The following is a 1,033,278-nucleotide window of genomic DNA, read 5'->3' on the forward strand; positions in this document are numbered from 1 at the left end:
CGTAAAACAGATCGCTAGTCAGATTAGACGCATCTTCCCGATAATCGTAACTGTCATGATATCCTTGCCTCTACTAAAGGAATTCAACTTTTCCTAACGTTAGTTAAGGAACGGTCGAAGGTTCGAAGGTCTAACTTTTAACATTTTTTCGTCAGTCAGAAGTGCCATAAATCAGTTTCATTATGCCACTTTAAATCAACCAAGAGGATGAGTTTGAACCTTTGAAAATCTTAAAAGTTTTTAAATTAATTCTTAAAGAATGATTCCTTGGATTGGAAATGCAATAACTGAAACTTCAGTCTGAAACAGGAAAATGAAACTTGGTGACTCCATCTGTTTTCATTCAATTTCACTATCCAAAAACTGTAATCATTTACCAGAAAAACTTTTATTTCAAAATATTTTCAATCGGCTTTGCCTTCCAAATGCTATTCATATATGGATAACAAAGTCAAAAATCATTGCAATAGTTTTATCGTAACAAAATTATCTCAATTTTGATTACCTCTCAACTCGATAATTATCAATTTTTTGTTTATTCAATTCTTTTCAATGAGAAGTGAAAGAGTTGATGTTTGGTTTGGAGTTAAAATTATCAAAGCTAAATGATAAAATTATATTTTATACGAAATCTCTAGCTTTTATCAATTTATTCTATTCATTTTGGGATGAAAAAAGCCTTTCTTCAAGGAAATGTAAACTTTCATTCAAGCTGAATCTCTTTATTTTAAGGTCATAAAATTAATGATAAAAATAATTTCGAAAGATTTATTCAGATTCTTAGAAATGAATTTTCAGGTGGAAATTTATAAATTTACATAATCTTGTAATTAGTATAAACAAAGCCTCAATTAAATAATGAATTTCTTGTCGCTGATCGAGTGTTAAAATGAAGAAAAGCCGATCGAGATACAAAATTTAAGATTGGCGCTAAGAATCTGATTTTTGTCATTCGGAATATTAAAGCTGTTTTAGAGTCGATAGATGGCGACTTTTAAAAAGAGTGTGAAGCAGGCGCAAAGGCTATTTTTTCCTGTTTTTATCCACCATTTTGTTCTGAGTTGTATGAAACAGTTGTATTCGTTAAAGCAATGCAACAATAAAATTGTGTTTTGTATTGTACAAATGGTCTACAATATGTACAATGCAACTGTTTCATAAGTTAGTAAATAAATAAATATTTATAAATTGAATTTATAAATTAGTTTCATGTTAACATGTCAAACGACAGATTTGTTCTCCAAGTTTATGTTGGAGCTTTTAGCCGTTTATATGAGGCCTTGTCCATTGAAGCAAGTAAACAGACAACAACAGAGGAGATAATTGAATGTATAGCCGAAAAATTGAGTCTCCGAGATGCCAATAGTTACGAGCTTGCAGAAGTGATACTTGGCCATGAGGGCGAAGATTGTAAAGAACGACGGATAGGTCCTAGTGAATGTCCTGTTGCCCTTCAACTATTGTGGCCTCTTAATCCTAAGTGTAACAACAACCAAGGTATACCCAAAGATGGTAAAAATAAGGATATTTTTTCTGGTTTCATTGGACCTGAGTATAGATTCTGCTTACGACGTAAAATTATGCAACAATGTATGAACTGGTCTTTCTCATGGACCGATAGTAATGATTCTCAACTTTTGAAAGATTATTTCCTTCGATTCCTGTATCAACCAAGAGACAGAGAGTACCCAGATTTGTGCCAACTACCCGATTTAACAGAGCAAACTTTATTGGAAAATCTTAAGGTCAGAAATTTTACATTCTTATAATGGCACATTATATTATGAACATTGTTCTTATTGTGACTTTTTTACTCATTTTTCAATACAGGCAAGATTTGAGAAAGGCCATATTTATACCTATGTTGGGTCCATTTTGATTGCCGTCAACCCTTTTAAATTTTATCCTATTTATAACCCTAAATATGTTCAACTTTATCAAAATCGCCGTCTTGGTGATTTACCACCACACATATTTGCCATTGCGGATGCTGCCTATCAGGTATGGTATGGTTTTTAGATAGCGGATCTTTTGATGTTTATGATGATGGGAGACTTATACGAAGGCCCTTATAGTCTCGTTGCTATCCTCTTTTACCATCATCATTACATCAAGATAACTCCCTTATTTTTGTCTATAAAATCATTTATCTTAACCTATTGGATTGAATATGTCAATTAATCAACAAAATGTTTATTCCTTTTTCTTTTTCCTCTCCTTTCTTCCCATCTCTTCCTTTATTAGGCTATGCTTCGCAAAAGATGTAACCAATGTATTGTGATATCTGGTGAAAGTGGCTCTGGTAAGACAGAAAGCACCAATCTTCTTCTTCACCATTTAACTGCTCTTAGTCAAAAAGGCAGTCATGGAAGCGGTGTGGAACAAACCATTCTTGGAGCTGGGCCTGTCTTAGAAGCCTTTGGTAATGCCAAGACAAAACATAATAATAATTCAAGTCGATTCGGTAAATTTATTCAAGTTAATTACAAAGAAAATGGAATGGTACATGGTGCCGTGGTTCAAAAATATCTATTGGAAAAGTCAAGGATAGTTTCTCAAGCCAAAAATGAGAGAAATTATCATGTATTCTATTATTTGTTGGCCGGCGCTGATCAAGCTGATAAAGAAGTTCTACATTTAACTAAAGCATCTGATTATTTTTACTTAAATCAAAGTAAATGTTATACATTAGAAGGGGTCGATGAAGCTTACGAATTCAGTCGGCTTAAACAGTCCCTTGAAATGGTTGGATTTTCACGGGAAAAACAGCGTCGATTGTATGCTGTTCTTTCAGCAGTACTTCATCTAGGAAATGTTGAATTTACTAAAAAGTCAACTTACCACAGTGATGAAACTGTGATGGTGCAAAACGTTCAAGCAGTGTCCATCATTTCAAAATTATTAATGGTCAAAGAGGAAACATTGTTAAGTGCCCTAACCTGCAAAAAAACAAAAGCAGCCAAAGGTGAAACAATAATTATCAATTATAAAATGGCTGATGCAGTGGCTACTCGAGATGCCATGGCAAAGTGTTTGTATGGTGCTCTTTTTGATTGGATTGTTATGCAAGTTAATCAAGCTTTGTTAACCAAAAAAGAACCTCGTGATCATCGTGGTAACTATATTGGTGTTTTGGATATATTTGGTTTTGAAGATTTTGGTGATCAAAATTATTTTGAACAGTTTTGTATTAATTTTGCCAATGAACATCTTCATCATTATTTTAATCAGCATGTGTTTAAATATGAACAAGAGGAATACAGGCGAGAAGGAATCAATTGGAAGAGTATTGATTTTCATGATAATGTTGGTTGCCTTAATCTTATTGAGGGCCGTCCACAAGGTTTACTGTGTTTATTAGATGACCAATGTAACTTTCCAGGAGCTAGCAACTCAACGGTTTTACAAAAGTTTGTGAACCATCATCAAAATAATCCTTTATTTGAAGTGCCTCCTTGTCGTCAGAGCGCTTTTGTGATCAAACATTATGCGGGAAAAGTGAAATACCAAATTAAGGATTTCCGTGAAAAAAATATGGACCTAATGAGACCAGATATTGTTTGTTTATTGAAAAGTAGTAGTTCTGCTTTTGTCCGTGAACTAGTTGGATCAAATCCTCTTGCCATCTTCCGTTGGCAGATATTAAAGGCCTTCTTCAAATCTTACTTTGTATTCACCAAACTGAGAGAGCAATCCAAGCAAAGAAGAGGTAATCATCGAAAAAAACATCATTTGTTTAATTGTTACTTTTTTTCTACCAACTCAAACAATCAGCTACCATACAATCCTCACATCAATTACCTTTTCTATCTTACATACTTCTCCTGCTCTCGCATTCATCTTACCCTGACCCTTCTTTTTCTCTTTCTTTTTCTCTCTCTCTTCTTTCATCATAATCTTCAACTTGTTCTTTTTTAACCTGCTTCATCATACTCTCACTCCCATCTTGAACTCATACTTTCCTTTCATCATTATACGTTTCACCGAATTTTCTTTCATTTCTCATTATTGTTAAACCTATTTTTCTCCCTATCACCATTATTTAACTCAACTTCAGACTGATACTTCTAATATACACATTGTCAGAATCAGATAAAAACAACTTACACACTTTGTCAGACAAACAAACCATCATCAAATTTTTACTATCGCTCTCAGAATCCGTATTATAACACCAAACTTCCATATCGCATTAAACAATAAGCTTCTCACCTTCCTTTTACTCAATTTCTCATGATAGTCGATTTTTCTTTTTCAAACGGTATTTATTTCCTTAACTAAACTCTCTTTTTCCAATTTTCTCTCTCTTTCTCCTTCTCCATCTTTTAGCCATGAATGGTGCCGGATCGATGAACACAACCTCATCAAAATCCAAAACCTGTAAAATAGGTGCCTTTGAGATGAAGCAAAGGTAAAAAAATCAACATATAAGGAAAAAACTTATAATCTAAAATTTATACTCACATTTATACTTACTCATGTCTCTCTGTTTATGGTGATATGTAAAATTAGTAGAAAGAGATGATGAAGAAGAGCAAAAATCCTGTATCCTTAGTTGAAGACAGGAAGACAAGATGAGAGAGACAGGAAAAGAGGAAGATCTGGACTGCTTTTTTCTCCTTCAGTAAAACAAGTCTTTCTCTATTCCATATCTCATCTTAAAGACATGGATTGGGTTTCTTATTGGAATCCCTTTTTGTTTCTTCATCTCTCTCTCACCATTTCACACACAACCCATATTCATCATATTTGTTTTTGATCAGCATCATCCTCCTACTTTTCCTCTTTCTCATCTCTTTATTCAGTCTCTTGATTTTCATCTTTAATTTCTTGTTTTCGTCTTCTGTGAAAAATATGCTCTTTTTGCTTGACGATGGTCATCATCGTTGCCATTGTTTTTGTCTTTGCTTTTAATCTGCTCATCATTATCATTCTAGTTGATGAATTGCTTTGATAATGACAGTTATGTCATTATCGCTGATGTTTACAATTCAGAGTTGGTTGAAAAAATTGACTTGTTTTTTTGCCTTGAAAAAAACTACTTAAAATGAGTCAACCAAATGTGAACCAGAAAAACATTTTCATATCAACATTTATCTTCAGCTTTATAATTTTCACAATATGTGAAGATGAACCAACATTTATTTTAAAAGATTGATAGTTTTATTTATTTTATCCAATTGATCATAACTTTATTTTCAATATAATGATCCTAAAATTCAAGATGAAAACCAATTAACTCGGTATCTTCATCATTTTTAATGTTATTCAGCTACTTACCATCTAAATCACACAGCTAATCATATTTTTTGATTCTTGTTTTTGTTGACTCCATGTTTGTTGTAATCCATGGTTACTCATGATATCATCCTAAATTTTAATGATAACACTCTCACATTTCACTTCCAGTTTTAGCCTATTCTATGTTTTCCTCTTTCTCACTCTTTTCCTTTCTCAACTCTTCATCTTAAAATATCCTGGAAACCGTTCTTTAATCAAATATTATCATTCAACTTGACGAAGCGTAATATTAAATCTTCCCATCTTCTTTCTCTTCCTTCTCCCCTGATATTCAATATACCTTTCTCTTACCCATATCTTACTGATTATTTTGATTATTTCTCAAAATTTCTCATTTTGATTTCTTAAAAGTTTAAGGCTTAGTTTCCCATCTAGAGTCAAGTTAACCCAAGATCGCAATAGATTGAAATGAGAAATTTGATTTCCTTTAAGGCCAATTGTTGATCGGATTTTTGTTAATTCACTGATCGACAAAAATTAATGATCAACAAATCGTTAGGTGAACATAATGTTCAATGGATTCAATCCAATGCGTTGACACAAACCAGTTTGAATAATTTTCATCATTTTAGTCAACTACTATTTTTATTGATACATTTACCTTCATAGATAACCTCAATGTTTTAAACTTTACATTTGACTTGTAATAATAGTGGTAATAATAATGATGATAATAACACCAAGAGACGATCAGTTGTATTTTAATTCAAATTATATTTTGATTGTCTCTTGATAGTTACTGAGAAAAAACTAGAAGTAATTCATAATACTTAAAAATAATGACTTTCTAACTCATAACGATCAACTTCAATCAATAATTCAAATTGCACAGACACTTGCACTATAAAAAAAAGTTTAACGATAGTTATTAGTTGATGTAATAATAATGATAAAAATAGTAATGACAAGCAAACAAGTTGCTGTTGAAATGAAATGTTTTTTATTTTGTTTTCTCAGTTGAAACAAGGTAACTTTTTTATGTGTATTAAATGATGACAATTATGTTTCTCTCATTGATGGAATTGAATTGAATTGCAATATTATCGTCATCCTGTTCAACTGACTCCTGCTCTTGGAATCATAACAACAACGATGTTATCCTTTTATCCTCTTCCTTCTAGAGATAACCATCTTTCAATTCATTTATCTCATCACCATTATCATCATTATCATTAGTAACATCATAGTACCTTTTCCCTGTTATCTCATCCTATTTTGGTTTCTTCTGTTTTTTCACTCTACCACCCAATCCATCAGTATCATCATCATTATTATAATTATTTTTAGGACCAGTTTCATCTTTTCACAAGCATTATCATGTAATTTTTGTATCGATCACAATCAAACTATCACAAACTGAACATTAATGTTCAAAGTTGGCATCAAGAAAAAAAATGAAATGAAATGAAAATAGCGTGAGATTTTTGCAAACACATGTTTGCACGCTTACTCTCCCGTTAACCTTTCATCTGATTCATCAACACACAATGGCCAATATTTACTTACATTATCAGCAAATATTGTCCATCTAACTGGCTATTTAACGTCTGCAACCTTTTATATCAACATGGTCAATTTTTCTCACCTAGAAGTTCAAACAAATGAATTTCCTTTCAAGAAATGAAGATTTCTTTGTCTTTTTCAATTTAATTTTTCAATCTGTTGACGACATTTGAAACTGTTATAACAAAAAATTAGCCCAACGATTCGCCATCAAAATTGATGTCTATCCTCCGTCCCCTTAAATTAGCTCTGAAATGCCAGTTTTATCATTGATTCGTGTTTCAACTTCCTTCAACAATAACATCACAAAAAACTCAACACATCTTAACCTTCATCCTGACAAGGCATCAAAAAAACAGTTTAAAGTGCATTGTTTATTTTTCAATCCATCTTGATCTTGAGCTAATTGATTTGTTACTCTCAAGCTATCTATTAATTTAATTAGTATTGTACTTTTAATTTGTTGTTTGTTTACCCTTACAATGCTATTTAAACAATTAATTTTTCAATATCAGAAAATTTCATCCAGAAAAGTTTAAAAATCAATTCTAACAAAATTATTGAATATCTTGCCAGTTACGTTTATTGAATTATTGACAGACCATTTTATTCAACAATTGTTTAAACAGTAATTTCACCTGAACTTCAAATTTAATTTGATTTTTTATGTTTCTTTCAATTAATTTCTACTTTAGCTTGACAAAAATCAAAAGTTAATTGAATACTGTAAACAGGAACATTGTCATTAAGGAAGGACAATAATCAGTAAATTTTGACTTACCTTTTGTTCACAAATAATACATCAATTGCTTAATAGTTTCCTTAATTTTTACATCATTATCAAACCCTCCCAACTCACCTTCACCATCATTCACAAATCATCCTCCTTTTTGCTCCCAAACAATTGCAGCGTGAAACAAATTTATTATTTAACAATGACAGTTAGACAATTTTATTATTTACTCATAGCATTTCATTAATTGACTTTTCACATCCTGTCAGCATCCTTACCTTCATCCAAATATCCTCATCAGTTTTAAATTAACGCTCAAACTATCTCTTGAAGTGCAAATGTAATCGCCATTTGCCAATTTCAATAACACAATGTTTTAGTGTCAAAGCTTGTCAATCAATTGAATTTTTTTACCTTTCGAACCTCGTCCGTGTTCAGTCTGAACATTAATCTTGTTGCATAAAGATCACAAATTATTCTGTGTTCATTATCATTCAACATCATGCAAGAGTGTTAACAAGATGAACCAACAAAACTTTAATGATATTGAGAATGAACAAGGTTTATATTTTTTTCATATATTATCTTGTAAATGAAACTTTACGCTGTTCATTATTTACAGATATTAGAAGTTCAGCTTTTTCTTGTATCTTAAGCCAACTTATTGCTCTCATGTTTCTCTCCTAATGACATTTATTGATGATGATTAAAAATTTAAACTTTTATCCGGATTACAGGAAAGCCTAAACCCCTTAGTGCATGTGGGCCAAATATTGAAACGATGATGTAAAATAATAAGATGATGAAAAAAAAAGGAAAACAAAATCTATGTTTATATTGACTTTGTTAAGTATACTTACTAATGGCTTATTTAATGGAATCCATGTTAACTTTTCTCACGATTTTGTCTCAATATTTGAAAAACTCGCCAGTTTCATTATCTTCTTTTATTCACGCAAAATGTTTCATTAACGTTTTTGGGTTTGAATTTTCTTTCATTACAAATTAATCCATTTTGATAGATTTTTTCCTCAATCCGTATTTAGTTTACATTCATGCCATAAGTTGACCCTTCGACTAACATTTCATTCTAATCATAGGTCAGCTCACGGCAAACTTTATCATTTACTTTCACTTACCCTTTTAATCGGTAAATATTAGCTTATGTATATTTACCAAAACTTGATTAATGTTCATTTCACTTTGCTTAGTTTTCATTTATTTTGACTAATGTTCAACACACTTTGCAATGGTGAACTTATTCTGTCCTCTACAAACCCCTTTGTGTCCATAGCAATGGATAAAATAACGGAAACAATTTCACGTTTATTCTCATTTCAACCATGACAACTAAGCATAGTTTTGTGTAACTCTTTGCTATTCATGAAAATACTGAAAACCAACGAAATAACTTTTACTGCTATTTTAGTTGAATGTTTCATTCAATGTCTCATAAATCAACAGTTGGACAAGTTTGCAACCACTAAATATAACTTGGTTGAAATGGACAGAAACCTCTGTGGTTTGTGGTGTTTGAGCTGAAAGGTCATCCGTAAAGAGTAAATGAGACAGATTGATATCAAGTTGCTTAAATAAGCTTTCAAAGTTAGCATTGGTTTTGCATTTTGCAAATAATCAGTTTGGACGAGCTCATAGGGAGAAAAAAGTTGTCGTTAGCTTTTCTCACGACCTTTCATTGAGCAGAAAAATGAGATGTTGAGAAGAAGAAGACAGAGAGGAAGAAAGAGAGGAAGAAAGAGAGGAAGAAAGAGAGGAAGATAGATGAAGATGAACCCAAATCATGTCAGAAGTGTCTAAAATGTTAACTTTTTTGTCACTTCTAATCAAACCTTTTTTGTTGGTCGTTAAACAGCACTCGCATCTTAAATTATTCAAATTAGCTTGAAACCACAATAATTACTTTTTGCTGTTTCCAATATAACTTTGTTTTCCCTTCCAGTGATCTTAACCCTCTCCTTGTTCTTAACTACAATGAACATGATGCAAAGTAAAAATTTGCATTATTATTGATATTATACACTCTTTCACGTAATTTCATCATTGACAAAGCAATGTCTTCTCATGAATATTAACTAATTTTGTCTTCTCCGATTGGTTTGTTGCTTTTTACAATTTAAACCAGATTTAAGCATCAATTGTACACTTGAATTAAACGTTTGCGTTTTGTTTTTGCAAAATTTTACAAGATTGGTAGTTACAATTAATGGATGACTTAAATTGCAATTGAATTTAATAAACGAGTTAATTGTACGACCGTATGATGATAACTTATATGTTTTAAAAATAATCAAGATGGTGATTAACATGATGATAGTGTGACTTAATTTGATAATGATAATTTAAAATATGTACTGCAAACTATTTAGGTAAAAGTATAATGTTGATCATGTTAATCATGAGGGTTAACTTTCTATATTTATCAATTCAATATCCATATTAGCATAAACTGTGAATTTAATTAATATTTGTTTGTAAAGATAATACAGATTTACAGTTTAACAATTGAAAAAAAATAATCAGTTGATTGTTGTAAACATTTGTGATCAACTGATTCTCGATATTTTATTTGCTTAACATTCCTTTAACGTCACTTTTTTCAACCCTTTTCAAGCTTCATCATCATTATCATCATAATCATCATCATTGACTTTAAATGTGTAGGTCAAATGATGCTCGTGATTTAAGTAATGGATAAACATACCTTTTACCGGTTACCTTGACCGTCACATTATTTAAATGCTCATCTTTTTTCAACTAATAGTTAGTTAATCACTGTTTCGGAACGACAGTTGATTCTAATTAATTACAATTAGGCTTAACTTTGCATTTTTCTTTCATTTTTCTTAATTTTCTCCTCATTTTGTGAATATTTTCATTGCTCAATTATACTTAATCATTCATTAATTATTGAATTATAAATTAGATTAACTTTTAACATACTTTTGCTAAATCTTTTTCATCAGTTTACCTTTATGTTATTGAAATTAAATAGATTCGTGTTTATCCAATAATCACACAATTCAGTTGATGAAATGAACGTTGTATTAAATTGATAACCTTATTGATTATCATTATTTACAAAATTGCCATTTTAATTGTAAATATTGAGGATGAAATTATTAATTTTACGTTGATTTGATATTTTTGAAAATGCCTCCAATAATTCAAATCATTTTGAGTGAAAGCCACAAAAAAGGGTTTCTTACCTGAATCCTTGTTTTAGTTGAACCTTAATTTGCATCATTGTGTCTGATTTAATAAATTGTTGTTTTGGTTAAAAGTAATTGATTGAGTGGAAAATTGCCTCTTTTTGCTGTTGCTTGACATTTTATTAGCTGTATTGTTTATTTGTAATTCAATCTTATTCATTGACACTCTCACACTGTGTTTTTAAACTATTACAATCAACACCAACAAAAGACATTTTTTTTCTTTCTCTTCCATTTGACATGTAAATGGTTTCGCCTGAAATGAGATGAAAACTGTTTTTCACCTTAAATGCTGAACACTGCAAAAAGATGACGAAGAAAAGTAAAGAAGAAAAAAAAGGTTTGAAGCAAATAAATAACTTGAAGTGATGATGTTACATGTTGGGATAAACAAGTGCTTATTTTTTGCTGGTTACATTGTTTTCAAAATTTTGGCAATTGCAGTTGATAATGGCCGGTTCATGATGACATTAGGTTACTTTTATAAAGCAAAAAACTGACAATAGTTTGAATCTGTCATGAGATTACTTTTTTCACCAACATCACCAACATGATCACCACCAGAATCATAATCATCCTACAGTCAACTTATCATCTTTTTGTCCTTTTTTCTCACTGGCTTATTGCCATTGCATTACATGCTTTTTTGTTGTTATATTTTTCATCTTTCAATCATTCACCGTTTTACTCTACTTTTTAGATTAATTGAGTGGGTATCCTTTTCATCCTTTTCACTCATTCAGGAACATTTCTTCTTCATTCCTGACAACATTCAGATTCTTTCATTTCACCTTTTTGTTCATCTTCACTATTATCTCAATCATTATAATTTACTTATTGGTTTACTTATTTTTACGTTAATTGTATGATTGAGTTAATTTTTTGACTGCACAAAAGTCAAACTGATTACTAACGGCTGACAAAAATTGCCTTTTTGTCCCTTTTATCCTAATCATGTATTTATCTTATTCACAGTCGAAAGAGTTTTTCATTTATCAACATTTCGAGTCATTTCATTATTGGTTCCATCTAGGATCAGCCTTTATTTGCATCATTTTTTACCTTCTTTTACCTCGTTTGTTGCTTTGTTTTTTCAATCGTTTTTACCGTTTGATTGTTTTTAACTGTTGTGTGTGCATCTGAACGGCTGTCTTAGCACATAGCGTCATTGCAATTGCGTGCTAAGAGCTGAAACACGCGTCATGAAGCAAAAAACTCACCTCATTAGTTGCTGTTTATATTTGCTTGCTGCTCAAAAAGTTGAAGCAACTATTGGATTCTGTATAATACTTTCAATATTTTTGGTTAAAAAGTCAAAGGAAAAAGCAATTGACTGTTACTTTTTTGTTTCATCAAAAAGCCACAATTTCAGCTATAATCAGACCTACTTTAAGTTTGCATGTTTAATCATGATTCAGTTTCAAGGTTGAAACTATTTTTTACTAATTGTTGATTTGATGATGAAACTTAAAGTTTAATTTTGGCTTGGATTTTGATTGATTTTCTTATATCCTTATCCTTAATCTCATGGTTATTTTTATTCTTGAGCTCAGACCAAAATTATTTCAATTTGATCTTCAATATACAAAATTTAGATTATTTTTGATTTTCTTTCAATCCTAAAATGATTTTTTAATTCAACTCAAATCTCGGATTTTTCATTGAAAATTGATTTCCTTTAAAACGTATCTTTTGCTTATAAATATATTTTATCAATCAGATTTGGTAAAATAACGTTTTTTTCATCTTCATTGTGTTTGTTTGATTTGTTCATAATTTTATTGTATCAAAAATCTTGAAATTTTAGTTCAGCTGTAAAAAGCTTGTTCACACCCATTTGTATTCAATGTAACATGATTACTACCATTGACCAAGTACAATCAACGTGAACAATCAACATCAACATGTTGCTATTAAAAAAGTTATATAATATAAATTGGGTAAGCCAATGTCAAGAATCATCCGAGCGATGAGAATGATGAAAAGATGAATGAGTAATGATGAAGATGAGAGAGTCTGGGAGAAAGTGGTAATACTAGTTGAAGTTCAATTGTTTGTCTGATAAAAGGAAAAAAATTCTGACCTTGCAACTGAATCTATTGATAACTTAAACTGTAATCAGACTCCAATTATTTAATTCACTTGTTTACTCACCATCAACAACTTTTAAAACGACCTTTCTTCCTAAATGATCAACACAGTTCTCATGTTGGATGGTCATTGAAATATTAAATAAAGTGAATCCTAGTAAAACTGGTGACTTTATTTTTCGAAAACATTTTTCTGAATTTCTCCTTCCTTTATGGTTTCTTGTTCATGCTTATGATTCATCACTGAATCTCTGAGATTCCATGATTTCCTCTTCCATTGTACCAGGTATTGTCAATTGGCCTTGTTTGAAACTGCAAGTCGATATGAAACAATACTAGAAACAAAGTTTTGCTTATTTATGTGTTCTGTTTTCATGATATTTTTAAGAAATATATTTTCAATAGAAACCTCAAGACGGTTAACAATGTTATTGTTTATCTTTAGGAACAAGATTCAGCTGCATGATAAAGCTGGAATATCAAATTTGATTGATTGAGAAGGTCACATTAATATCACCTTGACATGAATGAATAAACTGAAAGTGAATTAAAATTAAAACTGCATCACTTGATTGTTATTATTATTCTCCTTGTCACATCAACTGTTTTCATCTAACCTACGTTGATTTACTTTGCTTTTATGGGATTGTGTCCAAAGTAAATAGCAAAATTCTTTACCCTTTTCTTCAAACAAAATTCAACAACCGAAATGTTTTATCATGTAAATTGCTCTGTTTTATACCATTTATAGCTTGATCACTTGAACAGTTAACACTGTTGACACATTAACCTTACAATGAATACTATTTTGGTACACTTGATTCTCACCATCTCTGTCTAATTGTTGAAAATTTGTTAGTCACAGTCACTAGATTATAACTTTGTTGATGAACACTTGCATGGTTAAATTAATTCTTCATCATGACATTTGGAAAACTTGATATTCTCATGATTTAATCTGATAACGTCTAAAATTTTACATTTCCCTTTGCAACATCAATGCGACTCTTCGCATTGTTGTACACTTTTCAATCGCACTTTCTGACATTTATTCATTCACTTTGTTATTTTGTTACCTTTGCTTTTATTGCTTTCTCATCTACTGTATCAAGCAGCAAAAATAACCTTAGCTCAACTATACGTAAGAAGCAAAATGTATTATTTATGCAATCTTAATTGCATCTATTATATATTCATGTTCATTGTTTGAATTGTACTTTTTTGCAATATCACCACCGTTGTTGGTCATATTAGCTGATTTATTCATTAATTTGAAAATGTTTTGTCGTTTCATTTCAACTGATACCTTTTTTCAACTGTTTGTGTTGACTTTGTCGAGTTGAATACGATTTTGAATGCACTCTTTCGATCTAAATACCAATCGTGGAACATTGCTTTATATATTGCAGCTACTGTTTGTATTTATTTAAATTCAACCTTTTATCATTATTTGATTGTTAATTTGATCTGTCAACTGCTTTTGATTTAATTCACTAACAGTTACTATTACAATCCTTTCCATCTACCTTTCCTTGTACTTAACTCCAATCATTGCTACGATCTATTATCAATTTTCAAATTAATTGAATGCAAAACTTTTCAAATGACAAAGTTTATCATAAGACGCATTTTCAGTCCAGGTTATTGATACTTGAATGGACTAAAAATTTGGTCTTTCATCAAACGTAGTATCAAACATTTCTTTTCCGGGTCTTTCTAGACTTAATTTGCTTTTTTCTGTTCTCTCTCATCATTTTTTATTCGATGACTAGACCTGTTTAAACTCTCTTGAAACAATCATCATTATCATCATTCAATCTCAACCAGCATGATAAATTCATTTTTGAATAGGATCTTCCTGTTACTCTTGTCACTGTTATTGTTTGCCGTGAAAGTGTTCATAACTGGTTGTTTTGGTCAAGCATAGCTTAAAGTTTGAAGAAAGGTGAAAAAAGACAAAGAAATCGATTCTCCGTCAAATTAGAAGTTTCTTTCAGAAAAAAAACTCTTTTTTTGGAAACAAATAAAACTGTTTAAGCTCGAGAATTGGCTGTAACTCTCATAAAAGTACCTATTGAGCTCAGGTAATTCAACCTTGATGAAATGTTTCATCTTTTCAATCATAAATAAATCAAGGTTACTTTAGGTGAAATACCTTTTTTCACTCACTTTTGTTATGTTTAGTCACAATGTTTAAGCTTTCAATACTTATCCTAATCAAATGACCCAACTTCAATTCATTCACTGGTAATTTGTTCATCTTGTTTTCAAATGAAGTGTCGATTTTTTCATCAATTTCATCTCCTATTTTCAGCTAATTGTTTGTTTTGCCAAATACTTTCATTGGTGGTGAAATTTGTTCATTTTTTCTCAATCATTTTCCGTTGATTTATAATTTAGAGGGAATTTACTGAATCAATGAAAAACAGGAAATTTGATCCGGTTTGAGTATTCCTGACTTTTCAATTACTTGTAATCAAATTAACTCTTTCATCAATCACATGCACTCATTTGATTTACTGTATTTTAATCCCTAACTATTACAGTTGTCCTTTTAATCAACATTAAATGGGTATTTCTCTGTTTCTATGCTCAACTCAGGTTTTAAGAATCTCGTTTCTTCATTGCTCATTTACATTGTTGACAGTTTCATTATCTTTGCTGTTCTTATACTTATCATCCTTTTTTACCGTTAATTTCATTATTCTCATTTCAGGCTATTCCAACTGATTCATCTACCGTAAACTTTGATGAAGAATGATCTTTTATTTGTAGATCAGTATTTGTTTGATTGTGATTTTGATCTACCGTTTGACTTGCTTCTACTCCATCTGACCTTAATTTATTGCTAGCATGTCAATTGACCTGTCAACTTGGCACTCCTTCAGCTATTAGCTATTAATACTTTCTAACTCTTCATCTTCTGTTCAAAGTCATCTGCCTTCCCCTCGATTACTTATTTATCACCTTAAATCTGCACTTACAGCTGATTTTAAGCCTTTTTTGGCTTCTCGTGTCCAACAATTCAACCAGAAATCAATCCAAGTTATTATTTGATTTAAATAGTCAATGCTCTCAGTTTCACACCAATTCAACCATTAGTCTTTGCAAGTTAAACCATTGAAGCATGGGCTGTCAACCTGAATTTCCTCTTAGATTTTCATTCACATGAATTATATGAGAATTAATAACTATGTTAATCCATGTTTTTGCATGGTGATTAAAAGAAGTCAATTTTGATCTGATGTAGGCCTCAATATGGTTCAAGTCTTTGATCAAACGAATTGATGATTTCTACAAAGTTTTCCGAGTCTAATTCAATATCTAATGATTTCGATTTATTGATGACCCATTTTGTTTCTCTAATTAAAGAATTGTTTCTCTCGCTCTAACGCTTTCATCACCTTTTAATTACAACTCAGTATCTCAAGTTTTTCACATCATGGCATTTACACTTCAAACAACGGCTATATTTTGTTTCCTCAACTTGTTTTTTCTTAAAATTTTAAAAAAAAGAGTCCAAATATATGGAGACCAATGAGTTACAGTATAAATGTGATTTTTATTGAAGAAACTATTTTGTCAAATTATATTAATCTCTATTATAATTGAATTACAGGAAGAACAAATTCATCAAACCCAATAGCTTTAGGAGCACTGGTAGTGGTATTGAGAAAAGTATCAAAAGCTTACAAACGTTGAAATTAATAGTTGGTAAAACAAATTATCTACCTCCATTGGGACGAACAGGTCGTAAACAAACACCCACTGTGACTGCACAATTTCAGCAATCGTTGAATCAATTGATGGAAACATTGAACCAAGCTAATCCTTTTTTTGTACGATGTATCAAATCAAATGCGGATAAAATACCCTATCATTTTGATGATATGCTGGTTTTGGTACAATTACGTTACACTGGGATGCTGGAGACGGTCACAATCCGTCAATCAGGATATTCTGTTCGTTTAAGTTTCGATGAATTCATCCAACATTATCGTATTTTATTGCCTAAAGGTCTATTAAGCTCACAAGCTGATGTACGACATTTTCTCGAACGAATGAATCTCAACCGTGATAATTATCAAATAGGAAAGACTAAAATTTTTATGCGAGAAAGTGAAAAATTGGCTTTAGATGATATGCTTCATCAAGAAATATTAAGACGCATTATTACCTTACAACGCTGGGTTCGAACCTGGATAACAAGAAAACGTTTCCAACAAATGAGACAAGCTGTTGTTGTATTACAAACTCACATAAGACGTTGGTTAGCTCAGCAAAGGTTGAATCAACTTAAATGGATTGCTCATCTAGAATACCTTGCTGCTACTATCATTCAACGGAATTGGCGATGTTATTATGCACGTCAATGTTTTTTAAGACTTCGACGAGCAACAGTTATGTTCCAAAGTTATGCTCGAGGCTTTATTGTCCGTAGGAAATTTAATCAAGACTATTTGGACCAAAAATCAAAGAACCATCATCAAGTGATGTCCAGTTTATATGGATCAGGACAAGACAGTCATTCATCACATTCTGATGAAGCATTTCTCTCAAAAGGTTCAAGTCAAGAGGAACTTGAAGCTGATCGAACCTTATCCAACGTTCAACATCCCCATCGACATGCAGTTAAAAGTGTTGCTCGAAAGCAACATTCAAAAGATTCTGAAGACAGTTCAGGTGTCCATGAAGATTCTGAGCCGGAAAGTTTTCATGTCCATGAAAACAACTATCTGACCTCACAAACAAGCGATGAACCTCCTCCACCTCTTCCTCCTAGAAGACAACCTCCACCACCGTTAATTATTCCAGCGTCTACAGAGCGAAATTCTTACTCTGAAAGACCGCATCATTTCTCATGTTATTCAAACACTCCAACATCAAATCAACCTTCTTCACTTCCACCAGCACCAACTTCAATGAATTCACTTTCACACACTTCACCTCTTCTCTCTGGTTCATCACCTCAATCTCTTCAACCGATATCATCATCTTCATCACAACAGCCTCTTAAATCATTGCAACCACATCAAATACCCTTACCAACCGATAAATACAGTTTACCCTCACCCACAGAAGATGATGATAAACCTCGCCTTGACAGACGACGAACACGACCTTTCCGTAAAGTTTCATTGAAGAGATCAAAATCAAATAAAGGTCCTGTCAGTTCAGTTTTCTCAGAAAGTCTTGGAGGCCATGAAAAAGTTGCCAAATCACCTTCCGAGGCAGATATAGTAATTGTCAAAAAACCTATTAAAGAAATGGTCTCAGAACCGTGTATTCCTTCATCACCTTCCAAAATTAATCCACCGGACTCATTTTTATCCTCTGAAGGTGGCCGTGATCAAAAGGGAGCATTCCAAAAGGCAAAGAAACACATTCGAACCTTTATCACTGGAAGTAGCAGTAATAAAACAGAGAAGAAATCTAAAGCTGAAGGTGAAAATCATCAATGGGAGACTGAAAATCATTCAATTTATTCAACAGAAGAGAGCCATAATAATCAAACCATTTCTAGTCAATCTAAATCCAAGAAGTCAAAACCTTCGCCACTTTATTCATCTCTGTTGCCAACCAATAACTCGTCTTCAACCACGACACCATCGCCGACAAGCAATACACCGACCCCAAACACAACAAGTACTACACCATCGGGTGAACCCTTATCACATTATAACTCACTCACTCGACATAGCCTGAAAAGTGTCATCTCTTTTCAAAAAAGTGATATTTGTGCTCTCTGTGAACAAGTTATGTATCAAAATTCATCAACCCTGGTTAATAGTGGTTTCCGTTGTGCTGAATGCTCTCTTCTTTTTCACACAACTTGCCTTTCAAATGCCAATTCAGTACCTTGCATTGACAAAAGCAAATTAGCACTCTTTTCTTCTTCCAAAATGAACTCTCCTCACAATCCTTCGCGTCCACCACGAAACAAAACACGAGGGAAAAGCTCTAAAAACTATTCGAGTGGAGGAAACAATTTATCATCTAAACATGATACAATGGTTTCAACTGGTTCATCACTTAGTGGAAGTAGCCAAGCAAATGGAAGCTCAAATTCATCATCATCCTGGAATGTTACTCGGACTACTGAATTCATTGATCCAAAAGACATTCTCATTACTGATGTTACTGAACTTCACTATATGGAAATATTCATCAATAACAAAATCATGGCAATGGAAGAGTCAAAGAAAAGTCATGCTAAGGAATCAATGGTCGATGTTGTATTTAAGATTGCTCTTAAAGAGTTTAAATCTAACCTGTTATCAACTTATTCAGTAGCGGTCGCTCAAGATGGCCAACTTCACATTGCCTATAAAAATTTGATTGATCATTTTGGCCAAGTAATTATGAATGTTTGCCAAAAGGAGAATACATGGAAATCGTTTCCAGTCATAATGGGTGTTAACGCATTCAGAGGGTTTCTCGACGAATTTCGTAACCTTGGCTCTAAAGTACCACCCGAAGATACCAAGGCTAAATCAAAGAGACGTAAAAGAGGTGGAGGAACTAGTGGTAACAATTCAAGTGGTAGTGGTAAAAAGAAGGAATCTCGTGAAGAGTTTATACTCAAATGTGATCACAAATTTACTTCAATGATGGCAAATATACCCACCGTTTGTGAAGTATGTTCAACCCTGATGTGGTTGACGGAAAAAATTTGGGTCTGTCAGGGATGTAAATTTACATGTCACAAAAAGTGTACCTCTAAGGTTACCGTTTCATGTAGAGATAAAACTCTTTTGCAACAAGGTAAAAAGCTATTTGGTGCTCCGTTGGAAAGATTGGTATCGGATGAGATTAAAATGCCGACCGTTTTAGAGAATCTAATTACTGCCATTGAATTGCGAGGTCTTTACACCGAAGGAATTTACCGTAAATCGGGAACAACTTCTAAAATAAACGAGCTTAAGGCTAAATTAGAGGATAACATTGAAACCGTTGACCTAGATTCATATTCTGTCCATGTGTTGACGGCTGTACTGAAATCATTTTTCAGAGAAATGCCTAACCCTTTAATGACCTACCAATTGTATGATGATTTTCTTTGGACAACGGCCATTTCTGATCCGTCTGAACGAGTTCAAGCAATCTATTCTCATATAGCCAAGCTACCTCGTGCCAATTATGATGTACTTGAAAGGTTAATCTTTCATTTAGCCCGAGTGGCTCAACAAGAAGCTGCTAATCGTATGAATGCAAACAGTTTGGCAATTGTTTTTGCTCCCTGTATTTTAAGAACTGATAAATTAATGCAAATGCAGGATAAACTTAGTGACATTAGTAAACAAACAAAGTAAGTTTGCGTTGTATTCATCGTTTTATAATTTTTATTTAATCATTTTATTTATCTCTTTTTCTCAGATGCATTGAAACAATAATTAACGATCGATTAAAACAAGTTAAGGATACATTGGCAGATATTGAGATGTTGGATAGTGTTTATCACACAACATCTTCAAGACTAAGCTCTCTCAAAATGTCAAAGGTATTTTAATTTCAAAATATTGTTATTGGAATTTTTTTCTAAAATATTCTTTTTATCTTCATATTACAGTCTCAACCAATTCGTGATAATGCTGGTCAAACTAGTCGAAACTCTCAGCAAGACGAAGAAGAGGTTTTAACTCAACAAATCGATATTCTGCGTCATGAAAAGTATGTCTTTACAATCAATCCTTTTATCAACGAATCAATCTAATTCATATTTTCCAATTATTTTTGCAGAGCTCATCTGACTAACATTTTGCCCACATTTAATCTGGTATCCGCCGGATCTGATGATGACTTACTTAGCACAGGAACGGAACTTGAAAGTTCTTTAGGAACAAGTTTGGATGAAGTTAGTCTTTACTCAAACACTAAAATACCCGTCAGTGTAAGAAATACAAATCTTGATTTTCCATGTAAGTATTTCCAAATTGAATCAATTTTGTTACTCATGAATTATTCATTAATATCAAATTTTCCTCTCTACTTGCAGCACTCCCTTCCCAACCACTCAACCTTAATCATTTGACAAAAAGTCGTGTTTCTCAGGTTCCACTTAATAGACGATTACCATCTAGATTTTCAAAGCCTGTTCGTGGAGGGCCTTCACCTAGAATTGGTCGATCACCAGTTCGACGGAGAAAGGATCAAGTTAAAGACTCTCAGCGTGAAGGGATGAGAGTTTATCGTAACGATGATAACTCTGTTCGAGTTTAAAATGCTTTTTACTCTACACTTTCTAAAACTCGCCCTTGTTGATCTACTAGCGCTTCTATCCTAAAAGTCCAACTCAATCTGTTGTCAACTCATAATCTAGGAATCTACATATTAATTAAGAAAGCATCTCCTCCATATTTTCTTATAAGCAAACTAAACAAAATCACCTAATTCCTTCCATAGAAAAACCATCCATCCATCGAAATTAAAGCCTCTTATATCCTTGTTGCTCTATTTAACTATTAATTACCCAAACACAATCAGACAAACAAATGAAACAACCGTTGTAATTTTATTCTCCTAACTCATTTGATCATCGCTCATTCACTTCTGATTGAAATCGGACGGAAAACAGGACCAAATTATCATTTCGGGAACAACTTTAAAGCATTTTTTCATCCACATAAACTTTCATTTCACAATTGTTCACCAGTAAATTTTAATTGTTTCATCTTTTCTCAAACTTCTGACTTTTCTATCTTTATTTTCTATTTGCTATTAAAATTAAATGCAATAAATTAAACTCTTATTTTAATTTAATTATTGGTATCAAACCTCTTCATATTCATCTCTTTATTTCACATCAGCTTTACTCGGGATCAGAGCAGTTTAATTTATTCGGAGCAAGGCGGCTTTTAAGACACCGCCGTTATTACAAATGAAACTTATAAAGTAGAGATTGATTTAAAGGGAGGAAAAATTAAAATAATCAAAGATAAAAATAGTTAATTTTGCAATTTTAGGAGATATTTTGTTCAGATGCTGAAATTGAGCATTATTTAGTGTCGCCATCTAATGAATTTTTATTGATTGGAGCAGAAATGACATTAAGAGAAATAACTGTAATTGTTTCTCTGATTGTCAATTATTTTTTCATAAGTTCTGTGAATCGGTTAAATGGTGACTCTGAAAAAGTGATTACCTAAACTGGATGCTGGAATGTAACTCCATTTGTTTAATTCATCAACATTGAAAGGCCCGCGAAACATTACCTTATTGCTCACTCTTATCAATTCTACAAAATTGTTTACAATCCTGTTATTGCTTCAGCTAATGTTGACAATCAAATCTGATCAGCATTGGGCTTACCAGTGTCCATTTGAATTCAATTGATTATTGATCTATTTATTAACTTAACCTTTTACTATAAATATCTTTTCCTCCCTATGAACAGCTAAACTCTAACAACAGAAACATAAAACATAAACTACGTTATACCAATATGTGTTTTATCCTGAGTGAATCAACAATTGCTATTTAATCACCGTGAAATAAATTCCTTTTGATATCATCTTACAGATAAAACAAATTGTGTCGATTAACAGATATAATTAATGTAAAAAATCCTAACAGCTCAAAGCTATGTGCAACCAATATATTTGATATTCTGATTTGGTTTATTATCTTTCATCAAACTGACGTGCAATCAATTGCATATTATTTGCTTGGACGTTTAATTTGTTTGACAATCTAGATACGTTACCAAGCAAACGTTATTACACCAAGGAGTTATTTTGTGGCGTTTGATAAACCTTGAAATCCAAAGCCTACTCACATTATAATGTCAACATTGACTCACTAACCTACAAAAACAATGCTAAACTTCACCAGGATGGAAAAGAACTCATTCTTTAATTTCTATTGATTACGTGAATATATTTTGTTACCAATTTTTAAATTATATTTAGTTATACATTTAAATTCGTCAAAGAGTTATTATAAATTAGATTCATGTTTCATCGCCAAGAAATCATTGAAAAGATCTCACTCTACTCTACTCGAACTCATACTTGGACCAACATTTCAATATTGAGTAAATTGTAATTTTATTCAACTTCTCTTTTAATATTTTTTTGTAATTTAGTATTCGTTCAAAAAACCGAGGTAAGTTCAAATTTTCATCAATAATCCATGAGAACTTTGTCATGCTGGAGGAAATCTATGAGGCTATGTTGTACCTGATAGTCTCATGTTATCTAAGATATTGTCTTGCTTCTGAATGTTTCAGGTTTCTCTTTTCTGTAAGACGTGAACCATTCTTTAAGATGAGCTCTGATAGCCAATTACCCACACAAACTGAACAAATTGTTAATAAATTTGTAAATGATGGATCTTTTTTGGAGATATTTAAACAAATGCAAAATAAGCAGCAATGCAAAGTACAGTCAACATATAATCAATGTTTTAATCAACCAGAATCTACATCAACAAAATCACCTGAAACTACAACTGGCCTTAAAGAGGAAAGCAAACCTTTACAGTTGTCCAAAGATACCAGTGAAGCTTCAAGTGATGCACCTAAAGTTAACTCTGTCAAAGTAATCTCTAACAAGATAATTCTGGTAAACAATTATTTTTCTTTAACCTGAATCAAGATCAACATTGGCTTCAATTTACAAAATTAATATCCACAAATTAGTCCGGGACTCGAATTTCTTGTTATCAAAACCATTTATCACAATATTGAAATATTTTCTTTAGGGTAAACGCCGCAACCAAAAACTGAAGGTTGGCATAATCAAGCGCAATCGGAAAGAGTCAGAAACTGAGTCCGAGGATGGTTTGGATGCTTGGACTAAATACATGAGAGAAGTGAGACAATACAAGGAAAAGTATGGTGACGATTCCGACAAGAAGCGACCATTAGTCAAATGATTTGGAACAAGTAATTTTAAACATTTCAATGGATTATTACAATATAATGACAATTTTTCATCCATTGACTTTAGTTAATCAAACTCAATGTACATATAGTTTGCCGCAATCATGATTCTATGCACATTTCAAAGGAATAATACAATTCAACATTATTTCCACGACTTGTAAAAGAGCAATCGTATGGTATTGTTCAATCGACAATCAATATATCATAACAGCCAACTTATTCGAGCTTGTAAATTGGGTCACAGATGAATAACCGAAATCACAAAAATTATTGAGACGAGTAAAAATGAAACTCTGTGATTAATTCAATATCCCACATAGATATAACTTTTTTTAATCCTCTCCTTTCAAGTAAATAATTACTATTAAATTATACAACCAAAGACACCTTGTCTTGATTTATTCCCATATTGAAGATCAATCGGAGTTGCAAAATTGCAGTAACTAATCATGAAATAGCTATTTATTTCAGTAATTACAATTGAAAGGCAAGAAAATCGATGTTAATAAACATAAAGATCAATAAAGGAAAGAACCTTTTCATTAAATCGATTAAATTTTAGCAATCAATGGATTCTTATATGAAAATAAAGGCTTTTCAATGTTTAGGTCGATAGTAATTTATAAATACAATGTTTTTTGAGAATCGTTTCATGAGAATTGGTTAATCACCCTTTTAAACGCAATCATTTTTGACTAACTTAAACTCAACAATCAGTAGACTTGACGACAGAAATATTTCTAATAATAACTGAGTAACTCACAGGATTAGAAGGCTTAAAATACATTAACAGGATCATGTTGGTAAAAAGTGCAGATGCAAAGGATTAACTCAAATCTTTTAAATCTTGTTTATTTTTCAGGCCCTTAACTCAGTCCATCAGGTTAAGAAGTTGCACTTGTTGCTGACAATTTGCCATGTAGCATGGAGGAAAAAACGGTTGTAATACGATAGAAGTGGGTTTGGTTCCGTTGAATTTGAATCTTTCAAGTTACTGTACTGACCACGCTCTTGTAAAGCTTTAAGGTTCTCGATTGGTTAAAAGTTCGTGACTATGTAAATGAGTAGCAGCTAGAACTAAACTTGAGTTTTCAAATCTGGTCAGTTTCATTCTTCCAAATACTCACTCACATTGTCAGTTTCTCGACTTTTTTTTAGCATTTTGATTTCGAATGAAATAAAACATGAAATTCTTATTCACTTTTAGTTCCTTTCTTTTATTCACTTTGATTATTGCTAATCAATTTGATGAATCAACATCTCGTTATTGTCATCCAGCTAAATGTCCACCATCAACATGCTTCTGTCCAACAACAGAGTCTGTTTTACCTTCGCTTGGCCAAGTGCCTCAATTTGTTATGTTAACTTTTGATGATGGTGTTAATGGTATCAACTATGAAACATATCGATCAGTATTTAATCGTAGACATCAAGACACTGGTTGTCCAGTTCAATCCACTTATTTCGTCACCCATGAATACACAGATTACCATCTTGTTCATAACTTGTGGAGACGCGGTAATGAGATAGCAGTCCATTCAATAACGTAAGTTTCACTCATTTTCATGCAAACAATAAAATCTTATTTATTTGTCTTTTTCAATGTAATCTCAACAATTTACCAGCCATAATCGGGATCTAAAATCATGGCTCACCGCACCAGTTTCTCTCTGGCGAGCAGAAATGGGTGGCATGAAGAAATTGATTTCTTATTTTGCTGATATTCCAGAATCTGAGATCAAAGGAATCAGAGTTCCATTTTTACAGTCTGCTGGTGATCACACATGGCAGGTTTGTTTTTTGTTAATTGCGTATCACTAGTCCAAACTAATAACTTATTTGATTTCTTGAACAGGCAATGACTGAAGATGGTTTCCTTTATGATTCCTCGGTTCCTGTCCGTAACTTTGTCAATCCTCCATTGTACCCTTACACACTGGACATGGGTCTTGTTGATGATTGTCAAATTGAACCTTGTCCAAATGGTCGCTATCCCGGTCTTTGGGAAGTACCAATGGTTAATTGGAAAATGTATGACATTAACTTGGATGAAGACGGTAAGTTTCAGATCACCTAAGCTAAATGTTTCTTATTACTGCAATTATTATCAATTGAATATTCAATATAATTGTTAACTAAAATTTAATTTAATGATAGGTAAACCATTGGAAGTGATCTGCGCTATGGTTGATGCTTGTGTTCCTAATCCTAACACTACTGAATGGGCATATCGATATTTAATGGATAACTTTATGCGCCATTATCGAAGCAATAGAGCTCCTTTACCAGTTTTCATGCATGAATTCTGGCTTCTCAATCCTCACCGAAAAGAAGCATATTTCCGTTTCATCGATACTCTTCTTAAAATGCCCGATGTTTACTTTACTACCATTAGCGAGGTATTAGATTATCTCAGGAATCCCGTTTCTAATGATGAGTATAAGAGACGAATCAATGAAACATGCATTAGAGAACCAAGATACACGAGTTGTGGTGAAAAGTATGGTTCAATAAACTGTGAATATAATGGATTACCAATGTTCAAAGGTTGGCCACGATATATGAGAGTTTGTGGTCATGATTGTCCACCAAACTATCCTTGGCTCAACAATCCTTTAGGTAATTGAGTAGTTCCATTGTAAACAGAGCATTAAAACTTTTAAGAATCCAAATAAAATGAAGATTACATGATTTTCCTGTACTTTTCAAAACTTAAATTTTTTATAATTGCAATTCAAATTGAATTGAAAATTTTTGCCAATTTTTAGACCAGAAATATAACAACTGCCAAAATAGACATTAAATTTGTATTCTGGATTATCATTATTCATTAAAGACTGAAAATTTGCAAAGAACCATATTTGCGTTTGACCTTCCAAATTTAAGTTACAATCACAAGATTCCTATTGACTAGTTCATATCTCTTGTTCACATAATGAAATGCAATTGAAAAGAGTTTTTTTGCAAAGTGTTTTTGTTTAAATAATGACATACTTTTCAATAGATACTACTTGCATAATAACAATTAATTAAGAGCATTTTTCTGACCAGTTAAGAGGATTGTTTACTCAATCCAAAATGGTAAAGTCCAAAGGTTGATATTGGATAATAATGTGTTGATTGTGGCGAAGGTACATCCGCTAGGTCCATCAATCTAAATAAAACTAGCTCCAGGAGCATAATAAATAAATCAAGACATACCTTTGGACCTAAGAGACCTAACTAGATTGTTTTTTGCTATTTCTTGGCCATCGAATCATAGAGTTTATCTAGAGACGATTCTAAAGCTTTGTTGGTCAATAATGTATATTATGACCGAATTAGAAATAGAAATGACACAACAAGATCTAGATATCGAGCACATGTCTTGTAATACCTGCAAATCAATTTCATCTTTTGGTAATAATTGGGAAATTACGACTTTCTAAACTATAAACTGTTAAACAATACTGCATATTCATCTATTTTAATAGATAATGCGACTAATGCAAACCTGGTGAACAACGCAAGGTGCAATTGCTCAACTGTATATTTTTTAAAATCTACTTTTTCTAAAACAACTGGATAAGTTGCTGAAATCTTTCATTCGTGTAATCGTTCATCAAGTTAATGAAAAGTATTGTAGTAAAAATCAATTCAAACATGAGATATATGATTAGTCTTAGTTCATGGATGAAATTTGTTGAAATAAGGAGTAATAAATAGTATTTTGTTTAAAAATGTAATGTATTTACACTGGATGAACAGCAATTTACATTCAGAAATGATATCTAAATTTTACAAAATGGCACATGTCCGAGAAAAAATTCGATGAGAAATAATTTGTCACAAAATAGAAAAAGTTGATCACTTGTGGTCAATATATTGCGAAGATGAATTGCTGGAGAGACGATTTGATGGATAAACAAGAGATTGCAGGATTACGCTTCATGAAAAGATCACAATTTGATGAAAAAATGGAGATTAACTTTTTTCCATCGGATGTCCATAGCCTTGAGGTGGGAAACTCGTATGTCTCCAGATGATATAAGCAACAGCAATTAAAATGAGAACGATTCCGACGAAGATGAATGCAATTAAAATAGAATTGCCGACAACAATTGTCTTTGTCACTTGTGATTTGAATTTGTTTGCTGAGAATTCATCAACTGTTGCTGACTGAAATATATAAAAATCGTAATTAGTAAATTAGTTTGAAAGTTGAATTTACATTAGTTAATGTAAATGCACGATATACTAACCTCTTGGAGCCATAAAACTGGTAAAACAACCTCTTTGACATTCCTCAAGAGCCTATGACAAATAAATAAAAACATTATTAACATGCAAACAACAAGTGAATCAAAATAAAATCTTACCCGATTCCAGTATGAGGTCGAATTACTACATTAATCTGTAAACGTTGAGTCGCATCAAAGACAAGACCTGTATTCTGTGTATAGTTAAACAGTGAATGAGAAAAAAATAAAAAAATATTAGAAATGAAACAGACACGATTAATAAAAAAATGTTAAAGAATCTCTCTGTTTGATTTAGTTTGACTAGTTATCACAGTTAAGTGGTTGATACTCAAAAATATTTGTTTATCTTCCAAAAGTTCATCTTTAAAGACCGTAGTCCATTAACGGGAGTGTATTTTCCGACTTTGAATTATCTTGATATCAAACAGATTGTTTTTATCAAAATAATTACTAAGCATATGAATATGATTTAGATAAGCTGTCCTTATTACTTTCACTACAAACAAGATGATTCAAATATTTTAAAGGAAATAAGAGTTAAGACTGCATACCGGTTCTATGTTGAGATAAGTTTCATGTTTCTTTTTATCAGGATTGAGTCCTTTTACACCATTGAGCAATCTTTTATCGCCGTTATAAAAATGAGGAGAAGACAGAACAATTGGAGCTCCTTTTTTGCATGGAGAGGCATCCATTATACCATCATATCCACAAAGAGGTTCGTTCTTGTCCAAACAAAAACACCCATTTTCCGGGTTGCGATCAGGTGAAAGGAATAACCGTTTGGGTAGAATGAATTTTAATGTGTTGATTCCCCTGATTTCCGTGTCTTTCTCGTACTCAATATAAATTGATCTGTGAGTTATAAAAGGAAGAAATAGTGACAACTTGTAACATCAAATAGTTTAAGTCTCAGGCTTGATTATGGATATTATACTGACCGGCAGAGTTCACTTGAGAAAATATAAAGTACATCTGTTCTCTTCACTCCAGGATTAAACTGTGAGCCATCAGTACCATTGATATCATTGCAGAAAGAGTTAGGTTCCCAAAAATTAACTTTGCTGTAAGTGCAGATGAAAAAAATGGAATATTGTGAGAACTTGAGTTAAGAACAAAAATTAAGTCAATGTCAATTGCCAACCTTTTATCACTCCACTTTTCTATCTTTGTGAAACGATTGATATCCAATAAACCATTGTGTACAGTATATTCACCATCATGTGTTCCATTTTTCTATGAAATAAAAATAACAATTGAAAAAATGATTAAATGGCAAATAACAATTGAATCAAGAGTGTCACGATAGATTAAGCATCTAGATGAGAAGTGAAGACATGCACTTCTGAAAAGATACTAGGAACTTAAAAATTGAAATCATGGAATAGATAATTCATTTATATGAATCTATTGCATCTACCAATAATTTCAATTATAAAACAAAAAGTTTCAATACTCACATTCAGGAAAAACCCAAAAGTATCTTGCAGCTGGATTGAAACTCCAAAAGTTTTCAATTGCTGAATAAGTTGATGAACGAAAGAGATCTGATATCCATCAAAGAGTATCTCTCTAACTTTTTTCTTAATGAAAAGCTGTTGATTGCTAATAACCATAAGATTGTCTAGAATAGGCATTATCAATTGTTTTATCGTGGCTGTTGTTTTTTTCTTGGCAATCAACGTGGATAAAACCTGGAAATAAAATGAAAAGTCAGTGTAAGTAGCGAGATCATAGTCAATAATCAATTCATCGAGTAAAAGCTCCAAGTCAACTTACAATTGCTGGTACATTAGGAATACTATACTCATCATCCAATGATCCAATAGATTTGTTTCGATTAAAAATATACGTTTTGAATTGATTGTAGGAAATTGAACCAGATTCCTCATCTGAACCAGTTACAATTTTATGGCGCGATTCGTCGAAAACATAAGGTCCCCGTTCGACAACAATTGGTTGCGCTGAACCTGAGGCCACTTCTGTAGGATTTGTGACCTCAAAAATTGTAAAACTCATAGTGATGGGAACCTTAACCTTCAACCATCTATCCATTGATTCGGATCCATGAACCAAAGGAACTTTCTAAATGGGGATTCAGCGGCGACAGTCAAAGATGAGTGACCAGAAATCAAGCAATAAAGTAAAGTAAACAAAAAACAAAACAAAAATTTAGTAAAAGCAGTCAGGGCAAAAGGAAGAGAAAAAAGCTAACAAAAAAAAGAAATAGCAATTGGGAAGAAAGCAAATAGTATTGGGCAAAGGGAAAAAGGAAAACATGTTGAGGTGAAAGGTGAATATTTGAAACTGGTTGTATTTAATCAACACTTACCTCTTTGATTTTCTTGGAAATTATATCTGGAAAGTATAAAAGAGCGATGGTAGAAAGAATCGCTAAAATGAAGCCGATGAAACCAGCAAATGCGAGACATGGTTTTTTAAAGGCCATGGTTAACTAGAGGTTCAAGTGTTGAAGGTAAACAAAGAAAATAAGAACAAAGAGCGAATTTTCACTCTTAAAAACTTGATGAGCAAATGGTTAAAAGTTGATAAAATACTGAAGTTGATGAGTGACACAAATGGTTGAATCTTGGTTAACGGTAAAGATGTCTTCCTAAATAATAAAGACACAAAAAAGAGAAAATTCAAATTTAGCTTAACATGCTAACCGGACGGAGGGAATGCGTTCCTACTAGAAAAGATGAAAAATAAAGTTTGAGAGGCACAGAGGCGAGAGGGAGAGAGAAAAGAGAGAGAGAGAGTGAGAAAAAAAGATGAAAGATTTGGAAGATAAGAGGGAAGAAGAGATTGAGAAGAGAAAAGAGCATTAGTGTGTGAACAAGTGAGAAGAAGAATCAGTTGAAAGACGAAAAATTTACCCGCGTTAAAAACAAAAAAAAAGGTGAAGACCTAAAAAGGCAGACCCAAAAGGGAACAATAATTCACAAGGTTGGACTGGTTAGTCAGAGAAGGGAAAGCTTAAAGGCTTAATCCATGGGTTTTAAAAGGATGAGAGTTGAACTGTGATGATAAGTAAAATGTTATCTTAAGCAATCAACATAGCAAAATGAGTGATCAATGTGATTGCTGGTTTATTGTTGATGTTAACATGATGACAACAAGACATGTTATGATGATGGTTGTTTAGACGATGATTCAAACTAAATATAAAACATTTCAACTTCAACGATTAAACCAATCACAATTAAGACTTTGATTTTTTAAAAATTAAGATCTGTTTGCTTGATTGAAAGTTGATGTTGGTACCCAACAAGTCAATATGAAAAGGAAACACTTTTTTTTTCTCTGCCTTTGAGGCTTATCATTCAATTTGCTGGTTATAATTTGCTTAAGGCTATTAAACTATGATTTTATAGTTAGCAGAGAACGATGACGATGATGAGAAGATGATAATGATAATGATGATGACGATTAAGAGTGGGTTAAACGTATATAAGGTTGAAATGATTATAAATGTGAAGATGATCCAGTTTTGATTAAAATAACAAGAAACTGAATTTTACTTTTAATATTTAATACTATTGATTACGGGCGTTTATTTTTCCTGCTTATTGGTCATCTTTTTTGTTCATATCAACGTCATCATGATCACCATAACAAACAACATGAATTTAATTTGATTTTAATAACTATTTCAATTTACATGTTCGGTACTTTTTGGGTTGTGAACCCAAATTTTTAGCCTCTACTTAAAGGTCCGATTAAAATCTCGTGTTAATCTGTATTATTGGGTTTAATAGCTTTTGATTGCTTCTTCTCTAGGTTAACATTGTGATCATCAATTAATAAGTAACTACTTTTGATTAACTTATCTTTCATCATCAGAAGTAGGAAACAGGTTTGATTGATACCAATGAATAGGACAAAATAAGTTGTGTGTGTGTTGATCATTGTAACTGTTACAATGGCAAAACCATCAACAGTAGTAATACAAGGATAATGATCATCAAGTCAATGATAATAGTTGATAATGAAGGTTCTAATTAATCATAATTGGTGTTAAACAAAATACAAATCAACAATGATTGTCATAATGGTTGACATTTTGGATGAAACAATTGAAAAAAAAACAAATTTCCAAGTCAACAGAACACACAAAAACAGTTGAAATACAGATTGAAACCAAGAGCTATTTTTGATTGAAGCCATTCAATGAAACATTTAAAATTACAATTATCATTAAGGTTATCAATTGGTAAATCAGATTTCAAAAATTTACAAGGAAATTGAACAATTTAAAGATTGTAAACTAATATGAAAAGGCATCGAGTAATGGAAAGGCAACAATCTAAATCCATTCAGAAAGCATCCAATTGCAAGTGTAAATTGCAACTTACCAAATCAATCGAAGAGTAGTTGAATTTATTCCGTTGATTATCCAATAATCAGTCTAATTGTAAATCCAATTGTTGTCTAAATAAACTGATTCCATAGTAAAAATCACAAACAATTAGTTAATGTTGGAAGCCACTCAGAGAGTAAATTAAACTTGTAAATAATGAAAGATGATTGAGATGTTGCTTGTTCTGGTTAAGTTGGTTTAGATAATGATTTAGGTGATGAGTGTTGAGGACGATGAGACTGGTGCTGAAGGAAATAAATAAATTGTAAAAGAAGGCAAATGCCGAGTGAAAGGACAAGATGAAAATGAGTGTTTCAATGTTGAAGATGCAATGAAAGTGAGTGAGCTGAAATTACATTAAAAGATGGTGTTCGTGTTCATCTTCACAGGTATCCTTAAATGTGTATTCAAGATGATAACCTTGATTTACTTGGTTAATGTGAGCCGCTCCTTGATCAACTTGATCAAGGGAAGCTATTACAATGTTTAACTTTCATTTATAAAAGATATATATAAATATGGTTACAATCAATTTCCTTTGATTCAATTGTAACTTATTACCAAGCACAGTCAACAATCAAAATCATATTACATTAAGGCTTAAAACTAAACTAAAAAAAGGTTGAAAGTCAATGGAAATAAGAAACTGGCTTTTTATTTCTGGTATTGCTGGTAACCAGAAAAATCTGGGAACACACAAGAGATATTTATTTTTTTAGGAAAATTTCATCTAAACAAGAATTTTTATTGTTCATTGAAACATAAATTAGTGACTCAGTCAATGATTGTTTCATATTTCAACGATTAAAATCAATGTATTCAGTGATTTGTAAATGTTCATCTTCCTTGTGTTGCTTGTTGGCTTTTAAAGGTTGCTTCAAATGTAGACGAATGGTCGGATAATTTTCAGACAACCACTATTATGGTTTAATGCTGTTGTTGGCAATGATTTACAAATATAAAGTGATCTACATCATCAATACAGGTTATCTCATCTTTATTTCAAGTTTTCATGGTTTACAAATTACATGGTTTCAAGTACAATGTATACACACACACACAAGACATGGAACCAGAAAGTGAAAGTTAAAAGAGATTCAAGTTTGAATGAAAAGGCTAACAAAAACTTGATTTTTATCATAATTATTATCATGATGATGATGAAGGCTGAAACTAGACTAGCCTTTGAAAATCCAGCTTTGGGTTAGGTTAGGTGAACATACACTGAATTCATTATAAAGAATTGTTGTTGAGATCATTTCAAGCCATTGGAGTTTATTTACCTTAATTGTGATCTGTACAACAATTTTCATTTTAAAAGGTGATCAACAAGGTTTGATTAACAATCCAACCTCTCAACCTCTTAACCATTAAATTTATCCTTATTACCATAATTCACTTGGATAAATTGATAGTTACAATGAGAATCAACTTTACAATTTCAATGCTGATGCCCTCAACTTACCCTGGTAACCAAATTAGCGTCCAACATGGCTTTGATCAAGCATATTACTGACAACCTTTACACTCGTTAGTTTGATTGTTTTGAAAAGAAACAAAAAAATGTAAAACCATTTCTAATGATTAACAATGATCTGAATCAATTTCATGTAATGTTGATTGCTAAATGAAGTCCAGAAATGATGGTTCTTGAGACAGCGATCCTCGTTATTTACCAATTACAATATGATTGAGTCCAACCTTTCGACTAAAGTTTAACAATCCGTTTGAAACAGTTGAGTTATGAGTTGTTGGCTTGGTTGAAACAGAAAGGAAAAAAATTCCATTGGAAATTAAATGTTGATTAAAATTACTATTTTGATTGAAAACCTTTCAAACTGATCAATGATCGGTTTAATTTAAGCCTGAATTGGAATCTCATTCTGAATAATAGTTGAGTTTAACCGGGCTAGACTTTTGTTCACCCGTGTTTACTTGAATCCAATAAACAGATCACTTCTTTGAAACAAAAATTTTGCTTTATTAGTTTATACAAATGATATTATCCAATATTTTACTCTCTTTTACCTTCCTTTTTATTTCAAATCCTTTTCAAACAAATATTGTACTTTACTGAAGTAAACAACAACAAATGATGCCTTTTGATGTGTATGAATTTTACCTTAACTATTATTAATATTACGTGATGAATTTTAATTTTGTGAATCTATTTTCATATCTTGGATTTATTTTTTGCTGTTTCCATTTAATAACATGGATGTAACTTTTATGCCTGATCAGGATGATAATTGTTGTGTTCAGTGAGCAGCAAAACAATGAAGGTCAAGCTTGAAAGAAATGCCTTTAAATTGTTGTGTAAATCAATTGACCGAATCACACTAATCAACTAAAATAATGAAATGTTGGCGTAACCACGAATGTAATTTCATTATTTCATCTATTCAACCGCTATTATTACAGTGAAGACAATGTTTATCATAAGATAGTTTTTTAAGCTGACACTTTTTCCTTGTTTACTTTCTGGTTATTTCTGTCATCTCATCAATTGAAACATTCAACTGCTAATCAAATGAATCATTCTAATAGTATTGTCGATTTACTGCTAGAAAATATATAAATATGTTCCGTGTATGAGTTTGGTCTTTTGCACCAAGGGGCATTCAGGGTGTGATAATGTCACGGTGCTTTTATAATAGTAATCCAGCGGTCAATACGTTATGGCTTTTGATCTGTTAAAGTTCATTTCAACTATTACTACTATTGATAATAGAGAAAATTTCGAATTAAGCATAAAAGATCAAGAGAAAATTCTTGTTGAATGTATATAATCGTGCAATTTACATGAGTAAGCGCATTTTGGAGCACTAGTCAACTCACGGGTACAATAAAAAAATTACGATTTCATCTCATTTTAGCAGTTAAATTTACATCAGAATATATTAGTTGCAATCGCCATGCATTTTAATTTTATTGCCTTCACTATGGTGAAAATTGTATACTGTCTTAAAATCTGAAAATGAACGCATATTTCGCTAATAAATAGCAATAGTTAGCAATAGTTTCACATCACTTCGTTTTGTAAACACTGTTATAACTACTATGAAATCACCGAAATGTTGATTTGAGGAAAAATTTTTTTGAATTAGAATGGAGTTACAATAAATATTATTCAATGTTGAACAATAGTTGGGTTAGTGAAAGTAGTGAAACTCATCACACGACAGTAACGCTTGATTAAATTCTGTAATTAAATTAAACACAACGAACTATTTTGATGATTTTTATTTGATTTCGCTCATTAGCACTTGAATTCCTAAATAACTTACAATAAAACATTGCCGTATTAATGCTAAACTAAATACGTATTTGAAATAAAAAATAAAGCAGACTTGCAGCGAGAGCAATATGGTGGATCCATCTAGTGATAACTTTCGTTGATGTATACATGAATAAGTGAATCCAAACATAATTGATTCAGCATTCAACTCTTAAATTTTGTCTATTAATGCGAGATCCGATTGTTCATATTCCCACTAGAAACCATTCTCATTCAGATAGATTCTGCACCGAAGTAATTTTAGGGACATCTAATTATTAAAATAAAATTCGAAGAAAATCAATAGAAATAAGCAAATAGCAATTTTAGCAACAAGAATTTTCAATAATTAGAAATATTTAATACCTAATTTGAACAAAGATTGTATTGCTAACGAAATCTTTTTTTCTTTATTATTTTCATTGTTTTAATTCTAATATTTATTAAAGCTGCTAATCGAAAATGATCAACTATCATTTAGTGATAGTAAGCCTACAATCACGGTCTTACAGTCTGAATACTATAAACGAAAATTAAAATAAGAAATTCTAACAAAAATGATTGAATGCAAACAATAATTACAAATTAAATAAATAGCTAGTTTAATTCGACATCGTAAAAGGCAAAAAAAGAGCTAGAAAAAAATAGAGAAATATATTTAAATGATTGTTCTATTATTTAGCATTCGATTTTCGATTTATTTTTCTAGTGATAATGTCCTTTTCTTTCCACTTGGTACAACTCTTATTTGCGAGTCCGGATTTTAGCTATTTATTTAACAATTTTTTTTGTACGCAGCAAACAAATCTTTTCTAATCTAGTGATTGATGCCTTTCAATTCTTCTTGTGATCGAATCGATGAATGCTTTGCAATTATGATCCATAACAAAAAACTACGAGCTTTGGTATTATTTTGGTTAAACAAAGTCCTCTTTACTTTTGGATCTATTTTGAATACTAAAATTAAGAAAAAAAATATAAAAGTTATAGATAAATTATAAACGTATAATGAAATTTATATAGATAGATTGGTTTAGGAAAATTATAAAAAATCTCAGACCAGTTTATAATTAATTTATATCAAATTTTTATTGTAAAAAACGGACGAATTGTTTTTATTAAAACGATTCTTATTATAAATGTTATTACTCATTGTTCAGCTTTGACGTTAACTATCACTTCTATTAAAATTCTGTTAAATAACATGTAACAACTAATATAATAAATATGGGAAAAGGAATAAAATATAGAAAAATAAAATTACAAAAAAATGTATCGCTTTTTCATAATAGTAAGAAATAAACTAGCAAACTTGAGATATTGGGACCTACAAAATTTATTTGAGATTACGAACCTTTTCAAATTTGAAACGATAAATTAAACGTTGGCATAAACGTGCCCTATTTTCTATTCTAAGATTTAAGATTTAGTACTTCATTTACTGAGATCTGACATATTATAAAATCCCTTTTTAATATATTTAAGATAAGTTTGGAGTAAATAAACTTCTTTTATAGTTTTCTTTCATACATTTCTCGCTCTATGTCGCAAAAATTTTACCTTTATTTTACTTTTCGCAGAATTAACAAAGAAAGCTTAAAATAAAATAAAAACGATTGAGCTAAACTTAGAAAATATATATCAAATGTGTTATTTTACAGTTGACTGTTACTTTACTGTAAAATACTTAAGAAATTCTGTATTTTGAAAACAAAAATGGCAATAATTCTGTAATTGGTTTTAATAATATCTGCAAGATTTTCTAATAATGCAGAAATAATTGTTCTGATAATTGAGCAACCAGATTGTTTAATCAGATTTTGCATTTTCAAGTTTTGAATTTAAAAAAGATGACAGTAAAATGAAAGCAACTTATGACGCATAATAGCTTCAAGCAATCATCTAATAAATATTATGATCAATTAACAATATTGAATATTGAAGTTTGATAAAATAACTCTAATTACATCCAGTTGCCTACTGTTTCTAATTATACGAAATGTCAAAATCTCGTTAATATTGAAAAAGCTTACGAACCGAAAATTGTCTATATTTGGTTATCAAAATGAGTAATAAATTAAGCTACCAAGTTCCCGAATGAATGTAAATAAGTAAAAATTTCAAATTCAAGTTTCTTGAAAATTTTGAAGCTTGTTTTGCAAAACCTTGAACATTTTCACGATGTTAAGAAATACGCGAGATATTTGATAAACCAAAAAACTCCGAAATCAAATGATTAAAATCCAATTGCAAACAGTAATTTTTTCAAATATCATCTCAAAACAAAAATTTAACGTTTTAAATCATCTAAATTGATAGTATAAGCATGTTTTTATAATAAATCCATCGAAAATTTTGACTTTTCCGAAGATGGTTTCACTTATTTGAAATGTTTGTTGAGACATATTTGTAGAGATGTATTCGAGAACAGTGTTGCTTAAAATGATAGTAAATAGCGTTAAAAAAGCTCTAAACACAAACATTGATCAATTAATTGAAGCAAAACACAATCATAAATAATAAAATTCTAACATTTTTTATAAAGGAAAGAGTTATTGCAACATAGCACAAGACCAAGTTTCAATATATGTAATTTTTTAGAATATAATATAATAGGTCGTATAGAATGGATGTTTCCAGGATAAGTTGATCCGACTTTCCACAAATGTTATACCAATTAGGAGTTTACATAATGATATATGGTAATAGAAATAAATAAATCATTTAGAAATAACGAAATGGTTTGCTTGATATTCGCTATTCGTATAATATCATCGCCTCCAAACTGAGATGTCAGTTATCACGGGAGAAACCGGATTCTTGAGAGTTCGGCCAAGTCGAAAATCATACACCTTACGACAGAAAAAAACTCGATCAGGAAAAACTTTTCTCATCGGAATTCTGCCTCGTCTTTTATAATCTTTTCCGGTGGGTACAACAGTTTCCGTCAATGAATGAGAAAGATTCTCCGATTCCATCTTCTGTATCTTCCGAAAGCGACAGTATTCATTAAATGTTAAAACATAACATTTATCATCAATACAAGCAACACTATTGACGTCTTGATGTTTGGATGCAAATATTTCATCCAGTTGATCATGAGGCTTTCGTCCAGGTTCAGTGTGTTCAGGTCTATAATACCAAAGTAGACTCATCATCATTTCACCTGAAATAGTTTAAAAAATAAAAAGTGTTAAAAGTATAAAATATATTATTAACAAAAAATAACAATGAGTTTGATTACTAACCAGTTTCAGGTGCTTCCCAAAGAGCACAGATTTTCGCAACAAAATGTAAATCAGTTTTTCGAGGACCACCTCGAAGTAAAACACTGTCGCGGACTTTAATTACATCGCCTTGGATATGGCAAATAGCAGGATAACAGTCTCTTAACTTGGGAGGCTCATCAGGCTAAAAAGAGTGAAGAAAAGGATTAGTGAATTGGTTAACTAAAAAGTAAACTATAAATTAGGTTAAATTTACCTTAATGAATACAGGTTTCTTGGAAGGATTGCCTCTCCATGACCAACCATGGAATAGCTTCTTTTTTCCTGCTTTACGAGCGAGTCCTACTTCAATAGAGGAAACTATAGTAGTGGTTGGACTTTCATTCACTGAATTACTATCAATCAAACTCTTATTTGATTTAGTTGGACGTTTTTTGGTGGAGTTTAACTGGCCATTGGCATGGCTATTAGAAGCCGATCTGTCACTACTGGTCACAATCTGGTCTGGTGAAGTAGAACTGGAGCTTGTTCCTGTTGTTGATTTCAATAATGTAGGTTCATTAAAATTTGAAGGAGAAGTAGATGTTGCAGTTGATTTCGTGAGTGGTGTAGTAGTTGAAATGGTTCCTGAAGATTTAGATGAAGGAGGTGATGGTTTAGCCTGCGGATATCTAACTCTACTTGATTGGGATTTATGTTTGTTGAACACAGAAGCATTATTAATTTCTGTTTGTTTTCGATGTAGTTTCCTAGTCATGTTTGTTGTTGACGAGTCAGAGTAAGATGAATTGACAGAAGCATCTTTTAACGAGTTATTCTGATGTGATGATGTAACAAGTCTCTGCTTATTTGATCCATTCAAATTTTCTGCATTGGTATTGTTAGCAGTGTGCGTGAAAGCAGAAGTGTTGCTAACGCTATTAACACTGGGATGATTATTCGTGGAACTGGTTACATTAACAGGAGTAATGATGATATTGGATTGACTAGTTGATGATACAGATGATTGCTGATGACATGATCGTTTAGACTCAGGGTTAGTATTAGTAGAGCATTGGACGCTTTTACTAAAACGGTTTGTACTCGATGTTAACAAAGGACTTATTTTTGCAACATTTGATTGGTGATTAACATTTGGTGACTCATAAGATGGCGACCGAGTGTGATTATTGTTTGAAGTTGATGGTAAACCAACTTGTGTCGATATTGCATTGCTGTTAAAGGAAGCCATTTCTTTGACCAAATTTGATGGTGAAGCAGATGATAGAGTGGTCAGATTATCCACTGAAACTGGTGTTGCTATAGCGACAGGGGCAGGTCCAGGAACAGGGGATATTCCTTGAGGTAGTTCGGGGTTAATAATTGAGTTAGCTGCTGATGAAGATGATGATGCTAGAGTTTGAAACATACTGGGTGTAAGATGACCAGGCAAGATTGAAGTCGAACCGAGGAAAGCGATTGAAGGTCCACCTGTGGATCCATTGGATGATGAAAATGATGATGTTGATGGTACTGAAATCGGTTGAATTGAAGACAGGTTTCTTTGATTGGATTGAACAGCCTGAGTAGTCGCCATTGAATCTCGACCCATGAACGAGGCTGGATTGTTAACAGCAATATTCACCGAAAGATGTTGAGAATCGTGGTGTGGTGATTGGTGGATAGTGATCTGATCGTTTGTAGAGGATAAATTGTGATACATATTATTGGCCCGTAGAGAACAAGAAATATCATTATTCGGATATTGGAGGATGTAATAGCTGGGCTGTTCGTATGAGATAGCCTTAGATGAGAAGGAATTAGTCTCAAACCGACTGGTCCCGGGAACTGATTGCTGAGATTGTGGTGGTAGCTGCTGCGGTTGCGACGATGGTTGGTGTGGGGAAGTAAGAGGAGAGTTTGACATTGGTGATAAAGGATTATGGGAAGACATTGATGGTAGAGGAGGGTGCTGAGGTTTCTGCATTGAAGACTGGAGTGGATGAGGTGGTGGTGGATTAGGGAAAGTGTGAGAGGGGTGGGAATGAGGAGTAGACGTGTACTGTTGAGGATGTTGAGGTTGTTGCGTATAACTTGATCTCTTCTGGTAATAGACGAAAAAGTAAAGACAATCGGAAAAAGAGAGTGGGACGAAAATGACAGAGAGTGATGAACACAGAGAAGTGTTAGTTAAACCTTAGTTTTGCATGTTAATAAGAGGAAACAAATAATGACCAACACAAACGTGAACCGGAAGCTATCGCTCGGGTCAATATATTAAAAAAAGAGTAGCGCTTAATTTGATTAGCTTAAGACCTGGTTTGTGAGTATGCAATAATCATAAATGGCTAAATTGATATGCAGAAATTTCTGAAACATTTCTTAAAAGTTTTCAAGCTAACGAACTAGTAATCTTTAAATTGTCAAATACAAAAACGAACTGAATAAATATTATCTAATAATACATATAATATATACAAAATTAACTTAATAACAAAGTGCATTTTCCATTGCATAAAATCACAAAAAAGGTCTGCCAAAATCAAAAAATGGTCGCGTGTTCAAGCGAAGCGGAATGGGACACACAACTGCAGCACTTACAATTGGATTGAATTCCCTGTAAGTCTGGTCGGAATGGTGAGCCATTTGAGAAGCATGATAAGGAACAGGCTTGTGCAAAGAATAAGCCCGAATATATGGATCATGGATTGGTTGGATAATCGGACCGCTATGTTGGTAGAAACCTGAAAGAAGGAAAAATAAACAGTTAGAGTTGATAATTCAAATTGAGCCGATTTTGAAAATAAAATGTTACTGTATCATTCTAATAAAAAATATAATATAAGGCATTTTATAAGCTTATTAGGCATGATTATTTTACGTTATTATCATCTTTAATCATGATGATTCATAATCTCTGGTTTTGCATGTGAAAAGGATCAGATATGAAATTTGCTTTCTCTTGTGATTCATTAATAAAGAAATATGAATCTAAAGAATTATATCTAAATTAATGTGTGAAAGGGAGTAATTAATTTGCTATTGAACTAAAAACCCTGATAAATGCAATTAGATTATAAAAGTTTATGAGAGAAAATGACTTCCTTAAGATTTTCCATCAATCTTTAAATACACAGTTTAACTTTCTCACCCCATTTCTCAAGTTCATCAAAAAATACTCATTTCTTTTTAAACAACAATCAACTATTATTTCAAGATAAATTCAAAATCCCATCCAACAGTATAGCAAAATAAAAATTTGAATATTTTTTTCTGTCTTTATAAAATATCTTGTTTACTATGAAGCAATCAGATATTGAATTTCGATGGATAAATTCAAAAAAATCTGTAACTTTCTGCTCACTCAATTAATTAAATGGTTCAGATTTTATCAATACTAAACTTTCACAATTTTCATAATCTTTTTAAATAATCAGGATTGGAATGCTGCAATTTTGTTCACTATAAAATTGATTCAGACCATGATCATTATGATTGAATCAGCTAAAGTCTGACCAAAAACTGTAAAGATACATTTGTTAAAATTTTTCTGATTCCTTACCATATGATTCAGTTGGGTAGTTGATGGAAGCCGCATGGTTAGAATGATTAGGCACTGAAAAGGCACTCGCATAATGTGATGGATATTGTGGCCCAATATTGAGAACTGGTATCGGATTAATCTGATTAATGGAGCTATTTGACGATGTTAAGGCTCTGTAAGGCTGATTACAAGCTACATGGACAATTGAGGGTTGATTAGGATAGCTGAAACAAGCAGCAGCGGCAGCAGCAGCGGCTGCGGCTGCAGCATTATGATTAAGACCTTGATTTGTTGCGGTTAGAAGAGGATTGTTCTGTAAAATATTGGCACCATTGGCAAGGTGTAAATCACCAACTGTTGGACCATTTGAAGATGGATACAAAGGTAGGCAAGGGACAGTATGAACAGCATTGGATGATGTAATAAAGTTAGCTGATGGATTAGGAGAAGGATGAAATGATGATGTTTCCATTTGCACACGATAACTTTGGCTTGACGCTTTTGTTTGGTGATGAATATGATATTTTTGAACGATAGCATCTTCATTGAGAATTGTCTCAATTTGATGAGCCGTTTTCTCCCGTTCATTTGATAAATCGGTCGCTTCACTTGTGTTTATCTGAACTTTCGTTACTTGATATTCTGTAGTTCGTCTCAATCCAGTCGTTGCTTCTCTAGTTGTTGTAGTACTTTGTATCGATCGACGACATTTCTTGACACTTTTAGCAGTTACCTCTCCCAGACCTGATTTAATGAATTTACGACCATTTTCAATTGCAGTCTGTTTCAACTCTTTGCCCACCATATTATATTCCCTTTCCATCATTTCAATAGCTAATAATCTTTCACGAATTTTACCACTGGATCGTCGAACTTTCTTGACTAATTCTATGGTCTGAGCTGATTCAACCACAACCTGATCGGCTGTACAAGAATGAATTGCATTACCACCATTTTGTGGTACTTGCAATCGCGATTTACGACTTGAACTGATCTTTGTTTCGTGAATCTCTACAGTTGATCCGGTTGATCTAGTGGACTCAATTGACCGACTTCTTTTGAAAACTTTTCTTTCTGAAAGTGCAGAGGCTGCCAACATTGCGGATGCATTGAGACTGGCCATACGTTTACATGATCTCGTGTCAATAAATTCAATATCTTCATCGACCAATTTTCGCTTTCTTCTGACAGCGACTTGTTTATTCTTTGAATCATGAAGCACTAAGTCTTTTACTTTGGATGCTGGTTCTTTCTTTGTCGTCTTTTTTGCAGCATTTACTTTCTTGACATTTTTCTTTTTAGAATCACTTTTCTTTTTCTTGTCGTCTTTTGAAATTTGTGATTTTTTCGCGTTTTTAGCTGGTGTCATTTTGCTGTAGCTTTTAGCTACTTTGACAGTCGGTGTAGGTGATGGTGGTGGAGTCGGTGAAACAACAGAATTTGAAGATACTATTGGCATATCACGCTCTGATTCAAATAATAAATGAACTTTACATATTGCATTCAAACTGGCCATTCGTTGACCTCGTCGTCTGATTTGATTGCAACTTTCATCGTCAGTTTCTTTTGTATTTGTAGGCTCTTTCTTGATACGAGCATTGCACTTTACCTTTTTGACCTTTCTTTGATCAATTTTCTTGTTAGATTGCTTTGGTGTGATTAATGAAGCTTTCTTAGCAGAATTAGGTTTCTTTTTGTTGATTCTTTTTCCTTTAGGTTTCTTTGTTGCGTTTCTATTTGGTTTAGATGGGGATTCATTTTTGGAGGACGAAGAAATATTTGTAGATTTAATAGATTGTATAGATGTGGTGGTATTACAAGATGAATTCTTAGCACTAGTTTTACACCGATTTATATTAGAGGACTTTTTTGAATTTTGACTAGTATTTGGCTTTATTGGAGAAAGAGGTGTGATTTGATTTACGGCGGGCTGAGTTTCTGGTGAAGATAGTAGAGAGATATTTTCGGATGATAAGCGAGATGAACCATTTACAATAGTTTTACCCGAATCGCCATGAGGTTTTGTTTGACTTGCAGAGTTTGTAGAGATCCCATGACTTTCATTTGTCAACATAGGTGAGGAATTTGATATAGTGGCTGCTCGTGTAACTGAGTGTGATGATGAAGATGAAGATAGTCTACCACGATTTTTTCTGGAAGAAGGCAAAACAGATGTGGACATAGCTTTGTTTCGATGATCACAACTGGATTTAGAATTGGATGAGTTCATCTTCGACGTAGCAGAAAAGGAGAATGATGATGATTTAGGTGATTGGGCAACTGAATTATCCAAAAAGAAACTGGAATTTGGAACATTGGTAGATATAATGGTCCGAGACCTTAAGCTTTTTTCACTGATGTAATTTTTATCTTGCTTATGTTGTTCACGATAATCATCACTGTAATTAGGAGTAACACCAGATTCTTGTTTCACTTTAGGGCCAAGGTCTTTCAACGGTTTATTTGTTGTTGATATCTGGTTAATTAAAATATCTTTGCTTTTGCTTTTACCAATCTTGTTGGCAGTTTTACTAATCCCGTTGAATGATGAACTAGTATTACTTCTATTACCGGCCAATGACCTCATTCTACTATTACTATTGATAAGAGTGATGTTTAAGCCACTAACGTCAGATTCATTGATAGCAGAGTTAATGCTGGTAAAAGAACTGGTGTTGGTTTTGTGAAGGCTGTTGATATAACCTGTCTCAGGTGACTCCTTTTTTCTCAATCGCTTATTAGTCTTGGTATCTAGACGAGAACCGTTTTTGTTACGTCGCTCTAACTCTCCAACATTGTTCCTCCCTGAACCATTCTTCCGCATCATCATTGGGTAAACTCTTTACTCTCTGTTTTCTTGTTTTCCCTCCTAAATTTGAGTGGAACGGTAATAGAATGTGATAGATTTATAACTGGATTGCTATATATTGGAATTTATTTCACTATTAACTATAGTAGTTATCCTTTGCATACTAATTTCACATGCAACTTCGTAGATACATATAGCACGGTTGATAAAAATTGAGTATTACTAACGGTAAGTGATACACTACGATGAACAAAATTAGTCAAGTTCCTTTTTCCAATACACAGGTTAACGATGTGTCACAATAGTTGTATTAAAAAGCAATAGGAGTTATTGTGATAAAAGTGATCGATGCTGGATAATTAGTATCACCAGTTAAGAGATAAGTATTTGTCGATGATATTGGAATTGATAGATGACGATTGAAGGTAGAAAATATTGCTAAATATATACATACAGGTTTGTTGTTACACTGTTATTGATGATGCTCAAGATGGTAGTATAGTGAATTTAGATTTTCAATTTTTATTTACCTGTTTACCGAGATCATATCGAGTATCAACCATGATGATGGATAGAAGCAAAAATGGAGTTTTCAGGAAAATATATGTATATACACGGTATATAAACAAAGATTGAGGATTGAGATCCGAATGTTGTTTAATCAAATTCTGATGATTAGATGAAAGCTGTTGAAAAATTTGAACAACTTACTCATAACAAATAAAAAATCTTGGTCAGTTAGCTTGATATCTTTGAATGCTGTTCAATACTCAATATTATTTGTAGGCAGAAATTCCTAATTCTATACTCTTTTACTCAAAATGGAGGATTGATGAAAGAGAGACAGGAGGAAGTTTACGATAGCGCATGCACCATGAGCCATTCAAGCTCAAGCCTTGATTTGGATGAGTGATTTGATGGTCACCCCTGCTTTACTGTACTAAGCTTGGCCAGCTGAAGTTTAAAGGTTTAGCAAAATCAAGAGTCTTACGGTTAGAGTCAAATCTATGGCATATTTTAGGCATTTAACCACCAGGAAGCTACAGAAAACATTCTGAACACAACAACATGGAAGTTATATGAATAACGGATTTTCAATTCCAAAGATTTATTTAATACATTTTATCCCTGTGCCCTTTCGCCCTCTATGCGTTAGTTGAAGACGCTAAAGTAGCGACAAAAAGTCTAATGTGATGCTTTAAATTCGCACAAGCCGTTTCTAAGCAATAAATACCGTATAAGGTATTACGTGGAGTTTTAATATGGATACGTGTTTAATTTATGATCCATTACCGGATCATGACAGATTGCGTTCTTTGAATGGAACAAGTAATTAGCTTATCATTGATGGATTTGACTTACAATTGTTAAATCAATTGTTCATAATGAACTTGTTATTTAATTATTTAAGGGAATGATATGTAGTGATATTTATAATTTGTATGATAGAAAAGATGTGAAATGCGGAAAGAAAACGACAGAGATGAGCCTCGATTCAAGAAACATTAAATTCACTGTGGATGCTAGATTTTGTTGTGAATCGTTAATCTGTGATTAGATTCACTCGCATCTTACGTATCTTGACTCGCAAAGTGTTGACTGAAAAAAATGCACAGTCGAAAGGGTTTGAAGAATCCGCATCAAGATTTGAATAATAGGCTTGGGCGATGTAAGTGAGGCTTTTCTAGCAATACAAATGTATAATAAATGGCGTTTATATCAGAATACAACTCTATTTAAGTTTTAAAACTCGATCCACCGTTACGATTACGGGCGTTGTGCTTTAGCGCTTTAATCTCTTCATTCATGAAAGTAGAGACTTGAATGTTACCCTAACTCTTAAGTTCCTAATGCAATGGTCTGAGATTGAAGAAGTTTTACGAACATTTGGAGGCGGCGCAGGTTAATCGAGTCTCTAAAGAGTTCTAGTTGATGGCAATCTCAGAGTAATGACTACCTGGATAAGATTTAGACTTCAAGGCTCAAAGATGGACAAGATCATGTTTTATGAGACACCAAGCATTAAAATAAGCCATTAGCCATTAAATAATCAGATTAACTTGAAAAGCGTTTTAATTCATTGACGTTTTCGGATATTTTTTGTCTTTTTCGTGACATTAAACTGAAAAATATGTTTAAATATCTTCAATTAGGATATTGTATCACTTCAATTTTATTATAATTATGGTAGATGATGCACATGAAGCATTAATTAGCTCCTCATTTTAGTCAGTTTGTTTCATTAATATGCTAAAACATTTTCTTTATCAAATTCTCACCTTTAAAATCAGATGTTTATTGTTTGTAAATGATTTAAGCTAATATGCCAATTTAATTCCTAATGGCAAAGCACAATAATCAGCTGAAATTATTAACATAAAAAATCCTATTATTAATACAATTTTGCAAGCAATAAAAACCTTAAATATTCAAAGATACTTAAGCATAAATAAAGAATTGATAATTACTCAAATAGCTGTGTCTGACTTCGGCGCTGAAATTTCGAAGTTGATTGGAGTCAAATTTGTTCGAAAAGATTGTAAAAGAAAAACGAAATCGAAACGTTGAATATATGCACAGATTACATTAAATTCAAAAACAATGAAAATCCCATTTCTTAAACTATTTAAAAAATCAAACAGATGATTTAATACTGTAAACTGTTCAATAAATTAATCTTATATTTGGTTTGTTCATTTGCTGAGGATTATTAAATAAATAAATCAATTAATAAAATGATTATTCAAATTAACAGTTTTATTATTCAATTTTTTCAATAAAATGTTTTTATAAAACCTAGTTAAATGTGGCGCTCTGTGAAAATGTGTTGATATTGTTTCGTCATTCTTCTATTTCTGTGGTGATAGATTAATAAATGATTAAACATAGTGGATTAGCTACCCATGAGATTATCAAATAATAGTTGTCATTTTTATTTTTCAGTCTTACATGAGACACAGTTTACTCAACAAGTTGCCAATATTTACCACTGTTTTCACTCATTTAACATGTAGAACACTCTCTATTTTCAGTGTTGCTTCTCCAAGCTGTTTTAATAAAAATCCTTTCACTTCTGTGTCCAATTGCCCGATTGACGTTCGGTGCAATCGTATAAATCGAGCATATTTTTCTAGTATGCCACCCGTCGAAACGTCTGGCTCTGATATTTCATCTCAAATTGATGAACTGATAAAAAAACAAAAGGCTCTCATCTTCTCCAAATCATGGTGTCCATTTTGTAAGAAGGTAAGTTTACAATGGCTTTTTGATTTTCTTTGCTTACTCAATGATTTTCATGAATCTTCTTCTTATCAGGCGAAAAATTTTTTCGATTCTATCAACGTTCCCTGGTTTGCCATCGAATTGGATGAAAGAGAAGATGGACCTCTGTGGCAGGAAACTCTTCTCACGAAGACAGGGAAGAAAACTGTTCCTCAAATTTTTGTTGATGAACAATTTATTGGTGGATGTGATGATCTTCTCAAAGCTGGCTCTGATGGTAAATTGAGCTTGATTCTCTCACCGAAAGTGCATGACTATGATCTTGTTGTTATTGGTGGAGGATCTGGAGGATTAGCTTGTGTTAAGGTTGGTTGCTTTGTTTCCTTTGTAATTCTCAGATTTCTCTGAGTTACATTTACTGCTTATTAAGTGCATGTACTTGCTAGTGCTAAAGTTTCAAAAATCTATTAATTACACTCTATTTTTATTACTCCCATATAATAATAATTTGTGATGTAACCTTTTATGCCATATTGTGATAAAAATGGAAGGTTATGAAGCTTTCGTTTCACTTTTAACTTAATCACCACAATTATGAATGATTAGTAGATTTAAAATTTACTCTTATTGCCTCTTGTAGGAAGCTGGCCGTTTGGGCAGGAAAGTAGCCTTGATCAATTATGTTTCTCCATCGCCTCGTGGATCACGTTGGGGCTTAGGTGGAACCTGTGTTAATGTCGGTTGTATTCCAAAAAAACTTTTTCATACTGCAGCACTCGTTGGTCAATCAATTAGAGATTCAAGTTCATTTGGCTGGATGACAAATGATAATGATACATTGGACATCCAGAAAAGTATATGACCTGTAAATTTATTTAATATTTCATTGGAACTCATCAGAATAATCTCTTAACTTGTAGATGTTCATATGGACTGGAAAAAACTCGTCAAGAATGTCCAAACGCATATAAAGAGTTTGAATTTTGGTTACAAAGTGTCTCTGCGAAAGAAAAATGTCGAACATATAAACGCAATTGGTACTCTTGAAGATGCACATACAATTAAGGTAAGTTCATTTGCTATTTGTTTCAAATATCAAATTAATTTTTACTTTTAATTTTTTTAGCTATCTTATGATAATCAAGAAGTTAAATATATAACAGCAGACTCAATCTTAATCGCTGTTGGTACTCGGCCAAATTATCCAAATATCCCTGGTGCAATGGAATACGGGATAACTAGTGACGATTTATTCAGTATGCCTTATCCGCCTGGTAAAACTTTGGTTGTTGGAGCCTCTTATGTTGCTTTAGAATGCGCGTCATTTCTTCAGGCTTTTGGTTTCGATACAACTGTTATGGTTCGATCCATATTACTCAGAGGATTTGATCAAGAATGTGCGAATCGAGTAGGAGAAATTATGGAGCATGAAGGAATTAAATTTATCCGAGACTGTGTGCCAGAATCAATTGAACAAATAACTCCAGGCGAACCTGGTCTTTTAAGAGTCAGAGCAAAACTCACCAATGGTGAATCTATTGTAGATGAATTTAACACCGTTGTCTTTGCTATTGGTCGATCAACTCGATTTGATGGATTTGGAATCGATAAACTTGGAATTCAATGTACCAAAAGTGGCAAAATTTTGATAAAAAATGAACAAACAAATATTCCTAATATCTTCGCCGTTGGTGATTGTACTGATATTAAGTTTGAATTGGCTCCTCTCGCCATCGAAGCTGGGTTCCTATTAGCTCGGCGTCTTTATGCTTGTACAAATGTTCAAACAGATTACGACAATATACCTACTACAGTATTTACCTCAGTGGAATATAGCTCTGCTGGTCTTACTGAAGAAGAGGCAGTTGAAAAGTATGGCCAAAAAGATATTGAAATTTTCGTTCAAAACTTTACTCCACTTGAATGGACTTTGCCTCATCGTCCTGAAAATAAATGTTATGCCAAGTTAATTTGTGCTGTCAAAGAAAATGTAAGTTGATTTTTATATATCTAAACATTTTAACGTAAGTTCTGATTTATTTCTTTTATTCTTAAAATTGTAGATGCGAGTATTAGGAATCCATTATGTTGGCCCTAATGCTGGTGAAGTTATGCAAATGGCTGCGCTATGTTTGAAGAAAAGCTGCAATAAAGATGAATTCGATGCTTTAATCGGTATTCATCCAACTTGCGCTGAGGTAAATCTCATTTCAGCATTAGACTTCTATTCATCTGATTAACACAAACTAATTGATTTCTATTTTTTATTTCAGATTTTCACTACTTTAGCGGTCACAAAGCGAAGTGGAGTCTCAGCTGATGCTCAAGGTTGCTGAGGTTAAATTTCCTCTCCTTCATACATCTTTGGATAATCAAGCGTATTTTATCATGATATGATATGATCAATCATTTCTCAATTATCCAAAGATTAGGAGAGGAACTCTCATCAACTCTTTTTTGTTTCAATTCGATTTACCGTTAATTCGGTTCTTTATGATGACTGGTGTGTAAAGCCTCTATGGAAGCGCACTAGTTTGATGCTCGATTTGGAATAAAATTTTTTGTAGTTAGCCAATCCCTTAATAAATTAAAGCATGATCTAATTGTACTATTGATATAGTTCTATTGATATTTTTTAGTACAGCCGTAGCGCAATTTAAATGAAAACGACCCTTTTCACTTTTTTCATTTCGCAATTTTTGTCTTTACCTCAGTTCTTGACTTCTTTTAATAACATTTTCAAAGAAATGCCAACGTAACACAAAAACTTTCTCCATCGAATTTTGTACAGAACGTTTTTGTCGTTTTTAACATTCACTAACAGGAAAATAGATTCCAGAAATATATAGATCATAGGAACAACATCAATTTCCAGTCGAAGGCGGCATACACGCCTGGAAAGCCTCAATAAAAGTCTCGGATTAAGCACGAGTTTCGCGTTAATAAAATTTGATGTGAGCTTAGCGCTCGTCTAATTTTCTAGAAACAAAAAGTATCCCCAGTTCTGGCCTGAACCTTTGCACTCTCTTTTACAACTGTCAATCTCTAACCATTGAGCTAGAAGTTTAAATTAAAAAATAATGGCTAACTTTATGGAATCAATCGTCCAAGTAGTTGATAAATAAAATATTTTCGTTAAACGCAAAAAAAACGCATGTCTCTGGCGTTTCAAAACATACCTCAATGAGCATGAAACGCAATTCATTGTAGCAATTTTTATTCGACTGGGTTAGGACATCAACTTAGCGTTTTGTTCAGGTTATTCTTGTGCATAAATCAAAATATGAAATCGTTATAGCAAGTTTTATAAATTAATTTCGGCCAGTTTATTGTGGCGCCATTTTATTCAATTTGTACATAAAGAAAAGTCAAAAAAGGTTTCATCTCAATATGGTGAATGAAAATGGGGAAAGAGAGGGCGAAATCAGAACAGTTAAAGTAACTTAAAGCTTGAAAAAAGTTTTCCACCACAAAGAAATAAAGAAAGAGTTTACATGGATTAACATGTCTTATTATAAGTGAAATAGATAGATTTTTTTGTCATATGTAAGGTACACGCAAATATAATGAAAAAGTAAATAGAAAATGAGGTGAACATTTGCGAGGATCGTAGTTTCTACTCTTCTTATTCTGGGTACAAGATTTTGTTTGCAAAACATCCAGTTTGATCAAATGTGTCGATAAATTAAATAAATTCAATTTAAATTAAATAGGTTTGCCAAAAAAAGTCAATGTCGATATATTAAATGGCTTAATTTGCAGAAAATTACGAAAAGAGATTGGTTTCTCCATTGGTCATTAAATTGCTAAATAATGCCATCATCAAACATTTATCGGATGCTGTTGTAGAAAATTACTGACGAGTTGCCACAACTCTTTTTTGCAGTTCTTGGACCTTCGAATTGTTGCAATTACATCGCTAAATTGATTGGGGCCGGCTGCAGTCAAGTAAAAAGCTTGACGAGCTTGACGAATAAGTATAAGGAATTCCTCCGATTCTGATTCACTCTTGAAGCCTGGGCTATGAAGCTTTGCGTAGATCCCTTGAGCAAACCTATTGAAAAATTAAGATAAAAGTTGTAAGATTAAAACTTTCCCAATAGATAATTTAAATAACCAATAACTCACATTTGTTGGCATTTTTGAATTAAGGGCACACAAATCGGTGAACGGTATGCATTCATGTGATTTGTAGATGATTGCGATAAATAATTCGCCAGATCTTGAACGATATCAAGCAAAACAAAAGGGCTTGTTATGCTGTTAGCCGTACAGAAACAAAAGTCTTGGAAATACGATGTACCTAATAAAATAAAGAATTTAAAACAAATATTAGTTTTGTAACAATTTAAAAATGATAAAAATGATAAAATTTTAAAAAATTAACCAAAAATACCTAATTTTTTAACTACTTCTAAAAGCCATTTAACATCGTCCTCATAAGATGGATTGCGAGCATATCTCGTCGTCGGTCTTTCATCGTGATTCTTACGACCCAAAGCTTCCATGGCAAGAATGGCAACTCTGTATGCAGATAGTAAATAAACTAGCTGTTTCTGAGTAAGTTGTTGATGTGGTTGTAATTGAGGTTGATGAGCCAAGCTGATAACTTGTTGTTGTGACATAAAGTGACCTGCATGCTGAGTGCCATAAGGAAATACAACATTTCCACTGCCATTGCCACCGTTAACTGGGATCATTGGTACTCTTTGTGAAACTTGAGGAATAATCATGTTGGACAAAATATGTGGTTGACCTGTGATTGAACTGAGTAAAGTATGAGGCAGGGCATTCTGAAAGTGAGGTAAACTGTTAGCCGCAGCAGATACTGTATTAGATGGATTAGCGGTTGAATGTGCTGGAGTAAAATATCCAGCTGGAGGATATTGATGATGGTAATTAGAGTTTGAGCCTGGAGTTGGTTGAAGAAATGCGGGATGGAAAGGCATAGGAGCTGGACCAGGTGTAAATGCAGCGGGAAAGAATCCGTACGAGTATGGTGAAGTTGTTGCTAAAGTGTATGGTGGTGGAGGACACTGAATTGGTTGAATAACTTGAAGAGAGCCTTGAGGTAAAGATACCATTGGTCCATTAGAAACATTACTGGATCGCATGTTTAAAATATTATCAATATTATTATTACCAGCAAGCCCATGGGGATTGTTGTTATTATTGTTTGGATTACTATTATTGACGCTGATATTGTTAACCAAAGAGCAGTTGAAATTTCGATCTTGTTGATTGTTAATATGAGAGACATTATCATTGAAAGCCGAGTGATGGTGATGCAGAGGGTTGGGGGAATTTGAACTAGGTACCTGGAATTCTCCAACACTGGCTTGTACATATGGAGGTCGATTACGATGATCTCTATTTGAACGACCTTCATTATTCTCTCCAGAACAAGCTTCAAAGAGCTCATACCATTTACGTGCAACATGAAATAGAACCTCAGGGCAGACTCCACCTCCTTTAGCTGCTACTTCTACCGCTAAACACGCTTCTTGAAGCATTGCATCACTAGATTCTTTACATTGTAAGATCGCCCGATGAATTTCAGATGGATTGAGAGCTTGGGCATGAGGAAGACAGGAAAGAGCCAGTTTAGAGGCAGCTTTTTTGGTTACAGGATCATTACAGCCGGATGCACGATCAGCCAGAGTTGCTGCTTCTGCAGGGGTAAGATGTCCTTCCCAGGTATCGATCAAAAAGTTTATTGCTTGAGCACCAATCTCTACAGCTTGATTAGTAATCCAAGAAACATGATGACAATAGGTTCGAGACAACCAATTTGGTGCAACAGCATTATGTAACCCTAAAGAGTAAAGAGCAATCTTCAGGGCACACATATGCAGATTACGATGAGGTGTTTGATGATTTTGGTTGACAGTTTGTTGTGAGAATAAAACAGCAGAATTACTACTTCCACCTGCCTTTTCCAAAATGGTTTTAGCCAGTTCATGCATAAAGTACGATGATGCTTCACTAGGTTGATTAGGTATTGTTGGATACATTCGTCTTCCCTTGAAACGAGAGTGTTTTGATGGTTGACCAGAAGTTCCAATTGTGGATACTGGTGGACAGTTGAGCATGTTAGATGATGGTGATGAGGGATTTGAAGAGAGAGAAGGTCCAGCAGATTGATTATCAACATGACTTGAAGCTGGATTCATAGAAGCAGGATTAAAGTTATTGTTGTTGTTGTTGTTGCTATTACTGTTGCTAGTATGATGCATTAATAATCGAGCTGCAGAATTGATCTTGCTGTTTTCAGCGATTGAGCAAGAGTTCATTCGATTAGTAAGGGTAACTCGCGATGAGTTCTGCATATCACGGTTAGGTGTGGCGGATGACGAGGCTGAATTAATTTTAGTTTTCAATGCTTTATCGCCCGATGAACTGGACGCGAAAGAATCACTACTTTCTCCGCTACTGCCACTGTCACTACCTGACCGAACCCAAAGAGATCGGCGAACAACAGTAGGTGAATTATCACTTGATGTTGTTTCTGGCGCTGAACTGTCGATACTGGCCATACCAATAGAGTGTTTCTTGTTGGATTTTAAATTAATACATCGGAAACGAGCTTCCCATGCTTTGTAACTTTCATCCCAACTTGGACTAGTGGCACCTTCACTTCTTTCTCCATCACTATTACGATGATCTGATGGAACACTTTTAACTGAAGCTTCATTAGAGGACTTCCCAGAACTAGAAGCTGTTGCTCCAGCAACTGCTCCGATTTTGTCATTTGCATCAGATGTTTTGCTGGCTTGAGAGTTGGATTCCTCTTGACTGATGTCGGCTTGAGCAGCATCAGTTGCAACTTCAGTACTTAATTTATTATTAAAATCTCGAGTTTCTGAATCGAGCGATCCTGAGGTAGATGTTGCGACGATTGGATTTCCTGCATTATTATTATTACTAATATTATTACCTTTATTATTTACAGATGGGTCAGCAGGCGGATTTTTGTACAGCTGATGTACTTCTTGATCAAGCACTTTATCCATAATTTTATTCAGTTTGTCAATATCATCTCGATAGTGAACAAGTAGTTCTACAATAAAATCTCCTCTCTGTTTACGAGTACCTTCGCACAGCAAAGGATGTTCTGCTTCTGAAACATTAGCCTTCATACCAAGAGCTGCAATTGAAGCCTCTAAACCAAGTATCTCGTCAGTTGGTTTCCATTCGCATAGAATGACACAGGGTTGAGGTGCAGGTGAACTGAATGAATCATGAGACCAAGGGGAGGCACTATAAACCAGAGCATCGAAGATGTAGTTCGTCAAAGCAATAGGAAGAGCTGCATCACCACGGGCCCGGTAATTTCCTTGACTCAGAATCTGCGCTTTTGATCGGAGAATATTCAATTCAGGTTCCTTGAGGGGTATTTTTTTAAGTAAATTTACTAGTTCTTGTTCTTGGTGAAATAGTTTAACTTCGAGGGCTTTGGTCGAAGCTGGTGGACGAGCAAGCTCTAAACCAGAGACACCAATTTTGAATGCTAAATGATGATAGTTTTCATTTTCTGATAATACCTGACAAAGAAAAGCAGCCTTTGTCATTGTAGCAGAAGCTAGTAAACTTATCTGGTGACATGCCGGACTGAACCGACGTGATTTCTTGTTACGAGAAGGAGGATTAGGTAAATCTATTAATAAATTAGGTGGATTTGTTAACATTTCTTCAGCTAATTGGACAGCAAGATGACAAGCTTCTTTAGTGAAACCATGAGCGTGTAATGCTTCAGTCCGAGCTAATAAAATTTCTAGGGGATCAGTCATAGCTTTTATCGTTACTCTAATTTGTTCCTCTCCCAAGGATATAGTAGTTGCTGACACAGCAACAGGTTTATGGGTAGAGGGACGTTGAGAATCTGTCTCTGAATTTTTACAATTTGATGCAGAAGTTGATGAATTATTTACTGATGCTGACTCTGAAATAGATGTTGATAAAGATGAAGATGGATTTCCATTAGATGACAACTCAGGTCGATGATTTCGATTACTCAAATCTTGATCTGTACTTTTTACATTAAGAGATTCTTCTTTTTTGTGTTCTGGATTATGACAAAGTTTAGGTTTCGAAAGATTTTCTTCTTCACTTATCAGTTCTCTCCACTTGTGTATGTGTGGACATGGACAAAACCATGATCGAGCTGGGTCGTCAGAGTGTGTAACACCAGGAATAGGATAATCATCCCAGTCTAGCAAACACGCTTCCATGGCTGGTTTAAAACCTGAAAAATTTTCGAAATCCGATTTCTTATGGAAATTGTTATTTCCGTTATTACTTGTATTAGAAAGTCTAGTTTTCCATATTTTTTCTAAAGTTGCGATATGCCAATCGGTAAGTTGTTTGATCAAATTATCCCTATCACTAGGAGATAAGCCTGGATTCAAACAAGCTAATCTCCAGAGAGAAACTATCTCATCACAAATGCTTGTGCAAGCATGCTGAGATGCATGAGTATTACTTTGAATATTATTTCGGTTATTATGACCAGAGTGTCCTGAATTAAGTGAAATTTTGGTTTGGAACCACCAAGCGATTATTTGAGCACAAGCAAGAACTTCTTCAGTTAAGATCTTAAGAAGCGGAACAGCATTACGGTCCCCTCGCATGAAAAGTTCAAAAACGATACCCAAAAGATTCCACATTCCTTCAGGTTCACGGGCACGCAGAGGTCTAAGCCAGCTAGCCCACTCAACGGCCACAGAAGGTAAACTTAGTTGAAGATAGTTAGGATCACTATAAACAATTGGCATGGGAACACATAGTTTTACCAAAATTTTACGAATATTCTCATGAAGCTGAGATTCATCAAGCCACCAACTAGTTTGGTCATTAATTGAAGCTCCAGCAGTTGGATCAGGAGCTCCGCTAAATTTATTAATGTCAGTGAGCTTCTTTGATAATAGATCATCAAGTAGCCTTTGAGCAGTTGGTAAGATCTGTTGTGGTAGTTCACTAATTAAATATTGGGCAAACTTCTGTAGCTGTTCTCTACCGAGTCGAGAGAGTGATTCTGAAACTGGAGCACGAAGACGAACTTGATTAGGTTGATGAATACGAAACAAGCAAACGGCGACAATGTGTGAGCACCAGGATGCTGAGCTACTACATGTGCAATTACAAGTAGTCACTCTTCGTCGATCAAATGTTATTGCAACGTTGTAAGATCCTTTGTGTGGAGTGGGCAATTGGCCTTGAACAACAGTGGCGCTTAAATGAAATCCTATTTGAAGAAGTTCCTTGATACATCCTTGTTTTACTAAGCTTTCTCCTTTGATAAATTCAGAATCACTACTGTTTGCAAGACATGAATAGAGGCGAATATCCTCTTCACTTTCTGGGAAACTCCAGAAAGCGATTCTGAGTTGAAGTTCGGGTGGTATAGGAGGCTGGAAAAGTTCCACAATCTCGAAGGGAATATGGCAAGCAACCTCTTTTGCAGCAATTTCAACTAAAGATAAGACAGATTGGTCACCTTTTCCACGACATGATTTCACATTTGTAGGGGGCCAGATTGGAATGATAACTTTCTTCCAGCCTCTCCAATGGTTTGTCGATGCCGGATCATGGTCACTGGCAGAGCAAATGGATTCATCTTCGAATCTTTCAGAGTCTTCGAAGGAGTCATCTTCGTCCAGCATATCAAGCCTTCAGTGATAGTCGGAGATGATATGAGACTGTGAAATAGACAAAAAAATAAACAAAGGTTAGTTACGCTTCCACAGATTTCTAACCAGTGATGGTGGCTTCCGAGTTTTAATGGATTGTAAATTTATGATTAATTTTCGAGATATTTTGATTTATACTTACAAATTTTATTGTCACAGATAATGTCAAAGGTTGCTTTGATAGAGAATAGTGTTCTTTTCTCGTGATTCACCAGACTGACTGTCCATTTCGAGGATAAACCATTTTGAAGAATTGTAAAGGAAAAAAAACAATAATAGAAAGAAGAATGAGATTTGAGTTAGAGGAGAGAAATTTAAACGAAAAAATGCGAGATCAAAATTTAGATGAACCAAGAATCACAGTTTAGAAAAATTAAAGTCAGAACCAATTTAAAAATAGAATTGAATAGACTTTAAAAAATAATTCAGGCTGTCAGCAAAGCTAAGAGTAATTGAGTGTTGGTTATCCAGACAATGGAGGATGAGAAAGAGGAAACTTTCTGGCTCGTTTGAGAGGGAAATTCAAAAAGAAAGTAAGGAAAGTAAATAAGATGTAAATTGATAATTTTTCTAATACATTTAGTTTTTATCTAAAGGGAGTTAAGATTTATTTCTGACAAAATTATCTGAAGGTGCTCATGAAAATCCTGATAACATTGCGGAAAAGATGAATCGGTCACTGTATTACTTGTGTATTTTGATTAACCTTTACTTTTGTGATTTATCTTTACCTACAAATAAATGGTCAGAAATAAACCTTAACGCACTTTAACAATACAGAATAATTTAAACTAAAACCATAAAAATACGTATATCTATATATTTAATCAGATCATATAGTCAGATAAAAAAGTTGATCATGTGTTAACAATCTTTTAATCTATATTAATTATAATTTATAACGAAAACAAATATTGCTTGCATCAAAACAAACTATAATAATTTACTAATTTCAGATTAAACATTGATTACCAATGACCGAAAGAAGATTCAAAGAAATATCTCATTAAAGCACGCTAATTAACAATTAATTTGACAAAACTCTGTTTTTAGAGTTTGTTTCGTACTAATTACTTCCATTACCAACAAATGAATCATTAACTTAGCATTTAAATAAAAGCAATCGAGACTATAATCAAATTTGAAAATTTGAGACCATTTATCTAGCAATTTAAGGAAATTTGGAATAGATTTTTCGGTTTGATGAATTTTGATCGTTTTTCCGGGTTGAATTGAATAGAAGAACGATTCAATTTCGATATCATCGGATTGAACATCGTAAGGTTAATGCAACTTGAATGAAAGGAAAAGGTCGAAAAATCTAAACTGTTTGAATAAAGATTGGATGCTTTGGTTGATTCTGAAAAAAATTCCGAGTATTGGCCTGGCACCAAGTTTGATGTTTCCTCTTATTGTTATTTCGAAATGTGTCCAAGATCGCTGATGTGTCAAAATACCATTAATCGTGTAATTGTTAAGCAAATTAAGTGTATATTGTTTTTGTTGTCGTTGTTAATTCAATCAATATGAAGAAGACAAGGAAGAGTTAGTTTCAGTTGGATGGTGTTTTACATCCAAAATAGGAGGCGGCGAGTAATTTTTGTTATAAAAAAGTACCAACATGAAGATGAACACAAGAGACGGACAAAAAATGTTGACGATGTCTATTGTAAGAAAGAGTTGATTTCAAAGCTTAACCAAAGTGATCATCAGCATTTTCAGTCAGACCAACATAAACTGGCGATTGAGCAAGTTGAGAAAAGTCTGGTAACTTTCCGGTCAACATGAAATGTTTAATCAAATTGTTTGTCATCATGTCCAATTCAATTACATGGTTTGGATTGATAATGTTTTTCTTTAATCCTGTAAACTCTGTGATAAGTCAAAAGATTTTACGTTCACCATCTAAACTTTTTTCCCCTCACAGTAATGATATTTTAATAGCAACACGAAATCCTCAGTGTGATGATTCCAACCATCAAACGAAGATACTAATTTTACCAGTTTTTGTGCCCCATTCAAGAAAAGAACCAGAAGTGGAGGTAATGTCCATGGATCAGTATTCACCTTATTCGTACAAATCCAAGAAAATGAAGAAGAATCAATGGAAAGACAATTCAAACGCTGAAAAGGATAATAGTTTAACATTGGCCAAGCTATTGGAAAACCCAAAAGCAAATTACATTATTGGAAATGATTTTGATCTCAACCAAGCTGTTATGGCTGGTAAAATTGAAAATATGGATCCTAATACAGCAGGTTTAGGTATGATGGCAGGAACCAACGACGAATCCAATGTTGAGGGAAAAGTTCCGTTGTTAACAGAATTGATTGTGAAAAGTGTCTTAGCTAATCAAAAGACTTTTGATTGGGATTATGTTGCTTCAAACAATTCACCACAACATTCCAGTCCAGACAAGGAGCAACCCCGCAGTAGTGACAGTACCAAAAGCAATGGTTAACACTGAATCATTTTATCGTTAAAATTGAATATTGTCAAGTTTCTTTTTCATATCGTTTTTCCATTTTAGCATTTTTGAGAAACATTTATCTTTTATAGAGCTTATTGGAAAAATTTATCCAAATGTAAATAAAAATTCTAACCTATTTCTTTTGAATTTTTTGACAATCTTTGATTCCAAACTAATACAAGACGCTAAAATAATAACATTCAAATTAAGGTTGAATTTTCAAGTGATAGTACAGAGAAAAATTCAAAGAAATTTGGAAAGCTTAATTTCTAGTTCCCTTCAACTGAAATGCTTTCAATTTTTATCAATAAAATTGACTGTTAGCATATAAAAATACACATAAAGTGTTATAAAAACACAATTATTGGATTTGAAGTTTGAATAGGAAACTTCAGGCTAGAGAATCAGGCAGAAATGGTTGACATTTTAAATTTTGATTGATTTATGAAAACATACATTCTTTAAACTTGCTTATGTTTAAAGGCCCAGAGCCTTTTAAACAAGTATTTTTGACAATCTTTTCAAGACTAACATTGAGAATTCAGAGGTAGCAATTAATTTGCAAAAAAACTTAAATATCAACAATATTTAAGAATAGTGGAAGAACTAAAATAATGTCATAATACATAAGAAAGTATTGGTTTCTGATATTAGAGTTTATGCAATAAAGATTTGGGTAGTAAATTATATCGGATATTAATTAACAGATTTGCTAATATATTGTTAGTTATGATATTAAAGATGCTAAGAAAAGTAAATTTATATTTTTAAATCATATTTACCTGTTTACCGAGATCATATCGAGAGTGGACCATAATGATGAATATTAAGAAAAGATGAAGAGTTTATAGTAAAATGTATAAACACAGTATATAAACAATAATTGATAAGTGAGATCAGAATGAAAAGTAATCAATTTTGATGATTAGTTGATGGTTATTGAAAAAATTGAACATCATATTGATAATAAATACAAAATGTTGGTTAGTTAAGTTGATATATATTATATTAGATGAATGTTTTTCAAAATTGATAACAAAATTTAATTCAAGATGGAGGACAGATCTATTTCGGCTTAAAAGGTAAGTTAAGCTAAAAAGCAAGCTGAATACAGCTGAGTGGCTCAAAGCCCACCCTCAAGTGCTTTAAATTGCTTGGTTAGCTCAATCATTTATTGCATAAAAATTTTGTAATATGAAATCATTTCAATAATTGAACAAATTTTTCTTGGTTTACTTTAAGAGCAGCAAAATAATCGGAATGAGTATTCCCATTGCTTCGATAATGCTATTGAATATAATTCTTCCCTGTTTGCATGTTAACCCTCTTGAAATGGTTCCAATGTCAGCCGAGGCTGTTCATCATCCTTACCACCCAAAAAGATTAAAAAATTTCTTGTTTCAATGCCATCTTCTCTAAGTAGGTCCAAACGGCAACCTATGGATGACCAGAGTTCAGGCAAATATTCTTAGTCAATCGAGCCCAGTCCGCGGCATGTCTCCAAACCATTGTTGGCTATTAGAATGATAGAATAATGTACATAATAGAAGTCAGTAAGACGAATCCGTAACCCCGCAATAAAGGTCGACTCTGAAAGTTGAGCTGATCGGGCTGAGGCCAGAAGAAACGCCAAACATCGATTCTCTTTTATAGCGTTTTGACAATATTTTGTCATGTGTTTATTATACTTGTACATTTTGGGAAAAAGTTTACGCGCAATTTGTCACACCGTCAACTAACTTTACTTTTGCAATGCAAAGAACCAAAACAAGTCCATTTGAAAATAGAACATTAAATTTTTGAAAAACTAGCAATAGTTTCGCCTAAATCAGCCCTTTCAGCCAAAATTATGAATAAGTATACAAATAGGAATGACATGGAAACTAGTATTATGAAAAGGACATCTAAAGGAAAACCTGGAATGAAACAGAAATAATTGATACTTGTTGATACACAATTATATTTAATGTTTATTAATATCTAAATGTATAAAACAAAAGAACTGTATACATGTAAAGCACGATTAATCATCCTGAAATGCCTTTTAAGGGCGGACAGATAAACCGGTCAGTCATTTCGTTTGGTTTATGCAAGCAGTCGCCTTTTGCTGCGGACAATTAAGATATGAAGAGCAGATACATTTGAATGTACTGTAAGAATGGAGAATCGATTGCATATGGAACGCAATTAAATACAAAGTTGTACTAATTAAGGTAGACCATCCACTCAATTTAGATTGTTTTTCATGCTGCGCTTACAAAGCTTTTAATAATGAGTTCATATGGATTGGTGTTTGCCCATGAGAGTGACAAGAAAAGTCAAGAGGTAGCTTCTGGTTACAAGGTCCATACAGTCAGATGTACAATCAAAGTTGACGCTTCAGCAAGAGTAAGACGTCATCCTCAGTTAGTGGTTGAAACCTCAACATTTGAACCTGGATTGGTGATGAAAAATGTTGGAATTAATCTCGAGGTAAGCATTCAGGAGCAACAGCGTGATTAAGTCTTGAAGAGTATGGCGGTATCTCCAAGATACATTTTTAAGGGCTGCGAATGTGTGAAGATGATGAGAACCGAATAATTATATTCTCGGAAGTTATTCGCATTGAAAAATTCGCAGGAAAATTAATCAGCGTTAGAATAGTACTGCTTAATATTGCGATAGTGAAATGGTAAATTAACAATTTTTAGCCACTTTTCATTAATTGAGCAATCGTTTATTCAATCAGCAATTTATGCATATCTTGATCAGTTGTTTCCACTTTTTATCTGCCGACGAACTTATGGTAATCAGCTGATTTTATTTACTTTCATTATGCATACCAATTTAACCCAAAGAGGTCATTCAACAACAGTAATCAAATGCAAATCATCATACTGTGATCAAGTGATCAAGTCAGAGGATTGTGCAAAGAGTAATATAACAAGAGACTTCACGTAATGATAATTTTGTAAGTTTGAGATTAAACTTAAAAGTTGACTCTCAGGCGGCGCTAATCAAAAAATTGATTAAATCATTGGCCACATTGATTGTGTTTTTGCTTTGAGCAACAATTTTTAGCACATTTTCTGGTTAAATTGTCCATTTTTTAATTAAACGCCACCTGAGAGTGAACATTTCAATTAAATCTCAACCATAAATTTTTCCTATTTCGTGGTCTCTCTTGCTATATTACTCTTTGGGATTGTGTCACTTAGTGATGCATAAGAGTGAATATTAGTCAGATTGTTTAAAATCCAAGCTATGCGAAAACATATTTACAGCCGTTTCAAAAATTGTAAATACAATGTCTGGAAGAGTTACGGTATGAACAAATCAACAGATGATGATATTTTTCAAACAAAAATCCAATTTCGACAAATGGACCTTATTGCAAAGAAATACTGTAAACAATGATAAATAATAATACATAGTCATGTGGGTTTAATGCAAAAAAATTGACATAGAGAGGGAAAAGGTCAGAAAATATCAAGGATTTCCTTTGAGATGTCTCAATTCAAAATCCTAAATCGATCGAAATTATTTATCGCAGTTGTATCTTCTTTGCGCTAATATTGTTGAGTTGTGCGTATTATTATCACAATCTTTGATTTGATCATACAGTAATACACCTCCATTGGTTGGAAAGAACAATAAATAATGTAGAGGAAATAATTTTTTTGTATTTTATAGCATGAAGATCAACTTTGTCATAATTTGAAAAACCAACTGCTCTGGGTTCGACTTTAAAGGTGAATAGATTAAGAATAAATTATTTTTGGAGAATTTGTACCACAAAATATTATTATCATCTTTCATCGGGACCACGAAGATAAGGTTGTTGGAAGTTAGGCATGTGCTGATGCTGAGCGGAATTCATCATTTGATAAAATGGACTTTCTGGGTTTGCTGCTCCATTTGCTATATTAGATGCTGGACTATTGCGAGGACTTTTGTTGTTGTCATATAACGGAGACGGATTGGCTCCTGAATTGCTTGAAGGAAAACTTAAAGGCGAACTGGAAACAGAATTTGCAGATTCGTTCTGGGAAATGGCTGAACTATGAGTGGAAAGGCCACCTAATGAGCCGAGAGATCCATTGAGAGGAAGAGATAATCGTGAGTTAACAGCAATTAGATGATCTCTACGAGAAATAAGTTGGCGAACTCTCTCTTCTAGTCTTTCATTTTCAGTCCTTAACTGATGTAAGCAAGATAAAAGAGAGGCAACGTCAAAATGCTGCGTCTGTTCCATAACCATCTGGGCACCAGCAATCCATTGGCGTTCCAATAGTTGTTCAAGTGATTGTGGACCGTTTTCCATAGGTCTAAAATAATTTTCAAACAAATAAGCAAATAAGTACAAGAAACACAAACAAAAATTGCTTGATGAAAAGGTGGTTGTGGAAAGATACGTTTTTTTTTGTGAATAGGCACGAATCAACAATAGGGTAAACTGAAAGATGAAAGATCCAAAAAATGAAAAATAACAAATATTCTTACTCTTTAAGCATAGTGGTTGGTTTGGGTCTGTTTGGTGGAGCTGGTAGAGCGAAGTCTTTTAAAGCACTGGTATGAGGAGATCGTACTAGAGATGTGTTTTGAGATGTTTGATCGTTTGGTGATGAGGATGCAATGAGTTTAGTTGAAGTTTCTTCAGTAGTTAGAGTCACTTTGGTTGTAGGTGGAGTTTCTGTCGGTGTTTTGACTTTCGGAGCAGTCGCTGGCTTCTCAGTCAAAATACGGTCTCTAAATTCATAGAGTAAAAAAGTAGTTTAAAAAATCATGGTCATGAAAGTAAAGCGTTTTACTTTTGAATTGATCACTTTTAACAACTGAAAAAGTGTTTATCTTCGTCCAGATTTAAGCCTCTTCAAATTCAAGTTTTTTAATCCATTGGTTTTCAAAACAAAAAACTTGTTTCACTATTGAAAAAGTTCATAGGCTCAGTTCATTAAGATACCTGATGGGCATTTTATGTCTGAACCTTTGTTTTGAGTCAAACTGTCACAAGCATTGTTTTAGAGACAGACTTTTTCAATAGTAAAACAAAATTTTTGTTTTGAAAAGCAATGGATAAAAAAGCTTGAATTTGGAGAAGTTTAAATCTAGACGAAGACTTTTTCATTCTTTAAAAGTGATCAATTCAAAAGTATTAATAAAAGGCTGAATTATGAATTAGATGTATGCTAACAAGTTATTATCAGATGTTGCGTAGCGAGAATCTGCACACGGTTCAGTTTCAGTATTATTTTCCTTGAGAATATCTTCTTTCTTGGACTTTTTGGCGCTTCTGGATTCTTTTTGAGCTGCTTTAGAAGTTTTAATGGGTCTAAAAAAGAAAATAAAAAACATGATTATAAATTATTCTAAAAATTAAAATTTACCGCAGTAAAGTTTCATTGATTAAATTAATAATTGGCATAATGATCAATCTGACTAACTTTTGATTTAAATTAGGTTTAGGTTTCTTCTCTGTACTTGCTGAATTTTTCATTTTTCTGGCTGTTGGTAGGCTGGCTGTAGGTTTATTTTCATCTTCCTCGGCCTCCGTCGATGAATCGTCTTCAATTTCACGTTTCGGTTTCTCCTTTTTGTCACTTGAAGAGGTTGATGAATCTTTGGCGGTAAGACTTCCATACATTGCTGTGAAACTGGGAGTCGGGTTGGGTGAAGGACTTTGAGAAGGAAGACGATCAAGAGAAGATTCACGATTGTTGACCGATGCAGGTGAACTTGGATGAATGGGGGAGCTAGAAGCTGATGATATCACAAATTTCTTTTTCTTTCGTTCATTTTTGGGTTTACTTTCCGATCCATGTTCCACACTTGGACGAGACCCTGGAAAATGAGGACCAACAGCATTATCATTTAATCCAAGACATTCGCGCCTCATTTTTTGATTGTCAGGATTAATGGTAAAAGAAGATTTACCTAAACTATTGGAGGATCCAGGATTATTGCTAGGTATATTGCTAACTATTGTAGAACCGGTACACGCAGAGGTAGATAAGGTTGCATTATGAGTTTTTGCTACTTTCTTTTTAGGTGGTTTGGATATTTCGAGTGGCAAACTCGGTTTATTAATCGAAGATAACCCCGAAGGACCTTGAGTCTTCTTATCAGGACTAGATTCTGGAGTGGAATCCGCTACTGGAATCGGTTTAAATGCGGGAATGGGTTTGATATTTGAACCATCCTTTTTCTGTAAGATAAATAAATAAAATTAACAAGCTAGGAAACAAACAAGTGTCAAACTTGAGCAGTTGAAGATGGAAATACTAATATCAGTACATACCAATTTATGATAATGGTGAGTACAGTATCCACAGTATTTTACATTATCGTTAAAATTTCCAGCCTCTTCACATAATAGACCAGCAGCTTGAGCACTGTATTTCATTGAAAAAGAAAAGGATTGACAGTTTTCTATTCAATAAGAAACAAATGAAAAAAACTGACCATGTCACATGAAAATGATGTTTACATCCAGGTTTATTGCACTGCATACATGCTCCCACTGAAGCTTTGCTTTCCTTGCCTTGCTCCTCACAAATGTAACATGTCTTATGGAACCTATCCGGAGGCACTAAGGCCAGAATTATTGGTTCCATAGTAGTAACATTTCCGAATCTGACTTCTGGTATATAAAGTGAGCACACAACATGAGCCCAGCCACCATTATCAGTCCTTTTCAGTGCCCCATCTTTAGAAGGGCAAAGTTCACATCTCTTTAGTGAGAAGATTGGTATAAAAGAAATAGAATATATAGTATGAATAATGTGAACAAACGATAATAAAATATCAAGAAATCTTAAAAACAATTGATTTTCTTAAGAGGACCACAGTTACGTACCACTCTAGCTTGTCTTTCTTGACTTTCACATTTACGGCAAAACCAGGGACCAGTAGGAACCTGAACAATGCCATAACAAGCTTGGTGAACAGCAACACTACACTGATTGCCATCACAATATACTAAGGGATTCTCAGTCCATCCTCGTTCATCACTACAAACACAGCATCCACCCACCATCTCCTTCATGGTTTGATAAGGTTTATAATCGCCAAAAAGATGGACTCACAAATTGAGTGGCTGCAGAGTCAACTTAGCTCGATGGCTGAAAATGTAGGGTTTAAATATAACGGCCAACAATTAAAGATAGTTTTTGATAGATATAAATAATAGGAATAATTGAAATACAGAATACGCTCTCACAACAAGAGCTGACACTCATTGAACAATAATTGAACAATTCCAATGTTTTTTTAATACGGAGCCATCTATCGGTTGTCTCAAGTCTAAATCTGTAACTCAAAATCTACTGTTGTAACTGTCAACTTGCAACTGTTATTTTGTTTCGGTATGGATATTGAGATTGGTTTATGAGTTGATTTAAAACTTTCTGAAAATCGCAATTAACACGGTATATATTAAAATATAATTCCACTGATATGTAATGCTCATTGTCCATCACAACACAGATGCATAAAAAAGGTTTGGGTTTTAGCTTAAAATTTCGGGTAATTGATAACACCAGTTCAGAATTGATGATGTTAGGATCGATGCAATGATTATAATGAGGATAGAGGCAGAAAGTATTGCCAAGTATTTAAATAAAAGCAATTGTCACACTATTTATAATGTTAAGATGAATAGCATTGTAATCCGAATCTTTAACTTGATTACCTATTCCCGATAAATTTCGAGGATGGCATAAATAGAAGAGAAAATGAAGTTTTTAAGAAAATATAAATGTAAACAAATAGCAAGAGATACCAAAAAAATCAGATATTGATGATCATGATGTTGAAATCTCGGGAAACAAGATCATGATCAAAAGGTTGACTACAGCTTGGTTCCTATGAATACTGTCAAAAAACTCCAGAATTTAAAGATAATGATGTTAAAGATGCCTGATTACAATTTAAATCAGCTGAATTACTATCAGAATCAATTGGTTAATGAAAATAACTATTTTTGCTCATGGGTTTTGATACAATCAATTCAATTCTAAATGATGAGATGCTATTTTCACTGATATTTAGTGGATAATCACCAAAGAGAAGGCAATGGATTCTTGCTAGATACAAATAAATTATATTTGAAAAAACGACAATGCCGCCACTCAACCTTTAAGGCTCAATTCCTAGGAGCAACTGAATGTAATTAACTTAAATTTACGAAAAATTATTGCTCTTACTACGATAAAAGTAATTCAGTTTGAAAATTGGAATAATCCTCATTAGTGTAATTTCATTTGATCAAAATGAACTTAAAGATTTCCAGAACGTAGTGCAATTATAAATAACCATTTTCTCTCATTCAAAGCCATTGTCTTCTTTTATTGGAGGTAATCAAATTAACATGATGTATGAAAAACGTATTCTGAAGAGTTGAAGTATTATTCAATATTTGCCTCTTTTTAAAAACTGGTTTGGTTAAAATGGATTGAGCTTACAATTGTTGCCCGTGGTGAATGGTTTTGTATTAAAATCATAAGTATTTGAAACAATATATTCAAGACCAACATTGAGACTTTAATCCTAAGGTAACAATTAACATTATCAACAATACTTAAGAATAGTGGAAGCGATTGAATTCAAATAATGTCATAATACATAAGAAAGTATTGGTTTCTGATATTGGAATCAATGCAACAAAGGTTTGGGTAGTAATATCGGATATTAATTAACAGATTTGCTAATATATTGTTATTGATGATATTAAAGATGATTAAAAGTAAAATATTTTTGATTTATATTTACCTGTTTACCGAGATCATATCGAGAGTCGACCATAATGATGAATATTAAGAAAAGATGAAGAGTTTATAGTAAAATGTATAATAACAGTATATAATAACAATAATTGATAAGTGAGATCAGAATGAAAAGTAATCAATTTTGATGATTAGTTGATGGTTATTGAAAAAATTGAACATCATATTGATAATAAATACAAAATGTTGGTTAGTTAAGTTGATATATATTATATTAAATGAATGTTTTTCAAAATTGATAACAAAATTTAATTCAAGATGGAGGACAGATCTATTTCGGCTTAAAAGGTAAGTTAAGCTAAAAAGCAAGCTGAATACAGCTGAAATACTCAGCTGCTCTTGAGTTCAAAGACCGCCCTCAAGTCCCTCGCCCTCTTTAAATCTCTTGGTATGCTTCATTATATTTGTGTAAGTATTTGAAATCCGAAACTGATCTTTTTTCATCGCTTTGTTTCCACTTAAAACCAGTAGATATAGATGAATTTTTCACTTTTCCCCTCGACTCTTAATAATCGAAATTTTCTACTGACCATATTCGAAAAGTGTTCGACAATTTGAATGATTCGGTGAATAGTATGAAAAAGTCGGCACTTGAAGGGCAGCAAATCCAAGGGAACTTACACAGTTTAGCAATTACTTTGGATCAAAGTCTGAACCTGTCACAAAGTTCGCTATCACACTCGAAAAGATTCGAAATTTATCAAAATTTAATTTTTAAGATACTGCTTTCTGGATCAACTCATCCAAACTGTGAATGATAGTTCTAATTACTGAAAATAATAACTGTTTAAATTGTAGTAAGAAACATAAAACTTTTATTAGTTCATGTTCAGATGATACACACATGTTTTTATTGATATTGATTTGAATAGATTCGACATTTGACTAGTTGTTTCCCCTTTTAATGTTGAGTAGCAATCATTGTATTCATATAATAAATAGATTTCGTTAAAGATTATACAATTAAACCATAAAATTTAAGATAAAATATTAGCTACATTAGCAAAAATTGATTAGCGTTCAGATTCTATTTCCCGATAATTGTGCTCACGAACGTACTTTCCTTTCTAGAAAATTTGATTACTTTCTATGGGGATTTTGAGTGCATTTTTAATTTTTGAAACAGAATCATATACTTTTTATTGTACAATATACGTTAACAATATGAAATTTCAATAAAAATCTTTTGCAACATGAAATCGAAAAAATTGAAGGAAAAATGAAGTAAATTGCTCTGAATAAAATATTATTTAAAAAGGTGGAAAGGAATGAATCCAAGTTTTATCTTCAAGTAAAGAATCTTGGTGACTATTACAATTTAGAAAAATACAATCAATGGGAATTCAAAGAATTATCATTGATCGAAAAATGACTTGATTAGCTTTGGCTTGACTTTTGCTGGAAGTAGGACTCGAGTTTTTTATGCTTAATGATGAAGTTTAACAGGAAAAAATAGCATGAAATATTCTTTGTTCGTTACAAAATAGTTTTGGTAATTTCCTAAAACCATTAGCAAAGTATATCTATTATGCAGCATCTAAATTGGTATCTATTATGAATAAACTTTCGTCTACTATGCTTTCGTTGTGATCGTTGATGAGGTGTCAGTGATTATATTGAATTCATTCAGTGAAAAATTTGTCCAATGACTGGAAATAAAAAAATAAATTAGACAATGGTACATGAACATAGTCATTACACTTGGACTGAACCAGTTCCATAACAATGACAATGATTTCCAATGAGCAAGAAATGTTACTTTCTAAAGTTTATCCTATCAGCACCGAGATGTTAAAAATAACATTTCTTGCTGATTGAAAATTATTGTCACAATTAGAAACTGGTTCAGTCCAAGTGGAATGATTGTATAGATTAGTTTCTTTCTCAATTAAATTGTTTACTAACTTTTGCCACGCTTAAACCGGTCAGTGCTTGAATTGTTGGCGGGATTTCACTGGCTAATTGTGAAATCGAACTAGTTATTCCATTATTTCCACCTAATAAAATTATTTGTTCAGTTTTGGCTAAAGGAGCAGCAACTTCGGCAGCAAACTGTAATCATCACCAATAAAAGAATCATTAGAATCGTTAAAATACATTTTCAATTGGTTGTGATCATTACCTTAGGAAGAGCTTCGAGAGTAAGCGAAAGGATAGCTGCTTCGCTATACTCTTTGTAAGCAGCCGCTTTCATCCTCATCCTTTCAGCTTCTGCTTTTCCGATAGCTTCGATGGCTGATGCTTCGGCCGATCCAATAAGCTTTGTTTTCGCAGCTTCCCCTCTAGCAGCCTCCAATGTTTCTGTTTTGTATGCTATAATAAGAAAATAGAAGAAGTTCAATCATCAGCGAATTGTATTGAGTTGTTCTTGAGGTTATAAAAATTTTAAAGAGAAGCAAATCGAAGAGTTTAAACGACTGTTGAGATGTGAAACATGAAATTAACTACGCTGTGACGATTGAATTGTTACAGATGCAGATAAAGATTCAGGATCTTCATGAATTTCAGCAAATTTGTGTAATGATTTAATGTTAAAAATTCACAGCTAAAGTCGGATCAAATTGTTGTTTAAGTTGATTTAGGTTTCAACACAAAAAGTGACAATTGTCTACAACTCATTCAATGCAGCTATAAAATTTAATATATTGTAATCAATTCAAGTCAATATTTCAATTAATTTCAGATATTTGCGATTGAAGCTACTATCTAAGCAGGTAAACAAGGTAAAAAGTAAATGCTAAAGTATCTCAAAAATATTGGCGGTTGATCATTATCCAAGCAGAGACAAAACAGGAAGAGTAACGTTAACCCAAATTAAACAAAAGATAAAAAATGATCTTTTCAGTTATCATCATTAATTCTGTAGAAAACAGAAAGCATAAATCAAATACATGTAAATAAAAGAAGGATCGAGCAAATTCACATGAAACACAGAGTTATGGGAAGCAGTTTAAATTCTGATTCCACAGATCTAATTAAATAGATTAGAAAATCGATAACTGAGTAATAAATCTTCAATCTAAATCAACATAAACATGCTTAGCAAAACACAAGCTTGTCAAACATTTTTTGTATATAATGAAGAGCGATTATGTGAAAACAGTGAAAATATGTAAATTGATACTAATTCAATAAAGATACTTACCAGATGCGAGAGTTTCTAGTTTAAATGCTTCAGCGTCCGAAGGTAATCTGATAGTCGATTGAAGTTCTTTTTCTTTTCTAATGACTTCTTTTTCTTCAATAGAAATCTGTTTTCGCTTTTCGGTGACACTTATTTCCATCTCTTCTTTTTTAATAAGCTGTTGCATTTTGGCCGCTTGTAGTTCATATGCTAGTTGAGCTTCAGCTTTTTTGGTGTTGACTTCTTGGTCAAATTGAGCTTTCTGTATTTGGTAAATTCGACTACAATCCTCAACTTTAGTATCGGCTCCATACTTTACATCAAGGGCAGCTTTTTTATATTCAGCTTCTCTGATTCCGGCATCTCTTTCAGCTTGAGCAACACCTATGCTAGCATCCCTTTTGACTGCAGCTATTCTAGCTTTACCCAGAGAAGCTAAATAATCAACTTCATCGAAAACATCTTTGATTGTGAAGCTGAGAACTTCAATTCCCATACGACCAACATCGGGTGTAGCAACTTCTCGTACTAAAGATGCGAATTGATCCCTATCCCGGTAAACTTCTTCAACGGTTAGAGTTCCTGTTAAAAAAAGAGATAGAACATTTAAATTGAAACAGTTCGACTAAAGCAAAGTTATTCCAACATCTATCAGGTTAATTAAGTAAATAATTTACCTAATATAGCTCTCAAGTGCCCTTCTAAAGTCTGGAGTATAACTGATTTTATGTGATTGACATCTTTTCCAAGAAATTGTTCTGCTGCTATGGTAAGGAACTCTCCTTCTGTCATTACTTTACATTGAGCAACACCAGTAACAGTTAACGGCACTCCTTGAGAGGTTTCAACATTTTCACATTTTGGAGTTAATGTCATAACTTCCAAAGATAATCTGTTGAAAAAGCAAATGAATTATCAGAAAATAGAATAAACAATCATGAACTAAAATACACACACCTTTGAACGTCAGTAAGCAGGCACCAAGACCAGGCCCAACCACCGACAACCATAGTTTTTTTAGCTGATCCGAAGCAGCCACCTTTGTAAATTGTAAGTCAGCATAAGATTGATAAAAGGGAAAATCAGTAATGAATAAAAATAACAAAAATATTACATTACCTGAAACAACAAGAGCCTCATTTGGACCAACTGTGTTAATGTTTCCCATTTTAATGAAAACTATTATCTTAAAGCTTGATCAAACATATTTAGTCACAAAACTTATGAATAATAAAAAGTCTGGTGAAGAAAAAACGGGATTTGCTGAGTTAAACTGATCTCCTTTACAAATTGACTATCGTTAAAAAATGCTGTTCAAATAAAATTAAAAAAAACACAGTTGACGAAAAATAAAGTTGATTAGTAACTAGTTTATGAAAACATTTCAAATAAACCAGAGCAAATATGAAAATAATCCAACGATAGTTCTCGTCATCTAACGGGATAAATTTGAACTAATACAAAATTCATCTAGTTCATGAAAATATCCTCGTATTACTTAATATTAATGAAATCAATTGAATCGCTGTTACATATTTATTAAGTGATCAGGAACTGATCCTTGATATTCACTCAGTTCTAGCGGCTGAGACTTGATGCGCAGCAATAACAATAAAATATTTTATGCATTTTTAAGATCTGGACCTTTTAATTTTTATTTGACCAATATTTTGACAAGCTTTGAGCATAGATCAGAAATGACCATTTGTGTCTGCTTTTAATGATAGAGTTAAGTGGAATTAAGGATTTTAAAAATAAATGTGAACATTATTTTTGAAGAAATCACAACATACGAGATTTTATTTTATTAAACGTCAAAAGGGAAGAGCCCAGCTAGAAATGAAAGGTTGTGAATTAAAAAAGAGAGGAATAATACAGAAATTTATGAAATTACATCAAGATGAGAAAAAATGAGATCAAAAGAGGTATGAGTGGCCATTATAAAGGTGGACAGTCATTGAAAAGTGTATCAAGCGTAGGGATCAGGAGTTGTATGTAAGCTCACGATTAATATGACCAAGAGTTTATGGCAATTCAAACTGCTATATTTATAATATAATTAGTTGATATACATTTAGACTCAACTCTTTTCTGGCATTTAAGTTTATCAGATTGATTATGGTATTAATTTACAATATGATTTGATAAATCAAAAGAATTTTGCTCATCAGATATCAGAAATTAATATGACTAGAAAGCCAGAATTAAGAAGATGATAAGCATGAAAAATTGGAATCAAAGGATAATCATTTAAAATGAAACAAATCATTCCCTATCCTTGTAATTGTATATGCAAAAGCATAGAAAAGGTGAAAAAAAGTGATGAGTTGAGATGACGAAGAAAGAGATTGTGAAAATAATTTTCATCACAAGCTTTTAAAACAAATCAGCAATGATGATGATGAGATGGTGAGGTGAAAAAAGAAAAGGTCCCATTGGTTTGATGTGAAAATAAATAACAAAAATAATAAAAATGATAATGGAAGAAAATTATCAAAAATGAAATTAAAAATGATTTGGCTTGATCACTTCCAATCGGGTTAACAAATGTAGTTTGATGAATGATGTTTGGTGTTGGGGATGATAGAAAAGAAACAAATTTAAATCCATAATCTGAGGGATAAATGCAGGTCACTTGAAATTTCAAGTAAAAAGAAAGTTGTCAGTTAAGCTTGCCAAATGATGACAAACTAGTCAAAGCTGATGACATTAAGTTAATGTTGTTTCTGTGTTATACACATAATTACAATTTGCCTTTTTGATCCATCTAAGGAAAGTACTGTGACCATTTAAATTTCCATCCTATAATCAATGGAATGATAAAGGTTTGATGATTTGATACACGTAGAAAATTATATAGCCGTGGTGAGTTCTCTACAAGAATACATAAACTTTTAACGAGTTTTGTTACGTTGCATAGTCAAAAGTGCTTATGTATTCCAAGGCAGCACGATAACAAAATTGATACTGATCTTCGGTTTGCACCATTCCGGGTCTTTGAGTTCGGAGAGTTCGCACTGTTTGGAACAAATCAATCACTCCTTCATTTTGTATTCTATCTAATACAATACTTAAACTGACAAATACACCCGTTCTGCCAACACCAGCACTAAAAATCAGAAAGAAAATACGATTTATAATTAAATAAATTGAGAAATGAGACAATTGTTAATTTTAAATTATAAAATACATTACCTGCAATGCACTGTAATTGGTCCTTCTTGACCAAACTGCTCTTTAGTTTTATGCACTTGAGTTATAAAATCAATAAAACCTTCACCAGATTTAGGAACACCTTGTTCAGGCCATTCAACGAAGTGGAATTGGCGTATAGTTCGTGACTGACCATCCTACAATAGATAAATAAATGATAAAATTGATAAATTAATGAAAATTAAATACATTTTGACATTTACATGCAACAAAAAAAACTTACTCTAGCATCAGTAACTTTAAATTCACGAAGTATATATTGAGGCATATTATACTCGGTGATAGGATCGACTACAAAGTAAAGATATCTTTGTGAGCGCTCAGAAGGCCAATAATGATGACACTTATCTCTGCCCATTTCTTTTACTTTTGTGAGCATAACAATTATATTGGAATTGTGTTCCCACAACATTCGCCAGAAATCTTCAGCTGTCTCAGGGATGGGGCCTTGAGTAGCAATATAAGCTGACCTGTAACGGTAGCCATCTATAAAACTTGCATTTATATAATCCGAGCCTTCGACTGCTCTTAAAGGTTGAAGAAATACTCTATTGTTTTCATAAGGTAAAATATTCATTAAGCGGTTTTTAAATTTGTTGCAAGGCAGATTTGCACTGGTAAATTTGCTCGCAGGAGTTTTCATTGAAGCAATCTTTTTGAACTCCAATTCCATACCAGTAATAGTATCACCAGGTACAACCTGTAACAACATTTGCACATGGTTGTAAAGGTTTCGAATGGAAACTTCAGTATTACCAGCAATAACAGCTTCTAAGACTGCATCATTGATGAAAATGTACTGATCTTCCGTTTGAACCATATAGTTTCGTTGAGCACGTAAAACTGTTACATGACCATAAATGTCAACAGTATTTTCATACCTAAGACGTTCCAACATTGAATCAATTACAATGAAACATCCACTTCTACCAACTCCGGCACTACAATGAACAATCATTGGACCAGCATCGGGTGGGTTTAATATTTTGATTCGTCTCAAGAACATCAAGAAGGGTGTTGGATGATCAGGAACACCATGGTCAGGCCAAGCAGTAAACTGAAATTGTTTAACCTCACGAGACTCCATGTATCCATAACGTTGTAGAGTAAAAGTTCTTATACAATAATATGCTAACTCTTCCACATTTGTCAGTGTCACTTGCATTACGCCGTAATTTTCCGTGCCTCTGTTAGGCCAATATTGATCACATTTTACTCGTGTGCGTTCTTCTAGTTTAGTCATCATTACAACTGCATAACTCCTCTGTTCCCAAACCATACGCCAAAAGTCTCCAATGGTATCAGGTAAAGGTCCTTGAGTAGCTATGTAAGCATTTTGCTTGCGATATCCATCACAATAATTTGCATTGATATAGTCTGATCCAGGAATACCATCAAGAGTCTGGAGAACAACTCGACTATGGTCATATGCGATGACATTTGCATAACGATTTTTTGGTTTATTGATTTCCATGTTCGAGTTTTCCCAAGTAAATTGTTGCCCTGGCTCAATCGATTCGTATTCTTGAGAAAACAATAAATTTTCATCAGCTTTAAGCCGTTCTATGTGATTTGCAAGTTCTGTAACAGGAATAGGAGGATGGTTAATCATTCCTGCTGTTTGATAAGTGATTCGACGCATTTCAACAGGATCAGAGGGATGAGAGATGATATCACGAGGATCGGCAGTGTTCATTAAAAGTTTTAAAGTGGTATCCACATTAGAGGCTTTGAGCAGTTGACGTCGTCTAATGTAAAATAAATGAAATTAAGTTAGTAATTTATAATGTACAATAAAAAGGAAAATATTGAAAAAGATTAATATCTTACCTATTGATATAAACCAAGACAACAACTATAATTATTACAATCAATGTTATCATGACAATGGCAACGATGCCAAGTAGTCTAGAGCCATCCATGGTTGGTGAAATTTGCGAGATATTAGGTCCGGCATTCAATATCTTTGAAGGTGGTTTGTAAGTTGAATCGGGTGGGACATTAGGATTCAATGCTAAGGAGAACGGGCTGCTAGTGAATAGATTCTGAATGATAAAAGATAATTGAAAGCGAAAAGAAAAAAATTTCATTAAGTCAAAGCAACAAAAGTTTAATGAACTGTCTTTAATGGAACCAAATTGTAAATATTTTACTTAATAGTTTCTTATATAAAATTGATTGTAATAAACGATTTATAATCATCTAATGTAAATTATTGATTGAGTAAATATGCAGAGGTTGTGAATTTTATTTTCAAGGGTCTATGGAGCATGCAATAGCTTGAAAGAGCCTCAATTTGGTTGATGTTAATTGAGTCATGAAATTTAGTAAATAAGTTAAGGGTTCAACAATAAATCATTTGTCCATAGCTGAATAATCTCAAAGATTTAGTAACAATCAAAAACTTACAGAGAAAACAAAGTATTAATAGGTTTATAGAATGAAAGTTAGAATGAATTAGTTACAGTAATTGACTAAAGCTAAAATAAACAAAGTAAAATGGGGAAAAATATTGCAATATCATTTTTTAAACATATGGATTTACTTGGTGAAAATGCATCATCAGCTTAACTGAAAATCCCGAAAATCAGATAATCATTAAGATGATTTGGCTATGTTTAGAAAAGGCTATTTTCAATAATTTTGTTGTATATATTGGAATCAGCTTTCCTCTGTTCAAAATCATCCACAGCAACATCTTGAATTACTTGACATGTAATGAACATTAATCTATCTGAGAATAATAATGATAAAGAATCTGAGTACAATAGAAATACCTTTATTAAACAATGGAAGTCTATGTTAATAAAATGTGAACGACTAAAGGAAATTAAAATCCTGTGTTTCAGCATTTCCTCCAGCCCTGAAAAAATCATCAACTTCTCCGGTTGTAATTTTCCAGTCGTCTGATAGATCTTCTTAACTATCTGACTACGATCCGGAGTTCAATGATTCAATAGTTTACGATTCTCGAAAAAAATTATTAGACAAAGAATGTGTTGAATAATTTTTTGACTGGTCAAGCTGATTTAATAATAAGATTTTCATTATGAGTTTATGTTGGGAATTTTATAAAAGCAAATAAAGAGGGTTATTGTTAAATGAATAATAATCATTATCAAGTTGTATTCATTGTTAATGAGGCTTCGAGTCATTCTGCTTTTAATGCTATAAAAAAGTTACTTGTTGGATTTTATTGCATTTACATGTAAAATGAAAATATAAAAAAAGTGACTGAGTTAGAGCTGAATAATCTGGACTTATGCTCTTCCATGATTTAGAATCATATTAAAAAATAGAAGAAAAAATCATGAACCACAAAATTCCTAGCAATTTCTGTCTTAATTCTCTTTATCGAACACTGAACAAATAAAACATTTCAAGGATTCTTTCATTCACATGATGAAATATTAAACTATAAAGCCTAGAAAGCAAAGCAAAGTAAATTCTATTTCAAGATAAGAATAGAGTGTTCAGAATGGAAGGCAGTTATCATTAGTCAAGTACAAGAGAAGTATGGAAATTCATTATTCACATTCCAATAAGAGTAAAAGACTCGAGAAGACACACAGCTTTAAGGAGTGAAAGAGGTATTATGTATTGATTCAGTAAATCTGTTATCTCTGGGTTATGCATTATGCATTAATAATGAATCAATCACTCAAGTAAAAAAAATAATATTACACTATACATATATTCATTAACATTACTTATAAACAAATTCCCTGGTTTTAGCTTTTTTTAAAAGTCAAATATCGCAAGATGAATTAAAATGAGATAAATAAATCATTCCAAGTAGTGTTCCAAAGATAGTTCAACTGATTTCAAATGATTAAACTTACCTTATGAGGTGCATCAACAATAGCTCGGACAAATATTTTATAATAAACATTTGGTTTGAGTTTACGGTTACGGAATCCATTGTATTTTTTACCATCACCAAGTGGAAATTGACTTGGCACTGAACGTCTAGGAAATTTAGCCGCAATATAGGGACCCAATTTTTCCATTGGGGTTTCTGTTAACTCCTCGATAGTGTATAAATCTGTTTCTTTGGTGGCAAATTGAGATGGAACAACAACCAGATAATAATGACTAATTGGGCCATACTCTTCAGATGCTTGAGGCAATATGACATTTATCTCTCCATTTTTGACAGAAAGGAAATCTGGTTTTACCATAGGCTTTGGAGCAGCCATAGCTGTGGTCACAGTTTTACGAGCTGGAGGTCGGTATGTCTTGTCAGCAGGCAATGCAGTTACATTAACTTGATAACTGGTGAAAGGCATTAAATTGTCAATAGTGATCTGTGTTGTGCTAGCATTGACCTCAATTTTTGAAGGAGGAATTGGCAGAGTTTTGAGCATACTAAGGCTATCATAAAATTCTTTGTGAGCTTCATAAGTTATCAGGTATCCAATAGGATTTAATTTTGTAGGTTGTCTCCATGATAGACTCATGGTGTGAGTTGTGACAGTGTAAGCGCGAAGGCTGAGTGGGACATCAAACGGTGTGGTTCGAACAGTAATTAACTCTGAAAGACGACCCAAACCTTGATTAGTATAAGCTGCAACCCGAATAGCATACATAGTACTAGGCTTGAGTCCAGTCAATTCAACAGACCAAGTTAAAACAACTGTCTTGTTGAGCCAAGAATCAAGATCTTCAACTGCATTTGTTTGTGCGTAAAGAACAGTGTAACCTAAAATATCAGCAAAGAAAGGCATCTGGTCCCACCAAACTTCAACGGACTTCTCGGTAGTTGCCATTGCTTGTACATTTGTTGGTGCAGGTGGTACATCAGCAGGAGTTTGGATTTGAATTCGATTACTCCACGGCCCAGGTCCCTTGGATGTAAAGGCTCGAATTTTACAAGTATATTCAGCATTTTCAGTTAAAGAGCTGAAAACGATGCGAGTATCGTTAGTGAAACGCTCTTCAACTGCAGTGTCAACAGGTTTCTGAAAATGTATCCCATAATTGGTGATCCTTCCATTTCTATACTCAGGTAAGGGCGGGTCCCAAGTTATTACAACAGTTGTTGGTGTTTGTAATCGGTAAGTAATATTTTGAGGTGGAGCTCCAGGAGGACCTTCGGGGGTTTCAATGTAAGCCACAGCTTCTTGGCCCCAACCCATGCTACTTTTACCCGCTAAACGAAAAACATATTTGACACCTCGATCCAAATCTTTTATAATTTTACTCTGCTCTTGGGGATTAATTTCCAGCTCTTCCAGATTAGTGTCAGTAGCTCGACCATATTTGAGTCGATAACCTAACAAAGCACCATAGGTATGCTTAGGCCGAGTCCATTGAACTTCAATAGTCATTTGAGGTTCATCACTCATTAGTCTAATTAAAATATCTGGTTTAGTTGGAACACCTCCCAATGTGCGAACCTTAAATGATTTACTGCGGGTTCCATCACCTTTACGAGTTATTGCTGCAACCTGAATATTGTACAATGTATCAGGTTGCAAAGATGTCACATTAAACTCTTTTGCGTTAGGGTCAAGCACATCAAATTTAATTGGATCGTTCAAAAATTCCTCTCGATTTCCTGAACTCATTTCATGAACATAAATTTGATATCCACGTCTGACACCATGCTGATCAATATTGGACGGTGGATTCCATTCCACACGGATCGATGTACTGTTGATTGGAACAGCTTTGACATCTCTTGGTTCTCCTGGAACTATATTTGCACAAGAACACAATACAAAAAAGAAAATTTTGATTTTAAAATACATGTTGAGTGGAACTGAAAAAAAGAAAATAAATCGTCAAGGTATCACATCACTTTTCAATTTTCGTGAGTGCTTGCTGAAAATAATTAAATTATTATATATCTTAACATTTATGATGTGTAGAATATTTTATTACTTAATGGTCATTGAGAAGATTAAGTGACAAGAATCAGGTGTTATGCTGTTAGCTAAATAATGATTATAAGAAAAACGTTAGCCTTGACAATTTACTTTCTTAAATAAGTTGTATAAATGTTGTCTTTAGTATATGTGGACCATAGACGGGTAATTTAGACAATGGACAAAGATGTTGTTAGTTTGAAGATTATATTGATTAGTGGAACAGAAAATATTTTTACAGCGTGAGCATAAAAAATACGTTAATGTGCATAAAAGTAAATAAACAAGCAGAGACAAGGACAGGGGAAAACAAAAAATGTGTTAAATTGATTAAGGAATAAGTTTGGAGGATAGCAAATAAAGAAAGTGAGGTTAATCAGGGAAAATTCAGAATTGATTTGGCATCTTGACATTTATGAAGAAAATGATTTGATACAATCTATCAATTAATCTGTAGCTGATGCGATTTTACGGTTAATTTTACTGTAAGAGCAAAAGAAAGTTATTAATTCATTGATTCTGAGTGGTTATCTCATTTTTTTTACTGTTCAGGTTGATTAAGCACGATTATCGATAGTTGATTGATAGATCATAAACCATAAAGGTTATGTAAGTTAGCAAGCTATCTGGTCACTGACGGAACCGATTCTTAAAATTTTTAAGTTCAAATTGTCCGACTAAATGATAAGAATAAGAAAAATATACGGTATGTAGAATTTCTCATGAAAACAAATGCGAAGATCACCATATCGCTGATCAAATTGGTTTTGTTAATCGGTTAGTTTGAAGAGATTAAGAAGAGAGAAGAAGTTAGTCAGAGTGTAAACAAGAGACAATGAGATGAGACAAAAGACAAAAGATGTTAACCAGATGGGGACGCTTCAAAACGTCTTGAACAGAAGGGTGACTGAAATAGTATTAAAGTTAGTTTTTCTCGTTTCTCGATTATAGTTTTGGTTATTTAATGTATTGAACAATTTGTTCTGTCAACATACCAGTCTCTTCTGATGTGGTAGGCCTAGAAGCAGCCTCTTCACCAATAGGAGTGCTTGCTAAAACCTTACTTGAATTTGATGTCCACTCTAGATTGGATGAAACATTAGAAACCTTACCAAATATTTCCGTTTTAACAGCTATTGGTGGGGTTGCTGCTCCTTCGCCAATATTTGATTTAGCCGCAATCCATATGTAGTAAAGAGTATCAGGATATAAGTTTTCGATGATATAAGTATCCGTTGGTGCTATAAATTGTTTTCCTTGGTTATTTTCAAAGGTATCATTCCAATACAATTCATAACCAATTATGTTTTCACCAGCATTAGGTGGCATCTTCCATGTTAGTTTGATAGAGTGGGGACCCTGAGCAACAGCTTGTAAACCTAAAGGCTGATTTGGGACACCTTGTTTTGTTTTCACTTGCACTGGTGGTGAAAGCGGACCTTCACCGCGAGATTGAATTATTGCAGAGACACGAATGGTATAAATAGTTTCACGTTGAAGTTCACTAATTGTTATCAATTGACTATCATCGACATCAAGATAGTCCCAAAATGATATTGGTTGGGACGGATTTGAAGTATAATAAACACGGTATCCTGATATCTGGCCTAAAGGTTGTTCCGGTCTCTCCCAATCAACCACTACTGTGGTATAACTTAATGCTCGTGCTTGCACATCCCGAGGTGGGGTACCAGATTGTGCTACTAAAAAATAATAAAGTGAAAAAGTCAGTAAAATATTGGGAATAAAGAGTATAATCAAGCAATACAAGCACTGCAGTATGTGTGCTTTGAAGAGAATAAACAAAGCATTTTTCAGAGCAACTGAATAGCCAACTCACCTTCATTGTTAATGTTTAAACCTAAACTAGGATTTAAGCTTAAGTAATAAACCAAGATAAGCAGTCGAAGCATAATTAACTCAGAAAAATTGATATGATATTTATGATTACATGGAACTAATTTATTATTAAAAATATCACAACTGTATTAAAATTACTGACCAAAAGAAAATTCTGCTTCTGCGACTCCTCCCTACCATCTTACGGCTATCTCGACAAAATCAGAGCCATCTAGCATGCAAGAAAACTAACTTGCTTGTAATGAATCTTTCTAAGCATTCGATGTGTATCGAAGGGAATGTGATAATTATGCCTCGAGAATCTCGAGTCGAGATTGTAATATTACCCTGCCTAGGTCTTCCTTTACTGACAAACTGTCAGACTGTCCACTCTCGAGCTGAGCATGGCTCAAATGCTGAAAACTGAACAATTCAAATAAATTAACATCTGATCTAGTATTTTATCTTTGCGAGAACTGATCACTCACACCAGGAATTATTCAATTATTTCAGTTGGTTAATAACCCGAGCCATATCAACACTATCAATCATTCATCGATTTAATAGGTAAACTGATATTTCTAATTATTGCTGTTAATTTATAATTAGAGTCGAAATCTAAGGAACTGAATTCAAAGACAATTTCTTATGATAGAAAACCAATTCAAGTTCAAGCTTAAAAATTAAATTAGCAGGGCAAAAATCGAAACAACCTAATAATGCTTTATTAATTATTATAATCAACTGAAATCAAGATTAACAATCGAGTATTCGAACTTTGCTCAACAAAGTTTGTTGATTATTGAATATTTAAACCTTATACTCGATCAGCAATTCAAGCTTTTGAAGATGATTAGCCCTCATTAGTTTTGATTCCTTGAATTTCAACAATCATATAATTTCACCCATTTAACAAGTTATTTGCAAAATGATTATAATCACAAACTGTTGCACAAAACAATGGAGAAAACCAGTTTACCAAATCTTTGTTCGAGTTTTTAAATTGAAATTTCTTCAAATCAGAAAGCTAATTGAATTATTTTACAACATTAGACTGAATATTTTGATTGAGATGTTGATTGTTGAAAATTTAATTCGAATCTCTAGAATATCAAGAATTAGATTGGTTATATTTCTCAGCGCTAGATGGGGCAATATGCCGACTGTTTGGGCTGGATTGGGGGAAATATTTCATTTTGCCAGGTCGCCATTCCGGCTGATTAATTGATCGTGTATTATGTTTTTGTTTTATTAATTACTGATAAATGGTTACAATTTTATTTATGGGAAATCATCATTATATTGAATGGTGATCAGAATGTTATTAAGGGTAAGTGTACTAGTTTCTGTCTTTGCATTATCTTTTATAATTCCACCTCATGTTTCTTAGAGTCTTATGTTTATGTTTTTTCAAAATTTTGACAAACGTTTCAGGTGAGAAATATTGTTAAAAGTTAATCCGTTGTGATCTTGACAAGCGATAAATGATGGTTAAGAAATGGGGAACAGTTGGCTTGTGTTCCATTGGAAACTTGATCAACTCCGCAGATCGGATTATCATGCCTATTGCCATAATTCAGATGACTGATCAATACAAATGGAGCCTTTATTGGCAAGGTTGGATTCTTAGTTCATTTGCATTTGGTTACATAACTAGTCAGGTATGCTCATATTTACATCAAAAAAGCCCTATCACTTTCATATTTCTTCAAGATTTGAATCATTCAAGAACTAAAATTCTATCTTTTGCCTCTAGTTAATTGGTGCCCGAGCAGCTACCCGATATGGAAGTAAAAAAGTTTTAGCTTGGGCTGTCTGTCTTTGGTCAATTTCCACACTCTTAACACCACTAGTTACGCCACATTTGTACCTTTTAATTACCTGTAGAATACTTTTGGGACTTGGGGAAGGATTAGGTTAGTAATTACTTTATTTGAGAAATACATTCCTTCAATCATACCAACCAAACAATTTCATATATTTTATGTATTGCTCACATTTATAAGATTCTAATTCAATTCTAATTCAATTCAGGACTCCCAACAATATTTACAATTTTTGCTCAAACTGTGCCGGTACACGAGCGATCTACAGCTTTTGGTTACCTTATTGGAGCAGGTCATGTTGGCCAAACATTAGCTGCTCTTTTATGTCCTCATCTAAATTGGGAACTTTCTTTTTATCTATTTGGAAGTCTTGGCATCGTTTGGTTGTTTGTTTGGATGGTTGTATATAAAGAAGAAAAGTTGAGTCAAGAAGATGAATTACCTTTAGTTTATTCAAAGACGGGAGCCAAACAAGTTCATTGGGTTCGTTTTCTTTGCCATTGGTCTCTATGGGCTATTTATATAGCCCATTTTGCAATGAACTGGTCCAATTACATTATAATGCAATGGTTACCTACATATCTTTCACGATATCTCGGTGCTAATAAAGAATCAGTCAGTCTAACAGCTGTACCATATATAGTTAATTCCTTGTTTGGAGTTGGTAAGTGTCAACTCGTTTCATATCATATGAAAGAAACTAATTTTTGATTTCCTCTTTTCACTTTCTTTACAGTTTCAGGTCATCTAGCTGATTGGTTAATCGCGAGAAATTGGTCTATACTTTCTGTTAGACGAATTATGACCTTTGTTGGTCTTTTTGGGCCAGGAATTTTCTTAATATGTTTTTGTACAGTTAATAGTTTATTATACGCCGTGATATTTGTATCCATATCAATGGGTCTATGTGCCTGTAATTCTGCAGGTCATCTCTCTAACCATACTGAAGTTGCTCCAAATCATGCAGGATTAACATTTGCAATCTCAAACACGTTAGCCACGATTCCAGGTATCCTGTGTGGACCTTTAACAGCTGAACTCGTTGTACAATCTCATGGTCGTTGGTTCCCAGTTTTTATTCTTGCTGCTGCCATTAATTTTGTAGGTGGAATCATCTATGTGAGTCAAAGTACAGCGAATCCACTCTACCAGTGAATAGTGATAAAGAGAACCAAATTACGATTGGAAAAAAGCATCCAATAAGAGTTATAATTTTGAGAAAAAACGAGTCTCAACTGGCACGGAAATTCACAAGAATTAATAGCATTCTTTTGCTATTTTATCGAGTTCAAACACTCTGAATAGTAAATATGACTTGAAACTCGAGTTATCATCTAATTTATGTAGAACAAAAAATTAATTTTATTCTCATTTTTACTCATCTGCCCACCAAATATAAATTTTCAGTCTCCATTTCATTAAATACAAAATAAGGAGGAAAACCTAAAATGAAACTTCAAAAAAGCAATTTTGCCTATTGACTATTTTGGAACTCATCTACCGTCTTTACCCAAAGAGTTTAAAAGATATTTAATAAATATAAAAATCCTATTTTTGCTAAATCTAAGACGAAAATATCTATAGTCTGTCAAATATTAATTATTTTATTATAAAATTTTATACCATTTACTAAATAGGTTATTTGAATGACATTTTTTGAGATCTTTAAGATACTAATATGAAACTAGGCAAGATAATAATTGATCATTTTTATTTTCAAGAGTCTAAAATGATTAAATGGGAACTATTCTTAAGAAGAAGACAATTATAAAACAATTAAAATGAAAATTGTTGGTAGAATAGGTTTATTATTTGTTATTTTACACATGGTATTGACACAAAAAAAAAGTTTTATAGACAGAAAAGTCAGACTAGTTTCGTGTTTTTAAATTGTTATCAAATAAAATTTGCAAAAGAGATTCGAAAAAATCGAGACAATGAGGAAAATCTCATCATTATCTTGACCCTAGAAGGGAAGTAATGAGCGAGGTAAGATTGGTCGGAAATCACCAGAATTTTTGAATACTAAAGATGATGATCGATGAGATGATATTTATCAAATTGCTATCAGTGATCTCTCCTGGTCTTTTATCAATGTTACCTTGCCTCGATGATTTATGACCCAAGCTTCAGGGAATCATAATACAGTAAGAGTCATGAAGGTTATGAAGACAATGTTTATCAAAATCCTGAATAAGTGATTCAACAAAGATTTAAGTGAAACATTGATTAATTATTTACTTTACAATCATGATTAATATCTCCGCATTTAAATGTAAAGCTTTATTTGATGGACACTTTGAAAAATAGAATAATTTTTAACGAATTCTTTTCGTTAACAATAAAAATAATCGTCAATAAACAGGATTAGCTTGATTAAATAGAATAGTTAATTTGTAAGGAAATTTAAATTTGAATAGAGTCGCTATTTGTTTTTTATCATAAAACACATTTGTCACAATAAAATTAGAAATTTGATTCCAGATTTCATTGAAGTATACACTGTTTTTGCAGGTTTTTTCAAATATTTCAGTTGAGAGTTATTCAGTTGATTTTTAAAGTCAATTTTACAATTTATTTGCGGGAATAAACTTAATCATTAAGAAATGTAATTTTAGATTGATGATTGGAGATGATTCTCTTAAAAGACAAAAAGATTTTTCCTTTGCTGTAAATTCTGATGAGAAGTGAAATCATCAAATGTGTAACTTGGTTTTCTGATGTTTTCTTGCTCATTTCCAGGTACATATTCAGGGGTATAGATGCAAACGGTATAAACACCACCAGCAGGTCCACGATCACGAGCTTGGCCGCATCCATATTGCTGTGTTGTTTTGGAAACAATCCGTACAAAATCAAGATTATCCTTTGTTACAATTGGATCATCATAATTGTATTTCTTCTCTTCAGCTCGATACCAAGACTCCATTACATCTGATGGGGTTACTCGCTCCTCAGGATCGGCGTGGTAATGATAATTTTGGCCAAAGTGGACATCATTTTCATCTTGATGAATTGGTGGATTACCTTCATACCAGCCATAAACTACAGCAGTTTGTCTCGCAAGATTCACAAGCTACAATTAAATAAAGAGAAGGTCAATTAATATGGAAAAAGGTTTCATGATAAGCAAAAAATGCGTCTCTTACCGTAACATTAATGGACAGTTCGGGTGATCCATGTCGCATCCTTACAAAATGATGAAGTTCATCAAAATCTTCGATTAAATCCCATCCTTGGTACTCTTCAATGGTATGTACGCGTCCAGTTAATTTACCATCACCTTTAACCAAAGGAATTGAAATAATTTTGGCTTCAGTTAAAAACAAACTGGATAAAGATAAAACAATTGTTATTACAATATAATTCATTGTGATCTAGTTTTGGGTTGCTTGTTATTTAGACATCAAAGTAATCTTGTTCACTTATTTATATCAATTTTTGTATTTCAGAAAAGGTTGAATCAAATGTTTTACTAGGTATTAATGACTTTTTAGTCCCACAAGTGTGAGACAAAATGATAAAAATGATTATCATAACATTTGGCTGTGCCCATCTGATATTGAACAATGAATAAATCTCGAATGCATGATAATTACTGAAATTTGATCTCTTTATCCTTCTTGAAGAAAAGCTGTTCCTCAATCATTTGTAAATCAAATGGCGAAAAGGCATTGATGGCGTTGAGTATTAATGACTCAAATGCTTCAATTCAAGTTCAATTAAGCAATTAAATGCTTTTTCTCAGCACATTTATCACAATGAGATTTATTTTGACTGATTCATAAATTAAATGATAATTTTATTGGTGCCTGCATGTGAAAATTTATCAATCTAAACCTTTGGAATGGATACAAATACATCAAAACATCATTTGACCCTAATTGATTACATTTAATTGTTGTTTTAATAATTTTTATAAACTGATCAGAATAATCTTGCCTAGAATTAAGATGATCTCAATTTCATGTATTGCTGCAGCGGATATTTATTTTGATAATAAATAACGAATAAACAGATGATAGATGCCGAAGCCTAAAAATCTGGTTTTTTTAAAATTCTTAATTAATGATAATAATTTTAATTTTGGCGATTAAAATGATTCTAGATGAGTCAATTGTACTTAATTTAAAGAAACTACCAATGCGGCTACATTATGTAATAAGTAATTGGTCCCTAGGATACCAATTTATTTTTTCTCCATTCACTCATCTTTGCCTTTTCATTGTGTATTAGGTACTTCCACCTCATTTAATTTAACCAAAATGTTAAATAAATATTTTAGGTTAATTTTCTCAATTTTCCTCTTAATCACAGTGCGTTCTAGCCTGTGTGATGAAAATACCGATTCTAGTGAGACAGACAGTGTCGACAGTCCATCATTACCACCATTACCATCGCCATCCTCGAGTGAAGAAGAGCTGATTGATTATCAAACTCCTGATATACCCTTGGATAATGTCTACCTTTATGAGCCTTTTGATGATAAAGATAGTTTTCACAAAAATTGGGTCACCTCAAAGGCTACAAAGTCAGATTCCGAGGATGGTAAATACGACGGAGAATGGGAAATTGTGCCCACAGTCGAAAGAATACCAGGTAAAATTGCGATTTTCTAGTGTCTGATGCTTTAGGAAAGGCCTTTTTTTTCTAAAATACTATTTCGATATATACGGTTTGAATCAATTTAATCCATTTTCCTTTATGCGTCTATGCAATTGTTTTAAATTATACCTCCTGTCATGCTGTTTCTCTCTTACAATGCTTTATGGAAAATTTAAATTTCTTGTGTTCTCTATAGCTTTCTACACTCTTATTGCAACGTGTATTAAGTTGATTCGACCGTAACCAATGTCGTGTAGATTCTTTTCTTTCAAGTATCCTAACTTCACGTACTGCTGTGTTTGTTTATTACTCTTCTGATCTGATGAATTCTAATCAGATTGTCTGTTCTAGAATCGATGGGTATTTCTTGATCCTACCCATTGATAGCTTATAATAATTGTAAGGTTTTAAACTGCCAAGGCAAATTTTTTAACTCGAGCATAAATTATTGGATAATTTATTTGTTATTGCTGATTTATTGAGGAAACTTCATTAACGATTATTTTATTTGAATAATCATCATTTAATTGGATTGCTTGTTTAGCTTTCTGCTGACGATTTTCTTGATAACATTTTCTTTTCCTATTAGCTAATTCAAATTCTTTTCTCGATCTGTTCACTTGTAAATTTACTTTATTGTATTATCGTATCCCAACCTTTCAGTAAAAAAATTGGAACGTGTCTTATGATACAATGTTCCTTTAGTTAGATTTGAAGATATCCAAATATATAAATATACTTTCATGCTAGTATTGCTCTAAGTGCAATACTCGTGCGTCATGAAACTAAGAATGGCACAAAATTGGCATGTTTCAAGAAATGTGGGAGAATGAAAAGAAAACTTTGATATCATGTGATTAACCATTTCGAACTTGAAATAACTGTATAATTGTAGTTTGTAACTGATTCATCTTTTTCATATCCATTTCGCAGGTGATCTCGGACTTATGATGAATAGTCGCGCACGACATCATGCAATAGGAGCTAAATTCACAAAACCATTTGATTTCAAAGGAGGTAATTTGGTGGTCCAATATGATGTACAATTCAGAAATGGACAAGAATGCGGTGGAGCTTATCTCAAACTTTTACAAGCCCCTAGTGGAGATCTGAGTAAAATTCATGATAAGACTCCTTATTCTATTATGTTTGGTCCTGATAAATGTGGAAATGAACATAAACTTCATTTTATTTTCAACCACCGAAACAAGAAAAATAATTCTCTTCGTGAGATCCATTGGAAAAAAGCTTCAACTGTTACTGGTCTTAATGAAGCTATCACTGATAACAAATGGCATCTTTTCAGACTTGTAGTTCGACCAGACAATAGCTATGAAATTTCTGTCGATAAAAAAATTGTAGGAAAAGGTAGTCTTCTAGAAGATTTCAATCCACCAGTTAATCCACCTAAAGAAATTGATGATCCAGATGATACAAAACCAGAGGACTGGGATGAAAGAGAAAAAATTCCGGATCCTGATGCCAAAAAACCAGATGATTGGGATGAAAATGAACCTAGAAAAATCGTAGATTCAAATGCGCAAAAGCCATCAGATTGGCTTGAAGATGAACCAGAAATGATACCAGATCCTGAAGCCAAAAAACCCGAAGATTGGTCTGAAGGTAATTTTCTTAATAAGCTCAACTCTACTAGAGTTGATTCAACTTTACTTCACTAATCTTGACTCGACAATAACTTTGCTTTAAACAAACATAATATTTTTAAATTGAAAAGTTTATGCACTTTATTAATTTTTATTTTTTCATATATTCTTTTATTTAGAAATGGATGGAGAATGGGAACCTCCTTTAATTAATAATCCAAAATGTGGATCTGTATCCGGTTGTGGACCATGGAAAGCTCCCCTAATTGATAATCCAAAATACAAAGGAAAATGGAAGCCACCTCTTATCTCTAATCCAAACTATCAAGGCAAATGGGCTCCTCGAAAGATTCCTAACCCAGATTATTTTGAAGATCTTAATCCTTATAAAATGATTCCTTTTGATGGTGTTGCCTTTGAACTATGGACCATCTCTGATGGCATAGCCTTTGACAATATTTTGATCACCAGTGATATCGACCTTGCCAACAATGTGGCTGACCATACGTATCAACTCAAGAAAGATATCAACGACGAAAAGACTGACAATTGGTTCCAAAGTTTTATCCGTTCTACAAATAAGAAACCCTGGCTTTGGGCCGTTTACATTCTTTCCCTTTTAGTGCCTATTTTCATGCTTATGCGTGTTTTAAGTCCTAAAAAGAAAGATTCAGAAGGAAAGAAAAAAAGTTCAGAAAATGAACAAAAATTTGATGCTAGTGGGGATGATATAAGTAATGTAGCTGGTCCATCAACTTCATCAAGTAATCGAGCTTCACCGCCAACAACTAGAGGAGCATCATCTTCATCACCAAGTTCAGCTCAAGAACAAGAATTTAAAGAAGAAATGGAAGTTTCAACGGAAGAAGAAGAAGTAGAAGAAGACGATGACGAAGAAGGCGAAGAAGGCGAAAGAGAAGAGATTATCATTGGTCAAGATAATGAGGAAGAAAATGATGATGAAGAAGAAGAGGAAGAAGAACCTGAGATAGAGGAGAAAGAAGTAGAAGAAAAGGGCAAAGCCAGATTAAGACGAGCACGTAGAGAATAGTCATCTTTTTTGATCATTTTCTTTATGAAGATCAATTATCACTTTAGTATCTAGTTTATGCAAAAAAAACAAAATTTTGATAAACCAAACAATGTAACTTTACTTTACCTTTCTCTCATTTTTGAAAATTTTACCATGCTTCCCTATCTCGTCTAAAATAATCTTTTCCTTTACTCTTTTCTCAACTCCCAATTCATCATCCTTGAATAATATTCTAAATTCCGTTTTTTTTCAAAAAATCATATTGAAAAAGACATTTAATTATTTCGTGGATTATTTTAACTACTACACACCGGGTGAAGGCAGGGAAATATCAGCTGAATCACAACCAGAACTGCGAAAGCAGAAGAAATATAAATACTGTCAGATGGACTGAACAAATTAAACAAGTCATCTAAATTTTCTTTTCATGATCGTTTATGGTTTTCTATTGTACAAGGCTTTTGCATTACATCCACCAAATTTAGGAATGGGGTCTTTACGATTGTGAGCAAACTAGGTCGAAATTTTGTACACAAGAAATAACCAATCAAGGTCGACAATTTTTGTCAATATGAAGCTGTCCGCTGTGACTGATAATTTGTAAGAGGAGTACTGAGATAGTTGACAATCGGAGATTTTAAAACACTGTCCAAAGAGATAAGACACTTTGAATACGTTATGAACAGTAATCGACGAACAAAACGAAAATAATCCAGTGCAGACGGAAAAATCCGGTGAATCCACTGCAGAGAAGAAAAGATAGGAATTTCAATAAAGGCCACTCATTGATCTCTTTTAATCTCATTGACATCTTTGGTGTTGTTTCTTGACATCATTTTACTTTTTGTTGTTGATACCAAATGTCAAATCATTTTGACGGTCAAAATCTTTCGGTAACAGCAAGATTTCCAGTGAAGGGCAACTTTATAAATTTGGGCTCAATTCCATTTAAAGACGTATTTTTTATCAGTGACTTATTTTTTCATTTACCTCAAAGATCAGATTTTATTCCAGATTAATCGGTAAATTTGTTGAACCAAGTCTTTCAGTGACAAGTAGACTGAATGCATGTTGATGATTGCATCGTGACGCTTAAACCAAAAAAATAGACACCGTCTTAAATAATGGTTGAGAATTGGTGTTTTAACCATGACGAGGAAGTAAAGATTCTAATGATTCACACATTAAATGTGATCTTGGAATTTTACACTAGGAGTTTTTTTATTTAAGATGATGTGAAAATTCTGTAAAAAATAAAAGTTACAGATTGATTATATTTAAAAAGTTTGATATGAATTTTCACAGTGAGATGAGATCTATTTACCTGTCATTCATTCAAAGATGAAAATAAGCATTTACAATTATAGTAAGATTTATCAATAATATTTCATACAAAGGCCTGAGCATTCTTCTGTTGATATGGAAATTACTTGAGCTATGACCAGTTGCATAGCACAATCCTGAAACGAAAAAAAGATTGATCGTTAAACAAATTGATTGATAGGAAAAATATAATAGATTGAAATTTGACATACCTTTATTATACAATTCAAAATGAATAGATTCGCTATGATCCCTAGAAACACTTCCATAATTACTTCTTGGATATTCATAAATATTATTACTATAAGAATTTAATTGCTGTAATTTTCTATTGGGACGACAGTTAGTATTACTAATAGTCGCCTTAATCCTATCATTAGATTCGATTTCTTTGTAGCTTAAACAAAATTGCAAGTAATCTTCATCCGGTGAATAGATTAACAAGAAATTAGTTCCATTTTCGTGCCAAAGACCACTACATTGGAAATCTGAGAGAAATATAAAAAGATTATCATTTAAACATTATTTATATTGAAAATTTGTCTTGAAATGCCAGAGATGATTAAAGTTCAACTTACACTTAAAAGTAGGCTCATTTGACCCACAGGATAATTCAAAACGCAGCTGTTCGGAAGAAAGACATTGCGAGGCAAAAACTGTTCGTTCTGAACAGAGAGTTAACAATGGATATCCAGACGGCGATCTTAAAGATACTTCATTATTCTGTACATTAATATTGTAGATTCCTTCGAAAGGACATGGTATGGAGAAATCTGTTCCCATTGTTTTCATTACTGTATAAAATAAAATAAATGCAAATAAAATTAATATCAAAACAAAATCAAATAAAATAGTTTCATTACTTACCAGTTAACGTGATGTAATCGCTTGGATTTTGCTTGTTCAAATTTAGACAAGCATCTCCTAAAGATTTTACCATATCTCCTTGCATTATTTCAATTATATTATCAGTCCTTCTGACTATCTTCATACAGACATAACCGATATCGCTGTTTAAAAGAGAAAATTTTAAAAGCAGATTAATTATAAAAGCCATTCTCAATTTAGAAAATTTTATCACTTTAGGTTTAATTACCATTTAGTTGTGGAATAGACCACGAAGGCATCCGAAGTGGGATCATGTTGAGTACAATTAACAAATCTGAGCAACGTTCCATTTTTATGATACACATTAAAAGAGTTTTCATGTCCAAAATCATAAACATGTAATCCATCAAGAGTTTGCCAATATTGACCTTTAACTGTTAAGTCAGGAAAAGAGCATTTACTTTCCAATCTTTCGGTCGGAGTTAGTTCCATAGTAGCTGGTCCTTCTAAAGCTTGCTCCAAACCCTCGCAAGATGCATCGGCTGATTGAGCTAAATGATATGTACCACCAGATCCTTGTTCAAACAGGAAACAATGAAAACGATCATCCTCATCCTTAGCTAAAGGATGAAGAAATTTACCAACAAGAAATTTAAAAGATCCTCCTTTCCATGTAGCGTAACACTCAAGAGTAACAACTAGAAAGAAAAAGAAGATAAATTGAAAATCACGAACGATTTTAGCATGAAGTATCAGAACCAACCTTTACTCTCAGATCCTTCAATGTCTGCACACGCCTGAAAGCGAAACAAAAGACGATTCTCATCGGTACATGAGTCAATCGTTGACGGGGGATCTTTACATTCACCACGTCCACGGTTGTATGTGAATTTAAAGTAGCCACTGAATGGACACGGCACTGGAGGAGTATCAACTAAACGAAAAGGATAGAAAATCAAATTAGTCAGTAGAAATCAAAAATGGCTTGTCTTTGTTGTACGACATTTAACATCGTGAGTAATTCATAAATGCAGCCTATTTCTCTTAATTAATTACTTATAATTAATTGTTACTTACGTCTGAATAATGAGAAGAGTGGTGCATCTCCATTAATTTCCTCACAGAGATCGCTTAAACGACGAGGTACAGGCGCACAATAAGCTTAAAAGAAAAAAAACTGTCAGTAACAAGTATCGATTCAATAGCTATGAAAGCTAATATCCATGTACAGACAATAAAATTACATATTAAAGAACATTTAATTATATACTCACTTTCTTTGTACTGCAAAACATTGACGTGTTTTTCATATATTGCCATACACCGGGCACAATTTTCAGCACTAATATAGAGGGATAGAAAGAGAAAGAAAAAATGATGAAAAATGCCTGCGGGATTTTTGTTTTGATTGGATGCCAGCCTCTTTTTGGTCAAATTTTTATCTTCGACGATTACATGATTTACAGGTAATATTTTACAGAGGATGCATCATTGTGCAAGATATGTAATTAACTTAGCGAGTCATTATTAACAAAAAGTTAATGATTATGAAGCTATTGTTAATTATTGTTTCATATTGTTTTTGATTGAGCAGCAATGATGCTGGGAAAGCATAATTGAAGCAGAAAAAATTTCAACTAAAATTGTCATTAGGTAATTTTGAAGCAATAAATGGATAAATAGGATACAAACTTACCTATTATATACAAGAAACTTGTATTTATCATTACTTGTACAGTTTCCTTTGTCAGAAATACTGTTCCTGGATATTCGAATTTTATCATGGATACCTTTCTGAAACCAACTACCAGACCAATGTTCAGGGAACTGGCAAGCTTTCGTAGATGCAAACATGAACAGTAAATATGGCTGAGACCATACTATAAGAGCAAGAAGATAACTGCAGCGGTAAAGGATGGAGCCAACAATATCCATGTGCATCTAATCAGTTGTCGGTGATGATAATATGTGTAACATTAAAAAAATTTCAATAAAAGCTTGATATATTGGGAAGATCCAAACGACTAGCCAGTTAATACCGATAATGGACAGAGTGAAGATAAAGTGAGAGTAGACAGGAATAAGATAGCAATTATAGACTTTTGTTTTGTTTAAAAAGTCCACCACACAGGCTTGGGTTGAGAATTTAATTCCAAAGATTACTGGAAACCTTTAACTGTTGAATTAAATTGAATTGAACACATTCCATTGGGGTTGACAATAGCTACATTGGATGAGAAATGGTAAAAATTAGTAAGGATTCAAAAATCAATTGAAGGATAACACGAGTTAATATTTTTTAGTCGTAACTCAGAAATAAAATTACCTTGAGTTTTGATGAATCCAATTTGATTGAATAATATTTGTGATTTAAATTGAAACGTTTTGATAATAAATTAATATTTACTTATGCAAAACTAGCCAGAAAATTCACATGTGATAACAGTTGAGAGAGCTTTCATAGATAGCCACTTTTATATTGTGAGTCACAGCCAAAATCAAGTGTCGATTCTTTTTAACAATATTGATTGACAGTTGACTGGACTATTAATTTTTCTTGGTTAATTATTTGATGTAATATCACCGGTTAATTTGTTGATAAAGTTGACGATAGAGAGAAATGTTAATATTTCAATAGACGGAAAGGATTTAAAAGTATGCATATAAGCTTTCTATCACACTGTTGTTGAAGATGGTTTATATTGAGAGTTGTGTTGAAAAGTCCAATTTACATGATCGTTTATTTACCAAAACCAATTGACAGTTAGAAAATTATAAAACACAAGTAAAAAAGTGAAGGTAGAAAATATTAACAGATTACAGATTTTTTGTCACACTGTTGATGATGATATTAAAGATGGTATGTTGGGCTTTCCAATTCATAGTTACCTGGTTGTCTTTTGATCATTCTCATGATCTACCATTGTGAAAAAGGAAAAGTTTCAAGAGATAAAATAAATATAATTATAGACTATGAGGTGAGATCAGAATGTAGATAACTCTAGTATCGATGATTAGATGATGGAGATAAAAGATTGAACAACATTATGTTTAATAAATCAAAAAAAAAGGTTTGGATCTTGGTCAACTGATGTCTAGAGCTCTGTATACACAGAACAACAAAATGGAGGATAAACAAGGGAGATAGTGAGAAGGGAGGAAGATAAAAAAGAGGGGAAAAGAAGACTTGTTTTTTAGGTAAAGAGAAAGAGAGAGATGAAACTAAACGAGGGAAGAGCTGAACAAGCAGGCGAAATTCAAAGAAGGGACTGAAGAAGGGCATTTTTATCAAACTTAATCATTTAATCAATCAATTAAATGTAAAATTGGACGCAAAATAATCATTTAATTTCATCTGTCTTTCATGTTATTGCAAGACTGAGAATACCGGAATACGGAAAATACACAATAAAAGAGCAAATCTAAACAGATATTGAACTCGAGTGAAAACGGCATAATCTGTTCGATACATAATGATAAGCAGGAATTTTGAACATAACTTTATGTAACAATTGAAAGTAACCTGCGACAATGTCTGAGTCCAATAAACATTGTTGCGATTCATAGGTGTGGTGGAGATTGACCAGGATATGTTTTTACGGTTTCTTTTCAGGGATTTAATCAGACAAAAAATATCATAACTAATTTTTTCGTAATTTGATCAAGTTTTGGAAGCACTATTTAACAAACAATCTTAAGTGTTGACAAAAATCCAAACTAGAATTATTGTATTGACCTTTAAATAAGCTAAAATCAAAAGTTGCTACATTTCTGTAAACGTTGCGAAGCCAATTTACCAGGAATACCAGATTCTGGTAAAAAATCCAATATCAATACGATAGTTGATGGAAACAAAGACAAACTCATTCATTAACAATGTAAGTCTGATGCAGTTCCGTATTAAAATGCGTTATTAGCTGAAATCCACCTGCATGAATCAAGACGATTACAGGTTGAAGCTTTTAGGAATAATATTTGTATTCAGTAAATGAAAATTATGTTCGGAAACGAGCAACATTTATCAAATGGATGACAGTCATTAAAATCAGGTAAATCGATTGCAATGGATAATTACTAGAAAATTTAGTTGTTTATTATCTTGTTTTCATTTGCAGTTATAACAATTAAGGAAATTTTTTTGTCAAACAACAGTTGATGAGAGTTAAACTCGTAATTTATAGCTTAATAGCTTGACTATTAACAGGAATGAAGGAAATTTAAAATTCCATAATCATCTAAATTCATTTAAGTTATACATTTTTTAAATTAGATCGGCTAATTAATCAATCAAGCTCATTATATCATATTTGTTATGAGAGCAAGTTTGAAAAGAGCGGTGAACAAAATGCAAGAATCAGACAAGAAGCAAACTTCAGAGTCATCTACTGTTTACTTCGTAAAAGAAGGTTCGAACATTTCTGATTGAACGTATTTGAACATTCAAATTGGTTTATTTGGTGTTGTTAGCTTGAAACTGTTAAACCAAGTGTTTCGGTTATTAGTATTGTGTAACAAACAATCATTTTAGTTAATGATTTAATTCATTAATATGCATCTTTACCTGAATGCTGTTCCATGGGAAAAGTATCGACTCAACAAATTATCCTTTTAAGGTAAGCTTCATTGACCAATTTATATGTTTTTGCCTTTCATGAATCAACGTTTCTTTACACTTTTAAAAATGAAAAAAGCTCTTGTTTGAATCCGTTTTGATAATAAATTTATAAATCGATAACTTCTTTGATCTTGTTATTCAGAAATTTCATTTGCATTATTCGAATCGATATTTTTCAAATCAATAGATTTCAATCCTTTCCTGGTGAAATTTTCGCCTCAGATATGACAAGAGATAATCAAATACAATTGTAATGGTTGGGTCAAGTAATGGTTAGATTCACGCATTGAGGTAACAGATTAAGGGTTGAAGATTGAATGATTGAAAGTAACTCCATGCAAAATTTGTTTACACTTAACCAAAAAAGTCAAATAAAGATCGAAAACAGTTGATGTTAAAAGTGAAGCTAAAATGGCTTTTGTTTACAAAAATTGATTTGTTTTTCTTGGAAAAATTCCAGTTCTTCAAAATCAAAACTCCATTTATCCCTTTGATAGTTTCCTTAATAATAAAATAATCACAGTTGGTGTAATAAAATCTTGAATCACAGATACCTATTCATGGCGTAAAAGAGATCAACCAATCAATAAAATCCAAGACCAAACCAATCCTTGTTTCCAATGAAGTGTTGGTCAATTGTGAGCATTTGGTTTTGAATTATTAGCTATTGATAACAGACTAGGAATATCAAACTGTCTCGATAGTTATTCTACTGGATGGCCGAACATGACCAAAGCACTTAAAACCGCAGGATTGAAAAAAGAAAAAGTTGAAGCCTCATAAACAATGCATAACATACAACTTGATAATGAATATTATTGTTGACTTAAGAAAAAGATGAAATCAACATTTAAAAATTAACGATTAAAAAGTGTGAGAAAATTTGACGCTTCTGTTGAAAGCAAGCTCAATATTGATTGAAATGATTGAAACATTAGACTCAATGTAATTTAATAATTGTTGGTGAAAACTTACTTCAGTGTCAGCCCACTTCACTGATCCTTTGTATTTGTTTACAATTGATTTGAGATGGTTTGTTGCTCTGTCCTTTTCCCGATTTAAAGCCAACAATGTCTTGGCAATCATAATTTGATTTTTTGAATAAAATCCTGGTTCAATTTTTTCTGCTCTTTCAAACAACTCAAGGGCTAACTCGTAACTTGCCTCTAGTAAGGAACCGAGAATTACATAATTTAATAGTTAATTAATAGTTAAACGAGTAGATGAAAGCTTACAACGAAGTTGTGACCAGTTTGTTCGTTTGTAGTCTTTTTAGCAACAAACCAACGAAGGTATAACTTTTGCTTCATGAAAATTACGACAATGAAAGTGTTCATTTTTTCACAATGTTTGAGATTGTATTGAGATCAAATCTAGAGATCCACCTATCAATTCGGATTGAGAGCGTCCAAAATTAAAACGAATTGAATGAGATGAAATTTACTCGGAAACTGACGAATTTACTTGCAATACTTATCTTTTAATTGTTCCAGTGATTCGAAAGATGAACAATTTTGAAGCTGTCCATTTTGATTGAGCCCAAAAATCAATACTGTTTTGCTACTTATAAAATACTCGGACAAAAGGATAAAGTCGTAAACAATGGCTACCAAAGCAGCTACCTGTAATTATAATCTTTCAAATCAACATTTTCTTACTTTATTAAGATTTCAATGATTAATCAATGCTTATGCTTTCTGTGAACAGTTACTGCCAAAATCAAGAATCTCCAGGAATCTTGTAATCGAATTATTAACGGAGCCTTTCCGCAACCTTCTGCTACTGATATAACCTCTACTCTCAAATTTTTCTCACAAATCCTTCTCAGGTAATTTCCATTGTCCATTACATCTTATTAATTTACTCTGAAAGATTTGTCAAATTAAACTTATATCTTACATTTATACCGTTAATTAGTGTACTCAAAGATGCACCAAGTATGCCTATTGACGTGATATGCTCACCTGAAAAAGACCACAGTCGAACTACAATGTTTCCAAGTTTAGATTACAGAAGCCTTTACGCAACTTTGATCCAGCTTTTGGAGCTTCTTCCTCACCTTCAGTCAGGGATTCAAAGTAAGTTCAATGAATGTTAATTCATTCAATGATTTTAATTGATTTTCCTTCACTTTACCAGCGGTTGGCCAAACGTTATTACACACTTTAAGCTGTTTGGTTCCCTTTTTGGAGCACGAATATATGGATACGTTGCCTTACATAGTAGCCTCTTCGATGGCTATTTTACCCAGTGCCCTTCATAAAGATTTACTAGATATGTTATGCTACAATCTTCTGCCTTTCACTATAAGTAAGAAATTGAAACTTTCATTGAATCCTTATTTCTGATCATTTGACTTGCTTTATTACAGTGAATCGAGATGGATTTGATAATCAGAACTTTACCAATCTTTCAGTCTCGGCTATCATGATGAATGTCTTTTTCTACACTGATTCACCATCTTTTTACACTCAGTTGATTGAAACCCTAATGAAATTAAAGAAAGATGTAGTCAAAGATTTATTCTGTGTAATTGCCCATGGAACTGTGAAAGCTCGTTGTCCCGCAGTCGAATTACTCTTCCAATATTGGCCAGAATTGAATCCATCACCACTGGATCGTAAAGTTCTTTCAGAGAAACATGTAATCTGGTCTCCCTTATCATGTCAGCATGAAAATTGTGCATCTAGTCTATCCAATGAGGCAGTTAAAATGTGCATTGACCATACAATAGCCATAGGATCAGGAGATCGAGCACCTCCAATGTTGATTTGCATCGAATGTGCAGATCAAATATACAAAGGTCGCTCACGGTCGACTCTAGTTGACATCTTGCTTCCCATGGAGGAAATATCGTACACTTGTGTCAACAAAGCCTGTAAATCCTCCATAGCTCAAAAAATTGCAGTTGCAACTTGTTTTTCACCCGAATGTGTTAACTATAATTGTAATAAACCTGTTCGCTACTGTTCTCTCTGTGATTCATCCAAACATTCATCTCCAGAATCAAGTGATCATGTTGTCCATCGAACAATTCCCTCTCCATGGAAAATGGACTCGGAAACTCAAAGTTATTTTATCGAAGCCATTGTCAATCTTTTACGTGAAGCTCAACCAGTAACCGAGAAACTAGGAAAGGAAACAAGCACAACCATCCAGTCTGGCAATAAAGTATCGACTGGAGGTGGAGGTGGGTTAGGTTTGGGTAGCAATCTTGGTGGAATCCCTACTGAAGAATCCAATGGTAACATGGCGTTAGAAGAGCGACAATTGCTGAGTCGTTATGGTGTTTGGTTAATCACTAGTCTTTGTATGCCAATTGAAGATACTCCTGATGATGTTTTGGGTCGACTGTTGAGCATTTTATTTCAATGGTTTCATTATACTGCTTGTCTTCCTGATGATCAGGCGGGCTCAGCACTGGAACGGTTGAAAGGTGAATGTATCCATGGATGGCTGATGAAAGTTGTTAAAACTCATTTCCATGTATTTTCTAACTGTTTACTTCCCCATCCTGCTGATTATGCCAAAGTTGGTGGCCATTGGGATTGTTGGCCTTCCCAAACCAATCAAATAAAGGAAGGTTTCAAGAGACTTTTGTGTTTAGTACCTTATGATGTTATTACACCCGAAATTTGGAGTTATATTATGCCTTATTGGATGGAATGTTTTCGCCATGAAGTGCCCGATGATGAGCTTGCTGAGTTGAAAATATTGTTAAGTAAAGTTTTAGACCCTGATCTTAGTCCGCTGGGTCTTAGTCCAAACCAAATGTACCAATTCATTAGTGTCAAATTTAATAACACTGTTGCTCAGGTCCAAGAGCAAGCTCTTTATTGGATTCAGGTAAATTTGCTTAATTAACTCTGAATTTGACACTAGAAAAAGTATCTAAAATTTTAATCATTTAATGGTTTTATTTTCCAGAAACTGACCATGTTGGAAGTTCCAGTTCCACTGAAATTACTTCTCTCAATGTTTGATTCAGGAGTCAAGTCTTTATCTAATCCTGATCGAGCCAAAGTGCCTTTCTCATCCATTTACAAAGTCTCAACTCATCCAATGCCAAATCCAAGTGAACGATTGAAAGATACTCGACTAGGAGTGAGTGGTCAACAACCAGGTTCTGCTCAAACACCTACCAGTACTGCTCCGGATGAATCTGGTGAATCGAGTGAATTACATCCCGTAAACGATGATAAACTTAATTTAACGTGTTTTATTTTAATGTTGGATATTCTTATCAAGCAAATGGAGCTTCAAGATACACCTTCACATAAAGGTCTTGAGAATCGCGATGCTGAACCAGTTTTAATATTGCTGTTGGATATTTTATTGGCTCCTTGGCCAGGAGTTCATAGTTGTGACCAGGAAGATGATTATCGTCACACAACTGATAAAGAAGACGCACAATCAGTTCAATGCGAATACTGTGAAATGATTGCAATCTGGTATCAACTCGGGTTACTTTTAATGGAATACTTTTGTCCCGTTATGGAGGCAACAATGATTGACATACCTTTCGAACCTACTAGACCAGTTGAAATTTTAACCGAAACTAAAACTGATGCAAAGGAAAACGAATCAAATTTGATTAACTCAGACTTGAAAACAACATCAACCGAAGCCCCATTAGCACCATCTAAGACAGCAACTATCGAAGTATTTTCAGACTCTAGTGGCCAAAAATTACAAGAGATTGAATCTGGATCGGTTATAACCTCAAGAGTTATACCAACTGCAACCGGTGATGACTCCAGCTTCATATCAGGCCAGTATCAAATGACTTCTGCAAATGTAATGAACGAAACGAACACATCTGAACCAGAAAAATCAACAATAATTGATCAACGCAGTGGAGGCTGTTTTTGGTTTACAACTCAAGGAAAATTCAAGTTTAAACTGGAAGAACTGCCGATCCAATTGCGACTCCTTCATATATTACTCAACAAGTTGTCCACATCATCTGATGCCGATGTTTTATATCACATTATTTACATTCTTAAATTAATGGCTTTACATTCGGAAATACTCAACAAGGCAGCCAAAAATCACAGAGGATTCCTCATTTGGTGTCAAGAAAATCTTCTTATTCCAAATCTTTGGTCTCTTCTCCAAGCAGAGTTCAGTCAAATTTCCCAACTATCAGTCCCTTTATTGCTCCACTGTATAACCTTGCCTGCTGGTCGAGATACATTTTTAAGATTAGTCGAAGAAGATTTTCACGACAGAGATTGGCGAAAGCGTTTCACTGCTGTTGAACGAGTAACAACGATTGCTCATTTTCTTGAAAGCTCACTAGTCAAAAATTCACCGGCTTTACAGGCTTCCCTGACCAATGCAATTTGTTATCTTGTCCATTGTTTGGATGATATTGAATCGACCGTTGCTCAACGAGCTCTTCTCAATTTAGAGTCAATCAAGACGACTTCGCTTAAGCTTCTTGTTTGGTGTCTTGAAGCTCAATTTGATTTGGTTCTAATAGATCGTCCCATCATCCTTCAGACAATCTTCCAACTGTACAACCATCTTTCAGATCGACGTTTTCTTACCTGGGATTTTTTTCTAAATCGATTTGATACTCTTTTCTTGGAGGCACAAGTAAACCTCGAACGACTCGGTGAAATAAGTTATACTCGAGATTTGAAAAACACCAATGTTAACTCGGAAATGTACCAGAAGAAGTTGACTCGAGCTCATGAAGCTCTATCTCAAACTCATCTTGCTCGTTCTCTTTCAATTTCTTTCGGCAATAAACTTGGCAATCCTAAACGTACTACACCAATTGTCGATTTTTTGGCCAAACAGGTTGATAAAAATGTTCCTCGACAACCTGCAGCACCAGCTATTCGTAGAAAATCTTCAAGGTTCACTGGAAACTCTGCTATTCCCGATAAATTTCGCCATCTTCCCAACAATTTTTTCACCGATAACCAGTTGAAGGAAATAGCTCAAGAAGAGAATCATATTATGCATGTTGTTCATAAAATTGTTGAACTCGAAGAGCAAGATAGAGATACCATGCACTCGCTGATATTTCTTTTGATGCAATTTCTTTCTCGTCCTGACCATTCGCATCCTCAAGAGGAAAAAACGATGGCTCGTAATCAACAGATCGTTCTTCGTCATTTAAATATCCTCCTTGGCTTTTCACCCAGTGAGAAACAGTTTCTGGTTACTGCAGCAAATTTGCGAACCTTTCCCGTGTTCAATGCTGTTATTGCTTCCATGCCAAAAGTGTTAGATTTTAATTTTAAAATGGGAAATATGCTTTTAAGTACTTTTCTGCCGCTGCTTATTTTTTGTCCTTCTTCTCAAAAATACGTTGCTGATTTAATGGTTAAACCGGCATACTCGTTATGGCTACTTCAACCTCATGTTCGACAATCTTGGCTAATGTCAGTTTTAATCGTTCTTTACAAGGTATGAATATTCATCAATTTCAATTAGACTTATTGAGTTTACTCATTTTTCATGTCGTTTATCTTTACAGTATACTTATAATACATTGCCAGTTTCAAAGCATATTCAGGCACTGATAAATATTGTTATGAACACACTTGAAGCTCAGTTTCATCGATGTCGTACTAACAGAGATCATTTCAGTCCCGTTCCATCTCGATCAAGAGGTAAGTTTGATTTGTCGAGACATCGGAATAATTGTTTAAAGTTGTTTTATCATTAATTTTTGTATATTTGTTTTATTAAGATATGAGTGCTACTTCAATGGAGATGGAAGACCAAGTAGAACCAGAAATGGAACCACTTTTTCGATCCGAAGAGAGTACAGTTCCTATCTTCACTACAGGATCGAGTGAAGAGTCCATTGAAGGAGATGGAGAGGGAGAACCAGAACTTGAAGTTATACTTGAAAGTCCTAAATCGGAAGAATTCGACGATTCTGAAGCTGCAAGTTTATCTGCAGATGGGACTCTCGAGAATAGTAAAGGGATTGAAAATAATTCATTCACAGTTGTTCAGAAAGACGATTCTATAGCTATTTCGATTGTACCTAAAGATGATGATCAGCTTAACGAAGTGTCAACGAATCTACCAGATCTTGTTAATCCTTCAGATAATGCTGTTAACGAATCAGAAAAACAACAAACTCATGAAACAGAGATGGTTGTCTTGCCTGTTGAAAAGCAAGAAATGGAGGACGAAGACAGTGTCTCTACAAATCAATCCAGATCCCGACCTCTTTCACCCAAGACTGATAAACTGAGCAGAGGTTACTCAGCTGAAGGGTCTAGTAGACTGAAGCGAACTGACTCAACTTATGATAGTGAGACCAGTGAATCGAAAGAGCTTGAAATCACAATTGACGCAGATCCTCGTCATCCATTTTCAATTACAGAGAAGGTTACGAGTGAAGAAAAGCGTCGAACTAAGCAGGGTATCGGTAAAATTTTAAAAACTTTTACTGAAGAATCTAAGCCGTCCGATCAAGCTCAAGCAAATTCAGAACAAAAAGCCAATAAAAAATCCCCCGAAGCATGGAAACTGTTGGATGAACCTCCCGGAGCCCCAATACTTCCCTTGAAGCCAGCTCCAGAGCGTTTATTACCAATTGGACCGACTGTACGTTTGCCAAAGAAGCCGGGATCACCATTTTTTAACCAATCCAATCAATCTTCCTTCTCTTATGCACCTTCGCAATTCGCTCATTCACATCAGCTTCCGCAATCTGTTCAACCATCTCAATCCAGTTTAACAGCTCAAAGTTCACTCTCTCATGTCTCAGCCTCATCGACGAAATATAATCAAATGTCTGAACTGCCTCAACTACCAATACCTCCAACTGAACGGCTACTTCCAATCGGTCCAAATCCTCCCTTTAAAAGTCCACATTCTGGTGGAAGACGATTCTTTTCTCCTCCAAGATCTACTCAACTTGAAGAGAAACCAATTAGTAATCAATCAAACATTGTACCAGTTACTGAACCCAAATCAATAGATGTAGTTACGATATCAGATTCAAGTCAGAAACATTTACGGGAATCTTCACCTTCTCCTTCACACACTAAAACAGTTAAGGTCGACAGCCTTCCAGAAACAAATCGCGATTCAAATATGGAATCAGATGAAAAGTCAACAAATGTGCGAAAAGCCAGTTCTAAATTAGCCAAAGATTTATCCATTGAAATCAACGACGAACCATCAGCTGTAAAAATACCTCGGGAAACTGAAAATAGTGAGACCAAAGGTACTAAAATTGATTCATCAAATAAGCCACGTCGAAGCTTATCAACTTCAGAAAAGCCTAAATCTTTGCCAATTGAGTCAAGTAACGAAAATAAAACGACAGAAATAAATGTTAATGGGAAAAGTGAAAAGTTTGTGAGAGCACCTCATATCCAATCAATAGCGAAAAGCTCACTCGATCAAAGTATTTCTATCGACATCCCTGAAAATGATTTCATTGATAATAAGAATATTTCAATGCCATTACCTGGAGATCAACAAGACAATACTACCACAAGTATATCGACTGTAACAATGACGAGTCCTACGGCCACAATTACTACCGTCACCTCTGCCCCAACTACAACAGTTACGACCACTGCTTCTGCTGGTGAAGAACAGAAAACACCTCGGCCTTTATTCAAACCTAAGCGTAAACGTCGACCTACTGGTGGACAGAATGAGACACGAACAGCAGATCTGAGGAGCAATGTTCCGATCGGAGTGGCGGCAGGAGTCCAGAGACGAGCTCGTAAAATTGATGTTTCATCTAATAGTAATACTGGGCTACCATCTAAGAGATCAAGTACATCTCAATCATCTTTAGCCATACCTGAAGACACGGTCAATGAAAGGTGTTCCTCTTGTGGCGCAGTGTTGGAAGAGTTTTCTGAAGATGAAATTGGAATGTGTATCGTCATCTTGGGCAGCTATATTCATCGTGAACCTGCTATGTCTGCACCATTACTTCCTGAAATGCTTAAATTGATATCAAAATTTGCTCTTCATGTACCTTATCCTTGGCAACATGAAAGGTAAGACTTAAATCGTGCTATCGAGTTTTCCGTTATTGACATTACTTTTAATGTTTTTTATTATATTTTCAGTCAAAATGTTCATTTACCTGGATGTGCTCGAACAATCGCTCAACAATTTTTCAGATGTACCCTCCAACAATTAGCTTCCAATGGCATTTTCCAACAAATATTCAACTCACATTTTCCCGGTAAACATTTTCTTTTTATTGAAAGTCAATCAGTTAAATAGTGTATTAGTTAAAGTACTTAATTATGCATCTGGTTTAACACATTTTTCTTGTAACTTTTTCAATTTTATGACATTTAGATTCAGAGTTTTTTAAGGCTATGGCAACATCGCTTACTGATTTTATGGATACAAATCAGATCACACCTTTGACTAAACTCTTAGAGGTAAAGTTTAATTGAATAGTTTCACAGTTGAAACAAATTGTTAATCAATTGATCTCATATTGATTTGCTAATCTCGTCTATTTACAGGGATTCAATGAAAAGAAATCCCTTCCAGCCAAAACACAGTTATTTCATGTTTTATCAAATGCTGCTCATTACATGGAATGTGTTCCTCTGGAAATGGTTTCTCAACAAGCTTGGAACACCTTTTTACCGATTTTCGATACTTTCCTTCGTAAAATGGAGTCAATTTTCCCGTCAGTTGCTGGTGAAGTTTGTGACTTGACTCCAGTCATTAGGATGATGCTAATAACTTTAAAACTTCCCGTATTGAATAATCATCGATCCATCTTAGAACCTTATTCCAAGTTTGTCAGTCAAGCTATCCAACGAAGTCCTTTAAGTTATCAACAGCTTCTAGAGTTATGTCATTATTCAGGTCGTATTTTCTCAAAAGATAGAGATCGTTATTTTATCACTCGTACAATAGTCAGTGAATTGATCAGCGCAATTCGCTTCAAAACATTTGTTCCAGATGAAAATTTAATGATGTTAGTTCAATTCGTTCTTCAAGATCTAGATGGAACTTTAGTTTATTCAGTAGTCACCGAACATCTCAAACCAAATTCTGACCCTTCTATTGAACAACACAATACCAATGCTTGTGAATTCATAAAACCATACGTTAATGACATCTCTGAATTCATAACTGATGTCCACACTCTCAGTCGAGTCAAGGTAATTGAAACATTCATTTAATATTGAAAACCATATTCAATCTTCAATCACTTATCGCTTCTTTTTCAGAGTACATTTCTTGGAACTTGTATCCATCTGAATGAAGAGACAATCGGAGGTCATTTAAAAGCTGGCTTATCTCAAATATTAGCCCTTGAGATCACTAAAAGTAATGGTCGAGATCATCGCGCTGTAACACGTTATTTACCTTGGTTATACAGTTTACCTTCTGTCCAACAAGGGTAACTTTATTTTAACCCAAAGACTATTATATTCAATAATATCTAATCATTGTTCTCTCAATGTTTTAGACCCAAAGAATTCCTCGATTGTGTCGCTCATATTCGAATATTATCTTGGATTTTGCTTGGATCATTACAGCATTCAGCTTTAATGCAACATCATCCCAGTTACAGTTTATCTCAACCCATTCCTTTAGAAGCTAATGGTCACATTGCTGAGCATATCCAGGTTATTCTAGCTGGCTTTGCTGAACAGTCCAAAGCTTCTGTAATTCACATGTCCAGTTTATTTCATGCCTTCATTTTATGCCAATTATGGACCATGTACTGTGAAAATATATCTGCACAAAATCCTCCCGGTAGTGAACAATACCAACAATGTACACTTACATTATCCGATTTTTGGGCAAAAATAACTCCAGGAATTTTACAATTAGTTTGCCATTCAAAAGTGGTAAGTTTAACTGAATGTAAATTATTTCATCAGGCCAGATCACTATATGTTGCCAAATGTAAATCATGCACAAAGTTAACTAACCAAACTATTGATTTCAAGCACGCACCAAATCTATGTGTTTTCATGTTTTTAATCGCTCCATTCGACTTTGAAAAGAACTCAATTTTTCATGTAAATTCATTGATATTTGTAAATTGTTAATGCTTTATCTCTTGCTTCTGCTCTTCTCCTTTCACTCGTACCCAATGCTTAATCGTTATATGTTACTCAAAGGATGAACCACCTCAGGTACATTAACAATCCCTATTTGTGTCAATCACTTCACACTGGAAACCATTCTTTCATGATATTTTCATTCTATTTCCATCATACTTTTATCAACTTTTTATTAATACTTGAATGATCTTTTGTTTTCTCGACAGTTGGCTGAAATGGTATCTTTACATTTCCTCAGCTTGATCGAAGCTCTCATGGAGTGTAATTCAAATATACTTGCTAGAGTAAGTTTAATGTCGATTAATGTTCTGCCTATTTTTCATTCTAATTTTTATCTCTTAATTCAGTTGCTTCCAATGTGGGTTCCTGTTTTTAGAAGCTACGAAGGTCAACTCTCTGGACATTTAAAAGTTCGTCTTCAAACTTGTATCAATTGGCAGCCACCACCACAAATGAGACAAGACTCTGTAACCAATAAATCATATCCAAGTCCGATGCTTCGTTGGTTACAAAAGTTGCAATTTAAAATGGGACAAATTGAAAATCAATCATCAACAGCAATCCAATTTTATTGCATGTAAAATTGACTCTGAAATGAATTATTCCTTCTAGTCAATAAAACGATCCAAACAACGCACAATGTAAATGAATGAACAGTGATCTTTTAGATATTAAACAACACACAGTTGTACATGTAACATTTAACTTAAATTGTATAACTTTCGATGAGATTGCAAGAGCAATTAAAACAGTAAATAAAGCTGACTTCATTTTCAACTATTGATTTGAAATATTATATTTTAAAGATTTAAATGTGATTTTAAAACTTCTGTTTCAAACCAAATTGTTTCATTTATTAATTACTTCACTACTTTCATTCAGATTTCAAGCAGATTTTTAATCGTCATTTCAGTTGTTTATCAAAGTGAAAGTAAATATTAAATTATTGATCGCTGGTAATGATCGAAATGTATCTTTTGTTTATAACTTCATTTTTACTCAGCCGAATAAACGTCAACTTTTATGGTGTAATATGAAAGCGGAAATCTTAATGAATGTTTTGTCTTTCGAAACTCTGTAACAGAAAAGGTCTCGAAGTTAATATTCTGATCACGCCATTAGGATAGAACAGCTCATAGATTTTTTCAATGATGTAATACAGTATAATTTTACACAATAATTTTATAATCTCATGTTCATAATGGCGAAAAGTAATTTAACTGTTGGTGCGTTTTCGGTAAGTTTTTAAATTCGTCTGTGAATTCTGTGCTTGACGGATATTCTTATATTGTAGGTGTTTGGGCAAGGATTTATTGAAGAGGATGGCCAGACTGTTCCTGAATTGAAGTCACTTAAACGACTTGCAGCATTTGTGACTGATTATGGTCCATTTAAGTACGCTATTTATCACTTAAACCATCCAAGTCAAGTTAATTGCCTTTTAGTCTTAAATTACATTTACCAGAATCTGGTCAACTAGGTGTGCTCACAGAAACTGGTTATCATGATGGAGTTTTGGGTTTGATGCAAGAAGGGGTAAGTTTAGTATAATTTATATCTTTCTGGTATACTCTTGTCATTGTTAAGTTGATAGTAAGGTATGAATGGTAAAGAATGGAAATGAAAACCTTAAACTTAGCACCATTTTTAAAAGATTACGAATCAAAACTATCCTAAAAATTATATTAAATTGAAGCCCAAAACATTTCGGTTAAAATTGGTGACAACAAGTCTAATTTAGTGACAATATGGCTAGACTGTGAGTCGACATTAAAATTCAAAGATTTCAATGTATTTTCATTCTTTACCAGTCATACCTTATATGTTATGTAACCTAATTAAGTTTTGAAAAACATTTTCGTTGATAGAAAGTGGAATTATGTTTCTTACCAATGACACTGGACACTCAGAAAGCACCAGGTCAATTTACATCCGCTATGTCAGAAGAAAGTTATTACATCCATTCGCTACGAGTTTTGGGTGGTGGTAATACATCAGCTTTAACCAATAGTTTTGTGTCAGTCAACACAATCCCCATACTATTAGCTATTTTCATAGTTCTGCTGTTGGAATTGGTTGTTATCAAGCACTTAAACATTGAATCCATTGTCAATGCTATCTATCAATCCTTTGGTACTTCATTTTATCAGAATTTATCTCGACATTCAGGGTGGCTCTGTCTGATTCTAATGATTATCCTAATGTTTCCTGTTTACATTTTCAATGCTTCATTCAACACTCAAACTATTGTCGGTAATAATGACGTTAAAGTTGAAACATTGCGAGATGTCATCACTTATGACAAGATTCCTTTCTTTTACGAGGGTATTTCTATGTACGATTGGTTCAAAGCGAAAGTGACTAAGGACTATGGTGATATTTACGAGCGTTCAAAATCCAAAGGATATGATGAACCATACAAACTTGGACCTATTCCTGTTTTCAGACCTGCAGAAAAAATGGTAACTTTCATCTCTACTCTTGGTGTTAAGGTAGCTCCTCTAGGCGTTTCTGGAATACTTGAGCCTAATCATGTTCAATATATTTCAGAAAGACCCTTTCACAGGTCTGTACAAGCTTTACTGCTGGGTTTTAAAATTCCCGAGGCAACAAAGAAAAGGATTAACATACTGTAAGCATACAATTTCATTTAATATTAGAATCGCATGACAATTTCATAATGTAATCGTCAAAAGCTAACTCATTGTTTTATTTGCTTCAGAACTCAAAGGGTAGCACAAGCCGGAATCTCCGAAAAGGTAGAAGCTGATATCTACGTTAAATTTATCTTAGGCTTTTATCCAGCAAGTTTATTCGACTTTTACAAGTTGCAAATTTCACGAAATTCACTGGAAGTTAACTGGAAATCTCTAAATTACAATACATTTTGTGAGATATTTTATGGATACATTTTACTGTTAGTCTTGGTAACAATTGTTCAGTTTATTGAGCTACTAAGTGTACTGTTGTCAAAGCGTCAAAAAATAAAAAATAAACCTAATGCTTAAACCTAATCAATGTATACAATGTCAACAAGCAGACAATTAAACACAGTCTTATTTTCATTCAATCTTTTTATTCAATTTTCAATTCATTTTGATTGTTGGTTGAGCGATTCTAAATTGTCGTATAGTTGTATCAAATTAGCTTAATATTATGTGTATTATTAATAGATACATAAAATGCACATTAGTTATAAGCGTGGATAAACGCTCGCTCAGACTAAGCTACCCATATTAATATAATGAACACACTTGAAGCTCAGTTTCATCGATGTCGTACTAACAGAGATGTCAGTCCTGTTCCATCTCGATCAAGAGGTAAGTTCGTCGAGACATTGGAATAATTGTTTAAAGTTGTTTTATCATTAATTTTTGTGCATTTGTTTTATTAAGATATGAGTGCTACTTCAATGGAGATGGAAGACCAAGTAGACTAAATTACTCTTATAAATCTATTAGCTTTTATCCTGCAAGTTTATTCGACTTTCACAAATCTAAAATCTCATGAAACTCACTCGAAGTTAACTGGAAATCTCTGAATTACAATACATTTTGTGAAATATTTTATGGATACAATTTACTGTTAGTCTTGGTATTAATTGTTCAATTTATTGAGCTACTACGGTATGGAGCAAAAAAACTGTCTCTTCTGCCACAAATCATGTTAAGAATTGGATGCTCTTTCAAGTATCTTAATTTAATTTTTAGTTCTTGATCATGGATCATTAAGGAGTATGTAACAGAGATTTTGGATGGTAAATTAAGCATATTAATTTAGATATTAAACAGAAAAATGGCTAATTTTAATAAAAATTGTGCAAAAAGATTGAGTGTTTCATTTGTGTAAAACAAATATAACTAATAATATTGAAAAATGTGCCAGATTGACGGATGTTAGTCCAAGAACTGTAATTCGAGTGAAAAAAGGTTAATGAATGGTCAATCAATGGATAGAGTCAAAGGGCCAGGACGTAATACTAAATTAGATGCTACCGCCAGGCAACGCCTTGGTCGACTTGCTCAACATAACCCAGTTTTATCGAACCAAATTATCATTCCATAAAAATTGGCACATCTAATGGATCGAATGCATTTTTCATGCATCTATCCTGCAGTTCTCTTGCTTTTGCTTTATTGTTCTTAAAACTTTTTCACTGGAAACAAGAAAAGTCTAATTATTCACAAGTGCTACTAATTCATCATCAAGGATCGTCCGTTTATTTCTAGAAAAGAATGGAAAAGTAACTGCAGCTACTGTATTTTCGTATGAAAATCATATAGAGTTTTAATGATAAATCAGTTTTTGTCCTTAATTTCTATTCATATCTCAACTGCATGCTAGTTTCAATTGATTATAATTAAATGTAAAAAACATTATAAAGACATTTTTTGATATTTCGCATATTTGATGGACTCTTCTGAATAAATAAGTATACAAATTTGGCAAGAATCAGTTCAAACAGCTCTATTTTAAATTGTATCGAGATTTAAACGTGATGTTAAAACTTCTGTTACAAACTAAATTGTTACATTTATTAATTCCTTTTTGACTTTTAGTCATAAAAAGTAGATTTTTAATTGCCTTGTTTACCAATGTGAAAGTAAATAGTAAATTATTGATCCTTTGTAATTAAGCGATTGAAATGTATCTTTTCATTAAAACTTCATTTAACTCAGCAAAATAAAAGTGAACATACATGGTGCAAATGAAGGCGGGAATCTTGCTCTATGTTATTCATTTCGAGACTCTGAATAAAAAGTTCTGGAAGTTAATATTCTGTGGGATTACGCCATTAGGATAGGGTTATATTTTCAAAAATACAAAATAATTTTACTTGATAATATCATCGCAACATTCATAATGAAGAAAAGCAATTTAACTGTTGGTGCGTTTTCGGTGAGTTTTCAAATCGATCTGTAAGTTTCGTGCTTGACAGATATTTTTATATTGCAGGTTCCTTTTGCTGATGGATTTGTTGAAGAAGATGGCGAAATTGTCCCTAAATTGAATTTAGATAGAATAGGATAGAATTAATTTTTCAATGATACTGTATAGTTTTACTGAATAATGTTCAAAATGGAGAAAAGAAATTTAACTGTTGGTGCTTTTTCGGTGAGAATTGAAATTCATCTGTAAATACTGTGCTTAACATATATTTTTATATTGTAGATACCGTTAGCTCAAGTATTTGTCGAAGAAGATGGCGAAATTATTCCTGAATTGAAGTCGCTCAAACGACTTGCAGCAATCATAACTGATTATGGCCCATTTAAGTATGATATTTTGACTTTGAACAATCAAATCAAATCACATTAATCGTCCTTTAGTTTGAAATTTCATTTACCAGAAACTGGTCAATTAGGTATTGTTACAGAGACTGGTTATCATGATGGAGTTTTGGGTTTGATGCAAGATGGAGTAAGTTTATTCAATATTTTTGTTAAATATAATTTAATCTCTTTGAATAACTGTTGTCATTGTCAGATACTTTGAAAATTTATGAACGAAAACCTTTTATTTTGCACTTAACATCGATAAATTAAATATTAGCGTTTTGAAAATCTATTTGCCGATAGAAAGCGGAATTGTGTTTCTTACCATTGGCAATGGATACTCAGAAAGTGCCAGGTCAATTTACACCCATTATATCAGAAGAAAGCTATTACATCAGTTCGATACGGAATTTGGATGATGGTACTTCAGCTGTTGTTTCTAGTTTAGCGTCAGTCAACACAATTCCCATACTATTAGCTATTTTAATAGTCCTGATATTGGAATTGGTTGTAATCAAACACTTCAACATTGAATCCATTATCAATGCTATCTATCAATCCTTTGGTACTTCATTTTATCAGAATTTATCTCGACATTCAGCATGGTTTTGCCTCATTCTAATGATTATCCTGATGTTTCCTGTTTACATTTTCAATGCTTCATTCAACACTCAAACTATTGTCGGAAATAATGACGTTAAAGTGGATACATTGCGGGATGTCATTGCTTATGGAAAAATACCGTTCTTTATAGAGGGCATTTCTATGTACGATTGGTTCAAGGCTAAAGTCAATAAAGAATACGCTGCCATTTACGAACGTGCAAAATCTAATGGATTAGATAAACCATACGAACTTGGACCTATTCCTATTTTCAGACCTGCAGACAGAATGGTACTTTTCGTCTCTACTTTAGGTGTAAAGATAGCCCCATTAGTTGCTCCTGAAATACTTGGGCCTAACCAGGTTCAGTATTTTTCAGAAAGACCTTTTCACAGGTCTGTACAAGCTTTACTGTTGGGCTTCAAAACTCCTAAATCAATAAAGAGAAGGGTTAACATTATGTAAGTACATATTCATTTTTATAATTGCATTTGCTTTAATAAGTAGCTAATTTATTGTTTTATTTGCTTCAGAACTCAACGGGTCGCTCAGGCCGGCCTCGCCACAAAATTAGAAGCAGATATCTACATCGAATCTATACTTAGCTTTCATCCAGCAAGTTTATTCGACTTTCACAAATCGGAAATTCCACGAAATTCACTCGAAGTTAACTGGAAAGCTCTAAATTTCAATACATTTTGTGAGATATTTTATGGATACATTGCATTGTTAGTCTTGGTATTAATTGTTCAAATTATTGAACTTGTAAGTGTCTTGTTGTATAAGCGTCAAAGGATAATAAATGCAAACTGAAGTGCTTGAAAGCTGAAAATCTAAACATTCCATTTCGATGATTTGGTTGAGCGTTTTACAAATTCTCGTTTAGTTGTTCTGTATCATTATCAATGGAAAACCAATACATGAAAATTATATATTTCTGTGAATTTTATAACTAAATGAACTTACTTGCAATCGCATATCAAATTAATATAATAGTATGCTTGATAATTACATGTTTCATACTCAAAATTCGCATTCTTCATACTTAATGGGTAAACACTCGAGATCAGAGATCACTTAGTACCGTTTCATCTCGATCAAGAAGTAAGCAGAGGTTACTCAGCTGAAGGGTCTAGCAGACTGAAGCGAACTGACTCAACTTATAATAGTGAGACTAGCATCGAATAGTATAAAAAAATTGGGTAGTTAATCATTCGAGTTTCTTAGATCTTCGCAACCACTTGATTTTAATTGATGCTGCATATTTGTGTAACTATCTAAAAAATGACCCCTCGATGAGATCTGCTTGAAACGATAAATACAATTAGAGTTGGCATTACTTTTAGCTTCTCGCTACTTTCAGTCATGCCAGATTTTTAACCGTCATTTTCGTATCAAAGTAAAAGTGTATACCAAATTATTGATCGTTGGTAATTATATCATTGAAATGTATCTTTTGTTTATAACTTCATTTTACTCAGCAGAATAAACGTCAACTTAGTATTAAGAAAAAGGGTAAAAAATGAAAGCGGAAATCTTAATGAATGTTTTGTCTTTCGAAACTCTGTAACAGAAAAGGTCTCGAAGTTAATATTCTGATCACGCCATTAGGATAGTACAGCTTATAGATTTTTTCAATGATGTAATTCAGTATCATTTTACACAATAATATCATCATGTCATGTTCATAATGGCGAAAAGCAATTTAACTGTTGGTGCGTTTTCGGTAAGTTTTTAAATTCGTCTGTGAATCCTGTGCTTGACAGATATTCTTATATTGTAGGTGTTTGGTCAAGGATTTATTGAAGTGGATGGCCAGACTGTTCCTGAATTGAAGTCACTTAAGCGACTTGCAGCAATTATGGCTGATTATGGACCTTTTAAGTATGATACTTTACCTTAAACAAGCCAAGCCAATCTAAGATATCTAATTGCTTTTTAGTTTGAAATTTCATTTACCAGAATCTGGTCAATTAGGTGTGCTTACAGAGACTGGTTATCGTGATGGTGTCTTGGGTTTGATGCAAGAAGGGGTAAGTTTAGTATAATTTATATCTTTCTAGTATACTCTTGTCGTTGTTAAGTTGATATGTTATAAAACCTTTTGATGGCATCAAACAAAGTGAAATAAACTATTTACGTTTTGGAAAATGTTTTTGTTGATAGAAAGTGGAATTATGTATACTTCCAATGGCTCTGGACACTCAGAAAGTACCAGGTCAATTTACACCCGTTATATCAGAAGAAAGCTATTACATTCATTCAATACGCACTTTGGGTGGTGGTACTGCAGCTTTCATTGATAGTTTTATTTCAGTCAACACGATTCCAATACTATTAGCTATTTTAATAGTTTTCCTATTGGAATTAGCTGTCGTCAAATGCTTCAACATTGAATCGATTTTCAATGCTATCTATCAATCCTTTGGTACTTCATTTTATCAGAATTTATCTCGACATTCAACATGGTTCTGTCTCATTCTTATGATTATCCTAATGTTTCCCGTTTACATTTTCAATGCTTCATTCAGCACTCAAACTATTGTCGGTAATAATGAAGTTAAAATTGAAACATTACGAGATGTCATCACTTATGACAAGACACCGTTCTATTTCGAGGGTATATCTATGTACGATTGGTTCAAGGCTAAAGTCACTAAGGATTATGGTGATATTTACGAACGTTCAAAATCCAAGGGATTTGAAAAACCTTACCCACTTGGACTTTTTCGTAAGTTCAGACCTGCAGACAGAATGGTCACTTTCGTCTCTGCACTAGGCATAAAGATAGCTCCTCTAGGTGCTGCTGTAGTACATGAGCCTAACCAGTATCAGCATATCTCAGAGCGACCCTTTCACAGATCTGTACAAGCTCTGCTGTTGAGTTTTGAAACTCCTGAGTCAACAAAGAAAAGGGTTCACTTTATGTAAGCATATAATTTCGTTTAATAGCACGACAATGTCAAATTATTATCTTCGGAAGCTAACTAATAAATGTTTTATTTCCTTCAGAACTCAAAGGATAGCTCAAGCCGGAATCTCCGAAAAATTAGAATCTGATGTCTACGTTGAATTTATCTTAAGGTTTTATCCAGCAAGTTTATTCGACTTTTACAAGTTTCAAATTCCACGAAATTCACTGGAAGTTAACTGGAAATCGCTAAATTACAATACATTTTGTGAGATATTTTATGGTTACATTGCATTGTTAGTCTTGGTATTAATTGTTCAACTCATTGAGCTACTAAGTGTCCTGCTATTCAAGCGTCAAAGGATAAGAAATGAAACTGAAGAGCTTGGAAGCTATAAACCTAATTGTTAAACTTGTTCAGCTACTAGGTGTCTTGTATACGCGTTAAAGGATGAAAAATAGAAACTGAAGTGCACAAACCTAATCAATGTATACAATGTCAACCTAACAAGCAGACAATTAAAACACAATCTTATTCAATCTTTTTTATTCAATCTTCAATTCATTTTGGCTGTGGTTGAGTGATTTGAAACTTTCGTATAGTTTTGCAGTATAATTTTTTATAAAAACCTAAATACAATCTCAAATTAGCTTGTTCCTACAGTTTGTACAGTTCCTATCTTCACTACAGAATCGAGTGAAGAGTCCATTGAAGGAGATAGCGAGGGAGAACCAGAACTTGAAGTTATACTTGAAAGTCCTAAATCGGAAGAATACGATGGTTCTGAGGCTGCAAGTTTATCTGCTGATTTGATTCTCGAGAATAGTAAAGGGAATGAAAATAATTCATTCACAGTTGTTCAGAAAGATGATATAGCTATTTCGATTGTACCTAAAGATGATGATCAGCTTAACGAAGTGTCAACGAATCTACCAGATCTTGTTAATCCTTCAGATAATGCTGTTAACGAATCAGAACAACAAAAAACACAGTAAGTGTTGAAAAGTAAGAAATGACAGCAGACTGAAGCGAACTGACTCAACTTATGATAATGAGACTAGTGAATCGAATAGCATAACAAAATAAAATAGTTAATCATTTAAGTTTCTTAGATCTTCGCAACCACTTGATTTTAATTGATGCTGCATATTTGTATAACTATTATATGGACGGTTAAAACAATGACAGTTCGATGGGATCTGATTTAACCAATGCATTCAACTAAAGTTGGCATTTATTTTAATGTGTTCATTATATTTTCATTCGAAATGTTCATTTACCTGGATGTGCTCGAACAATCGCTCAACAATTTTTCGGATGTACCCTCCAACAATTAGCTTCCAATGGCATTTTCCAAAAAATATTTAACTCACATTTTTTTGGTAAATATTTTCTTTTCATTGCGAACGATTCGTTAAATAGTCCAAGAGCTTAATTATTCACCTGGTTTTAACACTTTTTCACAATGATCAACTTGTTTGTTTTTTTACACTTAGATTCAGAGTTTTTAAGGCTAAGGCAACATCGCTTACTGATTTTGATATTGTATCCATCTGAATGAATAGACATGAATGTAACATCATCCCAGTTACAGTTTATCTCAACCCATTCCTTTAGAGGCTAATGGTCACATTGCTGAGCATATCCAGGTTATTCTAGCTGGCTTTGTTGAACAGTCCAAAGCCTCTGTAATTCACATGTCCAGTTTATTTCATGCGTTCATTTTATGCCAATTATGAGGGTTCCTGTTTTTAGAAGCTACGAAGGTCAACTCTCTGGACATTTAAAAGTTCGTCTTCAAACTTGTATCAATTGGCAGCCATCACTGCAAATGAGACAAGACTCTGTAACCAATAAATCATATCCAAGTCCGATGCTTCGTTGGTTATAAAAGTTGCAATTTAAAACTTGTGTTACAAACCAGTTTGTTTCATTTATTAATTACTTCACTACTTTCATTCAGATTTCAAGCAGATTTTTAATCGTCATTTCAGTTGTTCATCAAAGTGAAAGTAAATATTAAATTATTGATCGCTGGTAATGATCGAAATGTATCTTTTGTTTATAACTTCATTTTACTCAGCAGAATAAACGTCAACTTATATGGTGTAATATGAAAGCGGAAATCTTAATGAATGTTGATTGTGAATGTGATTTCTGTGTATGACGGATATTTTATATTATAGGTGTTTGGTCAGGGATATATTGAAGAGGATGGCCAGACTGTTCCTGAATTGAAGTCACTTAAACGACTTGCAGCAATCATGACTGATTATGGCCCTTTTAAGTACGGTTTTTATAATATCACTTAAACAATCCAAGTAAAATTAATGAGTGATATTTTTACTTTGAATAATCAAATCAAATTAATTGCCTTTTAGTCTGAAATTACATTTACCAGAATCTGGTCAACTAGGTGTGCTTACAGAGACTGGTTATCACGATGGTGTCTTGGGTTTGATGCAAGAAGGGGTAAGTTTAGTATAATTTATATCTTTCTAGTATACTCTTGTTGTTGTTAAGTTGATAGTATATGTTATCAAACCTTTTGATAGGCATTAAACATCGAAAAATAAACTATTTACGTTTTGAAAAATGTTTTTGTTGATAGAAAGTGGAATTGTGCATACTTCCAATGGCTCTGGACACTCAGAAAGTACCAGGTCAATTTACACCCGTTATATCAGAAGAAAGCTATTACATTCATTCAATACGCGTTTTGGGTGGTGGTAATACATCAGCTTTAACCAATAGTTTTGTGTCAGTCAACACGATTCCCATACTATTAGCTATTTTAATAGTTTTACTATTGGAATTAGCTGTCGTCAAACGCTTCAACATTGAATCCATTATTAATGCTATCTATCAATCCTTTGGTACTTCATTTTATCAGAATTTATCTCGACATTCAACATGGTTCTGTCTCATTCTCATGATTATTCTAATGTTTCCTGTTTACATTTTCAATGCTTCATTCAACACTCAAACTATTGTCGGTAATAATGACGTTAAAATTGAAACATTGCGAGATGTCATCAATTATGACAAGACACCGTTCTTTTACGAGGGTATTTCTATGTACGACTGGTTCAAAGCTAAAGTCAGTAAGGATTATGGTGATATTTACGAACTTTCAAAATCCAAGGGATTTGAAAAACCATACCCACTTGGACTTTTTCGTAAGTTCACACCTGCAGACAATGGTCACTTTCTTCTCCACTCTAGGTGTAAAGATAGGGGCTTCTCTAGGGGCTTCTGTAATACATGAGCCAAATCAGGTTCAGTATAATTCAGAAAGACCCTTTCACAGGTCTTTACAAGCTTTACTGTTGGGTTTTACCACTCCTGAGTCAACAAAGAAAAGGATTAACATTATGTAAGCATACAATTTCATTTAGTAGCACGACAATGTCAAAATGTAATCTCCAAAAGTTAACTCATTGTTTTATTTGCTTCAGAACTCAACGTTTAGCTCAATCCGGAATCTCCGAAAAATTAGAAGCTGATGTCTACATTGAATTTATATTAAGCTTTTATCCTGCAAGTTTATTCGACTTTCACAAAGCGGAAATTCCACAAAAATCAATCGAAGTTAACTGGAAAGCTCTAAACTTCAATACATTTTGTGAGATATTTTATGGATACATTTTACTGTTAGTCTTGGTATTAATTGTTCAGTTTATTGAGCTACTAAGTGTACCGTTATCCAAGCGTCAAAGGATAAGAAATGCAAACTGTAAACCTAATCGATGTATACAATGTCAACCTTATCATTAAAAGCAGTCTTTCAATCTTCCCATTCAAATCGGTGAGAGATTTGCAAACTCTCGTGTAGTTGTTCGCCATGATTTTCAATAAAAAATCAATATCTGGAAATTATAAATTTCTATGAATTTCACAACTGTAGATTTAGTAATTGCATCTTAAATCATGCATCATGCTTGATATTGTAGTTTAATAGTACTCTTACTAATAATAGATCATCCGTACTTAAAATTTGCACTGCTCATATAAAAGGGTAAACGCTCGCTCGCACCAATTACCTCGGAATTATCAGCTGTAAAAATAATGCCCCAGTTACGACCACTGCTTCTGCTGGCAAAGAACAGAAAACACCTCGACCTTTATTCAAACCTAAGCGTACACGTCGTAAAGAATTGATTTTAATTGAATGTAAAAAACATTATGAAGATATTTTTTGATATTTTGCATATTTGCTGGACTCTTGTGAATAAATAAGTATAAAATTCAGAATTAGTTTAAACAGCTTGATTTTAAATTGTATCAAAATTTAGACGTGATGTTCAAACTTTTGTTATAAACTAAATTGTTACATTCATTAATTTCTTCTTCACTTTTAGTCATGGAAAGTCAAAGTGAAAGTAAAGGGTGTTAAGTTTAATTTTGCTCAGTTATCTTACCTTGATAATGGAGATGGCAAAGATAAAGATGAAAAGAATGTATAAAGAGACAAGATGATGAACTTTTCTGAAAGACCAGTGGATGAACAATATCTTTTCATCTTTATCTTTGCCATCTCCATTATCAAGGTAAGATAACTGAGCAAAATTAAACTTAACACCCTTTAAATAGTAAACTAGATTTACTGCAAACAGTGTAGTCTGAGCTTTTGATATGCAATTTCAAATACTTTTAATTTGATGTGTTGATGTTATCGAAAGAAGTTCTTATTTAAAAAGAGTGCAGGCAAAAAGTCGAGCATTCGAGTTAAGTTTGAGTCTTGGTAGGTTTGTAGAAGAATAAAAATTTAGTACATTAGAGTTTTAAATAAATTCTCCGATTGATAGAATCGAGGCCAAAGTTGAAACTTCGATCGCCTTTGTTAAATTATGGAAGTAGAATTACTCAAAATAAGTGTATTATTTTCTGGTTTACAATCAAAGGTTACACCATTTACTTTTACATTACTTTTATAATTGAACAAAGGCGATCGAAGTTTCAACTTTGACCTCGATTTTCTCAAAAACTGTGGATCAGAGAGACTTTTAAATCGCACAAATGAACTCAGGTTTTATGTCCCTACAAACTAACAGAGTCTAAACTTGAAAAAATTAATTTTTAACCGTTTTTACCCATTTGTGTCAATTTGTGCATAAAGTGACAATTGTTTTGGCACCCTCTATTGATAGAAAATATCCCCGAATTTTGGGACTGGGCCAATCTTCACCAAAAACTATACAGTAAATTTTGATCACAATAGCAAGATATTCTGAAGATTGCATCAAAATCGTAATTTTTATTTTTGAGTTATCGTTGAACAAAAAACGCGAATTCACCTTATATGTCTTCGCTTCGCTCAGACAATTATTGATCATTGGTAATTAAATGATTGAAATTTTTCTTTTGTTTATAACTTCATTTCAACTCAACAGAATAAACGTCAACATGCATGGTGACAAATGAAAGCGGAAATCTTAATGAATGTTTTGTCTTTCGAAACTCTGTAGAAACAGGATTCTAGACATTAATATTCTGTACACGCCATTAGGATAGAATTAATTTTTCAATGATATTGTATAGTTTTACTGAATAATGTTCAAAATGGAGAAAAGAAATTTAACTGTTGGTGCTTTTTCGGTGAGAATTGAAATTAATCTGTGAATCCTGTGCTTAACATACATTTTTATATTGTAGGTTCCTTATGCTGATGGCTTTGTTGAAGAGGATGGCGAAATCGTTCCTAAATTGAAGTCGCTTAAACGACTTGCAGCAATAATAACTGATTATGGTCCTTTTAAGTATGTTATTTTTACCTTAAATAATCTAAGCTGATCTTATTGGTTTTTAGTTTGAAATTTCATTTACCAGAAACTGGTCAATTAGGTATTGTTACAGAGACTGGTTATCATGATGGTGTTTTGGGTTTGATGCAAGAAGAGGTAAGTTTAGTCAATATTAGAATTGGATATCTACTTGGATAACTCTTAGCATTATCAAATAAGTTGACATTATATGTTATTAAACAATTAAATATTAATATTTACGTTTTGAATCTTTTTGAATGATAGAAAGTGGAAATGTGTTTCTTACCATTGGCACTGGACACTGTAAAAGCGCCCGGTGGATTCACACCCGTTATATCAGAAGAAAGCTATTACATAAGTTCAATTCGCAATTTGAATGATGGTACTTCAGCTGTTGTTTCTAGTTTAGCGTCAGTCAACACGATTCCCATAATATTAGCTATTTTAATCGTTTTGCTATTGGAATTGGTTGTTACTAAGCACTTCAACATTGAATCCATTGTCAATGTCATCTATCAATCCTTTGGTACTTCATTTTATCAGAATTTATCTCGACATTCAGCATGGTTTTGCCTCATTCTAATGATTATCCTAATGTTTCCTGTTTACATTTTCGATGCTTCATTCAGCACTCAAACTATTGTCGGGACTAATGACGTTAAAATTGATACATTGAGAGATGTCATCACCTATGGAAAGATTTCATTCTTTATAGAAGGTATTTCTATGTACGATTGGTTCAAAGCTAAAGTGACTAAGGACTATGGTGATATTTACGAGCGTTCAAAATCCAATGGATTAGATAAACCATTCGAACTTGGACCTGTTCCTATTTTCAGACCCGCAGACAGAATGGTTCTTCCCGTCTCTACTTTAGGTGTAAAGATAGCCCCATTAGTTGCTCCTGAAATACTTGGGCCTAGTCAGGTTCATTATTTTTCAGAAAGGCCCTTTCACAAGTCTGTACAAGCTTTACTGTTGAGCTTCAAAACTCCTAAATCAATAAAGAGAAGGGTTAACATTATGTAAGTACATTTTCATTTTTAATAATTGCATTTTCATTTAATGCGGACCATGACAATGTCGAAATATAATTTTCAAAAGCTAATCAATTCTTCTATTTGCTTCAGAACTCAAAGGGTCGCTCAGGCCGGACTCGCCACAAAAATAGAAGCAGATATCTACATCGAATCTATACTTAGCTTTCATCCAGCAAGCTTATTTGACTTTTACAAATCGGAAATTCCACGAAACTCACTCGAAGTAAACTGGAAATCTCTAAATTTCAATGCATTTTGTGAGATATTTTATGGATACATTTCATTGTTAGTCTTGGTATTAATTGTTCAAATTATTGAGCTAATAAGTGTCTTGCTATTCAAGCGTCAAAGGATAAGAAATACAAACTTAATTGTTTGAAAGCTGTAAACCAATGCAATTATTGTATAAACAACCTTACAATCCAAACAATTATTAGTAAAAATAATAATATTAATAATAATTATAATATTAATAAAATATTATTAATAAAACAAAGTGCTATTTTCATCAATCATCTGTTTACTGCAAACCAAAAAATTAGGAACAAAACTATCAAAATCAAACAATGTTAATACAATACGATAAATATTATTATATTAGTAATAAAATCGAACTGAATTCTCATTAGCTATTCGAGGGCCGTCTGTTTATACAACTCTCAAAATTTTAACTAATAAATAAGGTATGACTGGTAAAACATGGAAATAAATAAATTTAGTTTAGGGTTGATTTGGGCGCATCAGTCCTTTTCCAGACTTTTATTTTTTTAATAATTCGTGTCAATAGATGAGGGAAATGTCGAATTTTGAGGTCAGTTCTCTTGTGAACCATTCTAACCTTCAGCAATTTTTTGAAACGGGCAAATTCGCGCGGCGTCATTTTGGTCGGTTTCTTTATTCCCAAATTTTCTATTAATTCAATAGACTGCACCTAATTTGATTTAATAAGCCTTCAGTTGCTTACTGCGTTCATACAAACTTATTATATTTTGGGATTAAGGTATGACTGGTAAAGTTTGACAGTAAAGCGTACATGATTTGGGTGTTCGAATTTTTTTCCAGGCCTTAATACCAGATTTTTTTAATTATTTCTGTCAATAGGCCAAGGAAATGTCGAATTTTGCTGTCAGCGACCGCCAATTATCGTTGATAGCCGTTTAGTCCTTCTTTTAGTCGTTAAAACGCTCAAAACTCTGTTGCGTCATCTACGTCGGTTCACGGCCACATTTATTGAAGTTATTACAGTTTTTTGATTTCCGACCCTCACACCAACCCTGTAGACTGACTTCGAGTTGGTATCACTATGCTGCGATTGCTCTAATCATTCGTATAAACTTTACCCTGGGCGGTCGCTGACAAAAAAAATATTAATTTAGGACTATCACTATCACTAAGACCCATACTGGACAAATAGAGAGTTAAAACTAATTAAAACGCATATCAAATGAAAGCCAAGAAAATTTCCGTTAAATTAAGTCTGATTTTGTGCAAATCTGTCGAGACGTTGAGCCGCCATGAAAGATTGTAAAAATTACTGTCAAACTTTACCAGTCATACCTTATCACTAGCAAAATTAACTATGAGATTTTAACTAAATGCAACCAGCTTTCAATTGCATATCAAATTTGCTTAATAATTATATCTTTCGTATTTTGATACTCAAAATTCACACTCTTCATTCTTAAAGGGTAAACGCTCGAGATCAGAGATCATTTAGTCCCGTTCCATTTCGATCAAGAGGTAAGCTGACATTGGAATGATTGTTTAAAGTTGTTTTATCATTAATTTTTGTACATTTGTTTTATTAAGATATGAGTGCCACTTCCATGGAGATGGAAGACCAAGTAGAACCAGAAATGGAACCACTTTTTCGATCCGAAGAGAGTACAGTTCCTATATTCACTTCAGGATCGAGTGAAGAGTCCATTGAAGGAGATGGAGAGGGAGAACCAGAACTTGAAGTTATACTCTTTTTTTGGAGGCACAAGTAAACCTCGAACGACTCGGTGAAATAAGTTATACTCGAGATTTGAAAAACACCAATTTTAACTCGGAAATGTACCAGAAGAAGTTGACTCGAGCTCATGAAGCTCTATCTCAAACTCATCTTGCTCGTTCCCTTCCCATTCCAAACTTGGCAACTCTAAACGTAATCCACAGACTGTCGATTTTTTGGCCAAACAGGTTGATAAAAAAGTTTGCTGAAGAGTCAACGACTCTACCAGATCTTGACTTAGCAGTTAATCCTTCAGATAATATTGTTAACGATTCAGAACAACAACAAACTCATTAACATGGTAGTTTGGTGGTAATGGTATGGTTGTATGTTTGTTGTATTGCCTGTTGGAAAGCAAGAAATGGAGGACGAAGACAGTGTTCCTACAAACCAATCCAGATCACGACCTCTTTCACCCAAGACTGATAAACTAAGTAGAGGTTACTCAGCTGAAGGGTCTAGCAGACTGAAGCGAACTGACTCAACTTATGATAGTGAGACTAGTGAATCGAAAGAGCTTGAAATCACAATTGACGCAGATCCTCGTCATCCATTTTCAATTACAGAGAAGGTTACGAGTGAAGAAAAGCGTCGAACTAAGCAGGGTATCGGTAAAATTTTAAAAACTTTTACCGAAGAATCTAAACCGTCCGATCAAGCTCAAGCAAATTCAGAGCAAAAAGCCAATAAAAAATCCCCCGAAGCATGGAAACTGTTGGATGAACCTCCCGGAGTCCCAATACTTCCCTTGAAACCAGCTACAGAGCGTTTATTACCAATAGGACCGACTGTGCGTTTACCAAAGAAGCCGGGATCACCATTTTTTAACCAATCCAATCAATCTTCCTTCTCTTATGCACCTTCGCAATTCGCTCATTCACATCAGCTTCCACAATCTGTTCAACCATCTCATTCTTTTTTACCAGCTCAAAGTTCATCACTTTCACATGTCTCAAAATCTTCGACGAAATTTAATCAAAACGAATGGATTCTAACAATGAATGCAAAAGACATTTTCTTGATATTTTTGCATATTCGATAGACTGGTCTGAATCAATAAGAATTGGAAATTCAGTTTGAATTAGTCTAAATTGTAAGAAGGTTTAAACGTGATAAACTAAATTGTTTTAATTATCTATTTCGTCTCTACTTTCAGTCATGGAAAGCAGATTTTGTTTGTACTGTTTATTAAAGTGAAAGTAAATATTAAATTATTGATCGTTGGTAATTAAATGATTGAAATGTTTCTTTTGTTTATAACTGCATTTCAACTAAACAGACTAAACGTCAACCTATGTGGTGAAAAATGAAAGCGGAAATCTTAATGAATGTTTTGTCTTTCGAAACTCTGTAGAAACAGGATTCTAGACATTAATATTCTGTACACGCCATTAGGATAGAATTAATTTTTCAATGATACTGTATAGTTTTACTGAATAATGTTCAAAATGGAGAAAAGAAATTTAACTGTTGGTGCTTTTTCGGTGAGAATTGAAATTAATCTGTGATCCTGTGCTTAACATATATTTTTATATTGTAGATATCGTTAGCTGAAGTATTTGTCGAAGAAGATGGCGAAATTATTCCTGAATTGAAGTCGCTCAAACGACTTGCAGCAACTATAACCATAACTAATTATGGCCCATTTAAGTATGATATTTTTACTTTGAACAATCAAATCACATTAATTGTTCTTTAGTTTAAAATTTCTTTTACCAGAATCTGGTCAATTAGGTGTTGTTACAGAGTCTGGCTATCATGATGGTGTCTTGGGTATGATGCAAGAAGGGGTAAGTTTATTCAAATATTTCATCAATTATTATTAGTTATAATTTATATCTGCATGGATAACACTAGTCATTGTCAAATACTTTAAGCCTTTTAATGAACCTTAAAAATTTAATTTTAAATATTTAGTAATACGTTTTGTCTAACTAAATCTTCTGGATATAGAAAGTGGAATTGTGTTTCTTACCATTGACACTGGACACTGTAAAAGTACCAGGTCAATTTACACCCGTTATATCAGAAGAAAGCTATTATATCAGTTCAATACGTAAGGTGGGTGGAGGTGCTTCAGCTGTTGTTTCTAGTTTAGCGTCAGTCAACACAATTCCCATACTATTAGCTATTTTAATAGTTTTTCTATTGGAATTGACTGTTATCAAACGCTTCAACATTGCATCCATTACCAATGCTATCTATCAATCCTTTGGTACTTCATTTTATCAGAATTTATCTCGACATTCAACTTGGTTCTGTCTCGTTCTAATGATTATCATAATGTTTCCTGTTTACATTTTCGATGCTTCATTCAACACTCAAACTATTGTCGGGACGAATGATGTTAAAGTTGAAACATTACGAGATGTCATCACCTATGACAAGATTCCGTTTTTTGTAGAGGGCATTTCCATGTACGATTGGTTCAAAGCGAAAGTAACTAAGGACTATGGTGATATTTACGAACGTTCGAAATCCAATGGATTAGATAAACCATATGAACTTGGACCTATTCCTGTTTTCAGACCTGTAGATAGAATGGTTACTTTCCTCTCTAGTCTAGGTGTGAAGATAGCACGTCTAGGTGCTGATGAAATATTACATGAACCTAACCAGGTTCATTACTTTTCAGAGCGACCCTTTCATAGGTCTGTACAAGCTTTGCTCTTGAGCTTTGAAACTCCCGAGTTGATAAAGAAAAGGATTCATCTTATGTAAGTAAAACTTAATTTTTGTAGACACACAATTTCGTTAGCAATGTAAAAATGATATTTCCAAAAGCTAATCCATTTTTTATTTGCTTCAGAACTCAAAGGGTCGCTCAGGCCGGACTCGCCACAAAAATAGAAGCAGATATCTACATCGAATCTATACTTAGCTTTCATCCAGCAAGTTTATTTGACTTTCACAAATCGGAAATTCCACGAAACTCACTCGAAGTAAACTGGAAATCTCTAAATTACAATGCATTTTGTGAGTTATTTTATGGATACATTTCATTGTTAGTCTTGGTATTAATTGTTCAAATTATTGAGCTAATAAGTGTCCTGCTATTCAAGCGTCAAAGCATACATAATACAACCTAAATTGTTCTGAAGCTGTAAACCTAATCAAGTGCTACTAATTCATCATCCAGGAATTTCCAGTTTATTTCTGGAAAAGAATGAAAACAAATCCCAGCAAATGTATTATATTTTCGTATGAAAATCATAAAATGTTTTAATGATTAGTTTAGATTGAATTGATTTTAATTTAATGTAAAAAAAACATTATGCAGAACATCTTTATTATTATTATTTTATTATTATTCGCCTTGGATATTCTCGCAGTTTTTTTTGATATTTTGCATATTTGCTGGACTCTTGGGAATAAATAAGTATAAAATTCAGAATTAGTTTGAACAGCTTTATTTCAAATTGTATCAAAATTTAAACGTGATGTTCACACTTTTGTTATAAACTAAATTGTTACATTCATTAACTTCTTCTTCACTTTTAGGCATGAAAAGTAGATTTTTAATTGTTCTGTTATCAAAGTGAAAGTAAATAGTAAATTATTGATCCTTGGCAATTAAATGATTGAACGTTTCTTTTGTTTATAACTTCATTTCAACTCAACAGAATAAACGTCAACATGCATGGTGACAAATGAAAGCGGAAATCTTAATGCATGTTATTTTTTCGAGACTCTGGAGAAAAAAGTTCTAGAAGTTAATATTCTGTGGGATCGAACCATTAGGATAGGGTTATATTTTCAATGATATAATTTTACTAAATAAGTAAGTTTCAAAAAGTTTGCAACCCAACGGTTTTTTAGTCATCCTCTAGAGGATCTCCTCTTAGACTAGACACTTTTGCACCATTTTGGCTGTTATAAAAGACTTCAACAAATCGAGTTCAGTTAAAACTAAATAAAAGTTAAAACTTGGATCGCTTTTTGTACAAAAATGGACTTAACTTGTATAACTTTCGATGAGATTGCAAGAGTAATTTAAACAGTAAATAAAGCTGACTGCATTTTCAACTATTGATTTGAAATACTCTTGTTAACGGGAAATCAAATCAACATTCAAATGTTAATTCGCATACTACTTTAAATTGAACATCGTGGGAATTTTTTCATGAAACTCATTTCTCTGGTGTAACTTCTGACGGCCAACCAGAAAATGTACTTATTTTGAGAAATAAAATTTTCTGTCCAAACTAAAACAAATAAGTTCGATTTTAAGTAAACCGATTGATTTCTGTGACTTTATTAGCTAGAGAACTAAAACTTATTATTATTCAATAAAAAGTGTTGGTAGATCTAATGGATCGAATGTATTTTTCAATATACTTAATAAAGTACCAACAGTTCTCTTGATTTTGGCCATTGGCCTTAGAACTTTGAGCCTCAGTATCTCGAAAATGATAGCACCCACAATCATCTTGTTTTTACATAAAAAAATTGTTATAAAGGTTTAAGTGTCAGGTTAAAGCTTCTAATATGAACTAAATTGTTTCATCTATTAATTTCTCTCTACTTTCAGTCATGACTCATGAGAAGCAGATTTTTAATCGTTATTTCAGTTGTTTATCAAAGTGAAAGTAAATATTAAATTATTGATCGTTGGTAATTACATGATTGAAATGTATCTTTTGTTTTTAACTTCATTTTTACTCAGCATAATAAACGTCAACCTAGTAGTAAGAAAAAGGGTAAAAAATGAAAGCGGAAATCTTAATGAATGTTATGTCTTTCAAAACTCTGTAACAGAAAAGGTCTCGAAGTTGATATTCTGATCACGCCATTAGGATAGTACAGCTTATAGATTTTTTCAATTCAGTATCATTTTACGTAATAATTTCATCATGTCATGTTCATGAGGGCGAAGTGCAATTTAACTATCGGTGCTTTTTCGGTGAGTTTAGAAATCGATCTGTGAGTTCTGTGCTTGACGGATACTTTTATATTGTAGATCTTTGGGCAAGGATTTGTTGAAGAGGATGGCCAGACTGTTCCTGAATTGAAGTCGCTTAAACGACTTGCAGCAATCATAACTGATTATGGACCTTTTAAGTATGATATTTCACCTTAAACAATCCAAGTCAAATTAATTGACTTTTAGTTTAAAACTTCATTTACCAGAATCTGGTCAATTAGGTGTGTCAACAGAGACTGGTTATCGTAATGGTGTTTTGGATTTGATACAAGAAGGGGTAAGTTTATTATAATTTATATATTTCTGGTATACTCTTGTCGTTGTTAAGTTGATAGTATATGCTATCAAATCTTTTAATAGGCATAACTATTTACGTTTTGAAAAATGTTTTCGTTGATAGAAAGTGGAATTATGTTTCTTACCCATCGCACTCGGACACTCGGAAAGTACCAGGTCAATTTACATCCGTTATCTCAGATGAAAGCTATTACATACATTCAATACACAATTTGGGTGGTGGTACTTCATTAATAGTTTTGCGTCAGTCAACACAATTCCCATATTGATTGCTATTTTCATAGTTTTAATACTGAAATTGGTTGTTATCAAACGCTTCAGCATTGAATCGCTTGTTAATGCTATCCTTTGGTACTTCATTTTACCAGAATTTATCTCCACATTCAACTTGGTTCTGTCTCATTCTAATGATTATCCTAATGTTTCCAATTTTCATTTTCAATGCTTCATTAAGCACTCAAACTATTTTCGGTAATAATGACGTTAAGTTGAAACATTGCGAGATGCCAAGATACCGTTCTTTATAGAAGGTATTTCTATGTACTATTGGTTCAAGGCTAAAGTCACTAAGGATTATGCTGATATTTACGAGCGTTCAAAACGGATTTGATAAACCATACGAACTTGGTCCTGTTTTCAGACCTGCAGACAGAATGGTAACTCTCATCTCTACTCTAGGTGCTGATGAAATATTACATGAACCTAACCAGGTTCATTACTTTTCAGAGCGACCTTTCACAGGTCTGTAAAAGCTTGTCTGTTGAGTTTTAAAACTCCTGAGTCAAAAAAGAGAAGGATTTATCTTTTGTAAGCATACAATTTCGCTTAATAGCATGACAATGTCAAAATGTTGTCTCGGAAGCTAACTTATTGTTTTTCTTGCTACAGAACTCAACGGTTAGCTCAAGCCAAAATCTCGGAAAAGGTAGAAGCTGATATCTACGTTGAATTTATCTTAAGCTTTTATCCAGCAAGTTTATTCGACTTTTACAATTTGCAAATTTCACGAAATTCACTGGAAGTTAACTGGAAATCTCTAAATTACAATACATTTTGTGAAATATTTTATGGATACATTTCATTGTTAGTCTTGATATTGATTGTTCAACTTGTCGAGATACTATCTTGTATGCTCAGTTTCTAACGATGCGGTACCAACAGAGATCGTTTTAGTCCTGTCTCAGTTTGATCAAGAGGTTGAACGTCAAGTACCAGAACTTGAAGTTATACTTGAAAGTCCTAAATCAGAAGAATACGATGATTTTGAAGCTGCAAGTTTATCTGCAGATGTGATTCTCGAGAATGGTAAAGGGATTGAAAATAATTCATTGAAAGTCGTTCAGAAAGAGGATTCAATAGCTTTTTCGAGGACAAGGTATTTGCGCTTTTGATATTTTATCAGTAAATTCTGTGCACAGAAAATGTCTCATGAAAATTTGTTTTTTAGATCATTTTGTTAATTTACTTTCGTATTGAACTCTTAAATAATAATGGTGATAAATCAATTTTTAAACCATAATTTCTATCACAACTGCATATTAGATCGAATTGAATTGAATGCAAAGGACATTTTTTGATATTTCGCATATTCGATGGACTAGTCTGAATCAATAAGAATTGGAAATTCAGTTTGAAGTAGTCTGAATTGTAAGAAGATTTAAATGAAAATTTAGATCTACTTTCAGCCATGAAAAGCAGATTTCGATTGTGTTGTTTATTAAAGTGAAAGTGAATATTAAATTATTGATCTTTGGCAATTAAATTATTAAAATGTATCTTTTAATTAAAACTTCAATTAATCCAGGGTGGAACATGGAGACGGAAATCTGGTTGTATGTTATTTTTTCGAGACTCTTTAAAAGAAAGATTCTAGAAATAAAATTCTGTACACGCCATCAGGATAGGGTTATTTTTTCAATGATACTGTATATTACTGAATTAATAATTTTACTGAATGAAGTTCAAAATGGAGAAAAGAAATTTAACTGTTGGTGCTTTTTCGGTGAGAATTGAAATTCATCTGTGAACCCTGTGCTTAACATATATTTTTATATTGCAGATACCGTTAGCTCAAGTATTTGTCGAAGAAGATGGCGAAATTATTCCTGAATTGAAGTCGCTCAAACGACTTGCAGCAATCATAACTGATTATGGTGGATTTAAGTATGATATTTTTACTTTGAACAATCAAATCACATTAATTGTTCTTTAGTTTGAAATTTCATTTACCAGAATCTGGTCAATTAGGTGTTGTTACAGAGACTGGTTATCATGATGGTGTTTTGGGTTTGATGCAAGAAGGGGTAAGTTTATTCAAATATTTCATCAATTATTACTAGTTATAATTTATATCTGCATGGATAACACTAGTCATTGTCAAATACGTTAAACCTTTTAATGAACCTTAAAAATTTAATTTTAAATATTTATTAATATGTTTTGTCTAACTGCATCTTCTGGCGATAGAAAGCGGAGTTGTGTTTCATACCATTGGCACTTGACACTGTAAAAGTACCAGGTCAATTCACACCCGTTATATCAGAAGAAAGCTATTACATCAGTTCAATACGTAATATGGGTGGCGGTACTTCAGCTTTCATTGATAGTTTTATTTCAGTAAACACGATTCCCATACTATTAGCTATTTTAATAGTTCTGCTATTGGAATTGGCTGTTATCAAACACTTCAACATTGAATCGATTGTCAAAGCTATCTATCAATCCTTTGGTACTTCATTTTATCAGAAGTTATCTCGACATTCAACATGGTTTTGCCTCATTCTTATGATTATCATAATGTTTCCTGTTTACATTTTCAATGCTTCATTCAACACTCAAACTATTGTCGGAACTAATGACGTTAAAATTGATACATTGAGAGATGTCATTACATATAACAAGATACCGTTCTTTTTCGAGGGTATTTCTATGTTCGACTTGTTCAAAGCTAAAGTAACTAAGGATTATGGTGATATTTACGAACAATCAAAATCCAAAGGATATGATAAACCATACAAACTTGGACTTATTCCTGTTTTCAGACCTGCAGACAGAATGGTAACTTTCATCTCTACTCTAGGTGTGAAGATGGCTCGTCTAGGTTCGGATGAAATACATGAGCCTAACCAGGTCCATCACTTTTCAGAGCGACCCTTTCACAGGTCTGTACAAGCTTTGCTCTTGAGCTTTGAAACTCCCGAGTCAATAAAGAGAAGGATTCATCTTATGTAAGTAAAAATTATTGAGGGCATACAATGGCTTGTCATGCAATGTCAAATGATACTTTCAAAAGCTAACTCATTGCCTTATTTGCTTCAGATGTCAAAGATTAGCTCAAGCCACAATCGCCAAGAAAATAGAAGCTGATGTCTACATTGAATCTATTCTAAGCTTTTATCCTGCAAGTTTATTCGACTTTCACAAAGCGGAAATTCCACAAAATTCAATCGAAGTTAACTGGAAATCTTTAAACTACAATACATTTTGTGAAATATTTTATGGATACATTTTATTGTTAGTGTTGGTATTAATATTACAACTTATTGAGCTCCTAAATGTCCTGCTATTCAAGCGTTAAGTTCATTGTAAATGAAAACTGAATTGCTCGAACGCTGTAAACCTAATCAATGTATTAATCAACCAAATAATTAAAACACAGTCTTATTGTCTCTCAACTGTTATAAGCCTTTGAACCTTCCATAATAATTGGTTTAAAGTTAGCGCCTCCAGGAACCGGGTTCCTGTCTTTTCCTTTTCCTCACTGTTTTCCCCTCTTCTCTCGCTTACCCTTCCACCTCTGTGATTTCTATTTGTATAAAAGGAAACTCTTTCCTTGTTCAATTTAACTTTAAGTTCACCTTTAATTGTGATAATCTTGTCAAAGTAAAATCTAATTTTGTTACTTAATTTGTGTCATCTAATTAATTGTTAGTCGTGTTAGACCAACCAGTGGTATTTTAGAACGATTAGTTAGGGTGATCACAACATATGGTGGAGATCCTCGTCGGTTTTCTGTTTCCTCTCGTTTTGTTCTTTTTGTCCCTGTTTTTCCTGTGCATCCTTATTTCCTATTTCCTTGATTTTTGGTTGGGGGGATTATGGCTCTCCCTGCATCTTCCGCTTCGACTGAACCTGGTTCAGGTACGACTGTAGTCTTTAATGAAAAAGACATTCCTCATTCATCGAAAGATTTCATCAAGACATTGAACGCTAATTTGGCTACCCTAAACGCTAGCATCAGAGCTAATGCCAACAAGATGGAATCTGTTATTCAAACAGTGAATAGAAACTCTGAGGAGCTGATTCGATTACGAACCGAGTTCGGAGAACAAGGTCAGAAAATAACTGACATGGACAATGTTATTTCAACTCTTACCAATCAGATTGGTCAAACAAATGGAACCATGAATGATGGCTTTCAAGAGACATTGACTAATACGACAAGGACAACACAGTCAGGGGTTAATAATCCAAATAGAACTATTAATCCCTTTAGTTTGATTAACTCCTACAGTGAGGAGAGTCCCCGCACTGAGGTTCGCCCATTAATTAAGCCGGTGAAACTACCTATCTTTGAAGGTGATCACTCAAAGGCAGCAACCTGGTTGCGTTCATACGAGCAAGCTGCAGCATTGAATTATTGGACGGACGCGGAACTAATTAGAGGAGTTGGATCGTGCTTACAAGGTGAAGCAAATACGTGGTTTTGGTATATTTACGGACCTAAGGTGGAAAATACTGAACAGACGTGGAACACTTTCAAACAACTATTCTCTGAGACTTATCTAGAAGATGAAGATAAGTTTGTTCTATATGAAAGTCTTGTCTCCCGTATCCAGAAACCCGATGAAGGGATAGGCACTTATTTCCACAATAAATTAGCGCTTTGTATGGAATACAATCGTAAAATGCCTGAAAAAGAGACTGTTAGTTTCATTCTCAGAGGTTTAAATCCTAGCATCAGACCTACAATAGCCTCTTTGCTTGATCAAAAGGGTTATACACTGGTAAACTTGGAAAAATTGATCAGAATCAATGATCATTACATACCAGTACAACCTAAAACGAAAGAAAAGAAATCAGAAAAGGTTCTTCCTTCGCCTCCTCGGCCAAGTTATAACACAAGGAATTCGGAAGTTCGTAATGAGTCCAGACCAGACAGACCAAGACGAACATTCACATTGACATGTTATAATTGTCTCGAAACTGGCCACTCAGTGAGAAGATGTAGGAAACCCATCAATATCGAGAAAATAAAAGAAAATCAAGCAAGGCTACAGAAACAGAACAAGGAAACGTCTGTTGAAGCTTCTACTGTTGAAGTACCTGGTACTGAAAATGAAACTCCAAGTTCGGTTCAACTCGAAGAGTTGGAAGAAGACGGTAGAGATTGGCGATTCTTTACTGGAGAGATCAACCTGGTTGATATTAATGCTAATTCAATTGCCATTAACCCTGTTAATGTTCATGCTTTTATTGGTGAGGTGACATTACCCTCATTGATTGTACGAGTTAATGAAGTCTCTTGTAGAGCTTTAGTGGATACTGGCGCTCGTTCGTCGTTGATAAAGGAAGAGTTCAGGAGTAAAATCGGAGTTGACATTAAACCTTGGCCTTATGGTGCTTTACGGATGGCCAATCAGACTCTTGAACAACCTTTGGGATATTGTGAGACCTCTATTCGTGTTAATCGCCTCCTCATACCTACCCGATTTATCGTTATGCGTCGGTTAGGGTATGATTTGCTGTTAGGCTCGGACTTTTGTAGTCGACACAATGTCCGGATCGATTACGATAAGAAAAGCGTAATCTTATTGAAGCCTCACCCTGATGTGACTCGAACTTCACCTCAGGAGAGGACCATGTTTTTACTTGACCAAGAGCACCCGGAAGTTAATGTAGTAGATTTATCTGCTTTTGAGGATATTTTTGCTCAGGATGAGAATGACGTTGGTTGCATCCCGGATGCCTATCATTATATTGACACTGGTAACCATCCACCTATCCAGCAGAAATATTATCAAATTTCAAGTATTGAACGAGAAGTTATTGGGAGACTTGTTGATGATATGTTGACAGCTAAGATTATTATTCCTAGCACAAGCCCGTGGGCAAGTCCGATCGTCCTGGTGAAGAAGAAAGGTGGCAAAACCAGGTTTTGCATCGATTACAGAAAATTGAATGCTATCACTTTACCTGATCCATTTCCTATTCCTCGTGTTGAGGACGCCCTTGATATGTTGGAAGGTTGTAAGGTCTTTTCGACATTAGACATAGCAGCTATGTATTGGCATATCAAAATGAATCCTGCAGATCAGCCGAAAACAGCGTTTATTGTACCACAAGGCTTATTCGAATGTAAAGTTATGCCCTTCGGTTTGAAAGGAGCCCCAGCAACTGCCTGCCGTACTATGAGTCGTGTTCTTGCAGGACTCAATTATATCAATTGCTTCATTTACTTTGATGATATCCTGGTTTTTGGGAAAGATCAGGATCAACACGATGTCAATTTAATCGCTGTCTTAACCAGGTTAAGAGAATGGAACGTTAAATTACGAAAAGAGAAATGTTCTTTTAATTGTGCAAGTATCGACTATCTGGGATACCATATTGATGAAAATGGTATTTCCCCTAGCTCTGCCAATATTGAGACTGTCAAAAATTTTCCTTATCCCAAGGACTGTAAGGATGTACGTCGCTTTCTTGGGTTGTGCTCTTATTTTAGACGATTCATACCTAAATTCAGTGAGATTGCTCACCCCCTGTCTATAATGTTGAAAAAGAATTCGGAATTCTGTTGGAGCTCAAAGGAGGAAACTACATTTAATCATCTGAAAACTGTAATCACTCGAAAACCAGTTTTAGCATGTTTTAACACTCAGGGTACTATTGAATTACATACAGACGCTTGTAATTATGGTATCGGAGCTGTGCTTTATCAGGAGCAAATAACTGAGAACCGGGTTCTCAAGCCTGTGTGTTTTGTATCAAGGACCTTAAACCCTGCTGAGGTCAATTATGGTGTGACCGAGAAGGAGTGCTTGGCCATTGTATGGGCTACGCAAAGATTACGAACTTATTTGTATGGACGCCAATTTGTAATCGTTACCGATCACTGTGGCTTGTGTTGGCTGAATGTATCCAAGGTTATAAACCAACGCCTGACGAGATGGGCTTTGAAATTACAAGAATTTTATTTCCTGGTTAAATATAAATCGGGACGCTTGCATGGCGACGCTGATTGTGTATCAAGATACCCTCTGCCAAATCGGAGTGAAGAACTAGATGACTCTCATATCTTTCCAGGGAAGGGAGTTGACGAACAGTTGGTTGTGATGAATGTGGAATATGGTTTCGACTTTAAACAAGCCCAGCAAAATGACTCGTTCTGTCAACGAATCTCTGAACTGCTGAACTGTCAAACCTTGTCAAAGAGGTCAATGAGACGATTACTCAAGAGGTTCTCCTTCCAGGAAGGAATATTGGTTTTCCGAAGAGGGGATCGCATAGTTCCTGTACTACCCAAGGCACTGAAACTGAATCTGATTCAGAGTGCTCATGCAGAAGGCCATTTGGGTATTAACAAATGCCTTGAGAAAATAAAGTTACGCGTTTACTGGCCTAAGATGTCCCAGGATGTTAAGGAATTCGTTCGTGCATGTAAAGATTGTCAATTGAGGAAATCCTACCCGACTACAACACAAGGATTGATGATTCCAATAAGAAATCCTGACAAAGTCTTCCAGGATTTAAGTTTAGACCTCACTGAAATGCCGATAAGTGTGAATGAATTTCGGTATGTGGTATGTATAAATGATCGATTAACAAAATACGCAGTGGCTGCACCTATCAAAACCGCTGAAAGTGAAGAGGTTATAAATGCCCTTTATAACCATTGGATTATGCGTTTTGGAGTTCCCGTTTCTTTACTCACTGACCGTGGAACTAATCTATTAAGTGAAACGTTTCAAGATTTTCTGAAAATCTATGGGATCAAACACCGATTGACTACAAGTTATCATCCTCAATCGGATGGTCAGACTGAGCGCTTCAATGCTTATTTGGGCACCACTCTCTGTATATATGCCAAAGATAACCCAAAAGAATGGGATAAATATTTGGATGAAGTTATCTTTGCTTATAACATTACCCCTCATCTGAGCACAAAGTATTCGCCCTTCTTCCTAGCTCATGGTATCGAAGCCAGATTACCTTGGGAAAGTAAATTAAACATCCAACCCGGTTGGCTTGATGTTTCCACTCGCGAAGAAGCTTTGGATAAAGCAAGAGAAATTGCTAAATTAAACATTCAGAATCAACAACGAAGGTCTAAAGAATACTATGATCGAAGTCATAAAGACATTTCCTTTCAGAAAGGTGATTTTGTGCTCATCAAGCAACCTTTATTGGTAAAAGGGAAAAACAAAAAGTTTGTTAATCGTTTCAAAGGCCCATATAAGATAATGCGAAAACTTAATTCAGTCAACTATGAAGTGATCAATACGAAAGGACCCATAAAAATAGATGTTGTCCATGTCAATCGAATGCGACCTTATCATGACAATAAGGTTCACGACAACAATGGAACAGAGGAACTAGAAATGGATGAAATACTTGATTTCTAATTTAATTTAATTTAATTTAATTTTTGGATTCATCGAAGACAATCGATTAATCGGTTATGGTTGGCGCCTTTGGTCACCACATTTGTTCTCTTCTCCATTTCCTTTCCTTTTGCCTATGGGTTAACACCTTTTACCCTTTTCTTTTAATTTTTTTTTTGGGTTTTTCTTTTATCCATTTGGGGTTACTCATTTTTTTATTTGTTTATTGTTTCTGTAAATTTGTGAAGTACTTTGGGTACAATTGTGATATCCGTTGAATCAGATTCAACTCTTTTTCTTTCTTCTTTGATGTAATTCATCTTAATCTCAACATGGCTCGTTATGCGATTCCTGGAATCGATGATGACATTGAGATCATCTTTGAGGGTGATCCTGTGGATAATCATCCTGACCCTTTTGCCATTCCTTTACGGATTAATGCCGCTGAATTAAATAATTGGCCACCACCTAATCAACAACCCGATGTTCCTTGGATTGGTGGGGAATTAAATGATATTTATGAGATAGATGAAACGCAATTTGTTGATCCTGAAGCTTGGAAGGATTACCGTTGTACCATTTGTTTGGGTTTTGCTAAGGACCCACAGATTCATTCCACTAGTCCACCTCCTGGTTGTGGAATTGTTTGGTGCCGTTCATGTTTAGCTGAAAGTATTCGGAGGAGCAGGGATATCAGTTGCCCTGTTCACTGTAAAGGTAATGAGTTATTGAGAAGATCCGTTGGTGATTTGCCTCTTGTGGGTCTGAAGAATTCGGTGGCCAGAAATGCTTTGGAACTTTATTGTAAATATAAGGATCAAGGGTGTATGGAGATAATCAGAATCTCTAATTATAAGGACCATGTTGACGCCTGTGACTTCAATCCGGATTGGTGTCGGATTTGTAGGTGCTTAAAGACATCAGACAATCACGATTGTGTTGCTTATGTTAATAGGTTGCGAACTGAATTAACTGATAATGAGCTTGTCCAAGAGCAACAGAGGACCGAACTGAATAATCAGTTAAGAGAAGCCAAAGCTCGGATAGTTGAATTGGAACAAGTAATTATGAATGCGAGAGATAATGTTGTTCCACAACAAGCACCCAATCAAGAGTTAGAAGAAACTCTTCGGACTTTACGTGAAGAGAACCAGGTTCTCAGAAGGAGATTAAACCGACAAATTGAAGGTTACATGACCAATCAACGATGTCACCTACGCTATTATGACAGATGTCCTCCGATTAATGTGAGATATGGAAACCGAACGATGACCGTTAATGACCTGTCAGTGGACACTCCTGCTTCTGTTTTACGAAATCGAATTATTAATGAATTTGGAGAAGATATTGGGGCTATAATTAGATGTGATTACACTGTGTTGGATCCTCAGCGACGCCTTCGACAGCATCAAATTGGACATTCACCATCATGGTGGATTGTGCTTCCTACTGAGGTTCGAGTACGAAATGGACAGACTCTACGGATAAACCTCCAAGGATATGGACCAGTAGTTTGACCTAAGAATGGGGGATTGTTATAAGCCTTTGAACCTTCCATAATAATTGGTTTAAAGTTAGCGCCTCCAGGAACCGGGTTCCTGTCTTTTCCTTTTCCTCACTGTTTTCCCCTCTTCTCTCGCTTACCCTTCCACCTCTGTGATTTCTATTTGTATAAAAGGAAACTCTTTCCTTGTTCAATTTAACTTTAAGTTCACCTTTAATTGTGATAATCTTGTCAAAGTAAAATCTAATTTTGTTACTTAATTTGTGTCATCTAATTAATTGTTAGTCGTGTTAGACCAACCAGTGGTATTTTAGAACGATTAGTTAGGGTGATCACAACACAACTATCTGGTTACTGCTAACCCAGAAATGATAATGATATTATTATTTTAATATTAATAATCTGTGTCTAAAAATTATTGAAAAACTCGATAAAAGCAATTTATTAATATTTATCGAACTAATGAAGATCAAGAGCCAAATTCGGTACAGACGGATAGCTAAGTTAATAAAATAGAACTGAATTCGACTTTGCTGAACGATTGTCATCTTGTTTATTTGGCCATACTTAATGGATAAACATTGCTTAGACTGCTTTGGCTCTCGGTTGACCAATAAAGATCAATGAATGTAAAATAACTTATCGGATGATTCGTTACAAATGAAGCTATCTAAATTAATGTAATTCAGACTCAGATGACTCAGAGATTCAGAAAACAGACGTAAATTTTCAATAGATGCGAGACTCATTCTCAGGTGTTGTTGCAACTGTTTTGCATAAAATGAGATAGTATTTTACGTCAAGCAAACTGAACTAAAGCGAGTTCGAAATTTCAACTTTGCACTCGATTTTCTCGAAAACTTCTGACCATAAAAATATTTTGATTTCACGAATGGACTCAGTTTTAATACCTCTAGAAACTCAGCTCTAGCAAGTCAGCTCTTATACCAGAGCACCTTAATATCTGTAATAAATTGATAATAAATTGTATGAAGATTCAAAACGTGATGTTAAAACTTTTGTTATAAACTAAATTGTTACATTTCTCTTCGACTTTCAGTCAATAAAAGTAGATTTTTAATCGTCATTTGGGTTGTTTATCAAAGTGAAAGTAAATAATAAATTATTGATCCTTGGTAATTAAATGATTGAAATGTATCTTTTCATTGAAACTTCATTCCAACTCAGCAAAATAAACATCAACATACAGGGTGATAAATGGAGGCTGAGAATTTCAAATATTGTGCTTTTTTCGAGACTCTGTAGAAAAAGTTTTTAAAGTTAAGATTCTTTAAGATCACGCCATTAAGATATAAACAGATATAAACATTTTTGGGCGAGACTACTATGACATAATTTACTTGAGTGTCATTCATTATGGTGAAAAACAATTTAACTGTTGGTGCCTTTTCGGTGAGTTTGCAAATCGATCTGTGAATTCTGTGCTTGACGGATATTTTTATATTGTAGGTTCCTTTTGCTGAAGGATTTGTCGAAGAAGATGGAGAGATTGTTCCTAAATTGAAGTCACTTAAACGACTTGCAGCAATCATGGCAGATTATGGCCCATTTAAGTATGATCAATCATGAGCATTTTCACTAATCAATCCCAATCAAATTAATTGCCTTTTAGTTTGAAATTTCATTTACCAGAATCTGGTCAATTAGGTGTGCTTACAGAGACTGGTTATCATGATGGAGTTTTGGGTTTGATGCAACACGGGGTGAGTTTTTCAAGTATTTTATCAATTCTTATTAGTTATGATTTATATCTTCATGGTTAACACTTGTGATTGTCAAATGTGTAAACAAACATAATTTAAATACAATCTAAAAGTAAAAATATTAGCGTTTTGCAAAATCTTTTTGACAACAGAAAGTTGAATTATGTTTCTTACCAATGGCACTGGACACTCAGAAAGTACCAGGGCAATTTACACCCGTTATATCAGATGAAAGCTATTACATCAGTTCGATACGTAATATGGGTGGAGGTACTGCAGCTTTCATTGATAGTTTTATTTCAGTCAACACAATTCCCATACTATTAGCTATTTTAATAGTTCTGCTATTGGAATTAGCTGTCATCAAACGCTTCAACATTGAATCGATTGTAAATGCTATCTATCAATCATTTGGTACTTCATTTTATCAGAACTTATCTCGACATTCATTCTGTCTCATTCTAATGATTATCTTAATGTTTCCTGTTTTCATTTTCAATGCTTCATTCAACACTCAAACTATTGTCGGGACGAATGACGTTAAAATTGACACATTGAGAGATGTCATTACTTATAACAAGATACCATTCTTTTTCGAGGGCATGTCTATGTTCGACTTGTTCAAAGCAAAAGTAAATAAAGATTATGCTGATATTTATGAGCGTTCAAAATCAAAGGGATTTGATAAACCGCACCAACTTGGGCCAATTCCTGTTTACAGACCTGCTGACAGAATGCTCACCTTCGTCTCTACTCTAGGTATAAAGCTGGCTCCTCTGGGAGCGTCCGAAGTACTTGAGGCCAACCAGGCTCATTATTTTTCAGAAAGGCCCTTTCACAGGTCTGTACAAGCTTTGCTGTTGGGCTTCAAAACTCCTAAATCAATAAAGAGAAGAATTCATTTTATGTAAGCATAAAATTGTATTTTCATGAATATTTGTTAACTTGATAGCTTTATAATGTCAAAATGTAATCTTCAAAATTTGTTTTATTTGCTTCAGAACGCAAAGGATAGCTCAAGCTGGAATCGCTAAAAAAGTAGAAGCTGATGTCTACGTTGAATTTATATTGAGCGTTTATCCAGCAAGCTTATTCGACATTCACAAATCGGAAATTCCACGAAATTCACTCGAAGTTAACTGGAAAGCTCTAAATTACAGTACATTTTGTGAGATATTTTATGGATACATTGCATTGTTAGTCTTGGTATTGATTGTTCAACTTGTTGAGATACTAATTGTCCTGCTATATAAGCGTCAAAGGATAAGAAATGCAAACTGAAGTGCTTTGAAGCTATAAACCCAACCAATGTCTTAACCAACCTAACAAACAGACAATTAAAAGTTAATTCATTAAATCGTCTGTTTTCTGAAATACAAACACTGTTAATATAATAACATGAATGTAAACCTCTTATTTGAACTTATTAAAGTTGCTTTAGCCACTGTGCTCTCAAATTGTGCCTCACTTTAGATCGTGTTCGTACAATATTAATGAATGTTTTACATAAATATACCATTTACATGTAAGGTTGTGGACTAACTATTCAAATTGCGACAGTTAGACTTGACTTACAGAAGTCAATCGACCGTTGCAAAAATGATAAAACCTGCAACTAAACTCAACTAAGGTCCATTGTGAGACTCAGGTCAACTTGAAAGTTAATAACATCTAGTCCATCAAAAAGACAATTAATTTAAAGTAAACAATTTTAATGAAGTCTGTATCAAAAGGTCTTTCATCAGATAGGGCTTTCAGGTAATTAACTTGAAAGACTATTCAAATTGAAATACTGAATATTTGCCTTTATATTCATTTTATTATTTATTTTGCAGATGTCATCTTTTAACTATTAAGAAATATTTAAATACTCCTTTTACTGTAAATTACATGGGAATTGATATTTTCCGTGAATATTATTCTATTACTTTCAATGTATTCCAACAATTTCTCGCCTTATACTGTCGTCTGAACACAAAACTATTTGATTAAAGTTAATTTTCTGAATGATCTATTTGATAATAAACTTTTTGAAACAGACTTTATATTAATTTCATATTAACTGTATTTTGATGGACTTAATGTTGCAAATAGATAAATGGATTCTTATTTATCTAGTAGGTTCATTATTAAAGACATTAATATTCAAGCCTTTCAAAATTGAAATGGTTTGGACATTTCAATATATTAGTTTTAATCACGATGAACCATTCACTGAATCAATTTACATACAAAATAAAGCAGCTTTTCGGAGGAAATGCAATTCCCTATTTTGTTGCTTGCAGAAGATATTTCGTGAAAATTCATTAATAGTTGGTCGTTCAAGAATCTGGATAAACATTGCATTCTCACAACTTATGTGTAGCTCATAGTAAAGACCAATACAGAACTATTCACAGGAAAGCATTTTTAGCGATTATCGGAATTCAAAAGCTAAAAACTTGCTAACTATTTAAAATTACCTTGCGACTGATTCGATCTGCTATTTCAAGTTCAATTAGGTTTTATTATCAATCAATCTGCTGCTAATACGAAATTATGATAAATTGAATAACCAATAATGGATTTACATTTTGTATCTTCATCTTAATATAAAATTAACTTAAATCATGTATCATATGATTCGTTGTAAATGAAGTTATCTGAATTGATGCAATATCGAAATATTACTACAAAATTGTAATAAACATGCGGACTAAACTTTTCAATGTAAAGTGTTTGTTGATATTGATATGTTTGTCTGATGTAAACGTATGAAGTTTGTAAACGAATGTTTTGTGTAAAAAAAGTTATTTATTAAGCAAATTTAACATTTGATTGTCTAAACGTGGATACATTAATTAATTAAAATAAGTGTGAACTAGGCCTTGAAGTACTGGAAGAAATGGAAGCGATGAATTTATCAGTTGGTGTCTTTACAGTGAGTAAAAGCTGATATGAAACTAATAAAGATTCGTCAAATGAAACAACTCAACGGATTATTTTTGCTTTAGATACCGTTATCCGATGGGTTTATCGAAAAAGATGGTCAAATTGTTCCTGGACTTAAGGCTCTTAAAGACTTTGCATCCTTAATGACCGAATATGGCCATTGCAAGTAAAATTTCAGTCAAGTGTAACAAGTTAACCTATTTTAACCTTTTTTTAGTTTGAAATTTCATTTACCAGAATCTGGTCAAATAGGTGTTCTCACAGAGACTGGTTATCATGATGGTGTCTTGGGTTTGATGCAAGAAGGGGTAAGTTTATTCAAATATTTTATCAATTATTATTAGTTATGATTTATACTTTTATGGCTAACTCCTGTCATCATTGTCAAATGAGTTGACAATACACCAGTTTTACATTTAAGTTTTACAAAACCCTTTTGACAACAGAAAGTAGAATTGGGTTTCTTACCATTGGCACTGGACACTCAAAAACCACCCGGTCGATTTACACCCGTTATATCAGAAGAAAGCTATTACATCAGTTCAATTCGCAATTTGGGTGATGGTACTTCAGCTGTTGTTCCTAGTTTAGTGTCAGTCAACACAATTCCCATACTATTGGCTATTTTTATAGTTTTAATTTTGAAATTGGTGGTTATTAAACGCTTCAACATTGAATCCGTTGTCAAAGCTATCTATCAATCCTTTGGTACTTCATTTTATAAGAATCTATCTCGTAAATCAACATGGTTCTGTCTGATTTTAATGGTTATCCTAATGTTTCCTGTTTTCATTTTCAATGCTTCATTCAACACTCAAACTATTGTCGGAAATGCTGATGTTAAAATTGATACATTGAGAGATATCGTTTATTACGGCAAATCACCGATATTCATTGAAGGAATGTCAATGTACGACTTGTTCAAAGCCAAAGTGACCAGAGATTATGGCGATGTTTACGAAAAGGCTAAAGCTAAAGGTTTTGGTGTACCCTTTCAGTTAGGGCCCATACCTGGTGTGGAATCAATAAAGGATTCAGTTGCTGTTTTAATTTCTAGTAAAGCCAAAAGGCTTGCTCCAGTTGTTGGAGCATCAGCTGGGTATGTTGATCCTAACCAGGAGATGTACTTCTCAGAAAGAGATTTTCACAGGTCACTACAGGCCATACTTATGAGCAATAAATTAGCTTCCGGTTCATTCGAGCCTAAAATCAAGAAATTGTGAGTAATTTATATTTATCATTGATATATAATTTGAATCTTTTGGTCTTCAATTTTGATCATGCAGCATATTAAATGTCTTTGAAAGTGGAATTGGCGGAAGAATGGAAAATAAAATTTATATCGATTTCATACTGAGCGCTAACGTATTCCCAGTGTCCAAATTTGACTTATTCAAAAGTGAATTGTCTACAAAATCAACTGATCTCAATTGGAAATCATTAAATTGGAATGGATTCTATCAATTATTTTACTTTTATATTGCTTCTCTGATTATCGTGATAGCTATTCAATTCGGTGAAATAATTATCTTCAAATTAATGAGTGTATTAAAAAACCCATAATTTAACACTCATACCAATCAACTCAATGTATTCCTGTTCACATTTTTTCTGTGTTAGTATTAGGATACTCAAATGCAAATTAAACGTTTTATTAATTACTTTGAATGAACTTCCATTTTGAAACGCACACAATAATTTAAGTAATTGCTAAATCAAATAGCTTTATTTAAGGTATTTTTTATGATGAATCTTACATCAGCTCAAAGATCGGATTAGAATCTTAAGCAAGGTTGATTTGGATTTAAAAAACAGCGATGAACAGTTCAATGAGTTAAACATAGTAATTTCAACACGTAAACTAATAGATTAATCATTAGAGTTTGACGTAAGCTATTTATAAATTCCCAGAAATCGAATGTTAATCATGACAAAATGATCAGAAATATTATACGAGTTTTATATGGGTTTAAACTTGAATATAATTATGTTCAATCTAATTGGGAAAATCCATGATATTGTTGATGTGTCCACCAATGAGCGAAATAATTTTGGCGATGATTTCTTGAAAATAACCAATCTATCACCATCCTTACGAAATAACATTGATTGATGAATTGGTTGTAACCACAAAATAAGAATAATATTGCTTTAAATTGAGACCTTGGTAAAGTCAAAACCACTATGGTTAAGGGCCAAGTAAATAAACAATCAAAAACTTGAACATTCAGGGAATCCCCTGCAGCTAAGAAAAACTCGTAAAAAGATAGAAGGAGAATCAATTTGTTCATTAAATTTCAAACCAGCATCAGTCTTTGTATACTGGATAGTTAACATTGTAGTTTCAACATGATTAATTATTGTTTGATAGTCCTTTTGTTTACTGTGATAACTGCTGGTCAAGTCATTTTCCCTGATGGAAGTAGAGGATTACCAGGTGAAGATACACTAGTCCAAAGGCGACCTCCTCCTTCGACCCGGCGACCTGCAATACCACAAGAGCCATCATTGCCTCGACCATTATCTTCGTGTCCAGTCAATTTTCGATGTTCACCTTTGATTCAATGTCAGACAATAGATTTACTAAACTCAGATCCAACAGAATGTAATCTTGAGACGAACAAACAATTGACGGGAATTTGTTGTCCAAAGGAAATCAATTTAATCGATAATACAACTCGTAAGTAGATGACAATCTATCTTTACAATTTTAACACAGTCTGAGTTGATTCGAATTGATTTTATAGTTCCAATCACTGCACAATTTGAGATTGCTGGACGACGATTTGAAACTGGATTTAGATTACCAAAATTTCCTTCAACTACAATTGAAAATGCGGCTTCTAATGGACTTGACTGGATGCGTAAAATTCAATTGATTGAGAAAGAGCTGTTAAAGAAAAATTTGATTATTAAACGCGGTTCATCTGCGTCTTTTCATCAGGAGCTATTGGGTCACTCTGATGAAGCTCTTCAGCTTTCTCGTAATGGTGAACTCATTAACAGAGTCGGCATTGAATTGGCTAAAGGGTAAATTGCAAGCAAAAATATAAATATAAGTCGAATAAAATCAAAAATTGTTTTCTATCAATAAATAGATTGCGGCTAAAAGGGACTGAACAAATATTAGCTCTAAGGTCAATATCGTTGTTGAATAGTCCAATTAGAGACCGTTGTCCACCTGAAAGACCTTGTCCATCTACAAAATATCGACAGCCTGATGGTTCATGCAACAACTTGAATAGACCGACTCTGGGTAAGGCCTTGAGTCCTTTTGGACGTTTACTTCCTCCAGATTACGCTGATTCAATAGATGCTCCAAGAGCAAGTGAAAATGGCGCACCTTTACCTTCAGCTCGTGTACTTAGTTTATCACTATTACCTCCATCGTCTCAGTCAAGTTCTCGTTACAGTTTAATGTTGATGGTTTTTGGTCAGTTCATAGACCACGATTTAACTTTAACGGTAACAACCCGATTAACCAGATCATCAGGAATCCAATGTTGTCCTTCGCAAGCTGAAATTGATCCATCACTTCTTCACCCAGCTTGTATTTCAGTCATACTACCTCCAGATGATCCATTTTATTCACAGTTTAGGACTAATTGTATGGCTGTTGTTCGATCTGCCGCAGCTCCAAGACCCGGTTGTCAATCTGGTCCAAGAGAACAGTTGAATCAACTATCTTCTTTTATCGATGGTGGTATGATTTATGGTAACTCTGAGGATGAAGAAAGGGCCCTTCGATCAGGTATATCTGGTTTCTTGGTAACAAGTTCAACGCCTGTTGGTTCCTTATTACCTCGTGATGTTAATGCATCTTGTCAATCAGTGCGAAGATCAGCATCCTGCTTCAGAGGAGGAGATGGCAGATTGAATGAACATCCGCAATTAACAGTTCTTCATACAATATGGCTTCGTCAACATAATCTCATTGCCTCTGAATTACATCAATTAAATCCAGGCTGGTCAGATGAAATAATATTCCAAGAAGCTAAAAGAATCGTTGTTGCCCAATTGCAGCACATAATTTATTCGGAATTTCTTCCTGTTATTTTAGGTGAGATTGATTCACTGATTAACTTATACTGAAATTGTGATAATTTTTAGAAATTGATCTAATTTTTCACAAAATATTGAATAAAAAATTGTTTTTGTTTAAAATTAATTTTAACAGGTGCAAAGGTTATGAAAGCCTTTGATCTTAATCCACGGATCAAAGGCTCCACTCGATATGATCCGAGTACGGATCCATCTATTGTTTCTGGTTTTGCTACAGCTGCTTATCGTCTCCATACTTTGGTTCCTGGATTGTTTGAATTAAGGAATGACAATAATCAAGTTGTTGATCGTCAGCGATTATCTAACCTATTTTTCAATCCAGAAATTCTATATGACGCTCAGGGGATATCTCTTATGGTCAATGGATTGACTGGACAACCTTCTGGAAGATCAGATGATCTTTTCACTCCTGAATTGACCAATAATTTATTTAAAACTCGATCATCTCCATTTGGAATGGATTTAATTTCAATCAATATCCAGCGTGGTCGAGATCATGGAATACCCGACTATAATCGATGGAGGGAAGCTTGTGGACTTCGAAGAGCCTCTAACTTCAGACAATTAGCTGATACGATACCTCCCGAGTTGATTGAACAATTAGCTTCACTTTATCAATCCGTTGATGATATTGATTTGTTTGTTGCTGGTAATCTGGAAATTAAATTACCAGGAGCAGCTGTTGGCCCTGTATTTGCTTGTATAATAGCAGAACAATTTCGCCGATTGAAAGAGGGTGATAGATTCTGGTATGAACACGGCCAGTTAGAGTCTTCATTTAGTAAAAGTAAGTTTTCGGATGAATATTTTTTACTGCAATTTCACTGTTTATCAAATTTGATTACAATTGAGTCAATATTTTTCATTACAGATCAATTGATGCAGATACGTAAAACCACATTGGCTCGTATTTTGTGTGATAATGGCGATATATCAAAAGTCCAACCTTTAACTATGCTACTTCCTTCTCGATGGTAAGCCATTTTCATTGTTTAATGAATTAAACCAATTTAACATGATAAACCTCTTTAATCCAACAGGAATCCTAAAATTGACTGCAGAGATCCTACTCTAGGTAGATTGGATTTAACGCCTTGGATAAACGAACCTGTTTGGTCTAATCGATAAAGCTAATTTATTACAGTCAAAGAGGTAACAGCAATTTACCAATTTGCTCTTGATTATACATTCTAGTGTTTCTAATTTAAACATCTTTTGAGCGAATTGTATTGAACAAAAGAAAACTGGATTTTATCAATTCATTTCAATATCCAGACATTGTTTAATGGATATTCACAAAAACTTATTAACGGATCTTTTTAATTATGGTCTGTAAGTATTTTTATAGTTGAACCATTAAAATATTATTGAGTTCACAATCCTTTTTAAATACATAATGGTTGTTATAATGAAATTAACACTTTATTGTTATTGAAATAAGATGAGATAAACTTTTGAAATCAGCTGCCAACCTGAACTGTATTTAGATTTTCACATCACTGAAGAAAGGATTTATTCATTACAGACTAACTCCTTCAATTGTTGAAAATGTACAATAAAGATTGTTTCAAATTGATAGCCCTTTCCTGAGAACGCCACAATTCATCATAACTTGAGACATATAGAGGACGAGTTTTGGCCATTATTCAAGAATGGGCAACACTGTGTTTGGTAACGCTAAAAGTGGTGGAAGCTATATATTTAAAATATTGATATTATTTTCGCATATTCAACTTGACTTCTATCATTCCCAATTCTCAATCAACTACCATCAACATTAATCAATCAACGAAATGTCGTAATTCGCGAGAGATACAAGAGTCAATCTTTTCATTTCAAAAGTCTTACTCAGCTTACTAAGCTCATACTCAATTTAATGATGAAGATAATCTGATTAGATCAATTACAACTGGATTTGTTGAGACTATTCCAGGGCAGTGTAAGATAAATTAGTTTAGGTTGAATCAGATTCGATTGAACTGTCGTAGACTAAGTCAAGTGTTATCACTAATACGTTTATTTGAGTTAAAGACTGTAGTAAAAATCTGGAAAAAAGTAAGCTGGTGGACTTTCGGCTCTTGCCTGTTGAACAAGGTTCTAAAGGTTTAAATGATACAATGAATTTGCGTTATCAGCAAGGCAAGGCAAGGCAAAATCGATTAAAAATTGGGTGGATCGTTGTGGATCGTCCTTTAAATGTTATTTGCATCGTTAATTATCTGGTAAGATTAGCTTCAATATTTGAATAACATTTTACTGTCATTTCACAAAATTGTGTGATTTCTAATCGATTGAACCTTGCCTTAGTTAACAGCTCAGGTAGGTTTAAACGTCGAGACAAGTTTCTCGTAGCTGTTGCCATCTGTCGGTAAAAATAATTGCATTTTCAGTTGTCAACAGTTATCACAAGCTGTTTCTGTTATTGTTTAGTTCTGTATTCCTTTTTACCTTGGTTTCTAACCAGAATTTTCATCATTGAGATGAGTTATCAAATTGTGTATTTTAATACAAAATTAAAACTCAGACTTTCCAATCAGATTAATAAACAATCTGAATCAGAAATCTGAGACCTTTTAAATGTTTTTAGTGAAAATTAAATGCTTTTTTGCTGTGATTTTTCGTTAATCAAAGATTATTGTTCCTTATAAATTGAACCAACAAAACGAGATTGTCTCGCTGAGTGTCTAAATTTTTATGCTACCTTGTTAACAACTTGAAGTTAATTTGTTTACTTTTGACTTGGTGCTTATCGATCAGCATTTACAAGAAAAACTTGTTCTGCTTTCAGCTGATTGTTTCTTCATCTCTCTCTCTCCATTCCAATTCTCCATTGATTGTTATCATTCTTTTCTACTGTTTTTTTCCTTGTTTCAATAATCATATATTTTCTGATCAAGTTAACTCAACTCAATTTCCATCTCATGTGACACGTTAATATTACATTTCAACTCATTGTTTTGCCAATATTCTTAAGTGTACAATGAGTAAAATAATCTACAATCGTGCCTGTCGTTCGTTTCTTGCTAACTATCTCAAACAGTCCAGAAATCAAGTTCACAGCCGACTTTTTGGATGTTCAAGTAAATCTATGTTTGAGCGTGTCCAAAGCTCGCATAGCTCAAAAGTTATTCCTTCGTTGTTAGCTTTCACTTTGGCTTACGCCTACTCTGAGCCTAAAGATGAAGAGAGACAACTTCTGGAGCAAGCTGATAAACTGTTTGATTCAAATAAATTAGAGGAAATGATCTCCCTATTAAAATCTTTAAAATGCTGGGAAGAAAATAATGAGGTTCTTTGGAGGATTGCTCGTTGTAACTATCACCAACTCAAATACCGAACTGATAAAGGTTCTCAAGAGTACATGAGTATATTAGAGGACTCTTTTTCGCTGGTTGAAAAATCTTTGAAGATTAACGATAAATGTGGATCAGCTTACAAGGTGAATAAATTCAATTTTTCATCATTTTTCAGTCATTTTCATCATTTTCAAAAAACTTTTTGTTTATTAGTGGGCTGCCATTATTTTAGATGAATATTCAACGGCACAAGGAACTAAAGCTCGTATAGCTAATCTGCTGCGAATCAAAGAATTCATGGAAAAAGCCATTGAATTTTCACCTCACGACCCGACTGCTTACTATCTTCTTGGAGAATGGCATTATGGCTGCTCATCTGTTACTTGGGTCGAGAGGAATCTTGCTAGTTAGTTATATTTTTCATCTGCTCCTTTAACTACGTCTTGATGTTTTTAATTTAACTGATGCCATTTTTTATCCAGATTTATTTTTCGGTTCATTACCAGAGGCAAGTTACGAGTTAGCCCTTGAGTTGTTTGAAAGAGCTGAAAAAATTGAATCAGGATTTTATTCAAAAAATCAAATTATGATTGCCAAGACATTGTTGGCTTTAAACCGGGAAAAGGACAGAGCAACAAACCATCTCAAATCAATTGTAAACAAATACAAAGGATCAGTGAAGTGGGCTGACACTGAAGTAAGTTTTCACCAACAATTATTAAATTACATTGAGTCTAATGTTTCAATCATTTCAATCAATCTTAAGCTTGCTTCCAACAGAATCGTCATTTTTTCACTTTTTCATTTTTAAATTTTGATTTCATCTTTTTCTTAGGCCTACAAGGAAGCAACTCAACTACTTAACAAAATGGGTGAAAAAGTTCCTGACTAACTACCGTTAATTTAGCTCGTCAAGATTTTCCAGACAACTGAGGAACTTTTTTCGTCATCATTTTAGGTATTTTATTTTTTAAGAGTTTCTCAAAACGAAAAGGCAACTTTACTAATCTGGACCGACTGGTCAACCACAATTGCGGTCCAAGCCTTGATGCCTCGACGCCTCTCTATTTAAATTGTATTACGAGCTTTTATTTCCCATTATAACTCTATTCTGTTGATCAGTAAGACAAGTGAATCAGTTGTTAAACTAGCGGAATAGTGGACTTGGAATCAATGTCAATTGGATCGACCCAATTCAAAAGGACTCTCCACCAATGATGTTACACCTAACTTTTAATTTTTAAAAAATTGTCAATTTTTTGTTGTTCAAATGAAAAGTCCAGATTGTCAACAATTATTATCTCACAGGTTTGAGAGCAACAGATGTACCCTTAATTTTTATTGTCCCAGACAAATAATCAAGTAAACTTTCATATTGATTATTGCTTGTTTCAAATAAAAATTTGTCTCCCAATACATTTCGATGTCCCAAGTGAATTAAATAAATAAAACCGCACATGAAACACATGTTTATTAAAATGTCCCGAGATGTGAAGGGACCAACCAAGCGATACATTTAAAGAGTCGACACATTGTGATTTTCATTTTTTTGAGCTTAACATTGATACAAGAAGAAAGAAGCTTCAAGATAATGATTAAACCCAGATATATTGAGCCCAGATTTACTTATTACTAATTAGCAAAGGGTTTAAGATATGGATGGAACTGATAGACTTGATGTTGACTTATTTGTCAACTTTAAGATGAACCCAGATAAAGTATCAACTCTGATGATAACATTCCCTAATCATTGCTATAATAGGAGATATTAATATAAAAGAGGATGAGAGGGATGATGGGGAAGATGAGAGAGTAAGCGGTTAAAAGTCTCTCTATCTCTCTCCTTCTCCCTCTCAAGTTTGATTTTCCTTTTCGACTGTTTTCCATCGTGGGAAAGCTTTCAGTGCCACTCAATAAACAGAATGTTCCTCTTTCTTCTCTTTCCTTTATTGAGAGATTCTCTTTCTTTTCTCTCTTTCTTCAAACAAGTTTCTAATGTAACATTTGGTCGTATGGTGGCTCCTCTTTGAGTTGAAACAGCAGTTGTTACTTGGACGGCCATTCTGTTTAGTCTTTATGCAACAAAACTTTAACGGCTTTTCCATCTCTTTGTGGCCATGTTTTTTAAAAAACGTCTAACAGTATTCATTTCTTTGTAATTATGTCATCGATTATATCCTTTAGTTTTAATTAATTTTTCATCAACAACTTTACTTTGATTGTAGTTTGTCAACTTTTAATTATCAATTTATGAGTGGTTTGACCACTCGCCTTAAATAATTTATATTTCAGTGATTCTACTTTTATAATCTGTTCTTGATTTTTGGCTGCAATAATGTATCATTCAAGTCACTCGACATTTCATCATTTCTCCATTTCATTATCGACTCTACTTTTTTGTGGTTTCTTTTTACCAACTTTGGTATTTTCACGACAATGTCCGAGAGGATTTAAAGGAAATCACTGTGAAATTAATATTGATGATTGTGAAGGTAATTTATGTCAAAATGGAGCTACATGTATCGATGGTATTGCCAGTTATACTTGCCAATGTACACCTCAATTTTCTGGAAAATTTTGCTCAAAAGACGTTGATGAATGTTCATTAAGATCATCTCAATGTAAAAATGGAGCTACTTGCGTTAACACACCTGGATCTTATGCTTGTATTTGTGTCAATGGTTGGACCGGTCCTGATTGTTCAATAAATATTGATGATTGTATTGGAAATCCATGTCAAAATGGTGGTATTTGTGAAGATCGAGTTGGTACATTTCATTGTAACTGTCCGCCCGATAAAACTGGATTATTTTGCCAATATGATGATGCTTGTGCTAATAATCCATGTCATTCTGGAGCTATTTGTGATACATCCCCAATCGATGGAACTTATGTTTGCTCTTGTCCACCTGGATTTAAAGGAACTGATTGTACGGTAGATATTAATGAATGTGAAGAATCTGGAAGTCCTTGTGAACATGGTGGAGTTTGTGTTAATACTCCAGGATCTTTTAAATGTGATTGTGCTGTTGGTTTTACGGGAGCTCGATGTGAAACAAATATCAATGAATGTGATTCTTCACCATGTCAAAATGATGGAACTTGTCTTGATATGAGAGGTGGTTATAGATGTATTTGTATGCAAGGATTTACTGGAGAACAATGTGAAATTGATATTGATGAATGTTCTGATAATCCCTGTTTAAATGGAGGAATGTGTTCAGATTTAATTAATGCATTCAGATGTCTGTGTCCAGTTGGATTCTCTGGATCTAGATGTGAACTTAATGATAATGAATGTTTCTCGGATCCATGTTTAAATGGTGGTTCATGTATTGATGATGTTGCTGGATTTACTTGTCGATGTGCACCCGGATATACTGGCAGAACTTGTGACATTGATATCGATGATTGTGCATCATCGCCTTGTCATCATGGTAAATGTGTTGACCACATAAATGGATTCTCATGTTCATGTGATCCAGGATATCAAGGTAAATATACAAATATTTAATGAAAAAATAATCATTTAAAGATATTGGATTATAAAGAAAAAGAAGAAGAAAAAGAAATTCTATCTTTCAATTTAAACTTTACTATGCCAATTATTAATTTCTTGATTACTATGAGCATGTTTAGATTGTCTACCAAGTTTTCCTTTGTTAGTCAATTAATGAATAGATAATGATAGATCTTAATGATAACATCATTATATTTGATTGATAAATTTATGCCTTTTATTTAATTAAGCTAATCTTATGATTTTAATGAATTTTTTCTTAGGTAAACTTTGCCAGAATCAAATAAATGAATGTTTATCAACTCCATGTCTTTATGGTGGAACTTGTCGTGATCTTGTTGATGGTTTTTCATGTGAATGTCCCAAAGGAACGAGTGGAACTTTATGTGAGATAAATACTGACGAATGTTGGTCTAAACCTTGTCGTAATGGAGCAACTTGTCATGATAAAATATCTGGATTCGTAAGTGTTATAAACTCTTTTAAACTCATTTGATATGATGTGGAAAAAGTTTAGAGAAACTTTTCAACTTTTATACTTTTTATTCAATATAACGTAATGTAATAAAAACTTATATTTTTTGTATTTTCAGACTTGTGAATGTCCTCCAGGTTTCTCTGGTCAAACTTGTGAAATTGATATTGATGAGTGTGCATCTAATCCATGTGCTAATGGTGGAACTTGTCATGATTTAGAAAATTCATTTAGATGTTCATGTCCTCGTGGTTATTTCGGTCCAAGATGTCTTAATGATTATAATGAATGTGAATCTAATCCTTGTTATAATGGTGGTACTTGTGCTACAGGACCTAAACCAGGTTCATTTATTTGCCATTGTCCACCTGGATTCACTGGAATTAGATGTCAATCTGATATAAATGAATGTATATCAGCACCTTGTCAGCATGGTGGAAAGTGTAATAACCTTGTGTCTCATTACACTTGTACTTGTGCACCCGGATACACTGGAGTTAATTGTGAAACTAATATCAACGAATGTTTGATGTCAAATAATTTTGGTGGACCTTTGTGTTTAAATGGTGGAACATGTCATGATTTAGTGAATAATTTTACATGTTCATGTCCAATTCCATTCACTGGACGACGTTGTGAAACTGAAATAAACCCTTGTGTTGGAAACAAATGTCAAAATGGAGCAACTTGTACTATTTTGACAAATTTCCGTGATTATCAATGTACTTGTCCAAGTGGATTTACTGGACATTTTTGTGAAATTGATATTGATGAATGTTCAAATGGACGGGTTAATCCATGTAAAAATGGCGGTAAGTGTATTAATACACATGGAAGTTATGAATGTGAAAGTCGACCATCAACATCATCACCTAAAAACGATGATAATGATGATGATAAAGACAAAGGTTTTGATTTTAAAGATGATGAAATTGAATGTTCTAGACATTCATGTCATCCCCAATGTCCAAATAAAGAGGAATGTTTCCTTGGAAATGGTAATCCATGGTCAAAATGTCATCGACCATCGTACTGTTGGTCAAGATTCTCCAATGGAAAATGCGATGAAGAATGTAATAATCGTAATTGTTTATATGATGGTAAAGACTGTTCATCAACATCAACATCAAGTGACGGTTCTAAAGGCTCAAGACAATCAAGTTTACCTGCTTTCTTCCCCACTGCAAGTGACTCTGGTAGTAAAAAGTTTAATCCTAATAATCCCACTAAATTAAAATGCGATGAAAGAAATGATTATTATTGTCTTGAAAACTATGGTAATGGTAATTGTGATAAAGGATGTGATTCAAGTGAATGTGGATGGGATGGTCTAGATTGTTATAATGGACACAGAATCCTTGGACGTGGTGAATTATTCATAACTGTTGATTTACCTTATAATGATTTGATGGATGATAACGTTAAATTATCTAAATTTTTACGAGATTTATCTCGAATTTCTGGTTCAATTCTTCGTATTAAAAGAAATGAATTTGGAGAGAAAGAGATTCATCCAATTATGACAAACAGTGGTACATATTGGTCAAATTTATCATTAATTATTGACAATAGTAAATGTTATCCTGATTGTTATGAAGATGCTTCATCATTAGCAAACTTTTTTGCTGCTTTGGAGAGTCGTAAAGTTGATATGGGTGAACAAGGAATGGTCTCTGCATTGTCCATTAAGAAAGTACAATCAACAATTGATCCTGCTGATTTGTTACCCATTGGTAATTCAACAAGTGGACAACCCACATTTTGGGGTGTTTTTGTTGGATGCATGGTAATCACTTGTGTTGCTGCAGCTTTATTAATACATGTTGCTGTTAGAACAAAGAATAAAGTTTCCGCAATTACTTGGTTCCCTGACGGGTTTGCAACAATTGTCAATAACAATAATAACGATAATTCTGGTTACCAACGTTCAGTACCAACTTGTGCTGCTGCATCTGGAAATTTTGATAGATCTTCAAAAAATGGACGAAATAATTCACGTTTTAATAATCAAACAAATTCACTTTCTCGAGGTGGAAGACGACACAATAATCAAGATAATATTTATGGTCATCATTATGATCATCGTAGTCATATGCATCTTAATGGATTAGATGGTCATTTATATTATGATAATAAAGAAGGAAGATTAACTAATAATAGCGCTAAAAATAGTGTTGCATCAATGGAAACAAAAACTGAGACGATCTATGAAGAACCAATTGATCCTCGTTCTTGGTCACAAATTCAACATCATTATGAAACATATACTGGAGATACACAATTAATACCTCAACCACCTCCAACAATTAAAACTGAAATGATAACATTTAACAATGAAGAACCAATGACACCACCAATGATGAATTCAGAGTCTGGTGATTGTTTAATGAAAAGTGAAGATATTGTTGGACCTGATGGATTAACACCTTTAATGATATTTTCAGCTTTTGGTGATTCAGTTCCCTATTGTGAGACAATCATTGATTCTGATGTGGGTATAAATGGCCAATCACAGCAAAACAATCACATTGATAGTTTTGATAAATTAATGTCAAATCAAGCAAATATTGATGCAACTGGTGAAAAAACTGGTGAAACATGTCTTCATTTAGCAGCTCGTTTTGCTCGTGCTGATGCTGCTAAAAGACTGTTAGCCAGTGGTGCTAATTGTAATGCTAGAGATTCAACTGGACGAACACCTTTACATTCAGCTATTGCTGCTGATGCAAGAGGTGTATTTGAATTATTGTTGAGACACAGAGCAACTGATTTGAATGCTCAAACAAATGATGGCACAACACCATTAATCAGTGCAACTCGATTAGCTTTGAATGGTATGGTAAATGATTTAATTCAAGCTGAAGCTGATGTTAATGCATCTGATAAGAAGGGAAGAACGGCTCTTCATTGGTCTGCATCAACTAACAATGATGAAGTTGTAAGAATGTTACTTCGGAATAATGCTAATCGTGATGCTCAAGACAATGAGGAATGTACACCATTATTTTTAGCAGCTCGAGAAGGAGCTTATCAAGCTGTAAAAGTTTTATTGGAACATTCAGCTAATAAAGAAATAACTGATCATATGGATAGATATCCTCATGATATTGCTGCTGAAAAGTGTCATCATGACATTGTTGAACTTCTTAATACATTTAAATCTGATCCAAATAATCAGTCACAAAGCCAAGGGCAAGGACAACCTCAGACTCAAACTCAATCTCAATCACAAGTTCAAACACAAGCTCAGACAAAGACACAAATAAACAAGACATCGTCACAATCCCAGCCAGCCCAATCTCAAACCCAAACTCAATCATCAACAACAACACAAATTTTAACACCTCAAAAAATAAGTCAAAATACTGGCTCATCAACATTACAAAGACAATCACATTCTAGTGCTAAGACAGGTAGTGGACTTAAAAGATCAAATACTAATCCTAATCTGGGTAATGGTACTTTAAAAGCAAGCCGAGCCAGAAAGTCAGCTAAAACTTCAGCTTCACCTTATAATTCAAATCAACAACTAAAAGTAAAATCAGTTAATGTACAACAACAAAATGAATCTACAAAAGTTATTACTTCAGGTCAAAAAGGATCTCAGAATAATAACTCAACTTTACAAGCACAGATTCAACAACAAAATCATCAACAACAACAGCATCAGCAACAGCAAATACAACAACAGCAACATCAGAATTCAACAAATGTACAAAATCAACAGGTTAATGATAGTCAAGTTGTTCAAGAAACAAAGCAAATAATAAATCAACAACAACAGCCACAACCACAACCACAACAGCAACAACAATTTCAACAACAACAAGGAGATCAGCATCTTTTACAAACACTAGATCAACAACAATTATTACAAGTATCTCAAATAAAAAACAATCAACATCATATTCAACAACCGCCAACGTTACCACAAAGAAACAATTTAAATGTAAATAATTCACAGCATCAAATACAATTAACAACATCTCATATCACTAGTCAACCAACAATACAACAGCAACAACAACAACAACAAGTTAATCATTATGACTATTTGACTTTAACATCACCACAACACATAATGCCATTATCCCCACCTCATAGTTATTCAACAAATCCATCTCCACATTTACTTTCACCACAAACACCATCAATGTTATCGCCACCAATTCATCAAACACCAAAATCACCATCTACAACACAAATAACTCAACTTATTCAACAACAACATCAACATCATCAGAATCAGAATCAATCTAATTCTCATATGTTAAAACAACAACAGCAACAGCAACCAATTTATGCTGTACCTGCATCCAATAATGTGGTACGTTATACAATCTTGTGAATACTTTCATCATCTTCAATTATTTCAATCAAACATTTTCTCAGTATTTCTCAGAGTTTATTATTAAATTGTTAATATAATTTTTAAACTTTCACTAGAACATATTGACTTAGTTATATTGATAGCTATTATTATATTATGTGACTGTGATCAAGGCCAAAATGAAATCCACTTTCTTTGACTTCGCCATTTTTTCAAACAAAATATTCTTATACTTTTTAACTTGTCCTCTTTTCTTCCTTTCTTTTCTTTCTTCCTCTTTCTTCCTCTTCTCTTACTCTATGTATTCAATCTTTTCTCGCTTATCGTCCTCTCTTCTTTCATCATCAAATTATAACTTGCTGGCCCTTCAACTCACTTTAAATCTCACTTACTCTCTCTCCCTCTCATTACGTTTCTCTAACGAAGAGCATATGGCAATGGTAAACCCACCGATTGAACCTAACTTTTTTTTCTTCTTCTTCTTCTCTGGTCTCTCCCCTTCTCTCTCTTTTTCTCTTTCTCTTTGTTCCCCTATTTTCACTTTGGCCTTCGGTCGGTTGTTGGGTCTACTTTATCTTTCTCTACTCTCCTCGCGATCAAGTTACAGTTGTTTGTCTCTTTATCACAAAGTAAGAAAGCTGGAAGAGAAGGCAATAAGAAAGTAACTTCAGGTTTTGACCTGACTTAAGTCTGGACAAACGTCTTCAGATGTAAGAAGAAGGAGAAAAAGAAGAAATGAGAAGAGGGAAAGATAACAAAGAAAGGGAAGGACGCGGGTAAAGTAATCATCATAAATACAGAGAGAATCGTTGCCTAGAGGTTAATGTTATTGAAAATGTAAATGCGAATGAAAAGGTTGTTGGAATTTCGACCTTTTTTTCTTTGGTTACAAAAAAATACATTTTACAGAGACACATAAGAGCCAGACAATGTTCGTAAAAATGAAATCAAATAGAATCAGAAAAAGGGTCAACAAAATGAACAAAAGATTTTCGTTTTGATTGAAGTCTCGTTCAAAATCCTTTTCAAAATATTATTCACTCGTTTTGAGTTGATTTCTATTATTAATATATCTGTCTGATAGGCGTTTATTTATGTCTATAGTTGAGTATTTTAAGAAAGTTAATTATTGATTAATTGTCTAGATTTTTATTTCCAATTAACATTGAAAACTTAAAATTATTAAGAAACAGGATGAAAAAAATAAGATATAAGACTAGACTATTCAGGCGAGGCTTAAATGATATTTAATGATCAATGCTATTCCAACGCCATTTACAATGAGTATTCAATTACATAACAATCAATTAATGATCAGATTTATTAAGAAGATATGAAGAAAGAAAGATAAGAAAAGAAAAGAAAAGAAAAAAGAATTGAAATATGAAGAGAATAAGAAGAAAAGAGAAGAAGAAAAGACAATAATAAACAGTGAGAACGACATGAGTGTCTCATAGATATAAGACTATTTTAACAAACCTTATTTAACTTACGAAGACACAACTAAAAAAATGAGATAAATTTTAAGCGTTAAGCGTGGGAGAGAATTAAATTTGAAATGAAAGAGAAAAAGAAACATGTAAAATGAAGATAAAGATGAAGATGAAGATGAGCTTGAGAAAAAAAGGTCACCAGAAAAAAGTCATCAGGCTAATGCTAAGCTAATAACTGAGTTACTATTTTTTACTGACGATTATTTAACATTGAATATTTAAAATTTTCTCAGAACATGAAGTTAAGAAGAAGAGGATGACGGCGATGGCGATGATTTAGATGATGATAGAGTAATGCTTTCGTTATTTCCTGTGAGCTTCAGTTATCCGGTTCAAAAGAAATTCACTGAGAAAATTGATCTGAAATAATCTTCCTCAAGATGGATTAAAAAGATATCAAATAATCTAAACTAATCTAAATTTTATTTTATTTTATTTTTATTTCTCTTTATAGCAAAACATGTATTCAAATAATTCAATGTCTTATTACATGACTCCAAGTCCAGACTCACCTGAAACATGGTCAACACAAGCATCATCACCTCAAGGAATAAGTGATTGGCATGAAACATCTATTTACACAACTTTACCAGCATCAAATGTTAATAATGTTAACCAACATCAACATACATTTCAATATATTCAACAACAACAGCAACATCATAACCATCAACAACAACAACAGCAACAGCAACAACAACATCAATTGGTTCTGACGACAGTAAATGACCAAGTAATGACAACTATTAATCCAATAAACACAACAACAATAACATCCGTTAATCAGGATCCATCCGTCAACCAAACTGCTGCTGTTTTCATTTAATTTAACCTTTTGTATATTTATTAAAAACTCTGTAAATGTAAACAAAATTAGCTCATCAAATCTGTATATATAAGCTGATTATATCTGTAAATTTCAAGATCCTTCGTGATCTTTTGTATGTAAGAAAAATTTCATCTCGAATGTTTTCCCATTTCATAAATTTTGAGGCAAATAAAATGCTTATATTTATAATGAATTTACCTGAAGACATTTTGATTCCATTGAAAAGCTCATTCTTTAAGCTAAAACTTACATAAATTTTTCCTTTCAATTGAAATCGTATTTGTAAAGATATAAAATGGCCAGTTTATTTTTAAGAAGCAACAATAAATTCCAACAAATATAACCTCTCAATGAATAACAATAACCTTAAATGTAAAGGTTGAAAAAATAAAGTGGACAACAAAAGGTAAGCCAAAGGTAAAATGATGAAAGGTGAAGGCAGTAAGAAGGAATGACCGTTGAAAATAAATAACACACATGAAAAGGTAAAAGAGTAAAGGTGGTTCAAGTAAATAACTTGTAAATGTAAAATAGTTGAGGTCAATAGAACCAATAAAAGGTTAAATTTTGGGGTTTACACAGCATTTCAATTGACCTTACCAATGATTATTAAACAACCCAAAGCCAATCCAACAAAACATTAAGAAGGCCAAAAACCTTTCATCTTAACTCAAAACCAACATCAAGACTGCCCATGAATCAGACCAACCATTGATATTTATTTGTTTTTCATGAACAGTAACAATTAACAATTAAAAAAAGCTGTTGCCTGTGAAGATAAATCATCTTGAAGAGTTATGAATTTGCATCAATCCTGAATAATGGCAACAAGGAAACAATAAATGGATTTTGGAAAAATATGGAAACTTTCATTTTTCAATCAACTAATTGTTTCATTGATCACTCGGTAAATCCGTTTGCTAATTAAGGTAATACAAGTAGTTATGATGATAATGTTGATTCTGTGATTTCATTGTCTCTCAACATTTCCTTTCCTATGGGAAAAATACAAATTACAACAACAGGATACAATCTGTATAATCATTAGTCTCGCTTTTACGAGTTTAGCTCTCATGGTGATGATGATGATTATTATGAGGCTGGGATGAAGTTGGATCAAGTTGGATGACGGAAAGTTAATAGCGATTATTGTATTCAATGCTTCAGGGTTGATGACAAAGTTTAATCTTGATTATAAGCCTTCAAACGGTCAACTTTTTTCAGCCTTAAAGATTGGATATTAAAAAGTTAAATTGTTTATCAAATTGTTTCGATAAAATTAATTTCCAGTTTTCCTCTTTTTCTTTTGCGCTTTCATCACTATTTATCTTATTAGGTTGAGTAAGGTAAAACAATTTTCATGTTAACATTGGTTCTCATGCTGCTTGACCATGAGAAGTTAAATATTAACTCAAGAGTTTCAAGATTTAGATGATTAAGATTGAGATATTGCAGTCTAAATCAACAGTTTGCTTTCATTGAATTATTTTAATCAATCAAACTGTTTCAACTTGCATTCAGTTGATAACTTTAAAGCCATTGTCAAGTGATTCTCAAGTGGGAATGACAATCAATTTAAAATTAACGTTTCTCGCCAATCTATTCAAGTATATTGACTTTCATTGTTACGCATGAATTTGGTTAATTTTTGCCATTTTTGTGGTAAAATTATGGACTCAATTTTATATGCAAATTAAAGCAAATATTTTGTGTCTCTGTTGACTGTTGGCTATCAATTTAAAGATGCAAATCAGGCGTAAATCATTTGGTAGCTTCCGTTGATTAACCATGGATCAACCCTGAATTATGATCAATTTAGTTGATTAGATTGTTAGTTGATTAGGATGCAAGAATGTTGTTACCTCTTAGACTCTGACTTTTACCTGCTGTTGACAAGCTGAAGGTAAAAGTCAGCCAAAGAAGGTTAGAGAAAGTAATAAAGGTGAGTTCGCGTTTTAGTGTTCACTTTCTCACTGATACAGACTTTGGTCAGGTCACAGGTCACTTGTTATCATTGAAGTAAACAATTCCCAGAGTAAAAGTTAAATTACTTTCTCAATAATAATGTTTACTTTTTGCTAGCGTTACAATGAAAAAATCTGTTTCTATCTGTTTCGCCTAATCAACTGTTCATCTTTAATTTTAGCTGTTAAATATTATTATATAAATACATTTTCCATTCAGCCCATTACCAGGTCACTTACAAGGCTACTTTCTGGATCCTTTAATACTCATTAATTACTATGTTATTATCATTAGTACACTTCAACTTAATTAGATTTGTTTAGTTGCTTCAGTTTTCAGTTAATCTAATGGAGTCAGACTTTTGCTTCATTTGAACCAGTTCCAAGCCTTGGTCAATCAATTTAAGGTTTGGGTGAAACACACACCTTAAGGCTTCACCCGGTTAAAGTCCCGAAATCGGAACACTTCGCTTTCAAAATTAAATTGTTCATCAATATTCGGAAATTCAATATTAATGAAAAACTTGACTTGTATTAAAGATTTAAAATGCAACTTCAATTCACAAATCAACTAGTGAAGGATTCAACCGATAAAGGATTGAAATGAATCGATGATTACTCAGTCAATTGAACTCAGTGAATAAATAGAAAATTCTTGATAATTAGAGAAGAAAATCAAGGATTTTTTTGCCTAAAAGAGGAACTTCATTATTTATTCAATGCGTTAATCTGGTATTAGTAGAAATGCAATTTCCTGATATAACAAGAAGTCATTTCTAGTTGAAAACATCCTTTTCAGAATCCAATTGAAATTAAGAGACTGAAAGCAACTATTCCTTATGATTCATTTCAGACAATAGAAACTCATTGTTCGACTATTTTATTAATAATAACATAATTTTGTACTTCTATCGCTATTGAGAATGCTGTTGATTAATATTTCAATAAAAAATGTTTCCTTTTGGATGCTTTTGGACTTGAATAAATTCTGGAAATGTACGTTTAGTCAAAGCTTGGAAAGTGAAAGTCTGCAATTTGCTAAATTGTTTTTTGAGTAAAAGATTTTTTCTGTTAATTTGTTCCTAAATGCTCTTCGAGATTAAATGTAACTAAATCTTGATGAATGATGAAGAAAAATTTGTTAAGTAAAGCTTTTTAGCTAAATTTTGCAGCTCAAATGGTCATTCATAAAGAATAAACATTTAAAGTTTTAAAATAAGTAGTAAATTGTTACGGATTAACTTATTAACTCTTCTTCATCTTCTTCTTATTTATTGGATTATCGAATCAACTCCAATTTTACAAAATAAATTACCACAATCGCCTAACCACAATAATTCCAGTTCACAATTCTAGTCGTTCTGAATTGGGTAAGGAATCAATTTTTCGGAATAAAAATTTATGCTCATTCCCTTTATCTCTTAGAAACCCTTTAACTATCTTTGTTATTTAAATACAAGTTTACCCTAGAATGCAATTCTTGATTTTAACCAATATATTTCTGTGAATCATGTAGCCTAAGAAATCATGGCGATTGATACTATATTTTTAGACTATGAATTACTAATTTATCCACTAATCTAATTATACGAGCAGACAATTGTTACATAATCTTATCATTTATTTGTTATCGAAATGATAACTCGGTTCAATTGTACTGCGTTCTGTCAGGTTTTCAAGTGATATTGGAATCTTGTGAGATGAATAGTTGAGTAAAGACATAATGTCATGCGTAAGATGTTGACGTTTTTCCCTCACATGAGCTAAATGTTTTTCACTGTTTCCAATGTAAATATGTTTTTAGTTAATTTTTTTTATGGATTAGTGACTCTATTCGTGGTCAATTTTGTCGTCAAGTTTGTGCAAAGAGTCCGTGCCTTGCCTCCTGGACCATGGGGACTACCCTGGGTTGGTTACTTACCCTTCATTAGACAAGATGCTTACAATCAAATGACCGAGTTGTCTGCAAAGTATGGACCAGTTTTCAGTTTCAAGTGTGGTCAGTTTGATGTTGTTGTTATTAACCAATGGAAGTTCATTAAAGAAGCTTTGGCTAATGAACACTTGCTTGGTCGACCTAAAGAGACTACTATACCGGGTGTCATTGAACATGCCTCATTAATCGAAATGTCCGGTGAATCTTGGAAGCAACAGAGACGAGTAGCTTTAACTGTACTTCGAGATGTTGGCTTAGGAAAGAGTGAAATGGAAGATTCAATTAGAGACCAAATTAAATCATTTACTGAAGTAATTAAATCTTCTGAAGGCAAACCAATAACGGTAGCTGATAAACTATTCTTGAGTGTATCAAACAATATATCAAAGCTCGTGTTTGGACAAACGAGCGCTTATGACGATCCTGCTTCACTGCTTATGGCGAAGATGATGCCGGAAGCGGGTAAAATGAAATTTTTTAATGTGCAACAATTTATGCCGATCATCGCAAATTTAGTAATCAAATTAAACCTTTTTAATATGACAGAAATTATTTCTCATATCAGAAAATTCGAATCTCATATTCTTGACGAGGTTAATATACACAAAACAAAAAATACTGATGATAATTCAATAAAAGATTACATCGATGGATTCCTCCATGAAATATCCAAAAGACAAAACGAAAAGGATTCAACATTCCATGTAAATACTTTACAACGAAATGCAGCTTTGTTTTACTTCGCTGGATCGGACACAATAACAACTACACTTCAATGGATGATGTTTTATCTAGTCAAGTATCCTGAATACCAGAATAAGATACGAGAAGAAATCAAACAGACAATTGGATTAAATAGACAACCAGAAAATGTAGATCGAAAACAAATGCCTTTTACAATGGCCTTTATTTACGAAACCTTGCGACACTCTTCATTAGTTCCACTAAATATATTAAGAAGAGCAACTGAAGACACCAAAGTTGGAGACTTTTCGATACCTAAAGACAGTCTTGTTACATTCAACTTTTGGTCAGTTCATCGCGATCCAAATTTATGGGATAATCCTGAGTTATTCAAACCTGAAAGGTTCCTCAATGAAGATAAATCTAAAGCCATCAAACCACCTTATTTGATTCCATTCAGTGGCGGAAGAAGAGTTTGTCCTGGAGAGAGTTTTGCTTATCTTCAGTTGTTCTTGTATCTTGTGTCATTTTTACAACAGTTTGAGATCTCAGCTGAACCAGGGAAAGATATTCACTTAGAAAGTGTACAAAATTTCGTTACAAGAAAGAAAGAGCTACCCAACTTGATATTCAAGAGTGTTGATTAAATGTTTGTCGCAATTGATCATTGATGAAATGACTTCAGAAATGGCTCTCAACATAATACACTACCATGACTGGAGTTTGGATCATTGAAATTATGCATTAAAGGTTCCCTAAGAAATGATGGGAATGAATTCAAATACAAAAATATAATAATTGTTTTTAACAAGGATATAAAAAATAAAGTTATTGCTCTTTTTTGATTAATACCAAAAGTAGATTTAATATCGTGAATTAAATATGCTCAATAAAGCCATTCGTTTAATAATATTGTTTAAAAGTCAGGTATTCAATCATATTACAGTCCATAATAAAATCTAATGATTAGTGAAAGAATGATGATTGTAGGTGGTGCCATTCTCGAAATATTGAGGCTAAAAGTTTTTAGGCCGAGGGCCAAGAGAACTGTCGATCAATAGAAAAAAGTGTTCGATCAACCAACCAATGTTCATCAAACATTTTTATCGACGAAAAATGAGTTTCAGATCTCTAGCCTTTACGGTCACAGAAGGCGCCTGGTTTAACTGGCAATCGAAGTCATCTTTTGTACAGAAAAACAAAAATTGCATTTCACTTATTTTCTGATTGACCATCAATATTTACAAAAAAATGACTTTGATAAAAAAATCTGACCACAGAGCTGTACAAAAGGCAATTGAAGTTTCAACTTTGAACTCGATTTTCTCGAAAACTGTCGATCAGAGAAATTTTTTAATAGCACTAATGGGTCCAGTTTTATGCCCCTACAAACCCTCCCTACTCTCAACTCGAAAGGCAGTTTTTCGCACATTTTTTTACTCCGTTCAAAAAAAGTAACATTTCGTTTGAATTGGATGTTTAATGAATATTGAAATTAATATTCATCGGTTAAGCAATTTTTCGGCAAAATTTATGTTCATTCTCTTTATTTCTTAGGAGCCCTTTGAGTATCTTTATTATTTCAATAAAAGTTTACCCTTGAATTCAATTCTTGATTTTATCTAATTGTCGACTTGAAGTATATTTCTGTGAATCATGTAGCCTAAGAAATCATAGCGATCGATATTTTTAGACTATAACTACTAATCTGTCCCATAATCTAATTATACGAGCAATCAATTACATAACAGTTGAAGATAAACGAGTTTTGGAATAAAATGTTTCAGAACTTTTGGAAATCCTATCAAGATCCGGTTCAATAATCATTGACTGAGTATAATTTTATTATTTATTTGTTATCGAAATGATAACTCGGTTTAATTGTACTGAGTTCTGTCATGTTTTTCAAGTGTTGTTGTAATCTCGTGAGATAAATAATTGCGTAAAGACATAATATCATGCGAATGATATCGATGCATTCTTCGAAAAAATATAAAAACTTCATTGCAGATGCGTTTGTTTCTCACACGAGCTAAAATTTTTTTCACTGTTTCTAACGTAAATATGTTTTTAGTCAACTTTTTTTATGGATTAGTGACTCTATTCGTGGTCAATTATGTTATCAAATTTGTGCAAAGAATCCGAAAACTGCCTCCTGGACCATGGGGACTACTGATTGTTGGCTACTTACCTTTCCTTAGACAAAATTCTTACGATCAGATGACCGAGTTGGCGGCAAAATATGGACCAGTTTTCAGTTTCAAGTGTGGTCAGTTTGATGTCGTTGTCATCAATCAATGGAAGTTTATTAAAGAAGCTTTGGCGAATGAACACTTACTTGGTCGACCCAAAGGGTCTGCCATACCTGGTGTCATTGAACATGCCTCATTAATTGAAATGTCTGGTCCACGTTGGAAGGAACAGAGACGAGTTGCTTTAACCACACTTCGAGATGTTGGTTTAGGAAAGAGTGAAATGGAAGATTCGATTAGAGACGAAATCAAATCATTTACTGAAGTAATCAAATCTTTTAAAGGCAAACCAATATCAGTATCGGATAAACTATCCTTGAGTGTATCAAACAATATATCAAAGTTAGTATTTGGACACACATACGCTTATGACGATCCTCTTTCACTGACTATGGCAAAGATACTCGCCCAATCGAACGCGATGAGTTTTTTCAACGTTGTACAATTTATGCCAATCATCGCAAGATTAATAATCAAATTAAACCTTTTTAATATGGGTGAAACTTCTTCTCTTCTCAAAAAATTTGAATCTCATGTTATTGATGAGGTTGATGAACACCGAAAAAAAGATATTGATGATAATGTAATAAAAGATTACATTGATGGATTCCTCCATGAAATGTCCAAAAGAAAAGATGAAAAGGATTCAACTTTCAATTTAGATACTTTACAACGAAATGCATCTTTATTCTATGGTGCTGGATCTGACACGATAGCAAGTACATTCAAATGGATGATGTTGTATCTGGTTAAATATCCTGAATACCAGAATAAGATAAGAGATGAAATTAAACAGACAATTGGATTAAATAGACAACCAGAAAATGTAGATCGAAAACAAATGCCTTTCACAATGGCCTTTATTCACGAATCTTTGCGACACTCTTCATTAGTTCCACTTAATATATTCAGAAGAGCAACTGAAGATACCAAAGTTGGAGACTATTCAATACCTAAAGACTGTCTTGTCGTATTTAACTTTTGGGCAGTTCATCGCGATCCAAATTTATGGGATAATCCTGAGCAATTCAAACCTGAACGGTTCCTCAATGAAGATAAATCTAAAGCCATTAAACCACCATATTTGGTTGCATTCAGTAGCGGAAAAAGAGTTTGTCCTGGAGAAAGTTTTGCTTATCTTCAGTTATTCTTGTATCTTGTGTCATTTTTACAACAGTTTGAGATCTCAGCTGAACCAGGGAAAGATATTTCATTAGAAAAATTACAAACATTCGTAGTAAGAAAGAAAGAGCCACCTAACTTGATATTCAAAAGTGTTGATTAAGCTTCAAGTCGTTACTTTCAAAGTTGATACTGAATAGAATTAGTTGCATAAAATTAAAATTAAAGTACCAAGTCGATCATTGATTGTATGACTTCAAAAATGGTTGAAATGACACAATTTAAGGTTCCCTAAGAAATGATGGGAATGAATTTAAATGTAAAATTATGATTTTTAACAAGGATATTAAAAAGAATGTCATAAAATAAAAGATTGCTCTTTTTGATTAATTTGATACCAAAAGTAGATTTAATATCGTGAATTAAATATGTTTACTAAGGTCGAGCGCGATGCTCTTGAGAAAAGTATTGTATTGCTTAAAAGTCCAAATCTCGCAATCTTGACATTCATTTTTGATCATCTAATTGAATCATAAAATAAACATAACTACGGCCCAATATCATTTAAAACATCGGTATTATTAATAAATTGAATGCAGTAAGATGGGATTTCGTTATAAATGAAAATATTTTATTCGAACTCAAGCGAATTAAAGTCGATATATGTTGATAAATCACAAATTTTCTGATCAGGAGATCATAAGATATGTACAGATATAATCAGCTTGTATATACAGATTTGATGAGCTAATTTTGTTTACATTTACAGAAATTTTTATAAATATACAAAAAGTTAAATTAAATGAAAACAGCAGCAGTTTGGTTGACGGACGGATCAGGATTAACGGATGTTATTGTTGTTGTGTTTATTGGATTAATTGTTGTCATTACTTGGTCATTTACTGTCGTCAAAACCAATTGATGTTGTTGCTGCTGCTGTTGGTGTTGCTGTTGATGGTTATGATGTTGCTGTTGTTGTTGAATATATTGAAATGTATGTTGATGTTGGTTAACATTATTAACATTTGATGCTGGTAAAGTTGTGTAAATAGATGTTTCATGCCAATCACTTATTCCTTGAGGTGATGATGCTTGTGTTGACCATGTTTCAGGTGAGTCTGGACTTGGTGTCATGTAATAAGACATTGAATTATTTGAATACATGTTTTGCTATAAAGAGAAATAAAAATAAAATGAAATTTAGATTAGCTTAGATTATTTGATATCTTTTTAATCCATCTTGAGTAAGATTATTTCAGATCAATTTTCTCAGTGAATTTCTTTTGAACCGGATAACTGAAACTCACAGGAAATAAAGAAAGCATTACTCTATCATCATCTAAATTATCGCCGTCATCTTCATCATCCTCTTCTTCTTAACTTCATGTTCTGAGAAAATTTTAAATATTCAATGTTAAATAATCGTCAGTAAAAAAATAGTAGCTTAGTTATTAGCTTAGCATTAGCCTGATGACTTTTTTCTGGTGGCCTTTTTTTCTCAAGCTCATCTTCATCTTCATCTTCATCTTTATCTTCATTTAACATGTTTCTTTTTCTCTTTCATTTCAAATTTAATTCTCTCCCACGCTTAACGCTTAAAATTTATCTCATTTTTTTAGTTGTGTCTTCGTAAGTTAAATAAGGTTTGTTTAAAATAGTCTTATATCTATGAGACACTCATGTCGTTCTCACTCTTTATTATTGTCTTTTCTTCATCTTTCTTCTTCTCTTTTCTTCTTATTCTCTTCATATTTCAATTCATTTTTTCTTTCCTTTCCTTTTCTTCTTTCTTCATATCTTCTTAATAAATCTGATCATTAATTGATTGTTATGTAATTGAATACTCATTGTAAAATGGCGTTGGAATAGCATTGATCATTATATACCATTTAAGCCTCATCTTGACTAGTCTAGTCTTATATCTTTTCATTATTTTCATCCTGTTTCTTAATAATTTTAAGTTTTCAATGTTAATTGGAAATAAAAATCTAGACAATTAATCAATAATTAACTTTCTTAAAATACTCAACTATAGACATAAATAAACGCCTATCAGACAGATATATTAATAATAGAAATCAACTCAAAACGAGTGAATAATATTTTGAAAAGGATTTTGAACGAGACTTCAATCAAATGAAAATCTTTTGTTCATTTTGTTGACCCTTTTTCTGATCCTATTTGATTTCATTTTTACGAACATTGTCTGGCTCTTATGTGTCTCTGTAAAATGTATTTTTTTTGTAACCAAAGAAAAAAAGGTCGAAATTCCAACAACCTTTTCATTCGCATTTACATTTTCAATAACATTAACCTCTAGGCAACGATTCTCTCTGTATTTATGATGATTACTTTACCCGCGTCCTTCCCTTTCTTTGTTATTTTTCCCTCTTCTCATTTCTTCTTCTTCTCCTTCTTCTTACATCTGAAGACGTTTGTCCAGACTTAAGTCAGGTCAAAACCTGAAGTTACTTTCTTATTGCCTTCTCTTCCAGCTTTCTTACTTTGTGATAAAGAGACAAACAACTGTAACTTGATCGCGAGGAGAGTAGAGAAAGATAAAGTAGACCCAACAACCGACCGAAGGCCAAAGTGAAAATAGGGGGACAAAGAGAAAGAGAAAAAGAAAGAGAAGGGGAGAGACCAGAGAAGAAGAAGAAGAAAAAGTTAGGTTCAATCGGTGGGTTTACCATTGCCATATGCTCTTCGTTAGAGAAACGTAATGAGAGGGAGAGAGAGTAAGTGAGATTTAAAGTGAGTTGAAGGGCCAGCAAGTTATAATTTGATGATGAAAGAAGAGAGGACGATAAGCGAGAAAAGATTGAATACATAGAGTAAGAGAAGAGGAAGAAAGAGGAAGAAAGAAAAGAAAGGAAGAAAAGAGGACAAGTTAAAAAGTATAAGAATATTTTGTTTGAAAAAATGGCGAAGTCAAAGAAAGTGGATTTCATTTTGGCCTTGATCACAGTCACATAATATAATAATAGCTATCAATATAACTAAGTCAATATGTTCTAGTGAAAGTTTAAAATTATATTAACAATTTAATAAAAACTCTGAAATACTGAGAAAATGTTTGATTGAAATAATTCAAGATGACGAAAGTATTCACAAGATTGTATAACGTACCACATTATTTGATGCAGGTACAGCATAAATTGGTTGTTGTTGCTGTTGTTGTTTCAACATATGAGAATTAGATTGATTCTGATGATGTTGGTGTTGATGTTGAATAAGTTGAGTTATTTGTGTTGTTGATGGTGATTTTGGTGTTTGATGAATTGGTGGCGATAACATTGATGGTGTTTGTGGTGAAAGTAAATGTGGAGATGGATTTGTTGAATAACTATGAGGTGGGGATAATGGCATTATGTGTTGTGGTGATGTTAAAGTCAAATAGTCATAATGATTAACTTGTTGTTGTTGTTGTTGCTGTTGTATTGTTGGTTGACTAGTGATATGAGATGTTGTTAATTGTATTTGATGCTGTGAATTATTTACATTTAAATTGTTTCTTTGTGGTAACGTTGGCGGTTGTTGAATATGATGTTGATTGTTTTTTATTTGAGATACTTGTAATAATTGTTGTTGATCTAGTGTTTGTAAAAGATGCTGATCTCCTTGTTGTTGTTGAAATTGTTGTTGCTGTTGTGGTTGTGGTTGTGGCTGTTGTTGTTGATTTATTATTTGCTTTGTTTCTTGAACAACTTGACTATCATTAACCTGTTGATTTTGTACATTTGTTGAATTCTGATGTTGCTGTTGTTGGATTTGCTGTTGCTGATGCTGTTGTTGTTGATGATTTTGTTGTTGAATCTGTGCTTGTAAAGTTGAGTTATTATTCTGAGATCCTTTTTGACCTGAAGTAATAACTTTTGTAGATTCATTTTGTTGTTGTACATTAACTGATTTTACTTTTAGTTGTTGATTTGAATTATAAGGTGAAGCTGAAGTTTTAGCTGACTTTCTGGCTCGGCTTGCTTTTAAAGTACCATTACCCAGATTAGGATTAGTATTTGATCTTTTAAGTCCACTACCTGTCTTAGCACTAGAATGTGATTGTCTTTGTAATGTTGATGAGCCAGTATTTTGACTTATTTTTTGAGGTGTTAAGATTTGTGTTGTTGTTGATGATTGAGTTTGAGTTTGAGATTGGGCTGGCTGGGATTGTGACGTTGTCTTGTTTATTTGTGTCTTTGTCTGAGCTTGTGTTTGAACTTGTGATTGAGATTGAGTTTGAGTCTGAGATTGTCCTTGGCTCTGTGACTGATTATTTGGATCAGATTTAAATGTATTAAGAAGTTCAACAATATCATGATGACATTTTTCAGCGGCAATATCATGAGGATATCTGTCCATATGATCAGTTATTTCTTTATTGGCTGAATGTTCCAATAAAACTTTTACAGCTTGATAAGCTCCTTCTCGAGCAGCTAAAAATAATGGTGTACATTCCTCATTGTCTTGAGCATCACGATTAGCATTATTCCGAAGTAACATTCTTACAACTTCATCATTGTTAGTTGATGCAGACCAATGAAGAGCCGTTCTTCCCTTCTTATCAGATGCATTAACATCAGCTTCAGCTTGAATTAAATCATTTACCATACCATTCAAAGCTAATCGAGTTGCACTGATTAATGGTGTTGTCCCATCATTTGTCTGAGCATTTAAATCAGTTGCTCTGTGTCTCAACAATAATTCAAATACACCTCTTGCATCAGCAGCAATAGCTGAATGTAAAGGTGTTCGTCCAGTTGAATCTCTAGCATTACAATTAGCACCACTGGCTAATAGTCTTTTAGCAGCATCAGCACGAGCAAAACGAGCTGCTAAATGAAGACATGTTTCACCAGTTTTTTCACCAGTTGCATCAATATTTGCTTGATTTGACATTAATTTATCGAAACTATCAATGTGATTGTTTTGTTGCGATTGACCAGAATCAGAATCAATAATTGTCTCACAATAGGGAACTGAATCACCAAAAGCTGAAAATATCATCAAAGGTGTTAATCCATCAGGTCCAACAATATCTTCACTTTTCATTAAACAATCACCAGATTCTGAATTCATCATTGGTGGTGTCATTGGTTCTTCATTATTAAATGTTATCATTTCAGTTTTAATTGTTGGAGGTGGTTGAGGTATTAATTGTGTATCTCCAGTATAAGTTTCATAATGATGTTGAATTTGGGACAAAAATCGAGGGTCAATTGGTTCTTCATAAATTGTCTCAGTTTTTGTTTCCATCGATGCAACACTATTTTTAGCGCTATTATTGGTTAATCTTCCTTCTTTATTATCATAATATAAATGACCATCTAACCCATTAAGATGCATATGGCTACGATGATCATAATGATGATGACCATAAATATTATCTTGATTATTGTGTCGTCTCCCACCTCGAGAAAGTGAATTTGTTTGATTATTAAAACGTGAATTATTTCTTCCATTTTTTGAAGATCTATCAAAATTTCCAGATGCAGCAGCACAAGTTGGTACTGAACGTTGGTAACCAGAATTATCGTTGTTATTGTTATTGACAATTGTTGCAAACCCGTCAGGGAACCAAGTAATTGTTCCAGAAACTTTATTCTTTGTTCTAACAGCAACATGTATTAATAATGCTGCAGCAACACAAGTGATTACCATGCATCCAACAAAAACACCCCAAAATGTGGGTTGTTCACTTGTTGAATTACCAATGGGTAACAAATCAGCAGGATCAATTGTTGATTGTACTTTCTTAATGGACAATGCAGAGACCATTCCTTGTTCACCCATATCAACTTTACGACTCTCCAAAGCAGCAAAAAAGTTTGCTAATGATGAAGCATCTTCATAACAATCAGGATAACATTTACTATTGTCAATAATTAAAGATAAATTGGACCAATATGTACCACTGTTTGTCATAATTGGATGAATCTCTTTCTCTCCAAATTCATTTCTTTTAATACGAAGAATTGAACCAGAAATTCGAGATAAATCTCGTAAAAATTTAGATAATTTAACGTTATCATCCATCAAATCATTATAAGGTAAATCAACAGTTATGAATAATTCACCACGTCCAAGGATTCTGTGTCCATTATAACAATCTAGACCATCCCATCCACATTCACTTGAATCACATCCTTTATCACAATTACCATTACCATAGTTTTCAAGACAATAATAATCATTTCTTTCATCGCATTTTAATTTAGTGGGATTATTAGGATTAAACTTTTTACTACCAGAGTCACTTGCAGTGGGGAAGAAAGCAGGTAAACTTGATTGTCTTGAGCCTTTAGAACCGTCACTTGATGTTGATGTTGATGAACAGTCTTTACCATCATATAAACAATTACGATTATTACATTCTTCATCACATTTTCCATTAGAGAATCTTGACCAACAGTATGATGGTCGATGACATTTTGACCATGGATTACCATTTCCAAGGAAACATTCCTCTTTATTTGGACATTGGGGATGACATGAATGTCTTGAACATTCAATTTCATCATCTTTGAAATCAAAACCTTTGTCTTTATCATCATCATTATCATCGTTTTTAGGTGATGATGTTGATGGTCGACTTTCACATTCATAACTTCCATGTGTATTAATACACTTACCGCCATTTTTACATGGATTAACCCGTCCATTTGAACATTCATCAATATCAATTTCACAAAAATGTCCAGTAAATCCACTTGGACAAGTACATTGATAATCACGGAAATTTGTCAAAATAGTACAAGTTGCTCCATTTTGACATTTGTTTCCAACACAAGGGTTTATTTCAGTTTCACAACGTCGTCCAGTGAATGGAATTGGACATGAACATGTAAAATTATTCACTAAATCATGACATGTTCCACCATTTAAACACAAAGGTCCACCAAAATTATTTGACATCAAACATTCGTTGATATTAGTTTCACAATTAACTCCAGTGTATCCGGGTGCACAAGTACAAGTGTAATGAGATACAAGGTTATTACACTTTCCACCATGCTGACAGGGTGCTGATATACATTCATTTATATCAGATTGACATCTAATTCCAGTGAATCCAGGTGGACAATGACAAATAAATGAACCTGGTTTAGGTCCTGTAGCACAAGTACCACCATTATAACAAGGATTAGATTCACATTCATTGTAATCATTAAGACATCTTGGACCGAAATAACCACGAGGACATGAACATCTAAATGAATTTTCTAAATCATGACAAGTTCCACCATTAGCACATGGATTAGATGCACACTCATCAATATCAATTTCACAAGTTTGACCAGAGAAACCTGGAGGACATTCACAAGTCTAAAAATACAAAAAATATAAGTTTTTATTACATTACGTTATATTGAATAAAAATATAAAAGTTGAAAAGTTTCTCTAAACTTTTTCCACATCATATCATCATATCAAATGAGTTTAAAAGAGTTTATAACACTTACGAATCCAGATATTTTATCATGACAAGTTGCTCCATTACGACAAGGTTTAGACCAACATTCGTCAGTATTTATCTCACATAAAGTTCCACTCGTTCCTTTGGGACATTCACACGAAAAACCATCAACAAGATCACGACAAGTTCCACCATAAAGACATGGAGTTGATAAACATTCATTTATTTGATTCTGGCAAAGTTTACCTAGAACACAATTCATTAAAATCATAAGATTAGCTTAATTAAATAAAAGCCATGAATTTATCAATCAAATATAATGATGTTATCGTAAGATCTATCATTATCTATTCATTAATTGGCTAACAAAGGATAAGTTGGTAGACAATCTAAACATGCTCATAGTAATCAAGAAATTAATAATTGGCATAGTAAAGTTTAAATTGAAAGATAGAATTTCTTTTGCTTTTTCTTCATAATCCAATATCTTGAAATGATTATTTTTTCATCAAATATTTGTATATTTACCTTGATATCCTGGATCACATGAACATGAAAATCCATTTATGTGGTCAACACATTTACCATGATGACAAGGCGATGATGCACAATCATCGATATCAATGTCACAAGTTCTGCCAGTATATCCGGGTGCACATCGACAAGTAAATCCAGCAACATCATCAATACATGAACCACCATTTAAACATGGATCCGAGAAACATTCATTATCATTAAGTTCACATCTAGATCCAGAGAATCCAACTGGACACAGACATCTGAATGCATTAATTAAATCTGAACACATTCCTCCATTTAAACAGGGATTATCAGAACATTCATCAATATCAATTTCACATTGTTCTCCAGTAAATCCTTGCATACAAATACATCTATAACCACCTCTCATATCAAGACAAGTTCCATCATTTTGACAGGGTGAAGAATCACATTCATTGATGTTTGTTTCACATCGAGCTCCCGTGAAACCAACAGCACAATCACATTTAAAAGATCCTGGAGTATTAACACAAACTCCACCATGTTCACAAGGACTTCCAGATTCTTCACATTCATTAATATCTACCGTACAATCAGTTCCTTTAAATCCAGGTGGACAAGAGCAAACATAAGTTCCATCGATTGGTGATGTATCACAAATAGCTCCAGAATGACATGGATTATTAGCACAAGCATCATCATATTGGCAAAATAATCCAGTTTTATCTGGTGGACAATTACAATGAAATGTACCAACTCGATCTTCACAAATACCACCATTTTGACATGGATTTCCAATACAATCATCAATATTTATTGAACAATCAGGACCGGTCCAACCATTGACACAAATACAAGCATAAGATCCAGGTGTGTTCACGCAAGTAGCTCCATTTTTACATTGAGATGATCTTAATGAACATTCATCAACGTCTTTTGAGCAAAATTTTCCAGAAAATTGAGGTGTACATTGGCAAGTATAACTGGCGATACCATCGATACATGTAGCTCCATTTTGACATAAATTACCTTCACAATCATCAATATTAATTTCACAGTGATTTCCTTTAAATCCTCTTGGACATTGTCGTGAAAATACCAAAGTTGGTAAAAATAAACCACAAAAAAGTAGAGTGGATAATGAAATGGAGAAATGATGAAACGTCGAGTGACTTGAATGATACATTATTGCAGCCAAAAATGAAGAATAGATTATAAAAGTAGAATCACTGAAATATAAATTATTTAAGGCGAGTGGTCAAACCACTCATAAATTGATAATTAAAAGTTGACAAACTACAGTCAAATTAAAGTTGTTGATAAAAAAATTAATTAAAACTAAATTATAATTGATGACATAATTATTAAATTAATACAAAGAAATGAATACTGTTAGACGTTTTTTAAAAAACATGGCCACAAAGAGATGGAGAAGCCAAAGCAAAAAAACGTTAAGATCGGAGCGACGGTTGAAAAACGACTGCCTTCTGTTACTGCAAAGGTCCCTTCCCCCAACGAGAAAAGCCACCAAGCGAGCAAATGTTGAATTAGAAACTTGTTTGAAAAAAAGCAGCTAAAAGCAGAGCGTGAGAAACTTTTCTCAACAAAGTTTACCTCTTACACTGCTTCCTCCTATCATAACTTAACTCATAAAATGAGTAATGCCAATAATTGACTCAATTTTTCAATAGCCCTTAATAAGGAGGGACTTTGATTTGTTAAGAAATCAATTTCATTTAATTGCAGTCAAATTTCGCTTGTCTTACATTCATTTTAACATTTCCCTTTATAAGTCAATATGGATACCTATTGGTTGAACTTTGGAAAGGTCGATATCAATATTAAAACTCGTCCCGTCAAAAGGCTATTCATTGTGTTTGCTGCTGAGTAAACAATACCTGATCAATCACCGAATTGATTCAACTTGCCATGTTTTCAAAGGAAATACTTTTTTTTCTTGCTTCTTCAAATAAATACTTTACCCAATCAAAAAATTACTTTTGATGGCTTTCGGTTACTTTACAGTTTTTAAATGCTCTATCAAAGAGCGACAGCTTTAGTTATGCTCTTCGTGCTTTATGCCAATGTAGTAACGCCATCCATAAAGCATTTCTAGTACTAAATTACATTGGAATTGAATTTCGTTGAACATCATGTATAAAACTTAACTCGATTCCATTGGAAACTAAAAATTGTTATTTAAAAATAATCAATTTTACTGATAAATTATTTTTAAAAAATGTAAACAATTGAGACAGAAAAACGGGAAAATTATTTATATTCGTTAGGAAATGAGCCAATAGATGGCGACATCAAAACTAAAGTCGACTTCGGTCTTCGATTGCGTTTTGTACAATTGTGGTTGGATGTTTTTGGTCAAACCATTTTAGGCGGAGAATCTGCTTTCTTATGTTACAAAGTGTTATAGTTTCTGAACAAGTTTCCCTGGTGTTAGATGATGAAGTAAACATTATTCTCACAAAAATTATGAAAGGTTTTTCATTTACAGTCATCATTGAGAAACTGCTTTGTATAAGGATAATGAATTAAATCTTGTGTGATCAGGTCTAATCAACAGAATTATCAAGAATCCTCTAGAAGAAGAACAGGGACTAAATGGTTCAAGCAAAATAGCCCGAGTCGAGCTATTTCTTTCTCTTCAACAAAAATAAATATAAAAGTTGGAAAATCTTATGAAAAAGTTGATTGAAAATGTGGTGAACTATTTTGTTGTGAACTATTCAAAAAATTATGATGTTTGGGTGATACGAGGGATGTGGTGGAATCGAGTGATGGACAATGCGGCAAAAAGATTGAAAAAGTGGTGGATATAAGCCGATCCCATATTACCTCTTTCAATTCAAATTAGCAAATTTTCTTGAAGCTTTCAGTGTTCGATTGCATCCTCTATTACTGTGGACAAAAAATTCTCGAACAGGGAAGAATGGACGCCCTTCAATGATGAATACCTTTTTGACCCTTCGGTTTTGACCCTTTGAAATTCATACTGAACCAACTCAAAAAAATTATAAAATGAACTCACAATGACAATTAGCTAAAAGATTGAATGGGCTAACTCGCAATCATTCAACCACATTTAAAAACGAATGAATTTATCACTTTATGGTTTATTTGCGGTCTATCTTTTCTTGAACCTTCGAATGGACAAGGGTAAACGAGAACCTCCAGTTTACTTTGCTTTACGTATACTAACACATCCATCTCACAATATTTCTGTCGTAGTAAGCTGTTAAAGATTAACCAATAGCGATCCACTAAAGTTAAAACTTTTTTATCTTAAAGTTTTGCCAATTCAAGTTTATAAAAAATCGAACTGTAAAAAAGGGCCAGACTTAAGTTAATTTTTAGGTGTCACCATCTCGAGCATATTGTAGAGATAAGAAAAAAGCAATGCAAAGAAAGCTGAACAAAATGAAGTTCGATCTCATTGGTACTTTCATTCACGACTGTGAAAAAAATCTTCGGGCTTGCCATCCAGTCCTGACCACTAGTATAGCTGAAACCCATTATTTTACCGACCTATCATTGAAAAATTTGAAGCTGTTTTCATTCCTAGATTGTTAGCTGATAATATTCAAAGTTGATAACGAATGAAATAATTCGAACCAAAAGGTGTAAACATCTTGCAATTTACGCTTAAAACAGACTTGATATTTATTAATAAATATTTGAATGGATGAAAAATGTTGATTATGAAATTATGACTAACAATGAAACGGAATAATAATGATGAGATTAGCAAATAATTGATTGTAATTGAAAATAATACAAAAAGGCAAGTAAAAGGCATCAAAATGGGAAGACAATGTGATTTTGGGTGAAAATGAATCAAAATAGATTGCCATCAATATTAATATCGACAGATTATTATCGTTATTATTATAATTATCATTAGATGAATAAAAATGTTTAAATTGACGCAAAAATATGAAGCAAAATATTCAAACGGAAGTTAATAATAAAGGAGAGAAAAAAGGCCAATCAATAAGGTCAGTTATTGAATGTCCATTTCATGATGTTGACCGTTTATACAGTTGCCTTGTTATTTAAATAATGGGTCCAACAAAGATGATGATCAATAACTGAAGTCTTGTTACATTGTTATTGTCATAATCATTTTTACCTTTGTAAATGTTTGAGCAAATCAAAATGTCAACTTTTACTGTTTGCTAATCAATCACAATCTTAAATTATCACTTCAAACAATTAGCAAATTGTACGGAGAGAAGCGAAGAAGAATACAAAAAAAAATCTTTCCATTCTTTTCCTACTAACCTTAATTCAGTTTATGAATAAATTGAGTTATAATCAAGAGACATCAAATCATTTTGACATTAATATTAATAATTGACTGCAACTACAATTTAAGGGTAAAAATTGATTCTGATTTATCGGTAAAAGCTTGAAATTCAATGTTCAACTTTTTCTGGTTTTTTTACATTGGAAGATAATTTTACAGATTTTGGGTTTCTTTTCAAATCATTGTTTTACTATTTTCTAATTATAATTGTTAGAATTTTGATTTGACTTGAAAAGGCAATGATTTGTCAGTTGAATGGCCATTACTGGACAACCAAATGACCAGTCAATCTGTTAAACAAACCGTAATGTAATACAATGTTTGAAAAGGTAAGTTAAGCTTGACATTGTCAATGGTTTAACTTGTTTAAGCTTTTAAAAAGGTTGAAAAGGTTGAACAAAATGAACATTTTCATCATGATAAAGTATCCTTTTGAATATCAATAATTGATAACAATAATCAATAACAAAAAAATGATAATAATTTCATCTTTTGTCCAATCTATTTCTCATTCATATTGATTACAATTACTGAACATTGATACTTTTGTGTCAACTGTAAAGTTATAAAAGGTTGAATCCTGTTCAACATCATAATAATACTTCATTTCAATCAGGATCGTCTCCATTTTTATCATCATCTTAAAGTTGATCTTTTTATTAACATTAATAACAATGTCTAATACCTTGGGAACCTTTCAATTTGGGAACAAAGAAATTGAAAAACGGTGAAATTAAGGTTAATATTGTTAAATCGTCTCTTGATTGTCACAAGCTTTCCTTTTCCCTATTAAATTAAATCAATCAGCTAATCCTTTCCATAATTTACTCATTGTTTTGTTGTAATCCAATCTTTTGGAAAGCAAAGCAAAGGAGCAAAAAATATTGCCATTTTTGATTGCCAATGTAACTAATATTGGAGACTTGAATACACAAAAAAGCAGAGCAACCAAATAATGTATTTAAACCTAATCCAAATTATCATCATTCAATCTATTTAACTTCACTAATCAACTGGATATAATGTCAATGGTAACAATACAATTAACATTACGGACAACATTTTGTCTCAACATCTTTCAATAGCCAAAACTAAAGCTCAGACAACTCAATAACAATCATTACAACAATCTCAATATTTTGACAATTTTCATTGACTTTCAATTTGGTCAGATTTACATTAAAAATAAGATTATTAGAAGCTAAATTAATGAAATTAACGATAAAAATGACCGTAAATAAGTAAGAAATGATTTAAGATTGATGATCGCTTCTTTTTGCTATGAAATGTGTATTGTTGTTGTGATTTACTCTCTATATTTAGTGTCATTACATTTGGCCTGAAATGTTTATCGTAAATAATAATATCATAATATTTATATGAATAAACATTAACATGATCCTAATACCCTTAAGGTTAATATAATATTGCATATCCATTTATGTATTTATTTTGTCTTCATTGTATTCAATCATTCATTCATTCAGCTTCTCTTTTTTTTTGATTCTCTCAGTTTTTTCACTTCAATGAGTTTCCAATTTCAAAATGGCTCAGTGTTATTATATATAATAATAATATCAATAGTTGAGCTTATCAATTGTAAGATATTTTTGCTTTACAATATAAAATAATCAGAAAGATTATTAACCGGAAAACATTGACATCGCATTTCACATTTCACTATTACAATTGCATCTTTTTTTTCAAACCATTTTGGGATTACAATTAAACATTTTCATCGGGTTACCGGTTCATTTACAAATGTTATACAACTCATGGTTTGCAAACTAGACTTGATTCGGGTAAAGATGAAAATTTTATATTGTACTTGATTTGGTTAGTTATTTTTCTCGGTGTTACTTGAAAACACTTTAAAATTGATTTACCTTAAAGGTTTTGTTAAACATTTGAAATGTGTAAAGTCAAGTGGTAATCAATCAACACTAACTATAACAATCAAGTTAATGTGTTTGTTAAATTCAGGGTTAAAATGGTGTCCATTGTTAGGTTGTGAAAAGATGTATTAAAAAAGGTTTTAACAATTGTCCAGTTTTTAAGCTTAGAATGGATCTAAATTTTTGGTTTTCATCTTATATTAAAATGACTTTAATCAGAATGATTTTTTCCAGCAATCAGACCAACTTTTATTAAGTCATCTACTTGAATCACAATTTATGGAGTCCCTTGATGATGATGATAATTGAAAAGGGTCCAAAATCTGAAACAACAATGAGAAAGCCATTAGTAAAGTTGAAGCAAGAAATGATTGTAATTTGATCAAGAAGGCTTATTGTCACATCAACAGATTGTTATTAACTGTATTTACGTTTAAATCATACCCAATTAGAGGTTAAATCACTTGAAATTAGCCTAAGATTGATAATATTTAGCCAGCAATCATTCATATCGCCCAGTTTCTCACTCTTTTCCTCTTCCTCATCTATTCATAACAATCATTTATTTTCCATAACATAATGATGTTAAACAGATGTAAAGAAATCAATAAAATTTTCATTGCCATTCAATAAATTATCAACATTATAAATTTTACACAACCTATGATTAAAGGGAAGAAAAAGGTTTGCCCGGTAAAAATCGTTTACCAACCTCTGACCCTTTCAACCTTTTCAATCTATTCAATAATAAATGTATATTGTGTTAACATGTAATTTTCACCAGATAAGGTTTTTATTTTCAAACAAGTTGCAATCAAATTGGCCTTCTATTCAGTTGTCGATCAATTCAGTTTTATGACAATTGATTAGGAGGATAGATGATGATGATGACGACGATGGTGATGTTGTTTATGATGATTATTAACTGATCATCACCAACATCACTTGTTGATGTGACAATTTGCTCAACATGCAGTCCATATACAGACACAGCCAACACTCACATAGTTAAGTAATGGTTGTCACCAGCCTTAAAAAAAAGAGAATGAAAAGGAAGGTGAAGAAGAAAAGTGATTATACTTTTTTTTATATTGAAAAATCTATTTATACTTATGATGATAAAGATGATGTCGATAATGATGATGAACCACCCTCTTTCATCTTCTTCTTCTTCCTTTTCATTCATCTCTTTGTACATTTATTTGCTTAAGGCTATTTGAAGGGTGAAAACCATAACCTTACTTTACTTTTTCTTATTGTTATCAACAATCAGTTAAATTGTTTTGGGACCTTTTTGCTTGCTTGCTTGCTTGCTCGCTTGTTGTTGTCTGCTTCTTAACATTACTTAAAGACATCAACGTCTTCCTTTACGCTTTTATGGACTTCAATCAATGATGAGAGAACTTCTTTTCATCTCCTAAATCGTCTTCATATTGAACTTAACTCCTAGTTGTCTTCATCGCCAAATCTTGAGATATGTTTCACCAGGAACCACTTTAATAACCCTTGATATATGTCATCTTTCGCCTTTTGTTTTTTTTTGTCATCAGGGCAACAATTTACGTTGTCATTTTGTCCTTTGATCACTAATACTTTCCATGTTGATAATTTAATCCGTTTGATTCACTTGCAGTCAACCATTTTACGCAATCTGGTCCATCAATTGTGTTTTTGAGCGTCTTGATGAACCCGTAGACATATATCATAAAAACACCAACTTTAACCAGAACAAAACTCCTAAAATTGTATAAAAATAAAAAAATAAGGAGTTAGAAAATTTGTTAAACAGTAAATAAATTTAATTCAATCAACTAGAATAAAATTAAAACCAATAAACAATAAACTTACAACAATGAACCATGCTTTTGACTTCAAGAGAGTCTTCCCTCCTTTATTGCCAAGCAGTGAGATTAGCTTGCCATGTTATTTTAACATAAAATTAGTGATAATAGCACTTGAATTAACAATTAAAATATATTTCATGTAATTGATATAAAAAGACCTAAAATTAAAACAAGTTATCAATGGTAAATTAACTTTAATTTCATTGCAAACTGATGAAAGCTTTAAAATATCTCAAGGAACATGACAAATTCAAAATTTGAATAGATCTCTTCCAACCAAGAATAGTAATCATAATTTAAATCATCTCTTTCAAATGATTTCAATAAGGAAAACAAAGAATAAAATTACATATTAATATTAAGTGTATTGGATTAGAGTTGACAAGAGCAAAAGTCCGTTATTAGACTCTTTTGATATGTTTATTAACCCAAGTCCGTCCTCCATTTAGGTTAAAGGTTATCTCATTGGCTCCTAAATTTTAACCAGCCTATAAGTTCGTGTGGCCTTTTAGACCTCAAAAAAGGACGAGATTCACAATTTTTATCACACAGACTGTAGTTTGCCTTTGAATCCAAACCATTATGTAAATCAGGAGTAAGTACATCCAAGACCGATTTAGATTTGTAGCTTGTCAGTGTGAAGTCAATGAATTATGAGAAGTGAATGGACTGATAATTGTCAAATTATGAACAAAACTGGTTCAAAGTCATTTTTTGTGGATTCCTTGTTGAATTTATCAGGCTCAACTAAAAGTGCCTATTACTGTAAAATAGGAACACCATCAACACCGACACCAACAGTAACACCAGTAAAAACAATATCAACTGAAACTGGAAAGGTTCCAGAGAAGACAATTTGTTCATCTCTTTCATCGTCATCTTCATCTTCATCGTCTTCCACCTCATCTACAGATGACTCCAAAGGATCAACAAGATTACGAACTGCCTTTACATCAACCCAAATTGTCCATCTTGAACGTGAATTCACTCGGAGTATGTATTTATCCCGATTACGGCGAATTGAGATTGCCCATTATTTAGGTTTAAGTGAAAAACAAGTGAAAATTTGGTTCCAAAATCGTCGAGTTAAACACAAGAAGGAATCTAAATTTACTCCGAATGAAATTTATTCAAGCCATTACATTCCATTTCAGCACAATTCATCAACAGTTAATCCAACATCAACTAACCAAATCAATGACAATGTAAACATGAGAAAATTAAAGGTTAAATTGGCCGCCATTTCATCCTCACCATCTTCACCACTTGAAGCGTCAGTGTCACCACCAACAAGTACAATTATAACGGATCAAATGGAGACTCATGTTGAAACATTAATTAATCCGGAATTTAATGATTCTTCAATGAATGTTACATCAAATCAATTGATATCATCATCGTCTTGTGGCTGTGGTTGCCACAAATTATCATCTTGCCATAAATCTAGCACCAACAATGATACAACCAACCATGTTCAACTTACCAACTAGCTTGTCTCAACAACCATCTAATCATAGTTATAAGTTATTTTACCTTTTTTAATTTTCTAATTTTCTACTCAATTTTTAAATATATTTCATTCAATTAACCCTTCTTAACCTTGTGCTTAACTGATTGTATTATATTTGATTTATTATATATAAATATATTTTCTGTATACATGAACATTTATGATTTTGGTAACAAAAAGAATGATATAAAATAAAAACAATATCTCAACTCAACTTTACTAGACTCTATGGATGCTTGTGACTTTTGTTGATTTTAAGAAAGGTAATTGACATTTGTTTGAATTAAATTATTCACAATTTCACACTTCACAATACAAACAAACAAACAAACAAAATATGAACGCAAATGAAAACATAAATAGATAATGATAATAAAATATGATTGATGAGGCTATATTATGTTATGTTATTTGCTTCAACAATAACCAACGCAGACACAAAAAGCTGAGCCAAACTGAAAGACTTGGACGTATATTTATATCAATAAAGTTGATTGTTGACAAACAATTGACACTTTTACGGACAATTGGTCACCTTTTATTTATTATTATAATTGTTAATAACCAATGATATAAAAAACAGTCGATGAAGTAGGAATAAGAGAGCAAAAAATGAATCTATTTTCTTGAACCCAAAGATTGGGTTACAAGAACCGAGGTGATGAACAGCTTTTAAAGCGTATCGATAGATCAATTATTTTCACTTAAATAATCAATCTGAATCAACTAATTGAGTATCTAGAGAAGCATAAAGATTTTCAATCAACAATTGTGGTTATGATTTATGGTTATAATGATCATAAAACCATGAAAATATTATGTAAACCATTAGCAAAATGGAAGAGCAAAAGACTAAAAAATGGTGAACCAAAATTTGACAAATTTTCTGGTTAACCATTTTCCGATGGAGCCAACAATCAAAATGAACAATTCCAATGAAAAGCCACTAATCAAGATCTCTAATCAAGTTGATTGAGTTAACCGTCCTTGACACTTTCCCAAATGAACCTTTAATCCAACAAACCAACATCCAGTTAAGCTAATCCGATTGACTTTTTTGTCAACTTTGCTATTGATTTAACTTCTTTATATTCAACTCAATAATTGTCCGTGAATAATAGTTAATCACTGATATGATTATTAAAGTGGAAAAGGGTTGATCTGGTAAAAAGGTTCCTTCATTTGAACGGGTTGAAGGCAGCATTGCTCAAAGTTTACATTGGGTTAGGAATAATGATATTTTTTAATGTCAATGGCTTCAACCCTTAATCATAACCATAATAATGGTTCTAGCTTTTTTTACTGGACAAACCCTTTCAAATCTTAATAAATTTTGTCTTTAATTTCATTTCCTCTCATCTTAACCATGGATTAGGATGGAAATGATTGTTTCATTGTGATTATCATCTTGAGTGGATTTGATTTATCGTTAACCAACAACCGTTTTTTGCACTCTCTTTGTATTCATATATTTATGTGTATATCTGGTTACTGTTTGTTTCCCATTATTTTGACACTTTTCATCAACTTTCAATGTCAACTGATTTTATTATGCTAACAGATTAAATGGCTTGGAATAATGATTATTATATATTTGATCAACAATTAAATTCAATCTCTTAACCCGTTAACTTATACTTTCTCAAGGATCAACTCTTTTCCATTGTAAATTGTATTTCATATGAAAACAGTTAACCATTGAAATGGCAAGTCTCACTGAATATTATGTTTAATATATCATTTAAATTGCCCCACTCAAATCATTGAAATCAAAGGTGTTTACATCTTCATTTACATTTTAATTTCAATTCAGTTTCCAGCCATTAGATGAGATTAAAACTTTAATTTTGTTTATTCATTTTGATTAGATTCTCGGAAATATTAAGTCAAATATTTTTTAACCTCACTTCACTTGAATTCACCTTTAATTCACTGTAATTTTCAATTTATATTGCATCGTTTTTAATTCATGTAATAACATCGAGAAGTAATTATCTCATAACTTCGCGATTCCTGGTTCAACTGATTGTAATCTAATCTAAATTTGTTAAATCATTAAATCAATGTTCTGTCTTCACTTTTCATTGCTTGCAATAGCTATTGTTATTTCATTTTCATTTTCATTTCACTGCCTTTACCATTGTCTATCCAGGTTACTGTACACAGATGATTTACTCGTGCAAATTAACTCTGAAAACTCTGAAATTAATAATCATTTAAATCAAGTTATTTTTAATCATCTTACATAATTGTATTCCAATGATTCATTGATTTCCATGTTAACAATTAAAAGATTAGCTTTGACGACATTAAATGTTAGATAATAGATAGAAATCAAATTGTGTAAGATGAATAAGATTGATCAATTGATTAGTTGGCTACTTTACAAGTGATTACACTAGTAGCTATTAAGTAGCTATTAATATCAATTAATTAAAAATAATTTTTTCGTTTCAAATGTTGAAAGATTTGATAAAAATGGGTTTTAGGTTCAACATTTTAGGTTTTTTTGGGTTTTATTAAATGTTTGTTATTGTTTGATTTGGATTATTCCAAGGCCTCATTGTTTGCTTACGATCACTGTGATTAACTTATAATTTCGTATCAATAAATGAGGATAAATTAAGTTGGTTATGGATTTGATTTTGGTACTTTTTGAGATGATTTTGGTTATTATCTTGGTTATTGTCTTGGTTATTTTGGGTTCATTCAAGGTTTAAAGTTATCAATTTGACACAATTTAAGGTTATTATCATTATTGCCAGTTTATCACTTTATTACATTTAGCCATTCTCATTGTAAATCTTAGTCTGATCTTTATCAAAGCCTTGTGTTGAGGTAAAAGTTCAATTAAAGTACACAATTTAGTAACTTGATATTTATTGTGACAATTAAAATTGACAATGGAAATTTAGATAACAAATGGTTGACCAGCTTTGAATTTGAGTTTAAATCATTGAAATATTCAAATTTGACGGTTTGGTTATGTTGTCCGCAGTGGAAACTATTTTGGGTGTTTATGATTACATTGAAAACATTAAATTTTTCATCTTTTATTATAATTTTCAATTTCTATTTTAAGCACATTTTAATCTGATTCAATAATCAACATGATTGTACAATCAGAGTGGCGAGACAATGTGAATGAATGAGTTGGTAGCATCTTCAATATTGCTTTGAAATGAGCAAGCTTGATGATTAAGTAAAGTCCTTTACTCTTTAACGTCGTTATTTCCTATCAGGCTGAGCTGTTAACAATTGATGTAACAATTTACATGTAATTATCATTTCATTACGCTTTCATTGTTGAACAGGTTGAAAGTGTTTTCAGTGATATTGCGTTATCACTGGTGAAATATAACTTGGACCCATGAACATTCAAAACTGGCCAATACTCGGACGTCAAACTATCATCTGTCTTTCAATTGATTGCCATCGATAAACACCAAAAAACATTAAATTGCTGAACAGCATTGGCTTTTAAATTCTTTGTTATTTTGAGTTTTATAATTCTCACAGATGTCATTGACCATTCCTTTGTTGCTCAAGATTGACCATCACATAGCTTAATATTGCGCTCGTTTGTATCTCTGGTTCAACATTTGATATGGATTAGATTTTAGCATAATTTTGATCCATTTTTTTTTGGGTATTTTAAGATTTGATTCAGAATTTTATAAATTTTTTGGTTTTCCCAAAATTTTAAATTTTAATTGTTCCAAGTGAATGAAGTTGTGAATGAGTTGATTCAATTAACAAGTATCATTTGGTTAAACTGAGTGAGTTGAGTCAGCTTCAACTGTAGATTGCACATTGCTTGAGTTATATGAAATTATCAGCAACTTGTTGTAGTTGCAATCACAATTGCCTTCCTCCTCGAAATAACAACTAACTTGAATGCGGTTTATTTGATTTGCTTCCAATAGCAATGTAGACACAACCTGATGATCAATGAATTAACTTTTGCGCCATCAAAACCAAATCAACTAATCAGCTCAAGTCCATCCTTTTTTTATCAACTACAAACTAATTAACAACCAACTTATAAACACAAGTTTTCTGTATAAAAGTTACATTTGTATTTTAAAAGTTGTTACAAATCAGATTAACTTGCTGTTCATCTGTTGCATGTGCTTTTCCTAAACTCGATTGTTGAGGTTGTCCGATCGACTAATTATCATCTAATATTGTCTCGAGTTAATTTCAACTTGTCACATAGTTTCGAGTTCATTTGATTTGTTTCCATTGTTGTTTCCTGTTCTAATTGTTATTTCATTTTCTTTCAACAAACGCTATTGAATGGATAAAGCCAGTAGTAGCAGATCGTCTGGATCAGGTTATGGCGACAGTGATACAAGTTGGTTGAATAGTCAACTGTCCAGTCTTAATGGTACCCCACAAGATGAGAGATTCACATACGTATGGAAAAGCTTGACATCTTCAGGTGACAACCAAAAAGGATCCTCATCGACATCATCATCTTCCTCTTGTTTTGGTAGATCTTGATTTGCTTTTGTTTGTTGACATGTTTTTTTCGCATTTACCTGGTTCATTATTTATGAGATTCAAACTTGTGAAATCCAAATGGAGAGGAAACGATGACGCAGGGATGGATCCATGATGGGTTCATGTTGAAACAAAACAACAGTCAACTTGTCCATGGTTAATCATTCTGTCCCTATTGGTCTCATTACCTTTTCTGGATCTTTTACTTGTTCTTTGGTTTTAAAAGGGTTCACTGTTTAACCAAATGTTGCTTCCCTTTCGGCATCGGGTTCCACTTAATTGGTTATTCGTAATTTGTATTGTTGCTTTGTTATCAGCTAAATTGGTAGCTTCATCTAGCCAGTGCTTCAACCTCATTGAGGGATCAGGAATATTTTGTGATTTGTTCAGTCATTGATTAAAAATTGATGAGAAATAGTGTGTCAATTTCACTAAAAATCACTATCAATAAAATTTCACTTTTTGCAGCATAATCTAACACTCAATCAATGATCTCAGCTAACTCATTCCAGGGTTTGATCAGGATTTCACATGGTAACTTTTTTGTTTATTGATGGATAATTTTCTCTGAAATAAATTTTCATATTTGTGTCTCCAAGTTCAAGACAGTTCGAGATGAGATGATCCACGCCATTATCAAAATATATCGGGTGAAGAGAGTCAGTTCGGAAGCTGAACATTTAAACTGGTTACTAATTATGAATCATAAATAATTACTTATCTTCGAGACTTTAGAAATCCCCAGAATTGTGAGATTAATTTTCCATGGTCTCCAGCAATCATTATTAAAATGAATTGTTACAATTTCCTCAGATTAGATAGTTTAAACTTGAGTCACGATAAAATTAACAAGGTTCACAGGGTATCAAAAACACTGATTTTAAGTCTTTAGCTTTAAGGATTCGCATTTTCCTTAAAGCTAATTGTCACATAAACAAAGCCTATTCTCACTGTAAGATATGTGAAAATAGCATATTTTGTTCATTAAACGGTTAACCTGCCATGAAACATGCTTGGTTTGTAATTAATCTTTTCATTTGATTCGTGTTTCTCTCTATATTCACATTATGGTCCTTTATTGAATTAATCACTCATCCAAGATATGGTATCCTCTTCACCATTTCTGTGTTGTTATCTTTGAATAATGTCCAAAGGAATGGAACTGCAGCCTTTGGAGAATCGCGCTTTATCTTGCAAATTACCATTCATTTTGGGTTAGTAAATAAATATTGAGAAGTAATGGAAACGATACTGCTAATTATGTGCTTCGAAAGCCATTATTGTTCGGAAAATACTTGGATTAAGGATAAATCATTTCTGTATTGGACTCTGTGTTGACTTCACTTGCATTTCATAAATTCATAAGGCGACTGTTGACAAGGATATGGATCAGAAAGGGAAATAAAACACTGGTGAACACTTGTGATGATTTAATAATATTTTGAAACAACAACTTGAGAACTTAATTAAAACTTAAGAATACGATCTCAGGGGGTTACAATACATTTCATTTTTACATTTACGTATTTATCAACATCTCATTAATAGGTATTCTTAGAAATATCAATAGAAAATTCTTGAAGAATCATTCCTGGAAAGTTATCTTATTTCTGATATCATTTTCATTATCTTTTAAGAAATTTCTTACGAATTAAATTAGTCAATTAGGCTTTGAGCTTTGAAAATGCAAGAATTAATAAATGAATGTTTCGCTCTTTCTGTTCAATGAGTTTTCCTAATTGATTTGGTATCTTTATTCACAAATTACACTCACAATATCGGTTTTCCCGAGCTTATAATGGTCCTTGGTCCTTTTGGTATTCTGCGAACTGGAAAATACGTTTCCCAAGGTTCAATTACAATCTCGACAAACCTTTTGCCTCAAATTTAAATAAAATTTCAAGTCTCTTGTCCAATATTTTTGGATAAGTAATCTCATCGCTTCATCATAACGGACCATCCAAGCTAGCAAAAAAAATCATAATTATGAATTAGGACACATTATCACTCTAATTAACACTCTGATTGCTTTGTAAATTGAAATTCAATTTCACTGACTAAGACTATGACTGATGCATAATTTTGTTTAAAACAGCTTTTAACAAAAAAATTGAGTTCTGATCTACTCTTGATTAACTTATTGATCAACAGTATTCACAGAGACTTATATAGCTTATTAATGCTAAATTGCAGATTGAAAAGGATTGTCTTTTTGTTGGTAGTTACTTATTGTTGGGCTGATTGTTGACTTTTTATCGAAAATTATTTAAAGCAATAAAGTTCACCTAATCATAATTGCTACCAATTCAATAGTTTCAAAATTATTTCATAAAGATTTTCACATTGATTTTTATACATTTTGTTAACAGATGGCGCTCACAAATTTTAATTTAGCCTATTTTTTGTTTAACAGCATCTGTTTTCCTCAATGATCCACTCGAAATAAGGCAATTTTTATCTGTTGGGAAAAACATTTTAGTGATTTCTTCGTTGTATCATGATGGTGAGTTTTAATTTATTTTATCATTTTATTCAAATATTCTAAATTTTCATTCCTTCTCCGTTTTTGTTTCCAGGATAATTGGCGTAGAGAAGCTAGGTTCACCAATAGGCGAAGCAATTATCCGAAGACCATTGAAAATAGAAAATCATCGGTGAGTAGTTGTGATGAATCTACTTTGATTGCCTTTTCTTTACTGATTTGTGTTTAAATTTGATTTTTTATTCTCCAATTAATATCTGTATCAATGATTTTTTTTCCATATAATAGTATGAACACACTAATAATGATAATAGGTCTCCGTCCAAAAAAGAAGTCGGTCCCAGATATGGTGTTAAGCAGCTACCAAAAAGGTAAGATTTCATTTTTCTATATGCCTTTATCGTTTCAATCAATAATTTACATTTTTTTTCTCGTTTACAGAAAGTACCGGTATAAATATCAACGAAACAACAAAGATGATTCTCAAGATGATAATGAGAGTTGGTTCAAAATTGTGGTATGTGTTTATCACGTGTACTTAACTACCTATTGAAATCAATGTAGTTATATTCACTAATTTTTCTTCGCTTTTACTCTTCCTTTTCATAACCAGATACCTAGGGGTGCCAAATGTCCTAAAGAACATTTAATGACTTCTCTTCAACAGAATATGAGTCTACCTCTTATGGCACTAAATGTATGTATTACTCATTCAAGCTTAACTTTGATCTACCTTCGTGTACACATGAGTTTGTCTTTCTCATTGATTTTAATTCATTCTCTCTTTTTTTCTTTATTCAGTTCCACGCTGAAAGTAACACTGTTGTTTTCTTTGTGCAAGGTGGTGATCAAATGCAAGCGATTCGTGCTTGTAGTAGACGCATATATGACAACAACGGCTACGCATTAACTATAAATGTTCAACCAAGTCAAATTCCTGTTCCACCAATAAATAAAATGGTCGAAGATAAAATATCTGATGCCTTAAAAGGTCGATACAATTATTCTCTGCGATCATTGTATTTGAACTCATTTTCACAAGAGCCTAGCTTGCTGGAAGCAAATCTTTACATTCCTCTCAGCCGCCCGTCCGTGTTTAATTTGGTTGTGGAAAAGATAAGAAAAGAATATTCGGAAATTGTTGGTTTAAGTGTTGCTGATAACAAATTGACCTCTCTTCAACCATTATCTCATCTTCAATCAATTTGTAAAAACTTGAAAGCTCTAGACATCTCCAAAAATAAGGTAATTTTTTTTGTCCTACTCTAATTATTATAAGCTAATCTCATATCTAAAATATCTTTCTTGCAGATAAGATCCATATCAGAATTGGACAATATTAAAGGTTTAGATTTAATTGAAATCGCTATCGAAGGAAACCCGTTTGCTAATGCTGCTGCATTTTCAGAATCGGAGAAAAGTGCATTAGTCAGGTTTGTAGAAAACGTTTTTTTGTCCATAATTTAAATTCAAATTCAATTTCAAGCAAGAGTTTTACATTTGCATTATATGAATGGGTAATGAACGTGTGAGAGAGAAAATTTGCTTGACACAGCTTTACCGTTTGCTGGCTACTGAAGGTCTGATTGGCCGTTCTACTTTGACCCAAAAAAAGGCTATATGAACTTTTGAGTTCTTGCCTAACGATGAAGGGGCTTAAAAAGAAATATCGTTTAAAATAGATAAGGACTTGTTAAGTCCGATTCGGGAATGGAGATGAGGAAAGAGTGAATGCCCCGGTCAGCTTCTGAAGAACCAATGACCAATATTGAAAAATACACTTTTCCTCGATGTGATCTCCTTCCCATTGATTACTAAATTAGGGTCTCTTCTCAAAATCACCAGCAAGGTGATAAGTATTTGTCAAGCTTGTAAGAAAGGAAATGGGTTATATTTTGCAAGTCTAATTTTCTCTTAGCATAAAAGCTGGAATTTAAACCAGTGACGTGCTCTAGAGACTAATTCTGACAATTTGTATTTTCTCTCATTGCTTTCAATTTCGGCCTCAACCTAATTTCTGGACCCATTTTTGGAGCAACTTAACCAAGATATACTTTCTTTCGTCTTTATTAAATTTTCAGTTCTTTACGAACTCGTTTCCCGAAACTCGCTAAATTGGTAAGTTACTTGACAACTTTCGTCACCTTTCGTAACTTTCATATTATTAACCTTAAATTCTTCCTATTCATTACAGGATGGAACTGACTTACCACCAGCAATTGGCTTTGATGTTGGTGACTCTGATGACATACCACCTTCTTACGTAAGTTTGATTTGAAGTTTTTCTGTTAGTTTTCGGCTCACAATTTATGTCTTCTTTCTGTATATTAATCTTTTTTTACTAATTTTTTTGTCAACTTCCAGGGTCATCACATACCCAATGAGATCAAGAATTTTGTCGCTGAATTCTTAGATCAATATTTCAAAATTTACGACTCAGATGACCGTAGACCTATGCTCGCTGCTTATCATGACCAGGCTGTCTTTTCTTATAGCATAGGGCGAACTGATAATAAGTAAGTTCACATATTCTTTGATTATTTTTTTGTTGCAGCCAAAATGTAAAACTAACCTCCAATTTTCTTTTCTACATTAGAATTAACACATTTACCCAATCAATGATTGCTGGAAGTCGTAACTTGCTCAGAATTCGAGAAGAAGGTGAAGCCAAAACTGAGCTACTCCATGTTGGTGGCTCTGCAATTGTTGAAGCACTTATGTCGATGCCAAGGACAAAGCATGCCCCCTCATTAATGAAAATTGACGTACCATTTTATTTCCAACAAAATTTCTTCGTTGTGGTCGTGAATGGAGTTTTCAAGGAATTCACTAAGAAACAAGTACACACGAGAGCCTTCGGCAGGACATTTATTATTGTCCCTCAAGGCCAAGGCTTTGTTATAATAAATGACATTTTGGTCATAACCAACGCGACCGTGGAACAGGTCCAAAAATTCAGTCGCTCTCTAGAAAATGATTCAATTATAACTTGCATCAAAGAGGATAGATTTGGTGCTGATTGTTTGGAAAGTCTTAATCTTGGACTTGATCAAGGATTTAATTTAAACCAACAAATTCAACCTCAGATGGCACAAATGCAACCCCAACCAGTTCAAACTCAGCCTATTTTATTGGACCAAGCTGCTAAAGACTCTATGGTACAACAATTTTGTTCATTGACAAATATGAATCTACAATTTTCAACTCAATGTCTAGAAGAGAATGCATATGATTTACAAAAATCATTCGAAGTATTCGAGCAGTTAAATAAGCAAGGAGCTATACCAGCTGCAGCTTTTGTTCAATGAAAATTCTGATTATATTTCGGATTCACATCATCTTTAATCCTCCATCCACTATTGTCTCCTTACCTATCAACTTTTGTTCGCTTTATTTCTATTTTCCGGTCTCCCCTTAATCTAAAGCTTGATATTTGTGTAAATAGTTAATGACAAACTTTTCAATTTTTTCGAAATCTTAACTGTAAATCAACTTAAAAATCAGACATGTGATGCTTGTCATCATCAGGAATGTCGTCAAATATTAAATAAAAAGTCAAAAAATATAAATATTGTGATTATTTTCTAAAAATAATTTTGTCTGTTTCTAATGATGGGTAGATATTATTCAGACTTATATTCAAGTTATAAACTGTGCTTTTGATAAATAAAACAAATGCTAGGTATTCGCAGTGTTCAAAAATGATTATTCACATTTTATTACAATTATTTGTCCATTACAGAATATGGGTTGGTGGGTGGATGAACCTTGTTTGACCAAGTCTCGTTTTCTTTGACTTTTTCATGTTCTGAATGGATTTAATGAAGTCCTCTTTGTAGATGGCCAATGGAAAATTTTTTATTCCAATGATACAGACTCAATCAAAAAACATATAAATTGCTTGCAAATGGATCTTCTTGTGTCTATGAGAAGATTGAGTTTGATCCAGATTTCATCACCAAAGTATTTTGCAGTTCTTTGATTTTGATAATCGAATTAATTAATTTAAGGTTACAGAAATGGGTATAATCATGCATGTATACAAGTTAATTTATTATTAATTAAACAAAAAGTCAAAAAATATAAACATAAATATTGTAATTATTTCTAAAGATAATTTTGTCTGTTTCTAATGATGGGTAGATATAATTCAGACTTACAATATACAACTTATTAACAAAACTGGAATTGACTATAAGTTAAACGATATCTGTTTACACAATTATAGTCAATCCAGTCTTTCATATGTGGTGGAGTTATACATTTTATAAATTAAATAGCAATTCATTGAGTAATTATAAATTGGAACTTTTGGTCATTTTATGATGAATGGTTAAGTTATAAACTGTGCTTTTGACGAATAAAACAAATGCTAGGTATTCGCAGTGTTCAAAAATGATTGTTCACATTTTATCACAATTATTTGTCCATTACTGAATATGGGCTGGTGGGTGGATGAACTTCAAAGTATTTTGCAGTCCTTTGATTTTGAGCATCGAATCAATTAATGTCTGGTTACAGAAATGGGTATAATCATGCCTGTATACAAGTTAATTTATTGCTTTTCAGTGTCAATCGGGACCAAAGGTTTTACAATTTCTTCTTTGTATACTTCAACTATCGCCTCTAAAACAAAGCGAAATTGATTCGAAGTTTGAATAAGCATAGCTCTTTGATCTCTCATGGCCTTTAAAATTTCCAGAGGATAAATTGGTTGATTAGCTTCTATAAAGCACATTGCTGTTTCCATTAAAATGAGTACTCCAGTTCGACCAATACCAGCACTGCAATGGACTATAATAGGATCAGTGAAAGAAGATCTATGTTTTCTAACTTGACCAATAAGATTTAGAAATTCAGTGGCATCATCAGGTACACCATGGTCAGGCCACGCAAGATACTGAAAATGCACTACATCCCTTACTTCAGATGTTTCTAGATTGGTTATTTTTAAATGCCTTTCAACCATAGATGAATTTCCACTTTCGTATGAACTAAAAATTTTCAAATGATCTCCATACTTTTCCGATTCTTCCACATTAGGCCAGTACTTATGACATTTAGATCTACCCCGTTCAATTAAAGGTGTAACCATTACAATTAGACTACAACCTTGTTCCCAAACCATTTGCCAAAATTCCTCACAAGTACTTGAAAGTGGACCTTGAGTAGCAATATATTTATTGACTATACCAGATCCTGGTATTTCCATATTGACAAAACTAGCATTCACATAATCCCCGGAGATGCAGTTTTTCAATACAACCCGAGTTGAATCATAAGGTGATATATCTCTGTAGCGATTTTTGCAAAGATTGTCAGGTAAACGGGCAATGGTCATTCCCTCTCCTGGCTTTTTACGATAGAGTTGCTCAAATTGAAATATGATGGCTCCAGATTCTAGGCCTTCTCTAAGTAACATAATGGATTCTAAAAGTCGATCACACTTTGTTCTTGATCTGGATGCAGGTGAAGCATCAACGGGAATGTATTGAAACGGTGGCTCCTCGTCATCTTGTCCATCCTCATTTGTAATATCTCTTGAAAAGACAAGTGGTCGTATGGTTAAAATCAATTCACCATCAGTGTCCTTAGTTGATCGGATCAATTTGATAACCTGGTTATGGGTAAGACCCTCAACGTCTTTACCATTGACTGACATAACCTGGTCTCCTTCATTCAATTTGGGTATAGTTGAGTCCGCAGGAGTATTTGGAGCAACACGGGACACTAATACTGGCAGATTTTGATCCGCACCTCCCTTAACATTGAAGCCAAACCTTCCTTGTTCATCAGGTTTCATGCGAATAGTTATGAGAGCAGGTTGTCCCTGAGTAGGAGATTCATCGGTATACAAGCTTAGACGGAGATTTTTGATGTTTCCTTTGCCGGTTGAGGATGTTGGTGATGTTGCCGGTTGAGGTGAAGATAATACGGGAGATGAAGATGATTCAGGTGGTGTTGGTGAAGGTGCATCGGTTTGTCGTTCTAATGAGGGTTCTTTACTAAAACTGATGGGACCGTTACTGTCAATAAATGGTAAATTGCGAAAAGAGAGCGGCGATGGACGGTAATTAGATGGACTTCCATCTGATGTAGCACTTTCCCGGATCCTTGTATCGTCAGTGAAAGTTTGTCGAGACAGGTTCTTTTGACTATTGGAGCGATTTGAATCAATTGTTTTACCAATGTTTCCGTCAACACCATCAACTGTTATCCTTTGTTGTTGATGATGGGTAACAAAGGCAGTGGTTTCTGATGAGAAACATGGCAATGATTTAGTGTTGGGTGAAACTGAGCCACATCTAAGTGATCCAGAGCCCACTGTAGGAACAGAACCATGACCTGAGACAGGTGATGTTGATGAGGCACCTCCAATGCCATTGACTAATTTATTTGAAGGCCAGAGTGAGTTACGCCGAGGTGATGAACTTGATGAAACATTTGAATTTGAGATCACTGTGTTTCTACCAGATGGACACAAGGTAGGAACAGTTTGTCTAGCATAACGACGACTTGCTGTCCGTTGGAACGTTTTTTCCGGGCGAACTCGTTTTTTGCCCTCTTCTAAAGTTTGATACTCTGTTTTACCACTATAACGAAATTTAGAGCCTAATTGAAAGAAAAAAAAGAACCTTTTAGTTTGAGGCTTTGGGCTTTGAAGCCTAAAAAAGGTATGATGTTCAACGCAACTTTTCCATAAAGTTTTACAGCATCGATAATTGTTTAAGTCAAAGCCGATCATATTATCAAATTTTTCAAGCCCTTCTCGTCGCAATTGTATGAAAAAACGTTTTCGTTTGAATGAGATCTTGATTATTTTGGCCCAACAAAAAGTATTCATTTTAATACAATTCTGGAAAACAACTATGCCAGACGAGGTGACACCTAATTGAATATCAGATCCATTTTGGTCCTTAGCCCAATGAAGTTCGATACCATACATATCTAATTTTTTGGCATGATCAAGGAAATTGTATTCAGCATCAGCAGGAGTTTGGCCTTTATGGAGCTGATGAATCTCACTAATTTTCTTTTCAATTTCTGGAGTTTGATTTGGAAGTAATCGAAGCTCTGATAAATAACCTGGTTTGTGTTCATCAGGGTTGAAATCACCGAGTTCAGATTGAGCACTGTAGCTAGCTAAAAGGACTGCTGAAGCGGGCGGGACCACAAATTTACCATCGAGTATATCTCTCCGTAATTGAAGGAAAAAATGGTATCTAGTATATTCTTCTTGAAGTTTACTCGGATCCGATGCGTAAAATTTTACACGAAAATACAAAGTATGCAAAGAGTTTCCTATTAATTGTTTTTTAAGACATTTGTTTGCATCAAGCCATTTCATTTGTTCAGAATTAAATGATGTCTTAGAAGAATGAGTCGATATTGGCGTTGAGGGACTATTGATACTCAAAGTTGAATTTTGAGAGAGAGAAAGATGTCCATTAACAGAAAACGAAGTATTTAAACCAGCAGATCGGTGATAAGAGTCGACATATTGGAGACCAAAATAATCTTTTTCGATGAGCTCCAAATGTTCAAAAACTAAATCCAAGAGAGCTTGTCCTTTGCTATTTTCATCTAATGTAAACACATGATGCACATCATCAAGAAAGATTACTTTGCATCTTGTTGTTTTAATTGACTTAATTGATGGCGAGGTAGCATTTGAGTTATTGCTTTGTTGTCTTTCACGAATTTGAATCAACTCGTTTTCTCTAACATTATAGGTACCACTCGATCCTCTGAAGCCACTGACAAATGTACGCTTGGACATTTCTCCGTACTTGTCAAGATTGACATGAAATGGCATGTTTAGTCCATATCACAAATAACTTATATATAAACAAATCAGCATCATTGAAAAAACGGTAAACACAATAAACAGTCGATGAAAAAACAGCCAAGAGCAAGAGCACTAGGAGTGGAGCCATAAAACAAATGATTTTTTCACAATTTTACACAAGCAGAAGAGATCGATTAATCGAGGTTTGATATCGATTTAACTTGTTTCCAGAGATATTTGGGAAACATAAATTGTGTTTACAATCATTTTTATAGATTACTAAATATTTGCAAATTGTCTTTCTATCGTTTAAATTTGTTTTTCTCTATTAGTTATTTCGCTATCTGTTGCATCTAACCCTTTTCGCCCAGAGTGACAAAAAGAGTCATAAAGTTTATCAACCATCATTACTTTTCCAGCTAAAGTCTTTACCTTCCATTCTTACATTTGATATTCCTTCAAGTGTTTCTGTTAGACATTTACAATAATTTGATAAAATTGTCATCATGTCGATTGCAACCTTGAACAATGATTCTGAGCTCAATAAATATCTAGAAAAATCAAAGTAAGTCTATCTTTATTTTAATTTGTTAAAATTCATTTTCAATCTAATTTAATACCAATTTTTTACTCTGAAGAGAAAATGTTTTGATCATTCACTTTACTGCATCATTCGGTGAACAACGGAGCTCCCAGATAAATGATGTCCTCGACGAAGTTTTAAACAATAAGTCAGCATTTGGACCTGTCGAAGCTTTACTAGTAAGTCAAACGACTTCAAAATTGATAAAAAATTAAGATTATTGATAACAAATTTCTGCTCTTTGTTTGCAGGTTGATGTTGAGAAGTGTAAAGAAGTTAGTATTAAATATAATGTTACTTCGGTTCCAACATGTATTATTGTAGCCAAAGAAAAAGAGTACGAACGCATTGAAGGTATAAATATTGCACTCTTAACTAGAAAGATTAAAGAAGCCGTCTTCAAAAATTTCCCTGTCAACGCGCCTGCTTTACCTGGTGCTGAATTAGAAAAAGAAGGAAGTCTTGAAGATAAATTAAATAAGTTAATAGGTAAAGCTCCTGTAATGGTATTTATGAAGGGTAATCGAGATGGTCCGAGATGCAAATTCAGTCGAGAACTCGTAAGCATATTTGAAGAGATGAAAGTTGAATACGAAACCTTCGATATCCTCGAAGATGAAGAAGTCAGACAAGGACTTAAAGCTTATAAAAATTGGCCCACATATCCTCAGGTTTACGTGAACTCCAATCTCATTGGCGGTATCGATATTATTAAGGTAAACAGTTTTACAATAGTTACAAGGATATTGAGTTGATTCATATTCTTATAATTAATATAAATATGAATGAAGTTTTAGCTTACCTTTTATCTTGTTTATTTTGCAGGAACTCAAAGAGATCGGAGAATTGAAGTCCACACTCGGAGTTGAATAGAATCAAGTAGATTAAAGGCTAATGGGCTTAGTGGCTGATCTTTAAAGACAGGATCATCTCTGATTTAAATTTTACACTAGCTGATTATTTTTCTTTTCAATACTTCGTATCAATAAATATTGAAATTAATTGATTGCATAAATTTTTCTATTCAAATTAACTTTTATTATCGGATTCGTTCTGACAGGTGACAATTCATTAAGTAAATGGATGTACATTGATTTTTCAATTTAGGATGAATATTTTTAATTAAAATTTGAGGCTCCTCGTTATTGTTGTCACCATCCACTGTCCAAAAAAGCAGGAAAAATTAATCAGCTTACTTTGCGGGAAAGTTTGTTAAATCAAAATTTCACTGGATTAGAGCAATTTGCTCTAATCCAGCGACAAAAATAGCAGCAAGATTGATTAATTCAACCCATTTTATATTTTTTGGTGATTTTTTTCAATATTTCCATTGCATTCTCAACCATTACGTTTCGTATTGTAAATATGTTCGAGATTGAATAACTCGTAGAGTTATCGTTATGCAAATGTAGTTATAAAATATAAAAAAAACATTTCATATTAGATCAAAATTATATACAATGTCGATACATCTGATAAATTTAATTTTACAAAGCTCTCTGTCGTTATTAGATCTCTTAATGTATGATTCAAAAGCAACTTGTTTTTTCAATGTTTTGTCTTTTGTTGTTTTGACTCCAAACCTGATTTTACCGTAGATGAAAATTGACTGATCCAATGAGAGGGTGGTTTGGGTAGACTTGATGGCGATGGCGGATCCGTAAATTTCGGACCAGCGTAATACTTATGTTTAATGGATATTGAAGCAAACACTTAAGCACAGATTAATAAACAAAACCAAAGAGCAAACCAGGGAAATTACGCAGAACACACAAAGAGGGAGAGAAAAGGGGAAAAGAAGAAAAAAGAGAAACAATGAAATTGAATGAAGGATAGAGAACGTGAAATGTTTTTTAAATTGAATAGCTTTTTTGGTAATTATTGGAGAGATGTGGGAGATTAAGGTAAGATGGAATAGGTAAATAAAAAACAGATTAAATACATGACATAATCAATGATAAAAAGAATAGAATAAAGGAAGGAAAGGTTTATCAACTTACTTTCTATTGTGTTTTGACTTAACAATTATACATATGTTATGATGAAATTAATGATGAATGAAGATGATAATGAGAGACTTAAGAATTAAAATAGTTTAAAATGAGCTTTGTATCGTTTTCACCAGCATAATGACAATAAATAACTATGAGTTAATCAGAACGGTCAATCTCAGGCTCAAATCAACAAACCTTGGTAACCAATCAAATAAAAGACAAAACAGGCTATGAAAAGCGCGTTGTTCAAATATAATCTTCCAATGGATTACAAGCAAAGAAGCTTTCATCTAAGGTTAACATCCGAACAAGTTAATTCATAAAGATAAAGTGATTAGCTTTTAAGTTCTTCAACTAATTAAGATAATGAAAATAATCGTAAGCTAAATAATTAGTAAAAGATAACTTGTCAATTAGAAGCTAAACGATTTTTCAATAAACAAATCTTTTTAAGCTTAGAATATCTTTTTGTTAGGTAAATTCATCTAACGATCAATATTTTTCAACATCATTTTAATAGCCAAAGTGGATTTACATAAACTGATGTAATGAAAAACATCAAAATATCATTAACAAGTATCAATTGTGATATTTGGTGAATCAATTAGATTTTGTATCCATGGAAATGAAAATTATATTTCTTATATTTTCAATAGTCGTTCTAATATTTTATCCTACTTGATTAAAAATTTAAAAAAATATTCAAGTTAAAATGAATACCGTCGAATTGGAAAATGTAGAGACAAATTATAAACCTTTTAAATTGCTGTGGTCATTTCTTTATTCAACTTTAATACCTTTTTGCATCTCCACTCTTATAATCAACTTGACCATTACCTTTGTTTATATCGTTATTCATAGGAATAGTGATTTGATCGCAATCCTTTCAACTGAAAACTGGGCTACAACATGTTTCTATGCATGGAAATCAGTTCGCTGGAATCAATGGCAGTATCCTTGTTGGGCGTTTTGCCTTCTTATTTGGTCAGTTGCTTCATTGACCTTGCTTCCTAGTCAGCACATTGCTGGACCTTATGCCATCTCTGGTTATCAGCCTCATTACAAATTAAATGGAGTCAAATTTTACATTCTTTCAATGGCTTATTGGGTACCGATTATACTCTATTTTCCCATGTCTAATGTTTACCTGTCACTAGTGACCATCACTGGTTATTCAACATTAGGTTCATTGATTGTTTCGATAATATTGTTACTTAAGGGTTACTTTCGTCCATCGCCAGGAGTATTTGGATCTTCTAATAATGTTTTGGTTGATTTTCTACACGGCATCGAACTCTATCCACGATTAGGTTTCAACAACACAGTAGATGTTAAAATAATCTTCATTAGCCGCTTTGGTTTTTTTCTTTGGCAACTGATTCTTTTGATAGTAGGTAAAGCTAGTTATGAATTTTACTTGACCAGTTATCAGAGTGGTCAAGTTAATTGCTCCCTTTGGGTAGTAATTGCTCTTCAAACGATTTACATAGCCAAACATTATATTTGGGAGAAGCATTTCATCGAAACAGTTGATATCGCACAAAACAAGTTTGGCTTCATTCAATGTTACAAAGCAATGGTCTGGATTCCAATTGTTAGTTCACTCGGCGCAATCTATCTGGTTAAACATGGGCCTACAATGAAAAATTTCGGTTTCAACCACGCCTGTGTTATTCTTGTTTCAGGTATTATAAGCATTTGTCTATTATGTTTAGCTGATTTGCAGAAAACAGTTGTTCGATCAACAAATGGAACGTCAAATCTCAAGTTAACTGGTTCGATCAAAGTTCTCCAAGTAAAGTATCTAGATGAAGATTTACAGCCTCAAGAAACAGTCTTGCTAATTTCTGGTTTATGGTCATTTGTTCGTCATCCTAATTATACATTTGAATTGACAACCGCACTCCTGTGGTCAATTCCAGCGTGCACTGTGAATCCCATTTCCTATTTTTATCCTAGTCTTTTGTTTATTTATTTGGTTCATCGGATGAATTGGATTCATGATAAATGTACCTTCAAGTATGGTAAGCAATGGGAAGAGTACTGTCGATTAGTGCCATATCGACTTATCCCTTATTTCTATTGATTTTCGTTAACCAAAGCCAGATTTCAGGTAATAATTTGTAGAGATAACTCAAATTGTAGCTTTTCTTCTCGTAGCGCTTAGAAGCTTTAAAGATTCAATTTTGCACAGTCCAAATGGATTTACGTATCTGGAAGCGTTGGATGTAAATAAAAATGTATTACTTAATTAAATGTGATCATAACGTCTGATTAAAAATTGTGACTTATTCATAACCCGTGTAACAGCAATATATTACAATATAATACAATAAATATCTCAATTTTATTGCTAAATCTAGTATTCAAAATCATTTTCAGCCGGGAGACTTTAGCGACAAAATGACATCTGCTGTTTAATGAAACATGAGTCTCATAACTTGTTAGTCACAAGGTTGACAATAAAAAAACGGTTATCTATACCAGATCTTTGAATGTAACCTCATTACTAATCATTGGCTTATTCAAATTATTTAAAAGGTGTGGTATCTCACAAGTCGATTGTCTAAAGTCAAATTTTTCACCATAAATTAACTTATTTTAAAAAATAAGAGCAAAAAATGTCTTAAGGAATTTAAACTTACTTCAAGTGTTTAGCAGAACCATACTTTAGTTTGATGACCTGCAAATACCGATGGAACCATTCACTTTTTTAAACAGTTGCATACGAACACTGAAAATCGAAAAATGTAGTTACAGTAATTAAAAGGGTTTTTACTGTAGATTTCATTTCACTATTTAAAGTTAATAATGCTACATATTCAGAAAGTTTCAACGTTTTTTACATTTTTAAAAAGTTACGTAAAAAAGTCTGTCTATTGCAAATGCAGACAGAGAAGAATAGAAAGAAGAATAGAAACAGAAAGACAAACTGTTTCTTTATCTTTGCTAACAGATTTCGCGGGCTATCTATCATATCGATATCAGTTTAATTATCTATTATCACTCTCTATTTTCTGGCTTCTCTTTTCTCACACTTGCAACAAACATTTACTCAACTGCTGTTAAACTGGACGGATTTATTTATTGGTTTTTTTGAACTATTGCTAAAACAAAATCTAACTGGGCATTGTATTTCATTTTCAATTGGATTAATACTGATTTGATCTGACAATTCTGTAAGTAAATTTTATTTTTTCTTAATTATGTTGATACCAGATTTCTGGTTTTTTTGTTTTAACCAATTAGCAGTTAGAAACTTAAAACTTTGCTCGTTTTAACATATTATCGTTATCCTTTATCTTAAACGCTTGTTTTTTTGTATGAGTTAATGATTTTCTGCAATCGTTAAATAATATGAGATGATTAATTGTTTTAGTTGTTAAGATGGGGAATTTAGTTTCAAATATCTCTTGGTTGATGAATCCAAAGGAAGAAAAGTATCTCGTTTCAAGTTGTATTGATTATACTCATAGAGATGTGCCTGTTTTAATAACTGACTCTAACATTGAATTGCCTTTATCTGTTGTAAATAGTGAACCTTTGGAAAATTTTAAAACTGGTGAAAATGATTCTGTGATTAAACCCTTGAATGACCAACCAGCTGAAACAACTATAGCGATAATGCCTAAAATCAGAGCAAGACCTAAACCCAAACCTAGAAGTGTCCTGATGAAAGAACGGGCGCTGATGCTTTCAGATGATTCCCTGAGTCAAAGTACTTTTCATAAAGTCACCGGGACCATTAAACCTTTACCTAATCGTTCTTCATTCTTAGCAATTTTGGATTCTTCTAGTGACGAGGATACAGATTATGAACCTGATGAAAATGAAGCTCAAAATGCTGAAGAAGCTAGAATTGAAGAAACTAAAAAAATCAATCCTAATCCAAGCGAGGTGTCGGTTCCACGAACGCTAAAGCTGGACAAAAATGGTCAACCAATTTACGAAAAATGTCAATGTTATTGGCACCGACACAGGAATGTTTTTATCGACTAGATAACCAGAAAATTGAATCACATCTATTTTACTCCGCTGGTTCAACCTTACATTGAATATTTTACACCATTTAGATATGTGTTTAAAACACTTTTCTTCCGAAACACCATCTTTTTAAACATCTGGACATCCATTATTCATAAGGAATTCAATGCGACGAACTCGAACTATTCAAGCTGAACTTTAAGTGTTGTGTGACTTACCTGATTTTATGGATATTTATTTCTCTTCATTTTATCAAGTTATTTTATAATTGCAAACTCTACTCACCCTGTCTCATTTGAGAGAAGTAGATGAATGTTTCTAAAATTGTTTTACAAATTAAATAACTGTATTGACTATTTATCACACTTATAAATTCAGAACTAAATTACTAAGTTTTGAATCTTCGAATCCATCAATTGAGAGCCTCATTTTAAATGTAATAGGTTTTAAGTTTTAGTGCCTTTCATCAAATGTATAAAATCGAGTGAAAAAATTCATAATCAATAAAGACATTACAATTTATGTAATCATTCCCTTTGTTATTTACTCTATTTATTTTTCGGTTTAAGAAACATCGTACGCTTAGTACGTACAGACAGCCTAACTCAAAGTGTCCTTTAGGTGTTTCAGGTTCAAATAATAGATCCAGTTGAAAGATTTTCATCAAAACTAGAATTTTATCAGCATTTAATATAATTTCCAAAGATTTTAATGTCTATTCTGGACAGACCAACATCTTTTCCCTTTTAATTATCCTATTCCTAATATTTTACAAAGCAACCAACCAAGCAAGATTTTTTTGTTGACTTCAATCAAACTCTAAAAAAGTTAGTTTTCAAACATTTTGTTCGTCGATTGCTTAGCATAACAATCTTCTCATTTCATAGAATCTATTGACTTACTAATTGAAGCTCTTATCACTATTATGATTAAAAATGTACAATAAAGGAATTTTTTTATATCGAGACTGTTTGTAAACAAAAACTTGAATGGATCACAAATAAATTCAACTCAAACTCTATGCCAACAGGAATATTTAAAGCATAAATTATATTTTCTGAGTATTGTATTCTCAAATTAATCAAACATTGTTTTTTTGGAGAACAGCTGATAAAGCAAAAAATACACACTCAAGTTGACCAAATCAATTCAAAAGATTATTCTGGACAATGTTTAAATCAATGATAAAACTTGTTGATACAAGATTTCATGTGAAATCAATGGTTGAGCCTTTCACGTGAATAAAATCTTTAGCTGTTCAACTTGTTTTGTAGTTTGTTTATTGATACATCTTTTGAGCTGATTAAATCACACTGATCTTATACAATTGAAATACAATTATGATTAAATCCGATGTTGAGAAGTCACTGTTAAAAAGTCTGAAATCTCTAGCTTATCCATGAATTCCACCGAATCCTCCAAGATGTCCTCCGAGGTGTCCGCCAATGTGTTGTTTTATCATTTGATGCTTAAAAAACAATGGGTCATGAATTACAGGCTGATAGCTTTTGAAAATGCTAAAGAATGATACAAAGATAAAATATTTACAGTTTTTAACTTATAGATTGAAAGCTTAAATAAATTATCGAAGTGCAATATCAGCTATCGATAAACAGTTCTAATTCAATAGCAGAACAAATAATCCTTTAGATAGATTAATAGTACTCACGGAATTGGTAAGGGTATTGGGAATGGCAATGGAAGCATAAATTTTTTATTCTTGGCAACAATAAACATAGCTGCACCGATTTTCTTGGCAAGTTCAATTTTCCTTCTGCGTCCTCCTTTGACTCTTGATACACAAATGATTGATATGATTGTTAGCATTAATAAAGCTGTAAAAATCAATGAAAACGGTCTCTTCATGATGAAAAAAGATAATTTAACACAAAATCAGAGGAATTGGTTCACTTTGGTTCACAAAAATGTAGAAAATGTTACTTTTTTGAGTTCTCTTTGGCTTATTAGTCGATTTTGAGTCTCCAAATGAGTTAAAAATCCTGGAATCAACTAAATGATGAAATTGACCACTGAAACTGAAACTGAAACGAAAATGAAAATGGAAATGAAAATAAGAGTGAAAAAGAAAATATTATGCCTAAATTGTCATGTATAAAAAATATGTTGAGCCTCAAGTTTCTTCTCATCGAGATGCAACGATTCACCCAACTGTAATAATATTTTGGTTCCCTTTATGCTAATTAACGCAATTGTCCCTTACTTTGAGCCACCAAACTAACCTGATAACTGTTAATCATCATTGTTACAGATTGTTGATCATGTCCAGCAGGAAGTATTTAACTCGATTCACTCTCCAAGTCGATTGGCAGACTAATAGGAAATCGTATGATGAATCTGTTTAAAATATTTCATACTATTAGTTATAAAACATCTAATAGTTATGAACAAATAGATACAGAGAGTAAATGATAAACGCAAATTTATTAATGATAAAAATAAATGTAAATCATTTTATTTGCACAATTGGAATGCTGTTATTGTTTAACTTTTGTTAATTTTTTTGGGAATTACGGTATTCAATTTAATTATAACACTGTTAAATCAGAACATATCAATGATTCTTTTATCAATTTTTTAATTAACGATAAGACAGATTTGTGTCAAGAGTGGTTTTATTAAGGCTTATTTTATCTTAATTACTTTGAAGTCATATTTTTTCATTAATTTAACTCTATCGCTGTTTAACATAATTCAACTCAAAACATCATCAAGACCAATTTTACGGTAAACAGTTCAGAGCTAGCGAGGCGCAAAAAAACATTCATATAAATTCAGTAATAGTTTTTAAATGGTAATTATTTTTGGTCACGTCTTTCGATTCCTCAATGATCGCCTTAAGGGAGTATCAACGACCGCAACACGAGGAACTGAGAAACTTGGCATTTCATCGTCAGCTTCGGATTGTTCCTCTTCAGATTTAACTTTTACCCTTTTGGCCTTACTTCTTGTTAATCGCATTGGTGTACTGAGTTCCATGGTTTTGCTAGATTTATCCGATTTTGTCTCTTTAAGATCAACATCCATAGCTTCTGATGCTGGTTTCTCAGTTTCTTTTGGTTCAATGTTATTTTGATTACTCAAGATATCACTTCGGCTCTCAACAATATCACTTCGACGCTTTTTTGTATCCTTTTGTTGGCTTTTAGGAGGAGTTTGATTTTCTTGGCAATCATTTCGGTCCATTTTGATATCATTTTGACTTTGATCAATATCACTCTGAATCTTTTTCATATCATTTTGCTGATTTACAGCAGGACTTTTTTCGACAGCAATTTTTTGTTTTTTAACAGGACTTATTTCGCTATCATCTTGTTGAGTTTTACCAGGACTTTTTTCGCTGCCATTCTTTTGCTTTTTACCAGGACTTTTCACGCTATCGTTTTGTTGATTTAAAGCAGGACTTTTTGTGCTATCAATTTTTTGTTTTGCATCAGGAGTTTTTTCACTGGCATTTTGTTGATTTTTACCAGGACTTTTTGTGGTATCATTTTGTTGATTTATAGCAGGACTTTTAGCACTATTATTTTTTTGCTTTTTACTAGGAGTTTGAGTTTCTTCACTATCACTTTGGCTCTTTTCGACATCATTTACATTCTCATCGATATCAGTTTTGCTTATTTTTGAGTCATTTTGTTGACTTTCAGTAGCACTTCGATTTTCTTCGACATCATTTACATTCTCATCAATGGTATTTTGATTATTTTCTTTATCCTTTTGCTCTTCTTCTTTGATACACTTAACAATTTCGGTATCATTTTGTTTCGTTTCGGTTTCACTGTGATTTTCTACGATATTACATTGACCATTTGCAACATCATCTTCATCATCTTCTACTTCACTTTGATTTTCTTCATCATCACTTTGATTCATTTCATCATCACTTTTATCCATTGAAGGCAAAATTCTATTTCGCGCCAATTTACCAGCTTTTGTTAAATTTCCTCTAATACTTTTGTTCATGGATCCAATTTTTTCAACCTCTTCAGGCGTTAACTGTTTAAAATAAAAAATAAAAATTAGAAATATTCTTTGGTTGAATAGAAAAGTTCTTACATTTAAAGGAGTTATTTTACTGAGAACATATAACAGAATAAGATATTCATTTGTTAATAGATTCTTTTTGGCATTAACTGCACTCATCAGCCCAGTGGCAGATTCTTTTCTGATTGTGGCCAATAAGCTTTTACTTTTAGCATCTTGAATGATATCGTTTTTGAAGCATTTTAGATATGCACTGAGCAGAGAAAGTCCCCCAACTTTTTTGAATGGCCTTAGATTGCCGAAAACATGCGTACACATAGTTTCCATCAATTTAGAATTATGGACCTATAGTTTATAATTAAGAGTAATAATGTATCATTAATATATTTGATTAGAAATTAGTAACACAAAAGTCTTACTTGCTGATTTTGAAAAGTTATCAAGAAGAACTCCTTGGAGACACAACTGTTTGCTTTTACGAAAAAATCAGCCAATAGTTTCGTAAGATTGTCGAATCCACAGTCAATATCTTTTTCAATAAGTTTGCCAATAGACATCTAAAACGAAAAAAATCATCAATATTCGAATTCGTTTTAAAATAAAACGCTTAAATACTTACTGTCCAAACATAAATTCTTGCAGCACATTTTTGAACAGTGAGGATATCTATTTTAGAAGCCAAGTCGACAGCTTTTTTCAATATGCTTTCTAGAATTTTAGAGTCAATTATTTGTTGAGATTTTAATTTTTTTACGACTGGTAATTGCGTCAAAATTTTTGCAACTTTATTCCGTAACTCTAAATCCTTTGGTCCGTTATAAAGCTTAATAGCATCGATGAGAACAGGAACGAGATGAAGAATGATTTCGTAAGACACGTCTTTGGATTTAAAAATAATTTCAACAAGCTCCAAACACCTAGAACAAAATAGATAGTTTAGTCGCCGAAGATTTTGATAAAATAAATATTATGAAATGAAAACAAACCTTGCTCGTAGTGTTTTTAGTGTTGCTTGAATATTTTTATCTTTAGAATATTTACTTCGGAATGCTTCAGCTAGTGCTTCATCTAATTGAAACATTTCTTCATCGTCAACTGTGGCACCAAATTCCTGTAAATATCAAGAAATTATAAGCATAAAATTTCATTCAAGAGTTGAACAGTAAACTTACATCACCGATTTCTGCTGCAGGTCCAAGGGCTAATGTAACTTTTGCTCTGAATTCGTCATCTACATCATCTGGTTCTTCATCGTCCATATCCTCTTCTTCATCTCCATCAGAATCCGATGTTCCACCGGGTTTTTCGATATTTTCCTCTTCTTCGCCACCTTCACCAACTTCATCATCATCATCTTCGAGCTTATCAGCAAGTAAAGCTATTTTCAATTGTTCAACCCCTTCGAGAGTTATATTGGAAACAATCAATCGAAAAACACGAATCATTATCGAGGATAAGAAAACTGATTGCGATGGAAATTGGGAAATCATCATGTCAAGTAAAACATCGGGCCATTCTGGTTCACCCTCTTCGGTATTTTCTCCTAATGACCGTTTGTAACACTCAATCAGCTCCTGTGATGAAATAAAAATATAAGTTGATATATTTTATAATTGCATTACATTGGCATGAGACTAAAATTTGAACCATTACATACCTCAAAGTCGCTGTTTAATGCATTTAAATCTGCTTTGTCTTGAAAAGAGCTGATAGCGATTCCATAAAGTAAAGGCTTGAAGATAGAAAGTTGTTTGCTGTATTTTTCCTCATTTTTATCGGCTAAGAACTGTTTTTTCATCTTTTTGACTTTTTTCCATAGCGATAAACTCTGTTCAAAGTTAGATAAAAAGTCAATGAATACATAACGCGTAATAAAAACAATAAAAAGTATCTAAAGACAATAAATGAATTAAAAACAAACCTTTTCATCCTTTAAAGGTACTTCTGCCTTTTGTAATCGAAGTACATATAGACCAATACTTTCTAATATTTCAAGTTTACTAGTACAAGTTGAACTGATAATTTTGAAGAATAATATTCTGATTTTATCAATGAGACCTTCTGTAGCAGGAGTGCAAAGTTTCTGTAAAGAAATAAGACAATCGTTATAAAAATAATTCTTGGATTTAACAAAATTTAAACTTACCAATGAATTAACATGCGAAACGTCAAAATAACCATGCGCCAAGAAAAATTTTAATACATTCAATTTTATTTCAGTGGATTCACTTAAATGGGAAGATTTCAGCAAATCCCGAAGCTTCAATAGAAGATAGTATGTTAGTGAATAGAACTAATTCAAGTTTTCATAGTAAATACTTACTTGCCCAACGTATAAAGTTCTCATTCGATCCCTAGCGGACAGAGCCTTATAATCCTTGATTTTTTCGATAGTGCGAGATACCAAGACTTCCACAGCTTCAGATTTAGTCTACAAAAATAAAAAAATCATATAATATAAACTATATACCAAATTAAAACAAATTATTAACTACTAACCTTAACGTAAAGCTGATTTACAGTGTTTGAATGCGTAATATCATCAAAGTTCACAGTTCCTGGACTATAAAGAATAATAAATGGTTGAAATACGAAATGAAATGGCTAGCTGCACAAAACTTACGATTCTGTCAACAGTGTGATGATACTTTCTTGGAGTGAAGCACTGTAGTCGTCATATTTTTCAACGAGCTCTTTGCTCTGGAAAATACAAAACAAAAAAGGTTAATTGAATCGAAATATATAAAAAAAACACAATAGACTTACGAGACTAATAGCGACATCATGAAGACGATTACTGCGATTAGAGAGACACTGCATCCATAAGTCCATCATTTGTTTAGAAAATATTAATTTCGCCTGAGGTGAGAAATGGGAACAATAATCAATATGGTTTTCTACAAATTACAAAAAAATAATACTAACATTGGACTCATTTAGATGAGGTAGAATGGAGGTTAAGAGAGAGAAACCCAAGCGGTGATATGCACCATTATTCGAATGATCGAGACCAAATAAGGTATCTAAATAGAGATGAATAAAATGGGGTTAACAAATTTCTAGAAGATCAATAGATTTTAGATTTACCATTGAAGACAGGTCCCCAAAAAGCCTCCAATTTGTCATTTTCATTTAGATACAGAAAAAGTTCTAAACATGCAGGGTGCACTAAAGGTAAATGAACGGCAGTCGCCTAGAAGAGAAGATAATAATACATTGATTATTAAAATGTTCAAACATTAATGATGGAAATGACTTCTCTTACCTTAACATAGTCAATCAAATTATCAGGAGAGTCCAAGTCAACAGTAGGTATACGGTCAAGAACCAGAGAAAGCTCCTGAATACATAAACAATGACAAATTTAAAGATGAATAAATAAGAAACATACTCTTGAATGGACCCTTGAATAAACTTTCGAATAATTACCGGATGTTTATTAATCAATAAGATGAGATATAAATGGAAAGGATGCGTATCTCCTCCTTCGTTGAATTTCAGCGATGAGTTTAGTATTTTACCAAAACTATCAGGCTCAAATTGGCTATCAAATAGCTTTGCAAAGATGTTACAAATGGCAACGTTACACTTAGGTTTTTTGACTCCTAATTGAACCATAAATCGAACTAATTGCTCCAATGTTTTCTTCTCAGAGATATCCAAACGATTGGATTGTACGATAGCAGTAAAAATCAACGTCCAGCCTGTGACGCCTTCTAAACTAAGATCATTCACATCTCCAAGGATCCGTTTGGCAATCTCAAATAGTTTAATAATTTGAAAATCAGGAAATGAAAAAAGTATTTCAGTAAGAAGAATAGTTGAGCCAATTTTTGATGCATCTTTAGTTGATTTAGTCCCTTTGATCAGACGCTCGACAACATAATTGAAATCATGACTATCGCAATTCTTCTAAAGAAAATGAGAAAAAAGATAACAGATTAAAATAACACGACGATTAAAGACAGATAATAAAATGAAAATAAAACGACAGAATATTAGAAAGATAAAGAGAAAACTATAATTGAGATATTTTACTTACCTTGTCTTTAGAAATTATTTTAAGTATTTTGTTAGCTGAACTCAAACGGAGTTTAGCATCATTGCAATGAAGTTTAGGAAATAGGTCCAGAATCTCCTGGTTGACTTGATAGTTCGGACGATTAATTTGATGATCACTCATGATTAACACAAAAATAAGAGATTAATAGTTACGACGAACACAAATGTTTACAATTCAAATTAACGTGGTTTAACATGTGCAACTTTCGGTTACCAATCTCATTCACCCATTGGTTCGTTTGCAAGTCACATGGTATCGATAACATCGATATTTATCGATATCAAGCACACCAACAAAAATCGATTCTCCCATATTTGAAGCAGAAAATGTTTATGCTTGAAAGAAAGAGAAAAAGTAAGTAAAGAAAGTATTTTACTTGAGAGCCATCTGCTGGTTCAAGTACCCGTTTATTATATTTTCGGTTTATTTCTTTCTTTACTTGACTGATATTTCACGTTTTAGCCACATGCTTTAAATTTGAAAAGTTTGAATCATTTATCATTTACGATTGTTCTATACATTGCCGAATAAATATTGATTTAAAGATTGTTTTAGTAAATTCACCGATTAATTATGGTAAGTATTTATTCATTTTAAAATTCCGACAAACGATTGTTTGTATTAATGATATTAAATCTCTATTTGTCTCAATTTTTTTTTCAACAGACTTCCGAAGGAATAAATCCCAAAGCATATCCATTAGCTGATGACCAATTGACTGCTAAAATTTTGAAGCTAATTCAACAAGCTGCAAATTATAAACAAATTAAGAAAGGAGCTAATGAGGCTACCAAAACATTAGCAAGAAATTTGGCCCAATTGATAGTTATGGCCGCTGATGCTGAACCATTGGAAATTTTATTACACTTGCCTCTTCTGTGTGAAGATAAAAATGTTCCTTATGTTTTTGTCAAATCTAAACATGGTAAGATATTTCATTGTTTTTTGCTCTCTTAAATGTGTAAATATTTTTCAACTTTTTCCATTTTTTAATATAATATATTTCATTTATTTGCAGCTCTTGGTCGTGCTTGTGGAGTATCAAGATCAGTTATTGCATGTTCGATTATTGCCAATGAAGGAAGCCAATTGACACCTCAAATCACATCTCTACAGAGTGAAATTGAAAAGCTCCTTATTTAATTAATTTTTGAAATTTTTTGCTCTATTTTCCATATAAAGTTATTTAATTGGAAACAATGTTTCAATGTTATTCTTTACAAAGACTGGACGCGATCGAGTGTGGATAAGCAGTGGATAGTATAAAAGTTGAATGCAGGCTAGAAAAAAATGACAATATATCTGAAGCATTTAAAGTTTGAAGGTTTTTGTTCAAAATTTTGCTCTTTTTCCATGTCAAAAGACTTGCGATGAAGTTTAGGAAATAGGTCCAGAATCTCCTGGTTGACTTGATAGTTCGGACGATTAATTTGATGATCACCCATGATTAACACAAAAATAAGAGATTAATAGTTACGACGAACACAAATGTTTACAAATCAAATTAACGTTCACAACCAATGTGATGAATCTTTTACGAAAACGATCTTTGACAACTCGATGGCACAGAAAATAAATTGAAAGAATGATACAGATGATCAAAAAAAAGTTTGAACAAATACAAATCAGCGTCAAATAAGTACCAGTGAAGCTTCAATAATCTTCGTTCGAGGTTTCTCGATGCAAAAGGATGGCGTCGTAACTTCAGTGAACAAGCAACCGGAATTTTGAATGAATATTTCTATTCACTTTTTTATTCAGAATAGTAGGCAAATGACAAACATTAACCAAATGATTAATAAATTCCCGTGAGATATGAAACCGTGGTTACAGCCATCTTTACTGTTGCATGTACAGATTTCACGCAGGACATTGTATGAATCTGGAATGGGTGTGTCGGAAAGGACATGAAAACGATTAGGAACATATTAAGCTTCAGTATTTGATACAAAGTTTTGCCAATGAACTGACAAATCAATGAGAACAATGTAATTTTTTAATCAAATTAACTCTCTCCGCTTTAATCTTACCTGTTTGGTAGTTACAAACATGTTCGTTACCAGTTCCTTCTCCTGGTTCACCAAAATAAGCACAAGATCGAGTTACTCTCCATTCGTTGTCGACCTTCTGTCTAATCTTTCGACACATTGTTGCTTTAACTCCAATCAAACTGGCTACAAATAAATCATAAATAAATTTTGTCGAAATCATTTCCAATAAGATTGAAAGATATGACCAAAATATCACATAGGAATACTTACGAGTTGACGGTTTATGAGGGTCATTATTGCAATCACTTAGTGGTATTGATTCGTTAATGAATGGGTCATTACATTTAGGATCCGTTCTACTATTACAAAGCCAACACTTGATAGCAGCTCCTGGATGTAAATATAAATTAATTTACGAGAATGGAAGGAAAATAAGAGTTCTAAAAGTTGCAACCAGAAAATATTGATAGCAGATTGACCAGTAAACTTACCTGAATGAAAAAGTGTCATAAAGCTAACTAGAATCATCAGAACTGATGCGTTATTCATTTTAAAATTTCTATAATTGATCAGCCAATCTCACTTCAAGTTATAAAAAAATTAAAAATAGATCAAAATTTCATATCATAAAACAAAGTTTATGATAAATTATTGTTTTCATTTGGTGAAAGTATTGGTGTCTTGGTTACTGGTAACCGGTTTATAGTTAGAGGGGAAGGAAAGTTCAGATGTTAGAAAATTTTTGGTCAAAATTAAGTCTAATTCGATATATTTCAGATAATTTATGATGGATTGAAATAGATTTATAATCTTTTCCAGTAAATTTTGAAATTTAGTTGGATAGTTTCGAACAATCAAGTTTTTTAATTAGAATTAAAACTTGAATAAATTTACACTAATCAGAAGCAAAGCACAATTTCAACTGATAAATATACTATTTAATCTTCATCATCATCATCTGGAAGATCATCCAATAAATCGGGCATTGGTAAACCAGCTTCTCTACGAGCAGCATATTCAGCTGGTGATCGACCTCTAGGCCATCCAAAAAGCGGTTCAATACCATCACCCCATGGGAACTTCTTTCTAATCACTCCCAAGTACTCGTAACGAGGTGGCAATACAGGTTCTTCATTAATTTCGATTTGCATCTCATAATATGAATGAATTCGAGCCCAGATAATTATAGGAATAACTAAATAAAATGTTGTAAATTCAAGTATGCTCTCAGTTGAAAAGGGTCCAGAAACACCACCAACCTCACCAGCAGCTGAATGAGCCCATCTCCTATTGACCGAAGCAAATGCAGCTCTGGTTAACGATTTAGCAGACCCTTGCTGGCGAGCAATCAAAGGTAAAGCTTTCCTTAGTGCACCAAACATCCTGATAAACAAGCCTAATAATTGCAAGGACCAAAAAAAACAAACAAGAGTCAGTTATAGTAACAATACAGACAAGATTAGAGTTCAATCAAGCCAGTACCATAATGAACTGGCTAAATCCTTGAAGCTCTAAGAAATGGTTAGCATTGTGATAGATAATAATTTAGACTTACCTTAATTAAGGCCAAAATAATTAATTAATTAGGAACAAACAGAAATAAAACAAAAATTGTAAGATGACAAAATTTGTCCTTTAGGTTTAGCTCAGTACAGCCATCTATGAAACAAATGATTAGGTAAAGAAGGTGACCTTCCCTCAATGATGACTCATCGAGAGAAACGTCATGATGACGTAATTAGTGGAAGCTTGAGTATGTTGTGAAAGTGATTTTGTTGAAGAGCTGAACACAAGTTGAACCATAAGGGGAAAGAACAATTAGTAAATAAGTTGAGACATTAAACAAAACGGTGTAAACATTGTTCTTGTTTTGTTTCTGTTCGTCTATTAATTTATTAGTTTAATTTATCAAAAAGTGTCTTTAATAAAATAATTCTCATCACCTAAATCTAATTGTTCTAACTTTTCTTCCTCTTGTACTTTGATAATCTTTACTATTAAAGTCTTTCCCTATTCTCAACATTTTTGCTCTCGCTATTTTTTCTTTATCATCATCTTTTGCTTTCCTCTTTTTTTACTCTCTGTTTCCCAGTAAAACGGTTTAACATGCCCAATAATAATGTTGAATTATTATTACAGTGATTTACTTGTATTTAAAATTTTCATCGACAGTGTAAATAAGTCTATACCATCTTTAATCAACAACAATATCAACTACAATCATCGCCATTTGATGGTTAAACCAGTGCAATCATCAATGTGTTGGATCAGATCTCTTTTATTTCATCGTTGATAACTGTTTTTCCCCTCTCTTTTGCTCTCTCACCTCTTTTCCTACGGTGAAATTCATCAAGACACTGTTATTAATTGAATAGTAACATTAATTGTTGGAGCAAACACACGCATATATACACACACATACATAAAGAAAGGAAGGAAGGAAAATTATTATCATAGTACTTATACTATTAATACTATTGCTATTATTGATACATTATTGCCATTATTCAATTAACCATATTAATTTATTATTATCATGTTATTACTACGTCTACCAGTTGATTTTCAAGTCAAGCCTAACTAACCACCAACAGCAGTGCAATCAACGTTGAACCTGATATTTTACGCAAGCCAATTTGGAGACACACTAACCAATACTAAACAAGGCAACAGAGAATCAAAAACCAAAGCCATTAGCATAAACCGGAAATATACTTGAAATATTTTAAGTTGAATAATCGCCGGGTCTTCGAGTGCAATTGAATCAACTCTTTTTTCTCTCTGTTTTTGCTCTTCTCCCTCCCTCTATCTCTATTTCTCTCTAAACACTCGTTTACTCATCTATTCACTCATCCTTGATTCTATCAACTTCTCTCTATCTCTCTCTCTCTCTCTATTTCAAACTTGTTTTTCTTCACGTTTGATGAATAAGTTGATTTTGATTAACGATAATCCAAAGTGACAACTATTGATCTCACCTAACGGTCTTGGCAAACAGCGGTATAAATTTTGAATAATCATCCCAGAGCTATCAATTCACAATCTTCTAATCAATTTTTACTAAATCTTCTCAAGTGAACAAAGAATTCTATTATGGCGAAGGAATGAAAATTTCGCCAGTTCAGACTTTTACAGAGTTTTTTCATGTCTGGTAACACAATTCTAGTCAACTTAGTGGTCGCCGTTTTCCGCTACTCGCCATAATCACAAACACATCATTAACTTTACCCACTAAATCTCAATTTTTATCAATAACCATCATAATCATCCAGCCACAAATTCATTTTGTCGTCTTATCCTTTGATTTGTCAATCCTCTTTCCCTTTACTGATGTGATCATTCGACCAAAATCAAAAAAAGCAAAGTTAATTATATAATACTATCATAAGTATTATAAAACAACGATCATAACCAATCATTACTAATACCAACGAGTGACCCTATCAACCACACTCATCTTCAAATTGTCTTCTGTATCTTCTCTCTTTCAACTCCAATTTTCGTACTTACTTTAATTAATACCAAATGGATGTACCAGAAGTCACCAAGCAAGCAACATGCAATTTAAACTTAGTCGATATTGACACACTGGCCTCATATATTAAAAATGGTCGGCAAAATATATTAATCTTGGATATGAGATCTTTTCTTGAATATAACACAAGCCATATCTCAACTTCATCTCAAGTCACCTCATCAAAGCTTGTTTTAAGACGTTTACAACAAGGAAAGGTTAGTAGCTTAATCAATAATTTATTAGTGTCCATAAAGTTTTAATTTCTATATAAATTGTCTTCATATATTTCTGATTAACTTTCTAATTTTCTTTCTTTCTTTTCCCACTTAGTTAACTGCTAATGAAATGATCACTAATGTCGTTGGCTGTGAGCCTGATCCAAATGTGGAAATTATCCTTTATGATCATGATTCAAAAAATTTCACTTCAATACCCGAGGATTGTTTTCTTGCTGTTTTCATATCAAAATTGGTATCAACTTTCAAAAATGTTAGCTTACTGATTGGAGGATTTATCAACTTTCAGTCAAAATATCCAGATCTCTGTGAAGCCAAAAAATATTTAACATCATTATCACAACCTTGTCTTCCAACAATCAATCCAGGACCTACAAAAATTTTACCTTTCCTTTACTTAGGCTCTCAACATGATGCTTACAACAAAGAGCTTTTAAAGGTACTAATTATCAAATGCTGCCAATGAATAGCTTTCTTATGTAATTCCTAAAAGTTATTTCTAATTAAGTTCATATAAATTGCCAAAATATTTCATTTTAATGAATGATTTATCTTTTGGTATTTATAGATGAACATTTCAGGCTATTGTTAGTGTATGAATGATTCTTGAATACTCTCTATTAGATTGACATTGTATTTCAACACAATTGCTGATAGCTTGAATTATAAATTGTCCTGTTAAGTGTATCTTTTTCTTCAACGTTCAACGTTAATTTTTCAAGCCATAAGAAGTTAAATCTTGGATAACATAATCTTTTCATTCAGCTCTAAGAGATGAACATGTTCAAGTCAAGTAGGAAAAGTGTGGATAATGTCAATTTTTATCTTACAATCTGATTTTTCTTTCCAGAATTACTACAACATATTGATTTAACCCGAAACGAAGATTGAATTCTCCCTAAAATGAAATGGACTCTTTTATTTTAACCTTTGGCTCTTAAAATAATCAATTGGTTTCATTGTATTTTTGGATAACATATTTTTCTGAACAAGCTTTTGTATTTCATCAAATTACTACCTGATTTGGATATGTGTTGCTATCTTACCATCGATTATGAAGTCACAGATTGAGATTCAGCCTCTGGTTATTGAACGAAGTCCAATAAGAATTTTTCACAGAAAAACAAACTCCAATGAAAATAATGGCTTGTTTCAGTTTACATGAATTCAGACCTTGGCTATAAAGCCTTTTCATTTTAGATGATTTCTTTAATTTATGAAAAACAAAGAACTCCAGGAGTTTCAATCATCAATTTGGGCTAAATCAATATGGGATTATCGTAATTCGCTGTTTTCCTGATGACAATTAATTCTCACTTTCCAACAGAAAAAACTTATAGAGTAAAAACCTTAAAAATCAATATTTGTTCAAACTTTGACTGAGAAGAAATTTTAAGCTAGTTATTTCTTTAAATAATTTTTTCCTCAATTTAAAATTCTCTAAATTGGTTCATGAAATTATCTTTACCAAATATTAATCCAGCTTCTTTCCTTTTCTCAATACAGACTCATAATATCACGTACGAGCTAAATGTTAGCATTACTTGTCCAAAGCCTGACTTTGTTCAAGAATCTCATTTCATGCGGATACCTGTTAACGATAATTACAGTGAAAAATTGCTTCCTTATTTTCCGATGGCATTTAATTTTCTTGGTAAGTTAATTTTAATTTACATTTTCGGAAACTTTGCTTTTCATTGGGAGCAAAACATCCGTTGAGTTGATATTCAAATAAAATTTATGTTTCATTCATGATGTTTTTCTCAGAGAACTCAAACCTTGGGTATTCTTTTTAATTTAAATTTAATTGTTTAGTTCTCGATACATGCCTGCTAAAAATAAACAGCTAAATATAATCTTGTTGAATTCAAATCCGACGTTGTTCATGAGCTCATCATTAAAAATCGTGCAAATGAAAACCTTCGAAACTTTCAGCCAAAAATCATGAGATACCGTTAATTTCATTGTAAGTTTTCAACTAATAATTGAAATACTTTCGACTACAACTAAATCCTAAACCGAAATATTACAGAGTCAATATCAAACAAGTTGAGACTTTAACTGAACAGATTTCAAGAAAATCAAATTATTACTAATTATGAATAATATCAAATGAATTTTATTAAATTTCTGGACAAGTATCTCATGAAGAGCTTAAAAATGTGCTGAATCAACATGACTTTAATGTCCATTTCGTGTCTAGTTGAATAATAAGTAACAAAGCCTTTAATTATCAATAAGCAAATAGGTTTAGTATTTATTTACTACTTATCAATATTTATCAGTTTATACACCTTTTTCTGACTCTTATTATATTGTTTGATTCAATTTTATTATTTTTGAGTTTCAGTTGTTCTGCAGCTGAGTAATCATGTTGTTTCGCTGTTGATTCAATTGAATAATTGTACCTTATATTTTATTATTTTGTTTACATTTCCTCTCGTTTAACAGTAAATCGCATTATTTTTTATTTGATTTGCCTCTTTCACCCAAAATTAACCTTAACCTAATCAAACTTATTAGATTTTGTTAAGCTACTATATTGAGTTATTTAATGTATCACGTTGATTAAAATTTTACCAAAGGTACCAAAGTTGTTCATCATTCAGAATTTCATTCAAAATTTTGAAGCTCTTCAGTTCTAGCTCAACTATTAGTAATGAATTTATGCAATGTTTTTGTAATCAAAAATAGCTATTTAATTAGTAATTTATTAGTAACTGTAAACATAGTCTAATGATATTTCAGTTTGTGATATAATTTTAAGTATTTTTAAAGTTTCATGAGTTTCAATTGAATGATGAAACAGGATGCACATTTTAAGTTGGTTAACAGTTAAAATTACAAATCTTGTATTGAAAGTATTTTTACCTGTAATGTAGTCATCAATCATTTTCACCTTGTGGGAGCTTAAGGATAAACTGCTAATTATTATTTCACCATTATCTATAAATATATTTTCGATTACTAATTATTGATTTTCATGACTAATTAACTATACATTAATAGTTAATGTTGTACCTTTCAATTTGCATTGACTAATCTATGGTCAGTCTTGTAAGAACCGTTTGATTGTCAAGGCTAACATAAGAAACTAATTAAAATAGCCAAGAAATTGCCTCGATTAATACTAAGAGTATAAAGTTTCCCTCAATGGTCATTGTTAACTTATCGAGCCATTCATCATATTGAATATTTGTTTGATTATTGATTCACAAATTGACTTGAGACAAAATAGTAATTTACATAGAAAATTGTTTCAGAATCATGTCAATACTCATTGCAAACAGTTAACCCCAATATATTGCATGCTGTTATTAAAACAAATATTATGTATACAGTATTGTTATTATTCAAATACAGTATTATATGTAGTATTGACTTGAAAGTGAATTATTATGATTATAAGGTTTTTGTCCTTCGTTTTTCATTAATTTGATGAAAATTATCACTTTAATTATCATGAACCAATATGAAATTCTTGAGGCAAGAATTGTTTTTGATGTTTTTTCATTGAACAGCCTTTAACACTTTTTCAATTTCTTGACAAGCTATTAGTATTGTTATATACATTTTACTGACTAATTTTGATATTTTCCGATTTTTCATGAATATCCAATGGTGAGGATTATCAAATATTCAATATACTAGATTCTCGCCATGTCACTCTATATCCTTATTCACCTATTCAATTGATCATTTCTTGGTTGGTAACTGGAAGGTTTACTCATACCTCTATTTGTTCATTCCTTCACCTTATTACTTTTATTCATTCCCTTCCCTTCACTCCTCAACCTCACTTTATTTGATCTTGAAACACCATTTACATGAGGTATATCCATAGCTATATGAGCTAAACTCAGAAGCATAACTTTGTTTTCCCAAATAATTTGGGTGAGCAATCGATGAAATGAGTTAAGCAAAACCATCATTTACTAATGGAGAGTGAGTAATGTTGAGTTGGCGAGGAAAAATATTTATATATAATGTATAATACATTTGGTGTCATGAATAGCTTTTTTGAGGATAAAACCAGGATAACTTTTTTTTCCTTCTGAGCTTTCAAGTCACTCTTTTCATCTCTTTATGTCTTCTAAATGATGACGAAGAAGATGGCGAAGGGAGGAAAGATAAACAGAAACTGATGGGGAAAATAAGATGATGAACAAGTGAGAAGACTAATACAAGTATAAAATGTCTTCACCGAAAAGGAAATTGAATATTATTAATTATATTCCTTATCAACACTTCTCACTATAGTCTTGATTTTCATGCCTTGAAAGCTTCCACAGTCTGAAACCAAATCAATTAACCATCGATCATTGATTTAAATTTTGTGAACTATTTCAACTCCTTTCTTACCTCATAAGGTCTTCAATTCATTTTTGCATTATTTAATAATCTTTTGTTATTCTTGGTCATTGATTTTTACCTGAATTTTGTGGATTACGTGTCCTGCATTGTTGTTTATTTACAGGGTGTAACTATGAACATGTAATGGTTGAAATCTATGAATAGATTTATTGATTAGTGTTCCATTTATTAATTGATTGGTAAATTTCGCGATTTACAAAACTGTTGCATTCAAGGGTAAAACAGGCGTATAAACAATCGATTTTCCGATTCCATTATGTAATAAAATTATAATTCAATCAACTGAACAATAAGATTTAATTGAATTAGGAATGCTAATTTGATACAATTGTAAATTTTTCCCATGAAACAAAGAAATCACTAAAATTGATTAATTTTTAAATTCATTTTCTAATTTTTGTTTTTCAGAAAAAGTTCGTGAATCAAGTGGTTGTGCGTTAGTTCACTGTTTGGCCGGTATCTCTCGATCAGCTACGATAGCTATTGCTTATGTCATGCAGCACTCAAAAATGTCTTATGAAGATGCTTACAGGTATGTTTTTACATTTTTTTCAGGTTGAAAATTGATTGCCAATTGTATTAATCTTTTGTTATTTTTACTTTCAGATATGTCAAGTCTAAAAGACCAACTATATCACCAAATTTTAATTTTCTTGGACAATTGGTTGAATTTGAGAAGCAATTAAGGCGAGACCGTCTATTGGATCCAGTCTCGTCTGATCCTCCGTTTCTCTCGATTCCACCATCTAAACAAGCTTTAAGTTCATCTAAAAGATTATGCTCTTTCTTACCTTTACCATCATTTTCAACAACACCAGGCGATAGATCATCATTTTCATTATCATGTATACCTAACCTAACCTCACCCACTCTACCATCACCATCAACACCTAACCCATCAACAGCCACTGCAACCAAATGAACATATCATTTTTGTCAATATCCAGCCAATGGTTATTCAATTTTTCTTGTTCTTCTCCTCTGTCTGTTTCATTTTTTTTCACCCTTCTTATGCCCTCTCAAAGTGATTTAAAAAAAGTAGACATAGTTAATTTCATCCACTAATTGTTTGAGAAACTGGCTTCCAACGTTTCTTGCGTTCATCCTTATGATTTAAACTAGTCAAATCTTTTAAAAGGTGACAATTTCAATGAGTGTATATCGGAAAGAATAAAGAAAAGCTGATTCAAAAAATATGCGTCATTTGCTGATTTTCAATAAAATTTTTTAAAAAAAAATCATCTTTCAGTTTTTATCTTTATAAATTTCAAAAGGATGAAGACCAAAAGAATAGGGAAAACTGCCTAGCGAGGAATATTTTTGTTATGAACATATCAGATGCAAAATTTTATTAATTATCTTCATTTTATTACATTCTATCTTGATTGGAATTTTGTACAAAGCAAATGGCCGGAAATTTATAATTGATCGTTTTGATCCAAGACTTGATTCCATTGCTGGCCATTCCTAGCTCACTCCTGACGATTCAACATGAACCGATGTTGGATGAGTGCAAGTTTCACAGAATCGCATTATAGCCATCATTTGGCTTAACATTGAAACACCAAACCACATTCCTAGTACGCTACCAACAAATATGATAAACTCGAGCCAGTTTTGAGCTGGAAGGGAAATGTAAATTAAATCTGGAGTAACTGGCTCTAAAGTAATAAAACAGAATCCATATTTCTGTTCTTCTATAGTCTTTTCAATTTCGAGACTATAATCAATTGATTGGCATTCATTGAAATTCATTTTAAACGCACATTCACTGTGTAATTTTTTTGTTAGATCGGATAAGACTAAAGAGAAGCCAATTTGTTCTGAATAGCGACCAAAAGGAACAGCGATGTTTCGAAACAATTTATGTGAATATTGAAGTGTTTTATTGTTGACACATTCCTCCAGAGCTGCTTTTTTATTGAAATCACGGCAATTGGTCTCAAATGGAGGACCCAACATTCGGGTTATTTTTCGTTTAAATGAGATTCTAAGAATGTTAAATTTATCGGAAGAGAGATTGATCAACCTGAATTCATTCATATTACCAATTATCTGACTGTTAACAGGACTCAGTCTTAAAGCAAAAGAGCCAAGTCCATCAATTGTCAAACCCATCATTAGAAAAGGGAAATCCTCAACCAACAGGTTTTTAGTATCAATGAAGATCGGGTTAGAGCCATTGAGGCAAGAAATACGAACAAATATATTCTGAAAATTGAAATAGCGTTTAAATGAACAGTTTTTTTCGATCAGATTGGGATCGAATTGTGATTGTATGTTGAGAAACGTGAAATATTTGGTTGGATCACGAGTAAACCTTTCAATATCGCCAGTTTTTAAATGATTTACCAGCTTTTGAGTCATAATTCTTGGAGATTTTAAGGCTTGTGCACATCTCGATTGCTGGTCTCCCCCTTTGTTGTCTTTAAATTCTTGGCACACATTAGATAATACATTTGGTGAATGCAATTCCAAAGCAGTTAAATTAATTAGTGTTGCTATTGGAAAGGCAAAGTCGATTGCTGGCATTTCAATCTTTTTAGGTGAATCGAAAGTTACTTCGCTCCTCACTCTGAACTCAAGAAAATTACTGGTTACCTTATACAATTGAAATAGACAACCAAAAAGACACAAAATTCTGATCATTGATACAATAATAGACTTATAGACCATTCTGGCAGATTTTGTGTTTATTTGAACGCAATAAAAATATTCAATTCCATGATTTATGTTACTTTTAAATAGAAACAACAAATTTGATAGTTTTTTGCTCACCAAAACACTGATCATGAATTGTTAGATTAACTGAATCATCATTATTCAAAAGACTTGAAGGAACGAGTTTAGACGAAACATTAAAACCGAATGCAAATTTAACAATTAAGGTTAACCATCTGTCATTTATTTCTTTATCCAGAATAATCATCAATGGTTACGTCTTATAACTGGAAAAATTTATTACTCAGACATTTCTTAAATATAATATTGAGATAAATAAATTGATTTGGAGTTGACAATTATTTTGAAAAGACCTTTAGTCTATTCATTACAACAATTGCATGCAAATCAACTGGGAAATCGCTGACAAATTTGATAGACTGACAAAAGGCGAATAAAATAATACAGAAATTGATGAAAAAGAAGGACAATCAATCTTTTAATCGAAATTTGAACCAATTCAGAACTTATAACAATGAAATTATTATGCATCTAAAATTTATATTGTTCAATCTTCAGTAAATGCAAACACCAAACCAAATAGTACTGAAAAGATGCATCGACACGATTTTATCAAAAGCTGTCATCATATTGTTTCAATTACATGAGAAAACTTCATTTTTATGTCTCTAGGACTCATCAAGGCTCAACTCATAACTCGATAATTAAAGTTGAGTCTGTTATTAACACAAGCATTTCGAGATTCAATTTCAGCGCTTAACTATCTTGAAAAACTTTCATTTTGCTACATAGATGACGCTGCTATGAAAACTTAAGTTACTTAGCAAATCGACCAGCACATGGTTTGAAAACTTGTATTTTGTTTTTCGTTGATTGTGTTTCTTCATTATTTAAATCGTTTTTGATTGATTATTCCATATTTATCATTAATCATGGTGAGTAATTTTCTCAATTCTTTGAATAATATCCCTGATGTAGATTCATTTAAATTCATGCGTCTCAATTTTTTTCTCAACAGACTTCCGAAGGAATAAATCCCAAAGCATATCCATTAGCTGATGACCAATTGACTGCTAAAATTTTGAAGCTAATTCAACAAGCTGCAAATTATAAACAAATTAAGAAAGGAGCTAATGAGGCTACCAAAACATTAGCAAGAAATTTGGCCCAATTGATAGTTATGGCCGCTGATGCTGAACCATTGGAAATTTTATTACACTTGCCTCTTCTATGTGAAGATAAAAATGTTCCTTATGTTTTTGTCAAATCTAAACATGGTAAGATATTTCATTGTTTTTTGCTCTCTTAAATGTTTAAATATTTTTTCAACCTTTTCCATTTTTTAATATAATATATTTCATTTATTTTCAGCTCTTGGTCGTGCTTGTGGAGTATCAAGATCAGTTATTGCATGTTCGATTATTGCCAATGAAGGAAGCCAATTGACACCTCAAATCACATCTCTACAGAGTGAAATTGAAAAACTCCTTATTTAATTAATTTTTGAAATTTTTTGTTCTATTTTCCATATAAAATTAATGAATTGGAAACTATCATAATAGTTCAACTATTTTCAATATTATGTCTAAATTTATTCTCAATGTTTTGTTGCTAAAGACGACGCGATCGAGTGTGGATAGTATAAAAATTAAATCAGATTATAATAATTTTGGTACAGGCAGGAAAATAAGCTGTTGAATCATACTCGAAAAAAGTGATAAAATATAGCTAAATCTTCATTTAAAATTTCACTCTATTTCATAGGCTAGCAATGAATTCACAACCCATGTGATTAATCTGTTACGAGAACGATCTCTGACAATCCGATACCAGAAAATAATTGAAAGAATGATACAGATGACCCAAAAAAGTTGAATCAAATACAATCCAGCGTCAAATAAGTACCAGTGAAGCTTTAATAATCTTCGTTAGAGGTTTCTCGATGCAAAAAACTTAACTTCGCCGTAACTTCAATGAACAAGCAACCGGAATTTTGAATGAATATTTCTATTCACCTTTTTATTCAGAATAATTGGCAAATGGCAAACATTAACCAAATGATTGATAAATTCCCGTGAGATATAAAACCGTAATTACAGCCATCTTTACTGTTGCATGTACAGGTTTCACGCAGGACATTGTATGAATCTGGAATGGGTGTGTCGGAGGACATAAAAACGATTGAGAAAATACTAAACCTCGACGCTTGATACAAAGTTTGCCAATAAACTGACAAATCAATGAGTTTTCAAACTCCATTCGTTTTCGTGTTGACGGTTCGTGAGGGTCATTACTCCAATCACTCAGTGTTATTGGTTCGATCATTGCCAATGTAAGAAGACAATTGACACCAAAAATAATATCTTTACAGGGTGAAATTGAAAAGCTCCGCATCTGAAAAGCTTATGTGATCTTCAATGAATGTTTTGCTATTTTGAATTTGCACAACCAATTTCTTTTGATTGCGAAGTATGTCAATTGTATCGATTGATAATAAATATCAATACTGAACGATCCATTCCTCAGTTGTCCAATAAATGTTTCCTTTAGTTAAATAATTATATTGAAGATAAACTCTCATGTGAACGATTGTAATATTTTGTTTCCATAAGTTGACCTTGACCTTGTTAAAGTAAAACGTTCTTTTGTCTGTTCCTTTCTTTACACAATGAACAGACTCATCTGGAACCAGAATGAAAAAAAAGGTGTGAGATGATGATCTGGGCTAGGCTTTGAGTTGTTATTTTGGGTCGATATTGCTAAAAATAAATTCATCAACATCAATATAAACAGTTATACAAGAAAAATCCTTGGATTGCTTTTACCATGTTAATTCAAGAACTAATGTATTTGGAATAATCTGACCATTTTGTTCTTTACTTTGTTTCAATCTGTGAATCTCATTTTCATGACATTCCCTGTTTCCTATTCCTTTACTTAACTCTGTTTATTAAATGTACCATAAAAGATGCAATAATCTGTAATGTCAAAAAATGTAACATTTTACAAGAAGCTTTAGTTTAATCTGAAAATGTTTTCAGTTTTTGCTTTTCTTTAAGTGATCTTTTTTGTTTCCTTTTTACTTTCAATGTTTTCTGGTTTCACCAAATTAACAATGTAAAAACAAGTTAAGAACCAGATAACCAGAAATTTACCAATTTAAAGGGTTGCCTATCTTTTTCATGTTTGCTCATCTTTTCAATTTGATTTACATAACTAGCTGCTCATCATCACTATGAAACTCTTCATTCATTTGCAAGATTAAACATTTAGAGGAGTAACTCCTCTTGAATCATTAGATGAAAGTCTGCATCTCACGGTGAGAAGAGATGAACACAGGGGAAATGAATGGTAAACTTTAGATTAATAAGGAGAACAGAGTGAAACTGATGAGGAAAAATGTTTGGGAAAAAATGGAGGAGAGACAAAGACAGTGATGGAGAGAACTGGTTATCAGAAAGATTCTTGAAAGATTCAATGGATGTAAACGGTTTCTCATGAAGAAGGAGAAGTGAACGAGAAAATGTTTCCTTGGATTGCCTTTTAGAAAGAGGGAAAGAAAGGATAAATAGAGTGAGGAAAATGATGATGAAAAGAACGGTAAAAAGATGAAGATTGCAAGAAAAATATAAACCGAATTATCTGATTCAGTCGGTTCAAACGCACGCGTCGACGTAAAGTCAAGGCCTGAGTTGCTTATGAACCCTTCAGTTGCCATACAAAGCTTGATCAGTGTTAGATACAATGTGGTGACAATCAAATGCAAAAATAACCAAAAATAAACAATTTACAAACGATGAACTCTCACGAGAAAAGAGATGTTAAGGAAACGAACATTAAGAATAAGTTTGAACAGGGAAAATGTGATGATAATGAAGATGATGACAATAAAAAAGATGATGATTATTATTGGAATGGGAAGGGATGGAAATGATAGACAGAGTGTGCCTTAAGGATGATATAAGGTAGACAGTTGAACTTTAAAGGCCTTTCATTGACATCACCCAACAACTGGGTACAAATGCATAGTACGACTGAGCAGCTGAGTTATTGTACCCAAAACCATGAACAGCTTGACAGTTGAGTGAAATTCACTCAGTTCTGACATTTGAAATGAAGAATAAAAATAATTATATTTCAAAGAGATTACACGGAATAGAAACAAGAATTCATCTTGAAAAATTATGCTAAACTCGGTAGTTCTTTCGATTGTTTCTTTCATTTCAATTTCCATTTTTCCATGTCATCCTCTTCAAACAGCTTAAGATTAACTGAAGCCAAGGCAACTATTCTGAATTCAATCATCCTTATCTCTTGAAGAGGCTAAAGGTTCAATATGAGTCCATATGAATGGACAATTACAATGGAGAGAAATCGTATAACATTAATGAATGTTATCAATGTTAATAATTTTATAAAACAGACAAATTCTCATATTATCAGATTGTACTCATTGATTTTATTCAAAAAATGTATTAACTTTATTCTGGTGTATTTATTGTTCTGACAATGCAAAGCATCTGGAGGCAGTCAATGCAGTAGCATGTTTTAATTTAAACACAAAGCAATCAAACAGTTGATGTAAGGACACTTAAATATGGTTAAATCACAAATTAAGAGAAAGAAGATTAACCCAATTAAAATAACTTTAATCAGAGCAGAATCCCGAAAGATGGGATGATCATGATCGATCAAGTTTTTGAATGATCAAAGGTGCAAAAAGATGCATCAAAGGCTAAGAAGCATGTTTTAACCGGAATTTTAAAACTTTATGTTGAAATTTATCCATTTAGGAATTGAATTATTTGTTGATGGAAAATCGATCGATCAAGACAAATCTTTGATCGATTGAAATAAATCGATCAAAATTCCAATGATCGTCCAACTCTGCACGAAAGAGTCGCTCTTTGTCTGCTTTTTGGGTTTTGTAATGAATCTAAATCTTGGTTACCTTTGAGTCGGTCACAACCCAAGTGAGAGAAAGACTTTTCATTCTCTTTCTTCTTTCTCTCTTTCTTTTCAGGCTTCATGGTGTCCATCTCACCCATTACTATCCTGAACTCTTTGAAATTTCTCCGGTTTGATGATTAAGCTTAACTCAAGTTTTATTGACCTATGCCATATGCTTTGATTAATTGAGACAAATGATCGACCCATAAAGAAGGTTTTATTTGATGAAACATTTCGGTGTTTGATTTGGATGACATCCAATTAGTTTAGTTGTAAATGAAATGGGCCTTATGAGTGCGAGATGCTATCGTGCTATCACTATCCATGATGGATGAAGGAGATGGCGATTTTAGTGGTCGAATCAATCCACCAAGCGGTATAAATTTTTACACCGTGCATTACAATATTTATCAAGCAATCCCTTAAATGAGCCGGTCACTATCAACACTTTGTTGCTAGACTTCAATTGTTGTCTAGCAGCAACATCAGAACAAATCAGAATAAGCCAACTCTTTGTCGTGTAGTGGTTAACATATCATGGATTTCTTGTCATCTCTTATGAACATGTACTTGTTGAAAAGAGGATCTCCTCGAACAGTTATAATCTGTCTTCAGAATCATAAAAATTTTCAAAATTTCAATGAAATTCACGATAAGGCGACTACTGTACTTTGCACTAGAGTTTTGCTCTTTATTTTTATACACTTTTCCAGGTTGTCTCAGCAACCACGGGTCGTATCAAAAAACCGATCTTGTTCATTTTTTCTTATTCATGATCAACATGATGAGATTAATCATAAATGATTTGTTCTTAGAAAAAAATTCTTAAGGTCATTTCGCGAAAACGGCCTCGAATATGAAAAATGGTTAGCAACATCTTATTTTCATGTCATCTAACATTCAAAAAATTAGTTTGAAAAAATCAATTTCTCAGGCGAATTCCGTCAGCCACTTTTTCATTCAACATTTTGCTGAATTAATTTTTGAACTTTAATTGTATTTGAAATTAGATCTGAATAGTACCAAAACTTTTCTGGTTACCTAATATGACAGAAAAGAGGAAATATTTTAAAAAAGGAGTTCGAGGGGGTTCCTCCTAGTCCATGGACCAGATTGGCAACTTAAATGAACAGAATTAAAAATTTAAAATTGCCTTGAAGATGATGTGCACCTAAATAGCGGTGTATTCAAATGTCATTTTCATTGTAATGATGCTTCGTCAAGCTTTGTATGGCTACCGAGGGGTGGACTTTGAGTCACTCAGCCTTTCAGTTACTTGCAGGTTCTTTTGGGTAAGCGCATACGCACTGATCAGTCTCTGGAACACAGTTAACAACTGAAAAGCATCGCGAACCTTTTTACACAGTAAAACCTTCTTCTTCTCCTTTTCAGTTTGTTATTATCTAATTGTTTTCAATTATAATCAACAATCATGGGTAGCGATAAGGTAAGTGCTTAACTGTTTGACCTTTCTAATTTAACAATTAACAGCTTGGTTCAGTCAGGACTTGCAAAATTGCCTTTCAATCCTTATTGTTAATGCAAAAAAGAAACTGTAACTCGTATTTGCAACAATCAATTCACTCGACCTTTATATCTCCTTGCCTCTTTCTTTCTACTCTTTCTTTTTCAAATTTTTCCTTTCCCATTTTATTCTTTCTTGTTTGCCCTTTTTCACCAATTTTGTACCTTCTGTATTTTTCACCGTTTCTTGTCTCATCGACAAGTTGCCAATTTGCCTTAAGAACCCTGATTATTTAATTGTCTTCCATATGAATGTGACAAGCTTTTTCTTCTTCTACCCTGAATCTTGGGTGTGAAGTTCTTGCCTCCTTACAGATTACTTTCCTGTCGAGGTTGCATTATGTCTTATCAGCAGTAACATCTTTTACGCTTATTTCATTCCTTTCAGTTCTTATTTTTATTCTCAACTTATTCCATTTCTTTCAGTTGATTAACTTTGTAGATTGATTGATTTAAGGCAATATTACAATTTTTGCATTTTTTCCAATTCTTCTCATTGCTCCAAAAGCTAACATATTGAACCAAATTTGTCGCTTTTAATGCATAATTTTGGCTATTGATTAATTTTTGTGTTCTCTTAATTTTGATTTATTTCATGTACAGAAAGATGCAAAAACGAAACGAAAAGAGAGGAAAAAGGAATTGGATGACCTCAAACAAGAGGTGGCCATGGTAAGTCCATTTAAAGCTTACATATTGCATGTTTATTGTCCATTTCCGAAGCTTCCAGTCATTTAACTCATTTTCTGGATCTTTTTTTGATAATTGCTGTATTTGATTTATTGTAATTATTTGGGTGCCTCTGGATTACTTTTCAATCACATTGACATTGGGTGTATTCACCGGTTAACCATTCACCTTGGTTACTTTCTTCTTCTCTCTCTTTTTTTGTTTGACTTCATTTTTTATTCTATGGTTTTTTTCTGGTATCCATGAGTTTTGATGCATAATTTTTTTTCTATCTCCCACAATTCATTCAACTCAATCTTTTCGGATGATCGCGTTTTAGGATGAGCACAAAATACCTTTGGAGGAATTATATTCTCGGTTAAAGACTAATAGTGAAACCGGATTAACTCTTGCTCAGGCAAAAACAGTTTTAGCACGTGATGGACCCAATGCCCTAACTCCTCCACCTACTACACCTGAATGGGTTAAGTTCTGCAAACAACTATTCGGTGGCTTCGCTCTATTACTTTGGATCGGTGCCATCTTATGTTTTTTGGCTTACTCAATTCAAGCTACTAGCTTTGAAGATCCATCTCCTGATAATGTAAGTACTTTTTTATATTGAATTTGTACATTTCAACTCATTTAACCATGCGATTTCGGAATGATTTATTAATTTTGTACCTTGACTTTTTTCCAGCTTTATCTTGGTGTTGTATTAGCTGTTGTCGTCATTGTGACTGGATGTTTCTCATATTACCAAGAAGCCAAAAGTTCTGCTATTATGGAATCTTTCAAATCTATGGTTCCTCAATATGCTACCGTTATTCGTGAAGGAAAGAAAAACACTATCCCTGCCGAAGAGGTTGTTGCTGGTGACCTGGTTGAGGTTAAAGGTGGTGATCGAGTTCCAGCAGACATGAGAGTTATCAAATCTCATGGCTGTAAGGTCGATAATTCATCACTAACTGGAGAATCAGAACCTCAGACTCGAAGCCCAGAATTAACTAATGAAAATCCTTTAGAAACTCGTAATATCGCCTTTTTCTCAACAAATTGTGTGGAAGGAACTGCTCAGGGTATCGTAGTTAACACTGGTGATCGAACAGTAATGGGTCGTATTGCTAACTTAGCTTCTGGTTTGGAGATGGGACAAACTCCTATTGCCAAGGAAATTGAACATTTCATTCACATTATTACTGGTGTTGCCGTTTTCCTTGGAGTTTCTTTCTTCGTTATCGCTTTATTGCTAGATTATAATTGGCTTGATGCTGTCATTTTCTTAATTGGTATTATTGTAGCAAATGTGCCAGAAGGTTTGTTGGCTACTGTAACAGTATGTTTGACACTCACTGCCAAACGTATGGCTTCCAAGAACTGTTTAGTCAAAAATCTTGAAGCCGTGGAAACTTTAGGTTCAACTTCAACAATTTGCTCTGACAAAACTGGTACACTCACCCAAAATCGTATGACTGTTGCTCACATGTGGTTTGATAACCATATCATAGAGGCCGATACAACAGAAGATCAATCAGGTATGTCAGATCTTAACCTTTTAATAATTGACTCTTAATTATAACATTATAATTTTTACTCAGGTGTCCAATACGACAAGAGCTCAGTAGGATGGAAGGCATTGGCTAGAGTATGTATGTTGTGCAGTCGAGCCGAGTTCAAACCAAATCAAGAGAATGCTCCAATCCTCAAAAGGTAAATTATTGAAATTGAATAGTTAAATACTTTCAAAACATGCTAATTTATATTGTTTGTTTAAACAGGGATACTACTGGTGACGCTTCAGAATCTGCCATTCTTAAATGTATGGAGCTTGCTCACGGAAATGTTGCTGGTTACCGACAAAAGAATCCTAAAATTTGTGAAATTCCATTCAATTCCACCAACAAATACCATGTTACCATTCATGAAACTGATGATCCAAATGATCCTAGTTACTTACTGCTTATGAAGGGAGCTCCAGAACGTATTCTTGATCGCTGTTCATCAATTTTCATTAATGGACAAGATCGACCCTTGGATGAAGAAATGAAAGAAGCTTTCAACTGTGCTTACCTTGAATTAGGTGGTTTAGGTGAACGTGTAATTGGTTTTTGTGATCTCAAATTACCTGCCGATAAATATCCTCCTGGTTATCCATTTGATGCTGATGAAGGTAACTTTCCTCTTGATGGACTTCGCTTCTTAGGCCTTGTTTCTATGATTGATCCTCCTCGTGCTGCTGTACCCGATGCTGTAGCAAAATGCAGATCAGCTGGTATCAAAGTCATCATGGTAACAGGTGATCATCCTATTACTGCTAAAGCTATTGCCAAGGCTGTTGGTATTATCTCAGAAGGTAATGAAACAGTTGAAGATATTGCTCAACGTCTGAATATTCCTGTTGAAGAGGTTAATCCAAGAGATGCTAAGGCTGCTGTTATTCATGGAGGTGAACTCAGAGATATGGAGGTTGATGTATTGGATGATATCTTGAAATACCACACAGAAATAGTATTTGCTCGAACCTCTCCACAACAGAAGCTGATTATTGTTGAAGGATGTCAACGTCAAGGTGCTATTGTGGCTGTAACCGGTGACGGAGTCAATGATTCTCCTGCACTTAAAAAAGCAGATATCGGAGTTGCAATGGGAATTGCTGGATCAGATGTATCCAAGCAAGCTGCTGACATGATACTGTTGGATGATAATTTTGCATCCATCGTAACTGGAGTTGAAGAAGGAAGATTGATTTTCGATAATTTGAAAAAATCCATTGCTTACACTCTAACTAGTAACATACCTGAAATTTCACCTTTCCTGTTCTTTATCATTTTCAATGTTCCCTTACCACTTGGCACTGTCACCATCCTTTGTATTGATCTTGGTACTGATATGGTTCCTGCCATTTCACTAGCTTATGAGCAAGCTGAAAGTGATATCATGAAACGTCAACCACGAAATCCCAAAAAAGATAAATTGGTGAACGAGCGTTTAATTTCAATGGCCTATGGTCAAATTGGTTTTATCCAAGCTGCTGCCGGTTTCTTTACTTATTTTGTTATTATGGCAGAAAATGGTTTTCTTCCATCTTTCCTTTTTGGCCTTCGAAATGATTGGGATTCAAAGGCAATTAATGATCTACAAGATTCTTACGGACAAGAATGGGTAATGTTGACATTTGAACAATCTTGATTCACATTTAATTTCTAAAAATTGTAATCTAACTCATTTTTTTGTTCATTCATCCAGACTTATAAAAATCGTAAAGTATTAGAGTTTACTTGCCATACTGCATTTTTCATTGCCATTGTCATTGTCCAATGGGCTGATCTCATCGTATGTAAAACCAGAAGAAACTCATTGGTCCATCAAGGAATGAAGTAAGTTCATTTCATTTTTATTTTTTTCTTACAAATTCTCATCATTTCTCTTCTACTTCGTCTATTTAGGAATCACGCACTTAACTTTGGATTGCTTTTCGAAACTCTCTTGGCTGCTTTCCTTTCTTACACTCCTGGAATGTCGGTTGTACTTAAATTGTATCCAATTAAGTAAGTTAATTTGTCATTTTACTTGAAACAATTCATCTAATAATTGATTTCCATCTCTTTTTTTAAAGGCTATCATGGTGGTTCCCAGCAATGCCATTTTCATTACTAATCTTCATTTATGATGAAGCTCGTCGTTTTATCATTAGACGCAATCCAGGCGGTTGGGTTGAAATAGAGACTTATTACTAAAAAAATGAATGCTGCTAGGAGTTTCTAAATATCCATCAAAGCTCTTTTCTCAACTCTTCCTCTTTCTAGCCTCATGACATCTTTCACCTTCAAAATCACGCTTTTCACTCCCACTTTTACAAATCAAACCAAAGCCTGATTACCTTCTCATCTAATTCTCATGTTTCTTTCAATTTTAAGTTACTTAATTTGACTCGTCTTTTCATCAAAATAAGAAATTAGTTTAAAAGTATAAATATTTAAATATAATTAATCGATCTATCGATTGATTAATTTTTAACTATGATACAGATTGATAATCTGTTTTAATTAAGCAAAGATGAAAGAGATTGTTAAGAAAGCAAAAACAACAGAAAGCCACCAAAGATTTCTTCAAATTTTATTTATTTATTTATTTATTTTGTCTATTTTTAGTTCAAATTCAAATCATTTTGTTCCATTGTTTTTATTATTGTTTTTATTAATGTTACATTATATTATATCATATTGTTTCTTTTTCCTGTTTTTACCATTACCATAATCAACCGACTCTTAATCAACGAATCCTCATAACCAAAAAATTCCTAGTTTACTCATCTCTGTGCCGTGCATAATCAATCTCTTTGATCCAACTTTTAATTTCGTATCTGATTAAATTAACTTTTGGTGCAAGCCTAAAGCTTTATGATCAAGTCACTAAAAACATTGAAACGTAAATACAGCATTTCAATAAATTTCGTATAGATCTTAGTAAACCATGTCTAAAATATTCTTTATCTCGTCTTTTACAGATTTATTAAAGGATCAATGAAACCAACATTCCATCACCAAAGCTCACACATTCAGGAACCAGAGTAAAAGGATAAATCAAAGATGGTACGAGATTAAAGGAAAAAATGGAGTGATGCAAAGCAAATTAATTAGGTTAAACTAGAATGGATTAAATGATGAAAATGCTGAGCACAATGTAACAAGTCTTCAAGCTTCATTCTCAATCATCCAGTGGAAACAAAAGAGTCAATCAAATGCAACCATTAACATCACACTAATCATGGCAAATAATCAAGGCAAAGCAACATTCTCATTCATTTTTAATCGTAATTCCTTAACCCATTCCTGCTCTTTTCAATTTCACTTCTAAAAAAAGATTTAAGTAAAAAAAATCTGACAAAAAAACTAGGATTTATAAATTTTTGTCCGCTCATAGCTGATTTAGAGAAGAAACAAACAATTTCATTAATAAAAAAGAAGGAAATACAACAAACGATTCAATCGATTCAGTTTTACACCAGAAAACAGTGAAACATTGACCAAACATCATTAATTTAAAGCTTGAATAAACCAGAAAAGCAGCTAAACCAACCTTGACCCAATGAACAATTCTCAATGCGATTCCTTTGGATTGAACCGCCAGTTAAACAAGGAAAGCTTGATCATTAAACTGTTTGATTAAACCAGGATTAGCCGATTGAAAGTGACAAAATTAAAGTTGAACCCTTCAACCAAACAATTGACAAAAGCAGACATGAAATATTGTTTAATACACGCAACACAATCAATATATTCACGAGACTCACGATAAAAGAGGAAAACAAATTAAGTTGATTTTGTTCATTTTTCGTTAGCTTAAAATCAGTTAATTTCTTTTCTCACTGTTAATTGTTTGTAGCATTGTGTCAATTAGTGGAAAAATGGAAAGATTAATAGTAATAGTTTGTCTATGGAGTTACCTACTTTGACTATATTATCATCATTTATCCAACAATGATCATCATACAACTTATTATTATGTCCAATTTTATTTCAACTAAAAACCAAGACAAATTGCTCACCAATTATTAAATTGTTCACAGACTTAGTTATTTAAACTTGGATGTAAAACCTGTTCAAGACCTGCGGAATTAATACTTAAACAAAGATAGACTTTTGGTGCACATTGACTCAACTGAGCAACAATCTTGATACTTCATTTTCATCATTCAGGATTCACAATTTAATCATCCTTTTTAATACCATTAACAAATTAAAACGACAAAACAAAATCAATTCATTGAATTACTCTGAAACCAACACACACACTCAATGAGTCCAAAATCATCAGCTTGAAAATAAGGAAATCAAAACTTGACCAGAAAATCTGATTGTTGTCAAACCTTTTCTCCTCTTACAATTATAATGTTTTCAACTAATTGTCAAGATTAACACACAACAAGAAAACAAAAGGTTAATTGTTGAGTTTTAATTCCTAATCTGTGATTTCAATGATTAAAAACAGCATTTCAATTTCCAAAAGATTCAGTTATTGATTTTGTCTCTTTGTTTTTTGTATACCAATCAAAAAACTCATCCAACTCTTCCTTTAACCCAATTTTAACCATCCATTTGTAGATTAATATTTTCTGCTTTTAATTGCTTTAATATATGTAATAATTAATTTTTCAATTGCTTCATTTTGTTGGTGTAAATTAAAACAATGTTTAATCAATGACGATGATAATGATGATGATGATGATGGTAATACATTAAGCATTAAAAGGGCAAATCAAACAGCTACAGTTTTGATCAATAAAATTAATTTAAAATAATCTAATTTCTTTAAATTACTCTTCATAATTACTAGTGTTAACATAACATTTACTGATAAACAATACACGCAAGATTCAGTTCACCATTACCCTGCTGATCATTTTACTAATCATCCATAAAATCATGAATCCATCGATACAACAAACTCTGGGACTTATGATTCAAATATTTCATCAAAACGAAGGAATGACTTTTGCTGGTAAAATTAGATGAAACGCAATCAAATTTTCAAATTGTCTGGTTATACACTTTATTATACCCACAAACAATCTCATGAAATTGCTTAGTTATGATTATTATGCAAATAAAAATGATAAAGAGTTGTTCGGTAAAACTTGAACTTCCATTAAAAACAAGTAAACACGAATAAATATCATACATAATATCATACATACGCAAATAATCGTAATTATATCTAAAAATTATCGATCATCCACAATATACAAACAAAAAAACCCAAAAAAAGAATAACTTTAGCAGAAATATCATCAGATAATACAATTATTAGGTTATTATTGTATAATACGATGTACATTGCTTTTGTATTTACCAGTTGCACCAGAAAAAGCGAGTTACATTTTGACTTTGAGTTACAAGCCTTGACTTTCGTCTGTTTGCCATTTGTTATGCTAAGGCCTAACCAGATTGAAACAGTAAAAATGGTTTTCAACATATTTAATCAGTTAATATCACCCTTAATAAATCATCTTAAAAATGTATTCACTCATTTAATATCCAACAATTTAAATGATCAATCTATAATCAAGACAATGTTAAAATGTGAAAAAAGTGCTCTAAAATTTGTTGGTACAATAAACGGTTACTCAACTGGTTCACCGCCACAAAAACAGCTGTTAAAGCATAAACTCCTCAAAGGTTTAGTGTTAATTGTTTTAATTCGTGCAACTTTTCTTGTTCTGATTCCATCAACTCCTGATTGTGAACTATGCAATACAATTAGTTTATTTCTTGGTGACAATACAAGTTGCTTCCCAAAACGCAATTTACTAGCCATTATGCTCTTACTAGCCGTCATTTGTTTATCCATGATGTTCACCGATTGCCACCGTCCCTTTGAAAAATCAACTGTTTCATTTTTCCATATTTTTACCATTATTATGTCCACTTCATCAATCTCAAATCACTTGCTGGACATTAATTTACATTCTAGTCAATTTCAATTACGCCTGTTATTGAAATCAATGGCTTTATTTCAAACTACTTGCTACATGTTATCTTCTGGTTATGTTATCTTCTTCTTCAACGGTTCATTCAAATGTTTGCCTGGTCAATATTTGTCTTTACAAACATTTTGTCAGATATTTTGGGTAGTTATGAACTCTATAGCCACAACTACTTCGATATTCAGTTCAATTTGGTTTTATTTTCACGCTTTGATCTATTTTTTGTACATTTTGTTGCGCCTCAAAGAGTTGATTCTCATTGAAGAGCCAACCCAAACAAACATAGCTTCAAGCAGAGTCTATCGTATCAACTGGATTGCTAAATGTAATGCTATTTTTAACAACATTGAATCTGGTAATCGGGAAATAAGATCGATGGCTTTGACAACCTTTTCCTCTTTGGCATTATTTATTAATTTTACTTTATTTGTTTGTTTCATTGTTGGAGTTGATGATCCAATGGTCAGATGGCCAATTCTTATACCAGTTACTCTATCATTAATCGGAATCATCATCTTTGTTCGCATACTTGTTGTCGATGCCAATAACAAAGTTAGTCTTTTCCCTATCTATGCCATTTCACTTCAACCAACGATAAAATCATTGTTTACCACTTTTCTTACAGATCGATAGACTAACGTTAATAATATATCGATTGGCACGTAATTCAACTAAACTGACTGTAAAGATAAAGGTAACTAGTGATCTTGTAAAATTGTAATCAGAGTATTAATTTTGAATTCAAGTCTCTAACAACAATAGATCGTTTAACAACCAAACCCATTGGGTTTTACATTGGTGAAACATTTAGAATTGAATCTTTGGTTCTTTTGAAGGTGAGTTGACTACTTGAAGATATTTAATCATCTAACTTTTGCAATATCATTTTCATTTCAGATTATTTTTGAAAACATTACAATTTTTCTGCTTCTCATCGATGCATTCAAGAAACAGACATGATGATCCCAAGAATCAAAAGAATTGACTTTGTCCAAATTTCATAGTCGATGCCAACACTCAGCCTGATAGACTTGAAATTCCTGGAAATATATAAATCCTGATAAATTAGCTGACCAGTCAGTCTCATGTAACAATTGAACAACAATGGTTACATTTGAACTTGTATTTGGCTTCATTTGATTCAATCTTACTGAAGCCTCTTCTTTCCTGCTCAACCCTTTCAATGCACTCTTTGTATCAAAAGTTTTTACTCTGGTACGCTGTATCCTGGGAGTTATCATGTAAAAAATGAAGGAAAGAAGATGATAAAAGCGAAGGAGAAGAAAAGGAAGATAGAATTGGAAAGGATGGAAACTGTCACATTCATTTGATTAAAGTTGACTCAATAGCTTGATTGAAGTTGAATGAAGCAAAACATGCTCATAAGGGAAACAAACAAAGTGTTATGTTGATGGGTTTGCTTTAATAAAATTCAATAGAAGACAAGATAAAATAAAAGGAAAATGAAGTTGATAATATGTACGAGATGTAGATGAAAAGTAGATGCTGAAATTGTAAAATAAATAGTCAAACTCTTTTTTCGGTGATAAATTAACTGAGACAATTTAACATTATATCCAACGGGAGTCAATACTATTCAAGTCAAGATTTGTGATGAGATGATAAAAACAAAAAAGCAAAGGACAAATGAAAGGCAGCAAAAGCATAACAATAAACTCTTCAAGACTTGAACATGTTTTAAGTAACTGACAATTGAATGATGCTGATCATCATTTTTAATCACCATCTTACAGCTTGAAATATTTACACTCTGAACCATTTTGATTACCAATAAACAGCCTTTAATGCTTGACATTTGGATGACATTTGAATTCACATTTAAATGTCTTTCTGTTATCAATTAAAGTAACATTGAGTAAAAATTAAGGTTCCGAATGAAAAATGTATCTCAGTTGCAGCTTTGTATTGAGAGCACTTTATATAATGAGTCTAGATTTGATCAGTTTGTTTAATGTAAATCATTATCACCTTTTTTCAAGTGAAATTAAGATAACTATCAATTTACGATCATCTATTATGTTTTCATCATTATTAATATTTATCATGATTCTGAGCAAATGAGTTTTTCTCCTTCTTCTTCTTCTTCTTTTAAGGACAATTCCCTGTCTACCAAAGGATTCATCATATGTAACCTAAGATTGATGATTGAAAGGTTTCTCTACTTCCTTCAACTCCATTCAAGTTGAAAATCATTTCTTATTTCCACTGATCAACCTGAGTACACACTTTCAATGATTAAATTAGATGAGGATGAAAATTAAATTTGATTATGAGGACAAAAAAATAAACTTTGAGATTCAGTTACACTTTTAAGGAAAACAAAAACAAAATCAAGTTAATACACATTAGTGGTTTGTTCAGACTTTTAGATCAAGTCAAAGTGTTGTGAAGGATACTGATGATGTTCTCGATGATTAAAGATTCATCATGATGATGGTGATGACGGTGTTGATGAAGATAAGAAGTACATTAGTAAAAAAAGGTTGAAAAAGGATTGAAAAAATTAGATTCACTAAAAATCAATCTATAAAATGGTAAAATCATTGGTGTTTATAGCAAACACCTTGAGCTGCAAATTGTAAAGCGTTGAAGAATGGTTGAGTTTACCATGAAACAAATATCTTTTTCCAGTGCTCTTTAATACGTTTTATTTTCCACCACAATTTGTATTAAATGATAAATTATGATGGACCAAGAAACAACACAACTGGACAGTTTAACATCAAATTATGCCAAATAAAAAAGGTCCACCAGAAGACAAAAGCATAAAACCAAATAGCTTTTTTTTGTAAGGTTAAAGAAATGTTTCCATCTTTATATCTTTATGGATTAACCTTACAAGGAGTAAATATGGAAGACTGGAATGAAGATGGAAAAAAAAGATATAAGAAATGATAAAAATCTTGATCTTCTTTCACTTGGAAATATAACTTACACTTTTTATGTGCAAATCAATAGTTATCAGTAAAAGATAAAGGCCCAAACAGAAAGGTGAAAAGCTATCCAATGAGTTATCAAGTAATTCCTATGATGACAGGGAATTCAGCATTTAGCTTTTTTAGGTGGATATAAATTTTGATTAACTCCAATCAAAGCGGCAAAGAAGATAATGATGATGGTGAGCTAGGAAAAAGAAGATGGAAAAAATCTTTAGTTTCAAATCTTTTCTTACATGAGAATCGTTTTTGTTATACTTACAGTTATTACATAGTTTACACACTTGATTTACAAATGTATTTTTGTCAGTTGAATATAAAGTTGATAATTTACTTGACACAGTCAAAATAACAATACAAACATAATAAACAAAAACACATTTTCTTAAAATTTTTAACCTGTAACACTGTGCATTGAATACTGATGAAACCAGAATTTGCAAAGGTGGGTTAACACCGGACTTTTTACCATGATAGATACATAATTAAATGATCATCAACTGATATCACTATTGGTTAACTATTAGTAAGTAATTAAGGTTAATGTTGTCTTCATTTAAAAGCTATTATAACAATTAAAAGCATTTTACATTCAATTATCACAGTTTGGTAAAAATGGCGTAATAACCTCTTTGATCACATGTTATAATCGATTATCGATTAATTGCTTTTAACTTTTTGTCGACTTTTGTTTTTGTAATATTTAACATTTATTTTAATTCATGGTAATTGTATTAATCAAATTAACCAACTTAATTAAGTAATAAGTTACCTTGTTAAGCTCCGTAAGGAATTTAACAAATTGATTAAACATATGATGAAGAAGAAGAAAAAAACAGTTAACTCTTCTTACACAACTTTAATTAATCATTAACTTCATCTGTCTAATCATCTATCTGATTTGATAATAACAATTTACAGCCATCAATTCATTTTTTATTGATTTGTGAAGCAGAAGTGTCTAACCAAGCCTGAGACAATTAATTAAGTGTAAGCCGTTTAACCACAAAAATTAATGGAGTGGCTATAATAGTCATTGCGCTTTACATGTTAACTCAATGGACATTGAAGTTGAACAGACACACAAATAGTTGACTGGAAGCAATAAAAAGCCGCATATCAGAATGAAATAATCAAATAATCATCAGGTTAGCTAACTGGTTTAATTAGCATATATGATAAATTGTTGTTGGTTTTATAAATAATAGAGTTTAAAAATACAATACTTTGATTTTTAGGCATAAAAAGATGAACAACCGTACAGATTGATTTATATTTATTGTTACTTAAAGCTTAATAAAAATGGTGATATAAATAGGGATTGGTATACAGATCCTAAATCATTATTTGAATACAATAACAATATGAATAAATAAATGAAAAAAAGCTAACAAAAACGGTATTTAAGGTCATTCCTTACACCTCTAGGGAACAAGGGAAGGCATTTCATGTTTTCTGATTCATCACATTGACTTACCATTCTGATGATGAAAATGGTGGTGAAGTTGATGCCTAGACGACGATAATAATAAAAGTTGATGATTAAAATAGGAAATGTTAAACAAGGTTAATTTACATTGTAAATATGGATAGCAACACGTGCGAACAAAACCCAACGCCAAACCGTTTGTTAACAAGTTGTATGTTTAATAACCTTAAGGTTTATTGTAATATGGTTTCTCCCATTGATTAAATTCAACCATTGATGATGACTTAATTGTAACAACGATATAAAATACAATAAAAAAATACAATAATTAAAGAGTGAAATAAATGATTGATTAACCAACAACAACACAATGAGAAAAGGTTGTTGCTTAAGAAAAGCAAAATGGCAGCTCGAAAAAAATGCTCATTTTTTTACCGCTCAATTTAAAAATGTTGAAAAGGTTGCAAAATATTGAAATTTTTACTGAATTAACCCATAAATTATATTAATTTTGTATCAAAATGAATATTTTTGTTCCATGTTGTTGTTTCTCAAATTTAAAACAGTTTCTTAATTTGATATCATCATTTAGACATCAGATTGTACTTACAATTTTAATGTAATTTAATGTTTTCCTTACCTTTGGCAAAAGGTAGCTGAATGGTGGTGGAAGGGCAAAGCTACTGATGATTTTGATGATGCTGATGAAGATGGTGATGATGAACATGATAATGTATGAGAGTACCTCAAAAGCCACCCACAAAAAGGTGTAAACCTTGCCTTTATTGGTTACAAAACAGATTCAAGACACTCAATGATTGGTTGAAGTTGAACATTGAAAGTAATGGTTTCCACCCAAAGAGGGATGAAGAGAGAAAGGTTTTCTCATCTTGCTCATCTGAACATCATCTTTTACCTTTCTTTTTCCTCTTTCTTTATCCAGTTTATCTGTAAAGATGAAAAGAAACTTTTCTTACCTTGTTAAGCCTGACCAAACAAAGCAAGACTAAGTAAGTCAACTTCACAGTTTACATGTGAACCTGTAATATCATTATCATTAATATCATCATCATTATAATGATCATCTCAATGAATTGTATTCCAATGATGATAACACTGATGACGATAATGATGAGGCTAAATAATGAGAAGATGATAATGATGATGATAAAAGATGATGAAAGTTTGAAGACTCACACAAATTGACAGTAAAGGAAAAAAACGAAAACACAAAAAATTCCACTTGAAAAAATCTCATCTTTTTTTCATTCCTCTTCAATCTGTTTCAGTTTCAACATTCAACTTGTTCAATCTCAACCTCCAAATCTAATTGAATCTCAACTCTAATCAATTTGACCGATGATTATGAGTTAATCAAGTAATAAGTGAGAATAAACAAAATGTCGGAATTAATTAACCATTTTTACTGTGTAATCATCCCATTGTTTACATGTGTTTTTACCTGTTAATGTTTTTGGTTAAACCAGTTGAAAATGGGAAACCTTGAAAATGTTGACTATTTAATAGTCATTAAGTGAATAACAATTTACTGGAATCAAGTCTCAATTAAACGGTAATAATGTTCTCGATAGATAATTGGTCAACTAATGGACCATTAACCAACCATTTGAACCAGTTAAATAGTGAATCAAATGTTATTGATAATCCAGTTTGTAAAGTTAGTTACTCGCCACCACTAGCAACCAACTCGCCGATCAACCAAGGACGTCTTCATCCCCACCATCATCCACACCATCATCCTCATCATCTTCACTCCAATCCATTTCAACATCATCATCATCTTGCCCCTCACCATTCACCTGGTTCACCACCAAACCATCTTAACCATCATCATCCTCATCTGACCCACCATCAACACCATCTTCACCATCTATCAACCTCATCCAATGGAACCGTTTCAAATTCAAATTCAGTGAGCTCAGTGAACAGTAATAATAATAATAATAATACAAATAGTAATAACACCAATCCCAATAATACAACTTCTAGTAATAGTAACAATACCAATACAGATTCAACCAGCAGTAACAATAGTAATAACACTTCCAACAATGGTAACAATTTGACATCCAATTCATCTTCAGGATCAACTAATAGTGTTACAACCAATGGATCAAACAATCAGGGTAATTCAACATCAACTAATAGTGATTGTAAACCGTCAAAACAAAAGCGACATCGAACCCGTTTCACTCCAGCTCAGTTACAAGAATTGGAACGATCCTTTTCAAAGACTCATTATCCAGATATTTTCATGAGAGAAGAGCTTGCCATGAGAATTGGACTAACAGAATCAAGAGTTCAGGTAAATTAACTGATAATGAAAGTAAAAATATCAACACAATTTACATATAAAAATGATTACAATTTTATCCTGAAAAATTGAGGTTAAGATTTGGCTTCTTTAAATATAATGTTTACCTCGAATAGTCTCGGTGTTTAAATTGATTTGTTTCAGTATTTAACCGATTTACATAATTTTTAGACTCACATTTGATGCGATGTTTGCTGTGATTTAACAATCAATGATAATTATGATTAAAAAACTAATGGTAAAGTGTAATAATGATGTTGATGGGAAAGAGTAACACTATTTATGGATCATTATTAAGCCCATCAGTTTGCAGTTATTGTTAAACATTGAAGCTTATTTGTTGCCATTAATTTCGAGGTTGACATTATTGTTCACTTTTCCCATTGGCATCCACAGGGATTTACAGAATGAAAGTGAGAGGATGAGCAAGAAGCTTCCCAATCATCCTGATCATCATCCTCCTCTTATAATATTTATATACATTAAAAGAAAGTGAGAATATGAATTCTGAGTAGTTTTGGTGTTTCTATGAAAAAGCCAAAATAAATAGCCAAAATGATAAAGATAAGAATCATCAGTATAGATGATAATATTGATGCTGATGATGCTGTTGTTGATAATGATGATGATGATGATATAAAAATGATGTTGAGGAGATGAAAAAAAATACCTTCGACCTGTTTTTTCAAGCCATTTCATCTTCTTCTTCCTCATCTCCTTTTCATCCTTTGGGAGAAACCATTCCATAAATAATGTTGACTAACACATTGACTCTTCATTTTGTTGACTCTTTATCATCACTGATGATAATCATTAAAATGGTAATGATAGTGATCAGAAACATTTATCAATTGTAACAATTATACGAGCACAATCATGATTTTCAAGATTTTCAACATTGAAAGATCAAATGAAATGTTCAAGTTTGTTTCAATTGTCACCTTTTAATCAACCTCGGTGAATCAATGTTGTCTTTGACATTCATTATGCATTTATAAATTGAAAGGCAAGGGTAATGAAAAGATGATAAGGCAAAAATAAAATAGGTAAAGATGTTAAGCTGAAAATAATGTTTATATTGATATTCATGTTACTTTTTAATGGGACAGGAAAACCACATTAATATGAAATGTACATTCCTTGTCCATCTCCCTAAGGTAGCTTTTTTCCTCCTCATCCTTATTCATCTCTATATCATCTTCACCCAAATCATCTTTTACTTTTCCTTATTTCAACTTAATGTACAAACCTTGCAATGTCAATGGCAAAATGTAAACTTAAAAAAGCAGTTCAATGATATTTTTATCTTCATTTAAACTGTAAACTGGTCATCCATTATTATTTGCTGGCCAGCTTTGTTTACCTCTTTATTGTTAACAATTGACCTTTCACTGATTCCTATCATATTAGTTTCATCTTACAATATAAATCATAAATAAGGTTAAATTTTATTTACATTTAACTTGGAAGCAAAGCTGAATATTGAGATTTTGATATGATTTGGTTTTAACCTGAATTTTATTTTGATATTATAATTGTTTCTTTTGTTATTGAAGCTGTCGATTGATTGTAAATCTGTAAATCAGTAAATTCTGGTAGCATTCTGTAGTCTACCTGATGTATTGTAATAATGATAATGATAGTAATGAAGAAAGATTATATTGACAGATTTGATTTGACAATGTAAACATTGGTTAAATCAATTCAGGATGGCAATGATGATGATCCACTTCCTCGTCTCATGGTGACCCTAATTTACTTTAATATCCGGTCACATATAAAATGATCAATTATTCATCTTGGCCATCGTTACATTTCCTATTTCACTCTTTGTTTGAATAGACAATAAAAAAAGGATAACCATTAAAATCAATTGGTTATTTGTTTTTGTTCATTTCATATTATCCATATACACACGTCGCATAAAGATACAGTATATCAAGATGAAACAGTAGAGGAGGAAAAATTATTATTATTATTAGCTTTCAAATCTGTGAATCTTTTAAGAGCATTTTCAAGTTAAACAAAAATCAAGTCAAACCCCATGATATTTAACATGAAAAATACAGCTTCTTCAGGGAATTGGTAAGATTATCAATATTTAATCATGGCTGGATGAACACAGTAAACTCCTTTTTGCAGTTACCTTATTTAAAAATATACAAAGAACAACATTTCCAATGAATCTCAGTTATCTCAGAGAACTCAGCTTTCCTTCTTGATTGAGCACAATTTATAAGTCAACTTTAAACCTATTTGAATGAATAAAATCAAAAAGTTGTGATAAACAATTAAAAATTAATAAAACCAAAAGTCAAAAATGAGTTGAAAGCAAATCTATTTAACGGTAAAAATATTGATAAATAGCTAAAAATGCTATTTACACTTATTTTTCTTCAAAGGCTTATTTTAACCGCTCAGCTGCTATCTTATTGTAAATTGTGTTGGTATAGTTTTAATTATTATTGTTAACTAATTTTATTTTTTCTTCTTTCAACAGGTTTGGTTTCAAAATCGACGAGCGAAATTTAAAAAGCGTAAAAAGTCGGGAACTTTTCTTCGTAATCCTTCAGGTACTCTTCTTCCGTCTCATCCTTTGCCAACCTTTGGGACCGTCAACAGTGGGAAATATAATTCACCCACTGATGGACTTTGTTCATTTTCAACTGGACCTGATCCAAGATGGACAATGACTACAGGTATTACATCTCAATGCCTCTACCCCAAACTATTCATTTAAATCTCCATTGATTACCATAACCATAAATGCGTATAACATCGTCTTCTTCTGACCAAACCATGAGATCAGCCGATAAAGCAGATATAGCCGTTGTTGGCATTATATAATCCACAACCAAAGTGACACAATTTATAAAATACACATGCATTTATTTTATAAATTATTGAGCTAATGATAAACCTGATTGGCACCATTAACCATATCATAATCATTATAACATCATTTAACGAGAACAATGATAATGAAATGAGTTACCAACTGAATGACTAAAACCAAAGCCACAAAGTAAAAGACCTACATTCTCGTTGTATGTTTCAATGCTTAAAAAGGCCCAAGATCATTATAAATTTAAACCTTAAAGTTTAACATTTAATCGAACATTGTTTCACTTCCGATTAATTTTGCATATACGTTTAAATGTATATGTAACAAAGTTAGATAGGAAACGGAAACATGATTGAAGGGAGAGACCGAAAGTAAAAGGTAAAATGGGTTTTTATAAATAATCATCAAAATGTGAAATATTAAGTTAGCATATAGCATAAAGTCACGCCAATAGCCATAAGATATACAAAATAATGATGATGCATATTGGCCATTTTTATAATGGACAATTGATCTTCACATCTTTCTTTTTTTCCCCTTCTCTTTTCAACCTTGTCAACAAGAAGCAAAAAAGATCCCCAAAAATAATGATTAAATAATAGTGAACATGATCATGAAGATCATCATTTTGATGTTTTACTTTTTTCTCTTCTCTCTGTATATTATTTCAGGTCCTACTTTACCTTTAAGTCACTCTCTCTCCCTTCAATCAGGATTAACTGGAAGTTTAACTGGCCACCATGGAACCGGAATGGGTGGACTTAATCACAATGCATCCGGCCTGGGTTCATCACCATGTTATCAACCATATAATAGTCATTTAAACAATCCATCAGGAAATGGAGTTTCTTCCCTGACTCCACTATCAACGACGTCAACCTCATCCTCCTCACCGGCCTCAGCAACAACAGGAGCGACCATGTTAACTCTTAACCATCTTCATTCCCATGTTCATCAACCACCACCACCGCATCCCTCCTCATCGTCAGGTTCATCATCTTCCCCTTCCCATCTCAGTCTCCAGCAACAACAACAACAGCAATCCGGGCCTTTATCGACTCTCTCCATGTTAGTCTCTTCCAGTCCACCCACACCAACAACCCTTAACCAACCACCACCACCGGGCACACCAACATCCTCCGACTCTGGATCTCCTTCATCTTCCTCTCTTGGATCAACCTTAAACATAACCTCTGAAACCTCAGTACTAAATCCAAGCCATGGCGATTCACCTGATATCTGGAGAGGAACAAGTATAGCATCTTTGAGGCGTAAAGCTCTTGAACATACTGTATCAATGTCTGTCTATGGAAGATAAATATCTTTTTTTCCATCATCAGACATCTTTCATTCTTAATCGTTTCTCCATCATTATCACCATCATCTTCATCTTCATCTTCACTTTCACCAGCCACATCATTACCAAAATAAAAATCAAAGGTATTAACTAATAACCCAAGTTTCTAGTTTCTTTACACTCAACAGCCCAACAACAATCAGATCTTTTGCTTAATATACAAAATCGCGTTAACTAATACACCTAATGTATTAACTAATGTAGTTTTAACACCTTTTAATGGACTACTCATAAAAGACAGTTAGCAATAACAAAACCTGTAAATTGAGCCCCATGAAAATGTAAATTATTTCATCCAAAAAACTGCAATCATTGTCATCCTAAAAAAGTCAACTAAAAGATCAATTGTTGGTCATTTTAACCATTGATTTTCATTGCAACGCCAAACAGAGTAGCAAAAAAAAGCTGAAACTGATATCGAAGCTGATGGTGATGATAAATAATAAAAAAAAGTAGGATAAACACATTTTCACCAATAAACGATATTTTGTTTACATCTTTTCATTCAAGTTTATATCATCAGTTTTGTTTATCCTTCCCATGTCACCTATTTACCTCCTCCTCCTCCTCCCTCTCACCACTGGACTAACATCTTACCTTCATTTTTTGTACAACTTCATCCTTCTCATCACCATCACCAACATGATGATCATTTACAAAAGTGCAAAAAACAAGAGCAAGAATCGATCCTATATGAGTTGAGATAATATTTGAAAAGAAGAAGAAGATGAGGAAAGAAGAGGAAGAAGGAAAACCTTTTTAACTATCATCTTTTATCTTCCGACCAACCCACTTACAATCTTAAGCAAAAATATAGTTTAGTCAAAAAAACACTTTATTTCTTATTTCATTTCTGTCACTTTGAATCTCTCTGCGCACTTTGAATTATCATCATCAGAATCATCAGCATCTCCACCATATTGATCATTTCAGTGTTACTCTGAAACAAAAATGTCTTCTGAGAATATGGATTTGTTCAAGTGCATGAAGAGAATGAAGATGGTGAAGAGTTGGATGATAAACCTGAAGGTAAGAAGGGTAGACAATGCCGAATGAACATTGTACTTGTGATAGACATGTTTAGTTTCCAGGGTGATTCAGTAAATAATAATGCCATTAATCAGTGAATGAGTAAATGATGAGTTGAAAAACGAGTCATTTCCTTTGAAATTAAATTCAGTCAAATTTTAGTGAATATTTTGTATTGCTTAGGATCAGTGTCTGCTTCAAGTTATTTTACCTCAACTTTTGCAACATTGTTTATTGATTTTTTTTCATTTTTTCATTTACTCAGATTTTCCCTTTTGTTCAATATTTATATAATTGTTAAATCATGGATTGATTCCGATTCCATGGAGATTAACATTTTCATACTTTTGTTAGCCATTGAACTTGATCAACTGGTTTCAATGAATTGTTACTTTATGTAATGTTTAGTTGATGTTTCAGTAAATGAAATTGGCCAAAATATTGGCGTTTATGTCATCTGAACAGCTAAAGTGATCTGTCAGAGATGATGAAGTTGCCAGAGTAAAACTCAGAAAACTGTTAATAAAAATGGACTTTACTGTGTAACAAGAAGTAAGTTAATCCTGAACAACAAAAACTTGGATCATCAAGGTTTGTATTATGCAAAGTACCTGCCAACATGATGATAAGGAAGAGAAGTGAAAAAAGGAAAGAAGAAGAAGAAGATTGAAAGAAATGAAGAAACTCACTTGAATCTTTTCATTGCAATATTAGGTGATGTTGATGAAAATAGCAATCAGTGGGAAGCAAGATTAATCAGATGGAGCAAGATGAAGATGAAAAGATTGATATGTATAATATAGGAAGACTCTATAAACAATTTGAGAGACTGAAAAGAGCAAGACTAAGATGATGATCATGGTGATGATGAGAAAGAAGAAGAAAAAGTTGAAAAGGGAAAAAATTAACTCAGAAAATGTATCAACAAGCGTAAACTAAAGGATGAGGAAAACATGTAAAATGTGAATAAATAATTCATTATTATTAATATTAAATAACTATCTGTATCATGAGCAAGTTAAGGTTTCAATGGTGAAAAATTATGTCTCTTATGATCAACAGAATCAAATAAATATCAAAATTTAAGAAAATTGAGATTCTTTAAAGTCAATCATTTCACTCCCAGTCAACTCCAAAAGCACAAACAAACTCATTATGACTGACTGAGAAGACCAGAAATTTCGGTGAAATTTTCATTCAAAGGTAAATTTGAAGATTATTTATCAATTTGGAAAGATGAAAATATATTTCAACTGCAATCAAATGAATATTAAGATTATTGTTGCGGGAATGAACCAGAATCAATTGAAACATTTAAGATGAAATTAAAGAAAATGTTTCTTTGGCATTTTGCGTTTTGAGATGAAATCGGATTGAGTTCGATGTTGAACTTTTCACCGATCGCATGCTCTGTATAGAGTCAATTTGAGTTCGTCAAACGAAAAGGTAAGTTGGTAAAGAAGATGAAGATGAAAATGAAGAAGATAGAGAAAGAGGAAACCCGTGACAAGATTTACTTTCTTTTTTTAGTTAAACTTTCCTTTTGACTGTTAATAAAACTAACAGCAGGCTATTTTATTTATACATTTATATGGAGACTCTTATTTTTTTTGTTTTCACTCCCAGTCATTCCCCAGTTTCATGCATAACCTTACAGTATCCAGGTTACAAGTAACATCTTATCAATTTTATTTGCTCAACTTTCCCTTTGTTAAAAGGCTTTTCGCAGCTTCAAGTTAGCTTCATTTTGTGTGTTCACTTTTTTTTCATTATCAACATCATACCATGATGCTTCACCATCCACCATCATCTTCATCATCTTCATCATCCTTTTCAATCTTACAATGGATGAATCCAGAGGAATCCCTTTTACTCTCTGCTTTTATTAAAAATATCACACTTTTCCTTGCCAGTTACAAGTTAATCAAATTGCTGTTTCCCTGCGTTTATTATTATTGCACGCGCCTTAATTCACTATTCATTGACAATTTAATCTTGTATGTTAAACCATTTGTTTAACCATCATTTCAAAATTTCATTATCAATCTCTTTATTCAACATTCATATCATTCCCATTGAATAACATTTACTTTCCCATTTAACCCAACATTTAACCTTTTCAATTCAATTGTTTCAATTGATTTAAAGCTTTCAACAATTAATTGGTTTAATGTTTCAAGATTTTTTACTTTGAAAATAAGTGGGATTAAACTCAATTGCGCTTTAATTAATACTCTTAATCAATTGAAACAATCAAGATTAACTGTTGATCAAGTAAAATGTTTAAATATTAAGATTGGGTAAATTTTTTGGGTAAAACGTTTAGAGTTTATTGTTGAAGCCAATTGATTTCAATTATGGTTTAAGGTTAATTACTATTTTCCTGGTTCCTTTACAATCAATGGTTAACTCTTTGTATTTAAAGGTGAAATATTTATTCCAATGAAAAGCCCAAGGAAGCTTTTGCTATTATCGTCAATTATATTCATTATCATGATAATTGAATTGAATGTTGAAAGGTTTCAATAAATATCAAAACCTTAATTAAATAAGAGATGAAACCTAATCTAATCCTTTACCTTAACCGTTTTCATTGAGATGCTTTTTATTATCAATTTCAATATTATCATTGGATTATTATTAGGTTGGATTGAAATATGAATGATATTTTTATATTTTTTACAAAAAAATGAACAAAATTGATGAAATTGAATGAGAAATGAAAAAAATGTTTCATTTTGTTGGCATTTTTTTGCTTTTTGTTCAAATTGTTGACCAAATGAAAGTTGCACTCATTAGACGGTTAAATTAGATTTAATATTTTTCAATGAACAGTGACAATCATTTTTATATTGAATCAAATTGAATGTTATTTAATAATGTTATAAATGAATTGAACAAGATTAACTTGTATAGAAGGTTACCTGGATTTCAATCTTTCAATTCATCATCATTTTCATCTCTATCTGAATCATCATGATGAAGATCAATTTGCAGTTTACTTTGAGTCTCATGAGATGAGATTGGATTTCATTTTACTTTTCACATTCCTAAATGGACTTAAACTTGATATCTTCACAGATTCAGACTTAAATGAAAAGATTACACTTGGAAGATTAAGATGACCATGATGATGATGATAATGGTGGTGATCATCATCATGATTAGGGTTGAATAAGCAAAGAGACAATTTATAATGGTCTCATTGGGATTTTCATTGTGCATTAAGTCACTGATTTTGTTTTGTAGCTGAATTTGTGGTTGAGATCAAGAAAGGCTTTTAAATTGATTTATGGTCTGGATTAATAATGTTCAAATCAATCAATTCAATTGTAAATAATATTGAGATCTCTGTTAATTATTATTGAACAAAAAAGCTTCCCTCTATTACCTGCATCAAGATACTTGAGTCTGTCTAAATCACTCCTGAGTTGAGACAATTTACCAATTTCAGATCCAATTTTTGTTCATTTATAAGACATTAGTTTTATCATTAATTCAGTCAGATTTTAATTTTCAATGCTGAAATGAAAGAAAAATGTTCGGTGATTCTTGTTTTTTGTTATTTGATGCTGAAGCGCATTAGTTTGACATCAACTTTTGCATTGAGTTTTGATGATCAAAAACGTCTCAACTCGGAATTTGATCAATTTTCTCTATTAATAAAACTGACAGCTGCTGAGGAAACCTCAAAAACTGGAAAATGTCTTCGTTACTCTGCTTGGAATGAACTTGTCTCATAACGCATTCAATAGAGTACAATAATCGTAAGATGTTAATGAAAAAGTTTCAGCTATTCATAAGGTATGGTAAGTGGAAATGAACAGTAATCAAATTTTTGGCGAACCTAATACACTAGATGATTGAAATTTTCAAATTTGATGGTTAACACAAAATGTCGCTAACTCTAGCTAGATTCAATTCTGGTAGATCAGCTTTTGATTTAACATTTCCAATTAAATGATGGAATAACTTTGTAAATGTTCTAAGCTTGTTTCATGAGATATTTTTTGTTTTTGAGAAGCCAACCATCCACGAAAATTCAGGATTGGACCAAAAAACCTCAATCGGCCTTAATTGGGTACAATTTGATGGATTCACTTCCTTTCCAATATAAAAAATTGCACCGGCTTCTAGCGTACCCAGCGTTTCCTGTGTGTAATGATAACTGGCTATTCAGGACAGAACAGTATTTCAACATTTTTATTATCTTAATTTCTTGATGGAATTAGATTTCATCTAAACGTTCATTCACATCAACAATCATTCACATAAAATTCTGAATTTAAGGCACTAAAAATGAGGCTTGCAATACCTTTTGAACCAATAGCAATCCAATCATGATTTGTTGATGAAGACTTCGAACATCTTCGAAATCTGACATCAGGCACATTTTCAATAATTTTTTAAGCAAAATGATGGGCGCTATATAAATTGTAACTTCCAGGTCGAAATAGCTTTCGTCGCTCATAAAGGTATCTTCATCTTGGACAAATTTCCTCAACCTTTAAAGTCTCGTTCTCTAACATTGAGCTTGATCCACTTTTTATTGTCGATACTTTTGTGTCATTGCTCAGCTTTTAGTTGACAGACTGACCTAAGTTGGAAGTCTATGGAAGTTTCGCTGATACGCAATTGACATATATTAAATTCGTCATAAATACTCCATGGGGCAAAAAAAATTTTCGTTCATAGTTGCCTAGAATGTCAACCTAGCGAAAGACCATAGTATTAATAGTTAAGAGACCAGGAAACACAAAACTTTTAAGTTCCAACTGCGTCATAAACTATTCATCTGCAACATTGAGATCATTAGAAATGCAATCATCATGAGAGAGCGCTTCATTTTTGGTTAGATGAAACTTAAGAGAGAAGAGAAGAAATTATTTATTAAAATAATTCAAATTTGTTAAATTATTGAATAAGACAATATAAATTTTCTGCATTAGTGTTCCCTAAACTGACAGTAAAGGAAACAATTGAAATTTCAATCTGATATTCATGGTCAAAATTAGTATTTTGATGAATTTTGGTACAGAAAAATCAAAGCCCAGGCGATTTGACAGATCCTCTTCTATTTGCCAGTAAATATTGTGATCTAAACTAATTATACCAAACTTAATCATCTAACAACTTGCAAGTTGCGATTTAAACAAAAATATCAATACAGTGAGGCACCAGATAATGACAATCATTTTGTCAATGGTCCCAAATAAAGAAACAGTGAATCAAAGGCAGTTATCATTAATTAACAATTTATTACTTCAGATTATTTTGTAATTATGACTAAAAAACTCAAGCATTTATTTAAAATGACATTTAACCTGAATTTGATGGTTGAATACCAGATATTTTCAATCGGGTAAGCTGACTGCATTACCAGTAGATGGCGTTGATATTTTATTTTTCATGATTCTTAAGTCTTTAACTTACTACAGCCATCTGTTGGACTATTAGAGACATTAGGTGCTTTATTTAATGAACGTCGTACTATGATGAGAATAAATTTAACTGTATTATGTTTCAGAGCTCTGTATCATGTTTGAACTGACTGGACTGCAGTCACTAGAAGATGTAAACCAAACGACACTTGCTTTACATCATTTTTAGTCTCATTTATATGACATTAGGAAATGGAGGTTGATTGGGTGTTGTTTAAATAATTACCAACTGTCACAATCTAACATTTAACACTGGAGAGGAAGAGAGACTAAGATTGATTAAAATTAATGAGAGTTAAGGTCTGTAAAAGCCCAAACGTTTCACTGGAAAGCAATAGCATAAGTTACTTTAAAACTGTAAAGGCCAAATATAATTAACCTTTAGACTTAACCAGAGATGAATTTCCTTGCAGAGATTACTTTCTCCTTACAAACCAATCAATTGATCATATTATTTTAACAGCCATTGAGCTGTAATTATTTTTTACACTAGGTATCAAATAATTCTTGTTTTCATATTAGTCTTTAGGGCGTATCTATTGAACACAATCAAGGGATCAAGCAATGAACTAATCAACAAGTAGACATGTTAAAAATCTCGTATAAAAAGGTTTGTGATAAGCTAAACATCACAGTTCAATCGTAGTCGTTCGCATGATTACTATTTTAATCAGTGTCTGCCCATTGTTACTGAAAATAAAGTAATATCCAAGATTGTGTTCAAAAATGCATCTCTGTTGAGCATTTGTTTCAATCATTCATCAAGGATAATCACTTTCATCGACAATTAACCATTAAGTATCATTACAACGCTAGACTATTTTGATTTAACCAGTTAGTGGTGATGACTAATAATTTAATTAGCTTTCATAATCACAGTCTATCTACCATCGGATATCTTGAAATTGTTGCCTTGTTTAAGTGTTTCTGCCTATTCTGTTGCTGAATCAATTACTCTTTTGTCACAATTAAGTTATACCGTTAAAGATTTTGAAGGAAAGAATGGGACTATTGACTTTGATTATAATCAAATTAAGTCAGTCTTCCCTCTTTCCTTAAAAAATCATAACTTTTTGTACACCAACTTAATTGTTAACATCGCTATTATTATTTTTGTCGAACAAGTGACCTGGTTTTGTTGTGCCCGATGCTTCATGTAGATCTTTATATCTGGAATTGTCTTGATTTGACGATGCAAACTCAGATAATGGTAATAAATACAAACATTTTTATCCAATTTTTTCAACCTTAAATCCTAAGGTGGAGCGAGCCTTTTGCCTTTTGGTCAACGTTGCGTGTAACTCTTTTTTTGCTGGATAAACCGAGCCAACCAAGTGATTCCAAGTATCAAGTAAGGCCTTTCTTTATTTGTCCCCTCATTTTGCCTTTAAAATTTTTGATTGTTGGTGATTTAACCAGTTTAACACTATAAGAGAAAGGTATGTAAAGGGTCAGTAAAGACATTATTTAACATTTATACTCTATTAAGAAAGCAATCTCCCGTTGAGTACGAAAATATAAAATATATCATGTAATGAGTATTGAGTAATTGCAAAATTTTGACAAAATGAAACCAAATTTTAGCTCCAATTGTTTAATTTGCCTTTTCACTGAAAAGTGAGCATAAAGAGTCATCAAGACTTCCTCGACACTTCACAATTTACCTGCGTTCAGTTTAGTAACATTTTAAGTTATTATTTTTTTGGATATATCATCAATAATGTATTTCGGATGCTTGTGTTTATTGCTAACCATGGTAATGCAAGGTTAGTTTTCATTAGTTGGGCCAATTGTGGGCAATCGAAATAATTTATAGTTTTTAGAAGGTTTAATGTTTTTTTACATTTCAACAGGAACAAGTCGATCCATCAACAACCAATTGACAACATTTCAGCCAATCAAAGGTAAGTTTTCCATTTTAAAATCTTACTGATGTCGGAAAACGTTTAATGACATGAATGTCGACTGTTAATTTATTTGTATTGAAGAAAAAGAATGAGATTATCAGCATAATCAGATTTTTTCATAGTTGATAAACGTTAAATGACTCTGATTTATTTCAGACCAAATGAGTGCTTAGTTAAAAATATGACTAATGGAAAATTGAGCTTCAATTGCCATTGAATTGATTGAACTGCTAATTGATTGGTTAACGAAAAAATGTAAAAATAATTTAATATAACTATTTTGGGTTAAGATTCAAATTTACAGTTGAAAAATCTTACGTTTAACAATCACTTTTGTACTTTTTTCAGACATTTCTTTGAGACGGACGACAGAGACTCCGATTTACAACCAAATTCCTTCACCATTGCTGATATCAGATATGGAAACATCATAAACATAAGACTCTAGGTGATTTGGTATAACATTTTTCCATTACTGAGAAAACGCCTTTAGGTTGGTTGAACCGTCGAAGGGCTTCTCGTATATCACATGGCGTTATACTGTTGCTTGTAGCAAAAGATTCGGTTGTATCCTTTAAAAGATAAAGCCAAGATTAGTCAATAAAATGAGAAAGTAAATAATAATATGGAATACGCTGACAACTCACAATTTTTATACGCTTAGCCGATTGTCCAGAGATATCGTCATCGTTTTCACCAGCGTCCTTTGGTTGTCCTGTAGCGTTTTTTTGACTGAATGAAGGCACAGTGAACATTGGATAATCCGGGTTTCTCATTTTGGATGATATCAAACCAGAAACTGGATCATTATCTTGAATCTGGCGGTCTTGTTTAACTAGTAATGCGATATCTACAATCTAAAAGTTATGATCATTAAATTATATTTTCAAATGAATTATTATTGTGATTTCATTTCGTGAATAAGTTGTTGGTCAACTAAAAGAAAAGTTTAAAAAATAATTACCTCAGCAACAGTTTCGTAAGCTAAATATTGGAAAATCTCCCATGCATAAGCATTTAGTTTCAAATCTTGAGAATCATTTTTCAATAGCCATTCTTTGAATCGTTTAGGCTTTTCTTTATTGGCAAAATTTGCTTGTCTAGCTTCACTGTATCTTAAGTATTGAGCTTTGGTCATATTAAACGTCATTCGATCCATTCTCTGAAAATATTAGAAATAATTTTTCAGAGACCGTATCTTTAAACTAAAAGGCAGGTGAAATATAGAATTACAAATAATTACCAGATTTCGTTGGTGTCTTATCTCATCGAAAAAGTCTTCATTGAATGCACTTAATAGTTCTCCTGTTTGATCAATCGAGGAAATAAAATCGTAACAAAGTTTGATTCGTTTTGATTGAGGTTGGTTGGATGGTTGATACTTGGACTCCAATTGCGGTAAATCCGACGACTGGATATCATCTGGATTATCATCTTGATTGTATTTTGAAGTTTTTCCTTTTAAATCTTTAATAGATAAATAACGCAGCAGCCTTGCCAATTTAACTTTGTCCTTACGCATTAAAAATAAAACTTCTTCCAATCCAACGATCTTGGAACCCCTAATATTAGCAATGTTATTAACTTCATAGAGCTAAAAAATCAGAGTATAGAGAGCGAATTTTAGAGATAAAGATGAACTCTTGAATTGGATCAAAGTTAATCAAATGATTATAAAATTAGTACAATACCAATTGTGACATTTGTTGATGAACAACCTCCTCAATTAGATATGCAGATTCAGCCATTGGTCTTGAAGAATCACCAAATCCATGCCTTCAACATGAAAAAAACAAAATAGACAGTTAAAGTGGAAATTAAGTCAAAATGGCGAAATTAAAATTTTGGCGGTTGACTGAACCAGATTACTTACATGATGTTTTGAATCTCTGTGGTATACCAACGTGTAATCGATAATTTGGTTGTTGAAGACATGGTTTGAAAGATATGTTGAGTATAACTTTTAACTTGAAAAATTATCACAATGTATAATGACTAATTAAACAATAAATATGCAACAATTTAAATAAAACATCTGTTAGCTTTATTATCATATTGCAAGTTTGGCTAAAAGCCAATGGCCCATTGGAAATGGCATTACAGTAAAAGGGCTCGTATAATAATTGAAAACTGCAGAGATACTGTAAGCTTGTCCTTTCACTGTTGTGTTTTATTTGAATTTTATTTCATTTGGATTTCAGCAAATCGATTATAAATTTACGATTGAAATGATTATCCTACTGTACTACTCTGTTGATTGATAGATTTAATTGTGTATTCGATTAGTTGTAAACTGGTTAGTTTAATTTTTTCATTGAAAACTAACAGCAACTGGAATAACACATGTATTCTTATTTTTGTTTTTTCCTTTTTCAACAGGAAAATGTCCAATAGAAATAGAAGCTCTCGGTCTAATAGATGGGAAGAAATAACCCACCAGGAACAATTGATATTGGCTAAGAAACGGGAAATTGAGGAACGACTTAAATCATCTGGAGATGTGTCTATGAAAAACGAGCAGAATATTTTAAAAAATGATTCAACTTCACCATCATTTCTATTGACACAAACAACCTCGCCTGATAAATTTTCATCACCAACTATATCATCCATTTCGACATCAATCTCAAAAACATCTACATCTTCGCCCAACACTGCTTCCGAAACGACCAATTCAGATTCCCAAGAAAACCAATTCGTAAATAGATTTCAAAATGATGGAAGCTTTCTTGAGATGTTTAAAAAATTGCAACAGCAAAAGTCAGAGTCATCTTTTAGGTAAGCCATTAAAATTAACTCTCTATTATAATTCCCTATTTATAATGTTTATCTATTTCTTTTTCAGTGAATCTTCTACTGAAAAAACGGAGGAGACGAATTCTGACATTCAACCAAAATTGGAGGATATTGATGAAAGAGTTAAATTCCCTAAGCAGGATTGCGATTTACTCTTGGATCAACAAACGAAAGGTATTGATGCAACTTTGACCTTGGATGTTTTATGTGCAGTAAAATCAAATCGTGTGAAAGTACATTAACGAGCTTAGGAAATTTTCCCACAATATTAAATTTGCTTTGTTTTGATAGAGAGTGATTTCTGTGAGTAAGAGAGTTTGTTGCATCAATTAAGTGTTGATTGAAATCACCCTTTGTATCCCTCTCAATCTTCCTCCCAACTCTTTATGTTTCCTTTTTACTTATGGGTATTCCGTTCAAGTCTCTCCATCAGGAGATGATGAGATAAGAATGGCGATTGAGAAGAGTGCTATCTATGTTGCTATGAATGGTTCAGATGCGGAAGCCAAGTTAAAAAATGATTGCATCAATGACTCAGACTACAGGTTTGTCTAAAAAATAAAACCCAAACAAATATTATTGTACTAATATGAAAAAAACTAAGATGGTTATACCAGGAAGATAATGTGAACCACCAATATTACAAAAGACGAGTTGAAGAACTGAAGGAAGCTAAAACAAGAGCAGCTGATTTCGAATCGTCCACACCACCTGCATCATCATCGTCATGGTCTACTGTTCCTGAACATTTTCCTGCTTTACAAGACCACGACGATCGAAATCCATTGGATGGAAAAGGCAAAAAAAAGAAAGAAAGTCGCTGGTCTGAACCATCATCATCTACACCAGTCTCTAATCAAACAGATGAGTATGAGGAAGAAAGCGAATCAAGTTCATCGGTTCCTTTACCTCAAGATCCTGAATTGGTCAAATATGCTATTCAAGTTTATGGAAGGTGTGACTTGACATCCGATCAATGGAAACAATTAGAAGATCAACGCAAAATGAAAGTTTTGGTTCAAATGATTCAGAAAAAGAGACGAAAGAGGGAAAGGCTGGAAAGAAGTGGAAAAAATGTATACGAATATGATTCAGATGAAGAAGTTGATGGTGGAACATGGGAGCACAGGAAAAGAATGAAAGAGATGGAGAAAACTGCTGAATGGGCTGCTAAATTGACAGAGATGAATAAGGGTAAACATCATCTTGGTGATTTCCTGCCTCCTGATCAGTTGGAAAGATTCATGAAAAAATGGGACGCGATAAAAGATGGTTCAACATCACTTCTCTTCGATGAAGATTATAGAGATTTCAAATTACAATCAGAAAATCAAGGTTACAAAATGCTGGCAAAACTTGGATGGTCTGAGGGTCAAGGACTAGGTGTTGATAATCAAGGAACGACCAAGCCAGTCGATGTGTAAGTATCTTAAAAATTTCCTTGTGCTCTTGCATTCTGTTCAACCCTTTTCAATCAATTCACTTACATATAATAGATTAAGTATATTCCAATATCTTATCCCATTTGGTAGTTTGACCGACTTGAGTAAATCAAATTTTCAGATGAAAGAATAAGCAAAATTGATTGAAAAAATGCAAGAGAGATAGAAATCGACGAATCACCTATTTTATTATTTATCCTTTTCTCATTTTTGCTAATGTTCTTTGGCTCTCCAGAGATCCTAATATTGGGGAACGAGCTGGTCTTGGTCAGGAACGTCCAGACGAGTTGAAACCACAGGACGATGAATATGAAGCTTACAGAAAACGAATGATGTTAGCTTACAGATTTAGACCGAATCCATTGGTGAGTTTATCCATTAGCCAATCGTATTTGTAGTACTTATTATTTTTTATTTTTCGTTCTAGAACAATCCGAGAAGGCCTTACTATTAATCAAGACAACAGAAAACACTCGATTTTCCATTGCAAACCGCTATGCGCGTATTTCAGTCTTTACTTAACTCTTTAGTAAAAATATCTAACAAGTTGTAAGTTACTCTTCTGTGCTATATTGATTATTTTGGTTTCAAACTAACGCGATCTGACTCACTCAAATTACAAACATAAACTGAAATTATCCCATTAATTGAAGAATCTTCGACCATTTTCTTTTGTTTCAAACAAAAAATGTAATTATAGTCAAAACCTAGAATATGAAAACTTCATACGGACATTTGGTTGATAAAATATTTTTTAGTCCGATCAAAACTTGTTGACCTTTGACAATTTTGCAGGAATTCATTTAATAAACAATTTTTCATTGTAACATCTTGATTGTAGCTGTATTGTCATTTTTATTTGTCTATTTTGACTCAAACGTAGATTACCCTAAATGATACTCAAAACACAGTCAATCACAGCAACACAGAAAAATCATTTCAAAGCTTCACCAATAGTTATATTTTCAAACGCCAGATGAGTGCATGAGTGTAACTCAACTTGAGTGACTCAGTATATCTGAAAGAATTTGTTCTTTGTATCGAGTATTTTCAATTCTATGAATCACAGTCTGTGATAAAGTGAAGGAAAACAATTGAAATGTTCAATAATTAATCCATTCAAGTGTAAACATGAAACACTCATTCAAAGCCAATTCAAATTTAATTTGTCAAATTTTTGTCACAATAGTTTCTAAGCAAGCTGCCTCTAAAGTGCCAAAACCCCCAATGTTACCCAAATCAATATAAATTTTTTCATGTAACCCAAAGGTAAGCTTCACTCACTCAATATTCAGTAGAGGATAAGAAAGCCTTTGAACTCAGAAAACGCAATAACAGAAAACAAAACAAGCCAAAAAATAAAATTATAAAAATCTCCCAAAGAATGTATAAAACACCACAATTCAAATAAATTTATACTTTATACTTGCTTAATCTGAGAATTTCTGAAAATTTAAATTCTCTGAAACAGATGGAAGTCATAGATAACATTGAACTTATCAAAAATTTCCCTGAAAATCTACACAAATGCTTGCTTAAAAACAATACAAAGCTACTTTAACATCTCAATTAAAGCTAAATGCAAAATGAAACGCAGTTGACATTTTACCAAAAGACATCATCAGAAAAATAAGGTAAAACAACAACCTATTTAACTTAATTTAATTGAATTCCCAGGAAGTGAAACCAAATTTCATACCGGCCGCAATTTAAAAAAGGAAACAAATAGAATGAATAAAGATATTTGATTGAAGAGTGAAAAAAAGAACCTTAAACCAAACCTAACAAAATTACCAACTAATATAAAATATAAAATACCATGAACCTAAAAATTTGTTCAATTTCGGCTAATCGTTAGCAAATCAAAATAGGCAGACACTCAATAGATTGGAGCTTTTCAAAGTTCAAAGCAACTGCATTCAAATGAAAAGCTTTGTAAAAATGGAATGTGATATTAACATGGAAAATATAATGAAATAAAAGAAGAAAATCTTGAATTATTTTAAATCCCTCACAAGATGCTAAAATTTGTCAAAAACCCAGCAACCAATTCAATGACAATCATTTATACAAAAAATATTTTTTTACAATGATAAGAATTGGGTGACTGTAGAAACTACGGAAAATCATTGTCGATTAATTGTCGTTCAATTTTTAGCCTTGCAAAAGTTTTTTGCATCAATTGTAATTTAATGCTGTTACTGAACAATCTTCATCAAAATCTACCTAATTTCCAGTGCAACTCTTATATCATATAAATCTAATTTCTAATTCATCAAAAATTAGATTCACAATTGATTTGAAAGACTACACTCGAGTCGAGTGTATTTATTTTGATTTGCTATTTGAATGGAGTGTTTTCCATTCCGGTATCCTCAATCCTCTAATAAGATGAAAGATAAATAAAACTCCAAGTTGATAAAATTGTCATGCTGACGAACATTTCTCAATCCATTCATCATTCAATAATAGATTGAAATCTAGAAATCAATTTATGGGGTTGATAGTCTTGACTGGTCTCAAATTGCTTACGACATGGACATTTCTTGAAGGTCTAGCCATATCTTATCTGTGACGGTTATCTTCAAGTATTGGTCTCTCCACTAGCATGGTAAAGTGAATGTTGAACGTTACTAAGAAATAGAAATGACGCAAAAATTAGATTTTCCGATTGATTATTGTCCAATAAGTTAAGGTAAAGCCTTTGGGTTGGTATCCAAAACACTGGAGTTTGAGCAATGAATGGCGAACAGATAAACTGAAGGGAGTAAAAGATGAAGACCATGATGATCATGCTGATGATAGTGATGATGAAGAAGCAAAGGGTGACACACAGTAAGTGAGTAAAGAAGAGAAAGTTGGAGTTGAATGCAACAAATTATTTCTACTAAACAGTAAAAGTTGGGTTTACGTTGATATCACATGTTTTCAGTCTCGTATTATTTATCGAGATAACGCCATCTTCAGGCCTATTTTTCATCTCCTTTTCTACCTCAACTCCCACTCTTTCTACCCCTTTCTATCTCTTTCTGCTCTCTTTTTGTGTTGTTTAGTCTAACAAAAATATTGTTAATTTATATCTATTCTTATTACCATTTATTGATCAATGATTATCATCACTCAGTTTGATTCAACTGTGAGTTGTTATAACAAGACCAACGGTTAATCACAACACATTAACAACTGGTTTGCGACTTGTTTTTGTCAACCATTAAACAGCATCTACACCAACAATTGAGGCTATTTTTTGTACAGTTTTTACACCTAAATCGTTTAAACAGTTTCATTTATTTTCTGTTTCAACTGCAACATGATTATTACAATCAATCTAATATATATTGTTCAACCAAATATGCAGACTTAAATGGCTTCAAATTATCAATTGTTAATAATCATTAATCAAATATTACCTTCATCAACATTACCGTTACTATTATCATCATCACCATTGTGAACCACAATAACAATAACTACCAGTTGAACCGAGCCAAAATAACCTATTCATATTTTAACTCCTTTAATTAACTTATTATTTTAATATCATCTGTTCATTATAAACCCATTGTTCCTGTATATTCAGTGTTTATGTTGTTAATCAAATTATCAATATTTTACTTGTGTTAACAATCAAATCATCAATTTTCAAATCCACTTTTCAATCCAATACATCAACTGTGAACAGCAATAGTGTCCATCAAAAAACAAAACAACTTGTAATCAATGGGCAAGAAGAATAGCAAATTAAGTAATGATGCTGTTTACAAGCTTACCAAAGAAACTTATTGTGAGTATTAACAATTTAATCACCATGATAATAACATATTAATAACTGAATTATTATTTTCATTACTAAACCAGAAAACGTGCTTCTATTGTTGACTCTTTTTGTGTGCTTATCCCCTTTATCCTTGTATGTTGTTGGATTGAAAAAATGTCTATTAGAAGCATCTTCTGGTTATTGATAATAATAATGAAGCAAATTATTGAACAATAATCAATAAATAATGCAAGAAATTAAAAGTATTGAAGTTAAATGTTATCAACGTGACTTCTATGTAAACCAACAATTTGTCAAGTAATAACTAATTACAATTAAATGTCATTACTCAATTTAGTCGACAAAATTTTTGGGTTTCTTCCTATTGTTACCTGAAAATTTAACCTAGGCTTGAGTAAAACTCTTGAAAGTTATGACAATATAATATCAAATTTCATCTAAACTCATTCACTTTGAAAGGATAAACTTTCATAGACAGGATTGTAATCACTTGTCATTTTATTGTTTATTGTGATTGTTGATCAAAAAATATCCAGGAGTGATTAATTGACACTGAATTTAGAAACAGTTAAACATGATAAGTCATGATTAAACACGATCAAACATGGTTAACCAGAAATCAATGCTTCAATAGACTAGTTCAATGTAATTTGACTGAAGTGTTACAATTTACAATTTAAATGTTCGCATACAAATTGGTTAACATCTCATTAGCAATCAAATTTCAATTTAAATCATTCGCAATTCAATGGAGATTCAACATTCGCTATCGAAACAGTTAAGATTTTGATTGACTTTGAATAACTGTTATTAATAAAATGATATAAAAGGATGATTTAAACATTAATGTTTCCAGTTAAATATATTGTTAAACTCATATGGCTTTACCATGTTACTGGTTAATTCAGCTGAGTGATGAATGATGTTGATAACGATGTAGAGGATGAAACAACATGTTGATTGTAACAGTAAATTGTTGTAAAAATGATCAAAGCAACTATCGATCGTTAGTAAACAATTAATGTTATTACATGAACCTTCCTTTATTTTGTTTCAACAAAACTGAAAGGGTTAGTGATGAGGATATTTGTGAAGCACGCAAAGCTAAATTTATGGCCAAATTTAGTGAACAAATCAATGAATTGTTCATCTTTTAATCAAATTTCCACTTTAAAGGATCTTCCAAAGCAATAGATTTCCTTAAATCAATTTCATCCCAATGACCATCATGATCACAATCAATTCATCTAAACAGTTAACTGTATGATAATGATTACCTCTTCATTATACCAACACATTTACATTTGATTTGCTTTTCCATTTTATAACCTTTAATAGTAAACTCAATTGTTGATATAATAGTGAACAATCAAATAAGTAAAAACTGATCAACTCCTTTAATCATAAACCATTTCAATCAAACAAATGCAAATACAAAGAGAAACCAAGAAAACCAGAGAAAAGATGTAAACATTGATTTAACTTTCAATTACAATCATTGGCAACAATAAACACTCCTTAGCCTTCTTACAACCCTTTTCATTGAATAATTTATTCTGGCCATTGATGAATAAATATGCAAACTAATGTTCACCAGCTTAAACAAAAGCATTACCATAATGTTAATTGTGTAAATTATTCAAATTAATAAGCTTTTCAATTTTTTCCTCCAAAATAATGATCGATTTATAAGCAAAATGGTTTTCAATGTTGTCTGATGTTTTATTGGGTTAAACATTATTTTATTGTAAATCACCTTTTACCTTTAATCATTTGTTAGCATTGAATTAGCCGAAAGCAATTTCATGGTTAATATACAATTTACTTTGATTAACCCGAATCAGTGAAACTATGAAATGAACCCAAAAACGCATCATAAAGCTCAATGATTCTTATTTTATCTCTTTTTTTTCTTGCTTCTCATCCTCATCATTGTTTCCATCATGATCATGATCATTTCCATGTTAACTGAATCAGTCACGGATAAGGAAATAAGAGAATGGTAAGTTTATTTATATCTCATCTCACTTTTCCTCCCATTTGATCCTTTAATTGTTTCTGCCAGTTCAGGTGATGATAGCAATTATGATTACAATCATCTTCTTCATTATCATCATCTTTATTGTTCCATCTTCATCCCTGATCCCTCTTGTCTCATCATCTTACATGAGCATCCTTAACCATTCACTCATCTTCAAGAAATGTGTCAAAAATAATAACAACAATTTACTCAAAGTCACCTTTTTTCCTAGTTAATTAATGGACTTTTTGCTAGACATTAATCAAATTGATAATGGCAATGAGAGTCAAAATGAAATCCTTTAACCACACACAAAACACAATATTGATTGCAATTGATATCAACTCCACAGATTCAATGATCAAAGAGACAAATCAGTTTAACCAAACCTCAGATGAAAAGATGCATTTTGCTTTCAAGAGTAAACATTATTTTTTACTTCAACAACAGCAACCACTGAATGTACAAATAAAGTTGACAAGTTGGGTGATTTTTGGTGGTAAAATGGTTTCAAAAAAAGGCATAAAAGACACAAACACAGAAAAAAGTGTCAAAAAACAATGAAATGTGTCATATTAAGGTGAACATGATAATAATGGTAAAGGTAGCTCGGAGTGAAAGGGAGTGAAAAACTGGATTTATAAAGGTGATTTATAACCATTCAGGGAGTTGAGGTCACCAGAAGACAGATAACGACGAGTTGACGAGTGAAGCCAAAATTTGTGGCCACAATCCATTGATACTGATTATGTTTCTGTGTGTTTCCATACTTTTCATGTTCAATGTAAAATCAAAATTTGACCAAATCACAACTGTAGCAATCTTTGACTTTGGTTAGCCTTTAAATTGATGATTATTATTCAATTATTGTTGTTGTTTTTTGTGTTCCCTTGACCATAAGCTAAACCAAAGGTTAACAGGTTACCAGATATGATGAAAGGATTGATTGATAATGATAATAATAGGTGCAAAAGTATATATAAAACATGTTGATAAATGGTTTTGAAAATGCATTTCAATACAAAATCCATCTGCCTGTCACCTTAGACTAAAATATATATATCGATTACTGAAAAAGATAACCTTTTTTTTACTATTTTTCAGCTTTCTTTACCTGTCTTTGTCTGTTCCTATTTTTACCTTTTTACCTCTCATCATTCACAGTCTTGTTTTTGTCAAGCTAAAGGTTCCCTTTTTAATGTCAGTGAAAATGCACAATTATCATTTTCACCTGATTTATCATGCTAATATTACTCTGAGTTGGTGCTAATGATGTTGCTATAAAGGTAAACAAATAAAGCAATAAGCCACAAAAGGCACTTTAAAATTAACCAATTTTCACCTTCAACATTTTAACCAAAAAAAAGGTCAAAACCAGAAATGAAAATATTTTGCCATTCAATGTGAAATATTAATGATCAACTTTCAACATTTTGACTAGTTAAGTGAATTTGGTTGAAAACTTGAATCAGGTGAAATCAATGAACCATTAATACAGGTTACCTGCTGACCTGGGAATGATGATAATGAAGATGGTGATGAATATGAAAAGATAATAATACGCATGAGTTGCCATTGCTACTTGAGTTGCTTTTTACCTGCAACATTTCCTTCAGTTCATTATTTTTTTTACCTTTTTTTGTCTGTTTATTCATTTTTACTTATTCTCATAAAATGCCTGATATCGCCATCATTTACATCATCTTCACCATCTTCATCTTAATTTTTTTGCTTCCCTTGAAAAGGTTTAGCTTTTATTTTCTTTACAAATCAAAGGGTAAACAGAATGAATCAGACAGTTTCAAGGTTCAACTGGGAGTGAGAGGTTCATATTTATATCCATAAATGTGTATATTTATATTTCTCATTTTTTGGGGTTCCAAAGAAAAGCTGAGCTACAATTGAAGATGGAGATGAAAAAGTGATGCTAAATTGCATCTTAATGCATATAAAATAACCTCAAGGTATTTTCATTTCTCACCTTTGATAATACCTTTCAACATAATCCACTTTTTCCAACATTTGCATTGAACAAAAATTGATATTTTCAAAGCATTTCTTTCACTTATTGACATTCAATCGATACTAACATTTTATTCAATGTGCATTTCAATGAGAATCAGCTTTTTCAATATTTCCAGACTTGTTGAGTTGCCTCAAAATTTGCCAATTATTAAATTCTTGATGTATTGTTGAGCACATTTGATCATCCTTTTGTGACTATCAGATGAAACTTCATAATTCAATAGCTGATAATTGCATGTTCAGGTGTATTAACATTATTTACTTTTCATTAATCAATACTATTGTTAATTGTTTTCTGGTCAATCAATTATTTCACACATTACACTATCATTTACAAAGCTGCTTTCATTAAATGATTAGCTGATTGTCAAAGAAATGCAATAATTAAAAGTAATGAAAGGCTGATGAAATAATGCAAAATGGTTATAATAGAGTTATTAAATTGCGTGTCTTTAATTATTTAAAAGTGTTGTTTTGTTGACGCTTTTCAATCGTAACTATGAGGATCAACTAATCATCATCACTTTACATGAAAGTACATGATGAACCCTTTTCTTTGTTAATTGTTTTCACTTTAATGATAAAAAACAATAATAATTGTCTCAACCATTTTCATGCTTTCCAACTTCACCTAAAAACCTTCTTTTACCAGACATTTGATAATTTAATTATTGAACTCTAGACTATTATCATCATCATAATGAGCGTAAAAATACAACTTTTTTGGCCCTTTTTCGAGTACAAAGTCGATACTAAACCTAATCTCATACTCAACACTTTAGGTTTAAAACAAGTAATGCCTTTCAATAGGATTTTTTCTGGTAAATAAATAAACTTTAAGCTCAATTGGAAACTGCAATTCAACAGGAAAATATGCTTTTGATAAGTTGAACACTCATCACAACTTTCCCTATCAATCCTGGTAAAAGCCAGTTTTAGGTGTGAAGCGTTTTCATTTCAATTTGCTAAATATGCTTCAACTTTCAAATTTCAATTGAGACTTAAACCCAATCTTTACCAGAAAAATTGAATTGAAAAAAAACTCACTTCAACCCTCAGGATTAAAATAACTGTTGAAATGGTTTTTCATTTGTAAAAGTGGTCAACAGAAAAGACTAAAAGTTAAATTAATATTTATCATTGTGATATTATTCAATTGTTTCAAGCCTCAGGGTTCGCCTCTGTTTTCATTGGCAACATTTATTTACTTTACCTTCAATCGGCTATTTACCTTCATTATAATGATGCCAGTTGATGGGAATTAATTTTAATTAAGAGATGAAAATGTTGATTAAAACCTTTAAAAGGTGGCAATTATTAAATATTAAAAATATTGAAGGAAAATATTGTTGAGTGAAAAGCAATTTTTTGTATTGAAATACACTTGAAGGGAATGAAGGGAAAATAATGAGAAACGAATCTCAATTAATTTACTTTTTCTCATCTTCATTCATCATCTTCCCTGTCTTCCTCCTTTTTAACCTCTTTAAATGCAAACACCACTGAACTTTACTAAATCATTTTCATGGTAAAATAAACTTAATCTTGTTTCCTTTTCTTGTTATTTTCCTTGTTATTTTGTTTTGTTTTTCAAGACTTTCATTTCGCTTCAATTTCATGATATATTTTCATTCTGAATCAATCTTCCTCCATCAAGTGATACTTCCTGATCTGTTAAACTAACATTATCATCATCATCATCATGATAATACTCATAATCTTGAAAAAAGAAACGGAAACTCAACGTCTTGACAATTCTTAACAAGTTGAACGATTGCAAACACGAAAATGCAAAAACACAGAAAACGAACAAAATATTTTTAAATTGCAATTTGATTCACTTTTTTTCATTACAATTTATAGTTTTATGAGTTTTCACTCAACATCTGTCAGTTCACCCAATCGATCATGTATCTATCCTGAGTTTAAATATGTTTTGATAGCTTTTCAGTGTTAACCTGACTTCAAATGTGACATTTAAATTTGATTTTCAATTGTTCGCAATGTTCACTCCATCCAGATTATTATTAACATGATAATGTTGAACCAGCTCATTGTAAACATTGAAGTTCACTCACATGAATAATTATTATCTTTTATGTTATTATCAGGCTAAAATGAAACATCTTCAACTTACCAACATGAAGATGAGTACCTTTTCATCTTCCTCTTCATCATCGCATTATTGTTACATCTTTTCATTCATTTTTGCCTGCATTCCCTGAAAAAGGGAAACTTTCATACTTTTCCTTCAGTCAATTCCGTCCTTTTTTGCCTCATTCAACCAGATTTTTTTTCCTTTCATCATTTCATTTCACCTAAAGAAACCTGAAAAACTCAAGAATCAATTCAATTGAGTTACAGGGTATAAACTAATCAATCAATATTCAATCATTTTCAGTAAACTCGACTTGTCCGGAAAATGTCTCATAATTTTCAATAATCACTTGAATCTCAATCTTATGCTTTAACACAAGTTTATTAGCTTAGCATTAACCATTATTGTCAGCATTAACCAGGATTAACATTTAAACCCAAATCCTTCCTTAATATCCATTATGTAAGCTAATCTGATATTGTTTCATAATTCTTATAATTATTCACAGTCGATCTTAAATTTTTTACTTAAAACTCGAGTTCCAATCAAACTTATAAAAGCAACTTGGAATGAAATTACATCTTTTCATATCTTACTGTTCAGATTTAAATACTCAGAGACAGAATTATTTGCACTTCATTTGATTTGCATGATAAAATGATTTCTCGATTGAAGCAAAATCCCATTAATATCAAATAAGATGAGAGTTACTCAATGAGATCAATAAACAAATATTTTGTTGTAAAAATTTCAAAATATCATCAATTAGATATTCAATTACATTTATTATTTTACATTAAAAACATTCATATTCAAATGTTATTCCAGTTGATCAAACTTGGACTAAATCTGAAACTCCTTTTAATGAACTTAGTCTTCAAAATTTCAATTTTGATTTCGTCAGAACTACAATTTCTGTAATTGATTTGAATATTTTATAAGCTTCAATGTTCATTTTGCATGAACAGTTTTATATTGATAAATTAGGCAATTTGAAATGATAGATTTGATGAAAGGTTAACAGATTTATTTTCATTTGACAAAAAATCGACAGAATGAACTGATAAATTATTCAATTTGCTCTCGACTTTGACCAATAATTTAAGAGCATTTTAAGTGTCTTTGAACGATTCTTACTGTCCATAAATAGAAAGTTTAAATCTAATAATTCCAATGGAAAGAATCGACAGATTATTGAATAAGCATGGAAATATGATCGATCAAAGGAATTTTAAAGGATGTTCCAACGATTCTGGTCAACTTTTTGTGTTGATCTGATCAACCATGAATCTGTTTTTCAATGCAAAGTTCAAATGCTAACAATCATTTGTAATGGTTGATTAAACTTGAAAATAAAGCAATCAAAATCATTCAAAAACACCTGAAAATTTCAATTTGATAATCAATTTCCTGAATTGGAACGAGCAAATAAACAATGATTAGTATTATTAATGTATTTAACTTAATCAGATTGGCAATTGTGATGAGAAAATTGTGAATATAAAATTAACTTTTGCCATTTCAATTTGAAATGTTCAATTGACATTTTTTGTCATTGCTTGATATTTCAATTTTTGTTTTTACATTTTGTTGTTTCTTTCAATTTCAATCTCAATCTTATTCATGGAAATGTATTTTGACTTCTTCTGAATCTTCCCCTGAACAATTGTTTTCTCATTTGGCATTACCTTGCCAAGAATGACAATCAATAATGTTTCTCAACTTGAAACTGAATTCATCTTCAACTGAATAAACATTTAATTTGCACAAATTTAATATCTCAATGGATCAAATGAAATGAAACGTCAATCCAATTTTATGCAATTAACAAACTATTCTCACCTGAAATCAATTACATCTGATGATCATAATGTTGGTTCACCTTCAAGCTATCAGTTTAATTGTAAATAAAGTTATTGATTGTTAGGCTGTAATGATCACTGAGCCTTGTGTGTTGGTTTCATTTTAATTAGTTTCAACTATTCTCGGTTCTGGATGCAAAGATAATTTCATCCAGACTCAATTTATGGACATAAAAGTATAATAAAATGGTGAATAAAAACTGTTTTCATTTGTGTTCAACTTTTCACAGCAATTAGTTAAACTAATCACGTTCAAATGGCCACGTAATTAAACTTTGATTGCACGATTGAATCGCCTATTCATTTAGTTTATTAAGCTAATTAGACATTCTCAACTCATTATAACAATCATCATCACCGTCATTATAATCATCATAAACAGTATAATCATGGAGTTATTACATTCTCAAGGTTTAATGTTAAATTCAAAATTGTTATTCTTCAATTAAATTAATCACTGATTCAACTCAATGTTTCAAACTGGATTAACTTTGTAAATCAAATTTGGATAATTTTATTTTGAAAAAAATCCTTTTTTCCTTTTTTCTTGTCCAATCATTTTCATTTCAATGAGTTTAATAATCATTTTCGAACGGTCAGTTGAACAAAAATGGACTCAATTTTACCTCGAAATTGAATTTCAAATTTCAATTGATTCAAATGTCAGTAAATGGTTAAACATTAGTAACCAACGATTAAAAGTAAATCTCGTTTCCATTATTTGATTTATGAAGAGCAATTATTGTTAATTCAAGTCAAACCATTTAATAAGAAACATCAAGTTGATCATCATTCTTTATCTTCATAATAATAATTCTGATTCCTGTCCATCTTTCAACTAATCTGATCATTGAATCGATAAATGTGAACAATCATAAGATGATAATAATAATGATGATATTATCAAAATGAAGTTACTCCTTTATAAGCTAATAATATAGCAAACTATTTTTAATCCAATCAAGTTGATAACTTGAATGATTGTGACAATTTAAACTCTAATCAGTTTATTTGAAACTCTTTCAGGTACAAAGGATTCAGAAAGGATTGTCCAAATGGCCATTTAACTGAACAGGTAAACGATTAATCATTTTCAATAATAATTACAGATAAATATTGTATAACCAAAGGTTAACCAAAAGGTTATTTTAAAGTAAGGATTGGGAGTTGCTTGGAGTGAAAATTGTCTCAATATCATTGGAACGTTTCTTTTCCTATTCAGCACTCGAACACTTTTTTTCATTTTTTACCTTCTTCTCTCCTCTTGATTACCATCATGATAACCATCATGGTAAACATAAACATCATCTTAGTTAGATGATGATAAAGTTATAATTTGCCAACTAAATGAAAGCCTTCCTGTTGACATGAATGTTAACTTATTCATATGTTAAAAGGTAGTCTTGCTTATCATGTTGTTGTTGCTGTTGAAGTTTACATGTAAAGATGTTTTATTAGATTCACAGGGAAGCAAAAAAAAGTTGTTTCAATGTTGCATGTTGACATACACATAATGTTGAGAGTATCATGTAAAATATCATCTCCACCCGAAGTGATCATTTATTTATACACTCTTGCCATCATCTTACACCAATTTATCTGTCTCTTTCTGACAGCCTTTTCTTTCCCTTGCTTCATGGAAACCCGATTCTGAGTATCTTAACCATTTTTGACATCTACTTATCATCATGAAAACAGTAACCATGAACAATGATAATCTCAGTAAATTGAAACACTTTCCATCCTTCTTTGGTCAAAGATTAAGTGTTTTCCAATGGTAACTCAACCTTTTACCGAATTGACCATCAATTTTAAATGTCATCAAGTTTATCCAACATTTTCATTATAATCTTGATTCATTTGATAAGATTGTTGCATGTGTTCACTTAGTTACTTGTTAATGTGCTCATAACTCAGCCAGTGTTTACAGAGATGCAGATTAATTCATGAATCATGCTAAAATCATTTTCACTAATCACACTTAATTTTGGGCACAAAATTTTAAATCTACACAGTTAATGCAACTTTCAACCTTTACATTATATTTAGCATCAGGCAATTAGTTGAACTTTTTCTCTCTTCAATTTAGATATTCCATCATCTCCAGTTATCCTATTTAATCTGGTTATACAATTTTAACTATTTAAATTTCGGATTAAGTTGCCAACCAAAGTTAATTTCATGTTTTCTTTGTCCATCTTTTTTATTGCCATTATGAAGGGATTTTTTCGTATTTACAAACAATTCTTTCCTCATGGAGATCCATCGAGATTTGCATCACTCGTTTTCAGGGTTTTTGATGAGAACAAGGTAAGTTTATCAATTTTCATTTATGCATTAAATCGAGTGTTGGATGAATAGCAATGAAAAGAAGGTGGAATTGTAATAAAAAATCAAAGTAATCAATTAATCGTCAATGGAAGTGCATAAAAACACATTAACTAAATAAATTAATTTCGATATTTTTTAATTGCTGATCAACAACAATTTTTAGTTCATAGACTTTTTTTATCACACATTCATTATAAATGAACAATTGACCCCGACTCTACTTTAGACCTAAATCAGCGTCATTATTATGATTGTTACTTCAAAAAATACAACCAGTTTACAGGTCAATTAAATTGAAATCCATCAGGGAATGAGTATCAACAAAGGCAGTTTCATCAGGTCCATTAGTGAATAAGTTGATTCAGTTCAAGTTGAAAGGTAAAAAGATGACAAGTCTATCTTCCCTCATGATTATAACAAGTCATCAGCAGACATTCACCACCTTTAACATCGACTTCATCTCCAGCTTTCATAATAATTCATAATATTCACTGAATTTTCTCGTAAAACACAATGTTGAAGAAGATTTTGTTTCCTGATTATCCATTTTCGTTAACTCTTGTTTTTTTCACGTTTCCTTTTTTTGTCATTATGAACACCAATTCCCAGGATGGATCAATTGAATTTGAAGAGTTTATCAAAGCACTTTCTGTGACATCTCGTGGTAATCTTGAAGAGAAACTAGTCTGTAAGTAATTATATTAACAATAATTATCATAAGGGAAAATAAAACAAAAGATACTTACAAAGCAAAAAAACATGATAAAAAACCAGTAACCACCGCCATTGAATAGACATTATGGTAACTATGGAAATAACGGTTATGTAAGGGAAGGAGGGAAAAGCAAAAAATGAAATGAAATTCAAGTATATTTTAATTATTAACTCACTTTTTTACCTTAATTTTACAGGGGCTTTTAAACTGTATGATGTTGATAATGATGGTTTTATTACTCGAGAGGAAATGTATAATATAGTTGATGCCATTTATGCCATGCTTGGGAATAAGCTAAAGGATAAGCTGGAAACAGACGAGGAGACAGAAGGTGAAGAAGGTGAAGAAGGTGAAGACGGAGGAGAAGGAGGGAAAGCAAAAGAAGCAAAAGAAGCAAAAGAGGGAAAAGAAAAGAAAGAGAAAGAGAAGAAAGAGAAGAAAGAGAAGAAGGAAAAGAAAGAAGGAAAAGAAGGAGTAAAAGGGGTAGAAGGAGCAGAAGGGGCAGAAGAACCAGAAGAGCCAGAAGAACCAGAAGAAACTCCAAAGGAAAGAGTTGACCGTATATTTGAACAACTAGATAAGGTGAGTTAATTTGTCCTTTAATTATTAATACTTGTGTTAACAGTTGGTTAAGTTGTTAATTCACCAGCCATCACCAATTGTCATTTTCACATCAATTTTTAAAAAAAAGCCAAACCAAAACCATTCTGTACAGGACAAGTAAATGATATGCCATGTTGATCCATGTTTAAGCTACCATTTATAGACAGCATTGAATTACAGTAGTCTGATGATGGCTTGTGTTGATATTATCATCCACATTGAACTGATAATGGTTCAATTGTTTTTGTATAATGATTCAAAGCTAAACATGTCAATAAGGCTAATTTGTCCGATAGGTTTCACTTTTATTTGAACTCAAAATGACTTTTCCTACTAATGATATTAACAGTAAATGTGTACAAATGTTTTGTAAATCACTGTAAAGGTAAACAAGACAGAAATTCAGCAAATTGAAAGCATTCTTGAACAATATTTACTTTTTTATTCAAGTAAAAAATATTAATACAATTGTAATATTTGAAGGTAAAGGTAAACAAAATGATATAACATAAAACTATCTCTATTGATTGGAAGGAGACAAAATGTTGAACCATTTTTTGTTTCTTAACCAAATCTATTGCAAGTTTACATTTTCAATTTCAATTTTGATGATAAAAGAGATTAAATTTCTCAAGATTTTCAATCAATTTTCAAACATTGCCATCAAGTAATTTGTAATCCATTATTTCAATTATCCATCTTGATTCCAACCATTAATCATTCCTCAATCAATCCATATTCAATCCTTATCTTGAGCCTATTAAGTTAACCTTTTCAATGGTCAAAAGCATGAGCTTTCAATGAGAAACGGTTTAAGATTGTTAACATTTCATGAGCATTGAAAATTTTATCCAAACAATGGTTGAAAGTTTCTATGGAAACCTGGAAATGAAATGAAAAAAAATGAAAAGAATGGAAAAATCAACAAGAAAAAATGGCTTAACCAAGGTTTTCTGGTTCTTTTCTGGTTCTTTTTGGTTCCTATTATTGAAACTCATCAGCTTGCCTTACTAGCCAAGAATGAAGTCAATAATAATTTTACATATTATCCTTAATATAAGATGTTGTTTGAAGGTAAACCTTTTCAATTGTGAATGTTAAGGTTATTTTGTTATTTAGCTTTAAATTGAAATCCCTTTACATTATTAACTTTGATTTGGCAATTTTTTATCCTCTTAAATACCTTCATCCTTGAAACATCATCCATCTTGAAACTGATCATCTTATCATTGATCATATCAGATAAATATCATCAACAATAATCTATTTATCCGAAAGACTGCTTTGCATGCCTAACAAAAGCCTAACAATTCAAGTTGAGTTATAATTGTTGTCCATTTCAAATGTTAAATGTTTATTACCAAATCAAATTATATCATCAACCCTTATGATTAATGCTGTTGGATTGATGATGTTGGTTACATCAGCTAAATTGTCTGAACCTCGTTATACAGTTATCCAAGACTTGAAACTCCTATCTCGAGGTAACCATGTTCATCTAATTACATGATAGTTATTTTAATATTTGTTAGGATTGAATAAACTCTAGTCGTCAAAATCATCATAAATCACAAGTTCAATTTATATCCCAAAATGTAAATCAAACCCAACAATCGATATTTCATGGGACACTTCAAATCAATCTGTATTTACATATTGAACTGACAATTTAAGAAAACAATTGAGAATCAAATATTAGCTTTTGTCACATTTGACGCTATTTAATTTTTCCCAAACAATTGAAATGAAACAAGTTGGATTCAGTTAAACTCAGACATTTGGGATAGAATTGCCTTTCAAATGTTCAATCTTTAAATATCTTTTTCAACCCATTCTGTCAATCTAATTTCAGTTTATCTGTATTGTTCAAGCACAAGATATAACCATTTCAAATACTACCTTTACTTCATCTCCTAATACAGGGGAAAAGGTTGAAATAAAATGAAAAATAATAACAAAATAACACCAAAAGCCAACAAGAAAATACTTTGACATAGACTCAAGAGTAGATGAAATTGCAATGAAGCAAACCATTTTATAACCATTCCCATGTTACTTATAACGTTTACCTTCATTAAACCGTGTACCAGAATGTGTCACGTGAATGATCAAGAAGATGCTCATGATGCTGATGATACTGGGAAGATAAAGTCCAAAGGATAAAAGGTGAAGAGAGAGCAGGAAAAACAGTTTGGAATAGGAAAGTTATCAAGAAAAAAGTATGAGCAAGTAAAATCAATTACCTAGAAAAAAAAGACTTTTACTGTTGCAAACCTTTCTCTTTCATCTTTAACTACTTTCTCATCTTCATCTTCATCATCACTTTCATCATGTTGCTCTTCTTTTCATCGTTATCTTATTAGTTGAACATTTTTGTATACTTTCATCTGTTCAAGTGAACCAGTAACTTGTAATGAGCAATTTGCGTTGAAAAACATGAAAACAAAAACAAACCCATTACTTGTTATGATATTTATATTATTGTTACCAATATTTGTTGAAAACTTTTGTAATGATTAGTAAATTTGTTAAAATACAATTTAATGATGATCATGAAGCTGATGGCAATGATAGTCATAAAAGGATAATTGTTGTTCAGTTCACTTGAACACTTTCAAAGAAACATTGAGACTTGAGTTTTGTTTTTGTTTTCCTCTTGTTTATATGAATGATCATTAATAACTGACATACAAAACTTACTTTTAATCAACTAATTGTAGGACTCAAAATAATTATAAACACATCAACTTGTATATTTGTGTAGTTATTATTATGATTTATTAATGTGTGTTCAGTACATTATAAATCTGTTAATGTATTAATATAAACAATAATAAAAGGCAAAAAACAAGATTTTATGTGTTGTACAGTTGTTCAATGGTTAAATATAGTTGATGATCATCATGATGATACAGTAAATAATGAATACAATAATAAAATGATAGAGTTGATCGTACTTAAGAGGATTCAACTTGAAATATTATCCATTGGGTGAAAAATATTAAACAACTTTTCTTTTCCAACTTCAGGTTTGCCAGAAAAAAAGTAGAATATTATTTTTCCTTCTAATTCCAGGTAAATTTTTAACTATTTCATCTGATGTAATAAAAAATCCAAGATGAACAGGGAATCAACAAAAAATACTAGCTTTTAGATGATTTCAGTTGAATCTTGCAAGTTGAAAGTTCAAGAGATAACATTCAGATAAACTGAAGCTATTTTAAAATGCAAACCATTTCCATTTCATTAGATAATCTTATTTAGTACAATTTCAACTAACGTTTCTAAAAGGGTTTCCATGAAGTTTCAACTGAATTTCATGTCTTACAGTAAAACTTGAAGACTTTACTATTCATAACTTGAGTACAAAACAATTGACATTTTTGCTAAAAGTTATTAAAATTATAAACTTTTAAAAGCTTCAAAATGAACTTCAACTTTGATCAGAAACAAGAAACTCGAAGCTGAACGACTTCGAAAGCGCTTTAAAAGGTTTAGTTTAAGCACATAATAAATGCTTAAATAATAACGAAGCAAACTGTTTAATCAATATACAAGTTTCATCAGCTTATGAAATGAAATCATGAATTAACTCTGATGTCTTTGTGCAATTAGTTTTTAATCCGATTGAAGTTTCAGGTAAAAGTGTTGAAGAAAAATGAACTTTCAAGAGATTCTCCAGATTCTGCAAAACAAGAGGAAATAACCAAATAAGGTGTAAAATGATTAATAATAAACGAAACGATTGAACCAATTTACATTTCGAGTGTTTTGTTAACGAAATCTGGACAAATTCAAAAGTGCTTTTGTTATTGTGATCAAGTTAATCATGACTTTTATGATTTATTAGGGAAACTTTGATTTTCAAACCTTCGCTTGATTGCTGTTGCATTATTTATAGTTGAATAGCAATAAATAATTGAAGATACATAAATGGATGCAATTTGCAGTTGTTTTTGTGGTTAATATTATTCACACAATCATGATAATTGATTGATGTTAATAATGTCATTGGGAGTTGTTTATGAGTTTTGGTTTGGCAAATTTTGTATTTATAACAAAGTTATTTATATAAATTGATAAAATTTTGTTTCTTCATTTGGTTCAACTTTGAAAATATTGAAATTATCAATCAGTTGAAACAATTAATATTTTCATTGTTAATTGTTGATTGAAGGGAATCATTTTTCTTTTCAACCTGATAGTGTCAAAACTGATTGTAATTAATCTATTATTACATTGTTAATCTGTCAATCATTCATTTTGTTCATACAAATATCACATTTTTCACTGACTTTTTGCAGAAACTTGCATTTCATTGAACAAATTTGCCTTTTAAATTGTTCATTTAGTATCTGGTTTTGCCATTAAAAATATTTCCAACTCCATTAAGTATCAATAAATGTCATTCAATCAACAAACTAATACATCATAAATGAGAGTTAACTTTCAGTTATTAACTTTTTCATTGTCTTTTCAGTTTTAAACTTTTCTGAAGCTCCTCTGATTTAATCAAACACTCAGCATGATTAAATATTGCATTTTTCAACAAGAGAACCTGAATAAAGTGAATAAAAGATGTAAAAATGAGACTCAAAAATGACAATAGAAAGCTTAACTTCTATCATTATTAATCACATTTAGTCACATTAATGTTGAAGTTGCTATTTTTGTAACCAGAATTTCAATGTTTCCATCACTTTTTTTCATCACTTCAACAGTGAAGATGAATGGCAACGAACTAGGAAAAGATGTTAAAATAAAGGTTGATAGAAACGAGTGAAGAGTCGCCTTATCAATGTTATCAGCATCAAGTATTCATTCTGGTAATGAGTTGTTTCACTTGAAACAGACAAGAATCAGGTTGTCTTGAAAATCATCGTCATCATGGTGATAAAAACAAAAACAAATCGATTGAATGACAAAATATTGACATTTTCCTGTAAAAAATAAAACATTAGCAATTGTAATCTTTTTTCAAACAATTAGTCCGTCCATTTTAATCTGTGATATACATTCATATCATCTTGAGTTCATCTGTTATCAAATTCATGGAAATCTCAATGTAACAGAATCACGGAGTGAATGGGAATTTACTGTAAAGTAATGTTTTAAATTAACACCTTACTTTAATACAAGAAAATACTGATAGTAATATCGCTATTAAAATTGATCACGAAGATGTTGATATTAATAGTGTCGTAAATTGCATTGATGTTGATAATAGTTCATTTCCTCTGAATTGGTCTTGAACTTATTGCAACAGCTTGGAATGGTAAAGCGATTCAACATCATTAATAGTTGAGGTTGACCCAAACTCGTCCAATAGCGTGATAACAAAGTTATTTTCATTCTAATTTTTTTCCATCGCATTAGCTTTTTTCATGAAAAGTTCATCTATTTTTTCTCAACTCTGGCCATTGTTAAGAAAATGATAAAGATGGTGATGATTAGTTCATTGAAACCATTTAACTAAAGTAATTGCAGGAAACGGAAAACCAAATTCCATTTCCTAGTTTCTTGAGAAACAGAAACATTTTAATGACAATTTTTAATGTATATTTCATTTTTTCATTATTTTCAACTCTATCATTATATTTCTTGTCTTGTTTTAATGCTTTTCTTTCTTTCTTTCTTCTCATTCTGTAACTTCACCAGAACCATGACAACAAGCTCACCTTGGAGGAATTTAAGGAAGGATCCAAACAAGATCCTAAAATTGTTCAAGCTCTTTCCCTGTATGCACCTTGAGAAGCAATCCAAACTTAAGCCAAAAGACTTGACATATTCAAAGGGAAGCAACCGAAGGAAGGAGATGAAAAATGAAAAATGGTGATAATGATGACTCTGGTGATGATAATGATGATTATGGTGATGACTTTATTATGATAATATCATGAAGGATTAGGATAAAACTAAATACCAACATGATAGACGATGGAGTGAAAAAAATGTGTAATATGGAGACAAAAAATGTACTTTTACTTTTGTACCAGTCATAAAATGGAGGGAAACTGTTATACTGTTTGGGGATTTTAATATATTAGCAATGAAAACAAGATAATCCATGTTTACCCAGTCAATAAAAGGATAATTTGGATTAAATTGAAAAGCTGTTGATCAAAATTAATACTCTGTCTCTACTGACCAATTCAAATGATCACCATTAACCATCAAGATCATCATCATTGTCATCGTTGATATCGTTATTATTTTTGCTGTTTTGTTGGTTATTATAATATTAATTTTAAACATTGTTATCGTTTCTCAAATCACACCTGAAACATTATACACAATATTGGAACACGTTGAGATTTACACTGATTACATAAATTATTACAATTATGTGTATATGAATAAAAATTACATATAAAAAACAGACACCAAATTCACCTGAAACCAAAGACAAAAATCAAATTAATTAGCACATTTACATTGAAATACCAATGGCTACATAATTGTTGCTCCAAATGCATAATCATTTTTGGGATAAAATGAATGGGACCAAGAAATGTTTGCCTTCAGTTATGATCAAAGTTAACAAGCAAAAGATTACATTACAAGGTAATAAATATGTAAACTGAGAAGCATTATTTCAACATGATTTTTGTCCAAAATCACATATTCATGTATTATTTAAATATATATCTTTGATAAAAGTTAAATTACATATTAGATTGAGATAAATTACAATGGAAAATGTTGATTGTGTTGACAATCGGCCAGCAAAAATTGAATGTACATTATATTCAGTTCACGCTTTTACTGGTTAACTGGTTGGACTATGTCAAGTGAAATGGCAACATGATTAACAAAGTAATTTATTATTATGTTTACAATGAAGGATAACAATATCACAATTTGTATTTGAAAATAAGTAACTCTTTGTTTAGCTTCTTCATGTTGATTTTTTACCTTTCATGGTCCCAAATGAATTTGATTGACAAACAATCAATCAATAGAGGTTACCAGTTTTAACTTTTTTTTACTCTGAGTTGGTTGTCAAATGTTTGTTATTCAGAATATATTATCTTATTGGATCCAATTTAGGACATTTATTCAACATTTATTATTCAGCTTCAATTGTCAATTACCTCTGTTTGCTTTATGCTGGATGTCCGTTGGTGGACATTTAGATCAACCTTGGATAATGACCAAAAGAATGATAGTTTGTGAGGACAAAATGCTTCTAGAAATACATTTGAATTAAATATAAATGAAGTTGTTTTTTATTTAAAATTAAAATTTGATAGAAACAAAAAAGGGTACAAATAAAGATGGTAAATAATTTAAACAGAAAGTATAGAGAAAAAATTCTCAATGGACAGTAAATATCACAGACATTGATAAATGATCTTTCTACATATAATTGATACTAATAAATGGGATAAAATAAATTTAACCAAATGGACGTTTGTCTCCATTTATACTTTGATAAAAACACGCTGGTCATTGTCGTCCATATATTGACCGTAAAGCGGATTACTGAAGCCTCTTCCTGTAGTAGAAGTGCTTTTCTCACTGGGCAACATGGCTTCACAAGCTTCGCTTTCCATTGCCACATCTTTATAATCAGATTTTAGATTACTATTAAAAGCAGGATTCTTGAAGCTTACAGCAACCTTTTTATCACCACTGAAACGTTTAAGGATGGAAGATGATCGAAGAGGCCTAAAATAGGAAGAAAGAAACTTGAGTCTTTGCGATCTGAAAAGGAAATAAGAAAATTATCGATTAATAAGGAAGAGAGAAGGCAGACAAAATTAAAACTTTACCTTTCTGTTCTGTAAATAATGATAACAAGAAACAGAACAATAACCAAAATAATGAGTATTATGATCCAGTTGTGTGATGAAGGTGGCAAGCTAATATCTGAGGCTCGAGTTTCACAGGTGCGTCCGAAAAAATCGGGTGGACATTCACATTCCCAGTCAACAATGTGAATCGGAATGCAAGTTGCACCATTTAAACAAGGGTTTGAGTCACAGGCTTTATTGAACGCAGAAATTTGTGGTTGTGACCGTTCAATTTGACATGTTTGGTTATCTTTGCTGAGTTTAAAATGAGGTGGGCAAATGCAGGTATAATTTTTAACACTCAAAACACAGATATGAGAGCAATTTGCATTTTCACATGGATTTGGTTCTGAAAATAAATTGGTAAAATGAAAATTATTGATCTTTCTATTATTGATTAAAATGAAAAAAATGTTTAATAAGCTTACCTGGTTGTTGAAGAACTTCGTGAAAGATTTTCATTGCATGAGCTTTAATGTTTCCTCGGTGAACAATAACACGAGCTTTGCCTGTAAATTTATTGCACTTCATTAAATTATCAGCTCCAGTGTTTGCCCAGTAAATGTAATCCTCGAAAACACCAATTGATAAAGGTTTAAGTAAACTATAATCTAGTAGTCGGTGTATATTTTTGCCCTTAAAATTAGCACTGTACAGTTCCTCTTGTTTAGTGTCAACCCAATAAATCATTTTCATTACTGGATCAACTGTTAGTCCGCTTGGACTGTTTAAATTGAAGGCAATGATTTTGGTTCGTTTACGGCCATCCATTTCACATCTTTCAATTCTTCCGTCTGTGGTTGAATGAGAGGCACTCCACGAAGACCAAAACATAACACGGTTTTGAGGAGAAACCACAAAACTGTCAATTTTACTCAACTCTGTTGAGATCACTAGTCCACACTGCTTACTGTTGACATTACAAACAGATATTTTTGAATCTGATTCAACAAAGTAAAAATTTTGACCAATATAATCCCATGAAAGATGACTTGGTCTTTCCAAATTGGAAATTATTTCAAAATCTGCTTGTCCACCTGCATAGTGAATACCATTGATAGTTCCTGCTTCTCCGTCGATCCAGTAAACGGTCCTATTTAAATAGTCGTAATCCATGCCTTTCATTGTTAATGGACGTATTCGTACAATTGAGTGCTCAGTTTGAGTATGAAGACTGATTGATTTAATTGCATTTGGAAGCATGTAAAGTAAGGATGCTTCCGTACCATTAGCTTTACATTTATGGCCTTCAGAGACTGGATAATAGCCTTCAGCACAAGTACATTTAGCGCCACCAGGATAGTTTTCACAAAATTGTGAACAAAAACCAACTTGAGCACATTCATCCAGATCAAGGCATGTTTTACCATCAGTATCCAAATAGAAACCAGGTGGACAGTCACATTTACCTCCGGATGGTGAAGGGTGACAAATATGGGAACAGTTACCGTTACTGTAATGACAAGCTACATTACAAAGGCCACCTTCGTCTGATTGGTCAAGACAATGAGGTATTTGGTCACAAACTTGACTGTAATCAATACAATCACCTGATTTACAAGGGAAACTTCCATCTCTGCATGGCTTGCCAGTTGTTGTCTCGGGATTTGGTGCTGTACATTGAGGGCTTGTTTCATCCCACCAATCTCCACAATCATTGGCATTGTCACACAACCATTTACGAGGAATGCAGCTAACTGAAACATTAGGTGATCCACAACGAACTTGATCAGGTGGACAATCAACTCGCTCTGGACAATTTTCTTCGTCTTCTTGGTTAATACAATCATTATAACCATCACATTTTTCATTTGGATAAATACAATGGCCGTCAGAACAGCCATACAAATCAGGAGGGCAAGTTACCGAACTATAGATACAATCTGAATGCTCATCTGAATGGTCACCACAATCAAATAGTCGGTCACATTCCATTTTAGCATCCACACAAGTTCCTGAATTACATTTGAATTGACCGGCTCCACACTGTACTTTGGGACAGTCAACCTCATCACCACCATCTGAGCAATCTGTTTCACCATCACATCGCCAATTGATTGGAATACATTTTGCATCAGAACATTGGAAATTGGAAGAAGCACAAACCTTCGATGAACAATTTTTTTCATCACTTCCATCAGAGCAATCGTTTAAATCATCACAAACCCATTTTTTCTCGATACATTTTCCTTCTGGACAATGGAATGCATTTTCGTCACATCTATCTAAAGTACAATTAACTTCATCTGAATGATCTTTACAGTCACCAACACCATCGCAATGCCATGCTCTTGGAATACAGTGACCTTCCATGCAACGGAAATCTGCATCAGGACAAGCAGGTCCACAACCTATCTCGTCAGTTCCATCTTGACAATCAATTCTATGATCACATCGAAGTTCAGGAATCAGACAGGTTCGATCATTGTCACAAGAAAACAATGAAGGAGCACAATGTCTTTCCAATTCACAAGTATAACCATCAATTAATTTGTGTTTAGGTGGACATAAACATTTTACTTTGCCTTCGACGGAAACGCAGATGTGACTACATCCTCCATTATCACGTAAACATTGGCTAACCAGCTTTTCATCTTTTGCGTATAAAATATATTTAGTTATTGGCGAATTGTCCGGCACTCGTAAGTCTATACGACTTGCCTCTCTTACGGTACTTCCTATTTTAGTTAACCACATAGAGCCTGATTGCATGGTAGTCCAATAGAGAGTGTCATTATGTACAATAATTGACATTACTTGACCACTTTTGGATAAAACAGTAGAACGACTTGACTCATCTCCGTGGATATCAATCTTTTCAACAACCCCGTGTAAGGCATCAGACCAGTAAAGACGCTTACGACGTTTACATAAAAATATCGAGGTTGGCAAAGATCCAACCAGAGACAAAAATTTAACTGGTCTGGAACCATCGAGTCCTGTTTCAATTATATGAGGATCTGAGCCAAGATTGGCAATGTAAATTTTATTTGACTCTTGGTAAAGAGCCATATCAGTTGGTCTTTCAAGGTTAGAGAGTAGAGTTGTTCGTGAATGACCATTTGAATTACCAATTTCGAGAAGTCCATTGTTTGGATCCAACCAATATAAATTGTTAGTAAAACTATCATAAGTTAGACCATGAATAGTTTGATTGCTGAGGACAAAAACTTTCTTGACAAATTTGTCAAAATGAGGTTCTGTTAAATTAACTGCTACAATTTCACTACTTCCATAATGAAATACAAAGATAGTTGATGAACTCCAATCAAATGTAATACAACCAAGCATAGCATCAGAAGACCAAACAGGAATTAATACATTACGACCAACTGATTCAAAGTAAACACGACTAATTAGATTGTCTGCAGAAACCAAAATAAAAGGATCTTTGGATTTGGGTATACAATCATGGCCATTTATGTCTAATTCAAGGTGACCTGGACACACACAAGCATATTCCGTACCCTTTAAAGTACAAATGTGGCTACAAGGGTTATCCCAACATGGGTTATCTCTTTTAGGAGATAGAACTGGATGGAATAGACGGAAAGCAGAGATTTTTTGTGATGATAAAAGACGAGTTCGATTGGTAGCAGCTATCTTGTTAATAAAATCAATCGTTCGACCACGATTAGATGTGAAGTATACTTGGTCTTCAAATATTCCTAATCTTTCGGGACCCAAGTTATGTGCATGGTAAAGTGAGACACGTTTGGAAGTTTGAAAGTCCCAATATTCAATTCGGTTAACCTTGAAATCTGCCCAGTAAAGTCGATCTTGTACTCTATCAATAGTAAGACCAGTGGCATGAATTGTATCATTTTTTATCAACATTTCAACTGAAGATCCATCCATAAAAGCTTGATAAATATTTGCTTCCCGTCCCCAATCAGACCAAAACATGAGACCTTTCTCATGATAAAGAACAATTGATAATATTTTTTCAATTCCATTTCGAATCAAAACTGCACATGGATTTCCTTGTTTCTGACAAACAATTATCTGCTTTAATCCATTATCAGCAATGTAAATATTATTTGCCACAGAATCAACGGCAACATCTAAAGGAGCTTTCAAACCATCCATAACAATATCACGCTCATCTCCATTAAAAGCTACCGATTTAGCATGAACATGGCCAGCTCCATCACAAATTTCAACAAAATAGACACTTCGCTCAGAACTGTCCATATCAATTCCTTTAACAGTACAGTTACCATATTCTGGTGATTTACCAATCTCAAAATAACGGCGACTTGTAAGATAATAACCACGTATCTGGCTTGATTCGGCAAACACAATTAAAGCTTCGTGATTTTCAGCGACACATGTTCCCTTTTCAGCTAAACGATAACCTTCTCTACAATGGCAAACATAACTACCCGGACGATTGACGCATGTATGGGAACAAGGAGGTTGAGGTAAAGCACATTCATCAATATCTTCACATTTTTTATCACCAAAAGCCAATTTATATCCAGGTTGACAAAGGCATCTTGGTCCAGTAGGTGTTTGCTGGCAATCATGTTTACACCCAAATGTTTCACATTCAGGAGCAGCACAACGAGGCGATTCATCATCACCGTAAGGACAATCGGTATTATTATCACAGAGAGCTTTTACATCAATACATTTCGCTGAGGCGTGACATTGATAGTGATTGGCAAATTCATGGCATGGTTTATAACCAGTTTCATTACAACCAATTTCATCAGAACCGTCAATACAATCCTTTTTACCATCACAGTGTTGTAATTTAGAGGGCAAACAGTAACCCTCAGTACAACGGAAAGAGTCAATACACACATCGACAGCACAACCAACCTCGTCATCGTGTAAAGGACAATCAAAGATTTGATCACATGTTTGGTCCGTACAGTAAGTTGAGTTGACACAATAATGTAGAGAACCACAATCAGGCAAATTAAAACGTTTTGGAGAAGATTCTGGGCAATTAATCAACAGTTCATCTTCACCTTCTTCACAGTCAGGTCGACCATCACATAGATAGGAAAGGGAAACGCATCTACCATCGCGACAAGCAAAATAGAGAGATGCATCGCAGTTGTAAATAGACGAACCATTCAATGGTAAATTCAATGATTTTAGCACAGAATCGTGGTGGGCAGAGGTTTCTCCAGAAACAAATCCAGGACGAATGTTTGACTCATAAGATGAAGGTAAAGTTGCATAATTAGAGTTGGGTTTTGTGGTAGACTTGGGAGACTTTGGATTAAAAGTTACAATGCGAGTGGAATTTGAAGCTGAAATAGACCCATCAGCATCTAAATGGGTCCAACTAATCAAGAAAATGATTAGTGATGCCCACATCACAGGTCCCAAGTTGACGAGACAACAAAAATGAAAAATGGGAAAAGTTGATGATATGAAAAGGTTAAACTAAGTTATGATGACAAAAGTAACTAAACATCATTTCTTATATAACAAATGTCTTATCAAGGTGGAAAGGTTGCATTATTAAGCTTTTACAAGTTTAACAAAAAACTGTTGAGGGAAAAGATGTTTTACTCTCCCCATAAACCTTTGTGTCATTGGAGCTGACTAAGTGATTATTGCAAGGTGACCTCATCATTAGAGGAAAGGGTCAAATGAGCGAAATCATCCAATAATCCATTGAAAAATAACCGAAAGACGGACTTGTCATTAATGGACATTTCACATGATTATTACACATAAAATATGGGCAAAAATTTCAACACAAACCGAGAAATCTCTTTTTTCTCAAGAATATGTTTAACTAAAACAATGGCGTTTCTATGAACTCATACATTAGGTTAAACTCATTACTACTAAATTTGGAGGAAACGCCATTTCCTCTTAATTTACTGTTTATTATTATTGATAATGTTTAGCCATACTATTTCAGCCTAATTTCAAGATTAAGATTGAGGGGCAAAAATTCCTGTGTTCAGTTAATTCTGTAAATTTGATCTTCAGTAAATAGAAAATTCCTAAATCTGGTTAATAATTTTGTAAAATTAAGTTAAACCTAAAATTACCATGCAAATGGTCATCACTAAAAAACTAATTTCATAGATTCAAAAATGAAACAATATTTTGTTTTCGCGTATTTTAAGAGACTTTTGAGAACCATGAAATTCAAAATTAATGGCGATCGCGTTTGTGCGTTATCATTTATCAAACATTAAGCAATTTATGATTTTCAATTGCTTAATTTTAAAAAACATTCAATTAAACACAACCAATAAGTAATATAAGTAAATATAATACAATCAATATTTCGTCTGATTTATCATAAAGTGTTTTTTGGTGCGTTATTTAAATTTTGTCTTGTATTCATTTTGACTGTTTTCAACCTCTTGAACAATGTTATGCTTTTTGGGCTTCCTCATTATTACATTGAAGCCCTGAGTTTAAAATAATTAAAATAATAAAATAATTAATAAAAAAATGTAAAATCGAACAAGAGAAATGAAATAATTTGTTGCAAATTTAGACAAAGGTTTTTTGATTTTTGAATTTTAGATTATAAATAAGTAAATTTTGGTCCTTTTAGTTGGGCTGTTTTGCTGACGATAATAAGGCCATTGTAACCATGACCGAAGATTTATAGTGATGATCAGGTTTATTATTACCAATTCCACTTTCGTAAAGTCTTCTCCATGTTACTTCATCTAAATCTTGTCGACACTGAGATACATTCCGGTATTTGGTACAGGCATAGTTAATAGCTTGAGTTGTCTGTAAATTGTAAAATATGGAAGGACATTAGCAAATAATTGACAGTAAGATAGTATTAAAACATGAAAATATATTCAAAATGATTGCTGAGGTCTCGAATTCAAAGATAAGAAATTGATTACCGTTGAATGGACCATTTTGTTAAGATAATCCATAGTCTCTTCAGCTGGTGCACATATTTTTGCTGTCTTTTGCTTAAGACAGTCCTGTGTTTGAGCATAAGCACAGCAACCAGCGATAATTTGATCTTCTGATCTAACATTATCCATAATCCATTCCAGCTGAATCACATAATTGTCTTTACATTGATGAATTGACTCCATATTTTCAGCTGATGCATTTCGAAGACAAGCAATATGGTTCAAAAATGCTGAAAAATAAATGAAAGGTATAAAATTATAATGATATCTTAATTAGCATAGAGTTGAAATTTACCTTCTCGCCCCGAAGTTGAGCACCGTTGTTTCAGATCACGTTTAACATCATACAAGAATGACACAAACAAACTTTTGGAAACAGTTTTCATGCAATTCCTGACATAATGCCTCAAACAGGAATAATTATCATACATTGTCCTGTGAGAAAAGAAGACACAAATCAATTAAAATCCATGCTAAACCTCTTGATTAGGTTGATAAAATAATAATGATATACATTTACTCTTACCTGCAGTGTACTTCCATTTGTGAATCATTTCCAGGAATGAGAAAATCTCGATCACCAATAAAGGCCAATTTAAGACCACAACGATCTGATTCTTCAGCAATAGCGTCACAATCAACCAAATCAGTTGTTTTAACTATCCAAAACTGAGCTGCTATGGGACACAAAAGAAACCAAAATATCCAATGGAAACACAATCAGAAAAATAACAATTTATCGATGGAAATGAATGATGAAACTCAAAATATTGACTTACCAATTAACATTAAAATGTAAAAACAATATGAAATAACAAGACTCATCTTAAACATGGAGACAGCAACTGCAATGACCAGGATGAGTAAATATAGATAACAAAAAAATTGCAAACAACTTTGAACAAATGAGTAAGCTGTGACTTTTTTTCAATCCTTTTGTCTAATGGATCTCTGATTCACTGTTAATCGTCTGACTTTCTATCGACTTGTGACTGTCTGTTGAGAATCAGCTAAACCCAATGATGCAAATCATTATCAATATAACTCAACAATTAAGAGATCCTCCTTGATTTAACCACGCAAACTGCAAATTAAAAACATCTTTTGTTTCTTATTCTTTCTCTATCTCTCCAAAAGCCATTTACAATACGATCGTTCTGATCTTGATTCATATTATTAAATTTATATTTGGTGAAAGTAGTCGAAAAAATTCAACCTTCAATGAAAAGCCAAGTTTAATCAAATGAAACAGACGTACACTTTACTAGCTAGATTCAAGAAAAAATTATCAAAATAATGAACAATTGTTCACTTTAAATCCTGTCTTTCCAGATAAATCATTAGCATTACTAGTTAGAAGCAATTAAGTTAGCAATTTACTTGGTTACTGAAGACTAGACACAACATTGTTACACTAGACTACTTTGCAATATTTCTGGTACAAAATTACAATGTAACATTTTAATCAATTGATTAACCAGAACCTAGCGTGATTAACAAACGATTAAAATCATCTTCAAATTTATATTTCTGTTTGTATTGGCTATTAAGAACAATTAATTTGCAAAATACTGAACTAGAATTTCATTTCGTATCATAAATTTGTATAATAAGGTCAATCAATAAATGATAATTCAAGGTAAATTGATTGTAAGAGATCAAGGATTATTTCAGAACTTTCTTTACCCATTTAACATTCAACTCATTGTTTAAAAAATTTAATTGTTGAAAATAACTGCGTAATGAATAACAATTAACAATATTACTACGCACAACAATAAAAATTGATTTGCTGAATTGTAAATGTCGATTTTTAGGGAGAGATTGTCTCAAAGCCTGGATTTGGTCGTATTTTAGTCAGAATTCAATATTTAAACATATTAATAATTTCGTTTAATAATTGCAATTTCATTAAGTAGATTTAATGATATTAATAGAATGATTATAATTTCAAAATTCTATTAAATTTCTCGGAATTGGGTAAATTCCGGTGAAGCTTAGATTTTTACAATTATGGGCGAGGATAATTTGGATTTAACAGTTGATGATGACAACCCAATTATAATTTGAAAAAATCAACTTGAGATTCAGCAACTAATAAAATTAACATGAAATACTTACAAATTAACAAAATTAATCATTAACTTTCAAAATACAGTGACCTACTAGGTAATGAGACTATCAGATAAATTAGACTAGATTTTGAAGCAATCCCACAAAATTTGGTAAAATTTTTGGTTTAGTTTCTACAATAGTGAATTTTTAATTGATCATCGAGAAAAAGTAAAGAATGATTAATTAAATAATTTCACTGACTTGGTCAACAAGTGCTGATTCAAGTTCGATTGAAATAATTGAAGGAGTACTTATCATTGTAAGGGAAGTGAAAATAGCTATATCAAGAAAGTCTCCTTACCTAGTAGATTACTGAATAATACATTTTAGCAATTTCATAGGCCGAGAAAAAGGGTAAGGAGGAAAGGTCAGAGGGGAAATAAAGGAAACGTAATGTTAAAAACAAGAATCAATTTCTTCTTGATATCTGAGAGATAAATAATCAGCAGCATCCGCAAACTGGTGAAGTATTGTATGGAGTGCTTGTAAATGGTGCCGGAATGCTTGGGCTATGTGAAGAGTTGCATCATCTAATTCTTTATCCTTGATAAAGGAATCTGCTTCACTATCAGTTTCGAGATCAGATGAAGATGCTGTAGAACCTAATGATCCAAGGGATTCATCAGCTGAAGGCTGACGACTATGTCTACCAGTAACTCTGCCGGGACCTCCTCCACCTCCGGTTAATACAATTGCTCCTAATGAAGCGGTCAATCGATTGCTACCAACTGTACAACAAGATTTGTCACGTCCAGTAGTACAACATCCATCTCCAGTAACATGTCCAAATGATGAGATGCTCGATGGACCCCAAAGTAATTCCTCCTTAACATCATTCAACATAATATAAAAACTATACATATCGGCATTTGCTAAACACGGTGGTATAGAACCAGAACAACTGCTAATTCTTTTACCAACGATATCCATGTCTCTTAACTTCGAAGGCACTAGAACCGTTGAATTCATGTTATTAACTGATTTGACAAATCTATCCATTGAATAATAATTATTTATCTATTACTATAACTTAATCAAATATCATCATTGATAAAAATGATAAACTGCAGATTCAATACCATTAAAGAGATTTGCTATCTAAAGTAAGGACATCTAGGAACCATTTCAAGTATTTTTAAAGCTCTCTTCCCCGGTACTCAAGAACCGGTAAAAATGAAAATGCAAGGATTTTTAAAAATTAATTGATAATTTTTGATTTCTCAATCTTTCAAAATTAAAACAAATGATAATTGACAAAAATATTTACACCCACAATTACGCGGTGTAATTACCTTTGATATATCCTAATCTGAGTTCTTAAAGTTCAATACATTTCGTCAACAAATAGAAATGATTGAAAATATTTTAAAAAACTGGCAAATACATTTAAAGTTCATTTAGTGAATCTTTAATTGCACAATGTGGTGTAATTAAGATGAATGCTGATTCTCGATAAGGAAAAAGATATCAAAATTAGCCTATCAAAAGGAAGATAATTTAGATTGATTCAGATAAAGCATGAAAGTTTGAAATCCTTTATTTGTCAAGACGTATTTGATCAAAATTACGTTTTCCAATTAATTTAGATGAATGAATTTATGTAATTAGCGTAAAGCTGTTGAACAAAATTACAAAATTTGTGGTTAATTAAAATTTAAAATAAGCCTAGAAGTGATGAAAGTAAATAATCTATCTTTTCCTTCTCAACTGACCTTGCGTTGATCAGGCTTCATCAAGTTTCTATTGCTCATCATTTTACTTTTATTTGTCTCTCTCTTTGATCATTTGATAACAATTTAAATGATCATCTATTATCTATAATTATTTTATTATTGTGTTCACGAAAATTAAGAATTGATTACATTGTAAAATATCTTGATTTAACAGCGTTTCGTTTGAAAAACACCAGTCAACAATCTGTGAAACAGTGATTGTGTTTTTAGATAAAGCTATTTTTTCACCATGGGACAGGATTACATGGATGTAGTTGATGGTAATTGTAGTTTAGATGATGTGGCTTCAGATGATTTACCGAACGCTTTAATTGTCACAAGTCTGGACATCAGTATATTTAATTCAACCGAAGACAAGGTAATTATTGACCGTCTGTAATTACTAAATTAAATTTCTATTTGTATCTATTGTTGTTAATCTTTGAGTTTTGTGTTGAGTTTATAACATTATCTCAACAGATGATGAGAAATGCTTGCACACAATTGCGATTTGTTTTTTCATTTTTCTTTTCTTTTCTTCTCTTTCAAGGAACAATTTGAAGCTATATTCAAGGAAATAGATGATTCAGTAACATTTCAATACTTCAAAAGCTTTAAACGAGCCAGAGTAAATTTTTCAAGTCCATTAACAGCTGCTAAAGCAAGGATCGAGTGTCATCAACGAAAATTTGGTAACTCTGTGATCAACTGTTACTTCGCTCAAATAATTGAGGTAGGCTGTTAAATTGAATCTCACTGGGAAAATTTGTAAAAAACAAATATTTATATTCAAACCTACTCTTTATTTTCAATTTACCTGTGATATTTTGACATTTAAGTTCATTGCCAAAAACCAAAAAAAAAATCTCACTCCATTTCTAGATTTTCTATTTAAATCATAAAAATTGTTTACATACACATTCTAACCCTTTTTCATCTTTTTTAGACAAGTGAAAACACATCGAGTTACAATCGTCTACAACCTCCAGCACCAAGTCGTCAATTCTTAATATCTCCACCTGCATCGCCTCCAGTTGGCTGGGAACCTCGAGAAGAAGCGGAACCACTCATCAATTACGATTTAATAACCGCAATAACTAATTTAACACCTGGAGAGATACATGAGATTCACCCACCCAGTAGAGAGTTACCCTCTATTGTGGTCCATGTTTGTGCAGATACAGATGAGGGTAACTTGTCAAATGAAGGCTCACCAGGAAAACCAAGAATGAGAATCCAACAAACTCGACGGCCACCGGCTAGATCATCATCTGAAGGATCTGAAGATTCATGTGACTCCTTGTCATTGACCCAGTGATCTTGGCTAACTTTGTCTCAAAAGAAGAAACCAATTTAAATGTGAAAGGGTATCATTTGGTAATGTTTGGAATTGAGAAGACTCTTGATGTTTTGAAAGTTTCCTCTTTGTGATTCCATTGACATTTACACTCACAAAAAATATCCACATGATAACGACCATTCAATGTAAACCACAATTTATCGTGATTAGTACGTATTATACATATAAATCTTCGTAAATAGTCGTTATTAACGATAGAGAATGGACATTCTGTCTTCACCTTTCTCTGTATAAAACTCGTTTCCCGATTTTTGTTTAATTTTATTGCATCTATCGTTGTCCTGTTCATTCTATTAGAATTTCTAAACATGTGCTTTTCTAGCAAGCTTGCTGAATTCCATTCTGAAAAGTCAAAGTCAAATGAAAACCTTTGTGAACTTGTCGCAAAAATACAATGTCCTAATAGAAATAGACCAAACAAATCTAATACAGAGCTCACTTCTTGTATCCATTTTCAGCTATTATACCCAGCTTTAATAAATGGTAATACCTCTCTGATAGTACTTAAGTAAAACCATAAAGATGTTATCAAACACTTTTTATTGTAAATTTGAAGATATAAACGTCGTTATGAATTAATTTGTTATTGTAAGACTAATTGTCAATCACTGTGTACTTGTTTAATTTGAATCTGCAATATTAAATTATAGATGAAAAATTTTTATGATTTAACGTAATTTACTCATAAAAAATATCAATTAATCCACATAATCGTCATGATCATCTTTGTAATCAGCAATCTTTTCTTGAAATTTGTCAGTCCAGGTAATGAAATCTTCCTGGTTTCTATTTACCAAAAGTGCTGGATCTTTTACAACATTGGGTCCGACTCTAACATGTCCATGCTTAACATATTTGACTGTAAAGAAAATTGGAATAAATATTTAAATTGGCAGTTTAAAGACAAAACTAAACTCATTGGTCTAGGATTGAGAAAGTAACATACCTGCAACAGAAAGAGGAGCACTAAACATTCCACTTTGAATCATTAAAACAGGAAGTCTTCGGCGACAAAATGACTTGGCGGTAATCAGCGAACATTTTTTAAGCCTTTTTGTTTGGATAATTCCACAAGTGTAAAGTCTATCAGTTAATTCAGCTGAACACTGGATTCTAAACTGGTCATTAGGCAATGCAGATATTTTTTCAACCAGCTTCCTAATTTGTTGGGCTAATTTGTTATACCTATTAAAGAAGAAAGAATAGTTAATAAACGATAAATTAGCTGGTGAAATAACTAGTAAAATAAATAGAGCAAAATAATTGAATCAACTTACTTTGTATACTCATCTCTAGTAATGTGATATTTTCTCATTACAGAAATTTCCTTTATATTGGTTCCTTCCCAGTTGATAAAATCAACCTTTTTGAGTAGTTTACGTTCATGATACTTCAACTTACGTACCATTTTAGAAATGAATCAAATAATATTAGCTGATTAACAATTACAGGGAACTTTAACATGCAGACATTTTCAAAATGAGCTACACATGTTACTTGTTTTCCTTCATTTTCTCGTAAAACATAAACAGCTTATTTTTGGGCGCCCAATTTGAAAATGTTCAAATTATTGCTTAAATTATTGTTAATTTTTGTTTTTATAATTTATCCTTTATAATTTTTCCAATATCACAAATTTTAATTTCACTGATAATTTTTGGAATATTCAAGGCATCAGTGTAAAAATTCCGTGCAATTTAAACGCTCTAACCCTGAAATACTTGATACATCAGCAGCTACGAAGCCATTAGCTCTGAGCGAGGCTTTTTGCTTGCAACACAATTCAATAAAATTGAATGGCTTGGCTTTATGTAAAGCTTAATTTAATAATTGCTAGTTGTTTAAATTATAATCATATTAATTCTTAGTGCTGGAATGAATGAAAAAGGGAAAACTAGAACTTTATGAAGTCAAAGAGAGACAGAGAATCTCTTTCTGAATCTCTATGGAACCAAAAGTCTGCTTGGATCTGAGCATCTTCCAAGTTTGAGCTGAATAACGGATCGATAAACCATAAACCGATGAAATTTGTATTCTTTCTCTTTCTCTTTTCTACATTCAGTCATCTTTAATCATGCCTTTCTTTCTCTGTCTTACTCTTTCATGATTTTAGCTGATTTTTACCAATCACTCAGCGATTCAACTCAAAACCTGTGAACCATCTTACTTGGACATTGTATACAAACACTGTCATTGCTTTTACCAAGAGTCAAAAACCGTTTCCTTTTTATTTGTTTTATTTCAAATTATTTTCGTGTTTAAAGGATAATTCAAACAGTGAATCAACCATGTTAGGATTAAAAAGTGACATTTTTACATTTTAATTGGTGACCAATCAATACAAAATTGAAGTCAGCTTCGTTTAAGAGCTCAATTCACTCTTATAGTTTCTCTCTTTTGGTTTCGTGGTTAAAAATATTTCTTCTCATTTGGCTTTCAACATTGGCTTCCATTGCAGTGTTTTGCTTGCTTTGTCTGTGGTATGCTCATCCTAAAGTAAATTTTTCGATAAAAATGGTGTACAAAATTGCATTTTTATCTGATTAGTTGATTAATTAACCTAGTGATCTCGCTATTATATTTAATGTATCTACCTTCATCGATTTTTCAACCTATTTGTTTGCCTATTGATGGCCCTAAAGATGCTGACAACAAGTGATGAACCAGCATCTAAAGGTTTATTATACCTCGAGAATTGTTTCTTGCCATCAATTGTAACTAACAACTATCAGGAGACTGGTGGTCATCGAAATAGCCTACCAATGAACCAAGAAACATGGATTGTTACAATTTCAAACAATTTTTATAAAGCCAATTAACTCAATCAACTCTCCTGTTATACACCAATATTTTACATTGTTTATTTATTTACATTTATTTACTAACATTGTTTTGTTTTTGATGAATTGGTTTTAGGGAAAACAAAGAAACCAATCATTCAAAAAAGGAGACAACCCAATAAAGTGAAAGTTACCTGAAAATGTATATCAATAGGATTGGACAGGCCATTCAAAAGATTCAATTACCTATCCGTTTCATCCTGTTGATGAGACATTGTCTCAGTAACTAGCCTGCTGTATTTTATTGTTGACATTTTAACCAATTTCATCTTGTTGATTCCACAACCAAAGAATTTCAATTGTGACCCATTCACTATACAGATTGCATCTTTATTACCAACCTAATAAGGATATTGAGTTGGCCGAATCGCATAATATGACACCGTTAATATTGATGTCTAGTCTATGGTGATTTCAACTGACCAGAGAATTAGAGACAAAAAATGAATACATCTTTTGATTGGAGTAGGGAATAGGATTAAGGTTTAACCAGAAAAAAGCAATCAAGCAATCATTTACTGTGGCAACTCAAGGAAAGCAATCAACACAAAAGCTCACCAAAAAGGAAACAAGTATCATCCATATCACCCTTAAACAATTGAATTGTATCTACGTTAATACATCATTAGGTTAAAAACAATCTACTTTTTAATAAAATCAAATATGGCTCATCATTACCATAGGAGACAGATGAGACAAATAGCCGAGGCTCAAGCTAAAGCCGGAGAATCAGGATCATCCAGTGGTGCAACTGCTGGTGCAAGTGCCGAGGAACAACCAACCCATCCTAATATAAACGATGTTGTTCGCATCGAGGACTGGAATCCAAATCAAATTGTCTATAGAAAGGTATTAATGAATATTAGATTTCATTCCGAGCTATCAAGTTGCCAGTTATTAAAGTCAATTTTACAAATAACCTCATCAAGCTACAATAGATTGACTTAAACCACTTGTGTTAAACATGATATAGATACACAATTAGGAATCAATCAGTGGACCACTTGTCCAATGGATAATTTTATTATATTATTTTCCTTTGGAAATAAGTTTCAATCCCAAAACTGACGAGCAAACTCCAAGTTATTATCTAGACGGCAGAAAAAATTGAATGGTTTATATAAAATGAAACCATAATTACCCAGTTGTTTATAATTACTATTATGTAAACATCATGTTTAACTATTGTATAATTGATCAAGTTTATTACTAGCAATCTGATTAAGTGGAGAATTACAATCTACATGTTAACCAGTAGGTTAGCATGTAGATTGTTGGAGCTGAAATAATTTACATTTCGTATTATTTTCACCTTTGTTCAAATATTATTGCAGACTTTAGATTCTGGCTTGAAACAATTCCCAGTTATTTAGACAATTAACTAATTTAATTTTATGCTCAATTTTCAGATGGAAACTGTGATCGAGAAAATGCAAGATGAACAATTTGGAGTTCCCGTTAAAACCGTTAAAAGCTTCATCTCCAAAATCCCAAGCGTTTTTACTGGTGAGTGAAAATCATGTATTATGATGATTAATTTGGCTGTTTATTTTGCCTGTAAGTTCTTGATTGATGATACATTCAAATGTAGGAGATCTTTTCAGAGCAGATTGTTTCTTTACTCCACATGATATAAGATTTTCAAGTGAACACAAATAACAACACCAAACAACCTAAATTGTCTAATAGCGTTAATTAATTATTAGTACACTTTTATAGATTACCAATGATTTATTAATCCAGATTAAGCTTATCAGTCTTTATAAACACACAGGAAAGGCTTAATCTCAACCATCCAACTATAGTTTGATTTCAATGAATCATTGAATAATTCATCGCTCATTCCTCATCAGCTTACTCTTCACCATCTTACCCATATTGATATTAATTTGAGCAATGTTTCAATTCAACAATTTAGACACACAAATTTTTTAATGACAATCCGTTTCAATATTATTTTGACACAAAAATCAGTTTTTCAATTGTATTTCAAAAAACATTGAGTTGAAATATTTCATCCGTTTGCATTGAAAAATGAAATCATTTCAATCGGAAGCTCAATTGTAATGAAGCAAAATAATTACAAGAGATATAATGTTAATACAAATTAGAGTCAATTATTTTTCTAATTCCTTGCCATTTTTGTGTGTTCAATAGGAAATATCATTATTAAAATAGGAACCAAATAATACTCTCACGAGACTATCGTACAACATCATTATCCTGATCATTGTTGTTATCCTTTATTATTTTAAGTGTGGTTCCTTGTTGTTAAGGCTAAATTATTGTCGTCTATAACAAGACAAATAACATCAGCTGATGTTAACCTTTACCCTCGATCTACTTATAAACTAGGTCAATAGTCTTATTGTAGGTTTTATTTTGATATTACATGCAATATTTATGAACAGGCAAAGAAGGGTAAACTGTATTTTAATAATATCGATTTTTCGTTACTCTCATAATGTTTGATAATATTTTAAACTTGAAATATTGACCAAGAATATTGAAAGACCAACAAAATCAGCAATTCAGTTTACTAGGAATAATGAATGATAAAAAATTGAGTCACTTGTTCAAGTTTCTCAAGACTGGCTGGTCTTTAAGGTTGATTATTGTGATGATTATGATGTTGATGATAATGAAGATGAAAAAAGATGACGAGTAAAATAATGAGAAAAAATGTTGCAAAGGTCAGAAAGAATCAATATTTGTAAATCAAAAGGATGTCTTAGGTCAGAGAGAATGATGAAAACAAGAAGTAGAGATGAAGAGAGATGAAAAGAGATGGAAAGATGATGAGGATGAAAGAATGTATATGATGAAGAAGATGAAAAGGGAATGAATTTTGTCTACTCGACTGTTTCTATTTTATCGATCCAAAGAGTCAATGAGAAAAAAACGAAGCAGGAAAAAAAGGTTCATTTTCTAACTTCTTCTGTCTTTGGATGAACAATGACAATCCAGAATGATAAATTAGGTATGAATATGCTTTTCACCAGCAATTACGTCTCTTTCCGATTTAACTACAGATTCATTGAACCCTTTAATTGTTTAAATTAATCTCGCCCCAATTGCTGAACACACAATACAAGGTAAAATCTGTAAAAATATTCAACAACCATTTGATTTACAAATGATTCACTTGCATAAGTGTCTATGAATTATCACAGACCTTCAATCAATCAAAATAATCCATTCCAGTGTTAATCAGTAGTCGTCAAGATTTTGCTTTTTTAATACAACATTTACATTCAACATTTTTGATTCAAATATTATATTACAATGTGTTTTATTATCCGATAAGCTTAAGCTACTTTAACCTTTATGCAGTTCATTGGCAACCATTTTTTCATCTCATGAAAACATCTTTTACATTGAAAACTGTAAATCCTGCTAAAAAATGCTCCATTACAAGGGAATCAATCTTGAAAATATCAGAATTTTTCCAATCATGAAGAGTATTTTCAATGTTCATCCTCCAAATATTAATAATAATAAACCAAATATTAAGCTAATGTAAAAATTATTTCATGTAATTTTTGCCTTCTTATTAATAGATGATTTTTTCAATTTTTGACGATCAGTTAATCATTTCTTTATGTTTGTATTGTGAGGATTCCGAGACCAAGAATTGAAATAATGAGAAATAATTATGAGAATCTAACTCTATGCTTCTATCAATGTTAGTAATGTTTGTAAACCTCCAGAGCTAATTGTTTAACACTAATTACTCCAGTATTCACCATTACTGTCATCATGAGATTGTTGATTTTCGGCTAATCAGGCCAGTTCGATTCATCTAATCTGGAAAAAAAGTCAAGTAACAGTTTGATTTTTATCATCCATTCAACTAAACGTTACTCTAGATCAATTGAACCCCATTGATTGTATCTATCAATTACATTTTACTTCACATGAAATTCATTTGATTTTAATAAATTAATGAGAGTTGTTACAAATTGCTCTCCTTTCGCACTGATTGCAATCAATTTTTGTTAATAAATGTTTCTCATCTAATCCCATTAAGTTGATTCCTACAGGTAAAGCCATCAAGTATGAATACTGATAAAATGTAAAAAGGATCAATGTATGAAAAGAAACAAAACAAAAATTATTTGACAATGATAAATGAAGTTGATAGGCTGAGTCAATATTTACCTTAATCATGTCTCTTCATGTTGATCCTTGAATATATACAAGAGAAGAAAAAAAAATCAATGACTTGAAATATTAATAGAAACAGGCAAAAATATGTAAATATAATGAACAATTTGATATCAATTACAATTCATTTGCATTGGCGTCTTTTCATTCACTTTTGTCAAATTGCTCCTCAAGTTAAATTACCATTTTCAATAATTAATGAACCATTTCTAAATTGGTATCTTCACAAGTGTTGATCATGAATAATCTTGAGATATAAATTTCAAAATGACAGTGAAATTGATTCCATAAATACACGATTACATGAAATACAAACAAATAGCCAACTTGAATATCAACATTGCACCAGAATATCAATTTTCAAAGAAAGTAAATCATGAATTAATTTGTTATTTTGTTTCATTACAGGTAGTGATTTGGTAACTTGGATGATGAAAAATTTAGATGTTGATGATCAAGTGGAATGCTTACATTTGGCCAATTTAATGGCTGCTCATGGTTATTTATTTCCTATTGATGATCATGTTTTAACTGTGAAAAATGATTCAACCTATTATCGCTTTCAAACACCATATTTTTGGCCTTCCAATTGTTGGGAGCCTGAAAATACCGATTACGCTGTTTACCTGTGTAAACGAACCATGCAGAACAAGACTCGCCTTGAATTGGCCGATTATGAAGCTGAAAATCTTGCCCGATTACAGAAGATGTTTTCACGAAAATGGGAATTCATATTCATGCAAGCCGAGGCTCAAGCAAAGTAAACCATTTTTAACCCAATAAAAAGGATCCAACCATTTATTAGACTGACAATGAAAGATATATTATAAAATTAAAAGGCCAAAATCAGTCATCGCCATTAGCTTCATCTATATTGTCATTTACAAAATCATTTTTCTTCTCACAACATCATTATTATCACATCATATTGTGCATAATATTCAATCATTTACAGAATAGACAAACATTTTCGTCTCTCATCCCACAAAGGAATTCATGTTTCTATAAATCTATCCTCAAATCTTATTGTGTTATTATGTTAATATTAGTAGTGATCAAGTTCACAATTGAATTATTGAAGACATGTACCATGAAATAATGTCAGATTTGAAAAATGTATTTTCTCTGGTCTCTTTCATTGGGAAATTTCCCTTAATTTTCAATTTAATATTTCTTTATAGCTTAGTCCAGTTCCAATTTGACAAATTTCCTTATATCTTTCATTGTCATTTTTTCCTTCGAAACTGATCTGCAATGAAATTTAACCAAACAATCGAGTTAACCACAATTTATTTTCTTATCCACAGAGTTGACAAAAAGCGTGATAAACTAGAGAGGAAAGTATTGGATTCCCAAGAAAGAGCGTTTTGGGATGTTCATAGGCCAGTGGTGAGTTAATTGTTTGGTTAATCAGGTTGATCCTGATAATTTTGTAATTTTCTTTTTACCCTGTCTTAACCATGTTAGCCTGGATGTGTAAATACAACTGAAATTGACATTAAAAAAGCTTGTCGCATGAATAAACCTGTAAAAAGTATAAAAGTAAGTAAATGATCATTTCATTATTTTCCAAGTAAATTATCTTCTTTCTACTCAATTTCACTTTAATTAATCTCATTTTCTTATTCTCTTTACAGCACGTGACTTCATCATCTGGTGGTCGATTAAGTCCAGTTAGTGAAAGTGCTAAATTGGAGTTACAGAGGAAAGAAGTTGATTATCTTCGAATACGTTTAGAGCATCGAATTGGTGGAGTTAAATTGAGTAAAGTTGCTGAAACTTATTGCACTTATTTTGATCAATGGGCTGAATATGATCCATTTATAACTCCTCCTGAACCATCAAATCCATGGATTAGTGATTCAAGTGACTTCTGGGAACTGGAACGTCAAACGTAAGCAGATAAATCGATCAAATAACGTCTCCATTGTATGAAAAGTGTATTTTTAGCAGGATAACTTGTTTTACTTGGCAGACCTTTGTTTGATTTTACCTTTTCATTTTATCATTGGCAATGTTTCCCAAATCATCAGGTTGATACATCCAAATGAAACCTTGAGATAAACAGCTTCAGGCAACATGAACATTATTAATATCAGTTGGATTGATTACACAGATCTTACTTAATATCAATTGTATTTCTCAAGTTTACCCATTTACCTGGTTTCCTATTTAAAATCTTTGCCGTCGCAATCAGCAAAGACGATAAATCAATTATAAATAGATTTACTCTGATGAAATATCAATTTGATAATAAAAAATTAGTTCATTGGATAACATTAGATGAGTAAAAGATGTTAAAATCAAAGAGTTAAGAGATTCTTTACTCTTTGGGTAAAAATGTAAAAATCATTTGCTTTAAAGCAAACAGTTGATGTTGAGTTAACATTGAAAATTTACAATTTAAATTTACTGTTTGAAACATTAATTTAAAAATTTTCAAATGTAAACATAATTAACATAATCATATTCCTAATATTCAAGTAGTCATTTGATTTTAATTTGTTTACCACTTTACCAAATTAACCCAGGTTGAGACACTATTAGTGAGTTTACTTAGCTTGGAAAATATTGAAAATTGTAAATTAAATCAAAAACAGGACATTGATTGTTGATTACCGTTAGTGCAGTTACACTCTTTTCATGCAAAAAATAATCCAAGGTTGATTGATGTCAGTGATTCTGTGTATTTTTAAGTTTATTTGATTGAAAAATTTTCTTTATTCATTACAGGAAAGACGTTCCATGTCGCCGAGTCCGTCGCTGGGCTTTCTCGTTGAAGGAGTTGTTAAGGGATCCAGCTGGACGTGAACAGTTCATGAAATTTTTGGAGAAAGAGTTTTCAGCCGAGAATTTAAAGTAAGCCATGTTTTAATTGTCAGTCAATCATTATCAAAGTAAACCAAGCTGAAGGAATCAGACAAAACCCAAGAAACTGAAGAGATCAAGATATATTTCCATGAAGTGCCTCACAAAATCAATGAAACCATCTTAAGTGGTTAAAAATGTTATATTTATATGAATATATTTTCCCCGGAATATCTCTTTATGTCTAGATTTTCAATAAACTGAGCTTAATCGTTTCAAGTGATAAAAACGGAATCAGATTAGTAATCAGTAAAACCTGGTTAAATTATCTTTAGACTATTATTGTTCATATCAACTGGTTAACTGTAAAGGCATCTGGGGGTCTTTTGAGCATTTAATTCTTATAATTATTGTAATTTATTATTACTATTATCATGTAGTATTATTGAGATTGAATGGTGAAATGAATAGGAAGCTCTTCTCAGAATTGTATGCCAATTGATAAAGAAACCTTTAATAATGATCAGTTTCACGTGTAAATTGTATGGATTCAATTTAATATAAATATGTATTGATTGATTGATTGAAGACTCTTAAAGGTAAATAGCTAAATAAAGAAATAATTGTCTCATTCATAACAAAATTGAGACAATTTATCTAGACTCGTTTCAATTACTTCATCTTGATCCATTGTTTGTTTTGTCTGTTCACATGAAGTTTCAAATATATCATGAACGCCAATTTATTCTGATATGATTGACTAGCAAATTGTTATTGTCAATTGTCATAAACATTAACTAAAACAATCTCAAATATGTTAACAATTATGAAGGGTTAAGATTAACATTTTAAAAATTATCATTAATCAGCTTGATCATTAATTATTGTCTTTTCCCTCATTAGATTCTGGGATGCTGTACAAGAATTAAAATGTGTTCACTCAAAAGATGTTGCAGCCAAAGTTCAAGACATCTGGAATGAATATCTTGGCACTGGTGAGATATTGTTATTGTTGTTGATTCTGTTTGGATAAATACTAATTTGTTTAATTATCTTACAGAGGCTAACTGTCCAATCAATATTGATTCCAAATCATACGAAACAAGCAAGAAAAATATGGAAAATAAACCCAAAAGTCGCTATATTTTTGATGAAGCTGCTGGCCATGTTTACCTTTTAATGAAAAACGATAGTTATCCAAGATATCTGCGATCTGAAATGTACAAAGAATACCTTAGTGGGACAAAGAAAAAGGTAACACTAACTAGACGAAGTAGAAAGAGTTAATCATTAATCAATTTATTTTTAAACATAAACTTAAATTAGAAACAAATTCAATGGCAATTGATCTGAAAAACAAAAATTTACTGATAATGAGAAATAGTCAAATCTAATGCAAAAACTAAACTAAAACACTAATTCTTAGCTGATAATCATAACAATAATATTAACACTTAATAGTAATTAACTAAATAATCTAAATATATTTAACTACAATTAACTAATTTTAATGATAAAGTCTAGTCTAACAGCTAATTCCAGTCAAAAGGTCTAATGCTTTTATCCATTGAGTTGGTAAAGTAAAACTTAAAAACGTTTTTCTTATTTTTCTCAATCAAACGGTAAAATTTAATTCTGATGATTTTAATCATGATTTCATATTTAGTATTTATTTTCTTTCTTTTCTTTTCTCTTTCTCTCTATTTCTTTCTTTTTATCTTTCTTTTGCTTTTTTTCTGTTCATATCCAATTCTTATATTTCAATTCGTCTTTTAATTTGTAATTAACCTGATTGCTAATCATGTAACTGCTTGATTGCTTGTTGTCTTTTCTGTAACTTTTCTCATATTTAGACTTCTGTGAAAGGAATTCGTGGTGTAATAGCGTTCGGAGCCAAAAAAGTCGGAGATCAGATCGCTTTAACCGCTGCCAATACCACAACCTCCCTAAACTAAGTCAACACTCCTCATTTCCTAACCATCAACAATTGAAGCCTTCCAGAACAATTAACATGTTAAAAGACGAGAAAATCAGAGAAAGCAAAATCAAGTGTCTTTCTGTTTAAACAGATAACATAATTTTGATGATGATTCATTCATCTTTTTCATCTTCCCTGCTAATCTCCCAAACCTAGCCAAATCAGCCGTTTAAGATTCACATGAAAGCAAAAAGCGCAGAGAAAGCAAATACTCAAATGTTATTTCTTTCTCTCTTTCCATCTCCAGCCTGAACATTTCATACTGAACCTCATCTTATTTTAAAACCATTAGGAATGAATAGCATCATTTCATTATTCATAATCTTGTTTCCTTGGAAAAAATGACGATTACAGAAGAAAATATGAAATGAAAGTCAGACTCAACTGAACACCAGAAAATGATTCATCAAAACGCTCTCCATGTTATCTGTTAACCGCTTTTTGCTCTCTCCGAACTTGTACCCGAACTTGAACCCAACACCTCCCGCTTATAAAAAACGCTATTACATGTTGAGGGAAAAATGCTTTGCTCAAAAAGGTTCGATTACTTGGCTTACCTTTTATTCCTCCAACCAACTCCAAAAATCCTCACAAAAACACTGACACTGAACACTAAACACACTCAACCCAAACACAACCCAAAAAACCCAAAAACACTATCCATCATCCAAACCCAATTTTGCTAACCCTAAAATTTGCTATTTGTATGTGCGTATGCTTAGTTTCAATGTAAATATGCCTTGGCTTTGTTAATCTTTTCCTTTCCTTCTCATTTTTCATTTCCTTTTTTTTACTTTTGGATTGAATGTTTAAACCAATAGTTGAAACTGACCCTAAAGCTGACCATCATCACTGTGGTCATTAAGATCTAGAGATACAATTAGCTTTTTCTGGCCATCTTTTAATCTCCTGCTGTGAAAGGTTTACACAAATAAACACATAAACCTTTCATATTTACTTTCGTTTGCAGTTGAATGTTGAAAATGTTTACAACTGTACAACAATCATCATTTATTATCACGATGATTAAGGCTGAGTTATTTCAAGATTCACTACAAATTAAATTTTCACTCTTCCATGTTTCACTTGGTTTAAACCAATTCAATCCTTTGATTAATTTTTCCTCTTGAGTTGTTTCTCCTTCATTTATCTGCTTTCAACCCTTTGGGCAACTTACCATTTTTCAACTTTTAATTCAACAAATGAAATGCTCTTTTTTTACTTCTCACTTTTCATCTAATTGTTCAATCATTACCGTTGATAGTAAATCCACTGTTTTACATTAATATCTTATTTTAACTCGTTTCTAACATTTAGATTAATGTATTTAAATATATCTTTTCAATCAGTTTGAAAGGCAAAAAGTTCATACCAAAATTGGCCCAAATTCAATATGAATTGTCATCAGAGGACAAATTGGATTGAATTTGCCTTTTCAAATGATTGATTAGTTATTATCAATAGTTTTGCACTTTCTAATTTCATTTTTGATAAACTGATTCAATTTTCCTTCGCACATTAATCACACTTTAGATCACTTTTCACACTCACAATCACAAACGATTCACACACAATTTGAAAAGCCGTTTTAATTCGATCAGATACAACTTTTCAATAAATTTCCAGGTTAATCATTACATAATAAACTTTAATCAAGCAATTAAATAAGCATTTGATTAAATACACAGAAAGGAAAAGATTTACCTGATCAAGGCTTACTTTGTGCACATACACATACACAATCACATCTCACACTCACATCTTACATTAATTACACTAATACCTGTTTCCATGTTAATTACTGTTTATTAATTGTTATCTCATTTCTCTGTTTCTTCATCATTACAGCACAGTAACCGTTTCATTCCCAAACTACCAAGTTTCAATGTTTAAAATCATCCAAAACCAAACAAATATGGACTGTGATCACAGCTGACCCTTTCAGTTACAACAAAAGTCAAAACCAGACCAATTTAACCAGAGATTTGGACAAAGCTGACATTTCAAGAATCAAAATATCATCGTAAGACTAAAAACCATTTTGAAGAGAAGCGCCGAATAGAGCAGCTCAATTGTTGCGATACAATTATCTTGATTGTCCATTAATCTGCCCAGTAAATATCATTATCAATCATCAGATGAAAAATGCTACAAATTTTAGAGCCATACTTTCAACTGATTAATGAGAAGCCCAATAATAATACCAAAGCCAATAATAATTGAATAATAATTCCAATAACGAGAAGCAAGTGTGCAATTAACTAATAACACCTCAACGTTCATTGACTGTCCTCATCCTCACCAATATCATCAGCAGAAGCTGTAGTAAGACTTATTTTGCCAATCAAAGACTCAACACGATTAAACCTCAACCAAAAACTGTTATTGACTAATTGTGGACCACTGGTTAATGATCTTTTTTGCTTCATTCAAATAGTCACCTCCATCATCCTCATCATCATCCGTGTTATCCTCACTATCTATATCATTTCCTCATTTTCCTCTTCTCGTCATCTCTATTTTATCCAACAACACTCATCTTCATCTTAAGTTCATCTTCATCATGGTATTTCTTCGTCTCCTCCTGTTTGTAAAATGTAAACTCATGCCAATTTCAACCTTTTTCATCTCCCAAATCATCCTGATGTAATTGTATTATAATCAGACTCATTGACCTTAAGATTTCATCAAATAGTTGACTACATTTTCATGATGACAGTAAAAAGTAAATGAGTCACAAATATATATTTAACGGAAAAGATCTAATTGAATGGATAACAATGAAACGACTCAAAACTGAACCCAAAAACTGAAAATAACTCAAAATAACCAGATTGAAGTTTAGGTTAAAACAAAAAACAACATAAATGTGAGACTCAATTGTTGAAAAGCCAAACGTCTCAAAATAGTCGATCTCTAATAATAATAAAAGTAATTTTAATTTTGTTTTCCAAATAACAATCAATTTGTTTCAATTATTATGGGAAATATATCATTTCTGGATCACAACATTTACCATCGATTTACAAAATCACTTGAAACTGAATCAAAAGGATAGGAAAATATTAAGATGACTTTTCTTCACTCTTTTTTCATATATCACAAGATATCTCAATTTACCTTCAATTTATGCAATTGACAGTTGTTAGCATAATTCCCCAGTTTATCATGAAAATAATTGAAAAACTCAATTTGCTGAAAGGCTGCCATTTGCTTTTCAATTGCAAAAATACTTTAAACCATTAACAAGGCTTATTGATTGTTAACTAATCAATTATCGTTGTTATCCAACTACAATTATCAAGTGTTTAAATCATAATCTGATCAGTTGAAATCAATCAAGAATTAAATGGACGAATAAGCCTTTTCCGTTTTGGCATCGCTTCAAGGTGTAATTACTATTTTGGGATAATCTACTTTTTTGGTCACTTTTCATTTTTTTGCAGTTGCTTTGAACAACAGATTAAGGACAATTAAAGATTAATCAGTTTACAGAATTAGAAAAATGAACTGATTAAAAGTAAATCTCATTTGTTTCTCAGCTTTTACGTGTTTGCTTTAAATAGGAAAAGAGTTGATTAAATGGTTTCCATTGATATTTATCTTTAAACTCTTTCATTTACCTCTCGATTCTTGTTGATTGAATTAATTTTTTTCTGGTTAATCTTAACCATCGTCTTCATCTAAGCCAATTAATCAGTAAATCTCTTGTAATATCATCTCTTTACAAGCCATTGATCCTTGATCTTGAGGCTTCATTTTGCCTCTGTAATAATCATTTACAAATATTTTTGTTGATATATTATATTATACATCGAATTGCTTGATTTGATTACTTTATTTATCTCGATTAATATTAATCTTTAACTCAATCAACTCTGATTTATAATTATAAACCCAGCATTCTTGTCCTTGACTTGATCTTTTCAAGGCAAAGTAAAGTCATTGCCATTCAATCAAATAGTTATCCTAATATTTACCACAATATTTCAACCTTTTTTCCCCGATTTATCCACTTTTAACCTTTCAATTGTAACTATTGATGTAATTAACTCAATGATTGAACATCGATTCAAGCCTTAAGAGTGATTCAGTTAATTATCTTCTTTCAATTTTATTTGATTTCAACTGAAATTTTATTATGTCACTGGTTAGAAAGTTCATTAATCTATTGATTGCTCATCTAAACACTTAACAATCCAATCGGATTTACTTGTGTTTCAATTCAATTTACATGCACACCAAGTTTATCAACTGTGAACTTGAGAGTGTTAAATGTTGATTCCTTTCATCACAATGACCTTATAAACTTGACTCTTATTCGTGATTAGATCCAAATATCATCAGATTATTAGACTTTGTATTTAATCTTGATTAACGCGATTAAATTATGATACAATTTCAATCAAATATGTAAAATAATGAAAATATTGATTTTGAAAAAACCTCTCGCTTAAAGTTTACATTACTGTTAGCGGTAAACCAGAAAACCATGACAACCAATTTTCAAACGGTCAAATTGAATCAATTTTTTTGATTTTTTGATTCAATCATTTTTTATTTTGATTTTTAATTCTATCGCTTTGTTTATTTAAATCAATTTCATTCGTTAATTTATCTTGTGTCACTTTCAAAGAGTAATGTAGAAGAGACTGCGATAGATGAACATAAACGACTATTTAATATGTATAACAATAGGTGGCGCAAAAGAAAGAGTCTCTTTCTTTTCTCTTTCTTTTTAATTATTGAAAAATTGTATTTTAAACAATTAATATTGTACTTTCCAAAAAGAAAGAGAAAAGAAAGAGACTCTTTCTTTTGCGCCACCTATTGTTATACATATTAAATAGTCGTTTATGTTCATCTATCGCTCTCTCTTCCTCCTTACTCTTTGGTCACTTTACATGATCATCAGTCGTAGGACTGGTTTTTCAACCGGTTTACTGGTTTGCGCTCAACTCAACATTGTACTTCTGTAACCAAAGAAAACATGGAGAAGAAACTTGGTTGATTGGATTGCTTGTGTTTAAAAATCTTCATTTCCTAATTAAATTCAGCTGAATTTATTTGCTTTCATAAGATCACCATTTAATCCTTTTTTAGCACAAACATTAGTTGTCCATCTTTGATAATCTTGCTGACTATCTCTCAGTTCATCGTGTTACAGAGAAAGCTTTACTTTTTCCTTCAAGATTACTTTCAATTTTAAATTGAAAACAAAATTATATATGACATCTTCATGGCATCTTCACCATCAACTTTATCATCGTTCCAATCACCAACATGATCATTAACCTGTTATTGGCAATATTTCGTAAGAATCTTCTACCTGATATAATCATGACAATTTCTTGAGTCCTAAGATTTTGATAAAAAGGGGAAATCTTTTGGATTGGAACACCTGACTTTTAGATTGAAACACCTAAGAGTTGCCGTTGATAATTAAGCTAATTCAATTATTAATTAGATTTATTTCTGGCATATTGAAGGAGAAGACAATATTTTGAAATGACACTTGATTATTAACTCTAAGAACTACAATGAAACCTTCTATTAAGAAGGTTATTCCAAGTTGTTTACAATTCATATTTATTGCTTTCCATAGATTGGCGAATAGAGATATCGATGCTAACGATGGAATTGTGTATAATTATCAGACTCAGTGAAATCATTCTAATCAAGGCTGTTCACTCAAATCCAAGGATCTTCCGAGTTGTATTTATTTTGTATACTCATTCACGTTCCGTGGTCATGTTTACATCAAGGTGATACATTCCGTCGACCCATCTAACACAGTTCAATAAATAACTGATGTATCAAGGAAAGGAAAAGCATGACAATATTCATCTTCTTCCTTGTGTATTTTTTGCGATAGACCGATGGTTGAATGGAGTGCAAGACTGTTGACGATAACAATTTACATTAAACAAGCAATCAAAACACTTTTACTGAATTGAAACAGGCAACCTCCTAATGTTTTACCAGATGGATTAAACGTTTTGAGGAAATCAAGATTACATTTGATTACACCACAAAAATTGTTAATAATCATGAATGATGAATGATTAGCACAATAAACCTAGACAAAAGTGAATTGAGAAAGTAAATGCAAAAGTAGAGTCAAACAGCATTCACTTCAGGCACTGATTAATTGACAGCAAATGGACGGGAGATAAACGGATAACTGACGTTGATTAATGAATAATCAAGCAAATTTAACAGTCCAATGATCAGAACATTTCAAATTATTGATTGATTGGTCGTTAAATAAAAGTAATGGCCGAACAGCATCGTCTAAAGTGCGACTAAAATGGCGAGATGAAGAGACAAGATTAACCAAAATGATTGGACAATCCGATTATTTGATCAGATTTTTCTTTATTTTTCTCTCTTAAATCTAACCTTATAGCAGTCGAAATTAAATTAAATGGTTTACTTGGACGGTTAATGTTAATGGTGAAGTCAAAGTAGAGTGATAACTTGTTTCAGGTCATTTGTTATTTACTTTTGGGATCACAACCAAGAAACAGCATAAAACAAGATGGTAACTTGCAAAATGATTCGGAGGCCACTTTTTAATATGAGCTGATGTTAGGCTAGATGATGATGACCCATGGTTTTGTTTGGGTTAACTTTAAAAAAGTATGGCCTTAAGGTTTAAAGGCTTTCGGTTGGTGCAACCTTTCTGACCAGAAAATACATTTACAGTTGAAAAAAATAATGCATTATGATAAGACCTAAAAACTGTAGACGTTTATCCTTGGACAGATTTAAAACCGACTCGACCACATACTGTATACCCAAACCCGTCCTTTTGGGTTCAAACATGGATCAACAAAGTCATCTTGTTATCTTCCTTCTCATCTAACGTCTTCGTCTTCTTGGACTCTACTTGCTTTCAGATTGTCTTTTGGCTTACAATCATACAAAATCCTTGCTTTTGTAAATTTACATCATCGCGTAAATCATCTTATACCTTAACAACCTTTACTGTATTTACATCTCATGTGATTATTTCAATTCATTTTTTTCTTCATCTTCTTTTTTTCCTGTTTCATTTCTTACAAATTACTGCCATCGACCTGAGTAATTAACAAGTCAATAAACTATTCAGTTGATGGTAATTTCAAGCTGATAATTGTTTTTGGGTGAGAAGTAAAAATGAAAGATAAAAAAGCATCATTTTGAATTGACATCATTTTGTCTTTTTTATATCCATTCATTTGTACACATCAATTTTTACAAGTTTACTGTTGATGGTAATAATTACTTGATTGTAAGATTTTTATTGCTAAAGTAAAGTCAACAATTTAGCGTCTTAATATGAAGTGAACAGAAAGTTACGAAATGTAATTTGTTTGATTTAAGCTTGTAGTTGATTAAACTTTGAATCTTGTGGTGTTTAAAAAGTGCATATCAACCATGTTAACAAGTGAAAACAATCACAATAAATAGTCAATGCTATTACACGTGATTGGAATTGTACGAACACACAATCAACAATTACAATTGACTTAGTCACTAATCACTTGTGGCTTGAAAGATTTATCAATTGACCATTTTTAAACAAATCAACAAACCATGGAGTTAAGTGAATCTAAAAATCTGGTTAACGATGGGTTAGCTTGAAAAATTGGAGTCAATCTGGTGCAAGTCTACTTCAATTGGATAGTCAACCAATTTTCTGGTTTTCTCGAAGAGCTTCATTTTTGATTAAGGTACATGTTTAATCGCAAAAAGGTAATTGAAAGTTGATCAAGAAATGTTGTGAATGAATCTTGTAATCCAATTATGTTGAATTTAATCTTAACAACAAAAATTGAGCGCTTTTTGTTTTACGTTGAAGAGTTGAGCGCTTTAAGTGTGTTTAAGTCTCATTGGGAAATATTTAATCGCAATCTTTGATACCAGCTTTTTTTTAACAACAATCAATATAATCTTCTTAATTTTTGTGCTAGTTGTCAGAACGCATAAAACTCCGCCTGATCAGATAAAGCGATTACTAAATCCCTCCTTTCATTTCTGTGTCTATTTAGCTTCTTCTTCTCTTTCTTCGTGCCACATTATTCTTTCTTCCTTATCTTCTCTCTTCCTTCTTGCTCTTCTTCAACTTCTAGCAACTTCAATTTCAATTTTAGTTTATCGCCAACACTCGTTCATCTTGTGTATATTTTTGTATTTACTTATTTTTCACCAAACTCACTGACTTTACACACAAATATATTCATCTTTTATATATTATTTTAACTTTGACAAAATACTGTTGCCTTTGTGTTTGCTAATGAAACTGGATAACCAACGAATCTACCAAATTATCATCATCATGGACCCATTTTGATCTCGAAACACGACTTTTACCACCAAACATTTATCTTCTTCTCTCGACTGTTAAACCATACTGGACTGGTTAAAGTAATACTATGAATCCTTCACAAAGATCTTTACAATCAACTGAATCATCTACATCATTGGTATCACTATCACCTTCACTTAGTTCGTCTTCACCTTCCATTTCATCGGGACAATCTTTATACTTGGACTCAATGGATTCCGATTGTGCTAAAAGTGAAATCTCATCACCTTCATCTCCACCGAGTTCTGATGACAACTTTGATTATCCACCAATTGATTTCTCAGTGTTGGAACAAAAATTGGCTGCCTTGGGGTTGAGTCGATACACTGTATATCCTTCCGCTTTGAAAGGTCGACGAAGTTTAAATAGTCAGTCAAGTTATTACTCTTCTGAGGAAGATGATGATGAGGTGTTTATGGTTATCACGAGAAATGGTAAAAAGCAATATCGACGTCCACCAATGCTCAGAAGTAAATCCCTGAAAACCGAATTAACGCCACCAGAGACACCAAAGAAAAAGATGGTTCGCTTTGCCGACGCTTTAGGCCTTAAATTTGAAAATATCCATTGGATAAGCCAAGATGAATTACCAATTATTCCAAAATCTGCATATCAACATCTTAAATTATCAGAAGCCGAACAAAAAGTTTACATCTCGGTGACAATATAAATCACTATTTTCTGTCAAAATCAAAATCTGGAGAGAACAGATCTTCTCAATTGTAATTAATTTTCCCCTTGTATCCATAGAAATCACAATTTATAAGTTTACATGAATAAACTTTTTTTTTACAAACAAAACAAAAATGTGTCAAACCTTTGTATAGAGATCAAAAGCCTCGTATTAACAACAAGACTTGAGGGAACTTGTCTTTGCGGATAAAAGACATACATAATTGTACCAATTGACAAAGTATCTAATCATATTTAAATTAGACTTTAGCTTGAAGAATAATACTCTCAACATTGATTAACAAACTCAAGTGAGCCCGCCAGTATCAATATTCACACCAATATCATGCAGCTTAATTAGCTGACAATAAATCCAAGTGTTGAATAATAAAGCCGGTTGACGTATTGGGTTTACATAACAAAGTCAAAAGGATAACACGTAATTTTAGATTAGATAAAGAAAGGCATGAAAATGAAATAAATTTAGATTAATTACTTGAAATTGGCGAATAAAAATTTACATTTATCAATAAATAATCACAAATCAGAGGTAATCAACGGTAAACAATGAGTAAATAAAGATTTGTTGACTGTGATTTAAATTGTAAAAAAATTTCAAAACCTATTCTAGTTAACAGTAGATGGAGTTAGTTCTCCAAAACTCCTCCAATAAGCAGTCTCAGCCTCATTCCGTTCATATTTTATTTCTAATTACAATTAATTAATTCAAGTTAAATTAATTTAATTAATCCCATCCACCGATTAAAGGACCATCAAGGTAAGCCTTTATCTGACCCATAGGTCAATTATGTAATTACTTGTAAGGTTAAATTGTAAGAAACATTTCTTCTTGGTGCTTGTCAAGGGATAGCTTTGTCAAGGGATGGGTGAAGAAAGAGAGAAAGAAGGATAGAAAGAGAGAAGACGCTTTGTTTCCTGTGAGTTTCTCACACATACACACAGTCTCTCTCTCTCTCTTTCTCTCTTTTGAATTAACTCTAATCAATTGTGTTATTTTATTATTTAATTCTATAATTTATTTGTATATTATTATTATTGTTATTTTAATTTTTCACGTCAACCTGTCTCTTCATATTCACTGTTTATTTATTCAATAATTGTAATTTTTGCCATCTTTCTTTCCTTCGCCTATAGGTATCTAATATACTATATATAAATAAATTTATTTAGGGTGAGAGCGGAGAGGAATTATCCTACAAAACACAGTTTCGGCCTCAATGTGTTGTGGTCAGCATGTCCACAGTGTCGGGGCTTGCTTCAAAGGAGGACAAAGACAAAGGGTCGAAACAAAAGTACAGTTCATTGAATATCAATAATCTCTACAAAGGCAAAAGTCTTGAAAGTCCTAAGACAGCAGGTAAGTAAAAGGCATTTTGTCTTTACATTTTCCTATTTAATTTAAATTTATATTCAACTACGTTTGATCAGTTATGCCAATCTCTTTTTGGTATTCTAGTTTTTTATCTTGAGCCTCCCTGATTTAAGTTCAAAGGATTTTTTATATTGATGTTTCTTTTTTCTCATTTTTTTCTCTCGTCATAGTTATTCCCAAACATGGACTTCAGACATTGGGTAAAGTGGGCGCTATTCGCCGTATTCCCCCACCAACAAATTTGCCTAGTTTGAAAAGTGAAAACGCCGGAAATAATCCTAACGTAAACATAGTTCCAAGCGGAGGTCAAGGATGGGTCAAAGACAAAACACAAGAGGAATCTACAACTTCTACACAGCAGGTGACTCCGGATTCCTTGAATTCCTCAATAACTGGTCAACCAGTAGACTCTTGCAGTCAATTTCATGGAGACAAGAATGGTTCAGCGGTTGTGGCAGCAGCCATAAGGTCACAAGAGCAGCAGCAGCAGGCGCTTATGTATGGTAAGTTGAATACGTTAAGATCATAATTTACCTGCTTTGTGATATTATTTGAACTTTTTTACTAATTTTTCGTTATTTTTAAGGCTCAAATGCAATTGCTTTAAAGGAAAAAGGAAACGATTCCTTCAACCCGACTTCTGCTGCGTCAGTGAAGAGCAGCAACGCAAATTCTCGAAGTTGGAGTACTATCACATCACAAGACGAAAGTGGTCAATCAAAGAGCTTTCTGGCTCATGGTTCTCCTTATTTTCCCCAAGAGTTTCCAGAACTGGATGGTGGAGACTCAGGAAAAGAAGGAGATCAAAAACCAAACATCGACTACTCTTATGGCCCAGGGCCAAGTTTAAGACCTCAGACAGAGGGAAGCTGGAGTCGGGGAACCGGCTCAACAATCAAACCATCAGTGTCTACCGCTTCATCCTCTTCATCCACACAAGGAGGAAGTGGAGGAATAAATGTAGGTGTGGGTGTAACTGGTCAAGGGTTACTTCCAGGAATAACTGGACCAGTGCCCCAAACTCATCAACCACATATGTTAGGAACGGCAAGTGTAAAGACTACCGCAAACCCACTAGTGAACAATGGCAACGTCGTAAACGGACAATCTGTGTGTATTGATAGTCCTCAAATTATTGATCTTCATTTACAGACTGTTGTCAATAGCTCTACTCCACTGCAAAATTTTCATATGTTTGGACCTTCTGTTGGAAATATACCAGGTAAGTTATTCTGAAATTTGGCTTTTTTAGGACAAAAGACTGTGCATTCTATATAATTGTGATTTCATCTTTAAAAAGCCTCCTACAAAATTTTGTATAAATTGGGTGACACCTTGTTTTTGTATTAATTTTTCTTGTTTGTAACTTCGGATTTTCAATCAATTTTGCTAAATAGGTGCTCCGAATCTTCAACAATTCAGATCAATGGTTCCTTCTTATGTAAGTTATGCTTAAATATATATTTTATGCTCTTTTTGTACCTTTCGTCTTTGTTTTTCAATTATATTCATCCAAAAATTTTTCACGCATCTATTATTTATCAGTTATACGGTCGGATGCCTGGTAGCAACTTTCATGGAATTGTACCGCCTACTCACCTCGCAACGGGATATCCTTTAGGACCTGTTCAGTCTAACTTTCCACGAGCACCTTATCCAGATCCCAATAGGTAATATCATCATGTAGCTTAAAAGAAATATCACAATACTAATCTTAACAATTAATTCTTTCAGAGCTCGAATTCCTCCATCTCATAAAGCTCATCATCAAAAATCTCAGTCAGAAGACACTGAGTCTTCGTTTACCGAAAGAAAAGGAATTGCTCCAGCAATTTTAACGGATAAAGATTTGAAGGGATTTGATGAAATACTGGACAGTGAAGGTATTGACGATTGGGTTGCTCCACCCAATGACATTGACTATAATGCTAAATTGGTGTTTAGCGATGATGAAGATAGTACACCTAGTCATCAAAATAAGGCACCAGTAGCTACCAAAGGTAATTCTCACTCTAATGATGCTGTCAGCAAATCTAATGAGCTCGATAAGCATCCGAAAGAGGTGAGAGATGATATCGGCAATGACAACAGGGAAAAAGATAGAGAGCGTGAAAAGGTAAGACTAGTTTTTTTCAAACCAAAATATTGTCTTCATTAATCATTGATTTGGTCATTTATTTTTGCATTTCAGAATGATATTCCCAAATACAGGCCACCTATGGCTAAAGCCTCTAATCAATGGCCGTCAAACACTTATTCTTCAGTTCAAGAACCAGGAAAATCAGTCAGTGATGTTCAATCTAGTGGAAGTTCTAGTTTGAACAATTATGCTCCTGTCAAAAGTAAAAATGATTTTCCTGATGACGATGAAATGTGGAAACAGCGTAGTCGACAGCATTCAGATGAAATGATTGCTGCTGTTGAACGGGCTAGAAAGCGTAGAGAGGAAGAAGAAAAAAAGTTTGAAGCAAGTCGACTTGCTGCATTAGAAAAAGCTAAGAAACTTGAAGAAAAGACGCGTCTTGAGAGACAAAAATCCGAGTCCAGGGAGGGATCTTTATCAATCGAAGACAAAGAAAATCGAGAAAAAGAACCTCGTCCACGGGAATCTCGGGATGATAGATCCACCCATTCAAGTGAAAGTCATGAAGACAAAGCTACTCGTGATGTTCAGCGCTCTAATCAAAGAAATTTTTCAGCGACAAATTTACCTTACGGAACCAAAGCATTCACTAAAGAGGTTCCTCCAAGATTCCAGAAACAAGTAAGTCTCTCGTTTTGTTGAATATTTTTATTTTTATTAATACCTCTTTTTATTTTTAGGCTGAGCTTCAAAGACAATTGCGACAACAACTTCAGCATTTACAACATAATCAACATCAACATAAACAACAGCAGTCAGAACCTCTTACTCCGACTCAGACACAACCCCAAATGAAACAATCTCAACCACAGCAGCAACAGCAACAACAGCAACAACAGCAGCAGCAGCAGCAGCAGCAGCAACAACAACAACAACACCAGCAGCAGCAGCAACAGCAACACCACCACCAACAGCAGCAGCAGCAACAACACCAGCAGCAGCAGCAACAGCAGCAACAACAACAACAGCGACAACAGCAGCAGCAACAACAGCATCAGTCGCAGTCACAGTCGCCACAGCTAACACAACAACAACAACAGCCTCAGTTACCAACTCAGGTTCAGACTCAATCTCAACCACAGTCACAGTCACAGCCACAACAACAACAACAACCTCTGCACCAACAACAGCAGCAAACTCAACCTCCAACACAATTACCGACTCAGGCTCAGACTCAAGTTCAGGCTCAAGTTCAGGGACAGGCTCAGACTCAAGCACAGGCCCAGGTACAGGCTCAGGCCCAGGTACAGGCTCAGGCTCAGGCCCAGGCTCAAGCTCAGGCTCAAGCTCAGGCCCAGGCTCAGGCTCAAGCTCAGGCCCAAGCTCAGGCCCAAGCTCAGGCTCAGGCTCAAGCCCAGGCTCAGGCCCAAGCTCAGGCTCAAGCTCAGGCTCAGGCTCAGGCGCAAGCTCAAGCTCAGGCTAAGGCTAAGGCTCAGGCCCAAGCTCAGGCTCAGCCTCAACAACAACCTCGATCGCAAGCTTTGCAGCAGCAGCATCAGCAGCAGCATCAGCATCAGCAGCAGCATCAACATCAGCAGCAACATCAGCATCAGCATCAGCATCAGCATCAACAACAACCGCTGCAACAACAACAACAGCCACCTCTCTCTCTACCACAACAATCCCAGGTCCCGGTAGTTTCACAGCCTCAGCAATTACAACAACTTTTACAACATCATCAACAGAAACAATCGATTGCTAATGTTGCCCAGCAGTTACCAATAACTCAACATCATCAAATTCAGCAAACGCAGCATCAACAACACCAGCTTCCGATTCATCACCAAATCCAGCATACTCACCAGCAACCCCAACATCTTCCTTTACACCATCAGTATCAGCAACAATTACACCAATTTCAGTATCAACAAAGCTTCCAACATCAATTTTCTGCTGCTTTATCTCAACCAGCTATAGGAGCTGGTTTTATACCATTGGATAAAAATGCTCTTAGTGAAGAGTTATTTGAATGGAAAAGGGACCTAAAAGATAATAAATGGGGGTTTGAAATTTGGGGTAGCAACAGTAGTAGTCTCAATGAACGTCCCTTGAACTATGATCAGGTGAATCATGTCAATGATCCCATCAAAGAGAAAACTAGTCATCTCTCGCCAGATGACAAGTCTGATAACCATAGTGATCAACTGAAGCATAGTAAAAATGAAGAAACTGGAAACAAGTCATCTACAAGAAATCATCCTCTTCCTAGTGAACGGAACAATGAGGTTAGAGAGAGAAGACGCAGGGAAAGTGATAAAATAGTTAGGAAGCCTACAAGTTCAAGAAGTAGTGTCAGATCTAACCAAGTTAAAGAAAAAAGTAGTCATGATAGAGAAAACCGAGAAGAGCGCTCTGAATTTTCTAGGCGAGGTGGAACTAGTGGAAGTAGTGGAGGAGTTCCGTTCAGAGGTGGTCGCAGGGAATACCGTAGTACAAGACTACCTTCCGGAGAAAAACCTACACATTATAACAATGATGATAAATATTCTAAAAATATTTCATCAAACTCTAGGAAAATTACTCGAACATCACATAAGCGATCTTCGATTTCAGAAACTTATGAAAAGGATGAAAGAAAACGAAAAAATCAAATTAAATCTGATAATTTAGACAAAAACCATCCTGACGAAGGAGAATCTGCTAAAAACTCTTCAAGAAATAAAAATTCTTCGAAGGGTAAAAGTTCTTCAAAAAGTGAAATCCCAAATCGCCATGATAATAAAAGCAGTGATAACAATAATCACGACCATCCAATTAAAAACCAAACAACCTTTACTCGAACCGTGGTTGTCGCTAATGAAACAGTAAATCATGATGTATCCAATTCTGCAAGCTCTCATAAAGAAGGAAACAAAACAAACCACTCTGTAAGCAGCTTCGATAAAGCAGCCTCAGGAATCTCGCCCAACTTAGCTTCTGAAAATCAAGCAGATAAATCAGTTTCTAGCAATCAAGGTCGAGAAGAGGGTAAAAAGATTCGTAATACCGCTCCACCTTTCCGTAACAATCCAAAAGGTGATGTAACTCGTTCAAGGAATTATCCATCAAATTATGGTCCGCCTCCTTCTAAAGCTGCCTTTGAAACAGTTAGCAAAGGCCCTTCTTCAACTTCACAAATCTTTGATCCTCCAAATGGAAAACAATTCAAAAAGATTAATTAATTATTTGTAACACCTTAAGAACCAATAAAAAGCAATATGTTACTCTTTGAGTTTCAAAGTGTTTCAAATGCTTTTACTTGTCCAACTGTATCTTTTTAATAAATATGGGTGAAGTGAACAATCTTAGAAGCTTTTGAATATACTTTGATAATTATTATTTAATATTGTTATTTTAACAAATTCCTTAAACCTGCAATCAGCAAACGAAGCATTCCTGTAAATCACCATGCAGTTTTCAACCCTTTAAGATGAAACCATTTCCTTTAGAAATCCTTTATTAGTGCGATCTTTGTTTGCTTAACCTTCTCTTTTCATTAACCTTTTCTCATTCTCTTAATTTTCCATGTGGTTAACATTTATTATTTGATCGGTTCAGTCTTATTAAACACTGGCTTCTAATTTACTTCGAGCTAAACAAAATTTTTACTCAACAGATTCTAAAGAGTCTTAATTTGTTGATCAGTGATAATCAGTTTTATCGTTGGTATCGATATTACTGGATAAAAAAGATCTGTTACAAGAACTTCGAAATTGATTTTGAAAGCAATTTTTATGCTTTGTTCAAATGGTTGAATCTTAATTGCTGTCAATCAGTATTTATTTGACAAAAATTAGATTTACAAGGGAAGTGACCTTGCTTGTACGATCATTTTCGATTTTTTTCGACTTTATTTTGTAGAGGACAAAAAATAATTAGACACGTATTTTTGCTTTTTTTACGCCGGTGCGCGGTTTTTGATATTTAGGTACTTTTAATTGAAAATAGTAATGAATTGCAGTCACTGAGAAGCAAGTAAAACAATGAAAAACAGAAAAATGAAAAATCTTAATAAAAATTGTGAAACACTTTTCAGTGACTCCAATAGATTTCAATGCAATATCCTCACTTAAAAGTACCTAAATATCAAAAACCGCGCACCGGCGTAAAAAAAGCAAAAATACGTGTTTAATTATTTTTTGTCCTCTACAAAATAAAGTCGAAAAAAATCGAAAATGATCGTACAAGCAAGGTCACTTCCCTTGTTAGAGTAAAAAGACTATTTATACTAATTTCGCTCGAAGTTTAGGACTTACAACTTGTTAGTGTAAATAAGCTATTTTAAGGTACTCTCATTATCTGGTAACTCTACTTCATTCAGCAGAGTTACTAATATCTAACCTATCGTATTGTATGTTTGCTCCTTACTAAAATTGCTTCTATTGCTTGTGTAGCTGTTTTGACACAAAACATTGTAATTTCCAATGTATAATACTAAATAAGACTTTCTTTTTTTTATGTTCCTTAATTAATTGTTCGTGTAATTATCAAGATGGATAGTATATCATCTGCTGTATCTAATAGTATTAATCATTCACTAGGATCTGAAACTACTAATTTAAAACATTTGGACAACTCATTTCAGAATAACTCAGGCCATGGAATATTGGCTTACACTCCGATTTTCCTACAAACGGGTACAGCTCAAACTATTGCTGGATTCTTTGTTTGGTTAGCTCTCATCATCTCTTGTCATCAGGTAAATTATCAAATCATTTTTTCTTGGTAATAGAAAAGTTCAAGAGTTAAGCCTCAGTCACATCATTTACTGAGTTTATACTCTTGTCCTCTCTATATTGGACACTTCCTGACTGGTTAATCAGTACTATATATAACCGCTTTGCTCAATTTCAAAGCTTTTGACAGTGTTAAAATAATGTATCTTTAATTCATTAGCTTTAATGAGAAGCCATTCATTTCATTTAAATGTTTATTTTCAAGCTAGGCTATGGCTATATCCAATTTTGGAGTCACTCACCTTGTATAATACGTTTAACCATATTGAATGTATTTTAGCATTACTAATATACTCTTCATCCGTTTTATTAATCTTATATTGGTCTCATTTGTTGCATTAAATCAATATATAAATTTCATTGTAATACAATTATCAGATCAGTTGCAAAATTTGTTGTTGACCTCGTTGTAATGAAAGAGTTGAAATGTATGATGGTGAAATCAGTTCATTGTTGACTTATTTCCATGTTATTATATATTCCACTACTAATAATTTTTTTTCTCTCATTTATAGATTTATCAACATCTTCGAATATACACTATGCCATCAGAACAGAGATACATCGTCCGAATCTTATTTATTGTACCTATTTATGGTTTTGATTGTTGGTTAAGTTTACTTTTCTTTAAAGACAATTACTATGTCTACTTCGATTCAGTCCGTGATTGGTATGAAGGTGAGTACCAACGATGACTAATCACTGTTTATTCCTATCAAAAAATATAAGATGACACATTCGAATATAGCTCACTGAATTAATCCTCCCCGAAATGGGCGGCATTTGGAATTCACGCAAATTCATTATGATTTAATAGCTTATCAATCAGATTCAATTTCTGGTATGAAATATCAATCAGAATTCTCTGAAATTGATTGTGAATTAGCTCCTCGGGGAGTAATGCAAATAAGCTATTTCAACAGTGTCTCATTATCTTGAAGTCTTCCTTACTTTGATTTACAACTTATGTATTAAATATGAAACTAATTTAACGAATCTTTGTTCTAATTTTTGCTAATCCAATTATCTTTTTTATTCCTCTCTCCTTTTCAATATTTATAGCTTTTGTAATTTATAATTTCTTGGCTCTTTGTTATGAATATCTTGGTGGCGAATGTAATATTATGTCAGAGATTAGAGGCCAGCCAATTAAATCGACTTGGTGGTACGGTACTTGTTGCTTAGCTGGAAAGACTTATACAATTGGATTTCTCAGGTTTTGTAAACAAGCAACCCTTCAATTTTGCGCCATCAAACCAATCATGTCGGTCGTAACACTGATACTTCAAGCATTTGGGAAATATCGTGATGGTGATTGGAGCGCAGACAGTGGCTATCTTTATGTCACTCTCATCTATAATTTCAGCGTCTCCTTAGCACTTTATGGACTAATATTGTTTTACCAAGCTACCAAAGATCTTCTCTCTCCATATGATCCAATCTGGAAGTTTTTCACCGTTAAATCTGTTATTTTTCTCTCGTTCTGGCAAGGTTGGTTTACAAGTGAAATTTCATCTTAAAAATCGCTATTTCTCATAGTCGTGTTTCACAGAGTCAACATATTTTGTTCATAGAAGTTACAAGCTGATACTCCATTATATTCATGCAAAAGCTTAATGAAAGAACCATTTCCAGGATATTTACTTCTTTTATTGCCTTATAAATACTTCCCAATAATGAAATCATTTTTTCAAACATGGTTATGAGAAATAAGTTATAAATTTGAGTTCGAAATCATTTTATTGAAATAATTGTACATTTATTCCATAGAAAGAGCCTTAAAATGCATTTAGACATCTAGGACTATTAGTATTTCCAAAAAGACTCTATTTAAATAGATAATAGTAAACGTTATTAAACTGCCTTTAACCCTTTTTGCTGTCTTTTGACAATCTCTTTTGAATGCAATTATTGACTTTTACCTTCTTTTCACTTTTTTCATCTAGGAGTTATTCTGGCTGTCCTCGAAAAAGCTAATCTATTACCTGAGTTCTATGCTAGCGGAGCTAAAGCTAGCACTGGTACAGTTTCAGCTGGTTATCAAAATTTCTTGATATGCGTTGAGATGTTATTTGCATCGTTGGCCTTGCGTTACGCTTTCCCATACCAGGTAATATTTTTTGCATACTTGTATTATTGTCATGAGTTTAAAGTTTCTTAACCGGTTTTAACACAAGTTCATCATAGATGCTACTATCAAAATACACATTTTTTTGGTGAAAATTATTTAATGATATTTATGATCAAGAAAAGTTTCACACATACGTCGACACACTCCTTGCTTTTTTTGCCTTTTTTGCTTGTAACTGAGTAACAACTTTCGTTTAACTGTAAATGGTATCAATCTTGTTCACTTTTAATCCTACGGTATTATTCACTATTTATATTGGATTTTTATCTCCTTTTTATATTGTTAGTCGATCAGTCTACAGGTTTTTCATTTGCTTAATTGCTTCTGCACTGTTCTTTTGCTTCTTTTAATCAACTCGAGATTAGTTTGATTAAAGATCAAGGTAATAAACCTTTCTTGGCAATTTCTTTATCAAGTCATTAGAATAGTTATAGATATTGCGTTTCTTATGAAAATTTAAATTCAGCAGTTATTATCAAACTACAAACAACGTATTTTTGATTCTGGACAAATATTTATGTTGTTGCTAGTCATCTATCAATTCTTCCTGTTTTCAGTCATTCCATTGCTAACACTTTGTTCCTCATTTAACAACCCTAATCGTTTATTACAAATGAAAATGTAAATTATCTTGTTTACTTCATTATTTATGATTTAATTTTATGTGACTGGATGCTGAATTGTAGGTATAGCCGTAAAAGTATTTTGACATCCATGCTTTATGTGTATAAAATTATCTATGGAGCTGATTTTGATTCTTTCCATCTTACCTTTGATAACTTTGATTTTAAATTTTACAATTCCTTCCAGTTTTCATTTATTCAATGAACTCTCAATAAACCATGAAATATCTTTTCAAATAGAAGGTAGATGCTCGGTTAATTTAAAGTCTACTTGTCTTGTCAAATGATGAAGCTCATGGCGAATTAAATTTTCAAACAAAAAAGGATGAAAAAAGATAGAATAGTGAAAACTGAGGAACCATATTGATGTAATTTTTAACAATGGAAAGAGTTGACTGGAAAATTCGGTTAAGAAGTTTGTTTTTTTCTCCTCAAATTTCATCTTATCTTTAATGCTTCAATTGTTTCTCATTGATTGAGTATATATCAAAAGTCTTTAATTGTCTAATAAACAGTTGCCTTACCTTGTATCTCACTTTACTCAATACTCTTTCTCACATTTATCTCCTTTTTTCCCCTCGCCCACAGATTTACGGTGATGGTTGCTCTTCAGATGGCAACGTACGATCTGTTACCATGCAGAGCATATCAAGCAGCTTAAAAGAAACAATGAATCCTAAGGACATAATGAACGATGCCATTCACAACTTTCACCCCCAATATCAGCAATATACTCAATATCATTCACCAACACCAACTAAAGCAGCTGAAGGAAGCAGCAAAGTATCTGGTATTGGAGGGTCGACCAGTGGAGTCAGTAAAGCAGCTAATGGAGCCCATGATTCTCATCATCACCAGCAAAATTTTGATCATTCAGGAGGAATCGTTAATCTCGGTGTTTCGATTGAATCAGAAAGTTCAATAATAGCTCCAGGATCAACACCAGTCGCAGCTTCATCTTCAACAGCAGCTAATTTAGGGACATCATCATCGGCAGCCAGTAAAAAGTCCTCCCCGCCCTCTCGACCACTTCAAACAATCAGTCAAAATTACTCAGAAAAAACTACTTTGCTTAACTCGGATGACGAGTTTCAATGAATAGTTTATTCCTCTGCTTTAATTGAAAATCAATGCAGTTGGGACTAATTTTGAGCTACAGTGTGATGTTTTGTTGACCTGAAAACGAAAGTTTTGTCAAATTTGTAAAAAGATTGAAACGTAAAGATTTATCAGATGGAGATTAAAGAGGGGTAAATGTGGAAGGAGAGGGATTCAAGGAAGAAATTTATCCGGCTACTCCTTTTAGCCAAACAATGTAAAAAGAACAAGATTAATGATGAATCGAAAGGAATGTTGAATCAACTGTGTTTACTTCAAATCTAAACTTCATTCATACTCTCTTTCTCTCTTTCTCTCTTCATCTTCTAATTCTGTGAAACAAGTGATAAACCATTATTATCTTTGTCAAATCCGTTGAAGTGAAAACTTGACGCAAAAAAAGCAAAATTGCTCTACCTTTTCGATTAACTTTCCCTGATTATGTCAACTTAAATTTCCACTTTCTACTTCATCAACATCATTCTACTTTTTCATTTTAATTTCAAAGTTCTTGTTATCTTTCTATGTGCACTAAAGATTGAAACTCAATTATGAAATAAATTAGTTGATTGTGAACATTATCATTAACTTGAAATGTTAAGAAATAAATCTTATTAACACATGAAACATTGTACATATTATCATTTAGAGTGAAAAATGGTTCCAGAATCAAGTCAAATACATTATTTTGAAATCCGTAAATTCAAAATATGGAAACTGTACTGTTGAGGGAATTGATATGGACAGTTCCGAACGAAGTGTCTATTTAGTTGAAATTTATGATAGATGTTTAGCATTGATTTCGATTGTCTAGATAAAACTGACGAGACATGTTGTGGACCCACTTGTCCTGAAGCAGATTCCCGTTATATGGCATTATGATGGTCTTGGTAAAGATCATTTTAAATCAATGGCCTGTACCTTCAATTGATATGATGTGATACATTTCATTATGCTCAAAGGAAAATGGTTCATTAACTTGTCCACCTGATTTACATAGTTGTTCTGATAGTCATTGTATCAATATTTACCCGAATCTGATGGTTACAATGATTGGATTTAGGCTCTTTTAATCTTTAAAGACATAAAAGCTGAGTCTATTGGTGCTATTTAATAATTCATCCGATAGACAGTTTTCGATAAAATCGAGTCTTTTGGAACTTCGATCGCCTTTTATGCAATTATGGAAGCAGATTTTTTCATGAAACTAATTTCACTGATTTTACTTTTGATCTCGATTTCTCTACTGTTCTCTTGATTTTGGCCTTAAAATTTTGAGATTCAATAATTCGAGAATGACATCGTTTACAATAATCATTCTTGCATCTAACATTAGAGTTCATTGTGGGTTATAATATTAAATGACTGAATACTGAATAAAATCTGAGCTGATTCATTTTATAATGAAGACCTAATGAAGACAGGATTAATGAATACAGACTGAAAATTCTAGATGGACATAAAATACGAAACTAATCATGAAGGATTACAGAAACGTATGGAAATATAAAATAACTTTAGGGTAAATTATTTAAAGATTAATTATGTAAATATTGTCCCAATACTTTGTAACAAAAATGTCTAAACATGGGTTAACAGATTATCAGCCGATTATTCATTATCAATAATTGAAGAATATAATTTTTTAATAGAAATATTTTATTGAAAAATTAACTTTGTCACAAATACACTGGAGCTGACTCGAATGCAGGCATTGCTTAATTGTTGACTATTATAGTTTAATAGATTTTCACTTTTAAATAGTAAAAAGTTAATATCAATTAAAATCACAAATTTTCATACAATTTATCGAAGAGTTGAAACTCATTTTACAAATAAACTAAACTTTTTCTCAAAACTGATGATCAGACACCTTTCACTTTATGCACCCACTGTCAAAAATCAATCCAAGTTTCAATTTGAGCGTGATTTTACAAAAACTATCGATCATGAATCTTTCAATTTGTCCAATAAATCCCTTTGAATGTCCAAACTAATGGTTTGAACCGATTTCTGTATTAAACCTTTCAATAGATTTCTATTCATTTTAAAAGCCAATTTGTTATTATTTTGTCTTTTTGCTCATTTGCTTATGCTGTTTTGTCCCATTACCCACAAATAAACTGGGGTTGACTCGAATGCAAGCTTTGCTTGATTGTTGACTATTATATTATAATTAATAGACTTTCACTTTTAAATAGTAAAATCGTAACTTCGCAAAATTTTAAATTCACGATTACATCTTGTGCTTTGATTGCTTACGAAATAATTATCGGAGCGTAGTGAAACGAAGTGAAGATTTTAACTCAGATATGCCTTTTTCAAAATCCACTTTTTGTTTTACTGTTACCAAGATAACTCACGAACGGAACTTCACTTAGACTTGATATTTGCATCTAAGACAGAAAATATTGCGACGGTGAAACGATCAACTTTTCAAGGTCATCGGAGGTCATTTTTCGGGATTTTGACCTTTGGCCTTTAGAGGTCATTTGAAAGTCGTTTGAAATTTTTCGAGGTATTTTGATGACGCGCATGAAGATTCATCATTATATCACTAATGGGGATTGAAATTTGGTCCAAAAAAGGGGCAAAAAGTCTGAAACTCATGCAAAAGCAATTTTTTGTAACTATGATATCTCCTAAACAAATGACGCCTCGAACTTGATATTTGCAACGTGCATGATTAAGAACATGTTGCAGAACTGAAAATTAAATAACGATCATCATTTTTGGGGGATTTTGATGTTTGATCTTTAGAGATCATTTGAAGCGTTACTTTTGAATAACCCAATAAACATTCTAAACAATTTTGAATAAGTTATGCTGCCTGAACGGCTGAATAAGTATGTCTCCATCGTCTAATTGAACACTGCTTAAGACCTAGAAAGTATGTTGCCAACTTCAATGTAACTCCATGCTTCGCATATAGGCGTAAGCGATAGATATGTAAGGAAACTTGTCGAGCAGGAAAAGGTTAAAGGAAAAATTACGAGTTCTCTTTCTATTCACTGTCTTCTTCTCTGTGTAACAATGGGTATCAAAAAGATGGCTACTCGATATTTTAGGCTCTAGAAAGAAGAGCACGAAAAGAATAGTGTAGGGCAATCGAACGGCATCGTTCAATGATTAAAGCTAGAAAATTCTTTGGTCTCTTAGACTGTTAATTAAATGTAGTTTCAAGTTAACTTTGGTGCCTATCAATTGTATTGATCGCATTGCCCCCACTCATCAAAACGGCAGTCATTTTTTCGAATTCACACAATAGACAGGGACAGCATTCTCATTGTAACCCTTAAAATACCTCGTATGTCAATCTTCATGACTAAAATTAAATCTATTCATTGACCAAAACTAAGTATATCAACCTGACACCCGTAAAATCCGCTCTTTATCAGAACAGTATGCTTAAACTAATTACGCAGGATTAGCAAATTTTAAAGCTTGCATGAGGTTTTACTGGTTTTGGAGTTTTACAGGTTATTTTGTAATTTCATATCTCTTCGGTCAATTCGTTACTAACGCTCCGATTTTGGCGAGCGATCGTCTGACCTAGTTTAAAGATTACAAATGTAGGTATTTTAATAGATATTTATTAATAGTTAGTCATTCAATTTTACTGAATAGCTTACAAGTTAGCTTACTTATTGTTAGATCATATAGACATACGAATATATTGGAATGCTAATTTAGAGCGAATAATTGCCAATTAGATTTCAGTCTCATATTCATTTTGGTTTTCATCTTTGTTAATCTTATTCTTGGTGTCAGTGGTCGCAGGTTTTTCGGCTATGGCAGTTAAAAATTGGTAATCTACGTTGATCTTTGGCAAAGTATTCTGATGTGCAATGAAACACCTATTCATGTGTTCAAAATAGTCGTTCAGAAATTGCGAGTGTAAATCTTTCGGAACATGAGCCAGAAAGTGGCACAAAGATACTAATTCACCTGCAATGGAAATAAATACAAATTAATAATCCAAACATTGTTGCTAAATCAAAGCATATGCATTTCAACGTGAGCCATATTGATTCACATTGATTTTTGTTGAATTTGAATTTGCACTTTTCAACCGCTAATTGCTTACCTTTGAATCCTTCAATATCTTCATAAGTGAAAGTCGAATCATGTATTGCCACTTCAATAGGCTTCAAATTTGCAGTTTCACACAATTTAATCCAGTGATCAATTCGTTCTTTTGCAGGAGGAATCTCATAAACAGGGAACGGAGCCGATGATTTCCTACGAATTGCTGAAGATTTAGACTTGGGCTTAGCCAAATCAAGCAAATGTTGGGAATCAGCTAATTGAGAGGTTGAGGTTCGCCGAGTAAGCTCAGATTCAATAGACTTATCTGACTGAGAGTTTGTCCCATATTTGGGTTTCTCATTATGCTTAGGAACCTCAAGCTTTCGAAACAATTCATACCAAGGTTCTTGATATGTTATCTGTTCTTGAAGGGGCAAAATGGAGCTCCAAGAAAACATTAATAAATAACATTTTCCTCCTTTAAAACAAATACAGCAACAATACGAATGGATTTTTGAATAATGTTGGAAATATGAAAATATGTTTCTGATTTGAAATTACTTTACCTGGCTTCAGCATTTTATTGATGTTTTCCATGGCTTTGGCAGTATTCGTAACCCAATGCAGGCAAAAAGTAGATGTAACTACGTCAACCGATTCCGCTTCTATGTCCAAGTTTACTGACAGTTCTTCCCACTCGGCACAAATGTTTCCACAATTGAAGTTGAGGTTGGAGGTTGAATAATTTTCACGAGCAAATTCAATCATCTTTTCACTGCAATCGAAACCAATGATTTGTGAATCGGGAAAACTGGAGTAAATCATTTGCGTTATATTTCCAGTCCCACATCCAATGTCCACAATTACCTTCGGAGAACTTTAGAAACAATTAACAAACAAAATTAAAGAAAATAGCTAATCACAATTAAAGTTCACTTACACATTTTGAAAATCTTTTTCCAGTCTCTTCAAGAGACATTCAGAATCTTTCTTCTGTAACCCATTGGATTTATCATAAAGCGGTAAGAGTAAGGTTTTACGGACTAAGGAGGGACAACATGGGACATTTAAATTGAGATCCAATCAGGTTAATCTTTTAAAATTAAATCTAAGGTTAATCTTAGGTATAATCATGATTGAACTAATTGTTAATTACTAATATTACAGCAAATCCATGAATACTGAAAGAGGAGATGAGAAAATTCTGGTTAATCATTAATTTCAGATGAAAAACATTCATTATTAATTTCACCATTGGTTAGCGAAAGTGTGTGATTTTTAAGTCCCGCCTTAGTCCGTAAAACCTTACTCTTACCCATAAAGCTGTGGATCGTTATTCATCTCTGAACTAAGATTCTTGTTTGCTGCTTCATTTCACCTTAAATATCTCACATTTCAAACTGATTTACATAACTTTTTTCCTCATAACTGTTTATCTATCAATTTAACCAGTCTAAATGTGAAAAATCATTTCTATTCTGAGACCAAATCTTCCAAAACCATAAAAAACCAGAGATTTCACCTGAAATAGATTTGAATAAAGACAGAATCTTTGGAAAATAAATTGTTTCCCTTTTGCTAATGACAATTTTTCTGGAGGAAAACACAACACCGTTATAACGTCTACCAAGATCAAGTCTTTTTATGTTCAGTTAATTAGCTATTGTAATAATTTTCATCTACAACACTTTACCTTAACCTTATGGAAATTTAAAAAAGGTTAATCAACCTTTAGCCAGATTGAATGGTAAAAAAGAGTTAAAAACAAAATCAAAATATAAGCAGCTCTTAACCTCAAAAATTATATTCATTATCTTCTGACGGTTAATGTTAATTGCTGTCCTGATTGGATTTTTAATATATTCCTGTTAATCTATGAGTTCATCATTAACTTGACCATAACCAATGGATAGAGCTTATCCATCAAATGGTGAACACCAGAAACCAGATTTTTTTCTGGTTAGATCAGGCAAACATACGAGCAAAGCTTTCAGGAATGAGAAAGAAATGAAGAGATCCGTATTAGCACTCGATTAATCGACAGATGAACCCAAATGAACTTTAATCGAATTTATTTTCCAGTTCAATCTTTTTTGTGGCTAAATTTTAAAGTAATTGTAATTAAATCTTGTTGAAAGTCAATGTTGAATAAAAAAAATACATCGTAATCCATGACTGGTCTCAAGTTTTTCAAGTTTCAGCAATACGAATTTGTTAATGGACAATCAGTTGAATGAGAGAAACCTAATTCAGTTTGATAATTGTAAATGGATTTGTTTATTTTTTTCTTGGAATTATGAGAAAGATGAGAAAAGAAAGAATTTATTCTTTTCTTCTCACTAACATAGTCAAAAAAGGTTTGATCGCCCCAAATAGTCAAATAAGTGCAACGATGATGTAGTCTTGCCTTAATGACTTTCTTTCGCTTTATCATCAAACCTTAAAAATGAAAACAAAGTAATGAAAGAGTGAAAAAAGTAACAAAATTTCATCTTATTTCAGTATTTTAAGAAAAAAAGAAAGAAAAAGAATTTGTTTTGAGATTTTTTTTTCACTTAATTGTAACAGACTCTAATAAAATTTTGGGGTTGATTTTGTGTGTATTTATGTATGTGTATGGGTATGAGAAAGAAATGAAGAGATCCGTATTTTGTATTATTATTATATACCAAATTTGACAATTATTGAGGCAAGATAATAATAATATAAATAATTGTTTCTGAGCTTCCATCATGATGACTTTATCTTGTTGATTGCTTTTGTTTGTCTTGTAAAAACCATTTGGATAACCCTTTTCATTTCAACTGTAATTCTGACCAATTCCTCTCGATAATTCGTCCAAATGTTTGATTTTGCAATCAATTATTTTTATATCCTTCGTTTTCTTGGTTATGATGATGACCATGGTCATTGATAAGGTTAACTCCAAGGTGAAAAATTGGTTAGAAAATGGTTTCTAAATCTAATGATAAACATTTGACAGTAATTTAGAGAGAAAGAAAAAAGAGAGAAAAATAGGAACAAAACAAAACAGAAACAAAAACAGAATAAACATGAACGGGTTTAGGTTCAAATTTTAAATGAATGATAGTATTGTTGAGTATATCTTGATGCATAAAATGAGTAAATTTCTATGTCTCGTCCATTGCAAATGATAACTTTTCACTGGCCGATGTTACAATCTTTGACTTTAGTTGTTGACTTGATTTGGCTTGTATTTTTTGAAAGCTCCATAAATTCATATTGTCATGCCATTGCATATTTACCACGATTTTGGAGTAGAGAATAATTTGTGTGTTTTTATAATTTTATAGTTTCAGAGTTGTTGAATATCGAAACACTATTTTATCTTGAGATTGACAAAAAGAGATAGTAAGAGAGAAAATTAGAGAGATAAATAGAGAGAGAGATAGAGAGATAAACAAAAGCAAAAACAGGATGTAAGCAAAAGTGAAGGGGAAAGTATGATTGAGAGTCAAAGTGCATTAACACAAGGGAAGGCGAAATAGAGGAAAAGAAAGAATGAAAGTATAGGGGAAAAGGTGGAAATAGTCGAAAACAGTTTAGCTGCTTGACATCTCAGTTATGAATTCAGAATCATCCATTGATTATAATTAGTTAAAATTATTGTTTAGTATCCTTCGGTAAACCGTTTTGCTTTCAGTTGATCTTTCTTTTTTAGTTGAATTTATCACTCTTTGGTTGGTAAGTCAAAATTTTTCTCCAAATAAGTCAACAGCAAAATTTTCCTTTGTAAACATTTTTTTTCATACATTGCAGCACCTTATTAAGCTTTTATTTTCCGTTTGAGTGATGTTAACTCGATCAGCAGCCTCCAAGCTTCCTCTTCCCGCGGTTCTCTTTATTAGAATTGCCTCTGCTAGTTCCATGAACGCTTGGTTGATATTCAAATTTGATTTAGCACTAGTTTCAAGAAATCGAATTCCATGTTCCCTGGCTACAGCCTCGGCCTTTTCTCGAGGAATAATTCTTTTATCTTCCATGTCACATTTATTGCCGAGTATCATCTTTTCAACATCCTCATTTGCATGTTCATCTATAGTTCTTAACCATTTTGCTACACTGTCAAAGCTTTTAAGGTTAGTTATATCGTAAACTAGCATAATTCCACTGGCTCCTCGATAATAAGAGGTTGTAATCGTGTGAAATCTTTCTTGTCCAGCAGTGTCCCATATCTGAAGCTTGATACGTTTTCCTCTTAACTCTATAGTCTTAATTTTGAAATCTATACCTGTGAGAGAAAAGAGAGGAGGCAAAAGATAAAGAGAGAAAATGAAGCAAAATGAAACAAAAGGTATAAGGGGAAGGATAGGATTAAGAAAGATGGTTATGCATGTCAAACTTACCAATAGTAGAAATGAAGGTTGAGTTGAAAGCATCATCACTGAATCTAAAAAGTATGCACGTTTTACCTACACCAGAATCACCGATTAAAAGTAATTTGAAAAGATAATCATAATTTTGACGAGCCATGAAACTCGACTATTGGATATTTAACTGTTTGTTGAGAAATAATTCCAACCGGTTGCTGAACAGAACAAATCAAAAACATTAAATTTAATGATAGCCACAGTGTAAACATGAAACCAGTTTTTACATTTGCTCCCCTTCCGGAGAATGGTAGCATATAAGGCGCCACCGTTCGAATTCAACTTATGGCAGACGAGTTTTTGGCATTACATTTTCAAAGTTAACAAGGATTTTTGATTACAATTTGAATTTTCATTATTATGAGGAGGAGAGGTGAGGGTGGAGGTAGTTGGGTAAACGGAGATGAAAACATGGATATGAATTGAGTTTCGGTAAAAATGAGTCGCTGAAAAGTAAGAAGCTTTAATTTTCTCCCAGAATCAAGTCAAATACATTATTTTGAAATCCGTAGGGGAAATGATATGGACAGTTCCGAGTGAAATGTCTATTTAGTTGAAATTTATGATAGATGTTTAGCATTGGTGTGGAACTGACGAGACATGTTGTGGACCCGCTTGACCTGAAGCAGATTTCCGTTGCATGGAAGGTTTCTGTATTACACGAAGACGAAAAAACTGTCCGCAACCTTGACATCGCTAACTAATGAATATATCAAAGCCAAAATGCACTAAGTCTTTTGGCATTTGCTCTCAGCCTTCATCTAAAATTTAATAAACTTTGATTTGATAACATTGAAAAATTATCCCAATTTGCCTCTAGTGTCGTATTTCTGATCGTCTCTTAATATTTTGCTTAGTCTCTTATTTGAAACTTGACGAAGGTCTTGCTCTAAATTGTGCAAGTCACGAAAGATAGAAATCACTACAAAAATAATTGTAGGTTAGCTATGTGACCATTTCGAATACTATCAAACTATCGAGAATTATTGACGACTCCTCAAGACTGATTGATTCATCGATTGAACCTTATCAAGTGAAAAGTTCTATGCATTTTATTAACTTGACCTTTAACAGCTAAGAAATGATATTATAAATGCCGTGCGATGTAACGTTAAAAAACATTGAATTTTTTCGATTGTTTAAAAATCATTCATTAACAATGTGGTGTTCTGAGATGAGCGTTGTAAAAAAGATGATTTCAATGTGGTTCTAGTTGATTGAGCCAAAATGAATGAAATATGCATAGATTTTGAATATTAACATGATTTATAGATGAGAATGTCATTTTGCTTGCATCACAAATAAATTGATAATGGGAATTGGAAATTTTTGCGTTTACGCGAATTTCATGGATTTGAGCATTTAGAACCTCCAGGTTCACTTCTTTTTACGATCATTACTACACTTCGAACAGTACCATTTTCCTTTTGGTTTCGTTGTTAAGCCAACACATGCAAAATGGAACCACTCGATCGGACAGTCTGGATTATCACAGCCAATCATTTCTCCAAAAGATACTTGATGACATATACAGTAAGTAGGTTCATTTGGATCAACAGGCATATCTAGAACATCAGCACTACCGGTAATGGTCGCTAAGATAGAAGTTTCTGAGCCAGGAATAGCAGCTAGGGCAATAGATGGGTCTGTGCCTACTCTTTGTTTTTTGTGACCTTTATCAGTTCCATAAACGTTTTTCCTCCGAACCGAACTTGCTTTACCTTTTCCTTTAGTCCCTTTTCCTCGGCCACGTTTTCTACCCTCTTTTGGAGTTGTAGATTGGAATAAAATTTTTTCTTTCAATTCATCTTCTAGTTTGGTTAGTTCTGAATCAAGTCTTCTGATGTATTTATCGATCATCTCATAGGTTTGTGCGGAGAGTTGGATTTTGTCATCACTTAAAGAGGTTGCTTTTGCAAATTTATTCCGTATGTCAGAGAATTTGTCACACTTTTCGTCTTCATCCAATTCATTAGCTTTGTCCACGTAATTTTCAGAAATTATTCTGATGGCATTGATGAGGTCTGAATAAAGAACAAGAAAATAGTTGTTTGAAACTAGTTGTTAAATTTTGATATTAAATTCACCAAATTTTTACCTTGAGCTCTCATGTCCAAATCTCTCATCAGAGTAAAGTTCCTTTGTAAGTCTGCCGGTAAAGTATCCAGACCTAAAATTGTATTGAGAGGTGAAGCGAGTCATGGCAAAATAAGATAATAAATGAAAATAGAATGAGTTCATGATGAATTGATCGATGTAAATTCAAAACAATTAAAGAGAGTCAAGGAGAAAAAATAGATTGTTCTCAAGAATTGGGGGGAAGTTGGTATTTTGTTTATAGTTTCATTCATAAACATTGTCTTATCTCTAATCATAGATTGATCAAGCGCACTTAAAATACAACTTACTTTCAAGAAAACTCTCCAAATGAGGATTGGTCATGATTTCAGGTTTTAATCAATTAATTAATTATGGTGTTTCGCCGATGATACAAAGAATTTGCCAACAGATTGTACAAAATAGCAGACTCAGGAGAGGAAAGGTTAAGGGAGAAGAGTATAAAATGAGTTGTTTTTGTTGTTGCTGCTGCTGTTGTTTTGGAAAAGGCTCTTTGTTCAATTATCTGATGGGCAGTGTGGAATCAAATATTGAGTAATGATACGAGGATTACAATTTAAACTACTATTAGCATTTTAAAGGTTTGACTGGAGGAGGTCGGACCACAAAATAAATGGAACTGAAGCAAACCAGGGAGAACAGATGAATAACACTTTTCTCTCAAACCTGCGGACAGACTCACATTTCTTTCTTCTTTTTCTTTTTTGGGCCTTTTCTTCGTCTTATTATGTTTTGAAAGAGAAAGGCCAGTAACCAAGAGTATACTCTTTGAAAAGCACGAATGACATAAAGAATTGTAAATGCTCAAGTTCATGATTAAAAGAACAGGATTAATGAATGAAGGTTGAAAATTCTAGATGGACATAAAATACGAAACTAATCATAGGGGATTACAGAAACGTATGGAAATATAAAATAACTTTAGGGTAAATTATTTAAAGATTAATTATGTAAATATTGTAGCAATACTTTGCAAAAAAAATGTCTAAACATGGGTAAACAGATTATCAGCAGATTGTTCATCATCAATAATTGAAGAATAAAATTTTGTAATAGAAATATTTTATTGAAAAATTAACTTTGTCACAAATACACTGGGGCTGACTCGAATGCAGACATTGCTTAATAGTTGACTATTATAATAGATTTTCACTTTTAAATAGCTTTGAAACAGCGCAAAATTTTCAATTCACGATTACATCTTGTGCTTTGATTGTTCAATCCCTCATAATATTATCAATTTTATCGGTGGTTCAAATTAAATAAAATTGACTACATTGCCGAGAAAATTACTGAACAATTTCAAGGAGGAGTAGACAGAGGTAGAGAAGAGATCATCATTATTGATCAGAAATTATTAACATCATCTGCTTTCCGGCCAATGTCGTTTATATTCCTCGTGCTCAGCTAAGTCTTCAAGAACCTCTTTTCTGTGTAATAAAAGAATAATTAAAGCCAATAAAACACATATTGATATTAATGTGATTAAAGTCGAAATGACTATGTCACTTGGTGTAATAAATAATTTAGTTCGCCATATTCGTGGATCACTAGGCGGATAAGGTATAACAACAACCTGAGCATCAGGGACAATTTGAGACCAAGAGCTGACTCTTATCACATTGTCTGTAGCTGATGGTATAGAAGCTGTTAAATTATCAACGAAATTGGGTAATTGGCCAAGACCAAAAATAGAATAGGGCATTTGAAGACTAAAATCCGATGACTGAGATAATTGACCAGCGAATCCAATTCTTCGATTGCCTGCAGTATCAATCAGTTGATAGCTAATAGAGGGACCAGGTTGGTTAGTTCCATATGGAATGACAGATGATGGTGCTGATCCATCCAACGTTTTTTCAATACTTGGACAGTCTCCATAACAAAGTCCACTGGTTACCAGAACTTTAAGGAAACATGCATCATACATTTGATCATTGAGAACGGCTGAGATCATGTAATTAGGTTTCCCAGAAACACGAGAATTGACTAATACGTCAGCTTTTCCATCTTCGCTAATATCTGCAAAAGATGCTAATACAGGTGAATTAGTTTGACTCAAACCAGCATCAATGAACCAACGAGGTACAAAAGATCGGCCTAAAATATTTGTCTCATTTTTTATATTCTGTAAGATGATGACTTTAACTAAATTTGAATCTTTAGATTTCATTAGACCAAGTAAATCAGGATATCCATCACCATCAACATCAGCTTGTCGAAGTTTCAATGGAAAAACAAACTGGTCTGAGCTATCTTGGATTACCGCAAACTGCAATGATCCGGACGTTCCGGCTACATCAGAGAAATGATCATTGAGAACAGACCATTGATTTTTAGAGCCATCCAATACTAAAAGAGCAGATGAAGATGAACAACTTGAATCTCCACAGACTGGCAATATGTGATCAACAATTCCATCAGCATTCATGTCGGCATAAGTTGACATACCAATGAGTTTGTATTTAGGAAATGGGATTTCTTTGATTTTCTTGAAACCAGCAGTAGAACGAGACCAATACTCCATAGCTTTATCACTTTCAATAATCAAGTCACTCCTATAGTCACCATCAAAATCAATAAAACTATTACTATTAGGTGAACGTATTATTCCATCATTATCAGCAATGCTTAAATTGACACGAGTAGCATTAGACTCCTTAATTGAAGTGTAAATGTATCTTTGACCATCGACATCACGAGCAAGCAAATCAATTATCATATCTCCATTATAATCTAAAGCTAATGGCTGATGAGTCACTTTGGCGAAAAATAAGCCTTCTGAAAGGTAATGACAATTTAAATGAGTTCTATTACCAGGTATGAGGAATAATTTGAACTGAACATTATTAGTGGAATGATCAGCGTCCTTGGTTATCACAATAATATCCATAAAAGCTTTTCCCAGAAAGTCACCGGGAATAAGGCCAACAATGGGTTCTTTTTTGCTGGTGTAACATTCTAAAGCGGGATCGACGACGAAATCAGGTTTTTCTGTGGCTTTGAGCACTTGAAATGAGCTACGACTAGGGTTGATAACAAAAAAGTCCGTTAATTTGTCTGAATCGAAGTCTCCTAAAGCAGTGACCAAACCATTAGCTTGGATTGAGATCAATTTGCAGTTCACATTTATACTATTGATAGATAAAAGTACATTAAAACAAAAGAAGATAACAATTCCATCTTCAATGATTTTGATACCCATTTCTTCAGAAAACAATTAAACTCAAAAATTAAAAAACATAATTACAATATAAACATAAACCATCTGTTACCATTTAATAAACATTGATTTAACAGACAGAAACAATGACATATCTGGTAGCATTAGTCTTATCGTTTTTTAACAAACGAATGTTTACTTCTTCTGCACAAAAAGGGTAAGATTCATAACCTAAAAGTATCGATACTCAAGTGAAAATTACTCGATACAAGAGCATACCCGAATAGTTACACTCGGTTATATTATTAGAAAAGATCGACAACTTGTAAATTACAAGACTCTCAAGGAGCTTGACAATTAGTCTAAATTGTTTAACAAAATTTTTCCTTGTTCTCTGATTGTGCCATGATGAAAAGACTGATTTCTATAAAAATGTATAAGACATGTATGTTAAATACGACATGTTATGTTAAATTGCATGTTTGTGTTAATTCTCGATGAGATTATTTTAATGTTTTCTTACATTACATAACTCAGTGCTTGATAACCGCTAGTTATTGCGACTGATATTTTTGGTTATTAGCACTAGTTATTTGAATGGGTTTGTTAACAAACCCATAGAGAGTTAAATGAAATAATTGAATTCAATTTTTGGTTAAATCTCACAAATCTTATCAATGAAGAAGAGATAAAATTTTTTAGCCATAAATTGACCAATTGTGTCTTCAGCTTTTACTTTCATTATGTAAGCTTTTTAAATAACTCTTGCTCGGTGATATGATAGTGAATACACTCGGGCTTCGCCCTCGTGCATATAACCATCATATCACCTCACAATCGTTGTTTAAATATACATAAAAAATCTTTAGTAATAAAATCTCATTTTACTAATCTTGTTGTTAAATTTTAAGCTTTAAATCTTTCCATGCCTAATCTAAATTTAACTCAACAATTCAACACCGCAATATTTGAACCAACGAAAAATATTGAATTGCAACAATTTGTACAGTCACCTACCAAAAAGTGCACCTACCAGAAACTGCACATAATTTTTTCAATGGCCCCTAACAAGGAGGAGTTTTATCTACTTTTGAATTTCGTCGAATTTTGATTCGATTTCTTTAATTATCAATAGGCTTAATTAAATTTTCTTTCGTGAAATATCAATCTAAAAACTCTCAAAATCAGTTTAAAGCAACATTTTTGTGTAAATTTGTTCTATTAAGGGAGATTGAAAATTATGAATTATGCTGCTCGACGAATAGTGTAAATAAGCTATTTCCAGCTTGGTGCAGTTTCTGGTAGGTGACTGTATTAGCTGAGAGGTTGATGATCACAATGACTTTCAAAAATACCATAATCTACCTGAAAATCAATGTATGTTGATGATTAAATTGAATTGTATTTATTTTCATGTTAGCCTCACACGCTTCTTGTTTCAGAACATAAATAGCTCAATCTTCTGAATGGTGAAAATTTCATATCATCAATCAATCAACACTCATATCATCGATCTAGAACATCGAAAACATGAAAATTTTCTCAATGGAAAAATGTGCTTACAAACGGTTGCTTCCAACAATAACTTGAATTACAATTTGCTTCATCATAACGGTTTAACTGTTTGGGTAAACAACATTTTTAATGATTTACCAGAAACATTAATCAAATTACCGGTTAAAAGCATTTGATTATTATATTTTTACATGATCTTATCGTATTGAATTTAATCTAGCTTCTAGAGCTTTTGTAAATAAATTAAAATCGGAAAACGATCTAATGGTGTTGTACATTTATATTGTTTCAATGTTTCTTGAATTTTCACTATAATGTTAAAAGTGTTTGATAATTTACTACTGATTGTAAACATTTATCGGTCTACTTTGCCTCGATAATCGTGATTAATCAAGAGTACTTGGGAAATTATTATGAACATTGGACTTTAACTTGAGTGAAAAGCAATCTTTGTGTATCAATTGATTTTAATTTTTAATATTTACTTTTAATGTAAACTATAATAATGGAAGATGACAATAATTTGAACATGTTTCGTATTTTCTCCATATTAAATGCATTGAAAATGTTGCTGGAGTAAAATCTTTGTTGATCAATTTGATTATTTCCATTCTTTTTATGGATTGAGCTTGGTAGGTTGCTTTTAACCAAAAAATTATGAGAATTGATTATTGCTAAGTTGATTAGAAGTTGGTTTGTCCAGTGAGGTAATATGATAAAAGGATAAAAGGTGGTCATTAAAATAAATGCATCTTTCACTTTATCGCTGGTCGATTTTAAATAAAACTAGAATCTAGGAAACAGAAAAAAACATAATTTAACTACCATGATATAAGGAAATTTTTCTCTATTATAATATGTGATATAAGCTTTTGTTGAAATCGATGTAAATCAAATGAAAACAACAAGAAGCGAAGTTGTACCGATTTGTGATCACAAACAAGATTTTGTTAAATAAAAAGGAACTATGAGTGAAACGAAATAACTAAAACAGTAATTACAATGATTAATATCACAACCTAGGTAAGGCTACCTTATTATTTTAGTAGACTAAAGTCATTAATGGGTAATGAGAAGAAAAAATAAGATGAAAAAATGACGAGAAGTTGGGAGAAATCAGGATTTTGAATGCACCCGGCAAGAGTTGAATTCAAAAATTATGTCATTGCGAGTTCAGGAATCACTAAGGTAGTAATGGGTCAGGAAAAGGGACAAAGGATAGTGGATTGGTGTATAATTTTGAAGTTTTTAAGTAAATTGAAGGGCAATGAGGAGGTAGGATTAATATTGTGAAATTAACTAAACAAAGACGAATTAGATTGGAAAAATAGATTAGGTAAGATACTAGATTTGTATAATCAACCAAGTATAGTCCATAAATCGTGAAGAGACTTTGCTTGATCAATTTTTCAGTCTTTCATTCCATTTCTTTCAGTCAAATGGCATCTTTGGAATGAGCTAGTTAATCCTTCGTTGATTGAGCATGCAGTTTAGCTTTAAATTTCAGGTAATCAAGTCTCTAGGGTAGAGAAAGAGACTGATCAACATGTTCAATGGCAAAATATCAAAATCCATAACCAAATTGGTGCTAACGATAAATTTGATTGAAAAAAGTAAATAAATAGGTGAGTTTGGCCGATCGAAAAGATAGTTTTCAATCCACTTTTTGGTTCGTCATTGCATCTTATAAATCTTCTCCACAAAATCCTGGTAAGTGTTGCTATAGTTGGTTACAATTTACTGCTTTCTTAGTGTTAACTTATGCATCTTTGGCGAGTTGTCGTTTTAAAATATTTGATTCACAACCGAGATGCTTCTGTATTACACTTTATCCTGCTAAAAACTGGTCACTTTATAATTGACTTTCAGATCCTATTTACTACTCCGTATCATGTAGATCGGGTCAAATTCTGGTATAACCTCTGACCCCAGAAGGTTTCGAGATCAAAAGGCTCAAATTCTGAAAAAGAGAGAAAGGATAATTAGATGATATAAAATTTCAATATTGGTGAATTTTATCAACTTACTTGGTACAGAGGCACTTCTGTTTTTGTAATAAGAAACTTTTGGTGTTGATTGGTTTTGATTTGGAGAAACGGGTCCATTATTAGTTACCGCTTCATTATCACTTTTACTACAAACTTCAAAATCTTTCATCACAAAAAGCCAACCTGAAAATAATTATTGAGCAATAAGACATGTTTCAATGCAAAAATGAGGTAAAATGATAAGATATAACGTCAGAGAATGATAACTAATCAGCCGCCAATCAGTTGAAAATTGAAGTCTGGTAAGGCATGCTTTTATCACCCTATGACATTGGATTGAAGGATTTCCTTACTTTCATGGACATATTTAATCATCTCTTGATGCTGTGGAGTAATCTCTTGGACATCTTTATGAACTAATACTTTTTTGGTTCTATTGTGAAAAATTGGCTTTGCTGAGCTGCCATGAAGAAAAAAGAAAGAGGAAAGAAAAATATTATCTGATATGCTACAAGATAGTTGATTGAAATATATGACTTGATGTTGGTAAAAGTGGACAGTGACTGAAGGTGATGGATTAAATCAAAGTATACTGACCTTATCTCGTTAACTGGTAGATGATCAGAATCACGTTTATTCTTAGATACCTTTTGATTACCAAATGATTCATATTTTTGTGAGATGCCTGAGAGTAGAAAGAAAATGAAATTATTTGTATAATGGAGCAACAAGGACTAAGGTGACCCTTCAACAGTAAATGGATTAACACACACATGTGACACGAATAATTAACGCGAATCGGCATAAAACAGTTTGTAGAAGAGACGTGACATTGTAAAGGTGGAAAAATAATGTTAATGAAAATCAACAACTTACCTCGTCGTGTTTTTGCTAATATCTCTTTTGTATTACCTTTGGGTAAAGCATACATCGCTCGTAACAGAGATACTCTCAATTACCTATGTAATCCAACCTAGGGGTACAGAATAGTCAATCACAAGGAAAAAATGAACCAAGAAAAACAAAAATTAATGGAATTATCGTATTTCGATTGAATGGGTCGAAATCAAGACTCTAGAAATGTCTAAATATACAGTCACAGGCAGTGGATAAAATACAGAGAGACAGAGTGAAAGCAATTGAACGAGGAAAGAGAGACACAGTAAGCATAGATATTAATACACACATGCAATGAGAATTGAGCTGATGAACAGTTAAATAACAAGTTGAGGAAGCAGTATTGATCATCTGTTAAGATAAGTTAATTACGATACAAAGTGCAGATGAACTTACCTTTCGTTATTAAGATGCAGTTAAAAAATGTTCCTTGGACCCAGCGTGTTCTGTGGAGAGTTAAAGAGAGCACAAGAGAAGCAGAGGGAGATTTGAATAAGTCGAGGGATACTTATGACATAGGTTTTTACATAACCTTAATATTCAGCTTTTTCTTATCTTTTCATGATTATTTTCAGATAATCAATTTAAGATTTCTTCAATTAGGTGATATAAAAATTGAAGTACTATTTGTGCTAAGACAATAAAATCATTTTATAATGAATAGTGAATTATAGTGAATAAATAAGAAACATAAGTTAATGACATAACAACAAACAAGAAGCTACAAACACATTTGCTATAAATGTTTTCGTTTGAGAATTGACTTTTATCTGACCTATTATTACTGACCTGACTTAATTGGACCACAAATGGACTATTTTACAATTATAAATGAATACAAAATTTAAATCAGAATTGTTAATAATGGGCTTTCAGATAGTTAATGGCGAATCCAGAAATGATCTCTCGTTTCATAATCAAATTCAATCAAACAATTATCAATTTATTTTCAAAGGTTATGCTTAAAATGAAAACAACATTTCCAAGCGAAAATTACACAAAAATTTTGAATTAAATTGCAAAAAGGGAATCGGAAGAAGCTCTTAAAAATGGAATCAAATATTTTGAGTTCAATACAAGCGATTAATACAAATGTACACTTTACAAAAGCACCATTTGTCAATGAAATGATCAATTTGAATTTTGATAAAATCGAGTGAAAAGATATTTTTGGATAATTTTTTAGCTTTTCATTTTGAATAAAACACTTGTGCGTATTGATGTTAGGCACTTTGCCATGAAAACAAAAGTTAAATGCATAAAAAATCATTTCAACCTCATGAGTGCTGAAAAGTACTTTTGAGTAATAACATTGAAAATCAGAGTACAATTCACAGAAAATCATTATAAGGAAATAAATTAATTTTTGAATATTTTAAATTCAATGAATATTGTTATCTATTTCTGCCTAATGATTAAAATTTAATTTTGCAAAAATTATAATGAGTAGTTTACTTGAATCTAATCAAAACAAAGCAGCAAAAATCATTTGAAAATTCTTACACTTGAATGTGAATTGAAAATAAAACAATAAAAAAGGTTATTAGAATGCAAAATCGTCATCATCCTCATCATAATCATCAGTAATCGTTGCTGCACTAGCCACTGGATTGGGTGATTGAATATCATTGGAGGAATCCGTTTCATCATATTTAATTGCCTCCGGTGGTACTTTAAATGAAACTCGACGATTGTTTGGTTTACTTTCTGCCTTCAACAATTTATCAGCTAATTCAATTGAACGATAATCAGAGGAACCAGTTGAGTGATAATGAGCAATTAGCAAACATTTAAGGAGTATTTTTTCATCAACTGAGTCCAACAAAGCTGAGTGTTTCGATCGTATAACTGCTCCAATGGCTGAAAATATGAATGAACAAAAATATCAATTAATTGTCTTGTTATATTCAAAATAAATATTAAAAATAATAAGAATCGTAATGAAACAAAATAGATATTGTACCTTGAAAATGAGATAATATATCTTTTGTAGAAGGCTTCAAATCTCGTATCGGCACCACCAATTTGCGCTTTTTTTGAGAATCAGCTTCAATGTATCGACAAATTACGGAATAATAAGGCTTGTCAGAAGTCGATAAACTAGTAACATGATACATATTTAATTTTGAACCTCAAAGTTATTCCAATAAGATTTCCCACAATTGACTGAAAATATTAATGAAAATAAAAACAAATACGTAACCAAAGTAACCATGACCATATTTACCATATTTGTTTGTCAGATAGTAAAATTTTAGGTGACAATGGTGCGTAATTAACCACAATCATAGACTAATCAGAATTAAAGTTGAGTGATTGAACTTGAGAAAGTAGTTCCTAATGAATTTTCAGCTTTTATTTAAAATTAAAAGTAGCAAAGCGAAAAATCTAATCGACTATCCTTTTATTCAAGAGATGAGAGATCAGAAGCGAAATATTGAAATGAAAAATTCATTGGATTTTTCATGGAATTGTTTTTTTAAATAATTAATATCATTGAATTTTTAAGATAGGCATGTATTTAATATTAATACTTTGGGATTATCGTCAATTTTAATGGAAGATAATTTATACAGTTTCAAAGAGAAGTTTGATGGTAGGATTTCATCCATTTGTAACAACATTTTTTCATCAAAATTTACAATTTAAATTGAATTAAGTATTACCGTGTTTCCGCACAAAGAAGGCCAGAGCTTATTAATGAAAACTTCACTTATTCCCCCTTTTTACTCTATTTGAATAAGCCCAGTTTTTTTTTTCAATAGAGTTATAGCATTGCGGCTAATTAATGAGAAAATCCAAGGGCTAATTAGTGAGAATTTTGATGAATAAGCTCTGGCCTTCTTTGTGCGGAAACACGGTAGTTTTTGGTCTAATGCTCCTTTTCACTTTCAATTTTGTCGAGAAGTGATTTGAACTGTTCTCTCTCTACTCTGTTCCGACCTTTTAAAATCTTTTTTTGTTCCTCTTTATTGATATTGTCTAGTAGTCGATTAATTTTGCCTAACCCTACTATTTCATTTCCGTCACGTAAGAGCAATGATTGGCCTTCAGATAAAACACAGGAGCGAGATAATTTTACTTGCGACAGATCACTTTGACCAGATGTAATGTAATCTTTTCCAGGCGATAGAATGATTTGTCCGACGACGTCTCCAGTTTCAAAATGAAAATTTAACATATTGGTGGTAACAAACTTTCCACGAAGAGCATCTGAACGATGAGATGAGTTGAAGAATTGCCAGAGAACTTCAAGATTATTACTCTGGCTGAATTCACCCGATGGACACACAGCCATACCTAATGAAATAGATAACATAATTTTATAATTATAATCAATCAACATTATAATTTCATCAAACTATTATAAATCAAGACTTACCTCTAGTAATGTCATCTCTTTTTACTCCCTGCAGTACTATTTCAACAGAATCACCTTCAATAGTTTCATCTAACACTTTATTGAAGCACTCGATGTAATTAATTTTTGTCCTAATGTGACGATCAAATCCAAGACAGTCGATGATTTGACCTTTTGTTAATTTTCCATGTTTAACAGTTCCTGTTACTCCAGTCCCACGACCAGGTGGACTGTAAATTTTATCAATGTAAAGCAAACCTGAACAATCTAGATTACGGTCAGGACTAGGAAGAGTGTCTAAAATTGTAATAAGTTTTTCTATTGATTCAAGTTCATCTGTATCCTCTTTGAGTGCCTTAACCGCCGATCCATGGATAAAATGGATCGCATCACCATCTAATCCTTCTTCAACTAACATTTCTCGAGTTGCAAGTTCACATAATTCAACATTTTCTATGTCACCTTCACCAAACTCATTGATGAAACCAACAAAATGTTCAACACCATGATGACGAGCAATAGCTAAATGTTTACGAGTTTGTTCTGATGGACCTTCTTGGCAGCTGACAACGATGATAGCTACGTCAGATCCACAAGCTCCAAATATTGTATTTTTAATAAGGTCTTTTGCTCCAGGTAAATCAGTTAGAACATAGTGTTTAGATGCACTTGTAAATTCAATTTTACATGGAACTATCGATTGACCTGAAAGGATAAAATTAAAATTAAAAATTTACAATATGAAACAATTGTCTTTCGAGAATTGATTAACGCAAATGAGCTACAAGACAAAGATGACTAAATAGAATAACTTGTATATCAAACCTCTAGCTTTCTCATCTGGTGATTTATCGATTTGGTCGATCGGCTTATAAACTGAACGCTTCAATTTCGATTGCACTAAAGTTATTGCTGAAGATAAAGTTGTCTTTCCATGTCCAGTATGACCCAAACAGCAAACATTAACATGAGTTTTATCTCGAATAAAACTGGATTTGCTACGAGGATCCGTTGATGCCAGTCGTCTTCCTAAATATTTGATAACAGTTAATAATTGATCAGAACGAGATATTAAAAATCTCATGTTTCATAAAATTCATATATTTATTATGTAAAATAGTAGAAACACAGCTTTTGATAAACAACTTTCAAAAACAAAATAAAATGTGTTTGCGTTTGATTCCATAGAAACAATGATGCAGTTTTTTCACGCCATCTATCAATAAACTTTTACTTTTTTTATTCAAAGTTGAATTAAAAGTGAATAAACTTCTTTTGATCAAATTCGCGAAGCCTACGAATTTCAGGCTTAAATTTTCTAAATTAAAATGAGACTAGGTCAGATAGTCCATCAATAAATGAGTATTTGCAAGCTTCTTAATCGATTAGAGATCAGTTATTAAACTGTTTTGAACCATTTTGCGAAAAGTAAGGGTAAACGAAAATCCGTCATCTCAATTTTTTATCTTCAAAGTCTCAGCCAGTTGAGTCAATCCTCGAACTGATGAAGATAACCGAATCTAATTAGCTAAATTAGGTCTGGACTTAATTGGATTATTTCATGCTAATTTAAGATAGATTAAATCAGATTTGATTCAACTACCATAGATCATGTCAGCTCTTTCACTCAGCTAGCTGAGACTTTGAAGATGAAAAAGTGAGCTGACGATTGATTTACAAAGTCTAGATGTTTTGGATAACTCATAGACTTTCACCTGAAAATCTTCTTGAGCTCCATGAATCTTTTCTTAACAGAATGATTACTAGAGATGGATAATGCATGAGCGTTTAATGATCGAGAAATTGTTCCTTTAACAGTTGCAAGATGAACGTATGGCATGGCACATGGTACGTAATGGCATATGATCAAAGAATCGATCAATTTGTTTGAAACTTTCAAGTTGAAAGTAATTTAAAATAGTTACATAAAATTAGTCATAATCTCACCCACTAGATGGTAGTAAAGCAGAAATTACTCATCTTTATTAATCTTATCAAAGTGTTTGATAAAAATGACAATTTCTAGTGAATTGAGAAATGTTTAAGTTAATTTGAACGTGAAAACTTTTACCATTTTTTGCATACTTTGCAACGGTTTATGATTTAATCTTAATTGAAACGTATTAAATAACCTTTCAATAATCAATGTGAAAGACTGTTTTTATTCAACCTCATAATAACCAAGTGAAATAAAAGCTGAATGAGCAGGATTTCACATTGGGACGTTAGCTGCCAAAGAGTCACTTTATCAAACGAATCAACTCATAAATCAGAAAGAATTAACGAGTAAAACATGAATCAATAAATAAAAATTCTATTGGCGACTTTAGCGTTCCATTTTGCTACAAAAGGCCATCAAAATGCTCCATAATTCCTGGATCAAGTTCAATGATGGGAAAAATTGACTGAAATCAAGCATCTGAGCACCTAGTAACCATTGATAATTGAGTGTTTATACCAATGTTTATAATTCCTGAAGGTCGGTGATGAGTTGGTTAACATTACCCAGAAATCAATGGTTTACTTTGAATAATCTTAAAATGTTAAAATAGATGTAATCAGATAGCTTTTTCACATGGAAACAAGTAATTATCAGAATTAATAAAATAACTAATTGGATCGCAAATCAGAGTACAGTAGTTTATTAAACGCAAAATTTGACCTTATCCTTAGCGCTCATCTTTAAGGCGTTTTTTTCTGGTTAGACTAACTTGTAAGATGATTGCACTTGCTACTTGCAAATGTATTTTAAAAATAAAAACCAGAAACAGAGACCAAGAGTTAAGGTCAAATTTGACCCGGAATCAGATAACATTTGCCTATTTTGACTATAACTTTTGCTTATAACAAGTTGATTTAGCTCACAATGGCTTTAAACCAAAGTATTTTGCAAGTAAACAAAATCTTTGGTTGGTCCGTTTTGTGTGTGACGGTCATTTATCTATGTGTCCATTATTCAAGCTGAGAAGCTTTACAGACCTTTGAACAAAATGACATTCCTCTTGTAGTAACAAAGTTAGTCTTTGCCTTTTCCTTTTCATAAGTTGAAAAAAGTAAAATCAGTAAACAAAATCTCGACACAACGATATAACGCTATGAAAAGAAAGAGACAAAGAAAGAGAAGAGCAAGGAAGATAAAGAAGGAAAGATGAAAAATGAAGACACAGATGATGAAAGAGAGGAAGAGCCAGTGTTTTGAAATGCGAAGCTTTTCAAGTCTGTTTTTCATCTTCACATCGCTCATTGGTTTCTCCTCCTTCTTTCCCTTTCCTTTAGCCTTTTTCTGGATGATGAGGATGAGAGTGATGAGGATGAAGATGAAAATAAAGTTTACTCTCGAAATATCTTTGTAATTACTATTTTGTGCCTTTAACTTAAAATACTGTCAGTTGTAACGAGATGTTTAAAGCTCGTAAGACTTTTTTTTGTACAAAAAAAGTCTGACACTTTTTTAGTATTTTATATTCAATATTTTTGTTTAGTATATTTAATTGTATTAGTGGCAATAATCAGTAGCTGATTGTGTCCATACATTGACTATGGATATAATTAAAATGGGTTCGTGTCAATGGATATTTGGCTGTTTAGTGTTGATTTGCGCTTTCATCCAATTGACTGACCAAGAGGTGCTCAACCCACCTTACTTCAACATTGCTGAGGGACGCAAGATCCAAGCAACTGAAACTTGTGGTGAAAAAGTGGGCAAAGAGTTTTATTGTAAAATTATTGGCTCCATGTGGACAGAAAATGTTGACTTCAATCAAGATCGACTTGTACTTCAGGGTCAAGCTTGTGATTATTGTGATCCAAATGATCCAAAGAAATCTCATCCAGCTGAATATGCAATTGACGGTTCACCTAAATGGTGGCAATCACCTCCATTATCAAGAGGGCCTGATGCAAGTCGAGTTAATTTAACAATTGATTTAGGACAAGTAAGTAACCCTTTCGATTGTCTCCATGAAATACCAGCAGGAGTTACCATGTTGAATGAACTGAGATGAAAGATGAAAAATGTAATGAAGACAACAAAAGTTAGTGTTTTAAAACTTTTCAACAAAATCGTTGATTGGTCATTTGCATGTTTGATTTTCATCAATTGTAAATGAACTTTGGTCTGTATCCAAAAGCAAGTGCAAAAGTACAGTTCTTTGTCTTCATTTATGTTTTCTTCAGAGTTTATGTTTTCTCCTCTGTTGTGCTTTCCCATCTACAGAAAGTCTTGAAAATTAAATATTTAAACAGTCATTTTATGAGGAAAGCTGAGTGAAGTTAAATTTAACTTTTAAAACATCTCGACTCGTTAATAAGATGAGTTTAGGTTAGGCTGCAATTGCAGATAAAACCAGCGGAAATGGATGTTACGAGTGTTTTTGGGCTTATTGCCAAGTTCATCTTAACTATGCGGTTATAGTTAACAAATTAAGATAAGAAACTGTCTAGGAAAATGTTGAAATGCCTTTCAGACCTTCTTATTCAGTTAAAGAACCGAACTCTTTTGATAATTTCAACACATTTTAGCTAATTTTAGCATCATTTTCAACCAATCACATAGTCGTAATTGAAGTCTAGTAATCGATTAATTTTGCCCAACGTTAATATTTCATTGTCATCACGTAATGAGCAATGATAGGCCTTCAGATAAAACAAAGAAGCGAGATAATTTTACTTGCGACAGATCATTTTGACCATTTACATTTAACATTTCTCGAGTTGCAAGTTGACATAACTCAACATTTTCCATGTCACCTTCACCAAATTCATTGATGATTCATGATGACGAGCAATAGCTAAATGTTTATGAATGTTTGTGAATGTTTATAAAAAGAAACAATTGTCTTTCGAGAATCGATTAACACGAATGAGCTACAAGTCAAAATCTGTCAATCTTATGGTTAATGAAAGCATCTAAAGACAAAGATTATCAAATAGAATAGCTTATCTATGAAACCTCTAGCTTTCTCATCTGGTGATTTATCGATTTGGTCGATCGGCTTATTAACCGAACGATTGAATTTCGATTTCGCCTTTCTAACTGTGCTCATAGTTATGTGCTCACTGTTTGGGTTGACTGGGATGATTACACTTGTTACTTCAAAATGTATTTTCAAAACAAGAACCAGAAACAGAGACCGAGAGCAGAGGTCAAATTTTGACCTGTAATCAGATAACATCTGCAAAGTTGACTCACAATTTTTTGCTCTAAACGAAAGGATTTTGCTAGTAAACAAAATCTTTGTTTGGTTTATTTTTGTGTATGACGGTCAAACTTTATGTGTCCATTATTCAAGCTTAAAAGACTTTAAACCTTCACAAAAAATGACAAAGAAAGAGAAGAGCAAGGAAGATAAAGAAGACGAGATGAAAAATGCAATGAAGACAACAAAAGTTAGTGTTTTGAAACCCGAAAATTTCAACAAAATCTTTGGTCATTCGCATGTTGATTCAATCGATCAGTTTAAATTTTCATCAATTGCAAATGAACCTTGGTCTGTATCCAAAAGCAAGTGCAAAAGTACCATTCATGTAATTTCCGTTTTCTCCTCTCCTGTGCTTTCCCATCGCTACAAAAGGTCTTGATAATTAACTAAACAGTCATTTTACGAGGAAAGCTGAGTGAAGTTAAATTTAAACTTTTAAAGCATCTCGACTCGTTAATAAGATGAGTTTAAGTTAGGCTGCAATTGCAGATAAAACCAGCGGAAATGGATGTTACGAGTTGTTTCTGGGCTAATTGCCAAGTTCATCTTAACTATACAATTTTAGCAAGTTGAGCTAAGAAACTGGCTTAGAAAATATTCAAATACTTTATCTTTGTCAGTTACAGAACCCAAACTCTTTGGATAATTGCAACAATTCAAAGATATATTAGAGACAGACTGACAAAAAGATGAAATGAGATGAAATGTCTATGGATCAGATTAATTTATTGAGATAATTTTAGCTACATTTTTTACCAATTACATATTCTTCCTTGAACTTTTCATTTACATCTCATTGAAGTAACAAAGTTGGGTCTTGTTGCTTTGAATCAATCATTAAATCTATAAAAGGGTTACAAAGTATTTCAAAATAATTAACTGGTTAAACAGTTTCCCAGTCTGTTCTCACTCATCTTGAGCTTAAATGGTTACACTTTGCATTCGTCTTTGGTAACTCCTTATACTGGTATAGATCTCATGAATGTCTGCAGATTTCATAGCAAACTTCATTCTGTATGTTTATCATAATTACAGGAATTCCATGTAGCATATGTTTATATTACAATGGCAAACTCGCCTAGACCAGGCGTCTGGGTTCTTGAAAGATCAACTGATAAAGGATCAACGTTTAAACCTTGGATGTATTTTGCTGATTCACGAGAAGAATGTATTAAACAGTTTGGCGAAGAAAGTGTCCAACCATTGGTTAGAGATGATCAAGTAATTTGTGAGACAAAATATTCAAAACTAATTCCACTGGAAAATGGTGAGGTAAGTTGTGTTCAGTCAACACTGTAAAAGTTATTCATTGAGATTAGACTGAAATCATAAGTGTCATTTAATGAACTTGACATCCATTTAAAGTATAAGAGATGCACAGATTGATGAGAAATTCAGAAATATTGAAATCCAAAATGTGGATTAAAACAGTTAAACTATCCTTAGTTACAATTAAGGATAAGCAGTTAGGTTTAAACAAATGGATTTATGAATTTAAAATGCTCTCTATTGGTTGATCTAATATAAATGAATGGCTGCATCTTTTATTGCCCGTTGTATCATTACAATTGTGACTTTGTCATCTTAGATGGTTATATCGCTATTAACTAATCGACCAAACGGAGACAATTTTACCAGTTCAGAAGTTCTTCAGGAATTCACCAAAGCAACTAATGTTCGACTTCGATTTATTAGACCACAAACAACGTTTGGACATTTATGGAATGTTGATCAAACCGTAACTCGTCGTGTAAGTACTCACTTGATATTGTCCATTGAGCTTCACCATCAACATTCAACTAACCAATCTTTTATCGGGATCAGTATTTTTACAGTATTCGGGAAATTAACCTCGGAGGTCGATGTGTATGTAATGGTCATGCCGAGACTTGTGATGTTATAAATCAAACTCAACCAGATAAATTATATTGTGCCTGTCAACACAATACTGCTGGAGCTCAGTGTGAAAGATGTAAACCGCCGTATGTTCAGAAACGCTGGAGACCTGCAACTTCTAGCAATCCATTTGAGTGTGAAGAATGTAATTGTAATAATCATTCGAAACAATGTGAATTTGATTTTGATGTTGAAAGAAACAAGGAGTCTATGGATATTCATGGTAAATATGAAGGTGGAGGTCGCTGTATTGCATGTGATCACAATACTATGGGAGTCAATTGCCATGAATGTAAATTTGGTTACTATCGACCCGAAGGCCGAGCTCTTAATGCAACAAATGTTTGCGTTAAATGCAGTTGCTCCAAGACCAGTCAAACTGGTGGGTGTAATGTAGGTACAGGAATTTGTCAATGCAGAGACAACTTTACCAATGCACCAGCATGCGACAGATGTGCCTATGGTTATTACAATGAACCTGATTGTCCTCGGTGTCCTTGTTATCGTAATGGTACATTGGGTGACATTTGTGATCCAGAAAATGGTCAATGTGTATGCAAAGACCCTTATTCTGGTTCTGATTGTTCATCTTGTGCTGCTGCTTATTGGGGATTCCCTGAATGTCAACGATGCAACTGTGATCAATCTGGTTCCGTTTCTCCAAACTGTAATTCAACCGATGGCCAATGTACTTGTCTGAAACAATTTTCTGGTCGTCAATGTAACTCTTGTTCAATTGGGTTCTTCGGTTATCCCGATTGTCAGGCTTGTAATTGTAATCCATTGGGAACCACTGAAGACATTTGTGATCAAAGTAACGGTGTGTGTAAATGTCGACCCGGTTTTGGTGGGGAAAGGTGTGATGAATGTGAACCAGGCTTTTTTGGTTTCCCTGATTGTAAACCTTGTGCTTGTGATTCAATTGGATCGCTCAATCAAACTTGCAACAAGGATGGTAAATGTTTATGTGCCTCTCATTACGGTGGATCAAAATGTAACCAGTGTAGTCCTGGTTTCTTTGATTTCCCCAAATGCGAACCTTGTGGATGTGATCCTGCCGGTTCGTATGGTACCACCTGTCAAAATGGCATTTGTCAGTGTCGGGAAAACTTTGAAGGAATCAAATGTAACAAGTGTAAGAAAAATTATTACAATTATCCAACCTGTGAAAGCTGTAGCTGTAACCCAGCCGGAGTTGCTCCCAATTTTCCTGGTTGCTCTGAAATAATGTCTGGTAAATTATGCGAATGTAAAGAGCGAGTAACTGGCCGTTATTGTGATACTTGCGCCCCTCACTATAAAAATTTACGAGCTTCCAATCCGGCCGGTTGTGAGCCTTGTCGATGTAACCGAGCTGGTTCAATCAATGGTTTGGATTATTGTGACGGTGAATCTGGTCAATGTGTTTGTAAAGAATCAGTTTCTGGGTTAGCTTGTGATCGGTGTTCTTATGGTTCTTATGCTCTATCAGTCGGTAACTACCTCGGCTGTGTTCCTTGTGATTGTGATGTTGGTGGTTCATGGCGTGGCGTTTGTGACCAAAGAACTGGTTCATGTCAATGTAAATTCAGAATTGAGGGTCGTCGATGTGATCGCCCACAAAAAGCTCATTACTTTTACACAACTTATCAATATCTTTATGAACTAGAGGATGGTCGAGGTGAATATCATAATGTACGTTATGATTACAATGAAACCATTTTCCCTGGATTCTCATGGAAAGGTTATGTCAACTTCCCGGACCTTCAAAAGAAGGTTATAATTGACTTTGTCATTATTCGATCATCATTTTACCGAGTCATATTCAACTACCACAACCCAGGAACAGAACCGATTGTTGGAAATTTAACTCTATCTAATGAAAATGAACCTCCTCAACACATAAAGTTAGTCTTTCCACCGACAACCAAACCTAAAAGATATTTGGTTCCGATGGACAAAGCTTCTCCTCTCTACCTTTTTGCTGCCCAACGACCATGGAAAGCAATTTTAACTGGTGAGGAACCACTTTTAGTCGATTACATTGTTTTCCTACCTCAAGCTTATTTTGAAGCGACCATTCTTCGAGAAAATGTCACAGCAGCTTGCACCATTTCCACTGCCAATTATCAACTTTGTAGACATTATGGATACACCAAGTTCCCCGCAACGGCAGTCACTTATCCAAAAGATGCCACTTACAACAACTTGCTTCAAGACACAAAAGACTCATTTTTAATCGATGCCACTCTATTATCTGACCAGGATCGGGAACACATTTTTGACTTGGAAATTGAAAAGTCACAAAAATATGTTCTCATTTTGAATTATGTTTACCGAGTAACTAATCCACCACCAAAGGGACAAGTGGCTAAATTGACGGTTGAGGTCAACACTCTTAATGGAACGGTAAATATTCCCTTCCAAGTACCGATGTGTCAATATACCTTTTCCTGTCGACACATCGTTTTGAATGAAAAAGCAGCTCCTGTTGAATTTCATCTTGAATCTGGATCACCTTCAGTCAGTGTTAAACTAAACAATGAAATTGGTGAAGCTACTTTTGGTATTTTAGGTTTAGTATTTTTACCTAAAAATGATTGGCACATTGACCATGTTAAACCATCATTGATATGTGTGATGCGCAATTTGACCTGTTTGGATATGTCATTTGATGCAAATACCGATGCAACTAAAATCCCATTCGGACTTCAAGGGAAAGTTGTTCCTGCTTCAAATGGAAGTCCCGAAACTCAAGATCGAAATGTTGATTTGGTTGGAACTGCACCAAGAACACAAAATTATCAACTAATTGTTCACTATTATCAACCCGATCATCCATCATTCGATATCGAGTTGACTTTCCAAAGAACACCAACTTCCCCATCAGAACAAGCAACACTTAGCATTGCTCATTGTCCAAGTAAAAGTGGATGTAGATCCATTGTCAAGTTTAAGAAGCCACTTGGAGTGTTAGAGGAAGGCAAAGAGTTTACTCTAATTTTGATTCCACCCAAAGATCGAGGTGTTACCCTCGACTATTTACTTCTCACTGCTGAAAAGTCATTTTCATCAAATCAACTTGATCTTCCAGTTGTTGATAGATCAACCGAATTCCTTCGCAACTGTGTTCAAGATGCTTTTTACATTGACGATTCTTCTACCGAATTTTGTAAACAAGCTCTATTCACGTTGACCACTGGACACAACAACGGTGGTGCCTTTTGTGGTTGTAATATAACAGGATCGAAAGGGTACACATGTAATCCTCTTGGAGGTCAATGTGACTGTAAACCCAATGTAATTGGAAGGGAATGTAAAGCTTGTCGATCCGAATACTTTGGTTTCCCTGATTGTAAGCCATGTAATTGTAAAGCCAAAAATGCTGCTTATTGTGAACCAGTTACTGGTGAATGTGTTTGCCCAAAGAACGTTGTCGGAGACAATTGTGATCGATGTGCTCCATTAACCTTTGGCTATGATTCCAGAATGGGTTGCGAAGAGTGCAATTGCCATTCAATTGGAGTTAAAGACGGTAATCTTCAGTGTGACTTGCAAACTGGTATTTGTGATTGTAAGGAAAAGTACGATGGTCGAGCTTGTGATCTTTGTAAACCGGGTTACTTTGATTTCCCTACTTGTCGTGTTTGTGCTTGTCATGCTGAAGGAACAACATCCGATATTTGTGACCGTAAATCAGGAACTTGTTATTGTAAGGAAAACACTCTCCGTCCAAATTGTGATGTTTGTAGGAGAGGAACTTATAACCTGGAAAAAAATAACCCACAAGGTTGTACCAAATGTTTCTGTTTCGGAACTACCGAAAACTGTCGAAGCTCTGAGATGAGGATTGCTCCAGTCAAAGTAGACAACTATTCAAATTGGACTGCTGTTGGAATATCATTTAGTGAATCTGGAATGCGTTTCAGTTCCATTGACACTGAATCAAGCTCAACTGAAGCAGAATTCAAAATGAAACCAGTCGCTTTTACCCGTGGAGATCAGAGCGATGTTCAACCAAGTTCTGACGCTAGAAGTAACATTTACTTTAAATTGCCAAAAGAATTCCTCGGAAATCGAATAACTTCATACGGCGGTTTCATTCAATATGTGGTAAATGAACTGCCTTCAGGGTCCTCTTCAGTCGATACTCCAATAACACCCGATATTATTTTAACTGGACGCAATGATTCCATTTCACTGACTCGTGATGAACAACCTGAATCTGCTGGTAACTCGCAAAAGATTGAGATCGAACTTTTAGAGACCAAATTTGTCCATCTGCTTGATTCGACGCCAGTTAGTCGAGCACAGTTCATGACTCTACTTGTTGATTTACAGTCTGTTTACATTCGAGCTTCTTATTTCTCTCCAGTCGAGTTTGTTTCAATCACCAATTTCACCTTTGATTCAGTTTCTAATGAAGCAAGTCCTGATGCACCATTAGCTCTTCGTGTTGAACAGTGCATTTGTCCACCAAATTATCGAGGAAGCTCATGTGAGGAGTGTGCTAGTGGTTATTATCGAGTTCCAACTGGACCATATCTTGGTTCATGTATTCCTTGCGAATGTAATGGCCATTCAAATGAATGTGACCCATTGACAGGAAAATGTTTCAATTGTCAACATGAAACAACCGGTGATCACTGTGAGTTGTGTAAATCAGGTTATTACGGAAATGCAACAATTGGAAAGCCCGACGATTGTTTAATGTGTCCTTGTCCATTACCAAACAATTTCGCTGATTCCTGTGAAATCCGAACCAATGCTCGACTTCAAGCAGAATGGAATTGTAACTGTAAACCTGGTTATAGTGGGCAATTATGTGAGTTCTGTGCGGCTGGTCACTTTGGTTATCCAATGCTTGCTGGCAACTACTGTCAACCATGCAACTGTAATGGTAACACCGATCCAACAGATCCTGGTTCATGTGACTTGTATTCAGGCGAATGTACCAAATGTCTCAACTATACTGCCGGTAAATCTTGTGAGTATTGTGCTGATGGCTATTATGGAGATGCTATTGAACTTAAAGATTGCCGACCTTGCGAGTGTGACGAAACTGGTACAGCAGTTTGTGATAGATATTCTGGAAAATGTGAATGCCATCCTAATGTTGTTGGTAAGTTCATTGATTTATGCAAATCGAATATAAAGTCCTAAACATTTACTAGGTTGACCGTGTTTATTTGCCAATTTTAAATTAAACTTTATTTTTCTTATTCCATTGTTCGCGATCCTAGGCTTAACCTGAATTGATAAATCTTGAAATTAATGCTAATCATTAGATTTTACTGTGGGCTATAAAATATTTTTGTCATAGTCTTATGTTGTAGACTATGACAAAAATAGTCTACTTTATGGACATTTACAATACAATATCAATCAGTTTGTTACTGAAAAGACACATTAAACACAATTGTAACATTTGTTATAAACAAATTGCAACAAATGGCCAGAATCGGGTAAAAATCGTTTTCTACGAAATTATTACTCTTTGAGTTTGTTGGGCTATGAAAGTTGTGTCCATTAGTGCAGTTTGAAAGTTTCTCTGATCAATAGTTATCGAGGAAATCGAGGTCAAAGTTTAAACTTCGATCGCCTTTTGTACAATTGTGGAAGAAGATTTTTGCGTGAAACTAATTTTGCGGATGTAAATTTTGAGGGTCAATCAGAAAATGAACTTATTTAGAGAAATAAAATTTTCTGTTTTTGTAAAACAGATCAAGTTCGATTTTTAGTTAAACCGACTTTTTTCTGTGACCATAAAAGTTAGAAATCTGAAACTTATAAATCGTCCATAAAAATTGTGGGTTCACATTAAGGATCGAATTATTTTTTCAAGTTATCAATAGTTCTTCTGATTTTGGCCATTGTTACTCTAAACTTTGAGCCTCGATATTTCGACAATGGTAGCACCTAAAGTCACCATTCTTTGGTTAAAGTTTAGATTTTGTTATGGCTATGATATATTGAAATACATAATCATCCAAGGTTCTGTGCAAAAAAAGTTATAACATTTCATTACTTATTTTGCCAGATTTTATACTTGATATATAAAGTTAAATGATTGCTCAACACACAAATCTTTTTGTTAGGAAAGTTTCATTATTGACTGAATAAGCTCAGATTTTCTCATGTATTCAGTCATATTTTATTATGGCCCATAACAAAATCTAATGTTTGGTCGAAGAATGGTGATTGTATGTGATATCGTTCTCGAAATATCGAGGCTCAAAGTTTTTAGGTAAATCTCTAAAATTAAGAGAAATTTCGATAAATTGAAAAAAGTATTTGGTCATTGATGTTTACCATCAATATTTACACAAGCACAATAAGTTTCAGATCTCTAACTTTTAACATCAAAGAAAAAAGTCGTTACAACTAAAAATCGAACTTGATCTATTTTACAAAAATAGAAAATGTTATCTCTCAAAATAAGATCATTTAATCGTTAGACATTAAAAGATACATTAGCAGAATCAGTTTCATACAAAAATCTGCTTCCATAGCAGAGGGAAAGGTGATCGAAGTTTCAACTTTGACCTCGATTTTCGAGAAAACTGTACATCGGATGAATCATTTAATAGTACCAATGGACTCAGTTTTTATTTCCCTACTAAACCACTGTAAGTCTCAGTTCTTAATAAAAATTTTCGAGCCTTTGGCATCATCTTTTGCATTTCATTTGCAAGCTTAACCAGAAAAGTGGTTTATCTATACAATATATAAAGTCAAACTATGAAATTTTTGCGGGAAGATTGTGTCCAAACTAAACGGGTTCTAAAGAAAATTTTCACATAGGATGAAAGCCATGATTGAACTACAATCGCAAAAAATAGTTCGAACTTTATCGGAATTCAGGTTACTGAGAAATTAGCGTTCAAACAGGGTAGGGGAAAAAATGCAGAATCCGTATCTTTTACTATTGACTTTGGGGGAAAAACTTTTGGTTTTTCAGGTTGATGGTTTATTGTTGGATTAGAAGGATAAGTAAGACTGTCTTTCGAGTAAAGAGTTAAGTGAAAAATATAGTACCCTAACTGTACAGAAAGATTTCATTCTGTTCAGCTGTATAACCAGATTTATTTTAGTTTTTAGTTTTTCTCATTGACGATGGTTTTTCATCAAGAATTTGAGTCTTTAGATATGGATTGAATTTATTGTATTTCAGTGAAAAAATTACGATCAGTCATGATCGGGGGTTCCACTTGTTTATTTAAATATGAGTTAAGATGCGTTTGTTTTGTTGAATAAGTTGTTTTTCGATCATTTACAACCCAGAAATCACGTCCCACATGCAAAAATGGAAAGTTATTAAATTGATTTGAATTGCTAATTAGTAAAGAATTGGCTGGCAAAAGAAAAGTGATCCTAAGTGATGCCATTGTCGAAACATTTAGGCTCAAAGTTTTAAGACCAATGGTCAAAATCGTGAGAACTGTTGTAAGATTTATAATGAAAAAATATCGATTGATTAGTCTCAATTTGGCAAAATAAACGTGTCCAACCTGGTCAAAACTAACATAATCAGATAATAACTTAATTACAATATTAATTTTTAGGTGATTCTTGTGACGAATGCAAGCCGAACCATTATGGATTCAACACTGGTAAGGGTTGTACTCTCTGTAATTGTTCAATTGCCTCTAAAGGTGAGGATTGTGATTTGGACTCTGGAAACTGTCGATGTCAACCTGGAGTTACTGGACGAACTTGCGATGTTTGTGAAGTCGGTTACTGGAAATATAGCAAATCAGGTTGTGAATCTTGCGGTTGTGTTGAAAAATATTCAAGAGGAGTTGTTTGTAACCAACAAACTGGAAAATGCGAATGTTTACCCGGAGTTGTTGGTGAAAAGTGTGACAAATGTCCCTGGCGTTGGGTATTTGTCGATCGTGAAGGTTGCCTCGAGTGTGGTGAATGTCAACACGCTCTTCTTAACGACACCGATGCATTGGAAAATGACATTATGCCAATCGTCAATGAATTTAGCAACTCTTCATCCGGTATTCACGCAAAGAAAGCGTTCCTCACTTTGAATAACACAGTCACTGAATTTAACAAACAGTTGGCACAAATTATCGAAGGATCTAAAACAATTGACCTGACTCCTCTTGAAACCGAAATGACTAAAATAACAAACGCATCCGACAATTTACCAGCATGGCAAGATCGTCTTTCTCGTCTAGCTGCTGGAGTTGTCATCAAAGTGGATGAAACCAAAGAAAATGCAACACTGATTCGACGCCTAATCAAAAAGGTCAAGTCAGATGTTCAGCTATTGTTTGAACAATTGGATAACGTCGACTATAAATATAACACTCAAGCTGATGAAGAAAGCATTAAGTTTATGATAACTAAAGCAGAAGAAAACAAAAACGCAGTCGAAAGGTTTGGTGCCTTTACAAATGCTCTGAAAACAGTTGCTAATGAAACAGAGTCAACAATGGTTGTTTTGGACAGAGTTGAAGATTACATTGCTCCTTATGTTAATGAAAAGGCCACTTTGAATGAATCTGAATCACGATTGGATCAACTTGAAACCATTTTAACTGATGCTAATGAAAAGATAGTTTCTGCAATGACTATTGCTTTGGATGTACAACGAGGGTTGAATCGAAGTCGGGAAGCTGTTAAAGAAGCTATTGTTCCTCGAAGTAGCTCATTGAAAAATCTAGACTCGGCAATATCTGCAAACTTGAAAGAAGCCAAAACTAGAATTGATTCATCTGAACCCATCATGAAAGAAGCTTCTGGTTCCTTTGATTCTTTAGTAGAAATTTCTAATCGTATTAATGAGAAAAAAGATTCTCTTGAAAAGCTCAACCCTGAAGATGTTCAAGAAACAGAACTACTTGAGATAGTGAAGAAAGCAGGTCAACATGCATCCAGTTTGAATCGTACTGCCACCGATCTTGATTTCATTTTCATGGAAGCCATTAGACAAGGTGATCTCAACCGAACAATGAGAGCTGCTACTGCTTATGAAGTTATTGAAAACTCGATTGAATCTGCCGAGAAATCAATGAACAATGTTATTAGTCGCACGGCTGAGAAACCATGGGAAGGAATACGAGATAAAATATCTGCAACTCGATCAGCCAGTACTGGAAATCGAACCGAAGCAAGTGCTCTCAGAGCTAATATTTTAAATAACGGAGCAACCAGATTGAGCCAATTCAATGAGACTATCCGTTCGAGAGGTATTGAGAGCGGATCACAAGGTGAACAATTGAAGAAAATTGATGAAGATTTAGCGTCAATTGAGATCTCAACTACACCCGATTCGAGTCGCGAAGTGATGGAAATTGCTGAAGCAAGTATCTTTCAGGCAAACAAGGTTTCCGAACGAGTTGATAAACTGATTGATGAAATAAATTCCTTGTCAAATGCAACTAAACAATTAACAGAAGCTGAGAGGAAAGCTTTCATTGATATCCATGAAAGTACATCAATGACTTCATTGTACGGAGAAAGAGGGATTGGACAAAAGATTCGTGATGCAATGGAAAGAGTTACTAAAATGGTTAATTCACTTAATTCATCAAAAAATGAATTAAAGAAATTGAAAGATTCGGTGGTTAAAGCTCGAGACATGGCAAATCGAATTGATGTAGCAATGAGATTGGGAATTGGATCATTTGGTGAATTAAGAAAGCCTGAAAATTTAGATTCTTCAGGAAGTTACAACAAATTATCGCTCAACTTTGCCTCCATTTATCCTGATGGACTCCTTGCTTTTGTTGGTAATGCTAGACGAACTGACAGTCGCCAAGCTCGTCAAACAACTCAAATTCGTGAGACTACAGATGATTACATGGCTCTTATGCTCAGTGATGGAAAGGTTAGAGTTGTTTTAGATTTGGGAAGTGGACCGCAATCCTTAGAAACTGAGGCCAAAGTAAACGATGGACATTGGGTTAACTTGATTGTTGAAAGAATCGGGAAAACATTGAAGATTACCGTAAACAAGGACGAAAAAGAGATTGTCACTCATGGTCACATTGACGGCTTCTCTTCAGTACTTGATTTGAACAATGAACGATCAAGAATATTTATTGGTTTGATTCCAAATAATTATGTTGTTCCCGATACAATTAAAGTAAACGGTTTCAATGGTTCCCTGGCTTATATTACCTTAGGTGATATGCCATTAGGTTTGCTTAACTTCCAAAGGGCATACTTCATCAGCGGTGATTCCTTACCCAATCAACCCCAAGTGAAAGGCGTCCATTTCAATGGCAGAGGATGGGCTTCAACCCAAATCGAAACTGAAAAGTTGTCGCAAATCACCAACATTGTTTTGACGATTAAAACTTATGCTCGCTCTGGTTTAATAATGTTACTTTCTGGACAAAGTGATTACCTCGCTATCCAACTAGATGATGGTAAACCCAAAGCTATTATTGATTTGGGAAGTGGTTATGTGTCCATCACGCACACTGATAAAGTTAATGACGGCTTGGAACATACAATTTCCTTTTCTCGTAAATTCAAAGATATAACTTTGGGTGTTTCTGGTGGAGAGATTATGTCTGCCGAAACGAGCGGTTCACAGGCAACCTTTGAGCTTGACCCAACTCTTTATATTGGTGGACATCCTGATAAACATAACCTTCCTGAAGTCACTGATATTCCGTATGAAGGTTGCTTCAATGAGCTTTCTATTGAAGCCAAGTTGATTGAGCTTGGTAACTCTACCATGATGCCGGGAGTAACGGTTGGCTGTCTTGATTCAGGTGTTAGAGAAGCTGTCTTTGAACCAAACTCACCGGGTTACATCGCAATGCCATTGAGCATTGAAATTGTTGAAAGTGTTCAAATATCTTTCAAATTCAGGACCAATGTTTCAAATGGTTTACTATTCTTTGCTGCCAATCCTGACAAACCAGAAGATTCATTCCTTGCCATCTACATTTCTGATGGCACCCTGGCATTAACAGCTCATCCAGGTCGAACAATCAAATCATCAGGACTTCGTTATGATGACAATGAATGGCATTATGTAATGGCAACAAAGAATGCTTATCAACTTCGAATGGACATTGATGATAGAACTGAAATTAACTTTGATCTAATTGAACCCGTTAACTTGAATATACCATCAGGAACTTTCTATCTTGGTGGAGCGCCAGAAAACTTTATCTCGACTCTTACGTCCAATGGAATTGCTGATAAATTTATTGGCTGCTTGGGCGATGCTGTTGTTCATGATAAATTCCAAGATCTCAGGAAAGCATCCAAAGTAACAGGAGCCACTTTAGTTACATGTAAAGTGATAAGTGACGGTAAACCACGAGAAATAGTTATGCCGGTCGTCACTGATGCACCAACCACAACAACTGCACTAACACCCATAACTCCTGAAACACCTTCAGTCTGTGCTTTACCTTTTAAGAGCATCGACACATCCATGACTGTAGCTTCAGATGGCCGTCGCTTTGGTACTTCATATTACTCTAGAGTTGAACTCAAAATTGGCTCTGATATAATTGGTTCTTTCGTCACTGAATCAACTGTAACCCTTGAGTTCCGATCAACTCCAGCCCTCAGTTTCAACTCTGCCGAACCACTGAGTGGAATTTTATTCTTCCTCGCTGATGCTCAATATGTCGATCTATTTGTACTCTACATGAAACAAGGTAAACTTCACTTTGCCTGGAATGCTGGAAGTGGCTTGGCAACTATACGAGGTGGTGCTCTTGACTGGAACATGGATGATGGTAAATGGCATAAAGTTACTTTTGGTGTTAAAATGAAACAAGGTAAATTGGCCCACGAAAACGGCCAGTTTGTCACTGGCACTTCACCTGGAAGCTCACAAAACCTAAACATAATCTCTCCAGCTTACATTGGTGGCTTGCCTCCAAATGCTGCCGATCGAATCCGAGTTTTACTACAAAATGTAACCAGTTCCTTCCCTGGTTGCATCCGCAATGTTGTCATTGGTAAAACCAAATTCAACTTGGAAGACAGTGAAGCTTCAAATGGCCACAAATTCATCAACACCCCGACTTGCTCAGACAAACTTGAAAGAGGAACCTTTTTCACTGGTCAAAATAGTTATCTTTCTTGTTATGATAGATTCAAGGTTGGAAGCAATGTTGTCATAAGTTTCATGGTAAAACCAAGGAATGTTAGCTCACTTCTCTTAGCTTCATTCGGCCAGCCCGATGAAAAGAACCGCATAACTGATTATCTAATTGCTAAACTAGTCGATGGAGTAATTATAGTAACTGTTGATAATGGTGAAGGGGCTAAAGACTCTGAGATTAAAATGCGAGGCGATTACGCGTCCATCTGTAATGGCGATTGGCATACAATTAAAATTACTAAACTACAAAATGCTCATTTCGTTACCGTCGATGATGAAAGTAATGTTGCTGTTTTTACTCCGGGTGGTGTTAATGTAGCCGATACTTTGACTCCACTCTACTTGGGTGATGTTCCAGACAATTACCGACGTATCTTCCCTGACCTGCCGCCACCTTATATTGGATGTATCAAGGATATTGAAATTTCAAGACCGATGAGCCAAGCAAATAGTCTTCGGACTGATACTTTTGTAGATTGTGAAAACTCAGGAGCTACGGTGGAACTTTGTCCGACAATTTAATCACCTTAATTTTCTAATTAAACACAATTTTCATAAATCCATTGTAAATTTAAATCCATAAATAACTTCACCTTTGCATTTGCAGTAAACTACTTAATCTGTTTTAAACTCAATACCAATGTGCACTTTTGTTGAGTTGACAATTGCCGACCAAGGATAAAAGAGTCATTTTTATGCTAAGTTTGCTTCTGTTAATCAACTTGATCAATTGAAACTTTTTAATCAACATTCTAAACCAAAAGAATTGAATTTAAAACAAAAGGTTGACAAATGTATTGAGTATTTTACTGTATAAATTGTAATTCTAGAAAACTTTTATTGTTATTATATATTGCCAACATAATTAATGCATCTGCGCTTCCAAAATGAATTCATTTTAAACTCATAATCAGTCTTGAATAAAATTTAAAATTGAGATTTGAAAGCTTTGGTAAACATCCAATTTCGTTCATTTGCACTTCATTTTGGTTGTTAGCAAAATTAACACAAATGGAGCAAAAATGGGTAAAAATTTATTTCTTTGAGATTTAGACTGTTAAAGTCATGAATATGAGTCCATTTGTGTGATTTGAAGATTTCTGCTGGTTAACAGTTTTTGCGAAAATTGAGTTCGAAGTTTAAACTTTAAAAGCTTTTTGTAGGATTATGGAAAGAGGACTTTTTTATGAAACTCATTTGCCTGATGTATCTTTTGATGTCAACCAAGAAATATATTTATTTTGAGAAATAAAAGTTTTCTTTTTTCTGTAAAACAGATTAGTTCGATTTTAAGTTAAACCGACCGCATTCTGTGACCATAAGAGTTTGAGAGCTGAAACTTTGCATTTGTCGTTGAAATTTGTTGGTACACATCATGGATTAAATACCTTTTTCAATCTTTCATCAGTTCTCTCGATTTTGGCCATTGATCTTAAAACTTTGAGCCTAAATATATCGAGAGTGGCATCACTTACGATCACTTTTCTTTTACCAAGCTAATTACTTACTTATTAGTAATTCAAATCAATTTAATAACTTTCCATTTTTGCATTCGGGTCGTGATTTTTGGGTTGTAAATGATCGAGAAACAACTTATTCAACAAAACAAACTCATCTTAACTCATATTTTAATAAATAAACCACTTTTCTGGTTAAGCTTGCAAATGAAACGCAAAAGTTACTGCCAAAGGCTCGAAAATTTTGATTAAGAACTGAGACTCATATTGGGTTTATAAGCAATAAAAACTGAATCCATTGTTGCTATTAAATAATTCATCCGATGGACAGTTTTCTAGAAAATCGAGGTCAAACTTGAAACTTCGATCGCCTTTTCTTCAGCTATGGAAGCAGATTTTTGTATGAAACTTATTTTAATAATGTATCTTTTGATGTCTAACCATAAAATGATCTTATTCAGAGAAATAACATTTTCTGGTTTTGTAAAACAGATCGAGTTCGATTTTTAGTTAAAACGACTTTTTTCTGTGACCATAAATTTTAGACATCTGAAACTTGTTATGCGTGTACAATTATGGTTGGTGAACACCATTGACCGAATACATCTTTCAATTTATCGAAAGTTCTCTTAATTTTTGCCATTGAACTAAAAACTTTGAACCTCGATATTTCGAGAATGGCATTCCCTACAATAGTCATTTCTTGACCAAACATTAGATTTTGTTATGAACTATAACAGCATATGACTTGATACCAAATTAAATCTGAGCTAATTTATCTGAGAAGCAATATCATTCTAACGCATACGATTTGTGTTTGGTACCCATTCAACTTTATAAATCAAGTTTCAAATCTTACAACATAAGAAATACAATGCTTAAACTTCTTTCTTGTAGGATGTTGAATGATTTGATATTTCGATGATTACAGTCCATAACAAAATCTAACGGTTGGTCAAGGAATGACGATTGTAGATGATGCCATTCTCGAAATATCGAGGCTCGAAGTTTTTAGTTCAATGTCAAAAATTAAGATAACTTTCCATAAATTGAAAGATGTATCTGATCATTGGAGTTCACCAACAATATTTACATACGCATAATAAGTTTCAGATGTCTAAATTTTACGATCACAGAAAAAAGTCGGTTTAACTAGAAATCGAATTTGATCTTTTTTACTAAAACAGAAAATGTTATTTCTCTAAATAAGATCATTTTCTGGTTGATCACCAAAAAATAAACCAACGAAATAAGTTTCATGCAAAAATCTTCTTCGATAATTGTACAAAAGGTCATAAAAGTTTCAACTTTGACTTCGATTTTCTAGAAAACAATCAATCGGAGGAATTAGCTAATAGTACTAATGGACTCAGTTTTTATGTCCTTGCAAACCCACCGAGTTTAGATTCTTTACTCAAATGTTCGCATCTTTTGCAGTACTTTTTGAATATTATTTGCAATTGCAACCAGAAAAGTGGTTGATTTACCAAGATATGGGTTAAGATGAGTTTATGTTGTTGAATAAGTTGTTGCTCGATCATTTACAATCCAAAAATCATGACCTGAATACGCTAATGAAGAGTTATTAAACTGAATTTTATTATTGATAAGCACAATGATCAAATTGGTGCAAGAAGATGACTGTAGGTTCTACTATTCTCGAAATATCGAGGCTCGAAGTTTCAATGCTAATGGCCAAAATCAAGAGAACTGTTATTAAATTGATAAAAGTATTTGATGCATGATGTTAAACAACAATTTTTAGGGTCAAATAATATGTTTCAGCTCTCTAATTGTTAGGGTCATAGAATGACGTCGGTTTAACTGAAAATCAAACTAGTTCATTTTACAGAATCACAAAATTTTATTTCATGGTATAAAGTACATTTTCAGGTTGACCCTCAAAATTTACATCATCAAAATGAGTTTCATGAAAAAATCTATATCCCTAATTGTACAAAAGGCTATCGAAGTTTAAACTTTGAACTCGATTTCCTCGAAAACTATTGATCAGAGAAACTTTTAAATCGCCCAAATGGACACAGCTTTTATGTCCCTACAAACCCAAAGCGTAATAATTTGAAAGAAATCAATTTTTACCCGTTTCTTACCATTTGTGTCAATTTGTTCATAACAAATGTTACAATTGTGTTTATTGTGTCTTTTCAGTAACAAACTGATTGATATTATATTGTAAATGTTAATAAATTAGACTATTATTGTCATAGTCATATTATGTTATAGCCCATAGTAGCATCTAATGATTAGCCAAGGAATGATCAATGTAGGTCTACCATTCTCGAAATATCTAGGCTCAAAGTTAATGGTCTAAATCAAGAGAACTATTGATTGATCGAAAAAAGTGTCTGACTCTTAACTCTAAAGTCAAAGTGTTAATACTTTTCCACGGTCCTTTCAGAAGTTTCGTGTGAACAGAGATTCAGAATGGGTTGACAAGATAACTTCCTTTTGCTTTTTTTCCTTCTCTCGTAATTTCAAAGAAATTAATTTTCACCCGTTTCCGTCAATTTGTGCTTAAGTGTATTGTTTTTTCAGTAACAACCCTTCATTTTTAGTTGAACACTTTACTTGCACACTATCTACTTATGCATTCAGGTCTGGTTGGAATCAGTCAGATCAATTTTTCATATATTTCATTTATAACAAGCAGATGCTACATTGTTTCCTGCGTTTTGGTCATGCTATTATAACTTCTGATCTGTTTGGTTTGTCTATCTATCAATTTAGATTCTCAATAACTAGAGGACAATACTCGAAAGTTTAAAATGTGTAATAAGAATACGATCTTTAATATGTACGCGAAAGAGAAGCAAAATCCCTTATCATATTTTCATTAGTAAAATATCGCAACATTATTTGGTTTTAAAGTCATAAATTGTTTAGTAAAGTTTATTTCAATTTTAAAGTAAAATGCAAGGAAACACAGAGATTCATTTTTTTAATTGATTTCATTTATTTAAAGGCTAATGGCTGTTTCCGATGCTAATTTTTTGGGGATCTGTCAAATTGACAAAGTTTGACTATAAGCCTTGCTTTTCGAGGCTCTTCAATCAGTGTTGTTAAAATCGATTAAGTACAAGAAAAATGATAATCAAAAACGAAGCCTTCCAACGTCCATTTTTGTTTTCACCTTTCTTTAATGGCTAGAGTTATAATAGGCGCTAAGAAATGTTTGAGTCTCTTCTGTCTTCTGGTAAAAATGGATTGAGAAGATTGAACGTCTCTTATGATTGAGAAGACTCTGATTCACTGATGATTGTAGATTCATTATCACAAATTGGTGATTGATTGACATTTTCAATGTTATCCAGGGGCTTATCACTGATTTCTGTTGATTCAATTTTTTCCGAGCGTTTCTTGTTCTCTGATTTCTCCGTGGATTGAAATTTTGCAAGGCGTTCTGATAATTGATTCCGCTCTGCCTGCAAAGCTCTGCACAAGTTTTCCAGCTTTTGTATCTTTTGATTCGAGGTTTTACGCTAATTAAAAAGACGAGAATAAATTGAAATAACATTAGACTATGAATTTAAATTGAATAAAAAAATATTTTACCGCTTCATTTGCTATTGCCAATGCTTTGTCAGATTCTTCACATTTCTTTTTCCATCGTATTGTTTCTCTCTCTAAGTCTTTGATTTGTTTGGACATTTTTTCCATGTCTTTTTTGAATCCATTGAACATTTCATTACTTTTTGCTAATATTGCTTGAAATTCATCATATTTTGAGATATAAAGAGAGAGTTGAGCCTTGAGATGATTTTCATTGGTCACTGATTCGCTGTGTTTTTTATGCAGATCGGAAACCATATTCAAAATTTGCTGTTTCTCTTCAATAAATTTCTCTCTCTCATGATCAGATGTTAAATTGGCTTCAGCTAATTTAGTCTTGGTCAATTGAATTTCTAAATCCTTTGAAGCTAAAATTTTTTCGATCTCTTTCTCCCATTTATCATAATGTTCCAAATAGATCCGTAACTTTTTCTCGTATTGCATATTTTCTTCTCTCAATGTATTATTTCGCTGGTGACTTTCTTGAACAAGAATCATTATTTCACTTAAAGTTGCTTGAAACTTGGCAGCCATGGTACGATGTTTATCCTCATCTTCTTTAACTCGCAGTAAACTCTCTTCTTTTATTGCCTTGTTATGCTTTTGCAGTTCTCGACATAAACTTTCAAGTCTGCTTTTGGCCAAAATCAAGCGATTATTCTCTGATTGAAGTTGTTCCTTCTCTTTATTCAGTCTAGCACAGGTTTTCACATGTTGTTTCATACCTGAAAATAAAAAATAAACTGTCAAAAGATAGCTCATTAATAGTAAAAATATTGTTTACCCTTATCTAGAACTCGATTCTCTTGTATCAGATCGATGTACATTTTACAGAGCAGCTTGAGTTGGTTCTGTTCGCTATTTTCACCGTTGAGATTTTTCAAAATATGGTCGATAGTGCTCTTCTCTCTGTGGGCAGACTTCTTATTTAAGGTAGTTTTAGGCTTCCTTTCAGGTGACAGGCTTTCTGAATCTAGAACCAAAAGAAAGGGGAGAAAAATCAAATCACACATGAGTTAGCTTTCGAAAGAATATATTTGCCGAGATTTTGAAATTACCTTTAGTTTCTTTATTCGTTGGGTTATCAGCAGTAACATTATTTTTATCAAGTTCTGGTTTTGACTCAGGTTGAATAGGACCGATCTTAGGCTCGGGTTCACTTTTAGCAGTCTTTTTATTGGATTCTTTTTTACTCTTTGATGTTTTCTTATCAGACAGTTGGGACTGAGGCATCACTTGAGTTAATGGCTGTGGTTGATTCTGTGTTTGTTGATTCTGAGGTTGAGAATCATTCTTTGGGCATACTGGTGGCGATTGCCGAAGAGATGTTTTGGTTTGGTCATCACTATTTTGCCCAGCAACCTGATCAGTACCAGTTGCAGCAGCTTGACTAGTTGATCCATTGGTAGCGTTGTGTCCATCCTTAATGATTCCGGACGATTTTAGCGTAGCCTCTAACATGTCAATTTTTTCTTTAAGCTCTTCATCTATTGGCCTATTCACACCATCAACAGATTTAGCATTTACACTCTTAGAATCCAGGAAATGGTTTATTGAATTCTTTAACTCATGAGCTGCTTTTTTGTATTGTCCGAGGGTCTCATTGAGAGACTTGTCATCAAGGAAATTTTTCTTACATTCATCCTCCAATTTAGAAAGAATCTATATAAAAAAGGAAAAAGATAGATTAATATAATTTAGATACCAAAAAAAGTAAAAGAAGATATGATGGCAAGTCAAGTCCTAAAATAAAAGCACTGATGCTATAATATTGTCTAGTCCCAAAAAATAATAAAGATGGCTATAATCTTAAAATTAAAGTGAAGTCAGTTAATATCATCATTGAGGATACAATTAATGAGCCATTAATCACAAGTCAATGGCTAACTAATAGCATGCAAACATGTAACAAAAGTAAAGCAACATTTACTCACCAATTTTTGTGCTTCCAAGTCTGAATGCAAATCTGAAGGCTTTTTAACAGCAGAATTAACCTGTCCTTCTTCCATGATAAGTAAATAATTGGTGAATTTAAATAATTAGGCAATAATCATGTAGTTAGTAAATTATTATATAATTATATAATTATAATCAAACTGTAAATACAACGTTAAAAATGAATGGATGACAATAACAAATACAATCCATGTGTTTTGTATGTAACATGTACGGTTTCTAAAATGCAGAGGGAGAAAGAGAGAAAAGTAGAAAGAGGAAAATGCAGAAAGAAAGCAGAGGAAGAAGAGAACGGATTTTGAATGGATGAAGACGAAGGAAAAAAAGAAAAGGAAGATTAAATTGAAAGTTATTACTTGTGTTAAAACTAAAAAAAGCACATAAAGAAGGTTACTCCAAGAATAGATCAAGAGTAGAGTAAAACACAAATGTAAAAGCTAATCTTGCTTACACAATTTTCACTCTCTAGCCATTTAACATACACGTTCATAATACAATATTTCAGATTTCAGATTTCTCGATTTTATTGCTCTGAGAAAGGTTTAAATAATGTTCTCTCTCCATGTAGTGCTAATAGGCTCGTGATTTGCCTGAAATATTGATAGTGATGTTTGATGAAGAATCTGAAACGGTAGAGTGTCAATCAATGGTAATCAGTGGCTAATCATTAACTAATGAGAAATCGAGACGGAAAGTACAAAGCTAAGTTAATGAGAGCGAAAACGCATGAAGTAAATTGCGAATGCACTCGAATGAGTGAACTCGGTCGATGGTATCATTTATATTTACTAACAGATTGTTACCGTTTTAACGACAAAAGATTGTAAAATTAGCGCTTTTCAATTTATTTATTGATTTTTGTATTTTGTCCAGTATCACGAGTTAAAAAAGTTATTTCAGACTTGATTTTACTTCAGAAATTTTTGAGTAAATTGTATTCAAATTTAGTTCCTGTTCAAGGGAAACACCGAGCTCAACTGTTTGAGTCACGACCATAAAAGTGGCTTATACAAAATAAAGCACTTTCAAAATTTGCAAAAATGACTGAAAAATTTTGATAGAATTTTTGATTAAGTGAAAAACTTTCATAACCTGCAAAAAAAGACTAGATTTTAAATACAATTATTAATAAGCAATAATATTTAGTTAATAACAACAGAGGTACCAGCAATTGCGATTCTCTCGAAATAAAACAAAAGGATATTATTTTACGAGCAAATGTTTTTTAATCAGTCAAAGTAATTGCAATTTACAGAAATCTAAATTATTTTGTTCAAGATATTCTTATTCTTCAAGAACAGATTCAGTAAGTATTGGAAATTGAGTTTCTAATTTTTTTAATGTTATGTTAAAAAACGCCGAGGAACGATGACGATGACTGTAAGAACGTTAATTATAAAGGTATACATTTGATGAATTATAGAAATATGAATCCTAACTTGGGATCAATCAGAATGTATTGTTATGGGTAAGAATGTCTTCTATTCTAATCAGATTTTGTTCTGTCCTTTAAACGATGGTTCTATTTCATTTGGTCATTAGTCGCGGGAACGATACATCTTAAAGGTAACAGATCGGTTGGAGAAATTTGAGCTTTATTGTTCAATGTCATTTCTATCGAAGATATAAAAGTTTTGAACACTTAATGGAAGCAAATTCTCAATAAGCCTTAGATAAAATTTTTGAAATCGACATTTGAAATTTTTGCTAAAAACTATTGCTTTGCATAATAATATTTTTGACAATTTGCTATTTAAATAATACATTTAAAATGTGGATAAAAAATAAATAATATATTTATATATGAATTATTTTTAAGATGAAATCACAGTTTTGCTATCCTTCGATTCCCCGTTGATAGAAAAATACAATTTTCTAAATTCACGCCAAAAAAGAAGACTAAGGATCGTATGTGGACCGATTCTAATATAAGAAGCGATTCCTCCTTTGTAGAAACCAAATGGGCCTTCAGTTTGTAGAATTTTTCTAGCACAGTCAAACATCCCTTTATATTTAAGACCTTTCTTCGTTACTGTGTCAACTGGCTGGTTATAGAGACGAGTTGAAACAACATCGAAAGGTGTCATCATCGTAACAACAGCTAAACTAGAAAAAATAGCAGCCGCAATTGTATTCGCCAATGATTCACTTTTCAAAAATGGATAATTGTCAAAAAAAGACCTAAATTTGGAAAAAGTAGTCAATTGTGCGGAGGATCCAACGGTAACTCTAGTCATTGATGCGAGAGATCCTCTCCAAAGACCAGTGACACCTTGAGTTTTGAAAATCTTGATGAAGGCTTCGCTAAATGAACCATGTTTATGTTGGTGTCCAACAGCAATAGATGAATTGGCTTGAGCTTGAAGGTGAGTTTTTATCAGATAAAAGGGTGAACCAACAGCTGCCCCAATTGCACCAGAAATAGCACCAGCTAAGACAGTATAACCAAAGATCGGTTTGCCTTGTTGATTGCGGGTAACTCCAGAGTTGTCAATGCATTGGAAAACGCCAAGACGAACACCATTCATGGAAAATTGGTAATAAATGGCTGGAACCAATCCTTTTTGTAGTGATAGTAAGCCTTCAGTTTTACCAATCACTCGGAAAGCATGGAACACATTTCTATAATGAACAGTATACTGTCCACGACTTCGTAACTCTCCTTGTAATTGTATTCGAGTTTTAACAACCTCCAATGGATTTGAGAAGAAACCAGCTCCAGCAGCTGCCAATCCACCAAGAATAAACTCTACAGGATCAGCCATCAGAAATGATTAAATGAGAGACTAAAACAAATGAAAAAATAAACGCAAAATTTCAAATTGTGATAAACACAAATGAGATATAACTCGAATATGTTACATGGTTTCAAATATTAAAGTCATTAGAAGTCATTAAGTCGTTAGAAGTCACTAGAGAGTAATCATGATTGAACTTCAATCAGCCACCAGTAAGACATAATCTGTTATCAAGCACATGCGACATTACAGATACACATAAATTACTCTAACAGGTGATTTGAAATATAGATTGAGTTACTCAATCTGAGTCTCAAATACAGATATGGTGTAATTTAAGAATATCTTATCCGGTTATTTCACCATTCATTCGAATGATGTGATATTCCTTTTAAGATAATAATTTATTAACTAACTCATTGAGTGTAAATTAATTTCAGGTTTAGAAAACGATCTCTTGTTGGTCAAATGAACCTTCATTGAATATAACTACTATTATTGTTGAAATATTTCCATCGACTTGAGGCCACAGGGCAACATTACAATCAAAATTTATCTAAACAGGTTTTAAAATCAGTTTAACAACCAACGTGTGACAATCTGAAAGTTGAACTAAAAATACATTGTAATCGAAAACAATCGCAAAGTCATGAAATTAGATAAGATTCAGCTAATCGTTATGGATTTTATGAGAATAATATATTTCAATTTAACTTTAAAGTTAATTTTTGATTATGATCTGTTGAATCATTATCACTTATCTTAAAAAATGGTAATTAGTTTATCCTAATGGAAATGAATTGAATGAAAAATTTGAAAAGCCCACTAAAAAGAAAAATATTTAGTTGATCGTCCGGAGTCGCCATCTATGTACTTTCACTTTTTTTTAAAAAATCTGATCCGCTGAAATTTTGCTGAAAAGAAATTCAAAATTGTCTCACCATTGATGATTATTGTATCTTTAGACTAAATTGTGACTTGTTTAACGTATTTATAGTTAATTTTTGTAATAACACTTTTTCTTTAGGTAAGTCTATTCATGTTATTTATACCCACTTTATTCACTGTGACTTGTTAATCATTTAAAGTGTATCAGTGTTTTAGAGTTGAAGGAGTAAATGCGTTACTCATTGACTCAATCTATGGCTCTCGATTATCAATTGTTACCACCATTTTTGTTTTATTTGATATCTCTATCCATTGATTATCTGACTTAATAATATTCGTTTGATCAATTTTGTACATTAACTTAAAATGTCATCCTGTTCTTCATTATTCATTTGTAGCCATATTTAAAATTTACATGCTTCAAGATGTTGGTTACTGTAAGGACATTGAACCAGCAAACATTCAAAATTGAAATCGACCCCGAAGAGAAGGTATTTATATTCTATTTTATTCACTTATTTGATCATAATATTTTATTTCAATTATTTAAAATCATCTTTTAATTTATAGGTTAGCGATTTGAAAAAGAAAATAGAAGAAACGAAAGGCCCAACCTTTGCAGTTGCAAACCAGAAGTTGATTTATGCAGGTTAGTAGTGAAACCATGCCATTCCCAACCAAGTGTTTTGCATAGCTCTTGTAGTTGATTGAAGTAATTGATCGTACTTCTGATGTCATGTAGCCGGCTCTTTGCGTATATCCTGTGTAATATTTGTTTCAATAATTTTCACATTCTTTACTTTTCTTTCTTTCGCACCAGGGAAAATTTTGAGCGACGAGAATAAAATAAGTGAATGCAATATTGAAGAAGCTAAATATGTCGTTGTTATGGTTCTACAACCTAAAACAGAGCAAACATCAAGTGCCAGTCCAAGTGCTCCAAGCAAACCCATCAGTACTCCAACTACTGGTGCCACTGGCTCGAGCAGTGCGTCAACAGCTACCACAACCGGCTCGTCAATAGAAACAAGTAAAGCTTCAGCCAAGAAAGAAAGTAGTGGCAAAGAGGAAACAGCAACAACTCCTTCTGCTGAATCAAATCTAGTTTTAGGAGATCAATTTGAAGATATGGTCAAAAACATCATGGAAATGGGTTATGATCGTAACCAAGTGGAGAAAGCATTGAGAGCCAGCTTCAATAATCCAGAAAGAGCTGTTGAATATCTTATAAATGGGCTACCATTGGATGCTGTTGCCGATGAAACCGCTCCTCCAGTTAGTGAGGGTGAAACTGGTGGATCCACAACTCCTACCACAGGTGGTCGAATAGTTTCTGCGGATCCTAGTAATCCTCTGGCTTTTCTTCGTAGCCAACCAATGTTTTTACAGATGAGACAAATAATCCAACAAGATCCTCTAGCACTTTATAATTTAATGCAACAAATTCGTGAAACTAATCCTCAATTATACGAGCTGATAAATCGAAACCAGGAGAATTTTGTTCAAATGTTAAATGAACCAGATATGGCTGGACAAGCAACAGGACCAATTTCAAATCCAGCATCACTTGGTGGCAGTAATACAGGAGGAACAGGTGGTGGTGGTGGTGCATCAGGATTTCCTTCTGGGATCGAAAATTTAATCGGAACAGCGCATATCACTCAGGCAGATAAAGAGGCCATTGAGCGGGTAAGAAAATCTTGACAAATACTCTCAGAAAATACATTTCATATCCATCCTGACATCTTTTCATCAAGCTTACCTAAAATTATTTCATAGCAAAAATTTTATATTTAGATGAAAATAGTTTTCATTTAAGGATTTTGAACTAAATTAACAGAGAGTATCTTTTAAGTATTCTTCAAGGACTTTATCACCAACGAGTAGCTTCAAAATTTTATTGCAGAACGTAACTTATTCTTGATATTAAATAGCCGGTTAGTTTTTTAATATTTACTTTAATATAGATTATTTGGTCTTTATTGACTTTAACTTAAACCAATTTTAATTCCAATTTTTATCATAAGAATCGTTATCTGACTGGGAATTCATAAATTCCTGATCAAAGACCTACAATTTAGAATGAACACAAAAGACACTCTCTGTGAGGAATTTAAGCCGGATTGAAAGAAATGATAAGAATTTGATTGAATTGTTTTTTTTATTCAATTTTTTTCTTCATTCAGCTTGCATGTTGGAGTTTGAGAGAGGATAATGAGTGGTCCTTATCAGGCTGCCGCTATAGTGTTTGAGTGTATTGTATATGAGAACTGAAAATGAAAAGGTGCGTACATGCATCTTGAAGAGCTTAGGGATTAAGGAAGGGATTTGAAAAGACATGATAAGAGAGAAAAAGGAAAGAAGTAGGGAAAAATTTTCATAGCAAGTTTGTGACAGAAAACAGAAAAAATGATTTACATATAAAGCTATAGTAATTGGTATTTCAACAAGAGAATAAAGGTCAACAAATTTCAACTGATTGACAAAATTGGATTGGCTGTGGAAAAAATTTTTTTTCAATAATTTGTTTGAGTCAGTCAATGTTGACATCTTAATCGCATAGTTGCATAAAGCTTATCAAGGAGACATTTTAAAGTAAGAAAAGGGTATAGAGAAAGAGGGAAACTAGATGTTTTGAAAGGAGTGAAACGAGAAAGGGTGAAATGAAGGAATGAAGAAGATACAAATATTGGAATTGTTGATCGTGAAAAAGCATTCAGATTGTTTACAGGACTGGAACTTTCTTAAGACAGATAGAAAGGGTGAAAGATAAATAGAAAAAGGGGAAACAAAAGATTGCTGATGATTATAATTAGATGTTATTGAGAATATGATGTATAACAAAAATATTATGTTACTAACAATTCGCTTTTCTTCTCTTTTCATCAACAGCTGAAAGCTCTCGGATTCCCTGAATATTTGGTAATTCAAGCCTATTTTGCGTGTGATAAAAACGAAAATTCGGCTGCAAATTTCCTTCTTTCACAAGCTTTTGATGATTGATTAACACTTGAATCATTGCTATCCAAAAAAAGAAATCAGACTCCATAATTAGTCGCTAATCTCTCCTTCAACATTGCTGGGAATTGCTCAGCAAATCGGTTCCAGTTCTCTTCGCCAATTTGATTTTTGAAGCCATGGAGAATCTAAGACGAAAGATTAGAGATTAATATTAAATATCATATTTGTTTTGCGATAAGGCCAAGGGTCGTCCACAATGATAAAAAAACAAAATCAAACATTGATTAACAATAACAGTTTGATAAAATATTAACTTAATCTTATAATCAAACATCGCTAATTACCTCGTTAAACATAGCTTTCAGGTCTGGTTTGGGGCTATTCCAAGAAGCTACAGCATCACAGAAATACATGAATTCTTGTACAACTCCTCCAGGATTAGCGCCTATCATGGCACAAACACCACGAAAAGCAGAATCTTTTTCCTCGTTATCGCGTATATGACGAAGTGAAATACACCTGAAATAGAAAAAGAGAGAAGTTGTTTAAAAACTTATGAAAGGGAAAAAGACGGAAAGGATAAAGATGAAAGAGAGGGATAAATATTTTGAGGAAGCGCAATAAAGAAAAAGAGTAAAAAGAAGTAAAATTCAAGTTAAATTTACAGACCAGGGGCGAATAAACTGTTGTAAATGAGGAGCGACTTCTTCAGGACATACCAAGCCAAGACGGCCAATTGTAATGGCTTTTGTTCAGTAACATTCAGTATTTTTAAACATGTATTGTGTATTTTTGAAAGTGTGGATGAATTTTAAAGTATATGTGATGTATGGAATTTGGTGTTTTTTTATGATTTGATTTTTTAGTTGGATGGATGTGGCAGTGATGGGTTTATGCATAAGTCAAATTAATTTGATAAATTAAAATGAAATTGATTCACAACACATGGAAGTAATTGTGTGAAAACGGGATGTAGGCGGACAAAAAAATGTCAAGAGAAGAAAGAAAGAGAAAAAAGAAACAAAATAAGGTAAATAATGCTGAATAACTTCGCGTAACTCTTTTGAGAATCTTTTTCTTGGCTAAAGCTCTGAAAGGTTAAAATACTTTCAATTGGATAAAATAATAAAGGCAAATTATCTCATATATCTAACTATTGAAAAAATACAAACCTGTATTTTCTAAGAGAGTTTTTGGTGTATCAGGTTGGTTAATAATAGCAATCAACTGAGGTAAAACAATTTGGGTGTAGGATTTCATCTCTGGTCCCATCTTAACTGCCATCTCTCCAATGGCCCAAGCAGCATTGTTACAGACAGAAATAAACTCAGGTTTTAAGTTTTGGGCGAGTATAGGTAAAAATTGAGCTATGGATAAACAGAAAGGAAATACATTAATCCAAATGATGAAGCCGTGAGAAAGCTAATTGATTGGGAAAAATTGTCAGACAGTACGAATACTCATGCAGACTCATAGTTCAATAAATTGAATCATCGCAATAGATATCATCATTCAAAGTTTCTCAATCAAAAAATAATAAAGATAATTTCTTACGTGTAAGAGGTTTAACATGTTGGAAACAAGCCTTTGTAAGATCTCCTAACAAAGCAAAAGAACTTTGTCTAACATCAGGTAAAGGATCCTTAAGATAAAAAATACAACCATTAGAAGTGTTGGTAATTGAACGTAAACGAGAAGATGAATGTTATTTGAACTTACTTGCATACATTGGTGTAGAAGAATCATTACATTACTACAAGCAATCAACTGACCAAACTCTGCAGCACCATTTAAACCTTCAGCCAGACCACTCAATAGATCAAGCGCAACTATCATGAAATCCTTGTTTGGTGGGTCGAAATGATCAGGATGAGATACATTAGCCTGTAATGGATAAGATGAAGATAAAATAAAGAATTACTCACATGAAAAAATAAATGGAATTTTTTGAAACTTACTATGGCTTGATTAAGAGTTTGTTCTACAAGGGATAGACATCGCTTGAAAACTGGTTCACAATATGGCAAAAAGCCATTCTGTAAAGCTGTCGCAACACTGGATAGACACTACATTAAAAAATTCATAAGATGAACATAGATTAATTTACGTGAATTTAGAAAACGGTAGCAAAAAGCAAATTACCTACCTCAAGTAATGGAGAAAGACCTCGATCATCATCCTTTAATGAATTCCATTTATGTATCAAGGGTGGCATTAGTAGATTAATGTACTCGGGTTTATTCAAATGATGACCAACTGAGTCCGCAAGTGTACCGATGGCATCATAAAGGATGAGTAAATTTTTATGCTAAGTGAGAAAAATAAATTTTTAAAATAAAAATTTCTCCATAGATTTAATGAAAAGAAATAACAAACCTGATATTTATTAAATGCAAAGACCAAAGTTTCCAGAATGAACCCTAAATAAGGTACCAATTCTGTGCAAGCTTCTTCCTCCAAAGTAGCAAATGCGCTACAAGCTGCTTCCTGTACTCTTTTATTGGCGTCTAAGATACGTTTGAGAAGCTAGTAAGGTGCAATAAGGTGGAATAAATTATAATTAATATTCTATTATAGGGGGGAAACATTTTAAGCATACTTCTGTCATCAGAGGCCTAAGATATTTGTCATGAGGTTGACCCACAACCCAATGTGAATATCTACTGAGGGTCCAACATGTTATAGATCTGACCAACGCTTTCTTGTCACTTAGGCACGTAATGAGATAAGGTACGAGTTGGCTTAGATGTGGTATCATACCAGTCATACACCCTGCAAATAAGAAGCAATATTATAATATTTGAACGATAAAATATTTACACCAGTTCAATAGTACCTTCAGCGATTGCCCCCAGTGCAAGAACAGCAGACTCTTTGATTTCCCAGCTTTGATGAAACAATGTTTCCCTTAATATAGGAAGAACTACAGGTAAAAGATCATCACGGAAGACACCGGCAAGAACATCAAGAGCTGCGGCTGAACATTTTCTTAGATTCCATTCTGAGACATGTCCATCACTATCATCATCATCACCATCATCGTCGTCGTCAGAATCAGCGTCATCGTTGCCGTCATCGTTGTGTTTTTGTGTATGAGTTTTTGATCGATGAAATCTGGGTTTAATGTCTTCTTCTTTATCTGGTATCATTTCATCTTCTTCTACATCACCTTTCAAAAGGATTATGTCTAACTGAGAATATTTCATTCGTCGCATTAAAATAGGTACCAAACGGGGTAAATGTTGACTTAAGACTTCTTTACATATAGGTTGTTCAGCTAAATTCAACCAAAATTCACAAGCTTCTAGAGCAACTATTTCGTCTGGATCTTGACTTCTTAACAGCATGTACTATATGGGTAAAATAAAAGTACAAGAACATAAATTATTGTCAGTCGATTAAGGAATGTCAAAAAATGAAATATAAAACAATTCAACAAATTTCATATCGAATGTGAAAATTAATCTCCTTTTCTGGTCTGAACGGCTATGTCATGGAATCTACATAGACGGGCGATTAGAAAAGGGGCACAAAGAAACAAACAGAATAATTGTCATGATATTTTAATTACCTCTACAATGCTATGAATATGTGGTATCAATCGGTCAATTTTAACTTCCAGTAGCATGACTAGAGCTCGACAAACGTTCTTCCTAACTTCAGGTTCTTCATCAGTGGCCAAATGAAAAAGATTCTAAAATTGAGGAGAAGAAAAGTTAAATAAATAACAAAAAAATATCTAGTGAAAAGGTTACCTCTAAGAACGTGTCGATGTGAGCCATTAGTGATGAACTTCTAATCATGATGAATTGATTGACACAAGATATGGCATGAGCACGGATTTTAGGATTTACGTGACGAAAAAATTGGAGGAACTTTGGTATTAAGAAATCTAATGGTCTATTGGTTGTATCAGCGTCCAAGGCTTCCGCCATATCTTCACATATTTTATGCAAGGCACTAAATGCACCTTCACATGTGGCATAGTTTTCTGAATCGAGCATCATACATAGCCTAGGTAAAAGTTCAGGCCAACTGGACAATTCACCTTTTGATGCTATTGTTGTAATGAGGATACCACTGGTGGCTCTGATTAATGGATATTGATCGGCAATGCTGTTGAGACATTCTGCTTTCACATATTCAGTTACTTCTCGGGGAAATTCGTACCAATGAGCCTTTAAACTATTTTTTAATATGAGACCACTCAAAGATCTCGTTGCCTCATCTTCAGTTGTAAGTTTAGTAAGAATGAATACTAGATAATTGCAAAAATCTGGACAATTATTTAACTCTTCCAGCCTCTGTTGAACAGCTCTTTGGGTTTGAGAGTCCGGTGATTGGGATTCTTTGAGCAATTGAAGGATCTGCTGGATGCCGTCTTGAGCCGGAGTCCAAGCCATAATCGAATTTAAATTTCACTAGCACCAGATAAAAGGGGAGGAAAAGGTGAGAAGAGAGAAAAAGAAGTAGAAAACCGTGGAGCAGCCACCACCACCACAAACCAGCAGTACAAACCTGTCAGCTTCAACAAGCAGGGAAGAAATAAAGCAGACAAAATGAAAAAAAACTAGAAATATAGGAAATAAATAAAAAGTACAATAAATAGTTTAGTTAAATTTTCAATTAAATGATGAAGACCAAAGGAAATGGACTCATCAACAAAAAATCAATCAACAAAAAGATGTTGGATGATTTCTGGAAATATTCACAGATTTCTTATTGCGAATGTTTGCAACTAATGAAGATGGTCTTAGTTACCCAGGCGGCTGGTTACCAATAACTAATACCGGCGGTTACTTCAACCGAGTTAAATTCTGAATCGGAAACAATACCAAAAATATTTTATTTATTTCAATAGATTTACGTCTATCTGATGATTGATGTGAATTGATCAGAAAAAAAATCTAGTTCACTCAATTGTGACGTTAACAATTGTCTTCAAATTTCTTGTTAGCTTTTATTGTAACTTATACAGTTAATTGTGTTTAACAAGAAACAATGTGATACTGGTCGAGTAGTTAATTAAAGCTAAATTTGACCTTAAATTGAGATTCCCATACAAAGAGATTTTTTTGTTGTAAAATGTTTAATTAATGAGTAAATTAATAAATAAACTCTTGAATCTCAAATGCTTCTCCCAATCTGTATCAAGTATGTCTTACAAGTGCATTTTAAATATTAATGTAAACCACATGAACAAAGCCGCAATTTACATATTTGTACACTTTTTATAAGCTTCAATAACCGAACCGGTTATACCGGCTTCTGGTTGCTGAAAATTCAAGATGTTTCAGTTCATTGTACGGTATGAACCAGAATTTTTTTTCATGTTACGCACAGTCAATAGAGACTGGACACATAACTATTAATACTCAGCTGCATAAGCAACTCTGAAAATACCGTTCAACCTCATGTTACTCTTTTTTTTGATCATTGATGGCAACAAAAATTAATATTTATTTTGCAATTACTCGCTACCGATTTTAGATAACGATTAATACAAAATATAACTTGGTTTACACAAAATAGCTTATTCCAGAATCAAAAGCTACATGTTATTACTAGATTTTTATTTGAGAATTATTTAATTTTGAGTTGGAAGATCCCAAATTGAGTAAAATGAATGCCGAGAGAATTTAAACAGCCATGTGGTTGATGTTAAGCATTCTTCTGGGGAATTTTGACAATGACCTGAAATGAAAGAAAACACAGTTTAAGAAACTTACAGAACTTAAAGAATTATAGAAATATTACCGATTTGACTTCTGTATAATCTTTGATTGCATCTTCGCCTCTGTAAATAAAAGAAAATAAATTAGAAATACAAATTACAGAATACGAAGAGTGTATCGATGATATTTCATGTAATTACAATTCTCTTCCAAATCCGGACATTTTGTAGCCTCCAAAAGGTGTTTGAGTGGTATTGGCGTCGTAACAATTGATCCAAACTGATCCAGATTGTACAGATTGAGCAAAAGTTAACGCTTTATCAATATCATAAGTTAAAATTCCTGCTCCTAATCCATATTTCGATGCATTGCATCGTTCAATAACCTCTTCAAGGGTTGAAAATTTTAAAATTGATTGAACAGGTCCGAAAATTTCTTCTTTAGCGATAGTCATATGATCCTCAACATCAGCAAATACAGTTGGTTCAACAAAGAAGCCTTTCTCTCCAATTCTTTTTCCTCCAGTCATAAGTTTGGCTCCTTCTTTAACACCCATTTCAATCATTTTCAAAATCTTTTCCATCTGTTGTTGACTGATTTGTGGACCATGTTGAGTACTTTCAGAGAATGGATCCCCGACGATTCGTTCTTTTGCTAACTGAACACTTTTAGCAACAAATTCATCATAAATTGACTCATGGACATAAGTACGAGTACCTTAAAAAAATATAAGATGAAGTTGATAAAAATTATTCGATGGAATACTGAAAAGATGCTAACATAACATGAAAATAAGATTGGCTTACCAGCACAACAATTTTGTCCCATATTTGTGAATACAGCATTATGTCCAATCTGTGCAGCTTGCGAAACTTAAAGAAAAACCAACTAATTATTAAAAAACCACAATATGATCAAAAAGTATTGATATTTATAATTTACCATCAAAATCATTAAAAATCACAAGAGGACTTTTTCCTCCAAGCTCTAAAGTCACTCTTTTAATATTAGAAATCCCTGCTCCTTGCAAGACTAACCTTCCAACATCAGTTGAACCTGTGAACAAATTAAATTAAATTAGAATTGCTTATTAACTTGCATTAAATTTTCTTTTTTCACCTGTGAAGCAAACTTTATCAATATCAGGATGTTGTACAATTGCTGATCCAGCCTCTGGTCCAAAACTTGGTACGACATTAATTACTCCTGGAGGAAATCCAGCTTCAACAGTAAGAGATGCACAGTACAGTGCGGTCAACGGGGTCATATCAGAAGGTTTAAGGACAATTGTATTTCCAGCTGCCAAACATGGAGCCCATTTCCAAGCTATCATCATGATTGGGTAATTCCACTAATAATCGAGTGATTAACAATATTGCATGAAATTTCATGAAAAGTCAAACTAACCGGAATGATCTGTCCACAAACACCAATTGGTTCAGCTCTCGTAAAGGCAAATAATGGTCCATCTTTTAATTAATAGACAGAAAAAAATTATGATGTGAAATATTCAAAAAGAATCAAAAATCTCACCAGCGGGTATTGTTTTTCCATGTATTTTATCAGCCAAACCAGCATAATATCGGAAAACGCAGGCTGATGCCTCGATATCTCCAATCGCATCATTCAATGGTTTACCATTGTTTAAAGTTTCTAGTTTCTAATAATGTAAACAAATTTATTAGTGATGGACAATGAAATTAGACTGAAAACAAACAATTGTTACTGTCTTTTAAAACACAAATCATAAATTAAGAATAATTGTGTTGAAAAATGAAGTCAAATTTAATTTAAGGATAAATTTAACTCACAGCTAGAGATAATTTTTCTCTTTCCAATAAATCAGCAAATTTATAAAGCAATAGACCCCGAGCGGAGCTATCCATAGTTCGCCATGTTGAGCCTAACTTGAATGCTTGTCGTGCTGCCTTCACCGCTTTGTCAATATCCTCCTAAATATGAAATGACATTTTAACTTGGGAACAGTTAAACACACACAAGAAATCATACTTTTCCTCCTTTCTCGACAGAAACAATCTTTCTTCCATCAATTGGACAGATAACATCAAATGAAAAACCATGAGTGGCAGTACACCATTCATTGTTAATAAAAATCTGTGAAAAATAGTAATCAAGATGAAATAGATTTACATTTCTGAATTTAAATTTGAAAACAGATTTAGCAAAAAAATTGTCATCGATAACTTACCTTAGTGTATTTTATGGTTGAAATAGCTTGATCCATAATGTGACAGGCAGTTTTAGTTATTAACACTTTAACCAATGATTTTTATGGACTCAATTAATGGCAAAATTTACGATTACGAATGATGATTCTATAATTTAAATATCAATTTAATTGCCTCATCAAAACAGATTGTCACAATAAACCTATTGAATGAAAATGAAAAGCTTTTAAAACATTGAATTAACAAGTTCTCCATGAAGATGGCGTTGATCAAAGAAACAAGCAAATTTAAACGACTTTTTAAATTCACTTGAGCTATCGTTCAATAATTTATCAATATCTCTCCGTCAAGCCATGTTTGTTCAGATTACCCAGCTATAGATGGTTATTTTTTGCATCAAACTGATTTTCCTAATGATCTAATAATGGCCTATTAGGAAACGAAATTATTTCAGAAGAAATTTCCCTTCTAATCAACAACAGCACTTCGATTTACAGACAAATCATCACTCTGAGCGTTCTTATATAAAATTATATAATTATATAAAATTATATTCAGAATCGAAGCCCATTTTTCATCGGTATAAAAGATTGGCAAACATTTTCTCATATTCATCGATATTTCTCTCGACAAATGGCTTTAAAACTGCGACTTTACATCCCAAGAATCGCATCTCTTACAATCATCATCTTTCCACCAATTATAATATTTTAAAGTACAAAAGCGATTAAAGTGTGAACTTCAATCCATCGACTCTATCATAGACTGATTACCATAAAAATATTTCAAATTATCATCTTCGCAGGATTATCTTCTTATGAAAATAGCTTTTTGAGCAACTTTTTTATAAAAAATAATGAAATTAAAGATTTCTATTTCTCTTTCTCTCTCTTAAATCTTTTGTCGATAGAGCTCTTCGAGTTCCTCTTCGTACCAAAAGATCGTTTTCAAATGCTAGAAATGAATATCGTCCTTCTTTTCTGTTTGTGGGTCCTGGTTTTGCTTTACATACTCAGTCCTCTTGCAATGTCGAACACGAATCTAAAAGATCTCGTGGATATGACACGATAATGCTGTTGGAGTTTAATATTAGAGCCATTCAGTTTCAACGATCCTAGTCGATGAAATTGTTGGAATTTTCTGTTCTCTGTCGAACTCAAGTTTGATTTTAAGGCATGGATTCCGAGAGCTATTGAAGGATCTTGAAAGGTCTTATTTAGTGTCAAGTATTAAACCATTTGAACGCTGAGAAACCACCACACCAATCAGAAAGGAGGAAAGGAAAAGACTAGAAATGAAGACAAGTAAAAATGCCTAGAATAGTGACTAAAACCGCAAACCCTACCACTGGATTGAAACTGGTAGGCTACCAGTTTCAATCTCCTTTACCAAACAATCTGTGCTCAAAAGACTGTCTTTCTTTCGCTGTACTCCCTTTCTCTTTTACTTTCCACATTCACCTGAATTTTGCTTTTTGTTTTCCTTGTTTTTTCTCTATGCTATCTAATACGAACCAGTTTAATTATCATTGGACAGATTCCAGGTAATGTTTTCTTGATAAATTATGTTAATTCAACCTTTCAGCTTTCATCTAATATATACTTTACAGGATATTTATGGGATAATTCTTTAATTAAATAAAGATGTGACCAGCTTCAATAACATAGGCTCCCTCATTTTTGGATAATCAACATCTTTCTGTTTTTGGTATCAATATCACGGTTCAATACTAAATGTAGCCATTGGATTGGTTTATTGTGTTCACGGAATAACCATTTCTTTGGCTTCAACAACTAATGCAAAATACCCTAGTCGGTCTTGGATATTTCTCCTAACAAGTGTGTATACCTTGTCTTTTGCTGTAACATTGATTGCTTTTGTTTAACTAGCAAATGTGAACGAGATATTTTTTACTCTGTTTATTTTTGACTTGAATATATAGGCGATTTTGTTATTTGTGTTGATGATTCGGAGAGAGATGCAACCTTTAGATAAAAAAGTGATACCAACCTAGTATGGTACAAAATTAATTCTCTGTTTACTTTCCATTCGGTTTCTTGCAAATGCTTTTCTCACCTAACTAATGTCTTTTTTTTAATCTATTTTACAGACATATTTCAACATAATGAAGTGCAAAATAAATTCAGGAGATAAATCCAGGCTAACTCGGACCTCATCCACACGAGCCACTAAGTCTAACATTTCCTCAAGTGCATCATCTTCTCATCCCACTAATTTCAAAATTAAATTCAAACATGGTTTAAGCCTAAACAGCGACTCTTCTAATCATGGGAGTCGAACGCAAACAAGATCTTCGACATCTTCAACTGTATCGACATCTAAAGGGAAAAGTGATATAAAAAATAATGATCACACTAGAGCTGCGATACGCGATGGTAGCAAAGAATCGAAAAAGCCTAAAGAAGATGTCCATAAATGTAAATGCATTTGTTCAAACTGTGGATTATCTGTCAATGATTCAGGACCAGATGATCGAGATGTATCTACGATAAGAGAACCCATAAACTTGGGTACTAATAATGTTCGTCAAATCCTTCAATGTGTTCATAATGGAACTCCTGAGATCAAAGATATCATTCTAAATGAGTGTAATATAATTTATGAATGTCGAATTTGTCGCAATTTATTCCGAAGCTTGGCCAACCTGCTTTCACATAAAAGATTCTACTGTAAAGATCATCAATGTGAAAACATGTTACTTTTTGATGATAGCTATTCAGATAGATTACTTGGTAACTATACTATTGGATCAAAAACACAAACAGATCAAAATACAGCGTCTCACAATAAACAGTCCGGAAGTAGAGATAGTCGTCCAATGGCAACTAAAACTTCAACTGAACAAAAAGAGACGTCCTTCAATTTTTCCGATAGTGAACATTCTAAGCAGTTATTAAAGTCATCTGAAGATAACGTTGCTTCAAGCAACATTCAACCTGATAAACTAGCTGCTAAACGGAAACATCTAGAGCTTTGCGTCAATAAATTGTTGCATGAAAAGCAATCCTCGAAGGTTGAATCATTAGTTCATCTGACTGAAATTTCTACAACAAAAAATGCTGTTCATCAAATTTATGAGACCAAGCCTAAAGAATCTGACAGCATCGATAACTACGTTCATAATAGTCGTTTTTCAAACCAAGATGGTGAGTTCCCAGCTCAAGAAGTCGAACAATCCTCTTTTTCTGTTCCTGGGTCTCAAACCCATGAAGATTCCGTCAAGCAAATGCAAACTGAAGTTTATAATATTGACGAAAATGCTAACCATTCAGTGGCCTGTGAAGAAACAGAATTAAACCTCCAAGAAACTAGTGGTTACTCTCGGTCAATATCCTCTTTGGTATCGGATGACGAAGAATGTTCTCGAGAAAGTGTAATCATGAAATCTGCCTCTATAAGTGAGTTGGAAAATGAATCAATAGATGTTGAAGACGTTGTTGTCAATAAGGAATTGAGTCAACAATCGATTCCTTCATCGCCATCTTCATCTTCATCAAATCATTACCAGAGCCGAGAACATACATCTATTCGCAATAAACCCAAGACTTTTAACGATGATTACGAAACTAAGTCCCCTTCTGCGATAGCCAATCTTCCTTGTTCGATGTGCAATTCCAAATTCAGTTCGAAAAAAACCTTAACCGTACACATTCAAACAATACACAATATTCAAAGGCTTGTTTATCCATGTCCCTTTTGTTGTTTAACCTTTAAACAATTATTCAACGCAACTAGACATATGATGCAAGTTCATAGAAAAGGCAAAACCCAAGTTAAATACCTGCGAGAAGCAGTTAAACATCGAGCTTATCCTGAAACTAAAACTGATGTGATTGATGAAAGTGAAACCATTCATACCGACTATAATGATGATACTTATGGTACTGAAAATGAAAGCGATGTTAGCAGGGATACTGTTGATATGGATCAAGAAAAAGTAGATTGTTATCCACTTTCAAATGATATTCTGAAAACGACGCCATCAGAATTGGAGCTTGTACCAATTAAAGTTGGCAAAAGTTCTAAAAGAAAAAGCTGTGATAAATCTAGATCAGAGTACAAATCAACAACTGAAATAACATCCGATGAAACAAATGCTTATAAAAACTTTGGTAGCGAAAATACCAATGATGTGGAATCAGATTTGCAACAAACAACAAATACTACTTCTACTCATTCAGTAGACAAGGATGCAAAACCAATCGTTAACCAAGAAAAAGTCCGTCGAGTTGATCCCATCATATTCACATGTATCAATAATTGTGGTAAATATTTTATCAAAGCCGACAGTAAAAATCAGCATGAAAAAGGATGTTCTAAACCTGATGAATGTGAAAAGGAAATTAATACTGAGCAAAAAATTATCTCACCTACAGCGTGTAGAAATTTAAATTCAAATGAGAATCTAGATCTAGTTATACCTGATTCTATCTATAATGAACTCGAAAAGGTTGGAAACTTGAATACCCTTCAATGTAACAATTGTCCTGATTTGCAGTTTGATTCTAAGACTAACCTGATTGAACATCTCGTTAAACACAAAGGCTATGAGATATTTAAATGTAAAAAATGTGCTTATCAAACACTCGATCGAACCGAATTAAATAATCATTTAAATAATACGCATGGCAACCCAGAAATATTGCGAGAAAACTGTACAATTAAGGTTTCAACACCTAATAATAGTAGTTCCTCAGGTGAGTAATTACAATTTAAAAAATATCTTTTGTTCATTTTGACTAATTTTTTCTTTCCTTTTCTGTATCTAAATCAGAATTGACCGTGAAAAAAGACGCTTTCCAACCATTTAAAGAAGATTCTCAAGAAGTAAAAAAGCCACATGAATCCAAATCGTCTGAAAAATCTATATCATCTGGAATAGTATTACACTTGCGGCCTAAATTGAGTCGAAATCGGAAGAAGAAAAAAATTTACGAGATTGTTGGAGATTGAGGTCATTAATTGCGTTAGCAAATAACGGAAAATTTGATATGAAAATGCTATGTAAAGGTTACCTCAGAATTATTTATATATTTGTTATAATCACAATTATTAACTAGTGCAACAATCTGAAATCATGAGGAAATAATTAATAGATTCTGGTCAAAAGGGCCAAATGTAATGAAACCCTCCTTCAATCCATGCATAAGCTTTATGCAATATTTTCTTAACCTGATGATATGTAAATTAATTAAGTCACGATAATGCCAAAACGGAATGTATTTAACAAATATTATAATGTTAAAAAAAGATTTTTTGATTCAATTTCAAACATATTCAATTTATTGCTTCAAATTGTTGCCTTGTTGACAATTTATTTCATTCGATTTTTTTAATTTAGGTCTAACTGTTTGAGGATTAAGAGTGAATTAATTTAAAAATAAAGTTTATAATTTTTAGCGATTAAATGAAATGGCTGCAACTCGGCTTTACCAACTCAACTTCAACTTGAAGTCTTACATGTTTCTAGCCGACGGCTAAACACATGGCTTAGCTTGAAAAGTATGAAAAAAAAGTAAATAGTTCAGCACGTGAATCTTTTTTAATATTTGTGATCGTTTATATTTTATACGAAGTCTTTTAATAAATAATGACTTCAAAAAATGATTTAGATAGCGATTCAACTAGTGGATCTGATGATGATTACATAGAGGAACCTTACGTAGATACATCTTTAGAAGGATTATGTTTATTCTGTGACCAGATCGAGATCAATGGTGATAGTTTACTTTTGCATCTGAAAAATGTACACTCTGTTGATTTAAAAGATATTTGTTCAACAAATCTTGTTGATTCTATTTTATACATTAAACTTATCAATTTCATTCGCTCTTGTAAAGTTGAACCCGCTCAGCTCAAAGAGATTTTGAGCAAAGATGATTGGAAAGAAGACGTTTATATGAAACCAGTAAAAGAAAATGATCTTTTATTAACTTTAGGTGAGTTTTTAAAATTTTCAGTATTTATTTATTTCGTTAAAATTGACTTTTTATCTTAATTTTTCAGATATGGCTGATGATTCAGATGATGATGCTGATATTAATTGTAGTGAATTAGTTCAAAATTTACCAAAAGTTGACGTTCAACAACAAGCAATGTTCCTTGAAGAATATAAAAAAATGAGATCTTTGATCTTTGATCTGAGTCAAATTGATGAACCTAGATCGTCTCATCATGATTTGGATAGTGATAATTATTTTTACAGTTACTCACATCACTCGATTCATTGGGAAATGCTTTCAGATCGACCTCGAACAGAAGCATACCGCCAAGCAATAGACTCTAACACTAATAATTTTCTCGGTAGTACAGTTCTTGATATCGGATGTGGAACTGGAATTTTATCTTTGTTTGCTTGCAAATCAGGCGCTGCTAAGGTTGTCGCCGTTGATCAAAGTGAAATTATTTATTCTGCTATGGACATTGCTCGGGAGAATGGATATGAAGACTCTATTGTTTTTAAAAAAGGAAAGCTTGAAGATTTGGAATTGAATGAAAAGTTTGACATAATTGTATCCGAATGGATGGGCTATTTTCTCCTTTTTGAAGGCATGCTTGACACTGTTATCAAAGCTCGTGATAAATATCTGAAACCAGGAGGTTTAATGTTACCAGGATCTTGTACTCTTTACATGGCTGCCTTATCTAATGAACAAATTTACAATGAACGTATCAATTTTTGGAATGATGTTTATGGGTTCAAAATGACTTCCATGAAGAAAGATGTCCTCAGTGAAGTTTTGGTGAAGGATGTAAACAGTGGGTCCGTTATCAGTGATGTTTTTGAGATTAAAACCTTTGACATAGGAAAATGTACAATTGAAGAGGCTCAAGTCGTACAAAACTCTTTCCAATTGAGGATGACTTCATCTGGTGCAGTTCATGGGTTGATTTTTTGGTTTGACTGTTATTTCACTGTAGACAAAAAGTCCCCTATATCTCTCAGTACATCACCACATGCTGAAGCTACACACTGGAAACAATCTATTCTATTACTGAAGGAACCAATTCAATTAAACTCTGGTGAATTATTGACTGGTGAAATTAAAATCAATCGAAGTTGTGATGATTTCCGTTCTTTGCAAATATTATTAACCATAGATGGAAAGGGATCACAAAAGTTCATCATGAATTGATGATGACTCGTCAAACTGTTTTCCTATAAATTAAATTTTTGTATTTTGTTGAATTGCGAAATGAGAAGAATAATTTTTTAACTTCTTTCAAAGTATGAATAAATTAACAAACGAAACGCATCACATTCTGATCATTCGTATTAAATTAATCATATTAAGAAACTACTAGAAAATCATTCATTCGAGCCATTTCATTGAAAATTATTCTATGCACATTTTTCTCGCTAGAATTTAAAATCAGAGCTTGAACAAAAAAAATATCGATATCGGCTGTTGAAATAAGTCTTTATGTTTATATTTCAGTATTGAACCTTTCTAGTGTCTACGACCACACCAGACTGAAAGCACCGGATCCCGTCCGATCTCCGAAGTTAAGCAGTTTCGGGCCGGGTTAGTACTTGGGAGGGAGACCACTTGGGAACCCCCGGTGTTGTAGACTTTTTTGTTTTGTTTTGATATGAAATACCAAACTTAATTCAAATTGAATGGATATGAAGAGACGTTGAAAAACATTTAGGCTTGCAAATTAATGCGCATCTTTTTTCATATTAATATGAACTACAATGTATAGAATAGCACTTTTTAATGGACTGTTGAAAATTAATAAATAAATCAACTTTATAGAAGTTTTACTGTAATACATTTTGATTTCTTTAGAAGGCGCTAACTGTTGACAGTAACCAAAATTAAATTACATTTAATAAATAGATAAATTAATAAATAAAATAAATTATGACAGGAAAATGATTTGTATAAATATTTGATTGAACAACAAGTTGAATTAAAATTTGTGAAAGCCAAAATATCAGTGGTTACTGTTTATAGCAAAGTTGATCAAACCCTCAATTAGTCAATAATAAACGGTTAGCCGAGAAGGTATTTTGATTAGTCTAAACGTTTAAAATTGGACCATAAGCTAATTGGCAGTTTCAAACAAAACCATTAAATGCTTTTGAAAAATTCATTTGCAGCCAAAATCTTGATATAATCGTGGATTGTTATCTCTATCATCCAGCCACCATTTGTTCAGTTTATTTTCACACTCAATAGGATTTGAATTGGGTGCAGATGGATCAATTACATGAAGACTGTTACCCAAAGCCAGGAAAAGTCTGAACGGTTCCTCTGGTATGTAAGTCATTAAATTTTGTTGCAATTCCAATCGAACTTTTCTCGACTTATTTTTAAGGAAGGCATCCATACGTATTTGGTCAGCTTTCATTTTATTGTTCCGTAAGTTAATAACAACTGGATTAGTATTGTTACGCTCTTCAATGAAAAAGGTTCCTCGGGTAATATAACCAAGCTGGTTAAGTCTCATGTTGAGCAGTTGAAGATTAGCTAAATTAGAGAAACAATTGTCTTGCACTTGCATAATGGCATTGTTGTGAAGGTAGAGTCTTTGAAGAGAAACCAAATCAGAGAAGACATTTTTAGGTATAAAGGTTAACTTGTTTTGGAAGAGGTTTAAAATTTTCAAATTATTGAGTCCAACAAAGGTTTGACTTGAAAGAGTGTAAATGTAATTGTGTCCCAAATCGAGGTTAGTTAAATTGCGTAAATCTTTGAAGGCACGATCTGCGATAACATTGATTGAATTTAGGCGTAAATCAATTGTCCGAAGATTTTTGAGTCCTTTAAACGTGAATGGTTCAATCTTGGATATTCCATTGACTCCCAATTTAAGTTCATTCAGGTTAGCCAAAGGTATAAAGATGTTACCATTTAGTGAAGTAATCTTATTATTGTACAAATCCAGTGAATTTAATTCAGGTAAACCAGTAAATGCATTTGGTGATATAGTTGCTATCTCATTACCATTCAAGTCAAGATTCTTGAGAGCCTTCAACCCTTTCAACAGATCAGCATCCAGACGGGTCAACTTGTTATTACCCAAAGCAAGGGAACGTAAATTGTCAAATGGCTCAAAAACATCCAACTCAATGGTATCAATCTTATTGTAGCTTAAATCCAATGATTCCAATTTGTTTAAGCCAAAAAACATGTCCTTTTTCAATTTATGAACTGTATTCCGAGACAAGTCAAGATTTCTCAGTTCAATCAGATCAGCTAATCCCATTGCTTCAATATCACGGATTTTGTTAGCAACCAAGTCAAGTGTTTTCAAATTATCTAAACCAGTAAATGTTTTACGGACAATAATTTCCAAATTGTTTTCATTCAAATACAGGCCTTCCAAGTTGATGAGACCTGCAAAAGCTTCACTATCAATGTATTCAATACGATTCTCAAGTAAGTTGAGATACTTGAGGTTGGTTAATTTGTCAAATGCTCGAGATGGAATCCGCTTTAATTTGTTTTTGGAAAGATTGAGTGCCTTCAATGAGGTTACAGATTGTAAACATTTATCTGGAACGAAGCTAATGTTGTTGTCCGACATGTCAATAGATTGAATTGTGAGTAAACCATCAAAACCATTGTCACAAACTGTTGTGATCCTGTTGGAACCCAATGATAACTCTTGTAAGCCTCTGAGCTCATTGAAAGCATAACAAGCAATATCAGACAAATTATTTTTCTTGAGATTTAGTATATTCAAGTTAGCCAAGCCAATGAAGGTTTCCGATGAGATTGAGTCGATATCATTGGCATCTAAGTCCAGAATGGTTAAATTTTTCAATTCTCGGAATAAACCAGAAGGAATATTGTGTAGTTTGTTCCCTGATAAGGTGATTGTCTTGATATTGGATAAATCACGGAATGAGGTTTCGCATATGAAGTTTATCTGGTCATACCATAATTCAAGAGTCTCTAGTTGACGAAGGTTGGAAAACAAATTACAGGTTATGTTAGATAAATCAGTGAATGCAATTTTAACGGCTGATAAATTAGGGATCCGTTGGAAAGTGTCATCTCTCATGGTTAACATGGATCCACCATGAAAGGCCATCTCGAGCTTCTTGGGTACATAACTGGCTGCCTTTTCAATGCAGTAACGGTCAATAAAATGATGACCTGTAAAGATTGGACAATTTTTGTAAAAGGAAAAGATTATTATTAGCAAAATTCAATCAATTTTTCCTTTTTTTAATGGTTACTCAAAGATTGAAACAAGATGAAATGTTGTAAAAAAGAGGAAGATGAGTTCAGGGAAATGATTGAGAAGAAACAAGAAATTCGGGTTAAATCAGGAAAAGACATTTAAGTTAAAGCTTTTTAGCTGCTTCTTACTATGCTTCAAATTCAATATCGACTATGTTAAGGTCAAATTTAACCGTTGGCTGATTATTAGATAATAATTCATTATTATTTTTTACTTTAACATTGCATTAGTGTCTGAATACAATACAATTCAAACCAAACAATCAATAGAGTTTAAAAGACGATATTTTCGTTACAATAAGGATGGCAAATAATTTGTTGCTTATTGTTTCACTAACATTTATACAAAAGTTGAATAATAAATTTGTATTGCTCATTTATTACCCAGCAATTCAAAGTCTTATAATTAACATTAACATAATAGTACACAATCGGTTGTTCAACTCTTGCTTGTTTCAATTCAAGTTATCGGCGGATTTCTCAGTCAGCTGATTTTTCTATTTACGATCACTTCTTAATTGTTGAATTTAGTTTTAAATGCAGACTTAAATCAAACATAATTTTTCTACATGTTTTATGCGTTCAATCAGTGGGTAACTTTGGATATAGCAAAGGATTTAGTCAAAAACCTAACCATAAACCAAATAAAGCTTGAAAGCTTGAAGGGTGATTTTATTATACTAAACAATCAAACGAAGAGAAAGTTAACCGTTAATTTATCAAATCAAATGGCTTTTAATGTGGTGAGTATCTAATATAACCTTATAATTATAAAATTGCTCAGTAATAATGTTTTGTTTTGGTTTGTTTTGGTCAAAATTTTCAAATAATTCAATAGACAAGTGAAAAAAGCTTTTTACAGAAGAAGAGGAAAGGACTTTGAACTGAACCTAGCTATGGCGATGGTTAACTTGTGGTACTTACCAGACGCTGATCCATTGACATTGACACCATTACATGAGAATCTGATGGTTCCTAATTTGTTGAGACACTCACATCCTGTTTGGGAGACAATTGAATAAACTGGAATTATCCAAATATTGAATGATGCAAAAGCAACAACAAACAAAACAAAGTGCGCGTTATTCCGGTTGACCATGACTTTTCGGCCAACACACTGAGGATGATGGTTAATAAGTATCAATTACACTGGTAGACAACAACAGACGATGAAGGGTGATGATTAATTAATCAAATAATGTTGACATGGACTGATGATTGATAAACAAAAGTCTATAGGCCACTATTAACATTACTTCTGGCTGTTGATGAGTAAAGATGATCGACCAAATAATAAATGGTGAAAAAATTGTGTAAAAATGTAACCGTGAAAGATGATGGTGATGAAGATGATTATGATAAGGGAAGTTAAACTGGATTTAGTTGCTACTCGTTAAACTTCTTTTTCATTCAAACCAACATCATTCAGACCATCATCCCCATCCTCATCCTCATCCTTATTTACCCAAATCTCCTTATCTTTTTTACCTTTTTTCCCTCTTTTTTACATCATTTTTTTGGTCTCTACCTTCGGTTTCTTCCATCCACATCATCTTCCACTTCTTGACCCAGGGAAATCAACAATATTTACGAAATACTGACACTCGGCCTTATTAAATCAGTTTGCTTTATAACAATCTTAATCTTCTGCCTTCTGACCTCTTCTTTCATAGGAGTTAATACAATCTTTTTTGATTACAGGGGCAAGAGTTAACTAGTTTACATTATTGATTAAAAGATTAGCACTTTTTATCCTTTTTGTTTTAATATTTGGTGAATAGTGAGTGAAACGGTTGAATAAAATAAATCCCAACACTCCTAATCTTTAATTGAATCAGAGATTTGCCTCAAGATGAACCAATTTAAGTTTAACCCATAACAAAAATAATTAGGAGTTGAACAAGTTCAACCTTTTTGCTGAGAGTTCAGTTAATTAAGTCGCCTCTAGTTACCTTATATATTATCCAAAAAGGTAAAACTAAATTATGAATGTGTTCCTTGTGTTGTTTAGGATCATGGATCATTGAGATATTAATAATGGCTGATGATTGGTTAGAGGTTAACTAAATCAAGTTGAACCTGTTTACCTTTATTTTTCCTTTGTTTAATTTGACTTCTAGCTTTAACCATTCTTAATCGCAAGTAAATTGTAAATGTTGGAAACGTGATGTGTCAAATTTAAATCATTATTGAATTGCAATCCAGATTTAACCTTCTCAACTAGAAATCATGAATTAGATTGAAGCTATCATCATGATACACAGACAATCAAATTACAGTAATCATGTGTGAATGGCTCATCAATATTAAATACAATTATTGAGTGATATATTCACAGAACAGGAAAATGATTCAATTTATATTGAATTCGAGAATTAATCACAATAATCAATGATACCATTTTTGGATTAAAAGTCACGAAATCAGGAACAATTGACCGTATTGTTAACGTTTACGGATGGGTCAGTTACAAGTGTATAATCTTTATCACCCAAGCCAATAAAACATTTCAAGTACGGATCAAAGTGGAAACAAGAAAAAGAACGATTTGATGAAAGATTTTTGAAATTAGTCGCAAAGAAATTTAAATTTATTCGTTTCTCGAATAAATTACATTAATAATATTAATAAATAGTCATTTTATAATCATAGTAATAATGCTAATTGTATAATAAAATTGATGACAATGGAAAGAAACAGTTAAAACCGGCCTTATGTTTAGATTAGGTTACGACAACAAGGACTTAACTGCTTAATATTATGAGCATTAATCTTGAGGTAAACATGATCATTACTAATCGGTTTTAGCTTTGATTCTCAGACTTTTGATTCGTTCTTTACAAAATTGATTGTTCACAAGGATTGACAGGAGAGCAGAAAAACAATTGATGCAAAAAAATGATACAAATATTTTCCATTGTTGGTTGAAAACTTGAAAACAAAAAATATAATCATTATTATGGTAATGAAAAGCAGAAAAGGTTTGCAACAAAATTGGATGATGAAGTGTCAAACTAAATAGTGAACACAATAAGTTCAACTTATGAGTTTTCAAAATTTAGCTGCATAAATGATCTGTTTACAATTATGGGAATATCTTCATATCTTCATATTAGTTACGTAAAAAAGTGGGCGAAATTGAATGAATTGGATGTCTGAATTATGCTACAACTGAATATGATTTATAAATATAGATGTGCTTTTACCTTTGTTTGATATCAAACAAAAAAATTATTACTGACGAGAACGAGAATAATAGAAACGCCCGGTAAACTATTCTATCATAACCAACAGTAAGACGATTTAAGGTCTAACATTGGCTGGAAAGTAGAAAAAAGTTATAACTTTGAACCTAATAAACCTTTTAAAGGTACTTGAGATAGCGCTCAGTCGATTATCACAAGAAAAAATTCCATTTACATTGTACTAGTTGATTTAACAAAGAACTGCTTTAAAGACTCAAAGTTGGATCAATATTAAGCAAATGAATCGTGAGATTGGTACAAAATTGTTTTTGCATTTCTCACTTTCATCCTAAACCAATTCATTAACATTAGATGAAGTACAATAAAGGAGATAGCGAGAGAGAGAGATGAAGTTATTTCGGCTGCTTATCCTCTGCACTGTAAATGACGTTAATGATAATAATAGAACTAAGAATCATTCTTTTGACCATTGTTTATCAACATATTATCATTCGAAGGGACGAAAATAACGATATCTTCATCATCCTTCTTTTCTTGTATCCGGGATTGGTTCTTGAGTTTAGCTTCTCTTAAACGTTGCTTTCTCATTTCATCTCGAGCTGTGTTTTTTTGTTGTTTAGGTGATGCCTTTGAAGTTATTTTCCTCGGAGATCTGTTCTTTGGTTGAGTTATCTGCAAAAAACAAGAATAAATATTAATTACTATTGAATTAAAAACCTAAAAAGCAACAAAGGATCAAACAATTTACAATTAACAATGTGATATAATAATTTCATAAAATACTTCTAACCAGATAAATACCACAACATTCAATAAAACAAACTTAACAGTCAAATTTTCAGATTGATTACTTAGCATTTAGCTGAGAAAAGATTGGTTCAAATTGTACCACAAAAAGATGGAATCTAATCCGATTTTGCATTTTACTCTCATGTCACGCAATACGATTGAAAGATGATTGTTACCCATTTTAGCACTACAAAAATAATCAAATTGTATAACTTCTGATCTGATGCGCGAATTCGTACACTTGACTCTTTTTTTCTCAATACAAAAAACTGTTAAATACTTAAAAGTAGCACACAATGTGTTATTGAGTGAGTGTAAATTTTCTGTCTGGTTACACTCATTTGCAATTGATCAATACATACATAAATCAGACTCATTAAGATGTTAACTTAAGGATCAACCAAACAGTTATTAAAAGCATCACAGTCAAACAATCGCATGAAAAAAAGTTAGATCATAATTTATGATCAACATTTCTAAAGATTGTGTCACTTGCGCTATTTAAAATTAGCATTGACACATAAAGGGAAGACATTAAAAAATACCTTCAAGTTGTCAACTAACTTCTCTACTCAAGATTTGTGGTTAAAAATCAGCCTTAAATCACGTGTTTCAATTTTCCAAGAAATAAAGAAATGACTTGATAACTGAATAACAAATTTCCCGAAATATTCCTAAACACTTGCGCTATACTTTAACATGTCTACAGCAATCAATTATGACAATAATTGTAAATTGTTGGACTACATGACTATTATGACTCACTTTAGCAGATTCATTAACAATCCAATTATTTTGTTTCAATTTGTAAATTTCTTCGAAACCATTAAGCACATCTTCAACTTGAATATACACCATTTCCCAGAAACCGTCCAAATCTTCATTTTTTGTGGAAAATTGTTCAGAACTGTTGCCATTCTATAGAAATAAACAAATAAATAAATGGATTAGAACTGTGAATTATTGGAAGTGAAGGGAAATAGAAACAGAAAGAAGAAGAGTGATAGAGAGAACAAACTATGAATTCTAATTTCTAAACTGTCATGAGGAAAAAAAATTATTGAGTAGCTAAAAGGTAAAGTCAGATTTTACTAACTTAAATGTAGTCATCGACTGTGAAAGAAAAATTGAGCCCTGAGGTTGTTTAAGGTAATTCACTTTTTTTTCATCTTCCTTGTTCAAAGTTAAACTTTGAACTGATAATTTCTGTTGGGTGACTAAAAACATGCTGACATTTTAAAATCAAGTTTAAAACTACCTGAAATTCATTAACAAGATTAAAAAGAAATAAAAATAGGAATAATTTTGAAGAAAAGAAAAGTATTTTGAATTTTTGAATTTCGATTGAATTTACTTACAATGTTTTTATGGCATAGCTCTCTGAATTGCTTCAATTTTTGAGTTATGAGAAGTTTTCCTTTACCAATAGATGATAATAAATTACCAATAATCTCTTCAGTCATTAGATGAGATTCTTCTTGTAATATTAATTCAGTCTTGTTAACTTGAGCTTTAATTTCTTTTATGGTCTCCTCCAATTTTATCAAATACATTTCACCGTGTTTGATAACTTGCTTCTCCTCATAATGGTTATCCTCTTTAATATGAACCTTGTCAACTTGATCTTCTCCCATGCAATCATCTGAAAGATGACGCTCAAAGCCATTCCCATGAGCAGTTTCCCCATTATGATTGTGATGGTAATGTCCGATTGTATCACTAAGATGGAATCCGTTCTCTTTAGTTGATTGTATTCCGTTTTCCTTAGTGCCGTTAACGTTTAATACTTCATTAAGCCTACTAATAAGTCCGTTCACCGGTTCTTTGGGGTCAGCATCAATTTTACTCAAGAATTTCTCATTCAGATGACTGAAGACTGCAGGAGATTCTGCAAAAGAAACAAAATTAGAATAAAAAATCAAATATTAATATCTTTAACAGAAATTGGTGTTGAAATTAGAGTAAAAAAATTAATGAATGAGTTGAAAATTAATGAGAAATAAATATAAAAAAGTGAATTAAAATTATTTCTTACTTTTGCACTCTTTTGATTTAAGAGCATGAGGAGGACAAGATGGACTTCGATGATTGATCATTTCAATCTTTTTCTTATTAACTTTTTTAACTTTTGATCTAGAGTCCCTCCAAACTTCGGCAACATTTGAACCGTACAAACTTTCAATCCTTCTTTGAACTAGAGACTTTTCACTTGATTCACTCGTATCAACATCATACTCTGAATCTTCACAATTTAAATCATTATTCCTGTGGGTATGGTTTGAGATTATTCCGTTTTCCTCTCTGGACCAATTGTTTGGTGAGATTGCTGAAAATAATGTTTGACGTTGATTTTGTGGTTGATGAGATGAATCTAGATGACTGTGATTGTTGTTATGGTGAATTTGATGATGAAAATGATGATTATGTGTATGATGATGTTGAACAACATTGGGTCCATCAATTACCTCGTAGTTTCTCATGATTGGACTACTTCCACGACTGATACTCCCTCGAATAGATGAACAGTAACGACTGTAGCTACTATAACCAGAAATAGTACAACTTATACCAACATAGGAGGGTAACTTTGAGTCTTTTGAGCTACAATCATCTTGATTATATGGTTGACTCGTTGAGTTATCACTGATATCGGTCTTCTGCGAGTAACTTGTTGACCATCTTTTATGTCTGTAGATAGTTGATGGAGAGAAGTAAAACGAGAAAAAAGAGTGAGAAAGAGAGTTAAGAAAAGAGCAAGAAACACAAAACAGTTAAGGAAGATGGAGATGATGAAGAGGATAAGTTGTTGATATCAGATTTGATGATAACATGGCAGTGAAAAATAAACAGGAAAAAATGGGAAGGAATATTTGACAATGCGATGGGAAGTATGAAACTTTTGCACAACACTTATGAGGTATGGAAAGTAATGATGGAAGATTCTAGCGTAAGCATTAAACGGTTTTTAGTCAAATGAGGTGAGCAAGATAATGAACCCAAAGGATGAATATGAGAGCAAGAGATAGGGGAAACAATAAGAATAAGGATGAAGAAAAGAGAGAAAGAGTAAGAGTAAGCATAAAGGGAAGGTTTTTTCACGTTTTACTGGGCTAGAGGAATGATAGTTGAATGATATACATACTCATTTGCACCATTCTGGCTAACTTGCCTGTTATTGTTACTCCTTGGTGGTAAGCCATCACAATGACCATTTAAAGAAATCTTCTGTTCAAAGTGTAGGCTTGACGATTGATTAATAAATCTGTTTTTGGTAGTTATGATACACGATTCCGATTCCATCGTGTAAAAAAGATCAGATCATCAGGTTTTAACCTCAATTTAATTTCAACTTGTAATTCCAACCCTAAAAAGGAGAGAAAAATGAAAAGAATTGAAATAAGAAGAGTAGAGGTTAAATATCATCAAGTTTTAAAGGTGCAACAAACAAAAACTGCCATCATTTAATAAATTGTTTGTCAAGGAATCAATAGCATTGAAGAGAGACAGAAAAGAGAGAGAAGGAGAGAGGAAAAAGGAAAAAGGAGAGGAGGAGGAGAGAGAGAAAGAGAGAAATAGATATAAAATGTAAGAGAAGAGTGGGGTTGCTTGGCTGAAGGGAGAAAATTTCATAGCTCAAAACACGCAAATTTTTAAACGCAATTTTAGACAGTAAATCACAAGCAGAAAGAAAGAGCATGAACAACACTAATTATCTTCAAATTTAACTAACCATTAATTGATAAATTAATGTTTAAGAATGTCAGAAGATGAATGGCAAAATTGGAATAGTAATAGATCAAAACTACTCATTTTAGCTAATATTTACATATCTTGACCATTTTACCATTTAATTGGAGAAAAAAAGCGTAACTATAATACCAGAATTACTGCTGACAATGAGATTAATTGTCCACAACAAGTTGGTTAAGCATAACAATAGCAATTGTAAGCAGAAAAGTGAGGGACAGGAAGAACCATTACAATTATAACATGCAATAGAGAGAATAAGCTTGCTCTCAAAACCAAAACAGTGAACCCAAAAATGATCAGAAAGTGAAACCATCTGATAATGATAAACTAATTAAATTGAATCTCATCGATGATATTGATTGTATCAAAAGTCAAGCAGAAACTTCATAAGACACACACACACACAAAATCCATAACAATAGCTGATGATGATGATAAAAAGAGAGAGAGAGAAAGAGAATTACAAATTAACATTTACCCCACCCTTGGTTAACACTAATTCCTCCCTCTTTAAAACAGTTTACTTACCTAGTTTGTAGCATCATGGCAGTTATATTAATGGTGGACATTAAATAATATTCAATGAACAAAAATAAATAAATTAAGATGACCACAAATGGAAAATCCTGATGAATGTTGATGAATATGATTGAAATGGTGAAGAGGCTTGCTTGCCTGCTGTCGATGGTTAAAAGGAAAGCCAAAAGAGGGAGAGAGAGGAGGCAGAAGAGAGACAGAGAGTGTGTAAAATAAGAGGTTATTTACCTTAGATGTTTTCATTTGCAATTTTGCTCATTATTATTAAAATGTAATTTGCCAACATTATCATCAGTCAATTGCTTTTATAACATCTATTTGTTGATTTAAGTTTACAAATTGGGAATAAAAATAGAGATGAGAAAATTGGAGTCAAGAAAAAAAGCTGATCATCAAAAGGAGTTGACTTGTTATCAATAGTAACTACCATAGAGTCATTTTGTCCTAACCAGAATCTGGTAATAACAATATTTTCAAAGCCGTATTTTAATGTATGTTATGGTCAATTTTTATTGCTATACAAATATTTTCCTTTCCAAATTGGAACTAATCTTCGGAAAGCAGGAAACTTCCCTTGTTATCGTGTAAAACACTTAAGGTGAGATCAACAAAAACTGGTTACAATATTGGTTCAAACTCTGGCTACAGCTGATGAAAGGATTAAGCTGTAACTCAGCCGCAACTTTTGATTAATTACCCTTAAAATGGTCAATACTTGATTAAACGGTCAATATTCACAGTTTAATAGACGTATAAGTAAATCTCATTATGGACAAGACTTAGGAGTGTAAATGTATTATTTGGTTTAACTTGAGAGTCTGGCTGAGTTATGATTGCTGCTTTATACCAACATCTCTGAACTTTGGTAACTTGATGACTTATTAAGCCAAGAAGAGAAACTGAATCATCAGATGTCTCAAGGTTTAATCAGTTTACAGTTGTAATCTCAATTAACTAATTTGTTGACTCAAAGCAACACCAACTCAACTTATGGCTGAAGACTGAAGACTGAAAGAGCGACGCCATTAAACAGTCGGCAATTTCAACTTTTCACAATCCCTCACGATGATTAATCAGCTTAATTGTTCAAAATATCACCATCAAGTTCACAATTATCTTAAGGATAATGTGTACTTACAAACCTTAATTACATTAATCTCAGTCATCTCAAGATATTCCAAATACAAAAGCGTTTAATGTTGATTATAGATTTGATTTTGGTTAAGTTGTATTATCAAAAATGGTCAAAAATTGATTATTAGCTTGAAATGTCACTCCATTATTTGATAGTAATTCAATGGTAAATCAATTATTTGATCATAGTCGCATTCCATCATGAATACATTATTAGTTAATATAAATATCTTTAATGGAGATATTCATGATTCTTTAAGGTAAGTTACATGAATTGTAAATAATACATGCTTCAGGATAGGATAATTGGTTGATTGCTTTCAATCATTATTGGACTCTTTAGTTGCTGGAGTTTCATTTTCCTTCAACTACTTCAAATTATCAATTCAGATCATCATGATTGACCAAATACATTTGTCTCAATAGTCGGATAGCCACGAATATGGTTCAATAAGACTTGAAATGTCAACGGTTTTTAAATCAAGGGAAACATAAATGCTTCCAGTAATATAATAAGGAAGTTACTTCAATCATAATGAATATTTTAATGATCGTCACTCCAATTGATTACTAAACTGTACATTGATTGTTATCCAGAAAAAGGTGTTGATTGCATGGAAATGAAAAGTTAGTTGTTGTTTAATGTTTCTGCTTTATCCAAGTACACTAGAGTACCCGGTTAAAGCAATTTTTTTGTGTCCCATTTAAAGCAATTTTCACAGTCGCCATCTATGATTTTATGAAAATTTACATTGTTTTTATAATCCTTGCATTACATAAATCTTAAGCGCTGCCACTTTCTGAAACCCATTATCACTAGATGGAGACTTAGAAAAAAAAATTGCTTTAACCGGGTACTCTAGTGTAATTGGATAAACAAACAAATTAAATTGCCACAGATTGTTGCATGTTAGTGTTGAAAAACAAAACAAATGTTTACAGGAAGGTTTCCTTTGAGCCTCACAATTTTCTGGTTCAAAAATATATCAGTATTTAAATTTTCTGAGATTGATTTTTTCAGTGAAATTATTCATTCCAGATTGTCTGTTGATCATTTAACTCTATGTCCTTTCAGTCTTGGTTGTAGGTTAATGAGAAAGGACTGAGAAATGAGCTTTGACTTTAGAGTTGAGAGCTGGTACTTTGTGGGTTTGTGGGGGCATAAAACTTAGTCAACTAGAGCTGTTAAGAAATTTGTCTGGTCGTCAGCTATTGAAGAATTGTGATCAAATTTGAAATTGCGATCGATCACTTTTTTCCGATTTATAAATGCGTTTCTTGGTTTGAGAATAGAGCTAAAACTTCGGGTCTCGATATTTCAAGAATGATAGACCTACAATGACCATTCTTTAACTAATCATTAGATTTTACTTTGGGCTATAACATAATATGACTGTTACAAAAATAGTCTACTTTATAAACATTTACAATATAAAATCAATCAGTTTGTTACTCCAAAGACACAATAAACACAATTGTAACATTTGTTATGAACAAATTGAAACAAATGCCCAGAAAGGAGTAAAAATTGATTTCTTTAAAATTATGACTCTTTGGGTTTGTAGGGACATAAAAACTGATTATATTTGTACAATTTAAAAGTTTCGTTGATCAATAGTTTTCGAGGAAATCGAGTTCAAAGTTAAAACTTCGATCGCCTTTTGTACAATTATGGAAGCAGATTTTTTCATGAAACTTATTTTGATGATGTGAATTTTGATGATCAACCAAAAAATGAACTTATTTAGAGAGATAGCATTTTCTGGTTTCGTATAATAGATCAAGTTCGATTTTTAGTTAAACCGACTTTTTTCTGTGACCGTAAAAGTTAGAGGTCTGAAACTTATAAATCGTCTATAAAAATTGTGAGTTCACATCAAGGATTGAATAGTTTTTTCAATTTGTCAATAGTTCTTCTGATTTTGGCCATTGGTCTTAAAGTTTTGAGCCTCGATCTTTCGACAATGGTAGCACCTGAAGTCAAAATTCTTTCACCAATTATATCCTTTACTAATTAATAATTCAATACAAATTAATAAATTCCCATTATCGAATTTTGGTCATGATATTTGGGCTGTAAATGCACGAGCAACAACTTATTCAACAAACTAAACTCATTCTAACACAAATCTTGGTAAATAAACCATTTTTCTGGTTAAACCAGAAAATGCAATGTAAAAAAGTACTGCAAAAGCATTGAACATTTGAATTGAGAGCTGAGACTTTGTGGATTTGTAAGAACATAAAAACTGAGTCGGTTGGTGCCATTAAATAATTCCTCCGATCTATTGTTTTCGAGATAATCGAGGTCAAAGTTAAAACTTCGATCGCCTTTTGTACAATAATGGAAGAAGATTTTGGCATGAAACTTATTCTGCTGATGTATCTTTTGATGATCAACCAGAAAATGAACTTATGTAGAAAGATAACATTTTCTGGTTTTGTAAAAAAGATCAAGTTCGATTTTTAGTTAAACCGACTTTTTTCTGTGACCGTAAAAGTTAGAGGTCTGAAACTTATAAATCGTCCATAAAATTTGTGGGTTTACATCAAGGATCGAATACTTTAGTCCATTTATCAATAGTTCTCTAGATCATGACTATTTACCTAAAAACTTTGAGCCTCAATATTTCGAGAACGGTATCACCTACAATCACCATTCTTCGACCAAACATTAGATTTTGTTATGGGCCATAATAAAATATGACTGAATACCTGAGAAAATCTGAGCTTATTCAGTCAATAATGAAACTCTGCTAACAAAAAGATTTGTGTGTTTAGCAATCATTTAACTTTATATATCAAGTATAAAATCTGGCAAAATAAGTAATGAAATGCTATAACTTTTTTTGCACAGAACCTTAGATGATTATGTATTTCAATACATCATAGCCATAACAAAATCTAAACTTTAACCAAAGAATGGTGACTTTAGGTGCAACCATTGTCAAAATATCGAGGCTCAAAGTTTTAAGGCCAATGGCCAAAATCAGAAGAACTATTGACAAATTGAAAAAACGATTCGATCCTTGATGTGAACCCACAATTTTTATAGACGATTTATAAGTTTCAGACCTCTAACTTTTACGGTCACAGAAAAAAGTCGGTTTAACTAAAAATCGAACTTGATCTATTATATGAAACCAGAAAATGCTATCTCTCTAAATAAGTTCATTTTCTGGTTAACCCTCAAAATTTACATCATCAAAATAAGTTTCATGAAAAAATCTGCTTCCATAATTGTACAAAAGGCGATCGAAGTTTCAACTTTGAACTCGATTTCCTCGAAAACTATTGATCAACGAAACTTTTAAATTGTACAAATATAATCAGTTTTTATGTCCCTACAAACCCAAAGAGTCATAATTTTAAAGAAATCAATTTTTACTCCTTTCTGGGCATTTGTTTCAATTTGTTCATAACAAATGTTACAATTGTGTTTATTGTGTCTTTGGAGTAACAAACTGATTGATTTTATATTGTAAATGTCGATAAAATAGACATATTTTTGTCATAGTCACATCATGTTATAGCCCACAGTAAAATCTAATGATTAGTCAGCGAATGGTCATTGTAGGTCTATCATTCTTGAAATATCTATGCTCAAATTTAATGGTCTAAATCAAGAGAACTATTGATTGATCGAAAAAAGTGTCTGACTCTCAACTCTAAAGTCAAACTTGCTTAATGCTTTTCCATAGTCCTTTCAGAAGTTTCGTGTGAACAGAGATTCAGAATGGGTTAACATGATAACTTCCTTTTACCTTTCTTCCGTTTCTCATGAATTTAAAGTTAATGGTCAAGCAGCAATCAAGATGTGAATAAAAAGGAATGAAATTAATCAATCAAGTCGGATTTACGTGTAAGATTGTAAACCACGGTTGGCTGACCATATAAACAACGTTAAATGATTTACGTGTTAATTTGGATCAATTGATGATGAAGATGTGAGCTTGAGTTATTGTTGAGACTAGCCGTTGATGATTGCATTGGAGGTGAGAGAAGATGAACAATTAGCATAATGATAAAGGTTATATGTTGAGGATAATGAGAGCAAAGGTAAATAACGGCAGGAAGAATGGTCATCATTCAGAATGAAAACAATGCTCCAAGGATTAGGATAAATTAAATGGACAAAAATTAATAACAATAACAATGTTTAACTCTTTTCAGTTATTTCACGTTTGGACAGTAAAAGGTAAATTGAAAGGAATAAAAATGACGGAAAAATTAAATTATGTTGTTACATTATGTATTAACATGAACAGTCAGTTGATGTATCAAAGTTCGTCAAGACAATGAGGTCGCAAATTTGTGAATGAACCAGTTTCGGACATCATTAGTTGATGAGTTGAAAAGCGATGAAAAAAAGGTAAATTAGCAAATTAGTGTGAGAGTGAAAGTAAGATACGAGGTCTGAGGAAAGCGCAATTAATTAGTGAAATAAAACATCTACCATTGAGGATGTAAGTCGCATTGTTTCTCGATTAAAGGTTCAAGTAGAGGAGTGTCCATCAACTTTTTCCTTCAGTTGCTGGCGATATTTTGTTGACCAGATCTTCGCTTCATTTTATTTTTCATTATTTTATCATTTTCATCGTCGTTGTCATATGTGACTGAAGCACAGGATTGATTATTGTCCTTCTTGATACTGTCAACATTCACCTTTCATTGTTGTTCTGATTGCAATTCACAATCAAATAAGTTTAATTTATTGAATTATCTCTCCACCTATAACTTGGAGTTTACTGTTTGTGTTGTCGTGATTTCCAGCGTTTTCTAGGTGTTTAATAGTCCAAATCGTACAACTTAATTGGTTCCGAAATGCATTCATCGGTAAGTTTCATTAAACAATTATGATTCCTTTGATATAAGTGAATATTTGACATTAACATTTGCCTTAAAAATCGTCAAGTACAGCAACCAGTAACCAAATATTTTATTTTCAGATCATTGGTTTTGCTTTACTTTTAGTCTTAACCTTTACCGAGGCTAAAGATCTTAAGTCACTTGAAACAGCGTACTCGTCGCGCTACCCATTACCGCCACCAGAATATGGACAATCTCATGGATCTTACGGAAAACATGATTCATCTTATGGAGCTCATGGACACGATGATTACGGTTAGTTTAATCGCCTTTTGCATGTGTTTTATGTGCTTAAATTGACTCTTTTTTCATGCTTCAATTTGGATATTTGCTTTTAATTTATGGAAACAGGTACTCATGATAAGTATGGTGACCACAACTCAGGGTCTCATGGGTTGAAAAAATACTCTAACTATGGTTTGAGTAAGGCTGATGGAGCTCAAAGTGATGCTTACAAGCGAAATCATGGTTTTGGCCTTTATTCAAGAAATCGCGGTTATGGATATGAGAAACATTACGCTTATGATAAAGAGGCAAGTCAATTTTCATTTGTCACATTCTGAGTGATCTGATCTCTAGTCTTGAATTTAGTTGGTTTGAAGTTCAAACATATTGAGGTCAAATATGATCTGAGAGACAATCAAGTTGTTGACAGTTAATGATGTTGGCCAAGAAAATGAAACAAAAAGATTGATGGTCACTCAACAACTAATGTTGAAATGACAATGAATAATGGTATAATAAATTAATTATTCATTTGTTTCCTTTAACACTTTTACACTTTTCAACTCGACAGTATTCAACCAATAAACATGGATCTGATCATGCAACTCAATCTGGTCACCACGGACATCATGATGAACATGGTCAACATGGTAAGTTAGACATTAAACTTTTAAAACAAAACCAATTCCATCATAAATTTTCCAAAAAAACTTGAACAATAAACGAGAAACAATTGACTTTAATTGTGAATCCCATTCTTGTTTAATCATTGTTAGATCTTGCTTCCCACGGAGACTACAAGAAGGATAATTATGGAGTTCATGATAAATATGGCAAACATGGACATGGCAAATATGGTCACAATTCTGAGTCCTATGGTAATCACGGACACAATTATAAAAGGTAATGAAATTATAAAATTAATGTTCGATTCTCATTACATATTGAGTTTTTAGGTGAAGTTGTCTTAACCTGGTAACTTGTATAGCTTGGGAGTTCACCAGTCGGTTGACTTGTTAAAATTAGGTTTCATGTCGATATTGTATTATTTTAGATAAAATTGTGATTCCCTTGAATTTTCTTGATCTTTTCCTTTGATTATACGATTTACTTGAAATTGAACATATTCTAATATCTTTTTCCCTTTCTAAAGCTTACCCAAACCACAAGTTGCACCATACCACCATTACAGAGGAGGATATCATGGGCAATCAAATTATGAAGCACCAATTTCATATGAAGCATCTCATGAGCAACCCTTACGAACCTATTCGGATGCCCCAAAATCTGAGCCTCAATCATCTAAATACTATTAGAAATCGACTGATTTGAACAAACAAAATGATGAGTTGATCAAAGGTTCCTTCAAGTTTGGTTGATCCATATTTTGATCAAATCCTCAATCGATTCATCATCTCAACACATTTAAAATATTTTTACAAGCCTGGCCAATAAACCTTCATATTCATTAAATATCAATATATCAGACCAACAAAAAAAGCTAACTCTAAAATCAACTCTTTCATTACTAGGACCAAGCCATGTAAAGACCTTTTTATTTGTCGTTTTTTTGTAACATCAAGATTATTATCTCTTTATATGATTTAATTTGGGCTTCGTCATCATTCATTAAATTTCATATCAACTGAATACAGTTGTTTAACTAATTTGTAATCATAAAATCAGCAGTAATTAGTAACTATCTTCCTCCAACTGACATGATCATTAACCGAGATACAATTAACACCCTTGTGAACCTAAAATCAACAGTAAAGGTTAACATCATTTGCAATAATTTCATTTCTTCATTATAACCAAATTAGTTCTTAATTTACTTCCACTAATCATCAATTGGTTGATCTGTCAAGTATTAATTTAAATATTGACAAAAAAGCCAACCAACAATAGGACTCGATAATTAATCAAGTTCATGGGCTACTTTTATGGCCAATTTGATTTAATTGTCTGGTAGAACCAAATTATTTTGATTGACTATAATTTCCTCCAGTCAAGCTAATTGATTAAAATCCAGCTCTTGGGTTAAGGTTGTTATGGATGAATTGATTTGTTTGGATAATCATTTGTTAATGAAAATTTAACCAATTGTGGCAATGATTGTTATATTGATTGTATTGTAGTGATGTATTGATTTTTCCGCGAATCTCCACCATTTATATTTCAATCAATTTGAAATTGGAAAAGAAAATCGAAATTAGCTGAACAATCGGAAAATGTGGAATTCAATCAATGTTAATGTTGAGTTTTAGAGTCATAATAATCACAATTAAAGAGATTTTCGATATTATTAATGGTTAGATTGTTTCTTTTTATGGCAACAGCGATTAAATTTTCCGGTTGACAATTATACAATACTAATTAGGAGCAAGGACATGATATTGAGATATTCAGGCAATTTCAGTAAATTAGTTTTATGGGTTGATGTTAAAAGATTGGGCAAATCTATTTCTGATTGTAATACAAATAATCATAAATGATATCAGTAATTTTCTTGTGCTACCTAACAATTGTAATGAAAATATTGTATAACACTTTTTCACTGAGTTAATTTAATTTAAATTTTACATTAATAGTTATTACAATGAATTATTGCGGAGCCAGACAACAAATTGAATGCATTAATTCAAGATGAGTTGTTAATGCTGATTCATTTACCACCGTAAATGTTGATTGTCATGAATTTAAAGTTAATATATCTTGCATTAAAGTCTGTTGATCTTGCACAGTAAAGTCTAATTGGTTCGCTCTCGATTTCATGATTACTTTCTTAATCATTTGGCTGAAAAAGGTGATCTCACACACTTTATCAGATGCATAATTTTCATACTGATCAAGTCCATCTTGTAAGATAAGAGTCAGTGAATCGTAATTATTGCGAACCACTTCAAGAACTTGATCTTCCGTTAATGAAGCAACTTGATTAGCAATGCTCCATGCTTCAATTTTTGAATTAAAATGGTTAATTATGGCTTTGATATTAATAAGAGAACTGGCCAGTCTTGTTGCGTGATTTTTACATGGCGATGATCCTTCCATTGATGAATACTTGATAGCTGTGAGAATAAGAGAATAATGTAAAGTCAAGATTTATCTTAAAAATTGGTTAAACAATCATTAAATTAGCTTACCGACAGAATAGAGATTATCGAAAACATTATGCATTCGGATAATTTCATAATGCAGGTCATCATATGATTGAAGTGATGGAAGAAAAGTATCACCAAAAGTGATGAAAAGATTGAAAATGTTAACAATCTGATTAGCCAAACGGAGAATACTAAATTTCTTAATCAATTCTGCTTCATGGTTTACCAAAAATTTGAGCAAATTGACCAATGAATACCAAAGATTACGCCAACTGTAATTGAAACGTATTTTGCACTTCTTCTGATAACAAAGCAGTCTATGAATAACACCAATACAAAGAGTGTATAATTCACAAAGAAAATTTTTCCTTAAATGTGTCGATATAAATTCCACCATCAAGTCTAGAACTGAATAAGCTAATGGTCGAGATAGCTTGTTTCCTTCATCGGCTACTTTTCGATGTCTCATTGGCTGTAAATATTAAAACAAATTTGAATTAGTTTTCAAATCTTAAAGACGCAGATAAAATTAAAAACTCACCAAACGATGTAAATTCACTTTGTATACAATATTGAGATCATGCATGATAGCATTGGCACATTGATCCTCTGATATACAAGTTAAAATTAATAGACATAATCTTGAAGTATCGAAATTTTCCTCATCTAAGCAAAAAAAGAAATGATTAAATATTAGAATAAGACAATAAACAAATCGAGCTTGATCAAAACAAAAATATCTTTGTGCATCTTGACAAGTCGATACGTTTGGGAACAAGATGAAACTATAAACAATCGACCCTAAAGATTTATTTTTAATGATGACGATCAGATGAAGTATTAAAATATTCACGATTTCATCTTATAACCAAATGTATTGACTTGTCAAGATGTTTTTGTTTTGATCAAACTCATTTTCTTCGACTATATTATGATAGTTACCTTTTGTTTGTAACATTACAATAGAGCAAAATTCAAAAAATATCACAAGAAGATTTGAAGGTATGCTTAGCTCATTGGTTGAACTATTATTTGAAAGGTTCGATGATCCGCTGTCGCCATAACACTCAGCTGAGATATGTGCCAATTGAGTAATAAAATTACGATTTAAATGTACAATTCCGTAATATCCCATTAAAATACCATCATCAGGTTCAAGTCCAATGTCCTCGACTGCCTCTTCTTCTGGAACAAACATATTACCAACCATTGATGTCAAGCTGGACAGCAGACCTGTGTTTGTATTTTCTTCCTTCTTATCGTAAAATTTTTTGATGAATTCGATGAAAGAGTGAGATATGACTTGAGCGTACCCATTGAGAACGACTTCATTGTCCACAATTGAAAGTCTAACGGTGAATGGATTAACAACCTGAAATAAAAAAGCAGCAATAGGATTAGATTTACAGAAGTTGACTTGAAATATTTTCATCTGCGAACCTTATTTTTACGATGATTAATTAGAATTGTGATGAGAAGTAGAGTTTGATAACCGTAAGCTTGACGAGCAGCTGGAGAGGCCAGAATCGACATAAAGGCATCGAAAAGTTTATCCGACATGAAATTTTCCGCAAATGGATTGCTCTTGATATCATCGTAACCGGTTAAAAATGTGATATACAATTTGAGGACAAGCAATTTAATGGATTGTGGATTATCCTCTACTAGAAGTGTGTATAATTTACTCGATACGAGGTTTATTTTAATCTCTAAATCACTTTTACCAATCAATATATCCAGTTGATTTTCAACCTTTATTTTGGTTGATCCTAATATGGTCCTAGACAAAGTTAATAATGTAACCAAAGCATTGGCTATTCTAATGTAATTATCACAGTTTAGAGTGATTGCTGATTGTGTAAACAAAAGGTTTATCAGATTCTTAGATTCGATCAGCTCTTCGTAATTCAATTCAACCAACAAATCAATCATGGCTTTTGGATTAGCTCGTAACAGAAAAAATTCATCCCAGTAGGCCTCATTATTCACCAAATCCACTACCAAATTAGATTTAGCTTGATGTTTTAAAAGATTCTCATAAATAGACACAATCTTTTCCTTTAAATCTCTTTTCTTTACTGTCCGAGAAATTGATGGCGGAGTCATTTTGCTGAATACACAGTCCCAAATACTGGAAAATTATCACCTATCGATCCTCAATCCAGCTCAGTGCTGATGATTTGAACAGCAAACCACCTGGTAAACACCTTTTTTCAACCTAAGACGCACAAAGAAATAAAATATTACTAGATAATTGAAGCTTGATAATATAAATTTGATAGTTGATGTAAATGCTTACCTTGTTGTCACAAAATAGAATCAATTTAATTGTGAGAAAATCAATCCAGAAATACGTGACATCTAATGCAAATGGCAACACAAGTGAAAGGAAACAGATGATGACTTGAGATGAGGCAAATTAAAAAGATAAGACAAAAGGATATGGCAAGCACGAGGGTAAAGCTTATAAAAATGGTTAAACAGAAATATAAATCTAAATTAAACCCAGAATAATTTTAGCAATAATTATATCACACATTTAAGTAGGGAAACTCTTATAATACAATATGCAAGAGGCAACTCTAGTTGAAGATGGTATTCTAACATTTCAGCCAATGTAGACTCACAACAGATGATTCTAGCTTATGATTCAAATGATAAATGATGAACCAAGATGAATAATTCTGTAAACGTTTGAGTAAGCTGAAAATTTCGTAAGATTTTCTCAATATTTCAATTCCATGAAAGTTATGACCCCATATGAATGTAATAATTTTACATATTTTTATTACCATTAACATTTGGTCAATACTTTCATGTTATTTTGAATATCAACAAGCGCCATCTATCATGAGAAACTTGTCTCACACAAGGTGAGGTTTCTCTGAGAGATGTTACTTAAGGTGCTTCTGCTTTTTGATTTTAAATGTGGGCCGATCCTGGCGGTACTGCAATGCCAGGCCAACCCGTGACAAGGTCTAAGCAAGCTCAGACTCTCATCCGTTTACAAAAATATGTTCAATCGCATACCGGCGGAGTGCGCCGGGTACCAGCGATCAAGCTGATAAGAACAGATACTACACTTTGATCTTAGCCTAGGAGGCCGAGAAGCGATAACTTTAACTTTCCTTTCCCAGCTTTATATACCAATATTTTTCCATAGGAATTCCAGTTTTTCTGTTTTTCTTCATTTAATTATATTAATGCATTTTTTTTATTTATTTTTTTATGCTAATCATTTACTTATTGGTTTTTTGCTTGTTTATTACTGATCAAAAATTTTATTTAATCAATTTTTGAATACTTACCATGCTTCCAATGTTTAGTGTTCATTAGTCTGTTTCTAAGGTGATTCACGTTGGTTTAAAGTTTACTTATTTCAACCTTTCATTGTAACTGATTTTGCTGTTCTTGGTTAACATTGATTGTTGGAAATTAGCATTACAATGATTCAGTAAATAAAGAAGATTGTAAAATGGCTTTATGAAATAATAGGAAATAAAGTCAGTTCTAAATGTAAACGTTTAATTCAAGTAAAATTTCTATAATTATGCTAAAATTTAATCAATTTAAGCATTTACCAAATTAATTGAGGAAAATTTTTTTTCTAGTGACATTGGTGAGTATGAATGATGGACAGTATACAAGATATAATGATGATAGCTTATTTGTTTCTCATAAAAAAATGTTTTAAAATTATTAGACTGAATTTAACTGCTGGCAAAAATTTTGTTTCAACTTTAGAGTTGAGGTAAAATGTTTGACATAATTCAGGATAAATTAAACAAGGAATAAGGTAATATGTATATAAATATTTATATATGAAAGATGTGAGAGATGAAAAAAAGATGAATTTGTGAGGTGGAAGAATATGACAAAATTGGCTATGATAATGGCAGTGTTGGTTAATCAAAGATAATAAATGGGATCCAGTTTTACTCTCAGATAAATAATCCTCTGTGACTTGGTCGATTTGCTGATAGAGAAACCGGGAAAATAAGTTCAAGTTCACTGGGATAGGTTTGCGTCTTGATTATGATTGCACCCGACCAAATTGTACCAAAGTACCTTTTCTGTAAAAAGAGAGGAAAATTGAACATAATCTCTCAATGGATTTGTCCATGTTTGTACTAGATAAATAAATGTGAAGAAAAGAAGTGAAAATATTCGGCAATTTGAATTTCCGATCATTTGATTGAATCAATTTCTTTCAAAATCGCTTCTCTATCTTTTAACGCTTTTGTAGCAGCCTCTTTCTCTTTTTTGGTAGGAATTCGCTTTTTCTGTTTAGCGCTTAAAATTTTTTTGTAAGCTTCCATGACTTCAGTATCAGCAGCCTTCAATTTTGTTTCCCATTCTTGTTTGGTAACATCCTTCTTTGCCATCTCTAAGAGATACTTTATTGTTGCCTGGTTTTTGGCTGAAATGATTTTCAATTCATTTTGACATTTAATCATTTCAGCTAAAATCTCATCCGATTCTTCGTCTAAACCATCAGCTATTTCACCATCTTCTGGATCCAAAAGTCCTTGCTCTTCGAGTTCCTTTTTTAAACGCTTCTCCAAACCATTTGTATTGCCAAAATTGAGCGACTTGAGTAGGTTTATATTGCTTGCATTGGATATTTTTTCATTTAATTCGAGGTCTGTGTCTAATCCTTCTCCTCGAGAAAGATTTTCTTCAATAAGACAGGATACAAGTCTTTGAGTTAAAATTCCGAAGCAACACTTGTCAGAGTCGTTTCTAATATGAAATGAGAAAGAAAACAATGAGTAACAAAAAACAATACAAAGTCAATGATGAATATTACCTAGAATCTTTGGTTTTCTTTGAGCATTTTTCACCTGGCGTTGCACTATTGTACGGACTTAGACCTTTCTTCTTTTCGAGAGCAGTATTACTTTTAGAAGAATCGGTTTTACTTTCCCATGAGTCATCCAATTTACACGATGTATGATTGTTTTTACCAATTGTAGGGATTTTTAAAAGATCATCATCAACTTCACATTGCTTTAGAATCTCTTCAAGATACTAAATTGTAAAAGAAAAAGGAAGAAAAAGATTAGCAATAGAGATCTATGTATAACTCTCAATTTAATAGACAAACCAAGTACCTTAATATCCTCAGGTTTAACGGGGGCACAATAGGGTTCGACAAATTTCCAGAATTTCTCAGGGAGATCATTCCTAATTGGAGTTGAGTTAGAAGCAATTGCCAACGGATCATTAAATGAATCAGGTACGTCTTGTGTTTTCACCTGTAATTAAGAAAAATAAAGCAAAAAACTTAGTAAATTCCAAAAGTCAAAGCTTGTAATACAGAATATAAGTAAAGTTATGCTAATAAAAGCTGTTTACAGAATTACCATTCGTCAATAGTTAAATGACGTAGATAAGGGTAAGGTTTATTTATCAAGAGACCTAAATAAACTATGATTATTTGCGAGATTTGACAGTAGACTTGGGTCATTGGGACTTTTATAAACTCAAACAATTTTCATGATTTCAAGTGTTTGTAAAGTTTGAAACTCAAACACAAGATATGGGCATACTAGATATGAAAGATAGGAAACTTGACATCAAAATAATAAAGACTTTTAGAATCTTACATCTTTACTTTTGGACCTTATTGATCCTTGAGATTTTCCACTATTATTATTCGATCCATGAGGAGCTGAATGATTTGTGGAGTGAGATTCCTTGAATTTTTTACTTGTACTGGCATCCAATTGATTACTTCGTTTTCCTGATGCTTCGGACTGCTGAAAAAAAAGAAAGATGAAAGTAAATTAGCTTGCATAGACAGTCAAAAATAGAAAGGGTACTAAACATAAACAATATGTTTTGCATTAGTTAATAATTACCTTAACATTCAACTTTTTATCCTTTGTTTTAGCATCATGCCAATTGACCAGAGATTCCATTTCATTCTCAAGTTGGTTTTTTCTCGAGATAACCGAAGTTAATAAAGACTCTAGTTCCAATTGTAGACAATCAAGATCTTTCAATCCAATATTTTTTTCATCTTTTCGGTTCAAAATAGAAGATAAACGAGGACAGTCTTTAAAATCAATCGACTTGAAGTCGATGAATAACAATGGGCACTCATCTTCGGAGTCTCTTTCCTTTTTACCTTTACCCTTCATCGGTAAGAATTATCACCAAAATAAATAAATCAAACAACCATAGGACAAGCTTAAGGTTCACACAAACCTTATGATAAACAATTATTTAAAAACAGTGTATGTTGAGAATTCAATTCATTTGAAACTAAAAGAAATAACAAAAAACTCAAAATACAAATCTTGAACAAAAACACAAGCTTAGAGAAAGCTTTTCAACATCCAACAAACAACCCAACAAAATCCTTTTAAAATTGATTGGCGCGATTTTCAAATATTCTATTGCAACAAAAAACGTTGTTGATGAATTATTCCAGCATTTATTAAACTAGAGTTCATGAGTATAATGACATTAAGATTAGTGCATAAGTACTAATTAACTGATCAATTTAATGTATTAATCTTCAACTATCTAATAAAACCTAATTTCTTTGTCTTGGTTTGAAAAACCAGGTTTGGTTTACCAGATGGTTAACAAGCAACGAAATAATCAACATTGAGCTTAAATGAGAATTAGTAAATGGTATTTATTTTCAATGATTAATGATCACGAAGAAGGCAGCAAGAGAAATAGCTTGACCTTTGACATTCGATGGTATAATTATAGTTAACACAGTTTCAAATGAATTACCACGTCATTCGAAGCTAGACTGGAATATTCCTATCTAAAATTTCACCAGTTTCGACTTGTAATCGATAAATGCATTTCTTGGTATTGAGGTTCCATTCAATATTTCCTGGTCTGAGTGCTATTATCTTGGGGATCTTCATATGTAACAATCTGTAGTTTCCATCACCTGTTAAGCATTGAATCATTATGGTCTTTCCATGCTTGTTTAATCTCAATAAGGTTGATTGTTTCATTTATTGGCTACTCATCTTTTCTGACCATTTCTGACGGGAAATTCATTATTTTTACTTTTGCTCTTCAATAATTATTTCAATTTTAATTATTAGGCCAAATATTAATTCGCGTATTTCATTGTACTCTTGAAATTTCATGACATTTAATTGTCTTATTTTTAACGGTTTATTTTTTCAATTTGATAGGGAAAATTAGTAGATAAGTAACTGGTTACAGGTAAATATAGCGGTTGCTGGAGATACCAACAAGTTGGGTATCCAAGGCACCTGTTAGGTGGAGAATTATTTTCATTGTTATCTTTGTAAGCCATGTGAGTTTTGATATCGTTTTGAGTTTTGTTGCTCTCATTTTGTTTTGCACTTGTTTTGAATGTGAACAAAAGATAACTTGTACGATATTCTAATTCTAATACTTCTAATTTAGTTTAAATACATTTTCCCAGAGTAAAGTAACCTCACTTTTTGTATTTTCCTAAGTTGAGTGTTTAAGAATATTTATTGTGATTTGGTTTTAACATGGAGCAATTAATAAACCCAATAATTTTGAAAGAACTCGCTTGCCAATGGATAAAAGAAGACTGTCCAAATTTTGACTTCCATCCAATCATAAATGGTACAAGAACCAGTGTTTTCAATATTTTCTGTAAAGCACAAGCTGTTCTAGCAGGAAAACCCTTTATTCAAGCAATTTGTGATCAACTTAATTTGACTATTGAATGGCTCGTCGAAGAAGGTGATATTGTCAATGGATCTCCAAAACACGTAGTTAAAATCGCCACCTTAACTGGTCAAACAAGCAATCTACTTTTGGTGGAAAGGACTGTCTTAAATATTTTGTCTCGATGCTCCGGTGTTTCAACGCAAGCCAATCGTATCAAAGAAATAGTTCAATCGATTGATGATAAAGTAGCCCTTGCTGGAACCCGAAAAACAACTCCTGGTTTCAGAATAGTTGAAAAGTATGGACTATTAGTGTCTGGTGCTCTAACCCATCGATATGATTTGAGCTCTATGGTTATGATAAAAGACAACCACATAGATATCGTTGGAAATTCATTGCCTCAATACATTGAATCAGTTCGCCGTTGCTGTGGATTTTCCAGTAAAATAGAAGTTGAATGTCGAAATTTGGACGAAGTTAAGAAAGTAGCACATTTGGGTGTTGATATAATCATGTTGGACAATTTCAAACCTGAAGCAGTAAAACAATCAGCCGATTGGATTAAAAACAATCATCCCAACATTCTAGTTGAAGTTTCTGGAGGCATAAACGAAGATAACATTGAAGATTACGTTTACTGTAACGTCGATGTCATTTCCATGGGGTCATTGGTTCAAGGATATTCAACAATTGATTTCTCAATGAAATTTGAAAAATTCAAAGACTCGTAAAAGCAAAAGCATCTGTGGCTACAGTTTAGGTGAAGGTTAATTGATTAGATATTCACTTGAAGCACACACACATGATTGGATTTAAATTGAGATTAGAATTTGATTAAATTGATTTTTCTGTAATTAGTTATCCATAGATTTTTAATCCAAATATTATTGGTCCACTGCAATTTGTCCAGTATTAGATGTTAATTTTTCAATTCATATAATTTTTGTATGGGATCAGAAAGAATTGAACTTGCCATTAAACCAGTTAAAGTACATATTTATTTTATAAAAAAATTGTTATCTAAATGTTTTCGAATTTGAAAATGTATAAAATTCAAAAATAAAATTTTAATGAACGGAAATATTGATTAAAATTAAATGTTTATTAACTAATGGTTCAATTTTTTCATTCAAAGTCAAGATTTGCCGAACTTGAAGCGTCAAAATTTTGACTCAGCACGTAGCTCCATCTGTTTGCAGTTTGTTACATCTGAAGATATTACAATTTTTTGCAGATAGAGTTGAAGATAATGACTTTCAGAAACTTCAGAGTTTGTTGAGTTGGTTTTAATACTTGTTGGTTCTGTTTTTTTGTTTATTGTTTACCTTTAATTTTGTTATTTTATTTTCTCCAATATGTGTATCATGTTTCATATTCCAATTGGATTAATCTTAGGATTGTGAATGTGTATTTGTGCTATCCACCGGCCTTTCAAGTGATAATTTTACCTTCTTGAATGTTTTTTTACTTCGGATAAATCTGTTACCAAAGGAGAAAGTTTTTTTTCTGGAGTTCTAACCAACACCACAACTACCGTCATCATCATCATCACCTACAACAAAATAACAACCACTACCTGTACCATCATTATCACCATCATCAGCATTTAGATTCATCTTTTTCTACTCGCAATTTTACTTCTTTTTTACCTTTTTTCTCTCTGCCCCTGTTTTTTACTTTTCCGTCATCATTATTTTCTTACCGTCACTTACAATTTGTATATTCATATTCATCTTTAATTGATGATTTGTGTAATTAATTTTAATATATTATGATTTGTTGATAATACACACTTTTATTTAAACGAAAACGTTTTTTTAAACTCCACATTTTCATTGTAAATGGATAAATTTCTTTCAACTTGTTGATCACAACGTTGATAAAGTCACAAGATGGTCATCGTTACAAGAGTATGTTTCACTTCCTTTATATTTTTATGGCATGTTTACTCATCTTTATTTACTCAATTTCAGGGTGATTACATATGGATTGAGCCACAATCCAAAAAAGAATTCGATGTTGCCATTGGAGCTCGTGTAATTGCTTCTGAAGGAAGGAAAATACAGGTTGAAGACGATGACAATCAGGTATGATATTAATAATTTTTAATCAATGTTTCCTTTCATCATTTAGCTTGCCCTTTGATTAAGAGCTAACGTTTTTTATGTCATCCATGAAATCTTCGAGGGTAGAACAATTGTTTGAAAGGGAGAAAAGGTGAGAAGAAGAGAAAGAAGAGAGAGAGAGAGAGAGAGACAGGTAAAAGGAGAGAAAGATAAATTAAGGAAAGAGCATCTGTGCTGTTGTGTTTGCATAAATGAGTCTGCCGCTAAATACAGGGTGGAGGTTTGTCTGTTTTAGATATTTTCTCATGGGCTGGCCGTTGTCAGTATTTTTCATTTGAATTAGTTAGCTAAAGACAACTATGCCAGATAAAAATGCAAGAAGGAGAAAGAAGTAGGAGTTAGTCGAAAGGAAGTTGCCCTTTTGTCATTCTTTCAACCAATCTTTTGTTTCGTTTTGTTTTTCAGAAGCAATGGCTCACACCGGAACGGCGGATAAAAGCAATGCATCCAACATCAATTCAAGGGGTAGAGGATATGATTTCCCTGGGAGACCTTCATGAAGCTGGTATACTACGTAATCTTCTCATCCGATACAAAGAGAATCTCATTTATGTAAGCATTTCTTACTCCAGCTATCATCATCATCATCATCATCATCTTCAAAAACGATGTAGATGATATCCTTATTTCATCAGTTTCAAAAATTAGCTCACCACTTGTCTTACATCTTTTCATACTGTCTTTCAATGTTGTGGGCATTTTTATCATTCTTACACTCAATATTTCATGCTAATTTATTTTACTTTTTTTGTTTTAAATTCTCTTGGTATCCAACAGACTTATACCGGTTCGATTTTGGTCGCAGTTAATCCATACCAAAATCTTCCAATCTACACGGATGAACAAATGAGGCTGTATAAAGAAAGAAAAATCGGAGAATTACCGCCGCACATATTTGCCATTGGAGACAATTCATACAATAATATGCGTCGATTTCAGCAAGACCAATGTATTATTATAAGTGGTGAAAGTGGAGCTGGAAAAACTGAAAGTACAAAATTAATTCTTCAATATCTCACATATATAAGCAAACCAGCGCTTACAGGCTCAAAGTTTTTTGGACAAACTTCATGGGTTCAGAATCAAATTTTAGCCGCAAATCCTATTTTGGAAGGTAAATGTCCATTCAAGACACATACACATTTATACACTTCAATTGTATTTAATCACAATTCATTCCATCTTCTGGACACACCCACACTTTTTCATCTTCTACTCACCTAAAGTACACTTAAAACCAACCAACACGGGTTGAATTGAAAGGAGTAGAAGAAGAAGGAAAAAGATGAAAAAATGGAATCAAGAATCTACGCATAAACATCTTCTCATTTACTCTAATTAAGATAGAAATCAGTTCTCACTAAATATGAAAAGGATTGCACCCATAAAAGTGGAAGAAGGAGAAAAAGAGAAGAAACAATTCGTTGAATGAGATGTTTGAAATTGCAATTACCAAAATACAAGTGTTCACTATTATTATCATTATTATTACATGACTTGACAACCGTATCGTACGCGATGGAGTTTATAAATTTTAATAGAAAAGAAAGGCTAATGGATCGTAGCTAGAACTTCTGATTCTTGTTTTTCCGCGTGGAAGGCTTCTTAGATAGTTTCATAATAATATTATTGTTATTGATTATGTCTAGCTTGTAAAATTGCTAATTATTTTTTTTTCTTTCTCTTTTATTTTCAAGCTTTCGGAAACGCCAAGACAATCCGTAATGATAATTCATCTCGATTTGGTAAATACATTGACATTTATTTCAACAAACCCGGAGAAGTGGAAGGAGCCAAGATTGATCAATATTTACTTGAAAAATCTCGTATCGTTGGTCAAGCTCAAGATGAACGAAATTACCATATTTTTTACTGTATTCTTGCTGGAATGTCTAAAGAAGAGAAAATGGAACTTGAACTATCTGATGCTTCCAAATATTTTTACCTAACTCAAGGAGGTTGTATCACCTGTGAAGGACGTGATGATGCAGCAGAATTTGCTACAATCAGAATGAATCTACAAATAGTCGAATTTACTCAATATGAAGTTCGGGAAATTTATAAAATTCTGGCCGCACTTTTACATATCGGAAATATCAAATATAAAGGTGAGCCCAAAATCCAGGTTGGATAAAGAAGTTGTCAAAACAAGAGCAATTCTTGATTCCTTTCAACTTGACCATCTTTAAATGTTATTTGAAGAGTTTTATAAACCATAATTTACACACTTTGACGGTCACATACACATCCATGTATGTGGATAATATCTTCATTATATTACCTCCAATGGAAGTAAAAAATTGAAATCATGATTACACATGCCGAGTAGTCCATCAAAAATTGACTTCTCAATCATTTTCCACGTTTTGAGTAGTTTCTTTCATTTCTCAGTCAGTTTCCTCGCCATCATGTTTCTAGTTTTACTTTTTGTTTTCTCATTCACTGTTCATGTTGAGATGATAACTTCACTATCTTCCTCTCTTCCTCTCTCTCTCTCCTTCTCTCTCTTTCTCTCATTCTTGTTTTCAATACTTGATTCCTTAAACTTTAACTTTTTAGTTGTTTGTGTCTGTTCAAGGGTTGCCTGTTAATTGTTTAGACCGGGTTCATCACACACTCACGAATCATCTTTCATCCCTTTCTTTTCCTCTTTCTCCCTTTGTCTACCTGGACATCGTTTTTTATAAACAGGTCATTTAATCTAGCACTTAATTTAGAACAGTTAGCAAATATTCGCGTAATTATTTTATAAGCTAATATAACTTTACCTTGTCTTATCGTTCTCATTTTGTTTTCTGTAATTTTGTATACAATACTTTGTGTGTGTGAATGATGAAAATAATTTACTTCTTATGTGATTAAGGTAAAGGAAGACACATGAGAAAAGGTTGACTATACATTAACCATTTTCTTGCCTTTTTGTCTTAAACAGCTAAAGTACAATTTAACTCAATCTTCTGTCCTTCCGTTCGTCCTCATAACCTTAAACTTGACCTTAAAATTGAAGCCACTGACCACTTTCAATATCACAAATCATTCATCCACTAACAAATCAAAAGTGACAAAAAGATAAAACTAAATTCTTAAGGTAATAAGTTTCATAGGAAAGCTGAAAAAAATGTCAGTCCTGTGATGATTCCATCTAGATTAGCACCAAAGAAACTGGTTTGGTTTCCTCAAAACAAAGATATTCACCTTTTTTTACTCAGCATTTTATGCTCTATTGAATTAAAGACAATATATATATATCATTCAGTTTATTATATTTACCTTTCCAACAAAGATAACAATATTATTGTTTAAATCAATATTCTTAATGGCAATACAATTTTACATCCTCACCATAAAGTTTAGTTAATAACCGCATATACAAAAGTCGAGTATCAATTTTTCAAACCTTGATATTCATCATCTTATCATCACCATCTTTGTTGAAGTTTTTTGATTTTTGTTGGTTTTTGTTGAAGTTGTTTCTCCTCGGTTAACCAGCCTAACCCTACAAACCACCCTTGAAACGTAACCATACACATAAATATAGTCAAAAAGCCACAAAACCGAAAATTTTTTTCTTTGTTTTTTTCACTATTTCAAGTCATTTTTATGCTCAATAGTGCTTCTCCATCTAACCCAAAACCTACTGAATAGGGTTGCCCCTTTAACTCATCCTTTTTCATTTTTGCAGTAGTCTTTAAGTTATAACAAACCATGCAGTTAAAACTACTCTTTATCGAAAGCAGGGAAACTGAAAATCAAACAAGAATTGATTATCCAATGTTGATGGTTAAATAAAGGCAAACTAAGTTTCTGTTTTGATATAAATGGCCAATAAAAATCAGGGAAATTGCTTCATGAATTTACTTTTTTCCGCAATTCTTGTGAGCAAAGTTGGATCATTTGTCAGTTTTCATCAAATACTATTACTGCCATTGTTTATTAAATCATAATATACACAATGATTATGATTATTTTTGGTCGTGCATATTGTTTGAGTTTATCATTTCAAAGTCAACAGCCTTTCTTTTTCAGCTCAGGAAGTTACATTTCTTATTCAATGCTAACGTCAACAACAAAAACGTTAACTTCGTAATGAATTTACTCTTTCATGTTTTCTGAAAATTTTTCATTCTCTGACTGGTAGTGTTTCTTATCTGTAGTTTTTACTCTTTCTGGTTACAACCAAACTGGTTAACAAACTCTGGTTTTTAGGTTTTATTTTGATCCTTTTTTATTTTCCCTTTCATTATAACAATTTAACTATTCAGGGAACAAGTTTTTCAGTTTTCATCTTGATGCTCATCAACATTATCGTCAAAAAATTGAAGTGAAAGAAAACAAGAAAAGTCATTCCAATAAATTTAGAATAAAGTTACCAATCACAATCTTTATTATCTCATTCAAAGTTAATTCTTTTGTTCATGATTGGTTTTGAAATGAAACTTTAAACCTTCACTAACTGCTACAACAGCAACTCACAAGTTAAGCTTGGTCAGTCACTGATGATGATGATGATGATGATGATGATGTTCATCATAAAATGACGCAAAAATCATTTTTAACCTCTTACAACAATTCACAATGATTTGGCTTTTTTCTAGGCCAAATCTGAAGACCTTTCATTATTATCATTTTCATAATGACGATTCATTGAAAATTGAGCTATAAATTGAAATAATATGAGTCTTTAATAAATTCCTTTACTAATGAAACAGGGTGTAGTCAGTCGATGACTTGTTCTCATTCATCTTCTCATCTTAATATAAAATTTGAATCTTTCAATTCAATTGTTCTTACTCATCAAACATTGATCCAACATTCAACTTTCAACTTGCTTAAAAATACAGCAATCAGCCTAATGATGTATTTAAGCTAAATATTGATGACATCTTCTTGGTGTTCATTTTTCCCTTCAAAATTAACACTTTCTAGCTTCACTTATGACTATTGGAGTACATCAAATTGATATAAGCCGATGATAGCTTTTAAAGTAACAGTAAAATTTTATTGAAATCTGTTCTTCTATTCATTGAAAACCTGTTGAAGACTCATTCAATGTAGATGTAAATTAATCTTGTCATGATTTGAGTTCTCGCTTTCATTAATTTCATCAGTAGTTCAAACTATTGTATCATTGAATCGACAAAAAAAGGTTGACTTTCTCTCTTATCATGAAACCTTACTTTATGAATAGTTTCTAGCTACTTTCAGTCAGATCATAAAAAAATAAGATTAACTTATGGCTTCCCTTTATATCATGAAATTTATTACATAACATATTTTATGATATTTACTATCAATGTCATGATGTTGTACCTTTAATTGATACTCTTTTGAAATAAGATCTGATTTAGATACATTTTATAGCGATTTTTAACATTCTGTGTCAATAAACTACCAAAAAATATTAATTTGATTTACGCTTTTTCTTGCCTTTTATCATTCAAAAACTAATAAACTTTATTTTCTACTCTTATTTATAGCTACAATTGTTGACAATTTAGATTCCACTGAGATAACCAATGCTGGAAGTGCACTAAGTGCTGCTAAATTATTAGAAGTTAATCATCAACATTTAATGGACGCACTAACCACAAGAACTATCTTTGCTCATGGAGACACGGTTGTATCTCGGATGAGCACTTCTCAATCATTGGATGTACGAGATGCGTTTGTCAAAGGAATCTATGGACGAATGTTTGTTTGGATTGTCAACAAAATCAATGCCGCTATTTACAAACCTAAATCAAGTGTAAATCATTATCGAACCTCAATCGGTGTTCTCGATATTTTTGGCTTTGAAAATTTCAACATCAATAGTTTTGAACAGTTTTGCATAAATTATGCAAATGAAAATTTGCAACAATTTTTTGTTAAACACATCTTCAAACTGGAACAAGAAGAGTACAATCATGAAAGCATCAATTGGCGTCACATTGAATTTGTTGATAATCAGGAAGCTTTAGATCTGATTGCGGTTAAACCATTAAACATTATGGCTTTGGTTGACGAAGAATCTAAATTTCCCAAAGGAACAGATAAAACGTTGTTGCACAAGTTACACCAAACTCATGGTGTTAATGGAAATTACCTTCAACCCAAATCATATGTTAACTCTTCTTTTGGAATCAATCACTTTGCTGGTGTCGTTTTTTATGATACCAGAGGGTTTCTCGAGAAAAACAGAGACACATTTAGTGCTGATTTGATTCACTTGATTCAAGTGAGCAAAAATAAATTTCTCCAATCGTTGTTTATCCAAGACATTGGTATGGGTACCGATACTCGGAAAAAGACGCCAACTTTAAGTGCCCAATTCAAACGATCTTTAGATTCATTGATGCGACAGCTTAGTCAGTGTCGTCCATTTTTCATTCGTTGCATTAAACCCAATGAATTTAAGAAACCTAATATATTTGACCGTGAATTGTGCTGTAAACAATTGAGATACTCTGGAATGATGGAAACCATTCGGATAAGGCGAGCAGGTTATCCTATACGGCATACTTTTGCTGAATTTGTTGACAGATACCGGTTTCTTCTTAATGGAATTGAGCCGGCCCACAAGATACACGATTGTAGGCCAGTTGTTGCCCGTATTTGTGCACAAATTTTAACTAGCAAAGCAGACTATCAGTTAGGAAGAACCAAAGTGTTTCTCAAAGATGCCCATGACTTGTTTTTAGAGCAAGAGAGAGACCGAGTGTTGACCAAAAAAATTTTAACCTTACAACGGGCCATCAAAGGATGGTATTATCGTCGCAAATTTTTACGTATGCGAACCAGTACCATTATTATTCAACGCTTTTGGCGTGGTTACATTCAACGGAAACGCTATCAGGCCATGAAAACTGGTTACCAACGTTTACAAGCTCTTATCAGATCTCGAATATTAACCAATCGATTTAAGCTGCTTCGTGGCCATATTGTTGCTCTACAATCACGATGTCGAGGTTATTTGGCTAGGCGAGAGTTTAATAAAAGATATTGGGCTACTATAAAAATTCAAGCCTTTATTCGTGGAGCTATTCAGCGAAGACGCTATGCCAAGATGAAATTGGAATTTAGGCAAAAAATGGAAGCTCTAGAATTAAGGTTACAAGAGGAAGCTCATTATCGTAAACAAATGAATCCACAGAAGGCTAAAGAAATAGCTGAGGTTAACTATTTGCAGCGACTTAAAAAGCTTGAGATTCAACAGCAAGAAGAAGAGATTATCGGAAAGAAAATTATTGAAGAGAAAAAAGCAGTGATCACTGATGCAGTTCATCGACAAGATGAAGCTTTAGATGATTCAAAGTTGGTTGACGCCATGTTTGACTTTCTTCCAAGAACAGAAACATCCAGTGAGAACATGATTCCAAGTGCATTTAAAGATCTTGAGAAACACCGAGGCGAACAGGTATCTGATGGAGAACCTGAAAATATAATTCCAGTACCACACGAGGACCATGAAGATTTATCTGAATATAAATTTCAAAAGTTTGCCACAACATACTTTCAAGGAAATGCTAGTTACTCTTACCAAAGGAAACCAATTAAACAACCTTTACTTCCTTTACCCACTCAAGGAGATTGTATGGCAGCGGTGGCCCTTTGGATAACAATTTTACGGTTCATGGGAGATTTGGCTGAACCCAAATTTCACACAATGGCTCGTGACAATACTAGTGTAATGACTAAAGTATCTGCAACTTTAGGTCGTAATTTTATCAAATCCAAAGAGTTCCAGGAAGCTCAAGCCATGGGTTTAGAAATGGAAGCAAGCGAAGCCAGACCCGCAAAGCGTAGCATTCGTAACAAATTAGTTTCCCTTACTTTAAAGAAAAAGAATAAATTGAGTGAAGATGTTCGAAAGCGTCTCCAAGAGGATGACATTGCCGCAGATACTTATTCAAGTTGGCTTGAAAGTCGACCCACTTCAAATCTGGAGAAACTTCATTTCATCATCGGCCATGGTATTTTAAGAGAAGAACTAAGAGACGAAATTTATTGTCAAATATGTAAACAGCTTACTGACAATCCAAATAAAAGTTCACATGCTCGTGGTTGGATACTTCTTAGTTTGTGCGTTGGATGTTTCGCACCATCATCTAAATTTGTTAAATATTTGCTCAACTTTATTAGGGAAGGTCCACCAGGTTATGCACCATACTGTGAAGATCGACTTCGCCGAACCTTTGCCAATGGTACCCGAGGTCAACCTCCATCATGGTTGGAACTGCAAGCAACTAAGTCAAAAAAACCTCTCATGCTGCCAATCACTTTTATGGATGGTAACACAAAGACTCTTCTCGCTGACTCGGCGACCACCGCTCGTGAACTGTGCGCACAATTATCGGAGAAAATTGCTCTCAAAGATCAGTTTGGTTTCTCTCTTTACATTGCTCTATTTGACAAGGTTTCCTCCCTTGGAAGTGCTGGTGAACATGTAATGGATGCCATCTCTCAATGTGAACAATATGCCAAAGAACAAGGCGCTCAAGAACGAAACGCACCTTGGAGACTATTTTTCCGTAAAGAGATTTTTGCTCCTTGGCATGATCCAACGGAAGATACAGTGGCAACCAATTTAATCTTTCAACAAGTTGTCCGTGGAGTTAAATTTGGTGAATATCGGTGTGACAAAGAGGAAGATTTGGCAATGATTGCTGCTCAACAGTATTACATTGATTTTGGTGATGAACTTGTTCCTGATAAGTTAATCACCTCTTTGCCAAATTACATTCCAGATCATTGTTTCCAAACAAATGAAAAAAATATCGAAAGATGGGCCAACCTGATAGCAAATGCTTACAAAAAGGTACTCAATTTATTTTCTATTTTCAAATAATTTTTTCCCTTCAATCTTTTTTTTCCTTCTTTAATTTCACTTTAATTCCGAAAAGGTTGATCAAACTGGTTTGCCAAAGTAACCATCCTAATCATCCCACTTAGTTGCATCTCTTTGCTTTCTTGACCTAGCAAAATCAAAAAGATGTGATAGATTCCACCTTAATCAAGATAATTGAATTACTCATAGGATATGTTTAAAAGATGTCCAAAAAAAATGTCGTTTCAAAATGGTTAATTAATGTTATTTGAATCCAGCCTCTTATCCAGAAATAGTATTATTATCTAATTGATTATTCGACTAAATGCAAGAATCTCATTAACAGGGCAAAAAATTATCCATTATTTACAATTAGTTTCAAATTTACTATTCATTGTTGGAAATTTTTCATTCCTCTCCACCTCTTTTGGCCATTTTATTGTAAATTTAGTACGTTTATTATAATAACAACCACCTATTTTAAAATCAAGATCACGGCCAGAGTTGAGACTTAGTATCTAATTTTCATCTTCATCATTTCTTCCCATCATTATTAAAACCTTTAATACTACATTTTTCATCATCATAATCATCATTTTGCTTTTTCTTTCTGACAGAGCTACTATTATCGCGAAAGGGTTTCACCACTAAAAGTTAAAGAAGATGTTGTTGAATATGCTAAATTCAAATGGCCACTTCTATTTTCCCGATTTTATGAAGCACTTCGAGTAACTGGTCCACCTCTTCCTAAAAATGATGTGATTGTTGCCATTAATTGGACAGGAATCTATTTTGTAGACGATCAAGAACAAGTGCTACTTGAATTATCATTCCCTGAAACAACATCAGCTCAAAGCGAGAAAAGTGCCAGACCATTTATGCAAAACTTCAGCATAACAACCATTCGTCGAGAAGAGTTTGTCTTCCAATCGCCCAATTCAGCAGATATTTGTGATTTAGTAAATTTCTTTTTAGATGGTCTCAAAAAACAATCCAAATTTGTAATTGCAATTCAAGATTACAAGGGTGAAGGACAATCTACTTTGACTTTTAATCAAGGAGATTTGTTGATATTAGACGATGGTTATACCGGCGAGCATGTTATGAAGAGCGGTTGGGCTGTTTGTAAGCTTGAAAAGAGCGGAGAAAAGGGCGATGTTCCAACTGAATACATTTACGTATTACCCACAACAACTAAACCACCAAATAATATATTATCTCTTTTCACGGAAGACATTAATTTCACCGATACCATGAATGGACGCAATGGCCTATCATATGGACAAATGAATGGCTTTGATAGCCACGAGAAACCTCATACCCTAGAAGAATACGCATTAGATCATTTCAGAGCTCCTCCTAAGCATACTTTACCTCGAACTTTAACATTCTCATCAGCGAGACGTCGAAATAATGACCAGCTTTGGCGCCATTCAAGAGAACCAATTAAACAGCCACTTTTAAAGAAGCTTCTTAATAAAGAAGAGTTCAATCAAGAAGCTTGTTTTGCATTCAATGCTATTCTCAAATATATGGGCGATTTACCCTCTCGACGAACTCGCAGTGGAAATGATCTGACTGATCAAATTTTTGAAGGACCACTTAAATTTGTACGCATTTTAAATTAATTTCCCATCTCATTCACTCCTATCCTCTTATTCAATTACCTAATAATCTATTCACTCATCTAATAATCACCATTTTACTCTTTTTTTTTATTCCTTTTAATTTATTTGCATACACTCATTGAAAACTTGTAGGATATACTTAGAGATGAAATTTATTGCCAAATTATGAAACAACTGACAGATAACAAGAACAGGTTTGTTACTATTTATTGTTTGTTTTTTATTCTGGTTAACTTGCTTCTTCTTTTTCTCCTACTTCTTGTTTCGCATACAATTACAAGCTGCTCAACCAGATTTCTTGTTGGTCTTGTATTATTGAAAGAAGTGCACCAAAAAATGAAACAAAACTAAATTCTTTTTTTTCCTGTACCCAATTTTTTTCAGGTTAAGTGAGGAAAGAGGCTGGGAACTTATGTGGCTAGCAACGGGACTTTTTGCACCAAGCCAAATATTACTTAAGGAATTGATGCTTTTCCTGCGTACCCGACGTCATCCTATTGCCATAGACTGCTTACAACGGCTACATAAAACGCTAAGAAATGGCCAGCGAAAATATCCACCCCATTTAGTTGAGGTTGAAGCTATTCAACACAAGACAACTCAAATATTTCATAAAGTCTATTTTCCTGATGATACGGATGAGGTACTTGCTCACATTTTATTACTACTCTATGTCATTAAATTGACTAGTCTTTAAATCTTCTTATTATCATCTTTTGTGTCAAATATCCTGTCCTCATCTTCATACTTTAATGATTCATTAATGTCTTTTCTTCTTCTTCTTTTTTTGTCCTTAGGCTTTTGAAGTCGATTCAAGTACCCGAGCCAAGGATTTCTGTCTCGATATTGCTCAAAGATTGAATCTCAGATCAGCTGAAGGATTCAGTTTATTTGTTAAGATTGCAGATAAAGTAATCAGTGTTCCCGAGGGTGACTTCTTTTTCGATTTTGTGAGACATTTGACGGATTGGATAAGGAAAGCCCGACCATCTAGAGACGGTAATACCATTGGTTTACATTAGACAGGAATTTTATGACAACTAATTATTACAGCCAGACTTGATTTTATTTGAAAGGCTTTTAACCTGTAATTTGGGAGTGTTGATAATATTAATCAAACTTTCCCTTCAGCAACCATTTTTAAAACATTAGTTTGATTGATTGAGTCATTAACAACTTAAGCAATGACTTAAGACTTTTAAATATTCATATTTCCCATGCTCATGTGATATGACCAGAAACATTAGTGTTAATACCATTATCAGTGTTAACCATTGAATATTAATTTCTCAAATTTTTGAATTTTTCTTTGATTTTAATGGAAATATTTTATTTCTTTTTTTCCTCCGTTTAGTTGGTTCCATACCTCAATTTACTTATCAAGTATTCTTCATGAAAAAGTTATGGACTAATACGGTTCCAGGAAAAGATGTAAATGCCGATATAATCTTTCACTATCATCAAGAATTACCTAAATTGCTTCGTGGTTACCATAAATGTTCAAAAGAAGATGCTGTTCGTTTGGCAGCCAACATATATCGAGTCAGATTTGGTGAAAGCAAAAATGAACTTCAATCAATACCTAATATCTTACACGAATTAGTTCCAGCTGATTTAGTCAAAATTCAACCACCAAGTGAATGGAAAAAGGTAAAGCGATGATTTTAAACGGAATTAATATAAGGTTGAAATGTTTACCACGCAATTGTAAAGCAAGTGTCAATCGGTCTTGAATGATTTGATGCTTAAAACAGTCAATATCAATTAAATTGGTAGGTTTAAGTTTATAATTTTGGAAGGATTGGCAGTTTAATTAATGCTTTTAATATTAATCGATTTAAATTGAACTAAAGTTATCCTAACTCAAAACTGTCATATAATTTGATTAGCTGAAATTGTTACAAAGATGATCGGTTATACTTTGAAATCAACTTTCAAAGCATACAAACCCTGTATCTAATTGATCGACAATCAAATGTTTAACCCAAAATTAGGCATTAATTATAACAATTAGTGCCGCTCAATGGTAATGATAATGAAAGATTTTGAATCATCACTCTAATTTTCCATAACAACACTTTTATGTTTGTTGTTTTATTCAGCAAATGTAACAAACTTAATAGCATTGATCTTTCAATCCTTAATTATTTTAGTGATTGCTTTCTGGTTTTAGTTATTCTCATTATTCCAACCCTTCTGGTTATGAACTAATTGAATTATTATCATCAGTTTTAAATTGAGCTTTTATCTGTTATTGAATTTCGATAGCTTTTCCTGGCTTACTTGCTATTTAAAGACTGCATTTCATTGATGTAATTTCAATCACAATCATTATTGAACTTTTGAATTATGATTATTTTTTTCTATAATTGTTTAATCATTTGTTCATTAAAACTAAAGATACATGTTACTCTAGTCTTAAATCAGCTAATTAATTTCATTCCACATTTAAAAATGATAATAATTCACCAATCAACATGATTGATATGGATTGAAGTTAACTAACTGACTGTAATTTCAATGCATATTGAAATTGTTTATCATGATTGAAGGCTTTAAATAGCAAAAATAGTAAATTCTTGTTATATTTTTGTAGCCATAATACAAAATTGTAGTTATAATGTAAGAAAGCAAAAGCTTGATTGTCTAAAGATTTTGAACAATTTACTTTGCCTCATTATCCTGTCATCTTAATCACCAACTAAAAATTGATTCAGATCATGTATCTGGTTCATGTTACTTTGAAATTAATAAATAAACGATTATGATATTATTGCCAATTGATGAGGTTATGGATGATTTGTAATCAGCTATCAAACTGAAGCATATTATCCTGTAAGGTGTGGCGCAAATCAATGATGAAAACTTGTAAAAACATATTGATTTCCAGATAATGAACTCAGAATTTCTAAATTTTTCTATTATTAGCAATATGCTGTCTGTTGCTTCTCAAAGATAATTACAAATCAATAGAGTCTAGAGAATAAACTGAATTACAATTTGATTAAACATTTCAATGTTTGCTTTACTCAATGCTTCAATTAAACTAATTTTTTCCCTTTTTTCTTTCTCCACAGCAAATCATTCAATATTATAATCAAGATGCTGGCATGACCCCTGAAAATGCAAAAATCGCTTTCCTCAAGTACGTCTACAAATGGCCCACCTTTGGTTCAGCATTTTTTGAAGTTAAACAAAATGGTGACACCAATTTCCCTGAACATCTTCTCATTGCAATCAACAAGCATGGAGTCAGTCTTATTGATCCTGTTACCAAAGATATCCTGATTACCCATGCATTTACCCGAATATCAAACTGGAGCAGTGGAAATACATATTTCCATATGACAATAGGAAATCTGGTTCGAGGAAGTAAACTTCTCTGTGAAACACCATTGGGATACAAAATGGATGATCTTTTAACGTCTTATATAAGCTTGATGCTGAGCAATATGAACAAAACTCGAGTGAAATAATGAATCAACCGAAGCAACCAATCTATGGCGTGAAGCTGGTGAAACATGCATTGATCACTTTTTATGGAAAATTTTAGTTGATGTTTTATTATTTAATTTAATTCCTGATATTATTACGACCCTTTTTACAATAATTATTAATTATTTCGTAAATTTCCATCCAGAATTTACATTCTGTTTTGGGCAGCTAAACTTAACGAATTACGTCAATATGGAAATGACAACATTTCAAATGGAATCCAATTCATCTTCAAGATTACTTAAAAATTTATAATGGAATCCATTTATCAAGATAATTACCAACATTCCCACAGCTTTAAATTGCTGTGAAGCACAGATTGGCAAAAATTGATGAAATCAATGAATATTATTAGCCTGAAAATTCATTTTCCATTTTCAAAATCTCAACATTCCAAAAGCTATGATAACAACAAAGAAACTCATAAACCATTACCAGAATCCAGGAAGCTGAATAATTGGTACTCTATAAATCATTCTGATCCCAAATTTCCAATAATCATGGATAATTTATAAAGTGGAAAAACATAGACAATTTAAAAGAAAACATTTTGTTGTAAATCAATTTTCAGCTTCTATGAAAGCATTTTTTTAGGATAAAATAATTTATTAAATCTCATATTGTGTTGATTTAATATGCAAACATATTACCGTGACAACATCAACAAAAGGTTGAAATGTTTTGTTAACAATTGACAAGTTACAAACAAAATTGATCATTCATCTCTTTATTTATCAGTCCTTTGTGATTTACCTGAAACTCCTCTTTTGACCTTTCTTGTCATTGTACCATAATCGGTCAAGTGTCCAACATTTTATCCCCCTTCTTACCTTTCCTATGTGTAAAGGTCAAGGCCGTACGTGATGATCCATTTTACTATACTTTTACTGGCCATTGTATGAAGGATAGTCCGGATATTGGTCAGTGATGATGATTGTTCATTGTAATAGTTCACCAAATCACTTAACACAACTACAAAGTTATTTTCATGGAAAGGGAGAAAATATTGTTTACAAAAAAGCTACTTTCATTGAAAAGTTTTCCAGTCTCATTGATTTTGAAGATCATCGATATTATTATACATTCATACATTGAACACATTATTTGACTGTTTGTTGACCATTCAAACTGATTTGACCAAATCTCATTGTGTTGGCAAAGAAAGTGGAAAAGTAAAAGCTAAGATTTTTAAAGGTTAAGATGAAAACCAACCTTCGAAAAATATGGTCCGATTTTGAATTAAAGAGGAACCATATTTTATCAATTGGCCGATTGTTAATTCAGATCTGGCTTTTTAAGTGGTGATTGATCGATCTAATACAATTGACATTCATTTGAACACAGTTTCCGTTCATTTTATGCTATCAATTTCATTACTCAAGTCCAACAAGTACAAGTGGACAAGATATAATGTCTTGTGATATAGATTTGAACCCATTTTTTGTACCATTTGCACAATTTCAACAGTTTTTGAGATTAATCAAAGAAATGAAATGTATTAAGATCAAAATTCAAAATGTGGATTTAAATTATCATTTGATGATGAGATTACAAAGTGTATTGAATAAAAACTAATGAAGGTTGAAACATTCAAGTGTTACATTTTATGTCTTCCATCTGTGCTAATGACGCGAAGTTGTTGTGTATTTACTTGTCGCTAATTTGGCCGAATTTTTGCTTCGTCCATTTATTCTGTTCAATTGTTCTTGTAATTTTCTCGATTTACTTTTCTCTTTTTCCAATTCTTCCACTAAACTTTGAATTCGATCGTAAGCTTCTTGTTTACATTCTTCCAATTCTTTATAGCATTTCTCCAAAGCGATTCGTAACTCATCAGCTTGAACTTTCCTATTTAAACTAACGGGATCCAATGGAATTGTTTCACGAACCAAGGATTTCTCTTCAATCAGCTTAGCCATTTCCCGTTCATAATTTTCATGAGTTTGCTGGATTAAGGTTTGCAATTGTTGAATGGCAATCTCTTTCTGGTCAATCCTTTTTTGTAAACATTGAATTATCGTTTCTAAAACCTTTGGAATAGCTTTGTTTGTTGTCTTATGTTGTTGATCAACTTGTTTGGCATAATTGACGTCTACATCGAGTTGAACTTCGATGTCATCTTCTTTAGCATTTGTCTGTTCAACTTCGTTTTCTTTTTTGGCCTTTTCATTCTTCTTTACCAAAAACTCGTCCTTTTGCATCAACAGTTGGTTGTATTTTTCCTTCCATGATTGAATGTGTTCATGAAGAGCATCATTTTCTTTCCTTGCCAGGTCAATTTGTTCAACGTAATGAATCTCTGATTCAGCAATGCTTTCTCCAAGTCTTTCAATTTGCTCTTTAATTTCCATTACAGCAATCAGCAACTTTGAACATTTCGTACACTTTTTATCATCTCGTTCAGTTTGTACAGAGACATTTTGATATGTTTTTTTAGTCTCCAAACTATCAAATGTTTGAGACTCTTTGTCCAATTGTAATGGCCTTTGTTCAGGTGAATCAATTTCTTGGCTCATGCCTGATTCATCATCCGATTGCATATTAGAGTCACCATTGACTTTGTCTTCTTTAAGGTTTTCATCTGAAGAAGCATCATCAATGCCAGTCACAACTACCTTTTCAGTGGTTGGTTTTGGTTCATCCATTGGTTTTTGATTAACATCAAGACTAGTTTCAAATATTTCATCCAAATCATGACTTGAATCCTCTTGATTTAACTTCCCATCACCACTGACAATTAGAGTTGGTGTTGATGTAGTTGACGTGGTTGTGATTGTTGTTGAATCTTCATCACTTTCACTTTGTTGATTAATGTGACTGTTTTTATTTTCACAGTTGTTCGGCTTGCAATTATTTGAATGTCTACATTGATTGTCTAAAATTTCATTGGCATATTCACCGATTAATTTAAGATGCTCATGTCGAAGGCATTTCAATTCCATTCTCAACTGTTCATTGTGTCCACGAAGTAAATCAAGTTCAGCTTTTAATGCAATCACATTGGTTAAATCAGCAGATAATGATCGACCTTCCAACAAGTTGACTAACCGTTCCAAACTTGGACAGTCAATTACAACATCTGACTGTGAATCTGATTCCCGAAGGCCTAACAAAATCTCCTTCATTCCCATTTGTAATTCACGATTCTCATCTTGCAATGTTTCCAAATGAGTAATCATTTTAGATCGCTCTTCGTCCGATTTTTTGTCATTAACATTGACTTGCGTTCCTGGCTTAGGAGACATTGACCTCATGGATCTCAATTTTTCTTGTAAGGCAATCTTTTCATCTTCGAGTTTGATTATCGTCTGTTGAAGACGCAAAATTTTCAGACGATCATCCGTTACTTCAGGAAGAATCTTGTGTGTATCAATTGCCTCCAAACCAGTCAATGATCCACCCATTTCTTTGAGAAAATCCAATTGATCTTCATACGAATTTAATTTTATACTCAATTGATTAAGATCTTGTATTGCCTCTTCCAAATGTCGTTCCTTGGTTAACAATTGTTTCTTTAATGATTTAACTTCATTTAGTGCTTCAGACAGTCCATATTCACCTCGTTCATACGCAGTCTTCATCATTGTTACTTTAAGAAGCTCATCATCTTTAGTCTTTAGTTCCTCCTCCAATTTATCAATCTTATCTCGCATTTGATTCAGCTGTAAGTAAATACAAAAATTGTTATTAAATTTCAAATAAATGTTTCTAAATGTTAAGATAATTCGTGATATTTAATTTACTTACTTGATCTTTTAACAGTTCACTTGCATAGACATCGGTGTTCACTTCTCCTTTTTTTGTCAATTTTTTAATCAATTCATTCTGTCCTTGAATTGTGGTAACTGCCTCAGCTAATTGTTCCTTAAGATAATCAATTGTTGAGCTTTTTTCAGTCAGTTCTTGTTGTAATAAAGATGATTTGTCTGATATAACACCTAATGTTGGTTTCGATCCAAATGAGTTTGCTTTACGACCCTCCAAAGTCTCGATGATTTCCTCTTTCTCCCTAACCATTTCAACCAAGGCATCTATTTTTTGATTCAATTGTCCGACTAAAGTGTCATTTTTATCATGAATTGAATCCAATTCTTTTCTCAGTGAATTGTTTTCCTTCAGCAAATATTCTTTCTCCTTAATCAACATTTCATTCATCTCTTGTGATTCACTGCAAGAAATTCTGATCGCTTCCATTTCATCAGCTGCTGATCTAACCTCATTGGTAGCAAGGGACAATTGATCCTTCAGTGTTTTCACCTGATTAGCAAGTTCAACATTAGCTCTTTCCATCAGATCCAATTCATCGAGTAAACTCTGAATTTGCTTATTTTTCTCTCGTAACTTTTCCAACGGTTCAGCTGATTCAGCAATCGAGTTCTGTAACCCATGTTGACGACTTTCCATTTCTTCCTTTAGAGATTCAATCTCATCTTGAAGGCTTTCAATCTCCTTTTCATTGACCGAAAGTTTAGTTTCGAGATCACCTGTTCATAAAAGATAACCAATAAATGTTTGAAAAAAAGACTAAACCAAATTAAAATTTACTTACCAACACGTCTTTTTGATCTCATCAGCTCATTGTTTTTAGCCTCTAGAGTATCTTTTAAATCGCGAATTTGATTTTGATAATCTTCTATCTGATTCATTGGATCAACACCATGTTGATTAACCAATGTTGATTTGTATAAATCAACTTGCTTCCGAAGACTTTCCAATTCATCTTTGTCACTTTTTTTAATGAACTCTTCGAGCTCTTCAACTGCTACATCGGCTTGTAATGCTTTCACTTGCATAACGCATTTGGCAGCTTTAAAGGCACTTCGCAATAAATCAATATTTGATTCATCCTCGGGATTGATCTGGTAAACAGAAGAAAATATTTATTTATAAAGATTCCATTTTAATTGATATTTTTAAATATTAATAAATTGTGACTGATGTTTATTAATAATAAATTATTATTTGTGTGAAAAAAATGTTATTATTTGAAAACTTACCTCAATCAATTGATCATATAAAAGCTCAGCCTTTTCATCGTTCAGATCATCAAGATTAACATTGACTATTAAATCCCAGTCAGTCATTTTGCACAATTAAGAAATGAATTGCAAACAATATATTAAAATGAATAAAATTAAATTAGATTTACATTGGATGGGCACATGATGTTGATCAAAGTTAATGTTTACAAATTTTATATTTGTAATTTTCTCATGGTTACATAGAAACCGTTGTTAGGATTGACTATTAGGGCGATCATGCGGTAGTTGACTCGAAGTCTGGAATATTAGATGAGGATAACGCTAGTTATTATGATCACTCTTTACCAAAGACTCTGGCTACTATGGGAAGGGCGCAGAGGCGAGTTTTAGCACATTTTAGGCCACTTATAGATTTTAACTTCATTTGTCGAAAGCTATGATTTTTTCCTAGCATATTCAATCCTCGAGGTTGGGCCAAGTTTCATCAAGATCTGAAGTGTGGATCAAACCGTAAAACAGATACAAGGATCAAGTTAAAAATGGATTATATTGATTAACAATTATGATCGGGTTCCTTGCGATAATATAATTTCTTTACCGTTAATCGTTGAAGATCAGGTTTGGTTTTCTTAGCAAACCTTCAAGTAATGATTTTGCTTGAGAAGTAAAAGATGAGTTGGTGGAATGATTTAATAAAAAAATATCAGATTATAGCGAGTTGTTACAATTAATGATTTCAAGATTCACAGCTGTCTAATTGACTAGAGCTTTATTATCAATAAATAAGTTTCTTAAATACTTTGATATTTCCTGTTTTTTGATTGTTGATTGCAACAATGAGTCGTTTTGGTATCCCAATTTGATAAAGATTGGGAAACAAATGTGTTAGTATATATTACATTAAATTATTGAGATAATGTTAGAGTGGCTAGAAAAGTCGGTGAAATATGTGTCGTTGAGCATATTCAATAAAACTGGCTTTTCTTCATTTTGTCCAAAAGTATCATTCCATAACAAAATGGTACAAATCAAGCTATATTATACAAAAACAAATATGAGCTGAGATCATCAGGCAACATGAATATCACCTGATTGACGTCTTGCATTAGCGCGAGTAAGAATTGTTTCAGCTTCAGCAATATCACTAGGCATTTCAAGACCACGAGTTTCAGGTAATAATACAATTAAAGCTCCATTAATGATGGAGAGGCTGCCAAAAATTGATAATGATACACCAATGGATGTAAAAGCGGTCTAAATAAATAAAAGCAAAAATAATTAACAATGATTTCGTTATTGTAAACATTTGTACTCACTAATTCTTTAACAAATGGAGCAATAATACAACCAAATCGTGCGGCTATTGAACATGAAGCAAGTCCACTTTGGCGTAAAACGGTGGGATATATTTCAGATGCATAGACGTAGCAGAGAGTGAAGGAGGATGTAACACAAAATTTGCCTATCATTGCCAAAAAGACTCGAATATTGGTATCAGCTGGTGAGAGAAAGAATACCGTTGAAAGGCAGGATAGACCTGCACCATTCATGAAGTAGATTAAAAGTGTTTTCCTTCCGATATGTTTTAAGGCAAATGAGGTGATAATATAACTGGGAAATTCAACTAATCCGGCAAGGAAAAAGCTGATGAAAAGATTGCCATTGAGATCACCAATATTAAGGGATAAACCATAGTATACAAAAGCATTTACAAAATATGAAAAGTATAAAACAAGGCTAAATTTTTTCAATGCTTTAGACCGCCAAAGATCCAAGAAGCCAGCCTTTTTTTCTTCCGATGCTGTTTGTGCTTGCTAATCAAGAAAAAATAATAAATAGATATTAGGATTAAGTTTTGAAGGGTATGAAGAGTTGATAACTTACCAGATCGATATGCTTTTTCAATAATGCAAATTTTTCCTTTACATTTGTAATACTAGTCTTGTTCATTTTGCTTGCTTTAATCATTTCAACTTCAGCTTCATCAATCTGGTCATGAGTTAGCTGCCATCTGATTGATTCAGGTATTTTAAACAACCAGATAACCCAAAACACCTCGAGAAATGCATGGAAATACGAGAAAGTCTGAAAATCTCGTAAAAAATAATAAACACCTGGTAATAAGATGTAACCTAAAGCGAAACCGTTATCAACAGCAACCGATATGAAACCACGTTCATTGGTTCCTACGCACTCTAGAACTAATAGAGTAAGAAAAGATAAGATTTTTGATTAATACATGTGATTTTCATGTAATCTCGTCATGAGTGAAGTACGATTAACATACGAAGAAGGTAGCCGGTAAGAGCACGCCCATTGCTGCCAATTCCTTGGATAAATTTAAAGAAGATGAACACGTAAATAGAGGGTGATAAGGCTAAACCGAGAGCTGAAACAATTTCAAGAGGCATAGCAATACGAAGAACAGTCAGGCGACCATAATCATCAGATAATCGAGCAAATATGACGGCACCAAGGATCACGCCAGCCATGAAGCATGATTGAGCAAATGATGCTAACCAAGAACGGCCACAGACAAGATCCCACTGAAGAAAGAAAATAAAAGTAATCAAAAGATTAGATCCCAAGATAGAGTAATCACTTTATTACAAAGTTGATTGAGCACTAAATGAAAAATTGTGAAAGTAAACAAAAACAAACCTTATCGATTACCGTAGAGATCCAGAATGATTTGTCATAGGTCCAGACTTCACAATTGGCTGAGCATATATTGGAGGAGTTCTGGAGGAAATAAAATCACAAAAATTGATCAAGATAAAGAAGGGTCAAGTAAATATTAGCATTGTCTTACCTTATACATTAGCGGTTTACTACACCAATAGTCAATTGGAGGTGCAAAGAAAGGCATCGTTAATTTGTCAAAAACCGAGAAAATTAAACAGGAGAAGTAGAAAAGGAAAATATTCGTGTGCCATGGACCCCAACCCCCGATGATATCCGAGACAGTTTCGATTTTCGATTTGGTCTGTGACATGTCTACTTTTTGATGACCAATTGTCTCAAGATTCTAGAGTCAATCAATTTATCAACATAATACAAGTGGTAATACTGTTGGATCTTAAGGAGATAGTCCTTTAGATATTTAAACTTAAAATGAACGTCATTGAATAGATAATGGAGATGTTCGATTGCTGGTTGGTGTTTATTCAGATGAACACAAATTAACATGTATTAATTAATATGAATAAACTGGTTAAATTAAAACTACCATGTCGTGTGATAGGGTAGGAGTACATCAATAGTAATCTTTCAACCTTTGTTGTCATTATAAGCTACCCTTTAAGATATTTAAGAAGAGCTTGGATCAAAGAGGTAGGTTTATTGCTGATTAATCTGATCAAGAATAACTCAAATCCTATTCATTTGATTAATTTGGAAAGGAAGAATAACTGAAATCACAAAATAATCAAGAGAAAGGGGAAAAAATAAGAAGAGATCACAAGAAAAATAGAGACTAGGAAATGAACAGTAAGAGTAACTGCAAATCCTTTACTCGATTGCTCAGACTCTATGGATTGCTTTCTTTTAAATGTATTCATTTGTTTTGTTTATTGGATCTCTAAGGAGGTGAAGTTAGCTGATTATTGAGATTGCTTATGCCGATAATTTTTAAATCAATAGATCAATAGAATGAATAATTCACTCAAATCAGTTAATTATTACACTTGAAGCTTTGACGTTAGGTTAGCTCGTAATCTATTTGGGTATCTAATGCATCCAAGAGACACCAGATTTTGAAAATGAGGCTCTGAGTTAAACCATTGAACGGTACTCATGTTTCCTGTCACAATAAGCTAATAATTTTATTACACGCGTCCAAACTTTGATTGTTAATTTGATAATCAGCCAATCAATGTGTCAGTTATTCTTATGTGTAATTTTGGGTTCGATTGTAACAATTGTTCAAGTAGATATTGAACCCGGATTTGCGCCATTTGAAGATAATCTCCAATATTTTCATTCACTGGTTAAATCTGGTTAAAATGAACAGAAAAGGACATTACATGGACTGACTTTATTGGTTAATTACTATTTGGTTAATGACTGATTAGTATATTGAAAGACACATTTTTGGGTTACTGTTGAGGATAGCTGTAAACACCATAATCGTTTGTTAGCTTGATTCATTGTTAATTGTCAATCCACTTTCATGTGATGTTATGGTTTTCTGGTAATCGATTAATTGATCGTCATTGACATTTATCTCAACGGTTATCCTTGATTTGGAGATTACTTTGAATCACCCGATTGTCAATTGATCTGTTTAAATAACACCCAAAAATTGCAACAAATTGGTTTAATTGCTTGAAAAGGTTAATAATGTACGACAGGAGTTGTTAAAATAAACAATATAGCAATAGATTCAAGGTTTTACTGTCATTCACACCGGTACTTAACATTGGTACAACGAGTCAACAGCTAAGAGCAATATTAAGCAAACATAGCAATTCTGGTTAAGTACCATTCATTATTGAATACGCAAGTTTGTATGCTTTTCAAATACATAGGCAAGTATCACAATTGATTTTAGCAACAATGTTTCCTGGCAAAAACGCAGGTCATCATCGGTATCCGACCAGGGACTGCACAGGGACAATATTGACCTTGGATTCCCGTTACAAATTGAACCTTATGTCACCTAAATAGACGCAAATAAGATGAGAAAATAACCCAAAATGAAGCCAAAAATGTATGAAAGCTTTAGGTCATTCACTTTAATAGGTTTGATGTAAAAAGGTTTCCGTAAGAAATATTTGCTCGGCAAAGGAAGACGATGTGTTGATGGTGAAATTGACTACTAATGGCCTGATCTGCGTGAAGTTGTTGAACATATTTTAGTTGATTTAGATGATAAAAGATGCTAAAAATATTGACTAGCGATTTGATATGAAGGAAGAGAGATAAAGAGAAGGAAAAAGTGAATTGAAAGTGAAAGTGACAATAGAGGAAAACAGAAGCTCACATTATTCCTCTCCTTCATCTTGACTTTAGATGATAGATTATATTATGAGAATTAGATAAACAGGTAACATTTTGGGTCCATTCTTGATCAGAAAATGATGATCAATATGTTAAGAGATACTTTACCTTGCCTAAAAATCGTGGGAATATCTTTTTTTCCAGGTCAAAAATCGTCATCTCAAAGGTACATAAAATCATAACCTCTGTTAATATCTTGATATTACCTAAATCCCTATTCAAATCACTATTTTTGTACATTGAAATTGCTTGAACTTTTTCTAATGTTGCTTCAATTTTCTGGTTTTTTGGAACCATTACAAATGTAAAATTGGTCAATTCACCTCTGGCCTGAATTAACTTTCACTGAACAGTTATGATCAATCAATCAAAGACGATTAAATGAACCAGATTTGTTATAATATTTTAATCAGTTAAATTGGCAGAGTCACAGCTTAAATTGATACGAGTATTGAAACAGTTGTTGTAAAGTAACTTGAAACACCTCCAACAAATGTTAAGATGATTAAAATGACACTAATATTTAACTAAATCATATTATGTGAAACTGATATTTAATAATCAAATTGAATTGAATCCTCCCTTATAACGGAACCAATTAAATGAATTTTAATACAATTAGCAAACAAGGAAAGGAAATGTAAATACAAATTGAAAAAAAAGCAACAGCTAACATCAGCATACAGTTGAACCTACAAATTGCGATATGAATTGATCATCTTAATTTTATTATAATCCAATGATTAAACAAAGGTAACACAAAATTAAATAGATCAAGGATGAATTATTAATTAAGATGGCAATTTAACCTAAAATGTTGAGCTGAAAGCTTAAAAAATGACCTGAAAAAGATTCCCACGTTTGAAAGATTCATTCTGATACAATAATAATAGTAACAAGAGACTTCAGAGATAAAGAAGAAGAAGAAGAAGAAAGATGAGGAAGATGATGATGATGATACCCAATGAAAGATGTAAATAAGGTAAGAGGAAGAAGAACGTAAATCTTCATTTACTTGCTCTACTTTTCCAAATGAAGAATCTTTTTCATCATCTTCTTCTTCTTCCTCCATCTTCATCCCATTCTCATCCCTAGTATTTTTAGCATCTAAAGTAGTTCAACTTTTCTCCGACTTGTTACCTGAGTTTTTCTGGTTATTTGGTCATAACAGATCGGGCTAAAAGTGAATGACCTTTACTGGCCATAGACTTTTCTTTTCATTGTTTGACCTTCTTTCTTTCTTACTTTCTTTTTTCTTCCTTGCCTTCTTTACCTTTATTATCAACATAATTGGTAATGTTGCTTCAAGATTTTGGCTTTACAATACTAAGGTAATCTCATAATCAAGGAAAGGTCATCCATTCAATTGGATTTACTTGAGTCTACTTTAGACCAATAATTAGACTTAATTTGACGCTCTTTTTTATACCATTGGACTCAATCGGCTGACCTAGATAACATCCAAACCCAATAAGATCACTTTTCAGGTTTTACATTATTTTATCAGCTATTTGTTGATACATTTTACTTTGATATTTAGTCGTTTTCAGCTTCATTTTGTGTTGATTTGTCATTGAAAATCAATCAATTTTGCACTTGGTTCAAGAAAACATGAAATGCCATTTATTTTGGTGTTTTTTGTTCCCTCAACCCAAATCAAAACTCAGTGAGTGATAATCGTCATCACCATCAACTTGATCATCATTCAAATCATCTTCATCAGATGACATCTTTGCACTTTAAATTTACTCACTTGAAAAGATATTTTCGTATTTTTCACGTTCGGTGAAAAAAAGTTCAATACGGTTGGTTGATTTGTTCAATGAAATTATCACAGATTAAGCTGTTAAGATGAAAGTTGATGGTTTAATGGACAGTTTGGCAGCAGACTCAAGTACCAATGTCTAGTCGTTAAACTGGCTACAGATTTTCAGGTCAACATTCCAGGTCAACCCAAAACCTAGGAAAATAACATTACAATTGGTTTTTGAAAAAAACCTAAGCCTTGATTTTTCCCTTCACCAAATCTTTCCTTGTCTGCAATTGGTTTTCATATGTCATTTGATTCATATTTGCTATTAAAAGTGAATCAAATTGAGTATTTAATCTTAAAATTAATAGTTGCTTGTAAATACAAATGGTTCATTAAATGGACATCTTTTTGAAATGTTAGCAAATCAGTACACATTTTAACCCAATCAATATTATAGTCTTTAATGGTCATTTGAAAATAACCATAAAGGAATGAATTACGCTAATTCGAGGTTAATTTAATGAATAAACAATTCGCCGATTGCCTTGAAAGTAATACTCTGTGCTTAAACGCCTTTACCTAACAACCATTTTTCAAATCATTGGTTAAGGCTTACGATAAAACCTTTATTGGTGGTTAATCATCACAGAGAAATTGGTTTGAATATAACATTTCTCATTAAATTATATTGACTTCCAAGTGAGTAAAGGTGTGAACAATCAGATTAAAAGGGGTTAAATTTCAACTATAAGATTTAGGATTTGATGGAAAGGTAAAAATTTAAAGAGATAAAGAAAAACAAAAAAGGTTATTCTTAATTAACTAACCACCCGTCAATTTTTATTCAAATTATTGCGAATACAAAAGTCCTTCTCAAGTTAAACAGTTGATTAAGGTGCCAAACGATCGTCTCATTACCGGCTTAATCGATTAAATTGAGGTAAAAATATAATTAGCTAAGGTAAATGAGAAACAAATATTCATATAAAAGATAGGATTATATCAGAAACACTGACCAGTTGATTATTCATTTCAACTTAATAAACGTTTTTCTTGTTTTTCGTTTTCTTTTTATCCAATTGACCGTTGATTTTGGCTTCAATTTTCTGTGTTTACTGATTATCAACATTAAAATGGTGGTAACAATTCAAATGGTATCTTATTTTTCATTAATTTTGTTTTTCTTTTGAACTCAACAGTCACTTCTTTTGGTTCAATGAATCAGTTAAGCTTAAGGAGACATTTTGGTTTAGCTTTTGCCTTTTGTTTTGTTTCCCTCGTTTTGATGACGCTCAGTTCAAACCTTTTTATTTTTTATCCAATTTTTCTGACTTAAGAAGTGATTGTTTTGATTTATTAATTTTATGGTCATCTAATTTTTTGGTTTGTGTAATTGTTTTGTTCAAACAGTTTACCGTTTTGGTTGTGACATTAGTTTACTTGGCCTGTCCATCAGAGTCTTTTGTGTCCATTAAATCACTTCCACCGTCAACAACAACAACAACCTCGCCACCAACCAATAAGTTACTGTTAAATAAGGATTATAATTTTAGTCCAGATTATTCCCAATTGAAAGGCAGCCAACCTGATAAGTTGAATTTAACTGATGACAAGCGGAATCCGTTTAACCTTCGCAAGCCTCTTACTGGACCTAAATCAGGAAAATACCGAGAAGTGGAAGAAGTAACTCCTTCCAATGAAATTGACGAGGAAGCAAGAGAACCAGAGATATTTAGACAACCAAAAGAAGTAAGAGACCCAAAGATACCGGAAATTGAACCAGAGAGTGGACCAATAGATCCAAACACACCTGGCTATGCTGGTCCTCCACCCTCGGGCCCTCCTCCAGCTCAGCCCTCTTTGCCAGTCCCTCCAAGTAGCGAGTATCCAGGAATTGCCTCTAGCCCGGATTCACCACCCCAAACATTTCCAACCAACTTGTTTCCGGCTCAACGTCCAAATACCGTTCCTTCACTTCCACCTCCTGAATCTGATAATCAGCAACCATCACCCTATTATCCTCCAACTGTTCAAACTCCACCTCAACTTTATCCCAACAATTTTTATGCTTCAGCTTCACCTCCAACAGCTGAGATTCCTATTCCTCCACCTCCACCCCCACCACAACCACACTTTTCTCCAACAGTTTATCAGTCTTACTCGCCACCAGCTTGGTTAACAAACTTTTACACTCATTCAGTTGACTATTATTCCAACTATCCGTACAGTGGAGGTCTCGTCTCATCCTATTCACCATTGGAAGCTACACTTAAGCACACGATCGATCCATCATACTTAATTCAACAAACAATTTCCCCAATCGAGAGATCTCAATTTACTTCAGTAGCTCCGTACATAGCATCACCAAGCGTCACTACAATTCACTCTCATGCCAATCCTTTGTACTATTCAAACACGGATGAAACGCGTCAAGTCCAGGGTAACCAAGAACAACAATTTTATGCCAATCAACCGACACAAATATATGTAACCACAAACAACAACGAATCAACAACCAAGGAAACAAATGAGCAGCAAATTCCTGTTACTAAATCAGATGATGAAAAATCAAAAGAATCATTTGAGACAACCAGAAATGCTAAAGATATTTAACTCGAGAAATCAACTTCATCATAACCTGAGTCATATGCTTGTCACTCCTTTTAAACTAATCAACTAATAATTATACCAACATATTATCTTAGGTTATAATCGGAGTAAAAAGAGCTGAATAAAAAATCTAACAAAATTGCAATCTGGTTTGATGAATTATGAAATCTTGAAGACGTGCCGAATAGATCACGATCAAGATAACTTCCACATAAGCAACACGTTCGTACCAAATGTCAGTGATTTATTATGATTCAACTTTCCAATTACCGTTTAAATAGATTTTAATCGCGGGATCAATAATATCATAAATTTGTTTACGATTTTTAAAAATGTTTACAATTGTGGTTGAAATTGAAGGAAAATTCACCGACATTATTATTGATTGATTGGAAAAATTTCTATTCTTTCATGTAAAGTTGTTAACTAATAATCTAATAAAAAAACTTGAGTCTGAATTTTCTCGAGAGTAATTTAAAAAAATCTAAAGTTCGATATTATTGTAAAGCTTGGTTTGATAAACAGTACAACTTGATGACGCCTTAACTCGATTAAAATTCAAATCAATTACGTTGATGAATAGATTCAACAGCTAATAAATTTTGATTAACTTTTATTTACAAAATTTCATCGATTCAATGTCAAAGTTATTATTTCGCACTTATTTATGATTAGATGTGGACTCGAAATAAGGATTGGTTGAAGGTAAAGAAACTGGTAATTTTTCAATTGTGGCTCTCGGTGTTATAATATTGGCTAATGATCAACGCAAAAGAAACTGCTGAATGGGGCAAAAGAGACTCACGATACTAGATTTGATTAATAATCATAACCGGTCTGACCAAAGTTGGATTGTAATTATCAGGTTGTATCGTCTTACTTCACATGAAGGAAAAAACCTTCTTGTTTAAAATGAACTTCTCTTGTTGACAATAACACGACTAATTTAGTCTGACTAACTTGTTTACAAGTCAATGTATCAGTTATATTGTTTGATACATCCAATCAGTATCGCTAAATCTGAAAGTAGCTCTTTCGTTGTCTTGCCTTTAAGATAAGATACAATTAACCCTTTCCTTTCAGAGACACAGAAATGTTTCGAGGTTTAGTTGTGTTACTTATCATTTCATCGGTTGATAACCTTCAGATTCTCAATGATCCTGGACTAGTTCAACAATGGATCTCATCAGCGGACGCTTTGGATAAACTGTTGTGGCCACAAAAGGATATTGTTTGTCAGTTAGTTGAAAATATTACAAGCAATTGGGATTTACCAGTTTCTCAGCAGTGTTTAAGCGATCTCCATAAAATTCATAATGGACTGAACCAGCGTAAAGTTTGGGCTTATAAATGTAAGTTCAATTTAAGTGCGAATCTCATTAGTGAAGCCAAATGGTTTAAAAATTGAAATGAGTGGACAAAGATTATAAAGAAACCTTCAATATCAACTTATCCAATATTATTTGAATGTTTTTTGGCAGTTCTAGAATCATCAGCTGGTAATAAACCTGGTTTTTTGAGAGGTTACATAAGTGATCTGGGAAATTATCATGAATGTCTTTCAATCTCTCATGACTTTGGATCTAAATATGGATTACTTTCTGGTCAATATTGTCTTCTTAGAGTTCACTTACCATTACCATTCAAGCCGGTACAGACTAATTATGATTCAATTAACCTGAACTTAAATGGAACCATTTTGGAGGATTCTTATTATTCCATGTTTGCCAAGCAACTGAAATTTTTCTACAACAACACGTTCAATTTCGGATTCTGTATTCCAACATCGTGTTCACAAAATGATTTTCAAACGGTAACCAACAGAGGTAAATATTATCGATCTGAATAGATCTGAAAGTATTAAACGTTTTAATTTAGTCTTAGATTCAACCGTCAATAAACACGGTTAGTAGTTCCCGTGAGATTTTTGTTGATTATTGTCTAAATGATCAATGACAATTAAACCAGAATAGTTAGAGTATCGAATGTCATCGCTCTCCTTGTCAGGTTGTAAAAATAGCTAGTTTGGTAGGTTCATCAGAGTAACCATTCAACACTAGATCTTCCAAGTTACTCAAAAATGGGAAATAGTGGATGAAATCAGATGAATGGAATCTGAGGCGATTGTATAGAGTTGCAAGATGCTCAGTTTAAAGTTGTCTGAGTCTACTTTTAGAGGGAATAAAATACAATCTGTTTTGCTAAATCAATTAATTTGATACACTAATACCTTTTGATCATTATTTTAAGTTTTCCAGGGAACTCGTATTACACCGAAAGTAAGTTCCTGTGAAAAAAATGACATTACGGATGGTCCACGTTCAATCAAATATCAAGAAACCGCTATGTAAGTAAATTCAGTACTTATTGATTCTGACAAAATAAAGAGAAGCAGAAATGAAGAAGTTATAATGCAGAACGAAGATTAACACTAAGTATAGAGAAGTACCAAAAAGAACACGTTTAAACATGATAAAAATCAACTCAGAATGTCCAGAGTCCATTACTGATAAGCCAATGCTGATAATGGTTTAAGATGTTGTTCAAGAAATAATAAGTACTAGAAGGGTAGATGCAATGAAATCTATGAATGTTAATAGATTGTCACAATGTTCACTAATTTTTTGCAAATTATCTCAGGACTATCTTGACAATGTTAACACTTCTAATCCTGGGTTCAACCTTGGTGACTCACATTTATCCTGATAATGTTTCACCGGTTTTGGCTTCTTTTTCAATTATTGAAAACACCAAAAAGTTGATTCCACGTGATGATGACAACGACAGACCTCACGATTTAGCATTTATTCATTGTGTACGGGTTTCCTTACGTGTGTTTGGTCTTCTTGGTCACATTTATTTAACATTGGGTGTCGTCCCTCACACATTTCGTACGTATATTTTACATTCTTGACCATTTGGCTGGTAAAGTAGTTTTATTAAGATAGGAAATGAGAAATGAAAATGAAAAGTAAAGATATCTAAAATTACAGGCAAAAACACAAAATGAAATTACGTATAACAACTTGTTGAATAGTGATTGTCAACTTCATAATAATTAATGTTATATATTGGATTGATGTGAATAAATCTAGATTTTTGATTGATGAGTCAAGAGACACTAAAAAAATTTAAGAGTGGAAATATAACAGCAAAAGAAACAATCGAAAAATCAGTTGTTACATTAAAGAAGAAGAGTTGAACTAATGACTGTTTTGTTTTCTCTTCATTGTAGCCATTTTTTCCTACTCATTGCCCCAACAATGGTTAGTCAGAGAAACATGGAAACAAATGTTTATCTTTATTGACATCTTTTTTGTTATGAGGTAAGTGTAACATTTTCAACTATTAGTATTCATATTAGTGTATTTTATACACAATTCATGTTAATCAATCATAATTTCAATTTGTTTTCAGTGGATTTCTTACAGTTTATACTTGGTATCCAAAAATAAAACAGTTAAATGGGGAAATTTCATTCTATCGATATGTTACAGCCCGCTTCTTCAGGTAAGTTTAGTTTAAGTGACTTGACTGTGGTTATAATGACAAGGCTTAGCTTAATAAAACTTTGATTTTTTAGGTCAACTCCACTTTTTCTGGGAATTCTGGTGTTACTCTTTGCGTTTTCTGGTATCGGATCGGGACCAATTTTTTCTGAATTTAGTGACATGATCAAAGGCAATTGTATGAAATATTGGTGGACTAATTTACTCTATGTCAGTAACTGGGTTAAACCATCTAAAATGGTAAGAGTTATATTGTTATAAATTTTGATTAACAATTAAGTAATTCATATTTTTAAAAGATCGTTTCATTTTTCTTGATATTTAGTGTTACCCAAATTGGTGGTCAATTAGTATTGATTTTCAACTATATTGTCTCAGTTACTTACCGTTAATATGGCTTGTTGTTAATCCAAGACAAGGAATCATCTCACTTATTGGTCTCATCGGAATTGGTCCTTTGCTTACTTCATTGGTGGCTTTTATAAAACGAGTTCCGCTTCTAGTTTGTTGTACTCTTGATTATGATCAAGAAACACAATTTTTTGAACATTTCAGTACTTATACGCATATAGCACCATATTTCCTAGGAATGTTAACAGGATATTTAGTTGTAACAAACAAGGAAATTGAAAACAAGGTAAATTATAAACATTTAAACTAATTCCAATTCCGATCAAACTTCTAATGCTTTTTTTAACCTGTAGCTCCTAATAGCTTTAGGTTACGTATTTTCAACCATTTTTTGGATAGGAACATTTGTGTTGTCTTACTATTTCGTTGATAGTCATCTAGATCGATTTGTTGAAGTTGCTTACATTGGTCTTCAAAAGCTGGTCTTTTCGAGCTTCTATGCATGGCTTTTCTATGCTTTCTCATTCAAATATGGAGGTAATGTAACTTTAAAATCTATTATATTAATCTATTAAATTAAATATTTAAACTTATTCAATACTTATTCAAACTTTAGGCATTATTCAGGAATATATGGCTCACAAGATATTCGTACCATTCAGTCGACTCAGCTATTCCATTGCCATGTCTGAAATGTTGTTCATTTGGTATGACATAACAAACTCTCATCAATATTTTCCGGCTGATCATTACAATGAGGTAACGGCATGAAATCAGTAATATTTCCGTTCTTTAACACTTACTTCTTCTCTTCCTTTTCAGGTAATTCGAGTTGCTTACATCTTTCTTATGTGTACTATCCTCGGGTTTATAGTCTATTTGCTATTTGAAGCGCCTGCTTTAAATTTGATAAAAATTTTCATAAAACCTCAAACAATTGACCAAATCAAACCACAAACAAATGGTTCTGAAGTACAAATCCACAAGCCAGAGAAAATTGATTGAAACATTGGTAGTGACCAGTAGAATAGTGTACGAATATGGAACACAAGTGCCAGCTCTCATCCAACATCCATATTTTACCAAACTCTACCATCTACTATACTGTTTCAACCTAAAATTACTTACTGTGTATTTAACCGGGAGCTGAATTGGCCGCCATTTATACTTGGAATATAATTTGTCACAAAAATGTTTGCCATCAATATAAATCAAGCACAATCAAAATAACCATTAACTTGATTGTAAAATAGACAGATCATGTGCTTAACAAAGGTATACATTTTACAAATAAAAAGTTTCAATATTTGATATTTGGTTGGATCGCTAAATTAAAGTTAGAAACTATTAAACTGTCAAATTAGAGCTTATAAAAACCTTTTCTCTGCAAAACTCATCTTTATCTGCATTTTATTTCCTTTATTAAGTAATAGAAGGTTGCTCATTTGTTGGAAATTTTTGCCTACCTTTGGGTCATTGAATGTCATGTTGAGTTGCACATTTTAGGGTTAACTTTTGTTAGTAATAAGCATATTCAAATTGATACCAGAGTTAGAGATGAAGGGTTAAACATGCTCACATGCATAAACATTGAAAATGGTGAAATCAAATAAAATCAAAAAACCGATGATCAGGTTTTGTTTGTTGATGAGAATCAAATCTTGATGAAATTCATATCTTTATATCCATTTGATTAGCGGAACATAATGATAAGCTATCAGAATGATCATCAATATTCCAGCGCTTGTCCATATCCATTTCCAGTGAGCTATTTATCGCTATTTTATAATAATAGTTCGTCCGTTGAAACAAATGTTTACGATAAAAACTTTAGTTATCGATATTTTGACCTGTTCTTAATATCTTTATCGGAATTAATGGATACCGTCAATACTAGTGTTGCTACTAGAACACATGGACTTACCTTTTACCCATTTTGTATATGCAAAGAGACTGGTAATTTCCAGTTCAATCGTAACTCTCGGTGTTATAAGATTGACTAATCATCGATTCCGGAGAAATTGAAAATGTGCAAAAAATCAATTTAATGATTTGAATTAAATAACTCATAGCTGGTCAAAAGTCAAAATTATAACTATCACTACGTGATGGAAAAAACTCGATTGAAACAAATTAATGAATGTCAATTGTTAACGATAAAAAGACTAGTAGTTAAACTAACTTTTTAACAATTCAATGTATCAGTTATATACGTGAACAAGTCTTGCTACATCTGTAAGCAAAGAGTTAGACTCTTTGATCTGTAAACCTGGAAGTAGCTTTTTCGTTGTCTTGCCTTTAAGATAAGATACAATTAACCCTTTCCTTTCAGAGACACAGAAATGTTTCGAGGTTTAGTTGTGTTACTTATCATTTCATCGGTTGATAACCTTCAGATTCTCAATGATCCTGGACTAGTTCAACAATGGATCTCATCAGCGGACGCTTTGGATAAACTGTTGTGGCCACAAAAGGATATTGTTTGTCAGTTAGTTGAAAATATTACAAGCAATTGGGATTTACCAGTTTCTCAGCAGTGTTTAAGCGATCTCCATAAAATTCATAATGGACTGAACCAGCGTAAAGTTTGGGCTTATAAATGTAAGTTCAATTTAAGTGCCAATCTCATTAGTGAAACCAAATGGTTTAAAAATTGAAATGAGTGGACAAACAGTAACCAACAGAGGTATTATAATTATTGCCCATCAAACTAGGTTTAACAACTTAAACCCCTTTAATTACGCTAATACCTTTTGATCATTTAAATAAGCTTTCCAGGGAACTCGTATCACACCGAAAGTAAGTTCTTGTGAAAAAAATTATATTACGGATGGTCCGCGTTCAATCAAATATCAAGAAATCGCTTGTAAGTAAAGTCAGTATAAGTCTATTATTGATAAGTCAATTGTGATATACAGCGTATAATTATGTAAGATATTGTCTAATGAGTATTAGAAGGTACATGCAATTAAAGGTTAAATCTGTAAATATATTGATAGATTATTGCAATGTATTAGAGTTTACTGATATTTTGCCAATTTCAGGATCATCTTCACAATATTAACACTTTTTGTGCTGAGTTCAACCTTGGTGACTCACATTTATCCTGATAATGTTTCACCGGTTTTGGCTTCTTTTTCAATTATTGAAAACGCCAAAAAGTTGATTCCATGTGGTAATGACAATGGCGAGCCTCAAGATCTGCTTTTTATTCACTGTGCAAGGGTTTCCTTACGTGTGTTCGCTCTTCTTGGTCATATTTATTTATCATCGGCTTTTATTCCTCACACATTTCGTGTGTAACGTTCTCCACCATATGATTAGTTGAAATAGTTTTATTCTAGGAACAATAAAAGAAATAAAAATAGAAAAGTAAATAAGAGTAAAAATATTTGCAGTGAAACTTGAATCGAAAATTTGTAAGCATAAACAACTTGTTAAATCTCTTAATTGTCACTCACTTCTTCAACTTATGACTGTTTTGTTTTGTCTTGATTGTAGCCATTTTTTCCTACTCATTGCCTCAACAATGGTTAGTCAGAGAAACATGGAAACAAATGTTTATCTTTATTGACATCTTTTTTGTTATGAGGTAAGTGTAACATTTTCAACTATTAGTATTCATATTAGTGTATTTTACCCACAATTCATGTTAATCAATCATAATTTCAATTTGTTTTCAGTGGATTTCTTACAGTTTATACTTGGTATCCAAAAATAAAACAGTTAAATGGGGAAATATCATTCTATCGATATGTTACAGCCCGCTTTTTCAGGTAACTTTAGTTGAAGTGACTTTACTGTGGTTATAATAACAAGACTTAACTCAGTTACTTACCGTTAATATGGCTTGTTATTAATCCAAGACAAGGAATCATCTCACTTCTTGGTCTCATCGGAATTGGTCCTTTGCTAACTTCATTGGTGGCTTTTATAAGACGAGTTCCGCTTCTAGTTTGTTGTACTCTTGATTATGATCAAGAAACATAATTTTTTGAACATTTCAGTACTTATACGCATATAGCACCATATTTCCTAGGAATGTTAACAGGATATTTAGTTGTAACAAACAAGGAAATTGAAAACAAGGTAAATTATATGCATGTACTTTGAAACAACATTCTAATTTCAATCAAACTTCTAATGCGTTTTTTAACCTGTAGCTCCTAATAGCTTTAGGTTACATATTTGCAACTATTTTTGGATAGGGACATTCGTGTTGTCTTACTATTTCGTTGATAGTCATCTCGATCGATTTGTTGAATTTGCTTACAGAGGTCTGCAAAAGCTGATCTTTTTGAGTTTCTTTGCATGGCTTTTCTATGCTGCCTCATTCAAATACGGAGGTAAGGAACAAAAATCAAGTCGAAATTCCAATTAAAAGGACTCAATTAATCCAATTATCCGACATGTCAAGCAAACAGGCAGCACATCTAAATATATGGTTGCTAAGGTATTCGTACCATTCAGTCGACTCAGTTACTCAATTGCCATGTCTGAAATGCTGTTCATTTGGTATGACATAACAAACTCTCATCAATATTTTCCGGCTGATCATTACAATGAGGTAACGTCATGAAATCAGTGATATTTCCGTTCTTTAACACTTCTTTTCCTTTTCAGGTAATTCTAGTTTCTTACATCTTTCTTATGTGTACTGCCCTCGGGTTTATAGTCTATTTGCTATTTGAAGCACCTTCTCTAAATTTGATAAAAATTTTCATAAAACCTCAAACCAATATTTCGAAAGTACAAATCCAGAAGCCAGAGAAAATCGATTGAAACATTGGTAGTGACCAGTAGAAGACCAGAATAGGGTATGGATAGAAGTTCCAGCTCTTCATTCATCAGTTTCATTCTTCTGCCCGCTCATTCACTATGCTGCATAATCCTAACATTACTCACTTCGATGATTATATAATCTGAATTGGCAACCATCTAGAGACTTCAAAAGTCTAACGTTATCATCTATTTCAAGGAAAAGTTTGTCATATAAATCAAACACACTGTAAAATAGACAAATCGTGTCATGCATTCATTTAAAAAATGAATAAAAAGTTTCAATATTTGATATTTGGTTGAGTTGCTAAATTGCAGTTAGAAAATGAAACTTTGAAATTGTTTTTACTTAAACTTATTATTAACTCAATAACTTTATCTACATTTCATTTCCTTTATCATTCAATAGAAGGTTGCTCAATTTTTTCGAGTTTTCGTCTACCTTTAGGTCATTGAATGTCATTTTGAGTTTCCGATTTTAGTGTTAACTTTCTTTTGTTAGTGAGTAATGGCACAAAAAAATATTCAACTTGATACCAAATAGAGGAAGAGATAAAAAGTGATCAAACGCACTCACATGAATAAACCTTGAGAATAGTGAAATCAAATGAAAAAAAAACTGATAATCAGGATTTGGTTTTTTTTTTGCAACGGATGTGTGTTGATGTAAATCATTGAATTTCATATCATTACACCCATTTGATTAGTAGAACACATTGACTCACCCTTTTCAACAATTTAAACATGATTTTCTAGAAAAAAAACTGTTTTTTGCTGTTGATAAAAAATTAGGTAAAACAACGATCTGGAACAATCTTGGTTGGCATGAAATTGGATCAATTTATTATCCACAATTAGTTGATTTAACCAATAAACATCGTGTTTTGATCATCGCTCGAAAGCGTATTTCCCATTCAATTTAAAATTGATTAAGAAATGATAGTTAGAAACGCCTTCTGAGCAACAATCAAAAACCGATATCTTGGAATTTTTAGTTGCCAAAAAAGAGAAAGAGATAGAGGCACTTAAACAGAGAACGCAGTTGTGGGAGAAACATAATTAATGATGACAAAGATTTGGATAATAATGATGAAAGATGATAGCGATGATGGGCAACACACAGTGCAATAAAAACAATGTTATAAAGTGATACAAACAAAAGCACAAACATTAGCAAAATACAAAAGTGAAAGAAACAGTCAGAGTGTAAAAAAATGGTTGCAAGCAAACAAAAAAAAACATAGACTTGGAAAAGTGAGTAATCGGTAAATCTCTCGAGACTTGCTGGAGATGAGTGAAGATGGACAAATGAAAGATGAAGTTGAAAATATGACGATTATGATGATGGTGATGTTGAAGTAGTCAAAAAAAGGAGAAGGAGGAGAGAAAGAAGATAAGAGTGAGCTGTAATTTCTTACACAATTGAGTATTTTGATTGGCTAAAGAGAGATGATAATGAAGAAGAAGTACTAAGATGGGAGAAAGAGAGAGACAGCGAAAGAGAAGAAAGAAAGAAAGGGAGAAAAGCAAAGTAATAAGGTAAAGTTGAAGACGATTTTTGACCTGCAAAAAGATATTCCCACGATTTTGTTTTTTTTATCAATGTGTATGTTAAGGTTAAAAAAGGTAAAGTATGTTAGGTAAGGTAAAGTGTCTCTTGTAACATATTGATCATCATTTTTCTGATCAAGAATGGACCCAAAATTTTTACCTGTTTATATTAATTCCCATAATATAATCTATCATCCCAAGTCAAGATGAAGGAGAGGAATAATACCAGCTAAAGAAATACTGTCTAACGGATCACAGGTAATGTTGTTACAGGGGAGAAGAGAAGATGAAAGAAAAAGAATCATCTTCTTTCATCTCTTTTTTTCGCCCTATTTTATATATATTTTTTTTCCTTTTCTTTTGCTTTCTTCTCTCCTTCATCATCTTCTCTCCCTCTCTTCATCTCTAGTCAATATTTTTAGCATCTTGTAACTTAAAAATGCTTTTTTACTTTACTTTCTTAAATCAAGCCCGCCTATTAGTAGTTTACTTTCATCTTTCTTATTTTTTTTCTCCTTCAACATCATCTTTCTTTTTAGCTTCACTTTTTTACCGATACCTTTTTATAAAAAAAACGGAGCTATTAGAGTGAATGACCTACACTCTCCATAGACTTTTTTGCTTGGGTTCCTTTCATTGTTTGACCTTCTTTCTTCTATTTCTTAGTCATCTTCTCTCTCTTAACCTCATCGTCTTAAATATAAAAATATATATTTGTTATTATATAAGATGAGGCAACATAAGGTGATTGGGATCAATCTTTGAGCGGAGACTCAACACACAATGGTAACGGGAATCCAAGGTCATCATCGTCTTCTTGTTTGTTTCGTTTTTGCTTCAATCTTCATTTTCATCAACATCATTATTCATCAACGTATTTTTCCTTCTCACATCATTTTTCTACAAAAATCTAGGGCAAAGCAACATGCTTTTTTGTTCTCGAACTTTACAAGTCTTTCTTTTTTCTCCTCACATATCCTTAATTTATAATTGGTGTGGCTCTTTTTTTCAGGTTAAGGCGCAATAGGCATTAAGTGATCCCAGAGTAGCAGTTTTCGTTTTTTCCATATCCAATGTTTGATCAAATCATTTTATTCAACACAAAACGTCTATCAATCTGCATACAGATGGTACATTTTACATGTCTTCAATCATTAATAATATGCTTGTTAATTGGTGGCTGTAGAGCGGTAAGTTAGTGCGGTTTCTTCCCATAGAAAGGCAATTTTCTTATTAAATTGTTTTGTTTATACAAGTTTGAAATGTTATTTAGAATTCCAAGCCCAGCCATTAGGTTAAAATACGAAGCCTTAGGTTTTTGTTTGTTTGTTTTTTTTTGATTGGACAAAATCAATACGAATCTCTATTTCCGAAAAATTTTTGCGACTCCCTGCTTTATTTGTCTCTTGCTTTTACAGGTATGACGATGACGACGATTGATTGGCTTAGTAGTTTGAGCTTCTTAGATAATCTCCTAATTTTTCAATCACTGTATTTAATTGACCAGGGGGGAAACCGTCTGTTGTGGCAGCAGCAAGTAAACCTAAAGATAGAAATAAAAGAGGAGTTAATAGGATGAAACAACTTGTTTTTTTTAAATTATGGTTCAACGCTAAAAAATCTTTTAGGGTAAGGCACAGTTTAAAACTTCATTGTGATTCTTACATGTATTAGTGGCTACAATACAGAGTGCCGAGCTTCCTTTGCGTCCTCGAAGTAAATTGTTTTCAGCGTGTAGGCAGAAAAATTTTTCACCTCCGAAACGGATACCAGTTTCTTGAAAAGCTCCAGGATTATTTTTCATAGTGTCTGCAATTGCTTTCAACTCCTCAGGAGTTATTTTCTACAGGAAAAAAAGTGTAAAGATAGAATTGTGAATATAATGATATGAACGAAGGGTGTAAACGAGAATCAAGTGGTGATGGATGCATAAGTGGTTTGAAAATTGAGCTAAATAACTTTGCAATCGATTAAATAGAGTGAAACATAGGGTCAAATCATATAACCTTGAGTAGATAATCGTCGTAACTATCCTGATCGTTAGAGTGACTAAAAATCATGAATTTACATGAATGAAAGATATCTTTCAGGTATTTTCATACACGCAAACCTAAGAACGATACAAGTTCTTGGGTGAATCTATAATCATCATTAAACTTGAATCAGAGGGGCATGAAAATATCCTGTCAGAAATAAGAGCCATAGGGAAAGAAAAAAGAGATATACATTTATTAAAAGGGAGAGAAAGAGAGAGAGCGAGCGAGAGATAGAGAAAGAGAGAGAGAGAGAACAAGAAAGTGATACAGACAGATAAAAAACAAGCATCAAGCAAGAGAGCAACAAAGACAGGAGGAGAAGGATGAAAACCATAGAGAAACACACATCCACACATAGAGAAAATTGAGATGAAAGGAAAAAGAAAAAGAAGGTAAGAAGTAAAAGAGAGGCAGAGACAGTAAGAGGGGGAGAAAGAGACACTTACAGAATGTTCATCTGCTTCATATTTAGCCCATACGGTACCATCTTGAAGGCCAGCAATAACGGCAATTTTACATGAAACTTGAGAACAGATTTGATTATCAACATACGCTTGCCAAGACATTTTTAAATATAATTAAATTGATTGAATCTGTATGAATTAAAAAGAAATAGAAGATGTAGAATAACACAATCAAGCAATGCTGAAATAAAAAAAAAGGAGAGAGAGGAGGAAATCACCACAGTAATGATTTGCTGTTCAGATGAACTACACTTCCAGACAGATTCGGATTCAAAACAGAACTTGAAGTAAAAGCAAAGAGTAAGGAGTTGAAGAGCAACACTTTTCTGCACTTATGTAGCTTTTAGGGCGCCACATTTAGGTAAAAGAGGATATTACATCCAATACAGAAAATGGCGGTTGATAGGAAATTATGTTGAGTAGTAATAAATGTTGATAATACAGTGTAAATGAAAAAGAAGATACAAAAAAGGAGTGAAAAAATGAAGATAAGGTGAGATCATAATCATGGTTAGTCAGTTAGGGTGGATGATGTTTCATTTTCCCTAATAAGGTCAATAACTGAGAGACATTGATAGGCTTTTCTAATGATTTTAATGAAAAGGTTAGTTCTTTCAGATTTTTCACAGATTTTCAATTGGTGAGATAGTTACATGGTTCATCCAATGAAAGCTATCCACGATGGTGAAGCCGTAGATATAAGCTTTTGTTTTTGGCGATGAAATTGTAGCTTCCTAATGTAAATCTTGGTATTTCATTGATGTTAGTTAAGGTTCCAAAAGTTTTCCAGAAAGGGGTTGCTCTTCCCAGGAAGGAATGATGAAACTTGGTTCTTGCCTATTTTTAATTATTATGATGTTATGAAATTGTTCTTGTTCTAAATTCCGATGTTTGTGTTTATTTACATGATGGTCAGCTTAAATTTTTAAATCTTTAAGCTTTAAACCCTTCTTCAACAGTTAAAAATGAAAATTTAGAAATAAAAAAAGTTGATTGGGTAAATATTTTAAACATGGCGCCAGTAAGAGTCTCAAATCTTCTCCCCTCAAGGAGACTGAAGCTTGCAATTCAAAATAAACCTGATAGGTTTAATGTTTAATCAGTCAATCGCATTTTCTTGTTTTTGGTTTCTTCACTTTTCCTCTTCACATTTGCGATCATTTTAATTATTTTAGTAACTATTTTGTGCCTTTTTTGTTTATTTACGAAGACTAGCCTGAGTCAGAATGTCTTACAGAAAAGCAAAAATTGGTTGCCGTGAACATCCAGATGCAACTTTAATAGAAGATTATAGAGCTGGTGATATGATTTGCTCTGAATGTGGACTTGTTGTTGGTGATCGGGTAATTGATGTTGGTAGTGAATGGCGAACCTTTTCCAATGAAAAAGCCAATGCTGACCCATCTCGTGTTGGAGCTGCTGAGAATCCGTTAATGGAAAATAATGACTTATCTACTATCATTGCCCGAGCTGAGCCCAATAGTTCTGGTGAAGGCTTTAAATATTCAAGTAAAAAACAAATGTCAAGCTCTGAGAGAAGCTTGTTAAATGGATTCAAAGAAATAAGTGATATGGCTGATAAGATTAATCTCGCCAAAACCATTGTCGGTCAGTATACTTTTTATAACAAGTAAATCTATGCATTGTGGTCATTTTATTTGTCAATTTTTATAACTTGTACTTTTATTTGCTTTCAGAACGAGCTAATCTCTTATTCAAACAAGTCCATGATAGCAGGACCACAAAAGGCCGTTCTAATGATGCTATTGCCTCTGCATGTCTTTATATTTCTTGTCGACAAGAAGGAGTACCTCGAACATTCAAAGAAATTTGCGCTGTCTCTAAAGTATCTAAGAAAGAGATTGGACGATGCTTCAAGCTTATTCTCAAAGCATTGGAAACTAACGTTGATACTATTACTACAGGAGACTTTATGGTTAGATTTTGTTCCAATCTGGGTCTTTCCTCTGCAATTCAGAAAGCAGCTACTCATATTGCACGGAAAGCTGTTGAATTGGACATTGTTCCCGGTAGAAGTCCTATCTCAGTTGCTGCTGCAGCTATCTATATGGCTTGTCAAGATTCAAAAACTCCTAAGGAGATCGGAGACATTGCTGGTGTAGCTGAAGTTACTATACGTCAATCTTACAGACTAATGGCACCTAGAGCCGCTGATTTATTCCCAGCTGACTTTCCACATAAAGATGTTAAATTGAGTTGTTAAATTCAATTAATGACTATCAGAATTAAATTTGAAATTAACGCGCAGATGGTCGCGATAAAAAGGGATCAAAAAATTTTCCAACATGTATATTTAATATGTATATCTTGTGATTGGATATTCAAATAGCTGTTGTAATGGTTTCAAATTTGATGAACATTTTACAAACAACCTGAAAAAAGAAGAAAAAAAACAGCAATTAGTGTTTATAAAATTTTGAAGTTGCAGACGATAAACATTAATTTCTCGCATAAACAATTCAATCTTTTACTCACCATCAAAATTTATAAAATTATTAACATCTTAAATTTGACCCATTGATAAACTTTCTTTTGTAAATTACCTAAAAGTTCATATGAATCAGTAAATTACTGCTGAGATAAATTGTTTATGTTTAAACTTAATGATTATTTGCCTTAAATTTCTCAAAAAAACGAGAATCAAAGGCAGTTATTTCAAATTCAAAACTTACCAATGACAAGCAATTATAATTTCCAGCTCCAAAATGATTTTGCTGAGGATGATTTGGAACCTGATGGAAATCAAGTGACAGGAGGAACAAATTGTTTACTTTCTAAATCTACTTTCAATCGAAGGGACAGAAATGATGAAACATATTGTGAATCAAATTGCATTGAATTATCTTGTTTTACATTGAACAAGTAAGAAAATGTTTGTGCTTTCCATGACAGGTTCAAGTTTTGGTCAAAAATTGTTATCCATTTGTTTCTTTTTTGACCAGAAACTAATTTAGCAGCAAAATACACTTTATTTTATTCAAAAGCATCTTTCAATTTACATTACCTCCAACTTTCCAATCAATGTGACAATCTCGTGTAATACATTGTCTAATTGTTATTCCTCAACTATTTCTTACTTCTCAAGCAGCAACAATTATCCCTAAATAAAACCATTTTTGTTTTCAACAATTAACAAGCTTTAAAATAATTGATCAAAATCCTTTTGAATCTTATTCGCGTCTAGTGAAAATAGGTTTTCTGGAAAGAAAATGGTGCGATGATTTGTTGAATTCAATAAAATAGAGTAACATCTCAAGACTCATCTGATAGCAACATCAAACGATCATCAATTGATCAAATTAAAGACAAAAATTTGACTTTCAATCCTCATTAAAAAATATCAGAGGTGAAGATATCGAGAATAAAGTTAATGACAATGAAATTAAATTTAGAAGAGAGTTGACAATTTGTAAGACTTGGGCATGGTTTCATTGGAAGGTGTCGTTGTTGAGCTTTTACCAGACCCAGAACTTGACTTCTTTTTACTCTTTTCCGAAGTTTTACCCGAAGTAGACTCGGTTCCTGAATCCATTCCCGATTCAAGGCCTGACTCAGGTTCATGTGCTTGGCCACAAGTGCCACTTCCACTTGCTTCAGCTCCACCATTGGGATCACCTTCACATGCAGGTTGTTGCAAAGAGTTGGAGACTGATTTTCGTGGTCCAATTAAAGGTCCTTGTCTAACGTGTTTGGTTAAATCTGGTCGACGACAAGAGGAAATACGATGGACACAATGATAACAGCAGCAACACAATGTTTGATTGACCCTTGAACAATTACAGCATCCACAACAAAGACAGACTCTGCAATAAAAAAGGACAATGAGATTTGATGGTCAAGAAAAATATTGATCACAAAAAAAGCTTTATTATATTTTTTCATGCTTCATAGTAAAATACACAGAAGTGTATACAGTTTGAGTGTAAATCTTGATCCAAGCAAAAGATTAATGAATTGATTTTTTGTTAAATGATTGATTCCATGTTAATAACAGTTGATAGATTTAACAAGTTGACACTCACAATGGATCTAAACCTATCGACACTGGATCGGATAACAATCAAGAAAACAATTTGAAATGGTCATTATGAAAATTGGTTGACGATGAAATTACTCAAGGAAGTGAAGATGATCAACAAAAAATAGAAATGTATTGAGTTCATTCTGTGATGGTTATTTAGTAGATTTATAAGATCGATTATAACAGAATAGATTTGTTATAAATCCTTTCTTTGGACCAAAGGTAAGTCAAGTGGAAACATTGAGTTACAATTGATCAATATTTGACTAACGAGTAGCCTTTCAATTTGAGAAGAGGCTCAATGATACATTAACGATCAAAGATTCAGAATAATCAACTAAAAAGGCAACATTATGAATTGAAAAGATTACTTGTTGGAATAATAAGGAATTAGATTCAAATTTTGTTTCGAAATCAGAGTTTCCCTTTTCCAATTGGATCAATGGATTCTTAATAATACTTGAATCAATCGATACTGATGATGGGATGAAAAAAAGGTATAAGATGACATTGGAAAGTAAAGAGAGGAGGAAAAGCATATTGACATGAAATAGTAAAAAAAGAAGCAAAAAAAACGAGTTACTGAAGTAAACCTGGAAAAATTTATCATCATCAGGTACAATAATTGGATTACCAATAAATATCACAGAAATCTCATCATGAAAATTATGGCATTTCATGCAAAGTTTTGCTGAGCCTAAAGGTTTAAAGGAAAGGTAGTAAAGAGCTGAAAAGGTTAAGGTTAAAATAAGATGAAAATATATCTTTACCTAAGTTCAAGTATACAAACAGACTAAACTAGGCTAAGAAATGATAATGAAAGGTTGAATATTGAATCACGAGCTGAAACGAAATTCATCTCAACCTGAAGTCTTGACTCAATGTAAGATTGAAATGATTGTTCAAGAATTGTTAAAGGATCCGATTATCAATCCTGGTTCAGTTGAGATTGACAATGAATATTGAGAAGCTTTAATAAACTCATTTGAGTTAGATTGGAGTTGTTATTTGGAAGGATAAAAATGAGGTTTAAAGCTTACATATTGTTGGCAAGACCTTTGTGAAATGGTCTGCGACCTCGTCCAACATAACGGAAAGCAAACATTGACCATGATGATGACTTTGAGTATGGATACGACCAATAAGGGGCTCCGTGTCGACCCCATCCATTGTGTCCTGAGCCTTGAGATGCTGATCTCATGCGAAGCCAATTTTCAGGAGGCTTACGAAGGTTTGTATTGAAATTGAGCCCAGCTGTTTTAGGATTACGAGTATAGGGAACTTGTGAGGGTTTATCGTAGCGAACATAGTTACTAGCAGTAGAGTGGCCGGTCAAGGTGGCGGTGCACATCTTCGGTCCTTCTACACCTTCCCCGCATCCAACACCACTTTCATTGATCCTGCAACAACTATTTGTTAAAGATACACTGCGCCGTCGAGAGGGTGATAAAGGACCAGGAGCTGGACTTCGAGCATCAGAGGATTCGCCGGAGCTGTATGAATCAGTTCGGTAGGAGGTTAAATCACTACAATCTTCTTCGATCTCGTCTACTGAAGATGAAGATCCGTCATCTTCACATTTTTCGCTGATTAATTCAGATGATTCAACAATCAAATCTGGAGATAGATCAGGATCATCAGCTCTGCTTGATTGAGATTCATCTTCAAGCAAAGTTATTTCCTCGAGCTTCTTGATACAATGGTTTTCTAAGTTGATTAAATCTAAATAAAGAAAAGAAATTAAATGTCAACAATTAAAATTAAATCCGCTATTCTAACTGTTAATTGATCATTGAATAACCATGAGAATGCGAGTAATTTTTGGTGTAACATCTTCTGTTAAACAATAAATATCGACAAGCTTTTTCCTCTCGAAAATGAGAGTTAACCTTTCATGTTGATCAATTGGTAAATTATGCACTCAACTCTTTGATTAGTTTGATCAAATTCAATTAATTACCAAATTGCTAAGGACGAAATAGCTTGTTGTTTAATATAAAATGTAATTCTCTGAACCATTCTCTGTTAACCATCTGAACAAATGTTCCTCTCGAAGTCTGCTTATATCATCAGACTAATAATGTTTACAAAACAAACACACTGTTAACATACAACTTAAGGAGAGTATGGTTTAATTAATTAAATAAACAAGATTAAACGGAGTAAACTCAATAATTCAGTAAATTGGTCATTGATTGAGATGGGAATAAGTTACAAGGAATTATTATTACATTATTGAAAAGCAAAGTCCCACCAACTGGCAAACATTAGCCTTTTGATATTTAAAATTTTAACAAACTCAATTAACCCTAATTGTAAAATACCACAAAAATAGATCACAATTAGCTTTAAGACACTTTAATAAAGCAATAAAAAATTTAAAGATCGAAGCCAAGAGATCAAACATCGTAAATTATTACATTAGCCTTTGGTTAAAAAGTGTTGTTGCTTTCATTTGTTACTAAAAAGACACAAACAACACAATTGTCACATTTATACATAAATTCACAAAAATAATGAAGAAAAATGAGCAAAAGTGGGAAAAAATTGATTTCTTCTGGATTTAGACTTTGTTAGGTTGAAGGGAAATAAAATCTGAATCTATTTGTGCAATTTAAAGATTTCTCTGATGAACAGTGCTCGAAATAATCGAGTTCGAAGTTGAAACTTTCAAAGCTTTTTGTACAATTATGGAAGCAGATTTTTTCATGAAACTCATTTACCTGATGTATATTTTAATGATCAACCAGGAAATGTATTCATTTTACGAAATATGACTTTTCTTTTTCTGTAAAATCTATTAGTTCGATTTTCAGTTAAACCGATCGTTCTCTGTGACTTTAGGATTTAGCGAGCTGAAAATTATTATTTCTCCATAAAAATTGTTTCCTCACATTATGGATTGAATAATTTTATCAAGTTGGCAACGATTCTCTTTATTTTGGCCATTGCCATTAAAACTTCGAGCCTCGATATTTCGGGAATGGCATCATCTAAAATCATAATTCTTTCGCCAAACCTTAGACTTCAATATGGACTATTACAGCATTTAACTGAATAAACAATAAAATCCAAGTTAATTCAGAAAATAACGAAGATCCTTCTAACACAGAAGATTTGTTTTTAGATTTATGAATCAAGTTTTGAATCTGACAACGTAACTTATAAAATACTATAAATTTTTTCGTAGGATCTTGAATAATTTAATATTCCAGTATATTATAGCCCATAATAAAATCTAATGTTTGGCGAAGAATTGGGGATTTTAGATGAAGCCATTCCCGAAATATCGAAGCTCAAAGTTTTGGGGCCAATGGCCAAAATAAAGAGAACTGTTGATGATGCGATAAAATTATTCAATCCATAATGTGAGCCAACAATTTTTATCGACGAATAAGCAGTTTGAGCTCTATAACTATCTCAGGGACAGAATGCGATCGGTTTATCTAAAAATCGAACTTGATCTATTTTACAAAAACGGAAAATGTTATTTCTCTAAATAAGACCATTTTATGGTTAATTAGCAAAAGATACATAAGACACATGAATTTTATGAAAGAATCTGCTTCCATAACTGAAGAAAAGGCGATCGAAGTTACAACTTTGACCTCGATTTTCTAGAAAACTGTTTATCGGATGAATGATTTAACAGTACCAATGGACTCAGTTTTTATGTCCCTACAAACACCACCAAGTTTCAACTCTTTACTCAAATGTTCGAGTCTTTGGTAGCACTCTTTACATTTGATTTGCAAGTTTAACCAGAAAATTGCTTTATTCACCAAGAAATGGGTTAAGATGAGTTTGTTTTGTTTAGTAAGCGTTTCTTGCACATTTAAAACCCAAATATCATGACCAAAAATGAGCTAATGGAGATTTATTGCGTCGGATTGAATTATTAAATAGTAAATGAGCAAATTGGTGAAAGAATCATGACTTTAGGGGCCACTATTCTCGAAATATCGAGGCACAAAGTTTAAAGACCAATGGCTCAAATCGAGAAAACTGTTGATAACTCGTTAAAAATATTCAATCCATAATGTGAGCCAACAATTTGTATGGACAAATAATAATTTTCAGTTCGCTAACTCCTAAAGTCACTGAAAACGATCGGTTTAACTGAAAATCGAACTAATAGATTTTACAGAAAAAGAAAAGTCATATTTCGTAAAATGAATACATTTCCTGGTTGATCATTTAAATATACATCAGGTAAATGAGTTTCACGAAAAGATCTGCGACCATAATTGTACAAAAAGCTTTGAAAGTTTCAACTCCGAACTCGATTTTCTCGAAAACTGTTTATCAAAGAAATCTTTTAATTGCACAAATGGACTCGTGTTTCATGACCCTACAACCTAACAGAGTCTAAGTTTGAAAAAAAATAAATTTTACCCTTTTTTGCCCATTTGTGTTAATTTGTTCATAATAAATGTGTAAATGTGTCTCTTTGCTTTGTTTTCAGTTATTTTGATCCATTTCTCTGTTATGTTTAACCGATTGAGTTTATTTTTATTTAGCTTTTTCTTGGTTCAAAATCGTAGCCTGTCAACTCTAACAAAGAAGATGCGTCAATTACTTGACAACTTTTTCGTTGATAATTTCGTTATTGATTTAATTAAACTATTCCTAAGTGATGTAAAATAATCCATTGTTGCTGTCTGTGCCGTCAAATGATTTACATAATAATGGAAATGTAAATTGGTAAGGAGACAACACTTCCCTTTGAGATTGATTTGTGAATAGTGAAGAAGCTTCATTGTCATGGTTGACAAATTGATTGAATAAATTGAACCAGATAATTGTGAAACTGAAAAGTATACCCAAGATATTTACAGTGAAAATGGGAATAAATTGATTACAGCTAAATGTTGTCATTTGAGACATCAATTACATGTGCATTACATTCGGAGGTGACACCTCCAAGACGCTAAGGACTTCAAAAAGAGTATCATATCAAAATGTCCGACTATACGTACCTTTGATGTTAGTTGGCTCGGTTAGTTGATAATGATGAATTTCAGCTACAACTTGGGTTGTCACGAATGATTTATCATAATCTTTCATCGTTGCTCCTCAAGGTAAATACACGAAACAACTGATATTGAAATTTTGAGATGAACTGAGAAAGATGAAGCAAAGAGTAAATTTCAAAAATTGTTTTCCTGATCTCTTCTTTGTAGCATTTAGATACAGATTTAGATTTGGTTTTGATTTAATTTTGGTAACATCCTAAATCTGTCCATTTTTACCTCCAGTCAACCAAACTGATTGCTAATTGACTACTTTATGTTTTGACAATTAAATTTAAATTGTTTAAAATTGATTTTTGGTAAGAACTGATTCATTCATTGGGTTTAAATTAAGATATCAGTGTTTATTATGGGCTCAGTGTGAAGCTGGCTGGAAGCAAAAACAGATTTATCTTGGACGTTACCAGTTTTTTTTGAGTTACAGGTACAGATATATTTTCAATGGATATCTGTGTTCAGCTGATTACAGATGTACCTGGTATTGAATCAAGGCCAAACTAACCTGTGATGATGATGATGAGGGTCAGAGAAATAGGAAAGAGTGAAGCAGATCAATATCATCAAAACAAAAGTCCAACATTGGTTAGCAGTGATTTATGGAACCAGTTAAAATGATAATTAACATTGATGAGAGATACAAGTGGGATAACACATTAGTACACAAAACACAATGGATTTAAGATTAAGGATAAACCCAACTCTACAGGATAAATAGACTATCGATTGAGAGTCACCAACAAGAGTAAAGGAAGAAGACGATTAAATCGTTGACAATGATTCAAGATTTCAATTCGTTGTTGCTGATGTTATTGTTTTTTGTTGTCTCTTCCAAACTTATTATGTTTCAGCACTACACCTACTTTTATTACTATTATATCATTGTTGTTATTATCATTGAATACTGGGAATGCTCGATCAACAAGATTTTTCCTGAGTGAGATTCACAATCAGAATTGTTGGTATAAATCTTTGCGTCGAATCCAAATTTTTTGGTAACTCATATCTCTTTCACTCCAACCCTTTATGTGTATTTTCTGGTTCAAACCAAGAAAGAGATGATGATATTGTGGATGATAAAAGATTACCTCCCAGCAGCCACGTTATTGGTTAACAAATAAATACATTATCAAGTTCACCGAATATAAAATGAAAGGTTTCATTTTCGCACAAAGTTCTGCCTTTCATTTCTCTGACCCCAACAAGAATTGGGTTAAGTCAAGTCCGACAAGAAACTAGTCGATATACTTGATAATCATTTTCACCCCATTGTTTAAATTCATAAAAAAAGCCACAAATTTACGAGACTTGTGATGTGAACCTCAAGAAAATAGCATCAGAAAATCAGATCTTTTGGTAATGTGAAGTCATTCAATGAAGTGAAATATAACATGAAAACAGCTATTACAAGTAATAATACAAATCACTAACACTTAATTCAAAACAATCCAACAGTTTCTTTTTTATAATTACACTTGCACTTAAGTCATGTTCCACCCTTGAAGACCTCAAAGGTCCTCTCTTTGAGGAGGCCAGGGTACCAGGATCCAGATTAGGAAAGCTATTGGTTGATAACAAGAATTTTGTAGTTAATTTTAAGTTGTGTTTAGTTTTTTACTTGCTATTGTTTTGTTTCGCTGGTCGTAGATGGCGTTACTGAGTTGCTGCTTCAAATTTTGTTTTTTGGTTTTTATTAAGGTATGAACCCTAGTCAGTCAGTCAGTGTAATGTTAGTGTAATGGTAGCTATGTATTTGGATACAACAAAGTGAAGTGTTCAAGTGTCAGGCAACAATGTTAATCAACACCAATGGAGTAGGAGATTTGTTTTTCATTTCAATTTTAACAATTTCATTTCTTCTTTCATGTGAAACACACGAAATAATTATCCGTCGAGGACACAATGGATCAATACCATGTTTACCAGTTCAACGGTCAAGTAAAATTGACAAACTGGAATGGTGGAAAGAGGATAAAAAAATCGCCGAGGTAAGATTACTTTTTAAATCTCAGTTCGATTAGATTCAAGTCATTGTTAATCCTTTTCCGGGTTTACATGATCATAACCATGCTGTTATAATTGACCAACGCTGTGATCATTTCAAGATTTGTCATCAACACCTGTCATGGTTTGAGTAACAAAAAGATAGAGAAAAGAGATAAAGAAGATAAAATTGATTTCGACAGTCAATTGATTGCTATTTTTTTAATTAATACAGTTGACCATGTTGAATGCCTTCGACGGTACCCTTAATCAGTTGAAATTATTTAACAAGAAAAATATATTTTACTTTTTTCTTCCTTTTTTTGCTTCTTCTTTACTCTTTCGGTTTGTCCAATATTTGACTCGAATTGGGCATGATCCGTTCAATATGCCGAATAAGTAAGAGTAGCTTTTGACTCATTGTTATGACTTTATCTAGTATCGAACCTGCCATAAGTAATTCAATTTAATTTTTTTTCTAGCATCTTGAATGATCTGAAATTTTAGCGCGAGAATCTCCGAAAACTAAAAAACTTTTTTATCAAAATTTGGTCAATTTTTTTCGGCGCAAAATCATTTTGAAACCTCTTTGCTCAATTTAACCAACACTGTTAGTGATGATTAATGATCTCATGAAATGTTTAAGAAAATTGAAAATTGAATTAATCAAGTTTTGCCGGTAAACAATTTAAATCAATTTGAAAGGAAAGATCAACTTTGTCATCTTCATTTTGCTTGTTATAATAATATTTCAACTCAATTTTTCATCAACTTTCAGTATGATTAGATCAAGTTAAATGATCATCTTTCGACTATCGAAGGTCTTTAATCAATGAACATTACTCAACCAATTAGTCGTTTAATTATTGATAGTTGGCATTGAATCACATGAGAATCGAGTTGTTAACTTTGATCAAGTGGTCAACTTGTAAACCTAATTTTTTCACCTTTATCTTGACTTGTTAGATTAAAGAGAGTCGCATGACTCTTTGGACAGCTGAAGACCTTCATGTTGCATTTTTACCTGAAACTGGAGGACTTTATTTTCGTTCAGCTCAATACCAAGACGATGGTGAATACTCTTGTATTGTGAATGAGAAAAAAACAGCAGATGGCAATGTCCGTCTCTACATTCAAGGTAAGTCACCTGCTTTTGTTATCTCAACACAAAACAACTGAAATCATTGAGATTAACCCATTTCTAGTAGACATCAATTTACCGGTCAACTAAACATTTACAAACTAATAATAGCAAGTGAATATTGAAACAATAATTACACTTTAATGATTTGATTAAAGTTGTTGAGTTTTTTTTCAACACACAAATCAGTCATTAGGTAACAAGAAATTATTAAAAAAAGTAACGATTGATCAAAATATCAATGAGACGTCTTGTATTAATAGACCAAAAAAAGTACGAACAACAAAAAAATAACAAATGATTTACCCAAAATTACAGTTTACACTGTAGTTTGTATCAAATTTAACTAAAGTGTTGAAGATTATGATTGATACTCTTAACAATCATTATTATTTCTGTGGTCAGAAAAAAATATATCATTTTATATATTCAATGAAGTTAAGGCCACAGAAAAAAAACATCTCAACGTTAACCGTTGATCTTTACCTCATCTTTAACTCCTCTTTATCATTCTGATGCTGACTATTATCTTTGAAAAATGATTGTTACATGATTAGGTGCTGACCTTGTCAAGAGCAAAAATGTTACCTCACTGAGGCCAAACGTTTTTTGCTTTTGATCAACTCAGGCCAAACAAAAAACTCCCCCAACCACCTTCATCCTGACTGTTGGTGAAAACCTTTAATTTTCAATCCCAACAAATTGCACCATTGACTCTGTTTGTTTTCAGCATCTTCTTCCTCCTCTTATCGTGAAATCCGGTCAAAAAATTTTGGCCTTTTCTTCTTCTTCTTGCAAATGTTCAACTTGAAACTCCCATAGCAATAAGTCTCATTGAAAGGTATTTAGCAAAAAATATGATTACAATGATCAGTTGAAGACGTGGTTAACTTGATAACATCAAATTGTGCTCAAACTGAATTATCATTGTCCGCCCACTAAATAAACTTATCGTTATCTTGATGAGAAGAGTCTGAATACTGGTCAATGGAATACATGGAAAAAATGTGATTGGAATGAATTTGGGTTTTCCAAAAGTTCTATGATATTATTGGAATGGTTCATGTTTTCTGATTAATTTACTTTGACCCAGTTTTGCTTGTAACTCCTCTGAGGCAATGAGAAGAGCAAAGTTGAGTTTCAATGAACTTTGCTCAGCTTCGTAGGCATTGCGTCAACTCTGTTTATCCGGAGATGATAACGATGAGAATAACAATGAAGAGTGATGAAAAAAAGCGTTTACAGGTCAAACTGGATACAATTTCAAGATGAACATTTTCAATAATTTATTCATTTTTACAGTTTTCATTTTTTGTTCAACATTTTCCAATTTCTGGGTCATTTGCAAATTATTATCCATGCATTTACCAATGATGATAGGGAAGGAAAGATGCTGCTGAGGTTGGTGATGAACAAGATGGGCAAGATGATTAACCAAAGCTAAATTGCTACAGATGATGCTAATAGTGAATAAATCGTATCAAAGCGTGTTAAGGATAAAAATGATTTCCATCTTCTTATATCACAGTGAATTGCGATTAGTAAAGCTTCCCAATTGATTAGCTTCGTAACGTTTTAACAATAATATCGTTTTGAAAAAACAACTGAACAGGAATCTTGCTTGAATGCTCACTATCCTCTGGCTCGTGCTGAGATTGTCACTGCTCAATGCTCATCATCATAATCACCATCACAATCAAATAATGATCATAATCTTTGTCTCATTCAAACTCATTAATCTCGGAATCTCTTCTGAAACAATTTTGATTTCTAGTGAATCGCAACGATCCTTTCATCTTTTGTTTCAGATTCAATTTTTAACGTTTTCTTCTTTTAATTTCTCTCGACAATTTGAAATGATATTTTGTAGTTGAAATTTTGATTTAAGCTCAACAACATTTAAGATAAATTTTGTAGCCATTAAAGTAGTAAAGTGATGATGTTTGATGACAGAAAGATGATTCAAAAAGATGCATTACTGTACAAAGAGATGAAAAATGATGATAATAATAATGATGATGATGCGTCACAGTTACTGGTAATAAACTCAAGACCATTGATTGATAGTCATGTTGCCTAGTTTAACCGGATTATCAAAGTACCTTTTCATCATTTTACCTGAAGAGCAAAAAAACAAAATTGTGATCTTTGGGACTTTCTTGTTTCACTGTGTGATATCATCCAAATTGCATATTACAATTGGATTGGCCAGTAAACCACGAACCAGAGGATCTCTCATCTGAAAAGATGATGATGATGATAATCCTAAGGTGACTTTAAACCCATTTTCAAGACTCAACTTTGAAATATATTTTCATGAGCCATTCTTGGGTTGACAAGTCACCATGAATCTTTACCTTGCAATCAATTTAATTAAGTTTATCCAATTGATTAAGCAAACCAAATGTCTTCAACTTTGAAATACGAGAAAAAATAAGGAAAAAAAGTATACTTTTTTTACTCAATGACAATCCATTTATTTCAAGTGAATTACAGGAAACTTTGAATTTCATGGTTCATTATCAGAACAACTTCAAGTTGCTGAAAGATTCAATTTTGTTCAGTTTATCGAATGAACAACAAAAAAACTCTCAAAAAATGATGATTCAGCAAAGAACAGAAGAAACTGAAGAAATGAAAAATGTTTCAATTTTTGTTGAACTTAATCAGCTGAGCAAAACAAAAGGTGAAAGTTTGACCCAAGGTCAGTCGATAATTGTTTTTCCTCATTTCCAGTGTTACCTCATTTATTTGCTTGTTAAGATATGTCAAGATAAATCGCTTTTTTTACGTAAATCTTTAGCACTTTCCTATCTTCCCATCAATAGTGAATTAAAGTTGATTGTAAATTTGAAACAAAATTAACCAAAGCAAAATGGTTTGGCTGCTGTTTCTGCTTCTGTAATATTAGTTTGCAATTTTCATCATCATCACCCTGCAAACAAACAAGCAAACAAAAAATGAGAGATTACTTTGAAGAGTAAAAAAAGGTAGAGATAAGATGAAACACCAAAAGTTAACTTTTACCTTCTTTTACCTTCTTAGACTTTCATAGGTAAACTGGTCTTAATAATAGCATAATAACTTGACCATCGATGGTCAATCAAAGTAAACAAAGTGAGAGGGAAAAACTTGAAATAATAACAAATAATTGGTTGATGTGCGTTGTCAAAATGTTTGCAAGCAATAACATGATGATGATGATGAAGGGGAGTAAAAGCAGGCGATTACGTTTACATGATGATGAACGCTATTAGCTGAAATTGTTTAGCACCTAAATAAGCTTTACAATTGATAATACTTGAGAGAGAAGAAGATGGCAAAAAAAATTGATGAAGAGAGGGAGAGATGAAAGGATGACTTGTGAAGCCCACAAAATGTTTGCTAACAAGGAAAGGAAAGTTAAGGTTTACCTGGGAACCATGAACATTGGAAAAGGTCAGTTTGCAGTGAAAATTTAAAGCCACTTGAAATGATGAGGTAAACTTGTATCTCTGCCACAAATCAATTTGAAATAATCGCTGGGTCAAAGGGCGAGTTAATATTGTTATTTTTGCTCTTTCATTGTTTTCATGTTTACCCGAAACAAATCATCTTAGAGACTTGAAGAGGGAGAGAGAAGAGAAAGGATAATGATGATAATGATGAGGGGTAATGATGAAGGTGGAGTGATGCAGAAAAGGTTAACTTCATAGGTTAACATTTCTTGACGTTTTAGCCATTTCAATGTACTTAGTCTTTGCTTGTTTAAAATATATAACATTAAGCTTTACCTTTACTTTTATAATTCACTTGAATATTTGGCTTATTTTTTGCTTCTCTCTCTGTCTTATAAGATTTAAATGATAATATTAAGTGGATTAAATGATTAAATTATTTTTAAATACATAATATTTTTGTTTCTTCCCTTAACTTGTTGGTAATAAATTGAAAAGCTTGAAATTTTCTTCTTCTTCTTCTTTATTTTTTACCTTTGAATTATTAGCATTTTTTGTGAAACAAGTAAAGTTTCATTGGCTTTTAAATACAGGTAGATGACCCGGGTTAAGTTTTTGAGCATGAAGAAGTAAGATCATGGCTTAAGCAATTATTACGATCTTAACATTTGCTTTGGCAGTTTCACGTTAGAAACTGTCCTATGAGCTTGTCGACATTAGAAATGAATTTGCATTCAAACAGAACAAAAACAAGTTTTTGCAACCAAGTTCATTGAGTCTTGCTTTATGGCCATACTTGAATAATATGTCAAGATAACTATGATAAACTCTGATCTTGGTTAACAAATATGAACTCATTGATAATGAATAAACATTTCTTGCTAGTTTAACATAAGTTCATTCTCTCGCTAAATAAAAGTTCAAGATATTTTTGATGAAATCATTTTATTAGGCTGCGAAATAATGAAAGATATAAAGAAAGATCTTGATGAGTATTTTTACTCATTTTACTGAAATTTTTAAGAGCTTGATGCTTCTATCGAAGAACATAAGGAATTTTTTCCATGATTTTTATAAATTTGGGTTTTTCAAATGTAATTTTTGAGTAAATTTTGAGTAAATTTTGAGCTGGCTCATTCAGAACCAGACTCAATAACAAATTCATCAGTATTAGGATCTTGGTTAGAGGGATCAAGATCAATTTCACTCGGACCGGCTACGGGCTCAATTTCAGACTCAGCTGTGCTGGATTTATTCTGGTTTTTCAGCTCTTTTCTTAAATCTAAACCGAGTTGATTTATTGGGCATCGCACCAAGAAATGCCAACCATCTTTTGATGTAAAAAGTTCTTGATCAATTTGATTCAAAATTTCTGTGAAAAAGTAAAAAGATCTTAGATAAATATTCAAGAAATTACGAATTTCGAATAACTTACGTTTAAGAACTTTTTCATCTTTATCTGAAAAATGTTTTACTCGATTTTTAGCTTTAGCTCCAGCATATTTAACATCGGGATCCAAGATCTTTGTATTCATTAATTTTTCATCGCTGAACAACATTCTGGCTATTGCTCTGATGAAATATCCTGGTATTGGATTACCAGCTGTCAAGATATTCCTGATACCTTGCATCTTATCAGTTGATATGCCATCGATACTGAATTGATGAATTTTTTTCAACCAGTCTACTTCGGATCTGCACTTAAAGATGGCAACTTGAAACTTCTTTTTCATTTCCTGCTTTATTATGTTGTACTCATCTTTTGTTGGAATAATCGAGAATTTAACCGATTGTTTTCTTTTGTAGCCATATTTATCAAGAACTTGTTGAACCTTTGGCTTTTCAACGGAACTTGAATCAGTATTTTTCTCGGTAGTTTTTTGCCTTTTATTTTCCAAGTAAGAACTTCTAACTTCTTTGATAAGATCTTCGATCTGGTTAAGCTTTTGAATGATGATTCCATCATGATCTTTTTCTGTAGATGAATGATATTCATTGAAAGAGTTTTGAATTAGCTTAAAATGACATAATATAAAATTTACAAGAACTTACTTGAATCATTTTCAAGTTCTTGACTTGAATTGATAGTCGTAACTTGAATTTCAGGTTCAAATTCCAAATTTATGTTTTCATCTTGATTTTGTGCTTTATAATGTGACAAAATCTTACAAGATATCTTTAAAAATTCTTTAAACTTTGTAGCGCCCGAAAGTGAACCATAGAAACAAATTGATCTAATTTTCTCAACATCATGATCTTGAATCACCTCAACCAGTTTTTTTTCTTTAAGATTTTTTTTTATTTCGTCCAAGTTCTTGGAGTATTTTGAGGCCATTTCGCATGTAAGTTCTTTGCCATCGACACAAGTAAGAAGAACAAATGCATCTGAAAGAGAAGATATATAAAAATATGAGAGTAAACGATGAATTTAGCTTATAAGTAAATACTATTACCTTCTATATCAATTTGATCCTCACATATATCGTCGTATAAGCAGATAGCTTCGGTCAAGATCTTGGACATCTTGTTAAGAACTTTAGTTAAAACAATGATAAACACAATTTCACTGAATTTAGAAATAAGAACTTCAATTAAAATTTTAGAAACGTGAAATAGAACAATGAAAGTGTAAGATTTTTAGAATAAAATAACACGCTTCTTCTTTCACTCGCTTAGACAGCTGATGCTAGTAAGCAGCGCGAAATTCAAATCCACCAAATTCTGTTTTTTGAAATCAAGATCTTCATGGTAATTTTTTTCTGAGGACCATCATTCAAGATCTTGTATATTAAATGTAATTATCAATTCAAATTGTATAAAAGATCATTACGAAAATATATAATAGCAACAAATTGCATTGTATTTATTCTTAATATGAAATTTTTCGGTTCAATATTAACGATTTAGGAAATAATACAAAACTATGTAGTTCAATAATAAAGATATAACTAAATAATTGATAAACAATTCAAAAATTTCATTCTACATTGTCAGTTGAATGATTAGATCGTTCTCCTTCTGTGTCAGCTTTAAAAGGATCATCTTCGTCAGTATTTCCAAGATCTGATTGAAATTTCTTTGGTGAATTAGAGGTATCATTTTCTTCATCAAGATCTTCATATTTTCTTTTGTATCTTTTCTCAGAATCATTTTTCTCTTTCTCTTCTTTTATCTTTCTATTTTTTATGTCTCTGCCTCTTTGGTTAACATAATGCTGCACCATTATTTGCCATGCAGATTCTGAGGTGAAGCAAGTTCCGAAGACAGATAATACAGTTCTTAACTTTTCTTCTTCATCAACTGTAATAGTAAATTGTCTTTCACCTTTTCTAGGCTTACGATCACGTTTACCATTACGACCTAGAATATGAGTTATTAATTTTTCACCAAAAATAATTTCAGCTATCTCAGCGACCATCTTTGAGGGCCATTCTTGAGTTGTCAAGATATTTTTAATTTCCACAACTTTATTATGATCTTGAGTGATGTCGTTCCAATCAATCTCAGCTAACTTCCGCTCAAAACCCTGTTTTCGACACTTCTTGATGGTCTTGCAAGCTTGACGAGCAAGAATTACTTCTTTTGTCGGTCCAGAATCACATTCATACTGATCTTTCGAGTCGAGAAATTCTCCAAATAAGTTCTTAAGATCTTTTAACTCAGATTTAAGTTTTTCCATAGATGTCTCAAGAGACTGCACTGATCTTAGTGTTGTTAGGGAAGTGGACAATAGTTCATTATTCATCGAAGGAGCACTGACACCTTGTCGAGTTTTCCTACTTTGGTAAGCAAGTTCATTTGTTCCTTGAGTATCTTTCGAAGTAGAAGGATCATTCAGCCTGGAATCACTTGAACGATTTTTCTTTTTTTTATCATTATTAGCATCGATTTTCATGAGCTGCTCTGCTCGTTCTTTCGTACCGTAGAAGGTAACTAAGAACTTGTTGCTGTTTAACTTTTCATTATCATCAACAAAAGTTTTTTCTTCGATCAACCGCTCGATACTTCTAGTATTATGGCCATAATATTTGGCAGATCTTATGACTCTTTCTCCTTTTGAGGGATCATGGAGAAGAACACTAGCCTCTGAAAAAAGAAAAGCTTGAAAGTAAATCTCAGTTTCAAAGAAGATTCTCAAGAACTTGCTTACCTTTTAATGAGATATGGAGCTCACAGCGATCAAGAATGTCTTCAATGGACATAACGAATAATAAAAAAACTTAAACAAAGCAATACACAGATCTTAACACAAAAAAACAAATGAATGTTGAGAACTTAAATTGAAAAGACCGCAAGATGTGTGAGCATGAAAGTAAAAAGGTCTTAACAACAGTTATCTACGTAGCAACAATCTTCTAGAGTAATCTACATCCAATCAGAACAAATGAAATAACTTTCAAGATCTTACAAATTCTTTTACACAATTAAATACATTTATCTAACCTTTTTGTTTCTTTATCTCACGTCTAATCTTTTTTACAACAGTTTTTAATTTATTATTTCAAGATATGTACAGTGAAACAAAATTATCCAGAAGATTCAAGAAACGGAAACGATCGCGATTTCCTGGAAATAAACTTCCGTTTTTTGAAAGTGATGAAGATCTTGATAGTAACAGTGAAATTGAGCAAGATCTTTCTTCGATCAACCATGAACTTGATCAGTCTGAAAGTGCTAACTTCACAGCAATGGATAATCGTTCAAATGAGGATAGTGATATTGGTGAACTCACTGAAAGACAGCAAGTTAATGGTTACAACTCAAGTGAACCCAGTGAACCATTAAGTGAAGAAGAGCCTACTTACAACGATGAAACTCATCATGAGCGTGTAAGTGAAAGGAATAAACAGCAAGAACTTAGCCTTTTGATCGCAAGCGTTTTTCATAGCTGTGGGTTAAATGATCAAGTTCGTAAAAAAATATACAAGATGATGGAGCTAATATCTGAGTCCGAGTGTAAACTTTTACCATTCAGCAAATTCATCAGTTTGGTTACAGAAATCAAACGAATTCCAACAAGTTCTTATACTTATTGTAAAATACATAATACTGTATCTAATCCAAGAACTTGTCAGTGCAAAAAAAATACTGGTGAACTTGAAGTTTTCGATACCAAAGAAACTATTAGCTCAATCATTGCAAGTAACAGAGAATATCTCCTTCGTAGTTATGATCTTGATTGTACATCTGATTATGGACTTTGCAACAAACCTGCTTATAAAAAACTTTGATCAGATTCACATTCAACAAACATCATACGAATAAGCTTAATATGTAATATTGACGATGCTCAGATGATGAAGACGTCAAGAACTTGCTGTACCCCTGTTTCTTGCTTGATTGCTGAGCTACCAAGACACAGGAGAATAAGAAAAGAAAATGTTTTCAATCTTGGCGTTTATTGGGGGATAAATGGCATTCCGACTGAATTTCTTATTGACAAATTTATACACAGCCAATTCAATGAAAATTTTCGAGTTTTTGATGATATTTGTTCTCAAGATCACGAGTTGGGTCAATCAAAATTTGCTATTGATCATAACGATCTTACATGTATTGTTGTGGTTCGTTTCTTAGCCATAATTTGTGACTCTGTGGAAAAATATAAAGTCTTAAATTGTAAAATGTTCAATGGCTACTATGGCTGTCCATATTGCTTAATTAAAGGATCCTCTGTGGAAGTACCAGGATCTGAGTCGAGAAAATTCGTTTATCCATACGACCCTGATGTTGAACAACCTAAAAAAACTTGTCAAATTTACAAAGATCATGCTGAAATAGCAACGTCAACCAGATCATGTTCATTGGGAATAAAAGGTCCAACGAGTCTTTCAAAAATCGTTATGATCCCTGTCGGTGTTCCAATCGATTACATGCATTGCGTTTTGGAAGGTGTATTCAAGTTCTTGCTGTCATTGAAACCATTTTCACGTGACTCTTGTAAGTCAGCATTAGACTCATATGTAGCAAGAACTTGTACACCTCATGATTTCAAACGCAAATTTAGAAAATTTTCAGAAATAGCGTACTGGAGAGCAAATGAAGCACGAACATTTCTGGTTTATTTTGTACCTTATTTGAAAAGACTTGTTTCTTCTGATAGTTTCATGATTATCTTTGGTTTATCTATCGCAGTTAGATTATTATGTTCCGAAGATCTTGATGAAGCTAGTCAAGCAAGTATGATCTTGCAAAGAATTTTAGCGGCAGTTCAAGACATATACGGTGAGTCTAATATGCGCTTTAATCTACACTTGCTAACTCATTTGAGTGAGCAGTACCAAAATTTTGGTAGTTTAGTTGATTTGTCAACGTTCAGTTTCGAAAACAATATTTTCAATTTGAAAAGATCCTTTCATGGGACACGAGGACAACTCAGACAGATGAAAGATTCTTATCTTTTTAGTAAAGGTATTCAGACTTTTGAAAATGATCTTGAGATAGCCAGGCAAGATCTTGACCCAAAGGGTTATTTAGATTTTCTTAGGCTGAAGCCAATCTCTTCTTTACCTTCAGTTCTTGGCATAGAAGATGCAAATTTTCAGATCAGCTCACAAATGTTGAATCGACTAAGATCCCATTACCCAGAAGTCGAGACATCAGATTTAAAATTCTATCATCAATTTAAACAAGATCATAGAGTATTTCACTCATTTAATTATAAATATAAACGAGGATCTTGCTCGTACATAGCCTCGTACAACACGAACAGTTCAGATAAAAATTTCGGCAAAATAATCTGCTTTCTTGCCGTTAAATCTCGATTGAATCCGTCCAATATTCTTAAGACATTTTTTATTGCTAAAAAGTATCAGAAACTTGCTAGCGTGAATATTTTGTCTGGTCTTGAACCATTGACCAATCATAATCTTAAGGATCTTGCCAGAATGCATGTAATGAAAAAATATCACCACGTAGTCAATGAAACTGATATCCAAGATCTTGTTTGTACGGAAATGCTTAATGAGCGTGTTATCGCGCTAAAAGATGAAAGGTTTACATCAAGATTTATTTTAACTGAATGTGATCTGCCCATTGAACATGACTAATGGTAAGATAAAGTACAATGAGCTTTGTAAAGCATAAGTTTGTCATGATCATGAGAAATCTTGTCAAACTCAGATGTCAATTGTTGCTCATTTTGTCAAGAAAAAATGACTTGTTATGATCTTAGCATCTTTATTCGCCATGTTTAATAAAAGTACGCTCTTTTTTTGAAATAAAAAGCTCGTGTTGTTTGAATTGTATCATAAGATCATAGGGTTTAATTTCATGATCTTATTATAACATATGATCTTACTTCTTCATGCTCAGAATCTTAACCCGGGGATGATGATGAAGTGGGCTGAGTGAGAAGTGCCTTTCTTCCTTTGAAATGGATAAAAAAAATGATTCCTAATGGATCAAGATGAGAAAACAGTTGAGTGTTATGATTGATGAGAATTATTCAGAAGTTTGACTGATCAGTCAACGTAATCAACCCATAACCATATTGATAACACCTTGAGAATCATGGATAACATCATCAGCACTTATCATGATTATCACCTTATCACAGTCACTAAAGTTCACACAAAATTTGACATCAGCCAATTTTCATAATATTCATGGATAAACAGTTTGTCCAACTTGAACTGATATCAATTGCCATTAGATCAAAAAGCGTAGGTTTTCCCATATTTTCATGTTCAACTTATTGTGACAAGAAAAATGACAAAATTTACAAAAATTCAACTTAAAGTTGAGTTTTCATCGAATCATTATTGTGACAAGAATATCTAAACCAGAATTGACCAACAAATCTACTGAAGTTGATTCTGATAAACGTTTCAACAACAAAAATAAATCCAAATCATTTAGGTGTAAATTGATAATTTGTATTACTTGATATTCATGATATTTTTGCTTTATGAATATTTTAAAGACGATTTATTATTAGAATTCATTTTTCATGGATTGAACATGAATGGCTATTTATAAACTATCAATAGTCAATCATTTACATAACCATTAATTGTTGACCTAAACTTGAAACTAAAGATGAAACAAGTTGAAAGCAGGTTCAAGTGTAGCACCTAAAAAATGATTATTCAGTTAATTCCTTTGTGTATATTTTTCAAATTTAATACAACAAGCATCATCCATCAATAGCAGACAATGACAATTGCAATTTTATTTCAACTTTGATCATTTCAAAAGGTAAGGTAAAAGTTTAAAGAAACAAGATTGAAAAACAAAACAAAAGTCAAGTGAAGGGCTTCTCAAAGAGATCCTCTCTCATCATCCTCATCATCTTCATCATTTTCATCATCTTGATCATCTTTAAACACTTTTCATGTTATCAAGAAAAGATGAAAATTTTGAATCAATATCAAAATCTATTCAAATGATCAACTCTTCTCCATGAAAGGAAAGCAAAATGTTTTGAATTGATCAAATTACCTAAAGTTAATCAATCATTTTTAATTTATTAATATGATTAGTATGGATTGAATAGAGATTATTGAAATAATGTAAATGCCCATCTAAACATATCTTGTATCACAAGCTTAATTATTGTTCATTATATCAACAATTAACTGTCTATTCAATAAACCATTGAAAGCAATTGTTGCAAATGAAACACTTGAATACATTTTGTATTAATTATCATCTTTCATTATTAACCTTTCATTGAAATATTTTTGCTTCAAACAATTGCAATGAAAAATTTAACCTTTGTTGATCATATGAACCAATCAACCAAATAGTCTGTAATTTAATTTGAAAAGTGTTATGGTTTTGCTGGCGATCAACTTGTTACCTTTACTTTTGATCAAAAATTGTTATCAAAAATTGAACTCATCTCGATGATTGAAACGAGTCTGTTAACCATCAATCTCTAACACTTAATTATTCAATCATTATTCATCATTTAGCCAGTTAATTAATTAGAGTTGCTGCCTGTTGATTGATGAATTTGAAATGTTGAGTGAAAAAATTGACTCAAAACTGAATCAACATGATTAATGGCATAAACTTGTTACAATTGAAAGTGTAAACAAAATGGTACAATTGTTGCATTAATTGGTTCAACAATTGTTCACAATTGTTAACAATTTGATTTTGTAAATGTGTTTACACTTTGATCATCCCTTTGATTTTAGTGAAACAATTAAAACACGCTTGTTGACTTTAGCTTGAACCAAAGTTTTAGAACAGAATTTAATTTCTCATAAATTGTAAACCATTTCAAGGTGGCTCATTTCACTTTTACATCTTGAATACAGGTTAGTTTCCGGTTACCTGAAGAAGATTGTAAATCTATTTGTAGTGATAGTTGAAGCAAAAAATGAGGTCGACTCATTCCTATGAAGCAAAAGGTATGAGAATGCAAATCAATGGAACCAAAAATAAGATGAACCTTCTGAAAGGAAGTTGATATTATACAAGAATAGAGTGAAACATAAACTTCTTAAAAAATGATATTTGTGGCGACCAAATCTTTGATGCGAAACGTTATCAAAGGTAATGTATGTAAGTGTAGAGATGGGCCAATGGAATGGAGCAAAAAATATGGGAATAAGTCGTTAGGAAATCAATGGTAAAATGGTTTTTTGTTTGGTTACCTTTTCTTAAGGTAACCATCTTAGCGAGCAAGAAGACGAAGGTGAGTGAGCCAAAGGAAGGAAGATGAAAGGTAGTAAAAGGTAGATTGATGATGATGAGTAGAGTAAGAGGAGGAAATGATTTAGCTAATCATAGACCGTAACACACACTAGAGAGAGAGAGAGAGAGTCACAGACAACAGTGTCAACAGGTGTTTGTGTGTCTCTTTTTGTGTGCTGCCTTAAGGTAATAACTTTGGTAAGACCAGTAAAAGGTAAGAGAGTGAGGACAGAGAAAAAAAGTGACTTACAGGTAACAATCTATAATTTACTCTATGCTTACCTGAGAGTATCAAAAAGGGCTGCAATTGTATTACATCAGTAGATACAATAATGTCCTGAAAACTGTCAGTTATAAAAGTGTTTTCTTGATTACCATGGCGTGTCCATCAACCCTTGAAAAATATCTCTTGTTCCAGGTCACATTAGCGCACAAAAATGTTGATCATTTTCATCATTTTTTTGCTTCTTTTTCTTCAACTTCTGTTTTCATGTTTTCAGATTGATTTATTATTTTTGCTCTCTCAATGAAATATATTGAACTTTTTGGTCAAGGTGAAGATTGTCCAGGTAAAAGTGAATTGAATGTTGTTTTTTTCTTGCTTCTACCTGTGAACACTAAATGTTGAAGCAATTTTCGAACATTTTAAGGGTAAAAATTATTTTCAAGATTAGGTTGTCAAAAGTTGTAGTGGTAATAATAATGATGATATGATGATGATTATGATGACGATTCATCACCATCTTTCAAAATGTGAAATCCAATTACTAGTGATGATGATAAAGATGATTGCAGTTTAAGATGATGTTGCCTGAAGGTGAATTAATTTTCAGTCAACTGAAGTTTCCATTAAAATCAGTGTTTCACTCTCATCGTCATCTTCATCATTTTCATCATCGCCATCATTTTTTATACCATTTTTCTGCCCTTTTTGTTGCCTTGATATATTTATTTTTCATTTTTTTTTATCCTCAAAATGATGAACATTTGCTCAACATAATGCACAACTTGATCAACATTATCCATGTGATCTTAATCATCATTTTATGGTTCAATTTATGGAAATAATTTTGCTTCATTTTTTTAAACGTTTTTCTAGTGAAAAAAATCCTGAATAAACTGTTCAATCGTTTGATGCTTTTTTCAATCAACTTCAACAACCAAAATCAAACAAACGTCAATCAATTTACGAGAAAAAAATGTGAAAAAATAATTTCGCATAATTTTCCAATCTTCATCTGGATCAAATCACTAATCAAATCAGCAATCAAATTAACATTATCACCAATGAACATAAACTGAATCAGTTGACTCTTTGAAAACAAAAATGGTGATTAATGTTTCATTAATTCATTGTTCATCTTGAAACCTACATGCAACTATTAACTAATTATCTGGTAATGTAAATGTACCTTTAAGATGATTTTAATGGTTGGTCATAAAAGGCTAACAATTTAGGTTAACTTATTGATTCTTGATTGTAATTAGCAAATAGTTGGTCACAGTTAATCAAGTTGATAAATTAGGTTTAAAGGTAAATCTGTGGGAAGAGGAACAACAAGTTTGCAATAATCAAGAAGATTGTAACAACGAAATTGGACGAAATTGATTTACCCTGTCATTGGACAGTAATCAACTTGTATCTCAATTGTAACTGTTGTAAATATTATAGCAACATAAATAGTAACCTTAAAGGCCAGTTTCAGGTCACTAGTTGCCGTGTAAATTGTGAAACCAATTTAGTTGTGTAAAGTTGAAAAAAAAACAAGTCAAGGGATGTTGATGGTTTTAATGATGATTATTATGATTCTAGTGATAAACTTGAGTAACGGTAAGTTTACTTGTTGTTTGTGTTTGTACGGAAAGACAAATGCAATTTAGGCCACTTTGTACTCGTTTGTTGATGGCTATCATGATAATAGTAATAATGATGTTTCTTTTTTTTTGACACTTTTTTTACATTCATTTTGCAGTTATTTTACCATCTTTTTTTGCTTCATTATTTGTCTTCATTAATCTTTTATATTCAGTAAAACCACGAAAACACTTTATCATCAGAACAGGACAGCTATTAATCATAATATGAAATTGAATCCATTGATTGGCTTATTGCTGGAAAAGCAAAGCCCAATATTAATAATGATATGAAATAATATTATTACTATAACCCGTAGGCAATCAACATTGGCTTACATTACCTTTATGGTAGCTATTTAATGGCTTATGGGTGCGACTCGATCAGACAATTTTAATCACAACCCAATCAATCAACAAACTTACAGACTCTATCAACGAGTTGAACAGCTTCAACTTCAGCTCTTCAGGTCAACGTCAATGCGTTTTATGAGCGTCTATTTTAACGCCAGCAAACAATTAAAGCTAGTATTGTAAGATGTCAGTTAAGATTGAAACACTTTTCAGGTTTCGATATAACGAGATGAACATTGATAATGGATCAAACCGAGTGTAACTATTGACACACTGATCAGATTATTTTGAATTATTGTCACAAGAGATAAAATCTGTTGAACTGTAATAATACATCGATATTTGAAGTTGACTAAATACTGCTTCCAAAAAGTTCAAACTTTAGGTAATGAAGACAATTAAAGACCAAAGATTCAACTCTAGAAACAAAACAAATCTCAACTCTTCTTGAAAGCCTAAGTAAAGGTTACAGTTGATCGGGTTATTTTGGTTATCAAAGGTTAAATTATTGTTAAGTTGATTTTGATAAGAAACTGCCTAAAGTTACATTATGATTATTATTTAGGTTAAAATTGGGTTTTGGTATTCAATGTTTGTTGAATGTGACATTTTAAAATGGCAAATAATAAGGTCTATTGCACAGTTTTTTTGTGACTTTTGCTTTTTCAACCTCAAATCACATAATCGTGATCAACAGAGAGATGATGTACAATTTACAAAACAACGCATAATCAACTTATTGACCTCCACCCTGAACCCAGCACCATAATCATGACGATCATGATGGACATTGAGTCTATTTCAAGCATCATTTGCCCTCTCTGTTAGGTCATGAAGTGCACTCAAACATGATTAACTATCTATTCAGGGAATCGGTAAATGCTCATTACCAAAACCATATTGACAATAATGTACAAATGCATGATCGTGGTTTCACCATTACAATTGTCATCATCATTACTTTAATTATTTAATCAATGTTAATCTTTCAACAAAGCAACATTGAAACTCATTGAGATTAACAAACAGTTATAATCAAATATTTATCCAACATCCGAATGATCGTGATTTACAAATTACATTTTGTTGTCTCTCAAATTGTCAATTCAACCCAAATTGACAATAATACCAACAATTAAATTGCTTTTTTACTTGAAAAAAATATCAAAACCAATGGTAAAAATTGGTAAAGTTAATTGTTTTTTGTCTCATCGGTTAATTACGATTAACCATTGGTTGAGCAGTTAACATGAAAGGTTAAATGTTGATTGAAACTCAAAGGAGTGGTTGATTGTTTTAGACTTGATGATCAAAGATGAACGGCAATCATTTTAATCATTTGGCAAACATTTCATCATTGATTACCATGTTGTGAGGATTTACAATGTTGATTGAATGATTTGTTTTGGGGTTTTACAAGTTTTTGCACACAGAAAAGAGATTTAACCTTTCAAAGACCAAAATTGAGGGGAAAAATTAAAAATTAGTGTTGAGTAAATAGTTTGGTTAGTGATCAATCAACTAATTGTTAGACAACATCAACAGCAATCTATTGTAACCAAAAAACAAGAGCAATATAATCAATCTAACATCATTTTTACACGAGCTTAAGATCACAGAAACAAGCAATCAACAAAAAGAAAAGAAAATTAAAGGAAAATTACAAAATCAAAAGTAATTCTTGTTTGATTACCAACTACTTGGTTAACATTTGACCCTCCTTTTCTGGGCTATCGGTATTATCATGATCATGTTTATCCTCGTGTTGATCATGTTCATCATCAACATGCTCAATAAAATCAATCTCAAGATTTATAGTTGAGCAAAATGTCAGTGAAATCGATGAGGTTTTAGGTAATCACAATGAAGATGGATCATGATGATCAGTTGATTGTTACAGAGTAAACAAACAAACATCCTTTTTCATCATCATCATCATTATATTTTGCCATCATTTTTCAACGTATTGATCAAATAAATCTATTGCTATTTACTTGATCAGTTAATTGTCTTGACGGTTAGAAGTAAATTTAGAAGCAGTAAAACTTCAAAATTTGAACCTTTTTAAGTGAATGATGGCTAAAGATAAGGTGAACAAGCTTGGTAAAAGATGTTCACAATTATTATTAAAATTGCTAGTTTCAGTTAATACAAGTTGCTCTGAATTTGTTTTCACTGGAAACTTACTAATTTACATTTACAAGTAACACCAAAACACGGACTTGTTATCAAATGATGATGTTGCTATTATTACTGAATAACAGTTGACCACAGAGAGCCAAAGCTGAAAGATACAAGGGTGATATAACATCGTGATGGGTGCTGCCTCATCAAGGTGATGATGATCAAGTTTGATGCTGTAAGGTAACAACCATTAGCTCATAGGCCTAAACCCAAGTTACCATCACGACTTAACATTATCAAACCTTTTCCCTTTAAAATTATATCTTATCCCTGCTGATATCCACCGTTACCAACACTATTTAAATCACGAAATTTCAATCGTCTCCACCAATCTTGATCTCTTTTTTTCACCATTATCATCATCTTGATCATCTTAATCTTTATCATCGTCCTCTTCATCAACAGCATCATCTCTTCTCTATTTTATCTTCACCTTACAATCCATTATTATCCTTGAAAGTCTATTATTGCTTTCTTTTCCCTCTTCAACCTTTCATCCTGATCCTCATCTTCATCTTTCAACCTTTTGTACAAAAAACGAAGCTTAATCATTATTTAAAACAATTAAGTGTGAACTAATTTTTTACATTCAATTCCCAACTGCCGTTTGTATTGTTTCAACCAATTTTCACTTTTCTTATTAACTTTCACTTTTCATTTTCATTTCACTGAACAAAAGATTCAAATTGTATAATAAAACCGTGATCTTGATTATCACCATTTTCATTCCTAATTGTTCCTGAAACTTCAATAATTTTGAGTCTTTTTTCAAATTTTGCAAATTTTCATTTCTAAACATACTTCAGTCAAAAACAATTTTGATTCAATTTCACTTCATTTTTATCAATGTCTTTAAGTTAAAAAGCTTTAATCAAAACTCTTATTGTTTACAATTAAAGTCAATCAACTGATAATCTCAATACATAATTACCATTCAATAACTAATCAACTTGATATCAAATGATTTTGATTTTTCATTGAAAATTCGACCAGCAATTGAATTTGATTTTTTAAAATCAACTGTTTATTTTAATCAACTCTGTAAATGCAATTACAAATGATTAATCGAGGCGAAAAGTATACAAAATGTTTAAATGTTTGATTTAAATGCATCAATACAACGTGATGTTTGTTTTTAATCAACACAATTTATTTTCTCATCTCCCTTATAATTGAAAAATAAACAGCACCAATCATCATCACCATCCTCATGATCATCTGTTGAAATGAAGCAAATAAGTGAGAAAGAAACAATTTAACAAAAAGTTTGTAACAAACAGTTGCAATTGAGATTGAAATGGTTGATAGTGAAATGAAAGCAACTGCAATTCATGGTTGATAATACAAAAGCAATTATGATTAGAGTAATGGATGAATCTAAATTAACCCTTAATCGCTTGAATCGATGAATTCCGTGATTCCATTTTCTTGTGTTTCCCTTTCTGATTAGCAAAACAAACCATTGAAAAACACCAAAACAAAAAGCAGCCAAAGACAGCAATAGATTCAGATAGAGTTCACTCTTCCTTCCTGAAACTTCATCCCCATCATGATCACCTGAATCTTCATTTCTCTTTCTAATTGGCTTAAAAGAGATAACAAAACTTGAATCTGAAAATGTTTATTCTTTTTACAACAATCATCATGATTTGCTGATCAGTATCATTCAGATGATAGAAGTTATTCAGTTAACAGCATTTTGCCCTTTCATCTTGTTCATCTTCACGATGATTATCAGAACTTTTTATTTAATTTATTTTCCAATGAAATAATAAAATTGTTGAAAAGGCCAATTGAATGGTAACAAAAACATTAAAATGAACCTTTATTACCTTTCAGTCAAATCTAGTTGCAATTTAAATTCAACAATTATCTCAACAATAGGCGATCATTTAATAGCGTGAGTTTATTAATCGGACATTTATCTCTACAAATTGTCCTTTAACAGCATTTTCATGAACTTAAAATCAATTCGATTATCACTTTGATTTGCTTTTCATTGAACAAGAGAATGAAGAAAAGAGATTCAAAAGACTAATCATTATCATGATCATCTTGCTTTAATCATTCATCTTTCCCTTTTACCTTTTATCCGACTAATTATTTAGCTAAAAGTTAATCAAGTTTCAAGATTAAATCAAGAAAAAAAGAAGAGATTGAATGAAAAAACTGGTGTAAAAGTTGAATGCGTAACCACAGAAGTTGATTTACACAATGGATGGTTAAAAATTGATAAACTAGACCAGAGGTTAATTAAGCTCAAGGGCGAAACTTGGAGGTCTTGATTGCCATTAAGGTAAAAGGTCGTTAGATTATCCATTTTAAAGTAGCACTAAACACAGAAGAAAACAATTAACTAATTGTAATCTAAACCATCAAAGATGAGAGTTAAAGACAAGGTTGAAAGTTGATCAAAATCGCGATCTTTGATGATCAATTACCTTTCCATTGTATATTGGGCCACCTTCAAATCAATTAACTTGCACATTCTTCTCGAATCAATGAAAATATTGAAAAACATGAAAAAAAACATGAACAAAAAAACGTTTTTTTCCCACTTTACGCTTCCAATTTCATTCTGTGATTCAGTGAAAGCTACAGCTAATTTTATGCTCAATTTGTGAGTCTCAAATTTAGGCTAAACTGCCATGTTAAGCCCACTTGTCCCTCAACTGACCACTCCTTTGGCAAAACTCCCAACAGTAGCTGAATCCTATCAATGGCCAAAGTATCATCAACTTTATAAGCTTCATTTTTAGTTCAATAATAGACTCAATTAAATACGCCTTTCTGCTTATCAAAAGTTTAAACCAATTTTTGTCTTCATTTTTAGCCAAATTAATTGTGACCTGAAATTGACTGACAACTTACCATTCAATTGATTAAGAATTTTGAAAATTTTGATTAATTCAATGCAACAATGATTGAATGGTTAATTGAATGGAAAGATGATTGAAACTCTCTCTGTGTTTAAAACTCATTTGAAATGTAATTTACTTGCATCTTCATCTTGATCCATTCATCATGTCTTTTGACCATAACTTAATCACGTTTCAATTCATTATTTAACCTGAAAATACCAACGCCTTTTCAGGACAATAAAGTTAACCTTAGATGATGACAATAAGAAATGGTCACCTTCACCATCGGGTGTTGATTCACCTTGCAGGGTAATTGTTTAACCAATTTCCAAGGGAATCTGATTGTTGTTTGAATTACATTTTGCTTTCTTAACCTTTTATCTTTCAAAATTTGATTGTTTACATTTGATGATTGGAACCACTGTTTTAACAATTGAATGATACATTAAACTGACAAAGAGATTTCAAAGCAAATCTTAAAGGTAACACTTGCAATACATAATAGTAATTAACTTACCTTGAAATTGTTTAACCATTGAAATGTCCAATTCACAATGACATTACCTTTCTCCTTTTACATTGTTTACCTCAATCTCACTTTAATCATCATCATCGTCAGCTTCTGTGAAATATTAATATTGTACCTTTGAAAATAGATTGTGACAAAAAGGAAATGCTGATGATTAAAAATTACACGCAATTGTGATTCCTTTTCAACGACACTGGTAAGACGTTTAATTATTTACTATAATTATTAGTCGAACCTATTAGACAGATTTCACCAGAGCGTTCACAAGTCAGTTTCCTTTCACTTTTACCATCTTAGGTCGTCTTAATCGTCCCTCTTCCGTCTCATGATTGGTGTTGGTTTTGCTTTCAAATAACCCAATTCCGGTTGTTTGTCACTATTCAGAGGTTCAAAACTGACATGAAATCATTTCTTCATCTTTTAATGAGACTTGAAACAATTGACAAATGATACAAATTGATTTCATCTTATAAACCTTCAACATTTAAAAACATTCACTTTGCGCCTTTCAGTTGATTTTTGATGAAAATCACTAAACAATTGACAGTAAAGCAATCAGTCCATCATCTTAATGTGATGAGCACAAATCAATTATCTATTAATTTGATTCATCTTCAATTGTTTCATTATTGTTTCTTCTTCTTCCTCATCCTTCTTGTCCATGTATAAATGAAGTAAAAGCAAGCTGATTGTTACTTAACCGTATAATCAAGTTTCACTAATCATATAACCATCAAAATTGATTATTGTATTTTCCTAACTGTTTCCAGATTAAACCATATTTGTGAATCTTAAACGTTGACCCGAGCAACATGAAAAATATTGATTGTTGTACAATAAATTGTAGACTTGAATAAAACACCAAAAATGAACAATGATCAAAGTTAACCTTTTTTTGTTTCACAAATTGTTACCTCAATGATTAGGTTCACAGGCTCAATAAAAAATCACAATAGGTTAACCCTTTAGACAATGTGAAAATTATCAATTTTCATCTTAAATAGGAAGATGAAAAATAACAGTTTAACTGATTTGATCATTGATTGTTTTCACCAAAATCGGTATCATTCTGGTTAAGCTTGATTAACCAGAAAAATTGAACCAATCATCCTTATCCGTATGTCTGACCATTTTCAAGTTTGATCAGTTGATTGGTTATTATTTTAAATTGAAACAAAATTGAAGGGGAAACAATCCAAACTGGTGTCAATGATTAAAATAAAACTAATTGAAGTTCACTTCAATAGTCGTTCACATTCATATTACCAATCAATGTTCAGTCTCAATTGAATATCTTTTTGTCCATACTGGGCTAAATTGATTTTAATCAATTGTTCTTAACGGTTGTTCAATGAACTCTCAGGTAGGAGGATGAAATTGTGCAAAAATGTATAAACTCAATTAGGGTCAAGGTTGATCTTGACCGTTATTACTGTTAACTGTCTTTCAATGTTGAACAAATTTCATTTTTCAATTCATTTCTCCAATTGTATTCAGTGAACAATTTTGTTGTTCAAAAGCTTTACATTTGCCTCATTGTGTCTCATCATTTTACTGTTCATTTATCATACAAATGATAGCACTTTTTATTCAACTCTTTTTAAAACTTCCGTCTATTTATGGTTTCAATCATGAACATGAGAAATGACGTGAATCTTTTGATTATTTCAAAATTTATTGACATTTTGCTGTCTCAAAAAAGCCAATGATTTTTTATGTGTTTCAGCTTCAACCGAGTCAATTGTTGAACCGTTAATAACATTGAGCTTTGATCACACTTAACCAGGTATATGATATAAAAATGTGGAAATTCTGAATGAAAAGATTGATTTTTTTTGCCTCTTCTAATGATTGGTAAAATTTGACAGAAAATGTTTCTCTTCCTATCTTTTGTTGCAATCATTTAAAGCCTTTTTCAGCTTCGCTTCAATACAGATGTAACTTTTACACATATTGCCTTCAATCCTAATCTTAATGATTTCATTGTTTCCATTGAATCATTTAATTGTCATTGAACTCATCCCATTGCTCTTTAACCTTAGATGTACCTGATATGCCTGGTCAACCAATTGTCATGGGATTCACTTCCAGATCCATCAACGTCTCATGGCCACCAAGTTTAAATAACCATAATAGTCCCATTTTGTATTATATTGTCCATGTTAGGTAAGTTTTTCATCTTTCAAATATTCCAATTACAATAATAATTCAATCAACTTTGCATTTCTCAAGTTTAAATGTTTAAAAAAACCGCTTGAAAACGAGCGGCAAGAAAATCTTGCTTCAATAGCGCTCTCTATTGGTGGTGAAGGTAAGCAAAAGCACCCGTTGCGGTTTGTTTAGTTTCACCTGTTAATTGTGCTTTAATTATTCAATTGATTGACAGTTTTTTTAGTCTTTTATTAATAGTTTTTACTCTATTGTCGTTGCATGGATCTATTTATAATTTATTTTTAATGGTTTGGCTATTAGAGTTATATTTAGATGAATATTTGACAAGAGCTTGGCTCTCTGTTGACTTTATTTGAATTTTAACCGATTTATTTTAAAATATCGTTATCATGTTACATGATCGGTTGTCACTGTCATTGGTTCCTTCAAAAAGTGAAAGTAAATTGGATTTAAATCAATATTTTTCTCCAATAAAAATGATAGTTTCGAGATATTTTGTGTTACTTCACTCTTTCAGTGTTGAAATTATCATATCATACTTATCATCTATAAATAATGTCGATGAATTTCAACGATTTCCTATCATGCAACTTCAATTCTATAAATCAATATCCATGCTACTAAAGGAATAATTTTTTTCAAAGTAATTTCGTGTAAACAATTTCCAACTGTTAACCCAACAATAGTAATGACTTCATTTATTACTATGAAATAATATTAACCAGATAACTGTAAATTTATTAATAATGCAGTCTCAACTCTATCTCTAAAGATCTTAAGATTTTCATCAAATCGTGAATAGATTTTCATTAGATATTAATGTTAACCCTGGTAATCAATCAATTGAGCTAATGTTTTCATATCTTCTGACAACTCTAATGCAACAAAGAATAGATTAATTTGAAACAATCAATTGCAAAAGACAGTTTTCAAGTGTACTTCCAATTGAACAACTCCTTCATTAACCAAAGCTGCAAACTCATTTACTTCTGGTTATCATTGTGTTCAAAAGTAATAATCAAAATGGATTTGTGAATAAAAATGGGAAGACAATTCAAACAAAAGTGATATGTTAATTGAAGTATCAAATCATAAAAAAAGTGCCTCTTGAAATGTAATTTTAACCTGACACCAGAAAAAAATCAATCAACTCACATTGTCAGTGTAAATACAATTTTGATACCGAAGTGATGTTTACAATCTATTTGATAACAACAAAGAGTGTTTAAAAATGTTTCATAGACCCTACAAGTGAAAGCAAAATTATGTTCAAATAACCTCATATGGACTCATTGGAAGTGAAATAATGGTCGATCAATTTTTTAACAGATGATAATGATGAGGAGGAGGAGAAGGAAGAGAAACATGCATCTCTCGATCATCCTTTTAACTCCCAAAGGAAAGGGAAAGAGAGTGTCGTCAGCAACATTGATTTTCTCAAAGCAAAATAGACAAGGAAGAGAAAGAGATTTGAAAAGAAAGGTCGATCGATCGAACAGATGGCGATAAAAGGATGAGAGTTGAAAGATGGGAAAACAACCCAAAGAAGTATATAATTCAAAAAATCTAGGTCAACCAGGACCATTTTCTGGTTCTCATGTTTTTTTTCTGGTTTCTTATGCTATTTTTTTGCTTAGACTTCCTCATCATCTTAACCTTCACCTTTTCTCCTTTCCTCATCTTCTAACCTCCAACATGATGATGTTTTTTCTCCTAAGGTTATTATTATCATTATTCATCATTTCATCTCCCATCATCAAACAACAATGAAAAATCCTTTAGTTTTCAAGTAAAATGCTATCTTTGCTCATTAAAAATGAATTGTTTCAACCACCATGTAAACCTATTTCTTCAATGGTAATATTTGGTCTACAAAATGATAATAACACTTAAATTTCATGAATTATCCCATTAGATTATTTCTAGATTATAAAGATCAGTTAGAAACTTTAATTATTTTCTAGTCCTTCTGTGTTTTGACAGATTTTTCGGTTCCAATTGCTACTTGCATGATTGTTATTTACAATCATTGTTTCATATTATTTATTCATTACTCAAAATATTCACAATTGTTAGGAGAAAGTTAATAGTTACCTTTAACAGTGAAACTCTATTAGCTTTTTAGCTGTTGTTATAGCAGTTAATAACAGTTAATCAATATTAAGTGAAGCAGTTCTGTCCCTAAACTCATTTTATTTTCAGGTGAAATTATTAGCAGTTAATAAAGCTTGATGTAACAATGTTAAAACATTGTCTATGTTTAGGGTTTAATTTTCAATTGTGAATGAAAAAAATATCAAACATATTAAACAAGAAAAAGAAACCTTTTTTTAATTTATAATAATCTCCATATGATAAAAAATAGTATTAAATGAACAGCAGTATTCACAAAATTTCATTGTTTTCATGATTGGTGGATGATTCAAATGGCGTATGAAGTTTGTTTCAAAGATATCCGTGAATGAAATGAAGAGGAAGGGAAGAAAGAGTTAAATGATTGAAACTATGTCTGGTGGCACAGAAATTTTGTTTAACAGTTCAACAAATCAACTTTTTGGTATCCATTCTTTTTTATTATTGTGATAATCTTTGAGGTTATTAAAATCACTTGTGCTTCCTGATTCCAAGGGTTGACTGTATTTAAGGTTGGATGGTTTATCATCAGTCTTTCTCGGTGTTGGAATCCAAAGTGAATCGGTCAAAAATTTAGATGCCTTTTTGGGTGTTTCAGGTGTTGGTTGCAATTTATTGTAAGGTACTGTTGTAGATGATGTCGTGGATGGACTGAAAGATGGTTCAATTGATTCAATCCGAGCAGAATTACCAATCATTTTACCAGCTCTGGAAAGATCAAAATTGTTTAACGACAGAGTTGATTGTTTAATTGCTGGATAGGACAATTGAGATGAACGAGGTAAAGTTGAAAAACTTAGTGATGACTCTATTTCAGTACTTTTACGATTTATTGGAGACAATAATCGTGAAATTGAATCATCACTGGATGATGAACCTTTATTGATCTGATTGAAAGAGTTGCTTGGTCTTAGATTAACTTGGTGAGTGTTTGATAAATCAAGAAATGATGGTGATTGCTTTTGATTTGACTTTCTAATCATGTCATAGAGTTTATGTTGATGAGTCGGTGATGTTTTTAAGGCTGGATTTTGTTTGGGCTTGAGCAGGATAAATATGATCGGAGGACGAGAGAATGGTAAAGGTTGATTTGATGGATTCGATGTTTGCGAAGTGCCGTAAGATGGTAAAGATGAAAGTGGCTTTGATGGAGATTGTGAAGATGATGATGAATATGATGGTGAATTTGGTGATTTTGGTTGTGATGAAAGTGAAGATGAGGGTTGCGATGATGGAGATCTTGACCCAAAACTGGGAGATTTTGTTGGGTGATGGAAAAAGAGTCGAGCTTTTTTAATTGTTTCAATCAAACTTGGACTCAATGTTGGTAAAGGTAAAGGTGTTTTTGGAAGTTTGAATCCAAAATTTAGAGAATTGTTTTTTGTTTGAAGATTTGTTGATGATTTAGGTTTTGCATTGTTACCCTTTGACCCGATTGGCCAAATAATTGGAGTAGGAAAACGTTTCCAAACATTTTTAATGTCACCTTTAGCTGTTGTTTTTGTCGGTGGAAAATGAACTCTTTCATTAATCTTGTTAATTGTTGTTACTTTCGACTGTTCCTTTGAAGATCCTTGCATTGTTGATTTCAGAGAGGATTTAACAGGAGAATCAAGAATTAATGGTTCATCAGGTGATATTTCAATTATTTTGAGATAGATATCAGGTTTGGGAGTGGTTGTTAGAGATGATGATAATTCAGAAAAATGTGATGATTTCAAAGAGTTGCCAGATGAAAAGGAGAATGGACTTGATAAATCCAACAGTTTTGTTTTAAGAATCTCATCCGATTTAATTTCTCCATCGGGTGTCATATAATCGATTAGTGTTGGAAATTGTGACTCGTAGGGTGAAACTTTGGACATCTCTTCATTCATTAAATCCATCAGCTGGTTTTGATCATTGTTATACACCAAGATAGGTTTTAATGATAACTCAGAAGGATCACTTATTCCCATCATTGAATCAGATAAGTTTAAATGTTGCAGTTGATTTGTTGAAAAATGGTCAAACATAGCTAAATCATTTGTGTCCAAATATTTGATTGGTGTCCCTCTTGAATCATCATTGTCAATGGATGAGGTTAGTAGTTGAGCCATCATGGCTCGTTGAGTATCAGTTAATTGTTGGCCAAAGGGTTGGGACAAACTGGGTACATCTTTATCAGTATTACCTTTACCATTAGGCATTAAAGAAACAATTTGGCTTTGTGAAACAATTGTTGATAGCTTGTCATCAGTTATTAAAGTTGATCTACCATCAGAATTTCCGTGTTGAATGAATAATTGCGATGATCTCTTTGTTCGTTTGATATCTTTATTACCCTGTTTAGTTGAATTTACCAAAGCTATCAGTTTATCAGCTGAAGAACTCAGATCAATGGACGTTGAGTTTATTGAAGCTCCTGAAGAAAGAGTTAATCTAAATATTAGTTGCATTGTAACAGTGAAGTAAATTTGATTTTATAATTACCATTAGTTTTATCGAAATCCAATTCTTTGATTCTTGATCCAAATTTGCTTGATTCGCTTTGGTTTGTTGGTTTAGTATATGATGAAAGTGAGTCTGAAATGATTAGAATGAGGGAAAATGATTAATTCAAACAATTAATTGTACTAAACATTTAAGTCATGATAATTTTGTTTCTTCCAGTGCTTACCATTGATGATCAATCTAACTGGAGCTTTGTTTGAGTCCATAGTTAGTCCATCAGTCAATTCATTTTTTACATGAGTATTATGGAAATCAGAATCAGTTGAGTTAATCAACTGTTCAATGCTGGTTAAACCAACTGAACTTACAATTTGTGAATTATTAGAAGCTCCTAGAGAGTAAAGATAATTTGTATTAGAATTTGCGATTCAGATCAAAACATGATTAGTATAAATCGACGACAAAAAGCATTACATTTTTAGGTATGATTTTGCGGACAATGACGGCAACGGTAATACTATCAAAATAGACCATAATGATGATTGACTTCACAAACTTTGGAAATATTAAACTGGAACCAAATGACACTTGGAATTTCCATAAAGTTATACAATAAAAAACAGAATTGTACAGAATTGTACAGAATTTTCACAGAAAACTGAAATTTTGCTTCTTGTCATCTTCAGTTTTCTGATACAAAACACACAATAAGCCAAACAGTAAACAATGGTTATACAGTTATACATTTACAATAAACAGAGAACATTAAAATGAATCCAGATAAAAGGAAAAGGTGAGAACAAATAAATGATGAAGGTTAGGAAAAAATACATAAAGGGTAAATAACATGGAAAAAAGTTTAGGATGAAGATGAGAGTAAAAATGAAGATGAAGACATTTGGTATACAAGAAGAGAATTGAAAAGCAAAGTAACAAAATAGCAATATAAAAGTGAAACATCCAAGGGGTGAATGAATTGTAAACGATAATATCGTAATTTGGTGTGCGTTTTTTTAAGAGTGAGTATTTACAGTAAAAAAACAGCTTACAAAAATATATTAGGTGTGAATTATCAAAATTTCATTTAGTTCACTTTACTTTTACCTGTATCATTAAATAATTTTTGGGATTGATCTTTGTCGCTTCTTCTATCAGCTGAAAATTTATGGATCTCTTTGACATCTTCATCATCGATATCAGTATCAGTGTCTTCATCAAATAGATCTCCTTCTCGCCCTCTATTTGATTTAGATGGTTCTTGACTATTTTTACCATCTTCTCGGCGTAACTTTAAACCTCCAACTAATTGTGAAATAAGAGCTTGATTTAGTTCATCCATTAAATTATCTTCCATATTATTGTTGTTGTTGTTGTTATTATTGGATTCTCCATCTTTCATTCCCAGATATTGGTTTATTAGAGATGAAATGTCTCCATTACTATTACCACCTAAATTTCCTCCCAGCATATCAGCTAAGCCACCCTTGAGTCTTCCTCCTCCTGTTAATCCTCCCAAGCCATTGGATCCACCGATTCCCGGTGGAGCTGGTAACTTCATACCGGCCATTTCGCTCATGGCTGTTAATGCCATGGGATTAAATCCTCCCATTCCTCCCATTCCTCCCATGCCTTGTTGAAAGAAAGGTCCTCCTCCTGAAACACCGATTCCTTGCATCCCTCCGAAAGGTCCTCCTGGTCCCAAATGACTTGGACCAAGGCCTGGGTTTGGTAAAGGTACTGAGTGTTGGTGATGATGATGTTGAGGGTGTTGTTGATGATGATTAGCGTGAGAATTTGGATGGTGAGGTGATTGAATCGAGCTTACTGAACCTGGGGGACCTCGGAAACTTTTGATTCTTTTTTTCATTTTGTCGGTAAAATCACGGTACATTTTTGATGCCACGGTTTTTAATGGTTTCATTTTGTATACAACATGTTTAACTGAATCAACAACTCTCATGAATTCCTTCATTGAATTTTGTGGGGCATATGGTGAAGGTCGACTTGATTGTTGATATTCATTGTTATAATACTCTTGAGCTCCTGGTCGACCAACGTATCTGAATTTTTCTTTTGGCTCTGTATCATAATAGTTGTGGATATATTCATGCGGTGATTTGAATCCTGTTGGACCCATCATTGGATCTAGTGATTGGACAGAGTCAAGAGGAAAAGAACCTAAATGGTGTGCGAAACTATCTGGGCCTAAGCCTGCCATCATTGCTTCGGATCCACCAGGAAAACCTACAGATGTCGGATCAGGACCACTTGTAACTGTAAAATCGGCTCCTAATCCCATTCCACCTCCTGATTCGCCAGTTAATTTACCATAATTTAACATATTACTTGCAAAATTATTGCCAGTAAATTGTGGACTTGATAATTCAGTTGGTGTTGGACCAGTTGCAGCTTGACTATTTGATTGTGGGAATGATGGCGATTCATTATCATCATTGGTGTTCTCTTGGTTCGATGTTGTTTGATAATTGTTAGTATGATAGGGTTGATCTGAATCTTCTTGGCCACTGTTTCCACCTCCACTTGAACCATTTGCACTTTCTTCATCGCCCGATTCTGATGATCCTGATTCAGATGATTGAGACGATGATAAAGGTGATGGAGACTGTCCAAATGATGGCGATGATGGCGAAGAACCTGAATTTGTAGATGCTGATTGAGATGCTGAGGAAGATGGAGAAGAAGAAGCAGAAGAAACCGATGGTGATGAAATTGATGGCCATCCTTCATTAGAGTTATGTAGAGATGATGAAGGTCCAAGTGGATAGGTTGATCTTAATGAACCTCGTGATGATGAAGATGCATAATAATCATGTGTTAATGGTTGATACCTATTATGACCCAAGCCAGCGTTAGCGAATTGGTTTGTTACTGTGTAACCTTTTGGTCTCAATTGAGTACGAAGTTGAGCCACCATAGCATCGATTTCACTTGAGTTTATTGGTCTTAATGGGTAAGGGACAGGTGGACTTTTTGGACTTGAAAATCCGTGCGATTGAGAACTGTAACCAATGGGACTTGAGTATGGGTTACCAGGGTACGATGATCCAGAATGCATGTTAGATGATAAAGGAGAAGGTGAAAATGGAGATGATAACATGGCTGAATAGCTCATGGAATGGCTTGGAGGTTTAGACGATGGACCGTATTTATAATATGAGTTAACATTAGGAGATGACATTCCATAAGAGTTTCCCGCTGGAGGTTGCATGTTGTGATAACGATTTCTGTTGTAAGTGTCTGAATAGTTGATTGGTGGATTAGCTTCACTACTAGAGCCACCATTAGAATCAATTTCTCTGAGTTGACCTCTTCGAGGAGGTGAATCATTCTCCAGATTATTAGAACCTCTGGTTGTTCCATTGAACATACCTGATTCAGAGTTTGATTCATCAGTATTTAGTGTATCCCCTCTTGCCTCATATTTGTCTGGAGATGTAGGATCACGCGATAAATAGATGAGCGGTGATACCTGACGTGATGATATTGAATCAGATTTATCGATTATATTTCCGGCTATAATTGGAAATATACTTTTGTTATTGCTAGTGCTGCTTGAGCTTGTAGGTAAAAGACCTTTCTTATGAGTCAAAGGTGAAGGTGTAGTAATTGAAGAGGCTGTTGAGGTTACAACAGTAACTTTTTCATTATCTGGAGAAATATTTGTCGTGTTAATTACTGTTTCTGCAAACCTTTTGTCTACCAACAATGGTTTCGAGTTCTGAGTTAAATTAACCAGCAAATGATTGACTTCACTCTGGTTGATGGCTACATTTGAAGAGTCCAGTGATTTGCTTGTTATTTGTGATGTAGAGGGTGTATTATGAGGTCGATGAGGAAAATGATTGAGGTAAAGTTCACTAGAATGAGGACCACGATTGATTCGATTAGCTAGTGCGCCTGAATTTAATGTAATCTCGGTGTGTAAAGCTGTAATCACATTGCCAGGTGATGAAGATTCTTTTGAGATGATTTGATTTCCGTTGATGATCAATGAACTAGTTAATCCACCAGAGAGAGTAAATAGAAGAATAATTGAAATCAGGTAACATTGAGATTTCTGTTGATAAAAAAAGATAAAGAAAGATGGGTTTTAGTAAAAGAAACAAAGCAAAGGTGGAAGCAAATAAAGGACAATTTTAACGGCGATTAGGAGCTTGATTGGGTCAAATGGGGATACAATTAAGTTGATCATTCATTAAGAGATCTTATCAACCTTTGAATGGCCAAATAAACTTTTGTTATTTATAAAATAGCTCAGTTTCAATTGTTAGATTCACTCTTATTTCCCATTCAGTATGTATTTCAAAAAAGATCATTCAACTTGACCATGGATTATAAGGATAACTAATTTTCATCATTTTACTTTTCTTACTTTTAAATAGTGAAAGGAATCTTAAATTTGAACTCAATATGAATTTCATAAAACACACAAAATTTATGATTATGATGATTATAGTGATTATTATATTTAATCTCATTAACGAAATATCGTTTTTGAAATGAAATAACAATAAAAGCTATCAGAATAAGGATAAAAAGATGAATTTAAGTTAGAGGAGAAGGTAAGTTATGATTGGAGTGCTTTTTATTTGATGATTATCAAATAAAAGAATGCATTACAAGTGAGAGTTTATGATGTTGATTAAGAAAACAGTAAGCACAATAATCAGTGAATCGTTGAGAAGAGGCAAAAAATTAAGCTATTATTTCAACATAATATATAAAACTGAGGCTATTCGAGCTTCATCCATTTTATATAAATATCAAAAATCATCATTTCAATAGTAATCATAATTTCCTCAGTTGACGAGCTTATGAGTCCTGTTCCGTCGCGTTCAGTCTTATAGAAAGTATTTGGGTTGTTCAATGATAGATGGCAATAAAAATACGCCAATTTACCCATCAATTACATTCTTAAAAATACAAAAATAACGTTAACAATGAAATGAGCAGACAAGAACATTTTTTTCAATCTCCTTGTTTTAGCAGTTTTTTTTCATTGCTACTGTTAGTGGTGATGATAAAACACTTTTCCTTAATATTTGGGTTTATCAGCTGAAGGCACAAAAGAAATCTAAATCATCCAAGAATCCTCAATTCAATTAATGTTATCGTGATGATTGCTATAGTAGCAACATCTCATCCCATAAACAGGATCAGCCTTAAATTCGCTTTTTCGTCAGTTTAACTGTTAATGATTGTTGGCCTGGTTTACCTTTCACGGGCGAAAAGTTACCTTGGATGCTAAATGGGGAAACTGGTTGTCACAATGTTTTCTCAATTCAATTAACCGATTTCTAATTAATTTCTAATTTCTCCATTATTTTGCTTTACGCTTCGAATTTCCAATGTCTTATCCTTTGTCAATCCGTCCATTTACATAAATTAATCTTCATTTCTCTGACCATCCTCACTTTCAAAAAAAATTGATGGATTTAAGTTGCGACTTTTTAGGTTATCATATCCTTTTCAGGGCTAGAATACAATATCCATGATAAGTTGAGGTTGGTTAAGCCCGTACACTGATGTAACCAACTATAAACCAGCCTTGCGAATTTATTCAATCTCAAAATAATTGATTTTCAAGATCACACATGAGATTCATAAAGATCAGGTACATGAAGCAAGCTTGGCTGTTACTACATGTATTTGGTCAGAGAGGTTTCTTTGCTACCAAATGATCGCCTGATTGAAGTTCACCTCAACATCTTGTCGATTCAGCTCGATGGCGTTAATAGAACGTGACTAGGCCTGATGACTTTCACAGTTTGGACAAATTCCAGTGTTTAATCAGGTGATACAAACTTTGTGACACAAATTAACTTGACCATCAACAGATAAAAGGAACATTAGCTTTTTTTGCTTAGATTTAACCAAAAAAAGTACAAACACAGAAACTACAAAATAATATTGTTAGGGTTAACTTTTGTTAGCAGAAATTTGTCGTCCATCTTCTGTTAATTCAATTATGATGAAATCAACCTTGTGAGACTTAATGTAGTGATTAATAGGAACATTAACACTTTAGCAAAATATTTAGTTTGGTAAATTCAATATAAACTGGTGAAAGCAGAAGATTTGAAAAACTAAAACCGTTGGCTTCTTATCAGTCATGGGTAATGGATATATAAACGTGATAACAAAAACAAAGATTTTTACGCGCCTGTTTTTTCAAAGCAAAGAGTAAGCCAACTGCTAATCTTTACATCAGAGTTCATCTTTTTTGTAATCTAATTTTATTTTAGACGTTATTTCATTTTTTCAATACAAAATTGTCTGTTGAATTAATTTAATTAGTGATTTCGCCGTTAACATGGCTATTAACTATTTTGTTATGTTGATCTGTTTTTTATTGCTCGATGAAAACCACACTAAAACAATCCATTTTGGATTTCATTAACTTTCCATCTACCTGGCTCTGATGACACTTTATTATAGAGTTGTTGTCTCAATGTATTATCAAACGAAACATTTTGATACATCTTTTGGCAACTATCAAGTAAATCTTGATTGTCGACTGATCAACACCAATAGATGATTAACTCACGTTCTCAAGCAGACGGTTGACATTTAATAACATTATTTGAACTCAAAATTATCCTGTTATAATGATAAGCTGTCAAGCCAGGCAAACGATTCAAATTCATTGTGAAAGTGAAAGATTTTTTCCCGAAAAGACGAAGGAATTTAAGTGAAAAATTTAACAAGATTGGTCAACTTACCATGATTATTCTCATTGAATGATGATCTTGGACAAATTTTAAACTCAATTAGCTCCTGATGAATAATGTAAAACTTCAACTATATGGTTCCTTTAACTTAACAACAAATAATTGAATCTCCGTTTGGATTGGTGTACATTATTCCCAGAGAGACAAGATGTTTGGTTTTAACAGCAAATGTAAAGTTTTTTCAATATGGATCCCGATATACACCAAATTAATGAATTAATTAACAAAGCAATTTTCCCTGATGAGTTCAAACAAAACAGGACAAAAGATATCAAGTTGAAGGGAAAAGGACACACAATGTTTTCTGGTGAATATGAATTTAGTCAACTGACATGGTAGACTGGCGAGGTGATGATAATGTTTCAGGGATAACGCAAAATGATGGGCCCGACAAATAAAGGGAGGATGAGCAAGATGATAATAACGATGAAAATGAACTGGAGAGCAAAAATGAAAATTTTTGAACGATTAACTTAATGGTTAAATGATTGCTCCAGAAGACATGTAGTGTTGTGTTTAGGAAGATACTATTGTCTTAACTATACCTGATTGAGTTAACATGAAAAGTGCTCCTGAATTTCGCTGAAACGACACCAGAATCAAGTCAAAGAAGGGGAGTAAATGGGAGAGTGTGGGAGAGAGGAGGAGAAAATGAATATGGAAGACAGAGAGAGAAGCCGAAAATTTTACTTCAGCCCTTCTTCTTCATCTTTTTTTTCATTTCATCGAAAAAGCGAGAAGAAGAAAAAGAGAAAAAGACAACCAAAAAAATTGAATATCGCTTCGCATGATTCCAGGTATCACTTGAATGGAATCGATTGAAACCGAATTAAGGAGAGATCTAAAAGAAAGTTTGATTCTCTTTCTTGCTTCTTCCATCATCACCATCACTATCATCTTACTTTTTCTTTCTTTCTCTAGGTAATGAGAACTTTTGAAATGCCCTCGAAAAAGGGTTTTACTTGGTTGAGTTAACACTAAAAACAGATTATCCGGACTGAATGAATAATCATCTTTTTTTGTTACTCTTCATCCTTTTTATTGTGATCAACCTTTTCTTGTGATAATATGCTGCTTCCTCTCCTTCCTCACCACAATCATGATTGGTAAAAGCATACTTATTCCTGATGATTATTCCGAGCTTCAACTACCATTTCCACAGTTAACCATTGTTACAATCGATTGATTGATTCAAAATCTCAAATTCAAAGTCGACAAAACAAAGCAAATCTTGAAAACCAAAAGGACTTCCATCATGGATCTCATGCAAAGATACAATGCATAATTTGAATGTCAAGTCTTTCCACATAATATCATTATAATGTTTTCCAAGTCATTTATGATTTATGTTATTCAGATGATACAAGACAACCAATGTATCTGAAGGTCTTCCCAAATTGATTTGTTTTTTAAGACAATAATATCCGGCTTGGCTTGATCTTAGTGACCTATTACCAGGAGGTCACAAAAAGACTGAAAATCGGTGGAATGGATTGCCCTTGTAAATATTGATTTTACTTGAAACATGGTTCCTCTTTGAAATTCCTCTTCATGCATCTTCACCATCTTTGCTACTTTTTTTAGATCCTTTAAGTATTACCACTTCTCCATTTATACATTATATTACATTATATTTCTAGTGAATAAACCATGTCATTTTGGTAAGCATCTAACTGTGATTAGGTTAACCTTCCTTAATGGGTTCCCATTTTTTCCTTTTATTATGTTAATCTACTTTTTCCCATTTTCGAGGAACAATTTGATCATCTTGATTCAGCTTGAACCAGCTTTACAAATTAATGATTGATCAATCAACTTGAGGAATTCATAGCTCTAATCTATATACAATATATCACTATGTTTACATGCTTTGTTTTGCTTCCACTTGAATGTTTCAAGAATCTTGGAATCAACTTTATTCCTAATTTGTTAGCCAAATCAATTGACAATTATTTCAACTATTTCAATTGTCACTTCTTTAATTGTTATTCAGCTATTTAAGGTGACAAAAGCTTCAATAGCTTAACCAAATAAAGAGTCTACAATTAATCAAACAATATGCAAATTGTTTCAATTGAAAAGCTAAATTTTCAATTGAGAAACTTACAGATTCCATTGAGAAAAAAAAGTGAAAACAATTGAAATCTTTTCCGTCTAATTCAGTATCAACAACAATTTCAATCTCGATCTGATAATCAAAATAAATTTTAATGATCGTCATGATTAAAATACTAAAATTGTTTCAATTGAAGGTAAAATGGTGAATGAAGAGTGATCATGAAAGTGAATGCTAATAAGCATTACTTGTTGATACAGATTGAGTCTAAAATCAATTATAATTAACATCATTTTCCCTTTCTTAATCATCAGCTTTTAATTGTGAAAAAAATCAAAGTTAAATTGTTGGTGTGTGATGTTCAATGTTCAAGAAAAGTGTTAGCACAATCAATAACACAAGCCATATTGAAGCACAAAACGGGTTTATAAATGCTCTTCAATTGTTAATGAATGTAAATTTTGTTTTTCACCAACAATTTGAGAGATTAAATCATTTAATTGACTGTGATTTTTGATCAACTTAATTGATGAGAGCAATCATCAATGTAATGATGATAATGGTAAAATTATAATAACAAGTTGGTCTTCAGTTTTAAACATTTGAACATCATAAACGATGAAACATTCAATTGGTAGTTGACATCTTACTTGTTGGTTAATATACAAATTACTTGATAATTATACAACAACAAGAACTGGTTAAAAGCAAAATAGTTAATTAAAGGAGACGAGATGATTTATAAATTAAGGCCTGTTATTAAACAATCAGATTTATAAAGCAATCAGCTGAATAATATGCAGTGGCAATTGATTGATCCGATTGGATGGCACTTTAATCAGAAAGCGTTATACCAAGTTAATTGTTGTGGTTACAAGTGAATCTTTTAACTCTCATAATTAACACAATTATTGTTAGTGATTTCAATTGTTAGGATTGCCATTAGCAAGGTTATCAACAGTTTTCAACCTTGAATGTTAAATTTGAATGATTAGCTAAAATATTGAATCATTTTTGCTGCTCCAAATCAGTTGATTTTCAATCAATATTAAATAATGATCATTCCTTTTGTTTAGATCATTGAATTGTTTCATTAATATCAATAAACTGGATATTTTTGTGATCAACCTTTACACTTTAACTGTAACACCAATCATATTCATAACACCCAATAATGAAACAATGAATTTTGATTGACAAAAAGAGACAAAAGGCCAATTCAACTCTTTTTTAAATCAACAATAATCATATTTTTTGAGCAAAATCAACAATACAAATCATTTCTTTCCTTGATTGTGAACAAATTTCCCGAGTGATCGTCTAAATTTACATTGAGATTCAAGGTGTATCTTGATTTAGTGTGTAAACTGATTGTTTAATGTTTCTCATTCTTACCTTAATTTTTATTGATCAGAAACTGTCAAACCTTTAATAAATCATCCTTTTCAATCAACATCTTTTGATCCGGGTTCCTAATGGATTGATTATTATCATCCCAATTAAAGGTTGTTAACCAGGAATTTATCAGTTTGCTTTTTTGTTTCACAATTTATATCATTTTCACTTACCTTTTTTGTGTCTTTCGATCACCTTTTCACTGAGTTTATGTACTATACCTTGAAAACTGTAATGAATCACAATTTACTGTTAACCAAGAATTTATTATTATCATTAATATTATTGTTATCATAAATAGTTTGAAAGAAAGTCACATCAAAATTTGATTTTTTTGTAATGCCACTTGTTTGTGTCAACATTGAGTTAATATCGTTTTCACTTATCCTTCAAAAAGGAGTAGCAAAATCTATATTATCAACAAAAAAGTAAACTCAATCTGATTCACAATTAACAAATAAAGGGGCAAAAAATGTTTCAAATTTTTGTAGCCTCACCTTAACACAATTAAAGATGAATCTCTCCTATTCTTGACCGGTTGGTTAAAAATACAATTATAAGCTGATAGAAATAGTTGGTTGAAGCAAAAAAAAACTGTACAATTGTAAGGGTTAATTGTTTAAAGTGTAGATTACATATTGTTGGATGTACCTTGATATTGATATTTTTCAGCTTCCAATTAATCCTAAATGCTTTAACAATCAAGGTGGATCAATCCCCAATTTTTTGGGTCTCATATAATTACTTTCTAACCAAATGGACCTCATTAACCACTTTCATCTGCACTTTGCCTTTTTTTGGTGACAATATTGTTTAATCTTTGACTAGTACTTGAATAATTTCAACCTTTGGAGGGATAATTAGTGGCTCGATTTAACCAATTGGTGAATAATGATTTGGTTTTGAAAAGTAGTTAAGATATAATTGTTTGTTTCCAATTGACAGTCACAATTGAGCCAATAAATCAAGAAATATTTTTAAAAACCAATTTGGTGACTTGAGAATGCAAATGCTGTTTGTTTGGTTGTTAAATTACTTTCAATTATTGATTGTCTCTTTTTAATCATTCCGGAATTGTAGGGTTGGAGAAAAGGGTGATTGGGAATCAAATAAAGTAATGACCATTGGGAATGAAACCAGTTACCAATTTACGGGACTTCAACCATTCACAGTTTACGTATTTCGGGTGATTGCTGTAAACGCTTTAGGTCATAGTAAACCTAGTAAAGATTCATTTCCAATAGTAACTCTTCGTGAAGGTAAGTGTTGAACATCTTATTTTGAATTCATGCTTGAAGATACCAATTGCAGGAGAAACAAATATCAACAAGATCACATCGTTACATCGCCCATTTAAGATGCCAAAATGTTTGACCATTAAGAAATACACAGATAATCGTTGATCATTGTCCATTAATCACCAGCTCCGAAAATTTCTGACATAAAACTGGTTGGATTGATTTGTATTCCATGAGATTCACTGGTGTGAAAATGTAATAGTAAATCATTGGCAATTTTTAGATGGCCAATAAGAGAAAGATTTGTTTTCCTTGTTTCCTGAGTAACTCTGGTCTTATATTGTACATTGACCAGAAATATATTCCGGATGAATCTGAGGAGTAAGCAAAAAAATCAATCATTAGATAAATGTATTACTACGGTTTCAATTATAATGTAGAGTAACATGCAAGTGGGTTAAACTTATTTTCATTAACATGATAATAGATTTAAGCGTGGAATAAGTACTTACATATTGGTTATTAAACTGTGATAGCTTTAATTTGGCAGCCATTTGGTATGTTTAACTGATTTAATCCAGTCTAAAAAGATCTAAAATCAGCAATATGATCGGTCCATTTTATGTTTTATGTTGATCATCAGTGATATTGTTGAATCTGTATTTAATCAATTCCTAAATGGCAATTAGTTGGGGTGTAACATGTTAACATGTTTTACCATTTTTGAGAGCCTCTAAAATTGATGTGTTCACAATGATAATTAACTTTGAAATGGCAATGATCAGTAAGCAACTTTGCATCAACTTGCTAATTCTCCTTTCTTTTATTCTTAACGGTTTGACCCATCAATCTGGTCATAAAACGGGTATTTCTGGTTGACCAAATCTTCATCAGTAATCCAGTATCATCCCAGGTTAACCAGTTAAGCAGCCTTAGGCCAAACTAATCAGGACAACTCAGTTGTTCTTTCTTTTCTTCATTTTGGTTTCAGTACTCACTGGTCATCAGTCAGGCCAACATAATGTTAACTTGTAGATATTGTTGAAACCAAATACAAAAAAATGAGATTACCAGAGACCAGGATTTATTTGAAAAGTGAAGATGGTTCATCAGTTTCTCCATCAGTTTGTTACACCTTTTGTCTTCAAGTTAATTTCTCATTTTAATATTTTCAATTTTCTAATCATTTTCCATTTCTTTTTACCTCTCTTCACCATACCGTCTTCAAACCTTGATGGTTAATCTGCTACCTCTGTTGATGACCATTGTTTTTGGGTCAACCATCATTGCAATCAATACACTACCAATCATAACCACCGGACCATCGATCACAGTACCTGATGGGACACCAACCATTCTAGGATATGGTAATGCAACCAGTACATCAGTTAGTCTTCAATGGGCACCTCCTCCAAGTGATACAATTCATGGTGAACTACTTGGGTACAAGATTATTCTTCACCCAAAAGATAAACCACAGCTAGAACGGACAATCATCCTTCCAGACCCAAATTTAAGAGTAAGTTTCACTTAAACAATTTAAAAAAATGTATCAAAAATTGTAAACACAAAAAAAGGCAGAGAGAAATTCACTTTGTAATTGACCAGACAGTCCCTTTGTTACCCCTCACACACTCAAGCTGTATTGCATGCATAAGCTTTGACTGGCTTGCTTTATAGTTTGCCTCTTCTCTTTATACACTGTGGTTATGATTGAAGTGAATTAATTTATTTTTTTGTTGATTAATATTCTTTTTAGCAACATACCATTCGAAATTTGGAAACCTACATTCAATACAAAATAGCTTTATTAGTATTTAACATTGAAGGTGACGGACCGGCTGCCTACATAACCGTCAAAACCGAGGAAGGAAGTAAGTTGTTGTGTTATTCTTTGTTAAACTCAAGTGTCATCTCATCTTTACTCTTTTCAATTTCACTTTTATTACCTTTCAATGAATTGGTACTAATTACTGTTTGTGTCTGTTCTCAATCTTAAAATGGATTAACAGTGCCCTCTCCTCCATCTGAATTCGAAGCTGATGAAACTGGTGATACCTGGGTAAAGTTAAGATGGAAAGACCCTAAACAGCCAAGAGGAGAAATACGTGGATTTGTTTTGTATATCCGTGATTTAGAGTACAATAAAACAGATACCAGGCCTGGGATTCCAAAAAACCTTAAAGAATATACCATCAAAGATTTAAGTAAGCTTAATTGATTTACACTTATGTCATCACAATCATTAGGTTTTAAGGAAACCCCTGAACAATGTTTTGAGTTTTTTTGTTTGTTTATGTAATTGTCATTTAAAGTCATCATTTTTGTATTGAATGTGTTTATGTTTTATAGTTTGTGTGTGTGTGTGTTTTCTGTATTCAATTGCAAGTTCAACAACACCCAAATTCAGTCTTAAATTATACACCTAATAGTTTATGTCTGTTTATTTTTTCTATTTTTATGTCTCTAACGTACTTTTTAACGATTTCGCATTTTATGCCTAAAATCTTTAAGATTTTTCTCTCTTATCTACTCGTCTCAATTAATGTGATTTATCAAGGCTTTAACCTTGATTTAGATTTTATCAATTCTTTATTGAATCTAAGTCTTATTTCAATAAGCTTTAAACGACTTGAGGTGATTAACTATCATGCTTATAGGTTACTTAGACTGATAAAGGTACGTTAAAATAGCAATAATGATTAATAAGTTTGGGCGTTTCGGTTGCATAATAGACAATATTTCTTGCATTTGTTTGAAAAGATAGAATAGCAATGATCTTTTCAACCTGGCCCGTTAAAAATGATTAGGTCCAGTTGATTATGCAGTTATGGTGTCTCTTTTTTTGGTCCAAGCTTGAAAAAGAAAGGAAATGGTCTAGGTCTTGATGTAAGAAAAACTAGTTTGTGCGCTTCTTTTACTGAAAAGTCAGATGATATCTTTTGAAATTTCATTTACATGTTTTTGGGATGACAATGATTTAAACGATTTCTATTGAACTGGTTTGCCTAATTTTCTTTATCTTTCTTATTATTTCCAGAGCCTTATACAAAATATAAGATATGGATGAGCGCATTCACTGCCGCCGGCCACGGAAATGAAACTCCACCTTTAGAGATCACAACCGAAGTAAAGGGACCAAGCGCACCCATCATAGTAAATCTAACTTGCTCATTAGATAGTCTGTATCTTCAATGGGAGAAACCTGTTAATTATTATAAAAGCGTTGATCATTATTTAGTTTATTATCGATCAGAAAATTCTCGTGATTTTCATCATATTTCTCTACCCAACCAACTCCAAGTAAGTAATTACATTTTCGAACTCTTTACCCTTTAATGAACTTATTATAATTTTCTTATATTTTCTTATCTATCTCAGTACCAAATAAACAATCTTACATCGAATATGTTATATGAAGTGAAAGTTCAAGGAGCAACAAATAGTGTACGGAATTCGAGTCGTCTTATAACTGGGGAATTTAGTGAATCTCGTAAAGTTGTTCTCCAGAGTAAGTGTGAGAGTAAGTGTACTAACCCATTTCAATCTATTAATCTTCCTTTTCTTAACGCTAACTGATCCTGGTTCTAAAGGCACCTATTTTTAAACCGTAATAATCACAACCTAAAAGAACTCGTAAGAGATCTAACTTTATCCTTGTGTTTGTCTCAACTAATCATTTGCATTAATATTTTCATGCAAACCTTATCTTTAAAAGTACTCTTAGAGATTAATGATTTTAATTAAATCTCAAAGGGTACTTTTGTCTGAAAATTGGCGATTTCAACTAATTCATTCTTTTCTTTTTCCACAATTAAGGCTACATATCTTCTTCACAAATTGATGTTCCATTAAGTGCCGGTGTGATTGCTGCCGTAATTTGTGTTTCATTTGCACTTCTTCTCGCCATCTTTTCATTCATCTTATGGAGGAAATACTTCCAAGCAGCATATTATTATCTTGATGATCCACCAAGCCAAACTCGTGGAGGATCACCCCAATTATCCGAAACATATGATGAATCGGATTATGCTTCTATCCCAGTCGCCTTGTGGCCTAAACATGTTCAAGACCTTCATGCTGATGGTGACATTGGATTTTCTCGTGAATACGAATCCATTCAAACTGGAACAGACGCTGAATTATCATGTGATTATTCACAAATGCCCGAAAATAAAAATAAGAATCGATATGTTAATATTGTTGCATACGATCATACAAGAGTTACTCTTAAATCATTATCTGGCCAAAAGAAAGTTGCTGGTGTCGATTACATCAATGCCAACTACATTGACGTAAGCATTAATTTTAGCACAATCCGTTTAATTTAAAACACTTACTAATTCTCATCATTACATTACAGGGATATTGCAAACCTGCGGCATATATTGGAACTCAAGGTCCTTTACCTTCTACTTTCGATGATTACTGGCGAATGATTTGGGAACAAAGAGTTTGCATCATTGTAATGATAACCAATCTCATTGAAAGAGGACGTGTAAGTTAAATGACAAAATTAAACATTTTTGCAAGTGCATGATGAGATTTTAAGTGAAACCTTTTCCTTCTCATCACCACTTGAAACCAATTTAGACTTTACTGTGAATAATGCCAAAAAAACACAAATATTAGAAGCCCTTTTGTCCAATGTTCAGTTTTAAGTCCCAATGTAGTCTATACATAGTACCATGCATTTTTCGTTGATTGACTTTTTTCCAAATTAGAATGTTCCTGTAGTAAAAATTATCCTTATTTTAATGATTGTGTTTATCTGTAGCAACCTTTTCAATGATTTCATTACTTTGTTATTTTTCTGTGTTACTAATCATTAACCAATTACATTTTAGAATCAAAAGATTTGTTTGGACGTAAATTGAATGATACTCACCTGCCATCCAACCTCTGATTTGTTTGATCCTTTCTTGTTATCTTTAAACTATCTTTAAATATTTCGGTCTACTATGAGTGACTCATAAATGTCTCTCTTTTTGCATGCTAGCACCAGTTTAGTTGCTCTTCAGAGTTGGATGACAGCGTAAGTAACTTAACAAACAATACTTTCTAACATCTCGTTCCTCACAAAAGCAAAAAGTTAACTTAACCCTGACCACTACTGTATAAAAATTAGCAACTCTCGCTTTCTCTTGATTGACGTTTTGATTGGGACTTGAAAGACGAATTGATGATGGCTTCAATCTCGATTTTGATGTCTAACATTTCGCTTTCTTTTTCTTCTATTTCAAAAATTTCTCAATTCTTTTGTTCTTCTTGAACTCGAGCTGATGAAATAATGATCCAAACGACTAATGCTGATCCTATAAGCTGGTTTATTAGTCAAATCATTATTTATTCATAAATTCAATTTTATTTATCCTTTTTATCTGTTAACATGCAACTAACTTTTACACTTTATATCTCTCCTTTTCAACTCCATTATTACAGAGAAAATGTGATCTTTATTGGCCAAAAGAGGGAACTGAAACTCATGGAATAATTCAGGTCAAAATTCTGCAAGAAGTAGTTATGGCTACTTATACACTACGAACATTTTCCATCCGTAATCTTAAAATGAAAAAGGTAAGTTAAGAAGCATTTACCTTTTATTACATATTTTGTTCCTATCAATAATTAATTTTTTTCATTTCTCATTAATGGTATAGAAACACGGAGCTGAACGAACTGTGTATCAGTATCACTACACTAATTGGCCTGATCACGGAGTTCCAGATCATCCTCTTCCTGTTTTGTCATTTGTACGAAAGTCATCGGCCGCAAATCCACCAAATGGTGGTCCAATTATAGTTCATTGCAGGTGATTTCTTAATCTATTGTTTTGATTGATGTTTACTATTATGATTAGCTGTTGGTTTTTTCACTCATTGACAAAGATGAAAACATTTCATAATCTGTCTCCATCAGTCATCATTTTTATTTTTTTGTTAGATTCAAGTTTTATGAACTTAGCTTCACATTTGCAAAGCTACTACAAAACTAACTTTACTTGAAGATATTTTTAACTTGCGATACTTAAGGCTATTAGCTAATATTTAAATCTATTTCGTTATGTAAATCTTTAGTCAATTGAGTCAATAGACTTTTCCAAAAATGGGAAAAAATATTGTTCAAACTCATACTAATATCTATGCTTTTTTCTTGTTTACTTATAACAGTGCCGGTGTTGGTCGAACTGGTACTTATATTGTCGTTGATGCGATGATGAAGCAAATTAAACATCGACAAAGCATCAATGTTTACGGGTTCTTGAAGCACATTCGCCAACAACGAAACTATCTCGTACAAACAGAAGAGCAATATATTTTCATTCATGACGCTTTGTTGGAAGCAATTGAAAGTGGCGATACTGAAGTTCCCAGTAGTCATCTGTCGCGTTATATTCAAACTCTTCAAACTGGTGGTGATGCCATTTCAAATGCTAGCTCTGATATCAAAGAAAGGCCTTTCCATTGGCCTCTCCTTGAAAGACAATACAAACTTGTCACCAGCTTTAGAGCAAAAGATTTCAACGTTGTTTCAGCATTGAAACCTTGTAATAAGGCTAAAAATAGATCTCTCAATTTGATACCTTTAGAAGCACATAGAGTTCACATTACTCCGCGGTCTCCAGGAACTGATGGCTCTGACTATGTTAATGCCACTTTCCTTCTTGGATTCAACATGCTGAAAGAATTTATAATCACTCAACATCCTCTGTATGATACTGTGTCCGATTTTTGGCAAATGATCTGGGATCACAATGTACAAACTATTGTTGTACTAACACCTGTAATTGATGAAAAAGAATTTCCACAATTCTGGCCTGAAAAGGATGAAGAATGTGATTATGGTAGTTTTAAAGTTAAACTAACTGAAGAAATTACCACCTCCCGAGAAACAGGAGGATTTGTAGCTACTAGAGATTTTATTATGCAATCAACTCAAGATGATTACGAGTTAATATGTCGTATTGTGCACTGTCCCGGTTGGCCTGAGACATGTGGACCATTAAATAGTGTTTTTGATCTCATCAAAATGGTCCAGCAATGGCATCTTGAATACCAAAACGGTCCGATAGTAGTCATGGATCGGTAAGTAACTCTTTGTACTTTACAATAATTATTGTAAGATTATTATATTTAGTTCGATATCTAATTTAATTGTTATTTTTTTCATTTTTAGTTATGGAGGAACAGAAGCAGCAACATTCAGCTGTTTAACAACTCTATACAAACAATTAAACTTTGAAGATTGTGTCGATGTTTATATGTATGCTAAACTTTATCATTTAAGAAGGCCAGGTATTTGGAGATGCCAGGTATGTGAATTTTTAATAGGAAAATCATTAATCTAAATCAACATTTTTTGAACTTAACTGATCTAAATCTTTTTCTATTTTTCAGGACGATTACTTGTTCCTTTATCGCGCAATAGAAAGTCTAGTTTCCACAATGAATCTCGCCGAGGGAATGGATACATCACCATACGGGAGTCAATTAAACATGACTAATGGACATCTTAATTCAAATTCCAATGGTCATATAATCAAAATAAATTTATCCACTGAACATAGTGTTAAAAGCGAGTCATTGGCTTGAAAGACAAGTCAAGTAATTTTATTGAAAAAAACGCAAATTTGATCCTCTATTCATCTTGATTCTTGCTCATCATCATGATCATTTAAATCTTCATCATCTAAACAAATTGTCATTTCTTACCTTCACAACTCAATGAAACTCATCGTTTATAAATCTCATCGCCATCATCATCATCGCCAACAATTTCACCGTTACCTGTTAAATATCACAACACTTAAGCCACTAAATTTATTTAAACGTAAACCTGGCAATGGAAATCAACTTCACCCAGCCGCTTCCAATCAAACAGGACAATTGAATAAATTTAAATTGTGAAACTTCTTTTCAGAGCCATGGTTTAAATTGTTTTTTATCTTTCTTTCTTCATTTTGTAAATCTTGATAGACATTTAAGTGAAACTTCATCGCAAACAAAATCTTTTTTCTCGACGATCTCATCTCATTGCCATTGACTTTGAGAATTAATTATTTACTTTCACCGTCTGCGTTTCTCTTCACTCATCTTAATCATTGAAACATCTTCATCTTTCGTACAAAATGTCTTTATCTTCCACTTTTTGTTTTTTTTCTTATTTTTCACCTTTATTCTTTGTTAAATCGTTTCTTAAATCATTCATAGTCTGCCATTCATTGTCTTCACTTCCACCGATAAAACTAAAAATTCATGCTCATTCTTGTTTCATCCAAATCATTTTGTTCTTGTTTCTCTTTTTTTTTCTATCTTCCTTATCCTTATCAAAGTCCTTAAAACAAATTATAATGAATCAAATGAAAAAAATTAAAATAAAATGAAATACAATAAATTCAAGCATAATAGGTAATGTATAACTTGCAGCAAATAAATTGTCTTCTCGATTATTGAAAGACATAAATTGTATTATTGCTCAACCAAAAGTAGAGATTAAATAAAAGATTTTATTTCTTAACTAATCAAGATTCTTTCAAATTTAAATTATAATTATGATTCGTGCAAGCAATTCGTGTTGAAAAATATACATGTTGGTTCCTTTATTGGCTTTCTTAAGTCACAAAAATTCAATTGATCGTTCATTATCTGATACTAGATGAATTTTATCGACCAAGGAATTGATGGGTTACATGATTATCCTTGTGCCTTTTCTTCATCTTCTAATGCTCTAAATCTGGATTAATGATTAGAGATTACTTTGGCCATTTTTCGTGAATGACTGAATGTTCGTTTTGAAATAATATTCCGTCGAAACCTTAAAACATCAGTTTTACGAGTTTGAAAAGTAGCCATTTCCTCAACTTCAGAGCAATCGATTCCTTACTTTACAAAAAAGCTACAATGTAATTGATTTCTGATTATTAATAAATGAATAGTAAAAGCATATTCAATTGAAACAATTTATTTTTTTTGAACAATTGATGTTTGGGTGGAAAAGGGTGGGACAGTTTCAACATTAACATTAGATAATTAAATTACATTAAATAACATTTTATATCATTTTCACATTTTTGTTTGACTTTTGTTTTCATCAATGATATTTAAATGTCAACAATATGAGATCATTTTTTCATTTTTAGTTTTGTTTACATTTAAAAACTATTTTTGTACTCTTTTTGCGTGTTAACCAATTAAGTTTTTAAGTTTTTGTTTAGACATTTTTTGGCATTTGAGATTTTGTTTGAGTGGAGGAGACAAGGAAAGTGAGCAAGTCATGGCATTTGTTAACTAGATGAGGAATTAAATTGATTAATCTAATGAACTAATATTGCTAGATTGGGTGGGCCAAATGGATGATAACGATAACCAAGATCTTTAAATACAGTTGAAACATGATGACAACACCACGAACCCAATCTACCAACATCACAACCGCACATCCAACCAATTCGGGTTTCATTTTGTCTTATTGAATACCAGAAATGGGTTGTTGATTCTGAATCAAATTGTGAACATGAAAGTACAACTTTAAGCATTATTTGGTAATCACAAGGTTCCCAAATGAAGACATCTTTAATGTTTGGTGGGTTTAGTGAATCAAACGAGTTTGAACATGAAAGCGATCGCATCATTCCATATCCTCGAGTTACTTGGTAAACTTGAAGAGTGTGATCTCGAATATCTTCTCTGGACATTGGCGGAAACGAGACTTGATTTTTTGATATTTGACGAAAATCAGCTTCATCTAAAAGTGATGGTCCTTCAGGTTTACAATGACTGAAATTCCATCGACGATATTCAGGTGAACAGGTTGGATCAAAGGTGTCATCACACAGAGGAATGCTTATCATTTGAAAACAGTTGATCATGGCACAAACGTTCATTAAATCGCTATTTATGTTTAACCTGTCTTGCCAACAAGGCTTTTCAATCGCTTTAAAACTACGAATACGATGTTTTACTTGTCGTATTATTGCTCTAACCAGACCAATCCAGCTTCTTAAATTGTCCAGTTCACTTTGGTCCATGGCGTTGCCCATTTTGGGGACAAAAGGTTGAAGACATTCAGTGTTTGTTGTGTTTTGTCCATTGTAATTGTTTAAATCATTTGTTACAAATGACTCAACTAAACCTCGAGTAATTGCATTTGAAACAATAACATCATTTTCTTGTAACCATTCAGATCGATATTTTAGGTTTAGGTTAATATCATCATAACCATTTCCATCGAAAGCTGACCCATCACCTGGAGTTCGACCATTTGAAGTAACATTTATATCTTCAAGTATTGCAGGTCCGGTTACATCAACAATGTGACCTGTGGAACTGAAAACAATGAGTGATTCAAGTGACAGATGTTTGGGTAGAGAATCGCTTTCATTGGGAATCAAATAGGGAATTCCGTCTTCTATCAGGAAAACTGCATCTTTTGGAACATTTAATCCATGGATTATATCACGACGAGTTTGCTTGGTCATAACAAAGGATCGACTGTTTCGATTGAAACCAATGTATTTGTAGGAAAATTCAGATCTAATTGTTTTTCGAACTCGGTCAATCTTTGAGTTGCAATCAGCCAAAGGACAGCGAAACATTGATGCCAACAAGCGATTAGGTAAAGCATGTTTCAATTTAATCAGATACAAGGCTAAATCACCTGAAGCAGGGTGAATTCCGGATCGACCAATAATGTCTCTAAGTTGATCAAAGTGTGGCTTTCGTATTCCAACCATGTACTCATAGTTAGCATCGGGTAAATTGTCGACCCAATTGGGTTCCATTGGTTGGTAACAATCAGACTTGACTTGAGCAAAAACTTGATTGAATATCAATCTGAATGAAAAAAGGAAATGTAAATATAATGGAATTAGCAAGTGACTAATTGACATAAAATAACCATTAATGAATCATGATTAATGACTGATTGCTAAAAGATTACAATGGAAATGCATTTCTCAATAAGATGATAAATAGATGATAATAAATATCGAACTGTAAATGTAGGCTTACCTTTATTTTGCCTTTTCCTCTGATAACTGTAATCCAATCGAAGGTTGAGTAAAAATGAAGTTGAAGTTTCAAGTGATTAATGGACAATCAATTTCAGGTAAATATTCACTTGACACTGTTGATCACAATAAGATTTGAACAAAGATTTGCTTGTATTATGACCAAAGGAAAGGTAAAGGCAGTAGATTAGCCCAAAATAAATGCAACCAAATGTTGAGATATTCTGGTTACACCGACTCGAATCAAGGCAACAACTTGACTTGCGTCTATTTCGAGTGAAAGGTTATTTTAAGGAATAAAGTTAAATTGAGTGAAAAAGATGTTGAATTACAGATGAACAGAGAGAATCTTAAAGATGATATAAATAGATGATGAAAAATAATTAGTTGATCAATTATGATGGATTTTGTTACAATATGGTGTTAAATTTACAGTTGAACCTATTATGAATAGATGAGTGAAAAGTGGAAGTTGTTGTTGATGTTGTTGAGTTGAACAGTTCAACCCAACTGATTTGTTTACCAGGTAAACCCAGCATCAAGTTAAACTCAACGAGTCGCCTCACTCGTTAATTTCCTAGCATTTCATCAGAGTTACAATAACATGGAGTAATCAAGTTGCGTCAACAGTTAATTATCTCAAGCAAACTGAAAGGGTTTTACCGGTTCTGTTACACGAGTCAAGCCTAAGGTTTGTGAATGACTCTTGATTAAACATCTGATTAACCCGATAACTCACGAGTAATTTGATGGTATTGATCATCTTTAAACTCTTAGATTACAATTTCATTATTACTCTTGATTTACATTGCAATAGTGTAATATGATTGCGTTTCTTGATCAAATCAATTCCTCTCTCAATCGACCCTCCATGTGAATAACTTGATAAGCTAATCAACAAGTTGATGAGTTTTCTGGTTAAAATGATTCACAAACAGAAAAAGATGTTTCCTCTTTACCCAAATTCAAGAGATTCAATCATTTTGAGGCACAATTTGACAAAATATGCAAATTAATTACAATTAAAGTTGAGTGTCATCTTTACACTGATCAAGGTTAGTTGAACACGTTTTATTTTACTTTGAATCATCATCCATTATCAATCAAATTCAAGGTTAATTAAGTTGCAACTTTGACCATTTATTTATTAATATAATGAAACTGAAAAATTGTTATCTTTTTGCTTCCAATGTTTTCACTTGGATAATTGATTGTTGATTGCTTTTTGTTTATTAATGTAAATTGATTGATATCTTCACAGGTTTTATTATCGTTGCTTTTATTATTGCCTTTTGTTAGATTTGTTAATCACTTTTCTCGGAAATGAATGTGAACCGGTTAGTTAGCTGATTATCTTGATGTTATCCTGTAAAGGATGTTTTATCAAATTAAACTGCAATTTGATGAACATTCAGTTTCTAATTGTTTTTACATCTACTTTTGGTTACATCGTCTCTTCAAGATTCATTAAAATCGATGAAAATTGTTTTTTTTGATTGAAGAGGAAAACAACAAATTAATTAATAATTGCTTTTCAAATGATTTGTTTTCAATGAAAGAATCAAGTGTTGATTGAATAACAATTTGAAAAGCTTTTATAGCTTTCACTTTACAACATTGGCTGTTAGATTAAAAAATGGGTTAAAATGGGTAAAGCAATTGAAGATTTTCATTGTAACTGGAAAAAGAAACCCAAATGGCAATGTGAATGCCAGTAAACAAAGCTCAAGTAATTAAAGCAAAAATTAAAGATTTATTGAAATGATAATCTTCAGCATTTCAGATTTGTCATGCAAAACTGCCTTAAATTTACTTGTCAACTTGTCCAGATTCAACTAGACTTTGGACTGATTTAATCTATTTGCAGTTAATTTACCTGTTTATATCTCGACAATGCTAATGCTTTGGTTTGAAGACTTGAGGTGAACCTGGAAATGTTTCCAAATGGTTTTTGGGTAAAATATTCAGGAACAACTTTAACTTGTCTTAATCGGTCATAGACTGGATAAGCAACTAATAATCAACCTGTGAAGGTCAGAAATCTTTGATCATCATCGCCATCACCAGTTTCTCAAAAGGTTTAATATCTTCCTTTTTGTTGAATTTGTTTCTTGTCTTTCCAATGAATTGCCCTGAAAAAGGCTCTATTTTTGTTGCCTCTTAAGTTTATTATCTTCAATCCATCAAATCATTTCAATTGTCTTTCCTTCATCATCCAATTATCTCAATCACTTGTCTTAATTCTAATCATTTGCCTTATCATCCTCTTTCTGTCTTCAAGATGATCCAGGAATATCTTTGTTTTTGTTTTCTGGTGTAAACTTGAAAATGTTTGTTGATAACCAACACCAATAACATAAGCAACTTCACCAACAAGCAAACTCTTTTTCTTAATATTTTTGTCAATGTTATTGCGCTGTTAAAATAGTGTTTTATTAATGATAACTCTGGTCACAATTAAAACTCTAACTGTGCAAACTGTTTACTTACCAGTTTGAAATTGATTTACATTGAATAATCCCATTCGAGTGGTTCGCAGCAACGGTTTCTTGGTGAGATTTGACTACAAAGTGCAACATTTAGGATTACATTATCACATTCACCTTGTATTTTATCAGTGCCATAATGAAGTTGACAGTTTCCTCAGGAATTTACTCATTTAACAATTTGTGCATTATTTTATTAATCATTGCATTAACACCAAACTGTGAATCAGTTGCAGCACCTGATCCAAGCAAAGAAAGGTTAGTTTTGTGTTCATTTACACATCAACAAATCATCTTTTGGTTGTTTACTAGCAACTTTCAGGACACTTTCATCAACTTAACATGTTCAATTTCAAAAGGTTTACATAAAAATTGATTGATTGTGATCCATGAAAAGTTGATGGCTATTTCATTTCAATAAAAACAAGAAAAATCTCGTTTTTTCATAATGAAGGGCACTGCACACAAAACAGACACAAACAACTTTGAATAAGCAAAAGTGACGACTAAAAGATGATTGGTAATGATTAGCCATTGCATTTTATTTAAAATTATATTTTTATTTATCTTCTTCTCTTCAATTGTTAATAACTATTGATATCACCGGAACTATTGCTGCTTGTCGAATCAGTCTGGATATTCTGAGAAATTTACAGTCAACAATGAGATCAATGGAAGCGCGATTAAATAATTTGGATTCTAAGTTGGCTCAAGTGAATTTGGTTGATCATGCATTTAGAATGAATAATGTTCAAAGTAAGGTGGAAGAAACAAGTTCATCAATCGTCTTGATTGGGGGTAAAGTTGAAAGAATTGAAAGTATTCTCAATAAATTGCAGTTGACTGACCAAGAGAAGAAGAAATGGTGTAACACTGATTATGGTCAAAGTCTGTTTAGTTTACATAAAGGTGAATCGGAATCAGTGCGTCGTCAAATGTCTTCAATGTTGACAGAAATTTCCGAACTCATTCGAAGTGGAATGGGAAAATTACTCATTAGGATGGATTCGCTGTTAACAGAGACAACCAAATCATCATCAACATCATCGTCTGCATCTTCATCCGGAGGAAATTATAAGCCAAGTGATTCTTCAACTTCCTTTAAATTACCATCATCAACCTTACCAAGTACAACAACCAACTCTAGATCTGGTTATGAATTGGCAGGTAATAGTGGTGTCAATAGTGGTAGCAACAGTGGAGATGGTAATATTGGTGCTTCAGGTGATTACCAACAGGTCACTTTGATACAACAACTCAATAAAAAGTTGGATACATTAGTTGGACGATGTTTATCATCCGACCGTGGCTCTGACAATAGCGGTGAAATGGTGACCACATTGGCACAAATTCGTAGCCTATCACAGGATACGTTGAATACAATGGTTAAAAAGGTTGAATTGGCTGAGAATCAATTGTTAACAAGTGTTTTAAATTCATTGCAAATACCTGGAAAATTATCACAAATTAAAGATGCATTTGAGGAAAATGTAAACAAATTGAGATCACAGGTTGATGGACTTTCGGCAAATGCACCCATTTTAAGGATATTGAGGCACATTAAAACACAGTTACCCGATGTTTCAAGGGTAACATGTATGGATGAGCAAACATCAGAGTTACTTGAGAAAGCGACCATTCAGGTTAACACCATGATCAATGATTATACTAAACAGATTAACTCCATTGATCACAGTTTAACCAATATTAACACTATTGTCACCCGACTCAATAGTCTGGTAGATAAATACAAGAATAATTATGTACAACAAAATACAAGCTCTGCAAGTTTACGAACATCGATTAGTTCATGGGAGTAATTATATCAAAATTCATCATTAAACAAAAAAGATAAAATCAAAAAATAAGTTAAATAACTAATTCATGTATCTATAAACTTCATTTCATTTCTGAAATATTTGCAGACAAAATCGATTGCTTTGTATTTTCGAGTTATCATTTAGTTGAATACAAGAAACAAATTCAGTTTGAAATATTCAATGCTTTTTATTCTTAGTTAATAGTTTTTTAATTATTAAAAAGGATCCATTGCAATGAAAGACATTAATATTTAATAACTATTCTGTTTCGTCTATCATTTATCATTCGAGTTGGAACTCAATAAAAACTGGACTTCCAACTCGTGTACTCGAAAAATTTCAATGATTTTTTCATTCCATTAAACTTTTGTGAAGACTTACATCCACGAGCAACAATTTTTTATACCAAATGAAAATCTAATAAATCCAGACTCAAATTAATGATTCCATCATCAAGTGTTACATTTGTATTGACCTGAAATTACAATTTCTTGCCTTTTATCTTGTTATTAATCTGACTGTGTTGTCGGTCTATTGCAATATATTAATAACACTTATACTGGAACTCGATTGTATTTCAATTTTCGAGCGATATTTTCCTGATATTAGGATGGCGTTTGTCAAAGTATTAAACGGCTGGATACGTAACAATGAACTAACAGATTATCCGCAAATACCAATCTATTCAACTGCATCGAAACTAGGATCGAGTATTTCATCGAAAAGTGAATTTAGGGGAAAATGTGTAGCAATACTTGTGATCATTTTGTTGAATTTCAAATATCTCTTCAGATCACTCGATGTTTCACTGGATTCAGGTTTCGATGTTGAGTTTAAAATATTTATCGATTGTCTATGTGAGCTCGGTATGCATTTTTTGTTATATTTCAAGTTCAATCTCAACTTTTTGAGACAAATTGAAAATCTTTGGAAAGAGTTACAAATCGATTCTGATTATGCAGCCAAAAAATATTTCTGGAACCATAAAGTTATCTATTATATATTGTCGGCAAATTTTAGTGTATCTCTATTGATTTATGACATTGCTAACATGTTTCGTATTTGGCCTTATTCAGACCCTGGTCAATCTACGACCATCAGTATATACAGAAAAAATCCAATTCATTACTGGACTATTATAGTGCGCATAATAATCATTCATCCTTACAATTTGCTTCAAACTTTTGTCTTATTCGATTTATTAGTTTTAGCTCAAACGGCACTTCAACACGTCAACATGGAATCTCATCGACTTTACAGAGCATCCAATATTGATATAAAGACATTGAATATAAAATCTATGCGAAATCTTCGACTCAAGTTCTTTTCAACTCAACGTCTGGTCAATAAAATGAATGAGTTTTTCAGTCCTTTCTTGTTTCCTTATTGTGTTATTTTTATGAATCGTTTCATTAATTTGCTTTATTTTGGACTATTTGTTCAACAAAGTCTGGGTACGAAAATATATCGAACTGTTGGCTGTGTTGGAATGCTTTCACTTCTCATTTTAGTGGTTCATGCAGCCGTCAAAGTATATACGAAATCACAAGAAGTAATGGTAACTGTGTATAAATTATCACTCAAAACAGACTATTTAAGGGTAATGAATGAGGTTTGTGTTCAGTTGATCTTCACTTCATCTAAAGTATACTCGTTGAAAGATTTGAACTAATTTTCATTTTTTTTTCAAATTAGATTTCATTGTTTCTCAATTGCGGTGGAATTGGATTCTCATTCGGTGGCATCTTCATGATAAACACTTCTACCGTATTTACATTTTTTAGTATCTTAGCTACTATTATTGTATCTATCCCATCATTCACGAGGTAATATCACATCATTTAAAACACCAACTGGCACCGGGTGAACCGAATCAGTCGAGTTTCTAAGCATCAACTTACAGCCCACAATTCATCCGTATTCAATAAAACCGTGAACAATGAAAATAAAAAATAATTCTAATGTAAATTTCAATGGCGGAAAATAAACTTATTTCAATAATTTAAAAATACTGTGTGCTGTGATTAACGAATCAAGCTTTTGTTTGATGAAAAATATAAACACAGGTTGTTATTGAAAAGACAAAATTAACACAAATGGACAAAAACAAGTAAAAATGAGTTTATTTCAAATTTAGACTCTGTTAGTTTGTAAGGGAATGAAAACTTAATTCATTTGTCCGATTTAAAAGTTTCTCTGTTCAATAGTTTTTGAGAAAATCGAGTTCGAAGTTGAAACTTGGATCGCTTTTTGTACAATTATGGAAGCAGATATTTTCATTAAACTCATTTCCCTAATGTAAATTTAGATAATCAACCAGAAAATGTACTTATTTTGAGAAATAACATTTTCCATTTCCTTTAAAACAGTTTAGTTCGATATTTGTCTAAACCGACCGCATTCTGTGACCATAAGACTTAGAGAACTGAAACTTATTGTTTTACCTTAAAGATCGTTTACACACATCATGAACTGAATACATTTATCGATTTTACAAGAGGTCTCTTGATTTTGGCCATTAGCCTTAAAACTTTGAGCCTCGAAATCTCGAGAAGGGCATAACCTGCAGTCATCATTCTTCGGGTAATTCAATCCTTCACTAATTAATAATTGAATTAAATCTAAAAACTTTCCATTGGCACATCTGGTTCCTGGTATTTGGCCTGTAAATGTACAAGCAACAACTTATTCAACAAAACAAACTCATCTTAAGCCATTTCTTGGTGAATAAAGCAATTTTCTGGTTAAACTTGCAAATCAAATGTATAGAGTGCTACCAAAGGCTCGAACATTTGAGTAAAGAGTTGAAACTTGGTGGGGTTTGTAGGGACATAAAAACTGAGTCCATTGGAACTGTTAAATCATTCATCCGATAAACAGTTTTCTAGAAAATCGAGGTCAAAGTTGTAGCTTCGATCGCCTTTTGTACAGCTATGGAAGCACATTTTTTCATGAAACTCACGCAGCTGATGTAACTTTTGATGTCTAACCATGGCATGATCTTATTTAGAGCAAAAAAAGTTCCTGTTTTTCTAAAACAGATCAAGTTCGATTTTTAGGTGAACCGACTTTTTTCTGTGACCGTAATACCTATAGAGCTGAAACTTATTATGCGTCGATAAAAATTGTAGGTTCACATCAAGGATCAAATACTTTTTTCAATTTATCAATATTTCTCTTGCTTTTGGCCATTGGCCTAACAACTTTGAGCCTCGATATTTCGAGAATAATGGCCCCTACAGTCATCATTCTTGCACCAATTTGCTCCTTTACTATTTAATAATTCAATCCAATGCAATAACTCTCCATTAGCGCATTTTAGGTCATGATATTTGGGTTTTAAATGTACAAGCAACGCTTACTCAACAAACTAAACTCATATTAACCCATTTCTTGGTAAATAAACCACTTTTCTGGTTAAAGTTCCAAATCAAATGCAAAGATTGCTGCCAAAGATTCAAACATTTGTGTAAAGAGTTGAAACTTGGTGAGTTTGTAGGGACATGAAAACTGAGTCCTTTGGTACTATTGAATAACTCATCCAATGGACATTTTTCTAGAAAATTGAGGTCAAAGTTAAAACTTCGATCGCCTTTTCTTCAGTTATGGAAGCAGATTCTTTCATAAAATTCATGTGTCTTATGTATCTTTTGCTAACCACCCATAAAATCGTCTCATTTAGAGGAATAACATTTTCTGTTTTTGTAAAACAGATCAAGTTCGATTTTTAGATGAACCGATCTCATTCTGGCGCTGTATGAGCTAGAGAGCTTAAACTGCTTATTTGTCGATCAAAACGTTGATTAAAATTGTTGGTTCACATTATGGATTGAATAATTTTATCGCATCATCAATAGTTCTTTTGATTTTGGCTATTGGCCTTAAAATTTTGTGGCTCAATATTTTGGGAATGGCATAATCTAAAATCACCAATATTTCACCAAACATTCGATTTCATTATGGGCTATAATCTATTGAAACATTAAATTATTCAAGATCCTACGAAAAAAGTTATAGCATTTTATAAGTTATGTTGTCGGATTTAAAACTTGATTCATAAATCTAAAAACAAATCTTCAGCGTTAGAAGGATCTTTGTTATTTAATGAATTAACTCAGATTTTATTCGGTATTCAGTCATAAACTATTATAGCCCATAATTCAATCTAATGTTTGGGGAAAGAATGATGATTGTAGGTGTAACCATTCTCGAGATTTCGAGGCTCAAAGTTTTAAGGCTAATGGCCAAAATCAAGAGACCTCTTGTAAAATCGATAAATGTATTCAGTTCATGATGTGTGTAAACGATCTTTAAGGTAAAACAATAAGTTTCAGTTCTCTAAGTCTTATGGTCACAGAATGCGGTCGGTTTAGACAAATATCGAACTAAACTGTTTTAAAGGAAATGGAAAATGTTATTTCTCAAAATAAGTACATTTTCTGGTTGATTATCTAAATTTACATTAGGGAAATGAGTTTAATGAAAATATCTGCTTCCATAATTGTACAAAAAGCGATCCAAGTTTCAACTTCGAACTCGATTTTCTCAAAAACTATTGAACAGAGAAACTTTTAAATCGGACAATTGGACTCAGTTTTCATGTCCTTACAAACTATCAGAGTCTAAATTTGAAAGAAATTCATTTTTACTTGTTTTTGCCCATTTGTCTTTTCATTATTTGTGTCAATTTGTGCATAAATGTAATAATTGTATCTTTTTAGCAACAACCATAAACACATGAAAAATGAAAAACAATTGAAGTTCTAACTTGAATGAGCAAAAAGTTTTCAGCATCATATTATATTTAGACTAATTACTTTTCTTAATTAAGGTCGCTGTGAGTAGTAAACAATTGGATAATTAATTGAAACATCTAAGTATTTTATGAAACCATCTTTTATTATGAATGTCTTTTGAAAATATAAAATTTTTACACAATTGAAAAAGAAACAAAGTTGGAGAAAAAAATTGAAAAAAGGAGGACATTTGAAACAAAATAGGTACGGTGGGCTAGTTCTGATCATTATCACCATCATGAGCATTATTATAACCGTCTTTGAGACCATTGTTGGTCTTGAAGAGTAAGAGCAGAACGAAATGAAAAAGAAAAGAAACGAAACAAAAAGCAATATTTATCGAGAAACCGTCTGCATCTCTATATTGAATGTTAATTAGCTACTCTTGGTTGGATTTGCTTTTGGTGGAGTTGCTTTTGATGAAGTTGGTGCTTGTGATGCTGAAGATTCAAACTTTTCATATTTATCAATAGCGCTTGAAACAGTTGAAATAAGCTCCATTAAATATTGCTGGAACTTTGAGCCATCAACTGATCGTTTACGTCCATATGTTGGACTACCAGCTAAACCAGGGCCAAGAAGTGAAGTTAATCCAAAGGGATTAAAGATGAAGTAAAGAATCGAGATAACAATAACAGCACCAATCCCGAAAAGTACCAACATGGGAAGGAAAGAGACTAGAGGCGAAGCTAAAGCAGTTTGTCTTTGACCCATGTTGTAATCATTGTGAGTTGGTCCATAAGGTGATCCATTTGGTGAAGCTGAATTGGGTTGGTATTGCCAAAGGTTGGATGTTTGAGTGACTTCAGCACTGGTGGGCATTTGACACATAACATAGGTGATAGAGATGATCCAGAAAGCGATGGTACACATAACTGATTTGCTGTAACTTTCCATTTTATCGTTTGGCTTTGGGTTTGTTTACTGGTTGAGAGAAGCAAAATGCGTATTAAAACAGACACTAAAACGTATATTTAGACTTTTTATGATTATATTTAAATGGAGTTGATGTTGATGAAATTTATACTGTTGATGATGTTATCCGAACAAGTTAAAACGATAACTGATGTTCCTTGGTCGCCGAGAAGGACGCTTTTATATGGAAACATGAAAATAGGATCTCTTTATGTAACGCTATGCAACAATAGCTTTATTTTTCATGGTTATTCTCACTCTCGCTATTTGCCACTATTTTTGATGGTTCGCTTTCACCATTTTTTGTAAACATTTACTCTTAATTTTTAATCACTACTTTACATCATCATCATAAACCATCACCATTATCAATTGTTATTTTAATTGTAGCGCTGGTAAAAGGATCGGTCAATAGGGCATATCGATATGATTACAACAAAGACTATCGCGACTCCATCTATTGTAAGTAACAATATGATCGCTCTATTAAGTTACTATTTTTGTTAGACATTATTTCATTACTCTTTAGTCTCATTGTTATCGCTTATTTTAGTGAAAAACTGTTTCTTTAATTGTCATATTACCTAGCTAATGGAATACTGATTTAGATTTCATTGTTTAAGCTTGCAGGGAACAGTTTATATAAATGAATATATCAACTGAAGAAATGATTGAAATAAAATCAAATCTTGAATAAAACAAAGTGTCTGATGATCAATCTTTTCTGGTCAACAAAGTCGCATTGGCTTTTCTTGAGCTGTGCTTTTCATCTTGCCTTGAATACACATTTATTTAACAACAATTTATAATAATTATTTTGATAGTTGTAATGAACTTCTTCAGTAATAATAATCAATCGGTTGAGTGATTCAATTTCAATCCAACTTGGCACACAAACACAAGGATCTTCTTCACCAGTAACAAGCTAATGAAAGTGATTCTCGCGATATTAATAATGAGAAACAATTAAAATACAATATTTGTTAACCTTTATCCTTGATACCTTTAATTTGATCTTCATTTCAACCTTTTGTATCTATTCAATAACCATTTCAAATATTTACATTGCTATTGATCTTCAATTGTTTTCATCAGTTTTTCATCTCACAGATTAAAAAGTAAACAATATTCATCCAGTATTTCATCGTAACCCACATGAACTTTCATTTTTAAAAGGTGACAAAAATTAATAAAGTTCAATGTTAAACATTTAATAGTCTCAAATCGTGGATACATTGAACTAAACATTAGATTACAGAAATAATTTTAGGTACAAATTTTTTAAATCAATTGAATTTTAACCAGAAAATAAACAGCAACCATTTTATGGTTTTGTTTATTGATTTAGCAAACTGATTGGAAATTTCAAGAAATTCAATTCTCGATTCTGCTGTTTCAATTATTTGTCAATAACTGTACACCGAGAATCATTGAGATACTTTAAGAGCTTCATTATTTTACAGATTGTTCAAGAGTCTCTAAATTTCATTGTAGCGTCATGTAAACTGGCCATAATGGAGATAACTGTTGGATTATCATTTCGTTTTCGTCTTCGACGTTTCCCATTAGCGACAACAGCACCAGTTCCTAGTTGAGCTGGTTGAACAAGTCCAGGTTGAAGTGGGTAGACTGGTTGAAGTCCACCAAGACCAGATCCAAGGGATTGTTGCTGTGATTGTAAGAGTAAAATGAATGGCATAAACATTGAGATAATAAGACCGAAAAAGCCGGCAATGGTCAGGATAACCAGAAAAAGGGTAAATTCGTCTTTTTGGTGGCTAGCACCAGGCTCAAGAGGTCTGTGAGCAAAGGGTCCGTGGCGAGGTAAAACATGAAAGAGACTGGTGTGGGTCGGTAACGGGTAAGCTGGTGTTCGTCCAGGAAAAGAACCTAATTGTAATGATGAAGGGGAAGAAGAGAGGAAAGAGGATGAAGTTGGCCTCGATGGTGGAGGAGGAACTGATACTGGCGGTGGAGGTGGTGGCGGTGGCATCCAGTCTGGTAAATCATTTGCTCTGTAATCGTAATCACCTGATCCTGTTGAGTCTTCGGGTGAAGCTGCACCACTTTCTTCATTATCAGCTAATTCCCCGTGATTAATTGTGGCAGAAGACTGAGATGACTCTACTAGTGAATGTTGAGGTGACATTTTTGATGTTGACTGAGACAAACTCTTATTATACACATTGTTTCCAATTTTACCAGGAAAATTGAACACTTTCAGGTTATTGTTGATTTGTTTATTTTTAGAGTTGTAAACATTTTTACTCAAACTAGTGTCACCATGGTTGGCGTTGTTGCCATTAGTCTGTTTTGATCTTGTAATCACAGGAATCGGCTGTTGGACAATGGCCAACGGTTCATATTGTTCACCATTAACTGAGTACACAATGAAAATACATAGCTTTACCATCCAGTTTACTGGAAGCATATTATAACGGAAAGACACTAAATTTAATTTACTAATTTAGATTGATCTAAATAGCGAAGCATTCTGTTAACCAGTAATATTGATTAAGATTGACTTATGTGAAACATTGGACATAAAACTGGTAAATCAAAGTTGATCTTCACTCAATAAAGACTTAAAATGCAATGAACATTCTGTATTCACTTTGCTTTTCTTAACCATAACAGTTACTATCCTTGTGACCCTTTTTCACCATCTCTTTCCAGCCCGATTAAATTATTTTGTCAGCCTCAGAGGTTGATAACAATGGAAAATATTTAAACATAATTTTGACTCAATTTTATGACAATAATTTAATGTAAGATAAATGATTAAGACTGCAATTTTATTGAACGCTTCGGTGGCAGTTGCTTGTTTCCGATGAACACAATGAAACCTCACTATGAATGGTCTAATGGATTTTAATTTGATTAAGAGGTGCACATCATTCATCCTTTCATTTAACGCACTCTTATTGCACAATTAAATCATTTTGTATTTAAAATTCAACCGATAGCTCATTAATGGTAATAATAGTGTCACACTAGCGATTAAAATTAACATCGTCTTCAACATTTTTTAGGTGAAATTTATGTCATCGGCCCAATTTTGGTAGAGTTGCTGCTGTGAATTGAACTAGATTGTAATCTCTTTCAATTTCATCCTTAAATACCCAACATCTTCCTGTCTTTAGATCCGTATTTACAGCTAAACATTACAATAAGATTGTGGAAGGATGTTTCTCTTGTTTCACCGAAAGGTAATTAAATACAATTCAAATGTTTCGATAGAGAATTTATTTTGTAAATGTTTTTGAGTAAAAGGTTTTCAATTTAAACAAGGTAACTAGCTAACAAAGAATCAACAAAAAAGATTAATGATAACATGTATCAATTTGAATAATGGCAATAATTAAAGTAATAATAATGTGGTGTTTGCAATAATGGGCTGAAAATGAGATCAAGTGTAGAGATGGAATGCTTTTGAGATCAATAAATATTACAATGAAATATAGCTTCCTTGCTCCATACACATTTCAAGTAATTGGGTTTTCCGTGAAATTCAAATGTTGAAACAGTTTTGCCTGCTTGAACCCGAAGACAGATTTCACTTGATTTGCAATGATTTAGTTGACAATTACACTGGCAGCAGTCTTAATATTTCCTCCTTTTGTTATTGGTAAATGAAAACGGCTAGAAATTACTGGTCTTACGTCGTCTTTCTGTAAATATAAAGATATAAATATGGTTAATTTAGTCTGAAATGTTGAAATAAACTGATACTCACTGATTCAACAAGTTGCTTTAGGAATGGCAGTAAATTTAAAAGCTCGCAGTCACTTTTATCGTCAAACCAACTCTTGATTGGGATACCATTTTCAAGCTGAAAGGTAAAAGGTAGAAGATGAGTTATGATTGAATCACTGGAAATGTTATTGATTGAAATACCAACCTGATAGCCAAATGCTTGGAGCGAGTTGTCAATAATTATAGTTTTGGATAGATCGCGGCGAAGTATGTTCAGATCTTTAATATAATTGCCACTAATACAGATACAGTGTTCACGGAAAAGACGATGCCTGTTGATTAAGAGGGTAAAATGAGAATTAAGTTGAGTGGAAAATTGAAAATGAATGGAAATAATTTACCTTATATACTTTCTCTCAGGATCTAAAATATTTACAAGTTTGTCTGCATAAACTCGCTTAGAAGCGGTAAATAAAATGACTTCGAAAATTTTGGAAACTTGTTCAAGGAACTGACGAAAATGAGGCCTGGTTCGAACGTACACTTTGTATTCATTGTCTTGGAAGTTAACTGGAAAGGTGAAACAAGCGTCATTTAATTCAGTTAAACTACAATGGACCAAAGTTTCGTCAAGATCAAGAACCAAGCTGAACTCGGGTGCACTCCGAGTTTTCAATGGCAAAGCAGGGTAACGACAAATCATCTCGGGTGTCAAAGGAGGTAAACTTTTAATAAACTGATATGGATCCATGTCTTCATAATCAACAACCAAATTATCTTCAATAATTTCATCTGTTTCATCGGTTGCATCGGTTGCCCCTTCATCTTCCTCAATGCTTTCTGATCCATGATGATCAAAATTCTCGTTACTTTCTTTATCCGATGATGAGGTTGAAGCTGAAGATGTTGAAGAAACGCTTGTAATCAAATCAATTCGGTTCAACTTTGAGCTCTCATTGCTTATATCAGCTTCTTGATTAACTTTTGCCTGGTCTTGATTTCCATTATTATTTAACCAATCATCAGAGTCAAACTTGATTCGTTGCGTTAAGAATGTTGAGCTTGTAATAGGGTCTGATGATTCACTTGCTTTACATGATGGTTCTATAAGAAAAATGAAAAAAACGAAATGATTAAATTAAAAAAGTCTTAAAAATTTTCATTCACAATTTGTCAGGTATAAAATATAATAAATAATTCTTCAACAGCTCAATACAAAGTGGAATAGATAACAAAACGTCAACAGTTTAAGCAGCTGTTAATTTGACCGGTAATTAATTTAAACAATTTTTTGCTAAGCTATTAAACTTAAAATTTAAACTAATGATCACCAAACGGCAAAAAAAGACATCAAATTGAACAATGTAAGATAGTCTTGTAGATTTTAATAAATAATGCTCAAAATTCAATCAATAAGAATTGTAAGTTCTTGTATTTCTAGCAGTTGTTCAATTCATTGAAAATTGCGCTCAAATTATTTTGAATTGAGATTCTGATTTCTAATGAATCTTGAGCTTAAAAAGCTATCTTAAAGCGGAATCACAGTTAAATTTTAAGTTCAAATTGAGGAGAAACCATAAATAAAAAGATTTACTCAGAGCAATCTTAGGGTTTCTATACGAAATTTTTTTCCGGCAATAATATGTTTATGGGCATTTTTTTGCTTTTTAAATTCCAAAACCTATTTCGAATGTATTTGGTCTTGGTTTAGATCAGATTGTGACTACATGAAGGTATTGACAAAAATAGAAAATAGATTTTTTGGTTCGAATAACGATGTCTCTTAATTTCAAATTATGTTCCTGAAAATTGTACTGATAGTAATTTGAGGGGAAATTAATATTTAATTTTGCTTACCATCAGAATTGTTGCTTCCATTAATATTACAAATTTTATCGGCATTGATTTTCGAGTCCAAATATCGACGACGCTTCACTGAACTCTTCGAAGAGGTATTTTTGTTTGGCATATACATATTGACTTCTCGTTGATCAATCCAAATATTGACTACGTCCAACATTATGATGATAAATGGTAAAGAAATCAAGTCAATAAAAAACACTGTCAACAATAGCTGAATACAATTCAATAACAGTGAAAAATAACCAATTTCATAGGTACAGCGTTAAACCTAAACAAACAAAAGCTAAAACAACAACCATGGAATAAAAAGAACACAAAAGGAATCCGTCATTTTTGGGTAAAAAGAGTTGAGATTTCATGTTATGTTGTTCAATTTTAAATGTTAATATTGGCACATTATTAAAAACAACAATTTTAATTAATGAGAGGGAAAAGAGCTGATTAACAAGAAAACCATTCAATGTTTAGCTCGTTCACAAATAAACAATTCAAAAGATGAGCAGGAATGCAAGAGCTGTCCGCGAAGCTTAGCCTGTTTCTCTGTCTATTTTGTTGTTTACTACTGAAGCAACTATTATTTACAGGAGTGGAATAAGATCGCAGAATAAATGAATTCATTGGTGAATATTGTTTGCATTAGCTCTTCTTTTACCTTTAATTAAATAGATTGAATCGATAAACTATACATTTAGTCATTTAATAAATTTAATAGTTTTCTGTGTTTATCTTTCATTTATTTGACAATTACATGTGTTAATCATAACAATCACCACTGAATATTTTTATCCAAAAAATACGAATATACAATTTTATAATTATAATGGATAATAGACCAATAGAAGATTTTAAAATTATAAAAATAACGAAATTCAATTTGATTTCTCTTTGATTGCTCTGGGTAAAATGCCCATTATTTTACAAACTATTCCAAGCATAATTTCATCAGCTCCTCCAGCTATTGAGATAACTCGTGTGTCTCGGTAAAATCTGCTAATCAACATTTCTTCAGAATAACCCATTCCTCCCCAGAATTGTAAGCAACCATCAACGACTTCTCTCAACATTCGGCCTCCTTTGAGCTTGATTATTGATGCCAAATAGGTTATATCTTCACCTTCAATCATTTTATCTGTTGAATGTAGATTAAGGAGAAAGAGAGAATAAAAAGATTTATTAGACTCAACGTGATATTCTGTAACACTAATTCATACAAGTCACAGATTAACAGGTACTTTCATGCAACTTACCTGCAGCAAGATATGTTAAGGCTCGAACGGCTTCTACTTCACACTGTAATTCAGCCAATTTAAAATGAATGTGTTGGTTGTTTATCAAGGGTTGTCCAAATGTTTTTCGCTGTTTACAATATTCGATGGTATCTTGGATTGCTCTTTGGGCAGAAGCCGTAGCTGTGGACAGATTAAGAAAATAAAAAAATTGTTAAAATTGATGCAATCTATAAGGGATCTATCAAAAAGTAAATTAAACAGTTTCGAAAGATGGAAAGTTACTAACATGTTGATCCAACGACCAGTCGTTCATCACCAAATTGAAGCATTTGATATATAAAACCCATTCCTTCCTCTCCGATGATATTTTTAACGGGCACTCGAACATTATCAAAGAAAATTTGAGCAGTATCAGATGATAAATTACCCATTTTGGGTATTTTACGTGCTTTATGGACACCAGGAAGATTTAACGGAACGCAAATCAATGATTTGTTTTTATGAGGAGAATCTTGTCTTGTATTAGCCAAAAGACACATCCAGTCAGCTTGATAACCATTTGTAATCCACATTTTACCTCCATTGATAATCAAATCATCACCTTCACGCTTGGCAGTAGTCCGAATAGCTAAAATAGAACCAAATAACGATTATTTATCCCATTGATAACAACAAATCTATGTTTATAAAGTGACCTCAGTGATGTCTCTGCATTGGTTATCATACATACCGGCAACATCAGAACCTCCCTCTGGTTCGCTTATACCAACACAAGCAACATAATCACCAGCAATTGTTGGAGCTAAAAATTCTGCCTTTAATTCATCAGTACCAAACCTAGCTAAACCTGGTGTTGCCATGTCAGCTTGAACACCGATTCCGGTTAATGGTCCTGCAGCATTAATGTGATATCCGAATTCTTCATACATGGCAACTGTAAAGGAGTAATCTAGTCCTTGGCCTCCATATTTGGGATCTCGAGTCAAACCAAGTAAACCCGCTGAGCCTAAGGTTTTAAAAAGTTTGTGTCCATCAAACATTCCTTCCTTTTCCCATTGATCCACAAATGGATTGATATCTTTCTCTACAATCTAAAAATAAACTGTTTTAATCTTTGTATTTTTACGGATAAAGTTTCTTTTACCTTCCGAACGGTGCTTCGTAATTCATCATGTTGTTCAGTGAATTGCAACATTCGAGTTGAAGAAACAGACAAATAACGTCTGGAAATACATTGGACTAACTTTCTCGAAGCCAACATTTTGTTATTATCACCAGGTTAAGATCGCAGTTAATATCTGTAATCATAAAACAAAATCAATCAACGATTAGAATCCAATATTAATTAGATTTAAACAAAATGGATTTAAACTTGGCGCTTTGAAAACAGGAACAAAATATCAAAAAAATATCAACAGATAACCTAGATGAGCCAATTGTAAAATGGCCATTGATGCATTTTATAAATCAGCCTGAATTTAACATATTTATCACCAAGAAATCAACTTGTGACAGAAAAGATGAAACTTGCAGTTATTGGACATATAGCAGGATTAACATGGGATAAAGTCTGATGTTATGGGCCATAACTTATGCTACTTACCTAAATTTAGTTTTGAGCTCTAAATTTTAAGAACGATTGAAACAATTTAATTTATTGTTATTTGTCCAACAAACTTATCAATGAGGAAAAGAGTGAAGCGATCAAAATCGAACTAATATTTAGTTATTTGGCACAAGATGAAACTTAGAATGAACAGTTGAATAAAGTACAGAGTATTGGAGGCTCAACTCATTCTACTAACTGAAATACTGAAAGTATTAGTGCAAGTTAAGTAGATCTTGATAAACAGCTAATAATGATGACACTTGATGATATATTTCTAGTGATTGGAATTATCTGATAACAGTTGTAGTTACATGATGAAGTTAATCTGAATAAAATTACTAATTTCAATTTACTGAGTGAGGCTCACTCAGTAAACTCATAACATACAAATGGTTAGAAAGATATTAAAAAAAGCGGGTAAATTAAAGTTGTAAACACGTTGATCTGAAATCAGCAATCTAAGGAATCGAATACATATTTAATTATAAAAAAGGATTTATTATTTGAACCAACAATAACTAGATTCAAGATATTTTGTTGGTTTCTCACTTAATCAACTTGAAACAATTCAACTTGATTTTTCTAGCTCAAACATTGCTAAAGTAGATAATAAATCTTATAAGCAATCTTATTTGTCCTAATTGTTAATATAAACCGCAAGACTAATCCAATGAGCTATACATGTAAGGCTTTTTTTAGCATGAGAAATCGATTTAGCGTTACATGTAAGATTTTCAGGTAATTTAAATTTTATTGTCAGATACATTAAATGTATTAGAATCTATCGCTTTGTTCACTTCAGTTGGATCATCATTATTCTGATTCTTCTTGTCTGTCCAGCCAAATCTAAATGCATATTATTTCGATTTCTTGAATCGAAACTGAACGATTGAGCTGGCGATGCTTTTCAAGAGGAACGATAGTAATTATGTAGAAGCTAAAATTAGGATGATTTGATAAAGATAATTTTTCTTCAAGCAACTTGAATACAGCTTCTGACCAGTTGACGTTAGCTAACCGATGATCTTAGAAGTCAAAGTTGATGGAGCTTTCGCTATCGGCGGATTCCCAATAATTTTTGGAATTCAATTTCAGGTGAACGAAAAAAATCTACCGCAAAATTTTGATCGCTATTTCCAGACTGATTTATCCAAGCTGAGTGTAAGTCTGAATTGATTGCTAGTCAATTAGATACCATTCAAATATTCAATTCAGCCCAATATCTTCGTTAGACTGGAAAATGATGAAATTCAAAGTCAATAAATGACATTTTGAATGATTTTGAATTTACTATAATGAAAGGTAATTCTGATGGGTAGGTGAAGAAGAAAAAGATTGCAGAAGTTGATGAATAATAACTTACTACAGTTGATAAATCATAACATAGTCAATTACTTCAACTATTGTTACATTTTTTCGTCAATATTGGGTAGCACCTAAGATAGAAAAGAAAACAAAAACATTAATGAATAAAAATAATGTACAAAAGATCTTAATTACTGGGTAAGTCAAATTACTTACTGTTTTGCTATTTAATCGACTGTGAAAGTCAATAAGATTTTCTCTCTAATAACGTCACCTAAATGATTATTTGATGATAAAGAGATCGAAAAATCCATCTAATCCAACCCTGATTACCATCAAACCCATTTGGAAGGCCATTAATCGTACATCAGATGAAAAAAGTGATCACAATGAATCAACATGGCAACGTTTAGTAGTCATCACCATTTAAGAAAAACAAAGGTTTTTAGAAGATTCATTTGGGTCCAAAACCGTAAACAAATGTAAGATAAATTTACATATTTAAGTGAAATCATTACAAGATAGTTACCAATTAAAATCAATTGACAAAACAAAAGATCAATGAGTAATGACAAGATTAACAATACCGGCTGTTTCTAGTAAATAACGTTAAACGTTGTATAAAAAATTCAAATTAACAGCACAGAGAAAAAAAAATTTATTTTCCGGTTCCGGTTCTAAGAGGGCAGCACTTATTCCTCTTCTTCTTATCTAACCGAAAAGCTGTACAAGTCGGTTTATTCAAGGCAAATAAAAAGTAATTTGTTTCATTCCTTTGGTAGTTTCTCATCTATTGTGATTAATATACAATTTTATTTTTTGCCACCTATAAAATTCTCTTAATTATTATCGTAATCACCTTAGACACCTCGACATCTAAGGATAAACACTCAACAACCGTTTCTTTCTAACCCTCGTAGATTGAATTCACACATTATATACCCTCTTGTATTTTCTTTTCTCGGTAAAATTAGTTAATCCGATATATTTAATACCTAAAATGCAGGGAGCAGCGGCTGCACAAGGTGATGGTATTCCTACTTTCAAATGTATTCTGGTAGGTGATGGTGGTACCGGGAAGACCACCTTTGTTAAAAGACATCTTACTGGTGAATTTGAGAAAAAATATGTCGGTAAGTTGATACTCAGATCTTGGGTTTAACTGTTCTCTTCCTTCTGTTTAATCCTTGAACCTACACTTCTAGATTTTCTGGGGCTACTTGACATTGGTTGTCCCCCGGATTTTATGAGGTCATACGGAACCTGAGGTGGATGTCAAATGTGAGAAAGGAAAAAAATGGTGAAAAAGGGTTGTGCCTGAGATTCAAAGATGCAATGTGCTTTAACTTGTTTCATTTTTATCTTTCTATCCTTTCTCTTCTTTCTCTGTGTCTTCTCTCTTTACTTTCTCTATCTCTTTCTTTCTCTCTCTCTCCGCATTACCCATAGTATTTCTACGTTTTACCTTGCTTTCTTTTATGTTTGATTCTAATTATTTCTCTTTTGTCTGATTTTTCTTGCAGCAACTCTTGGTGTTGAGGTTCACCCTCTTACCTTCGACACAAACCGAGGTAGAATAAGATTTAATGTCTGGGATACTGCTGGTCAAGAAAAATTCGGTGGTCTCAGGGATGGTTATTATATTCAAGGTAAATGCACTTTGAACATGTGGCTTTCTGTCAGTAATATAATCCTTATGGAGAGATTTTGGCATTCTAGATTAACTGTTATATTTTTTTCGTTTTAGGTGATTGCGCCATTTTAATGTTCGATGTAACCTCGCGTATAACATACAAGAATATCCCCAACTGGTATCGTGATTTAACCAGAGTATGCGAAAATATTCCTATGGTACTTTGTGGTAACAAAGTTGATATTAAAGATAGAAAGGTCAAAGCTAAATCAATCACTTTCCACCGAAAAAAGAATTTACAGGTTAGTTATGCGAAAATGTTACCATTAAATGTTGCAAATTATGGTTTCTTATTGTGCTGAGACATGCAAATTCCAGTGTTTTTCCAGTTCTTGACAAAACAACTCTGAATCAACACATTTGCATCATTTCACAATGCAAATCTCTAGATCCTTCTATGGATTTCCAGTCACGAGTTTATGTGATGACTAAATTTTTAAATCTTTTTTTTTATCCAACAGTACTACGATATTAGTGCTAAATCTAATTATAATTTTGAGAAACCATTCCTTTGGTTGGCCCGAAAATTGATCGGAGATCCTAATCTTGAATTCGTTGCCATGCCGGCTCTTGCTCCTCCTGAGGTTACCATGGATCCTGAATGGCAAGCCAAACTTGAGAACGAGATGGAAGAAGCCAAGAAAATCAGTTTGCCCGATGACGATGACGAGGATCTTTAAGAAACTAATAAATTTTAAAGCGAAATTAGCATTGATGTTCACTATTGGAGTTGTTAATGCAGATTTAACAGTACTCGGCAAATACGGAATTATTTTTAAGCTGCAGTTTTCTCTCTAAACTCGTCTTTTTCTTGTGTCTCTTAATTACTACACTTCGAGAGGTGGTTCAACCCAAATCACGAGCAATTTTTTAGGGACGATATCTAAATTCTTGAAGTAAAAACCTAACATCAGTCAATTGAATCCATTTTCGTGTCTAATCTGTTTTCTCCGCTCCAAGCTTCAATATCACATCAACTTTTTTGAATAAGATTCTCATAAACCTACAAAAAAAACAAAAAGGCCGTTATCGTAGTCTCAACAACAAGCTAAAATCACTATAATCATCATGTTTCAATTGATACAATGTAAAATCCTTTTTTCACTTCCCTTAAACCCAATCTAATAAACAGTTCCATCTGTTTGATTGTCATTTACTCTTCTACTCATAGATATATTCATTTTTCAAATATTCAAACATTCAAATCAGTTTTCGAAGCAACTATTTAAAGACTTTATAATTGTCATTCACTATCCATCTCCAACGTATGATTTACCATATAAATTCAAATTATTGTTTTCAACCGTCAAGGATTAAGATCAAGAAAACCACCTTAGGACATTTTATTGTGAAGGCTTAATCCACAACTTTAATCCATTGCCCTCGTCCAAACTATAAGTTAATAGGTTTAATAGGTTAAAATATCCTAGAATCACCTTCAATCAATAAGTTTAGCCCAATAAGCAAGTGTCAAGACAATATCAAAAATTCTCAAACTGAAACCGGTTGTATTAATAAACTTGTTTCAGATCTTCTTTACTCTTTCCTTTTTCTTTCTTTTCACCTCTCATCATCTTCCCTTTCTCTCCTTCTTTCTTTTTTCTTTCTCTCACTTATTTCTCTCCGAGGCATGAAAAAACTTCAAATCTTGCGGAAGTAAATCAGAAAGTTTTCCTCTTTAACCGACCCCACAAAACTTCCCAAAATTCACTTGAACATCATCTAAATATATTAATACTTTAACCTCCTCATCTCTTTCTTTCTCTCTCTCTCTCTTCTCTTCTCTTTCTTTTCTCTTTCTATCCGTCGAATCTCACTCTCTCAACTAATCTCTCTCTCCCTCTCTCTCATTTCTGCTCCCTTTGCCACTTTGGCGTCTTTCTAAATCTGGAATCATTTTAATTTGTTTCTCATCTTTACCTGTTCAGTGATCATCAATATCATCACCATTATTGTATTTGTATAATTATTCCAATTGTTTTTGCAACTTATTCTTCTACTGATCAATTCTTTTTCCATGTTCACTTCATCTCTTTTGTGTTCTTCTTCTTCTCTGCTCATCAGCTATTAATTTTATTCATGTTTAGTGAAACAATTACATTGAATCAGTGATTAATCAGTCAATGGCGTTTTTCCGTCAACTTCAACTTTTACTTCGACACCGCCTCATACTTCGGCGAAGACAAATTTTCATCTTAGGGCTTGAAGTTTTCTGGCCCGCAATAGTCTTCTTCACTGTTCTCATATTTAGACTTAAATTCCCTCCAGAATCTAGTGATACATGTTTCTATCATGCCAAGGGATTACCAAGTGTTGGCGGAGTAAATTTTTTTCAATCATTAATTTGTACAATTGATAATCCATGTTTGAATGAAACAAGTTACTCTCAAGTTCCAACCTTTCAAGGATCCAAAATCCATGGATTGGTTGAGAGCTTGTCCCCCCTTGTAACGGACACTTCAATTACTGAAATTGTTCACAATTTACCTTCCGGAATTCAACTTTTAACCTCACTGGTGGACACTTTATCTGATAATGTGACTGATAATTTTGTCCAATTGTTTGGTGATGAGAGAATGTTGAAAAAAGCTGGATTATTACGACCCTCAGTACCAGAAAGTATAGCAAGTTTACGTGCAGCAGCGACAGCCATGCCATTTGTCATGAATTTCATCAATAATTTCAGCGTTTCTTTAAATCTTCACGAAGACATGAATCAACTTGATCTCAAAAAAGACGGCATTGATCTTATAGCATCTTTTGATCCTTCGGCGTTTGGAAAAATAATGTGTGGCCAAACTCCACGTATTTTCATTGATGACTTCAATAAACTTGAAGGACCTGAATCTAATTCACTTGATGAAGCTGAACTAGCATCTCTTAAAAGTGACTTTTGCCGTGATGGCTATCGACACATAATGAAACACCCAAGTGGACCAGTGATTTGGGCCTGGTTAAAGCCAGTGTTAGCAGGTAAGATACTCTATGCCCCAGACAACCCCTCAACTCGTGCCATTATATCCCAAATGAATAAAACATTCAGTGGGATGCCTGTTTGGATAAATGCATTGGAAGACTGGTCAGCCACATTAAAGTCACTTGAAATGTTTTACCAGCAACCAGGAATACAAGAGCGTCTCGTCTTGGCTCAACCTTTACTTGTTAAAATATTGGGTGACGAAGTACAGAGTTTTTTCGCCGATTTCACTACTCAACAACAGTTTACTGAATTGCTCAACACCGGTGGAATAGTTAAACTAGTTCAACTGATAACCAACATAGCTCAGTGTTTTGAGCATGAACGCTTCATTGGCTTACCCGATGAACCAGCTTTAGAGGCAGCGGCTCGTGTTTACACTGCAACCCATGAATTGATTGCAGGAGTCGTTTTCCTTAATGTCAACAATACCAACTCTTCGGATGGTTCAGTTTTACTTCCAAAAAAGATTGCCTACAAAATACGGGCCGATATTGATTTTGTGCCAACAACTAAAGTTCTTAAAGATCGTATCTGGGAACCCGGTTCAAGAGATCATTATTCCAAACATTTAGGTTATTTCCGTGGGTTTGTCCAAGTCCAGGAAATGATTGATCGAGCCATTACATCAATCCATATCAATTCAAGTGACCTGACCTTTGCTCCATCAGTATCATTACAACAATTTCCCTATTCATGTTACAAGAAAGATAAATTTGGCTTCTTCATTCTCGCTTTGACCCCTGTCATTTCAACTGTCGCTTGGATATTTTTAATTGCTTTCCTTATCCGTGATCTTGTTCTCGAGCGTGAACTCAATTTAGAAGAGTATCTCCGAGTAACAGGTCTAAAAGCATCCGTAGCCTGGGTAACCTGGTTTCTATTGGGATTTTCCGTCATGATATTTGGTTCTGTTTGCAGTTTAACAATCTACAAAATGGCCAATCTGGTTCCTCATTCAAATATGTTTATTCTGTATCTATACTTTATCGCCTTCAGTTTTTCAATCATCATGTTCTGCTATCTGATAAGCTGCTTTTTCCGAACCGCAACAATCGCATCGCTTTCAGGCATCGTCGTCTACCTGGCTACCTATCTTCCCTTTATGGTTGCCATAACGCTTGAAAATGAAATGCCGTATTTAAATAAACTTGGCTCATGTTTGAGTATGTCAACATCCTTTTGCTTTGGAATCATGTATTTAGCTCGATATGAAGCACAAGGAATAGGCATTCATTGGTCCAATGTGTGGCAAAGTCCAATGTCGGAAGATACCATGAATTTCGCTTCTGCTGGTTTAATGATGATTTTTGATGGATGCATCTATTTCTTGATAGCTTGGTACATCTCGAATGTCAATCCACCAGGAAGAAATGGTCAACGTCAACCTTGGTACTTCTTTGTTCTGCCTAGTTATTGGGGTTTAGTTCCTAAACGATCTCAATCTCGTGTTTTAACTCCAAAAATTCAGGCGCATATTCATTCTTCTGGCGATCACAAAATGTACTCTTTAGAAAAGGGTTGGCACCAAAAGGCTGGCATGTCATTGCACAATTTATATGTGGTTTACAACAAAGGTTCAGCTCGCTCTGAACATCGAGCAGTTTCCAATCTAAGTTTGCAGCTTAAAGAAGGTCAGATTACAACTCTACTTGGTCGCAATGGTGCTGGTAAAACGACAACAATTAGTGTTCTCACTGGACAAATCCGACCAACATCGGGCTCTGTTTTTGTTTACGGTCATCCAGTTCCTGATGAATTTGATGAAGCACGTAAATTGCTTGGTTATTGCCCACAATATAATGTATTATTTGACAATCTCACCATTCGAGAGCATTTGAAATTTTTCGCTAGCTTGAAAGGTCTTCTTCCTGACGATCAAATTGAAGATGATATCGATTCAATGCTTCATTCAACTGGTCTATGGAACATGCAACATGAATTGGCTCGTAATCTATCTGGTGGCTTGGCCCGTCGTCTTTGTGTTGCTCTGGCTTTTGTTGGTGGATCCAAGTTGATTATTCTTGATGAGCCAACATCAAGTGTAGATCCTGTCGCCCGTCGCTCAATTTGGGATTTAATTGTTAAACACAAAGCTAGTCGAACAGTTCTATTGACAACTCATCATCTGGATGAAGCTGATATTTTAAGTGATCAAGTGTCGGTTATACATCGAGGTAAACTTCTTTGTTCAGGATCACCTTTACTTTTGCGGTCAAAATATGGATGTGGTTATCAGTTGACAGTTTCTCGTCAATGTGTCAGATCAGATGAAAAAGAGTTTAAAGATGAAGATTCAGGCCGTGCTTCTTGTGAACCACCCCATGGTCATGATATGTTAACAAGTGACTCCGATCGATTGATTGCCTTCATCAAGTGTCTTATTCCCAATGCAACTTTAGTTGAAGATCACAGTGCTAATGAAGTGATCCTTGCTCTTCCAAGAACAGGTCCAGACGGCAGTGTTCACGATTATGCTACATTTTTCCGCTGTTTAGATGCCAACATACACACATTGGGTTTCGGTTCCTATGGTTTAAGCTCAACTACTCTAGAAGAAGTGTTTTTAACCTTGTGCAACTCAGAGGAAAGTGGTATTCCTATCCAAGAATCCAACAAATTAGCTTTATCTCGTAAGCTTAGTAATCAAGCTCAAGTGCCCAAATCGATACCACAAAGTGATCCACTGATGACCGAAGCCGGACTTAGTTTACATCTTGATTCATCTTTCAATGGATACAATATGCCATCAGCCATGTTAGTTAGCGGTTTCCGTCTTAAAATGCTCCAGCTTTGGGCACTTCTTTCAAAACGAGCTCTTCACACAATCAACGACTGGAAATCATTATTTTGTAATCTCGCCTTGCCGTGTATCTTCATCGCTTTAGCCATGGGAATGACTTGTATCAAGCCTCAATTTGCTCCCGACCCAATATTGCCAATTCATCCCGCAGTGTATGGACCTTCGACAACTTCATTTTTCCATTTACCGGACGTTTCCATAGGTTCTGATGACATGTTTGACCAAATTGTTCAAAATTTGTTACATTCACGGACACGTCGCTCTTTCACTTGTCCTAAACCAAGAGACGGTTGGAAGGTTGCCAAATGTCCAGTTATCCGTGGTAAGCCTTTACTGCCAGCATCTCTAACTGGTGTCATTACATCTAAAGATGAAATTTGTAAATGTAATTCAACGTGTCCATCAAAATCAGCGTCAATTGTTTATGATACAATTGAAAGGCCAGTTGAAACGGAATATGGTTTTATTTACAATTTGACTTCATTAAGTGAACTCTCTTCCCAATCATCCAAACCAGTTGAACATTTCCTCATGAATACTTTTCCGTCTTTCAATGATTTCCGTTATGGTGGTTTCACATTCCATTATCACGAAAAACAAGTCAACTTAAACTCATACCCAATGCCCACCAAAATTGAACCAATGGTCAAAGTTTGGTTCGATAATAATGGTTACCATGCCTTAGCTGCTTACCTCAATGCATTAGATAATGCGATATTGCGTGCCAATTTAGATGTTCACGGTTTACCTTCGGAAGAATACTCGATCACTGTTTATTCACATCCCTTCCATATACGATCCGCTCAATTAGGTGATCAATCATTGATGCAACGTGCAGGTGATGCTGGAATCGCTTTAATTATTCTTGTTGGATTCGTCTTCATTCCATGTTCCTTTGTTTTCTACATTGTTCGTGAGCGAACCCAAGAAGAGAAACAGTTACAAAAAATTTTCGGCATCGGGCCAATTCTTTATTGGTCTGCAGCCATCATTTGGGATTCCCTATCCATCACCATATCCGGAATACTTTGTGGCCTAATTATTTACTCATTTCAAATACCCATTTATACGGCTCGACTCAATTTACCCGCAATTTTGGTGTTACTTTTACTTTTCGGCTGGGCAATGACTTCACTGGTTTATTTAATGGAAAAGCTGTTCAGTGAATCTTCAATTGCCTTCATGGTTATTTATTGTATTGCGCTGTTTATCGGGATAAACACAATGGTCATGAGACTTCTTATTGACGTTTTCCAACTGTTGGAGGTTACCTCGTATTGGAAAGAAACATTTGACTCTTTTGTCCTCATCTTTCCACCTTATGCTCTCATGTCTGGTCTTGTTGATGTAACCAAAAATCAACTTTTTGCCGAAATTTACACCCTTTTTGGTCAAGATGCATATGTTAATCCATTCTCGATGCAAATGCTTGGAAAACATTATATTTATTTGGCTTCAGAAGGAGCCATTTTGTTCTTCCTTAATCTTTTCATTGAAATTATTGCCAATTCATCATTTTTCCACTGGATTCGTTCATCTAAATCACCAATCTCATCTTCATCCACCTCATTATCTTCAGCCTCTTCAACCTCATCTTCATCAGTCTCTGCTTCTTCTTCAACCTCAAACCCAAGAACAACAACGACGACAACCACAACGATAACTTCATCAACAACCTCTTCATCTTCAACCATCAACGGACAATATGCTAATGAAGATTGTGATGTGATTGAAGAATGTCGAAGAGTAACTCAAACTGATGGTTCTCTTTTTGATATACTTCGAGTCATTGAAGTAACCAAAGTGTTTAAATCAATGTTTGGTAAACGAGTAGCTGTGAACAATGTTTCCTTTGGAGTTCCTAGAGGTGAATGTTTCGGTTTACTTGGAGTTAATGGAGCCGGTAAAACGACATTATTTAAAATGTTGACAGGAACTCTTCAACCAACATCGGGTAAAACTCTCGTCAACAATAAAAGCATTGCAGCAACCTTGGCGAGTAACTCAAGTACGCTGGGTTACTGTCCACAGTCAGATGCTTTGGACATGGTGTTGACACCAAGGCAACATTTAATGATTTACGCTCGTCTCCGAGGTATTCCTCATCTTCATCGATCCCACCTAATTTCACAATCTTTGACCAAATTCCAGTTAAATACTCACGCTGACATGCCCATATCAGCGCTTTCACGAGGTACGAGACGCAAACTTTGCCTGGCTTTAGCCATGTTGGGCAATCCTTCACTGGTTCTCCTTGATGAGCCAACCAGCGGAATGGATCCAATGAGTAGACGATGTTTGTGGCAAAATATTCAAGATGCTATTAAAGAGCGAAGATCGGTTCTGTTGACTTCCCATTCAATGGAAGAGTGTGATATACTCTGTTCAAGATTGGCAATCATGGTTAACGGAAATTTCAGATGTATTGGAAGTCCCCAGTATCTGAAACATAAATTTGGAACCGGTTATACAATTACATTGAGAATAAATGAATCCTATCTCAATTGGTCTGATGCCATTAATTACATGAAACAAAGCTTTCCCTCAATCATTTTAAGGGCCCATCATCACAACATGTTGGAATTTAGTTTACCTACAAATGACATTTTACTCTCCGATATTTTTGCTGTCCTTCAATCAGCCATCCACAGGCTTCATTTGCAAGATTTTTCAGTTACACAAACTACTCTAGATCAAGTATTTGTTAGCTTTGCCAATCAACAAGTCAACGATTTCCATAATTCACCACGATTGGCGAACATTCAAAGGACAGAATCTATGAAATTAAATTAATTTTCAATTGTATCTTTTTTTAGTCCATCATCTGTATAATAAAAAAATAAATAAACATAATAAATTTTTGATGAATCAAATTGACTGAAATTTATTTATCTTATAGTGTTTTAAGAGATTTAGGTTCGCGTTAGATTTAGATGTTGAGTGTAAGCGATATCAGTAAATCAAAGCAAGAGTTTGTAAAATTCAACAATAAGTTAAACTGATATTAATGAGTGAAACTGGAAAAAAGATGTTGAAAATTGTCAAAAGTGGCTAGAGACAAATCAATTGAAAGATGGTAAGTGATTGAAAAATTCGGAATCAACCCTAAAATCTATTAAAAAATACTGACAAACGCTTCAGTGAGACTGGTTTTTGACGATTTCTCATAAACATCATCATATACTTAATGATCACCGTTATGTATGCGATTCAGTTTCACACATCTACTGTGAAGTTGAGAAAACAGTCAATTGAAAGAAAAATATATTAACATCAACAATAGCAAACGCATTGATTCTTTGAACAAGAAAAGGAAGTGCAATAGAGAATGAGAAATTGAACTCTTTGATACTTTATTTTCCAGTAAACTGCATGAATCAATGATTAATAGGTAATATCAATGTCAACCAAGTTTTTCACTTGTTATTCTTCCTTGAAAAAGATCTTCATTTTTTTTGTGTTAACCAACATAAGAAGAGATTGCTTCAAACGGAAGCAAGTAATCACTCTCAATGAGGGAACGTTTTTTATAGACTATTTTAGATGTGTTGCTTTGAGATACGGTCAATTACAGGTCCTTAAGTCAGCGTCCAAGAGGCTGTTGAGCAGGTCACTTATACGTCAATGAATACAAGTTGTTCAACAAGGTACCTTTCCTTATTGTTTTGCCAACCTTTTCTTTAGCTAACCAACTTTATTGCGAGTGATTTTATTGCCAAATCCTATTGTTGACTTGAAATTTTAACATACCTTTGAAGTATCTTCTGAATTGATAAAAACACATCGTTGATAGGTTATTAGGTCTATCACAGCGGAGTAGCTTATTACTTGGAAATTCAGCTTCCTCAATTCATGAGATTGCAATAAATTGATGACAATATCAAAACAAGTGAAAGGATGAACACAATTAGATATAAACACAATAAAACAATTGATGACAATGACCTTCTAGTCCAATTAATCGTTTTCTTAACATCCACATCCTTGGGTTTGATGAAACTTGAAACAAAGCTTAACAATGGAAAGTTTATGGAAAAAAGATTACACTACCAAATTTACGATAAATTGTTAAATTGCAAGTTTTAGAGTAATCATGATAAATTCAATTCAGAGAAATGAAGGAAATTTTAGTTTCCTAACAAACCCAAAAGGTCTAAATCTTATGATTTTCCTATTGTCTATCGCCTTGTAATTACCCTTTGTTATTAATATCTGTTAGTATCTGATATCCAATATCTGATCAAAAAAATCATCAAGTTGTTGTGAACATTGTTCAGTGAACAAGGTTTTTCTTCGTTGTGCCAAGTAGATTAAGTCAATCGGTTAATCAATCAGTATTGTTTAAATATTAAGTCATTCAACAATAAACCATCCTTTAATGATAAGTAAATAGCTTTATTTTAAATCTAACGGTGATTTTCAACAATCATAATGATCAACATTGAAGATTGGAAAAAGAAAAGCGTTTCTACCAAATAGTGACGCTTTGATGACCTTGTCACTCAATTCAACTTTACGACATCACTGGACCGTAAAATGGTGCTCTTCCCGTCTCTTTCTTTCTCACTATCAATCATCATTTTCTTCTTCATTCTGATCATCTTGCCTATTTCGTCCCCTTCATCCACTGCTTAACCCCCTTTTTCTTTCCACTTTCTTTCTTTCAAAATGATTTTGAACCCGTTTCACCCCCTTTTTATGGTGTTTTTACTCATAACAGATCAGATTCATGATTGACGAAAAACGTGGAAGCTATTAAGACGCTGATGAAATGGTATTGATGCTGATAATATAGAAATTTAACAATTGATTTCACCATTTGCAGCTACCTGTCCAATTGATCCAAACCAAGCCTATCTAAAGCTTTGACCGATGCATCAGATTATCCTAAATTATCCGCTGCATGAGAGATTTTATTGGCACAAGCTTTACCCTGAAAAATACTGTGACTATTGCACTTACTGACTCTATTTGGACAAAGATTGACATATTGTGAGTACAATCAATGGAAATATTAATAATTTTGAATATTCAGATACATTTATCTAACCTTTTATTTTTCTATTTCAGGCGAATCCATCCAATCATTGTTCTCATTTTGCATGGAAAACAGAGGTTAAATACTTGAATTGATCAAAGGAACTTTTGACATTAAGTAAAATTAATTAATTAAGTAATTTGAGAAAAATGGAAACGTAATGGTTGCTGCATGAATTTAAAGATAACTCATGGTTGACGGTTGTTCAATATTGAGATTCACTAATTGGATATTATACATACGTAGCAGTGAAATGTTTGTATATCTTCTTTATCGAGAGTAAAATCAAATTGAGGATAAAATGGTTACACATTAACAGTATTTGCAAATCAAAGAAGCGCTAATACTGATATTTATTGAAACTTTTTGCTGTTTGTGTGGTGTGTTTTCGTTATTTATATTTACAACAATAATATTGAATGAAAAAGCTTACCAAACCTAACAGTAAACAGTAAAGAATCAAATTAAGTTAAAACTGATCTTCTTTCAAGTTGATTGAACTTCAAACAATTACTGTTGAAATCCTTTGCCCTGATTGATCGGTCGATGGAAAATAATTATCAATTTTTCTCTTTACTTTTCTGCTCTCTTTCTCTCTCTCTCTGCTCATCATCACCTCACTCCCTCCCTCCCTCCCTCTCTCTCTCTCTCTCTCTCTCTCTCTCTCTCTCTCTCTCTCTCTATCATCCCTTGTTACCAAAAAAAGAGTTAAGAGGGACACAAGAATTAGAACAGAAAAGATGATGATAAAGATGAAAAATAAGTGAAGACGAGCTGATAACCTTGCGAAACAAGTTTTAAGCTTTGCCAGTTTAGCCATAAAAAACGATCATTTATTAAATTGATTCAACTTCATTCATGATTTCAGTTAATTTTCAGATCACAATCTAATTTAAATATCTCACTCTCACTCTCTTCATCTTTCATTTTTAGCTTGTTCAATCGATCGGAAAGCAAAAAAGATGGAAAAATATTGGCCAAAGCTGGACGACTATTTCAATCTCCATAACCAAAGCGTGTAACAAGCCTACAATGGGCGATCACGACGAGATGCCTCTTCTCATGAATTTCAACTGTAATCTTCACCGTTTCTTTGAATCTCCAGGAAGATATGAATCAACTTGATCTCAAAAAAGATGGCATTGATCTTATAGCAAGTAATAACATCCTTCTTACCAGTCACTCTCTCTCAACTTGTGCATCATTTTCCTTCCTTTCTTGTTACCTTCTTTTTTTACTTGGGCTCTCCTCAGGTCATTATTACATCATTACCATTAGCAGGGTATATTTATTTGATTTGACCAAAACAAAACCTGTTGAAGAACTATTTACGTCACAATTTGTTCCGATTTTTTGGTTTTTGTTTTGATCACTTGATCTTATTGCAAAAGGAAAAAAAATAAACAACTTGTTGATAGATTGGATTATTCTTAGATTGGTCAGTATGAGTTCAACAGTCAAAATGTTTAAATAAACACTTTCCAAGATTAAGAGACGTCCAGCCATCTATCGCTTTTCACAACTGTTCAGTCAACGATAATTTTTGTTTCCAGACATTCACTTGTTGCAAATTTTAAACAGAGTTGATAGCAATTATTTTAGACCATTTTTTTCTCGCACTTTTTAAAGTTGCTTTAATCATGATCAACAATAGATGTTACAAGTTAATTAATACTCTTCTCTTTTCAAATACAGTTACAGTTGACGGTTACAATTCCAATTGTGGACAAGGCTGTGGTCATCCTGATAGAGGCTAACCTATTTGATATGGGAAAACGCAATTGAAACTGTCACCATTATGGAGTTATAATTGGATAATGACTTTCTGAGTTGCATGGTGTTGGTAAAAAATCCAAGTGGCATAAGAAAATGATTATTATGATGATCAAATATCTTGTTTTTTTCTTCTCTTCTCTTATCATTATCATCATCATCATAAAAATTTCATTTTCTATTTTTATAATTTCATTTTATTACCTGCAGCTCCTCAAGCGTCCACGATTACTGGTAAAATAATTTGTGGTCATTCTCTTCCTATTTTACTGATGGATTCAATCGGATTGAGAGAGATACGGATCTTACTTTACCCTGATCAAGATGAATTTCCCTCTTTACCAAGCCAACTTTGTTCAGATGAATAACCAAATATTACATCCACATGGACCTGCAATTTCAGCTCATCATAATAATTATTATTTTTTATTTCATTTTACTTTTCTTATTCTCTTCACCTCCTGCTGACTCGACAAAAGTTGCTGCAGGATTTATAACGGCAAAATGATAGAGATGAACTGTTAGTCTGGCAGATTAAAATTTAGACTTTCGTTCAATTAAACAGAAAAAAATAAACACTCTCTTGGCTTGATTTCATTCATGATTATTTCTGATTTTCACATCAAAATTTGATTTAAATGTCTCCTTATTTTCATTTATTAAATTGATCTATTCTAATCTAAACATTTTTGGAAATAATAAAAATGATATTTCGGAATCACCTTATTCCTAAATTATTGATCATTGCGACCCATTAAGGATCAGTCCTGATTTTCAAAAATTCATAAATCCCTTATACATTATAGGGATTAGGCTTTGCTTCATTTTTGGTATCTTTGAAAGCAACTTTAATTCAAAAAATACAGTCAAAGATCATGAAAGGTATGACAATGCGCTAAGATACCAAAAATGAGGCAAACTTAATTTTCTATGCTGAATATTTGATAAAATAATTCATTCAATTTTACCGCATATTTTATATTAAACATTCAAACGAAGAATATTTTGAAATTTGAGAAAATATTCTTATTATACTGACACATGATAACTGGGTTTGATCACGATAAAAAAGGAGTTAAAGTTTAAGTTAACAAGCTGAGACACGATCATGGCTGATCGTAAATTTCTTTTAACCACCCATGCTAACCGTCTTTTCACGGTATTGTCCATGTGTTGGATTGAGTGGTGGACAATATGGTGGACAATACGGTGAAAAGATGGTAAAAAACTGGTGAAAAAAGTCGGTCCCCTCTTTACTCTCTACTCAAATGACAAAGTTTTACATAAAATCCTGGTCCAACAATCAACCATCAACCTAAATAACAAAAAGTTTTTCCCCCTCTCTCAATGTTATTGAATACGGATTCTACATTTTTTCCCCCAGTCTCTATTTTCATGAATTTCTCAGAGGTCATGAGATTCTGAGGACAGGTTTCCTATTTTTCGTCGTTGTAGTTGAATTAGGGCTTTCACGTTGTGTAATTTTTTTTCGTAGAACCCGCTCAGTTCGACCACAATCTTGACGCAAAAATTTGATGCTTTGACTTTATATATTGTATAGATTAGTCATAATTTTGTATTAGAGTAGCGCACGGTAGTTGACGTGACCTTTAAGATAGTTTATTTTTTGAGTTTACCTTGGTCGGACTTCTTGGTCAGTCACTTCGAAATGTAAATAAAAAAATCAACAAATAGACCGAGAAACACCAAACTAACCAGAAGTAAAGAGACAACCAAAGAGTAAAAAAAACTAGCGCTATCTTTTTGGGAATCCCGATCTATTAAAGTCAACTACCGTGTGATTAAATTTGCCTTGAATAACAGATAAATCATTAATTACATTTACGCTTTGTCAACATTGGTCCAATTATTGAGCCATTGGAAATAACTGTGATCAACTCCGAGCATTTGCTATCAAAAGTAGCAATAACATAGCAATTTCAGCTTGCACCTAATAAAAGTTAAAAAAAACAAAATTTGAGTTTATTTAAAAGCAAATAAAAATTAAACCCTTAACAACCCTGAATAATAAAAGAAGTTAATGGAAATCAAAAGTACTTACTTTAATATAGTTCCAACTGCTTGCATACAAGCACCAAAACACGGTCAATACTTTGTCATCAACCAAATAGTCCAACGTATTTAACACCTTGACTTTGACATCAACTGGGATGGGAACACCTGAAGAAACATAGTTGAATAATGTCGCGACACATTGATTGTACTAAAGTCGAAAAAAGGAAATTAAAAATTAGATTGAATTACATCAACAGAAACGGAAACAAAGGCAAAGGGTAACAGTAAACTGAAGGTTGATAACCAAAAATGATTAGCAATATGTGTAAAGGTACACATTAAAAGGTGTACATAGACATATATTTTTCAACTAAAATAATGAAAGGATAATAATTAAAGCTTACCTGTCGTTGACAATAAATACCCGGAATTATGTTGATAGATTGACCATAAAAAATGGTTAAAAATCCAAGCCAAATCATTATATAAAGCATGACACTAGTGACGCCTTTTGCGAAAAATATCAAATAAATAAGTAACGTTTCTGCGAGAAATGTTCCCATAAAAATGATGTTATTTGTTTTATCCCAAAAGATTCTTGATTTTTTAATTTCTTTGCATAAAAGTAAAATGTTTTCCTCGTATTGTACTAGTGACAGTGTAAAGCTATTTGTTGATGAAATCGATGGGAAGCGCTTCTTTTTGATACGCTCATAAAATCTGGTCTCAAAATATTTACTTTGTCTTGATTTCGCAGAGCGTAAAAAAATGGTCTCCAACCGATTAAAACGATAACCACAATAGTAGAAATAAAACCCGAAAAGGATTGAAAAATTGACTTCCCAAGCAGCAGCAAGAAATCCATGAAATCCAGTGTTGATTGAATTGAGAATGGTCAAAGGTAAACAACTGATTGGGAAAAACAGCAATATTGGTATATTGACAGACCAACCCGTAAAATAACTAATGGCTAAAGCTGACTTTAAGGCTATAAAGGTTGATTTAATCAACAGAGGTGGCAAAGGGTAACACAATTCATGAGTAAATTGTTTTTCACGCTTGGAATCATTGGTTGTCTCAAGTATACTCATCGGTTTGATCCAATATTGATATCGATGGTTGATTGTTGAAATATAGCAAACAGTTCGAACTCCATGGGCAATCAAAGTCCACAGAAAGCAAACAATTAGATACCAAAAACGAGCCGATCCCATGTACCAAGTAAAATCCCCTAAAACAACGGCCACTTTGAATGAAGAAACAGCCGTCAACGAGGCAAATTTGATGCAACCATAAATTAAATCAGGCCAAGCAAGTAACCGAATCAACCAAAGCAATGAACCAAATTTATAATGGTTACCAGGATAATATGGGAAATAAGCTAAATGGCAACGAAACAATGAGTTCAATTTTGAATGATAAGCTTTAGATGAACAAGCCATTCCAGAATGTCGCTTTTCACTGTTAGCTTTGATGAGTAGTTGAATAGTTATTACTAGCTGGAACAATTTATTCCAACAAATTACCAATTTGCTTTTCATTTTTCACTCAACTTTCATCTTGCAATGTCAATTTTCATCTGACTATTGATCAACATTACGAAATGAAAATGTAAATGTTTAACTTTGAAAATTAACAATAAAACTTGACGTGTTTTCAGTTCATAAATATCTTTGGATCAACTCGCTTCGCCTGCTTTTTAGACAAATTGATTATTCCTCAATACATTAGCTAAATGTAATACATTTTAATGCATGATGTCTACATGTTTACATTAGTTTTGATCGCGAATAGAAAAAAAAAAATTATGTAAATTGTAGCAAAAAATGAGATAATTGCCTTTTATTAAAATAATATGATGAGGTTGATTCCCTTTTCACTGTTTAATGTTTTGCATTCAAGCTTTCAATGTAAATTTCAATTTCAAATCGATTGACTGCTAAAACTTTTCAAATTTTAATATTTTGACCTTTTAAAATCTTCATTATATTGATTCACCAAGAAACATGAATATAATTGTCGTTCAATGAGAATCCTTCATCTTAAACTTCGACTCCTGCAAGGCACATACCTTTATACATGCTTTGTACTTACATTGGGTTGCCATTGAAAAGACAAAATTAACAAAATTGACACAAATACTGAAAGAAAAGTGGACAAAAATGGGTTAAAATTACTCTATTTCAGGTCTAGATTCTGTTAGATTGTAGGGAAATGCGACCTGAATCCATTGGTGCTATTAAAAATGTTCAATGATCCACAAAACCGAGAGAATCAAGTCCAAAGTTGAAATCTGGATTGATTTGATTCTCTGGTTTTGGGCATTGGTCAAAAAACTTTGAACCCAATATTTTGAGAATGGTAGCGCCTACAATGATCATTCTTTATCCAATTTAATTCTTTACTTGTTAATAATTGAATTAAATTCAATAACCTTACATTAACGCATCTGGTCTATGATATTTGGATTTTGATGTACGAGTAACAACTTATTTAACAAAATAAACTCATCTCAACCTATTTCTTGGTAACTAAACCAATTTTCTGGTTAAACTTGCAAATGAAATGCAAAGAGTGCTGTCAAAGACGCGAACATTTTAGTTATGGGTTGAGACTTAGTGGCTTTTGTAGGAAAATAAAAACTGAGTTCTTTGGTGCTATTAAATTATTCATCCAATGGACAGATTTCTAGAAAATCGAGGCCAAAGTTTAAACTTCGATTACCTTTTGTGCAACTATGGAAGCAGATTTTTTGATGAAACTCATGCAACTGATGTAACTTTTGATGACCTACCATAACATGATCTTATTTAGAGAAATAAAACTTTCTGTTTTTGTAAAACAGATCAAGTTCGATTTTCTCTTAAACCGATCGCATTCTGTGACCTTAAGATTTAGAGAGCTAAAACTTATTATGCGCCGATAAAAATGGTTGGTACACATTTATAACCGAACAAGTTTTTCAATCTATCAATAGTTCTCTTAATTTTGGCCATTGACCTAACAACTTTGAGCCTCGATATTTCGAGATTGGCTTCACCTACAATTATCATTCTTTGACTGAACATTAGTATCTTATTATAAGCTATGATACAGTGGAATATTAAATTATTAAAGATTCTACAAAAAACGTTATTGCTTAGTATTACTTATGTTATCATAGCTGAGTTTAGATTTAAATGCATATTCAACACAAATCTTATGTGTTAAAATATTCATTATTAGATGAATTAGCTCGGATTTTATACGATACTCAGTCATATACTAATATAACCCATAATAAAATCTAATGTTTGATGAAAGAATGACGTTTGTAGGTGATATTTGCTCGAAATATTGAGGTTAAAAGTTTTTTGACCAATGGCCAAAATCGAGAGAACTGTTGACGAATCGAAAAAACTATGCAATCCATAATGTGAACCGACAACTTTTATGTATAAATAATAAGTCTCGGCTTTCTAACTCTTACGATCAAAGAGTACGATCGGTTCAACTAAAAATCGAACTGAACTGTTTGACAGAAAACAGGAAATTTTATTTCTCAAAATGAGTTTACTTTCTGGTTGATAATCAAAGGTTACTTCAGTAAAATGAGTTTCATAAAAAAATCTTTGTCCATAGTTAAATAAAAGGCGATCGAAGTTTCAACTTTGGACTTGATTCTCTCGGAAACTGTCGATCCCAGAAACTTTTTAATAGCATCAATGGATTCAAGTTTTATTTCCTCACAAACTAACAAAGTCTAAATTTGTAAGAATTCATTTTTTACCCGTTTTTGGCCATTTTATTTCAGTATGTGTGTCAATTTGTAAATGTCATAATTGTGTTGATTTTGTCATTTTAGTAACAATTCTTGTTAGTTATTTTCAGGTTAAATTATTGCCTTTATGAGAATGAATTAGTTTTCAAAATATTATACTTTTATTTGTCCCAAATCATTTCGATAATATATTTGATTGAAATCATTTCTTCAAGCCCGTGTCTTTACCAATATGTTTGTTTGTGATATCAGAAGCAAGCGAAAATCAAAATGAATTTGAACAGATTTTGATTTACAACAGAAGGATAAAGCAAAACAAGTTGTACAAATCAACAGTTAATCAAAAATTGTCCTCAAGGAATGAACGACATTCGGTAATGGATACACTTTTCCTGTCTAAACAATAAAGAAACATTGGGAGACAAGTTGATCATTACTAAATGAACATTATTCATCCATTGGCCAGGGTAACATGAGGTTAGCAAAAGGCCAAGAAACATCATGAAAAAGTGCATGATTTTCCGATTCCGGGTTTGCGGTTAGTGGTTGCGGTTCAACCTCAAGTTCACTTGGTTTGCTTTGTTCAGTTGGTTTAGGCGATGATTTTACTCGTCTTGCTGGTCGTTTCAGGGTCGGTGTTGGTGTCTCCGCACGAAAAGACTGGAGTCGCATGGAAGAATCGAACAAGAGAAAAAGAAAAGTTGAATCAATCAATTTGAACCTAACAAGAAGAAGACTCGAGCGAAAAGCCGAAGCAAAGCGAGAAAATAAAACCATAAAAAGCGAATCAAAAGTCATCAGTCAAACTAAATTTTAGAAAAGGTTGAAAGTTCTTTTAGTGGGTTTTCACGTTAATTTAGCTCTTTAATTGTTGTTAGTTAGTAGTTTGTCAACAATCAAGCAATAAAAAGCTTAGCAAATGGCTTGGAAAGTTAGTTTAGTTTAATAATGGTTAACAAATGAAAAGTTAGTCAACATTGAATAACAAAAATCAAGTTTAATTTAACAAACTGAAAAATGTAGTCTTTAGAGGTTTGATTAGTGACTTTATGAGATTTCATGGGATTGCATGAGAATGAGATTCTGATGAAGGTTAAAGCGGCAAATGGAAACAAAAAATCACTAAAGAAACTAAATGAATGCAATTAAAGGAAACTTGAAACATTCCAACCGCTCATGCAAAGTGTTTACCATTTTTGTTTCATCAAATTTGCTTTCTTTCCTTCGTTTAGGACAATAGATTTGGACATATTAATAAAAGGATTTTGGGACAAAGTGGATGCTTTTTGGGTCAACTCTAGCATTGACCAGAGAAGGATGAAGGGGCAAGGTGATGAGTTAAGTTATTTATGATCATTTACATGAGGAATTAAACCTCGAAACAACTCCATTGGAACGGGAAACACAATGGTCGAGTTTTTTTCTGCTGCGATTGAGCTCAGTGTTTGGAGGTAACGCAATTGAAGAGCAGCCGGTGAATCATGAATAACCTCGGACGCTTCCCTTAATGCACGAGACGCTCTCTGCTCTCCTTCAGCTGCAATCACTTTGGCTCGAGCTTCACGGGCAGCTTCGGCTTCTGTTGCCATAGCACGTTGTAACTGAACAGGTAAACGAACATCTTTGCTGTAATGAAAGAAGAGAAAAAAATGGACACAAATGAGACTCAAATGTACTGATGAATGTCTAAAAAGGCTTCAAATTTAAATATTGAAACTAAACTCAAATCATTTCAATTAAAAATTCTATTCATGTAAATGCTCTAATTTTGGACATTTCATTAATAAACAATGTTTAAGTTTCATGGCTTGTTTCATTTCAAATCTATTGCAGCTTCAAATAAACAACGAAGTTACCAGGAAAAAGTGTATTTTGTCCAAGAAAATTTCGCTTTTTACTTTCGTTTGCAATTTATTTTTGTTCTAAATGTTGATATCGCTTGAACCAGCATAATTGTGTCTTATATTAAACTTGAATTTAATTTAAAACTAAAAATTAAATGAGAAAATGCAGAAAACGTAAAAAGATTGTTGGTAAAATGGTCAAGATATGGATTCTGTTGAGAAGCAAATTTTTATAAACTTTGCAATTTAAGTTTCTGTTGAAATGAATTTCATGTTTATTCATAAAGATTCTGCTTGAGTATTATCGTGAAATTAGGAAAATATAAGGATGGAAGGAGTTGCAGGATGGAGAAGCACAATAACTCCAAGCTTAAGCAACTCTCTCGATTATTTCCAACTATTCTAACTTTGAACTTAAAGTTTTATTAAAGTTTAAATTTGAAATATTTGATTTAACTAGACGTTGATTGAGTGATTGGCCGATAAATATCCTAATTCGTGGAAGTAATTCGAGAAATGTACTGAAAATTGTGTGCCAAATGTGCAAGAGTGAAAAAAAGAGAGAAAAAGTTCAATTTAATTTTTGAGAGTAAAGTTCAAGTAAAGTTTCTTAAGAGTAACTTGATATTTGAGCAATAATGGACTTTACTTATCAACATGGACTCATAATGGTTAAAGATTGGTCAAGTTTAAGGATCCCTGGTTAGTAACCATTAGAATCATGGATTGGTTTGATTACAAGAAATGATGATTATTATGATGAACACATTGAGGAATGAATTGTAAGGAAAGTTGAGGAATGGCGAGCAAAGGAAAGAATGAAAAAAGATGATGTTGATGATAATGAAATTGAATGAGGTGAAATGGAAGTTGTTGAACGTGTTTATCGAACCGTGTTTTTGGTCAAATTTGGCAAAAAATTGTTTCCCATTTCAGTTTATTAGGACAACAATTAAATGGTCCACCAATTTGTCTAGTTATTGTGGACAACAACAAGACCAACAGAAAGACTGATTAAAGACGATAATAGTTGAAAGTAATTTTCATTACTAATGGCTTAATGGGCTGGGGAAGGACAAAAGATGAAGGAAAAGTTGTTAGTCCAACTGTTTTATTATTAGAAACAACAATGACCATCAATGATGGCCAACGATCTATGATTCCTATCACAAATGGACAAGTTCAACATGAATGTGAAGATGAAAATGGTTCAACAGAAAAGTATGTTTACAAGCGCTATGTGATGTACAGTTTTGTCGTTGATTCAACATTAAATGAAACTGGACTTTGACGACAAACTTTTCATTCTTGGCTCAACATTGAATGGTTGCCTTTGCTTTAGTTTTAGTTTGGTTTAATCAAAGTGAAAATACTAATTAACTGCAAATTATGCAAATGGTTGGACTGTTTGACCTGAGATTGGGAGTAATGTTGATCCATCAAATGGTCAATGTTACACTTGGTTGATTGGTTGGTACAAAAGGTAATGATTCAAGGAAAGTTCGAGTTTCTGTTATGCATTATTAATTGATTAAAATCATTTAATTAACGTTATTTGAAAGGATGAGAGTGTGGTTAGCAAATGGTTTAGGCAATTATGTTTCAATATTTTGCGTTTATTGTGCGTGATTGTTTTACTTTTGCATAGTAAAGCTTTGCTATTAGAAATGATTAACTTATTGAATATAAAATTAAACCAAATTGGGTTTTCATAGTTTATGATCAATTGCTTTACAGCTAACAATCGAAACAATGTTTGAATGAATTTGCTTTCTGATCAAGTTAAAATTCCTGGTTACAAAACGCCATTTCATCGATTCTTTCAAATCTTTTAGTCACTCAAATCGGCTTCATTTTACAAATTTTAATGCATTCAACGATTCAAAGCCTTTAAAAGTTGAAATAAGAAGTTTGAATGTTTCTCTGCTTTAATTGTTAGCTAATTCAATGGCAATCTGCAAGTTAAACAGTTAACTCCATCAAATTATTTAACTTGCATCATTTGTGGATGGACTTCAACTTGATTATGTTGGAATTGAATCTTGTTTTCTCAATGATCTTTGCAAATTAATCATATTTATCATGTTTAACAGTTGATTTACTTGAAGTTAATTTATTGCTTTGTCCTGCATAGTTAACCAATGAAACTAAACAATCATTAATCAAGCGACAGGCAACTTAATGAACAAAATGTTGGGAGTTGCGTTAAATTATTTTAATTGTCATTTTTTGGGGATTGCACTTTTTACCATAATAGCAGATAATATCATTACTTAAGGTTAAATTGTGTGTAAACGTTCAACACTCTCTCACAGTGAGGCTTAAACTATAATGATGAGGACTCATTGATTAACCTTGCGAATTAAGAAATGTTAAGAATCATCGTTTCTTCCTTGAAACCATTTATCAATGAAATGTCAGTAATAATAAATCTCTGGTCATCATATTTCACTGGATAAGTCAGTGAAATATGATGTCCATTGTAAGCAGTTGATACAAGTTGACTTACATTTCAACCCTTTCCACTTTAACACCCCACGGATCCGTTGCTTCATCTAAACTTGTCTGCATCACATGGCTGATTGATTCGCGTTCAGACAAAATTTCAGATAAATTTTTGGTTCCTAAAACGTTACGTAAGGTTGTGGCCGCCAGTAAACGGGTTGACCGTCCATAGTCTTCAACATTTGATACTGCAATGGCAGCATTACTTATACGATAATAGACAACAGCATCAACTGCAACTGTAACTGAATCTTTTGATAAAATCTGAAGGAAAAGGGAATTTAATTGAATGTGAAAAATACTTTTTTGGAAAAATATTGATAAGTTTACCTCTTGAGGGGGAACATCGAATGAAACTGTTCGTAAATCGACTTTGGAATATGTATCAATACAGGGAATGATGAAAAATATTCCAGGTCCTTTAGCTCCACCAGGTAATAAGCGTCCTAAACGAAATATTACCGCTCTCTCATACTCTTGGACAACCTGAAAGTCGAAGAGAAACAAATAAGTCAAAGGCCATCAAAATATTACAAGCAACAATAGAAGATGAACTTGCAAATGGCACATGAATAAACTGCGAAAAATTGACTCTTCACAAGTTTCGGCAACAAAAAGTCGAATTGCATTTTCAACTAATAACTTGCTGCAGCAAACTGTGAAAACTGTAAAAACAAATGCTTAAAGCTAAAGATTTTTATTGATGCAAATGTTTTTGCAAGGCAGTTTTATTAAATTTTATTATCATTGAACAGTTCTCACTGTTCAATGTTCGCTTGCAGATCATTCTAGTTACCTTGATTGAAAAGAAGAGCGATAAAGGCAAGAAGATAACAATCAGTATCACAGAAAAAGTGGTCAGTAGATAAGCACATGTACCAGGATTTTCACCAACTGTGGCTGTTGAATCGAAAAGAACATAAGAAAAGGTTAAAGATGATTGAATAAAGAAAAGTTATATTGCTGAACAATGAGAGCATTTAAGTTTGTACACCTCCAAAGATCGACAGTATCGTCGAATCTCTTAACACTTTTCTTTCCCACTCTCACCCACAGAATCCACCAACAATTTCACTCAGGAAGTTGGTTTATGCATCTTTTTGCCTTTAAGATTCTGTAATTTAGCTGAATTGGGATAACTTTAGAGCTATTTTTGTTAAACAAGTAAATCTTTTGAATCAACAATAAAAGTCCAATGAAGTACGATCTTTTCTTTCTGAATCCCTCGAAAAAGTCTTAATCATCGCTTAGTCTATAGTCTTAAGCTTGTTCAAATTCAAAATCAATTCAAAAAGTCCTTTTATAAAATCTAGAACAATTTATGCTGCTTTACCTAAATCAAGGACCAGAAAACGAACTGGCATTGGGTTAAAGCTATGGACCTTTTTCAACTCCAAATGATTGTTTATGCAAGTTCGTTCCTGAGTTTTTCAAGTTGAAAACAAGAGCGTTTTCGCTCAAAAAATGGTTCGAAAAATGAAATCATTCGACTGCAATCAATTTCCAATTCCATATCAATATTTAAAAGGCTAATCTCACAAGTGACTTGTTAGTTCAACCTTTAAGTTTAAGCATTTGGATGTTTGCTATTAGTAGAACCAAAGAAATCTTAAATCATTGAGATATTTTAGCACTTGAGTTGATATGAATGTTTTAATTCATTATTTCGTGGGATTGTCATTTCAATTGAAAAGTTCTGAAACATAAAATCCATCGTTTTGTCATTAATGAACGTTAAACCAAAGCAATCGAACAAAAAAGGAAACATTTTTTGCATAAAATGTATTATTAGAAGCAAAGAAAACAAAATTATTATAAATGTTTTGCTTGTTAAAAAGACATGAATTATTTATGAAAAGCATCTTAAAGGTATTAATGTAAACTTAAATATTTAAATTATTACAGTTCATCTCAAGTCAACTTTTAAACAATTTAAATATTATAATATTTGCATTATTATTTGGTTGTCTCTTCAATTGTAATCTAATTTCATGGATAACAAGGAATGGTTGAGTTGCAATTGTTATTGAATGTGTAATTGAATTGAAATTCAGAGCAAGATTGTCGAGGCAAACAATGGAAACAATGTGAAACAAAAAGGACTAATCATGATGATTCCGATCAGCCAATCTGAATATCATTAGAGTAATTACGTTTGATAGAAACAAAGAGAAAAGACTTAACCATTTACAGAATTCAACATTTCCACTTATGTCAATTAATTAGCTATTCAAAAGTAAATAATTAACTTTCAAGACTTGAAAAATAATTTCAATTTTCTCCTTCCCTTTCCATCTGAACATTGGTTAAACAAAACGTTGAAGAAACGTTGGAAAGGGAATAAATACGGAAAAAAGGTTTTCACTCAAAACAGTTTAATCCATTTAATTATGCAAGTGTGAAAAGTGAGTGGTTAATTTGTTAAGTTAATCAGCAGGTTAATTGTTTTTCAATTTGCACTAAACATTCACAGTTTAAATGAATGAACAAATAATCTTTTAATTGAACGAAGTCGACAATGAATAATTAAAAGGCTTTTGTCAACATTCGTGATATTTCTGTACAAAACTCAAATCTTAAGTTTGCAAACCAAGTTCCAATGAACGACTATCGATTGATCAAGACTGAGATGTTTTGTTTTAAAAACTTCATGTTCCTCAGGCAATATCCATTTGTCCTGATTTTTGTATTTTAGCTGGACAAAAGTTCTCAGTCGATTTCAAGAGTTTAGACTTTCGGTTTTCACCAAACTTCTTCTGTAACATTTGAATATGTTTTATTGATAAAAGTCATTGGGAGGAAAACAATGGATTAAAGTTGTTTAATAGCTTTGCTTGGGTCTTCATGTGTCTGGTTAACTGGGATTGAATTGAACTCCCAGTGCATATCATTGCAAGAGTTATCTCAATTTGCTCTTTATTTTGATTCCTTTTGCTTCGACCAATGGAAATATTGTTTCTCTTGTCAACTCTTTCAACATGTTCAGTAAATTGTATTAAATGTTTCCCTGTTTTCTGTGAAACCTGAAACTAACATTTCGATGTTTTGATAAAATTATCTAATAGTTATCTGGTTGACGGTATTTCCAAATGTCAATGTTTGTGACTTTTATGTTCATGTCCTTTGGTTCAATCACCATATTATTCAAAGGCATGTTAGTCCAACAATAATCCAATATAAACACAATACAAGATCAAAACTCAAACTGATAACTTCCCATGGATTCATATCTATTCATGAGTGAATCCTTTTCCCACAGTATTCCAACATTTCATTATTTTCTTATTTACACCATTTAAATGCAACTTATTCTGAATAATATTTCAGATGAAGTTACATCAGTCTGACCAGCATTTACAAGGAAACAATTGAATTACCTTTGCTTTACCATGAAAATGATGAAGCAAACAATCACAATAACAATAGTAATTGAAACTTTCAAACTCAATGGTTTCTAATGAAAGTAAAGTCATTTGCTTGCAAAGTGTTATTCCAAGTCTATTGATGATGATTTATGATTACAGATAATGATGACAAAATGCTTTCACTTTTCATTTGGTCAATTCTGCCTTTCAATTTTCGATGTTTGCTCAGTCATTTTCTGAACTACCATTCAAGACACAAACCATTTCTGGTAATAATCATATTCCCTGTGATATTGGGTTGATATTTAAAAAAGTCTAGTTTATCATGAGAATCATTTTGGCCAACACTTTTTGGTTCCTTTTTACACACAATTAGGGCTAACAGAAGAGGAAACAGAAATGCTGTGAAAAAGGAAGAAAAGTTTTGATAACTTGAAACAAAGCACATAAACTCAAGTGGCTCGACTATCATTTTCAGTTCATGACCTGACCAGATAATAAATCATTCACAGTCTTACAAGTTTTAGAAGATAAAAAATCTCCGATCTTGAAATCCAAACTCAAGTGAATTGAGCAAAGTGAATAACTTTTCAATCTTTTTCAAAGGTAAAGATCAATTTTAATGAAAATCATCAAACTTATGCTACAATCAAAATTAGCCTTCAAAGGGATTGAAGAAGATATTAAGAGATAATATGATTTATAATAGAAATAAAAAATTCTAAAAATCAGATTTTTCGTTGCAAGCCGTTTTCGTAATGAATTTTAGTCTAATATTCATTGATTTCCCGATCATCTGAACACAATAAAACATTAACAATTGCAAGACAAAATCAGTTGAATGTTTAATGTTTTGCTCTTTGGGTCATCCATTTCAGGTTGGACAATTACGATTAACGGATTTTTATTTTTTCATTGATGCAAAATATCTCAATATTCACGTTAATGTTAATCAGTGTTTTATGAAATTAATCAAGGAATGAATTAGTCTCTAAGAAAGGGATTTTGGAATGAATATGAAACTTTAATTTGAATAAGATTTAGATTTACAAAGTATTCAGAAGCTTTAATCGTGATTAAGCAAAGAACTAATTTGAGCGACTTTAAGGTTCCATAGTTAATCGTCTCGACCTTTTTTAATTGAAATTGGTTCAAATTTGGCTTCGAATGAAACTTTTTTTGTCCTTTCTCTTCGCCCGTTGAAGTTTCATATTTCATTTCAAAGTTGAAGCTGATTCAGTAATTTCATAGAGTAATTTTGTGTGTCAAATCAGCGTGACTGATAATGATGATGATCACAATGATGAGAAAAGTCAATTGAAAACTTGAATACAATTGATGGTTACAATGAAACAGAAATTTTTTCTTCATGAATTTTTTCCTTGAAAAAATCCTTTTCAATGAATTCCTTTTTTTCTTCTTCTTTTTCTTTTCCTTCTTTTCAGAATAAAAACAAGAATCACACTTCTCAATCAGATCAGATCTTTTATCACTCCGTTAAACTTTAGTGAGAGAGCAATAATGATGATGATAAAAATGATGATGAAAATGGCTCAGCTTTTTAGACCATCAGGAGAAAAAGCTCAAACAAGCTGAACAATCTGAAAGAATCATGAATCAGATTTTGGGATGAAATGGGAGAAAAAAAGTGCTCAATAAAGCAGTAAAAAAATATGAACACACTTTTCAAGTGTTACATTTCCTTTTCCCTTTACTTCATCTTTAATCTTATCAAGTGTCACAATATTTTACACTTTTATTTCATGATATATCATTGATAATATTTACAGAGATTTTTATACCCAACAATGAACTGAAACTTGAAAAGATTTGAAGAGTTGAAAGAGAAGAAGAAAATTGTTGAAAAGCTTTTTTTCTCTCTGAAAAGGTTTATGATAAAGTGATTCAAGGAAATCGTCTTATTTCAATCATTTAACCTTTCACAACTAATAATTCATTTAACTTCAATTCAATCCCACTAAACTTGACAATTAACCGGACAACAGTCAAAGATCAATAAAACAAGATTGAAAATACTGAGCGTTTTTTATCCTTGACGGTCGTTTGTATTTATAACTTTTGAACCATAGGTCAGATCTTTATGATATTGTGTCAGTATAATTCCCGAAGAACCATGAATCCAGAGTCTCAAAGACATTCAAGGTCATTCAGTTATTTGACCTCTAATTGACCTTTGAACGTCGTCTCCTGAAAGGTCAAAATGCTTGCAGATCGTTTGATGCTTGGCACATGTTGATAGCCCATGTCGATAGAAAGATACGAGTGTTTATGTAAAGTTCAGTTAATGAATGCTTATTGGTGGAAATTCACTTATTTTCACGACGGTAGCAGTTACCAATATGAGCTAAGCATCAATCGATCTGAAAAGTTTCGAACTTTCAGAAGATATCCTCTTAATAATCCTCCTAATACGTTCCCATGTATTAAAACTTATAATTTTCAATTTCAATGTTGACAGTATTTGCTATGGCGGTTTTGAGAGTAGCGATGATGTTCTTGGTGGCCATGTCCTTTAAAACAACTTCCTGATTGTTTGCAATGCCATCTAAATTGTTTTTTGGTCATATAAGAAATTCGAAAAACATATCAACCCTGATTGCTGGCTCGAGAAAAATGAATTTGTCAAAAGAGAAAGAGTAATTAGTTTCTCACCTGAAAGATACTCAATATAAAGAGAGAAATTTACTTTTTTTGGTTTACAAGAGGTGCCTAAATCAGTTTGGGACAACAGCAATGACTTTTTGGAGGATTTTTGCCGATCAAGAAGAGATCAAAGTGGAGATAAAAGTGACACGGAGGTAACTTATTTTCAAATCTAAGATTCAGTTTTTCCAGCTCATCACCAAGGACATAGACTCCTCAAAGCTTTCATGAAAGAATTTGGATTAATTGCGGGGTCGACCGAGAATACTTATTTTAGTGAGCATAGATATACAATTGCTAAATATGATTATATCTTACACACAGCGCATTTGAACCTTTCTAGAAAATTAGAAGATTTAGACACAATACAATCAGATCACAAAGCAATATTTTCGGAGCTCAAAATCACAAGCTATCCATTAAAGAACTTTCCTCATGGTAGATACGCGAAAGAAGATTGAGAAAATTTCAGAAGAATTATTGGATCTAAAAATTGGACACTGAAAATCAAAAAAGATCATTGAGTTTAGTCCGTCAAAAATAATTTGTGAAATACATCACAATGGGTTGAACCTGATTTCATGAAAAAAATTAAAGGATTAAATGATAATAGTAAAAAAGTTCATTTCGTTTGCTGTTGTGACAAAAATATTGCCATCAATTTTCACCATCGCATTGTTATTGCAATTATGCATCTTCTAATTCAGTTGACCAGAATATTAAGTTTTCCCATTTTGAGGCGCATTTTTGTCAGCCTTAAACATTCTCAATTTATTATAATTTTCAAATGATAATTATGGTCCAAGAATGGGATAATGATACTCAAGATGGATTAACTAATGATATTAAGTTGATGAGAGGATAATCAAGGTTCAATTGCATGTAACCATTATGACATTAAATTGTTATTAATGAACTTTACTTCATCTTCAATCACGATAGTTATCAATCATTGTAAATGCACTTGCAATGTTTGAAAATCACAAAACCAGATAAGAGCTGTTGTTAAAGAGTGAATCAAAAGGAGTAACTCCTACGAATTGATACAAAACAAATTGAAATAATTTTTTGGTGAAAAAAAGAAAGAAAAAGAAGAGCAAAAAAGACATTTATTCTGTATTCAATATTCAGGTTAAACTTCATGTCAAAAGTAAATTATTGTTAGTCAACATTGATAAACGATTGTTGGCCAAATTGTTGACATTCAATATTGCTGGCATGAAGAAAAGGATAAAATGTAAAATGAAAGAAAAGAAACTCTTTTTCAGATATTCATTGAGTTTCACGATTAATGCTTGTTAAACGCATGGAATGTGCAAAAATTGTTATTCCCGGCCAACATTGAAACTCATCTGAATTCATCATAATTCATCAAGTCTTTCCTCTTTACCCAATAATAATGATAATAAGATGGAAAAAGAGAAAAATGATAATTTTCGTTTTCCTTTTTATATCTTTATATTGATGAACTTTGCTGATTTATAAAGGACTGATTAGATGATAAAACACACTCACACACATAAACACACTGATTGTTCATTATCACCAGAATCGTTGCTATAATTTAGTTAGCAAATAGCATAAGTTGCCTGTTCAAACTGTATTTTATTGCTCAAGCAAACTTATCGATAAATCAATGAACATGTTTCTCTCACCATGGAAAGGCCCATGAAAATGATGATGATGATAAATATTGTAAGGTTTGCAGATGAAAACTGTCATCTCAAGAAACACTGAAAGGAGGTTTTACCCTAATTTTGCACCTTACAAGGAATAATAATATTTTCAGTTGTTCTTCTTCAATGAATAAAAACTTGGATAAAGTGAATTATTGTTTTTGACAACATTTTATTTCAACAATTTTCACCATTTCTCATGAAAATATTGCTCTTTAAAATCGATGAATTCAAAACATAAATGTTCTTTGATTCAACCTTTTGGGTCAAAGTTTTCAAATTAAAATATTAAACTCATCTTTACCTTCAACCTTTCAAAGAGCTTTTCTTAAAATTCATTGCTCAAGTTAAACATTTCAATGAATTTCAATGAATCAATGAAAAGCTCAGATGAGTTTAATCAATTTTTCCACAAGCATTTCAATAACAATCATGAAATGCTCAGCTTAGAGAACTTAAAAATCGAAAATCTTTTTTTGGTGAAACATTTTCTAAAAAGAATTAGAAAAAATTTTCTTCGATAATTTCAATGCTCATAAATGTTCATAATGATAATGAAAAGGCTAACGAATAGTTTCAGTAATAAATTGCATTATTATGGATAAATTTTGACACACAGAATCATGTAAACTGTTATTAAATATCAGTGATTATCATGTCAACTGAATAATGATGAATTGAGATGAATCATGAATTTCGTTGGTCAATAACTTGTATCAACATATAATCAAATTATCAATTATTAAAGGGAAAAAAGTTGAAAGTAAAGTTTCCAAAAAATATGTGAAAAGAAGAAAAATGTTGAACTTTAAAACAATTTAGAAACTGAACAATAATCATGAGAAAAATCGGAACTTTCACATTCTATTCATTAACATCAACACATTGTATCATTATAATTGAGCTCAACTTGAAGATGATTGATTAACCGAGAAAATAACTGCAAATAAACATTTGATAAACACAAGAGAGTTGAGCATATTTAAGATTATCATGATGATGATGAGAAGGAAAATCATCTATCAAAGCACATGATAGTCTAAATGAGAAACTTTTATTTCTCTCATCAAAATATTCTGATTCAGGTCAATCAAGCTAATCACTATCATGTGTACACATCAAGTCATTGTACAGTTTCAACTGATGGCAAAGATGGCAGTTTTTATTCAAGTGAATTAGCCAGATAATGGGCCTCGATTCCGTCAACATTCAGCATCCCTTCATCAACTAATACATTTTACTCTTTTCCATTTGATAACCATCATTATTCAATGAACTTTTTTTCCTCTCTTTTCCTTTCTTTACATTTTCACTCCCAATGGGACAGACACTGAACCAAAAACTGTAACCATGTTAGTCTAACCTTTATTCATGCTCCTTTCATCCTCATCATCACACCATTTCCATGCTCATCATTATCCTTATCTTTACGTCCCAACATCGTCCATTCAAGATATCAATTTCAATCCTTTTCTTCTTCTTCTTGAAAGTGAAAAATATCAAAAGCTCAACTAATCACAGAATGCACTTCCCTTTTGACCATAATAACAAACCAATGTCAAGTAATTCATTGTGAAAGCCAACTCTTGGCTCCATTAGAGCCTGGCCAATGGTATAAACATATATTTTTTCACTCCCAGTAACAAGTAATGTTTAATGTTTCAACCTTTAATTAGCATTTTGGTCAAAATTATCGTTTCCCTGTTTCCCTCTTTTCCACACTTTGTAACATCTTATTTCATTTTATCATGTTCATCATAGTTAAATATTATCATTATCATTATTTCTGGGTTTCCTTTCCACCTCCCATTTACATTATTTCATCGCCATTACTTGAGAATGTGAATCACAATTTTGCACTCTTCTTATCTTTCTTCCTCTTCTCCTTCCCTGTCTTTCCACTCATCGACACATCATTTACAGATTGTTGAGATAATTTTTTCGTCTCAAGTGTTATTATTTTCTCATTATCAGACGAGAAAAGAGAGGAAAAAGTTTATCACTTTTCCGTGTTAATGACTTGTTACTGCTAAATTAACCTGAAAGCCAAGCTAATTGTAAAGAGCTAAAAATAAAGTCTCAAATCAAAATGATAACTTGATCAAATTTCAATGAGATTGAGAAAAAAACGAGGTTAATATAAAATAGATTAGCATAGAATCAATCAAACACTTTGACCAAACAAAGCTCACTTTTTGGTCAACTTTTGGTCACTTTTGATAATGGCACAATCAATAAGTGCTTATAATCAATCAAAGGATTTATAAGTTTTCACTCCCAGTCAAGTTGGGAGTTTTGCAAATCTAAAGATAACTTGATGTTTAAGTTTATTGTACTGCTAAAAGCCCTTCAACATCACGGAAATCAAGTCAACTAATTGCTTGTTTGGAAATGACTTCACTTTATAATAACTCTTTATTAGTAAAACTCAAGTTACGAAAATGAAAGAAAATTTATAATTTTTAAGCAAACTTTAATGAACTTGCATCAGACTTGCGATGAGATGATCATGATGAAACAGAATTCTCTCATCAAAAAATGTCATTTTCTTATTTCTTTTTTCTTAGTTTCCACGCGTTTCTCAAATCTAATACATTCTATTCATTTGAGGATTTTTGTGGGTTTTAAAGGTTGTAAGATACTATTCTGATTATTGAACAAAATCGGAAAATTCGATGACAATATGAGTAGAGACAAAAGTTAGAAAACACGAGTTTTATATAGATAAATTGGAAGCGGAAATTTTTTACCAAAAATTCTCTACTTTCAGAAATTTTTTGCAAGGATTTTCATCTACCCGCCAAGTTTGGTTGAAATATTCACAATGCTTTCTGAGACACGTTTTAAGTCTGAGTGAAGCGAAGGCTGATTAATGTTCAAAGGTTGACCTGGAAGGTTGATGAGTTAGGTTTGATTTTGATCCTTGCTGTGAGAGTCTTTGTTGTTTCTCTGTTCAAATCAATTTTTATTTTTGATTTCTTTTATTGCTTAAAATTGGATAAGTTGGAGGACCAGGAAGAAGAAACTGTTTCGATTATCTCGAGTAAATGATTAACTCGACATTGTTAACTTGATGTTGAACATTTTCCTTTCAGAGATTTACTTTTGACCATCAATTGACCATCACCAACATAGATATACAATACATTGATACATTCATATATTGAATGATATACATGTTTTTATCATTGTACTATCAATGTCTCTTCTGGTCCAAAGGAAGAGAGAGAGAGAATGAAAAAGAGTTGAGATATAAATAAATATATTCCTAGTAAAGATAAATCCCATTTAAACTATAGTTTAGACAAAATGCACCCAAGGGTGAAATTGCGGTGGAAAATATCCTTTTCACGATGAATTTATCTTGCCTCTTCTGTTCACATTATACATCAATTATCGATATCAGAATATCATTTACAATAAGAACCTGAAAAGTTGACTAAAACTTTTCCTCATCTCTTTTCATCTCAAAACAAAAACAACAACAAGAAGGAGAATAAGAAAGGAAAACAAAAATCCATTTCCATCCCAGTGTCAAGTGTATTAGAGCATTATAAGACTTTTTTCCTTCGATTTCGTTCAGTTCAATGTTTTAATTAGCATGTTTTCCCTGTCAGAATTAGTTGTTATTGAAAAGGTGAAACAAATGAACGAAAAAAATGAGCTTTAATTACCTGAGAATAGAATGGTTTACCTGTTTCACTTATTCTCAGGATTTGAATGGCTAATTATGAAGATTTAGATTATCATTCAATTGAATCATGTCAACCATTTCTCGTTAACAGTCCATTGAATTCAGTCTATAATAATGCAAATTGATTTTGATATTCCCATCATTTTCACTCCCAGCAACCTTTTGTTGGATAAACTTGCAAACTGAGAATCCTTTTTGTCAGACTTTCTCCCAACGATAATAACTTTTTTGAGCCAAAAGCTGGATCACTGATAAAAGCATCAGCACGAGCTGATAATCCATGAGGAGGTTGGAACAATAAACTGGGAGTAAAAAATGTCAGATGAAATAATTTTTCATCTCACAGTATGACTTTTTATCCAAAAGACAGAGAGTAAAAAAGCTATCCAAGAATCGAGTAAATTTAAGTAACATTTTTTTCCTTCTTACTCAACATGGTAGATAATTCCAGTTAACAAGACTTTTTTTTCTCAGTTTGTTTTTTATCTTGGGCATTGTTTTGCTATTGAATGACTGAGAGCAAGTTGGTAAAATCATTCAACCACAAAGGTCCGGAAGTAAATATACTGAGGCAAATACAAATATACAATGAGAAATGGGAGAGAGAGAAAAGGCAGCAAAAAATGGCAAAAATGAGTTTCAATTGTGAGGCTAAAGGAAAGAATCATGGAATGTTTCGTTCAACATAAAAAAACTGTTATTTACTTTGAATCAAGATTTAATTTGAAATTAAGTGTCAGTAACTCAATTCAATTGGATTGAAAGTTAAAGTCAACAAACAAGCAAACAAAAGCGGAAAGCAAAAAAGTAATCTACTAAAATGGAAAACAAATCTTTACAAAATCATCTACAATTTATAAGAAAAGTAAATCAAACATGATTTACTCAACCGTGTTTCAATCAAGGTTAACATACTTTGCACGCCCAGTTTCAAGCCAAAGCTTCAGGTTGCATTCAAGTCACCAATAGTCACAAGATATAAAAGTTTCTGTAATAAAAACTCAAATGCAAACAAATGGCTTCATTAGACTCACACTCATTAGTCACACACACCTTCACCATCTGAAGGCTCAATGGCTGATGGAATTGGAAAAGATCGCCACAAAATAAACAACTAAATATCAGAAATTGAAATGTCTAAAGACACACAATGTTCAAGTATAATTGATCGACTGAATTGTTGGAAGCGTCGACTGACCACTTAATAGATGAAGTGCTTTCGAAAAAAACATTTTAATAAGTTTTTCTCTTCATCTTTAGCTTCTTAGATTGGCTGTTTACTTGAGCCTTGAAATTGTTTTTTTGAGTTTGGAGCTCTTGAGAAGGATTTACTTGAACATTTGAAAATATTTTTGCAAAAACATGCATTTATATTTATCAATTAAAATTTGCGTCGAAATTTGAAGGTAAAGAATTGGTCTGAGATGTTGTTATTCAAGTCATGAAATTCATTTTTCACTTTTCATGTTAAATTTTATTCAATTCAATTTTTGAAATTAGAAGGAAAAAAATTGCTTCTATTATTTGATAAAAGGTAAATGGTTTTACTTGTTTGCTTCAAGACAAGCAATCTGAACATTACTTGAATTAATCCAATTTTAGTCTACTTATAAGTCATATTAATTTGAACATTTGTACAAACACACGAACAGTGAAAGTTTGCACAAATAAAAGGCGAATATCAACTGGCAGATTGTTATTCTTGCTTTTCCTTGTTCACCTAAAGAGCAACCCTTTGAGCTGTTTTTGTATTTCATTTTTATCAATTTCAACACGCAACAAAGCAATCCAATTATACATTTATAAACATTGAATGAATACACCATTTTACATTTTCTTGTCTACTTATAGATGTTCACATAATCACATTGAGAGCGCTAAAAAGGCAACAAGAGATTCAACATAAAGTGAAACATTTACTGAAGAAGAAGAAGAAGAGTTTCTTCAAAGTTGAATAATATTCAAAGTTCATTGAAAATTCATCTATTCTGTTCAACATAAAATAAGAAAAAACATGAAAAATTCATTGTTGGATAAAATCGCAGAATCGCAAATCTCTAATCAACTTTGCATTCTAAGTTGAGATTTTCGATTAAACATTTGATTCGAACAATAATTTTTGACAATTTTTTGCTCTTCCAAATTCAATAGTTTATCATTGCTCATGACTTCATGGACACGAATTTGATTCTAGTAATTGGGTTGATGGAAGATTCAGTCAACTTAGTAAATATGTAAATGTGTTTATTAACTGTGATACTTTGAATAATGTTGAGTACTTTTGGTAACCAGATTCAAATCAAGTTCAATTTTTCAGCTCAAAATTTAGATTCATACCATTTCTGATTGTATCAACTTTACCTTTTCCTTTCAACTTTTCCTCTTGTTAAATATTTTACATTCACATTCAGTACTTTCAATACATTATTTTATGGTTTAAGCGACGAGCTTGCAGCATTTTTATTGATAATGTTATCACTCATTTGGAACAATATGATAATGCATATAAAATGAAGGTGATCCTGGGATATTGTTCAACAATAAACAATTGCATTAAAATTTCATTACTTTAACCTCAAAAGTAAATGATGAGAATCACAAATATTATTGAAACTAATTCAGGCTTTTTTTTGGTGAGACTGTTTGCTTACTTTTTACCCAACCTGGAAAGTTTATGTATATAATAATTAATAGATTAACATTAAATAACAGTAAAGGTTGTTTGTTTCATTAAAACATTATTTACTTTCACCAAAAGTTCAAACAATGAAGAATCACGCAAAATTTCATGAAATTTGTCGAGTTTCTTCCAAGTTATATTCTGCAATTGCAATTGAATTAAATTCAAAAGGCAACTTTAATTTCAACCTCAATCAACTTGAATGTTAAATAACTAAATGATTTCTGGTTTGAATAGAGTTGGTGACTAGAGTAATGGTTCAGATGAAGGTTGATGTTAAATGTTTTGACTTGACTAAGATCTATTGTAATCAATGTTAGTCTTTAAAGTATCTTGTGAATGAAAGCACGTCTTTCAATTCATTTATCTCAATAATTATTTAAAGATGATGAGCAATGATAAAAAGTTTCAAGTGTTGAGTGAAAGGGTTTATTTGGATCAAATCAATTTTAGAAACAAAAATGTCATTTCAGCGATAAATCAAGTTAACAGATTTCATTTCTTATCCTTGTAATGCAAAATAATCCAATGTTGTCATTTTAAAGTTTAAGTGTGCTTAGTAAACTCGGTTGAACCCTCAGTATAACCTAAAGTCACGGTTAACCAAACCAAATCAAATTTACTCATCAAAGGTATAACCAAATCACAATCGCTTTTACTTCCAATTTTTACACTTAATATTAATATTGATAGCAACTTCAATTCAGTTTTGCACGATTTTTTGGTTGCTTCTTGATGCAAATTTAATTTGCTTCCAATTTTTCGATATCCAGGGACAATTTTATCCTGAGCAATCGTCGATCATATGACTTTTTTCACTCGTGACATAATCTTAATCTAAGGTCTTCCAGCTGAATTTTTGGATAAACTGAAGACTCTTTTGAACATTGATTTGGACCTTTGAGTTACACATGATTCCAACCTAAGCTAATGGGTAGTTGAAGTGAATCCTTGGCAAAGTGAAGCCTTTTGCAGCCTTCGATTGAGCTAAAAATGTATCCAATATCTGATGAGTTGTTTTTAAAAGTAAAGTTTTTCATCTGAAATACTAATCACATTGAGTTAACTCCTTAATGATAATCTAATTACCATGAGCAACATTGTTAATCAGTTAACTGTTATTATAAGATGATGAAGAAAGCTGATTAAAAGCTAATAATGAACAAGTCAAGTGCACCAAACAAGGTAAACCATTAATTTTGTTGCAATCCTTTTCCTTAGACTGGGAATGAAGGAGGAAAAAGTGAAAAGTATAAAGTTACCAAAAGGAAAGATGTAATAAGTTTGAAAAGATTTTTCAAATTGATTATCGATTCTCACATTTTAACGTGCTCATTAAATTGATGATCGAGTTTCATTTGAATGAACAATTGAATGAACACACATGAATATGAATAGAATGACTGAAAATAATTTATAAATTTTTGCAAACATTTTCGACTCTATTAAATCTCTTCTTCCAGCAACCTTTGCCAACAATAAAGCTTAATGGTTATTTAAGGATAAAATGAAACCCGAAATTGACCAAATCACTGATAAGAGCAACTTTATGACAAAAGCAAAAAACAAAATGACTACAAATGTGAATGGTCAACATCATTTGTCTGAAACTTTATGTTTAGTCTGACCTTTGATCGGTCATTTCAACCGTTTGAAAAGCAAGTCAACCTTTATATTGATAAAAATGGTCAACATTCATCCAAATGGAAACAAAGAAAAAGTTCATTTTTTCGTCAATAATTGAAGCCAAATTACAATGTTACCAATGCAAATTGATTGTTGAAATGACTCTTGAAAAGTCTTTCACTTATCATGAAAACTTCAATTGACTTTGTTTCTCTGGAAAGGTTCAATAGGAAAACAATTCGATGCTCATCTTGATAAAAATGATGAAAAGTTATAAATTATGAATTTCTTTTGAATAAAGGGAATGAAGAAAAAAACAATGGAAATGACAGAAACTGAAGAGATTGACTTTTGAAATGTTTTTATTGGTAATGAGAAGCAATGAAAAGTGGAAATGAAAAACTTGACAATATTCAATATGTTCATGATAACAATGAGAGATGAATTTATCTGAACTCTTTTTACTTCACTTTTGTTTGTTTTGATTGAGAGTTGAGTTAAACTATAAACAATCAAATAAGAGTTATGTTTTTGCAACTTACTTTGATTGTTATGAGCAAATAGTTACAATTGGACTAACATTTATTGTTGAAATTTGTACTTCTTTTCCAACTTCTTCTTCTTCCCTTTTTGACCTTCCATTATTTAGATTTTATTATTTGTTATTAATTCAGAACTTTTTTTTCCTCTCTCAGAAGCCTGTTTTTGTCAATATTTTTCTCGATTTTCAAATGGCTTTTACTCATGATAATGGCGAGCAAAAGAATGAAGCTTTCATCATCTTAATCATAATACAAGACGAAATATAATAAGATAAAAAAATATCAACTTGAAGATATTCTGAAATGTTTTTTCATCAACATTTTCAATCAGACTTTTTTTTTCTCTGCAAAAGTTAAGAGTGAAGTTTTTTTTTGCTTTTCTTGTTTCTTTATCTTATTGAAACTGATAGATGACATGGGATGAAGAGGAATGGAAAACATGAAGAGCTGAAAAGATGGAGATGAAAAACGCATGGAAAGTGTATGGAAAGAGCAAGAATAACAAGATGATGGAATGGAAAAAATCAGAGTAAACTGAATGTATTGGTTGAGGATAACATTAAATCTCTGAGCTGATAAAGCTTTATCCGTTATTGGATGAATATCAAGAAAATGGCCAATTTGAAGCAAAAGAAACTTTTCTCGCTTTTCCCTCTCTTACTTTTTATCGCAGTTTTCATTCAACTGTCAATTTCTTGGACAATCTACTTTTTTCACTTTCATCATTCATGATATGGATTAATTGCGTGATAATCAGATTGAATTAGAAAAACATGCTGAAACAAAAGTGAAAAGAGCGAAATTCACAATGAACTGCTGCACGCCTCAGATTCGAACCATAAGCCTCCAAAGATTGAAGAACCACAAGTTCAAACAGACATTTGAAGGTCATTTTCTTCATTTGAAGGTATTTTCAATTTTTTCAGATTAGTTGAATTACAAAATTGATTGATTATTAATTTTTGTCAAATTATAGAGGACATTTCAGCTGATTTTCCTGTTGTAAAACGGTTATTACTCGTCACTGGAGTGACCTTGAGGCTGGATATTTTATTTCGGCGATAATAAATTGTCATATTCAAGGTCATTCAAGGTCATTTTGTGGAAATCAAAAATCATACTGACAAAGTTTGATCATTCTGTCACAAGTGGTTCGTAAGATATCTTCATTCCATATTCGATTTCATTACAATCTCTCAGCGACTTAATTTAATCCGATCAGCACTTGAAATTCCCTTAATTAGTTTACTCACTTTACCAATTCCATTACCAATACTCTTTGTACCCATTGACCAGAAAAGGCCGGGCAAGTAGAAGAGCCAAAAACCAGAACCAAAGTATTACAGAAACTCTCTGGTTGACCATGTTTATTGACATGAAACATAATGTTTCGCCACGGAAATTAACAACTTTAGGCAATTTGCAAGTAGTTGTTGTGGGAAACACATTCAACAATGGATCAATATTATCAGAGTTTGAATGCAGTAATCGTTATCTGGCCAACTAATAAAGCTTTAAACATGTAACAAACATCAATCGATCATAAATTTTTTGCCATCTCTGAAAATGGCGTGAAAATGTCATTTAGAGGTCAAACAGCGGAGTGAACTTGAATGACCTTGAGCGTTAGTGGTCCTCCAGTGCACTTAACTTCGAATCTAGGGTCTGCAGTATCAGCCATTCGTGAATTATGGCCAAAAGGTAGAAAAAACGCCAATACTAAGTGATTTTCACTTCATTGTGGGAAATAAATGTTAAAAATGTTAAATGAGCCTTACTTTAAAGGCTTATTTTAAAACCTAAAAACTTGAAAGGGAAAACAACTCATCAACTTGAATAACAGGGAGTAAATAGTTGGAGCAAGTTTTGATATCGAGCGAATCGTTGCAGAAAGATCATTTAACGTGCATTTAAAATAAAGAAACCCTATTGGTTGTCATTGTGGTAACAGACATGATTGATTTGAGTAACTCGACGAGGCTAAAATGACCATTTAAATGATGTCCTCATTTAGGTCGGTAATTGTATTAAAGTTTTTATTGCAATCCATTTCAATCAGTGAATGAATGTTTAAATGTATTGCCAATAAAATGCACCCATAAAAGTTTAAGCGCAAATAAAAATCAATCCAAAACTTGCAATTGTAATAAATAAAGTTTCCTTCACATTGAAAACTTTTATTCAAATGTTTCAATTATTTGATATTTTGTTTGCAAAAAGTTGCATTTCAATGGAAGATGCAGAGGAATAATAACAATGAATCAACTGATTGTCAGTTCAATTGGTTTATCCAACTTGATTTATGGTGTAAAGAGTATTATCAATGAATTTAAATTGAACCAAATTTAATCTTCAAGCCTTCAACTGACTAGAGGTGGACAAAGTGTACAAGTAATCAAAAGGTTTCAATGAACATTATTGACTCACTGTTTATTGCCATGTCTTCATTTGCCATAATGAAAAGGTGAACATAAAACATGGATAAATATGTTTTTGTCCAAACAATACAATCTAACATTTTGTTTGTCCAAGTTTATCATGAGTAAAGCAAGATTATCTTACAAGTTCCCAATTGATCCTGAAGCAAAGTCCAAGATATGATTTCATCATTGAAAGCCTTTAACAGTGTTCATTTGCTTGGAGGCAAGATAATAAAAGATGAAAATCACTTGTACATCATTATCATCATCATCATCATTCTTATTTTTTCTGCTTCTCTTTTCTTGGATTTCCAGTAAAATCCAATTCACAAAAGACTTTACAACAATAAAAATTTATCCCAAATGGGCATGAAGAGTAAGGCAAAAGAGGAAAATTTGGCCAGCAAAAAAAAGGTCAGCAATCATGTTATGAGGAAGCCCACTTCGCTTATCAATCACGCTTGAGTGAAGGTTAACATGATGAGGGAAACGTTGTCCCAAGAAGACATCCCAGCCCAGTAGTAAAGGCATGATGATGATGAGGCATCAGGCTAATGTGAAAGATTTAAGAGGTTGAACTAGTTTTGTGCTGGTAATGGCAACAGACCAGGGTAAGGAAAAGGCGTAAGAGTTGCAACGATATGGGAATGATTAGGAGGATGATGAGAAGAAGGACGAGGAATTACACTTTTCCTGTGAAGGAGAACTGAATGGCTCAATAGCCCTGAAATATGGCAACATTTTAATACCTCTAAATGAGCTACAAAGTTGAAGGTACAGAAAATGTTGAAAAGTTTGAAAAACATTTTTTCCCATCAAATAACCACTGGTCAAACATGGTAAAAGAGAGAAGAAGAAAAAAAATGATGATTTCTTGTCTTTACTTCTGATATTTCATCACTATCATCATCATCATCATGAGAATTTTCATTGTTATTTTTTATCAATTCTCATCTCTTTCTTTTCAATGGTAATAATATTTTTGCTCGTAACTATTACTTGAAAAGGCAGGAACTGCATTGTAATCATAACAAATGGACATCAACTCATATACCATGTCAGCAGTTACCAGTAATATTATCAATCCCTTTAACTTGATAATAACTTTTTCGCCAACCTCCCAGCCTTGATTCCTTCCCCGATCCTTTTCCTCCTCATTATCATCTCAATCTTACATTTCATTTCCAAACCATTTTTTATCTTTCCATTGGTTATTCCTTAAAACTGCCAGTTCCTTATTCACTCCCAGCACGTCTTACTTTCAATCTGGCTCTTTTCAATCACATTTCAATTCCATTTATGCGAACATTTCAATTGTCATTATTGTGAGTAACCAAATACATGGCAGACACACAATATGACAATAAAAGTACAACAATAAATGCAGACAAAAAAATATTCAAAGGCTTGGAGTGAAAATGAAAGTATGGCAAAACAAAGGCAACCTTTTCCAATCCAATTTAAAGGTGAAAATTGTTGTTTCCGTATTGAACACTTTACTGTTTTACCTGATGAATGATTAGTTTGATCGGTTGTTACCAAATCATTTTTGTTGATTGATGTTAACCAATGAGAAACAATAATGAACCTTAAATCAACATTTCAAATCTGTCATCAAATGATAACAATTGTGCTCCTCTCTCCAGGGTAAATTGTTCATCAGTCATTGTAAGTGGTTGTAAAAAAAAGGTAAGAAAATTCAATTTCCCTCTGAAACTGAATCATTGTAAAAGCGAGAATAAGATTGATGATCATTTCAATAGATTTATTCCATTAAATGAACAGCAAGTAATTTGGAATGGTTGAATCAAAGGAAAAAGATGAATCTTAATTCGATAAATTATCCTTCTTTGGCTGATTGCTGAGAAACAATATTCAATATTGTTGAACAATTTAATGATTAAAGGTGAAATTTTGATCAATAACTAAAAGCTTTTTGGTGAATATTCATTTCTCAATATTAGACTAATGCTTAAATTGACAATTCCCTTGGATTAGAGTAAATAGATGAACATGAAAAGGTTGATTATATTTTTCCTTTCAACATGACCAATGAGTTGATTAAATAAATTATGAACTTTTTTTCCTCTTCCATTGTTGCTTTATCAAGTAAATGGGAAATTATGATGAAAGTACATAATCATGTTAATCTTTTTCGATGAATGAACCCAATTAACGTTATCATTGTAATGAATAACATTTGATAACATATTAATGAAATGTTTAATAAGAATTACGATGAAATAATTTAGTACCTTAATTGCTTTCAATAAACTTTAATCTTAACCATTAACCGAAATTCATTTTGTAGAAAATGTTGAAAATTATTGACTTTTCGTGATAATTTGTGTAATTTCAAGATTACAAAGTAACTACAGTTTTCATGGAAATTGGAGTTCTCAACATTTTCATGTTTATCGATAAAATTTCAATAAAATTTTCCATTCGGTAGATGATCAATTCGTTTCGATTTCATGTTCAGCTGCTATCGAATTGAATATTTAGAGTCTTTGAGATGAACGTCATTTTCAAGGAAAAGTTTTCGAGTGGGTTTATTGTTCGGATGAACTTGGTTTGATGAAAGGTTCAGTATTTTTGTTTTCTCGTCAAACATTATTTTGTGTTTGAGAAAAAGTTTTCAATGACTTTTCAAGAAAAACTTTTTTCATTTGAAATGTTTAAAGTCAGTGGTTTGGTAGTTGAACTAATGTTGTTCAACCTCTTGGTCTCAATAGAGTTGAATTTATGGTTGAACCAAGTCAAGCTAAAACGAGTTAAAACACAAAATGTATTTTCACTCCTTAAAACTACCAGAGAAAGTTTTAAATATGAAATTCACGAAAAGAAACATCTAATAGATTCGATTAGTGGTTCAGTAAACTAATAAGTTTCTGATTTCCAGCCACTTCGAACTGAGCTATCTTACATAATTCGATTGATTTAAAATCTCTTTTCACAGTCAATGGATTAGAAAAGGTTTTGAGCGTTTCTTTAAAGAAAAGTTCAATTTTAATAAACTGAAATTTTCAATTCTTTATTCGTTTCAACTTAAGTCTAAAATTGTTGGCAATCAAATTGCAATTAAAGGAATTTCTTAGAAACGAGTTTAAGAGTTACATGAAATATCTTAATCCGAAGAACATTTAAAGATATTTCAAAGTCACAAGAACTTAGTTTAGCTTGAAATTTTTGCAGCTCAAAGTCACGAAATTGTTGAGTTTCCAATGAGGTGGCAAGTAAACAATTTATTTGATTGGAGTGAAAATTTTGAGTTTTGAAGCAAAGTTGTTTGTGTAAGCATTTGGATCTGGAACACTCTTAAGTAGATAGTTTATATGCTGAATCAAGGGCAGCCAATGAACCATGGATTTATACAGATAATAATATCTTTTAGATCACAACATGAAAGCAACAGAAGAGAAGAAAGATTGAAAAGGTGAAATGAAAATGTTTCAAAGGGAGTGTAAATGTCAGGGCTGTTTGATACAACTCTAGATTACCTGTCAAGCTATCAAAATAAGTTGATGAATTAATATTCATTTTATCCATTTTCATCAATTCTTTCCTCTTTTTATTTTAAACACCAAACAAAACAAGAACAGTTTTAATTGAATGGACCAAAAAACACTTTTCAGATTCAAATCAGAATCCAATCCAATTCAACCAAAACCAATAAAAGTTCAAAATTTTCAAGTAAAAAAAATGTAAATCCTTTGCGGTTACTTGGCTCAACATTAACCAAAGTGCATCTTTCATTTCAATGATAAATTGATTTCCATTGAATCTTAAAATAGCTCTTGTACCTTGAGGTTCATCTTGACTCGAGTCAATTAATAAACATTCAATGATTACGAGTTCGTGCAAGGAAAACATTTGACTATATTCTGACTGTTCAATGGAATCACAATTGCTAATTAGAGGAAATTGAGTCTAATTAAGGTAAAGTGTTGGTAAGAAAACAGATGGTTTTTCAGGCAACAATTGCAATGATATTTAACAGCAATAATCTAATTATCTTATTGTTACCATCTAATTAGAAAGGCAATTGAAGTTGCATCTGAAAGCGGCCAAAATGTATTGATTAATGGAGTGAAATCAAATTAAAAGACAAAAGGCAAACTGTTCACTGACTGATTGAGTGACACTTTCAGGATGATAATAACCAAACTGTTCAAATTTGATTATAACCAAATATTGACACTTCATCTTGAATACATTTCACTGTCAATCAAAAAAATGTCAACTGTAATTGTTTTTTCATCATCACCAGTCGAGTTGAACTTAAACAGATTAGTCTGCAAACCTTGATTCCCTTCACAAGCCAGTAACATTAATAAATCATTTTCAACATTTTCAACAATTTACATTTGCCATTTCAATCATCATTTATCATGAGAATTGCCTTTAGCTGGAAAGCTTTGATTGAAAATGAAAAATGTCTTTGGATGCCTAAAATTTGCCTATTTTTTGCTCCTTGCTTCTGACCTTTTCGTCCATCATCAAACAAATTTGATCACAGATCATAAATGGCTATTGGACAATGGGACAACATTTGCAAACAAACTGATGATGATGGTTCCAATGAAAGCTGAGCTCGCAATGGAATTGGATAAATGATTAAAGGATTGATCTCTCTTTCTGTGAACAATAACTGACCAAAAGGAAGAGGAAGATGTAAAAGGAAGACAAACACTGGATAAAAAGGAGAGGAAGTAATACATCAATGAACCCTTGGATGAACATGATAGTTGGATAAATAGCTGAACTGTGTTGAGGCACAAAAAGAGCGTTAAAATGAAAAATTAAAAGTTGACCAAAAAGTGAAATTGAATATCATTGACCAAGGGTTGACCTTTTTTAATGAAACCGTTTTTTGCCAACCTAAAGTGAATGTTCAAATGTTGTTAAATGAAAAGGTTTTTCAGGTTAAAAAAAGAGTGGAAATGAAAAGGTAAACGTTTTGTTTCACCCTTAACCTGTCAGGTTCATCTTTAGCTGATCAAATGTTTGACAAGAGGTTTAGGTTTACAAGTCTTGTTATTGGGTTTGTAACGGTTGGGTTTAGTTTGTTGTGTGTTGTGGCTCTTCAGTTGACTAATCAAATGAAGATGCACTTGATGATGAACATGGTGAAGCACATCATGAAGGACATCATTATCATCCTGATGATTGTCCATTTCTGTGTATTTATTGTTCATCAGCCAATTGTTACAATTATCATTGTCCACAAAAGTGAAAATAAATGCTGATGTTATTGTAACATTTTCACCCATTTCACATTAATGATGACCAACAAAACAACTGTATCACAAGTGGCAATAACATGGAGCAAGAGTTGAACAAATATTTGATCAATTAACCGATCAAGATGGCGAACCAAGAAAACAATTGCGTCTAAATTGCGATTCACTTTAAAACGATTCAACAACCAATTCAATTAATCATCTTTCAATGTCTTTTCCATTTTACCATGAATGTTGAAAGTGAGAAGAAAATGTTCATTTGATTAATTAAGAGTTCATTTGGTGAAGGAAAATGATGAAAAATAATTTCTCTCTTGGAAAAGCGAGAAATGGAGAAAACAAAATGTCAAAAAATGGATTCTTTCATCATCGACTTGATTGGAGACGAAATGAACTTCATGAGTCGATATTGCATGGTAAATGGTCAAGAGTTGATAACTAATGAGGTAAAAAATGATCTTAAAGTTGCTCTGCTTTTCTGGTTCAACTGAGGAACAGTTTGATGGGTTAAAAAGGAAAGATTTGAATGAAGCTGCAAGTTGAAGATTAACTTTACAGATGGTCAGTCTAATCACACTGGTCATATAATGCGTCTGTGAATAGTAATGATGATGATAATGAAAACTGTTAACAGGGTGAATCTGTTAATACTGCAAGTTAAATGAGAGTTTTGGTTATTTGTTTGAAACGGCTTTTGTTTCATGGTTAATGAGGGTTGAAAGGTATTATGGTTCACTTCATCTAAACTAAACACTGTTCAAATCAAAAGGAAAGGTGATATTTCCTTGTTAATCATTGTTAAGGTTCCGTTGAAAATGTATTCATCAAATCTCGGTGAATATCCATTCATTAGGTTAATCAGTATCTTTGCTCATCCAATTTTACACTCTCATTAGAAGAACAAGAAAAGTGAAAAAATCTCAACTCAAAGGCTCAATACTCTTTAGCCTGTCCAAACTGACAATAAAAATCATTGTTGGTCAAAATAGCAACAAGAGCAACTTCAATCACTATGAAATTGATCGATAAATTTGATTAAAATGCATTTCAAGACATTTACATGGAAAATTGAATTGTCCAGAAAATCTTTTTCCAAAGGAATCTGTAAGAAGAGGATTTGAGGATTGGACGAATTGAAAAGCCAAGAGAAAAGATGAAAAAATTAGAATCGATTCAACATTGATTTTTGAACGCATTTCAATGGACAATTAACCTGAAGACATTTAATGAATATGCTTCTGATTTCGATTGAATTTGCATGGAATTTTTTCTTCCTTTTTTTCTGGTCAAAGAGGAATTGTGATTTCAAATGGAAATTCAAATTTTCCAATCGAAACCTGAGTTGACAAAAGTGTGATAAATTGAATTTCACCTGTCAATCAGCAATATTTTCCTGGCTATTATTCAAGCGACTCATCAAGTGACATACTTTTTTCACCGTAAAGTTGATAATTATATTAAACTTTGGCAGATTAAAAAAGATTGAAAAATATTTATCCTGGGAAGGCGAAGAAATGAAGAAAATGGAAAATATGAAAAAGTAAAAGAAGATGAATTGGATGAAAGAATGAAAGATTTGGAAAAACATTATCATGATGAGAAGATGAAAAATTTGAGAAAAAAAGGAAAAAAGCAAACTTGCAATTCAGTTATGAATATTAGGCTTCCGGTTCCAGGATTGATGAGAATAGAGAAAGAAAAGGATGCAAAATGAAAATATTATCATGTAATAAGGTTGTCATTTCCATAAAAAGTACATCACATCAATTTGTTCATTTCCTTATCGCATAAGCTCGAGTTGTTTTCATCAAACATTCAAATGTTTACGATTGTAAAATTGTTTAAAACAATAAGTCCAATAGTGACTGGGAGTGAATATCTTCATGTGAATATTCACCTAAATCATTAACAATTTTTTTCTCTGCAAAAGACAATTTACTGAACCACCTTCAGGGTAACATCATTATAACTCATCACTGAGCAATTCATTGATACTTGAACATTTTTTTCCTTTTCTTCCATAATTGTTTTCTAATCATTATCATTCTCATTAAATCATTAGAATGTTCAATAATGATCTGTTTTTTTCTGTTCAATTTTTTGGAAAAACACTCATTTCTCTTGTTGGAATAACCTGAATCAGTAGAATTTTTTTTGTTCCAGTTTTGTTTCAATCGATTGAACGATTGCCAATTAAAGTATTGGACACTTAAGAGTAACGATTATTGGAGTTGCTGGGATTGATAGTTTGTTAATCAGTTTATCTTGCAGTTTGATTGGTAAATTGAGTAAAATTATGTGTTACAATTTGTCATGAAAGTGTATTGGTAAATGAAACTTTGATATTTCCAGATAATCAAAATGAGATAATCTTGCGTGATAAGTTACAATTGATTCTGACAATTGTTCAATTCTCGGCAAACTGATAATAATCTGAAATATTATAATAATAACACATTAGTTTGGTGATTCTTTCAGTTGATTACATTTTGGCCCACAATAAGGTTATTATTAGAAGCACGAACAAATTGAAAAGTAAAATTAATTAATGTTTCAATGAGAAAAGGTTCTTGATTAACTTGATGATAGGAAAAGGGTAAAACAATGTTTTTAGCATTTAAGTGAATAAAAGCAAATTCAATTGTTGATTGTAATTATTTGGTCATCACTTTAACTTGGGTTCAAAGGGAACATGAAAAATTCTTGTTCTTATCAAGATTTTGATTTCAATTTAGATTCACTTTAATACAATGTTTCATCAATTGAGATTCGTTAGATCAATGTCCAACATTGATTTGATTGATCAATGATAATTAAAATTGATAGCAATTGCTCAGAGAAACTGTTAGCTTGAAGAAATGTTTGCATTGAAAAGATTTCCTTTTTTAGAAACTTTTTTCAAACAGATTTTTTGACCAAAATTAAGCTCAACATTTGTATTGAGCGATTCAATTGCAATGATTGGATTTGATAGAAATAATCTATTTTGGATTCTGTTCAGATTTTCATGTTTATTCATCAGAGCCTTTTCAGTTTGGATCATTTCTTTCAAGTCCAACTTCGTTTCATTTTGAGATTTGACATGAATCGATATTCATTTATATTTAGATATTTTGAGGTTGATTATTTAACGAATAATTTGAAAGAAATGAACTCATAGCTTTGGAAATAAAACGTCATTTTTTTGAATTCTTGAGCGATTCAAGTTACCACAATTTATTCATTTATTTACTCGATTATTTTATTATCTGAATAGTTAAAATTGAATTTTATAAAAGCATTTTATTTTAAAATAAAGATTCAAAATTAGATTTACATTGAAGAATGAAAATATTAAATTTCAATTGATGAATTAGAATAGACAAAGATATAAAATCAAACGCTTTAACGCTTGTTGGCAACAGTTGCGATGAATTTTGGAGGTCACTTTAAGGACATTCAAAACTTTTCGAGCTCTTCTTGTCACTGTCCCAAGCTTTTTTACTGAGCTTACAATTAATCGACCTCAAAAGACACAAAATGTAATCCAAAATTTGAAATCTTAAGGTTAATGTTCATTTCGGGATGAAAAAAGTTTTTCTTTGTGCAGAGCTAAAAATATTTCATTCGAGTTGCAAGTTAAACCTTTGTTGAAATTTATTCGATTCGTTTAATGGAAAAGTTTCTCAGACAATCTTCGACAAAACTTTGGTACTTTTTGTGAAGCTAAGGCACCAGACTTTTTCGAAAAACTCTTTTTTCTTTAATCGGAATACAGTTTTCGATATTTTCTATTTTTTGACTATATTTTGTATAGATATAGACGAAACCCTAATTAATTAATCATTGGAGAAGTTGATTAAAATTGAAAATTGAATAAACAAAATGAAAAACAAAGTATTTAATGATTGAATGCAAGTTCATTTGAAAGTTGATTTTGCAAAGTTAAACAAGTGAACGTGAAAAGAGCAAAATGTTTTGAAATTGAATTTCGGTCAATAGGAACTGAAATAGGAAGTTTAAAGGATGATAACATCAGGAAACTGATGAACTCAAATTTGTCACAAAAGTTGATTTGGAAGGACAAAAGGATGACAATCAGGTTGATAATGATGAACAGGGAAGAGTGAATGTCGAGAATCATTTTCAGTTGATCAAATTTATTTCCATTTCTGTTGAAATTGTTCAATAAATTGAACCTTATGTTAACCATTTTTCATCCATTTTCACTCTCTTTACCAGTTCCATTGACAATCATAAATCAATTATTTCAATTGTGACACTTTCTTTAAATAATCAACTTTTTAGGTTAAAAGTGATTCCAAAAACCAGCAAACATTTGAAACAATGAGACAAACAAAATCTCAATGTTGACAAGCAATTAAATGTTTAAATATTTCAACTTGATAAATGTTCACTTGGCAACCATTTCACTTTGACAATTGTTAATCAACTGACCTTTCAACTTGATTGTTACACTTGGAATGATCGCTCATTTCATTAACCTTACCTTTCCTTGTTTCCTTTGACTAGCAACATCAACCAAAAAAGGTTTAAAAGTAACCTTTCGAGATTGCCTCGACTTGATTAAAGTCAATTGCTCCAGTGAATGAGCAAACAATGAAACAAATTTAATCTTCAAATTGGTTAGCATAGTTGATTCATTTGGAACTTTAAAAAAAGGAAAATTCCTTTTTCACTTTTTCCATGATTTACTCAACAATTCATTTAAATTAACAAACTCTAATCAACTCCGACAATCCTCTAATTGGTAATGATTAATCATGCAAAGTGAATACTTTTTTTTCCTTCTCTTGCAATTCTTAAATTTTACTTTTCTTGACCCAACTTTGCATCTTGATCAGCATCATTAGCACAGTCATCATGTTGGAAATGAAGGCGGTTCAGAATTGAAAATGTTACCCAGATAATCCTTCATCTTGATGACAGTTGAAAATAAGAGCGAAAAGGAAGAAAAAAGTTTCCAATTTTCATTACTTTAATGGTTGTTGATGGGACAAACTAACATCAGACAAAAAAGTAGACAAAAAGCTTTGCGATAATGTCAAACATGTTGAGCTTATCAACACAATTGTCTAATGATATTCATCATCATCCAATTATCAACAGAATGTCCACAAAGAAAAGAAAAGTTGAGAAAAAAATTTCCAAAAGTTATTCATTTTCCTCGTTGAAATGCATTTAAAAGATGAAAACAAATCTTGCAAATTATTGGTTCAACTTTGCTTCTCAGAGCATTTACTCAGCTGAACATTTCGAAGTTCCAAGATTAAACAGAATCTTGCGATAAAAATGCAAATTCGGTTCACAATCAAAGTCGAAGTAATCAGCATTTTCTGATTTTCACTTTTAGTGTCACTTTAATACCTTGACTGTGGTAAGGCAATTAATGTTTTCATGTTTTTGATTAAAATTTTGCTTCTCTTTTAGTCCATTAATTACTTCACCTTATCATTAACAGCAATTCAACAATTAATCTTGCTTTTTTGGACATTTTTTTCTCTTCGTCAAACCTTTTTTATATGCAATCAAAATTATCTTTAAACATCTGAAATTGATAATGATTAAGTTTAATTTGGAACGGAACAACAAAAAAGGGTTAATTAGTGATTGATTAACACTTTTCTCAACTTTTACATTAATAAAGTTGACTTTTTTGTTCAATTCCTCTGTTTACTAACAACCATTTACAACTTTACTTGTTAATTATCTTGATTTACTCTAATCTAATTAATATGCTTTAATTAACATATCAAAACTTGGTTTCGTTAGACTAATAGAGTTAAGAAAAGGTAAACATTTATAGCTTCGATTGGCTTCATTTTGCTTCGATAATTGATTGTCAAGATTATGGATCAAGATGAAACACCAAGCTTAACATGGGATTAACATGGCGATTAAAGTACCGAAAAAAGTATCAAATTTGTGTGGATTAAAATGCTATGGATTTACTGTTTTAATTCATATTTTTAGATCAACTTTCCTGAACACTCTTGGCCTTTGATCAAAAGACGGTCCGATGATGAGAGAGGATTATCTGTAAGTCAGATTAACAGTGGTAAACAGAGGGAATCAAGTTACATGTGAATGTGACAAATAAAAGTGAATCTTGAATTTACCAAGATTCACTTTTCCATCTTATTATTAATAATAACAATCAAAGCCAATTTGGCATAATTTTGCTTCCTTTCAACATCCATGTAAACATTATTATTACCATTATTATTATCATTAGTCTTGTAGTCATCATTTCTCGGCATCTTTCATCCCAACTCGGGAATCTTAAAAGTTATTGCATTCTGTCATCTTGTCTTTACTTGGTAATTGACTGTTCAAATTTAGTGCAAAGCCAGTTAAGTAAACAGCATCACATCACACTCACTGTCAGCCTCTTTACAGGAAAACAAGGAAAAGGTGACAAAATGATTGTCTTTGCTGAGGCAACATTTACCAATGAAAATTAATGTTAATCATTAACATCATTACAATTAGAGAAATGTTCATTTATGATGAAAATTATCTCCAAGTAAATTGATTCTGATCGTGGGAATTTTCAGTGGACCATGTTTAAAGTCTGGTAACAATCCAAATTTAGGTTCATCGCAATCAAAAAACATAATGAATAAGTGTAAAGATTGTGTTAAAAAAGCTAAATCTCTCGTTTTTCATCACAACCATCCATATCTTTATCCGCATCTTCAACTTTCTCCTCTTTATCTTCATCTTTATCTTTACATGGTTCAATATTTTACTCAAAGTCAACCAAATATTAATATCTTTCCAACATTTATTCAAAGTTTTAATTTTTTCAGTCCTTTTCTTGTTCGCTTTACGCTTGATAAAGCAAATTTTACATTTTGGCCAATTTTTGATTCGTAATCATGTTTTTTTGTTATCCTTTGTACATCTGGTTGTAGTTTAATTTTAAATTGCAATTAACTTTGACAATATTTTAATATTCAATGAATCAAATGATGCACTTTTACAGGTTCAATAATGTATAAGCAAAAAAAGGTTGAAATTCAAATGTGCATTTAATCAATTAATGCTGATTTTAACTATTAAAGTTGTAAATGTTAATTTAAAATGTGTCACTTGTAACAATTTAAATTATTTAAAACTCGGCTATTGAAAACAATTTTATGCAAAAGTATCCAAATTTTAACTTTTAAAGATGATAAATTAAAATGAAAAAAAACATGAGAACTCTGATTCCACTCGCGAACTCTGTTATAACTTTGATCAAATAATGAAACAATCGGTGATTAACAATGTTCACAATATTTATTAAAATAAAATCAAATCAGTCAAAAGCATCTCAAGATTATCTAAATTTTAAGTCGCCTTTAAAATGCAAATCAAGATTGAATCCACTTAATCAATGATCTTAATCGTTATTAGATTTCAACAGATCTTAACAGTTTTTCAATCACAATCCAATGTCAGCATTTAGGTCGAATCGATCAGTTAACTTTTGAGTAAGTCCGAGAAAACTGTCCATGAAATTGAACCCTCTTTGATATACAGAAAATAGTATTTTAGCATTTTTAAAATCTGGATAATAAGCTATTAGACTAAAGAATCACATTAAATCAGAAATGTTTGGAGTTAAGTTTCCAAAGGATTTCAATTAAAGTGTTACATAAAGATCAATCTAAATGATTCGTTGTGATTACAGTGTTGGTCAAAGGATAAGCTTGTCTGGTTGAATGTTTCATATTAAGGGCTTAGACTTAATCTTGACTGAGGTTTACCAGTTGAAATGTTGCCATTTAACTTTTACTGTTTTTTTTTCATTTTCATCTTTTTGTTTGTGATACAATTGTTTGTTACTTCAATGATGTTGCTTCTACGGGCAGAAAAAAATGAAGATTATACCTCTGTTAACCTACGGAATCCGTAGATAGAATCAAATGAAGGGTAAATGGTTGAAATTGTTCATCAAAATACTATATATAATAGACTTACAATTGAGTTTACCCGCAGTAAGTTTTTCTTCATCATCATCATCATTTCAAGAATCACTTGAGTGTTACCTCTTTGTGTGATCTTTTCATTTCTCAATGCAATTCCACCATAGAGGATAACAAGTTAACTGTAATATATATTATCTTTGGTAATCATTTTAGTTCAACTCTACTATTCTCAATAAGATTATCCTTTCTTTTTTCTTCGTCTTCTTTTGGGTTCTCTTTTTATTTTCTTGTTGTTACCTTAATATTTTTTTAGCTCTATCATCAATAGACAAGGTAACCAGGAAATTGTTTGAAAAGAAACTACAAACTCCCTGATGTAATCTTCAATAGCACCAAGTTAACTGGCAAGTTTGTGATGGAGTGAGAAAATCAAATAGATTGATAGCAATAATATTAATTTATAAATATAAATGTATAAAGCTGTGTTGTATTTATAGCTCGTGTTGATGGCAATCATTAACTTATTTTACCTTTTACCTTTTCTTCCAACCTATTCAATCAGATTAAAGGTGAGCTCAATTGAAACCACTGGAATCATTATTTCAAGTGGTTAAGTGATTATCAAGCCACAAAATGAATTACACATTGAAAATCAGTGGAAAAATTGGTTAACCATTTTCCTTCATTTTCATTTTTCTCAACACTTTTCATAAACTGATAACTCAATTGGCAAAATGACCATTTAATATAAATTGGTTATTAATTTGTCCAAAGTAAAAGTTGAAGTAATTTTGGTTGATTATTTTTGGTACAAAACAATGCTTCATTGTTCATCAATATTGGTTAGTGAAGTGTATTAAAATGGGTTTAAAAATGGGTTATTTTTAAATCTGGTTACTCATCAGGTTAGACTTACCAGAAATGGCACTTTCAAAGCCAATGGGCCAGCCACCGTGAGCAGTTTCAATATGAGGATAAGAGGGTCGATGAATGGATCCAGTTAATATTTTGGGATTAATAACTGAATATGGTTCTTTATTGGTGTTGATGTTATTAGCATTTGATTGACTCACCGGTCCACCACCATATGAGTTACCATAAGTACCTCCACTAGTGGCTGAAACAGGGACCGGAGGTGGAGGTAGAGGTTGTTGTTGATGGTGAGGTTGAGATTGTTGGTGTTGCTGTTGTTGTTGATGATGATGTTGATGCTGCTGCTGGTGTTGATGGTGTTGAGATTGTTGGGTGTGTTGAGGTAATTGTTGTGATTGAGGTATATTTGTTAATGATTGTTGAGGGGTAAGGTTAACGTCTCTTTGACCTCCAAAAGTCAATATTGTTGGTATTGGTGGGCCAAAACCAGAGGCATCCATTTCATCGGGTTCAAAACAACCTTGCCTTTGAAGACAGCAAAACATAAACTTCACTCAAGAAACCTGGGAATCGTATTTTGTTGTATTTTCAAAATTGAAAATTGAGTTCTCTTTTCTTTGGTATCCTTTCTTGATTAATGTTGCAAATTTGAACCAGTAAAACAAAACCAGAAAATGATGGATAAATTGAAGGAACAAAATTTAATCAACTTGATTACACTTGGCTTCTTTTATGAGTGTTACATTTTTTTCCTTCACCAATTATGTTAATTGTGATCATGTAAATTGCTCACAAGAATCAAATTATCTTTGTAAGACTTTATTACCAGGTTAAAACAAAAACAAGATAACTTGTAAAACTGATTTCACTCCTAATCCAGTAAACGGAAAAACAAAACAAAAGCAGAAACCCAAAAATTGGTGTTTTTTATAACAATAAATGTTTTCAATATTCCTGTTGATGGTAAAGCAGATAATGTTGATGATATTTCCGAGGTTAATCACTGAAATAGAAGGAAAAAATAAATGTTTAGATGTAAATCAATAAGCTATGAGTAAAGGTGGTGAAAGGTTGATATTTGCTCAGATAAATATTGAACTCAATTGACACTGTAAATATGAGCAATTGAAAGGGTGACTTTAAAATGAAAATGAAATATAATTTTGTAACTTATCGAGTTAATCATAACCTAATGGTTAAAAGGTAACAAAAAGTGTTAGAGTATAACTTGATGTCCATTGGATGAGAAAAGGTGAAACTTTTGTAAATCAAATTAAATTAAGGAATAGAAGGGAAAAGTTGGTGAAAAAATTGTGATCTTCATCTGTTTTGTTACCTTGGGTTAGGAAAAGTTGATGTTAAAAGTTGTATAGACTTTTATATCTTATTTCATTTTTCTTTGTTTTATTCACTTCGGTACAAAGTTGGCTTTTGTCAGTTTTGGATTTGGGTTGATTTAAGGGGAAAAATTGAAATTGTAATAACAAGAAATGAATATAATAATGTTGCCGTAAGGCAAAAAGTCAATATTCCTTATTGCTATTTAGTTTATCTGTCGATTGGAAATTGGATTTTAACAAGAATTGAAAAAAGGTAAAAGAGATAGAAAAAAAAAGTAAAACAAAACAAGAATAAAAGTTAAAGCTTCTTTTTAGGATTCCTTTGGCGATTCACAGTAAAATTATGAACATGAGGATGCTGATGGTAACCACTATATAAATCGGGAATCAACTGTAAATTTCATTCGTAAATCAGAGAGAAAAGAGTTACTCCTTTTTTCTCCCATTGGAATACAGGGGAAAGTTTGAATGCGCATCTTTATCTTCAGTAGTTTTTCATCAGGATTGAGTCGAATCTTTAACTTACAGTTTTGTAGTTAACAATCAATTTTGCTCAATCTTAAGCTTTTTGGTTATGGAAATAAATTATCGCTATTTTCTTGAGGTCCAATTTGGCAATTTATTGATATTTGCTTCGTTTTGTTTAGCTTTATGTACATGATGGCAACTTATACATTTACTGGGTTTATATTTACTCCAAAATTTTGCTAATTTTAAGGGTAAATTTAAATTTGCTTGAGAAGTGAAAGTGATTTATTTAGTTGGAAGTTTTCGCATTATTCAACTCAATAAAAATGGTTCCAGTTTGATCAGTTTACTTTGGTTCGAAGAAAAAAATAATACAAATACAATAGATTCTTTAAACTTTAGTAGTCCAAGTTAATAATTTTTTGAATGTGATTAGGATAATCTTTGGTTCGACTTTTGAGATCATGAAAGGCACTTGTTGTTCAAACGAGAACTGTTACAATTGTTTTTTGATTATAAAAAGACGGAATGAATGTAAATTTTGAGGGAAGGAGGAAAAATAGGTTTTTGGGAAGAGGGGGAGAAAACAATGATAATGATCCGAATGGTTTTAAGCAATGTAAGGTGCACCAAGAAACTGGTCCGCTATACGAGCAGCTTCCCTGAACCCGGTGAGTAAAGCACCGTGAATGGATGCTGGATAGTTATGACTTGTGTGTTCACCGGCGAAAAATAGTCTAGCAACGTTTTGTTTGACGATTTGCTCATTTGAATCGGATGTTACTTCGCTTGGAAAAACTACGGGTGCCGCTAAGACGTGATAGTCATAAATAGAAGAGTCAACAGAAACATAAGAACCAGAGCCTTTTGTCCAAGGGTCAGTCTTCCACCGTGTAACTACGGTTTCTTTGGGCTGAGGAACAATTGCACTACCAAAAATGGTTTTTAAAACGGTCAAACATCGACCAACAATAACATCATCGGTAACATTCTCCATAATATTGGCAGCTTCGCCAGCAACTAAAGCCATTAAAACGGGCGATTTATACAGACTCCAAAATGTAAATAGTTCTCCTCTTGAAGCGGTGGTGCTTCCAATATGACCAAATAAGTTACTGTCCTGGTCCCAAAAAGCTCTATCAAAACAAAGGACAACTTTGTTCAAATTACCATAACCTAAGCGTTGTATTGCTTGAACTTTCCAATCAGGTAAAGGTGGAATGAATTGTATACTGTTGGACATTAATGATGGACTTCCACTGTTCTGACCAACAGACTGTTTAAGAACACCAAGAGGTAACGTACACAATACTGCATCAGCCGTATATGAAAAAAGACATGGCTGCGGAGTCGAGCCTGATTGTGAGGCGTAAAGACGTTTCGGGTCATATGCAAGGACTTCAACTCCTATTTTGTCTACACGTATATGTTTAACTGCTCGATTAGTAATGATACAATTTGGAGGTAGATCATCACACATTGCCATTGGGACACATGAAAATCCGTTACCAACAGTCAAATGACTGCCGGAAAACTCATAGTCATCATGTTGGTCCCAATGTTTTAATGATAAGTTATTAAGATGAGTGTTATTAGCGAATTCTAAATTAGCGAAATGCCAATCCAATATTTGACGGTCTCGAGATGAAAGGTAGACATCACTTGGATAATTGCTTTCTAAATCTCTAATTTGATACTCGATCTCTTTTTCTTGCTCTAAAAGTAAGTCCAGCTCTTTATAAATAGATCGAGTATCTCTCGAGATTTCTCTAAAATAAAATTCTTGTGTAATATCTCGATTTCTGTTATCTGATAATTCTTTATGTTCCTTATGTAACTGCTCAACTTTATCCATAAGCGCCATCATCTGAAGTTGATTTGCTTTCAGTTTATCGTGGAGCTCGACAATCAACTTGAGATGTTCTATCTGCTTCTCCTTAACACTCTTTTCCTGAAGCTGAATATCCCATTCTAGGGCTTGGCCAAGTGAAATGGGGCAACCTTTAACTGGATTGAGATCGAGTGTATGTGAAAGATAACTTGTAGCTTCTAATAATCTGTTGAATTCCCTTTCAACCATTTCGTCTTTCTCTTTTGCCACTGGCGCGCCATTTGATTCGTAAAGCGGGCACTTTTGTTTGATTTTGTTTAGTTGCATATTGATTTGTTTGGCAATTACAGCCATAGGATTACCACCTAAACCGTTAACCACGACACAGCCTAAGTCGGCGATAAAATTATTTTTACGGAATGTTACAACTCTTCCACCGACTCGATCCCTTGCTTCTAAAACGACAACTTCCATGCCAAAACGAGTAAGTTGTTGGGCTGCAGCCAGGCCTGAAATACCTGCTCCAATGATAATCACTTTTCCAACATTATGGCTAGGAGGGGGACGGAGTTTTTTGAAAATTCCAAAGTTAATATAACCATGTCTGTCCAAGAAGGCATGAATCCTCATAACTTAGAGAAGAAGCAGAAAGAAAAAGAAAAACAGTTAGAAAACAAAGAACATGGTCATAAACTAATTATTGGTGAATTTAAATTTTAAACAGAAGCTTTTTTTAACTTTATAGACCGTTGATTTTTTAAAATATTACACTTACCTAAAGGACCATCAGAATCGTAAGGAGGATCCAATTGCGAGAGAGCGGCATCGAAAGTCAACTCTTGTTTAGGATTTTCTAACCACAATTGAAGGATCCTGTTTCGAATGTGGAGAAATATTTTTACACCCTGTGTGGGACCATTATTAATTTCTGAAAATGCTTGGGCTTCCTGGGCAGTCATTTTATCAAAAGGCAATCTGGATTGAAAAGCAGCTCCTTCTAATCCAGTCGGATCTTCACCACTGTCACTGTCATTGTCAGCAGCTTCACGAGCAGAATTCTGATCACTGTGAGAATTTAGTCCAGAACATCCAATATTACTTGTGTTTAAAGTGTTATTAATGTTAGATGCACTTGAATCGCTATCATAGCCAGGGGTATTAACCATATTAAGGTTGCGCCGGGTTTCACGATTACCATGTTCATCACTGGTTAAAACATCTTCCTCGGTAGACATTGTGCGGTTAAAAGATCAAATTAATATACTGAAAGTCAAAAAATTAGTTTATAACAAATAAACAATACAATTGTGAAGTTATTAAACAAAAAGACAAAAAACAAACGGTTCGTCTATGAACGGCTCAGATCGACAGCTATGAAAAGACAGAGAGAGAGAGAGAGAGAAAAGAAGCGAGAGCTAGTGAGTGATGGAGGGATCGGCTCAATAATTGCAAAGTGTCTAAGTTTTCTCAAAATGCGGATTAGTCAATGGATATTATAATCAACATTATTTTAATAACTTCTAAATTCATTTTAACTAACGAATATTCTAATTCCTAAGCCCAAGAACTATATCTCGCAGCAAATTTTCCTTTGGGCCTTTACCCCTCAGATGATTCTGAATCAGCATTTACTATTAGTCGTTGGGCCACATCTTTGTCAATGGCTTATGGTGATAAGCTGTGCAAACCTTTGTTTCTGGTACAGTCAATACAGTGAGGTACCAGTAATGTATTCCCAAAATGAGACGTTGTCAGGGTTACTAATTAAATAACGTTGTTTTTTTCAAAAAATTTACAAAATTTAACCGAATTATAATTAAAATTTAGTTTTGATCGGTTTCAATGGCGATAAATTAACAAAAATTATAAAATTTGTAGCAATTTGATCATTAATTACTTAAAATCATTGAGTGATATACAAAGTGCTAAGCCAATTTAGTCTCATTTTGGGAATATTGACTGTAGTAACTTTCTGTCCACCATATTGGCCTTTAGACCAATCAACGGACACGATTGAGTCTGTTATTTACCTACACTCACGCACGTGCATCTGAAATATACTTATCACTCCTCATTCCAAGAATGAATTAAGTACAAGTTTAAGGGCAAATCGTGAAATAAATAAAGTTTATTAAGCCATTTTATCAATGACAGGGATAGAGAGCAATAAATATGGAAACAGTGGATTCTGTTAGAAACACAAAATAGGATTGCTACCATGTCGAGATTGAGGGTGGATCCGGTTTAGGTAGTTTAATCTAGATCTATGTTATTTAATCATATTTAATCTGTATTAAAATTGATAAGATTTTGCAATTTTTCATCTTTAAACACATCAAAAGTGTCCGGTTAAGAAGTAAACAAAACATTTCAATGAGTCAAGCCGCGAAAATTGATTTAGTTAAGGATTTATTACTTTTTACTTGATTTTTTGTCTTTCTCTCTATCTCTTTATACCCTTCCTTCTCCAATTCAGCCTTCCTCAACTAATCACTCATCCTTCTTTTTTTACTACCCTCTTCTACCTCTACCTAAATCTACCAACTAACCCAGAAATTGTAAAGCTGTCACCTAAATTTGAATGTAATATCTAAATTGTATACTGTAATATCCACCACCCGGTGGCGCCTTAAAAGCTTCTAAGCTAAAAGGTTTTTCACTGCTATCAAAGCAAAGCTTAATTTTTTCTCTTCTCATTTTGTTTTGTTTTCGGTCAAACTCGATTGTGATTCTAATTTGTTTCTCTGTGACTGTCAAGTTTAATAATCAACTCTAGTAAATTTGCCATATTTTAAGACAATGTTGTTCTATTCATTTTTCAAAAGTCTCATTGGAAAAGATGTTATCGTCGAGCTCAAAAATGATTTAAACATCTGTGGTACTCTACATAGTGTCGATCAATACCTCAACTTTAAATTGGTGGACATTACGGTAATGGACTGTAACAAATACCCGTACATGCTCGGAGTCAAAAATTGTTTCATTAGAGGATCAGTGGTTCGTTATGTACAATTGCCGGTCGAAGAAATAGACACGACTTTACTGCAAGACGCTACAAGAAAAATCGTCTTTGGATGACAAACATGAGTTGCGGTTTCATTTTTTTTACTTTTTCTTCTTTCTATTCTCAAAAAATGATGGAATTGGTAGTTAAATAAATATCAATAAAACATGGAAAACTGATTACAAGACTTCTACTTATTTCGATTGAAGACAATCTAATCGGAAAGTTGTCCATCCTATTCAATTTATCTAAAATTTGTGACACGAACAAGCTAAACGAGACTTATCAAGCAAATAATACAAGAAGGGAGGAATGATAAAACTATCATTTGAATCTTATTTGATTTTCTATGTGTCATCTTTTAGTTTATAAAGAAGGATGGACAAGTTTCGATAAGTAACCAATACTTGAGTTACTTTCAACCACAATAAGCATTAGTGCAATGATTTGTAATAAACAAAATAAGATGAACAATTAATGATGAAATTGTGAGAAAAAAAATGTGAAAAATAGATGGTTAATAGTTTATCAATGTTGAGATGAAATGGTGTAAGGAGCTCCAATGAATTGATCAGCAATTTTAGCTGCTTCCCTTAATCCACTTAGAAAAGCTCCATGAACAGTAGCCGGGTAGTTACGAATTGTATGTTCGCCAGCAAAAAATAGTCTAGGGTTTGTACCACTTTGATTGTTGGCTGTGACAGTTTCATGAGTGTTTGTTCCAGTTGCAGGTACTGATGAGTAAGAAACAGGGGCAGCCATTATGTCTAAATCAGAGCCACTGGAGCCAACAGCGACATATGAGTAAGATCCTTTGGACCAAGGATCAGCCCTCCATCTTGTAACAACTGTTTCCTTAGGCTGTGGAACGTTTGTAGTGCCAAAAATGGTTTTTAAAACGGTCAAACATCGACCAACAATAACATCATCAGTAACATTCTCCATAATATTGGCAGCTTCGCCAGCAACTAAGGCCATTAAAACGGGCGATTTATACAGACTCCAAAATAAAAAGAGTTCTCCTCTTGAAGCGGTGGTGCTTCCAATATGACCAAATAAGTTACTGTCTTGGTCCCAAAAAGCTCTATCAAAACAAAGGACAACTTTGTTCAAATTACCATAACCTAAGCGTTGTATTGCTTGAACTTTCCAATCAGGTAATGGTGGAATGAATTGTATACTGTTGGACATTGATGATGGACTTCCACTGTTCTGACCAACAGACTGTTTAAGAACACCAAGAGGTAACGTACATAATACTGCATCAGCCGTATATGAAAAAAGACATGGCTGTGGAGTCGAGCCTGATTGTGAGGCGTAAAGACGTTTCGGGTCATATGCAAGGACTTCAACTCCTATTTTGTCTACACGTATATGTTTAACTGCTCGATTAGTAATGATACAATTTGGAGGTAGATCATCACACATTGCCATTGGGACACATGAAAATCCGTTACCAACAGTCAAATGACTGCCGGAAAATTCATAGTCATCATCTTGGTCCCAATGTTTTAATGATAAGTTATTAAGATGAGTGTTATTAGCGAATTCTAAATTAGCGAAATGCCAATCCAATATTTGACGATCTCGAGATGAAAGGTAGACATCACTTGGATAATTGCTTTCTAAATCTCTTATTTTATCCTCGATCTCTTTTTCTTGCTCTAAAAGTGAGTCCAGCTCTTTATAAATAGATCGAGTATCTCTCGAGATTTCTCTAAAATAAAATTCTTGTGTAATATCTCGATTTCTGGTATCTGATAATTCTTTATGATCCTTATGTAACTGGTCAACTTTATCCATAAGCGCCATCATCTGAAGTTGATTTGCTTTCAATTTATCGTGGAGCTCGAAAATCAACTTGAGATGTTCTATCTGCTTCTCCTTAACACTCTTTTCCTGAAGCTGAATAACCCATTCTAGGGCTTGGCCAAGTGAAATGGGGCAACCTTTAACTTGATTGAGATCGAGTGTATGTGAAAGATAACTTGTAGCTTCTAATAGTCGGTTGAATTCCCTTTCAACCATTTCGTCTTTCTCTTTTGGCACAGTAGCGCCATTCGATTCGTAAAGCGGGCACTTTTGTTTGATTTTGTTTAGTTGCATATTGATTTGTTTGGCAATTACAGCCATAGGATTACCACCTAAACCGGTAACCACGACACAGCCTAAGTCTGCGATAAAATTATTTTTACGGAATGTTACAACTCTTCCACCGACTCGATCCCTTGCTTCTAAAACGATAACTTCCATGCCAAAACGAGTAAGTTGTTGGGCAGCAGCCAGGCCTGAAATACCTGCTCCAATGATAATCACTTTTCCAACTTTACGGCTAGGAGGGGGACGGAGTTTTTTGAAAATTCCAAAGTTAATATAACCATGTCTGTCCAAGAAGGCATGAATCCTCATAACTTAGAGAAGGAGAAGAAAGAAAAAGAAAAACAGTTAAAAACAAAGAACATGGTCATAAACTAATTATTACTGAATTAAAATTTTACACAGAAGTTGTTTTTAACTTTATAGACCGTTGATTTTTTTAAAATATTACACTTACCTAAAGGACCATCTGAATCGTAAGGAGGATCCAATTGCGATAGAGCGGCATCGAAAGTCAACTCTTGTTTAGGATTTTCTAACCACAATTGAAGGATCCTGTTTCGAATGTGAAGAAATATTTTTACACCCTGTGTGGGACCATTATTAATTTCTGAAAATGCTTGGGCTTCCTGGGCAGTCATTTTATCAAAAGGCAATCTGGATTGAAAAGCAGCTCCTTCTAATCCAGTCGGATCTTCACCACTGTCACTGTCATTGTCAGCAGCTTCACGTGCAGAATTCTGATCACTGTGAGAATTTAGTCCAGAACATCCAATATTACTAGTGTTTAAAGTGTTATTAATGTTGGATGCACTTGTACCGCTAGCAGAGCCAGGGGTATTAACCATATTAAGGTTGCGCCGGGTTTCACGATTACCATGTTCATCACTGGTTAAAACATCTTCCTCGGTAGACATTGTGCGGTTAAAAGATCAAATTAATATACTGAAAGTCAAAAAATTAGTTTATAACAAATAAACAATACAATTGTGAAGTTATCAAACAAAAGGGAAAAACAAACGGTTCGTCTAACTACTTGCTTTCGGCTCAGCTCGACAGCTATGAAGAGAAGAGAAGAGACACAGAGAGAGAGAGGGACTGGTTTAAAAATTGCAAAGTGTCTAAGTTTTATCAAGATGCGGATTAGTCAATGGATATTATAATCAACAATATTTTGAAAACTACTTAAATCATTTCAACTGACGAATCTAACTCTTAAGCCCATGAACTATATCTGGCAGCAAAAATTTCCGTTGAATCTTTACCCCTCAGGTCATTCTGATTTAGGATTTTCTATTGGTCGTTAGACCTCATCTTTGCCAATGGCTGATGGTGATAAGCTGTTTAAACCTTTGTTTCTGGTATAAACTTTCTGTCCACCATATTGGCCTTTAGACCAATCAACGGACACAATTGAGTCTGTTATTTACCTAGACTCACGCACGTGCATCTGAAATCTACTCAACACTCTTTATTTCCAGAATGAATAGATTCCAAATTAGAAGGCAAATCATGAAATAAATTAAGTTTATTAAGCCATTTTATCAATGACAAGGATAGAGATTCAATAAATATGGAAACAATGGATTCTGTAAGAAACACAGAAAAGGATTGCTACCATGTCGAGATTGATTATACATTGAATAGTTTAAAGTACCGAGTAAATTAAAGGTACAAGCTTGATTTTATTAAGTGATGCAGAGATTTGGTAAAATATCTTTGGTCAAATATGAATGACTTGGGTTTGTTAATATTTTGCAGCCAATTTAAATAATTAAAATTGAAGATTAAGAGCAGAAGTTTTAGAAAAAATTAGTTTATAACAAATTAACAATACAATTGTGAAGTTATTAAACACAAAGAAACGGCTGGTCTATGAACTAGAAAGTTTAAGACAAATCGTTAAATGAGTGAAATTTATTAAGCCATTTTATCGTATTCATGTAACAAGTTGGAAGCCAAAGAGTGCCAAAGACGCTTCAATGACAGGGATAGATTGATTATACATTGAATAGTTAAAAGTACCGAGTAAATTAAAGTAATTTGCAGAAGCTTGATAAATTTATTCAGTGATGGGGAGATTTGGTAAAATATCTTTGGTCAAATATCAATGACTTGGGTTTGTTAATATTTTACAGCCAATTTAAAGAATGAAAATTGAAATGTTAAAGGGAAGGGAAGAAAATAATTATTTCAAAGCTAAGTTTTGAGGGAATATATCACTCGAGTTGGACTCCAAGCCTGTTAGCAGAAATACAAAAACACAAAAGTATATTTGAGATAAAGAAAAATGATGAGGGATACTCTTTAATAGCTTATTGTAGCTTCCAATCGAGCTGTAATAAATTGTTGCAAAATGGTAAAGGGCATGAGAATGCTGGATGAGAAAAGAAAATGAAAGGAAGAAAATGAAGGATAAGAAAAAAAAACAAAGAACGATAAGAAAGGTAAGGTAAAAACAAAAATGTTTGTGTCTGTGAGATGAAAAAAGTGAAAGGGTTGGATAAAGGGGAGTCGATTAACAAATATTTCAGTTGAGAGATGTATTACAATCTTTATTCACTCCATTGATGTCTGTAGTCCAAAAGATGTATTTCACATTGCTGAAAGGTTTCCAAGTGTTTGCGAAGAAATCCTAGATAGAATCATTCATACCAAAAAGAATCGAATTCTCGGCTCTCAGCTTAGGGCACATCATTTTTTAGATCAGGCAATCTTGATATTATCAGTTGGGTTGCTTTTAAGCTTACATTTTCTGGATTAAATCTTTTCTTCTGGATTTTTACATCTTTTTTTTCTCAAAAACTTTCTCACTATTCGGTTCCAATTGTTTTACAGTTGCGATACATATATTTATATATATATTTACACACGGGACTTCTTCAGAAGTATATTTACTTTTAGTTAAACAATTTTAGAAAAGAAATGTTACGATGAATTTTGAATATTTGCCAATTGCAGGTAATCGGTCTTCAGTTGCTTTTGTTTGTGAGGTTGATTATTATGACACAGTGCTTTTCGTATTGCTGTCATCGTTAATAGAATAGAATCAATCCAGTCATCATTTTTTGGGCTGTATTAAGTGTAAGTATGTGGCAATCTCAGAAGATAGAACAGATCAATCAAATCTGACAACTGTTCCATCATTAAGACACAGTAGGACTTTAAGACGCTTGTAATAAAAGTATTGATTATGATCAATGACCACCAATGCATGTATTCAGTTAGATGATAAGTGTTCAATCCAAGATAATTTAAGATTGAATAATCTCTGTTGTTTGTTTGTACAATGTCTCTTCAACTCTAATGTCATTTCCAATAAAATACAATTCTTTCAGTGTCATCGTCAACCTTCATTTCTTGTTATATACAGTCTACTTTGCCTAGACCCTCGTCACAGAACAAATGAGATTTTGATTGAATCAGGAAGATAAAGAATCCAGACAGAGACCATAACACAATCTAATCCATTGTCTTTCCGAATATATTTTTTGTTTGACTTTCATTCTGTTTGGTAAGTTGACAATAAAGCTGCATCGACTGGTTCCATACAAGATGGGCAAGTAAATGATCGCATCAGCCAATCATCTATACACTTTGAATGGTAAATATGCATACAAGGAAGAAATCGTATCGAATCATTGATCACAAACTCGCACATACATATTGCACACCTATAAAAAAAAGAGAAAAGAAGCAATTAATAAAGCTACATATTATTATACAAATATTTGATAAAAAATATCGATTGATGGACAAGGTTATGAGGCAATTTAGTCTTGATTGTACTATAATTGATTAGTGAGATGATAATTGACAAGTATTACAGTCAAATCAATGAATGGGAAAATCGACTTTTTGTTACCCGTAGAGAAAGAAACAAATACTCGATTTAGATAGACATAATTATTGTTATAAAGTGGCTTCTAATCAAAATCACTAATCTAATTAAAGAGTATATTGGTGAGGTAAAGAACAAAAAGATTAATGGCGGATTAGCTCAAGGCCTGAGAAAATGTGAATTGGAACATAACAATAGATGTAAGATAGAAAAGGACACTTACTCTCGGTTCTTTTTACTTCCATCATAAAGTCCTGTAGGTAAATGTTGAATTAAGCCTATCCGTTGAGCAATTTTAATCTGCTCTTCTTCGGATAATTTAGATACAGGTCGACTAACATCTGGTGATGGATAGAAAACAGGTAAAGACATAGATTGTGAATGGGCATGTTGATTGTGGATGGTTGATAGATGGCTACTTGGTGTCAATTGGTGATGAACTTGCATTGTTTCTTGATATGATGGTGGTGGTCCTAATTGTTCAGATGCGTTTGACTCTAAACGTCCAGACCCAGAAGCTTCCCGTAATAAAGCAAGATCATCTATGGATGATGATGATTTAAGGCAATTGCCCATGTTGAAATATCACATAAAAAAATCAGCACTCTTTTAGTACCAATAACACCAGTGATTATGCAGAAATGGTTATTAAGATACTGATTGGCTGGATAAGAGATTCAATTCTGTTGTTGTACAGTCAACCTCGCACGGATAAATAGAGATTGGTTTAGCAGATGGACACAGGGAGATCGTAAAAACTGGTAAATGAAAATAAACCTAAGAAAATAAAAAAGCTTCTGAATATGAAGCAAAAAAAGAGTTTGTTTCAAACAAAGAAAGAGCCTGCAGATTTGTTATTATAAACAAGAAACAGGATAAAGCGAAAGAGAGAAAGAGAGAGGGAACCCAAAACCAAAATATATTCAGGTCAACAACATTAACTAATCAACCAAATCAGATGAAGACAGCTTGTTAATTAAACACGAAATAAAAGACCAATACAATATGAAGGGATTTTACCATGGAACCATACCAATTACCATCAACAATCACAACTACAAGATATTTTTTAATAAACAATTCAAGTCTAAATAAATCTTTGTCAAGAAAAAAACAAAACAAAAACTGCATTTGCGCAAAGCTTGCGTTTTTTGTTGTTGCTAAAACATCCTTTAAACTGCTACAGTATAATCAAAGTCTAACAGTCTTCCAACCAGTTAATCTCGTTAATTATTTCCAACCTGATTCGTATTATCTATACTCGTCATAATTATTTTAACAAAAATATCCACTAATATCCAAAAAATGAGGGATGGAAATTAAACCTCAAACCAACAGTTTTTTTCAAGGTCCAGCTGTGACTTCAGGAATGGAAAATTGCTAAACGATTTTCCCCATTTAGCGAATGGTTTGAAGTATCCGAAAGCGCCTATTTATCCGAAATTTTCAGACATTCAGTCTTAAACACTATTAATCGGAAAAAGGTGTAAATGTAATATTTCAAGAGGAAATTCAATTTTTTATTACCATTTGACATTTAACTTTATTTCGTTGTGATCAAATTTGATAGCTGTAAATTGACAATCAAAAGTGAGAATTATTGTTATTGCTCAGTAATTTAGTGTTTTTATTGAGCAGTGAAATGGAATGGCTAGCAAAAGGCTATGTGAATTGTGTGAGTTGACATGATTTGGATGAGGAATGATTTGAAATACTGTTGAATCAAATTGAATGTTACATGATTGGACGGAAATTGTTTCAGATCATTCTTCAATAATAGAATAATAAGTTTGGGTTTAAAAAGTTGTTCAGAATTACAGAGGAACTGTTAAATCTGAAATCCTATTTGACAATAACATAAACTAATGAGGAATGTCAAATTGAATGCTTCATGATTGGACGGAAATTGTTTCAGATCATTCGTCAATGATAAATGCAAAAAATAACATGCAAAGTGAAATTATGCAAAAGTACAAAATAAATTGGCAAAAATTAAGATGATAATATTATAAATTAAGGCACTTGGTTGAAATTTAAGGATTGAAGAGTCACTTCCATAAGCTTGGTATTGAGATGAACAATCAGGTGGACAGATAACGTTCTGTGTTTCCTCCAATTCAATGATTCCTTTGCTCGTTCCAAGTTTATTAGAAGCTTGACAATAATAACGATCATAATTCCTCTTTTCAATGTTTTGAACTCGCAAAATAGTTGTGAATTCAAATTCATTGTTTGTTTGAAAAATTGATATGTTATAATTTCTGTTGTTTGAAAGTGCTTCTTGGTAATTGTCGCCTTCTTTGTACCAAGAAATTGATGCCAATGGGAAGGCTCGAACTTTACAAACAAGCAATTGATTATGCTTCAGAGCTTGACTGACTCTTTCTTTTGGTACAGTAATGAGCGGAGGAAATTCAACTTCAATTGATATGGCTCTACGATCACCTCGAGCAACACCATTGTCAGCAATGCAGTAATAAGTTCCTTGATGATTGATCGTGATGTTGGTTAAAGTCAATTCAGATCCGATAAAATGGGCTCCATAACCTGTTAACTCTTTATTACCATCACGACGCCATGAGATTCTAGGTTTAGGATGACCATCAGCGGAACACTTTAGTTTTACAACAGGAGTACCAACAGATGTAATTACATGTCGAGTGCTATCATCGCTGATGACTGGAGGAATACGAACAGTCAGGTTAACTGATGCTTTCGCGATGGGAACCGACGATGAACTTGTTATTTGACACATATATTCGCCATTATCTACTTCTCTAACATCTCTGATCTTCAATTTGAAGCGATCTTTTTCAACACTAATTCCAATACGATTATCTGGAAATTGTATGGTAGATCCAGATGAAAGGATTGAAGGTGGGTTATCCAATTTAATCCATTGAACAGCATATCCGCTAGTAAAAACTGTGTCACAAATAAGTTCAACTGTTTCACCTAAATCGACAATTTTTTCTTTACTAATAAATGATATTGTTGGCTCTTGTTGGCACAAAATTGTAGATAACCAGAGATGAAAAGTGACAATTAGTAACCAAACGAAGCAAATCTTCATAATGAAATAACTACAACATAGATCTTGGAACAAGAAGAAAATTAAACTTAAATAACACACTCAGAATTTAAAGGTATTTTAAACATTGGATTAAATTTAAAGCACTTTAACATAAATGATCAAAATTGGCAATTAAACTTTGGAAAGTAATTTTCGTTTGGCAATAAAATCAAATTTACAATATAAATCTATTGACAGCTGCTGGGTGTTGGTTTGTTTGTAAGCTAATGGGATTGAATCTTGGAATGGATACATATCTATTAAATGAAAATGTTACACTGTAACTACAGTAACAGTTACATCAATGAAAACCGGTTAAAGTATTTACCGTCTTGGGTATCAATGTCCTAAATCCAGTAAAGCAAACAAGAAATACACAAAATAAAGTTCGACTTTATTGGTACTCATTGAGAACGACTCTCAAAAAAATCTCTGACTTTAACTTAACCCTAACTACTAGTATAGTTTAATGCTAGTCAAATTCAATATATTTTGACGCTAGGAAAGAGCACTAAAGTTACTGGCAAAGAGACCTTATACCGTTAAAGCTGATAAAAGGTTGAAGTTCAATATCTTTATCTTTTCACCAAATGAATGCTTTCAGCTTTTGAATATCAATTTAATTTGGACTATTGAGAAATTTAATTTATCCAATTTAGGGCGAGCGCTCAAAATAAAAAGTAAATAAATAATCACTTCGAATGGCTTTGCGTTTAAATCAAAATTGTGTTAATTCATTTACATTGTAGTTAAATCTTCATAAAGTAAGATGGTTCTATCCGAGATGTTAGAGGAGTTTTGGTGAATAAGAATCAGAACCCTACAGATGCCTCAGTAATGGTTGGAATTGTTACGAGGCCATCTTCATGAAGTATTGAGTCGTCAATCTAGCAACATGAGGATTTCATAAAATCTAGGAAAATTGCAGAAACGTTGTAATCAATCTTTACTTTTTGAGACCAATCATCATTAAACGTACAACAATGAATATGTACTTAAAATGCGAATCGTGGTAAATAATTGAACGATTTTGATTGATTTTAATCAATAAACCAAACCAAAAACAAGGCAACCCTAAATGATTGTGATTTGTCTTTGATTTATTGCCTCTTGAAAGCATTTTAATTGAAATGACCGTGGATCTAATTTTGAATGTTATTTGTTTTCACTATTAACCAGATATCATTGCAATATAGCAAACTAGGAAACCAGAAAAGGGAAACCAGAAAGTGAAAGATACTTGTTCAAAAGAGAGATTTTGGTCAATTCTTTCGTGACTTTGAAATGCTCAGTTCATTCGAAGCTTAATTTAACTGCTCAGATTCATTTTATTCACTTTTCTTTTTCATTCCTTATAAAATTGTCATTCCAATATTTTCATGTCGCCTATCTTATCACCCAATATGAAACTGTTAATTTAGATGTTCCTCTTTTAATAAACAATTTGCTTCACATTGCAGATCACAGTCTATTGCCTTATCCATTGACTTAAAGTCCATGTTATTATTTTCATCTCCTCCAGGTTACATCAAAATCATATCAAAATGAACCAACAACACTTACTCTAATTGCATCACTTGGTTGTCTGACAATTTAAACAATCATCATCGTTAATTGAAGCCAGTTAAATTTGATATAAAAGTGTTTCTATTAATTATGAGAAATGGGCGAAAGTCGCAACAATTTCAAAATAACGCTCACAATTAGAAGCGCCAATGACAATGATATCTACTTTAAGGTAAGTAATTTTCAATTTTAAATTAACCAGTTAACCAGTTTCCTTAAACAGTTAACTGCTTTTAAATTTTCAAATATTGCATTTGTTACATCAAGTTGACCATTGATTGTATTTTAAAATCTTGCTTCATGTTGCTTTGTTTACCTTTTTTACATTGTACAGCGAGATGGGAAACGTTTTGATTGTGAACATACAATTAAATTGCTGGTTGAGGCAAGTTATCATTTTACAATAACAATCAAACCTTCACTGCCATTACAGTAAGTAAATCCAATTCAAATTAACTAAATCTTTACATTCATATTTGAATATTTACATTGTTAGATTGGTTATTTATCATAGTGAACAGAAACAGTCTTTAACAGGGAATAATGTGGGTATTGAACATTGGGAGTAGTTAACCAGATTTACTTTCATATGATGTATGAGTTATTGGTTCAACAATCAGTTGAAATATATGAACCTTTGGGAAGGTAAAAATGTTATAAATAAATGCAAGAGAGACGGAAATATACATTTAATATCGATTTTTATAGTCAGTTGAAAATAAAATATTGAAATATTCACATAACCTGAGTATTTGATTCATTATAATGAGATGTAATGTTATGTGCAGCAAACAACAAGAGTAAATGTACATTTGATTAACATAGCAAGGCTAAATCATCCTTAGATATTTAATTAAGGTTATCACGCAGATTAAATGTCACGTAATTACATCTTGCCTGTCCTGAGTAAACCATTAATTTGGTAGCTAATAACGTTCCAAGTGCTAAATTGTAAATGTTGCTAATGTTTTAAATTAACCTTTATTTCCTATTGTTTTTGCCCTGACTAACAATGAAACAGGAGCGTTAGCGTTTGTGGTATTGGTGTTTCTGTCACTGATTTATCTCAACAAGAAACTGACGGATCAAAATATACCTTTTCCTGGAGTTCAACCAAGATTAATCCAAGCAAGAAAAAGGATCGAACCAATGTTCAGTTACTATTCCAATTCCAAGATGGTCTTACCCTGGTACTGCCACTGCAAGTTAAATTTTATCGTCCCGAAGAGACTGATCATCTGGTCTGGGGAAGTCCATTAAACCATGTTGAATATAATTGTATGGTTAAGCCAGGTCAAACCTATGTTGATATCGTCAAAGAGATATTTAGATGATCACGATTATCATCTCAAGCCACAGACGCTCAATACAATCAATCGTCAATCAAATGATCGGCTTTTTTCTTCGGATCTTCTATTGGATAATCATTAAGTTAAACATCAACAAATCCGTTAAATTCATAATCAACTGAATCTAAACATTCTAGTCGTCGATTCCCTTAAACTTATCACTGTTTTTGTCTTCTGGTTTTCATATTCATCACCATCGACCATCATCGCCAATATGAGCAAAACTGGACAATTTTTCCTGTCATTCATATTACTCAACTAATTGAGCTGTTGAATCTTATTTAAATTACAAAGACCAAAATGAAACTACTACCTCATTTAACTGATTCACATGTTAATAGTAGTTGATAAACATATTCAAATGCATGATAATCTCAATGTAGCTACAAAGATGGAGAAGAGTGCGTGTTGTGTTATTAGATTAATTGTTAGAAGGTAATTTGTTGTTTTCCATTTTTCGTTAATTATTGAAGGTTACTTATTGAAATGATGAGCGTTTCCCATGATTAAGTTAAACTGTTTAAACTAATTATCTTAAGTCACAAGTTAAGTATCAACACATATTGGGTAAATTGTAATGTCTTTTTTTGTAAAACATTACATTCCACTCTTTTTCAATTTATTTTTGTTTATTTTGTTAATGTGATTTATTTTGATAATACAATTTTGTTTTGTTAGTCAATCGCACATTTAGATTGACACTTTTTATTTATATATCAATTTACATCGTGATTTAACCTTAATTAACCATTAAAACATCGTTACAATGCTTATGTGTTCATTTTTATTTCATCAAACTCAAGAGCTTCTGTTGTTTCAACTTTGATAACATTATTCAGCAACCAAACAAGCTAAACTGACTCTTTATCAAGATATTCACTGGCGACAATTATCTGACCAGCAAAGTAAAATTCTCAACTCGGTTCGGATTCTAATTCTTATGCAAAATACAATTTCAATTTAATCATAAATACATTGAGAAGCGATGGAAATCAGTAAAGCCGCTATTTAGGATATATTTAAATAATCTTCAGACTTTAAAATACAATAGTTTATTTGCACATAAGAAACATTTTATAATTGAATGCAACATTGGACGATGAAATTTACCTGATATTGAAAATATCTTTAAGTAACTTGTTTTAATACATTGCACTTGGGCTTAAAGATTTTACCAGCTAAAATAATTCTCCTTTGGTTAGCATGACACTTGCATATAATATCTATATTTCAGAAATGTACTGCTAAAGTTGGCACCATAATTCTGACATATAGATTTGATGATTATACTTGTACAAAAATACACCAGAATCGATTAATCGGATAAATTGGATTGATCTGAAAGATTAATCTTTAGAAGGCATGCATTTAAGGCGCTCGAATGCTGCTTTTTCCAAACTTTCTCGGTGATCAGGATGAGCAATTTTAATTAATTCGTAGGCACGTTGACGGATGTTTTTTCCAAAAAGACTAGCGATTCCATATTCAGTCACTACATAGTGGACATGAGCTCTTGTTGAGGTAACTCCAGCTCCATTTTTAAGGAATGGGACGATCTTTGATTCACCTTTATTTGTGGTAGAGGAAAGGCCCAAAATTGGTTTACCTTTGCCATCGTATGATAAAGCAGCTCCTCGTAAGAAATCAACTTGCCCTCCAAATCCTGTAGCATTGAAAATATAAAGAATTAATATCTTCTAAACAATAAATATAAATCATTCACCAACCTGAATAAATTTTAGCTCCAAGTGTATCAGAAGCAGCTTGTCCAGTAATATCAATCTCGATACACGAGTTTATCGCAGTTACTTTAGGATTGGATGCAATTACATGTTGATCATTGGTGTAAGAAGCTTCTTTCATCACTAAAATAAACAAAAAATTATTAAAATCAACATATATTTTCAAATAAGATATTGGGAAAAAACGATAAACTCACCTAGATAAGGATTATTGTTGAAATAATCATAAAATCGAGTTGAACCGAGGAGGAATGTGGTAACTAAAAAACCTTTATCAACGTTTTTCAGCCGATTTGTAATGTTACCATTATTTATAAGTTGAATAACTCCATCGGAAAACATCTCAGTGTGAATTCCTAAATCTTTGTGGTTATTACATAGGGCAAGAACAGCGTCCGGAATACCACCGATGCCCATTTGAAGAGTAGCTCCATCTTCAATCAAGTTTTCAGCAATATATTTACCAATTTTTTTCTCGACGTCGGTCAATGGCTTTGGGTTGAGAGCATCTACTTCACTTTCATTTTTAACCAAATAATCAAATTGAGACTCATGAATCACAGAATCACCAAAAGTTCGTGGCAAACGAGGATTTACCTCACCAATAACTATGTCAGATACTTTGATTGCGTCTCGAGTACTGGTAACCGATGGTCCCATTGAGTGAAAACCGTGTTCATCAGGAGGAGTTACTTGAAGCATGGTGATATTTGGCTTTAAGATACCTCGTTTCCATAACAAATGGGTTTCCGAAAGAAACATTGGTATATAGTCCGCACGACCAGCATTGACAGCATCTCTGTCTAATCCGCTGAGAAAAGGAGCCCTAGCCCTGAATATATGGGAATACTCTGGCTTCAAATAATCTGGAATGGTTAAGGACATCAGATGATAAACCTTGATGTCAGAAAGATTTTTAGCAACTCCAACTTCTAGCATAGCTTTGGCTAAAGCTTTCGGGGCACCAGCAACAGCCTGCATAGCGACCAAATCACCTAATCAAATTGTTGATTAAATTATTCATCATTAATGTATAAATTAATTACCTATACCATACCTATTAGTGAGTTTTATCAGATCATAACATTGAGGGATAAAAATCTTGAAACACATCTCGGAAATAATCTGAAGTCCAGTCATAAGTTTCAACATAAACGTCTTTAAGACCATTGTATGAAAACATCAAAAATTAACTTTAAATAACCTATTACCGATGGCCTGTAGTTGACTGGTTATTTAAATAGTATCTCAAGTGGGACACTGAAAAATGCTCATGATTACATTGCTCAATATTTCTTGATCTGATATGGATTATTGATAAATACCTGATTTGAGCACAGACAAGGCTTCTTTGGCATCAACATATTTAGGCTTGCGACCAGGAATTGGTTGACTTGGTTCTCCTCTGGAGGAACTCAACTGTCTGAGGCTGAGTAGCCCTTTACCATGGCACTGACTGAACAAGCTGGTGTTCCTACCTAAAATCATAATGTCAACAAATAAAAACTAACACATGAGGGAAAATGAGCAACAGGAAAAACTATTGACTATAGAGACACAAAACAAAACACTAGCAACAAGTGAGAAGATCAGCTCTCTCTCAGAAGCTATTTTAACATTGTAACTTAATTATCCTTGATAAAATATCATCAATCTGCATCAAGACAGCTGATAAAGTAGCAATTCGACTTGAAGAGCTTTCAGTTATTAAATCACTTGAATACTTTGAATAAAAGTGGATGAGCTTGAATAGGCCACAAGAATAAGTTCTGAAAGTGATTCTGATTTTACTTGAATTTGATGATCGCCCGCCCACTGAATCACTGCCGTGATTTTGTTTGTAGCTGAACTTTACTTGAGTATTAGCAATTTTCTTCGTAGGATAATCTCAGTGCAATACTTATTATCTTTTTGACTGGATTTTCTTGACTTTTTGTCATTTTGCTATCTAAGCAAAATTTTCTGACCCTGATGATCCATTATTTTGGAACAGAGTTTTTCATCATTTTGGTTGGATTTCAATTATTGCTTCATTCCTCTTGGACTTTCTTTTAAGCCATTTAAACCAAAATTTAATGGATCTAAAAAAATTGCTCTAATCGTTGAAAATCGTTGAAAATCGTTGAAAAATGCTCTAATCGACGGTTTTTGAGTTCAAATCAGTTTGCAGTTAAAACTCCGACCTCCTTCTGAACAGTTTAGGCATCAATTTTTCACCGATTTCTTTACTCGAAAGACAGTTTAAATAGTCCTAACCCAACAATAAACTATCAACCTGAATAAACAAAAAACCCACAGCCTCTATTTTCACGGATTTCTCAGAAATCTGAATCCTGAGATTTGTTTTCCTATTTTTCGTTGCTGTAAGTTTCTTATCATGCCGTTTAAATTTTTTCCTTAAACGCTTTCGGCTCAAATACAATTTTGATACAAAAATTGGATACATTTAATTTATATTTTGTAGAGTCTATATTATGCGCTGAATTTTTTTCAGTTTTTCATTCTTTCTTTCATTCAATCTTTATGATATTCAAATTTATTATCAGGCTTGAGTTAATAATTTGTTAAGAGAGGACTATGAAAAATTTTAGATTCTGTAGTAGATTAAATTATAGTTACATTGTATTTGATTAGAAACCAGAAAGTAACTATGATTTTAATTAATATGATTCTCTGCATTCATATTTATTTCTGTTATCAAAAACTGGTTTCATCGTATTTATCGTAAGTGTATTTTATCTTATAATAAAATATAACTTGGGAAATCTCATTTCGTCATGGAAAGGTGTTTAATTTATGCTCGACCATTTTTCAAATAATCCTAAAAGATACAAAGTTTTTGAAAAATTTCAATCAATCACTTGGCATCTCAGGAAATATAGTTCATCTTTGATCGTCTTTTAATCATTTAATACAGATACAAAGTTTTAAAATCTAGTATCCAAGCAAATAGCAAAGTTAGATACAGTGTCATGTTAGGTTTGGCTCGAGACGTGGAGAGATCAGTGCTCAACCACGAAAAAAATTACAAAGTAGCCTCTTGCGCCTTTCTTTTCAGTACTGATGACGTAGCTTGAGGGAGTAGCAGCATAGACAAAATCAACCTGATACTTGAGTAATTTACGCTCGATTCGATCACAAAAGTAACACTAATTTGTGACTTCATCAAATACCATATTTGTTGACAGCATCTGAGCATGAAATTATCACCTCGGTGTCCAAGAGTAGACTAAGTCATCTATATTAAGGCCTAAAAAATATTAGCCGTAAAAATAAATGTCCAGAGGATTACCATGTTTTGATTCAAAAAGACAGCTCGAAGTCCTTGAAACAACTCTTATTGAAAGCAAGTGGAAGCTGAGATAAGCTGAGTCTTGGAACGCCATAATCTCTGATTATTTCTGGAATAACTCTTTCAAATAAGATGTCCAATAAAAGCTCAAATGAAAGGTTTGTCCGGGCAAATGATATTCATCAAGTCTAAGAAAATTGATGTTGATCTATTTATCATGGCCGAGAGTTCTTATAATTCAGATATCAATCCACGCATTTTTCAATCTTCTTTCTTTAATAAAGAATCTTTATGATTTTGATTCCGATCTCCAATCTCGATTTGACCTTGTTCGCCTTGGAGGAATATTAGGCTGATGAGATAAAGATTCAGTTGATTTTCGCATCAGATGGAGATCAGCAAAAGCATTCGTTGTCATCGCTATATCTGGAGTAATATCACTTAACTGATTAACTGATGAAACAAGATGCTAAAATACAAAGAACAAGATATATTAGGAGACATATAGAAATGGTGGAAAAAAATTGTACGAAATTTATTTACCTCTGAATTTAAACTGTAATTGCTTAAATATGATTCACTTAAAGGTGTGTAATAATCTGACGAGGTTTCATACGTAACATCTTGGGAATAACCATAGACATCCTTATCAGACCCTAAAACACATGAAGTACCTTCATAGATAAAATTTTGATTCGGTTGGAGTGGAGGAAGACTTGTCTTTTTTAGTTCGTTATAAGCTGTTGAGGCCATATTTCCTGAAGTTGTAGAGGAAGCTGAAGCATCAGAAGTGGAGTAAGATACATAAGAAGCAATGGAAGAATCAAGCACCTCAACAGCAGCATCAGGAAGACCAAATTCACGGACAACTCTCAATTGGATATAATTAATTATTGAACTTTTATTTGGTATAATACTCAAATTACGAGAGCTTGATAGGTAACGATCAAGCTCTTCAACACGTTGTTTCATCAACAGGAGAATTCTTTCTTCAATCACAGGTAATTGATTGAGACGTGAATAAATTTCTTGATAATTAGATGGATTAGAATAGGTTGCGAATTGATCCAAGTTATTTGTGATAGAAATCGATGCAGCTTCAGTTTCTCCAGAAGCAGTCATATACAGAGCATCAGGGACAGGAGTAGATGATGAAGAATTGGACGTTTTTGGCAAAGGGGCACGCATATTGATTCCATTGGGATCGTTTATCCGAGCAAGTCGTGATTCAAGGTAGTTTCGAGCTTCTTCAACATAAGGAGTGAAGTATCGGGGTCGTATGAAAGACCCTTGGCTTCTCTCGTGAATCCAACACGGAACACCACGAGGATGAGGAGCGATACTATCCTCTTCTAACATATAAGGTGGCAGTGTACTTATAAGTCCTCTTTTGATTGCGTTAGTCAAAGTTTCGCTATCCAAGGGCAATATATGACCAATACGAACGTAAGGCATCAATTCAGCGATTATATCTCGAAGTTCTTCATCATTAAGCTCTTTCTTCCGAAGACCATGGCGCAAACTGTGTCCAGTTTGACTTATCACATTTGGCTCTGAAATTAAAGTGTGAGATAAAAGAAAAAAATTAATATTAATATTTTTTTTAAATTGTAAACAATTTTATATTGAAACCTACCTCGTTCTTCCATTCTTTTAATTAACTTATCCTCGCCCCATTTGATCACAGCTTGTAGCACTTCTAGTTCACTAGCTTGTAAATAATCAGATGAAATGATTTCTTTTAAATGTTCAATCTCCAATTGACAAAGGACTGGAGAAGAAATTATTAAAGAAAATTCTTCACGAATAAAGCAAAGGGCTTGGCGTTTAACCCAATCAGATCCATGAGGCTGTCCACTCCATTTCAGAATCGAAATTAAATTATAAACTGATAATGAATCAACAAGCAAATCTTCGCATGCTTGAATTAAAGAGTCTAGTTCTAAAAATCGACCAATTTCATAAAGCTCCATTAACTCTTTGATATAAGATGCAGATGATTTCGATGTCAGATTAGATGAGTGGAGTCCTACAATGTGAAAAAGAAAGTTCGCAATTAATAAATTCTTATAAATATAAAGTGATAGATTTATGAATCAGTGTTAAAGATAGACTTACGAGATGATTGTCCGAGATCATTGGATTGAGTACATTGACAAACACAGCCAGGTAAAAGATTGATTAAGTCAGTTGAATCCCGATAAATACAATTCAGAAGAATGCGAGCGAATCGTCGAGGGATAATTGATTCATCGATAACGATTCGAATTTTTTGGTTGGCTAGATTGATTGAAGTAGCACCAGCTTCGGTAAGTGCATCTGTGAAGCGCTTTTGATGTCGGGATATCACATTTCGGAAAAAAGTTGATCTAGAAGCAAGTATAGCACAGTGACATGAAAATTCTGTTTGTTCAGAGCAATTTTTACACTTTTTCACTGTTCCAAAGTTAGCATATCCATAAAGGTGATTATTATTATTACCAGTTGAACTAGAGGAAGTAAAGGACGAACCTAGAGTATTCGAGGAACCAACTTCGTTGGCAATTGAAGTTGATTGAATATTAGGAGAAGAAAACACTAATATAGCATCAGAATAAAGACCTGTTTCAAGAAGATGTTTCAGATCATGTTCTAAGCTATTGGGAGCTTGATCACTTAATTTGACCAGAATGGAATCATAAGTCGAAATTGGCAGAGAGTTCGTAGATGAATATGAAGTGTAAAATTCACCGGAGTAAAGATATCTCAACAGATCCATAAAAAAGTCAGGTCGAAGTCCTGGGACATCCAAATTAACTGGAATTTGAGTACCAAAGTCGTTTATTTTACCCATTAATTCTCTAAAAAGTGGACAGCGAACGCAAACGATGGCTTTATGTACAGGAAATGTATGACCTTTGAATAATAAATAAGCATCAGCAACATAATTACAATCAAACAGATCAGTCAAATCTTGAGCAACTGTCGAGGCTGAAGGACGTGCAAGTTCAGCTTGAATGTGCAAATCTTTGAGAAGATTAGTGATTTCATATCCATGAACAAGTTGAGCAATATCTCTATTACTCCATGTTGAGATGAAAGCTTTAATCACTTGAGCGTGATCGAAGCTTTTAGATGTTCTCCTAGCCTTGCATCCTAATTTTTTTCGCAATGTAGCAAATGTGGTCAGATTTCTCCTTTTCTTCACCACAATACTTCCACAATCATTGGAAAGTCTAGAATCGGAGCAGGAAATTGCAGAGCCCATGATAGATGAAGATGAAGATGAAGACGCACAAGATGCTGAATTAGAAATAACCAAGGCATTAGACGGAACCGAAGCAGATTGAGGTAAATGACTTGAGTGATGTTCAGAATGTTTATGATGATGATGAGAATGATGTCTATGATGATTTCCTCTATCTAATGTATTACAAATATCTCTATTTTCCCTGTGGAGAGTATTGAAACAACTGCTACCAGAGTTGTTGACATTTGAAACAGGGTTGGCTTGGTGAGCCAAAGGTGAAGAAGATGGTGAATCCCCATGAATTCGTGTGTAACGGTAAGTGGGTTGATTTGTATTAGAAGAATTTGGAATTAGGTTGGAGCCGGAATTACCCATACCTGTTAAAGCAAAGATGAAATAATAGGATATAACTATTAGAAAATATTACCAGGTATATGTAATACGTCTCAATAATACAGCAAAGAAACAGGACTACAGTGATTATAGGAATAAATGTATATATGTGTGTATGGAATAAATGTGTATGGAATAAATGTGTATGGAATAAATGTGTATGGATAAATGGCATGAGAAACATCTATCAGAAATTATCTGAGTCCAGAGGATTGCATTTTATCCAAAAGCAGTTAGTAGTACTTACCTCAAATTAATCAGTTAATCCTTGATCTGAAGGTAAACGATTACATGATATTGTCTCATATGACCAGAAACTTCATATTTTTCATTTGCGATTATTATTTAACCAAAGCTTCACCAATTAAACTTGTTACTTTTGTCAGTTTAACAACATCTTGAGTTAGTATTATTTGAATAATTGCATCTTTTGAAACATAAACATCATCGTTCAAATTTTATTGTGTACGTTTTTACAGAGAAGGATGACCCACAACAGTCAAATTATGCTTTGAGATGCATCATTTTGTATCAATACATGTAACAGAAGGGGGAACTTCGGGGGGAACTAGGGAAGTATAGGACGGGACCATTTCAATATTACAGACAATAAAGGTGATTCTGTAATTGTATCTTTTGGGTTGTAAATTGTTTACATGTTAAGTTTGCATTTGAAAAACTGTTGAGAATCACAGAGGAATTGTCAATTCTGAAATCCTATTTGAAAATAACATAAACTAATTAGGAATGTTTAACATAGTCTAAAGTCAAATTGCATGTTACAGAACGAAAATGGTTTCCGATCATCGCCAATAAGAAATACAACAAATACCTAAAAATAGCATGCAAAGTGAAATTATGCAAAAGTGTAAACTAAATTGGCCAAAAATAAGATTATAATATTATCAATTGAGACACTGGATTGGAAATTAATGATTGAAGAATCACTTCCATAAGCTTGGTATTGAGATGAATAGTCAGGTGGATAGCTTTGCATATTTAAGAGGCTAAAGCAATTTATGATAAGTTTTTGACTATCAATGAATCCACCAAAGTACTGTAAAGTAAATGTCGATGTTAATATCAAGATTTGTGTTTGAAAAAAATTGAAAATACCAGCTAAATAGCTTGTTGACAGGCCTCAAACTCAGGTAATTAACTTGCTTCACCATTGAATTCAATGTAAATTAACTTTTTATTTTTCTCACTTGATATTTACTCTATTACATTGTATTGATCTAAACTCCATTTTACCCAAATAATTTAAATCCACAAGTTGAGACATTCTAAAATTAGTAAGAAACTTTACATTCACCCTTAAGATCAATAAACTCTTAATTCAAGAATAAAAAAGCCACAAATATTGTAACAGTTTAGAGTTATTTAGGTTATTATCAAAGAAGATGTTTATTCATTTGTTTCAACTGATCAACAAATAAAATGAAAACGAAGTATCCATTGACTACCAAAATTTTGTTTATCATTTCGTTATCCGGATTTATTTTTTTCAGTGTAAACAAATTGTCAATGGATAAATACAAAATTATTGGCAATGTGAGTGCTGGAGCACATGGAATTGTCCTCAAAGCAATTCGATCACCTAACTATGGGACCGATTTGAGGTCAACCGAGGATCGCGATGAGAAACTATTTGCTATCAAAAGAATTTTTATAAGGAAAAAATCTTTTTCGATTTCAGTTATTCGGGAAATCAAATCATTACAATTGTTGAACAAACATATGAATGTAAGTTGCATTGCAATTTTAAATAGCTGACAATACTAACATATACCGTAAATTTTTAAGAATAGGTCACTCCATTATTGGATGTTTTTGTACAAGGTTCGTCTGTTAATATGGTATTTCCTTTATATCCAGTTAACTTGACTACTTTCATTTATGAATACAATTTAACCAACATCCAAAGATCAATCTATACTTATATGATTCTCGATGGTCTAGCTTATTGTCACTCTAATTCAATAATTCATCGTGATTTAAAACCAAGTAATCTTCTCATCGATTGGCAAGGAATCCTTAAATTGGCTGATTTTGGTCAAGCCAGACTTTTACCGGGACAAACATTGAACCAAAATCAGACGACGACTCAAAATAAATATGATCCTAAACTGAGATCCTCAATAGATGTATCGCCACAATCAAATGGTTTATTGTCTCATCAAGTTTGTACTCGTTGGTATCGACCGCCCGAGTTGCTGTACGGATCAAATGATTATGACTGGTCTATTGACTTATGGTCTGTTGGTTGTGTTGTTGCTGAAATGAACCAAAAATGGCCGTTATTTAAAGGTGAATCCGATATTGAACAACTCTGTGTTGTAGTTAAATCCTTGGGTCAGCCATCAACTGAATGGGCAGTTAAAATGCCCGATTACAACAAAGTAATCATTGTATTTGACGAGAACGATACTTCACTGAGTTGGCATGAGAAATTATATCAATCATGCCAAGATCCACTAGCTGTTGATTTTGTCCGTCAATTGATCAAATATGAATCAAGACCTTCTGCTGATCAAATGAAAGAGCATTCATATGTATCAACTGCAGTGATGATGATCAATGAGCGAGGATCATTTGATGAAAGGTTTCTAGTGAATCCAAAATCAATTCGGCAACTTGTAGGTCCACCCAATCCAGATGATCAAAAGATTTAAGTATCAACTTAAAACGATTCAATTGTTTGATAATAAATAATCAATTGAGAGTGTGATGACTGGATACAAACATACTTTTGTCTAGCAAAACATAAGTTTCGCAAATGATGTTACACAAAACGGTAAGGCTTTACTTTTACGGACAAAGGCGTTAACATTAGAACATATGGAGAGATTTCTTAAAAAACACACTTTATCTAACCAATTAAAAAATCAAAAAAGCGCAAACAATGGTATAAGTAAGATTCATGGTTTTTGACTTCGAGAAATATTAACCTTTTTGGAATCAACTTGAAATATTTTGCTAGCTCCATTCCTGATTCCTATTCATCTTCGGCTGAACTAATTTTTCAGATTAAAATTAAAAGGCATTAAACTGTTGAAAAATCTTCATTCCTCATCATGAAAAAACAATCTTTGCGAGGCTGTACAAGCTTTCAATGTTCGAGAAAGCATATTTACTGTCTTCTTTAGAATCACTTATATCACCATGTTATTTTTTGCTACTGTTTTCCATCTTTTTATTCATTATGTTCATCCAATTTCGTGACCATCTAAAACAACATTGAAAGGATTAATTTGATTGGAGCAAAGTTTAAAGTTCTCATCATCTGCTCTGATGTTAACGCCTTTGTCCGTAAAAGTAAAGCCTTACCCACAAAACACGCTACAAAATCCATTAACTTCTGTTACCACCACGGCATTATGAAATCCTTGGTTTAGGCTGACGGTCAGCCGTGACACAGAATTTAGTTTGACAACAGGTGTACCAACATTTCGATTATTACCATCACTGATGACAGAATGAATAATATATTCAGATGAGATAAACTAACATCTAACAAGTGTAAGTGATGCGAACAGACGATGAACCCAATATTTTGATAATGTATTTGCTGTTATCTACTTCTCTAACATCTGATCTTATTCAACACTAATTCCGATACAATTATCTGGAAACTGTAGGTAGATCTAGATTATAAGATTGAAGAAAGGTTATATAGTTTGCTCCAACGAACAGCATAACCTCTGGATTAAACATTGTCAACAATGAATTTGAATGGTTTACCTAAATAAACTATTTATTGATTACTCAAACCTAAAAAGTTACGCATGAGATTGAGTCTTGGAGTCGATATTTATCTATTAAATGAAAATTTTAAAGTATTAAAAAACCGGTAAAAGTAATTTCCGTCTCGGATATCAATATCCAGTACATGTAAGGTGAAAGATAAATAAACTTTCATGGGTAAAAATATCTCTGTTTACCACTAAAATTTTGGCTTTTAACCGATTCACTCGATTTAAATGTCTCCCTATAACTCGGTCTTTTCTTCTTTCTTTGAGTTTCTCTTTTCCTAACGAGTTTGCTCTCTTACTTTCTTCTCTCTCTCTCTCTTTTCATCCTCCATCTTGTATAAAAATCTGTCCTGAATTTTGTTCTAAACACCATCTAAAGCTTCTGACCAGAAATTTTGAATAAGATATTTTTGTTTGTTATAAGTTCATTGTGTTACTATGTGGTTACAATTTTTGACAACCATCATTACATCAACAAAACTTGACTAATCTCCATTTTGTTTTCTTTTCTAAATCTCTACTTGTGTATATTTCTTCTTAACTCTTCATCACCTCTGTTATGAAAGTCGAATCTCGAATTGATCTCAATGAAAAGTGAATGACAAATTTAGAAACCAAATCTACTATCAAATCATCTTTAAAACCACCACTAACAGTGTAATTGACAATCTGTATGTCATCTAGAATTTTTTACTTGCATCTTTTTATCCATTCTGACATCATTAATAAATGCTTGGACTTGCTATTGTGATATTAATTATCTAAAAGAACTCGATTCTATAGCATCTTCTTATCTATTCTCCTATGCTGATACATTGCTAACCTGTTAGAAACGTGATAAAAAAGCTAAGTGTTCTTTTTATTTTCTCTTCCTCTGCCGTTTCCAGTTGTGATTTAAAAGTTGTTGAATTCAGCACACCAATGAATCAAAATATACAAGATGCAAGTAAATCTTATTCACAGATCTATAATGCACCGCATCATCCTGCATCATCTCAACAGTCATCGTCTACATCAACCCTTTTAAGTCATCAAAATCTTTACAAACAAAGAAATGATGATGATGTTTTACCTCCACCGCCTCCAGAAGCTTATTCTGATTCTGAGAATCAGCATATTCATCCATCAAACACTAAAATAAATTGTTCGAGAAGAGAATTTTTGCAAACTTTGAATGCTAAGTTATCTGTATTTCAAAATCAAAGATTGAGTCCTAAACTTGTAAAAAGACGTAGCATGTCATTACCTCACTCAGATCAAGAATGGGACTCTGATTCTGGTATTACATCTCAATCCACATCGTCTAATAAGTCAAGTCCTCGTGGATCTACATCAAGTCACTCTGAATCATTTTCCCAATCTTTCACCGAACGTCTTGGTACATATGGAAGTCGTAACAGTAATAATTGTAACAATATTTATCAGTCAGACGGGACTAAAAATCGGAACAATAGTGTCTGTCACAAAAATCAAAATCAAAACACAAGTAACAATAGTCACTCAACCTACGCTTCTTTCTTATATAGCGAAGCCGATGTCAAAAATGTTCCTCAAAATTTTGGATACTCTGATTCAGATAATGTGAATGATCATTCTCTGTCTAAAATGAAAATGAATTCTAGTCAACACAGTGAAGTCGCTAAAGCAGCTGCAACCGAAGCTATAAGAAGAAAAAAGTCGCAATCTGAATGCTCCCTGGAATCAAATATTAGAGAAAGTAGCTCACAAATCAATCCCGAATCACATCAATCAAGCTCTATGCATGCTTCAGCAAGTGAAAATACCAGTAGCAATTGTATGGACAGAATCTACCGTAGCCATCAACATTATCTGTCTCATTATAATCATCAACATCATCCTAGTAATCCATTTCATCAAAATTATGCGAGTGAAAATATGCAAACCGAAAATGTATATACAACAAGAAACCAAAGTGTCTATCAATCAACATCCAACCCAAATAGTGCATGCTTCTCAGAATCTTTGCCAAATAATTATCAACAAAAGTCAATTTCACAACCTGCTATGAGTACCTTATCAAAAAATCGCCAAATTCCAATCGGTCACCCATTATCTTCCGGTAATTGTAGCACTGGCAATAAAATTGATTCATTACAAACAGCAGCTAATAAAAATCAAATTATTCGCGACCAAGTGGATATGAATGGCAGATCTCAATCTTCTTCAGTTCCGGGAGATTCTCAACATATCCAAAAAAATTCTGGAGATATTCCATCTTGTGTCGATGAAAATAACCGTGCTGGTTCAGAAGGTTCTATAACCCCAACTAATCCCGATCGTAATAGTCCAACATATGAATCTTCAAAGTCAACAGTATTATCATATATAAAACGCGAGCCTGTCCAACTTTCTGCCTTGAAATCAACTAAATCCTACCCAGGTAGTCATTTAGCTGAGAGTTTATATTCATCAACCGGAACTCTTTCGAGACTCGGTAAACCTGCACCACCACCACCTGTTCGTAAAACGTCTTCAATTTCAGACCCGAATGCCATTACATTAGGAACACTTAGAAGTGCAGGAGTATCTACTTACGAAGAAATTAAAACACTAAAGCGCCATTCTCGTAATCGTAGCGGTGGATCGAGTTTTAATACTTATGAAGAATTGAATTCTGATAAAAATGCCATTTATTATGCTGCTAGAAAAAGTTGTCTTTCAACCTCACTAACTTCCCTAGTGGAGCCTATTTACTCAACTCTTGATTCTAATAATACTGGTACTGCGAACTATTACGATTCTAAAATCGTTACTGTTAATTCTTTGGGGAATCAAGAAAAACAAGATGCAAGTAAATCTTATTCACAGATCTACAATGCACCGCATCATCCTGCATCATCTCAACAGTCATCGTCTACATCAACCCTTTTAAATCATCAAAATCTATACAAACAAAGAAATGATGATGATGTTTTACCTCCACCGCCTCCAGAAGCTTATTCTGATTCTGAGAATCAGCATATTCATCCATCAAATACTAAAATTAATTGTTCGAGAAGAGAATTTTTGCAAACATTGAATGCCAAATTGTCTGTATTTCAAAATCAAAGATTGAGTCCTAAACTTGCGAAAAGGCGAAGTATGTCATTACCTCACTCAGATCAAGAATGGGACTCTGATTCTGGAATTACATCTCAATCCACATCGTCTAATAAGTCAAGTCCTCGTGGATCTACATCAAGTCACTCGGAGTCTTTTGCCCAATCCTTAGTTAAACGTCTTAGTGCTTATGGTGGTCGAAACAGTAATAGCAATAGCATCAACAATGGAAGTCAAGTAGATTCGAGTAGAAGCCGAGCTAATCATGGAAATAATCAAAGCAACACAAACAACAATAGTCATGCAATTTATAGCTCATTCTTCTTTGGACGGAACAAAGCTGGCGAATCGGATTCCAAAAATGTGCCACAAAATTATGGACATGGTGATGTTGATGATTATTCTTTGTCTAAAATGAAGATGAATTCTAGTCAACACAGTGAAGTCGCTAAAGCGGCTGCAACCGAAGCTATAAGAAGAAAAAAGTCACAATCTGAATGCTCACTGGAATCGAATATCAGAGAAAGTAACTCGCAAATCAATCCTGAATCACATCCACCAAGCGTTATGCATGCTTCAGCAAGTGAAAACTCCAGTAGTAATTGCATGGACAGAATCTACCGTAGCCATCAACATTATCTGTCTCATTATAATCATCAACATCATCCTAGTAATCCATTTCACCAGAATTATGCGAGTGAAAATATGCAAACCGAAAATGTATATACAACAAGAAACCAAAGTGTCTATCAATCAACATCTAACCAACCTAATGCTTACTTACCAGGACCTTACTCAGGATCTCATGCTAATCATCAGCAAAAGATATATTCTCAAACAGCAATGTACTCAGCACCAAACAGTTACTTAAATAATAATGGATACAATCCACCAAAAGGACCTAATAATAATACAATGAGCCGATCAGATATTGGTAGCAGTGTTTCATCTTCTTCAGTCGAACAATCTCAACATATCCAAGAAAATTCTGGAGATATTTTATCGGAAAGTAACCGTGCCTGTTCAGAAGGTTCTATAACCCCAACTAATCCTGATCGTAATAGTCCAACATATGAATCTTCAAAGTCAACAGTATTATCATATATTAAACGTGAGCCTGTCCAACTTTCTGCCTTGAAATCAACTAAATCCTACCCAGGTAGTCATTTAGCTGAGAGTTTATATTCATCGACCGGAACTCTTTCGAGACTCGGTAAACCTGCACCGCCACCACCTGTTCGTAAAACGTCTTCAATTTCAGACCCGAATGCCATTACATTAGGAACACTTAGAAGTGCAGGAGTATCTACTTACGAGGAAATTAAAACACTAAAGCGCAATTCTCGTAATCGTAACGGTGGATCGAGTTTTAATACTTATGAAGAATTGAATTCTGATAAAAATGCCATTTATTATGCTGCTAGAAAAAGTTGTCTTTCAACCTCACTAACTTCACTAGTGGAGCCTATTTACTCAACTCTTGATTCTAATAGTACAGGTACTGCGAACTATTACGATACTAAAAGCGTTACTGTTAATTCTTTGGGGAATCAAGAAAAACAAGACTCTAGTAAACCTTACTCGCAGATTCAAGATCCAAAACAACATCCTACATCTTCAGTGGCATTCACTGTTTTTTAAATTTAGTTTTATTCATTTTTTGTCGTATTCTTTTTTTGTGTTCCACGTCATGTTTAGCATATAAATGTAGATTATTATTACATAATCATTCACCCTTAATAATTAAATATGAGATTTAATATGAACTATTTTCCAGCTCAAATCGGGTTATTTATTTCAGTAAATAAACTAAACTATTCGGATCGAAGTCATCAGATTTGTTGTATTGGTAGGTTTTTGTAAGAATATGTCATTTGAATTGACCTCCAAGTCTATTTGAAGAAGCCTGAAAAAATCACATTTGACCTTTTTTCATATCTGTTAGTTAATACAATGTAACACAACTAAATTAATTACTTCGACATATGTTTATTTTGGTCTGAATAATATCTATTTGTGAATTGATCCATATTCAACAAAAACGAAAGGTGGGCGATGTTAAAGGATAGTAGTTGATTTAATAACCAATGAAAATAAATAGTAATAATAAAAAATTGATCAAATTTGAGTAGGTTGAATGATAATATACAAAGAAAAATATTTTAGTTTTTTAAATGTTTTCAGTGGATTTAGAGCAACTTTTCGCCCAGCACCATTCACATCTCAATAAATAAACTTCCTTCTTTTAGCTATCAATCTTCTTATTACCCACTGACTTTAAGTTGAATGATTTCATACAGTTTTCAATGATTGTTCATAACTTTAAAAATTTTGGGATGTCCGTATGTTCAAGAATTGTTATTTGTTAATCGACCATTCTAAAGCTTTTCATTACAGCACCAAACTCTTTGACATTGATTTTACCACCACCATCTTTTCTGAACAATGAGAAAGCATCACCAGAATCGGTCATCTGATATTTTAATTCAGCAGTCATTTCGGTTAAAAAATCTATTAACACAAAACCCATATATTGGCAACAATTTTTAACAAACCAGCCTACCATGGATACCAAGCGGAAAGGAGACACTTAGAAGTCGGATAAAGTTCGTTTGAAGATTGATAGGAACTTGGCAATAAAATTTCGTAGACTTATAATTAAACGGGATTTTGTGTTTTATCACTAAACAGGTAAAGTTTGGGAGGCTATTCTTGAGAATCCTTTTGTAAAAAAAAATATTCCTGAGGCTCCTCCAGGAAAACTTCCCGAGATGTACCACACTAATGAGAGTATTTGAATGATTGAGAAAATTACAGTGAGAATAGTACTCTTCATGAAGGCCGCAACGTATACAGTTGTTAGTAAGGATACAATATAAGTTATAGTGAATATTATTTTTTCGGCTGAAAATATGGTTTTAAAATGTTCAGCTGGTCCATTGACAAACGCAAGACTGTAGAAAAATAATCAGAAAATAGAAATTAGATTATAAATAGTTGTGAAATCAATGAATTGGGATGATTAGAGAATCAAAAATTTACCTGAGTGCCCATAAAATACTTCCTAGTGTAAAAAGTAAGCAAAATTTACGTGCTTTGAAAACTATAAAGGGTAGATAGAAACCAGCCTGTATGAAAACAAATGTTTGTTTTGGTTAAAAAATTTGAACTTTTAAAAATAAATCCATATCCATATAAATAGTGAAGTGTTAGTTAATTGAACGCCTCTCATTATAAGCCGAGTAGTGGTCAATTCAAGATACAGATTGTTAGTAAAAAAGACAGTAACTTACAAGGATGAAACATATGAGTCCCATGCCTATGCATACGAAGAAACCTATCATTCGGTCGATTCGATTCTGTAAATAAATAAAGTGGATAAAATATAAATTAATTCATAAGTCCTAGAAATAATTATTAAAATAGTCATTAACTTACCATTTTTTCTTGTTGTGAAACTTAACTCATTTGAAAATAAAAAAATGTGATCAACAGCTGATCAGATGTTTGGTTAGTGTCTCTCGGTTTCTGCCATATTTTGAAAAAATATTTTGTTTGTACTCATTAAATACAATTGTGACCAACTTTCCTGATCATGCAAATGATTATAATATAACACAATGGAAGATTTTGGTGATTTTGAACAATACAAAGTTTCCTCTTCAACACTGGTAAGATGTCAAATCCATTCTGTTGATTTTTATGCTTTTGATGTAAGATTTTAACTCCTTAACTCCCATTGTCACTGTTTTATATTTTTTACAGACTATACCTGATTCAATATACTATATTCCTAATTTTATTACTGAAGATGAAGAGGAAATCCTGACGAATAAAATAAATGATTCATCTAAAATTAAATGGGTTGGATTGTCGAATCGTCGTCTTCAAAATTGGGGAGGTGTAGTACACGCTAAAGGTCTTATTGCTGAGCCACTTCCAATTGTAAGTAGCCATTGTTTTAAGTTATCCCTTTTCGCTCTTTTTAAAATTAACATCCAATGATTCAATCAATTTAATTGAAACATCTTAATATCTTCTATTCAGTGGCTTTCAATATATGGCAACAAAGTTTCTCGACTTGGTATATTTGATGGCAAATCACCGAACCATGTTTTGATTAATGAGTATCTTGCCGGGCAAGGAATAATGGTAGGTACAATTGTCAATGTCATACAAGTTTATGAAATTGTGATTAGTGTTTAATGTATACAGTTTTCTATTTCACCAGCCACATGAGGACGGACCAGCATTTTATCCAACTGTCGCAACTTTGAGTCTTGGTTCTTACACAGTCATTAATTATTATCCAAAAAACTGGATACCCAGTGATCGCCAACAAGTTGCAGATTACATGGCTGAGCCAGGAAGAACTGTCTATCGACCACGAGAACCATCATTCTCACTTTTGCTACAACCACGAAGTTTAGTGATTACTTCAAAAGAAGCATACACTTCTTATTTACACGGAATTGATGAAGTCCAAAAAGATACTATCGATGAAAAGGTTGTCAATTTAGGCTCGTGCACTGGAGTTAAAGTTGGTGATAATTTAGAGCGAACAACACGTCTTTCCTTGACAATTCGTTATGTTCCCAAAGCCATACAAGCCAGATTTCTTATAGGAAAGTGAACAATGACACAGAAGATCTTTTCCACATTTTTCCAAGAGCATAATTTTTCTGTCATTTACTAGCATTGCTCATTCAGTATTCGAAGTCTGATTTGCTTCGTGTGTGATTGATTACGATGTGAAAATTTTATACTGATCGGAAAGCTCCAAACTTGTTTTATTACTATCGTAACCGCTTGAAAATCATTAATTATAATGAAATATGAAATGATGACAAGTTATCGATTGCTACTCGTTTTGTTAAAGTATTAAAGATGTGATAACACTGTTAATGAATTGAAAAGTGTTCAATACAATAATACAAGAATTGTAATATAAAACAATTAAAATAAGTAATTTTGGTTAATAATTCTTTAATTCATTATTTAGATTGGCGATTTTTATAAATTGAAATAGCAATCAAAATCATTGATGTTACAATAATGTAACCTCCTAAGTATGAAAAAAATTTGGCGAGAATGGGTGACAATTTTTCCGAAATAACAATTAAATGGACAATACCAACAACTTTGTTGTGCTCTTTACAGCTAAATAAGACGGAGAAGAAAATGATAAGCATTCAGAACAATTTGAATTTATTTTTGATTACCTGTAAATTTGAGTGTCCTGAGGCAGAAGCTTTCTTATATGCAGCTTTTGAGCAAAATCAATTTTCACTCGACCAGCAGTTTTCCTATGAACCTTAATTGGACTCAAAGGATAAGAGCCATTGAACCAAACAACTCTTTGATCCGCTGTTCGCCTGTAAAAGCATAAAAATAGCCCGCTTGAATCATTAAACCTAATTTAAAAGACAAGCTTACCCTGGACAGGCCATGATTATACTTTGACCTTCAGTACGAGCAACAGCCTTTTGATCTATCGTTTCGATCTTTAAAGGTTCATGGAAAGAGTATAAATCTTTGCTTCTGTCAACTACATCAACTACTGAGCCGTTAGAATCTTTAATTAACACAGTTTGTGCTTCCGAACAACTTAATTTACAGAGAGAATAATATAGATCACTCTTCCTGTGTGCCACTATCTTTTGAAGGCTCTTTGGTACAATAAATGATCGACATTGAGGAGACACATTTTGAAATAAATACGATATTGGCAATTCTTCTAATGGCTTCTGTATCTGGAAATAAGGATAAATATTGATGAGGTTATAAAGCTGTCAAATGACCAATTCATAAACATATGTAACATTTGCTTTACTTAACTACAAAAATGGTACAGAAATCATATCTAGATCGTACACCAATTTTACCGCACCGATTACAACCACTCCATGATTGTCTTTGGTTGTAAACTGACATACGCCTTCCCAGAAGTCTTTCAGGTCCTATTACATTGAAATTTATTAGCAAGATTAGATTAAATAAAATATTAAAATCTATCACTCACTTGTATCATTGACTCTTTTCATTACAACTTTTACATTTGTAGGTTCCTTGTGAACGACAGTCAACACATAGCTATCAGTATGGTTGAGAGTGAAACAATGGTATATTCCTGAATCACTTATAGCAACATTCGAAATTGTCAGTTCAAGAAACCGGTTCAGGCTGAATCTTCCTTTATTCACATCAAACGACTTGACAACAGCTGAATAGGCTGGAGTGAATCGCCAGACATCTCGTTGTGTATCACTTGTTTTGCTACACGACAATTAAAACCCAGTAAATTATCCAAACACGTTGTTAAAGTATTGCAAATTTAATCTTGTATAGCTTAAATAATCCTAAACTTACCAAGCTTCTGGACATTTAAATGTCACAGTTGATCCTTCAATGGCCATAACGGGCTTAAACACATTTTCCTCGACCTGCGAGCCACTATAACGTTTATTACATATTTCATTTAGGGTCCATGCGACTGAAGAATTCACAGAACATAGGAAATAAAGTAATTGAAGGAGAATAACTTGAAAACTGAAAACTGAACGAAAGATAAGCATGCTAAAAAGCTTTGAATAATAAACATTAGCAATCCTGAGATAATTAAATGACCAGAAATGGGATTATTCATAAAAATGTAAAATTGAAATTATAACTATTATAAAATCACTTCGAGGGTTATTTTCACACATTTTTAAGGAGAAATAGCTTTATTTAAAAGTTTTTAACAAGATCATCTCTACAAGTTTTTTATTAAAAATTAAATCTTTTGCAAAAATCAAGTTATCCTTTTAGTGAATTCACTGCCAAAAAAGTAGATGAGAAGATATCAGGCAAAAATTCATAAATAATTGACTGGATAAACTTAACTCGATTACCTGGATAAACAAATAAACATTCAAAGTTATTGAGCTAGGCTTAAAGTTTATTTCTATTTTTAACCAGACAACGCAAAAAAATATAAGTTAAAGATATCAGTAAACTGATGCTATTTACAAGTTTATATAATAACTTTAGAGATTGTTTAGTCAAAACTCGAGCGCTTGTCTTCTGGTAGCTTTGCTCTAAAAAAAGATGAAGAAGCGACAAACACGGTTACACATTTTGTATAATCAATTGTAATACAAAGGTTATAATTGGTGATTATTAACAAAGACATAGAAGCTTGGAAATATCATTTTCATACAAATCCAAGTAGCATAATCCAATAAAACTGAATTGAATACTTTGACCATAAGTTGCTTTAATAGAAGAGTTTACTCCATCGAAGCTTCCACCATCAATTTTATTCCAATAAGTAACTGTTTTCTTCCCAGAAAGAACTCTTGACAACATCAATGTTGAGACAGGAAATCTTGATGTCTTCTGGATCTTTTGTAGACTTTTTCTTTGAACTTTTTTTCACATTACTGGTAGAATCATCACCACGTTCTAATATGAGTAGTGAACCTTTCTTAAATTGTTCCCTTTCGTTGTTATAATTGACTCCGTGCTCCAAAAACATAATATCATGTTTGTTACTGCTTACGGTTCCGCTCAATCGTACCTGAGCATCAAAATTACTCAATGGTTTAGGATTCTGCATTGGAATGAAAACAGTTTCGTTATTCTCATTTACTTCACACGAATGATACTCTCCAGTTAGACAATAGAAAGTTGTATTGTACAAATTGTTAATATGACAGTCAACTTGTCTCCATTTTAGGTAATCAATGATCTCCTTTTCACTAGGGTACATTACACATCTACCATCAAAAGCTGGAGGATATTTGAGGACTACATCTTTTAAATATTTCGACCAATGAAAGACATATGAAGAGGTAAAGGTAGATACAATCAATGATAGAAGTTTGTTTGCTCTTCTATTGTACAAATCCGAGGACCGTGATACAATAAAACTGAATTCATCACTTTGACCATAAGCTATTTTGATAGAGGGATAGAACGATTTCATAACGCTTGTAGCAGCTTCCACCATCAGATCCAAAGCTCGTTTGTCATTAGGTTTATAGAAGTTGTGTGCTTTAGAAAATTGATGGAATCTTTGACCATCAACTCTAATAGCAACAAAACAGTTCTTCAACAATATCGGGTCGGAAGCATCTTCAAAACCTCGAACATATTCAAATTTAGAGTTGGCCATCCCACAGCTCAAATGAAAAAATGACGTGGAACCATTCAATTTAATTTTTTTCTTAGCACAATAATTCAAAAGATTAAAAGTTAGAGAAGTTAAATTTAATTTTTTTAACATTTGCCACCAAAACAAACTCCAAGTCTAAATAAGTGAACCAAATAATCCCCTTGGCGACGAAAAAGTGGAAAATTCAAACTAATTTTAAACCATTTTGTAGCAACAATAAAGAAAATTAAACTGTAAGAAATTGTTATGATTAAATTTAAACCATAATAATAAATTAAAAAGATTTCATCAATAATTCAACTGAACAAACTCATGATATTGATGCATAAAAATCATATGTTTTTCAATGTTGAACTTGGCGGTTACGTAGTAACGTGAAATGCCAGTAACCTTGACAACCACATCCGGATACGGAAAGCAATAACTGTGTTTGTAATTTTGTCGGTCTGTTTGTATTGATCGTGTTAGTTGATCAATTGAGTTTCTATCTTGTAAATTATATTATAATTGGTTAAATTAATTTAAATAACAATGGGTCGTGAAGACAAATCTACCTGGAAAGCCAATTACTTCACCAAATTAATTGTAAGTACCTTTACACTGATTGATTTCGCTTGTGCTAACTTAGCTGTATGTTTTTTTCATTTGACAGCAATTATTGGATGAATACCCAAAGTGTTTCATTGTTGGTGTTGATAATGTCGGCTCTAAGCAGATGCAACAGATTAGGCAATCACTCAGGTCATCCGGAGTGGTGCTCATGGGAAAAAATACCATGATCAGGAAGGCTATCCGAGGTCATCTTGAAGCTAACCCTGCATTAGAAAAGTAAGTTTTCTTAGTTTACTGTTGCATTTAAATGTCCTTTTCATTGTTTAATTAAATTTATTGACAATTTTGATTCTCTTTTATAGGATTATGCAACATGTCAAGGGAAATGTAGGTTTTGTTTTCACTCGTGATGATTTGGTTGAGGTCCGAGACAAAATCTTAGAAAACAAGGTTAAGGCACCAGCTCGAGCTGGAGCTATTGCTCCTATTGATGTAAAGATTCCTCCCCAGAACACTGGATTAGGACCTGAAAAAACATCTTTCTTCCAAGCTCTTCAAATCCCAACCAAGATTGCTAAGGGTACTATCGAAATCTTGAACGAAATCCATCTTATCAAAAAGGAAGACAAAGTAGGAGCTTCAGAAGCCACACTTCTGAACATGTTGAACATCTCTCCTTTCACCTATGGGCTGATTATTAAAATGGTTTATGACTCTGGAACTGTATTTGCTCCTGAGATTTTAGACATTACTAATGAAGATTTAATAGCCAAACTTATGGAAGGAGTCGCGAACATTGCCTCTCTCTCCTTAGCTATTGGCTATCCAACTGTAGCCTCTGTATCACACTCAATAGCAAACAGTTTGAAGAACTTGATTGCTATTTCTGTGGAAACCGACTATACTTTCAAGGAATCCGAAATGGCTAAAGAATATTTGAAAGATCCATCTAAGTTTGCTGCTGCTGCCCCAGCTGCTGCTAGTGGTGCCGCTGAAACTAAGGCAGAAGCCAAGGTAGAAGAAAAGAAGGAGGAAGAGGAAGAAGAAGATGATGACATGGGCTTCGGTCTTTTTGATTAGACTCGTTTGATCCTTTAAATTTCTAATATGGATTTAATAATAAAGCCTGTTATCAAAAAATCCATGTGTCTATTTTTTTATTTTCAATTTCTTTTGAAAATTTAATCCGTATTTATGGTTGACGGTTATTGTTAACTAGTACCTCTAGATAGTCAGGTTTAGAAATGTGTTTATTCTTATATCAGTACTACTGTTGCTAACGGCATCTCTGTCTCTTGATATAATTATCGGCGATTGGCTGAAAAATCTTATGGATATATTTTCTTATCATCTTATCTTGTCATCAAGTAACTCCAATGGTAGTTTATTAGAAGATCAAAATAACGCTTAAAAGCAATTAATGGCTAATCCTTCAATTGCTTCATCTGATTCTTAGACATTTGACTCAATTTTTGGCATCTATTCGTGCCATTAACGTACATTGTTTATTTTCAATGAGTAAATAGCTTGTTGATTTTACTTTTGAATTTACTCAAATAAGTTTGATTGCTACTATTGAGTTAAACAATTAAAAAGTAAATAATTTGCAGAGTCAATTATATTGGTAATATAAAAATTAACAAACACTGTTAGTTAATCTGGTTTAATAGTGATTGAAATTAATCGAAGTGTTGAAGTTTGAATGATTAATTAGATCAGATTATAATTATTGAGTTTAGAGAAAACCTAAAAATTAAAAAAGATGAAACAGATTTGTAAATTTGATAAACTAGTTTGGTTTTGTCATTTTTACGGTACTCAATTCAAGAGTAAAATATTACAATTTTACTGAGTTTTTCGTTTTTTGAAAATTTTAATGGCTTTGGGCCGTAAGAAACAACTGGACAATTCGTCCTCACGAACATTTACTTTGTTAAGGAAAATGATAAAAGACTAGAGGGAAATAAATAAATAAATAAATGAAAAAATGATACAATTAATTGAGATCGGGGACAAGCTAAAAACGCTAAAACAAAATGTATAAATTGTGAGTTTTTGTTATCAATTTACATTTGGCAGATTCACAATTTTGCTGAAAATGTTTAATTTTGTGAACTTTTAGTTGTTCATTATGATGAGTTGAAAGAGACATGGAACAATGGCAATTAATATTAACCGGGTGAAGATGAGATGATGATTATATTAATAACAATGGGAACGATCTTTATCATCAGTGTTGATGGAAATGATGATAGTTATAGCTGAGATGGACCATAAAAGAGACGGATTACCAAAGATGAAGGTAACTTAATTGAATGCGGACGTTACTTGATTACACTAACCAGTAGAACAGAAAAGTTGGAAAAGAAATGATTATTTAAGATGAAATTGAATTGCGTTCACATTAAACAAGTTTTTTGAGTATATTTGCGGTACCAGTGCGAAATCAACATAATTATCCTTTTGTAAAAGAGGAAGTCTTTTGTTGAGTCTTTAAATTAACGACACACTAGAGTATCTTCAATTGTACGTTTTAAATTATTTTCATTTTTCGATTTTGTGCGATTCTTTTCGTAATAAACATAACTATGCTTTGTACTCTGGATACTTTTTCCTCGATTTTAATCTTGAAACTCTTGATGAAACAGTAACTCCACAAGGAGGAGGTAATAAAGTTAATGTTAAAGGTCGAGATGCCGAGCATGTCCGGACCTCTGTTGTGACGAACGATGGCCTGTTCCTTGGCCTTGGTTGGGACGACGAGGTATTGTATTGTAACTTCGATTTAGTTGCATTTGTGCTTGTTGTTGCTGCTGCTGTTGCTGCTGTTGTTGAGTTGCTAGCCGAGCTGCTGCTGCTGACGTCTCCGGAAGGGAATGCTGGTGTTGAAGTTGATGTGACGATTGATGCGTATGATGATGGTGTGAATGGGGGTTTTGGTGATGTTGTTGTTGTTGCTGCTGTATTTAACCAATAAATAAATTAGTAAATAAAATGATACAGACATAGACAAAAATTTATTTTCTTACCTGCTGGAAGAATTGTTGAATCTGCGGCAACAATAATTGTTGCTGGACTTGCGTCGGTAAAGAAGCATGTAGCTGTTGAAGGTGCTGCTAAGATGGAAATAAAAAAATATTTATTAAACATTGATCGAACGATAATTAAATAATAGATACTAATTTGCAACACAGTCAAATAAGAAAATTTGTCAAAATGTCAATACAGAATGTCGCATGCAATTGGATAACTTAGTACTAATTGCAATAAATTTTGTCTATTATCTAATTTTTAACTTGGTAATTATGATTTTTGAACAGCACAGTCAATATTCATGAAATGAGACTTCATGGGCTTAGCACTTTGGCTTATTTTTAAAGTAATGTGTAGCTTTGATAATTTGTGTTAATTTATCAACATTGAATTAAAGTATAATTAGGTTAAACTTATAAACTTGACGTCTCATTTTGGGAATATTGACTGTATTTGTTTTGCTGAAACATATCATGTTCAGCTTTCATTCAAATGAATTGCGATGAATCAATATTTGCTAAATATGAATCTAATTAAAATTAAAGCTTAGTAAATTAGGAGTAAATTATCAAATTGTCAGAACCATGCAAGAAATCTGAAAATATCTCCAGTTCAGACAGTTTGAGGTCTGTAAATGAAGATAAAAGGGGTTGGTATTTAAATATTTAGTGCGACGATTGACTGACAGCTGGTGTATTTTCAATTAAATGTATAACTGTACTAGTAAAAAAGTAGGGCTGGACGCTTACTGGAAGCGCCTCCTCGGATGCACTTCGAAGAAGCTGTTGAGGCGATGAATAAAGGTCTTGATCTCCATTGGCTTCAGCATCAGTATCTAGGGCACTTCCATTATCATACTCTTCATCTTCATCTTCAGCTTCTCTACCTCCAAGAACGGTGGAGTTAGATGTTGTTGAAGACCCTGTACCCTGATTACCTCCTAACACTTGAAGACCTGTTAACCCTGCAAGACTTGACAATCCAGATAACCCAGCTAAACTTGTAGGTAATCCAGAAGTGGTAAAATTCATGTGATTTCTAGATAGAGATAAAAATGAAAAATTACTATCAGAAAAATTATCAAACTGAATAATTGATAAATACCTTGGGGCAGCAGGTGGAGGAGGTGGAGGGATTCCTTGGTGTCTAAATCCAAGGAAATGATGGAAGTTTGTATGATCACTTGTTAACTGATTATCAACTATATGGGAGGTATTGGACGAAGATGAAGTCGGATGTAGATATGAAGATTGGGAATGTCGACCAGAGGCACTGGTGATTAAATTACTAACAACTCTAGCATCGCCTAAGCCAGCCAGGGAATTGGATGAGTAAATATGGCGATCAGCTTCTGGTTCACTCATGCGAATCTCTTCTGATCCTGTAGGAGAGAGACCAGATAACATGTTCTGAAGGTTTTGTTGCCCAGAAGATGAAGCTTGCTGTTGCTGCTGTTGAAATTGTCTTAGCAAATCTTCAAAATTTCGTATGTTGATTGGGCCACAAGCAGATAATAAACCATTATTTCCCCCGCTGTCTTCATTCTCTGAACCACTTTGAATATGAGTTTCGCTTGATTTCATTAACCCTGGTAAAGATAGTTAAAAGAACGATAAACAAAAAATTAGAACGTTTTAGACAAAATAATAAAAAATACGATGAATAATAAATTGAATGATAGTTGTCCATAATTTATCATACCTTCATAATTAAATAATTGGTCGCTATACATTTGTTTATTAATTTCTCCAGGGCTTTGACGAGAACTTTGAAGATGGCCAGATGCAGTAGCAGCTTGTAAGGCCTCTAAAATTTCTTCATGATAACCATTGAGGGTTTTCAATGTTCTCTCAACTTGATTCAAAGTATCAGTTGTTCGACTTCCATCGGACTGAACTTCCTCCTGATTATCACTTTCAACTCCACCTTGGTTTAAAGCATTAACCAAGCTAGTCAAAGCAGCTGATGATGAACTACCATGGCGAGTATGACCTGAAATTGGAGTACCACTTCCACTTGCATCACCAGGATGCTTCAATATACCCTTTTCAGGTCCACCACTAGCTCCATGTGATACTTTAGACAAGTTATCTGGTGATAGTTCAAAAAATTGCCCTCCTTTTCCCTGCAAGGTTTCCAAAAGTTCACGTTCAGTTTGTTGAAGGACAGTCTCGGTTGTATTGACTTTCGAAGAAGATGGTTTAACTCTTGACTCCTTTGAATGATTCCTTTTCCTTTCAGCCATTTTATCCTCTCTATAAGATGGCATTGAACCAAAGGTTATTCTCGGTGTCACTTCACCTCCTCCGTTCATACTGTGATCATCATCTTTACTTCCGGATGAAAGTAGTTTCCTCTGTAAGCTCTTTTTTCGAGCAGTTTCAGCTTTATTTGGTAAAATACTTTGTCGCCTGGGCAGGAAAAAGAAAAGAAGATAAAAGAAACAAATTAACATTCGATTAGCATCAACTATTTTATCAATTGCATAAGAAAACAAGTTATCACCCAAATGATTATGGTTACCAAAATATTCTTGCCAAAAGCTATATACATTGTATAAAGAATTGATTAGAACGATTCACAAAGAATCACAAAATGTATGAGGAAAAAAAGGTATTCCCGTTGAATAAAAATAGATAATGTTTACCCAATATTTAAACTCAAACATGACATAGACATTTTTGCATCCATTTGAAAACATAATCATCATCTTATTTTAACCAGTCGATGACATTTATTTAGAGATTGAAAGAGACATGAAATGTCAAATAGCAAGATGAAAAAGAAGACAAAGGAACTAAGGAACTGAAGAGGAAAAAAATGAAGATCAGAAGATTTTTTTAAAGCCTATCCGATTTAGGCTACCATTGCACAGTAAATATCATTACATTTCATGTTGTAAGAGAAAGAGACAAAGAAAGTGTTCGAAGATCATCTTAACGTTGCTGTTACGTTTTCCTTCTTCTAAATCTATTTCCTTCTCATGTGTGAGCAATATAGAGGAATATTGAAAATGATAAGAGAAGCAAAAAGTTAGATAACAAGAAAACAATCCATGAATTACCATTGATCGATTTTGGTGGAATGGAGAGGAAAAGAGGAAAATAAGACGATAACAAGGAGTCAAAAAAGGGTTCACAGCAATAATAATGTCCAAATCAATCAAACACAAATGAATGAAACGAGTTATAAAATGGTCAAATGTATCTCTCTAAAGTTCAAGTCTACCATCAGGCGCCTTTGTGAAAGGCGCGCTAAACAAAAACCAATCCAATCCAATACATAATTAACTAACCATCAATCCAACCTTTAAACTGCTCAGTTAACCATTTCTAAATTGCTATAACTCGCCTTTTGTCTTTCCTTTTACCTGTTAATTGTTAACAATCAATAAACAGTACATTTGAAGACGCATTTCACAAAAGCTGTAGTAATCATTTCAAAACTAAAAGACACTCAAAAATGGTAACATATTAGATATAAAATTGAATGTTACCATTTTTGAACATCAAGAGTTTACAGTTTTTTTTCATTCCTTTTTCTGACAAACTATGAAATGATGAAGATGTTCAATATCAGCATCATCCACCGTTATAATAATCAGTCTAACAACAACATCAATAGGAAAACAAACAACTCTGAACATTTTTTGCTGCTGATTATTTGAGTTTGCTTCAATTTTTTCTTATAAACACCAGAAATGATGATAATAATTGGTATGAAGTGTTATTCTTATTCTCAGGAAAATTGTTTCACAGAAGGAAAATGATGAAGATTTTGTTTACGTTGTTAGATTCAATGGAAAGGCAAGTTCATTAAATTGTTGAAAATCATTTTTTCAATATTTCCACTCAATTTTCCCTTCTAAATATATTCCAATCTTACATTGCTCATCAATTCATCATCATGAAGATTCAGTCAGGTCAATTGAACGTTTGTTACCACCAAAATCATCATTTATACCTACTGAGTAGCAAACCAATAAGATCATCTTCAATTTTATTCCTTCATTTCTCTTCCTTTTCTTGTGTTTTTTTTCTCATCCAAGGCAAACTGCCGGTTCAATGAATTAAGTCAACTCAACTGATTTCATCTATTTTACCCATGAAAGTAAAAAGATGAACTCACAATCAATTGGATTGCCTGAAAAAAAATCAGATTATCAGGAGACAACCTTTTGAGACTGAGAAATTGAGAATAAGCGTTTTACTTTTCTTCCATCTTTCCATCGTTTATTCATCAACTTTCATCATCATCATGAGGCAAGTTTTACCTCTTATCAGTATCATCAACCCATTGCCTAAACAATTTGATTGAAGGTAAACTCTCGATTGTTACAATGAAACTAAGCTTATCATATCAATGAGTGAGCAAATTTGTTGGTAGACAAAAAATATATCAACCAAGTAAAAAGACTTGAAACATTGATTCTAATAATATTACAGAGTAAAATGATGATCATGATAATGATGAAAGTTTCAGGAATGATCAAAAGAGTTGCCTCAATGCCAAATTGTGAACAGTTAATTGATTGAAGTTGGTTAACTGTTCCTCAACAATTGAGGTAACAATTTATTGGTTGACAAAATGAATGAGGTAAAAAAACACAAAGAAAAGTAGATTGAAATATTTATCACATTGAAATAGATTGGTCAAGATGGGTTGGAAAGGTGAGTTGAAATGCAATCTAAGAAGACAATGAAAAATGTGACAAAAAAACTCATTTCGTGTATTAAAAGGTTCAAGAATAAGGATAAATCTGAAAGGTCAACCAAAAAAAGGTCGACATTTCTCTTGTTAGCAATTGATGAAGAGAAAGACAAAGAACAATCATGAAGATAAAAGAGACTGATCAGCAAAATATAAGGTGATGAACAAGAGAAGGACTTGTATTTGAATAGCAACTTCCCAATCATTGTAACTCTTATTGTATCGTTTTTATTTAATAAATCATTTCTCAACATCTAAATCCATTAATTTATTATAAGTGGATGAAAAATGTTCATGAAAAAATGAAATTTTGCTTCAATTCATCAACATTGAGCATCATTGAGCGTCATCAACAAGATAATTAGATGTTTCTAGATTGTCTAGCGATCAATTATCATGTTCACTTGGAGACTTGCAATTCAACCAAAATATGGTTAACAGTTAATTGTAACTCCAAGTCACAGTAATCATAGTATTGGCGATAAATTGAATCGTCAACAAACTCCTACTCTTGATTGTTAATCGACTTCAAGTTATCAATTTTATCACTTCTCCTTTACACTTAATTCAGTCTTTTACATCATCATCATTATTGTCATCTTAGATACCAATTGTAGTGAAAAGCATTTGATTCAATGAAACTTTTATATCTCAACGTCTTCATAGTAAGTTGACAATTTAAGGGAACAAAATTAAGTTTAAATGTCAATTGTTAATTAGAAAGATTCAACAGAAAAGATTTCCAGCGAAAATTGGATTCAACCAAATGTAAAGTGAAAAGCATAAAATACAAAATGATTCAACTTTCATCAATTTTGATTCTAATTTTAATTGCTATTCCCTGATTGAACACTTTGAAATTAAATTTTCAACAAAATCATTAAACAATCATTGAAAAATGATTCAACGATTTAACAATCTATTGATTGTTAAAAGGTGAATCAAAAAATGTCATTACAATTGAGAAGAAATTGTGAAAAATATTTCAAATGATGAATGCCTTGAAAACAAATCATCAATACATTATGAATACAATAATCTTGGTTAACCTAAAATAAAAAATGGTTACTTTAAGAGATCGATCAACATTCTCAACATGAACAATTGAAGAGGAATAAACAAGAAACTCGGAATAACGAGGAAACACGCAAACCTTGAAATTGCCATCTTTCAGGTCTACATGTTTATCATCACCAACAAGATGAAAACAGGAATGAAAAACCATTCACAGAAGATATTTTTCTAAATGCTATTTGGTAGCAAAAACAGTCAACACAAAATTCAACGTTTCTCAACAAAATTACACCAACATCATAACCATTATCTTTACCATTCCCTTGGAATCATCACCAATATATCGGCGAAAAACTAGATGACTTTTCTCTTTCATTTCATTCAATCTCATCATCATCTCTTCACAATTTGCATTTTCATTTCATCTATTTAACTATTTTACTCTCTTTATCCTCCAATAGTAACTTAGTATAACATTGCAATAAGCAAATCTTTTTGCAAATCGTTCATCTTCATCATGAACATTATCATGATGAAACTGCTTTTTTTCAATCAAAAAGGTTACCTTTTATAGTTTCAACTTTCCTCCATCCTTCCATATCTATCATTTGTATTGTTATTATCTTTAACCTTCTTTATTTTTCTGGTCTTTTTTTAGGCTGAAAATCAAATCAGGATATAATTCAATTTCAGTTTGACCATCATGTATCACTCATACCATTTCCGAATCGGAAATGTATTCCAACTACAATAAATCCTTCACCTTTCTGTCACCATAATTATTATTATTTTTAGTTTTCCATAACAATCAATAATTGTTAGGTGAGCATAAAAAAGTGTTTCACTGTTAGCAGTTTTTCAATTTCATCATTGGTAATGAAATCAAACTTGCGCCGGATCATCTGAAATTAGGATCACTGTTGAACTTGTTTCATTTTTTGTCCAATGATTGATGGAAAAATGAAATTCCTATTTTTTGAATAATTTTACAAAATATCTGGACAATCTTTTGACTTTCACTGGATTTCTTGACATTCAGTTGATCCCATTCAAGCTGATTAAACCACTTCAAGATGAAAATTGTTTGTCTTCAGACTGACATCGACTTTGAGTTTACTCATTTGTCTTCATCATCTTTCTTGTTATTTCCAGTGTTTACAGGCTCATTCCAACCATGATCAACCTTGTATACAGCATTGTCTTTATCACGTAACCCTTCCTCTGTTAACTGTCTTTAAGCATCATTTGTGGATCATCTTTGAGCCAAATCCGTTTCTAATAAATCATTTTAAATCTCTAGACTTCGGCCAATCTTTATTGTAAATTGTCATCAGGTAGTTTCATTTTTCAATTTAAATGTTGACGCTCTTCAACTTAAACTCATCAAGTTATTCAATCAACCATCAATGATTACCTGATTCTCTGGAAGCAACAAAGCAAAAAAAGTCAAATCAAACCAAACAAGCAAGAAAATAACAAGATGATGAAAAAGGGTTGAGAGTAGAGGAGGCAGAAAAGTCAAATTGAACAAAACCATGTTTTTAACTGATCAAGATTAAGCTTTGTAAGTATCGATTGGATGAAATAAGATGAGCTCAAAAAATTAGCTCGCATTCAAAGGTTTGAACTCTTAAGAGTTTATCAAAAAGGATAAGACTAAATAGAACGATAATGATTTAGTTGAAAATAAAGAAGATTAAAAGAGGAAGAAAATTGGAATCAAAGAGAGAGAATGAGAAGAGAGATTGAATTGAAAAAAAGAGTAAGATTGTAATGAGCTATCTGTTGAGGCTGAACCATTTTCAAGCAATTTACTGACTGATATATAATAAACCGTTTTCTGGATTTCATTGATTTCGGTGGACAGATTGATTTAATCCACTGCAAATTAACAGATCAACAATCCAGTGAGCCATCAATTGTTCATCGAGGGACAATCAATCTATCATTTGATTTTGATGTTGATTCCAATTGATGTACCAAGCGAGAATAGAGTTACTTTGACTACCAAATGTTGACGTCCAATGAGCATAATTACAAATAAATCCAACTCTCTTTTTTCATATTAACAAATATAAATCATTTCCTTGATTCTCTGTCATATCAAATAAGCTTGCCAGATCCAAATTGTCATGCCTGAAGGTAAACAGGGAGGATAGTTGGTGAGATTCAATGGAGAATAGATTTTCTATTTTTAATCCAGAAACATGGTTAACCTGGTTAAAGTTAATGTTGTTGTGGTTAACCAAGGAAAAAGCATAACCAGAGAAACCAGGAATAAGATAGTTGAAGTTGAATGATGACTAATATGATGAAAAGTGAAATAAGCATTGAATTGAAGATGTAAACAGTGAAGGAACGTTGAAAGCTTTTTTTGTCCATCAATTGAATGATTCAAATAGCAACTGTTGGATAGCCTTGTCCAGCTTGGATCAGATTTTTTGGTTAGCTTTTCCTTTTTCAGTTTGATTGAAAAATGAGCACAAAGATTGTAAATAATGGTGAGATTGATGATAATGAGATAATGGTCTGAAAGGTAAAAATGAAAACAAGCTCAATTATCCTTGTTACCATCTGATATTGAGAAATAGAATTGATGAGGAAAGAATTAGAGAAATAAAAGACTCAGGAGAGGCTGAAAAAGTCCAGTGAACCATTGGAATCATGATGGCGCAGCAATTTATCAAGGTGAAATACACTTCAATCCTTGAAATTCAATTGAACCAGTAGATTGTATTACAACTAATACTTCCTATTGTTTGACAATTTTTACCAATCCCAGTTTCCATTCTGATTAGGAGAGCTTCAACTTGCAAAGTTTCATTGATTAACCAGAATATTTCTGAATCATTCCCTTCCTTGACGTTACAATAATAGCAAAAATGAAAATGCAGCCTTGATCCATTCTGGTTTTATCTTAATGATCAGTTACACTTTGTAACCTTTTTCCAGGCAACGATAAACTCTGGTAAATTATTGTGAACAAATCCATCCTTTTCCTCTGGAAATAATTTTTTTCACCAGATTGAATCAAACACTTGGCGTGATCCTGAACAAATTTGCTGGTTGAAGAGATGAACAAAAAGTAAAATAAATAAAAAGATAAATAGGTAAAGCATTATTAGACGAAGTAAACGAACTAAAATTAACTGGTCCAAGTAACGTTACCGTTGATAGCTGATTAACTTGATTCTGGTTAGGCCGTAATGATGATGACAAAGGCAATAGAGGTATAAATTGATAATACAATGGTTTGAAATGAATTTTTCCAAATGGTTCAAGATGTTTATCCAAGTTGGTTACAACAGATCTTTTTTATACTAATCATGAAGATGAAACATGAGATCCAGAATCAATTGTTATTGTTGATGAAGATGATAGTAATATTGTAATAGTTGGCGATAATATAAAGCAACCATAGCTAAACAAGTGTCTTTCAGAGTTCAAGATATCAACTGGACATTAGTATTGAAGATGATTTTAGTTAGTGTATTAAGTATGAAAGAAAATGAAATGAGAAGAAAAAAGCAGGAAAAAATAAAGGATCAAGAAGTTCTTGAGACGATTCAGAATAGCAAAAAATAGTTTTTTTTTCATGATGGCAAGAGGAATAGATATACACTTTAACCCATCATCATTATCAACATCAAGTCTCTTTTGGTTTGTTTTCACGTTTTTTTTGCCCATCACCATATTGACTTTTATCATCTTAACTGAATAATAATGCTGGCAAGTTAAGGTGAATCCGATAAAAAAAATTATTTAGATGAAATGAGATAAGTGTGAATAAAATAGATAAGACTGCATAAAAGTGTGACGTATTTGAGACGTCACATTTTTATGTTTTCCGAACTCAATTTTTCACTCACATTATTGACTTGCGCATTCATTCATTGAAAAACGTGGTAAAACTGAGCTCAGTTTGAATTTTGTTTGTGTTAAACATTAAATTAGGTTTTATTTTTGTTAATTAGTTTAGTGCTATTCGGTTTTCAACTTCTCTGATGGACCAACCATCCAACCAACGTAGTGAAAATTCAATCGAAACAATTTTTCTTGAATTAGAAAATACTAGGAAAAAACGCAAGAAACAAGATTTTGACTGTAAGTATATTTATGAGTCTTGAATGACTATGAGTCTTTGAAATACTAATTATCACCGGCTTTGGTGTCAATTAGTCGTTCAAAGCTATTATGTTAGGACATTGAAAAGAGCTACAATGTCTTCGGATTCGAAGCTATGGTAACTCTTTACTTGTTTATCGAAGCTATAATGCTAGGCCATTGAAAAGAGCTACAATGTCTTCGGATTCGAAGCTATTGTAACTCTTTACTTGTTCATATTCAGAAAGCTAACCTTATGATTTTTAAACAGGGGACATTGATAACTGTATCAAGCTTTTGGAATTGAGAAAATCAATGAATGCAACATTTATTAAAGATTATCACACAGGAGACTCTTGGATAAAATTAGTCAAGGCTGCTGGCTGGAATATAAAGTGGGAAGCTGTTAGATCAAGATATAATTATCTACGAAAGACAGGAGTTCCTAGTAAATTCAGAAAACCCAAGACTGGTATAGCGGGAGATGTAGCTTTTGGCAATAAAATCACTAAACTTTCAACATTAATACATGAGGCAATTATCGACAACCAAAAATACAATCCTTTGAAAGTTATTGACACTTCAGTTCCTGAAACAAGTACGGAAAATGAAAATTTAAGTACAGATCATTCTACCGCTGAGCCAACAATTCAACCTCAGACTTCAAGTGAAAATCAAGCAGAGCAATGCCAACCCCAACAAGATGACGATGAAACTCTCTTCTATCTTCCTGAGAATGATTTGTGTGAATCTCCGATGCCAGATAATATAGAAAGTCAAACCACACATAATGATGCGACTGATTCGCACAGTCCACCAAACGATTTTTTCTCATTTGATGATCCAGACCATACCGGCAGATCTAATAATAATGAACAACAGGATAGTGCATCTAGTGAATTATCATCACAGTTGAGCAATTTTTTGGCAGTTAGAGTCAGAAAACGACCACCAACGTATCGTGAACTAATTATGGATGGACAAAAAAATTTAGAAAGAATTGGAGATGATATACATAACTTTACGCAAAGTACGGTTGCGTTTCATGATTTTTTGATGAAACATCTCTCATCTAGTTCGACTTAGATCAAAGAATCACTATAAGCTCGGATTCGAGCCGATGGTGAGTCTTTGAACAGTTTATATATTGATATATCAAGTCTTTGTATTCATTGAAAGATGTCATAAACTTGGATTTAAGTCGATGACACTCCAATGAAGGTAATAGATAATTTTTTGTAATAAACATTCTCATTCAAAAATTTCATTAAAGGTTCCATAAGTTCAGAAAAGATATTATAATATTTATTTCGTCTTAAATATAGTCAAATGAAAATGTACAAATTTCTTGCTATCATGCATAAAGTCTAGCAATACTTTCTCTGTAGTCTCTTGCATTTTGAAAATTAATTGTTGTATCCACTCTCGGCGCGTCTTTGAATGTTTGCTCTTTGCAATGAAAATTTCCGAGCGTTAAATTGTTCAAAATACAAGCACAGGCAATGATATCTGGAGCAATTTTGACCTTAGATTCTACAACATTTTGATGTATCCTTCTCCATTTAGTTTTTATATTTCCGTAAGCACGTTCTATCGTTGAACGAACAATTGAATGTTTTGTATTGAACAAAACTTTGTAATCCTCCAATAACTCTTGGCCATTAGTTTTTTTATATGGAGCAATGATCGAAATCGGTTCTAATGTGTTTTGATAGGCAGAATCCCCTAATAAGATATAGCCTCTTGGTGGGTATAATCGACGCTTGTAGAGATTGGAAGACTTCAAAACATTCATGTCATGACACGCTCCTGTCTTACCGACAATCAAAAATCTTATAATCATTTTATGATCACAGATGCATGTTAAGTTCATCGATTTGTTCAGATGTCTGTCGTAATATGCTTCTTGTTGATCTTCTGGAACACAGAGTCTTATCAAAGAACCATCAATAGCTCCAACTACGTTTCTGAAAAATCTTTCATTGTTAGCTCTTTGATAAAAACCAGCACAAATTTCATGCAATTCTGCTTCTTCAGTAGGAAGTTTAATTATTAGATTTTTCAGAGCCAAAACATTTGCCATAATTCGTTTAATTGTATCATGAACAGTTGACTTTGGCATCTCGTACATAGAAGCTAATTGCATGATGTGAATTTTTGAGGCTATCCAATCAAGAAAAATCATTGTTTGTAATCTTAAATCCCAATTTGATCTTTGAAGAGGTGGGAACTTATCCACAAGCCAGAAAAACTCAGCATGATTCAATCGATAGCGTTTTATAAATTCTTGTTCATTGTCAACTTGATCTGCCATAATAAGGAATCTCTCCGACTTGATTCTACATATCTCTCTTGGAATCTTTAGCAGAGATATATCTTGATTATAATCATACCTGTTTGTGTTTGAACTATGAATTGTCTTCGAATCCGAAGATAATTCATATTTCAAACAACAAAAAATACCAAACAAAACTTCAAATCTTTATACAAACTTGTAATTACCTTCGAATCCGAAGGCAATTACAATTTTGTACACTTTGTTAAAATTTGCAAAACTTTTACCTTTTTATGGTTTGCAAAAACAATCGCTGAATCCATTAAAGCATTCTGTTGAATAATCGCCGCGGAAAAAAGGCTAGTCGCAGTTTCATTGTTGTTCTGAACTTGAATTATAATGTCAGTTAGATTCATGATTCCTTTTATTCAAAATAATTGTCACAAAGATAGATAGTTTTATAACAAAATCTAGTTGATTACAAAAGTTGATTGAGCAAAGTTTAAGTTTGAGGTTTCACTTCAAAAATGTCAGAAAAACGAAGCACAAAATGAAAAACAAAATGAAAAACAAAATGAAATACAAAATGAAATACAAAATGAAATACAAAATGAAAATGAAATATGAAATCAGATATCCCAAATCACTACACCAGGATCTTCTGCTGGAGCAACATTGAGGAGCAAATTTGCTTCATCCAAGTAATAGTTGCCTAATTTTGGCAAAAAATCTAGCTTCTCCTCTGAGATATAAAAAATCAAATTATTAGGTCTACATTTACTGTAAGCTCTCTTGGGTTTAAAAACTTGATGATTGTTCACTTCCATATATCCACTTGTAGTTTTAATTTGCGCCATAACATGCCAACCTACAGACACATCATCTTCATCAGGTTCAACCTCTCTTATTGATTTTAACTCTTTGGTATCTTTGTTAGCCCAACATTCAAAATTACAACTGTAGGCAAATTTTTTATACTTTTTTTCAGCAAAAACAATTATGTCTGGAATTTCAACTTTGAAAAATCGGTACCTCCGATTTTTTCTTTCAAAAGATTCAAATACCAGCAAATCTGGTAATTGTTTGAAACACACATTGCTGATGTCTTTCATTTTTTCATTACAAATACAGGCTAGAAAAGAAAACATAACATAAATTTAGGAATCATTCAATCAATCACAAAAATTGAGTCTTGATCTACCTTGAAATCCCAAGGCAAATTTGGACTCAATTATCCTGATATTGACTCTTGCTTTACCTTGTAATCCCAAGGCAAAGCATGAGTCAATAAAAAACATACTTTGTTTGACTTCTTTACAACTATCTTCTTGAAAGAGAATCAAATCTTGATGATGGTCACAAATATCCTGTAGCGACTTGAATCTTTCATGTTGGCTTGGAAAGCGAATGGATGGAAGGCTTAGGCGTTTTTTAAGTTTCAAAATTCCTAAATGTGCTTCTTTACCATGACACATATAATCAAAAGCCAGAACAGTGAAAAAAAGTTTGTTGAATGGGGAGGTTTGGCCAATTTCTGTGTATTCATAATCTAGTTTGCCGATGATACAGCGATATAAATGTGTGACAAATCCGCCTGAAAGAAAAAAAATCACATCGATTATTATTTATCCAAAAAATTTGAATCTTAGCATTAGAAGAAATATTCAGAAAAGCATTAAAAATTTTATAATTACCTGGAGTTTCATAAGATTTAGACTTGTAGTCAGCTAACTCGAGTACAATTTTCATTAGATTCCTATCCAATCTTAGATCATCTCTGTAGTTGTTTTGGGAACGATATTGTCTCACCATCTGTGAATAAATTTCTGGATATTCAGTATCCAAAGGTATCGGGAAATTTTCAATATTCAAATGACCATTATAGCTGGCTTTCTTATAAGCGTGGAAAAAACGTTTAATGATTCTGGTCCATAAGAAAGGGGCTTCGAGGGCTGAAAATCTTTCTCTCATACTTTCGGGTCTTGGTAGCCTTAAACCTTGTATATATTCAGTCGCCATATTAAATCCAGCGTTGAGGGCTTCGACAAACAAATAATTATTGAATAATGGTACAAATGCTGGTATGAAGAAACAGTGGCCACGGTAATTCGGAAGCCCAATCAAGTACCTTGGCTGAGGGAAGAAAAGAAAGAAAATTAAGTATTTGATGAACTTTCAGTTACAACCAGAACAATAATGTTCTCGAATCCGAGTATATTATTGTTCTGGTGGCTTTAATTCATATTTCAAACGAATAGATCAGAGCAATAATGTTCTCGAATCCGAGTATATTATTGTTTTGATCTATTAGATTTCTAATGCCTTCGGAATCGAAGGTATTAGAAAGCTAAACATAAAGGTAAACTTACCATGTGAATATACTTGTCCTTTGTCATTATTTTTTGAATCAAAATAGATGATGTCTTGTTGATAGCACGGTTTAGTTTGATATTGGCAGCGGCAGCAGAAATCTCCTCACCATCGAAAATCAATTCCTCTTTTACAGCAGAAAAGGCCATACCTCTAAACTGAAATGTTTTTTTAAAACGTCTGAATGTATTCAACCTATCAGTATAAACATTTAAAAACTCTCCGAAGAGTAGTCTATTGGCTTGTAATATTTCCTCAACATCGTCACTTTCTTCTAATAAATTTTGAGCTTCTTTGAAGCTGATGTCAAATTCTTGGGCAATTATTCTTGCAGGTAACATTTGAAATAAAAAAATCAGAAAAAACACCAAAAAAAACTATAAAAACACAAAAAAGTATCAAAAAAATCAAATTGATGTTGTTTGTTTGCTGACTAAGACAACAAATGCGTAATCAGCTGCGCGTTTTAAGCTTGGTAAATAGCTAGTGAAGCTTAGCTATTTACACGAAAAAGCTTGGTTTTTAGTGTAGATAAAAGCATTTTTAATCTAACTAAAAGATTTTATTTCAATAAAAATTTTATCTAAAAAATTTTTTTTATCGGATTCACCTTTAATAGATGCTACTTTGGTTTTAATAATATTGATGTTACAGATGATAAAAATGATGGTATAAAGGTAACAATTGGTGTGAATAAAGTTGATATAATAGATTGAAGGAAGGGAGAAAAAAGAGTTGAGCAAAAATGTATTATTCACTAACACATTCTGTGGACAGAAAATGAAAAAGAGTTGAAACAATGGAAGTGAAGATGTTCAATTTTGTTAGGACCCAAAATATAACCATTAATGGTTCATGTTTACTTTTATCATGAATGGGAAGGTTCAAGTGAAAGGATATCGTGTTATTTTCAATCGTTGATCAAATAACTGTTGGTATAACCTTTAACTGAGGATAAATCTGAGTTATCAAGAAAAGAGAAAAAGGTAAACTGTTGACATATAATCAAGAGGAAAGTGGAAGGCTAGAATCAAATCAAAGGATAAACCTAAATACATAATCAATGTTTGAATTGATTGATTATGGTTACAGGTCAAGGGGTTAAAATAGAGAAGACAAATGGGAAAATAAATTCTCTTTTAGCAAAGTAAACTAATGACATAATCTTTGTCAAAATCAATGATGATGAAGAGAGTAAAGAATCAATCTTTCAATAAATTAATTTGGCTCAACAAAAACAACCCAAAATGGATGACACTGTTAAAAGGACTAGAAAGGTTATTATAATTAACCAGCAACAATACTGATTACAACGAAGATGATATAGAAAACAAAAATTCAACTGAATTTTCATGAAACCAGTTACCAAGTTATCCGATTTTTGAACTTGTAAATATCAATGGACTAAGTTTTATCAATTGACCATAGACATGATGATAGATTGCAATATTAATTTGCCAAGGTTGGAAGATAAGTTGAAGTACAAGAGGAACAAATGAAACTTGTCCTTTTCCAATTTTTCATTCTCGATGGAAAAATCACTGATAAAGTTTTTCTGGGATTATATACACAAGATTTTGGATAATGAGATATTTCCTGTTCCATGTGTAGCTGTACTTGGTAAAGGTGAAAGGGATAAACTTTGTCAGCCACTCAAAACATGGAAGGGACAAGAAATAGCAAAAATTTTGCTTTGCTTTCATCAAACAAGAAACCAAAGAAAATTGATTGAGGTTTGACCCCAGAGATGATGATAGCGAACCATAAGAAAAGGAAAGTTGAGAAATCTGCTCATAATTAGATAACAGAATCAGGACACATTTCAGTTGAAAAACATAGAACTCGTGGAAAATATAATATTACGAGAAAACCTTTTAAGGTAAATACATTAAGGTTGAAACAAAAAGAAAGATACCTTGAAATGTTTAAAACGGTTAAAGAAAAGTCACAAGTTGAATTTCAATTTTTATCCGTTGAATGTCTTAACCAGATTTTGTTATAAATGGCTAAACATGTCATATTCGACTGAAAAAGCTGTTTGAAATAAAGATGGCAAATTGATAAGAAATACTCTAAAATTTATCGGATCCAATGTATTGTTAAAAGATCAGATAATTACCAGTCCTTTTCTCTTATTACATCAGATGTCAGTTGAAAAACGTTTGCTTTCTCTTTGATTTTATCTTGTGATTTTTTCTTTTGTTTCATTTTAAAATGTTCAATCAATCACAAGTTTTCAGTTAAAAAGTGATTTATTTAGTGTTTTCAATTCTTTTTTTGCCATGTATTCCGAGGTGGGATTGATTGGATTATCGGACAAATAGATTGGTAAAAAATTGTGCAAAAAAGTAAACCTTTTTCTTCAACCATCGATCCATTGAAAATTGGTGATGATTGGCTAGTTATTTTATTCAATTTTACATTGTTTTTTGTTATCGATTTTTTTTCGTCTTGCACTTGTTATTTGTATCAATCTATTTGTTATGTTAATTCAATTTGATCATTTTATTAACCCATGTTAACATTGAAAACAATTATAGTCATCATTGCTATTCACAATGAATCCTAACGACATCTTTTATTTAATTTTGTTTTTTTTTTTCATTTCACTCTTTACTTTCTTCTTTTTTGCTTTTCCCTGTCCTTTTTGCAAATTGGTTCATCCAAATTTAAATCAACATTTCCATACATCAGAACTCAACTTATTTCTGTGAGTTAACTTCTGTGGCCTCATTATCAAATTTGAAAATTTGGTACGTCGATCTAGTTTGCATGTCCATGCATGATAATGACTCAATGCTTTAATCCAGTGTTCAATTGAGCGGGAGATTTTTCACAGTAAGTTTTGAATGATAATTAAATGTGAAATTGAGCTAATTAAACTGATTTATCCACTTAGATAATCATTCAAAGGAAACAAATATTGCTCGGAAAAATTGTATGTATCAATAATTGGAATAGTAAAGAAAGGATCACCTGATTCATCTCAGTAACCTTTTGCTATTGTCTAATATATTTTTCATCAATATATACTTTCAGATGACTGGTTACGTAAAACGCGATTTTTACACGAAGCGATTCGCTTCTCATTGGTACCTTATTATGAGATTTTGATGGTTCACTGAATCATTTTAAACTCTTTGATATGCAAGTTGTTATGATCAACTAATGAGATAAGATTGGGTAAGTAACCTAAATAGATTATTGAGTCTATTTTTTTATCATCTCTCTATCATTTTCTCGTTTCTCTTTTGCATCATGTATTTTTTCAACGTTTCATCTTGTGAAGAAAGAATATTTCTAAGCATCCGAATTACTTTAATCATCAATAACTCAACTCGAAGAAGAGTGAAATTAGTGAAAAAAGAGCTTAACTTACTTGTATTTATAATTTGAGAAGATGAAATATTAAAAGCTTAGCATAGGGGAAAAAAGAAACGATGATAATGAAGATGATAAATGCGATGAAAAAAGTAGTTTATTACGAATTATTCTTTTTTCTTCTTTTAACTAGTAAAAAGAAATGGAGATTAACATGAAGTTTCAATGGAAAAATCAATATTCATGGAACCAGGGAGGCGAAGAAAAAGTATCAGTTGTATACTAATAAGGTGAAAGATTCAAGACTAAAGGAAACAATTAATTTAAATAGAGTTATACATGAACAAAAGTTATAACATCGTTCATCAATGTTAAGAACTGTTTAGTTGATATCAATATCTAGATAGATCATCACTGTTTATTTCTCAATTGTGAGTATTTCATCCCAGAACAGGATTCTAATATTCATTCCTTCTCCATCTCTACCTTTCTTTCTCGTCAACTATTTGATCTCCTCTCCTTATTATCATCAAACTGATTACGATCATGATCATCAGTTTAATCATGTTTATCATTGCTGTCAATCTCCTTTTGCTCTACATCGATATAGCCCTTTAACTTGTTAGTGATAAAATATTGAAGACAGTGAATAGCTAATAGCAAGAAAATAGTTTCATGATAGATTTTTTCAAAATGACTCGATTCCTCCCATTCTTGATCTGAATTGTAATTATCGTCAAATTTGAGGACTAAAATTAAATTTCAGTTTGAACTTTGAAGTATTGCATTGCTAATGCGCTACATTTAACCCTATGAATTCAACTTTTGTAAATTTACATGTACAACATCGTTCAACCTTTCAACCTTTAAGAATATGCAAAAATATTCAAAATGTTTTTTTACCTTCGGTTTCTTTAGTAATTTAATCTAATAATTTAGAAAGTTGTTTAATCTGTAAGATGTTCAGTTCAATTCAATTTTTCCATTTTCTATTCCCTCTTCATCTCACCATTCTTTCCCATCTTTTATATCAAACCTGCTCTTTTCATCCTTTTGTGATCTTTTCTTCCCAAAGAATCTCTTATTTTTTTTACTGGACTGATCTTTAAGGTTAATGGACATCATATTTCCACTGACACAATCCTTCTCATTTCTTTATAGCCATTCTTCATTCTAGTTTTGACATCTAATCACTTCGCTTACATACGTATATGCTTATCATTGTTTATGTCTGAACAATTGTTGAACAATCTTCGGGAAAAAAAGATCCAATACTAAAGTGAATAGCAAGATAAAAATAAAATGACAATATAAAAAACTGGAAAAACAACAATCCAGAACCATAAATTCTTGAATTACTTTTTATATGAAAGGTGAAAGGTCTCATTATATCATTGCTTCACATTGCTTTACATTTTCTTCTTCTTTTTCTCTCATTCAAATCCTATTGATGAAACAACAGCAAAAACAAAGCTGAATAATATATTGAATAATTCACTCTTTGATGCAGTCAGTGTATATTGATATGTATACAAGCATATTGGGATATAATTTTTTGGTCAATAGTTTTATTCCATCAAACAATGTATCATTACATGGTAATACGAAAAAGCAAAATAATATATTGAAATGTCTCTAGAGGTGTAAAAATAAGTTGTCACCAAGTACATAACAACTTTAACTTGACTAAACTATTTCTTTTTACTCTCTTTCATAGCATTTTTTGTTCAATGATGCCTTTACTGGAAATGGTTTTCCCTGAAAAATTATCAATATCCGATTTCTCATGACATCTGGTAAATAATACAATAATAATACTGATCATCGTGTTTGCTCTGATGCTGCTCAAGACTACAATGGTAAGTAAGTGAATTTAATTCAACATATGATAGGTGTGTTAATGATGGGTCAAGATGGACAAAAAAACACAAGTAATAATCTAAATTAAAAGGTTACTTCAAAACATAATTTCTAACGTTTATCTTCCATTTTCAGGGGCTTCCTTTGAATGGTTTGAAGTGAAAGGAAATTCAAGTACAGAAAGGATGAACAGAAAGAGATGCAGTAATCAAATCATTTGATCAAATTTTAAAGTCAAGATTAATAGGCCTGTGGAGTTGCTGATTATCAATATGATTACCAAATCATTTTCAATTTCATATCGTAATCAGAGTTAGTTGGGCAACTATTTCCTGAAGAAATACTCATTTGGTGAAACTTAATGATCAATAAAGGAGGGAAAATGACCTTAAGATATCAGCAGATTATTTATAAACACACTCTTACAAACTCACAAATTCACTCAATGAAAAACTCTCAATAAGCTGAATGTAGCTTGAAAGAATACTCAGTCTTTGAAGGTTCTTTTATCATTAATGAAATAGAGAGATGAGAAAATGTAGAATAAGAAGAGTAAAGAGATGATAACTACTCTTTGATTCCAACGTTTACTTCTCTTATTAGCTGGTAACCTTTAGTCAAAGCTTACAACAAAAGTTTCCTTTGCAAAAGAGTTTACTCTCAAGTGAGAGATAAACAGAGATCGTTATATTCATCATACAAATTGTGGATATATTTATATATATTATCCATTCTTTATAATAGTTTTTATCCTTTTCTTATCATTTTATCTTATTACTAACCTTCATCTCTTTATTTTAGTAACTCTGATTATGTTCATCTCACTCTCTCCCAATTGATCAACCATGCAAGCTGATTGTTATTAATCCCATTTCCTTTCCTATCTCAATTCATTTAGATTTTCAAAGGGTAAAATTGTCATCATTAGTGTCTTCAAGTTTAACCCCCTGTTTTGTTCACCAGCATTTGAATTACTCTGATTGTTTATTTCCAACTCTTCCAGGCCTTTTAATTATATAATATAATCCGTTTTTTTCTCTCTCTCTCTTTCATTCATCCCAGAATAAGTACAATCTAAGACCATGGAAGAAAATGTGATCCAACAAGAAAAACTTGCAACCTCTGAATGTCACGATTCAACTAACTCAGATTCAATCAATGCTTGAGCAAGTTATAAGTCAAATCATTGGAAAGAATTTCTTGAGAATTCTTCTTTCACAATTTCTTCGCCCTTAGCTTATTATCAAAAAAGGCATCAAATAATAGTTTAAAAGATTAATTATTACATGATCCCAGAAAGTCTGTGAACATGATAATTTAATAAACGATTTAGCTGAATTGTGAACTTTCCTAATGTTATGCACAGACTTTCCAGTTGCTATTAACATTTAACAATCTGGTCTATTTTTGGTTTTCATTTATCTAATTTTTTTTTCTTACTCTTTTCAGTTGTTTCTCCAAGCTGGTCAACATTTATTCTGGTTGGGTCCATTTGATTTAAGCTTGGATATAAAATAGGATAACTTGGGAAAAATAACAACATTGAGCGGTTATGTCAACAATGACTACTTCCATCACACAATATTGCTGGAAGCTTGGCAATAAATCTTCACTATTCTCTAGTTCTGCTAACTACATGTTATATCCATGAACTAAAAGCAAATTCACCTTTCAGTTTATTTTAACTTAATAAGGTGTTGATGAATAACCAATTTCATCTCAAATATTTTTCGGTTAACTCTTACAAGAAATAATTTTTTGGTTGCCAGAGTTTCCTTTCATCGAAATGTCCAAGTAAAGGTTTTGGATTAACATTTCAATCTGTACAATGATGAATTTGTGGACAACATTCCTCTCACATATACCAGATAAAAAAATGACAAATGACCAGAGAAGTACATGTTTGACATTTAAGGTAAACAAGTTGAACTATTGATCACTAACTCGAGTGAAATTTGTTATATCTGATGAAAAAAAGAAGGTTAACTTTATACAGATTTTACCATCAAACTTGATTTGAAGTTAATAATACCAAAGTCAGTTAATTAACTCTTTCAATTTTTCCTTTTTTCCAATTATCTCCAGTTAATCTCATCTTACAAGGATTTTTGACCGAATGGACTACCAATCGACTGAATTTGAAACCACACTCACCACTATCCATTCACAGTCCATTAATCACGTCATTGAAATAACTAATTGTTCAGAAGGTAAATAAAATCTTGTTCAACATTGCTTCAAAATATGATATCAAAATTCAGCAACAAAAATTGCTCAGAAGATAAATCTGGCATGTTAAGAGTAACATGCATAATTCATTTTGATCATTTTTTTGTATCATATCATCAAGAATCTTTACAGACTCTGATAAGATTGAAACAAGTCTAATATTGTATCAAAAGTGGTAAATAACGGTGTGATATAGTGAAAAAAATATTGTAATTTAATACCATTGATTTATTCTTTCAACAGGGAATTGAAGAACTGTAATTGCGATGAAATTAAATATGATTCCAGAGCGATTCTTGGATGGTTAAAAGGAGTAAATGAAGAGGAGAGACCAAGAAGGGTTAAAGGCTGGAATGATTTCAAATGATGTTTAACCGAAGTGGAGAGGAACCAAGCAACGTAAAAGTTATACTTATTGACTAACAGTCGAGAATGAATCAAAGAAGGATTTTCAATTAGTTATTCTCTTTTAATGATGAATCAATATAATCAACATTAACACGGTGTCAGATGAATACACGAGGAAAAGACTGAAAGAGCTGTGATTTTTGGATGAAAAAGAAACTAAAACATGGTATTTGTTTCTTCTGATTACTCTGATTGTCTCCAGATTTCCAATAGTTTATTATAATACCTTGTTTTATAGTAAACTGGTGTTGAATGTCTTTGGAATCCCTGTTGTGATTTATATCCAGAGGATATGTAATACACACAAACAGAGAGTCTAGAAAAATTGAATTGTATTGATGAAAGGACACTTAAAGATCTGTACTTTAACCTAACAAGATGAGTTTTTTGTCAGGGTTATGGTCAGTGTGAATGGCAAATAATTTTGGTAAGTAAAGGATAAAAAGTGAGAGACAGAATGGTTGAAGAAAAGTATCAAACTGAATCAAATTAGATACATTATACCAGACTGACTGTGAAAGATTGATAGTTGATCCGATTGATTGGCTGGATGAGGGTTGCAACTGATAGCTTTGGTAATATATTAGATCTACACTTTCACCAACAATAGAAGAGCTCAGCGAATCACAAAATATGTTGAATTTTCTGAATGATGAGCGGAATGATTGGTTATCTTTTATTTAAAGAATAAAGATCGAGAATCGCTTTTGGCTATTTTCATCTTTAACATTCAATCCATGTACATATATCAAACCAGAATCACGAGAGATGTTTTTTTCTCGTTCATCTTACTTTTTTACTCAAATTGCCTCTTTCCAACCATTTCAACATGTTTGCTCAAACATCAATCCTTTCATCTTCATTAAGTTTTATCCCCTTCTCTGTTTTGATAAGTCCACTGAGAATCCAAGAATTTGTTAAGAATAGGCTGAACTGAAAAGAGAGTCTGAGTTAAGGCAAAAAGAGGAGAAACGAGTTTTTTCTCTGTAAACATCAAGAAAACGATAACTATGAAAAGGAATAGAATTGATTCCAATCTGAGAATGTCTGATGCATTTTATATTTGAAGATGAAAGGGAAGATGAAACAGCCTTTACTAAGGTTCCAGCTCAGAGCAAAGTAAAGTAAAATTTTTTGACTCCATCATTTTTTTCCAAATGTTAAACTGAAATATCAAATCTAGATCAAACTAACTTTTTTCAGCTTTCTCTCCAATTTAGCTTTACCTTTTTTTCATCATTTATTTCACTGGAAACTGTTTATTCCTGAAATGTCTTTAAATTCTAATTTGCTGATTTGGAGGAAAAGTATAAATCTAATGACAAATTTTGCCAATGTGTCCATTTAATGGCACTCTAATGGTAATCATCGTGTAATGTGTTTACCTGTAAAAGTGGAAGTTGAAACTCATGGAGCACAAGAGGTCCATATTTTTTCGGGAATAAAAAAAACTAAAAGAATACAAAACTTGGAAATTTCGTTGCTCATAATGTGTATTATTTGAAGTAAGTCTTGAGTCTTGTAAATCTTGGTATTAATAACATGTTTGCGTTACTGAGTTATTGCTCAGCACGTAAAGTTAATGTTACGAAATTTTATCGAGTTTTATCTTGTTCAGGATTTTATCATCGTTTTATAAAAATACAAACAAATATATCTTTATCTTCATTAGTTTTTTGTCTTCCTCCCACTTTCAACAGGCAACACTTTTCTTGAGATTTCACGCAATCTGCTCATCATCATGGTTTTTCTGGAAAAGCTTAGGCATCATTAACAGCTTTCCATCGACAGAAAGGTTTTTGTTTTTTACTTACACCTTAAAGAGAAATATCAACAGACTGACTAACACTTTGTTCACATCGGAATTTAACTTAAACAAGTAAATCGAAGGAATAAACTGATGGATTTGCTTGGAACAAAGATTGGAAGGAAGAGAGGCGAAAAGGAAGTTCTGAAGAGCACCAGAAGCTTTGAAATTTCAACCAAAGATAATGGTGACAATTGGAGACAGAATTGAAACAAGAAAAGAGAGCAAAAAAAGTGAAATAATACATAGGAAAAGGAAAGACCAAGAAGATGGTTAAACTGACGAAACATTATGAAAGGAAAGGAATGGAGGGCTTCAAATGGGAACAAGAAGTCGATATTAATAAGGACAACAATATCATGTTTGAAGAGAATGTTATTTCTATTTCAAGTGGTAAAAAGGTCCAAAAATATTGTCTAAATTAATAAGCTGATAAAGAGAGGACAAGAAGAAAGGAAAAGATAGAAGCTCGGAAAACATGGAAACCGAGATGAACAACTCAATCATATTGAAATTACTTGAGTCTATATAAATATTGTTAACACTGAAAGAGAAAGATGATCGAGAAAATATGAAAAAGAGGTAAAAAAACAAAGGCAACAAAAAAGTGAAAAGATGAAGGAAAGAAACAATTCTAAAGCACTTCATATTTCGTTTTGATATAACTGTAAAGGCACCACTTTACTTCACCACCATCATCCATTTTAACTCCCTGATTATTTCATCCCATTTTTGTGTATTTATATATTTAACTTCACTATTGGTACACAGTATTTCAATCAAAATCCCTGTCAACTTTCCTTAACAATTCCTCCAACATTTTCATGCCTTTTTCTTCTTTCCCTTGCCTTGTCTTTTTCTGGTCTTTCTCTTGCTCTTTCCTTTTCTCTTTCTACCAAATATAATGTCAAAACCATTGACAGGTTTTAGGTTTCTTGAGCTGGAAAAGGCAAAGAAAAAGATAGAAAAGAAAGAAAAGAAAGAAGAAAAAGGCAGAAAAAACCAAATATCAAGTTTTATTTAAAGGGAAACGATAAGAGGAAAAGGTTTATCGCTGACTGAGTGTGAGTATGAAGCCTAAAATCGTCTTTCTCTTCCTTCATTGAGTATGTTTAACACTTGGAATGATGGATACTGACAAATATATCAATCAAACAAGTTCATGGAAACACCATGTTATCTAAATGTGTTTAAGCCAGTTACAAAGGAAAAGCAAACGAGAAGAAAATAAAAATCAATTGCATCCATAAACATAATATAAATGTACTTCTAAAGTATCTCTCATCTTCATTATTAGGCCAGTTGATTGGGAACATCCAACAATGAAAAACGGAACCAAGAGTTTAACATTAAATCAGAGATTAATTATTATGTGATGACCGAATTTTTTGGCTCTTCCTTTGGTTGATGACAAGACAACGTAAGAGCAAATTAAAAGCAATTAATCAATTGAAGAGCGTGAAAGTTAAATTGAATGAATGACTAGCAATCAACATCAATATTTTGGTTTACACTAAATAGTTGAAATAATAATAATAATAGCTAAATGAATAATGTTCAACCATCCATTAAATGTTAACTTGGGAAAAGCAAATTAAAAGATTGTCTTCTGTCAAATAGATTATGTTAAATTGTGTACAAAATTAATGTGTCACATAATAAGGATTAGTATTTAAAGTAATATGTAACCCAGAAAAGGGAGGTAAACAATTAGAGTAACAACAAGATTTAACAGAAAGTTAATTATAACCAAATATCCAAACCAAGTAAAGACAAATGAATATTGAAAAGTGTTGTGAAAGGTTTCAACATATAAAATCTGATTAACAGGTAAGCATATCATGAGTATAAATGAAAGACATAAATCGCAGATTAAATTGTAAACTAAGATTATGTAGAGTCTGATTAATACAAGTTTCAAGAGTTGTAATGAGCAAAAAGATTTTACAGATTGAAAGAAATTTTAAGGATGAAGTTTTGCAATAGAAATTCAATATCATGAGAGAAAGAATTAAATGAAAGGAAAACGATAATGATGATAGAAAGGTTTAAACAAGGTTAGAAATAATACAATAAATTGATATACTCGGAATGAAATGCTAGTAAATTGAATATGACATGAATAAAGGTTACTTTTCCACCACAGTTCACGTTCCTCTCTCATCATTTCCATCCTCATGTTTATCGATCTTCAGCATTTTGTTATGCGCGTAAACTGAAGATGAAAACCATTAGTTTACTCTTTATTTTTCAACTCGGACTTTAACCAATTTATACAAAACAACTTTTCAAGAAGAAGAAGAATGAAGATGAAAAAGTTTCAACATGAACAACTGAGTACAATCTATGAAAGAAACTTGTAAAAAGAGTTGAAAATCTTTTCTCTATTCCTTAATATATTATCGACACAGATACAGTTGATTCATGAAGGGAAAAAGGATGAACAAGGAAAAGTCTAAATTCAGTTGATCATCATGAAGAGTAGACAGAAAAGAGAGGGAAAAAGAGAGGACAATATTTACAAAACTGTATTTTCATCATCAATCTCTTCTTGTTCATAATCTTATTTTACTTCTCTATTTACACCTCCATTAAAAGCATTGGTCTGAAAATTTTCAAAAATGATATTCCTTTGAAAGAAGCACACAAATCATGATTGCTCACCTCAACTTCATTTCTATTTCACATTTTTCAACTTCTCTGGTGAATCATTCATTTCATCCACCTTCACCTTCAAGTGAAAAGAGTAACTAGACAAAAATTCACAATTTATGAAGAAAATGAAAAATGAAAAGACTTGAAATTTTCAACCATTGGTTTAGGAACCGCAAGGTTTTTGATTAACTTTGACTTTCTTTTTTTATCATGAAATTGGAATATTGATGTTTTAAAACAAAGTATCAATGAGAAAATGATTAAATTGAAAGTAAATTATTCAATGAGCCTTTTCATGCATTTTTTCATTGTTAATAAACAAATGATGAAGGAAACAGCTGATGATTAAACAAGGCTCAATATTAATGAAATACCGGTATTAAACTTAATGATGATAATGATGGAGTTTAATGTTATAGAGATGATAATGATGATAATGATGAGGGAGGTTCAGGGAAGGATGAAACCTTTATTTCAATGTTTGTCACATTAATTTGAGTTTCATTCAACTTTCAAGTTTATCATAAACAAAATAGCTCAATACAATTATTTCTTAATTTATTTTTTTCTCTCATCCTTCATGCTATTTTTCATGAAAAAATATCATATTTTACAAATCATTTTCCATGTAAAGTAACAATCAAAATAGTGTAATAAAAATTCAGAGTAATGATGATGAATATGAAAAAATATGACAAATAATGAATTAACTTATTTCAGTTTTTTACATCTTCTTCCTCATTCATTATACTTTTTCCTATTCATCATTCCTATCAATAATATCAGCATTTAATCAGCCTTTTATATCATTATCAAGATTGAAATCTAAATGATGATTCGATTTTAAATATTTTCATGACAAAATTGGATTAAAAAATTTTAGATGAAAGTTGATAAAATGAACTTCATTTCCTTCTGATGAGCCTCATTAACGATAATTTTGCTCATATGATGAACACAGTAATTTGATTGGGAAGGTAAAAGTTAATGCAATAACCCAACTAATTACAATTTAATAGAGTTTTAAAACTGTTAAATTTAATTAGAGTTTAAATTTTTTTGAATTGTATCATTAGATTGTTAATTGAAAGACAGAAATTTGGAAGTTCTGAAATGGTTCATTTGAAATGGTGAAAAATATCAAATGATTGAAAATATAATACAATGTTATAAAATGTTCCCAAAGGTGATTTAGTTTCAGGTTGATTAATGGGATAAAAAAGGTGTATTCAATGAAATGTATTTGTAAAGAGGAAAATCATTTCATTGATTTGATTAAATATTGGTGAATCAAATTAGCTTTGGCTATTTATGCAAAGGGAATTGAAGCGAAACTGGCGACTAGAAAATTTAATAACAACATTGACCATTAACCAAATTTAACCTAATTATTAGCTAATGATTAAATGATTGTTTACTTTTTTGCTGCAACAAAAAATATAATTATAATCAAGTTTAAGATTGACTGGAAAATGTTCAGAATCAAGTTGAAAATGAAAACTGAATCAATCAACATTGCTTTGTAATCAGAGTTTGGTTTTTAGTTAAGGATGAAATGATTTACCGTGAAACCCGTTTTATGTTAATTTTTGATTAATAATGATGATGAAGTAAATGGATGAAAAAATGTGTCAAACAATTGCAAATTGACAAAAATATTAGTCAAGTTGAGTGGATAATTAACTTTTGATTATATCTTTTTCATGGGTGAACTTTATGTTCAACATTTTGTCTTGGAACGCGAAATGGAATAATTTAGGATTTTTTTCCATTCTCTAGACAAGATTATAATTAAATGTGGTAATCAAATCAAGTGGCTTGATCAGGTTATATGCAATTGATGAGTGAAAATGATGAAACATTTACATACCTGTAACATTGGGCTAATAGTGTAAAGAAAACAAAAACACCTCCAACAATAGAGATCAATATCATTACCAAATTTCTTGCGCTTAATGATTTTTTGTTGCTCGCTGGGTGATCAGAGTGATGATGATCATGATTATAATGATGATAAATACAACAACAGGGTCAACAAGGGTGATGAGATGAGTTGACAAAAACAATGAACAGCCAAAAGATAACCAGTTGAACGGGAATCATTTGTATAATATCAATTGGTTAAGGCAAAGTAAATGAGGAAAAACAATGAGAAGCAAAAAGGCCAAGAAGATGGGAAGAAGAAAGATGAGGAGAGAAAGGATGAGCAAGAAGATGAGTAAGATAACAGTTAATTTTGACGGGTTAAGGTTGACTCTTTGTGTGTGTTCAATGGTGATAACGGATGGCTCAATGAGTGGGTTAAGTATCATTAGAATGGGTTGATAATGACATAATCATTATCATTGTAAATCTCAACAATGCGCCTATTCATCAACTCATTTTTTTCACCTCATTAAGATTGTTCCCTTCCTTTTCCCTATTTTCACCACAATTTTTTGCCACCTTGTAAAAATATTAATTGTTTCATAAATACAAAATAACATTCATGTAACTAAATCCTGTCATTAAGAGTTGAGTATCTTTGGAGAAAAATTTGAGTCTCAAATTTTGAGTCGAGATGAACTTACCATATTCAGTGAATTTGGTTGTATTGTCCATAATTATTTTTACATTGTTCATCAGTTCTTGATTGGGATTGACTGGTGCCGAGCCTGATGAGCCACTTGAGTCAGGGGAAGATGTTGTTGCTCGAGGCGACCGTTGGGAACAATCAGGACCAGTCCAACTGTACGAGCAATGACAGGTATTCACATTTGAGCAAATCTGTTCAAACAAAAAGTCAAATTTTAAAGTAAACCCATTTCAATGTGCAAACAAATCAGTTTATCAATACAAAGGAATCAGATTAGGATTGTTTAATCAGAAATGAAAGCTTGTAATTCAAATGTTGAATCTTCATCAACTGGGAGTTGAAAGTCCGATAATCGGGAGTTTGGTTTTGCAAATGTAATAATTTTCAACTGTAATACTTTTGCTAGTTTTATGCATTTTACATTCGCAATTATGATTAAAATATTATCAACATTATTATTGAAAGCATTATGTTGGAAATGTAAATTTTTGTCTTCTCTCTCTGTTTGGCTTTTTTTATTGTTTCAAGCAAATCTTTGAAGATTGTTTGAACAAATAAACAGAAATATTTTACAGAAGGTTATTTTATGTGCATTTATTGATCCAAATGTGTTGTTTGGATGATTCATTCAGAATCTATCAACTTTTTCCTCATCTTCATCTCTTCCATTTTATCTATTTTCTGTCATTCAGTTTTTCTGTTGGTGAAAAAGTAAGCGAAGAGCATGATGATGAACAAAACAAATTTAACAACCAGCAAGTTGAGCAAATATTGAGACAATAAACAGGAAGAAAACTGGAAACATTGAGATTCTCTTTCACATTTCTCATCATCATCATCAACGTCATCTGAACATTCACTTTTCCTTCAATCACCATCTTATATATTTTTCCTTCTCTCCACTTATCATGCTTTTTTTCATCAAAATCATCAACTTTCTTCAAATTATATCTTTTAAGTACACTTACAGGATACATTTCAATATACTTTTATAGTTTCACTGATCATTGAATTACCTAATCAAAATGCTTTATAACGCCATTTGGAAGACAAAATTGACCTGAAAAGGTTAAAATGACAAAAAATATCTTCACTTAACCAAGTTGAGGTTAAATGAACATTAACTTTAAAATGGATAATTAATGGAGAATCAACTAAATTGCTAATTAACTTGCCAAAACCAAGCATTTAAATCATTTCGAGAATGTAAAATGTTTACAAATGTGTTTCATTTTGCCTCCAATAATCAATCGTAAATGTGAAGGATTCAAGAAATAATGATCTCAATTCACTGTGAAGATTGGTTTACTTAACCTTATTTTTTTACTCCAAGTTAATTCTGCTTTTTATCATAAGAGTATTCAAATGATTCTGAGAAAAGCATCCTTCAAGACTCAATTTAAGCAGCAATTGAAGAAAAGCTTTGAAGACAAATTAAGTCTTAAAGTTAATCAAATTGGAAATTGTAATTAAGGATGATTTCAATTAGACGAAAACAGAAAACAAAAGGATTTGAAAAAAAAGAGTTGAACAAAAGTCAAGCAAACTCATGATAAAGAAACGTTGAGATTCAATTGTAAATTCACCTTTTATATGCAAGTATTGGAAAAACATAGTGACCAGAAAAGTCAACAACATTTTCATAAAATTTGAGTAAAGTGATGAATAATTGATGAGAATGAATTGTTTGCTTAGTATTGCATTTGGAATGAAATAATGTTTAAACTTACCCCATTCCCTGAACATGGGACAGCAACATTATTGGATGGACAATCACCAGGTTGAATGAACAGGTCAATACTAACGCAACTTTGATTTACACAAATCTGGATGAACAAGAGAAGAAAATGATTAATGAAAGAAATGGAACAATTAACTCTTCAAATTACCCGATTATCTGAACATTTGGTTCCATCCTGAAGAAGTCCCATATCTGAAATATCTTCCCTATTTGATCCTCGGGCAACTTTGCATTCATATTCAATTTCATTTGTGTAAATTATTGTTCTTGAATATTCCTTTTCCAAACCCATTTCCTTGGAAAATGGTACTTGTTTACCGAATTGGCACTGAAGTGATCCACACATTATATTCCTGAAAGAGATGCAATTACAAATTGAACATTCGATGATAAAGTCAATTTAATTTGAAACTTTTTCCTTGCTCAAGGCTTTTGCCAATTGGAAATTCATTTTTTATGTTAATCAGAAAATGTCTCAACTGTAAAGTCTTTTTTTTGCAAACCTTATTGACTTAACAATATGAGAGTTGATTGACAGTAGTTTAACAGTTTTTATCATGAATAAAAAATGAAATATTTAATCGAATCAATTTGAAATGTAAAAATTGAAAAGTGACTTTTGAAGGTTTGAAAATCAACTAATCTACTGAACATTTAAAGATTTGCAATCCAATGAAAAGTAAATCAATTAAAGTGTATCAAAGTTGAATTGTTTTTCAATTGATTCAATTAGTGAAAGACTAATTTTTACTCAACCCAAAGTAATACAAATGTTTGGTAATTGAATAGCTTTGATTAACAAGAGAAATAAAAGTTAATTGAAGAAAATTAGGGAAAAACGAAATGAATCAATCAATAAATAGCAATTGAAAAAGTTAATTATTTTACAGGCAACAGTGAAAAAAGCACGTTAAATGGTTTAACTAAAGGTTGAGTAAATGTCAAAATAGTTAGATATTGTTACCATTGAAAGGGTTCAAGTTTCAAATTGAAATGTAAATGAATACGAAATGGGTTGAGAAACATGGGTTTACGTTACAAAGGGTAACAAAAGGTAAAAGTGCATTTGAATGAAAGTGATGCTAATGAGAAATGAATACTTACTCATCGCTACACTTTAGATGAATGCCTTTACCATCGACACCACAATTGCCCTTCATGGTACCTTGAGCATTGAACTTTTCAAAGCAGACTGATTCAGATGCTCGAGCTCCAGCACCCCAAATGACCGCACATTGACTATCCGCTGTTGGACATTCACCATTGAAACAAAATCCCTTCTGGCTCTTACAGTCAACGCCGTTTTTACGATAAATATCAGGAGGACACTGAAATCGAAATAAAGTTTCAATGTTTCAGAAAACAATTGAAGGAAATTTTGTTGGTTTCAATTCAAATCTAATTTTACATAAAATTTCAAAATTCAAAGCTCGTATAAAATGATTTTCTTCAGACGAATCGATAGTAATGATGAATCCTTTGATTCTTACTTATCGATTCGATAGACTTTTTCAGGAAAATTTGTTTTACTTTATGCAAATTGCTTATTCGGCGACATTAAAGCGATTTGTATTGAGAGTGAATTTGAATAAAAGTTTCAATCATTACTTTTGTAACTCAAATTAGAAGCAATTTTTTATCCAAAATAAGAATCGTTCAGAATCGAGTGGAAAATTTCTGGTAACTGGACATTTAATATGATTATTTTTCATTTCAAAGTATCAGATTAAATTGGAAAATAATAAATAAAATAAATAGAATGCTTATGGAATTATCTGGTTTTGGCGATTACCTAAATATCTGAATAGTATTCTGATTGAATTTTGAACTTTTGACTTTTGGAGTAAAATTGGAATTCAATTTAATTGGATTTTGTAAAAAACTTGAATTACTTACACTTCCATGTTTACCATCACAGACTTCTGGAATGTCACATTCATCTCTTGCATCTCGACAAATATGTCCTTCGTTTTTCAGCTGACCAGAAATGGAAAGAAAGGTTTGATTGAAAAGTTGATTTATAATTATTTTCAAATGATTGCTTTTGCATTAAAATATTAGTAAACTTTTGAAAGATTAGGAATGAAAAGGGAAACACTTTAAGCTGCCTTTTCATTTTTGAAGTGTTGGTCAGTTAAGAAACAAAAAAAAGTTTCAATTAATTGGACATATTTTCATCTCTTTTCTTGTCTCATTCAATTCATTGTCAACGAGATTGAGTTGGACGATAAAAGTTATCAAGAGCAAGAGTGTAAATGGCAACTATAATACAATAAACAGTCAAAAATGATCAATCATCTTAATAACTGTTCAACTTCAACTCAAACTTTTCACCTCCTTCCTGCAACTCATATTTATTGTTTTTAATGATAATATAATGTTGGACAGCATTGAAACACTACCTTTTAATAATATAATAAGCATTATAAGATGAAGCAAACTTGACTGGTCCATTAGTTATTGTTGATTGGATTAGTTTCCCTTACATTAATGATCAAAATTTACCTAAATTTATTGAGTTGGTCAACTTGTTTTTTTCTGGTAATTTGAAGCTCATTACTTTTTTTTAATATCAAGAGTTTTATTGAGCCAATTTTGCTAGTTTGGTCAAAGATCGATATCTTTTCTAGACTTCGATGAAACGATCATTAAGTATTGAAGAGCTTGAAAGTTCAAGTTGAATGGTAGAGATGAACAATGTGAAGATTTTACCAAAGATTAATTGATGGTTTTAATTGATGAGAAAATGATTATTGAAAATTAAATGTTGAATTACCTTGCAATTAACACAACAGGGTCCAGTTGAGCATTCAGATTCAACTTTCAATTTACAAGTAATTGGATCACAACAGGGATCCTTATCCATACAGCTTTGGAAACCTCCACAATCACATTCTTCACCTTCATCGATTCTCTCATTACCACAGAATCGGAAATCTTCAAGTTGATTGGGCTTATTAAGCAGGCAGATACCATGACCAATCTGGAGGGCATTATTATATTCTAATACTGAGCATCGGGAAAATTGAAACGGTTGAATATTGTTCATTCCTAGTATATAACGACCCATTATACAGCCCCACCAGTCTGGACAATTACATCCATCTGAAAATTAAACAGCAAAATCATTATCAAACATCATTATCAACCATAAATAGAGCGGTAAATCATTGATTAATGTAATTATTTATTTTGATAAATCAAATTATTACGTTATTATAAATTGTCTTCATCTAACATGAAACAAATGAAAGAAAGTAAAAAAATCTAACCTTAAATGAAATCAACCAAATTGATTTTACTCTTGTGATTGAATGAATAACTAACATTAAGCTCAATTTTGTAGGCAAAAATAGATTTATCACATTTTAAGAATTTCTGATTTTGAAGAAACTCCAATGTTTTTTGATAATAAATTAGCAATTAATGATTTACTTTTTGGTTTGAATAAGAATTGAAAAGTGATGAACTAACCTGGACTATCTGTTTTGGTTTCCTCATCATGGCTCATTCCGATATTATGACCAATCATATGGGCAACTGTAACGGCAACTAGATGAGGTTCATATATACTGATATCTTGACTAACAGCAACGGCTTTGGCTGTACATATGCTATCAGGAACTGCCATTCCGACTTCACCATTTTGAAATGGTTTACCTCTGTTGAGAAAATTGAATTAAACAATTTTTGATTTTCAACAAAAAAAAGTGATTTAAAAGTATGATAAAAAACGTTGAAACTTACACTAGTAAATGGCCAGCATCCATTGGGACTTTGTACAAATTTCTTGCACCATATTCCATGAAATTGAGCAAAGTTTTCCTAACATCATCAGATACTTCAATCTGATTCCCGTGAGCCCAAGTTTCAACGTAAATAACCGAGACTCGGGTATTAATAAGGCGAAAATACATGTCAACACAGTTAATAATTTGAATTGCATCGTTGACAACTTCTCCTCGAGAAGAATTACTCCGGTTCTCGAACTTGTTTGGTGAACAGTTGAGTTAATAGTATTTGCCATTCACGAAGGGAACCAAGAAAATGTCAACATAAGAGAAGAAGAAAAAATTGAAAGAAAAACTGTCAAATTTCAAGTGGAATCACAAGTTAAATTTAAATGATGCATCAGATTTTTGGAGATGAAAATTGAAGAATCAAAAAAAAACCAAATTATTTTCTTGGCTGATGACAAGAAGATGAAAAAGGTTGAAAGTGTTTATCAGTTTCAAATATTATAACAATTGGATTATCTGGTTGAAACGAAATCAACTCCCGGTGGACATTTGAGATTTGATAAACTGGTAAACTAATTGGTTATCGTAAGTGTTGACTCTGACAGCTTTTCAGGATAATTTGATTGTAAAGGGAATGAAAAATTAGATGAATGATAATTTTGTTAACCATCCAATTAAAAGGTTAGATTGCATGAAATTTTATTCAACATTCAAGGGGTTAAAGCTTTTGAAAGTGTTCAACAAAAATGATGAATATGATTAATTACATTAAACTGTGAACTCGCAATTTGAACAGAATTTAAAATACATTTTTTGCTGTTTTTTTTTGTTAGCAAAAAAACAACAACAAAAGGTTTATCCTTTTTTTATATGACAAATCATTCAAGTTGAATCAAGTTGAAACAATTTACCAAATAAACTCAACTCTTCTTTAATAAGTGGAAGGTGAAAATAGCTATTTTCAGGGGAACTTGAACTTTTTTTTCTCTCTGTCAATTTCAAAAAAATATGTTTTCCTTTGAACACAAAAAAGCAGATGAAAGGCAAAAAAAATTCAAACTTAAATACATATTCAATCGAGTATTGATTTTACAGTTTCATAAAATTCTGTCTCTTTCTCATTCACTCTTTTCATCATCTTACTTGTTTTTTGAAAGTCTTTTTTTTGCTACTTTCAAGTTGAATTTGAATTGCAACAATCTTAACCTCAAGAAAGGATGATGATGAAGATGATGTTAGCGAGAAAGTGAGTAAAGAAAGAGAGGAAGATAGTAAAAGTAAGGTTATCGAAATTGAAGGAAAAATTATTGAAAGAAAATATGGAAATTCTATTGCAAGGGAATGGAAATACTTTACTATGATAAACACTGAATACTGAGGATGGAGCAAACAGAATTTTCAGTTTTCTTTTCTATTAATCACACTTTTTAACTTTCATTTTTTCCAGTGTTTTTTGGTCTTGAAACCAGCTTTCAAAAGGTTACACTATTTTCAAATGTTGATGGTAAATGAATTGGAGGTGAATAGACTGGACTTCATAGGTTTTGATGTTTGGAGGGTTGATGAATATAACTCACCATGGCTTTGTCCAAGATAAGGGACAGTTCGATGTACTTCTCAACCACTCTAACATCGCGTCTTCCTTTACCTTTACGATATTGTTTGAAACCCCATTCGTGCATGTTTGTGTTACCACAAGCATGCTTGTGTCTTGTCTCTGAAAAATACCGATAAATTACATGGGGATGTTTCCTGGAAAGGTCTCCACCGTAAAATGGATGGACAACAAAAGTTTCATTTCCATAATGAATAACCCCGCTAAGACCATTACATGTACGAAAGGCGGCAAGAGCTCCAGGATAATCACGAATGGTTCCATGGTAATAACAATGTTCAATCTCCTGGGTTGAAACTTGTCGTGCTCCTTCAGGTAGGAAATGCTTTTGCATTAATCCAGGGGCTAAAAGGTGGTTATTGAGCTCCAATTCAAGGCGGAACTTGTATTTAAAGGCTTTTATGAGCAAGGAGGTTTGATGAATATGTTTACCAGTTTTATTGGATGATGTATCCCTGGTGGAAATACCCATTTTTTCATGTTTCCTAAGTTGAACTGGATAAATAACCTCATAGAATCTGCTTGGTATACTATTAATAAGGCGCTCATTTTCAGGATATAAACGCTTAAGCCTTTCAGCTTCAGCAATTGGGCGTATATCGTCAGCAAAATCATCCGTTATGTCAACTGAAGTTGATAGTGACACAGGGATAAAGAGAAACAAGGAGAGAGAAAGAGAGAGACAGGATGAGGCTAAATACACTGGGTAAGACATAGGAGGTGGTTGGAGGTGAAAACTAAAAGTCCATGGCTTTGTTGCACTTCACAAGTGTATCAAAAAAACAAATTCAACAGGGAGAGAGATGTAAAGAGAGCCAGGAAAAGCCACGCAAAAGACACAGAAAAAGAAAGAGTACCAATAAATATGTAAGAGATTAAAAAGGTGGCATGTAGGTAAAAGAAAGGAGTAAGAATAAAAAGGTAGCTTAGCTTCTTCGTTTAGAACCAGGGAGTGAAACTGTAATTTATCGATATTTACAGCTAACCCATTTTGATTCGAATCCGTATTGTATCTGTAGGTTACTTGATACTTAATATCGATACATAGTTAGCTTGATAACATGCTGCCATCTGTCATTATTGGAAGATAAGATTAGTAGAAGCATTAGAATTATTTTTAGTCATTTTGATTATTTATAAATTGTTTATAAATTATTTTTTTCTGTTTATTATTTTAATCGATGTTGTTTTCACCATTTCTACTATTATTTAAACACTCTGTTCATCATTACTCTCGTCATTTAGTTTATTTCCACCGGAGGAAAGTGTGATCATGACTGATCGCTAAATTTTCAGTGAGTAAATTAAAACTTATTTTTGTCGATTTCATTTTCATAATTTTGCAATCAATACTCATTTAAAATAGATATAAATTGAAAATGAGTGAAATCAATAAACAAAATCTTTCAATAACATAAAAAACCAGTTACAAATTGATCATTAAGTTCTGATCAATCATCATTCAAGCTATGATTTTTTTTCATTTTAACACAGTTTCTGTTCGTTCAAACATGGCTCTTTTCAATTTGGTCTCCATAATTATGATGAATTATTTTCATTATGAATTTAAAAAAATTTCATCATGATTGCAACGAAAAACATTAGATTTTAGTTAATTTCTATCTAACAGAGGCAATACTTTATTAATGAAAACAATCTTAAAATCGTCTGTTACACCCTTCCACTTGGACCAATATGATAATGCTCAAAGGAGACTCATTGGTCAACTACTAAACTTGATCTCTTAATACTAAAGTAGTCGTCAAAATCATTCAAGCTGATTCATTTAACGGTGAAACATTCTGGTTGAAATACCTGAGTAGACGAGGGCTTAAGATAGTAGACTAAAATTGCGTTCAAAAATTGAAGATACAATCGTACATTGTATTGTTCGTGAGCACAAGGGTCGACGAATGGTTTTACCTTGCCTTTTAGTGGAAATTGAACAATTTCGATAACATCTACTCGACAGCAGTTTGATATTTACTTCAATTTATTTTCAATTAAATGACCCTCTTCTTACGGTTGATTTATGTCTCCATACATTTGCTGTTAATGGGTTTGCAATCATATGATTTGCATGCCAATAAAGACAAACTCTCCTTACTCTATATGTGATTGGTTATGTTTTATTCACTTTTTTCATTGTCTATAATTTGAGTTTAATGATTAATGAGCTCGTAAGTTTAATTATTATTGAACCATAACCTATCAATTTGATCATTTATTTTTACTGTGTTTTGTGAACCTTTTATTATCAACTTCCCCGAAAGCTTTTTTGTCTCTAATCATCTGTTGTTTATCTGTCCTCAAATCAAACTAGATAATCATTAAATTACATGGAAACACTTGATGGCTCTGTTTCTACTACTTCCTAACCAGTTCTGTTGAAGTGATCAAGCCTGGTTAAATGTTTTATTAAAACCTATTTCAACTCAAAATTGGTTCAAACATCAATAACGGAAACAGAAGATATCTGATGTTGGTTCTCCGAGTGGTGAGCATTGCATTGATTTTTCCTATTCCTGGATTCAAATTTGTGTGTATCAAAAATAGTTTCATTTATTTAATCTGACAGACTCTTCACTCGCCATGTATTCCCTCCTCTCTCTCACTCTCACACTCTTCCTCTATTATCCAGTTAAACTCTCAAGCTCCCTCTTCAGCAATTTCAACCAGTTTTACTTCAGAAGACTTCACAAGTTTGATTCCAGAAGAGTTCAGAAATCAAAACTGAACAGTTTAATAGATAACGAAACTTAGATCAACATTGAATTTCTCATCGAAAGAAATATCAATGGATAAATAGAAAAGGCCGAATACTTGTACGGTCACAACTAACGCTTCCTTTCCCCAATCTTTTTTATTTTGTTTAATTTTTCATATTGTAATCATTGTTTTTTTTGCACTTTCAAGCCAACGCCGACTAACCTGTTCAAGACGAGAATCAGCTTCTGCTGCACATCCATCAGATCAATCAACAAGTATAGTGACCCGCAAAAACAATTGAAAATGCCTGGAAACGATGAAAATGGATCTAATAACCCAACACCAAGCCAAGTGAATATTAGTTTTGAATTTAGATAAATCTCTATTGTGTTGAGAATTGACCATATTAATACTAATCTTAACTTCATTTTTGGTTTAGTTGGTTGCAAACGCTCGTCGAGCATTCGCATCTAATATCACCAAGGATGTTTCATTCAGACGGGAACAACTGCAAAAATTGGATACAATGCTTGTGACAAATGAAGCCGTTCTTGCTGAAGCCATCAAACAAGATTTAAGGAAACCATACTTTGAAGCCATTTTAACTGAAATCGAGTTTGTTCGCAATGAGATTCATGGTATCCTTAATAATTTGGAAAGTTGGGCTAAACCACAAAAAGTCTCTAAAAGTCTTATGACTTTATTTGATTCAGCTTATTTATATCCGGAACCCTACGGTGTAACTTTAATCATAGGAGCTTGGAATTATCCTCTTATGCTTACATTGTGTCCAATGATAGGAGCTATTGCTTCTGGTAACACAATTATTGTCAAACCTTCTGAACTGGCTTCAGCTACATCAAAAACATTGGCTTCACTCATTCCGCGTTATCTGGACCAGGTAAATGCATTGGGAATATTTATAATTTACTTTGCTAATTGATAATTTTCAATAATTTTATCTTTAATATTTTCAGGATTGTTATCAAGTCTTCATCGGTGGACCTGAAGAAACCAAGAATTTAGTTAAGGAAAAGTTTGATTATATTTTTTACACTGGTAGTAGTCGGGTTGGTAAACTAATTTATTTGGAAGCAGCCAAAAATTTAACACCAGTCACTCTTGAATTGGGAGGGAAAAGGTAAACAGTTGATGTCTTTATATAACCTGGATAACTTTATTTACACTCTCTTCATGTCATCTAGTCCTTTATATTTTGATGACTCAGCTGATGATAGCCCAGCAGCAGTTAAACGTTTGGTGTGGGGTAAATATGTGAACAATGGTCAAACTTGCGTTGCTCCTGATTACGTTCTTTGCTCAAGAAAAGTTCAAAACAGCCTTATAAAACAACTTCCACTTGCAATAAAGGAGTTTTACAGTGATGACCCCAAAACTCACAAGGACTATGGTCGAATCATCAACATTAACCATTTCAAGTGTGTTAACATTTTAACAACATCTAATCATAATGCAACAATTATGTAATTTCTGTTTCTATCATTTTTTGTTCACCACAGTCGACTTGTTAAGTTAATTGAGGATAACAGAAGTAAAGTCGTATTTGGTGGTAATTATGATGAAAAAGAGTTATATATTGAACCAACCGTTATGGCCAATGTTTCTCCTAATGATTCAGTAATGCAAGACGAGGTAATGATCTTAACCAAAGAAAAATTTATTTACATTTGTTAGAAAACAATTTTTTAACTCAACCTTTTACTTATCCAATCTTTTTAACATTCAGATATTCGGACCCATTCTGCCTATTGTTATCGTGGATGGTGTTGACAATGCTGTTGAATTTATCAATAACAGCGAAAACCCTTTATCTCTGTATATTTTTTCGAAAAATCAGTCAGTAATTGATAAAATAAGCCAAAAAACGTCTAGTGGATCCATCTGTGTAAATGATTGTCTCATCCATCTTTCAGGTTAGCTCAATGCAACATTTGAAAATATTTAAAAATCAACTGACATTTTACTTCTTCTTTCATTAGTTGATTCATTACCGTTCGGTGGAGTCGGAAACAGTGGAATCGGCAGATATCGAGGAAAATTTTCATTTGAAACCTTTACCCACTATAAATCAGTATTGCATCGTGGTTTTAACTCTGTTTTAGAGGCTCTTGGAAGGTATGCTTCACATATGCTTTTTTAAAATAATAAATTAATTAGTAATGAAATCTTTTTCCTTTTCTTTTTCCTTAGTCATCGTTATCCACCTTATACTTCTCGAAGTTTGACACTTATGTCTCTTTTGACACGTAAACGTTGGTTTTAACTATGTGACGACGATTACTTACAAACTATTATAAATTACTAAAATGCTGAAAGATCGTTTGGCATAAATGAGAAATTATTTTGTCTTTTTTTGCTATAAAAAGCATATGTGATAGGTTGAAATTATTATAACTATTATAAACAGACGATTGGAAACTCATTAATGATATTTTTAGACAATAAAGAAGCAATACTTGATTCTTCTTCTACAACTTTTATTATATCATTGAACTGAAAAAGAACTGAACAACCGGTTAAACTGAACACTCGTCAAGTGTTTTGTTCAATTTTAATTTTTTCCTTGCATAATCAACACTGTTTACCAATCTTCATTATACAACTTCAAGTACTCAACAACTGACTTACAATTTGGAGAGATAATCAGAAGTCTTTCAATGGAAACATACAAGTTTTATTTACCAATGACAGTATCGTGTTGGTAAATATTTTGATTGCTCTGGTTCATCAAAACAAACTTTGCCCTTCATAATGAAATAATCCTGAATATGAGTCTGGAAAAACCTAAACTTCGAATGGTGTTCAAGGATAATAAGAAAATGTAACTTTATCTAACATCATCTGTTAACAAAATGAAGCAATTAATATGATTCTCAGATGTCCACACAGATAATGTGCTTACCGTTCAACCTTGCTACGTGAATTTTTGGTGAAGCACAAAAACTAATTGCTTAATAGCTAACTAACCAGTGATTAGTTGAAGCAATATAATAACAAAGAAGGCAACACTCATGACGATTTAATATCAAGATGAATCAAGGTTTGCAAGTTGAATGAAAACTGGTTTAGTAAAGTTAGCTACTGTGATGGACAGTTGTTATCGTAATGATGGTTTGTACAAAAATAGCTTTCATGATGACCATTTTAATTTTGAACTTAATACCTATTGACAGAAAATATAATGTGATGATTAAATTACTACTAATTCCTGATTCCACGCAAATGTATAATAATTATTATTAAATGAACCTTGAATTTAATAATTAGCTAATCAAGTGATTGTTGCTAAATTTACTTACATCATTATCTTTAAAATTTGTATTTCATCAAATTTTCTTGGTTAAATAAATGGCTCGCACCATTTCTCAATTACTGAAGTACATTCAATTGTTATCAAGCAATTCATCAAATTATCGCCAAAAGGATAGTAAACTTAACTTCCTTTTATAAATCTAATTGTATATAACGGAAAATTGGTAAACTTGATTGACCAGAAAACGCTTCGATTGCATTACCATTCATCTTAATTGGGCCTAATGTTGAGAAAAATTTTCTTGATAATTCGAAGCTTTTTTTACTCGTTTACTAATTCTAACCAATTTTATTTACGAATAAGATTTAGCGTTTAACAATTTATCTATCTTGAAGTTAACCAAATGAGAATCAAACATCTATATATTGTAACTTTCAAGTGTAGTTAATAGGCTAAGATATCGGTTATGATTTAGGTTAAACATAATTAGCTATATCAGGAATATTTAAGGTAAATTTGCTCCAATAACTTGAGTTTTGATTGTCAATTATAAGCCCATTGGTTTGTCCACTCGAGTATTTTGGTAAGACAATTGTATTCGGAAATTTGACAGTTAAGTGTATTGATTGATTTAGACTAATTTCAGCAAATATTGGTTGGTTAATTGCTGATTGTAATTTGTTTGGTTGATTTTATTCCAATGTGATTTGTTCATCCAAGGAAAGAGTTGATTGGTTAAATAGAGATGGCGCTATAGTTTTATATAAATTAGGTGTCGTTATAATAAAATAGCTTATTTTACCCTTTCGCTATTCTTTGACCGTTAGCTTTTTTTACCTCACCTTAATAAATAAGCGTTAAAATGGTTAAGCCACCTCAGAGCAGAACCCTTCTGAAGATTAAATTGTTTAACTCGTTAAAAAACAATATGGAGTGTTTGGATACTAAAATTCAAAATTCATCTAATCAACTAGCCATGGTTTCAAAGTTTTTCCAGCTTGTTGTTAATGAAATGAAACAAACAAATTTGAACGACTTCTTTGCTGATCAACCAACAGTTCAGGATAATTTGGTTCATTTCAATGAGCTTATTACATCATTTTTGAATGATTTTTCCACTCTAACAGCAAAGAATGAGAAATTGGCGGAATACTTGGAAAAAGGTAAGTAATTTTATATCTTATGTCATTCCCTTTTTGGATTTTATTCAATATTTATTTCATTATTTTTTTTTCTATTTCTTTTCTTTATTTTAGCCAAGCAAGAAGCAACAGTTTCTAAATTGGATGGAAAGCTCAAAAATATATCTTTGAGTGACTTGGCTATTGATGAAAACAATTATGAACTTGTCTTCCCTCAAATACCTTTGAAATCTGGTATTCCTGTTCATATCGCTTACATTAATTCACCTTCTGACTTCTATGTTCACCCATATAGTGGAGTTCCTGAATTTGTTTTGAAAGTTCAAGCAGCTCAACAAGAACTGATTGATAAAGGTAAGTCTTTTATCCTTATTTTATCCAGGTACGTTTGATTTATATGTTGCTCAATTTGTTTGTTTGCTTTTTTCAGACATTCGAAGTCTTCCAAAACTGGCTCCTGGTATGTTTGTTGCTGCTCGTTACAGTGAAGATCATTATTGGTATCGAGCAAAGATAATAGATGTTACAGGTGACAAAGTTAAGGTTTTCTACTTTGATTTTGGAAACATTGAGGTATTGGACCCATCTCGTATTATGCCGATGGCTAAATCTATTTCTGACGAAAAAGTTCAGGCTGTTGCATGCTATTTTGTTCATTATAAGCCAAATGGTGGATGGAGACAAGAAGCTATCGATGTTTTCAAGCAGAAAGTTAAAGAAGAGGGAACTATAAAATGTTATTTCAATGAAGATGCTCCGCGAATTGATGAAGTTGGAACATACCCTTTCTACCCCGTTGAGCTCTTCAAACAAGATGGTTCATCAATCTTGGAAGACATCGTCAAATCTAAATAGACTATACAATATTATCGAGTCAGTTGAAAATATTTCCAAAAGTATTAATATTACAGAAGTTTATCATTTTTCGTTCATGATTAATTAAAAGTACATTTTCTCATAATTTAAATGTGATGTTTCTGATTTTTTAATTTTTTAATTTTGAACCTTTATAATAAGCCAAAGAGTCTTTATTTTATTCTTTCTTCTTTGGATGGAAACAGAAATTTGAGGAAAGCGTCAAATGACCATTGATCTTGAGATTGAGGAACCAGATAAAACTTTGAAATGCTTTTTATTTGATAACTGTCCAAGAATTGGTGATTTATGAACTTACCCCTTTTACCCTGTTGATATCTTTTGGAGGATGGTTCATCTTCCATGAATGTAAGTGTTATTGATAGGAAACACTCCTCAAAAAGCTTAAAGTTTGTTAATTTTAAGCCAAAAATCTTAATTTGAATTTTCTTTTTCCGATGGAAACAGAAACTTGATTAAGCGTCAAATGACAATTGGTGTTGAGAGATTATTTACATTCAATTGTACATTCAAAGGATTTAAAGATCGGTTAAACAGTAGATATTCACCAACCATGTCTTACATTGCGGTTTATCAGTGGCAGTTTATTTACTTTGAGTAAACCAAGTTATAATCTCCTTATAACAAATATTGATGGTTACTAGATCCGCTCTTTTTGTTGATCCGATACTCTAGATATTGAGATTCTTCTAGATTTTAAACATTGAATGTATCAATAAACATGAGATAAACAACTGAATGAGGAATATAAAAGTTGCAAAAATTAATAAACTTATTTCATTGTACACTAGTGCCAAGAAAGATTTATTAGTTAGTTAAAATATTCAAAATGGTCAAACCACCCCAAAAACGGACTCTTCTTAAGATTAAACATCAAAATGTTTTACAAAACCTTGTTGATGGCTTGAATATTAAAATTCAAAATTCATCTAACCAGCTATTCGCGGCTGTAAAGTTTTTCCAGTCTGCAATTGATGAAGCGAAACAAAAAAATTTGGACGATTTCTTTCGTGAACAACCAATAATTGAAGGAAAATTGGATGACTTCAATGCGCTTTTTACATCATTTTTGAACAATTTCTCCACTTTTACATCAAAGGATGAAAAATTGGCGGAATACTTGGAAAAAGGTAAGTAATTTTATATCTTATGTCATATTTATTTCATTATATGTTTTCTATTTCTTTTCTTTATTTTAGCCAAGCAAGAAGCAACAGTTTCTAAATTGGATGGAAAGCTCAAAAATATATCTTTGAGTGACTTGGCTATTGATGAAAACAATTATGAGCCACAATTTCCAGAAGTACCGCTAAGAGCTGAGGGAAAAGTTATAGTTTCTTCAGTGAATTCACCTTCTGATTTCTATGTTCAGCCATTCGCCGGAGTTGCTGAGGGCATAATGAAAGTTCAAGCAGCTCAACAAGAACTGATTGATAAAGGTGAGTCTTTTATTTTTATTTCATCGAAATCGATAGCAAAATTTTATCCAGGTACGTTTGATTTATATGTCTTATTCAATTTTTTTGTATGCTTTTTCAGGTATTACAAGTTTACCCAAACTGGCTCCTGGTATGTATTGTGTCGCTCGTTACAGTGAGGATTTTTATTGGTACCGAGCCAAGATAATAGATATTAATGGCGACAAAGTTAAGGTTTTCTACTTTGATTTTGGAAACATTGAGATAGTGGACCCATCTCGTATTATGCCGATGGCTAAATCTATTTCTGAAGAGAAAGTTCAGGCTGTTGCATGTCACTATACTCATTTTAAACCAGAAGGTGGATGGTCTCAAGAAGCTATCGAAGCTTTCAAGGAAAAGGTGCAAGCAGATAAAGCAGTGAAAGTTTTTTTCCTTGATAGTTATCCTAGAATTAGTGAGTTAGGAACTTTCCCTTATTGCCCTGTTGATATCTTCTTGGAGGATGGCTCAACTTTCATGAATGAAATAAGTGCTATTGATGCAAAACGCGTCCTAAATAAAGCATAGAATCTACTTTTTCTTAATTTGGGAGAAAACAGATTCTTTTTATTTTAAATTAACCAATGTGACCATTTTTTAAATTTAAACGATTATGAAATTAAAATGTTTTATTTGTGACCAAAATTTGATTTTCGCTCCTTTTTACCATGTTTGAGTTCATATCCAGTGGCTACATCTAGTTGCAATATTTGGTCGATGTCAGCATTGGAAATTGTAAGTTTGCTTTCAGTTTTAATTTAAAGATTATTCAGGTTTAATCAAAGTGAATTTAAGTTACAATTTCAACAAGAATGGAAGCACCTAGTGAAGCTGAGATTGCTCGCGCCAAGCTCGGTAAGTTTCTCATTCGTTGCTCCATTTCATAGATGATTATGATTCTTACATTTCTTTCTTCTGTTAAGATAAATTATCCCTTTACACTAGTGAAAAGAGTGTCTGAAATGAGTGTCTGATTTGTATAAAATTTTTGTTTTCTACAGGCTTATCTCACTCAGTCATCACAACTTTACTTGGAAACCGTCATTCCTGCTCTTGGTGACGTCTATTGTATGGCACAGTCTTATGGATCTTAGGATCAATGAGGATATGGAAAGAAGAAGAGATGAATGAAGCTTTCAAAGAAGCAGGTATTAACCCTGAATCATATTATTGGTATGCAGACCAAAGAAAATTTGGATCGTGTCCACATGGGGGTTATGGACTCGGCCTCGAAAGATTTGTTACTTGGATTTGTAATCGGGATCATATTCGAGATACAACACTCTATCCTAGGTACATTACTCGATGTACTCCATGATTGGAATAGTGTGATTAGTCCAATATTTTGGTTGTCACATGTTTCTCAGCTCGTATCTATATTTATACATTGATTCTGATAATTTGATTGTTGGATAATGATTTCAGCATTTTGTTGAAATATCTATCCAAGATGGATTTAATTTATAAATTGGAATCGTCCTAAATCCTGGTGAAATAATAAACGAATTTAATTATTCTTAAATCAAGTATCAACATTTCATGTATCTAAGGTACAGTTGGTTAATTCAAAATTTAAATCTACCGACTTGTTAATAATCTAATTACTTTAAATTTGGATGAAATTGAAATGAAGTTTTCAATGACTCTAACTTACCGTCATGATAGCGTTCAATCTTGATAATACAAGTCTTTATTGCCAATGTTTTTTGGCGCCACTCAAAATTCAATTGAAAGGATTTAATCAAATGAATATTTTAAAGTAAATATTTGTCTAATTGCTATCAATGTCTGCTTGTTGATATCCAAATTTGAGTACTGACCCTTCAAGTTATATTTCAGATTGTTTACATTGTTCTTAACATTGACATGCTTCAAAGTAGGCATCTCTAAGAATTGAAACAATTGAAAACTAATTCTATGTGGATAAAGTCTATCATTTTTTATTTAGATTAAATTAAGCCGGATTGAAACCAATTTTATTTACGAATAAGATTTAGCGTTTAATGATTTAACTATCTTGAAGTTAACCAAATGAGAATGAATCATCTATATATTTTAACTTTCTAGTGTAGTTAATAGGCTAAGATATCGGTAGTGATTTAGGTTAAACATAATTAGCTATATCAGGAATATTTAAGGTAAATTTACTCCAATAACTTGAGTTTTGATTGTCAATTATAAGCCTATTGGTTTGTCCACTCGAGTGTTTAGATAAAACAACTGTATTCGGAATGAAATTTGACAGTTAAGTCGATTTTGACCAATTTCAGCAAATATTGGTTGGTTAATTGCTGATTGTAATTTGTTCGGTTGATTTTATTCCAGTGTGATTTGTTCATCCAAGGAAAGAGTTGATTGGTTAAATAGAGATGGCGCTAGATTAGTTTTAGCTTTTAGATATAAATTAGGTTTCGTTATAATAAAATAGCTTATTTTACGATTTAGTTATTCTTTGACCGTTAGCTTTTTCGGTGAGAGTCTAGTTACACGGATACATATAATAAACAGTGCTATAGATTCAAATAAATAATCGTTCATTATCGCGCTCTAGGTCGGACTAGGTTAGGTTTGGTTAGGTTCGGTTGGGCTTGGATGGCCTGGGGCCTCAATTAACGCCTTTGTTATTGTTTTGTGTCCGTATAACTAGACTGTTACCGCTTTTTCTTACCTCACCTTTATAAATACCCGTCAAAATGGTTAAGCCACCTCAGAACAGAACCCTTCTGAAGATTAAATTGTTAAACTCGTTAAAGAACAATATGGAGTGTTTGGATACTAAAATTCAAAATTCATCTAATCAACTAGCCATGGTTTCAAAGTTTTTCCAACTTGTTTTCAATGAAATGAAACAAACAAATTTGAACGACTTCTTTGCTGATCAACCAACTGTTCAAGATAATTTGGTTCATTTCAATGAGCTCATTACTTCATTTTTATATGATTTTTCAACTCTAACAGAAAAGAATGAAAAATTGGCGGAATACTTGGAAAAAGGTAAGAAATTTTTTATCTTATGTCATATTTATTTCATTATATGTTTTCTATTTCTTTTTGCATTTTAGCCAAGCAAGAAGCAACAGGTTTTAAATTGCATGGAAAGCTCAATAATATATCTTTGAGTGACTTGGCTATTGATGAAAACAATTATGGACCTGTCTTCCCTAAAATACCTTTGAAATCTGGTATTCCTGTTAATATCGCTTACATTAATTCGCCTTCTGAATTCTACGTTCACCCATATAGTGGAGTTCCTGAGTTTGTTTTGAAAGTTCAAGCAGCTCAACAAGAACTGATTGATAAAGGTAAGTCTTTTATCCTTATTTTATCCAGGTACGTTTGATTTATATGTTGCTCAATTTGTTTGTTTGCTTTGTTCAGACATTCGAAGTCTTCCAAAACTGGCTCCTGGTATGTTCGTAGCTGCTCGTTACAGTGAGGATTTTTATTGGTATCGAGCAAAGATAATAGACACTGGTAGACACATTACTGGTGGCAAAGTTAAGGTTTTCTACTTTGATTTTGGAAACACTGAGATAGTGGAACCATCTCGTATTATGCCGCTGGCTGCATCTATTTCTGAAGAAAAAGTTCAGGCTGTTGCATGCTACTTTGTCCATTATAAGCCAAATGGTGGATGGAGACAAGAAGCTATCGATGTTTTCAAGCAGAAAGTTAAAGAAGAGGGAACTATAAAATGTTATTTCAATGAAGATGCTCCGCGAATTGATGAAGTTGGAACTTACCCTTTCTACCCCGTTGAGCTCTTCAAACAAGATGGTTCATCAATCTTGGAAGACATCGTCAAATCTAAATAGACTATACAATATTATCGAGTCAGTTGAAAATATTTTTCCTAAAGTATTAATATTTCAGAAGTTTATCATTTTTTCGTTCATGATTAATTAAAAGTTCATTTTCTCATAATTTAAATGTGATGTTTCTGATTTTTTAATTTTTTAATTTTGAACCTTCATAATAAGCCAAAGAGTCTTTATTTTATTCTTTCTCTTTGGATGGAAACAGAAATTTGAATAAGAATATAATGATAAACGATAAACGATTATGAAATTAAAATGTTTTATTTCTGACCAAAATTTGATTTTCGCTCCTTTTTACCATGTTTGAGTTCATATCCAGTGGCTACATCTAGTTGCAATATTTGGTCGATGTCAGCATTGGAAATTGGAAGTTTGCTTTCAGTTTTAATTTAAAGATTATTCAGGTTTAATCAAAGTGAATTTAAGTTACAATTTCAACAAGAATGGAAGCACCTAGTGAAGCTGAGATTGCTCGCGCCAAGCTCGGTAAGTTTCTCATTCATTGCTCCATTTCATAGATGATTATGATTCTTACATTTCTTTCTTCTGTTAAGATAAATTATCCCTTTACACTAGTGAAAAGAGTGGTGACGATGATGCTGGCGATGGTAGTTTTGAAAACCCCTTTAAAACCATTCAGCGGGCTGTTAAAAAGTCAATTGAGTTGAAAAATGAAAATATGGAAGTTTTTATGGACGCAAAAGAAGGCGCCGGTGATGAGAAATACATGCAAGTTCCAAAGACCCAGATAAAAAAGCTTCGTAAAACGTGTGTTAGAGATACATATAAGCAAATAGAGAAACCAGTTGTTGACATAGAAGCTAAAGAAGCTGAAGAAGAAGCTAGAAGAGAGAAAAATTTGGAAGATGCTAAAAAGATCGTTATTTCCCTTGATACTAGTCTACCAGTTAAATGTGTTAAAATTTCTCAATGCTGCAACTTGAGAAATGAACGATTGCAAATCAATGGTTGGGTTCATCGTCTAAGACGGCAAGGGAAATCTTTAATGTTCATTCTTTTAAGAGATGGAACTGGGTTCCTACAATGTGTACTCAACGGTAAACTTTGTCAAACTTACGATGCTCTTTTGCTTCAAACTGAAGCTTCTGTTACGGTTTATGGTACTCTGAAAGAAGTTCCCGATGGAAAAGCTGCACCTGGTGGTCACGAACTTGTTTGTGATTATTGGAGTTTAATCAATAATGCCCCTCCTGGTGGTATTGATCATGTTTTCAATGCTGAATCTGGAGTTGGAATTCAAATGGACCAGCGTCATCTTATGTTAAGAGGAGAAAATTTGTCAAAAATAATGAAAGTCCGAGACATAATCACTAGATCATTTAGGGATCATTACCACGAAAAAGGATATTTCGAAGTTACTCCACCGACTTTAGTTCAAACAGCCTGTGAAGGAGGTTCAACTTTATTCAAGTTTTCATATTTCGGTGAAGAAGTAAGTTTCAATGCACTGTTATTACAAATGGACCCGGAACCTTTGTAGGTTGATCATTCAATCAAAACTTTTCTGAATTGCGGAAAATTCTGAAAGCTGTTATAGTAAATGTGTTTTAATAAGCTGAGAATGAGCTTTTGAATAAGGTATAACATGCCTAAATAACAACGGCGATATTTTCACCGACTTGGATGAAACGAGATTACAAAATAAATTGTGGCAATTTATATTATAGAACAAGTTAGAATAAGAAAATTCTTTGGTTTTTTATTTGCTTCCGGATTCATTATTGATATACTGTTCTTTCTTGTGTCATTGTTTTCTGTTACAAATGAAAATTTGAAACTAATTATTTTGTCTTTATTTTTTGTCTAAAATTTTTGTTTTCTACAGGCTTATCTCACTCAGTCATCACAACTTTACTTGGAAACCGTCATTCCTGCTCTTGGTGACGTCTATTGTATGGCACAGTCTTATCGAGCTGAGCAATCTCGTACACGTCGACATCTTGCTGAATACACACACATTGAGGCTGAGAGGCCTTTCATAACATTTGATGAACTATTAGATGATTTAGAAGATTTAATAGTCGATGTGGTGGAAAGAACTTTAGCTAACCCAGTTGCTGCTGAAATTCTCAAAGAATTGAATCCAAACTTGATAGTACCTAAGAAACCATTTAAGCGAATGAATTATGTTGACGCTATTGATTATCTGAAAAAACATAATATAACTAAAGAAGATGGCTCATTTTATGAAGTTGGAGAAGACATACCAGAATTACCTGAGCGAAAGATGACTGACCAGATAAATGAGGTAATAAATTGTTATATTTGATCATCTTCTATCTTAAATCACTGTATTGCTAATTTTTCGCTTTTTCACGCAGCCAATCCTATTATGTCGCTTTCCTAAAGGAATCAAAGCATTTTATATGTCCAAGTGTCCAGAGGATAGAAATTTAACCGAATCTGTAAGTTGCTATTCTAAATATTAATTATGCGGTGAATCAACTTAAATTTTTAACTTCATTTCAGGTTGATGTGCTGATTCCTGGAGTTGGTGAAATTGTTGGAGGATCAATGAGGATATGGAAAGAAGAAGAGATGAATGAAGCTTTCAAAGAAGCAGGTATTAACCCTGAATCATATTATTGGTATGCAGACCAAAGAAAATTTGGGTCGTGTCCACACGGGGGTTATGGACTCGGTCTCGAAAGATTTGTTACTTGGATTTGTAATCGGGATCATATTCGTGATACAACACTCTATCCTAGGTACATTACTCGATGTACTCCATGATTGGAATAATGTGATAAGTCCAATATTTTGGCTGTCACATGTTTCTCAGCTCGTATCTATATTTATACATTGATTCTGATAATTTGATTGTTGGATAATGATTTCAACATTTTGTTGAAATATCTGTCCAAGATGGATTTAATTTATAAATTGGAATCGTCCTAAATCCTGGTGAAATAATAAACGAATTTAATTATTCTTAAATCAAGTATCAACATTTTCATATATCTAAGGTTCAGTTGATTAATTCAAAATTTAAATCTACTGACTTGTTGATAATCTAACAATCCAATACATGTTCAGTTAAACACTAATATAATTTTGATGAAGCGTAATCGGCCCAATAGCTCTAAATTTGGATGAAATTGAAATGAAGTTTTCAATTACTCTAACTTACCGTCATGATAGCGTTAAATCTTGATAATCCAAGTCTTTATTGCCAATGTTTTTTGGCGCCACTCAAAATTCAATTGAAAGGATTTAATCAAATGAATATTTTAAAGTAAATATTTGTCTAATTGCTATCAATGTCTCCTTGTTGATAGTTCAAATTTGAGTACTGACCCTTGAAGTTATATTTCAGATTGTTTACATTTTTCTTAACATTAACATGGTTCAAAGGAGGCATCTCTATAAATTGAAACAATTGAAAACTAATTCTATGTGAATAAAGTTTACCATTATCTAATTTAGATTAAATTAAGTCGGATTGAAACCTTTTGCAATGCCAAACAATTTATTTATGATCAATTGCTATATAAAAGGATTTGAAAGTGAAGCAAATAAGGCAACCAACAACAATATGGACTGAGGAAGACACAATACAGAACCAAACGAAACTAAAGCATGATAAAATTAGAATGAGTAAATAAGGAAGGAGAACAATCACAAATAATAACATTAAAGATAATGAAAATGTAAAAGATTGTTGATGTATAAGGTTTTAATATATTATATATCAAAAAATAATGATGAGTATGATGAATATGATGATGATAGTGCTGCAAACCATTTTAGCCAATGTATTATTTGTATAGTCGGGTTAGTTAATTTTTCATCATGTCTCCTCCTCCTTATAATACATGGAATCAGTCCTTTTACCTAATTTACTGAAGAGACCACGATTCTGGCATCGACAATTACCTCCCCATAGATTACACCGACACAAACCGGAACAACAATCTCTTGGCCTAAGATCACAAATGCCACGTTTACGGATACAGGCTTGTCTATGAAAAAATATGATCCATGAAAACAAATGAGGCGAACAGAGGGAAAAAAAGAGAAACAAAAATACAAAAGATTAACATTATTTCAAAGTAATCAGTTTAACAAGTTCACTGATGACATAAACCATTGAAGTATCAACACAAAATTCAAGTTTAAAAATCAAAATCAGCTGTAAAGATATCAGGATAATGTCGAGACTTATCGTTAACATTTGAATGGGCGATAACAAGAAAATTCATAATTCATCCAACTAATGTAATCAATGTACAGTAAACCCTCTCAAATTGTCACCCTCTCTAATTGTCCCAGAGTCATGGTAACCGAGTAAACAATTGCTTTTAATTCAGTTTTTTTAATTAGGAAAATTTTGAGAGGACTCTTAATTACTATTTAATACTGTTCAATACAGGAATTATCAAATTAGAAATCAAAAACACCTAAATTGAATTAATAATTAAATTTTAAAATTTAATCAAATTCGTAAAAGGGCTATTTTGCCTAATTATTATAGGAAAATAGCCAAGATGCTAATCCCACGACGTGACAATTTGAGAGGGTTTACTGTAATCTATTCAAATTGAGATCCTTTCCAATCTTATAAAATGATAGATCGATTGATCGGCATAAAATGGCAATTGATTTAATCGGTCTTCACTGTTTCGGTATAAATTGAAAATGATTTTCAAGCAATTGCTTTCAAAAGGTGCATAAACGTGACATTTTTTAGTAAAACTTCAGTAATTGGAATCAAAATCCATTCAGCTCTGAACAATTTTAAGTGAGTAACAATGAAAAGAAAATCTGAAATGATAAATATTTTCAATTTTGACTCCAATGGATTTTACTATCCATTAATTGAAAGGTCAAGATCAACTTTCCATTTCAAGTATTTCCAATGTTTACTGTTAAAAATTAGCTAATTAATAAACAATGTGTGTCTTCTCAGTCAATCATTACCAGCTATTAAGCTCACTAATTGTGAATTAAACAATATTGGACCTGTAATTGAAGTGTTCAACATCAGGTGAAGCTACAGTAATTGCAGCTTCTGTTGCTTTTAAAAATCAAATTTCCTTTTTCAGTGAAACATTTTTGTCCATTTCTGGGTAAACAATCCAATTATCATCTCAATTTTTACCAGAAAAAAACCTAATATTTTTGTTTTTCCCTGTTTCCACTGACCAACAGTCAAACGATTGAAAAGGAAATGATATTCAATGAACACTGGCCAACGAAAAGCTGAGCACTTTGATTAGTTGAAATTAATCGATAGCTTACTATCCAATTGCCGTATAATAAAATAATATACATAATATTATCTGTAATGGCCTGATAACCTTTTACTCCAATCTTTTTTAATGTCAAGCAACAACAAAAATGCAACCTTTTCAAGTAAATTGAAAGCAATGTTTAAAAAATGATACAAAGAATCAAATTTGATGAAAATTTTGCTTCTTTTTTAATCAACATTCAAACTGAACCAATCAAGACTCATCGAGTTATGATGGTTTTTCCCTGTGAATCACCGGGAATCAACAACTTGTTAAACAGATAAAAATGAATCAGGAAATAAACCATTCAGTTTCCCAAAAATAAGTCAAGAATTGCATTTCTCTATTCAATGGTAAATGTCGATGGCAATTTCACCAATTATCAAGCAAATTGGCGTTAAAAAGCTTTCTATTAACTTGACAATTGAAACAAAGATTTACTTACTTTTTACTGTTTTTATGTCCCATTGAAAGCAACTTATCAATGCTATCACTATATTTTGATAGCATTTCAGCTGTTAACTGACTATCTGTAAGCAAATAATATCAATTAATCATTTAAACAATTAACTTGGATCGAGAGCAACAATGAAACTTGTAAATCATTAGCTTGACAATTTATGAAAGTTGAAAGGCCTACAACAATTGTGAAAGTGAATCTTCAACATTGCGATCAGAGTCACTTGAAATTTGATTTAGTTTTGCTTTAGTTTTTAAAATGTGAACTTAATGTAATTTGAGTTTCAAGAAAAGTCAAGAATCAAATTTAAATCATTTAGTCAAGAGCAAGAGTAAAAGTTCATTATTATTAATGCATTCACTGAATTTGATTAAATTGGAAAACAATTTTTCCTCTCAAGCCAAAAGAAAAGCTAATTCAAAGTGAATAAAAGGTGAGATATTGAAATGTTCAATTTGTTTCAACCAAATGAAGCCAATTTTGGTAAATTTTTCATCATCATTATCATGATATCTTAAATTGTTTGTTAGCATTTTGTTGACCTTAAAAGTTAATTTTGATACACTTCAATATACCTTTGAATTTGATTAAAATTGAGGTAAAATGTAAGTTAAGATGTGATGTTAAGGTTAAATTTGATTAACGTAAAGACAAAGAATGAAGACTTCCTACGCTCAGCGATATTATCATGTTTCGTTGGAAACAATTGTTAACAATTGGAGCGTAAATTGCTGCTTATCAGGTGAATTAACTGATCATGTTGATGAATGGATAATAAAACAGATTGAACAGATAATAAATTTCAGAGGTAAACAAAAGTTAAATTTCAATTAATTGTGTTGTCTCAGCATAAAAGATCATCTTGATTGGTGTTTATTGTCAAATCTGTTGAATATTACATTATATTTAAGATTATATATTTGATTATCTTTATGGTTAATGGTAATATAATGAACAATATTGTTTATTAAATTGTTGACAGTGTCTATTGTTAGGGTTAAGGTTAGGCCTTTCAAATGTTCAACTTGATTTATATTTGATTCAATACATGTTTAACCTTTAACAGTTTATTGGTAAGCAATCAGTAAAGGTAAATGATGAGAGTAAATTAGATAAGATTTAGGTTAATTAACTGACTTGATTATGAGTTTAAATGTAAACAATTATTTGTAATAATATCGTTTTTATATCGTCTTTGGGTTTGTAATATCAAACAGCTTATTTAAAGTAAAGGTTATTTTGCTGGTTATTTTTGTGGATTCCGATAGATTTGGTCAATTTGTTTCACTAAATTCAACTAAAAGCATGTTGAATGTGTTAAATGGTTCAACTAGGATTAACACTGATTGAGTTAGTTAATGACCTTTGGTCAGTGTAATGTCAATTAACATTTAGTTTTAAGGCAAGACAGACTTACCTTGTCTATTATTGTACTATTGATGGACAAACTTTAATGCTTTCAGTTTGGAGGGAAAGTAACAAACCTAATGATAATCATAATTGTTATAGACTGGATAAGGTTAAATTCATTTGGATTTTACTTTAATAAATTAAATTAGGCAACTATTTAGTCTCTTTGAGTTTAAAATGGTTGATAATTAACGGTAACATTTAAAATTGTCCGGGTAAAAATGGCTGTTTTCCCTCGCTAATGCTATTGGTTTACACATTCACATGGTTAGCCTTAGCAACCGCCAAAATTAATTGACTCATTTTGTTGATTTTTTTATTGATAATCAAGCTCTATTTTATTTGCAATGTTATTATAAATTTAATTTTATTGAATTTTTCAACCTGTTTCGTGATTTAGTTTGTTATTGTCGAGAATCTTGAAGTATTTCCAAAATTTCTTTGTTTCTCTTGTGATTCACTTGTTGGTGTGTTTGATATCTGCTGTGTTTTCAAACTATCGAAATGGGATTAAGTAACATTGGAACCTGTTTATTTGTGAGTTGATTAATCATTTCTAATGTAATTTATCGCTCTTTGTGCTGCTCTTCATGATGTATGATTGTTTGGTTAGGAACAAACTTGTTCTTATTCACTAGAGGTAAGTTAAAGTTTGTAATATTTCGTATCGTCTGAGTCATTTTTTGCTTTAATTTATCTGTTTTTTTACATGCAACAGATTTTCGTCTGGCAAGGAATCAAAAGAGTCTGTTACAATGTGTATAAATGTAAGTGGATATTTGTTTTTACTCGCATCTTTGATTACTCTTTTGATTAGTCTATATCATTTGAATATCGATATCAAAACAAGAAACCTTATAATGAATTATCTTTTTGTCTTCGTACTTTGCTCTAGTTTGTTGGTCAGTTACGTGCAATCAACTTCATGTGTGGAAGGACATTGTAATGCAGTTTTATGTCGTGCTTTACCAGAAAGTGAATGTCCAGCAGGCACAAAATGGGTTCAAAATTATGGTCCATGTGGATGCTGCCCAGGATGCATAAAATTATTGCAATATGGTGAAAAATGTGTTCCCCTGGTCGATGCTACAGAAATTTGTGATGAAGGTTTGGTCTGTCGCCAGCGCAATAGAAACGCCAGAAACTCTCGCTGCTTATTCCCGACTAATTTTGGTTATGCATTCTAACAATTGAACGGGTAAATCCATATTTGATTACGCTAATGGTATCTTGCTACGGGGAAGTCTATCGCTCATAAAATTTTATCTACTAAAGTATTTTCACTTTGCTGCAACAATGTTGGGAAAAGCTTGGTTGAAAAATAAATGTTAATCTAATTTATAATGTAAACCTCTCAGTTTATGACCATAAATTGATGAATAATACATCATAATGTCAAGCAGAACAAAATGTAAAATTCAGTAAAAGATTTTGCTCGCTTCAAAACAATCTAACAAATGTAAGCTCAAGAATTTTTCCAACTCTTGTATTCACATATGGAAATATAATTTTCTTTCTCACTGTTCACTGATTTTCAACAAACACAATTCAAATTAAAGTAAACTGCTGATGTAGTCATTCATACATTGACTCAACCATCAGCTTAATCTATCGAACCAAACAAACCAAAACAATTTTAAACTCACGAGTTTTCTTTTCTCTTTTTTTCTTACCAGTTCTCAAAGTCCAATGTTGTCAGCTATTCTTATCGTGGTTATTCAAATGCAGTAAAAAAATTCATGAATAAACCCCCGCAAAAATGTCTTATAACATTAAGATGTTACTGTTGCTTCTTTGGTTGAAATTAACGGAGACAAAAACTACAAAGAAATCAAAGCTCCCACCCAATAAAGAGGACAATAATGTAAGGCAATTAAGGATGACAATGAGGATGATGGCGAAACAAATATTCAGTTTGATTAGGAATTGAGTGACCAGGAAAACCAAAAATAAACATTTTACATTTCCTCACTGAATGTACTCGGAAAACCTAAGAGCTTTTGAAACCAACGATTCACCTCAACCAAATTACGCGTTAAATGAGACTGAATTTTGTTCCGAGGTCAATTTAATTGTTGATATCAACACTTCCATTGAAACTACTCTTACTGATAATGTCAAAAGATGTCTTTGGTAACACATGAAACATGTCCAGTTGTCATCAAACAATATAAAGTGCAAATCAAAGAAGGTTCAAAGAACAAAGAATCAACTCTTGTTTAGAGATATTTTCATCATCTCATCCTGATTTAACCTTACTTTATCAAGTTTCATACATTAGATGGTACACTGCATTATCTTTCAGTATAAATGTTACACTGAAAATAAACGTTTTTCATGTTAAAAACAACAGAGATAATATTTGTTAAAAGCAAAGTTTACCTGAATTGCTTTCTTGTGTATCTCTTTAGACAGATCAAGTGCAAAACATAATTGAATTGAATACTGACCAAAGTTGAATTACCAATGCAACAGTGATTTGGGATTGAAACACTTGATGCTAAATATTATTAACAATCATTTCATCCATTTCATGTAAATCTTTATTAATATTATTCCATTTCCAACTTTTGTCAATATTAACATTGCTAATCATATAAGGTCAACATTTGTCAACCAAACCGAGATTCAAATTTTGTAACACAAATTATATTTAACTTATGCTCAGAAATTCTTGGACAATCCAGACAATTTAGTGAACCGATGGAGTTTAAAATAGCTAAAGACTGAGCCCTTCAAAATGGCCTTTATACTGAACATCAATTATGATCAGATGTAAGAATCCTGAAAATGACAGCCCTTCATCTCTACTGGTTCCTGAAAATCAAAAATCTTATCGGTCCAAAAATTTCTGTTCTTAAAATCAGATGAACGTAAATGGATAAAAAAGTGAAACAAAACGATGAACCTAGCCGGCCAGAATCACTCCGATAGATATTGAATTGTCAAGCAATACGAAAAGGAAAGTTTCAATAAAATGTTGAAAACTTACCACTTAAACTGTAATATGAAGTCATTGAACAATTTTGAAAAGCTATTCCGATTAGCATAATCAGTGAAAAAAACAATGCTGTAACCTTAACCATGTTGGATGTTGGAATGTTGTCGATTGTTGGCAAATGCAGTTGAAACTTGTTGATTTAGAGTGATATGAAAAATGGATTAATCAAGAATTGCAATCAAATTTAGATTATTTTGTAGGAAATAAAATGGTGTCGACTAAAATTGCTATTAAAATTTACACAAAATATAAAGTTGAATATAATTAACTAATCCTTTTAGTAACAAAGTGTAAAGAGCAAGTAATTTAGTTGAATGAAGTAAAAAATTTTCTCTGTCCAATCCTTTAAATGTTCATCAACTTACTGGGAGTAAATTCAATGGATGACAATGAATGTTAGCTGTGCCTGCGCTACACAATTAAGATAATGTAATCTCGAAAGGTAAACTTTCAATGAGAAGATAGATCAGACTTGAAAATAATCAGATTAACTTAATGATTTTTATGGATCTTTATACATTTCAACGACCATGAACGTAATTGGTTCAAAAATTGGCAACTTTGTTTGCTAAATCATTTGCCAATAAAGCGAATGAAATGAATGCAATCAATGGAACAATGGAAAAGAATTGAATGCTGAGTTGAGAATTAAAAGGTTCAGTTTTATGATTAATTGAATCTCATTGTGCGTTCAATGTGGTAAATTGAAGTTACAGTTTAATCATTAAGATGCTGACAAATGAATAAACTTATTTCATTGAAATTTCAACTCAACTGAACATCATGCGCCATCTGTTTTTCATCTTTCTACTTAGTCAGTATTTAGGAACCGTCGGAAGGGAATGAATTATCAACAGAATATCGAAATCGTTGACTAAATATCAAAATCAAAAAACGAATAACGAGTTAACAGTTAAAGGAATATCGATACCGAAATCGTAAATTAATTAACGTCCAACAAATTGCTTAGCATTTAACAAACACCAACCAATCAAAGTTGACGATCTCAGAAAGGGACCTTTAAATGTCATTGAGGGGGGAATAACTCAGTGATCTTGAAGTTCTGGATTAATGATTCTTTAATTTGAGGAATGGCTCAAGATTATCTGATTTCTGTTTGAGTTATCAGCACAAACGAGCGTCAAGAATAAAATAAACGCCTAGTAAATTTATAATCCAAATAAGAATGTCTTCTTTGTTCTCCTTGGTGCAGTATTGTTAAAAGTTTATTGCTGATGAATTATCTGTTCAGATTAGGGAATTTTAATTTGTAATTATCATTGATGATTTTATTGCTTTTGCAATGACAAGAAAGAAAGTAAAGGACAAATAGGAAGCTGGGAAATCTCAAATTGTTCACTTTCGAACTGAAAGTGGTCCAAGAGCGAAAGAGAGTCCCAGTGTAACACGGTCAATATCAACACATGTGGTACTTTGGTCACCTTTTGCTCAATAATGGAACCAGATTTTTGATGGTCAACTAGAAAATGCTCGTAATTCGAGAAACAAATTTTCGGTTTCTTTAAAATAGATCAGTTCGATTTTTAGTTTAACCTGGTGCATTCTGTTGAGGTAACAGTTAGAGAGTTGAAACTTATTATTCGTCGGTAAAAATTGTTGTTACAACTAAACAATCGAATCTTCTTTCAATTTATTGACAGTTCTCTCGATTTTGGCCATTGGCCTGAGAAAGCCTTAATATTTCAAGAATGGTAGCAAAATCATAACTCTTTGACCAATCATTAGATTTTATCATGGACTGTTATGTAGCAAAAGATTCCTACAATTCCTACAAAAAGTTCATAGCATTTGTTACTTATGTCGTTAAATCCGATACTTGATCCATAAACTTAAATGCTTACTTGAGCACAATTCTTATGATGTTTTAGATATTCACTGTTAAATGAATTATCCCAGATCACATGTTTAACTATGAAAACACACATCAACACGAAGAATTTTAAAAAATATGGTTCCATAATTAGACAAAAGGGGGTCAAAGTTTCAACTTTCACCTCAATTTTCGCGGAGAAATTCTTAAACAGCACTAAATACTCAGTTTTTATGCCCCTACAAACACAAATTCTTAACTCGATATTCAAAGTCTTTGGCATTATTCCTTTGCTAATCTTGCAGATGGTATTCGTAACGAATGCTGATAAATTTTTCAGTAAGCATTGCTACAATCTTAACGTTAACCTTCATTGTTAATCTAATGAAGAGCAAGTTATTTTAGAAGCACATTCATTGTTGCATTCCAAATCTTTTTCTTGAAAATAAATCTCCAGCACGTAAAAGTAATATTATCAAATTTCATTACCATGATTTTAACATAATGTTAAGGCATTACCTTCACTAGTAAGGCCGCAGTCAGATCGAGCATGGTAATAGGTTTACAGATAAACATGCTTAACTCAATGCTTGAATAAAGACAAAATCCAGAATAACACTTTGCATTGAGAAATAAGAAGCCATTACTGTAAATGATAGTGTAACTAGACAACTACGTATAATGTGTTAGGCAATTCTAGATTCGGGTTGTGAAACGAGAAACAAAAAATATTGCTACTCTTTTGCTCTGGCCTAATAACAAACCTTATGATTGTAATCGAAATATTACACATAAAATACTTCAATAAAAATCTTGTATTTCTCTTCAAAATCGACGAAATCGAGAATTAATTAGAGACTAATTGGAGTCTTGATGATTAGGTATTTCAATGCCTAAAAAACCTCAGTTTTATCGAAAATTTTTGTAACTTGAATCAATGACTTGAATATTTTCTAGACTTTAGATGGCATCTTTGAATCTTTTAGTGAAAATAAAAAAGTCGAGATGATTGTTATTCGAATGTGGATTTATGCAATTTTCGGATAAATTGAATGAGTATTACATGGTCATTACTCTAACCTTAAAATTCACTATCAGCAAACTTTCATCATATTTTCTTTTATCACAGATTTATATTTAATAATCGTTTGATGGTTTGAGAGGAAAGTTACACAATTTAGTAATGACGATATGTTTAATAGTTGATGAGGGAAATGTAAAAGTTGTAAATATGTGCAGTGAAGGTTCAATGATACAAATGCAATCTTTGACTAGAGTCAATAACAGCTAATAGACTTCAGTAAAGATTTGCAGACTTTTCCATGTTTTGTTTTTCCTTTTCAAACAGTTTCTTCTTTTATATAAGATTCCGATGGACTTGAAGGTTCCGGTGATGAAGAAATGTAACGCCTTGAAATATGAGGCGGAGATACTTGGAACCTTGAAGATGGCATTGATATAGCTGAGGCTACCGATGATCGACGAGAAGCAACATTGAACGAGAATCTTCTAATTGGCGGTCGCAATTCGCCATCCAAATCATCATCATCATCTCCATCCTCACCCAAGTTGTCCTGAAAGAAGCAAAACAAACACAAAAAATTAGTCAAAACAGATACTAGGTTACAAAAAAAGATATGTAACGTTTTCAAACTGATATAACATGTCAGTTTTTAATTTTTTGATAAGATTTTTTTCATAAGTTGAAAATTTAGTTTTTTGTCTTTCATTTGGTACTACAATCGTAGTTTTGGGACACACAAATAGCCCACAAATCAGTTTTAAAAAAAAGTCAATGAAAATTATTTTTGAGAGATTAACATGGCGCGTCTATGGGAGATTGGAAAAACTTGATTTCTCAATGTTAATCTTCCCATAGGATTCACAAAATAATTTTCATTGACTTTTTTTAAAAACTGATTTGTGCGCTATTTGTGTGTCCCAAAACTACGATTGTAGTACCAAATGAAAGACAAAAAACTAAATTTTCAACTTATGAAAAAAAATCTAATTAAAAAATTAAAAACTGACATGTTATATCAGTTTGAAAACGTTACATATCTTTTTTTGTAACCTAGTACATTTGAACATAAAGAAGGTGAAAAACAAGAAAAAATATAAACCTCTACATTTATGACGATATTGTGCATTGCGTATTCAGCTATTGATTTACGTCTTCGCAATTGTTTCATTAAATCAGCAAATTCATCCTTCAACTCTTCCAACCGATACTCAATGTCTTCACGATTCATTGGATTTGTTTCTAAAAGCTCATTCATTTGATACCGTTCGTATTGGATTGCGTTCAATTTTGCCGTTAAATCGCTGGTTAGGTAAGGGCCAGTTCCGGTAAAAGGTGTTTCAATAACATAATTTGGACTTCGTTTCTTGGGTCGACCTTCACCGGGAACTCGTCTTTTCGAGAGAAGTTCACTCAACTGTCTAATTTGACCTTTAAAAGCCTTAGCTAGAGCTCTGGCACAGGGAAGCAGCTTGGATGAACTTGACACCGAGACAAACAGCTTGTCTCCGTACGATATTGTATTGAAGGTTATTGAAACTGATGGAGGTGGCGACATCCAGAATAAAATTTTGCGTAACCGATGTGAACCTATGGACACTTCGGTTCCGGGCCCTTGAAGGTTTGACAAGCAAACGGATGAATTGCGATGAATCAAGTTTAGTATGAAACGGTACAATCGACCAGGAAGCAGCGAGTTGAGGTAATAATGAGCACCATACATGACGGCTGGATCAGCAGAAGTCTTCAATTCCTCCATGTTGTGCCGTATTTCCCATAATCTAGGAATGGCTCCTGAAACAAAAAGACTTGATTAGTAAAGTTGTTAAATAAGAAAATGTAAATACAGTTCAATATGGAAAGTAAAAACACTTTGCTAATATTATAATGAATTGAGAGAAAATATTCAAAGCTATTTCCATTTAATGAAACCTCAATATCAATCATGAAATAATGAGTTTTACTCCATTTTTGTAAGCATGAAAATTTGATCAAGAAAAAAACTCTTTTGTGTAAAAATTTTCTGCTCAATTTGAATGCAACACTAAATTTCAATGCTTTCATTATTTTCCTTTTCCATTTCATTCCATTTTCATATCAATGTTAATTACCAGCAACTCTGAAATTCCTGGCAAAGAATGATATTATTCATGGAAAGAAATGACTTTCAGATTATTGAGACTTTCCACTGCATTTTTGCTCTTCCAAACAATTCAACAAAATGAAACAAATTGAACAATTTCAATGCAATTATTAATGAAAACTGAAACAAATGAAAAAAAACAAATTCAATGCTTGAACCATTGTTGAATCAAGTCAAATGTTTGTTCACTTCAATAACAAAATGAATCAAATGAATGGGAAAAATGTAGCAAAAACTGGATAAATATCAATTTGGGTTATAAATTGTTATTAGCATTTAGATGCAATTCATCACTATTTTTATGTGAATAAAAGCTGAGAGCGCAATAAGGCAATACAATTGCAATTGCGATAATAAAAGGTTCTTGTTGAAGGTGAAAATGTATTAAATTGTTGAAAAACTTATCAGGATTAAATGAACATCTTGATGCTTTAAATGTATCATTTCAAGATGCTATTTTGTATCAACTGTAATATCATTAAACTTAATGATAACCATCATTATGAGCATAATGTTTCAATTAGGCTGGGAGAGACAAGAAAGATTAGAGGAAAATTTTTTTTGCTTTACTTAGCAATTTTCACAATTTTCATCATGAATCTTCAGGTTTTATTAAGAAAAAAAAGTAAAATCAATATTGATTTGGTTGGTTCCTTAAAATGCATCAAGATTTATAACAAGTTTCCAGAATGAAAGACAAGAAAATGATGAGAAATATCATCTTATGCTTGAACAAAATGGCGTGAAAATGTAAGGTGCAAGGACAAAATGCTGAGAAAAAAATTCAAGATGAAAATGAAGTTTATCTTAACAGCTTATTCCTTCCTTGGTTAGTCTTTGAAGATGCCTTTTTTGTGTCTTCATAGTCAAACTCAATTGCATTATAATGATTTAGAGTGTAAACCTGCAAACTTTTATAACACCAGCTTCGATTGAGAGTTGATTAGTTATCATTGATTAAAATTGGGTCATTTATTGTTGCAGAATAATAATGAAAATGCATTGAACCAGAATTTACTTATCATGCAAGTTGAATGCATTTTATAAATTAAACTGAACAATGAGAAAATACTATTCAATTTGGAAGCAAAGATTCACACATTTCGATATTTCACTTTGAAAGGAAAATTTGAAAGCAAAGGAGGATGTCAGAAATGGCCAACTTAGAATTTTTTATACAGAATTTTTCTTATTCAGATTTGTTTACTGATTTCAAGAAAATTAATCGATTTTTCCCTAGCACGCATAGTTTTGAGACATATTTAAAAGACTAAAAATGCTGAGTGTAAAAATAGTGCGTAGAAGCCAAGAATTATGGACAGATAATTTTTATTCATCTTTTCTTATTTTTATGCGTTTTCAAATGTGTATAGATATTAATGTAAACACCATAGCTTTTCGTGCAGTATAAACATTTAAATTGAAAAATATACGGACAAATATGATTTCTACTACTTTCTTGTAAGAACTTTTCCCCGTCTTATCGTGATAGTTTCTCCATGTAGATTGCACTTATAGATGTCATTTTCGCCAATTATTTTCTCATGTAATAAAGTCTTACATTGTTCAAGGTAGATTTGATTGTTGGATGAAAAGATTGAGTAAAATAGTTTGATGGGCTCATGATAAATATTTTTTGGCAATCACAACTTGCTGCTAGCTGTAATGATATTAATAATAAGGAGGTGATTTTGATGTTGATGATACGTATTTTTATGGTTCAGCAAATTGTGTTGATTGGTAAATTCAGCCATTCCATAGAAACATTTGGTTTGAGTAGCATATGTTTGAGTAGCTTCATTTGTTGATTGTTTTGCCGGATGCAGGTCAGTACTTTTTGAAAACTGAATTTTTGAAGAATTCATAGTGAAAACTATCGTAAAAGAGTAACAGAAATCAAAAATCGTATAATGAATAAAAACTTCAAATGATTTATAGCAGAAATAAGAAAAAAACTTGAACTAATTAGCAGTAAAAAGCCAATTTTTCGATGATAGTGCATCAGAGTAACTTTTTGATAAAAAGAGAATTAGGCCTTGAAAGCCAATGAAGGTGAAACGAAAATTTTTCAGTTGTTCTCCAAAAATGGCTGTTTCATTGCAAAACAAATCTTTACCAAAAAGCATTCATTCACTGAACGGTACATGAACACTCATATCTTTTTATTAACATGAACTATCAACATGTGCCAAACATCAATCGATATGCAAAGGTCAATTAGAGGTCAAATAACTGAGTGACTTTGAATGCCCTTGATTCTGGATTTATGGTTCTTTAATTTGAGAGATCCCCTGATCAATTATCATCAAGATTCGACTTATGGTTATCGAGTTACTAGAGCAAACGACCGTCAAGGATAGAAAAACGCCCAGTAATAATGTGAAAAAATCGAGAGATTTCAACTTTTGGTATTCTGACAATGTCCCTGAGAAAATCATGTTCGGGTGGTGGGGCAAAAATTAGCATTGGTGTGATTAAAAAATTTCTGGTTTTGATAAAGCACTTTCGTAGCTCAAACTTAGATTTCATTTCCATCAACTGTGGAAACATATTTTATTTTTCAGCTTTTCTCATTGGCAATGTTTTTCTACAGAATTAATGATTTGAGTCTTTAAATGAGGATTTATTGTATTCAGTGAAAAGAACGATCCGCCATGATCGGGGCTCAGCCTAAATATACCTAATAATGTAACCCAACCACTAAATAGACTAACTTTATGCTGTGCAAATGTATTTCAGCAGAAATGATCTAATTTTGTCCGAATAAAAGGCAGAAAAATTCAGTTCAATTTTAGCTCAGTTTTTGCGCTGAAATATCTTTCATTTGAACTTTATTTCAACTTTATCACAAAATAAGTAAAGCTATTATATTTTAGGTGAAAGCTTATCATGCATAAATGTATTCGAAGAAATGGATGAAGTCTTGAAACATGACAAAATCTTAAAGAAAATTCTTTTTGAAAGATTCTGAATTTGAAGGAAAAAAATTGAAAGCATCAAACTAAAGAGTAAACTTCAATTTTAGAAACTTTTCAACTTCGATTGCTTTTTGCTTTAAAAAAAGCTGAAAGACATTTCGATGGTTGAGCTGAAATTTTAATAAAAACATTTTGTTCATAATTGTTAGAAAGGATGAGAGCCGCATCCATTGAGATTTTGCCTTCACTGATTTGCTTGAAATTTTTGCATGCTGATAGACACGTATTTTAATTTATTTTCGCTCAAAAAGACCTAACGGAACTATAGATCGGACATTATCGACAAACAATCGAAAAAACTTCAGTCATTTTGCAGATGCTTTACTCATTTTCATTTTGATGCATTTTTTGATGATCAGTACCCAATCTATCGGAATTGCTGTTTAAAATCTTTTTCTTTCTTGTCGAACTGTCTTTTCGATTTTTTCGAACTATCACCCGATCTGAGAGGAACCCATTAACCCATTTTACGCCATCTTTTGAATTTCGTGAATAAAATGAAAATAATTTTGATTTTTATGTAATATGGGGGGAATAATAATCAAATATAATACATATAATATAATATAGCTAAAAATAGAGTAACAGAATGAGTGCTGGAATATTGAATTGTAATATAATTTGGCGCAAATCATTCAAGTGTATCTTTTGTAACTGAAAACTCACTGAGTTTGTATTAAATAACGGACAAGACAAGGTGAGATGTAACTTTGTTTTTCTCAGGTAACTAAAAAAGGTTAGTGGGTCAAGAGAAATTTGTTGACTAGAATTGTTAAACCTTTGGAAGAAACATTGAAGAGTTGAATTTCATTGCACCTGATGAGCATCAAGATGACAATAAAAACAACAAAGGATAACAATAATAAATGTTAGCGTTTAATGATTGCAAAAAATGCAAAAAGTGATGGAAATGAAGTGAGAAAAGGAAAGAATAAAAAGGAAATAATATTTCTATTCAAGTTTCAGTTGAGCTTTTTGCCTTAAACTCACTCAGGGAAGCAATTTCCATGGCATTTCAACGAAAAGGAAAAAAAGGTTAAACTTGGTGAAAAAGAGTTATGCAAATGTTGAATTGACATGACATTTGATTATGTAATGGCAGGTCAATGAATGACTTTAAATTAACATGTTTCTTCTGATCAGCCAATTCAAAGGCTAAACTGTTTAGACTATTTTCGTGATCATTTCATGAAAATTCAACCTTCTTCTCTTTTCAACTTTTCTCGTTTCTTGAATACCTCTTGATACAATTTCATAAAAAGGCGAAAATATTTTCAAATAATTCATTGAGAATTGAAAATTCAATGTTCATTTCAATCAAAATAAAGTTTGTTTTAGAGAAAACCTTTTCCACATTTAAATTGATAATTTATGTTTGATTGGAAATGCAAATGATTTCCGACTTTCAATGTTTAATGTTTCAATTAACGTTCGTGTGAGGTTAAGTGAAAGTTAATTGTTAGACAAAATAGCAATTATTTCGATTGAAAGCAATTAAATGATTAATAATGATTAATTGATAAATGGCTTATAAAAGGAATTAGTCTCAAGATTGTCTGTAAATTGGGTTATTAGTGAATTGATTGGTAAACCAAAGGTTTTCTCATTTGATTAGAGTTTTGGAAAGAAACAATTTAAAGCTTTTTTCTTGCTCTCAAATTCAATGAGTTCAATTATTAATGGAGAAAAGTTTACATGGAGAAAAAGCTTTGAAAGGTTGAAAGGTGAACAAAACGAAATCAGATTTTACCAGAAAAAAAAGTAAAAACTGGTAAAATTGAGAATTGAATAAGAGATGAATTCGTTTTTTTAATGGTCATCATTTTGTCCATTTACAATGTTGAACCTTTATAATTGGTTAGCTTTTAATAAAATAAAATCGATATTGGCTTTTCTGGTAAACAGTTAAGTGACTTAAAACTGAATTAATTGAAACACATGAAAATAACTGAAACTTGAAACAAATTTAAACAGTTGGAGTTGGCCAGAATAAAGCAAAGCAACTTGACAGATGTTCAACTTTAGTATCAACAAGTTATATTTCACTTTTTTAATGAAAACTCAACTGATTATATTTAATGGAAAGCTTAACGATTCAATGAAAATGATTGAGATTGTTGATCAAAGTTAAACAGAAGAGTGAAAAAATTGAAAATTCGGGAAAAGATTGAAATCTTTTAAGCAACTCTTTAAGTTATGGCAGCAAAAATATGAATCTGAATACAGTACATGTAAGATTCATGAATGAATGCTGATAATAGTCTGGAGTAAAGAATGGAAAATTGAAGGAAAGAATAAAAAAGGTAACATGGAATGAATTTATATCAATGATAAGGAACTGAAAGACAATGGTTTTGGCAACTTTGAGAATAATATTCAAGATAATGTTCAAAGATGATGAATGAAGTTGAATATCAGAAACATTTTCATTGTTATCTAATCATTTTGAGATCATCATTTATCGTTTTAAATTTTAACTGGATGACAATGCAAGATGTACAGTTGAAATTAAACTAAGAAACTGGGTGAAAGGAAGGAAAATGCATGGAAATCTCAATATTATTGAATAGACTGATTGATGGTTATTAATATTAATCATTAATAATGGTATTAATGCAGAGATTGTTATTACAATTTCATGTCATGATGTGTCTGTTATTTGTGAGTAAATCATTGGTAATGTTCCAATGGAACATTGAATCGTCAAATTGATTCAGTTTTCTTCTTGTTTCATCTTTGTTGTTTGACAGGTCAAGATTTAATGATGATATAAATAGTGATGATAATAATGATTATTTACTCATTTTTTTCTGACCTCATTTAATATTCAATCTGGTTATATTGAAACTCATCACTATCGTCTCACCTCATATCTTAATATAATTACTTTTTCCACTCAAGTCTTTTACTTTTCTCATAATAATATACACATATTATGTTAGATCTTGTCATTATTATTATTATTATTATTATCATTTGCGACTCCCTGTTATTCAATTTTATCGCAAATTAACAATTCAATTTGACTCTCATTTAGTTTTCCATATTGTGCTTTAGTTTACAACATCATCACTTGGAAGCACAGAATCAGCAGCCATTTTTACTTTATCTTCATTATTTTATAATACTCATCAACAAAATTGGACGGAAGGTCATGAATAGTTCAAAGCTAACAGAGTCAAATTCAGTACACATGCAATTTCAAAACAGTCACTTTCAATTATCATCATCATCAACATCGTCTTTCTCTTAATCATTGTACATCATAAAAGTGAGCCTGATTGGCTCATAAAGTATGCATCTTATAACCTAAAACAGTTTCACTCACGCATCAAACACAATATACAGTAATGATATTTTACGAGGAAAATTTTTCATTTCATCTCAATAATCTTCCTCATCATCCTACTCATCGTCTTCATCATCTTCTCCACCATCATCTTCATCATCATCTTGATCTTGTTCACCATGATCTTCATCATCATTTCCATCGCTTTCATTAGCTCCAGCATCTTAAAAGTCTTAGCCAAAGGCCATGAATATCTCAACCTAAGAGAGTCAGTCTGATCGGATCAACACTTGATCCTTTTAGGCCTCTTTACGTGTCAAGTGTCTGGTCATTTTCATCTGCTTTTTATTTGTCTTTTTTGTTGTTTCCAGTTGCTTAAGACTTTCACTATTTTTTTCATCTCGAGTTGACAATTAAATGAAGAAGTTGCCTTTTCTTAGTTGCCTTTTATTTCTCTGTTGCTTGTTTTCCTTTCACTTTAACTATTGCTAACTTTAATTTGCCTTAAAAGACTATTATTCATTAGTTAATTGCTGCTGATGCAAATGAGCTTAATCTTTGGCTGATTAGTGAAAATTTGCTTTCTTTCTTTGTTCAGTATTCACCTAATTACCATCAACATTTAACCAGCATAAAAAGTGAAACTTAACGGGTGGATAAATTGAAGGGAAAAACCTAAACTTAACCCAAAAAATTTTTTGATTTACCAATAAAAATTGCAATACATAACATTTGCCTTAATGTCTGGCTATACATGCAATCAATCTTGCTTACTTTTTGTTCAACCATCTCTGTCTCTTTATCACCAACATTAACATGGTTGTTCAACTTTTTTTTGACAGTTCCAGGTTCTTTGTGAGGCAAAAGAGGTAAAAATTTTCATATCTTTTCCCATATCCATAATAATGATAATCATGAGCATTATCAAACTCATTTCCCAAGTTGATACGAAAATCGAGACACAAAAGCCTAAGTTAGACTGTCTATTATGCGGAAGGAAAAACCTGGTTAAAATTGTTTGTTTCACATTTCAATTGTACTCTTGTTTAGCCTCTTTCATGGGTTCATAATAATTGAGTTGAGCAATGGTTAAGTCAACAGTTATTTTGTAGCAAACATTTTGATACAATGGTAAAGATGAAAACAGAAAACACAATTTTACACTTTTCAACAAAAGATCAGGAAATAATGAAATATTTACTTTTTTCAGTAAAAGTTAAACAAGTCAAACCAAATATTAATCAATAACGAATCATTAAAGGTAAAACTGGTTAAAACTGATTTCAAAAATTGTCCAAAAAATGGATCCAATTGAACTTGCAATGATTATTCATTGAAAGGGTCAATAATCAATCAATAGATGACAATACCTTCAATGCTGGTTGGAAGTGGCAATGTAAGTACAACATAATTAACTCTGACAATGTCACTTTCAGCATCATTGATTCCTCTTATGTCAACCGGAAGAGAGATTCCAATGTCCGGTGGATTGGTGATATTCCTGGCAACCATATATCTTCGAACAGAACCTGGAAAAATTGAGGAGAAAAGAAGAGATGAAATTCAAGTGACGAAAAATAATTGTGTGAATAAAAAAGGAAAAGTTAAACTGAGTTGACTAAATGAATAATCAGAGTTGACATGAAAAGGATTCAATTGTTGAGTCTAATTAAAGGCAAAGGGAGACAGAAGTAAAGGATTATTGTGATGAAATGTTGGCCCAAAATTAACAGTTAAATGTTGATGCAAACGGTTAAATGGATTTTAGCTTTGAAAAAAGGGTTTCAATTGAATGGCAATTTTGCAGTTGCAATCATTAAAACAGTTAACTGGTTTTGATGTAAATTTTGTTGAAAGCAAGTTTCAAAATTGCCAAGCTAAGCTAGTCAACAAATAAACTCAGTAATTATTTGACACTCAAGTTGCTATTTTCATGATGAACCTTTTAGACAAACAGAATTACAAAATTCAGACTTTCCATTTTCTAGAAATTAGATTTTCGTTGTAAAAATGCTTCAAGAATGCGATCTTACAGTTGAAAGATTCTGGTTTTGTAACTTGGGTTGTGAATGGTTTTACCAACAGTTTAGGTTCAACTGTTGGTTTGGGTTTGGGTTTGGGTTTGTGTTTGGGTTTGTTTGACATTGAATTTTGAGACTCTTTGAGTGATTAATATGATTGTAGCGTTTGAGAAAATGATGAGAAAAGAAATTAAGAAAATTAATTTTCCTTAAAGGTTGATTTTACATTTATGGTAATGGAACTGTAATAATACAAATTGTACAAATGATATTTGAAACAAAATAGGAAAAGGTTAACATTTACAAATGTAAAAGACTGAGAGTTACGTGATTTGATGTGATGAACCAACTATTGGTATAGACTATGTGAATGTAAAACAATTACAACCGCAAACACATTAGTGGTGTTACATGTTTAAATATCATTGAAAACATGAAAGAGTAACAATCTTTTGAAACGATATCTCGTGATAAACTTCATCAGCAATTGAACATTATCAAAATTATCTAAATTCATCATAAGTATGGAGAACACGATAATCAGTTGAAGATGAAAACATGAAGCTAGTGAATCTAAATGAAAAGCAAGAAATTAATTTGAACGAAGACAATTGATAAGCAAACGAATGCAACTCGAAACCTTTTTTTCCCTTTACCTAAACACCTGGTAAAGTGTACCAGAAAATTGAATGATCATAAAAACATTGGAGACAAAAAACAATCATTTAAAGCGTAATCCAATTTCATCATAAATCTTGTTGACAATAAATCCATAGAGATATTCAGAACAATCTATTGTCTCCTTAATAGGTTAATGTTGCAGAGATGAGAAAATTTGGTGAATAAACAAGTAAAAGAAGAAGAGGAAAAAAAGTTTCATTGAAATGATTCCAGCCTCAAAGGATGGCAACAGTTTGAGGATAATCATAAAGTCATTACCTAAGAGCTGGTAAAAGGAATCGATAAAAAGTGTAAAAAAAGGAATGAAACTTTTTTAAGGTTTACCTGTGACTGCAGCTAGGATAACATCATTGAGGCAACTTCTTGTAACTTGTTTAACCCTTTGAATCTTGGCCATCTCAATGGTTGTCCAATGAACAGATTTGTGTGAATGTGAATTATGAGAATCAACATTTGAACCAATGTTGTAAGCTGTTGGTCCAAATGATGATGTTACATTATTACTTTCGGTATTACTGGGATTATTGTTATTATCACTATTAACATTATTAATGGTGTTATCAGCAATATTATTGTTATTGTTATTATTAGTGTTAATCATTATTGCTTGATCAAGATACTTTGAATGTGAACATGAACTTTTAGTTATTACTTTGGATGAATCCTTTTTTTTAAGATAATTGGCTTTACGCTTGGTAAATGCCCAAATGATCCACAAGGAAAAGGTTAAAGGTCCAACAATGGCAGCTCGAACAAGATTAATGGTAAAATTTATTCCACCAAAGCGAGGTTTAAAGTGTCCAGTTGTGGCCGTTGTTCCCTGAGTGGTTCGAATAAAGGTTGTAGTCTTGGGTGGCGCCTGGTCAGCCAAATATTGCACCAACAGTTTGGCCATGCCAATGCCATCAATGACAGACTGGTGAGTACGAAGTATCAGGATAACCTGGTTAAGGTATGAAGCACAGCATCGACGTATCTGCCAGGGTGGAAGTGAATGAGGCAGTGAACATGACATTACTTTAGTTAGATGGTTTTTCAGTTCACTTCGTGAGGTTAAAACGCAATCATTGATTATTTGCTTTTCAATGTTGAACTCTTCAAATGACAATCGTGACCAAACTGGAGTTCGAGTCAAACCTAAAGTTAAAGGTAGAAAAGAGAAGGGAAAAGACATTAAAACACTGTTTAACTGACAATTAATTTCCAATTAATAATTGCTTCTTTAATATTTTAACCAGCTTTTGCTACTTTTTCATGTCGCTAACAGATTGATTCAAAATTGGTTCAATATTTGCATTCATCGTTATTTATGTTTACCCAAGTCTACTGTGTTTAGATATTGAATTGGCTTTAATCAGATGAAGCAAAGGAAAGATTGAGAAGGAAAAATGAAAATTTCTTCATTTCTGGAAAACTGTATTTACAATCAAATTTAAAAATGAAATTCAATATTCAAATATAAATGTTTGAGAAACAGACATCAATCTATTTAATCAATTGCTACAAGAAAAAACGATTTAATTATGTTAATTTCAGAATCGCCTGAAACGAAATTGAAGACATTTCATGAAATGCAAAAATTTGAAGCTTCCATTTACATAGCTAAGTCGATTCAGAATAATCCTTTTTTTTGGGTTCACATTTGGTTTTGAATATAATCAGAATTATAAATCTATTTATATTAAAGATTCAACTAAGTAATCAGATTTGTCTTGACAGCTTTTCCCAAAATTGTTGACAAACAGATTCGAAGCCAATGAAATGAAAAACTAATGCGAGGCACAAATAATGGTCATTACATTCACTGGAGGTTGAAATGTTCTCAATGGTCAATTTAACTAATTTACTTGATTGGAAAAGTGTAATATTTACGTAAAAGGATTTAAAATGGAATCATTTGTGTATTATAAATGATGAGTAAAATGGCGAGTAAAGGACTTGAAGTTTTCATGATCAACTCAGAATTGTATTTCAAGTCTAATCAAATGCCCAGGGATACCTTTACCTATTAAAGGACAAGCTTTGTTTAATTAGGTTTTGATCAAAGGTAAACAACAAATGTACATTTAACAAAAGAGTTAATAAAGTAAACAGTATCATTATTCACATTGACCAACCTTAACCAGAAAAAAAAATGGATCAATATTTTTATTCGTAAAAATTAATTTTCCACAAACAATGCAAATTAATTAATCAAATCAAGGTTCATACAATTAGTTGATTATCATTTTTCAAGGATAAATGATTAATGAATCTAATTGGAATATAAAAAATGCATAATTGTACAATTGGAAAGCAGATCAAAAGGAAAGGTAAAAAGGCAAAGAAATGGAAAGGATTCAAATTGTTTTTCAACTCTTTCATGGATCTAATAACCTATTAGAGCAACAAGCCAATGAAAGCTGGTGTAACTGCTGTAAGGTGTTGACTGAGGCAGAAAAAGTAACGGCAAAAGTCAGAGACAACCTGTTAATCATGGAAGGCAATTTGATGAGAAACATTTTCTTGGTAGTTTGGGTGAAGAAAAGGGTTTCAACAACACTTGAACAGGGAAGGGAAAGAGATGTAATTTAGGTTGAAGCAAATAACATGAGTTGACTTATTCAAGAATCCAAATCATTTATGGTAAAGTTGGTTAAAGATGTTTAAGTAAACCAATTCATTTGGAAATTGTTTCTCAAGGAACAAAAGTTCTTGCGTAAATTTCATGATCATTCAAATGAAAATATTCATTTTTATAATTCTTATCATTTCAGGCTATTCATTCAATCGATACAAAAAAGAGTCTCAATGATTATCGCTTTCCAAAAGAAAATTACAGAATTTCAATATTGATTAAAATGATATTTACTCAATTTACAGCAATATTGATACATTTATTACAAAACTAGATAATCTAGTTTCACCAATCAAGTGGAATCACATGAGAACTCGAGAATGGAAAATTCACTGGAGAATAAAATAGTTTTTAAAATTCATGGCAGAACTCGATTTTTTATAAAAAAACTGATAAAGAGGAAAGTTCAGTTCTAAATAAGTTAAAGAGTTTCTTTGCACATTGAAGTCCACCATTAGTTTGTAACGGTGTGAAGGGTTGAAAATGAATTAGCTTCACATGATCTGACTGTTCAGAGAAAGAAATGGAATAATCTGGTTCGAAGTAAAACGAAGAGAAATAATGAAAAGTATTCACAAATGATTCAATCTGCTCTTTACATGACTCTACGAATCTCAATTTATCATGTCTTTTCAAGAGTAAGAAAAGCTATCCACTGAACTCATCCTCAGATATCATTAGTCTTTCACTGTTTTGCATGAAAGAGAAAGGGTTCAAGCAGCTGAGATGATTTAATAACCAACTTGCAAATTCAAGAGATCGAGGCTTCTCCATGTTTTTTATCAAGTTGCCTGAAAAGAGATCAAATTGAAGCTGAAAAGATCACAGATACTTTTCAAGATTCCAGCAGCTTTATTAGATAAAAATTTCAGAACTTGGATAATCAAATAACTCTCATTTAATAATCGAAAATCGAATAAAAAATGTGAAGAAAAATCAGGAAAAATCACAAATTCAAAGCCAAAACTGTTTTGATTTGTCCATCAAAATTCATCTCAGTTTCACGATTAGAAATTTGAAACAACAATTATTGAATTGTTGACTTTGGCGAAGTTTTCAATGGATAATTGTTTTACCGATGAAAATATTTTCCAGACTTATTCTGAAGAATCAATATTCACTGAAATCATTACCTAATATTTGACCATTAAATTGAAGAAACAAGTGAAATGTTGGAAGAAAAGCAAACCTTTGGTCAGTAAATGTTAACTTTGAAATGTGATAGATGATAATAATGTTGAATCAATACATTTTACCAGCAACTAGAAATGATATATTACTGTACTATTCGGGTTAACAAATTTATTATTACAATTGGTTAGTTTTTGGGTTCATATTTTTACTGGTTAAGAAATCATTTTGCCTGTTATTATAATAAATGTATATTAATAAATACATAAATTACGATTGATAAGGTTAAATAACGAGAATGCAAGAGGTAATCAAGTGGAGGAGAAGAAGGAGGAAAAATAATAATCAATAAGACGGTAAATAGTGATATTTGGGTTCATCTAAGGTAAGTGAACATAAAAAGATGAAAATGAAATACCAGATAATTTGTAAGTTTGTTTTTTCTGTTCCTTCCCTACGCACACAATCAAATCATTAATTCAACATTTTGTGGTGCAAAACTGAGTAACGATATAACATGAGTGAAAAAAGTAAAAGTTGCCTGAAAAGAGTTTGCTAATCATTTGAAATGTCAACATTTTTCAATTGAAAACCTTTCCATCTCGTCATTGATCAACTGTGAATAAAAATTTGAAATGTTTGTATTAAAGGATAAACCTTTTTTACCCAATCAATACAAATCAATTATCAAGCCTTAACGATGAAATAATGTCAGTTTCATCGTCAGTTTTTTTTCTCAGTTGAACTTGAACAGTCAAGGAAGGCAAAAATGAAACTGAAGTACGAGTGACAGACTAACCAGTGAACCAGATTTTGTGAGAATCTCTTAGATTGGAAAGATGATGATCAAGATGAGTAAAGATGTGAACACAAAAAAGAGATGAAAGATTGGAAAGTTCAAGATGGAAAGATGAAGGAAAAGTTGAACCAGAAAAAAGTAGAGTTTGCATTCACACAGTCTTGGATTGTTAACTTAAATTTAAAAAATGAAACGTAAAAGGATGATGAAGATGAACGATGTTTGTGTTGAAGGATGAAAAGTCCAAGTCAGGGTAAAAGATGACGATAAAATGAACAAAATGGCAGAATACTTTTAAAGAATCAAGAAAAATATGAACAAACTGAATTACAATTGTGTGTACAATTTTGCGTGAACAAAGTGCAACAAGATTTACTATTTGCCAAAACTAGCAAAATTCAATTTTTTGTTGCTTTTCAACAAAAAATGATTCTCAAACAATTTCATTTCTGGAAATACATTTAAATAAATTATCAAACATTGAAATTGAAATCAATTTTTTCTCAATTTCAAAGATTAGTCGATATTTTCAAGTCTTTACTTGCAATGATTTATGAGAGTTAAATCAAGACATGAACTAACTGCAAAACTGGAAAGACATTGGTTGGAACCGATTAGTATTTAGATTTGAAAGATTGTAATTATAATTGAAAATGTAAATCCAATTATGATTAAATGTTTCGACGTTTTTTTTCTTGTTTCATTCAATTTTCAATGAATTTGGGTGATTTTGGGTTTTCTTGGTTAAATTGATGGAATGATATGGAAAAAGATTAACAAGGGAAAGTAAAAATTAATGTTGATGAGAATCATTGAGCCTTTTCAGTTGAGTTTAATCTGGATGAAAGAGATGGAAAAGATGAAAAGAAAATGAAAGAATGGAAAAAGCTTATCAAATGAATTGAATGGAAAAATATTGTTATTATCTGAATAACGTTGAATGGAAAGAAATGGTTCAACGTTAATTGTTAAATGGATCAGAATTTAACTTGAATCAATATTCATTTAATATGAAAATTGATGGTTTAAGTAAGAAAATATATGAGATTTTCAAGCTATTATTTGTAAACTTATCATGATTCTTGTTAGAGTGTCATTCTTACAAATACAAGATTTTATTTTTCCATCTTCATGTAATATTAATGATGAATATGAGCTGATTCAGACAGAACTAAAACTAACCGTAGATGTTGTTTGAATGTTGAATAAATTTTTGTATCTACTTTTAACAGTCGCTTATAATGGACTGTATAAGTTGACACAAAAAATTGTAAAATTTTGGGTTTCAAGGTTTGTGGTTCAATTTGGTTATTATTGGGATTGAGGGAAAACGCAGAAATGGTTGCATTTTCATCATGATATAACATGGGAAAAGGAATGAAACAAGATATGAAGATGGGTTAACATGAGGTAGAGGAAAAAAAATAATCATGAAAGGGATTAAAATCGATAAAGTTGAACAGGAAAAGGGAAAAGATAGAGAATCTCAGGAAAGAAGAAAAAAAAGGATAAAATTGATTTGGACTGAGGGAATTGGAATGAGTTTGATAATAGAGAGTAAAAATGGTTAGCAGTGGAATGGGAAGAAGGAGAAGAGGAACAAGAAGATGGTGATGATAAAAATGAAGATGGAAGAGCAAGAGCAAGTTAAAGGAAATCAATAAATCTAAATGGAAACAACAATCGACCTTTTTGCCAGCAGAAAACATATGATCAAGATACATGAACGGTGTTAACTAATGTTTAACTGAAACAATATTTTTACACGCCTCTGTTAATTCAATATCATCATCAAGAATCATCATCACCTTGATAGCAATTACAGTATATCATGTAAAGAAAAATTTACAGCGACAGATAATAAAAGCTATACATGGATGATAATGACGATGAAGGAATAGAGGACAGATAAGAAGTAAAAATGTTCAAGTACAAAAAGACTAATGGTTTCTGCGTGAAAGCTGACTGTTGCTCATAATTGTTACCAATATCAATGTAATATATATTTGGGTAACAATCAACTTGATGAGCTGAATGTTAAAGCTACTGTAAATGGCGCTCCTGTCTTTACCCAAAGTAAATCTCAACACTTTTTGTCTTCATTGTTTAATGCACATTCACGTGATTCTTATCTCCCTATTCATGAATATTCAGTCAATATTTATTGTTGCTCTTGAGTGTCTTTTCTGTTTCCTTCATTCCCTCTGTCTTTATCCAGTGAGTTGATCATGCAATATAAATTCTATTCTGAAATGGAAAAGAAGATGAGAGAGAAAAAAAAGAGGTTAGCAAAGAAATGATTAGGATGATGATAATGTGAAAGATGGAAAGAAATGAGGATTTTTTTCATCATCATTTGTTATCCACTGATAACAGTGAAAATCAATTTGTGATTGTCACCGTTTGCCTGAGGGTGGGTAAGATAACGATATCATATTACCATGGAGGAAGCAAGAGTCAAGTCAATTTCCACCTGGTTTCAATATAAAAAAGTACTGTTATTATATTTATTGGATCATTTTTTACTCTTCTTTTCATCGCTTTCTTTTCCAACCTTTTTCCGCTATTTCACTTGGTTATTTCAATTTTAGAATCAATTTTTAAATCAATATTTAATCAGTGTTGACTATATCTTGACAATAAATCAACAGTTTTGATCGTCAATGGAAAAGAAGAAAAAAATAATCAAGATTAGGTGTGAAGATAGTGAAGGTTAAGTTGAGGTGGAACAAAAAATAACAGCTTTTAAATGCATCAGTTTTCAACCTTTTAAAGAAGCAAAGGAAAACTGATAACTTTTTTTTCATTTTATATAACCTTAATCACTGAGTTTATCCCTTACCTTTGTAACATAAAACAGATCGGAAACGAGCCATTTCCGGCTTTTGGACCACTCGGGCCATAAAAACATCTCTTAACTGGTCAATATTTAGTTCACGGTCGATAAAAAGAAGGCAAGTGCTTATAGAGTTTATCTTGGTTCTCGGGCCAAGATTATTATTGGAACCTAAACTGTTTGGATTATTATTGTTCTGGTTGTCATCATCATTTGAGCTGCATTTTGTTCGGGAAGCTATACTCTGTGGAATCAACCAGTATGATTCAATGGGAGTTGTTTCAATCATGGTTGCCGGATTTCCTTTAGAACAGCAATTTAGACACTTTAAAATCAGGATTGCTGGAATCAGAAAACAGGACAATGTTAGGACAACCGGCAGGCCAGTGATTAATGCCAGTAGAGTAAAAAATAGGGTTAATAGGAAAAAGGAAGCTATTGAACGATCTAGTGGATGTTTCAGGTATTTAATTGGCCTCGATTTGATTCCACCATAACCGTGGCTTAGCTTCTTTTTGATCTTTGACTTTTTATTGTTTTTAACCAATATCTTGATACGTTGATTGAGGTGAGATTCATCGATGGATGAGTATGAATCGTCAACTGAATGAGGTGAAGGCAGAGAAGCTTGTTCAAATTGTGAAGTAAGATGTTGATGGTATTGATGGTATGAAGTAAATTGAAGATGACTTGGTGAATGTGAATGATTCCTATACACTGGACAAGGATCAGAAAGGTATGATGTTGTAGATTGTGGATCATCTTCATTGTTTGGAGCCGACCTTCTATCACTGTCATCATGGTCAATTGGTGATCTCGATTCAGCCAGATAGTCACTGTCACAGTATCCAGGTGACGGGTGTGAGGCAAGTGATGATGAAGATGGTGGATCAATGGGTTGTATTCGTATTCTAGTTGATTGCAGTGGATTGGGTGATGATGCATCATTATCTTCCTCATCTGGATCAGTGTCATGCTTATCTAAAAAACTTTTATCCAGCATTCGTCTTGATGGTGATAAGTGTAATCAATTGAAACATTGAGATGATAACAACGCATACCCAGCAAAATGGAATGACAAGGAAATGAATCGATTAAGCTCGCTTATGGCCAAAATCAAGTTGAGTAGAAGCAAAAGCATGTTGAATCGTGCAAAAATGATATTTTGTTGGAAAAATCACAAGTTTTAGTCATTGATTGAGCAAAAAACATCATTGACTTTTTTTCTTATTAATGATACGCTGAATATAGAAAGGGTCCTTTTTGGTCAACAAGATCACATTAATTGGATTGAAGCAGCAACATAATGGTAGCTAAAACTCGAGTCAGCAATAAACAAAGTTAGATGATTTAGCATGTTCAACATAACTAGTTTCATTACGGTTTGGAATTTCACTGATTAATTACAAAAGAAAAGAATCCAAGTGTTGAACATTTGATAAAAATAGATGCATGTTAATGTTCATTTAACAAAAGAAACCATCAAATGGTTACAAAAAAGTAAGTATTCAATAAAAGAACAAAAACGAGCTTGAATTGGGTGATCAGTTTGTGGTTTGCCGGTTCATTATTAATGGTAAAAACGGTTGAAAATAACAGCTTTAATAGCAAAATGTATCGCAATTTTTGATGATTTGTTGGCTAATGTAAATATGGTGAGATAAAATGTAACGCGCGAAGTGTAAACAATATGGCTGATTAATTGAAGTTATTGATCGTTAATTAAAATAAACAAGTGAGAAAAGAAGAGAAGAGAAAGAGAGATCACAAGTTAAGTAAAGAAGAGTCGAATTGGGTAACAGGAATGGATATGAACAGAGTAAATTGAATAAAACTAATCATTTATAATCGAAGGTTGTTATTAGAAGGAAATTGGCTCCATCGAGCGAAAAGTAAAATGGCCATTAGAATGATAGCCAAAAATTGTCAAGTTGATGAGATGATTATAAAAAGGGATAATAATAACCAGATAAACAGATAATAACTGTAAAGCCAAAAACGAACTGTTAACGGTGGTAATGATGTTGGTTATGTGGTCGTAACTCCTGTTGACTATCAAATAGACACCAGACAGAAAAAGGCTATGAAGAGGTAAAAAATAACTGAACACAGGGAACAAAAGGTAACATCATGAGTAAACGAAGAAGCAAAATCTGTAATAATGCAAATTATCAGAATTTTAATGAACCCAAAAGAGAGGCAAATAAATAAATAACTAAATAAGATGGAGCAAAAATCGAGTTGACTTGTTTGATTAACAACACAGAACACACACAAATAGCAGATGATGATCAATGAGTTAAACCTTCTCGTCTGATTCACATTTTTAACCACGTAAGCTACTGACATCTATCATTCACCCAATAAACCAAGATTGGGAGAGACATTTTTGGGTTACTCTGGTTACAAAAAGGCTAACTTCATTAGCTTTTTTCGTGATTAGTTTATTGTAATTTTACCAATTCAACAGTTACAATTAATTTATTACAAATATTTAGAGTATGATTATACTCTATACTCGCATGTGACTCTAAACATTCACCAAGCTTTACCAGTTTTTGGTAAAAGTTGGTATCAAATTAAATCAAAACCAGGTTTAATCTTCATATCGTCTTTCAACTTTAACCCATTTGGTATTTTAATTTCCACCTTTAACCAAAACAACTTGAGGAGAAACCAATTTTTCGTCTTCTTATAACCTATCAACTATTAAATAATTGGAGTGGAAATTAATTTTAATTGCCAACTTGTGAGTTGCCGGTGTAATTTGATTTGCTCACAGGTTGTTTCCAGATTTGTTTGTTACACAGCCAAAGGAGTAAAGCGATTAATTTTAATTTCTATATTCTATCTTCTTAATTATTTCATTTTAATTTATTAATATTGTTCCATCTCTACAATAATGTAACCATTGTCATCATCATTATCATCATCATCATTATCATCATCATTATCATCATCATCATCATCATCATCAAAGGATGGACCCTTAAGCATGAAACAAATGGTTATAGTTAAAGGAAAAACAAACCAACAAAAATAACCATTTTCTGGTTGCAATCCTTTTCTTTGGGTTCGCCAAAATATAACATTTCCCATTAAATTAATTTAAATAATTTAAACAAACATTACATAAATAATTATACACATTAATATTATGATTATCATTCATCAACAGAATCATAACCCGGCTAATAACAAGAAAAAATGTGTTGAAATGAACAAGCGTCAGACCCTAACCGGTAGCTTAATTTTCATGCTAAGAGGTTATACTTGCTGCACTAAATCTCAAGACCTGCCGTGCTAGTAAACGATGAAAAACCAGGAGTAAATGACAAATTGATTAACATCTTTTCCCCTTTTCAATTTAACCTCAAATAATGATGATTACAATTCAGTGTAAATTAGTATTACACATGGGAAACTACAAATGATTAGACCATTAATCCAACAAACCAATTTCACATTAAATCCTCTTGTTGTCCACCGAGAATTGACCCTTCAAATTGAGTCTTGTAATTCAACCTAAACCTGAAATAACCTAAAAGATTAAAATTGTAAAAAAACTCAACAAAACCTTCAACAATAACAATTTCAACACAGATTAACTCAAATATCAATTTGAATTGGAAAAGAAAAACAAACCAAAAAATGAACATAAAATGTTTATTTATAAATTCACTTCAATTTTCAACGATTCACCAAAGTTATTCTGATAAATGTGTAAATCACAAAACATTATCATTTTAGTTGGACAAAACAAAATTTCATTCCATCCCTGAACAGTTGGATATAAAGACTACAAAGACCAACTCTAAGCAAGGATAAGAAGTAAAAAAATGAAATAAAGTTGACCAACATGAAAAAAAGTGAAAATATATTAATATAAAAAAAGTAGACTTGAATGATACTCAAACTGATAACAAATGATAATAATAATTTGTAATAAATATGCATTGAAAATGTTTTCATGGAAACAAAAAGAAAATGTTTCACTTTTCTTCTGTCCAGTTAAACATGATAAATGGATTGAACTAACCTTCAAGTTTCCAGGTCAACTACAAACCGTCCAAGAATCAATTTCAATTTGAAAACAATTCAAAATTCAATTTCCGCTTCTCAACTTACCGTCAAACCCAAAGCCGGAATCGAATCAGAAACTGAAAAAAAGTTCAACTCTAACTATTGAAATTAATATTAAAATGAAACAAAACAAAAAACAAAATACTCTCAACTCAACGAAAAGGTAAACCCGAAAAAATTCCGAACGAAACGATTTTCCAAAAGTCTTTCAGTCAATGTTCAGCTGATGTTGAACAAAAATTGAATTTAAATGTTGAACCATTGATGACATTCAATTCATGTTCAAGTACTTCATGAAATCCATTTCAAAAGTTGATTGAAAGGCAAAGCTGTTGAACCACACAATTAGGTTAAACTTTGGAGTAAAAAGTAAAATTAAATTTAACTCGATGGTAAAGGGAATCATGAACAGATTCATGGTTTTCAATATTGACCAGCATAAACAAGAGTCAACATGGTGAAGCGAAATTAGAGGTTTTTAAACTTGGAATCAATTATTTACTTTTCCATTGGAAATTCTCGATTTTCGTTGGTTTAATTGAGTTAGAATGAAATGTTTTAAAGTAAACTAATTAATTATTGATGAACAAAAAGTTACAATTTGTTTCAATCTGATTATTTCAGATCAATAAGGAACTTGAACTCAAATTGATGTCAATAATTTACTTTTGCCTTTCAATAATCATTGACATTATTTTATATCGAAATACATGTTTTACCTTGAATTTTTTTCTCACTTTTTTCATTCTTTTCTTCATTTCAACTGAATAACCCACTGAACTTACCTATATCATTATCATACTTTACTCTCTGTTCATCATTCCACCATGGAACTGAGCAAACTCTGACTATTTCTTTCGATTCAATGTTTTCTTCCACACTTCTCATCATTCTCATCATTTATCCTCATCTTCATCATCATTCTCTCATCCTAATCATCTTCATCTTTTCCTTTCTGTTCACTTTTCCTTAAGTCTTTAGATTGTAGTTTTATTTATCAAGGCATAAATAACCTTAAATTGTATTAAATTTATACTCAGTTTGGTTCAATCGTCAATTAAAATTGTTGCAAATTGTATCATCTCATGTAATTGAAAATTTGGGAATAAAAAAGATTTCAATCAAAATTTCATTTCCATCAGAAAAAAAGTGAAAAATTGATGTTTACCAACAATTTTTGTTGTTTGTTCAAAGTGATTTTGGATTAAACTGTTGAAAAACACTTTTTCCACCCAAAAATGAGCTTTAATTGTTCATTGGTAAACAATTGCTCCAACTATTTATCAACATGAAAATTAACCAAGTAAATTGAACAATACCTGACAATATCAAACAACGAACCTGAAAAGTCAAAAGGAGAAACTAAAAGTGTAAACAAAAGTTTAACCCAAATTATTCAATGAACAATCCAAGTTTCCTTCAATCATCATACATCTTTATGCTGATTACTTTTTTCAATCTCAACCAAGGTAAGAATATCAATTTTCAATTTATTTCCATGTCACAGGAAAAGAATGTCAAAAAAGAATGAAACAAATAAGTAAAAACTCGATCGAGAATAGAATGCAAGAGAAAAAAACTCGAAACTCAATTGAAATGAAACCCTTTGCTTAACTCGAGTGCCATTCAAGTGTACAAAGTTTAGGTCAAGAGGAAATTATTTATTCAACTTCAATTAGGAGTTGAAAAGTCAATAAGGATTTCCTCAGAAAAAGAAGCTGGGAGTGTAATACAGTATTCAATTGGACGCAGCTTGAGCTGGAGTCCATCAGGGAATTTTAAATAGCATTTAACTGGGAGTGTAGCTGGGAGTTCGATAGAGAACTTGATTGGGAGTTCGACTGGGAGTTTGATTCGAAATTAGATTGGGAGTTCGATAGAGAACTCAATTTAGAACTTGATTTAAAGTTCTATTGTGAGTGAAGCCAAAGCGTGGAATTGAACGGGTTTGGTGCGCTTTTTCCGCGTTACGAGGTCAGTCTTTGGACTAAGTTATTTCGTTGGATTTTTGTGCAACGATCAAAAAGATGATTTCATATAGAGAACTTATATCCAAGCAAAAGTCCAAGGAATTATACTGGGAGTTCAACTGGGAGTTTAATAGGGAATCCGATTGGGAATTGTGCAAGGGATTGGAATTTAACTCTAATCTTGTCTTAACACTGAAATGAATGAAAGTTTTGCGAAACTCTGAGTGAATCTTTTTGAAACTAGCTCTAGCGACTAGCTCTTGGATATTTACATGAATGAAAAGCAAATAACTGAATAAGATTCTATTCGCCTTTTTCAAGTGTTTATACTTATCCTCGATACTTGAATTGAACTCTCTATTCCACTGAAAGTCTGGTGTTTCCGCATGAAAAAACTTGAAGGATTCTCCAATACAAACTTCCAAACTCTTGTTAGTTTGAAATGGTTTTGAGGTAATAAGTTGAGTTGAGAAAGGGAAGGCAGAAAAAACGTGGAATAAACATGACTCCAAGTTATTTTCTTTTTGAGTTATCACAAGGATATAACCATGGTCATGGATGAATATCACATGTACAACATCTGAGTTATCCGAATGACCATCGAAAGAAGTAAATGTGATTCAAATCATTTCTTTCCAATTGATTCTTCCTTTTCGCTGTTCCATTCATTTTATCCATTTCTTTGATTCCATCATCAGCTAACAAGAATTGCAACTTGATAATAATGAGAATAAGAATGAGAAGAGTAAAGATGTTCAATTGATTTTTGATGTCAATCCTGTCCCCTAATATGTCTAGGTGATGATTACATTTATCATGAAAATGATTTTCCATTTTCATCTCAGTAATGCATCAGAATAATTGTTCAACCAGATTGGTCCATTTGAATCCAATGATACATAACATTTGTTGATCGTCTTATTAAACTTTTATTCATTGCAATAAAAATGAAAGGTAAAGAAATGTAAAGCTTTTCAAATTGATTTTCTTCGAATCATTTGATTCCAATTTTTCAAAAGTACAATGAAACAAATGAAAAGTGAAAGTATCATCAAGTGAAAAGCCTTCACTTCAAAATTCACCTTCAACATTTGATCTTATTTAATGCTTTGATTGATCATTTTCAACCTTTTTACTTTCAATGTTTGTCAAGCTCAAGTTCATTCAAAGTCAAGATAAAAAAAACTTTCAACTGAAAAGTTTAATTTGCTCATTTAAATGTGTTGCAAGTTTTAAACTTTAATTGAATTTCAACAAAATGAACATTTATTAGTTAGCTAGTAATTAAAAAGGCAAAACATGAAATTCAATTCTTAAGAAGCTTAAAAAATGTTTATCAAGCGACTTCACATTTCATAATCACCTAATTGGGTGAGATGAGTAAAGTTGTTCACAATTAATTTGCTTCAACAGAAAGACTCGAACAATTGAGAGAAACAAAAACAGACTGAAATATTCAAGTTTTGTTCCAACTAATGATTTCTCAATCAGATAACTTGACTAGCTTCAATCATTCAATGAATATCATCGCTTCATTGATGATACCAAGAGAAAAATTCACAAAACGAAAATTATCAATAACTTGTTCGCTTTCAATATTCAAAGTTTTTCATCATTCATCCAATTACTTCATAACTCCAATTCACGAAGAATTGAGGTTTGATGAAGTTTCAATGAAGGTTTATTAAGGTTGCGTTTCGATCGTATGTTCAACTGTCGGAAGAAGTAAAACAATTAGCTAGCAATTTGTTTATTTCATTTGTTCATGTTGACTTTTAGCAACAGGTTTGTTGGAAAGTTTACATCGGCTTCAGGGCATTTCAAATTAAGTTTCCAAAGGATAAAAAATGATGAGAATTAAAGAACAAACTTGAATGTTCGTAAATGCTTTTTCTCTTGAGTTCAGCACAATCTGCAACTAATTACTCGAGATCATTGGCAGTGTTTTCAGAAAGGTTATGATTCGAGCAAAGATCAAACTTAGCTAATCATTTTCAAGAAAAGAAGCTCGAAGTCTCCTGAAATTTAGAACATTTGTTTTCTTCTTTACTAATAAGCAAATTTTACTGTGTTGGTCCATTGATTATCGGATAGTTAATTTCATTATTTTTGTCAATGTTTAGCTTTTGTCATATTTAAATTGGTTCTGTTTACTTTTCACAATTGATTAGAATCCTGGGAAAAACAATTATTCCAGTTATTATTCATTGTTATCAATATAATAAATTTGTCTTTCACTTGCCTTTGTTTGCGTATTAACAAACTAATATAATCTTTTCAATGTAACCATGTTTTTTGTACCTTCAATTCAATATCAAGGGATGAAGATGGTTATTGCTTTTAGATGAACTTTTATACTAAATCTTTTTTTCGCTAAGTTTACTTGAGTTGCAATAATAATAGTTGATGGTTAAAATGAAAAAAGTAAGAAACGACAAAATAGAAATGAAATCGAGTTAAGACTAACGAAAAAAGATGAACAACAACAAGAAGAAGCTATAATAGCTGAGAAGTCTTTTTATCTTCTGTAAAATATATATTATATATATTCAATTGAACAATTCAATTCTTAAAGACTAAATTGTTCAATGAAAATCTTAGCAAAACAAGTCAACTTGATAATCTTTCAAATTTCCTTTCTTTCCTCATCTAATTCAGAGAAAAGATAGAAACTTGAAATTTCTAATAAAACGAAAGGGTAAAAAGAGTCAAGTTTATTGTCACAATTGCAGTATCAGTGCATCAAAATTGCTCATTCAATGACAATATTCATAAATACTGTTATTCAATATTCGATGGAAAACAATTTTCAAGAAAACTTGCAAATAACAATTCTAAATAACAATCTGTTCAAACTCGATTCTTAACTCAATTGAATGAAGGCATCTAGAGAATCATCATGAGTTTCTGAATATCAAGCAAACATTTTGTCTTAGTGAATGTGCTTGAGCTTTCGATTGCATTTCTGCAGTTGGAATGCTTTTGCAATCTCTTTTGGTCAACCTTCAATTGCAAGATTCAGATGATCAGAACTAATACAGAACTGGACTTTATTCATTTTGATTAACAGGTAAGAACGCTCAGTTGAGGTAACTGAACGCTATCATCAGCGAGATTACAAGTTATGAGTTTTGGGTTTTCTCTTGTTTCTCTTTTCTGTTCCCTGTAAAGCCTGTAATTTGGATGTTTCATTTTCTTGTTTCTCTTTTCATCATCCTGTCATTTATCCTTCCTTTTGCCTTGAAATTTCCAAAATTCAAGCTCCACCGAACAAAAGCTTTCTTATCAAATTTCGCTTAAATTGCGAGCAAAAATGAAGCCAACTTTAAACTTGAAAAGTATCAGGTTGACTCGAAATTGTTTTCCAGTTTTCAAAATTTGATATTCCCTCCAACTTGGCTACAGTAAGACAACTATCATAATCGGGTTATTACCTAAACTGGTGCAACCTAAAAGATTACATTGACAAAAAGTCTTCTAATTAGTGGTTAAAGTTGCTTCTAATAAACGTTTCATTTTTCATGGCAATACAAAACATTTCTCATATTCCTTTCACTCTTCTCACAATTCTTGCGAATCCATTGGAACATCGAGTTTCTCTTCTAACCCAATAATTGGTAAATGTAACCTTAAAAGATAGAGTTTCCATCTTCTTGAAGATTAACCTAATATAATGATTTCAAGGTTAAGATCAACAAGATTTTTCTTTCCACAGATTCCATGTTCGGATTTGAACAAACAATATTCCATTGTACTTCAAACCGAATCTGTTACGATAATTGAATTTGACAACCTTGAACCTCTCTATTCATGGTTCATTCAATTGTCTTGCAAAATTCAATCTGTTGCTTCTATTTTAGATCCTAATCTGTTCAACTCTCGAAGCATTATCTATCAATTATGTCCTAAAGTTGTTAACAATCCATCATCTCATTTCACTTGAATGTTTGACTCGATGAACATTCTGTAGGATCTTTAGTAAGATTATCAACTTTGTGCAGATCTAATGAAGCAAACAGTTTTGCTTTTGATTAATTTGCTAATTTCATGTTTGACCAATGATATGAAATTGAATTAGCACTGAATTTTGCCGTTATTTTTCAAAGTTGACTTGGAATGCAAAGTTTAAAGTAAACTCTTGATTTACGGTGTTAACCATTCAACTAATTTTCTTGATCATTTGCAACTTCAACCTGTGAACCTTTAAGAATATTAATATTTTTTCTCATTTTTCTCTTGCAAGAATGGTTTCCACTTTGAAAATGTTATGGAATGAAATATTAACAGTTGAAACACTTGCCTTTACCTGTTCAACTATTTGTTCAATTTTACTAAAGATTTTCCAAATTCATCAATCATAAGATTTCAATTTGACGTTTTAACCATATGAGGTAACAAAACTGATGATAATGATGGCGAAGGAAGATGAGTGAAGATAATTATGAGGAAAAAAAATGTTTGACTTGAAATGAATGGTAAACAATGAAAACAAAAGGCTAAACCTGGAAGGAATGTGCAACAATAAATTGAGAAAAAAGTTTTTCTCCAAAAAATTGACTGAAAAAGAGTAGAAAATTCTGAATGATAAATTGTCAACTGAAGAAGTAAAACATGAATAAGTGAACATTAAACAACTTTTCATTCCCTGGAATCACCTTGAGTTTCAAATGATGAACATTATTTTGAAAAACTTGAAATGAAAAGTTTTCCTCTAAAATTAAGTGCTAACGAAGTGCCATAAGCTGAGACTAGCCATAAGTTTACCATGTAATTAACAGTATTCCATGTAAATTTGCCTGATTGATGACTTTTTCATTTTCCATATTCCATGATAATGATAACCATGTTTCAATAATGAACAGCAAATGTTTCTTTTCTTATCAAGTTTACCTCCCAGTAAATATAATAATGCATGGAAAATGTGAACAAAATCATTTTCTCTTTCATCTTATTTCATCTTATTTCTGAGTTTTACTTGATAAGTTAATTAGTTGAGTTGCCAGTCAACCAAAGTAATTAACAGCATTTCATTACGATTCCAAGTAATTTATTGGTCGAGAAAAATGAATCAAAAATTTTCTCTTCAATGCAATTATCAATTCAATTCCTTCCAAGGAACCTTTCATCGATTAAAAGTAAACTCGTAAAAACTGTGTTTCAAGTGAGATTTAAGTTTAATATAAGATCAAGAATACTGCTCAAAATTCGAGTTCGAATCTTTCATTAGGTAAAATTTCATCAAGCTTGAAAGACCTGATGTAGAGAAAATCAGATAAACAGATCGATCGTAAAGTTGGATAAATCAATTAGTCTAAAGCTAAAATAATCTCTAACTTTCCTTTCCGTTCATCTTCATTTTGAAAGATCTTTTACTTTACTCAAGCGTTCATTTAAAACTAAACTGAAACTGTTCAATCCGAAGAAAGTGAATCTCGCTCTCAAATGGTTCGAGTTTCTCTTCTCTCTCTAATTTCGAGTTCTACCGAAGAGAATCTCTTTAAATGCTGATTTTTTAGTCTTATTCAACTTCTTATTGTTACATCGATTACTGTGATTTGTCGTTAAAGCACAACTTGACTCTCCAAAGAGTTGCATTATGATTGCATTGAAAAGTAAAAATTCGTGTCTCAACAGTTTTAGTTTTGTATTCACCAGAAACTCGAAAATTAATGCTGAAAATAACATGATTTGAAATGACAAATTTGTTGACATGCTGGGAGAAGAGATGAGCAGAAAATGACAATCAAATGATGGTTACAAATCGATTTGGAACATTTGTAAACTTGTGTTTTCAAAAGGGTTTTTCACTTTTCAAACATGAATGAACACTTAACAAATGACTCCAGCTTCTTCAAGTAATCTTGAAGCTCTTCATTTCACTCTTACAATCAATTTGTCCATAATGAGCCCAAACTGTTGAACTACTCATCATTACCTCCTAATAAGCTTTGATGAATGATCACTTGATAGAAATGCGGTAAAATAAGAAAATGCCGATTTAAATCAACCTCAAGAGAAATTAAAATCCAACATCGCTTCCAAATCGTACTTTAAACATTTCCATTTCTTCATAAGTCAATTCAATTATATTCATCTCACCAAGTTTCAAACTTTTCATTCCTTCACTAATCAGACAATTAAGAGCAAAGCTTTTTAATTGCATTTTATAAGTGAAAAGACTGAGTAATTGCTCATTGAAAATCACTTAAGTTTCTATCGAAAGATGAATGCTGTAAATATTTATTCCAAGTTGATTCTCAGGTTTCAACTGATGTTGATATTGTCAATTAGATGTAATGAAGAAGCCTTAACGCTTTAACTATCAGAATTTAAAGATGATCATTAAAGGTGAACTTGTATTAATATTAATTAATCTTTAGATGATTTGGAGGTTTACCGGAAATTAAGAGATACAAGCCAATTTAACTGTACAAAACAAATAATGAAGACAAGTAAAGTTGAGTTTACTCATAAAAGCAACTCCATAATGAACAAAAGTAACTTTTAATATGGTTAAAGAGCATTAAGGTTTGCTATTGTTTTAATGTAGTAACATCACTCCTGCAATCATTACTTTGCTTCTTCCTTTTTACTCTACCATTTCAACTAATCAAGTGAATCGAGTATTGAGATGAAATACAATTGAGTTGAACATTATTAAACAACAAACAAAATAAATCTTATTACATTAAAGTTTCAGGTAAAGGTTACATTGGGCATTATAGTGTTAAAGTTTACATAATTTGATAACTTCGTTTAACCGAGTCTCTTAACCTAAAAGTTTGTCAGACCGTTTGAATGTTCAAAGTTGATTAAAAAATGTCATTTCGATGATTATTCGTTTCACCATTTAACTTTGGTTGATTGTTGTTCACCTTTCGACTTGAATCATTTCAGGTTCAACTATGGGATTGATTTAGCTTTTGTTAAAAGTTCTGTTCTCATCTAATTCACATTTCTGATCAATTTTTTGCTTGTTATTTCATCAACCATTTCCATATCCAAACATGTAATCTGATTAATATATAAAGTTTATTAAGATGTTTTGGAGTAACCGTGAGAATAGAATTGTTCAGTTCAAGAGGTGAATCAAGTTGAGCAAATATGCAATCATTTATTCAATACGTTTTGTACTCTTTTTGTTCACCATAAATTTTACATTAGACAAGTTAAATATCAGTTTGAATAACAATTCAACTGTTTTCATTGCAAAAGTAAAATTAATGTTTAGCTTAACCAGAGAAACGCAAAGTCCCACATTCAAGGCAAAAATGATAATTTCATTTGCGGTCTTTTCCATCAATTTGTGTCAGTTTAATGCTACAAAATTTAAACTCAAAACAATGTGAATGCTTTGAGTTTAATTAAAAATTTAGTTTGAAGACAAATTGCGGTTAGACTCAAGTATTTACATCAATCATTCGCATTCAACAAAATAAACAGATTTGCATCGAAAGATTCTTCTTCCGAAGCTGAACCTTTTTAATTCAACTGTATATAACTTATGATTATAACATCATTTCATTGTATCGATCAAAGAGACTTTAATAAACTTTGATTTGCAATTGATTTACGAATTGATATTTTACAATTTTTAGTTGGAAATGGTTTACATTTTGCTTTACTGAATCATTTTGAATAACTTTCTTTGCATCGAGATTCCCTGTTTAACTGGATAAATTGGTGTAATGATTAAATGAACATAATTGCATTACAAATAAATGTTGGACGTGATTTGTGTTCAGTTTTTTTGGCTCTTCAAGTTCATCTTCAAGTTAACATGAAAGAGTCAGTTGATATTGAACACAAAGTAACACAATTGGATTTAATCATGCTTCCCTAGCAATTGTTGAGAACCAAATTTATTATTGTATTCTTGGGTTAACCCTTATCCTAATTGATTACTATTAATGAATACACAATTAATAATAATATGTATAAATAATAGCAAATGAATGTTTGGAAGAGAAGAGAATGCAAAAAAACAATGTTAACAAGTATTCATATTCACGGAATAATTTATGCTTTTATGAAAGTTTACTTTTTACTGGTAATACTTGATCAATACTCAAATTACTCATTAATACTCAGTATATTTACACTCACAAACTGTCAGCCATTGTCACATTTATCGATTAATATCATTAGTATTACCAAATGAACAAAACTCTTTCTGTGCTTAGCCAAGTCTGAGCACAGAATCACGATTTCTGATTCAACCAGAAATGCAAACTTAGCGGCCAATCCAACAAATCGTTTTCACTGACATGGAGATTGACTGTTGACCAAAATGTAACAAGTTTGTTTATCCGTTGATCCAATTACCATTAGCATCTGATCTTGTCAACTTTGTATACTCATTCCAATTATCATTCTGTAACTAATAATAAGTAGAGATCAAACTGAAAAGGTTCAATTCTAATGCAAAGTTGGGAGATGAAATGAGAATTGAAATGCATCCATTGATATGGAATGGAAAGAATTGAAATGCGAATAAAAACAATCAAAAGAAAAGCCATTTGACTCGAGATGTGACTTGATAAATGCATTTTCAAACTTTGATATTCATTTTGTTGGTGATAAAGACGAATAATGATGCGAGAAATTGATCAAAATATCTTTGCTATTATTTCCATTCGCACTCTTTTCCAGCTTTAAACTGAAACAGAAAACACATTTTCACCTCTATTTACCTGAGATGAATAAGAAAAGGAAACATTATGATTCTTACTGTTCGTCATTGAACAGTTTTCATTATTTTCCATTCAATTTCGTCTAATCTGTTTGCTCAACTTTTCCTCGAAAATAGTTTCCATTTTAATCAAAAAAGGTAAAGGTAATAATTGATTCACTAAATGATCCAATCAAGATAATTACAAGCAGGGTCAGTGAAAGAGTATTAAAGTAACACGTCCATTTTAATGAACAAATGTCATCCACTGTTGATGGTAATGATGATTGTCAATGATATCAATTGAAGTTGACTTCAATTGAATTAAATACAACAACAACTCATGGCTACAAGGTTAGATTGGTTTCATTTACCTTCTGCTTTATTCATCAACTTATATCGCATGAAACTCCCTTACAACATTGTATCAAACTCGTAATTGTAAGGAAATGAAATGAACTTTTTTTTCTCTTTTTCTTCTTTTTTCTGTCTTTTCCTCTCTTAACATCATCTTTTGATGAACCCAAACTTGACATGAAATGAGCATGAAAAGGTTATTCAGGTTAATCAATCAAAATAGAATGTCATTTTGAAGATGGTAAAAAAAGTAACCAACTTGTTCTCATTATAAATCATTGCAGGTGACAGTTTTTGTGACACATTTTAACATTTATTCGACTTTTTCTTCGCTTCCTTTTCACTTTATTTTGTGAGAAACGAAAATTCTGCAAATTAATTCAATTTTCATTATCATTCGCATCATAATCATCTTTCTAAGTCATTTGGTTATTCGGTCTTGAAACGAGAAAAAAGAGAAAAGAAGAAAAGAAATGAAACTCAAACAGAACTCGAAATTTGTATTAATTATTTACATCAAATGTTATCAGCAATGAAGTACTGGGAAGGAATACACTCCAAGTTGATTTGGAATGAAATTTGAATGGAAACTCTTGTTGCAGTTATTATTGTAGAATCATGTTTTTCATCATCAAATGGAAATCGAAATGTGATCCATGATTGGATTCATTTTCTTTCGGATAAAACTATCATCAACTTTGTCTCTCCTTCAGGCTATTTCATGTAATGTTTTTGTTCTTGAGGATTATAATGAACACTAAGAAGGAGATAAAAAAGGCTGATTACTTGCTTAATTCATGTTTACTTGGCTCTTTGAGGATTCAGAGGACGAAATGATAGCTAAAATGACTGATGATCGAGAAAAAACAAAGTGCAATATTAGCGATTAATTTCAACGAAAATATCAAAAGTAAGTTGATGTGTTCATTAATGTTGAGTAAGAAGTTTTTGTGAGTTGTTCTTATTAATTGTTAATTAATTTCAAGGGAACTAAATTGTTAATGTGAATGGATTGAACATTTTCAAACTCATCAAATATTAAATTGTTAACCTGTTGAATAAAGAAGCGAAATTCATCGGAAAATTAGATTAATTTATTTGATTCAATTTAAATTCAAAGTGTGATAATTGCATGAGCAGTAACCTTGGACTTATAGGGAGTAAAAATGTTTTATTCAAGACAATTCATTGATTTGATTAACAATTGGAATGACAATTTTCTGATGAAAAGCAAGTTTAGTCAATTTGCTACTCAACATTCTACTGAAGGAAAAATAATGTTCATGAAACAAATTATTAATCAAATCAAAATCGTCTCCTTATTTTGTCGAGTTTATCGTTTTTAATCAGATTAAAGTTCCTTCATTTTGTGCTTTTACCAATCCGTTTCTTAATTTGATGTCGAACATAAAACTTTTTCAAGACGAAATTTTCCAACTGTTAGTCAAGAACAAATGCATCGTTATCCTCATTTAAACGCAACTTTTGGATCGAAATTCTAGTGCAAGAGATTTTCTGAAAACGAAAAGAATTCTTTTGTTTTATTCAAAAGTTACAACTTTTGTTGGGAGTTTTCCTTGGGAGTTTATATTACTTGTTAAGCTGTTGATGTTCTGCAGGTTATTTGTGTTTGGATATTGGTTCATGCAAAGCATCATAACAAATAATTGTGAACATCGCACTTCAATGTCCCAGAACTCAGATCAGAATTGATATTGTACTCGAGATTATATGATCATCAAAATTGAATCTGTTTCGATTTCAACATGGAATGGCTTGTGTTTCTCATCGTCCAATAGAGTAGAACTTTATGAAGAAATGATGAATTCGATGCAAAATTTGATGTTTGAATGTTTACCGACTGATCCTTTAAACATTTGCATATTGCCATTTCAATTGCATGTTCATACAGTTTTCATTGAATTCACTATTGGCTTTGTCGATGTTTCTCTTTACATTGGTTGTTGATGCTTACACACAATGTTTTACTTGACTGAAAAATGCGTAAACTTATTGTTTCTGTTTTCACTTTCTGTTATTCTTTTCCTCAATTTGAATTAATTTACAATTCTGATGGTGACAATGATGGTAACGAAGAGCAAAAAATAGAAGTGGAAATGTTATTTACTATTTGATGGGGACTTCCAAGTAAAATAAACAACCAAATGTTTGAAAGTTTAAAATGATTGATAAGTTGTATCACAGAATCAAATTAGTGTCATGTATTAGCATGTACGGGTGTATGCATGGAGGACGATAAGAGGAAGCAAATGAAGATAAAGGTAAACAAAGTGGGAGTTTGAATGAAAATTTGTTGGGAAAAGAAGTTGAAAGTAAAGTTAAAGATTCGAGCAAATAACAGCAGAAAAAAGGAATTGGAATTTTGAATGAAAAAAGAATGAATGAATTTCAAATTCTATTGCGTATTGACACGTCCAAAACCCTATCCTTTTCTCATTCAAATTCATCGTTAACAGGTAATAAAGAAATTTGGAAATCGAATTGTAAAGTACATTCGAAATGTTCCAGATAATTAAGCTGGCGAGTGACTTGGATCACTTGTTCAATTTGAATTGAGAAACAATTGATTTCTTGTTTGATCGTTGGCTAATGTTTCATTTATCGTCATGAATAGCATTTGAAATCTATCATTATTTGGTTGACATTAATAGCAAGATTTGTGATGTGATATGAAAGTGTGAAGTGGAAAGAAAAGGAAAAATGTTTCAGAAAAACTGTGTAACCAAAGAAAATGTTTACAGATTAAAAATAGTTGAGCAAATATTTGATGAAAAAATAATGTTTCAACCGAGAAAATGAAACAATAAAATGAATGGGCAAACGTTTCTTAGTTGTAAACAGAAAATCTTGACAATCAATTTATTATTACTTTTTGCCATTCCTTTATCATAATATTATCAAATGGGAATAAGGTAAACTGGCAATTCCAAATGAAATGAAAAATTCTTTTCAATTTTTGCATCACTTTCGATTCTCATTTTCGTTTCAACAATTTATTTCTCTTGTCAATTCCAGATCACATTTTAAACTCTGCCCTTCTCCCAGTGCAATGCGCTCTCAATCTCAACATCTCTAGACAAGTTGAGTACAAATTGATGACAACAAAAGTGTATCTCATGAGGCAGACAAACAGAAATGAAATCAAACAAAAATTCGTCGAAGATTTCAATTAATCCAGATCATTCTATCTTCCGCAATCAAACCTTCGAACCTTAATATCGTACCGATCAATTGTCGGTAGCCTCGAAAGTTCATGCATTCAATCAGTGGAAAGAAGTGAATAATTTCAATCTCAATCGAATAGCCTCTTGGACATTCTTCATCGTCAACGAGAAAAATCGTCTAGACTTTTCCATTTACGCTTCGAAAAATTGAATCTAGAAAACTTTATTTACTCTTTTTTTCAAGAGAAGCGGTAATTTTCAATGTAATCATAATAAACTTAACCGAACTTTTCATGGCATTCACTGAGTTTCACATCTTTTCATTACCTGTCTTACTGTAATTTAAACGTCAATCAAACTTGGCCAATCAATTTGGACTCTTAATGATAAAAATGGAACACGCAAAAAAAACAAAAAAATGGATAAAAAATTTGCTCATTTCTACCAAGCTCAACCTTGGAGTTGCTCTTGTGATAATATATTTTCATTATCATCAGCTTCTTTGCTTGACAAGAATAAAGTTTATTTAATTTAGTTATTCAATTGATAAGTTTATCAACTCACTGGTTATACATTCAACTATACAATTAAGTAAATCAAATTATATATGAAAAAACGTTTTTCTCCTTGTTTCCCATTCCAAGCTTGTTGTGTAAAAAAACTTTGAACCAAAATTATTTTATTCATTTAATATTAACCTGTTTTTACATTTTCATGTTGACAGAATTATGTTATAATAATCATTATTTCAACTTGTTGTTTGATTATTTAATGAGTTGTATAAAGAAGATTGAATAATGTACAAATAATGTTTCATTCAATTCACTTTTATTGCTTTTCTATTCACTTTCCTCAATCAGGGTTTATTTACCCAATTTTGTTCACTCCACATCAGCTCAATGATACGAATTGGGTTAACAATTCTGACAATCTCAAACATGATAAAGCTTTGCATGATTCAAGGTATGAAAATTATCATAATGATAAATGCGAAACAAATTGGCATCTTTTATTGTTGAGAGCAAATTCATTTTTCAACATTTCCTTCTGCTTCTTGGCAATATAAATGTTTGCATATTCAACTTTATTTCATGATTCATGACTTGTCTTACATCATTGAACTGGAAAAGGTTTATTCAACTATTCAAAAGATATTCACAGATTTAGGCTTATTATCGTTGGAAAACATGAAAATAGCATTCTTTACTCTTAATCATTTTCTTAATGAAACCAATTGTTGCTGCATCGACTATCAAATTAACTTTACATTATCTGAATTCAGTCATCTGCAGTTTCATTCTGATCATTCCAATGATCATTAAGTGCTTTGAGGATAAGATCAAAATTTAAAGTCCATGTGAAATGTTGTAGAAGCAAAAGCAGCTGTGATTACTTTAACTTTTAATTGTCTTAAACTGTTGGATTGGATAAGATGATAAAAAATTGAAAATCCAAATGAATAACAAATGTTCGTGTGTGAAGCGACTTGAATTGTTGCAAATGAACTTGTGTGTTAAATATTGTGCACATCAGACATTTGAAACAAGTTTCACCTGAAAGATTGTCCAAATTGAAACTAGCTGAGACCAACTTTACCAACTTTTCTTGGTACTTTTGGATGACAAGTCTGATGAAACCAGGTTGAGTTGACACGAAAAGAGACTCAAAATTACATTCTATTTAACCTATCAGTTGGTATTGTCAGTTGACCTAGTCTCACACTACTTCAGGTTGTAACTTTTATCCAGTCAAGCATACTCTTGATCCTGCATCAAATAATCATTCAGCTAATGTAAAAGATGTTAAGAAGCGAATGAGCTCGCAACGAGAAGAGTGATAACTTGAAATAGAGTCGAAGCAATTCAGGTGACATTCATTTCACTGTTCAGGGTCAAAATAATTCAAGGTCATTCTGATAAAATTTCAAGTCGCATCAACAGTATTCCAAAAAAATACATTTATCTCTTGAATGGTGCCGAGTATTGATTTAAAACAAACATCTAACCAGAAACGATTCTCCATAAAAAAGACCTGAAACGTGAATCAGAAGACGGACAACAGAACAAACATGAAAGACTTTGACCGTGAAGCAGCAAAAATGACTATCAGTTGAATCGTCGAATAATTTTTAGGTACAAAAGTCCAAAATTTTTTTAGTTGTGAAGTTACAATGCATTGTATATGCAGTGCTGTTTTTTCCTCTCAGGCCTATTTACGTTTTAAGAGGGAACAGATTAAGGTTAGAACCATTGACTGCCGAAAGTTGAAACCTTCTAGTTCAGTGTTCAAGGTTCACGGTCACTCGTTTATTTGACCTCTAAATGACATTTGAAGATAAATTGTCGGAAACTGCCAACTTTTTTTACCCAAATTGGGGTTTGCTTCAAATGGATAACTTTAATGCTTGGGAAGATACACGAGTTTACTCGAAGACTAAACTTGCCCAACTTAAGTTTACTTAAAAACTAAAATCTTTCGGTACAAGCATCAGCTAAAGTAGGAAGGTTAATATTTCAGAAAATTGCCTTTAAATGTCAGAGGTCGAATAAACGAGTAATCTCCAATAACCTTGAAAAACCGAACGTGAAGTTCATGGTTCAAACCATCAATTGCTCGTGAGTTGTGACCGTGAACAGAGTAAAATAAAAAACGCACTTTACAAGCAACGTATCCACTCGACTTCATGAAGCATTCCAAATCATTTTTCATGTTTATTTAGTAATTTTCATTTACTTGATAAATTCATTTTCAATTAACTTTCAACTGTTAATGTACTGAAAACAGAAAAAAAGACAGGAATGAAATCGCATGTGAATCATTTACTCGATCAATTCTGATTGATGATATTTTTATCTTGAAAAGGTTCAGTACTAAAAACTATCTTTACCTTTTTACACAACATACAAAATAGTTTTTTGCAAATTTTATGGTTCATATTTTATTATAAACTTTATTCAAGAATAATAATGAGATAATGAAGTATTCAGGAAAAAAACATGATAACAGAATAGCAAAATAACAATTCTCTGGTTGATAAATCATTAGAATAATAAGAGCATTTTCCGTGGCAAACAGAAAAAAGTTGCTATTCAGACGGAAAAGGTAACTATAGATAATCATATTGATGCTAATGAATCCCAGATTCATGTTATCTGATGTTATTTTTGTTCTTTACCTGTTCATTATCATCATAATCATAAAGTTTCTTGAATTTAATGGCAACCTTTTATTCATTTACTTTGTAATAATTTCATTGTGAGAGAAGAAAGTTTTTTCTCTCGTGACTTTTTCTCTTCAAATGAGACTGAATTTCGAAATCAAAACACTTTCATTCCAAGCACATGCGAAATGAAGTTCTCAAAAAACCCCCAAATTCGACTCAAAAAAGTTCCAAGGAATGTTTCAGAAGATCTCGAATCAGGTCAATTTCGGACTTGAAATTTTGAGAGTTTTTCCATTTTACTTTTCATGTTAACCGGAAGATGAAATAACTTGAAACGTTTGCAGAAGTGAAACTCGAGAAATGAAAATAAACAATAACAGAATGCTCACTGGGAGTGAAAACTCCAAGTTTGGAGTGAAATGTTTTCTTTTGCAAGGCAAAGGTTCAAATGTTGAAGCAAAAAGACAAATTCAGCAAATGTGAGACTTGAAATTGTTTGCTTCTTAATTATGATAATAAATCTTAATTTGGAATGAAAATATCAAAATGAAAAGGCAAAAAAAGGTGAAGATAAATAAATTATTTTGTTTCAATATTTATAACTGCAACATTACAATGGAAATGTTTTACATTTTGTTTACCTTTTTCTGAATGATTAAATATGTTTAATATTAATGACTTTTAATAACAAAATGAAAAGATTAAGGTTAATGTAGATAAGCTTGAAAAGTAACTGTAAATTATTTGCTTATTCATTGGGGTTCGTTTTGAGCTATTAAACATTCCCAGAGTTATTAAGTTGTTCATCTTTGGACAAACTAAACCCATGAGTTGATCTCACAGATGAAAAGGTCAAATTTGAATCTTTAAAGAAGCGCAGAAGATGAAAATGTGAACAAATGATGAGATTAAGTTGAAAAATTTCAAAACTTCTCGAGTTGAGGATTCCTTTTTTGATGAGCAAACCAGATCATGTAAGATTGAAACAATTAAAAGATTGAAATGAAAAAACAAAGTTGGATAAAAGTTGAGAGTAAATTGTGTGAAACTTGAAAAATGTTGAAAAAACTCATTATTTTTCTGTTGTGATACTTTTTTGTAATACATTTTGATCCCTTTTGTACCCATTGTTGTGCCACTTGCTTTTTGTTTTTATTGTTATTACCTTGGACTTACACCAATTGCTGACATTACCGATTAAGCTTATATTTCAAGATTGGGAATAACCGATTCAGCACATTTCCAGGCTCAGCTTATTATCACATTATTATTACCATTGTTGTCCATTGATATTGATCAATGTTCATCTTATAAATGGGTTTCTTTTAGAGTCAATAGCACAGAGAAATGAGTCCAGAAACTGATATCATGATCAAACTGATGAGCTTCTTTTCATAACCTTTTTATGCGACTTTTACTCCATTTGATAAGGTAAAATATGATTCTCATTTGAAGAGATTTTCCTTTGATTATTCCGAATGTCCATAAAGATTCGTTTAATGAACCAGAAAAGTGAGCCAACATGAGGCAAGCATCAAGTAAGGTTAAATATAAGTTATGAGATGAAAATTTTGTCATCCAATTGATGACAGAAATCGTCAAAACTCTAAATCGAAAGGAAAATCTCATATTTTTATTTTATCATTTTCTTTCATCGAAATTTTGGGTTCATTAAAAACTCGTAAAATCTTTTTGACTCAGTCCCTAAAACTGTTTTTATTTTTGATGGGGTTTCGGTTAACTTCAATGACTGTGAAACTCGAATCGAATGGTTGCCATTAAAGTTTCCAAATTGACCAAACTCTTCATTTTTTTGCCTCTTAATAGAGTAATAAATGTTATCTGAAAAAACAATTCAGTCTATTCTGTTTACCTATTCTGTCACTTTGACATTGACATGAAATTGTGATAATCGACGTTTAAATTCGAGTGTTGAGTATAAACTGTCAACGAGGTGAACATGTGAAACATGTAATCATGTAAATATCATGATAATGATTGAACAATAACGGAATTTACACTCAAAATTTTACCATTCATTTGAAAGTTTACTCAATAAACGTCAAGTGCAAAGCAAAGGAAAGTAAAGCCCTAAATTTTTGCGACAAATGAAGCAACAAAAAAAGTTGACATACTTTCGAAGGAAAAGTTTTTCTTTAACATTCGAAACAAAATTGGACCGAAACCAAAATGAAAATGTCTATTAAATTAACATCAGTTATTCATCGAATGAACTCTTCCCATGTAACATATTTTCTCATGAACTTTATTCAGTTTGATTGATAGCCTTAAGCCTGTTTCATTGTCATTAATGCAGCTAATAATATTCATGTTTGAACCATTTCATGGTTTCCATGTTGAAGATTTTATGAGCTTCATGGAAACAATTGAAAAGAAAACATTTTAATGAGAAGCAGAAACGAAGATAATTTATTAATATCATGAATCATCTATGAAACTGGGAAGTTAGAGAATCAAAAATCCAAATTCAAGGTATGCTTTTCAAATTTGATGTCGCAAATCTTGTAGTTTTGAGTCCAAAAAGAAGGAGTTGTCGATTTTGACGGCTTGTCGATCTTCAAAGACTTTTCGGTCGAGATGATGAGAGAGTTCGGAATAAATGAAAATCAGATGGGGCAAGCTCAGGGCTATAAGGTAGATGGGGCAAGGATGTCTAGCCTAGTTGACTTATTTTTTGTTTCGTTTTTGTTACATTATAAACTTGCGGCCTAGCGTTTTGCTGCAAAAAGTATCATCGGATCTACCTTTGGTTCTATATCAATGTCATCAGTCACAGGATTCCTATTTTCGCTTGTAACCTATGCAAGAAAAAAACAAATAAGAAATCAATAAATTGTACTCAATGCAGATCAAATAAGGCTTACTTCTGATTTTTGATTTGCATCTCCGTGTTTACTTGCCTCAATATGCTACATGTATATATAAGTATAAAAATTAGCTTCTTGTCAACAGTTTATCGATCAAAAAACTTACTTGTTGCAATTCAGAAATTATTCTTTTTCTGATAGAAGGAATATTCTTTTGACTAAAATTGAATTTTTTGTTGCTAGCTAATCTCATGTGCGTTGCGACGTAAAAATGACTCACCGACAAGTAATGGAAAATGGTGCGATTCTAGACGTGGAATAATTGAAATTGAAATTGAGCAATGATAAAATTATTAAGTTTAATGAAAATATTTTTGATGTTGTTTTTTATACTTATAAAAATGTTATTTGAGTCAATTTATTCTAATTTATAAGCAAATTTTACTTTGAATATGAAAACTTCGTGTTTATCAAACCCCATCCCATAGCAGTACGATGACGGTACTGTCCAAGTACTGTCAACAATTTTTACATTTGAAAGACCAGCAAAGTTGTAGAGAAGAATTTTTAAGATGCTTTCCAATGGTTTTCGCAAGTTGTTGTTACTAGACTCTTCACAGCAAGCTCACTCTCTGCTTTTTTCTGATCTAAAAAAGATATTTTACCTTTAATAGTTTTATCTTTCAGAGTTAGCTCTTTATTATAAATCGCCGATATCGGTAGGTGATCTGATCGCTCATATGTTGGCGTTGGTGGAGAAACTCTTTTCGACAATTCAAATTCCTCCGATACACAAACGTAATCAATTTTATGCTTACGTTCGGTATCCGTGAATTCTAGAGGCGTCAATCCACAATTTAATAGAATGCATTAATGACATAATTGCATTGTTTGCTTTGTCTTCTCTCCTCTCCTGTAGTACGCATTTTGGATGTTTAGATCTCCTGCCAAAATCATTGCGTCAACTGGTTCATAGATAGTACCTCGGGCATCAGGTCCACCGTCCTTCAATCTAGTCAAAGTAGCATATAAATATGCAAGAAATAAAGATACCTCACCAGATAATTTTTTAGTGCAATGACAATAAATAACCGCAACAGTGATATCTTTTCCATAGGGAACTAAAGATATTAGTAAATCGTTGCGACCAGCATCGAATTTTTTTATAAACCCATCACCCGCCTTTTTGTCAACACAATTGATAAGGCGGTTAATGTGATCAAAACGCCAATAGCTGCGATCAGAGCTGTTTCTTCTCCTGCTCCTTCTGAGAACAGGGTTGTTCGCTTCCATGTTGAAGCCACTGTCCAAAGCATTGCACGTTCCTTGAGGTGCTTCCAGAAAACAACAGACGCATGTTGCACTACCAATTTGCTAGCCCAATCAAAAACTTTATACATCTTTTCTTTATGTATTTTGGATTTATTCACTTACCAAACCCCATATCAGATACGGTACCTTGACAGTACTGTCAAGCTAGTATCAATTATTACAATCATCGACAATTTGATATGCAATGATAGTTTATTAAGGATAAACTGTATACATAACTTTACATTGCATACTAAAATGAAGTAACTAGCGTGTCGCATTAGGTTTGACTACCAGCCTTTCCCTGCAAATGAAACAGCCGTCTACGAAGTGTTTCTGAAATGTAGCCCAGTCATGGTATCCTCTTTGACAGCCATCACATACGAGCAGAAAATTGCGTTCCAAAATATGGCCAAAAAGTTTTTCAGCTTCCTTTACTTCATATACATTGTCACAGCAACAATTTTCAAAATCACATTTTTTCATGTTTGCGTTCCGAATACGCGTACGTATTTTGATCAGCCGATATATTGTAACAACTTTTTTTGTGTTTATTTCGAGAATCCGAAATCGCACAGATCTTTCTGGGTCATTACAAACTTTTTGTTTTGAATTACAATAATAGATTCAATAAAAATCGTCGTAACTGTAAGTAAAAGATGCATGGATATCATTTAATGATGTATTGATAAATAAAATGAGTATCTTACTTACAAGGGAAGTATCTCAGGTGTCTCAGCGATTTCCGGTCGAGACTATGTTCATTCGATAGAGCATAAAAAACTAGCGATAGGGTTTTTCGGCTTTAGAAAACTTTCGGGTCACGAGAAAATTGAGGTCAAAACCCGTTTTCTTGCAAAAAATGCAAAGTTTTCCCAAATTTTTTTCGAACTTTGATTCATTTTTCAGGGTTTTCAGCCCTGAATAACATGTTTACCAAACTTACTATGGAGTGTCTTGAACACTTGCCTAGTTCGATTTGGTATTGAGATATTGTAAATGATTATCTGATGAATATCAGTACTCTTAGTCCCACCCCAGAGAGGATTGACAAAAAAAAGAAACACGAATTAGCTGAAATATCCTGTATTGCAATATTGCAAGAGTGAAGAAAATTTGTCAATTTATTCTTTTCTTAAAATTAATTATTCAGTTTGTTTTCTTGAGCAAAGTTTAATCAAAAATTGTCTTCAGAAGTTTCAAGCTTCCTTGAACAGCCAAATTGTTCTCATTGTTTTACCGTTTATCATTTTGAAGGCAACCTAAGCATAAAATAATTGATTCATTGTAATGTCACAAATCAGTTGTCTCATCATTAGTTTAATGTATGCTTGGCAAGTTTCATTTATCCTTGTACTCACAGTAAATAAAGTGTTGACAATTTGATGAGAAAAAAACAAAACTTAATCTGGATATTAATATGAATTTGAAAATGCCAAGAAATTGAGCAAATTGATAATCATGAAACTACCCAAACAATTGAACCTTTTCAAGTGAAAAAATAAACAAGAAAAATGTTCTGAAAAATTCAAATTTCCTCCGAAACAATCGTTTCTCAAGTTTTGCCTTCGAGTTTCTAATGGATAAACAGTAACATGGTTTAATTAAAAAAACTAACTCAATCTACTGAATCGATGAAACGTTAACAATGAACATGCAGAGTGAAGGAAGGAGCAAAGATTATCATTTGATTGAATTAATTAAACTTGCAATTATTGGCTTCAACTTTTGCCAAGTTTATTGTGAGTTTTCGGCGAGTTTAATTTGATATCATTTTAATTGATACAAAGTTTTACAATTTGCGATTTAATGAAAAACAAGAAACTGGTGCAACATTGATTAACTTTTCCTGAAGCTTCGCTTTCTGTTGATTCATTTTTCGTTGCCTTTTTTATTAATAAAAGTTGACAGTCTCATTAGATTCATTAGAGTATTAAGTTTACTCAAAATGCTTGACATAATTGGGAGCATGAAAAGTCTAACAAAAGGCAAACTTTTATATTCATAATGTGTTGATATGATAATGATAATAGTAATATTTTGATGGTGATAATGATGATTATGGTAATAATAATAATTAGATAACCATAGTAGAGCTAATGTGTTGATAAATGATCAAAATTTTAGGCGATAATTAAAGTTAACCTGAACAAGTTGAATAAACTTTTGCTTCTTCTTTAGTCTCTTCTTTACCATTTTTGTTTCATCACTTTCACAGCTATTTCCAATTAATATATTCACTTAACAGTGACAACACTTTTAGATGAATAGTTAATCAATAGGAAAGGCGCTATTCTTGTTTAGTCTACTTGTGTCAATCAAAGTAAAATGCATTATTAATTGATGGACAATTGAGATTGCGATCAGCAAACATCTATTATCTTATGGAACTCTTACTCTTTTCTTTGTTTTCATTTAATTTTTGTTCAAATTTTCTGATGAATTATCTTGTCTAACTGAAATTAAGGAGCCATTAACAGTTTTCATGAAAGCTTATCTTGTTCCGGTGTTCAGATGTTCAGATAATTTTCCGAATTCAATCAAACTCGAAGATATTGAAAATTTAGCTCGAAGATTTTGGTATGGATAGCAATAGGGAAAAGAGTTTATTGCAAGCCTATCATGCAGCTAAATGAATGAGTCGTCACAAATGAGTCTAAAATATTTTATCAAAAATAAATATAAATGCCGATAGTCTGGTGATCTGTACTTTGATACATTGGTAAAGATATAAACCTCAAACATGAAAATTTTCAATGGCTCAATGAAGTTAACAAGCATTTAATTTTGTCTCATTTTCATCATCAATACGTTGTATCACTATAAATAGACAACAGGGAGGAAAGTTAAGATCATTAATCATGTCCAACCAATAACTAATCTTTGAACACATCGTTAACGTTCAGCCAATTTATCGATCAGAACAACTCGACTCACCTGCGATACTTACCTCAAGAAGACTGAAATGTGTGATTTTGGTTGCATTTTTTAGAAACTCTTTTTGCTCCTTTGTTTATATTTTAGAGCAAAAATGATGAGTTGACATTTGAAATGGTTTGGACAAGAGTTGGTCGAAAAGCTTTTTGAGTTATGAAGTAAAGATTTGAGACATTTCCTGAAATGTTGACTTGTTGAACATTTCCAACCTTGCAAGGCGTCCAAACTATTTCTTTTGATTCGGATAAACTCATGACAATCAATTATATCAGTTGAATGAAAGCAAGCTTTACACAGTGGTTGTTATTGACAGATTTAATTGTCAAATTATCATCAAAGGTAAAGTTGACACTTAAACTTGACAAATGAGATTATCAAAGTCTTTTGATAATTGGGTAAATCAACTAGGATAACCAAGTTTATCTCTGGTTTGGTTATTTTCATGGGTATTCAGTAAGATTAATATGGAAAAGGAAAACAATTTTCATGTAAACAGTTGGCCGTATAATAACAAACCATTTACACAACAATGGCAAACCTTTTCTGGTTTGAAAAAAACACCAAGAAAATAAAAATAATTGTTGATTTATCGCAATCAAAGAGTTTGAATGTTGATTCAAGCATATCAAAGTAAATGTTAAAGGTTCATTTCACGCTCTTCAATAATCCTGATGAATGCAAGAAGAAGAAGAAGAAGAAGAAGGAAAAACAGAATCGAGTTTCAACGTTTCATTCGGTCACAAAATTCTGAAAATAACCAAAAATCTTTTTCTTCTAATCCATTTACAGAGTGCCATGGTGGTCCACATGAAAGACGTTTACTATCCAATTTACTGTATGAATATAATCCACTTGAAAGACCAGTTATCAATGAATCCGAGCCAATTCTTGTGAGCTTTCATTTAACATTACAACAAATAATTGATTTGGTAAGTTGACGGTGAAATTGGTAAAAAAATGTTCAAAACAATTGAGTTGAAATAAGTTTGGAATAAAAGGTTCAGAATTTTGTCGATCATGAGAATGCATTTTGAATTGGAAATTGGCATTTTCTGTAAACATTGAAACAGTGATAATGGTTAATGATAAAAGTATATTCATTTGTGATTCTTATGCGATTTAAATAAACAGTAATGTAAGTAATCATAATGATGAATCAACATGATAAAGATTTTATCATCATGAGTATTCTTGTTGTCATTATCATCATCTATTGAATAAGTCTTTCCATTAAATATCAATCTGGGAATGAGAAAAGAAATGTTTTTCCAAGGAAGAAGAAAGAAGAAGAAGGATGAAGATGAAGATGAGGAACAGAGTTTCAATTGACTGGTAAAGCTTGTTTGTTGATATCAAGTTGTTACTCAGGAGAAGAGATGAACAAACTCGATTCCAATGGATTAATTTGATTGAGTGGTTACAGGGTTAAGGTTTGTAAATGTTATAAGTAAAAACTTGTGATATCATCCCACACAAGCTGAATAATGAAGATGATCATTTTTGATGTTGGACCAGAAAAAAATGTTCAACAGCTATTGACAAGAAACTTCATCTTTTCTCCTCTTCACCTTTGACTCTTGGCATTATCATGATATTAATGAGTGTAAGTATTGATAAAATTTATCGACTAATTTATTCTTCTTTTTCTGGTCAACATGCAGGATGAAAAGAATCAAATTTTACAGTCTAGCATTTGGCTGAACATGGTGAGTTGCTAAAGATTTTCAATTTTTGAAATTTTTTCGAAATTCGATTTTTTACATTTTCTTTTTTGAATTTTTCCAAGGAATGGATTGACACTAATTTACGCTGGAATACAAGTGAATATCCTGGAGTTAAAAATATCCGAATATCGGCCAGTAAAGTTTGGACACCTGATGTGCTTTTATACAATAGGTAAGGGTCAAGATGGAAATGCTTTTAGTTGATGAAGAAATTTAAGAATCGAAAGAATCATGTAAATGTTGATGTTTGAATGTTTATCTACATTTATTGTAAGTTGATCTTTGAATATCAAATTTCGAAAAGGGAATTCGAGGAAATGGTGAATGAGTAAAGTTGGATTACACGAGTTGAATGGAATTTTTGTCTTCACCTTTTCTCTTTAATTAATTTTTTCGCCTCTTTTTAACTCTTATAAAGCTGTCGAACAAGTGTGCAAAGTATTTGCTCATTAAGAGATAAGCCTTTATTCAAGACGAATCTCTGAAGGAAAGCTTCATCCTTCATGAGAGATTTCATTCAATCTATTAAAACTTGTAGATCTTAGTCTAATGAGCAACCTTCAACCTACAAGTCAATTCACCAAATATATTCATCAAGTAATTTCTTAATCAGTTTGTCTGAATATAGACTGAATTCAGGTTAAATGAAACTCAAAACTCTGGACAATTTAGATTTGCAAATTGAGGGAATTATTTTTCGAAATTCCATTTGGAACTTTTGAATACATTTATATTTCACCAAAAAAAGTATTTAAATGTTCGTTTTCATCGAAATATTTTTTGTTCAATTTTTCTTCTTCAAGTGCCGATGATAAAATTGATTCATCATTGCATACAAATGTGGTCGTTGAGAGCAATGGAAGCTGTTTGTGGGTTCCTCCAGGCATCTTCAAAAGTACATGCAAAGTAGATATAACATGGGTGAGTTTCATCGATAATCAAATATTCAGTTTCAAAACTGTTCGCCAAGCAATTTAAATATGCTGTTGAAGTTCATAAGCATTTCAATGGAAATTCAATTCTTTTTACTTTTTTTCAGTTTCCTTTTGATGATCAAAAATGTTTATTAAAATTTGGTTCCTGGACATATGATGGACTTGCCTTGGACTTGAGATTGTCTAATGAAGAAGGTGGTGAAATATCAACTTATATACCTTCTGGTGAATGGATATTGATAGGTAAAGAAGAGTTCAGTGATCATGGAAAATGAGATTTGCATTCAATTTTACTTTTTGCTCTATTTATGTTTTCTGCTTGAATTAGCATTTCAAGTTTACTTTTGTTTTCAATGTTGAGACTTGGAATTGCAAATGATGCAAAAAATGGGGAGAAAAAAATTGGTCATTCGTTTTACATTCAATAAAACAATATTAATGATCTGTAAAACTGTCCATTTCAATGAAATTCACTTTTTCGTTTTTTCCATTTCGATTTTGAATATCGAAAGAAAATGACTTTTTTGACTTTTGGGCATGAAAAATGAAAAATTTGTCACTTTTAGTGCTTAAGATGAATGTAAATATGCTTAGTTTCAATCATTTAAACATTTAAAACATTTCCATGAATCTGGAACTTTTTAATTCTCAATTTGGAAATATTTTATTCCATGCAAACGATTCCAATAAACATGAAACATTGAATGTTCAAGTACTTTAATCGAACTGAAGATGTCAAAACTTTCGAGTAAAAAAATGACAACATTAGAATAGAAACAAAAATTCATTGCAAAAGCACTTTTGAAAACTCTTTTGATAATCTGAACAATCTTAATTAAAAATTTGAATAACCTCTTGAACTGATTAAAGCTCGAAGTTTGAATAAAAAGGAAACGAAATTTGGATTGAAAGTAAACTTTAAAATTCGATGTCGGTTCATGATGGTTAAACAATAAAACTCATCAACATTTAAAAAGATGAAGAAAACATAATTTCCTTTTTCGTTGTTCTTCCAATAAAGAACTGGATTCAGGGAATATGAATAATTAAACGTAAAACTGAAGCAAATCTCATTTACTTTGCATCATTTGATCCTTTTTGGCAAAATATTGATCATGCAAGTTGATGGATTCCTAATCAACTGAAAATTCTTAAACTTTTTTTCCTTTTCGCACATTTAGGTGTTCCAGCACGAAGAAGAGTCCTTCAATATGCTTGTTGCCCTGAAACTTATGTCGATATAACATTTACCATTCACATTCGTCGACGAACTTTGTATTATACTTTTAACCTAATCGTTCCTTGTGTTCTTATATCCTCAATGACTCTTCTCGGGTTCGCCCTTCCACCCGATTCAGGGGAAAAGTTGACTCTTGGTGTAACCATTTTACTCTCAATGACCGTGTTCATGCTTCAGCTAAGTGAAACACTGCCACCAACTTCAGAATCAATCTCAATCATAGGTAAGTAAAGTCGATTCAAACACACATTCGACTTGTCAAGTTGCTTTCAGTCAACATTAACTTTTCACTTTGAATGCTGAGGAAGGAAGCAGATGCTTTAAATGAATAAACGGTTTGTCAATGAGATTCACAATTTGTCCCTTGAAGGCGACTTCTTGACAACTGCATTTTTACAGGGAAAACACGAACTGAGCAAAATGCGTTTTCAATGATCAAGTATTGTTTACAAAGGCTGCTAAATTGGCATTCATTTTTGGCATTAACTTTGCTCAAAAGCTTTCAAAACTAATTACCATTGTTACTTGTAAAAGTTGGGAACAAAAGATTGAAGGATTGAGATGACAATAATACAGCAATACTGTAGTATTCCTTGAGGCTGTTTCATGATAAAAGTATTATTACAACAAAAATTATTACCATTATTTGTTGTTAAAGGTTATGGATATGCTGGTTTGGGATGAAGCCATGTTTACCAATTGTGAGAATAAGATAACACAGAATAAGACATTTTTCAGTTTATTATCTAAAAGTGAGCTTCTATTGAATTTGCATGAGGCTCTTTTGCTGGGAAACAAAAATAATTGTCAACACTTTTCAGCTAGGAATAGATGCTCAACTCAAAGTTGTGAAATTGGTGTAAAATTAGATTTGAAATTGTCAGGAAAATGACATTTTGTTTGGATTGAGAGAAAAGTTCTTCTCACTGCAAATCCCTGAACTTTATCTAACCTTTAAGCGATAAAAACGGTAAGTTTTTTGAGAAACTGTACAATAAACAGCATTCTCTTGACATTTCCCTAAATATGAAGTTTTTAAATGCAAATTCGATGAAAACTTTCATTTCTATCGACTAATTACATGAAGGCAATTATTATGAATAACTAATAATAATTATCAGTTGCATCAGAATGGTGTACGGAACGGAACTTTGAAAATTGAAAGTAAATTTGGAAGCAAATGCAATTGAGTTTTGGAAATAAATTGAGCCGAAAGGCATGCAATGGAATTGAAGTGTAAAGCAAAATTATGTAAAATGAGGAAAGCTAAACAATTTACATCTTCACACTTCGGTTAGTGGCCAGTGGCTCAATAGTGAATTCACACCTTGTAACAATAGAATGCAATTTTATTGGTGAATAGAGTTCAAACAAAATACCAAATTTTGCTCTGTAATAGCATTCACTATTCAATATGCAGACCAATAAAGTCGTGAAATGCGTGTAAATATTATGAATAAATACCATGTAATTCAATTGCTCATTTCAAATCGATTAAAGCTAAGTCCGACCGAAAGATTAAAACAAAGCAATTAAAAATTTCACTATTTAAGATGTCAATGTCTTGAGATTCATTTAATAAATAAAACCAATTTTCTGGTCAAATGTACAACTCTTGACTCTGGAAGTGTTTCACCCGGAAAAGTAAAGCTTTTGGATAAATTTGCTTTTCAGTTTTAAAAATTGTTTGAAATATCGAAACGGAAATCAGAAGAGACCAGATTTTGTTATTGAAATTATTAAAACAAACGATAAAGTGTTCGTATTAACTATCGATTACAGTTTGATTTTTTCTCCATTCATGGATATCGAAACAAAATGCGACTGAAGCATCAATAAGTGTCAAACTTGCAAGACTTAACATTATTTCAATCGCATGAATACCTCGTTATCTGTGAGTAAAGCACTTCTACATTTCTCTAAAGAACTAAATTAACCTTTACTCTTGTAACTCAAAATTGACATCATCTTATCTTGATGTTGACGACAAGTTTTCAAGTATTTAAATTCAATTTTCATTTCTTACTTTTCAAAATATTATTGAATATCGTTTCATCCCAGAAATACAAAAAGTGAATATTTATTTCAAGCAAAAAAAGAGTGAATAAAAATTTTACACTTATCATAACAGAAAAAGTTAAAACCAAAAAAGGCTTTGAATAATTTGAGCAGATTTTCATATTGTTCATTTGCTATTGAACTTTTTAGCAGCATTTCCAGGTTTCCAAACTAATGCAACCCTTTGATGAAAGCAAGCTGCAATTTGACAAAAAAAGGCAAATCTCTTGACATTTCAATTTGTTGGTTCAACAAAATTCCAAGTCAAATGTGTTTTTCCCATTCCTCGACCTTTTCTTGATGAAATAATAACCAAAATATCTCTTTTTACGTTTATTAACAATTTTTACTCTCATCATTACAGGAACTTATTTTGCTTGTATCATGATTATGGTTGCATTTTCCGTTGTAATGACTGTTGTTGTCCTCAATTTTCATCATAGAGCAACATCAGAATATCAAGAGATGCCTCCCTTGGTAAGTATTATAAGAGATATGACAATATCAAATGGTTCCATATTAATTACAATTCCCAACAGTGAACCATGTATGAGCAAATAGAAAGTTAAGAAGTAAAAATTAATACAATTAATGTGATAGGAAATGTTAGAAAAGTTTTATCGGCCAGAAAAACTGTTGACGCTTAATTTTATCACTTTTGCCTTTTTCCAACAATAATTGTTGTTATTGCCTGAAATTATTATTATTGTCATGTTTTGCAACCGGTTTGTTGATTGAAAGGTTGACACTGACGAGCAAATTGCTAATCAATCTTTTGTTTTGTCTTTCCTTTTCGCCAGGTTCGTCGGGTTATTTTGGTCTGGCTTCCATGGATTTTAAGGATGGAAAAGCCTGGCATTCCTAAGCCACCTCCATCAACCAGTAAAACCAAAAGTGGGACAAACGTTAATGTTGAACTTTCCACTTCGTGTCCAACCAATAATCTGAGTATGCCATTGAACAAAGGTCAACAATCAAGCCATTCCAATGCTCACACATGCAGACCTGGTGACCTTAGTTATACAATAAGCTCAAATTTAAAAGGTTACTGTGATCCAATTGGTCGTCTTAATAACTTCCAGCATAATCATCATAATCATCATCATCACCTGCTGCATCACCATGCATCCAATCACACGACTCCTAATAAGCAACATTGGAATACCATTCAGTCAGCGGCAAGCGAAGGGGCCCTTCACTTGGGTTGTCATGAAGGTCTCTCAACAGGTCTTGACGATCACTTGACTAACTTGATAGGCAATCGTACCTCACTTTGCTTGTGCTGCACAGCTCATCAGCAACTTGCATCAACCAACATGGCCAATGTGCCAATGCCAACCAATAATCCTACCAATGTTAATAATATTGTTAATAATAATAATAGTAATAATGTTAATAGTAATAATTTAAGTTTAAAAAGTAATCAACTCAAGTATGGGACGACACTGTTTGACCCAAGTGGAGCTGCCAGTTGTCCCGGTTATAATGGTTTACCTTGTGATCAACTTAATCTAGAGCCAGGTTCACTTGAAGCCGAGGACTTGAATGATGGAGCCAGAGGTGGGACTAGCCTAGGTTTGGGTCTTGGTGATACTGAAGGGACCACATCGTTGCTCAATGAGTCCCCCGGCCATCATCAAGTTGACTATTCACAAAGTCAACCTTGTTGTTCATTCATTTGCAAGGGTCGCGAGATCAATGCCATTCTCAGAGAGATACGATTCATTACCAATCGAATGAGAAAAGAAGATGAAATTGAAGAAATTATCGGTGAATGGAAATTCGCAGCCATGGTCATGGACAGATTATGCTTAATAGTCTTCTCATCCTTCACGGCAATATCAACAGCAGCCTGTCTGATTCCACCAGCAAATCTTCATTAACCAAACTAATAGTAACTAAAACCCAATCAGCCAAAGTTCAACAAAAGCACACAAAGTTTCTCAAAAAATCTCAAAACAATAATCACCAAAACTAACTTTACCTGAAATTACTCAATGAAACTTGCCAAAAGTCCACAAGTCAATGAAAACCCAATTTAATACCAAAAAGAATCCAAAATTTACCCAATAATGCAATGAAATAAAGACAACATTCAATGAACATAAAACGATTAAAATTTTTAGTAACCAAGAATTCAAATAAAAACTATAAAAATTTCAACAAAATCAATAAACGAATAAATTGAAATTGAATTAAAAATTATTGTAAATGAAAACAATTGCTACTAAAACTGCCACTTTAACTGCATTGAAATGCTATTAAACTCAATTGAATAGTAACTTTATTGAATTATCAAAAATTAAACTCTCATTTGGTCATAAAGCAACATTGGAACTTCTGAATTATCTCATGTTTATCATCCATTAATAACATCAATAATGTTCTTTCCCTTTTAAATCGAAATTTTTATTCTTTCTAATCGCAAATGTAAGTTTAATATGAACAGATGATTTTGATTCATTTAATAACCATTAACATTTGTAGAGATAATAGTTGTTCAAAAATGAAAATGATTCAATAAATTGTTCATTGAATATCGGCAAAGCAAGAGAAAGTAAAAAAACGATAATCTTCTTACACTGGTTAACCTCATGCTATTCAGTAGAAAATGATAAACTTGTTATCCTATTACACTATCATGTTGACTCAATTTGATGGAACAACAGCAATCGAGTGTATCATGAAAAATGGTTTTCCATTGAAATCTGTCTTGGCGATTGAACAAAAAAATGAAGGAAAATGAAAAATCCAAATTATTGATCAACTTTTCATTTTTCCAAACATCTGGCTTTTCCTTTCCTAATGGTTTGTCAAAATGTTGTCAGATGAAAGTTCAGTTAATTACAAGTCAGATAACAAGTGAATCCGAGTAAAGAAGTTTGAAATTCTGTGACAATTAAGTAATTCGGTTGGCTTGTCAAGGTTCACCTTTTGTTTGAATTTTGACTTTTGAAACGGCAACAACTGAAATCGATTGAAAGTTTCATTATTTAACAAGTTTTTGTTTGGATAAAAGATTGGGAAGAAGGAAGGAAAAACGGAGAGAAAAGTTGAACTCAAATGATCCATAAAAATTGATCTTATCTGACCATTATATATCAACAGCAAAAGTATCATGAATAGTATCATGAACAATATGAAACAATATCAAGGAATTACCTTATCTGTGGACTATTTAATATATAATGCATTGGCAATTGGAAGGTAAATAAAACTCATAAATGGTTGACTATTAAATGAGAAGTGAAAATGTGTTGTTTTCACGTTCAACTTTTGCCAGGGAAAAAGGATAAAGAAAAGGTAAAGAAGAAAGGTAAAGAAAAGATGAGAAACATTTCTTTATCTTTACCTTCTTCTTGGAATCAATAAGAAACTCGAAAGCAAATAGAGGAATATTTTACTTCTTCTTGGTTGATCACAGGCAAGATTAAGGTTATGCTTGGTCAGAGTCGCGATTTGAACATTTAAGCAATCGAAACAATTGGATGATTGATGAATCGCAAAGGGAAACAATGGATGGATGTTATTAATCAACAATTAATACACACCAAAAGGTGAGCTTCATGATTCCAAAATGGATCTTCGATAAAAGATAAAAATAAATCGTTTATCGAGTTTATGTGCGTAAACCTGTAAACTTGGGGTTCATCATGACCTGTGAACTCTAAAGGTTGAAAGTTTTCTTTGGTGAAAATGATGAAGAGAATCATGATAATGATGGAAATGATGGAAATGATGAGTATGATGAGAATGATGATGTGAATGATGAAAGTGAATTTTGTTTCTTCTGGTGAAAGAGCATGTTCCATGCTCCTATCGATTGGGATTGTTTTTGCAGGGAGTTGATGATGAAAGATGATAGGATGATGCATGATGATAATGAAAGAGTCGAGTGAGACAAGGTCGACGTTGAAACGGGCAATATCTATGTGTATATACACTTCATTAATCGCCAAGACAATTTTGTAGTGAAAAGAGTTTATAAAAAAATAAATATTTTTCTTTTCATCCTTTTCTTCCTTCTCTCATTGGCACTTATTCAACTCTGAATAAATATTTTCAAAAATAACTGTTTACACTTCAACAGTGAATATGATTTTCATCGAGTTCATCAGTTAACAAACTTTCAAATTGTTCAACATTCATTGTTCAAGTTTAACTTTGTGTGTGTTTTCATCAGTTTCATCAAGCTTCATATTCATTACAAATCTCGTGTCTTCAACACCATCAAATGTTCAACCATTGCTCTGGGAAACTGAAAAAGTATCTTATTATGATCATCAGCTGTACATTTTTACTCCAAGGTAAGCATTCATTTTACAACAACGTAGTCAAGTTGCCAGAAATTGTTTCATTTTCGGTGCAAATTTTGCAATTCTTTATTCATAACTCAAGCATTAATTTTTAAACTTGAATTTTCTTCTTCAACCTTCAATTCGTTTCAGATGGTGATTGCAGTATAAATGAAAGAAGATTGTTGCAAGATTTACTTAGAAATTATGATCTTCTGGAGCGACCTGTTAACAATGAATCGGATACTTTGCTGGTTACATTGGGCATAACATATCAACAGATCATTAAACTGGTAAGCATTTGATCAGCTCAAGAGATCGAAAAATATTCTTGATTTGATTTGCATTCTTGTCCATAAAGGTGCAACACCTTGTAAACCTTTTAACCATCAAGGGAAATTAAGGTCGACAATCAAATGAAGCAAAAAGTGAAATCCCTTTTCACCAATCCAGTTGATCAATTAATAGATTAAATTAAATTGCTCAAGTTTACCTTTCCATTGATTAGCGAGACAAGTTCATCATTAACAATTTACAGTAAAAGCCAAATGCTTGGCCTTAATAAACCTGAAAACTATCGACTTAATGTTTTCCATAAAATCTCGTATAAAAATAATAATGCAAATTTTGCTTTTTCATTTTCACTTTTAAACTTCAACTCTAATTGAATTAAAATTAAACTCTGTTCATTTCATGGTAAAAACAGAGCTCAGCATGTAATCATCATTCCCAATTGGTGAGAAATTGAAAAAAAATGCAAAAGAAAAAGTTTAAACCAGAAAAGTTGAACTGAATTGCAAAAACAAAAGTTCATTTTCAACCTCAAAATTGTCTGTAATTATAATCAATTAATCAAGAAGAAACTAAAGTTAAATCTGAGTCAACATTAAATATTAATCAAGTGAAAAATTCAAAGTCAACTTGGAGTTTTGACTGGGAGTGAAAAGCCTGGAGTAAAACTTGGAGTCTTCAATATTTCATCGTTTTCAGCAAAATTTCAAGATTAATCAAACATTTTGGGAAGATTGAGAAAATGTGGTAAAATTGAGGCTTAAATTAAGACTGAATTTAATGAGCAAATATTTAATCTTGTATCACCATCATCATTATAATGATAATTATTCATTAAATTGAGAAGGCAAAAAAAAGTTATCTAATTATCTAGATAAGTTTATATGAATGTTGAAGATATTAATAGTGAATAAAGAAACACAAATGTGAATAAATTAATTCAATTGTTTGAGGTTTCTTTTTTCAATTTAATAAATAATGAGTACAAAGTGAAAGCTCATCTTTTCAATTTCAATGTTGCTCCAGTTTTGATCAGCAATTTGGCAATTTGGTTTGATAATTAATAGCATTTCGTGTTTCTTACTTCTCAAGATAACAGTTGGTGCTCTTGACATTTCAAGTATTGTAATAATATCATGATAACAAGCAAATAAATCTGGTTAACAATTGACTTTTTTTTCTTGTTCTTGTCAATAAAGGCAAACATTGAGTTTAGGTAAATAGCTAAATAATATTTGCCTTATTATTGTTGCCTTGCAGCCAAACTGAAACATTATTTTACTCTCAATATCATTTGGTTTCTGTCAGAGTTTTGAGTTCACTTTTTTATCGTCTTTGCTGCTGCTCTTCACCGTTTTATATTTTGATTGAGTTATAATCTTAATTCGTTGGTCTATTGTTTTTGTGTCTAATTTTTCATGCTTTCACTTTGTTATCTTCACCTTTGAAAGGTTATTAAGATGGAAAAGTGATTCAACAATTGAATCAATTTAATCAGCACAAGATTTACTTTTATTACTTGAGAAACAAAAGAAGATCCACTTTTTGTCTTTTATTTCTTTCTCTTCCTTTTCCTCTTTTCCAGCCTTTTCATCATCTCTCCAGTTTTATTTCACTACTCAACATTATCACCTTTTATCTTCTTAAGCTTTTGTCTTTGTATAAAATTGGGTAGATTTGTAAGGATGAGAAACAATTTCAATAACCAATTCGCAATTCTTGATAAGTTGCATTTGGTCACGTTAATCTAACTGTTGACTATCTATACATCTAAAGTCAATTTAAACCACTATGTTGAAGGTAACCAGTATTTAATCAAATGGGTAAATTGTATAATCTGGTGCTGTTTTCAAATTGGTTAATGGTTAACTAACACTGTTAACTAAGCACAGTTACTCAAAAGACAGTGATAAAGAGAGTGATTAGACTTGATAAAAAAAGTCAAAATTGAAAATGATAAGAAACCTAAAATGAAAATAGGAAAACCCATTGAAAGCAAAGGAAAATCAAGAAAAAAATTTTCTTGAAAATTGAAAAAAGGGGTTGAGATTAGATTATACATTGGTTTAAATCAGTTAAACCACAATATCTCTAAGCTATGAGATGAAGCACCCGGGCTTCCCCAGCGAGTGAATCTTTTAGCTGCTCGATGCAGTGATTGTCACGTACCAATTTTTTTGTGAAAATTGTGGTCAAACTGAGCGAGTTCTAAGCAAAAAAATGCGTAATATGAAAGCTCTAACGCAACAACAACGAAAAATAGAAAACCTCATTTCAGAATTCAGATTTCTGAGAAATAGCGGGAAACGCAGAATGCGTAATCAATAACATTGAGTGAAGAGGAAATACTTTTTTGTTATTCAGGTTTTTGGTTCATTGTTGGATCAGGATTTATGAAAATGGCCCCTGTTTTCTTATGGTTATACACATCTTTAGCATCAAATCGCCAATCGGTGGGTAGATTTCTTATAATCAGGTTATTCAATTACGTTACCCTTTGTCTTTCGAGTAAAGAGTTTGGTGAAAAATGTCTTTGATTCAGTTTTAGATGGGATCGCTTTCGAAGTTCCAACTTGGATTGATTTTTGTTCTGTTGTTCAAATTTTAGTTTTAGGTTTTCTCATTTTTACGATGATTTTTTCATTAATAATTTAATTCGAGTCTTTTAAATGTTCATTAAGTGTATTGTACTCACAACTGTATTATCAGTAAAGAGTTTTGAGATAAGTCATGATTGAGAGTTTGCTTGTTAAACCAAGTTTTACAATTACAAGTTGTATGTATTATAATTGTTTGCAGAAATCAGTTTGACTTTTACTTCATTAACCCGAAATTGCCAATTTATTTGCTGGCTGATGATTTTTCTTTCCTTTTCCGGGTTTCATGCAATTTGCTATCCAATTTTATCCAATGGTTTGAATAAGATTGTTTTCAGCTTAAAGTTGAATCAAGAGTTGAGCAAAGAATGATTCAGAGTTCAAATCATCTTCTTGGTTGACACTGAGTTTTGAATCATGAGTTTAAGTCGCTCTATTGTGACAAGAAGCAAAGGTCTTATTCAAGGTTCAACTGTTAATCTTGAAACCGATAAGATTTTGATTTTCATTATCTGATTATTTTTCATTATTTTAACGATTCGCTAAAATGTCTTTGATCTTTAACATTTTAATCACTAATTGTCCAAAAAAAGTCGGTACGCAGTTTCAGATAACCCTCGCTATCAAAGAAGACTCATCATAGGCCATGGAAGACTAAATATTTTATTGAAATTCAATCTCCTTTAAAGCTAACTTTGGGATTAATTAAAAAAACCAGAAAAATTGAGCCAAACGAATCCAAATGAAAGTTTAACAACATTGAATTCAATTTCAATTAAAAGTTATCATGGAAGAGCCTGTAGTTACTATTAATACATTCATTAAAATTGATTCGATTCTAATAGAGATCAATCTCTCAAAACGTAAAAACATTTTCATTTTTTCATTGTTATCAAATAATCTGAAAAGTTCAGCTGACGAACAGTTCCAATTGAACAGTAAAATTTTGTAACAAAATATCTCGATACATCATGGGATAACTTTGATTGTACAGTTGATTCAATTTAACAAAAAATTCTATTAAATCAAATGCTATATTTAGCCGCAATAAATGAATCCTGCATCACAACTCATATCCAAATACTCCTCATGTTGCAGTTATTAAAAGCATTCTCATTGATACAATGATGATTGCTGAGCAATTTAATTGATTGCAATTGATTCAACAAAACTCGATATTTTCAAATTCATTGATTGACTTTGATCACTTGGACAAGACAATTTAAAGACATTTACAAATGATTTACATTTCAATTTGTTTCTTTTACATCAATTGTTGAACCAAAAATGAACCTGAACATTGGCCAGAATGAAAAGGAGCAATTACTTGTGAGCAATATTTGGCTACAAATGGTATTCAAACAACTGTATTTATCTGAATTATAATAACATGAGAATAGCATTGACCAAATGTTTTCAAACAATCTTTTCTTCTCTTCTCATTACCAACAGTCTTGGACTGATGTCAATTTAACCTGGAACTCATCTGATTACGGTGGACTCACAAGCCTTAGGATACCTTCAAGTAGGATATGGAAGCCCGATCTACTACTTTATAACAGGTAAAACAGCAAAAGAAGATGAATTTATACTCGAACCTTTTCCTTCATCTTTTCCTATTCTCTTGAGTAGGTTGAATGGAAATGTTTCTGAATGTGATTCACTGTTGATAACAATTGATGGATTTGAAAGATTATCGAACAATACAATTCTCTTTTCATTTTTTTCTTTTGCTTACATTTTTCAATTGAAACGTTCCTCTTTCCCTGACAATATTCACCTTCAACTTCAACTTGAAAATTCCATAAATTTCAATGTGATTTCCCATTAACATCGAGTGACATGTTGTAATGAGAGAAGCAAAAAAAACGAAATGAATTTTTAATTAGTAATTGTTTAATCACTAAATGCTTTTTAAAAGGAATGTCAAGTTAACCAATTGTTCAGTGAGTGTTCAATTGAAAATTGAAAAATGAACTTTTCTTTTCAGTTGAACAATTTTCCATTGATAGAAAGCATTCAATTGAAGAGTGCAATTATTTTCATAATAAATGATTGCAATAATTGAATGAAAATAAAAAGTAATGATAAAGTGAATAAGTTGAAATTAACAGTTGAAAATGTTGCAGGGAAACAATGGAAAGGAAGAAATGAAATGTTGCTTTACTTCAATTGTTGATGTTGTTCAACAATCAATCAAATAAACTGTCAAAATGTTGCGGTTAGAGTTTCAAATTGAAATGCAAACAGTAAATTGAAACCTGGAATTCGTTGCAAGAAAAAAACCTGTGCAATCAATTCAGTCAGAATAAGTAAAGAAATGAATTGATTTCAATTCAATTTGAGGCTAAAATTTATTCAATTTGCACAATTGTTCGCCACAAAAGAAGTCGACGACAATTTTGATGAACCAATTTATTTGCATTCAACTTTATACCAATTTATACAGATTGAGTGCTGTGCTGTGCATTTCAATTTACAACTAATCAAAATTATTGAATGATTTTCCATGAAAAATAGCGATTCCAAGAACAGGGAAAATAATGGCTAAAAAGCAATGAATATTAAGCATGATGCAATGAAAAGGTGAACTTCACAGTTCCAGGTTTTTTGAAATTTAGTCGCGAGTCTCTTCTGTAAAAGTTAAACAACCTTTCAGTTGATTTCAGTCACTTGGCTAGATAACCAGATGGATTCAGAATCACATTCTTCAATCGTTTGCCAAAGGAAAATCAATTTTTCGAACTTCACTAAATATTTTTAAAAAGCCATTTTTTAAAGCTAAAGCAACCGCTGTTACAATCTTAATGTAAAAATAATGCGTTAATCTTCGATAAATAATACATCAAAGGTTCAAACTAGCTGAAACTTGCACTTATTCAGTTCAGTAGTCAGAAAGTTTTGCACGAAAATTGCATTTGAAAAATCTAAAATTAAAAATATCAATCAATGAAACGGAATGAAAATAGCTTCAATCGTTTTTGAAAAAAAGTCTGATAATGCAAAAATTCATTTCATTGAAAGACTTTGAGGTCCGTTTTAGACATCGCTTCACTTCTCGCCTTTGGGTGCTTCTATGATCTAAGCAGATGATAATCAAATATTAGCTATTAGCTCATTTATTCGAAAGTTCCGAGTTTTTAAGAATTGGTTCAAAAGCTAACTTTCTGTTCTACCTAATGTTCTGTTCTGGAAAAACTTTGAATCTGTATTTTACCATGAAAGATAAGCTTCTTTGAAATACTTTTTCTCTGAAAGAATTTGCGTGTTAAACGATTTCGATGAAAAACTATCATTCGATTGTTTTTAATTGTTGATTGCGGAAAATCGTTTCATCCAACTCTTTAGTTCTGACTCTCGGCTGATAAATTTTTTCTTAGTATTGTTAGCATCTCAAGAGAAGAATCCATTTTCTCCTTTCCCATTCCTAATACCTGACACCTGAATAATTGGAAACAATTGAAAAGGTCAATTTGAATTAATATTGATGTTACTCCAAGCAGAATAATGATTTTGCTTGTGATGAGCTAATATGTTTTTGCTTGTAAAAAGCAAGCAAAAGCAAGTATGCAAGTTTATCCAAAGTGTATGTTCATTGAAACATTAATACAGAAAATAATCGATTAGACAAATGATATTAAAATTTCATTCCTTTTAGTCTTGAATCCACAAAAATTAACCTTATTTGCAAGTTAAATGTGATGATATTATTAATGGCATGTCATTGGAACCATCAATGTTGATAGGTTGATAAATTGTTGATTACTTGATTGGCATTTGTCTGGTAAAAGTTTTGACACTAGTTTAAGTCTCTTTACTTTTTTTTGATGGAAAAAATTTTCATTTTTTGTTGGCAACAACTCATTTAACCCTTATCAGGTTAAAAAAGTGAAACAATTGAGCGATGAAAAGGGCGAAAAGTACAGGAATGAACGGAGAATGAAGATTGAAACAGAATAGTTTTACTCACATCTTTCAACATCCATCAATTGCTATCAACACTAAATCATCAGCATTTTGCTTCTAATAGTAATAACACACTTTCACATTTGCCATCACCATTAATGATTGATTACATGAGGTAAAAAGCAAGCAAATAACAGGATAAATCGTAAACACAAAAAGTTTGAGTCAAGTTACAAGTCTAATAATATTGTAATGAGAAAAGCAAGAGAAGGAAAAAAAAGTTTCAAAAAAAAGAGCAAAGCATGTTCGCTCTAATCATATCAACGGAAATCTCTCGTTTATCAATTTTTTGACACAAAACACATGATAATCAGTTGTTAATCAGCAACAATCAACAAAACTTTTTAAAGTTGAACTTGAAGTTTAGGCACATTCTGAACGCTCAGTTTGAATAGTTTCAACATGACCGGCTGATGAAATATGCGTTGACCTGGAAAGCGATGCCAGATCACATCGCCATTACTAGAAAACATTCATCGTACGAACAGCAACATCCATGTAATATGATCTGAAAACAATAATTAACAAACCATTTGGTTTCTTGTGATTGACCGTTTCTCAAGTTTAACAAAACTCTTAAAGTGACTTGTGCAAGGAAAAGGTTGAAACAAATTGGATTGTTTTGCATTAGTTGTTAAAAACGGTTCAAAATAACTGCAACTGTACTTGCTTCACGTTGATGGAAACCATTAATACTTATAGGTTGATTTGATTCTAATAAACATTTCATGTTTAAATATGATATTCATTAGCTTAAAAGTTGATGAAAAAGTTTACTCACAGCTTACGACCATTAGCTTTGATGCACTCAAAGTGTATTAAAATATTATCAGATCATTTTATATGAGTTAGTTAAACATTGAGTTGAGATTCAATGCAAGAGAGTGAATCTCGAGAGCTTTACATCAAGAAGTTGATTTTGCTTAAAAAACGAAAAAACAAGAATTTTTTTGGTTATAATTAGGTAAAGATTGGCTCTTCTTCAATGAAAATGGTGTTTATTTTATCGTATTTATTATCAAAATTGACTCAAAGAAGGTCAAGAAAGTCACTGATTTTCAAACTTCATATGAAAGAGCAAGTTTTGTTATGTTTAACGGTTTTTGGTTTATCTTCATGGCTCAATTCATACAAAGGTCACATTTCAGTCCACTTTGGCCTATTGTAGGTTTGGGTAATGATAAAATTTCTGCAAAATCTGAATGTGCAAGAATTTTTTCTGCTTGACAAATTTAGCAAAAAAACAATTGCAAAGCTTCCAACTTCAAACACCGATTTTCCTGCAACTATAAGTGCCAATAATAAAATGAAATTCAGTTTATCTTTCCTCTTAACACGTCGATTCTAAAGGGTGTTTGGGTTAGTAAGGTTGAAACAATTGCTTACAATGGTTAATAAGAGATGAAAATAAAGGTGATAATGCTCATGAGATGATTAAAATGTGTTATTCATCTTCATATTGTGTTATGAATCATAAGTTATGAGTGTTATTGTTATTGGTATCTTCAGCAATCTTCATTATCATCTTTACTTCTTTATCAGCATTTAGGTAAGTGATTGAAACTTACTAATCAGTGATTAGTAACCACAACACCCTTTAGTAGAAGGCGATTTTCATTTCTGAATTTCTCATTTGAATTAAAAATATTGAACCACTATGTTGAAGGTAACCAGTATTTAATCAAATGGTTAAATAAACTGTTTTGAAAATCGGTTAACTTGATATCAAGGACTTGTTATAAGCACAGTTTACTCAAAACAGTTTACTGAAAAGACAAAAAGCAAAATTAAAAATTGATAAAAAAAAACCTAAAATGAAGCAGGAAAAACCATTGAAAGCAATGGAAAATCAAAAAAGTGTTGAGATTAGATGACGAATTGATCTGAATCACTTAAAAAACAATATCTCGCAGTTATGAGATAAAACACTCGGACTTCGCTCTCGAGTTTGAATCTCTTCTCAATGCAATGGTTTAACTATTACATCATTTTCATGACTAAAGTTGATTTGGTTTAACCAAAGACTAAATGTTATCAGTCAGATGAGATCAAGATTTGACTAAACGTTCAACCTGAGAACCAGTTAAAGCTTGCTATTCATCGGCTTATTTTGCATTATTATTGTAACAAATTGCGAGACCTTAAACCGACGACGAAAAAGTTTGCTGACTAAAGTTGATTTGATTCTGATAAGAGTTGCTTTTCGCTTGAAACCATGAGCAAATTGATTGACATTTTATCGCATCTTCGATAATTTTTGTCATCAATTGAAATTTCCGTGTCAAAATAAAAGTTGATGATAACCAGAGAAATGACTTTTCAAGTTACAAACCTAGACAAAGACAGTTGGGCCTCAAACTTTCAACTGGCATAACCGGTTAAAAATAAATACTCAGCAACTCATCCTGGCAACTCAATCTTTCCTAGAGATTCACAATTTGTTGATTAAAAAATGTTAACCAGTTGATGCTAGCCAGACTATCCAAGCCTCTATTAGTTGATTAAATTTTCAACCTTAAAAATGTTTAATCAGTCTTCATGTTTTAATGAGATAACGAAAGCAAAACAAAATGCAAAATATTCATATTTCAACAAGTTCAAGTTCAACTTTGGGTAGAAAAAAGTTTTGTTTGTTTTCAAAATTTTCACTCAACTTACAAGTTGCATTCAACTTTGATATCAAGCTTACATCCTTAACCCAAGCTGATGCATTGCATGAAAAATTATCATTACAAACCCTTCCAGACATTATGACCATTAAGGCAAGTAAATTGGTTGCCAACCAAACATCAGCACGAAACTTGAAATGAAAAGTTTCAAAAGCAGAGTTGCATTTTGTTTTTCAACGTAAAAAAATGAACTAATTTGGATCAATGAACTTGCATTTTGCCCTTGAAAGTTATCATTCAACTTTCACAGGAAATTGCAAACATTTTTGTTTCTCTCTTCGAAAATCAAACTTGAATCATTTCATCTATACTTTACCTGTTCATGCATTTAAATGATTTCTGCTGTTGAGCAAAAACTGAATAAACGATAAACATTTAATTTTGCATGATAATGAACAATAAAATAGGTTAAAATAGGCAACAGTGAAAAGGGTTTGAAAGTACAATGAAAAATGAAGTGAAACTCAAGAGACAAAAAATGTGATAAAATGTCATCTTATTCAAGTTGATAAGTTTATTGTAAGTCAACAATGAGAAGACAAAAACAGAATTTAAAATTGCTATTGATAATGATAATTTTAATGATAATATTAATGATAATGTTTTTGATTATATTCATGATATTCATGGTGATACAATAAGATTGGAAAAAAAATCTAATGTAATCTTCAATTTTTCATTGCTTTCATATGTTCCTATATTGATTTTCAGTTTTTCCCTGTTCAATTAACTGGTTCATTCCATCATGATTATCAGAGTTGAGAAAGTTTTTGTAAATAAACTGAGTTTTCATGTTCAATTTGATAAACATTCATTCCTATTATTATTGCTTTATATTCATTCGTAATATGATTTTTGCTCTTCATGAGAGAAACAAGAAAGTATTGAACTTTGAATTTTTTTTCTCGCTCTCTTATGAATGTTCATCTTTTTTTATCCCTTTTAACAAACCTCTGGTAAACTTGAAATGAAAAGGCTTTTGCAATAAGATTATTACCTTTCAGGATGTCATGCTCATGTTTATAATGAAAGCTCATAAAAGTACATTAAAAGGGATGAAATGATCACGCAAATGAAATTGGGATTCTGAAAATGATAGAATTGGTTGAAATGATTGAAATGTTTGCTAACTCTTTTGGACATAATTGGGCAAATGATTAAGATAAATAATGAAATAAAAAAGTATTAAGCGTGCAAAAGGGTCTCACTATATGTTACATTTGATGCAATAAGAGTGACTTTGTAAGGTTGAAAAAATGCTTATCTTTAGCCAAAAATATAGTTTTCTAGATGATTTGTGATCACTGATCACAGATGCGATCTCAGATAATGATGATAAAGATGTTAAAAAATGAAGATGACAATGATGACAACAATGATTACGAAATTATGATGAAAATGAGAACGAAAATGATGATGATTATGACGATGAAGATGATGACAGTTGAAATGTGCGTCTCTTCAGCGTGAAAAATACCCTAACTGTGTGTTACTTTTGATGCGATAAGAGTGACTCTGTTAGGTTGAAGTATGCCTCTCACCACGTACTTACTCACACACTGCTTATGACATTTGTTGAGTAAATTGTTGATGAAGGTTAATGTTTTGATGTATTGATATGAAAAATGGATGAACTTTTCAATTGTTTATTTCATTTGTTTTAATTGATTAATTACCTTTCCTTTCACCAGTGCCGATCCACGATTTGACAGCACCTATCCAACCAATTTAGTTGTCCAATCCAATGGATCAATCTTTTATCTACCTCCAGGTGTATTTACATCAACCTGTAAAATTGATATAACCTGGTTTCCCTTTGATGATCAACTTTGTAAACTTAAATTTGGCTCCTGGTCACATGACATGTCACAAGTTGATCTTGACGTTATATCAAATCAAGGTGATCTGTCAACCTACATAGAAAACGGTGAATGGATTTTATTAGGTAAAATGGCGAGTCCAAAAGACCATTTGACCAAAAGCAAAAGACGAAAAGAAAAATTGACCAATCTTTTTTTTCTCTCTCTCTCTTTTTCAGGTATCTTGGGTCGACGGAATAAAGTGTTGTACCGTTGCTGTGCCGATCCATTTACCGATGTAACTTATACGATTCACATAAGAAGACGAACTCTTTATTATGGAATCAACTTAATCATTCCCTGTTTAATTATATCTTCAATGACTCTTCTTGGATTCACTTTGCCTCCCGATTCAGGTGAAAAGTTGACTCTTGGTGTAACAATATTGCTATCAATGACAGTCTTCCTACTTCAATTGACTGAAACTTTACCTGCAACATCAGACACAGTTTCAGCCATAGGTAAGAAATTACAAGTAAACAAATTGCTCTAATTATTTTACATCATTTGCCAGCCATCATTAATTATTAATCATTTATTTACATGACCAACCCTGGCTCATAATTTCACTTTTCCCCACCAAAATGAACACAATTTCACTCGGAAAACCTAATCAACATTAACCCTGATTATACTCATTAGCAACTTATTTTGCAAGCATAATGCTTATGGTGGCCTTTTCAGTTGTAATGACTGTAGTTGTGCTCAATTTTCATTACAAATCATCCGAAGTTCATGAACTTAATCCATTGGTAAGTAAATAACAAATTAATCTCACCTTTCTCTTAGCACAGCAAACCTTGGTCAAACCAAGAATCGATCATTTGTCGAGTAAAAGTGATTATCAAAAAAGCATTACAATATAAAGTGGTCATCATTACCCTAACGTGATCAGATGGCCGAGTGGTTAAGGCGTTGGACTGCTAATCCAATGGGTTTTACCCGCGTGGGTTCGAATCCCACTCTGATCGGAAATATTTTTATCATTTTCTTTGCCATAATTTTTTACCTTCAACAAGTTTCTTCACCTTTACCTTTGTTTTTCCTTTCTTTTCTTTCCATTATTCAGTTCCATCCAATCAATTATTTATAAACCTGGCAAAAGTAAACTGTTTTTAGTTGATTTTTTAAACTAATCACTCGTTTTTATTTGCTCATGCCATTTACTTGTTTCATTCAACCTTTCATTTGATTAGGCTGATTAAAAGATTAACTTGGTTAAGCTTAAATGATTAGATAGCAGTAGGATTAATTGGATGTTGATATAGCTTTTTTGTTTTCAACCTTTAACATTATCATTTGCGACAATTAGTTTCCATCATTTTGATTCCAGTTTAATCGTTGGCTAGACAATGTGTGGGAGGGAAAAGATTACATTTTAACAATGTTTATCCAGTTATTGTTTTCATGTATTTAATTGACTTTGTTATCATTTTGCTGACAATTAAGGGTAAAAAAAGAAGAAAATTTTTTTTACTTGTAACGGCATTTGGATTGACCATGAAATTTTTTGCATTTCAGATGAAAAAGGTGATCCTTCAATGGTTGGCATTCATTTTGAATGTGAAACGACCTGGAGCTGTTAAACCACCAGACAGATCGAATCGATTCACATCCAAAGTGTACACAATCAATGGAGACGGGATTCCAATAGTAACTACCTCATTATCATCACCACCTTCACCTAATCATAATCAATGTGCATATCATCAGGTTAATCAGCCATTCATTAATTACCAATCACATCCCACTCACCATCATCACCACCATCATTCAGTTTCAATTAATCGTGATGTCTACTTGAACCAGCCACTTTCACCACAGAATCAATGTCAAAACTGTTTCACCGTAAACCCAGGCAACAACAGTTCACTGCCCAACCTGGCTTACCCTAGGCTTCAGCATCAGGTTTGCTCTTGTTGCCGTAAATCGTATCCAGTCAATGGTGACTGTTTGAATGAAGAAGAAAGTTTAATGAGAAATTTTCATGACAAGATTGACTCATTACCGGGACCAACTGTCTCTCAGTCCGTCTTGGCTCAACATCAGGTATCGCGACAGGCCAAACACTGTGCCTGTCATGGTAAACAATTGGATGACATTTTAAATGAAATACAATACATGACAAATCGACTTCGTAAAGAGGATCAAGTGATTGAGATTCTGGATGATTGGAAGTTTGCTGCCATTGTTATTGATAGACTTTGTTTTGTCATGTTTTCAACCTTTTCAATAATTTCATCTTCTATATGCTTCATGTCAGCTCCTCATCTAATTGTTTAATAACCATAATCATTACCATCTTCACCCTAATTGCATATTAATATTTGTACATCAACCAAACTCTTTGATCACTTTGATCAGCCCCATTCAAGAGCAATAATCGAGTGCAAATTGTATTCAAATTTCTAATTACTATTAGATTAACATATTAACAAGACCAACAAAATGCCATAAATTTAGTTGTCACTTTGCAATTTCAACTCTTTATCAACTCGCATTGTCACTATTGATTTAACTTTGACTTTGAATAAAAGTTTGTAAACTCTTGAAGGGAAAAAAAGTCAAACATAAAGAGGAAAGGTGCCAAAAAGTTATAAGGTATATCATGAGGTATGCATGGAAAGTCGAGAAAAAAGAGAGAAAAACCGTCAAAAAATCAACAGGGAGTTGACAGGGAGTTAATAATGGTTATAATATATAAACAAAATAATGTTCAATATAATCAACTTTACTTTCATCAATGGGCAATAATAACGATAGCAAGGGAAGAAAAGCAAAGTTTCAGTTGTGAACATCATTAGACATTTTGTTTTCACTTCAACTTTTCTCTTCTCCTTCTCCTTGTAACCATTTTGTGTGCCTTTTTTTCCAGTTCCTTTGTTGCTTTGTTTGCTGATCTAGATACAGATAGGAACAGCAAACGAAGGTCAAAACATCTCTGTAAATCATCTTGTGGTCAATTGTGGTCAGTATGCTGTTTCAAGCTAATTATTGTGAAAACCAAAAGGAGAAAAGCGTAACCAAGACAAAAATAAAAAATAAGGTAACATTTACAATAAAAAACATTTATATGTAAAAGCCATTATTGTCATCATCAGATGAAAGTAGAAACAAGTTTCCAGTTTATCATCATCAAGCTGATCAATTATGATGGTAAAGCCTTGCAAGTTGAGCAATTAAGTTGCAAAAAAACTGAAAAGTGAAAAAGGCATTTCAATTTTAGGTTTGCAGGTTTTTAGGTTCATTTGTTTTTCTCGTTTTTTTCAATGTTTTTCAAAGTGTTTATCAATTTGCTTTTGTTTTGTTTTTTCTTGCTTTACTTTTCAAGTAAAAAAAAGTCTCAATATTAAACTGTTACCAAAAACTGGAGCTTACTTGAACAGTTTACACGCGCCAAAGGTTTATAAGCTCAACCGGTTTTTTTGTTGCCCTTAGCTTATAATAGCTTCAGATAAATTCAAAATGATCACAAGTCACTTTTTTTCATTTTTTGTGCTTCTTCTCTGCCTTTCTGTATTACCTTGTTTTTAGCTTGGTTTGAAGCTCGGGTAAACTGATTACTTACTGGCTTTAACAAGTCAGCTTTGTAAGGTTAATCTTTTTGCTTTGGCCTTTGCTTTGCACCTTTCACAATTTTGCTTGTCCAAATTGCATTATAACTAATTAATAATGTTTAACCATTAATTGTCACACTGAGAGATGAAGGGTGAAATAAGGTCAATTGTTTGGGTAAAATGGTTAAACTTGACTGGAGACAGGTAAACAAACAAAACAGACAAATCTTTTTTTGACTTATTGACTATCTCTTTACACTGGGAAACAAGAAAACAGGTAACAACAACAAAAAAAAGGTTGATGTTTCATTGCTTCAAGGCTTACGGTTGAAAATGTCAAAGAGTTAGCCTTGTTATTAATAGTCATAACATTACTATCGGAGGAAGATTAAAGTTTGCAATTAATGAGGGACTTTGTCTTTGACAGGATAATGTAAAATAATTTAATTATCTAAGAGTTGGGTTCAAGTTGAATTGATTGAGTTTGGGCACTTTTGTATCTTGCAATTTTACCCCCTGAACCAAAAATAAAAGCTATATTTACAATTATTTTGCAAAAACATTTAATTATTATATCAATGTTGCGCGATTAGCAAATTATAAATTTACATTCATTTATGCTTTGCATTGCACTATTTTGCATTAATGCAATTTCTTGATAACTTTGGATGGTAAATCGTAAGATCGCAATCTTTCTGCAGTTAAATTGAGACCTTTTGACTTTTTCACTGGCCTTTTACGCTTTGATGATCTTTTACGTTTGCCTGGCTGTTGATGGTCAGTTTGACTGCTACTCGGGTTATTGTGTTGAGCTTCATCTTGCTGGTCGTCTTCTTCTTGCTCATTATCATCTGCATCAGTTGATTCCTTTTGTGGGTCATAAACACTTTTCAAGATTCTTTGCTTTAAATTTATATCATTTGCTCGACGTCCATATATCTTGATATCATACGTTTCCTCCTCCATTGGACGATATTGGCAGGTTTTTTTCAGTGAAACCCAGCGATTGAGTTCTTTGTCATCTGCAAATAGCAATTCTTCAGGTGTAAGGCCAAAATCATTTGCAGGAACCTCACGATATCTAAAACGAGTTGGAATTTCACCAGCAATAACATCTTCATAAATTCCAATGTTTTTCTTGTCTGCTGGAGTTTTCTCTCCCTTTTTCTTTTTCTTTTTATTCTTTTTGCGAGAATTTGATGTTCCATCATCACCAGCATCTTCATCCTATAAATAAAAAGTCAACAGCACAAATGTAAAAATTAAATAAAGGAATAAGTTAAGTGCAAAAAGAGAAGCAGAAGCATAAAAAAGAAGAGAAAAAAGTAGAATAAAAAGTTATAAGAAACATCAGCAATAACATTTTACTTCTTTTTTTTTCTTCTCACTTGCAATTTTGTGTGCAAAAAGTCTGATTGAGCCCTGCGAGAGTTGTAATGCAAATTTAGCATTGAAAAGCAAGTAAAAAGGACGCTTATCCCGGGCTTTTTCACCTTTCGACCTTCTTTCCCGGTCTTTCTTGCAGCACTAACTTTTCTTCTGTCCTTTCTTCTTCTTTAAGAAACAAGTAAATGAAAAAAAAGAAGAAGCATAAGAGAGAAGAAGACGAAAGAAAGAAGTTAAGAAAGTCTGGTTTCTTAGATAAATGAGCGGGTGATTGTCCTTTCCTTTCTTTCCTTGCGCTCACCCGCTCATTTATCTCAAGAAACCAGACCTTTCCTAGCTTATTTCCCTCTTTTTTTTCATCCTAGCTTCTTTCTTTCTTTCTTTCTTTCTTTTTGTCTTTCTTCTTGGTTACTTCTTACTTTTTCTTCTTTTTCTTCTTTCTCGTCATCATCATCATTTCTTCTTCTTCTTTTTTCTTCTTTTTCTTCTTCTTTAGCTTAAGAAGAAAAAGAAAGAGAAGGACAAGTAAGTGTAAAAAGCCCGGGAAAGAAGGTCGAAAGGTGAAAATGAACTGAAAGCCCGGGATAACGCTATAGAGTATAAGATAAACAAAAAAAGGCTGTTTACTGCGCAGAAAGAGAGGAGGACTACTTTCCCCGGTAGGAACTTTCTTTTCCACCCTGTAGTTATTCTCCCTCTTCTCCATCCTCTTTCTTGCACCTTGTTAGCTGGATCTCTTTTTTCTCTTCTAAGGCGATGCTGCAAGCAAATTGGCCTATGTTGATTATACTTTTATTTTGCTTCTTGGCACAAAAAAACCAATGATTGAGTATAATAATAATAATAGTAGTAAAAGTAATGTATAATAATAATAGTATAGAAAATTATAAGCAATCTTTCAAATCTTACCTCCTCTTCAACTTCATGACCAGCAGCTTCTTGGTTGATTGGGTTTAGGTTGTCATCGACATCATCAATACCGGGAATAAAGTCAAATGTGGGCTTCTTAATTGATTCTGAGTGACCGGAAACATCGTAAAATTTTTCGTCAAATAATTTTGACATGCATTGGTCATATTTGTCTGGATCAAAATTGGTAATATCGTCTACAATTGCATCTATGTCAGGTTCTTCACCCGCCAAAAGTCGATCATTTCCACTGATCTCCTTTAACTTTGCTAACTTTGCTCTGACCTCTGCCCGGCGAAGTTCGCGAAATCTTTGCAGAGCCTCTTGCTTTTCTTTGGCCTTGCGTTCCTTTATTTCTGCTCTTCTCAAATTTCGAGAACCCAAACTTGCAATATTTCGTACACTTTCAACTTCTCTTGGATATCTTTTGATAACTTCAGCATTTGTCTCTTGGAAATGATATGCAGTTTTATCATTTAAATTTGTCAATCTTTCAGAAATATTCATTTCTTTGTTATCATCATCATCGCCATCATCATTATCGTCTTCTGATGAATCGTTTTCAATAGGTTTAGATGACATATTTGCAAATTGCTCTGCTGACTTGACTTTCGGATTAAACTTGTTTTGTTCTCGGTCGGCTGGATCTAGATATTTTCTGTTCAAAATATAGTCTTTCAAAAATTGTTCACGATTGTCTAAATCTTTTTTGCTCCAATAATTGGCTAGAAATCCTATCTTCTCATCACTTTGGGCAGCTTTGCGAAGGACATCAGCAGGACTGGCGCCTTTTTCGGTTGGAATTTGCTTTACTCCTACAATTAACTCTTCCTCGTCGCCATCATCATCAAGGAAACTCTTAAACTCTTTCTTAATATTCTCCATCTCCTGGACATAACTTGACTTATGCGGTTTCTCTGGGAAGCCACCGCTTTCCAATAATCGATCCTCTTCAGTGATACCTTTTTCGTTGACAACCAGATTTCGATGATACTCCAATAGATTCATTCCTTTGGATTTTTTCTTTTCTTTTGAGCTCACCTGAGGTTCATCAGCATCTTCGACTTTCTCTGCAGAACCGTCTTCATCCTTTTTATCAAAAAATCGAACTTTGCTGTCATATATCAAAGGATCTTTAGCTTTCAAGGCCCCATAAACTTTAAGAAATTGTTCATCGAAGATAGCTTCATTCACATCAGAGACACTTTCACTTTCCGAACTCTCATCACTTTCATCGTCATCATACGAAGCAACACTATCCTCACTCAGAATGTCTTCTCCGTATTTATCTTTAAGCTTCTGATACTCCTCTTTTTGTCTCCATCTTTCATAAGCAGTAGCATAATTTTCATTAATATTGAAGGTATCCTCACCTCCAATGGTACCTTCATCGTCACTATCAAGTAATTTGGGCATTTTTAAAAGTAGAGCTTGAAGTTGTAGAGGAAAGAAATTTCAGTCGAGACAAAGCTTATAAAAAAAACAGAATAAAAGCACCATCCAGTTTTTTAAACCAAACGACACTTAGTTAACTTTGTAGAGTAATAAAGGGTGGACACAATTGATTTAAATTAAATTAGAACAATTATTAATATTGAGAGAAGAAAAGGTAATGCATTTTAACAGAGTGTAGATAAAAAGTGTTTGTTAATGAAAACATGTGGATAAACAAATTAATTACAGCGCATAGGAGTTTAGTTACACTAGTTGCCACGTCGTTTGATAGATGGCGTTTGAACAATTTTTTGGCGCCAATTCAATTTAACTTAGCATTTTTTCTTTGTATTTTAGAGGTAAATAAACAAAACTTTATTGATCATCATTAAACAAACAATTCTTTGATAAATTTCTTTGGCTCCGAGTAACTCGTCTCCACTCATATTGTCCTTTTAATGGTTTACCATTGTAAAAATCGAAATTCCATCTGGCTGTGTCTTTTTTCCTTAATGATTCAAACTCTTTACTTAAAAATCCATCAACGTCTCGCTTTCGTCGGCATTCACCGAAATCAATAGATCGACACACTGAAGAATGAATTGGTGGATTAGATGCTCCGGTCAAGGCTATTTCAGGCATATTTAAAGATGTTTAAAAATTAAATTTACAGAAGAATAAAAAATAATAAATTTTTTCTTAAAAAAAAAAGATGAAGGCAAATGGTAAAAAAAGAAGAAGCAAAACTAAACTGGTAAAAATTAAGCGGGAAGAGTGAAATGGTTGAAAGTTGTATATGTTGATGTGATGATTATTAGTTGAAACGTATATAAATGATTGTTACTAATGAAGTTCAGTTTAACTGTTGATGCCAAATTCATAAAAAGACACAAATGCACACACAATGTTGTTATTGTCGTCGGGTTGTTACAGTTGTGTTGTTATTGTTGATTGTGGAATCGATAGTGTTGATGGCAAAGGGTAATGATGATGATGAATAAAGAAGATGATGCAAATGTTACAGGTGAAGGGTGAACAAATTATTAACAAGTGATGAAGGTGAAAAGCAGAAAGAGAGAGAGAAAAATTTAGATTGCAAAAGAAACAATAAAACAAAAATAAGAGGCAAATTATGATGCAGATGATGATGGTACCATCGGTTTCATCGTTTTGGGTCTATCTACTAACTAAGATTTTGTAAACCACTTTTAACTTTACTAGAGACTTGCTATCACAATTTTCTTGCAGCGACACACCTCTTACCAAGTGATTGGCTCTAATGATAATGTTACCACCAATAGCAAGTTAAGTGAAACTGGCGCGCTTTTTTCAACAACTCATCTTGCTCACCCAAAAAGAAAGGGAAAAAGATTTCACTTACTTTCTGTTGGTTTGAAAAGTGCGCTTTTGGGTAAACTTGTTTACTTATCTCTAAGGGAGACGAGTTAATAAGCTTAAAGCTTTTCTGCAAAAAAGCTATATTTTGGTTTTGCGATCTAGACTCTAAATGACTTGTACTCTGGTCTTGCTTATTTTGGTTTGCCTGTCTAAATCTAATTAACTTTTTTTTGGTTTTGCTTGATTATTGCTCTGTGTACAAACATATTTATTCATTTCAGTTCACTTATTGTGTCAAATATTCATCCTTTCACTTTGTAAAATTAAAATGGTAAGTGTTGCTTTCCATCTTCCATTTTCTGCCTTTCTCTTTTTTTTGTGTTCATCTTCCTGTTGGTGATGTTTGTTGTTGTTTTTTTCTGTTGTTTTTTTCTGCCATTGCTTCGTGGCTTTCATTTTTCTTTTCCTCTCTACTTACTTGTTTGACCTAATCTTATTTTATTCATTCCTTTTTCTTTTCTTATTTTTACTCGCACAGTCAACCACTGAATTCCTCAAAGGGCTACCTGTTTATAATGCAAATAATTTCACTCGATTCCAAGCGGATTCATTTAAATCGTCTTCTAAAAAGCCCTCAGTCTACCTACAGACAAAAGATTTTCCTCCTGAACAGAGTAAGTGTGTTTTTGCTATCAATATGTTCCTGGGTCTGGATTTGTTACAACCCAAGTATTCTATGCTTGTAAAATGCTCTTTGGTCTCCTTTTAATCTGTATAATTATTTATATTTATATTTTTTATGTTTATTTATAATCTTTACAAATATCTATTTTTTACAGCCATTACAACTGAAGGAAGCAACATTTTTTTACGATTTTTACACCAACAATGGGACAAGAGTTCAAGAAATCTGAAGAAGCGAGAAACAAATGGCGACGCAGAGAACGGAACTAGAAAAAGGCAGAAAACTGATAGCCCTGGCAGAACCTGAGCTAAATGACTACTTTCGCTTGGTAGATAAAGGTGGTATCTACAAAAATAATATTGAGGAAAGAAGATATAATTTGTTAATAATATGCTTCATGTAACCTATTCATGATCATTTATTAGCTAAGGTCAATTGTTACTTAACAATTTTATTATAAATGATCATTATCATCTATCTAAACACTTGTGTCTCTAACAATATTCCAAAACCAATGATAAGTTAACATAAGTAAAAACAAATGCAAATTCTTGCAATCAATCTCTTGTATTTTGGTAACTATCATATTAAAGTGGCGTTTCCAGCTCTGAGGACATTATTGCTTCTTGATAATGCTTAGACTTGAAAAGGACTTGTAAATTGTATTATCATTTTATTTGTGATCAAAGCCATTTTTCCAATTCTTTAATTTTCAGTCTTAAATTTCTACATGCTGCTCTGCTTAAGCAGAAAAAATCACACAATATGGATAGAGAATCATGCATTTTGCCTCGCCATTTTGAAATTCGTTTGGCAATCTTGTGATAATTTTTGAGTTCCTAAAATGGCGGCGATATTTGTGAAATGGATCCAGCCCACAAACAATTGGAACTTTTTGGTTGGTCCATTTTCAGTGATCGTATTAGTATTATCGGCTTACAAAAACTGAAGGAAAAAAACCAGTCACTTTTTTGACAAACAAACACAAAATGTAACTAGAAATTTTATCAACTAAAGGGTGGAACTTCAATAAGTTTCATGGGATCCTCCGAGAACGAAAGCAAGGTTCAGTGATTCATTGGTTGGTAAATAAAACAGCTTCCATATCATCGTATTGTAAATCACTATGGATAATTTAAAAGTCAACATTATCATAAACATTACAATTTCAATACTTACAGAAATCTGATGGTTTAATTGCTATCTCAATAGAGTCACAACCAAATCGATAACATTCATTTCTTGGTGTTAACCTAATTCCATTGTGTCCAATTATTTGTACAACAATACCAATTTTTGTTGCTTTTGTCAAATCAATCTGTTAACAATAAAAGTTAATTGCAGAAATATTGAGTTACACTAGTAGTCTGGGTTAAGTCAACAAAACCATAGTCGCTTTTTAACGATAAAAAGTAACAATACAATCGAACTTTATTTTGTACAGTTTCTCCATTATAATTTAATGATAATTAACTATTTTGAATTTACTAGTTTATTAACATTTACTCTGTAAACTCAGTGGAATCAACGATTTTTGATTGATTTGTGTGTTTATTGCTAAAATAAGACAAGTACCAGAAATACAATGTGCTTTCCACGTGTTTGGAAGATATCCTAGCGAACAGTTCAGTGGTGTCACCAGCAATGGTGTCTAAACTTAAACACTCTTGTGAATATGAATATTTAATATTTTGAAACGACTTTGGTCGGACAATCCTGGTACGGCTTTGGGCGATGAGGCTGTTTAAATTTAAATTAAGTAGCTGATCAAGCATTGTATGGCATCTGGAGATAGATCCAAAGCTATTCAGCCATTTTTGGCTCAGATTCAGTTCGCAAGCAATTTGAATATCATATAACCATAATCTATCGATATACAATATATCTGATAATCATAATCAAATTATATGGCAATCATATAACTGAGCCCAGGACAACCTTGTAGACTTTGGCTGAGGATGGTTACCCCATAAACCTAGGCTGATCATCCCAGATATTTAAATTATATTTGAAATGTAATCAAACTTACAATTGTTAGTATGGCATAAAGAGGATGCAGCTAGAGCCACTCAGCCATATTTGGCTATTGAATGAGTGCTATTACATTGAAATAAACTCTTATTACATTGTTTTTCTTATCTACAAACTAAACATCGAGATATGGAAACCTAAAAATTAACTTAAATTTTACCATTTTTTGTTAACTTAACCCTAACTTCATGGTTATTCCTAACACAAAGATAGTTGGTATTTGAAACCATCTTTGATTGCGGTTGATTAGCAAAATTTGAGGCCTTAATAAAGATGATTGAGTTAGACGCTGAAGAATCAGATTGCCATTTCCTAAAAAATCATCGAATGATCACAAAATTAGTGAAAGTATCGTTTGACAGTGAAATTTTGCTTACAAATTATCATAACTCAATTAGCAGATCAATGACTAACGATAAGTTTCAAGAATCAATCTTTATTAGCTCTAATCTACAAATATGTTGGTGTGAAGAAATTTTTCATGTTTTCTTGAAAAATGAAACTATTTCAGCAACAAGCCTGAAGCTTACACTTTTTTTTTGTAGCGAGACATCAATATTTAGCAATCTTATATTTAGAATTATAAAAATCACAATTTTTTACCATGAAGATTCTATCAGGGTTGCCTTGATGAATCGATAATGATAAACTGTTGAAGATGGAGGATAATATTAAAAAAAATTGACCTTAACTGCAACTTAATCATGAAACAGGTTACAATATCAATGAAAAGATATCGTCATTTCTAACATTTCAGAATGGTTTAAGAACACTTTTACCTTCATGCATCAAGATCTCGTGAGTTTAACCAAGGTAAACCAACTGATTAAACCTTTTCTCTAAATCACACTTAATGTAACCCTAAATCAAGCGAGATTATTCACTGTAAACCAATCAATCCTAAACAGACTTGATTTGAATTTTAAAACAAATCAATTGAAAAGGTCTCTCAAATCCTGATATTTCAACATTTCACTGTCAACATTTCTGCTTGCTACTTCAACAATTAAATCTAAATCAATCCAATCTTACATGTTTCCATCTTTTGGCCGTAAAATTTGAACCTGAGGCTAAGATCCAATTGGGATGAGTTAGCTCTATGAAATTGGGTAAAAAATCTGGTCGTTGGTACAATTGTCGGATCTTTTTCTTGCTCTTGGAGGCACAATTTTCCCTGTAAATGAAAAACAAATTACCAATCAATAAACTCTCCTCTAACCGACACTTACCAATTGGCAAACCAAGGTTTAGATTGGCGATTCAAATTGTTAAACAGCTGATTTGGCGAGGTAACTTGAACATTTGAAGCAAACATACAGACATGATTATCATCTAGAGTTGAATAAATCTGTAAATAAAAAGATTAATCTTAATGGGCAAGTAAACAATTTAAAGATGAAGATCAACTTGAAACACAAATTGAAACAAAAGTGACACTTTCTCTGTACAATATATTGAAGCACATTTTTTGATTACTCTTACAATACAAATCCATTTATACAATTAAGGTTGTTTGATGTTCACTCACTTAATCCCAACAAAAGTTCACAATTTATTGTTAATAATTCAAGATATTTGGGTCACTATCAAGGTTACTCTAATCAAATGAAACTGAATAATAACAAGTCTTGAAATGTAAATATTAATATAAATAATACATTGGTTGCTTGCGGCAAAATAATCAATCAGGAAACAGCAATTTACCTTTTCTAACTATTATCATTACTATTTTGCTTTCCCATTCAAAGCTCATCTTTTTAAAAATTCTTGACCATCACAGTCATCATCACCAAGATAATCATAAGTTGCTTTTTTCAATTCTCATCACTTGTAGTGATAGGATTGACCTTTTACTTAATATAAAATGAACATTTGGTTAAATTGAGTTTGGTGAGGCTTCAGGCAATTAGACCAAAATGTCGGATTTCCGTTTGCTAAAGATGAGGATGGCTGATGATAAATAATTGTAACCTTTTAACCGCAAACAGGCTTGATGGTCCGACCTGGACGATGATAAGGTTGGAGGATAAAAAAAGGTCTGGTTAGTCTGGTTCAATTGACTGATTTAGCATGTTGATAACCAAGTTAATCAAGGTAATCAATGGTGAAGGAAGACGGATATTGACAACAGCTTTTCAGCCTTTTTCTGCCACTTACAACTTAATATCAGGTTAAATTGATTGTGAATTGGGTCACTACAATTATCATCAGTATTAATGGTTAACGGTAAAGCTGGTAGCAGGGGTTGGTTACAATTTGTAAATGGTAAAAATCAAATATCAACTCAAACAAATATCAAGCTTACCATCAACTTAAATTGTAACACCATAACATACAGATATCAGAAAAGCATATTAACTGGTAATCAATGAGATAATCTAATAATAAACAGTACAAGTTCAATTAGATTAAAATGTGCTTCTTTATATCCATCAATGTTTCAAATCAATGTTTCCATTTTCATGCTTTCAGTATCTTTTTCAGACAGATTCAGACATTAACAGCAATTTACTGTGAAATCCAAATCAAAATATTGTTGCTGTTATTGTTGCTGTATATACAAAACATTTACTGGTTAACACTACCAGAAATAAGTAAACGTGTTCATAAATCAATTAATCCAAGCCTAAGGGATCATTTAAGTGCAGCTAATTGTCAACAGATGATATCGTTGATGGTGGCTATTAGAGATAATTAAGCCTCGTTCTTGTATAACAAAATAATCTGAAACCTCTCACAAGTTACCTTTTCATGAAGTCATATTTTAAAAAAGCGCATTTCTATTGTTTGTATTACATTGTATTTGTTATCGGAATTACCAAGCATCAGGTAATCGTTATATTAACAGTTGATTTACAACCTTTTTGCGTATAATTTGACAAATAATCCTGATTTAGATTGTAATTAATTGCATTATGAAATAGTGAATGTTGAAATATATTATGTCAGGTTGAAACCCATTTTATATTGATTGCTGGATTGGGTTCAACTGTGGTTAGCCCAGTAATTCCAGTTATTGATTTGGAAGTTGTTTTTTTTTTGTTTATTATTTTAATTAGTGTTGAGCAAAGTGATTAATAGTGAGGTTAATATCACGTTGAGTTAGTTAGATGCATTAGTTAATAGGTTTACACATTTGTTTGACAATCAAAAAGGCTTACCTGACTGAGAATCTCAATTGAATGGTTTGCATTTGAAAATATGGGCCATGATTGAATAGGGTTACTAATGTTGCTTGAATTTTCATGTGAAACAATGAAGGGTACTTTATTCAAAATATCATCCTCAATCTCATCTCTGGAATGGGCTGATAAAGTTAATCTTTTAATCTTATTTAAATCTTGACATGAGTAACACTGGAAAGGTAAATGGTTTGGTAATGAAACTGTTGCAACTGATTGTGGATCCTTTTTGGCTTGTTTAATTAAGATTGATGGTTGATTGTTGAAAAGTAAACATCGATTTTGGCCAACATAAGACCAATCCCAAAATAATTTAACCTGAAAAGCGAAAAGCAAACAATGGAAAACCTAAGTTGAGGCCTTTTTTTCCCTGTCACACTCAAAGTATAACTCTATACACATAACCAGTACAATATGTTCAATACTTGTTATATTTTGTCATACAATCAACAGTAAATTGTCATTAACATGTTGACTTACCTTGAGAAGAAATATCCGAATCAAGTAGAACGAAACTTTCTTGAAATAATCTGATGAATTAAGGATGTAACCAAAGGTTAGGCTTAAACAGATGATTACAATGAGTTTGATCAAACGGTGTAAATGGTTATTTGGTGACCAATGTATTGGATTAATGTTGAAATATTTCCAGAGTTTAATCGTGATTGGATTTGGTTTGGTTTTGACAGATTTATTGCAAGCAATTTGTTGATTTGCCATTACTTTTGCTGCTAACAATTCACTTGATTTTGGGTTTGGGTTTGGGTTGAGTTACATAAAGTTTCAGATGATTTTACTTGTAAATCTTATTAAATCTAGTTTATTTTATAACTATTTTTAAACAGGTTACACTTTTGATGGCAATTTGAATCAATATGAGGATAATTGTATTCAAAATATCAACCACTGAGCATGAACTAAGGTAATTGCTGTAAAATTTAATCATCTTTATGCAAAGTTTCCAGGCAAACTCAAGAATTGGTTTACCTTAAAAAATGCGTAAAGTTAATCTTTCAAATTGAATAAAGATTGAGCAAAATGAATAATAAGATTATCAATTTTTATTGTGTTATTATTATACTATTATTATCGTAAAATTCAATACAAACTTAATGTTCACAACAAGTCAAATTTGAGAAACAAAATACATTTGAGTGGAAAAATAATCATCGCTAGGAATGTTGAGATATTTTGTTGACCTTTTCAATTGGAATAAATTAACTCTGAGTTTTGCATTGAAAATTTGTAACAAAACGATGATGATTATGATGGTGATGGTTGGTGATAGTGATGGTGAGTACGATGATGGTTTTGTCGATGAATGGCGATTATGATGATCTTGGTGAATAGTGGTTATGATGGTGATGGTGAAGATACAAAAAATGAAGAAATGCAACAGAATTGTGATATTAACCGAGATTAACGAAGTAGATAAAAATTGTAATAATTTGATGGATTTGAAATTGGACTAATATTTTCCAATGAACCAGTTTTTAAATCAGCTTTGGGTGTGTAAACACAAACAGTGTAAATACCAGGAGATTGTTCATTATCATTGGTTACTTGGGCACATCCAATTTTCTTTGATCGTCTCCAAATTAACTTTGCGAAAGGTTCAACTTTCTTTGGAACCAAGCCTTTAGCAAAGCTGTAATAGTGTACTCCTTTGTACCATTGGGCGACCAATGCTTTACAAGATGGTGATTTAGTTCCCGGTATATAAGACCAATTGAGTGTGTAATTTGAATAAGGTGAGTTAGGATCGTCACTGACTGTCTTACTCATTTCCAAAGCTCTAGTCCGAGCCAAATCAAGAGCCTAAAGCAAAAAGAAGAAAAAAAACAATAATCAGTAAAAAAATGAAAGGCTAGCAGTTGAACACAATGGGTTAAAGTTGAATAGCACATGGTTAAACTGGTTGGGTTTTTCAAAAAGAGCCTGTCCAAGCATATTATTATTGATTATTACTGTTAATTAACTTTAGAATACACTTTGATATTATCACTAGTCGACAATTGAAATGAAATGATCAGGCAAAAAACACGGAAATAATTAGAGATTAGATTGGCAATGAAAATATGTTATAAACAAGCAAAAACCGTTGAACACTTTTGACTCATGTGTCAAAATGTAAACTTAAGGGAAAATCTTCAAAGTTTGATTGTAATCAAAGATTAAATTCAAAGCTACTCTAAATTGAGAGGGAAAATCATGATAGACTTGTGGTATGATCTTGAAGATGAAAATTATAATTGTCAATGACTTGTTATTAGTATTGTTATTACCTCACGATCATATGTTAAAATTGGTACTCCATGGAGCTTACGATAATGATTATGTTGATAGAGGCAATCACTTAAGAACAAGAAATCCGTTGTTTCCTTGGTCTCACCAGACACTTGCATCGGGATAAGAAAACATATTATAAACGACAATATAAATAGCATGGTTGACATGATGTCTTTTGTCAGCGTAAATGTGAATCACAGTTGATATTGGATGGAATTGAAGATTGGAGAAAGCCGAAAATTGCACCAAAAAATAGGTTCACAAAAGCAGAGTTACAGTGAAAACAAAGTCTCGTTGGTTGGTTAATGAATGAATAAATGAATTTGAAAGTTATCAGTTGAATGTAAAATTTTGGAGACTTACTCGGCTTTCCTCTCTATCTCTCTCTCTATCTCCTTCATTATCATCCTCATCATCATTTTGAATTGGTAACCGATAAAAAGAGACTTGATTTTCCCGTTAATATTGAGCCTTAAGGCAATTGTTTACTGTAATACCAAGGCAAAAGGGAGTCAAGATGGCAAGACCATGAAAGAGAGGTAATATAATAATTTTGCATCTTCTCTATCAACTTGAAACAGGGTTTTACATGCTGAGAGATCCATGGTTAGTCTGATTACCAGATTTAGCCCTCTTCAGGTCATTGCTTAGCAATGATAATTGTAATATTAATGTTACTGATGTTGACGTTGATTAGGGGATGATGATCAGGTTGATGAAAAGAGACAGAGATTTCATTTCTCTCTCTCTCTCTAATCTTTCTTTTCTGGTGAACGAAAAAAGGCGGTTATTTTGAAGAGTGAGTGCTACAGGAAGAGATTGAGAGGATAACCTTTATTATCATCATGAATTGAATGTTCAACTTGAACTTGAATATCTTTTGGTTTGGTTTATTACTGTCCAACCTTGAACCGGTTTCCGTAATACAAAATTAACTACTAATACATTATCCTAGATTCAGTTCAGTATCTAATCCCTTTCACATCTTACCTTTACCTAATAATACTGATATTATTTTCACTTTCAATCAACTTTTAGCTGTAAACGTTCAACTAAATCAGTGTAAAATTATTGTAAATATCAATGGCTATAACAACCTGTAACTCTGTGTAATTGTTATTTTGTTGGTAATAATGTTCGTCAACTTGTGATTATCAAACACTGATTGACCGAATGATACAATAATTGTGTGAAAAACACTCGTGGATACAATTAAGATTTGTTGATAAGCGTTTCTAATCGTTTGTATTTTCACCTGAATTAATGGTTTCAAGTATTATTAGACATTGAAAGTCAATCTGTTTTTTAACTGAATTTTATTTGTAAAATACAATCTTGAAGAGGATTTTCACGTCAGTTAACTGACTTTATTTGATTTATTGCTGATTGTCCTGTCATAGTTAAATTGTCTTCCATTTTTCATTGATTCTGTCAAAGTTAATGATATACGTTTATAGCTATTATTTAATCAAACAGCTACATATTATAAATTTACATCCGAGATTTAAGTCCATAGTTGGTTTAAAATAATTCAATAATTCAATAATTCAATTATAATTCAATTTAGTAAATTTGGTAAAAGGTAATTAATTGCATCCTTGGCCTGTTAATAAGGTGGAGTAGATTAAGATTAAATTCATTGGCTATTTGAATCATTCTCTGGATTTAGATTGTTGAATACAATTGATTATTGGAATGGTTTTTGGGGTTAAATTTATTATTGGGACTTTTTATTTTAAGGGTCTGTTTGGTTGACCAGCAAGAGTCTTAATTTAGACCAAATTGGGAAATGAGGAGAATTGATATTTATATGAAATATGTGAATAAAAAGTTGTTTTAATAAATCTAATCTGTCTTTGATCACCTTGACCTGATTTATTATTAAAATTATTATTATTAAAATTAATACTTTTTTAATGCTAAAGGCAATTTAATCTGCGCGCCATTTACTTCTGTTTCTTTACATTTACTTTGCTACGCAACTGTTGTTTTTGTATTTATGTCAAGTTGAACTGAAACATAGCTTACTAATTATTTATTTTTTTGTTTTTTTATTTCTGTTTGAAATTTTGTTATTCTATTTGATATTAACATTTAATCATGCCATTAGTTGCTTATGAATCTAGTGATGATGACGAGGGTTCTCAAGGAGAGGAGATAATTGAGTCTTCAGTTATTTCAGTTACTGATAAAGATGGCCAAAAGAAACATGTCGATCAGTTGGCTGGTCCTTCAAAATCAGATAAACCGCAAGCAGTTCAAGTTATCAAATCGAATGGTTCAAATGGGACAGTAAACGATTATGATTACGGTGTGAAACGTGTGGAGGAAGAACCTGATGTATCTTATGGTGATACAAGTCAACTCTCTGTTCTTAAAAATTTATCTGAAGCTGGTAAAAAATCATCAGTACCTGTTGCAGTGACCGCTGGCCTGAGTGATATTGTGGTGGTTGATAAAAAGTCTAAGAAAATTAAAGTAGTTATACCTTCACTGGACGAAATGGATTGTGATTCAGATGAAGATGAAGAAGTAGGTCCTAAAAGGAAAATTACTCCAGCAGGAGGTTGCTCTTTAAAATCTTTACTGCCAAAACCAAAGAATGCTCCAAGATTTAATTCTTCTCTATTTTCATCAACACCAATATCACAACCAACATCATTATCATCAGCATCAACAACAGTAAATTCATCTGTTGCTTCACTTATTCCTCACTCAATTTCACGGCCAAAAACTGGTATACCTCCTTCAAAGCGACCTAAAAAAGTTAGTTCGATTAAATTTATCTGTACCCATTTCATTTGTTGAAAATGAATCTTTATATTAATCAAAAAATTATGCTTTTCATTTTCTTGTGTTTTCAGGCTTCTGTAAAATCAAACGATGATGATGAAACTCCAACCTCCTTCTTTTCATTTGGTGATGTACAGTCAACTAAACAATTGGATGCAAATATTGAAACGATCATACCCGTTGTTAAATCCAAGCCTGAAGCTGAGCTTAAATTCAGTGATGTAGATTACAATATGCCAACAACATCATCCAATTATTCCCAGCACAAAGAAAGTAAACAACCACCAACTACTAACATCAATGATCCAGAGTTTAAGAAATTCATAGCTTCTAAATTTGGTGAAGAACCAGCCGAAAAAATCGATATAGTTGAAGTAAATGTTGGCTCATACTTAGCAGGCAATCATGAACTTTTAAAATCTATAAGCATGGAATCCGGACCAACAGTTAAAGGACCTGCACCCAGTCAGTTAGCTAAAAGAAAGAATCAAATTACATACCTTGCTTATCAAGCGAAGCAAAGGGAAGTGGATCTTAAAAATCAAATATCCAATAATAAATTTACTAAAGCACAAACAAGGAGTAGATATGGCTTCTAATGTCCTAAAAAGTCAAGAGATAAATTTTTCAAATTCATAACTAATTTGATTAAAGTTTATTTTGTACATTATTCAATCTATACTCGGCTCCACATATCCATGAAATCATTGTTAGAATCGTTCTTGGAGGTTAACTCCTCAGACCAAGTTAAGGATTCTCATTGATTAGTGCTTCTGCTTTTGAATTTTTATCGGGACCAGAGGCCCCTGGGAGAAATAGGAAAAGAAAGTTGTTATAACTAGCTTAACCTTAACAATGTTGTCAAAGCGACTTATAAGCGTTTATGTGAATGGGAAATTACAGTCGCTACTCTTTGACTACTCAATCGAGAATCAGTGATTTCCAATGACTAGTTTTTAATAAAAATAAAGTTTAATAATGTTTTTTGGTTAAAATTTTCTGTTGACTAGTCGATATAAAGCATTTATTTACAAAATAACATTTAGAGTTTGAAATATGACTGATTAATAGGAAGCTTTTACAGAAAATAAATATTTAAAAACTAGTAACTTTACTAACAATTGAACACTTATTACATTATGGTACTACTTCGTACATTTTTTAATTTAATAGTTGACTCTGTTAATTTGCGAGTGGTATTGGTGCTGTCCGCATTGGTAATTTTACAATATGGCTGTTGATGATCGCCTTCTTTACACTTTCATCCCATTTTTGGCCGCTTTCATCATCAGTCATTACATAAAAATATCTGTAAAAAAGGCAAAAGTGAAAAGCAAAATTTAATTAATTAACTGGTGGAAGATCAAGATGAGAAGAAATTTGTAAAAAAAATAATTACCTGTAATAATCAGCAAAAAGTTGATCATCCTTTTCAAGCCTTTTTAAGAACCGATCAAGAGCTATAGGAGTTATTTGGTCTGTTTCAAATAATTCAGATGCTCTATACGCTGATTTCCAGTTAATTTGATTAGAAAATTGATCCTCAGTTAGATTGAAATAATGTGTCTCGTAATCTATTATGATTCCTTGGTTATCCATCTGGTAAATCCGATAGCCTGGGTTTGTTTGAGAGTATGGAGTTAGCGCTGGACAAATGAATGCATAACCAATCGGAACTGTTGGATCAGTCAGAGAATAGTATAGTCTAAATTCATCTCGATGATCGTGTCCATAAAATTGTGCTTTAACTGTATGTTGATAACGTTCAATGATCCTAATGAAATTATGTAACCAAGCCTGAGTACATTCCTTATGATCTGGAGCAATATGTCCAACCAAGTGAACTTTATCACCTTCTTGTTCAGCCTTAGTTAATTCACGGACCAGAAATTGTAATATATCTCCAGGATCAACACTGTCATATAATATCCATGGGTTTGTCCGAGCACAGAAATTGCTATTGTATTGGATAATCCGAAAACCAGGGCGAACCTTGACAACATAATTACCTCGTCTTGAAATGAGAAAAGATAAAAGCATATAACGAACTGTATTCAATAACTGCCGTGTATTTACCTTTTGAAATCATCTGAATACTCTTCTGGAATCCACTGAGCCCATCTATGGGCCAAACTTTGATATAGCCAATCATTAGTTAAATCATCTCGATCTATCTCTTTGGCTGACGGGGAAAAGCTGGTGGCAAAATATTGGTTAAATTTATCGAAACATAGTCTTATAACTTAATCATTTAATACTCACCTATTAACTGGAATAGCTTCATGATTACCAATGGATGAATAAACAGGAATTGGTTCAACTATTTGATAAGCTTTGTCCATTATGTCTAATAATGAAAGTGTTGTTGCTCTCCGGTAACTCCAAACATCATGAGGAACCACATCACCAGTACTTAAAATATATTGTAGCTTTTGTTAATGATAGGGAAAGGTTAATAGCAGAATTAATTTAATGAACCAAGGAAAAGCTCAGCAATTTACTCACCATATGAGAGCTTTCATTGAGACGTTCCATTGTTTGAAAAATGGTTGACACTGGTGTATCACAACCTCTGTAAGTTCCCCAAAAGCCAGCAGCATCAACAAACTGATCAGTAAATCCTTGGTCGGGGCGACAACAAACGGGTTCATTACAGTTAGCAACAGTACCTGGGACATACAGTGGATCCATATGAACATCTGTTACTTGAGCAAAAGCGTAAATTGTCTGGTCTTTTTGTCTCACAGTAAGTGATTCATTCCTTATCATCTTTGATAGATCATCTTCAGGTAACTTAACGGTCCAATTTAGCTTTTCAGTGGTAAACATGACACATCCTAACCCAATGGAAACACCACACATTTCTTCAGATGTCAATTTGGTATTGAATCTAACGTAGTCAAACACATTCTAGAGATAAATTGTAACAGTTAATTTAAATGAAAATTTCCGACAATATTCATTACTTACTGCAACTTGATCCATCATTTCCCGGCAAATATGTTTCTTTTGAATCCCCAAAGAGACGCATAGCGTTTCAATCATGTACAAATATGAATAAGTACTCAAATTATCATTTGTATACAATATTGATAATAAACGACAAGTTAAACAAGTTGTTGCTGAAGTAATTCCTTCTCTAACTCGAGTAAAAAACTGTTAAAAATGGGTAAAAAGACGCAAGATTATAAAATTGGTTAACAATTTTTGCTGCTTAAAGCTAAGGAACTTAAAAAACTTACTTCTTGAAATGAAACAACATCCAACATACGCTTCAGAATATCGTAAACATATGAATCTGTCTCATAGTGAAGACTAGCCGAGTTGCGTTTTGATTCATTATCAGATGAACGGTTGAAAAAAGATTTAACTTCAAAAATTAACTTTTCCAATTGTTCAACTTTGGATGGTTCCTCTGTTAATCTTTCAATGGGAAAAGGTAACTGTTTGAATGGGAAAAAAGCAGCATTGAAAGAGACTGTTGATTCTGAACTGTTACCAATTGTTATAGATGAAGCTGATAAACAACTCAAAGTGAACAAAACTAGAATAAATTGTAAAGTATAATCCATTCTGGTTAACAGTTAAAATTAACTAATCACTAGACACTATTTTCAATTACATTAAATGATGTGATTTATAAAAGAGCATCGCTTATGTACATCAATTAAAATTTAAATTGTGTTTCTACGCAAGAAAATGTATTCCTTTATATTCACAGATAGTAATCCAATATTCCTAATTACATTACTAATTATGATGGCCTATGGATGATTTAACCTTATGAATTGCAATTAAAAATTGCGCTTACACTAGTAAATCAGTGGATTTGTTCAAGTAACAATGAAACAATTGGAGCAAGGTTATAATGCAAATGTAGCTTTAAATGATCAGTTATGATCAACTATGGTTTTAATCAAAATGATAGACAAAACTTCCACTCAAGATCAAGGTTTACTTTGATTCCCGGAAGGTTAAATTAATCTGATGGTTGTTACCTCGGATGTATGCTAAATTGTTGGTTAAAAAAGGGTAAAATTGGTTGAATATCGAATAACAATGAAAAGGTAAAATGATAAGTTTATTTCCAGTGGATAACAATTCAAGGGTTAACAGGGATTAAATTAAAAAAAGAAACAAAATAAATAGTAAAATATTCATTAAAATGTTAACAATTGAAATAAACTTATGATTAACTATTAACATTAATATTAACATTCAGATTTTGCTTCAATCAAATGAAAGCAAAAATGGATTCTTTATTTATCCAAAAAAAAGGCTAATCCAAAATCTCATCAGTCTCAAGTACAATTTTATGGCAACATAAAAGGTTGAAATATCATTAATATTAGTAGCAATACATGCAATTGCTAAATTATAAGATGAAATGTGTAATCAATAAACTAAATTTAAATCAACATCATTTTGAAATAAATTAGCTGTCAGACATAAAATTGAATCATATTCTGCGTTTGAATATGATTGTTAATTGAAAGTGAGAAATATCAGGTCCTTAACGGCATAGGATTTGTAAGTGTTTGCCAATTTACCTTCGTATTTGTATTAATTATAATAACGAGTTCTCACTGAGTTTGATTTGATTGTGTTTTTGATTCATAATATGCATTTACAATTGCTCTTGAAGCAACATTTTCCCTTGTTACAAATTTCCAGTTTCCAATATTTCTTCAGGCTTAAAGAGTAAATTTTTTGTTTCTGGTGATGATATTTTACAGGCAATTTTAAATATTATATCAGGAGTAAATATTATAGGAATTCTGGGGTATAATTTTGAAACATCACTCGGTGAATGGAATCCAATTCGGTGTAATAGTTCAATCATTGGTTTAGAGTTTAAAGCCAATTCTTGTTTCTCATTGAAAGGAACGATTGGAACTGGTTGTCCAAGCACTAGAAATTAAAAATAGATAACTCATTAGTAAAATGTTGACCAATCAATCCATTCAATACTTACTATTGCTGAAATAGGCAACTGGCTCAAGTATTCGACAATCTTGTTTAACCCCCTTAACTTCGCACATTTTAACGTTTACAATGTCCAACAGAATTGATCCAATCCAAGAAAGTTGATCAGCAAAACCCATTTTAATCAGTTTTTCTATTAACCGGTCAATTTCTGCAACTTCTCGAGCCGTTTCATCCAACATGTTTGAGTCCTGGTCAATGTTCATAAAATTTGTTTCCTCGTGATGCAGATTTATCTCTGTTTTAATGAGTCCACATTGGTTTAAATCCGAAGAAAATGAATCAATCTTTTGATATGAGGATGAATCTTTATGATCCTGGATATGATAGTCTTTTTCAATATCTTCAATTTGATCATTGGTCTCTTCATTATCATCACAATTTATTAATAATACTATTTCTGGCTTTTTGCTTGTTTCCATACCGTAAGAGTATTCCATGAATCGATCATATTCTTCAGAGGATATGATTCTTCTTATCATTAATTGTGAAATTAATTCAGCTCGATCTAGATTAATGCCTTGTTCTTCCATTATAACCTCTAAAATGCAAGTTATTGGATCATTTGTTTGTTCATATTGAAGATATAGCCAGTATAATTGATCGTGATTATTATCCAAATTGGTTAAATCAATGGATGAATCTTCATCAGATACACAAGATTTAACTGAACTGCAAATGGTTGCATGGTTAGTCTGATGAGTTGAAGTGGCAATCGATCCTGAATCATCTCGTATTTTTCCGATTATGTTTTCATCTTCACAGATTATTTGATTATCTGACGATTCAGTTGTTAATAAAAAGCCAGATGATGATGCTACAGAGCAATTCATTGGCATTTGGTCAACAACTGAATTATCTGTTGAACGACCAACACCAGAAGAGGCACCAATCAATTTGTTTGATTTGTTGGCATTTGATTTGGTTGCTGCCTTTACGAAACGATTCATTACATATTCCATTAAATCTTCCCAAGAATCTAAAAGTTCCATATCAGATTCCATTATAAGAGAAAAGGTTTTCAAAATGATTGGTTGAAAGAGACATTCTGGGTTTCTTAAATCACCAGCAACATGGTGCATAATTGTAAAAACACAATTGTTGACCATTTCACTATTGGATTGAAAGGATTCCAATACTCGGCCATATTGTTCCATTACTTTAATTGTGGCAAATTGTGAAAGGTGTTCAACGAGATTCAAATTTCCTCGCTGGTAAGGTTCATCGAGAAGAAGCAGCAAGTGGTGGTGAGTAATGATTGAATCAACAAGAAATGATTTAGGATGAATGATTGGCGAGTAGCAGCGAGTAAGCAACAGGAAAAATTGTCTCAAACCAGTCATTTTGGCAAGAGACGATCTTAAATTATAAAGTGATTGCCTTTCCTCTTCTCCAGCTGAGGATTTACTTATGTAGCCTGAAATAGTCATGATCATTTCTTTTAAAGCAGACATTAATAATTGAAGTTTTCGGGTTAATTTCTTAATATTGTCATCTTGAAGTAACTGGCCATTTATAAAATTAACATTGACTCCTGTTTCTTTGGATGAAGGTGAATTCATAGTTAAATCTGGTGACGATGATGATAAATGTGCATGAGATGTTGATGGTGGTATGGTTGAAGGGGAACCTCCGATGGCCCTGGTTGAGAGTAGTTCCAGTTCCTCGTTAATAATTAACCCATTATAGACTAGGAATGCAAACATGTCTATTTGCAAAATGGGTGATATATGGTTGTAGTTGAGATCAATGGATGAAGATATTTTGAGGAAATAACTGAGTAACCATAAAAGGTGAGAGATATCAAGAGATGACGAGAATGGGGCAGATGGTGAAGATGAGTTCGATGTTGATGAGTAAGACAGGAGAAGCTCCTTGGAAAGATCAACAATAAGACAGGAGAAAAAATTATGGACAAATTTAAGAGTAAACTCTTTGAGAAGCGAACAAATGTCATTATCACTTGGAGCGATCGAATCGTTACCAATTGGAGTTGATTTGGATCCACAGGTTTTCTTCTTATCCCATGGAGCAATCGGTTTGATTGAAGATTCAGTTTTAACTGAGTTTGGGTTGATTGGAGAGGAATTTACAGTTTGATTAGGGGAAGATGTTGTTTTGGTTTTCTTGTTTGAATAATAATTAGGTCGATCTTTTGATTTATTTGATTGTGATGTTGGTAGTGAACTATTAGATGGGTTTGATTGATAATTCTTTGATATTGGTTCAGAAGATACCGAGATTGACGATAAAGCAGCTGCAATAGCAGTTTCCATGCAGATTGATGGACAACAATTAGGTGGACGCGGAGCGGAGGAACAATTTTTAGTCTTTCGAGTGACATTTGGAGGATGATGGTGACTTCGAACGGCCTTAACTCCCTCATAATCGGAATCATCCGAGTCGTCAGATTCTGTAGGCTTAACAGTTGACGATTGATGAGGCTTCATCACTTTATGCATACATCGAGTATCTTCTTCGGATGAACCAGAAAAACCAGAAGTCTGGTTACCAATAATGTCTTCTTCCATTCTCTCATATTCTTGAGTATCTGATTTTGCATCATTTGAAGGTGAAAGAGCTGCCTCATTTTCATTGGAATCTTTATGATTTTTAACCGCAACAAATGTTTCTCCATTCTCCATGGAAATATTATCAGACCCGGAGTCTTTCCTTTTCATGTTTTTTCTCCATTCACTATTAGAAGCGTTTTTCGTTTCCATATTATTAACCCGGTTTGCGTCGACTGTTTTGGACCCATTGGTTTCCATACTTTCCTCGTTGGAACCATCCGTTTGTTGATAATATCCTGAATCTTTTCCAGACTCGGATGATTCAGCTCCACCTTCTTTTGACGATGAAGAGTCAGACAATATGGAATTTGAAGATGATCGCTGAGCTGATAATGTGTGATCACTTTCAACGTCATCTTCAGAACAGTCAGAGGCTGAATTTTTAGTTGAAATACATTGTATTAACTTGGAATCTGGTTGGTTCCTATAGAGAATCGTAATCAACTGGGCAATTTGACAGATCCAATTCCTTCGGTATGGAGTGGACATCAAGAATAACAAAGTATTGTCCAAACCTTGAACCATTAGACTCCAAATAAGTCGCCTTTGAGTATCTTGCCAGTCATCTTTTGAAAATCCTTCGCTTGTAACTCGACCATTACTATTCCCTTCTTTATCCACATTTGTTTCTTCACTTTTCGACTCTGGATCCGATTCGAAAATATGAGGTACAATCTTATCAGGAACATGGAGAAGATTACGAAAGAGTAGAAGACAATCACGGATCAAATTTCGTTCAGTATTGTCCAATTTAGTCTCACTTGAATCAATTTTTCCAGATAGATTTTTTTGGATGGAAGAAGAGGAAGCAAATTTACCAGAATGAAAACAGGGCAAGCTTTGATTCGAATGGCTCGTCGCTTTGAAATTGGACGATGAAGTTAACGAAGCAAATCTCATGGTATGTATCAATGAAGCGGTTACTCGGTTTGAAGAAATGAAAGCCTTTTTAGCATCTAATAACATCTTCTGGAGTTGTTTAATTCTTGTAATCAACGAATGGCTAGAACATCTCAAATCATTTAATTGACTGTTGGGTTGATTGTAAGCGCCAGGTAACAATATTTCAGCGGGTAGAGTTAAATTGACCAAAAGTCTTACAGTGGTCTGTATGATTATCGGATCAGCAATTATTTCAGTTTGTTCCACAATATGGAGTAAATCTCGTTCAATAATTCGCGAAAGTCCAAGACTTAGGCGAATGTTTCGAGTTGTTAAATTTTCATTTAACAATTGATTCTCAATCGAGATAAGAGTAGCCAGACAATCCGAGCTAATCTCATAATGGCCATTTTCACTTTTCCAACCAATTGATGAGCACAAAGCCTGAAGGCTTGAACGATTAATTAACAGGTACTCCATAGAGAACCCTTGGGTAAACGAATTGATTTCATTCGTTGAAGTTGAATTATTGACTGGAATTTTGAAATAATTTTGAGGAACAAAATTTCAAAAATAAATCTCTCAAACTGAGGGAGAAGACAATTGTATGTCTGTAAGGGGTAAACACCAGTAAAGAGGGGACAGTGACCAATAAAGGTGATAGGGCATCAGATGATCAGCTATTGTTAACTTATCAATGATATTATCAATGATAATAGAAAATTCAATTTTTTAATTAACTAAGCTATTTTGGGTAGCATTGAGAGGAAACGAAAGTTGAACAAAATAACAAATGAAGCGAACGGTTGAACAGCAGGTGAGCGACACACACTTGATAGGAAAGAAAGGATCCAGGAAAGTTTCTTTTTTCATCACAGAAATGCACTCAAGTAAGATAATTGGTTCAGAATGAATTTGTGAAAACAGTGAGCAAAGTCAGTGAACACAGAGAGAGAGAGAGAGAGAGCTAGAGTTGACCATTTCCCTCTTACAGGGGATAAAATGAAAAACAATTTCAAGGGGTCACCGTGGTTGGATAAAGTATGTTTATAAAAGGCACGTTTTATTTCTTGCGCACATCTTGCTAATGCCTTTTTTCACGTGCTTTTGCTAACTCGATTTGTCATCATTATTTTCATTATCTGTTCAATATTGAATCTTTCTTGTCGCCATATTGGTAATAGGAGATGAATACAATCACGTTTTAATCTGAATTTAACTGCTAACCATGAGAAATGCTTTTCATGCAACCACCAACATCTCGATTCCTCTTTCTTACTCTAACTCTTTCTAATAAATCGACTCAGAGAAATAATTTTCATGATCTGATTTAATTTCTATTTAGACATTTGATTGATATTGTTATTATAGTCATTATTGCTATATTATCCATATTACAAGTCAATACAATAAATCCGATCACATACCTATTTACATCAACGTGATTTGTTTTCAAGTTATTTCACCAATTCAAGTTTCTGTATTTCCCTTTTTTTTCATACGATTAGTTTGATCTAGTCCAAAAATGAAAACAAATCATTTCAAATCTCTCAACGTGACTTAAATTAACTGAATTAGAGGTTTGGGCTGAGGTTGGATTTTTATTAAATCAAGAATACACGGGTTACTTGTACCAAAGTTTTAATCTCATGATCCAATTTTGTTTCAATTTTCCTTCTTGAGTTACAATTCAGTCGATTATTTTAGTTTACAATTGGTTTGTTTGACATAGGTTCAATAAAGTGAAATGAAAATCAGAATTGATTGATTAACAAATTTTTATTTTCTTTTATTCTTCAGGTTGTACCTCTGTTCATTGATTATCCTCTCTTTCCGTTGACTTATGATGTCCTGCAGCATTGTTTGACAACAAAATTGATAAAAAATACTGGAATTAGTGGTGTAACTGTACATCTACGACATTAAAATTTAGTTAAACCATTTCACAATAAATTTAAACCAACTTCAATCCGTTTGATCAAATTCTCAAAAAATTAGGACAATTTAAGTCCATGTTTCTTTATATATCTTTCCCTAGCAGCTTCAATTAAAGCTTTCTTTCTTTCTTTATATGATTGCATCCTTTCAATTGGTGACTTTCCGAAATTTTTGGCAGCAGTATTAAAAGAAGCTGGAACTCCGTTAGAGGTAATTACTTCATCGTCACTCCGTTTATTGGAATCATTTGATGATGTTGAAGTTACACCAGCAGCTGGTGAAGATAAGATGGCTACTGCCTCAGGTTGGAAAGAGAGTACACCATCCAAAAGTCGAGCAATAGTTTCATCAATATCAGTTGTAACCCTTAAATCAGTTTCAATAGTTTTTAAAGGCACTTGTGGAAGGATTTCCTTCACTTTAACAGCCATCTGATTGATGTCAGTATCGTTAGAGGAACTCATTTAGTTAATTTGACTGAAGCTCTTGGAGAAAAACAAAATAAAAAATAATGAAGGAAGCAAATGAAGCAGGTAAACAGTTAGGTAAAAGGTAGAAACATTTCAATCAGAAAACCAGATGCACAATCTAATCAATCATAAAAAAAGAATAAAAACGAAATGGTTGATAAATTATTGACTTCCATTGAAATAAATTGCACCAAATAATTAAATCAACTTAATAATTCTCAACCCAGTTTCCAATTGGATTTGAGTTGTATCCGATGACATCGAGATTCGATTATTAAGGTTTACAGTTCGGTTTCTATATCTTTTCCTTTAATCGGTTGAAATCAAGAGAAATAAATACAAATTAATATTATGAATAGTTTATTAGGAATTTATTAATCACAGAAATCAATATTTTTAAATTCTAATAAATATACGCCAACAAAAAAGGTGAAATCCTTGAATAAAACCTCGGTTTATAATCCGGCTCGGAACCGGATTAGTTAAAGAAAATATCGAGATGAGTTGTTCGATAGTATCGTTTTTCAAGATAGTGACGAATCGATACGAATCGATATCGGTAGTTAAAGATAAAATTCCGAACAAGTAAAGGAGTTTTTTACAGACAATTCAGGTGTTAAAATGAATGAAAGAAATGTCGTCCTTTTCCTTTTAATCTTTCTGAATCGACGTAACAGTATATTATAATATTGCTTCTAGGTTGGACGTTTGAACAGTATTTTAAACAAATTTTTCATCAATTGTTTCTATTTTTTATGCTAGTCCAAATTGTATTGATCCGATTCATTTCGATGTCTAGCCATGTTGCTAAATACAGAGTTAAATTTAAATCGTTATGTTGTTGAACTATGAGATGACAAGATAGTTAGAGTGTAGATTACCGCTAAAAAACTTTAATCTGTCGAGTTTGGTTCATCTTAACATCTCAAATTAAATTCGAGGATTAATGTAGGTTAATAAGTGTTGAAAAATAAAAGGATTTTTAAAGCACACGTTGCACACGTTATTATGTTTAGAATGTCGAAGATTGTAGCATCAAGTATTTGGTTATTAATGAACAATATTCTTGCTGGTCACAAGTTTTGGGTGGTTTTAAACATTATACGTGAGCTGGTTTATCACTTCTTTTGAGATTGTCCAAAAATTGGTCATCTATACTGTTGACAATATTATTGTCTTCATCTGAGAGCATTTTCTTGAGCTCATGGGCTGATGTTAATAAAACTTGGAATTGTTTACCGCGCTTTTCCAATCTTTTGTTGAGATTTTCTTTGATTTGTTGCAGTTTATTAATCTCTTCCTCTAATTGGTTTAATCGACTTAGAGTATCACAACGATCCGGATTGTCCATAATTATTTGCGCCAAGACATCATACTCTTGTTTATTTTTTCTCACAATCTTTGCTTGTTGTAGTTCAGCTTTCAATTCAGCAATTTTCCTCTGAGAATCAGCTATTCCTGTATCAATCTTATTGTAGAGTTCTTGGTAATTTTTCATCTCCAAATGATTCATGGAAAGTATTTGCTGTGATTTGGCCATTGAATGTTCGCAATTAGTCAACATTAAAAGTATCCTCTCATAGTTAAGGGCCCTAAAAGTGAAATATATAGGTCAACATTGGATCTCTGTGGTAAATAATTGGTTAAATAATAAGCCTGTTATATTACTTACTGTTCTTCGTCATTTTCATGAGTACTGCACCATTTGAAAAAGGTTTTAAGCATAAGATTAATACGACGATCATCTCCTAGTCCATCTCCATCGATGAGCAATTTACGTTTTATTATGTCGTCTGGGGAAGAGGAGATAAAAGGAAATAAACCATGGGTTAGGGAAACAAAAAAAACGGATAAAGGGTTTGAAAATACCTTCAGTAAAATTAATTACAGCCATGGCAAAAGATAACAAAAAATTAGGAATGGAAAGACTCTATGGTTTGGAAGCAAGTACAGATGTTGATGGAATTGATGACACTAATATTGATGTTCAGGATGGATGGTGTCAAGCAAAATCAAAATCAATAAAATAATATTAAGCACAAACAGTTAATTAAAACGAAAAATCAAATTAAATGAAGAGAAGAGTAGGAAGCAAAGAGTAAGGTAGTTTACTCTTTGAGATTTACTCATTTGAATCTCGCGCTATGATTATTTACCTTATTTTTTTGAATGAAACCTACAATATACAAATGTATTGTTGACAAATGTAAACAATTTCTTACCTATTTCCGTGTTTTTTTAATCAAGTAATTTCTGAGACTTGTGTAATATATAAAATTTAAATGACTTCATCAGAACTTAATGGTGGCAACAAAAAGGTCAACAATGGAGATAAGGAAGAAGAAAATGAGCCAAAGTATGTATTGAGTAATTTCTTTTCCCGACCTTCTTTCTGCTTGATTGCAGGATTCTACCTTGTTAAAATTAATGTTGATTGCTATCATCACTGTTATTTATTTAATAAATCTTATTATCAATGTAAGCTAATGATGGTCTTTCTTTCTTTCTTTAAATTTTGCATCTAGAAGGTCTTTCCGAGCTGAATATGCCCGTAAAAGTCACAATAATATTGAGAAGAAAAGGAAGGATAAAATAGCTATCTGGATAAACAAAATTTATGAGCTATTACCTAAAGATCCTAAGAAAGAAAGCAAGAATGGTATCTTGGAGAAAGCATATCATTACATGGTTCATCTTAAAGAAATGAATGACAAACTTATATATGGGAATGCAGATCAAATCACAGGTAATATTTTGAATAATACAAAATCTTCAATCCGTGCTGCAATTTATGGTTACAAGAAAGTAGATGTTTGTATTTATACTGCCGAATGTTTCGACTGCTGATATGATGAAATGTTATTTTATTAAGATTCTCGTAGCATTTAATTCTGAGATAGTTTGATAGAGTATTTGAATATTGGAGCTAAAAGCATAAACGAGATCCGAAATGCTTCTTTCACTGCATCAAAAACGCAAGACTATCTGAAATCATCGAAAAATTTAATTGAAACTGTCCCAGTAATGTAGTGTAATTTCTAGGTTTTTTGAATCCACGTAATGCAAGATTCTTTGATTAATAATCCTGCCTCTTTTTCTTTCAGGGGAAGAACTACGGTTTGCGAGGAAAAAAATATCTAAATTAGAGGAAACTAACGCTGTATATTACAAAATACTAAAGATGTCTGGTATAACACCCAATAATATCCCACTGGATGCTATGAAACCTCTTACCCCTAAAAATGCCAAACTTAAACAAGATAAAGTTAATTTAGACAAAGTTAATCCATCCACTAATTCCGCTGATGATAATTCTGATGCTGCATCTGATACAACAGAGGTTATCAGAGATGATGATAATGCAGATCAATTCAATAAAAATGGTATTCAAGACTCGACACAAAACGCACCTGTAACTGAAAGAATGAACATAAATTCTCTCTTCCAAAAAACTCCGCTTCTAGTTGTCAATCAAAATCTAGACCAAAATGCACCAAGAATAAGTTTGTCTAATGGATCTCAACTCAAAATCCGTCCTTCACCTAATGTACAAATTCTGGGTAATGGTGCTTTAGCCATTGATAGTTCTGGTTTTAATCAAGGTCCAATTATATTAGGATCGACCTTATTGAGTCCACCTCAACCAACAACTTTGTTGATGAGCAATGGTCAATTAATATCTTTAGTTAATCAACCTCAACCAGCTTTCGTCTATACTCCTGGTGCTGGTTTTGTACTAACTTCGTCAACTCCCATCAATAACTCCATTAATGTTCCAGTTAAACCAACAGAACAAGCAGAGAAAGGAAAAAAGAAAACGCGAGTGACAGTAAACAACGAACCCGAAGCAAATTCTATGATTGTGACACCTGAGACAAAAGTAACTCAAACTAGGCCTAAAAGATCTCGAACATATCAGAAAGCTAATTCTAAACAAGTTCCTATAAGCGAAGTGTTAGTAGAAAATGATCAATCTACTAATGAACAACAAAATGAAACATCAACGCCTGCTGTAAAGTCTAGGAAAAGGCCTAGAATAGGAAGAGTTTCTCGTAAATCTAAGGAAACATCTGATAAGTTAACAATCAGTGAAGTGAATTTGCAAAGTGATGCAGCCTCTGTAATCAAAGAGAAAAGACCTCGACCAACTACTGTAATTGAAAGAGTTGCTGATTCGCCTGTTAAAAGCTGTACCGCTGACAAACAAGCTAACAAAAATGTCAATTCAAGTAAAGGGTCTGCGAAAGAATTTGATGAAACGCTAACTAATGACAATACAAGTAAAAAATTGATTCCTTGTAACGATTTAACTAGCAATGATCTCGAAACTGAAGATAGAATTGACTATTCTTTCCGTCAAAACAGTGACAATAATGAAACAGCTTGTGACCAAGATCAATTACCTCTTCTTTTGAGTAGTTTATCGGATGACCATGAAATGTCAACTGAATCAGTTCATAGTGTTTCTAATTCTAGTTTACCAACTTTCCTAAGTTTATCACCGCCTGACCATCTTACCGATTTCCTATCGAAAACTACAGATCATAATAGTACTGCTCGCTCACCCCGTTACTCTAGTTCAATAAATCGACTTAATACGAGTGCACCGACTTCTCAAACTCCTTCTGTAATCATGTCAAATCAAGGTACAAACTTGATAAGTGAGCCTCATCATCTCATGGGACAAAACGACAAGGACCCTATGTTTGAAGGTAATTTAGAATCAAGCAATAAAAATATGGAACCTGAAATGCAAGGAAAAGATAGTGATGTTTCAATGTGTGTTGATGAAAATTATTCTAATTCAATTAATCACCACCACCACCATCATCATCACCTTATGATAAATGAAAGAGAACCGATAGAGTCTTCAGCTCATGGGTCTAACGATGATGGCGCTGATTCAGGACAAGCGAGACTTTATACTACAGATTCGCAAGAAAATAGACGTTCTGAGACAAATAAATCAACGAATTCTCTAACAGAAATCGGTTTGAGAAAATCTTCAGAAGCATCTACTTCATCTTCAACAGTACCAACGGTTACCACTACAACTTCATTATCATCAAATGTAAATGCATCATCTTCTTCAGGCAACAATTCAGGCACCAGCCAAGAGCGTAACTTTCTACCTTATTCAGCTGAATCTCTTCTGAGACAGCAGCCTCAGCAACAAAGCACTACTATGCCTACCTCAGGGCCAATTAATTCAATTTATCATGTTCATTCCAATGTAGATCCAAATATTGATTTCTCCAATCGTGGAACTGCTTCAGCATCATCAAACAATGTTAGTTCAAATTCTCGGCCGACCATTTCATATTCTGCTGAAAGATTAATCCACTCACCACCAATAGATACAACAGTTTCTGCTAATCAATCTAGCAGGCACAAATCTCATGAGGCAAATAAAGTTTCATCCATGCCTAATAATAATCAATCTAATAACTCTGCGAATATCTACAATGAACAGTATTCAATCATAAGAACTGCTCGGGGAAGCACCGATATGGATTCTAATTTATCTCGTATACAATCAAATCATCATCAACATCATGCACAACAGCAACAACATCCGAGTAATGTGTACAGAACATCTCCGCAAACTCAGGACCAGCGAACTAACCAAGATCAACATCAATCTTCTCGAAACTCTAATCCAACAAGCCAATCTCAGCAGCAAATTATGCACCAGCAACGCGACGTCTATCCGTAAGTCTTTTCATAATAATTATTAGGTTTTTTATATTAATGATGGTTTTTGTATTTTTCATTCTTGCTCATTTAGAGAGAATCATCTGCATCATCATCAACAACCTCCACCTCCTCAATCATCTCGAAGTCAAACACAAGCAAATTCGAGTTCACAAGGGCAAATAAGCATGAAAACAACTTCTACTAGTGACAGTTCTACAACCAATGCTAATAATGGTAGCAATAGTAATAGTAATACTACTGCTAACAATAATAGCACGAATAATGGTCGAGAAATTTTCAATCATCCGTATCCATATGGCCCGATGCCAAATGATGGGTCTTCATCAGGTGACAGGAATGACAATCATGCTACTTTCGCCAACAACGGAAATCATCAGAATGATGGTTTTATCGAGGGCAACTCGCAAAACAATTTCATTCCACCTTTTGCACCTCCTAATAACAATTGTCAACCTTCTTTCAATGCAACTAATAATCGCCGATCAGGCAGTTCATCAACTGCCATGCTAGCTCCATTTCCGTTTTCTGATCCTCTCAATTCAAGCACTTCTTTTTCATCCGACCCATACAGTAGACCAGCTAATACACCAAGCTCTAACGCATCATCCGTAGTCAATTTTGATACTAACAGACGTATTGGTAATTCAGGACATTTTGTTGACCATACATCATCATCTACAGCAAACAATTCAAATAACAATTATTTCATGATGCATAATCATCATGTTGTCTCATCAGCCCTCCCTAATTCAAATAATCCCCCGATATTCTCAACCAGTTCCTCATTTCCTAGTCTCATTTCCAGCTCAACCAATTCAAACTATGATAATAATGGTTACAATCTTACCTGTCCTCCGAGACCATCATCCAATGTCAATACTACTGTCAATATCTCAGGCTCTACTAACACCATTTCCAACTCAAATCTTCACTCTCATCACCATTCTCACCATTCTGTCTTCTACGGTGACACGAGCACACCACCCATGCATAATTCTCGTCGTCAGTCAGAGTTATCGCCATATTCAGGTATTTTTCAAATCATTGTTATCAAATTTATTTTGCATTATTCTCAAATATTTCTTATTTCATTGCTTTAGCATCAAGTAAATCAGTGAATAATGGCGGATCATCTGGATCATCAAAAACACCTAATAACGCTACTGCCAGCACACCACCAACAAATTCTAAACAATCAGGGAAATCAGTTGGAGGCTCAAGTAAATCAACCAAGAAAGGTTCTACTGCTAATGCTGCCAAAAGTAGAGGCCAATCTTCAAACAATGATACACGATTAAGTATCAATAATCCTCCTGTAGTAAACTCTTATCCATCAATGCCTAGTTTCGTACCTCCACCATCCTCCTCTTCAATGGTTAATCATCGATCTGTTGTTACTCCATCTTCCTCTTCGACTGCATCCGCGTTGAACGTGTCTTCATCTGAAAGATCTATAGATGGAGGTGAATCTTTATTTAGACCTCAACCACAATCCAACTCTGCGAATAGCATGCAAACATCTTCCTCTCGATCATCTGGTCCATCAAGCCATAGTTTACCACCAGTGGGTCATTCATCTACCTTTTTGCCAAACTTTAGTTTTAACATTTTTCCCGAGATTGGATCAATTAATCCGAATGAGAATTTTGCTATGTCTGGCCTCTCAGCAATCAAATTTAACCACGCTAACCATGTATTACCTCATCATCCCAATCCAAACGCACCTTTCACTCACTCATCAGCTCTTCAAGCTCCTGGATCAATGGATAATAGTGCGAGTGTGATGGGAGATAATTCATCTCATCAAAATATTTACGGACATCATAGCAGAATATCAACTCCTCACCATCATAATCATGTTTCATTTATACCATTAATTGGTACATCACCAAGAACCTTGAAATAACCAATCAAATGGACAAGATTGTCATAAAAAAACATTTTCAGTGAAAATTCTATTGATTTTCTTATTATTTGTATTCTGGTATTGATATTATAATGTAATTCGCGGCTGAATTTTTTTGTTCAATCAAGCTGCCAAATGAAATGCAATGCATTGTAAATATTCAATTTCTCTGTAAATTGTTATCTATAATCTATAATATATATGATTTACAAGTAATTTAAAGTTCTCATCGAAATGATTGTTTCAAATTAATATAATCAACTTTATCAAATTTTGAACACAAGTTTATGACAAGAATGGTTTTGTTCAAAAGGAGACAAGATGAAGAATTATTGGTAAAATTTATAATGAATGATTGATTCGATCATAATCTGTTGATTGAGTTGGCGCTTTAGAAAGGAATCGTTGTTATGCTGTTGAACTATGAGATGACAAGATAATTAGAGTATAGATTACCGCTATGAACTTTAATAACCGCTAGGAGCTTTTTTACAGACAATTCAGGTGTTAAAATGAATGAAAGAAATTTCGTCGTTTTCCTTTAAATCTTTCTGACTCGACGTAACAGTATATTATAATATTGCTTTTACATTGTAGATTGGACGTTTGAACAGTATTTTAAACAAATTTTTAATAAATTGTTTCTATTTTTTATGCTAGTCCAAATTGTATTAATCCGACTCATTTCGATGTCTAGCCATGTTGCTAAATACAGAGTTTAATTTGTCGAGTTTGGTTCATCCCGACATCTTGAATTAAAATCGAGGATTAATGTAGGTTAATAAGTGTTGAAAAATAAAAGGATTTTTAAAGCACACGTTGCACACGTTATTATGTTTAGAATGTCGAAGATTGTAGCATCAAGTATTTGGTTATTAATGAACAATATTCTTGCTGGTCACAAGTTTTGGGTGGTTTTAAACATTATACGTGAGCTGGTTTATCACTTCTTTTGAGATTGTCCAAAAATTGGTCATCTATACTGTTGACAATATTATTGTCTTCATCTGAGAGCATTTTCTTGAGCTCATGGGCTGATGTTAATAAAACTTGGAATTGTTTACCGCGCTTTTCCAATCTTTTGTTGAGATTTTCTTTGATTTGCTGTAGTTTATTAATCTCTTCCTCTAATTGGTTTAATCGACTTAGAGTATCACAACGATCCGGATTGTCCATAATTATTTGCGCCAAGACATCATACTCTTGTTTATTTTTTCTCACAATCTTTGCTTGTTGTAGTTCAGCTTTCAATTCAGCAATTTTCCTCTGAGAATCAGCTATTCCTGTATCAATCTTATTGTAGAGTTCTTGGTAATTTTTCATCTCCAAATGATTCATGGAAAGTATTTGCTGTGATTTGGCCATTGAATGTTCGCAATTAGTCAACATTAAAAGTATCCTCTCATAGTTAAGGGCCCTAAAAGTGAAATATATAGGTTAACATTGGATCTCTATGGTAAACAATTGGTTAAATAATAGGCCTGTTATACTTACTGTTCTTCGTCATTTTCATGAGTACTGCACCATTTGAAAAAGGTTTTAAGCATAAGATTAATACGACGATCATCTCCTAGTCCATCTCCATCGATGAGCAATTTACGTTTTATTATGTCGTCTGGGGAAGAGGAGATAAAAGGAAATAAACCGTGGGTTAGGGAAACAAAAAAACGGATAAAGGGTTTAAAAATACCTTCAGTAAAATTAATTACAGCCATGGCAAAAGATAACAAAAAATTAGGAATGGAAAGGCTCTATGGTTTGGAAGCAAGTACAGATGTTGATGGAATTGATGACACTAATATTGATGTTCAGGATGGATGGTGTCAAGCAAAATCAAAATCAATAAAATAATATTAAGCACAAACAGTTAATTAAAACGAAAAATCAAAATGAAGAGAAGAGAAGGAAGTCGGAATAGGACATTTGAAGAAAGTAAACAAAAGAAGCGTCAAAGATGCAAGCTTATTTAGTTGGACCTTTAACTGCGCAATCACAAATTTTCTCTGTACATTTTATTTATTACAGAGTAATCAAATCGATTAACCTTGAAAATGATATTCAGACAAAGTCAAGTGCAACTTTATAATAATGAGGAACCACAATTTGGCTATCCAATAATCTTCATGATGAAACTGATTTATAGCTCAAGAGCAACTCTGTATCTATGCATCCAAAATGGAATATCAACCTTTATGTCTACAACTTTTCATTTATCACAATTCAATTATTTTTCACGATCCAGCAATTTTAATAAAAGAATATAACAATTAAAATAATATTAAGACAAAAAAATCACAAAACGAAGAGCCAAAAATTTAATTAAAGGTCCATTGAGAAAAGACACCAATCTTCTTCACTTCATAATGACTTAGAATCAACGAGATGATTGAACAATATTATTTAACCACAATATTCGCTTTAAAAGATAGTTGATACAATAAATAGATGATGAAAAAAGAGCTCAAAAGCCAGTCCTTGAGCTTGTGTAGCTCAGTTCATCTAAGAAGGATGCTAAGTTGTGTATACATGTACTTCCAAGAATAATTCGAACTCCTGGAAGTGACCGATTAAGTGCGTCAACATGCAAAGCTTCTTCATAAGTTGTACCACCAACCATGAAGATAATAATATCAGTAGGTTTCTCGGTTCCTTGCGATCGATCTTCAGTTAGATAGGGAAAATTGTTGACTTTAAGTCTACCACGTGCTAAATCTTCAATAATTTCCCGCAATATTGGTGTATGTTGAGTATAAATATTTTCGATACCTTTTAAACCTTTGATTATACGTTTTTTGAATACTTCATTTACAGTTGAAAGTAGATCTGTTTGAGTTTGATTCTGACTTTTGAAGCCAGCGTAGTTAAGTAAACTTTGAATAGACTGAAAGAGAAAAAAAAATTCGTAAATAAAGCGCCGAAATTTTCATATTATCATGTTTTACCTTAATCTGTTCTTCTGGGATTCCTTTTGATTTAAGTATCTTTTTTAACTCAGCTATTTCTTGGTTGGAATTATTCTCGAATCGAAGAGCATATAACATGACCAAACGAAGCTTATCAATATTCTGTACTCTGCTGTCTTCCAAAAGTTGACGAACTTTCTGTTAGTTGAAAAACAAAACAAATTAATACATTTTTATCGCAATTAATTTTAAATAAATTACTTTTAAAGATTTGGAATGTTCAGATTGGCATGCCATTTCTTGTTCAGCTTCCGAAACATCCATTAAGTTATGTGCCGCAACTAATCGGGATAGTTCACTTATGAGAAGAACATGTTTTGAGACTGTACCAGACATTTTCTTGAACTGTGGATATTGTTCAATAAAATCTTTCATATCGGATATGGTTTCGACCTTTTTTTGGCTTTTTGTTTTATCTTGGAAATCTTCCATTAAAATTTTTATATTTATACCAATTTCACCAAAATTTTTGTACATGTTCTGAGGAAAAAAATCACAAAATTAATAAATCATTGAATATTATAAACTTTGGTTCAATCATGACTTACTTTGGAATAAAAGTCATCTTGTTCAGCTGAAACAACTACCTCTCGCATATCTTTACTAATGCCTTGAATATTGGAAAGATTGATACGGTTGTTGTTTATTGTCAGCAGTTCATGAAGCATTGCTTGGTAGGTCCACTATAAGATATCGAGAAGTGAATAAAACATAAATGAGTAAATAGTCAATTGTTGTAAGTTAATTTTCAACAAAATATAATTACCTGATTCAATAATGGAGTAAAAGCGTCGATCTTACGATCGAGAACTAACAAAAGTGGTGCAGGAGAATCATTGGGCCAATTTTGAGAACAATTAGCGAATAATGAATGTTCTTTATTGATTAAATGATTAACTTCATCAGCAAGTTTCCGACACGCATCTGATGATGCTTGATATCTAATATTCGGATATTTTTGCAATGATAATAAAACACCTATTATCCCATCTAATGATCTCTGCAAAGCTGATGGGTTCCACTTGTTTCCCCTGAAACTTCCATTAGTCACATTAACACTGAATAAAGTAGGGCTGACAGCAATGAAATCAGAATAAAATTCTTGTACATCACGAACTGATTCATGTTCATCAGACTCAGCTAAAGTCATGATATCGGAATTAGAAATTATGTTACTAAAATCTGTAAAACATAAAAAAATAGAGGAAGAGTTAAAACGGGAAGCAAATTAAAAATAAAACCAACAAGGCTTGACTTGTAAACGTTTGAGTTTCAGATCAAAACCTAGATAAAATGGTCCTTTAATGACCAAATCAGCTAGAAATATATATTGCTTTGCCCTAAATTCATTTAACATTGACATTGTCAGTAAAAGTAAAGCCTCAATACAAAATAAACAAAAAACATACTAACATATGTGATACTGTCCAAACTTTGGGTTCCGCAATTCTTGTATGAGAAGGTCGATATTTTCTTTGGTTGGCCTAAGGAAGACTATACATTTAAGGTATTTCATATGATCACATGAGCTGATTCGATCGATCCGTTCAAACAGATAAACTTCTTTATCCAACATTTCAGTTTGACTGTAAGCCATACTCACAATGGAAGTCTGAAAAGTAAACAAGATGTTAGACTTACGGATCACAAATATCTGACTATTTAAACTTACTGTTTCTTTGTCCATGAGAAGACATTTCATACCAACTCCAGTTTCTTGCACCATCAAGTTGATGTAGTGCTTAATTGATTCAATTAGATGCATAGTTGATGTTTAATTAAAATTAAACACAGTAAAACAATACATCTATCAACCCAGAAAAAGAGTGAAGAGAGTCACTTTTAGGGAGTAAAGTGAAGCTATCTGTCAAATAAAAATGAGCGCTTTATACAAATTTATATATTGAATTTTTTCTCAAAATTTGCAAAGACAAACATTAAATTGACTAATTTGATGATATCAGATAAATTAATTTCCCCTAGTCATATCAACATACTTGTATAAATAGCGTCATGAAAATGAGTTAGTGAAATTTCATTAATTAACTTTTGTACTGACCAAAATTGAATTTAGTTCACAACTCAATGAATTTGAATCATTGATAATAAATAGAGGATAATCAAGTAACGAAGAAATAAAATAGAAGTAAATCTGCAAATTAGTAGTAAGAATTTATTTGAAAAAATAGTTCCGATCAAGGTAAATGTCTATGAGTACAGTAAGAACTTGATCAACAAGAAATTGTTTCAATCAAGATTTTGCTCATCATTAACTTGAAAAAATAAACGTCCAAACTATCCTCTATCCTCGGAATCTGTTGCCAGGCCTTCTGAAGGGTCCTCGGAAGGGTCCTCGGAAAGGTTGCCGGAAAGGTCCTCGAATTGGAAGTCGAGGTCCTCTGAAAGCAGCTCTGATTTTTCTTTGTTTTCCATTTGGTACGTTTTGCTTACCAAATACAGCCTCGTAATTGTCATTTTCTGGTTTTGATGGTTTACGCTCATCTAACTTCTTGTTTTCACCATTCTTGATTTCAGCAGTTTTACCAGGATTACCAGATAAATCTTCATATCCAAACTTTTTATCGTCCTTCGGTCCTTTCTCAGAATTTTCCTTTATTCTTTCGTCAACAAAACCTACTTCTTCTCGGTTTCCTTTTTGATTACCTTATTGGATAAACAAGAAAAATAACAAATAAGAAAGATTAAAATTCTGCTTAAATAAGATTCCATAAGCTATATGTTTAAATCATTGGAGAATCGACAACATGCAAGAAGATGTACAACCGATTACCATTGTGAGAGGACAATGATTAAAGTTAATATTAAATTGAATATTTACCTTGAAATAATTGGCCCTGTTCTTGGCCCTGTTCTTGGCCCTGGCTTTCTCCAGAGTAACCATTACCATTACCATTACCATTACCAAAATTGTTGTTACCAAACTCGGGGTACTCTTTATTTGTTGTTGACTCTTTTTCAAAAGGCTGTTGAAACTCTTCCTTTCCTTCATAGGCGCCATTTTTGTAATTGTTTTCATTTCGTCTGTTTGATCGTCGACCAAATAGTCCTCTAAATCCATGCCAACCTTTAGCTAAATGGAGACCAATTTTTTCAAAAAAATTGGGCTCCATGTAGGAGTAAGGTTTACCGGCAAAAGAATTGAAATCTTTATTTTCTTGAGGTACATTTAACTTGTCTTCAGGTTTCTTTTCACTTTCACAATTAATGATTACTGTAATGATTTTAAAAAAGATAGAAACATAGACATGGGGTTACAGGTTTTATCTAAGGAATTGAATTTTAAATGGAAAATATCAATTGTATCTATTATGGCTGAATACTCACCAAAGAAGATTGAGAAAAGAAGAAGTAAACTAATTTTTGAATGTAAGTTGGCCATCTTTCTGGATAAAGAGTTGCTTCAATCGAACCGTTCAATGGTTGAGAATCAAATGGATGTTCAGATGATTGTATTTTATTCATTTTATTCAAGAAATATCCTGTCAAAGACGAAGAAGAAAGGAAATACCTTAAACCCTGAATTTGACATGATTAGCAGCTAACTACGAGTAGGGTACCATCTTCGCTATTAACGGATATCCCCTTCCTTGAAATATTGTCAACTGAATTCAACTAAAAACAAAACAAAATTATCGCATTTTATCAAGACTGATTTAATCTTTGATTCTGGTTAGCTATTATTATACAGGTAAATATTACTCAGTATTAATGATTAAATTGTTGTTAAAAAATAAAACTTCTAAAACTGAAAAGCCAAGTGTGAATAATAGCTTTCGGTTGAACTTGAGACTACAGAATTGGCTCATTGAATTGTTAGGGACACTGTTAATTGATACAACTCATTTGATCTTTTAATCAAGGGTTGAAATCTGATTATTTGGCTACGATTTGGTTTGTCGTAGGGTCATGTGTTTTTGGAGACCTGTTGCCATGAAACCAGGTTGGAGAAATGTCTTATAAAATTGCTTTACCTGACAAGTGAGTCACGCCTAGGGAAAAAAGTAAAACTTTCAAGCCAACTCCCTCTTTATTTGTTGTTATATCAACTTGTATCGTTATTCTTGTTACAGCTATCATCAACAATCTAAATTAATTGTTAATCTTGATGAGGCTTTAATGAACATACCATCAAGTTTAGTAAACTCAATTAATGATGATATCTCATATAGCTTTCATCGGTTGTATAATAACCATTGCATCTATTCCAACAGGTAAGGAGTAACATAAAAATCCCTCTATACACTAATCTCTTGATAGAATAGCTCACAACTTTAATGATTGGTGCAGCCTATTGGAACATTAAGAAGTTATTTATCTTTTTTTCTCATTGGTTTTTCAGTAACTTGTAGCATTTGGTGTTACAGTTGTGTAAGCACTCAACCTGGATGTGGAGATGATGGCGTTGATTGGTGGTTACACTCCTCAATAACTTGTCCAAAGGATGATGACATGTGTGTTAAAGTCATTGAAAGAAGAGACGGTATGTTACTTGATCAATCACAATTGCCCTGAATCATGAAGCTTATCCATCTCAAATAACTACTTTATTATTTCAAGGTGGATAAAATTTAGCTGCTTCTATAGATTAAAAACTTGTAAGGGTTTTGTTGACATTTTTTGAAGCCATTAATTGATCATATGTTTTTTTTCTTCCAGGAGAAGCTCTCATAACCAGAGATTGTCTATCCAATTTAATCGGAATCAAGACTAATATACCTGGTGATACTTTTGAAGGATGTCGTCCGGCAGCTCCACAAAAAAAATTAGCCAACTACGTTGAGAATAGCGTTATACAATTTGATCTCCAGAGGTAAGACTAATTTTTTCTTGAAATAGTTTTCTTGTTACAAGTCAATTTTATTCAATTTTTACTTTTTTCTTCAACACAGAAAACATTGGACCAATACTACTTATTGTTTCTGCCAGCTTGAACATTGGTGCAACTCTTCGTCCTCTATGATTCCGACCATTCTGTTGATACCTATTTCACTTGCATTTTATTTATTAATCATGTTTTGAAGACTTATTTCACTCTATAAGCAAGCACCTCTCACAATTTTTGCATTTCATTTTGTTCCTAACTAAAAGACTTTGGACTGCATTGATTTAAAACGTTAAACAAAACGTTGTTATCAAAAAAGCTTAGGAATTTTGCATATTTTTGTACATTTCACAGTTTTTTTACTGCATATCACTTTTATTAATAAAAGAACCAAGCGATTGTTTTATTTAAAATAAATTTAAATCTAGGTTAAATAAGTCAGCAAATATTTATTCAGCTGCATTTTAATTGTATGTAGAGTACTCCTTGATAACTCTTGATTGAATTTCCACAGCAAAAATTACATTAATTATGATCAGTAGCTATAATAGATGAATTGATAACCCTTCTGGTTTCAAGATTGAATTTCTTTGATCATTTCTTCGCCTTGTTTCTTTCGCCATTACTTCTTGATCTGGTCAATTTTTCATTTCTTCATGTCTTCAAATTTTGATTGATAACAATAATGTGACCTTTTAACACCTTGTTCCGATAATTCATAAAATTTTATTGATTAGAACCAGAATCTCATATTGTTATCTAGTTGCCGATGCTTAGGTTATTCTTGAAGTACCTGGATTAAATTTTTTGAATAATGTATGTTTAGTTTTTAGCTCAATCCAGCGTTTAAGTCATCGTCTGTGCATCACACATTTTCGTTGTGCGGAAATTTTTCTTTCTATGAATTCTTGAATTTTTCAAATTTCATTGAAAAATCAATAGTTGAGTATCCTTGAACTAATGTGCCCATAGAGATAACGTCTATTGTAGGACAAACATAATCCTCTAGATTGTCTTCATCTATACCTCCAGAAACTTCAACCAAAATGGCGGGATAGTTGTTTTTGATCCAGTTAGCTGATTGTCTAACTGCGTCTGGCTCAAAATTGTCCAACATGATTATGTCTACTCCGAGGGGTGCAACTTTTTTAACCTCTTCGAAATTTCGACATTCAACTTCTATTTTGCTAGAAAATCCACAGTAACGCCGAACTGATTCAATATAATCAGGCAATGCTTCACCAACAATATCTAAATGGTTATCTTTTATCATAACCATAGAACTCAAATCATATCGATGTGTCAGAGCACCAGACACTAACAGTCCATACTTTTCAACCAGCCGAAAACCAGGAGTAGTTTTGCGGGTTCCAGCAAGAACAACTTTATCATCAATTGATTGAATAATTTCCTTGATACGATTGGCTTGCGTCGCGACACCTGAACATCGAGACAGAACATTCAAGATGACTCTTTCAGCCAGCAGTAGATTACTGATTTGACCCGTTAAAGAGGCGACTTTTACTCCATGGTCTTGAAATCCATTGACTATATCACCTTCCTCGACAAGCCATTCAATATTCAGGTTTAGTTGATCACAGATTGCTTGAATAAAAGGTTTGCCAGCTAGAATAGCTTGAGCTTTACAGAAAATATTGAAAACACCAGTGCGTGTTCCATTTATGATTGGATGAAAGTCAAAATTTGGACAGTCTTCTTTAATCCAATTGCAGGCGAGTTCTTTCAAAACTATTGGGTTTATCAATTGATCCATGTTGCAAAAAAATTACTGGAAATTCTTAAAACATGAAACTTTCACCACGAGAAATAGATAATAGAAATTGAGATTGTTGATTTAAAATAGCTTATTTAAAACGTTTTATTTGAATCAAATGACAACCAGAAGAAAATTAAAGATGACACAAGTCGCAAACGGCAAAAACTCACATAAATACCAAAAGAAAACAAAGACTTCTTGACTGGCAAAAAAGCTATTCCTACTATTCTCACTATTTTCACGAATATAAAAACAGAATGTTCATTTGATAAAAAAGATCACAATTTTTGCATTTCATTTTGTTCCTAATTAAAAGACTTTGGACTGCATTGATTTAAAACGTTAAACAAAACGTTGTTATCAAAAAAGCTTAGGAATTTTGCATATTTTTGTACATTTCACAGTTTTTTTACTGCATATCACTTTTAATAAAAGAACCAGGCGATTGTTTTATTTAAAATAAATTTAAATCGATGTTAAATCAGTCAGCAAATATTAATTCAGCTGCATTTTAATTGTCTGTAGAGTACTCCTTGAAGAAGAATACTTATTCCCATGCATTGACTATTTGAATTTCATTTCTATTGATAAACAAAAATTAAGACGTTAATATTCATCAGCCACCCAGTAACTTGAAATTACTTTTCCCAGGCACAAAGAGTATTTTTGTATCAGAATTTTAAAGGTTTTATAATTACTTCATTAGGTTACATTTCATATCATATATTAAAAATTAAATTCATAGATAATCTTAGACAAATGGATTTGTTTAATCATAAGATTATTTTCAATTTTATTTTCTCCATAACCATCCTTTGACCAGACCAGTTAAACCGCTTGATTTTTGATTGGCAATTTCCGTTTCGAGAGAAGGAAATTTAAGGTGATTGTGGGCAATGTCAAAAAACAATGGTTTATTTGGAATAGGTCGAAATTGGGGAGGAAAGTGGGCCATTATTATATTACCAGAAGTTACTTCAGTTTCTGGTAAATAAGTATCTAATCTTTCGATAACAGGCGTCTAAAAGAAAGAAAAATGATTTATAAATTAATTATGAACTTTCATAATGGGTTTTGCATGTGAATGAAAAAGCAAATCAGAATTACCTTTACTTTCTGGTTTTTGTCAATTTTTACCGCCTCTGTATCTTTGATTAAACTATTGGCATAGATATTGAACTTTTCACTGTTTGCTTTAGCCTGAAGTTCTTTGATTTGTTGTTTCAAAGCCTGTGGGTAAAATAAAATTAATGTTAATAAAAGATTAAAAATTTGACAACATAAAGGGATAAGTAAATAACAATTACCTCGTCCTTATGATCTGACTCAAGATATTCTGAGCAATATTGCGATGATTTGTTAAGAAGAGCAATCGCTTGTTTCCAATCAATTTTTCCTACTTTAGCAATTGAATAACAACGAAGTGCTTTGAATGCAATCGATCGATTATTAATTTCATTTAATAATTCTTCAATGTCATCCTCTGAGTTGAAATATTGACGAAGAGGCAAAGTTTTCATATCATTTAAGGTACCCAAAAGAACTTCATAAGGTCGTATAAGGTCGGATTGATTGTCAATGTTATTGATAAGAAAGAGATTCCTACGATGGGTTAAGTCCAGTCTAAGATAAAGAAGATAACAATGAAGAGGTGTTTTGTCCTGATTTGCATCCCGCAACAATTGTATACAATCACGGCATTCAAACAATAATTTTTCCAATTTATTCATCGTTTTGAAGTCAACTGAATTATATTCTTGATAAGTAATGAGGAATGATCGAATCTTTTCCTGTTTAATAGCGAAAGTTTTACCCAACCAAGTGACCTCGCTAAGCGTAGCTGATTGTCTTTCACGTGTTTGCAATATCAATTGATCGAGCTTAGATGAAAGAAGCTCATCCTCAATATCATTTGACTCCAATTTGAGAGTATCAATAAAATCTTGAGCTTTAATTCCTTGTTCCCCAATATTAAAGGCACAATATCGAAGAGTAGGCTTGAGCTCGTCCACTTTTTGTTGATACCAAACCGAGGTTTCATCATCAACAACAACACCGCAAAGTTTAACATAAATGGCTTGAGCTTTTTTCAAATATTCTGAAGCTTTAGCCCATTGTTCTGTTTCAAAGTAATACAATCCACTGAGGTATGCACTGTAAGCTTGAGTTTCAAGTTTGGTTTTGGCATCACAGAAGTTAGGCTCTTGATTAGTTAGTTTTTCCAATTCTTGTCCATATATAACTGCTTTTCTCAATTTTCTGATTAAATGGAACCGTTTTCTTGGTTCTGTGTTGGCCTCTTGTTTCAATGCCATAGCATAGCTCCAACATCTTTCTGCACTCATCAATGGAATGTACAGATATCGAATAGGATCTTTTTTAGCCTTCAAAGAACCAACAACCATATCATTGGTAATTTTTTTCATGGCAAATGTAGACCGATGCCGAGTACCAGATGATTGAATGATACCAAGAGATTTACGAAGGCGTCTCAATCTCCTAGAACAATAACCTCTGTACCGATGATAATCACCATGCTTTAAACCATGTTGACTTTGAGCTTCCTTGATTAATTGCAAGACTGCAATGTACACAATATAACATGTAAAAAAAACCAAAAAATAATTGATAGTAAATATAATTCAAAATATTGAAATTTTAAAAACTGACACATATTCAAATTGAAGAAGAATAATTTACTTACCTTCAAATGTTACAGTATTTTCTTTGTTTTCATCTTTGTCTTCGCCTTCCTTAACATTAGACATTGTTAATAATTAGTGATCCCAGAAAAAGAAAAGAATGAAGCAAAATTAATTAAAACAATCAATATATACACAGTATGCTATTTATCTCTTCACACGTTGTACACGAAGACTTTTCTGCTAAAGCAAGAAAGCATAAAAAGCATACACTATAACAACTGTTATGCTCAGCATAAATCCTGATTTTTTCAACTTGATACTTTCTGCAGTTTTTTAGCACGTTTTATCAATTTAATTTGCAATTATTATTAATTAAAAAATTCGCCCGATGCAAATACCTAATTCTTTATTTATTTATATCAATTATTTAAACTCATTTGATAGGGTTATCAAAATAAGAAATAGCAAATATAAATTAATAGGCCTTTGTACTCTGGTAAGTAGACCAAGCCGTGTGTATTTTTAGCTTTGAATATTGTCGCATTGCTCTTTGAAGATCATCGAATTCTGCTAATCTATTAATTTTAGAAATAAAGTTTGCACCGAAATTTAATTTGAACGGAAATCGATACATTCGGAAATTAACATGCAGCAAGAGTTACCCTAGTAACCACATGGCAAGCTTCAGAGCTTTAAACTCTTTAAAGTGTTTATTTCTCAAACCCACGTTTTTCGCTTATCTAGTTTTATTTTTTCGTTTATTGATTTAATTTATTTCGTTCTTTATTTTTTTCAACTGATATTAATATCAATTCTCAAAGAATATGGACAAGCAACAGAAAATGAAGAAGGTTAGTTATAAATGTTGCAAAATATTGAAACATGGTTTCAACATGATATATTGTTTCTCATTTGGTGTTTTTTTAAATCCAGATTTCTGAACTCCGAAGCTCTATAAGACCAGCTAAAAGAGCTTTACTTGCTACAACTAAAAGACGAATCAAACATTTGTTGGCCAAAAAGGAAGAGAGGTAAGTTTCTAGTTTTTGCTAGCAACAAATATCAATGTAGTTTATAAACACGCCAACATATTTTAATCATCTATTTTCTAAACAGCAAGGATCACATTATTCAAACTAAATTTGAGAAAGAAATTAAATCTGCAAGAGGAACTATAGGATGCCTTAAAGAACTTCAAACTACTGACATCATCAAATTTGGTCTTCGCACGGATATTGCTGAATTGCAAGCTATTTTACAAAGAGTAAATATCTATTATAATTTTGTGTTTTCAGATTGATACTTATTATTTTTTTCTTTTTAGGGACAAGCTGATGTGAATACACGATCAATGGCTCGTCTATGTAGCAAGAAAATCGTTCAAAATGCTTTCCAAGAATTCAAAGTTCACTATCCTGACTGGAAAAAGCTGTCTATCTCTGAATTTAAGGTTGGAAAAGGGGTTCAAAAGTCCAACCAAACTGATAAAAATAAGAAGAAAAATAAAGACAAAAAGGCTTTGAAACCACGAAAGAGTAAGGATAAGGAAGATAAGGAACTTTCTAATGATCAAGATGAAGTCAAGGTTGAAAAGGCTCCAAAGAAAAAAGCTATAGCCAAGGAAGAAGTTGCTTCATCACCCGTTAAGAAGAACGAGCAATCAAAAGTTCAATCTCCCAAAAAAGCTCCATCTCCTAAAAAAGCTCCATCTCTTAAAAAGCCGGCAGAAAATCCTGACGAATCTAAAGATGCAATCAAATCCTCGAAGCCCTCGAAAATTAAGGGCAAATCTAGCACTTCTCCAGTTAAGTTGACTCCATCTCCAGCTAAGAAGCTAAATAAGAGAAAGAAAGTTTCTGATGTCCTCTCTAATGTCAGCTCTACTAGAGAGTCCACCGGACTTTCAGACAAGACTCCGAAGAAGGTAAAATTTGACGATGAATTGACCAAAACTCAAAAAAATAAAAGTCTACCGGAATCAACGCCTAAAAGTGAACTCAAGCCTATAATTAAAAAGACACCATCTGAGACTAAACAAAAAATTCAGAAACCAACAAGAGGCAAGAACTTGCCAGAACAAAGAAGAAGAAACAAACTCAAGCTGTAATGAAATATTATGTTTTCTTGCTTGGAAATCGTATGCGACATTCAATTGACTCGTTTTTCAGTGACATTATCTGATAATTTCAGACAAAATTTCAATTTAATTAAACAGTTAAAAGCTGGCTGTTGACTTGTTTTATATTGATTTTCATGTTGAGCGCCAAAAATATAAACTCATTCATGTGAACATGTTCTCACCTGTTGTTGACACCTTGTTGTAGCAACCATCAATGACGGTGCACTTCACTTAGTAATCAATAAACAAAATGATATTTTTACTGTGTTAATTTGAATTTTAATTCATTGTTCATATTTCCAGCAGTAAATCACAATTACACTATTTATAAACGTTTTCTACTTTTAATTATGGAATTCCCTGATTTAGGCAAACATTGTTCTGACTTGAGCTGTAAACAGCTTGGTAAGTGTTGATTTGATTTTTTATTCACATTAAATATCAACTGTTTTCTTAATTTCGTCTCATCTCGTTTTACTTTTATTTTTAGACTTTTTGCCCGTTGTATGTGATGCCTGTAACAAGGTGTTTTGTTTAAATCATTATAAATACGAAGACCATTCATGTGTACATTCTCACCAAAGAGATAATCAAGTTCCCGTTTGTCCTTTGTGCAATAAACCCGTTCCATTACGTAAAGGTGAATCGCCCGATTTAAGAGTTAATCAACATATCGAAGATGAATGTCAAGATGGTCGAGCTTTGAAGAAAAGAAGTACAATCTACAAAAATCGTTGTACTTTTGAAAGGTGTAAGCAAAAAGAGTTGGTGCCTATTACTTGTGATATTTGTAGAAATAATTTTTGCCTTAAACATCGCCATCCTTTGGACCATAAATGTGCCTCTAAGAAAGGAAATACTGACACCAGAAATGGGAATAGAAATGGATGGAGTTTATCCAAGGCTGGTGAAGCTGCACTTCGTCGAATGACCTCCTCCAATAGCAATAGCAATAGCAATAGAAGCAATAATAATAGCAGGAGAGATAATACTGTGAATCAAGGATCATCGTCGAAAATAAAATCTGTGCAAGGAAATTTGACTGAAGATGAAGCCCTTGCCTGGGCCTTGCAACAATCGTTAAATGAGCAAACCTCTAAAGCAAGTGTTTCTACACCAGATGACCAACTGTTCAGTTCAACAGGAGATAGAAGTCAACGCGATGTTAGGGGAATAAATAAAGATAAATGTTCACTTGCATGAGACCCAATTCAAAACACTTCAGAAGGAATACAATTTAAATATTAATAGAAAATCATGTTAACCTATTACATCCATTACATTTTACCCAAGTTCACGAAACTACGTAAATAAAATTGCATAAGATACAATTGTATTTTGTTGATTGCTAATTGATAAAATCAGCAAGAGAAATCGAGATCATCATCGAAATAACGAGAAATTTCTAGTAATTTTTTTTCAAATTATTTTATTTGTATCTCATGATAATGAATAATGTTATAAATAACATGATGAGGTAAATTGATGTTAATCATTACAAAAATGGTTTGTAAATTATTGAGCAGATATTGACAGTTTATCATGAATATGAGTTGATCATGGATATGAAGATGAATATGTTGTTCCTTGGATTGGTAAATTACCACCAACTATAAGATCAACAGAGAAAACAAAAAAAACGAGAAATTATTAGTTAAGAGTTATATTAATAATTAACGGGTAAATTAACTTACGCATCATCTTGCCATCCCCAACCCCATGAAGGCCAGGATGACCATGAACCACCCCAAGATTGACCCCACCAATCATCATGACCAATCAATCCCAATGAGATTTTGGTTGGAATTGGAATACTAATTGGCTTTTTGTGGATTCGGATTTTGATTGTTGCTTCAGCAATCATAAGTGAAGCAGCAAGGATAATGGCGATGAACATAATTTTAGAGTTCATTTTGAATCTAAAAATCAATAAGAAAAGACAAGAAATGTTAATAAAATTGAAAACTTCTTATAACTTGAAAAAATATTGGAAACTTTGGAAAATATTTATACCTTTGATTTTGGTTATTCAATAGGAACACAAGTAAAGTTGTTTGATTGAAAGTTGAACGGTTAATGTGATAATTTGATGACAATTTGCATGCTTTTATATACTTATTAAACTTTCATTTTATCGCTCTTTATTAAGGCAGGACTAAACTGATAAGGTCAATCAGAAATCAAATTTGATAAAATCAAGGAAAATTTAAGAACTTTGACCTAAACTTCGATTCAAGGTTCATCGTTATTTCTTATGCTGTTCATTGCATCGTTAATGGCAACTGGATAACTTTCACTTCGCCTCAAGTTATGATCTTAAAAAGTGCAAATCATCCATATTAATTTTTAATTCAATAATTAATAACGCCAAAACTCCAAATATACCTAATAATCAATATTCAAAATAAATAATTGTTTTCATATCAAATGCTATTCAAATTTCCATATTATCGCCATTATTTGTTATAAACGTTTATCAATAAAAAATGACTTTATATTCAATTTACATGTCTATTATTCATTTATCATTGAGTCTACATCTTTGAGCGCTTTAGTTAATGGACATTTATTAGAGTAATCCAGAAAGATGACCAGATTTAACAAGTTAATCTTATTTAATGAGTTTTAGTTTCATAATGAAGTAAAACCCAAAATTAATTATTATAAGGCAGCTCATTATTTAGGATATGGAAACATTCAATGTTTCAAAATTGGAGTGAAGCTCAATGGCCTAAGTTAGGTGAATCTCCAGCGAGCGCATATTCAAAGCATTTAACAAAAATTTTGGGTAATTCCGGTTCAGGTTTCAATTCCCGGTTTTCATCCCATTTTGAAATTTGATCAATAGTTCAGGTTATCAGAATAACATGAATATATTGACTACGTAAAAACAATGGAGTGGTTTCGTTTGAAACACTGGTTTTTTGGATTGAGGAATATTAATGTTGACCAGTTTAATGAATTAAGAGCAAAAAATATTGAACTTGACCGATAATTTGCAAAATATAGCCAATGTATGGAATGGTTGGAAGTTATAATTAAAACTTGAAATAAATATTGTTTGTATTAAAGTATCTTCTTAATTAGCCACACCAAATTAGTTAATTGCGCTTAACTTCAATTAAATGTAAAAAAAGGTCAAAAATTACTGCAAGGTCAATCGAGATGAGGTAAAGGTAAAAAGTAAAAGTAAAAATATTATAACAAGAAAATGAAAGTTGATTTTAAGTTTACATTTGCTATTCAATTAACCTTAAGATGAAACAAAATAATGATGTTGATTAAGTTGATGGTCAAACCAAACAAATGTGACCCAAAGTTGAACAAAAAAAGATGATATTTCAAAGCCCTGAAGGTGTTCATTGTAACCGGTGCCATTGGCATTAGTAACAGTCTTGTTTAGATGAGTTTCATTCAGATCTGATTTGGGATAACATCAATTGAAGGTCAACAATAAAGTTAACTAATAAAATGTGTTTTAATTGATACACCTTAAGAAGGTGTTTTGACCTCAGTAAACCTTAAGACCAGCCTCAATAATCAAATGAGTATATAAAAGCATGCAAATTGTCATCAAATTATCACATTAACCGTTCAACTTCCAATCAAACAACTTTACTTGTGTTCCTATTGAATAACCACAATCAAAGGTATAAATATTTTCCAAGTTTTATAATATTTTTTCAAGTTATAAGAAGTTTTCACTTTTATTAACATTTATTGTCTTTTCGAATTGATTTTTAGATTCAAAATGAACTCCAAAATTATGTTCATCGCTATTATCCTTGCTGCTTCACTTTTGATTGCTGAAGCAACAATCAAAATCCGAATCCACAAAAAGCCAATTAGTATTCCTATTCCAACTAAAATCTCATTGGGATTGATTGGTCATGATGATTGGTGGGGTCAATCTTGGGGTGGTTCATGGTCATCCTGGCCTTCATGGGGTTGGGGATGGCAAGATGATGCGTAAGTTAATTTATCCTGCAATTAATAATTTAACTCTTAACTAATAATGTCTTGTCTTTTTCTTCTTCTATTGATCTCACAGTTGGTGGTAATTGACCAATCCAAGGAACATCACATTCATATTCATATTCATGATCAACTGTCAATATTTGCTCAATAGTTTTACAAATCTCTTTTGTAATGATTAACATCAATTTACCTCATCTTGTTATTTATAACATCATTCATTCATGAAATTGAATATAAATAAAATTATTCTTAAATTTCACACTTACCATCTCATAATCATTATTCAACTAATTGCATTGAAAATCATCATTGGATGTAAATTAACTTACTTGAAAAGTAAAGTAGAACTTTAAATTCATGTTACATTATTTGGTTTTTGCTACATTTCAATGTGGAATCGTCTCGTTTCTTCGTCATTTCAAGAATACATTCGATATCCACTCACTGCTGAACTTTGCATTGTCATTAAACAATCCAATTCAGTGAAAACTTTAACTGTGGATAGCTTTTAATAATAGTTTTATGTGTTCTTCGGGCGAAAGATCGATACTGCACAGAACTTGGTGTAGTCTTACAACACGTATGTCATTTCACGATCAGGGTATAAACTTTGCTAGAAATTAAAACAAACAATTCATTGCAAACTCATTTTCGTCAAAAGACTTCAAGCAAATATTTCAATTTTTTGTTGAGAATAATAAAAGTTGGGACTTGGTGAGCTTAGTCTGGCTTATTTGACAATTACTTGAAGTCAATATTCAACTTTGACCATAATATTGACTTTAATTATGGTTATAATGAAGGTACTTTGATTTAAAACCACTCAAACTCTTACAAGTCAACTTTTATACTACACGTAAATACGACCAAATTGCTGGATAAACCCAACCTTTGTCATGTTTCGATCCGAGTAGAAACACAAGTATGAAGCTTTCCTATTGGAATTGATCGAATCAAATTATTAGGTCGAATCAAGCCAAACTACGGAGCTTTATGCGAGAAAACCCAATGATATTTACAATAAATGCTTAAGAAAACAACTAAAAAGACATAAGCAACACAATTGTAACATTTTATGCACACATTGAAACAAAAATGGGCAAAAACGGGCGAAAATTACTTTCTTGCAAATTTTGATTCTCAATGTTTGTAGAGGCATAAAAACTGAGTCCTTCATTGCTATTAAAAAGTTTCTCGGATCAACAGTTTTCAAGCAAATCTAGTTCGAAGTTGAAACTTTGATCGCTCTTTGTACAGTTATGGAAGAAGATTCATTCATGAAACTCATTTTTCTGTTATGATTTTTAATGGCCAACAAGAAAATGCATTTTATTAAATGAAATAAACTTTTGTTTTTCTTTAAAACAGATAAGTTCGATTTTCATTTAAACCGACGTCATCCTGTGACCGTTAGACTTAGAGAGCTTAAACTTATTATTGGGTAATCAAATTTGTCTGTGTACGTTATGGTTTTAGTTGTTTTTTCAATTCATTGACAGTTCTCTTAATTTTGGCCTTTGGTCTTAAAACTTTGAATCTCAATATTTCGAGAATGGCTCTACTTAAAATCAAACTTCTTTGACTAATCATTAGATTTTATTATTGGCTATAACATAAACTACATAATAACTAAGAAAATCTGAGTTTATTCATTTAATAACGAATATTCTTCTTACACATCATGCGTAACCATTTACCTCTTTTGATCAAATATAAAATCTCACAGCCTGGGTAATCCAATGTTATAACTTTTGTAGTTTCTTAAATTATCTAGTAATCGCATGTATCATAGCCCATAATAAAATCTAATGATCAGCCAAAGAAGTTTGATTTTAAGTAGAGCCATTCTCGAAATATTGAGGTTCAAAATTTCAAGTCCAAAGGCCAAAATCAAGAGAACTGTCAATGAATGGGAAAAAGTACACAATCCATGATTTATAGCAACAATTTTTGTTGACCAATAATAAGTTTAAGCTCTGTAAGTCTAACGGCCTTGGGAGGAGGTCGGTTTAAATGAAAATCGAACTTATCTGTTTTACGGAAAAACAAAACTTTATTTCATATAATAAAATGCATTTTCTAGTTGGTCATTAAAAATCATAACAGAAAAATGAGTTTCATGAATGAATCTTCTTCCATAATTGCACAAAGAGCGATCAAAGTTTCAACTTCGAACTAGATTTTCTCAGAAACGGTTGATCTGAGAAACTTTTTACTTGCACTGAAGGATTCAGTTTTTACGCCTCTACAAACCCACCAAGCCTTAACTCGCAACTCAAATGTTCGAGCCTGCAGCACTATTCTTTGCATTGCCTTTGTAAGTTAAACCAGAAAAATGGTTTATATACCAAGAAATGGGTTGATATGAGTTTTGTTTGTTAAATAAGCTGTTTCTCATCCATGTACAACCCAAAATTCATGACCTGAATGCAAAAATGGAAAGTTATTATGTTTAATTGAATTATTTATCAGTTAAGGAGTAAATTAGTGAAAGAATGATCACTGTAGCTATCACCATTCTCGAAATATCGAAGCTTAAAGTTATAAACACAATGGCTAATATCAAGAGAACTGTCAATAAATTGAAAATATCATTCAATCCAGAATGTTTACCATCAATTTTTATATACAATTAAAAAGTTTCAGGTTGCTAACTCTTATGGTCACAGAATGCGGTCGATTTAACTAAAAATCGAACTAATCAGAAAAAGAAAAGTTTTATTTCTCAAAATAAGAGTAATTTCTCGTTAATCATTGAAAATTACATGAGGGAAAATGAGTTTCATTAAAAAATCTAGTCGCACAGTTGCACAAAGAGCGATCAAAGTTCCAACTTCGAACTAGATTTTCTCAAAAACTGTTTGTCTGAGAAACTTTTTAGTTGCACTGAAGGACTCAGTTTTTATGAATCTACAAAAGTACAGAGTCAAAATTTGCAAGAAATTAATTTTCGGCCGTTTGCGCCCATTTTTGTTTCAATGTGTGCATAAAATGTTACAATTGTGTTGCTTGTGTCTTTTTAGTTGTTTTCTTAACCATTTATTGTAAATATCATTGGGTTTTCTCGCATAAAGCTCCGTAGTTTGGCTTGATTCGACCTAATAATTTGATTCAATCAATTCCATTGAGCAAGCTTCATACCCATGCTTCTACTCAGATCGAAACATGACGAAGGTTGGGTTATTCAGCAATTTGATCACATTTACGTGTAGTATAAAAGTTGACTTGTTAGAGTTTAAACCAAATCTACTTCACCATCATTAATATCATTATTATGGTGAATTGCTCTCACAAGTTGAATATTGCTTTGGTGGGTCAAGATTTAAGCAAAGAAACTACAGAACTTTAGTCTATGATATGCCCAATAAATGCTTAAGACGACATTGTAATGCAAGAAGTAGTAGCTTTCAGATTGAATAAGTGAACGAAATGAAATAATGAGAAGCAGACGCAGCAATTAGATTGAATAGTAAGTGATTATATCAAACAACATTGAAATGAATTAAACAACTTGAGGAATTTAATATTGAAAAATTTTATTCGAAAATCTTTTGAAAATGATTATGAGGCTTTAAATAACAATGAAATGTTTTGATGTTCAATTATACAAGTAATGTTTGGCAACTGTTGAGAGCAGATATGTTTTCAATATTTACTAGTCGATGCTGATATTAATTTAGTACTGAGTGTATCATGAATATGAATGTGATGTTCCTTGGATTGGTAAATTACCACCAACTATAAGATCAACAGAGAAAGAAAAAGACGACAAATTATTAGTCATTATTATTACATTATTAATTGCAGGATAAATTAACTTACGCATCATCTTGCCATCCCCAACCCCATGAAGGCCAAGATGACCATGAACCACCCCAAGATTGACCCCACCAATCATCATGACCAATCAATCCCAATGAGATTTTAGTTGGAATTGGAATACTAATTGGCTTTTTGTGGATTCGGATTTTGATTGTTGCTTCAGCAATCATAAGTGAAGCAGCAAGGATAATGGCGATGAACATAATTTTAGAGTTCATTTTGAATCTAAAAATCAATAAGAAAAGACAATAAATGTTAATAAAAGTGAAAACTTCTTATAACTTGAAAAAATATCGGAAACTTTGGAAAATATTTATACCTTTGATTGTGGTTATTCAATAGGAACACAAGTAAAGTTGTTTGATTGAAAGTTGAAGAGTTAATGTGATAATTTGATGACAATTTGCATGCTTTTATATACTCATTTGGATACTAAGGCAGGTCTTAAGGTTTACTGAGGTCAAAACACCTTCTTAAGGTGTATCAATTAAAACACATTTTATTAGTTAACTTTATTGTTGACCTTCAATTGATGTTATCCCAAATCAGATCTGAATGAAACTCATCTAAACAAGACTGTTACTAATGCCAATGGCACCGGTTACAATGAACACCTTCAGGGCTTTGAAATATCATCTTTTTTTGTTCAACTTTGGGTCACATTTGTTTGGTTTGACCATCAACTTAATCAACATCATTATTTTGTTTCATCTTAAGGTTAATTGAATAGCAAATGTAAACTTAAAATCAACTTTCATTTTCTTGTTATAATATTTTTACTTTTACTTTTTACCTTTACCTCATCTCGATTGACCTTGCAGTAATTTTTGACCTTTTTTTACATTTAATTGAAGTTAATCGCAATTAACTAATTTGGTGTGGCTAATCATGCAGCTTCATTCAATTGCATCACAAGTAGTTTTGGTTTTCACCAAAAATCCACTCAAAGGCCTCAAAATATTTTGTTTGTATTTTTAAGACTAACAAAATGAACTCATTTGAATGTATCATTCATTTGAAAATTGAAACAAATTTAAAGGCGACTTTATCGTTCCTTCAGTCAATTGATTTAAATCGATATTTGACTATTAATGACATTTATCGGTCTATTAATGGTCAGACGTTTGACCATGAACCAAAATTGTGAATTCAATTTTGAAGGTTAATTTTTTCGATCGCGTTTTTGTTTGAAATGAATGATGATGCTTTAGTCTACAAATTTAATTTAGTTTTGATGCTTGCTGTCAATTGTAACAACTCATTTCACAGCTGAATGTAATCTTGGATTTTGATGGACCTTTGATCTTGACTTATGTTTTGTGTTCACACTCACTTCGTGATATCAATGACTAAATCATGATTGATCACACTTTAGATGCAGACGATTGTCCCATATTAAATTGAATTAACCATTTTCAGAGTGAAAACAGGCAATTATTTTCCACTTTTAATTTCCACTTTACTCCATGTTGATGTTTTGTATGAAAATAAATGCAAGTGTGAACGACTTGTACAATATACAAGTTTACACTGGTTAACAAATTATGAATCCCAATCAACTTGTAACAGTATTTGTAAGGCAAATCAAATACTCAATTGTCTTTTAATCACAATTTAAAGTTCAAGTTTCAACCTTTCCTTCCTTAATTTATTCCAACAAAATGAAAATCATTCAAATTTCAAGATCAATAAGATTGTTAATAACTAAATCATCTTTTTTTATGTACAATAAAGGCTTGACTTCACCTTTTAACTTAGAAAATTTGATGGAAAAAAGTTGAATTAATGAGTTAATATCCTTAACCTTTAACTGACTGGTTCAGGTGAAAGTAAAGCAAACTAAAACATGACCTAAATCATTTTCTGGTTAACCGAAGCTACTTGTTTTACACTCAAATCAAGTAAGGTCTTTGAGATATCAACTAGCAAGGTAAATAATTAAATAATGATTATGAGATGGGAAGTGTGAAATTTAAGAATAATTTTATTTATATTCGATTTCATGAATAATGTTATAAATAACAAGATGAGGTAAATTGATATTAATCATTACAAAAAAGGTTTGTAAATCTATGAAGCAAATATTGACAGTTTATGTTGATCATGAATATGAATATGAATTGGGTTTTCCTTGGATTGGTAAATTACCACCAACTATAAGATCAACAGAGAAAGAAAAAGACGACAAATTATTAGTCATTATTATTACATAATTAATTGCAGGATAAATTAACTTACGCATCATCTTGCCATCCCCAACCCCATGAAGGCCAGGATGACCATGAACCACCCCAAGATTGACCCCACCAATCATCATGACCAATCAATCCCAATGAGATTTTAGTTGGAATTGGAATACTAATTGGCTTTTTGTGGATTCGGATTTTGATTGTTGCTTCAGCAATCATGAGTGAAGCAGCAAGGATAATGGCGATGAACATAATTTGAGAGTTCATTTTGATGTTTTACCTTTGATTTTGGTTATTCAATAGGAATACAAGTGAAGTTGTTTGATTGAAAGTTGAACAGTTAATGTGATAATTTGATGACAATTTGCATGCTTTATATACTTTATTCAACTATTGTATTAAGGTTGATCCAAGGATGACCAAGGACCATATTTTGTTTAAAAGGTGGTTTTCGCTGCAAGAAAAGATCAACATCTTTGACCCAAACTGTCATTTTTATATTCACAATCATACTCGGAAATATTTTTTACCTTACATTCATTATGGGTGAAAAAATAGTTAAAATTTGTTATAAAATTTCCCAACTCCTTCACATTTAACCTCGCAGCTACATTTTTTGAAGCTTCGAGGTGTTTGCCATTTTTTTGTCTGCTCTAATATTGTACTTCTGCTGGCAAGTAAATCGTTTTTTATTTTTTAGAAACACTTTGCTTTAAAGGTTAACTTTCATTTTACCTAATTTATAAATCCAATTAACTACTTTTTCCAATAATTAATGCAAGTTATCAAAAATTGATTCATAAAATCATTTTGGACGATCAACCGTTTACCTTTCCATTGATATCTCAAGTTTAACACGCGTTCATAACCTGTTGATCCGCTGATTTGTTCAATAAAATCTGTTCCAATAAACAGACACAATTGTTTTAATTATATTCACTTCACTTCAGATTCAACTTGAACTCTTATCGGGCCTCTTATGATACATTCGGATTAGCAATAAATTCAGTAAACAGTTCGGTAAAAACGTCAATAAATTGCTAGTTTTGTTCAATTAACAAGGATATATATTTGAGATCAAAACGTCATCTACAACCAAAATGAAACTCCAACTTCAAAAATCAGAGCCATGAGCGACTTTCAGGATAATCCCGCAAAATTTAGTCAATCAAGTTGTATCGAAATATCTTTAAGTGTTTTTTCGCAAATTAAAAATGTTTAAAAATAATAAATGTTGTACAGTGAAAATATCCTAGTCAGATAAATATTACAGTAAGTAAAGGGAAGTTGAACAACAGGTAAAGTGAAATGAACTGAATCTAAAAATATCAATTGATTTGTTTACAATTCTGCTAATAAGTTGGTAAAAAGTGAAAGATAATTTGAATCAAAATTATGGGTTGATGCTCCTTTTATATAAATGAAATATTCAAAGCGAGCCTGTCATGACTACAAGTGTGGAGGTCATTCAAAAGTCAGCATCCAAGACGAACTTAGCATCTTCCTTGTTTCCATTGGCCACATTACTTTTTTGATATTCACCAACCCTTTTCTCGAAAAAGTTTGTTTTACCATCCAAAGAAATGTGATCCATAAAATCAAATGGATTACGAGCATGGTAAATCTATAAAAGACAAACAAAGGTTTTACCGCCAAAATGGGAGCGGCAAACAAAAAGAATTAATAAATGACTGAAAGAGTTAATGGATGCGTTAACTTACCTTTGAGCACTCTAATTCAACCAGCAATCTGTCTGCAACAAACTCAATGTATTGGGCCATCATTTTGTTGTTCATTCCTATGAGAGAAACTGGCAATGCCTCGGTTAAAAATTTCTGCTCGATTTCCACAGCATCTCGCACTATTTCTTGAATAATTTTTTCACTCGGTCTTTTAACAACATATTTAAATAACAAACAGGCAAAATCACAATGTAATCCTTCATCTCGAGAGATAAGTTCGTTAGAGAAAGTTAAACCTGGCATCAGGCCACGCTTTTTAAGCCAAAAGATAGCGGCGAAAGAGCCTGAGAAAAAGATACCTTCAACACATGCAAAGGCAATCAATCTTTCGGCAAAAGAGACTGATGGATTTGCAGTCCAGTTTATTGCCCATTCAGCCTTTTGAGCAACACATGGGACAGTTTCAATAGCTTTGAAAAGAAATTCCCGCTGGTCAGGATCACTGATGTAAGTGTCTATCAGTAAGCTGTACATCTCAGAGTGCACATTCTCAATCGCAATTTGAAAACCATAAAAACATCGAGCTTCGGTAATCTGGATATCACGAATAAATCTTTCAGCTAAATTTTCATTTACAATACCGTCTGAGGCAGAGAAGAATGCCAACACATAGCTGATAAAATGACGTTCTTCATCGTTAAGCTTAGCCCAGTCAGTTAAATCTCGAGATAAGTCAACCTCTTCAACAGTCCAGAACGAGGCTTCAGCTTTCTTATACATTTCCCAAATATCAGGATACTCAATAGGGAACACAACAAAACGATTAGGATTCTCTCGAAGTAATGGTTCCTCCTCAACAGGTTCATTAACCTTGTTAGTCTTCATTACTTTTATATTGTCCTCAGTCAATGATGGCAACTGACCTTTAAATTGATCTTCAATGAAACTCACTAAAAAAGAAATAAAACACAAGAAAGGAAAAAAGACAAGTCGTTAGAAAGTGCAAACAAAGGCTATAATACGAAGCACACAAAAGCCCACACTTAATACATGTGCTTAGCATGGGAAGCGGTCTAAAGTAAATTGAAAAATTCAAGTAAATTGGGTCCATCATTTTACTGTTAATTGAAATGATGGCGTTTTAAATGTTAATGGTTTTATTACAGACACGATAGACACAAAGCAAAAGATCAACTTACTGATGATGATGATGGTGGTGACCAGGGTAGGTTAACAAATATTAAGAAATTAGTGAAAGCACAAAAAAGACTGTCTCGCTCAAAGTCTAGTCAAAAATTGGCAATGATGCAAGCTGAGAGCACTTTTAAGTAACACGGAGTCAAGAATAATTTCCCGTAAAAAGTGCGCGCCAAAAGCTGCAAACAAAAAAACCTTTGGTCATAAACGCCACCTGGTGAGTCTCAGGAAGCCATTATGAAAATGCAAAACATTTACCAAACGGTTAATATAAAATCCCATGTTAAACATTGACTGACTATTAAGATAATATTTTATGATCGGGTTAATTTGTTGGGATTATGGTTAGATCGCATGGATTATTTAGTTTTAAAAAAATTACAAAGCCATGCACACACAATAATATAGACTTATAATGAGAGAGATGGTTTAATTTTCCACAGTAAACAAGGAAATCAACTCGGCGGTTTGTATTGTTTTTATTGGCTTGAATAATGCCATTTGAGCTGTTTTATGTTGATAATGATCAAAATTTTATCTCATCAACTTCGCCATTTTGGCTATTTAGCACCATTAATCAATAGATAATTCATTAACTTACCTCGTGTTCATAAGATTTACTTTCTTTGTTGTGCCCTTACTGTGAATTAAACGGAAAATTGCATCATCTTATATTCAATGCTTGATATTTATTGTTTACACTTCTTACCTTGTGATAATGTTTTTTGTCTTATCTGCCAATTGTCTTTACGGAAATTCACCTTTATCAAATTAGCAAAGATGTCCAATTAAACTGCGTATCACACCAAGAAATAATTTTTGTTTCTTTTACCCTTTCATAAATTGTCAACTCTTGTGATTTTAATTTCAATCGTTACCAAGCCAAAAATTGGACCGACTCAGTTAATCAACAATACCATGTTTCTGTCTCAAAAGTTCAACAATTTCCTCAGTGTATAAACATCTCAACGTTTACTTGAATGACTTGTGTGTACAAAGTGTATAGATGCAAGGAGATAATGAAAATTAAGTATGTTTTTCAGTCCATACGATCCGAGTAATAATACACCATGGAATCATTGACTTTAATGAAAAACGACTCCTGATCGAATGAAATTGTTTGTTTTGGATGATGTCGAGCTGATTTGAGATTATGGAATCAGATCAAAGCTATGGTACAAAGCTATGTATTTCAACTCGCAATTCCTTCCATCATTGCATCATCTACTTAAAAGGCCAACCTGGGTCATTTTTAAAGGTACCTTTGTTACCCAAAATGGCTTCCATTGGTGAACTCAATTTTCACTTTCAACATAAACCATAATTTCGTTTTCTTAGTGCATGATGCACTAATGTAATGGCATTCATCTTTCCCTTCTAACCTTGAGAGTAGAAGCTATTCTCAGGTACGAAAATGTTGAATAGATTGACTTGATGGCCCGAAATGGCCTGAGGTAATATTTTGTTTGGTACAAGCTAATGGCAGTTTAATTGATGCTCTAACTTGTAAGTTTTTACAGAAGCCCAAGAAATGAGAGAAATTGCATGTTTTTCAAAACCCTAAGGTTATATCAATGGACAATTCTAACAATGATACAGATGATAATGAAGGAGGTTTTACAAAGGATTGACCCGATTCTCATGGTTGACGACAAATTGCTGACCTTTATAAATATGTCTTTATTTGTAAAGCCTGAAAGCTTATATTGGTTCAACTTTACATTTGGATCTCAAACATTTCAGCTTCTTTGTTATCAAAATATTTTCATTCACAATGAAAGAAATATTTAGTGATTCAGTCGATTTAAAATATTTGCGTTGAATTATGGGAAATCGAATAAAGGGAAAAATTGATTTAAGGGGATGATGAATTGACATTTCGTTTTATTAGGAAATGAAAAGACAAATCTTTCACAAATGAATTCCATTCCATTGAATATGGAAAGTCTATATTTTTCAACCTTTTTTAATAACATCAATTAATTTGTAGGAGAAGGTTGTGATTGTTGTTATTGGGTTAGCGTTGAGTTTCAAGACGATGAACAAATAAATTTAAAGACACGTGAAAGAATTAATTTTTGTCTAAATAATTTAGAATCGAACAAGCACATTAAAAATAAACTATTTAAAATTGTTTTGGTTCAATAACTGATCTTTGATAGTTATTGATAATTTTTGTTGAGATGAAATTTTAACCACGAAAATGTGTCATAAAACTAATTGCAAGTGTTTTCTTAAAATATATTGATAAATGTCCCTTCGCTAGATCACAGTCTTGAGGGTAGCAAATTCATTTACGTGATCAGTTGAATTTGCTAACAAAGTGAGATTAAATTAATTTGATTGCAATCGTGATCTAAGAGAGTCTAATTCTTTCATGACTTTCTTAGGTAAATCAGAGCCTACTTGCTGTTCAAAATAATTTTGAACTTCATCACATTCATTTAACCAAAAGTCTTTTGGAAGACTAAATAATTCGTCCATGTTGATTTTTTCCGTAAGTCCATCTAAATTGAGTGATCCTGGCTTTGGAATGAATCCGATTGGTGTTTTCTGAAAGCAAGAAAAAAATATACAATTAAAGAACCTTTAACGTTTAAAGATATAATTATTCATACCTGAGCAACATCTTCTTGATTAACTCGACGACAGATCCAATCTAAAACTCTTGAGTTTTCTCCAAAACCTGGCCACAAGAATTTACCATCACTACCTTTACGGAACCAATTGACATGGAATATTTTTGGCAAGTTTAGGCCAGTTTTGTCACCAAAACTTAACCAATGATCCAAATAGTGACCGAAATTGTAACCAAAGAATGGTCTCATGGCAAATGGATCAAACATAACAACTTTGCTCTTGTGTTCAGCAGCAGCAGTTGCTTCAGATCTCATTGAGGCTCCGATGTAGACCCCGTGACTCCAATTGAATGCTTCATACACCAATGGTACACCAGCTGGTCTTCGGCCTCCGAAAATAATTGCAGATATTGGCACACCCTCAGGGCTCTCCCAATTGGGATCCATGATAGGACATTGAGAGGCAGGGGAACAGAAACGAGAATTGGGATGAGCGGCATTTTTTCCGCACCCAGGAGTCCAATCTTCATTCATCCAAGATTTTACTCCTAAATTACTTACATCAACATCATCTAGGCCTTCCCAATAGACGCCTCCTGAAAAATAAAAGGCATATTTGGTGTTTAATCTGATCGATAGTGTGTTTGGTAAAACCATTAAAGAGTAATTTGAAACGTACCGTCGGAAGTTTCACCGACATTGGTGAAAATTGTATTGGATAGGATGGTTTTCATCGCATTGGGATTGGTCTTAGAGCTAGTTCCAGGAGCAACGCCAAAAAAGCCGTACTCTGGGTTAATAGCTCTAAGAGTCCCATTGGAATCGAAACGCATCCATGCAATATCGTCTCCAACGCATTCAACTTTCCACCCAGGAAGGGTTGGTTCCATCATGGCCAGATTCGTTTTGCCACATGCACTCGGGAAAGCGGCTGCAATGTATTTTTTCGCGCCAGAAGGAGAAGTTATTCCAAGAATAAGCATGTGCTCGGCCAACCATCCTTCCCGTTGCGCCAAAATAGATCCAAGACGAAGTGCAAAGCACTTCTTTCCAAGTAGCGAGTTTCCTCCGTAACCTGAGACGTTCAAACATGTTACGGGATTCCTTTTTACGTCGTAATACAACCTGAACCAAATGAGGCAATCTCATTGGAGTCCGGCTTGTGGGCAATGATCGTCCTCTCCGGATTGCATGGCCAATTGTTAACCAACGTCCTGGAAGCAGGTAATGGGCAGCCAACGGAATGTAAGCATTTAATGAAATCTTCATTTCCAAGAGTATCAAGAACCTGCTTTCCCATCCTCGTCATAATCCTCATAGAAGCAGCGACATATGGGGAATCAGTTAATTCGATACCAATCTTGGAAAGTGGACTGCCAACCGGACCCATGCTGAAAGGAATAACATACATTGTTCTTCCCTTCATGCATTTAGGGAACCGTGAATTTAGAGCTTTGTCTAAATCATCCGGTGACATCCAATTTCCTATTGAATCAAGGGCAAAGAAAGCAAAAAAACAAACGATTAGATGAAATGTTCTTTCAGTGAGTAAAAACTTCAAACAGTCAAAATTAAAACTTACCAAGAGTTCCTTTTACTCCAGGTTTGGGTTCTGGAACAGTATCACGTTTATTTCTGGTTGAAATAAATGTCAGAGACTCTACACGAGCAACATCAGCTGGATCAGTTCGAGACAGCCAACTGTAAGGAAAAACAAAAGGCAACCAGATTAATAATGATTGAATTTGATTGTTTCCAACACTGAATGAAATAGAAGTACAATTGAAAACAACTTCTGTAAGCTTGGCTTTGTATCTAAGCCAAATTGATTGTTAAATTTTTCCATGTGAGTGAATATTCGAAAGGAAAGTTTCATTTAACAACCTTTTATATATTTAGGCTTCGATTAATATTAATTGCTTCAACGTTTTTATAAATTAATTTCAGCATTGGCGCAACCTTAGCAAAATAAACTTCAAGTTTTGCAACTCACCAATTTTCATATTTTGGTAACTTTTTGATCATTCCTTGTTGGACCATCAAATTGATAAGCTGATTGTTTTCTTCTTCAGTGCCATCGCATATGTGAATGCTATCTGGTTCACATATTCTGGCCTTTTCCTCAACAAAGTTTCTTGCCTTTGAAGACAATTTATCGAGACCAATACTAGAGATGCAATTCAATTTTCTTTGCTGAATTGCAATGGAAGAAGGGTTAATCCTAGGAATAGCTCCATGGATAGGTCTGTAAGGGGATAAATGAAATTTCAAAACATTAGATGAATCAAAAGCAAAAGAATGAAAGGTAAAAAACAATGGATTATCATTAATAACATCTATTTCCTTAGTTACAAATCTGTTAGAACTTGGACTTGCTACTCTGAACGTGTATTTTCACCTGAAATTGGTTCCAAGGAACAATTAAACAAGTAAAAAATTATGAATTCAAGGATATAAAATCATAATTCAAACGAAAATTCGAGATTTACTTGTTTAGTAGTCTTTAAAACAGGAAAACAAAGAGAAGAGCAAAATTGTGACTTTGAAGATTTGATCATATTTAAGATCATAATTCGCCCAGAAATCTGATCTAGCTACATGACTTCATGCTCTTAACCTTGAAAATGATAAAACTTAGGAAATAAGCCAATCAAGAGAGTAGACACTAATTGTCATTGGAAAATTAAGGATAAGATGGAATCCTTGAGTGATGAAAGAAAAACATTGAAGAAAAGTGAAAAGGCAAAAATGAAAATATATTCAAGACTTACCTGATTAAATTGGTTAATTGAGAAATTTTCAACATGTTGTTATCCTCTTTGTCCTCTGTGTTACCTTTAGAAGTGCGATTGACTAATGAAAAAGTAATAATCAGTTAACAATTGTCATTGAAAACAATATTAAAAACAAAGAAAACAAAGAAAAACGAAAGAAAAAAATGAAGCGTGATGTCGAGGGAAGCAGAAAGACTGTATTGGGTTAAGTACGCAACCAGAGGAACTGCTGGAAGGGATCAGATGTTTTGGTAAGACCAATGACTATCTCTTTCTTTTGCTTACTACTTACAAGTTCTGGTAACAATCAATGAAAGACTAATTATTTATGTATTTTTGTATCTTTCTTAATTACAATGTTGATAAAAATTAATGTTAATGTAAATAGGTTAACTTTTGGTTTCTAATAAAAATTACTATCTAGTGAGCAATTAACGAGGTATAATCAAAATCATGAAGGAGATGCCTGTTTTGATGGTTACAAGAAAGCTTTATTATAAACTCGCTTATTCACACTCAACTTCATTTATATACAATTTGTTTTCAACAGACTCACTAACAATTAAAGAAAGTCAAATATATTAGAGGTCACCTGAAGGGGATTCAAAATAAAAATCATCAACAGCCAGTGGGAACAATAACAACTAACAAGATTGATAATCAACCAGAAAGTGAACCTAAAGTCTTCAATGTAAGTTTTCCAAGCCAGTCTAAAAAACCAGATTACATGAGGATGGATATCTCTTCATTTTAGCAACTTTACCTTTTCAAATTGATTTAAACAATCAATTCTGGTGATCTCAATGATTATTTAAGTGTCGATAAAAGGTATCTTGATATCAATTGATAACTGATTTAGATGACAAACAAATAGATATCTTACCTTGCCTGGGATAATCGGTTGCTATCATTGTTCGTTGGTTTTTACAATATATGGAGATCTATGGTAAGAAATCGAAAGCCAATGGATTAACATTTTGTTGAGCAAAAGGTTAACTATATTAGCTGATAATAGTGTTTAATCAATTTAGACTTACCTTAAGATTGGAATGTTTATTTGGTTCGTATTCTGGTTAATATTGTTGAAAACCAGGGAGAAAATGGTTGAAACCCAAAACGAAGAACTCGAAATTTCTGGTTTTTACGCAGCAAAACTCAACCAGTTTAACTCTATAGTAACAAGTGAATGAGACTGGCAATAGTGGTGTAAACAAATGGCTTTTTTTTAATGATTTTTGATGGTTAATCAATTATTGAAAATTAATTTAAATGGTGTTTCCACAATAGGATAAAATATTTATAAGGTAAATTGTATTTGCAAGTGTAACTACTTTTAGATTGGTGTAAATTGTAAATCATCGTAAGCAAAAGCAAAACAAGAATTGAAAATAAGGTAAAGTGTGTGAAGTTACTGTGTTCAGTAAAAATATATAACTCTGGGCTAGAACGTTTCTTTATATTCTTGTGATTCCTGTCATTATCAAATTGATCATCGGTCCAGATCAGGGTACAATAATTGTTGTCAATCTAGACTAATTGTTGTTGACAAGTTGTATTAATTTGCTAATCAGCCGACCAAGTGGTTAAAGGAAAATAAAGATAGACAAAAAATTGATATACACTGATCAAGATGACAAACCCAAACAGAAGAGTTTAGGATTTACGCAAAATTGTAATCAGATTTGATTGTTTTCAATTTACTTTTAGATGCATCATCAACAATCAAACACCAATTGATCCTTTAATTCGAGTATATTCTGGATTGAACAAGATTCAAGCTGAAAAGTAAATCAAATTCAAATTTTCAACTCTATCTTCAAATGAAATCTCTTCAAATTTTCTGGTATCTTTAACATTCTTTACAATTTTGTCAGACATTTTCTGGTTCTGGTTAAGTTTTTGACCCGAAAATTATTGCCGCAATTAAACCCTTTTTTTATTGCCATTTATTAATTGTTCAGTTTTGCTATAAATACGTTAACAGTTGACATTTAAATTGATCCAATTTAACAACCTTTACCTTTTGGATTGAAATACTTGGAAAAGCAAAAATTAATCAATCAGCTTTTCATTTGTTTTTGGGTCTTTTCCGATTTCAAGATTAAACAATGAATTAATCAATAACTGATTACCGTTTGATCAAGGATCTTTCATGTTATCAACAAATCATAATGCAAGCTTCATTTGTTATCATGTAACTGTTGATCATCACTTTGATTACAATTAGATAATTACATCTGAAACCTTAAACATAACAACAGTAATCAACATGTTTTAAAGACTATTACGTTGACCTTGTTGGTGACTGATTAATATAACTTAATCATTTATTATGATTCAAGGTATTTCCCAGTTAAACATATTTGCTTTTGCAACGGTTAATCAACATAATTTAACCGGTTAATTCATATGTTTTTTATTTCATATTCAATTACGTTTATTGATTAAAATCTAAGCCTTGATTACATTTCAATAAAAGTATATCATTCGACTAATCTGACTGTTTAATAGCAAGTATCAGTCAACTGATGAGATTTAATCATCTCAAGTATCAAGAAAATTGATCGTAATCAATTGCTTGTTACCAATCATTTAGATTACCTTGAAAACAGCATCAAAAATTGGACAATTTAAAGTTGATTAAAAACTGGTCAGCAATTTGGCGAGACAAATCCATAACATTTTAATGTAAAAAGCTGATCATTTGGTTACATGGAAATTTGATGTTCAATTTTTTAAATTTTAAAATTTGGGTTTAGGTTTTTTTCTGGTTTATTTTCAACTTTACAATGGGCTGTCTCGAAGTGAACCAGAAAATGAAGCTGCATGTAGTGAAGGTTTAAGATAGGAATCATCTAGAAACAATCTTGAAGTAAAACCAGAAGTATAATCTGGATTAAAAGGGTTTGAGGTGAGTTGGTTTGTTTCAGTTTCTTTAGTAGTTACCTTTAAGGTCTTTTAAGTACAACATTGATCCAATGACTTGACCAGCAACTAGAAACCAGGACAGACCAACAAGTAAAAGTGCCTTAACAGATATTGTCAGAGCATCGTCTGAATGGTTGTGGACTCTTGAGACGGGAAAATCAATCAAGTTGATTGAAGCTTGGCTTGAAGTGACCAGGATAATTAGAGCCAGTGCGTAGAGGACAAAGAGACCAGTGTAAAATTTGACCAAACAAGGTGTTCCAAGGAGAATGACAAGGATAAAGATTGAGTTGACAATACAGCCGACCAAGGGTAAAGGAGCAATGGACACGTTAAACTCAAGGTATTGATAGATGGACAATCCAAGAGCAACCAGAGTAATTAAAATGAGGAAAGCTCTGGACCAAGTCCAGTAACAGATTGATCTGAAAAAATAGTTCATCTTTCAAGGAAACAGTTGAAAAAAACCAGGAAAAATGGGCACAAAATGAACGGTTAAATTTTCTGAGAAAATTGTCTTTAAAGGCAACAACCCAAAACAGCAACAAAAGTATCTCTGAAAGCGACTGTAAAATTGCCTCTAAAATGATCAACTGACCATTTAATCTTGCTTTATCTAATCTACAACAACCAAAGTGGCTTTGAGATTAATCTTTGAGTCAAACTGGCTAAGATTAGAGTTTCAGCTTCTTTAAAGTTGAAAGTTTATATTGCTTGGTAACAATATCGACATTGGATAATTGGACAGTTTTTAAATTAAAAAAGCCATCAGAAAGTTAGAGATAACATTAGCCTTTTGATCAATGAGCGAGAGAAATTATTATCAGAATAATCAATCAATTTGATGAATTGTTATTAGCTTTACCTTTGAAAGGTACATTGATAGTTAGGTTTATAATTTAATTAAAGCCAAATTGATCTTGCCACTCGCACTCGGTAATCATGTTACAATGTATTTTCTAGCCGAAAGAAGCGTTGAGCTAAGATGGATCCAGGACGGAATGAAAACCGCTCGAGATCCAAGGTAATGGACAGTCGACGAAATGTTTAATGAAATCTTCATTTCCAAGAGTACCAAGAACCTGCTTTCCCATCCTCGTCATTATGCTCATAAACGACATGAACCATTAGCAAACATTGTTCTTCCCTTAACGCATTCAAATGATCGTGAATTGAGAGCCTTGTCATAATTATTTGGCGGCATTTAATTCCTATTCAATAAAAGATTAATCCTATGAAATAGCTCCATGAACAGGTCTGAGTAAATGAAATTTCAAAACACTGGATGAATCAAAAGTAAAAGATTGTAAGGTAAAAAACAATGGATTATCATTAATAGCATCTATTTCCTTAGTTGCAAATCTGTTAAAACTTAGACTCTGAACGTGTGTTTTCACCTGAAATTGGTTCCAAGGAACAATTAAACAAGTAAAAAATTATGAATTCAAGGATATAAAATGAAGAGGTAGAGACACACAACAAATATGTGAATCAAATATCATGCTTGTGGTAGTTTCACTATTAGATGTGATCTATTGACAGAAATCGAAAGTCAATGGAATAATATTTCTTGAAAAAAAGGTAAATCATATTAGCTGATAAGTGAATTAATTCAGACTTATCTTAAGAATGGAATGTTTTCTGGTTCGTTTTCTGGTAAATATTGTTGAAAAGCAAGGAGAAACGATTAAAAGCAAAACGAAGAAACTCGAAATTCTGGTTTTTACGCAGCAAAAGCTCAAGCAGTTCAACTCTGGCAAAAAGTCAATTAGATTGTAAGCAATGGGTAATTCAATTGTTTATTAATCATTGAAAATTAATTTAAATGATGTTTCCACAATAAAATGATATTTATACGGTAAATTGCAGCTGCAAGTGTTACTGCTTTGGAATCATTGTTAACAAAAGAAGACAGAATTAAAAAAAGCTTCCAATAATGTTTGAAACTTCATGGATAGGCTTCATCTGAATCAGGCATATCTCGTCGATACCAATCAGCAGCTCTTTTAAAGCTAACCTTTGTCTTGAGAACCCTCGGAATCCCAGAAGCGCCAGTGTTACTTTTCTTGGCCTTTTGCAAAGTGAAATATCTTTTGTTTTTTGTTATGGGAACTTCATTTCCACGGGTTAACCCTGCCAAATCAAAATCAGATGAAGTTGTACTCACATCGGAAAATCGATTCTCTGAAGGTCTAGCCTCATACGATGGTAAACCAGGATAGACTCGCTCGGGTATCGAATACTCTGGACTGGGTCGTCTGGCTGGTCCTCGGTATGGATGGTTCCTGGATTCTGATTTTGATGAATTCTTGTTGAATATAGCTTTATAGAGCAAAGGGATAGATTGAATATGAGGTAAAAGGGATAATTAAAGTAATGAAACAAAAAGCTTACTGTAAACTTGTATTCCAATAAGTGAGACAACACCTAAAACTAGAAGTAGACCAACACCTAAAATTAATGTACTTTGCTGGGGTAAAGCTACAGGTAAAAGAATCGAGAAAAAAAGAAGAAAAAATGAAATTAAAAGAATCAATTAAATCAGATGGAATCATACTTGAACTAGCAGCGGATGAACAGTTGCCTGATGGTCCATTTGGTTTGATTGTTGCTGGTTTGTATGTATTTGGTGACTTGGTTGTTGGATAATTTGTAAATGGTCTGTAAGTTGTTTGTCTAGTAGCTGCTGTTGGCCTGGCTGTCCAACTTGTTGTTAGAGGTGGCCAGTGTGGTGTGGTTTGATAAGGTGGGTCAGTTTCGTAGGTTGGTTGAGTTTCGTAGGTTGATGTAGTTCCATAGGTTGGTGTCGTTCCATAGGTTGGTGTCGTTCCATAGGTTGATGTAGTTCCGTAGGTTTTTGTAGTTCCGTAGGTTGTGCTTGTTGGGTAGGTCTGTCCTGTTGGCCATCCCGTTGTGTATGAAGTAGTTGGTACTGTCCAAGGAGTAAGTGGACTCGGTGTTGTAAATTGGGGGAATTGTAAGAGAATTTTCATTGGAAAAAAATGTATCCAAAATTAACTAATCAATGCAAAAACTGATTATGCTTTACCAACAACAGCATATCAAGAGATGTAAAATATAAAGCTTCCTTAGTCTTGGTTCAGTCAATTTTGTCTCAATACGGCAATTGACTCAAGAAAACATTTCAACTCGTCTTGTCTGGTCAACATTAATTCAGATTAAATTCAATAGTAATTCAAAGGTAATTTCAAATAGTTACACCAAAGAGGTTCAAGTTTTACAAGACGAAATGGTTATACCTGTATAATCCCGATTAAATTGGCAATTATTAAAATTGCCATTTGGCTAAATAATCCTCATTTTAAAGCAAAAATTTGTTAGGCTTTGATAAAACATTCAAATAATGGTTAACATAAGAGTTGATTTTTGAACCAGCGAGACTCGAATTGTTCATTTAATTTCCAACATTTGGAAAGTTCATTGAAATCTTTGAATTGCAATGACTTATCATGAATACAATCTTTTATCGCGATTGTCTCATGTTTTCTTGGTAAATTCAATATCAATGAATGAATTAGAAACGCGAAAAGGAGCGAGAAATGAATTAATGTTTAATAAAATGCTGTCCATCTGTTAGTGTTGGACGATAATGTTAATGAGGTTTTTATTAAAGACACAAAATGGACACAAAACGCAATATTAACTTACTGAACTTACTAAATTTACAATCTAAATCTACTTTTGTTTTGTTACACATTTGTTAAATTAAATCACAACTTTTAAACACAATGATGATGATGAGGAAAAGCCATTCAATCAAATTGATTATAATCATAAGGATGTTGATGAGCATAGTATGAATTGAGTGCAACATTTTCCTCTCGACGTTTACGTTTACCACTTGAAGGAAAGAGTCACCAACCGTAGGAAAAAACAAGAAAAAAAGATCATTAAGATCACAATTAAAGAAACAATCAAAAAAATCAAAATCAAACTTACATTCGATCAAAATCAAAGTCACCAATTGCCATTGAATTTTGAGCTCTTAAAGCATGATCGCGTCTACGTAAAGCCAAAAGTGCCTCTAATTCAGCCAATCTTTGATCCGAGATTCCACTTCTTTTAGACCTGATAAAAGGTAAAGAAAGGTAAACATTTAGTTAACAATCAAAACCAGATTAATAACTACAACTGAAAGGGTTTCACTTGTCAACAAAGGCAACAATGAAAAAGGTTTACATTGAAGTACAACTTGCTCTCCAGTAAATGTAATACACTTTTCCTATCACATTCAACATCAGTGAAAAAAAAGGTTCATTCAAAGGTTTAATCTGATCAGAAGAAGAAGCAAAAAAATGATGAAAATGTGTGAAAATGAGTTAAAAATGAAAAGATATAAGACTTTATTAACCCAAATGACGTGAATATTGAAAAGATGATTGATATTGTAATTGATTGAAATGTTGTCAAACGTAAAGTGTGAAAAGGTGACAAACTGTTAAGTCTCTGGTAATACAATGAAATGAATTTGAATAAAAGGTTAAAAGAAGGAGAAAAAAGATGGAAAAAAATTAATCCTTTCAAGCTCATCATCAGCTATTTACCAGGAAAAGTAATACAATTGAAAAGTTCACCCAAAAGATGAACCCAAATTTGGATAAACTGGTTAACCTGTGGACATTCATTTCGTTTCAACCAAAAATGAATAATTGAATGGTTTCAAAAAGTAAACATTAAAAGTGTATTAAATAAGGATTATTAACCAGAAATGGCAACTTTTCTGGTTAATAAATAATAAAATTGGATAAAGCAAATTGTCTGGTTTTAAAACTGGTGTCAAGTTAATTGTTATAAAACCAGTTTAATCGTTTGGCTACTTACAACTAAACTCAATGATAATAATTCAAGAATATGATAATATCATGATAATAGGCATCATTAGAGCTCTTAATCACCCAACACACACACATTATTTAATCTAATAAAGAGTTGAAAATTCATGAGTAAACAGGGAAAGTTGAAAAGCCATCAAGTTAATCAATTTACATGGTAATGAGCTTTTCCACTTTAACCATTTAATAACATCTTTTTTAATAAACATTGACCCTTCAATCAACCTTTAACACTTATTGCCATTTCATCGACACTTGAACATTTTAATTATCACTCAACAATCGACAAAAGAATTTCATTTTTTTTCTATTTTTCATTTTTATCCTTTTTACCTGAAAAAAGTTGGTGAAATTAACTAATCAAGTTAACAATTAACAGATAAAACTCAACCTTTCAATTCCAATCTCATTATCTTAATCTAATGTGTTTGTTTAAAGTAATATTGAAATTTTTTGAATAACTTTCACCTTTTGTTATGGACTTTCAGCTTTTATCTCTTCTTTTTTTGTCTGATTTCATTGCTTTTTATTCAATGAAAAGAGACAAAAATTTGATCACATTTTAAGAACTTTATCTGGAGAAAAAAGAAGGCATTTCTTCCATGTTCCAGTTATTCAAAAATTCATTTCTTGCATTACAATAATAATGATAATCAGATAAAATTGAATGTGTTTTTCACATAAATGGATTGTTTTGCTCTTTGAGCAAACCTTTTCTTGTTCATCCTTTTTCCTTCATTCATCATTGATTCTCCATGAAAAGGTGAAATCTTTTATCAGGATTATCACATTCAGAAAAATTCTCTAAAATAATTATCAATATAAATATGCTAAAAGATTGTATCAAAGTCAAGAATCATCTGAAAATGAGAAAAATATTTTACAGAGAAAAAATGTTTTTTTTCAATTTTTACCAGTTTCTGTAAAATCTCAACTTGAAGTCTTCAAATGATTCAAAGATGAATTTTGCTAAACTTGGATATTAAATTAGCATTTTCCTCTTTTTATATCAAATAATATCTCAATTTGTTCATTAAATTATACCTTAAATTGCTGTTAAACATTCAAAGACAATTGATAAATTGGAATGAAAATTTGAATTTCAAAACTGTTTTTTTTGACTTTTCTTGAAAAATCAAAATTGAAATAGTTTTAATGATTAATCCCTTGATAGTGAAATTGAATTAAAATCATTGTAAAGTAGCTGAAAGTTGAGAAAATTGGTGAAGAGTTAAGTTGGCAATCAGTTAATTAGCTGTTCATTTTGATTCTGTTTTTTTCTTCATTCCAATTCTCAATTCGGCTTCAGATTAATGATTAAAGTTGTTTGCTTTTGTTGAAGAAACGCGTAATTGATTAACTTTAAGTTAAAGGTTTTTGATGAAAGTTGAACAAGATAAATATGAAAAGTTGATTTAAATAAATGATAATCTTTCAGACTCTTGTTTGACTCTTTTGATTACCTTTTGTGTTTACCTTTACTTTGATTAATAATTCAAATCACTTGGTTTATAAACTATTCTTGAGTTTAGCTTCTTCAAGTGGAAACATTAATTTTAGTTCAATTCAGTATTTTTTTCGCTTCTTCTTCTTCTTCTTCCATACAATGGCAATAACATGATAAAAATGATTAAAGATTGATGTTAAACTATATGTTAACCTGTAATAAGTCTTGTAATATCATATCAAGGCAATTTCATTAGGCTTACCTTGTTGACTGGGAATGGTGTTGAGAGGTTGAACGTTTCATCTTTTCATTGAAAGATTTATCTGAAAGTGATTTGGTTAATGGAATCGATGGTCGACTTTCAACTGGACCAACCAGGATCCAACCATTGGGTTCATCGGTTTCACTTGGATCAACCAGGAAAGATGAACCAGCCAAAGTTAAAGATGAAGGTGAAGATGTTGATGGGTTGGAGGGTGAAGAGGGAAACCAGGTTAAAGGTGAACCAAGAACAAGTTGAGATGAGTTAAGGCAAAAACTGGTTACAATTAAAAGGATTAACTTTGATCGAGTGGACCAGTTTGTGAATAAAACGCTGATTAACATTGAATGAAACATAATTTTATTTTCCTCTTTCACAGCAAATTTGATAAAAGTTAGCAAACGGTTGGATTAGGTTTTAAGAAGAAGGTAAAAGGTTAAAATTTTAGGTTAAAAGCGCTTCAACGGGCACCAATCAATGTTTATAAATCCAATGAAAAGGTTAACACTCAATGTCTTGTTGGTGACAATTGTTGATGTAAACTTGGCGAGTCACAAAATTGTAATGGTCAACCTTGTGCAAAGTTGCAAGTTTTTTTTCGCTTTTTTGTGTCTTTGCTTTTTCAAGTTATCACTTTATCTTGGACCAAAACCTGCAAATTGACAATATTTGTTTCTTGTTTTTTGTTTAATATTGATTGTTGGCTTTGATTGTGATCAACATTGATCAAAATTGTTTGCTTCTTTGAGGAACCAAAGTGTGATTAAAGAACCATGATTAGTCAAGGATCTTTTAGTCTTTTTTAAAAGGTAAGTGTTTGGTGCAATTCAAATGGTATTCGGGATTCTGATAAAGAAAATGTTCAAGAGGTAAATAATGAAAAAAATTGGGTTATTGTTGTGGAAGGTAAAGTGAAAGACTAATTTTGTAGAGTTAAATGTTTCTTTTATACCTTTTTTGTGTGATAATTCAACTGATTATCTGGACTTTCTATGACAATTAACCTTTTCAGTTATTGTCTCATTTGATTATTGAATTTATGACTTTTGTCTTAACAATTTCACAGACAATATGATAACACTTAAAACACTGGGAAACAAGTTTAAGTTGGTCAGTTGGTTAAACGATAAAAACTTGCAATTTTTTGTCTTGTTCAAGATTTTCACTCTTCTTATCGTCTATTTGGTTTGATGTTGATGGATTCAAATCTTTCTGTTTTTATCCCAAAAATATTAGCGTCGACACAAGGCAAAGGAAAACGAGATTCACAGTTAACTTTTAATGATTTCTTATTCTTCTGTTCAGAATGAAATGCTGATGATGTTGATGATGATCAAGATGATAGAGCAATAACTCCTAACAAAACTCACAGGTTATCAATTGGGCAGAATCGTTGTGTCACTTTTATTTTCCTATTCCATTATTATTACCACATTTAGCATTTTTAATGGCAAAATGTTGAACAATGTGAAATTAAAGGTTCATCTTTACAACAGATAATCAACAGATTTACTCGTGTTATGGTCAAGAGAAGAGACTGAGAAATCTATTGATCTGTAAGGTGTTTATTTGCTTCTAATTTGTCTGGTTAATCTTGTTTTTTCACCTTCTTCTGCTCACCTTGATGACTTTTCTGATGAATTTTTGTCTAGCCTGCAATGGTCATTCAATTGGGTAAAGGCTATTGATGCTTATCGAGCAGAAAGGAATGGGGAAAAAAGGATTTCATTGCTTATCAATTACTCAACATTTTCTTTATCATTTCATTTGCAATATTTTGATATTTCTCTCATTTTTACATCCATTGGGATTGGATAACCTGTTACATGTTATCGGTTCAATTTTCCTCTGATTGTGTGTCAATATTGTTCAATGTTTCATGGATAATGTCTACTTTATTATTGATAATTGTTGGTCGGCAAACTGGTTAAACCGATACTCAATTGGCTTCTTTCAATTCACTTTCTTAACCAGAGTTGCTTTGAAATTTTAAACAATGAAAATCAGAGAAATGTAAAGGTTAACCCAAACCAGATTTTGGTTTGTTAGAGCAAAAGGTTAAACGTCTGTTTGAAAGGTTATTTTCATTTGATTTCTCATTCATATTGACATTGGATTTGCTCTGAAATTTGGGTAATTTTGGTTGTTTCACACCAAAAACTAGTCCAACTAACCTAAATTGTATCAACTACAATTGTATACTCATCGATAATGAAAACATATCAAACCAAATAACCAGAAGCCATTTCAACATTTAGTTAAACAATTCCCAGTCAGTTTACCAGCTGGTCAAAGTCAACTTGACCAGTTTACCAGAAAACAATTTCAATTTTTCTACCTGTTGTAGCTGTTAACAAGTCTTGACATTGATCAAATTAAAATGTTAATTGTCACACTAATTGATTGTCTCTATTAGCTGGTTAGCTTTAGTTTAGCTCGTCATTTGCCATACTTGCAAACCAGTCTGGGTATCGATAGGCTTTTGGGTTTATTGACAACCAAAACTATTGATGAACCAAAATTTGCTTCCTAATTCCCTCAATTAACAATAGCCATTAACCTGACATTATTTCAACTAATTGTTACCATTGATCATCACTTACAATTGTTAGTCTCTCCTAAACTCATTGGGTTACTTTTTGGGTTAACAGAGACAGTTAAGATTCCTTGTTGGTTTTGGTTCACTGGATTCAATCCAATTGATTGTTTCAAATTGTTTCAATTGGAAAGCATAAAAAGGTAAACCGTTTGATATTCAGAGAGTCAAATGATTTCCATGTAATTTTAATCATGGAAATCATTTCTTTCTTTTTCAGTCCAATTCATTATTGATAAAGGTTTTGAAAAGGTTTAAAATTTTGGCCAAAAAATTATTGTTCATTTCATGTCTTTGAATAATAACAATGGTAACAATAATGGGATTGAACATTGAATGATAAATGAGATTGTACTTTTCATACTTTCCGCAACATTCAATATTGATCATGAACAGTCTTTAGATTATCATGAATACCTCAATCCTTTATAGAAAACCTTTTCAGAACTCACAGTTTATAAATTTATCATGTCATTAAAAGCAGCACTGAACAGTGTTTGAGAAGCTTTGTTTTTTCAATTTTTTCACTCTTCATTGGCTATTTATTAATCAATTGATTTTCATTACTTGATTAACTTTCAAAAGTTAACATTTTCATCAACCTCAACAAGCCTCAATTTGATTAACTTTTCATGAAAAATTCTGGTTCATCCTGATGAATATTTCATCAGTCGATTCCGTTTTTAGATTTAAAAACATTGCTAATCAAATGGATTGAACTTACATTGATTTGGATTGCGTTTGTGAATATAATGAGAAGCAAAATTAGGTTGACATTTTGTCATTTCTCAATCTTTTAACATTTTTTGTTTTACTTTTGTTAATCAATTTATTTTTTCAATGTTTTTCAATTCAAATGTAATACAAATTGTAATATTTGTTTGACAAATCATTTAATTGTATTATTTATCCATGACATGCAATTGACTTTGGATTCACTTGCATGTCAGTTTGCCTTTTCAAACAATGAAACTTGAAAGTGATTTTCAATTTATTATTTTCAATTGTTTCAATTGTTCCAATTCAGATGTCATTTACATTTGTTGTTTTAAATTGATTGGAATCATATTTATAAATCAATCTTTTAAAGGCTTAATTAAAACAAGTTCAATTAATAAATGAAATTTAATTTTGGGTTTTGATTTGATAGAGGTTTGGTGTGCCATCTTGTGTTAATAATTACCAACTTTATGCTTTATGCTCACAGAACCAGATTTTTTTTGTTGTAACAATGTTTGTTTTTGCTGATCACTATTTAACCTTAAGTATTAGTTTGCTAATTGTTGTTTTCTGATTTTAATTTGTTTTACTTTAGTCACGTTCAAAACTAATTAGTTAAGTATTCATATCACATCGCTTTGGATGGCTTAAATAACAATTCAACTCAATACATTTTGGTTACCATTTGGTTTCTTTATTTACGGTTAATGGATAAAGCCTTAGAATTGAGGATTTCAATCAAGCTCATCCGAGACATAGTAATTTGGATAATTTAAATTCCTGGATGAATGTGATTTTACTTGGCTCGTGGAACTGTTAGAAGGCTCATTGAATCAGCCCAAATCTTGAGATTCAATGAAATCGGATCAATCTCACATGTTGGCCTGAACTCTTTTAAAGTCGAGTGTATCTTATGGAGGTAATAACTCTTATTGTAGCCGATATCCTGGTTATACACGCAAAACTTCGGGAAATTACATGATAATCGACTTTACCTTTAGTACCAACTGAACCAACTGCAGTTTTTCACTCCATCTATTCACTAGTTATACTTTCATCTAAAACGCGTGTTTATACACAATTAAACATGCGATCGGTAATAGTATAACCAATAATTGGCGAGTTTTCTGTATTTCAAGACCAACTATTTCTGGTCATTTCATTTGTTAAATCACATTATGAGCATGAATACGGCGTGTTGGCTTTTGTTACCATTGCTACGACCCTGTTTAGATGCTTGTAAATGGATCTTATAAATGTTAATAAGCCTAATCTGAATGATTGAAGCTTAATTACTCAAGTCATTGAAGCTTTACAGTTGACTAATAAAAATGATAGCTACAAAAAGAGACGGAAAGAAGTAACAAAACTAAATAAAAAATTGGTGATGAAAGTGCTGATGATGGTTCCTTTTGTTTCACTTTTACCTACCGGATTCCCAAACAATCGTCGAGTAAATTGATATAGTCATTAATACTATCATGATGTTTAATTTCATACCCACTAATTACTATCACTAATTATTTAAACATATAACAGCAAAAACGAACCTTTCATCAGCCATTTAACAGTAAGGCAATAAATTTTCACCAAAACCAAATTTTCAATTTACATAAAGCATCATAAAATGTGTGTTACTGCCATTTAATTGTTTCATTTTCAACTTATAAAATTTGATGGAAAGCTCACAATAAGATCAAATGTTTCCAATTGGGAAAATTTTAAGCTCAAGAAATGTGAATCAATATTGTTGATACTCAATGATGACAAGTTGATAGCTTGAAAATATTATAAGCCAACAATTTAATTGTCATTTAGTTGCCATTTTCGTATACTACAATTAAACGTTGATATCTAATCATTTGAAAACTCACAGCTTTTCACAAAAAGCTGAAAAATCCCGAGTCAAGAAATCATTTTAACGTGATTACATTGAAGTTGGGAAATTTTGAACCCAAATGTTTCTGGCTAGAAATTGAATGATAAATTGCTTGAAAATGGCGATGAAATTAACGATTCATTCATCAAATTCAACTCAATTAAAATCATTAAAATCAGATTGCAATTAAATATTAATTATTCCATCACTAAATTGCCAATCATTTCACGTATTTCACTGTTTTTCCTGGTTCCTCACTAACTGATAAGCAACTGTTAAAAGACTCTTTGGTCCAGCCATGGATCCATCAAAAATGGACTTTCATTGACAAACATCTAATTGTTGAAATAGTTTATCTAATGATTAATCTGTTAATTTTCCAGCTTTAATTCAGTTAATATTTGACTTTTCTTTGCTCAATTACAATACAAATTAACCTTCCCTTGACTCATATTAACCATTGAATCAACAAACGGTTTCCATTTATTCAGATTGCTTTGAATAAAACATGAAAAATATCGATTAAAAGTCCCTTTAAATTGACTCTAATTTGAAGGTTAAATTGTTTACAATTAAACTAAAAATAAGACAGTTGAACTCACCATAAGCATCTATTGTTTGGCATAGGTTTAACTGAATAAACTGGATTTAATCAAGAATATTTTTCTTCTGCTTTTGTCATTTCAGTTTCCATTAAGGTGAACAACTACGATGATTAATTGTTTTTCTTGACTTTGATTGTTCAATGAATCAAGTCTCATTCGACTGAGCAAATTTGCAATTCCAATTGTTACTTTCAAACGTTTTTTCAACATCAACAATTGACATTTTCATTTCTTACTTTCCCGATGATTTTTTGACCTGTCATCAGCCATTAAATATAATTTCATATTATTTCATGATGTAAGTCAAGTCAATAAATCAAAAAAGATTCAATCAACAGATTAGCAGACAATTAATCCAGCTTTGAACCAAATAATTTGGTTGATCAGTTGATTGTGTATCCAGCAAAAATCAAAATAGGAGAACCATTGAATGACAAATTATCCAACATTTTCATCAGCTTTGGTTATCAACATTTTGACTTGTTTTTTCCACTTAAAATACTAATTTATTATTAAATAATCATCAAATAATTTAGACAATTTAATGTCTAACAATTAAGTGAACGATAAAACATTTAAATGGATTAATTTTAATGTCGCTCGATTTGGTTAAGGAAAATTTTGACGTGCAAATTCAATCGGGTTCAAGTTTCTTGTTATCCAACTGTTTGTCAAAAGACTGCTCAAAAGCTTTAGGTGTTGATATGATATTTCAGATTCTTGTATGGATTTTGTTTTAATTTATTGATTGATTTGACTATTAACTAGGAAATTATACGTATTGATACGTTGATTACCCTTTCTGATTCTATAGCTATTATTTCTTCCTTTTGATTGTGTATTTTTGTTCAATATTTTTGACTAACTTGACTTAATAGGTTAATGATTTGGTTAACAAGCTATTAATCTGTTTAATTGGCAAATTACTGATTTGCTTCAATAGTTCTGGCTCATTTGAATATTGAGGCATTGAGTAAAAGACATGAAAGAGGCAAAAAATCCAAGATTAGAGTTGAAAAATTAGCAACAAATGTTTAATGATGATTAAAAGTTAAATAGTAACAAAAGGAACAGTCAATAACAAAAATACTTGTAAAAAATACAAAAAAACAAAAATTGGTATTAAAATAAAATAATGTGTCAAGTTGCTTGATATCAAAATTTCAAGCAAATATCAGTGGATATGTAATTGATTTGCTTTAACTTGAGATAGATAAATGGCGGAATTGAAGATTTTGCTCGATATATAAAGGGCGAGATTAGTCAATGAAAGATTTTGTGAGTTGTACTCTCCATTGATGGTTACATTGAAACTGGAATAAATATTAATGTTCTGCTACGAACGGAGATATTGAAAGAGAAAGCTGGTCAAAAATTGAATGGCCATATCAGCTCAATATTCATCGACAATCACACACTGTTTTTCATCAATAAGAAGTGGTTTGATGGTTTCCAGAATGCTGTTCATTTTTGCTTCGTCAATATTCAGTGCCATTTCTTTTAAGGGTTTGGCTTCCTTAGGAATTCTGTGATAATTTGTCTTGGAAAATACACCAGTTCCAATGAAATCGGGTAGGTTAGAAGCTGGAATGTAATCTAGAATACCTTTAGAGTCCACAAATTGTAAGCCACCAAAGCCAATCATTTTCCCAAACATTCTGAGCATTCGAGACGCCCCATAAATTAACATGTATCGCATTCCAAGAGGATAATAATTTGAGATTATTGTGTTTGCCTCTTGTAGCCATGATGAGTTTAATTGGGAATAATCAGATCCAGTGACATCAACAACCAATCCCCAAGAAGCGACACGCTCTGAAGATCCATCGATTCTGTCAATATTGTGAATCAGAAGAGTTCGTACAATATCGCTTAAATCAGTCAGTTTCATGAGTATATTTCCACGGATGTAAAGCACATTATTGTCTCGATAATCAGGAAGATATTGGAAAACTGGTGCCAGATTATATATCTCACGAGGAATTACCAATTGGTTGAAGTAATTGACACGGTTTGCTTTCCGCCAGGCGAGGTATTGTTTCAAGCATTCCAGTCCTTTGACTGGTCCATTTTCATTGCTCAAAATAAACCGTTTGACCAACCAATCATTATTCATAACTCTCTTGTAATCAATTTGATCGCAAATTCCAGGTTCATCGCCGTATTCTTCATCAAACCACATTCGAAGGTCACTAATTTCTTCACTGATTGTTTTCCGTTGCTTCATTTTGCTAATAACAGGTCAATTGTTTTTCCCTCCTTTTTGATGATACACGAAAGTTTTCCTAGATTATTGTGGTTTGTCGACTATTTGATAGCTACTTTGCAAGCTATTATCGGCCAACACAATGTGAAAACCTAAGCTAACAAAAGGAGAAAAAAAATGTCAGAAGATAGAAACACAAATTATGCAAAAACAATAATGTTAACAGAAGGTAACAACTTAAGGAGACAAAATGCTGAAAGTTAGACTATTATTTAACAGTAAGTGAACAAGACAATTTACCTGAGGCACCGTGAAACCAGTGTTGAGACGATGTAAGTCACTTGTTTAATGTTGCAATGTTAATTGTACAAGAGCAAACATGAAAATGTACACTTTAAATGTTGGTGTAAGATGTTTTCTCAAGACATTAGCCTTGCAAAGGAAGACAAGGAAAAAATCATCATTTTGTTGATGATTAATAAACAATAGTTATAAAAGTTGATTGCCACTTGTTGATTTGTTGTTGTCTCTTCAGCGGAAGATTAAAGACAAGAAACAGGAGCTGAATGAGACTGAGCAAAAAAGTGAGGCAAAAAGGAAAGAGGAAAAGACAGATTAATAAAGAACCAAACGGCTGATTGAACAAGTTGGCGCTCATTTAGTTATCAACTTACAACTTCACGAGGCCATTCAAATTTGATTTTTTGTCTCAAATTCAATTAATCTGTCTAAAAGTTCATTAAACTGATTATAACCTCATCTACATGACACAAAAATTTCAGATTTACGAATTTATGGATTGCTGTATGGAACTCAGATTCATGGATTTATTAATTTGAACATACCTTGATTCATCAATTTTTGGATGAGATTATTCCTTTGAAATAGTAATAAGTTAAACTTTCACTTACAGTTGACTATTTTTTGAATTTAATTGAAAATGAAATTGAATTTTTTTACACTTTTAATAGTTTTACAACATTCATTTTGATTAATGAAATTTCATTTTGTTTTTGATTTGACAGAGGTCTGTTGTGCCATCTTGTGTTTATAAATATAAACTTTATGCCTTTATGCTTAAAGCTAGAACCAGATTTGATCACAATCAGTGATTTTCAATCACTTTTAACCTTAGCTTAAATTGTAACAATGTTTGCTTTACCGATCACTAAACACGCTATTTAACCTCAACTATATCATTTCACTTTTGTCACGTTCAAAACTAATTGGCAATGAAACATGTTTGACAGACAAAAATCAACAATAATTGTACCATTTTGTGTAGTTGAAGATATTAGATCATTCATATTTCCAATTCTGATTTTGGTTAACAGAAAACAAGATGTAAATTTCACGAATTTAATGTGAAATTAAGATGTTTAGTTAATAATCATAAGAAGGTCCAACAGGTTTTTTTGGTTGATAGCAAGTCTAGACTGATCACTCAAAGAGTCATTCAACGACCGATTCTGTACATAAGCAACGAAGTCTGAAAAACAACAAAATGTGAGTTTGATAGACATTTTTAGAGCGAGCACTTAATAAGCTGATATGAGCTGATATCACTTAATGTTAAAAAATATCGAGAAAATGTTTCACTCTTTACAAGTCAGAGTTTACAAGTCTAAAAAATCTTGGTCCAGAGCTAGACAAGCTTGAAAGTTAAGAGTTTAAAAAAGCTACACTTATAACGATGAATACACAATAATTGCTGAAAATGCTGTTGATCTTTTTTCGCATATTTTGGTTTACTTTTTTCACCAAATAAAAAGTATTCATGAAGAGTCTGACAAGCTTGAGGTACCAAGGTTCAAACCACCAGTCACCCGGTGGAAGTAAACAAGCCAACTGCTTACAGAAAATTAATGCAACGATGGGTTTGATCGTTCGTACGAAATTGATGGAAATTTTGAATAGAATTTCGACTTAAATCAACAAAAGTAGGATAGATTAGATTCGAGTCACTTCGATTCGTCATTGTGACTACGAAAATTGACTTGTTCTATTCCAGAGTTCGAGAATGAATAGTTCGAGAATATTCAATAGAAACAGTAAATACTCCACATACCAAGGGGTAGTAAATACTGATACCGTTTTCAAATTCGAATAATATGTTGATTTTTGATTTTTTTTATAAGATGAAAATTTAGCCCTTTGTCTTTGATTTTTTACTACCATCGTAGTTTTAGGGTCCACAGATAACGCTCAGCTCGATTTTCAAAACAGGTTCATGAAAAAAGTTTTTTAAGGTTTAACATTGGACGTCTATGGGAAATCGGAAAAACTTGATTTTTACATGTTAATTTTCCCATAAGTTTCAAAAAATGTTTTCCATCAACTCTTTTTAAAAATCGATCTGCGTGCTATCTGTGCGTCCCAGAACTACGATCGTAGTACCAAATGAAAGATATTAGACTGAATTTTCTCTGTATCAAAAAAATCGAAATCTGAAATGTTATTTCAATTTGAAATCGATATCATCTTTTTCCTAACCCTTGGTAAAAGGCAAATACGGTTCACTTGTTTATCTCTGGCTTTATAGCAACAGATACTAATCCGATTCCGGCATTAGAGAGTAAACTAGTAAAAAATACCTTAAACTAAGTTGTAAGGGGCGATTAATAAAAAATGAGACCAGATATTTTGGTCTTATTAGTAAATTATATTTTATTGGTCTCATTTAGAAAATTTAATTTGGTCAAATCTTTTTTTACTAAAATGCAATATTTTCTTGTTTGAATCTAATAAGATAGACCCATGTGTCCTGTTGTGGTGCTTCGATTCAAACTAAATGAAACCAATCAGATTCGAATGTATCATATTGGATGTATGATTAGGATATGAATTAAAGGAACCGGGCAAACGAGACAGTTTACCATCATTAATAATGAAACCTTTTCTATTTGTGGGTCCATCATTATAAAAAATTAACAATCTTGGACCAACAGAGAGAAAATGCAGGAAGCGAAGGCTAGCGCCATTGATAGTACTATTTATATTTTTTTTAAGGATATTTTTTGGAAATTGTATGAGATGATTAGAGAGCAATCTACAAATATTACTAGAAAGTCATGTAAAATTGTACTTTTCAGCATCTATATGTTTTTTTGTAACGATTTCATGACTTGCAACAACCCTGAACTTATTTCCAAGCGGAGTACATTTCTTAATTGTCAATTGCGATTTGTATTGCCTGTTATTTTGATTGCGATTCTGATTGTTAGATCTTCGATCATAGATGTTTGTTGGATTAATGATTGATATACAAATCTCTCCTTTGTGTTTGGATATTGTGAAAGTTGATTAGCTGGTTGTATTGTCATCGGATAAACTTGCATATTCAAAAAGTCGTTCTCCTTTCCAAAAATGAATTTTTCTATCACTAAAGAAATTTTTGTAAGATTATTGTACAATTTGAATTATGATTACTGTAAATATAGTTTTGAGAAGTTACATTATCTTATACTCACCTTTTGTCGAAATAAGCACCCTCATATTTTTTACCTTTTCTAGTAAAACAGTATCTCAATAAACACTTTATCATCCATCTAACATAATTTTTGGAAATTTGGATGAATAATAAACTAAATATTCACCTCTACTTTAGTTACACCCGCCGAATTATCGAAAATTATTCATGAACAGATTAATTGGTTTTTTTAAGAAACTAGTTGCTTGCTACTGTAGTTGTAGCTTTCATTTTTCAACCAAAACTGGATTTTTATTATTGAGGATTACAACTAACCGTCAATACAACTATCAAAATGCTTGATGTTTCAACTGTTCTTGTCACTGGTTCAAACCGAGGAACCGACCTTGAATTTGTTCGTCAACTAGCTTCACTGGAACCTAAAATCTCTCATATTATTGCCCCTTGTCGAGATGTAGATGTTGCTGAGGTAAGAAAACACTGATATTTCTTTGTACGTTAAGATACATTCAAACTGACTTTGCGATTTTCATTTTGATTAACATTTAGGAATTGAAATCAATAGCCAAAGCCAACAATAATGTTCCTATATTGAAATTGGATGTAATTGATTACAAATCTTATGACAACCTCTATGCTGAGGTTAAAAAAATTGTTGGTAGCTCGGGTTTGGACCTATTGATAAACAATGCTGGCATTGAGCAAGAGTTGCTGAAAAGTTTCGAAGTCAATGCTGTGGCACCTTACTTACTAGCAAGAGCATTAACTCCTCTTATCAAAGCTTCGCAAAGAAAGTTAATTATTGCGATTTCAACCGAAGCTGAAAGTATTGAAACTACCAATGCAAACTTCGGAGGTTTTCCCGCTTACAAAGCTAGCAAGGTAATATTGAAATATTGATTCTATAATAATAACAAATAAGCAGTGATTATTAGGTTTAATTCACACATCAATTTTTATTGTTCTTTTCCAGGCTACTCTAAATATGCTTACTCGAACATACGCTGATCATGTCAAGAAAGATGGTGTTACTAGTGTAATGTTGTTTCCTGGTTGGTGCAAGACTGGCCTGGGTGGACCCAATGCAAGGCTCTCAACAGATTTTAGTGTTTCTTTAATTATAATAGAAACCATCTCGACTCTTAATGCTGAAAATAATGGTTGAGTAAACTATAAAAACGTTTGATTCAAACTTCATTTTTCAAATCAATCTAACCACAAACTTAAGTCAAGCTTTTATTATCGATAATTACAATGCCCCTTGCCATAGCTTAATTATTCAAATTTTGCAGGAGATTCATTCCTTTGAAAATTAATAAGTTAAACTTTCATTTACAATTGACTATTTTTTGAATTTAATAGCATCATATTTACAGGAATGATAGAGTTTTGTTGTACCATCTTGCATTTATGCCTTTATGCTTGAAGCTAGAACCAGATTTGATCACAATCACTGATTTTCAATCACTTTCATTCAGTGTAAAAAATTACTCTGATTGATTTGCAAAAGTAAACCCAATAACAAACAGCAAATGCAACAACATATTTCCGTTTCCAGAACAGTAATAGGTTTGATCAGATGCCTTTGAGGTTACTATAAAACTCGCAACTCGGATGGATGTAAATCATCAATTTATCTCAACTCGAGATAAACAAAGTTAAAAAAAGATTTCAAAATGAATTTTAAAATGTGTTTAAGCTTATTTATTTTTGCTTTAACAGCAACTAATTATGTTTCTACGCGAATTATTGGTATGCCCACGAATGGCTTGACAAATTCAATGAGTGGTAAAACCAAAGTTAATCCGCAAACAAGCGATGAAAACGATGGCAGATCTCCATTAATGAAAGTTTCCATGGACGGCCCCGGTTCAATGCCAGATACTGTGATTAAAGATATCCTAGGTAACCAAGATGTTGAAAATGAACTCGACTTTTCAAGTTTAAGAGACGCGGATTCAGGAGCGTCATCAGTAGAGGGTGGCAATGATTACGGTCCAGAAAATGAATATTATTATTACGACGATTATTACGCAGATTTTTCCGTGAAACCCATGTAAATTCTGATTACTAACTAGTCAATAAATTTATTTTGAGAGATGAAATTCTTTTTCTGTAAAACACAACAGTTGGATTTGTAGTTAAATCGATGGCTCTATGTGACCTAAATAGTTATAGAGCTGAAATTTTACATTAGTCGATGCAAAATAATACCGTGTACATCGTGAACTGAACACTTTTTCAATTCAACGACAGTTTACAGTAGTAAAAAAAAGAGAACTTTCTCACACTTCCGGACCTTCCGGTTTCCCTCTCCCCATCCAGGTACTTTCCGGACCCTAATTAATGACGTTAGAATGCCCTCCCCCTATCTAGGCACTTCCGTTTGTCTTATTTCTAAATGAAAGAAATCAGGCTAATGATACATTATGAAACATGATATTGTCTAGAAGCGTAATACGAGCTAATAAAACTATAATCATTATAACTATAGAAATAATGATGAAAATCAGCGTTAGTTTCCTTTGATCCATTATGGTTCGCGTGAGGAATGAATCGTCATTACCAGGGTAATGACGATGAGTGTAGCACGTATATAAGCTACAAAGATGATCGAATTTCATCATTACAATCAATGATGTCAGTTGAGTATGAGATAACTAATATTGTTTCAATCTGGAATCTTGGTCAGAGAATTGATCTTCCGGAAAATGATTACAAAGGACGTAAACGATTTAATGGATGGATAAAAAAAGATGGGAAAAAAACTTGCATTGCTTTTGCTTCTGGTAAAGTCACAACAACAGGATTTAAATCCCTAGCAGATGTTTCTGTTACAATAAAGATAATGTTCCCGGATTATGATTCATTTTTAGAGAAGATTGTAAGCATTGCTGTCAAGTCTTTTCTCCCTTATCAGATTGATAAACGAAAGTTTTTCAATGAACCGGATATCATATATGAACCAGAACTATTTCCTGCTGCTCTTTGGTACTACAACAAGATTTGTTTAATGTTTTTTCACACCAACTCAATTGTTATGAATGGATTACAAAGATTTTCTGATATTGAAATTGTATTGACTGCTTTCATGAAGAGGGCGCTCCCTTTTAAAAAAGTATAAATAATCAAGTTCAACACTACTTGGTTATCAGTTAACTACCTTTCCTATTTGAGTGAACTATAAACTGTATAATTTGTTTGTTTTATAAAATACATTATTTTTGTCATGCCGAACTTACGTTGGAGAAAGCACTCAGTGCTTAAACTTGCTGATAATTTAGTTCTTACTTTATCATCTGGTTTCTCTGATGAAGGAGATTTTCTCTGTACCCGTGTAGATATCCGTGAATGGTATAACGATTACCCGACCCACAGAGGCGTTGTTCTAGCAAAACGCCACCTGATCCTACTTAAAGAGTTTATCCGTGCTTTCATCGTCCAGGATGGTCCTGAATTTATCGAAGTTGAAGATTTCAAAGTACAAAGAAGTGCTTTCAACTTTATTACCATTCAGAAGAAGATGAAGGTTATAAAAATAAAACCACCTGAGATAGCCCATTTGAAAACTTTGCTTCCTGGAATAATTTATCTTCTTGGTGTTCAACAGAAGAACAATTTGGAAAAGAAAGAAATTCATGATCTGTTGATTGATTTCTTTTTGTTTTGTTCATTTGTCGCTTATGAAGTCAATAATGGACGCCTCGTGCCTGATCAATTGATTGGACAAGCGCTGGATACAGCTCGGATTGAAAGATTCAAAGAATCCTTACCAGATAATTATGAACGTTTTAAGCAAATTTTCATATATCCATTCAATCTCAATGATATGTCTACTCCGAGGAATGTTGATAGTATTTTGAGAAGAATTGAGGATAAACAATTTGTTTCCGGTGCTGTTCGATTTGCTGAATTGGACCGAGATATATTCAATTCACTGGCAACGTATCTTTACAAGGTTATCTATTTTCCATTTAATGAATGAAACTTAAAGGTGATAATTATATTTTTTGCTCTAGGTATACAACTGTTCACCGGACCCGGAAGCAACAGTTGGTGGTACTTCAACAGATTCTTGTTTTATTTGTATTTCAAATGTAATTGACACAGTTTGTCTCCCTTGTTTCCACACTGGATGTAGACGTTGTTTAGTTCAGTGGTTGCGTGCTCATGATTTATGCGCAGTCTGTAGACGAAAAGTTGAATCTTTTGCAAAGTATAAAAGAAGCTAGATAATCATTTCTCTTTTCATTTTCAATTTGATTTTTGTAAAAGTAATTTTAAATTTGTCTAAAATAAAAACAGTATCATGAATTCAATTTGTGCTTATTTTGATTGCCAAGGATTTTATGCAAATGGTGCTTTCTTCCCAAGAGAATTAGCCTGGTTAGACGATGATAAAACTTGCCATTTTCGTGTCCAGCTTGGCACTATTGACAATTTGTTTACAGAAAAAGAAAGAAATTCAGCTCGATTTTTGGAAAAATACCATCATGGATTAGGACTTGGAAAAGCTCACGGAATTCGTGGTGTTGTAAAAGTTTGCAAGGAAATTGAAAATTGTTACAACAGAATCTTCAGTTTGAAAAAACATGTCGCTGTTAAATCAAAGGAAGCTGAAGAGTTCCTAGAATATTTGGATATACCTGCAATCAACCTTTTAGCCTATGGAGCAACTAATAAGAATATTAATGATGGTTCTATTGCAGTTTGTTCACTTCACTCCAATAGTTGTCGTAATGCAAAATGTTCATTATCAGTTGTTCACTACATGCAGAAATTTGTTCAAAATACCACTAAAACTGTATAAGATTAATGAATGTGTTATTCAAATAAAAATAATTATGAAGCTTTACTCTGTGTATTTACACCATCCTTTCACAATGTTGGTTTCGGGACCAACCGGCTCTGGTAAGACTTACTGGATAAAAAAGTTAATACAGAACAAAATTCGTGTTTGTAAACCATCACCTACAAATATCACTTACTTTTATGGAGAGTGGCAGAGTTTATTTTCTACAATAAAATCTGTTAATTTCGTGAAAGGACTACCTGATAATTTAATGAATATGTTTGATGGAACCACTCCCCAATGGATAATTATAGATGATTTGATGCATGAAGCAGCAGCATCAAAGACAATATCAGAAATTTTTACAAAGGGTTCCCACCATAGAAATCTATCAATAATTCTATTAGTACAAAACTTTTTTATGAGAGGAAATGAAAGTCGGAACATTTCCTTGAATACACAATATATTGTTCTGTTCAAAAATCCTAGAGACCAATCGATTGCAACTAACATAGCAAGACAGATGTTCCCATCAAAAATCAAAAAGTTCCAGAAAGTTTACGAAGATGCTACGAAAAAACCTCATTCTTATTTATTCGTGGATCTCAAGCCCGAAACCGAATATGAATTACGATTACTAACAGATATTTTTGGAGAGAAAAGTTTTATGAAAAGTTACTTATTATAAAACTATATAAGAAGTAGATTGTTTCCAAAAATATAATCATAATGTCAATCAAAAGTGTAGTCAAACATCTTCCTACTTTGCGGAAGCTAGCAAAAGCAAAGAGTCAAGCAAAAAGGAAGTTAATATTAAAAAACTCACCAAAAAATATTTATAAAATATTGAGAGAGATAATACGTAATATTTTGAAAGGAAATATTCCACTTAAGAAAGCAGCTATTAAAAAATTAGCTCTTTATAAAAATAACTTAAGAAAAATTGGTTCAAGTGCAATTGATGATTGCTGCATCATCATAAATCAAAGAGGCGGATTTTTACCAGCTTTATTAACACCTGTGATAACTGTTCTAGCAAATATTTTAGCAGAAAAGTTAATAAAATGAATGTTATAATGAAATCGTATTTAATTCCTGAAGATCAATTTCTACAACTGCAAAACACGAAGAATGAAAGGGATCCTTTACAGGAAATCAAACCAATATTGGATTCAAATCTAACAACAGATATAAAAATGAGACTATTAAACTCGTTATTAATGAATAAAGATTCACCTCCGCAAATGGATTATGTGAATGAAGATCCAAATCCAATCGCTGATGTACAAGAAGATCATAACACAACATCTGCTCCATTAAGTCTTAATGAAGAAGTTGAAGAGAGTGAAGAAGATGGAGAGAGTGAAGAAGATGGAGAGAGTGAAGAAGATGAAGAGATCGAAGAGACTCGAGAGCAGAATGATGATTTAGAAACAGTATTAAGAAGTGATCCTTCTCTAGTGAATCCAAATGGTAAAATAAAATATAGTAACGGAAAACTCATACATAGAAGCAACATTTCAAATATTATCAAATACTTGCAATCATGGTATTCACATTCTAAACCCCCTGGAGCTATAAGGGTATTAGATTATATTCGTGAAGTTAAACCAGAGCTTAAAAAATTTGTGATCAATCCTTTCATAACATCAAAAGAGTTAACATGGAGCCAAGTGAAGAAATACTCACGCAAATCTATGTGAATCCCGAATCACCCGGTGCTTTCGGAGGTGTGAAAAAACTTTATGATGTAGTTAGAAAGTCTAGCCCAAACATAAAATTATCAAATATAGAAAAGTGGCTTGAAAAACAAGATACTTATACTTTATTCAAGAACCGGAAAAAAAATTTCATACGCTTACCAATACTAGTAGATCGTATTGATGAACAATGGCAAGGTGATTTGCTAGATATGACATGGATAGCACGACAAAATGATGGGTTCAAATATCTGTTTACAGTCATAGATTTATTAAGTAAATTTGCGTGGATTGAACCATTAAAAGATAAAACTGGAGTGTCAATACTTGCAGCTTTCAAGAAAATTTTATCTAGTGGAAGAAAACCTGAAAAATTGCAAACTGACCAAGGAAGAGAATTTAAAAATTCTACATTGCAAAATTTCTTACAAGAAAACGGGATCAAGTATTTTACTTCAACTGATGATGTAATCAAATGTGCTGTTGTTGAAAGATTCAATAGAACAATTAGATCGAGAATTTACAGATTTTTGCATGCAAAAAATAGCAAACGATACATTGATAATCTACAATCTCTTGTGAAGGGGTATAATCAATCTTATCATCGTACTATAGGTATGTCTCCGATTGAAGTCAATATAAACAACGTGAGAGATGTTGTAATAAATATGCGTAAATTACATCGTCAATCTAAAGTTAAAGTTAAACCTTTCAATGTTGGGGATGTTGTACGGATAACGAGAGCTAAAAGTACGTTTGAAAAAGGAGCTACACAGAATTTTACAGAAGAACGGTTTAAAATAACGAAAGTTAAGAAAACACCACAAGGATTCATTTACAGAATCTGTGATTTATTAAACGAACCAATTACTTCTATTTTTTATCATTATGAATTGATAAAAGCAGATGAACCAGAGCATTATAAAGTTGAAAAAGTTATAAGAACTAGGGTTAATCCTACTACTAGAAAAACAGAATATTTTGTAAAGTGGTTAGGTTATCCTGATAAATTCAACAGTTGGACTGATAATGTCACTTCTATCCGATGAAATTTATGTTGATGTTATTTCAAATGCATCAATGAATATTTATGAAGATAATACATTGTCAAAGTTTACAAATAAATTAAATCATCCACTTATTTTAGAAGGTGATTGGGAAGTAGGAATTAAAGAAGTTTTCTATCCTATTCAATTCAAAGCAATCAGGAGAAAAGTTAAAATTGCTATTTTTGCAGTCCCAGAGCAAGTTTTTACAACTGAATTTCATTATAATGATTCTGACGAAATTGGAATACTCCTTAATGGGTTGAATGAATCAATAGCATCAATTTGTCCTAAATCATGGACAGCCCCTTATTTTGAAGAACACGAAGAAAGTGTTACAGAAAAAGATAAAGATAAAGATACTGAAAAGAGAATTCGCATTGTAGGAGGATCTGACGGAAAATATAAAGTTTACCCACAAATTTATGAATTAAATTTAGTTAAAACTCTTGGTTTTGATTCCAATACATTCTTCAATCAATTGAGAAATGCTGTCAAGAATCAATTGAAATATGTACATGCAAAATCAAGACCAGAAATAGGGATAAAATCTCATTTGTTATTCATCTATACTGACATAATAAGAGAACATTTCGTTGGTGATGCAACTTCCAGATTGTTACGAGTTGTCCCTCTGAGTAAAGGAAATTTTGAAAAATTGGGGCATGTTTCATTCCCTCAACCAATTTATTATCCTGTAAGATCCTGCAAGATTGAAACTATCAACATAATAATGTGTGATGAAAGTGGGTCACAAGTAAAATTCAAATCAGGTAGAACTTTCATAAGCTTACATTTTAGAAAATTGTATAAGAAAAATAAAGATTAACTTAATAATAAAAATGCAACGAAGAGTTTATTGTAATTGTGATAGTGATTTTACTAATCACTATCAGTCACAAGCTGGAAACGGTTTTTCTGAAATTGAGGTGTTTCGAGGTCAACCATATCAAAGAGGATATGGTCTCGGTTCCATTTTAAAAAGATTCGGAATTCCCATTTTGAAACTATTAGGAAAAGAATTACTAAAAACAGGAGTTAATATAAGTAATGATATTTTATCTCACGGTAATGTCAAACAAGCAGTGAAAATCAGAAGCAAAGAAGGTGTTAAATCTGCAGCAACGAGAAGTTTGAAGCATTTATCAGACTTGATAAATCAAGAAGGAAGTGGTATAAGAACAAGAAAAAGAAAGAAAACTACAAAAAAATCACGGTCTATAAAAACTTTGAGAAAAAGACCCAAAAAATCGGATATATTCTCATGATGGATTTTTTACATCAAAACTCTGTACCAGTTAGCAAGTCTGAACTTGAAATATTTCAAATCCCTCCAACTCAAACTGCCATTGAAAGTCATTATGAAGTATCATATAGACCTTCAACAACTTTAGAAGGGGGCGTTTCATTTGAAGTACATATACCAGCCTCTGATGATTTCACAGATTTACAATCAACAACAGTACTAATTAATGCGTCAGTTTCAACTATAACTGCAACAAGTAAAGTGAAACCTGTTGATAATTTAGCCAATGCCTTATTTGAACAGATAGATCTTTATCTTGGATCAGTAAATACTGTTCAAGCTAATAATTCCTATCACTACCAAGCCTTTATTGAAGATATCTTTTTCAGACATCCAAATAAATCAGATGTTGGAAGAATGGAAGATAGTGATGAAGCTCGAATCCAGAAATCGCAATTTGATCTATATTTCCGGTTACATTTACCTTTAATGTCACAAGATAAATTACTTTTAAGTGGAGTTCCCATAACCCTCAGGTTCACTCGAAGCCCTGATTCTTTCCCTCTAATCAAATATGATGCAAAAGATACTGCTAGTTACAAAATTAAAATTAACTCACTAGCAGTTCATATTAAAAGGATGAAATTATTCCCTGATGCGCAATTATCAGTCCTCAAAGCATTAGATACTTCACCAGCAAAGTATTTCATCACTAGAAATGAAACTAAAAGTTTTACTGTTCATGCCAATCAAAGTTCAACAACAATTGAAAATGCAATCTCTGGTATATTGCCTAAGAGAATGATCTTAGGACTTGTATCTGACGAATCATTTTCTGGTGGGTTAACTACAAATCCATTTGATTTCAAACACTTTAATTTAAATTTTCTAGCCTGCTATGTTGATGGAGTAATGTGTCCTAGCATTCCATATCAACCAGATTATTCAAGTTCATTGTATATGCGAGAATATGTCAGTCTCTATAAATACTTAAACCAAGACGAAGGTCTACCACAATTGGATATTTCTCACAGTGATTATATCGACGGAAAAGCTTTCTATGCTTTTGATCTATCTCCTGACGGTTCAATCGGAGCTGAGACAGGAACACTTTCTCTATTAAAACGTGGTAATCTAAGGATTGAATTGAAATTCGCTAAAGCCCCTACATCTGCAATTAAATTGATTGTGTTTGCACAATACGATAACTTTATTGCAATAGATAAAAATCGAAATATATTCATTGATTACTAATGTTGTCAACACTGGATTTAATCAATATATTACATCACTATCCTGATTTTGGTGGTGTTTTCCCAATAAATCTTCTACCGATTCATTTTGAAAAACCAAAATTTTTCATAATTAATCTTGACCCACATTATCAAACAGGAAGTCATTGGGTTGCATTAAAGTTTGACATAAATGGATACGCATACTATTATGATTCATTTGGACGGCCGCCATATGGAAATATTCTTACGTTCATTGAGAGACATGCAAAATATGGTTATTCATTCAATAAAAAGAAAATTCAAGGAAATGATTCAATAGCATGTGGATTATTTTGTTTGAAATTTATTTTATTAGACAATGATAATAAATTATTTACTAAATGTAATCATATTGTAGAAGAACAGGAAATGTTACAAAAATTAAGATCTGTAATGCCCAAAGGCAAAACTACTAATTTTATCATCTAAATAAAATCTTTTATCATCAAAAGGTGATAGAGCAATTTTGTTTTGTTGGATCAAACTAATTTGATGATTTTTTGAAGCAAGCCTTCGTACTGTAGCAATATTTACATTTTCATTATGAAGGCAATTTAAATAATCTTCAAAAGATATATTATTTTTCAAAGTCGAACGTTGAACACCTTTGGCCACTTTTTTAACTCCCTCATCAGTCTTGAAAGAATATAATTTAGCTTTTATTCCAATAAATTCATGTATTGGTTTACCGCCCATTTCATCTTTTAAATATCCAATTTTACGATGATTAGCAGCTGAGTATAATGGATGTGAGTGGTCGTAATTCGAGAAGTCCATAACACTTGAAAGGGCAGACAGATCTTGAGTTAAATTGACTGTTTTTATCTCGTAGATCAAAGAGTCTGTATCTGTGTAAAGCAGTTCAATATTATTTCCAAAATGATTTTTGAAAATATCATAATGGAGATGGTAAACTTGTAATTTTGCTAGTTCAAGAATCGAGAAACCAACAGCAATAGGTTTATTCAAAAAGACATTTGATTGTTTCACTTGAACTAAGGCTAGACTCTCATTCAGAATAAGAAATCTTTCGCAAAGTTCTTTTCGAATCTGAAAATTAGCTCTATCTGGTGTATCAACTGCTATAACTTTCAAATGGTTTCTCACGTTTTCGATTGTTTTACCATATAATGCGTTGACATTTAGTTTCCAGAAATTACTAGCAGCTGTATTTGTTGCTGCTTGTCTTTGGATAGTGCAAAAATCTACATAGGGTTTGAGCCAAACTTCTTGATGAAAAGCTACTACACGGTGTAGTTTTGTAACTTTTAAACCTTTGCTGACATAAAACTTCAAAGTGCGATAGTGTAAAACCATCTTTTCTTTCTTGTAAAATGTTGTCATGAGCTTCTCACTAGGTTTATATTTGATCCCCTTCTCCTCGAGTCTTGATAGTAGTGAACTTTGGTAAACACTCAAAGCAGCTCTGTCTATAGTTCTTTTTTCAGGTGCCAGTGGAAAGTCATTGTGAAGATCGTGTAACTCTTGTGGATATTCGAGATCAACCTCGACGAAAAAACCATTATCTCCATCATCTGGAGTAGCTAAAATATCATCTAAAAGTGTAGCAGAAGATTCAGGATCAATCCACCTGAATCCTTTAACAGGTAACCTTTGATGCATAGCGAATCCATAGAGATTATTCACATCTAAATATACAATGTGAGATTGTGGTTTGTTGATATCAAATCCTGGCATATTTGGATTATTAGCAATAACATGACGTTTGCAAACCATAGTAGGTCCTCCTCTAATTTGAGTTTCAATCATGATGTGCATATTGAGATCTGAAAGCAGCCCTAGTTTAACACAAGTCGTTTTCAATGCTGCGGCCCAAGTTAAACCAGGAGCTGACCAGTGATGAGATGGATCGATGTTGAAAAATTCAATACTGGTATCTCGAAAATTTTCAAAAACTGCAGCTAACAAGTAGACATCAACTTTCAAGTATATGTCATGAAAATCACCCAAGTCTTTACATTTAAATTGATTCCATATTTCAATAAGGTTATTATAAACTGCCCTTGATATGGTCGAATCAGTAAGTGAAGAATAAAAGTTTTCGATTGGTGGCAAACTTGTTTCCTTGAACCTCTCATGTGAGTCCATATATTCATAAGGTAGAGCACCTTTTTTGAGTAACAGTTTGACATCTGTATTTGGAAAACCCTGCTTCAAGAAATAAGATTTTTTATCATCTGAAAGATGAGAGGATAAAGTATCTAAACTTGCTTGAAGAAAAGCAAGACTATCCATGAACTTGAATCTATCCAATTCGAATCCAATGTATCGTTCGAGGTTCTGAGCAATGATTTGAGGAGGTGATGCAAATATATCTCCTCTCAATGCAGACATGATGTGGTGTCCATCAAAGTTTTTGAGGTTATGAAAAACAACAGGAACCTTCTTAGGCACTTTGTATTGTAAATTACAACTCTGATGTGCAGCTCCTCGATACCGTCCTGTGAGATGACAATGATCACGAACTGCTGTACCAAATAAAGGTTTACAACAAATATGACAATCTCGAGCAGATCTAAAGTCATTTTCATCATCTCGAGACATTACAAGAGGAAAAGAGTTTCTCTCCAAATATTCATCAAGAAAATCAATTAAATTTTTCAATTCGGTCAGAAATGTAATAGCAGGATTGATCCCTCGATAAAACTTTGAATAAATTACTTCTTTCCTCCAATTGACAACAATTAATCCAAAGCTGCATGGTTCATTTTGTCTCAATTCACCAATATCAATATCTCCTGGAGTTGACAAAGTTTCAAAGTCACCATAAATAGTAAAAGGATGCTTTGGTTCTTTATCAAAATTTCGGCGATAAACATGCAAAAAATCACCAGTTGGCATTCTTACATTTTGAGGTGTCAGCTTTTTACAAAGCTCAAAATGTTCATCAAGCTTATCCTGGGTGTTGAAGTGGTACAAACATAACGAACAGATAAAATGATGATTTTTGCGTACAAAAGATGATAACTTCTTGATCAAACGATAATGATCATCATAAAGGAAGAGATTGATATGTCTATCCATTGGACTTGTGCAAACTTTGAGGGGAATGATCACTTTTTCATCAATGCAATAAGTATAAACATTGATGGAAATATTGTTTTTGTGCTCAAACTTTTTGATGTTACTCAGAGGTACAACACCTCTAACCATACTGAAATCATACAAATCTATATAATCTTGGTATCTCGATGGACGACTTGGATATCTAGTTGGATGAAGACCAGCGAGAACACTATACATAAAACAATCACTTGTAGATTTAACAGATAATAATGATTTTGTCTTTTTCACAAGTTCTGGCGGAAGAGTAGAGTTTGTACATCCTCCTTTAATTGGTCTAAATCTTGCCACTCTTAGTTCAATGACTTCGATTCTAACCATACGCCATCCACTTCCACGTTCCGTAAATTGATCGATCAGAGGCTCTAATTCTTGAATTGAATTATTGACAATATCGGCAATATTATCGCTTTGATAAAGAGGCAGCAATTTGGTCCAAAAATACGATTTAGCAGACAAAGGATCACTTTCGATATCCTTCTCAAATAAAATCCATAAACAGAATTGAAATTTTATCAGTTTTTTCAGTTCAAGTTCAAACTGGAGCACTCTCACTATTTCACTCAACATTGTGTTCACTAAATTCAACAAATCATGAATTCCCGTGAGGAAACATTTGTAAATAACTAATGTATCATTTAATGCTGAATTCGATTTTTGAAATTTATTTACAGAACCCAAAAGGGAAGTTCCAAGTCTTTGCTTCTTCTTTTTCGATGGAACACTGGTTTTCTTTCTCTTGATTTGAGGTAGTTGCTCATTCATTGAAACCTGTTCATTCATTAGCTCGTTAGATTGGTCATTGACTTGTTGGTTTACATTCCTTTGAATGGATAAGTCTAGTGGCTGGGATTGCTCACTATTTTTTTGAATGGTTAAATCTAGTGGTTGTGATCGAACAATAACTGGTGCTGGAGAGACAGGTCTGTTGACTTCTGGTGTTGGTAAAACAGGTCTGTTGACTTCTGCTGGTGGCGAAACAGGTCTGCTGACTTCTGCTGGTGGTGAAACAGGTCTGCTGACTTCTGGTGTATCAATAAGCTCAATGATTGTAGTTGGTTTCTTTTTCAAAACTCTTCTTACTCTTTCAACACAAACGGAACATGAAGAGTCAAAAGAGCTACTAGATGTAGAAGATTCAGAAAAGCTACTTGATGAAAGAGATGAATTGACAGGGCTTGTTGGATTCGGTCCAAGAGCTTCAGTTGCAATCGCATCAGATCGAAAATTACCACCAAATTTTATCACAGAAGTTGGAATCCCTCTCACTTGACCTCCAATCTGTTCATTAGCTTCCTCACTAATCTGGTCCCTAGATTCTCGTCGAGGATTTACAGGCAGAAGATTGACTGGCGGAAGATTGACAGGCGGAAGATTGACAGGCGGAAGATTGACTGTCGGAGGAATTTGGAAAAGATCCCAACTACGACAAATCGGGTAATTACAATTACATGAATGACAAATGTAATCACCCAATAATGAAAATGTGTTACCACAACAAGGACAGATGTAATCCTATTCAAAAAGAAATCAAATAATTAGCAAAAAGAGTTAGTCTTTTTCTTATTTAATTTCTTGTTTAATTTCTCCTCTTTCATTGCCAACTCTAAAAAGTAATTAGCTTTTCTCAACTCTTCAATACCACCATTTGGATCCTTCAAAGCTAATTTACGATAGTAATCAAATTTTTCTCTATTTGATTTGATATGTCTAGGTGGAGGAACTGGTTTAACTTGCGTCTTATCAAAACACTAAAACCAAACAAGAAATGAATTTAAGAAATAGATAATTCAAATGTATCAGCTTACCATTTGTTCGTTTTGTCCTTCAACTTAACGATAACGATGATTGGACAAAATAAGATGAAGTTCAATTGCTAGTGAATAAGACAATGATGAGCAAAAGGATGACTAGTGAAAATAAGATTACTTAAACTGGACAAATGATGAGCAAAAAGAACACATAACGTGAAAACAAAATGTGAATATTGGAGAAATCATAAAAGATTGGTTATATATTTACATTTATATTTACATTAATAACCTTTTTAAATTCCAGTTTTCAGAATGATCATGCAATTTTCATGAATACCTGCATCAATCTCGAGATTGAATTACTCTAGTTTGGCTGTAATCAGTTTTTAGATTAAGAATTTCTGATCAAACTTCATTTATTTGGTTCAGAGCTTATTATCCTGCAATATCATGAGATTGCGTCATCCGATCTTGATGTCAATGCTACCAATCAATTTGTCTTGCAAAGAGCTTCCTAATGATATGTAGAATGATGTAATTTGGAGTCAAAAAAAATTTGGAAAAAGTTGGGTTCATCAAAATTTTGAAGTCAAATAACTCAAAATGTATCAATGCTATCTTAATGCATGTAATTGAATCTGAAGACTCAAACAAAGCATTATCATTTGCACACTGTTTCATGACGATCCGACAATGTTGCAATTTTTATGCCCTCCGGGCAAATTTTCCTTAATGAAAGCTAAAATCATTTACCTTACCCTTAACATGGTTTTCATGCATTGCATTTGTTAACCTGGACATCAAATAGTCTTTGGTTAGGATTGAGCCCTCCCCCCATCACCATGATCAATTTAGAATCAAAGAACTATTGATCAGTATATTTTAATCAGTATATTTTTAATTCCTATTTATAATTGTTTAAAATTAGTTAATTTGCAACAAACTAGAGGGCCTTATGTAAGAAACATAACCCCTTTTCTAATTGGCCATTATCAATTAGCCAATAGTCAATTACCATCTTGTTATATTTAACGGTTGGAAAACACCATTTTGTTTCACTTGCAAAATTAACCCAATCATTTCATCACCATTTCATCATATTCATCTTTCTGTGCCTTTTTCTCTCTCTCTTATTTGATAAAATGTCAATTATTTATGACCTTGTGGAAGCTAAACTTATTATTGAAAATGGTGTCCTCAACGATGCGGAAAAAGAAACCATGATGGCATTCTTTGGTCGCGTTGAACGCATGGTTCAGGATCTAGAGGAAATGGAACAAGATTTAGATGACATTCCTGATCCTCCAAATGTTTCACCAATTTCATCTCCTGGTCCATCATCACCATCACCATTGCCTTCATTATCATCAATTTCATCATTGATCACCCTTCCTGATTTGCACGAGGATCGTATTAGATCATTGGAAAGGAGCCACCAGGAATTAGTTAAAAGTATTGATACTAATTCCCGCAATATTCAGCAAAATGGTCAAGACTTGATTGAAATTCTTAATGTCCTGCAAGGAATTACAAGGAGACAAAGGGCTCAACATTTGAGAGTTTGCGAATTTATTTCAGATGTCAACCGGTCCCTCTCCACTCAAATTGAATCGGAAGCCGAGGAATTGAAAACCAGCATTTCGACATTTGATAGAGCTAATGACTTCTTTATCAAAGAATTAAATCGTTTGGCTGGTCACTCAAATGAGTGAAAAACTCTGATTTACCCTTATTTTTAATTACATTCATTATCATTTGTTTGCTTGAATTACATTTGCTTTAACTTCCTTTAATTTCCATTTCAATTCCATTTCAAGTTGCTCAATAAATCTCTTTTTATTCAATATTAATAACATATTTCATCATCATCATTATCAAAAAAAACCGTTGCAACAAGCATAAGATTAAACCAAAAACAAGCATAAGATAACTAAAAGGTTAACCGTTGAAATAAGCAAAAAAAACTGATAAGAGTAGCTTGGCGCCAAAAAAATTGAGCAAAAAAATTTCAACCTTTTATTCACTTCACCCTTTTATTCACTTCACCCTTTGTCTCATTCGATGAGCTAATTTAACAAGTGCCTGGTTGGGGAGAGGGAAACCGGAAGGACCGGAGGTGAGAGAAAGTTCTCTTTTTTTTACTACTGTTTACTTGTGGCTATAGCCCTTAAAACTTTAAGCCTCAATATTTCAAGACCCTATTTATTTAGTGATCAAAGCAGGAAGTGAACAAGCAATTTTCGTTATTTTGGTCGCTAAATAAATTCATAGATAATGTTTAATTAATTTCTTATCTGATTTACTCAGTCATTGAGATAACAACAAATTGAATAATTATTGAGATATAATAATCAGTTGGCGTAGTCGATAGGTAAATCATACGATAAAGATCAATTAAAATAAATGTGATCATCATGGAGTAAGTGCAGGCAATGAAATATGCCCAAATAGGCTTTGTACATAGCATATGATCCAATTGCAACTGTCAGAAACAAAATAACCATCAATAAAAAGTAACGAAACTTTCGATTCTTATTGTTGACCATTACAGTAAAGATGCTCGATATTTCAATGGGTTCATCAACTTCAGTCGTCATTTTCTTGTCGCTGCACATTTATATCATAATTAAATATTGAAAAACTATTCGATAATAAATGCGCTTAGATTATCACTAGTATTAGAGTAATGGTGTATATTAAAGAATTATATATTATATATAATATATTAAAGAATTATATTAAAGAATGAAACCGCTCATGACCATTATTCCCTTGGAAAGTGTTAACAATTTGTCTGGATTATTGTACAGAATGTAAACATATTTTAATAGTGTGACGAAAATTGTATCCCTTCCTATTATTCATTCACTCTGATATTCCGTTCCCACCATTCGTTTACTCCATATTTGAAATATCCTGTCATTTACAATCATTTACCTTTCTGGAAATCAACCTTAAAAGGATTGATTCCAGAGTAAATCTCCCATTACTTAATATACTAGACTTCTGTTGATAACAGTGAAGTCTGAGCGTGACATATTGTGAGAACATAAGTATGTCCGAGCAAAAGATAAAGGAAAAAAAAGGAATAACTAAGAGAAAGAAAAAAGACAATTCTTAAGGATAAAGTTAAGCTGCTTTATTGTTGAATCTTCTTTTACAATCTTTTACTTCAGCTTCTAGCTTCTACCACTGTCCAACTGCCAAGATAATCTTCTTGTTACCAGGAATAAAAAAAAATAAGGGAGATAAGGAAGGACATCTGGAGTGCAGATGTTTGCCCTGAGGCTATAGTAAGGGTAAACAACAAGAAAGGGGGGAAGAGAAAAGGGAAGGATAAGGAAAAGGGAACGGTTTTATGGTAGTAGAGTAAACAAAGGGGGAAAACAAAGGGGAAGAAAGCTCTATCTTCACACATTCCCCTACTGCAACCATTCCAAAGTCCCTTTTGGAACCAAACAAAGCACATCATAGTTGACCTTAACTTTAACCTTAACTTTAACCATTATTATTTTTGTTTTCACTTTGCTATTGAAAAAGTTTTCTTTTCAGTTAAATATTTTATTGTGTTTTATTATGGAAGTTCCCGGAACCTCAAAGACAAACGTAGCTGCTGCTCCAAACAACGGAAATTTTGAAATTGAGACAATTACTCATGCTTTTCGTGCGATTAGACCCGGAGATGATTCCGTGGACCTATGGTGTCATGTGAAATGGAAGGACACCCCAGTGCGGATGTCCGACGTTGTAAACTATGAAAAACATATCAAGTTAAAGAGAACCACCCCTGAAGACTTGAAATTACTAGAAGAATATACACCCGAAGAGGAGGTCGTTCCGAATTTTGCCTGCAGATTCTGTGGTCGGGGTTATTCAAGACGTGACCGGACGATCGCCCATGAGACCCGAGGTTGCAGCGCGAGGGGTGCCGTCCGACATAATTGCGAGTTTTCTTGGCTGTATACCAGAAGATGATTGTCCTGGTTCCATGGACATGGATGACTAAATGAACCACCCGATTTAAGAACAACCAAATCAGGAAGAAAAGCGGGTAAAGGTAAAAAAAACAAAGAGCATGAATTTTTTTTTAGACCGCTATAAACATTTTGATTTAATAAAATTTGAATTTTTTCTTTGTGAAACAATTGTGTCAAGTTAATTGAAAATTTTGGAATTGAAATTTTTAAGTCAATAAACGTTTTCTCCCGGTTAAAAGGGACTGTTTAATACCAGTATGGCCGAAATTGGGTCAGTAGTTTGCGAAATATTCAGTGAACAAAAGTTGAAAAAGTGGACAAAACCTGCCCATGCTAATCCTATGGGAAAATTTCAAGTTTCAGAATTCAAATTTTTAAGTTAGTAAACGTTTTCTCCCGGTTAAAAGGGACTGTTTAATACCAGTATGGCCGAAATTGGGTCAGTAGTTTGCGAAATATTCAGTGAACAAAAGTTGAAAAAGTGGACAAAACCTGAAAATTCGTGAAAGTTTAAATCTAAATATGAGTTTAAATATTGAAGTTGAAAGTTTGGGTATGAAGTGAAAGAGCGAGAGAGGTAACACAAAGCAACAACAACGTGACAAATAAAAAAAAACTCCCACGGTAAAAGCTTGTTTAGAAAGAACTAAATGGTTTCATTCCTCTGTTACCTTTTACCTTTGCAAGTTGTGATCCCTCATTTTTATCTTACGTGTAAAATGTTGCAAATACTTGCCCACTTGATATTTTGTACGGTAATTGTGGGCATACTGTGGAGGCAACTAATGTCTTGTGTATGCGATTCGAGGCTGAACTACCCGATCTTGGATGTTTTACAGAGTTAGTGCCTAGCTGTTTGCCGGTGACTTTTGAAGGCGACGCGGTTCGAAAACACATATCTACTGTGCCTAGGGATGCAAAAGTTTTATCGCGTGATTCCGATTCTTTCATTTTCACAGCATTATAACGCATTAGTCAACATTATGTTGCTATACAAGCTAAGTGGTGTAATCTAAAATTGTTGATTATTGTTGCTTATTTGTCACCAACACCAAGTGTTTTAAGCAATAACCAATATGTGGAGCTTGTACAGGAACTTACAGTGATGTGTACGCAAGTTCCTCCTGACGCGCTTGCCATTTTACTAGGAGATTTCAATGCCTATCACCCTAACTGGTCTAACGAGACTTGTCGGAACAGCCGTAAGCGAACTAAAGGTGATGTTCTTAAATACCATACTGAAAAAGCTGGACTCATGGTTGTCAATTCTTGTCAACCGAATTGTTTCCGAGGAATGACCGAAACCGTGAACGATCTGGTTTTTGTTAACCATGCGATGTTCAGTGGTTTCAGTCATTGTGAAACCACCGAACACCTTGGTGGCTCTGATCATAATATGATCCGACTACAATTTGATTATGATGGGATCTTTCAATATTTGAACGCACGACACATTCATATTCTTGGTGTAACTGTTCAGAATGGTAGGGTGTTTCTGGCTGAGAATGATTCACGAAACGGAAATGAAGCTCAAAGATATATACAAGATGGACGAGTCGCTGGTCCTTCTGGAGTTCCAGGTGTCGCATCAGGTGTTCAATACCCGGATTGTGGTTTTAACCCATAGACTCAAATAGTCTAAATTAATTATCAATAATAATACGAAATGAACGATGAAATTAATGAAATTGTACGCAAGATAAGTAAATGATTAATTGGATTTTTAAAACTATTAAATAATAAGATACATGAATAAAAGATAAGAAGAATTGTTAAATAAATGACGTGTAACTTAGAAATTTAGTTTAAATAACCTGAAGCTATCAAACGATCGGGTCTTTTCTTTGTTCTTTTGGACTTTCTTGGGGTTTGACCTTCCACTTCTGGATGTTCGCTTTCCACACTAATCTCGCCGGAGTACTCTGTTATTTCGTTCTGGATAATTATAGTGTCCTCAGAGGAGTCACTAACTATTTCGTCCGATTCTGAAAGACAGGCTTTTTCTATGCGAGGGTGGTAGGGTTTAAGTCTCGAGACGTGAACTAAGCTGGTCTTATTTTTGTTCTCATCTTCTAAAAGTTTGTAGGTATTCAGACCGGTTCTTTCTAATACTCTATAAGGTCCTGAGAAAGCATGTAAAAGTTTCTCAGACCTACCTACCTTTCGACGAGGCGTATACAACATGACCTGATCTCCTGCTTCGAAAACAACTTGCCGATGTCGACTGTCGTATTCTTGTTTGTTAGCAGCTTGCGCTACATCTAGATTTGCTACGGCAGCTTGTCGTTTAGTATCTAAAAATGTGGTAAGTAAAGCAGCATATTCACCGGCATCATCACATCCCAAAGTAGTGTTCGTGAACACCTCCGTTGGCATGTGAGGATCGTGACCGAAAAGTACGAAAAACGGTGAGAACTTGGTGGAAGCTTGAATGGATGTATTGTAAGCAAAACACACTGATTGTAGACAAAAGTCCCAATCATTATGTTTTGTATTAACATACATAGAGAGCATGGTTGCTAAAGTCTTATTAAATCTTTCTGTTAACCCGTTTGTTGCTGGGTGGTAGGCTGTGGTACGAGTATGTTTAGACTCAAAAAGTTTGTAAACTTCTTCGATTAGTTTACTCTCGAATGCCTTTCCTTGATCGGTAAGGATTACATTTGGAGCCCCGAATCTACAAACAATATTATTAACCAAGAAACCTGCAATTTCATTTGAAGTCCCATTTGGTATCGCCTTGCATTCGGCTCATCGAGTAAGATAATCTGAAGCAACTATGATGTATTTGTTACCGGACATTGATAGGGGAAAAGGTCCTAACAAATCCATGCCTATCATTTCGAAGGGTCCCCCGACTTTGATAGGACAAAGCAAACCCGGAGTTGGTCGAGTTTCTGCTTTTCTACCCTGACAATCACGACAACTTAACACAAATTCTTGAATATCGGTGGTTTGTTTTGGCCACCAGAATCTAGACTTTATCTTTTCTAAAGTTTTCTTGATACCTAGATGGCCTGAAATTGGATCATCATGATGGACTGTTAAAATCTCTTCCACTAAAGAAGCAGGGATACAAGGCACTAAATTAGGTCCAGACTCTCTTTCAACCACCTTTACTAATACATCATTTTGGAGTGTAAAAGGGCGACAATCGACTTCGGGAAAATCTTCTGGTTGTTTCAATGCCCTAATTAATTTATTCAGATACGGGTCTCTCTTTTGTTGAGACGCAAATACTGTACCAGAGTAGGAAATCGCGTGAATCGCATATCTCTCTAAAGGTTCTTCAAAAGAAACTCCAGTGCTCGTTGGAAATCTAGATAAACAGTCGGCAACTACATTTGCTTTACCCTGTTTATATTTAATTTCAAAATCAAACTGATCTAGTTGAATAGCCCATTTGAGTAGTCTATCTGGAAGTTTACTTTTACTTTTTAACCAACAGAGAGCTTTGTGATCGGTGTAAAGTGTGAAAGGACCACTTAAGAACGGTTTGAATCTGTCCAGGGCAAAGACTATCGCAAGGCATTCTTTCTCTGTTGTTGAATATCGAGTTTCAGCGTCTTGCAATAACCTACTCATATACCATACGGGCTTCCTTCCATTTTCGATACGATGCATTAGAACCGCGCCGATTCCAATACCAGAGGCATCACAATGTATCTCTAGAGGAATCGAAGCGTCATAATGCATCAGAATCGGGTCTGACGATAGAAGTTCTTTCACCTTATGAAATGCAAAATCCTGTTCAACTCCCCACTGAAATTGTGCATTCTTTCTCGTAAGTTTTGTTAATGGTACAACTAATTCTGAAAATTTAGCGATAAATTTTCGATAGTAACCTGATAAACCGACGAAACTTCTAATGTCAGTAACCGTTTTTGGTGTTGGAAAGTTCCGAATGTCTTCCACTTTCTTAGGATCAGTTTTAATTCCCTTATCATTGATTACATGTCCTAGGAATAACATTTCCCTTACTGCCCATTTACATTTCTCAATTTTAATTGTTAGACTGGCTCTTCTGAGAGCTTCAAGTACATTTTTAGTCCTTATGACTAATTCATCGAAAGAAGCCGCAAAAACCACAACATCATCTAGATAAACCATACACTGATTGTACTTCAAACCCGCTAGAATGACGTCCATCGTTCTTTGAAATGTAGCTGGAGCATTTGTCAAACCGAATGGCATTCGCACAAACTCGTACAAGCCATCTTGGGTGACAAATGCCGTCTTTTCACAGTGTTCAGGTTTGACAAAAATTTGCCAATATCCTGCATTTAGATCTAACGACGTGAAATAAGTACAACCTTTTAATGAGGACAAAATATGATCGATGTTAGGCATGGGATAAACATCCTTTCGGGTCATGGCATTTACCTTTCTAAGATCTACACATAAACGGCTCTCTCCATTGGGTTTTGGTACCAATACAATTGGACTGGCCCAAGGTGAATTAGAGTGTCTAATTACACCTAATTGTAGCATCAAATCAATTTGAGCATTGATCATTTCTCGTTGTTGTGGAGGCTTCGGGTATGGGTGACTATGAATAGGTGGGTGACCTTGTGTTTCTATCTGATGATAAAATAATCTGCAGTTTCCTAACTGATGTTTTTCAAAAGCTAAAGTATCTTGGTATTCAGTCAAAACTTCCTTCATAACTTCTTTCTCATTCCCACTAAGATGTTCAAGATTCACTTTCTGTAGTTCAAAATAGGGATTTGGAACGGTTTGTTTGGGTAGATGATTGAGCGCTAAACAACTCAATTCGTTCGAGGAATCGAAATCTAAACAGATCAAACCTTCTTCATCAAGGCTTGTTACAGTTGTGGATTCAGTTGAGGATTCGGTTGAGGTAAGGGTGGGTAAAGGAGAGGATGGAGGATTGGCAACAAGAGATATAGCTTGGTTAGACTTAGCGTTAATGATTTCCATGGTTCCTAAGTCCAATCGTAACCGGGCTGGTGTATTGTAGTTGTTTCCTAAAAGTAAATCATAATCGAAATCATCCGAGGTGACCAAGAGCCGTGTAACTATGGGTTTAGGAGTTCCTCGAACATGGATTGGAAGATCGACGTGACCTAGTATATTTAAGTGATGGCCGCTTGCTGATTTGATTCCTGGACCGGTGTAATTGAAGATGGCTCCAGGATGAGGTAACTTGGATCGCTTTATGATTGACACCACTGAACCTGTGTCAACCATGGCACGCACTGAAACGGACCCTACACGGGTTTCACAAAAGATATGTCGGTCCATCGGTGTTACTGTTTCTTCTTCGGAAATTAGATGATTTGTTGACGCTCTTGGTTCATGGGAAGATGAAATTCGGTTCGCACTGTAGCTGGAATTGTTATGGTGGAGGTGGTGGTTTCGAGGAGGAGCATTAGGGGTTGGTTGGGAATAATGCTCACGAGTTCTATTGCTTGGAGGATATGATGGCCCCTCACTACGATATTGTTGATACGGATTTGGCTGTTGTTGATTCCGTTGATATTGATACGGAGCAGGTGGATAAGAGGGTGGACGATACTGGTTATAATGAAGTGGTGAGTTGAGGGCTATTTGGTTATGATGATGATCATAAGGTTGTGGATTTGGTGGATATTGGGGCTGGACATTATTGCGAAAGGATCGATTAAACCTACAATTACTTTGATGATGTCCTGGGCGATTACACCTCCAACATACCGGTCGACTGTCGATGGTTCTTTCTCTAATAGAACCAGTGCGGGTCAAAAATGTTGTCTCACTTTGTTGTTTATTCCTTTGTATATCCAATTGTAAAGTTTTTACCAAGTCAGTCAACTGTTCTAATTGTTCATTGGTTGACTTAACCGACAATCCCAACGAATCACTGTCACTTGAAATAGATTGGGACCTTTCAGCCTTTTTGGCAAACTCAATAAATTGTTGAATGGTTTCTGGTTCCCACTCCAGTACTTTACTTTTTAACTGAGGTAACAATCCAGCGAACAAAAACTCCACAATTTCTTTCTCCGTCATGTCAGGGTTCACATTGTGGCACAAATCCCGCACATCTACGATGTAAGAGGACACGGACTCACTTTTAAGTTGACGACGGTTTCTTAACTCATCACGAAGGCAAGTCATATAGTCAGAGGGAAGAAAGAAGTTCCGAAGTTCGTTCACAAACGTATCCCAAGTTATAGTTGTGATTCTTGATCTGACTTCTTGAGAGAACCACTTTTCGGCTGATCCCTCGAGGTACATAGCTACATGGTTCACCTTACCTCGATCATCCCAATCGTAAGCCAAGGCCAGACTTTCGAAATCAGCAATAAACTGGTTGACTCGAGTGGAACCGTCAAAGTTTTGAATCTTTGGGCCCCTCGGAATTATAGTTTGGTGAACGGTGGTTCGATTGGAATTCGATTCGGTGGTAGGATTTGTCATACTGACAATATTTTTGGGAATATCCAAACAACACAAAATAATAATAAAAAAAAAGAAGAAAACACTAGTTAATTCAGGACGAACTTGGGTCTGTCGAGTGAACTTTAGATTCTTTTCCGTAGAATCTCAACAGATTACCAAGCTCTCGGTGGAACCTCCATGTGAGAACATAAGTATGTCCGAGCAAAAGATAAAGGAAAAAAAAGGAATAACTAAGAGAAAGAAAAAAGACAATTCTTAAGGATAAAGTTAAGCTGCTTTATTGTTGAATCTTCTTTTACAATCTTTTACTTCAGCTTCTAGCTTCTACCACTGTCCAACTGCCAAGATAATCTTCTTGTTACCAGGAATAAAAAAAAATAAGGGAGATAAGGAAGGACATCTGGAGTGCAGATGTTTGCCCTGAGGCTATAGTAAGGGTAAACAACAAGAAAGGGGGGAAGAGAAAAGGGAAGGATAAGGAAAAGGGAACGGTTTTATGGTAGTAGAGTAAACAAAGGGGGAAAACAAAGGGGAAGAAAGCTCTATCTTCACACATTCCCCTACTGCAACCATTCCAAAGTCCCTTTTGGAACCAAACAAAGCACATCATAGTTGACCTTAACTTTAACCTTAACTTTAACCATTATTATTTTTGTTTTCACTTTGCTATTGAAAAAGTTTTCTTTTCAGTTAAATATTTTATTGTGTTTTATTATGGAAGTTCCCGGAACCTCAAAGACAAACGTAGCTGCTGCTCCAAACAACGGAAATTTTGAAATTGAGACAATTACTCATGCTTTTCGTGCGATTAGACCCGGAGATGATTCCGTGGACCTATGGTGTCATGTGAAATGGAAGGACACCCCAGTGCGGATGTCCGACGTTGTAAACTATGAAAAACATATCAAGTTAAAGAGAACCACCCCTGAAGACTTGAAATTACTAGAAGAATATACACCCGAAGAGGAGGTCGTTCCGAATTTTGCCTGCAGATTCTGTGGTCGGGGTTATTCAAGACGTGACCGGACGATCGCCCATGAGACCCGAGGTTGCAGCGCGAGGGGTGCCGTCCGACATAATTGCGAGTTTTTTGGCTGTATACCAGAAGATGATTGTCCTGGTTCCATGGACATGGATGACTCGTTTAATTTTTAAGTTTAATTCCATAGCTAAAGAAAAGATTATCAAAGTTTAATCTTTGACCTCGATTTTGGCCTCGAAAACTGTTTATAGATAAATTTTGTAATAGCACTAATGAATTAAGTTTTTATGTCCCTACAAACCCAAACAAGTCCCGATAGTTTTTGGCAATAGTTTTCTCTTCTATTAATTTTTGAAAAGTGAAATCTATTTTTATACAAAATAACTAATTTCGAGAAAATTCACTCAATCTCAATCTCAATCAAATTTTCGTCTGCAAAGCTCCATGACATACGGATCCTTAGATGGTAAATTTGGTTGAGATTGGCCAAGTAGTTTTGGCTCTAGAGTGGGTAATTTCCCCACGCTTTTCATAATAAAGCCTTCGCTTACGCTCAGACAATAAACATAATCAAGAGGAGCATCATTATGAACTAGTAAGATCTAGGTTACGCTACCCGACAAATCCAATGTACCTTTGATTATAACCCTAAACGTACTGTACTCATGTCTTAATCCCCTTATTGAAACTCATACTTTGATAGAAATTGTTTTGCTTTCTTTCATTAAGTGGTTTATCATGACGGTTCGTTCCTGATTTAACACAGTCATCTTTTAATGTTACAATAGTTTTAGTCTTTTACTGATTACAGTCAATATTAAGAAACTGCAACACTTTACTAATTGTTTGTCTTTCAGTTTCAAGCATCAGTTAATAGTTAATTGTTATTTTGGTAACAGTATTGTTTTACAGGCTCTTGTTTCATCAAAACACTTTAAAATTCTCGACTTTCAAGTTCCAAATCTTGGGACGACCTCCAATGCTCTTAACATCATCGATGACACCAGATCTGAATTCTGTTGCAAATTTGGTGACTTGAGACTTTGAAATGTTTTTGTCTCCTAAAAATTCAACTACAAGTTTACTGTAAAAGTGTGTTGCTTTAACTTATCGAAACACCGGAAAAACAAAATGACGCTGATCCCCATCAGCGTCAGTTTTGATTTGATTTATCAATAGAATATTGTCAGACATTTTGATTTTTTGAAAAGGCTCGATAAAGTTTTAAGTTAGACTTTGACAATCGAATGACATCTAAAACGCATAGACGGGTCATCCGTTGACCCCGGCACTCAATTTAAAATTGGATCGTCACAAATTACCGAAAAATAACTTAACATTGGGAAAATTGGATTGGCTAACATCGAAATTAACTTACGAACTAACTTACTAACATGTTCATAACTCATACTGGCTAAAGGATATGGGTAAACCCTTAACATTCAGTTGATCAGGAAAAATTCATCCTATCTTTCCAATGGTATGAGTTATGAACATGTTACCAACATTATCGGGTCAAAAAATTTTGTGATTTCAGAAAATGACCTTACAATGTCAATTAGAGGTCAAATAAAGAATTTACCTTGAATAACCTTGAGCACTTGAACTTATCGTTGTGCAATCCGGATAAGCTTATGGTTCAAGTCTGAAGCCTGTGGCACTAACCGTTCGTGAGTTATGCTTGCATGAAGGCGTGAAATGAAAAAAAACGCCCGGTACAGCTAGAAGCAGATTTCATCAAAATCACTTTTAAGTTATTGAAGAGTTATTAGATCATTTATATTTCCAAATACCGATTTTGATTAACAGAAGACAAGATGTAAATTTCATGAATTTCATGTGAAGCTTATTGGAATAAAGATGTTCAGTCAATAATAGGGAATCCAAATGGTCCGTTTAGTTGATAGCAAGTCTAGACTGATCACTCGAAGCGTCATTTAACGACCGATTCTGTAGACGATCAACGAAATCTGAAAAACAAAAAAAATGAAATTGAAAGATATTTTTACTGCGAGAACTTTATAAACTTGAAATGAGCTAATATCACTCAATATTAACAGATATTGAGGAAATGGGCCAAGAATTTCATAAACATTGTTATTGAAAAGCATAAATAAAATCGCCAATAACTTTAACATTGATTGCTTTTAATCTTGTTTCACCCTTTCTAATGAAACAGTATCTCAATAAACACTTTATCATGCACCTAACATAATTCTTGGAAATTTGGTTGAATAATAAACTGAATATGCACCTATACTTTAGTTACACCCGCCGAATTATCGAAAATTATTCATGAACAGATTATATGGTTTTCTAAGCAACTATAAAAAACGTTTGCTTGCTAGTTGTAGCTTTCATTTTTCAACCAAAACTGGATTTTTATTATTGAGGATTACAACTAACCGTCAATACAACTACCAAAATGCTTAATGTTTCTTCTGTTCTTGTTACTGGTTCAAACCGAGGAATTGGCCTTGAATTTGTTCGTAAACTAGCTTCACTGGAACCTAAAATCTCTCATGTTATTGCCACTTGCCGAAACCCAGATTCTGCTGAGGTAAGAAAACACTGATATCTCTTTGTACATTAAGATAAATTCAAACTGATTTTGCGATTTTCATTTTCATTAACATTTAGGAATTGAAATCAATTGCCAAAGCCAACAATAATGTCCATATATTGAAGTTGGATGTAATTGATTACAAATCTTATGACAACCTCTATGCTGAGGTTAAAAAAATTGTTGGTTGCTCGGGTTTGGACATATTGATAAACAATGCTGGAATATTGATTCCTAAACCTCACGATGCAGTGACACCTGAAGAGTTGCTGGAAAGTTTCGAAGTCAATGCTGTTGGACCTTACGTATTTGCCAGAAAATTAACTCCTCTCATCAAAATTTCTCAAAGAAAGTTAATTGTTGCAATCTCAGACGAAGCTGCAGTCATTGAAGGTTATAGTTCATTGGCGCAAGGTTTTCCTGCTTACAGGGCCAGCAAGGTAAATTGAAGCATTCATTTGGGTCCTAATTGAGTCTGCATCTTCCTTACAACTCCACACTACGTACGAAGTACATGAATAGAGTGTTTTCCATACCAAACGTAAAGAGCGGTAGATATCTTTGAAATAATGACTGACAATCGTGAGTAAATTTCGGGATGTTTATTGGCAAATAATAGCCAATAACTTTACCATTCATGGATATCACCAAGCGATGTAATCGATAGTAGTGACTGACGATGTGAAACGGAAAATATTGGACCTAGTGCGTAAAAACATATTCCTTTGGGTTGTGAAAAAAGTTGTGAGAGTGTGGATTCAAGTGGGGCCCAAAAAAGATACTATTAGTAGATATTATTAGAAGAAATAATAATTTAAATCATCGATATTCTTCATTCTTTTCCAGGCTGCTCTTAATATGCTTACTCAAACCTACGGTGATCACGTCATGAAGGATGGTATTACTAGTGTAATCTTGTTTCCTGGTTGGTGCAAGACTGAACTTGGTGGACCCAAGGCAAGACTCTTCACAGATTACAGTGTTTCCAGTATGATAAAAACAATCTCGACTCTTAATGCTGAAAAAAATGGTTGCTTCATTGATTATTCTGGCAGGCCTGTGCCTTTTTACCTAACATTATTCTAAATCACTTTAGATATAATCTAATTTTTGAACTGATAAATGTGATATTGTGATGATATTAGAGTAAACTATTAAAACGTTTGCTTTATCGTTGAAGCTTTCTTATTTCACATCAAATCGACACAAAGCTAAAGTCAATATTTTTATTATTGAAAGCTACAATCAATAATTGTTATAAATACCAAAATGCTTGTCGTTTCTTCTGTCCTTGTCACTGGTGCAAACCGAGATATTGGTCTTGAATTTATCTTAAATCTCGCATGTTATTGGCACTCGCCATAGCTTGTTTTTTGAATTTAATATTGGCATCATATTCAGAGGCATGATAGAGGTTTTGTTGTGCCATCTTGTGTTTATAAATATAAACTTTATGCCTTCATGCTTGAAGTTAGAACCAGATTTGATCACAATCAGTGATTTTCAATCACTTTTAAAACTTAGCTTATGTTGTAACAATGTTTGCTTTTCTGATCGCTATTTAACCTCAACTATATCGTTTTACTTTTGGCACGTTCAAAACTAATTGTATACATTCAAACAATCAAAAATTAACAATAATTGCAATAAACATTTTTTGTTAAATTGAGGAGTTGTTAGTCCATTCATATTTTCAAATACTGATTTTGATTAACAAAAAAAAACAGATGTCTCTTGCACGAATTTCATGTGAAGTTTATTGATATCAAGATATTTGGTCTCTAGTCATAGACACAGGTTTGCTTAGTCGATGGCAAGTCTAGACTGATCACTCAAATCATTATTTAACCTTCAAATTGCCAAGAAACCAGAGAATCGATCCATATAATTCAAGCATTAAGACTTATTTAAAGTGCTACTAGTCATAGTAATGTGAGTAGAGTACGAAAGTGTAAGATTTGGATGCAGGCCAGGATAGAGATCGTGATTGAATCGTGGTTATACAGAAATTTAGAGTTGAACTGACAACTGTTATGAGATGAAAATACAGAAACCTGTTAGTTACTTGGACTCACTTGAAATAGCTTATTTAACCGTTTTTATATTTTAATCTCGAGCTTTAGCGAGATCGCATTGTAGAAATCATTTTTATCCATTGAAATGCTAGTTTAGGAATTTTCTCAAAATTTAGTCTAAATGACTGACAGGTTTCGGTATGTATCACTTAAGTGGATTACATTTACTTTTGAGATTCAATTTGGATAGTTGCCCTGTCAAGGTGAACTTTAGGTAACAAGGTGTTCAGAATTGTGATTTAATTGTTGGAAAGGCCAAAATAAATGTTACACAAAGAGTTGCCAATGAAGTGACAAACGATGCTGTTATAGTAAATAAATTAGCAAAAGTCAGTCCAATGTCGTTACGACCCATTCTGTACATGAGCAGCGAAGTCTGCAAACAACAAAAAAATGAAACTGATTAACATCTTTAGAGTGAACACTTAATGAACTTGAAATGAGCTGATATCACTTAATGTTAACAAATATCAAGAAATTCATCAAAAGTGTTGTTGACAAGTCAAAGTATATGTAAATATAGTTAATAATGTTGACTCATTATTATATTATACTCGCATCGATATGAATTAACTTGCTAACACTAATGGTTCGGCTTACCTCTGCAAGGTGACTTGGATTGTTCTTAGTGAATGATAGTTGATATGCATGGTGAAAGCCCTTTGAGGCCCAAGCGTTGATTTTAACCACATAATACGTGAATACAGCAGTCATTGAGATAACAACAAATTGAATAATTATTGAAATATAATAATCAGTTGGCGTAGTCGATAGGTAAATCATACGATAAAGATCAATTAAAATAAATGTGATCATCATGGAGTAAGTGCAGGCAATGAAATGACGAATAAATTGATCAGCTTTAAGTGTCATTTGGGAACCAAAAGAGTGCATTAGACGAATCGATCCAATGTTGTCTTCAGTTGAATTTGGAAATTTTGTTAGATGCTCAAGTCGTTTGTTGACATGGAGGAATGTAGCACAAATAAAGAGCAAAATTTGCAACGAAAAATCAGTTATCAGACCCAATAGGACGGCATAAGTGAAACTCGTAGAAACAATTGGAATCAACTCAAAAATATATTCTAATGATTGTTTCTCGGTTCGGTAGGTTGATGAACTTACCGTAACATTAAGAATGACATGTATGAGAATGATTAGTCGACACTTTTTACGTTGATATTTAATGTATTTTATGGTCTTTGAATCGTGTTCGAGGCCCGTTTGAGACCAAACTTCAAGAAATTCAACAAATCGTTTCCAATTGCATACAAATATCAGTATGAAGTACGAAAAGATGATCATCAATCCGTTTAAAAGCTGTAAAATGAAAAAACTTTTTTCATTCAACCCTTCAAAGGCCAAAAAGCCCAAATAGGCTTTGTACATAGCATATGATCCAATTGCAACTGTCAGAAACAAAATAACCATCAATAAAAAGTAACGAAACTTTCGATTCTTATTGTTGACCATTACTGTAAAGATGCTCGATATTTCAATGGGTTCCTCAACTTCAGTCGTCATTTTCTTGTCACTGCACATTTATATCAAAATTAAGTATTGGAAAACTGTTCTCTAATAAATGCGTTTAGATGATCACTAGTGTTAGAGTAATGGTGTTATATTAATGAATGAAACTGCTCAGGACCATTATTCCCTTGGAAAGTGATAACAATTTGTCTGGATTATTGTACAGAATGTAAACATATTTTAATAGTTTTAGTCTTTGGCTGATTACAGTCAATATTGAGAAACTGCGCTGCAACACTTTACTAATTGTTTGTCTTTTAGTTTCAAGCATCAGTTAATGGTTAATTGTTATTTTGGTAACATTATCGTTTTACAGGCTCTTGTTTCCTCAAAACACTTTACAATTCTCGACTTTCAAGTTCCAAATCTTGGGACGACCTCCAATGCTCTTAACATCATCGATGACACCAGATCTGAATTCTGTTGCATATTTGGTGACTTGAGACTTTGAAATGGTTTTGTCTCCTAACAATTTAACTACAAGTTTACTGAAATTGTGTTGCTTTAGCTAATCGAAACACCAAAAAAACAAAATGACGCTGATGGGAAGTTTTGATTTGATTTATCAATAAAATATTTTCAGACATTTTGATTGTTTGAAAAGACTCGATAGAGTTTTAAGTTGAACTTTGACAATCGAATGACATCTAAAACGCATAGATGGGCCATCCGTTGACTCTGGCACTCAATTTAAAATTGGATAATCACAAATTACCGAAACAATAACTTAACATTGGACAAGTTAGATTGGTTAACATTGAAATTAACTGAGCAAAACCAGTCAAATAAACTTGTAGTTCGATCAGAAACCTTTTCTGGTTTTTGTCTTAAAACTTTTACTCAAGATTATAAAATGAATTATGAAGCTCACAATGGAACCTTACTACATGTCAGAATCCAAATCAAACGAAATTTTACTAACATGAAGAGAAAATCAGTGTTGAACTTTCTTTTGATTTAGTTGATAAGTCAACATGAATAAATGTGTTACGATCAGAATAATCATGATCCCTCAATAATGAAACAAATCTTTTGCTCCAAGCAGTGCTCAAGATTGAACAATAACAGAAAAATAAGAAACTAGAAGACATGATTTCTTCAAGAGACTCTGAAGAAAGCTGGAATTTTCAATAAATTTTTTTGCCAAAAATCTGTACCAATCATCGATTTTGTTCGTCAATATACCAAACACAATTTCATCTGTAGTTTGATATGATAAACAAGCTTTCCACGCGTATTTGACTTGATAGCAATGAAAAGACTTGATTTAGTATCATAATATTATCTAATTTTTAGAGTTTGTTTACTACTTTCATTGTTTAGTTGAACATTTGATCAAACAAAATAATTTTTCCGGAATTTTTACCAATGAATAATTTATTATCTTGTACATTTCACAAAATTATAATATGTTTTTAATGGCTTCAAGGATTAAGCATAATTCTTTCTATCATGAATAACATGCAACAAAAAAATTGTTTGAAGTTTAGATGGAAATTCAAAGCTCGTTATCCTAATTTTTTCTGAACAGTCAGTCAAAGAATCATTTGTCATGGCCTTTTCCTATCATCACCTTGTACAAGACATCCAACAAATAGAAAGTCGAGAATAGACTGAGACAATTGTACAAATATTGCTTTGACATTTCTGAAACTGTTGCGTTTCATGCTTTTATTCAATGTAAAAAATTAGTCTGATTAATTTGCAAAAGTAAACCCAAAAACAAATACAGCAAATGCAAAGAAATGAATATATTTCCGTTTCCAGAACAGTAATAGGTTTGATCAGATGCCTTTGAGGTTACTATAAAACTCGCAACTCGGATGGATGTAAATCATCAATTTATCTCAACTCGAGATAAACAAAGTTAAAAAACGATTTCAAAATGAATTTTAAAATGTGTTTAAGCTTATTTATTTTTGCTTTAACAGCAACTAATTATGTTTCTACGCGAATTATTAGTATGCCAACGAATGGCTTGACAAATTCAATGAGTGGTGCGCTTGCAAGCGCAGGTTCTCAAGCAAGCGATGGAAGTGACGACGGAACTCCATCAATAGAACTTTCTATGAATGGAATCGGTTCAATGCCTGGTACCGTGATGAAAGCCATCCTAGGTAACCCAGATGATTCAGACGGTGATGAAGAAGATGAATTCGACTCTTCAAGTGCATCAGAAGCTGCATCAGAAGCATCATCATACGAGGGTGGAGACGACACTGATAACGGAAGTGCTGATGAATCCCCTACAGAGAATGAAAGTGATAATGGATATGGTAACGAAAATGAATCAGAATCAAGTGCAGGTTCACAATCTGACGCTAGTGCTGGTGCAGGCTCAGTTGCAGGATCAAAATCTGGAAATGGTAACAGAAAAGATTCTAGTAGAAGATCGGGTTCATCTTCTAGTGTATCATCATCATCATCATCTTCATCAAAAGGCACAAGCAAAACTGCTAACGATAATAATAACGAGAATGGCTCAGGCAATGCGAATGCCAATGAATACGGTTCAGGTAACGAAAATGATTCAGGGTCTGGTGCTAGTGCTGGATCTGGTAACGGTAATGAAAACGTTTCTAATGGAGAATCAAGTTCTTATTCAAGTGCATCATCAGGTTCATCATCTTCAGAAAATGGAGACAGCACTGATAACGCAAATAGTAACAATTATTCTTCAGACAATAAGAATAATGATTCAGGATCAGCATCATCCGCAAGTTCCACCAGCAGCTCAGCTTCAGGAACTGGTAATAGCTATGGGTCAAGAAATTCGAATAATAATGGCAATAGGAATGATAACGGATACGGTTCTGCTGGAAGATCAAGTTCATCTTCCAGTGTATCTAGTTCATCATCAGAAGGTGGAGATAACGCTGATAACGTAAGTAATAACGACTATGATTCAAACAATGAAAATAGTAATGGATACGGTAGCGGTAATGCATCAGGATCTGCTGCAGATTCAGCTTCTTCCAGCTCAGCAGAAAGCTCATCTGGAAGTGGAAATAACTATGGTTCAAGCAATGGAAATGGTAATGGCAACAATAATGGTTCAAGTTCAGGTTCAGGATCAGGTTCAGGTTCAGGATCAGGTTCAGGTTCAGGAGCTGGTTCAGGTTCAGGTTCAGGATCAGGTTCAGGAGCTGGTTCAGGTTCAGGAACTGGCTCAGGTTCAGAAGCTGGCTCAGGTTCAGAAGCTGGCTCAGGTTCAGAAGCTGGCTCAGGTTCAGAAGCTGGTTCAGGTTCAGGAGCTGGTTCTGATTCAGGATCTGGTGCCGATTCAGCAGCATCTTCAAGCTCAGCTACAGGCAGCTCATCTGGAAGTGGAAACGGCTATGGTTCAGGTTCAGGATCAGGATCTGGTGCAGGCTCAGGTTCAGGATCAGGTTCAGGATCTGGTGCAGGTTCAGGTTCAGGAGCAGGTTCAGGTTCAGGTTCAGGATCGGGATCTGGTGCAAGTTCAGGTTCAGGATCGGGATCTGGTGCAGGTTCAGGTAATGGATATGGCAACAACAATGGTTCAGGTTCAGGAGCTAGTTCAGGTTCGTCAAGCTCAGCAGCAGGCAGCTCATCTGGAAGTGGAAACGGCTATGGTTCAGGTTCAGCCTCAGGATCAGGTTCAGGATCTGGTTCGGGAGCTGGTGTAGGCAATGGAAATGGTAATGGATATGGCAACAACAATGGTTCAGGTTCAGGAGCTAGTTCAGGTTCTGGAGGTGGTGCAAGTTCAGGTTCTGGTTCAGGATCTGGTGTAGGCAATGGAAATGGTAATGGATATGGCAACAACAATGGTTCAGGATCTGGTGCAGGTTCAGGTTCAGGAGCAGGTTCAGGTTCAGGTTCAGGATCTGGTGCAGGTTCAGGTTCAGGAGCAGGTTCAGGTTCAGGTTCAGGATCTGGTGCAGGCTCAGGTTCAGGATCAGGATCAGGATCGGGATCTGGTGCAGGCTCAGGTTCAGGAGCAGGTTCAGGTTCAGGTTCAGGATCGGGATCTGGTGCAGGTTCAGGTAATGGATATGGCAACAACAATGGTTCAGGATCTGGTGCAGGTTCAGGTTCAGGAGCAGGTTCAGGTTCAGGTTCAGGTTCAGGATCTGGTGCAGGCTCAGGTTCAGGATCAGGATCAGGATCGGGATCTGGTGCAGGCTCAGGTTCAGGAGCAGGTTCAGGTTCAGGTTCAGGATCTGGTGTAGACAATGGAAATGGTAATGGATATGGCAACAACAATGGTTCAGATTCAGGATCAGGATCTGATTCGTCAAGCTCAGCAGCAGGCAGCTCATCTGGAAGTGGAAACGGCTATGGTTCAGGTTCAGCCTCAGGATCAGGTTCAGGATCTGGTTCGGGAGCTGGTGTAGGCAATGGAAATGGTAATGGATATGGCAACAACAATGGTTCAGGTTCAGGAGCTAGTTCAGGTTCTGGAGGTGGTGCAAGTTCAGGTTCTGGTTCAAGATCTGGTGTAGGCAATGGAAATGGTAATGGATATGGCAACAACAATGGTTCAGGATCTGGTGCAGGTTCAGGTTCAGGAGCAGGTTCAGGTTCAGGTTCAGGATCTGGTGCAGGTTCAGGTTCAGGAGCAGGTTCAGGTTCAGGAGCAGGTTCAGGTTCGGGTTCAGGTTCAGGATTAGTTTCAGGTTCTGGTTCAGGATCTGGTGTAGGCAATGGAAATGGTAATGGATATGGCAACAACAATGGTTCAGGTTCAGGAGCTAGTTCAGGTTCTGGAGCTGGTTCAGGTTCAGGTTCAGGATCTGGTGTAGACAATGGAAATGGTAATGGATATGGCAACAACAATGGTTCAGGTTCAGGAGCTAGTTCAGGTTCTGGAGGTGGTGCAAGTTCAGGTTCTGGTTCAAGATCTGGTGTAGGCAATGGAAATGGTAATGGATATGGCAACAACAATGGTTCAGGATCTGGTGCAGGTTCAGGTTCAGGAGCAGGTTCAGGTTCAGGTTCAGGATCTGGTGCAGGTTCAGGTTCAGGAGCAGGTTCAGGTTCAGGAGCAGGTTCAGGTTCGGGTTCAGGTTCAGGATTAGTTTCAGGTTCTGGTTCAGGATCTGGTGTAGGCAATGGAAATGGTAATGGATATGGCAACAACAATGGTTCAGGTTCAGGAGCTAGTTCAGGTTCTGGAGCTGGTTCAAGTTCAGGTTCAGGTTCAGGATCTGGTGCAGGTTCAGGTTCAGGTGCAGGTTCAGGATCGGGATCGGGATCTGGTGCAAGTTCAGGTTTTGGTTCAGGATCTGGTGTAGGCAATGGAAATGGTAATGGATATGGCAACAACAATGGTTCAGGTTCAGGAGCTAGTTCAGGTTCTGGAGCTGGTTCAAGTTCAGGTTCTAATTCAGGATCTGGTGCAGGTTCAGGTTCAGGAGCAGGTTCAGGTTCAGGTTCAGGATCGGGATCTGGTGCAAGTTCAGGTTTTGGTTCAGGATCTGGTGTTGGCAATGGAAATGGTAATGGATATGGCAACAATAATGGTTCAGGTTCAGGAGCTAGTTCAGGTTCTGGAGCTGGTTCAAGTTCAGGTTCTAATTCAGGATCTGGTGCAGGTTCAGGTTCAGGAGCAGGTTCAGGTTCAGGTTCAGCCTCAGGATCAGGTTCAGGTTCTGGTTCTGGATCTGGTGTAGGCAATGGAAATGGTAATGGATATGGCAACAACAATGGTTCAGGTTCAGGATCAGGATCTGGTTCAGGATCTGGTTCAGGCTCAGCAGGAGGCAGCTCATCGGGAAGTGGAAACGGACATGGTTCAGGTTCTGGAACTGGTTCAAGTTCAGGTTCAGCATCAGGATCTGGTGCAGGTTCAGGATCAAGTTCAGGTTCAGGTTCAGGATCGGGATCTGGTGCAGGTAATGGAAATGGTTATGGAAATGGTAATGGATATGGCAACGACAATGATTCAGGTTCAGGATCAGGATCTGGTTCAGCAGCTTCGTCAAGCTCAGCAGCCGGCAGCTCATCGGGAAGTGGAAACGGCCATGGTTCAGGTTCAGGATCTGGTTCAGGTTCAGGTTCAGGAGCTGGTTCAAGTAATGGAAATGGTAATGGATATGGCAACAACAATAGTTCACGTTCAGGATCTGGTTCGTCAAGCTCAGCAGCAGGCAGCTCATCTGCCAGTGGAAAAAGCTATGGTTCAGGTTCAGGAACTGGTGCAGGTTCAGGTTCTGGTAATGGAAATGGTAATGGACATGGCAACAACAATGGTTCAAGTTCAGGAGCTAGTTCAGGCTCAGGAGCTGGTTCAGGTAATGGAAATGGTAATGGATCAGATTCAGCAGCTGCTTCAAGCGCAGCAGCAAATGCATCTGGAAGTGGAAAGGGCTATGGTTCAGGCAATGGCAATGGCAATGGCCGTGGTTCTAGAAATGGAAACGGTAATGGATACGGCAACAGCAACGGAGCTGGTACCAGCTCAGCTGCATCTTCAAGTACAACTGGAGACTCGGGTTCTGGAAGTGATAATGGCCATGGTTCAGGTAATAGAAATGGTAATGGATATAGCAACAATGGTTCTACTAAAACTGATACAAGTTCAGGATCAAGTGCACGAAAAGTAGGATCTGCAAGTTCAGCTGGTAGCTCAGCGTCTGGAAACAGCAATAAGTCAGGATCAGGTTCACGACCGATTTCAAATAACCAATCTAGGTCTGGTATGCAGTCAGGTTTTGGAATCACAAAAGCTAGTCCATCAAGTGTAGTCAGGTCAAATCCTATAAAAAAAGCAGGCAAAATCTCAGATAGTTTTTTTTCAGTTGAAACGCCTGTCATTGGTCTAAGCATGGGTCGTTAAATCTACTATAAGATGATATGTTTAACGTTCTAATAAATCAATAAAATCTATGTTTGATTTCAGTTGAAATTTGACAGTTTTCGTCTCTTATTATCATCTAATTCGAGCGTTTGGGTATCGAACGAACAAATCAAAAATTGAAATTTGGGTGATTACTAGGTTTATTTTGTCAAAACTGGTAATAGTATCGATATGTTCTTATTCAATGAATCTTGATCATCATATGTGAACCCTGGGTTATGAAAGAAATTCGCGAAAGTATTACTTTCTTGCTAATGCTAATTAAGAGTTCATGCTGAATCTTATCTGACGCGTCTCTGTATTTTCTAAAAAAAATTCGATCTTAAATGCTTTATTAATTTCAAAGTCCTCTAATCTTCGATTCCTGAAATCAGACATATGCAAGCATTTCTAATTAAAGTGTAACATAAATTTTATTTTGGTAGCTGCGTGTCTCGAAATCTCAACTATTAAGTAATTAATAGAGCTAGAAACAAGACCCAAAATTATGTTTAAAAAGTTAGACCGTCTATATTTTGAAGACTGATGAAAAGCCGTAAATGAAGTTGAATTCATTCTTGGACCATAGCCCAAACTATTATCAATTAAAGCTCGAGCCATTCATTGTGACCAAATGTGAGTCTTTTACTTTAATCGTTTAATGCATAAATTAACAAGATCAAGTTGTCAAACAATTTCTGAGCATAGGTTAAAGTTTAACTTGAGTTAATTGGTTTCTATTGATAAAATATTATCATAGTCTTACCATCTTTCAATTCGTCCTAGAATATTCCATGATTTTGAAGGTTTCTTATCAATTCCTGCCTGATTTCACAGTTCAAAGTCTATTCAATCTCTTTAATTCCATTCATTACTCTCATTCGAAATCACCATTCAAGGTTGAAGGTCGATGAGAGGCCTTCAAAATCGTAAAATTCATTGACTCTTTTCATTTTGTATCAATTCGCCAGAATATTCTTGAATATACTTGAAACGAGATTTTTTGACATTGAACACCACTCTGGCTGATGCTAAAAGTCCGAGAAAACCCAAATCCGTAATTTGATTTTTGACGTAGCAAAAGTACCGTGGACATGTATGAACTTTTGGCCTAGATAGCGCTCGGAAATCTTGCAAAGTTCAACAATAACGAAATTGAAAGAAATCGTAAGAAATTATGTAATTTTAGCGGTTCATAAAACAATAAGAGAAAAGCTCCATTCATTGAAAATATTAGCAATTTAGATTCATACTGTAATTAATGGTTTATTTTCTTTGAAATACAGAAAGTTCTGCTTGATGAAGTTGAAAAGTTTTAATTTTGAAATCTTTAGCATTACTTGTTGGATTGTGATTGAATTGTTGGAAATGCTAAAATGAATGTTATACAAAGGGTGGCCAATGAAGTTACAAACGACGCTGTAATGGTGAACAAATTAGCAAATGTCAGGCCAATATCGTTACGACCCATTCTGTACATAAGCAATGATGCCTGAAAGATAATTTATAAATAAAGATAAAGGTAAACATAAAGATCAGTTACAGTTAATTAAATAACTTTTTGATAATAGTTTTTGCTAATAGCTTTTACTTGATTCAACAAATAAACTCGACACTTAGTAATTTGACATTTAGGAAACTTAAGAGCATACAAATTTTTCTAGAAAAAAGACGATGAAATACCTAAATCACAGAGTTGACTACTAATTCAGTCAAGTCTTCAAGACTCGATGTACTGATAGTGACCTATGAAATCTGGATATTGATTTACCAATAAAAACCGACTCACTGATATGAACGGCTACAGAGTACAATGATAAACTTACCTCTGCGAAATAATTTGGACAGTTCTTTGTGAAGGATAATCGATATGTATCGTGAAAGCCCTTTGATGCCAGATTGTTGACTTTAACAGCATTATATGTGACGAGAGCAGTCATCGAGCTAACAGCAATTAGTAAACTTACTGAGATAAAATAATCACTTAATGTTTCTGAGAGGTAAATGATACGATAAAGGTTGATCAAAATGAATGAGATCTTCAGAGCGTAAGAAGTAGCCAAAAAATATCGAATGAATTGGTCAGCTTTACGTGTCAATTGTGCACCAATGCAGTGAAGCAAACGGATTGAATTCATGTTATCTTCAGTTGAATCGGGATATTTGATTAGATATGCAAGTCGTTTATTGACACGAACGAATACAGAGCAAATGAAGAGCACCATTTGAATTGGGAAATCAGTAATAAGGCCGAATAAAAAGGAGTAAATGAAGCTAACACAAGTTACAAAAATGGGCTGGAAAACATCTTTTGGTTTAAAACTAAGATCAGATTGGTAGATGGATAAAGTAGCTGTGAATGTGAAAATAGCGTTAAGAGCACAAATAAAGCGACGATACTTTCTAACTTGACTCTTAATGCTACTGATAGTCTCTGGATCGTTTTGTAAACCCGTTTCAGTCCAAATTTCCTTGAATTCAACAAATCGTTTCCAATCGCATACAAATAGAAGGCAAAAGTACACATTGATGACTGAAAATCCGTTTAAAAATTGCAGAATACACAAATTTTTGCCAGCTAAAGTTTCGGAGGTTAAGAAGCTTTTATAAGCAGTATACATGACAAACGATCCAGTTAATGTGGCCAGAAACAAAGCGATTGCCAATAGAAAGTATCTCGTCTTTCGACTCTTTTTGTCGACAATAACCGTAAAGAGGCTCGATATTTCAATGCCTGCACCCATCTCAGGCACTGGTTTATTGTCACTGATTGTTAATAACATTGTAAAAATATCAATTGATGATCTATTGAAACGTAAATTGAAGTTGAATGGTCGAGTTTATATGAAGTAATGATCACTTATATGAATATGATATCTTTATCAATGCTCAAGTCTGGTTGTATCAAGATTTGATTTACTGATAAAAAATAGGATTCAGACAGAATGTAATTCATTGCTGCTATACAGTATTTAGTCTGGTTACCGTTTCGCTAGGGTTTGCTTGAGTTGACTTAATAAACTGATTTTAATAGTTAAAATTGCATTGGAATTTTCACTGACTTCGAAGAATTGAATATCGAACTAACAAACTTGATAAATATACGAAAATTTTAAATGCAAACATGATTGGATTTAACTATTATTGGTTCCATGGTGTAATGGTTAGCACTCAGGACTTTGAATCCTGCGATCCGAGTTCGACTCTCGGTGGAACCTCCTTGTGATAAATTTTTCGCTCTTAATTGAACTTTTTCTCAAAATTGAAAAAAAGAAAGTTTTGTTTTTAACGGATGAAAAGCCTCTGTTGAAAAGGATAACAAAGATCTTTGGTTGAATCATCATTAATCATTTTTAAATGATTACTTTTCCCGAAATCGAGTTCTCTAGCAATTTTCTTGCTTTTGTGGTTTTAGGTTATCAAGTTGAGCTGTAGTTAATTCTCTTCATTGCAATAACATACTCATGAAATTGTAAATTTTGAAATTCTATTAAAGTGACACGAAAAATGACACGAAAGTCCATTGTCAAGCTTATAGACTAAAATAAAATCAGAATCAAAGCATTTACATTATTCGTACATGCTGAATTGAAATCTCAAATCCTTTATTGCAAGCGTAAACAGAAATTGATATCGAATCTAAACTTACTCGTAAAGACTTATTTATTTGAAGACAGCGGTATGACATCAACTAAAAGCCAATTATACTTGAAATATTTGATTCTTAAAGTTAACCATTTAAAGTAAGAAACCTCAACAGTAATGTGCAGTCAAAATTTATGGTTTATTTTCTGTGAAATACAGAAAGTTCTGCTTGATGAAACTCTGAGCAGTTTCTTTAATTTTGGAATCTTTAGCGTTATTTGTTGGATTGTGATTTAATTGTTGGAAAGGCTAAAATGAATGTTATTAATATATTAATATAAAGAGTGACCAATGAAGTGACAAACGATGCTGTAATGGTAAACAAATTAGCAAATGTCAGTCCAATATCGTTACGACCCATTCTGTGCATTAGCAATGAAGTCTGGAAGATAATTCATAAATAAAGATAAAGGTCAATATAGTCAAATAAAGATCAACATGCAGATCAGTTACAGTTAATCTAATAACTTTTCGATAATAGCTTTTACTTAATTCAACAAATAAACTCAACATTTATTGTTTTGATATTTGGTAACATTGAGCTTATAATAATTTTCTCGATAAATATCATTGATGATTGCCATTAAAGTGGAAGTAAATATTGTTTATATTAACAAGCTAACCTCACGAATCGTTAATTAATTGGTCTATGATTCTGTTTTATGATGGTAAAATTATAAATATTTCAGCCACCTTTCTATTTAGATTTGTTACGCCAATAAAGTCTCTGCAGTCAATCGTTTTCAATTCCTTAACTAATAAGTGCTCTTGTCTGGCAGTAAAAGTTACAAGTTTCAGCATACAAATGAACAATGGACTGTATAAATACCCATAAAAACATATGCAAGTTTATCAATTCGTGAGGCTGTTAACAAAATCAAATAAAATAGACTTGCGACTATTGATCATTTTAGATAACAATGAGCTTACCTCTGCGATATGATTTAAAGAGTTCTTTGTGAAGGATAATGAATATGTATGGTGAAAGCCTTTTGATGCCAGATAGTTGATTTTGACTCATTATATGTGATGAAAGCAGTCATCGACATAACAGCAATCAGTATACTCATTGAGATGAAATAATCAGTTAATGTATCTGATAGGTCTGGTTGACTCTTAATATTATTGATAGTCTCTGGATCGTTTTGTAAACCCGTTTGAGACCAAATTTCCTTGAATTCAACAAATCGTTTCCAATCGCATACAAATAGAAGGCAAAAGTACACATTGATGACTAAAAATTGTTTGACAAATTTTTGCCAGATAAAGTTTCGGAGGTCAAGAATATTTTATAAGAGTAGTGAACTAGTAGGGAAGAGTCCAAGGGGCGGGACAAGGAAAAAGCAACGAAACAAAGTTAATCAAAAGATTCTTGAAGTTTTTATTTTCAAATTAATAGAAACTTGCACATTTTTCGTTTCTTAACGCAATCATTGGGATTGATCGAATAATTTTCGAACTCCTTTTTACCCTGTTTGTCTCTTTTTAGGAAAGAGCAAATTCGACAATTTTCTTTCGTGGAAGCAGGGAGAGGGAGTTCGAGAGGTTCATTCGATGAAACTGAGGATTCGTCATCTGATTCACCGAAAATTGTTCTGATATCACTTTCAAATGACAAATACTCAGTTTCGCCCAAAATTTCTTTCTCAATATCGGTTTCAATGGTGAATGATGGTGATAGAGGTGAAATCAAATCCTCGTATAGCGGTGTAGGTGAATATGATGTTGATGTTAGTGTAGAAGATTGAGGTGAAGGTGGAGGTGGAGATGGAGGTTGAGGGTAACTGGTGATGTTATTTCCTTTGACGGTAAGTTGGATGACTGTTTTATTCATATTGGCACTGTTTCTAACTTTTTTGTTCGACGATGGCGCTTTGTCATGCGCGGGTCATTTTTCTCTGACTTAGAAAATTTTTGGTTCCTGGACAGTAGGAAGTAAATCCACGCGCTACTGTGAAAAAGACCCTAGAGTATGAAGAAAGGTCGGGGAGAATCATTTCAAGTTTTGCTTTCCTCTGTTCAACATGGCCCCTAATCCTGTAACAATTGTTCTCCCCGACCCCCATTTCCCCAACAGCGCCGAAAGTCTTGCGTCGGTTATATACCACATCCTGACGCACCATCTGATAGGTACGACTACGACCATCAGGGTGGGGTGTGGTATAGGGTTCCTCCAGAGGAACGGTACTTCACACAATCCGACCCCCACCCGCCACCAACAAACGCTCCACACCAGGCTCTCAACCAGGCTGTATGCAGCGACACTTTGTTACTTCAAGAACTTTCAATACGGTTGTTGCAAATAGCCTCCATAAGGCGACCTTACTTTGATGACCTGGATGGTTATGATCGTGATGGTGATGGTATTGATGATGATGGAATGGTAATGATGGGAATGATGGTGGAAATAATGATGATGCTATTGATGTTAAAGTTGATGCAGCCCTCCTTAAGTCAGCATTCGTTGTTGAGGATGAAGCTGGAGAAGTTTTATATTCTTCTTCAACTTCATCCACAATTCCGTTAGATTCACACTCACGAAGTGAATCTGACGAAACTGATGCTGATAACGAGGGCAGCATCAACAGTAACTAACGTCTATGATAACATAAATCGGGCTATCAAGCGCCGACGATTATCATAGACGTAGTTACTCGATAATAATGATAATAATGATAATGATAATAAAATTTGATTAAAAACAAAATGCTTTTGTTTCATTTTCTTTCTCTATCTCTTTCTCTTTCCTGTTTCCTTGCATTTTTGCCTTCTTTGCCTTTCTTTTCCTTCTTTTCTTTCTTTCTATCTTTTCTTTTCTTGCTATTTTTCTTTCTCTTCTTTCCCTTCTTTCAATCTTTACCCTTTACTTCTTCATCTTCTTTGCCTTTACATTCATCTTCTTTTTCTTCTCTCTTCCTCTTTCATTCTCTTTTCATTTCCATTTCATTCTCGCCTTCTTCATCTCCATCATATTGTTTATAACTAAAAGGTAAAGTCATAAAGCTTTACAATCTTAAAAACAAAAGCTTTTGACAAAAAGTTTTATGACTTTACCTTCTGATTGAGACCAAAAATAAGTTGGCCGTTTTTACCTCTTTTCCTTCTTTTCTTTCCCTTCTCTCTCCCCTAAAAAAGCCGTCTATGGTATACAGTCTGAAAAAGGCTTCTCCTCTTTCAGACTGTATATCATACTTACTACTTACTTCAGCAACTATTTCTATTTGTCTAAGAATTTACATTACTTTACTCTTTGATCTACCTTCCCAGTCAAATAAAAAAGTCTACACTGAATCGCGTTTCATGACATTCAGATACGCATGAAACAAAAACGCCAGAAAACTGCCTTTTTGCGTTTGCGCCATGATTTCACTATCATTGTCTGCTTGGACAATTAATAATATAAATTTAATCACAACTTTTTAATGCTAACTCATAGCTCAGTGGTTGAAGAGTCAGACAATTACAAAATATTGATTGAGGGTTCGAATCTAGGCGGATGTTTTTTTGTTTCTAGAAACTTAGACGAGCGCTTAGCGCGCATCTTATTGCGTTAGCGCAAAATTTGCGCTAATGTGAGACTTTTATTTGGTGCGCATTTTCTGGCGTGTATGCCGCCTTCGACTGGTTTCATAAATTAATAATTAAAAGTATTATTTATTAATATTCATAATTTATGGTTTATTTTATTTGAGATACAGATAGTTCTTGATGAAACTCTGAGCAGTTTCTTTAATTTTGGAGCCATTAGCATTGCTTGTTGGATTGTAATTGAATTGTTGGAAATGCTAAAATGAATGTTATACAAAGGGTGGCGCATGAGGTTACAAACGAAGCTGTAATGGTGAACAAATTAGCAAATGTCAGTCCAATATCGTTACGACCCATTCTGTACATTAGCAATGAAGTCTGAAAGATAATTTATAAATAAAGATAAAGGTAAACATAAAGATCAGTTATATTAGTATAATAGTTAACCTAATAACTTTTTGTTAATAGCTTTTACTTCATTCAACTAAACTCAGCACTTATTGTTTTGATATCTGCAAGAGTACATCAAAAAAGAGACTTTCGACTATTGATGGTTTCAGATTACAATGACAAGCTTACCTCTGCGATATGATTTGAAGAGTTCTTTGTGAAGGATAATGAATATGTATGGTGAAAGCCTTTTGATGCCAGGTAGTTGATTTTGACCGCATTATATGTGATGAAAGCAGTCATCGACATAACAGCAATCAGTATACTCATTGAGATGAAATAATCAGTTAATGTATCTGATAGGTAAATGATGCGATAAAGATTAATCAAAATAAATAAGACATACAAAGAGAAAGAAGTAGCCAAAAAATAACGAATGAATTGGTCAGCTTTACGGGTCAATTGCGAACCAATAGAGTGCAACAAACGGATCGATCTCATGTTATCTTCAGTTGAATCGGGATGCTTGATTAGATATGCAAGGCGTTGGTTCACGCGAGTAAATACGGAGCAAATTAAAAGTGCCAATTGAATTGGGAAGTCAGTAACGAGTCCGATTAAAGCGGAGTAAACAAAGCTTAGACAAGTTATCAAAATGAACTCGTAAGCATCTTTTGGTTTAAAACTAAGATCAGATTGGTAGATGGATAAAGTAGCTGGTACTGTGAAAATACCATTAATGACACAAATAAAGCGACGATACTTTCGAAGTTGACTCTTAATATTATTGATAGTCTCTGGATCGTTTTGTAAACCCGTTTGAGACCAAATTTCCTTGAATTCAACAAATCGTTTCCAATCGCATACAAATAGCAGGAAAAAGTAAACATTGATGACGGAAAATCCGTTTAAAAATTGCAAAATACACAAATTTTTTTCTGCTAAAGTTTCGGAGGTGAAAAAGTTTTTATAAGCAACATACATGATGAACGATCCAATCGACACGACCAGAGACAAAAAAATTGCCAATAGAAAGTAGCGAGTCTTTTGATTCTTTTTGTCGACAATAACCGTAAAGATGCTCGATATTTCAATGCCTTTATCCATTTCAGACACTTGTTTATTGTCACTGCTTATAATTAACATTCTCAAAATATTTGCTGAAGGAGATTGAAGTTGGATGAGCGAATTCATTAGAAGTAGTGATCACCTACATGAAAATGATATCGTTATATTTATGAGTAGGATTTTGTGTCAGATCTGCTCAAGTTTCCTGCAATCAAGATTTGTCTGACTGATTATTCCAAAAGAACAATTTGTCTACATTGCTATTAGCTCAAGTCTGGTTATCCATTTTGTTTGTTGATCAGAGTTTGTTTAAGATACGGATTTTGTCGCTAATTCTGCATGAATTGATTAATTGAATCGAGTCAAGCATTTACCTGTTGGAAGTAAGTTACGAATGTATGAATTTGCTCGGTAGCTCTTATGGCTAAGATTGAAATTTTAAAAATGATTAAGCTTCGATCGATACTCTATTCAAACCTGACAAGCGCGTATGTATTAGAATTTTCAATAAAAATTATTATCAATGAGCCATCTTCTTCTGACTTTACTGTACGTTTGCAGCATGTTTACAGCTTCATTTCAAAGCGTCATGAAAATGTTCCCTTCTAATGGGAAAGGTCATTGAGTAAAACATGATTTAGTTTAGTTTATTTTCAGTTTGATTAAAAATTATTTACAAAATTTGCATCTTCACTTGCAAATGGAATCTATTTGACATTTGATTAAATTTCGTATTCTTTGCATTTCTGGCAGTGTACATTAATCAATACAATTATTACAGTTCCTTTCCTTTCAAGACAGTCCAATGCATAAATCAGAATACAGTTCAACTTTAATTGTTTACATTTCATCTTATATTTTAATTATTAAACAAGGCCTTGAAAAACTATCTTTCTATACTCAATATATTTACAGCACAAGAGTACGAAAAGTCTTTTGCATAATCTCGTTTCCATTCACTATATTTTACTGTTATTACATTTGATTATTTTGCTCAATATAAACAGTAATGGCTAGTACAATAACAATTGTTAACAACTTACATTGCCATAATGTATGATTATCACAATGATGTTACATCATTGAAAATTGTTGATTGAATAACATTATACAGCATTGACAATGGAGTTAGACCTCGTTATCTTATTGCTTGGTATCCAAGTATATCGATGGTCATTTTTCCCGACAAATTAATCACAATCAACATTGATTCAAATCTTTTGAATGTAAATCACTAGACTGTGTTAGACTTAAATCTTCATTTGATGTTGATAGGTAAGCAATTTATCGCAAAAAATTTAGCACCAGGATACTTGGATACGAAGAAATGCGCAAAGGATAAATTAACGAGGTTTAACTCCATTTCCAATTCTGTATTAGTAACAAATATAACTAACAATTGAATAGGTTAAATTGGCACAATTGTTTATCTGGTTTGGCATAATTGTGTTTAACGTTGAATGAGCATAAAAAAAGTCTCATGAGGACAGAGAGATGAAAAAAGCGAATCGAGATTCTCAAAAAAAACGAAGGAGTTTAACGATGTGAACAATCACATTCATATTGCAATGGCGTTGGTACTTTTCGCGTCTCAAGAACATGGTGAATCCCATTTTCTTGTGTCAAAATGTCCATTCCATCAGGTACATAAGTCGGTACATTTTGCAAGCACTTTGAACATTGCCGTCTAATTGCAGGTCTTTGCCGTGATGCACGACATTTCATTGCAAATTTTAGCTCTTCCGTCATCTCAGAGCACAACGATTGCTACAAAAAATGAGAAAGAAAAGCATTTCCATGAGAAAATAAAATCACTCAAATTGCACATTCATCAGTTGCATGGTGACCTCTGTCGAGAGTAAAGGCTATCATGAAATTGCAATCAAGAAATCGACACAAAAGTAATCATAAAATGATTGTTTAATTGTTACTTACTCTTTGATTGTTTGCATTTCTCTTTGAATTCCAACAAAACTCAATGAGAGCTGTAATTATAGCCACAGCCAAGCCTCCCATGAGGACAACAAAAACACCTCCAATATTATCAACTCCCAGAGCATTTGCTTTTCCCTCTTTATTTTTATCATCTCGATTACATGCAATGCCAGAATTTTTCCACCATTTATTGTACAACATTTGAATAACACCTTTTTCTTGAAGGTCAAGAATAGTTAATGATATTTTATCCCTCCAAGGAGAACCTGAATATCAATAAAAGTTGAACTCCCAGCATTAAGTTTTGCAATAAAAAAAGTAAAACAAACATTTAAACTTTGATTGAACTCACCAATTGGCGTAGCAATACCATAACCTTTGGAATCAAGTAAACCTCCAATTTGAGTTAAATTACAGTTGCGTTGAACGATATAGTCCAACATGGTCGACTCCATGAGAAAGGCATAGTTTCCCTCCAAGACTCTTTTCACTCCCTCCTCATAAGTGGATACAAAAACGTTTGGTTTGTTTTCCATGAATCGCCACATTTTCTGGTACGTTTCAATGCGCGAGTCACGAAAAAAGGTCATGGTCGAACCCGAGTCAAGAGTACCATACGCAATCTTGGACTGAGAGGCTAAGTCTTCAACCGACTCAATGGGAGTAATCATACGTTCAACGGTTAAAAAGGCAGCCAAGTTGGCTGTATAAGATGATATCAAGATGAGAGTAAAGAACCACCAGATGGCTCCAATGATTCTAGTTGAAACGGCTCTTGGATTGAGATCACAACCTTGATGCATGAGGGTCACAATGGTGAACCAAAAGGAATTGGCAACGGAAAACTGGTTCTCCATGATGTCATTGTCAGTGACACAGGGATGAGGATTTTGCCACTCGTAGGGACTGAAGCGAGCCACGATAAACATGGTAAAGCTGACCAAGATGTAAGCAGCCAACACGTACAGCCAAATGTCCACATCGAGGGGACTCATGAAGGAAAAGAGTCGAGTCGGTGCTTGAGATGGAAGTTTAAACAAAATTCCAATTCCAAGGTTCATAAAGGGTTTGGTGAAATCAATGACACTTTCACGAGCATAGTTGATTGTCATGGAGGCAACGGCAAGATCAGCATTCTGTTGATGAAATTCAAGTGAAAAGATAATAATGATGAAAAGTGGAAAAAAAAGTTGACAAATGATGAGGAGAAAAAGAAAAAGGCAGAAAAAAAGAATCAAAGGATTAAGCATATTGCATGATGAGACAAGATGAGGTAAAAAAAGCAACAACACATTGATGTGATTACTTTCAATATAACTGGGAATGTTGAATGTTAAGAGAGAAAAAAAGTTTCGACAAGATTTTTTTCTCTTCTTTTCTCAGCCTTTTTCCGTTGAGACTGAGCTTAAGTTTTTTCTGTTTTCATCTCATTTTTTATCTCTTTACTCTGATTCGGCTAAACATCGATTGAACATTTGACTTTTCTTGATTTTCATGCGGATAAAAGAAAAAACTTTTTTCTCTCTTTTCTTTTCTTCCTGTTGAACTTGGAATTCAGATGTTACAGAAGAAAAAAACGGAAAATTTGGAAAACAATCAAAGTCGACTCTCATCATGGTTATGATCATCATCTTCATCATCTTCATCATGTCATGATGAGGAAAAAAAGAAGAAAAAGATTTCATCTTTTCAGGAAATGAGCTTCTTGTTTTGCCTTTGAATCTTTACTCACAAGTATCATGTTTTCCCCATGTAAACAAGCCTCAATAATGAGATACAAAAGTAGAAACTGAAAAATCATTCAAAACTTTAGGTAAATTCAATATTTCAAACCCTAACCCAAAGGAAATTTGAACGATTCTAAAATGTGTATTTAATTATCCAAGAATAAAAGTTGGAATTAAGTTTCAATTGAAAAAGTTTTTTACCTTCTGTTGATTGAATAAACTTGACAAAAGTTTTCATGAAACATGAAATGTTCATTTGAAAAGAAGAAAAAACTCTGATTGAGTAACCGTGAAAATTGATGAATACTAAACCTTTAATTAACCATAAACAAGTGACCTTTAATCCAGTTATCAATTGAATTTGCTTTCATCTGAAACCCTTTACTAACCTGTACAATGAATAGACTCATCCATTCATAAGCTGATTAACAATCACTTTTGTTGTAAAATATGGAAAAGTTGAAACTCAATTTGTCAATTTGATAAACTAAATTGCTAGAGTAAAAAGTTTTCAACTTTGAAAAGTTGAACAAAATACAATTTTGGCATTTTCATCATTATTTGATAAAAAATGGTTTACATTTATTTTATTATCTTCATTAATAACAAAGTGTTATTAGTATTTTTGTTACGTTTCATTTAAATTACCTTTTCGCTTCAAAGTCAACAAATTTTACGCATTTATTAAAGTTTATTACCAAACTAATTACTTAATTGTTTTTACTCAAAATTTAATAACAAATTTTCTCGACTCGACACTAATTAGAGCTTTGATTCAGATTGAATTTAATTAAACCCATTAAAACCATTAATGTGAGCAGTAAAGTTGCTCCAAAACTGAGGAAAAAGGTTTTGGATTTTGTTGGCCAACTTTGAAACTTGAATAATGTTGAGTTTTTTTCACTCAAATTTGGTTAATTTTTGGTATTAAAATTGAAAAGCTTTCATGTTGCTAAACAAAAGGTTGTAACATTAAAAATTGAAACTTTCAAGTCTTTTCTTTTTTTTGCCTTTTTTCGAATTTTTACTCGATTTATTTTCGTTTATGGTTTACCTTGTCGATGATTTCTCGAACCAAACCATTCCATTCTCCGGTTGTTGTGTTTTCTGCTCCAAACTTTTTATCAGGAACTTCGTAGAGATTATATTTGAATCCAAGAGATTTCGATATTGCCTCAAGTAGATCAATACAGAATCCTTCAAATTTATCATTACCTGTCCAATTACCTTTCTTGTACATAACATAGGGAATTGAGATGATTGTTGTTATACGCAAGGTTATATTTTTGGAGCCAAATTCATGGAAAGCTTCATGATTGGAGACATTTAAACCACTCCAAGTGGTCCATTCACCAACCTGAAAAGAAGAAGAAGAAACATGAATTAGAAAATCAAAGAGCAAACATTTTCCATTCAAAACAAAAACTTCTAAACTGATGGATAAAGTTTCTCGATTTTCATTGAAACTTTCAAAATTTTCAAATCGAAAGTTGAAAAAGTTTTTTCGCTTCTAAAAATTTCTTGACCAAACATTTAAATTTTTCACTCAGTTTTGGCTACAAGTTGATGAAAATCTGGTGAAAAGTTTTATTCTCAAAAAGAGGGAAAAAGTGTCAGGAAAAGTTGATCAGATTAAGAAGTGTATAAGTCATTGCAATAAGTTTAACGTTTAATGCTTTGTTGCAACAAGCGACTGAAAAGTATACAGAGTTTAGTAAAACCTCAGAGAAATGATCAGAAACCGAGAGAAAAAAGGAAACAAAAAAGAGGTTAAAATGGTCTTCTTTTTGTTGTATTATAAGAGATTAGAAAGAGTTGAGATGTTCTTTGGACACAATTGTTTCTCGAGATTCACTTTCCAAGGGAATCACATGGGAAATTCAGCATTTCACTCGTCAAAAAGTGAACATATACACATAATCGATTTTTTCGCGTTTCAATTTCTTTTCTTTCCTCAGTCTTGGTCTTCTTCTTTTGCTTCCTTTTTTTCATTCCATTTTCATTCTAGTTCATCCTTTTAGCCATTCTCTTGCTCAGTATAAAGGTTGACAGGTAATTGGCTTTATTTATGCTAAACACCAGCAGAAGATGCGAAAAGGAAAAGCAGTTTGAGATTGAAAGGGAATCCAATCTAAACAAGAGAATATCATTTTGACTGAATAAATACATCTTGCATGATAAACTATACATGTACATGATATTGTAATGAATCACTTGTCTTTTGCAAAACACAAAAATTTCAAGTCAACACAGAAGGAGAGTTAAAAAAGATTGGACAGTTTGAAAGTTGTGAGGTCAATTTGTCAGGTTAAATCGAGGCTGATTCAGAGTCAACCTTTTCTGACTAACCAATTGGCAGGTTTATGATGAAAACGGTGGTAACACAGAGTTTAATGAAAAATGACTAAATCAAATTGAGGCAACATTTCCAGTTGAAATTTACTCCTCTTGATGAAGAGTGAAACCAAGCTGAGGTTTGATCTACTTGACCAGCATACAGTTTGAAGTCAACCTTTATTTTGTTTATAAATGTTGAGTTTTTTTTGTTTCAATTGATTGCCTGACTTGATGGACGAGTGCAACTGAACCAGACAGAATGATATGAAGCAAATGATGGGAGGTTTTACCAGCAAGCATAAGAGGTAAAAGGTGAAGAGGTGGATAAAAAGGTAAGAAGATGAAATTGTTGTATTGACTTTTCCACTTTCTTGTTGTTTCTGATAAGATGATGATGAGTATGAAGGCAAAACAAAATCAAACTCTTAACCCTTGAAAATAAATAAACTGTAGGTAAACAATGCTGTGTATTTTGTAACAAGTATTATTAACATTTTTTTTGCTTGTTATCATTATTTGTAAAAACAAGTATTCATTTAATGGGAATTGGTGAGATAAGGCAACAATGAAGAGGAGCAAAAAAGTGAAAACAAAATAATAGCAATAACATCATTTTCTTTGTTCAATACAATGAATCAATCTCTTCATTTATTATAATCTCTTCGCAAGAGTCAATGTTATCCAGCCCTTTATATCCAGTCAACAGGCCTAGACTCAACAGCAATATATTGCTTATTTCGATGAGCAACTCAAAGAAGCTGTCGGGATCAAACGAGAATTTCCGGCCTCATCCAGGTCACTTTGATCAATCCAAGTTATAAATACTGTAATACATTTCATTCCAGAACCCAGAACTTATATTTCCCTAACACTGTCAACATTCCCTTCAACCATAAAGTTAGATTTGGTTTCGATCCTTTTTGCTTTTCTGCTTCTCAAATTATTTTTCTTAACTTTGCTGAGCATTAATTTTAGCTTGTTTTGTGGCTTAAAATTTGAATCAATTAATCAACTTATTTTGCCTGTTATAATAAAAATAAATGATTACTGAAACCCCATAAAATGATAATTGAAATGCAATTTTTACGCAAATCATTTCATTTTTTCGTTAAAACCTGAAACTAACAGTTTTGACTGATGAATTGAAAACTTGCGTGAAGAATGTTTCAATTTTTTTAAGTAATGAAATGAATTATCAGAGCTTTTTTTGCCAAAAGCATTCAGAATCGTAAAGTTCAGAGAAACATTCGAAATGAAAATGTTTTTTCGGAAAAATTAAAAAAGATTTACAATAAAAGATGAAGTTACTTTTGTTGTTCTAAACATTATCTGAATTAATCATTTTCATTTCTTAATTTTCTTAAAATGCTCATGACATCAATTTGGCTTCAATAGAATCAGCTCGAGAAGAAGAATCCAAAATTTAAAAATAAAAAAGTAAACTCCTAAAGTAAAAAAACATTTTCTACATTTGTTTCCATTTAATTTTCAGAGTTGAAGTCTTTCATTTTAAATGGATAAATAAATGTGCAAAATTGTGTAAAATGTTTGTCTCATCATTCCTTACCTTATCAAGTTTATCATTACGCAGTTTGAGCAAATCAAGTTTAAGCGTGCTTCGTCGTCCCTCTTTGAATAAAATCCTGCCAGTGAGTCCATTAAACTCGGCCTGAAATTGAATAGCAAACAGAGAAGAGAAAATTGACAAAATTAGAAACCAGACTGGATGTGGGTTTATTTAGATATCATATTTATATTAATATTTCAAAGGTTATTTCATTTTACATTTCATCATTTTTTTTCTGTCTTTAGTTTTTCTTCACATGAACATGCTGAATGATGAAACAGAAAAGGTTGAAGATGAAGAGAATGAAAAACAGTAAAAAAATGTTTCATTTCATCAGCAAAATGATGAAAGATGTGAATAAAGATGATGTTGATTACATAAAAACATTTGCTTCAACTTAATATTGACACAAAAATATTATGTAAATAGCAGGATAAATGTTTAATATTTAATATGAATAAACAGAAAAATGACATAATAATGTGAACAGCAAAAAGAAAAGTGAATTTTTGTTCAAAAAAATTCAACATTTTACCAATGAAGTGTGATTTAATCAAAAATGAACTTTCACCAGAAACTCAATTCATTATCAAACTCTAATTTTCAATTTTAGTAAACAGTAAAATGTAAAGCTTGTCCAACTGTGTGGTAATTACCAAAGGTCATTCTGATATTCAGTCGATTCTAACCATTATTCAATGATGATTATTTGAGTTAAATTATCCGTAACTCAAGAATCTCCAACAGAAGATACAAGATTTTTTGCAAATCTTTTTTTTCCAGGAAAAAGAAAACAGAAAAAAAAGAAAAGCAAACAAAGTGGCAAAAATTTTTACATTATAATGCTATTAGATGAATGGAAAGAAACATCAACAAGAAAAATATCATCATCATTATTAAGATAAACAGTCGAAGAGTTGATAATGAGAAAAATATTGTTTCAAAATGAATTTCTAGTTTGAATGAGAGTTTATCATTTAAGGGTTAAGGATAACATTATCAGCAAGTTGGCAGACAAATGGATTCCTAATGAATCAGATTGCAGGTTGCAAGGCGCAGCAAGACTGGAAAACTCATGGATTCAAGGTTTGGATGGACAAGAAGAAGAGAATTGCGAAAAGTAAAAGAAGAAAAGCTTTTCTTCATTTTATCCTGAAAATGATTCACATTTGCTCAGCTTGCACTAGACTAGAGTATTTTATTGTGATCATGATGATAATGATTTAAGCGTAATTGCCATAAAACTTGGTGAATGTCTCGAAAGATTTACACAAAACGATCAACTTAACGATTTACAGTAAAACTGTTGACTTTTCCAATCTTGACTCAACATTGAATTGCAAGGATTTACATTAATTTTACAGTTGTGCACACTTTTGGTCAACTGATTGTTTGATAATCCAAAAGGATTGGATAATCATTTTTGCTCTTTTTTTTCGAATACATTTTTTTCTGCCTTTTGTCACCATTTCATTATTGGATAATTTATCACTTTTTTCAGGTTTACTCTCAGATAAATGGCAAGCGCCTTTTGTAGAGACAAATGTTTAACCATTATGAATGTTGGCTTGTTATTGAAAGTGAATCCTGTCAACTCATTATATCTACTTGTTTGCTTAATAAAGATTTACATGATTGTTTCGTTTCGCTCTGGTTTTCCCTGGAAAAACATGTTCAGTGTAAATATACTTTTAGGATTCATAATTTTTCTGCTCTTCTGTCAAATTGAGAGATTATGAATGGAGCAAAATCATTCATAAATAGAGTGATTAGCAAACACAAATAAACATGATATAATGATAATGAATAGCAGAGAGGGAAAAGGGAAAAGTCATTTTTGTTCATCAACCTTTTTCGAAAAATAATTTGTAGAATCGAAAAAAAAAGGTTTGATAGAATAATTTTCCATTTTATTTGTAAAGGTAAACTTGGAAATGCTGAGCAAATGATTTAAATATTTGGAAATGAGTAAAGTTTAATTTTGTACTTACAGCATTAACATAGTTGAAAAGGCTACTTCCATCGACCCAAGGTTTCTCCTCGTTACAGGAAACATTGCTTGGCCTGAGAGTGGTTCCTCTGCCAAGTGCTTGGAGTCCTCGAGCAAATGCATAAACAGAATCAAACATGAGCGCCGATTCTGCCTGTGAAACAATCAACAATTAATGATCAATAAAGAGTTCGAAATTCTTTGCAAAGAAACTTAAAACATTTGTCCACCCAACTTCAGCATTCATTTAAACAGATGAAAATTGAGTTTCAGTTCTGCTTGCTACATTATCTCAAGGTTTCTCAAAGTTGTCTAAAAGTTTATCAGAACTTGTTCAAAATTGATTCTTGGAGTTGGACAGTAAAAAAGTGTGAAATTAATGCTTTCAAAAGACCATTTTGCTATTGAAATTGAAAAAGGCTCAAAACTTTTTTGAAAGATGAAATGAAAATATTTTTTTTTCCTTTTCAGCATATTGATAGACATTCATATCAATCTAAATATTTCACATTTGTCGAAATATTGATTTCTTTCAACCTGAAAATATTACAAATTACCATTGAAGGTTAAAATTTCAAAATGAAAAAGTTTGAAATGTTTGGAAAGTTGGTGAGCAAGGAGTGAGAAATGATTAAAAGTTGGAAATGCAAATGAATACTCACCCGAATCACATTAGTTTTATTGGAATTTGGTCCGTAGTTTTGAAATTTTTCCATATCTTTCAATATTTCCCGAACATTTAAATCATCCGAGTCAACCATACGAAAGGCAGTCATGTTTACAAAATTGTATCTAAAATCTTCTAAATCATGAGATTCAATATCAAAAGTTGTGAAATGATAATGATATTTGTAGTTGTTCATTTGAATTTGTAAAATCTGTTTTTTCCAATGAACAAGAGAGGGAAAGAGAAAGGGTTGAATGCAAGAAAAAGAAGAAGAAGAAGAAGAAAAGTGAATTGAATTGTAATAAGATTGTGATATAAAATAAAAACAACAAAATGTTTCATTGTATTGAATGTAAACAAGATTTGGATGAGAATAAAAAACAAAATGATTAAATTACTTTGCAATTGAATAACACTTTTAACCCAATTTTTTATTCATCGCATTTAACCCCGATTCACTGATTGTCCAAATTGTGCAAATTTAAAGATTAGGACCGAAGGTAAATTCAAAAGATTAACGTTTTTACACGAATCAAGCACAGCACTAAGTGAGTCAAGAACACTTATGTTTAATGCTTCTAATGTCTTTGGATAAAATCGTTATTTTCAATTTAATCGATGAATCCATCGCTGGAGGAAAACACTCGTTAGCACTGTTCCTGATTTTGCGCTAACACGGTAACTATTGGTTAACATTGAACTAGACCAACATTGGTTGGAATTGATAACCAAATGATTATATTTAATCAAAGTTTGAAAGTTTATTGAAATAGTCTTTTGGTCATTTCTTTTAATATTTTTAGTTTACTGAAGATTTTATTTGTGATTTGAAATTTCTCTTCAACTTGATGTTCATTTAATATCAAACTTGGTCAATCTGGTGAAGACTGTAATTGAGTCGAGATGAAACTGATTGAAGAGATTATCGGCTTTTGAATGAAACTTTTTTTTCTCATTTTATTTCATGTTATCTTGCAATCCAAAATGGACGAAACCATCTGACATAGATAATCGTTTATCCGGAAATGGATAGTCCAGTATGATGAATTTCACTTGACTTTGTTCATGTTCCATCAGTGATATTTTTTTCAGACAATTTTTTTCCCTTCTAAATCAGCTTGTAAAAGCTGTTGCAATGAAAAGGTTTAATGGAAGAAGCAAAGTTTTCCTCTTTTTTGTTCAACTTTCAAATTCTCATTTTTTTGTTATCATTTCAATGTTTTCTCAGAGCAAACTGGCAACAAGATGAAGAAGGTGTTGAAGATTAGGAAGAGGATGAAGGTGCAAAAATATTTACATTGACCTACAAGTGAATTGGAATTATGTGAACCGGAAGGAATGTGATCCATTTCATGGAACAAGAAAATGATGTTGCTGATGAAATGGTGAACAGAGTTTGTCTTTGTATTACCTTTCAAGTGCAAAAATTTTTCATTCTCTTTTCATTCTCTTCTCTTTTAATCTTGGCCATCTTCTTCTTTCTTTTTTGCTTCTCTTTTCTCTTCACTCAATCATCTTATCATCCTCATTTTCTGATCTCTAAAGGAAATCGTAGCTTTGGTCCGGAAGGAGTAATCTTCTTGTCTGGTCAATAGATTGTTTTGGTGGAAAGAAAAGGTGAAAAGGAAAGAAAAGAAAAGAAAATAACGTTTCTTTGTTTTCACTGTTGGAGTTGAAACTAGCAAAAAAAGGTACAATCTTAGGTAAAGTTTCAACATTTCAGGATAAAGTTTCAATTCTGTGTAAACTATTTCACATTTTCATACACAAACCACAGAATAAACTTTTTTGTTACATTTCTCTGACAAAGTTGACTTGAAAAAGACGAGGTAAAAGAGGAAGGCAAAAATGTTGATTTGCTTCCTATTCATGTTGTTGGACAAACAAACATTTGGAAAGCAACTAAAGCCTAAAAAATCGACTTTTCGACTGACATAATTTCGACCATGATTTTGGATTCGACTTTAGTTGCATGAAAACATTTGACTTTCATTAGCATACATCTGAGACTTTCGATGAATAAGTTTTATCAGCTGTCAAATGGTTGAACATATCCTGAAGTCCAAATACAGGGTGTTAGAAAATCAACTAGACCTGTTTGCGTTTCAATATTTTTCGAACCAAGGAGAGTAAACAGACTCGTGATATATTTTTAGAATCGTTTTTGACTAGAAAACATATTAGAACGGAAAAAAGAACTTCCGCATAACTTCAGCTCTCAAAAAGGGACGAAAACTAAATTTTTTTCTGTTTTGGTTTTTGGAATTTTTGATTGATTTCGGACTCGAATTTTTCTTACTTTTTAGGGTCAAAAGAATCTTGAATGCATGCCGAAAAATATGCTCTAACTTTTTATTTCAATTTATTATCTAGCAAAAATTTTCCCTATTATTGAATTTTCATCCCATAGTAAAATTAACCAAAATTGCTTCAAATTTACACCTAAAATTTTCTCAATATTTTGCTTCTTCTGGGATTGGTAGTTCGGCCTAGCATTTTCCTTTTTGGAAATAAACAGAATTATTTAAGTTAGACTTTCAGCTTTCTAATGATACCAAAAATAAAAAAAATGGCTCAGCAATTCCGAATTTATTATCATGCAAACAGGTCTAGTTGATTTTCTAACACCCCGTATTTGGAATCAGCTTTTCTCGTGTCTTTACAAGAATGTAGTTTAGTTCATAACTCGACAGTTTAATTTGCATCGAAAGACTTTTCTTTGAATATCATTGAAAATTGTTCGATTAAATGTTAGGAATCGCAAGAATTAATTACAAAAGTATCATGAGAGAAATTTTGACTTAAGATGGACACTTTAAATGGTCAAGAACATTCAATACTTTTGAGAATCATTTTTGTTGAAATCTTTTCAAGTCTCAATACTTACAGCTTTTAGTAATAAATGCAAATGTTCAGGTTTAGTATCGATTATCACACTGTAAATACCACGAGTTCGAATATCCATTAAAATTGAACGGAATTGACTGGGATCTGTTTTACGAAAAATGAATTGGACACTTTTTGGCATTGGTGCTTTAACCAATTGTTGAAGCTTAATCAGGGCTGCAGGTGAGGCAATGGAAAAAGAAACAGAAATTTTTACGTTATAATGGGAAATGAGCAAGAAAAGAATGCATGAAAAAATAAAATTAGAACCGTTTATTCAAGTTGCATTCCAATCTTTTCTAAACCTTGGACTGGACTAAATGAATGTTCAACAAAAACATGTAAACAGACTTTCATGAGAATAGAATGTTGAAATTGAATGTTCTTTGAAATCGATCAATTTACGTATTAATGAATATTCGTGAAGATATTGACAGTCAACAGAATGATGGAAAAGGAGCAAATCTGTTGGTTTAAAGGGAAATGATGAAAAATTGAAAGTTCAATAACTCAAATTGATAAATCGCTAGTTTATCGTAAAATGATTTGCTCCATTGTAATGTACATGGAAATTGATACTGATTTGTTATCTTCATTTTCAACATTTTCAGGGCAATAAATTTTACTCTGCAAGTTGAGCACATTGAACACATGCATTATCGTTGAAAGTTGAATAAATTTGAATTCAAGGGAAATGACTGTTGAACTTTTGGCAAAGGAAATTCAGGGGAAAAAAGTAGAGAAAGTTATGTAAAAATTGTTGAAATGAAAATACAAGAGTAAAGGTAAAATTGAATGGAAAAAAAGAAGAAGGAAAATGTTGCTCAAAATAATTGTTTTCCGATTGACTGACCAACTTTTCAACAGATAAATAATTTTCATGAATGAATCTTAACGTTCAATCCATCGTCTTATTCATTGAAAAGGTTTCCAATTGAGAATTGAAGAAAGATTGAAGAATATTCGAACAAGTAAAAACATCTCAAAGTTGCCTCAAGGCTTTACCAGAGTAAATACAAAATTCATCCAACATGATATCAAGTAATAGTTGCTTTTGTTGTTAACAATGAGAAGAAAAAGAAGAAAGTAAAATTTTTGGTAGGTGTATCCATACCTATTGTGCAACCCTTCACTTGTTTCCCCTTTATGTCTAATCTCTTGCTCAATACATTACGTATCTTTATGTTTAAATTAACCGTTAAGTTTAGTCAATCACTATTTAAACCATTTGAATATCAATAATCAGTTAAGTCTTTAACTTCACATGTAAATACTCTATATGTTTTATATTACAATTAAACCATTCGTTTTACTCACGACTCTCATGGTAGCAGAGCGTGGTTGCCTCAACATATAGTTAACCTTTATTTGTGAAAATTTGTGTTTAAATTTGGTAGTTAAAACAATGTCTTCTTCAAGTCAATTTTCTTCTATTGAAAAACTCAACGACAACAACTATGAATCTTGGTGTGTTTCAATGAAAAGCTTGTTGATCAATAATGATCTTTTTGATACTGTTGAATCAACCAAACCAGAAAAAGATGCAGACGCTTGGGAGAAACGTGATAGGAAAGCTTTGGCTCAGCTAACACTGTGTATTCAATCCAGTAAATATCGATTGATTAAAAAGTGCAAATCAGCTAAAGAAGCATGGGATACATTGAGAAGTATCCATGAACCAAGTGGTCCGACTCAAACTGTTACATTGTTCAGAAAATTAGCTACCATGCGGATTCAACAAAGTCAAAGTATGCGTGAACATATTGAAGCTTTTTTGAATATTAAAGACCAATTGGATAACCAGAATTTCAACATGCCAGATAATGCCTATGCAGTTATGCTTTTGGTTAGCTTGGAAGAGGCATATGAGAATCTTGTTGTTGCTCTTACTTCCCGTGATGATTTACCTAATCTGAACATTCTTAAAGCTAAATTGTTAGAAGAAGAAGAGCGTAGATCCAATTTAACTAGTAATGTGGATACTTCCAAGTTGTTACAAATTAAAACAAGCAAAAAGATGAGACGTATCCATGGTAAGAGAATCTTTTGTTACAAGTGTAAACAAGAAGGACATAAATCCTTTGCACCAGAATGTCCTTTGAATAAAGATAAAACTAAGAAAAGAGAAGGTGGAACAAAAGAAACCGCCAAGCTGTTATCCTTAGTAGCTAAGAGAACAAAGCCAGCTAAATGGATCCTCGATAGTGGAGCTACAAAACACTATGTTACCTCCATGGATGAACTGACGGATATTGCTGAATCAGATGTATCCTATGTTACTGTGGCCAACGGTCAAGAATTGGAAGTATCCTGTGTCGGTACATTGAACACTCAAATAAACGGAAGAGCGTTTAGAATAAATAAAGCCCATTATGTACCTAGTTTGGAAAGTAATTATTTGTCTGTTGCAAAAATTACGGACAATGGTAAGATCGTTATATTTGAGAAATTGCAAGCCAAGGTGATTGATGCAGAAGGTCAAACATTGATGATATGTAAAAGAAACCTTAATGACCTTTACGTCTTTGATCAGTCAACCTCTAATGGGAAATTAGCAACAATTACCACTTCATCAGAGCTTTATCAATTACATCGTAGGCTTGGACATCTTAACCTGGAAGCAATTAAACTTATGAGAAGTAAATCGATGGTAAATGGATTGAATAAAGACGTATCCGGATCATTTCAATGTGTTACTTGTTTAAAATGCAAATCAACGACTTTATTTTTTACACGGTCATCCAATAAAGCTGATGGTCTTCTTGATCTTGTCCATTCAGATGTATGTGGGCCAATAAGAACGCCATCATTGGGTGGTAGTAAATACTTCATCACTTTTATCGATGATTATTCACGATATGTAACGATTTACACGATGAAAGCCAAGAATCAAGCTTTCAATTGCTTCAAGGATTACCAAGCGTGTGCTGAAAAGCAACTTAATAGACGTATCCGTATATTGAGAACTGACAATGGGACAGAATATACGAATAACGTTTTTCAGGCACATCTAAAATCTGAAGGCATTATTCACCAAACATCAGCGCCAAATACTCCTCAACAAAATGGAGTATCCGAAAGATTCAACCGGACTCTGGAAGAAATGGCGAGATCAATGTTGTCTGATTCTGGTCTTAATGTCAGCTTTTGGGCTGAAGCTATTTCAACTTCAGCATATTTGAGGAATCGATGTCCAACAAAAGCAGTTGATGGTAAAACTCCATATGAGATGTGGCATGGAATAAAGCCAACTATTATCCATTTGAAAGCCTTTGGTTGTGATGCTTTTGTATTGGATAAGTCGATCAATCGAGCCAAATTTGCCGAAAAGGCAAGAAAAATGATTTTCATCGGATATTGTGACAACTCAAAAGCATATAAATTATTTGATCCAATCAAAAGGACAGTGATAAAATCCCGCGATGTTAGATTCATTGAAACCAAGAATCAAAATGATTCAACAGAGGATACTAATGATGGAAGTATCCCACTTATTTTTGATGTGGATACGTCTGAAACTGAATGTGTTCAAAATTCACCAAATGATAATGACTGCACATCCTTCGAAGATCAGATGGAACAAGAATCGGTTCCTGATCCGATAAACGAGGCTGACAATGAAATTGTTGACAATTATATTGCGGATACTTCTGTTGGTGAATCAAATTTGCAAAGTTCTAATATCGATATGAACAAGGAAATATCAAGTGTAGCAAGAAGTAAAGGTAGACCGAAAATAATAAGGACTGGTAAACCTGGTAGACCTAAGAAACAATACAACACTCTAGGTCATATCGAAGTGTTGTCAAACAACATTATACCGTTACCTGCATCCGCTGAAGAAGCACTGGAGAGCAAATGGAAAGCGCAATGGAAAGAAGCAATGGATAAGGAATACCAGAGTCTTATGGCAAATCATACATGGGATCTAGTTACACTTCCGAAAGATAGAAAGTTAACTGGATCAAGATGGGTATTTGTCATTAAGTATAATCCTGATAGCTCCATTGATAAATTTAAAGCTAGATTTGTCGCTAAAGGGTTTAGTCAGAAATATGGAGTTGATTACAATGAAACGTTTGCTCCAGTTGTACGGACAACCTCTTTACGACTTCTATTTGCACTATGTGTTAAGTATGAATTGTATTTGCATCAAATGGATGTAACCACAGCATACTTGAACGGAGAACTTGATGAAGAGATTTATTTACAACAGCCACCTGGATACATCTCACCTGGCACTGAACATTTAGTATGCCGATTGAAAAAGTCATTGTATGGGCTAAAACAGAGTGGGCGTCAATGGAACCTAAAATTGAATGAGGTTTTGGATCAAATCGGATTCAAAAGACTTTTGAATGATCCATGTCTATTTACAATCGATGACGAAGAAGATAGATGTATCCTTGCAGTTTATGTTGATGATTTACTTATAGCTGCTAATAGTCTTGAATACATGAATTGGATTAAGGGAGAATTATCCAGTAAGCTAGACTTAGTTGACAAAGGTCCAGCAAAACATATTCTCGGAATTGAAATTCAACGTGATAATCTCAGATGTATCCGTATAAATCAACAAAAGGCTATAGCAAATCTAGTTGACAAACATGGGCTCAAAGACTGTAATCCGTTATCGACACCAATCGAAACCAATGCTCAACTATTTTGTAGTTCAACTGCTTGTGAAAGGATAGATCCAACACTCTACAAAAGTATCATTGGATCACTGTTACATATCTCAGTAACAACTCGGCCAGACGTATCCTTCACTGTCAATCAACTAGCTAAATATTGTATTGAACCTCATAAAGAGCATCTTGTGGCGGCAAAGAGAGTGCTTCGTTACCTTAAAGGTACGACATCACTTGCACTTGAATATTCATATGATGATGAGCCACTCGTAGGTTATGCTGATGCTGACTGAACTTCAAGTAAGGATGATAGGAAAAGTATATCGAGATACATCTTCAAATTATCAAAAGCTGCCGTTTCTTATGAATCGACTCGTCAATCAATCATAGCTCAAAGTACCACTGAAGCTGAGTACATTGCTTTATCTACTGCAGTAAATGAAGCTAAACATCTGAAGAGTTTACTTTCTGAACTCGGATATCCTGATTTAGCTGCTGATCCAACTGTAATTTACAATGATAATACAAGCGCTATTAAGATTGCTGAGAGTGAGCAACTTAGCAAACGAACTAAACACATGGATATAAGATATCATAATGTAAAGCATAACGTTGCCGCTGGATACGTCGAAGTATCCCATCTGAATACAGAAGAAATGCCGGCTGACCTATTAACTAAAGGGCTAACTAAACAGAAACACAATAAATTCATTGAAATATTAGGATTGAAGGTTTGAGGGAGAATGTTAGATGTATCCATACCTATTGTGCAACCCTTCACTTGTTTCCCCTTTATGTCTAATCTCTTGCTCAATACATTACGTATCTTTATGTTTAAATTAACCGTTAAGTTTAGTCAATCACTATTTAAACCATTTGAATATCAATAATCAGTTAAGTCTTTAACTTCACATGTAAATACTCTATATGTTTTATATTACAATTAAACCATTCGTTTTACTCACGACTCTCAATTTTTTTCTCTTGCAAAGTTTTCTTCAATTTAATCATCAACTTTCGATGGTTGGCATTGCTCGATAAAGTTCATTTCTCTATCAGCTAATTATTCAAGTTTACTTTTTCATGCTGATGTTTCATCTTTTCGTGTGATGAGTTGATCCAAGTTTTGACTTTCCATGTCCATCAAATGTCGACTAAATCCTCATCAAATATCACTAAACATTAGTTTACAGTTTTTGTTTAACCTTTAATTTTCTGAGCAATATTTGTTCAATGGTTTGTTTAACCAGAATTTTGTCAAAGAAAGAAAAGGGAGTTTTCTATGAAAAAGAAGTTGAAGAAAATTGGAATTTTCATGGTAATTTGAATTGATTCAATGATTTACGATCTTCTTAATAGAGATGTAAATCTGAAGATAATTTATCTTTGAACAAGAAGGGAAATCTTTTTTCATCATTTTTCGATCAACAATAAGTTTCAGTATGAATTGTTCATTGAAATTAGAGTCAATCAATCATTTGACGAGAAGTTTTTCTTTCAAAGTTTAATTGCTATTAATCAATGGATAATTAGTATTGATAAGTGTGATTAGAATTTAAAGTTTTCAATTGTTTTGCTAATCGAAATTTCACTTTCAATGGGTAAATGAAGTAGAGGTGAAAGAATGTTCAATTTCATTTGTGAATGGAATGCAATTGAATAAAGATACAGTTGAGGTTGGAAAACAAATGGAAAACTTACACAAATCTTGCTCATAAATGACGGCAATTTTGGTCCAATTTAAATACTTAATTAAATCACGTAAGGCATCACCGGTAATTACTGGATTAGGATACAAATTAATTGAGATTTCTTTAATTTCAGGCTCAAGGTCAACTCGTGATTCCATATGAGGTATATCCAAGGCATCGCACAGGGATTGAATATGATTTCCTAGAAGTGGGTTTTGCGGACCAAAAATGGCACTTACACCAGAACCAACTTGATAACAAGCTTCAGGAAGCAAAGAAACAAAAGCAAATACATTAAGTTACTTTTTCCAGACGAGCTTTCACAAAGTGCATAAGTAAAGACGTTTCCTCTCCAACGCTTATTGATCTTGAAACGTCGTGACTTAAAAAATGTATTTCAAAACAATAATCGACGATAAATGAAAGCAATTTTTTGTGAATAAATGAATGATTTTTGTTTATAAATTCCTCGATAAATGAAAGAATGAGGATAACCAAAATGTTGCATTTTCGGCCTAGCAAGAAAAGCACCATTGCATTTACTTTTTTTCAACCTTTTGGGATTTAATCGTAGAAGAATAATATGAGACAAGAAACAAGTGTTTTGGCTTTTTTTGCTCGGCAGATTTACGTGGTTAGTGTATGTACTTTGCAGCAATTGCATTACTATCGTTGCACAAAAATGCATGAATATCATCCGTGGTTAACTAGTTACTCTAAACTAAACTTTCTAAGATATCGAACTTCGAAATTTTCATTTTATGAATGTTCAAAGCCGTGTCGTTTCTTTTTTACCTTTTCAAGCTCACATCAGCTCTAGCACAATACTGTTCAAATACATAGAAATTGCATTTTTCTTATTACAGTGTACTTCAACTTGTTAAACTTGAACTGCTGATGATTCCCATTGTCTATTTGACCAGTCCCTTGTCAAAAAGTTGAAACAAATTGACTTGAAGGATCATAAATTTCGAGTAATTTGCTTGTTTATCACTGTTGGTGCAGAAAAATGGAAACCAAATTGTCTTTCACACAATCAATATATTGAATTACAAATTTGGTTTCTTTAGTTGCGTAAAAGCTGCATCCTAAAGATGTACAAAAAGTGAGAAAAACACATCTTTACTGTAAATTTACAATTGCAGCTCGTTATTATAATAAGTTGATTCAATGTTTAGCTGTGAGATGCAAGTCCAAATAAAAGGTAAAGAAAAAATGAGAAGAGTTTTGGTGAAATGCGAGAGTTTATTTTCCACTTTTCACCATGTAATTAACGTTGAATTGATTCCCAAGGAAATGAGCAATTATAATATTGAGACACATTCCCAGGATTGGGAGTTGAACTCTTCGCAAGAGTAAAAGTTGAACAGTAAAAACAGAAGAAGAGCGTAAAGCAAAACTCAGAATGAATTAAATATTAAACACTTCAACAGCCCAATCAATCTTCGCGAAACTCAATTAATTATCAAATTATTATCATTATGATATTCAAGTCAAAACTGGCAAGTTATCTGATTACAATTGCAAAGAGTCGAGTAGAGAAAAAAAAAGAGAAAAGCATTTTGAATGTAAAGCGAAAAGATGCTCAAGTTGAATAGAGATAAAAAATGTTTTCCCTTTTTTCTTCTTCTTCCATCATTATTATGTTCATCATATTGAACATCAAAGTCATCATATTCATCATCATGATAATCATTATGAAGCATGATGAGCCAACTCTGCTCAATTCACAACTCAAAGTGACAGTCCAAAAAGAAGGCGAACAAAATGTCTGTCAAAGTCAACTTGTCCATTTTGTAGAAAATTTCAATCTCCATTCTAATATGATAGTATTAAATATTGAGTTATATTATTCCGTGACGTTATAAGAGTTAACCTTCTCATCATCATGATAACAAATACAATACCAAATGCTCATGAGATTTATGTGAATAAAAGTATATATCATCCGTTGAACACATTTTACTCCATTTTATTCAACAGAAGCAAATATGTAGTATTAATATTATAACGAGTCTAAGAAAAAAATATCAATTCCCAGCAGAAAAATATTTACTCTTTTCTTTTTTCCTTCATTTTTTCTTCAACATTTCAGTTTAGTCTTTTTTTCAATATTTAGTTCTTTTTTCTGCTTTCTTGTCCAAATTTTGAACTCTCTTATTTACACTATTTTCACCCAAAGTTGAAACTGATTTTTGATTATGGATCAACAGCACAACGAGAAAAATGTACATTTATAAAGAAAAGATTGATAAAATGAAATTTGAAGGAAAAAATGAAATGGTTCAATCTGTATAACAAATGCTTATGGATATTTTTCATTTCAATGTACACTTTTTTTACAATAAGTATACTCTCAGTTCAGCTGACCTAAATGGTCATCATGATTTCATGTGAAGTTTATTGTTGAGATGCATTTTACGCTGATTTATCATTCCATCAACAATTGAATAAAGATAACTTGAGACATTTAAATGTTTAAAATTTGCTTTGAATCAAAATATTATCTGAATTTGAATAAGTGGCTAAATATTCAAGAATTACTTTCGTCGCTACCAGACTTTTAAGTGTCCATTTCACGAAGAAGACTGTTGTAAAATGTTTACATTAATAATAACAAGAATGAGCATCAAGACGAGGAAATGTCTCAAGTCACTTGAGTTCAACGATGAGACACGAAGTAGGGTTACTTGATGGGTTTGTAGTAACCTAAGATACTTCACTTGTTAGGTTGAAGTCAAATGCAGCAAATGGTCGTGACTCGACTTGTTCATATGAAGAAGAAGTATCAAGTTATCAAAGCAAAAGAAGATATCAAAACTCAGCATTCTTGAGCTTTTATTTCAAGTAATTTTTTTGAAATGAAAAGCAATAATTCAAAATTTTGTAGCATCGAGTTAGGTGTCGAAACTTTTTTGGTGGGAAATCACTCTTTAATAACATTGATCCATCAAATCCATTTTGTACCAGCAAATGGTTCAACCAACAGTTAAAAAACTATTGAGTGTTTGTATGCTGTTAGTAAATTGTGAAAATGGATGAAATTGAGATGAAATGGAAAATTGTGACTGTGGTGAAAAATTTCCCTCATTTCATTGAATTAAAGAGGTAAAAGAAATGGATTGAAACTCATTATTCTTGCATTGATAACTACAGTTTCATTTGTTCACATTTAATGTTGAGTTGATTGAATTTCCAGCGTAAAGTTACGATTGAGAAGCAGACAAACCATGTAAAAGAAAGCATTGTAAAACAGACAATTGACTCATTGCACCGTAAGATAAATTTCATCTTATTCAATGTTCAACATTAAGAAGAGTAAAAGAGATGAAAAAAATTCTTTTCGTTCAACACAATTTTTTCTTATAACTCTGGTTAATTCTTGACTGTCCTTTCATTATTCAGCCAAATCAACAGGATAGCCTTTCCTTTGGTAACACTGAAAAATTTCATTCATATATTTCATCTTCTGTTGCATTTGTTGGTCCATCTTCCGGTTTTCACCTTCATCAAGCAACCCACAACTTTATCAGAACCATTCTTCATGAAAAAGATTCACATTTATTTCCAGTCACTCGTATGACATTAAAAGCTTATCATCATGATTACCTTCACCTTAGATAAAAAACTTCATTCCAAAGTTATCTTCAGAACAGAATTAATAACATCAGATAAACCTCAATATCTTCCTCACTTGGAGTAAATAAATGATATTGAAATTTCAGTTAACATTTGATTCCCTTTTTAGAAAACATTTAATTATCGAAAAATGCGCAAGAATAAAATTCAAAAATTGACAGCATTTGCATATAAAATGATGTATAAAAAGCATCATTTAACTGGAGTAAAACAAAATGGTAATCATGGAAAGGTTCAAGTAAATGAAGTCTAACATTATCATGTTATTATCATGACTGGGAGTTGAAAATGGAAAGTCACCCTAAAAAAGAGTGAAACACAATTTTCGCATCAAGTTATCATAATCTAATAACAGCGACAAAGATAGCAATACAAGATAATGTAACGAAATATTGCAATCAAATTTTATTCCATATTCATTGTTACAGCCATGAATTTAGAACTGTAAACAGATGATTCACAGAAATTCAACAACTGTAACTCTTTTCAATTTGAAGGTTTCAGCATAAAGAAATAATTGTTCCAATGAAGAAACTTTTGTGGCAGAAAAAAAGGCGAAAACATGAAAATGGCAAACATCGAAATCGATAAATTTGAATGAAAATGTTGACAAAAGGAATGGAAAAATTTGATTATTCAACGTTTATTTTTTCCATGTTATTATCCATGTATTTGTTTTTCAACACCCTCAAGCATTCCTTGTGTGTTTGTGTAAATATATACATTGGCCGAGAATAGGAAATGTAGATGGAAGAAGAAATCAATGAAATTCAATATTCCAATGAATTTAGATCGACTGATAAACTTCATTAAATTGTACAAACTAATAACCAATGGTTTGAATTTGCATTGAAAAGAGTAGCACAAAGATGAATTTTAATGATAACTTGTTTTTTTTGTCATCCATGTTTTGTCAGCATTTTATGATGCAATTTGAATGAAAAGACATTTTGATTGTTAAACGTGAATATCATTTGAATGCAACAAGACTCAGTATCGACAAAATTAGCCTCATCAAGTTGACCTTTAGGCAACGATGAATGATAAATTTAGATTGAAAATAGAGATGAAAGTAAATAAAAGTCCAATTTGTTGCCATTACATATTGAGATGACTTGGGATGAAAAGAGAAGCGCAAGAAAAGAAAATTTCATGGAAATTCATAGATACATGAAACATGTAAATGTAGTAAATATTAATATGAGCAGCCAAAGTTTGCTCAAAGTGGATGCTTGAAGGAAGAAAGTGGAGAAAAGATTAAAAAAACATTTTCCTCACTCCCAGTTAAACTAATAAACTTGAGTAAACTGTTGCAAAGTATTGGGTAAACTTGTTCAATGAGCTTCATCATTTGCTCCTTTAATCTGGACAAGTTTAATTTTTTCAATTTTTTACATTTTTTTCTCCCTCTTTAGGCTCGTCATTTCCTTGGAGGTTAATATTTAGTGTAAAAATGGAATAAAAATGAGTTTTTTGAGCTTCTTTTTTTTGCTTTCCTTCTTTTCCTGCAATTCAAAGGTAAACAGTGTTTAATGTCTGTTGACAAAATACTCTTTTCTTCATTTAAAAGTTGAACATGTTTCAATGGAAACAATGATTAAATATTCTAACATTCATTTAAATTCAATTCATCATTCAATTCCGAACGACGAATGTTGTAGCAAAAACTGTTGATAATAATGTCACTGTAAACATTATTAATGAACATCATCAACTGTTGCATACCTGTTAAAGTAGCTTTATATCAAGATGAATAATTTAAATAACAAGTACAAAAACAAGCATGAAAAAATAATTTCATGAATACATCTTGCTATGATCATGATATAGTCACTGTTGATATAGTCAAATAGGGTTGATAAAACCTTGTCTTTAGAAGAAAGCTTGCTACAATTAATTTCATTTAACTCGTAATTCACAGACTTTCTATGCAAAAAATTTTAATCGAAAAACTCGAAAATGAAGTGATAATTTCTTGAGATAATTTGATAACATAGAAATTTTAAATATCCATAGAAAAGAATACAAATTTTTCTAGAAAAAAGACGACAGAATGCCGAAATCGAAAAGCTGTAATGGAATAAATTTCACGATTTTGAAGGCTTCTCATCAATTCTTGAATTCAATCTCTTAAATCGAAAAATGTTTCGTAAAAGTCGATGGAAATGTGAAAATTTTCTGTACATTTTTTTGATAAGAGTCGGACGTTTCTCTATCTTACATGGTTTTCTTGCCATTTGTGATAATCTGAACCAAGGAGTCAGCCTTGATACACAAATTAGTAACACAAGATTTACTGTTAGTGAAATAACAGTAAAGCTTGAAGGTTTTCATTCATCAAAAAGTAACAAAAAAAGTGTTAAACATTAAATAATGAGTGAAACAAATATTTGTGATAAGGGCTGGAAATGATTAAATGGGAGGCAAAGTGATCTGTAAAAAGTATCCAAAGTTATAAGGGAAAAGTGAAAAGTTTTTAAACTCGAGTGAACATTTATAAAGTTACTATGCATGATTGAACGTTACTGATTTGAGTGACAAAAATTTTTCTCCCCAATCTCTCTTGTTTATCCTTGACTAAATTTTCCCATTTTCACATGACAATATTCCCTGAATATATAAATACATTTATCATCAAATTCAACCTTTTGTTGGCATTGTGTGTTACCTGTGGTGTTGAACGGAGAATAAAGAAGAAGAGCAAAGAGACTTTCACTCAAACAGCCTCAAATAGTGAAGCATTTTGAGCGTTTCCAAAACATAACCCAGCAAAGATTGAGCAGAAAAGTGAATATAAAAATGATTTAACTTTTGTTGCAGAAAACGAAACTGATGATGAAAAGCAAAACAGATAAAAGAGATTAAACAATGAAATGAATGAATTGATTTAATGCTTGCAATTGAACAATTGAATCATTTCCATCACAGTACTTTACACTTTATCTTGATAACATTTTCTCAATTCCAATTCGCTTGAGATGAAATTTTTACCTGGAAAAACATTTTTTCCCATCTTTTGCTGTTCAACTTAAGTGTTCGCAAAAAAAGGGGGAAAACATGGCAAGCATGAGAAACGGCACAAAATGTAAAAACATTGTTGATCTATTATAATGATTGGGTTTACTCGAATCGAGAGTTTGTGAGTTTCAACGGAAAAAAAATTTACAGGCAAAAGTTGAAAGTGAAAAAAAGATTAACCTGAAATGGTTTCAAGTATAAATTGTGAGAGAAGCAAAGAAAAGGTAGAAAACTCTTGAGAGTTAAATTACTGTGAGAGGCTCGTAAATTTAGTAATCCTGTTAGCATCATCATTCTCATCTTCATCATCATCATGATAGGGAATCATACAGGCATCAACTATATCATTTCCCATGATAATGGGGCTTTGATCAATCAACCTCTCATCTTGGAATCAATCGATTTCTAATTTGACTAACAGACCTTTACTTTCATTCCCATCTTTTCTTCTTCTTCTTCCTCTTCTTCTTCTCCATTCACATGTTCATCTTTTATCCCTTTTCCATGAGTTTCTTTTGTTTCATCATCATTATCATCATTTCTTCCTTTTTTTCTCATCTTCTATTTATCTTCTTATTTTCCCTGTCAATATCTACCAACAACATCAACGATCAACATTTACCTCTCCAATTAACTTTCCCTCAATAATAAGATAACAAACCTGATGTTCAATACAAACACAGTGAATAAATTAATGAATAAGAATGAGAATGGCAAGAGCATGAGAAGAGGTAGAAAAAGGTTCACAGGCAAAACCAAAATAGTAAGTCACAGTAGAAAGTAAATACAAGGAAAGAAAAATGTTGATATAAAGATAAATCAATGTAAATATCAGCCATTCATTAGTATAAATGTTTGCTCCTAAAAGTAGAGTAAAATTAACGCCAATTAAATGATCATTAGCAAGTTTAAAATTGGTAAAGATGATAGTCGATGTAAATGTGCTGTTGGTCTGAAAATAATCTCGAGTTGTTTCAATATCGATGGAAAAGTGAATATTGTTCAATGTTGCAACGAAATTTAACAAATGAATCGTTGAAAGACAATGATTCTTTTGTGATTACATTATTACTATTCATTAATCTGTATTAAAAGTTCTTTGTCTGCTTCTTCTGGTAACATCAAAGGATGATAATGGCGATGGGTTTTCATGTTTTGTTTCTTCTTCTTGTTCTTCTTTTGCCAGTGTTGCGTAGGTTAACAATGTTTAACCATTTTTATCCTAAAAATGAATAAAGGTGTCAGCTTTGAAGAGTTTAGGATGAGAATGCTGAAAGAAGAGGGAAGAGAATGAAAAAAAGAGAGGAAAGATTCACATGAGGAATCATTATGAAGAGCAATGAGTTTTACTTCTGTTGAAGCCTAATTAATCATGGATGGTCTCACGATAATCATTTGATGATCAGGAAAGCATCATTACAATGAGTAAAAATGGTGAAAATGGAATCATGATGATGATGATGAAAAAATAGGAGAAAAGGATAAGTCTATGAAAGTATAGACAAGGAGCATTGACTGTGCATTACAAGCATGTACTACGTACAGACAATGAGTTACGACGGATGAAGATCAACTAATGAGACTGATGATGAGAATGGTGAAGAGGAGGTGAAACTTGAAAAAATGGAGAAATTTTGTGTTGGGAGGGAAAAGACTGATGAAGGATTCTTATTGAATAATGAAACAAATGATGGCAGTCACCGGGAATCAGTTAAATCACAGGAATAAGTTTACCTTTAATTTCAATGTGAACAACTCGCTGGCATGACATTGGATAATGAGCAAAGGGAATAATGTTTTCTTGTCTATTACTTGTTAACTGTTTACCTCTCAATAACCCATTCATAATTTATTCATTGCCATTCACTTTGCTTGGTGCGATTCAAAGAAAATGATATTCAAGAGAAATTTTTGTCTCAGTTAACAGTTCTTTTCCTTTTTTTCTGGTTTTCTTTTCACTTTATTTTAATCTCAGTTCAAATTATTCAAGAAACAAGGATTATCAACTCATTAAAAAAGCATGATTATGCAAAATTTGAGCAAATTTTAAAGAAATAATTGACTCTGAAAAATGCAAAGATGAATGAAATAATATATTAGATGAGATTTTCACAAATCTAGCCAATGTTTTGTATCGCATGAAAGTGATGAAACTCTTTGTTGGATGTGTTTTTGGTTAATGAACATTATTTCAACTTGCAACACTTTTAACCACTTTTACATCTTTATTAACTGTCGTTTACATGATTGATTACAAGCTTTTATACGATTCATTTTGTTCACCTTGTTAACTTGCTGACGAAATGGTTTGAAGGGAGAAGCAAAAAAGTTGATGATATTCAACTTTATCGTACATTAGCTAACCTCTTGGCTGAACCTTTTCCCTAACCACTTTACCAATGCAACTCCTTTCCTCTAGATAATTATTGTTGAAATGCTGTAAACCATGGAAGTACAATTTACAAAAGATGAGGACCAGAAACGCCATCGATTCAGAGTTTTTTCAAACTAATTTTTTAAGATGTGAAATACCATGAAAAACAAGATGGTGTAAACTATTTTTTTATATTCAAAGTCGTTATCGTAATAAAACGTGATATTCATCAATGAGTTGTTCAACACTAAAACTGGCGAAAAATTAAAATTGATTTTCAATGTTGATATCAAAACTTGCATCCATAAAATAAAGAATCTTTGAATAAAGCTTCTTATTAGATTATCGAAGAGAGAAATTAAGTTTCAATTGTTGATTAACAGGGAATGAAATTGATTAATATCTAACCTCTGCCTTCACCTGTCTCTTCATTTTGTTTACTTTCAACACTTTTTTTATAACACTGTTTACTTTACTTGACACTGCCATTATCTTGTATCTTTCAGCTTTTATTGAATATCTTTTTTTTCACTTATTTTGTTTCGCTCTTCATCGCTGTCCTTGTTACAACTTCATGGTGAGTTTATCATTTTCTGAGTTGAGAAGAAGAAAAAGTTTCCAAAGCCATTATACCTGACCTCATTTAAGCCAATCAAGTGAGAAAATGAATTTGATTTGCAATGAAATTTTTTGGCTTTTCTCTTCTTCTCTTCTCATGGATATTGTGTTTTGAAGCTGCCCTGGGCTAAGAAAAGGCAAACCAAAAAATGGATGTAAAAAGATTTGAGAAAAGCTGACACAATGGATCAGATGATGATGTGGATGATGATAAAGATAATAATGATGCATAAATGGTGAAAATTTGCTATCAACTCGACTAAATGATTTGTGTTCTGTACTTTGCTTTATCCTTTCTTTTTTTTCTCAACTTTTCCAACTTTTCTTCTTCTTTTTCTTTCATCATCATCATCATTTCTTTAACTCATCTTTTTGCAACTTTCTTTCACTTCTCTTCAACAATCAACATGATTCAGAATAAGCTTCATTTACGATTAAATTGAGTGAATCTCATTGAACAATTCCTTATCCTTCACCTTTGTTTACTTTTTACTCTCGCCATCTTAACTCATCGATTGTTTAGCTTTTCAAATTTTCATGTGAATAACCATGTTAATCAAGAAAAGAAAAGAGTTTCATGGAGAAGAAAAAAAATAGAAAGGAAAAGCTATCCAATTAAATGCTCAATTTAAATCTCGTCTAAATGCTCGAGATGTTTTAATTGTTAACATTGAACCAAATTGAAATTTACTTTGCACGAATTTTCACATCAAAAAGTTACACTGAAAAGTCGCTTAATTATCCAATTATTCAGACGAGATGAAAAAACCTTTTATTCACTTTCCATTCAACTTTAGCGAAAAGCCAAAATGTTTCAATTTTTCACAGTTATTCATCTTTCATGAACAACTCGATTCTAATGATTATTACGTTTCTTACGAAACAAAATGATAACTTTAAATGATTTATTAATGGATTGATAACATGATGAGATAACTGGAAAATGATAAAGAAAATGAAGCTTTTTCTTTCATACTGACCTAATGAAAATGAATGATGTGAAATTCAATTAGATTGATGTTGATTAAAGATAGCTCTTGATAGTTGATTAACTGCAACTTGTCAATGTTGAGATTGAAAAAGGTTTTACCAGTGAAAAAGGAAGCGAGCAAAAGGTTGGTTTTATGTACATTTGAAAAGGGTTCAACCAACGATTGCGAACATTTTGTTTTTTCTTCTTGAAATGAAAAAGTGAAAAGAAACAATGAAATTGAGCTAAAAAGGTAACTAAAGTTTTCTGTTATCACTCGAGTATTAAAGGTCTCAATTTTGGTAAATAGCCATAGGAATAGCAACGAAAGAGAAACGAGAAAATCCATCAACTATGGTGAGATTAATTGATGTAAGCCACGCATCAAGAGATGCAGCTACAAAAATGATCACAATTTTAGTTCATTTTTTGTTTTCCCATCATTCCAATTTGTATCATTTATCCTTTACTTATTAATAGTTCCTTTCATGATAACTTTAGTTTTGATATCTTTCTCTTCTCTCTTTTCCTTTTTTTACCAATTTCATCTTCACTCCCAGCAAATCAGAATCCATTTTTTGTACTTTACTTTTTTCTTGCAACAAAAAAGTCGCTCAACAATGGATCATGAAAATACTGCATAGAAATGCTTCATTTACAGCATTTGCTTTTGTTTAAAATTTAATGTCTTAAACAAAATGTCTGCAGATAATTTGACACTTTTGTTTCTGACAAGCAAAGTTGAGCCAAAAGCGGTTTCATGAGCATTTTCAGTTTTTGATGAATTTTTCATTGAAAATGTTTAATCACCTTTTCTGATGCTAAAGTTAGTAATTTTATCTTTAATCGTCTATTCATTGGAATGAAAAGTATCGATAATTGGTCGACTCTTATTGTTTCAAAATCAATGAATTTGTTTGCTGGCTGAGTTGGAGATTAACTGAGATTCAATGGAAATGCTAGAGATGCAATTGTAATGAAAAAAAGGGAACAAAAATGACAATAAAGTAAATTGCTTTTCTAACCAGGAATTGATAAATGTTTTCACAGCTCGAAAACAGGAGGAAAAGAGGAGAAACTTCATGAGATAATAATTTGAGAGATTTACCCTTCTAAACCATTTAAAAGCTTATTACTACAAATAACACAATTTGTACCATTTTTCTGTTAAACCGTTAACTCTTATCCAGTCAATTATTATGATTAACACTCGCTGTTATTTCCTACTCAACTTGTAAAGATTAAAGTATTATTTAGATTTTCATTTTTTATCTTTTTCCTCATTCAATTTTGTCTCTTCTCCATGTAAACATAAACATCTACAAACACTTACAAACTATTACACAGTGTTGAACAACTCCCAGTCAAATGCAAACTAATAACTGGTAAACATTTTAGCTTCAAAGCGAAACTCGGAAAATGAAAAAATCGAGATTTTTTATGCTCTTTTTTCTCTAATGTGTTAGCATGTAATTCATTTAAATATCAATGATAACAATTTTCAATCAATAATTAGTCAACTTTTTGCTTTGATGTTTACTGAGTTTTCAAGACGAGTTTCTTTGCTCATTCAAGATTGATTTGAATAAGGAGGATGTCAAAAGTTGCCTATTTTCAGATCACTTTCAAAACACTTTTTTCTTGTGTATTTTTTCGTACTGTTTCTGAAAATATAAATCATATTTTGATCCGAGGTACCATTCTTGAGATATTCACGAAAAAAACAAATAAAATTGAGGATGCAGAAAGGGTAGAGATCGGCTAGAAGAAGTCAGTGATTCACAATTATTTTTTCATAGCATTGTAACAAAATGATGCAAAACTCATATTTAACATTTTTTGTCTAACGAGGGAAGTGTCCCAGGTGTCTCAATAATTTCCGGTCGAGACCATATTCATTCGATAGAGGGCAAAAAGTTAGGCATAGGGTTAACGTCTCCCGTTTCGGAAACTTTCGGATCACGAGTAAATTAAGGTCGAAAGACCAATTTTGACGAAAACATGCAATTTCTTGAAATTTTTTACTTTATTTTTAAAACATTTATCAAGGTTTCCCGACCTGAAAAAATGATTGAAAATAGTTAAAACTCTGTAAGATGTATTTTTCACCGTTTTTAGTCAAAAAGTGTTGGTAGTGAAAGGAAAAAGTGCAATATGACTATTGAAGCAGCTCAAAGCGGTGAAAAATACATCTTACAGAGTTTTAACTATTTTCAATCATTTTTTCAGGTCGGGAAACCTTGATAAATGTTTTAAAAATAAAGTAAAAAATTTCAAGAAATTGCATGTTTTCGTCAAAATTGGTCTTTCGACCTTAATTTACTCGTGATCCGAAAGTTTCCGAAACGGGAGACGTTAACCCTATGCCTAACTTTTTGCCCTCTATCGAATGAATATGGTCTCGACCGGAAATTATTGAGACACCTGGGACACTTCCCTCGTAAGAAAAAAGTAAGAAGTAAGTCAATCATCACAAGAACTCCCTTAATAGCGTTAAGACGTATTTTAGTCCTTTTTCCAGTTCTTTGCACATCATGAAACTTTTGTGGTATACATAATGAGCAATGCTGAATTCATAAATGAAATAATCTCGAATCTAAAATGGGACAAAGCTAGTCATATATTGGAAAAACTGTCTGAATCGTGTTTTGGACTTATTTAATTCATGATCCAGAAGGGTGCACCGAACGAAACTTATATGGTATACATTATAGCCGATGCTGATTACATATATGAAATAATCTTGAATCTAAAATGGGGCAAAGCTAGTCATACATTGGAAAACCTTGCTAAATCGTGTTTTGACCTTTTTTAGTCCATTATCCGAAAGGTTGCACCGAATGAAACTTTTATGGTATACATAATAGCCGATGTTGATTGATTATATGCATCAATATTGAATCTCGAATGAGGCAAAAATATCTAGGTCGTGTTCTGACGAGTTTTTCCAGAGTATCTCTAGTTTTGCCCCATTTTAGATTCGAGATTATTTCATACATGTAATCAGTATCGGCTATTATGTATACCATGAAAGTTTGATTCGGTGCACCCTCCTGGGTCATGAACTAAATAATGCCAAAACACGATTAGGACAGTTTTTCCAATATATGACTAGCTTTGCCCCATTTTAGATTCAAGATTATTTCATATATGTAATCAGCATCGGCTATAATGTATACCGTATAAGTTTAATGAGGTGCAAAGACCTGGGTCATGAACTAAAAAAGGCCAAAACTCGATTTAGCAAGGTTTTCCAATGTATGACTAGCTTTGCCCCATTTTAGATTCAAGATTATTTCATATATGTAATCAGCATCGGCTATAATGTATACCATGAAAGTTTCATTCGGTGCACCCTCCTAGAACATTTACAAAAAAATGTCTAAATACCACGCAGGGAGTTTTTGCTGTGTTTTCTTACTTTTTTCAGCAATAAAAATAACAACTATGATTTTTGCATCACTTTTGACTATACCCAAAAGAAATAATTGTGAATTCCCAACTTTTACTAACCCAACTTTTATGTTTCTGCATCCTCAATTTTCTTTGTTTTTTTCATGAATATCTCAAGAACCTTAACTCGGATTGAAAAATGATTTATATTTTCAGAATCAACATAAGAAAATACAGAAGAAAAAATTATTCAAAAAGTGATCTGAAAATAGGCAATTATCCCTATTCAATTTGACATCCTCCTTTGAAAAAATTTTCATGTTTTGAGTTTTTTTGCAGGTTTAGTCAGGCATTGTAATTGTTGTTTCAAGATGAACAATTGATGTTTAAAAAATGTCAAATATTGGAACCTTGTAAGAGTCTCAATAGTTACTTGATGAACCCTTTTCCGTTTCAATTAATCAAACCATGTGAACCATTTAATGTTTGTTTGATGAAATAATCTCATCAAAATCTCATTGATGTACATGACTTGAAAGGTAACAAAAAATGGTAAACTTTTGCATTATGAAAATTGTCTTAAACTGATTAAATGAAGGAAAAAATGTTTGTCTCGACAGTTTTATCATAAAGACATTTACCATGACAGAGGGAAGGAGAACAATTTTTGCTTCAAAATTCCAAATTCTCGAATTCGAATCTTCTTTCCTTGCCGAAATTAAACTTGAGAATTCAAGTTTTAAAAGTTCGACAAATTTAACGCTTGATGATCGTTCATCAGTTGAAACTTGCCATTCAATTTGGCATTTCGTTTGACAAATTCATTCGAAGATGATAGTTGAAGTTTTTGTTCTCATGATTGAACTCAATGTTTCCAATTCAAAAATATGATTTGTGGTCAACTTTTGCATTTCGATAAAAAATTTTCGAAAAAATCGAAATGAAAATTTTCTTAATTGCTTTCATTAGTCGATTATTGTGAATGAGGTCGAGGATCAAGAGGCTTTTACCTTTCTTGGAAGCATGAAAACTGTCGTCTTTGGAAACATATTGAATATCATAGATTAATGTTGTATTGAATAGAAGGTTACGATCTTTATTAACACGATAAACTCCGTATTTAAAGGCCAACTCGGTGAGACTATTCTTCTCATCTTCCGTGAAAAGAGCTCCTGAAAAATATAAAGAAAAATGATTAGATGGAAAATGATGGTAAGATAATGATGAAAATGATGAGGTGAAGGGATGAATCCATGAATAGAGATAAAAGGAGGAAAATTAACCTCAACAATAACAAAGCAAAATAAATTAAGTTGGTGCTGATGATAGGTCAGATTAATGAAATCACAAGAGGAAAGGGAGGAGGAAAGGAATCAGATGAGACTGTTGTTGATGATATCGATGATGGATGAAACAAAAGGTAGACAAAGAGTGATTATACTGTTTCTGCGATTCCATTGTTGATAATGATGTTGATGATAAGTGATATAATGATGCCGATCAATCTACTTAACAAAGTTTATCAAAATTTTTAAACTTCATTCTTCATCTTTTACCTTCCCTGATCAAGTTTACAGAAGAAAAAGCAAAATTTCTCTTTTCATCATTTGGTTAGAAAAAACATTTCCATCAAAAGGTAAAGGTAAAATTATCATGAATCATCAGTTTTATTTACGCTTCTTTTGCTTTTCCCAGTTTTCACACTTAAATGCAAATTAAATGTGATTGGTAAAAGTTTTTGTTTTCTTTGCCTTAGTTTACTCCATTCATTGCTCAGTGTTTATACTTGGAATGTTGATAAACAGGGAAGAAACGAAAAATTATATATTCTGTGTTTAATAAAAGGTAAACATTTTAAATGAGATTTATATATTTATTAGCACAACCAAACATTGAATTTGGTGAAAAGGCAAATCAATTGTACAAAGTAAACCCAATTTCAATTGCAACCATTTGTTTACTTTCAATTGGATAATTGAATGATAATTGAAACCGATTTGGTTGCACTCAAAAGGCTCAACCTTTTGAATGCCAATGCCAATGCAAATTCTTAAATAGCATTGAATATTTACATGCAAACTGCAAGCTTCTTACATCGTAAATGATTCAAATGATTTTTCTGATTTTATCCAAATTTTGGATAATCTTTCAAAAACTTTTCGTTTGTTTAACCTCTAACTGACATTTAAAGGTCGTTTTTCCTAAAGCTGTAACTTTTTACAACGTGAAATGAAGAGAACGCATTTTGCTTGAGCGTTTTCAATGGCTTTTAATCGCTTCTGATTTTGTGAATTGTGAATAGAAATTCCAAAGTAAAGTTTTGATGAGACTTTTGTCAGTTCGATGTTTACATCAATGTTGAGTAAATCATGGAAAACTATTGATTATAAAATCAAATTGAATTATTCATCATTTATTGAATCTTTGCAACTTTTTATGTTTTTGCTGAATGTATTCAAAGTATTACATTTATTGGAGCACGCAAATTGTCATCATAAATATCATGAAATAAGATCATTAATGTTCTCATTGTTTTATTGATTAGATCAAAGTGTTGTTTCATTCCCATCTTGGCCATCATGTTTCCCTTAATATGCACTTTTCCTCTCAACTTTACCAATCAACTTTTCAAAATCGACCTTTCAATATTTAATGTTGAATATTTTGCTTGATGAAATGAAACAAAGAGAGAATCAGTTTATTCTTTAACCTTTCAAATGGCCTGAGTTTGGTTTGAAACGTGATGCAAGGAATGATGATGAATATCAGAAACTAAAGAGTTGTAAAGATATCAATTGAAATTCAATGAAATTTTGTTCATTTTGTTCATCTTAAGACTTAAGTTTTACCTTTTCAAATCGCGAAAAGGCAGTAAAAGTAAATGCATAATTAAAATGTAATAACTCAATATCAATAAAATATCACTTACAAGTGAAATTGGTTATAAAATGGATTAAATTTGTTGAAAATTGACAGAAGGGAATGTCAATGGTTCATGATAAACTAACTGAAAGTTGCGATTTAAATAGTTTCTTCATTTGTTTCGCCACCAAATGAGAATAAATGTGAACTGAGAATTTCCACTTTCATCTTTTCTTTCACCGATAACTCAACATTAGAAATGTTAAAGATTGTTGGCAATGAATTTAGTCTAATTTGTAATCGGTGAAAGATTACAGGGAGAAATAGATTCAAGGATGAAAAGTTGAACTTGAGTGTCGAGGCAATCACGTTGATCATAAATATAATATAATGTATAAAAAAAGATCCCAAAAGAGTTATCAGAGTTTCATGAGGAAAGAATGGATGGTGTAACTGGGAGAAACAATGATGATAATAATTGGTGTATTTTGTTGAAAAACTTGAGACTTGGATAATGTTTATCGAGTTAACATTGATCTGTTTAAGTTGAAAGATCAATAGATTAATGATTGTGAAGGAAACATGAATTATCTTGACATTATGATATGTCTTGTAATATATTGCCATTATTTTGCACTTTTCCTACTTTCAATGTTGAAATTATTTTCTACCCTCTCAAGATGATAAAAAGATGAGGAGGGAAAAGGGATAAACTTTATTCTCGATTCCAACTTTGTCCTCTTTTCCACCCTTTATAATAATTTACAATTATTATCATCATTTTCATGGAGAACAAGTTTGGACAGTTGAAACAAAGTCAAATCAATGTCAATCCAGCAATTTTTTTTATTAATTATCAATCAAGCTCATATCTAAATACATTTCATGGTCAATCTGGTTTGTACGCGTAAAGGTTATGTCATTTATAAACTTTTTTTGCAAATATTCAGATTCCCATCGTTATTGTCTTTTGAGAGTCTTTAAAAAAAGCTAGCATGTTTGTTTCTTGAGATATTTGATAAAAACGTGGAGTGCATAGACCTACACTGGGTGTTTTTTATCCTTGACATTCAAGGTCATTCATTTGACCTCTAACTGACATTTGAAGGTCATTTTCTGAAAGTGTATACTTTTCGGACAGGATAATATTTGTTATATGTGCATAACTTGTACCGTTTCAAAGATAAATGAATTTTTTGCCAAAAAGCATAATTAACTGAACGGTACATAAGCACTTTTCTTTCCATAAGTTTCTTACAAGTTATGAGCATGTAACAAGCATCAATTAATCTGAAAAGATTTGCCCTCTCGGAAAATGACCTTCAAATGTCAGTTAGAGGTCAAATAACAGAATGTCCTTGAATGTTCTTACAACTGGATTTATGTGGCTTCAATTTTGGAGATTATTCTGATCAAATATCTTCAAGATCTGACCTCTGGTTCAAAAAATATAAACCCAAACGAGCGTTAAGATAAAAAACACCCAGTATTTCATGAGTCGACCAATAAAGCAACTTGATGATTGAATGTGCTACCAAATTTATCGCCAATTCATTTCAAATCTTGAAGGTGCAACAGATGGTGTAATGAATGCAGTTCAATTTAGTTTATTGAATCATTTTCATACCATTTGAATATTATTTTTCAATTTTTTTTGAAAATTGACATTTCTTTTGTTAGCATTAGACTCTTTTCATATAAACGATTTGCTATCCACAACATTGGAAAGGTTAAATCATTAACTTTTTTCTACCTTTTCTGTCATAGATTCTGAATCAATTTGTTTATCAACACAAAATTTAAATTGTGAACATTAAATTTTCTCTTGCAATTTCAAGAGATAATATTGAATCTTCGAACATGATTTTAGACAATTTTCACCAATGAATTGAATGTTACATAAAACGATGAAAGAGACAAATTTTGGTTGCAAGAGCACTTGGATTGAATTGATTGTAATGATCAAACAGTTGATGTAATTCATCTTTATTAACTTTACGCTTGACATTAAAAGGCCATTTGATTACATTACTTGATCTTGAATTCAATTTAATCAAGTGTAAATCATTTCGAACGCTAAAAGCAACAAAAAAAACAGAGAAACTCTGAAAAAACAAAAAAAACTGGTAAAAACAGAGAAGCAATGAACATGATAAAAGAAGAAGAAAAAAGCGAAAAAAAGTCAAATAACAGGTTCCTTACATATTGTCGATTGACACACAAAATTAATACTTACGATTATTTACTGAACTTTCATTTTTTTGCTTCTATTTTTTACCTTGTGATCACAAGAGTTGTTCATTGAGCAACAAAATAAATAAATAATCATTTTGTACAAGAATCCGGACAAATACAGAGAACTGAACAAATGAAAGATTGGGTGAAACAAGGCAATGAAACTAACTGATGAAATTGTCCAAATAAAAGTGAATTAAAACAAAATTTGTTCATCTCTTGATTATGATGTAAAGAAAGGAGAAAAAACAAAGTAAAAGGTAAACAAAGAGTTGCTGACTTTTAGCAACAACGAAAGCTTTGGTTCGTTAATTTTACCTCAACTTGTTTCTTTACATCATTATTATGACAATAACCTTTAATAACAATCTTCAACATGGCCAACTGAAAAGTCGATTCTGAAGAAAAGAGATATTTTCAACTTTTTTTTTCTTTTCCATTTTTACCTCTTCTTTTCATGGATTACAAACGTAATCATGAAAGGTTCATCAGCAATCATTATAATACCTTGGAAAACAATGGCGAGCAAAGAAAAGAAAAGCTTTTCAAAACTGTTTTAGGTTTCGCTTTGTTTTCCTGTTCGCACAAACGTTAACCAGTCTTTCGTTATTAATATAATGTTATTACATGAAAATGTACATTTGTTACAATATTTTTTTTTGCTCCATTCATTATTTATCATTGCATGGTTATTCAAGCCAATTTAATTAAATTGCCTTTACTCGACTTAATATCGAATCAATATGGATTTTGGCTTTTCTTTACCATTACAAAAACTCAACAAAGAAATAAATATTATCGTTGCTAACATGATTACCTTTTCACCATCAACCATGGAATAACAATTGTCTTGCTCTTCCTCATTCCATCAACAAACATTCTTGTCAATTAGTTAACGAGCTGTTCAATGAATATTTAATTTGAACCATTCAAGGCGTAAAACTGTAATGCCATTTGAATGTTTTTTTCACGAAAAATCGCTTTTTCTCCGTAAATTGAAAAAAATTTTCAGCTTTTGCAGTCGCTTGTTGGATTTGATGGCCAATGTTAATTAAGAAAATTACTTTTTCATAACTTTTCCATCAACTCTAAATGGGTTTGCAAAATGAGGAAAAAATGTTCAAATGGACATTTTAAACTTTTGTTTTAGTTGCTTTTGAGTGAGTTAAGGAATTGGGTTAAAAGTGAATAAAAATGATAAATGTTTGGTGAAAATGAATTAATGGAAAACAAAGAAACTTGAAATTGACTGGGTTTGACTTAATGATAATTGCTATCAATTTTAAAGGGTAAAAATGTTGACTACTGGGAGGAGATATTTTTCATGCTTGTATGGATAACTGTATGCATTTTCAAGGATATTAAAAGTATTAAAAATTTAAATCAGAGGGAGAAGAATTTGAAAAGAGTAAAAAGTTGAATTCTCAAGTCATGGTAATCTAGAGTTTTATAGTCTCTCATGATAACCACAAAAGCTTATTCAACTCTTTTCACTTGATAGTTTTACAGTTCAACATTACAGTCTCATGAAATGAGCCATGGCAAGAATCAGTCAAGGGCAACTCAACCACTTCCTTTTAAAGTTACACTTTGTGATTTTACTTTAATGAGACAAAAAAGTGTGCTTCATTTGTGGGCGATCTTTTCCATGGAAACATAAGAAAGTCTAATCAGTTTCAAGATTAAACCAAGAACATGAACTGATAGTTTGATGGAACTGAGAATTTAAAAGGCAAATTTCTCGAGCTAACGAACTAGACTTTGATCGGAAATTAAAAAAAAAATTGATTCTTTTGTTCAACTCTCATGAGATGTGATTCTCTGAAAACACATTTTTCGCTAATTTCTCATCTCAAGTGTTTCGTAAGTTATGAACACAAACAGGTGATGGAAGATGAAAATAACCTTTTCAATGTTGAAATAGAAGAAAATTTTCGAGGAAAAACTTTTGTTTCTAAGTGTTTTTCAGCACTCTTTTCGGACAGACTTTTGTACTTGACCAATACCTGTTAATGATGCAAAATAATCCAATGACTGTTGCAAAACTCAAAGGTAACCACGTCAAGCAATACTCAGTCAAATCTTGCGGATTAGTTTGACATCAAAATGTAATCCAATTGAGATGAAATATTTATCTGAAATAATCGGCTTTAGTCAACAATTGATCAATATGAACAATTCATTTCTATCGGTTTCTTGTCACAGTTATAATGCAAAGCAACCTGATGACATGACAAACAATGAGTAATGCTCATCCTCACCTTTAATGTCCCAACTTACTCTAAGAAAATAAGAATCAATTTAAAAGATTTTAAAAAAGCAACAATAAAATCTGTCATAAGCTGAAGCAATCGAAAAATTGAGAACTAAATTTTCGAACAAAAACTTTTTCCCTTTCGACAATTCCATATAAAAATAATTAACAAATGGTGTTTCTGAAAATTGCGAACTAAAAGAAAAAATGAATTTTTGGACCAAATGATACTTATAAGTGTGTTGTGATAAATGGTTTAATCTGGTCAAACTTGGTTAACCTCGACTAGCAGTCTTGTTAAGGTTATCATTAACATGAACAGACAATTATTAACTTTATTCAGATTACAATAGACAGTTGGATTGGTTAACAATGGCAAAGGGAAAAAGTAAATACATTATTATATCACATTATGAATGTATTCATTTTATCAAACATTATTCTTGTTCAGCCTGCAACAGAATTGAGAAAAAGAGCAAAACTTTTACACTCTTTTACAGATAAGTTTCAATAGAGTCCAAGTTTTCATTTATGATGAAGCAAAGTCATCTTTGAACAATCGTTTAAGAATGAAAAGGCAACTTTATGTTTACCACTTTTATTGTTGAATGTTTATAGCAAATATCATTGGCAATAATAAAAGGGATTGGAAAGCGTTAAAAGTTGGATTCAATGAAGAAACAATATTATCATTTGTCAACTTGAAATGCTTAATGTTCAATTGGATAAATGTTTATGCATTTCAACTATTTAGTAATTTAATCATTGTGAATGTAAAATGCTTTTAACCAGATTTGAAACAATTTTATTCAATAAACCTCAACAATGGATGTATATTTACAGACATCAAAATGGTCTGCCATGAATATCAACAATATCAACCAAATGAGTTATTAGATTATTTATTTGATTTTTTTTTGCTTTCACTTTTAGAGGTTGTCTGTGTGGTTGTGATTATTCAATAACCCGCAACAAAATTACAATGTTTGCCAAGTGTAATGACATTTTAATTGAAACGTCAATCATCATGTAGACATTTTTTACCTCAATAATCTTTTATTTACCTGAGAAAGATAACTTTCTTTCTCGCAAAGATGGAGCAGCATGAAAAGATTGACGGAATGCAAAAAGACGATAATTTTCATTAATACATTTCTTCAATTTGTTCACTAGAAACTCTTCAATGTCTCATCAAGATTACACGCTATAGTGTTACATAATAACAATGATTTTTATTTAACAATTGAATTTAATATATGTCGAATGAAAGCTCATGCTCTAGTGAGTAAGGTAGTGGAAAGAAAAATTTAGACATAAATTGTTTTGCTGATTATTCAGAAACCAGATGAGATAAAGAATTAATTTTTTTTAATTTTCGTTAACTAAGTACTGATAATACACCATGTTTAGCTGCTTTTGCTATTTTATTTCGGTCATTAGCACAAAGTCGGGCGAAGTAGTTTTGGTCAAACTCTTTAAGTTTTGAATTTATCCGCGCCTTCAATGACGGATAACTCGAAGCTGACCATCCACCTTCATAAACTTTCTGTTTAAGATGAGCCCAGAAACGTTCTATTGGCCGTAATTGTGGTATATTTGGGGGGTTCTGCTCTTTTTCGATAAATTTTATGCCTAATTCGTTCAGAGTGTCAATTGTTGTTCTTGCATAATGACACGAAGCTCCGTCTGGCCAGAAAATATATCGCTTTTCTTGGTAATTTTTTTGAATGAAGGGGAATAATCTTTTTCGTAAACACTCTGAAGAGTAAGAATCGGCATTTAGTGCACACTTAGCGGGTATGAAAAACGGCTGTGAGTGACCTTTCTTCGATATGGCAATCCAAACGCATAATTTTGCACCAAACTTCGCTCGAGCTTTATAAACAAGATTTTCTTTTCCTTGACCTCTCTTCGATGCATAGTAACCTTTATCAGTTCCATTGTGAGTGTTATTGAGGGGGAAATATGACTCATCGTCATAAATTATATGCTTGTATGCACCAACTCGAAACACTCCATTAGTTAAAATATTTAATCTTTCAGTTTGTCTTTCCTTTTGGCCTTCTGATGATTGAGGCGAGTCAATTTTTTTATAAAACTGCAAATTGTTTTTTTTGAGCAGGTAGGCAATATTACGGCGACTTACGTTGAATTTTGAGGCGATTTTTGATGGTTTTTGACCATTTTCTGAAGCCAGTTTCAATATTTTTTGTATTTCCGTTGCGTTCAATTTTCCGGACTTCAAACCCGAACCTTTGGCTCTATCAATACTTGATTGTGACACCAAACGATATAAACTGTCGCTCTGGACACACCAATATTTTTAATTTTGTTGAATAACTGGTTTGCATTGGCAAACTGACCACTACTATAAAAATCTGAAATCACTTTTCTTTTTTCGTGTTCACTTAATGAAGCCATAATTGAAAACTGTTTGACAAATTTGTTTCAATTTTTAAATTTAGAGACAGTTATGATGTCACAATCATGTCTGAAAAATGGGTGCCTCTAAGTCTAGCCGTTCTGTCTCAAATTTGGTTTCAATTTATGTCTAAATTTTTCTTTCCACTACCTTAGATCAGAAATATTCTATTGCACCATCATATGAAATTTGTGATTTTCATGAGCCTGTGAAAATATTAAGATCAAATTTTTTTAGTTAGAATTATTCTATCGACTAGGTCAGACGATCGCTCGCCAAAATCGGAGCGTTCGCGATGATTTGCATTGAAGCCTATTCATTATTCATGATATCTAGTTCCATTGTAGCGCATATTAATAATTTTATCCAAGCGTTCTTATAACTTTTTGAGTGTTTTGAGCTATATCTCGCTAACTAAACTTGAAAATGAATCTTTGCATGAATGCTAAAAATAAATTAGGGAAATTTCAAATGACCTTCGAGTGCCGTTTTTTGTACCAATGATTTTTAGAAATAAAAGTTTGTTAACATCATTAACATCATTGTTTGCAAAATCCTTTAAGAATAGGATAAATTTTGTCGAATGCTTCATAGATTTCCGACCTCACTTTGGCTCCTGTCAAAACAACTTTACCAGAAACGAAAATAAGCACTAGAATTCTAGGTTTGAACATTCGATTCATTGTCCCAAGAAAAAGTTCAGGTTCGTATGAAGAGATCTGACTGTGTCAAAACCCTATCTAAGGAGCGCGAAATATCTGAAATTTTTGTGTTAAATTCTTCAGTAACTAGATAAAGTTTTGTGAAAATATAAATCTTTTAGCTCTACCCAGTTCTGAGAAAATCTCAGATTCTAGAGTAGTATTTTGTTTATATGTTTCTTCGCACAGGTTGGAATATTAAACACAAATTTCACAACGAAAGAGTTATTGAACCCGGAATTACGTTAAAATTTGGATTATATTCATTTTTAGAGCGCTAACGTAAGAATCGGACGTTTTTAATCCTGTACACCTGTTTGAAGTCATAACTCACGAACTGTTGGTACTTTAAACTTCAGATTCGAATCCAAGAAGCTTCCGCAAATTGAATATCCATCAATTTGAACGCACAAGGTCATTCAAGGTGACTTAGTTATTTTACCTCTAACTGACATTTGAAGGTCATTTCTGAGAGTGCACAATTTTTCAGATTGATTGATGTTTGTTACGTGCTAATAACTCATACGGGTGAAGGATATGAGTGTTGCAACGATACCGTTCAATGGGGGTTGAGAAAAATTCGTTTATCTTTCTAACGGTGCAAGCTTTAAACTTGTAACAGAAATCAACAAATCTGAAAAGATCTTTAGTTTATAAATTTCAATTTTTTTTGTGACCTTTGACTCTTTTAATTTTTTGCTACAAAAAAGTACTGTATAAGATTTGTTTCTTCACCCAATACGTTTTCATCAGAAAGCATTTTTGTGTCTTTGCAAAAACTAAATTCACTCGATTTATCGATTCATCGAAATTCAATGAAATTATTGCCAGGAGATCGATAGTCGAATTATCAATCACTCATCATTAATTCCAAATACTCACAAGTAATATTGAATACATTTTGGATTTACTGCCAAAAACTATCTAAAAATCGTTGATCATTCGCGTCAGTCATAACTTTGCGAGATGTCTCTTATCAATGAGTTTTCTGACCACAACACTGCATCTCCGTCTCCATTCGAGTTCAATGGAGACTAAAGTTGCAAATTTTCTTTCTCAGTCTTCATCTCCAGAGAAGAATCAGCGATTAATATTATAACTGAAGACAGAAACAAAGTCCAAGAGAGGAGAAAAACAAGTGAAAAAAGAAAAAGTTAAATCAAATGTTAAACGATCAAACAAACTGTTGACTGAACCCATCAATTCAACCATCAACTCAACTGAAACTAGGGATTGACTTGATAATCCGATTTCCAATGAACTTCCACTTTTCCTCATCTTTTCCTTGCTATTTTTTTTCTCTTTTTTACTCTTCCCTTTCCCTTTACCGATTGATAATAAACTTTGCACTTTTTCCCTTCTGTCCATTTCCTATCATCTTGCACCTTTTCATTCATCTCATGGTATCATATTTTATCCTGACTCTTCATGTTGTCTATTCACAAGTGTAAATCTATTACTTGTTTGTATTTTTCCCTTCCATCACCTTCCTTGTTATTCAAGTCTTCTCCATGAATCTTGATTCACTCAGAATATTCAATTATCTTCAACTTTTCAGGACATTATTTTTTCCACTTTTCCTTTTCACGTTTTTTCTTTACCCATTTTCGTCTCTTCCTTTTATCTTATCCATAAAAATGGATTCATCAATTTGTCCAACCTTCATCGTTACCCTCGTTGACTAGTCTCATCTTTACTGTCATCATTTTTCATTCACTTGCCTTCACCTTTTTACCAGTTTATTGCCTACAATCAAAATGATTGATTTAATTGAATCTGCTTTATTAATTAGTTTTTATTCAGTAAAGTTTACTTTCATCTTCGCCCAATAAACTTGCCTTCAAGTGTCAAACAAAACAATTTCATTCAAATTCAATTCACTTCCATCCATTAATCCTCACCATTCAATTGAATCTATTATCAGATGATACACTTTAATCATGGTGACCAGAATGGGAATGTAAATTCAGTTTAAAGATACCATCAACTCGATAGCCAATAAGATTATTGGAAAAATAAGCTTCACTTTTTTTTCATAAAAAGTCTTGACTTTTCTCTCAATTTTCTTGACCAAATGCAAGTCAAATTCAGAATAACATTCATCAAGGTCAGTCAGTATTGTCCAATTGTTTGCCATTGATGCGAGTCAGTTCTGGTTGGGACGGAAAGAGTGATTTTTATGCAAGTTGACATGAAATTTTATTCCATCAGCCATTTCAAGCTGATTTATCAACTTTTCCCATTTAATTTCCCAAGTCTTTCTAAAAATGCCATTTTCGTTATCAGATGCTAAGTCTGTCAGGAAATTGTCGTCCAACTCCATGGATTCAACTCCATCCGATTGAACCATCAAACTGTTCACTTTTCCTTTTAGTCCTTTTAGTGTATTTATTAATAAAATCCTGACGGACATTTTCCCAGGTTTCACAGATTTCTATTTGTTTTCATTGTACAAACTTGTGCAAATATCATTGGGTTATTTTGCATTATTATTGTAACAGAAATGTCTGTAACAATGTCGATTGTCTCGATTGGCAAGTATTGATTTCCTCTTAATACTTAAGCTAAATTGGGTTTGGGTTGAAACTAAGCCAGACAAGGATTTAACTGCAAGTTGAACACATTTTCCAACCTCAAAGTGTCATCAGGTTATTTGGTATTGAGCTATAATATTGAACCAATAAAGTCCCAATAGTCTTTACCGCTCACTTCACACAATATTAAGCCAACATTTTCAGTTGAATATTTTTCCTAGCTCAAGATTCAGTCTTCAATTCAATTTTTTACTTTCCAATGAGATGTTTAATCTTTTTCTCCGGTCTCAATAAGAAACTAGACATTTAGACAGAGACGAATAAAAATTGAATTTCTTCAAAGAACGTTGTAATGAATGATAATGAACTTTTGCTAAATGAGATTGACTAGATTCTCCTGTATTACAGTGAACGATTGAGCTCAAGGAAAACAGGAAAGTTGAATAACATCGTGTCTAATTTCTGGATCAATTTCTGAACTTATTTGTCTGCCCAGTATCAGAATTATTGAGCCAATTAGCTATGAATCTGAAAGGATGAATATCTCTTTGTATGAAACATTTTGTTGCACAATCAAGTCAAAGTTGACATTTTCGTGATTCCAGGAAAGAAATTATTAAACCCAGAATTCAGTGGTTCAAACAGTTTGCCTTTAATTGTGTAAACCTTTACCATTCCTTGTGTTTACCCTTTTACCTATCATTATTGTTCAAACATTATCACTTGGTTATTTGATATCATTTTGTATTTGGATTTGGATTTTAGGTAAATAGTAATGATCAGTAAAGGTATAAATGGGAATCATGAGAATAATGTTGCAATGGAAATTGATATCAACAAATATGAATGTAAACAAAATGAACAAAAGTATTGGTTCATCGTGAAAAGGGCAAAAAATGTTGGTCCAAAAAATAAATGCTCGTGTAATTAACTTGAATACTTTATTAGATGTGTTCAGATGCAGTTGAACAAAAAGTATTGATGTAATGGCTAAAAGGATTGAATTGGGTTCATTTTCACTCTCATCTTTTTCATCCTCATCATCATCTTTTTTTTACTTCCATTGAAAGCATTTATTGAAGCAGTCATTTGGATGAAGGAAAAAAATATAAATAACTGTACGAATGATGAGCGTGTTGGAAATGCTCTTTTGTATTGAAGATATTGTGGTGAAGATGAACATGAATGATAACACGGTTTAAGAATCAGAGGTGATGAAGAAAAGGAGGAAAAGATGATGATGAAGATGAATAAAGAAAAGGATTGCAAGATTTGAGAATGGGATTCGTTAACAGCAAAAATGTTTCTTGTATTGGATGTATCTTAATTATGGTTCACTGGGACGAAAGCAACGTTTACTTCATGTTGGCACATTAAGCCAATTAGCTTTAATCACTTGGCTTACAAGTTTTTTTTCCTTCTTTTCATTACACTTTTCTGCTTTTCATTGTTTCATCGCTCAGAGTAATAAATATCTTTAATGAAGTGAAATTACTAATAATCAAAGAGCTTCCATTAACCATTCTAGACAGTCGACTAATGATTGTAAGTTGATGCAGTTTAAGGGTTAATTGAACACTGGTTTGGGATTGAAAATTTTACGATAAATGAACAAGTTTTGGTAAAAAGTTCTTGATCACTTTACATAAGTTGAACATGAAAAGAAGATGAAATGCTTTCGAAACGATTACAGATTTCTTTGGATTTTTCATATTCCTCGATTAAACGAGAATATTTCATCAGAGGCTCAGAATTTTTTTCAACGTTTCCGCTGTCGACTCATGAACTTTGATTAAACTTAAGTTTTATTCTGTTAATTCAATGATCTGTGTGACCTTAACTGATGAGCTTCTAGTTGAACAGCTAATGATATTATCAGAAGGTTAAAGAAAATCAAATTTGTGATTGAACATGAGAAAATTGAATTTTCTGGTTAAATTTAATCAAACGATTTTAATTGAAAAATTGTTCTCATCAACGAAATGATGAACTGATTTTTATCTCGACATGATTCTTGTTGAAATTTCTCTAGATAATTGTTGATAATAAACATAAATTGATGGAAATGTTTTCTCATTAAACTGAACAAATGGCTGTTCATCATCAGTATCATGATGAAAAAAAGTCACCGAGTTTTCTTCTTTCTTTCTCTTTCTTCTTTTTGAATCGAAAAGAAATTTCGTTGGAAATGAATTATCTCTTGATTATTGTTGGATAAAGAAGAGGAAAGTAAAAAAAAAGATTAAGATGTAAGATTAATACAAGTTAAAACAGCGATGAAAAAACTGATTAAAGTGAACAATCAAGAAAAGATTCATGATTTTTCGTAGAGTAAAAACCTATTTTCACCTTCAAACTTTTATCGCTATTTTTATAGCCATCAACTACAGATAATATAATGGACAATAATAACTGAACTTAAAGTTATAGTAAAACCTGGATTGTTGTAAGGTAACTTAAAAAAAGACGTTAAATAAAATGAATTGTCTTGAATGTACATTCAACTCTTCAAGTGATAAATAAAAGTTGAAGATGAAATGTTAAAGTTGAAACAAGATGTAATAAGTTGCATACAAAATTGCATGTTCATTATCATTAATATTGAATGAAAATAAGAGTTTCGCTGCTTCAATAATGTAACAATTTTTTAGGTTCTTAACGTCACTTTGCAGGAGCAAACACTTTCAGTAAATACATGATCGTAAGCAAGCATAAGTTTAGTTCAGATACTTGAATTTCGCGCAGTGATAAAATTCCTTGTGACTGAAAGCGTACCATTCGAACAGATCGATCAATCGAGTTACAAGCTCATACTCGTGCTACAAAAAGATGTGTTTCCATACCTTTCAGTTCATCAATTGGTTTTGAAAAAATTTGGTTTTCTCTTTTAAGTTAGTTTTTAACAAGCAACTTTCAAGCCAGAATTTCGTATCGAATCCATGATAAAGTTAAATGGAAAAAGACACTAAAATTTTTATTCGTTCTGAATTATTTAACGGTGAAACCCACGAAGTTGTCATTTCTAATGGAAAGACTTTTCTTTGGGTCTACAGAAAAACTTGGCCGAAGCTTGAACCATCAATTTAATTCATTGATTCAATCAAGTTACATTTTGCACAAATGTATTTAAGAAACGAAACATTGTTTATATTTTGTTGAACCATTTGACGATGAAAGTGTTAATTAATCAAACAAAATGTCCTAAATAACTCAATCCATTGAAGGGTTATTGATAGTGTAAAGCAAATTGATAGTTGATTCCAGTTGAAATCATTGCTATTCAAATAGTTAAACTGCCAATTGGTAATATTATTTTATAAAGGACAATCCATGAAACAGGGAAACTTGGAGACAAAAAACAGGCAACTATGAAAATGTACTTTTGGGAATGCTAATTAAAGGGTAAAAATGATTTACGATACAAAGTAATGATGGTTAAGCCTTTTGATTGATGAGTTGCAATTTAATGATGAGCTCAGACTAAGAAATAAATGTGATTCTCTGGAGCACAGAATTGATATTGATTATGAAATGGTTTGCCATTATATTATTTATCTCAATTAGCAGATGATCATAATCAGATTGAATGTGTGACAATGTTTAAAGAAAAATTGTGAACACGATAAGTTCAATTGATTCAGAAAATGGTGAGAAGAAGAAACTTTTCAAAATGAAACTTTGAATTATGTTAAAGACAATTATATTAATCTAATTAGTTTCAATACTGGATTCATCTGATTGTGGGTAAAATGATGATATGAGGAAAAGCACTGAGCAAAGTAAATGGTCGTTACATTTGATCAGAATCGTGAGATTGTGTGAATAATGGATCCATGGGAATTATCATGTTCAAGATGATAATGGTCATGATGAGTTGGTTCAGGTTTGTTGGATGAACAAAATGTATAAACAAGTCAACAGAGTGTTTCAATGGGAACATCATTGAAACAATTGGACATTAGTTGAAAAATCATTTTATTGTTTCAAATTCTGACTCTTTTTCAAAAGAATCTGTTTCAAATGGAGAAAAAAATGAGCAATCTGAAATTTAATTTCAAAATGTTGCTCAAAGTTTCGCCAATTGAATAAATTTTCTGTAATTGTTTGGACATTTATATGAACAATCAGTAGCAATTGTTCGATCCTCAACCAACTTTTATATCCTTTATCAAAGTCTCTAACATGATATACCGGGCATTTATTTTTCATTTTACGCTTATTTGCCAATTACTGGCAAACGGTGGATGCTACAGACCTCAGAATTGCGCGATTTGAGTTTTACCGATCAAGGTCGATTCGTTATTTGACCTCTAATTCATATTTGAAGGACATTTCTGAGATTAAAAAATTTTAAAGACCAATCAATGTTAATCGTATATTCATAACTCAACATTGACAAGACAACGAATTTTTATCAGAATCAATTGATTGACTGAACGTTCTGGAATCCCTTGTATCCTTTGGCATCAAAAGTTATAAAAATCTAACAAACATGTACCGAGCAAAAAATTTTGTAATCTCAGAATATGACAAATGTCAACCCAAGGTCAAATAACGGTTTGAGCACTGATTGAATGGTTTGAATGACCTTGATCAAACTAATGCGTAAGTTCTTGATTCGATCTTGAGCTATGTGGGCGCATTAGTTCATCAAATATAGCTGAAAATAGCCGTGCAAGAAGAAGAAATGCCTGGTATGTAGCGAATATAAAGTTAAATGAATGTAAATTTATTTCATTTCATTGAATTTTTACATTGCAAGTCATAATCACTTATTTTTAAAACAAAAAATCTGATATTTCTTGATAAAATGTGTTTTTCTTAAATGCTATGACATCAACGGTGTTTGTCAGGGCGTATTCAGCTTTTCAAAAACCATACAAAATCCCATTCACCTTGTAATATTGAGTCCCCCGTAATCGAACTCACGTGCTGAAGTCTTAAAAAGCTGTTGATTTGTTAACGCTCGTTTGTTAACATGTATAATCGATATTGTTGGACTTAACCATTTATGATTGAATATGAAGATGATCAATATGAAGCAATGACTAATCATTTAATCGTTTTGGTTTTTGCGTTCATCTTTTTACTCTTGAATTGTGCACTTTATCTAATCAATTTTTCTCTTTTTCCCTCTGAAACAGCTCAAAATAACAGTTTTGAGGCAGCAGATTCAAATAGTGGCAACACTCCTTCAAAGTCATTCGTTGTTTGTAAAGTATGTGGAGATAAAGCTTCTCGCTATCATTACGAAGTCACTTCATGTGAAGGATACAAGGTAAATATTGGCCAATCACTCAGTCAACGATCGTCAGTTGACCAGGACAAACAAGAAGGTAGACAATAATTGTGAGACATTGACACGAATCAGAATCTAGAATCTATCTATCTAGAATTTTTCTTATTATACTGAGCGTTACAACAAAAGTCGAAAGCTCAAGGTCATTCAAGGTAATTCAATAATTAGACCTCTAAATGATATTTGAAGGTTGCTTTCTGAATTTTGCCAAACTTGAAAGAAAGTTGTGTAAACATCAATATTTACGCTCATCCAGTGTTTAGGAATTCTCATAAATTAAGTTACAAATTTAAAGATTTCCTAACGAGCATCACCCATATCAAACTGGACTATTTAATCTGGACTGGATAATGGTATAAAATGAGGCGAAAAAACTATTCAGGTTTATCGAACTCCAAAAAACAAAACGAATTCTTAAAGGAAAAGTGCCATTCCAACTCGTTTGTTTTAACAACATACGTTGGCAATTTTCTAAGGATAAACAACTTGTATTGTGTTGCAGTCTGGAAACATTGAGCATTCAGATAATTTCAATTGTATCAATATTAACCTTGAGCAGGACTAAGTTCATTTACTATTGACGAATCTTGCATCAGCATTCAGTTGGCTTTTTACTTCATTTTTTCACCATTTCATATTTTCTCATTGTTTCCCTTATTCTGTTCATCTTATTAGTTGGAATGGTTGAGATACTTAAGAAATGATATCATATAATGATAATGATAATCCATAGAGAAGGTTGATCTTGGAAAGGAAAACAAATTGAGTAATTTCGTTGTTCGGTTGAACAAGAAACAAGGAGGAGATGGTCATCATCATCATGTTGATCATGTTCAAGATTAATTCATTCATTATTTTATCTTGTGATGTTCAACTTGTAAGTGATTTGATTGAATAGAGAAAGATAATCTTTTAGCTGTGATTGAACACGCAAAGTTGTTGTTTAGCTGAAATAAAGAGACATCAGTTTCTTATCAATATCTTATCAAATATATCCATCAAATGTTGGTTTTGAAAACTTACATAATGATGAGGTTAAAGTGATGGGAAGTTGATGCTTCAAAATATAACAAAAATGAGAAAGTTTCAGTTTTTTTGTTCTCAGATTTTTTTCTTCTTTTTGATGGAAAACAAAAAAACCTTTCCAATTTTTACTTTACGAAATATTCTGAGTGAATCAAGTTTATCAACTAATAATCAAATCTTGATTCCATGTTAATACAGAATAACGATAAAATCCAACAAAAATTTGAAACTTTTATCCTGTTGTTATCTTTTCACATGCATTTCTTGAAAGGTATTTATTAGGCTCAACATTAAAATTTAACGTCAAATAAACGATCCAAGAAACAAAATGACAATCACATTACTGTGGCAGAGTTTAGGCCATAAACAGTTGAGAAAAGACCAAAATCATGAAAAATGGAACGATTCATCTCTTGCCTTGCAATTACACAACGTTTTCAGGACAAAATTGGTGCAAACCTTTCTTCAGGTTCATGTTGAATCTTTCAAGGCAAAGATATTTCAAATGAGATTCAGTGCCAACGATTGATTGATTATTGACCAGTTTAGTCGATAGCAAAATTTTAATATCAAATTAAGAGTTTTGTCATCTAATCCATCAACTTTTCAGATCAGTTCGAAGTTTCATTGTAATACATTGTCGATATTATAATGATAAATAATTCGAGGAAATAAATTATTTCAAAATGCCTTCAATGACTTTGATTTTATTAATAACTTCAGTTCTTCAAAATGTCTTAAAACGTTCTGATATGAAATGTGGTAACATAAGCGGTTCTCAAGATTTTTTGAGGACAAAAAAAGTAAAAGTGAAATTGATTCAACGATAGTTTAAGTTAAAATCTGAGTTTCGCTTCATTACGCTCCGATAATAATAAGCGCAACTCACTACATCACTAACGCTCCGTTTTTTGGCAAGCGATCTACTGACGTATTCAACATTGTCAACTTTAAACATTCAAAATCTACTCTGAATATCAAGATTTGGTTGACTGCAACGGCAATTGAAATGTGAAATAAATGGCGACTTTACATTAGACTGTAAAGACAATTTATTGAGGTTCCTACATTCGATGAGCCTAAAGTCGAGTTTTAAGTTTAAGAAGTTCAATATATTCATAAACCAGAATTTCCTTTTCCAGAAAAACTTTTAAACTCGAAAAGATGAAAGATGCATATTTTTCGATTTTCGTTGCATTCCCTTGAAAGCATCATTCACACTCACTCAGCACTTAGTTTTGTTCAACTGTCTGAATCTTATATTGAAATTTTCCTGTTTTCACATTAATTTGAACATTATTTCCACGAGTCCAATTTTTCAATTTAAACGTAATATCTTGACGAATGGAAATGTCAAGCTGAAAATGGAAACTAAAGTAAACTTGAAATAATTGTTTTCCCTGGCAAATTATTTTGAAAGCCAAACAGGGACTAAGTGATTTTATCGCATGAAGAAAACATTTGTAACATTAGTAAAGAAAAACAAAGAATCTAAAAAATTGAATCCTCAAGCTTAATATGTATTTACATTGAATTAGATTTGGGCGAAGAGTAAAAACAGTGAAATGACAGAAAGAAAAGGAGATTCAGGAGAAGACACAGAAATAAAGACAAAAATAATATTCAAGGTAAAATGAGAAAGAAACTCAGGTTATTGAATAAGAAAAATCTACTTTTCTTATTCATCTTCTTGTTGAACCATTTTTTGCATTTTTACATCTCTCTTTACCTCGTCTTTTCCTCACCTTATTGTGAACAGTTTAAACAGTCTTTTCTCCATTCTCTGGATCGTCTTCATTCTTTCATTTCTTTTTCATCTTCTGGTTAAAATGATGATGATAAATGAAAGAGGCAACAAAAATGCTCATCCGAATGAATCGAGTAAAACGATGTCATGTTACTGTCAAAGAATGTTGAAAAATGTGAAAAATATGGGTTAACCTTTCTTAATACAATGAGAAGAGAAAGTAAAGGAAAAATTGTGAAATATTCAGAGAACATCATGAAACCTGGAAGAAAAAGGGAAAACAGCAAGAGAAGAAAAGAGTTATAACAAAAGAGATAACTGAATAAGAAGGAAAATAAAACCTGAACTGAGAGTGAAACTTCCGGAACAGATAACAATTGGAATCCTTGACATTAAGTTTATCATTTTCTTGAATAAATCAACTCTTATCAATCACAATATCATCAGGATTATCACCGTTTCAATCATTCTCAATGTGATTCTTTTCCATTACATTTCTCTTAACAGAAACTTTTTTCACCTCATTTTGTGATCATTATTAATTGAAGTTTCAATAATTGTTTAATCAATTGAAATTAGCTGGAAATATTTACTGGCTAATGATAATTAATATAATCGTTTTTAGACTCATGATATCAATGGTTTTTTCTGGTGAAAGGAAACAAAAGCTTGTAAAGATTAGTCTGTAAAGAGTTGATGGTGATGATAAAGATGAAGGGGTGAGAAGAGGCAAGTTTAATTTGGTTATAATGCAGGGAAAAATAGAAGGTCAGAATCAGGGAAAAGGGTAACATTCAATGTTGAACCAGATTGTTTGGGTTTAGTGACAAGCAAAGTGAAGGGAAAAGATTGGGCAAAGTCAACCAAATGAAGATGAATGCGATGATGTGATGATGGAAAAGGATGAAAATGAAGATTCATTAGGAATCGCAGAAATGTCTAAATGTTCAAATTGGTCTGAAATATCGCCTTTTCAATGGAATGAAATGCTTTGAGAAAAAAAAACAATTTAATTCATTCCAACTGGAAACTTTCATTTGCCGCAAGTGACAAAAAAAGTTAGCCTCAACATTTCAAGTAATTAAATTATCGGTAAACTTAATTTTCAAATTCATCAATTTTCTTCTCTATTCAAAAAGATTAGCTAATTTCAGGTGAATTTCAATGTATTAATACAACCTTTAGAGGTTAAATGAACATTTTTTCGATATCCAATCTGTTTGAGACAGAATTGGAATTAGAATTGAATTTTTTTCTTTTAAAATTTCAATGAACATGGAGATTAATATTGAGTGTTTCAATCTTTTGAATTTTACAATTGAAATGATACAATGGTTTGTTGGCTCGTATTGAAAATAATGAAATAATTGGTAAAAGGTTTTCTTCTTTGTGTAAAGTAATTGATGATAATGCATAGTTAATTAGTTAATTATCAATAACAAGAAAGGTTGATTAATTAATTAACTTGGTTTAATGTTCATTCCTTTTCCTTGCCTAAAGGTTAATTCAGTTGTTGTTTTTTTTATTCTGTTATAAGATATGATTTATTGTTTTCATTATTTATTATCATTTACTTCAAGTTTAAATGTTTTGCTTTTGTCAACAGAAACCATTGTTGACCCTGCATTCATATTAAAAGGTATTAATCTGATTAGACAAGAGATTGAATACTTGACATTAAATGAACCGATAATGGATTCTCATCTTTACTGGAGAAACGGTTCATCAGATGAAAAACAATGTTCAGATGAAGGTATCAACACATTTGAACAGTTAATTATTTCAAGGTGAACTCAGTTTAATAAAACTGGAACAAGAATAAAAATGAATTAGAAACTGTGGTTGAAGGAGAATCGATTGAGTGTGAATTAACAGTTTATTCAAGAGTAAGAACTGATTCAGGATTTGAGGTAATCAACAAAGTGTATTTGGTCAAGAGTCACGAAAAGTTGTGAGGCAAAAGAGGATGCAAGAGGAAGACAAAGGATTTTGTTTAGTTTCATGAGGATTCAGAGAGAGAATCAAAATGACAATATGAAAAATCAGGAAAAGGGAAAGAACCAAGTTTTGGTTTCACCTTTACTTGATGTATGCATTCATAGATGAGAATCAAGAAGATGGTGAAAAAGGTAAAAGATGAAGATGCAAGAGGAAAGAAGTGAAGATGATTAAAGAAGATATTGAAGGTAAAAACAAATAGAGAATGGGAAAAGATGAAAAGAGGTTGAAATAATAGGTTTTTATCGGAATTTGGGACAGAAATTGTCATGGAAAAAAGGGAACAAGAAAAAATTGATTTTCTCGATAAATTGTTAATCAACATTGATAATGAAGGAAATGAGGTTCAAAGTGAAGCCTGTGCATAACTCACATATTTTCATGTTAATGTTCACTCACTGATAATCATCTAATCCATGATTAGATAATTGAAGGATTGGGTAAAAACAAACGGATAAATCAATGGAATACGAATAAAGGATCAACATTTCTCATTATTTTTCCTCTTCTCCATCATGTTCACCTTCAACCATTCATGTCACATTGTGTGTCAAATGATGATACAAGATCATGTAATCGATGGTTCGATTAACTTGCAATCGATGAAAACTGACTTTTCCTTTTTTTCCTCTTCTTCTCTTCGATTCTTTACATCAGATCATGTTGTTTAATCATGATGCTTGCATCTTCATGTTTCTCATTTTTCACTTTACCCAGAGTAGGTTGAATGACAGATTTGTTTTGAACTTGCTGCACTAACTGTACATTAAAAAGCACACAAAAGGCAACGATTGATTGTGTTTAATTTGGTTAAACTGGAAACCGGAAAATGAGACAATCTTTAGCATTAGGTAAATGGCAATAAATGAAACCATTTGTTGGTTCTAATATTGAACATTTAACATGATAAAATGTATAGAGACTGGGAAACCAGATGAAAAAGGTTAATACTAAATGTGTACATTTTGTTCATCTTATTGTTGAGAAGTTGAAAAACTTTAAATTTATTGAATTGATTTTTGCTTTTCTCTTTCTTTTGGACGCTTTATTTCATTTCGCCATTGTTCATTGTTCATTTCCCTATTCATTCAATGTTCACAATTTTTTTTATTCACCATGTTTGCTCATTGTTAATCGCTGTAAACATTTCATGTTATGGATCATTATTATAGTCATCAACATTCTTACCCTTCATTTTATCCTCTAAATCCTTTCTTTTTGTATTCCATTCTGTTTCAACTCAACTCATTATCATACTGTCTGGGTTTTAATCAAAACTAAGCAACTTTTTAATTTCCTCGTTCATTTTGCTGTCAGGAATTGGATAAAAAAACCAAATTGCAATCAAATTTTTGAGATAATTTTGAAGCCATTCGTGATAAAAGCAAATGAATGAGAGACACAATTGGTTAACCAGTAAGGTTGGAAGAGATTAAAGTTGGATAAGATCAACCAATTGACCGGTTTTTAGGGGCAAAATATACAGAAGATTGACATTGGGAAAAGATAAAGGCTATCAAAAATTGCTTTTACTGATTATCTTTGGTCGTTTGAGTTTGGAGTTTGAGTGAAACAATTTTTGCCATTTATTTTGGTCGAAATTCAGATTCCGTTCTGTGAATTTCTTGGTGAAAGCTTCTTTAGTGTATTAAACAGTTGGAGATTGTTTACTCTGACATTAATCAGAATTTTTGATTTTCTCATTTATGTCTGTGATTGTTATCGATGTCATCAGTGAAATCACTTTTTGTTGGGAGGTTTAAGGTAAAATGGGATATCTTGAAGGATCTAACATGAAGGGTTTGACATTAAAATTGATTAAAAGAAGGATGAAATGGCTGGAAATTGGCAATCAAAGGAAAGGATTGAATAATTGATTTTAAACTTACCTATCTTAACCACTCTAGGAACTCCGGATACACTTTTAACCATTGAAACATTACCAACAACAAGAAGAGTATAAATAATTTTAAGTAATTGAATAACCATTAGACAAAAATTGGTTTCAATTTGAAGCAACATTTTCACCTCTTTTCCTCCAATTGGCTTGTATTTAACTGTAACTATGGTTGATGGATTCTAGCTACAATTAATATTAGATGTAAACAGTTAGATTTTAAATTTTAATGTTGCTCTTGAGTTGATGGCGGTGTTGCTGTTGACTTATGAGATTGTTTCTTGTAACTCAAGTCAACACTTGATTTGATTTAACTTTGAGACATTCAATTTAGTAAATGGTCTTGTTAACAGTAAATTGTAAATTTGTTAAATTGTAGATTAATGATTGTAACATGAAAAAGAGGGAAAAATTACTAATTAAAGGCTAGAAAAAAATGGTAGCACATTATTTTTATCCAAAAGATTGTTGTCTTTTGCATCTGCTGAGAGTGGAGACAATTGAGTTTGTTTCAATTAATCCAATTTACAGGTTGATATTGTGGGTTACATGAGCCAATTGGTTAAACTAGTTGCCGTGTTTAATCACAAATTGTAAATATAAATCCATTGGAAACTTTAATCAACATTAATGAAAAAATCACAATAAACAGAAAACAGTTTGTAAGTGCTAAAACAAGGGTTAACTATAACACATATCGGGCAAGCTCGACCCTTTTCTTTCACCAAATTTAATTATTATCTCAAATTCTGCTTCTGATTCTCCAACGAAAATCAAATTCTCAGAACCTTCAGAGCAGCTGAGACATTGAACAGTTGAGAAACAGTTTATCTGAAGGGAAAATAACGAATAGAAAAGTTTTCATCCAAACGAACCATTTTTGAACCACCAAAGTGTATTTAGTGTCGACCTCTCTTAACAACTTTACTAACCTTAACTGATAGTTGAATATACACTACACATTACTGATACATTACATATCATACATTTCGTGTACATGTATAAACAATAAACAACATGATGATATCACCTGTAAAAGGACTAATTGATATCCTGAATATTTATGAAATAGGAATCCGATCCTTAATTTGTAATGTCCTTACAAAGAAACTTCACGGAGAATACAAACTGATTTTGATGTTCTATAGCTCGAAAGAGTTCGTCGAGTAAATAAAGAGTCTCATTTTTTAGCTGCTGATACGAACCTGAGCAAAAGTTACAGGGTATCCTATCGAAAATTTCAGGCCACAATATATAAAATCCACAGGGCTATTCAGCTACTTAGTAAGATGAACGCTAATAACTCTGCAACCACTCTGCTTCTTTCACAACAAGTTGATTTTTCTTTGAATTCTGATGGATAGTTAGATAAACATTCACTGGAAACTAGAATTTATCATTTTTCATATGAAAAATGAATTTCAGTACTGATTGAGCCCCAATGTGCGTAAAAATGCGAATTTCCATAAAAAGTGAAAATTCAAATAACGACGTTCGGAAACTTAAATGTCAATAACTCAAGCATGGTTGATGACAGATTGTCACAACTTGATCAGTAAGACTTTCCGTCTTCAAAAATGATGTTATGACCTCAGATTGACCTCTAGAAGCAGCAGCGATTTCCAAAAAATAGCCTTTAATTACCTTGTCCTTGAAACATAAAAAACAAATGTCGCTCAAACTCACTATATTTGATTCCCAGGCTGATAGTATCTCTGTTTGTAGAGTTATTAGCGTTCAACATCTTACTAACAAAAGTAAGTAGCTGAATCGCCCTGTATTTCACAAAATTACAGTACACGCAAAAAGTTTAAGAATGGCGATTTTATTTCAATAACTCAGCCATTCTACTTGAAAAATTTATCAAAATTAGCGCAGTGTTCTCAGCATAATTAACAATAATTAACTGAGAAGTTATCATCAAAAATAAATTACATCACGAGATTTTTTACCTCAAATCAGCTTTGCAATTCGCAAATAAGTCCATGACCAACCTTTTTTCCCAAAGAAGCCCATGTTTAATTAAATTTACAAATTTTATTTGAAAAACTAATGCGAATTTCACCAAAATTCGCTAATTATGTTATCAAATGATGAATGAAAATTGGATAGAAAGTCATGAAATCATCCTGATTGGTTAAGAAAATAAATCGAAAATTTCTAAGCTTTTGTTACTTTTATTTTAACGAGTTTACAATTAGAATTGAAGAAGCCGGTTTCCTTCGAGCTTTCCTTTTCTTTCAAGAAATTCGATGATTGCTTCGAAGGTAGCCAAATCTGGGACGAATTCTGGGTCGTGTATTAATCCAAAAGATGGGGCTTGATCATCTTGATATCCTAGGATGGTCTTCCTAGGTGGACTAACTTCAGGAACTTCAGTCACAGTAACTGGCATTGGACCGTCCATATAAACTTTCATTAATGGAGATATGCCATCGTTTCCATCGCTTGCTTGAGGATCTAACTTGGTTTGACCACTCATTGGATTAGTCAAGCCATTCGTTGGCATACCAATAATTTGCGTAGAAACATAATTAGTTGTTGTTAAAGCAAAAATAAATAAGCTTAAACACATTTTAAAATTCATTTTGAAATCGTTTTTTAACTTTGTTTATCTCGAGTTGAGATAAATTGATGATTTACATCCATCCGAGTTGCGAGTTTTATAGTAACCTCAAAGGCATCTGATCAAATCTATTACTGTTCTGGAAACGGAAATATATTCATTTCTTTGCATTTGCTGTGTTTGTTTTTGGGTTTACTTTTGCAAATTAATCAGACTAATTTTTTACATTGAATAAAAGCATGAAACGCAACAGTTTCAGAAATGTACAAGCAATATTTGAACAATTGTCTCACTTGTCAGTCCATTCTTGACTTTCTACAAAATAATTTTTACGGAATTTTTACCAATGAATAATATATTCTCTTGTACTGGGTTACTGTACTACTGTAATTAAATGGTTAACTAAAGTAAGAGGCTGTAAAAATCGTATTTTCCATTCGAGTTTCACCAAGATTTCAGGCATTAAAATTAAAGCAAAAGGAATTTAATTGTCACTGAGTACAAGAGAATGTATTAATTCATTGGTGAAAATTCCGTAAAAATTATTTTGTTTGATCAAATGTTGAAATAAACAATGAAAGTAGTAAACAAACTCTAAAAAGATGATATTATAATGCTAAATCAAGTCCTTTCATTGCTATCAAGTGGATTAATTAGTGGAATAATTAGTGATTATTAAGTTTAATTCATACATCAATATTTATTGTTCTTTCCAGGCTGCTCTTAATATGCATACTCAAACATACGCTGATCATGTCAAGAAGCATGGTGTTACTAGTGTAATAAACCTGTTCCTTGGTAGTTACCTTTTGACTAAGGCAATTCGCAACATGAATTTTTTAAATATTTATGAAGTTATACTGAAATCAAAGTTTTTGATAATCAATAGCAAAACGCAATTTTAAGATAGAGTAAACTGAGTTTTGAGTAAACTATAAAAATGTTTGCTTTCTGGTTCAAGCTTAATTTTTCAAATCAAACTAGCCACAAACTTAAGTCAAGCTTTTATTATCGGTAATTAAAATGCCACTTGTCAATGACAAGTTTTCATAGCTTAATTCATCAACTTTTGCAGGAGATTCATTGCTTTGAAAAATGAATAAGTTAAACTTTCATTTACACTTGACCATGTTTTAATTTATTATCATATTTGGTGGAATGATAGAAGTTTTTTTACGCCATCTTGCCTTTATGCTTTTAGAACCAGATTTTATAAATGTTTGCTTTTCTGATCACTAAACTCCTAGATGTATCTTTTACGAATTTCATGTGAAGTTTATTGAGATCTAAAACTGTTGCGTTTTATGCTTTTATTCATGGTAAAAATTACTTTCATTAATTTGCAAAAGTAAACCCAAAAGCAAACACAGCAAATGCAACAAGTATTGAATATATTTCCGTTCCCAGAACATTAATAGGTTTGAACAGATGCCTTTGAGGTTACTATAAAACTTACAACTCACAAGAGAGCTTCAGGCCGCAAATAATTATACAAAATGCTGACAAAATTGCGGAAGCAATTACAGAAAGAGAAGGAAGTAGCTCAATTGTTTTTACTGATGTTGAAGATGATCCCCAACGACGACGGCCAGATATTTCTCATGCTGGAAGAGAATTGAACTGAACTCCAAAAGTTTCTTTAAAAATTGGACTCAAGAAAACTATCGAATATTTCAGAAAGGCAATGTCTAATTTAAATGAAAATTGACGAGTAAAATTCATACATTTCGAAATTTCTTATCATCAAAGCTCTACAACCTAATCAACTTCAAATCAAAATATGTTTATTGAATTAGCAGCTAGAATTTGATTGTGATGTTCAAATGACCACACTAATGCTTGATGTGATCTTTACTTGATGTTATGTGCCAATAGTTAGCTAATAATATCATTGGATTGTAAATTTAAACAGAAGCTGTCCGACGACTAAATCAACCTTCTCATATAAGAATCAATCATTTCTTAGCCTCAATCCAAATCAAAAGGAGCCACTTAAACAAGATTTTCAAAAAGTCAATGCTGCGATCCACTTCTATGATAAACTTTCATTGCAGTTACAATTTTATCATTCCAATTGTATTGAATTGTCATCTTCATCATTCATTTTATTAAATATAACGCAAATCTAGTTTAAAAGATGGATTCATGTGTAAAATTTTAACTTCAATGTATATTTGGCCAATACGCATACCTCGCAATCAATAAAGGCTTTATTTAACGTAAAATTTAATTTGTAGTCATTATTTAATAAATGTAAATATTTTATTATTCTATCACTCATTATATTGCGAGCTGTTTGGTCAAATTTTTGTCGATATTTAAAACACTGGTAAAGAGAATGAAACATTAAAATTAATTTTTTTTCACAAAACATTACGAATCCAGCAATTGTGATCTTTGTTCAACTTTCCAACGGTGATAATTTTTCCTTGAATAGCTATTCGGTTTTAGAGATTCCGGGCAAGGAGGCCAATCACGATGAGTTGGCTATAACTGGACATGTAGGTCAGGTATTATCTAGACGGTGAAAAGGTACCTTTGTAATTGATTTGATTAACCGATTTGATTTAAATGGCTTCATGCGCCATCTTTTATTCATCTTACAAGTTGATTGATGTAGAAGTTGTTATGGTTACAATTTAATGCTTTCTGCTGATTATTGTTTTGGTTTTGTTTCAAATGATTAAATGCTTGTTCTTGTGTCATTACAAGGTTTAATTGATTAGTAATTGTATCAGAATTGTATCAATCGAAATTTCAGTTTTAGTTCAACTCGATCTTACACCACAATATGTCTTCTTGGAGTCAAATTCAATCATCATTGAGACATCCTAATAATCCTGTTGTGTTCTTTGATATTGCAATCGGTACAACTGAAGTTGGTCGGGTTAAATTTGAACTTTTTGCTGATATTACTCCTAAAACGGCTGAAAATTTCAGGTAACTGTTTTTTTTCTTGATTTGACCCAGATTGATATTAATTTTTGTGTCTACTTTTACTTATTTTAGACAATTCTGCACTGGAGAGTACAAAAAAGATGGTGTGCCTATTGGATATAAAAATTCATTCTTTCATAGGTTTGTTATATTCACTAAACTCGAATTAAATGTATATTCATTACTCAAAAACTTTGATATCCAATAATTCTAATCAGTCATGTTTTTCCTCTAGAGTGATAAAAGACTTCATGATCCAAGGGGGTGACTTTGTCAATGGAGATGGTACTGGATTAATGAGTATTTATGGAGGCAGATTTCAGGATGAAAGTTTTGATTTTAGCCATGATTCACCAGGGCTATTATCAATGGCTAATAGCGGCAAAGATACTAATGGGTGCCAATTTTTCATTACTTGTGCTCCTTGTGAATTTTTAGATGGCAAGCATGTTGTTTTCGGACGAATAGTGGATGGATTGCTGGTCATGAGAAAAATTGAAAACGTTCCCACTGGCCCTAATAATAAACCTAAAATCCAAGTCATGATATCGCAGTGTGGAGAGATGTGAATGTTATTTCAATATTTTCAAAATTTTCTAATTTTTTACCGAAAACACGGTTTCATTTATTCCCATTGTTAAACGTTTGATCTCTTTTAAATATCTAGGTCCGTTTAGTTGGACAGCAAAACTTCATCAATGACAAATAAATGATACGCTTGAAGTTCATTCAATCAAATTGCTATATTTTATTGGAAAGGATTTACAATCGGTAAGGGTATACAAAACCCCGTGAGCTGACTTCTTCTATTCTCAAGTCTCAGCTAGCTGAGTCGATATTCCCGCTGATCATGATAATCGGCCTAAATTTAACTGATTATGGTTTGAATTGTTTAGATTATTGTAGTCAGGACTATGTTTAGCTAGTTCGAGTTGAATTAAATTTGATTTGATTGTATTAACACCTTCTATTTTCAAGTCTAAACTAGTTTAATTAAGGCATCAGCTTTCATGGCTGACATGAGTTAATACAATCAAATCAAATTTAATTCAACTCGAACTAGCTAAACATAGTCCTGACTACAATAATCTAAACAATTCAAACCATAATCAGTTAAATTTAGGCCGATTATCATGATCAGCGGGAATATCGACTCAGCTAGCTGAGACTTGAGAATAGAAGAAGTCAGCTCACGGGGTTTTGTATACCCTTACCCATTTTCAAGTGTTTAACAGCAGAGAGAATCGAATATTTTCTCTTGTCAGTGTATTTTTAAAAACCTATGAAGCTTGCATTATGAAGATTATTTATGCATTAATTAGCAAATCTAATTAATTTTGTTTCTGTTCTTTTATTGGCATTGAATTAGAAGAGTTGAGATCTGAAAAACTCGATGAATTAGTAACAATGCTTTAGAAACTATGGCGAGCTTGAATTTGTAGGAAAAAAATTCACCAGTAGTAACAATTGTTGATAGCCTGTACAGCACCAAGATAGAAAATCAAAAGTCAAATTATTCCATTTGCTTACTCGCCAACTAATGTTTGGATAGGAAGTATTCAATTTATTAATCTCTTCACCTTCTTTTGAATTTCCCTCAATTGTCAGGTTAATCCAAAGAGTAACCTGGTTACCAGTAAACAACTTCATCTCTACATATGTTTATCGTGCATATCGAGGAGGAAACATTGACATGTATTTATTTGTTCAATTAATCATAACATCATTATCTCAACTGTTTTAGATTTTTAGTATATATTAAAGTGATATTTATGTTGTTGTCATTTATATGAGTATCTGAATGTTGAAAGTGCCATCTAAATTGTTATTATTGGTTAAAAAGTGCTCTTCATATAATATGCTTCAAGATTTCTACAATACCAATCGTTCATGGCATTTAACCAATCTCGGACGAAGCTGGCAAAACAACAGCTTTGCTCGCAATCAAGTGCCTGATAGGAATCAAAGCTCTATTAGAGGAGCTCGAAATGGAAACAATTGCAATGGAAATGTTGAATTTTCTATTATGTCCTACAATATTCTATCTCAAGACTTGTTAGAACAACATATTCAACTTTATCATGGTTGTCCTCGAAGTGCTCTAGACTGGCATTCTCGGCGACAAAGATTAGCCCGAGAAATACATGAATCCAATCCAGATATTATCTGCCTTCAAGAAGTTAATTCAAACCATCATGCACACTTCTACAAACCATTTCTCAACAATCAAGGATATGTTGGCTTTTATAAAAAAAGAACTGGATCTAAATATGATGGTTGTGCCCTTTATTATAAAACATCCAAGTTTACTTTATTGGACCATCTAGAAATTGAATTTTGCCGCCGTGATCTAACTCACCTTTTAGATCGAGATAATGTAGCAATAATCGGGGTCCTCAAACCATCTCAATTGAGTAACAATCAGTCTGTTTCAAGTCGATTAATTGTAGCCACTACTCATCTTCTCTTCAATCCAGCTCGTGGTGATATCAAGTTGGCGCAGATCAGGTTGCTTTTGGCTGAGCTAGATAGATTGATCAATCAGTTGAGCCCTGCCGAACAAAATCAATGTAATGTTATTCTTTGTGGGGACATGAACTCTCAACCTGACTCACCATTTTATAAGTTCATCACTGAAGGTTACTTGAATACTTCGGGATATTTCTCTGGAGACATCTCTGGACAGGATTTGAAGCAAGGCCGTCCTTGTCGTCCTTGTGATCTTAATCTAACTGGTATCAATCGTTCAACACAATTTGTTGAGATCGATAAAAGTATCGATTCCGTAAAGAACGACAATAATTGGAGGAGCTCAAATAAAAAAAGTGATAAAAGGGACGAAAATGGTATCAAGCAACTTAGACGAGAAGATTTTCTCTGGGAGGAAAAAAATGACAAAGATGAAGTTAATGAGTCGTCTTCCATATCTCATAATTTCAAATTTTCATCAGTCTATCCAACACAAGATAATTTTAACTTACCATTAGTCACTACTCACCATGAAAAGGGTTCTTGTATGGTTGATTACATCTTTTATACCAAATCAAGCAATCTGAAACTTTTAGGTTATCAAAGATTATTGAACAGTAACCAGATAGATAGAATAGGATTCCTTCCAAACAATTTTCTTGGTTCCGACCATTTGTCTCTCCATGCAAAATTTTTGCTAAAAAATAAAGCCAAAGTCCATAACCATTAGTAACATATTTGACCAGCAACCATTGTTCAATTTAGTCAAGTTTCCACTGACTTAAATGATTAACGAACCTAGATTTCACCTCATTTTCTTAAAACATGATTCAGCTAACAGAATCACTGCAATCTGCTTGACCAAGAGAAATAAAAACAAACATTATTTTTCTGGTTGACCCTTTTATATGAATACAATGTATTACAATTGTAAAACACTGTAATATAATCAAACATTTTGTACATATTAACAATAAAACATTGATGAATAAAAAATAAGTGTCCAAGTGTTATTAATCAAAACTGTTGATCCACGTAAACATCTGAGTTTTTTATCTTAAAAAGTTGGTATGAAATCATTAGCGATCGGGCGATTGATTTATTATCTGTTAAAATATCTTCTCTTTCCTGTGTTGTAGTTTTAAAATCCTGTCTACTTTTTGTTGAAATGCCTTTTATTTGATAATTATAATTCAATAATGAATAAAGTATTCTCATCTTTCGGCTTTAATGTCAGTGATAATATTTTCTAGAGATTTCAAAAGCTAATGGTTCCATTGTACATAAGCTGCTTGCTATGCATAAGATAGATAGTGTTACTTGGAAATTGGGTCTTTTGATCTCATCAACACTGATCTATGCATTGATTGAGATGATTGTTGGAGCAATCTTTTATTCAACAACCCTGATAGCTGATGGATATCACATGCTTGCTGATGCAGCCTCACTAATTGTTGCTCTTATTGGTTATATCTTTGCTTCAAGACCCTGGTCAAAGTCAACGTTTGGTTGGGCGCGGAGTGAGATTCTTGGCGCTTTAATCAATTCTCTTCTTTTGTTTATTTTAACCGGTGAAATCATCGTACATGCCATCAAATCTACCATTGCACCTGTTAAGATAGAAGAACCCAAAGTGGTTTTAGGTGTTGGTCTTGGTGGGTTACTCTTCAATCTTATTGGTTTCTGTGTTTTAAATGATATCAACCCGGTTAATGTAAGTATGACTAACTTGTAGAATCAGCAATATCTTCTGATATTTAAACTGTGATTCAACAAAAGCCATTATTTATCTGTTCTGATACAATTGACACATTTGTTAATTTATTTTCTTTGTGTTTACTCACAGATTGTTAAGAGATGTTTTTTTAACTTGAAAGATGTTGAGCAGCAACCTAAGCTGTCCAAATCAACGGAAATGAATCTCAGAGGAGCTGCTTTACATCTTCTTGGTGATTTGTCAGTGTCTATTTTGGTGGTTATATCGACAACAGCAAATTTACTCTTGGACTATAGATGGACTATTTACATTGACCCAGTGATGGCTTTTATTCCCGCTTTCTTTCTAAGCATTTCAGCATGGAAATTACTTCGAGAGTCGGCCATGATTTTATTGGAAGCAGTTCCTTCCCACATCCAAATTGAGTCAATCACAAAGTGCATCACCAGCATGTCTAAAGTCCGTTCGGTTCATGAATTTCATCTCTGGAGATTGTCTGGTGATGTAACTATTGCTAGTTTACATTGCGTGTTTGCCACGCCTGATGATTACATCGGTTCAATCAGAGACATTAAACATATTCTATGTCAAAAAGGAGTTCATTCAGCAACAATTCAACCTGAATTTTCATCAACTCCATTTAACGTTAATTACGACAGACCTTCTAAATTGGATCTATACGTGAAATATTGTCAAGCAGTTTCTGAAAGCTGTGATGGTCAAACTTGCTGTCCTGGCTTTGATAGTCAAAAATGACTCAAATCTCGTGCTTATTGCTAATTATCACTTTTCCCATGATTGGTCACCAAAATCATACAATCGTAACTCTTGGTAATCTCATTTCGTGTTGATCGCAATAGAAGAGCTTCTGGTAAATGTGAATCAAAATTCAATTTTCATTTCTTCTAATATTTTAATTTTTCTTTCTTTTCTAGATTTTGACTTGTTTTGTGCAAGAGGTTAATCAAGCATTAATGTTACATCTGATGAAAAAGTGACCAATCCACCAAAAAGTAGTTCCGAGTTGATTACAAAACGCGTCATGAAGAATATCATTAACAAGAGTTTGCAGGTAAATTCACATAATCTTCATAAATACTTTAAATTGTTATTCCATCTCTGTCAGAATCACCTTTTCCAGTTCCTAGATCTTCCCCTCTCTCGTATGCTGATCATTAGTATAATTAATCATAACTGTTCTTTATTTCTTTCTCTTTCAGGTAAAGTTTACATTATCGATTATCATTTTGGTTATTTTGAACACTTGAGGTGGCAGCACCATTATTCGAATGTCATGCTCACAGAATTGATTGGAATGAGTCTATTGAATGAAATGCATTGAAGTGGAAAGAAAGAGAAGACAAAACACAGAGGAAGATAAAGAGAGGTAAAAGCGAAGGGAGAAAATGAGAGAGATTTTGCTCATGACTTTACACCAAAGATTCCATTAGTTTGTAAGCTGAAAAGGTTTCCAATTTACTTGAGCTTAAATCAAATTGTAGCAAGTTCTCAATCAACCTCAACGTGGTTCAATATACAAAATGTGAATACGACTATTCCAATGTGTTCAATTTAATTCTTTCAATTTTTTCCAGTAATTTCACTCAATAGCTAATGCTAATCCATTGAAGTCATCATTCCATGAAAATTGTTCATCTAGTAAAACCAGGAAACTGAAATTTGAATGTTTCTGTTCACATTTTACTCCCAGAGTAAACATTACAAACCAAGATCATAAGCCAAGTCTTTAGCCTGGTGTCAGCTGAGTTGGATTGTGTTATCATTTATTTAAATTGGCCACTTCACTCGGAATCACTTTTAATCGAGCAGAAACACAGTTAATTTCATGATTAATTGTATATATTATGAATTGAAATGGCCCTTTTTATGGAAAGGAAATCAAGACTGTTTAACCATCGAAGTTACAATTACAAATTCAACTGGACAATCATCAATGATCAAAATAACCTGATAAGGAAAAGATGAACTATCCAGCCATAATTTACCCAATTTTCCAGCAATTTATTGATTTAATCTGCTAATGTTTACAAATCAACCATCTGATTAGCATTTAATTTTACACTTTTTACAAGTGTTGCAGTTGTAGCTACAGTTATAAATGTGATTTCATTTTCCGCTGTTACTTTGACTAAACCATCCAATGAATCGACCATTTGTCAAGTTATCATCCAAGCTCCAGTCCATAACTAACATTAAATACCAAAGACACCATCATGTTACCATCGATGGAATCTCCGCAAGTCATTACCATAGCTCTAGTGATACCTTTCGGTTGGGTAAAATCATCTTACCTTTGCTCATGTTTTCAGTTTTACTCTACCTAATACCCTACATAAGAATTGATAAAAGGTAAGTTGAAAGCATAACATTTCCTTGTCTTCTAATCAATATTATATTGATTCTAGTCAAATGAATTTATGTGTTATTAGCCGAACCAATTTAACTTTATTCATAGAAACCAACTCATACAACACAACCCAAGAATACATAATGATCCTCTTTGAATTATCGACAAACAGCGTAGAAAATAGGAATTCACCACAATCTCAATGATTAGTAGGGAAAATGACAATCAAGTGGATAAAATTTCTTGTTCTTTAACTTGCTCAAAATTACTTTGATTATCGTCAACTTTATCGACTTTATCGTAACTCTATTTTTATTCAGTGCATATGTTATCAAGTTACTTTGAGTTGAACTGAAAATATCAACATTCTGATCAGTCAAGAAAATTCCGTTTTTCTGCTTCAAACTTAAGTTTGGTTAAACTCCAGACTTGGCTTCTTGACCAAACTTATTGGCGTTTAGTATTTTCAAAGGTGATTAAGATTAAATTGATAAATTCAATCGATCCAAGATTATAATTTAAAGTTAATTCTCCCTTTCAACTCAAGTTACTCATTTTGCAACTCAATGTTTTTCACTCCGGTATTAGAGAGGAACTTTCCGTTAATTTGATCATGTAATCATGATTAGTCAATAGTTAATTATGCATTATTGAAAGTTTCACTCCAAGAATTACCAGAATTAATGTCAAGTTAACTCTTCAATTAATTTCATCTTCAACTCCTTGTGGACAAACAACATTAATGTTAAAAGCTATTTAGTTATTCACAAATTATCCATTACAGTTATAAGAATATATTAGATTGAACCTTTGACTTTCTATCTTTAATCAAATTCCAATCTTTAATGAAACGTTTTCAAGAAAATCTTACATGATTAACTGCATCTTTATACATCTCATCAAAGGCCTTGCTAATTATAGATCATAATTATACCCAACAGTTATGTGTTGTTGTTGTTGTATTGAACTGGTTAGATACCAAATGAAACCCAAAATTATGTTTTATTAAATAAAATTATTAAATTATGTTAATTACTTCAAGTACAAACATGGATATAATTTATCTTTAATCATCAATCAATTAATTGATTTTTCCTGTTTTCTTTTGTCTCACAGTTCTTATGATCCAAATGGTATCAATAATGATCAACTAATAAACATTAAGCGACCCAATCTATCCAATGGACAACAACAACCCTGTGACAAACCAGTTAGCAATATATTTTTCCTGAAAACGCATAAATGCGCATCATCAGCAATTCAACGGATCTTTCTTAAATATGGTTATCTTAATCAAAAATTATTTGCTCTTCCAGCGTCAGGCAATTATCTTGGACATCCTGAACCTTTTGATCGTTCTTTCCTGTCTGAACCTTTCTATGGAAAGTACAACATTTTCGCAGTACACACTCGCTTCAATTTAGGCCAAGTGGCGGCAGTTATGCCACCCTCTACTCTTTACATAACCATTTTACGGAATCCTTTATTCCTGTATGAATCCATGTTTGGTTATTGGAATTTAACCAAATTTTACCATTTACCACGCAATTTTCTGGACTTACCGGCAATACCAATTGAACAGCTACAAAGAGTTCGCTGGATTCAAAAGATTGGCGCAAATCAAATGTTTTTTGACCTCGGCTATGAACCAACCCAGTTAACCAGTGATCAAATTGACACCATTTTACCCAAATTGGATCAAATCTTTGATCTAGTCATGATTGCGGAAAGATTTGATGAATCCCTGATTCTTCTCAAAGACAAACTTTGCTGGTCTTTTGATGATATAATTACCTTTAAGGTAAGTCACGTTAGACCTAAATTATCATCATTTTGGACCAGTTTAGTCTCCTTAACCATTTATCTTCAGACTTTTCTCTCTCTCTCTCTGTCTCTTCCTTCTTTATCCTCTTCCTCTTCCTCTCAACTCATCATCCATTACCATCCATCCATCTTCACTTATTGTTTACACAGAACCTTGTTTGATTGATTGATTTTATCAAATAACAGTAATACAGGTTCATAATTTAACCTTATTACCAGTATTACATTGGTCAATTTTGTTTACCCATTACATCAACCATCATCAACTAATTGATCATCGCGATGTTTACAATTTAATTCAATTTAAACGATTCTCCTTTTTCAACACTCTTCAAACTCCTAACCACTCAACTAACCCTTATTTGCTTCCATTAATTCAAGTTTAATTTAATTTCATTGAACTTCATTTACATTAAACACTTTAAACAGTCTCATTTTCACTCTTGATAGTCATCAAAATTTACAAAAATTACTCAAATTACATTATATTTAAGTCAACAATTTAGTGTCAATTTTGTTCAATAATATAATTGAACTCAATCATTTTCAAGCAGTTTCAATATTTTAAATTTCAATGAAACACCATTTTAATGGTTTTATCAATTGAAATAGCAGCTAATTTTAATCAAACAATATTACTATGCAAATGTCAAACAAATTGACTTTTCATTTGAAATTTCAAATAAATTAGCAAAAGAATTTCGTCTTTTCTTGTTAGTCAGTTAATTTCAAATTGTTTCCTGTATTTAATATCAATTAGAAGCTATTGTCATTCGTAATGAGCCGATTCCAGCTGATTATCTATTGTATTTTGATGCTCAAATTATCATGATGTTTCATTGTGATAATAGTTTGTTTGAACACAATGGAACCAGTTGAAGCAATCAAACATATCAATGTTAATATTAGTACAAAAAGGCAACCTTTATGATTAAAGATATTATTAGATTTTTGATGAATGTAAACATTAGTGTTTCAATGGTCAAAATAATTAACCAAAAGGTAAAACTCAGAAAAATGGTTCATTAAATGTTTCTATTTATGTCTGAATAGAAGCTGAAACAGAAGTGAAATAGTTGATCATTTAAAACAATGTAACAATCAAGCCATTCTGATAATGTCAAGTTATCTGTAGAAATATACATTTACAAGTCGATTAGATTGGTTGAATAAATCAATTGAACTTTACCATGTTACATACACCAATAGACCATTGGTTGAATAATTAATCTTGAATTGGTTAGATCGAAGTGCAAAATGCAATATTTACCAACAACTCTGTATTATTGATCGGTTGATCGAGCATTTGAAAAGTTATGAATCAAAGAGCAAAAAATAGATTCTCACTTGACCAAGCTAAATGTTAAACTCAATGTCCATTCAAGTTATTTGTTTGGTATTATTAACCTCAATAGGCACACTTACCTGTTTCACAGACCTGGAAAAGTCTGTCAATGTTGGCTTCAGTTTCAATCTCATTTTACTATCACAATTGGTTGGTTTTTAATTTGTTCAAATGAATTTGTATGATGATGATGATGATGATGATGAAAAATGTACGTGATTAGATTTAATGGTATTCAGTTGAAGGTGATAAAATGTTAGGTTTTGTTGAAACCTGAATTGAATATGAAAAAGGCCATTTATAGATGATTAGTTAAGGATTTTGTATATCATTAGTTTCCCTCAATCATTGGTCAATGGCAATTTTTGGGTAAAATTGGATTTATGACAATTATTGACTATTTTTCTTGCCAATCTTTTGTCATTTATTTCATCATTGTCATTCAAATTCATGTTAATATAAGCTAATCAGTTGTAATTCAATTCAGATTTACCTGTGAAAGCTGATGATGGAGATAGCAACATGATAATTTACATTTCTTTTTTTCTTCTTTTCCATTTTTTCCATCATTTTTGATCTGAAAATTATGGACTTTTTTGCTGGATTAGGTTTGCAAAAGATGTTGATGTTACTTTAATGTGAAATCCTGAAACCACCCAGATATTGATTGATAACATTTCATTTATTGATTGCTTATTGTCTGTTGATACAGAAACATGAAAAAGGACTTCCTATGATATTTTACTTTTCAACTGTTATCAAATGTCTTGAACACTCTCAATTTGAATCTAATTAGCAATCTTAATTCATCTTTTAGGGTTTAATAAAAGCAAATTTGGTTTAAATTAAAATTTTGTGTTTACGCTCATTTTTTTACACATTTGGTCTTTCAAATCTGTCAGAATCATGATAAGGATTGATTTTAACTTGAGTTAATTGAAGTGCTGATCATGTTGCTGAAAGGTTGTCATTTTTAGATGAAAATCAAACTGAAAAATGTCTAGTTTACAAGGCATCAGTTAATCTTGTTAATTCATGTTCAATTGATCAAACCATTCACCCTGACTTTTCAACATTTATGCTAATTTCATTTCTACTTTATTTCACTTTAGATCAATGCTCGACCTCAACGGAAAAGTCTATCTCCATTGGCTGAAGAACGGATAAAAATGATTAACTGGGCTGATCTGAAATTGTATTCATATTTTTTAACCATTTTTGATCGTAAAGTTAAAGCGTATGGAATCAACCGAATGAAGTCTGATTTGGCTCAATTGCGTTCACGGGAAGCATTATGGTACTCTGAATGTGTATACAATGAGACCATTTCTTGGGGAAAATCAACATCCTCCGTTGTAAAATTCATCAATCGTAAACCAAGCAATTTAACCTGTGTTCTGTTGACTGCCACTGAACTGGAAGTGATCAACTTTATCCGTAGGAAGCAACGAAAATTTCATCCAGGATCAGTTAGGCGTTGGTAAAGCAAAGGACGCCAATCTTGGTCGAAAATAAAACTCAAAAGACAATAAAAAGCATGGATAACCTAAAGTGATTCATTATCGCACTTTATTGGTTTTCCATTGGAACTGGATTTTCATGATTTTTTGCTGACAGAATAGCCATTTGGTCAAAATTTATCTCATATTCTGATCATTTGTTGGCCGATTTCTATGGAATCAACAAAACAGTTGAATTTTTGCCTGAACAGCATTCTGAATGGCTAAGGCTGCCAAGCTAGTCGTTCAAAATTATCTGTGATTTTCCCTGAAATACATCAGCAATTTACTCACAGATATCAACTTATTGTAAAAATTTAATTCTAATATTGTTACAATTAATTTGATAGTTGGTTCATCGTGCTAACCATGATTAGGATTTCTGATCGATTGTGGTTCTCGATTCAACCAAGCAACAGCTTATTATTTTTTGTTTATTTATCTTTGTATAATAATGCCTTAGAGCTAACCATTTAATCAAGTGAGAAACTGAATTAACTTCAAATAACTCTATTGAAGTTTAATTGCAATTATGATCTCATATTCATGGCTAAATTGAAGCACCTTTTTCATCTGCTAGTCATTTTTGTTTCATCAAATGTTACTTTCCCACCACACTTTATCCCAACCATTTTGAATGCAAACAAATTTTGTAAATCTCAATCGAGAAGATATTTTAATGGAAACAAAACAAACCACGATTTGGACTTCAAACAAAATACTGATAATCTTGAGATTTACTTGATTCCCAATCCATCCATCAACTTTTGAAGACATTCAATGAAATACTGATCATTATCACACTAAATAAGAGTGCCTTTATATCCTTTCATTACAAAAACAATCTCCAAATTACCTGCTAAATAACCTTAAATAATAAACCTAATAACAAACATTTTCAAAAACTGCATCTGACACTTATTTTGAAACGCTTTCTTTAAATTATCAATTTATAAAACGCCAATCAAATGAGAAAAATTAAAACTAAAAGAAAGTCGATCAACATCGAAAAAGATTCATATTGAAACAATCATTTAAATAGGAAAAGCATTTGATTATGGGATAACTACTTTTATCACATTTTTTAATCCAAATTCGTAAAATTAATTGTAATCTTTCAGTATTATCCTTCATAGTAACTCAATTGGAGATTTCAATATTAGTCAATTTTCTGGTTCAACGTGATTTAGTACAAGAAAACGACAAAAGATGTCACTACTCTCACTTTAACCAGATTTGGGTTCAACCAAATTTTGTTAATCAATTTTAATTTAAATTGCAAATTAATTTTCTCTGAATAAAATCTGTTTAAAGAAATTGAATGTTTACTTATTAATTTTGAAATTAGTTTCCAACAAAATCAACACTCGAAGAGCAAATTATTTTTCAAAAATAGTTAAAGATATTTATAATAACATTGAAGATTTGAGACAAATTTTTCATTAATTTTATGATAAACGAGAAAAAAAAGAAGAATCCAAATGAAAGTGAAAGAATAAGATGGAATTGAATGAAATGATTAAAAAAATAACCAGATTATTGAAGACAAATCTAGTGAAGATAATCCTTTTGAGATTCTCTTGGGTTTCTTAGGATTCCCTGATAAACTATACAAATACAGAAGTGTAATAACTGTATCTGTATCGTCAGTGGAAACACCATGAAAGAAACTGATTGAAGATTCAAAGGGAGAAAAGGAAAAAAGGGAAGATAAGAAGATGAAGAGAAACAAAAAGAAAGCAAGAAATAAGTTGAAACCTCTTTTTTTTACGTTCAATGTTATGATGAGGATGAAGATGGTGATGAAGATGAGGAAAAATAGGGTAAAAAGGTAAAGATGAAAGGAGAATGATGATGATGAGAAGTGAATGTTGGAAAGGAAAAAATATCGATTTTCTATTTTCTCCCAGTTTCTTTTCATCATCCTCCCTGTTTACCAACTGAACTTGAGTAAAGACTCACCATTGTGAACGAGGCAAAGATGAAGATGAGGAGGAGAGAGAGATGAGGAAAAAGCTATCAGCTATGATTGTTAACCAAAAGGAATTCGCGATTGCTTTAGTTTGTTGGTGAACATAAAAGTGATAAAGTTTGTTGTTGTATGTAAAAAGCTGCGCATGAAAAAGGGAATCATTTGGACTCCATTTTAACCCATGAAAGAGGACAATTGGAATATTTAGTGTCGAAAAATTCTGTGTGTGCCAAAACATCATCCAAGAGAGGAAAGACCAAGAAGAAGAAGAAGAAGAAGAAGAAGAAGAAGAAGAAGAAGAAGAGGAAAGAAGAAGATAAATGAGAGAAAGAGAGGAAAGAAAGTGGTTAAAAGTGGTGATAAGTGAAAGTGTTTTTAGACGTTGTAAGTTTACTGGTGATAACCCAATGAAACCCAATCATGATATTCAACTTTCAATGTTGTCCTCTGTTTTTTTAAACTCAACATTCTGACAACATTCTGTCATTGTTGTGCCAACAATCAACTCTCATCTTCAACACTAATCATCATCATCTTCATCACCCTCACCTGTTTATATCCATCATCATTAACACCAACAACAATAACATCTTGTTTGCCTTGTTCATTTACCTTAATTTTATCCTCTTTTTTTGTCCTCTCATATGATTATGACAACTTGAACAACCCAATTTTATACCCAACACAATCATCATTACCGTTTCGTTTTCGGTGAACATTTTCTTCTTTTCTTTAAAAATTCTTCTTCTCTTCCAATCATTTTCAAGTTTAATTGTATAATTTTCACGTAAATTTCAGTGAATTTCACCTTTAATTTCAAAGGCAACAAATAAATGGACAGCAAAGTGCTTTTTCACCTTCTATTCATCGCCCAATTGATTCCCTTTCTCTTAGATTATGAATAAATTGAATCAGTTTAATTTACCTTTAATTTCAACCCAAAAATCATTTTAATGTACATCAAGCAAATGTGAAAAGATGGATTAAGGTTCATTTGGATGTTTTTGCCCAGTTTTTGTGCTCTTTTCCAGTCTCTTTTGTTTCCATCCTTCATCTAATCCCAGTTTTTTTTCAGGTAAGAATAAAAAGTGATTGGTGAAGCTGGTGATGGCAAAAATGATGATCAAGACAGGGATTAATATTAAATCGATTCTCAATAGATATTGGTTGAAGATGAAAAAGAAGAGGAAAAAAAATGTCTCAATAAGGGAATCCAAGTTGAATGAGAAAAGCTGTGATGATGAACCATCATCATCGTCATCAACAGCAACAATCATCTTTAGTGGCTCTTATTTTGATGGTGATAACCTCACCAAGAGCCACTAAAACCATAACCCTTGGAGTTAACATCATCACTCCCAGTTAAAACATAAACTGTTGATTCTCAACCTCTTTTTACTTGTCAGATTAAGTGACATTATTTTTTGGTTTGAAAAAAAAGGACAACATCTAATTTATCCTTTTGTTTACCCTTTAGCCAACAGATTAATTATGCTGAATAACCGATCAAAATAGATGTAATAACAATAGTCAATACAAGTTTACTTGCTCTCTACTCTTCACCTTTTATTTGGATACTTTTGATTAACCCATTAAACTCATTGTGCAAGGTTCAATGTTTGGCTTCTAACTCTCATAATGAAACAATCAATCAATCAATTGTTGCCCAATTAACCCTGGATTGGTGATTAGTTTTTACCAATTTATTTACAAGGCTTAAGGTGACAAACGGTGAACCGGTAAATAGTTTTGGACAGTTTTGGGTTAGAAACTGAAATAGCAAGAAAAAAGATGATCTCAAGACGTGGATTCCTTCGTCTAGAGGATGAAATTGGTGCTCGTGATGCCACTTTTTTGGATCCTTTGACCGAAGAAAATTTCATTACCAATCTTTATCAGCGATTCAAACGGGACCAAATATATGTAAGTTTCACCAAACTGCCAATTGTAACTAAATGATAATCAAAACCTTTCCATCTTCAGACTTACATTGGAACTATGGTCATCTCGATAAATCCGTACAAAAATTTGGGCATTTATTCAAACGAAGTCATTACTGCTTATCAACATCACAATATGTTGGAATTGCCTTCACATATGTAAGATCATCATTCAATTTACTTTTAAATATTTTCCAAATGAACAAATGGTTGGTTAAATTGAACATATTTGTTAACTTTGACCTGAGCAAAGAATCAATATCAATGATTTAAAATTGAGTTGAATTTTGATTCAGTTTAGACAAAAATTCCACATTTTATATTGATAACATGGAATTTCCAGTTTTCCAAATTAGCTCGATCAATAGAAACTTCATGCCTTCTTCATACAAAAGGAAGAAAATGAAAGAAATGCCAGAGAATTGAACTTTATCATTGATTGAATTTGTCTCGAGTTTAGTTTCAAAAGTTCATGTCAAGTAATCAATGTTGAATTTCTTTGATATTCCAATCTGATTAATTAGCAAACTTGAACAAGAGCATTGATTAAGGGACAACGATTTTAAAGTTCATTTCTTTCATTTTGGCCAAAATTCAATGAATTTATTCTCAAAATTGTGATTAGTTGATGAACAGTTTTTATGCTCTTGTAACCTCACTAGTTGATCATTTTGTTTGAATTGAATTGCAAGTTTCATTCTTTTCATGGCTAAAATCATCAGGGAATGTATTTTGAAACTTTTGACCAGAAAATTGAAAATTGCTGGTTGGACCGCAAAACAAGGAATCAATTGAAGCTCAAAATCAATGGTCATCAGCTCAACTTGAATTGTTCATTAGGTTTTGTGTTGCCCACCATTTTTACCCAAAAAGCTACAATTTTTAGTCTCGAGTTGTTCAACTGTTTACCTTTGTTTTTTGTGGTTTTTTCACTCTTTTTTTCTAGTTATGCTCTTACTGAGTTTGCGTTTCAATCCATGAATGAACGTAATCTGGATCAATGTATTATCGTTACTGGTGAAAGTGGGTCTGGAAAAACCGGTAAGCTTTGGTCGACCTTTTGTTTTTAATGTCACTTTTATTCTGAAACTCAACTTTTTTACCTGAATGTACAGAAGCTGCCAAACTTGCTCTACAGTATTTGATTCGAGGTGAAAGATCAGCCTACCAAGATTCAGATTCGCTTCGAGATCAACTTTTATCAATTTGTCCAATTCTTGAAGGTAAATAGTTCATTATCTAACTTAAGGTTAAACAACAACAATCATCAGTTGGAAATTATTCAGTCAACTTGACGAATGTTTTAAAATGTTCAATTTGATTGTTTCAACAAGTTTACAAATTTTGTGATGAAAGGTTAAGGGAAAATTAAACATTTGAATCGTTATTTTCATTCAATCCTTTAATCAATATAAATTGTTTTGGATTGAGTTGCTTTTCTTGACACCAAACTGATGTAAAGAGCAAAGACGCATGTTTAACCTAAACAAGTGAAGACAACAATAAGCCAAGATAAATATCAAGCAAACAGCTACAAATTGATTATCATTTTCAAATCAAAAATGTAAAATAAATCTGCTTCAATTTTAATCAATTTGCAGTCAAATGATATAAAATGTTGATCACAAAGAAACTTGAGTTGAACTTTTATTCAATCTTGAAATATTTATCAACATAAAATCAAAGTAAACTCATTGACTTTAAAACCTAAATCGTTAGCTTCCCTGCATTCACTCCAAGGATAAAACTAAAATTTCTGGTAATTTTCAAGTTAACCAAAATTTTTAACCTTTTTGTGATTCTGGTTTATAAGCCATTTAACCGTATCAAAAAATGGTCACTTGGCTTAGGCCTTTGATCTTCTATTCGCATCTTGAATAATCCCGATAAAACTGTAGATCCTTGAGTTCATTATAATAACAATTTATTATATAATAACTTGGTTTTAATGTCTTTGAAAGAAATTCTGAAATTCTTTTGCTTTGTAGTTACAAGCTGTTCCAATTCGTTGTGACAAAATAATGCAAAATAACCCATATTTGTTGACAATTACTTTGAACTTGGCATGATAAATGGCTAGCAATTTCATCTATTCATTAGTAGTAAATAAAATTGACCCAATTTGATTTCATCTTGAGGAATGGCATCAGGATAACTGATAAGAATTTGAAATGTTTAAAAAAATTACATTTTTTTATTACTTTCTTGAATCCAGCTTTGGTCTTGAAGTTTTTGATGCTCTTGAGCAACGATTTACGATTGATGGCATGAAAATATTGTTGAGTGAAAATATGATTTTAGGGCGAAAAAGGAATCTAATAAAATTTGGACAAATTGGAATCTTCGGACAACCTTTATCAATCATTTGTTCATCCCATAAGCAGGAGAAATTGAAAAAAAAATGTTCAACCTTTTTTCGTTTCATCATGCAATCCAGTGGATAACAATTTATCCAATTGTTCAACTTGATGATTCAGTGAGAGAAACAAGTTGAAAAATGTATCGAGAAAGAAAAGGTTGACAAATTTATGAAAATGTTCAGGATCAATGTTTGAAGAGGAAGAAAGAAGAAGGGAGAAAAAAAAGAGAGAATCAACAGAATGATGATTATCAAATAATGGAGCAATTTCAATCAATACCTCGCTTCAGATTACATGTTATCCTTATCATTTCAGATAGTAGGTCATGTCTCAAGGTTATTAAATAACAAAAACCTAATACAGTTTTGAGTCTGATGAAGATGATGAGCCAGTTGAACACACAAACCAGAAGAGAGACAGTTCACCATCAGCATCAGCAAAACAAAAGTACAAACCTTATTGTTACCATTAACCACGCATGAGTTTTTTAAACAAGTGCAACCATGAAAACATGAAAACTGGTATCACATGAAGAGGAAGAAGAAGAGAAAGTGATTCAGTAAAAGTGAAAAAATGCATGAAAATGATGAGGTTAAAATGATGAAGTACGAAAAAAAAGATGTAATGAAAGCGAAAGGGAAAAGGGAAAAGTTTGTAAAACATATTCTTGATTGCATTTTTTTGAATCTTTTTTTCTTCTTCTTCTTTTTTTCATTTCATTTTCCTTTTCGATTCATTGATTAAACTTGATTAAACATGAAAACTAACCAAAATTATGTGAATAAAAACTCGGCAAAGTTGAACGTTTAAATGTACATTTGGTTGTGCAAGTTGACAGGATTGAATGAAACTCGATAATGGTAATGATGATGATTATGTAAAGTCTTGGTCAGTGTCAGGTAAATGATGATGAGCAAGGATCATTATTCATCATTAGACTGTTGTGCTTCCAGTTTTCACTTTTGTTGCAATTCAATTGGTCACATTTAATGCCCTTTTCATGGTTTGCCTTTTCACCATTTATTCCCATTTTGCCATTTCTTCATTAGATGATGAAAAATGTTTTATGATGATTGATAAATTGAAAGAGATGGCTGATGAAAATGGAGTAACATGCAGCTAAACTTCCGGCTAGTTTCATGTAAAATTTCATTCAATGGTCCATTAATCCTTTCATGAATACAACTATTCATATCACTCCAAGTTGTTACATGTTATTATCATCTTGTTTTTTTGCTTTCTTTGAGTTTCCCTTTTTATGCATATTTTTCATCAACAAGACTGGGAAGGAAAAATGATAATGACTTGTTTTTCGTTCAACTTTTAATATCTGATTCAGTTTTCTCTTTTCATGATGATGCTTCTCATGGTGACAAAATTAGTGTCTGATAATTTTCAAGGTCAATATGATGGGATAGGAAATGACGATGTTGATGACGATCATTGGTTCGACTTGATAACAGATCGAGTAAAGTGTAGAGTAATGACGTCAACCAAATCGTCTGGATTAGATGAATCAGCTGAAAATCATTATAAATTGAAAGCTATTCATTCAACATTTTTTTTTTCTCTTCTTTCATCATTTTTCTTGGTTTACTCGTTTCACCATCATGCATTATCTTGCTATTCACTTGAACACTGGTTCAATGTTGAAGTCAATGATTTTCAATCAACTGAATGAAAATTTTGTCCAATGGACAGTTATGAGACAAGCTTTGTGAACAAATATTTCAAGTGTTTATTAGAGTCAATTTGATTTCATGTTAACTCGAGGTAAGATGGAAACGTGTTGATACAATAAGTGTTTTGAACTTTAAAAGTGTGATAAAATGAGTCAAGTTATTGTTGGAATGAAATTCAAGAAAATAATATAATATGTTTCAATAGTCGTTTTGACTTGCCAAAGCGTAGGTTGTTGAGAGATAATGTTTAACTTTTGTTTGGCTATTTTACCAATTTAATTCAATTTACTTGGAAAAATTGATCACAAAATTATTTCTTTACAAGATTTATAACATTTTCCCAGAAATGATTGTTTCAAATCGGAGACTAGTTGAAACAGTTTCAGTTGTAAATGAACAGAGATCAGTTTTGAATACAAGCATTGAATCAAATATTTTTTGTATACATTTGTAATATTCTGACCATCGAGGTGATCATTATTATTATTGTTGGATTAATCTGTTGAAATGATAATGGAAAACATAATGGCTTTGAAAACATAAATAATAATACAAAGAAAGCCATTTCAGCTTGGATTCTGTGAAAGTAAACACTGATTTTCACGCAATCTTATTGCCTTATTATTTTACCAAGATTATGAATGACAGTAAGCCGAGGTAAAATCACTCAAACTAATAAGCCATTGGCCAGAGCCAATCGAGTAGAGACACAGAAGCAAAAGAAACCACAGAAGCAATTCCATCACAGAAACTCAGACAAAATTAAGGTCTTTTAATGCATCTCTTAAGTTTCGTCACTATTCAATGTAACAATCGTCAAAGTCAACTCTTCTTAAGTGCTCGAAGTGAAACAATTCAGAATCATTCAGATCATTTGAAGCCAATAGAAGATGTAACATTCATACGACATAAAATTAAAAACTAATGTTTTGTAATATATTAAGTTCACTAACATCATTAGAGCAGAATTCATTTTTCGATTTCTTAATCGTTCGTTTGGCTTGGAATTGCAAACAGCTTTTGTTGCGTTTTGAATCGCTTTGGTTGTGGTTTTGCAAAAGTTTAGTCTTGCAATGCTTTTGAATGCACTTTTTGAAAATCGATTGCATTTGCGAAGTAAGGTTTTTAGCTCTTTAGGTTTTGGAATCGATGTGTTCGTTGGTATTTTCGTTGCTGGAAACAATTCGAAGCTTTTTCTTTGCTTCATGATTGATGCTGGGATAAGATGTTCAGATGTTTGAGTTTTTGTTACAATAATGCAAATTAACCCAATGAACCCAATCTTTAACTAACAACTTAATCATTCAGCTAAGAGTGAAACCTTTTAAGCGTAAGAAACTAACATTCAAGTTTATCTTGAATTTTATTGTTTGTCTCTCTTTAATTGAGATTGAAATGTTTCCATCGGTTTGATTGTCGATGAACTTGTAACAGAATTGTTTTTCGTTTTGTTTCATTCAAATTGATTAATCAATCGTATTAATTGATGTTAAACCCAGAATTAAACATTAACTTACCTTGATCTTAAAATTTAAATGATTAACTGAACTGCAAAAACATGGTAACCTTACTGGTTTCTCGGGAAACAGATTTGTTTCCCTGTGAAGGTTAAAACAACTTTCGTCTTATTGTCCTTCCTTTTGCTTATTTGGTTCACTATGGAACCAAATTAAACCCAATTAAGATTAATCACTTGCTCTACTTGGTTGACTGTTGATTAATGCCTAGTTTACTCTCTTAATTTTCTGCTGGTTAAATTTGATTACAACTGACAAATAGTTGGGAGTGAAGAGAGTCAGGGAAGGATTATGATATTAATGATGAAGTTGGTAAGAAAAGGGATAAAATGAAGGTTAAATAATTTCAATAAATTTCATAATTGACCAGATTGTTGTTGTTTAAAGGGAAAAACTTGATCAATAAATTAATTGGGTTGAATTAACCAGATTATTTTACTTTGCTTTACAGCTTTTGGTAATGCTAAAACCTTGCACAATGACAACTCAACTCGTTTTGTAAGTCAATCTGGTTCTCTGTTTAACCTTTTACCTCATTAATATCCAATGACATTGATTAATTGAAACTCAATCTTTTCATTTTCAACAAATTAATTATTCTATTTGCGCTTTTTCCACCCAATTTGGATACAATTTTGGGTTCACCTTTCGATGCAAACAAAAGGGAAAATTTTTAGAACTGGAATTTGATTTTACCGGTTATCTTATTGGTGGAAGTATAACTAATTGTAAGTAATTAACAATTTATGCTCTAAAAATTTAGGTTAACGAAATTGTTGTCAAGATTAACTGATTGTCATTCGTTTATAAATTGTTTTGTTGTGCTTTGAACCAATTTAGAAGCTTTATTTTTAAAAGCATTTCCAATTTCGTTGATTTTATTAGAGCCTTTGCATGAATTGCGTTTGAGCGTTTTAATATCAACTAGGTTCATCATGGGAAAAATGAAGACAGCCAACATGGTTTTGGCTATGAAATGTGAATCAAAATGTGTTCCTTTTTAGCTTTTGAAATAAACTCCATGAAGATGGGAAGAAGAGATGAAATTTGATTTTTTAATGCAATCTTTTGGTGAATGTTGAGCCTTAAATGTGATGAATACTGATGTGTGAAAGCTGAAAAGGATAATCATTATAATCATTTTTATTATTACATGGATGAAGATGGTGAGGATAATGATGAGAGTGAGGATTGAAATGGAAGGAGGAACAAGATGAGGATAATAGACACGCAAATTTTCAGTCTCATGAATGTTATCATGACTTTAAAATGAAACTTTTATAAAGCAAAATGTTTCTTATATCTTGCAACGAAAATCATTTTTATCCAAAACAAAATGATAACTGATTGAAGACTGAATCAATTAAATTGAGATGCATAATGAGATTCAAATTACAATTATAGACTATTCATGAAACGATGCATTTTTGCAGTCAATTTTTGCGTCAATGGCTGCCAACTCAATTCAATGCGCTACAAATGAATCCAACACTTTTTTTGAGTTATCAACAGTTCTCTTGATTTTGGCTATTAGCTTTGAGCCTCAATATTTTGAGAACGATAGCGCTAACGATCATCATTCTTTGGTCAATCAATAGATTTTATCATGGGCTATGGGCCATGGGCCATCAGATCATTCAAGATCGTACAAATAAAGTTATAGCATTTTATTACTCATAGTATCATAGTTTTATACATGGTTTATAAAGTTGAATAGTAACTTGAAAACAAATCTTATGCGTTAGAAGGATATTCAGCATTGGATGGGATTTGGTCAGATTTTTTTAAGTTTTCAATCATATTATGTTATAGCCCATTATAAAATCTATTGATTGGCAAAGAATGATGATCGTTAGCGCTATCGTTCGCAAAATATTGAGGCTCAAAGTTTTTAAGTTGCTGGCAAAAATCAAGAGAACTGTTTCTAAATCGAAAAAAGTATTCAATTCGTTTTTATGCCTCTGCAAATCCTCAAGTCCCTACTCGATGAAATCTGCGATTGTTTAGTTTCCTTTCAATGCTATTTTTGCAAAGTTCAATTCTCGATGAAACTATTCTTTGAGTCTTACAGTCCATTTTCAGTCACATCTATCATCATGAATGCATTGTTATGCAAAGGACTTCTTAATGTTAGCTTCAGCAACAAAATATGATTAGACTTTTAAGACCAAAAACTTATTTGATTCTAAAGTGATATATGGATGTAATTGCATTTGAAACGAGATCAACAATGAAGTTAAGCAATAAAGGATCCAGATTTCAGTTTTTCTCTTTACATTCAGTTCCTTCAGAGGCTACTTCGTTCATGACTGATTGCAAACGTCTTTTCTCTGTGTACGACAAATTAAAACACAAATTCTAAATAAAAAGCACCGTCAATGAGAAAAACTAACATAAAATAAAATCTGGTTCCATACAAAATGCAATCAGAGTTTCACCTTTAAAGAGTGATGAAAAAAGCTCCGATCAGAAACATATCAATGCACAAATGAGTCCATTTATGTCACACAAAGTCAATCAAATTTCAACCCTTAACCTGTTCAAAGTTGAACCTTTGATATCCTTTTACAGTTGAAGCACCAGATTTTTCAACCCAACTCTTAACCCAAAAGACAGTTTTATAATACATAGATTTTTACTTCTAATCCAACAAAGAACCAGCGACTTGAATAAACGAACCGGTAATTTCTCTGCTACCTGCATTCTTATCCAGCTTTGACCATTTTCTGGACATGTAGTTAATCTTGGCTTTCAAGATGTGGTAAAATTAGCCTTGTTAGAATCCTTTCACTCGTACTTTTACTGGTAGTTTTGGGCACAATTTTTAAGCCAAAATTTGATACATTTCTCTTTGTGTATTGTCTTTTATGGATTGCAATTAATAAAAAAAGTAAATGTTGTATCGATTAAATGCCATCGAAATGATGTTTAAACATTTTCTTGTGCTAACCATTCATCGATTAAATTATTGTTTCTAATAACTTTGTTGTATTTACTGTAACAATAATGTCAGGAAAGGCAAGTAAAAAGGCTTGAGACTTTAAGATGGACAGGGCAAACAATAATAATGGTATATGAGTGTATATCAAGTCACACAATAGTGTCCATTGTAATAATAGCGAGCCTCTCATTTTTGTTTTGTCATTGGTCAACACATTAAATGTAAGCTTTAAGGTTGCTGTTGCTTCCTCTTGTTATACTTTCATTTTAACACAATTCAATATCGATCCATCTAGTTGATTCAATCATAGACTTGCAACTACATCAAAATCAAGAGTTGACCCTATTTTGTTTTTCATCAGTTATTAGCTTTTAACTTCACTAAAAATCATTTCTAGTCTCAAAAAATTTCATCCCTTGAATCTTCATCTTTTCATCCTAAAACTTTTGCTATCGACAATCTTTCAAAAGGCAACTTCACTTTTTCCCGTCAATCATTCCTGTTATACATTATATTTGTCTTGGAACCAAAGCAAAGGCCATTTAAATCTATTGATTACATTACAGGAACTGGAAAATGGTGTAAATCAAAACGAATCATTAAATAATATTGATGATTATTCAATTTTACAGCTTCATTTGAACCAAATCAATAATTTTAAAGCTTATTCTTGGTGTTTTAATGCATTCATTTGTTCATCATCAGTTAACTCCTTCACGCCATGGATATTGGATGCATTCATTAGTTGAGATAATTTGGGTTTTTTGACTCTCGTCAAATAAACTGAAATTATGATAGAGATCGATAATATGCTTGTTAAATTATATTAGATATACGGTGATTTATACATGAAAAGCTACTTGTAGTTTGATGGCAAAATTCAAAACTTAATCAATTCATCAAAAATATTTTGTAGCGAGAAAAATGCTCAACAAAATTGACTAAAAGTTGTCAGTAGGTTTGTTTCAACTTTGCTTTTCATGTAAATTGAAACTTTACTAATTTTCATCTAAATCTTTCCCAATAATGTTCAGAATGAGAAGTTCAATTCTCTTCAACTTACTGTCACAATATGTTTGGAATAAAAGATTTGAATAAAGTAAATCGGTCAAATTCTTGGTTTTGGGTTAAACTTGAAAAGCCTAACCTAAACTCACTGTTTGTTAACCAGTTGAAATAAACAGTTTACCCGATTTTTAACTAAAAACCAGCAAAGCAACCTAAAAGTGAATAAGACTGTAAATTGAATAGTTGAGAGTTTCAAATCAAAACTCTTTTCATTCCGAAAGTGTAAATGTCTTTCATAATGGTTCTTAATTGTTTCGCTTAATTGCTTGATACTTTTTATTGATACTGTTGCTAATAATGCAAAATAATCCAATGACGATCTTGAGACTTTGGGTTGTCCAAATCAACTCCAACCAGCCCTAATCTAACTGTGACTTTTAGTGCACCTTTGACCATCCGATTGTTGACATTTATGTAACTGAATGTATATTTTGATGCTCGCGTTTGTCCGTTCAATCAGTTGATCTGTTAATCTTTCAAAATTAAGGCAACAATTTTGTTTCTTTTTGTTTACTAATTTCTTTCCTTTTCTTCCATGTCCATCTCTTGAATCTAAATGTGTTCAGATCTTTTGGAAAAAGTAAGTTAATTCGTGTTCTTCAATTAATTGTCTCAATGTTAATCTTGGAATGAAAATTAACTTTGATTCCCAATAACAATTAAACCATTAAACATGCAATGAAAAGCAATAAGATACACTATTAATGTTATAAGGCTTACTAATAATAATTTCATCTTAACCATTGCAACCTCGTTCAATAGCAACATTATTATTATTGTTATAACCATTTGCATGTGTAAATTAATGTAACCATTTTCAGAATCAATTTCATGGTGTTCAATGAGAGAGAGAGTAAAGGGAAGTAAAGAAAATATTATCAGGGCCATTTGATGATCAAGAAGAGGATAATACTGATGGTAAGGAAATAAAAGATAGAAGAAGAAGAAGAAATCGATTTGATATATTCGCCTGAATAAACTATAATTACAGAACTGATTATGATATTTAGCATTATTTTATCTCATCTGGAAGGCCACAAATAAGTTATACGAAACAAAAAACAAACACGAAAACAAGTTATCCATTGAGAGGAAACAGTTAGACTAACAGTAAGATTAGTTACATTGCAATCATATTAATATAATAATTACTATTGTGATTATCATCATTTTGTATTTTATTGCAACCATTAAACATTGCTATTGATAGTAAAATTACTCCCAGTGAAGAGAGAGGAATGGGAAAGAAAAAGATGATTTGAAAAGGAATGGACATTGTTTAACAATTTAATTATCATTAACAGTCTCGAGTGGTTAAACAGTCCATCGGTGAACGCAATTTTCATATCTTTTATCAACTTGTTAAAGGCGCTGATGTCAATTTGCTCAGTAAGTAATGTTAATGTGAATCTTTACCTTTTTTTGATTTTAAATTTTGTCATTTCTCTTGTCTTTCTATTCAGAAACGTTGAAATTACAGCGAAACATGGAAATGTATGAAATAATGAAAACATCTCAACCTGAATTGATGCAATTTTTTGATGATAAAGATCAATTTTTTGAAACAAAAGTAAGTTATCAATCTTGTCATTTCATATCAACCTGTTCAATCCCATCATTTGTAAATCACTTTTCAGTTTCCCTTTTAAAAATCATTTTTCAACACAAAACTTGACGTAAAATATTGATTATTATAATAATGAAAGGTTTTTATGTTCATCTTTTTTTTTCTTGCTTCGTTGTTTCTTGTTTGCTTATGTTTTGTGCTTTACAATATTTTTCATTAGTTGATAGCTGATGATGGTTGATGAGCAGAAAATTTTCATTTTGCGTTTTTTTACACTCAAACATTGTATTACTTTTTACTTATTGAACGCAATCATTGAAACTTCTTTATCATGTTATCATTCATCTCGTCAGGCAAAGTGGTTGTCATTGATTTCATGGTTTCCCTGTCATAATTTTGTATATTCATATCAATATTGTTGTCCTGACAATGTTGATAAACTTAAATAATATTATACTTTTCAGCCAGTTCAAAGTGAATCCAAAAGTCTGTCTATTCTGTCGATTCTTCTGTCAGATTATTCACATTTTTCTTCTCCATTCACAATAAGAAGATGAAGATGATAAGGGAACAGGGAAAATAAAAGAAACATAGTTTAACCTTTCTTTTCATCTTCATCTTTACATTTTGAATAACCTCTTTTTTTTGCTCGCCTTTACACTTTCAAGTCATTCCCAGTCATTCCCAGTCCAATTTCAAGCATTATTTTTACTTCTACCATTTTATTTTGACTTTTTTTCCTGGTCTTTAGTTTGAGAAAATATTTGATTGAATTGAGAAGATTTAATTTACAAATAAATATTTCATGAGATTCAAGATGAGTTTACTGATCGACTATTGGAATCAAAGTTTGCTTCAACCAAAAATGACTGAACCATTAGATTTGATAGTTTATTCATGTTTAACTTGTTAAAATGTGAAAATTAAGATATTATTTTGATTAAGAGTAAAGACATTTCATAGTTTCAATCTTTATTTAACTTGTTCAACATTACACGGATCATGGGTTTAGGTTTACAATTTGTTTAGCTTTTTGGTTTTCTGGTTTTTTTCTGGTTTACACTTTTTGCTTTGTCTTTACCAACTTTAATTACATTAATTTTTCATTGATTTGCTTGTTAAGTGTTTCAAGATTTGCAAAAATGGATAATTAAATAAATAAAGATCATCATTGGAATTTAATTATTACATTTGTTTAACACTTTTTGATTAAAAAAATTGTTGATTAAAAGCTATTTTGAAAAGGGCGGTCTTTTTTGCTTAACTGTTTCTTATGGCGGTCAATGGAGTAATTTTAATGATGAGTTGCTTTTTGTTTGTCTGCATTAGTGTTTAATTATCATTTTTGCCTCTCGACAGTTTTGTGTTTTTATAATCATTTAATTATGATTGTTATTGTTAATTGTATATTTACAGCGATCTATGGAGATCATTGGGTTCACCCCGGAGGAAATATTATGTATCTTTTGCATAGTTGCATCTATACTTAAATTAGGTAATTTACAATTTTTACCTCGTGCCAATATGGATGGGACTGAGGGTTGCTCATTATTAAATGATTACGGTAAGTTTCATTTTATTTATCAGATTATTTATGTTTATTTATTTGTAATCTAATATTAATTGCTATATTTTCTTATAGAACTGTACGAGTTCTGTGAATTATTATTGATGGACGTTAATTGTGTCGAGGCTGCCTTAACCCAACAAACAGTTGAGACTCGCCATGAGATATTGGTAACTGATCTTTCAGCTACAGAGGTTAGTTTTTTTCCCTCCTTTTTTTAATAAGCTCTTATTGATGATATTTTATTAACTATGAATTATTTTGCCTTCTAATCTAAAAATCTACAAATCGTCAAATGATTAGGCTAACAATGCTCGAGATGCCTTATGCAAAGCAATATATAATCGACTTTTTACTTGGCTAGTCAATAGGATTAATGAATCGTTGAAAGTAAGTTAATCTTCATTTTAATACCTAAAAAGCATTTAAGTTGCTCTGATTTACTTTTCTTCCATTTCTTTTACGTTAACCATAACCATTAGCAATACCTTTCTAATACTTCAGTGTGTAGATCAACAATTGATTAGTATTGATTTCTAATTTAAACAAATCTTTCTGTCTTTTTCACATTAGGCTAAACGAATTGGTAAACGAAGGGTAATTGGAATATTGGATATTTATGGTTTTGAAGTGTTCGAGGTAACAAAAGCTATCAACTAATCAAGCCTTTAAGTTTAAGTATAACTTGGATGTCAATTTTTATTCCCTTTCACTTTTTCTTACAGACAAATGGTTATGAACAATTCTTGATTAATTATTGCAATGAAAAGCTTCATCAAATTTATGTTGATGTTGTACTCAAAGAGGAACAAGAAGAATATATTAGAGAGGTAATTTAACCATTGATTATTTTGGTAATTCAATTATGCTATCAATGACCATGATTTAATTTTTTATCTTCTTTTTTTCAGGGAATTCAATGGAAAAAGATTGATTTCTTCAATAATTCAACAATTTGTGATCTAATAGAAAAGGTATTCTGTTTCATTCCTTTTAATAATGTTTACAATTTTGTTTCACTACTTGTTACCGATAATGTATAATACATTGTTTTAGTATCATTATCAAGTTCCTTGGATCTTGATCAAGTTAGTTAACCAATGTTCAACTCTGCTCTTGTAATAATTTCCTTAGTTCAAATTAGTAGCAATCAGTAAAATTTAACCTTTCTCATTAATCATTGATACAATCAATATCCGTTGAAATGGTCAACAGAAAGTAAAGAAACAAAACTCAATCGGATGTAAAGGTTTCCACTTTATCCTGGATTTATCTATCTTCAAAATGAGAGTAGCTTGAAATCAATATTATTTGTTTTTTCATCAGATCCAAGTTTCTGATTAGTAAAACAAGTCATATCAAGCAACGTCAAATGAATACAGAATCCAGGTAATCTGATTGAGAAACAAGCAAGAGAAAAGGCGCAACTTGATTGAATTTAATTGAAAATTGGTTAACTTGTAGGTTTAAGAAACACACACACAATTTCATTCGATATCTTGCAATTTTATTTTTCATTTTAAGGGAATTTAATACTTTCTTAATTAATGTTAACTTTTTTTCTTATTATTATTTAATTTGTTACAGAATAATAGTGGAATCTTATGGATGTTGGATGAAGAATGTCTTCGAAGCAATCAAATATCGGATGAAACTTTTCTTCATCAGATAAGCACTGCCTTTCAGGAAAATGCCTACTTTGAGAGTCAAGAAAGTCATGGATGTAAAAGTTTCTTCATTCCTCACCATTGTTCAACTGAATTACATTCAACATCAACTTCACATTCTAATCTACTCCTTCTCAATACACTTCCTTTTTCCTGTTTCCGTTTGAGACATTTTGCTGGACCGGTAAGTGTTCATCATCATCATTATCGTTGTCATCAATGTTTGGATTTTATTTATTTTCATTTTTACTTGTACCCTGTTCATTACATAATTATACCTTTGCATCCTCATGTTTTTCATTTCCATTTGTATTTTTCACTCCCTTATTTGATTGTGGTTAAATCTGTTTGTTTATTTGTTTTTAGGTTACTTATTCTGTTTCTGGGTTCATCGAGAAAAACAAGGATCACCTTTATCGTGATTTATCCATGGCAATGTTTGCCTCTGACTTACCTTTGATGAAAACATTATTTCCTGAAGGTAACCCAAAACGAACCAATTTAAAGCGTCCGGCTACAATTGCGGTACAATTTAAAATCTCAATGGAAGCTTTGATGAAAAATATTCATTGCAAACAGCTCAATTTTGTTAAATGCCTAAAACCAAATGATCTTTGTCAACCAGGAATCTTTCAAGCTGATCTAGTTTCCCATCAGGTTAGATGTTTACTTCTCCTAGAGACAACCAAATTACAACGAGCAGGTTATTTTTACAAAAATGATTACATCTCATTCCTAAAACGATACAAAATGTTATCGCCCGTTACTTGGCCTACATGGCCAGGTTTATCAGCCCTGGAAGGGGTTACTCTTTTGCTCAAAGACTTGCCCGTTTATATGCCTCAATATGTTTTTGGAAGAACCAAAATTTTTGTTAAACATTACAGAACTGTGAGTTGAACAAGATTATTTACTCATTAATTAGCCAATCTAATTATTTTTGTTTCTATTCTTTTTATAGGTTATTGAATTGGAAGAGTTGAGATCTGAAAAACTCGATGAATTGGTAACAATGCTTCAGAAACTATGGCGAGCTTGGATTTGTAGGAAAAAATTCACCTCCTTAAGAAGAAGTCAAATAATCATTGCTCATAATTATCGCATATGGAAGGTAAATATTATCTAAATTAATGGCTTTACTGCAATTTAAACCCTTTGTTTATAAATTTACCAACAGAGACGACGATATTTACTTTGGTTAGCAAGGAATTTACCATCAGTATCGCCAACTTGTCGTGATTGGCCTCCTTGCCCAGAATCTCTTAGAGCAACGAGTAGCTATTTAAGGAAATATTATCACCGTTGGAGAGTAAGTTGAACAACGATCACAATTATGGGATTCGTAATGTCTTTAAAAAAACTAATTTAAATTTTTTACTAGTGTTTTAAATATCGACAAAAATTTGACCAAACAGCTCGCAATAGAATGAGAGAAAAAGTCACTGCAAGTTTAATCTTTAAAGGTAAAAAGATATCTTACCTTAAAAGTGTTTCACATCCATTTCGTGGTGACTATGTGAGATTACGACAAAATTTAAAATGGAAACGAATCGCATCGGAAACTGGAGATCAATATGTTGTTTTTGCCGATATTGTCAATAAAATAACTCGAAGTAGTGGAAAGGTAACATCAATAATTTACCTCTATTTTTATCATCTTTCTAATGCTCAATCTTTTTTGAATATATTTTACCAGTGTGTCCAAAAACTTCTAGTCATCAGTACTTGTTCAATGATTGTTATGGATCAAAGGACATTACAAATTAAATATCGGATTCCTATTTCAGAAATATTCAGGATATCAATGAGTCCTTTTTCAGATGATATTGTCATCATACATGTTCGTTGTGTAGGTTTAAAAAAATTTATTATTATTATCAAATTTAACCTTGCTGTCGTAGATCAAGTACTGGCAGTAATATTTACTGAAATTTGCTAAAATTTCTGATCTTTTTTTTTCAGTCTGAAGCAACTAAACGACGAGGAGCATTTGTAATGGAATCTGGTCATGTTATTGAAATTGTAACTAAATTATTTCTTGTTATACAAAATGCTACAACTAAACAGCCTGAAGTTCAAATAGCTACAGAGTAAGTTAAAACTATCAGTTGATTGTTGATTTGTACAGTTAATACGAGAGAATGGATAAAATAGATTAAGTTTTTTTTTCTTGCCAGATTTGAAGCAAACTTTGGTAAAGAAAATATTCTGGTTTTATTCAGGTGTTCAAATCCCGAGGGCTCTGGCCCAGCCAAGATTATACGCAAAACTGCCAAACTGGAAGTGGTCCTTTGATGAAGATTGGCCTTAATTTATGATCTGTATTAAAACAACCAACAGCACAAAGTTACTTTTTGATCACAGTTTAACAATTAAATAATTTTTTCATCACATTTTGCTCATTCATGAAACCAAGATGCCTAATGATCACGATGAAAATTTGAATCTGAAATATTAAAATGATGCTGTTATTGATTACAATTTAACCTAAGATAACCTTATTCACTTATGGCTCTTGTGTAAAAATGGTTTACTTAATGTGAAAAATCAACAAAAAACCATTCACTGTGATAATAAATCTAATTAATTGGTTGCAATTGGGACAGTTTCTACAGAAAAGAGAGATGGCAAGACGTTTTTTGTTTTAAATAAAATGGATTCAGTTTTCCAAACAATTGGATTTACATTTGCAAGACACCCAAATCATAAGGATCCCGTTTATCGGATGATGATCAATTTTAATTTATACAGATTTCTGTTTAAAAATACCCGACTGATGTCGATGGTACTAGAAGCTGGCCATCGTCTTAATGAATGAAAAATTGATTCGTATAGATTAATTCGCAACAAGGGAACGGGTTGCTATAGACTTGATTACCTATTGTAATTATTATAAAATAGAAGATAAAATTATATATTAATAATATTAATAATTTTGTTTAAAAGAAGGCATTATTTTGACTAATTCAAAATAGACGGGTTTTATTTGATTGTCAACTTGTCATCTGTACCAAGGAGTCAAAAAAGTACAAAATTGCTGATAATGAAGTCGTAATGTTTCATTCGAGTTATGATAACGCATTAAAATAAATATCTTGTATAAGTTCAGTATCTGATGTAAAAATTTTTAAATTTTAACAAAAAAACTTGCTGTCTAGGAATCAGCGTAGTGTAGATTCGTCCAATCGACACGAAGCATCATTTAAATTCCTTTTCAAGTTACAGTCGAGTCCCTGAAATTGTCCATGATCTTTTTTGAGGAGGGGTTAAGATAAACTTCGATATTGACAAAGGAGGGTCTCTCATTTTTTTCACTTTTTTATCATTTCGAGTTAAGATCTAAACTCTTTTTTGCGAATAGATTCAGCAATGAGAATCACAAAAATATTGTTTATTTTTTTCTGAGATCAGCGGTTTTTGAGATGTTTAAGGTCAAAGTGCGCAACTTTCGGGTCTACAGCAGGCCATGCTATAGCATATTAGATACTCATATTTGGGATTTATGCAGAATACAGAGCAATTGCTCGAAAAGTTATCAAAAGTTTTCTATTCACTGCGGCTGTTGAGATATTCAAGCCCGAAAAAAATCGGACAAAAACGTAATTAAGGAAATCAAAATGAAATTTGATGAAATTTACATTGAATATTTATTGAATCAAATGGGTTTTGTGTGCCTTAGCGGCGACACTGTCGCTGTTACGCAACTACAAATTTGTATTTACAATTTGTAATTTCATTTCCATAGTACAGGGTG

General features: G+C 32.5%; 154 protein-coding genes, 22 long non-coding RNA genes and 4 other non-coding genes across 248 annotated transcripts; 89 read left to right on the plus strand and 91 right to left on the minus strand.

Moving 5' to 3' along the window:
• Positions 1-1,076: 1,076 nt before the first annotated feature.
• LOC107368552 (unconventional myosin-IXb) lies at positions 1,077-21,617 on the plus strand. The gene is made up of 9 exons (XM_015936400.3): positions 1,077-1,745; positions 1,831-2,001; positions 2,245-3,709; positions 4,330-4,411; positions 16,477-20,166; positions 20,235-20,358; positions 20,428-20,528; positions 20,598-20,776; positions 20,854-21,617. The coding sequence occupies exons 1-9, from the start codon at positions 1,218-1,220 to the stop codon at positions 21,075-21,077; spliced, it is 6,564 nt and encodes a 2,187-aa protein (XP_015791886.2). The 5' UTR covers positions 1,077-1,217; the 3' UTR covers positions 21,078-21,617.
• A 209-nt stretch (positions 21,618-21,826) lies between these two features.
• LOC107368638 (uncharacterized) lies at positions 21,827-24,126 on the plus strand. 2 transcript variants are annotated; one of them, XM_089267432.1, is made up of 4 exons: positions 21,894-22,961; positions 23,086-23,419; positions 23,559-23,742; positions 23,807-24,126. In XM_089267432.1, exons 2-3 carry the CDS (start codon positions 23,123-23,125, stop codon positions 23,730-23,732), a joined length of 471 nt encoding a protein of 156 aa, XP_089123558.1. In that variant the 5' UTR covers positions 21,894-22,961; positions 23,086-23,122; the 3' UTR covers positions 23,733-23,742; positions 23,807-24,126. The 2 variants fall into 2 exon arrangements, with proteins under 2 accessions (XP_015791991.1, XP_089123558.1); XM_015936505.3 differs by having other exon boundaries at positions 21,827-22,961; positions 23,559-24,126.
• A 544-nt stretch (positions 24,127-24,670) lies between these two features.
• Cda9 (Chitin deacetylase-like 9) lies at positions 24,671-26,443 on the plus strand. The gene is made up of 4 exons (XM_015936272.3): positions 24,671-25,288; positions 25,368-25,533; positions 25,598-25,799; positions 25,900-26,443. The coding sequence occupies exons 1-4, from the start codon at positions 24,927-24,929 to the stop codon at positions 26,367-26,369; spliced, it is 1,200 nt and encodes a 399-aa protein (XP_015791758.1). The 5' UTR covers positions 24,671-24,926; the 3' UTR covers positions 26,370-26,443.
• A 1,006-nt stretch (positions 26,444-27,449) lies between these two features.
• Positions 27,450-33,106, minus strand: LOC107368609 (platelet glycoprotein 4). Of its 3 annotated transcripts, none has more exons than XM_015936468.3 (10): positions 32,342-33,106; positions 30,316-30,597; positions 29,763-30,068; positions 29,444-29,677; positions 29,128-29,219; positions 28,925-29,047; positions 28,535-28,838; positions 28,101-28,174; positions 27,984-28,035; positions 27,450-27,900 (listed from the first exon to the last, which is right to left on the minus strand). In XM_015936468.3, exons 2-10 carry the CDS (start codon positions 30,430-30,432, stop codon positions 27,706-27,708), a joined length of 1,497 nt encoding a protein of 498 aa, XP_015791954.1. In that variant the 5' UTR covers positions 30,433-30,597; positions 32,342-33,106; the 3' UTR covers positions 27,450-27,705. The 3 variants fall into 3 exon arrangements, with proteins under 3 accessions (XP_015791954.1, XP_015791952.1, XP_015791953.1); XM_015936466.3 differs by lacking the exon at positions 32,342-33,106 and adding an exon at positions 30,863-31,105; XM_015936467.3 differs by lacking the exon at positions 32,342-33,106 and adding an exon at positions 30,863-31,105 and having other exon boundaries at positions 30,316-30,675.
• A 5,030-nt stretch (positions 33,107-38,136) lies between these two features.
• Positions 38,137-46,030, minus strand: Hers (Histone gene-specific Epigenetic Repressor in late S phase). 5 transcript variants are annotated; one of them, XM_089265941.1, is made up of 6 exons: positions 45,713-45,995; positions 42,392-45,242; positions 41,431-41,573; positions 39,107-40,519; positions 38,872-39,034; positions 38,137-38,789 (listed from the first exon to the last, which is right to left on the minus strand). In XM_089265941.1, the coding sequence occupies exons 2-6, from the start codon at positions 45,201-45,203 to the stop codon at positions 38,395-38,397; spliced, it is 4,926 nt and encodes a 1,641-aa protein (XP_089122067.1). In that variant the 5' UTR covers positions 45,204-45,242; positions 45,713-45,995; the 3' UTR covers positions 38,137-38,394. The 5 variants fall into 5 exon arrangements, with proteins under 5 accessions (XP_089122067.1, XP_015791907.1, XP_015791910.1 ...); XM_015936421.3 differs by having other exon boundaries at positions 39,107-40,933; positions 45,713-45,853; XM_015936424.3 differs by having other exon boundaries at positions 42,392-46,030.
• A 2,041-nt stretch (positions 46,031-48,071) lies between these two features.
• LOC107368615 (thioredoxin reductase 1, cytoplasmic) lies at positions 48,072-51,090 on the plus strand. The gene is made up of 7 exons (XM_015936478.3): positions 48,072-48,428; positions 48,498-48,770; positions 49,045-49,258; positions 49,325-49,470; positions 49,531-50,394; positions 50,468-50,602; positions 50,678-51,090. Exons 1-7 carry the CDS (start codon positions 48,132-48,134, stop codon positions 50,738-50,740), a joined length of 1,992 nt encoding a protein of 663 aa, XP_015791964.1. The 5' UTR covers positions 48,072-48,131; the 3' UTR covers positions 50,741-51,090.
• Positions 51,091-51,702: 612 nt separating this feature from the next.
• Positions 51,703-58,543, minus strand: LOC107368512 (zinc finger SWIM domain-containing protein 8). Its single transcript, XM_015936345.3, has 4 exons — positions 58,236-58,543; positions 52,801-58,102; positions 52,533-52,707; positions 51,703-52,458 (listed from the first exon to the last, which is right to left on the minus strand). The coding sequence occupies exons 2-4, from the start codon at positions 58,064-58,066 to the stop codon at positions 52,227-52,229; spliced, it is 5,673 nt and encodes a 1,890-aa protein (XP_015791831.1). The 5' UTR covers positions 58,067-58,102; positions 58,236-58,543; the 3' UTR covers positions 51,703-52,226.
• A 5,417-nt stretch (positions 58,544-63,960) lies between these two features.
• LOC107368513 (zinc finger protein zfp-1) lies at positions 63,961-67,769 on the minus strand. 2 transcript variants are annotated; one of them, XM_015936349.3, is made up of 8 exons: positions 67,400-67,769; positions 67,006-67,274; positions 66,842-66,935; positions 66,478-66,748; positions 65,988-66,384; positions 65,738-65,875; positions 65,047-65,292; positions 63,961-64,871 (listed from the first exon to the last, which is right to left on the minus strand). In XM_015936349.3, exons 1-8 carry the CDS (start codon positions 67,586-67,588, stop codon positions 64,352-64,354), a joined length of 2,124 nt encoding a protein of 707 aa, XP_015791835.1. In that variant the 5' UTR covers positions 67,589-67,769; the 3' UTR covers positions 63,961-64,351. The 2 variants fall into 2 exon arrangements, with proteins under 2 accessions (XP_015791835.1, XP_015791834.1); XM_015936348.3 differs by having other exon boundaries at positions 65,988-66,748.
• Positions 67,770-70,449: 2,680 nt separating this feature from the next.
• LOC107368632 (flotillin-2) lies at positions 70,450-73,814 on the minus strand. The gene is made up of 7 exons (XM_015936500.3): positions 73,570-73,814; positions 73,408-73,489; positions 73,128-73,342; positions 72,472-73,032; positions 71,449-71,639; positions 71,232-71,378; positions 70,450-70,975 (listed from the first exon to the last, which is right to left on the minus strand). The coding sequence occupies exons 1-7, from the start codon at positions 73,616-73,618 to the stop codon at positions 70,949-70,951; spliced, it is 1,272 nt and encodes a 423-aa protein (XP_015791986.2). The 5' UTR covers positions 73,619-73,814; the 3' UTR covers positions 70,450-70,948.
• A 403-nt stretch (positions 73,815-74,217) lies between these two features.
• Positions 74,218-83,565, minus strand: Lar (tyrosine-protein phosphatase Lar). 3 transcript variants are annotated; one of them, XM_025162159.2, is made up of 7 exons: positions 83,374-83,565; positions 82,529-83,233; positions 79,506-81,361; positions 77,494-77,708; positions 75,887-77,411; positions 75,646-75,800; positions 74,218-75,559 (listed from the first exon to the last, which is right to left on the minus strand). In XM_025162159.2, the coding sequence occupies exons 1-7, from the start codon at positions 83,444-83,446 to the stop codon at positions 75,358-75,360; spliced, it is 4,731 nt and encodes a 1,576-aa protein (XP_025017927.1). In that variant the 5' UTR covers positions 83,447-83,565; the 3' UTR covers positions 74,218-75,357. The 3 variants fall into 3 exon arrangements, with proteins under 3 accessions (XP_025017927.1, XP_015791888.1, XP_015791887.1); XM_015936402.3 differs by having other exon boundaries at positions 82,646-83,236; XM_015936401.3 differs by having other exon boundaries at positions 82,529-83,236.
• Positions 83,566-84,582: 1,017 nt separating this feature from the next.
• LOC107368027 (uncharacterized) lies at positions 84,583-86,773 on the plus strand. Its single transcript, XM_015935845.3, has 5 exons — positions 84,583-84,702; positions 84,807-85,033; positions 85,129-85,288; positions 85,407-85,862; positions 85,935-86,773. Exons 2-5 carry the CDS (start codon positions 84,857-84,859, stop codon positions 86,351-86,353), a joined length of 1,212 nt encoding a protein of 403 aa, XP_015791331.1. The 5' UTR covers positions 84,583-84,702; positions 84,807-84,856; the 3' UTR covers positions 86,354-86,773.
• Positions 86,774-86,989: 216 nt separating this feature from the next.
• LOC107368457 (uncharacterized) lies at positions 86,990-88,591 on the minus strand. The gene is made up of 2 exons (XM_015936276.3): positions 88,348-88,591; positions 86,990-88,274 (listed from the first exon to the last, which is right to left on the minus strand). The coding sequence occupies exons 1-2, from the start codon at positions 88,567-88,569 to the stop codon at positions 87,840-87,842; spliced, it is 657 nt and encodes a 218-aa protein (XP_015791762.2). The 5' UTR covers positions 88,570-88,591; the 3' UTR covers positions 86,990-87,839.
• An 833-nt stretch (positions 88,592-89,424) lies between these two features.
• On the plus strand, positions 89,425-92,631 carry LOC107368515 (calnexin). Its single transcript, XM_015936350.3, has 3 exons — positions 89,425-89,797; positions 90,737-91,426; positions 91,587-92,631. Exons 1-3 carry the CDS (start codon positions 89,464-89,466, stop codon positions 92,456-92,458), a joined length of 1,896 nt encoding a protein of 631 aa, XP_015791836.1. The 5' UTR covers positions 89,425-89,463; the 3' UTR covers positions 92,459-92,631.
• Positions 92,632-92,697: 66 nt separating this feature from the next.
• aus (argus) lies at positions 92,698-97,688 on the minus strand. Of its 2 annotated transcripts, XM_089266206.1 has the most exons (12): positions 97,481-97,688; positions 96,918-97,271; positions 96,288-96,815; positions 95,866-95,933; positions 95,669-95,752; positions 95,355-95,525; positions 94,860-95,289; positions 94,631-94,773; positions 94,342-94,557; positions 93,976-94,251; positions 93,765-93,900; positions 92,698-93,684 (listed from the first exon to the last, which is right to left on the minus strand). In XM_089266206.1, the coding sequence occupies exons 3-11, from the start codon at positions 96,530-96,532 to the stop codon at positions 93,776-93,778; spliced, it is 1,758 nt and encodes a 585-aa protein (XP_089122332.1). In that variant the 5' UTR covers positions 96,533-96,815; positions 96,918-97,271; positions 97,481-97,688; the 3' UTR covers positions 92,698-93,684; positions 93,765-93,775. The 2 variants fall into 2 exon arrangements, with proteins under 2 accessions (XP_089122332.1, XP_015791837.1); XM_015936351.3 differs by having other exon boundaries at positions 96,918-97,688.
• A 1,350-nt stretch (positions 97,689-99,038) lies between these two features.
• Positions 99,039-111,031, plus strand: unc79 (UNC-79 domain-containing protein). Of its 2 annotated transcripts, XM_025162189.2 has the most exons (17): positions 99,054-99,204; positions 100,700-100,830; positions 100,914-101,034; positions 101,124-101,284; positions 101,346-101,516; positions 101,578-103,052; positions 103,134-105,629; positions 105,700-105,835; positions 105,916-108,205; positions 108,278-108,396; positions 108,516-108,601; positions 108,689-109,339; positions 109,409-109,581; positions 109,651-110,035; positions 110,312-110,326; positions 110,461-110,538; positions 110,602-111,031. In XM_025162189.2, the coding sequence occupies exons 2-17, from the start codon at positions 100,809-100,811 to the stop codon at positions 110,833-110,835; spliced, it is 8,613 nt and encodes a 2,870-aa protein (XP_025017957.2). In that variant the 5' UTR covers positions 99,054-99,204; positions 100,700-100,808; the 3' UTR covers positions 110,836-111,031. The 2 variants fall into 2 exon arrangements, with proteins under 2 accessions (XP_089124428.1, XP_025017957.2); XM_089268302.1 differs by lacking the exon at positions 110,312-110,326 and having other exon boundaries at positions 99,039-99,204.
• Positions 111,032-111,649: 618 nt separating this feature from the next.
• LOC112539547 (uncharacterized) lies at positions 111,650-113,324 on the plus strand. Its single transcript, XM_025162192.2, has 3 exons — positions 111,650-111,790; positions 112,123-112,886; positions 112,977-113,324. Exons 1-3 carry the CDS (start codon positions 111,779-111,781, stop codon positions 113,260-113,262), a joined length of 1,062 nt encoding a protein of 353 aa, XP_025017960.2. The 5' UTR covers positions 111,650-111,778; the 3' UTR covers positions 113,263-113,324.
• A 4,973-nt stretch (positions 113,325-118,297) lies between these two features.
• LOC149094815 (uncharacterized) lies at positions 118,298-119,589 on the plus strand. Its single transcript, XM_089266734.1, has 2 exons — positions 118,298-119,060; positions 119,146-119,589. The coding sequence occupies exons 1-2, from the start codon at positions 118,324-118,326 to the stop codon at positions 119,453-119,455; spliced, it is 1,047 nt and encodes a 348-aa protein (XP_089122860.1). The 5' UTR covers positions 118,298-118,323; the 3' UTR covers positions 119,456-119,589.
• A 5,489-nt stretch (positions 119,590-125,078) lies between these two features.
• LOC107368440 (uncharacterized) lies at positions 125,079-126,268 on the plus strand. The gene is made up of 2 exons (XM_025162193.2): positions 125,079-125,835; positions 125,941-126,268. Exons 1-2 carry the CDS (start codon positions 125,084-125,086, stop codon positions 126,227-126,229), a joined length of 1,041 nt encoding a protein of 346 aa, XP_025017961.2. The 5' UTR covers positions 125,079-125,083; the 3' UTR covers positions 126,230-126,268.
• Positions 126,269-129,541: 3,273 nt separating this feature from the next.
• Positions 129,542-131,121, plus strand: LOC149094816 (uncharacterized). The gene is made up of 3 exons (XM_089268478.1): positions 129,542-129,636; positions 129,800-130,563; positions 130,656-131,121. The coding sequence occupies exons 1-3, from the start codon at positions 129,622-129,624 to the stop codon at positions 130,933-130,935; spliced, it is 1,059 nt and encodes a 352-aa protein (XP_089124604.1). The 5' UTR covers positions 129,542-129,621; the 3' UTR covers positions 130,936-131,121.
• A 3,912-nt stretch (positions 131,122-135,033) lies between these two features.
• Positions 135,034-136,741, plus strand: LOC112539548 (uncharacterized). The gene is made up of 5 exons (XM_089265997.1): positions 135,034-135,069; positions 135,127-135,230; positions 135,280-135,370; positions 135,534-136,294; positions 136,386-136,741. Exons 1-5 carry the CDS (start codon positions 135,034-135,036, stop codon positions 136,642-136,644), a joined length of 1,251 nt encoding a protein of 416 aa, XP_089122123.1. The 3' UTR covers positions 136,645-136,741.
• An 8,321-nt stretch (positions 136,742-145,062) lies between these two features.
• On the plus strand, positions 145,063-146,355 carry LOC112539824 (uncharacterized). The gene is made up of 2 exons (XM_025162615.2): positions 145,063-145,805; positions 145,900-146,355. The coding sequence occupies exons 1-2, from the start codon at positions 145,075-145,077 to the stop codon at positions 146,177-146,179; spliced, it is 1,011 nt and encodes a 336-aa protein (XP_025018383.2). The 5' UTR covers positions 145,063-145,074; the 3' UTR covers positions 146,180-146,355.
• A 1,145-nt stretch (positions 146,356-147,500) lies between these two features.
• Positions 147,501-149,490, plus strand: LOC112539539 (uncharacterized). 2 transcript variants are annotated; one of them, XM_089270279.1, is made up of 5 exons: positions 147,501-147,818; positions 147,892-147,995; positions 148,047-148,137; positions 148,276-148,928; positions 149,116-149,490. In XM_089270279.1, the coding sequence occupies exons 1-5, from the start codon at positions 147,783-147,785 to the stop codon at positions 149,390-149,392; spliced, it is 1,161 nt and encodes a 386-aa protein (XP_089126405.1). In that variant the 5' UTR covers positions 147,501-147,782; the 3' UTR covers positions 149,393-149,490. The 2 variants fall into 2 exon arrangements, with proteins under 2 accessions (XP_089126405.1, XP_089126404.1); XM_089270278.1 differs by having other exon boundaries at positions 147,508-147,818; positions 148,276-149,048.
• A 69-nt stretch (positions 149,491-149,559) lies between these two features.
• On the plus strand, positions 149,560-153,278 carry LOC107368599 (immunomodulatory peroxidase). Its single transcript, XM_089266227.1, has 6 exons — positions 149,560-150,509; positions 150,577-150,859; positions 150,928-151,889; positions 152,007-152,678; positions 152,763-152,865; positions 152,932-153,278. Exons 1-6 carry the CDS (start codon positions 150,179-150,181, stop codon positions 153,017-153,019), a joined length of 2,439 nt encoding a protein of 812 aa, XP_089122353.1. The 5' UTR covers positions 149,560-150,178; the 3' UTR covers positions 153,020-153,278.
• Positions 153,279-154,333: 1,055 nt separating this feature from the next.
• On the plus strand, positions 154,334-156,603 carry LOC107368600 (regulator of microtubule dynamics protein 1). Its single transcript, XM_015936457.3, has 4 exons — positions 154,334-155,330; positions 155,401-155,593; positions 155,670-155,884; positions 156,023-156,603. Exons 1-4 carry the CDS (start codon positions 154,872-154,874, stop codon positions 156,077-156,079), a joined length of 924 nt encoding a protein of 307 aa, XP_015791943.1. The 5' UTR covers positions 154,334-154,871; the 3' UTR covers positions 156,080-156,603.
• A 64-nt stretch (positions 156,604-156,667) lies between these two features.
• LOC107368581 (uncharacterized) lies at positions 156,668-166,027 on the plus strand. The gene is made up of 4 exons (XM_015936431.3): positions 156,668-158,681; positions 158,971-159,170; positions 159,301-163,509; positions 165,460-166,027. The coding sequence occupies exons 1-4, from the start codon at positions 157,523-157,525 to the stop codon at positions 165,829-165,831; spliced, it is 5,940 nt and encodes a 1,979-aa protein (XP_015791917.1). The 5' UTR covers positions 156,668-157,522; the 3' UTR covers positions 165,832-166,027.
• Positions 166,028-169,492: 3,465 nt separating this feature from the next.
• LOC107368642 (cytochrome P450 2A9-like) lies at positions 169,493-171,251 on the plus strand. The gene has a single exon (XM_025162187.2). The coding sequence runs from the start codon at positions 169,566-169,568 to the stop codon at positions 171,063-171,065; it is 1,500 nt and encodes a 499-aa protein (XP_025017955.1). The 5' UTR covers positions 169,493-169,565; the 3' UTR covers positions 171,066-171,251.
• Positions 171,252-172,425: 1,174 nt separating this feature from the next.
• LOC107368452 (cytochrome P450 2A9-like) lies at positions 172,426-174,163 on the plus strand. Its single transcript, XM_015936270.3, has one exon. It carries the CDS (start codon positions 172,429-172,431, stop codon positions 173,953-173,955), a length of 1,527 nt encoding a protein of 508 aa, XP_015791756.2. The 5' UTR covers positions 172,426-172,428; the 3' UTR covers positions 173,956-174,163.
• A 238-nt stretch (positions 174,164-174,401) lies between these two features.
• LOC107368476 (uncharacterized) lies at positions 174,402-183,913 on the minus strand. The gene is made up of 4 exons (XM_015936293.3): positions 181,735-183,913; positions 181,253-181,452; positions 176,922-181,115; positions 174,402-174,962 (listed from the first exon to the last, which is right to left on the minus strand). Exons 1-4 carry the CDS (start codon positions 182,891-182,893, stop codon positions 174,591-174,593), a joined length of 5,925 nt encoding a protein of 1,974 aa, XP_015791779.1. The 5' UTR covers positions 182,894-183,913; the 3' UTR covers positions 174,402-174,590.
• Positions 183,914-187,703: 3,790 nt separating this feature from the next.
• On the minus strand, positions 187,704-189,913 carry LOC112539545 (uncharacterized). Of its 2 annotated transcripts, none has more exons than XR_016199010.1 (3): positions 189,772-189,913; positions 189,171-189,660; positions 187,704-188,246 (listed from the first exon to the last, which is right to left on the minus strand). It is a non-coding gene; the product is annotated as an uncharacterized LOC112539545 (long non-coding RNA). The 2 variants fall into 2 exon arrangements; XR_003083438.2 differs by having other exon boundaries at positions 189,166-189,660.
• Positions 189,914-189,944: 31 nt separating this feature from the next.
• Positions 189,945-191,491, plus strand: LOC107368441 (uncharacterized). The gene has a single exon (XM_015936260.3). It carries the CDS (start codon positions 190,421-190,423, stop codon positions 191,255-191,257), a length of 837 nt encoding a protein of 278 aa, XP_015791746.1. The 5' UTR covers positions 189,945-190,420; the 3' UTR covers positions 191,258-191,491.
• Positions 191,492-198,210: 6,719 nt separating this feature from the next.
• LOC107368479 (nuclear RNA export factor 1) lies at positions 198,211-201,834 on the plus strand. The gene is made up of 11 exons (XM_015936295.3): positions 198,211-198,286; positions 198,360-198,437; positions 198,554-198,636; positions 198,707-198,782; positions 198,879-198,962; positions 199,067-199,510; positions 199,577-199,698; positions 200,347-200,383; positions 200,460-200,528; positions 200,630-200,781; positions 200,862-201,834. The coding sequence occupies exons 1-11, from the start codon at positions 198,281-198,283 to the stop codon at positions 201,571-201,573; spliced, it is 1,863 nt and encodes a 620-aa protein (XP_015791781.1). The 5' UTR covers positions 198,211-198,280; the 3' UTR covers positions 201,574-201,834.
• A 463-nt stretch (positions 201,835-202,297) lies between these two features.
• On the minus strand, positions 202,298-206,237 carry LOC107368477 (tyrosine-protein phosphatase non-receptor type 4-like). Its single transcript, XM_015936294.3, has 2 exons — positions 204,959-206,237; positions 202,298-204,877 (listed from the first exon to the last, which is right to left on the minus strand). The coding sequence occupies exons 1-2, from the start codon at positions 206,079-206,081 to the stop codon at positions 202,821-202,823; spliced, it is 3,180 nt and encodes a 1,059-aa protein (XP_015791780.3). The 5' UTR covers positions 206,082-206,237; the 3' UTR covers positions 202,298-202,820.
• A 45-nt stretch (positions 206,238-206,282) lies between these two features.
• Grx3 (Glutaredoxin 3) lies at positions 206,283-207,652 on the plus strand. Its single transcript, XM_015936297.3, has 4 exons — positions 206,283-206,619; positions 206,693-206,816; positions 206,889-207,353; positions 207,463-207,652. The coding sequence occupies exons 1-4, from the start codon at positions 206,561-206,563 to the stop codon at positions 207,508-207,510; spliced, it is 696 nt and encodes a 231-aa protein (XP_015791783.1). The 5' UTR covers positions 206,283-206,560; the 3' UTR covers positions 207,511-207,652.
• On the minus strand, positions 207,653-208,761 carry LOC149094817 (uncharacterized). Its single transcript, XR_016199006.1, has 2 exons — positions 208,638-208,761; positions 207,653-208,349 (listed from the first exon to the last, which is right to left on the minus strand). It is a non-coding gene; the product is annotated as an uncharacterized LOC149094817 (long non-coding RNA).
• A 374-nt stretch (positions 208,762-209,135) lies between these two features.
• On the plus strand, positions 209,136-210,844 carry LBR (lamin B receptor). Its single transcript, XM_015936296.3, has one exon. The coding sequence runs from the start codon at positions 209,344-209,346 to the stop codon at positions 210,715-210,717; it is 1,374 nt and encodes a 457-aa protein (XP_015791782.1). The 5' UTR covers positions 209,136-209,343; the 3' UTR covers positions 210,718-210,844.
• Positions 210,845-214,315: 3,471 nt separating this feature from the next.
• Positions 214,316-214,963, minus strand: LOC149094818 (uncharacterized). The gene is made up of 3 exons (XR_016199015.1): positions 214,856-214,963; positions 214,557-214,657; positions 214,316-214,407 (listed from the first exon to the last, which is right to left on the minus strand). It is a non-coding gene; the product is annotated as an uncharacterized LOC149094818 (long non-coding RNA).
• A 75-nt stretch (positions 214,964-215,038) lies between these two features.
• Positions 215,039-220,879, minus strand: LOC107368527 (uncharacterized). 2 transcript variants are annotated; one of them, XM_015936366.3, is made up of 18 exons: positions 220,660-220,879; positions 220,047-220,526; positions 219,883-219,957; positions 219,705-219,810; positions 219,543-219,640; positions 219,384-219,476; positions 219,241-219,317; positions 219,117-219,180; positions 218,941-219,048; positions 218,764-218,877; positions 218,539-218,700; positions 218,275-218,445; positions 217,790-218,191; positions 217,604-217,728; positions 217,237-217,534; positions 217,037-217,174; positions 216,690-216,962; positions 215,039-216,629 (listed from the first exon to the last, which is right to left on the minus strand). In XM_015936366.3, exons 1-18 carry the CDS (start codon positions 220,798-220,800, stop codon positions 215,442-215,444), a joined length of 4,113 nt encoding a protein of 1,370 aa, XP_015791852.1. In that variant the 5' UTR covers positions 220,801-220,879; the 3' UTR covers positions 215,039-215,441. The 2 variants fall into 2 exon arrangements, with proteins under 2 accessions (XP_015791852.1, XP_015791851.1); XM_015936365.3 differs by having other exon boundaries at positions 220,047-220,529.
• A 252-nt stretch (positions 220,880-221,131) lies between these two features.
• Positions 221,132-221,880, plus strand: LOC107368532 (NHP2-like protein 1). Its single transcript, XM_015936371.3, has 3 exons — positions 221,132-221,256; positions 221,347-221,605; positions 221,699-221,880. Exons 1-3 carry the CDS (start codon positions 221,254-221,256, stop codon positions 221,821-221,823), a joined length of 387 nt encoding a protein of 128 aa, XP_015791857.1. The 5' UTR covers positions 221,132-221,253; the 3' UTR covers positions 221,824-221,880.
• LOC107368530 (UPAR/Ly6 domain-containing protein crok-like) lies at positions 221,849-223,373 on the minus strand. The gene is made up of 4 exons (XM_015936369.3): positions 223,163-223,373; positions 222,942-223,061; positions 222,711-222,854; positions 221,849-222,562 (listed from the first exon to the last, which is right to left on the minus strand). Exons 1-4 carry the CDS (start codon positions 223,218-223,220, stop codon positions 222,438-222,440), a joined length of 447 nt encoding a protein of 148 aa, XP_015791855.1. The 5' UTR covers positions 223,221-223,373; the 3' UTR covers positions 221,849-222,437.
• A 139-nt stretch (positions 223,374-223,512) lies between these two features.
• LOC107368531 (uncharacterized) lies at positions 223,513-224,309 on the minus strand. The gene is made up of 2 exons (XM_015936370.3): positions 224,227-224,309; positions 223,513-224,067 (listed from the first exon to the last, which is right to left on the minus strand). Exon 2 carries the CDS (start codon positions 224,051-224,053, stop codon positions 223,610-223,612), a length of 444 nt encoding a protein of 147 aa, XP_015791856.1. The 5' UTR covers positions 224,054-224,067; positions 224,227-224,309; the 3' UTR covers positions 223,513-223,609.
• A 157-nt stretch (positions 224,310-224,466) lies between these two features.
• Positions 224,467-231,992, plus strand: LOC107368528 (dual specificity protein phosphatase 16). 2 transcript variants are annotated; one of them, XM_015936368.3, is made up of 6 exons: positions 224,467-225,671; positions 226,210-226,403; positions 226,519-226,863; positions 227,931-228,078; positions 231,207-231,330; positions 231,405-231,992. In XM_015936368.3, the coding sequence occupies exons 2-6, from the start codon at positions 226,308-226,310 to the stop codon at positions 231,718-231,720; spliced, it is 1,029 nt and encodes a 342-aa protein (XP_015791854.1). In that variant the 5' UTR covers positions 224,467-225,671; positions 226,210-226,307; the 3' UTR covers positions 231,721-231,992. The 2 variants fall into 2 exon arrangements, with proteins under 2 accessions (XP_015791854.1, XP_015791853.1); XM_015936367.3 differs by having other exon boundaries at positions 224,467-226,403.
• Positions 231,993-234,337: 2,345 nt separating this feature from the next.
• On the plus strand, positions 234,338-235,057 carry LOC107368451 (NHP2-like protein 1). The gene is made up of 3 exons (XM_015936269.3): positions 234,338-234,415; positions 234,499-234,757; positions 234,852-235,057. The coding sequence occupies exons 1-3, from the start codon at positions 234,413-234,415 to the stop codon at positions 234,974-234,976; spliced, it is 387 nt and encodes a 128-aa protein (XP_015791755.1). The 5' UTR covers positions 234,338-234,412; the 3' UTR covers positions 234,977-235,057.
• Positions 235,058-239,754: 4,697 nt separating this feature from the next.
• On the plus strand, positions 239,755-245,018 carry LOC107368464 (sodium/potassium-transporting ATPase subunit alpha). Its single transcript, XM_025162145.2, has 9 exons — positions 239,755-239,877; positions 240,558-240,626; positions 240,964-241,227; positions 241,324-242,158; positions 242,222-242,333; positions 242,402-243,785; positions 243,870-244,000; positions 244,070-244,171; positions 244,240-245,018. The coding sequence occupies exons 1-9, from the start codon at positions 239,863-239,865 to the stop codon at positions 244,358-244,360; spliced, it is 3,033 nt and encodes a 1,010-aa protein (XP_025017913.1). The 5' UTR covers positions 239,755-239,862; the 3' UTR covers positions 244,361-245,018.
• A 2,484-nt stretch (positions 245,019-247,502) lies between these two features.
• LOC107368465 (uncharacterized) lies at positions 247,503-249,922 on the plus strand. The gene is made up of 4 exons (XM_015936285.3): positions 247,503-248,661; positions 248,735-248,803; positions 248,856-248,945; positions 249,007-249,922. Exons 1-4 carry the CDS (start codon positions 247,552-247,554, stop codon positions 249,067-249,069), a joined length of 1,332 nt encoding a protein of 443 aa, XP_015791771.2. The 5' UTR covers positions 247,503-247,551; the 3' UTR covers positions 249,070-249,922.
• Positions 249,923-250,414: 492 nt separating this feature from the next.
• LOC107368466 (uncharacterized) lies at positions 250,415-251,692 on the minus strand. Its single transcript, XR_001570156.3, has 3 exons — positions 251,329-251,692; positions 251,066-251,253; positions 250,415-250,988 (listed from the first exon to the last, which is right to left on the minus strand). It is a non-coding gene; the product is annotated as an uncharacterized LOC107368466 (long non-coding RNA).
• A 600-nt stretch (positions 251,693-252,292) lies between these two features.
• Positions 252,293-252,861, minus strand: LOC149094819 (uncharacterized). Its single transcript, XR_016199014.1, has 2 exons — positions 252,643-252,861; positions 252,293-252,578 (listed from the first exon to the last, which is right to left on the minus strand). It is a non-coding gene; the product is annotated as an uncharacterized LOC149094819 (long non-coding RNA).
• A 633-nt stretch (positions 252,862-253,494) lies between these two features.
• LOC107368469 (uncharacterized) lies at positions 253,495-259,129 on the plus strand. 2 transcript variants are annotated; one of them, XM_015936286.3, is made up of 3 exons: positions 253,495-254,821; positions 257,331-257,529; positions 258,347-259,129. In XM_015936286.3, the coding sequence occupies exons 1-3, from the start codon at positions 254,075-254,077 to the stop codon at positions 258,991-258,993; spliced, it is 1,593 nt and encodes a 530-aa protein (XP_015791772.1). In that variant the 5' UTR covers positions 253,495-254,074; the 3' UTR covers positions 258,994-259,129. The 2 variants fall into 2 exon arrangements, with proteins under 2 accessions (XP_015791772.1, XP_025017915.1); XM_025162147.2 differs by having other exon boundaries at positions 258,389-259,129.
• A 7,578-nt stretch (positions 259,130-266,707) lies between these two features.
• On the minus strand, positions 266,708-269,486 carry LOC107368472 (transcription initiation protein SPT3 homolog). Of its 5 annotated transcripts, none has more exons than XR_016198946.1 (7): positions 269,283-269,486; positions 269,101-269,185; positions 268,653-269,003; positions 268,374-268,571; positions 268,057-268,266; positions 267,728-267,981; positions 266,708-266,928 (listed from the first exon to the last, which is right to left on the minus strand). XR_016198946.1 is itself a non-coding variant. In XM_015936291.3 (6 exons), exons 1-6 carry the CDS (start codon positions 269,342-269,344, stop codon positions 267,838-267,840), a joined length of 1,050 nt encoding a protein of 349 aa, XP_015791777.2. In that variant the 5' UTR covers positions 269,345-269,486; the 3' UTR covers positions 267,652-267,837. The 5 variants fall into 5 exon arrangements, 1 of the variants encoding a protein (XP_015791777.2); XR_016198954.1 differs by lacking the exon at positions 266,708-266,928 and adding an exon at positions 267,312-267,467; XR_016198948.1 differs by lacking the exon at positions 266,708-266,928 and adding an exon at positions 267,471-267,636.
• LOC107368474 (uncharacterized) lies at positions 266,716-268,304 on the plus strand. Of its 2 annotated transcripts, none has more exons than XR_001570160.3 (3): positions 266,716-266,853; positions 267,356-267,406; positions 267,758-268,304. It is a non-coding gene; the product is annotated as an uncharacterized LOC107368474 (long non-coding RNA). The 2 variants fall into 2 exon arrangements; XR_001570159.3 differs by lacking the exon at positions 266,716-266,853 and adding an exon at positions 267,093-267,268.
• A 41-nt stretch (positions 269,487-269,527) lies between the features above and the next one.
• Positions 269,528-272,474, plus strand: LOC107368471 (SURP and G-patch domain-containing protein 1). 2 transcript variants are annotated; one of them, XM_015936288.2, is made up of 7 exons: positions 269,528-269,705; positions 269,789-270,187; positions 270,255-270,379; positions 270,627-270,750; positions 270,810-271,625; positions 271,883-272,012; positions 272,075-272,474. In XM_015936288.2, the coding sequence occupies exons 2-7, from the start codon at positions 269,793-269,795 to the stop codon at positions 272,099-272,101; spliced, it is 1,617 nt and encodes a 538-aa protein (XP_015791774.1). In that variant the 5' UTR covers positions 269,528-269,705; positions 269,789-269,792; the 3' UTR covers positions 272,102-272,474. The 2 variants fall into 2 exon arrangements, with proteins under 2 accessions (XP_015791774.1, XP_015791776.1); XM_015936290.1 differs by lacking the exon at positions 269,528-269,705 and having other exon boundaries at positions 269,712-270,187.
• A 1,246-nt stretch (positions 272,475-273,720) lies between these two features.
• Positions 273,721-293,769, plus strand: LOC107368473 (frequenin-1). Its single transcript, XM_025162150.2, has 7 exons — positions 273,721-275,431; positions 277,403-277,427; positions 284,457-284,505; positions 285,651-285,740; positions 286,371-286,449; positions 286,673-287,058; positions 292,738-293,769. Exons 1-7 carry the CDS (start codon positions 275,368-275,370, stop codon positions 292,828-292,830), a joined length of 786 nt encoding a protein of 261 aa, XP_025017918.2. The 5' UTR covers positions 273,721-275,367; the 3' UTR covers positions 292,831-293,769.
• Positions 285,608-286,800, minus strand: LOC107368475 (uncharacterized). Its single transcript, XR_001570161.3, has 3 exons — positions 286,660-286,800; positions 286,508-286,567; positions 285,608-286,430 (listed from the first exon to the last, which is right to left on the minus strand). It is a non-coding gene; the product is annotated as an uncharacterized LOC107368475 (long non-coding RNA).
• A 516-nt stretch (positions 293,770-294,285) lies between the features above and the next one.
• Positions 294,286-300,290, minus strand: LOC107368470 (vitellogenin receptor). Its single transcript, XM_015936287.3, has 3 exons — positions 295,304-300,290; positions 294,855-295,224; positions 294,286-294,786 (listed from the first exon to the last, which is right to left on the minus strand). Exons 1-3 carry the CDS (start codon positions 300,207-300,209, stop codon positions 294,504-294,506), a joined length of 5,559 nt encoding a protein of 1,852 aa, XP_015791773.2. The 5' UTR covers positions 300,210-300,290; the 3' UTR covers positions 294,286-294,503.
• Positions 300,291-300,997: 707 nt separating this feature from the next.
• LOC107368455 (uncharacterized) lies at positions 300,998-302,740 on the minus strand. Of its 2 annotated transcripts, none has more exons than XM_015936273.3 (5): positions 302,521-302,740; positions 302,268-302,418; positions 302,037-302,176; positions 301,724-301,971; positions 300,998-301,601 (listed from the first exon to the last, which is right to left on the minus strand). In XM_015936273.3, exons 1-5 carry the CDS (start codon positions 302,573-302,575, stop codon positions 301,413-301,415), a joined length of 783 nt encoding a protein of 260 aa, XP_015791759.1. In that variant the 5' UTR covers positions 302,576-302,740; the 3' UTR covers positions 300,998-301,412. The 2 variants fall into 2 exon arrangements, with proteins under 2 accessions (XP_015791759.1, XP_015791760.1); XM_015936274.3 differs by having other exon boundaries at positions 302,268-302,415; positions 302,521-302,716.
• Positions 302,741-303,611: 871 nt separating this feature from the next.
• LOC107368487 (uncharacterized) lies at positions 303,612-305,001 on the minus strand. The gene has a single exon (XM_015936309.3). It carries the CDS (start codon positions 304,853-304,855, stop codon positions 304,253-304,255), a length of 603 nt encoding a protein of 200 aa, XP_015791795.1. The 5' UTR covers positions 304,856-305,001; the 3' UTR covers positions 303,612-304,252.
• Positions 305,002-305,626: 625 nt separating this feature from the next.
• sra (RRM_RCAN_like domain containing protein Sra) lies at positions 305,627-307,590 on the plus strand. Its single transcript, XM_015936308.3, has 3 exons — positions 305,627-305,947; positions 306,119-306,301; positions 306,515-307,590. The coding sequence occupies exons 1-3, from the start codon at positions 305,819-305,821 to the stop codon at positions 306,884-306,886; spliced, it is 684 nt and encodes a 227-aa protein (XP_015791794.1). The 5' UTR covers positions 305,627-305,818; the 3' UTR covers positions 306,887-307,590.
• Positions 307,452-308,400, minus strand: LOC107368488 (U3 small nucleolar ribonucleoprotein IMP3). Its single transcript, XM_015936310.3, has 3 exons — positions 308,206-308,400; positions 307,875-308,113; positions 307,452-307,787 (listed from the first exon to the last, which is right to left on the minus strand). The coding sequence occupies exons 1-3, from the start codon at positions 308,334-308,336 to the stop codon at positions 307,627-307,629; spliced, it is 531 nt and encodes a 176-aa protein (XP_015791796.1). The 5' UTR covers positions 308,337-308,400; the 3' UTR covers positions 307,452-307,626.
• Positions 308,401-308,706: 306 nt separating this feature from the next.
• On the plus strand, positions 308,707-321,682 carry RSG7 (Regulator of G-protein signaling 7). 4 transcript variants are annotated; one of them, XM_089267967.1, is made up of 12 exons: positions 308,927-309,408; positions 309,845-310,617; positions 311,178-311,274; positions 314,344-314,695; positions 315,243-315,324; positions 315,403-315,477; positions 315,573-315,829; positions 316,669-316,794; positions 317,647-317,738; positions 317,804-317,997; positions 318,597-319,259; positions 320,570-321,682. In XM_089267967.1, exons 2-11 carry the CDS (start codon positions 310,432-310,434, stop codon positions 318,696-318,698), a joined length of 1,563 nt encoding a protein of 520 aa, XP_089124093.1. In that variant the 5' UTR covers positions 308,927-309,408; positions 309,845-310,431; the 3' UTR covers positions 318,699-319,259; positions 320,570-321,682. The 4 variants fall into 4 exon arrangements, with proteins under 4 accessions (XP_089124090.1, XP_089124093.1, XP_089124099.1 ...); XM_089267964.1 differs by having other exon boundaries at positions 308,707-310,617; XM_089267973.1 differs by lacking the exon at positions 318,597-319,259 and having other exon boundaries at positions 308,986-309,408.
• A 1,954-nt stretch (positions 321,683-323,636) lies between these two features.
• LOC112539541 (uncharacterized) lies at positions 323,637-325,845 on the plus strand. Its single transcript, XR_003083437.2, has 2 exons — positions 323,637-324,035; positions 324,327-325,845. It is a non-coding gene; the product is annotated as an uncharacterized LOC112539541 (long non-coding RNA).
• A 61-nt stretch (positions 325,846-325,906) lies between these two features.
• On the plus strand, positions 325,907-327,881 carry LOC149094820 (uncharacterized). The gene has a single exon (XM_089268023.1). The coding sequence runs from the start codon at positions 327,142-327,144 to the stop codon at positions 327,742-327,744; it is 603 nt and encodes a 200-aa protein (XP_089124149.1). The 5' UTR covers positions 325,907-327,141; the 3' UTR covers positions 327,745-327,881.
• A 545-nt stretch (positions 327,882-328,426) lies between these two features.
• LOC107368483 (uncharacterized) lies at positions 328,427-340,476 on the plus strand. The gene is made up of 14 exons (XM_015936300.3): positions 328,427-328,524; positions 328,902-329,124; positions 329,310-329,642; positions 329,726-330,361; positions 330,537-330,580; positions 330,685-330,809; positions 330,874-331,255; positions 331,331-331,903; positions 331,963-334,440; positions 335,733-335,960; positions 336,513-336,675; positions 337,060-337,488; positions 337,944-338,107; positions 339,340-340,476. Exons 2-14 carry the CDS (start codon positions 329,001-329,003, stop codon positions 339,847-339,849), a joined length of 6,189 nt encoding a protein of 2,062 aa, XP_015791786.2. The 5' UTR covers positions 328,427-328,524; positions 328,902-329,000; the 3' UTR covers positions 339,850-340,476.
• Positions 340,477-343,433: 2,957 nt separating this feature from the next.
• Positions 343,434-344,961, minus strand: LOC107365451 (juvenile hormone acid O-methyltransferase-like; the record flags this gene model as incomplete). Its single annotated transcript, XM_015933320.3, has 4 exons — positions 343,434-343,797; positions 343,937-344,356; positions 344,445-344,755; positions 344,819-344,961. Coding segments are annotated over 4 exons (1,113 nt in total), but the record flags the coding sequence as incomplete, so codon positions are not given.
• Positions 344,962-346,347: 1,386 nt separating this feature from the next.
• On the minus strand, positions 346,348-348,447 carry LOC107368575 (ras-related protein Rab-10). Its single transcript, XM_015936420.2, has 2 exons — positions 348,246-348,447; positions 346,348-348,130 (listed from the first exon to the last, which is right to left on the minus strand). The coding sequence occupies exons 1-2, from the start codon at positions 348,370-348,372 to the stop codon at positions 347,646-347,648; spliced, it is 612 nt and encodes a 203-aa protein (XP_015791906.1). The 5' UTR covers positions 348,373-348,447; the 3' UTR covers positions 346,348-347,645.
• An 856-nt stretch (positions 348,448-349,303) lies between these two features.
• LOC107368574 (inhibitor of growth protein 5) lies at positions 349,304-350,804 on the minus strand. Its single transcript, XM_015936419.3, has 3 exons — positions 350,678-350,804; positions 350,368-350,439; positions 349,304-350,293 (listed from the first exon to the last, which is right to left on the minus strand). The coding sequence occupies exons 1-3, from the start codon at positions 350,709-350,711 to the stop codon at positions 349,647-349,649; spliced, it is 753 nt and encodes a 250-aa protein (XP_015791905.1). The 5' UTR covers positions 350,712-350,804; the 3' UTR covers positions 349,304-349,646.
• A 628-nt stretch (positions 350,805-351,432) lies between these two features.
• Positions 351,433-353,750, minus strand: LOC107368573 (T-cell immunomodulatory protein). The gene has a single exon (XM_015936418.3). The coding sequence runs from the start codon at positions 353,590-353,592 to the stop codon at positions 351,751-351,753; it is 1,842 nt and encodes a 613-aa protein (XP_015791904.1). The 5' UTR covers positions 353,593-353,750; the 3' UTR covers positions 351,433-351,750.
• A 2,312-nt stretch (positions 353,751-356,062) lies between these two features.
• Positions 356,063-358,367, minus strand: LOC107368610 (uncharacterized). Of its 2 annotated transcripts, XM_015936470.3 has the most exons (6): positions 358,240-358,367; positions 357,930-358,026; positions 357,651-357,738; positions 357,407-357,513; positions 357,093-357,236; positions 356,063-357,025 (listed from the first exon to the last, which is right to left on the minus strand). In XM_015936470.3, the coding sequence occupies exons 2-6, from the start codon at positions 357,982-357,984 to the stop codon at positions 356,955-356,957; spliced, it is 465 nt and encodes a 154-aa protein (XP_015791956.1). In that variant the 5' UTR covers positions 357,985-358,026; positions 358,240-358,367; the 3' UTR covers positions 356,063-356,954. The 2 variants fall into 2 exon arrangements, with proteins under 2 accessions (XP_015791956.1, XP_089124162.1); XM_089268036.1 differs by having other exon boundaries at positions 357,930-358,367.
• Positions 358,368-358,872: 505 nt separating this feature from the next.
• Positions 358,873-360,167, minus strand: LOC107368462 (uncharacterized). Its single transcript, XM_015936282.3, has 2 exons — positions 359,914-360,167; positions 358,873-359,810 (listed from the first exon to the last, which is right to left on the minus strand). Exons 1-2 carry the CDS (start codon positions 360,065-360,067, stop codon positions 359,494-359,496), a joined length of 471 nt encoding a protein of 156 aa, XP_015791768.1. The 5' UTR covers positions 360,068-360,167; the 3' UTR covers positions 358,873-359,493.
• A 523-nt stretch (positions 360,168-360,690) lies between these two features.
• LOC107368450 (uncharacterized) lies at positions 360,691-362,479 on the minus strand. The gene is made up of 3 exons (XM_015936267.3): positions 362,137-362,479; positions 361,333-362,016; positions 360,691-361,250 (listed from the first exon to the last, which is right to left on the minus strand). Exons 1-3 carry the CDS (start codon positions 362,393-362,395, stop codon positions 360,823-360,825), a joined length of 1,371 nt encoding a protein of 456 aa, XP_015791753.2. The 5' UTR covers positions 362,396-362,479; the 3' UTR covers positions 360,691-360,822.
• Positions 362,480-364,555: 2,076 nt separating this feature from the next.
• LanA (laminin subunit alpha) lies at positions 364,556-381,430 on the plus strand. Its single transcript, XM_089267907.1, has 5 exons — positions 364,556-365,246; positions 367,548-367,784; positions 368,101-368,262; positions 368,337-373,509; positions 375,953-381,430. Exons 1-5 carry the CDS (start codon positions 364,851-364,853, stop codon positions 381,004-381,006), a joined length of 11,022 nt encoding a protein of 3,673 aa, XP_089124033.1. The 5' UTR covers positions 364,556-364,850; the 3' UTR covers positions 381,007-381,430.
• A 3,461-nt stretch (positions 381,431-384,891) lies between these two features.
• LOC107368622 (uncharacterized) lies at positions 384,892-387,690 on the minus strand. The gene is made up of 5 exons (XM_015936490.3): positions 387,446-387,690; positions 386,570-387,173; positions 386,296-386,484; positions 385,515-386,236; positions 384,892-385,441 (listed from the first exon to the last, which is right to left on the minus strand). Exons 1-5 carry the CDS (start codon positions 387,518-387,520, stop codon positions 385,187-385,189), a joined length of 1,845 nt encoding a protein of 614 aa, XP_015791976.1. The 5' UTR covers positions 387,521-387,690; the 3' UTR covers positions 384,892-385,186.
• Positions 387,691-389,041: 1,351 nt separating this feature from the next.
• On the minus strand, positions 389,042-390,805 carry LOC107368631 (solute carrier family 25 member 35). The gene has a single exon (XM_015936499.3). The coding sequence runs from the start codon at positions 390,230-390,232 to the stop codon at positions 389,282-389,284; it is 951 nt and encodes a 316-aa protein (XP_015791985.1). The 5' UTR covers positions 390,233-390,805; the 3' UTR covers positions 389,042-389,281.
• Positions 390,806-391,128: 323 nt separating this feature from the next.
• Rad23 (UV excision repair protein Rad23) lies at positions 391,129-394,380 on the plus strand. The gene is made up of 5 exons (XM_015936382.3): positions 391,129-391,232; positions 391,492-391,584; positions 391,664-391,742; positions 391,914-392,782; positions 393,986-394,380. The coding sequence occupies exons 2-5, from the start codon at positions 391,519-391,521 to the stop codon at positions 394,094-394,096; spliced, it is 1,125 nt and encodes a 374-aa protein (XP_015791868.1). The 5' UTR covers positions 391,129-391,232; positions 391,492-391,518; the 3' UTR covers positions 394,097-394,380.
• Positions 391,489-398,783, minus strand: Tnpo (transportin 1). 3 transcript variants are annotated; one of them, XR_016198908.1, is made up of 14 exons: positions 397,810-398,783; positions 397,626-397,748; positions 396,891-397,404; positions 396,654-396,826; positions 396,431-396,580; positions 396,201-396,362; positions 396,013-396,120; positions 395,774-395,938; positions 395,609-395,696; positions 395,227-395,421; positions 394,724-394,799; positions 394,399-394,573; positions 393,956-394,239; positions 391,489-392,855 (listed from the first exon to the last, which is right to left on the minus strand). XR_016198908.1 is itself a non-coding variant. In XM_015936380.3 (14 exons), the coding sequence occupies exons 2-14, from the start codon at positions 398,455-398,457 to the stop codon at positions 394,132-394,134; spliced, it is 2,685 nt and encodes an 894-aa protein (XP_015791866.1). In that variant the 5' UTR covers positions 398,458-398,475; positions 398,573-398,783; the 3' UTR covers positions 393,236-394,131. The 3 variants fall into 3 exon arrangements, 1 of the variants encoding a protein (XP_015791866.1); XM_015936380.3 differs by lacking the exon at positions 391,489-392,855 and having other exon boundaries at positions 393,236-394,239; positions 397,810-398,475; positions 398,573-398,783; XR_016198909.1 differs by lacking the exons at positions 391,489-392,855; positions 394,724-394,799 and having other exon boundaries at positions 393,236-394,239.
• A 707-nt stretch (positions 398,784-399,490) lies between these two features.
• LOC107368540 (retinal dehydrogenase 2-like) lies at positions 399,491-402,125 on the minus strand. Its single transcript, XM_015936381.3, has 11 exons — positions 401,939-402,125; positions 401,740-401,844; positions 401,541-401,681; positions 401,263-401,389; positions 401,137-401,198; positions 400,849-401,080; positions 400,672-400,785; positions 400,536-400,601; positions 399,930-400,446; positions 399,812-399,851; positions 399,491-399,748 (listed from the first exon to the last, which is right to left on the minus strand). The coding sequence occupies exons 1-11, from the start codon at positions 401,972-401,974 to the stop codon at positions 399,716-399,718; spliced, it is 1,473 nt and encodes a 490-aa protein (XP_015791867.1). The 5' UTR covers positions 401,975-402,125; the 3' UTR covers positions 399,491-399,715.
• A 1,140-nt stretch (positions 402,126-403,265) lies between these two features.
• Positions 403,266-407,204, plus strand: LOC107368611 (uncharacterized). 3 transcript variants are annotated; one of them, XM_015936472.3, is made up of 4 exons: positions 403,266-403,461; positions 403,528-403,756; positions 404,029-406,636; positions 406,714-407,204. In XM_015936472.3, the coding sequence occupies exons 3-4, from the start codon at positions 404,044-404,046 to the stop codon at positions 406,890-406,892; spliced, it is 2,772 nt and encodes a 923-aa protein (XP_015791958.1). In that variant the 5' UTR covers positions 403,266-403,461; positions 403,528-403,756; positions 404,029-404,043; the 3' UTR covers positions 406,893-407,204. The 3 variants fall into 3 exon arrangements, with proteins under 3 accessions (XP_015791958.1, XP_089124058.1, XP_015791957.1); XM_089267932.1 differs by having other exon boundaries at positions 403,346-403,461; positions 403,503-403,756; XM_015936471.3 differs by lacking the exon at positions 403,266-403,461 and adding an exon at positions 403,861-403,936 and having other exon boundaries at positions 403,617-403,756.
• Positions 407,205-409,395: 2,191 nt separating this feature from the next.
• Positions 409,396-409,514, plus strand: LOC112539549 (5S ribosomal RNA). Its single transcript, XR_003083440.2, has one exon. It is a non-coding gene; the product is annotated as a 5S ribosomal RNA (ribosomal RNA).
• A 154-nt stretch (positions 409,515-409,668) lies between these two features.
• LOC107368566 (uncharacterized) lies at positions 409,669-413,427 on the minus strand. Its single transcript, XM_015936411.3, has 2 exons — positions 413,063-413,427; positions 409,669-412,051 (listed from the first exon to the last, which is right to left on the minus strand). The coding sequence occupies exons 1-2, from the start codon at positions 413,235-413,237 to the stop codon at positions 410,037-410,039; spliced, it is 2,190 nt and encodes a 729-aa protein (XP_015791897.1). The 5' UTR covers positions 413,238-413,427; the 3' UTR covers positions 409,669-410,036.
• On the plus strand, positions 412,641-413,889 carry LOC149094821 (uncharacterized). The gene is made up of 2 exons (XR_016199017.1): positions 412,641-412,881; positions 412,977-413,889. It is a non-coding gene; the product is annotated as an uncharacterized LOC149094821 (long non-coding RNA).
• An 817-nt stretch (positions 413,890-414,706) lies between these two features.
• Positions 414,707-420,565, minus strand: LOC107368568 (uncharacterized). 2 transcript variants are annotated; one of them, XM_015936412.3, is made up of 6 exons: positions 420,412-420,565; positions 419,276-419,497; positions 418,169-418,821; positions 417,492-418,021; positions 416,899-417,051; positions 414,707-416,016 (listed from the first exon to the last, which is right to left on the minus strand). In XM_015936412.3, the coding sequence occupies exons 2-6, from the start codon at positions 419,431-419,433 to the stop codon at positions 415,792-415,794; spliced, it is 1,719 nt and encodes a 572-aa protein (XP_015791898.2). In that variant the 5' UTR covers positions 419,434-419,497; positions 420,412-420,565; the 3' UTR covers positions 414,707-415,791. The 2 variants fall into 2 exon arrangements, with proteins under 2 accessions (XP_015791898.2, XP_089124080.1); XM_089267954.1 differs by lacking the exon at positions 420,412-420,565 and adding an exon at positions 419,864-419,983.
• Positions 420,566-425,941: 5,376 nt separating this feature from the next.
• LOC107368456 (uncharacterized) lies at positions 425,942-428,298 on the plus strand. The gene is made up of 6 exons (XM_015936275.3): positions 425,942-426,390; positions 426,504-426,678; positions 426,775-426,956; positions 427,220-427,298; positions 427,425-427,551; positions 427,802-428,298. The coding sequence occupies exons 1-6, from the start codon at positions 426,379-426,381 to the stop codon at positions 427,962-427,964; spliced, it is 738 nt and encodes a 245-aa protein (XP_015791761.1). The 5' UTR covers positions 425,942-426,378; the 3' UTR covers positions 427,965-428,298.
• Positions 428,299-429,198: 900 nt separating this feature from the next.
• On the minus strand, positions 429,199-432,857 carry LOC107368617 (armadillo-like helical domain-containing protein 3). The gene is made up of 6 exons (XM_015936482.3): positions 432,052-432,857; positions 431,193-431,970; positions 430,695-431,124; positions 430,294-430,418; positions 429,795-430,224; positions 429,199-429,719 (listed from the first exon to the last, which is right to left on the minus strand). The coding sequence occupies exons 2-6, from the start codon at positions 431,856-431,858 to the stop codon at positions 429,340-429,342; spliced, it is 2,031 nt and encodes a 676-aa protein (XP_015791968.2). The 5' UTR covers positions 431,859-431,970; positions 432,052-432,857; the 3' UTR covers positions 429,199-429,339.
• Positions 432,676-432,867, minus strand: LOC112539550 (U2 spliceosomal RNA). Its single transcript, XR_003083441.1, has one exon. It is a non-coding gene; the product is annotated as a U2 spliceosomal RNA (small nuclear RNA).
• A 393-nt stretch (positions 432,868-433,260) lies between these two features.
• Positions 433,261-436,070, minus strand: Ada3 (transcriptional adaptor 3). 2 transcript variants are annotated; one of them, XM_015936497.2, is made up of 5 exons: positions 435,617-436,070; positions 435,362-435,511; positions 434,867-435,010; positions 434,563-434,783; positions 433,261-434,495 (listed from the first exon to the last, which is right to left on the minus strand). In XM_015936497.2, the coding sequence occupies exons 1-5, from the start codon at positions 435,896-435,898 to the stop codon at positions 433,940-433,942; spliced, it is 1,353 nt and encodes a 450-aa protein (XP_015791983.1). In that variant the 5' UTR covers positions 435,899-436,070; the 3' UTR covers positions 433,261-433,939. The 2 variants fall into 2 exon arrangements, with proteins under 2 accessions (XP_015791983.1, XP_015791982.1); XM_015936496.3 differs by having other exon boundaries at positions 435,362-435,514.
• Positions 436,071-437,254: 1,184 nt separating this feature from the next.
• On the plus strand, positions 437,255-438,130 carry LOC107368635 (nicotinate-nucleotide pyrophosphorylase [carboxylating]). Its single transcript, XM_015936503.3, has one exon. The coding sequence runs from the start codon at positions 437,255-437,257 to the stop codon at positions 438,128-438,130; it is 876 nt and encodes a 291-aa protein (XP_015791989.2).
• Positions 438,131-438,651: 521 nt separating this feature from the next.
• ck (unconventional myosin-VIIa ck) lies at positions 438,652-454,083 on the plus strand. Of its 2 annotated transcripts, none has more exons than XM_015936384.3 (12): positions 438,652-439,309; positions 439,373-439,486; positions 439,931-440,077; positions 440,303-440,639; positions 441,223-441,633; positions 445,003-448,322; positions 448,949-449,941; positions 450,092-450,153; positions 450,344-450,602; positions 450,757-450,958; positions 451,314-451,609; positions 453,037-454,083. In XM_015936384.3, exons 1-12 carry the CDS (start codon positions 439,292-439,294, stop codon positions 453,433-453,435), a joined length of 6,558 nt encoding a protein of 2,185 aa, XP_015791870.1. In that variant the 5' UTR covers positions 438,652-439,291; the 3' UTR covers positions 453,436-454,083. The 2 variants fall into 2 exon arrangements, with proteins under 2 accessions (XP_015791870.1, XP_089126600.1); XM_089270474.1 differs by having other exon boundaries at positions 438,678-439,309; positions 439,934-440,077.
• Positions 454,084-454,958: 875 nt separating this feature from the next.
• On the minus strand, positions 454,959-459,191 carry LOC107368444 (uncharacterized). Its single transcript, XM_015936263.3, has 4 exons — positions 458,452-459,191; positions 458,004-458,313; positions 457,202-457,938; positions 454,959-457,116 (listed from the first exon to the last, which is right to left on the minus strand). Exons 1-4 carry the CDS (start codon positions 458,536-458,538, stop codon positions 455,077-455,079), a joined length of 3,174 nt encoding a protein of 1,057 aa, XP_015791749.2. The 5' UTR covers positions 458,539-459,191; the 3' UTR covers positions 454,959-455,076.
• Positions 459,109-462,551, minus strand: LOC107368583 (organic cation transporter protein). Its single transcript, XM_015936433.3, has 6 exons — positions 461,249-462,551; positions 461,098-461,178; positions 460,724-460,982; positions 460,321-460,637; positions 459,753-460,250; positions 459,109-459,690 (listed from the first exon to the last, which is right to left on the minus strand). The coding sequence occupies exons 1-6, from the start codon at positions 461,429-461,431 to the stop codon at positions 459,505-459,507; spliced, it is 1,524 nt and encodes a 507-aa protein (XP_015791919.1). The 5' UTR covers positions 461,432-462,551; the 3' UTR covers positions 459,109-459,504.
• A 3,656-nt stretch (positions 462,552-466,207) lies between these two features.
• LOC107368584 (uncharacterized) lies at positions 466,208-468,258 on the plus strand. The gene is made up of 2 exons (XM_015936435.3): positions 466,208-466,344; positions 466,601-468,258. The coding sequence occupies exons 1-2, from the start codon at positions 466,324-466,326 to the stop codon at positions 467,801-467,803; spliced, it is 1,224 nt and encodes a 407-aa protein (XP_015791921.2). The 5' UTR covers positions 466,208-466,323; the 3' UTR covers positions 467,804-468,258.
• Positions 468,259-468,477: 219 nt separating this feature from the next.
• Positions 468,478-473,043, plus strand: LOC107368582 (nose resistant to fluoxetine protein 6). Of its 3 annotated transcripts, XM_015936432.3 has the most exons (11): positions 468,478-469,152; positions 469,282-469,626; positions 470,051-470,147; positions 470,441-470,691; positions 471,036-471,126; positions 471,218-471,310; positions 471,384-471,549; positions 471,635-471,946; positions 472,014-472,197; positions 472,277-472,419; positions 472,483-473,043. In XM_015936432.3, the coding sequence occupies exons 1-11, from the start codon at positions 468,894-468,896 to the stop codon at positions 472,663-472,665; spliced, it is 2,124 nt and encodes a 707-aa protein (XP_015791918.2). In that variant the 5' UTR covers positions 468,478-468,893; the 3' UTR covers positions 472,666-473,043. The 3 variants fall into 3 exon arrangements, with proteins under 3 accessions (XP_015791918.2, XP_089126602.1, XP_025017930.2); XM_089270476.1 differs by lacking the exon at positions 471,384-471,549 and having other exon boundaries at positions 468,634-469,152; positions 471,661-471,946; XM_025162162.2 differs by lacking the exon at positions 471,384-471,549 and having other exon boundaries at positions 468,634-469,152; positions 471,688-471,946.
• Positions 473,044-474,888: 1,845 nt separating this feature from the next.
• On the plus strand, positions 474,889-476,731 carry LOC149094822 (uncharacterized). The gene is made up of 7 exons (XR_016201112.1): positions 474,889-474,955; positions 475,162-475,252; positions 475,344-475,436; positions 475,491-475,749; positions 475,824-476,006; positions 476,085-476,227; positions 476,284-476,731. It is a non-coding gene; the product is annotated as an uncharacterized LOC149094822 (long non-coding RNA).
• Positions 476,732-477,949: 1,218 nt separating this feature from the next.
• Positions 477,950-479,346, plus strand: LOC149094823 (uncharacterized). The gene is made up of 3 exons (XR_016201113.1): positions 477,950-478,065; positions 478,131-478,248; positions 479,003-479,346. It is a non-coding gene; the product is annotated as an uncharacterized LOC149094823 (long non-coding RNA).
• On the minus strand, positions 479,065-480,768 carry chic (profilin chickadee). 2 transcript variants are annotated; one of them, XM_015936399.3, is made up of 4 exons: positions 480,709-480,768; positions 480,473-480,619; positions 479,656-479,833; positions 479,065-479,533 (listed from the first exon to the last, which is right to left on the minus strand). In XM_015936399.3, the coding sequence occupies exons 2-4, from the start codon at positions 480,590-480,592 to the stop codon at positions 479,436-479,438; spliced, it is 396 nt and encodes a 131-aa protein (XP_015791885.1). In that variant the 5' UTR covers positions 480,593-480,619; positions 480,709-480,768; the 3' UTR covers positions 479,065-479,435. The 2 variants fall into 2 exon arrangements, with proteins under 2 accessions (XP_015791885.1, XP_015791884.1); XM_015936398.3 differs by having other exon boundaries at positions 480,473-480,768.
• An 835-nt stretch (positions 480,769-481,603) lies between these two features.
• Positions 481,604-483,640, plus strand: TfIIB (transcription factor IIB). The gene is made up of 2 exons (XM_015936395.3): positions 481,604-482,098; positions 482,188-483,640. Exons 1-2 carry the CDS (start codon positions 481,717-481,719, stop codon positions 482,712-482,714), a joined length of 909 nt encoding a protein of 302 aa, XP_015791881.1. The 5' UTR covers positions 481,604-481,716; the 3' UTR covers positions 482,715-483,640.
• Positions 483,461-491,120, minus strand: LOC107368548 (uncharacterized). Of its 3 annotated transcripts, none has more exons than XM_025162165.2 (4): positions 490,068-491,120; positions 489,512-489,654; positions 485,573-486,254; positions 483,461-484,314 (listed from the first exon to the last, which is right to left on the minus strand). In XM_025162165.2, the coding sequence occupies exons 2-4, from the start codon at positions 489,597-489,599 to the stop codon at positions 483,900-483,902; spliced, it is 1,185 nt and encodes a 394-aa protein (XP_025017933.1). In that variant the 5' UTR covers positions 489,600-489,654; positions 490,068-491,120; the 3' UTR covers positions 483,461-483,899. The 3 variants fall into 3 exon arrangements, with proteins under 3 accessions (XP_025017933.1, XP_025017934.1, XP_089126603.1); XM_025162166.2 differs by having other exon boundaries at positions 490,041-490,605; XM_089270477.1 differs by having other exon boundaries at positions 489,970-490,230.
• A 158-nt stretch (positions 491,121-491,278) lies between these two features.
• On the plus strand, positions 491,279-540,253 carry Ptp99A (Protein tyrosine phosphatase 99A). Of its 4 annotated transcripts, none has more exons than XM_015936339.3 (17): positions 491,279-491,550; positions 492,512-492,683; positions 515,596-515,719; positions 531,575-531,753; positions 533,067-533,251; positions 533,492-533,606; positions 533,745-533,939; positions 534,773-535,035; positions 535,114-535,255; positions 535,552-536,027; positions 536,096-536,230; positions 536,732-536,767; positions 537,175-537,309; positions 537,393-537,544; positions 537,903-538,817; positions 538,909-539,044; positions 539,130-540,253. In XM_015936339.3, exons 1-17 carry the CDS (start codon positions 491,356-491,358, stop codon positions 539,322-539,324), a joined length of 3,750 nt encoding a protein of 1,249 aa, XP_015791825.1. In that variant the 5' UTR covers positions 491,279-491,355; the 3' UTR covers positions 539,325-540,253. The 4 variants fall into 4 exon arrangements, with proteins under 4 accessions (XP_015791825.1, XP_015791826.1, XP_015791828.1 ...); XM_015936340.3 differs by having other exon boundaries at positions 535,114-535,243; XM_015936342.3 differs by lacking the exon at positions 536,732-536,767 and having other exon boundaries at positions 491,280-491,550.
• On the minus strand, positions 497,013-498,744 carry LOC149094824 (uncharacterized). Its single transcript, XM_089270048.1, has 4 exons — positions 498,577-498,744; positions 498,176-498,508; positions 497,559-498,098; positions 497,013-497,495 (listed from the first exon to the last, which is right to left on the minus strand). Exons 1-4 carry the CDS (start codon positions 498,644-498,646, stop codon positions 497,257-497,259), a joined length of 1,182 nt encoding a protein of 393 aa, XP_089126174.1. The 5' UTR covers positions 498,647-498,744; the 3' UTR covers positions 497,013-497,256.
• LOC112539538 (uncharacterized) lies at positions 518,031-526,305 on the minus strand. Of its 2 annotated transcripts, XM_089266117.1 has the most exons (4): positions 520,766-520,901; positions 520,518-520,682; positions 520,331-520,423; positions 518,031-520,262 (listed from the first exon to the last, which is right to left on the minus strand). In XM_089266117.1, exons 2-4 carry the CDS (start codon positions 520,555-520,557, stop codon positions 518,272-518,274), a joined length of 2,124 nt encoding a protein of 707 aa, XP_089122243.1. In that variant the 5' UTR covers positions 520,558-520,682; positions 520,766-520,901; the 3' UTR covers positions 518,031-518,271. The 2 variants fall into 2 exon arrangements, with proteins under 2 accessions (XP_089122243.1, XP_089122242.1); XM_089266116.1 differs by lacking the exons at positions 518,031-520,262; positions 520,331-520,423 and adding an exon at positions 525,549-526,305 and having other exon boundaries at positions 520,647-520,682; positions 520,766-524,369.
• LOC149094825 (uncharacterized) lies at positions 530,742-533,070 on the minus strand. The gene is made up of 2 exons (XR_016197871.1): positions 532,245-533,070; positions 530,742-532,106 (listed from the first exon to the last, which is right to left on the minus strand). It is a non-coding gene; the product is annotated as an uncharacterized LOC149094825 (long non-coding RNA).
• Positions 540,254-540,677: 424 nt separating the features above from the next.
• Positions 540,678-543,243, minus strand: LOC107368510 (uncharacterized). Its single transcript, XM_015936343.3, has 2 exons — positions 542,742-543,243; positions 540,678-542,564 (listed from the first exon to the last, which is right to left on the minus strand). Exon 2 carries the CDS (start codon positions 542,510-542,512, stop codon positions 541,046-541,048), a length of 1,467 nt encoding a protein of 488 aa, XP_015791829.2. The 5' UTR covers positions 542,513-542,564; positions 542,742-543,243; the 3' UTR covers positions 540,678-541,045.
• A 1,842-nt stretch (positions 543,244-545,085) lies between these two features.
• LOC107368511 (uncharacterized) lies at positions 545,086-547,107 on the plus strand. Its single transcript, XM_015936344.3, has 2 exons — positions 545,086-545,484; positions 545,858-547,107. Exons 1-2 carry the CDS (start codon positions 545,366-545,368, stop codon positions 547,044-547,046), a joined length of 1,308 nt encoding a protein of 435 aa, XP_015791830.2. The 5' UTR covers positions 545,086-545,365; the 3' UTR covers positions 547,047-547,107.
• An 8,881-nt stretch (positions 547,108-555,988) lies between these two features.
• LOC107368640 (CTD small phosphatase-like protein 3) lies at positions 555,989-558,852 on the minus strand. The gene is made up of 5 exons (XM_015936508.3): positions 558,311-558,852; positions 556,855-557,557; positions 556,659-556,785; positions 556,494-556,589; positions 555,989-556,428 (listed from the first exon to the last, which is right to left on the minus strand). The coding sequence occupies exons 1-5, from the start codon at positions 558,471-558,473 to the stop codon at positions 556,333-556,335; spliced, it is 1,185 nt and encodes a 394-aa protein (XP_015791994.1). The 5' UTR covers positions 558,474-558,852; the 3' UTR covers positions 555,989-556,332.
• Positions 558,853-559,003: 151 nt separating this feature from the next.
• On the minus strand, positions 559,004-563,091 carry LOC107368507 (putative acyl-CoA dehydrogenase 6). 2 transcript variants are annotated; one of them, XM_089268543.1, is made up of 7 exons: positions 562,676-563,091; positions 562,518-562,590; positions 560,690-560,843; positions 560,276-560,636; positions 559,832-560,173; positions 559,564-559,725; positions 559,004-559,445 (listed from the first exon to the last, which is right to left on the minus strand). In XM_089268543.1, exons 3-7 carry the CDS (start codon positions 560,804-560,806, stop codon positions 559,186-559,188), a joined length of 1,242 nt encoding a protein of 413 aa, XP_089124669.1. In that variant the 5' UTR covers positions 560,807-560,843; positions 562,518-562,590; positions 562,676-563,091; the 3' UTR covers positions 559,004-559,185. The 2 variants fall into 2 exon arrangements, with proteins under 2 accessions (XP_089124669.1, XP_015791823.2); XM_015936337.3 differs by lacking the exons at positions 562,518-562,590; positions 562,676-563,091 and adding an exon at positions 561,149-561,354.
• A 154-nt stretch (positions 563,092-563,245) lies between these two features.
• Ran (RAN, member RAS oncogene family) lies at positions 563,246-565,308 on the plus strand. The gene is made up of 4 exons (XM_015936338.2): positions 563,246-563,592; positions 563,983-564,108; positions 564,207-564,394; positions 564,614-565,308. The coding sequence occupies exons 1-4, from the start codon at positions 563,460-563,462 to the stop codon at positions 564,830-564,832; spliced, it is 666 nt and encodes a 221-aa protein (XP_015791824.1). The 5' UTR covers positions 563,246-563,459; the 3' UTR covers positions 564,833-565,308.
• Positions 565,309-566,037: 729 nt separating this feature from the next.
• On the plus strand, positions 566,038-572,800 carry LOC107368445 (phospholipid-transporting ATPase ABCA1-like). Its single transcript, XM_089268522.1, has one exon. It carries the CDS (start codon positions 566,276-566,278, stop codon positions 572,723-572,725), a length of 6,450 nt encoding a protein of 2,149 aa, XP_089124648.1. The 5' UTR covers positions 566,038-566,275; the 3' UTR covers positions 572,726-572,800.
• Positions 572,801-574,035: 1,235 nt separating this feature from the next.
• On the plus strand, positions 574,036-577,469 carry LOC107368561 (uncharacterized). Of its 2 annotated transcripts, none has more exons than XR_001570174.3 (5): positions 574,036-574,471; positions 574,653-574,924; positions 575,003-575,350; positions 575,904-576,127; positions 576,666-577,469. It is a non-coding gene; the product is annotated as an uncharacterized LOC107368561 (long non-coding RNA). The 2 variants fall into 2 exon arrangements; XR_001570175.3 differs by having other exon boundaries at positions 575,003-575,225.
• An 835-nt stretch (positions 577,470-578,304) lies between these two features.
• On the minus strand, positions 578,305-580,432 carry LOC107368560 (uncharacterized). Its single transcript, XM_015936408.3, has 3 exons — positions 579,164-580,432; positions 578,806-578,967; positions 578,305-578,694 (listed from the first exon to the last, which is right to left on the minus strand). The coding sequence occupies exons 1-3, from the start codon at positions 580,298-580,300 to the stop codon at positions 578,638-578,640; spliced, it is 1,356 nt and encodes a 451-aa protein (XP_015791894.3). The 5' UTR covers positions 580,301-580,432; the 3' UTR covers positions 578,305-578,637.
• Positions 580,433-582,657: 2,225 nt separating this feature from the next.
• Positions 582,658-621,285, minus strand: LOC107368559 (band 7 protein AGAP004871). Its single transcript, XM_015936407.3, has 7 exons — positions 620,904-621,285; positions 619,611-620,570; positions 587,665-587,768; positions 587,199-587,354; positions 586,873-587,132; positions 583,881-584,145; positions 582,658-583,179 (listed from the first exon to the last, which is right to left on the minus strand). The coding sequence occupies exons 2-7, from the start codon at positions 620,110-620,112 to the stop codon at positions 582,967-582,969; spliced, it is 1,500 nt and encodes a 499-aa protein (XP_015791893.2). The 5' UTR covers positions 620,113-620,570; positions 620,904-621,285; the 3' UTR covers positions 582,658-582,966.
• A 420-nt stretch (positions 621,286-621,705) lies between these two features.
• Positions 621,706-624,569, minus strand: LOC107368558 (lysine-specific histone demethylase Su(var)3-3). The gene is made up of 2 exons (XM_015936406.3): positions 623,982-624,569; positions 621,706-623,838 (listed from the first exon to the last, which is right to left on the minus strand). Exons 1-2 carry the CDS (start codon positions 624,439-624,441, stop codon positions 621,986-621,988), a joined length of 2,313 nt encoding a protein of 770 aa, XP_015791892.2. The 5' UTR covers positions 624,442-624,569; the 3' UTR covers positions 621,706-621,985.
• A 1,327-nt stretch (positions 624,570-625,896) lies between these two features.
• Positions 625,897-626,389, plus strand: LOC149094826 (U6 snRNA-associated Sm-like protein LSm2). Its single transcript, XM_089268551.1, has one exon. The coding sequence runs from the start codon at positions 626,006-626,008 to the stop codon at positions 626,282-626,284; it is 279 nt and encodes a 92-aa protein (XP_089124677.1). The 5' UTR covers positions 625,897-626,005; the 3' UTR covers positions 626,285-626,389.
• On the minus strand, positions 625,903-629,360 carry Su(var)3-3 (lysine-specific histone demethylase Su(var)3-3). The gene is made up of 2 exons (XM_089268528.1): positions 628,765-629,360; positions 625,903-628,621 (listed from the first exon to the last, which is right to left on the minus strand). The coding sequence occupies exons 1-2, from the start codon at positions 629,222-629,224 to the stop codon at positions 626,739-626,741; spliced, it is 2,343 nt and encodes a 780-aa protein (XP_089124654.1). The 5' UTR covers positions 629,225-629,360; the 3' UTR covers positions 625,903-626,738.
• A 1,221-nt stretch (positions 629,361-630,581) lies between these two features.
• On the minus strand, positions 630,582-633,251 carry Rnf11 (Ring finger protein 11). Its single transcript, XM_015936447.3, has 2 exons — positions 632,372-633,251; positions 630,582-631,981 (listed from the first exon to the last, which is right to left on the minus strand). Exons 1-2 carry the CDS (start codon positions 632,722-632,724, stop codon positions 631,810-631,812), a joined length of 525 nt encoding a protein of 174 aa, XP_015791933.1. The 5' UTR covers positions 632,725-633,251; the 3' UTR covers positions 630,582-631,809.
• Positions 633,252-633,646: 395 nt separating this feature from the next.
• On the minus strand, positions 633,647-635,443 carry LOC107368592 (lachesin). The gene has a single exon (XM_015936446.3). The coding sequence runs from the start codon at positions 635,219-635,221 to the stop codon at positions 634,109-634,111; it is 1,113 nt and encodes a 370-aa protein (XP_015791932.1). The 5' UTR covers positions 635,222-635,443; the 3' UTR covers positions 633,647-634,108.
• A 1,121-nt stretch (positions 635,444-636,564) lies between these two features.
• On the plus strand, positions 636,565-638,909 carry LOC107368604 (CB1 cannabinoid receptor-interacting protein 1). The gene is made up of 3 exons (XM_015936460.3): positions 636,565-636,959; positions 637,122-637,219; positions 637,809-638,909. Exons 1-3 carry the CDS (start codon positions 636,885-636,887, stop codon positions 638,119-638,121), a joined length of 486 nt encoding a protein of 161 aa, XP_015791946.1. The 5' UTR covers positions 636,565-636,884; the 3' UTR covers positions 638,122-638,909.
• A 256-nt stretch (positions 638,910-639,165) lies between these two features.
• On the minus strand, positions 639,166-641,404 carry LOC107368602 (succinyl-CoA:acetate/propanoyl-CoA:succinate CoA transferase). The gene is made up of 4 exons (XM_015936459.3): positions 641,204-641,404; positions 640,076-640,873; positions 639,864-640,001; positions 639,166-639,799 (listed from the first exon to the last, which is right to left on the minus strand). Exons 1-4 carry the CDS (start codon positions 641,364-641,366, stop codon positions 639,483-639,485), a joined length of 1,416 nt encoding a protein of 471 aa, XP_015791945.2. The 5' UTR covers positions 641,367-641,404; the 3' UTR covers positions 639,166-639,482.
• Positions 641,405-642,755: 1,351 nt separating this feature from the next.
• On the minus strand, positions 642,756-647,300 carry LOC107368598 (BTB/POZ domain-containing protein 7). Its single transcript, XM_025162154.2, has 5 exons — positions 647,040-647,300; positions 645,289-646,776; positions 644,807-645,199; positions 643,714-644,723; positions 642,756-643,639 (listed from the first exon to the last, which is right to left on the minus strand). Exons 2-5 carry the CDS (start codon positions 646,772-646,774, stop codon positions 643,460-643,462), a joined length of 3,069 nt encoding a protein of 1,022 aa, XP_025017922.1. The 5' UTR covers positions 646,775-646,776; positions 647,040-647,300; the 3' UTR covers positions 642,756-643,459.
• An 807-nt stretch (positions 647,301-648,107) lies between these two features.
• On the plus strand, positions 648,108-649,602 carry LOC107368446 (cyclin-dependent kinase 20). Its single transcript, XM_089268617.1, has 2 exons — positions 648,108-648,538; positions 648,604-649,602. Exons 1-2 carry the CDS (start codon positions 648,233-648,235, stop codon positions 649,465-649,467), a joined length of 1,170 nt encoding a protein of 389 aa, XP_089124743.1. The 5' UTR covers positions 648,108-648,232; the 3' UTR covers positions 649,468-649,602.
• Positions 649,603-650,666: 1,064 nt separating this feature from the next.
• On the plus strand, positions 650,667-655,373 carry LOC107370748 (uncharacterized). The gene has a single exon (XM_089268571.1). The coding sequence runs from the start codon at positions 651,469-651,471 to the stop codon at positions 655,246-655,248; it is 3,780 nt and encodes a 1,259-aa protein (XP_089124697.1). The 5' UTR covers positions 650,667-651,468; the 3' UTR covers positions 655,249-655,373.
• Positions 655,374-655,665: 292 nt separating this feature from the next.
• LOC107368621 (uncharacterized) lies at positions 655,666-657,081 on the minus strand. The gene is made up of 4 exons (XM_015936489.3): positions 657,046-657,081; positions 656,901-656,966; positions 656,650-656,735; positions 655,666-656,561 (listed from the first exon to the last, which is right to left on the minus strand). The coding sequence occupies exons 1-4, from the start codon at positions 657,046-657,048 to the stop codon at positions 656,291-656,293; spliced, it is 426 nt and encodes a 141-aa protein (XP_015791975.1). The 5' UTR covers positions 657,049-657,081; the 3' UTR covers positions 655,666-656,290.
• Positions 657,082-657,123: 42 nt separating this feature from the next.
• LOC107368620 (putative RNA/DNA demethylase ALKBH6) lies at positions 657,124-658,589 on the plus strand. The gene is made up of 4 exons (XM_015936488.2): positions 657,124-657,278; positions 657,373-657,552; positions 657,655-657,759; positions 657,839-658,589. Exons 1-4 carry the CDS (start codon positions 657,228-657,230, stop codon positions 658,238-658,240), a joined length of 738 nt encoding a protein of 245 aa, XP_015791974.1. The 5' UTR covers positions 657,124-657,227; the 3' UTR covers positions 658,241-658,589.
• Positions 658,574-660,304, minus strand: LOC107368619 (uncharacterized). 2 transcript variants are annotated; one of them, XM_015936487.3, is made up of 6 exons: positions 659,977-660,304; positions 659,630-659,883; positions 659,446-659,567; positions 659,044-659,354; positions 658,830-658,982; positions 658,574-658,767 (listed from the first exon to the last, which is right to left on the minus strand). In XM_015936487.3, the coding sequence occupies exons 1-6, from the start codon at positions 660,180-660,182 to the stop codon at positions 658,602-658,604; spliced, it is 1,212 nt and encodes a 403-aa protein (XP_015791973.2). In that variant the 5' UTR covers positions 660,183-660,304; the 3' UTR covers positions 658,574-658,601. The 2 variants fall into 2 exon arrangements, with proteins under 2 accessions (XP_015791973.2, XP_015791972.2); XM_015936486.3 differs by having other exon boundaries at positions 659,044-659,360.
• Positions 660,305-660,530: 226 nt separating this feature from the next.
• Positions 660,531-662,174, minus strand: THG (tRNA-histidine guanylyltransferase). The gene has a single exon (XM_015936462.3). The coding sequence runs from the start codon at positions 661,874-661,876 to the stop codon at positions 660,908-660,910; it is 969 nt and encodes a 322-aa protein (XP_015791948.2). The 5' UTR covers positions 661,877-662,174; the 3' UTR covers positions 660,531-660,907.
• A 46-nt stretch (positions 662,175-662,220) lies between these two features.
• On the plus strand, positions 662,221-663,945 carry RpLP0 (ribosomal protein LP0). Its single transcript, XM_015936464.3, has 3 exons — positions 662,221-662,350; positions 662,418-662,593; positions 662,680-663,945. Exons 1-3 carry the CDS (start codon positions 662,297-662,299, stop codon positions 663,395-663,397), a joined length of 948 nt encoding a protein of 315 aa, XP_015791950.1. The 5' UTR covers positions 662,221-662,296; the 3' UTR covers positions 663,398-663,945.
• A 21-nt stretch (positions 663,946-663,966) lies between these two features.
• Positions 663,967-702,774, minus strand: mmd (disintegrin and metalloproteinase domain-containing protein mind-meld). Of its 8 annotated transcripts, none has more exons than XM_089268564.1 (15): positions 701,737-702,774; positions 700,167-700,408; positions 699,894-700,081; positions 699,196-699,524; positions 698,316-698,396; positions 697,524-697,747; positions 696,568-696,772; positions 696,409-696,504; positions 694,674-694,869; positions 693,974-694,076; positions 667,052-667,761; positions 666,455-666,938; positions 666,100-666,388; positions 665,347-665,430; positions 663,967-665,277 (listed from the first exon to the last, which is right to left on the minus strand). In XM_089268564.1, the coding sequence occupies exons 1-15, from the start codon at positions 702,487-702,489 to the stop codon at positions 664,999-665,001; spliced, it is 4,263 nt and encodes a 1,420-aa protein (XP_089124690.1). In that variant the 5' UTR covers positions 702,490-702,774; the 3' UTR covers positions 663,967-664,998. The 8 variants fall into 8 exon arrangements, with proteins under 8 accessions (XP_089124690.1, XP_089124689.1, XP_089124688.1 ...); XM_089268563.1 differs by having other exon boundaries at positions 665,347-665,433; XM_089268562.1 differs by having other exon boundaries at positions 663,967-665,274; positions 666,072-666,388.
• LOC112539209 (uncharacterized) lies at positions 675,038-676,373 on the plus strand. The gene is made up of 2 exons (XM_025161542.2): positions 675,038-675,178; positions 675,450-676,373. The coding sequence occupies exons 1-2, from the start codon at positions 675,079-675,081 to the stop codon at positions 676,262-676,264; spliced, it is 915 nt and encodes a 304-aa protein (XP_025017310.1). The 5' UTR covers positions 675,038-675,078; the 3' UTR covers positions 676,265-676,373.
• On the minus strand, positions 678,083-680,265 carry LOC107365387 (uncharacterized). Its single transcript, XM_089266090.1, has 5 exons — positions 679,823-680,265; positions 679,148-679,586; positions 678,754-679,047; positions 678,655-678,711; positions 678,083-678,585 (listed from the first exon to the last, which is right to left on the minus strand). The coding sequence occupies exons 1-5, from the start codon at positions 680,162-680,164 to the stop codon at positions 678,083-678,085; spliced, it is 1,635 nt and encodes a 544-aa protein (XP_089122216.1). The 5' UTR covers positions 680,165-680,265.
• LOC107368579 (uncharacterized) lies at positions 682,520-685,396 on the plus strand. 2 transcript variants are annotated; one of them, XR_001570181.3, is made up of 6 exons: positions 682,520-682,661; positions 682,723-682,761; positions 682,863-683,006; positions 683,338-683,575; positions 684,862-685,003; positions 685,140-685,396. It is a non-coding gene; the product is annotated as an uncharacterized LOC107368579 (long non-coding RNA). The 2 variants fall into 2 exon arrangements; XR_016199485.1 differs by lacking the exons at positions 684,862-685,003; positions 685,140-685,396 and having other exon boundaries at positions 683,338-683,923.
• LOC149094827 (uncharacterized) lies at positions 686,778-687,615 on the plus strand. The gene is made up of 3 exons (XR_016199488.1): positions 686,778-686,919; positions 687,090-687,214; positions 687,477-687,615. It is a non-coding gene; the product is annotated as an uncharacterized LOC149094827 (long non-coding RNA).
• LOC149094828 (uncharacterized) lies at positions 689,009-689,573 on the plus strand. Its single transcript, XR_016199490.1, has 2 exons — positions 689,009-689,146; positions 689,342-689,573. It is a non-coding gene; the product is annotated as an uncharacterized LOC149094828 (long non-coding RNA).
• A 1,376-nt stretch (positions 702,775-704,150) lies between the features above and the next one.
• Positions 704,151-706,966, plus strand: LOC107368618 (aldehyde dehydrogenase family 3 member B1). Its single transcript, XM_015936483.3, has 9 exons — positions 704,151-704,271; positions 704,691-704,834; positions 704,923-705,384; positions 705,461-705,624; positions 705,689-705,922; positions 706,004-706,136; positions 706,231-706,417; positions 706,484-706,619; positions 706,695-706,966. The coding sequence occupies exons 1-9, from the start codon at positions 704,254-704,256 to the stop codon at positions 706,765-706,767; spliced, it is 1,551 nt and encodes a 516-aa protein (XP_015791969.2). The 5' UTR covers positions 704,151-704,253; the 3' UTR covers positions 706,768-706,966.
• Positions 706,967-708,561: 1,595 nt separating this feature from the next.
• On the plus strand, positions 708,562-709,866 carry LOC107368572 (uncharacterized). Its single transcript, XM_015936417.3, has 3 exons — positions 708,562-708,920; positions 709,014-709,253; positions 709,330-709,866. Exons 1-3 carry the CDS (start codon positions 708,620-708,622, stop codon positions 709,752-709,754), a joined length of 966 nt encoding a protein of 321 aa, XP_015791903.2. The 5' UTR covers positions 708,562-708,619; the 3' UTR covers positions 709,755-709,866.
• Positions 709,867-710,457: 591 nt separating this feature from the next.
• Positions 710,458-711,880, plus strand: LOC112539543 (tudor domain-containing protein 1). Its single transcript, XM_025162183.2, has 3 exons — positions 710,458-710,905; positions 710,975-711,214; positions 711,315-711,880. Exons 1-3 carry the CDS (start codon positions 710,605-710,607, stop codon positions 711,761-711,763), a joined length of 990 nt encoding a protein of 329 aa, XP_025017951.2. The 5' UTR covers positions 710,458-710,604; the 3' UTR covers positions 711,764-711,880.
• Positions 711,881-713,893: 2,013 nt separating this feature from the next.
• On the plus strand, positions 713,894-715,165 carry LOC107368571 (uncharacterized). Its single transcript, XM_089268596.1, has 3 exons — positions 713,894-714,229; positions 714,298-714,537; positions 714,614-715,165. The coding sequence occupies exons 1-3, from the start codon at positions 713,929-713,931 to the stop codon at positions 715,048-715,050; spliced, it is 978 nt and encodes a 325-aa protein (XP_089124722.1). The 5' UTR covers positions 713,894-713,928; the 3' UTR covers positions 715,051-715,165.
• A 241-nt stretch (positions 715,166-715,406) lies between these two features.
• AsnRS (asparagine--tRNA ligase) lies at positions 715,407-718,011 on the plus strand. The gene is made up of 5 exons (XM_015936414.3): positions 715,407-715,539; positions 715,608-716,506; positions 716,900-717,322; positions 717,396-717,479; positions 717,544-718,011. The coding sequence occupies exons 1-5, from the start codon at positions 715,497-715,499 to the stop codon at positions 717,805-717,807; spliced, it is 1,713 nt and encodes a 570-aa protein (XP_015791900.1). The 5' UTR covers positions 715,407-715,496; the 3' UTR covers positions 717,808-718,011.
• Positions 718,012-718,524: 513 nt separating this feature from the next.
• LOC107368623 (uncharacterized) lies at positions 718,525-725,542 on the minus strand. Of its 2 annotated transcripts, none has more exons than XR_001570183.3 (3): positions 722,186-722,377; positions 720,754-720,838; positions 718,525-719,036 (listed from the first exon to the last, which is right to left on the minus strand). XR_001570183.3 is itself a non-coding variant. In XM_015936491.3 (3 exons), the coding sequence occupies exons 1-3, from the start codon at positions 725,262-725,264 to the stop codon at positions 718,865-718,867; spliced, it is 351 nt and encodes a 116-aa protein (XP_015791977.1). In that variant the 5' UTR covers positions 725,265-725,542; the 3' UTR covers positions 718,525-718,864. The 2 variants fall into 2 exon arrangements, 1 of the variants encoding a protein (XP_015791977.1); XM_015936491.3 differs by lacking the exon at positions 722,186-722,377 and adding an exon at positions 725,171-725,542.
• A 2,581-nt stretch (positions 725,543-728,123) lies between these two features.
• Positions 728,124-748,805, minus strand: LOC107368589 (uncharacterized). The gene is made up of 5 exons (XM_015936440.3): positions 746,533-748,805; positions 739,468-740,280; positions 737,812-737,970; positions 729,134-729,825; positions 728,124-728,584 (listed from the first exon to the last, which is right to left on the minus strand). Exons 1-5 carry the CDS (start codon positions 747,527-747,529, stop codon positions 728,351-728,353), a joined length of 2,895 nt encoding a protein of 964 aa, XP_015791926.2. The 5' UTR covers positions 747,530-748,805; the 3' UTR covers positions 728,124-728,350.
• Positions 748,806-751,522: 2,717 nt separating this feature from the next.
• Positions 751,523-783,206, plus strand: LOC107368608 (neuronal acetylcholine receptor subunit alpha-7-like). Its single transcript, XM_015936465.3, has 9 exons — positions 751,523-752,078; positions 775,821-775,960; positions 776,693-776,737; positions 776,818-776,927; positions 777,559-777,676; positions 777,795-777,933; positions 778,872-779,153; positions 781,353-781,465; positions 781,789-783,206. The coding sequence occupies exons 1-9, from the start codon at positions 752,009-752,011 to the stop codon at positions 782,869-782,871; spliced, it is 2,100 nt and encodes a 699-aa protein (XP_015791951.2). The 5' UTR covers positions 751,523-752,008; the 3' UTR covers positions 782,872-783,206.
• A 1,685-nt stretch (positions 783,207-784,891) lies between these two features.
• Positions 784,892-799,146, plus strand: LOC107368616 (neuronal acetylcholine receptor subunit alpha-7-like). Its single transcript, XM_015936479.3, has 8 exons — positions 784,892-785,295; positions 785,437-785,576; positions 789,480-789,524; positions 789,624-789,733; positions 796,498-796,751; positions 796,845-797,126; positions 797,308-797,417; positions 798,187-799,146. The coding sequence occupies exons 1-8, from the start codon at positions 785,223-785,225 to the stop codon at positions 798,946-798,948; spliced, it is 1,776 nt and encodes a 591-aa protein (XP_015791965.2). The 5' UTR covers positions 784,892-785,222; the 3' UTR covers positions 798,949-799,146.
• On the plus strand, positions 797,555-797,636 carry TRNAS-GCU (transfer RNA serine (anticodon GCU)). The gene has a single exon. It is a non-coding gene; the product is annotated as a tRNA-Ser (tRNA).
• Positions 799,147-800,768: 1,622 nt separating the features above from the next.
• On the minus strand, positions 800,769-804,149 carry LOC107368585 (protein KRI1 homolog). The gene is made up of 2 exons (XM_015936436.3): positions 802,518-804,149; positions 800,769-801,449 (listed from the first exon to the last, which is right to left on the minus strand). Exons 1-2 carry the CDS (start codon positions 803,931-803,933, stop codon positions 800,865-800,867), a joined length of 2,001 nt encoding a protein of 666 aa, XP_015791922.2. The 5' UTR covers positions 803,934-804,149; the 3' UTR covers positions 800,769-800,864.
• A 1,290-nt stretch (positions 804,150-805,439) lies between these two features.
• On the plus strand, positions 805,440-806,626 carry LOC107368587 (DET1- and DDB1-associated protein 1). The gene is made up of 3 exons (XM_015936438.3): positions 805,440-805,620; positions 805,828-805,963; positions 806,129-806,626. The coding sequence occupies exons 1-3, from the start codon at positions 805,618-805,620 to the stop codon at positions 806,278-806,280; spliced, it is 291 nt and encodes a 96-aa protein (XP_015791924.1). The 5' UTR covers positions 805,440-805,617; the 3' UTR covers positions 806,281-806,626.
• A 4-nt stretch (positions 806,627-806,630) lies between these two features.
• LOC107368586 (uncharacterized) lies at positions 806,631-812,262 on the minus strand. Its single transcript, XM_015936437.3, has 6 exons — positions 811,668-812,262; positions 811,167-811,505; positions 809,235-809,353; positions 809,038-809,179; positions 807,154-807,292; positions 806,631-807,098 (listed from the first exon to the last, which is right to left on the minus strand). The coding sequence occupies exons 1-6, from the start codon at positions 811,905-811,907 to the stop codon at positions 807,001-807,003; spliced, it is 1,077 nt and encodes a 358-aa protein (XP_015791923.2). The 5' UTR covers positions 811,908-812,262; the 3' UTR covers positions 806,631-807,000.
• On the minus strand, positions 812,231-813,981 carry LOC107368630 (uncharacterized). 3 transcript variants are annotated; one of them, XM_089270052.1, is made up of 3 exons: positions 813,840-813,981; positions 813,473-813,648; positions 812,231-813,005 (listed from the first exon to the last, which is right to left on the minus strand). In XM_089270052.1, the coding sequence occupies exons 2-3, from the start codon at positions 813,641-813,643 to the stop codon at positions 812,607-812,609; spliced, it is 570 nt and encodes a 189-aa protein (XP_089126178.1). In that variant the 5' UTR covers positions 813,644-813,648; positions 813,840-813,981; the 3' UTR covers positions 812,231-812,606. The 3 variants fall into 3 exon arrangements, with proteins under 3 accessions (XP_089126178.1, XP_089126179.1, XP_015791984.1); XM_089270053.1 differs by having other exon boundaries at positions 813,473-813,585; positions 813,840-813,971; XM_015936498.3 differs by lacking the exon at positions 813,840-813,981 and having other exon boundaries at positions 813,473-813,804.
• A 1,498-nt stretch (positions 813,982-815,479) lies between these two features.
• On the plus strand, positions 815,480-816,944 carry LOC107368590 (proline-rich protein PRCC). Its single transcript, XM_015936441.3, has 2 exons — positions 815,480-816,242; positions 816,341-816,944. The coding sequence occupies exons 1-2, from the start codon at positions 815,577-815,579 to the stop codon at positions 816,866-816,868; spliced, it is 1,194 nt and encodes a 397-aa protein (XP_015791927.2). The 5' UTR covers positions 815,480-815,576; the 3' UTR covers positions 816,869-816,944.
• A 415-nt stretch (positions 816,945-817,359) lies between these two features.
• On the minus strand, positions 817,360-819,907 carry LOC107368448 (sphingomyelin phosphodiesterase-like). The gene is made up of 7 exons (XM_025162198.2): positions 819,512-819,907; positions 819,240-819,425; positions 818,775-819,179; positions 818,532-818,698; positions 818,346-818,465; positions 817,669-818,283; positions 817,360-817,578 (listed from the first exon to the last, which is right to left on the minus strand). Exons 1-7 carry the CDS (start codon positions 819,839-819,841, stop codon positions 817,452-817,454), a joined length of 1,950 nt encoding a protein of 649 aa, XP_025017966.2. The 5' UTR covers positions 819,842-819,907; the 3' UTR covers positions 817,360-817,451.
• A 422-nt stretch (positions 819,908-820,329) lies between these two features.
• Positions 820,330-825,799, minus strand: tim (timeless). Its single transcript, XM_089270054.1, has 2 exons — positions 821,245-825,799; positions 820,330-821,180 (listed from the first exon to the last, which is right to left on the minus strand). Exons 1-2 carry the CDS (start codon positions 825,188-825,190, stop codon positions 820,930-820,932), a joined length of 4,197 nt encoding a protein of 1,398 aa, XP_089126180.1. The 5' UTR covers positions 825,191-825,799; the 3' UTR covers positions 820,330-820,929.
• A 535-nt stretch (positions 825,800-826,334) lies between these two features.
• LOC149094830 (lipid droplet-regulating VLDL assembly factor AUP1-like) lies at positions 826,335-827,468 on the minus strand. Its single transcript, XM_089270055.1, has one exon. It carries the CDS (start codon positions 827,110-827,112, stop codon positions 826,705-826,707), a length of 408 nt encoding a protein of 135 aa, XP_089126181.1. The 5' UTR covers positions 827,113-827,468; the 3' UTR covers positions 826,335-826,704.
• LOC107368536 (THO complex subunit 7 homolog) lies at positions 827,462-829,234 on the minus strand. Its single transcript, XM_015936378.3, has 3 exons — positions 828,988-829,234; positions 828,791-828,911; positions 827,462-828,710 (listed from the first exon to the last, which is right to left on the minus strand). The coding sequence occupies exons 1-3, from the start codon at positions 829,010-829,012 to the stop codon at positions 828,218-828,220; spliced, it is 639 nt and encodes a 212-aa protein (XP_015791864.1). The 5' UTR covers positions 829,013-829,234; the 3' UTR covers positions 827,462-828,217.
• A 48-nt stretch (positions 829,235-829,282) lies between these two features.
• LOC107368533 (uncharacterized) lies at positions 829,283-834,958 on the plus strand. Of its 2 annotated transcripts, none has more exons than XM_015936373.3 (5): positions 829,283-829,474; positions 829,644-829,864; positions 830,223-832,830; positions 832,907-833,865; positions 833,937-834,958. In XM_015936373.3, exons 1-5 carry the CDS (start codon positions 829,401-829,403, stop codon positions 834,740-834,742), a joined length of 4,668 nt encoding a protein of 1,555 aa, XP_015791859.2. In that variant the 5' UTR covers positions 829,283-829,400; the 3' UTR covers positions 834,743-834,958. The 2 variants fall into 2 exon arrangements, with proteins under 2 accessions (XP_015791859.2, XP_015791860.2); XM_015936374.3 differs by having other exon boundaries at positions 829,299-829,474; positions 829,647-829,864.
• Positions 834,959-835,182: 224 nt separating this feature from the next.
• Positions 835,183-836,670, minus strand: LOC107368535 (THO complex subunit 7 homolog). The gene is made up of 3 exons (XM_015936377.3): positions 836,433-836,670; positions 836,237-836,357; positions 835,183-836,159 (listed from the first exon to the last, which is right to left on the minus strand). The coding sequence occupies exons 1-3, from the start codon at positions 836,455-836,457 to the stop codon at positions 835,667-835,669; spliced, it is 639 nt and encodes a 212-aa protein (XP_015791863.1). The 5' UTR covers positions 836,458-836,670; the 3' UTR covers positions 835,183-835,666.
• A 364-nt stretch (positions 836,671-837,034) lies between these two features.
• Positions 837,035-839,523, minus strand: Vps45 (vacuolar protein sorting 45). Its single transcript, XM_015936375.3, has 7 exons — positions 839,378-839,523; positions 839,119-839,317; positions 838,472-838,887; positions 838,254-838,388; positions 837,907-838,185; positions 837,685-837,843; positions 837,035-837,623 (listed from the first exon to the last, which is right to left on the minus strand). Exons 1-7 carry the CDS (start codon positions 839,468-839,470, stop codon positions 837,204-837,206), a joined length of 1,701 nt encoding a protein of 566 aa, XP_015791861.1. The 5' UTR covers positions 839,471-839,523; the 3' UTR covers positions 837,035-837,203.
• Positions 839,524-839,858: 335 nt separating this feature from the next.
• LOC107368639 (uncharacterized) lies at positions 839,859-841,150 on the minus strand. Its single transcript, XM_015936506.3, has 3 exons — positions 841,051-841,150; positions 840,545-840,937; positions 839,859-840,369 (listed from the first exon to the last, which is right to left on the minus strand). Exons 1-3 carry the CDS (start codon positions 841,103-841,105, stop codon positions 840,008-840,010), a joined length of 810 nt encoding a protein of 269 aa, XP_015791992.2. The 5' UTR covers positions 841,106-841,150; the 3' UTR covers positions 839,859-840,007.
• A 584-nt stretch (positions 841,151-841,734) lies between these two features.
• crim (QVR superfamily protein crim) lies at positions 841,735-842,965 on the plus strand. The gene is made up of 4 exons (XM_015936453.3): positions 841,735-841,937; positions 842,066-842,206; positions 842,383-842,536; positions 842,616-842,965. Exons 1-4 carry the CDS (start codon positions 841,877-841,879, stop codon positions 842,743-842,745), a joined length of 486 nt encoding a protein of 161 aa, XP_015791939.1. The 5' UTR covers positions 841,735-841,876; the 3' UTR covers positions 842,746-842,965.
• A 12-nt stretch (positions 842,966-842,977) lies between these two features.
• Positions 842,978-844,531, minus strand: LOC107368595 (nicotinate-nucleotide pyrophosphorylase [carboxylating]). The gene has a single exon (XM_015936451.3). The coding sequence runs from the start codon at positions 844,320-844,322 to the stop codon at positions 843,447-843,449; it is 876 nt and encodes a 291-aa protein (XP_015791937.2). The 5' UTR covers positions 844,323-844,531; the 3' UTR covers positions 842,978-843,446.
• Positions 844,532-844,801: 270 nt separating this feature from the next.
• Srp68 (signal recognition particle 68) lies at positions 844,802-847,200 on the minus strand. The gene is made up of 4 exons (XM_015936454.3): positions 847,030-847,200; positions 845,633-846,906; positions 845,433-845,555; positions 844,802-845,346 (listed from the first exon to the last, which is right to left on the minus strand). The coding sequence occupies exons 1-4, from the start codon at positions 847,091-847,093 to the stop codon at positions 845,119-845,121; spliced, it is 1,689 nt and encodes a 562-aa protein (XP_015791940.2). The 5' UTR covers positions 847,094-847,200; the 3' UTR covers positions 844,802-845,118.
• Positions 847,201-847,674: 474 nt separating this feature from the next.
• LOC107368449 (uncharacterized) lies at positions 847,675-849,360 on the plus strand. Its single transcript, XM_015936266.3, has 4 exons — positions 847,675-847,821; positions 847,904-848,001; positions 848,087-848,234; positions 848,295-849,360. The coding sequence occupies exons 1-4, from the start codon at positions 847,795-847,797 to the stop codon at positions 849,075-849,077; spliced, it is 1,056 nt and encodes a 351-aa protein (XP_015791752.2). The 5' UTR covers positions 847,675-847,794; the 3' UTR covers positions 849,078-849,360.
• Positions 849,361-849,385: 25 nt separating this feature from the next.
• On the plus strand, positions 849,386-850,420 carry LOC107364616 (AN1-type zinc finger protein 2A). Its single transcript, XM_015932044.3, has 2 exons — positions 849,386-849,494; positions 849,580-850,420. The coding sequence occupies exons 1-2, from the start codon at positions 849,440-849,442 to the stop codon at positions 850,290-850,292; spliced, it is 768 nt and encodes a 255-aa protein (XP_015787530.2). The 5' UTR covers positions 849,386-849,439; the 3' UTR covers positions 850,293-850,420.
• Positions 850,421-850,496: 76 nt separating this feature from the next.
• Positions 850,497-851,163, minus strand: LOC112539102 (uncharacterized). The gene is made up of 3 exons (XR_003082700.2): positions 851,103-851,163; positions 850,784-851,008; positions 850,497-850,699 (listed from the first exon to the last, which is right to left on the minus strand). It is a non-coding gene; the product is annotated as an uncharacterized LOC112539102 (long non-coding RNA).
• A 1,515-nt stretch (positions 851,164-852,678) lies between these two features.
• Positions 852,679-853,326, plus strand: LOC149094831 (uncharacterized). The gene is made up of 3 exons (XR_016197942.1): positions 852,679-852,739; positions 852,834-853,058; positions 853,141-853,326. It is a non-coding gene; the product is annotated as an uncharacterized LOC149094831 (long non-coding RNA).
• Positions 853,327-856,526: 3,200 nt separating this feature from the next.
• On the minus strand, positions 856,527-857,265 carry LOC149094832 (uncharacterized). Its single transcript, XR_016200886.1, has 3 exons — positions 857,209-857,265; positions 856,890-857,114; positions 856,527-856,805 (listed from the first exon to the last, which is right to left on the minus strand). It is a non-coding gene; the product is annotated as an uncharacterized LOC149094832 (long non-coding RNA).
• Positions 857,266-858,823: 1,558 nt separating this feature from the next.
• On the minus strand, positions 858,824-859,419 carry LOC149094833 (uncharacterized). Its single transcript, XR_016200887.1, has 2 exons — positions 859,128-859,419; positions 858,824-859,043 (listed from the first exon to the last, which is right to left on the minus strand). It is a non-coding gene; the product is annotated as an uncharacterized LOC149094833 (long non-coding RNA).
• Positions 859,420-860,251: 832 nt separating this feature from the next.
• Positions 860,252-862,048, minus strand: RnrS (ribonucleoside-diphosphate reductase subunit M2). The gene is made up of 3 exons (XM_015931807.3): positions 861,960-862,048; positions 860,800-861,710; positions 860,252-860,702 (listed from the first exon to the last, which is right to left on the minus strand). Coding segments are annotated over exons 1-3 (1,068 nt in total). The 5' UTR covers positions 861,961-862,048; the 3' UTR covers positions 860,252-860,546.
• Positions 862,049-863,811: 1,763 nt separating this feature from the next.
• LOC107364458 (phosphoenolpyruvate carboxykinase, cytosolic [GTP]) lies at positions 863,812-868,731 on the minus strand. 3 transcript variants are annotated; one of them, XM_015931804.3, is made up of 9 exons: positions 868,348-868,731; positions 868,194-868,251; positions 867,308-867,389; positions 866,530-866,781; positions 866,119-866,237; positions 865,662-866,021; positions 865,216-865,611; positions 864,576-865,132; positions 863,812-864,510 (listed from the first exon to the last, which is right to left on the minus strand). In XM_015931804.3, exons 2-9 carry the CDS (start codon positions 868,219-868,221, stop codon positions 864,292-864,294), a joined length of 2,013 nt encoding a protein of 670 aa, XP_015787290.1. In that variant the 5' UTR covers positions 868,222-868,251; positions 868,348-868,731; the 3' UTR covers positions 863,812-864,291. The 3 variants fall into 3 exon arrangements, with proteins under 3 accessions (XP_015787290.1, XP_015787292.1, XP_015787291.1); XM_015931806.3 differs by lacking the exons at positions 868,194-868,251; positions 868,348-868,731 and adding an exon at positions 867,903-867,973; XM_015931805.3 differs by lacking the exons at positions 868,194-868,251; positions 868,348-868,731 and adding an exon at positions 867,603-867,973.
• Positions 866,245-866,528, plus strand: LOC149094834 (uncharacterized). Its single transcript, XR_016200888.1, has 2 exons — positions 866,245-866,382; positions 866,484-866,528. It is a non-coding gene; the product is annotated as an uncharacterized LOC149094834 (long non-coding RNA).
• Positions 868,732-869,968: 1,237 nt separating the features above from the next.
• Positions 869,969-870,779, minus strand: LOC107364461 (uncharacterized). The gene is made up of 2 exons (XM_015931808.3): positions 870,257-870,779; positions 869,969-870,201 (listed from the first exon to the last, which is right to left on the minus strand). The coding sequence occupies exons 1-2, from the start codon at positions 870,678-870,680 to the stop codon at positions 870,095-870,097; spliced, it is 531 nt and encodes a 176-aa protein (XP_015787294.1). The 5' UTR covers positions 870,681-870,779; the 3' UTR covers positions 869,969-870,094.
• A 1,229-nt stretch (positions 870,780-872,008) lies between these two features.
• LOC107364628 (uncharacterized) lies at positions 872,009-873,723 on the minus strand. Of its 2 annotated transcripts, none has more exons than XM_025161317.2 (3): positions 872,796-873,723; positions 872,633-872,719; positions 872,009-872,560 (listed from the first exon to the last, which is right to left on the minus strand). In XM_025161317.2, the coding sequence occupies exons 1-3, from the start codon at positions 873,229-873,231 to the stop codon at positions 872,187-872,189; spliced, it is 897 nt and encodes a 298-aa protein (XP_025017085.2). In that variant the 5' UTR covers positions 873,232-873,723; the 3' UTR covers positions 872,009-872,186. The 2 variants fall into 2 exon arrangements, with proteins under 2 accessions (XP_025017085.2, XP_025017086.2); XM_025161318.2 differs by having other exon boundaries at positions 872,020-872,530.
• Positions 873,724-873,803: 80 nt separating this feature from the next.
• Positions 873,804-877,356, minus strand: LOC112538496 (uncharacterized). The gene is made up of 3 exons (XM_025161319.2): positions 876,801-877,356; positions 874,199-874,327; positions 873,804-874,099 (listed from the first exon to the last, which is right to left on the minus strand). Exons 1-3 carry the CDS (start codon positions 877,154-877,156, stop codon positions 874,012-874,014), a joined length of 573 nt encoding a protein of 190 aa, XP_025017087.1. The 5' UTR covers positions 877,157-877,356; the 3' UTR covers positions 873,804-874,011.
• A 6,262-nt stretch (positions 877,357-883,618) lies between these two features.
• LOC107364654 (uncharacterized) lies at positions 883,619-885,825 on the minus strand. 3 transcript variants are annotated; one of them, XM_015932083.3, is made up of 3 exons: positions 885,652-885,825; positions 885,107-885,378; positions 883,619-884,958 (listed from the first exon to the last, which is right to left on the minus strand). In XM_015932083.3, exon 3 carries the CDS (start codon positions 884,825-884,827, stop codon positions 883,994-883,996), a length of 834 nt encoding a protein of 277 aa, XP_015787569.2. In that variant the 5' UTR covers positions 884,828-884,958; positions 885,107-885,378; positions 885,652-885,825; the 3' UTR covers positions 883,619-883,993. The 3 variants fall into 3 exon arrangements, with proteins under 3 accessions (XP_015787569.2, XP_015787571.2, XP_015787570.2); XM_015932085.3 differs by having other exon boundaries at positions 883,619-884,963; positions 885,652-885,809; XM_015932084.3 differs by lacking the exon at positions 885,652-885,825 and adding an exon at positions 885,481-885,566.
• Positions 885,826-888,570: 2,745 nt separating this feature from the next.
• LOC149094835 (uncharacterized) lies at positions 888,571-889,457 on the plus strand. Its single transcript, XM_089266006.1, has 3 exons — positions 888,571-888,705; positions 888,786-889,118; positions 889,210-889,457. Exons 1-3 carry the CDS (start codon positions 888,571-888,573, stop codon positions 889,399-889,401), a joined length of 660 nt encoding a protein of 219 aa, XP_089122132.1. The 3' UTR covers positions 889,402-889,457.
• A 27,400-nt stretch (positions 889,458-916,857) lies between these two features.
• On the plus strand, positions 916,858-918,238 carry LOC107364376 (uncharacterized). Its single transcript, XM_015931708.3, has 3 exons — positions 916,858-917,056; positions 917,137-917,499; positions 917,906-918,238. Exons 1-3 carry the CDS (start codon positions 916,922-916,924, stop codon positions 918,143-918,145), a joined length of 738 nt encoding a protein of 245 aa, XP_015787194.2. The 5' UTR covers positions 916,858-916,921; the 3' UTR covers positions 918,146-918,238.
• Positions 918,239-918,793: 555 nt separating this feature from the next.
• On the minus strand, positions 918,794-920,729 carry LOC112539092 (uncharacterized). Its single transcript, XM_025161299.2, has 2 exons — positions 919,735-920,729; positions 918,794-919,510 (listed from the first exon to the last, which is right to left on the minus strand). The coding sequence occupies exons 1-2, from the start codon at positions 920,674-920,676 to the stop codon at positions 919,361-919,363; spliced, it is 1,092 nt and encodes a 363-aa protein (XP_025017067.2). The 5' UTR covers positions 920,677-920,729; the 3' UTR covers positions 918,794-919,360.
• A 1,787-nt stretch (positions 920,730-922,516) lies between these two features.
• LOC107364548 (uncharacterized) lies at positions 922,517-927,538 on the plus strand. The gene is made up of 6 exons (XM_089270056.1): positions 922,517-923,783; positions 923,874-924,668; positions 924,717-924,842; positions 924,903-925,391; positions 925,476-925,667; positions 925,716-927,538. The coding sequence occupies exons 1-6, from the start codon at positions 922,550-922,552 to the stop codon at positions 927,467-927,469; spliced, it is 4,590 nt and encodes a 1,529-aa protein (XP_089126182.1). The 5' UTR covers positions 922,517-922,549; the 3' UTR covers positions 927,470-927,538.
• A 1,155-nt stretch (positions 927,539-928,693) lies between these two features.
• Positions 928,694-930,372, minus strand: LOC149094836 (uncharacterized). Its single transcript, XM_089270057.1, has 2 exons — positions 929,296-930,372; positions 928,694-928,961 (listed from the first exon to the last, which is right to left on the minus strand). Exons 1-2 carry the CDS (start codon positions 930,250-930,252, stop codon positions 928,806-928,808), a joined length of 1,113 nt encoding a protein of 370 aa, XP_089126183.1. The 5' UTR covers positions 930,253-930,372; the 3' UTR covers positions 928,694-928,805.
• Positions 930,373-930,615: 243 nt separating this feature from the next.
• On the plus strand, positions 930,616-930,687 carry TRNAQ-UUG (transfer RNA glutamine (anticodon UUG)). Its single transcript has one exon. It is a non-coding gene; the product is annotated as a tRNA-Gln (tRNA).
• A 4,064-nt stretch (positions 930,688-934,751) lies between these two features.
• Positions 934,752-936,220, minus strand: LOC149094837 (uncharacterized). The gene is made up of 2 exons (XM_089270058.1): positions 935,222-936,220; positions 934,752-935,020 (listed from the first exon to the last, which is right to left on the minus strand). The coding sequence occupies exons 1-2, from the start codon at positions 936,176-936,178 to the stop codon at positions 934,859-934,861; spliced, it is 1,119 nt and encodes a 372-aa protein (XP_089126184.1). The 5' UTR covers positions 936,179-936,220; the 3' UTR covers positions 934,752-934,858.
• Positions 936,221-936,721: 501 nt separating this feature from the next.
• On the minus strand, positions 936,722-995,359 carry LOC107364614 (glutamate receptor ionotropic, kainate 2-like). Its single transcript, XM_015932041.3, has 11 exons — positions 994,511-995,359; positions 970,554-970,715; positions 955,542-955,793; positions 949,211-949,386; positions 946,319-946,534; positions 945,658-945,810; positions 943,667-943,768; positions 940,817-941,119; positions 938,388-939,171; positions 938,036-938,301; positions 936,722-937,867 (listed from the first exon to the last, which is right to left on the minus strand). The coding sequence occupies exons 1-11, from the start codon at positions 994,641-994,643 to the stop codon at positions 937,637-937,639; spliced, it is 2,778 nt and encodes a 925-aa protein (XP_015787527.2). The 5' UTR covers positions 994,644-995,359; the 3' UTR covers positions 936,722-937,636.
• Positions 995,360-999,753: 4,394 nt separating this feature from the next.
• Positions 999,754-1,000,754, plus strand: LOC107364650 (peptidyl-prolyl cis-trans isomerase H). Its single transcript, XM_015932080.2, has 3 exons — positions 999,754-1,000,024; positions 1,000,094-1,000,162; positions 1,000,257-1,000,754. The coding sequence occupies exons 1-3, from the start codon at positions 999,876-999,878 to the stop codon at positions 1,000,588-1,000,590; spliced, it is 552 nt and encodes a 183-aa protein (XP_015787566.1). The 5' UTR covers positions 999,754-999,875; the 3' UTR covers positions 1,000,591-1,000,754.
• Positions 1,000,755-1,000,791: 37 nt separating this feature from the next.
• On the minus strand, positions 1,000,792-1,001,163 carry LOC149094838 (uncharacterized). The gene is made up of 2 exons (XR_016198011.1): positions 1,000,986-1,001,163; positions 1,000,792-1,000,824 (listed from the first exon to the last, which is right to left on the minus strand). It is a non-coding gene; the product is annotated as an uncharacterized LOC149094838 (long non-coding RNA).
• A 588-nt stretch (positions 1,001,164-1,001,751) lies between these two features.
• Positions 1,001,752-1,003,486, plus strand: LOC107364530 (RNA 2',3'-cyclic phosphatase ANGEL2-like). Its single transcript, XM_015931905.3, has one exon. It carries the CDS (start codon positions 1,001,823-1,001,825, stop codon positions 1,003,218-1,003,220), a length of 1,398 nt encoding a protein of 465 aa, XP_015787391.1. The 5' UTR covers positions 1,001,752-1,001,822; the 3' UTR covers positions 1,003,221-1,003,486.
• A 24-nt stretch (positions 1,003,487-1,003,510) lies between these two features.
• LOC107364531 (galactose-3-O-sulfotransferase 2-like) lies at positions 1,003,511-1,012,148 on the plus strand. Of its 5 annotated transcripts, XM_015931907.3 has the most exons (6): positions 1,004,226-1,005,078; positions 1,005,143-1,005,279; positions 1,005,428-1,005,594; positions 1,005,803-1,006,577; positions 1,007,692-1,008,376; positions 1,010,857-1,012,148. In XM_015931907.3, the coding sequence occupies exons 4-6, from the start codon at positions 1,006,369-1,006,371 to the stop codon at positions 1,011,226-1,011,228; spliced, it is 1,266 nt and encodes a 421-aa protein (XP_015787393.1). In that variant the 5' UTR covers positions 1,004,226-1,005,078; positions 1,005,143-1,005,279; positions 1,005,428-1,005,594; positions 1,005,803-1,006,368; the 3' UTR covers positions 1,011,229-1,012,148. The 5 variants fall into 5 exon arrangements, 3 of the variants coding, with proteins under 3 accessions (XP_015787393.1, XP_015787394.1, XP_015787396.1); XM_015931908.3 differs by lacking the exon at positions 1,005,428-1,005,594; XR_016198009.1 differs by lacking the exons at positions 1,005,428-1,005,594; positions 1,005,803-1,006,577; positions 1,007,692-1,008,376; positions 1,010,857-1,012,148 and adding an exon at positions 1,003,511-1,004,204 and having other exon boundaries at positions 1,004,337-1,005,078; positions 1,005,143-1,005,227.
• Positions 1,012,149-1,013,304: 1,156 nt separating this feature from the next.
• On the plus strand, positions 1,013,305-1,032,457 carry Myo95E (Myosin 95E). Its single transcript, XM_015932019.3, has 24 exons — positions 1,013,305-1,014,290; positions 1,014,693-1,015,138; positions 1,015,199-1,015,314; positions 1,016,102-1,016,196; positions 1,016,271-1,016,378; positions 1,021,166-1,021,212; positions 1,021,379-1,021,442; positions 1,025,290-1,025,303; positions 1,026,028-1,026,112; positions 1,026,187-1,026,293; positions 1,027,707-1,027,854; positions 1,027,933-1,028,051; positions 1,028,161-1,028,247; positions 1,028,431-1,028,496; positions 1,028,583-1,028,687; positions 1,028,769-1,028,831; positions 1,029,445-1,029,708; positions 1,029,891-1,030,415; positions 1,030,486-1,030,635; positions 1,030,702-1,030,833; positions 1,030,906-1,031,148; positions 1,031,221-1,031,373; positions 1,031,487-1,031,614; positions 1,031,702-1,032,457. Exons 2-24 carry the CDS (start codon positions 1,015,007-1,015,009, stop codon positions 1,031,817-1,031,819), a joined length of 3,069 nt encoding a protein of 1,022 aa, XP_015787505.2. The 5' UTR covers positions 1,013,305-1,014,290; positions 1,014,693-1,015,006; the 3' UTR covers positions 1,031,820-1,032,457.
• Positions 1,032,458-1,033,278: the final 821 nt, after the last annotated feature.

The sequence above is a fragment of the Tetranychus urticae genome, chromosome 1 (assembly GCF_039701765.1).
Source record: "Tetranychus urticae isolate SD_2017Ah chromosome 1, NJAU_TeUrti_SD_1.0, whole genome shotgun sequence".
Lineage (NCBI taxonomy): Eukaryota > Metazoa > Arthropoda > Arachnida > Trombidiformes > Tetranychidae > Tetranychus > Tetranychus urticae.

Coding starts and splice junctions, on each gene's coding strand:
- LOC107368552 (XM_015936400.3), top strand. CDS start 1,218: ATGTCAAACGACAGATTTGTTCTCCAAGTTTATGTTGGAGCTTTTAGC. Junction 20,167..20,234: donor GACATTAGTAAACAAACAAA/GTAAGTTTGCGT, acceptor TCTTTTTCTCAG/ATGCATTGAAACAATAATTA. Junction 20,777..20,853: donor TACAAATCTTGATTTTCCAT/GTAAGTATTTCC, acceptor CTCTACTTGCAG/CACTCCCTTCCCAACCACTC.
- LOC107368638 (XM_015936505.3), top strand. CDS start 23,123: ATGAGCTCTGATAGCCAATTACCCACACAAACTGAACAAATTGTTAAT. Junction 23,420..23,558: donor TCTCTAACAAGATAATTCTG/GTAAACAATTAT, acceptor TATTTTCTTTAG/GGTAAACGCCGCAACCAAAA.
- Cda9 (XM_015936272.3), top strand. CDS start 24,927: ATGAAATTCTTATTCACTTTTAGTTCCTTTCTTTTATTCACTTTGATT. Junction 25,534..25,597: donor CTGGTGATCACACATGGCAG/GTTTGTTTTTTG, acceptor TTTCTTGAACAG/GCAATGACTGAAGATGGTTT. Junction 25,800..25,899: donor CATTAACTTGGATGAAGACG/GTAAGTTTCAGA, acceptor ATTTAATGATAG/GTAAACCATTGGAAGTGATC.
- LOC107368609 (XM_015936468.3), bottom strand. CDS start 30,432: ATGGCCTTTAAAAAACCATGTCTCGCATTTGCTGGTTTCATCGGCTTC. Junction 29,678..29,762: donor TTCCTAATGTACCAGCAATT/GTAAGTTGACTT, acceptor TTTTATTTCCAG/GTTTTATCCACGTTGATTGC. Junction 28,175..28,534: donor CTTATCTCAACATAGAACCG/GTATGCAGTCTT, acceptor AACTATACACAG/AATACAGGTCTTGTCTTTGA.
- Hers (XM_015936421.3), bottom strand. CDS start 45,203: ATGATGATGCGGAAGAATGGTTCAGGGAGGAACAATGTTGGAGAGTTA. Junction 40,934..41,430: donor ACAGGGAATTCAATCCAATT/GTAAGTGCTGCA, acceptor GTCTATTACCAG/AAGAGATCAAGTTATACGCA. Junction 39,035..39,106: donor AGAAACCTGTATTCATTAAG/GTAAATTTAACC, acceptor CACTCTTTTTAG/CCTGATGAGCCTCCCAAGTT.
- LOC107368615 (XM_015936478.3), top strand. CDS start 48,132: ATGAGACACAGTTTACTCAACAAGTTGCCAATATTTACCACTGTTTTC. Junction 49,259..49,324: donor TACATTGGACATCCAGAAAA/GTATATGACCTG, acceptor CTTAACTTGTAG/ATGTTCATATGGACTGGAAA. Junction 50,603..50,677: donor TTCATCCAACTTGCGCTGAG/GTAAATCTCATT, acceptor TTTTTATTTCAG/ATTTTCACTACTTTAGCGGT.
- LOC107368512 (XM_015936345.3), bottom strand. CDS start 58,066: ATGCTGGACGAAGATGACTCCTTCGAAGACTCTGAAAGATTCGAAGAT. Junction 52,708..52,800: donor AGAAGTAGTTAAAAAATTAG/GTATTTTTGGTT, acceptor TTATTTTATTAG/GTACATCGTATTTCCAAGAC. Junction 52,459..52,532: donor ATTCAAAAATGCCAACAAAT/GTGAGTTATTGG, acceptor ATTTTTCAATAG/GTTTGCTCAAGGGATCTACG.
- LOC107368513 (XM_015936348.3), bottom strand. CDS start 67,588: ATGAAGGAGATGGTGGGTGGATGCTGTGTTTGTAGTGATGAACGAGGA. Junction 67,275..67,399: donor AAGAAAGACAAGCTAGAGTG/GTACGTAACTGT, acceptor TTCTCACTAAAG/AGATGTGAACTTTGCCCTTC. Junction 65,876..65,987: donor AAACCTAATTTAAATCAAAA/GTTAGTCAGATT, acceptor TTTCTTTTTTAG/ACCCATTAAAACTTCTAAAG.
- LOC107368632 (XM_015936500.3), bottom strand. CDS start 73,618: ATGGGAAACATTAACACAGTTGGTCCAAATGAGGCTCTTGTTGTTTCA. Junction 73,033..73,127: donor GCACTTGAGAGCTATATTAG/GTAAATTATTTA, acceptor TTTTTTTAACAG/GAACTCTAACCGTTGAAGAA. Junction 71,379..71,448: donor CTCTCGAAGCTCTTCCTAAG/GTAATGATCACA, acceptor TGATGATTACAG/TTTGCTGCCGAAGTTGCTGC.
- Lar (XM_015936401.3), bottom strand. CDS start 83,446: ATGCTTCGACTGCTTATCTTGGTTTATTACTTAAGCTTAAATCCTAGT. Junction 83,237..83,373: donor TTTAAACATTAACAATGAAG/GTGAGTTGGCTA, acceptor ATTATTTTTTAG/TAGCACAATCTGGTACCCCA. Junction 77,709..79,505: donor TTGTTGATGCACCTCATAAG/GTAAGTTTAATC, acceptor TTTATCATTCAG/AATCTATTCACTAGCAGCCC.
- LOC107368027 (XM_015935845.3), top strand. CDS start 84,857: ATGATGGTTAAGAAATGGGGAACAGTTGGCTTGTGTTCCATTGGAAAC. Junction 85,034..85,128: donor TTGGTTACATAACTAGTCAG/GTATGCTCATAT, acceptor TTTTGCCTCTAG/TTAATTGGTGCCCGAGCAGC. Junction 85,289..85,406: donor GGGACTTGGGGAAGGATTAG/GTTAGTAATTAC, acceptor AATTCAATTCAG/GACTCCCAACAATATTTACA.
- LOC107368457 (XM_015936276.3), bottom strand. CDS start 88,569: ATGAATTATATTGTAATAACAATTGTTTTATCTTTATCCAGTTTGTTT. Junction 88,275..88,347: donor AACTGTCCATTAATGTTACG/GTAAGAGACGCA, acceptor ATTTAATTGTAG/CTTGTGAATCTTGCGAGACA.
- LOC107368515 (XM_015936350.3), top strand. CDS start 89,464: ATGTTAAATAAATATTTTAGGTTAATTTTCTCAATTTTCCTCTTAATC. Junction 89,798..90,736: donor CACAGTCGAAAGAATACCAG/GTAAAATTGCGA, acceptor TCCATTTCGCAG/GTGATCTCGGACTTATGATG. Junction 91,427..91,586: donor ACCCGAAGATTGGTCTGAAG/GTAATTTTCTTA, acceptor TCTTTTATTTAG/AAATGGATGGAGAATGGGAA.
- aus (XM_089266206.1), bottom strand. CDS start 96,532: ATGCACATGGATATTGTTGGCTCCATCCTTTACCGCTGCAGTTATCTT. Junction 95,753..95,865: donor TGTTTTGCAGTACAAAGAAA/GTGAGTATATAA, acceptor TTTTCTTTTAAG/CTTATTGTGCGCCTGTACCT. Junction 94,774..94,859: donor GTCTATTCCACAACTAAATG/GTAATTAAACCT, acceptor TCTTTTAAACAG/CGATATCGGTTATGTCTGTA.
- unc79 (XM_025162189.2), top strand. CDS start 100,809: ATGGCTACCAAAGCAGCTACCT. Junction 105,630..105,699: donor TTTTAATCGTTCTTTACAAG/GTATGAATATTC, acceptor TTATCTTTACAG/TATACTTATAATACATTGCC. Junction 108,397..108,515: donor ATTCAACTCACATTTTCCCG/GTAAACATTTTC, acceptor TATGACATTTAG/ATTCAGAGTTTTTTAAGGCT.
- LOC112539547 (XM_025162192.2), top strand. Junction 112,887..112,976: donor AAGAAAAGGATTAACATACT/GTAAGCATACAA, acceptor TATTTGCTTCAG/AACTCAAAGGGTAGCACAAG.
- LOC149094815 (XM_089266734.1), top strand. CDS start 118,324: ATGGCTCTGGACACTCAGAAAGTACCAGGTCAATTTACACCCGTTATA. Junction 119,061..119,145: donor AAGAAAAGGGTTCACTTTAT/GTAAGCATATAA, acceptor TATTTCCTTCAG/AACTCAAAGGATAGCTCAAG.
- LOC107368440 (XM_025162193.2), top strand. CDS start 125,084: ATGTGTTTCTTACCATTGGCACTGGACACTGTAAAAGCGCCCGGTGGA. Junction 125,836..125,940: donor AAGAGAAGGGTTAACATTAT/GTAAGTACATTT, acceptor TATTTGCTTCAG/AACTCAAAGGGTCGCTCAGG.
- LOC149094816 (XM_089268478.1), top strand. Junction 130,564..130,655: donor AAGAAAAGGATTCATCTTAT/GTAAGTAAAACT, acceptor TATTTGCTTCAG/AACTCAAAGGGTCGCTCAGG.
- LOC112539548 (XM_089265997.1), top strand. CDS start 135,034: ATGGAGAAAAGAAATTTAACTGTTGGTGCTTTTTCG. Junction 135,070..135,126: donor TAACTGTTGGTGCTTTTTCG/GTGAGAATTGAA, acceptor TTTATATTGCAG/ATACCGTTAGCTCAAGTATT. Junction 136,295..136,385: donor AAGAGAAGGATTCATCTTAT/GTAAGTAAAAAT, acceptor TATTTGCTTCAG/ATGTCAAAGATTAGCTCAAG.
- LOC112539824 (XM_025162615.2), top strand. CDS start 145,075: ATGGCACTGGACACTCAGAAAGTACCAGGGCAATTTACACCCGTTATA. Junction 145,806..145,899: donor AAGAGAAGAATTCATTTTAT/GTAAGCATAAAA, acceptor TATTTGCTTCAG/AACGCAAAGGATAGCTCAAG.
- LOC112539539 (XM_089270278.1), top strand. CDS start 147,783: ATGGAAGCGATGAATTTATCAGTTGGTGTCTTTACA. Junction 147,819..147,891: donor TATCAGTTGGTGTCTTTACA/GTGAGTAAAAGC, acceptor TTTTTGCTTTAG/ATACCGTTATCCGATGGGTT. Junction 147,996..148,046: donor ACCGAATATGGCCATTGCAA/GTAAAATTTCAG, acceptor ACCTTTTTTTAG/TTTGAAATTTCATTTACCAG.
- LOC107368599 (XM_089266227.1), top strand. CDS start 150,179: ATGATTAATTATTGTTTGATAGTCCTTTTGTTTACTGTGATAACTGCT. Junction 150,860..150,927: donor GGCATTGAATTGGCTAAAGG/GTAAATTGCAAG, acceptor ATCAATAAATAG/ATTGCGGCTAAAAGGGACTG. Junction 151,890..152,006: donor ATTTCTTCCTGTTATTTTAG/GTGAGATTGATT, acceptor TAATTTTAACAG/GTGCAAAGGTTATGAAAGCC.
- LOC107368600 (XM_015936457.3), top strand. CDS start 154,872: ATGAGTAAAATAATCTACAATCGTGCCTGTCGTTCGTTTCTTGCTAAC. Junction 155,331..155,400: donor AATGTGGATCAGCTTACAAG/GTGAATAAATTC, acceptor TTTGTTTATTAG/TGGGCTGCCATTATTTTAGA. Junction 155,594..155,669: donor GGTCGAGAGGAATCTTGCTA/GTTAGTTATATT, acceptor TTTTTTATCCAG/ATTTATTTTTCGGTTCATTA.
- LOC107368581 (XM_015936431.3), top strand. CDS start 157,523: ATGTATCATTCAAGTCACTCGACATTTCATCATTTCTCCATTTCATTA. Junction 159,171..159,300: donor ATGATAAAATATCTGGATTC/GTAAGTGTTATA, acceptor TTGTATTTTCAG/ACTTGTGAATGTCCTCCAGG. Junction 163,510..165,459: donor TACCTGCATCCAATAATGTG/GTACGTTATACA, acceptor TTCTCTTTATAG/CAAAACATGTATTCAAATAA.
- LOC107368642 (XM_025162187.2), top strand. CDS start 169,566: ATGTTTTTCACTGTTTCCAATGTAAATATGTTTTTAGTTAATTTTTTT.
- LOC107368452 (XM_015936270.3), top strand. CDS start 172,429: ATGCGTTTGTTTCTCACACGAGCTAAAATTTTTTTCACTGTTTCTAAC.
- LOC107368476 (XM_015936293.3), bottom strand. CDS start 182,893: ATGTATCATTCAAGTCACTCGACGTTTCATCATTTCTCCATTTCATTA. Junction 181,116..181,252: donor ATGATAAAATATCTGGATTC/GTAAGTGTTATA, acceptor TTGTATTTTTAG/ACTTGTGAATGTCCTCCAGG. Junction 174,963..176,921: donor TACCTGCATCAAATAATGTG/GTACGTTATACA, acceptor TTCTCTTTATAG/CAAAACATGTATTCAAATAA.
- LOC107368441 (XM_015936260.3), top strand. CDS start 190,421: ATGAGAAGTGAATGGACTGATAATTGTCAAATTATGAACAAAACTGGT.
- LOC107368479 (XM_015936295.3), top strand. Junction 198,637..198,706: donor GTTAAGCAGCTACCAAAAAG/GTAAGATTTCAT, acceptor TCTCGTTTACAG/AAAGTACCGGTATAAATATC. Junction 199,511..199,576: donor TAGACATCTCCAAAAATAAG/GTAATTTTTTTT, acceptor TCTTTCTTGCAG/ATAAGATCCATATCAGAATT.
- LOC107368477 (XM_015936294.3), bottom strand. CDS start 206,081: ATGCCATTTCATGTCAATCTTGACAAGTACGGAGAAATGTCCAAGCGT. Junction 204,878..204,958: donor CTGTAAAACTTTATGGAAAA/GTTGCGTTGAAC, acceptor TCTTTCAATTAG/GCTCTAAATTTCGTTATAGT.
- Grx3 (XM_015936297.3), top strand. CDS start 206,561: ATGTCGATTGCAACCTTGAACAATGATTCTGAGCTCAATAAATATCTA. Junction 206,620..206,692: donor AAATATCTAGAAAAATCAAA/GTAAGTCTATCT, acceptor TTTACTCTGAAG/AGAAAATGTTTTGATCATTC. Junction 206,817..206,888: donor GACCTGTCGAAGCTTTACTA/GTAAGTCAAACG, acceptor CTTTGTTTGCAG/GTTGATGTTGAGAAGTGTAA.
- LBR (XM_015936296.3), top strand. CDS start 209,344: ATGAATACCGTCGAATTGGAAAATGTAGAGACAAATTATAAACCTTTT.
- LOC107368527 (XM_015936365.3), bottom strand. CDS start 220,800: ATGAGTGATCATCAAATTAATCGTCCGAACTATCAAGTCAACCAGGAG. Junction 219,811..219,882: donor ATTTGATTGACTATGTTAAG/GTAAGAGAAGTC, acceptor CTTCTCTTCTAG/GCGACTGCCGTTCATTTACC. Junction 219,049..219,116: donor TAAATCAGCTTTACGTTAAG/GTTAGTAGTTAA, acceptor TTATTTTTGTAG/ACTAAATCTGAAGCTGTGGA.
- LOC107368532 (XM_015936371.3), top strand. Junction 221,606..221,698: donor TTTTGTCAAATCTAAACATG/GTAAGATATTTC, acceptor ATTTATTTGCAG/CTCTTGGTCGTGCTTGTGGA.
- LOC107368530 (XM_015936369.3), bottom strand. CDS start 223,220: ATGAATAACGCATCAGTTCTGATGATTCTAGTTAGCTTTATGACACTT. Junction 222,855..222,941: donor CCCTCATAAACCGTCAACTC/GTAAGTATTCCT, acceptor ATTTATTTGTAG/CCAGTTTGATTGGAGTTAAA. Junction 222,563..222,710: donor TGTTTGTAACTACCAAACAG/GTAAGATTAAAG, acceptor CACCCATTCCAG/ATTCATACAATGTCCTGCGT.
- LOC107368531 (XM_015936370.3), bottom strand. CDS start 224,053: ATGTTTGGTGCACTAAGGAAAGCTTTACCTTTGATTGCTCGCCAGCAA.
- LOC107368528 (XM_015936367.3), top strand. CDS start 226,197: ATGGATGTACCAGAAGTCACCAAGCAAGCAACATGCAATTTAAACTTA. Junction 226,864..227,930: donor ACAACAAAGAGCTTTTAAAG/GTACTAATTATC, acceptor TTCTCAATACAG/ACTCATAATATCACGTACGA. Junction 228,079..231,206: donor GATGGCATTTAATTTTCTTG/GTAAGTTAATTT, acceptor TTTGTTTTTCAG/AAAAAGTTCGTGAATCAAGT.
- LOC107368451 (XM_015936269.3), top strand. Junction 234,758..234,851: donor TTTTGTCAAATCTAAACATG/GTAAGATATTTC, acceptor ATTTATTTTCAG/CTCTTGGTCGTGCTTGTGGA.
- LOC107368464 (XM_025162145.2), top strand. Junction 240,627..240,963: donor TCAAACAAGAGGTGGCCATG/GTAAGTCCATTT, acceptor ATCGCGTTTTAG/GATGAGCACAAAATACCTTT. Junction 241,228..241,323: donor AAGATCCATCTCCTGATAAT/GTAAGTACTTTT, acceptor ACTTTTTTCCAG/CTTTATCTTGGTGTTGTATT.
- LOC107368465 (XM_015936285.3), top strand. CDS start 247,552: ATGCTAAGGCCTAACCAGATTGAAACAGTAAAAATGGTTTTCAACATA. Junction 248,662..248,734: donor TTGTCGATGCCAATAACAAA/GTTAGTCTTTTC, acceptor CTTTTCTTACAG/ATCGATAGACTAACGTTAAT. Junction 248,804..248,855: donor AACTGACTGTAAAGATAAAG/GTAACTAGTGAT, acceptor TTTGAATTCAAG/TCTCTAACAACAATAGATCG.
- LOC107368469 (XM_015936286.3), top strand. CDS start 254,075: ATGTTCTCGATAGATAATTGGTCAACTAATGGACCATTAACCAACCAT. Junction 254,822..257,330: donor TAACAGAATCAAGAGTTCAG/GTAAATTAACTG, acceptor TTCTTTCAACAG/GTTTGGTTTCAAAATCGACG. Junction 257,530..258,346: donor AAGATGGACAATGACTACAG/GTATTACATCTC, acceptor ATATTATTTCAG/GTCCTACTTTACCTTTAAGT.
- LOC107368472 (XM_015936291.3), bottom strand. CDS start 269,344: ATGTCTTCAACAACCAAATTATCGATTACACGTTGGTATACCACAGAG. Junction 268,572..268,652: donor TAAGACACCAACGAAATCTG/GTAATTATTTGT, acceptor TAATATTTTCAG/AGAATGGATCGAATGACGTT. Junction 268,267..268,373: donor CTTACGAAACTGTTGCTGAG/GTAATTATTTTT, acceptor CATAACTTTTAG/ATTGTAGATATCGCATTACT.
- LOC107368471 (XM_015936288.2), top strand. CDS start 269,793: ATGTCCAATAGAAATAGAAGCTCTCGGTCTAATAGATGGGAAGAAATA. Junction 270,380..270,626: donor CTTGGATCAACAAACGAAAG/GTATTGATGCAA, acceptor ATTCCGTTCAAG/TCTCTCCATCAGGAGATGAT. Junction 270,751..270,809: donor ATCAATGACTCAGACTACAG/GTTTGTCTAAAA, acceptor AAAAAAACTAAG/ATGGTTATACCAGGAAGATA.
- LOC107368473 (XM_025162150.2), top strand. CDS start 275,368: ATGGGCAAGAAGAATAGCAAATTAAGTAATGATGCTGTTTACAAGCTT. Junction 277,428..284,456: donor GATAAGGAAATAAGAGAATG/GTAAGTTTATTT, acceptor AAACTCTTTCAG/GTACAAAGGATTCAGAAAGG. Junction 285,741..286,370: donor GGGTTTTTGATGAGAACAAG/GTAAGTTTATCA, acceptor ACCAATTCCCAG/GATGGATCAATTGAATTTGA.
- LOC107368470 (XM_015936287.3), bottom strand. CDS start 300,209: ATGTGGGCATCACTAATCATTTTCTTGATTAGTTGGACCCATTTAGAT. Junction 295,225..295,303: donor CGAAGTTCTTCAACAACCAG/GTAAGCTTATTA, acceptor ATTTATTTTCAG/AACCAAATCCATGTGAAAAT. Junction 294,787..294,854: donor ATTATTTACAGAACAGAAAG/GTAAAGTTTTAA, acceptor TTTCCTTTTCAG/ATCGCAAAGACTCAAGTTTC.
- LOC107368455 (XM_015936273.3), bottom strand. CDS start 302,575: ATGTTTAAGATGAGTCTTGTTATTTCATATTGTTTTTACATTTTAATG. Junction 302,177..302,267: donor CAAATGGAAGTACACTGCAG/GTAAGAGTAAAT, acceptor CTTTTCTCACAG/GACAATGTATGATAATTATT. Junction 301,602..301,723: donor ACAAAATGGTCCATTCAACG/GTAATCAATTTC, acceptor TACAATTTACAG/ACAACTCAAGCTATTAACTA.
- LOC107368487 (XM_015936309.3), bottom strand. CDS start 304,855: ATGGATAGATTTGTCAAATCAGTTAATAACATGAATTCAACGGTTCTA.
- sra (XM_015936308.3), top strand. CDS start 305,819: ATGGGACAGGATTACATGGATGTAGTTGATGGTAATTGTAGTTTAGAT. Junction 305,948..306,118: donor TTAATTCAACCGAAGACAAG/GTAATTATTGAC, acceptor TTCTCTTTCAAG/GAACAATTTGAAGCTATATT. Junction 306,302..306,514: donor ACTTCGCTCAAATAATTGAG/GTAGGCTGTTAA, acceptor CATCTTTTTTAG/ACAAGTGAAAACACATCGAG.
- LOC107368488 (XM_015936310.3), bottom strand. CDS start 308,336: ATGGTACGTAAGTTGAAGTATCATGAACGTAAACTACTCAAAAAGGTT. Junction 308,114..308,205: donor ACTAGAGATGAGTATACAAA/GTAAGTTGATTC, acceptor CTTCTTTAATAG/GTATAACAAATTAGCCCAAC. Junction 307,788..307,874: donor TGCTCCTCTTTCTGTTGCAG/GTATGTTACTTT, acceptor TTTTCTTTACAG/TCAAATATGTTAAGCATGGA.
- RSG7 (XM_089267964.1), top strand. CDS start 310,432: ATGGCTCATCATTACCATAGGAGACAGATGAGACAAATAGCCGAGGCT. Junction 314,696..315,242: donor CAAGCCGAGGCTCAAGCAAA/GTAAACCATTTT, acceptor TCTTATCCACAG/AGTTGACAAAAAGCGTGATA. Junction 317,739..317,803: donor GAATGAATATCTTGGCACTG/GTGAGATATTGT, acceptor ATTATCTTACAG/AGGCTAACTGTCCAATCAAT.
- LOC149094820 (XM_089268023.1), top strand. CDS start 327,142: ATGAATCCTTCACAAAGATCTTTACAATCAACTGAATCATCTACATCA.
- LOC107368483 (XM_015936300.3), top strand. CDS start 329,001: ATGTCCACAGTGTCGGGGCTTGCTTCAAAGGAGGACAAAGACAAAGGG. Junction 331,904..331,962: donor CTCCAAGATTCCAGAAACAA/GTAAGTCTCTCG, acceptor TTTTATTTTTAG/GCTGAGCTTCAAAGACAATT. Junction 335,961..336,512: donor TCATCATCTCTTGTCATCAG/GTAAATTATCAA, acceptor TCTCATTTATAG/ATTTATCAACATCTTCGAAT.
- LOC107368575 (XM_015936420.2), bottom strand. CDS start 348,372: ATGGCTCGTCAAAATTATGATTATCTTTTCAAATTACTTTTAATCGGT. Junction 348,131..348,245: donor AACCTTCATTTCTACTATTG/GTAAGTTTGACA, acceptor TTTCTCTCACAG/GTATAGATTTCAAAATTAAG.
- LOC107368574 (XM_015936419.3), bottom strand. CDS start 350,711: ATGACCAATCCTCATTTGGAGAGTTTTCTTGAAA. Junction 350,440..350,677: donor TTTGGAGAGTTTTCTTGAAA/GTAAGTTGTATT, acceptor ATACAATTTTAG/GTCTGGATACTTTACCGGCA. Junction 350,294..350,367: donor TTTGGACATGAGAGCTCAAG/GTAAAAATTTGG, acceptor TTCTTTATTCAG/ACCTCATCAATGCCATCAGA.
- LOC107368573 (XM_015936418.3), bottom strand. CDS start 353,592: ATGGGTATCAAAATCATTGAAGATGGAATTGTTATCTTCTTTTGTTTT.
- LOC107368610 (XM_015936470.3), bottom strand. CDS start 357,984: ATGTATGCTTTACCCAAAGGTAATACAAAAGAGATATTAGCAAAAACA. Junction 357,739..357,929: donor ATTAGCAAAAACACGACGAG/GTAAGTTGTTGA, acceptor TTCTACTCTCAG/GCATCTCACAAAAATATGAA. Junction 357,237..357,406: donor GATTAAATATGTCCATGAAA/GTAAGGAAATCC, acceptor AATTATTTTCAG/GTTGGCTTTTTGTGATGAAA.
- LOC107368462 (XM_015936282.3), bottom strand. CDS start 360,067: ATGTATCATGTTACTAGTTTATCGACTTCTGACAAGCCTTATTATTCC. Junction 359,811..359,913: donor TATATTATCTCATTTTCAAG/GTACAATATCTA, acceptor TCATATTTTCAG/CCATTGGAGCAGTTATACGA.
- LOC107368450 (XM_015936267.3), bottom strand. CDS start 362,395: ATGAGATTTTTAATATCTCGTTCTGATCAATTATTAACTGTTATCAAA. Junction 362,017..362,136: donor ACCAGATGAGAAAGCTAGAG/GTTTGATATACA, acceptor TTATCCTTTCAG/GTCAATCGATAGTTCCATGT. Junction 361,251..361,332: donor AAGAGATGACATTACTAGAG/GTAAGTCTTGAT, acceptor CTATTTCATTAG/GTATGGCTGTGTGTCCATCG.
- LanA (XM_089267907.1), top strand. CDS start 364,851: ATGGATATAATTAAAATGGGTTCGTGTCAATGGATATTTGGCTGTTTA. Junction 365,247..367,547: donor TAACAATTGATTTAGGACAA/GTAAGTAACCCT, acceptor TCATAATTACAG/GAATTCCATGTAGCATATGT. Junction 367,785..368,100: donor TTCCACTGGAAAATGGTGAG/GTAAGTTGTGTT, acceptor TTGTCATCTTAG/ATGGTTATATCGCTATTAAC.
- LOC107368622 (XM_015936490.3), bottom strand. CDS start 387,520: ATGGAAGAAGGACAGGTTAATTCTGCTGTTAAAAAGCCTTCAGATTTG. Junction 386,237..386,295: donor GAATCGAGTTCTAGATAAGG/GTAAACAATATT, acceptor TTTTATTTTCAG/GTATGAAACAACATGTGAAA. Junction 385,442..385,514: donor TGGCAATAGCAAATGAAGCG/GTAAAATATTTT, acceptor CTTTTTAATTAG/CGTAAAACCTCGAATCAAAA.
- LOC107368631 (XM_015936499.3), bottom strand. CDS start 390,232: ATGGCTGATCCTGTAGAGTTTATTCTTGGTGGATTGGCAGCTGCTGGA.
- Rad23 (XM_015936382.3), top strand. CDS start 391,519: ATGTTGGTTACTGTAAGGACATTGAACCAGCAAACATTCAAAATTGAA. Junction 391,585..391,663: donor AAATCGACCCCGAAGAGAAG/GTATTTATATTC, acceptor TTTAATTTATAG/GTTAGCGATTTGAAAAAGAA. Junction 392,783..393,985: donor ATAAAGAGGCCATTGAGCGG/GTAAGAAAATCT, acceptor TTTCATCAACAG/CTGAAAGCTCTCGGATTCCC.
- Tnpo (XM_015936380.3), bottom strand. CDS start 398,457: ATGGCTTGGACTCCGGCTCAAGACGGCATCCAGCAGATCCTTCAATTG. Junction 395,939..396,012: donor AAACTCTTAATCAAGCCATA/GTAAGTTTCAAA, acceptor TATCCATTACAG/GCTAATGTATCTCATCCTGA. Junction 394,574..394,723: donor CAACAGTTTATTCGCCCCTG/GTCTGTAAATTT, acceptor TTTCTATTTCAG/GTGTATTTCACTTCGTCATA.
- LOC107368540 (XM_015936381.3), bottom strand. CDS start 401,974: ATGGATCAAGCTATTTCAACCATAAAATACACTAAG. Junction 401,845..401,938: donor CAACCATAAAATACACTAAG/GTAAGTTATCGA, acceptor TATTTTTCACAG/ATTTTTATTAACAATGAATG. Junction 400,786..400,848: donor TGATAAAGTTTGCTTCACAG/GTGAAAAAAGAA, acceptor ATTTGTTCACAG/GTTCAACTGATGTTGGAAGG.
- LOC107368611 (XM_015936471.3), top strand. Junction 406,637..406,713: donor TAATAATAGTAGTTCCTCAG/GTGAGTAATTAC, acceptor TATCTAAATCAG/AATTGACCGTGAAAAAAGAC.
- LOC107368566 (XM_015936411.3), bottom strand. CDS start 413,237: ATGGTCAACCGGAATAACGCGCACTTTGTTTTGTTTGTTGTTGCTTTT. Junction 412,052..413,062: donor TGTCAATGGATCAGCGTCTG/GTAAGTACCACA, acceptor CAATCTTTACAG/GTCATCATTTTATTGACCGT.
- LOC107368568 (XM_015936412.3), bottom strand. CDS start 419,433: ATGGAATCGGAATCGTGTATCATAACTACCAAAAACAGATTTATTAAT. Junction 417,052..417,491: donor AGCTATGCCATAAAAACATT/GTAAGTAAATTC, acceptor TTATTTCTATAG/AATGGCAACAGTTCTGAACA. Junction 416,017..416,898: donor TTGTTAATGAATCTGCTAAA/GTGAGTCATAAT, acceptor TGTTTTTTGCAG/ATAACTCAACCAAAGAACAG.
- LOC107368456 (XM_015936275.3), top strand. Junction 426,679..426,774: donor TCATGGACACGATGATTACG/GTTAGTTTAATC, acceptor TTATGGAAACAG/GTACTCATGATAAGTATGGT. Junction 426,957..427,219: donor ATTACGCTTATGATAAAGAG/GCAAGTCAATTT, acceptor TCAACTCGACAG/TATTCAACCAATAAACATGG.
- LOC107368617 (XM_015936482.3), bottom strand. CDS start 431,858: ATGACTCCGCCATCAATTTCTCGGACAGTAAAGAAAAGAGATTTAAAG. Junction 431,125..431,192: donor TTAATCATCGTAAAAATAAG/GTTCGCAGATGA, acceptor TTTTTATTTCAG/GTTGTTAATCCATTCACCGT. Junction 430,419..430,694: donor TGTAATGTTACAAACAAAAG/GTAACTATCATA, acceptor TTTTTTGCTTAG/ATGAGGAAAATTTCGATACT.
- Ada3 (XM_015936496.3), bottom strand. CDS start 435,898: ATGAAGGGTAAAGGTAAAAAGGAAAGAGACTCCGAAGATGAGTGCCCA. Junction 435,515..435,616: donor ATAAAAAGTTGAATGTTAAG/GTAATTATTAAC, acceptor CTTTTTTTTCAG/CAGTCCGAAGCATCAGGAAA. Junction 434,496..434,562: donor AAGAAAACCAAAGATTCTAG/GTAATATTCATC, acceptor ATTTCATATTAG/AAACGACTCTGACAAGTGTT.
- LOC107368635 (XM_015936503.3), top strand. CDS start 437,255: ATGGAGCAATTAATAAACCCAATAATTTTGAAAGAACTCGCTTGCCAA.
- ck (XM_015936384.3), top strand. Junction 440,640..441,222: donor CGCAAATCCTATTTTGGAAG/GTAAATGTCCAT, acceptor TTTATTTTCAAG/CTTTCGGAAACGCCAAGACA. Junction 441,634..445,002: donor CGGAAATATCAAATATAAAG/GTGAGCCCAAAA, acceptor TCTTATTTATAG/CTACAATTGTTGACAATTTA.
- LOC107368444 (XM_015936263.3), bottom strand. CDS start 458,538: ATGACTGACTGGGATTTAATAGTCAATGTTAATCTTGATGATCTGAAC. Junction 457,939..458,003: donor GAGATCAAAAAGACGTGTTG/GTAAGTAAATTT, acceptor TTTTATGAACAG/GTGATCTCGAAACTAAACTT. Junction 457,117..457,201: donor GTGAACTGTTAAAAGATCAA/GTAAGTAAATTA, acceptor ATTTACTTACAG/CTGAATCAAATGCGAGATAA.
- LOC107368583 (XM_015936433.3), bottom strand. CDS start 461,431: ATGTCACAGACCAAATCGAAAATCGAAACTGTCTCGGATATCATCGGG. Junction 460,638..460,723: donor TCTTACCGGCTACCTTCTTC/GTATGTTAATCG, acceptor TTACTCTATTAG/TTCTAGAGTGCGTAGGAACC. Junction 459,691..459,752: donor CTCCATTTGTTAAAGAATTA/GTGAGTACAAAT, acceptor TTATTTATTTAG/ACCGCTTTTACATCCATTGG.
- LOC107368584 (XM_015936435.3), top strand. CDS start 466,324: ATGGTGGTAACAATTCAAATG. Junction 466,345..466,600: donor TGGTGGTAACAATTCAAATG/GTATCTTATTTT, acceptor TTGTTCAAACAG/TTTACCGTTTTGGTTGTGAC.
- LOC107368582 (XM_015936432.3), top strand. CDS start 468,894: ATGTTTCGAGGTTTAGTTGTGTTACTTATCATTTCATCGGTTGATAAC. Junction 469,153..469,281: donor TAAAGTTTGGGCTTATAAAT/GTAAGTTCAATT, acceptor GTTTTTTGGCAG/TTCTAGAATCATCAGCTGGT. Junction 471,550..471,634: donor GGGTTAAACCATCTAAAATG/GTAAGAGTTATA, acceptor CTTGATATTTAG/TGTTACCCAAATTGGTGGTC.
- chic (XM_015936399.3), bottom strand. CDS start 480,592: ATGTCTTGGCAAGCGTATGTTGATAATCAAATCTGTTCTCAAGTTTCA. Junction 479,834..480,472: donor ATGAAGCAGATGAACATTCT/GTAAGTGTCTCT, acceptor TTTTTCCTGTAG/AAAATAACTCCTGAGGAGTT. Junction 479,534..479,655: donor TATTGTAGCCACTAATACAT/GTAAGAATCACA, acceptor TTCTATCTTTAG/GTTTACTTGCTGCTGCCACA.
- TfIIB (XM_015936395.3), top strand. CDS start 481,717: ATGTCTTACAGAAAAGCAAAAATTGGTTGCCGTGAACATCCAGATGCA. Junction 482,099..482,187: donor TCTCGCCAAAACCATTGTCG/GTCAGTATACTT, acceptor ATTTGCTTTCAG/AACGAGCTAATCTCTTATTC.
- LOC107368548 (XM_025162165.2), bottom strand. CDS start 489,599: ATGAAAGATTATGATAAATCATTCGTGACAACCCAAGTTGTAGCTGAA. Junction 486,255..489,511: donor CGAGCCAACTAACATCAAAG/GTACGTATAGTC, acceptor TTCTTTATTTAG/ATTTAATCAACTTAGAAAAC. Junction 484,315..485,572: donor AAAGGTCTTGCCAACAATAT/GTAAGCTTTAAA, acceptor TTTTTATTGCAG/AGTCTGTCTTTGTTGTGGAT.
- Ptp99A (XM_015936339.3), top strand. CDS start 491,356: ATGTTAATCAACACCAATGGAGTAGGAGATTTGTTTTTCATTTCAATT. Junction 533,252..533,491: donor TTCCAGACCCAAATTTAAGA/GTAAGTTTCACT, acceptor TATTCTTTTTAG/CAACATACCATTCGAAATTT. Junction 539,045..539,129: donor CAGGTATTTGGAGATGCCAG/GTATGTGAATTT, acceptor TCTATTTTTCAG/GACGATTACTTGTTCCTTTA.
- LOC149094824 (XM_089270048.1), bottom strand. CDS start 498,646: ATGTCCAAGATCTTGACCGAAGCTATCTGCTTATACGACGATATATGT. Junction 498,509..498,576: donor GGATCAAATTGATATAGAAG/GTAATAGTATTT, acceptor CTTCTCTTTCAG/ATGCATTTGTTCTTCTTACT. Junction 497,496..497,558: donor AGATGAAAAAGTTCTTAAAC/GTAAGTTATTCG, acceptor ACTTTTTCACAG/AAATTTTGAATCAAATTGAT.
- LOC112539538 (XM_089266116.1), bottom strand. CDS start 523,679: ATGTTCAATGGAACAACCAGAGGTTCTAATAATCTGGAGAATGATTCA.
- LOC107368510 (XM_015936343.3), bottom strand. CDS start 542,512: ATGGAACCCAATTGGGTCGACAATTTACCCGATGCTAACTATGAGTAC.
- LOC107368511 (XM_015936344.3), top strand. CDS start 545,366: ATGAAGTTGACAGTTTCCTCAGGAATTTACTCATTTAACAATTTGTGC. Junction 545,485..545,857: donor CCTGATCCAAGCAAAGAAAG/GTTAGTTTTGTG, acceptor TTGTCGAATCAG/TCTGGATATTCTGAGAAATT.
- LOC107368640 (XM_015936508.3), bottom strand. CDS start 558,473: ATGTTGGACGTAGTCAATATTTGGATTGATCAACGAGAAGTCAATATG. Junction 556,590..556,658: donor TCCAAGCATTTGGCTATCAG/GTTGGTATTTCA, acceptor TTTACCTTTCAG/CTTGAAAATGGTATCCCAAT. Junction 556,429..556,493: donor TAAAGCAACTTGTTGAATCA/GTGAGTATCAGT, acceptor TTATATTTACAG/AAAGACGACGTAAGACCAGT.
- LOC107368507 (XM_089268543.1), bottom strand. CDS start 560,806: ATGTTGGCTTCGAGAAAGTTAGTCCAATGTATTTCCAGACGTTATTTG. Junction 560,174..560,275: donor GGGAGGTTCTGATGTTGCCG/GTATGTATGATA, acceptor GTTCTATTTTAG/CTATTCGGACTACTGCCAAG. Junction 559,446..559,563: donor CTTAACATATCTTGCTGCAG/GTAAGTTGCATG, acceptor TACATTCAACAG/ATAAAATGATTGAAGGTGAA.
- Ran (XM_015936338.2), top strand. CDS start 563,460: ATGCAGGGAGCAGCGGCTGCACAAGGTGATGGTATTCCTACTTTCAAA. Junction 564,109..564,206: donor GGATGGTTATTATATTCAAG/GTAAATGCACTT, acceptor TTTTCGTTTTAG/GTGATTGCGCCATTTTAATG. Junction 564,395..564,613: donor ACCGAAAAAAGAATTTACAG/GTTAGTTATGCG, acceptor TTTATCCAACAG/TACTACGATATTAGTGCTAA.
- LOC107368445 (XM_089268522.1), top strand. CDS start 566,276: ATGGCGTTTTTCCGTCAACTTCAACTTTTACTTCGACACCGCCTCATA.
- LOC107368560 (XM_015936408.3), bottom strand. CDS start 580,300: ATGAAAAGCAAATTGGTAATTTGTTGGAATAAATTGTTCCAGCTAGTA. Junction 578,968..579,163: donor GTATTTATTGTCAACGACAG/GTAAGCTTTAAT, acceptor TTTCGACTTTAG/TACAATCAATGTGTCGCGAC. Junction 578,695..578,805: donor GCAGTTGGAACTATATTAAA/GTAAGTACTTTT, acceptor AACTTTTATTAG/GTGCAAGCTGAAATTGCTAT.
- LOC107368559 (XM_015936407.3), bottom strand. CDS start 620,112: ATGTTTTGCTGTCTTCAAAGGCAAGGTTGTTTTGAACCCGATGAAATG. Junction 587,769..619,610: donor CTTTGAAAGTGCCATTTCTG/GTAAGTCTAACC, acceptor TCGATTCAACAG/CCACAGTTGGTGAAAATCCT. Junction 583,180..583,880: donor TTCGAGGTTTAATTCCTCAT/GTAAATGATCAT, acceptor ATGCGACTCCAG/TCTTTTCGTGCGGAGACACC.
- LOC107368558 (XM_015936406.3), bottom strand. CDS start 624,441: ATGTCTACCGAGGAAGATGTTTTAACCAGTGATGAACATGGTAATCGT. Junction 623,839..623,981: donor CGATTCTGATGGTCCTTTAG/GTAAGTGTAATA, acceptor TTCTTCTCTAAG/TTATGAGGATTCATGCCTTC.
- LOC149094826 (XM_089268551.1), top strand. CDS start 626,006: ATGTTGTTCTATTCATTTTTCAAAAGTCTCATTGGAAAAGATGTTATC.
- Rnf11 (XM_015936447.3), bottom strand. CDS start 632,724: ATGGGCAATTGCCTTAAATCATCATCATCCATAGATGATCTTGCTTTA. Junction 631,982..632,371: donor GGAAGTAAAAAGAACCGAGA/GTAAGTGTCCTT, acceptor TTTTTTTTATAG/GTGTGCAATATGTATGTGCG.
- LOC107368592 (XM_015936446.3), bottom strand. CDS start 635,221: ATGAAGATTTGCTTCGTTTGGTTACTAATTGTCACTTTTCATCTCTGG.
- LOC107368604 (XM_015936460.3), top strand. CDS start 636,885: ATGGGCGAAAGTCGCAACAATTTCAAAATAACGCTCACAATTAGAAGC. Junction 636,960..637,121: donor ACAATGATATCTACTTTAAG/GTAAGTAATTTT, acceptor TACATTGTACAG/CGAGATGGGAAACGTTTTGA. Junction 637,220..637,808: donor AAACCTTCACTGCCATTACA/GTAAGTAAATCC, acceptor ACAATGAAACAG/GAGCGTTAGCGTTTGTGGTA.
- LOC107368602 (XM_015936459.3), bottom strand. CDS start 641,366: ATGATTTTAGGTAGGAACACCAGCTTGTTCAGTCAGTGCCATGGTAAA. Junction 640,874..641,203: donor CTTGTCTGTGCTCAAATCAG/GTATTTATCAAT, acceptor CAATTTGATTAG/GTGATTTGGTCGCTATGCAG. Junction 640,002..640,075: donor CAACAATAATCCTTATCTAG/GTGAGTTTATCG, acceptor TGTTTATTTTAG/TGATGAAAGAAGCTTCTTAC.
- LOC107368598 (XM_025162154.2), bottom strand. CDS start 646,774: ATGGGTAATTCCGGCTCCAACCTAATTCCAAATTCTTCTAATACAAAT. Junction 645,200..645,288: donor TGATCTCGGACAATCATCTC/GTAAGTCTATCT, acceptor TTCACATTGTAG/GACTCCACTCATCTAATCTG. Junction 644,724..644,806: donor TAAAAGAATGGAAGAACGAG/GTAGGTTTCAAT, acceptor CTTTAATTTCAG/AGCCAAATGTGATAAGTCAA.
- LOC107368446 (XM_089268617.1), top strand. CDS start 648,233: ATGAAAACGAAGTATCCATTGACTACCAAAATTTTGTTTATCATTTCG. Junction 648,539..648,603: donor TGTTGAACAAACATATGAAT/GTAAGTTGCATT, acceptor TTTTAAGAATAG/GTCACTCCATTATTGGATGT.
- LOC107370748 (XM_089268571.1), top strand. CDS start 651,469: ATGAATCAAAATATACAAGATGCAAGTAAATCTTATTCACAGATCTAT.
- LOC107368621 (XM_015936489.3), bottom strand. Junction 656,736..656,900: donor GACTCATATGTTTCATCCTT/GTAAGTTACTGT, acceptor GTTTTCATACAG/GCTGGTTTCTATCTACCCTT. Junction 656,562..656,649: donor AGTATTTTATGGGCACTCAG/GTAAATTTTTGA, acceptor ATTTTTCTACAG/TCTTGCGTTTGTCAATGGAC.
- LOC107368620 (XM_015936488.2), top strand. CDS start 657,228: ATGGAAGATTTTGGTGATTTTGAACAATACAAAGTTTCCTCTTCAACA. Junction 657,553..657,654: donor TTGCTGAGCCACTTCCAATT/GTAAGTAGCCAT, acceptor TCTTCTATTCAG/TGGCTTTCAATATATGGCAA. Junction 657,760..657,838: donor TTGCCGGGCAAGGAATAATG/GTAGGTACAATT, acceptor CTATTTCACCAG/CCACATGAGGACGGACCAGC.
- LOC107368619 (XM_015936486.3), bottom strand. CDS start 660,182: ATGCTTATCTTTCGTTCAGTTTTCAGTTTTCAAGTTATTCTCCTTCAA. Junction 659,568..659,629: donor GAAAAGAGTCAATGATACAA/GTGAGTGATAGA, acceptor TCAATGTAATAG/GACCTGAAAGACTTCTGGGA. Junction 659,361..659,445: donor ATTTCTGTACCATTTTTGTA/GTTAAGTAAAGC, acceptor CCTTATTTCCAG/ATACAGAAGCCATTAGAAGA.
- THG (XM_015936462.3), bottom strand. CDS start 661,876: ATGTTAAAAAAATTAAATTTAACTTCTCTAACTTTTAATCTTTTGAAT.
- RpLP0 (XM_015936464.3), top strand. CDS start 662,297: ATGGGTCGTGAAGACAAATCTACCTGGAAAGCCAATTACTTCACCAAA. Junction 662,351..662,417: donor ATTACTTCACCAAATTAATT/GTAAGTACCTTT, acceptor TTCATTTGACAG/CAATTATTGGATGAATACCC. Junction 662,594..662,679: donor GCTAACCCTGCATTAGAAAA/GTAAGTTTTCTT, acceptor TCTCTTTTATAG/GATTATGCAACATGTCAAGG.
- LOC112539209 (XM_025161542.2), top strand. CDS start 675,079: ATGGACCAACCATCCAACCAACGTAGTGAAAATTCAATCGAAACAATT. Junction 675,179..675,449: donor CAAGAAACAAGATTTTGACT/GTAAGTATATTT, acceptor ATTTTTAAACAG/GGGACATTGATAACTGTATC.
- LOC107365387 (XM_089266090.1), bottom strand. CDS start 680,164: ATGTTACCTGCAAGAATAATTGCCCAAGAATTTGACATCAGCTTCAAA. Junction 679,587..679,822: donor AGGACAAGTATATTCACATG/GTAAGTTTACCT, acceptor TTCTTCCCTCAG/CCAAGGTACTTGATTGGGCT. Junction 678,586..678,654: donor ATTTGCCTTGGGATTTCAAG/GTAGATCAAGAC, acceptor TTTCTTTTCTAG/CCTGTATTTGTAATGAAAAA.
- mmd (XM_015936425.3), bottom strand. CDS start 702,489: ATGTCTTACCCAGTGTATTTAGCCTCATCCTGTCTCTCTCTTTCTCTC. Junction 699,525..699,893: donor AACCAAAACAGATAGTCCAG/GTTAGTTCATCA, acceptor TTTAATTTTCAG/ATGGATGTAATTGTCCAGAC. Junction 665,278..665,346: donor TTCAACAATTCTTCCAGCAG/GTAAGAAAATAA, acceptor GGTTAAATACAG/CAGCAACAACAACAACATCA.
- LOC107368618 (XM_015936483.3), top strand. Junction 705,625..705,688: donor CTTGAATTGGGAGGGAAAAG/GTAAACAGTTGA, acceptor CATGTCATCTAG/TCCTTTATATTTTGATGACT. Junction 706,418..706,483: donor TTGTCTCATCCATCTTTCAG/GTTAGCTCAATG, acceptor TTCTTTCATTAG/TTGATTCATTACCGTTCGGT.
- LOC107368572 (XM_015936417.3), top strand. CDS start 708,620: ATGGTTAAGCCACCTCAGAGCAGAACCCTTCTGAAGATTAAATTGTTT. Junction 708,921..709,013: donor GGCGGAATACTTGGAAAAAG/GTAAGTAATTTT, acceptor TCTTTATTTTAG/CCAAGCAAGAAGCAACAGTT. Junction 709,254..709,329: donor ACAAGAACTGATTGATAAAG/GTAAGTCTTTTA, acceptor TGCTTTTTTCAG/ACATTCGAAGTCTTCCAAAA.
- LOC112539543 (XM_025162183.2), top strand. CDS start 710,605: ATGGTCAAACCACCCCAAAAACGGACTCTTCTTAAGATTAAACATCAA. Junction 710,906..710,974: donor GGCGGAATACTTGGAAAAAG/GTAAGTAATTTT, acceptor TCTTTATTTTAG/CCAAGCAAGAAGCAACAGTT. Junction 711,215..711,314: donor ACAAGAACTGATTGATAAAG/GTGAGTCTTTTA, acceptor ATGCTTTTTCAG/GTATTACAAGTTTACCCAAA.
- LOC107368571 (XM_089268596.1), top strand. CDS start 713,929: ATGGTTAAGCCACCTCAGAACAGAACCCTTCTGAAGATTAAATTGTTA. Junction 714,230..714,297: donor GGCGGAATACTTGGAAAAAG/GTAAGAAATTTT, acceptor TTTGCATTTTAG/CCAAGCAAGAAGCAACAGGT. Junction 714,538..714,613: donor ACAAGAACTGATTGATAAAG/GTAAGTCTTTTA, acceptor TGCTTTGTTCAG/ACATTCGAAGTCTTCCAAAA.
- AsnRS (XM_015936414.3), top strand. CDS start 715,497: ATGGAAGCACCTAGTGAAGCTGAGATTGCTCGCGCCAAGCTCG. Junction 717,323..717,395: donor TGACTGACCAGATAAATGAG/GTAATAAATTGT, acceptor TTTTTCACGCAG/CCAATCCTATTATGTCGCTT. Junction 717,480..717,543: donor ATAGAAATTTAACCGAATCT/GTAAGTTGCTAT, acceptor ACTTCATTTCAG/GTTGATGTGCTGATTCCTGG.
- LOC107368623 (XM_015936491.3), bottom strand. CDS start 725,264: ATGGTTAAGGTTACAGCATTGTTTTTTTCACTGATTATGCTAATCGGA. Junction 720,839..725,170: donor TTCATATTACAGTTTAAGTG/GTAAGTTTTCAA, acceptor ATTTGCTTACAG/ATAGTCAGTTAACAGCTGAA. Junction 719,037..720,753: donor GGACATAAAAACAGTAAAAA/GTAAGTAAATCT, acceptor ATTTTTTCATAG/ACAAGCCTGTATCCGTAAAC.
- LOC107368589 (XM_015936440.3), bottom strand. CDS start 747,529: ATGCTGGATAAAAGTTTTTTAGATAAGCATGACACTGATCCAGATGAG. Junction 729,826..737,811: donor ACTTCCAACCAGCATTGAAG/GTATTGTCATCT, acceptor TTTTTGTTTCAG/GAGCCATTCCTAGATTATGG. Junction 728,585..729,133: donor ATATCGTCATAAATGTAGAG/GTTTATATTTTT, acceptor TGCTTCTTTCAG/GACAACTTGGGTGAGGATGG.
- LOC107368608 (XM_015936465.3), top strand. CDS start 752,009: ATGAACAATCCAAGTTTCCTTCAATCATCATACATCTTTATGCTGATT. Junction 776,928..777,558: donor GATGTGCTTTTATACAATAG/GTAAGGGTCAAG, acceptor TTCTTCTTCAAG/TGCCGATGATAAAATTGATT. Junction 781,466..781,788: donor ATCAAGAGATGCCTCCCTTG/GTAAGTATTATA, acceptor CCTTTTCGCCAG/GTTCGTCGGGTTATTTTGGT.
- LOC107368616 (XM_015936479.3), top strand. CDS start 785,223: ATGTTCAACCATTGCTCTGGGAAACTGAAAAAGTATCTTATTATGATC. Junction 789,525..789,623: donor GCAATATTTGGCTACAAATG/GTATTCAAACAA, acceptor CATTACCAACAG/TCTTGGACTGATGTCAATTT. Junction 789,734..796,497: donor GATCTACTACTTTATAACAG/GTAAAACAGCAA, acceptor TCCTTTCACCAG/TGCCGATCCACGATTTGACA.
- LOC107368585 (XM_015936436.3), bottom strand. CDS start 803,933: ATGCCCAAATTACTTGATAGTGACGATGAAGGTACCATTGGAGGTGAG. Junction 801,450..802,517: donor GTCATGAAGTTGAAGAGGAG/GTAAGATTTGAA, acceptor TTTTATTTATAG/GATGAAGATGCTGGTGATGA.
- LOC107368587 (XM_015936438.3), top strand. Junction 805,964..806,128: donor AGATTTTCCTCCTGAACAGA/GTAAGTGTGTTT, acceptor TATTTTTTACAG/CCATTACAACTGAAGGAAGC.
- LOC107368586 (XM_015936437.3), bottom strand. CDS start 811,907: ATGGCAAATCAACAAATTGCTTGCAATAAATCTGTCAAAACCAAACCA. Junction 809,354..811,166: donor CAATTGAGATTCTCAGTCAG/GTAAGCCTTTTT, acceptor TTTTATTTACAG/ATTTATTCAACTCTAGATGA. Junction 807,293..809,037: donor CGGCCAAAAGATGGAAACAT/GTAAGATTGGAT, acceptor TATTGTTAACAG/ATTGATTTGACAAAAGCAAC.
- LOC107368630 (XM_089270052.1), bottom strand. CDS start 813,643: ATGTCAACCATGCTATTTATATTGTCGTTTATAATATGTTTTCTTATC. Junction 813,006..813,472: donor TTTTAACATATGATCGTGAG/GTAATAACAATA, acceptor TTTTTGCTTTAG/GCTCTTGATTTGGCTCGGAC.
- LOC107368590 (XM_015936441.3), top strand. CDS start 815,577: ATGCCATTAGTTGCTTATGAATCTAGTGATGATGACGAGGGTTCTCAA. Junction 816,243..816,340: donor CTTCAAAGCGACCTAAAAAA/GTTAGTTCGATT, acceptor TTGTGTTTTCAG/GCTTCTGTAAAATCAAACGA.
- LOC107368448 (XM_025162198.2), bottom strand. CDS start 819,841: ATGGATTATACTTTACAATTTATTCTAGTTTTGTTCACTTTGAGTTGT. Junction 818,466..818,531: donor GAAGCTATTCCAGTTAATAG/GTGAGTATTAAA, acceptor TTTTGCCACCAG/CTTTTCCCCGTCAGCCAAAG. Junction 817,579..817,668: donor CTTTTTGCTGATTATTACAG/GTAATTATTTTT, acceptor CCTTTTTTACAG/ATATTTTTATGTAATGACTG.
- tim (XM_089270054.1), bottom strand. CDS start 825,190: ATGGAGTACCTGTTAATTAATCGTTCAAGCCTTCAGGCTTTGTGCTCA. Junction 821,181..821,244: donor AGTTGCCTATTTCAGCAATA/GTAAGTATTGAA, acceptor TTTAATTTCTAG/TGCTTGGACAACCAGTTCCA.
- LOC149094830 (XM_089270055.1), bottom strand. CDS start 827,112: ATGAGTTCCTCTAACGATACTGACATCAATCAGATGGCTGTTAAAGTG.
- LOC107368536 (XM_015936378.3), bottom strand. CDS start 829,012: ATGGCTGTAATTAATTTTACTGAAG. Junction 828,912..828,987: donor TGTAATTAATTTTACTGAAG/GTATTTTCAAAC, acceptor CCTCTTCCCCAG/ACGACATAATAAAACGTAAA. Junction 828,711..828,790: donor CATGAAAATGACGAAGAACA/GTAAGTAATATA, acceptor TTTCACTTTTAG/GGCCCTTAACTATGAGAGGA.
- LOC107368533 (XM_015936373.3), top strand. CDS start 829,401: ATGACTTCATCAGAACTTAATGGTGGCAACAAAAAGGTCAACAATGGA. Junction 829,865..830,222: donor GAATGCAGATCAAATCACAG/GTAATATTTTGA, acceptor TTTTTCTTTCAG/GGGAAGAACTACGGTTTGCG. Junction 832,831..832,906: donor CAGCAACGCGACGTCTATCC/GTAAGTCTTTTC, acceptor TTGCTCATTTAG/AGAGAATCATCTGCATCATC.
- LOC107368535 (XM_015936377.3), bottom strand. CDS start 836,457: ATGGCTGTAATTAATTTTACTGAAG. Junction 836,358..836,432: donor TGTAATTAATTTTACTGAAG/GTATTTTTAAAC, acceptor CCTCTTCCCCAG/ACGACATAATAAAACGTAAA. Junction 836,160..836,236: donor CATGAAAATGACGAAGAACA/GTAAGTATAACA, acceptor TTTCACTTTTAG/GGCCCTTAACTATGAGAGGA.
- Vps45 (XM_015936375.3), bottom strand. CDS start 839,470: ATGCATCTAATTGAATCAATTAAGCACTACATCAACTTGATGGTGCAA. Junction 839,318..839,377: donor TTCTCATGGACAAAGAAACA/GTAAGTTTAAAT, acceptor TTTACTTTTCAG/ACTTCCATTGTGAGTATGGC. Junction 838,186..838,253: donor AAGATGACTTTTATTCCAAA/GTAAGTCATGAT, acceptor TTTTTTCCTCAG/AACATGTACAAAAATTTTGG.
- LOC107368639 (XM_015936506.3), bottom strand. CDS start 841,105: ATGGCCAACTTACATTCAAAAATTAGTTTACTTCTTCTTTTCTCAATC. Junction 840,938..841,050: donor TCTTTTCTCAATCTTCTTTG/GTGAGTATTCAG, acceptor AAATCATTACAG/TAATCATTAATTGTGAAAGT. Junction 840,370..840,544: donor ACAGGGCCAATTATTTCAAG/GTAAATATTCAA, acceptor TTATCCAATAAG/GTAATCAAAAAGGAAACCGA.
- crim (XM_015936453.3), top strand. CDS start 841,877: ATGATGATATCTCATATAGCTTTCATCGGTTGTATAATAACCATTGCA. Junction 841,938..842,065: donor CATTGCATCTATTCCAACAG/GTAAGGAGTAAC, acceptor TTGGTTTTTCAG/TAACTTGTAGCATTTGGTGT. Junction 842,207..842,382: donor AGTCATTGAAAGAAGAGACG/GTATGTTACTTG, acceptor TTTTTCTTCCAG/GAGAAGCTCTCATAACCAGA.
- LOC107368595 (XM_015936451.3), bottom strand. CDS start 844,322: ATGGATCAATTGATAAACCCAATAGTTTTGAAAGAACTCGCCTGCAAT.
- Srp68 (XM_015936454.3), bottom strand. CDS start 847,093: ATGTCTAATGTTAAGGAAGGCGAAGACAAAGATGAAAACAAAGAAAAT. Junction 846,907..847,029: donor AAATACTGTAACATTTGAAG/GTAAGTAAATTA, acceptor TGTACATTGCAG/TCTTGCAATTAATCAAGGAA. Junction 845,347..845,432: donor ACAAAAACCAGAAAGTAAAG/GTAATTCTGATT, acceptor TCTTTCTTTTAG/ACGCCTGTTATCGAAAGATT.
- LOC107368449 (XM_015936266.3), top strand. CDS start 847,795: ATGGACAAGCAACAGAAAATGAAGAAG. Junction 848,002..848,086: donor TTGGCCAAAAAGGAAGAGAG/GTAAGTTTCTAG, acceptor TTTTCTAAACAG/CAAGGATCACATTATTCAAA. Junction 848,235..848,294: donor TGCAAGCTATTTTACAAAGA/GTAAATATCTAT, acceptor TTTTCTTTTTAG/GGACAAGCTGATGTGAATAC.
- LOC107364616 (XM_015932044.3), top strand. CDS start 849,440: ATGGAATTCCCTGATTTAGGCAAACATTGTTCTGACTTGAGCTGTAAA. Junction 849,495..849,579: donor CTTGAGCTGTAAACAGCTTG/GTAAGTGTTGAT, acceptor TTTTATTTTTAG/ACTTTTTGCCCGTTGTATGT.
- RnrS (XM_015931807.3), bottom strand. Junction 860,703..860,799: donor TTGAATTAGAGTGCTCAAAG/GTAAGTTAACGC, acceptor TGTCTTTTATAG/ATTTACCATGCTCGTAATCC.
- LOC107364458 (XM_015931804.3), bottom strand. CDS start 868,221: ATGATAGCAACCGATTATCCCAGGCAAG. Junction 866,238..866,529: donor TTACCAAAATATGAAAATTG/GTGAGTTGCAAA, acceptor TTTTCCTTACAG/TTGGCTGTCTCGAACTGATC. Junction 864,511..864,575: donor ATCAAGAAGATGTTGCTCAG/GTATGAATAATT, acceptor TCTTGCTTTCAG/AAAACACCAATCGGATTCAT.
- LOC107364461 (XM_015931808.3), bottom strand. CDS start 870,680: ATGAACTATTTTTTCAGATCAATCTGTTACTGGACTTGGTCCAGAGCT. Junction 870,202..870,256: donor GTACTTAAAAGACCTTAAAG/GTAACTACTAAA, acceptor CTTTTAATCCAG/ATTATACTTCTGGTTTTACT.
- LOC107364628 (XM_025161317.2), bottom strand. CDS start 873,231: ATGAAAATTCTCTTACAATTCCCCCAATTTACAACACCGAGTCCACTT. Junction 872,720..872,795: donor TTCATCCGCTGCTAGTTCAA/GTATGATTCCAT, acceptor TTTTACCTGTAG/CTTTACCCCAGCAAAGTACA. Junction 872,561..872,632: donor TATTGGAATACAAGTTTACA/GTAAGCTTTTTG, acceptor TGCTCTATAAAG/CTATATTCAACAAGAATTCA.
- LOC112538496 (XM_025161319.2), bottom strand. CDS start 877,156: ATGTTTCATTCAATGTTAATCAGCGTTTTATTCACAAACTGGTCCACT. Junction 874,328..876,800: donor CACCATTCCCAGTCAACAAG/GTAAGCCTAATG, acceptor ACCTTTTATCAG/GTCTAAAAGAAGTGGAATCT. Junction 874,100..874,198: donor GACTTTGATTTTGATCGAAT/GTAAGTTTGATT, acceptor CTTTCCTTCAAG/TGGTAAACGTAAACGTCGAG.
- LOC107364654 (XM_015932083.3), bottom strand. CDS start 884,827: ATGAAGCAACGGAAAACAATCAGTGAAGAAATTAGTGACCTTCGAATG.
- LOC149094835 (XM_089266006.1), top strand. CDS start 888,571: ATGCTTGATGTTTCAACTGTTCTTGTCACTGGTTCAAACCGAGGAACC. Junction 888,706..888,785: donor GAGATGTAGATGTTGCTGAG/GTAAGAAAACAC, acceptor ATTAACATTTAG/GAATTGAAATCAATAGCCAA. Junction 889,119..889,209: donor CCGCTTACAAAGCTAGCAAG/GTAATATTGAAA, acceptor GTTCTTTTCCAG/GCTACTCTAAATATGCTTAC.
- LOC107364376 (XM_015931708.3), top strand. CDS start 916,922: ATGCTTAATGTTTCTTCTGTTCTTGTTACTGGTTCAAACCGAGGAATT. Junction 917,057..917,136: donor GAAACCCAGATTCTGCTGAG/GTAAGAAAACAC, acceptor ATTAACATTTAG/GAATTGAAATCAATTGCCAA. Junction 917,500..917,905: donor CTGCTTACAGGGCCAGCAAG/GTAAATTGAAGC, acceptor ATTCTTTTCCAG/GCTGCTCTTAATATGCTTAC.
- LOC112539092 (XM_025161299.2), bottom strand. CDS start 920,676: ATGTGCAGTGACAAGAAAATGACGACTGAAGTTGAGGAACCCATTGAA. Junction 919,511..919,734: donor ATCCAAGTCACCTTGCAGAG/GTAAGCCGAACC, acceptor TGTTGTTTGCAG/ACTTCGCTGCTCATGTACAG.
- LOC107364548 (XM_089270056.1), top strand. CDS start 922,550: ATGAATTTTAAAATGTGTTTAAGCTTATTTATTTTTGCTTTAACAGCA. Junction 924,843..924,902: donor AGGAGCAGGTTCAGGTTCAG/GTTCAGGATCTG, acceptor ACAATGGTTCAG/ATTCAGGATCAGGATCTGAT. Junction 925,392..925,475: donor AGGTTCAGGAGCTAGTTCAG/GTTCTGGAGCTG, acceptor ACAATGGTTCAG/GTTCAGGAGCTAGTTCAGGT.
- LOC149094836 (XM_089270057.1), bottom strand. CDS start 930,252: ATGTTATTAACAATCAGTGACAATAAACCAGTGCCTGAGATGGGTGCA. Junction 928,962..929,295: donor GTCCAAATTATTTCGCAGAG/GTAAGTTTATCA, acceptor ATTATCTTTCAG/GCATCATTGCTTATGTACAG.
- LOC149094837 (XM_089270058.1), bottom strand. CDS start 936,178: ATGTTAATTATAAGCAGTGACAATAAACAAGTGTCTGAAATGGATAAA. Junction 935,021..935,221: donor CTTCAAATCATATCGCAGAG/GTAAGCTTGTCA, acceptor ATTATCTTTCAG/ACTTCATTGCTAATGTACAG.
- LOC107364614 (XM_015932041.3), bottom strand. CDS start 994,643: ATGTTGCTTCAAATTGAAACCAATTTTTGTCTAATGGTTATTCAATTA. Junction 970,716..994,510: donor TCCTAGAGTGGTTAAGATAG/GTAAGTTTAAAA, acceptor TATATTTTTCAG/GAGCTCTTTTCACGGAAGAT. Junction 937,868..938,035: donor GAAATGCAAACAATCAAAGA/GTAAGTAACAAT, acceptor CATTTTTTGTAG/CAATCGTTGTGCTCTGAGAT.
- LOC107364650 (XM_015932080.2), top strand. CDS start 999,876: ATGTCTTCTTGGAGTCAAATTCAATCATCATTGAGACATCCTAATAAT. Junction 1,000,025..1,000,093: donor AAAACGGCTGAAAATTTCAG/GTAACTGTTTTT, acceptor TACTTATTTTAG/ACAATTCTGCACTGGAGAGT. Junction 1,000,163..1,000,256: donor AAAAATTCATTCTTTCATAG/GTTTGTTATATT, acceptor TTTTTCCTCTAG/AGTGATAAAAGACTTCATGA.
- LOC107364530 (XM_015931905.3), top strand. CDS start 1,001,823: ATGTTGAAAGTGCCATCTAAATTGTTATTATTGGTTAAAAAGTGCTCT.
- LOC107364531 (XM_015931907.3), top strand. CDS start 1,006,369: ATGAATCGACCATTTGTCAAGTTATCATCCAAGCTCCAGTCCATAACT. Junction 1,006,578..1,007,691: donor TACATAAGAATTGATAAAAG/GTAAGTTGAAAG, acceptor TTTGTCTCACAG/TTCTTATGATCCAAATGGTA. Junction 1,008,377..1,010,856: donor ATGATATAATTACCTTTAAG/GTAAGTCACGTT, acceptor ATTTCACTTTAG/ATCAATGCTCGACCTCAACG.
- Myo95E (XM_015932019.3), top strand. CDS start 1,015,007: ATGATCTCAAGACGTGGATTCCTTCGTCTAGAGGATGAAATTGGTGCT. Junction 1,016,379..1,021,165: donor AATTTGTCCAATTCTTGAAG/GTAAATAGTTCA, acceptor TTTGCTTTACAG/CTTTTGGTAATGCTAAAACC. Junction 1,028,688..1,028,768: donor AAGAAGAATATATTAGAGAG/GTAATTTAACCA, acceptor TCTTTTTTTCAG/GGAATTCAATGGAAAAAGAT.